This window comes from Eleutherodactylus coqui, chromosome 1 (assembly GCF_035609145.1).
Source record: "Eleutherodactylus coqui strain aEleCoq1 chromosome 1, aEleCoq1.hap1, whole genome shotgun sequence".
Classification (NCBI taxonomy): domain Eukaryota; kingdom Metazoa; phylum Chordata; class Amphibia; order Anura; family Eleutherodactylidae; genus Eleutherodactylus; species Eleutherodactylus coqui.
This window is the reverse complement of record NC_089837.1, coordinates 352,848,366-354,001,798: the sequence shown is the minus strand read 5'-3', so window position 1 is coordinate 354,001,798 and position 1,153,433 is coordinate 352,848,366. Positions and strand designations below refer to the sequence as shown.

General features: G+C 43.1%; 8 protein-coding genes across 17 annotated transcripts; 5 read left to right on the top strand and 3 right to left on the bottom strand.

Annotated features, from left to right (window-relative positions):
- Window positions 1-199,526: 199,526 nt before the first annotated feature.
- Window positions 199,527-534,667, top strand: AFF3 (ALF transcription elongation factor 3). Its single transcript, XM_066577159.1, has 20 exons — window positions 199,527-199,608; window positions 235,938-236,058; window positions 249,953-250,765; window positions 368,720-368,756; window positions 390,380-390,431; window positions 425,659-425,710; window positions 450,604-450,644; window positions 475,898-476,069; window positions 478,803-479,819; window positions 482,256-482,371; window positions 484,307-484,493; window positions 492,622-492,749; window positions 494,752-494,815; window positions 497,430-497,566; window positions 500,752-500,823; window positions 509,683-509,776; window positions 518,151-518,200; window positions 530,521-530,738; window positions 532,638-532,810; window positions 534,179-534,667. Exons 3-19 carry the CDS (start codon window positions 250,013-250,015, stop codon window positions 532,760-532,762), a joined length of 3,315 nt encoding a protein of 1,104 aa, XP_066433256.1. The 5' UTR covers window positions 199,527-199,608; window positions 235,938-236,058; window positions 249,953-250,012; the 3' UTR covers window positions 532,763-532,810; window positions 534,179-534,667.
- A 22,474-nt stretch (window positions 534,668-557,141) lies between these two features.
- Window positions 557,142-602,578, top strand: REV1 (REV1 DNA directed polymerase). The gene is made up of 23 exons (XM_066577146.1): window positions 557,142-557,303; window positions 566,819-566,885; window positions 566,991-567,120; window positions 570,048-570,216; window positions 571,595-571,729; window positions 572,562-573,211; window positions 578,517-578,624; window positions 583,127-583,243; window positions 584,088-584,256; window positions 584,386-584,514; window positions 587,828-587,982; window positions 591,078-591,197; window positions 591,548-591,768; window positions 593,616-593,788; window positions 595,222-595,324; window positions 596,526-596,685; window positions 597,628-597,830; window positions 598,080-598,310; window positions 598,623-598,737; window positions 598,976-599,193; window positions 599,729-599,873; window positions 601,510-601,612; window positions 602,188-602,578. Exons 2-23 carry the CDS (start codon window positions 566,829-566,831, stop codon window positions 602,297-602,299), a joined length of 3,723 nt encoding a protein of 1,240 aa, XP_066433243.1. The 5' UTR covers window positions 557,142-557,303; window positions 566,819-566,828; the 3' UTR covers window positions 602,300-602,578.
- Window positions 602,579-617,406: 14,828 nt separating this feature from the next.
- Window positions 617,407-677,313, bottom strand: EIF5B (eukaryotic translation initiation factor 5B). 2 transcript variants are annotated; one of them, XM_066577107.1, is made up of 25 exons: window positions 677,161-677,313; window positions 663,582-663,698; window positions 660,609-660,690; window positions 659,236-659,869; window positions 655,740-655,951; window positions 652,938-653,088; window positions 651,655-651,753; window positions 650,800-650,889; window positions 649,439-649,489; window positions 643,987-644,046; window positions 635,826-636,124; window positions 635,525-635,632; window positions 634,463-634,573; window positions 633,502-633,569; window positions 633,047-633,188; window positions 632,794-632,925; window positions 630,351-630,533; window positions 628,585-628,746; window positions 628,285-628,416; window positions 628,065-628,196; window positions 627,071-627,147; window positions 624,902-625,066; window positions 624,230-624,368; window positions 622,343-622,504; window positions 617,407-618,124 (listed from the first exon to the last, which is right to left on the bottom strand). In XM_066577107.1, exons 1-25 carry the CDS (start codon window positions 677,190-677,192, stop codon window positions 618,017-618,019), a joined length of 3,648 nt encoding a protein of 1,215 aa, XP_066433204.1. In that variant the 5' UTR covers window positions 677,193-677,313; the 3' UTR covers window positions 617,407-618,016. The 2 variants fall into 2 exon arrangements, with proteins under 2 accessions (XP_066433204.1, XP_066433212.1); XM_066577115.1 differs by lacking the exon at window positions 649,439-649,489.
- A 48-nt stretch (window positions 677,314-677,361) lies between these two features.
- Window positions 677,362-685,961, top strand: TXNDC9 (thioredoxin domain containing 9). Of its 2 annotated transcripts, none has more exons than XM_066577135.1 (5): window positions 677,362-677,483; window positions 679,767-679,965; window positions 680,339-680,457; window positions 681,816-682,070; window positions 684,661-685,961. In XM_066577135.1, exons 2-5 carry the CDS (start codon window positions 679,789-679,791, stop codon window positions 684,776-684,778), a joined length of 669 nt encoding a protein of 222 aa, XP_066433232.1. In that variant the 5' UTR covers window positions 677,362-677,483; window positions 679,767-679,788; the 3' UTR covers window positions 684,779-685,961. The 2 variants fall into 2 exon arrangements, with proteins under 2 accessions (XP_066433232.1, XP_066433225.1); XM_066577128.1 differs by lacking the exon at window positions 677,362-677,483 and adding an exon at window positions 677,555-677,707.
- A 28,404-nt stretch (window positions 685,962-714,365) lies between these two features.
- On the top strand, window positions 714,366-804,533 carry GTF2I (general transcription factor IIi). 5 transcript variants are annotated; one of them, XM_066577086.1, is made up of 33 exons: window positions 714,366-714,559; window positions 718,274-718,373; window positions 722,883-723,021; window positions 724,466-724,585; window positions 728,490-728,673; window positions 729,339-729,367; window positions 729,527-729,569; window positions 733,256-733,299; window positions 735,158-735,238; window positions 737,007-737,060; window positions 740,579-740,683; window positions 744,848-744,913; window positions 756,991-757,174; window positions 758,881-758,939; window positions 759,020-759,091; window positions 759,485-759,668; window positions 760,592-760,650; window positions 760,814-760,885; window positions 762,188-762,371; window positions 763,404-763,462; window positions 770,438-770,491; window positions 772,227-772,313; window positions 773,029-773,094; window positions 774,844-775,027; window positions 775,112-775,164; window positions 776,476-776,553; window positions 780,799-780,882; window positions 782,311-782,494; window positions 783,873-783,901; window positions 786,634-786,675; window positions 788,001-788,042; window positions 802,710-802,773; window positions 803,476-804,533. In XM_066577086.1, the coding sequence occupies exons 2-32, from the start codon at window positions 718,278-718,280 to the stop codon at window positions 802,757-802,759; spliced, it is 2,787 nt and encodes a 928-aa protein (XP_066433183.1). In that variant the 5' UTR covers window positions 714,366-714,559; window positions 718,274-718,277; the 3' UTR covers window positions 802,760-802,773; window positions 803,476-804,533. The 5 variants fall into 5 exon arrangements, with proteins under 5 accessions (XP_066433183.1, XP_066433174.1, XP_066433166.1 ...); XM_066577077.1 differs by having other exon boundaries at window positions 714,366-714,563; XM_066577069.1 differs by having other exon boundaries at window positions 714,406-714,431; window positions 770,441-770,491.
- Window positions 804,534-865,576: 61,043 nt separating this feature from the next.
- EIF4H (eukaryotic translation initiation factor 4H) lies at window positions 865,577-902,805 on the bottom strand. Its single transcript, XM_066577051.1, has 7 exons — window positions 902,659-902,805; window positions 881,141-881,328; window positions 879,893-879,957; window positions 879,710-879,809; window positions 878,634-878,684; window positions 872,375-872,539; window positions 865,577-867,367 (listed from the first exon to the last, which is right to left on the bottom strand). Exons 1-7 carry the CDS (start codon window positions 902,715-902,717, stop codon window positions 867,225-867,227), a joined length of 771 nt encoding a protein of 256 aa, XP_066433148.1. The 5' UTR covers window positions 902,718-902,805; the 3' UTR covers window positions 865,577-867,224.
- Window positions 902,806-910,349: 7,544 nt separating this feature from the next.
- MYBBP1A (MYB binding protein 1a) lies at window positions 910,350-975,806 on the top strand. Its single transcript, XM_066577039.1, has 27 exons — window positions 910,350-910,582; window positions 913,882-913,977; window positions 918,861-918,944; window positions 923,531-923,605; window positions 923,858-923,965; window positions 926,921-927,111; window positions 927,460-927,627; window positions 929,289-929,406; window positions 931,166-931,455; window positions 932,645-932,755; window positions 933,392-933,517; window positions 939,082-939,288; window positions 940,773-940,881; window positions 945,350-945,434; window positions 946,780-946,931; window positions 947,829-947,912; window positions 952,875-953,024; window positions 953,134-953,298; window positions 955,433-955,590; window positions 959,392-959,526; window positions 959,699-959,795; window positions 961,881-962,012; window positions 963,965-964,033; window positions 966,791-966,904; window positions 967,254-967,355; window positions 973,757-973,881; window positions 975,110-975,806. The coding sequence occupies exons 1-27, from the start codon at window positions 910,382-910,384 to the stop codon at window positions 975,486-975,488; spliced, it is 3,831 nt and encodes a 1,276-aa protein (XP_066433136.1). The 5' UTR covers window positions 910,350-910,381; the 3' UTR covers window positions 975,489-975,806.
- Window positions 975,807-1,010,570: 34,764 nt separating this feature from the next.
- On the bottom strand, window positions 1,010,571-1,151,874 carry SPNS2 (SPNS lysolipid transporter 2, sphingosine-1-phosphate). Of its 4 annotated transcripts, XR_010786454.1 has the most exons (14): window positions 1,151,404-1,151,873; window positions 1,096,962-1,097,027; window positions 1,070,660-1,070,796; window positions 1,060,749-1,060,900; window positions 1,057,439-1,057,505; window positions 1,053,688-1,053,818; window positions 1,052,761-1,052,913; window positions 1,052,088-1,052,277; window positions 1,047,578-1,047,643; window positions 1,044,077-1,044,175; window positions 1,037,304-1,037,467; window positions 1,032,673-1,032,746; window positions 1,023,480-1,023,526; window positions 1,010,571-1,018,999 (listed from the first exon to the last, which is right to left on the bottom strand). XR_010786454.1 is itself a non-coding variant. In XM_066577012.1 (13 exons), exons 1-12 carry the CDS (start codon window positions 1,151,660-1,151,662, stop codon window positions 1,032,680-1,032,682), a joined length of 1,551 nt encoding a protein of 516 aa, XP_066433109.1. In that variant the 5' UTR covers window positions 1,151,663-1,151,874; the 3' UTR covers window positions 1,010,571-1,018,999; window positions 1,032,673-1,032,679. The 4 variants fall into 4 exon arrangements, 3 of the variants coding, with proteins under 3 accessions (XP_066433109.1, XP_066433117.1, XP_066433124.1); XM_066577012.1 differs by lacking the exon at window positions 1,023,480-1,023,526 and having other exon boundaries at window positions 1,151,404-1,151,874; XM_066577020.1 differs by lacking the exon at window positions 1,032,673-1,032,746 and having other exon boundaries at window positions 1,151,404-1,151,874.
- Window positions 1,151,875-1,153,433: the final 1,559 nt, after the last annotated feature.

Here is a 1,153,433-nt window from a genome sequence, read left to right as displayed (position 1 = left end):
CTATGTTTCAAGCATTTGAAATGTGACAGAATGTGGGACGTTGAAACATACTCACCATCCAAAGGTTTTTGGTCTTCTTCCAAGCGTATCGTCCATCAGTTCCAAGAGTTAGAAAAGAGCGTGAAAATGCCAAATTTTTGGGCCTACAAGACAAAAACATAAAATCATGTCATTGAATACATTGGAAGTTAAGGGCATTATAGAAATGTATTAAAAGCAAAGCATTAAAGAAGGATACATTGTGTACTTACTTTGACTTGGTGTTCACAAATGATGAATGTAGGCCTCAAATGTTCTTCACATCGCTTGCTTTTTAATTCTAGCTTGATAGAAGGTCCAAAATGTCTTCTAGTATCCAAAAGTTGAAAACGTTCCTTCGAAAGATACTGCAGAGCCATTCCATGGTTCCACAAAAGTGCATCAACCGTGTCATGGCTCATGCAATATGCAATAACAAAGGCCCATAGCTTTGTGCATGGACAACATTTCACAACATTGCAGTAAGAGCACTTCTTTGGCAAGTGCTTTTTACTGCATATAACATTGCAAAATGTGTGAACATTGCACAAGAAAACCCAGAAGTTACAAAAGTCCTTCTTACCTTAGTCTCAATGCAGACGTACAGGCCTGGAATGGACAATAGTTTCAGGCTGAAGGTAAAGAGATGCCCGGGTCATGCAAGTTTCAAGCAGAGAGTTCGACTTTATCCGCTGACCTTTTCTTTACACTAGCTAGAAAGCAACTTTGTATAAGTTAGTAGTATTAAATGCAATCTCAGTATCAAGCCTTTTAAGCATTCTGACACATGATGATTGCATATAGTCTATGTTTCAAGCATTTGAAATGTGACAGAATGTGGGACGTTGAAACATACTCACCATCCAAAGGTTTTTGGTCTTCTTCCAAGCGTATCGTCCATCAGTTCCAAGAGTTAGAAAAGAGCGTGAAAATGCCAAATTTTTGGGCCTACAAGACAAAAACATAAAATCATGTCATTGAATACATTGGAAGATAAGGGCATTATAGAAATGTATTAAAAGCAAAGCATTAAAGAAGGATACATTGTGTACTTACTTTGACTTGGTGTTCACAAATGATGAATGTAGGCCTCAAATGTTCTTCACATCGCTTGCTTTTTAATTCTAGCTTGATAGAAGGTCCAAAATGTCTTCTAGTATCCAAAAGTTGAAAACGTTCCTTCGAAAGATACTGCAGAGCCATTCCATGGTTCCACAAAAGTGCATCAACCGTGTCATGGCTCATGCAATATGCAATAACAAAGGCCCATAGCTTTCTGCATGGACAACATTTCACAACATTGCAGTAAGAGCACTTCTTTGGCAAGTGCTTTTTACTGCATATAACATTGCAAAATGTGTGAACATTGCACAAGAAAACCCAGAAGTTACAAAAGTCCTTTTTACCTTAGTCTCAATGCAGACGTACAGGCCTGGAATGGACAATAGTTTCAGGCTGCAGGTAAAGAGATGCCCAGGTCATGCAAGTTTCAAGCAGAGAGTTCGACTTTATCCGCTGACCTTTTCCTTACACTAGCTAGAAAGCAACTTTGTATAAGTTAGTAGTATTAAATGCAATCTCTGTATCAAGCCTTTTAAGCATTCTGACACATGATGATTGCATATAGTCTATGTTTCAAGCATTTGAAATGTGACAGAATGTGGTACGTTGAAACATACTCACCATCCAAAGGCATTTTGGTCTTCTTCCAAGCGTATCGTCCATCAGTTCCAAGAGTCAGAAAAGAGCGTGAAAATGCCGACTTTTCGGGTCTACAAGACAAAAACATAAAATCATGTCATTGAATACATTGGGAGATAAGGGCATTATAGAAATGTATTAAAAGCAAAGCATTAAAGAATGATACATTGTGTACTTACTTTGACTTGGTGTTCACAAATGATGAATGTAGGCCTCAAATGTTCTTCACATCGCTTGCTTTTGAATTCTAGCTTGATAGAAGGTCCAAAATGTCTTCTAGTATCCAAAAGTTGAAAACGTTCCTTCGAAAGATACTGCAGAGCCATTCCATGGTTCCACAAAAGTGCATCAACCGTGTCATGGCTCATGCAATATGCAATAACGAAGGCCCATAGCTTTGTGCATGCACAACATTTCACAACATTTCACAACATTGCAGTAAGAGCACTTCTTTGGCAAGTGCTTTTTACTGCATATAACATTGCAAAATGTGTGAACATTGCACAAGAAAACCCAGAAGTTAAAAATGTCCTTCTTACCTTAGTCTCATTGCAGACATACAGGCCTGGAATGGACAATATTTTTAGGCTGCAGGTGAAGACATGCCCGGGTCATGCAAGTTTCAAGCAGGGAGTTCGACTTTATCCGCTGACCTTTTCTTTACACTAGCTAGAAAGCAACTTTGTATAAGTTAGTAGTATTAAATGCAATCTCAGTATCAAGCCTTTTAAGCATTCTGACACATGATGATTGCATATAATCTATGTTTCAAGCATTTGAAATGTGACAAAATGTGGGACGTTGAAACATACTCACCATCCAAAGGTATTTTGGTCTTCTTCCAAGCGTTTCGTCCATGAATTCCAAGAGTCAGAAAAGAGCGTGAAAATGCCGACTTTTCGGGCCTACAAGACAAAAACATAAAATCATGTCATTGAATACATTGGGAGGTAAGGGCATCATAGAAATGTATTAAAAGCAAAGCATTAAAGAAGGATACATTGTGTACTTACTTTGACTTGGTGTTCACAAATGATGAATGTAGGCCTCAAATGTTCTTCACATAGCTTGCTTTTGAATTCTAGCTTGATAGAAGGTCCAAAATGTCTTCTAGTATCCAAAAGTTGAAAACGTTCCTTCGAAAGATACTGCAGAGCCATTCCATGGTTCCACAAAAGTGCATCAACCGTGTCATGGCTCATGCAATATGCAATAACAAAGGCCCATAGCTTTGTGCATGGACAACATTTCACAACATTGCAGTAAGAGCACTTCTTTGGCAAGTGCTTTTTACTGCATATAACATTGCAAAATGTGTGAACATTGCACAAGAAAACCCAGAAGTTACAAAAGTCCTTCTTACCTTAGTCTCAATGCAGACGTACAGGCCTGGAATGGACAATAGTTTCAGGCTGCAGGTAAAGAAATGCACGGGTTATGCAAGTTTCAAGCAGAGAGTTCGACTTTATCCGCTGACCTTTTCCTTACACTAGCTAGAAAGCAACTTTGTATAAGATAGTAGTATTAAATGCAATCTCAGTATCAAGCCTTTTAAGCATTCTGACACATGATGATTGCATATAGTCTATGTTTCAAGCATTTGAAATGTGACAGAATGTGGGACGTTGAAACATACTCACCATCCAAAGGCATTTTGGTCTTCTTCCAAGCGTATCGTCCATCAGTTCCAAGAGTCAGAAAAGAGCGTGAAAATGCCGACTTTTCGGGTCTACAAGACAAAAACATAAAATCATGTCATTGAATACATTGGGAGATAAGGGCATTATAGAAATGTATTAAAAGCAAAGCATTAAAGAAGGATACATTGTGTACTTACTTTGACTTGGTGTTCACAAATGATGAATGTAGGCCTGAAATGTTCTTCACATCGCTTGCTTTTGAATTCTAGCTTGATAGAAGGTCCAAAATGTCTTCTAGTATCCAAAAGTTGAAAACGTTCCTTCGAAAGATACTGCAGAGCCATTCCATGGTTCCACAAAAGTGCATCAACCGTGTCATGGCTCATGCAATATGCAATAACAAAGGCGCATAGCTTTGTGCATGCACAACATTTCACAACATTGCAGTAAGAGCACTTCTTTGGCAAGTGCTTTTTACTGCATATAACATTGCAAAATGTGTGAACATTGCACAAGAAAACCCAGAAGTTAAAAATGTCCTTCTTACCTTAGTCTCATTGCAGACATACAGGCCTGGAATGGACAATATTTTTAGGCTGCAGGTGAAGACATGCCCGGGTCATGCAAGTTTCAAGCAGGGAGTTCGACTTTATCCGCTGACCTTTTCTTTACACTAGCTAGAAAGCAACTTTGTATAAGTTAGTAGTATTAAATGCAATCTCAGTATCAAGCCTTTTAAGCATTCTGACACATGATGATTGCATATAATCTATGTTTCAAGCATTTGAAATGTGACAAAATGTGGGACGTTGAAACATACTCACCATCCAAAGGTATTTTGGTCTTCTTCCAAGCGTTTCGTCCATCAATTCCAAGAGTCAGAAAAGAGCGTGAAAATGCCGACTTTTCGGGCCTACAAGACAAAAACATAAAATCATGTCATTGAATACATTGGGAGGTAAGGGCATCATAGAAATGTATTAAAAGCAAAGCATTAAAGAAGGATACATTGTGTACTTACTTTGACTTGGTGTTCACAAATGATGAATGTAGGCCTCAAATGTTCTTCACATAGCTTGCTTTTGAATTCTAGCTTGATAGAAGGTCCAAAATGTCTTCTAGTATCCAAAAGTTGAAAACGTTCCTTCGAAAGATACTGCAGAGCCATTCCATGGTTCCACAAAAGTGCATCAACCGTGTCATGGCTCATGCAATATGCAATAACAAAGGCCCATAGCTTTGTGCATGGACAACATTTCACAACATTGCAGTAAGAGCACTTCTTTGGCAAGTGCTTTTTACTGCATATAACATTGCAAAATGTGTGAACATTGCACAAGAAAACCCAGAAGTTACAAAAGTCCTTTTTACCTAAGTCTCAATGCAGACGTACAGGCCTGGAATGGACAATAGTTTCAGGCTGCAGGTAAAGAGATGCCCGGGTCATGCAAGTTTCAAGCAGAGAGTTCGACTTTATCCGCTGACCTTTTCCTTACACTAGCTAGAAAGCAACTTTGTATAAGTTAGTAGTATTAAATGCAATCTCTGTATCAAGCCTTTTAAGCATTCTGACACATGATGATTGCATATAGTCTATGTTTCAAGCATTTGAAATGTGACAGAATGTGGGACGTTGAAACATACTCACCATCCAAAGGCATTTTGGTCTTCTTCCAAGCGTATCGTCCATCAGTTCCAAGAGTCAGAAAAGAGCGTGAAAATGCCGACTTTTCGGGTCTACAAGACAAAAACATAAAATCATGTCATTGAATACATTGGGAGATAAGGGCATTATAGAAATGTATTAAAAGCAAAGCATTAAAGAAGGATACATTGTGTACTTACTTTGACTTGGTGTTCACAAATGATGAATGTAGGCCTCAAATGTTCTTCACATCGCTTGCTTTTGAATTCTAGCTTGATAGAAGGTCCAAAATGTCTTCTAGTATCCAAAAGTTGAAAACGTTCCTTCGAAAGATACTGCAGAGCCATTCCATGGTTCCACAAAAGTGCATCAACCGTGTCATGGCTCATGCAATATGCAATAACAAAGGCGCATAGCTTTGTGCATGCACAACATTTCACAACATTGCAGTAAGAGCACTTCTTTGGCAAGTGCTTTTTACTGCATATAACATTGCAAAATGTGTGAACATTGCACAAGAAAACCCAGAAGTTAAAAATGTCCTTCTTACCTTAGTCTCATTGCAGACATACAGGCCTGGAATGGACAATATTTTTAGGCTGCAGGTGAAGACATGCCCGGGTCATGCAAGTTTCAAGCAGGGAGTTCGACTTTATCCGCTGACCTTTTCTTTACACTAGCTAGAAAGCAACTTTGTATAAGTTAGTAGTATTAAATGCAATCTCAGTATCAAGCCTTTTAAGCATTCTGACACATGATGATTGCATATAATCTATGTTTCAAGCATTTGAAATGTGACAAAATGTGGGACGTTGAAACATACTCACCATCCAAAGGTATTTTGGTCTTCTTCCAAGCGTTTCGTCCATCAATTCCAAGAGTCAGAAAAGAGCGTGAAAATGCCGACTTTTCGGGCCTACAAGACAAAAACATAAAATCATGTCATTGAATACATTGGGAGGTAAGGGCATTATAGAAATGTATTAAAAGCAAAGCATTAAAGAAGAAGACATTGTGTACTTACTTTGACTTGGTGTTCACAAATGATGAATGTAGGCCTCAAATGTTCTTCACATAGCTTGCTTTTGAATTCTAGCTTGATAGAAGGTCCAAAATGTCTTCTAGTATCCAAAAGTTGAAAACGTTCCTTCGAAAGATACTGCAGAGCCATTCCATGGTTCCACAAAAGTGCATCAACCGTGTCATGGCTCATGCAATATGCAATAACAAAGGCCCATAGCTTTGTGCATGGACAACATTTCACAACATTGCAGTAAGAGCACTTCTTTGGCAAGTGCTTTTTACTGCATATAACATTGCAAAATGTGTGAACATTGCACAAGAAAACCCAGAAGTTACAAATGTCCTTCTTACCTTAGTCTCATTGCAGAAATACAGGCCTGGAATGGACAATAGTTTCAGGCTGCAGGTCAAGAGATGCCCGGGTCATGCAAGTTTCAAGCAGAGAGTTCGACTTTATCCGCTGACCTTTTCCTTACACTAGCTGGAAAGCAACTTTGTATAAGTTAGTAGTATTAAATGCAATCTCAGTATCAAGCCTTTTAAGCATTCTGACACATGATGATTGCATATAGTCTATGTTTCAAGCATTTGAAATGTGACAGAATGTGGGACGTTGAAACATACTCACCATCCAAAGGTATTTTGGTCTTCTTCCAAGCGTATCGTCCATCAGTTCCAAGAGTTAGAAAAGAGCGTGAAAATGCCGAATTTTTGGGCCTACAAGACAAAAACATAAAATCATGTCATTGAATACATTGGGAGATAAGGGCATTATAGAAATGTATTAAAAGCAAAGCATTAAAGAAGGATACATTGTGTACTTACTTTGACTTGGTGTTCACAAATGATGAATGTAGGCCTCAAATGTTCTTCACATCGCTTGCTTTTGAATTCTAGCTTGATAGAAGGTCCAAAATGTCTTCTAGTATCCAAAAGTTGAAAACGTTCCTTCGAAAGATACTGCAGAGCCATTCCATGGTTCCACAAAAGTGCATCAACTGTGTCATGGCTCATGCAATATGCAATAACAAAGGCGCATAGCTTTGTGCATGGACAACATTTCACAACATTGCAGTAAGAGCAGTTCTTTGGCAAGTGCTTTTTACTGCATATAACATTGCAAAATGTGTGAACATTGCACAAGAAAACCCAGAAGTTACAAAAGTCCTTCTTACCTTAGTCTCATTGCAGACATACAGGCCTGGAATGGACAATAGTTTCAGGCTGCAGGTAAATAGATGCCCGGGTCATGCAAGTTTCAAGCAGAGAGTTCGACTTTATCCGCTGACCTTTTCCTTACACTAGCTGGAAAGCAACTTTGTATAAGTTAGTAGTATTAAATGCAATCTCAGTATCAAGCCTTTTAAGCATTCTGACACATGATGATTGCATATAGTCTATGTTTCAAGCATTTGAAATGTGACAGAATGTGGGACGTTGAAACATACTCACCATCCAAAGGTTTTTGGTCTTCTTCCAAGCGTATCGTCCATCAGTTCCAAGAGTTAGAAAAGAGCGTGAAAATGCCAAATTTTTGGGCCTACAAGACAAAAACATAAAATCATGTCATTGAATACATTGGAAGATAAGGGCATTATAGAAATGTATTAAAAGCAAAGCATTAAAGAAGGATACATTGTGTACTTACTTTGACTTGGTGTTCACAAATGATGAATGTAGGCCTCAAATGTTCTTCACATCGCTAGCTTTTTAATTCTAGCTTGATAGAAGGTCCAAAATGTCTTCTAGTATCCAAAAGTTGAAAACGTTCCTTCGAAAGATACTGCAGAGCCATTCCATGGTTCCACAAAAGTGCATCAACCATGTCATGGCTCATGCAATATGCAATAACAAAGGCCCATAGCTTTGTGCATGGACAACATTTCACAACATTGCAGTAAGAACCCTTCTTTGGCAAGTGCTTTTTACTGCATATAACATTGCAAAATGTGTGAACATTGCACAAGAAAACCCAGAAGTTACAAAAGTCCTTCTTACCTTAGTCTCAATGCAGACGTACAGGCCTGGAATGGACAATAGTTTCAGGCTGAAGGTAAAGAGATGCCCGGGTCATGCAAGTTTCAAGCAGAGAGTTCGACTTTATCCGCTAACCTTTTCCTTACACTAGCTAGAAAGCAACTTTGTATAAGTTAGTAGTATTAAATGCAATCTCTGTATCAAGCCTTTTAAGCATTCTGACACATGATGATTGCATATAGTCTATGTTTCAAGCATTTGAAATGTGACAGAATGTGGGACGTTGAAACATACTCACCATCCAAAGGCATTTTGGCCTTCTTCCAAGCGTATCGTCCATCAGTTCCAAGAGTCAGAAAAGAGCGTGAAAATGCCGACTTTTCGGGTCTACAAGACAAAAACATAAAATCATGTCATTGAATACATTGGGAGATAAGGGCATTATAGAAATGTATTAAAAGCAAAGCATTAAAGAAGGATACATTGTGTACTTACTTTGACTTGGTGTTCACAAATGATGAATGTAGGCCTCAAATGTTCTTCACATCGCTTGCTTTTTAATTCTAGCTTGATAGAAGGTCCAAAATGTCTTCTAGTATCCAAAAGTTGAAAACGTTCCTTCGAAAGATACTGCAGAGCCATTCCATGGTTCCACAAAAGTGCATCAACCGTGTCATGGCTCATGCAATATGCAATAACAAAGGCGCATAGCTTTGTGCATGCACAACATTTCACAACATTGCAGTAAGAGCACTTCTTTGGCAAGTGCTTTTTACTGCATATAACATTGCAAAATGTGTGAACATTGCACAAGAAAACCCAGAAGTTAAAAATGTCCTTCTTACCTTAGTCTCATTGCAGACATACAGGCCTGGAATGGACAATATTTTTAGGCTGCAGGTGAAGACATGCCCGGGTCATGCAAGTTTCAAGCAGGGAGTTCGACTTTATCCGCTGACCTTTTCTTTACACTAGCTAGAAAGCAACTTTGTATAAGTTAGTAGTATTAAATGCAATCTCAGTATCAAGCCTTTTAAGCATTCTGACACATGATGATTGCATATAATCTATGTTTCAAGCATTTGAAATGTGACAAAATGTGGGACGTTGAAACATACTCACCATCCAAAGGTATTTTGGTCTTCTTCCAAGCGTTTCGTCCATCAATTCCAAGAGTCAGAAAAGAGCGTGAAAATGCCGACTTTTCGGGCCTACAAGACAAAAACATAAAATCATGTCATTGAATACATTGGGAGGTAAGGGCATTATAGAAATGTATTAAAAGCAAAGCATTAAAGAAGGAGACATTGTGTACTTACTTTGACTTGGTGTTCACAAATGATGAATGTAGGCCTCAAATGTTCTTCACATAGCTTGCTTTTGAATTCTAGCTTGATAGAAGGTCCAAAATGTCTTCTAGTATCCAAAAGTTGAAAACGTTCCTTCGAAAGATACTGCAGAGCCATTCCATGGTTCCACAAAAGTGCATCAACCGTGTCATGGCTCATGCAATATGCAATAACAAAGGCGCATAGCTTTGTGCATGGACAACATTTCACAACATTGCAGTAAGAGCACTTCTTTGGCAAGTGCTTTTTACTGCATATAACATTGCAAAATGTGTGAACATTGCACAAGAAAACCAAGAAGTTACAAAAGTCCTTCTTACCTTAGTCTCAATGCAGACGTACAGGCCTGGAATGGACAATAGTTTCAGGCTGAAGGTAAAGATATGCCCGGGTCATGCAAGTTTCAAGCAGAGAGTTCGACTTTATCCGCTGACCTTTTCCTTACACTAGCTAGAAAGCAACTTTGTATAAGTTAGTAGTATTAAATGCAATCTCTGTATCAAGCCTTTTAAGCATTCTGACACATGATGATTGCATATAGTCTATGTTTCAAGCATTTGAAATGTGACAGAATGTGGGACGTTGAAACATACTCACCATCCAAAGGCATTTTGGCCTTCTTCCAAGCGTATCGTCCATCAGTTCCAAGAGTCAGAAAAGAGCGTGAAAATGCCGACTTTTCGGGTCTACAAGACAAAAACATAAAATCATGTCATTGAATACATTGGGAGGTAAGGGCATTATAGAAATGTATTAAAAGCAAAGCATTAAAGAAGGAGACATTGTGTACTTACTTTGACTTGGTGTTCACAAATGATGAATGTAGGCCTCAAATGTTCTTCACATAGCTTGCTTTTGAATTCTAGCTTGATAGAAGGTCCAAAATGTCTTCTAGTATCCAAAAGTTGAAAACGTTCCTTCGAAAGATACTGCAGAGCCATTCCATGGTTCCACAAAAGTGCATCAACCGTGTCATGGCTCATGCAATATGCAATAACAAAGGCCCATAGCTTTGTGCATGGACAACATTTCACAACATTGCAGTAAGAGCACTTCTTTGGCAAGTGCTTTTTACTGCATATAACATTGCAAAATGTGTGAACATTGCACAAGAAAACCCAGAAGTTACAAAAGTCCTTCTTACCTTAGTCTCAATGCAGACGTACAGGCCTGGAATGGACAATAGTTTCAGGCTGAAGGTAAAGAGATGCCCGGGTCATGCAAGTTTCAAGCAGAGAGTTCGACTTTATCCGCTGACCTTTTCCTTACACTAGCTAGAAAGCAACTTTGTATAAGTTAGTAGTATTAAATGCAATCTCAGTATCAAGCCTTTTAAGCATTCTGACACATGATGATTGCATATAGTCTATGTTTCAAGCATTTGAAATGTGACAGAATGTGGGACGTTGAAACATACTCACCATCCAAAGGCATTTTGGCCTTCTTCCAAGCGTATCGTCCATCAGTTCCAAGAGTCAGAAAAGAGCGTGAAAATGCCGACTTTTCGGGTCTACAAGACAAAAACATAAAATCATGTCATTGAATACATTGGGAGATAAGGGCATTATAGAAATGTATTAAAAGCAAAGCATTAAAGAAGGATACATTGTGTACTTACTTTGACTTGGTGTTCACAAATGATGAATGTAGGCCTCAAATGTTCTTCACATCGCTTGCTTTTTAATTCTAGCTTGATAGAAGGTCCAAAATGTCTTCTAGTATCCAAAAGTTGAAAACGTTCCTTCGAAAGATACTGCAGAGCCATTCCATGGTTCTACAAAAGTGCATCAACCGTGTCATAGCTCATGCAATATGCAATAACAAAGGTGCATAGCTTTGTGCATGCACAACATTTCACAACATTGCAGTAAGAGCACTTCTTTGGCAAGTGCTTTTTACTGCATATAACATTGCAAAATGTGTGAACATTGCACAAGAAAACCCAGAAGTTAAAAATGTCCTTCTTACCTTGGTCTCATTGCAGACATACAGGCCTGGAATGGACAATATTTTTAGGCTGCAGGTGAAGACATGCCCGGGTCATGCAAGTTTCAAGCAGGGAGTTCGACTTTATCCGCTGACCTTTTCCTTACACTAGCTAGAAAGCAACTTTGTATAAGTTAGTAGTATTAAATGCAATCTCTGTATCAAGCCTTTTAAGCATTCTGACACATGATGATTGTATATAGTCTATGTTTCTAGCATTTGAAATGTGACAGAATGTGGGACGTTGAAACATACTCACCATCCAAAGGTATTTTGGTGTTCTTCCAAGCGTATCGTCCATCAGTTCCAAGAGTTAGAAAAGAGCGTGAAAATGCCGAATTTTTGGGCCTACAAGACAAAAACATAAAATCATGTCATTAAATACATTGGAAGATAAGAGCATTATAGAAATGTATTAAAAGCAAAGCATTAAAGAAGGATACATTGTGTACTTACTTTGACTTGGTGTTCACAAATGATGAATGTAGGAATCAAATGTTCTTCACATCGCTTGCTTTTTAATTCTAGCTTGATAGAAGGTCCAAAATGTCTTCTAGTATCCAAAAGTTGAAAACGTTCCTTCGAAAGATACTACAGAGCCATTCCATGGTTCCACAAAAGTGCATCAACCGTGTCATGGCTCATGCAATATGCAATAACAAAGGCCCATAGCTTTGTGCATGGACAACATTTCACAACATTGCAGTAAGAGCACTTCTTTGGCAAGTGCTTTTTACTGCATATAACATTGCAAAATGTGTGAACATTGCACAAGAAAAGCCAGAAGTTACAAAAGTCCTTCTTACCTTAGTCTCAATGCAGACGTACAGGCCTGGAATGGACAATAGTTTCAGGCTGCAGGTAAAGAGATGCCCGAGTCATGCAAGTTTCAAGCAGAGAGTTCGACTTTATCCGCTGACCTTTTCCTTACACTAGCTAGAAAGCAACTTTGTATAAGATAGTAGTATTAAATGCAATCTCAGTATCAAGCCTTTTATGCATTCTGACACATGATGATTGCATATAGTCTATGTTTCAAGCATTTGAAATGTGACAGAATGTGGTACGTTGAAACATACTCACCATCCAAAGGTATTTTGGTCTTCTTCCAAGCGTATCGTCCATCAGTTCCAAGAGTTAGAAAAGAGCGTGAAAATGCCAAATTTTTGGGCCTACAAGACAAAAACATAAAATCATGTCATTGAATACATTGGAAGATAAGGGCATTATAGAAATGTATTAAAAGCAAAGCATTAAAGAAGGATACATTGTGTACTTACTTTGACTTGGTGTTCACAAATGATGAATGTAGGCCTCAAATGTTCTTCACATCGCTTGCTTTTTAATTCTAGCTTGATAGAAGGTCCAAAATGTCTTCTAGTATCCAAATGTTGAAAACGTTCCTTCGAAAGATATTGCAGAGCCATTCCATGGTTCCACAAAAGTGCATCAACCGTGTCATGGCTCATGCAATATGCAATAACAAAGGCCCATAGCTTTGTGCATGCACAACATTTCACAACAGTGCAGTAAGAGCACTTCTTTGGCAAGTGCTTTTTACTGCATATAACATTGCAAAATGTGTGAACATTGCACAAGAAAACCCAGAAGTTAAAAATGTCCTTCTTACCTTAGTCTCATTGCAGACATACAGGCCTGGATTGGACAATAGTTTCAGGCTGCAGGTAAAGAGATGCCCAGGTCATGCAAGTTTCAAGCAGAGAGTTCGACTTTATCCGCTGACCTTTTCCTTACACTAGCTGGAAAGCAACTTTGTATAAGTTAGTAGTATTAAATGCAATCTCAGTATCAAGCCTTTTAAGCATTCTGACACATGATGATTGCATATAGTCTATGTTTCAAGCATTTGAAATGTGACAGAATGTGGGACGTTGAAACATACTCACCATCCAAAGGTATTTTGGTCTTCTTCCAAGCGTATCGTCCATCAGTTCCAAGAGTTAGAAAAGAGCGTGAAAATGCCAAATTTTTGGGCCTACGAGACAAAAACATAAAATCATGTCATTGAATACATTGGAAGATAAGGGCATTATATAAATGTATTAAAAGCAAAGCATTAAAGAAGGATACATTGTGTACTTACTTTGACTTGGTGTTCACAAATGATGAATGTAGGCCTCAAATGTTCTTCACATAGCTTGCTTTTGAATTCTAGCTTGATAGAAGGTCCAAAATGTCTTCTAGTATCCAAAAGTTGAAAACGTTCCTTCGAAAGATATTGCAGAGTCATTCCATGGTTCCACAAAAGTGCATCAACCGTGTCATGGCTCATGCAATATGCAATAACAAAGGCGCATAGCTTTGTGCATGCACAACATTTCACAACATTGCAGTAAGAGCACTTCTTTGGCAAGTGCTTTTTACTGCATATAACATTGCAAAATGTGTGAACATTGCACAGGAAAACCCAGAAGTTAAAAAAGTCCTTCTTACCTTAGTCTCATTGCAGACATACAGGCCTGGAATGGACAATATTTTTAGGCTGCAGGTGAAGACATGCCCGGGTCATGCAAGTTTCAAGCAGGGAGTTCGACTTTATCCGCTGACCTTTTCCTTACACTAGCTAGAAAGCAACTTTGTATAAGTTAGTAGTATTAAATGCAATCTCTGTATCAAGCCTTTTAAGCATTCTGACACATGATGATTGCATATAGTCTATGTTTCTAGCATTTGAAATGTGACAGAATGTGGGACGTTGAAACATACTCACCATCCAAAGGTATTTTGGTGTTCTTCCAAGCGTATCGTCCATCAGTTCCAAGAGTTAGAAAAGAGCGTGAAAATGCCGAATTTTTGGGCCTACAAGACAAAAACATAAAATCATGTCATTAAATACATTGGAAGATAAGAGCATTATAGAAATGTATTAAAAGCAAAGCATTAAAGAAGGATACATTGTGTACTTACTTTGACTTGGTGTTCACAAATGATGAATGTAGGAATCAAATGTTCTTCACATCGCTTGCTTTTTAATTCTAGCTTGATAGAAGGTCCAAAATGTCTTCTAGTATCCAAAAGTTGAAAACGTTCCTTCGAAAGATACTACAGAGCCATTCCATGGTTCCACAAAAGTGCATCAACCGTGTCATGGCTCATGCAATATGCAATAACAAAGGCCCATAGCTTTGTGCATGGACAACATTTCACAACATTGCAGTAAGAGCACTTCTTTGGCAAGTGCTTTTTACTGAATATAACATTGCAAAATGTGTGAACATTGCACAAGAAAACCCAGAAGTTACAAAAGTCCTTCTTACCTTAGTCTCAATGCAGACGTACAGGCCTGGAATGGACAATAGTTTCAGGCTGCAGGTAAAGAGATGCCCGAGTCATGCAAGTTTCAAGCAGAGAGTTCGACTTTATCCGCTGACCTTTTCCTTACACTAGCTAGAAAGCAACTTTGTATAAGATAGTAGTATTAAATGCAATCTCAGTATCAAGCCTTTTATGCATTCTGACACATGATGATTGCATATAGTCTATGTTTCAAGCATTTGAAATGTGACAGAATGTGGTACGTTGAAACATACTCACCATCCAAAGGTATTTTGGTCTTCTTCCAAGCGTATCGTCCATCAGTTCCAAGAGTTAGAAAAGAGCGTGAAAATGCCAAATTTTTGGGCCTACGAGACAAAAACATAAAATCATGTCATTGAATACATTGGAAGATAAGGGCATTATATAAATGTATTAAAAGCAAAGCATTAAAGAAGGATACATTGTGTACTTACTTTGACTTGGTGTTCACAAATGATGAATGTAGGCCTCAAATGTTCTTCACATAGCTTGCTTTTGAATTCTAGCTTGATAGAAGGTCCAAAATGTCTTCTAGTATCCAAAAGTTGAAAACGTTCCTTCGAAAGATATTGCAGAGCCATTCCATGGTTCCACAAAAGTGCATCAACCGTGTCATGGCTCATGCAATATGCAATAACAAAGGCGCATAGCTTTGTGCATGCACAACATTTCACAACATTGCAGTAAGAGCACTTCTTTGGCAAGTGCTTTTTACTGCATATAACATTGCAAAATGTGTGAACATTGCACAGGAAAACCCAGAAGTTAAAAAAGTCCTTCTTACCTTAGTCTCAATGCAGACATACAGGCCTGGAATGGACAATATTTTTAGGCTGCAGGTGAAGACATGCCCAGGTCATGCAAGTTTCAAGCAGGGAGTTCGACTTTACCCGCTGACCTTTTCCTTACACTAGCTAGAAAGCAACTTTGTATAAGTTAGTAGTATTAAAAGCAATCTCAGTATCAAGCCTTTTAAGCATTCTGACACATGATGATTGCATATAGTCTATGTTTAAAGCATTTGAAATGTGACAGAATGTGGGACGTTGAAACATACTCACCATCCAAAGGTATTTGGTCTTCTTCCATTCGTATCGTCCATCAGTTCCAAGAGTCAGAAAAGAGCGTGAAAATGCCGACTTTTCGGGTCTACAAGACAAAAACATAAAATCATGTCATTGAATACATTGGGAGGTAAGGGCATTATAGAAATGTATTAAAAGCAAAGCATTAAAGAAGGAGACATTGTGTACTTACTTTGACTTGGTGTTCACAAATGATGAATGTAGGCCTCAAATGTTCTTCACATCGCTTGCTTTTTAATTCTAGCTTGATAGAAGGTCCAAAATGTCTTCTAGTATCCAAAAGTTGAAAACGTTCCTTCGAAAGATACTGCAGAGCCATTCCATGGTTCCACAAAAGTGCATCAACCGTGTCATGGCTCATGCAATATGCAATAACAAAGGCCCATAGCTTTGTGCATGGACAACATTTCACAACATTGCAGTAAGAGCACTTCTTTGGCAAGTGCTTTTTACTGCATATAACATTGCAAAATGTGTGAACATTGCACAAGAAAACCCAGAAGTTACAAAAGTCCTTCTTACCTTAGTCTCAATGCAGACGTACAGGCCTGGAATGGACAATAGTTTCAGGCTGAAGGTAAAGAGATGCCCGGGTCATGCAAGTTTCAAGCAGAGAGTTCGACTTTATCCGCTGACCTTTTCCTTACACTAGCTAGAAAGCAACTTTGTATAAGTTAGTAGTATTAAATGCAATCTCTGTATCAAGCCTTTTAAGCATTCTGACACATGATGATTGCATATAGTCTATGTTTCAAGCATTTGAAATGTGACAGAATGTGGGACGTTGAAACATACTCACCATCCAAAGGCATTTTGGCCTTCTTCCAAGCGTATCGTCCATCAGTTCCAAGAGTCAGAAAAGAGCGTGAAAATGCCGACTTTTCGGGTCTACAAGACAAAAACATAAAATCATGTCATTGAATACATTGGGAGGTAAGGGCATTATAGAAATGTATTAAAAGCAAAGCATTAAAGAAGGAGACATTGTGTACTTACTTTGACTTGGTGTTCACAAATGATGAATGTAGGCCTCAAATGTTCTTCACATAGCTTGCTTTTGAATTCTAGCTTGATAGAAGGTCCAAAATGTCTTCTAGTATCCAAAAGTTGAAAACGTTCCTTCGAAAGATACTGCAGAGCCATTCCATGGTTCCACAAAAGTGCATCAACCGTGTCATGGCTCATGCAATAACAAAGGCCCATAGCTTTGTGCATGGACAACATTTCACAACATTGCAGTAAGAGCACTTCTTTGGCAAGTGCTTTTTACTGCATATAACATTGCAAAATGTGTGAACATTGCACAAGAAAACCCAGAAGTTACAAAAGTCCTTCTTACCTTAGTCTCAATGCAGACGTACAGGCCTGGAATGGACAATAGTTTCAGGCTGAAGGTAAAGAGATGCGCGGGTCATGCAAGTTTCAAGCAGAGAGTTCGACTTTATCCGCTGACCTTTTCCTTACACTAGCTAGAAAGCAACTTTGTATAAGTTAGTAGTATTAAATGCAATCTCAGTATCAAGCCTTTTAAGCATTCTGACACATGATGATTGCATATAGTCTATGTTTCAAGCATTTGAAATGTGACAGAATGTGGGACGTTGAAACATACTCACCATCCAAAGGTATTTGGTCTTCTTCCAAGCGTATCGTCCATCAGTTCCAAGAGTTAGAAAAGAGCGTGAAAATGCCAAATTTTTGGGCCTACAAGACAAAAACATAAAATCATGTCATTAAATACATTGGAAGATAAGGGCATTATAGAAATGTATTAAAAGCAAAGCATTAAAGAAGGATACATTGTGTACTTACTTTGACTTGGTGTTCACAAATGATGAATGTAGGAATCAAATGTTCTTCACATCGCTTGCTTTTTAATTCTAGCTTAATAGAAGGTCCAAAATGTCTTCTAGTATCCAAAAGTTGAAAACGTTCCTTCGAAAGATACTACAGAGCCATTCCATGGTTCCACAAAAGTGCATCAACCGTGTCATGGCTCATGCAATATGCAATAACAAAGGCCCATAGCTTTGTGCATGGACAACATTTCACAACATTGCAGTAAGAGCACTTCTTTGGCAAGTGCTTTTTACTGCATATAACATTGCAAAATGTGTGAACATTGCACAAGAAAACCCAGAAGTTACAAAAGTCCTTCTTACCTTAGTCTCAATGCAGACGTACAGGCCTGGAATGGACAATAGTTTCAGGCTGCAGGTGAAGACATGCCCGGGTCATGCAAGTTTCAAGCAGAGAGTTCGACTTTATCCGCTGACCTTTTCCTTACACTAGCTAGAAAGCAACTTTGTATAAGATAGTAGTATTAAATGCAATCTCAGTATCAAGCCTTTTAAGCATTCTGACACATGATGATTGCATATAGTCTATGTTTCAAGCATTTGAAATGTGACAGAATGTGGGACGTTGAAACATACTCACCATCCAAAGGTATTTTGGTGTTCTTCCAAGCGTATCGTCCATCAGTTCCAAGAGTTAGAAAAGAGCGTGAAAATGCCGAATTTTTGGGCCTACAAGACAAAAACATAAAATCATGTCATTAAATACATTGGGAGATAAGGGTATTATAGAAATGTATTAAAAGCAAAGCATTAAAGAAGGATACATTGTGTACTTACTTTGACTTGGTGTTTACAAATAATGAATGTAGACCTCAAATGTTCTTCACATAGCTTGCTTTTGAATTCTAGCTTGATAGAAGGTCCAAAATGTCTTCTAGTATCCAAAAGTTGAAAACGTTCCTTCGAAAGATACTGCAGAGCCATTCCATGGTTCCACAAAAGTGCATCAACCGTGTCATGGCTCATGCAATATGCAATAACAAAGGCGCATAGCTTTGTGCATGGACAACATTTCACAACATTGCAGTAAGAGCACTTCTTTGGCAAGTGCTTTTTACTGCATATAACATTGCAAAATGTGTGAACATTGCACAAGAAAACCCAGAAGTTACAAAAGTCCTTCTTACCTTAGTCTCAATGCAGACGTACAGGCCTGGAATGGACAATAGTTTCAGGCTGAAGGTAAAGAGATGCCCGGGTCATGCAAGTTTCAAGCAGAGAGTTCGACTTTATCCGCTGACCTTTTCTTTACACTAGCTAGAAAGCAACTTTGTATAAGTTAGTAGTATTAAATGCAATCTCAGTATCAAGCCTTTTAAGCATTCTGACACATGATGATTGCATATAGTCTATGTTTCAAGCATTTGAAATGTGACAGAATGTGGGACGTTGAAACATACTCACCATCCAAAGGTATTTGGTCTTCTTCCAAGCGTATCGTCCATCAGTTCCAAGAGTTAGAAAAGAGCGTGAAAATGCCAAATTTCTGGGCCTACAAGACAAAAATATAAAATCATGTCATTGAATACATTGGAAGATAAGGGCATTATAGAAATGTATTAAAAGCAAAGCATTAAAGAAGGATACATTGTGTACTTACTTTGACTTGGTGTTCACAAATGATGAATGTAGGCCTCAAATGTTCTTCACATCGCTTGCTTTTTAATTCTAGCTTGATAGAAGGTCCAAAATGTCTTCTAGTATCCAAAAGTTGAAAACGTTCCTTCGAAAGATACTACAGAGCCATTCCATGGTTCCACAAAAGTGCATCAACCGTGTCATGGCTCATGCAATATGCAATAACAAAGGCGCATAGCTTTGTGCATGGACAACATTTCACAACATTGCAGTAAGAGCACTTCTTTGGCAAATGCTTTTTACTGCATATAACATTGCAAAATGTGTGAACATTGCACAAGAAAACCCAGAAGTTACAAAAGTCCTTCTTACCTTAGTTTCAATGCAGACGTACAGGCCTGGAATGGACAATAGTTTCAGGCTGAAGGTAAAGAGATGCCCGGGTCATGCAAGTTTCAAGCAGAGAGTTCGACTTTATCCGCTGACCTTTTCTTTACACTAGCTAGAAAGCAACTTTGTATAAGTTAGTAGTATTAAATGCAATCTCAGTATCAAGCCTTTTAAGCATTCTGACACATGATGATTGCATATAGTCTATGTTTCAAGCATTTGAAATGTGACAGAATGTGGGACGTTGAAACATACTCACCATCCAAAGGTATTTGGTCTTCTTCCAAGCGTATCGTCCATCAGTTCCAAGAGTTAGAAAAGAGCGTGAAAATGCCAAATTTTTGGACCTACAAGACAAAAACATAAAATCATGTCATTGAATACATTGGAAGATAAGGGCATTATAGAAATGTATTAAAAGCAAAGCATTAAAGAAGGATACATTGTGTACTTACTTTGACTTGGTGTTCTCAAATGATGAATGTAGGCCTCAAATGTTCTTCACATCGCTTGCTTTTTAATTCTAGCTTGATAGAAGGTCCAAAATGTCTTCTAGTATCCAAAAGTTGAAAACGTTCCTTCGAAAGATACTGCAGAGCCATTCCATGGTTCCACAAAAGTGCATCAACCGTGTCATGGCTCATGCAATATGCAATAACAAAGGCCCATAGCTTTGTGCATGGACAACATTTCACAACATTGCAGTAAGAGCACTTCTTTGGCAAGTGCTTTTTACTGCATATAACATTGCAAAATGTGTGAACATTGCACAAGAAAACCCAGAAGTTACAAAAGTCCTTCTTACCTTAGTTTCAATGCAGACGTACAGGCCTGGAATGGACAATAGTTTCAGGCTGAAGGTAAAGAGATGCCCGGGTCATGCAAGTTTCAAGCAGAGAGTTCGACTTTATCCGCTGACCTTTTCTTTACACTAGCTAGAAAGCAACTTTGTATAAGTTAGTAGTATTAAATGCAATCTCAGTATCAAGCCTTTTAAGCATTCTGACACATGATGATTGCATATAGTCTATGTTTCAAGCATTTGAAATGTGACAGAATGTGGGACGTTGAAACATACTCACCATCCAAAGGTATTTGGTCTTCTTCCAAGCGTATCGTCCATCAGTTCCAAGAGTTAGAAAAGAGCGTGAAAATGCCGTATTTCGGGCCTACAAGACAAAAACATAAAATCATGTCATTGAATACATTGGGAGATACGGGCATTATGGAAATGTATTAAAAGCAAAGCATTAAAGAAGGATACATTGTGTACTTACTTTGACTTGGTGTTCACAAATGATGAATGTAGGCCTCAAATGTTCTTCACATAGCTTGCTTTTGAATTCTAGCTTGATAGAAGGTCCAAAATGTCTTTTAGTATCCAAAAGTTGAAAAAGTTCCTTCAAAAGATACTGCAGAGCCATTCCATGGTTCCACAAAAGTGCATCAACCATGTCATGGCTCATGCTATAAGCAATAACAAAGGCCCACAGCTTTGTGCATGCACAACATTTCACAACATTGCAGTAAGAGCCCTTCTCTGGCAAGTGCTTTTTACTGCATATAACATTGCAAAATGTGTGAACATTGCACAAGAAAACAGAAGTTAAAAATGTCCTTCTTATCTTTGTCTCAATGCAGAAGTACAGGCCTGGAATGGGAATAGTTTCAGGCTGCAGGTGAAAAGATGCCCGGGTCATGCAAGTTTCAAGCAGAGATTTCGACTTTATCCGCTGTCCTTTTCTTTACAATAGCTAGAAAGCAACTTTGTATAAGTTAGTAGTATTAAATGCAATCTCAGTATCAAGCCTTTTAAGCATTCTGACACATGATGATTGCATATAGTCTATGTTTCAAGCATTTGAAATGTGACAGAATGTGGGACGTTGAAACATACTCACCATCCAAAGGTATTTTGGTGTTCTTCCAAGCGTATCGTCCATCAGTTCCAAGAGTTAGAAAAGAGCGTGAAAATGCCGAATTTTTGGGCCTACAAGACAAAAACATAAAATCATGTCATTAAATACATTGGGAGATAAGGGTATTATAGAAATGTATTAACAGCAAAGCATTAAAGAAGGATACATTGTGTACTTACTTTGACTTGGTGTTTACAAATGATGAATGTAGGCCTCAAATGTTCTTCACATAGCTTGCTTTTGAATTCTAGCTTGATAGAAGGTCCAAAATGTCTTCTAGTATCCAAAAGTTGAAAACGTTCCTTCGAAAGATACTGCAGAGCCATTCCATGGTTCCACAAAAGTGCATCAACCGTGTCATGGCTCATGCAATATGCAATAACAAAGGCGCATAGCTTTGTGCATGGACAACATTTCACAACATTGCAGTAAGAGCACTTCTTTGGCAAGTGCTTTTTACTGCATATAACATTGCAAAATGTGTGAACATTGCACAAGAAAACCCAGAAGTTACAAAAGTCCTTCTTACCTTAGTTTCAATGCAGACGTACAGGCCTGGAATGGACAATAGTTTCAGGCTGAAGGTAAAGAGATGCCCGGGTCATGCAAGTTTCAAGCAGAGAGTTCGACTTTATCCGCTGACCTTTTCTTTACACTAGCTAGAAAGCAACTTTGTATAAGTTAGTAGTATTAAATGCAATCTCAGTATCAAGCCTTTTAAGCATTCTGACACATGATGATTGCATATAGTCTATGTTTCAAGCATTTGAAATGTGACAGAATGTGGGACGTTGAAACATACTCACCATCCAAAGGTATTTTGGTCTTCTTCCAAGCGTATCGTCCATCAGTTCCAAGAGTCAGAAAAGAGCGTGAAAATGCTGACTTTTCGGGTCTACAAGACAAAAACATAAGATCATGTCATTGAATACATTGGGAGATAAGGGCATTATTGAAATGTATTAAAAGCAAAGCATTAAAGAAGGATACATTGTGTACTTACTTTGACTTGGTGTTCACAAATGATGAATGTAGGCCTCAAATGTTCTTCACATAGCTTGCTTTTGAATTCTAGCTTGATAGAAGGTCCAAAATGTCTTCTAGTATCCAAAAGTTGAAAACGTTCCTTCGAAAGATACTGCAGAGCCATTCCATGGTTCCACAAAAATGCATCAACCGTGTCATGGCTCATGCAATACGCAATAACAAAGGCGCATAGCTTTGTGCATGGACAACATTTCACAACATTGCAGTAAGAGCACTTCTTTGGCAAGTGCTTTTTACTGCATAAAACATTGCAAAATGTGTGAACATTGCACAAGAAAACAGAAGTTAAAAATGTCCTTCTTATCTTTGTCTCAATGCAGACGTACAGGCCTGGAATGGACAATAGTTTCAGGCTGCAGGTGAAGAGATGCCCGGGTCATGGAAGTTTCAAGCAGAGAGTTCGACTTTATCCGCTGACCTTTTCTTTACACTAGCTAGAAAGCAACTTTGTATAAGTTAGTAGTATTAAATGCAATCTCAGTATCAAGCCTTTTAAGCATTCTGACACATGATGATTGCATATAGTCTATGTTTCAAGCATTTGAAATGTGACAGAATGAGGGACGTTGAAACATACTTACCATCCAAAGGTATTTTGGTCTTCTTCCAAGCGTATCGTCCATCAATTCCAAGAGACAGAAAAGAGCGTGAAAATGCTGACTTTTCGGGCCTACAAGACAAAAACATAAAATCATATCATTAAATACATTGAGAGATAAGGGTATTATAGAAATTTATTAAAAGCAAAGCATTAAAGAAGGATACATTGTGTACTTACTTTGACTTGGTGTTCACAAATGATGAATGTAGGCCTCAAATGTTCTTCACATAGCTTGCTTTTGAATTCTAGCTTGATAGAAGGTCCAAAATGTCTTCTAGTATCCAAAAGTTGAAAACGTTCCTTCGAAAGATACTGCAGAGCCATTCCATGGTTCCACAAAAGTGCATCAACCGTGTCATGGCTCATGCAATACGCAATAACAAAGGCGCATAGCTTTGTGCATGGACAACATTTCACAACATTGCAGTAAGAGCACTTCTTTGGCAAGTGCTTTTTACTGCATATAACATTGCAAAATGTGTGAACATTGCACAAGAAAACCCAGGAGTTACAAAAGTCTTTCTTACCTTAGTCTCAATGCAGACGTACAGGCCTGGAATGGACAATAGTTTCAGGCTGCAGGTAAACAGATGCCCGGGTCATGCAAGTTTCAAGCAGAGAGTTCGACTTTATCCGCTGACCTTTTCTTTACACTAGCTAGAAAGCAACTTTGTATAAGTTAGTAGTATTAAATGCAATCTCAGTATCAAGCCTTTTAAGCATTCTGACACATGATGATTGCATATAGTCTATGTTTCAAGCATTTGAAATGTGACAGAATGTGGGATGTCTAAACATACTCACCATCCAAAGGTATTTTGGTCTTCTTCCAAGCGTATCGTCCATCAGTTCCAAGAGTCAGAAAAGAGCGTGAAAATGCTGACTTTTCGGGTCTACAAGACAAAAACATAAGATCATATCATTGAATACATTGGGAGATAAGGGCATTATTGAAATGTATTAAAAGCAAAGCATTAAAGAAGGATACATTGTGTACTTACTTTGACTTGGTGTTCACAAATGATGAATGTAGGCCTCAAATGTTCTTCACATAGCTTGCTTTTGAATTCTAGCTTGATAGAAGGTCCAAAATGTCTTCTAGTATCCAAAAGTTGAAAACGTTCCTTCGAAAGCTACTGCAGAGCCATTCCATAGTTCCACAAAAGTGCATCAACCGTGTCATGGCTCATGCAATATGCAATAACAAAGGCCCATAGCTTTGTGCATGGACAACATTTCACAACATTGCAGTAAGAGCACTTCTTTGGCAAGTGCTTTTTACTGCATATAACATTGCAAAATGTGTGAACATTGCACAAGAAAACCCAGAAGTTACAAAAGTCATTCTTACCTTAGTCTCAATGCAGACGTACGGGCCTGGAATCGACAATAGTTTCAGACTGCAGGTGAAAAGATGCCCGGGTCATGCAAGTTTCAAGCAGAGAGTTCGACTTTATCCGCTGACCTTTTCCTTACACTAGCTAGAAAGCAACTTTGTATAAGTTAGTAGTATTAAATGCAATCTCAGTATCAAGCCTTTTGAAACATTCTGACACATGATGATTGCATATAGTCTATGTTTCAAGCATTTGAAATGTGACAGAATGTGGGACGTTGAAACATACTCACCATCCAAAGGTATTTGGTCTTCTTCCAAGCGTATCGTCCATCAGTTCCAAGAGTTAGAAAAGAGCGTGAAAATGCCAAATTTCTGGGCCTACAAGACAAAAACATAAAATCATGTCATTGAATACATTGGAAGATAAGGGCATTATAGAAATGTATTAAAAGCAAAGCATTAAAGAAGGATACATTGTGTACTTACTTTGACTTGGTGTTCACAAATGATGAATGTAGGCCTCAAATGTTCTTCACATCGCTTGCTTTTTAATTCTAGCTTGATAGAAGGTCCAAAATGTCTTCTAGTATCCAAAAGTTGAAAACGTTCCTTCGAAAGATACTACAGAGCCATTCCATGGTTCCACAAAAGTGCATCAACCGTGTCATGGCTCATGCAATATGCAATAACAAAGGCGCATAGCTTTGTGCATGGACAACATTTCACAACATTGCAGTAAGAGCACTTCTTTGGCAAGTGCTTTTTACTGCATATAACATTGCAAAATGTGTGAACATTGCACAAGAAAACCCAGAAGTTACAAAAGTCCTTCTTACCTTAGTTTCAATGCAGACGTACAGGCCTGGAATGGACAATAGTTTCAGGCTGAAGGTAAAGAGATGCCCGGGTCATGCAAGTTTCAAGCAGAGAGTTCGACTTTATCCGCTGACCTTTTCTTTACACTAGCTAGAAAGCAACTTTGTATAAGTTAGTAGTATTAAATGCAATCTCAGTATCAAGCCTTTTAAGCATTCTGACACATGATGATTGCATATAGTCTATGTTTCAAGCATTTGAAATGTGACAGAATGTGGGACGTTGAAACATACTCACCATCCAAAGGTATTTGGTCTTCTTCCAAGCGTATCGTCCATCAGTTCCAAGAGTTAGAAAAGAGCGTGAAAATGCCAAATTTTTGGACCTACAAGACAAAAACATAAAATCATGTCATTGAATACATTGGAAGATAAGGGCATTATAGAAATGTATTAAAAGCAAAGCATTAAAGAAGGATACATTGTGTACTTACTTTGACTTGGTGTTCTCAAATGATGAATGTAGGCCTCAAATGTTCTTCACATCGCTTGCTTTTTAATTCTAGCTTGATAGAAGGTCCAAAATGTCTTCTAGTATCCAAAAGTTGAAAACGTTCCTTCGAAAGATACTGCAGAGCCATTCCATGGTTCCACAAAAGTGCATCAACCGTGTCATGGCTCATGCAATATGCAATAACAAAGGCCCATAGCTTTGTGCATGGACAACATTTCACAACATTGCAGTAAGAGCACTTCTTTGGCAAGTGGTTTTTACTGCATATAACATTGCAAAATGTGTGAACATTGCACAAGAAAACCCAGAAGTTACAAAAGTCCTTTTTACCTTAGTCTCAATGCAGACGTATAGGCCTGGAATGGACAATAGTTTCAGGCTGCAGGTGAAAAGATGCCCGGGTCATGCAAGTTTCAAGCAGAGAGTTCGACTTTATCCGCTGACCTTTTCTTTACACTACCTAGAAAGCAACTTTGTATAAGTTAGTAGTATTAAAAGCAATCTCAGTATCAAGCCTTTTAAGCATTCTGACACATGATGATTGCATATAGTCTATGTTTCAAGCATTTGAAATGTGACAGAATGTGGGACGTTGAAACATACTCACCATCCAAAGGTATTTGGTCTTCTTCCAAGCGTATCGTCCATCAATTCCAAGAGTCAGAAAACAGTGCGAAAATGCCGTATTTCGGGCCTACAAGACAAAAACATAAAATCATGTCATTGAATACATTGGGAGATACGGGCATTATGGAAATGTATTAAAAGCAAAGCATTAAAGAAGGATACATTGTGTACTTACTTTGACTTGGTGTTCACAAATGATGAATGTAGGCCTCAAATGTTCTTCACATAGCTTGCTTTTGAATTCTAGCTTGATAGAAGGTCCAAAATGTCTTTTAGTATCCAAAAGTTGAAAAAGTTCCTTCAAAAGATACTGCAGAGCCATTCCATGGTTCCACAAAAGTGCATCAACCATGTCATGGCTCATGCTATAAGCAATAACAAAGGCCCATAGCTTTGTGCATGGACAACATGTCACAACATTGCAGTAAGAGCACTTCTTTGGCAAGTGCTTTTTACTGCATATAACATTGCAAAATGTGTGAACATTGCACAAGAAAACCCAGAAGTTACAAAAGTCCTTCTTACCTTAGTCTCAATGCAGACATACAGGCCTGGAATGGACAATAGTTTCAGGCTGCAGGTAAAGAGATGCCCGGGTCATGCACGTTTCAAGCAGAGAGTTCGACTTTATCTGCTGACCTTTTCCTTACACTAGCTAGAAAGCAACTTTGTATAAGTTAGTAGTATTAAATGCAATTTCAGTATCAAGCCTTTTAAGCATTCTGACACATGATGATTGCATATAGTCTATGTTTCAAGCATTTGAAATGTGACAGAATGTGGGACGTTGAAACATACTCACCATCCAAAGGTATTTGGTCTTCTTCCAAGCGTATCGTCCATCAGTTCCAAGAGTCAGAAAAGAGCGTGAAAATGCCGACTTTTCGGCCCTACAAGACAAAAACATAAAATCATGTCATTGAATACATTGGGAGGTAAGGGCATTATAGAAATGTATTAAAAGCAAAGCATTAAAGAAGGATACATTGTGTACTTACTTTGACTTGGTGTTCACAAATGATGAATGTAGGCCTCAAATGTTCTTCACATAGCTTGCTTTTGAATTCTAGCTTGATAGAAGGTCCAAAATGTCTTCTAGTATCCAAAAGTTGAAAACGTTCCTTCGAAAGCTACTGCAGAGCCATTCCGTAGTTCCACAAAAGTGCATCAACCGTGTCATGGCTCATGCAATATGCAATAACAAAGGCCCATAGCTTTGTGCATGGACAACATTTCACAACATTGCAGTAAGAGCACTTCTTTGGCAAGTGCTTTTTACTGCATACAACATTGCAAAATGTGTGAACATTGCACAAGAAAACCCAGAAGTTAAAAATGTCCTTCTTACCTTAGTCTCAATGCAGACGTACAGGCCTGGAATGGACAATAGTTTCAGGCTGCAGGTAAAGAGATGCCCGGGTCATGCAAGTTTCAAGCAGAGAGTTCGACTTTATCCGCTGACCTTTTCCTTACACTAGCTAGAAAGCAACTTTGTATAAGATAGTAGTATTAAATGCAATCTCAGTATCAAGCCTTTTAAGCATTCTGACACATGATGATTGCATATAGTCTATGTTTCAAGCATTTGAAATGTGACAGAATGTGGTACGTTGAAACATACTCACCATCCAAAGGTATTTTGGTCTTCTTCCAAGCGTATCGTCCATCAGTTCCAAGAGTTAGAAAAGAGCGTGAAAATGCCAAATTTTTGGGCCTACAAGACAAAAACATAAAATCATGTCATTGAATACATTGGAAGATAAGGGCATTATAGAAATGTATTAAAAGCAAAGCATTAAAGAAGGATACATTGTGTACTTACTTTGACTTGGTGTTCACAAATGATGAATGTAGGCCTCAAATGTTCTTCACATAGCTTGCTTTTGAATTCTAGCTTGATAGAAGGTCCAAAATGTCTTCTAGTATCCAAAAGTTGAAAACGTTCCTTCGAAAGCTACTGCAGAGCCATTCCATAGTTCCACAAAAGTGCATCAACTGTGTCATGGCTCATGCAATATGCAATAACAAAGGCCCATAGCTTTGTGCATGGACAACATTTCACAACATTGCAGTAAGAGCACTTCTTTGGCAAGTGCTTTTTACTGCATATAACATTGCAAAATGTGTGAACATTGCACAAGAAAACCCAGAAGTTACAAAAGTCATTCTTACCTTAGTCTCAATGCAGACGTACGGGCCTGGAATCGACAATAGTTTCAGACTGCAGGTGAAAAGATGCCCGGGTCATGCAAGTTTCAAGCAGAGAGTTCGACTTTATCCGCTGACCTTTTCCTTACACTAGCTAGAAAGCAACTTTGTATAAGTTAGTAGTATTAAATGCAATCTCAGTATCAAGCCTTTTGAAACATTCTGACACATGATGATTGCATATAGTCTATGTTTCAAGCATTTGAAATGTGACAGAATGTGGGACGTTGAAACATACTCACCATCCAAAGGTATTTCGTCTTCTTCCAAGCGTATCGTCCATCAGTTCCAAGAGTTAGAAAAGAGCGTGAAAATGCCAAATTTCTGGGCCTACAAGACAAAAACATAAAATCATGTCATTGAATACATTGGAAGATAAGGGCATTATAGAAATGTATTAAAAGCAAAGCATTAAAGAAGGATACATTGTGTACTTACTTTGACTTGGTGTTCACAAATGATGAATGTAGGCCTCAAATGTTCTTCACATCGCTTGCTTTTTAATTCTAGCTTGATAGAAGGTCCAAAATGTCTTCTAGTATCCAAAAGTTGAAAACGTTCCTTCGAAAGATACTACAGAGCCATTCCATGGTTCCACAAAAGTGCATCAACCGTGTCATGGCTCATGCAATATGCAATAACAAAGGCGCATAGCTTTGTGCATGGACAACATTTCACAACATTGCAGTAAGAGCACTTCTTTGGCAAGTGCTTTTTACTGCATATAACATTGCAAAATGTGTGAACATTGCACAAGAAAACCCAGAAGTTACAAAAGTCCTTCTTACCTTAGTTTCAATGCAGACGTACAGGCCTGGAATGGACAATAGTTTCAGGCTGAAGGTAAAGAGATGCCCGGGTCATGCAAGTTTCAAGCAGAGAGTTCGACTTTATCCGCTGACCTTTTCTTTACACTAGCTAGAAAGCAACTTTGTATAAGTTAGTAGTATTAAATGCAATCTCAGTATCAAGCCTTTTAAGCATTCTGACACATGATGATTGCATATAGTCTATGTTTCAAGCATTTGAAATGTGACAGAATGTGGGACGTTGAAACATACTCACCATCCAAAGGTATTTGGTCTTCTTCCAAGCGTATCGTCCATCAGTTCCAAGAGTTAGAAAAGAGCGTGAAAATGCCAAATTTTTGGACCTACAAGACAAAAACATAAAATCATGTCATTGAATACATTGGAAGATAAGGGCATTATAGAAATGTATTAAAAGCAAAGCATTAAAGAAGGATACATTGTGTACTTACTTTGACTTGGTGTTCACAAATGATGAATGTAGGCCTCAAATGTTCTTCACATCGCTTGCTTTTTAATTCTAGCTTGATAGAAGGTCCAAAATGTCTTCTAGTATCCAAAAGTTGAAAACGTTCCTTCGAAAGATACTGCAGAGCCATTCCATGGTTCCACAAAAGTGCATCAACCGTGTCATGGCTCATGCAATATGCAATAACAAAGGCCCATAGCTTTGTGCATGGACAACATTTCACAACATTGCAGTAAGAGCACTTCTTTGGCAAGTGCTTTTTACTGCATATAACATTGCAAAATGTGTGAACATTGCACAAGAAAACCCAGAAGTTACAAAAGTCCTTTTTACCTTAGTCTCAATGCAGACGTATAGGCCTGGAATGGACAATAGTTTCAGGCTGCAGGTGAAAAGATGCCCGGGTCATGCAAGTTTCAAGCAGAGAGTTCGACTTTATCCGCTGACCTTTTCTTTACACTTCCTAGAAAGCAACTTTGTATAAGTTAGTAGTATTAAAAGCAATCTCAGTATCAAGCCTTTTAAGCATTCTGACACATGATGATTGCATATAGTCTATGTTTCAAGCATTTGAAATGTGACAGAATGTGGGACGTTGAAACATACTCACCATCCAAAGGTATTTGGTCTTCTTCCAAGCGTATCGTCCATCAATTCCAAGAGTCAGAAAACAGTGCGAAAATGCCGTATTTCGGGCCTACAAGACAAAAACATAAAATCATGTCATTGAATACATTGGGAGATACGGGCATTATGGAAATGTATTAAAAGCAAAGCATTAAAGAAGGATACATTGTGTACTTACTTTGACTTGGTGTTCACAAATGATGAATGTAGGCCTCAAATGTTCTTCACATAGCTTGCTTTTGAATTCTAGCTTGATAGAAGGTCCAAAATGTCTTTTAGTATCCAAAAGTTGAAAAAGTTCCTTCAAAAGATACTGCAGAGCCATTCCATGGTTCCACAAAAGTGCATCAACCGTGTCATGGCTCATGCAATATGCAATAACAAAGGCCCACAGCTTTGTGCATGCACAACATTTCACAACATTGCAGTAAGAGCCCTTCTCTGGCAAGTGCTTTTTACTGCATATAACATTCCAAAATGTGTGAACATTGCACAAGAAAACAGAAGTTAAAAATGTCCTTCTTATCTTTGTCTCAATGCAGAAGTACAGGCCTGGAATGGGAATAGTTTCAGGCTGCAGGTGAAAAGATGCCCGGGTCATGCAAGTTTCAAGCAGAGATTTCGACTTTATCCGCTGACCTTTTCTTTACAATAGCTAGTAAGCAACTTTGTATAAGTTAGTAGTATTAAATGCAATCTCAGTATCAAGCCTTTTAAGCATTCTGACACATGATGATTGCATATAGTCTATGTTTCAAGCATTTGAAATGTGACAGAATGTGGGACGTTGAAACATACTCACCATCCAAAGGTATTTTGGTCTTCTTCCAAGCGTATCGTCCATCAGTTCCAAGAGTCAGAAAAGAGCGTGAAAATGCTGACTTTTCGGGTCTACAAGACAAAAACATAAGATCATGTCATTGAATACATTGGGAGATAAGGGCATTATTGAAATGTATTAAAAGCAAAGCATTAAAGAAGGATACATTGTGTACTTACTTTGACTTGGTGTTCACAAATGATGAATGTAGGCCTCAAATGTTCTTCACATAGCTTGCTTTTGAATTCTAGCTTGATAGAAGGTCCAAAATGTCTTCTAGTATCCAAAAGTTGAAAACGTTCCTTCGAAAGATACTGCAGAGCCATTCCATGGTTCCACAAAAATGCATCAACCGTGTCATGGCTCATGCAATACGCAATAACAAAGGCGCATAGCTTTGTGCATGGACAACATTTCACAACATTGCAGTAAGAGCACTTCTTTGGCAAGTGCTTTTTACTGCATAAAACCTTGCAAAATGTGTGAACATTGCACAAGAAAACAGAAGTTAAAAATGTCCTTCTTATCTTTGTCTCAATGCAGACGTACAGGCCTGGAATGGACAATAGTTTCAGGCTGCAGGTGAAGAGATGCCCGGGTCATGCAAGTTTCAAGCAGGGAGTTCGACTTTATCCGCTGACCTTTTCTTTACACTAGCTAGAAAGCAACTTTGTATAAGTTAGTAGTATTAAATGCAATCTCAGTATCAAGCCTTTTAAGCATTCTGACACATGATGATTGCATATAGTCTATGTTTCAAGCATTTGAAATGTGACAGAATGTGGGACGTTGAAACATACTCACCATCCAAAGGTATTTTGGTCTTCTTCCAAGCGTATCGTCCATCAGTTCCAAGAGTCAGAAAAGAGCGTGAAAATGCTGACTTTTCGGGTCTACAAGACAAAAACATAAGATCATATCATTGAATACATTGGGAGATAAGGGCATTATTGAAATGTATTAAAAGCAAAGCATTAAAGAAGGATACATTGTGTACTTACTTTGACTTGGTGTTCACAAATGATGAATGTAGGCCTCAAATGTTCTTCACATAGCTTGCTTTTGAATTCTAGCTTGATAGAAGGTCCAAAATGTCTTCTAGTATCCAAAAGTTGAAAACGTTCCTTCGAAAGATACTACAGAGCCATTCCATGGTTCCACAAAAGTGCATCAACCGTGTCATGGCTCATGCAATATGCAATAACAAAGGCCCATAGCTTTGTGCATGGACAACATTTCACAACATTGCAGTAAGAGCACTTCTTTGGCAAGTGCTTTTTACTGCATACAACATTGCAAAATGTGTGAACATTGCACAAGAAAACCCAGAAGTTAAAAATGTCCTTCTTACCTTAGTCTCAATGCAGACGTACAGGCCTGGAATGGACAATAGTTTCAGGCTGCAGGTAAAGAGATGCCCGGGTCATGCAAGTTTCAAGCAGAGAGTTCGACTTTATCCGCTGACCTTTTCCTTACACTAGCTAGAAAGCAACTTTGTATAAGATAGTAGTATTAAATGCAATCTCAGTATCAAGCCTTTTAAGCATTCTGACACATGATGATTGCATATAGTCTATGTTTCAAGCATTTGAAATGTGACAGAATGTGGTACGTTGAAACATACTCACCATCCAAAGGTATTTTGGTCTTCTTCCAAGCGTATCGTCCATCAGTTCCAAGAGTTAGAAAAGAGCGTGAAAATGCCAAATTTTTGGGCCTACAAGACAAAAACATAAAATCATGTCATTGAATACATTGGAAGATAAGGGCATTATAGAAATGTATTAAAAGCAAAGCATTAAAGAAGGATACATTGTGTACTTACTTTGACTTGGTGTTCACAAATGATGAATGTAGGCCTCAAATGTTCTTCACATAGCTTGCTTTTGAATTCTAGCTTGATAGAAGGTCCAAAATGTCTTCTAGTATCCAAAAGTTTAAAACGTTCCTTCGAAAGATACTGCAGAGCCATTCCATGGTTCCACAAAAGTGCATCAACCGTGTCATGGCTCATGCAATATGCAATAACAAAGGCCCATAGCTTTGTGCATGGACAACATTTCACAACATTGCAGTAAGAGCACTTCTTTGGCAAGTGCTTTTTACTGCATATAACATTGCAAAATGTGTGAACATTGCACAAGAAAACCCAGAAGTTACAAAAGTCATTCTTACCTTACTCTCAATGCAGACGTACAGGCCTGGAATCGACAATAGTTTCAGGCTGCAGGTGAAAAAATGCCTGGGTCATGCAAGTTTCAAGCAGGGAGTTCGACTTTATCCGCTGACCTTTTCCTTACACTAGCTAGAAAGCAACTTTGTATAAGTTAGTAGTATTAAATGCAATCTCAGTATCAAGCCTTTTAAGCATTCTGACACATGATGATTGCATATAGTCTATGTTTCAAGCATTTGAAATGTGACAAAATGTGGGACGTTGAAACATACTCACCATCCAAAGATATTTGGTCTTCTTCGAAACGTATCGTCCATCAATTCCAAGAGTCAGAAAAGAGCGTGACAATGCCGACTTTTCGGGCCTACAAGACAAAAACATAAAATCATGTCGTTGAATACATTGGGAGATAAGGGCATTATAGAAATGTATTAAAAGCAAAGCATTAAAGAAGGATACATTGTGTACTTACTTTGACTTGGTGTTCACAAATGATGAATGTAGGCCTCAAATGTTCTTCACATAGCTTGCTTTTGAATTCTAGCTTGATAGAAGGTCCAAAATGTCTTCTAGTATCCAAAAGTTTAAAACGTTCCTTCGAAAGATACTGCAGAGCCATTCCATGGTTCCACAAAAGTGCATCAACCGTGTCATGGCTCATGCAATATGCAATAACAAAGGCGCATAGCTTTGTGCATGCACAACATTTCACAACATTGCAGTAAGAGCACTTCTTTGGCAAGTGCTTTTTACTGCATATAACATTGCAAAATGTGTGAACATTGCACAAGAAAGCCCAGAAGTTAAAAAAGTCCTTCTTACCTTAGTCTCATTGCAGACATACAGGCCTGGAATGGACAATATTTTTAGGCTGCAGGTGAAGAGATGCCCGGGTCATGCAAGTTTCAAGCAGGGAGTTCGACTTTATCCGCTGACCTTTTCTTTACACTAGCTAGAAAGCAACTTTGTATAAGTTAGTAGTATTAAATGCAATCTCAGTATCAAGCCTTTAAAGCATTCTGACACATGATGATTGCATATAGTCTATGTTTCAAGCATTTGAAATGTGACAGAATGTGGGACGTTAAAACATACTCACCATCCAAAGGTATTTTGGTCCTCTTCCAAGCGTATCGTCCATCAGTTCCAAGAGTTAGAAAAGAGCGTGAAAATGCCAAATCTTTGGGCCTACAAGACAAAAACATAAAATCATGTCATTGAATACATTGGGAGATAAGGGTATTATAGAAATGTATTAAAAGCAAAGCATTAAAGAAGGATACATTGTGTACTTACTTTGACTTGGTGTTCACAAATGATGAATGTAGGCCTCAAATGTTCTTCACATCGCTTGCTTTTGAATTCTAGCTTGATAGAAGGTCCAAAATGTCTTCTAGTATCCAAAAGTTGAAAACGTTCCTTCGAAAGATACTGCAGAGCCATTCCATGGTTCCACAAAAGTGCATCAACCGTGTCATGGCTCATGCAATATGCAATAACAAAGGCCCATAGCTTTGTGCATGGACAACATTTCACAACATTGCAGTAAGAGCACTTCTTTGGCAAGTGCCTTTTACTGCATATAACATTGCAAAATGTGTGAACATTGCACAAGAAAACCCAGAAGTTAAAAATGTCCTTCTTACCTTACTCTCAATGCAGACGTACAGGCCTGGAATCGACAATAGTTTCAGGCTGCAGGTGAAAAAATGCCTGGGTCATGCAAGTTTCAAGCAGGGAGTTCGACTTTATCCGCTGACCTTCTCCTTACACTAGCTAGAAAGCAACTTTGTATAAGTTAGTAGTATTAAATGCAATCTCAGTATCAAGCCTTTTAAGCATTCTGACACATGATGATTGCATATAGTCTATGTTTCAAGCATTTGAAATGTGACAAAATGTGGGACGTTGAAACATACTCACCATCCAAAGATATTTGGTCTTCTTCGAAACGTATCGTCCATCAATTCCAAGAGTCAGAAAAGAGCGTGACAATGCCGACTTTTCGGGCCTACAAGACAAAAACATAAAATCATGTCGTTGAATACATTGGGAGATAAGGGCATTATAGAAATGTATTAAAAGCAAAGCATTAAAGAAGGATACATTGTGTACTTACTTTGACTTGGTGTTCACAAATGATGAATGTAGGCCTCAAATGTTCTTCACATAGCTTGCTTTTGAATTCTAGCTTGATAGAAGGTCCAAAATGTCTTCTAGTATCCAAAAGTTGAAAACGTTCCTTCGAAAGATACTACAGAGCCATTCCATGGTTCCACAAAAGTGCATCAACCGTGTCATGGCTCATGCAATATGCAATAACAAAGGCCCATAGCTTTGTGCATGGATAACATTTCACAACATTGCAGTAAGAGCACTTCTTTGGCAAGTGCTTTTTACTGCATATAACATTGCAAAATGTGTGAACATTGGACAAGAAAACCCAGAAGTTACAAAAGTCCTTCTTACCTTAGTCTCAATGCAGACATACAGGCCTGGAATGGACAATAGTTTCAGGCTGCAGGTAAAGAGATGCCCGGGTCATGCAAGTTTCAAGCAGAGAGTTCGACTTTATCTGCTGACCTTTTCCTTACACTAGCTAGAAAGCAACTTTGTATAAGTTAGTAGTATTAAATGCAATTTCAGTATCAAGCCTTTTAAGCATTCTGACACATGATGATTGCATATAGTCTATGTTTCAAGCATTTGAAATGTGACAGAATGTGGGACGTTGAAACATACTCACCATCCAAAGGTATTTTGGTCCTCTTCAAAGCGTATCGTCCATCAATTCCAAGAGTCAGAAAAGAGCCTGAAAATGCAGAATTTTCGGGCCTACAATACAAAAACATAAAATCATGTCATTAAATACATTGGGAGGTAAGGGCATTATAGAAATGTATTAAAAGCAAAGCATTAAAGAAGGATACATTGTGTACTTACTTTGACTTGGTGTTCACAAATGATGAATGTAGGCCTCAAATGTTCTTCACATAGCTTGCTTTTGAATTCTAGCTTGATAGAAGGTCCAAAATGTCTTCTAGTATCCAAAAGTTGAAAACGTTCCTTCGAAAGATACTGCAGAGCCATTCCATGGTTCCACAAAAGTGCATCAACCGTGTCATGGCTCATGCAATATGCAATAACAAAGGCCCATAGCTTTGTGCATGGACAACATTTCACAACATTGCAGTAAGAGCACTTCTTTGGCAAGTGCTTTTTACTGCATACAACATTGCAAAATGTGTGAACATTGCACAAGAAAACCCAGAAGTTAAAAATGTCCTTCTTACCTTAGTCTCAATGCAGACGTACAGGCCTGGAATGGACAATAGTTTCAGGCTGCAGGTAAAGAGATGCCCGGGTCATGCAAGTTTCAAGCAGAGAGTTCGACTTTATCCGCTGACCTTTTCCTTACACTAGCTAGAAAGCAACTTTGTATAAGATAGTAGTATTAAATGCAATCTCAGTATCAAGCCTTTTAAGCATTCTGACACATGATGATTGCATATAGTCTATGTTTCAAGCATTTGAAATGTGACAGAATGTGGTACGTTGAAACATACTCACCATCCAAAGGTATTTTGGTCTTCTTCCAAGCGTATCGTCCATCAGTTCCAAGAGTTAGAAAAGAGCGTGAAAATGCCAAATTTTTGGGCCTACAAGACAAAAACATAAAATCATGTCATTGAATACATTGGAAGATAAGGGCATTATAGAAATGTATTAAAAGCAAAGCATTAAAGAAGGATACATTGTGTACTTACTTTGACTTGGTGTTCACAAATGATGAATGTAGGCCTCAAATGTTCTTCACATAGCTTGCTTTTGAATTCTAGCTTGATAGAAGGTCCAAAATGTCTTCTAGTATCCAAAAGTTTAAAACGTTCCTTCGAAAGATACTGCAGAGCCATTCCATGGTTCCACAAAAGTGCATCAACCGTGTCATGGCTCATGCAATATGCAATAACAAAGGCCCATAGCTTTGTGCATGGACAACATTTCACAACATTGCAGTAAGAGCACTTCTTTGGCAAGTGCTTTTTACTGCATATAACATTGCAAAATGTGTGAACATTGCACAAGAAAACCCAGAAGTTACAAAAGTCATTCTTACCTTAGTCTCAATGCAGACGTACGGGCCTGGAATCGACAATAGTTTCAGACTGCAGGTGAAAAGATGCCCGGGTCATGCAAGTTTCAAGCAGAGAGTTCGACTTTATCCGCTGACCTTTTCCTTACACTAGCTAGAAAGCAACTTTGTATAAGTTAGTAGTATTAAATGCAATCTCAGTATCAAGCCTTTTGAAACATTCTGACACATGATGATTGCATATAGTCTATGTTTCAAGCATTTGAAATGTGACAAAATGTGGGACGTTGAAACATACTCACCATCCAAAGATATTTGGTCTTCTTCGAAACGTATCGTCCATCAATTCCAAGAGTCAGAAAAGAGCGTGAAAATGCCGACTTTTCGGGCCTGCAAGACAAAAACATAAAATCATGTCGTTGAATACATTGGGAGATAAGGGCATTATAGAAATGTATTAAAAGCAAAGCATTAAAGAAGGATACATTGTGTACTTACTTTGACTTGGTGTTCACAAATGATGAATGTAGGCCTCAAATGTTCTTCACATAGCTTGCTTTTGAATTCTAGCTTGATAGAAGGTCCAAAATGTCTTCTAGTATCCAAAAGTTGAAAACGTTCCTTCGAAAGATACTGCAGAGCCATTCCATGGTTCCACAAAAGTGCATCAACCGTGTCATGGCTCATGCAATATGCAATAACAAAGGCGCATAGCTTTGTGCATGCACAACATTTCACAACATTGCAGTAAGAGCACTTCTTTGGCAAGTGCTTTTTACTGCATATAACATTGCAAAATGTGTGAACATTGCACAAGAAAGCCCAGAAGTTAAAAAAGTCCTTCTTACCTTAGTCTCATTGCAGACATACAGGCCTGGAATGGACAATATTTTTAGGCTGCAGGTGAAGACATGCCCGGGTCATGCAAGTTTCAAGCAGGGAGTTCGACTTTATCCGCTGACCTTTTCTTTACACTAGCTAGAAAGCAACTTTGTATAAGTTAGTAGTATTAAATGCAATCTCAGTATCAAGCCTTTAAAGCATTCTGACACATGATGATTGCATATAGTCTATGTTTCAAGCATTTGAAATGTGACAGAATGTGGGACGTTGAAACATACTCACCATCCAAAGGTATTTTGGTCCTCTTCCAAGCGTATCGTCCATCAGTTCCAAGAGTTAGAAAAGAGCGTGAAAATGCCAAATCTTTGGGCCTACAAGACAAAAACATAAAATCATGTCATTGAATACATTGGGAGATAAGGGTATTATAGAAATGTATTAAAAGCAAAGCATTAAAGAAGGATACATTGTGTACTTACTTTGACTTGGTGTTCACAAATGATGAATGTAGGCCTCAAATGTTCTTCACATCGCTTGCTTTTGAATTCTAGCTTGATAGAAGGTCCAAAATGTCTTCTAGTATCCAAAAGTTGAAAACGTTCCTTCGAAAGATACTACAGAGCCATTCCATGGTTCCACAAAAGTGCATCAACCGTGTCATGGCTCATGCAATATGCAATAACAAAGGCCCATAGCTTTGTGCATGGATAACATTTCACAACATTGCAGTAAGAGCACTTCTTTGGCAAGTGCTTTTTACTGCATATAACATTGCAAAATGTGTGAACATTGGACAAGAAAACCCAGAAGTTACAAAAGTCCTTCTTACCTTAGTCTCAATGCAGACATACAGGCCTGGAATGGACAATAGTTTCAGGCTGCAGGTAAAGAGATGCCCGGGTCATGCAAGTTTCAAGCAGAGAGTTCGACTTTATCTGCTGACCTTTTCCTTACACTAGCTAGAAAGCAACTTTGTATAAGTTAGTAGTATTAAATGCAATTTCAGTATCAAGCCTTTTAAGCATTCTGACACATGATGATTGCATATAGTCTATGTTTCAAGCATTTGAAATGTGACAGAATGTGGGACGTTGAAACATACTCACCATCCAAAGGTATTTTGGTCCTCTTCAAAGCGTATCGTCCATCAATTCCAAGAGTCAGAAAAGAGCCTGAAAATGCAGAATTTTCGGGCCTACAATACAAAAACATAAAATCATGTCATTAAATACATTGGGAGGTAAGGGCATTATAGAAATGTATTAAAAGCAAAGCATTAAAGAAGGATACATTGTGTACTTACTTTGACTTGGTGTTCACAAATGATGAATGTAGGCCTCAAATGTTCTTCACATAGCTTGCTTTTGAATTCTAGCTTGATAGAAGGTCCAAAATGTCTTCTAGTATCCAAAAGTTGAAAACGTTCCTTCGAAAGATACTGCAGAGCCATTCCATGGTTCCACAAAAGTGCATCAACCGTGTCATGGCTCATGCAATATGCAATAACAAAGGCCCATAGCTTTGTGCATGGACAACATTTCACAACATTGCAGTAAGAGCACTTCTTTGGCAAGTGCTTTTTACTGCATATAACATTGCAAAATGTGTGAACATTGCACAAGAAAACCCAGAAGTTACAAAAGTCATTCTTACCTTAGTCTCAATGCAGACGTACGGGCCTGGAATCGACAATAGTTTCAGACTGCAGGTGAAAAGATGCCCGGGTCATGCAAGTTTCAAGCAGAGAGTTCGACTTTATCCGCTGACCTTTTCCTTACACTAGCTAGAAAGCAACTTTGTATAAGTTAGTAGTATTAAATGCAATCTCAGTATCAAGCCTTTTGAAACATTCTGACACATGATGATTGCATATAGTCTATGTTTCAAGCATTTGAAATGTGACAAAATGTGGGACGTTGAAACATACTCACCATCCAAAGATATTTGGTCTTCTTCGAAACGTATCGTCCATCAATTCCAAGAGTCAGAAAAGAGCGTGACAATGCCGACTTTTCGGGCCTACAAGACAAAAACATAAAATCATGTCATTAAATACATTGGGAGATAAGGGTATTATAGAAATGTATTAAAAGCAAAGCATTAAAGAAGGATACATTGTGTACTTACTTTGACTTGGTGTTCACAAATGATGAATGTAGGCCTCAAATGTTCTTCACATCGCTTGCTTTTTAATTCTAGCTTGATAGAAGGTCCAAAATGTCTTCTAGTATCCAAAAGTTGAAAACGTTCCTTCGAAAGATACTGCAGAGCCATTCCATGGTTCCACAAAAGTGCATCAACCGTGTCATGGCTCATGCAATATGCAATAACAAAGGCGCATAGCTTTGTGCATGCACAACATTTCACAACATTGCAGTAAGAGCACTTCTTTGGCAAGTGCTTTTTACTGCATATAACATTGCAAAATGTGTGAACATTGCACAAGAAAGCCCAGAAGTTAAAAAAGTCCTTCTTACCTTAGTCTCATTGCAGACATACAGGCCTGGAATGGACAATATTTTTAGGCTGCAGGTGAAGACATGCCCGGGTCATGCAAGTTTCAAGCAGGGAGTTCGACTTTATCCGCTGACCTTTTCTTTACACTAGCTAGAAAGCAACTTTGTATAAGTTAGTAGTATTAAATGCAATCTCAGTATCAAGCCTTTAAAGCATTCTGACACATGATGATTGCATATAGTCTATGTTTCAAGCATTTGAAATGTGACAGAATGTGGGACGTTGAAACATACTCACCATCCAAAGGTATTTTGGTCCTCTTCCAAGCGTATCGTCCATCAGTTCCAAGAGTTAGAAAAGAGCGTGAAAATGCCAAATCTTTGGGCCTACAAGACAAAAACATAAAATCATGTCATTGAATACATTGGGAGATAAGGGTATTATAGAAATGTATTAAAAGCAAAGCATTAAAGAAGGATACATTGTGTACTTACTTTGACTTGGTGTTCACAAATGATGAATGTAGGCCTCAAATGTTCTTCACATCGCTTGCTTTTGAATTCTAGCTTGATAGAAGGTCCAAAATGTCTTCTAGTATCCAAAAGTTGAAAACGTTCCTTCGAAAGATACTACAGAGCCATTCCATGGTTCCACAAAAGTGCATCAACCGTGTCATGGCTCATGCAATATGCAATAACAAAGGCCCATAGCTTTGTGCATGGATAACATTTCACAACATTGCAGTAAGAGCACTTCTTTGGCAAGTGCTTTTTACTGCATATAACATTGCAAAATGTGTGAACATTGGACAAGAAAACCCAGAAGTTACAAAAGTCCTTCTTACCTTAGTCTCAATGCAGACATACAGGCCTGGAATGGACAATAGTTTCAGGCTGCAGGTAAAGAGATGCCCGGGTCATGCAAGTTTCAAGCAGAGAGTTCGACTTTATCTGCTGACCTTTTCCTTACACTAGCTAGAAAGCAACTTTGTATAAGTTAGTAGTATTAAATGCAATTTCAGTATCAAGCCTTTTAAGCATTCTGACACATGATGATTGCATATAGTCTATGTTTCAAGCATTTGAAATGTGACAGAATGTGGGACGTTGAAACATACTCACCATCCAAAGGTATTTTGGTCCTCTTCAAAGCGTATCGTCCATCAATTCCAAGAGTCAGAAAAGAGCCTGAAAATGCAGAATTTTCGGGCCTACAATACAAAAACATAAAATCATGTCATTAAATACATTGGGAGGTAAGGGCATTATAGAAATGTATTAAAAGCAAAGCATTAAAGAAGGATACATTGTGTACTTACTTTGACTTGGTGTTCACAAATGATGAATGTAGGCCTCAAATGTTCTTCACATAGCTTGCTTTTGAATTCTAGCTTGATAGAAGGTCCAAAATGTCTTCTAGTATCCAAAAGTTGAAAACGTTCCTTCGAAAGATACTGCAGAGCCATTCCATGGTTCCACAAAAGTGCATCAACCGTGTCATGGCTCATGCAATATGCAATAACAAAGGCCCATAGCTTTGTGCATGGACAACATTTCACAACATTGCAGTAAGAGCACTTCTTTGGCAAGTGCTTTTTACTGCATATAACATTGCAAAATGTGTGAACATTGCACAAGAAAACCCAGAAGTTACAAAAGTCCTTCTTACCTTAGTCTCAATGCAGACGTACAGGCCTGGAATGGACAATAGTTTCAGGCTGCAGGTAAAGAGATGCTCGGGTCATGCAAGTTTCAAGCAGAGAGTTCCACTTTATCCGCTGACCTTTTCTTTACACTAGCTAGAAAGCAACTTTGTATAAGTTAGTAGTATTAAATGCAATCTCAGTATCAAGCCTTTTAAGCATTCTGACACATGATGATTGCATATAGTCTATGTTTCAAGCATTTGAAATGTGACAGAATGTGGAACGTTGAAACATACTCACCATCCAAAGGTATTTGGTCTTCTTCCAAGCGTATCGTCCATCAATTCCAAGAGTCAGAAAAGAGCGTGAAAATGCTGAATTTTCGGGCTTACAAGACAGAAACATAAAATCATGTCATTGAATACATTGGGAGATAAGGGTATTATAGAAATGTATTAAAAGCAAAGCATTAAAGAAGGATACATTGTGTACTTACTTTGACTTGGTGTTCACAAATGATGAATGTAGGCCTCAAATGTTCTTCACATAGCTTGCTTTTGAATTCTAGCTTGATAGAAGGTCCAAAATGTCTTCTAGTATCCAAAAGTTGAAAACGTTCCTTCGAAAGATACTGCAGAGCCATTCCATGGTACCACAAAAGTGCATCAACCGTGTCATGGCTCATGCAATATGCAATAACAAAGGCCCATAGCTTTGTGCATGCACAACATTTCACAACATTGCAGTAAGAGCACTTCTTTGGCAAGTGCTTTTTACTGCATATAACATTGCAAAATGTGTGAACATTGCACAAGAAAACCCAGAAGTTACAAAAGTCATTCTTACCTTAGTCTCAATGCAGACGTACGGGCCTGGAATCGACAATAGTTTCAGACTGCAGGTGAAAAGATGCCCGGGTCATGCAAGTTTCAAGCAGAGAGTTCGACTTTATCCGCTGACCTTTTCCTTACACTAGCTAGAAAGCAACTTTGTATAAGTTAGTAGTATTAAATGCAATCTCAGTATCAAGCCTTTTGAAACATTCTGACACATGATGATTGCATATAGTCTATGTTTCAAGCATTTGAAATGTGACAAAATGTGGGACGTTGAAACATACTCACCATCCAAAGATATTTGGTCTTCTTCGAAACGTATCGTCCATCAATTCCAAGAGTCAGAAAAGAGCGTGACAATGCCGACTTTTCGGGCCTACAAGACAAAAACATAAAATCATGTCATTGAATACATTGGGAGATACGGGCATTATGGAAATGTATTAAAAGCAAAGCATTAAAGAAGGATACATTGTGTACTTACTTTGACTTGGTGTTCACAAATGATGAATGTAGGCCTCAAATGTTCTTCACATAGCTTGCTTTTGAATTCTAGCTTGATAGAAGGTCCAAAATGTCTTTTAGTATCCAAAAGTTGAAAACGTTCCTTCAAAAGATACTGCAGAGCCATTCCATGGTTCCACAAAAGTGCATCAACCATCTCATGGCTCATGCTATAAGCAATAACAAAGGCCCATAGCTTTGTGCATGCACAACATTTCACAACATTGCAGTAAGAGCCCTTCTTTGGCAAGTGCTTTTTACTGCATATAACATTGCAAAATGTGTGAACATTGCACAAGAAAACCCAGAAGTTAAAAATGATCTTCTTACCTTAGTCTCAATGCAGACGTACGGGACTGGAATGGGAATAGTTTCAGGCTGCAGGTGAAAAGATGCCCGGGTCATGCAAGTTTCAAGCAGAGATTTCGACTTTATCCGCTGACCTTTTCTTTACAATAGCTAGAAAGCAACTTTGTATAAGTTAGTAGTATTAAATGCAATCTCAGTATCAAGCCTTTTAAGCATTCTGACACATGATGATTGCATATAGTCTATGTTTCAAGCATTTGAAATGTGACAGAATGTGGGACGTTGAAACATACTCACCATCCAAAGGTATTTTGGTCTTCTTCCAAGCGTATCGTCCATCAGTTCCAAGAGTCAGAAAAGAGCGTGAAAATGCTGACTTTTCGGGTCTACAAGACAAAAACATAAGATCATGTCATTGAATACATTGGGAGATAAGGGCATTATTGAAATGTATTAAAAGCAAAGCATTAAAGAAGGATACATTGTGTACTTACTTTGACTTGGTGTTCACAAATGATGAATGTAGGCCTCAAATGTTCTTCACATAGCTTGCTTTTGAATTCTAGCTTGGTAGAAGGTCCAAAATGTCTTCTAGTATCCAAAAGTTGAACACGTTCCTTCGAAAGATACTGCAGAGCCATTCCATGGTTCCACAAAAGTGCATCAACCGTGTCATGGCTCATGCAATATGCAATAACAAAGGCCCATAGCTTTGTGCATGCACAACATTTCACAACATTGCAGTAAGAGCCCTTCTTTGGCAAGTGCTTTTTACTGCATATAACATTGCAAAATGTGTGAACATTGCACAAGAAAACCCAGAAGTTAAAAATGTCCTTCTTACCTTAGTCTCAATGCAGACGTACGGGCCTTGAATCGACAATAGTTTCAGGCTGCAGGTGAAAAGATGCCTGGGTCATGCAAGTTTCAAGCAGAGAGTTCGACTTTATCCGCTGACCTTTTCTTTACACTACCTAGAAAGCAACTTTGTATAAGTTAGTAGTATTAAAAGCAATCTCAGTATCAAGCCTTTTAAGCATTCTGACACATGATGATTGCATATAGTCTATGTTTCAAGCATTTGAAATGTGACAGAATGTGGGACGTTGAAACATACTCACCATCCAAAGGTATTTGGTCTTCTTCCAAGCGTATCGTCCATCAATTCCAAGAGTCAGAAAAGAGTGCGAAAATGCCGTATTTCGGGCCTACAAGACAAAAACATAAAATCATGTCATTGAATACATTGGGAGATACGGGCATTATAGAAATGTATTAAAAGCAAAGCATTAAAGAAGGATACATTGTGTACTTACTTTGACTTGGTGTTCACAAATGATGAATGTAGGCCTCAAATGTTCTTCACATAGCTTGCTTTTGAATTCTAGCTTGATAGAAGGTCCAAAATGTCTTTTAGTATCCAAAAGTTGAAAAAGTTCCTTCAAAAGATACTGCAGAGCCATTCCATGGTTCCACAAAAGTGCATCAACCATGTCATGGCTCATGCTATAAGCAATAACAAAGGCCCATAGCTTTGTGCATGCACAACATTTCACAACATTGCAGTAAGAGCCCTTCTTTGGCAAGTGCTTTTTACTGCATATAACATTGCAAAATGTGTGAACATTGCACAAGAAAACCCAGAAGTTAAAAATGATCTTCTTACCTTAGTCTCAATGCAGACGTACGGGACTGGAATGGGAATAGTTTCAGGCTGCAGGTGAAAAGATGCCCGGGTCATGCAAGTTTCAAGCAGAGATTTCGACTTTATCCGCTGACCTTTTCTTTACAATAGCTAGAAAGCAACTTTGTATAAGTTAGTAGTATTAAATGCAATCTCAGTATCAAGCCTTTTAAGCATTCTGACACATGATGATTGCATATAGTCTATGTTTCAAGCATTTGAAATGTGACAGAATGTGGGACGTTGAAACATACTCACCATCCAAAGGTATTTTGGTCTTCTTCCAAGCGTATCGTCCATCAGTTCCAAGAGTCAGAAAAGAGCGTGAAAATGCTGACTTTTCGGGTCTACAAGACAAAAACATAAGATCATGTCATTGAATACATTGGGAGATAAGGGCATTATTGAAATGTATTAAAAGCAAAGCATTAAAGAAGGATACATTGTGTACTTACTTTGACTTGGTGTTCACAAATGATGAATGTAGGCCTCAAATGTTCTTCACATCGCTTGCTTTTGAATTCTAGCTTGATAGAAGGTCCAAAATGTCTTCTAGTATCCAAAAGTTGAACACGTTCCTTCGAAAGATACTGCAGAGCCATTCCATGGTTCCACAAAAGTGCATCAACCGTGTCATGGCTCATGCAATATGCAATAACAAAGGCCCATAGCTTTGTGCATGCACAACATTTCACAACATTGCAGTAAGAGCCCTTCTTTGGCAAGTGCTTTTTACTGCATATAACATTGCAAAATGTGTGAACATTGCACAAGAAAACCCAGAAGTTAAAAATGTCCTTCTTACCTTAGTCTCAATGCAGACGTACGGGCCTTGAATCGACAATAGTTTCAGGCTGCAGGTGAAAAGATGCCTGGGTCATGCAAGTTTCAAGCAGAGAGTTCGACTTTATCCGCTGACCTTTTCTTTACACTACCTAGAAAGCAACTTTGTATAAGTTAGTAGTATTAAAAGCAATCTCAGTATCAAGCCTTTTAAGCATTCTGACACATGATGATTGCATATAGTCTATGTTTCAAGCATTTGAAATGTGACAGAATGTGGGACGTTGAAACATACTCACCATCCAAAGGTATTTGGTCTTCTTCCAAGCGTATCGTCCATCAATTCCAAGAGTCAGAAAAGAGTGCGAAAATGCCGTATTTCGGGCCTACAAGACAAAAACATAAAATCATGTCATTGAATACATTGGGAGATACGGGCATTATAGAAATGTATTAAAAGCAAAGCATTAAAGAAGGATACATTGTGTACTTACTTTGACTTGGTGTTCACAAATGATGAATGTAGGCCTCAAATGTTCTTCACATAGCTTGCTTTTGAATTCTAGCTTGATAGAAGGTCCAAAATGTCTTTTAGTATCCAAAAGTTGAAAAAGTTCCTTCAAAAGATACTGCAGAGCCATTCCATGGTTCCACAAAAATGCATCAACCATGTCATGGCTCATGCTCTAAGCAATAACAAAGGCCCACAGCTTTGTGCATGCACAACATTTCACAACATTGCAGTAAGAGCCCTTCTTTGGCAAGTGCTTTTTACTGCATATAACATTGCAAAATGTGTGAACATTGCACAAGAAAACCCAGAAGTTAAAAATGACCTACTTACCTTAGTCTCAATGCAGACGTACGGGCCTGGAATGGGAATAGTTTCAGGCTGCAGGTGAAAAGATGCCTGGGTCATGCAAGTTTCAAGCAGAGAGTTCGACTTTATCCGCTGACCTTTTCTTTACAATAGCTAGAAAGCAACTTTGTATAAGTTAGTAGTATTAAATGCAATCTCAGTATCAAGCCTTTTAAGCATTCTGACACATGATGATTGCATATAGTCTATGTTTCAAGCATTTGAAATGTGACAGAATGTGGGACGTTGAAACATACTCACCATCCAAAGGTATTTTGGTCTTCTTCCAAGCGTATCGTCCATCAGTTCCAAGAGTCAGAAAAGAGCGTGAAAATGCTGACTTTTCGGGTCTACAAGACAAAAACATAAAATCATGTCATTGAATACATTGGGAGATAAGGGCATTATTGAAATGTATTAAAAGCAAAGCATTAAAGAAGGATACATTGTGTACTTACTTTGACTTGGTGTTCACAAATGATGAATGTAGGCCTCAAATGTTCTTCACATAGCTTGCTTTTGAATTCTAGCTTGATAGAAGGTCCAAAATGTCTTCTAGTATCCAAAAGTTGAACACGTTCCTTCGAAAGATACTGCAGAGCCATTCCATGGTTCCACAAAAGTGCATCAACCGTGTCATGGCTCATGCAATATGCAATAACAAAGGCCCACAGCTTTGTGCATGCACAACATTTCACAACATTGCAGTAAGAGCACTTCTTTGGCAAGTGCTTTTTACTGCATATAACATTGCAAAATGTGTGAACATTGCACAAGAAAACCCAGAAGTTAAAAATGTCCTTCTTACCTTAGTCTCAATGCAGACGTATAGGCCTGGAATGGACAATAGTTTCAGGCTGCAGGTGAAAAGATGCCCGGGTCATGCAAGTTTCAAGCAGAGAGTTCGACTTTATCCGCTGACCTTTTCTTTACACTAGCTAGAAAGCAACTTTGTATAAGTTAGTAGTATTAAAAGCAATCTCAGTATCAAGCCTTTTAAGCATTCTGACACATGATGATTGCATATAGTCTATGTTTCAAGCATTTGAAATGTGACAGAATGTGGGACGTTGAAACATACTCACCATCCAAAGGTATTTGGTCTTCTTCCAAGCGTATCGTCCATCAATTCCAAGAGTCAGAAAAGAGTGCGAAAATGCCGTATTTCGGGCCTACAAGACAAAAACATAAAATCATGTCATTGAATACATTGGGAGATACGGGCATTATAGAAATGTATTAAAAGCAAAGCATTAAAGAAGGATACATTGTGTACTTACTTTGACTTGGTGTTCACAAATGATGAATGTAGGCCTCAAATGTTCTTCACATAGCTTGCTTTTGAATTCTAGCTTGATAGAAGGTCCAAAATGTCTTTTAGTATCCAAAAGTTGAAAAAGTTCCTTCAAAAGATACTGCAGAGCCATTCCATGGTTCCACAAAAATGCATCAACCATGTCATGGCTCATGCTCTAAGCAATAACAAAGGCCCACAGCTTTGTGCATGCACAACATTTCACAACATTGCAGTAAGAGCCCTTCTTTGGCAAGTGCTTTTTACTGCATATAACATTGCAAAATGTGTGAACATTGCACAAGAAAACCCAGAAGTTAAAAATGACCTACTTACCTTAGTCTCAATGCAGACGTACGGGCCTGGAATGGGAATAGTTTCAGGCTGCAGGTGAAAAGATGCCTGGGTCATGCAAGTTTCAAGCAGAGAGTTCGACTTTATCCGCTGACCTTTTCTTTACAATAGCTAGAAAGCAACTTTGTATAAGTTAGTAGTATTAAATGCAATCTCAGTATCAAGCCTTTTAAGCATTCTGACACATGATGATTGCATATAGTCTATGTTTCAAGCATTTGAAATGTGACAGAATGTGGGACGTTGAAACATACTCACCATCCAAAGGTATTTTGGTCTTCTTCCAAGCGTATCGTCCATCAGTTCCAAGAGTCAGAAAAGAGCGTGAAAATGCTGACTTTTCGGGTCTACAAGACAAAAACATAAAATCATGTCATTGAATACATTGGGAGATAAGGGCATTATTGAAATGTATTAAAAGCAAAGCATTAAAGAAGGATACATTGTGTACTTACTTTGACTTGGTGTTCACAAATGATGAATGTAGGCCTCAAATGTTCTTCACATAGCTTGCTTTTGAATTCTAGCTTGATAGAAGGTCCAAAATGTCTTCTAGTATCCAAAAGTTGAACACGTTCCTTCGAAAGATACTGCAGAGCCATTCCATGGTTCCACAAAAGTGCATCAACCGTGTCATGGCTCATGCAATATGCAATAACAAAGGCCCACAGCTTTGTGCATGCACAACATTTCACAACATTGCAGTAAGAGCACTTCTTTGGCAAGTGCTTTTTACTGCATATAACATTGCAAAATGTGTGAACATTGCACAAGAAAACCCAGAAGTTAAAAATGTCCTTCTTACCTTAGTCTCAATGCAGACGTATAGGCCTGGAATGGACAATAGTTTCAGGCTGCAGGTGAAAAGATGCCCGGGTCATGCAAGTTTCAAGCAGAGAGTTCGACTTTATCCGCTGACCTTTTCCTTACACTAGCTAGAAAGCAACTTTGTATAAGTTAGTAGTATTAAAAGCAATCTCAGTATCAAGCCTTTTAAGCATTCTGACACATGATGATTGCATATAGTCTATGTTTCAAGCATTTGAAATGTGACAGAATGTGGGACGTTGAAACATACTCACCATCCAAAGGTATTTTGGTCTTCTTCCAAGCGTATCGTCCATCAGTTCCAAGAGTCAGAAAAGAGTGCGAAAATGCCGAATTTCGGGCCTGCAAGACAAAAACATAAAATCATGTCATTGAATACATTGGGAGATGAGGGCATTATAGAAATGTATTAAAAGCAAAGCATTAAAGAAGGATACATTGTGTACTTACTTTGACTTGGTGTTCACAAATGATGAATGTAGGCCTCAAATGTTCTTCACATCGCTTGCTTTTTAATTCTAGCTTGATAGAAGGTCCAAAATGTCTTCTAGTATCCAAAAGTTGAAAACGTTCCTTCGAAAGATACTGCAGAGCCATTCCATGGTTCCACAAAAGTGCATCAACCGTGTCATGGCTCATGCAATATGCAATAACAAAGGCCCATAGCTTTGTGCATGCACAACATTTCACAACATTGCAGTAAGAGCACTTCTTTGGCAAGTGCTTTTTACTGCATATAACATTGCAAAATGTGTGAACATTGCTCAAGAAACCCCAGAAGTTACAAAATGTCCTTCTTACCTTAGTCTCAATGCAGACGTACAGGCCTGGAATGGACAATAGTTTCAGTCTGCAGGTGAAAAGATGCCCGGGTCATGCAAGTTTCAAGCAGAGTTTGACTTTTTTCGCTGACCTTTTTCTTACACTAGCTAGAAAGCAACTTTGTATAAGTTAGTAGTATTAAATGCAATCTCAGTATCAAGCCTTTTAAGCATTCTGACACATGATGATTGCATATAGTCTATGTTTCAAGCATTTGAAATGTGACAGAATGTGGGACATTGAAACATACTCACCATCCAAAGGTATTTTGGTCTTCTTTCAAGCGTATCGTCCATCAATTTAACAGATTAGGTAATTATCACTATATATATAAACTACCAATATAGTTTTATCTAAATAGTGTGTTTTCTTAAAAATAAGACCTTGTTTTATATTAATTTTTACCACAAAGGGTCACCAGGTCTCTTTTGGAGGGGATGTATTATTATAGCAGGCTTGGTCCAGATCCCTTCCACTGCTTTTTGATGCTCCAGCGCACTCTATCTGCAGTCATAGACCGCTCACCGAAGATCACTTCCTGGTTACGGCATTCATAAATTTTGCTTTCAGTAAGTGATGGCTCTGATTGGTTGCTGAGCGCTGCTCCACCAATCAATGCAGTGCTCGATGAAATAATGTGACTGCTGTGATTCATTTGTCTGCGCTGCTTTGATTGGTGGAGAAGCGTTCAAGAAACAATCACAGCCATTGTGTTGTGGAGGCGGGATTTATGAATTGGCTAACTAATGTAGAAACTTAGCCAATTCATAAATCCCTCCACAGCATGATGGCTGTTATTGATTATTTGATCGCTGCTTAGCCAATCAATGCAGCACTTAATGAGCCAATGCAAGGCCTGTGATTGGCTGAGCAACACTTGAGAACCAATCAGAGCCATGGCTTACTGGAGGCGGTATTTATGAATCCCATAACCAGGAAGTGATCTTCTGCGGGCAGCCAAGTTCTGCAGAAGCGTGCTGGAGCTCCGGAGAGCAGTGGGAAGGACCTGGAACAAGCTTGCTAGGTAATGTATTCTTTGTTTTTTTGTGAAATGCTGCTAGGGCTTATTTTCAGGGTAGGTCTTAGTTTTGGGGAAACGCGGTAGCATATTATCTATCTTTCAGTATATATATAGACCACCACTACAGAGCCAGAGCATTAATTTTATATTATTATTTTTCGGAGTGAGCTGCAATACTGAAAAGTATCCACAAGGTGGCACATTAGAGCATCTTCTTGGATCCTTTCTAAGGTTGCTTACAGGATTGTTTCTGATACATTAATACAACCTACAAATGTTCCTTCGTCACCTGCTGCACCTGCAATAAGCATCCAAAATCCAAAAGAAAGAGGAGGCAGCAAATATCTGTAACAATATCGTATGTCAATATTTATTAAACAAATAATGCAGAACAGTTTAATAAAGGACGGATTAATGATGGAGGAAGGGAATATTGGTCGGCCGTGAAAACGACGGCCAATATATGCTCGTGTAAATAAGCCCTAAAAAACATTAGAATTTTGTTCTTTCGGTCAATACGATTACAATAATAGCAAAATTCCAATTATTTTTTTTAGGTTTTTCCACTTTTGCACAATAAAAACCCTTTTTTGGAAATTAATCTTTTCTATCTACATTATTGCATTCAATGTCCAATAACGTTTTTATTTTTCCATTGATGAAGCTCTGTGAGGGTTTGTATTTCTGTGACAAGCAGTTTTTTTGTTTTTTATTGGTATCATTTTGAGGACCATACAGCTTTTTTTTCACTATTATTGCATTTTTCAGGCAGCAAAATGAACAAAATAAGCGTGTTCAATGAATTGCACAGGTCGTAACGGATACAATGATACCAAATATGTGGAATTTTTAAAATTTTTATATTTTTTATATTAACAAGGGAAAGCACCCAAAAAAAGTTTTTAGTTTTTTTTACATTTTTTAAAAACATTTTTCTAATGTCCATATAGGGGACTTGAAGCATAAGAGCTATGATCAATATGATAATGCATTGCTCACAATAGTGATCGCAGGCAATGGCAAGCAGGGACACCAGTATCAGGCATCCTGTTGCCATGGCAACCCATTGACCCTTCGCGAATACATCCAATGATGCTCACTCTGTGAGCCCTTTACATGCCGCGATCTACATAACTTATAGAATGTAGGGGGTTAAAAACAGAGAGCAATGTTCTGGGGGCCTCCATTTCTCTTGATCATCTTTCAGATGTTTCTACATCTTGATTGGAGTTAAATTCAGTTAATTTAACATAATTTATAAGACTCTTCCCTGTTTGTATAAGGTCTCACAGCTCATAATGCATATCAGAGCCAGAACCAAGCCATGAGCAGGAAAGAACTACCTAAAGAGCTCAGAGACAGGATTGTGTGGAGGCACAGATCTGGAGAAGGCTACAAATTGTTTCTGCTGCGCTGAAAGTTCCCAAAAGCACAACAGACTCCATAATTCTTAAATGGAAGAAGGTTGGAACAACCAGGACTCTTTCTAGAGTTGTCCAACACACCTAACTAGGTAATTGAAGGATAAGAGGCTTGGTAATAGAGGTGACCAAGAACCCAATGGCAACTCCGGCTGAGCTCCAAAGTTCCTCTGTGCAGATGGCAAAAACTTCTAAAAGGTTAACCATCACTGCAACATGTTGCCAATCTGGGCATTATGGTAGAGCAGCCAGAAAGAAGCCTCTCCTCAGTACAAGACACATGAAATTCCTCCTGGAATTTGCCAAAAATCACCTAAAGATCTCAGATTGTGAGAAACAAGATTCTCTGGTCTGATCAAACCGAGACTGAACTTTTTGGTCTCAGTTCTAAGACTTATGTCTGGAGTAAACCAAGCGCAGCTCGTCACTTCCCAATACCATCCCTACAGTAAAGCTTGGTGGTGGCAGCATCATGCTGGGGTTTTTTAGTGGCTGGGACAGGGAGGCCGGTCAGGGTTTATGGAAAGCTGAATGGAGCAAAGAACAAAGATATTCTTAATGAAAACCTGAACCAGAGCACAAGGGACCTCACACTGGGCAGAAGGTTCACCTTCCAACAAGACAATGACCCTAAGAACACAATGAAGATAACACAGGAGGGGCTTAGGGACAGCGCTGTGAATGTCCTCAAGTGGCCCAGCCAGAGCCCTGACTTGAAGACAATTGAACATCCCTGGAGAGACCTGAAAATAGCTGTCCGCAGACGGCCCCCGTCGAACCTGATTGAGCACTAGAGGATCTGCAGAGAAGAATGGCAGAAAATCCAAGTGCAAACTTGTGGCTTCATACCCAAGAAGGCTGGAGGCAGTAGTCACTGCCAAAGATACTTCAACTAATTACTGAGTACAGGGTATAAAAACTTATGTCAATGCAAATTATTAGTTTTTTATTTTTAAAAATGTACAAATATTTCTAGCATTCTGTTATCATGTCGTCATTATGGGGTACTGAGTGCAAAATGATGGGGGGAAACTTGATTTTTTTCTTTAATTCGCACAATGTGAAAGGGTCTAAAGACTTTCCAAGTGCAGTGTATTACAGATTATTTTCCCCTATTATTTGCAGATTGAACTTCTTTTCTAAAGTTCTGAAAAATCTTTAAATTAAATCTGATTATGGATCAGATTATTGGCAAACAGACCTGTATCCTGGATGATGAGGTACTGAAGACCAATATTACCCAGGAACTGAACAGATTTCTAGTCTCTCCATAGTATATAGAAGTAAAATAAACTTGGAACACCATAAGCTTTGTTGGCCCCCAAAAGGGTGGTTTCAGAATGCACCCCACCACGCTCGGTCCACGACATTCTGCAGAATATTTGTCACACGGTCCATCATTCATTTACTTGTCCCTTGTTGCATCCCTCCCAACCAATCCCTAATGCTCTAGGTTATAAAGGAAAACGCTAATTGGTAAGAAAAGCCAGAACATTGCTGTTTTTGTGTGGCATTATTTTAAACCTCAGACCCAAAGACCCCTCTGTCACATAATAAGACACTGTTAGTAAAAATGGCACATGATAAGTAGGGGTCCCTGCTAGATTTTGCACAAGGGCTCAGGAGCTGTAGGCTACACCTTGGACTCAGCTACATAAAAGACACTACAATTAGTGCTGCCCATTTAACCCCTATTAGTCAAATAGTACTTTATCTCTAGTAATTGTTTTTTGTTCCTAAAAGGGGTATTCCACTTAGTTGAGGAAATTAGAAGCTATCGCTTATCCAATAGATGGATGAAAACCAATGGATTGACCCCTGGGACCACCAACAATCCTAAAAATGGGGGACCTGAGTTCCCCACATTTCTCAAATCAGGGTCCCTTTTACACATTTCCATATGTAGCTCCATGCATCCCAATGAGGCAGACAGACAGCAGAGCACTTTGTTCGGTACGGGTGTCTAAAGTAAAAATCCACAAAGCTTCTGGATTAAGAATCTTATGCCTATAGCTTCCTCCTCTAGGAGGTCTTGTAACTGTCTCAATACAACGCAATGAATACGCACTAAAAACATCAGCATGGCACTGGAAAATATGGTGTGAGGCCATAAAGACATTAAGCGCATGTTGAATACCCGCATCCGAAAGATGTCGTCTGATTCTAGCTTTGAGAGATCATAGTACAGCCCACACATTGTTCGTTAAACAGCATGCATGTAATTAAGTATATTACATATGTACTATTGCAATTAATAAAATAATTCATATTATATGCTTAATAACACCGGAAGTAAACGTTGTGGAATTGTCAGCATATCTACAGGCTGTACATATATTATGTCCTCATTTACAGAAACCCATAGTAGTAACCAGGTTCTGCTGTCCCTTCGAGTACAGAGGCTAGTTTCACACAGACGAGGGCGATATCGGGCGGTGAATCACAGCCAATATCAGCTCGTTATACATGTGACAGCCCCGTGATGATATGCAGGAGAAAGATCGTTCAGGATCAACAAGAGGGGGAGAGGGGGTGGAAACAGGCTGAACTAGATGGACATTGTCTTCCTTCAGCCTAACATACTATATATATTATTATGTTATGTGTATGAACCCATTGCAAAGAATGGGCTCCATATTTATGCCAAAGAAACATACTGAGTGAAAGAGGATTTACTAAAGTCGGAGGACATTTAGAAACGTAATTAATGTCATTTTTTAAAATTGTATGTCACCAACCGATGCAGTAAGAGAAAGACAGTGCATTGAGTCTGTCGGGGAGCCGGCGCTGTGTATGAAGAAGCCATCTGCTGCATAGAACGGCTTCTCCATACACAGCGCTCGCTCAGCGCCAGGCTCAATGCATTTTCTAGGTCTCAGTGCACCAGGTGGTGACATACAGTACTGTACACCTGATGCACTGAGAGCCCCCACTGCGTAATGAGTCCGAGAGGAAGTGAGCGCTGTGAATAGGAGACAATAGAGGCTTTTACAATCACTTTTATTTCATTTTTTGGAAGGCAAAATAAGCATTTTGTCTCTGTTTTCAAAGGTTTTTTTTTTTACAGTTTTTGCCGTGCATGATAAATAGCGTGTTCAATTTATTGTATAGTTCATTGTTATTTTACACAATTTTTATATACATTTTTTATGTCGCTGTAGGTGACTTGAACCATAACAGCTGTGATCGCTATGAGTATGCCAGTACTACAATGCCTTATCGCTTACAAAAGCGATTAAACGCCATAGCAGACCAGGACACCAGTGTCTGGCATCCAGTTGCCATGGCAACCTATTGGCCCTCCATGATTACATCATGGAGTACCAATGATGTTACACAGGGATTGCGGCATTTAGGGGGCTAACAGCGGAGATCGCTGTTCTTATTAATCCCCGCAATCACTGCTGGGTCCCGCTGTAGGATGGCGCGGGCTCACCTTCTGAGCCTGCACATTCCACAGGATGTAAGTTTACATCATGTTCCATTAAGCACCCTGTAGCCAGGATGTAAACTTATGTCCTGTGGCGTTAAGGAGTTAAATGTATTGTATGAATGTTTCCTGGTAGTTGAGGGGGATTTTTTAATCCATTTTTTAATTCTTGACACAATATCTTTTCTTCTATTCAATGTCTAATTATGATAATGTCGCCTAATAAGATTATGACATATTACCGTACATACTCGAGTATAAGCCGAGACAATAAATTGCACCACAAAAAAATGGGAAAACTTATTGACTCGAGTATATACTAGGTAAAAAAACCTCCATACTCACCTCCTAGCTGGCGTCTGTGTCTGTGCGACAAGCTGCTTGAATTCTCTCTGCTGTCATCCCCCGCTGTCCTCTCTGCTTGGCTCTGTCAGTGCTGTGTAAGTATGCACTGTGATTGGATTTAGCGCCAGCCAATCACAGCTGGCGCTCAATCCAATCACAGCGCTTACTTACACAGCACTGACAGCAGAGGATTTGAAAGCCGAGCAGGAAGAATTCTGAAGCAGCTTGATTGGCTGTGAATGATCGAGCATCGGCTGTGAATAGCTGACACTCGATTTAATCACAGCTCTAACTTACACAGCGCTGATGGCTGGGGATGACAGAGCCGAGCAAAAAGGACGGCGGGGGATGACAGCGGAGAGAATTCAAGCAGCCTGCCGCACCACTGCCGGAGACACAGATGCCGGCTGGGAGGTGAGCATGGAGGTTTTTTTTTAAGCCTTTCCTGACTCGAGTATAAGCCGAGGGGGGCTTTTTCAGCACAAACAAAATGTGCTGAAAAACTAGGCTTATACTCGAGTATATACAGTACCTTATATTCTCAGGCATAAGTCTCCTCTTATGTACTATTTTTTTTGTATGAATAACCTCCCCTATAGGAATATTTATTATTACATGCATAAGGTGACAAGAAGTGGCTGACAAGGTTTAATATACGGGGACACCAGAATTCTGCGCTCTTCAGCCCTCAATGCCGCATCCAAAAGATTAATTTCAGAAACTCATAACTTACTTAAAATGTTACATTGGTGTAAATGATAAACAATTGTATGGTCTCTACAGAACCTCCTAGACCAGGAGGAGGGATGACCATGTCCGTCCTCAGTTGTCTGCCTGTTGTTCTGCCCTGACATGACTCATCTACATACGCCTCTCCTTGGCCTTGATAGTTAACCCAGGACACCCCCCATCCTGGGCTAATTGCTTATATAAACCTTGTTTTGTCAAAATGATTCCTGCTCTTTTATTACTGTGGAGATCATCCAGTTGAGCTGCTGCTAAACCCAACCTATTCTGTACAATAATGGCGATCTACAATTTCAGGGTCCATATTATTAGATCCAGTTATTGTATAGATAACACAAGGCTATATTTATTACTTTAAGGCCTCATGCCCACGGCCGTAGCGGACTCAGCCAGCGGAATATCGCAGCGGAGTTTGACACGGCACCCCCCAAAGACCCCATACTCACCTCTCCGGATCCGACGCTCGAGTCCCATCTTGGAATCCAGTGCACATGCACAGTACAGTGCATGGCGTGCCAGCAGTGGGGGATGATGCGGCCACTGGTGGGCGGTAACGTGTAATCATGCGCTACTTTCGCTGTGCACACAGCTGAAGTATTGCGTGATGGACGGCTTCCATTGACTACAATGGAAGCCAGCCGCGCATTTTTCCGCGGCAATTAGAGCATGCCGAGATTTCTTTCACGCTGTGGAATTCTGCAGTGAAATTCAATAGAACCTAATAGCTGTGGGATAACGCTGCGGACTTCTACTGCGTGAAACGTGGCATAAATCCGACCGTGGGGATTAGCCCTAACTTTCTTTAATTCTGTGTTCACATATGCACCCAGCTCCATTTTGGGCCCTCCTGCGCAGATCTTTCACAAATTTCTTGATAAAATACCGCAGCATGCAGCAGTATTTTCTGCATGAAAGTTTTGAACTTTGCTGCAGGAATTCTTCTGTTAAACCACCAGCAATGTGTCAACCAACAGGGGGCAGCACGTACCAGTAGCCCTGAGATACACAACTAATGACACCGCCACCCTATACTGTACACAGAAATAGCAGCGCAATAAGCGCATATACAGATAATGCCACCAGATACTGTCTGAGCAGAAAGTGCTAAATGCTTACCACAGTATACTATATGTATAACACCGCCATATACTGTATATATTACCGTACACTGTAAATATAAAGATCACTATATATTGTATAAAGAGATTACATACATAATACCACTAGGTACTACATACAGATAATGCTGCCATTTATTGTATGCATTAATAATATCACCATATAGAATTATACCACCACATAATATATACCACCGTGTTATGTAGATAAATACATAATGTAGCTGTATACTGTATATAAAGTTCCATTATATATATATATATATATATATATTTTCTAGGAAGAAAAACAAGAAAACCATGCTGTTCATATTAAACATTAAATAAAGGCTAAAAGGACAATTCCCTAAAATGTAACCCCACTCTAATAGCAGTATCACGGCACTGAACATACTGATATTGACACCAGTGGTAATAAATATGTATTGATATACTGATGTAATCAGGGAAAACAGGAGAGCAGATATCATTATACTGCAGTGTACAACATAAAGCAAACGCTAATGAAGCAATGCCCAAAATTGGACTATTAGGGCTTGTTGATAAGAACAGATTTGGGTAGTGTATTACATGTGCAAGTCTTCCACTTATAACACGCAGCGAATTGCTCCCGTTGACTTCAATCACATGAGCCTGTTTTTACACACAATGTTGAATCGCGTGAAAAAATACAGTTCACAAATTTCTGGAACCCCTGGTTTATCTACCTACCCGGAGCGCCTGGCCCACCACCATAAACCATTGATACCCCTTAACCAGTGGATTGTTTCTGTATAATATTATGCATCGTATCTTTTTTCTTTTCTAATATTCACAGTATATTTTCAACAGAGCTGTCACTGCTCTTTGTTTCCTACAAGACCGATTGATTTGTAATGCGGTTTATCACTGATTTACCTCCACCTTTGTTGTAACCCCTTCCTCCACCCTATTAAAATTGAAAAAATAAAGAATATATATAATGGGAATATATATAATCTGGACCCAACGCAATGACCACAGCCCAACAATTATATCACTCATCACCTTATATAACACACCAGGTTACATTGTATCTTACTGACGGTTATACCGCACTCGTCTCATACTGTCCATACTGGTGCCTATTACTACATAATGATCTCCAGTTACTATACAACACATCATGGCTCCTCCTACCTGAGAGGTGGCAGTACTGGACGTCACCTGGAGGGGGCGCTGAGTCTGCAGGCTGAGACCGCTGCTGGACGCCATCTCCTTAGACTTAATGCAAACTGTCACCATAAAGAGAAAAGACAAGATGTGACTTCCATCCCAGAAGAGAAGCCCCGGTGATGTCTCCTATCTGCCTTGTACTGCTGTAGGGGCCTTTACATCCCCCAGGATTCTGGCCTGCACTTACATCACATTCCAACTGTCGTCACTAGGCAACAAGCTAAGAGCAAGCGTCTGATTGGTTGCTTCCCACTGCCAAGTAAGCAAGCACCTGATTGGTTCATTCTGCCACTATGTAATAACCAGAGACAAGGAATGTGCGTCTGATCGCTGAGGGGTTCAGATGAGAAGCCGCAGGCGGAAAATGGGACGATACGTCACATGATATGATGTTAGCCAAACTTTGTATTTATGAGCCCTTTTCTACAAAACACAGAGAGTTTTCATAGCTTACTGTTATGTTTAGGGCAAAACAGGAGCGTCAGTTGTATCAGCTCATTATTACTCAGCTTATCTCCCCAAACATGGCTCTAAGGCCTCTTTCACACGGAGAGCTAGGCGCACAAACATCGCACGGGTAAAAAACTTGTGGCTATTATAGCCAATGGTTTCCTATTGGAACATTTAGATGCTTTTTGCGTGTCTGAAATTCCTTCATCTGAACGTTCCCATAGGAAACCATTGGCTCTAATAGCCGCACGATTTATTGCACGTGGGATTTTTGCGTGCGCAGGTCCCCATGTGAATGAGCCCCAATACAGATCGCACCTTCAGAAATATGTTCAATAAAGTGCAGCGTTTTATACATTTCCCAAAAGAAACGGCTTCCATGAGCGGACGGCTGCAGAGTTTTGCCTTAGTCTTCTCATTCCCTCTTTTCAATAGTCAGATCTGTTATTTTATTAGTTGACTTGACTCGTTGCGAGACACGAATATGAGCCCCATTAATATGGGAATATACACATGTGCGATTGTTTCCTGCATCGCATCACACCATACCACAATGCGTGAATAAACACTGTATGACCTATTTTTGGGTGTGCCCTCGCATCACGTATTGTTTTTAATGGGTCTGGTGAGAGCTGGGTGCACGCGAATGCGATGTGAGATTTCCCACTGAAAACAATGGGAAACACTCCGCGATCGTCCGCCGCAGCTCTCAGGATCGTTACTTTCCTGAAGTCATGCGAGGCAGTTTTGAAACAAAAACACCTCGCATCGGCAGCGAAATCACATTGCGGGCGAACACGATATCGGGCTGAGTTTCACGGCCTGATATCATACTGACCCATGTGAAATTAGCTTTAGGGCTTCTTCCCACTAGCGTTCTTTTTACGCTGCGATATCGCCGCATTTTTTTCAATGGGACTTTCTAATGTTAAAATCGTATCGCACAAAATCGCAAGTTTGTGCTTTTGGGATTTTAACATTAGAAAGTCCCATCGAAAAAAATGCGGCGATATCGCAGCATTAAAAAAAATGCTAGGGGGTAGAAGTCCTTAGGCCTGTTTTAGCAAGACGATTCATATTGTTTAATGTTACCATATAATACATCATATAATATTGAAAACTTCGGAAATGTTTAAGTGGGTGAAATGTAGAAAAAGCAAATGCTCCGTTGTTTGTGTTTTGTTGCACAGTGATTATGGTGCAGTGGAAATGACATAATATTAGGTTGGAGGGTTCTGGCTGCGGAAGAAGGGAGGTAATGTTTTTGGTTCACATTCATTCTAGGGTGTTTTTTAATAGTTTTGAACAATTTAAGGAGCTTTATGATGTTCCCCATAGTTACTTCTTCCAGCCCCCTCAGTTACGACATGCTGCTCAGACCTATCAGTATCTGTGCTTACAGTTTAACACCCGTTGGTGAGTTTTCTAAGGTGTTTTGGAGCTACGAAGGGTGTAATATCTTATTTAGGGTGCCTACTCACTAGCGATATTTTTTCCTGCGATGCGAGAGCGATGCTTATGAAACCAATGATTTTCAATGGTTTCATTTGCAACTTTTCACTCCAGCCTCAGAGCGCAGAGAAAAAACTCTGCAATATCGCTCAGTGTATCTCAATGGGGCAAGCGGTAGCAGCATCGGCCCCAATGAAAACATAGGGAGTGCATCACGGACTTCTGCCACAGCTGTGACAGCTATGGCAGAGGATTCCTTTATCTCCAGCTAGGGAGGATTTTCCGGGAAAGGCTTCTTTTTCAAGCTTTTCACCGAAAATTATTGCTGCGAGAGTTGCATGCAACCCCTGCTTTCAATAGGGCCACTGCAGTGCCGACCCAATTGAAAGCAATGGGATAGCATCCTGGACTTCTGCTACAGCTTTTACAGCTATGGCAAGGGTTTCCTTCATCACCGCACTCCCCGCGGTAATGAAGGAAACCCCTGCCACAGCTGTCACAGCTGTGACAGAAGTCCGCGATGTACTCTTTTCAATGGGGATGGCCCTTATTGAAAGCAATTACCGATATCCCAGAGTTTTCTTAGCGCTGCGAGGCATGTGTTTTTTTTTTAGTCACTCTGGCAGCGCAAGAAAAAATATCGCTAGTGGATAGGCACTCTTATATAGACAGATGCTTTCTTACTATATACAGCAATTCCCAAGAAAGGGAAAAGATAAATGGGAGAAAGATTTATGTCAAATCACTGAAGATAAATAGGCCGAAGGTCAAGGGTGTCGCAATTATATCTACCCTGTTTCCACGAAAATAAAACAGGGTCTTACATTAATTTAGGTAGTATATAGAGTTTGCGCACACTATTAAAGTTGTTTAGGTTAAATTCAAGCTGTCCAGAATGTAATACAGAAGGTGCAGATTTAATACATGTGGTCTGGAATTGTGTAACATTGTGTGAATTTTAGAATTGAATACTAGAGATAATTAAAAAAATATATGTTGTTGACATTGGTTTTGGTCCCAGAATTTGTGTATTGAGTGTTGCTGACGGGCTTGATTGGTATTCTTTTTTGGGAATTCAGAGAACTCAATTTCCAGACACAGAAATTAATTACTGCCCATTGGATGCAGCCTGCCCCGCCAGCACTGGGAGATTCCAGGATAAGGATATAGGAAGTTATTTCTTTCTAGAAGGTTATATATCAAAAAAAGGAATTATTTGACTAAGGGCTTATTCAGATGGGCATATATCGGTCGGGTTTTCATGCCTCTCTCTGCAAGAAGAGGAGGCGGGACAGGACAGGAGCTGGTGCGCTGAGCTCCCGCCCCCTCTCTGCCCTCTCTCCACCCCTCACCACTGTTTGCAATGGGACAGGGGCGGAACTTAGCTCCGCCCCATGCAGCTACTTCCATTGCAAAGAGTGGTCAGGGGCGGAGAGGGGGCAGGAGCTCAGTGCACTAGCTCCCGCGCCATCCCGCCTTCTCCCCTTGCAGAGAGGGACAGCGTATATCATCCGGGTGTGAATTCCGGCCAATATACGCCCATCTGAATAAGTCCTCAGTTGGAGAAAATTTGGGGGTGATGATCTGGTATATGTAATGAATAGCCAATATTGTTAGTAGCATTGAGTTAGTGAAGAAATGTTGGTAAGATGAAGAAAAGGTGAGGGGAGAGGTGAGAAGGTGAGGAAGAGTTAGGCGAATGTACACGGCCGGGCCAGATTCCGCATGCAGGATCCTGCAGTGGAATCCGACCGGGTGCCCGACTAGTGACCCCTGCGTCCCTGGCTGGATTTCTTCTCCTCTGTTCTGCAGATGTGCTGGCCCTCATGCCGGCGCACATGCGCAGTACAGATGATGCTGCGCCATCGCTAGGTGATGACGCGGATCCCGAGACCTTTCTACACTGATGATTGCGGAAGGGGTATGGGTCAGACGGTTTCTATTGACTTCAATGTAATCTATCCGCAGGTTCAAGGTGTTGAGTTCACCTCCAAATTCACCATTTCTCAATCTGATCAAGCATCTGTGAGATGGACTGGAACAGCTGCTAACGTCTTGATACCAGATACCAGCTGCAGATGCTGTGTGAAGACCATGCCTCGATGCATCAGAGTTGTGGTGTCATGAGAGAGACCTACACAATGTTAGGCAGGTGCGTGCGGTTTTGTTTGAGTAGATGTATATACATACACAGATTAGCCATAGGATTATAATCAACCATGGCACCTGTAAGACTATGGTACTTTGATTTGGGACCTATATGTGGCCAAAACCCTATCCCCCCATGGCAGTCAATGCTTGCACAATCTTTTCAATAGTGCTGGCATCTTGCAACCAAAACAGCGTCTCCACAATATACTAAGTCTAAAGGTAGACTAATTTTTCTTGCTAAGCTGCGCATTTTTCTAAAACAGATTTCCCATGGTAATCTGACCAGAGCAAAGTGTCTTAAATTAGTCAATCAATCTTTTGAGCTTGAGTCCAAGATTATTCCCTAAGGCCTCCCTCACACAGGGCGTTTGCAGAAACGCAGCGTTTTTCAGATTTTACAAATTTAACATTACTTTTCAGCATTTTGAACACTTTGTTTTCCTACACCAGATACCCCCACAATTTTAAAAACTACACCCCTTAGCGTATTCAATGAGGGGTGTCATGAGTGTTTTAACCCCACAGTTTTTTTTAGGAGTCAATGCAATTTAGAAGAGAAAAACTAAAATTTCATATTTTTGCAAATATGTCATTTTAAAGACAGAAATTTTTTCTATAGTACGCATGAAAATTAGGATTTGCACCCCAGAATGGATAAGCCTGTTTGTCCCGTGCTCAGAAACATACCCATTGTGGCCCTAGTATTACGTCTGTATGCACAATGGGGCCCAAAATGAAAGGAGCAACCGGTGGCTTTTGGAACAGAAATTTTGCTTGAAGGAGATTTAGGCCCTATTGCACACTTGTAGAGCTATTGAGTGACCAAAATGATGGAGAACGCCCACAAGTGACTGCATTTTGAAAAGTAGACCCCTTAACGAATTTATCTAGGGGTACGATGACTTTTTTGACTTTACAGTTTTTAAATGAATCTAAGCCAAGCCGAAGGAAAAAAATTACGATTTTCATTTTTTTGGTAATTCTGTCATTTTAAAAGCAGTTTTTTTTGTACAGCACATATATGAATGAAGACTTGCACCCCAAAATGGATACCCCTGTTTGTCCTGTACTCAGAAACATACCCATTGTGGCCCTAATCGTATGTCTGGATGCACAATGGGGCCCAAAATGAAAGGAGCAACCGGTGGCTTTGGGAACAGAAATTTTGCTAGAAGGAGATTTAGGCCCTATTGCACACTTGTAGAGCCATTGAGTGACCAAAACGAAGGAGAACCCCAACAAGTGACCCCATTATGAAAAGTAGACCCCTTAACGAATTTTGGCAATTCTGCCTTTTTAAAAGCAGTTTTTTGTAAAAGCCCATATATGAATGAAGACTTGCACCCCAAAATGGGTACCCCTGTTTTTCCTGTGCTCAGAAACATACCCATTGTGGCCCTAATCTTATGTCTGGATGCACAATGGGGCCCAAAATGAAAGGAGCAACCGGTGGCTTTCGGAACAGACATTTTGCTTGAAGGAGATTTAGGCCCTATTGCACACTTGCAGAGCCATTGAGTGACCAAAACGATGGAGAACCCCCACAAGTGACCCCATTTTAAAACGTAGACCCCTTAACGAATTTATCTAGGGGTACGATGACTTTTTTGACTTCACAGTTTTTGAATGAATCTAAGCCAAGCCGAAGGAAAAAAATAACAGTTTTCATTTTTTTGGTAATTCTGTCATTTCAAAAGCAGTTTTTTTTGTACAACACATATAAATGAAGACTTGCACCCCAAAATGGGTACCCCTGCTTGTCCTGTGCTCAGAAACATACCCATTGTGGTCCTAGTATTATGTCTGTATGCACAATGTGGCCCAAAATGAAAGGAGCAACCGGTGGCTTTCGGAACAGAAATTTTGCTTGAAGGAGATTTAGTCCCCATTGCCCACTTGTAGAGCCATTGAGTGACCAAAACGATAGAGAACCCCCACAAGTGACCCCATTTTGAAAAGTAGACCCCTTAACGAATTTATCGAGGGGTACGATGACGTTTTTGACTTCACAGTTTTTGAATGAATCTAAGCCAAGCAGAAGGAACAAATTATGATTTTCATTTTTTTGGCAATGGTGTCAATTTTAAAACAGTTTTTTTTGTCCAGTGTACATAGGAATGAAGACGTTCACCCTAAAATGGATACCCCCGTTTGTCCTGTGTTCAGAAACATACCCACTGTGGCCCTAATCTACTTAACGAAAACATGGCTAGGCCTATAATGGAAGGAGCACCCGTTGGATTTCAGGGTACAACGGAATAAATTCCAGGCCCCATTGCCCACTTGTAGAGCCATTGAGCGGCCAAAACGATAGAGAACCCCCCACAAATGACCCCATTTTGAGAACTAGACCCCTTAACAAATTCATCTAGGGGTGTACTGCGTATTTTGACCCCACAGTATTTGAATGAATCTAAGCAAAGCAGAAGAAAAAAATTAAGATTTTCATTTTTTTGGCAATTTTGTCAATTTAAAAACTTTTTTTTTGTACAGTGTACATAGGAATGAAGACTTTCACCCCAAAATGGATACCCCCGTTTGTCCCGTGTTCAGAAACATACCCATTGTGGCCCTAATCTACTTAAAGGAAACATGGCTAGGCCTATAATGGAAGGAGCACCTGTTGGATTTCAGGGTACAACGGAATAAATTCCAGGCCCCATTGCCCACTTGTAGAGCCATTGAGCAGCCAAAACGATAGAGAACCCCCACAAATGACCCTATTTTGAAAACTAGACCCCTTATCTAATTCATCTAGGGGTGTACTGCGTATTTTGACCCCACAGTATTTGAATGAATCTAAGCAAGGCAGAAGGAAAAAATAACGATTTTCATTTTTTGGCAATTTTGTCAATTTAAAAACAGTTTTTTTTGTACAGTGTACATAGGAATGAAGACTTTCACCCCAAAATGGATACCCCCGTTTGTCCCGTGTTCAGAAACATATCCATTGTGGCCCTAATCTACTTACAGGACACATGGCTAGGCCCATAATGGAGGGAATGCCCGCTGGATTTCAGGGCAGAACTGAATAAATTCCAGGCCCCATTGCCCACTTATACGGAAAAAAAATTGACTTCCTAAAAATAATCCCCCCCCCCCCCCCCGCCATCCCCATTTTTTGGCATTCCCTAAATATTAGATAAAGGTAATAATATAAACTGCGTTTTATGTCCGAAGACAGGGGTAATAACGCAGGCTGGTTGGGTTGGGCACATGGGGCAAGAAAACCATGTATCCCCCCCCCTCTCATGCTTTTTGGGGGGTATTTCGTAACCTCAGCGGCAGGTATGGGGTGTAAAAAGTGGTGCTTTGTGAGGCTTTGTAATCTTGCTGCGGTGCAGCGGTCTCACACAGAAGGCGCTCAACAAGGTGCTCCTGGAACTGCATGAAGGCAAGCGTTCCAGGGGCTTCTTGTAAATTACGGATTACAGGTAGCGGTCTGAATAACGCCGGGCTCACACGGCCGTAGGTGGAATACGCTTGTGGAGGTCCACAGCGGATTCCAGCTGTGAGCCCGGCTGTGACCCTGCGTACGGCCGTGTAATGTACTGCGCATAACTATCTACTCACACAGGCGGTCATGCGCAGTACACCGTTGTTTGTTTTTATTTCCCGCGCCGTCGCTTAGAGATGACCCGGGTACCCGCAGCCCGTACACAATGTGTTTGCATATGGGCTGCGAGTATACCCGCGGTCATAGAGCACAATGGGCTCTAGGTCGCGGATATCCGCGGTAAAATATAGCATGCCGTGTTCTGTTTCTGCGAGTGGATTACGTAATTCCGACCCACTAATTGGGGGGAATTCTGTAATCCAATGCATGCGATTGATCCGTGGATTACCGCTGATCAAGCACATGCAGAACCCGTAATTCCTCTCCGGTCATGTGTGACCGACCTAATGTTAGATCGCTACTTTATCACGTGACCGGGGACCGCTCAACGAGGCCGCCAGTCACTGCTCCAAGCACTCCGCGACTGTTGGTCGCTGGGAGCAAGGAGATTTAAAATTTCCTGGGCTCCCCGGCTCCTGCGAATGTCTCTGGCATTTTGCCGGCGGGCGCAGGCGCAGCAGCCGGAGGGGTCCATGCAGGATAATCGCATCTGGATTCAAATGCGGAAGCCTCCGAGAAGATGTTTCATCTCCCCCCCCACCGATCGCATCGGTGAGGGGAGATGAAACTTCCACTTTTTTAAGAACTTTTATGTGATCGCCATTATGCATTGTATAACGGCGCTCACGTGACCAGTAACCGCATACCGCGGCTCCCCGTGACATCTCCAGGCTCTTGGCTAGCCAGCAGCAGGGAGATTTTAAATTTCTTGGGCAATATTTCACTTTTGCGCATGCGTCCGCCATCATGCTGACGGGCGCATGCGCAGAAGCTGGGGTAAGGTCCGCGGATGAACATACCATCAGGGAACAAATCCGGGACCTTGGGTACGTAATTTCATCCCCCCTTACGGATATCATCCGTAAGGGGAGATGAAACTTTAACTTTATAAACTTTTAACTTTTTTTTTTTTTTTACTTTTTAACTTTATATGATCACCGTTATCCGATGGATAACGGTGATCATATGACTGGAAACTGCATACAGCGGTCCCCAGTCATATCTCCCTGCACTCGGCTATCTGTGACAGCCGGGTGCAGGGAGATTTTGAATTTGCCAGGCTCGCCGGCCTTCTGCGCATGCACGCCACATCAGCACATCGCAGAAGCCAGCGGGGGGTCCAGAGACCGGCCGGAGGACATGGAGGAAGCGGGGTGAGTATTTTCATCTCCCCTCATGGATCGGATCCATGAGGGGAGGTGAAACTTTTCTTTTTTTAACATCTTTGTTTACTTTTCCGCGATCGCCGTTATCCATTGTATAACGTCGATTGCGGTACCGGGGACCGCTCACCGCGGTCCCCGCTGACATCTCCTGCCTCCCAGCTACCTACAGGAGCCGGGAGCTAGGAGATTTTAAATTTCCTGCGCCGCCGGGCCTTCTGCGCATGCGGCTGACGTAATGCCGCCTGGCGCGCATGCGCAGAAGGACGGCTATGGGGCACGGAGCATCAGGAGAGCGGGAAGCAGTGCGGCGGACCTCGGTGAGTAATTTCAGCTGCCCTGATGGATCCGATCCATCAGGGCAGCTGAATATGTAACTTTTTTTCATCTTTTATTTACTTTTTTGCGATCGGCGCTATCCATTGGATAGCGCCAATCGCAATGCCGGGAGGGAGGATCCGTACAGCGCGGGATGACAGCTCCATGCTGTTGGCTAACTGCGGACACCGACAGCATGGAGCTGTCACGTCCAGAGCCCGAGGGGCTTTATTCTCTGCAGGACACATGTTTTTACGTCCTCAGAGAATAAAGCCCACTTCAGGAGGACGTAAAAACACTTTGGGCTGGTCGTTAAGGGGTTAAGGTTTGGTTTGGCCATGGGTCGTTTTTAGAGATGAGCGAGCGTACTCGGATAAGCACTACTCGCTCGAGTAATTGGCTTTATCCGAGTATCGCTGTGCTCGGGGCTAAAGATTCGGGTGCCGGCACGGAGCGGGGAGCTGCAGGGGAGAGCGGGGAGGAACGGAGGTAAGATCTTTCTCTCCTTCTCTCCCGCCCGCTCTCCCCTGCTCCCCACTGCGACTCACCTGTCAGCCGCAGCGGCACCCGAATCTTTAGACCCGAGCACAGCGATACTCGGATAAAGCCAATTACTCGAGCGAGTAGTGCTTATCCGAGTACGCTCGCTCATCTCTAGTCGTTTTCCTTTTTTACATATATTTTTACTTTATCCTGTAATTTCGCTTGTACTTATTTTTGTACCAGTTTTTTAAACATATATATCCCCCATGACATCATCTAACACCTCTGGGGGCCATTCACATTGTCTTTTTTTCTTTTTTTTTGTAATTCACACTTCTCGGGCTTATTCAGACGTCTGTAAATTGGCCAGGTTTTCAAGCCCGGCCGATATACGCTGTCCCTATCTGCAGGGGAAGGAGCCGGGCCGGAAGCAGTACAATGAGCAACCACCCCCTCTTCGCCTCCTCTCCGGGCCTTCTCCACTGTTTGCTATGGGAGGGGTGGGATTGGGGTGGGAGCTCAGTGCACTGCTTCTGTCCCCTCCCGCCTCCTCCCCCTGCAGAGAGGGACATCGTATATCAGACGGGTGTGAAAATCTGGCCGGTATACGGACGTCTAAATAAGCACTTCCACTGTAACTAGGGCATCAATAGGAATGGTTAAAATCTGCTTCTGCATTCTCCTCCGAGTCCTGGGCTGTGACTAACAGCAGAAGACTCAACCTTGTCCAGCTACATTGCAGAAGCTTTCATTTTGTGCAATATTTTTACTATCAGTTGGGGTTAAAGCCCAGGATTAAGCACCATAAGGGTGACTACCCACTAGCGCTTGCGAGTTTGTTGCGTTTTTTTTCCCCAGGTGTCTATGTGGCTTTTTAATGTTAAAAACGCATTGCGGCACAATCACAATTTACCATGAAATAGCGATTTTGCGCGATGCGATTTTAACATTACCAAGTCCCATAGACCCCAAGAGAAAAAAAAACGCTGCGAATTTCACAGTGAAAAAGAACTGTAGTGGGTAATAACCCTAAGTTTACAGCACTTGGTCCTTATCGGGTCAATGGCTATTCTCATTTTACAGCTGATCAGTTGTGAATAAGACCGGGTCATTTTGATGCGTAAGCCAAGTGGTAGTAGTGACACTTCTCTCCTCTATATTGTAGCAGTAGCACTCAGATACACAACTAATGATACCGCCACCCTATACTGTACACATAAATAGCACCGCAATACACCGCATATACAGATAATGCCACAAGATACTGTCTAAGCACAAAGTGCAAAATGCATACCACAGTATACTGTATGTATAGCACCGCCATATACTGTATGTACTACCATGCACTGTAAATATAAATATCACTATATACTGTATAAACGGATTATACTCCATTTACAGTATTAGGGCTTATTTACACGAGCGTATTTCAGCTGGCGTTTTTACGCCTGGCCGACTAACGCTTCCATCTAAGCAGTTCCCCCCTTCCCTCCCCCTCACCGGCTCTCTGTCTCTCTTCTCCCCTCTGAGCAGTTTGCAATGAGAGTGGACGGGACAGGGACGGAGCTAAGCTTTTGCTCCCACGCACCACCCTCATTGAAAAATGCCGGACTGGAGGAGAGAGGCAGAGAGGCAGTGAAAGGGAGGGACGGGGGGAACTGCTTGGATGGAAGCGTATATCGGTCGACCGTGAAAACCCGACCCATATACGCTCGTGTAAATAAGCCCTTACATACATAATACCACTAGGTACTACATACAGATAATGCTGCCATTTATTGAATAATATCACCATATACAATTATACCACCACATAATATATACCGCCGTGTTATGTAGATAAATACACCATGTAGCGATATATTGTATATATAGTTCCATTATATATATAGAACTCTGAGATATTTTGTACAAAAGCACTTCAAGGAATATAAAACCATGAAAATAGATCGAAAAACAATGCTGTTAATATTAATTAAATATTAAATAAAGGCTAAAAAGACAATTCCCTAAAATGTAACCCCACTCTAATAGCAGCATCACGGCACTGAACATACTGATATTGACACTGGTGGTAATAAACATGTATTGATATACTGATATAATCAGGGAAAATAGGGGAGCAGATATCATTATACTGCAGTGTACAACATAAAGCAAACGCTAATGAAGCAATGCCCCAAAATTGCAGTATAAGGCCGTTCTCTTACATGGCATTGGCAAAATGCAGCGGATTTAATTTTGCCACGATTTTTATCAGCGTTTGCGAACGCATTCGACAGTGTTTTATAACGCACCCCATCATTGTGATGGGTGATGAGGTCCGTTAAAAAGCGAAAAAAGGAACCGCAACCATTAATACTCATAGGTTTCAATCAGTTTAATCACAGTGGTAGATTTTCAGCACATGTTTTTGCCGCCATAAAATAAACACGACATACTCTATTTATGTGTGAATTTGCACCCCCGAGGCTAAATAGGAGACAATAGGGGTGTGCAAATATGTGCCCTTGTGCACGAAATCGGTCAAACATGGAGCGAATGTGTCCCACGCCAATCTGAACAGCCGGGCTGAACTCTGTAGCCCGGCTATCACTCATCTGAATCAACCGCCACACTACATCCCTGGAATCTGCTCACAGCTCCCCCTACCTGAGAGGTGGTAGTACTGGACGTCACCTGGAGGGGGCGCTGAGCCTGCGGGCTGAGACAGTTGCTGGCCGCTGTCTCCTTAGACTTTCATGCATCAGCTTCTTCAGGAAACTGTCACCATAAAGAGAGAAGACAAGATGTCCTTCCATCCCAGAAGAGAAGCCCCGGTGACGCCTCCTATCTGCCTTGTACCGCTGCTGGAGCCTTTACATCCCCCAGGATTCTAGCCTGCACTTACATCACATTCCAACTGTCATCGCCAGGCAACAAGCTAAGAGCAAGCGTCTGATTGGTTGCTTCCAACTGCCAAGTAAGCAAGCACCTGATTGGTTCATTCTGCCACTATGTAATAACCAGATACAAGGAACGTGCATCGGATCGCTGAGGGGTTCAGATGAGAAGCCGCAGGCGGAAAATGGGAAGATCCGTCACATGATATGATGTTACCAAACTTTGTATTTATGAGCCCTTTTCTACAAAACACAGAGAGTTCTCATAGTTTACTGTTATGTTTAGGGCAAAACAGGAGCGTCAGTTGTATCAGCTCATTATTACTCAGCTTATCTCCCCAAACATGGCTCTACTACAGATCGCACCCTCAGAAATGTGTTCAATAAAGTGCAGCGTTTTATACATTTCCCCAAAGAAACGGCCCAATGGCTTCCATGACCGGATGGCTGCAGAGTTTTGCTTTAGTCTTTTCATTCCCTCTTTTCAGGAGCCGCATTTCTTATTCTATTTGTTGGCATAGGCCGGTTCCACGCGGCCGAGATTTATGCGTTGTGAGATGTACAAATTTTGCACAAATATGAAACCCATTCTTTTGAACAGGCTTAGACACATGAGCGATGGTTTTTACAGCATCGCTACATTTCAGGAGCGGGAGCTTTAATCCCACGCTATAATTTTACTATCATCTGCTTTTTTTTAAATTATGGAGCCTGGTGCTTATTGGGTTAATAGCAATTCTCATTTTAAGGTCTTTTTTACACAGGTGTAGGTGTTTTTACGTTTGCCTGCCGGCGACGTAAACACGCGTAAACAGACGCACAAATCTTACATTTGTGCGCCCGCTCAGATGGCCCTACCCCGGAATATATACGCCAAGCCTGCAATGCTGTTAGATGGGGGGAGACAGTATAGCTCTGCTAAACTGTCTTCCCCTTCCCTCCCCGACTCTGGGCAAAGAAAGGAGGCAAGACGGGGCGGGAGCTAGTGTGCTAAGCTTAGCAACCAGCTCCACCCTCCATACCACTCCTATCAATGCAAACAGCCAACAAGGGGCGGAGAGAAGGAGGAGGAAGTTTAGCAGTTACGCTCCTTAACTCCCTCCCACCTCCCTTCACGGGCTGCTGTCATTGGCTCCCATAGAAGTCTATGCAGCGGCCGACGTATTCCAGACAGAAAGATAGTTCCAGGACTATCTTTCCTGCCCAGCGTAAAAGTGCCTGGCGCTATATTGGCCAGCCGGGCGCTTTTACGCAGCTGGAATATGCCTCTCTCATCTGATGAATTGGAATCCAATGCATCAGATGGTAGTGTATATCGTCCGGCCGTGAAAACGTCCGCCGATATACGCTCATGTGAATAAAGCCTAAAGCTGATCAGCTGTGAACAAGGCTGTTTGTATAAATGGCACATTTTGTACAGCCGTGGAAATAATAATACTAACATAAAACAAATAGAAAAAAAAAGTACATATTTTGGGGCTTTCTCAGTTTGTCATATAATAAAAGTGGTCCAAGGAGGGACAACCAGCAGTGGGCCCATTAATGCATGTGGGGATGGAAGGCTAGCCCATCTGGTCTGACCCCACTTCCATACTCTCATACTGTATCATCAGTAATTTCCATCACAGGTTCTTCTACCGGAAAGGTACTTGGAGTTATTGGACAGTAACCTGGGAGAAAGGTGCGCAGTCTTTAGGTGGAGAATCTGAGAGTCTTGACATGATTCAAATACAATAGGTTAAGGCAGTGTTTACCAACATTTTTAGCCTTTGGGCACCCTTGGGAAAACATTTTTACGACGCCTACAAAAAGGGGATGTGGTTTGGAGCGTGGTTAGGGACGTGGCTTATTACAACATATGATTTTTACCTCCATCGGTATAAAAGGCCAGGGCTGTTTAAAAAAAAAAACACAGAAAAGGAAGAGCTCTGGCTGGGCTATTCATATACATTATATTTAAAATTACCATGCTGCGGAATTAAATCCCGCACCTCATGTCAGCGTCCACGCAGGTTTTGTGAAGATTGTTTCCACACTATGTGGATGATTTTCACAATCTGATCCACTTTGCTGCTACAGCTACTATTGATTCCATAACTAATCCGCCCCGTGTAGTAATAGTGTTTCCACTCCCCCCCATGTTGGTGGCCCCGGTAGTAATAGCAACCCCCTATATTGGAGGCCCCGATAGTAATAGCGACCCCCTATATTGGTAGGCCCCGGAGTAATAGCGACTCCCTATATTGGTGGCCCCAGGAGTAATAGCGAGCCACACAGTGGCCTCGGTAGTAATTATTGCGGCCCCGGCAGTAATAGGTGACCCCTATTGCGGCCCCGGCAGTAATAGATGACCCCAATTGCGGCCCCAGCAGTAATAGGTGACCCCAGTAGTAATAGCGACCCCCTATTGCGGCTCCGGTAGCAATAAGTGACCCCAGTAGTGACAGCGGTCCCCTGTTGCAGCCCAAATAGTTACAGCGGCCCCCTGCTTTGGGCCCCAAAAGTGACAGTGGCAGCCTGCTGGGGCCCCAATAGTGACAGCGGCCCCCTGCTGGGGCCCCAATAGTGACAGCGGCCGCTTGCTGAGGCCCCAATAGTGACAGAGGCCCCCTACTGAGGCCCAATAGTGACAGCGGCCCCCTATTGTGGCCCCAATAGTAACAGCGGCCCCAATAGTTATAGCGGCCCTACAGTAGCCCCGGCAAAAATATTACCCACCCACCCCCCCCCTCTCCCCAGTAATAACAGGTACTGGTGTATCTTGACGCTTTTTGCCTGGGCTGTAGGTTTACCTCCAGGGCAGGCAAAAAGCCGTACAGTGTGAATCCCTTGGCTAGCTGAGACACCGAGGTCTGCAGTGAGCTACGCGTGGTAAGTGTAGCTGCCACTCACCCCCGGGGCTCTGCGTGCTGCTGTTGCTGCTCTATCGCTGACCCCGGCCCTCTGCCTGCTCCCCTTATTCTGACTCACCCCCAGAGCTCAGCCTGCTGCCCTCGGTGCTCCACCGCTGCTAGTGTTGCCGACGCCGTGCACTTGATCCTCCTGCTGCCCACCCGGTATCGACCGCTCCCACTGTCGATGCCTCTCTTGTGCTCCGGCTGTGTCAGGCGCCCCAGAAATAGTAATGACTATCACAGTATTCCCAGCAATAATATTAACCCCCACAGAAGCCCCAGCAATAATAGTGATCCCCACAGTATCCCAGCAATAGTAGAGACCCCTGCAGTAGTCCCAGCAATAGAAGTGACCCTCACGGAAGCCCCAGCACTAATAGTAACCCCTCACAGAAGCCCCAGCAATAATAGTGATCCCCACAGTATCCCAAAGAATAATAGTAACCCTTACAGACATCCCAGCAATAATATTAGCCCCCGCAGTATCCCCAGCAATAGTAGAGACCCCCATAGAAGCCCCAGCAACAGTACAGACCCTCACAGAAGGCCCAGCAAATAATAGTGACACCCTCAAAAGCCCTATCAGTAAAAGTGGCCCCACAGAATCCTCAGCAATAGTACTGACCCCCACAGAAGCCCAATAATATTAGTGCTCCCCTATACTCGCCCTAACAATAATAGTGACCCCCACAGTGACCCATAGTATTAGTGCTCCCCTGTACCAGCTCAGTGCCCCCACAGTGATCCAAATACTTACCCTCCTCATAGCCTTCACAGCGCCGACGATCATCTCAGCGCTGCTGCTGGTGGGTGGAAGTGTGTGTGCACCGGCAGCAGCGCCTCCTCCTCTTTGCTCTCGGGACCAAAGAAGAGAGCTGAGGGGATGAGGTAAGGAGGATCCCGGATGCACACACTGCCATCAGTGTATGCATCCGGTCTGCGGCGCTGCACAGTGATTACTGGGCAGCGAGCTGCGGACCCTCGCCTAGTAATCACTTTATTGGTGACCAGACGTCAGCCAAAAGCAGGACAAAAGCGGGAGAAATGCCTGTCCCACTGGGATTCAAGCAGAAGGCAGATAAAAGGGTCCCAAAGCAGGACTGTCCCACCTAAATCGGGATGTCTGGTCACCTTACATAGGTGCAAGGTGCACCATCTATATGAACAAGTACACACCTCTTCATACATTACCCATTAAGGACCAAGCGCAGTAAATATACGGCGCTTAGTCCTAAGATTTAATCCCGCCTGATAGCAGAAATACGACACGGGATTAAAGCCTCTGCTCCTGCAATCAAGCAGGAGCAGGTCGGGTTGTCAGCTGAGGATCCAGAGGAGAAAGGAGAAGCATTTTTTAATTGCTTATGCCTTCTCCTTTCCCGGGTACATAGTGCTCAATCACGAAGGCACATTATGCAGGGGTGCCAATATTTTTGCACTTAGCATTGAACAATTGACTTGTGACCTCTGTACATTTTCTATTTAGGACCTAAAGAGTGGTCATGCCAAATTTCATGTTTGTATGACACAGGGAAGTTAGAGAATTAGAGTTGGTACATTACACAAGGGTGCCAATACTTTTGCACCTAGCAATGAATAATCAAGGTGTGACACTTTTACTTTTCCTATTTAGGACCTAAAGAATGCTTCTGCCAAATTTCATGTTTGTGTGACACTGAGAAGTTAGAGAATTAGTAGTGGCGAATCAGTCAGTCAGTCAGTGAGGGCTTTCACCTTTATATATATAGAGAGACACAGATTAGGTGTCATGAGAGAGACCTACACAGTGTTAGGCAGGTGCGTGCAGTTTTGTTTGTGTATGTATATGTATATATATACATACACAGATTAGCCATAGGATTATAATCAACGATGGCACCTGTTAGACTATTGTACCTTGATTTGGGACCTATATGTGGCCAAAACCCTATCCCCCCATGGCAGCCACTGCTTGCACAATCTTTTCAATAGTGCTGGCATCTTGCAACCAAAACAGCGTCTCCCCAATATACTTAATCTAAAGGTAGACTAATTTTTCTTGCTAAACTGCGTATTTTTCAAAAACAGATTTCCCACGGTAATCTGACCAGAGCAGAATGTCTTAAATTAGTCAAACAATCTTTTGAGTTTGAGACCAAAATGAACCCCTAAAGGACCGGACACTTTTAAGTAATTTTACCCATGTAGTGGTTCTACATTTTTGTGACGTATAGGGGTATTTTTAGTATCTTTTTTTCCACTGAATTTTTCCCCTATGTATTTTTTTCATCTGTAGTTTTTTATATATATTTCTGCTAAAATAAAGTACAGGAATAGGTTCCTTATTTTGTTTTGGAAGTTTTGATATATAATTTGTGTAGTTTCTGATTACAGGGCACACATGGAGATGGTTAAGGTATTTTTATTTTATTCTGTGATTTTGTTTTTACTTATTTTTGTAACAATTTTTTTAAACATCTATATCCCCCATGACATCATATAACACATTGTCTTTTTTTTTGTAATTTCACACTTTTCCACTGTAACTGGGGCATCAATATGAATGGTTAAAATCTTCTTCTGCATTCTCCTCCGCGTCCTCGGCTGTGACTAACAGCAGAGGTCTCAACCTTCTCCTGCTACATTGCAGAAGCTTTAATTTTGTGCAATATTTTTACTATCAGTCGGGGTTAAAGCCCAGGACTACGCTCCGTAAGTTTACGGTCAATGGATATTCTCATTTTACAGCTGATCAGTTGTGAATAAGACTGTTTGTAGGATTAGTTTAATTAATACCCCCCTCCCCTTTGGGGTGTGTGGATTGGGCTTTTGTTTTTGTTTACTGCATATACTGGGCACATTTTGTATAACCGTGGAAATAATAATATATAAGATAAAACAAAAAGAAGTCCGTCCTGTGGGGTGTTCTCAGTTTGTGGTATAGCAAGAGTGGTCTAAAGAGGGACAACCAGGACAACCAGCTCTGGGCTCATTGATGCAGGTGGGGATGGAAGGCTAGCCCATCTGGTCTGACCCCACTTCCATTCTCTCATACTGTATCATCAGTAATTTCTATCACAGGTTCTACTACCGGAAAGGTACTTGCAGTTATTGGACAGTAACCTGGGAGAAAGGTGCTGAGGTACTTCAGGTGGGAAATCTGAGAGTCTTGACATGATTCAAGCAGGTGTGAGGTGCACCAACTATATTAGGAGGCACACGCCTCTTTATACATTAATCATATCTATGTGACTAAAAAAAAGAAACTAACAATGAACCAATTAAAAATCTTGGAAAAAGGCTTAAGCTTTGCTCCGGCTGACGATTTTGATTGGTTTAGCACATTGATGGATTTAAATAAGTTTATCAGGACATTGAATGTTGAATGGCTGTGATTGGCTGACGCCGCGTGAGTTAGCCAATCACAGCATTAGCTTTCTGGAGGCGGGGATTTCAAGCCCCGCATCCAGAAAATAATGCTCTGTCGGGAACGAGGAGGGAGCGACAGCCTGCAGCAACGCCGCAGAACGCTGGGCGAGGTGAGTACTGCTTTTTTTTTTGACACTTTTTTTTTGTATACCCAGCGTATAAGACGACTCCCGACTGCAGAGCAGATTTTTCAGGGTTAAAAGGTCGTCCTATATGACGGAATATACGGTATATATAAAGATTAAAAAATCAGATAAGGGGGGGAATATTGTAGTGATGGGCTCAAACAATATGTCGTTATTCAGACGCCTCTGCATTATGCCAGTCGCTGCATTGGCTGCCCATCCACTGCAGAACTAAATTTAAACTCCTCTACCTCACTCACAAAGCTCTGCATGGCGCTGCGCCACCATACATCGCCTCCCTACTGTCAGTACACCACCCAGCCCGCTCACTCCGATCGGCTAACACACTCAGACTAAACACCACTGTAATACGAACCTCACATGCTCGCCTACAGGACTTCACCAGAGCAGCACCCATCCACTGGAATGCTCTACCCCAAGGCATCCGGACAATTCCCAATGCACGAAATTTCAGACGTGCCTTAAAAACGCACCTCTTCAGGGAAGCATACCAAATCTCCTGACCTAGTCCCTCGCCCCTCCCTATGGTGCCCCACCCTGTTTGCCTTCTGATAAATGATTTGTACATAAAACTTCCTATTGCCTGTGTACCCCAACCCCTGCACCTCCTGTTTGCACCTCACATTGTGTTTGTTGCAATTGTTGTATTGTTTTGCATTTATCCATGCCTGAAAGCGCTGCGGAATAAGTTGGCGCTATACAAATAAAGATTATTATTATATTATTATTAATATGCCATACAGGTGGAGAAGATGTTGTCAAATGAAAAAGTTTATAGAAGAATTGATTCTAATCCAACTAATAATTGTCTAGAGAATTGAAGAAAACTACTAGCTATCGGTGTGAAAATAAATGTATTAAATGAAAAAGAAGCTCAGTTTCTGTGTCCGACGAATCCGGCATTGCCAGTATTCTATGGGATACCCAAACTCCATAAGGAGGAATTTCCACCACCACTATGCCCTATAGTTGCAGGGATCGATTCACCCCGTTAACTACTTAGTTTATGGTTGGATTGATCCCTGCAACCATTAGTTAAAAGGGTACCAGGTTTTCTTTTGGATAGCCAGTCTGTTATAGAGCAATATTAAATGGCCTGAGGGTTGCTTTGGATAACTTGTGACGTCAAGGATCTCTGTTCTAGTATACCACACTGTGTGGCCATACAAGCAGTGGGATTTCATTTGAACCAGCACAGTAATTATTCTAGGGAATTAAAAGAATTCATTATTCTATCGGGAGAGTTTTTGTTAGGTCAAAAAATGTTTTCATTTGACAATAGGCATTTTTACAGGTATCGGGAGCCCCGAAGGGCTCCTGATTTTCACCCACGATAGGAAACCTGACCATGAGCTGGTGGGAATCTAAATACATGTTTAATGACAATAATCCCATGTATGGCCACATGGTGTGGTACGGACGTTTCATAGCCAATATGATCATCATATGTGAAAATAGTGAGATGGTAGATGCAATAACAATGTGAGAATGATTCTTGGAATATATCAATAAGAATATACTGTGCACATAAATAGCACCGCAAAACACTGCATATACAGATAATGTCACCAGATACTGTCTGAGTAGAAAATGCTTAATGCTTACCACAGTATACTGTATGAATAACACCTCCATATACTGTACATATTACCGTACACTGTAAATATAAATATCACTATATAATGTATAAACGGCTTATGCTCCATCTACAGTATTACATACATAATACCACTAGGTACTACATACAGATAACGCTGCTACTTATTATATGCACGACTAATACCACCATATATAATTATACCACCACATAGTATATACCGCCATGTTTATGTAGATAAATACATGATGTAGCTATATATTGTATATATAGTTCAGTTGTGGCGAACCTGTGGCATGTGTGCCAAAGGCCGCACGCACAGCCCTCCCTACTGGCACGCGCCACCATCAGCCGCTCACCACTTCTGAATACCAGAAGGGGCTGTGACTCCCTGCCGGCATTCACACAGCTGGGTACTGGTGTATTATGTCGCCACCGGAAGTTAGGGGTGGCGACATAATGTACCAGCATTGCCACTTGTTAATGCCCCCAGCTTCTGATTAGCTGGGGGCGTGTATGTTCCCAAGGCATCCCCCTTCCATGTGGGGTGTCACTGTTACACTAGGGAGCCGCAGTGTGTGTGTGTGTGTGGGGGGGGGGTCGCTGTTACACTGGTGGGCCGCTGTGAGGGGTCGCTGTTACACTGGTGGGCCGCTGTGTAGGGGTTGCTGTTACACCAGGGGGTCACTGTGAGGGAGGTCACTGTTACACAGGGGGCCGCTGTGGGGTAGGTCGCTGTTACACTGGGGGGCCACTGTGGGGAGGTCGCTGTTACACTGGGGGACGACCGCTGTGAGGGGTCGCTCTTATACTGGGTGTCACTGTGGAGGGGAGGGGTCACTATTACCGCTGGGGTATGTTTACATGTGGCGGAAATGGACAGGGCTGTTTCAAAATAGGCAGCGTGCAAATTTTGACTGTTGGATGCAGAAATGCTGCAGAATTTTCCACAGAAACTTCCGCTGAGAACATTCTGCAGTATTTCCACATCCAAAAAGCAGCAAAGTTTGCACCCTGTCTATTTTGAAGCGGCCCTGTTCTTTTTAGAATGACGGGGGTAAAAATCATACGTCGTGATAAGCCCCGCCCCCTGATATGTTGGCACTTTGCGGTAAATAAGTGGGTTTTGGGTTGCAGTTTGGGCACTCGGTCTCTAAAAGGTTCGCCATCACTGGTATAGTTCCATCATATATATATATAATTCTGAGATATTTTGTACAAAAGCACTTCTAGGAATATAAAACCATGAAAATAGAAAAACAATGCTGTTAATATTAATTAAATATTAAATAAAGGCTAAAAAGACAATTCCCTAAAATGTAACCCCACTCTAATAGCAGCATCACGGCACTGAACATACTGATATTGACACCGGTGGTAATAAACATGTATTGATATACTGATATAATCAGGGAAAACAGGAGAGCAGATATCATTATACTGCAGTGTACAACATAAAGGCAAACGCTAATAAAGCAATGCCCCAAAATTGCACTATTAGGGTTTGTTGATAAGAACAGATTTGCACAGCATATTACATATGCAAGTCTTCCACTTAAAATACACAGCGAATTGCGCCCGTTGACTTCAATCACATGAGCCTGTTTTTACACACAATGTTGAATCGCGTGAAAAAATGCACAGCGTGCCCCAGAATTGCAGTATAAGGCCGTTCTCGCACACGGCATCGGCAAAATGCAGCAAATTTAATTGCAGGGTTTTGCCACGATTTTTATCAGCGTTTTTGAACTCATTTGACAGCGCTTTATAATGCACCCCATCATTGTGATGGGTGATGAGGTGCGTTAAAAAGCGCAAAAATGGAGCAGGTGGCACTCGAAAATTGTGGCATTAGAAAATGCCACGCTCAAGCACATGTCTGTGAAGGCCCATTGGAATCTATGAAAACGTTGTACCGCGATTAGCATGGTGACCAAAACGCCGTGGTAATCGCGGTACAAAGCACACGAGTGAGAGTGGCCGAGGGGCTCGTTCACATGAATGGATTTGCACTGCGTTTTAGGCGCGCAACTTTTCAACTTCTAATACATAATGAATTGAACCCTCCCATTAAATGTGTTCGTTCACGTGAGCGTGCTAAGTTCGCCATTGAAGAGAAGGGGCCTGCGCAAATATGCAGTGATGGCTCCTTCACACCAGCGATTTAATGCACAGAAATTCGACCACAGGAAATGCGGCCATTAATCCCCGTAGGTCTCAATGGGTTCAATCACATTGGTAAATTTTCAGCTCATATTTTGCTGCCAGAGTAAATACGCGACATGCTCCATTTATGTGTGCATTTGCACCCCCGAGGCTAAAAAGGAGACAAAAGGGGTGCGCAAATATGTGCCTTCTGCATGAAATCCGTCTAACATGGAGCGGACTGTCCCGCGCCAATATGAACAGGAGCGGCAGTGAGGTGAAGTTCAGTAAGGAGCGTGGATCCGCTCGCCAGAGGACATCCTCCTCTTGTGAGCATGAATACACTTACGCCCGAGTGAAGGCGCCCTGCATATACAGGAAACCTGCGCATTCACTACGTATTCGCACACCCAGTACACTGGCCTTCTGCATAGGTTGTTGGATGCACAAATATGCGGTATATTTGCGCACACAAAACCCCACAGGAACGGGTATAATAAGCGAATGTCAGGTGGCTGAGATGGGCTTCTGCCGTGTGAATGAGCCCCTAGTGTAATGTCAGTGCTGATGCGTATACAGTCGCCATCACTCCGCAGCCCGACTATCACTCATCTGCACCAGCCACCACACTACATCCCTGGAATCTGCTCCTAGCTTCTACCTGAGAGGTGGTAGACAACAGACGTCACCTGGAGGGGGCGCTGAGCCTGCGGGCTGAAACCGTTGCTGGACGCCATCTCCTTACACTTAATGCATCAGCTTCTTCAGGAAACTGTCACCATAAAGAGAGAAGACAAGATGTGACTTCCATCCCAGAAGAGAAGCCCCGGTGACGTCTCCTATCTGCCTTGTACCGCTGCTGGAGCCTTTACATCCCCCAGGATTCTGGCCTGCACTTACATCACATTCCAACTGTTGTCGCCAGGCAACAAGCTAAGAGCAAGCGTCTGATTGGTTGCTTCCAACTGCCAAGTAAGCAAGCACCTGATTGGTTCATTCTGCCACTATGTAATAACCAGAGACAAGGAACGTGCGTCTGATCGCTGAGGGGTTCAGATGAGAAGCCACAGGCGGAAAATGGGACGATACGTCACATGATATGATGTTACCAAACTTTGTATTTATGAGCCCTTTTCTACAAAACACAGAGAGTTCTCATAGTTTACTGTTATGTTTAGGGCAAAACAGGAGCGTCAGTTGTATCAGCTCATTATTACTCAGCTTATCTCCCCAAACATGGCTCTAAGGCCTCTTTCACACGTAGAGCTAGGCGCACAAACATCGCACGGGTAAAAAACTTGCGGCTTTTATAGCCAATGGTTTCCTTACGGAACATTTAGATGCTTTTTGCACGTCTAAATTTCCTTCATCTGAACGCTCCCATAGGAAACCATTGGCTCTAATAGCCGCAAGTTTTTTTACGCACATGATTTTTGCGTGCGCAGGTCCTCGTGTGAATGAGCCCCAATACAGATCGCATCTCAGAAATGTGTTCAATAAAGTGCAGCGTTTCATACATTTCCCAAAGGAAATGCCCCAATGGCTTCCATGACCGGACGGCTGCAGAGTTTTGCTTTAGTCTTCTCATTCCCTCTTTTCAGGAGCCGCATCCACACGGCCAAAATTTATGCGTTGCGACATGTACAAATTTCACACAAATATGAAACCCATTCTTTTGAACAGACTTACACACATGAGCGATGGTTTTTACAGCATCGCTACATTTCAGGAGCGGGAGCTTTAGGGCTCATGTCCACGGGCAAAAGAAGAATTAAAATCCGCAGCAGATTTTAACTCTTCTCCTGCCCGCGGATCCGCATCCCATAGGGATGCATTGACCACCTGCGGGGTAGATAAATACCCGCGGATGGTCAATAAAAGGGATTTTTTTTAAAATGGAGCATGAAAAAATCTGGACCATGCTCCATTTTCATGCGGGTCTCCCGCGGGGACGGCTCCCGCGGGCTTCTATTGAAGCCTATGGAAGCCGTCCGGATCCGCGGGAGACAAAAATCAGATTTTACTCACCCGCTCCGTTTCTTCTCTTCGCCGCCGCGTCATCTTCTCTCAGTCGCGGCCGGATCATTTTGCTTCGGGACGGCACATGCGCGGGACACGTCACGGACATCATCCTGCGCATCCACCGGGCCGAAGAAAGAAGATCCGGCCGCGACGCTGAGAAGATGACGCGGCAGCGAAGGAAGTATCCGGAGCGTGTGAGAGGTAAGTTTATTCTGATTTATTCTTATTTTCAGCGCTCATGTCCGCGGGGCAGGAGGGACCCGCTGCAGATTCTCCATGGAGAATCCGTAGCGGGCCTGATTTTCCCCGTGGACATGAGGCCTTAATCCCATGCTATAATTTTACTATCATCTGCTTTTTTTTAATTATGCAGCCTGGGGCTTATTGGGTTAATAGCAATTCTCATTTTAAGGTCTTTTCTACACAGGTGTAGGTGTTTTTACGTTCGCCTGTCGGAGACGTAAAAATGCGTGAACAGACGCGCAAATCTAACGCTCATGTGAATAAAGCCTAAAGCTGATCAGCTGTGAACAAGGCTGTTTGTATAAATGGCACATTTTGTACAGCCGTGGAAATAATAATACTAACATAAAACAAAAAGAAGTACATCTTTTGGGGTGTTCTCAGTTTGCAGTAGAATAAAAGTGGTCCAAGGAAGGACAACCAGCCCCGGGCTCATTGATGCATGTGGGAATGAAAGCCTATCTAGTCTGACCCCACCTCCATACTCTCATTCTGTAATTTTCATCACTGGTTCTTCTACCGGAAAGGAACTTGCAGTTATTGGACAGTAACTGGGGAGAAAGGTGCTGAGTCTTCAGGTGGAGAATCTGAGTCTTGACATGATTCAAATTCGTCAGGTTAAGCTGACAACATTTTCTCAGGGTCAAAGCTGGAAAGAGGGGTGGGTTCAGGGGCGGGGCTTATCATGACGTATGATTTTACCTTTGTCGTTATAAAAAATACAGGGCCAGTTCAAAAAAAAAGGTAGAGAGCAAATTCTGCAATCAAAAAACAGTCAAAATCTGTTCCATTTGTATGCACTTTAACTAGAAGGTATATACAGGGTGCCCGGGCACATAGTACTTGTAGTTTATTATACAGGTTTTAAACCTATTAATAACACTATATTTTAATCCAGCAGGCTGCCCTGCAGTCCCAAAGATGAACCACACTCTCACTGGGACCCTGGGCTTCCCCAGCATTCAAAGCCTTCTTGTTACGTGTGCTGCTGAGACATGTTGTACTATTGTGTTTCCAGCAGCACAGCACTCTCAGGGTTAATGATTGAGCTGGCTGGATGTGGTACTTTCTGCTAGCCAATCCCCTGGATCTGTGCTCACATATAAACCCAGCTCCTGGTCAGTCTGTATGGCCCCTCAGGTGAGTAGTCATGAATGCTTGTCTGGTGAGGTTTGCAGTGTGACTTGGTTCATGTCCGTTTGTACGTTTAAATTCTGTCAGTTTTGTGTTAGTTCGCTGTGTGTCCTGCAATCTGTGTCCTGTCCTGTTGCAGCGTGTGGTGAACTGTGTCTGGTTCTGCTGGACTCCTGGTTAGTGTAGGGACTAGCAGTATAACCAGGAGCCGTGACGTGGCCTGCTAGCTTACAACATCTTGTACAACATGTCAACTAATACCTGGTATTTATATTCAGCTTCCAATCTGTTACTAGTGGTTGCATGTTGTATGCAGTGTATTCTGGGTCTGTCATGTAGCATGTGAATGCATCCTGTTCTGGTGCGTGGCTCCTAGGAACAGCTAGGGCCCAGATCCGAAGACCGCTGGGCTGCCCTTATTGGGGCAATGTCCCCGCTTAGGTAGGGCCATTTCTACCTCCCGTTAGCACAGGGCCAGTTGCTTGAATCCCGTGTGTGTCCCCTTTGGTCACGATCGTCTGGGCCTCCGTGCTTTGCCTGCCCACACGATTGTAACACTTCTAAAGTATATCAGTAAGTATATGGCCGCTTTCAGTGATTTTCCGTGTCTCTTTATATTTCCCATTTCTGTGATTTTGATTGATGTTCGTGTAAGGACTAACAAGAAAACGAGGACCCTTGACGTTGGTTGTGAGCTTGTATATTTTGGACTAAATATGAATTTATTGGTATTTATCAGTAGCATGCAGTGCGGTTTTGAACGCCGGGGAGCCCAGTGTGTCAGTGTTATTCACTTATCATGTGCAGAGTGGCCCGCTAGATTCAAATATAGCATCATTAATAAGCTGTAAGCCTGCAAGATGCACTACAAGTACTAAGTGGCCAGACACCCTGTATATACTGTCACATTGTGCTTCTGGAACCTGTAGTTCTGTGGGTTTCCAAGAGTACACTACTGCAGGTGTTGTTGATTTGACTGGATGAGGATGTGGAGTTCTCCAGCCAGCCAATCACTACCTGTGTGTGCCTCTTCCTAAAGGATGCTTATACCTTTACATCTCCTAATGTACCTGTGTGTTAGGATGCATGCTGTGCAGATCTTTGTTCTGTGTGTCTTGCTCTGTCAGTCTCCTTTGTGATCTGCATGCATGCATTTCAGTTTGTTTTTTGTCCTGTCCTCTTCATGCGTTGGCAGGGCCTTGTATTGTCTGTCTGTCTGACCATTCATAGGTGTGCAGATGCCTTGTGTGAACTAGGTCCTGCTTGTTAGTTTGCTGTTTTGCTTGTATTTGCTCTGTTCCTGCCAGTTACCATCTATGGTGAGCCAGGGCCCTGGATTCCAGTGTGGGACCGTCCTTATTGGGATGATTGCCCTGCTTGTATACAGGATGTCCTGTGGTTAGGTTGTGCAATGAGCCGGACCAGATCTAGTATGAGGAGCAGTGGAAAAGCAGTTGATTGTCACAGCGGCTCCGCTGCTTACCCCTCAAGAAAATATGCAATTCTGGTGCAGTTCTTAACAGGGAAAAAAGGCAGTTGTCAAGTTCATGACGCCAGTCTGTATACAGGTCAAGGCCTGTGTGGGACAAAATGATAATATAAAAATGAAAAAGTAAAATAAAACATTTCATGAAGTGCAGTACCACAGTGCAGATGGTAAATGGTGGGAAGCGACTCCAGGAGGCAGAATTAACGGTCAAAACATTGAACAGTTTATTACTTTAGAATAACAAGATCTTCGGTTTTCTTTAGTGAATCTCTTGGAAAAATGATCGGGTGCTCGCAGGGTAAAGTGCAGACAGGTGTTGAATAAGAATCACTTACTCACGTGAGAAGTCTCACTCCTGGAGACCTCCCAAAGAAACAATTTTCAAGGAGAGTACTTGTCTTGGAGTTTCAACCTATAAAGATTTTTAGTATTCCAAAAAAACATGGTACAAGAGAGGATTGGATCCTGAAGGATAATGTTTGCGACGCGTTTCAGAGCTCCTACAGCTCCTTTATCAAGCAAATCTATTAACATTCAAACAGAGATAGACAGTGACAGATGTCAAATACGGAGGAGAGGGGGAAAAGACATACAAATAAGATATCAGTGCTTTGATAATATAAAATTACTTTTGTGATAAGAATTAATACAGGCATATATATTGATTAGTCCGCAAAAAATAACGATAACATTAACATGATGTACTTATAGTATAGATAATAGATAGATAATATAGGTACAATGAGGTATTAAAAGTGTATCATGGATAGATCAAAAATATTAGTATAGTATTAAAATATGATGTTGTTAGCGCAATTTTTGCTATTATAGATATACCGTGTGTTCCAAATTATATAATATGTACAGGCCTGGAGAGCCTTTCAAAGACCACACGTATGACCATCATGTGTCCCCAAAAGAATCTGACTCTTTATTCGCGCGCATAAAGTTTAAATAAAATCTCAACACAGGAAGTGAAGTAATTTAGGATACAGTTACATTATTTTGTGAGCTGATAGGTCATTCTCAGAGGAAGGTATTTGTGAGGTAGCGTGTGATGTCATCCATCTGGCAGGAACTTCAGTGAGCACGCTCAGTTCATTCTTGAATTTGGTCTCATGAGTTGAACATCCTGTTTCTCCTCTCTGCTTGTCCAAGAGATATTCCTAGATAGGTTTTTGCCAGTTAGAACCGGTTTTACCAGTTTATGGACACAAAGCACTGCTCCTTAAATTCTTGTGGAGGTGGGGGGGGGGGGGCGATGTTCCCTTCCCCCAGAGGATTAGACCATAGACAAAATACAGTATATTCACAGCTGACAACAGAAAATACATACAAAATGGTGAACCTATTGGAAATCTCCCACAATTCCCTCCTTTGTTGTGCGTATTTTCATTCTCCTGGATAGTTTTTCCTTCCTATTTGTGTTCTCGGGCCTTTCCCTACCGCCTACAGGGGACCCTAGCTGTCACCTCCGCCATGGGAAATGCCTCCCGCAAGGGTGACAACCCCCCTTTCCCTGTCTCCTACCTTATCCCTTCCTACTGCTGGGTGATATCCAGGATAAGGAAAATACCCCACAATACATTACAGTTTCCCAACGGTATTCTAGGTAGATGGCTCCTAAAAGATTGATTTTTTTCACGTTTTCTGCATAAGCCACCTTATTCATAGTTTAGATGCCATAACATGTCTATTGTGATCGGATTACCAAGGTGTGATTTTCAGGTTATATTGTTTGTTACAGGTTAACATTTGTCTGATTACACAATATGGCTGAATCCTTGGTAGTCTTACTGCTACCTTATTGTATCTGTTAACATTTTCTCCGATCTCTGACACATTACCAGGGGCGTAACTATAGAGGATACAGGGGATGCGGTTGCACCCGAGCCCAGGAGCCTTTAGGGGGCCCATAAGGCCTCTCTTCTCCATATAGGGAACCCAGTACTATAAGTAAAGCATTATAGTTCAGGGCCCTGTTCCAAGTTTTGCATTGGGGCCCGGGAGCTTCAAGTTACGCCTCTGCACCTTACATATGAAACAGTATAACCCTCTTCACAGGATGTATGTCTCCTATTACCTTTATGAGGAAGAAGAGGAATGACAGCCCAATGACCGCAAGGGTCCTACATATAACAAAGGATTATGGGCCACATTTGTCTCCTCCCTTGGTTGTCTTTATTAAATATCTGACATGAACCCAAATTAGCTTTCTTCAAGTTTCACTGAGGTTGTATTGTGGTTAACAGCACTTGAAAGGGTTCTTTGTATCTCGATTCCAAGCTCTTCCTTGCGTCTTTTTAGGACAACCCAACCACCTAAAGCAAACTATGCGACTCTTGATCTGGAAACAAGGAGAATACACATTTATGGGTGACAGATGATATAACTCCTGATATAAGGCACTCACATGGGAGGTGAGGCCCTCCTTTTTGGCCTAGAATAAGCATAGTTCTATTATGGCCGTCCTCTGAAACAAAACCTTCATAAGGACTTAACTTAGTCTTACAATTAGGCGTGGTTCTAATCGAGTAGATGACTAATAAAATGTTTACTTCTATTATTTACTATGACTTCTGGTGTATCAAAATATTCAAAATTACTTTCATAAAACATTTTTTTTCATATTCTTGGCATTTTTTATTTTATTTAACTTCTCAAGCCACACCAAAAAATCTAACTCTTTATTTGTGTACCTCAAAAAAGTAATGATATTTAAAAGGTATTATGTTTAAACAGGCAAACAATAATAAGATGCAGGAGGAATATATCACTAGATCTTTGAGTCTGTCAGTAGTGCAATTTTCAGTATCACTTTAGATTTCGCAGTTCATTTAAAATTACCTTTCTTTTAAGATGCCGTTCATATTTTACTTTGCTTGTAGATTATTACTTGAACCTTTAGTTGCAGCATTAGAACATTGGCAGGAATGAAGCACAGACTTACTATTTGGACAGTAAATGGGCTCTCTGACAGTAACTAAGCATCGTTTTTCTTTTTATCCTCTATGCTTTGCCGCTACTGTTCTACCTTGTCACCACTGGAAGCTAGGGATTTGACAAGGCTTGCATGGAGCAATGCCCCTGTCATCCCCCTAGCTCCCAATTGGCTGTCAAGGTCCTAGCAGCGTGTCTATGGATTTTTGCCTGGGCTGGAGGGTTAGTTTTCCTGTTGCTTCCTGTTAGTTTTCTAGTTTGGCGTACATTATTAGCTGTTAGAAGTTATAATGTAAGCCAAACTAGAAAACTCACCCTAGCCCTCCAGGCCAACCACAATTCACCCCCAGAGCAGGCATCCCCTACTATCTTCCCTGGCGAACTGCTCCCTCCCAGCTCCACTGAAACTGTGCTACTGGCGCGGCACCACCAATCCCCTGCTAGGTCCCATGTCAAAGACGACCTGCTGCTGTCACTTACAAAGCCCACGAGCATCTCTGCTGGCCATCTGCTCCTTTACAGCTCATGACACTGTGCTACTGCCGCCTCACAGCTCTGTCTCCTGCCTCACCACCTGCAGTGGAGATTGCAGGGCTCCTGGGGCACTGTGGCCGCTGACAGCTATGTCTCCCACCGTGTCTCTGCCGGTGTGCCGTGCATGCTCAGTGCTCTGTGCAGCTCCGTTCCCTACTGTGCCACTGCTCACTGCTGTGTCCCGGCTGCCGCCTTTCAGGTCTCCTGGTTGAGTGACAGCTGGACCATGATCCAGGAAGCCGTTGCACTGTGGCCGCTGACAGCTCCATCCCCCACCGTGTCTCTGCCGCGGTGCCGGCTCACTTCTGTGTCCTGGGCTCTGGCTATCAGGGCTCCTGCTTGAGTGACAGCCGGCCCATCATGCAGGCGGGGACACTGAGGAAATACATCACCCAATCAGCTTCTGTCAAGCTGCCTGTATCTTATCTCTACCCATACTTCCGGTGGTGACAAGATACAATAGTACCTGCTTTGCCCTCCTGTTTCTTTCTTTCTCTTGTTTCTTCTGTTTTCCTGAGCATTTAGCTTTTTTTCCTTGGAAAACATTACAGTTACTTTAGTCTTTGGCTGATTCCTTTCTATTCCCTCCATGATCAATGTTTCCTTAGTGCTTTAGGGTTTAGTTAGATTCTAGCGGAAGTTTATCTATTGCTTTTCTTTTCCTCTTCTCAGTATGACTATAGAACTTTTGGGTACTCACAGTTTCTGTCCTTCCCGCCACACTGGTTAGTAGCTTTACTTCTTTACTGGAGCTCTGTCTAGCAACTTCCTTCTTCCTTGCTCCCCAGTATTATTTTCTGCACTCTCTCTCCTACGCAGACTCCTCCTATTCTCTTACTCTAACCCCTACCTACCAACCTGCGTGAAGAACCCTTCTACCTATCCTAGGTTGTCTGACTAAAGTCTTCTAGACTATGCTGCATCAGTCTAGGCATAGTGTGGCTGACCAACAGTAAATTAACATATTAAAGTGACATATGCATATATTGCATCACCTTAGAGTCCACAGCCTTTTTATGAAGTGTACAACTTCTGTACACCACAGTTGTCTTGTTAGAGTAGAGACGCATGAGACAATGAGAGCCCTTGATGCGGACTTATGAGATTTTGGCCAAACACTACCTAATGCCTCATATCTATTACCTGTGCCATCTGCTTATACATGCAGGAATTAGGGATAAGTATTTTGGCCTTTGCCGGTCGTTGTTGGATGTCTGCTTGTAAATTCTATTTACTGTTTAGTTTGTCATGGTGTTCAGAATATATGCCCATTTTGCTTGTATGTTTTGGTGTCTGTTCGCATGTATACCCCTTGCAGTATCCGTTTCCTTTCCAACCCATATTTGGGTTGCGTCCATGTAGGTTTTTTCCCCATGGCCTGCATGGACGTGCCATATGTCCTCCTTTTGTACAACAATAAGTACTAAGCAGCCGCCCCCTTACTAAAGTGTCAAACAATCTCCTGACAGCTAAATGAAGTGGCAACCACTTCCTACTGACCCATGATCTCTCTGTGGCATTTGACGCTGTAGATCACCAATTCCATTTTAATATGTTCCAGATACTGCACCCTCCTGGTTTTCCTCCTACCTCTCTGACCACTCGCTACTTCTTCTCCTCTACCTCTTGCTGTTGCGTTTCCTCAAGGTTCAATCCCTTGCCCTCTCCTCTTTTCCATCTACATGGCCCCCAGTAAAGAAACTGTTCCTAACACGGTCACCTCTCTATCTAAAATTTTACCTCTCAGAAACGGAACTTCTTGTATTTCCACAATTAACTGACTGACCTAAACCTGTTATCTCAGTCTGTGGAACCGCTATAACTCTTTAGCAGCATGCACGCTGTCTTGGGGTCAATTTTGATTCTGACGTTTCCTTCACTCCCCATATTCAGTTGCTTGTGTCACCTGCACCTCAAAAACATCTCCCTAATCCGTTCTTTCCTGACTATGAAGATATCAAAAACTCTTAGTATTGCCCTTATCCACTCCACTTCACCACGCTACTGATCGTTCTTTCTCTCACTAAACTCTCATCTTTCTAATCCATCCTGAATGCAGCAGCCAGGTTTATTTTCCTGTCAAGCTTCTACACTGACACCTTCACGCTGTGCCAGTCACTGCATTAGTAGTCTAATATAGAATACAATTTAAACTGATCACTCTCATCCATAAGGCTCTCCACAGTGCTGCACCACCCTATATCTCCTCCTCAACTCTGTCTACCACCCTACCCATGCTCTTCATTGTGCTAATCACCTCAAACTAAATTCCTCTCTAATCTGGAGCTCCCACTCTTGCCTCCAAGATTTTTCCATAGCCGCACCAGTTCTCTGGAATGCGCTACTATGGACAATAAGGTTAATTCTGAACACCCATGGCTTTAAGTGAGCCCTAAAAAACACATCTTTTTAGGGAAGCCTACCATATTCTGTAAACTAAACCCTTCTTCATCCTGCCTGCTTCTACACTCTCCCTTGGAAACCTGAGCCGTTTCTTCCCACTGCATCACCCACATAGCCCACTGCACCTCTTATCTTCTTTCTCACAAACACGGCTGGTGATCCACTCACATAGCTTTATGTATGTACGTATATATGTATGTCACCTTATGTGTATACATAGTCCGTGAACTGTGGCGAGCAGTTGATCGCCTTGATCATTCCCTTGCCTACCATCAAGGCGATGGGACCTCTGTTTGTTATTTTGACATACTAAAGCCTGCTATTATGCTTAGGGAAATGATCTATGCTGTATACCTCGCTATTCTAGACCTTTTGACTGGGGTGATTGGGCCTTTAAAGAGACCAGCTTTTACCTACAGATTCTAACTGGGCAGTTTGGCACTTTAGGAGGATTGACTCTAGGCGTATATCGCCTTCGGTGCTAGCCAACGAGTGTTAGGATTGACTCCCAGACTTCCAAGCTATTTTTTGACAATTGCATAAATGGAATGCTTAAGTCTGTGAGAGTGAGATAATCAGATTGGTCTCAGCTTATATACTGGATCGGTTTCCCCCAAAAGGAGACTTTGGCTTGTTGCATCTTTTTCTAGAGGTCGTCTTACCTTTTGTTCATAGGCACTAGCATGAGCATATCTTGCATCTAGGACTCACAACTTTGATATACATCACTTGGCTCTTCACCTTGAGCACAGTGATTTATCTTTGCAACTTTTGTTCATAGGCATTAGCATGAGCATATATTGCATCTAGGACTCACAACTTTGATATACATCACTTGGCTCTTCACCTTGAGCACAGTGATTCACCTTTGCAAATTATACGACTTATTTAGTACTATCACTCCTGATGATCCACATTTACTAAGTGGTGAAACGCGTCGAGATTATAGTACGATGCAATAACCCGAGACCAAAAGTGTGATGCAATAAACCTAAGAATAGTGTACCTAGTGAGAAAATTCTGTAGTTCTTGCACTAAGACACGCAAGTCCTTACTAAGTATTTGTTGCGTTAGCTACATATGGAGACGTGACCGTGACACTATCATCAGTTTCGGTCTGACTGAAATATCTGAACAAAGTGTATGATCATCTTATCCTCTGGTTGAGGATTTATCATTCGCATACAGTGACACGATCCATAGTTCTAGTTCCAATAAGTATATCTCTCTAACAAGAGTATTTTTGTAGCTAACGACGTCTTGTCCTAGGTTGGTCGGAGGCGCTGCCACCTGGTGGCTTGACCACCCTTGAGTGGCTGCAACATCCTTTCCAACTCTTTGTTTTGTGTTGTGCCCTGAGTCTACTGTCTCTTTTTTATTCTAATAAAGATTATTATTTTAGCATAAGTCTTTCCTGTGAATAGGGCTGAATTTTCTAGTTAGACTTTTACTGCCCCCCCCTGTGAAAAATTGGTTTGTAGACACAATCTTTAACCGTCTCAGACACAATATTCACAGCATACAGAATACCCCTAGATAGGTTATACGGTGATAATCGGGTAGACAGAACTATATTACCTGCCTTTCAGTGATTTATTACTCTGGCTGTAGAGGCAGACAGATAAACCGACAGAAGTCATCACACAGGTAGATTAACATAAATCAATCTTACCGTGTTCTGTAGATTTTCGGGCCCATGAGTTCTGCGTGTTATCTGCCAGTCTCTCTATCTTTCCAGAATAAAAAAATCACACATCTACCCACCCACCCAGGGACGCCAATTAATCTGGATAATATTTTCCTCCAGCAGGTTTCAGGGTATTCTGTAGCTTCCTAATTGTATAGTGTGCACACATAATGAAAGAAAGCAATCGGACACAAGTCATCAGCCTTGAATCTCAACCAGCTGTCTCTGAGTTATGATCCCCAGAGCCCTGATTTATTGAAACACATGATACCTGCCCTTTATGGGCGTGCAACAGATTACATCAGTAACATATACATTTTCTTATTCGCTAGGTCATATAGAATCCCAAGGCTCCTTCTCCTGCTCTCAAGTCCTGTGTAGTGTGGACTTTGTCCTCTTAGCATGCAGTCAAGCTTAAGGAATTTCTGTGTACGTGACAAGTCGTTGTTTAAGTCGTTTCTGTGTTATTTAAGAAGTTTCTGTGTGGGGGCAGGGTTGGGGAAACATCCAAGATGTACACAAGCAATACATATAGCACTGTGATTTAACTCTTTCCTTATGCAGTAGAGCTTTATATTAGGCTGAAGTTATAAAACACACATCTTTCACCATGCCATTGTCCAGCAACTACCATAATGAAATGATGCAGTCATTAGCCTCTATAGAGTCAAATCACTACAGCTGCGTAATACTTCCAGTTCATTACAAATCAATCGACATTTTACGCTGACTAATCATCATGTCTACAACACTTTCAGCTTCAACAGCGTCTGATGTCTAAAAAATTACATAATGTCACCTGTTGATTCTGCTTTACTTATAATGACCATGTACGATTCTGCATAAAGATTAAGCTCCAGGATAAACAACTTAATCCTAATAGTGCTGTACCAGTTCTGTTGGCTAGTAGGGTGGTAAGGTTATATGAGATTAATGCCCAGCAATCACAGTTCTACAGATTTGGTAACCGGATATGTCTTTAAGGCTTCTTTCACATGGGCATTTTCACTGCTGGCCAATATATACTTCCATCTGGGGCATAGAAGCTGGTGAACAGGCGCACAAATCTAATGTTTGTGCACCCTTTCACCCGGCATGGGGTCCGGTGCATATCCACTGAGCTCACCATGCTGTCGCCCATTTCCCCTCCATCCCCATCGCAGGCTCATTTCTCGTCTCCTCCCCACTCGTTCTTTGAAATGGGAGAGGGTGGGGGCTGAGCTAAGCGGCAGCTTGCCCCGCCTCCTCCCATTGATGGCTATGGACAAGGGGCGGGGAGAGGGCTGGAGTTTAGCTCCACCCACATCCCACCCCTTGTCCATAGCCATCAATGGAGGGAGGCGGGATGGCCAGCACTTAGGTCTGCCCCCGTCTCGCACCCTTCCATTGTACAGAATGAGCGGGGAGGAGACGAGAGGTTAGCCTGCACGGAGGGTGCGAGGAGAACAGAGGGAGGAAGTTTAGCAGCCATGCTGCTATACTCCCTTCCACCTACGGCCGCTGCTATGGGCTCCCATAGGAGCCCATGCAGTGGCAGATGTATTCCTGCCCAAAAGATAGTTCCAGGACTATCTTTTGGGCCTGACGTAAAAACACCCAGTTCTATATCGGCATTGCCGGGCACTTTTACATCTCAGGAATATGCTCATGTGATCTGATGCATTGGAATCCAGTGCATCAGATCACAGCGCATATTGGCCGGCCGTGAAAAAGGACGGCCGATATGCGCTCATGTGAAAGAAGTCTAAGTCACAGTAATAGACAAATACAATTAGACCATTTTTAAATATGTAAAGAATGCGAAAATCTAGGTAATTCCAAAGGCTTCACTTTTATTGCAGTTTTAGAATGCTTCATAGGGGGCACAGTTCATTTTACTTAGAGGTGTACTTTATAGTCGCATAATACATTTACTACATATCTTGAAATTCAATTATAGAAATTGGAGTTTAACCACCATCTAACAAATATGGTGCTTTCAACAACAGATATAATAAAACAAAAGACATTGCTGAGACTAAGCCCCATTTACACACACAGATGATCACTCAAAATTCATCAGAAACTGACACTTTGATCTTTTTGCATTAGCTACTAATGGGCTAATCAGCCCATTAGTAGCTAACTAGCTTCATTTGCATGTATTTAGAGAACAGTGGGTGGTGTGTTCTCTAAATACATAGCTGTTGTTCTGCAGAATGACAGCAGCTCAAAGAATGTTATCAGCGCTGCCCATGGAGAACTCAGCATTTGGTCTCTCTTTATCAGGGACAACAGATTTTAAACTGAGCTGAACTCAGCAATGGACGAAAAGTGCATGGTAAGTGCGTGATGGGCACACATTAACAAGCAATAATTATCGCTCAAAAGATAACTTTTGAGCAAATTTTGAGCGATAATCGTTGTGTGTAAAAGGCCCTTTATTAGAGAAGAATCTAAATAAGCTAATAACACACAAACATTTGTTCGTTCATATATTTTATTGAGCACAATGAGTAAATATCCACAGCGTAGGAAGAAAAGTAAGTGATCATAATTTGTAGATCCCTATTTATAATCAATCGTTTCCAAATAATGCAAATAATATTTATACAATCTCAAGATATTTGGGACTATTCCTCCTGTAAATAAATGTGTTTCAGCTCATCAATATTTCTGGGATGCTTTACATGCACAGCCCTCTTCATGGCGCAACATCTAAGTAGTGTTAAGGTGAGGACTCTGATATCCTACGCAACCCTGTTTATTTTTCTATCCACTTTTCAAAAGTGGCCAGAGAAGTAAAAACTTACAAATTTCTGTGAAAAAACGGTGTCGGCTGAGATTTGTGACTTTATACTATTATACTGGCACAAAACTCTTGAGAAATTCCACATTATGTACTCTTAGCAACTGGTGGCCTGATAACAGTATACAAGACATCATGAAGCTGTATGATATAAAACAGCTAAATATACAGACAATTATGTTTGGTCAACAGTTACCTGATATGTATGGACAGTCAGGATTACTTAGAATGAAAGGGGTTGAACCCCAATTGGTCATTGCTCAGATCCACACTGATCCTGAGAATGGGAGTCCCATGTCCTCCACTTATCATTACTGTGGATTCACTGCTCCCACCCACAGTAATGTGGATAGTGGATGGAGTGATGGTTGTGCACAGGCAGCACCGCTCCATTCATTTAAATGGGACTAATGGAAATAGTTAAGTAAAAGCACTCTGCTTTCTCAACTGTCTCATTGCATAGAATGTCACCGCTTATGCACGACTGACATTTCAATCAAACTCCTCACTATGGGGGTATAGTGAGCCTGCAATAGGAAGGAGATGCGGATGTGGGATTGAGAAAAAATGAAGTTGTAGGGACATAGACTCAATAGACACAAATGTTTGTCTAATATGAAGTCTGAGGCTTTTATTAGACTGTTTCTTTGTCTTCATTCACTAAGTAGCTATCCCCCTATTATATAAGTCAGCTAACGATACTTTGGTTACATCTGTAAACATCTGTAAACCAAATACTTTGGTGATCCCCACATAGTGCCAGCATTAGTAATAATGACACCACATGATGCCTTCAGTAGTAAAAGTAATCCCACATGGTGCCTTCAGTAGTAAAAGTGATTCTACATGGTGACTCAGTAGTAAAAGTGACCCCGCCATGGTGCCTTCAGTAGTAACAGTAATCCCACATGGTTCCTTCGGATCGGAGCGGCACGGCAACAGGCCAGACAGTGCAGCCGCCAAGAGAGAGGTCCTGCAGGTGACGTCATCGGAGCTGCAAAGGAGCTGCTGACAGGAGCTGCTAAGAATATTCTGTGTGTGTGTGTCTAAGTGTGTGTCTATGTCAAAGTGTGTGTCTGTGTCAAAGTGTGTGTGTCTGTGGGTCTAAGTGTGGGTCTTAGTGTGTGTGTCTGTGGGTCTAAGTGTGTGATTGTGACTAAGTGAAGGGGTGTAAGAGTGTAAGAGTATGAGTGTGTAAGTGTAGAAAAACGGTGTAAGTGAAGCATAATTGGGTGATTGAGTGAGAGCCAGTAGTAAGTGTGTGAGAGTATAAAAAAAAAGTAAGTATGAGAGGTCGCGCACAAGCGTAGGTGTGTAAGTGGTTGCGCACGAGCGTAGGTATGTAAGCGGTGGCACACGAGCGTAGGTGTGTGAGCGGCTGCGCACGGGCAGAGGAGTGTGAGCGGCTGCGCATGGAGGGAAGTGTGTGAGCGGTTGCACACGACCGTAGGTGTGTGAGCGGTTGCGCACGAGTGGAAGTGTGTGAGCAGTGCGTACCATCCCCACATGGTGTCTTCAGCAATAAAAGTCATCCCCACATGGTGCCAGCATTAGTAAAAGTCATCCCCACATGGTGCTTTTAATAGTAAAAGTGACTCCACATGGTGCCAGCATTAGTAATAATGACCCCACACAGTGCTTTCAGTAGTAAAAGTGACAACACATGGTGTCAGCATTAGTAAAAGTGACCACATAAGGTGCCTTCAGTAGTAATAATGACTCCACATGGTGTCAGCATTACTGATAATGACCCCAATGGTTCCATCAGTAGAAAAGTGATACCCCCATGGTGCCAGCATAAGTAATAATGACCCCACATGGTGCTTTCAGTAGTAAAAGTGTTCCCACATGGTGCCTTCAGCTGTAAAAGTGACCCCACATGGTGGCTTCAATAAAAAAAAGTGATCCCCACATGGTGTCAGCATTAGTAAAAATGATCCCCACATGGTGCATTCAGTAGTAAAAGTGACCCCACATGGTGACAGTATTAGTAATAATGACCCCACAAGGTGCCTTTAGTAGTAAAAGTGACCCCGCATGTTGCCTTCATTAGTAAAAGTGACCCCACATGGTGCCTTCGGTAGTAAATGTGACCCCAAATTGTGCCTTCAGTAGGAAAGGTCATCCCCACAGGGTGCCTTCAGTAGTAAAAGTGACCCCGCATGGTGCCTTCAGTAGTAAAAGTGATCCCCACATGGTGCCAGCAATAGTAAAAGTAATCCCACAAGCTGCCTCCAGTAATTAAAGTGACCCCCCATAGTGCCTACAGTTGTGAAAGTGACCCCACATGGTGATTCAGTAGTAAAAGTGATCCCCACATGGTGCCTTCAGTAGTAAAAGTGATCCCACATGGTGTCTTCAGTAGCAGAAGTGATCCCAAAATGGTACCTTCAGTAGTAACAGTAATATCACATGGTGTCTTCAGTTGTAAAAGTTATCCCTACATGGTGCCAGCATTATTAATGGTGACCCCCCCCTCCATGTTGCCTTCAGTAGTAAAAGTAAACCCCCCATGGTGCCTTCAGTAGTGAAAGTGACCCCACATGGTGCCAGCATTAGCAAAAGTGACCCCACAAGGTGCCTTCAGTAGTTAAAGTGATCCTACATTGTGCCTTCAGCAATAAAAGTGATCCCCACATGGTGCCAGCATTAGTAAAAGTGATCCCCACATGGTGACTTTAGTAGTAAAAGTGACCCCACATGGTGCCATCATTAGTAATAATGACCCCACACGAGGCCTTCAGTAGCAAAATTGACTACACATGGTGCCAGCATTAGTAAAAGTGACCCCACATGGTGCCTTCAGTAGTAATACTGACCCTACATGATGTCAGCATTAGTAATAATGACCCAAATGGTGCCTTCAGTAGTGAAAGTGTTCTCCACATTGTGCAAGCATTAGTAATAATGACCCCATATGGTGCCTTCAGTAGTAAAAGTGACCCCGCATGTTGCCTTCAGTAGTAAAAGAGACCCCCCCATGGTGTCTTCAGTGGTAAAAGTGATCCCCACATGGTGCCAGCATTAGTAAAAATTACTCCACAAGTTGCCTCCAGTAATTAAAGTGACCCCCCATGGTGCCTTCAGTTGTAAAAGTGACCCCACACGGTGCCTTCAGTAGTAAAAGTGACCCCACATGGTGCCTTCAGTAATAACAGTAATTCAACATGGTGCCTTCAGTAGTAAATCAAAAAGAATGTGGAAAAATACTAGTGTGAAGGCACAACACTATAAGCTACTAGAAGACTAAGGTCCAGTATGTGATAGTGAAAGCACTTCTTTTTTATTAATTCACAAAATAAAAACCAGCAATTGAAAATGCATTTCGGGGATGAGCCCCTTGGTCAGTTCGGCTGGATTGAACACTGAGTGATATGTACCAATAAATAGTGGACTGGAGGATTGATTAACAAAGAAAAGAAAGGGGGGGGGAAGGAACGAAGAGGGGAGGGGAAAAATAAACTTTGTATAAATTTTACGTCATTTTACATGTACCGGATGTATACATTCTCTTTTAGATTTACATTTTTTGTCATATATTTTATCACTATTCATACCTATATTCTTATTATATATTTATTGTATTCATTAGTACATTTGTAAGATTTCATTATGCATATGAATTTTGTTTATTTTTCCCCTCCCCTCTTCGTTCCTTTTTTTCCCCCTTTCCTTTCTTTGTTAATCACTTCTCCACTATTTATTTGTACATATCACTCAGTGTTCAATCCAGCCGAACTGACAAAGGGGCTCGTCCCCAAAATGCGTTTTCAATTGCTGGTTTGTATTATGTGAAATAATAAGAAAAGAGGTGCTTTCAATATCACATACTGGACCTTAATCTTCTAGAAGCTTAGAGTGTTGCGCCTTCACACCAGTATTTTTCCACATTCTTTTGCTATACTCACGCCCACCTTGGTGGAGCGTCAACTGGTTGGCAGCACGCACCTTCATCATTTGAAACACTTTGTACTCCAGAACTATTTCCCCACTTTCACTGGGTCTTGCTCCACCCTCCTTTTTCATCTCTTTTACTCACTTCAGTAGTAAATGTTATCCCACAAGCTGCCTTCAGTAGTAAAAGTGATCCTCACATGGTGCCTTCAGTGATAACAGTAATCCCACATGGTGCCAGCATTAGTAAAAGTGACCCAACATGGTGCCTTCAATAGTAAAAGTGACCCCGCATGTGGCCAGCATTAGTAAAAGTGATCCCACAAGGTGCCTTCAGTAGTAAACGTGACCCAACATGGTGCCAGCATTAGTTAAAGTCACTCCACATGGTGCCAGCATTAGCAATAACCCCACATGGTGCCTTCAGTAGTAAAAGTGATCCCCACATGGTGCCAGCATTAGTAAAAGTGACGCCCCCCCCATGTTGCCTTCAGTAGTAAAAGTGATCCCCCATGATGCCTTCAGTAGTAAAAGTGACCCCACATGGTGCCAGCATTAGCAAAGGTGATCCCACAAGGTGCCTTCAGTAGTAAAATGCCTTCAGCAGTAAAAGTGATCCCCACATGGTGCCATCATTAGTAAAAGTGATCCCCACATGGTAACCTTAGTAGTAAAAGTGATCCTCACATGGTGTCAGCATTAGTAAAAGTGATCCCCACATGGTAACCTTAGTAGTAAAAGGGATCCCACATGGTGCCAGCATTCGTAATAATGACCCCACATGGTGCCTTCAGTAGCAAAAGCGACCACACATGGTGCCAGCATTAGTAAAAGTGACGCCACATGGTGTCTTCAGTAGTAATAATGACCCCACATGGTGTCAGCATTAGTAATAATGACCACAATGGTGCCTTCAGCAGTAAAAGTGACCACACATGTTGCCTTCAGTAGTAAAAGTGACCCAATATGTTGCCTTCAGTAGTAAAAGTGAACCCACAAGGTGCGTCCAGTAATTAAAGTGACCCCCATGGAGCCTTCAGTAGTAAAAGTGACACCACACAGTGCCTTCAGTAGTAAAAGTGACCCCACATGGTGCCTTCAGTAGTAACAGTGATCCCACAAGGTGCCTTCAGTAGTAAAAGTGACCCCTTCCCCCGGCGCGTTGAGTACTAAAAGTGATCTCCACATGGTGCCTTCAGTAATAACAGTAATCCCACATGTTGCATTCAGTAGTATGAGTGATCCCTACATAGTGCGAGCATTAGTAAACGTGACCCCACATGGTGCCTTCAGTAGCAAAAGTGACCCCTCATGTTGCCAGCATTAGTAAAAGTGATCCCAAAAGGTGCCTTAAGTAGTAAAAGTGATCCCACATGGTGCCTTCAGTAGTAAAGTGATCCCCATGGTGCCTTCAATAGTAAAAGTGACCACACATGGTGCCTTCAGCAGTAAAGGTGATCCCTACATGGTGTCAGCATTAGTAAATGTGATCCCCACATGGTGCCTTCAGTAGTAAAAGTGGCCATACATGGTGCCAGCATTAGTAAAAGTGACCCCACACGAGACCTTCAGTAGTAATAATGATCCCACATGGTGTCAGCATTAGTAATAATGACCACAATGGTGCCTTCAGTAGTAAAAGTGACCCCACATGTTGCCTTCAGTAGTAAAAGTGATCCAATATGGTGCCTTCAGTAGTAAAAGTGAATCCACAAGGTGCGTCCAGTAATTAAAGTGATCCCCCCCATGGTGCCTTCAGTAGTAAAAGTGACCCCACACAGTGCCTTCAGTAGTAAAAGTGACCCCACATGGTGCCTTCAGTAGTAACAGTGATCCCACATGGTGCCTTCAGTAGTTAATGTGATCCCACATGGTGCCTTCAGTAGTAAAAGTGACCCCTTCCCCCGGCGCGGTGAGTACTAAAAGTGATCTCCACATGGTACCTTCAGTAATAACAGTTATCCTACATAGTGCATTCAGTAGTATGAGTGATCCCTACATAGTGCGAGCATTAGTAAAAGTGACCCCACATGGTGCCTTCAGTAGCAAAAGTGACCCCTCATGTTGCCAGCATTAGTAAAAGTGATCCCACAAGGTGCCTTAAGTAGTAAAAGTGATCCCACATGGTGCCTTCAGTAGTAAAGTGATCCCCATGGTGCCTTCAATAGTAAAAGTGACCACACATGGTGCCTTCAGCAGTAAAGGTGATCCCTACATGGTGTCAGCATTAGTAAATGTGATCCCCACATGGTGCCTTCAGTAGTAAAAGTGGCCATACATGGTGCCAGCATTAGTAAAAGTGACCCCACACGAGGCCTTCAGTAGTAATAATGACCCCACATGGTGTCAGCATTAGTAATAATGACCACAATGGTGCCTTCAGTAGTAAAAGTGACCCCACATGTTGCCTTCAGTAGTAAAAGTGACCCAATATGGTGCCTTCAGTAGTAAAAGTGAATCCACAAGGTGCATCCAGTAATTAAAGTGACCCCCCATGGTGCCTTCAGTAGTAAAAGTGACCCCACACAGTGCCTTCAGTAGTAAAAGTGACCCACATGGTGCCTTCAGTAGTAACAGTGATCCCACATGGTGCCTTCAGTAGTAAAAGTGACCCCTTCCCCCGGCGCGGTGAGTACTAAAAGTGATCTTCACATGGTGCCTTCAGTAATAACAGTAATCCCACATAGTGCATTCAGTAGTATGAGTGATCCCTACATGGTGCGAGCATTAGTAAAAGTGACCCCACATGGTGCCTTCAGTAGCAAAAGTGACCCCTCATGTTGCCAGCATTAGTAAAAGTGATCCCACAAGGTGCCTTAAGTAGTAAAAGTGATCCCGCATGGTGCCTTCAGTAGTAAAGTGATCCCCATGGTGCCTTCAATAGTAAAAGTGACCACACATGGTACCTTCAGCAGTAAAGGTGATCCCCACATGGTGCCAGCATTAGTTATATGACCCCACATGGTGCCTTCAGTAGTATAAGAGACCCCCTATGGTGCCTTCAGTAACAAAAGTGATCCCTACATGGTGCCAGCATTAGTAAAAGTGACCCCCCATGTTGCCTTCAGTAGTAAAAGTGACCCCACAAAAAGAGCCCTTACTTTTGCGCCCTTCTGTTTCAGTCACCATGTAGTTTCAACATACAATGCTTATATAATATATACTGTGACAACTTGGGGTTACTAAGCTTCAGGAACGCCATCCGTCCTCCACCTAGATGGGTGGTCACACCTTAATAACCTACGTCCAGGCTTGAATTTGTGGGTGTTAGTGCAATGCCTATGCTCAAGGTATATATTTTCAAGTGGTGAAATTCAAAGAGTTAATGTTCGAGGTTGAGGAAGCTTACAAATCACACACCGCATTGAATGTGATTAGAAGTTGTCTCCCTTTATTAGTGCTTTGTCTCAATTTATAGTGTTAACTAAAACCACATTTTCTTGGGTTACCTGTGCTGATAACGTCAAGGTCACCAGTCTGGATTTCTTGTCTCTAGTTGCTTAATAATCAAGGTTGTTTAGCACGTCTGCAAAGTTCTAGTTATGGAAAATTACAAAAATATGATATAACAGACTGAAGCATAGAAGATGGATACAAGATACAAAATGGATACATATTTACTGCACTCACATGGCAAAACTCAGGAAACCCATTTATTTCGGTAACATCACAGACAGAATAACAGAAACTTTGTATTGTAAATAATCACAGTACACACATTTATGCCATTCCCTGGCCATCTGGCTGCTAAATAACACTGATGCACTAGCTAACCTTGGCCGCGGCCCCGGTGCTGTGGAGACTTCTGCTCTCTCCCCTTGGCTCCTGCTGTCTCTCCTTACGGCCGCGGCTCCGGCACTGTGGAATTGGCTCCTGTTCTCTCACCCCTGGGCTCCTGACGTCTCCCCTTACGGCCGTGGCTGTTTGCATCAGCAGCGGGGGGGCTTAGAGTGCTGGGGACATTCGGCAAGCCGTCAGGCAAGGTCCTGGCGGCATCGGCAGGGTACTGGAGTTATGACAGCAGAGGACACAGCCAGCAAGGTCCTGACGGGGGCAGGGGACGGGGGGCTGGGTTTTTTACTGCAGGGGACACAGGCGCCAAGGTCCTAGCAGCATCCAATGACTTTTGGCTGGGATGGAGGGTTAGTTTAACTGTTAGGCTTAAATTATTAGGTGTAAACGTTCCATGTTAATGCCGGCAGGCTCTCACATGGAAGAATTTACAGCTACTAATGTAAACCTAACTGTTAAACTACCCCTACCCCTAACCCTCCATCCCAGCAGAAACTCCTTGCACGCTACTCTCGGCCTCTAAGCTGTACTGGGTCGCCAGCCAATCGGGAGCTAGGGGCCGGACAGGACCGTTCCTCCATCTAAGCCCTGTCAAACCCCTAGCTTACAGTGGCGCCAAGGTACAACAGTACCCCCACACTCTCCTGAACATGCTGAAAGTTGTACTTCTTTTCACCTATACAGGGCATAATAGATATGTGCCCCTTTAACCCTGACTGTTCTAAATCATATCATGGGTGTGTCTCCATTAAAAAAAATTTGAAAATATCCTAAAATAAAAAAAGGAAATAAAACAGCACTCACCTCCTCAGTCTTCCTCCATACCAGCGCAAACGCTCTGGTGGCTGCCTGAATACTCTTGCAATACGCTGTATTTATGTAGTTCCTAATAACTATGTAGATGCTATATTTATTTCTTATTGGCAAGAAACAACTGTGCAATATGCTGAATCAGGAGAAAAATGTTAAAAGTTTCATCAAATGTAATAAACACAGACACATCAATTTAACACGGCACTTATGTAGTGATTTCTGCTCTAATTTGTTCCCTAGCTATCCAAAATCATTGATTTCCTAATCAAGTATATCCAAATCTTACTTTTTCGAACAATGTTCTGAATTACCAGGAACAAAGAGCTCAAAACAATAAATACTGGCTACATCCCAAATGTAGCTTTTGCTAAGACCTTAAGAATTAAATGGAAGACAGAGTGTTTGGAAAATGTCCAAGATGCTTGAAAATATATTGTTTACTCAGCATGCCCAAGTGTTATAATATGGTGAAAATTGTAATTCATTTTGATTTGTTCAATATTGAGAAAAAGTGAATAAGCAGACCGTGGAGACTGCAAATATGAACAACTTTTCAAAATATTTCCAATCTGTAGGAAAATAATGACAGCACTTTATGTAAAACTAAACCAATCTGGTTATTCACTTTTGCAACATTTCGGCCCCTAGAGTGGAGCCTTTCTCAAAAGCTGCATAGGTGAATAAAGTCACAATTTAATCTCACACTGAGTATTTTTATACTATTCTCCACATATTAGAAGAACAATAATCAGGCTTCTATAAGCAGGGTTGCCCTGTCTTTTTTTTTTTTTAGTTCAAATAAATTTTTATTCAATATAAATCTGACATGTACCGTATATACCGGCGTATAAGACGACTTTTGAACCCCGAAAAATCGGGTCTGAAGTTGGGGGTCGTCTTATGCGCCGGTAATACAAAAAAAAAAAAGTGTAAAAAAAAAAAATTCATTACTCACCTCCCCCGGCGTTCTGTCGCGCTCCGGCAGGATGTCGCTCGCTCCTCGTCCCCGGCGCAGCATTGCTTTCTGAATGCGGGGCTTGAAATCCCCGCTTCCAGAAAGCTAGTACACACGCCGGCAGCCATGACAGCATTGAATGGCTGTGATTGGCTGAAGGCGCACGTGTTAGCAATCACACCCATTCAATGATGTCATTGAATAGTGTGATTGGCTGAAGCCACGTGTGTTTTAGCCAATCACAGCCATTCAATGATGTCATTGAATAGTGTGATTGGCTGAAGCCACGTGTGTTTTAGCCAATCACAGCCATTCAATGATGTCATGGCTGCCGGCTTGTGTATTAGCTTTCTGGAAGCGGGGATTTCAAGCCCCGCATTCAGAAAGCAATGCTGCGCCGGGGACAAGGAGCGAGCGACATCCTGCCGGAGCGCGACAGGACGCCGGGGGAGGTGAGTAATGATTTTTTTTTTTTTCTCCACTGTATACCGGCGTATAAGGTGAAAGTTGGGGGGTCGTCTTATACGCCCCGTCGCCTTATACGCCGGTATATACGGTAGTTGTATTACTTCAATCATTGCACAAAATGAAAATAAACTTAAGGGGAATCTGTGAGAACGAGAGGAGGGAAAGAGGGGGGGGGGGGAGTGGAGGGTTCTGGGAGTCGAACAAGTCTACCCTGAGAAGTTCAGTCAACTGACGGGTGTAAAACGGTAATTACTTCAACAAACGTCATCCTCTCCTCTCCTCTAACTTTATGTTGAGTTCAGGTCTGGGTATTGGTCTCGAACTCATTTAGGATTGTAGAGGAGGGTCCTCCTTTACAATCAGATATACTTAACTCAACTAATCAAAGACACTCACGTAGACATTCTGTGAAGAGGAAAGACACTATACATTGGGGGAAAGAAGATGAGGGTGTAGGGGGAGGATGGAGGGGGTGGGACCAGGGTCAGGAGACATTCCCGGGCGGAGTTACCTCTAGTCGCTAGCCCGAATGGAGGTTTGATCGACTGATCTGTGGTCTATCCAGCGTTTGAGGTCGTCTGAGTCTCTAAACGCGACCCATGGTTGCCACGTCCTGTAGTATGCTTCCCAAGATTTCGGGTCGTCAGCACCCAGCTCGTCAAATCTCATGAGGGTATGGAGTTCCTCGACCCACATGCCCCTGGTTGGGGTGGTTGAGGATCGCCAGAACCTTGGAATAAGTCTTCTCACTGCTAATATGAAGTGTTTTAAGATGCTTGACTTAGCAGCTCTTATGTTGCCTGGGAACAGTGAGAGCAGGGCCATTTTTGGTGACATGATTACCTCTGAAGGGTTGCCCTGTCTTTGAGATGAGTTGAGTATTTCCCAAATGCAGGGAACAGCAATTCGGCCACTTGCATTCAAGCCCCGTGGGTCGTGCTGCTGCCTTGGATCAGTGGGCTGGGATTTACTGCACAATCCTTCTACAAGGGCATTAATAATGATATTAAATAGAATAGGGCCCAAAATCAACCCCTATGGCACCTCACTTGTAACGGTGACACAATCAGAGTATGTACCATTTATAACCACCCTCTGCTTTCTTTCACAGAGCCAGTTACTTACCCACTTACACACATTCTCCTCCAGACCAAGCGTTCTCATTGTATATACCAACCTTTTATGTGGCACAGAATCAAACACTTTGATATTTCAAAATATGATCTTGAGTATATCATGGCCTCCAGGGCCTTTTGTTTAGCCATGCCCATGTAACAAAGTAAATTCAGTGTAATCTTTACTAGGTATTAGAGATGAGCGAGCACACTCGGATAAGTCAGTTACTCGAGCGAGCCTCGCTCTTCTTGAGTAACTGCATTCTTGTCCGAGCGTGCTCGGGGGGTCGGCGGGGGATAGCGGGGAGAGAGAGTGAGAGTTGGTTTGAGTTGGTGAGAAATGCCGTGGATTATCCGCATGGGAGATGATCGCGGATTCCCCAATTCAAATTTATGCAATTTTCCGGGAATGCTATGGCACTACAAAGTGCATGTTTGTGAGGCCATGCTTTTCAATGGGTTCCTTCACACTAGTGATGTTTTCACTGATGCTATGTTGTGAGAGAAAAAATCGCGGCATGTTCTATATTTCTGCAATGTGCTATTTTTTGATCTCCCATGTTTTCCTATGGAGCCTCTGTGTTTATCGCATCGCACGAACTTGCGATTTTCGTGTGATGTGATCTTAACATTAGAAACTCCCATTGACTTTCTCCATAAAAAAAACGCACGATTTTACCTTGGGCGGCAGTGATGCGATGTGAGATTATTGTCAACAAAAAGCATCACTGACAATACAAAATCGCGGGAACAAAGCTGTGATATCGCCGCGATTTAGTAGCAGCGGTGTCACTGTCACCGCTGTGAGAAAGGCTTAAAGGGGTTGTCTCGCGAAAGCAAGTGGGGTTAAGTACTTCTGTATGGCCATATTAATGCACTTTGTAATATACATCGTGCATTAAATATGAGCCATACAGAAGTTATTCACTTACCTGCTCCGTTGCTGGCGTCCCCGTCGCCATGGTGCCGTCTAATTTCGGTGTCTTCTTGCTTTTTTAGACGCGCTTGCGCAGATGGTTCTTCTCCCTTCGGCTCAGCTCGGCAGTAGCTGCGTTTTGGCTCCGCCCCTTGTACGCGTCATCGCGTAGCTCCGCCCCCGTCACATGTGCCGATTCCAGCCTCCTGATTGGCTGGAATCGGCACATGTGACAGGGGCGGAGCTCCGCGATGACGCGTACAAGGGTCGGAGCCAAAACGCCGATGCTACCGAGCTGAGCCGAGGGGAGAAGAACCATCTGCGCAAGCGCGTCTAAAAAAGCAAGAAGACACCGAAATTAGACGGAGCCATGGAGACGGGGACGCCAGCAACGGAGCAGGTAAGTGAATAACTTCTGTATGGCTCATATTTAATGCACAATGTATATTACAAAGTGCATTAATATGGCCATACAGAAGTACTTAACCCCACTTGCTTTCGCGAGACAACCCATTTAAGGCCAAAGGGTTCCTTCACACTAGCATTATTTTCTAGGCTGCTACATTGTGAAAGAAAAAAATCATGGGTTGCTGAACATTTCTGCGATTTGCTATATTTTGTAGCCTGCTTCCCTATGGAGCCTTCCTTTCTGTTGCATCGCATCGCACAAAAACATTGTTTTCGTGCGGTGTGATGCAACTTTTTCAGTAGAAAATTTTACAGTAAAAGCCCAAGAATAATCCCTAGCTGCATAAAAAAACAAAATACATCATCTAAGAGCAGCATGTCTTCTCTGCAGGTCTCCAATACATACTTACTTCCCTCAGAGCTTCCTGGTCAGGGGTTCAAAATCCCCGTCTCCCGGAAGTAATGGCTTTGATTTCAGTGGGATACCAGCTGAACAAAGCAGCTGTTTGCATATACAAAGTAGCTGCTGTTCTCTGAGCTATCAGCAGTGTCCCACTCCGCCTTCATTTAACTCTTGAGTAGCTAATTAGCTACTTAAGAGTTTATGCAAAGATGATCGCTCAAAACTGTCACTCAAACTGTCGTTTTAGCGATCATATTTCAGTGTAAATGGGGTTATACTCACCTGCAGTCAGATTACATACTTCTCTACCATTACTCACTATATTAAACTCATCTATATAGACTTGTAAGTGCATGTTTTTCATTATAGACAGTATAGTTCATTGGAATGTGCACTGAGTTTATGCTGAGGGTATGCTACATCATTAAAAATCAGTTCATCCAGCATGCTGAAAATAATACCAATAATCCAGATGAATAACCATGTGCTCCCCAAGGACGATGATACAGAGAAACAGTATCAGCAGATAGCCATTTAATTGATACTACTTTTATCGGAAAAGTCCAAAGCACACATTTCTGGGAATAATCCCCTGTCTCAATCCACAGACATTACAAGTGTATACACAATAATGACTTATTTATAGAAATCCAAATGCATCTTTACCTGTACAATGCAACATGTCCTTCATGTTCTGTGAATCAACACCATCTTGCAGGCATCAGTGCCTGTACAAAGATTCATGCATGTCAGAACACTGGCACCATTTTGGTAGAGGCGATGCATGTGCACAGAGACATAGTATCATAGTAATATAGTATTGTGATAGAAACCATAGTGTCTTGTGAACACCATCATGCACCCCACTTCATTTTCTAACTTACTTGACACATATTCATATGAACAGGACAATCAGAAGATTACAAAGCCTAAAGAAGAAAGATGTATTTGACCTTCACCCACACAAATGTGTGGCCAGACAGCTGACTAAATATGCACTTTGTTTTGAAACGTGTATTCTGCTTAGCAAATAGAACTTTTTATCATCTGTTTTATTTTAGTTTCTATTCGTATAATTAACTATGAAAATCTTAACTAAGCTCAAGAATGCTTATAGATTACACTGGGGAACACAATTTTCATTGACTTATATCTTACACTTGCTTTTTACTAACTTTTGCCTTCTGAATCCAAAAATTACCCCAGTTTTCTCTATCACACTGCTATAGTAATAATATATATCTTTCTTACATAAGCCTAGGCAAACATGTCAAACAGATATGTTTCTCATGAGAAGGACCTGGGATGCTCACTTTCATGGGGGGAGCTGCTTCTTTTCTCCTCTCTTGCATTCCTTGGTACAGGCAGGGGTATTGATAAAGTCTATGCTAGTTGAGTTTTAGGAATGTTTCGTAGTGGCATATAACTTGGGATGTTAAGATATGTTAATCATTAGAGTCATTAAATACTAAGCCAATCATGAGTTATTATGATGTTGGGGGCGTACATGTGTATTGATGCGTCATATTTAACTATATTTGTACCGCTATGATGTGAATAAAGCAGAAGTGCACTAGAGAATGACCAACATGGAGTCAGACTCCAATACATTGCATGCATGCAACTTCTCATTATATATTAAAAAAAAAAAACAATCATAGGTGGAATCACAATAATCATATAGAATGTAAAGAACAAACTAGAAAATGTACAGTAGATCATTCCTGTAGTTCAGACATTGTGGGTATCGTAAACCAAGACGAAGAGTCCAAGCAGCTTCTTTATTTAGAAGTAGTTACTTCCAATTGTCACTCCTTGTTGGTTTGTTAATCCTGTAAATACAAAAATATACCACATTAGACACATTTCTGCTATGGATTTCCATAAAGTGCAGAGTGTTTGTGCACAGCTGGTATCTAGACACTGTATGGGTATAGTGGTATTATTGTTATAAAGATTTTTTTTGCTATTATTTTCCTTTGCACAATGGTGCTCCAGGTCAGCTGGCTGTACAGGGAACTGCAGAAAGCCTTCAATCCTCTACTGTTTAAAGACAACTTTCACACTTACCTTTTTCATCCATTCTTGCAGCCTGACAAAATGTTACACACTTAGTTTAAATCATGGAATAAAAATTACTTCAAAAATTTTAAGTGCTTTTCTGTGCTTCTTATTCAATTAGTACTATTATATAGGCGTTTTTGTACGTGCGCATGTTACTTGCATTTGCAATCCACATCTATTAAGAACCAATGCTTTTAAATGGCAGCGGTCACATGCCCGAAATTTACCTGCGGACAAAAATGCGCAGCGGTAAATATAGGGAAGCGGATCTTAAACCGCAGGTAACTGCGGCATTCATCTTTTTTGGATGTGAAACCCCTGGATGCTGTGGCATCCAGGGGTTTCACCTTGTGCTTAATGGGGCCGGCGGCAGCAGCGCCGACCCTATTGAGAACATATAATGAAGATCGCGATCCGCTGGCATAGCTGTGGTACAGGAGCGCGATATTCTCCCATTGAATTTAATGGAGCTGGCGCTACAGCCAGTTCCATTGAAAGCAATGGGCTGCCAGCAAGTCCTGCAGTGATTTTCAGGGAAGGGCTTTAAATATAAGCTCTTCCTTGAAAATCATCCCTAAAATGTGTAAAAAATAAATAAAAAGATGTACTCACCTCTTCACAGCTGCCGGGGCTCAGTTGCATCCAGCCAGGACTTCTCCCTGCACTGCTCTGAAGTGCTTTCAGCAGGATTTCAAATCCCCGCCTGCTGAAAGGGCTGGCTTTGATTGGCTGAGCACTGTGACTAATCAGAGGTAGCACTCAGCTATTGAATGACAGCTGAGAGCTGCCTCTGATTGGTCACGGTGCTCAGAAACAGCAGAATTCAGTGACTCAAGTTATATTCTAAGCAATAAAGCAATGATCTTCAAATCTCCACAGATATTCCAGTCATATTTTTCATACTGAATTTCTTGTAACAGTTTCATATTCCCGTATGTCTTTCATATCACCGTTACAGGTTTTGATCACATATTGAATAGGACACTAAGTATAAAGGTAGTTCATTCAATGGCAAACCATAAATAACACCTAAATTAAAAAGAAAAAAAAACTGTCACACGAAAAAATTCCTACCTAATAGAGAAATTCTAACATATTTGAATTTAGGTGAAATACTACTAAAATCACCCTGAAATATTGTTGTGATAAAAAAATCATGTTGACCAGTGAATTTATGTAACCATGGATTGATTTACACCCAGGTCCTTTATAATACTTTTGCAGACTTTGCAGCTTCAAGCATCCCTAACACGTATAAGGTCTTCTGAGATTTGTTTGTATTGAGGCATGAATCACTCTATCCAATCCTTCTTAAGAAGAAAGATTAGTCAGTAACCAGTCTTTGTGTGGCTTTATTTAATATTAAAACATGTGTGAATCACACAATTCCAGTCTCTTCTCCTTAAGGGCTCCTTCACACCAGTGATCGCAATATCCCCGCGAGAAGATCAGGACAAAATCACACCTTTTTCCCGCGATTTTTGAGCATCAGCACTGCTTTTTCTCGCAAAAACTTCACTGCCACTTGTGATTTTCTCACGCGATTTTTTATGTGAAAGTCAATAGAACTTTCTAATATTAAAAATGCATCACATCGCACAAAAAACGTAAGTTTGTACTTTGCAATGCAATAAAAAGGAGACTCCATAGGGAAACATGGGAGATACAAAAAAAAGGCAAAATGCAGAAAGATAGGACACGCTGCGATTTTTTTACTTGCAACATCACATGTGAAAACATCACAAATGTGAAGGAAACCATTGAAAATCATTGGCTTAATAATTCTGTGTTTTTACTCACTCTTGTATTGCATGAAAATTGCTCAATTTTATCGCCAGTGTGAAGGCAGCCTAAGGATAGTAGACATATACTGAATTACCATGTAAGATGTGTTACCGTGTTTTGTAACTTCTTCTTTTCTTAGTTTCCTTAGAGAGCCTTCCCACTGGCGAGAAAATCGGTGGATTTTTTGGCACTGCGAGAGTGAGTGAAAATGCAGTATGCTCTATCTTTCTGCCTTTTGCATTTTTTTATCTCCCATGTTTCGCTATGGAGCCTCCTTTTTATTGCATCACAAAGCACGAACTTGCGATTTTTCGTGCAATGCATTTTTAACATTAGAAAGTCGTATTGACTTTCGGGCTAAAAATCATGGCAAAATTGTGCAAAAACAGTGCCAGCTATCTTTATGCGAGGAAAAGTATCGCTGATACTCAAAAATCGTGGGATAAAAATTTCTTGCAGGGGTATCGCAATCACGAGTGTGAAAGCACCCTTAAAAGAAACATACACACAGATACATGAGTAATATAAAGTGGTAGAAAATGTTCAAATTACTTAAAAAATGTAGGCTATTTTCCTTTTCTTTTGTTCATATCATCTCCTTTACATTGAATTTTGCAGAATGATACACTGAATTTGCACAGGCAGCAAGGGAATTAAAGGGTTACCAGTTTATTTTAACATTAGGAAGAGGTTATACTCATTCTAGCTGTAAAGGTCTTACAGCCTTACAAAGCAATATAAAAACTGACTTACAGTTTGCAAAAATTTACAGCACATCACTGCCTTTGATAAATTGTTCTTACTGTGCTAGCTGGCAGCTTGTGTCAAGGAAAAAAATAAAACCAGTCATGAGAAACAAAAAGAAAGTCTTAGCACCATTTTAGGGTCTAGCCTCTAATAGCTATATTTGCCCTTTAGAAAGTGCCTTAGCAGATTACTGCTTTGGTACACGATGTGTTAGTTCTATTTTCAGTCGTCGGTGTACAAAAAAAAGTGATTCAAAAGGCTGAGAAATAACACAGAGCGAATTGAGATGGAAAAGGCCCAAGATGTTCCCTGAGTACAAATGAGCATCTGTGCACAAAAAGAAAATAACTGCAAAGATTTTTTTTTTCTTTTATTTTCTGGAAAGTGTCACGATGAGAAAAATGATACAGATAAAGCTTGAGCAGAGATGTTGGTAAAGAATGTCCTGTCTGCACCGTTGTTGTGTTAGCCTGGGGACATTTTTAATTAGGATGAGATTGCGGTTCTTTTTCAGGGAACTCCAGACGACATGCTGACTTTGAAATCACAGGCTGTGCCGCTGCAGGTCTCTACAAAGGTTGGGGAGAGGGGGGATAGTTTATGTGAAAAACTGTAAGAGTATTCAAAAGTAGAATTAAAGTACAGCTAGGCAATTACAAGCTATAATCATGAGTCCATAGTCCATTTACACATAACAAGAAGAAATCAAGTACGTACAGGAGAGTTTGTAGTGTAGTGTAATTAAAACATAAATAACTTTAAGTAGAAAAAAAATCCAGCGAAAAGTACAAATTAAATCAACTACAAACAGTTACAAGTAAGAGTTTGTTTAGATATCAACAGAAGTCATAGCAGTATGCCAGATACGCTTTCAGCTTCCAACATACCCTATTAACGGTAATGAGGTTTATTGGGGTTCTCTCAAGATTTTCATAATTTTGACACCAATAATAGACAGTTGGGGAAAGTATTTATCTAAATATAGTCACATGGTTCAAACAAACAGGAGGCACATGACAAATCAGACCATGCTGTTTTCAAACAAAAGATGTTACATATTCTTTACACGCATATGTTGATAGGTATAAAGTAGTAGATGACAAATTGATGCAATATATAACTAGTGTAAAAGCAGTTATCAAATACTAAATACTTATAGGGGTTTTGTCATTAGAAAAAAAAATCAATACTCACCTATTCCTCCCCAGGCAGTCTTCTTACCAGATCTTCCCCTCTCCAATCTTCTCCAGTCCCCAAGTCACCTCACCGTAAGCCAGATGGATCTTCTTCTTCTTGGAGCGTCAATTCTCGGCATTCTTCTTCCAGCAGGTCAGTGTAGATTACGTCACTAGTGACATAATGTTCACTGACTAAGAAGGAATGCCAATCTTTTGTCGAGACTGCGCATATATGCTGTCTTGCGAGTGTCCATATACTATTGCAGAGAGACAGCGGGCATGCGCATTCTCGGTAATAGCTCGACGTTCCCTGCTAGGCTGTGAACGCTACATCACTAGTGACGTAGCGTACATAGCCCTGCAGGAAGGAGAATGCTGGCAATGTACGCTTCATCACGAGAAGAAGAAGTATCAGGCGGCTGGAGGTGACATGGCCCAGGGGGACTACAGGAGACAGGAGAAGATCAGTGAGGAGAAGTTGCGGTAAGAAGACTGGCTGGGGAGGAATAGGTAAGTATGGAATTTTTTTCTAATGACAGAACCTCTTTAAGCACACAATATATACACAATTTTTTTTAAAGGAGTTTTATGCAGTACCATGAAAAGATCCTGCAGATACCTACGGTAATTTGTTGCTAAACTAATAGAGCAAGAATATATATATATTATTGTTTAATTTTAAAGCAGTAAACATTTATATATGTAATTTAGTACATTGCTCATGACATGAGGTAGAAACTATTTATACCAAGTATTTAATTTGAAGATATGTTTGGGTGGCTTCCCACCTGTGTTTGCAGATGTTCTGCTCCACAAACCAAGCCTTAACACTGTGTGCTGTATGACATAGTACTCAGTCATATTGGTAGAGACAAGGAGCTGTACTAAAGTATTCCAGTATGTCCAGAATGTCTCTGTATAGATTGGCATTGAGGATGGACTTCCCTATAACCGATGGCTCTAGTCCCTCCCAGCAGAAACCTCTCCACAGCAGAACAGAACCATCCCCAAATCTCACTGTGGGGAGGTTTCAGTCACATAGAAACCGCTCTCCATGCAAACATCCCACCTAGTTTGTCCATCTAATCGGACTCCTCACATGTAGTTCTCTACAATGGTTTTGGTGCTAATGGATGTTCCAATGGCCGGTGAGATCTCTTGAGTGAGTGTTATGGCAGACGATGTATGTAATGTCTTCATGGCTCATACAAGGCTTTCTTGACCACGTTCTGTCGGTTTACGAGGTCCCCCAGACTGTGGCCACACCGCACACACCAGAAGGTTTCCATTTCCAAATAATATTGCCAATAGTGGACTCTGGGAGGTCCAAAATTGCTGTGATGTCCCGTACTGATTGGTTGCTCAGATGACATGCCACCACCAGACCCCATCGGAAGTCTGTCAGCTCTACACCTCGTGTACTAGGATATGTCTGTGTGATACTCTCCTTTATATCTAATGCTCACACATCCAATTGGCACATCCCCTTCACATGCCAGCACAGGATTGGGTGGGTGTATATTACCTACACATATGAAGAAGGTGAATCTGCCTTAAAATGAGAATATATGTAAGAAAATCCTGTGTTCCAAAGGCTAGATAACTGAAAACTAAAGATTGTACACACAAGATTTCACAGCACAAAGCAGGTCTATATGTATGATTAAATTGACATTTGGATGTTATCGCTTTTTCAATAGGATTTGCAACGTCCTGTGAGAGACGCCAAAAGTTGTAATGCACTAAAACATACACTTACTGTGCATAAGGCCGGGGAAATAGTCCTTGTCACGGTGTAACCGAGTGGTAACACGTAGGGGGAATGCTTATGAAAGTGTATATATATCACGTCGTGGCGCCACCGTTCCCACACCGTTATTCTATACAGCGGAGTAATAAACACTGGACAGGTGTGTCATACCTCGGGTCCTCAGGAACGGTTGAGGCCCGGTAAAACTTTACTTGAATAAACTTTGCATACAGGTAATTACAGGTACGTTCGTGGCAGCAGCTACAGGCAGAAGCTCAGAAGTTGGGAGGCAAAAATACACAGGAGCAATACGGTCCTATAGTCCATGTTCTCTATATGTTACAGGTCCTGGAAATCAAGTATACTCCGGAGGAGGTAAAAAGACAAGAATCTTTCCACATTCTCTCTGGCAAGAAATCACTTAGGAGAAGGCTTAGCCTAGAAGCACTCTGAACATTCTCCGCGTGGGTGTCACAATTACATACCTCTGTGTGGTGATCCTGTTGGTGGATGGCCACACAGGAAAAATAAATGCATTTAGTGTGAACGGATACCTTGAACAGCGGGTCACTTCATACAGAATTACTTGGGAAGGATTGCTCTCACTCTGGGGGATTTTTAGTGACTCTCATGCGTTTCACATGCAGTAAGGCTGTCTCTCCATCTCCTCCATATTAGACGCAAGGAAACCAGAGATGTTTCCCTGCACCCCTGCAGTTTCTCCAAACGGATCGGGGAAGAGGGAATATCCTCAGCTCCTTATAGGGAGCCTCTCCTTCTTCTCCATTTTCAATGCAGGGAAGCTGAAGGTGCTTCCCTGCATCACTGTGGGTCCTCCAACAGTATGGGTAGATGGAAGATCATCAGCGATCACTCCCGCTCTTAGGAACTCACTTTTATCACCTCCCTAGTACCACATGACACAGTAAGATAGATACATTTAGCAGCAGAGCTGACAGGCAATGATTTTAATGGAGTTAATCCTTCAGATGCTGAAGCTGTGCAACACACATACAGAAAATAGACATGACAGCTTTGTACAGTGCATCCACATAAGACAATACATGTATGACAATTATGAAGGGGACCAGAATGTTGTTCTGGGATACTACAGGTGCATCCTAACACAGTCTGATACTAAAATAAGCTCTAACAGACACACTGACTGACAAGTCATTACGTTCATTCTAAGGACCCTGGCTACCTGTTTGTAAATGCCAACCCTTGGACCACTCCCTATCTTCATAATAGAATTAAATATCAAAAACAGCTTCAATTGGGGCGTGGCTTGGAGAGGCACCGGAACGGCAGCAAATCTTTAGGCTCCGTTTGGAAACAGGCACTTCTAGCCATAAAAAGCACTGTTGGAGGTGGAAAACCGCAAAAGCAGATAAACGAACCTACCAGGACAGCATGTCAGCAAGAAGGAGAGGCTCAAAACCAGTGCCGACAAAGCTGGAGTCCTTCTTTGTGGCACGTGGGTCCCCCTCTGCAATGGCCGCACAGGAGATCCTGCCAGCAGCCGGCAGGGACCGGGAGCAAGTGACTGACAGCCGCTCTGCACTAGAAACCACAGCGGAGGAGACTGCATCTGACAGCTCTGCCGGAGCGACCGGAGGCTCTCAGCACACATCAGCTATACCGAAAGGCACAAGAGAAAGGTCAGTGAATGGGGGGAAAAACATTGCCAAGGGACCCCCTGCACCCAAAATGGCGCTGACCACGTTGCCACACATAATGAGAACCCCCACAAGCAGCCCAGAAAAGCAGAAGCTGAGAATATCTCAGACTGCTGAGAGTGATCCGGAGGCTGAACACTTATATGTGATAGCGGAGGAGAGAGAAACAGATAACCCTGCGGGAGGCTCACAGTATAACACAGCCACAATGGGAGGCTCAAAAGACAGAGCAGTGAATGGGGGGAAAAACAATGCCAAGGGGGCTCTTACACACACACTAAGAACCCCCACAAGCAGCCCAGAAAAACAGAGGCAGAAGATGTCTCAAAATGCTGAAAGTGTTTCAGGAGCTGATTATCTCCATGAAAAAGGAGCCGACAAAGAATTAGATAACCTCACTGCATCAAACAAACCAGTGACTGAGCTGTATATAAAGGAAATAGTGTTGGCGCTGAGAAACACCATACAAGCAGACATTTCAATGTTAACCTCGACAGTAAACTCCTCCATTCGGGACATTAACAACAAAATAGAAAAACATGATAAAAAACTGGAGGAAGTGGTGGGCTCGCATAACTCATTAATCGACTCCCACTACGATCTAGAAGAAAAAGTTAACAAACTGCAACTCAAACTATCCGATTTAGAGGATAGAAATCGACGCAACAACGTCAAAATAAGAGGGATACCCGAAAATGTCTCCAATGCGGAAATCGTAAACTACATTACACGATTTATGCAGACCATGCTTCCCAACACGCCAATGCAAGAATTCAAGATAGATAGGGCCCACAGATTACCGCGCCCAAAATTCCTTAAAGAGGAATACCCCAGAGACGTTATAGCTCGAATTCATTATTTTGGCGCAAAAGAAGCCCTAATGAACGCAACAAGAAAGCTCCAACCCCTGCCAAACCCATACTCTGAATTGCGAATATTCGCTGACCTATCGCAATCCACCTTGGAAGCGAGGAGAAGCTGCGCAGCGATCACTGCCTCCTTAAGAAAAGCCAATATCCAGTACAAATGGGGATTTCCCACAAAAATTATAGTTACAAAAGAAGGAAGGACCCATATCCTCCAAGACCCTAAATCTGCGACAGACACCCTAAACTCTTGGGGAATTACACTGCAAAATTTATCCTATACAAACGCCAACACAGAAAAAAACAGACGCCAGCATCACACCAGCCGGAGCTCCTCACCCCCGCAATGATTCAGAAGACCTCACCTCCAATAGATACTAAACAACGTCTCATGAAGTGCCTGCTCAAGATAGCTGAACTTTTTCTCCCCCCACCGAAAAATGCAAGTTCTAACTTGCCCTGTATTTGTCAGTTTAATCCTCAACATTCTGACTTTCACGCCAAACGCATCCGTGTGTTCTGGCCCTATACAAAATGAGGATATTGTTTGGTTCTCTTTTTTTTGTTATTTTGTTTCCTCAGGCATTCGCGCATCACAGGAATTCCCAAGTCTCCAACTTTGCCGCCACCCACCATCCACATGGCGGTGAAAGTCCTATCGCTTAACGCCAACGGCTTGAACTCGCCATTCAAGAGAAGATCTGCGTGGAAAGAGGCAATTATGCAAAATGTTGACATTATGTGTATCCAGGAGACCCACTTGTTAGAAGTAGATAAAAGCAGAATGTCCCATAGAATGTTTCCGCAGGTCTTATTTGCTTGTGCCCCAAAAAAACAGGCGGGTGTGATGGTGGCATTCCGAGACAGAGCTACGTTCACCATCGATAAACAGATTGGTGACCCGAAGGGTCGCTATTTAATCTTAGTAGGTTCCCTTAGGAATACAAAAATAACCTTAGTAAACACATATGTAACAAATTCAAAGCAAATTAATTTTCTTAACAAACTCAAAAAAAAAATTAACCAAGTAGCGGAAGGTCCAATAATGATAAATGGTGACTTCAACCTAGTACCTGATAGAGAACTCGATAGTACAAACCCAAAACTTAAAAGAAATGCCACCCTGGGAGAATGGCTACACAAAAATGCGCTTTATGATACGTTCCGGTGCTCCAACGCCTCTGCAAAAGAATACTCACACTATTCAAATAGACACAGATCCTTCTCGCGCATAGACTTATGTCTAGTTGAGAGGAAACTCTTAGCATCAATACAAAAAGCGGAGGTTGGGACGGCTACTTGGTCTGACCACGCACCAATCATAACAACACTGAATGTAAGGGGCCTTGGAGCACCGACTAAATCATGGAGGAATAACACTTATTTAATGAGCATTCCCAAATACAGGGAAAAAATACAAGAAGCATTAACTGAATACTTTAAATTCAATGCCATCCCACAAACAGACCCAGCAATGGTGTGGACCGCCCATAAGGCATACATAAGAGGAATTTTAATAAAACTAGGCTCCAAATACAAAAGAGATAAAACAAAAAAAACAGATGAAATTCTAACCCAAATACAACTGAAGGAATCCCCTTTAAAAGTTTTCCCAGACCAAAACACACATACCGAATTACATAAATTGAGACTGGCCCTACGGAAAACATTACTAGGGGATTTTGACAGAGAAATTACTGCTCAGCGAGCGGACAGCTATTCAGCAATTAATAGGCCATCCAAATGGATGGCAAATCTGATTAAAAGAAAAACAATAAAAGCAAATATCCCCTACATTTGGAATTTCCAGGACAAAAAACAAAAACTATCGAACCCCAAACATATTGCAGACAATTTTTGCTCTTTCTACAGCAAACTTTATAACTTAAAAAATGATCCCCAAACAAAACAACCAGACAAGGAATCAATCAATGCTTTCTTGCAAAAGGTTAACCTACCGAAGCTATCATCCTTACAAACGGACCTCTTGGACGCCCCGTTCTCCGTCTCGGAAATAATAGACACCATAGCATCCCTAAAGAACCAGAAAGCCCCTGGGCCGGACGGGTATTCAGCAGAGTACTATAAAAACTTCTTACCCCAACTTTCAACCCATATCACTAACACATTTAACAAGATCAAGGAAAGAGGCTTCTTCCCACAAGAGATGCTGCAGGCCACAATTGTAGTCCTACCAAAACCTGGAAAGGAACCAAATACACCAACTAACTTCCGTCCTATATCATTACTTAATACCGATACTAAGATCTACGCTAAAACGTTGGCCCGTAGAATGGTGGACATACTCCCAGACATAATACACTCTGACCAAATGGGGTTTGTAAAGGGGAGACAGGCCTCGGACGGCACACGGAAAATTCTAAATCTAATACATTCAATAGAAACATCTAAGGTGCCGTCAATAATGCTGGCCCTGGACGCCGAAAAGGCATTTGACCGAGTCCATTGGGAGTACATCTTTGAGACAATGAAAAAATTTGGTTTTGGAGAAAACACGATAAGTGCCGTCCGGGCCCTGTATTCAGCTCCCACAGCCACTGTTTTGGTGGATGGTACCCTGTCGGTCCCCCTATCAATCTCGAATGGCACAAGGCAGGGTTGCCCATTGTCTCCTATTTTGTACGTGCTGGCTATAGAGCCACTAGCAGAACTAATTCGCACCTCCTCTGAAATAAAGGGAATCCCAATAAATCACAGACAATACAAAATAGGATTATTCGCTGACGATGTCATTTTGACACTGACCCGCCCCCTAGAATCTTTAAGAATGGCATGTAAAATAATCAACCAATTTAGTAATGTATCTCTATACAAGTTGAATATAGACAAGTCTCTTATTCTAGGTCTGGGGGTATCTACAAACCTAGAAAATGCAATACGGGCGGAATTTCCCTTTGAGTGGAAAAAAAAAGGCATACCCTACTTGGGAATAACGTTGACACCATCCACCAGAGACATAGAACTAGAAAATTACCCCAAACTGCTTAACTCCACCCAGAAAGTAATTGACCATTTATCAGGTTTAAAACTGTCGTGGATGGGCAAGATCACATCCTACAAAATGAAAGTCCTCCCACTAGTCCTGTACCATTTTAGAACCTTACCACTTATTATCTCCAAGCTTACAATTTCTAAACTCCAAAAACAACTAAATAACTTTTTATGGAGTGGAAAGAAACCACGTTTAGCCCTGTCAATATTAGCACTCCACCGGAAAAAGGGAGGAGCGGGAGTACCAAATCTAATGGCATACTACGAAGCTAATATACTAAACCAAACTAGACAATTAATCAGGACCAACAACACAGTAGGCTGGCCCAATGTAGAAAAAAGCTATATAAATGATCTACCTGGACAGGCACTAATGCTTGCTACTTCAATAGACGGTTTAATATTCCCAAAAAGCATAGACACCCAACTTAAAAACATTCCCCCTACATTACAAGCCGCGATCCAAACATGGAAAGAACTCACTAAAAAAATAAGCATATCCGATGAAACGGAATTTCCCCGCATACCTATCGAGACACTCAATCTATTTTTACCTAACTGTGATATGAAACCGTGGAGCGTTAGAGGAGTCAGATACGTAGAGGACTTAACATCCAAGAGAGAAATTAAAAGCTTTACAGAAATAAGTACTGTCTATGGCCTCCCGCAGAGCGAAAAATTTACATACTTTAGAATCTGCTCTCTCTTAAGAGAGAAACCCTTACACAAAGTAAAACTCCCGACCACAATCATTAAGAAAATTCTCACAAACCCTCTCGAAGGTAAATCGGAGACAAGAGACTATTATGACATACTAACCAACAACAAAGCAATAGCAAAAAAAACATACATGTCGAACTGGGAACTAGAACTCAAAGAAAAGATACCTCTGGATCAATGGTCCAGCTCGAATACGTTAATGACAAAATCCACTATGGGACTTAACATACTAGAAGTACAAACCAAAATTAACCTAAGATGGTACTACAACCCATCACTTTTATACAATAGATCGAACCTGGGAGATGGTTTGTGCTGGAGAGGCTGCGGCCAAAAAGGCACATTATCACATATTTTTTGGTCCTGCCCAACACTAAAAGTATATTGGGAAAACATAACCATGTTCTTACAAAGCACATTGAAGTGCTACATACCTAAAGACGCCAAAATGTATATATTGCTGATGGGCTTGGAAACGTTTCCTAAACAGATAAGATATGTACTTGCTCACTCCCTAATGACCGCCAAATCCATAATAGCAAGACACTGGAAAAATCCATTACCCCCAGACATAGAAGAATTTAAAAGACGTATGGACGAACAATATATTTTTGAAAAATGGTTGGCGTTCCGGAATAAGAACACCAAAAAATTTAATGACACCTGGGAGACTTGGAGAATATCCTTAAAAAAGTAACAGTTGAATCATACAGATGCGTGAAGCCTTGTTACTGAGTTTGTTCATATGTTATATGTTCGTTGCAAAATATGTGTGGAATACAGGTTGTTAGAGGAACACAACGATTACGCTAAGTGTAAGTTATAGAAAATAGTACATGACTATACCATAACCACAATATAAGAATGTGCAATAAAATCTCAATAGAGTACTATCCTATATAGCACAGAGTGGTTACCATACCAGTTACATATTTTGATTGTAAAGTTGTGGAATGTTACCAATTGTTGTAGTAAAGTAACTTAATCAAAATACTAACACAAATAGCACAGTCTGAATGTGATACTAAATATTCGTTGATTATGTGCAAATCTCTTATGCTACTATGTACCAATGACTTGTATGTTTGTTAAAATTAATAAAAAAATCTAATGTTTAAAAAAAAAAAAACAGCTTCAATTGACTTCAATGGAAGACGTGCATGCTGGGACCAATTACTGTTAGCTGGACCCGTCTGCAGTGTTAGCTGCTGACGGGCAGCGGATCAGACAGCTTCCATTGACTTCAATGGAAGACGTGTGTGCGGGAACAACACTGAAATGGAGCATGCCGCTGTGGGTTATAGTTCTGTGCCCTGTACGATCACTGGGATGAAAAAAATATCTCACATTTTGCAAGTTTATTTACTTAGCGACAAATTTACCAGTCACTTACTGCGTAAATCCAAGGGCCACAATACAATAACTTGGGACGCCCCTAAAATATAACTATTAATAAATAATAAAAAGAGCAAAAGGGCCAATAAAACATACAAGACAAACAAATGTGCTGCGGAATAAGTTGGCGCTATACAAATAAAGATTATTATTATAAACAAATACTAAGATTCACAAAAAACAAAATAGTCCAGGCTACTAATTAAAGCAATCCCAGGTTAATGACTTGTAATCACGTCCAATGTCCCCGGGTCGTCAGAAGAAAAATTACTGTTAGCAAAAAAAAACACTTGGAGATAACAAGAAAACACAAAGGGAGATACTATTGTCCCTAAACCCCATTAGTAATTATGGTCACTACAGATAATGAGTGACCATCCATATAATATTAACCCATTAAGGACCAAGCGCGGTAAATATACGGCGCTTCGTCGTGGGCTTTAAGCCCCGCCGATAGTAAAATTACAGCGGGGATTTAAGCCTCCTGCTCTGCAATCAATCAGAGGCAGGACAGGCTGTTAGTAACAGCTGATAACCCAGAGGAGAAGGCAGGAGGTGTTTTTACCCATTTCTGCCTTCTCCTTCCCCGTGTACACAGCGCTCAATGAGTGCTACGTACTAAAAGGTGAAAGTGGAAATGTAACTTCCACTACGGGAGCCGGGGGGGGGGGGGGTTTCCCTGTGATTCCCTGCTTTGACAGAGTTACAGGGCCGTACTAGACCCTGACCAGCTCTGCCAGTGACTAATGTTGTTTTTCCCTGTAACTGGGGCTCCTATGGATGCCACCGCTACAGTGGGAAAGTGTGAAATAAAACAAAAAACATGTGACTGCCCCCAAGAGGTCTTACATGATATCATAGGGGGATATAGATAGTAAAAAAACATAATCACATACATAAGTAAAACAAAATTCCAGAATAAAACAACAATATATACATAAGAAAGAAAATAACCCAAAACTGGCGCCAACCAAAACCGTTGCTATAAACGCCCTGTAATCCAAAACCATACATATTATATATCAAAATGTCCGAAACAATCAGGGGAACCAATCCCCATACTTTCTTTTAGCATAAATATACAAATTAAAAAAAATAACTATAAATGTAAAAAATTTTTTTTTTTAGCTTTTTACCCCCAATAAAACTAAAACACAGAAAAAAAAGTCAGTGAAAAATATATCTAAAAAATCGCCCTATATGTCAAGGAAAAAAAATGCAGCAAAAACAATTTTGGTAGCTAAAGGAAAAAAAAATAGGGCAGTAAAACCGCCACATGGGTAAAATCCCTAAAAAGTGTCTGGTCCTTAAAGGGTTAAGGCCTCATGTCCACGGACGAGGACCCTGCAAACCTGTGTGGACAGGCAGCGGCATCCACGCGGACCTCTGTACTTCTGGGTTTTCTGTACTGCGGATGGTCCGTATGGCTTGCCATATGCGCAGTACAGATTTGTTTTTTTAAGTCTCCTGCGGGCAGCGGATTCGACAGGTTCCATTGACTTCAATAGAAGACGTCCGTGCTGAAACCACACTAAAATGAAGCACGCGCGATTTGTTTTCCAGACCAAAAGGTCCGCAAAACCAATCTGCATGTTTTGATTCATTTGCGGACGCCCATGCTTCCCTATGGGCGGCTTGATTTGCGAATCTCGCATGTGGGTGTCCCGCAAATCAAATCCGCCCATGGACATTGGGCTACTCTTATACTCTCACCAGAGAATATAGTTGTAAATGCTATCACAGAAGCAGACAAAATCTTCTCTCTTCTGCTAACAAGGATAGCCTCTGAACAAGGGGGTGAGAATCTACATAAACCTACTGCTGTCACTAGGAGGTTAGGCTACTGCAGATAAATGTCTCAATGAATCAAAGCTGTTATACTGTAACTAGGATGATAAACTACCACCAAGGATGATAGGAACTAATGTTTAGGGGCTATTTACATAAAATTTGTTAAAACAAACTAAATTGAGCGTCCCATGTAAACGCCAAAAAATCGTTTACTATTCGTTAACTTCTTGTTATCACTAACTTTAATCCAGCATAAAAAACAACGCTGATCGCTGACTTTTTGTTGCATGTAAATGCTACCCGTTCAGCACTTCACATAGAAGGTGAAGCGCTGAGCGAGAAGCCCGCGATCCAGCGGCGAACTCTGCCTGTCTAAACGCTCTGCACGGGGGCCAACTACTTCAGCGTTGATGTCAGCGCTCGTACTGTCATGCCATCTGAATGGGACATTCATAATGCGCAACGAGTTTCACCAGAAAACCAATACTGGGTCATCAGGAGCTCGATAAATATAAGGCCTCTCTCACACGGGCGACAGCGATATGGCCGCTACAAAATCGCTGCGATATCGCCGCTATGTACACGCGATTTTGTAGCGTCAGTCATGCTTTTTCTTGGGAAAAATGTAGCATCACGTCGCACAATTTTATAGCGAGAAGGTTAATAGGGCTGTATAATGTTAAAATCGCATCGTACGAAAATCGTAAGTACATGTGATGTGATGCGATAAACTAGAAGCTCCATAGGGAAACATGGGCTACAAAACATTGCAAATCGCGGTAATATTTAGCACCCCGCGATTTTTTTCTCTCGCAATGTTGCAGGCTATAAAATATCGCTAATGTGAAGGAACCCATAGGAGAGCGTGGGCTTCACGTACATGCGATTTGTAGCACTCATGCATCACGAGAAAATCGCGCAATTTTGTTGCCTGTGTGAAACCGGCCGAATACAGCCAATCTCTCCCTATATTCAGACAGTAATGCACTTGTCTAAAAAATGGAGCACCACCTTGTTAATAAAACTAACTCCAGAGGAGAAGATATAGCACATAGGTATCAAAATCTGCAAACCGCCAGCCCTGATGGTGGAATGGCGGTGTGGATAGGAACAGCCGTATAGTATGGACAATAGTATCTCCATTTGTAAGGTTTTTCGATAACAGCAATTATCCTTCTGACGACCCCGGGACATGGCACTTGATTACACTTTATTGACCTAATCTAACTGTAGGTCCACCCCTGTCGTGTTTGGTGTTGTCTAGCAAGCAATGCGCTTGAGTGCAGGTCTGCGAACCCCCATTGAAATCAATGGGAACATTGTACCACAGTTAATGCGGCGTTCGCAACAACGCAGCAATCGTGGTAGAAAGTGTCCAGTGTGAGCACAGCCTTAGGGCTCGTTCAGACAAGCGCTGTTTTCATGCTATTAGCAGCGCACAGAATGCGCTTCTTATAGGAACCAACAGGTGCCTATAGAAGCGTTCACATCAGAGAATGTTAGGCGCGCTGAATCAGCGCACCTTACAAAAGATAGGACATGGGAGTGCAAACTCGCATGTTGGCTCCGAGGCGCGCGCAAAGATAGGACATGTGGCTATTGAGAAAATTTGAGCATATTTGGTATTGCCACATTCATAAAAGTCTGATCTATTAAAGTCACACAGCATTTATTGTACACGGTGAATGTCATCAGAAAAAGAATACACAATGCCAGAATTGTGCTTTTTTGGTCACCCCGTCTCCATGAAAAAATTAATAAAAAGCAATCAAAAATTCAAATGAACTCCTAAATGGTAGCAATAGAAAATACAGTCTGTTTTGCAAAAAATGGCCCTCACACAGCTATCTCGATGGAAATATAAATCTAAGATATAGCTATTCATGAATGAATAGCTAAGGGCTATGTGTGATTGGCTGAGCGCTCAGCCAATAGCTAAGCAGTAGCTGCTATTGGCTGAGCCCTCAGCCAATCTGCATAGCCCTTTCAGGAGGCGGGGATTTTTAAATCCCCCACTGTTGAAAGAGCTTAATAGCAGTGCCAGGGAGCAAGCAGGAGGACGCGTCTGAGCGCAGTAATAATTGAGGTGAGTAATAATTTTTTTACATTTTTTTACACACTTTTGGCAGATTATCAGGGAAGGGCTTATATTTTAAGCCTTTCCTTGATAATCATTCCACTGGGCTTGGCAGAAAGCAGTGCTTTCAATGGGATCGGCAGCCGATCCCATTGAAAGCAATGGGCTAGATGGGCTAGCAATGGGCTAGAATGCCGGGGACTTCTGCCACAGCTGTGACAGCTGTGGCAGAGGATTCCTTCATCCCCGTGGTCCCCGCGGGGATGAAGGAAACTCCTGCCACAGCTGTCACAGCTGTGACAGCTGTGGCAGAAGTCCCCGGCATTCTCCATCTCTTTTCAATGGGGCTAGCGCTGCTGCTGCTGGCCCCATTGAAAAGACTGGCGATATGTCGGCGTGATGCCGATATCCCGGTGTCATGCCGATTTATTTCTCGCACTGCGATGCGAGACTTTAACTTTAGTCTCGCATCGCAGTGGAGAAAATAACGCCAGTGAGTGGGAGCCCTAATACAGCTATGTCAATAGAAAAATAAAAGGAGTTATACAGAGATTTTTTAAAAGTGGGATGGAAATAACTAAAATGAAAAAAAAAAAGTAGCAGCAGTCTTAGGGCTCATGTCCACGGGCAAAATATGATTTAAGATCCGCAGCGGATCTCCCGCATACGGATCCGCATCCCATAGGGATGCATTGACCACCCGCGGGTAGATAAATACCTGCGGATGGTCAATAAAAGGGATTTTAAAAAAAATGGAGCATGAAAAAATCTGGACCATGCTCCATTTTCGTGCGGGTCTCCCGCGGGCTTCTATTGAAGCCTATGGAAGCCGTCCGGATCCGCGGGAGACCTAAAATAGGAATTTAAAAGTATTTACCCATCCGGAGCGGAACGGGAAGGTCTTCTATTCCTCACGGCCGGATCTTTCTTGCTTCGGCTCGGCGGATGTGCCCGGCGCATGCGCGCGGCACGTCGACGCCGTGCCGCCGGCGTGACGAATTCATCCGCTGGCCGAAAAAGAAGATCCGGCCGTGAGGAACAGCAGACCTTCCCCGCCCGCTACGGATAGGTAAATTCTTTTAAATTCTTCTTTTCAGCGCTCATGTCCGCGGGGCAGGAGGGACCCGCTGCAGATTCTACATGTAGAATCCGTAGCGGGCCTGATTTTCCCCGTGGACATGAGGCCTTAGGGTTCCTTCACACTGGAGATCGTGATATCGCGGCAAAATTGCACTGTGGAAGTACTTGCAACTTTCTGCAGCAAATCCACCCTGAGTGAGCATAACTTAATGGTGTTTTCCCATCTTATAGAGTATTGGTGTATTGTTAGAATATACCATCCCTTTATGGCCAGATTTGCCCTCTCACCAGAGAACGAAGAGGCCACACTGTAATATTACATCCACCACTGTTTTTTTCTGCACAATAGTGCTCTAGTCACCTACTATGCAGGGAAGTGCAGCGTAGCCCCATCTCAGGCCGGCTGCAGTCTACTAGGGGTCAGGTGTGCCACTGTGCAGAAGAAAGGAGGGAACGCAGGTATAAACACTGCCCCCTCTTCGTTCTCAGAAGTTCAATGTCTAACTGATAATACAGAGATAGCCTATCCTAAAGATATGTCTTCACTTATAAGATAGAAAAGCCCTTCACCCCATTAATGACCAACTGATTTTTCCCAGCCAGAGGCTGAGCCTCATAAGCCGCCATAGCTGGCAGAATAAAGCCACTTAACGGCCGCTGTCAAAAGATGGATGGGCAGTTGTTAAGGGGTTGACTTAATCCCTTGCCGATGTTTGAATTGTACATCATGATGTTGGAAGAGGTGAATATAGTAGGCTCAGGGGCTAAGCCTGCTCCATACACAGCCAACACATCCACCTGCAATAGCGACTGCAACATCTGAGTGGTTAGACAGAGGGAGGAGGCTTCTTCTATCACCTTATTGACCCACTTGCACTGCAATCACGCAGTGGTGAGAGGTACCTACTAGAGATGAGCGAACGTACTCGTCCGAGCTTGATACTCGTTCGAGTATTAGCGTGTTCGAGATGCTCGTTACTCGTAACGAGTACCACGCGATGTTCGAGTTACTTTCACTTTCATCTCTGAGACGTTAGCGCGCTTTTCTGGCCAATAGAAAGACAGGGAAGGCATTACAACTTCCCCCTGCGACGTTCAAGCCCTATACCACCCCCCTGCAGTGAGTGGCTGGCGAGATCAGGTGTCACCCGAGTATAAAAATCGGCCCCTCCCGCGGCTCGCCACAGATGCATTCTGACATAGTTCAGGGAAAGTGCTGTCTTGCTGGAGTTGCTATAGGGAGAGTGCTAGCAGTTATTTTAGGCTTCAAGAACCCCAACGGTCCTTCTTAGGGCCACATCTAACCGTGTGCAGTAGTGTAGAGGCTGCTTTTTGCAGTGTTGCACTTTTTTTTTTTTTTTGTATATCGGCCGTGCAGAGCATTGCGTCCTGCAGTAATTTTACATTGTCCAGGGCCAGTAGTGGTGAGGCAGGGACAGAAGACATATTTAGTGTATATAGGCAGTGTGCCTTTCCAAAAACATTTGGGGAAAAAAATCTATTTGGGCTGCCTGTGACCATCCTCAGTGTACTGGGTCTCTGCTGGGGGTAGTTATCCTAATTCATACGCAGCCAGCTAAGTGTTACAGCAGGCTTGCGCAAAATTCTTTCCTGGCTCTGCTGTGCGTTCCGTAAGCGAAGTCAGCCTCCAACCACAGGCCAATAAGCGGCACATTTAATTACAGCGTTCTGTTTCTGCACTACTGGTAATACACCCAACCTTTGGAAAGTTCCCGGAGTCCGGGGGATGAGGCTGGGGACTTCCGGCAACTGTCTCAAGAGCTTTCAGTGGGTGAGGAGGACGATGACGATGAGACACAGTTGTCTATCAGTGAGGTAGTAGTAAGGGCAGTAAGTCCGAGGGAGGAGCGCACAGAGGATTCGGAGGAAGAGCAGCAGGACGATGAGGTGACTGACCCCACCTGGTTTGCTACGCCTACTGAGGACAGGTCTTCACAGGGGGAGGCAAGCGCAGCAGCAGGGCAGGTTGGAAGAGGCAGTGCGGTGGCCAGGGGTAGAGGCAGGGCCAGACCGAATAATCCACCAACTGTTTCCCAAAGCGCCCCCTCGCGCCATGCCACCCTGCAGAGGCCAAGGTGCTCAAAGGTCTGGCAGTTTTTCACTGAGAGTGCAGACGACCGACGAACAGTGGTGTGCAACCTGTGTCGCGCCAAGATCAGCCGGGGAGCCACCACCACCAGCCTCACCACCAGCATGCGCAGATATATGATGGCCAAGCACCCCACAAGGTGGGACGAAGGCCGTTCACCGCCTCCGGTTTGCACCGCTGCCTCTCCCCCTGTGCCCCAACCTGCCACTGAGATCCAACCCCCCTCTCAGGACACAGGCACTACCGTCTCCTGGCCTGCACCCACACCCTCACCTCCGCTGTCCTCGGCCCCATCCACCAATGTCTCTCAGCGCACTGTCCAGCCGTCGCTAGCGCAAGTGTTGGAGCGCAAGCACAAGTACGCCGCCACGCACCCGCACGCTCAAGCGTTAAACGTGCACATAGCCAAATTTATCAGCCTGGAGATGCTGCCGTATAGGGTTGTGGAAACGGAGGCTTTCAAAGGTATGATGGCGGCGGCGGCCCCGCGCTACTCAGTTCCCAGTCGCCACTACTTTTCCCGATGTGCCGTCCCAGCCCTGCAAGACCACGTCTCCCGCAACATTGTACGCGCCCTCACCAACGCGGTTACTGGTAAGGTCCACTTAACAACGGACACGTGGACAAGCATAGGCGGGCAGGGCCACTATATCTCCCTGACGGCACATTGGGTGAATTTGGTGGAGGCTGGGACAGAGTCAGAGCCTGGGACCGCTCACGTCCTACCCACCCCCAGAATTGTGGGCCCCAGCTCGGTGGTGGTATCTGCGGCGGTGTATGCTTCCTCCACTAAACCACCCTCCTCCTCCGCAACCTGTCTCGCAATCAAGATGTGTCAGCAGCAGCACGTTGGCAGCAGTCGGTGTCACGCGGCGTGGCAGCACAGCGGTGGGCAAGCGTCAGCAGGCCGTGCTGAAACTACTCAGCTTAGGAGATAAGAGGCACACGGCCCACGAACTGCTGCAGGGTCTGATAGAGCAGACCGACCGCTGGCTTGCGCCGCTGAGCCTCCAACCGGGCATAGTCGTGTGTGACAACGGCCGTAACCTGGTGGCGGCTCTGCAGCTCGGCAGCCTCACGCACGTGCCATGCCTGGCCCACGTCTTTAATTTGGTGGTTCAGCGCTTTCTGAAAAGCTACCCACGCTTGTCAGACCTGCTCGGAAAGGTGCGCCAGCTCTGCGCACATTTCCGCAAGTCCCACACGGACGCTGCCACCCTGCGCACCCTGCAACATCGGTTTAATCTGCCAGTGCACCGACTGCTGTGCGACGTGCCCACACGGTGGAACTCTACGCTCCACATGTTGGCCAGGCTCTATGAGCAGCGTAGAGCTATAGTGGAATACCAACTCCAACATGGGCGGCGCAGTGGGAGTCAGCCTCCTCAATTCTTTACAGAAGAGTGGGCCTGGTTGGCAGACATCTGCCAGGTCCTTGGAAACTTTGAGGAGTCTACCCAGATGGTGAGCGGGGATGCTGCAATCATTATGCCTCTTGAGAAGTTCCCTGCAAAGCATAAAGGCAGACGCTTTGCGCTCAAAAACAGAGCCGGGGGAAGACAGTATGTCGCTGGATAGTCAGAGCACCCTCCTGTCTATATCTCAGCGCGTTGAGGAGGAGGAGGAGGAGCATGAGGAGGATGAGGAGGAGGGGGAAGAGACAGCTTGGCCCACTGCTGAGGGTACCCATGCTGCTTGCCTGTCATCCTTTCAGCGTGTATGGCCTGAGGAGGAGGAGGATCCTGAAAGTGATCTTCCTAGTGAGGACAGCCATGTGTTGCGTACAGGTACCCTGGCACACATGGCGGACTTCATGTTAGGATGCCTTTCTCGTGACCCTCGCGTTACACGCATTCTGGCCACTACGAATTACTGGGTGTACACACTGCTCGACCCACGGTATAAGGAGAACCTTTCCACTCTGATACCCGAAGAGGAAAGGGGTTCGAGAGTGATGCTATACCACAGGACCCTGGCAGACAAGCTGATGGTAAAATTCCCATCCGACAGCGCTAGTGGCCGAAGGCGCAGTTCCGAGGGCCAGGTAGCAGGGGAGGCGCGGAGATCAGGCAGCATGTACAGCACAGGCAGGGGAACACTCTCTAAGGCCTTTGACAGCTTTCTGGCTCCCCAGCAGGACTGTGTCACCGCTCCCCAGTCAAGGCTGAGTCGGCGGGAGCACTGTAAAAGGATGGTGAGGGAGTACGTAGCCGATCGCACGACCGTCCTCGGTGACGCCTCTGCCCCCTACAACTACTGGGTGTCGAAGCTGGACACATGGCCTGAAATCGCGCTGTATGCCCTGGAGGTGCTTGCTTGTCCTGCGGCTAGCGTCTTGTCAGAGAGGGTGTTTAGTGCGGCTGGGGGAATCATCACAGATAAGCGTACCCGCCTGTCAACCGACAGTGCCGACAGGCTTACACTCATCAAGATGAACAAAGCCTGGATTTCCCCAGACTTCTCTTCTCCACCAGCGGACAGCAGCGATACCTAAGCAATACGTAGACTGCACCCGCGGATGGAAGCATCATTCTCTATCACCATCAAAAACGGGGACATTTTTGCTTCATCAATCTGTGTATTATAATATTCATCCTCCTCCTCCTGCTCCTCCTCCTGAAACCTCACGTAATCACGCCGAATGGGCAATTTTTCTTAGGCCCACAAGGCTCAGTCATATAATTTTTGTAAACAATTTTTATACGTTTCAATGCTCATTAAAGCGTTGAAACTTGCACCTGAACCAATTTTTATTTTAACTGGGCTGCCTCCAGGCCTAGTTACAAATTAAGCCACATTAACCAAAGCGATTAATGGGTTTCACCTGCCCTCTTGGTTGGGCATGGGCAATTTTTCTGCGGTACATTAGTACTGTTGGTACACCAATTTTTTGGGGCCCTCGTCTACAGTGTAATCCAATTAATTTTTTGCCCACCTGCATTAAAGCTGACGTTACATCAGCTGTGATGGGCAATGCAATGGGATATACTTATGTACCGCCGGTGGCTTCCTGGCACCCACCCATGCTGTCGGTCCACACGGAGTTGTAACTGCATCTGTCCACTTCTAAAGAACCCCAGTCTGACTGGGGCATGCAGTGTGGGCCGAAGCCCACCTGCATTAAACATGACATTACCTCAGCTGTGATGGGCAATGCAATGGGATATATTTATGTGCCGCCGGTGGCTTCCTGGCACCCACCCATGCTGTCGGTCCACAGGGACTTCACAATAGGGAGTTGTACTTGCCTGTGTCTAAGAATTAAAAACCCCGGTCAGGTTGGGGCATGCAGTGTGGGCCAAAGCCCACCTGCATTTAATCTGACGTTAGCTCTGCTGTCCAGGGCAAAGCAAGTTATTCCCTATCCTTAGGATCAGATCTAACTTACTGATCAATGGGGATCTAACCACTGAGACCTGCACCGATTCTGGGAACAGTGTTTAGTGCATCCTTAAATGAATGAAGGAATGGTCGTTATGCACAATGATGCTCCATTCATGTCAGAGACTTCTGGAGATGGCTGTTTGTTTAAACCTGGTTATCTCTGATGGCCCCATTGAAATGCATAGAGCTGCAATGTACATATGTGACCATTGCTGCATTTATGTGGAGATACTCCAGAGCCCTATATTTTGGATCAGTGAGGGTCCCAGCAATCAAACCTCCACCAATCAGAAAGTTATCCCCTCTCCTGTGGATAGGGTGTAACTTGTTTTCATGGTAAAACCCCTTTATACCGTGTTTCCCCAAAAATAAGACAGTGTCTTATATTAATTTTTGTTCAAAAAGGTTTAACTTCTTTACATGTATAGCTGCCTGGACACTATTTAAATTGACTTTTTTAATTAACTGTTAGCAGGGCCTAATTTTGGAGTAGGGCTTATATTTCAAGCATCCTCAAAAAGCCTGAAAAATCATTTTGCATCCTCAAAAATTCTGGAAAATCATGCTATGTCTTATTTTCAGGGTATGCCTTATTTTCAGGGAAACGGGGTAGTATGATATCACAAACACAATACACTGCAATACAGAAGAATTGCAGTGTATTGTTCAAGTGATCAAGTGATGAAATGTTTAAGACCCCTAGTAGGAATAAAAAAAAGATAGAAAACTGTTTATATCTATCAAAAGGACCCAGATATTAAAATATCAACCCCTCCCGTCGTGTGCTATATATCAAGTAAAAAAATATAAGCAATCAAAAATAAACATAATTGGTATTGCTGTGTCCATAAAGGTCCTAACTATTAAAATATGTTTTTGTCCCAAACAGTGAACACTGCAAATAAAAAAATATAAAATGCCAAAATAGCTGTTTATCAGTTGCCTCGCCTCCGCAAAGAAAATGAATAAAAAATTCTTAAAAAGTGCACGAAAATGGTAGCAAAGTGATGGGCCATAGAATACAGCAACACAAACTAACTTTTTTGTTTTTTTATTATTTTAACCCCTGAAGGACGAGTCTGTTTTGTACCTTAAGGACCAGACACGTTTTAGGGATTCTACCCATTTGGGGGTTTAACTGCCCTGGTTTTTTACCAAAATTATTTTTACTGCATTTCTTTTTTATGACATATAGGGCTATTATTTTAATATCTTTTTCACTGACTTTTTTTCTCTGTTTTTTAGTTTTATTGGGGGTAAAAAGCTAAAAAAAAAAAAGTTTTTTTTTAAACAGTTGTAGTTTTCTTTTTTAATTAGTATATTTACGCTAAAATAAAGTATGGGAACGGGTTCCTCATTTTGTTTCGGACGTTTTGATATATAACATACGGCGACGGTTTTGGTTGGCATCGGCTTTGGGTTATTTTTAGAGATGAGCGAACGTACTCGGATAAGCACTACTCGTCCGAGTAATGTGCTTTATCCGAGTATCGCTGTGCTCGGGGCTAAAGATTCGGGGAGCGCCGCTGCTGACAGGTGAGTTGCGGCGGGGAGCAGGGGAGAGCGGGCGGGAGAGAAGGAGAGAAAGATCTCCCCTCCGTTCCTCCCCGCTCTCCCCTGCAGCTCCCCGCTCCGCGGCGCTCCCCGAATCTTTCAAGACGAGTACAGCGGTACTCGGATAAGGCACATTACTCGGACGAGTAGTGCTTATCCGAGTACGTTCGCTCATCTCTAGTTATTTTCTTTTTTATGCATATATTTTTATTTTATTCTATCATTTTGTTTTACTTATTTATGTAATTTTTTTTACTATATATGTTTCCCATGATATCATATAAGACCTCTGGGGGACATTCACATGTTTTTTTATTTTTTTCTATTTACTTTTCCACTGTATCTGGGGCATCAATAGGAGCCTCAGTTACAGGGGAAAACATTCTCTTTTAGTGACAATAGTCAGTGGCAGAGCTGATCACGGTCTTCTAGAACCCTACAGCTCTGCTGTGCCAGAGGATCCTAGTGGTCACGTGACGCCAACTCGCGAAGTGGAAGTTATACTTCCACTTTCACTTCTTAGTACATAGCGCTCATTGAGCGCTGTGTACTTGGGAAAGGAGAAGGCGAAAGGGGTTAAAAACTACTTCTTCCTTCTCCTTCAGCCTCTCAGCTGTGTCTAACAGCTGACAACCTGAACTGCTTCTGCTTAATTGCAGAAGAAAGAACTTAAATCCCATGCCATATTTTTACTGTCAGCGTGGATTAAAGTCCAGGACCAAGCACCATAAATTTACTGTGCTTCGTCCTTAAAGTTTTAAAACATATCAAATGTAGTATAAATTTGGTTTTGCTGTAGTTGTACTGAATCACAGTAAAAGGGCTTATATACAAGAGTGTATATCGGTCGGCCGATATACGCTCCCACTCACTGGCTCTCTGCCTCTCTCCTCCCCTCCGAGCGGTATGCAGTGGAAGTGGGTGGGGCAGAGGCGGGGCTAAGCTCCCGCCTCCTCCCCACCCGTTGTCCATGGAGAGCAATGGGAGTGGGCGGGACAGAGCGGAGCTTACCTCCGCCACACACCCTCCCATTGCAAACGCCGGACTGGAGGAGAGAGGCAGAGAGCCGGTGAGGGGGAAGGAAGGAAGAAACTGCTTAGATGGGAGCGTATATTGGCCGGCCGTGAAAACCCGACCTATATACGCTGGTGTAAATAAGCCCTAAAGTCAACATGTCATTTTTACTGGACATTTAACAGCGTAAAAACAAAACCCAAAATACAATTGCGGAATTGCAATTTTTTTCCCTCAAGTTCCTCAATATATTAATGCTATTAGGCTAAATTCACACAGGGGAGCGCGATATTGAGTCATGAATAACAGTTCAATATTGTGCTTGCCAACATGTGATTTTTCCGTGGATCTCAGGCGATTTTATAACAAAACCGCCTCGCATTACTTTGGTGAAGTAGCTATCCTCTGGCACGGCTGACAGCCGCAGCGAAGGATCACGGACTACCACCTGTTTTCAATGTGGGAAACCTCGCATTGCACCGCGCCGACCTAGCATTTGGTGCAATGCTGCGGCCAGCCCCACTGAAAACACTGGGAGATGAAATGCGAGAACACGCACAAAGATAGGACATACCGCTATTTGTTTCCAGGGTTGCACCGTGATGAAGTGCAGGAAAACAGCATTCATGTGTATGACAACATGCAATTGCGCACATTTAATTTGCGTGCAAAAAAATAGGACCTGCTCTATTTTCCTGCGTTTTGCACAGCAAAGGTCCCATAGAAGTGAACTGGCTCTGCGCACGCAAAAATTACCATAATATGCATAGACATAAGCGCAACATACTGATTATGTTCCTCTTCAAGCCTTGTTCCTGTGCAGGTACGCTGCAGCGAGTGTATTTTCGCATACACCCATGTGAAGCCGCCCAAAATCCTTGCTCACAATACATAAAATTAGTGACAAAATCTGCCGTTGATCAGATAACAAATCTCTAACAAATGTGATGTGTTCGAACTTAAACTATCAAAGATTATTACTGAGCTTTCCCAGAGTCCTGAACGGCACAGCTGCCTAGTTACACAACTTTCCCGGATTTGCAATTCAGAAGTACAGAAAAGCTGGGTGACGGATTCCTAGTGGAATCTGTTGGCTCGTGTTCACATGGGGCGGATTTACTGAGGATTTTCCATCCGGACTCTCCATTCGGAATTTCAAAATGTCGCCCACACATTGGGGAAAACATCTGCACTAAATTATTACCGAAATTGACATGAGGTGCGGAATTTAAATCTGCGGCAGGTCAATTGTAGCAGCAGATTTGTGGTGCGGATTCCACATTCTCAAATGAGTAAATTCCTCACCAAATTTTGTGTCAAAATCCACACCAAATGGTGCAAATTTTGTCGCGGATGTTCCACTATGGATTTACTGTGGAATGTCCGCTATAGGCACTCTGCACCAAATTCTGCCCTGTGTGAACATAGCCTGAAGGTGGCCATACTGGTTCGCACTCAGACTTGCAGGTCTATAGAAGTAGAATAGAATTTTGCACAACCTGGTCTGGAGGTAAGTCTGGTGATAAGTCTGGTGGTAAGTCTAGAGATAAGTCTGGTGGCAAGTCTGGAGATAAGTCTGGAGATAAGTCTGGGGGTAAGTCTAGAGGTAAGTCTGGTGATAAGTCTGGGGGTAAGTCTGGAGGTTAGTCTGGTGGTAAGTCTGGAGGTACGTCGGGTGGTAAGTCTGGAGGTAAGTCTAGAGATAAGTCTAGTGGTAAGTCTGGAGGTAAGTCTGGGGTTAAGTCTAGTGGTAAGTCTGGTGATAAGTCTGGTGGTAAGTCTAGAGATAAGTCTGGTGGTAAGTCTGGAGGTATGTCTGCTGGTAAATCTGGTGGTAAGTCTGGGGGTATGTCTAGAGGTAAGTCTGGTGATAAGTCTGGAGGTAAGTTTGGTGATAAGTCTGGTGGTAAGTCTAGAGATAAGTCTGGGGATAAGTCTGGAGGTATGTCTGCTGGTAAATCTGGTGGTAAGTCTGGGGGTAAATCTAGTGGTAAGTCTAGAGGTAAGTCTGGTGATAAGTCTGGAGGTAAGTTTGGTGATAAGTCTGGTGGTAAGTCTAGAGATAAGTCTGGGGATAAGTCTGGAGGTATGTCTGCTGGTAAATCTGGTGGTAAGTCTGGGGGTAAATCTAGTGGTAAGTCTAGAGGTAAGTCTGGTGATAAGTCTGGAGGTAAGTTTGGTGATAAGTCTGGTGGTAAGTCTAGAGATAAGTCTGGTGGTAAGTCTAGAGATAAGTCTGGTGGTAAGTCTGGCGGTATGTTTGCTGGTAAATCTGGTGGTAAGTCTGGTGATAAGTCAGGAGGTAAGTCTGGCCGGTTATTATGGCTGTAATGATCATCTTGTAGCTCCCAGTAAATGCTGCTAATGAGTTCACAGGCAGGATACAGATGTTATAAGATATCCTGGGTGATGTGGTTCTCCAATGTGTCTGTAAAACGTGTCTGTCCATCCTTTTTGGATAGGTTGTCCAGAAAAAAAGCAACTTTGAGGTTGGCATCCATGAGAGGCAGGGGCTTCAGTCCGCAGACCCCCAGGTAGGTGCTCCTACTGGGGCATGTGTAAGGGCTGACATTCCCCGCCTCTGGCGGGCTGGAGGGTGAGATGCTGTAGGTTGTACCTGGCAGCCGCTGCTCCTCCAGCACAGGGCAGGCGGGAGGAGGGACTGGAGCCTCTGTGCGAGGAGACGGAGCTGCAGGCTGACAGGAGAGCCTCCTCCGGAGCGCACTGTCCGCCACCCAGGGACCTACTACCCCACACCGCGGTACACGGGCTGCAGCGATGTGAGGCGGGAGCGCACAGCACTGCTACACTTCAGCCGGACTATGGACACCTTGGACTGGGCGCTGCTGCAGGAGTGGGAGCTGGATGACTTGTGGTAGGTGCACGTCTTATGGCTACTCTCTGTCACCTGTTATACGGTCACCTGCACAGCTTTCTCTGCACTCTGTCGCCGGCGGCTCACTCCTGGCATTACAGAAGCGAGAAGCCCCGGAGGCAGCGGTGGCATTTACTGGTACCTCAGGTAAACGCGGCATCCTAGCATGGGAGCAGTGCGCGGTGTTGGCAGCAGGGGGCGCTGTGCTACTGGGATAAACCCTGTTATCTTCCCTCAGTGCTGAGTTGACTTTTCGGCGGGCTTTGGTGCTCCTGGGTTGTAAATTGGGAGTGATATAATATTGTGACACAATATGGCAGGTGCATGCTAGAGGGGGCTCTTCTTGGTGAGGGCTACATGCTTCTGATAGAGGGCAGCAGTCTCCTCATTTGTGTTTATCAACCATAGGCTTTCATACTAATTCATCCTTTAGTCCTGACTAAAATGGCCGAGTTGCGCCCATCCAAATGTGTTGCAATTCATGAATAAAAATGGAGCCGGTTTCTAATCCTGAAGTCTTTGTGGCGTGCTGACACGTCTGCCTGGGAGGTCGAGAAAATCACACGCCAATATGAACCCCGTTCTGTTGAATAGGGTCATACACATGAGCGATTGTTTATTTGTTTTTTAACGCATCGCGGTGCGGGGAAAAATCATGGCACGTCCCAACTTTGGGTGTGCCCTCGCATCGCCCATTGTTCTTAGTGGGGCTGGCGCAGCATCACATGGCATGCGAGGTGCACATGATGCAAGGTTTACCCATTGAAAACAATGGGAAACACTCCGCCATCCTCCGCTAACAGCCACGCCGGAAGTGATGCAAATCGCTTTTAATACAAAAACACCTTGCATCCGCGGAGACATTACGTATTAGCAAGCGCGATAACAACCTGATATCGCACTTGCCTGTGTGACATTAGCCTGAGGAACGTGTAACCGCCCCAGCGATTGCAGGTTGTATGGCGGTGGTAAGGGTCGTCCATGTGGTATATCACCGCAGATTCAGGGTATAAACAGACAAACGTGATATCGTCATGTTTTGCGGGCGTGAACATCAGGGCTGTAAAACGTGACAAATCAAAACTATTGGTTCTAATGGTTTCTATTTGACTAGCGGGATTCTTGCGTGATACTACGACGCGTGAGGAAAGATGAGTCCTGTCTGTAAGGCTGGGTTCACACGGGACGAATTTGCCGCGGAAATTCTGTGCAGAATTTCTGTGTGGCAAATCCGCCTGCGGCTCCGAATCCCTGGATTAGTCAGCCATGTGGACAAGATTTTGCAAAAATCTCGCCCACACGGGGCGGCCAATCCGTTGTGGCAAAGCCGGGCAGAACTGGCGATGTGGCGCGGAATTGACAGCCGCAGCATGTCAATGCTTTTGTTTTTCCATTGTGGCTCTACTCCTCTGTATGGGGAGAGAAAGTCGCAATGGAATGCCGGCGGCCGAACCGCTCCAAAACCCGCGGCAAAATGCAGTGAGTTTTGAAGCGGCGGCTCTCCTGCAGAAATCTTGCAGCTTTTCAGTGCGGCCAAGCTGCAAGATTTCCGCTGGATTTCCGTCCCATCGGAACCCAGCCTAAGACGTCTTTATGGCATTCTTGGCCCAGATAAATGCAAAAACGGACATCACTAATCAGAGCTGACGTCACCTGTGATCACTGGAGGTAACTGTACTGTAATCACTATCACTGCTATCTGATTATTATGTGGTGACTGCATTACTTAGAGGTATCCCAGAACTGAGCTGCTGTATCTAAGCCTACCATGTTATAGATATGCTGTCTCTATTGTAATTTCTTTTGGGAGGGTGGATTCTAAATTTTGCTATGAGGCCTCATGACGTCTTTTTGCGTCCCTGTTTGACACGTAATACCTACCTAAAAACTGCTGCAGACCAAGTACACCCCTTCATGGCAACGTTACTCCCTAGTAGCAGTGGCCTACTTCAGCAGGACAATACCCCCGGCAGCACTGCACAGATTGTTCAGGAGTGTTCTCAGGAAAATGCCAAGAGCTGACGTGGCCCCCAAGAGCTGACGTGGCCCCCAAGAGCTGACGTGGCTCCCAAGAGCTGACGTGGCCCACTCGTCTTCTCTAACGCCTCAGGCCCCAACCACACCTTCACAACATAGCCGAAAGGTGGAGTCACAGCATACTGCTGTCATCAATGCACCATTATCTTTTCATCCCTGGTTGCTGGAGGAGCAGCTAGTAACCTGGGAGCCGGTGACCACGTCGGGGAATAGTCAGTAACTCCATAATTTGGTGATTTAGCATACACACTGGGTGCAGCAGGCTCTCTGGGGACGCTTACTTATAAAGCAGCACAGAGATTTTCTGTCTGATTATTACCCCTCTGCTACTTACCTACCCCCATCCAATCCATCTACCCCTCCCCCCCAGTCAACTCTTACTATGCAGGGCTCAAGGGAGTCATTATTTGGCTTAGGAATAGTTAATTTTATACAGTCTGAAAACTACAGTCGGTTCTTTGAAGGCAACCATAAGGCTGATATGGCTTCTGGTGAAAATAAATTTGACACCCCTGACTTCGAGGATCTTATCGGACACCTTCGCAGGTCTTGTGGGACACCTTCGCAGGTCTTGTGGGACACCTTCGCAGGTCTTGTCAGACACCTTCACCGGTCTTGTCGGACACCTTCGCAGGTCTTGTTGGACACCTTTGCAGGTCTTGTCGGACACCTTCGCAGGTCTTGTTGGACACCTTTGCAGGTCTTGTCGGACACCTTCGCAGGTCTTGTAGAGTCCTTGCCTTGAGTTAGAGCTGTTTTTGACAGCATGAGGGGGAGTTATACAATAATAGTCAGGTGATTTGGGGAGAGTTTTGCCTAGCACACAATAACTTGTTAAACGCATTGATGACATCGCACCTTTCTTCATACCATGTTTCATTTTTCACCATAAGATTCCCATTATATAATGGCTTCAACTTTGACTCAGCAATTCCACAACTTGAAATTTTGACCTTCTTTGCTGGCTTAATCCATAATGGGGTGCAAATGCTGAAATGCAATATCACCAAACATATATCATTTAACCCCTTAGTGACAAAGCCTGTTTGCGCCTTACTGACGGAGCCAAATTTTGGAAATCTGACATGTGTCGTTCAACGTAGCATAACTCCGTAAAGGCTTTACATATCCAAGTGATTCTGACATTGTTTTTTCGCCACATGTTGTATTTCATTTTGGTTGTAAAAAGAGACCGATATAATTTGTGTATATTTATTAAAAGTACCAATATTGGAAACATTTTGAAAAAATTGTCATTTTTTTACATTTTCAACTGTAATAGCTCAAATATGTCCAAACATACTGTACATGGACATATATTTCCATCTGTTTACTTTATTCTGAATGCACACTTGAAAAACTTTTGTGTGTTTTTTAACCATTTATAGGACGTACAAATTTAACATTACTTTTCAGCATTTTGAGGAACACTTTGTTTTCCTGCACCAAGCCAAGTTTGCAATGGCTCATGAGTGTCAGAATAATAGATACCCCCCCAAATGACCACATTTTAAAAACTACACCCCTTAATCTATTCACTGAGGGGTGTCATGAGTATTTTGACCCCACCAGTTTTTTTCAGGAATTAATTCAATTTAGAGGAGAAAAAATAAAATTTCATATTTTTGCAAATATGTTGTTTTAAAGACATATTTTTTCCTATAGTGCCCATGAAAATGAGGATTTACACACCAAAATGGATACCTCCTGTTTCTCCCGTGTTCAGAAACATACCCATTGTGGCCCCAATCTTATGTCTGGATGCACAACGGGACCCAAAATGAAAGGAGTAGTCTGTGTCTTTCAGAACATAAATTTTCCTTAAAGGCGCTTTAGGCCGCATAGCACTTTTGTAGAGCTCTTGAGCGGCCAAAACCAAAGAGAACCCCCACAAGTGACCCCATTTTGAAAACTAGACCCCTTAACGAATTTATCTAGGGGTGTACTGTGTATTTTTACCCTACAATTTTTGAATAAATCTAAGCAAAGCAGTAGGAAAAAAATTACAATTTTCATTTTTTTGGCAGTTGTATCAATTTAAAAACAGTTTTTTTTGTACAGCACACATAGGAATGAAGACTTTCACCCCAAAATGGATACCCCTGTTTGTCCCGTGTTCAGAAACATACTCCTTGTGGCCCTAATCTACTTAAAGGACACATGGCTAGGCCTATAATGGAAGGAGCACCCGTTGGATTTCAGGGTACAACGGAATAAATTCCAGGCCCCATTGCCCACTTGTAGAGCCATTGAGCGTCCAAAGTGATAAAGAACCCCCATAAATGACCCCATTTTAAAAACTAGACCCCTTAATGAATTCATCTAGGGGTGTACTGCGTATTTTGACCGCATAGTATTTGAATAAATCTAAGCAAAGCAGAAGGAAAAAATAACGATTTTCATTTTTTTGGCAATTTTGTCAATTTAAAAACTTTTTTTTTGTACAGTGTACATAGGAATGAAGACCTTCACCCCAAAATGGATACCCCCATTTGTCCGTGTTCAAAAACATACCCCTTGTGGCCCTAATCTACTTAAAGGACACATGGCAAGGCCTGTAATGCAGTGAACACCCGTTGGATTGCAGGGCACAACTGAATAAATTCAAGGCCCCATTGTTCATTTGTACGGAATAAAAATTGACTCCCTAAAAATACCCCCCCCCCCCCCCCCCGCCCCCACACACACTCCGCGCCCTTTTCGGGGTTCCCCAAATCTTAGATAAAAGTAATAATGTGAACTGTGTGGTATTTCCGAAGACAGGGGTAATTACGGAGGCTGGTTGGGATGGGTACATGGGACAATAATACCGTGTATCCCCCCTCCTCTCATGCTTTTTGGGGGTCATTTTGTGACCTCAGTAGCGGGTATGGGGTGTAAAAAGTGGCACTCTGTGAGTCTCCGTAAGCTTGATGAGGTGCCGTGGTCTCGCACAGAAGACACTCAACAAGGTGCTCCTGGAACTGCAGGAAGGCGAACGTTCCCGGGGCTTCTTGTAAATTGCGTATTACAGATAGCGGTCTGAATAACGCCGGGCTCACGCAGCCGTAGGTGGAATCCGCTTGCGGAGGCCCGCAGCAGATCCCAGCTGTGAGCCGGCCGTGACCCTGCGTACGGTTGCGTAATGTACTGCGCATAACTGCCTATTTACACAGGCGGTCATGCGCAGTACTTTTTTTTTGTTTGTATTTCCCGCACCGTCGCTTAGCGATGACACGGGTACCCGCAGCCCGTATGCAAGGTAGTTGCGTATGGGCTGCGGGTATATCCACGACCATGGAGCACAATGGGCTCTATGTTGCGGATATCCGCAGTAAAATAGAACCTGCTGCGTTCTCTTTTCTGCGAGTGGATTACGTAATTCCGACCCACTAATGTGAGCGGAATTGTGTAATCCAATGCGATTGATCTGCGTATTAGCGCGGATCAGACGCATGCGCAATCCGTAATTCCTATCTGGTCATGTGAGACCGGCCAAAGGTAGATCGCTACCTTTTTTTCACGTGACCGGGGACTGCTCAACGAGGCCACCCGTCACTGATCAAGGCTCTCGGCGACAGTTGGTCGCCGGGAGCAAGGAGATTTTAAATTTCCTGGGCTCCCCGCCTCCTGCGCATGTGTCCGGTGTTTTGCCGGCGGTCGCATGTGCAGAATCCGGGAAAGTTCACGGAGGAAGATCGCGTCGGGGTGCAAATACGGAGGCCTCCAGTAAAAAGTTTCATCTCCTCTCACCGATCGCATCGGTGAGGGGAGATGAACCTTCACCTTTTTTTTACTTTTACGTGATCGCCATTATCCATTGGATAACGGCGAACACGTGACCAGGAACAGCTCACCGCGGCCCCCGGAAATCTCCAGGCTCTCGGCTAAGTTTTGTAGCCAGGAGCAGGGAGATTTTAAATTATCCTGGCAATCCACGGCTTTTGTGCATGCATCCGCCATTGTGGCGACAGGCGCGTGCGCAGAAGCTGGGGTAAGGTCCGCGGATAAATCCGTGGGCCTTAGGTACGTCATTTCATCCTCCCTCACGGATATGATTTGTGGGAGGAGATGAAACGCAAGCTTTTTTAACTTTTTAAAAACTTTTTTAAACTTTTTTTTAACTTTTACCCCTTTTTTTTTTTTTTACTTTTTACAATTTTTTTTCACTTTTCACACTTTTTTTTACTTTACATGATCACTGCTATCCATTGGATAACAGTGATCATGTCCCCGATATAATCTCTTTGCTCCTGGCTACATATGGCAGCCAGGAGCAGAGGGATTTTAAATTTCCCTGGGTTTGAGCCCCTCTGTGCACGCGCCCGATGATTGACATCGGGCGCGCATGCACAGACGGGGACTTCGGGTCCCGGAACATCGGGGAGGACTTAGGTGAGTATTTTCACCTCCCCTCATGGATCCGGTCCCTGAGGGGGGGTGAAACTGACACTTTAAAAAAAACTTTTTTAACCTTTTCGCAGACCGCGGTACCCGGTTACACCTCCTGGTTCCCGGCTACCTTCAGGAGCCGGGAGCCAGGAGATTTCAAATTTGCCGGGGGCTCCCGGGCTTCTGCACATGCGCCTGACGTCATCGTCTGGCTCGCATGCGCAGAAGGCCGGCGGCGGGTGCAGGAGGACCCGATCTTCGGGAGACACCGCGGACAAGACGGGTATGTATTTTCAGCTGCCCTGATGGATCTGATCCATCAGGGCAGCTGAATATCTGACTTTTTTTTACACTTTTATTGCGATCGGTGCTATCCATTGGATAGCTCCGATCGCAATGCCGGGGGTGACTGCCCGCATCCTGGAATAACAGCTCCATGCTGTCGGCTACCTGCGGGCACCGACAGCATGGAGCTTTCACGTCCTCAGGCAAGTGGGCATTAATCCTAAGAGGACGCATAAGACTACATCCTCTAGGATTAAAGCCCACTTTCTGAGGACGTAGAACCCCGATGGGGCCGTCGTTAAGGGGTTAAAGAGGTATTCTTGTAGGATGATTTATTCCCTATCTCCTGGATAAGGGATAACTAGCCATTTCCAAGAATGGGGGTCCAGTCGGTTCCTAAATGAATGGAATGGAGGTCTGCATGTGCACCATGGCTCCGTTCATTTCATTGAGGGCATCAGATTGCCAAGCTCTTGAACTCTGCGATTTCCAGTGTTGTCATTGAAATGAATGGAGCAGTAGCGCCCCTGTGTAACCCGTGCTCCATTCTTTTGGGAGCTGACCGGATTTCAGTTTTTAGGATTGGTGGGGTCCCAGTGATTGGACACCCACCGATCAGCTAGTTATCCCCTATGCCATAGATATCGGATAAATGTATCCTCCCAGAATACCCTTTTATGTTCAATCATTTTATTAAACATTTTCAAATAATAAAAACAGTATTACAATGAAGTAAACCAGTGTGGGGAAAATTTACATTCAAGACTTGAGTAGTGCTGATAGCATTGTTTCCCCCAGTCGAGAACAAAGCATCTGAGCTCAGCTAATAGCCTCGGGCTATTAGCATGCAGTCAGGGAAGGCTCCATTAACATACATAATTGGCATTTAAGTAGCTGAGTAGCTACTTAAATACTAATTATTTTTTAAGCAAAGTAATCGCTTAAAGCTGTTTCTCAAACTGTCGTTTGACCGATCTTTGAGCGATTATCTGCTTGTGTAAATGGGCCTTATGTTGTGTGAGCCTGGCCTGAGGGCTTCAGAAATCTCCCATTGAGGAAAGTTATGTTTCCATGCACCTGCATGGTGGAAGCCAAACTTTGGAACTTTTGAAATAGCCTGGACTCCTGGCCATGATCTCAGCTTGCCAAATGATACAGATATTTTTTAGGCCACATGTATATGGGCGGGTCAGATTCTGCATGTGGAATTCTGCAGCAGAATTCGGCCCTGGCAGCAGCTGCGTCCGTGCGTATCTTTCTGCACTGTGGATGGTCCGTTAGGCTCGGCGTCGGATATGCGCAGTAAAGGTTTTTTTAAAACTCTTGCTTTTCCTATGGAATCCGCGCCCCTTCCGCAATGTTAATTGGGTGGGATAGCTTATGTTGACTTCAATGGAAGCTGTCTGTGCGGAATCTGCAGGAAAATGGAGCATGCTGCGATTTTTCATCCGAAGCGGAAACTGGAATTGGTTTCCGCTCGTGTGCTTGAAGAATCCCTTTTGCACTGCATGCTATGGGTGGTATTTTCTGCGGAGTCCAGAGGTAGTTGCCTGCTCCAGATTCCACAATTCAAATCCGCCCGTGTGCAGACGGCCTTATTTAGTATTGCAGATTTCTTGTTTCAAGCTCCCAGCATATTTATGTAAGGGTTCATTCACATTCGTGCTTTTTCATCCTGTAATTTCCAACAAAATGTTGCATTGCTGGTCAGAAATCAAATCGACCCATTATAGTCTATGGGGGCCTGCTCCCTGAATGGAGCAGAAAAACGAAGCTCCGGAACGCCAATGTGAACGAGCCCTTAATTACATTTTTCCTTTCATCTTGGCTGATATTACTCACTGTCTAGGTTTACATTATTCCCCTATAATGTTTGTACCTGTTTGGCTTATTTTGCACTGATCTTTGAATATTTCAATGTTTTGGAGCATGCTGGGAAATAGTTCTGTATGTTGGCCCTGCTGTGATCAAAGCATTCATTAGCAGATCAGGTTTAAATATGGTGCATCACACATAAGACTTATTAACAGAAAGTGCTGTACATTACCTTAATTTGTATCAATCTATGTTGTCAAAAATCTGCTGATTAATGGAATTCAGATAAGAAGATCTGTATTGTCAAATGTTCATTTTCAAGGTCTTGCTAGTAAGATTTTCATACATTATAGATACCATATAAATTCTTGCATCTTAATGTTTAGTCACTTTCTGGATTTCTGGTAAGAATCTGATCATATCAGGCTAACTAGTGAGCTACATGTCCTCACTGATGGAGCGGTCATCCAGGATGGTTTTATGTTATGCCACTGATATCTGACAAATGACCTTCATTTCTCATGTAATCAGTAGAACAACTTGCATATTGTCTCTTCGTTCATGCAGATTCCAGCCGGACGGCCCCTCCACCTTTCCCTCGGCTCAGGCCGGCCTACCTGATTCGCTATTTTGGCAGCATTTAAATTCATCAAAAACGTTGCCTCATTGATTTTGGCAGAAGCTTTACTTCATTAGCAAGGTTTCCACACTCTCACCGACTTATCCTTTGTACCAAAATTAACCAGGTCCTAACTGGCTACGCTTCCTTATCTCTGCTATAGTCTTGGTTTGGCCATAGTGAAAGCACAGTCTTATACTTCTCCATAGTACCTAAACATCCCGTAACCCAACGGACCATGCATGATTCTCTGCTCAATTACACAGGGGTCCAAGCCCATAAACTGAAGGAATACATTACTATTAACGAACACTCTACTCTCTATTTTGGAATCCCAATTTCATACCTATCTGGCTTCATGACTTGAGAGTTGTGCTTTTCTTCCAATGTCCCTTACACGGGACTTAATATTGGGTCCTTTCATCCAATTCTACTAGCATAGCAGTAGAATTCTGTCACCATCACTGCATACTGTTCTCTGAGGGTTCACCCCCGATTTCATAACTATTCTGGCTTTTCTGCAAACTATCCTTTTACCTCTTATCCTATCCAAACTCATAGAAACATTAGGGCTTAATATATACTTGGTGAAAGATTTCCATGATTAAGACTTATAATAAGCAAACAACCTTGTCCAGATGGCCCACTACAGAATATTAAAGTTATGCTGACCACAAAACCTGGTTAACCTTTCAACAATTTTATGGTAGATGTTCTCAACCCATCAGCGATCTCTATAACCCTCAAACCAAGTAAAGGCTTTAGGCCAATGGGCCCGATTATGGCTATTTTTGGAGGTTCAGAAATTTAGCCCTACTTTAAGGAGTTCACTACTTAAAACCTCCCACACTTACTTAACTAAAGGCTGATTTAGACACAACGATTTTCGCTCAAAAATCACTCAAGGCCGTCTTTTGAGCAATAATCGTTGTGTCTAACTGCACTGACATCGTACAGTTTTCGTTACGCCATCGCTGATCACTGATCTTTCAGCATGCTGAAAGATCAGCAATCAGTTATCAGGAATTCACAGCGGGATACAGCTGATACTATTGTTTCAGCTGTATCCTGCTCCCTGAAGAGGCTGGGTATAAAGAACAGAGCAGTCCAGCTGTATTCTTCATCCCCTGTTTGGAGCACTTGGCTGTATACAGCCGGGCCTTTCGAGCAGAGAACAGCTGGATGCAGAAGACAAGTGGAGCCACCGCGCTTGTGTTCTGCATCCTCCGCTCGGAGTGCCCGGTGGTCAAAACAGCTGGGCGCTCCGAGCAGAGCACAGCTGGATGCAGAAGATAAGCGGGGCCACCCGGCTTGTCTTCTGCATCCTGCGCTCAGCTGTATAACATATCTGGATGCAGAAGACAAGCGTAGCCACCCCGCTTGTCTTCTGCATCCTCTGTTCGGAACGCTCAGCTGTATAACAGCCAGGTGCTCTGAGCAGAGAACAGCTGGCTGCAGAGGACAAGCGGCCCCGCTTGTCTTCTGCATCCCGCACTCGGAGCACTCAGCTGTACAACAGCTGGGCGCTCCGAGCAGAGAACAGCTAGATGCAGAAGACAAGCGGCCCGCTTCTCTTCTGCATCCTCCGCTTGGAGCGCAAGGTGATCGCTCAACGTTTGAGCGATCACCTTGCGCTGTAAAAAACACACCACGATTTTATTGCGAAAGTCAATAGGACTTTCTAAAGTCTAAAATGCATCTCATCGCTTGAAAATCGCAAGTTCATGCTTAAACAAGGAGCCTCCATAGGTAAACATGGGTGATAAAAAAAACGTACATTGTAGAAAGATAGAGCATGCTGTAATTTTTTTCTCTCGCATCATAGTGTCAGTAAAAAAACATTGCTAATGTCAAGGAAAACATTGAAAAGCATGGGTTTCAAAAAAAATGCGTTTTCTCGTGCTATCGCATTGCCAGAAAATTGTGCGATTTTTGTCGTCCCTGTGAATCCGGCCTTACTGATCACCAGTGGACTGAAATTTGTGGTTCAACCCCCTAGATCTTTATCCTTGGATTGTTTGCCATGAGCAAACAAACCTGTAATGCATAACACAGCATCACTATAGCTCTGTAGTACTCCTGGCCTCTTCATATAATGCTGTGTGGTGCTTCTGTACTGAATTGTATTATTGAGATATTTCACCTAGAATCAATGCTTCGTAGCACAACATCCAATGAAGGATGATAAAATGTTTTTTTTTGTTGAGTTCATATGGAATTGACAGAAAGCATCCATATACCCTGATAGAACGTGAGAGATATACACACCTGTGCTCAGCTCATACTGGGACATTGAAAACTTAGGTTCATTCAGCATCATCCAAGAAGACTTGGCAAGACTTAAAAAAAACAAACTTGTATTTGGATGTAAAACCTTTTCATACACCATCCGTCAATATTCATTGATGTTAGTGTCAGAAGTGCTTCTGCCAACCTCTCTTAACAATATGTATGGTAGATTGATAGGATAAACTAATGATTAACGTAATCAAATTCTACATTTTGGTCAGAGTTTGTTTTTAAAGGGGGTGACCTAGTTATGAAAGGCCATCCTAAAGAGTCCCCAATGGTGTAAAATAACAAAAGAGCTGATACTCACCTCTCTCTGCTAATCCTCCACTGGCTGTTCTGCATCACCACTGTATTGTTGTTTACAGAATGCGGTCAGCCTGTGACGTCCTGTAAACCTGCTGCTGTAGCCAATGACAGCTTAGCGATAGCCTCTGAGTTCTGTCATTGGCTGTAGCAGCTAGTTTGGAGAAACTCAGGCTGACTGCAACCTCTAAACATGCCATCAGCAGAGAGACAGGAGCCCCTGGTGGGAGATGAGTAGGGAGAAATTAGTATCAGCTCCTTTGTTGTTTTACATCATGGGAGACTTTTTAAGATGGCCTTTGATAACTCAATCAACCCCTTTAAGAACTTTAGGCTACGGCTCCATAATGTAATTTGATCACCTACTGCTTGCAATAAAATTGAAGTATTACATAGTGCACATCACTTCTGCTTCCTTTCCTCAAAGGTCAACAGAAACCAGGCAATAAGACTGTAATCATACATGCAGTTTTCATGGAGGTTTTTAGGCCTTCTTTGTACAAAAGTTAGAAGTGGATACAAAAAGTATAAATCCTACCTTTATATTCACAAAATACTGCCGCAACAACTGCAAGTGGGAACCCATCCTTATCTTTTGTTTCTGTTGCTCTTTGACTGCATGTTTGGTGCTCATGCTGTAGAATACTATTCACTAAGAAAAGCAGAGACCTCAAATCACTTTAAGGGTATGTTCACCCCTCGCAGATTTTGAAATTGAAATTGACACGGATTTTGGTGGGAATTTTCCGTGGCAGATCCCTACGAAGTCCGCTACGTGTGAATGCAGAGTGTTAAGGCAGCAGTATGCAGTCCTAAGCTCTTGCTCACGACCTGCGAGTTCAATCCTCACGTGGTTAAGGTAGCCGGCTCAAAGTTGACTCAGCCTCCCATCCTTCTGAGGTCGGTAAAATGAGTATCTAGCTTGCTGGGGGGGGGGGGGGGGGAAATAAATAAATTACCTGAAAGCGCTGCGGAATAAGTTGGCGCTATACAAATAACAAGTCATTGGAAACTTTTAGGATCTCTTAAATTTGTCATGGTTCATCTAAAAACGTCCGCCAAGAGTCCAGTGTGAACAGAGCCGCAATCTCTCCAAGTATTCCAATTTGTTACAGTAAGAACAAAAATAAAGCAGGTAGTTCAATGAGACGTAATACGGTAACTCAATACAATCTGAAGCAGATGGCTGCACATATTTTCAAGTCAACAGACTCCATCTTCACCCTATTAATTGCAGTGCAATTATATGCTTGAGAGCAGTACGATTCTCCTCAGCAGACTATGGATTTGGGGAATAGTTTCTTTCTTCTGCGGTTCATTCGGATGACTATAGTAAACCATTCCTCAAGAATTTAATTCACTTGATTGTTTCAATTGAAAAATGAATGAACTGTTTAGCTAATACTATTTCAGCAAAAGTTTAGCAATTTGAGTTAATATTCACATTTCATCTACAAAATGACGGATGCTTAAAGAGTACTCATATTTTTATTACAGTATTTCCCACAAGACCACTTACGGGAAACCAATTTTCAAACTCATTATAACTGGCACAGTTTTGTCAGGCCAAAAATAATTTACTGCAGACTTGAGTTTAGCATATCTCACTTACGTTATTCTCCCTGCCTCAGAGTGTCTGGATAATTACACTTCAATCACATTTTCACTATACCTTTGTGTACGATTTCTTACATTAGCATCTAAAAAAACTTATTGGTTTGCCCAAAAGCTATTATAATAGCTTGGAAGACTGTAATGTTATCCTGTCCCTGACAATGGTATCAGATAATTGTAGGTTCCAGTTTCTGTGAAGGTTATTGCAATCTGTTGCTTCCAATATACACAGCTGTGGGTTTTATCTGTTCACTTGCCTACCTGGCATTAATGTATTCCTCTCACGTATGTCAAGGAGATTTGTACACAATATTAAAAGATTAAAGACAACAGAACTCAAAAAAGGGGTCCCCCCTATAATAACTTAGAAAACAGGAAATGTTGATCATTTTCTTCAGGTGGTTCTCATAGCATTTTTTACAGCTTCCACATATTTTGTAATTTTATGGAGGATTGTAAATGCCATGATGAAGGCATTTTTAACCCCTTAAGGACGGGGCCTAGTTTGGAACTTGAAATGGTTTTTCCACTTAATAGCTATCTACAAATATCTGAAGGACTGTCACAGTGCGGAGGAATCAGCCCTATTCTCATTTGCACAAGGAAAGACTAGAAGCAATGGGATGAAACTGAAAGGGAGGAGACACAGATTAGATATTAGGAAAAACTTTCAGACAGTGAGGGTGATTAATGAGTGGAACAGGTTACCACAGGAGGTGGTGAGTTCTCCTTCAATGGAAGTGTTCAAACAAAGGCTGGACAACTATCTGTCTGGGATGATTTAGTGAATCTTGCATTGAGCAGCGATTTGGACCCTGTGACCCTGGAGGTCTCTTTCAACTCTTCGATTCTATGATTTCCACAACTTAAAATTGCTTCACAACCACTTTATACTTCCTGGTTGTCACAGGCTATAGAAGGTCACTGCTGTGATCAGTGATTGGCTGCAGTAGTAACATCTTGGTCAGCCGCAACCAGAAAGCATAAAGTGGTTGTGGAGCAATTTTAAGTTGTGGGGAAAACCCCTTTTAGGACTTATTTTCATCTCGACTTTTCAAAAGCCAAAGCTCTTTTATTTTTCCGTCAACATAGTCACATGAGGGCTTGTTCATTGCATAGTGGGCTGTAGTTATTATGGTACTGTTTTAAGGTACATGATAATGTATTGTATAACTCTCATTAATTTGGATGGGGGGGGGGGGTAGAGTGAAAAAAACACATTATACCTGTCAGTTTGACATAACTTTTTTGATCACTTTTATTGCATTTTTTGGGAGGAGTACCAAAGAAAGCTTTTTGACTTTTTGCTTTTCTTTTATAGTACATGCCATGCGGGATAAAAAATGTTTTTGAGTTTATTGTATGGGTCAGTGCAGATCTGGTGATGACAAGCATATGGTTTTTTAATAATTTTTTTTTACCAAAAAATGGGAAAAGTGCACAAAAAGTTATTTTAAATTTTTTACATGGATTTTTTAAATTTTTTTTTCTACTTTTTTTATGTCTCTGTAGAGGACTTGAACCTAAAATCTAATGATCACTCAGAAAATTCACTGCCGTACTTCTGCACAGCTGTGTGTTATCGCTATTCCTTTGCATTGTCAGCCATGGCAGATCTGGAGGACACTTTTAGGTTTCCGCTTGCCATGGCAATCCATCGGCCCTCTGCGATTTCATGGCGAATGACCGATGACATCACAGAGAGAGTTCCCTCCCTCTGTTAGCTCCTTACATGCCACAAGCAATATTGGTTGTTGTATGTAACGGGTTAACAGCAAGGACCAGTGTTCTTGCCGATCCCCACCGTTGCTGCGGGACACTGCTGGATGTTAGCTGGCTATTGTAACTAAAAGTACTGTAAAGCTGCAGCCGACTAATGTGACACATTTACCATTTTGTATGGAATGTGTAAAACATGGGAATGTGCACATGGTTAACTTTGGAGTTTACAACTTCACTGTTCTCTCTTATTTTGCACATTAATACTTTTAGTAAATAGAATCCCACCAAACACCAATAAGATAGGCTGTTCATGTTAATAGAGATGGGTTATCTTCATACACAGTTACATCAGGGGTCACCAGGGTGAATGGAGCCTAACAAAATCTGAGTAAAAATGAATAATAGAAGGAATAGTTCGGTCTGATCAGATCATTGTCTCCTACTAGTATGCACCAATGTATGTACCACAAAGCTTATTAATTGTGATGTTACATAGTCCTCCAGTAATTTGCATTATCTGAAGATAAGGGATGGTTTCAGATTACCACTACCTCTATATACAACAGGGAAGAATACCTTTAGTTACGTTTTTATTTCAGCAAAGCAGCGGTGGTTAAAGGAAATTTCCTGCGAAAAATCTGAAAATTCATGTTGAGTTGAGTTTTTCAGGAATCCCGTGCAATATCCTTCTTTTCTGGAGCTCTCTTGAAATGTACACTAAGCCTAGAATTTCAGTCTGTGCATAAGGCGGGTCACTTATGACCAGATTTAAATTGCGACTTCTGCGATCGTATAAGCCACGGTAATACACTGTTCAATCAAATGCATTCGATTACACAATTCTTCTCACGGGTCAGAATTGCGTAGTTTGCTCATGGAATTTAGAGAGCAGCATGTTTTATTTTACGGTGGAATCCACGACTATAGAGCCCATTGTGCCCTATGGTTGTGTATATGGGTTGCGGGTACCCACATCATCACTAAGCGATAGCGCGGGAAAAATAAACAAAAAAAGGGTACTGTGCATGACCGTCTGCATGAGTACGCAATACAATTACGTGGCCGTGCACAGGGTCACGGACGAGCTCACAGCTGGAATTCTGCATACGGCCATGTGAGTCCGGCCTCATATAAGAGTCGGGCATTAAAATATTTTCACATTGTTTAAACAATGTTGGGAGCCCTTTACACAAAACTTACCTCCCACAGTTGTTTTTTCTAGTCCAAATGTATTTAAACGAGGCAACAGCCTGCCTGGCAATTGATTGCGGGTGCATCTGGAGGCAGAATTAACCATGAATAATATGGTGATTCATAATTCAGCCACAGAAATATAGTGAAAAAGAAGTTACCATGTCCTGAAGACCACATGTACATTTTGCAAGGCTAAATAAAAAAATAGTAAAAAAAAAATTAAATGATTATGGGCCCTAGAGTGTCCCACAACAAAAAAACTAATTTATTCGGGGGCGTGGCCTAGGCAGCGGCGGGACCAGGCGCCATTTCAGGAGCTCCCTGAGGCAAAACGCTACCGGAGGCAACCCAGCCCACCTGAGACCCCGGAGCGCGCCGAAAACCACACCGCTAGATCCGCGAAGCCGAGACCTACAAAACGAGCCCGGGTAGAGGTCCCTAGTAGCAACCGGAAAATTGCGGCCTACCTCGCTGGAAGAATCCCCAGGCTGGAGTTTGGAGGCCCGGCCGACCGGAAGTGAGGGGGGCGGCCTTCCCGCGGCCGATTCCAGCGGAGGGAACTAGCGACGACTGGCAGCAAGATCCAGCAGAGAAGCAGCAGAGGCCGGAGCACAGCTGAAAGCACCTGAGGGGTGAAGGGAGAGGGGGCAACACCGGAGAGAAGGTGAGAGACGCAGTGAGGGGGCTGAGAGAGGCTAAGAAAACAAAAAACGGCCTTACAGAGGGAAGAAGGGCAGAAAAGAGGGAGCAGGAACAGGCTCAAGGGCCCTAAGGGGGAAAAAGCCACTGAAGGAGCCCCTGGAGAGGGAGAAGAGGGAGTGTGGGGACAGGAGTGGCACTGCAACAGTTAAATACTGAGCACAACAGCTCTAACAGAGCAACCCACTTCCCAATGCAGCAGAAGCCATATATTAAAGGCACAGCAGCAGAAACAATTTAACCTACACAGCCACAAAACCTCACCACCATAGAGACCCCCGCCCACCCTCCCCCCCATCACATTCTCCACAAGACGTAACCACATAAAGGGAGAACAGACCCCGACTGGCCCCTGACACAGGCCACGATAAAGTAAAGGAGAACCCTGAAATAAAAGCAAGCATACAGAGCCTGATCAAACAGCAGTATACAATCCTGCGACGCACTGCAGCAATTATAGCTACGAAATACTGCGAACCCCGTCTTCTCGCCTAGAGAGCAACCCCCACTCAGCGCTTGAGCAGAGCTAGCCGCTTCGGGTAATGAAACCCTAGTCTCTGCTCCATCGGGACAGTCGCATTATGCTTTAAGAAAAATAGATCAAGACCTATAAGCACCCTTTGTTGACTTGAAGCAGCCATTAAAGAGCATGACTAAACCCAAAGGTAAAACTACGAAGACCCCTTCCAAAGGCACGATACTAAACATGTTCGCATCCCAATCCCAAGCAGAAACCCTCTCCCCTACAACGTCCAGAAGCCCCTCAGAAATTGACGCAGAAGAAAATGCAGAAACAAGACATGATAACACAGACCACTCCAGTCTACTAGCAAAAATGGAAAAAATTTTCACAACGGCGCTCTCGGCCGCAGTAAAGGACTTTACTGAGCAGATACGAGACCTGCGGCAGAGAACGGAAGATTTAGAGAAAAAAACAGAGGACATAATTGAAGTTATAGAAACAGATCGAGGGTATGTGGCAGACCTAGAATCTAAAGTGGACCAAATGGAGGCCAAACTTGAGGACCTGGAAAACAGGTCCAGGCGATCCAACATCAGAATAAGAGGCCTCCCGGAAACGATCACAGCCCTGAAAGAGACGGCAACCAACCTCTTCTCCGCACTCCTGCCCCAGCTCGATCAAGCTTCATTTAAAATAGATCGAATCCACAGGGCTCTGGCAAAACCCCCAAATCCAGAACTGCCTCGAGATGTGGTGCTTAAGCTACACTACAGTGAAGTGAGAGACCAACTCCTGGCGGCAGCCAGGAACCTCACCCCACTACCAGGGATGTCCTCCACCGTACAACTGTACGCAGATATTGCCCCATCTACACTGGCGAAAAGGAGAATGCTCAGGCCAATCACGCAAGCTTTAATAACGGCCAACATCAGATACAAATGGGCATTCCCGTTCGCGCTTCTCTTTCAGTTCCAAGGCAGAACATACACAGTGAAGTCCTTGGAGGAGGCCTATGAAGCCCTGGAGAGAGCACAGATACAAATAGAAAGACCACCAGAAACAAGAAGAATGCGCCCACGCCCTAGGCGATCGTGGGTTACCCCGCACCCGACACAAAGCAGACCCAGACCACGAGAACAGAATGCATTAAACAACGGGCCCAACAGGACTTAAAGAAGGCCCGAAAGAATTGAGATGGACGATGTAACCCTGTTTACCACTTTTACAGGTTCTTAAAGGAGATCGAGGGGGGAGGGGGGAGGAGGAAGGAAGAGACGACAGTTGGATAGACGGAAAGAAAAGATTCCATTTTCCCTTTTTTTTTTTTTTTTTTTGATGTTGTATCACATATTGAATATATGAGAGGAAGGGTCGGGAGGCGCCCACGGGGGGAGGCCCCGCGGGGGCGTTTCCCCATGGAAAGACCGCAAATTGATCATATAATTCATTTTCTGGAACAGGATGCTTAGTCCCAGAATGGTGAGAAAGTTGCTGAGTACTTCAGAGATGGATGGGTCATCAAAAGATGACACCAATCCAATCTCTGGCCTTAAGGGCCCGAGGGCCCTAGTTAATCTGAAGTTGTTAAGTGTTACACCGACCCCACATACACAGAGGGGAAAGGTGGATATGTTTGAATTTCTATCTGTAATTGTTTTTGAATTAAGATCACAGGTCGTCTCTCAGAAATGGGGTCAGACTGGAGGACAACAGGCAAATGAACACAAGTTCCCCGGTAAGGACATCACAGCAAGCCCAGACCACACCACCAAATGGTATGTCTAATTTCCCACAATGTGAGAGGATTTAATTCACCGAACAAACGGAGAAAAGCTTTCATGACATATACCAAACATAAACCAGACATAATCTGCATCCAGGAGACACATTTCTCCCACAGCTCAGCCCCCAGACACATTAATCACAACTACACTAGAAGCTTCTCATCCACAGCAAGCAAAAAACACAGGGGGGTTATGACACTACTACATAATTCATTCCCTCTCCAGGAGATCCACTCAGAGAGTGACCAAGAAGGGAGATACTGCCTTATATGGGGCACATTCCAAGACCAGCCACTGCTAATAGTTAACATGTACGCCCCATCGGAGAACCCCTGGCCTACCATGCAAAAAGTAGCAAACCAACTAGCCAGATTCCCACAACATAAGGTCCTGTGGGCTGGGGACTTTAACTTCCCCTTCCACAAATCGCTAGATAGATCAAGTAGTACCCCAGACAGATTCTCAACAAAGCAGAGAAGGGACTGGGAAACTAAATTAGAACATCACAGACTAGCTGATTGCTGGAGAGAGATACACGGAAAAGAGAGAGGATATACCTTTTTCTCAGCGCCAAATCAGACCTATTCTAGACTCGACTACGTGCTAATCACAACACAGCTCGTCCCTCAGCTCGTGACCGCCAGGCACTACCCAAATGCTTGGTCGGATCACGATCTGGTACTCTGCGAGATACAACTAGAAAACACCACGAGTAATGTGTTCAGATGGAGACTAAATGAGGGGATCCTGAAGGACCCAATCAGTTCAAACAAAATTGCGATCCAAATAGCAGAATTCTTTGAATGTAATAAGGGGCCAGAAAACAAACCGCAATGGGTCTGGCTTGCCCACAAGGCATATATTCGGGGTAGATTGATCCAACTATCATCTCAGAAAAAAAAGGAAAGATCTAAAGCTTTCCAAGCACTAGAAAGGAGATTATTTCTCCTGGAAAACCTAAACCAGCGAAACCCGACGCGAGCGACCGCGAAAGAAATCAAGGACATTAAACTCCAACTAAACATCATACTATCGGAAAAAGTAGAACGGGCGCTACAGTGGACCAAATATAAATATTATAAATTCGCAAACAAACCAGATAAAATGCTAGCCACGAAACTGCGAGAAACACAGAGACTAAATTCGGTATTCAAACTACAAACTCCGCATAATACCACAACCACTAATCCAACAAAAATCTACGACACATTCGCCGAGTTCTATACGGCCCTATATCGAGAACATAAAGGGGGAGGGGAAACCCTGAGAAAAGAATTCCTAGAACCAATGCAACTACCCATCATAAGTCAGGAACAGAGAGACTTATTAAATGCCGACATCACGGAGGAGGAGATAGTAGAGGTAATAGACAACCTAAAACCGGGTAAGGCCCCAGGCCCTGATGGCCTTACAGCTATATATTATAAAAAATACAAGGACCATCTAGCTGGACCCCTTGGGGAGATGTTCCGAACCTTGATGGACGGACAAACCCCTCCAGCGGAATTCCTTAATTCAAACCTAACGGTGATACCGAAACCGAACAAAGACCCACTCTCCCCGAAAAATTACAGGCCAATATCGCTTCTAAATATAGACTATAAAATCTTTACAGGTGTCCTAGCGAGGCGACTGAATCTCTTTCTTGCAAAACTAATACATAAAGACCAAGTAGGCTTTATTCCGCAAAGGCAGGCGCCTGACAATATTAGGAAAGTATTAAACGTTATCGACCAGGCCCAGAGAAACAACAACCCTCTGACCCTGCTCGCTTTAGACATTGAGAAAGCGTTTGATTCTATATCTTGGGACTACCTGTTCGCCTTACTGGGACACATGGGTTTTAATGGGGAATTCTTGCGGGCAATAAAATCTTTGTACTCCCAACCCTCAACCCTATTGAAATTACCAACAACCAAAGAAAAACCAATCCCAATTAGGCGAGGCACCCGGCAGGGATGTCCCCTCTCCCCAGCGCTCTTCGCCTTAGCTATGGAACCGTTAGCGATAGCCATACGAGAAAACCCAAATATAAAAGGAGTCACCGTGGGGGATAGGGAATATAAAATAAACTTATTCGCGGATGATATGCTATTGACTATCACCCAACCCCTAACAACCTTGCCAAATCTGATGAATCTCCTAGAAAAATGGGCAACCTTAACGGGATTGAGAGTAAATACGGACAAAAGCGATATAATACATATAAACACCCCACCCTCCCTAATAAAACTAATAGATATAAACTTCGGCTTTAATCAACAGGCACAATATATACCATACCTGGGAATCAATCTAACCCCCTCTTTGGCCTCCCTATATAAATGGAATTACCCACCGTTAATCAAGAAACTGACTTCTGAGCTAGCAAAGTGGGATGACCCCATGCTCTCGTGGATGGGAAGGATAAACGCGGTAAAAATGAATACTTTGCCCCGGATACTATACTTGTTTCGGTCATTGCCCATCCCTATCCCGAACGAAGTCCTGGATGAATTCCAAAAAGCCATCTTCAAGTTTATTTGGGCTGGAAAAAGGGCAAGGATTAAAAATAGGACTATGTACTACCATAAGAAATTAGGAGGCCTTTCAGTCCCTAACCTGAAAAAATACTATCTAGCAGCGAGACTTGCGCAATGGATCGAAACCATGGGAGGCTCAAAGGCCCCACTCTGGGTCACCATGGAGACACATAAGCTAGCCCCACACACTCTCGCAGAATTGACTTGGTCGGCAGGTCCACTAAAGTCAAATCTTATAGACAAGAGCCCACTATCACACCACTCAATACGCATCTGGAGGGAATCGAGGTACAAACATAAACTAACAAACAATCCATCCAGACTACTGCCATTGATACCAAACAAAATGTTCCCCCCAAGCAAGAACCTGCTGCATTTCCAGTGGTGGAAAATCAATGAGCTCACTAGTTTACACAACATGATAGAAAACTCCAAAATACTCACCATAAACCAATTTAAAACCAAATTTAATCCTCCCACATCCGAAAGCTTTAGAATCAACCAGATATACCATTTCCTAGGCTCACTCAGGCTCCCATCTACCATACCAGAGCTAACTGCATTCGAGAGACTGTGCCTGAGAGACCCTATGAAAAAGGGGTCCCTATCTCTGATTTACAACATGTTGAATAGACCAGGGGGAGAGGGAAAGCTCCCCTATATGGAAAAATGGGAAGAGGACTTAAAAATAAGTCTGTCACTAGAGAAATGGAGACAATGCTGTGAAACGGTGGCAAAGGGGAGCCACCAGGTGACCTTGACGGAAACATCTATAAAGATTCTCCACAGAACCCACCTGGTACCATATAGACTGCATCAAATATATCAGTCCACGTCGCCTCTCTGTTTCCGAGGCTGTGCGGAAATGGGCACACAAGCTCACATCTGGTGGACGTGCCCGGTGGTGGCAAGATTCTGGACACAAATCCAGAGGCTTCTGCAGAGGCTGTTCATAGGTAACCTACAGAGATCTCCAGCTACGCTCCTACTGGGCGACCGTCAACCAGGGGTCAGATACCGAGCCCATAAGTTGATCCAGGTGATCTGTATGGCCGCCAGAATACACATAGCCTCCAGATGGAAGCAGAGAGGCCTCTCATTCCGGGACGTGCTAGATAGAGTCTCACGTATTGCACTATACGAGAGATTACACGCAATAGGAACGGATGCTCCAGAAAAGTTCGGTGAAATATGGGACCCCTGGGTAAACATGGTAGAGATACCGGGAATGAGACACATCCTCCAGTCGACATAAAAATGAGACCCTTAAAACAAATAGCTGAAAGAAATAAGAAAGCACCCAGTCCGGGAAAGAGAGACGACCACAGTTGATCTTTGTTAAAAGTTTAATGTTTGAACCACTATACTTAGGAGTTACAAATATCTTTTGAAACAGTATTTCAAGTGAAAACCGGAGAGAGAAAGTTTAAGGAGTAATGTTGTTGGAACTAAATCGGATAAAAGAATAGTACACTCAATTTAAGACCAAGATTAATGATGTTTGATATGCTATACCCCCTGCGAGGGGAAATTCACTCCTGATTACTCAAAAAAAAAAAAAAAAAAAAAGTTGTACTTATTGTAAATGACTCTTGAATAAAGTATTTTGAAACTAAAAACTAATTTATTCATGTCATTCACAACTTCATTTCTATAACAACATGTGAAACAAGTCCACAATCTAAAAAAAACCTCCAGTTTTGGGCACAATGGAATATAAAATTCAATATATGCACATGATATCCAGTACAGAATACAGTTAGATTGGGTTATGGAAGCCTTAACCATAGCCTCTTGTTGGACCCATGTTTCAGGATCTTATGTGCATCAGCAGTAGTAAGGGGTGATGAACGGTGAGCTGACCATAGTGACTGCAACAAGTCATTTGTGCATGGAACCTACCAATGTGTCTGAACTGCAGCAATTATTTTCTGGGCCGCTGTAATATAAGCAGCTCGATGTGCCTCCTGCACTGTCCGTATTGACAGTGCTACTGGGGATCAGCAAATAGGGGCCATCTGGAAGGGGCACATTTCACAGTAAATCATCATAGTGATTTACCAGGTTTGCAGACTGAATAGGCTTCTAAGGGTAGTTAGATAGATAAATATCCTCTTAAACTGATGGAATGTGCTTGTAGCTTAAGGCTGGGGTCACAGGGGACGGATTCCCGCCGGAAATCTCGCAGTTTGGCCGCAGCAAAAACCGCGAGATTTCCGCCGGGAGAAGCGCCGCGGAAAAACCCGCGGCGGCTTTGAAGCGGCTTGGCTGCTCGCTCTTCCGCTGCGGCCAGCGCTCCCATAGAGGAGAGCGCGGCCGCAGCGGAAAGATAAAAGAATGGACATGCTGCGGTCGGCAAAACCGTACCGCAGCCGTGGTTTCGGCCAGATTAACCGCAGTGGATTGGCCGTCCGTGTTGACGAGATTTCTGAGAAATCTCGTCCACATGGCCGGCTAATCCCAAGATTAGTGGCCGCAGGCGGATTTGCCGCGCGGAAATGAGTTACAAACTGATACTAAGGTTGAGAGGACCCTGACAACAAGAGCTTACAATTTATAAAAGAATGGGAATGAAGACAGTAGGTGAGAATAGAAACTGCTGATGTGGTGGCACCATGGCTACTGTAGGTTGTAAGGTTTACCAAAGAGGTAGGTATTCAAGTGGCTTTTGAAGCTTTCCTGGGTGGTGGAGAGTCTGATGTCTAGTGGTTGCGAGTTCTAGAGTATAGGTGACCCGCAAGAGAAGTCTGAGATGCGGTAAGGGTCCGTTTACACCAAACAATTTATCGTGTGAACAAGGCAATGATGTCAGAGTCAGGCAGATACATCTTTGGCTCGTTCAAACAAGGAAATCGTTCATTGGTTCCCATTCACTGCATAAGTGAATGAGAAGGACAGAACAATCGTTGTCTAAAATGTACCATAAGTGAATGTGCCAACTATGATTTTCATGCCTGCATAAAATGAAGGACAAGCAAAAAGTGACCGATTTATCATTGGCTGCGTTTAGGCTGAACGAGTCATTCCCTTTTGCTCGTTTGAACGATAATCATTCCGTGTAAAAGGGCCTTAAGGAGCAGACAAGAGGTTCTGTGAGGACCAAAGATTACATGTGGGGGGTAAGGAGATGCCCCTAATATAACCACTAACAATCCTTTTATTCTGAATATATGGTCATATAGCATCCCTACTTGGACCAAGATACTAAATACTTGGTATCTGCATTCCATATTGTAATCTTCTACTATAAAACTGTCTCAAAATGTGACAACAGCTCCAAACTGAACCAGAGGGATTACCACTTTTTCTCAATCCTAAACAAAGGAGACGGAACCAGCTTGGGCATGTTTGAACTTTCTTAGAATATTCTTATATGGCTATGTTCACATTAGTGTCGCCAATTCCATTGGATTTAATGGCAAGAGTACCTATTCTCTGCATGTGGAACATTTCTTACTGTCAAAATGACAAAAACTGTGATGGAATCCAAGCAGTGGGGTCCGTGGGGCACTCTTGAAATCCATTGTATAATGAATCTTTTGAACAGAAGTCAGGAGTCATATGTACAGAGTGACAACCCATTACACCCACATTTCTCCTTTACTGTATAACTGCAGATAAGTGCTATTTATGTAGCCTGCCGAGCAGTTATACAGAATAACTGTAATAACGTGTGCCAAGTTTAAACAATGGAGCACATGCCACTAACACTTTATTGTAGCTGAGTTAAGGAACTGCTGAGTATATATAATTACTAATTACTGTTCAGTGACTGTTAAAAACCTCTCAATACAGTAACTTGTTGTCATTGTAACAGTTTGAAATGTTTCTCATGGGAGATGCACACAATGTAAGGATTGCCGAGAGGTAATAAACGTTGGTATAAATGTAGCTAAGTAAAATTAATTGTTCCTTACACTCATAATTAAGACCAGTGCTGAACATCTCATGCTTGTCAAAGTAATTAGAATGTGATAATCAATATTTATTATCATTGTACTTATCATTTAGTGTTTAAAGCTGCGTGTCAAAAGGATCTGTACAATTACAGTCAGAAGAGCACTGGTAAATGGTACTTTCATAGTGCTAGCTATGAATTATACTGTCTAACCCTATACCCCAAGCCCTACTAAGGAACATCATCATGAGGGTGCGGGCAGACGAGCGTAGGCGTATTTACGTTCGCACGAGCGCAACGTATAATCGCCCGAGCGATCGTTTTTCACCGATCATGACCAGAGCTAGAAAGCGTATTTTCGTTTGTTCCTACTTTGCAAACGGTCTTTTCGGCGATCGAATATGCGTTGGCGCGTATTTCGGTCGCATATGTTCCGTTTTTTTTCGAATTGCCGTTTTTACGCGCCGTAAAATCGCCCATGTGAACGAATACATTTGAAACCATTGCCTCAGATGGTCACGTATATACGTTTGGTCGCAAAAACGCGCCGTTTATGCGCTCGTCTGCCCTCACCCTGAAGGTAATAAAGAAGGAGGAAAAAATATATAGGACGTACCAAACAAGTTGTGCCAACTTCAGTGATTGATGAGCGAGCACGCTCGGATACAGCAGTTACTCGAGCGAGCATCGCTCTTCTCGAGTAATTGCTTACTGGTCTGAGCGGGCAGCGGGGGGGGGGGGACTGAGAGAGATCTCTCCCCCCCCCTGCTACCACCCGCTGCTCACCCCTGCCGCCCCCCATGGCCATATTCTCGTGACTTAAAGGTGCCCGGATGGCCAATATAGCATCAGTTTTTTTTTCGTCCTGGAACTATCTTTTGGGCTGGAATACTTTGGCCGCTGCATGGGCACCTATGGGAGCCAATGACACCAGCCGGAGGTGGGAGGGAGTTTAGCAGTGTAGCTGCTAAACTCCCTCCCTCTGCTCTCCTCCCCGCTCGCTCTTTGCAATGGAAGGGGGCGGGATGTGGGTGGAGCTAAGCAACACCTGTCCCATCTCCCATTGTTGGCTGTGGACAAGGGGCGTTACAGGGGCAGAGCTAGGATCCGCCTCCTCCCCGCCCCTTGTCTGCAGCCAGCAATGGGGGGAGAGTAGAGGTGAGCGAGCCTGCGAGGGTGAGGAAGGGGAAAGGGGAAAACGGCATGGTAGCCTCAGCGTATATGCGCCGGGGCCCATGCCGTGTTAACAGGTGCACAAATGCTAGATTTGTGTGCTCGTTCAGGGGTTTTAGCGCCACAGATGGTAGCGTACATCGGCCGACTGTGAAAACAGCGGCCGATATATATGCTCATGGGAAAAAAGCCTAAAGAAAACAAGCCCTCATAGAGCTCCGTCGATGGAAAAATAAAAATGATATGGTGTCTTGGAATGCGGCAACACAAATCTCTAGAAAACAGTTTTCTGTGTACAAAAATAGCCATCATATGGCTATATAGACTGAAAAATTAAAAGGTTACGGAGCTAAGAATGCGTAGATGGAAAAAAACTGCTAAATTAGTTAATTGGGTCACTAAGGTGCAAATAGGCTTTGCCACTAAGGGGTTAATAATTCTTTCAAAAAACTTGCTATGTTATGAAACTGAATGCTATAGACTTGTGACATCCAGTGCAATACTCAGTCACTGTATAGATCTCTGCTGGCACAGAAATCCCGTTGGCTGCAAGGGATGATGCAAGTGGCAGCTAACAGGATGGCTCAGTTGTCAGGCCATTGAACTAATAAACAGCCTGTGATCTTGATACAACCTGCTACATTGCTTGCATTTGATCTTCTTCTCAATGAATTACTGAAACATCAAGTAGGTGGCAGGCATATTATATATTTATTTTCAGATTTATTTGATGATTTCTAATAGATAACCCAACTATTTTAATTTCTGTTTGTGATCTGACATTGTGTTCCTCAATGCCATGTGTCAGACCATTCATTATATGTAATATCTGTGGCAAAGTACTAATGCTTCATTGTTTTTAAATCTGAGCCATAATGCTTTTGTGTTTCATTTACAGTATTGTGTAATATAGCTAAGTAATAGGAATTATTCTTAAAAAGAATCAACCACATAACTGTTATGGTCTTACCATAATAGCCCTTGTATCCAGCAAAAGGGGGTTACTATACTTCACTCCAAAATTAAGGCGCTTTCATGCGACAGCTTTTATGTTCATTTTTTTGGGAGCCAAAACCAGGAGTCCAACATACGGGAGACGTACAAATCACTCCATTATACTTTCTCTCCACTCCTGGTTTTGGCTCACAAAAAACTGAACATAAAAACTGTTGTGTGAAAGCGCCCTTAGTGTACATTATAGCGCTCCAGCTGTACCAGCTCTTTGCTGTCTTAGATTTGATTTTCTGGCACACCAGAGTTGTGCTAAATTTAATAAGAGGTGTATGTCTCTTTTGAAATGTTGAGATTCACATGTCACTCCAACACATTTTAGATTAATTCCCACCACTATATTTATTAAATTACTCACGATTTTATATAGATTAGAATCATATAGATTATATACCTATATAGGTTGATTCTCTATTTAAATTGTCTTTAAAAGTAGAAATATGTGTGCATGTGTTTATATTTGATTGTTCCCAGCAAGAGAAACCACGTAATCTTGTAGATATGATGCCTTTTAATGGCTAACAAAAATACATGATGTAATAATAGTGAGCTTCCGAACCAATGAAGGGTTCTTCTTCAGGCTTATGTGTTTATATTTGATTGTTATCACTTGCTAACATTGCTACAATCTACGGTAGTAATTGTGCTTTGTCTTTTTGCTTTCATATAGCTTTAAGATGTAGGGGGTGGTCTCACATCTGTGCCCGGGGTTCTGCTTTTCTGCTCCGTTTGGAGAGCAGGAAAGGGAAATCCTCGTGACCAAACTGCTCCGTCCCAGGACGGAACCAAATAGCGCCGAACTGACCCCATTGGCTATAATGGGGCGATTCGGTTTCCACTCAGCTGCCTGGCTGTTAGACAGAAGAAAAAGCACTGCATGCAGTGCTTTTTCTATAATTTTTTTTGAGCCGGATCTCCACCAAAACCATCGAAGGGAGGTTCCAACACAAATGTGAAACCAGCCTTAGATTAATTTTCAGTGGTAATTAGTTAATTACATTTGGAAATATGCAATAAAAAGGCTCGGAGAATATGTTTGCTATCCAAAACAGAAACCATTAAGGTATTCACGGCAAATATACTGAGGGATAGTTACTAAACACAATTCCCCAGAATTCTGGCACTAATTGCGTCACAAAAAGTGTTGTTCATGGCATGCACCAGACCTACTATATGTGTTACACACTTTATGTATCTCCCCTGACAGTTTAGGATAGCAGGCCTAGAAGAAATGGCCAGGAGATATAAAATGTGCCAGATTTATTAAATAATAAGAATATAATAATAATATTTATTTATATAAAGCCAACTTATTCCGCAGCGCTTAAAAGCATACAATATGAAAAACAGACAGAACAGATAGGAACTGAAACCAGCTGATGGTGTTTACCATTAGAAAAGTCCCATGGGGATTCAACAAGGCTGTTAACAAGAACATTCATGTTCATTTTATAGCACTGGCCACTCTCAGAATAAATCAACCCAGGGACAGTTTGTGACATAGTGTGGACCAGGGCGAAACTAAAAGTGGGTCTTCAAATGCAGCAGTATTTTAGCAAAAAACTCACATTTAGCCATTTTAGGCTGCATTCCCATGAACGTATATCGGCTCGGTTTTCACGCCGAGACGATATACGTCGTCCTCATGTGCAGGGGGGGGGGGAGGATGGAAGAGCCAGGAGCAGGAACTGAGCTCCCGCCCCTCTCTGCCTCCTCTCCGCCCCTCTGCACTATTTGCAATGGGGAGAGGCGGAACAGGGGCGGGGCTAATTCTCGGAACTTAGCCCCGCCCCATCTCGCCTCCTTTCATTGCAAATAGTGCAAAGGGGTGGAGAGGAGGCAGAGAGGGGGCAGGAGTTCAGCTCCTGCTCCTGGCTCTTACATCCTCCCCCCTGCACATGAGGACCACGTATATCGGCTCGGCGTGAAAACCGAGCCGATATACGTTCGTGGGAATGCAGCCTTAGAGGATGGTGTTCTGTGATCTTCAGTGCTAGGATCTTGAAAGATCAGAGGCACAAGTACCCCCCCCCCCCAAAAAAAAAATGTTTTATATACACTACATATATAGTTATCATATGATGCCAGTGTGTATCATTGTATGGCCTATGAGCCTCTCCGTTAAAGATTTGTTGACTGTGGCTAATCCTGTGATAACATCACATTGTCTAAAGTAAAGTCTTGCTTGACCAGACTTTATTACATTCTAAAGGCCCTTTTACCCAGGACGATTATCATTCTGGCTTTTCAGGCTCCTGCGCACCCGTGGGGTTTTGAACAATTGCATCATGTGTAAAAGCATGCAGAAACTAAATGACTGGACAGGAGTCATCCAGTTGTTCAATTTTAAGCATGCTTAAAATCCGAACGACAATCGTTCAGTGTAAACAGCAGCCGTTCAGTACTGAATGGCTGGTACTTACAGAGAATGGAGAGGGGCGGGGGGAAAGCGGGGAGAGCACTCTCCTCCAGCCGCCCCGCCTGCCTGCTCGCCGCGCTGGGAGCGATCCAGCAATACTCGCTCTTGTGTAACAGCATGGGAGCAAGTATACACAAGGACGAGTCTCTGGCATCGTTTGCCTGACACTTGTTACGTGTAAAAGGACCATAAGTCATCAACTGGGTTGATCAGGGAAATGCGGTGGATATAGTATATCTTGATCTTAGTAAAGCATTTGACAAAGTATCTCATACTATACTTATTGAAAAAATGACCAAATATGGGATTGACAAGGCAACTGTTAGGTGGATTCACAATTAGCTGAGTGATCATACTCAAAGAGTGGCCATAAATGGCTGCACATCCATTTGGATGAATGCATCAAATGGGGTACCACAAGGCTCTGTCCTAGACCCAGTGTTGTTCAACATTTTTATAAATGATCTGGAGGAGGAAATTGAGGGGAAACTGATCAAGCTTGCCAACGACACAAAGCTGGGAGGGATAGCTAACACTAGGGAAGAGAGAGAGAGAGTATTCAAAAAGATCTAGAAAAGCTTGAACAGTGGGTGGCGACTAACAGAATGGTATTTAACAAGGAGAAATGCAAAGTCCTACATCTGGGCAGGAAAAATGAAGAAAGCACATACAGAATGAGAGGAATTGTGCTAAGCTATAGCACATGTGGAAAAGACTTGGGTATACTAACAGATGATAGACTGAACATGAGTCAACAATGTGATGCAGCAGCCAAAAAGGCAAACGCAATTCTGGGATGTTGAAAGAGAAGCATAGAGTCTAGATCACGCGAGGTAATTATCCACCTCTACTCTTCCTTAGTCAGACCTAATCTGGAATACTGTGTCCAGTTCTGGGCACCCCGCTTTTAAAAAGACGTAGACAAACTGGAGCAAATTCAGAGAAGAGTTACCAAGATTGTGAGCGGTCTGCAAATCATGTCCTATGAAGAATGGCTAAAGGATCTGGGAATGTTTAGCTTCGACAAATATCTGAAGGGCTGTCACAGTGCAGAGGGATCAGCCCTATTTTCATTTGCACAAAGAAAGATGAGAAGCAATGGGATGAAACTGAAATGGAGGAGACACAGATAAGATATTAAAAAAAAAAACGTCTTGCAGTGAGGGTGATCAATGAGTGGAACAGGTTACCACGGGAGGTGGTGAGTTCTCCTTCAATGTAAGTGTTCAAACAAAGGCTTGACAAATATATGTCTGGAATGATTTAGTGATCCTGTAATGAGCAGGGAGTTTTACCGGATGTCCCTGGAGGACCCTTCCAACTCTACAATTCTTTGATTCTATGTAATGTGGGCAATTTGGATGTGTGATAACTTTGGCGAAACAAGCCTTTCTTCTTTACAATGTAAAGATGCAAGTCATAGTAGATGATAGAGCTATTTTATAGTGTATAAAAGATTGGAGGTGACAATGGACAATTAAATCCAGTGACTCACATGTGATGATTAATATGATTGGAATTATTCTGATTATTTCTAGTCTTTTCCATCCAGGAAAGACCACCATGAAGACTTCTTCCAGCCTCAACCATCATCTGTATAGTTTGCCACACACCCAGTCTCTTTTCCAGCACCCTCCCTGTCAGGTTCGGCGGCTCTTGGGGTCTCCGTGCCCACACTACCTGTCTTATTACCCAGGCTGCGGGGGTGCGGCGCAGAGGAGCCCCGGTATTGGAGACTCTCCCTGGCCGTCGTGATCTGGTACACCGGCTCCGGGCGTGCGCTCCCATGCGCATGGGAGCGCGCGCCTCGTAAGCCGGTTTGCTGGGGATGTGATGGTTTACGCCGCTTCCCCGTTGCTATGACAACCCAGTGCGTTCCTTCTGTCGCTGCCTGTCTTTAGCAGGCGCTGGGGGCTGTTCACTCCCGGCGTTCTTGATTGGGTCCTGCTGCTGTCAGGCTCCCCGCCCCAATCAGCTGCTGGGGCGGCAGTTCTGACAGCATTTAAACTGCTCAGTTTTCTCCAGACCTTGCCAGTGTATGTTTGGTCTCCAGCTACACCCACGTTTCCTGTATTTGATTCCCTGTTTTTTGACTCGCTTGCTTCGGACCTGACTTTGCCTTTGCCTATCCTCTTGTACCTCGTTCTCTCCTGTTGCCGACCCGGATTGCCTGACCTGCCTTTTTGTTTGTGTGTTTTCCTGTATTTGTCTGTGTGTCTGACTCTTGCCCCGCATCCCTAGCGAGCCTAGGGACTGTCGCCCAGTTGTCGCCCTAGGGCCTAGCCTAGGGGGGCAAGTAGGTAGGGACAGGGGTTGTGGTTAGTTTCAGGGACTCCCAGTTGCTACCCGGACCCCAGCACCCTGACACTCCCTACCAGCTCCCAACCTATACAAATTTCCCATCCTGCTGCTACTGCTTTTGTGTCTGTTGCTGCCGCATTTGCCCCCTATTACTGTAACTGCTGTGTTACGCAGGGCTCCAAATACTGTACTTCAGAAATAGTAGTATTATAACACTAATAACCCTTCACTCAAAAAAGTGCTACACAGACAGCACCCCTGAAAAACAATAGTGCCAGTTTGTTCCCCAAAAATAATAGTGCCAACCAATGCTCCAAATTGTGCCCCAGACGTTCATAAAAGACCATGCAGTAAAAGTGCTCCTTTATGTGCCCCGCAAAGTAATAGTGCCTTTTGTACCTCACAGAGCAATAGTGCTTACATACTATTCTACGCAATAAGCCTAAATTGTTTAATTTGAAGAGTGATGTATTAATTCCACCTTTAATAATAATAGTGTTACTTTTACTGCTTCCCATTCTTGTATACCTACATACGGTAGTACAAATCTCCACCGTTGTACACCCTACAAAGTAAAAATACCTCCTGTGTGCTTTCTGGAAAATAGTAAAGGTGCACATTCCCTGAGGTACCCCTTTGCAGATGGTGGCCCAGTCTCTGCTTCATCCATGCAGTGTTTTTAATACTTTATAGAACTTAATCAACACAAAATTATAGACTTAAATGGAGCCTGTAACATGGAACTTGGTGTCAGATGTGCAGGCAGCATGCTGTAGAGCAGCAGCAGCTGAGCAGATTGATATATAGTTATTTAGTTTCTTCCATTGTGAAGAAACCAACGCAGTGTCCCTTTCAAATAAATGTATTTTGCAAAGCATTCTGTGCCAAAATCCACACCTAAATGGTATTTAGACCATGCCCCGTTTTGTGAAAACCTGCTCCTTTGTTAGAGAAGGTGTAAAAATGGCCCAAAAGTGACAGATTATAAATGTATTGAAACTGGGACAGAGGAATGTCCAGAGTGGCATGATCAGCGATGGCTAGCTCACGGTCCTGTTCAGAGGCTTTAGGACCTGAAACTAGATACTCTTCCTGTTCCGTCTTCTCTGCCCAATACCATTGCTGGACCATTGGATGAAGACTTGCTGTTCGTTCTGTAGTCCAAGTTACATTCCACTTATCATCAGAGTTTGTAGGGGATACACCCCAGGAAAAAGACTCAGACTCCAACCTTGCTGCAGAACTTCCAGGAAGGATACTTGTCTCTTTTTTCCCTGTACACTAGGTAAGATGGCCTGTGCTGCCTTGACACATACAGCCAATCCAACTCCCCTTTACAGTACAAACCATGTAAGACAGTTTTGTGGCGTGATTTTCGCCAGGAAATTGATGACTTTTCAGTAGTAAATCTTCCCCAGAGGGTATGCTGGAGTAGCTTCATACACGGGCACAGTCACACAGCGCTCATCCTGCATGGCTCTTATCTGCATACTGCAGCTGAGTAAGCATCAACCAGCAGAGAAGCAGAAAGTGCCGTAGCAGCACTTTCTCCCTTGTCCGCTAATGACAGTATCTAGCCCTCTGCACTGGACAGTGGGCCAGACGATCCGCTGATCAACAGGGGGTCCCAACCATTGATGACCTATCCTGAAAAAAGCTTGGGTTCAGAAGTAGAGCCCACGCCATCCCACAACAGGAGATGACTGTTACTGATGTACTGCAACAGCGGGGGTACATGCGACCCCCGCTCTTAACCCCCTACATGCAGCTATCTATGTAGATTGCAGCATGCAAAGGGTTCACAGAGGGAGGGCCGCCGTTTGGCAGGGAAAAAAGACACCAGATACTGGCATCCCGGCTTGCCATTGCCTATGATCGCTGTTACAAGTGATAAGGCATTGCAGGACAAAAGTAGCAGCTATGGTTCAGGTCCCCTTCAGGAACATAAAGAGTGTAAGTAAACAAAAAAAAATATTGAAAAAAAAAATGTGTTAAAAAAAACAAAACCTTTTTTTCTTCATTTTCCCCTATTTGTATAAAAAAATTAATTTAAGAAAAAACCCCACATATTTGGTGTCACTGTGTCCGTAATGACCTGTACTATAATTTAAGCACACTATTTATTCTGCCCAGCAAAAAACGTAAACAAATACTTATTTTGTTCGTTTTACCTCCCAAAAAGCGTAATAAAAGTTATCAAAAAAAGCCATATTTACCTCCAAAATGGTACAAATAAAAACTACAGCTCGTGACACAAAAAACAAGCCCTCACAGAGCTCCGTCTATGGAAAAATAAAAAAATTATGGAACTTTGAATACAGTGATGTAAAAATAATTATAATTTTCAAAAAACGAGTTTTTATTATGCAAAAGTGGAAATTTTAAAAAGTTATAATATTTTTGGTATCAGTATAATCATACTGCCCCGCAGAAAAAATGTATTGTGTCATTTATGCGGCATGATTGATGCTGGAAAAATAATTTAAAAACAATGGCAGAATTGATGTGTTTTCTCTCCCTGCTCTCAAAAAAAAATTATAAGGCTCCGGTCACATGGGGCGGATTCCCGTGAGATTTCCGCCGGGAGAACCGCCACGGAAAAACCCACGGCGGCTTTGAAGTGGCCCGGCCGCTCGCTCTTCCACTGCGGTCGGCGCTCCCATAGAGGAGAGCACGGCTGCAGAGGAAAGAAAAAATAAATAGACATGCTGCATTTGGCAAAGTTTTGGCCGGATTAACCACAGCGGATTGGCCGCCCCCGTGTGAACGAGATTTCTGAGAAATCTCGTCCACATGGCTGGATAATCCCGAGATTAGCGGCTACAGGCGCATTTGCCGCGCGGAAATTCCGCACGGAATTTCCACGGCAAATCCGCCCAGTGTGAACCCAGCCTAAAAGTTTTACAATACATTATATGCACATGCAAAAATGGTACCAATGAGAAATATAGTTCGCCATGCAAAAAAGAAGCCCTATGGCCGTATCAACTGAAAAATAAACGTTATGGCTTTTGAAAAGTGGAGATGAAAATCCCCCAAAAAGCATTGCGTCTTCGTGGCCAAAATAGGGTTAATGTAATTTAAAAGATGATGTTAAAAAATTGTAGCACAAACAATGAGTACACATGAAATATGTTTCTGTGTTAACATATACTAGATTGACCCAATGTATGCAACGCAAACATAAAATGTTATATCACCCAAAATAAACCTTCGTCCACTCTTTTCAGCCCATCAGAAGGTGAACCTCCATATTTGCACTTCCCTATCCGTTCCCCTACCCTTTAGTACATGTAACACTATTTCCCCGTCTAATTCCCATATTTTTCATAGTCCAGATGCCCTACTTATTGGTAAACCAGCCCAGCTATTTCATTATCCGCTCCCACGTTTTTTTTAAAATTGTTGGTGCTCCGCCCCTACAGTCCCTCCCAACCTATTAGCAAATATGTTCAGGGCTTAAATTTTTCCCCGCCACCAGGTTCCCTTCAACCCAGTTTTCATCTTCTGTCCTCAGTCAAAATAAACCCAGCTCCTTCACCTTGCCCCTCTACCCTCTCCAGCATATCAGAAGGCAACATCCCTCATTTGAATTCCCCGCCCATACCCACTCTATCCTTTTTTGGTAAACCTGCCTGGCTATTTATTGTTCCGCTCCCACTATTTTTTTTACAAATTTCTGGTGCCCTGCCCCTACAGTCCCTCCCAGCCTGTCAGGGAATATGTTCAGGATTTACATTTTTCTAGATTGACGCAATGTTTGCTACGCAAACATAAAATGGGTTCATTAACAGGGGAAAAAATCGCCCATTACTTGCAATAGGGCTGACGGCAGCAGCGCCAGCCTTATTAAGAGCAATAGGGGGACATCATGTTTCCCTGCCGCGGCTGTGACAACCACGCCGAAGGATTCCTTCAGCCCGCAGGAATAGGAGGCTGTTTCCATGTAAAAACGCCTCGCATTCAGGGGTTTCCACAAGGATTGCAAGGGCGATATCGGGCTGTGATTCACTGGACCGATATCGCCCTCCCCAGTGTGAAGGAGCCCTGACTCTCCCTAGCAGCTCTGTTGGCTGAAGCAAAACAGTGCCGCTAGACTTAAAGGGGTTGTCTCGCGAAATCAAGTGGGGTTACGCACTTCGGTATGGCCATATTAATGCACTTTGTAATATACATCTTGCATTAAATATGAGCCATACAGAAGTTATTCACTTACCCACTCCGTTGCTGGCGTCCCCGTCTCCGCCCCTTCTACGCATCATCGCGTAGAATCAGGAGGCTGGAATCGGCACACGTGATGGGGCGGAGCTACGCGATGATGCGTAGAAGGGGGCGGAGCCAGAACGCCGCTCGTGCCAGGACCGACCAGAAGGGAGAAAACCCTTCTGTGCAAGCACGTCTAATCGGGCGATTAGACGCTGAAATTAAACGGAGCCATGGAGACGGGGACGCCAGCAACGGAGTGGGTAAGTGAATAACTTCTGTATGGCTCATATTTAATGCACGATGTATATTACAAAGTGCATTAATATGGCCATACAGAAGTGCTTAACCCCACTTGATTTCGCGAGACAACCCCTTTAACATGGGAACTTTGACCTGGCCTGTCGGATCACTCAATGTATCAAACTCAAATTCTATGATTTTACGGCGGTAGTGAGGATGTCACAAATCTACTGACACCAAAATCATCCACCAAACGTCAGGCAAAGGGGTCAAAGTGTGGTGCAAGAAAAAGCCGGTAGGCTTTTTTATATTAGATTTATTTAAAGCACCAGTAAAGAAGTAAATGAATTTGCCAACAAACAGCAGTTTCTGTATGCAAGGCTATGTAAATAAATTAATGACTATATGGCCTCCTGCACACGGGCGGAAATTCTGCAGCGGGATTTCCCGCAGAATTTCCGCCCGTGCCCACTGCCAAAGGATTGCAATCCTATGCAGACAGCCACGTTTTGACCGTGTGAAAACTCTCACGGTAAACAAATCGCGGCATGTTCTATTTCTGTGCGAGTCTCTCTGTGCAGAGAGAGAAGACGCCGGACGGGTGAGTATAAGCTCAATACCGGGGCACGGGTCGCATCCCGCTGCGAGAATTCTAACTAAGGTATGATAAAGATGTTTGCGTAGCCTACATTTAAGGTGGAAGCAAGCCCTCACTCACTCACTCATTGACTCGCCGCTAATTCTCCAACTTCCCAGTGTCGTATAAACATGAAATTTGACAGGAGTATTCTTTAGGTCCTAAAAAGGAAAAGTAAAGGGGTCACAACTCGGTTATTCAATGCTAAGTGCAAAAGTATTGGCACCCCTGTGTAATGTACTTAATCTAATTCTCTAACTTCCCGATGTCGTACAAACATGAAATTTGGCACAAGCGTTCTGTAGGTCTTAAATAGGAAAAGCAAAGGGGTTACAACTCGATTATTCAATCAAAAGTGCAAAAGTATTGGCATGCCTGTGTAATGTACCGAATCTAATTCTCTAACTTCCCGGTGTCGTACAAACATGAAATTTGGCACAACCATTCATTAGTTTTTAAATAGCAAACGTAAAGGGGTCACAACTCGATTATTCAATGCTAATTGCAAAAGTAAGTGCACCCCTTTGTAATGTAACTTCCTCGTGTCGTAGAAGCATGAAATTTGGCACAAGCATTCTTTAGGCCCTAAATACGAAAAGTAAGGGGGTCCCAACTTGATTATTCAATGCTAATAGCAAAAGTAAGTGCACCCCTTTGTAATGTAACTTCCTGTTGTTGCAGAAGTGTGAAATTTAGCACGAGCATTCTTTAGGTCCTTACTAGGAAAAGTAAAGGGGTCACAACTCGATTATTCAATGCTAATTGTAAAAGTAAGTGCATGCCTATGTAATGTAACTTCCCGCTGTTGTACAAGCGTGAAATTTGGCACTAGCATTCTTTAGGTCCTTAATGAGGAGAATTGGAAGGGTGGCACATTCTACAGAGGGATATCCAGTACTTGCAGCCTGAGAAGAATCTAACGCTTCTCTATATGTATACAAGTAACCTTGACTTCATAAAATTTTCCGTCCGAACAACACGTAAACACTAGAGATGAGCGAGCGTACTCGGAAAAGCACTACTCACTCGAGTAATTTGCTTTATCCGAGTATCGCTGTGCTCGTCCCTGAAGATTCGGGTGCCGCTGCGGCTGACAGGTGAGTCGCAGCGGGGAGCAGGGGAGTGCGGGCGGGAGAGAGGGAGAGAAAGATCTCCCCTCCGTTCCTCCCCGCTCTCCCCTGCAGCTCCCCGCTCCGTGCCGGCACCCGAATCTTCAGGGACGAGCACAGCGATACTCGGATAAAGCAAATTACTCGAGCGAGTAGTGCTTATCCGAGTACGCTCGCTCATCTCTAGTAAACACCTGTATCAAATTAACTTGGGCGAAGCCGGGTATTTCAGCTAGTTCAAAATATAGCTATAACTGGTAAGTTGTTCTTGGAATTAAAAGGATAGTTAATAATACAAATATCTTGAACAAGGAAATAAAAACAATTTCCATTACAATAATTAACTACACATTACCTACCAATTATGTGTGCATGTTGATTTATTGGGTGTATATCCCATTCTTATTAGTCTTTCAAATAGATTTATGTTAGGAAACAAATAGCTGAATAATGAGGAGAAACAGTAATGCAAAAAAATTGTAAAAATTCAAATACACATCAATAAGGTCTGTGTCTATGTTGCAAGGAATGAAGATGTATGAAATGACAGTTAGCCGGTCTCACACGAATGGATTTAAATTGCGTATTCCGTGATCGCCGTCTGTGTGTGTGATATGCGGTAATACATGCGCATTGAAATGCATTGACTTTCATCGGTTCACTCACACTTGTGGGCAGGAATTACTGATTCCTGAGCGGGAGAAAAATCACAGCATGCCCTATTTTATTGCAGATTCCACGTGTATGAGCTCCATTAATCTCTATGGCTGTGATCGACCCGCATTGCATACGCAATTACATTGTGTATGGACTCCGAATGGAATGCAAGTTACTTGGAGGCCAAATAACAAATGGTATAAAGAAAACAGAAATTTGTGGGCAGACAATGCAGGACAGTCTGGGGAGCAACACATCCATCCAGACTGCTGTCTGCAACCTCTACTTCCTCCACAGGAAGAAGTGGTTGTGGTTTTTTTTAATGGTTTATAGTACTTTTTAAAAATAAGTAGTATAAATCAGCCTGGAGAGCAGTATCCTGTCCTGAAGGCTCTCAAAACATCTCACCATGACGGCACAGGAGAATGTCGCCCAGGCGGTCACCTGAAGGGTGTTTCCAGGTGGTTAGGCAACTTTCTGATGTAATTCCATGCTTTCGTGAAGGCTTTCCGTGCGGACATTACATATGCGACCATACACAATTCGCTACTGCGATTATTCGCAGGTCTTCCACTGCGGATACCCGTGAGGCATTACATTTGTCCAAACATTTTTTCTACTGCTCAAAGCATTTTTTTAAATCGTCGTTATTGATGTCTTCCGGTACTTGTGTTGTTTTTTGTTTCACAGCATCAGGAAAATATTTTCCTTTGAGGTTTTTTTTAACCCGAGGAAATAAAACGAAGTTGTACAGAGCGAGATCGGGGAAATACATGGGGGTCAGACAAGGGTTTCATGCCGTTCTTCATCAACAGTTACTCAACTCTCAGCCCTGTGTTGACAGATGCGTTGTCATGATGGAAGAACCAGTCACCTGTTTGCCACAATTCGTGACGTTTTCTCCGAAAAATGTGACACAACCTTTTCAAAACTTTGAGATAAAACTTGGTTGAATGTTTGACCCCGTGTTACAAATTTTTGAGTGCAGTGTCCCTCTCAAGAAACAAATGAGCATTGTTTTCACCTTTGACTTCACTGGTTATTTGAATCAGCTATCACAAAATAGGCAAAAAACTGAACAATTTGTTGAAAACAAAAATCACTGGAGCCGAATGCAACCTTCCCCAACTATGTGGGCTGGTATACCGCCTTAGGAGGCTTCCGTAGACATTTACATAGCAACAGAGGACTGTACTAGTAATGCCTCGCGCATCAGAAGAAGATTCCTGTTTCTTTTGGGTTCCCCTTTCATACACAGACAGGACTCCAATGGAAAAATTGGCACTCTAAATTGGCCCTAATGAAGTTAGGTTATCTACTATGAGACTAGGGACAGTTATGCGTTCATCAAGGAGGATGCTGCTGCAAATATTTTGCATGTCTCTTAACCCCTTGAGTGGCGGGTTTCTTACCACCCTGTCAGACGTACCAGGGCAGGTTTTTTAAATGGGCCAATCAGTTAATTTCAACTAATTTTCCAGTCGCGTTCCAAGAACCATGACTATTTCATTTTTCCATTGACACGGCCATATGAGGGCTTGTTTTTTGCGGGACAAGTTGTACTTTTTGATGGCATTATTTTTGGGTATATATAATGTATTGCATAACTTTTGTAAAAAAAAATTGTTGGGACATCGGAGAAAAAAAAGAAATTCTGCCATATGTTTTTTGGATTTCATTTTTACGGTGTTCAGAGTGCAGAAAAATAATGTGATAACTTTCTCTGAGTCGGCACGATCCTGGTGATACCAAGTTTATACAGTTTTTTTATGTTTTGCTGTTTTTGTACGTTTAAAACATTTTTTTTTTTTTGAAAGGCTTGCTTTTGTGTCGCCACATTCCAAGAGCCGTATTAATTTTATTTCTCCATTGCCAGAGCTCTAGAAGGCTTTGTTTTTTGCGGGATGAACTCTAGTCTTCATTTATCTAATTGTTAGGAACATGTAAAATTTTGATCGCTTTTTATTCCATTTTTTCTAAGGGCAAGCTTAAGAAAATCTGTAATTCTGGGTCATTACGAACGCAGGAATACCACATGTGTAATTTTGTTTTTCATTTTTTATTTTTTACAAAGTAAAGGGAGAAAGGTGGGGTTTTGGCGTTTAAATTTTTTTTTTTTTTTTACATTTTTGTCCCTTTAGGTGACTTGCATAACAATTTTTTTATTCTTCTAATACTGTGCTATGCTGAGGCATAGCAAGGTATTAGACAGGCTATGACACTCAGTCAGAGTCTGAGTGTCATAGTCTAATTTAGCTGGCAGAATCTGAGGCTATATTCAAGCCTCCGGGTGCCTCAGAGACCCATCAGGACCCCCTGATCAAATTGAGGGGGGTCTGATGGTGACAGAGGGAGCCCCCTCCCTCTGTCAGCCCTTTACATGCTGTGATCACTCAGACCGTGGCATGTAAAGGGTTAAACAGCTGAGATTTCTGGCAGACCCGGAGGCTATATTCAAGCCTCCGGGTGCCACAGAGACCCTTTAGGACCCCCTGATCACATTGCCCCTGATCACTGTCAGTCGTTTACATGCTGCAGTCACACAGACCGTGGCATTTAAAGGGTTAAACAGCGGAGATCGGAGGTTTTCTCCGTTCTCCGGTGTAAGAGCTGGTGCCTGGCTATCATCTGACAGCTGATCACCAGCTCTCCCTGCCACGGGGACTATCGGCCAGCTTCTGACAAGCCGATGGTCTCTGTGGCAATGTGTAAACAGTGCAGGAGTTCAAAAAAAGAAGTGGGAAGTTGCCGGCAGATCGGTTCTATCTTTTGTTAAAGTCCTGCACTGGTTCTAGGTGTTTGTGCAGAACACAATGCCACAGCTTATGGCATTGTGTTCTGCACGGTCCCATAGTGAAACATAGCCCGGAAATCAGTGGAGCTAGTCCCGGAAAATTTCCCGGCGTGCCACTGAAGGGGGTTAATAGTCACTTGTTTCACTTGCTCTATAGCAATGTCTTGTTTGTACATGATTGTGCTGCTCCACTCCTTTGCCCTGCTTTGTGCTTAGAGTGTATATTACCTATCAGGGAATGTGTGAGACTCATCCCAGCTAAAAGCACTGGTAACTCTAATGAGTCCTTATATGATTGACAAATGGGTAGAGAAACTTGGTAAAATGCCCACAGAAACACAAAACCTAGGAGGATGCCATTCTCTCATTTTGTATTGAAGCCAGCAACAGAACATTGAATTGGCCTTATAATAAGATCTATTTCCTGAGTCTATGAATATGACAATCTAATATTTTGCCACCGCTAACTTAACCCCTTTAACCCCTTGAGTGGCACGCCCGGAAATTTTCCGGGACGAGCTCCACTGCCGATAGTGATATAGCCCGGAAGATTTCCGGGCTATGTATCACTATGGGAGCTGCAGAGCACAATGCCATAAGCTGTGGCAGTGTGCTCTGCCTGCACAGTCCCAAAGAGAACAAAGCAAGACATTGAGAAGCAGAAAGATATTGCCGATCTGCCGGAAATCTCCTGCTTCTAATGTCCTGCTTTGTTTACAAGTTGCTATAGAGACCATCGGCTTGTCAGAATCAAGCCGATGGTCTCTGTGGCAGGGAGAACTGATGCTTGGCTGTCAGAGGACAAGCAGGCACCAGCTCTTACAGCAGAGATCAGAGAAAACCTGTGTTAACCCTTTACATGTTGCAGTCTATGTGACTGCAGCATGTAAAGGGCTGTCACTGCAGCATGTAAAGGGCTGTCACCATGGGACCTCCAGAAAGTGATCAGGGGGTCTTGATGGGTCCCTGTGAAAGTCCCCTAAAGGGACAAAAATAAAAAAAAAGTTTTAAAAAAACAAAAGTAAAAAAACTATAAAAAAAATAAAAATAAAAACAATTGTCTCCCTTTACTTTGTAAAAAATGTAAAATAAAATCACACATGTGGTATCCCTGCATTGTAATGACCCAGAGAAGGAAGTTGGTACATTATTTAACCCCTTAATGACATGGCCCCTTTTTTTCTTCTTTCCCCATTTCTTTTTTTCCTCCCCGAAACATAAAAACTGTATAAACTTGGCATCGCCTGAATCGTGTGACTCAGAGAATAATGTTATCACATTATTTATTCTGCATGTTGAATGCCGTAAAAAGGAAATCCAAAAAACAAATGGCAGAATTTATTTTTTTCCCCCCAATCTCCCTATAAATGTTTTTACAAAAGTTATGCAATACATTATATATGCCCAAAAATGATGCCATCAAAAAGTACAACTTGTCCCGCAAAAAACAAGCCCTCATATGGCTGTGTCAATGGAAAAATGAAAAAGTTATGGCTCTTGGAATGCAACTGCAAAATTAGTTGAAATTCAATGATTAGACCATTTAAAAACCTGCCCTGGTGGGCACGACTGGGTCGTAGGAAACCCGCCACTCAAGGGGTTAAAGGAATCCTGTCATTTGCTTTTTGCACTATACACTCATTGTCAAAAAAATCTCTCTCCTAGAAAAAGAGTTGTCTAAACCTATGTTCTATGTGTGATTGTAATGTTGATATGAGTAAGCGATTACAATATCAGAGCAAAAGGATCATTTATTCCAGAAAACTGAAAATTTGAGGGGAGGCTCTAGTACCCTGTTGTACCACCTCTAGCTTGGATGTAAGATGTGATACAGGCAGGCATAGAGGCTCTAGTATACTGTTGGGCCGCTTCTAGCTTGGATGTAAGATGTGATAGGGGCCGGCATAAAGGCTCTAGTGCCCTGTTGTACCGCCTCTAGCTTGGATGTAAGATGTGATATGGGCGGGCATGGAGACTCTAGTGCCCTGTTGTACCACCTCTAGCTTGGATACAAGATGTGATAGGGGCAAGCATGGAGGCTCTAGTACCCGGTTGTACCACCTCTAGCTTGGATGTAAGATGTAATATAGGTGGACATGGAGGCTCTAGTACCCTGTTGTACCACCTCTAGCTTGGATGAAAGATGTGATATGGTCAGGCTTGGAGGCTCTAGTTCCCTGTTGTACCACCCCTAGCTTGGATACAAGATGTGATAGGGGCAGGCATGGAGCCTCTAGTACCCTGTTTTACCACCTCTAGCTTGGATGTAAGATGTGATACAGGTGGGCATGGAGGCTTAAGTGCCCTGTTGGACCACCTCTAGCTTGGATGTAAGATGTGATACAGGTGGTCATGGAGGTATACAGATTCTGTATGGTATCCTGCTGTATATCGGTCCACATTTGCTGTAACTGAGCCTCTAGATTGTGTAAACTCGTAGGTTGTCAAAGTTGGCATCCCAGATTTTCCCAGTCATGTTCTTTTAGCAATAAATCTGGTGTGACAATGTTGTCGAGACATTCCTGTGACATCCTTGCTGTGTGCAGCCAAGCTTTATCCTGTTTGAATAAGGCTCTAATGGCCGCTGTAAAAGATTTGTTAAAGCAAACATCTGATTCATAGTAAAACATTTACTATGCATAATATAGACTTATGCAAATAAGTACCTCTACATGTATTTTTTCATCTTTCTTAATAAAGACTTGGCATACCTGGTACCCTCCTTTTCAATATTGCTGCCACGGCTCATCACATTCTCAGTCTACTCTTCACATATGTGAAATGGTGTGAGATTCTCAGACCACCCTATATTGTGCTTCTGTGGTCTGAGACAGTTCTTAAAGGGGTTGTCTCGCGACAGCAAGTGGGGTTATACACTTCTGTATGGCCATATTAATGCACTTTGTAATATACATCGTGCATTAAATATGAGCCATACAGAAGTTATTCACTTACCTGCTCCGTTGCTGGCGTCCCCGTCGCCATGGTGCCGTCTAACTTTGGTGTCTTCTTGCTTTTTTAGACGCGCTTGCGCAGATGGATCTTCTCCCTTCGGCTGGTCTCGGAAGCATCGGCGCTTTGGCTCCGCCCCTTGTACGCGTAATCGCGTAGCTCCGCCCCGTCACGTGCCGATTCCAGCCAATCAGGAGGCTGGAAGCGGCACACGTCATGGGGCGGAGCTACGCGATGACCCGTACAAGGGGGCGGAGCCAAAACGCCGATGCTTCCGAGACCAGCCGAAGGGAGAAGATCCATCTGCGCAAGCGCGTCTAAAAAAGCAAGAAGACACCGAAGTTAGACGGCACCATGGCGACGGGGACGCCAGCAATGGAGCAGGTAAGTGAATAACTTCTGTATGGCTCATATTTAATGCACGATGTATATTACAAAGTGCATTAATATGGCCATACAGAAGTGTATAACCCCACTTGATTTCGCGAGACAACCCCTTTAAGGAGGTTTTACCAGAATAACAAGTTATCCCCTATTCACAGGATAGGGAATAACTTGCTGATCACGGGGGATCTTGGAAGTCCTGCCATTAGAGGAACACATGTGGTTGCAGGCTGTCCAGAGCATATCACTGAGCTGTCATTATCCCTCACACCACATACAACAGTTGGTCACCCCAACAGAGACCGATCACCTATTGTGCGTGCCCTCACACATGCACTGGTCCCAACACCTCCTAACAGTCTGGTCAGAGTGACCTAGGTGGCAGGAAATTCATCTATATGACCAACTACCATATTACTCTGAAAATAAAACACTGTCTCATATTAATGTTTGCCCCAAAAGAGGCACTAAGTTTTATTTTCGGAGAATACCTTATACTTACCAAGCAGGCGTGGTCCAGGTTCCTCACGCTGCTGTGCACAGCTCCTGAGTCCCGCAGTCCTCAGCTGCTCATACAACATCACTTCCTGGTTACGGGATTCATAAATCTCGCCTCCAGGAACCGATGGCTGTGATTGGTTCTTCGACCGCTGCTCAGCCAATCAATGCAGCACTCCATGAACCAATCAAAGCCATCTCATTGATGCATTCACTACTGCATTGATTGGCTGGGCAGCGGTTGAAGAATCAATCAAGAGCCATCGCGTTGTAGAGGTGGGATTCATGAATTGGCTGGCCGCGGCCGGCAAATTCATAAATCCCACCTCCACAACGTAACGTGAAGCATCAAAAGATTCTTCATACATACTGCTTTTGTGGAGCTGACACTGTCGGACAACGTTCCTTGGTTTAAGTGTGCTTTACATACAGACATAGCGGGATTGTCTTCAGCCTTAGGCTGGTCTCACACGGGCAATCCGGATTCCGCATGCTGGAGCCCAGATTCCCAGGGTCTCTGACCCTGGCTGGCGACCCTGCGTACCTTCGCTTTTCTGTATTAAAGATGACTGCGGACGGCTCACAGTCATTCATGTGCAGTACAGATTTTTTTTTATATTTCTTTTTCCTGTGACGTCGCTAGGTGATGACATGGATACCCACGGCCTATCCGCGATGTAAATTTTGGATGGGCTGTCCGTGCAGATTACGCCAAAAAATAGAAGATGCTACGATTTTAAATCTGCTTGCAGAAATCGCAAACACTATCCGCTTATCTGAGCAGATATGTGAATGTTCTATGGATCGTCAGTGCAGGTGATAATCGCGGATTCCGAATTGAAATCCGGTCGTGGGAGACCAACCTTACGCTTGTAGCCTACTCATTGAGTCACAACAGTGAAAATATGGTGAAGATCTGTTAGTTAGAGCTATAAAGCCAGTTCACAACCTCAGAGATAGATTTACAGAAAATAGCAAGTTTGTTTGCCTGTCTGAAGAAATCATGTGTGTGTATCAACAGCTACAGATCAGGCTGCCCAAGCATAGATTCTCCTAGCATGCTAGCTGTCCAGTTCAGTATCAGTCCCATCCATCCTGTTTGTGCGGTATCAAGTCCCAAGAGAACACAGCAAGTCTTTTCAAGGTGAAGACATGGATCTCAATCCACAGTCTTGGGAGAAGAGTAAGCGCTTGGCTAAGCCTACTCAGAAGTTTAGAGAGAATCTAGAAAGTTTAAAACTTGAACTGTCTTCTTATGTCTCAGACTTATGCCAAATATTACTCCACCATGTCCCAGACTGCTTCTGATGTGCCACCACTAGAGGGAGCCTTAGGAAAGCTTTATGTAGTATATGAACATTATGCTAAAGCCTTGAATACGTTGACATTTTGAAGAAATAATACACAAGATTCTGTAGAAGAACTGCAAAACTTCCAACATCTTCAGAATGTGACCGCTTACTATGCAGACCTACTTGGAGGAGGATATAAACAGGAGCAAGAATCTCACAATTACTTTGAATGTTTTCTCACATTTCTAGGTCCACCAAACATTCCAAATGTTTGTCTAAGTCACATTCTTCAAAATATTCTATACGTAGTGAACAGCTTATAAAGAATGCAGAAATGGAGGATATAGGCCTCTGCACAAAAAAAGGCAGAGATTGAAGTGGAAACAGCATGCAAAGCCGCAGAAATAGCATGCCAAAAGGCTGGGATGAAAGCGAGTGCAGCAGCCAAAAAAGTGAAAACAGCATGCAGAAAAGCGGAAACAGAATCCTTAGACAAACAGTGTAAGCAAGCTACTGTCATAGCAAGGTTAAAGGCTAGGAACAAGCTGGCAGTCAGAGTGAAAGTGACAGCATCAGTTTAAGTGAAGTGGATACAGGAGATCCTCTTAGATGCACAATAGACTATGTACTAAGGCAAAATAGTGAACCCTTGGTTGCCTTGAATGTTCCCGACAGTGCAGAAATTTCTCTAGTGCAACAGGGGCACAGATTCCTATGCAGCACCCTTCATTCACGGTCAGTACAAAGAACTACCCATGATCCTGCTTCTCACCGCACACTAAAGCATGCACCTCAGCAAGTTCAGTTCATGGACAGCTGGATTCAAACCAATATGTCAGCAAGTTTCAAAAGCATGGCTACCCTTCAGTTGAGGATCCATTGGTGGTTAGGCCTGAACTTTAAATATGAATGCCTATGTAGCCCCATATTTCCCTACAGCTCTCAACCAGAACATACATGTCAGAGTTTGTGAGGTACATGGTTTGCAGGGAACTTACCACTACTGGCCTCACAAGATAACAAGCCTGAGAGCTCCAGAGGTTGGAAATGTGCATTCAGAACTGCAATTAGTGACCTTAGCATCACTACTGTTGAGGAGCTAGATTTGCTAAACAGGTGGCTTAGCCCACAGTGTACAGAACATTTCAAGAGATTCAGATCTGTTCACATTAGTAATCAAGCAGCATGTCTCATTGCTGCTTGGGAAAGACTAGAGCAAAGCTTTTAGCCATGTTCAAACACCTGCAAAGTTTCCTGAAAATGTCAGGTAAGGGCAATCTGAAATTTTATGTGCTCGGCCATCTACTTCTAGAACTTTAACTAACTTAGGGCTTATTCAGATGGGCGTATATCGGTAGAGTTTTCATGCACGGCCGATATACGCGGCCCCTTTCTGCAAGGGGAGGAGGCAGGATGGGCCGGGAACTAGTACACTGAGCTCTCCGCCCCTCGCCACTGTTTGAAATGGGAGAAGTGGACCTTATCTCCACCCCGTCACGCCCCTCCCATTGCAAACAGTGGCGAGGGGGCGGGAGCTCAGTGCACTAGCTCCTGGCCTGTCCTGCCTCCTCCCCTTGCAGAGAGGGGCAGCGTATATTGGCCTGGTGTGCAAACCTGACTGATATACGCCCATCTGAATAAGCCCTTAGGGTAATTTACATCGGACAACTGTCATCCCAACAATTATTGGTCCTGTGCTTTCATAATAATTGTTCACTGAATGGAGGTGAAGCGCGCAGCTCCTCTCCGCCATCCAGAGAAAACAGCTAGTCATTTAAAAATGGACGACTGCCTGTTTACATGGGCCACTCGTCGTTTGATGTTTATGCCTAACCATATTGTTCATCTTTCAGCTGCGGCAGTGTTTATATGGAACGATAACACTGCAACAAATAAAAAAAAAAATTCATAACCGAATATAATTGATATGTTTCTGTAAAATTAAAACCTGCTGATTACACTGGTAAAACTTGATAATAGCATCAGGTCTCATTTTCAAGTTATTTAACTGCTTAGTGACCAAGCTTTTTTTTTTTCGTTTTAAAAAATCACAACTCCTTTATTTATCCATCGCTGTATGAGGGCTTGTTTTTTGCGGGATGAGTTATATTTTTCAATGGTACTTTTTAATGTACCATATAATGTACTGAAAAACTTTTTAAAAGTTCTAAGTGGAGTCAAATTGAAAAAAAAGGAAATTCCGCCATCTTTCGGTGCATCTTGTTTCTGCGGCCCACAAACTGCAACAAAAATCACATGATAACCTTATTCTATGGGTCAGTAAGATTACTACGATAACCAACCTAATGTATTTTTTTTTTGCTGTACTATTATTTTTTTTCAGACATTGATTTTTTTAAATTATTTTCTGCCACCATCGTCTGCGCGCAATAACTTTTCTATTTTTCTGTCCACATAGTTTTGGGAGGGCTCATTTCTTGCGGGATGTCCTGTAGTTTGCGATTGTACCATTTTGGAATACATACGACTTTTTGATCACTTTTTATTGCACCTTTTCTTGGAGACAGAATGACCAAAAAAGAGCATTTCTGGCGTTCTTAATTTTTTTTTTCAGACAACGTTCACAGTGCAGGGTAAATAATGCGTTACTTTGATAGATCGAACTTTTACGGATGCAGCGATACCAAACATGTATTTTTGTTTTATGATTTTGATTCTTTTATTTAGTCTAATCAATGATCTGTAAAAACACTGTTCATTAATTGCAACTTACTGGTGGATGATCAGCAGTGTTTATGCACTTGGAAACATGCCCTATATGTTACATAAACCTACCCTTATAGTGTTCAGTCAGCACGCGATGTGCAACAGTGATTGTGAAATAGTTACGCAATCACTTGTGTTCTTTTTATTAAGCAAGGTTAATGGCGAGCCGACTGGATTAATTGTATAGGCAGATTTCCAGAAAATACAATACAAAGGTAATTGGACTACATTATTCCCCATAATTAGAAAACCTTACATGGCAGAAAGAAATGGATATCATATTTGAATTCAGTGCACTAAAGTTACTATAAGCCACCTATCTGCTTATCGGTTACAAACATTGTGTTGCACAATGTAATCATTCAGTTTTGCACAATCCAATGATAAACTGAACAATATTGTTAGAATAGAATAGAAGATAGACACTCACCTACCCAGCCTAAATTACCTGGACACTGCTCATGGAGTAAGCCCAATTGTTTCCAAGATGCCATACAGTATCCAAGAAAAGTGAACTACACTTGAGTCAAGATACAAAGGAGAATCCACATTCTAATTACAGAAACCACAATGGTTCAGTGTCAGTGAAAAAGACAGATATTCCGCCAACAGCAGCATCACCTTCAGTGAGGAGTAACCAACGTCAATATATTGAAAACCCTGATCGCCTAAGTCCAGTTCATAAAAAGCCACATCCCCTCAAAAAGTGCATCAGCTTCAGAAACCACTCCAGGTAAGCAAAGAACTTCTAAAGACATTCAGTGTGTTTCAGATGTTGTACTTCCACTATACATTTTCTAAGGACTGTAAAACTGCTATTAACTGCATAGAGTGCAGTTGCAGGAACCATATGCAGGCGCTCCATTTATCTCAACTCAGTGTTGCACTGCCACCATATTCCTTTCCGTTGACAAATCACAGCAGGGAGAATGCAGATCAAGCAGCAAATGCTACCACAGTATCTTCCTCATGAACATCTATGGAGAAGACCTTTGAAACAAGCCCTGCACAAAGATATGCCTAGTCTATTTGTACCCTAAGGGTCAACCAGAAAAGACTCCTAAATTTCTATACATTTCTGGTGGATCAGAGCAACTGATTACTTACAAGATCAGAACTTTTTAATCTGTTGGACTTAAAGGAGATGCTTACCCTTATACTTCATTAGTAGTGGCATTACAGAGGTCTTTGGAAAAAGAGACAATGGTCTCATAGTAGCTTCTCTAGAGGGTAATCTGGAGATACGCTTACCAACACTTGTTGAGTGCAACTAGATACCATCCAACAGACAAGAGATCCTTATGCCAGAGGTCATCACCGTCACCTAATGGCCATAGCCAATGAAATACCAGCTCTTGACAAGAATGCAGAGATTTTACTTCTGCTCTGTAGAGATATTATCAGGGTACACAAGAAGAGTGGGGAGAGGTGAGTATGAGCTCTTTATTATGTTTACACACTTGGGGGACCCCTTTAGAAAAACCTTTTTGTCTTGGACAACGCCTTTAAATCTTAACCTACAAGTGAAGACGCAACCAATCTCCTCACTAGAACACGAGAAATGCTATCTGTAGAGCATTTTAGAATCATGACTGACTCCTAGGGTGACGTCATATCGTGACAGTTTCTTGGCAGACTGTTTTTGCCCATTCTTTCTTGCAAAAGCACTCCAAATCTGTTAGATTGCAAAGGTAACTGGTGTATACCGCCCTCGTCAGGTCAAACCACAGATTTTTGTCAGGACTGGGGTCTGGCAGGGACATTCCAAAACTTTGATCTTCTTCTGGCATAGCCATTCTTGTCTCATTATGTAGCATATTGTCCCACATATATTTGGCAGACTTGATGTGGGTTTTGGCAAAACATAACCAGACTTGGGTGGTTTCCTTTGTTAGAAAAGGCTTTCGTCTTGCCACCCTACTCCATAACCCAGACATCTAATGTAAAAAAGCCTACAGGATTTTCTTGCACCACACTTTGACCCCGTTGGTGGATGATTTTGGTGTCAGTAGATTTGTGACATCCTCACCACCGCCGTAAAATCATAGAATTCGAGTTTGATACATTGAGTGATCTGTCAGGCCAGGTCAACATTCCTGTGTTAAGTCTAGCGGCCAGCAGCGCCACCTGGGAGAGTCAGGGCTCCTTTACACTGAGGAGGGCGATATTGGGCCGTGAATCACATCCCGATGTCACCCTCGCAATCCATGTGGAAACCCCTGCAGGGCTGAAGGAATGCCGCGGCATGGGATCTCTTTCTTCTCCCATTGATTTCATTGGGGCAGGCACTGCCGCCGCTGGCCCCATTAAGAACAATGGGCGATATCGGAAAGAGAAAGGCAATGCTGCCATTTTTTCTCTGCATAGCATCACAATGAGGTGCCATGCAGGGAAACATTACAAATGTGAACAAACTCATTTTATGTTCGCGTAGCAAACTAGTACTGTGTTAGCCAGTAGAGCAAAATGTGATTGTTCTCAGTAAGAGAAACCAAGTAATCCTGTAGATATGATACTTTTAAAGACTAACAAAAATACATGATGATGTTGCAAACTTTCGGATCTCTCAGGATCCTTCCTCAGACATAATAAAACAGATCTGGATAAGGGATATATACAAGTATATACAAATGTACACACATGAAAAGGCACCGACATAGCATGGAAATTAGTCTTGCTATGTTGGTGCTTTTTCATATGTGTACGTTTGTATATACTCCTATATATGCCCCATCCAGATCTGTTTCATTATGCCTGAGGAAAGATCCTGAAAGGCCCGAAAGCTTGCAACAACATCATGTATTTTTGTTAGCCATTAAAAGGTATCTTATCTAGTATGAAGAATATGGGAGGCTGTTGTCACATGCACTACACAACCAGTACTTGCTAGAAATTCCTGCAGCTCCTTTAATGTTGCTGTAGGACTCTTGGTAACCTCCTGGACCAATTTTCTTCTGGTCTTTTCAGCAATTTTTGAGGAACGTCCAGTTCCTGGGAATATCACTGTTGTGCCACATTTAAACCACTATTTATCATGAAATTGTCATATTGAAGATGGAAATGAATCTGAAATTATTTATCTTTGTGGGATAAAGGTCCTTTACTCACACATCACCTCTTCTTCACACCCTCTTTCTGTTGGTGTCCCTGAAGCCTCTATCCTGCGACCCCTGCTTTTCTCCTTCCATATTTTTGGCCTAAGAAAGCTCATAAAAATAAAATTGGCTTTTAGTATAATTTTTATGCTGATGACACTAAAAATTACCACTTTGGCCTAGATGATACTGTTATGTGTATCAGATATCCTTTTTATCATACTTCCTGAATCTCAACATGGAAAAACTGAATTTATTGCCTTTTACCCATCTCACTTAGTCCCCTTAATAGAACTCTCAATTACAGTAAATGGCTCCACACTTTCTCCAGTCTCACAAGTCCTGTGTCTTGGGATCATCTTTGATTCTGCCCTATCCTTTAGACCACACATCCAAGCTTTTAATACCTCCTGCCACCTCTACCTCTAAAACATTTAGTGAAAACTTTCTTTCTTCAACCCCAAGTCAAGAAGAATGTTTGCACATGCCCTTATCATCTTCTGCTTAGATTACTGTAATATCCTTCTTTGCTTTCTAGCATCTAACACTTTTGCAATCCTCCAATCCATGTTTAACTATACTTTATCCATTTTACGACATTCGCTGTACATGTACAATGAATATACTCAGAGTCTGTATTGTACAGGGCAGAGGCGTAACTTGAAGGTTCTGGGCCTCAATGCAAAATCTATAACAGGGCCCCAACTGTAATTGGATACTTTAGTCATACTACTAGGCTTACTATATGGACAAGCTAGGCCTCTTGGGCACCCTTAGGCCTCATGTCCACGGGCAAAAGAAGAATTAAAGTCCGCAGCGGATTTTAACTCTTCTCCCGCACGCGGATCCGCACCCCATAGGGATGCATTGACCACCAGCGGGGTAGATAAATACCCGCGGATGGTCAATAAAAGTGATTTTAAAAAAAATGGAGCATGAAAAAATCTGGACCATGCTCCATTTTCATGCGGGTCTCCCGCGGGGACGGCTCCCGCGGGCTTCTATTGAAGCCTATGGAAGCCGTCCGGATCCGCGGGAGACAAAAATCAGATTGTACTCACCCGCTCTGTTTCTTCTCTTCGCCGCGGCGCCATCTTCTCTCAGTCGCGGCCGGATCATTTTGCTTCGGGACGGCGCATGCGCGGGGCACGTCACCGATGTCATCCTGCGCATCCACCGGGCCGAAGAAAGAAGATCCGGCCGCGACGCAGAGAAGATGACGCGGCAGCAAAGGAAGTATCTGGAGCGTGCGAGAGGTGAGTTAATTCTGATTTATTCTGATTTTCAGCGCTCATGTCCGCGGGGCAGGAGGGACCCGCTGCAGATTCTCCATGGAGAATCCGTAGCGGGCCTGATTTTCCCCGTGGACATGAGGCCTTAGGGTCCTGGGCCTGGGAGCAACCGCATCCCCTGCATCCTCTATAGTTACGCCCCTGGCAGGGTTAAAGGGCTGAGCCTGCTCATATGCTGTGGGTGTTGGCTGTGTTATACAGCCAACACCTTCTTAAAGTAGCGATTATTGGAGGTAACACAGTTCATGGCTGCTGAACCCCTCAAATGCTACGGTCAATAGCAAACATGTCATCTGTGCATCTAGACAGATTGATGGGGTTCCCTCTGTCTGCTTTTTTTTCTCCAACCACCATAATCCGTGATACAATTGTGGGGTCCTCAGCAGCATTAAAACCTGCCATTTTGTCTTGTGACTTGCCAGGATAATAGGATAATGATAAAAGTACAGTACACTGCATTACTGAAGTATTGCAATTTATTGTACAAATGATCAAACAACTGCATGGTAAAGTCCCCTAGTGGGACAAAAAAAAGGGAAAAAATGTTTATAATGTTTTTAAAAATATAATTAAAGGCAACCTGTCATGTCCCCACAGCACCAGAAACTAAGTTATGGCTCTGTTAGGAGATGTGACAGGGAGCTGGGTGATGTATTTTTTAAATACACACTCGCTCCTGCGATCCAGCGCTGTCACCCTCAGATCATGCAGCGCTGGAAAATCTGGCTCTTTTCCAAATCCCGTTTGTGTTTTCCTATTGAAGTCTGTGTGAGAAGCACACACAGTACTCTGAAAATAGTCAGATTTTGCGCTGTGTGATTGGAGGGCAACAGCACTGGAGCGTGGCAGTATAAAAAATACATCACCCAGCTCCCTGTCACATCCCCTAACAGTACCATAACTTAATTTATGATGTTGTGGATAAAGGGTGACAGGTTCTCTTTAAAACAATTGCAAATATTAAAAATATAAAGCAGTCCTCTAGTTCCCACTTATCATGTAAAAAATAGACTATATAAATTTGGTATCATTGTAATCATACTGACCCAGAGAATGAGCTCAAAGAGATTAGAAGGGGAAGTTTTATAACCTGGTGCCCATCTTTTTTCCATTCAACCACCAATCTTTGGGCCCCTCTTCATATTTCCAAGATAGCTGCAGCAATTCATTGACTACCAGATGCACACTGGGCATGTAGAGTGACATGGATGATGTCTGCTATGTCATCCACGGGATGGTGTAATTCACCCATATGCACTACCTGACAAAGGATCAGCGCATGTGCAAACCATTCAGCCCTATTGGGGGTAGATTCACCTGGCTTGTCTGTACACGCATGAATGCTTGCTTGAGCTGCACATCTGCAACAATTCCACCATCCTGTGGGTTACATAGGGCACGTCATCCACATCACTTAGCGATACATGGGCAAGGTTGTGGAGTAAACTGCTGGCATAAGAGATGGTCCAGGACTGCCTACTGGACTGCTTGGTGGTTCTGATCATACAGCGCAGGAAACTTTTAAAATCTATTTAACAAGGAATGTTATCTTTAGCCACCATCTTTAGCCAACAAGACAACCTTTAGAATTAGCTCAGCTCTTTGGTTCTGTAGCTGCCAATGGTTTAACGTCCTCAGAACAGATGATAGGTTCCCTTTAGCCCTTATTTACATGGGCCCAGGGGCCTAACTATAAGGGTTGCAGAGGATGCGGTTGCACAATCTTCTCCATATAGGGAGCCCAGTACTATGAAAAAGCATTATAGTTAGGGGCCCATTACAAATTTTGCATTGAGGCCCAGGGGCTTCAAGTTATGCCTGAGCATGGGGTGTCTTAGTCCTGTTATGCGGCCGTGATGAAATTAATCTTTGATTTCAATTGTTTCATTTTTGCTGGTGGTATTCTTGCCTGTTAACCCTTTCCAATCCACTGTCTGACCTCTGAAGACATTATGATTTAAGGCTGTACAGCTCTGATGTTGGAAGACGTCCGTCAGGGTTCTCTTGCTGTATATTGCCAGCCTCTCTGCTGTTGGAGCCTATCCAACGTGTCACCTCATGCAGTACTGGCTTTAGCCAGCAGATAGCGCCGTTGTATAACAGCAGAAAAAGAGTAAGCCCCCTAAGAAAACCAGGATACAAATTGGATTGGAAAGGGTTAATATTACGTGTGAGAAAAGATAGGACTTGCCCTATCTGGCATGTAGGAAATACTACGTGCGGGAAAGATAGTGCAGGACCTATCTCCGCACAGTTTTTTTTTTCAAGCTCCTGCGCTACGGAACGGAGTTTGAAAAGTCAGTGAAGAAAAAAAAAACCCTCCTGTTTATGCGTAATTATGCTCCATAGCGGTGAGTGTACAGTCGGTGTTTTTGCCTGTATGTGCAACTACACTACACTCGTTGCACATGAATAGGTTTTTTTTTTCTTCTCGGACTCTTTAAACTGCACTAGTGCGCATGAGTTTGTAAAAAGCAGCGGGAAGATAGGTGCTACCCTATCTTTCCCACATATAGCGAATACTAAGTGCCGGAAAGGCAGGGCAAGTCATATCTTTTCTAACTCGTACTATTAACGGGTGGGAATACCGCTAATAAAAACAAAACCATTGAAATCAATGGTTTTGTCTCATTTTATATATATATATATATATATATACACACACATATATACATTTATTTATATATCTATCTATCTATATATATATAATGGGTACAGACACACACTCATGTGTTTGAGCTCTCAATGTGCTTTTTGTGTTTTATTGTGTACTTAAAGCCTTGAGTATGTAAAGCCCCCTGATAATAATGGCATTTAAATACAGAATGAATAATATCCCATCAGTTTGCTATGATTACCCTGTTATACATTGTTATTTCATCAGTATGGCTATACATTTACATATATGCTTTTTACATTCCTTTCTTCAAAATCTAGTTCTTAGTAATGACATCAGTAGGTCCATACGTTGCATTTTAACCCCTGCAGTATTTCCAGCATGTTTCAAAACGTGAGCGCTTTGTATATGTTTTGCTGGAGAGATCTGTGCAGCCTTCCCCATTGAGAAGTAGAGTAGTGCTGTAAGCGCATGTCACAGAACTGAGTGCAGCCAAGCAATATGCAGGCTCTGTCAGTACTGGCTGTCCTATTTATATAAGTCCTCTCTGTTGTGTTATGCATGTGTGCTCACACAGCAAGACACTCAAAGGGAGGATTGTTTACATCTTAAAGGCTTTCAGATGCTGGATACAACATATCACCGGCTCTAAAGATCCCTTCATGTTTGGTAAGTGCTCATTTTTCTTCGCTTGTTTTAGAGAACTGGAGGGATTTATCATTAGGGAAGAAATAAAAGGCAGTGGGCTAGCACATAGTCATCTGTCACTTGAAAGGGAACGCACATTGCCGCTGCACACAAGCTCGCTTTCTGGATTTCTAGGGAGCAAACTTTTTCTTGCCATTGAAAATTGTGCTGGAATTAAACACGGAGGTAACTATAAAACCAGCGCGATTTATTAACCATGTATTCATGCACCTACAAGCACCATAGCCCTGTAAATCTGCCGCTGCAGTTTTTATTACATTTAGGTATTACAGGCATATTTTGGGAACACAGCACCTCATTGATATGCATTACGAGATGGCAAAAGTTCATGAGGCTTGTGGCTTATTTTGCTTTCTGCCAAAAACAAGTAAATTAGAGAATAGATTATTGCAGGTTGACACTGCCTGCGTCTCTTTAAGATGTGTGTCTTTTGAAGAAATTGCTGTAGATGAAAGGCTATGGCAAATTTAATTAGGCAGTTTGATGGCATGTCACATATAAAACTGGAGCAGGATGTAAAGTAAACATTCCCTTCTAATTAGCAATTGCTTGAGCAGTTTGAGACAATCTGCAGGCAGCTGATTGCCGCTTTAACAGCTCCTTAACAATAAAGGAAGCTGACATAGCAGGTGTAAACAGAGACAGATTCTTGAAATGGCAAGCTTCAGAGGTTGCTTTCAAGGTGAAAGTCGATTATCATAACCATATCCATAAATACAAGATCATTATACCCTCAGCCACTGCATCCAATGACACACATCTGCATCCTATATCTAATATATGCACATTTCTAGGTTTTAGAGAGATACGTTTATATATGTGCACGTAAGAGATATTTGCAATGCACTTTTAAAGGAGGACTAAAAGCATTTCTTTAATATCTAGAAATCCATTACCATTGTGTCATTTACATGCTGCATAAAATGCAAGATTACAATTCTGTACCATGGTTAAATGAGAGGGAGAGCCGGTACATTCTGTTCAGTACAATATCATATTCCCATGAGAGTGTCTTCACTGTGCTCTGCTAAGTGCTTGCCATTGATGTTTGTCTTCTCAAATATATATTACTTAAGTGTTTCCTGAGCTGCTCGACAAATGCAGTGTACCCAAGAAAAGGATAAAGCTGATGGATTTATTGGTAAAGATTACAGTCAGCATAAAGAGCATCAGATACACACTCTTGCTGTTAAACATACTATACATCTGCTCATCAAACTGTACTCTATGTGTACAAATGGCCGTGGTGACCTGGAGAACCCTGACTATCCATTTTGTATAGTGTAGCATCACCAAAGGCATCCTGTTGCACCATCTGGTTTGACTTCCATTTTTGTCCTTTTCTAGGATAAAAAGTGGTGTGAGCGTAGGCTAACATGCAGGGAGTAAGGCTCTGTTCACATTTTCATTTAAAATTTTAGTTTGTCTGTTCCTTTATGGAATGGAAATAATGGTGTCCCATATCTGTCGAAACACAGACACCAGCAATGCTCTAGAAAGCCCATTGACTATAATGGGTTCCGTTGGGTTTCCGTCATGGTGTCGGTCATCTTATCGACAAAAACAGTGCAGAATGCTGCACTTTTTTTCCCAGCATTTATGATGGAAACCCTGAATGGAGGCTTCTAACGAAAATGTGAATGAAGTCTTGGGCAAACTTCACACTGGTGAGCACAATATAGGGGCAGCAAATCCCGCCCGCATATCATGCTCCCTACCATGTTAATTCCCAGGGGTGGATTTTTCATGTCAAAACAGCCTCAAATCACTTAGGGAAAGTCACGATTCTCCGCCATGGCTTGCAGCTGCAGAAGAGGATCACGGAGTTTCTGCCATTGTTTTCAATGGGAGTCCTTGCATCGCGTGCACCTAGCACATGGCCCATTGAGAACAGTGGGAGATGCAATGCGAGAGCACGCACAGAGATAGAACATTGCGGTGCAATGCGGGAAAACATTGCTCAGGTATATGACCCTATTCAAAAGATTGGGGTTCATATTCGTGCATCTCACAACACCCCAATCTCGTGCGATTTTTCTCTCCTGTGGCAAGGTGGCCTAAGGGGATTTAGGATTTACTATTTGAAGGTTTGAGTGGTAGGGACTTTTAAAATGTATGTTCATCTGGTATCATTAAGGTTTGCTTCTCCCCCCCCCCCTTTTTTCATCCTATTAAAACGTTCTTTTTTATCATGTAAAAGGCTAGTTTCACATGAGTTTATTACAGACGCATTCCTGCGTCCATAATACGGATGTGTGTCCTGGCCTGACTACTGGGTTTTTTAACGCAAGTTGTCACCATAATAGCTTCCTATGATCAAAACGTTTAAGGCTAGTACATCCTGCGGTCAATCTGGGACACATATCCATAGTACAGGTGCAGAAATGCGGCCGTAATACGATTGTGTAAAACTGGACAAAAGAAAGTGGAAGTGCAACATAATGCCTATCCTGTGGCATTCTTTTGCCGTAGATTTGCATTCTACAAAAGATTGATTCGTTGAGACCCAGTTTTTCAACGGGGCAAAAAATGAGACAGCCTATGTTTGTCTGTCCTGTTCGAAAAATGGGCCCTGATGGAAGCTTGCCTGATGAAGACAGACAAATGTTTTTAATAATCGCGGAAGCCTCACAGAAAATGTACAAATCTGTTAATGGGTCTTTGAAAAGAAATCTAAGGGACATTTGAAAAGGATGGCCCAGCGTGATGGGAACGAGCCCTAACCCATTTGAATTTCTTTTTCTTTCCAAAAACATTGCTCATGTACATAGAAATCAAAACATTTTCTGGAGAGATGACTGCCCAGATGGCCTGTGTAAGGCTCTTTTCTCCTTAGTGCTATAATACATTATTTTATACTAATTACATCTAGACAGGAATGAAGAATGGGCTGAGACACTAAGTACATTTTGTATGAAAGTGAGCTTGGCTAGACTGTAGCATGAGGGAGTAGAGGTCAGGTATATCAATGTGCCAAAAAGACCCTGTAAGTAACATGCAATGTATCAGTATTATATAAGTCTTGGCTTTGAGAATAGGATTTGGACACGGATGGGAACGACAGCTGCGTGAACATAAGGCTAGAGATAGATGCATTGAAGACCTGCAGTGTTGGCATTTGTTTCTTTGACATATATGCTTATTTATGAGATAACCTGCTTGATGCATGTTTTTTTCTAACTTTGAGATTTCATTAAATGAGAATGGGGAAATATTAATATATCTCATACCAGATAAAAGTTAGAACAACGTTCCGTTCCATAAGTTTCTACTTGTTTCAAAATGACAAAAGTTTAACCACGTCTATTAAACTCAGTTTATTTAAAGGTAAACACAAAAGTAATAAGAACTCAATGATATTTATGACAAAATAAAAATAAGCACAGTGAGGACATAAACCCCATATATGATGTCACAGTCAAAATAACAGAAAACCAAATCTAGAGGAAGTGCCAGGATGAGAGGATTGTTCTTGCTTGGCATTCTTTTTTAAAGAGACAAGCCTGGAAGGCAAGGCAGAAGAATCGCTGTAAATGAGAAGTCTTGGCCAGGATAAGAAAGGCTTCATCAGTCCATTTTAGTGTACAGTGGAGTGCTTTAAAAAATCAAGGCAGCTTAGATGTATCTGAGAGTGGGAACCCCATCTACAGGGACTGTTCTCTCAGGTGAGAATAGTGTAAATGATTTTAGACACATGTGGAAGGAACATACAAAAAATAAAACAAAACTTTTCACCACATGGCGGGTGAAAAGTAAAAATAAGATAATTTAAAAGATCTCACCACTCCACGTGGGACCCCTGAAGAGGAAACAAATCCAAAGATGTTCCCTTCCAGTTGCAAAAAACACCTCTGGACAACCTCCAGATGTAGCCAGTGGATTGCTGGAAGTCTGTTGGTGAAACCCTGGGTCAGGTACTGCAAAGGAATTTAATGTCTTTTGCTGTACCTCTAACTTTTGATATATTGCAGCACTAAAACACAATCCGCAGCACATGCGCAAACAAAATTAGACATTACAGAGTAATAAACAATTCAGACAAGAAGTTGGGTATTCACTCACAAGAGCTAACAATCTATGACAGGTCATTAGTCAAACAAATAAAGTCCATGGAGTTTTGATATTTTTTTAGAGCACTGTCAGATGCATATTTGGTCATTAGATACAGAGTTTGGGTCTTTTGGTTACTGATTGAGCTTAAAGGGGTTGTACCAGAATAGCAAGTTATCTCTGATCCCCCTAATAAGGGATAATTTGCTGATTGTGGGGGTCTCACCGCTGAGACCCATGTCAAACTCAAGAATGGGAGTCCCATGTCCTCTTTACTGCGGTGTTACTGCTCCCCCCTGCAATGAGAAGGAGACTGAAAGGAGCGCTGGTCCATTCACTTCCAATGGGACTGACGAGTAACCTGAACGGCACCCAATCAAGTATTTCATTTCAGCCCAATTGAAATGAATGAAGTTGCATTAATAACAGTTTGAAGTAAAATTTACTGTGAAAAATTGTGTAGTACCTTGCTAGTGATGTTAAATACTTTTGTAGCAACAAAGGCAAAATTATTATAGTAGTCATACTTTTATTGGCGGACCAGAAAAAGTGTATTAGCAGAAGGGATTGTTTTACATTTGCATAGTACTCTGTTGGTGACCTGACTTGCGTAGTAGTGACCTTTCTGTCTGCCAATTTGGAACTTAAGATGTATCATTCTTGCTGCTGGTGAAACTTTTATAGGTTGTATCTCACATACCTACTGTGATATTCTGAAAGATTCTAGTTCATAACATATCTTGCTGTGACTAGTGGGTCTACAAACCCCAACGCAACCTGGTAGCAGCCAAGTAACTGTGAACATAAGTAGCTCCATAGGAAAGGGGAGATGCTGCAGGTGTATATAGATCAATGGGAAACTATTCCAGGCAACTATTCCTTATCATCTAATTTACTGCTACTCACCAGATTCCAGTGATTTCTGTGGAATAAATCACTTCAAGCATAATTAGTGTGTTGTTCCAACACTCCATTTTTCTGTGCTCCCATCTCATCCTCTTGCCTGTGTCACATTATGATTGTTTTTCTAGTGACAACCCTTGGCTATGTGCTTGACCATATTTGAGCTGCATTAGCACTACCGCCGCCAGTTCATGACTATTATGTGGACTGTGAGAATAATCCTGTGGCAAAGTCCATACCTCTTTGCAAGGGTTAGGTCTCCTGTCCACGGGCAATAGTTCATTGCATTATCTGCGGCAATAATCCGGCCGCGGGTAACGCAGTGAACGTTTTCCATAGTGTTGCTATGGAAAGCACAGCCCCAGCGTCCACGATCGGAGAATCATAGTGATTTTCCGCTCGCAGGATTCAAATCGCGGCATGTCGCGATTTGCCGCGATTCTCTGCAGTAAGCCTATCTGTCACATAGGCTCAGCGTGGAGACCTGACAGCTCTCACCCCTAATCCCCTGTGGCGGAATATCGCTAATGATATTCCGTCACGGCCCGTGGACAGGGGGCCTTATGGACCCTATGGCCTTATAGACCAGGGGATTCCTTAGACTCCGCAGCCCCACTCTAGCAAGTGTCTATGTATTGCGGTATAGAGAAATCTATATAAGGCTGGGTTTATACGGTGCGGATTTGCTGTGGTTTGCCGTTGCATATCTGCACTGCGGCAAAACCGCTGCGTTTGCAGTGCAATGCAGTGCAAATGTGTTTGGCCAAAAAGCTGTTCTCACAGGGCAGAATTTTTGTGCACTGCTGCAGTGTGGAAATACAACTGCGGCGCGGTTTTAGAATATGCAGCATGTCAATTCTTTAGAATTTTCCGCAGCGCTTTTTTGCCCATAGCCTCTATGGATGCAGCAAAATCTGCACTTAAAGGGGTTGTCCCGCGAAAGCAAGTGGGGGTATACACTTCTGTATGGCCATATTAATGCACTTTGTAATGTACATTGTGCATTAAATATGAGCCATACAGAAGTTATTCACTTACCTGTTCCGTTGCTAGCGTCCTCGTCTCCATGGTGCCGTCTAATTTCAGCGTCTAATCACCCGATTAGACGCGCTTGCGCAGTCCGGTCTTCTCCCTGGTGAATGGGGCCGCTCGTGCCGGAGAGCTGGTCCTCCTAGCTCCGCCCCGTCACGTGTGCCGATTCCAGCCAATCAGGAGGCTGGAATCGGCAATGGACCACACAGAGCCCACGGTGCACCATGGGAGAAGACCCGCGGTGCATCGTGGGTGAAGATCCCGGCGGCCATCTTAGTAAGGTAAGGAAGAAGTCGCCGCAGCGCGGGGATTCGGGTAAGTACTAAACGTTTTTTTTTTTTAACACATGCATTGACTTTGTCTCGCGCCGAACGGGGGGCCTATTGAATAAAAACAAAAACCCGTTTTGGCGCGGGACAACCCCTTTAATTACGCTGCCAAAGTAAAAAAGCGCTGCGGAAAAAAACACTTGCGGATTTTCCGAGCTGAAAAAGCGGTCAAAATACACAAGAAAATCTGCAATCCAAAAGAACCTTTGAAGCGGTTTTACTGCAGATCCGATTCTTCTGCGGAAAAACCACAATGGAAAAACTGTGGCAAATCCGCCCCGTGTGAACCTAGCCTAATAGTACATGACCATAACAATTGCGCAGTTACAGACAATATTCACATCTAGCCAATATCTTGTAAATGTATTGTGTTTTAGAAGAAGCCCACGGAGAGTAGTGACAGTTTTTGGTGTGGCTGTCCTACTTATTGGGGCTCATGAGATGTTTGGTGCTACTCTGCTTTCATCCAATGAGTTCAGGAGATTCAGGTAAAGTGGTGTAGCATCGGGTTCATGTTATAAACGTTAGCTTGTGATACGGAGCTTCAGATTTATCAAAAATAGTTTGGGATTGACCTGTGTGTTACCGATTGTAATTAGGAGGTCTTTCCACTAATATCTGAGGTACAGTGTGATGTGGAGTGTTATATTAAATCATTACTATTTAGTGTTCTGTACCAGCTGTTGTCATTAACAGAGGATACAGGAACTGGTTTGCTGAAGTTAGTGGTCAAAAGGTCACTTGCAGCTGAATCTCTGGCTTGCCTATCTGGCAGCTGTCAGGAAAGCAAGCTGCCAACAGGTGGCAGACCTTTCCTAGCTGTGGGTAGTCGCAGATGACGATGGAAGGACATTGATCACTGTTCTGAACGATTGGTTCAGCTACATGTGTTCTGAAGGGTGTGCAGTTAAATGACTTCACTTCGGTTTGAGAGAAGCTTGGATAGTAGTTTCTAAAGTCAAATTCTTACCTAGCTGAATAGATTTTGCAATAAAGTTGACAGTTTTGACACGAGTAAATTGCCTGTCGCCTTGTAGGTCGGAATTCTGTATGACATGTTCAATAGTTACAGATGTAATGCTTATTGATTATAGATTTGCTTTTATTGCCGGTTCTATTTTGCGTTGTCTTTGTTCTACTGTCCGTTCACTACAGTCCATGACTTTCACTACAGGTTTATAGTCATGACAAATTAATTAAAATGATTTTAAATAAGATGGCAATCAGCTAAACCTCGGAAAGGAGATCATACTCTGCTGTGTTCTTGTGCTCCTTATGGGAACTAGCAGAAATGGCCATTTGTCTAGTTTGTGTGGCATCTGTTCTGCTATTCCAATTGCAGAATAAGTCCTGTTTGTCTTTAATTTGATTTATTATGCACTTTAAATTTAATCTGAATAATGGATTTATTGACCAATACATTCTGACCTTAAGTCTTGTATAACAATATGCAAAATATTTCATTTATTTTGTTTAATCACTGAAAGAAAATACAATTATGCTAGTTGGTTTGAAAGAAGGTAGTATATTTGGATGGGTTATGTCTAGAGATGAGCGAATGTATTCGGTAAGGCCGATTTCGCAATCGAGCACCGCGATTTTCGAGTACTTCACTACTTGGGTGAAAAGATTCGGGGGTCGCCGGGGGGGGAGGGGCGTGGCATGGTGGAGCGGGGGGAAGCAGCGCGGAACAGGGGGGAGCTCTCTCTCTCTCCCTCTCCCCCCCATTCCCCTCTGCAACCCCCCGCTCACCCACGGCGACCCCAGAATCTTTTTACCCGAGTAGTGAAGTACTCGAAAATCGCGGTGCTCGATTGCGAAATCGGCCTTACCGAGTATGTTCGCTCATCTCTAGTTATGTCCTGTTGAAATACATTGCACGTATAGATGGTCATCAAAGGATTACACAAAATAAGGGCTCATGTCCACGGGCAAAAGAAGAATTAAAATCCGCAGCAGATTTTAACTCTTCTCCTGCCCGCGGATCCGCACCCCATAGGGATGCATTGACCACCCGCGGGTAGATAAATACCCGCGGATGGTCAATAAAAGTGATTTTAAAAAAAATGGAGCATGAAAAAATCTGGACCATGCTCCATTTTCGTGCGGGTCTCCCGCGGGGACGGCTCCCGTGGGCTTCTATTGAAGCCTATGGAAGCCCTCCGGATCCGCGGGAGACCTAAAATAGGAATTTAAAAGAATTTACTCATCCGGAGCGGGCGGGGAAGGTCTTCTCTTCCTCACGGCCGGATCTTTCTTGCTTCGGCTCGGCGGATGTGCCCGGCGCATGCGCGCGGCACGTCGACGACGTACCGGCGACGTGCCGCCGGCGTGACGAGTTCATCCGCCGGCTGAAAAAGAAGATCCGGCCGTGAGGAAGAGAAGACTTTCCCCGCCCGCTCCGAATGGGTAAATTCTTTTAAATTCCTATTTTCAGCGCTCATGTCCGCGGGGCAGGAGGGACCCGCTGCAGATTCTCCATGGAGAATCCGTAGCAGGCCTGATTTTCCCCGTGGACATGAGGCCTAAAGCAATCAAAGATGTTCTCCAACAGTAGACTCTATGACATGTTCATGGGATATACCATAAATGTTTGATAGGTGGCTTTCCCACTTCTAGGGCCCGACTTGTTGGGGAATTGGAAAGCTTGAGAAACAATTGAAGGGTTGAGTGGTTTTGGCTCCTGGTATGTACGTCCATCGGAAGTCAGGTTACCGAATTCAATTGAAAGGGTGAAATCTTCTGCAAATCGGCACCAAAATCTGCGACAAAATCCACAGCAAATCAAAAATGTCTAAACGGACCCCAAAAGTGCGAAAGCCCTTTATTGTAGAATGTTTTTACAAAGACTCCAAAAAATCATTCCAGCCTTCTCCACTATTGTGATTCTGATTGAAGAACAAATTTTAAGTGCTCCGTTTCAGTTTTGCTAATATATTGGCTTTGAGATCTTATGTGATCACTGTCAAAGCCCTGAACTAAGCCCTAGCTGCAGAAAAAAAACACAAAAACACATACATGACCTAGGAAGCGCGATCCCACTTCGGCCCATCTTCTCCCCGGTCCTTGACAGTTGTCTTCATCATCTCTTAGATTAGAAAATCCCTGCCTCCAGGAAGCGCTGCCTCTGCCAATAAATGGCTGTGATTGGATCATCTAGCGCTGGCCCTGATTGGCTAATCATCACAGCACTCAGCCAATCAGAGGCAGCGCTTCCTGAAGGTGGGGATTTTCCATTTCCCAGCCAGAAGAGATGCTGAAGACTAGGACCGCGAAGAAGAAGATGCAGCTGAGCTGACAGCGCTTCTTAGTAGATGTATTCTATTTTTTTTTTTTTGCAGCCAAGGTTTATTTTGGGGGTAGGGCTTATATTTCAAGCGATATCGCTGCAATTTTCTCGCATTGAAATCGTGTCGTCCGTGTGAAGGAGGCCTTAGGGATTTGGAAAGCTTGTGTTTGGGGAACAAGAAATCAGCACCCCGTTGTTGAACAGTTCCAGCTTGGCTTGCAGAGCTTTTTTAATCCTGTTTTCCAATGAAAATCAGCAACTGAGGTTCCGAACAGAACCTCTGATGCTGATGTGAACGAACACAACTTGGCATTTGCAGTGTGTTTTTGTCCGACAAGTGATCTGAATGAACTGATTGAAAATCTGGTAACAAATTGTATCAGTTTGCATCAGTTTTTTCAATTCCTCACTTATTGACCTCAGTGATATAATAAATAACTGAGGCATCCCGCAAGCATGATCATGGCTGAACCAACAAAGATTGATGGAGTCCCATAAAACTTGAATTAGAAACTGTCTACTTATCCATCACAAAAAATATATCTCCAGGGCTCTAAGGCTGTGCTCATATCTTCACTGTGGTTTCAGTTAATAATGGAAGCCACAATGCAGTACCAAATGCCAAGTGCAAATACCTATGGACCCCATTGATTACCAGTAAATATTTAATTCAACCATCTAGACATTTTGAAGACTCCATTGTAATGCTGTTGATCTAAGCTAATTTTTGTAGTCTATTAATATGTTAATCGGTTTTTAAATTAGAAGTATTTAACCATGATCCAACAAGTTTTCTCATGCATTTCAATGATGTGTAGTTCATTGTTGGCTGGGCTGTATAACGCAGCATTTTAGCGCTGTGTGAGCCGGCGTAAGGTAGCGATTTTTGACTGCCAATGACAGCATATCTCACACACACTATCATGGTCAGTTTCCCTGTTTCATATTTTTTTATTTCCCGCAAATGTACAGCATTTATTACACACCCATAGAGAACAATTGGGCTCTATCGCACGTAATAAGCCGTAAAATAGAACATGCTGCATTCTTTTTTATGTGCTCATTCTACGCAGTGTAAAAACGCAAGTGTCAATGGATCAATGAAATTCAATGTACTTTCATTGACTCCATTCATTGCTTATTATGCATCGTATATTGCTCACATAATAAGCAATGAAATTGCGCTCGTGTGAGCTTGGCCTTAAAGGAGTATAGTGTACAGTATATTTAAAGTTGTATGTAACAAAGGGATTGAGTATTCTATGTGGAAAATTGGTTCTGCTATTATTTTAGCTGCTGTTTATATATGTATTGCTGGACATGTGGCATTGGGAAAGTTTTAAACAGGTCAGTGGTTAACAGCGGTACCTTATAGTTCTGAGTTTCTGGCTTTAATTCCGACTAATGATCTTTTGTATGATTGTTCTCCTTGTGTTTGCATGGAGTTCCTCTCGGTGCTCTAATATTCTTTTACACTCAAAAATTATACTGATTCGTTAAGTAACTTTCTATGAAATTGCCTCTAGTAATGCATATGTGTGCTTGTGTGACATAGAATTTACAATATGATCACCATTGAAGACAGGGATTGCAGCGAGTGATAACACTATAAAGTATGTACAATTCTGTAGAATATGTCGGTTCTATATAAGCAAGAAATAAAATAAGTTTATTTACCTATTGGAATTTTTTGCAGTTGACAGCACCGGTATTAGTGTATCTTGTTGCCACCAGGAATTCCTGGTAGAGTCAAGATTGACAGGGGGGGACGCCCCCTGTAGCTGATTGGCTGGACAGCTTCCTCTGCTGCAGGTCCTGGAACACCAGTAAAGAATGTGCAGAAAAGGCATAAAGCGGGGGCCGCTGCTGCAGCCGCGCACCTCCAGCAGCGAGTGGGTCCCGCGGCAGGGCGCAGCGCGCCTTAGGCAGCAGGGAATCGCAAGGCAAGTTACTTTGGCGGGAGGGGCTGTGAGCGAGCACTGATGCGGCCACGGGAAGGGAGCGGAGAGCCGGCGGCCAGCCCTACTCACTGTGCTTTGCTGGGCGCAGGCGTGAGGGAGCAGTGATGAGGCTGGCAAAACGGAAAGCCGGTGGCCGAGCACGGAACAGGTGAGCCGGCTGCCGCCTATGACCCCATGGCTAAAATGGCGGCTAGGACCGAACACATACGCTGCAGCGTGTGGATTTATTAGTGGCAGCGCTGCAGTCTTACGCTGAGGGTTACTATTCTGCTTAGTCTCACATGATTACAAGTAAATGCTGGAATGTTACTGCTGTAACATGGCAGCATTTACATGTCATCATGTAAGGCTAAGCAAAATAGTAGCCCTCAGTGTAAGCCTGCAACGCTGCCACTAATAAAGCCACACTGTGCGACTAGGACCTTTGTGCCTTCACCCTATTAGAAGCTAGGGGTGTGACAGGGGTGTTCCTCCTGTCAAACCCCTAGCTTCCGGTGGCGTCAAGGTTCACTAATACCGACAGCACCTGCAGGAAATGCGTGAGCAGAGTTCTTCAAAGCCATACAGGCTAATGATCTGAATAATCTATCCTATTGCCTACAATTGTGTACTGGGTTAGGTTGATTGTATAAGAAACAGCATCTGTCTCAATATTTAAAGTGTACCTGAGTTTTCAACAAGTTTTCTAAAAATGTAGCAGGTTCTCTTTATTCACTCAATTGCTGCTGTTTGCACCCTGTTTCATGTCACTACGTTCTGAATGTAAAGGGATCTTCCCCATTTTAATTTTGCCCTGCTGTTTGCAATCCACTTTCATACAGGGGTAATGTAGCAAGGCTAGCATGCTGCCAGTAGTTCACTGTCCTGCACTTTCTTGCCCTGATTTCCCATGCTGTATTGCACAGCCTGTGGTCCAATCAGTAGAGGTTCAGTATTTAAATGCTCTCCCCTGTGCTCTCCCAAGACGATTCAGGCATTCTAGCTAAATGGTTACCCAATATAAGGCATGTACACACACACACACAGACCACCCTCAGGAGAGGCAGAGATTGGGGACCATTAACACAGTGTCTGCAGATCTGTCAGCCTGTAGCCTCTTAAGTGCAGGGGAGTGCCCCTCTGAAGATAGCTCCTCCCTCATTGCTAAGGAAACAACCCTGTGCCCTTGTTACTACAGAAGCTCTGTACCTAAGGACAAGCAGTGGATTGCACAGAATCTGGAAGACAGACCCCTAGTGGCAGCCACTTCAAACATAATTTATAGTGGTAAAGCAAGTAAATTACGGAAATGATGGGACCAACATAAACTAGTAGATAAGCATAAGTTGCCTCTTTAAAGAAAAATCTATCTACAACATTGTAAGAAAATGTATGTATTTACTTAGGGAACCAGGATGTGACATAAACATGAAAATACTATGCATGTGGTGGTATTTTAGTGGTACATTAAAAATGACTGATTTGTACTTAGTACCCTTCCAAATTTTATCTCGTTCCCTGAAACACTTATGAAATAAGGTGCAGTATATAAATTGTTCGGCGCTTTTTTTTTTTTGTAAACCGCTCTGAAATTAAACATTTTAACGTCCCATTTCTTACATCTAAAATCTCATAGGACAAGTAAAAAGCATCTCAAATGCTACTGGGGTTTCTGCGAGCAGCTACAGTATGTGAGCCAGGATGCAGTTTCAGACTGAGATAAGGAAGCATTAAATAAAAAGGCTGACATGCCACAGTCAAATTTAATCTCTTCAGTATTTATTTTCTGCTACACTGTGGTAATCACCACTTTGCTCAAGGGATCTTGAGCTGCGATGCTATGTGAGTGACGTGCTCCAAGCAAATTAAACTGTAGCAAGTTACACAACTTCATATTAATGCTTTCAGCTTTATCTTTTGCTGTTGCTTGTTTTTTGGTTAAGAAGATTTGAAGCTCCTTCGAAATTTATATTAGGGAAATTACAATATGAATATTTTCCTAATGTATATTTTGTACTAAATGACTCCATTTATGAACAGTAATTTCTCTAATTACTCTTTGGAGAGAGCAAAGGGGCTGCTGAAATGCCTGTCAGCTCTTTGCAAATGCCCTTCTGCTATTTCCATCCATGATATCTAAGGATACAGTGGTTATGTGGGATTAGAATTCCCATATTCTCAAAATGTCTGCCTCATACAATTTTGTTGATTCGGAGATTACATTGTAATCCTGATCACTAATATCAAGCCTTTTAACCAGCTTGAAGCAAGAGAAAAAGGAGAGCGCTACGCAGAGCATCCTTTACGGGGAATCTATGGCAGAGAAAATGCATTACTGTGCTTTGCTGTTGGAGGTGTAGTAGAACTGGTGTAGAGTAGGTGCTGCCAGTCTAGTATGCTGGTCAACTGGCATTATCTGGAAAGAAGTCAGCATGTTTAAAATTTTCTTTTGATAGTCGGATGAAAGATTTTTCATCCAAGAATGATTTTTTTTCTTGAAACAGGATTCCCAGAAAGATTTTTCGCCCATTTAGCAGTGTCATTGAAGATGTATGAATGACTGTGAAGGCCAGTATGGACTAAAATGTGTATGCTTGTGTCTGAAAAACTATGGTTCATCAGATGATTGCTCGTTTAACAATTGTTCAATCATCTGTCACGGTGCCAATAGTGCCATGACTTCCTGGTTACTGGTGCTGGTCCAGGATAACATTACTACGTCAGCCCCAGACCATGGGATGTGTCAGGCACCGCTTGCGCGGTAACAGCGCTGGATACTGAGGGATTAACATCTTTCTTTAGTTCCAGCACTGATAGGCTGGCTAGGTTGTTTTTTAGTCCAGTCAACATATCAGTTTCCCTGTGAGGGTATTTAAACTGGGCTCCTTTGTGCAAAGGATGCCGTTATACTTCTTGGGTGCTGGCCAACATACTGGGGACCTGTGCTTAGTGGTTCCTGGTGGGGGCATAACTAAAGGCTCATTGGCTGGGTGCAAAAGTTTATCTTAACCCCTTAACACAGAGGCGTAACTTTTTTTTTAAACGTTAGATTTTTTTATTAATTTTAACAAACATACAAGTCATTGGTACATAGTAGCATAAGAGATTTGCACATAATCAACGAATATTTAGTATCAGATTCAGACTGTGCTATTTGTGTTAGTATTTTGATTAAGTTACTTTACTACAACAATTGGTAACATTCCACAACTTTACAATCAAAATATGTAACTGGTATGGTAACCACTCTGTGCTATATAGGGTAGTACTCTATTGAGATTTTATTGCACATTCTTATATTGTGGTTATGGTATAGTCATGTACTATTTTCTATAACTTACACTTAGCGTAATCGTTGTGTTCCTCTAGCAACCTGTATTCCACACATATTTTGCAACGAACATATAACATATGAACAAACTCAGTAACAAGGCTTCACGCATCTGTGTGATTCAACTGTTACTTTTTTAAGGATATTCTCCAAGTCTCCCAGGTCTCATTAAATTTTTTGGTGTTCTTATTCCGGAACGCCAACCATTTTTCAAAAATATATTGTTCGTCCATACGTCTTTTAAATTCTTCTATGTCTGGGGGTAATGGATTTTTCCAGTGTCTTGCTATTATGGATTTGGCGGTCATTAGGGAGTGAGCAAGTACATATCTTATCTGTTTAGGAAACGTTTCCAAGCCCATCAGCAATATATACATTTTGGCGTCTTTAGGTATGTAGCACTTCAATGTGCTTTGTAAGAACATGGTTATGTTTTCCCAATATACTTTTAGTGTTGGGCAGGACCAAAAAATATGTGATAATGTGCCTTTTTGGCCGCAGCCTCTCCAGCACAAACCATCTCCCAGGTTCGATCTATTGTATAAAAGTGATGGGTTGTAGTACCATCTTAGGTTAATTTTGGTTTGTACTTCTAGTATGTTAAGTCCCATAGTGGATTTTGTCATTAACGTATTCGAGCTGGACCATTGATCCAGAGGTATCTTTTCTTTGAGTTCTAGTTCCCAGTTCGACATGTATGTTTTTTTTGTCATTGCTTTGTTGTTGGTTAGTATGTCATAATAGTCTCTTGTCTCCGATTTACCTTCGAGAGGGTTTGTGAGAATTTTCTTAATGATTGTGGTCGGGAGTTTTACTTTGTGTAAGGGTTTCTCTCTTAAGAGAGAGCAGATTCTAAAGTATGTAAATTTTTCGCTCTGCGGGAGGCCATGGATAGTACTTATTTCTGTAAAGCTTTTAATTTCTCTCTTGGATGTTAAGTCCTCTACGTATCTGACTCCTCTAACGCTCCACGGTTTCATATCACAGTTAGGTAAAAATAGATTGAGTGTCTCGATAGGTATGCGAGGAAATTCCGTTTCATCGGATATGCTTATTTTTTTAGTGAGTTCTTTCCATGTTTGGATCGCGGCTTGACAGAGGCGTAACTTGAAGCTCCTGGGCCCCAATGCAAAACCTGTACCAGGGCCCCCAACGATAATTATTTTATTCATAGTACTGGGCTCCCTGTATGGAGAAGAGAGGCCTTATGGTCCCCCTATGGCTCCTGGGCCTGGGTGTAACCACATCCCCTATAGTTGCGTCAGTTGTTCCTGCGCTCTGTGGTTTTGTGCTCAGCAGACCGGTGCTTTCTGGTTCTGTAAACAGAAGTTTAGTACTCAGTTTCCTGTATTCTGTTCCTAGTACTCAAGCACCCTGTAGATTGGTGTTTCATGGTTGGTGTCACTTATTTGCCTTGAACTTGGACTAGGCTTCTCTCCTGCAATGGGGTCACCCTTTTCCAGGCAGAGTGCCATGATTTAATGGCTAGTATGTTTTCGGTGGCTCAGGTGATGCTTTGTTGCTATTATCACAGTTTCTTGTTGTAGACCTACATTCGACCATAACTATCCCTTTATTTTGTTCCCTGGTCTGACCCCATGCTTAGCTCCAGAATTAATCATCTCTAGTTGTACTGACAAGTCTAATCATACATGACAGCAATAACTTACTTCTGTCTAATGTATATGGCCACCTTAATTCTTTGATGTCTTCCTCCCATGTGCATTAGACACCCTGCTTGTAACCAAGTGTCACGTCTGTGCGGCACAAAAGCCCCACATTCTGCACGGGTGCAGGGGGACGTTCACACTGAACGCAAGTATAATACACCATGCAATGCAGGACAGTGAGCACCACTCCAGGTAGATAGAAAAAAAACTGTCCCTACCAAATAGGTAAGTGAGGAGCCCCTGCCTGCAAGCAGAGTTACTGTCCTGATAAGGACAGCCCCACTATCTTCTTCTGGGCTGACTATCCCTATAGGAACCCCTGGAGAGATGGCCTGACACCGCAATGCGAAACAATAAAGGTAACGAAAAAACAACAGAAAGGATACAGCAGCACTTATCTGAACTTGGAAGCTTTTCATTCAGGCTAGAGGATCTCATAAACTCCAACCTCTCCCCTAGAGAGCTGAATAACCAGCAAGGAGGAAAGGGAGGTGTATGAATATAAAGCTCTCCACACCTGCTGATAGGAAGAGCAACTAGAGAACCACACCCCAAACCCTCTCCCAGGTATGACTAACAGTCAGCATGCAAATATGCAGATAGCAACAAGCAATCTCTGCACAATGTGCATTAACCCTTGTCCTGCATAGTAACAGGGCGATGGGTCTGACCCTGCGTCGCGCCGACCATGCCACGATGCTGTTGCAGCCGGCAAGCCGAGACACCAAGGCTTTAATTTTGGATGTTTTTTTATATTTTTTCACATTTTTGACGAGTTATTTGCTTAAAGGGAACCTGTTGTTAACTATAGTAACCATAAACTAAGTAATAGCGCTTATAGTTTACATGACTGGGTGTCTGGGCAGCTGTGTTTCATACTCCTCTGTTCCCCTGTTCCTACTTGTGCACAGCAGCTTGACTCTTCAGAGGCTGTGCTTATGCATTCCCATCCATCTGTATGGTGACAACAAAGAGAATTGAGGTAATTGGTTGAACTGTATGACAGTATTATACAGCCTCTTTAATATAGTATTATTGAGATACTGTATATTATTTGATCACTATATATTGGTATTATGGATAGAAAATACTTAGATATGAAGCTTTTGAAATAATAATAAAAATGATCTAGAATGCCAAGTGGGAAGACTCTACTATGTTGTTGCCCATTTTTATAAACCAGCCCTAGGTCTGAGGCAGTCAGTTGCTACCTCCCTATTCCCCTCTCATATATAAGTCTCTCACACACCCTAAGACCAGCTTCACATGGGTGTAAGTGCATTTGCGTTGCGTATTGGTGCAATGAGCGTTGCTTTTTTTGTACGCGCCTGTACGTGTTTTAATGCATTTTAATTTAACGCGGGCAAAAAATGCTGTGAAAAATGCACAGACCACGCAAAAATGCAATGCTCATTGCACAAATAGTTAAATTAGTTTAATATGTGCTATGTTCATGCACAAAAATAGAACATGCTACATATTTTTTGCGTTAACAAAATGCACACGCAAAATATGCTCATGTGCACGAACCCATTGAAATCACTGGGTTCTATCCACTGCGTAGTGTGTGGGCAAATTTTGTATGTGCAATATGCTGTGCGAATGCATTCAGGTGAATAAGCTCTGAGGCCAATTTCACACAGCTGAGAAAATCATATGAGATTTGTGTGTTGCGAGACGCATGATTATGAACCCCATTATTTTAAATACAGTCATATGCATGAGCGATTTATGGTTCACACATTTTTTATTTGCATTTTCTACGTATTACAAACATTTTGAGATAATGATAGTGATGCCTTTAACTTTACTGCAAATCAAATAAATCTCTCATTTTCCAAACATTTCGTAGGCATGTCTCCTTTTTTGTTTACGTTTCCATATAGGGCTTTAACAAAAATGCATTAACCAATAGAGAAAACAGACAACTAGACATATACACATTGGGGGAAGAGAGGGGAGGCGAGGGGGGCCCAAATATGGGCAGTGCTGGGGTGCCGGCGAGGGCAGAGCTCTTGGTTCTAATCTCATCTGGGCAGCATTTTTAACTCTGGGATTCAGATCCGGCCCGTATCTATCCAGTCTGCAAATCTTTTGGATGCTCTGAAGGAGATCCACTCCTGCCAAACTCCATAGAATTTTTCTAGTGCTCCGCTCTCGTCTGCCCCCATTTCGTTAAATCGCATCAGCTCGTTGAGCTCCTCTGCCCACATAACTTTTGACGGAGGACAGGTGGATCGACATAATCTTGGAATTATCCTTCTGACTGCCAATATGAAAAACCGTAGTATTCCTCTTTTGATCTCTTTAATTGAGCCTGGGAGGATTGAGAGAAGGTCCATTTCTATGGTTAATGTTATCTGTGCGGAGCATATTGTGTTGTGGATCTCCATCACTTCCCTCCATAGTGTGGCTACCATCGGGCAGCTCCACCAGATGTTTGACATATCACCTCTACCTGTATTGCATCTCCAGCATGTAGATAGAGTGAGAGGGAAGATTCTATGTAAAGTCTCCGGGGTCCTATACCACTGGGATATTATTTTGAAATTAAGATCTTGTAATTTGCATGCGGATGATAGCTTGTGACACAAGGTCCATGCCCTCTCCCAGTCCTCTTGAGGAATGCTCCGTCCCAGGTCCTTTTCCTAGGTGGTCACGTACGTCGATGTTTGGGACTCCGACCCCAAGTTAGCAGCATTTCATAAATTGTGGATATCATATGTCTCTGGGAGCCTGTACTCACGCATCTCTGTTCAAAGGCCGTGAGTGGCTCAGTTAGGTTTACCTGGGGGACCAGGGACCCCACAAACCTCCTAATTTGGAAGTATTGCAACCATGAGCTCGGTTGCGCCCTTCTCTCTCCCAGGATCTCCTGTAACGGTCTCATTCCCGTAGGGTCTACCACGTCTCTAAGGCGAGGGACTGACGAGATCGGCAGTCCCAGGACGGGGGTCCCTGCAGGGATGCCTCAAACTGCGGATTGTGCATTAGTGGGGTGAGCGGCCCCGGTACCGTTATTAGGCCTGCATTCGGCGCGAACTTGGCCCATGTTAGGAGAAGCTGTTTCATATAAGGGGATATTTTGGGGATATTACTGATATGTTTAGGTGGAATCCATATTGCTCCCTGTAGGGAACCTGGAACTACTTCATTCTCCATTTCCACCCATAGTTTCGGGTTTTCGTTTTTGAGAATGTCGAGCATGCAATTAGCTATACTCGCTTTGTGGTATAGGGCTAAGTCAGGCAGGCCTAGTCCTCCTCTTCCCCTTGGTCTCGTGAGTAGGGAGTAGCGCATCCTGGGCTTCCTTCCCCTCCAGACTAATGTTGTTAGTATCGATCTTAGTTTTTTGAGATAGGTACTCGGGAGCCTTACTGGTACCGCCTGACTAATATATAGAAATTTGGGCAGGGAATCCATTTTTAGAGCGTTTATTCTCCCTCCCCAGGAGAGGAGTAGGGTTCTCCATTTATTTAATTCCCTTTCTAGGTTAGCGACGAACGGTGTGTAGTTTAATTTGAACGCTCTTGTGGCGTCTGCGGGTAGCTGGATCCCTAGGTATTTTATTGCCGTTTGTTTCCAGTGATAAGGGAACTGGTTTTCTAATTGTGACGCCTCGGTCTGCGGCAACGATACATTGGGTACCTCTGACTTTTGTGAGTTGACCTTGTAGTTACTCAGTCTACCGAACTGCTTGAATTCGTGATGTAGTGCTGAAAATCCAATACATGGATTTGATAGATAAAGTAGAAGGTCATCCGCAAATAGCGCCATCTTGTGCTCCGTGTCTCCTATGCAGAACCCACGCATGAGCGATTTGTAATCTTTTTTTTCCGCATCGCGGTGCAGTAAAAAAATTGCAGCATGTTCTTTCTTTGGGCTTTCCCAAAAACATTGCTTTGCTATGCGATGTTTGTCATTGAAGACAATGGTAAACATTTGCCGATCCCCCTCATGGAGGATTGCTTCTTACCTGAAGTGATGCGAGGCGTTTTTGACACGTTTCTGACCGCGATATTGGGACGAGTTTCTGATATTGTGCTCGCCAGTGTTATATTAAAAAAAACGTGACATGATCTCCCCCTCTTTCTCCTTTGTGTCTTATTCACTACCAGGTTTTGACTAAGGTTGCATTCATACTGCGCTTGCAGTGTACATTGCACCAGGAAAGTATATGTCAGTAGTATCCATAGGCTCACATTCAATCCACAGATGCCTCTATCAGGCTGGTGTACTTTTTTTTCTTCTGGAACAACATAGTTGAATACGCTATTTTACACAGAGACATCTAACAAAGAAATGTATACAACGCTGTATACTTTTTTGTTTCAACATGGGAGCCTATAGATGATGCCCTGTATACTAGTGTATGTCTGTACAGCAACATACATCAGAGGCATCCGCCAGTTGTATACAATTCCACCAACGCAAGTGCAATGTGAATGCAGCCTGAGGAGATGTCAGAACATTTACAGGGAGTCAGTAGGCAGAGAAAGGGGAACTATGTACTATATATGCTGCTGGGAGGTGAAGAAAATGCCACTTCACCGAAGGGTGGCTTCACACTGGCGAGAGAAAAGCACGATTTCCCAGCGCTGCGAGGCTGCGAGAAATGGCTCCATGCACATTTGCTGCAGCGTTAAAACAAAATCGCAGCATGTCGATTCTTTTTGGGATCTCGCCCATTGTTTTTATTTTTACTATGACATATAGGGCAATTTTTTAAATATCTTTTTCATTGACTTTTTTCCCCATTTTTTTTTGTTTTATTGGGGGTAAAATGCTAAAAAATGATTTATTTAACATTTATAGTTATTGTTTTTTATTTAGTATATTTATGCCAAAATAAAGTATGGAAACGAGTTCCTCTATTTGTTTCGGACGTTTTCATATATAATGGTTTTGGATTACAGGGCACATACGGCGATGGGTTTTTTTTGGCGTCGGCTTTGTGTTATTTTCTTTCTTATGTATATATTGTTGTTTTATTCTGTAATTTTTATTTACTGATGTATGTAATTATGTTTTTTTTACTATCTTTGTCCCCCATGACGTCATATAAGATCTCTGGGGGACATTCACTTTTCTTTTTTTTATTATTTGACACTTTTCCCCTTTAGCTGGGGCATCCATAGGAGCCCCAGTTACAGGGGAAAACAGCCCCAGCAGTGACTAGCAAAGTCACTGGCAAAGCTGGCCAGGGTCTAGTATGACCCTCCAGCTCTGCTGTAGCAGGAAACCCTGGCGGTCACATGACCCCCCCAGGCTCCCGTAGTGAAAGTTACACTGTACTTTCACTTTCTAGTACACAATGCTCATTGAGCACTGTGTACTCGGGGAAGGAAAAGGCAGAAAGGGTTAAAACGCCTCCTGCCTTCTCCTCAGGGTTATCAGCTGTTACTAACAGCTGACAACCGGTCCTGCTTCTAATTGATTGCAGAGCAGGAGGTTTAAAGCCCCGCCGTAATTTTACTATCGGCGGTGCTTTAAGCCCAGGACCAGGCGCCGTATATTTACCTGCCAGGTCCTTAATGGGTTAAAACACTATACTGACAAAACACAAGTCATATCTGAACTTTACACTGGGAAATGCAGACGAATGTCATTTTCAGCTGAATGGATCAAATAAATAGAACTAAATGAAATGAAAGCTGCTTGCTAAGAGAAAAACATTTTGCATCTCTACTATGCAAACTCTCTATTAAAGAATTTGAATTAAGCCATGCCACTAGGAATGTACTGGCGGTGTTAGCAATTCATTCCACTCTCTGGGCTGTGTATTTCTTTTATGACTGCACATTTCACTATGAACTCGGATTAAACCAGACTAATAACCTTCTACTCATTTCATTTTCTGTAGGTGTTGCTATTATGTCATTGATTATATATGTCAGATATGTAGACCCTGCAATAATCTGCACAATAATCTCCCAGGTAATATTTTTGAGATGGATGTATAATGACTATGATTGCAAGCCAAACACTGATGCACTACTATGATTGCTTCAGATTAATAACCTAGGCTCTTAAGCACATCCACTCAATCAGAGAAGCATGTCCAATAAACAGGATTTTTGAGTTAATTTACCATGTATTCTTCTTAGGCCTCTTTCACTCCGGTGATGCATTTTTTGCCAAAAAACACATGAACGAGAGAAAGCCGCGACCAAGTCGCGGCTAAATCTCACGTTTTCTTACCCATTCACATGGTCGGGTGGGGCGTATATATGCCACAGCCCTGAATTCCGTTGGCTGGGAAGAAATCCTTCAACTGGCTCAATAGAGCCAGCTGACATTTTTAAGCAGGGCTAGCTGCTGCTAAACTCCCTCCCCCTCCCTTTGCCAGCATCTGCCGGCAATAGAAGCTCCCATAGAAGCCTATGGGAGCTGCTGGCAAAGGGAGGGGCAAAGGAGTTTAGCAGTCCTGCTGCTAACCTCCCTCCTCCTCCCTTTGCCACCAGTTTTGTTAGATTTCAATGAGAGCTGCCGGCTAGAAGAATTTGGGAGTACAAATTTATAACAACTTTTGACACTTTCAGCAGAGGACAAAATTCTTCAAGAGGATTCATGTGTCACTGGGAAGTATGAGAAATCTATATAACAGATAACACTGCTGGCCTGGTGACCCCCTAACACTAATTCAGAGACCATAAAACCCTCACATCTTTATCAGTGGACTATTTAAACATTTATTTATTTCTCTGCTCATCCTGTCCTGGTATTTTTTCTGCAAATTAATCACATCATGTCTGTGCCTTGTCATATGTATGTATGTGTGTGTATGTATATATATATATATATATATGCATGCATGCCTCTTCGGATCTGTTTCATTATGCCTGAGGAAGAACCCTGAGAGGTTCGAAAGCTCGCTATCACATCATGTATTGTTGTTAGCCATTAAAAGGTATCATATCTACAAGATTACTTGGTTTCTCTTACTGAGAACAATTACATTTCACTGATCAAAGTTCATGCATTAATAAACTGGAGGGAGCCTTACTGGTTCGATCTATATTGCAATTTCTAGAAGCACTGTTTTAAACAGAACCTGTCATAAATTCCTTACCGGGTCCAATAATTGCGCATATCAATTACACAAACGAAAATACGTCGGATGCAAATTGCGACCATGCGAAGCATTGGATTCTAATGTATTCATTCACATGAGTGATTTTCAGGTGTGTGAAAAAAATGGCGCCGTGAAAAAGAGAACATCAACGACTGTTTTCAGTCACGATTTTTCTCACTGCGTGAAAAGATAGGTCTCGACCTATCTTTTACCGAAAACGCTCTATGATCCCATAGACTCCTATGGGACCTGAAAAAAAAGGAAGGGGAAAGGAGTTTTCCTGCGTCCAACACTGGGAAAAGAAGACAGCTGGTTCTATTTAAGCTGTTAGAAGTATTTCTGAGGATTTCTGCCGAATAAAGAATCTCCACGCTCCTGTATATTTTTCCCGCGGTACACCTATGTGAATGGATGAAAAAACGTTAATTAACTTTGGGACGCGTTCACGGCTATTTTTCATTAATGTGACTTTACAGCGCGTGTGGGCAGCTGTAAAAAACGCACACGCTAGTGTGAATAAGGCCTGACTCTGAAATGTTACAGGCTTTCAGAAAAAAGATTTTATGGTTCAAAGGTATTTATTGAAAGTAGTTTTTAAACTTTGGCAACATTCCTACTGCATAGATCCCATACAGGGGGATAAAGGTTTGGTATAAGACAAGACTTCTTATCATCGATAACATCGATTATCTCTAATGAACATTTAAGAACATATATCAATACAAACCAACATACTACAGGGGAAGGGGGGAAGGGAGGGAACAGTACAATACTATATAATCACTTTGTTGGCAAATTAGAAGATGCCACAGTATTGGAAACATGTGTGTATACATTATATAATTTTTTTTCCCTTTTTTTGAATTAATTTATTTTTTAGCTTATTTTTCCTTTTTGATGTCGAGTTTTGAGATCAATTGACCTGTGGATTTTTTTGTGGAAGGGAGTGCTCTCTAGTATCTTTTGATTCTACCCCACATATTGTATTTTAGAGGGGTTAGGGATGGAGGTAATATTGACGATTAGGTATATTGACATGGGTGATCCATGATTCCCAAACAGATTCATATTGGATTATTGTATCCTGACGCATAGCTATCAGTTTTTCATTTAGAAGTATCCTGTTAATTCGGTTGAAAAAAGATTTTAGAAAGCAGCCAGCAATGGTTAGAAAAGTCATCAGGGTGTCTCAATGCTAATTTCTTCCTGCTCAGTCTTGACAAGTCTTTCCTGGTGCTTTTTAAACCATGTTTTTTTTTACTAAAAAAATGCCACAACATTTCAAAGTAAAACATATTTGGATACAATGTGGGTGCCAGTTAGGATTTCATGCATTCTGGAAGAGTGAACCAAAATCCACATGTCTAAGTGTGGATTTTGAGGTGCAATTGCCGACAGAATTAAAGGGGTTGTCCCGCGAAAGCAAGTGGGGGTATACACTTCTGTATGGCCATATTAATGCACTTTGTAATATACATCATGCATTAATTATGAGCTAAACAGAAGTTATTCACTTACCTGTTCCGTTGCTAGCGTCCTCGTCTCCATGGTGCCGTCTAATTTCAGCGTCTAATCGCCCGATTAGACGCGCTTGCGCAGTCCGGTCTTCTCCCTTCTGAATGGGGCCGCTCGTGCCGGAGAGCTGCTCCTCGTAGCTCCGCCCCGTCACGTGTGCCGATTCCAGCCAATCAGGAGGCTGGAAGCGGCAATGGAAGGCACAGAGCCCACGGTGCACCATGGGAGAAGACCTGCGGTCCACTGTGGGTGAAGATCCCGGCGGCCATCTTCGCAAGGTAAGTAAGAAGTCACCGGAGCGCGGGGATTCGGGTAAGTACTATCCGTTTTTTTTTTTTTTAAACCCCTGCATCGTGTTTGTCTCGCGCCAAACGGGGGGGCTTTTGAAAAAGAAAAAAAAACGTTTCGGCGCGGGGCAACCCCTTTAAGCCACTTTCTGTTGCACATCAAAATCTGCACGTTAGCAAATTCCACTGCAGATTTCAGTAAAAGAAAGAGCCCTAATAGATAAAAAGTTTTATTGAGCTGTATTAGGCCGCCTGCACATGGCTGGGTCGTATTCCGCATGCAGGATCCCGCTGCGGAATCCGACCCTGTGCCCGACTGGTGACCCCACGTACCTGTCTTCATAATCTGTGCTGCGGATGTGCTGGCCGGCGCACATGCATAGCACTGATTATAGCAATGACGTGGATCCTGCAACCTTTCCACAATGATGATTGTGGAAGGGTCGCGGGACAGATGACTTCCATTGACTTCAATTGGAGCTGTCCGCACGGAAGCTGCACGCAATCGCAGCATGCTATGATTTCTCCTCCGTGAGCAGAAAATCGCAATCGATTTCTGCTCGTGTAGAGGAAATCGCGTTTTGCCACAGTCTACTATGAGCAGTATTTGCTGTGATTTCCCGAGGCGGCACCTGCTCCGGATTCCTCAATGCAAATCTGCCCGTGTGCAGGCAGCCTTACTCTTGCAAAGGTTTTTTAAGAAGGAAGACATGAGAACTGCTTGTCACAAGTCAGCTGGGATGTCCTGCTAAAAAACTACAACCCAAATAACAAGAGACTAGAGCAAAATAACCAATTTGTACTGAGAACTGGCTTTTTAACCTGTGCAAATGCTAAGTATAATAACCAGGTCATTTGGGGACTAATTTATGGCGCGGGTGCATTTACATGGGTGAGTGCAGCATCACTATGAGGAACTCTAAACAATATTTAGCCCATGAACCTGCAATTACCCTGTGAATGCGATGCGTTTTGCAAGAAAATCGCATTACACTGCTGCAAAAAATAGTAATTGGTAAAAAAAATTTAAAAAGTGCATCGCACTTGCATGTACATTACATGGCATGTAAGTGCTATGTGAGTGCAAAACATTTTTTTTTTTTGCAGGTCCATTGAAATTAATGGGCGATATTGCCCAAAAATAGGACATGTTGCCATTTTTTCTGTCAAAGCATTGCTTTAAATCTCTCATGATAATAGCCCCATTGAAAATAATGGCTTCTATTACCGTGCGAGTTGGTGTCTCACAATGCATAAAACTCGCACGGTAAAATCGTCTACTTAAACGCACCTTGAGTGGGATAGGTTCTTCACATGCAAAGCTGGCTGTTGTTTTTGCTTGAATACACTAAATGTTTGCGCACATTTGCGTACGGTATATTGTACATGGAGCAAACAAACTACAGTATATGTGCGTGTTTAAGATAGAAGTTTTGATACACCATGGACATAGTAAATATATACATATAATACTCCTCTCTCTAGAATATATACATCTGTTTTGGCAACCTTTCCAACTAGAATATTATATGGCTCTGCATTCATATGGTTGCCTTTCCTTGAACTCTCTCCAGCTCCCTGATCCTCTTCATAAACTGCTGGCTAATAATATACTGCATAATCACTGATGTAGTAAAGTAATACCTTCTTCGTGGTTCTTATATTGTAATGCAATATCTTATTACACTTAGATGCAACAGCTTGGCATTGCACGCTATAAGTCAGGTTATTCTTAATCATTGTACTTAAAGAACTACGGGAATAGAGTTAGGGATAATAATGTACCATTATTTCCTGATCGGCGGTGGTCCAACTGATGCGGAGATTGAAGGGGCTGCAGTGCCGCTATAGTTCTGCTTTTATGCAGTGTCTACTTGAATTTTTCCCTGTACTACAGGAAAATTGGGCCTAATGTTGTGTGCAAACACATAGAATGCCAATAGGGCTGGTTTTATACATCTTTTACTAGGTAAAGAAATTTGGTAGTGTAATCCGCATTGAAATTCCACAACTAACTACAGGGCGATGTTAGTGAATGGGGTTTTAAAAAAAAACAACATTTACTTCTTCAGATTCAAGTCATGTCACACATTTTCAAATCCACAGCATGCTCTATTTGTTGCAGATTTTTAACCATGGATTTAATTAATTTCAATGTAATCATTGAAATTCCTGGTTAAATCAGCAACAAAATTGTACGCGGATTTCATTGCAGATTTTGGTGCAGAGTTTTTGTGTGGAATGACAGCATTCCAAAATTTTTCTGCTGTGTATTAAACTAGCCTCCAGCTTACGAGGGTGTAATTATTGCAAATAACAGAAAATATAGTTCTTTCTATATGTTTTATCTGGTTTAATAACTTTCCAATTTGACCTCTTTAGCAAGTAATTGAATAAGCATTCCGGCCTTGAGTGCATGGTATACTACAGAGGTCAAGAGTTCCGGTCTTTTAGATTGTTTATCTGATAGCTATTGCTTTTTTCTGTTCCTAAAATAATTAAACAGTGTTTATGGTAACCATAAGCATGATTCTAATTGGTAACCATAAGGGTATGCTCACACCTACCAGTAATGACGTGGCAGGAACCCACAGTGCAAAAACTAATGCGAAAACAAAAAAATACCATTTGAAACATCCAGGGAGGATGAGCGGCCTCACTCAGCCTAGCTCCTGTCATCTTTTAACACTTGATGGATGACCTCAAGACCGGAGCCCTGAGCACATTTTTCTCCTTTTATTTTAATGTTTGATTGTTTCTCCGCGGCCATTGTTGGTTCTGGCAGTTTGGATGATACGGCTGACCAGTACGACAACGGTTACTAACTGAGGGATGATTGATTTTAGTTTATTGGCAATATTGAACTATTGTGTGACATCAGTCAATACTACATACTTGTTGGGTCATTTATATTTCCCCTCACTTTTTAATGTAGACAACTATAGGTCTCTTAAGTTTGGTACTGTAGCCTTTTCTTCTGTAACTGTAAAAACTGAATGTGAATGCCTGCCATATTCAGAAATGATGTTTCTAGGATTTTTACAGTTTTTCAAATTGAAGTTAAGGGGAGGAAACAAGCAGTACATGACAAATGTAAGACTGTAATCAACAGACTTAAAAATTGCGTCACTTTTTACCATTATGCGTGAATACGAGCTTTGTAGATCCTAAGGAGCCTACAGCTGTTCACTACAATGTAGCCTATCACCATTTACATAAACAACATAAAGAGAAAAACATGAGTCCCTTTAGGTAAAGTTTATATGGTATGTCTACTATGTAAGCAAATATTGGAAACATTGATTTTCTAGGGTCCCACAGCTCTCTAACAGATTGTCCAATCCAGAAAATGGAAAGACATACTGTGGCAAGTTAATGGTACCATCATGATAGGAGAAAGCTGAGGTGTTCTCTTTGATCGATCACCGTGTGGGAACCTGATTACATCTGGGTTTCATAATTTGTAATAATAGGATATATGGGCTTGGTATATTCATATACAAGATCAATGATGACCTTTTGACTTTTATCCAATCCCTACCCTAAAATCTAAAAGGAGTTTTAAACTCTAGATGAAGATTGCTGTAGTTCATAGAAACACTAATTTGGTATTAGATGCCACAATCCATACTTGCTTGTGGGTTTTATGTTCCTTATGGAATACTGTGAATAGTTGGACAAAACTGCATGTTGCACATACTCTGCGTGTCTAGTATAATCCTCTGAGGGATGTTTATCTGCGAACATCACTCTACAGTGAAGCACAGAGCAGATGTTTTTCAAACGATACAGGGAAAATAGAAGTGAAGTATAACAGGGCATCTCTTCTGTTGGAAAATAATTTATTGGTTGCAGGATAAAAAGCAGAAAGTAAACATCCATCTCATCCCAGGCCCCTGTCATGGATTGATGTCTGCTTCAAGCAGCTGCCTGGAGGTAAACTCTGAAAAAAAATTCAGTGTACTTTATCTGTCCGAGAGTTTGTCAAGCTCTCATGTTTTGTTTCGACTCAGTTGCATCTTCATTTTCAATTGCAGTGGCAGTTGTGAATCTGAGTAATAGCTTCACCCTGAGGTGTCTCCATACACATAATAACACATATGCGCAGTCACAGCGCTCTTTTAAATCGTTTACCATCATTCAAAACAAAAATGAAACTTTTTGATGTCTTTATGCTCTTGTTATTGTTTTATGTCTTCGTGTGCCGCTGGACTTCCACCACAGAAAAGTCATTGATCAAGTTACAAACTTATCAGCTTGTAACACCAAGTTCTAAGTGCATGTAGGTTTTCAATTTCATTAGGAAAAGCATTTTGCCACGTGAAACCTAAGACTGTTGTGCTTCAAGCCATTAGTACTGTGAGTCTCAATTCATCATCGTTTTTTACAGCATTTGAAAGTGAAACTGGCACCTATAAAATGCTCAATAAAGATGATGGAAATGACAAGGAAAGTTACAAAAATACAGTGCTGACACATAGTCAAACAGGGATGATTTACTAGGTATCAGTTAGTTTGGCTTTAGAAATAAAGGACTAATTTGCCTTTGGAAAAAAAAAATCTGTCACGAGTGTTTTAGGGTATAGTCCCATATTGCAGTGGATACCAGATGCAGCCATTGCTACATGGAAACATACACTGATAGTATAATTGATAATAATGATATTTACAACATGTGATTGCTGTTACTATCACTCTGTTTACACTAAGGGCTTATTCAGACGGACGTATATCAGTCAGGTTTTCACGCCCGGCCGATATACGCTACCCTTCTCTGCAAGGGGAGGAATGAAAAAAAGACTTTGGCAGCATCCAGGGTGCAAATTGATATCCAAAATTTTATTCCACCATCACAGAAAAACAGGCAACGTTTCGGCCATGTTGGCCTTTGTCAAGCTTGACAAAGGCCAACATGGCCGAAACGTTGCCTGTTTTTCTGTGATGGGGGAATAAAATTTTGGATATCAATTTGCACCCTGGATGCTGCCAAAGTCTTTTTTTCATTGCTGCATGTGATTTGGTGAAAAGGATCCATTCACCTGTTTCTTTGGCTACTGCATTATCTATGCCCAGCCCTTGGAGGGATATACAATTTGTGCTGCTGGCGACCTGCTTTCTCTGGACTCTGCAAGGGGAGGAGGTGGGACAGGGCGGGAGCTAATGCACTGAGCTCCTGCTCCCTCTCCGCCCCTCGCCACTGTTTGCAATGGGAGGGGGCGGGATGGGGCAGAACTTAGCTCCACCTCATCCCGCCCCTCCCATTTCAAACAGTGCCGAGGGGCAGAGAGGGGGTGGGACTTCAGTGCACTAGATCCCGGCCTGTCCCACCTCCTCCCCTTGCAGAGAGGGGCGGCGTATATTGGCTGGGTGTGAAAACCCGACCGATATACGCCTGTCCGAATAAGCCCTTAAAGAGACCTTCGGCTTGCCTTTATTACAAGTATCACGAATTCAACAGCATTAAAAAGTTTAGGTAAAAGGGCGGATAATGTACTGGTAAATACGTGACTGGTCACTTGACCGAAGTGGGAATTTAAGAAGTTACATGACCCCAAAGGTACATATTTACATTAAAATCATGAGGATAGGTCATCAATAGTATTCTCCCTGGAAAACCCGTTTAACTGTAATAAGCCTGATTCGGGAGATAAGACCTTTTTTTAACACTCAGATTGACATTACTAATAAAGGCCAGACAAAAGCTGAAACGCGTAGCCCCAGTATCTACATGTGTCTGTATCCTCTGTCCAGCGCGCCACCAGTCCCTTTTTCTTCTTTGTTTCTGCTACAGAAAAGCTAAGGGAACGGTGCTGGGTTTTCATCTCCTCAAAAGCAGAGAGAGGGGAACCCTGCAATAAATGGTAAAAGCAAGGTTTGGTAACTGATAACCATTTTAACAACTACTCTCTGGAGGAAAAGGGCTCTACCTCTATCCATTATTCAGATGCCTTGTGGTAATGCCATTCTAGTCGATCTATTTAAAGTGAGGTGGTATGGTAAAGCCTGGAGTCTGGGAAGCCTGCCACTTATTGCCTTCGATATTGCGGAGGCCAACTTGCGGTCTTTTCCTACCCCACACAAATGTAATGTAATGTTGATGTCAATCTTTGAAAGATTTGGGAGGTTGGGTTTTGGATTGCTTGAAATATGTGGAGGAAACTTTGTAGAGCATCCTTCTTTAGGGTACTTATCTTCCTGAACCCGGAGAGCCTCTTTCATCGTACATACCCTGTTTTCCCGAAAATAAAACCCTTCATTCTTGCCCCAAAAGAGGCACAGGGTCTTATTTTCGGGGAGGAGGGGGGGTGGGCTGCTTATACTCACCTAGCAGGCAGCCTTCCGGCAGGCTTCCACGTAGTCCTCAACGCCGACAGAGCATCATTTGTTAGTGAAAGGGCTTGAATACCCTGCCTCCAGAAGGCGATTCCTCTGATTGGTTCAGGAGCACCGCCTCAGCCAGCGCTCGATGATTCAATAATGTAATTCAATGAATGGCTGTGATTGGTTCATTGAGCGCTGGCTCTGATTGGCACAGGCGGCACTCCTGAACCACTCAGAGCAATCGCTTGCTGAAGGCGGGGTATTCAACCCCCGTCACCAACAAGAGATGCTCCGTCGGCATTGTGGACTACACAGAAGCCTGCCAAAGCACCGCAGCCCCGTGGGAGGGACACAAACGGAGCTTGCTAGGTGAGCATTGCTTTTTTTTTTTCATGTAGTGTAGCTATGGTTTATTTTAGGGGTAAGGCTTATATTTCAAGCTTCCCCTGAAAATCATGGTAGGGTTTATTATCGCGGTAGGTCTTATTTTCGGGAAACACAGTCTTTAGGTCTATTAAGGTTCGATAAAGAAGAGTTCAATAGCTCATTTTGTATAGCTCTGACTATTGGGGGGGGGGTGGAGACACATAAGTATGGAGATACATAGCTTGCCATTTGAGATGGAAGTGTTGTTTATGTAGGGTTTTAGGTAAATGTATCTGTAGAAGGAGAGAAGAAACCTTTTGGGCTTTCTTTTTTTAATCCAGTGTCATGTTTAATCAGGATGTCCCATAACACACATTTATAATATCAAAAATTACACACTAGTCCTACAAATAGGAGAGCAGGTAGGAGTGCATGAAGATCACAGCGTCACATTGTGACATTAGATCTAATGATTGAGGTTGCAATGAGGGCGTATTGTGACCTAACTGAACAGTCTAAAAAAATCCAAAAATGTTGAATCTTCAGTTGCAAGTCAGATGTGACTTTGCCATCATAGACTGCATTGCAAACCGTATATAACTGCAACTTCTCTGCAACATGTCTATGATTTGGCTATACAACCAAATCACAGATGTAAAATAGTTGCGCATCTCACTTGATGTTACACGACCAAAGTCTTTGTTTCCTGAGACAAAGCTAAGTGTCTGTCTTCATATATTAGAATCTAAGCAACCTAAGATCAAGTTATGCAAGTAATGTATTTGTTTCCATAGTTCATAACCATATGCAAGCTGTGCCTTATAGATCCTGTACCCTCCATTCAGTAAATCCCTAATGAGGAGTTACATTTCAATCTCCTAGCTCATGCGATAAAAGATTAAAGTACAGCACTCTGAAGGTATAGAAAAAATATACATGTATTTTGTATCTATTTATGTCGAATGAGTAATGGGACTCACCTGGCGCTTGCGGTCTCACCCAAAAAACTTTGGTCCGACCACAAAACTTGATGGCGTCCCAATGAGTAAGAGATTTACTCCTTAAGCCTTATGTACATTGTACATCCACACCAGATGGAGAGCAACCAGACCGGCACCAGACAGCACAAATGGCGATCCAGGATAAAATACAAAGTAAAAGATAAGCAAACAGGTTCTGTGCTCATAAGGATTAGTGCAGTAAAGGAATAAGAGAAAGTTACTAAAGTAGGAGGTCTCTGTCCTCGGGACCTCCCAAACCGATTTCAAACAAGAAGTTGACCTTGTCCAGGTGCTTCGATTTAAGAATTTATTATTCCAGACTCATAGGTACATACAAAGAGCTTAGGTCGATATATATTGGAATTGCAACACGTTTCGGAGCTGTGAATCACTCCCTTCTCAAGCATACCTGTCGATGGGAGAAGACTTTCTTTTATAGTGACTAACATACTAATCATTGTATAGGGCGTATCCAGATGACGTTACACGGGTAAACATTAATAGTTTGTGTCAATTTAAACTTTTCTTTATAATGTGTCGCTATGCCGCTCCCTGAGGCAGGGCATTCGGGCGGCAAATATGCATTATTTATAGCCAGTCAAGAAGTAATTTACTACAAGAATGAGATCTGTCATCACGGAGCGACTCCATATGCGTAATGTCGTCACTCAGCGTGACGTTGCGTATCAGTGTGTTCTACGAGGCTGGAGTAAGGCCATCTCCTCTTTCATCGTACATATTAAGGTTCAGTAAAGAAGAGTTCAATTACTCATTTTGTATACCTCTGGGTATTTGGGTTTATTGTGAATATAATAATAATAATCTTTATTTGTATAGCGCCAACATATTCCGCAGCGCTTTGTATATGGTAGTAGTGTCTTTCTCTTGTTTCAAATCGGCACTGAAGGTACAGTTTGATAACAGCTGCAACATACACAAAATTCACAGACATTGAGAAAGGAGATGAGATGGAGGGGTTTACAGAATTGGGCAGCTCAGAAGTAAAGTGGGCAACTACTTTTAAGAACAAGGCTTGGACCCTGTTTATAGGTGTGTCTGCAGCTTAAAGGGGTTTTCCAAGATCAAAATATTGATTACCTGTCTTCAGGATAGGTCATTAATAGTTGATTGGAAGGGTTCTGCTGCCAGAAGAGGCTATTGCGTGAGCTCCACAGTCTATTTTCAGGTATGTGATGTCAGGTTCATTGGTCACATGGCCTAAGAGCAGCTCAGTCCCATTTAAGTTAATGGGACGAACTACTATACAATAGATGACACTGTGCTTACTTTGGACTGAAGTGGTTGCGGTACACACCCAAGCGCTGCACCCACTTCAAACAGCTGATCGCTGGGGTTCATAAGTGGCAGACACCAATCAACTATAACTATGATAGATCGTCAATGGTTAAGTTCTAGAAACCTCCTTTAAGGTTGCGAAATAATGAGAAAACAGACTACAAAAGAAGTAGATGGGCGTGATAGGCATCATGCTTGTGTGAGAGAAGTACTGTCACACTGGGGAAACAAGCAACTTAAGATAACTGCTACAGTGTATTTGCATCTTCAGGTGACATTCGCAAGAACCATATTATTTATCAGTGTGTCAAATATAAATCCCTTCTTCTGTACAGATAAATGACATGGTCTCTTCTTTTTTGCCGGTGCCTTTAGTTAAATATCCTCCACATTCCCATCTCTTCAGATCACAATCACTCAGATGTGCAGCGACACAATTCAGTCTCCATGCATTTTTCATGTTCAGAACTTGCGCTCATGTCACATCAGTCAGAGAAAAGGGGATTGATTAAGGAGTAGTTTGACGACTTGGCTGATTACCAGAGATCAGAATACAGAAGCGCGGCTGTAAAGAAATCTACTGCTACACGTTATTTTAACAACTCTTCAGAGAACAAGCTAATAAGAGATTCACCATGAAAACAGGCATTACGTTGATCATGTATAAGACATTTCACCAAGAAGAAATCTGTTAATAATTAGCATTCTGTAATACGTACTTTGAGAGACATTTATGTAAAAGTGTCATTTCTCTGGCAGGGTTCAGCCGTGGAAATGGCACCATTTGTTTATAATGTGCAATAAATTCCTAACCATGGCACTCAGACATACAGGGGGTGGACAAAAATATGGACACATCATACTAAATACATGCCTTAAGTTGCATGGGATTATTAATCATATTTTAATAAGACCTGTAGAGACAGATTTTTAAGTCTAGGTAATATGACACAGATGCTACCGGGCAGAAGTGAACATCTGCTCGAGTAACAAGGTTCCATTGGTCAGGGATTTGAACCACTCAGCTTCTATTACCAGATAGATTCTTTCTATTACCAGCTGGCTCCCAAAACCACCCAGAGCAGGGCAAGAGGTGAAGTAAACACAAATTCGGTGGGAAGTCTCTCAGCCAAGCATAGTCAAAAGGGCAGCTCAGTTCTAATTATTAAAATCCCATGCATTTCTATGGTGTCCCCATATTTTTGTCCACGCCCTGTATGTGAGTTTAGCACAAACCTCCTACAGCATAAAACTAGTTTTACCTGGCATAGTCTACCCGACAGTTTTATAATTAGACCACAACCCCAATTTAAAAGTAATTGAACTTGAGGTAAATGGAATAACAATACTCCCCAGGTGCCTTTATAAATATGGATTGTGCTATTCTCTACACTAAACTAAATGGGCTCTTTTTTTTTTCTAATACATGTGACCTGTAGTGCTGGTTGACACATAATATTGTTTTAACTAATGAAGTCTTATCGACCTATGATTACATTTTTCTTTATAAATTACAGAATTTGAACTTGATTTTTTGAGATCTCTACAAGTTTTTTTTCTATCATTTTGGCTCAGCCACAATGTTTCTTGGATTCTTCAGTCATATCACAAGTCTACAAAGCTCAGAACACGCTGATCTACTCTAATGACTGTTTCTTTTTTTTTCTCCTGAAGATTTTCAATTATCTGTTCAGTGTGCAAGGAAAACACAGGCTTATCCAGAGACCAGAGCTCATTCGGTCTGCTAGTACTGGCATTAATCAGATTCATGTTTCTGTTCTCTTTGCCATCTGTTTCATGACTCCTTTTCAGGTTTGTGCACAGCATTATTACTAATTTTAACAAGTAAATCTCTGAATTATTACTTGTCATTTCCTTTTGCCAGCGGGTATGAACAGGACAAAAGTGTGTTACGTAGAAAAGAATGGGAAAGGAGAAGTCAAGATCTACAGCCAAGTGAGGATATCTTTCTTGCCAATTATCCCCTTTTCAGCGAACCATACAAGGTAAAATGTACATACATCACTTGTCATAATATTAAAAAAAAAATACTTTATTTACCCATAGACTTATGTTAAAACTAGTAAATTATTTTTGACACCTACGTATTTGTATTCAGTTGTATGCTGCCATCTCTACTGCTGCATCGGCAGGTTAGGTTTGTAACCGTGCAGTAATAGTACCCATGGAAGTTGTAGGTCAACACTAGCAGGATGAAACTCTTTTATTCACAAAAATGAGGGGAGCTTAACAAGCCACTTGCACCAGTTTTCTGGTACTATATATCTTAAAGTTTATGACTTAAATCTCCTGCTTCTTTCTCCACTTTTAAAATTAGGTGGTTGGGGTTTAGCAGGAGCAGCATGGCCCAACCAACAGATTTTCTATCATTTATACCAAAGGGGCAACCATGCATCAAATTTATTAAGTATGTCCCTGATAATAAACCTAGGTTTCTGGAGTAAGATGCACCAAAGTGAAGGCTGGTGTATATAAACTCCAGTCTTAGTAAATTGTTTGTTGATTTTCTGAAAACCTTGGTCTCTAAACAATGAAAAAATGATATTTGGAGGTCAAAGAACAAGGACAAGTGAAACTTTAGGCCACAGATCATTGCTTTAGGCCGGCTTCACACGAGCGTGACGGGCTCCGCTGCGGAATATTCCGCAGTGAAGCCCGTCACGGTGCCCCCCAGAGACCCCATACTTACCAGCGGAAGATAGCGTGAAGACGCTTCCCCGCCCACCGCCGTCGCGTCATGTGACACGCCCACCGCAAACAATGCCCAACAGCTCGTCCTTGTGATGCTTACTCCTGTGCTGTTACACAAGAGTGAGTATCGCTGACAGCGCTGCTGGAATGGAGGCAGACCGGTCCGGTGAGCGTTCTCCTCCCGCCTGCATTGACAGTAAGCAGACAACTGTTCAAATGTGAATGATTGCTGTTTACACTGAATGGCTCGTTGTTCAGTTTTCTACATGCAGAAACTGAATGACTGACCAACTCTCGCCCAGTCGCTGCATGCGTTTACACGGGACGACTGTCGATCAAACTCCTGCGGGAGATTTGAACGATTCTGAACGATAGCTGTCCCATGTAAATGGGCCATTAGACAACAGTCCTCCATATCAGGTGCAAACGCCTGGTTTTTAAAGGGGCATTTCCAAGTGTGTTGGTGTCCACAAAGAACAGGGCAAAATTCCCCTGATTATGCAGACTTTCCCAACTTTCTATGTAAATTACATCACACAGGGGTTGGAGCTCTGGTTTCTGGTTTACTTTCCTACACACAGTCATAGAGAAGTGTCAACTGCTTATCCTCAGAGTGCCTTTACATATGAAGTCAGCTGAGCAATTCTTTCCACCTGAAATCTGCAATGTATGCCATTGTCCTGGCATACAATAGCCTATATCGCCCATAGGACTCCATTGTAAAAGAACATATATCACATGGAAAACATTTTCTTTCACTTTATGCCTCTGTATAAGAAAGCACAATAGATAAAAATTCTAGTACAGTGAAAAAAAGCAATGCTGATGCATACCAGCCCACCATATGTCAAAAAGACACTCCTCTGGCATATGCTGGTTGCTCTCCTGATGCATACACCAGATATAATTGAAAAACTATGTGTTAACAGAGAATTGCATTTTTTCCTAGTGTGCAGAAAATGCATAAATTAAACACTAAAACAAGATAAAAATACAAGTAACTATAGTAGGGGCAGAAGATGTGGATACAATTGGCTCCTGAAGCCTTAGGGGCCTCGAATGGTCTCTCTTCTCCATATGAGTACTGTAAATGAAGCATTGTAGTTAGAGTTCCTGGTCCAGATTTTGCATTGGGGTCCAGCAGCCTCTGATATTTAGATTTTTCCCAAAAGTTTAGAATATAAATAGGGAAATATTTATTTTGCAGACATAAAAACATTTAAAGTAAATAAGTTTATATAAGATAAAGTGTTGTTTCTGCATGTCGCTGATAGTTACAAAAAGTTAACTGTGCTGAGATCAGTTCTAGATCTAGCAGTGGGTAATACGATTTTCTTCCTAGATGAAGCAGTAATACTGCTAACTTTTTCTTCCTTGGGTTTTTAAGAAATAGCTATTAGTGTATAGCAGTAGCCATCTTTAGGAACTAGGGTACCAAAGTCCTCTCATAGTATGTTCTATCTTCCGGTGGATTTGCGAAGGAAAGGGCACATATTGAACTAATTAACTTGATTGCCCATTTCAATGAAAGAGTGTTTTTTGCGCACGCAGATACGCAACGCCCAATACGCAAATATGACATCGATATGCACTGTTTTTCGTGGATTGTTCCTAAACAGCACTAGAAAAAAAATAATTGGGTCTCCTTCCATTCTTTTTTTTCACCCAGGAAAAACAGATGACACACAATAATGAAGAGCCAGACAGACGCAGTGCGTACGGATAACACACAAACATGTATAAGAAATCAGTCCATTTTTTGTAGACGAAATCGGATACGTTTGTCTGAGTGAGGCCTAAGAGTGAATAACTAGAAAATCAGGCAAAATATTAGTTTTGTCTTTTTGCAAAACAACCATAATACTGTGGTATTTTGAGGTTCAAATCCAAATTAAGTTTTATAGTAATAGTTGTAGTTCTGTTCTGTCTTTTTTGTAATTTTTTTAATTTGATTTTTAAATCACAGACCTAGAAATAATGTTTAGCCAGTCAGCTTACTGGAATGCTGACACAATCACTAACATTCACCTCTTCTAAAAATAAATACTTTATAGATACCCTTTAAAATCTCTGACTCAAAACCAATTAACATAATTATAACCCCAAGATAGATAATTCGGGGGGAGGAGATAGGAAGTTTACACTGTTAAACACTTCCTGGAAGAAAACTATGAAACTGTCTCACAAAACCATATATATGTATTGGACATCAAAGTGTATCAGCAACCTGCATACAAATGAAGGATCTCAAAAATTAATAACAGTAAATTAGCATATCCAAGGCACTGAACATTAGCAGGAATACTTACAATTATCCTGTAGCTCTTCATGTGAAAATAAGATCCTCACATACATGAAGCACATTCTGCGATGTTATAAAAATATTCTTCCCAAATGCTGATATGGAAAATGCTAAAGTGTTGGAGTACTGTATAACCGCATGCATACACTGCACAATCCCTACCTAACAATAGGGTGGTTGCCTCGATAATGGTGTCCCCATCAACTGGTGGCTTTCAACTATAAAGCCCTAGTGCAACCCTAACTTCAACATGAATCTGCTCCAATAGGAAGAAAAACAAAATCCACTAATCCCAACACGTTTCCCCCGTAGGATAGCCAAGGATTCATCAGGAGGTTATGAAGAAAAAAAAACCCACAGGACTGCTCGACTATCACATAGTGCAACCTCCACCGATCGAGACATACAGGATAGTAACGACATGCGCAGTGTTAGTGCAGTGTCCAATGCATCTGTGCCAGTGCACCGTAGTCCAGATATGACATACATACTCGTCATCCCAATCCCTAAATGGCTTGTGCACCTGCGTGAATCTTCTAATGCGGCGCATGCGTAGTGAGTTATTCAGACTGGCGCATGTACAGTAAGTAGATGTCGCACTCCCTTATATTGATATGGTTTCCAACGTAACGACTACTCTCCAAAACATGCATGGATACTGCACAAATAAGTCTTCCATGCGCAATAAAAATGCAAATCCGAAACCAGCTCCTCTGCAGTCGCTCCCATGCAAGGACTGGCTGGAAACTACAACTGATGCACAGGAAAACTGAGTAAGTCCAACGTTGGGTTAAAAGTTTTCAGTCTTTATTAAATAATTCAGACAGACAAGAAGGAATAGAGAGCATGTGCTGTCTTATATGTTTCAGGCAAGCATGTTGCCCTTAATCATAGTTTCATAGGCAACATGCTTGCCTGAAAAATGTGGGATGGCACATGCTCTCTGTTCCTTCATGTCTTTCTGGATTGTTTAATAAAGACTGAAAGCTTATTACCCTATGCTGGACTTTCTCCGTGTTCCCTTCCATGAGCAATGAGTACATATCATGCTCTGTTACTAAAGTATCCAATGTAAATATTCTATTACAGATAATGCACTAAAGATCATTTTCCTTAAGATAATTATTAGATTTCACGGAGGTTCACATATATAGAAAATACTTTTTTTGTAATATAGTATCTAAGTAGATGTAAATTAGCTAAATAAGTGTGTACAGCTAATCTGCTAATCAGCAGAACCTAGATGCAATGCCTGCCTAATACAATACATGACAGAAAAATAGATAAATTAAATTGAGTTCACCAAATGTCCTGATGTCTCAATCAAATATATATATATATATATATATATATATATATATATATATATATATATATATATATACACACATATATACCGTATGTTTGAATTAAACAACGCATGTAAAGTCGTTCTTATTCATTTACACAGCAAATGTGAAAGATTGAACGATTTCTCATTTGAACGAGCCAAAGATGTATCTGCCTGTACAAACAGACTGCATGAGCGAACAAGTAAACTCTGACATTGTTCGCTCATTCAAACAATAAATCAGCTGGTCTAAAATAGTCCTAACACAGTAAGTTCTTTATTGTATTTGATTGATTTTGTTGCATCCAACCAGGATCCGCTGGATCCGCAAACTGAAATACTCACGCAAATGCACACCAAACAGTGGAAAACAGTACAGACAACTGCAACAAGGAAAACATTGTCCCTAAATAACCTAAACCAGGGAAGGGGGACCTGCCTGAACACAGGTAACTCGCCCTGAGAAGGGCGAATCTGGCCATGTACCTGGCCCACTAGCTGACCCTACATGGGACAGGAGAAAACCACAGCAAACTAGATGAAAAGATAATAACTGCTGTTTTTAGCTTTGAGAAGACTCAGGCAAACAGGACATCCAAAGGGAAAGACTGAGATTAAACAGCTCTGAGCTGAGCACTAGGCCAGTCTAAATAGACCACAGATGAGGCCAAACATGTCTCACCTAATACTACTCCCACCAGAGCCAGAAGATGGAGAAACACATACAAGACCTATACCAGATTATTTAGAAAGGAAGCGATCCCAGAACTGTTGCAACAGATTCATTATTTACTAGCTGATATACCTGGCTTCACACAAGTTGAATTGGTACAGGTGTCTACCTATTGTTCACCCGGAAAATTTTCGTAGTTACTTCAGAGGAACCAAGGAATAAAATATGTGTATACATATAGGAGCGTTAGATTCTACTCAGACTTCGTGTACCGAAGTCCTTCTGCAGAATGTGCCACCCCTCCCACTCTCCTCACTTTTTACCCTTAAAGGTAACACCCCTTTTTATTCACATTAACCCCCAGACTGGAGGTTGTAGCCCTTTCTTAGCCTTAAAGGCATTCTCCATCCCTGCAGTCCATGGCTGCTTCCTTGTGTACTTTACAGCCTTTCAGTATATGCACATAGAGGTCAGTTAGATTCTCCTCAGTATATACACACAGAAGTCAGTTAGAGTCTTCTCAGTACATGCACATAGAGGAGTGTTAGAGTCTCATCAGTATATATACATACAGGAGAGGTAGATTCTCCTCAGTATATATACATAGAGGTGAGGTAGATTCGCCTCAGTATATATACATAGAAGTGAGGTAGATTTGCCTCAATAAATATACATAGATTCTCTTCTGCTTATGCACAGAGAGGAGTGTTAGTCTCCTCAGTATATACACATAGAGGTTAGGTAGATCCTTCTCAGTATATACAAATAGAGGTAAGGTAGATTCTCCTCAATATATATACATAGAGTTGAGGTAGATTCACTTCAGTATATACATATAGAAGTGAGGTCGATTCTCAGTATGCAAATCATTTTCCTAAGCTTTATGGTTTCTGAGAAAAAAATAATCCCATGTATCGTAGATTTTTGCACAATTTTTTAACACTTAAAATTGAAGTTGCTAACCCTTTAATTTTTCTATTTAGAATGCTCGTGCCAATTTCATGTTTGTGTGGTACAGATGTATGATATTAATTACATTACATGGGGGGTCACTTACTTTTGCATTTAGAATTGAATAATCAAGTTGTGACCCCTTTACATTTTCTAATTACGACCTAAAGAATGTGTTATGCAACTGTATCCCCAGAGGCCCCTCTTTAAGGGAGAGGTACTGAAAGGGTTGTGCAGGCTGGAATCTGTTGTACTACATAGGTTTCTAGCAGCACAGCCCCACAGGTGTGGAATGATTAAGCTGGCTGGGTGTGGATTTCCCTAGTCAACCAATCCCCGAGGTCTGTGCTCATATATATACCAACTCCTTTGCTAGATGCTGCTGGTCTTTCTCCTGACAGTTGTGGTGTGAACAGGTTTTATGTGTGGTGGCTGCAAGAGGGGTCTGTGTCTTGGATTTTGCTTGGTTGTGTCACTGGACTCCTGGTTAGTGTAGGGACTAGTGGTATAGCCAGGAGCCGTGAAGTGGCCCACTAGCTTCATGTTTTGATCAAAATGTCAACCAATACCTGGCATTTATAGCATTTACATCTGCTGCTAGCATTTGTGTACTGGCTGCTGCATGGTGTGATTCTGGCTCTGTGTGTCATCATATCTTGTTCAGTTTTCCCTGTCGGTGGTGGCATGTGTATGCGTCCAAGCCTGGGTGCGTGAGTTCTTAGGGGCAGCAAGGTTCCTGATCCGAAGACTCCTGAGCCACCTTTTATTGGGGCAATGTTCTCACTCAGATAGGTCAGTGTCACCCTAGTAAAAGTTAGGGACAGGTGTTTGCCTGTGGTAGGTCATCTGGTTTTAGGTCACGTTTGTGTGGGCCCAGTTCTCTTTTGCCCACACAAACATAATAGTGTATGGTAGTGTTAAATTTCAAGTTCCTACAACATCGGGAAGTTAGGGAATTAGATTAGGTACATTACATAGGGAGTCACTTAGTTTTGCACTTAGAATTGAATCATCAAGTTGTGACCCCTTTATGTTTTCTATTTAGGACCTAAACAATGGTTGTGCCAAATTTCTTGTTTATACGACATTGGGAAGTTAGAGAATTAGATTAGGTACATAGCATAAGGGGTAACTTACTTTTGCACATAGCATTTTAATAATCAAGTTGCAACCCCTTTAGTTTTCCTATTTACGACCAAAACAATGGTCTTGCCAAATTTCAAGTTTGTACGACACCAGCAAATTAGAGAATTAGATTTGGTACATTACATAGGGGTCACTTACTTTTGCACTTAGCATTGAATAGTCAAGTTGTGACCCCCCTATACTTTTCTTATTTAGCACCTAAAGAATATACACATAGATTCTCCTCAGTATTTATAAATAGAGGTGAGGTAGATTCTCTTCAGTATATACACATAGAAGTTAGGTAGGTTCTCCTCAGTCTAAACACATAGAGGTGAGCAATTCAATAAAATGACAGGACATCATAATAAACCATATTATCTATTACCTATAACCTACATCCAAAATCACAAACAGTCCCTTTGACTACGCCAAATTTTAACAAGTGCAGAATATGACGTCAGATATGGAGAGGCTGTACACAGTTTCAGTAGGACAAACAATACCTCACTGAATGTTTAGCAAAGACGGTAATAAGAACAACTTACAGTTAAAACAGTTGTAACAAGTGTACGGCCGCCTGCACACGGGCGGAAATCCCGCGGCGGTATTTCCCGCGGGATTTCCGCCACTGAAAGTTTGCATAGGAGTGCATTACAATACGCACTCCTATGCAGACGGCCGCGGCATGTCCTATTTTTGTGCGGGGCACGCACTCACCCGGCCGCCGGCTCCGGTCTGCGCATGCGCCGGCTGCGCCGCAGCCGGCACATGAAAGAGCCGGGGCCGCCAGGCGTGGGTGAGTACGCGCTCGTCTCTGCAGGCGCTGGGGTCGGGTCCCGCGGCGAGAATTCTCGCTGCCGGATCCGACCCGCTCGTCTGCAGGCGGCCTACAGCACATTTTTAACAGTTGCGTTATGACACTCGATTTTCAGAATAAAGTGTACTTTTATAATGTGTGTGTGCACTAGGGTAATCACAGTGAGTCTATAGTCTACCCTCGGCAGAGATCAATAGCTCCAAAAATATTGTTGCACAATAAGGAGCTTCTCTGCTGTCAGTTTAGCCTAATATAAACTGCAGTTCTGAATAATTAGGCAACTAAGTATTTTCTGACAAGAATAGATACTTCCTATTCACAAAATCAGTTGTTACCACAGTACCTTTGGGAAGTTTCTTGCTTACTGGATCAAACACTATCCAATCTACTGGGGGTGGTGCTGGTAGGGGGTACTCACAATTACACACCACTGAAGCTTAGCTGACTGGAAGCTTTTCTGCAAGCCTCTTTCTTGCTGATGACATCCTTTTTTTCCCATTAAGTCTCAGAGACTGCTTTTGGCAACTGCTACCTGGCAACTGAAGTCTCCTCAGGCAACAACTGAATCTCCTTCTGGGCACCAGATTGTGACTCCCAAGGAGCGCTGAGTCAATTATTTAAGGCTCTCTTTCTCGGGTGCACAATGTCCAGCTCTAGGTCAGCACTGCTGTTGCTTACACTACACAGGACTTTCCTTTCAGTAGAACCTAGGAATTTGCTGATCTGTGAGTTCAACTGCCCAAGAACATCTTTCGAAGCAGTAGATCATCCTGGTTCAGTGCCCATAGTATCACTGTTGGTGAACACAACCTCACTCACCCAAGTTTCTTTTTCTCTCTATCTGCACTCTCACAAAAGTGCTGCATGACACCAACAGGAACAGGACCTGTCTTTTATATGCACAGTCTCTAGCCAATCAGCCAGCAAGGTGGTTAAGGGCCTGACAGCCAGCTGTATCAGAGCTAGATTAGTTTCATCATGTAGCCTCCTTCAAGGTCCTTTAGCTACATATACATAGTAAAACCTCAACAACATATGTGTGTATGTATATATACACTACCGTTCAAAAGTTTGGGGTCACATTGAAATGTCCTTATTTTTGAAGGAAAAGCACTGTACTTTTCAATGAAGATAACTTTAAACTAGTCCTAACTTTAAACAAATGCACTCTATACATTGCTAATGTGGTAAATGACTATTCTAGCTGCAAATGCCTGTTTTTTTGTGCAAAATCTACAAAGGTGAATAGAGGCCCATTTCCAGCAACTATCACTCCAGTGTTCTAATGGTACAATGTGTTTGCTCATTGGCTCAGAAGGCTAATTGATGATTAGAAAACCCTTGTGCAATCATGTTCACACATCTGAAAACAGTCTAGCTCGTTACAGAAGCTACAAAACTGACCTTCCTGTGAGCAGATTGAGTTTCTGGAGCATCACATTTGTGGGGTCAATTAAACGCTCAAAATGGCCAGAAAAAGAGAACTTTCATCTGAAACTCGACAGTCTATTCTTGTTCTTAGAAATGAAGGCTATTCCATGCGAGAAATTGCTAAGAAATTGAAGATTTCCTACAACGGTGTGTACTACTCCCTTCAGAGGACAGCACAAACAGGCCCCAAATAGAGTAGAAAAAGAAGTGGGAGGCCGCGTTGCACAACTAAGCAAGAAGATAAGCACATTAGAGTCTCTAGTTTGAGAAACAGACGCCTCACAGGTACCCAACTGGCATCTTCATTAAATAGTACCAGCAAAACACCAGTGTCAACATCTACAGTGAAGAGGCGGCTGCGGGATTTTGGGCTTCAGGGCAGAGTGGCAAAGAAAAAGCCATATCTGAGACTGGCCAATAAAAGAAAAAGATTAAGATGGGCAAAAGAACACAGACATTGGACAGAGGAAGACTGGAAAAAAGTGTTGTGGACGGTTGAATCCAAGTTTGAGGTGTTTGGATCACAAAGAAGAACGTTTGTGAGACGCAGAACAACTGAAAAGATGCTGGAAGAATGCCTGACGCCATCTGTTAAGCATGGTGGAGGTAATGTGATGGTCTGGGGTTGCTTTGGTGCTGGTAAGGTGGGAGATTTGTACAGGGTAAAAGGGATTCTGAATAAGGAAGGCTATCACTCCATTTTGCAACGCCATGCCATACCCAGTGGACAGCGCTTGATTGGAACCAATTTCATCCTACAACAGGACAATGACCCTAAACACACCTCCAAATTGTGCAAGAACTATTTACAGCAGAAGCAAGCAGCTGGTATTCTATCGGTAATGGAGTGGCCAGCGCAGTCACCAGATCTGAACCCCATTGAGCTGTTGTGGGAGCAGCTTGACCGTATGGTACGCCAGAAGTGCCCATCCAACCAATCCAACTTGTGGGAGATGCTTCTAGAAGCGTGGGGTGCAATTTCACAAGCTTACCTCAACAAATTAACAGCTAGAATGTCAAAGGTGTGCAATGCTGTAATTGCTGCAAAAGGAGGATTCTTTGACGAAAGCAAAGTTTGATGTAAAAACAATGTTATTTCAAATACAAATCATTATTTCTAACCTTGTCAGTGTCTTGACTCTATTTTCTATTCATTTCACAACGCATGGTGGTGAATAAGTGTGACTTTTCATGGAAAACACAAAATTGTTTGGGTGACCCCAAACTTTTGAACGGTAGTGTATATATATATGTATATATATATATATATATATATATATATATATTACATACTGTGGTGTTTAACCCCTTCCATATTAATAGCTTATGTATTTAAATCCCTCGGTATTTCTGTGTACAGTGCCCTAGAAGTTATTTGTGCTGTAAAATAAATAATAACGTTGCATATCCTTCTAACGGCAGTGTTTTATACCATGATGACCGTAAGTCCACTTTTGAGTATACTGCCATTGCATACAACAGATATAGCTATATCCAAGCAGTTTTATTTCTACTTTAACCCTTTCCAATCCGATTTTGGATTCAGGGTTTCCTAAAAGGCTTTCTCTTTTTGCTGTTACACAACGGTGCCATCTGATGGCTAAAGCCAGTGTGTGTACGCCAGAGAGGCTCCGACAGTGGAGTGGCTGGCAATAGATGGTAAGAATACCCTGTCGGGCCTCTTCTGACATTGGAGCTGTACAGGCTTCAGTCATAATGTAGGAGGACATCAGACAGTGGATTGGAAAGGGTTAGCATGTCTGATTCTTCTGTTCTTAATACATGGCTGAGGCATAAAATCAGATTCAAACTGTCATTTTTTAATGATAGTTTAGAAAATGAAAATCTAAGTGAGCAACGTATCCTGCTTTACATTTGTTTTCCTAATAATGGAAGATCATTAACATCAACACTCTTTTTATCTCTATTTATTGTAACACATGAATGCATTTAGTTCCACAGTAAAAATATATGAAATAACATCTGTAGTAATGCTGTTGAATAATCTCAGCTTACTCCTTTCTACGACATGATTACTTTAAATTGCAATTTGCATAATTAAAACCCACACAGAACAGAAATGTGCTGCACAGTCAAGGTCGTGCTGACCTAATTTAAAGTATTTTCAATCTGTTAGAAGTACAGTAGCTCAGATTACGCTATAAGCATTTGAGAATTGAGGTGCCTGTTGCAAGGTCTGATAAGAAATGACTAAAGCTACATTTTCTTATCCCGTGAGCAGAAGGTGCCAAATGCAAAGTATTGTAGGTTGCCTTATTTATGTCCTTTTAAAATCTTATAAATGTTTAAGATTATCTCCACCTAAAGGTATTTTTACATGAATGTGATTAATACCACAGCCAAGAATGGGAAATGTCATGGCGTGTCTGCAGCCGACACATCTCTGTAGCAATCAGTCTGTTTTGATTACCCCAGGTTTGCATTCGATTGAATCAAGAACCGCGGAAGCAGCACTTAAAATAAACTTTTACCCTTAAGTAGCATATTGTTCCTTTTTAATCACTATAAGTTTAAAATGCTGTGCTTATTAATATATTATGTGGTTTGATGTTTGGTTTTCTGACACAGAGCTCCAAATTCACTGCATAGACATGATTCAAATAGTCAAGTTCTGGCATCCTGCATTTACCACTAGAGAGCGCATCGAAGTTAACTACAAACTGTTATTCACTGAACTTAGTAATAAACCAATATGCAGAATATGCTCACTAGTTGGAGCTGCAAGCAGAAAGTGTTATAGTTGAAATCTATGTCCTTGCAGGGAATTTGAAGCTCTGTATCAGGAAAGCAAAGCTCAGACCACAATGACGATATATAAAAAAATTAATCAGCAAATAAATAATTTTTTGAAGTAAAAAAGCTGCATGATAATAAAACATGGAGATTTCCTTCAAGGTTATGTTCACAGCACGTATAGGCTCTTCTAATGGGGGTTCAGTGAATGTTTCCATCACTTTGACTTTTGCTGTGCACATAAGAGAAACCTTGAGAGAACCAGCACACTGACTGAAGCCTTAGGCCTCCCTCACACAGGGCGTTTTATACAGCGTTTAGCGCTGCCTTTTCAGCCCAGCGCTAAACGCTGTACAACACTCCCATTCATTTCAATGGAGCTGTTCACAAAGGGCTGAAAACGCAGCGCCTTGCAACGCTGCGCTTTGACAGCGAAGCAAGTTCTATTTTGGGGCGTTTTCAGCCCTGCGTCGCCCACTGAAATGAATGGGCAGCGGTTTTAGCACTGCTGAAAATGCGGCAACACTTGGTGCCGCGTTTTTGGCAGCATTAATCGCTCGCCGATTTTCGGGGTGAGGGCTTGTAATAGAAGCCCTGCCCCGAAAATCAGTCCCAGCTAGGCTAGGTAGAGAAAAAAAAGAAAGTTCATACTCACCTAGCCGCTGCAGTCCGGGTCGCGGCCGCTGGTCTCTGCCGCTGATTCGGGCTTCCCCTGCATTCACAAGTCTATTGCCCTAGGCCAGGTTTGAGAACCCCGCCTCCGGCAATAGAGTGCTGTGATTGGTTATCGGCACGGTCGATGCCCAATCACAGCCCTTCATTGACTGTCTCAGCCAATCAGCGCCGGCAAGCTCTGATTGGCTGAGACAGTCAATGAAGGGCTGTGATTGGGCATCGAGCAAGCACCGACAACCAATCACAGCACTCTATTGCCGGAGGCGGGGATCTCAAACCTGGGCTCCGGCAATAGACTTGGGAGTGCCGAGGAAGCCCGGATCAGCGGCAGAGACCAGCGGCCGCGACCCGGACCACAGCGGCTAGGTGAGTATTACCTTTTTTTCTTCTTTTCAGCATTCTTGGCTGCGTTTTCAGCCGAGCTGAAAACGCAGCCAAAACGCTGGCATAAAGTTTCTGCAAACGCCCTGTGTGAGGGAGGCCTTAACAGACGTCATGACATTGCTAGTCTGAACAGAGTCTAACTACGCCTTTCTCTATGACTTACTGCCATAGTAATAAATAAATAGGGACATGTCATCTAGGCTGTTGTATTCTATATAGTGCCCTGTGTTGAAAAGGTACATGCTCTCTCTTCATGTCTATTTCTGCGGGACTTATAAAGTGCTGTAACGTACAGGAAAATGTAATTTCAAGATGTTCAAGAACAATTATAGTTATGGCATAATGAATAGAGATGAGCGAGTATACTCGCTAAGGCACATTACTCGAGCGAGTAGTGCCTTAGCCAATTATCTCCCCGCTCGTCTTTAAAGATTCGGGGGGCAGGGAGCGGCGGGGGAGAGCGGGGAGGAACGGAGCTCCCCCCTGCAACTCACCTGTCACCGGCGCCGGCCCCCGAATCTTTAGAGACGAGCGGGAAGATACTCGGCTAAGGCACTACTCGCTCGAGTAATGTGCCTTAGCGAGTATATTCGCTCATCTCTAATAATGAGCAAAAACTGGCTAAAACACTGACTTCTGATTTACTAATTTATAGCTATTTGTACATTTTATGGTGCAACATGTTTTGAAAATGTTTGTACAGAAAAATGTCTGTTAACCTCATGTTTTTTTCCCTTTCTTAGACCAGCAAGGGAGATGAGCTTTCAACCCGTATACAAACTACACTTGGAAACTATGATGAAATGAAAGACCTATTGACTGAAAGATCCAGCCAAAGTCATCTAGTTGGCATTCCAAAAATCGAAGCAGTTGGTATACTTGACGGGGTCAAAGAGGAGCATTACCAACAGAGCACGGCAGAAAACCATTATTCAATTTGTCGTACCGTGCAGATTGATATCTCACCTGGAACTTTACCCATAAAGTTAAATAACAGAGTCACCATGGACTGGCAAAAAGCTGAGAATTCGTCTGAGGGACAGAAAGCATTAGGCAAAGCTAACCAAAGAACAAGTGGTTCTCCTAATGCTAATTTTAACTATGGACAGCAAAAACACAAAGCAGAGAAAAATAAAAACTGCTTATTAAGTGCAGCACCATCTGGAAATTCTAATGACCATCATGTGAACGTTTTAACGTATAAATTTGACAAGACTCTCAATAGACAGATACCAAACTCACAAGTAAATTGCGGTTTAGAAGTGGACCTCTCCAATAAAGAAAAGACTTGCAACAAAAATAGCAATAGCTCACATTGCTTGCAGAACTTTCCTGCTTCCATTGTCTCTAAACTAAATCAAATCCAGCAAAAGCCAACAGCATATGTTCGACCAATGGATGGTCAAGATCAAACACCCAATGAATCACCAAAGCTCAAAATATCAAGCGACTTTAATATGCCCTGCCCGTTTTTTAGGGGACTTTCTAACAAAGCTGACCCCGACAAAGTACCAAATGACAAAACGGAAACATTTACAGAGCTTGAAGAAGGAGAGGTAGGTGTAATCACATTATACTTGTATGTGTTTTTTATTCTCTGAAGTTATGGATGGATGATGCAGTTGTTGAAGGATAGAGGACACCGACATGGAAAACTAAGCAAATGAAATGTGCTATAGAGAAGTGGCATGATGTGTGTTAGAAAAATGGTGTACAATATATCTATAAAGTCTGTCAAGAGTGTTGGTGATTTTATACACTATGAAACTACACGTGTTTCACCAAGTGTAAAGCACCTCCATTGTCCTGGCCATCAGGAGGGCATTGGCATCAGTTGAGGTGTAGAAGGGCAGCCAAGTGAAAACATTCATTCCTACCTTGTGTTATTATCCCGACGTGACCCTAAAACATGATTAGAAATTAACTAAACGTGATAAATCATATATGGAGCCATGACATTTGTGACGGTTTCTTTTTTCAAAAGATTACTGATGAATACCGATGGATTCCATTGTCTTTAATAAAGTCTTCCAGGGTTCTGGTATTTTGATAGCGAGGATGGTACTGTAGACTGCACGATTTCTGTCTTGAAAAAGACTACAAAGGGTGATGTAAATCCAGACATTTTTTAATTGCTCTTAAAAGATTTGTTTTCAGCTGTGTAGAACTTTTTGCCTTTAAATAAACATTCTCAGTATGTATTACGTTACACCAGTTTGTAAAAATCAATGCTCTCTCAGTAAGAGAAACAAAATAATCTTTTAGATGCTTTTAAAATCATTAATGACCAGACATTTTTTTATTTTTTTTTTTTTTATCCCCACAGTTTAAGAGCTATTACTTTTCATTTTTCTATTGACAGAGTCATATGAGGCCTTGTTTTTTGCGTGACAAGTTGTATTTTTTTTAATGGTTTAATTTAATGTATCATAAAAGGTTTTGAAAGACTGTTAACATTTTTGAGTGGGTTGAAGTGGAAAAAAAATGCAATTATGCCACAATGCCTTTGCTTTGTTTTTACGCATTCATGGTGTGTAAAAAAAAAAAAGAATGAAGTGTTAACTTTACACCCATTTATACCTTTTTTTAGCCCCCATCATCTGATCACCTTTACAATGTAGTATTTAGTAACATATTGAACTTTATTAGACAGACTATTAGGCGCTTTTTGCAGATAAATTAGGGAAAAAGTTAACATTACTGGTAATTTCCTTTGGCTGTTTTGATTCCCAACAAATATTTAGTGACCACTGTATTAGTTATATTTTTTACTAAGGGGTATGACTACTTTTCCCTCTGTACAGTCTTAATAGTATAGATTTAAGATGGCGAAGGGAACATTCCTTAGAGATATTGGTTCATGTTGATCTGTGTATTTGCTGCAGTTGTGTAATTATGTTGCAAGCATTCCACACAGCCACATCCCAAAGGTAGTCTATTAGATGTATAGACAGGTGGAGTACACTGGCCCCATTGTCATGATGTGTGTAACATAGCACTTCATTACTTTGGCACATTATTCTAATGGAAGTAGCTTTAATAGGTAGGATGGATATAGGTTGTATACATGAAATTCTGCCCCTGCTATCAGCATGGTGCAGCAGAAATCTAGATTCATCAGACCAAGCAACAAATTGTCAATCTTTGTTAGTTCAGTTTCGTCTTCTGGGTTGACAGGAATGGTACTCCCGTCCAACTTACTGTGAGTTCAGAAATTCGCTCATGATTTTAGGCTCATACACACAACTGAGTAGTATGTACAGAGCCTATATGGATGTAGGTACAGTAGAGGAACCATAGTGTAGCATTACAAGCACTAGGTTGGAGTCGGGGGCGTAGCCAATGAGGGGGGAAACGAGGTCAGACAAGCCGGGGTTGGTACACGGAAATTTCTATACAGCACAGAGGGTTAAGTAGAGATATGGTCAGGAGACAAGCCAGGGGTCAATATACGGAGGTCAATCTTGTTATTGCAAGCAACAAAGAAGAGCTTGGTTAAAGGCTGGTAGGCACAATAAACACGCAAACAATACGTGGGCCAGGTTTATATAGGACCTAGACAGGTAAACACAGAGCCAGGAAGATTGAACAGGGAACGAGGGATGAGGTACTAGGAATTGAATAGCATAGCCTGGTTGCAGAAGGACACAAGGTCTCAGGTTCGAGTCCTGACACGTAATATGGCCATATGTATGTGTCATATGTGTGTGTAGTTGTGTACAAAAAAATTTACATTACCATATTACCAATGTTAAAGGCTGGTCCTTAGGATAAGTCAGCAATAGTAAATCATTGGGTACCCACCACTAAGGCAGCATAAGTGGTCGAGTTGACTTCAACCTTCTTAAAATCAATTAGAACTGAAGCAGCTATTACACTTCTGCCAGATGTCAGAGGCGGGACTGCCAGAAGTTCAGCAGGCTGAATGATTAGGTGACCATGATTAGTCCCCGACGTGTAACTGTTGATGAGAAAAAAGTAACATCCACGTTCTTGAACTTGACCAACAATTATTTTCTTTTGTATATATTAATTTCAGGCTAGAATATTTGACCTAAAATTAAGGTGGTCCTCAGAATAAGCTTTTGTGTGTGCATAAGGACTACTATTCTTTCTGGCCATTATATGACTTGAATATGGATTTTTTTCACCAATTTTCTGCTCTGCAGGTTCCATCTGTAATTTTTAGTTTCCCCTGAGCTGGTGGATAAAGTGTAGCTGCTATTATGCCTCCTATACACTGCACACAGAGGACATCCTTCTCCCCTACCACAATTTCTCATAAACTGAGAAGTAGCAGCATGGAAGATATTCTACAGCAGTACCGACCAGTGTAGATGTGATTCCAGTAGCTTGTGATCAGTAAAACACTTAGTGCTAGTTATATTAGCATATCTGTGTTACTCTGTTTCACTCTCACTCAGATCCTCCTCCTTCATCTTCTCTTCATTGACGTCTATAGGCAGCAAATAATTTGATCTGTCAGGGAGCTATTAGTCTGTCTCATCTACAAATTTGGTTTTTCAGAGTGAGTGAAGAACTTAGTAAGGAGAGGCAACGAGGAAAGAAGCCTGATAAGTAGAGAAAGAAGCATTTATCTTTGATAAGATAAACTTCAAAGTTTCTTACATTAGCCTGGACTATTGATTTTTGCAAAGATCGATGAAATGAAGTGACCATTTAAAATGCTGCAGCCATTCATTATTACAGTATAATTCATTAAATGGGTTATCCCACAATCAATAATACTTTTTCCAAAAAGCACAATACCCTCATAACTAGTTTAAATAGAAAGCCTTATGACAAAATATATGTATTTTTTTTGTCCGTTTTGTGTATTTTGCTCCACTTTCCCCCATGTGTGCATACTTCTTCATAGAGCTAAATGGGCTGAACTGCTTCTGATACAATGTGACTACTGAAAAACTACATTTCCCAGCAGCACACTATGGCCTCATGTTCACAGGCACGACGGATTCTGAGTTTGGAATCTCGCAGCGGATTCCACCCATGCCCGCAGAAATTAGGCAAAAAAGACCTTTAGGCCCAATTTCCATGGGTGGATTTGATTTACGGAACCCGCTCAAGAGATCTACAAATAAAGCCGCCCACAGGGAGACATAGGCACCCACAGAGCAGCTAATAGCATGCTGATGTGAATTTTTTTTCCCGGCGTGCAAACTGCATGCACGGGAAGAAATTATGGCATGCTCCATTTTCCTGCGGATCCCACAGGGACGGCTCCCATTGAAGTCAATGGAAGCTGTCCAATCTGCGGCACAGCCACAGCTGTCACTGTGCACGTACTGCGGATCCGCAGAAAAGCAGGAGATTCAAAACAGAAAAAAGCCACACTCGCCATTCTGAAGAAAGAAGATCAGGCCGTGATGAAGAAGTGTCAGCTGTGGGCGGGCTGTGAATCGGAAAGCTTCCATTGACTTCGATGGAAGCCGTCCCTGCGTCATCTGCAAAAAAAATGGAGAATGCTGCGTTTTTTTCTTCACTCATGAAATCCGCACACCGGGAAAAAAATGACATCCGCAGGTATTTAAATATCTGCAGATGCCCAATGATAGTCTATAAGCATATTGAACTGCGGATCACCCGCGCTGAGGATTCCACAATTCAATTATGCCCATGGACATGAGGCCTATCTCTTCTGGGCTGCAAGCACCTTCCTGTCTTTTGTGCGCTGCCAACGTTGCCATTCTGCTATAATGTGACAAGGAAGGCAGCGCAGGAGACAAACTATGGTAGCAGCATACCATATGGTCACATACATTTCAATGCTAGCAGTTTGCATCCCTCTATATAAATTGAGACAGATATATATATATATATATATATATATATATATATATATATATATATATATATATACAGTGCAGACAGTTTTCCAGTGGTAAATATAGCCTAGCTCTCTATAAATGTAGCATTGTACTGAGGGCATCCTCTCTCCACATCAAATACACTTGTATCCACCTGATCTTGGCATGCTTTCTGCTCTGCATACTTGTATTAGGCTATTGTACTTTTCACAGCAGGAGCTGTCAGCTGTTCGTACTGACAGCAGTCCCAGCTCCTCTGCTGTGTAACCATACAGAAGACATGAGTTCACAGCACAGGAGCTGGGACTGCCGTCAGTAGGAGCAGCTGACAGATCCTTCTGTGATTAGTACAGTACTGTATGACATGTATCAACGGGGCTGAGATCAGGTTGACATATTTGTCTTCATTGTGGAGAGATGACAGTGGGTGAGGAAATACTACTGGTGGGATTTCTGCAGTAGTGCAGAAAGACTGGTATTTTTTTCATTGGCTGGTTGTGTGGCTCTCCTCCTAGCTAGCTCTGCTGTTACCTTGTACATGAGTGCCAACATAGCGACAATGAACTGAATCTACTACTGGAGGACAGTTAGGATGACATTTTGGGGGGGGGGGGGGGTGAGAACTCTGACATGGTAGAGTTATGATATATGAATGATTTGTAAAAACTAATGTTTATACGTATAGAACACACTGGGCCAGCAATGTGATCTTGGGAGTACCTCTTTACCATAGCCACTTATAAATTACATGTGTAATTAACACAGATTAATCAAAATCATGCAGCTATCTCGTCATAAATAGCACTTGCTTACTTGCTTTATTTGACACACTCATAACTTACTGAAGATCTTGGAATCTTGTCTCTGTAGTACCACAGAGAACTAATTTATCTGCAAAGAGAAAAACATCTGAGATTTGATTCTCTGTCACTCTTGGTTACTTAAGTATGAAAATGGATAACTCTCAAAATAAAGCTGGCACCGGCCAGTCTGGAGGAAATATATCCATCTTGTGTTTTGTACAGTGCATTACATTTTCATGTGACCCAATGCTTTAAATTAAATTAGAGATGGTCTATTCTTTCATTTAGTCCTCAATGGCAAGTACTTTAATTACTTCATCAATTAGTATTAGTTAAATTCTGAGCTAAGGTTAAAGGGCCACTCCAGTAAAATTATGTTCATTCATTTTGTAACCGGTCCCCCAGTATATGTAAGCTAGTTTTACCAAGTTTAGTTATTTCTTTCTGTCTGAAAATCCCTAGAGTCCTTTTCTTCAGGTGGGTCATGTCATCTCATTGTGATCGTCTGGGATTTACTTGGCTTTGTGCGCTCTCACGAAGTTACTGTTTCAGACAATAGAACCTCTTGCGAGGACTGTACCATACAGACTCTTCATAGGGGGGCACAGAAACTTCAATCACAGTTACTGATGATAATTGGAGTCTCCTCTCACACAGCTATAAGGAAGGAGATGACAGTTAATCTTTATTTATGTATTGCCAACATATTCTGCAGCACTTTACTATTCAGAGGGAACATAGACAAAATAAGACGTAACATACAGTATTAAAGCAATAGACAGTTTGAATAGGAGTGAGGGCACTGTTCGAAGGAGCTTACAGTCTGAAGAAATAGGGGTAACACAAAAGGTAAAAGTGTTTGTTCTTTACAATAGTCCAGCTATTTTTAAAATGAATAGAGTATATATATAAAGCTGTATGAACTAGTCAGTATCTGTGTATATAAACATATCAAGGGCATAGGGTATATAGATTGTGTTCTACATGTAGTAGAATGAAGGTGGTCAGGTTTCAAAGGGGGAATATAGAAGCAGGGTGGCACGCCTGCCTAAAAAGAAGTGTTTTTAGCACACGCTTAATACTGTGGGTGTGAGGTAGGACATTAGTCTCATGTGGTTTGGCAAACTGCTGTGTAAGGGTTAAATTTGTTTATAATATGTGGAAATCAAGATGGATGTAGTAGAGCTGTGTGTGTAATGTGTGGGGATCATAATGAATGTACTATGTAACAGAGCTGTATGTGTGAATCAGGATGTAGCGGAGCTGTATGTATGATGTGTGGGGTCAGTATGGATGTAGTAGAGCTGTGTGTGTAATGTGCTATGTGTGTGAATCAGGATATAGCAGAGCTGTGTGTGTAATGTGCTGTGTGTGTAATATGTGGGAATCAAGACGAATGTAGTAGATCTGTGTGTGTGTCGGGGGATCATAATGGATGTACCATGTAGCAGAGCTGTGTGTGCGTGAATCAGGATGTAGCAGAGCTGTGTGTCATGTGCTATATGTGTGATGCGTGGGGTCAGGATGTATGTAGCAGAGCTATGTGTGTAATATGTGGGGTCAAAATGGATGTAGTAGAGCTATGTGTGATGTGCTGTGTGTGTAATGTGTGGGAATCAAGATGGATGTAGTAGAGCTGTGTGTGTGTAATGTGTGTGGGCAGGATGGATGTAGCAGAGCTGTGTGTGGGATGTGTTGGGTGTGTAATATGTGGGGTCAGGATTGATGTAGTAGAGCTGTGTGTGGGATGTGTTGAGTGTGTTATGTGTGGGAATTAGTATGGATGTAGACGAGTTGTGTGTGTAATGTGATGTGTGGGGTCAGCATGCATGTAGTAGAGCTGTGTGTGTAATGTGTGGGAATCAAGATGGATGTACTAGAGCAGTGTGTGTGATGTGTGGGAATCATAATGTATGTACAATATAGCAGAGCTGTGTGTGTGATGCGCTGTGTGTGTAATGTGTAGGAATCAAGATGGATGTAGTAAAGCTGCATGTGTGGGGATCATAATAGATGTACCATGTAGCACAGCTGAGTGGCAGATTGCGCCACCAGAAACACTGAGCACTGAGCAGGGGGTTGGACCCGATGACCCTGGAGGTCCCTTCCAACTCTACCATTCTATGATTCTATAATTTCCTAATAATTACTAGTAAAAGTATCAGGTTTAGTTAGGTTAGTAGATGCTGGAAACACCAGAAGTTCAGTTTTTGAAAGATTCAGTTTTAGATAGAGAGAGGACATGGTTCTAGAGGCAGTAGACAAACAGTCACTGTTGTCTTGTAGTAGTGAGAGTGTAATGTTACAGGTTGACGTGTATAATTGGGTATCATCAGCATAGCAATGGTAATGAAAGCCAAATCTGCTGGTAGGTTGTCCAGTAGGGATTGCATAGACGGAAAAGAGGAGAGGACCTAGTGTTGAACCCTAAGGAAACCCAACGGGAAGAGGAGAAGTGGAACCAGCAAACGATATAATGAAAGAGCGGTCAGAGAGGTAGGAGGAAAACCAGGAGAGCACAGTATGCTTCAGACCAATAGAGAAGAGTATACTGAAGAGGAACACTGATGGAAGAGATCAAGGATAACAATGACTGTAAAGAGTCTATAAATTGCTGAGTGTTAATGACCTGTAGAATTCTGTGTGTGCAATAGGTAGGAGAGTCTTGAGAGAAACAATAATATTTGATAGTAAAGGAAGTTGATTAGAGAGTGAAAGGCAGGAGTTTGAAAAAGTCAGAGATGGAAGAAGACCATGTCAACTGTATTGCCATCTTTATGCATGGGAGAAGACCTAGGAAGAAAGTTAGTGATAGAAGCTGAGAGGCAGATGGCAGGCACTTCATCTGCCATGACTGTATACTTGTGACCTTTAGCTTATTTAGGACAATGTAAAGGTTAAAGTGGTTTTCCAGCAACATACTACTGATGACTTATCCTCAGGGCAGGTCATCAGTAGTTGATCAGTGGAGGTCCCCCTTGCCTATCAAGCTGATTAAAATGACAGCAGCGCTCCAGTGGGCACCACTGTCATTTCAGTTCGTACCAAGCACAGCGCTGTAAATTACATTGTATATCCACTATACCTGCTGTTGCAGTTTGGTCCCATTCGCTTTAATTTACCTGAGTGCCATGGCGTCTTCAATCAGCTGTGAGGATTTCAAAAGAGCAGACCCCATTGATCAATTATTGATGACCTATCCTGAGGATAGGTCAGCAATAATGTAGTCCCAGAAACTTTTAATGGAAATCACATTGTCCTCCCAGCAGGCAGAGACGGTACTGGATCTAGTTGGTCATGTGATGTGCTAATGATTCATGGAATTTGTTAGCACAGAATAGAGGAAGAGAAAGCAGGGAGAAATCTAAAAATCAAGATGGTACCTGATAAATAACAGACAGAAGTGCACTGCATGAGAATGAGAGCAATATACATAGGAGACATCCAGAGTGTGACAGGCAATCAGGCGAGGGATGCAATCATGAAAAAAAATGTATTTTCACTAGAGTGGCCTTTTAGGCAACTGATCCATCTCTTGCTACATGCATCAGTGCTACTAGTATAAGGCCCCCTGTCCATGGCCGTTGTGGAATATTGCCAGCAGTATTCCGCCGTGTGGGAGGAGGGGGGGCCGCTGTCAGTCCTCTGCGGCTCACCACAGAGAATCACGGCATGCCGCGATATAGATCCCACGAGGGAGAATCGCTATGATTCTCCGCTTATAGATGCTGTGACTACGCTTTTCATAGCAACCTTATGGAAAGTGTTCACTGCGTTACCTGCGGCCGGATTATCGCCGCGAGTAACGCAATGAACAATCGCCCGTGGACAGGCAGCCTAATAGAGTGCTGTTTAATGTAACAGATTTAACCCCTTAACGTTCCATGACGCACAGTTACGTCATAGAAGTTCAGAGTTTGTATGGAGCGGGAAACGGGTGTTGGCTGCAACAGTTACTCTTTTAAATGTCACCATCAATTCTGACAGCGGCATTCAAATGCCCTGATCCGAGTTCAAGGGTCCTGAACGCCCCGTTCCCCCTTGCAATGAGATCCTGGGGCGCTATTTCATTGACATGACAGCTGGGTGCTGACTGACTGCCTGTCAGATCATGGTATAATGTAATACTATGGTATTACAATATATCGCAAGTTTAAGTCCCCTATGAGGACTAAACAAAAAAAAGGAAAAACTGCTAAAAAATATTTTTATTAATTATTTTTTTAAAAAAGGGAGTAAAAGTAAAAAAAAAAAAAACTTTCCCCATATTTATAATAATACAAATAAAAAAACATTTAGTATTCAGTTTTCATGAAAAAAATGAATAAAAAGCTATCCAAATATTATATGTAGTTATACCCAAATAGATTTTTTTAAAGTTTTTCAGTAAATTATATGGAACATTAACCTTCCGTCAGGCGCAATGCAAAAGCCCGCCAATTTGGGTGCAATGTGCCTGAGGGACTTATTCACACAAGCGTATATTGGCCACCGTTTTCACAGCCGACCGACATATGCTATCAGTGCATCAGATCAGACTGGCGTATTCCCACGGCACAAAGGCGCCCGGTCGGCCAATATAGTGCCGGGCGCTTTTATGCCGGGCAGGAAAGATAGTCCTAGAACTATCTTTCTGCCTGGCATACGTCGGCCGCTGCATAGACTCCCATGGGAGCCAATAACAGCGGCTGGAGAAGGGAGGTCAGAGGGAGTTTAGCAGCATGACTTCTGAACTCCCTCTCCCTTCTCTCCTCCCCTGCGGCTGTTTGCAATGGGAGGGGACGGGACAGAGGCGGAGCATAGCCCCCCCCTAATCTCTTCTCATTGCAAACAGCCGGAGCGGAGGAGAGAGGAAGTGAGCCGGCGAGGGGGAGCAAAGCTGTCTTTCCCCACCCAGCATTGTCGCCTCGGCGTATATTCGCCGGGCCTGGGCCGTCTGAACAATTTGTGCTCCCATTCATGCGTTTTTATGACGCACGTAGGCGCACGTAAAAACACCTACGGTCATGTGATAGAGGCCTAACAGGCACATGTTTTAATAATGTAAAAAAAGGAATTAGAGTTTAAGGAAATGGTCAGATCAAAACTCGAATAACATCTCCTGGGAAAGATCGAGAGCAAACTGGTGAACACCATTATAAACAGCAAGTAAAAAGGGACAGAGTGGGAAGAGGAAACTAAAATACGCGCGCTGTGCCTGACAGATTGGTTGCATCTGACGGAAGGTTAAATAGTACCATTGACAAATACAACTTGTCCCACAAAAACTAAGCCCTAAGATAGCTACGTTAATGGATAAATAAAAGAGTTAGGATTTTTTAAAAGTGGGGACTAAAGCTGAAAAAACGGATGCGTCCTTAAGGGGTTAAAGGGTTAAGCTTCCTTCAATGAGAAATTAGAGATTGATGCATGAAACAGTCCCGCAGACATTACTCTCAAATAGATGATATGTTAAGGATATGAACACCATCTCTTACAAAAGGCATGCAAAGATTAAATTAGCAGCCACCCAATACTTTAATACACGAAAGGGACATTTATGGAAAGTGTTCTTGATATTATGGCACATATAATATAATTTATTTTATATTGTAGTGAAATGATACTTAAGCAGCTATTATAGTGACACTTTAGACTCTCCGCTTGGTCTAAAGCAGCATAATGTGCTCTTAAAAAGAATTTGATGCATGAATGTATTACTTCAAAGTACTACAAAGCATGTTTAGCCTCTGTTCACACTTTCCATTTTCAAGAATTTTTCAGTCATGTAACAAGCTGGATGTTTTTTCTCCCTTTTTTTTCTATTACGCTTCATATAAAAAAAATGCAATAAAGCATGGTAGTATGCCATCACAGCAGTGGATGGGTTCTGTCCTGAATACTTCATACTGCACAATTTTTTTTTGTGGTACAATAATGGAATCCATGACCTAAAATAGCCATGAATGCGCATTGGTGGGTACACGTTAGAAATACACACACTTTGGCCCTTTAACCCTTTAATGACCATAAATGATTCAATCGAATTTGTGGGCAGTTTAAAACTATAGGAAAATATGACCCTTCTGTCAGGTTTGTGCTGCCAGGATCTGTTGTTCTATCGGTTTCCAGGAGGACACTTTCACAGATAATTGAGCTGGCTGGGTGTGGAGTTCCTCCCACCAGCCAATCGCCACTGGTCTGCTGAATATACCAGTCCCTCTGAAAGAGGTGACTAGAATCCCTTCACTCTAGGGTTTAGTTGTCCTGCATGCCTGTGTGTGAACAGTGTTTTGTCTAGTCTTTGTGCAGGTGGCCACACATTAGGTGTGGATAGTCCTGTTCTGTGTGTGTTTTGTCTTGCATGTTAGCCCTAACTGTGTCCTGTCCTGCTGGATCATTTAACATCTCTGGGCTAGTGGGCGCCTTAGGTTCCAGTGTGAGGTCGTGCTTATCAGGGCGATCGCCCTGCTTGCAGGCAGCATTCTGGTGGATGTTTTCTCGTTAGAGTAGGGACCCACGAGACAACGAGGACCTTTGAAGTTCGGGCTCGCAGGCTTAAGTGACTTGGCCAATTCATGAACTAATACCTCATACATTCTATAGCAATTCCATCTGTTATATGTGCAGGTATGCAAGGTGAGTATTTTGGTCATTTTTCAGTCCTTATGTTATGTCTGTCCGTGAGTCCTGTATGCAGTTCACTGTCCCTCAGGTGTTCCAGCTAACGTGTCTTGTTTAAACGCAATACGGAAAGCGTTAACGGAAGGAATTGGACAGACACCAGTGACCTAGCGGTGGAATTGGAAGGCATGCAGTCTACTTAGGATGACGGTGCCCAACTATGGCACCAGTGACAGATGAAGCGGGGAAGCAGTGTCAGTGTGGCACTGTATGACATGGATATATTAGGTAATTTCAGAGAGGCCTTTCACACGGGACCAAATTGTTCGCAGAACGCAGTGAAGATGTAGATGTTGCCAGTTAATGCACATTTTGTTGCATTTTTAACTGCAGAATCCGTTTGGTGGAACGTCTTGCAGAAATTTCAGCATTATTTTCCACAGACTTTAATTGTTGAATTACATCCCCTGTATGTTAGAAATCCGTTGCAACAATTTTGCAAGACGTTCTTAATTCTGCAGCAGAAAGCGTTTCCATTTCAAAAATGAATCTTGCGGTTTTGAAGTAAAGATGCGCAGAGTTTAACAGGTGCAGAAATCAAGCCCCATAGGGATAGTATTGTGGTGCAGAAATATCCATGTGGACTAATTCCGTCCTGTATAAAAGGTCCCTTATACAATTCCTAACCCCCCAATAAAATTGACGTAACATCATAATAAACATCTTGCCCACACAATCAGTAAATGGGCAACAGAACTCTTAACATTATCATTTAGCTGCACTGTGAATTTGCTACTTAAGGATACTTCTTGTTAATTCATAATCAATAATTGGAAGTATCAATTTACTTCTCATACACAGAGAACCATTCTAGCATGGTAATGATGCACATCTGTGTATTTGTTTTACTTTAAACAAATCCAGAAGATGTCAATGAATAAAATCTGTTCCTAATTATGATAGCAGCTGTCGGCATAGCTGCCATTAGTCTTCCGCTCGGAATTGTACCCTAATATTGCCGGCACGTAGAGTCATTTTTTCCATGCTGCAGCATACTGCAAGCTATTATTTGTTCAATTTCTACAGTGCAATGTTGCATTGCAGACAGATTTTATAGACAAGGTTATCTATATTAAGAGACTTACTGCTATGCATTTTATACTTAAGGGGAATCTGTCAGCTGGAACTCACTGTCCATTCTGCAGGCATCACATTATAGAGCAGGAGGAGCTGAGCAGATTGTTATATAGCTTTATGGGGAAAGACTTAGTATAACTTATACCTAATTAATTTATATCTCTGTTCATTCGGAGCTTAGAGGTCCAGTGGGTGGTCCTATTAGTGATTGATAGCTATTTTTATATGCATAGTCATGCACAGATATCTGTCAATCACTGATGGCTCCGCCCATTGGACTGTTCAGCTCAGAATGTACAGAGGTATAAATGAATAAATATAAGTTAAACATAATTTTTCCCCATAAAACTATATATCAGTCTGCTCGGCCTCTCCTGCTCTATGATCTGATGCCTGCAGAACTGACGGCATTTTTTAATTTTTCCTATTGCATTTCTCTTATTATATACTGTGTATGAAAAAGGCAGTGGGAGAACATCTTGATGGGCACCACTAACAGTAACTTATATAGGGGTGCAGCATAATTTGTCAGAACCAGTAGTTTGAGCCCAAAAAAACTACAGTAAAGAATCGCGTGCACAAAAATAGAAAAAAAATACTTCATTGAACAAAAAAAGAAAACTGAACTAGAAAGTTCTAAAAGTATTAAAAAGAAAATAAATTCTGACCGATAGCTCGTATATAACCGTTGGTCACTACAGGACAATCCAAAAATGTGGGTTAGCCAATCGCAATGAAAAGCAAGATGTACAAAAACAATAAAATGGCATAGATAGTATAAAGTTTAAAATGCAAGGGCATAAATAAAGACACCAAGTTAATACATATAATAACATCTAAGACATTAAAACAGTATAATAACTGGTCATTGATGCGCCTGTGTCCCGGTCTTCAGTTTCAGTAATCTCATTTTCAGCGCCTTTTTTTGTGACTTATCTACATGAGGGCTTGTTTTTTGCAGGACGAGTTCTATTTTTCATTGGTACCATTTAACATAACATATAATGTATTGGAAGACTTTTACAAGTTTCTAACGGGGTGAAGTGGGAAAAACACACCTAATGCCATTTTGGAAGGGGTTTATTTTTGCACGGTTCATGGTGAAGTAAAAATGACACATCTTTATCCTGAGAAGTGATTTTGATTAGGGTGATACCAAATTTATATGTTCCTTCAAGGCTGGAGACCATGCTAGGACTCTTGTTTATTATTTTGGTTCTTTGACCATAAAAACTCTGTTAATGCAGCAAGTAACTGGCTGGGATTATTATATCCAGCCTAAGGGTGGCTTCACACGAGCGTGTGCGTACATAAGTGTGTGTACATAAGTGTGAATAAAGAATTCCCTACCACAGCTGTCACAAATGACAGCTGCAGTAGGGGATACAGCTGCCGGCATGCTGTAATTGTTTTTGAGGGAAGGGCTTTAAATTTAAGCCCTTCCCTGAAAAACATGGAAAAGTGGTGTTTAAAAAAAAAAAAAATCATACTCGCCTTCCTTCAGCTGCCGGGGCTAAGCCGCGTCCTCTCTGCGCTGTTTCCGGGTCTTCAAAGCAGTTCTTTCAGCAAGCGAGGATTTAAAATCCCCACCTGCTGAAAGAGCTGCTTCTGGTTGGCTGAGGCTGTCAGTCATTCAGCGAGAGCTGCCTGTGATTGGCTGAGGTGCTCATTATAGAAGCAAAAATCTTAAGTCAGTGGTTATTGCTACTCCTTAAGTTCTAACCTGACAATTGAAAAAGCTCCCAATGGAGTGTCTGAACTTGGACTGGCAATAAAAACCTGACCCTAGCAGAGGGGGATTGTCCTCTATCTTTATGGACATTTATTAAGAACTTTTAAATTTCATTTGGGCTCTTGTTTGAAAATCGCCATAGGGAAGTTGAACTTATTATTGTTTGGTCCTTTACAGTTTATACAGTACAATGCAATACTATTGTATTATACTGCATTTTAAGAGGCTGCCTATTAAAGACCTGTCACAGGCATATCTTTAATAGGCAAATGATCATTGCAGAGCCGGGGCCCTTCAGAAGTCCCTGGGTTGACATGATACCGAAATGGCACCCCTGCGATCTTATCATGGGGGTATCATTTGGAATATTTAAGTCCTGATTGGGCTATTTAAATGCCGCTGTCAGAACTGTTTTGCGGTATTGTCACAAAAGAGGTGGAAGCAGGTGGTGTTGTGGTTATCGCCTATCTGGATTTCAGTAAAACCTTTGATACAGTCCACATACAGAGCTTATAGATACGTTATTAGAAATTGAACCTAATCATTTGATAGTCTGGTGGATTCTCGTTTGATTAAAAGATCAGAGTGTTGTCGTTAATGGGGTGTATTCTGAACTGAGGCAAGTTACAAGTGGTGAGTACAAGGGTCTCTCTTGGGTCCTATTATATTTAATATGTTGATAAGTGACATAGGAAAAAGTTTAATAGGAAAGGTTTGTCTATTTGCTGATGACACTAAAGGATGCATTAGAGCTGATACTCTTAGTTGTGTCTTGAACATTTAGCCTTATTGGATAAATGCTCTAAACTGCAGTTCAATGTTTCAAAATGTAAAATAAAGTACTTGGGGAGATGAAATCCTCAGACTGAATATACTGGTAGTATCAGCTGTTTTATGTTATCTAGGACTTCAGAAGAAAATGATTTAGGGGTCCTGATTTCTGACAATTTTCAAAATATGTCAGTAATACTATGTGGCAGTAGGGAAAGCAATTAGAATGCTTGGCTGCATAGTTGGCGATATAATCAGGGTCGGACTGAAATTAAAAGGCAGCATTGGCACATGAGCATCATCAGCCCATGTAAAATACCCCCCCCCCCCTATACAGTGAGAAAAAGAGTGGCACTCAATGCATGACCTGAAAGTATCATAGGCAGTTATTTTTTAGGTAAATGCAATGCATGAGAACTTTTCAAACTTTTTCTAATCAGGCATCACCAGTCTGCAAGAACGTCCTGATGCTGGGCAGTAGCCAGTGTTAGGGCTATCAGGAGGTACCTTCAGCGGTGGTACTCAAATTTTTTAACAACAGGTTCTCTACCTGGGTGAATAAAATATCCATGGGAAGTAGCATAGTACACTGCAGAAATTTGTTCCTAAACTGATAGTCCAATAAAACAATGACAGTACTGCAAATATATAATATTGTAACCATTGACACTAGAACATAGATCACTGAAAAAAATCCTGCACATCATAACATAGATACAGCACCATAACATAAGTACAGTGTATGGATACAGCACCAGAATCAAGGACGACTAATAAATAGAGATGAGCGAACGTACTCGTCCGAGCTTGATACTCGTTCGAGTATTAGCGTGTTCGAGATGCTCGTTACTCGTGACGAGTACCACGCGATATTCGAGTTACTTTCACTTTCATCTCTGAGACGTTAGCGCGCTTTTCTGGCCAATAGAAAGACAGGGAAGGCATTACAACTTCCCCCTGCGACGTTCAAGCCCTATACCACCCCCTGCAGTGAGTGGCTGGCGAGATCAGGTGTCACCCGAGTATAAAAATCGGCCCCTCCCGCGGCTCGCGACAGATTTGTTCTGACATAGAGGAGGGAAAGTGCTGTTGGTGCCGGAGCTGCTATAGGGAGAGTGTTAGGAGTATTTTTGGCTTCAAGAACCCCAACGGTCCTTCTTAGGGCCACATCTAACCGTGTGCAGTACTGTGGAGGCTGCTTTTTGCAGTGTTGCACCTTTTTTTTTTTTTGTATATCGGCCGTGCAGAGCATTGCGCCCTGCAGTAATTATACATAGTGCAGGGCCAGTAGTGGTGAGGCAGGGACAGAAGACATATATTGTGAGGCAGGGACAGAAGACATATATTGTGAGGCAGGGACAGAAGACATATACAGTGTATATAGGCAGTGGGCCTTTCCAAAAACATTTGGGGAAAAAAATCTATTTGGGCTGCCTGTGACTGTCCTCAGTGTTCTGGGTCTGTGCTGGGTGTAGTTGTCCTCCTAATTCATACGCAGCCAGCTAAGTGTTACAGCAGGCTTGCGCAAAATTATTTCCTGGCTCTGTGTTGGCTGTTAAATCACCGCTGTATTCCAGTCCACAGTGCAACAGTCTGCAGTTATTTGACATACTCCAGGGCCAGTAGTGGTGACGCAGAGAGAGAAGACATATACAGTGTATATAGGCAGTGAGCCTTTCCAAAAACATTTTGGGAAAAAAATCTATTTGGGCTGCCTGTGACTGTCCTCAGTGTTCTGGGTCTGTGCTGGGTGTAGTTGTCCTCCTAATTCATACGCAGCCAGCTAAGTGTTACAACAGGCTTGCGCAAAATTATTTCCTGGCATTCCGTAAGCGAAGTCAGCCTCCAACCACAGCCAATAAGCGGCACATTTAATTACAGCGTTCTGTTTCTGCACTACTGGTAATACACCATGCTGAGGGGTAGGGGTAGGCCTATAGGACGTGGACGCGGGCGAGGACGCGGAGGCCCAAGTCAGGGTGTGGGCACAGGCCGAGCCAGTGCGGTGGCCAGGGGTAGAGGCAGGGCCAGACCGAATAATCCACGAACTGTTTCCCAAAGCGCCCCCTCGCACCATGCCACCCTGCAGAAGTCAAGGTGCTCTACGGTGGGGCAGTTTTTCACAGAGACGCCTGACGACCGACGAACAGTGGTGTGCAACCTTTGTCGCGCCAAGATCAGCTGGGGAGCCACCACCACCAGCATGCGCAGGCATATGATGGCCAAGCACCCCACAAGGTGGGACGAAGGCCGTTCACCGCCTCCGGTTTGCACCACTGCCTCTCCCCCTGTGCCCCAACCTGCCACTGAGATGCAACCCCCCTCTGAGGACACAGGCACTACCGTCTCCTGGCCTGCACCCACACCCTCACCTCCGCTGTCCTCAGCCCCATCCAGGAATGTCTCTCAGCGCAGCGTCCAGACGTCGCTAGTGCCACTGTTTGAGCGCAAGCGCAAGTACGCCGCCACGCACCCGCACGCTCAAGCGTTAAACGTGCACATTGCCAAATTGATCAGCCTGGAGATGCTGCCGTATAGGCTTGTGGAAACGGAGGCTTTCAAAAGCATGATGGCGGCGGCGGCCCCGCGCTACTCGCTTCCCACTTGCCACTACTTTTCCCGATGTGCCGTCCCAGCCCTGCACGACCACGTCTCCCGCAACATTGTACGCGCCCTCACCAACGCGGTTACTGCCAAGGTCCACTTAACAACAGACACGTGGACAAGCACAGGCGGGCAGGGCCACTATATCTCCCTGACGGCACATTGGGTGAATTTAGTGGAGGCTGGGACAGAGTCAGAGCCTGGGACCGCTCACGTCCTACCCACCCCCCGAATTGCGGGCCCCAGCTCGGTGCTGGTATCTGCGGCGGTGTATGCTTCCTCCACTAAACCACCCTCCTCCTCCTCCTACGCAACCTCTGTCTCGCAATCAAGATGTGTCAGCAGCAGCACGTCGCCAGCAGTCTGTGTCGCGCGGCACGGCAGCACAGCGGTGGGCAAGCGTCAGCAGGCCGTGCTGAAACTACTCAGCTTAGGAGAGAAGAGGCACACGGCCCACGAACTGCTGCAGGGTCTGACAGAGCAGACCGACTGCTGGCTTGCGCCGCTGAGCCTCCAACCGGGCATGGTCGTGTGTGACAACGGCCGTAATCTGGTCGAGGCTCTGCAGCTCGGCAGCCTCACACACGTGCCATGCCTGGCCCATGTCTTTAATTTGGTGGTTCAGCGCTTTCTGAAAAGCTACCCACACTTGTCATACCTGCTCGGAAAGGTGCGCCGGGTCAGCGCACATTTCCGCAACTCCAAGACGGACGCTGCCACCCTGCGGACCCTGCAACACCGGTTTAATCCGCCAGTGCACCGATTGCTGTGCGACGTGCCCACACAGTGGAACTCTACGCTCCACATGTTGGCCAGGCTCTATGAGCAGCGTAGAGCTATTGTCGAATACCAACTCTAACATGGGCGGCGTAGTGGGAGTCAGCCTCCTCAATTCTTTACAGAAGAGTGGGCCTGGTTGGCAGCCATCTGCCAGGTCCTTGGAAACTTTGAGGAGTCTACCCAGATGCTGAGCGGGGATGCTACAATCATTAGCGTCACCATTCCTCTGCTATGCCTCTTGAGAAGTTCCCTGCAAAGCATAAAGGCAGACGCTTTGCACTCGGAAACAGAGGCGGGGGAAGACAGTATGTCGCTGGATAGTCAGAGCACCCTCATGTCTATATCTCAGCGCGTTGAGGAGGAGGAGGAGGAGGGGGAGGAGCATGAGGAGGAGGGGGAAGAGACAGCTTGGCCCACTGCTGAGGGTACACATGCTGCTTGCCTGTCATCCTTTCAGCGTGTATGGCCAGAGGAGGAGGAGGAGAATCCTGAAAGTGATCTTCCTAGTGAGGACAGCCATGTGTTGCATACAGGTACCCTGGCACACATGGCTGACTTCATGTTAGGATGCCTTTCTCGTGACCCTCGCGTTACACGCATTCTGGCCACTACGGATTACTGGGTGTACACACTGCTCGACCCACGGTATAAGGAGTACCTTTCCACTCTCATTCCCAAAGAGGAAAGGGGTTCCAGAATGATGCTATACCACAGGGCGCTGGTGGACAAACTGATGGTAAACTTCCCATCCGACAGCGCTAGTGGCCGAAGGCGCAGTTCCGAGGGCCAGGTAGCAGGGGAGGCGCAGAGATCAGGCAGCATGTACAGCGCAGGCAGGGGACCATTATCCAAGGCCTTTGCCAGCTTTCTGGCTCCCCAGCAAGACTGTGTCACCGCTCCCCAGTCAAGGCTGAGTTGGCGGGAGCACTGTAAAAGGATGGTGAGGGAGTACGTAGCCGATCGCACGGCCGTCCTCGGTGATGCCTCTGCCCCCTACAACTACTGGGTGTCGAAGCTGGAAACGTGGCCTGAACTCGCGCTGTATGCCCTGGAGGTGCTTGCTTGTCCTGCGGCTAGCGTCTTGTCAGAGAGGGTGTTTAGTGCGGCTGGGGGAATCATCACGGATAAGCGTACCCGCCTGTCAACCGACAGTGCCGACAGGCTTACACTCATCAAGATGAACAAAGCCTGGATTTCCCCAGACTTCTCTTCTTCACCAGCGGACAGCAGCGATACCTAAGCAATACGTAGGCTGCATCCGCGGATGGAAGCATCGTTCTCTATCACCATCAAAAACGGGGACCTTTTTGCTTCATCAATCTGTGTATAATATTCCTCCTCCTCCTCCTGCTCCTCCTCCTGAAACCTCACATAATCACGCCGAACGGGCAATTTTTCTTAGGCCCACAAGGCTCAGTCATATAATTTTTGTAAACAATTTTTATATGTTTCAATGCTCATTAAAGCGTTGAAACTTTCACCTCAACCAATTTTTATTTTAACTGGGCTGCCTCCAGGCCTAGTTACCAATTAAGCCACATAAACCAAAGCGATTAATGGGTTTCACCTGCCCTCTTGGTTGGGCATGGGCAATTTTTCTGAGGTACATTAGTACTGTTGGTACACCAATTTTTGGGGGCCCTTGCCTACAGTGTAATCCAATTAATTTTTAGCCCACCTGCATTACAGCTGACGTTACATCAGCTGTGTTGGGCACTGCAATGGGATATATTTATGTACCGCCGGTGGGTTCAAGGGAGCCACCCATGCCGTGGGTCCACACGGAGTTGTAACTGCATGTGTCCACTTCTAAAGAACCCCAGTCTGACTGGGGCATGCAGTGTGGGCCGAAGCCCACCTGCATTAAGCACGACATTACCTCAGCTGTGATGGGCAATGCAATGGGATATATTTATGTACCGCCGGTGGCTTCCTGGCACCCACCCATGCTGTCGGTCCACACGGAGTTGTAACTGCATGTGTCCACTTCTAAAGAACCCCAGTCTGACTGGGGCATGCAGTGTGGGCCGAAGCCCACCTGCATTAAGCACGATATTACCTCAGCTGTGATGGGCAATGCAATGGGATATATTTATGTACCGCCGGTGGGTTCCAGGGAGCCACCCATGCTGTAGGTGCACTCGGAATTCCCATTGCGGAGTTGTACCTGGCTGTGACTATTTATAAAAAAAACGCGGTCTGACTGGGGCATGCAAACACCTTGACAGAGTGAATAGTGTGTGGCACATAGGTTCCCCATTGCTATGCCCACGTGTGCAGCTCCAGATGGAGGTGGCACAGGATTGGATTTCTCATTGCTTCTGTACAGCATTGTGGGCTATCGCCCCGCCCCTTTTAAAGAGGGTTGCTGCCTAGCCGTGCCAACCCTCTGTAGTGTGTGCCTGCGGTTCCTCCTCATGGCAGACGCACTTATAAATAGACATGAGTGTGGCGTGGCATGAGGGCAGCTAAAGGCTGCGCAGGGACAGTTTGGTGTGCGCTGTGGACACTGGGTCGTGCGGGGGGGGGGGGGTTGGGCAGCATGTAACCCAGGAGAAGTGGCAGCGGAGTGTCATGCAGGCAGTGATTGTGCTTTGTTGGAGGTAGTGTGGTGCTTAGTTAAGGTATGCATTGCTAATGAGGGCTTTTCAGAAGTAAAAGTTGTTGGGAGGGGGGGGGCCCACTCTTGCCGGTATTGTGGCTTAATAGTGGGACCTGGGAACTTGAGATGCAGCCCAACATGTAGCCCCTCGCCTGCCCTATCCGTTGCTGTGTCGTTCCAATCACTTTCTTGAATTGCCCAGATTTTCACAAATGGAAACCTTAGCGAGCATCGGCGATATACAAAAATGCTCGGGTCGCCCATTGACTTCAATGGGGTTCTTTACTCGAAACGAACCCTCGAGCATCGCGATAATTTCGTCCCGAGTAACGAGCACCCGAGCATTTTGGTGCTCGCTCATCTCTACTAATAAAACTTTAACCTCTATTCTATAGAGATTAGCAGTGCTTAAATAAAAATATACAAAAAGGAGTAATTTACAAAGTGTAAGAAAACATAAAAAATACACACAATGCATTTATTAAAATAAAAGGGAATAAAATAATAGAAAATACCAGTCTATGAGGTGGATTCAAACAGTCAAAAACAAAAAGATGGTCTGTCTTGCATAAGATGGAACTCCTTGAGTCTGACAATGGGGAGCGGACTCCCGTTTATTTTTAAAGTCGCTTTGGGCCACACCTCTGCTGTTCTTGTGACATCACTGAGAGGTTGGCTAAGTAGATGCGCAAATCTTTTGGATGGAAACCCAATTTAATATTTTAGCTGTGCTTTTCCCGGAGACACTCTGAGAGGGAGACTATTGCTGCCGTATTTAATATCATGAATTTACCAATGATTAGACATGAAAACCATATGTACAGGATTAGTAGTTCAGGGTGTGTGATTCCAGTGTTCTAGGGTTTTTACAGCAACAGGAGTGTCTGCGTTGTATTCTCTGTATGTTTCCGGTTCCGAAAATATGCCTAGTGTCTGGCTAACTTCTTAGATAATTTACAATCCCAGTTGTTAATTTTTTCTTTGCCTCTTCTCAGCAGCTTGTTGTTCCAGGCAGTAAGTCTGTGAGAATGTGTATTAGCCAGAGCAAAAGAACAATGATTTGCCTTGTAATTTGCTAATTTCATTAGCATGGAACAAGGGCTTTCTGGAGTGTCACAAAAGGAGCAAAAGGGATCAAAGGTCCCTCTGTATAGGTGTGAAAGGCATGTTGATGAATATTGATGAATACTGATGACAGAGTATACACTTGACAGCACTTGTGCTTAATTTTCAGTTTTTTTCAGACACAGGATGACAGATACCAGAGACAATACCCTACATGCAACAGATGGGTTAATCTAGGAGTATCACTGCATCACACTTACCTTTCTTTATACGTTCATTTTACAGTTGTCTAATAACACTGAGAGAATATATTAATGCTCAAAGTGTGTCATATGTACTGTATAAAAAGCTATCAAATCACACAGCAATAATTCAATATTCCAAATAGTGAATAAAGAAAACTATTCAGTAATCTTGTTAACTTTAAAATCTTATGACACAGAATTTAGAAAGATAAACTATTAACGCATTAAAACAAATTGTAAAGTACATTTTTCAGTTCGTGTACACTTTTTTTTGTAAGCATTATACTTCTTCCCCTAATCAGTTCTAGGACTAGGCTCCCATGGGAATTGCTTGGATGAAGATTAGAGATGGCAGTTCATGAAATTAATGAATGTATCTGTCTCTTTGTATGTCTCAGTTCTCTGATTATAAGCCTGATGTGCTCTCATATTAGCAAAGTGCCTCATTAATGCAGTGCTTCAAGGCCCTGGCAGAATCCACAGCAGGCGTTTTTTTCCCTCCCTGCAGCACATCAGAACACAGGCCTAAATCACATCCATTGAAATAGGAAATTAAGGTAAACTACCTCATTAAAATAATACCATCAGAAGATAAATTATATATTCACAAAGCAGAAAATAAAAGACGAGTATAAATTACGTTAAAAAAATAATAATGTTCAATTTAAAATCATTACCCAGTGTTAATATGCCATTAGCAAAGCTGTACTCCATTGTTCCTTGTTGATACGGTATGTCTTCATTGATGTCAGATACTGGCTTTACTTTTCCAGTCTTCTAATTAAGATCAATTTATATCTAACAAAATAAAAAGTAAAATATTGATTACTCAATCAGTCATTTCTCCTTTTCTCCACCAGTTTTTAGTTGTTCTATATGAAAATTCTATTTTGTCTGTTTAGGCTGTACTGCAGAAGTATTGTGATGGTCATAAGCTATATTGTAGTTCATTAAAAGGGTTGTCTGGTTACTGTATGATAAAGATAGGTGCACAGCTCGTAAAATACCAAAACCAGCGGTATTCATCAATCAGAGACCGTAGCAGTCAGGTGCCATTCTTCTGATATAACTGCTGGAAATGGATATGGCAGGAGAACGGCTCCTGACCACTGCAGCCTCTGACCAATTGGTCAGGTACACTTTAACCCTTTGCAATCCAATTTTAGATTCAGGGTTTCCTAGGGGCTTTCTCTTTCTGCCATTATACAATGGCGCCACCTGCTGGCTAGAGCCAGTACTGTGGTATTGGACATGCTGGAGAGGCCCCCGACAACAGAGCAGCCAGTAATATACAGTAAGAATACCCTGCCGGACATCTTCCGACATCAGAAGCTGCACAGCCTTCAATCAGAATGTCTTTAGACGTCAGACAGTGGATTGGAAAGGGTTAAAGGAAAGGGCTTAAGAAATATACTGTGCTCAGCTCATTACTTTCAGGCCTTAGTCAGACGTGCGTTTTTTTTGCGCGATTTGCGCATGTGCATGCGTCCAGCGATTTTTTAAAACCATTGCTTTACAATGGTATCGGACACATGAGCGTTTTTTATGCGCTTGTCCAATAAATTATAGAACAGAAATCGCAGATTGCACCTATCTGCGATCTACGATTCCTGTTCTCTTCTCTATATGCGCTCAATGGGGCCGGCGGCAGCAGCGCCGACCCCATTGAGAACATATAGAAGACAAATCATTCTTCTCTGCCACAGCTGTAACAGCTGTGGCAGAGAAGAACGATGTTTGCCCATTGAATTCAATGGAGCCGGCAATACAGCCGGCTCCATTAAAAGCAATGGGCTGCCGGCGAGCGCAGGGTGAATTGTCGGGAAGGGCTTAAATATATAAGCCCTTCCCTGCAATTCATCCAGAAATGTGTTAAAATAAAAAATATATACATACTCACCTGCTCCCGGCAGCCGGAGTTCCGCGCGGCCGGCCTGCAGTGGGTGTGAAGGGGGTGTGAGTCAGACCTGCCCCCTGATTGGCTCAGCGCTGAACCAATCAGGGGGCAGGTCTGACTCACACCCCCTTCACACCCACTGCAGGCCGGCCGCGGGCAACTCCGACTGCCGGGAGCAGGTGAGTATGTATATTTTTTTTATTTTAACACTTTTCTGGATGAATTGCAGGGAAGGGCTTATATATTTAAGGCCTTTCCCGACAATTTATCCCACACTCGCCCGCAGCGCATTGCTTTCAATGGAGCCGCTGTATTGCCGGCTCCATTGATTGCAATGCGCTGGACAGCTCCAGCCCGTTTCTAATGAAACGCGGCTAGGAGCAGATTTTCGGGCACCGGTCACGCAATTTGCGGATGCACATCCGTCATGCGATCCGCAAATCGCGCGAAAAAACGCCCGTCTGACTAAGGCCTCCCTCACACAGGGCGTTTGCAGAACGCTGCGTTTACTGCAGATTCCGCCCCGTTTCAGCAGCGCTGGCATACTTTATGCCAGCGTTTTGGCTGCCTTTTCAGCTCGGCTGAAAACGCAGCCAAGAATGCTGAAAAGAAAAAAAAAACTAAATACTCACTAGCCGCTGCAGTCCGGCTCGCGGCCGCTGCTCTCTGCCGCTGATCTGGGCTCCCTCTGCACTCAGAAGTCTATTGCCGGCAATAGAGTGCTGTGATTGGTTGTCGGCGCTTGCTCGATGCCCAATCACAGCCCTTCATTGACTGTCTCAGCCAATCAGAGCTTGCCGGCGCTGATTGGCTGAGACAGTCAATGAAGGGCTGTGATTGGGCGCCGACAACCAATCACAGCACTCTATTGCCGGAGCCGGGGTTCTCAAACCTGGCCTCCGTCAATAGACTTCTGAGTGCAGAGGAAGCCCGGATCAGCGGCAGAGACCAGCGGCCGCGACCCGGACTGCAGCGGCTAGGTGAGTATTACTTTCTTTTCTTTCTCTACCTAGCTGGGACTGATGTTCGGGGTAGGGCTTCTATTGCAAGCCCTCACCCCGAAAATCGGCGAGCGGTTAACGCTGCCAAAAACGCGGCACCTAGTGTTGCCGCGTTTTCAGCAGTGCTAAAACCGCTGCCCATTCATTTCAATGGGCGACGCAGGGCTGAAAACGGCCCAAAATAGAACTTGCATCGCTGTCAAAGCGCAGCGTTGGAAGGCGCTGCGTTTTCAGCCCTGTGTGAGCAGCCCCATTGAAATGAATGGGAGTGTTGTACAGCGTTTAACGCTGGGCTGAAAAGGCAGCGCTAAACGCTGTATAAAACGCCGTGTGTGAGGGAGGCCTAAGGCCTCACAGTGCACTGTGAATTTTGAAGCTGATGACAGATAATGCAATATGGATCACCTGTAGTCTGGCATGCAAGTTGTCTCAAAAACAGATGTAGCCAAGTCTAATTTGGATGTGATAAGTTTCTGCGACAAGTAATGTATCACTAGCCATTACAAACCTATTGTTATCCTAACACAACAAAGCCATTGAAAGTCTGTTGAAATTGCAAATAGACATTGGCACATAACTTTTTCTTAACATATTAATTGTCAAGTTACACTTTGCCACATCTCTATATAGAAAATCGCACAGAGTTTGTTCTCGTTCCCCTAGGCTCCCATGTTCAATGCGAGAAGCTTTATATACAGTTCCTATTACAATGAATAAAGAATTTATTCTGCCATACAGAATACAGGAACCTAGGGACCACAGTGCTTCCTTACTACTAATACTCTCACTTAGTTGTATTGTATTACACTTAATTTATTGTACTTTATTTATTAAAACAGGGGTACATGTACACAGGCTTTTTTTTTCATCCAATTTTCAGCACATAGAATTGATTGAAAATCGAATGGAAATGGTGTACGCAGCACGTCCTTTTCTCGTTTTATTTTTGGACATGAATAGCACATGGTCATGTGCTATTTGTGTTCAGCATATTGAACAGCACACAGACTTTTAAAACGCGTTTTTATGTGCAAATTTATGTGTGCAAAAAACGCATGTGTAAAAAAATTTGTGCGACCGAAGCAGGCATCACGGTGAAAAAGATGCACCTGGCAGCATTTATGTGCACATGAAGTGCACTCCCTGCTATCCCCTGCTGCGGCTGTGACAGCTACAGCAGGGGATTCCTTGGATGTGAAACCCCTGTATGCTGTCACATCCAGGGGTTTCACCTACGGTCAATGGGCTTGCCGGCGTCAGCATACTGAGAAGATCACGATCCTATGCCACAGCTGTGGCAGAGGATTTCTTCATCTCCGCTGGGAGTCCCCTTGTCCCTGCTGAAAGGGCTACCTCTGGTTGGCTGAGCACTGTGACCAATCAGAGGCAGCTCTCAGCTATCATTCAATAGCTGAGTGCTGCCTTTGATTGGTCACAGTGGTCAGCCAATCAGAGGCAGCCCTTTCAGCAGGCGGGGATTTAAAATCCCCACCTGCTGAAAGCACTTCAGAGCAGTGCAGGGAGAAGACCCGGCTAGATAAGCCTCAACCCCAGCAGCTGCAGAGATGTGAGTATATATATTTTTCTATTTTTTACACATTTTAGGGATGATTTTCAGGGAAGGGCTTATATTAAAAGCCCTTCCCCGAAAATCACTGCAGGGCTTGCCGGCAGCCCATTGCTTTCAATGGAGCCAGCTGTTGCGCCGGCTCCATTGAATTCAATGGGAGTACATCGTGTTTCTCTGGCACAGCTGTCACAGCTGTGCCAGAGGATCGCGATCTTCTTTGTATATTCTCAATGGGGCTGCCGCCCGCCCCATTGAGCGCAAGGTGAAACCCATGGATGTGACAGCATCCAGGGGTTTCGCATCCAAAAAAGACGGATGCCACAGTTACGTTTTGTTGAGTTGAGTTTTAAAATCCGCTGCCCTATATTTACCGCTGCGCATATAACCATTTGATCATTCCACCTATAAAAAAATAAATAAAAGATCAAAAAGTTATATGTAGCACAATTTGTTGTTAATGAAAACAATAACTCATTTTGCAAAAGAAAAGCTGGTATACAGCTCCATTGACCGAAAAATAAAACCTTTATGAATATCTAAATATGGCGATGTAAAAAATTAAAAGTGCGAATATTGTCCAAAATTAGTAGGATTTTAAAAGTAACTATATACATTTTGATATTGTAATCATACTGGCTGGCAGAATAAGGTCAACTTATCATTAATGTCACATAATAAGCATTTAAACTACATGAAGTACAACGATTGAAAATAATTCAGAGTTGCAGTTTTTTTGTACATCTTAGCTCAAAAAAATGCAATAAAAAGCAATCTAAAGTTATCTAAACCCCAAAATATTACCAATGAAAAAGTCAGCTCATCCTACAAAACATAAGGCCTGAAAAAGATACATAGATGGAAAAAAAGAATTATAGCTGATTGAATATGGTGATGTGGCCAAACAGCAGTTTACATGCATTTCTGTACTCAGGACAAACTGGGTTGTAAATTATGTGGTGCTTTTCCTCCTACTGCCCCTCCTGAAAATGAAAAATAAGAGGCTCAATCTATGTATTATTGGAAAAATTGTAATTTTTCATGGGCCATTGTTAATAAAATTCACCAAACACCTCTGGGGTCAAAATGCTTTCTGCCTGCTTTAATTAGTTTATTAAGAGATGTAGTTTCCAAAATGGAGTCACATTTGGAGGGTTCCCACTGTATTAGTACCTCAAGGAGCTTTGCAAATGCGACATAACACCCAAAAATTATTTCAGCAAAATCTGCAGTCCTTCCATTTTCAGTTCTGCCATGTGAACAAACATTTACACATGTGGGGCATTTCAGTACTCAGGAGAAATTAAGTGGCACATGGTGGAGTTCTTTTTCTCCTGTTTCCATTGTGAAAATAAAATATTTGTGGCTAAACCCATGTATTTTTTAATGGAAAGTGAAGTTTTCATTTCATAGCCCAATGTTAACAAATTCCATGAAAACCAGCTGGTTAAAATGGGCATGGCACCCTAGGTGAATTCCTTGAGGAGTGTAGTTTTCAAAATGGTGTCTTTTGGAGGGGATTACTTATGTCCTACATGGCCTCTATAACCCTTAATGGTTTCTGTGGAAAGTCCGACTAAAAATTAAGAAGCACCTTTTCAATTTTGGGGCCTCCCTTTGAGGCTTGTGTTTGGATCATAGTGCACACTAAGGCCACAGGTAAAAGCTGCAGGACCAGGGTAATAAATATTGAATTCTCTTTCTCTGATAACTTCTGCTGCGTAGCAGTTAAAAAAATTAACATTTTAAATCTACAAGAAAAATAAAAATGATTAAATTTCACCTCCACTTTTCTTTAGCTCCTCTATAAGGCCTCAGTCACACGGGCGTTTTTTCCCGTGATTTGCGGATCGCATGACGGATGCGCATCTGCAAATCGCGTGACCGGGGCCGAAAAATCGGCCGAAAAATCTGCTCCTAGCCGCGTTTCATTATGCGCTGTCCAGCACATTGAATTCAATGGAGCCGGCAATACAGCCGACTCCATTGAAAGCAATGGGCTGCGGGCAATCTCACGATTAATTTTCGGGAAGGGCTTAAAAATATAAGCCCTTCCCTGAAATTTATCCAGAAATGTGTAAAAAGTAAAAAAAAAAATATACTCACCTTGTCCCGGCAGACGGAGTTTAGCCGCGGCCGGACGGCTGTTCTCCTGAACTGCTGTGAGTAGTATTCAGCAGCCGGGGATTTAAAATCCCCGCCTGCTGAATGAGCTGCCTCTGATTGGTCACAGCCCTCACCAATCAGAGGCAGCTCTCACTCACTCATTCATGAATTCATGAATGGGTGAGTGAGTGCTGCCTCTGATTGGCTCAGCGCAGGGACCAATCAGGGGCAGCTCTCAGCTGTCATTCAGCTGTATTGCCGGCTCCATTGAATTCAATGGGCAAACATCATTCTTCTCTGCCACAGCTGTTACAACTGTGGCAGAGGAGAATGATTTGTCTTCTATATGTTCTCAATGGGGTCGGCGCTGCTGCCGCCGGCCCCATTGAGCGCATATAGAGAAGAGAACAGGAATCGCAGATCGTAGATAGGTGCGATCTGCGATTTCTGTTCTATAATTTATCGGACGAGCGCATAAAAAGCGCTCATGTGTCCGATACCATTGCAAAGCAATGGTTTTATAAAATCGCACATCGCATGCGCATGCGCAGATCGCACGGAAAATCGCCCGTGTGACCGAGGCCTAACATGTATAAAGTTTACAAACTTCCTAAATATAGTTTTGAATGGTTTGATGGGTTTAGTTTTTTTTAAATTGGGTAATTTATTGGGGGTCTTTAATGTATAGAATTGATATGGTACCTAAAAATAGATTTTGGAAATGTTCTTGAAAATTTTCTTGAAAATTTGAAAATGGCCTAAAAACTTTTAGGTAACATCCTAAAAATCTAAAAAAAAAGCTTACAAAATGGTGCCAATGTAAAATAAAAGTATGGTAAATGTTGTTTGGGATTTGTTATAAAAAATAAAGTAGTTTTTCCAAAATTCACCGCTAACATAAAGTACAATGTGCCACAAAAATCACTTGGATAAGTAATAGCATTCCAAAATTATTACCACATAAAGTGACACATCAGATATGAAAAATGGGGCTATGTACCAAGGTCAAAACTTGCTGAGGTGTTAAGGGGTTAATTCCAGGGCACTGTACAAATGGAAACAATGGATTAAACACAGTAATGTGAAGAGGAGAGGAAACCACTTCTAGAGGCCAAGGAAATACCAAGCGAATCAGGCATGCACAGATCCCACTCCAGCCACGGCACAACTCCTGGACTTGGGAATAATGGTAGGTGAAAAAATTCAACCTTTATTTCATTCAGTTACAAAGCCACCAACATATATTGCTTACTGTTTACACATTTTGGATGGAAACTCATCCTAAATTGCAGCTACAAGTAAGGATGATTTTTTTTTCTGAAATCTATAAGCAGTCTGCAATACATGTTGGTGGCCAAATTATCTCTTGAAATAAAGTCTGCAATTTTTAACTACCATCTGCATACTGTATCATTCTCAAGTACATGAGATTAAATATATTAAATATGAAGAATAGGAACAATAAACTAAATGAGCTACAAACTGGTACAAAGCAAAAGAGGATCCTGCCTTCTAAGGCTTACAATATCCTACATAAAACTGACAGACATCTGGAGAGAGCTCTGCAGACAACAACTCCGAAGCCCAAGAAGCTGCTGTAGCCAGTGAAGTACTGGTCAAAAGGGAAGATGAACATTTATGAGCCCACTTTATTATTTTGGGTGCAAAAGCATGTTAACTGTAAGATAGAAATGAAGTAGGAATTAAAGTGTTGGAGTTTTAAATTTAATGTATTTATTGTATTCATTTGTATAACACTGTATAGAACATACATCAGTACGATTCACAAATTAAATTTACCTATTAGTATGTTTTTGTGAAGTGTGGAAGGAAACCAGAGTACTTGGAGTAACCCCATGCAAACACGGGGAGAACATACAAACTCAATGAAGATGTTACCCTTGCGTGGATTTGTGTTCAGGACACCAGTGCTGCAAGGCCCCAGGGCTAACCAATAATTCATTATCTGTATGTCTGGATTACTTTTAGTATATAATAATCAAAAAGCATGGTAAAAGGGAATATATTTCAAACTAATAACCATCATCATCACTGATATAAGGGGTTCATATCATTTACTATACAGCTAGTTATCTCTCCTCATTTTACCCTCTACTGTGCCTTTCCATCTCATGGTTCTGCCTAAATTAATAGAATTCTATTCAAATGGAACACAAAAGAGAACCATTGACTTTCTGTTTTCCTAAGATGTCAGAAATGAACGGAAACCATGTCAAATGGAGACCAAAGTTCAAAATTTGGGCTTTATTTGACATTGGCAAGTCAACGGTTCTTTTCGGAGTTCTGTCTGAATACCAGTTTTACCAATTCAGACTGAACCCTTAGATGGAAAGGGTAATAGGATGTATGAAAGAAGCCTTAGAGATTAGATTTATGCTACTCATTAAATACGTTCTTGATATAAAAAAGTAGATTTTTGGAGCATTGCCTCCAAAATTTAATTATACATTCTTTCCACAGGTATAAAAAGTGAAAAATGCATCACTTTAAAAAGCAATTGGAAAGAATTGTGTGTGTATATGTTTTCCACTGTTTAGATTTATGTTATCTTTTCTCCCCACTGATGATACATCATTTTCATTAAATTACTGCATGTTAAATGCGTATGACTCGCAGCAGGTAAGAAATCCCTCGTGGTCTTCTGGCAGCAAAATGCAGGGGAGAGATAAAGAAAAAAACAATGTGATTGATTAAACTTGAAACTGTTTGTTTGCTAGCATTATATCAGAGCTTGGTTTTAGCAAAGAATAATACATTCAAAACCATAATACTTAATTTATAATTTGAAAAACAGGATTTCTGTTAAATAAAGTATAGAATATTTCCTTGTTTTACATTAGATTTCAGATTATTTGTTTAATGGAAAACAAAGTAACGTGTACAAAAAGGGGAACAAATACCTTAAATGGGAAAATGGGAATACAAATTAGAATCTGCCACCAGCACTTTTGTAGAAGTGCATGTCTATACTAGTTTTCATTGCAGCACGTAGTAGTTGGAGCATGGAGTAGTCAGTGACTGGCTGGGGCACTTGTTACTGTGCATTGTCTAAGCTTATTTGGTCATAGTGTATTAAACGATGCTTGAAACAAATTATTCATTAATGGGGAAATTAGGTTGACATGATCAACTTGGAGTTTGGCAGGAATTTTCAAGTGTTGATCCAGGGATTACTCTGACTGCCATTGTGGAGTCGGGAAGAACTGTTTCCCCCAAAATTAGGTAAATTGGCTTCTGCCTCCTTGTTTTTTTTTGCCTTCTTCTGGATCAACAGGGGGCAGTGGAAACAGGCTGAACTGGAAAGACATTTGTCTTTTTTCAGCCTTGTATGCGATGTTACTATGTATGTATAGTTGCATATGAGAAGATCCACATTGGTGAATTCTGTACACTCCGACCACCAGTGGTTTCCAGAATGCTAAGAGGACGTTTATATTTTTAACACTGCTTACAAATTTTGTACTACTTAAAATCATTCTTAACATTCTAACACTCCTCATAATTTGAAGGCAGTTTGCTTAAAATATTGTGTCAGCAGGATGACCAGTGCTAAAGAGGTTAAAGCCCTTTTATACTGAAAATAAGTGGAGGTTGAAGATTGCAGGCCACACTATATTAAATCTATCTTTGACATATGAAAATATCTTATTGACTGAATTTCACCTATAAGGAGATTTACAATCCCCTCAAAATAGTGGCTGACAATAAACCTTGTGCATTGGGGCTAACAATTGAGAAATTGCCAGCAACTAGGCGGGTAATGAAAATACTACAGTCATCGAGGTTGACAACAGATAAACCAAACTAATGGCATCCAGACTATAAGTGAGGACTGGCCAAACGTTTGAAAAGAGGAACAGAAAACAAAATCTTTGAGTGGGCACAAGATGCCAAAGCCTTAAGAAACGCAGAAGCCACTCAGAAGTCTGGAGAACCGTGCCACAATCAAAAGTCGTAGACGCAAAGAGAACTGAAGTCTCATGAGCTACGAATGGGGGAGAAACCTTGTGAGGCACAAAGGGAACAGAAGCCTTTTGAACCATGAGTAAGAAACATTGAAATTCACAAGATATTCAGACACTGCCCATGACTTATCATGAACTGGTAAATCATGCAGGATTCTAGACAAAAATAATTTATGTTCCGAAAACTCTTTTCTTGCCTTCATGGATAGTGTGTGACTCTTAAAATTTGCCAGCATGAACAGAACAGATTCAGTGCTACCTGTCTGCTGACAGGACTCAAGGCACTCTTATGGCTAAAAAGATGAGGCATGACTGATTGCCAACAAACAATAATGGAGAATTCAGTAGGCTGTGACACTGACACATTGGCAGATAATGGCACAGAAGATTTGAAAAGATGATCACCCAACACCATGGGTAAGGAGAAAAAAATCCCAAAAGCTCACTGTGTATCTTGAAAGCCCTGATTGAATGAGCAGAAGCCAGATATCAAGTCTTGGGAATTTATTGAGAGCTCGCTGCCACAGAGTTTTCAGTGTCTCCAGAGATTAAATTCAGTTTTTTAAAAAGCATTGATCCAGAGTAGAGTACCGAGGCACAAGTTAAAGCTGCATAATATGCAATGACAATAAATTGCCCACAAGAGGCAAAAGAAAGCCCAATTATTGCATCCCAATAAAATAAAGCATAACATTTATTTGTGTCTAATAAAAAAATATATACCCATAAAATTACTGGCTAATATACAGCTATTCTTTCCCTGTGAGACTCAGCTGCTTGATCTTTAATATGAGCACTCTTAAGGACTCAGTCACACGGGCGGTTTTTTGACCGATTTGCAGATGCGCTTGCGATCTGCGTCTATATATACCCAAGGCTTTGCAATGGGATCTGTCACATGTCCGTTTTTATGCGGATGTGCCGACAATTATATGACACAACAATTCGCAGAACGCATGTAACTGCGTTCTGCGCAAATCGTTGTTCTTGTACACTACCGTTCAAAAGTTTGGGGTCACCCAAACAATTTTGTGTTTTCCATGAAAAGGCACACTTATTCACCACCATGCGTTGTGAAATGAATAGAAAATAGAGTCAAGACATTGACAAGGTTAGAAATAATGATTTGTATTTGAAATAACATTGTTTTTACATCAAACTTTGCTTTCGTCAAAGAATCCTCCTTTTGCAGCAATTACAGCATTGCACACCTTTGACATTCTAGCTGTTAATTTGTTGAGGTAAGCTTGTGAAATTGCACCCCACGCTTCTAGAAGCATCTCCCACAAGTTGGATTGGTTGGATGGGCACTTCTGGCGTACCATACGGTCAAGCTGCTACCACAACAGCTCAATGGGGTTCAGATCTGGTGACTGCGCTGGCCACTCCATTACCGATAGAATACCAGCTGCCTGCTTCTGCTGTAAATAGTTCTTGCACAATTTGGAGGTGTGTTTAGGGTCATTGTCCTGTTGTAGGATGAAATTGGTTCTAATCAAGCGCTGTCCACTGGGTATGGCATGGCGTTGAAAAATGGAGTGATAGCCTTCCTTATTCAGAATCCCTTTTACCCTGTACAAATCTCCCACCTTACCAGCACCAAAGCCACCCCAGACCATCACATTACCTCCACCATGCTTAACAGATGGCGTCAGGCATTCTTCCAGCATCTTTTCATTTGTTCTGCGTCTCACAAACGTTCTTCTTTGTGATCCAAACACCTCAAACTTGGATTCATCCGTCCGCAACACTTTTTTCCAGTCTTCCTCTGTCCAATGTCTGTGTTCTTTTGCCCATCTTAATCTTTTTCTTTTATTGGCCAGTCTCAGATATGGCTTTTTCTTTGCCACTCTGCCCTGAAGCCCAAAATCCCACAGCCGCCTCTTCACTGTAGATGTTGACACTGGTGTTTTGCGGGTACTATTTAATGAAGATGCCAGTTGGGTACCTGTGAGGCGTCTGTTTCTCAAACTAGAGACTCTAATGTGCTTATCTTCTTGCTTAGTTGTGCAACGCGGCCTCCCACTCCTTTTTCTACTCTGGTTAGAGCCTGTTTGTGCTGTCCTCTGAAGGGAGTAGTACACACCGTTGTAGGAAATCTTCAATTTCTTAGCAATTTCTCACATGGAATAGCCTTCATTTCTAAGAACAAGAATAGACTGTCGAGTTTCAGATGAAAGTTCTCTTTTTCTGGCCATTTTGAGCGTTTAATTGACCCCACAAATGTGATGCTCCAGAAACTCAATCTGCTCACAGGAAGGTCAGTTTTGTAGCTTCTGTAACGAGCTAGACTGTTTTCAGATGTGTGAACATGATTGCACAAGGGTTTTCTAATCATCAATTAGCCTTCTGAGCCAATGAGCAAACACATTGTACCATTAGAACACTGGAGTGATAGTTGCTGGAAATGGGCCTCTATTCACCTTTGTAGATATTGCACAAAAAACCAGGCATTTGCAGCTAGAATAGTCATTTACCACATTAGCAATGTATAGAGTGCATTTGTTTAAAGTTAGGACTAGTTTAAAGTTATCTTCATTGAAAAGTACAGTGCTTTTCCTTCAAAAATAAGGACATTTCAATGTGACCCCAAACTTTTGAACGGTAGTGTATATGCGCTCAATGAGGCCGGCGGCAGCAGCGCTGACCCCATTGAGAACATATTCTAAAGATCGTTCTCCCATTTAATTCAATGGAGCCGGCAATACAGCCAGCTCCATTGAATTCATGAATGGGTGAGTGAGTGCTGCCTCTGATTGGCTAAGCACTGTGACCAATCAGAGGCAGCTCTCAGCTGTCATTCAATAGCTGAGAGCTGCCTCTGATTGGTCACAGTGCTCAGCCAATCAGAGGCAGCAGGCACTCACCATTCATGAATTCATGATTGGATAAGTGAGTGCTGCCTCTGATTGGCTGAGGGCTGTGACCAATCAGAGGCAGCCAATTCAGCAGGAAGGGATTTTAAATCCCCGCCTGCTAAATACTACAGAAAGCAGTTCAGGAGAAGAACCGTCTGAACACGGCTGATCTCCGGCAGCTGCAAAAAGGTGAGTATATATATATTTTTATTTTTTACACTTTTTTTGGATGCTTTTCAGGGAAAGGCTTATATATGAAGCCCTTCCCCGAAAATTAATGCAGTGCTTGCCGGCAGCCGATTGCTTTCAATGGAGCTGGCTGTATTGCCGGCTTTATTGAATTCAATGGGCGAGCATCGTTCTCCTCTGCCACAACTGTGGGACAGCTGTGGCAGAGGATAGCAGGCAGCACCCGTGGGACCGAGCCCTTTGAGCTGATAAACGCTGCTAGCAGCGTTTTTTTCAGCCATGATGCTGGCTCCAGTCACGTGATTTTTTTTGTTGCTCATCAGTTTTGCGCACAAAAAATCGGGGGGAAAAATGCCGTGTGACTAAGCCCTCACGGAGATTAGATCAATGCATGGATCTTTGCTGCAGACAATAGAGCCTATTAATGTGAAGGGCTCTACAAAGCTGTCCTGCACTAAAATTATTTATAACCACTCAACATTTTTGCCTAGAAAATGGTGAAATAAGAGGTCTAGGGCTATAGTGCCAGACTATTCACTGATCTGTAGTATATATTTAAATGTTAATTTGTGCAAATAAGTATGTATAACGCCAAAAGTATATGTCAAGTAGCTGCAACCAGCCAATACCATTTGCATACACAGATACTATGGGCTGGGGGTGACGTCACCTAGCCTCACTAAGGAAGCTAAAAAAGCCCTGAAAAAGTCCAACGCGTATTAAGACTTAAACACTGGTCTCTTCCTCAGTGAGAAGTGCAGTGTCCTGTGTTGAAACTCACTTATATCGCTATATAATAGTCTCTAGAGGTGGGAACATTCTCTGTGTCACCATTAGACTAGGGTAGTGCAGTCTTATTTTGGTTACTGTGAAATGTCCACAGAAAAACACTGAAGCCAAAGTATTGAAACAAATTTGGGTTAAACAATGGAACTATTGTTATTCTTTAACTCAAGAGAAAATGTAGTAGTCAAGCTCAACACAATTCAGGACAGTACAAAGGATCAGTAAATTGGACTATGGAGTACACAGTCAGGAGTGACTTGTGACCAGGGATCAGGTGGGTTGTGGAAAGGCTCCAGCAATATCGAACCAAAAATCTCAGGGTCCAAAAGCATACAAACAGGAATTCAGTCTATGAATCAGGAACTTAAAGGTGTTGCCCCACAAAAAATATTGTCTATAGTTAAATCCAGGCTATAATCTTGAATTATTTGTATTTACACTTATTAAAAAATTGTTTCTATTCCTGGAAATTTCAGGACTAATGTTTGAATAGGCCATATGTTGTTTATGTTGAAGAGCCTTTCTGTGTTCAGTCCAGTTTAGTAAATGTTCCAGGGTGGTTACACCTACTCAGTATTGCTTCTCGGCAGTAATCCTGTTCTCCCTGTAATCACTTGCTCAACATCTATTCCTATACCAGAGAAGACACAGCAACGTCAGAAGCAGCCGCTAACCATACTAGCAATCCCTCCACATACCTAGTGCAGCAGAGAGAAACAAGACTGAGCATGTATAACTAACTAACTTGGAACATTTACTGAGATGGATACTGCAGATGGTGATCTTACATTATTCCTAGAATATCTAAGGATATAAATATTTTATATCAGTATAAATACAAATAATGTTCATCATTTTGGGGGTAAATTTAATTATAAGTAGTATTTTTGGTGTGACAACCCCATTAAATGCAGGAGCAGAAACTTGCGCAACCGGAACTTAGTATAAGGAATCGGATCAGAGACAACCAGTTTTCCAACTGTACAAAGCAAATTTAAATGTTAGAAATGATGTACAAGTGAAGTTTGTGGGATAAAAAAACTTGACCTTTGAATCAGCACTGTTATCCCTGTGCTCCCAGGAAAGACTGCAAGCCGTCAACATATTCTTCTAAAAGGGAGATTCTTGGAATACTTTTTCAGAATAATCTCCAGTGAGAAATGTTCTTCTCTGGAGTGTTCAGTTTGCCTATCTTCATAAAGAAAAAAACAATGGAAAACCATAATGACATATCAAAGGGAAATCAAAAAGAAGCAAGGAATGGGAAAAGTAGGGTATGGAAAAGCACGGAAAAACGGGGAAGCAAGTGCGGAAATAGACCATATTGATTGAAATACTTTGATTTTATAGCAGTTTAGTAGAGATGATCGAGCACGCTCGGATAAGTCAGTTACTCGAGCGAGCCTTGCTCTTCTCGAGTAACTGCATTCTTGTCCGAGCGAGCTTGGGGGGGGGGCGGCGGGGGAGAGAGATCTCTCTCCCCCACCGCAGACCCACCCTCCCCGAGCACGCTCGGACAAGAATGCAGTTACTCAAGAAGAGCGAGGCTCGCTCGAGTAACTGATTTATCTGAGAGTGTTGCTCATCCCCGTGGATAGTTACTATAAAAGCTTTGTTTTGGGCCAAATGTGAATTGTTCCATGTTATTTGTTCTAGTTGCAGTTAGAATTTAACCTTGACATAATGTAAATTGCTCAGTAAACAGAACTTTTCTTCATCGGTTGTATCTTCTTCTATTAATAATATAACTTTTATAATACTGTTATTTTACCTGTCAGTAAAAAGATAAAGAAATCACAAAGCTCTTTTGTGCTTGCATTTCACCATCTGGGAAACTGCACACAGTTCTGGATGTTGGTTAGACGTGCTGGGTCTCTGAGGAATATTTAGCTTTATAATGGTGAGAGATCTAGAAAAATGCAGTTGACTATGCCTCAAGCTATACACTTGCATTTTACAATTTCTAAAATAAATGTGTAAGTACTTATCAAAGAATTAAAAGCCAGGGGATATGTAGATTGTTAGATCTAACTTCAAACAAATATTAGGGTTTCAGCTACATTTTCAGCAAACGAACCATGTTTTTATATGTTACTGCATACTTTTAAGAAGATATATAATGCTGTATTTAAATATGTATAATTTACTAGCCAACATCTGTTTATAAAACATTTTGAGAATGCCGTTTAGGTCAGAAATATTGGACCCCAAAAGGTTTGGGTCTTTTAAGCACTATGTGGTAAATTTAGTAAACCCAGCATTTCCTGCGCCGGGCTTAGTGAGATTTTCCCACATGCACGGTGCACTGAATAGTTGAAGAGGCACTTCGAAATGTTTATAGAAATGTACACCTTGTCCCGACCAGTTTGTGGGGTAAATTATACATAAATCTGATGGTCTGTGTGGCCATGCCCCCTTCCGACAAGCCCCGCCCATTTTCCCAGAAACATGGCAGGACTGGCACAGGATAAAAGGGTGCAAAATTGATTGCTGAGCTCTATTATTGGCTACAGCCACTGTGATGTTTCATAAATCGAGCAGAACTGCAACTGTAAATACAGACTGGAGTAGGGAACAGAGCATCGGTGCAGAATACAGAGGGATCTGGGAGAGGTTAATATATTACTACTTCTTATATTACTGTATGGTGAAGGGGTTGTACAGTAATTTTGCAACTCAGAAACCTCTTTAACGAAATTCTCTAAGTCTTTTTCCATAGCAGTTTTGCCAATGTGCCATGTATTTTCCTTGCCTACTTACATAACTTTACATTTATCAGTCTCCTGTTTATCAGCTTTAATTCCCACCCGTATACTTTCTTCTGTTAATTACTTTATTTAGTTTTCTATCAATATTTTACTATGCAATGCCTCTGTGAGGTTGTTAATAAATATAATCGAAATAATAGCCCCCACCCCCCACTAATAAATGGCGACCCTATCAGGGCATGTACCATTTATAACCACCCTCTGCTTTCTACCACTGAGCCAGTTGCTTACCCACCTACACACATGCTTGTCCAAACCAAACATTTTCACTTAGAGCCTCATAAAAGCTGATCATATTGGTTTAACTGGATCAATCCATCATAAACGCATGCTGATATGACCTTATATGGTTGTTTTCGTTAAAATACTCCAGAATAGCATCTCTTAGAATCTCTTCAAACATTTTACCCACAACAGAAATTAGATTTACTGGTTTATAGTTTCCGGGATTAATTTGACCCCTTTTTGAATACTGGCGCCATATTTACTATACACCATTCCTGTGGAACAGACCCTGTCACTATAGAGTTCTTTATTATAAGAAACAACTGTCTATCTATCATATTACTTAATTCCCTTCAAATCTGGGGATGTATGCTATGAGGATCTAGCAATTTGTCTCTTTTAATCTTTTTCAGGCGGCTCTGCATTTCTTCCTGGGTTAGACTGGTGACATTTAAAGTTTATGTTGTCACTCTGCATTTCATCTGACCTTTCATTTTCCTTTGTGAGTACAGTGGAAAAAAAACTGTTTAGTAGATTTGCTTTTTCCTCATCACCCTGTACAATTTTTCCCTCATTACTTTTTAAAGGGACAACACTTTCAATTTTAATCTTTTTACTGTTACTATCTATGTAATTAAACAACAGTTTAGGGTTAGTTTTACTCTTTTTAGCAATGAGTCTGTTTCTACCTATGCTGCATTTGGTTTCTTTTTACATAGTTTACTTTTTTCCCCTCTAGATTTTCTAATGCTTCTTCACTGCCTTTCTGGTTTTCATAACTTAAATGCTTTCTTTTCATTGTTTATTGCCCCCTTTTTCATCTTTATTTAGACACATTGATTTACTCTTGTACCCTAATCCCTTATTCCTGTAAGGCATGAACCACGCACAGTGAATATTTAGGATGCTTTAAAAAATTTCCCAGTTATTGTCTGAACTCTTATTTTTGAGGACATTGTCCCAGGCAATAAGATCAAGAGCATCTCTAAGCTGACCAAACTTTGCCTTCTGAAGTTCAGTGTTTGTTGCTCTCTGACAAAACACCACATTGAAAGACAAGTGAAAATGTATTATATTATGGTTATTATTTTTTAGGTGCTCCCCGACCTGCACATCTGCTTTTCTATAAGTTGAATTGGCAGAAACTTTATCCACAGGTTTCCTTTTTTGATATTGTTAAAGTCCCCTATAGGGATGAGCGAGTATACTCGCTAAGGCACTACTCGCTCGAGTAATGTGCCTTAGCCGAGTATCTCCCCGCTCGTCCCGAAAGATTCGGGTGCCGCCGCGGGGCGGGAAGCTGCGGGGGAGAGCGGGGAGGAACAGGGGGGAGATCTCTCTCTCCCTCTCTCCCGCCCGCTCTGCCCCGCTCCCCGCCGCAACTCACCTGTCAGCTGCGGCGGCCCCCGAATCTTTCGTGACGAGCAGGGAGATACTCGGCTAAGGCACATTACTCGAGCGAGTAGTGCCATAGCGAGTATACTCGCTCATCTCTAGTCCCCTATAAAAATTACCTCATTGTGATTTGCAGCTTCATCCATGAGCTTCATCAAATCGTATTTGCCTTGGTAATAGATTGTCAGTGGATTCTATTATATTTGGTAGCTTATAACAACCTCCTCTGAGGATTTTATTATTGCTTTTCCATGTATTTTTGCCCATAGAGACTTCACTTATTCATCTCCCTCACATATATCTTCCCATAGTGTGGGCTTTAAACAGGACTTTACATAAAGACAAACCCCTCCTTCTTTCCGGTCATTATGATACTGTCTCAGCAAACTGTAAGATAACCATCCACTCATAGCTTTCATCCAGGAACAAAAGGTAACTTCCTCTAGCACTATAAAATCTGAAGAACTTTATTGAAGACTGTAAAATACAGATATGCAAATGATTGAGAGTTGGTTACAAGTTTCATCTCAAATGGGCCTTATGTAGAACATACAAAGTTACAAATTCAATGGTAGATATATAGAATGACATATCGAAAGACTCAAACTCTTCTCATTAGGCGTGGAAACCAAAAGACCACGATAAATGGGCTAACAAAAAGCATATAAAATTAATACTAAACAAACATAAATATACATAAATGTATATATAATACATATGAGAAAAAAAGATATGGTTAACAAGAGCAGCAACTTGAGAATATAGGCTAGAAGATACCATATTACCAACGATATGGGCTCTGTAAGCTACAAATCTGAGTAAATGTTCTATGTCCCACCATTTTCTGGAAGTGCATCACGAGAACATATCTTGTTATAGGCAATGAGAAAGTTCCTCATCCTGTTGATAATTGATTACAGAAATTGCTATCCATAGAAGCTTTTTGTATTCTAAAATTAAATACCAGATATCCAATGGGCTTAAAATATTGTTCAGATCTCATGTATATTCATATTGATTTTATGGTCCTTCCACCTACCTCTAACTTTATCATTGGTGCCAGTATGCGTCATAACCACTGAATCCACCCCAGCCCCTTCCATAAATCTGTCAACGCAATCCACATTGTTCAATAATCCTGGTCACTGTGACAGATTGCCCTGTCTGTTCCCTTAACAATTGAGTACTCCACTACCAGGACCGATCTAGCCTGTTCTGTACGCCTATTCTCCGTCATACTTGAGTAGCTATTCACCTTGCTTTCAGAGGACATGTCGTTCTGCAGCAGTGCAAACCTTGAATTGACATTCCCCTCATTTGCCAATTTGCAAACTTGTTGGAATGTGCCAGAATAGGAGTAGCCTATCTGACACTCTTATTTCTACCCCTGCTTCTGTTACCCAGCTAGCACCTTCATCATTCTGCTCTCCCATTCTACTGTCCAACGCCATATCTGCCACAGCAAGTGTCTGCTTCATGAGCAGCAAACTTCTTTCCATGTTGTCAATGGATGTCAGTCTTGCAAGCTGCTCATTTAGGGCTCAGTCACACAGGCCAGTCATGTGCTCTTTCTTCCGGCGGTGCGGAGAGTCATCCGCACCTGCAGTGTGGCTGTCTTATCCTGCAGTAACACGGGCGCTTCGGATGCACCCGTGTGACTGAGCCCTTAGAACCAGGATCTGGGCTTCCAAATGTGCAACATGCCCACATATCGTACAGCAGTATGCACCCTTGAACGGCTGTTCAAGGACTACGTACATGTCACAGGGTTTATACTGGATAGCACTGTCAATTATGGAGCTCATTAAATAAGGATAGTGCAGATAAAAATCAAAGTGAAAAATAATAGAGATAAACCGTAAATAAAAATAAATGACTTCCTGCTGAAGTCCCTAAATCTAAAGTCACTTAATCTCAAAGCCACACACTTAACATACAACACAAATTTGCGATCTCCCACACTCAGTTTTTCTGTTCGCTTATAAGGCCTCCTTTCCATGAACGGATTTCCACCGCGTAATTCGCGGCGAAAATCCGCTGCGTTTCCCGCAGCTATTCGGTTCTATTGAACCTAATAGCTCAGGGCACACTGTGCGGAATTCCACCGCGGAACTACGCACCGTGAAATCTCCCGTCCTCACCCGTGGCATGCTCTATTTGCCGCGGGTGTACGCGCTGACGGCTTCCATTGCAGTCAATGGAAGCCGTCCGTTCACGCTATCTCCCGCTGTAACACAGCGGAAGATAGCGTGAAAACGCTTTCCTGCCTACCGCCACCGCGTCATATGACGCGGCCGGCGCATCACGTGACACGGCCGGCCGCGTCATGTGACGCGGTGGGCGTGTCATGTGACGCGTGGGCGGGGAAGCGTCATGCGGGCGCGGAGAAGCCGGATCCGCTGGTAAGTATAGGGGCTCTGCGGGGCACCGTGACGGGCTTCGCCGCGGAATATTCCGCGGCGGAGCCCGTCACGCTCGTGGGAAGCCGGCCTAAAGCTTTTAGCTTCAGTAACTCTTGCAAATGAATCCTTTGTTTAGATATAAAAATCGGTCTATTTAAATAGTTGTAAGAATGAAAAATACCTTTTGTTCTTCAAGAAATGGCATAGTTTAATTTTAAAAATTGTATTTTAAAATAACATTTTCTAGAATCTTGATTTTTAAAATAAGGAAATACATTTTTTTAAATACAATAATGACTGATTGATTAAAAAGCACTCTTTTAGAACATTGACAAACTAACAATTATGGTTACAAGTAAAAACTGAAAGGCTTAAATAGTATTATAGAGGGATTTTTGTTGTTGTTAATAATTTATCCTAGATCCGTGATGGCGAACCTATGACACGCGTGTCAGCACTGACACGCGTAGCCATAGTCGCTGACACTCGGCCGCTCCCCCGTTAATGAATACCAGTAGGGGCCGCAGCTCCCCTGCTGGTATTCATTAACCAGCACTACTAACAGCGCTGATCCCGGCGCACACTGTAATGTCAGTGTGCACCAGGATTCTCCTCCCCCCGTTCCCCGACGTCTCTTACCTGTTGGTTCCGCGGGAGCGTCCCGGGGCGAAGGCGTCCTGCAACACACTGACGTCACAGTGTGCGCCGGAGATCATCGCTGCTGGAGGGCGCCGGGCACAGGAGGAGCGGAGCATCCACGAGGTAAGTACATGGGTCGGGGGGGAATCCGCTGTGAAGGGGCAGTCACCGCTGGGGGGGGGCATCTGTGTGGGGGGCAGGTAATGCCGGGGGCCGCTGTGTGTGGGGCAGGTAATGCCTGGGGGCCGCTGTGTGGGGGGCAGGCAATGTCTGGGGGCTGCTGTGTGTGGGGCAGGTAATGCCTGGGGGCCGCTGTGTGGGGGGCACGCAATGCCTGGGGGCTGCTGTGTGGGGGGCAGGTAATGCTGGCGGCCGCTGTGTGTGGGGCAGGTAATGCTGGGGGCCGCTGTGTGTGGGGGCAGGTAATGATGGGGGCCGCTGTGTGGGGGCAGGTAATGCTTGAGGGCCGCTGTGTGTGGGGGCAGGTAATGCCTGGGGGCCGCTGTGTGTGGGGGCAGGTAATGCTGGGGGCCGCTGTGTGTGGGGGCAGGTAATGCTGGGGGCCGCTGTGTGTGGGGGCAGGTAATGCTGGGGGCCGCTGTGTGGGGGGCCGCTGTGGGGGGCGCTGTCGCTGCTGGGGGCCGCTGTGGGGGGCACTGTCGCTGCTGGGGGCCGCTGTGGGGTGCGCTGTCGCTGCTGGGGGCCGCTGTGAGGGGAGCTGTCGCTGCTGGGGGCCGCTGTGGGGTGCGCTGACGCTGCTGGGGGCCGCTGAGGGGGAGCGCTGTGGGGTGCGCTGACGCTGCTGAGGGCTGCTGTGGGGTGCGCTGACGCTGCTGGGGGCCGCTGTGGGGTGCGCTGTCGCTGCTGGGCGCCGCTGTGGAGGGCGCTGTCACTGCTGGAGGCTCATCATTACTGAGATAAGTGAGGGGGAGGCTGGGAGAGGCGAGGGCCTATGCTATGGGTGTTTTGGGTTTATTAAATACAGTTATACATTACAATTATACATATTTGTTATTTAAACTATAAATATCGCGAATTTATGGATTTTTTCCCGAAGTGAGCTTTGCTCGTTTTTTTGGCGAATTTTGACACACTGAGCTCAAAAGGTTGCCCATCACTGTCCTAGATGGAACAATGTTACTGTACCTGACTAACAAAGTTACTGAGTCTTTTTAGGCCCCCTGTCCATGGCCGTGACAGAATATTGCCAGCGATATTTCGTCGCGGGGGACGAGGGGGGGCTGACAGGTCTCAGTGGTGAGCCTATCTAACAGATAGGCTCACCGTGGAGAATCACGGCAAGTTGCGTCATGCAGCGATTTTAATCCCACGAGCGGAGAATCGCTATGATTCTCCGCTCGTGGATGCTGACATTGCCCTTTCCATAGCTATGGAAAGCTTCACACAGTGTAATCATCGCTCGTGGACATGCAGCCTTAATGTTTAACCCCTTAGTGACAGCCCTATCGTAAAACTACGTCGTGCTGTTGCAGGACGTGTATGGAGGGAGGTAGCGGCGCTATCTCCCTCCATACAGTGCGGACATCAGCTGTTTATTACAGCTGACACCCGCGGGCAATAGCTGCGCTCGGCCGTTCAGCCGATCGCGGCTATTAACCCTTTAAATGCCGCTGTCAATTCTGACAGCGGCATTTAAATCCCCCGAACGCTGTTCGGGGGTCCCGCACGCCCCCCCCCCCCCCGCGGTGAGATCGGGGGAGCCGTGCAGGTGTCATGGCAGCCGGGGGCCTAATAAATGGCCCCAGGGCTGCCTTAGCAGACTGCCTATCAAGCCATCCACACAGGGTGGCTTGAAAGACTGCCTGTAAAAAAGCAGTATGACGTAATGCTATAGCATTACGTCATACTGCAGGAGCGATCAAAGCATCGCATGTTAAAGTCCCCCAGGGGGACTTCAAAGTAATGTAAAAAAAATAATCAATAAAGTTTTTTTAATTGTTAAAAAAAAAGTTTAAATCACCCCCCTTTTGCCATATCCATTGTTAAAAAATCAAAATCATAAAATAAAAATATGTATTTGATATCGCCGCGTCCGTAAAAGTCCGATCTATCAAAGCAGTGCATTATTTTTCCCGCACGGTGAACGTCGTCTGAAAAAAAAAATAAAGAACGCCAGAAATACACTTTTTTAGTTACCCTGTCTCCCAGAAAAAACGCAATAAAAAGCGATCAAAAAGTCGTATGTATTCCAAATTGATACTATCGGAAACTTCAGGACATCCCGCAAAAAATGAGCCTTTGCTCAACTACGTCGACGGAAAAATAAAAAAGATATTGCGCGCACAAAATGACCGCAGAAAATAATTGAAAAAAATTAAATATCTTAAAAAAAAAAATAAAAGTACTACAGCAAAAAAAATACTATACAAATTTGGTATCGTAGCAATCGTACTGACCCATAGAATAAAAATATCAGGTCGTTTTTGTTGCAGTTTGTGTGCTGTAAAAACAGGACGCACCGAAAGATGGTGGAATGTCGTTTTTTTTCCATTTCTATCCACTAAGAATTTTTAAAAAGTTTTTCAGTAAATTATATGGTACAATAAATAGTGCCATTGAAAAATACAACTCATCCCGCAAAAAACAAGCCCACATACAGCGACGTCAATGGATAAATTAAGGAGCTACGATTTTTTTAAAAGGAGTAGGAAAAAACAAAAATGGAAAAAAGCAAAAAAGCTCCGTCACTAAGGGGTTAATTGTTCAGTCAGTTTGGATTGTGGACCAATTTAATAACATTAAGATATGCTGTTTTTGGTACATACAATCAATTAAGTTGCATCCAGAATACCTCTTTAAAATGGAGATTAACTTTTCTCAAAGTATGATTTAAGCAATGAGTAAGTACGCATTAAGGAATACTTAGCGTGATTTTCACAAGCGTGATTTTCGTTTAGTATAGGCGTGCGAAAAAATTGCGCCTATACTGCGCTAAAAATCATGTGAACTGGCATTTTTTCACACGCACAAGACTTGAGCTTCATACGTGTGAAAATCGCCCATTCACTGGAGCAGTACGTTGCTTTAAAAAAGCACAGCTGCTCCAGGAGAAGATTGCGAGCTCCTGCCACAGTTGTGACAGCTGCTGCAGGGGATTTCTTGAGCCCCACAGGGATGTGAAGCTGCCACATCCAGGGGTTTCTACATGTCATCAATGGAGCCGGCGGCAGCAGCTGTGACAGTCGTGGCAAGGTGAAGGGAAACCCTGCAGGGATGTGAGGCTGTTTTCATGTGAAACCTCCTTGCATCCAGTGGTTTTTAGAAGGATGGTGAGGGCAATATCAGGTCGTGAATCATGGCCCCATATTGCTTTCGCCAGTGTGAAGGAGCCCAGAGAGATTTCCCCATAGCAGGGAGAGAGAGAGCGGAGCTATGTGTGATTAACCCATAGACCCACTCTCTCTCCCTGCTATGGGTTAATCCCCCATAGCCCTGCTCTCACTCTCCCTACTATGGGGATCCCCGAAGGTTATCCCCATAGCGCAGAGAGAGGGCGGGGCTATAGGGCTTCTCACAGGGATTCCCAATAGCAATTAAGATATCATCCAGGTAAGCTATTGAAAATTGATCCAATAAATCCCTGGAAACTTCATTGATAAAATGTTAAAGTGTCTGAAAGTCCAAAATAAGTAGCTTACAAAATCAAAAATAGTGTTCCTTATCTTGATCAGCCGGGCAATAAAATCATCCCAATTTTTGCAACATCGAATCAGGTAAATCCAAACCAATTGTTGGCAAGAATTGTGGGAAAATCGAATTTCTCATAATGCCTGCTGCAAAGGTCATTGTGCAACCAATCAGCAGCCAGTGTGTCTTGGTGTCACCAAATGTGTTTCATTGGATGTCTGCATCACATGACCTAACCATATATAACATAGATGCAGTGCAACCAGTTGCTGCATCATGTTTCTATATCTATATGTAATGTGGTCTGTTGTTAGTGCCAGATATTCTACAGAGGATATATTGCTGCTGATGTGAAAGCTTGTATACTGGGGTTATAATCTAGGGAAAAGAAAATGCATTCCATTTATATGCCTATATAACACATGGACTGTTGTAATTAGGGACAAAAATTCTACAGAGGCTATATTGCTGCTGGTATCAGAGGGACCAAGACATTGTTGGGACCATTGTTGTGATGCTCAACAATTTTTTTCCTTCAAAGAGGAAAATGAGGGTGGGTCAGTGTGTGCAGCTAGCCCTCCACAGGCACTTAGAGGGATGTGGAAATGGAGGTGCCAACTCCCATTGCTCATTGTGACATAGAGTTGACTCGGGAGGAAAAAAAAGAGGAGGTGGAAGAGGATGAAGTACTTAATCTAACATGGAGATGCAGAGAGAGTCATGATAGCAGCTTGCAGGAGGAGGGGAGAAAGAAGCAGATGTTGCAGGGCAGCACCATGCTAAGACAGGGAGTAGGTTTGTACATAAGGTCTGCACTGTCACCATCCTCTACTACTAGTCACAGCAGTATCAACATCAGGCCCACAGCTAGGTCTGCTCACAGTCATTCTTTGAAACCGCCTGTGATGAGAGAAGAGTGGTTATATGTAAGATCTGAGGTAAGCGTTTAAAATGCGGAAAGAATGTAAACAGCCTCAACACAACATGTATGAACAGTCACATAAACTTCTACCACCCGCTGCCTTGGAGTGCCCAGCTGGGCCAAAGGGCAAAGAAACAGCCTCATCGTGCTCCCTCTTCTGCTGTTGTAGCTGTCTCTTTTTACATCTCTCTCCCTGTTTTGTGTAGGAATAGTAGCACTCCGATTTCAAGTCTCTCCTCCACAATTGACGAGCAGACTGCAGGCTTCAGAGCCCAAGTGGGAAATGGAGAGCAGAAGTTGAGACACCACTATCAACACCACCTTCACCGACGTTGACATTTACGAAAATGTAAACAAAAATACCACCCCAACCATCCACAAGCACAGATCCTTACTTGATGGCCCCCCTCCTTGATCCCCACTACAAGGCCAAAATGACAAATATCATTACAGCAGTGGAGAGGGACCTTAAAATGCAACAGTAACAAGACAGACTGTTAAGCAGCTTGAGCAGAACATTTCTCCACTGCCATGAGGACTCATCCGCAATGTATCACAGATTATTGGCTAAAGGTGGACAAGCAGGAAGCCGCCACAGCAGCATCTCAACCAATGGCAGTGGAAGTCTAACAGCTGTGTGGCATCATGTTTTCAGCCTGTTGCAGTCTGCAGCAAAAGCACAGGGTGCAATTCACAGGCAGCACTTATCCATGGTGGTCCAAGAGTATGTTAGATTCCGTGCAGACGTACTGAGACATGGTGTTGGCCCATTTGACTTCTGGGTGTGTAAGCTGGATGACTAGCTAGAGCTTGCACAACGTGCTTTAGAGGTGCTTGCCTGCCCCGCTGCCAGTGTGCTATCAGAAAGGATGTTCAGTATAGCTGGTGGGATTAATTGACAGACATATTCACCTGTCCACAGACAATGTGGATCACCTGACATTTATAAAGATGAACCAGACATGGATTTCACCAGACTTCTGCACCCCCATGGCAGATTCCACTGATTAGTTAGCACGCTGGCAATTTTTACTGACATATGACTGAGCATAAATTTATATCAAAGACCGCACTGTGCCCTCAAGGTGCTGTTGGTAGTACTGTTTTCCTTCTCCTGCTTCTGCCATTTTTCCTACTTCCATCCCTAAATGAAACATATGTCAATATGGAAATATAAAGCTACAGCTCTCATGTTTCCATAAGGAGTACACTCTGCCCTCAATGTGCTGTTGGTGGCGGTTTACTGCTGCTTTACTCCTCCTACTCCCCCCCCCCCCCCCCAGATAAAAAAGATATCAATATGGAACTACAGCTTTTATGTTTCTATGAGGAGCACCCTTTGCCTCCAAGGCGTTGGTGGTGGTGGAACTGCTACTGCTCTCCTTCCTCCTCCTCCCCTTCCTTCCCCCCAAAACAAAAAATTTCTAAAGCACAAGAAACAGCTGTAGCTCTCCGGCATTTCCTTGGAGAAGGCCCGTCCTCGGCTGTTCTGTTCAGCTGGCTGAATTTGCCCTTTGTAAACTTTACACCATTGATTGTAAAACAAGCAGTGCACCTGATGTCTTGTGTAGTGAAATTTTTAGTAGCTCTTAGAGTAGGCCTGTGCTTGTGTGTTGTGTTTTGTCTTTTACAATTCTCCTTGTAAAATGTATGTCATTGTTCTTAAAACAAGCAGCACGCTTAATGTCTTGCTTAGCAAAATTTTTGGTAATTCTACGGCTGTTCCTTATATTTTAGTGTTTTTTTCACCTGGTAGAATTTGCCCTTGTAAAACTTTTGACATTGCTTTCTTCCGTGGTGCAGTTTTTGATTTAGGGGACCCTATGTGGGCCCTTCTTTTGTTTTCAGTAACACGCCTGCGCTATAATTGACCCCTTCACCACTGTATGCCATTTTGACCAATTTCTGGGAGGAGTGCAGTGTTCCTCTGATGCGTGGCTGTATTTCCATGCAAATTTGGGGGCTTTGGCTGCACTGCAGGCCTTCTGGAGGGCAAATTAGTTAACCGATTTTTACTTCCATTGACGTTAATGGGAGTCGAAATCAACCACGCTTGACGATAGTGGTGATCCATCAACCATTTTCACATCTACTGTTGCTGACTTTGTTAACAATTAATTATTATTATCATGAGCAAATGTTTTGTGCATTACATTTCTACCAGTCCCAGAGTTAGAACAAAACAGAACAGGAAAGCTTATGCGTTTTCCTGTGGATGTGTATAGTCACTACAACATCTTGTCTTCACCCAGTGTAAGAAGAGAAAAATAATGCATTTTTGAGTTCAACGCATCAGATATTTCAAGTTAAATCTGTTCTTTTACATCAGTGACAGCAATAGTCCTACAGATCTTGTGTGGGCAATTAATAGCACAGTGCCCTAAAATGATCAAGGAAAAGGAAAAGATTCTCTGTAAGTTAAGTCTTCTTTTTCTGCTGTAGTAAGGGGTTTACGGGTTACATCAATCTATATAAGTTCGGGTACTGAGTCAGTATTTTATTGGTTTTCAATGTTGATTGACTGAAAGAGAAGGCAGGATTCTTTTCAACTGCCACTGTTTGTTCATTCTTTCAGTGAATCTCTGATCAGTTTAGATGCTAAATCCCCCAAATCATCTAGGGTTTGCATTTTGTCAAATTCATACTTCACTTGTTCTGAAAGTCATCACCGTAACTGACTTTTCTGGACTTCTAGATTCCACATAGTACAACCTACCCAGTGGTGAAATTCTGCTGTTTATTCAGCAACCAATGTCTCCTATATACTATGCAATTTACCTTCAGTTGTAGCACAGCAATTTGGAGTTGATTGAGAGAAGCGATCATGCCATTGAAAGCATTAAAGAAATCTATAGTCTTTTCAATAAATGAAGAGGTCTGTTAGAAGATTGGTGATAAATAGAGATGAGCAAGCATACTCGCTAAGGGCAATTACTCGATTGAGCATTGCCCTTAGCGAGTACCTGCCCACTTGGAAGAAAAGATTTGGCTGTGGGCGGGGAGCGGCGGGGGAGAGCGGGGAGGAACGGAGGGGAGATCTCTCTCCCCCCTGCTCTCCCCTGCTCACTGCCGCAACTCACCTCTCACCCGCCGCCGGCAGCCGAACCTTTTCTTCCGAGCGGGGAGATACTCGCTAAGGACAATGCTCGATCGAGTAATTGTCCTTAGCGAGTATGCTCGCTCATCTCTAGTGATAAACAATGTTTCCTTTTTTTCAATGGTGAATGGAGCAGGTTGCACTTGAAAATATATGCACACTGGTTGAGGAAACCTTGGTAATTCCAACTACCACCACTGATGGATGCATGAATCTGCAGCTGAGCAATGCATATCTGGAAGCTGCCTTTGTAATTCAATAGTCTCTCTGTTGATTTTGCCCAAAATTTTATACCTGAGAAAATTTATGGGCAGAGATTTGTTTCCAAATAGTGGCTACAACAAACACCATATTGTAGACAGATTATTATTTTAAAGCCCTAGTGTGGGGTTAATCAGGCAAATGTGGCAAGGAATCTCACAGGGGAAGGAACTAGACAATGGGTTCAACAGAGGAGCTGTCAGAATCACCAGTGATTCAGTGGCTACTGTGAGCAGGAGTTTCTGGGTTTGAATCCAAACATTTACACTGTCTAACCATTAGACAGTATGTGTAATTGTCCCTTTTAAACCAGTGTATCCAAAAATTACTTTTCTGTTGGTGCAATAACCAAATACAAAGGTGCTGTTTGCTTTTGCTTTGTAGTTATTACAAATACTTTTGTGCACACTAAGGAAAACAAACAGGAAAACAGAAGTCTGAGAACTATCCTGTTATTGAGGTTTGTGCCACAACAAATGCAGGAATATATAGCTTGTGCTACTGCAAGCATTGTTTATTCCCTCTAGATGTAAGTATTCTACTTAATTAGAAAATTCCTTTATAAGAATTGATTGTGCGCTGGCACTAGATGATAGCAGACTTACAACTTCTGTTTTGTTTATAAGCATTTTTTTTCTTTTAGACAGTTAGGAAAAGAAACACGCTGTTACCATTATAACCCACACATCCAGGAAAAATAATCATTATTTTTAAGATGAAACACTACTGTCAATTTTTGAATATTATTAAATTCGATTAACACCATTCAAGTTTAATAGCTAAAAGTAAAATGGTAATAATCACCATAGATGTCAGAGACTTACAATGAAGCTGTACTTAACACTAGCAGGCACATTTTAGTAATTCTAAAAATGTGCATGGAGTTCTTTCTAATCTCCTGTTTTATAGAAGACAACTTTCAGTCCTCGGTAGGGATGAGCGAGTATACTCGCTAAGGCACTACTCGCTCGAGTAATGTGCCTTAGCCGAGTATCTCCCGGCTCGTCCCTAAAGATTCGGGGGCTGGCGCGGGGCGGGGAGCTGCGGGGGAGAGCGGGCGGGAACGGAGGGGAGATCTATCTCTCCCTCTCTCCCGCCCGCTCTCCCCTGCTCCCCGCTGCGGCGGCCCCCGAATCTTTAGAGACGAGCGGGGAGATACTCGGCTAAGGCACATTACTCGAGCGAGTAGTGCCTTAGCGAGTATACTTGCTCATCCCTAGTCCTCGGTGCTGGTTCATTTGTCTCTATGCCCAGCTCACCTGAGTTGCCTGAGCTCTCTGAATATCCTGGGTGCCTGAATTTGAGTTACCTGCATCATGAAGGTCCCTCAATATTCTAAGTTACCCTTGTTAGAGTAATCACTTAATTTAGTTGATACTCAAAGGGTATCATAGCTTTATCAATCAGGTTTGCCTAATTATATATACGATGCATTGGAGAAGAATACATAGAGAATAGATAAGCTCTTTTCAAGCATTTAATCGTTGCATAGTTTATATAGCAAAATTGTCAACACTGCCAGGAGCTGATCACAAGTTTGCCTTACTCTGTCAGAACCCAATCATAATACAATAAGCATTTCTTAGCGAATCATAGTAAGGTTATGGCTTCGTGCACATGCATATATCCATAATTGCATATTCATATATCTAATAGCTGAGAGTTCTTACATGATCTATTTCCAAGGTCACAAAGCCTTGGGAATTGCACTGGTACATAAGCTAGGAATAATGCCAAAATATCTGGCAGCATGATGCAAGGACATTTGTTAATAAGAACAATTCATTATTTGTTGCTTTGTGAACTCGATGATGTGCTTTAAACCATTATTCTTAGGTTACCTTCACAGGTTTGATTCTAGTACTTGGTCCTCTGATGCTGCTCACTGGTGCATTAGTACTGCTACATTAATACTATCATATAGTGCATAAACTGGGAGATTTATTAAGACCGACATTTCACACGTCAATCTTATTATCCTCATTGGCACATGATGTGCCTAATATAGGAATAGGCCCGTGCCTCTTTATATATTAGGCACATCTCTGCTCCTCCATGTGCCCACACAGAGGTCTATGCCAGCTAGAAGCTGGCATGGATTTCTGACATAATTTCTGCAAGTTTTCTGGTGTTAATTATACATAAATGTGTCAGTCCTGAGTAGCCGTGGCCCCTCCCAACAAGCCAAGTGCCTTTTTCGAGAAAGTGCCTTATAGTGTTGTACTCATCAAAAAGTCAAAGTTTAGTGGAGGCTGGACTTGTGCCAAATTGTGTGTGTTTTTTACACCAATTCAAATGATAAACAAAGTGTTTAAGTAATCAATACATACATACTTGTAGATCATACATGCACATTCAGTTGAATAAAATGTAATCAGCGCGCAGAACACAGTGTGCGGTCTGCACTATCTCTTCTCCAGCTCAATAATGGATTTGAAGCTCACCTTATTATCATTGTTCAGCCAAAGAGTGAACAATGGTAGCTTTTACACACAGCAATTATCACTCAAAAGTAGAGATGAGCGAGCGTACTCGGAAAAGCACTACTCGCTCGAGTAATTTGCTTTATCCGAGTATCGCTGTGCTCGGGTCTGAAGATTCGGGTGCCGGCACGGAGCGGGGAGCTGCAGGGGAGAGCGGGGAGGAACGGAGGGGAGATCTTTCTCTCCCTCTCTCCCGCCCGCTCTCCCCTGCTCCCCGCTGCGACTCACCTGTCAGCCGCAGCGGCACCCGAATCTTCAGACCCGAGCACAGCGATACTTGGATAAAGCACATTACTCGAGCGAGTAGTGCTTTTCCGAGTACGCTCGCTCATCTCTACTCAAAAGCCATCGTTTGAACGAATTTTGAGCGTGTAAATGGGGCTTTACTGAGGCTGACAGTTTTATACATATTCACAGAACTGTCCAGTATTAAGCCCATGTTCTGCCCCTTAACAACATGCATTGGTTGTAATTTAATGTCATATAGACACATGACATTACATCACAGACAATAAAAGAATTTGAGTAAAAATGCTGCAGTGGGACTACAAAAAATGTTAAGAACTAAATAAGGTTTATAATTAAAGGTAATAGCAAGGCAAAAGAATTATACAATAAACAATTGCTTCATTTCAAACTCTGAAATCCTCCCTTGATATTCCCAATGCAGAGATTTTTTCGCTTTCTTCAAGTCAAGCATTCGGTGTCCTATGTGTGGGGTTTGGAAGACTTCTATAACTTTACTCGCTTTGTGTGCATTTGTGTCTAGTCCCCCTTCTTCATGTTTTAGAGATTGTCTCAACCTGGGCGCCATGTCCCATATATAGGGGATTTGTTTTTGGCCCAGAATTTATGGTTTAGCCTATAGCCTGATAATTTATGTGCATCTCCCTTTGCAATTTTTGGGTGACCCTACTATATCATGACTAACCTGCCTTATTCTGCACTCAGTTTCTCCCATTCACTTCCCTTCTGCTGGTGGCTAAGCAAGTTTTTACACACTCATGGAAGAAAATTAATATTCCCATACAGGAGGTAAAATCTGGGATTGATGGGTTCTTTATAAACGATAAATTATCTAGTATTCTTCTAGATAAACCTGAACAGTTTTTGAAGACATGTCAACCCTGGATTGAATATGCTCATCCTCCTCTCTCCACCTCTTCTCCTGCCCTTACTTGATGCTCCCCTAATATACCTCATTTGATACACAGAGTAGGCTCGCCCAGGTCCTCTTACCCTCTCCTCCATTTCTGTTTCTCTCTTACTCCCTCTCTACTCTTTCCTTCTCTTAATCTACTTCCCATTTTTTTGTCTTTCCTTTGTTCTTCTCCACTTTACTCTTCCTTCTCCTCATCTTCACTCTGTTACCTAAAGTTTACTAGCTCTATTATTGTCCTTATAGCGGTTCCTTGAGGCTTCGGTTAATATTGTCATATAGGTCAAGATTTAATTCCTGCAAGATGCCTTCTAATTTCAGGGACCTCTACACATGGACTCTTTATTGAAAACTAATAAAACTTCTGAAATAGAATTACACAGTATTAGCAATTTTTGTTGATTTATTTTTATTGATAAAAATGATTTAATAGTAAAATCATATAGTAGTAACTTATTAGGTCTCCACAAACATGTAGTAATGCATACAATAAAGTCATTTTGTCAATCATGGTAAAAATGTAGCAGAATTGCATTTTTCATTCATTCTGCTATTCTAAAAATTTCTATAGAAATTAAACATGAACTATGTAACTCAAAATAATTTCTAAAAGATCTACAGCTTGGCCTAAAAAATATGAAACTCTAAATGACCATTAGAAGCCAAATATGAGAAAAATTGTGTAGTCCTTAAGACCAAAATTGCCTCAGTCCTTCAAAGGTAAATAGCTATTTTTTTTTTCACTTTAATTGGACAATGATGATGTACTAAAAAATGCTGCTGGAAAAAGTACAGCATTGTAAATATGAACTGCTTCCCAGTCCAATGTAAACATTGAAGAGACCACAGACCCAAACACACGCACTGGCCCTTTCAAAGCTGATCGGTGGGAGTACTGAGAGTCAGACCCCAACAGATCAGATATTAATGGCCTGTCCTTCAGTTTTCAAAACCCAAATAACCCCTTTTAATGTTCTTGTATAATAGTTGGTTCTATTCCCTGTGTTATGTGAAAACTATTTCGGAATTGAAATATAATGTTTACTAGTTTATGTGATCATAACATTTTTTTGTTTACATCCACATAAAATATCATTTTTCTAATGGTAGGCTGCACAGTAATGCAGACTTTTGGGAGGGTATATATACACACTATATTATAATTATTTTTATATAATAATTGTATTTTGCTGTTCCCCATCTATAGCAATCCAAGCGGATCAGAAAAGCTTTTACAGAATAGAGCATAAATCCGGTTTACTAATTGTGTCCATTTTCTTCCAATTTAAAATGTCCTTTCATACAGTGTAATGTGTATGAAAACATGAGGATTAGTCTTTTTGTTCAATAGTGCTTTTGTACAGGTCTCTCATTACTTTTCTAGAATTATCAGCATATAACACATTGGCGGTTGCAGCCTACAGCCAAGCTCAGACGTTTCATTTTCATGTTATGAATGTCTGGCCTCTGATTTATTTAAATTCAAATTTCCTTTATTAAACTTTGAAGGTTTCCTCTAAGATGTGAGAATATAAAGTTTTTGAGCCAGCATAACAGACTCTTACACTAATATATAATATTTACCCAAATAGTTAAGACTTTCTGTATATATTTTTGACCCCCAGTAAAACAGACATTTTAATATACAAGAAAATCTTTCATATTTGTAATTCTTAGTTTAAAAGTTTCCTACCTTGCTTTCAAATCCTACAATTTATTTTTGCTCTAAACCATTTAACAGAAAGTCTTTTAAATAACAAGTATTAATGGGCAATCTCTGTGGCTTTCAAAAGTATTCAGCATTCCCAATTGGCAGTTTTCCAGTTTTGTTGCATTACCCACCTAGAATTAAAATGAATTTTAAAGTAGTTGTCCAGTTGTAAACTATTGCCTATAAATAGTAAATCAGCATTTGATAGCCTCCTGGGATACCTGCCAATGTGCTCAGGACTGAGCTGATTTCTACAGGAAGCAGGCAGCTCTGTTCTCTGTGCAGTGGCAAAGCTTGATATTACAGGCCAAGTTCCCATTCATTGTAATAGGAACTTTGCCTGTGATACTAAGTCTGGCCACTACACAGAGAACAGAGCTGTCTGCTTCTTGCCGAAATCAACTATGTGCACAAGCACAATCGCAGGGATCCCAAGTGGCAGACCCCGCTGAAGCTACTATTGATAGCCTATCATAAGGATAGTTCATCAACATTTTACTGACCAACCCCTTTAATTTAGATTTTACATCATGGACCTGACAAAATTGTCCAAATTTTTACAGTGGAATGAAAAAAAATACATTGCTGGCATAAGTAAATAACTGTAAAATTGTAAATGTATATGTATTCACCCCCTTGAGTGCATATGAATTCACCTCCTTTGCGATGGTACACCTAAAGAAGGTCTGGTCCATTCAATGAACTTCAGAAGTCACATATTTAGTTGTTTAAGGTCCCCTGTAATTAAAGTATCACATGAAGTCAGTATAAATACACCTGTTAAGACACCTGAATCTGCAACACCGCTAATCTTACTATATGAAGCAGCATGGAATAATCCATTATAAAAAAACTGTAAAACTGCAGCTACTTGTAGTATTGTCAGTAGCTGCTTTACACAAACAGTCACACATGACCTGATGTCTGATGCTGTGCACTATTTCGGCGCAGCATAATCTCACTCCTCCAGGCTTCATCACTTGATATACAGTGAATGCGGGTGCCACAGAAAAACAGAGTAATATATTGCTTGTAACCCAAAATGGCACGACTAAAGGCCACAGCTTGCCCTGCAACAAACAAGACCTCATACAGCTATGTCAGCAGAAAAATTTAAAAAAATTATGGCTTTTGAAAAGTGTAGGTGAAAAACTCCTTAAAAATTGCGTTGTTAAGCAACAAACTAGTCTGTGTCCTTAAAGGAGATGTCTCGAGGCATTTTTTTTTATTGCCCAGTCCCCCTAATTAAGCAAACATTACTAAGCCCCCCTGTAAATGACTTTTCTAGCCGGTTTGTACTTACCGTTCCAGCGTTTCAGCAACTTATAAAAATTTTCCCAAGATGGCCGCCGGCTCTTTTCCCATCGCTTGCTGTAGCCCGACGTGCGCGCTCCCGAGACGCTACCAGCTGTGTCTCCCTGACAACCAGACGCCCCGCAGCCGCCGACCGGACCCCTGGAGTGAACACGGCCGACCAGTCACCCACCGCCAGGCAGCAGGTAACCGGCGCAGCCCCCCCCCCCCCCGGCACAGCGGCAGCCCCCCCATCACAGCGGCAGCCCCCCCCCATCGCAGCGACAGCCCCCCCCATCGCAGCGACAGCCCCCCCCCCCCCGGCACAGCGACAGCCCCCCCCCGGCACAGCGACAGCCCCCCCATCGCAGCGACAGCCCCCCCCATCGCAGCGACAGCCCCCCCATCGCAGCGACAGCCCCCCCATCACAGCGGCAGCCCGCCCCCGGCGCAGCGGCAGCCCCCCCGGCCCATCACTTACCAGGACAGCTGGACGGCGGGACAGCTGGGCGGCTTCTCGGGACTTCTCGGCTCTGCACCTTCCTCTAACAGAGGATGGTACAGAATGGCCGCTCCAGCGCGCTCCCGAGCAGTGACAGCTCGTCTGCGCATGCGCAGAAGAGCTGTAGCGGGGAGCACACTGAAGCGGCTCGTGCTGAAAGGAGAAGAACGGACTGCGCAAGCGCGTCTAAAAAAGCAAGCTGCCAGCGAATTTAGACGGAACCATGGAGACGAGGACGCTAGCAACGGAGCAGGTAAGTGAATAACTTCTGTATGGCTCATAATTAATGCACAATGTACATTACAAAGTGCATTAATATGGCCATACAGAAGTGTATAACCCCACTTGATTTCGCGAGACAACCCCTTTAAGGAGTTAACCACTTGATGCAAAATCACATGCAGTTATGTTTTCTGTAGGGTATATTCGCTGCAGAACTCTGTACATGTACATCATTATGTACATGTACTGCACTTTGCAGAAAATTTGCCCTGCAGATAATGTACATATACGCCATTTTGAGATAATTGATTCATTACCCCATGAAATCTCTGCCATTAGAGATAACCCTAATATTGTCCAGTTAAAGGGGTTGTCTCGCGAAAGCAAGTGGGGTTCAGCACTTCTGTATGGCCATATTAATGCACTTTGTAATATACATCGTGCATTAAATATGAGCCATACAGAAGTTATTCACTTACCTTCCCTGCGCTGGGGTCCCTGTCTCCATGGCTCCGTCTAACTTCAGCGTCTAATCGCCCGATTAGACGCGCTTGCACAGAAGGGTCTTCTGCCTTCAGGTCTGTCCGGCAGCAGCGGCGTTCTGGTTCCGCCCCCTTGTACGCGTCATCGCGTAGCTCCGCCCCGTCACGTGTGCCGATTCCAGCCTTCTGATTGGCTGGAATCGGCACATGTGATGGGGCGGAGCTACGCAATGATGCGTACAAGGGGGCGGAGCCAGAACGCCGCTGCTGCCGGACAGACCCGAAGGCAGAAGACCCTTCTGCGCAAACGCGTCTAATCGGGCGATTAGACGCTGAAGTTAGACGGAGCCATGGAGACGGGAACGCCATGCTGCGGAGGAGGAGGAGGGGTGCCAGCTTGTGGCGTTGCGGGTGGTCCTTGCGGTATGTTGAGAAATTTGCACATGCACATTGATAGTTTACAATGTGCTGTTCCTATCTCATATTGATTCCGGAAGACACACCACATAGGAGACATCCAGGCACTGATTACTTCTGGGTGCATCATGTACGTAATAGCACTGTACGGTGGAGCGTTCTGCCATGGCAATGAACATTGCAGGTGGATACAATATAGCAGGCATGTACAACCTGATTTCAGAGCACACTGTGATTTGTTTGTAAGTGTTGGTCTTATTGTATATAAATGCATGTTTGTACTGTCTTTTATACTTGATAAAGACTCTATTGAGTCGAAACGTCGTGTTTTTTTTGTCAAGAAGAATAAAGAAACCTATTTAAAATTGCACGGCTTATGCTGCCACATTGCCTTTTTCTGGTACAGTATTGTTTAGGGTCTTAAGGATCAGACCCATACAGTGACTTTGCATGTAATCATCCAGCCAAATGTTGGTGTGAGGACTGTGCTATCTTCAGTGGGTACTAGAGCCTCTACACTTTTGTTTATATTTCCCACGCCGTTGCTTAGCAATGACGCAAGTACCTGCAGCCCATATGCAATGTAATTGCGTATGGGTTGTGGGTATATCCGTGACCATAGAGAACAATGGGCTCTATGTCATGGATATCCACGGTAAAATAGAACATGTGTTCTATTTTCTGCGAGCGGATTATGCAACTGACATTCTAAGCTGAGCAGAACTATGTAATTTAATGCATTTGATTGATCCGTGTACTACCGCTCGTCATATGCTTGCGGAATCTGCAATTAGAGTCCGGTCGTGTGAGAGCTTACTTAAATCAACATTGCATTCACAAGTTTAATTTAAAGGGGTTGTCCCGCGAAAGCAAGTGGGGTTATACACTTCTGTATGGCCATATTAATGCACTTTGTAATGTACATTGTGCATTAATTATGAGCCATACAGAAGTTATTCACTTACCTGCTCCGTTGCTAGCGTCCTCGTCTCCACGGTGCCGTCTAATTTTCAGCGTCTAATCGCCGGATTAGACGCGCTTGCGCAGTCCCGTCTTCTTCTTTTCTGAATGCTGCCGCTCGTGCCGGAGAGCGGCTCCTCGTAGCTCCGCCCCGTCACGTGCCGATTCCAGCCAATCAGGAGGCTGGAATTGGCAATGGACCGCACAGAAGCCCTGCGGTCCACCGAGGCTGAAGATCCCGGCGGCCATCTTCACCAGGTAAGTAAGAAGTCACCGGAGCGCGGGGATTCAGGTAAGCACTGTCCGGTTTTCTTTTTTAACCCCTGCATCGGGTTTGTCCCGTGCCGAACGGGGGGGCTATTGAAAAAAAACAAAACCCGTTTCGGCGCGGGACAACCCCTTTAATTCCACCAAGTCCTAGGTGTTTTTTTTTTTTTTTATGAGTGTATATGTAGTATGTATGTATTTTTTGGGGGTGACCACAGCCTTTAGCCATGCAGAGTAGCTGGGGGTCCCAAGCTGAACTTTTGCATGAGACATTAGCTACGCCCCTGTAAATATATAATTAAAGGGGTGGTCTCGCGAAACCAAGTGGGGTTATACACTTCCGTATGGCCATATTAATGCACTTTGTAATGTACATTGTGCATTAAATATGAGCCATACAGAAGTTATTCCACTTACCTGCTCCGTTGCTAGCGTCCTCGTCTCCATGGTTCCGTCTAAATTCGCTGGCAGCTTGCTTTTTTAGACGCGCTTGCGCAGTCCGGTCTTCTCTATTCAGCACGAGCCGCTTCAGTGTGCTCCCCGCTACAGCTCTTCTGCGCATGCGCAGACGAGCTGTCACTGCTCGGGAGCGCGCTGCAGCGGCCATTCTGCACCTTTCTCTGTTAGAGGAAGGTGCAGAAACTGGAGCTGCCCAGCGGAGAAGCCCAGCCCAGCCCATCAGCCCCGAGAAGCGTCCCAGGTAAGTGATGGGTCGGGGGGGAACTAGCGCTGCGCCGGGGGAACTAGCGCTGCGCCGGGGGGGGCTGCCGCTGTGATGGGGGAACTAGCGCTAGGCCGGGGGGGCTGCCGCTGCGCCGGGCTGCGCCGGGGGGGGCTGTCGCTGCGCCGGGGGGGGGGGCTGCCGCTGTGATGGGGGAACTAGCGCTAGGCCGGGGGGGGGGCTGTCGCTAGGCCGGGGGGGGCTGTCGCTAGGCCGGGGGGGGCTGTCGCTAGGCCGGGGGGGGCTGCCGCTAGGCCGGGGAAACTAGCGCTGGGCTCCGGGGCCTTCACCTGGGCTGAGGGTCTAGCGCTGGGGAGCCGGGGGCTAGCGCCGGTTACCTGCTGCCTGGCGGTGGGCGTCTGGTCGGCGGCTGCGGGGCGTCTGGTCGGCGGCTGCGATGCGTCCGGTTGCCATGGAGACACAGCTGGCGGCGTCTCGGGAGCGCGCACGTCGGGCTGCAGCGAGCGACGGGGAAAGAGCCGGCGGCCATCTTGAGAAAACTTTTATAAGTTGCTGAAACGCTGGAACGGTAAGTACAAACCAGCTAGAAATGTCATTTACAGGGGGGCTTAGTAATGTGTACTTAATGGGGGGGACTGGGCAAAAAAAAAATTTAACTGCTTCCTCGAGACATCTCCTTTAATGTTTGTGTGGTGGTGTGGGATGTAAGGTTACGTTGTATTCCTCATTATACATTTGACACTGGTCTTATATTTTATATTTCTGTGGCATGTGATCTTATCATAAGTATGCAGCATATATATTAGTCCCTCTAGTCACAGTAGATTGGCAATATTTTTGTTGTTCCATTTTGTTTCAAATTTGTGTCTTTATATGTTCCTGAGGATTGACATTTCTTTGCTTTGTTTATTTTGACCACTTCACCTTTCAAAGACACAGAATTGGACAGGCGTGTATTTGTTGACATGTCACATGATTCAATTAGACATGGTATTCCCTTTTAAATATGGTGTGATGCTTTTAGCTCTCTTTTACAGCTAAGGATGCAGTACAGTGCCAGAACCGTTTCAACAGAGCTTTTCGTGCTGTGGTTGAAATTCAAATACTTTTTTTTATACTAAGAAGTATAAAGTTTTGGCTTTTAATTTTCCAAGCCTGGGTTGAGCTGGCTTTTCCTACAACTGAGGCCGCATGCACATGGTCGATTTTTTTTTTTGTATAGTACCAAGATAGCGATTTTTGATAACCCATCACACTGCAGCAGGCAAATGAGTTAACAAAAGGGCCCCCTAAATGCTTGGATAATGGGATCACTATTGACTGCAGAATCTAAGGGGCTTAATGGCTGGGATCAGAGTTTTTTCAATCCTGGCCATTGCAATGGGAGCATGGCTCCCACTGTGGATGGTGAAAGTTCAGTTCCTGAGCCCGCTACTTCCAAGTGGCACACATGTACAGTGGTTTGTGCGTTTCCTTCCTAACACTGCAGCATGTACACTGTAGATGTTGGGAAGTGTTTAAAGGGGTTTTCCCATCACAGACAATGATGATAGTGAAAGTGACGCTAGTATATCCGATCTTTTTCATACATTCGAATGCAACTGTGTAGCATTTCCTTGCACATGGGGTGGCCTTAAGCACTGCTGCGCAGGAAAAAAACACTGTAAAGGGACCACAGCGCTAAATCTTCATTATTATTCCCTCATTTACCGGGACCACTGTAACTGATAAGAGAGCGATGGCAAATCCTACTTTCTGTGATTGGGAAACCAATTTGAAAGGCCAGAGTGTGCTGAATTAAACCCTGTCAGAGCGCCGCCTATTAGAATGAAAAGTAAGATATTAATATTTCCTTTATATTACAATGTATTTATTTTTAATGATTTTATTAAACATCAGCATGTAACAGTAATCTGTCAGGATGAATATTTGACTTTTTGATTTAACTATAGCCATATGTCACAACTGTGTCTGCCTGTAAACATAAAGCTCCATCCTAATCCTGTCCAATGAAAATCAATCCTTAAGCACATCTACCAGTATAAAGGTTTGATTTAGAGGCTCCATGAAGAATGGCACTACACAAAGATCTGACACGTTATTCAAAAATAATATGTTGGTATGACTTATTACATTTGTGATGTGTATATACTTTAAGTAGTTTTCTAAACCAAAGGTCATTGGGTTTACCACAGATAAATAGAAATCCACAGACAAACTTGCAGCAATCGATAGAGGTAGTAAAAATCTAAGCAGATAACGAATTCTTGTTCAGTTTGCACAAAGCTTAGAGTTGTTAGTATTTACTAGAAGCCACAGGAGAATCAGATATTTCAGGAGGATATTGATTTTGCCACTGAAGTGTGACTAAAGGGATAAATAAACTGCTCCTGGGGTCAATTGATCCATTCATCTTTTCTGACATTTTTTAAGACAAAATAGAATAAACTTTGCTCGGTTAAAGTTACCAGTTGAAATGTATAATCACTGTGTACAAAGTAAAGGAAATGTTTTAAGCTTTATTTAATTACATCAGTCTTGAAGATATGGTAAGGATTTATATTTCTAGACTGGTATTAATGGGTTTGCTGAGTGTGCATTACTGCAATTTTACGGTTTTAACAACTACACTCATTGTAAAAACAATCACGCACGTAGGAGTTCTCGGAATGTAATGAAACTTTCTATGTGCGATTGTAATGTTGTTTTTAGTAAGAGATTGCAATATCAGAGAAAAAGGATAATTTACTGTGTAAAACTGACCCCTTGGAGAAAGGCTCTAGTACCCTGTTGGGCTGCCTCTAGCTTGGTGCAAGATGTAATACAGGTGGGCATGTAGGCATACAGGCTCTGTATGGTAACCTGTGGCGTATCTGTCAAGTCTGAAAAGGGCGTGCTGGATACGTAACCTGAAGCACTATGCTACTGCACACCAAACTGTACAAATAATAAAGACAACCGCAATAAGGAAACAAACTTTCCCTAATGAACTTTACCCAGGAATGGGACCTGCCTATACACAGGTAACCTGTCCTGACAAGGGGCAGACCTGATGATGTAGCTTGGCCACTAGCTGACCCTATGTGGGATAGGGGAATAACTCAGTAAACAAGATGAAACAAATATAAACTGCTGTATTTAGCTGTGCGTAGTCACAGCTAAACAGGGTAACCATCTCCAAGCTATGGCTTTCTCCACAGCCAGCAGATGACTTAAAATAAAGTGCACCCAAGCCAAGCACCAGGCCAGGCTAAATAGCCCTGCCAAATTACCCATGGGTGCGGCCAAGCATGTCTCACCTAATACCATTCCCACCAGAGCCAGAAGACCTGCACCAGACTATCTAGAATGGAAGCAATCCCAGAACCGCCACAACAATATCAGTCCACATTTGCTTTAACTGAGCCTCTAGATCGTGCAAACTCATAGGCTGTCGAAGTTGGCATCCTAAACAGTTTTTTCGGCCTTAGGTGGCATGACCGTTCATCAGTGTATAAGAGAATGCCTGATATGCTAGATCACACAATCATGGGCGTAACTATAGAGACTGCAGGGGATGCGGTTGCACCTGGCCTAGGAGCCTTAGGGGGCCCATAAGGCCCCACTTCTCCATATAGGGAGCCCAGTACTATGAATAAAGCATTATAGTTGGGGGCCCTGTTACAGGTTTTGCATTGGGGCCCAGAAGATTCAAGTTACGCCTCTGAACACAATATAGGCATATCAGTGCACACATAACAAAATGCAGTTAAATGTGTAAGATGTTAGTGATATACCAGCAATGTATACACATCTAGTTAAAATAGTCACATAATGCTATAGGCATATTAGTGCACACATAACAAAATAAATATAATCAAAATGGTGTATAGGATATCCTGCACTCAGGCATGTGTCATCCTCCCCAGGAGGTTTGTGACTGGGGGTTCCTTATACCTACTTTTTAGAAGTAAGGCGACATTGCATTCATATCCAGTATACACATCGCATACCTCACAAATATGTATATATTACATGTATATATAATGTATTATTGTGAAGTAATTCATAATTATACATTTGACATGTCTTATATTTTATATTTCTGCGGCATGTGATCTCATCATCAGGTTGTAGCGTATACATTAGTATCTCTAGTCACAGCAGAGATTGTCGATTGTTTTGTTGTTACATTTGGTTTCAAATTTGTCTTTATGTGTATATATGTTTTTGAGGATTAACAGTTCTTTGCTTTATTTTGACCACTCCACCTTTCAATCACATATAATTGGATGGACGGGTATTTGTTGGTGTTCCCTTTTAAACATGGTGTGGTATTTTTAGCTCTCTTTTACAACTAAGGGCGTAATGCAGCACCAATAAATGCAATAAGCACTGTGTACTTGGGGAAGCAGAAGGCAGGAAGAGTTAAAAACCCCTCCTGTCTTCTTTGGGTTATCAGCTGTTACTAACAGCTGATAACCGTTCCTGTCTCTGACTGATTGCAGAGCCAGGAGACTTAAAGCGCCGCCGTAATATTACTATCGACGGTGCTTTAAGCCCAGGACCAGGCGCTGTAAATTTACAGTGCCTGGTCCTTAATGGGTTAAGGATATGAATTGGCTGACTACAGTCAGGCTCCTGCTTTAACAGACAGTAGTGGATAAACCTCAGATCCTGGCAGTATGTAAGCAGACAGGGGGTGGGGGCTTTTTATGTCACCCATCGGCATCCTGCAATGTGATCGTAAAGTATCAGTGGGTTTCCATGGTAGCTGAAACCTTGACAAAGGCCTCCATTAGGCCTACTTCCTGCAAAGTGTATTAGGCTGCTGTCATAGGCTTAGTTGAATGCAGTGCACTATTCTAGTGATTGAACAATAACATCTTTAAGTCCCCTACAGGGAAAAAATAGTGTCAAAAAAAGTTAATATACGGTAGTTTATTTGAAAGGAAAAAAATCCAGTGATACACATGCCTATATGTGCATTTTTTTCCCACAAAAATACCCCAGAATTGTTTTAAAAAGCAACACATAATGGGTAACGTCCCAGACGATGAAAATATTTTATTGCTTATCTAGCATGGTGAACGGAATAAATGTAGGAGGACCCTAGCGAGAACTTTAAGAGAACAGAGGTCTCGTAATTTAATGCCACTGATCTCACCTCACAATGGCACCCCCACTAGTGACCCTGCAAAAATCACAGCCAAATTCTCTAATTTCTACAGAGAATTGTACAATTTGGCTCCTTGCTTGGGGACACTGTCCAGTACTACCGTGGGTTCCCAAATTCAGCAGTACCTGGAGGAATCTGGCTTGCTAACACTGTCACTGGAGTTAGCAAATGCTCTGAAGCGACCCATTTTGGGAGAAATTTCCCATGCTTTCAAATTAATGTCCTCTAGTTAGGCACCTGGCCCAAATGGTCTACCATCTTCTTATTATAAGAAGTATTCAGACACACCTATCAGTCCACTGACTTTGGCATTGAATTCAATTACAGACGGGAACACCCTTTTCCCTGAGATGATTAGCGCCCAGATTATGGTAATGCATAAAGAAGATAGAGACTCCACTCTCTGTTTAAATTATTACCCTACCTCTCTGATAACATTGATCTCAAATTGTTCAAGAGAGTACTAGCAATGCGTCTTTCGACACTGTTATCAGGCTTAGTACAGTCTGATTAGGTCGGTTTTTTTCCCTCAAGAGAAGCTTGGAATAACACTACCAAAGTCCCTAATGCAATACATTATTCCAAAATGAAACGTATACCCCTTTGCTTATTATCTACTGATGCTGAGAAGGTGCTTGATCAAGTAGAATGGCCTTTTCTTTTTGCAGTCCTAAGACGTATTGACTTGTATTGGTCTCCTACTGCTTCCACCAAAGGCAATGGCATCTTTTCTTACCTGTTCTCCACAAGCAATGTTACACATCAGGGCTGCCCTCTTTTACCCCTAGTTTTTGCTTTATCCCTGAAGACTTTACTAAGGACCATTAAAGCTAACTCGAATATCACAGGACTGCATATTGACAAACAAGAAGTCAAAATAGCAGCATATGCAGATGACCTTCCATTTTTATAACTAACCCCATTATAACTCTCCCTAGCTTAATGGAAGAATTTCAGAAATTACAACAGATTTCCAATTTTTAAATAAATCTTCAGAAATCAAAGGCCCTAAACATTTGAATACCTAAAGCACTACAAGGCTCCCTCTCCTCCTCTTTTCCATTTAAGTGGTCCCCTAATGCCATTAAATACATAAGGGTATGGAACCCAAGGGATTTATATGAACTTTACACATGTAGCCTTGTCACAATCCCCTAAAGCATCTGAGAGGACCTGACTCGCTGGTCTAAGGGCTTATATACATGGTTCGGTCACTGTGTGATCTATAAAATCAATGTCTTACCCTACATTTTATACCTTTTTTCAAACTCCCAATTAAAATCCCAGGCCACTTCTTTAAATCACTCTCTTTGGATTTAATCAAATTCATCTAAGCTAAGAAAAGTGGCGTGGTTAACTCGCTCAATTTTTTACCTACCCAAGTCTCAGGGGAAAGTGAGCTTACCTGACATACTGCAATACTGTCAGGCAGCAGTATTACAATGAGCTATGAACTGGTGCAGACATGACCCCGTGAGACAGTGGATCTCCGTCGAACATACATTTGCTTCAACTCCCTTACACTTACTCCCCCGATATTCCATCCTATTCCACTAATTTTAAGAACACACCCCACAATTGGCCTTACACTTTCCCTTTGCAGGGGACTGTTCCTGGGAAGTCTTTATCAACCTCTCCTACTTTACCTACTTTAGAAAATACTCAATTTCCCACTGGTCTCTCCCCTGGTTCATTCCAAACCTGACACTCTGTTGATACAAACTCTCTATAAGTTTTTCACTCTCTCCTGATCTTGCAACTGCAAAGGTACAAACCCCATTTCATGATCAGATTGTGTAAGGTCTGCTGCTAATGTCTGCCACCCTCTTGTAGTTCCAGGCAACTGCAAATATCGTTCTGCTATTTCTATGCATATGGATACTATCTGTCGGTTTTCATCCAGCACTGAGAGGGTTAACCAGTCTTCTGGCTCTCAGCTCATCTGTGGGATTAATAGGCATTCATTTCCCTATTTAAGCTGAGCTGATGCACTTCCTGGTTGCCTGAATATTGGTGTTTCCTCTGGGCACGCCACTGCTAGGTCTTCTGTCTCTGGACTGTTTAAGTCTATTTTGACTTTTGTCTGTTTGTCCCATTTGTACGTTTGCCTTGTGTCCTATATCTGTATGTGTGTCCACTTCCTTTCTGTCTGTGCTTCATTCTCATCTCTGTAGTTAGTTCTGTGCAGCGTATTTCTTAGTTTCAGTACTATATTCCTGTTGTCTATCAGGCCTAGTCAGGCCCTTGGTTTCTGCACGGGGCCGCCCTTATCAGGGCAATTACCATGCTTGTAGGCAGGGCCCCTTCCATCTCCCTGCTTACCTTAGAGCCAGTTACCCTCCTGTAGGTACTCATATCTGCTAGGGTCAGCTGTCAGTATAAAAACCAGGCTGGTTGGTTAGTGCAGTGAGTCCACATTCCAAAATCCATAACAGATTGGAGCAGGAGCTTAACTCTTACACGTTTTCTGGAATTGCCTCCTAATACGTGATTTCTAAAAAGTTGTTCGCCTCATTACCTGTAATTTTACACCTGCAAGTCCCAGAGTATTCAACCCTGTTCTTACTACATCTCTGTGATCTCCCTTTATGCACATACTGCAAATCTATACTCCAACACTTTGTTAATGTGGTTTGCTCATGTATCCCGGCTCATTGGAAATCCTCTTCACCACTCTCCCTGGTCATTGGGTCTGTAAAGGTAGAGGAGATTCAGTGGATGGAGGAACTCGCAGCCTCTTTATATGATAAATATGACTCCTGGTATACACACAAGAATACCAAGTAATCATAGACTCCAGAGATTAAGGGGGTATCTTTACTATGAGAAGTGGGTGCCTGTCGAGGCCTTAGTACTTTCACGTTCCCTTCCAACCCCCCCTCCCGTTTTTTTTTCCTTCTCTCCCCTTGCTTCTTTTTTCTTTCCTATCTTACTTCATTGCGCTCTATAAATACTGATTTTCTTCTGACAGTTTCTTTCCTCTCTCTTCTTTATCTTCAGTTCACATTAATTGCTTAGTAGTGTGCTCTACAACTTGAACTTTTACATAACTGTTTTACTTCTACACATATTTGGAGTTATACTTTAAACTTGAAACCTGTCTCATTGAATGCAGACTTTATACCTGGAAGATTATATCCCCCCACTTCTTCTTTAGTGTACCACAACCTGCACTTGTTTTGGTCTCATGATTGGTTGTGGTTCCAACAGTCAGAACCTCCAGTGATCATACATCAGCATTGGTAACTAACATTGATATTGGTTACATGTTTTTATTGTTATGCAGCATAAAAATACTGCCACTAGCATTTGCAGCAAGGTTAGAGAGGTATCACTAGAGGTGACCTCAAGGGTCACCAAAATATAATTAGCATCAAATACTTAAAAATCTATCTGCAATGGAGTAGATATTACATCAGCACAGTATTTAACAGAAACCTAAATGGACTGTTTCGTCCATATTTTTTTACTAATTAAAGCCAATCTGTTTTTATTTTCTGATCGTATATTTTTTTATTTTATAGTCTGTACATGCTTATGGGGGCTGCCATCATGCTTAAGCAGCAGTTAGCAGCATTTAGAGATATGCTTTGCAGCAGAATTCATGTATCATGCACACAATGGACAGGCGCTGACCTACTGACTTCTATAAAATAATTTTCTGTTCATGCTATGTGACCTGTGCAGAGGTCTTTGTGCATGGAGAAAGAGGATATGATCTGGGACATCTCCTATTTGAGCCTATTTTATTTAGGTATAGGTTTTACCTTTCATTGTAGTCCTTGATGAGTCATTGATGAGATGACTGCTGAAAAGTTTTCTCTACAGAACAGGAAGTGTCAACCTATTATTAGCCTTATTAATCCTTGTGAAAAACTGCCGGATTTTAGGATCTTATTTAAATACATAGTGACATGGAAGATTAAAAATGAAATCACAAAAAAAAATGAAAACTTGATTTATACAGTAGGCCATTTTCTGAATACAGCCTTCCAGAGATACTGCATTCAGAATGCAACACTTTCTACAGTGTGCAGCACAGACCACTGTCAGATCCCAACACTGGACTTAGAACTATGTACTTGCTCCAAGAACAGCTGAACTAGCATTAATCATTAAGATGGAAATACTGCTTTTTATATATTTCCCTTTAGTATTACCTGCCATTCTTGAATATATCTTCGGTGTGGCCATAAATGGTTGTTGACCTTTCTGTAGGGTCTTTTACAGTGTCCTTGGTGAACAAACCTAAATTTCACTGCAGGCTGGTCGCTTTTTAAGCTTTATTCTTTATTCATAAATATATACAATCTGCATGGTGTAAATCCGTGGCTGTGAGCTACATTAAAAGAAGCTGCCTTCCAGGTTAATCAGCATTTCCAGTCTCATTTACATTTTGAGAGCTTATTATAATAAAGAGTGTTAATTCAGTAAACAAACAGCTTAAAAGAACAAGTACTGTAATATAATAACCTGCTTTATTAACAGCTCACACATCTATCAAAATGAATGAAATTTATCCCTGTGGTTTTGTTAAAGTCATTTTTATTGTGCTTTGTTCTGAGTACTCTACAGGGAACAGTAATTCAGACTATGACACGCACTTATTAACTTCAGTGAAGTATGCAGCGCAGGGGCCTCCGGTATTTACATTATTCTCAGCAGTAGGGATTTTATTACTGGAAGCCACAAGCATAATCACTATTTATATACAGGCATGTTGTAAAGGGTACGATATAATAACCTTCATGTGTCTCTAATTTATCAAAGCCGTAATATCATGGCTAGGCTTTAATTTTAGGAGCCCATCCAAACTGGAAATGTCATGCTTGGCGCAGAATTGCTGACCAATACAACTGCAATTGTGAAACTTCATATTAAGTCCATTTAACAGCATTTTGCATAAATGCCTAAAATGGTAAATAGTTATTAGACCCCTGGTAGATTCAAATGTAATATCTCATAATTTCACCTTGGAGAATCCAAATGTGCAGTATATTTATGAAGGATGTTTAGTTTATAGATCTTTTACTTAGAGGTATTCCCATTTCAATAATTACTTTTCATAGATCTTGAAGCCAAGATATTGCATTCTATAATTACCTTTTTTTCTATATTCTACCATTCTCCAGATATTCCAGATTTTTTGTTGTTTATTACTAGAGATGAGCGAGCATACTCGCTAAGGACAATTGCTTGATCGAGCATTGTCCTTAGCGAGTATCTCCCCGCTCGGGAGAAAAGGTTCGGCTGCCGGTGCGGGTGACAGGTGAGTTGCAGCAGTCAGCAGTGGGGAGCGGGGGGGAGAGAGGGAGAGAGAGATCTCCCCTCCATTCCTCCCCGCTCTCCTCCGCAGCTCCCTGCCCGCCGCCGGCAGCCGAATCTTTGCTCCCGAGCGGGCAGGTACTCGCTAAGGGCAATGCTCGATCGAGCAATTCCCCTTAGCGAGTATGTTCGCTCATCTCTATTTATTACGGGTTTCCAATAGTAATGGCCACCCTTCTCCTGCAGACTTGGGGTATGTTTACATGTATGTTTACATGGGGCAGATTTTCTGCAGCATAAAATCCACAGCATAAACTGCATCAAAATCTGCACTATTGGTGTGAATTTTGCCATGGTTTTTGATGCGGACCACTTGGTGCTGTCACCGGGGTCGAGGTGTGAGGTTCCTGGTCAAGTGATTGCTGTTATTTAACAGACAACGGTGATCACGTGAAAGTAAAAAAAAATCTAAAGTTAAAGTTTCATTTTTCCTCCCGATCCGTGACGGTAGATGAAACTGCTTACCTAAGGCCTCTGGTGATGTCCCCCAATGAAATTTTCCTGCACAGACCTTTTCCAGGTACTCCACATGCTCACCGCTAGCAAGGTGAAAGCACGCATGTGCAGAAGCCACGGAGGGATGCATAATTTTAAATCTCTGAAAGCCTGGAGCTGTCACTGGGGCCTAATGGATAATGGTGATCACATGAAAATTTTTAAAAAGTTTGAAAAAAATTTAAGTTTCATATCATCTCACGGGTTCGATCCAACTCTTACCCAGCTTCTGCGCATGAACCCACCGTCAAAATGGTAGACGCAAATGCAAAAGCGGGGAAAGGCGGGGAAATATTTAGAATCTTCGTTCTCCCGGCTAACAAAGACAGATGAAAGCTGCCGTTATCCAATGGATAACGGCAATCATGTAAAAGTTTGAAAGTTAAAGTTTCATCTCCCCTCACCGATTTGAACCGTGAGGGAAAATGAAACTACTTACTAGCGATGTCCCCTGATGCAATCTTCCTGCATGAATCTTCACTGGTTTCTGCGCATGCGCCTATCGGAAAAATGGCAGACGCTTGCGCAGAAATTGGGGAGAGGCCAGGAAATTTAAAAGCACAGAAGTCAAATCTAAGTCAGACTATATTGGGCAGGGCAACTAGAATCAGGTGAGTGATGTCAGTTCATGACCCCCAGCCCCAGTAAAGGCAGAGACACAGCCAAAACCCGGTCTGGCGTGATAGCAAGGTGAAGATGTCCGAACAGCTGCAACAGTACCTTCCCTTCTAGAAGGGGCCAGAGGACCCTTAGGACCAGGACGACTCGGATTCAATCTTTTTACCAGGCGATTCGTGTGAACATCGACATCCGGAACACATATTCTTTCTTTTGGACCATAACCGCATCAGTGCACAAGGTACTGCAATGAATTACTGACTCGACGAGAGTCTATTATGTGACTTATCACAAACTGCACCTACCCATCCACTAAAACAGAACCGGGGGTAGTAAACCATTCCCAGAATTGATGGACTTTTTAAGCAGAGATTTTAGGAAAACATTGGTAATTTATATCGCATCTAACTGAGAAGCGACCAGATTAATCTTCTGAATTAAACGTATCGGTAAATTATGGGTCTAGTTTAACGGACTGTTGCCTGAGTTTTATATTTCTGCTAGACAACCAAACCAAGTCTCCAACACAGAATACTGCCCCCTCAGAATGATGACTATCTGCTACCCGCTTGCCGCACCAAATTTATCTCTGTAGGTTTCTCTGAACCTCTGCCCACCCTACTTTGATATCGGAAGAGAACTCATTAGCTCCTGGTATGTCCGAAACCCGCTTGGAAAAGGGTTCAAAACATGGGTGAAATCCGTAATTACAAAAAAATGGCGATGTCCCATAGCTTCCATCTATAATAAAATCAATGGACAAATGAGTCCAAGGTTTCATAGGGATTGGCAAAGGTAATAATTTACCAGCCAGCGGATTACGAGGAGACTTAGTTCTGGCACACACCTCACAAGAAGAAACAAAACTGAATGCATCCAGTCATAATAACGGCCAACAGAACGTTCTTCAGAGTTGCTTACGGGTATTATTAGTTCCCGGATGACCGGCCAATACAGAACTATGAGCCTTAGACAGCACCTGTAACCTTAGATAAACTGGAACGAAAAGCTTTCCAGCAGGAAGCTTTGACGGGGATAAATCCTGTGCTCTATGGACGTGCCCCTCTAACTCCAATGACACTGCCGACACTACCACCCCTTCAGACAGTATGGGAATAGAAGGCTCATCAGAGACTACTAGAAGAAAATTTCTTGAAAACATCGGCCTTCACGTTCTTCCAACCTGGATGATAGGTAATTAAAAAACTGAAACGGAGGAAAAAAAGCGACCATGCCTGTCTAGGATTAAGTCTCTTAGCTGATTCCAGATATATAAGGTTTTTGTGATCCGTGAAAACCGTTACCTTGTGTCGCGCCCCTTCTAGAAGATGACGACAATCCTCAAATGCCTATTCAATCGGCAATAGTTCTATGTCCCCGATATCAACATTTTGTTCCAGATAAGAAAATTTATGAGAAAACAATGCACACAGTTGAAGGTCTTTCAATGTTACCCTTCCCTGAGACAGAACCGCTCCAGCCCCAACCTCTGAAGCATCGACCTCAACAACAACTGGAGCTGTAGCAAAACACTTCAATTTCTGAAACGACTGCAGTGCTCCTGCTGACCATTCAGTAGGGAAGCATCCCTTCTTTGTCATATCCATAAAAGGTTTAACTATCACTGAAAAATCCTTCATTATTTTTACGATAACAGTTGTTGAACCCTAAGAACCTTTTGTAGGGCTTTCATATTCTCCTGTAGGACCCAGTCTTGAACCGCTCTAACCATCTCATGGTCCATCTTGAAACCCTTTTGGGTAATAATGTGCCCCAGAAACGTGACCTCTTGCACAGCAAACACAGATTATTATTTTTGGCGAACAAACAATTCTCGTGCAAAACTTGGAGGGCCTGGCGAACATCGGAAAAGTAAGAATCAAAATCAGGGTAAAAAATCAAAATATCATAAACCAACACAAATGCCCACAAATTCATAGGGAACCTCATTGATGAAGGACTGAAATACAGCAGGAGCATTAGTTAGACCAAAAGGATGGAGCAGAGATGAAGCATGCATTTAAGGCTAAAAAGGGTCTGCAACCTCTAGTCTAGGGGTAAATTTGAATAAAAGGGGTTGTTAGCTTTAAGAGTAAAAAGCCAGGAGAATGGGAGGGGTGGCACATTCTGCAGAGGGACATCAGTACATGCAGTCTGAGGAGAATATAACGCTCCTCTATGTGTATACATATTTTATTCCTTGGTTCCTCTGAAGTAACCATGACTTCATGAAAATGTTCCGTGCAAACAACAGGTAAACACCTCAACCAAATTAACTAGGGTGACGCTGGGTATATTAGCTGGTAACATATAATATTATGTCGCTTAAGAAAGACGTGCAGGCCCCTCTTGAACTCTCGTATTGAATTCGCTGTCACTACATCCTCAGGCAAAGAGTTCCATAGTCTCACTGATCTTTCAGTAAAGAACCTCCTTCTATGTCAGTGTACAAACTTTCTTTCCTCTAAACATAGAGGATGCCCCATTGACACTAATTGTAGCAAGGCCCTTTTAGACGGAACGAATATTGGGCTAACATAGTAACATAGTATGTGAGGCCGAATGAAGACATTGTCCATCTAGTCCAGCCTGTCTATCCTACTGTGTTGATCCAGAGGAAGGCAAAAAACCCCAGGGCCAGAAGTCAATTAGCCCTTTTGGGGAAAAAATTCCTTCCCGACTCCCTAATGGCAATCAGACTGTTCCCTGGATCAACTCCTAATAGTTCCTACCTGCCTATATACCAGGATTGACACTTAACCTAATATTTATATCCTGTAATATCCTTCTTCTCCAGAAAGACATCAAGTCCCCTTTTAAACTCCTCTATGGATTTTGCCATCACCACTTCCTCCGGCAGAGAGTTCCACAGTCTAACTGCTCTTACAGTAAAGAACCCCTTTCTGTGTTGGTGATGAAACCTACTTTCCTCTAATCGTAGCGGATGTCCTCTTGTTACCGTCGTGGTCCTGGGTGTAAACAGATCGCGGGAGAGATCCATGTGTTGTCCCCTCATGTACTTATACATGGTTATTTGGTCGCCTCTTAACCTTCTTTTTTCTAGAGTAAATAGTCCCAATTTTGATAGCCTCTCTGCCCCACACTCATCGTAGCACATACTAGCTCCCGTGCACCTGCACGGGAGCTATTATCATTAGCTCTTAGCGGGAAGGCTGCAGGAGATTTCTCTCCTCTCGAGCCCCCGCCCCTTTCCATTGAGTTAGCAGCGGCCATTCAATACTGAACGGACGATATTTACGCTGAACGATGAGCGATCAGCTCATCATCCATCGTTTATGCTGCATTGTTTAGTCCCATCAATAGTGGGACTATGGTAAGTGAAAGTGAGAATTCCTACATGTTAAAATCAGATAGCATACAGTAAGTACAAGGGACAAAATTCCAAAGCGATTTCAAGCACTATTCAAATGTTGCATAGTGCATTCTACCTATCATACAGAGTGATTTGTTTGGCACAGGTGAAATTTTCACATCAGATAAATAGATTAAAGGGCAGACATGATGGGCATAGTTACACACATGCATAATAATTAACCCTTTAGTGACCTGTCATATGTATTTTTACAACAGTCACAAAGCAGCCTGAGGCTAGGCTGCCATAAAAACACAGCTGCCTAGTCTAAGTCAAACATAGGAGTTTCATACTGGGAATAGTCACTCGGAGCTTGGCTGTCTACTAACATCTGGGCTTCTGCTCTAATGGCCGAGAGTAGAGAGTCCTCTGATCCTGGTAGTTTATCCCCTTACGTGCCATTGTCGATAGTGACCACAACATTTAAACAGTTGACAGGGGAAGGGGTCTTCTTCTGTCACCCATAAGCACTCCATGATGCAATCGCAGGCTGCTCATAAGTTAGCATGACAACCAGGGACCTCACCAAAACTTCTGGGTCTGCCATGTTAGCCAACGTATTAGACTTTGTCTCTGGTAGGGTCTAATAGAAGAGCTGTCACAGGCATACTACACTGCATAAGTAATGCAGTTTTGTATAACAGCGATCAAATGATCGCATCTTCATTAAGGTTCAAAATAGGCCTGTCACTAAGGGTTTAGATGGAACATAATCTACATATTTACAATTCACGGATACAGCATATACAGATATAGTTTTCTGTACACACATAGAAATGTGTGTATTGCATAATTGACAACTCTGACCCTTTACTGCTATCCGCTCTAAGCTGACATACAAATTAGTACTGAGGTCTACATCGAGTAGATGACATTTACAGGCCATCACATTTATAGTACTATTAGAGTTCTTCAACAATTTTCTTCCTGCTACATTATATTGTCTTGCAAGTGAAACAAAACTTTCACAGTCTGCTTGTATTTATGTCTGAGCAAAAGGTTAAATTAGGTTCACAGGAAAAGAATGATTACTTATTTATATGTTTCATTTACTTATTTATCTGGGTAAGGAAGAAAATACAATTACTGTGTTTACTTTCCATTTCACTGTTGCATTACCATATTTCAAGTCATTGTTTTAGACATGTAATCACATCTGAAACTATTTCTGAGATCTTGAAATGATCATTAACTTGGCACTAATGTAATCTGCAATAAGTAATTGCCCAAAACAAAAAGAACTTCATAATAAACACTGGAGTGCTATTAAAGTCTATTCACCTGAAGGTTCTTTGCGGCTTACATTGACTCTGATATACTGTGGTTATTACTGTCTTACATTGTTTGCAGAGCACAATGGCCTAAATTTATCAAAGGTCTGTACATTTTAGTACTGTTTTCTTTTCATTTATTTTACTGCAAGTCTAAGGAAAGACTAAATATATTGACTTTTTTAAAAATTAATAATTGCAATTATATTCTTAAAATATATAAATAAATATAACTTTTAATAAATAAATTGTACTTTTTATTGAAGTCCATAGTATCCAAATGAAATATATTTCTGCTCATTCAACAAAGTAAATTATTTTTCATGGCACATTCTACAGAATCTATTATGCTGTAGCAGGGCTTCCCAATCTAGACCCACTATCCAGAGCATGGTGGTACTAAATCTTTCAGTCACCAGAAAAATAGGTGTCAACCTCACAGTGGGAGAATACCTAGACCATCTGGCCAGTTTCCAAGTAATGAGTGAAAGTTTATAAGACTAGGATATAGTGTTCTTTGGCAGCAATGGGTAACACTGTCATACCACCAATATAAGCATCACCTGTGCAGTGGTACTTGTCACCCAATTATGACATAATTAAGAGGATTTAGGCTGTCTATATACATTGGATATCAGCTATCTTGCCTGACACACCCTCACTGAATGTAGAGAGAGAAAGCTACTGCCAGATGCTTCTGCCAGTGGCTTATCACCCCAAGAACAAAAAGATCAGACATTTGAAATCTAACTGCCCAATCATTATCTGTCTTGTCATATATTCGATGATCAGCCAAATATAGCCAAATATAATTAGACTTACTACTTTTTATCTTAGCATATGGATTTCACTTGTTACTACTTTCTTGCCTTCTTTATTCATTCAGCAGGGACAAATGATGTAGTCTTTTAGCATAGGCATCGTGCATGCAGGAGTGCAGATCTTGGTTTCTTGAATCCCTGTCAATATGGTATGGGGTAAGGAATGATTTTGGAGCTTTTGTAATTGACTGGAAGTTTGCTTAAGATTTTATAGAAAGAGCCCAGAAATCTTGTATTTCCCCCCATAATAATCTGTATCTTCATACCCACAAATGAAGTACTAACTTCACATTAATAAGAACAGATATGACACATTTTTGAATGTAAGCAGCTTTTTCTACATTGAATAGGTTAAATTATGCATTTTCCTCAAAGAAATTGGACAATTTGGAATAGTAGACTCATAATGACAGACCAGCATGAAGGTAAAAATTATAAATCAAAAGGCTCTCTGTAGGAAAGAAGGGAAAGAAAATATAAATCTGTGAACATTGTCACATTGACTTACTTTCCAATGCAACTCAACCAACAGAACAGAATCACAATACACCAAGTACTATTTGGCCTTTGTCATGTTCTCTGCTACAGAACACCCACTGTGAGGTAAATAAAAGCCCTGCATATGAACTTTTCTGTGATGTGAGCAAGACAAGAGGCATTCAATTGCTTTAGCAACTGGGATAGTTGATCGAACAAAAGTAAAATATGTAATGAAAGTGAAAAGTAATTATATAAACAGCAGGAATATCATAAATAGAATATCATAAATTACTGCATTCTATCATCAAAATGTGTGTCCTATCTAGGGTGATATTAAAAGACATATGTAAATAGCAACAGATTAGATATCAAAAGAAGTACTTGTTCAATCAACAGTCATTAGATGTGTATATAGGGAAAACATAATGATTGTAGGATTGTTCCCAAAGGGCCCTTTCATGTTCGTAGATTTTCTGCCAGGAATAAGCCCTGATTGACGTCTTTGCAAGTCCATTGGAGCTCGTTCAGCTCCTTTTACATGGAGCAATCAGTATGACAATATGTACCTGATGAATTGTTAGTACAATTGTTCAGACTCATGCAGTTCCATTGTTGTTAACATATCTCTGTTTACACAGGAGGAATGTGCTGCCGACAACAGATGATTTTGGGTGCCATATGGAAGATGTGTTTACCTGGCAAATGAATGTTTGTTCATTTGTCGGCTGTGCACAGGCACTTAAGCCCTATTTAGACACAACGATTATCGCTCAAAAGATGTATTTTAAGTGATAATCATTGTGTCATTTACAGCGCAAGATGATTGCTCAAACGTTGAGCGATCATCAAACGTTGAGCGATCACCTTGCACTCCGAGTGGAGGATGCAGAAGAGCTCTGAGCGGGGCCGCTTGTCTTCTGCATTCAGCTATTCCCAGCTCAGTGTCTGGCTGTTACACAGCTGAGCACTCCGAGGATGCAGAAGACAAGTGGGGTGGCCCCGCTTGTCTTCTGCATCCAGCTGTTCTCTGCTCAGAGCGCCCAGCTGTTATACAGCCAAACGCTCCGAGCAGGGTATGGAGGACAGAGCTGGACCACTCTGTTCTTCATACCCAGCCTGTCATCAGGAAGCGGGATACAGCTGAAACAATAGTATCAGCTGTATCCTGCTGTGAATCCCTAATAAGGCTCATCGGTGTCTTTCAGTACGCTGAAAGACAATGATGAGCAATGGCTTAACGAAAACTGCACGATGTCAGTGCCGTTACACACAACAATTATCGCTCAAAAGACAGCTTTTGAGTGAATTTTGAGCAATGATCGTTGTGTCTAAATGGGCCTTTACACACAGGGGAAGGATTGGGTGAACGAATGGAACAATAGACACACTATTGCTCCCAATCATCGGTCTGTGTAAAAGGTCCTTAAGAGTCATTTTACCAAATCGATGCTCTTTGACTAAACCTATACTATGGTAAGAGGGCTAAAGTCACTTTGAGCCATATTCCTCTGATTCTATTGAAATGCAGATCTTGCTGCATTAACTTGTGTACAACTAACAGCTAAAATATTCTCAAATAATAGCATAAGCAACTCCCGAAATGCCCAACTTTTTATGTATTGATGAAAGGATACATTATTAAAATAAGCAAACTTTCAGAGACATCAGTTTTGCTGACTGCTATATTTTACTCAATAGATAGAGAGTATATTGCTGTGTAAATCTGAATCTGGTCTATTTAGGTGAATATTTATCACCTGTCATGTGGATAAAAGTTAAATTGCTACGTTGAGACAGCTTCTTTAAGAACCAAGCTTTTTTGCTTTCCATTGTCACATCCCAAAAAGTGCGGCTTCGACTTCTGGTATTGAGACCTTTCTCCACAAAAAAAGTCCCCCAACCAGGGATTGGCTACCAAATTCTAGCCTAGGGGGCAAGCACACAACACTGGTCCATAAGAAGCGTTCCATCCTTAATCTGCTTACCTCCAGCTCTGCATAAAGGCAGCAGAGATAAGTGGGCTACAAACTATTAAAAGACAGCAGTGGTGGTGTTTTGTATATGTTGGAATATGGTGGTCTTATTGAGATCACACATACATGTGCAATCCTGGATAGTTTAACCCCTTAAGGACCAGGTTGTTTTGTACCTTAAGGACCAGACACTTTTTAGGGATTTTACCCATGTGGCGGTTTTACTGCTCCATTTTTTTTCCTTTAGCTACCAAAATTATTTTTGCTGCGTTTTTTTTCCCGTGACATATTGGACTATTTTTTTAATATCTTTTTCACTGACTTTTTTTCCCGTTTTTTAGTTTTATTGGGGGTAAAATGCTAAAAAAAATGATTTTTTTAACATTTATAGTTTTTTTTTAAATTATTTTTATATTTACACTAAAATAAAGTATGGAAATGGGTTCCTCTATTTATTTCGGACGTTTTGATATATAGTATGTATGGTTTTGGTTTACAGGGCGCATACGGCGACGGTTTTTGTTGGCGTCTGCTTTGTGTTATTCTCTTTTTTTTGTATGTATTGTTGTTTTATTCTTTTATTTTGTCTTACTTATTTATGTAATTGTGTTTTTTACTATCTGTGGCCCCCATGACGTCATATAAGACCTCTGGGGGACACTCACTTTTTTTTTTTTTTTAACTTTATTAGACATTTTCCCACTGTAGCTGGGCAGTCCATAGGACCCTCAGTTACAGGGAAAAGCAACCCCTGTGGTGACATTAGTCACCTGCAGAGCTGCCAGGGTCTAAGTCTGACCCTCCAGCTCTGCAGTAGCAGGGAATCCCGGGAGGTCACATGACCCCCCGAGGCTCCCGTAGTGAAAGAACTTCTTACTTTCACTTTGCCCCGACAGTGCTCATTGAGCACTGTATATCGGGGAAGCAGGAGGCAGGAAGGGTTAAAAACCCCTCCTGCCTTCTGCTCCAGGTTATCAGCTGTCACAAACAGCTGATAACCCGTACCTGCTCTGACTGATTGCAGAGGCAGGAGGCTTAGAGCACCGCCGTATTTTTACGATCGGTGGTCCTCAAAGCCCAGCACCAGCCGCCGTATATATACAGTGGCTGGTCCTTAATGGGTTAATCATTTAGAGGGACCAAGAATTAAAAACTATTGTTTCCTTAATTTGATGCCAAAGATAGCCAAGTGCTGTACTCAGCTATCTTCAACAGTCCCATACAGTTTGAATGGAGCGGTAACGCACATTCATGGCCATCTTACCTTCAAACGGGGGACACAGGACTCTTCTCGTGGCCAATCAGACATTTATCTTATGGATAGATAATAAATTGCTATGGTGGGACAACCACTTTAAAGGTCAAACTTTTTCATTGTTTTTTCACTGTTAAATTCCAAGAGCCATACTCCTTTCTTTTTCCATTAAGGCTCAATGTCCACTTGCACGCACGGATTCCACTTCTGAATCCCACAGCGGAATCCAGCCATGCCCGCAGACATGGACAGGAAAAGACATTTTCTTACCTGTCCAGATCCAGGGCAAGTCTCCTCGGATCTTCTTTCTTCAGGACGGAGGATGTGTCTGGACGTGCTGGACGCATGCGCAGTGCAATTCATTTATTTATTTTTAAATCTCCTGCTTTCCTGCGGATCCGCAGTATGTCCACAATGAAAGCTGTGGCTGTGCCGCAGATCGGACAGCGTCCATTGACTTCAATGGAAGCCGCCCCGCATGATCCGCAGAAAAATGGAGCTTGCCGCACGCTGGGAAAAAATTCACAACCACGTATTCTAAATTGTTTTGTGAATACTAATGCATCCCTACGGGCACCTAGAGCTGCGGATCTCCGCCTGTGGATGTTGGGCCTAACATAGCTATATAAGAGGTTGTTTTTTTTTGTAGGACAAGTTGTAATTTTAATTGGCAGCATATTGGGGTTTATAAGACTTTTTGATTGCTTTTATTTTTTGGATGTGGTACAAGCAAAAACAGCAATTTTGGTATTGTTTGTTTATTTATATTGGGCTTTCACTGTGTGGGTTGAATACTGTGATGATTTAACCCTTTGCGATCCAATTTTGGATCCAGGGTTTCCTAGGGGACTTTCTCTTTCTGGAATTATACAATGGCGCCATCTGCTGGGTAAAGCCAGTACTGCAGTATGTGAGATGCCGGAGAGGCCCCCAACAACAGAGCGGCCGGCAATATACAGTAAGAATACCCTGCCGGACGTCTTTCGACATCAGAGCTGCACACAGTTCAATCAGAATGTAGGAAGACGTCAGACAGTGGATTGGAAAAGTTTAATAGTTCAGAACGTTAGACACCGAGGTACAAAGTAATGTATGTGTATTCTTCTGTTTAATTTTATTAATTTTTTCTATGCCTGTATGATCAGAAAGATGTAGCTGTGCTCCACTCACATGGGCATTTGGAGTGGGCTGTGAAAGGAGCAGTTGTTTGCAGGATCAACTACAGCTCCATTCACTTTTATGGGATCGAGGGAGATTGATGCACTCAGCTATCTTTCTACATATGATAGGAGTGAATGGAGCAGTGTATGAGCATGCACTCCACCACTTCATTCACATGGGGCATTCAGGGTGCAATAGGGATCCCAGCAGTCAGACCTGCAGTAATCATTATCCTTTATCCTGTGGATAGGGAATGACTATCTTTAGTGGTAAAACATGTTTAAAGATGTCAGATTGCATATGCTTATGAGGACACATGTGGAGAGGTGCTGGAATCACAGCAGAAGCAGGTTCAGTGAGGGGATTTAGAACTTCTTAGATCTTATTTAATAATTAATTGCCTGAAACCACATTGACCCTAGTATGTTTATCTTTTCAGAGAAATTCCAGACTAATGGTCTATTTACACACACAGATGATCACTCAAAATTCATCAGAAACTGACAGTTTTGCGCAGTCATCTTGCCTTAGCTACTAATGGGCTAATCAGCCCATTAGTAGCTATCTAGCTTCATTTGCATGTATTTAGAGAACAGCAGGTGGTCTGTTCTCTAAATACATCATTATTGTTCTCCAGTGTGACAGCTGTTGAAAGAATGTTATCAGCGCTGCCCATGGAGAACTTAGCATGCGGTCCCTCTTATCAATCCTGATGGATTTTAAGCTGAGCTGAAGTTAACAGTGGACAAAAAATGCATGGTAAGTGCACGATGAGCACACATTTACACACAACGATTATCGCTTGAAAGCCATCTTTTGAGCGAATTTTGAGCGATAATAGTTGTCTGTAAAAGGGCCTTTAACGTGGGAAGACATTTTTGGGGAAGACAAGGTTTTACTAGCGATACAATAGAGGCAAGTACCTTTATAGGTAGTAGTGAACCTTCCAATTCATGGTTCCATGCATACATTTCTGTAGAGAGCCATTATGTATTGTAATACATAATTTGTTTTCAGCTTTGTCAATCAGAATGATTCATTAAACGCCCAATCAGTGGTTCCTGTTCAGAATGTGAGGTTGATATCATACAATTAGGAAGAACCCTGTGTCTATATTTGAAGCATCAAGTAAACTTCATATTGTCCTCAACTGCTCCGAGCAGCAAACAGTTGTTTCTAAGTAAGTGAACCCCAGCATATAGCCTGAAACTAATCCCATTTGACAGCTCATCTGTGATCCTAGTGGGTAATCTATATCTACATGTAAAGGCACTAATTTCCTATCCATTGTTGCTCAGCAACACATCAGTGCTAACTTATCATAAATGTATCTGCTGTGTCGTTAGGAAGTAGGTTTTACTTTTGAATTATGTTAAAGTAGTTCTACCATTGATTTTCTGGTTCTTTCTCATATATTTATTGATTGAGGTTTTTGCCATTACCTTACCAGGAAATAAACAGTTACAATATTTATAACACAAAGTAGACTCTTCGACTGAGAACATTAGGAGCAATCATAAGTTCTTTCATGGATCATCATGATTTAGTTGCTGTATACAGGGGCATAGAGATTATTAGGAAGTATAGCAATCAAGAGCTTCATAGAGATATTGACCGTGTTTCCTGAATTTACTAGTAACTTTTAATTCCTTGCTTTTCTATATTCCTGAAAATATGTGTTCCTTTGAATAGCATTGCTGGTTTTTACATATTGTAATTTGTCTTAGCAAATACTACAGGGTAAAATGGTAAATCGTAACCAGATCACCTCTTCAAGTATTACACAATAGATATACTGCAGTGCATAGAACTAGTAAAGTCTCCATGAAAGCATAAACTAAAACTGTTACGGTATACTACCCTTGATACGCCAGCCCGGGTGCCCTAAATCTCACCCACAACTCCTTGTCCCTGCCTACTTGCCTCCACTCCTGGCTAACCCCAGGCGGGCAACTGGGCGGCCGTACCTACTCTTACTAAGGACCGAAAAGGGACGCTGGCGTACCTGGATGTAGTGGGTAGAATACTGACAGAAAAGGCAGATGTAAATAACCAACACGAACAATACTAAGCAGTAACTAAACTTAGGCAGATGGAAAAACCTGGTGGATAATAGCAAAGAATAGCAGACAAGATGACAGAGGCAGGAGACCAATCGAGGCAGACTAGCTAGCACACTGAGGGAAACCAATAACTGGCAGTGATTGCAAGTCTCTACCTGACCTTTAAACAAAAGCCTCCGCCCAGGGGCGGAGAGAGGGAAGCAGCCAACTCCCAACAGAACATAATAAAAAGGGAGCTCGTGCACGGCAGCTGCACTCACAGGTGCGCACGGCGCCGCGCCACAAGCACCACACCGGCCATGTACATGCGCCCCCAGCAGCTGGACAACAAGTCGGGAGGACCAGCAACCGCCGCATGGTAACAAAAATGACATCACATCTGTCATTTTAATCTCTTCCAAGTAGCGCTGTAGTAGTACGTCACCAGAGCAAGAGTGCATTCCTGCATCACAAAGTAATATTACAGCCCTGATATCAGTTGTGTCCAAACATATAGGAGCAGGAGTGGGAATGCAGCTGCTATAGATGGAACAAATGTTAACTTGATTGTGATAGCACTGCCCTGAAAGTTATCATGGCTTAGCCCATTAAAATACTATTGTTCTCTTATCATAACACAACAAAACCCATTGTAAAGTAATTCAAAGTATAAATAAACCTCCCTGATAGTACTTCACAGAGTAATATCACATTAAGTTAAGATTGAAGCTAAAGAGTAAAGGTGCATTTAGGCCCATTTAGACACAACGATTATCGCTCACAATTCGCTCAAAAGCCGTCTTTTGAGCGATAATCGTTGTGTCTAACTGCACTGACTGTGCAGTTTTCGTTAAGCAGTCGCTTATCTTTGTCTTGCAGCATGCTGAAAGACAACTATGAGCCTTATCAGGAATTCACAGCAGGATACAGCTGATACTATTGTTTCAGCTGTCTCTCGCTCCGTGAACAAAGGCAGGATATGAAGAAAACAGCGGTCCAGCTGTGTTCTTCATACTCCGCACGGAGCGCACTGCTGTATAGCAGCTGAGCGCTCCGTGAACAGCCAGGATATGAAGAACACAGTGTTCTAGCTGTGTTCTGCATCCCCCGCTTGGAGCTCAGAGCAGAGAACAGCTTGATGCAGAAGACAAGCGGCCCCGCTTGTTTTCTGCATTCCCCGCTCAGAATGTAAAGTGAGCGCTCAATGTTTGAGCGATCACCTTGCGCTTAAAGGCTCACAACGATATCGCTCAAAAGTAGCTCAAAAGACATCTTTTAAGCGATAATGATTGTGTCTAAATGGGCCTTAAGACAAAAAGATGATCACTCAAAAGATGGCTTTTGAGCGATCATTTTTGCATAAACTGCAACTTGATACTAATGCCTATTAGTACCAATGAGTAGCCTGTGAGCCACTGGGAGCTTTATTCAGGGAACACACCACCCACTGTTCTCTGAATAAATTCCCTTTGTTCTGCCATGGGGCTGACAACTGAGATAATGTAATCAGCTGTTATCAGCATGCAGTCCGTCTTATCAGCTGTTCTGCTGAAGGATGGATTTCATGCCAAACTAAAATCCATTGTTCAGCAGAAAAGTGAAAGATGGGCATATTTATGTGCAGCGATTATCGCTCAAAAGATGGCTTTTGAGCGAATTTTGAGCGATAATTGTTGTGTCTAAATGGGCCTTTAAGGCCCATTTACATGAGGCGAATGTCGGGCAAACGATGCCCAACACTCGTCCCTGTGTATACTCGCTCTCATTCTGCTGCACAGGAGCGAGTATCGCTGGCTCGCTCACAGAGCAGCCAGTAGGGGGCCGGGACGGCTAGGGGAGATTTCTCTCCTTGCTCTCCCCCACTCTCCATTCACTTTAGCAGCGACCCTTTAGTACTGAACGGCTGATGTTTACACTGAACAATCATCGTTCAGAATTTTATGCAGTTTAAAATCAAACAGGCTGCACAAGCAAACTCTATCATTGTTCGCCTGTCCGCTTGTGTGAGTGATGAATTGCTCCATGTCAAAGGAGCCGTGCCAATCTATAGTTTTTGAAATTTTTGATCTTCCCCTTTTAACTTATGATCAATGCTGATTTGATACATGCATAAGGTAAAACAAAGGAAGATGTAAGTGACACAGATGTAATCGGATCAGTTTTTCCACCATTGATTTCAATGGGTTTTAAATTAATGCTTTCTATTTGCTTCAGTTTTTTCCATGTCTGCACTTTCATATATCCTTTTAGAATAAGCTGGCGTGCATATACATGAGGGATAACACTATTTTTTGCTATTGCATGACTTGCATGCTGCATTTTCATTAGTTTTCTACTTTGGTGTATCTGTTACTAGAGACGGAAATCACTAGACAATAGCAATGTACAGCAAATTAGAAAGAAGGGAGACCCCTAGTGGCCTGCATTTCAGAGGGATTTTTCAGTACAAAAATGTCATTTTAGGTAAATAAAGTAATATGCACATTTTTCACATTGGCTATTATATGAACACAAGTTGTGTCAAAGTGCAGTGACCTTTTACATATATTATATGTTTAAATGATTAATTATTTACCTTTTTTGTGTCCCTATAACTGAAAAAAGCAAAAGCTATGTCGGAATCTTTTTTTCTGCATGTCCCAGATAATAGGAATTCATACAAATTAAATGCTAATGTAATCTAATTTATGAAAAACTACACTTAAAAAGCGGGCATATTGTTCTGAAAAAATACGAAAATTAAAAAATTATGACGAAGAATGTTAAGGCCAAAACAAAAAAAATGCATGTGTATAAGTGAATGGTAATTAGATGTAGGAAAGGCATTTACTTGATTCAGGAGTTTGCAAGCACGGGAAAGCACCCTCAGATGTCCATATTCTCTTCAAAAGTATCAGACAGTACTCCAGGTAGTTTTGCAGGATAGGAACAACTCCAGTTTATTTCAAAAAGCAGAGTGTAAACAGTACAGGAAAGTGCAATGTGTTTCGGAGGACATGCAAGTGGACTGGCCTACTTTTTCAAGCACAATACATGATGGACATGATGAAAAATGTAAGAACACCAAAATGAAAAATAATACTGTGTGGTGTTTTGCCAAGGTTTTCTTAATTAATTACTTTTCATTTTCAAATGTTTCGGTGCATGCAAAACTATGGCCAAATTTAAGCAAGTTTTAAAAACCAGAAAAGTTTGCTAAAGTTTTGCATGACTTTAGTGGGTTTTCCTGTGCATTTTACACAACGTGGGGCAAAATGGCACTAAATACAAATAAATTGTAAGCTTTAATTTACTGTTCAACCATCATCACTAAGAGATAAACATAATTCATACATATAACAAAGCTTTACATAGGTTTATATTATTATTATAGCTCAGCAGTGTATGATAAGGTTCTATTCACATTTCAAACCTTTGGTGCTAATTCTGTCAGATTTCATGACAGATAAACCCCATTGTAGGTCAATAGTATACATTGAAAACCAGTGCTAACCATCATATCACAGGTCCGGCAGAGTATCCTAGCTTCCTTTATGAATGGAAGCCACATCGGAAATGTGAACAAAGCCTAATATTAATCATTGTTGAAGCATAATTCAACTGCTACAGTGCTTAAAGGATTATTTCTGTGTGGTCTTGGAGCCTCCACTTGTCTACTCTACATGAGTTAAGATTTGATCTTTGAGTAAAACACGCTGATGGAATTATTGCCACTTCTATGTAGTTTAAACGGGACTGTAAATGCCAAAGGCTTTTTTCTCATTTAACACCATTTAATCCATCATTAATTCTATCAAAGAACAGCGGTTGAATTTAATGACACCCTCTAGCATTGAGAGGTACTTGACTGTGTTAATATTGCTATATAGGTAGTTGCTGTAAATTGTGATTAGGTATGCTAGTATTATATGAATTGATTACTATGTCAATATAAATAGCATCTCTAATTAAAGCAACAATCCGCAACTTTTGTTTTAAATGCAGGATTTGTTTGAGTCTAAAACAAAAAATACAGAGTCTAACCTGCATGTAGTAAATTAATGATTTTCATTGCTTAAGTTATCATTTGATTACACTGGCCAACGAAAAAAATATTTTGGAATGTTTCCTTAACTTCATGAATCAAATCTTACTAATTTTGGGGTGAAAAAAATGAATATGATGAAGAAAAAATTTTATTAGCTCTAGTTTCTGTGATATAGAATAGATGGAAGTATGTTATTTTAATGGATTAAGAGATAATGATACATTTTAATTACATATGCTAACGACATTGAAAGTGTATTTGAAATTTTTTTTAATGACAGTTACATTTAAGGCCGCCTGCACCTGAGCGTTCCGGAATCCGCTAGCGGATTTTCACGCGCGTATGGTACCTAAATGTGCTTGCGGATAGGTGCGGATTCGTGAAAAATCACGCGCGGATATACGCGGATGTGTTGCGGAAAAAAACGCGCAGAAAAACCAGCAGACACCCCTTATTGTAAACCCAACCCCTGGAGAACTGCCCATTCCTTGGAAAACAGCTTAAAAACCAACACCCAGACTCCGCTTTGTCCCTCTTGCTTGTGCGAGCACCGTTAAATTATTCTGGCAACATGCTTTCACCCGGTGAGCAGATGTCTTTGTGGGCATGGTTGATCCATGTAACTTTTTTCAGGCGCTTCTCCAGCGTGACTTTATTTCAGTCACTGCAAAAAAATTCACAAGAGGAATTCATTACTACAGATTTTGCATTCTTACATCCTGCATTGGCAAGAAATACTACCTATCTCCCTCTACACATTGCGGGTGTCTGCTGAACAAGGCTATTAACCCAATAAATGCCGTTTCAGTGGCACCAGTGGAAAATACAACTGTTCCCACAAAAAACAAACAGGGAGGGCTTAGTAACTTGGGTGCATCCTGGCGGCTGATGCACCCGTCTTCCTGCACAAGACTGCCGCAATGCAGGATGGACGTCTTTCCACAGAGCTGGAGGAAAGAACACAAGTCCGGCAATGGAGCCGGTCATGTGCTCTTTTCTGCCAGTGTTGCGGAGAGTCGCCCGTCCTGCAGTGTGACCGTTTTGGTATCGCTGCATCCGTAAAAGTCTGATCTATCAAAGTAATGTATGATTTACCCTGCACGGTGAATGTGGTCAAATAAAATAAAGAAACTACGCCCGAAATGCACTTTTTCGGTCACCCTATTTCCGAGAAAAAATGTAATAAAAGGCGATCAAAAAGTCAACTGTATGCGAAAATGGTACGAACAGAAACGTCAGGACATACCGCACAAAATGAGCCCTCACACAACTATGTCGCCAAAGAAATAAAAAAGTTATTGCACGCAGAAAATGGACACAGAAAATAATTTTAAAAAATTAAATATCTTAAAAAAAAAAATACAAGTACTACAGCAAAAAAAATACTATATAAGTGTGGTATCGTAGTAATCGTACTGACCCATAGAATAAAAATATCAGGTCGTTTTTGTTGCACTTTGCGCACTGCAGAAACAGGACTCACCGAAAGATGGTGGAATGTCTTTTTTTTTAATCTCCGATTACAATTTTTTAAAGGCTTTTCAGTAAATTATATGGTACAATAAATAGTGCCATTGCAAAATACAACTCGTCCCGCAAAAAAACAAACCCTTATACAGCAACGTCGATGGATAAATAAAGGAACTACGATTTTTTTAGGGAGTAGGGGGAAAAAAAGCAAAAAAGCTCCGTCACTAAGGGGTTAAAAGTGGGGATGGAAAAAAGCACAATAAAAACAAAAGTAAAACTGCTTGGCCACTAAGGGGTTAAAATGAAAAAAAAGGACATTTGACGCAATAGCGAATAATACTCACGCAAGTTCTTCTTTTCCACTTCTATTGCGTTCGTCCAGGCATCCCCATAAACCTGAGCGGAGAGTTGAAGCCAGGATTGTTCCTTTCGATTCTTGTTTAAGTACTCTGGGCAGTTACTGTCCCATATGCTAGGGAAGTCCTGCATCATTGCGACAAGTTTGCCCATGTCGATCATTATTCGTTACACCTGGTGGCTGCAGGCTGGTGGCTGGTGGCTGCAGGCTGGTGGCTGATGGCTGCAGGCTGGTGGCTTGTGGCAGGCTGGTGGCTTGTGGCTGCTGTCTGGTGGATGAGGTGACTGGAAGGACAGTGCTGCTGCTGAAATTTTTCCCTTTGAAGCTCTGTGCTGTGTGTTGGGACGCCTCCTACCATGCCTACTTCCTGTAGTCATAGCAACCAGTGACTCCATCCGCAGCTGCACTGTGGATGTACTGCGTGAAAAAACGCACGCATTCACTTATATTGGAGGCTTCACGCGCAGAATCCGACCCAAATTTGAACAGGTCGCAGATTTTTTCAAGCGCGTGAAAAAACGCGATACAAATCCGTCCGTCTGGGGACAACTGCGGATCCTCATAGGAGTATATTGGCTGCAGTCTGGGGCAGATAGGCCGCCTGCACACGGGCGGAAATCCCGCCGCGGGATTTCCTGCGGGATTTCCGCCACTGAAAGTTTGCATAGGAGTGCATTACAATACGCACTCCTATGCAGACGGCCGTGGTTTGGCCGCGCGAAATCTCGCGCGGCAAACAAACCGTGGCATGTGCTATTTTTGTGCGGGTCACGCACTCACCCGGACGCCGGCTCCAGCCTGCGCATGCGCCGGCTGCGCGGCAGCCGGCATATGAAAGAGCCGGGGCCGCCAGGCGCGGGTGAGTACGCGCTCGTCCCTGCAGGCTCTCGGGTCGGGTCCCACGGCGAGAATTCTCGCTGCCGGATCCGACCCGCTCGTCTGCAGGCGGCCATAATGTGCCTAAAATAACGCGCTAGAAATTCCGTTCGTGTGCAGGCACCCTTAGAGTTCTAAATTGATGGAAGAATTTCTGGCAGGTGATTTGGTGTGAAAAAAATCATGTGGTGACTTCATGAGATTGTCTTCTTTTGGCTTGCTTCTTGTAAGTGAGTTCCGGAGCATCCCTACACACAGACCAATAGTAATCCGCAAGCATTGCTTCATTCCAACGGCCCTGATATCTTTGTTCCATTACAGAAATATCCTGGTGGAATCCTTCTCCGTGTTCATCACTGACAGCTCCACAACTAGGAGAAAAAAAGTCTAGGTGGGAGTGGAGAAAATGGATTTTAAGGGACATGTTGCATCCAAGTTGATGTACTGTCACCGACTGAGTGTAGTTATCTCTTTTGTTTCCCAAGAATCCATAAATAACTCTCTTTAAGGCTTGCCAAGCTTCCTTTTCTTTTCCTCAAAAATCTGGTCAAACGCAGGATCCTTTACAAGTTGTCGAATTTGTGGCCCAACAAAAATACCTTCCTTAACCTTTGCATCACTCAATCTAGGAAATTTGTGGCTTAAATGCTTGTTCTTCCTTGCTCATACCTTTGAAAAAAATTTAACTAAACCCAGCTTTATATGAAGGGGTGGAAGAAGAACATCTTTTGGGTCCATGAGAGGCCCGGCAACAACATTTGTCTCGGTAGAGTCAAGATTTCTTGCAGGCCAGTCCGCTTGAATGTAATGTGATTTCCTATCCCTACGGTCCCACATACATAAAAAGCAATAGTATTTAGTGTACCCCAGTTGCATTCCTAAGAGTACAGCGATGACTTTAAGATCTCCGAAGATTTTCCACTTGTGTTCAGCTTATTTGATTGAGTCGAGTAGGGCTGTCATGTTTGCATAAGTCTCCTTCATGTGAACTGCATGACCAATAGGAATAGAAGGAAGACGATTGCCGTTCTGAAGTAATACAGCTTTCAAACTAAGCTTGGAGGAGTCTATGAATAGCCTCCATTCAATTCGATCATGGTTCAGATTCAAAGATTTCATCAAGCCATTAACGTTGCAGCAAACAACCAGATTGTTTTTCCTTTAAAAAAAAAAAAGAAAGCAGATCCCTCTGACGTTCTCTGTACTGTGAGTCCCTGACATCATGTTGGAGAAGATTCCATGGCTGTAGTTTTGACCCTAGAAGTTCCACCTTCTCCTTTGACAAGTCAAGGTCTCGAATGAGATCACTCAATTCCGCTTGACTCAGTCTGTGCGAGGTATCATCTTTTACCTCAAAGTCAGGGTCATGAGATGTGGAAGGCTTGTTGGGTTCTTCTTTTTCCACATTTTCTACTTAAAGCTCATAATGTTGGGGTGGAGTAGGAACTGGTAAACTATCTGAATGTGAAATAGGTCGAATAGCAGATGGTCCTTTTTAAAGTGGGTTTCCTGGAACATTGCAATGAGAATGCGCTTTTTATGCATATGTGCCAGAATCTGGCCTCGTTTGGACGGACAATTTAAACCTCTTGCATTATAGGTGCTGAAGGATATATTTGTCATGTTGGTAGCTTATTAACCCGGGCTGTCGCTGCCGAGCAGACCAGATGGGTTGGAGGGAGGGATAGAGGGATAAGGAAGAAGAAAGAGAAGGTAGTTGGGTGACAGAAGTCCAGTAATCTGTCAGTTGGGGGAAAGAACCCCAAACTTAGAGGAGTAGGTATCCGTCTGGCCAGAGCCAGGGATTAGACGGCACTTAGTGGCGTCTAGCCTATTGAGGGAAGTGAGAGGGGACACCGTCGCGAGCCCTCCCGCCTCACCCACCAGCTGGTAAAATCTGTGAGTGATGCCCTAATCGAGCAAAGATATATAACCCGCAACATTTTTGTAAATGCGTATCCACAGCAGCCTCTGTGGTTGTGACTTGTTCAGCCTGTAAACATATGCAAACGTTTAAATAAAGGGGAGGGGGGAGATGAGGGGAGGTGAGGGGGGGGAGATGAGGGGAGGGGGGGAGGGGGGATTTTAAGGTAAAGGGGGAAATTTTACACTTTAAAAGCACTTCAAAACCAGAAATTCTGAAAAAAAAGAAAAACCGAAACAATATGAAACTCAGTCATAACAACATTTACTATGTTTATAACCTACAAACATATGGAGAACGTTGTGTTATGTCAGTTGAGAGCTGTGACAACTCCCCACAAAAAACAAATTCCCACAAAATAAAAATGTAAACTCTGAAAAAAATGACATGTCACTGTATCTCCAAAGCAAGAGCTAATCAGTCATTTTTATGGTGCTTTTTGAATTCAGAAGATGGAAATACCTAAGACTACACTAATTTTGAGCCTGAAACAAAATCATCGATGGGCAGTGTTATTTAGGCCTCTTTCACATGGGGACCTACGCATTCAAAAATCATGTGCGTAAAAACCTCACGGCTATTAGAACCAATGGTTTTCTATGGGAATGTTCAGATAAAGATATTTTAGATGCACAAAAAAACATCTGAACATTCTCATCAGAAACCATTAGGTTAGCACTGTTGCAGCACGACATGCCCTCTGAATGCCAGGGTGATTACTGCTCCAGTAAGAAAGGGAGTGGGAGCACAGGGCAGGCTAGACAGGTCCTAGTGGTGCGAGACTCAATTATAAGGGAGGCAGACAGGGCAATCTACCACAAAGACCGGGATCATTAAACGATGTGTTGTCTTCGTGGCACTCGAGTTTGTCACATCGCAGATTGGGCTCACAGATTACTGGGAGGGGCTGGTGATTATCCAGGCTTATGGTGCACATTGGCACCAATGACAAAGTTAGAAGTCAATGGAGGACCCTCAAAAACGATTTCAGGGACCTAGGGTCAGGGCGAGGACCTCTAAGATAGTTTTCTCAGAAATACTACCTGTACCACAAGCCACACCAGAAGGGCAGTGAGAGTTGGGCAGCGGGTAGGAAGGAGGGGTTTAGGTTCCTAGAAAACTGGGCTGACTTGGCTGTCAGCTACAATCTCTACCATAGAGATCGGCTGCATCTCATTGCGGAGGGTCCAGCTGTGCTGAGAGAGAAGATGGCTAGAAGGTTGGAAAAGTGGTTAACTAAGGACCAGGGGGAAGGATTACCAAAGCATTAGGGGGAAGACAGTGTAGACAGTGACCTGGGACCAAGTAATGGGAATGGGGGTCGAGCAGGGGGAGGGGTTAGTACAGTTTGAACTGTCAGAACAGCTAATAGGACCATAAGTAGCATAATGAATATAAGAAATAACAAGAACCGTATAAATTGTATGGCAACAAATTCAAGAAGACTGATCAGTAAAGTGGATGAGCTTGAAGCAAGAAAGAAATTTACAATATACTAGGAATAACGGAAACATGGTTTGATAATAAGTGTGATTGGACGGTGAATTTACAGGATTTACAATCTCTTCAGAAGAGACCGTGGGAACCAGAAATGGGGAGGGGTATGTCTATATGTTAAATCCTACTTAATACCGAGGCTATGAGAAGATATAGGTGTATGAGATGAACATGTGTAATCTCTGCGGGTAGAAATTCCAGAAGGGAAAAATAACAAATAACAAAATCCTGATAGTTTTCTATAGGCCACCAAAAATAACAGAAGAAACTGAAAACTTATTACTAATACAAACAGAAAAGCTGTCATACCGCAATGAAGTAATTATTATGGGATACTTTAATTATCTGGATATAATATGCAAAGCGAATCTCAGAAGGGTGATAAGTTCTTGATAACAATTCAAGATAACTACCTTACCCAACTTGTGTGGGAGCCAACTACAGGTAGGCCTACTCTGCACTTATTATTAACTAACAGACCGGACAAAATCACGGGGGTGCAGGTTGGGGGACACTTGGGAAATAGTGTCCATAATATAATTAATTTCCAGCTCTCATTCAATAGAAAGCTTTATGAGGGAGGGAAAAAAGCTAAACTTTAGTAAAGCAAAATGTGATTAGCTCAGAATTACTCTTGGCAATATTAAATGGGACAATGTTTTCAAAAATATGAGTACAGGCGACAAATGGGAGAAGTTTAAAAACCTCCTAATTACCTCATGTGAGCAGTTCATACCCTTCAAAAATAAAAGAACTACAAGTAGAAGGAAACCAATGTGGCTCGACAGGACTGTAAGGGGGCAATAAGCAAAAAAAAAGAAAGTGTTTAAATTATTTAAACAAGAAGTCAGTGAAGAAGCGCTAAAAACATACAGGGGATAAAAATATACAAGGAAAAGATCAAAACTGCCAGGCAGGAGGCAGAGAGACTGATTGCTGAATAGAGCAAAAATAACTTTAAACTATTTTTCAATTGTATAAACGGTAAAAGGATTTGCACTGAAAGTACTGGCCCTTTAACAAATAATGCAGGAGAAATCATAGAAGATGATGGGGGGAAGGTGAATCTATTAAATAGTTTTTTCTTAAGTGTATTCACAAAGGAAAAAGAAATGTCACAAGAGATACAGGGCGATCAAACAAACCCCCCACTAAACATCACCTGCGTAATGCTGGAGAAACACTAAAGAGTTGGTTAAAAAAAGACTAAAATCGACAAATCACTATGCCCAGATGGAATACACCCAAGGGTTCTAAGGAAACTAAGTTAAGTGATAGATAGACCGCTATTTCTTATATTTAGGGAATTTTTGAGAGCAGGGTTGTACCACTAGATTGGCATATTGCAAATGTGGTTCCAATATACAAAAAAGGTTCTAAAAAAGAGCCTGGTAACTACAGGCCGTTAAGTCTCACTTCAATAATTGGTTTCTGAGAGATGCCATCCTCGAAAACCTCAAAGAAAACAATGGTATAACTTCTCATCAGCATGGATTCATGAAGGGTTGATCATGTCATACCAATTTCATCAGCTTCTACAATGGAGTAAGTTCTAGGCTGGACCTGGGAGAGTCTATTGATTTTGTATATCTGGATTTTTCTAAAGCATTTGACACCGTGACGCATAACAGGTTGATATATAAAATAAGACAACTCGGTATGGGCGAAAACGTGTGTAGCTGGGTGAACAACTGGCTTGGAGATGGAATGTATGTAATAAATGTTTCATACTCTGATTGGCCCAGCATTGCTAGTGGGGTGCCACAAGGTTCAGTATTAGGCCCCACTCTGTTCAATGTGTTTATCAATGACCTGATAGAAAGACTGCACAGTAAAATATTGATATTTGCAGACAATATGAAATTATACAAGATAATGAATACAGCGGAGGACAATACGGCTGCAAGTGCACCTAATTAAGCTGGGGTTTGGGTAGAAAAATGGCAAATGAAGTTCAATATTAATAAATGTAAGGTTATACACATGGGCAGGAGAAACGGATGTCACCAATATACACTAAATGGGGTACTGCTAGGAAAAAGTGAGATGGAAAAAGACCTGGGGCACTAGTTGACTGTAGACAACTGGAGCAATCCATGACTGCAGAACTCTCTGCCTGAGGACGTGGAGATGGCAAAAATCGATAGAGTTTAGGAGGGGACTAGATATCTTTTTAGAGTGCTATGATGTTACAGGATATAGACATTAAATAACCAGCGGGGTTGTTGATCCGGGTCTTGGAGTCAGGTAGGAACTTTCAAACGTTAATTCAGGGATTATTCTGATCAACTGATGACAGACCATTATCATCTAATAAGAAGTTACTCGTGTTTAAAATTTTTGTCTTGTAGTTGCTAGTACTTCAATCTCTATAGTGCAGTTGGCCATTAAGATGGTCCTGTATATTAGATGGAAGTAGCATGGTGATTGAACAACGACTTAATAAGCGATTGTCTGGTGAACAATCTTTCCCAAATGCAGCCATACGTCATTTCATATTGACTATTACAGTCATAAAATTGGTCATGCATGTTCAATGACAGTGGCCGAAGGATCTTTTTAGGAGTATTCTTTTAAGGCAATATTGCAGACAGGCAACTATCAAACAACAATTTTAAACAAGGTCGACTTGTTTCCAAACAATAACAATCAATAATCATTTTGGCTAAAGTAACCACTTCTGCGCAATTTACGCTATATGATTGGCTGTGTTATAGATTATGGCCGCCAGATTATCTCCTCTGGTGGTCACAGCATGCGCCCCACTTCTGTTCCCAGCAGATGCCCTACTCTAGCATCTGCCTGTTTTGTCTCTGTGTGCACATGGACACTCTGTTAAAGGAACAGTGTACACACTGCAAAATCTTCACCTGCCAGTCATCTGCTACTCCTGGCTATATATCAGACACCCTCCACCTATATAAGGTGCCTGAATTTATGGTCTTTTGTTCCTGGTTAATGTTCTGTTCAAATGTTTTGTGATTGTCATCTGTCCCTGACTGCGCTTCTGACTCTGCTCCTGACCCTAGATTGTTTTACTGACCACATGTCTGTCTGCTGCCTGCCCTTGGTTCTGGTCTGGGCTGAATTCATTCTGTGTGTTCCGATCTACAGCTTGTTACTCATTCTGAAGTTATGCTACTTGGCCTGACCTGGATTTTCTGACTATGTTCCTATTGTTACGGATTACGGAATGTGGATCCAATTGGCCAACCAACCAAGCTCAGACAGGTCCTGGTGTGGTTGGCAGCTGACTCCTTAGGTAGGGATTGTTGCCAGGAAAAGGGAGACTGACCCTTTGCTGTAGAGAGAGAATAGCAGGCCTCTACCTACAAGCAAGGCGATCGCCCCGATAAGGGCGGCCCTGAGCTGGAACCTCAGGTCTAACTATCTTTGATGAGATAACAAACATAGGAACTGGCAACAGACAGAGGAGCACACAGATGCAGGACACAGCAAGGGCAAACCATAAAAAGGAATGGGAACTGATATAAAACTGACAGAAAATAAACATACAGACAGATCAGATATGCAAAAAGCCTCAGACAAAACAGAAGGCCTGAAACAGACCCAACACAGGGAGGCTGTCAAGACACAGATCATTAAGAGTAAAGTGACCAAGGAAAGCTCAGTGTCAGTAACTACCAACACCATTTCAGAGGCCCAGGAAGTGGATCAGCTCAGTTTAAATGGGAAAGAGATTGCCCATTAATCCCATAGCTGAGTTGAGAGACAAAGTACTGGTTAACCATCTCGGTGCTGGATGAAAACAGACAAAGGATCCATATGCACTAGAATAGCAGAATGATGCTTTCGGCAGCCCGGAACTGCATGAGAGTGCCAGACACGAGTAGCGACCTTACACCTATTCACACTTTCAGGTACTATGTCTTGTTCTGTAGTAGCTGCCTATTTACTGGGACTACTTCCAGAGTAATGGCCTGGAGATTACATGGTTAGAAGCCCACACACTGATTGGGGGGTTAAATGGTGAAGACTGGGACACCTCGGGTGTTTTGCCTCTAGATTTAGCCCTAAGTTAAACCATTGTGTCGCACAGTGAATCTATTAACACTGATCCTGATAGGCCATATTCTCATGAATGATCGTTCCTACCATGAAAGATCATTTGTTGTTTGCACATTTGTTCAACATATGCTCAACCATGAACATTTAATTTCTATGGTCACCTTTAAGGGGTTTTCCAGGGAAATACTATTGATGACCAAGCTGTTCTTTTAATGTGGATATGTAATGGCTCTAGTTTATTAAAGAAAAGCATGTCCTTTTTAAGTCAAATGTCGGCTTCATAATCTTTCTTCTGAAGATAAATGCACGCTGCTGCTATCATCGGGATAGGTCATCAATAGTTGATTGGCAGACGCATGCTGTCAGCCCAGCAAATACACAGAGGTCAGAGCGGAAGCCTCCGCGCCGACCTCTGTGTAGTGGCTGGTGCTTGTAACTGCAGGCAGAGCGCTCATTAAAATTAATGAGAGCTGTGGCTGCAATTACAAGCACTGTCCACTATACTGAGGTCGGCACGGTGGCTTCTGTTCCAACCTCTGTGTATTTGAAGTGGAAATCTCCGTGCCAACCTTCCATGTAGTAGTAGACGCTTGTAACTGCAAGCACAGCTCTCATTGAAGTCAATAGGAGCCGTGCCTGCAGTTACAAGCACAGGCCACTACACGGAGGTCGAAGCGGAGACTTCCGCTTTAACCTCTGTATATTTACGGTACTGACAGGATACACCTGCTCAGCTGATTGGTCGGGGTCCTGAGCGATGGCCCTCAGCTGATCAACTATTGATGACCTAGCCTGATGATAGGTCGTCAATAGTATTTCCCAGGAAACCCCCTTTAAGGCCAGTGTAGAGTACTTAAATCATACTATCCATATTTTGACCACAATACTTGGACTTTCAGTCAGGGCCGGCCTTTGGGGTGTGCGACGTGTGCCACTACAAAAGTCTTACGGTCATCCGATTCCAGCGACAATCCTCAAAACAGAACACATGCTTGATTTTCACATGCATGCTCCTTTTCAACATTCTCTTTCTGCTACTATCTGTGTAGCTGTTTTCTTCTGAGAATTCCTCGGGTAGGTCTGGGACTCTTGCCACTTGACCCCACACCCTTATCCAATCTAATCTCTCACTCCCCAGTGAGTTCTCCATAACTCACTACCAGTCTTGTACTCTTTTGCTATGTATTTCACAGGTCTGGCTCAGTGGCTCTAACACCCTATGAATATCACACAATCAACAAGACTCTCAAACAGTGGCCACACACTTTTCTCTACTACCCACTTATGTCTCTCGAGTAGGTCTGGGTCAAGCCTCTTGAGCACCCTACCCTTCACTGGTAACTTCTTTTACAGGAAGTGAATAGTCATATATCCCTTTCTTTCAACTATAATAACTTTCCTCAACAGCCACAAGAAGAGAAGACAAAACAATAGATCCAGAATTACCAACAGTGTGGTTTATTCTTCCATCCAGAGAAAACCACACATTATTTCTTTAACAAGTTTTTTGACTCAGGCTTAAAAAATTATATAAGTCACCTGGACATGGGGATTAACCCTTTGCAATCCAATTTTGGATTTAGGGTTTCCTAGGGGGCTCTCTCTTTTTGCCATTATACAATGGCGCCATCTGCTGGCTAGAGCCAGTACTGCGGTATGTGACATGCCAGAAACGCCCCCTACAACAGAGCAGACAGTAATCTACAGTAAGAATACCCTGCTGGATGTCTTCTGAAATCGGAGCTGTACAGCCTTCAATCAGAATGTCTTTAGACGTCAGACAGTGGATTGGAAAGGGTTAAGAATAAGTTTCTTGCATTTCATGCAGCTGTGTATGGTCTATTCTTTCCAGAGTAGAGATTCCTGTTGGTTCAGAAGATATACAAATGATGCTGAATCCCTGTTCAGGTGCCAAATTTCGGTTAGTGCAAACTGAGTTGTTGAATATAATGTGGGTGTCTGATTGCGTGTGGCAGGTACGAGCTCAGAAAAAGAAGACACAACAAACTGATAATGGTGTTAATGGAAATGATTCCACTTTATTAAACAAAAGCATCGGCTTAAATAGCATTAAAAAAAGAGGGAATAGCTTTATGCTTCATATCTCCAGGCAGTATATACTGTTATCACGATTTTTATGTTTAAACCGTTTTATTAGTATTTAACAGCATATATATATACACAACATACTGTGCTCAAACTTATAGCACTAGTTCAACATTTACATGGCAAACAGGAATGCTCTCAGCAACTAGGATGTGCCGGAGTGATTAAATAAAAGTCCATTGACTGTGGACTTCTTTGAGCTGAAACCGTAGAAAGAAACCTCTCAGGATCCCTCAGCCGCTTTTAAAACAATCGTCAATGCAAACTCAGTGTCCATTATCTTGTGTTGTGACAGTATGACATTGACTGGTATTTAACACTTAAATATATTCAGCAGTGACCTGTCTGTATATAAAAGAAAGAAGTAGAGAAAAAAAGGAAGGTAATAGAAGAGAGAGGTGAAATGGAGGTGAAAGGGGTAGTGGGATAGAGAATGAAGGAAATATCCTGTAAGGGGGAGCGCCCATTCGCCCCCCAGGTTCGTAGCCATGTTGGTTCGCCTACTCCAAAAATTCCTGGAACTTTGTTGTCTCCAGGAAAAGTAACCATGCCGCCCATCAGTTCTTCCATATGTCTCAAGTGGCCTAGTTCCTGGACAAATTCTACTATCGTGGTCCGAGATTGAAAGGTATATACGGTGGATTAGAATTGGACACCTATACCACCTGGAGAGAGTTTTATAGTTTTTTTTCCTGGGCAACGCAAGATTATCCCAAGTTTTAGTCACAAGAGACAATAGCTTTATGTCTCATAGTCCGACAGAGACTACTGTTGAAATAAGGAAATTGTCTGTACATCGTAGGAGAAAATCTCTCTATCAGCTGTTTGTCCTTTTTTTAAGTAATATCTTTACAAAAGCTCACTATAAAGGAGAGCGCGGCTGCAACTAAAAAAAGAAAAAATGACGTGCTGCGGCCGGGAAGTCCGCGCCGGCTTTGCCGCAACAGATTGGCCCTTCCATGTGGACAAGATTTTTGTAAAATCTTGTCCACATGGCCGGCGAATGCCGGGATTAGCGGCCGCAGGCGGATTTCTGCCCTGTGTGAACCCAGTCTTGGACTTTTCCAGTTCCAGAATTTTCTTTTCAGCATCCTTCTTGGCGCAAATAAATCTTGCCTTTTTGTGCACAAGTGACAACAACTCTCTCTAGTTTGCCTTCATCCTCGGAACTACATGAAATCCTCTCATTATTTTTATGCCCTACCACTAGGGGCATACTTGAGCTAATTGCCCCATGGGCTGTGGTTGACCTTTCTGTACCAGCCTGTTCACACTCTGCATTCACCTTATGCAGACTGTGGAATACTTTCACAGGCATTCTGTACACTGAACAGGACATTGCATTAACCTTATCATATAACAATTCTGTGTCAGACAATATTTCATGTACCATATTTTTATCAGTACACTCATTATCTACATTTTTCTTAAATGCTAATGCATATTGTGCAGATTCCACTGCATCGTCCTGCATATTAAGCACGTCACATGACTTTGCAAGCACATCAGATTTTACAAGTCCGTGCTGCACCCTGTTTTCAGTTTATGGGATGGTTTGACCACAGTTCAGACTTGTCTTGCAGTTTCTCAGGACATTCATATGTAGGACCTTGGGCACAGTTCACATTATTAGATAGTGAAACTCCAGCCACCATCTTCTCAGAGACTTCTTTCTGATTCGGCTGATTCACTGGCCTACAAAACAATACGTTTTTTCCTTTCACAAGAATATTTAATAGTGATTCTAGTAATATTTCACCTCCTGAATTCGAATCTGTTGTTAGCATTTTTCAATCCAGCAGGTTTTTTTTGTGATTCATTTCAAGTTCCATCGTCGACATCTGCTAATGGAAACACTCGCCCTGCTGGTCACTAACAGCCTCAAGAGTTTCTGGGAAGACGTCCAGGTGGGAGTCCAAGAAGTGACGTTTTAAGGACATATTGCATCCCATAGCTTGGTATGATTTCACAAGATCACTCACTAGATCACAATAGTTTTATGATTTATGATTTCCAAGAAAAGAAGAGGAAACCTTTTTGAATGACAAGCAGGCGGCTTTTTGCAATGGATTTAACAATTCCTGAAATGTTTCATCATCCATCACTGATCTTATTTGTGCCCCTATAAAAATTCCTTTTTTCAGTTTCACTTCAATAACTTTGGGAAATTTACATTTCAAATGCATAAATGCTGCAGAATTTCTATTAATTGCTTTTACAAATTGTTTCATGAGTCCCAGTGTTATATGCAGTGGAGGCAAATACACTTTTTCAGGATTCACTAAAGGTACATTTGACACATTTGGCCCTGTGGTCAGCTTCTAGCAGCGCCTGGATTTTTTTATCGTCCTTGCTGTGTTCGCGTGGGTAAATAAGCACCAGGCGCACACGAACGTACCCAAAACAGGCTGTATATAACACAACGAAGGGAACCTAAAACGTAATTCAGGCTGGACGTGCTGACGGAAACACAAACTGGACAGAGAACTGCATACTGCGGACTGGACTAACGGACAGACATAACATAGGGACTGACAAATGACACTTGCCATACTGTACAAATAAGCAGATGTAATAGCTATAAAAGTACAAGGTATTGGTTCGTACATTGGCCAATGAACTTAAGCCACAAGGCCACAAAAGGGCTCCTTGTGGCTTGCGGTCCCTACACTAGCAAGACACATCTTTTGGCAAGTAATATCACTAGCTCTGTCTGTCCTCTTCAGTCATTTACACTGTGCTGATGTCTAATTGCAAGCATTGGTGCAGTTTAGGGATAGTCTCAGACTACTTTTCCCCTATATTGCCGCAGTATTGGAAGCAGTAGTCTAAAACTATATTGACATTGGTTGCCAAGACTATGCCTGAGGTCATGATATTGAGGAAAGAAGTCATACTATTCAGGAAGGGACATTATGTTAGTCGCTAAGGTCAGTTTCACATTTTATGTTCAATATGTTTTTATTTCAAAGTACTATTATTATTACATAAACAGTACAAATGTACAGTTGGATTATATCACACCTAATGATAATTCTAAGGTAATATTGAAACAAGCAAATGAAGAAGGTAAAAGCATACAAAGTCTAAACTTTTATTCCTGCAAATATCAATATGTTGTATCAGCGAACAGTTGTAGGGAAATAAACAGCAAAACTGGCACGTTTGCACTTGAAACATGGAAAAGAGGAAGGAAGAGAGAAACCGAAAGAAAGAAAAAGAGAGGGAGAAAAGAGAGAAAGAAAGAAAATTAGAATGGAAGAGAGAGAGAAAGAGAAGGAAAAGAGCATAAAAAAGGAAGAGAGAGAACGGAAAAAAGGAGGGATAAATATATATGCACCTACATATCTGAACATGAAAAAAGACACATGATAAGTAAATGACTGAATGAATTAATTAATGAATAGATAAATATAAAATACAAAGAAAGTGGAGAGAAAAGCCCAATAGAACATTTTCACAAAAACATAGTGGAAAATCCAAGTGCCCTCAGGCAAACTTGAGATGGCCACAATGTTATTTTTTTGGATACTAGATACTTCCCTTATTGTGTTCTTCCATGAATACCATTCTTGTTTAGTGTTTTAGCAGCCTTCCAATAGGTGGCACTGTGGAGGTATTATTTCATCTGCCTTATTTGTATATTACCCGTGGGGCATGAATGGCCTTTTGAGTCTCCTCACTTACCGTCTAGGTGCTCTCCCTAAGGAGAAAAGATAGTGTTTCTAAAAGTGCACACACGGACAGAGCTTTTTGCAGCTTGTATAGACTTTGGTGGATGTTTTGCTGTTATCCTTAAGTTTTCAGGATTGGATGTTGTGATCTTAAACCCCTTAGTGACCACAGTTTTTTGTGCCTTAATGACCAGGCCAAATTTTGGAAATCTGACATGTGTAAAGGTTTTGCATATCCAAGTGATTCTGACATTGTTTTTTCAACACATATTGTATTTCATTTAGGTGGTGAAAATAGACTGATAGACTGTGTGTATATTTATTAAAAGCGCCAAAATTGGGACAATTTTTTAAAAAATTGTCATTTTTTCACATTTTCAACTGCAATATCTCAAATATGTGCTAATATACTATACAAATTTTTGATGAGATATATGTTTACATCTGTTTACTCAATTCTCAATTGGAAATACTTCAGTTTTTTTAACCATTTAGGAGACGTACAAATTTAACATTGATTAGCAACATTTTGAGGAACATTTTGTTTTCCTACACCAAGCCAAGATTGCAAAGGCTCATAGGTGTCAGAATGATACATACCCCCACAAATAACCCCATTTTAAAAAAATACACATTTGAATATATTCACTGAGGGGTGTCATGAGTATTTTGACCCCATGGTTTCTTTTCAGGAATTAATGCAATTTAGAGGAATAAAATAACATTTCATATTTTTGCAAATATGTCGTTTAAAAGACAGTATTTTTTTCTGTAGTTCACATGACAATGAGAATTTGCACCAAAAATGGATACCCCTGTTTGTCCCATGTTCAGAAACATACCCATTGTGGCCCTAATATTATGTCCGTATGCGCAATGGGACTCAAACTGAAAGGAGTATTAAACTTCAACTGTGTTTTAACTTTTATGTAATCATCATTATCCATTGGATAACGGAGATCACGTGACTGGGGACAGCTCACCGTGTTCCTCAGTCACTGCTCCAGGCTCTCGGCTACCATTAGTAGCCAGGAGCAAGGGGACTTTAAATTTCCCAGGCCCTCCCTAGCTTCTGCGCTTGCGCCTGCCACTTTGCCGATAGGGGCATGTGCCGAAGTTGGGGACAGGTCGGCGGATAAAGATCCTATCGGGGGACATCACTGCAGGCCTGAGGTAAGTAATTTAACCTCCCCTCGCGGATCGGATCCATGATGGGAAGTGAAACTTTTACTTTTTTTTACTTCTACGTACCGCAGCCTCCCGTGAAATCTTCAGGCTCTTGGCTATGTTTGGTAGCCAGGAGCAGGGAGATTTTAAATTACCCTGGCAATCCACGGCTTTTGCACATGCCTCCACAATTTTGGTGGCAGGTGCATGCGCAGAAGCCGGGGTAAGGTCCGCAGATAAATCCAGGGGCCTTAGATATGTAATCTCATCTCCCCTCACGGAAATGATCCGTGAGGGGGGATGAAACCTAAACTTTTTCCTTTTATTAACTTTTTTTTAAATTTTTTAAAATTTACATAATTGCTGTTATTCATTTTATAGCAGCGATCATGTGACCGGGAAACGCATACAGAGGCTCTCGGTGACATTTCTTTGCTCTTGGTTACACATGGGAGTCGGGAGCCAGAGAGATTTTTGAATTTCCCGGGCATGACGTCTGGTGTGCATGCACAGAAGGTGCCGTCGTGGACGGGAAGGCAGAACGCCGTGCAACATCGCAGAGGACGGGAGTGAGTACTTTCAGCTGCCCTGATGGATCCGATACATCAGGGCAGCTGAATCTTTAACATTTTTTTACCTTTAATTGACTTTCATATGTTCGCCAGCATTTGGTAAATGCCGGCGATCATGTAATCGGTGGGGGCTGGTAATCGGTAGCCTGGAGCTGTCACATCCAGAGCTTGCAGTGTTTTAATCCCCACAGGGAGCATGTTTTCACATCCCTGGGGAATAAAGCCCAGCGAGCTAGGACGTAAAAAGGCAATGGGTTGGTCACTAAGGGGTTAACAGGACACCCACTCATAGGGAGAGTAGCAACAGTCCTGACTTTTTTCCATTTGTAGATAATTTGTCTAAGGCCTTAGTCACACGGGCGTTTTTTGCCGCGATTTGCGGATCGCATGACGGATGCGCATCCGCAAATCGCGTGACCGGGGCCGAAAAATCGCCCAAAAAAATTGCTCCTAGCCGCGTTTCAATAGAAACGGACCGGAGCTGTCCATCGCATTGAATTCAATGGAGCCGGCAATACAGCCGGCTCCATTGAAAGCAATGCGCTGCGGGCGATCTCACGATGAATTGTCGGGAAGGGCTTAAATATATAAGCCATTCATAAATTCATGAATGGGTGTGAGTAAGAGCTGCCTCTGATTGGCTCAGCGCTGAGCCAATCAGGGGCAGCTCTCACTCACACCCACTGCAGGCCGGCCGCGCTGAACTCCGTCTGCCGGGACAAGGTGAGTATATATATTTTTTTTATTTTTACACATTTCTGGATGAATTGCAGGGAAGGGCTTATATATTTATTTATTGAATTCATTCAAGCTGTATTGCCGGCTCCATTGAATTTAATGGGCAAACATCGTTCTTCTCTGCCACAGCTGTTACAGCTGTGGCAGAGAAGAATGATTTGTCTAGTATATGCTCTCAATGGGGTCGGCGCTGCTGCCGCCGGCCCCATTGAGCGCATATAGAGAAGCGAACAGGAATCGCAGATCGCAGATAGGTGCGATCTGCGATTTCTGTTCTATAATTTATCGGACGAGTGCATAAAAAGGGCTCATGTGTCCGATACCATTGCAAAGCAATGGTTTTATAAAATCGCTGGACGCATGCGCATGCGCAAATCGCACGAAAAAACGCCCGTCTGACTAAGGCCTAAAGGTGACTACCCACTAGCGTTTTTTTTACTGCGAAATTCGCAGCGTTTTTTTTTTCTGCAGGGGTCTATGGGCTATGGGACTTGTAAAGCTAAAATCGCTATCGCGCAAAATCGGGATTTTGCGTGATCGCGATTTTAACATTAAAAGTCCCATAGACCCCTGCAGGAAAAAAAAACGCTGCGAATTTCGCAGTAAAAAAAAACGCTAGTGGGTAGTCACCCTAACTGTGGATTGATTTACATCCAGGTACTTAGCAAAGCTTGTAGGCTTTTCCAGTTGCATGTGTCTCTATAGCACATGTTCTGAGGTCTTTTGAAAGATGTTTGCATCAAGGAATGGTTCACACTTAACAATCTTTCTTGAGAAGAACATGCTGTGTGTGACTTTATTTAATGGGTCCCTTTAGTTCATGTGCAAGTCACCTGTGAAGCCCTCTCTTTCACTCTCTTCTTCTTAATCAAAGCAACTTTTGCCATTTAGGCAGTTAATAACACAGAGGTTCACTTACTTTTTTTCCCTCAATTGTGAATGCTTGCTTAATATGCTCAATAAAAGACATAAACTGCACAAGGTTTTGTGTATTATTAGTTTAGTTAGATTGTGTTTGTCTATAATTGTAACTCCGACAACATTCAAAGCACATTTATTAGTAGTCAATGCAGGGATCCAGAGAATTCCAAAAGGTTCACTTACTTTTCTTGCAATGGTAGATCAATAAGTCATACATATATAGCAAAGTTTTGTGCTGTCGTGAACAGGCACAACAATTGTGAACAGCAATCGCCAGATGCTCCATAACAAAGACATGTCACTGCGTGCAGCTGCCATGTTTGTTCGCCAACTCCTTCTGGGGTGGTTAGCCACCATTGACACTCCTCTCTCCAATTCCGCAGAGGCTACTTTCTTCCCAGCTCTCAGTCCTTTGCAACTGCCTATAGGGCACACATGCACTCTCACCTCCATATTTAAAAAGCTAGTGTGCACTCTGGTAATGCTTCCCCAACATACTCCCTGACAGTCCTGGCTATATTAACTATGCTCCCTAGGAGGATGCCTAAGCAATTTCATTCCTCCTGTTAAAGCTTGATCTGTTATTTGTGTGCTCTCCACATTTTCTGACTCCTGCTTGCTCCTGACTGTTCCGATTTCTCCATTGCTGACCTTGGACTACCAATGTTTATTGGACTACTCTTTCTGCCAGCTGCCTGCCCTGACTTGGACTTATTATCATATAGCACCTGTTCTGCCAGTAACTCAGACTACTTCTGCATGTAATGACCGATGGACCCTGCAGTGAGGTCCAGATCTCAACCTGTTAGGTGAAAGGATAAAAACTGGGGTATCCCAGGTGCTGCCCCCAGATTTTGCCCAATGTCATATCAGTGTGTGCAAAAGCGGATCCACATCTGCTCATTAACACATGTAGTAATGGAGACAAAGGACATATTTGCCTAGTCCCATTTCGGATAGGAAATGCCCTAAATATTATTCAGTTTGTTCTGGCCTGAGCTGTAGCATTGCTATACAGGAGCTGCATTTTCCCAATGAAACCACACCCCAAGCCAATTTATTCTAGGGATGCCTGAGGAAAATCCCAGTGCATACAGTTAAATGTATTCTCTGCATCATGAGGGGACATAAGGTGACCTTTTTGGTCCTCGCCCTGAAAGTCAGAAGCAAGGTTTTGTTGGTATTGTCCGTTATTACCCATAAAAACTACAGTTCATCTCCGTCCATGGAAAAATAAAAAAATTATAGGACTCTGAATGCAGCGATTTAGGAAAAAATAATAATAAAAGAAAATGGGTTTTTATTGCGGAAAAGTGGAAAAACCTAAAAACAATATAAGAATTTTGGTATCGTTGTAATCGTACTGACCCGCAGAAAAAATGTATTGTATCATTTATGCTGCATGATTAACGCTGTAAAAAGAAAAAAAAATCTATGACAGAATTGAGGTTTTTTCTCTGCCTGCTATCATAAAAAAATTAATAAAAGTTTTACAATATGGTCTATGTACCCAAAAACAGCACTAATACAAACAAACCCTTATACGTCCACGTCGACGGAACAATAAAAAAGTTATAGGTTTTGAAAAATGGAGATGAAAATCTGCCAAAAATCGTTGCGTCCTTATGCCCAAAATAGGCCATGTCCTTAAGGGGTTACAGAAGTCTCTAATAGTGGAACTAATATCTTCATCATGTACTCACTGTATGTTTGCTGTGCAGGTGGAAAGTAGACATATTTTTTATCTTGGGGGTGGAGTGTTCTTCGGCTGTCAATCAGTTGTAGATTGTGGAGGGAATCATGTACTGAAGCTTTTAATAGGTTGTCATTGAGGACAATGTACAGTGGTTGATTTACAACATCTGGCACTTCCAAAAAGAGAGGCTTCAAGGCATGATCAGACCATAATGTAGCAAAGATATCATATGACTCATATTTGTTGTGTAGGAGAAAAGTAGGTATAATCTTTATCCTGGAGGTGGAGTATCTCGGATGCCAATCAATTGCAGATTGTGGAGGAAATGTTTACGAAAATGAAGATGAGTTGTGGGAATATGATCTCTGCTGCATGAAGAATCTATACTGGGATTTAACCCCTTAACGACTGCCCCATCGGGAAACTACGTCCTCAGAAAGTGGGCCTTAATCCTAGAGGACGTAGTTTTATGCATCCTCTTTGGATTGATGCCCACTTGCCTGAGGACGTGACAGCTCCATGCTGTCGGTGCCCGCAGGTAGCCAACAGCATGGAGCTGTCATCCCAGGATGCGGGCAGTCCCCCCCGGCATTGCGATCGGCGCTAGCCATTGGCTAGCGCCGATCGCAAAAAAGTAAAGAAAACTGTCAAAAAAGTTAGTTCTTCAGCTGCCCTGCTGGATCGGCTCCACCAGGGCAGCTGAAATTACTTACCCGGCTTGTCGGCGGTGTCCCACGGAGATCTCGTCCTCCCGGACCCGCCGGCGGCCTTCTGCGCATGCGCGCCAGGCGATGACGTCACGCGCATGCGCAGAAGCCCGGGAGCCCCCGGCAAATTTAAAATCTCCTGGCTCCCGGCTCCTGAAGGTAGCCGGGAGCCAGGAGGTGTTACCGGGGACCGCTGTGAGCGGTCCCCGGGCCCGCAATCGCCGCTATCGATTAGATAGCGGCGATCGCGAAAAAGTTGAAAAAGTAAAAAAAACGTAAGGTTTCACCTCCCCTCATGGATCGGATCCATGAGGGGAGGTGAAAATACTCACCCCCGGTCCTCTGCGATGTCCCGATGTCCCCGGACCCGAAATCCCGGTCTGCGCATGCGCGCCCGATGATTGACATCGGGCGCGTGCACAGAGGGGCTCGAGCCCCGGGAAATTCAAAATCCCTCTGCTCTTGGCTGCCATGTGTAGCCAAGAGCAGAGGGATGTCACTGGGGACATGATCACTGTCATCCAATGGATGACAGTGATCATGTAAAGTAAAAAAAAAAGTGCAAAAAGTTAAAAAATAAAAATAAAAAAAGGGGTAAAAAGTAAAAAAAAAAAGTGCAAAAAGTTAAATAAAAAAAGTTTTAAAAAGTTGAAAAAACTTGCGTTTCATCTCCCCCCACGGATCATATCCGTGAGGGAGGATGAAATGACGTACCTAAGGCCCGCGGATTTATCCGCGGACCTTACCCCAGCTTCTGCGCACGCGCCCGTCGCCAATATGGCAGGTGCATGCGCAAAAGCCGTGGTAATTTAAAATCTCCCTGCTCCTGGCTACAAAACTTAGCCGAGAGCCTGGAGATTTCACGGGGACCCGCGGTGAGTGGTTCCTGATCACGTGTTCGCCGTTATCCAATGGATAATGGCGATCACGTAAAAGTAAAAAAAAGGTGAAGGTTCATCTCCCCTCACTGATGCGATCGGTGAGAGGAGATGAAACTTTTTGCCGGAGGCCTCCGTATTTGCGCCCCGACACAATCTTCTTCCGTGAACTTTCCCGGATTCTGCGCATGCGACCGCCGGCAAAACATCGGACACATGCGCAGGAGTCGGGGAGCCCAGGAAATTTAAAATCTCCTTGCTCCCGGCGACCAACGGTCACCGAGAGCCTGGAGCAGTGACGGGAGGCCTCGTTGGGCGGTCCCCGGTCACGTGAAAAAAAGGTATCGATCTACCTTAGGTCGGTCTCACATGACCGGATAGGAATTACGGATTCCGCATGCTTCTGATCCGCGGTAATACGCAGATCAATCGTATTGGATTACACAATTCCGCTCACAGTGGGTCGGAATTGTGTAATCCACTCGCAGAAAAGAGAACGCAGCAGGTTCTATTTTACCGCGGATATCCGCAACATAGAGGCCATTGTGCTCCATGGTCATGGATATACCCACAGCCCATACGCAACTACCTTGTATACGGGCTGCGGGTACCCGCGTCATCGCTAAGCGACGGTGCGGGAAATACAAACAAAAAAATATATATATACTGCGTATGACTGCCTGTGTGAGTAGGCAGTTATGCGCAGTACATTACGCGGCCGTATGCAGGGTCACAGCTGGGCTCACAGCTGGGATCCTCTGCGGGCCTCCGCAAGCAGATTCCACCTACAGCCATGTGAGCCCGGCGTTATTCAGACCGCTACCTGTGATACGTATTTTACAAGAAGCCCCAGGAACGTTCGCCTTCATGCAGTTCCAGGAGCAGCTTGTTGAGCGCCTTCTGTGTGAGACCGCCGCACCTCATTAAGCTTACGGAGACTCACAGAGCACCACTTTTTACACCCCATACCCGCTACTGAGGTCAAAAAATACCCCCAAAAAGCATGAGAGGAGGGGGATACCCGGTTTTATAGCCCCATGTACCCATCCCAACCAGCCTCCGTAATCACCCCTGTCTTTGGAAATATTACACAGTTCACATTATTACTTTTATCTAAGATTTGGGTAACGCCGAAAAGGGCGGAGCGGTAGGGGTGGGTGTGTGTGTGTGTGTGTGGGGGGGGATATTTTTTTAAGGTGTTAATTTTTATTCCATACAAGTGGGCAATGGGGCCTGGAATGTATTCAGTTGTGCCCTGCAATCCAACGGGTGTTCCCTCCATTATAGGCCTTGCCATGTTTCCTGTAAGTAGATTAGGGCCACAATTGGTATGTTTCTGAACACGGGACAAACGGGGGGATCCATTTTGGGGTGAAGGTCTTCATTCCTATGTACACTGTACAAAAAAACCTGTTTTTAAATTGACAAAATTGCCAAAAAAATGAAAATCGTAATTTTTTCCTTCCGCTTTGCTTAGATTTATTCAAATACTGTGGGGTCAAAATACGCAATACAGCCCTAGATGAATTCATTAAGGGGTCTAGTTTTTAAAATGGGGTCATTTGTGGGGAGGTTTTATCGTTTTGGACGCTCAATGGCTCTATAAGTGGGCAATGGGGCCTGAAATTTATACCGTTGTACCCTGAAATCCAACGGGTGCTCCTTCCATTATAGGCCTAGCCATGTGTCCTTTAAGTAGATTAGGGTTACAAGGGTTATGGTTCTGAACACGGGACAAACGGGGGTATCCATTTTGGGGTGAAAGTCTTCATTCCTATGTGTGCTGTACAAAAAAAACTGTTTTTAAATTGATACAACTGCCGAAATAATGAAAATTGTAATTTTTCTCCTACTGCTTTGCTTAGATTTATTCAAAAATTGTAGTGTAAAAATACACAGTACACCCCTAGATAAATTCGTTAGGGGGTCTAGTTTTCAAAATGGGGTCATTTGTGGGGGCTCTCTGTCGTTTTGGCCGCTCAAGGGCTCTGCAAGTAGGCAATGGGGCCTAAATCACCTTCATGCTAAATTTCTGTTCTGAAAGCCACCGATTACTCCTTTCATTTTGGGCCCCGTTGTGCATCCAGACAAAAGATTAGGGCCACAATAGGTATGTTTCTGAACACGGGACAAACTGGGGTATCTATTTTGGGGTGCAAGTCTTCATTCATGTGTGTGCTGTACAAAAAAAGCTGTTTTTAAAATGACAGAATTGACAAAAAAACGAAAATCACAATTTTTTCCTTTTGCTTTTGCTTGAATTCATTCAAAAACTGTGGGGTCAAAATGGGCAGTACACCCCTAGATAAATTCGTTAAGGGGTCTAGTTTTCAAAATGGGGTTACTTGTGGGGGTTCTCTTTGATTTGGGCCGCTCAAGAGCTCTACAAATGTGCTATGGGGCCTAAAACGCCTTCAAGGAAAATTTATGTTCTGAAAACCACCAACTACTCCTTTGGTTTTGGTCCCCGTTGTGCATCCAGACATAAGATTAGGGCCACAATGGGTATGTCTCTGAACACGGGAGAAACAGGGGTATCCATTTTGGGGTGCAAGGATCCATTCATGTGTGTGCTGTACAAAAAAAGCTGTTTTTAAAATGACAGAATTGACAAAAAACGAAAATCACAATTTTTTCCTTTTGCTTTTGCTTGAATTCATTCAAAAACTGTGGGGTCAAAAAGGGCAGTACACCCCTAGATAAATTCGTTAAGGGGTCTAGTTTTCAAAATGGGGTCACTGGTGGGGGCTCTCTTTGGTTTTGGCCGCTCAAGAGCTCTACAAAAGTGCTATGGGGCCTAAAATGCCTTCAAGCAAAATTTATGTTCTGAAAGACACCGACTACTCCTTTCATTTTGGGTCCCGTTGTGCATCCAGACATAAGATTAGGGCCACAATGGGTATGTTTCTGAACACGGGAGAAACGGGGGTATCCATTTTGGTGTGTAAATCCTCATTTTCATGGGCTCTATAGGAAAAAAATATGTCTTTAAAATGACATATTTGCAAAAATATGAAATTTTATTTTTTCTCCTCTAAATTGAATTAATTCCTGAAAAAAACTGGTGGGGTCAAAATACTCATGACACCCCTCAGTGAATACATTAAGGGGTGTAGTTTTTAAAATGGGGTCATTTGAGGGGGTATCTATTATTCTGACACTTATGAGCCTTTGCAAACTTGGTTTGGTGCAGGAAAGCAAAGTGTTCCTCAAAATGCTGAAAAGTAATGTTAAATTTGTATGTCCTCTAAATGGTTAAAAAAAACACAAAAGTTTTTCAAGTGTGCATTCAGAATAAAGTAAACAGATGGAAATATATATCTTATCAAAAATTTGTACAGTATGTTTGGACATATTTGAGCTATTACGGTTGAAAATGTGAAAAAATGACAATTTTTTCAAAATTTTTCCAATATTGGTACTTTTAATAAATATACACAAATTATATCGGTCTCTTTTTACAACCTAAATGAAGTACAACATGTGGCGAAAAAACAATGTCAGAATCACTTGGATATGTAAAGCCTTTATGGAGTTATGCTACGTTGAACGACGCATGTCAGATTTCCAAAATTTGGCTCCGTCACTAAGGCGCAAACAGGCTTCGTCACTAAGGGGTTAAAGGAAGGTTAAAATCTCAACAGACCAGCACAATTCCCTCAGCAAAGTCTGCTAATCTTCATAAAAAGTCCTTACATGTGCGGATCTGAGCCTGATCATGATGAAGTGATTTGTAGATAACAGTCGAAGAACCTTTAGTTGTAGAGGCTAGATGTGGAACCAAGTGGTGAAATATGTTATGCATGGCAGAAACATGCCCACTTTGGAAATGAGGTTCCTGGAAGAGAACGCTGTGAACTTTAAGAGAACATTCATTTTAATTTTATGAGCAAGTGAATGGGAACAACAGCCATTAAATCACTAGAAAAATGTAACCTAGAGGAGGGCTGAAATGTACAAATGTATCATATGACTAGACCAAATGAATATAAAACATAAATCACTACAGTAGCTTATGGTGCTATGATGTTACTCTTAGACAGTAGTGTGGATTAGTAACCCATGTTTTCGTAATAGGGGTCTTTACCGACAAAGTCCTGAATGTAGATGAATTGTAAGTTAACTGTACAACCCACAAAAACACAAGATCTCTCACAATATGCCGGATGTGTTTGTAGCCAATAGTAAAGCAGAAGAGCAAGTTAAAACAGAACACAGTAAGCAGGTCACAAAGAGGGGCAGGTACAACGATTGCTAAACCTAAACAAAGAAAAAGAAAACCCTATTGCCGAGAAGGGTGAAGCATTTGGGCCAAACCTGGAGGAAGGCGTAACTACACAAAGGAGTCATAACTTCTGTAGACAGGAGGGTCGTATTGTATGTCACAGGTAGTGGGAATGGTGTCAGTTGCACATTTTCGCTTTTCCTGCAACATCCGAACACCCGGCAGTTCTACCAAACAGAACTTAGGTCACCAGAGAACTGTGAGACCAATCTTACCCATAGTATTACATTACTGGTATAAATAGAGGCTAATGACCACATTTTATTGGTAAGAACAAAACCTTTCACCGTTCTTCGGTTTTCTCTCAATTAGGAGCAACTTTGGTTATGTAGAGGAGAAAAAATGGTTTTGTTGGGGTCCACAGTGAAGAAAGGCTTTTGATTTCCCTATTGCTACTCTTCCCTGTTGGCCTAACAACTCCCACATATTAAATAATTGTTATATGTACAGTTTTGTGATAGATAGTAACTTCAGCAATATATATTCATATAAGCAATGTGTTGTTTTTGTTTTTGCAGGCTTATCTACATAGCTGCGTGGGATTTTGCAGTCAAAGTAAGAAACTTTTATCCTTGCTTATATTTCATTAGCAATAAAGCCTATTGTGCAAAAGAATGCAAGGGGCTGTAGAAAAATGTTGGCCATTTCTTTCAATTTTCATCCTCAAAATCAGTTTTAAAATTTGGTGAGGATTCGTATCAAAATCTGCACCAAGATTCGCATCAAAATTTGCATGTACCGGTAACGCACGGTTTTGATGCAGATTTTATGAAGTGAGCCATTGCAAATACTTGTATATAATAGGATCGCATTGTGAACATACAATATGTTGCGATTAGATAAAAGGCAGATGTCCAAAATGTGATATGACTTTATTTGTTGTATTTATAATGCATTTTACTACAGAAAAGCGGTGAATGTAAATACAGGGTCAATTGTAATACCCTAATATATCTGAGAAAGAAATGATATACAACCTGGTCTTTAAATGTTTAGTGAGCCATGTCCGGTGGTTTTACATACAGATCTATATCTGATATAGATGTGCCATAAGTACAAGAGAGGTAGAAACAAATAATGCTCTTTTTAATTGATTATATAATGTAACTAGCTAATATACCTGACTAATTTAGTACAGGTGTTTATGTGTTGTTCGTACGGAAAATTTTATGAAGTGGTGGTTACTTCAGAGGAACCGTGGAATTCAATAAACATACGCATAGAGGAGCATTAAATTATTCTGCATGTATTGATATCCCTGTGCAGAATGTGCCACCCCTTCCACTTTCCTCACGTTTTACCCTTAAAAGTACTGCCCCTTTTCATTCAAATTTAACCCCAGACTGGAGGTTGCAGTCCCTTTTTCGCCTTAAAGGCATGCTCCATCCCTGCTCCAAATGCCGCTTCCTTATGTACTTCACAGCCTTTCAGAATATGTGCACACAGAGGTCAGTTAGATTCTCCTCAGCATATACACATACAGGTCAGTTATAGTCTCCTCAGTATATACAAAGAGAGGTCAGTTATAGTCTCCTTAGTATATACACATAGAGGTCAGTTAAAATCTCCACAGTATATACACATAGAGGTGAGGTAGATTCTCCTCAGTAAATGCACACAGAGGTCAGTTAGATTCTCCTTAGTATATACACATAGAGGAGCGTTAGATTCTTTTCAGCATATACACACAGAGGTCAGTTATATTCTCCTCAGTATATACACATAGAGGTCCGTTATATTCTCCACAGTATATACACATAGGGGTGAGGTAGATTCTCCTCAGTATATACACACAGAGGTCAGTTAGATTCTTCTTAGTATATGCACATAGTGGAGTGTTAGATTCTTTTCAGTATATACACATAGAGGTGACGTAGATTCTCCTCAGTATATGCACACAGAGGTGAGGTAGATTCCCCTCAATATACAAATCATTTTCCTAGGCTTCATGGTTTCTGAGAAAAAAACTATGTCATGTTTTGCGGTTTTTTTCACGTTTAGAATTGAATAATCAAGTTGTGACCCTTTTATTTTTCCTATGTAGGACCAAAATAATGCTTGCACTAAATTTTATGCTTGTACGACACTGGGAAGTTACATAACATAACGAGTCACTTACTTTTGCACTTAGAATTCAATAATTAAATTGTGACACCTTTATTTTTTATGTACGATCTAAAGAATGATTGTGCCAAGTTTTAAGTTTGTATGACACCGGGAAGTTAGAGAATTAAATTAGGTACATAACATAGGGGGTCACTTATTTCCTACTTAGGACCTAAACAAATGTCATGCCAAATTTCAAGTTTGTATGACACCGGGAAATTAGAGAATTACATTAGGTACATAATATAGGGGGTCACTTACTTTTGCACTTAGAATTGAATAATCGAGTCGCGACCTCTTTCCTTTTTCTATTTAGGGCATGCAGAATAGTCATGCCAAATTTCACATTTGTACGACATCGGGAAGTTAGAAAATTAGTGGTGAGTCAGTCAGTGACGGCTTTCACCTTTTAATAGTTAGACCAAACTGTCCATTAAAACCACCCTACCCGTGTAAAAAAAAAAATTGTAAAAACACAGGTGGTTACACAAAGATATTCACCTTTTTAAACATGTAACAAGCATGTATAAGCTTATGAAAAAAGGTATGATACACAGAAAGGTGGGCAGCATGATGAGCCTTCAGGTGAAATGATTACGAGTCAGCAGCTTTATCCTTCAGTGTTAGGGTAGTTTCACACGGGCGAGGGCGATATTGGGCCATGAATCACGGCCCGCTATCACACTCGCAATCCATGTGGATGCACGGCAAAGGATTGCAGAGTTTTCCCATTGCTTTCAATGGGGGCTGTTGCCAGCCCCATTGAAAACAATAAACGATATTGCAAAAAAATAAAACATCGCATCGCGGTGCCATGCAGAAAAAAAATCTCCTTATGTGTATGAACCTATTCAAAAAAATGGAGTTCATATCTGTGCAAGATTTGTGCGTCTTGGAATGCACAAATCTCACACTATTTTCTCGGTCATGTGAAACCAGCCTTAGGGACTGTGAGCTCAGGGCAAGGTTCTACCTAGTAGTCGCCACTATCAGGACCAGTTGTCTAGAACCAGGCATTCAAGGCAAGAAAATGAGAGGGAACAATAGAAAGGCAATAACCCATATTAACCCATTGGATGTTATAATTCATAGCTAACATGTCCTAAAGTAAACCTGTCACCAGGTTAATGCTGCCTGAACCATAGGCACCATGAACCCAGGAGAGGTATGTACTGTGCACCTTATTCTAAAAAAAGCTGCAGTGCTTCACAATAAACATTCTTCTAAAATTCATACCAAATGGTCATGAGGACGGCGCCACGTCATCATCACCTAGAGCAGTGATGGGCAACCTTTTGAGCTCGGTGTGCCAAAAATTCGCCAAAAAAACGAGCATAACTCGGGTGGTGTGTCACTTCGAGAAAAAAACCATAAATTTGCGATATTTATAGTTTAAATAACAAAAAAGGATAATTGTAATATATAACTGTATTTAGTAAACCTAAAACACCCATAGCAGAGGCCCGCGCCTCTCCCAGCCTCCCCCTCACTCATCTTAGTAATGATGACCATCAGCAGTGACAGTGCCCCCCCACAGCAGCCCCCAGCGGTGACAGCGCCCCCCAGCAGCGACAGTGGCCCCCCACAGTGGTCCCCCCAGCAGCGACAGCAGACCCCCCAGCAGCGACAGTGGTCCCCACAGCGGAGCCCCCAGCAGCGACAGTGGCCCCCACAGTGGACCCTGACAGCGCCCCCCCCCCCCCCCCCCCAGCAGCGACAGTGGACCCCCCAGCAGCGGCCCCCCCCCAGCAGCGACAGTGGACCCCCCCCAGCAGCAACAGTGGACCCCCCAGCAGCGACAGTGGACCCCCCAGCAGCGACAGTGGACCCCCCAGCAGCGACAGTGGCCCTCCCCCCAGCAGCGACAGCAGACCTCCCAGCAGCGACAGTGGACCCCCACAGTGGTCCCCCCCAGCAGCGACAGCAGACCCCCCAGCAGTGACAGCGGACCCCCCAGCAGCGACAGTGGTCCCCACAGCGGAGCCCCCAGCAGTGACAGTGGCCCCCACAGTGGACCCTGACAGCGCCCCCCCAGCAGCGACAGTGGACCCCCCAGCAGCGGCCCCCCCAGCAGCGACAGTGGACCCCCCCAGCAGCAACAGTGGACCCCCCCAGCAGCGACAGTGGACCCCCCCAGCAGCGACAGTGGACCCCCCCAGCAGCGACAGTGGACCCCCCAGCAGCGACAGTGGCCCCCCCCCCAGCAGCAACAGTGGACCCCCCAGCAGCGACAGCAGACCTCCCAGCAGCGACAGTGGCCCCCCACAGCGGACCCCCCCCAGCAGCGACAGCGGACCCCGAGACCCGCGTACTCACCCCATCCACGTCCTGAAAGCTCCGCTGGCCTACACGCCCTCCAGCCGCGATGATCTCCGGCGCACACTATGACATCAGTGTGTTGCAGGACGCCTTCTCCCCCGGACGCTCCCGCGGAACCAACAGGTAGGAGACGTCGGGGGACGGGGGGAGGAGGATCCTTGCTGCACACTGACATCACATTGTGCGCCGGGATCAGTGCTGTTAGTGAATACCAGCAGGGGAGCCGCGGCGGCCCCTGCTGGTATTCACCAACGGCGTGAACGGCCGTCAGTGGCCGCGTGTCAGCGACTATGGCCACGCGTGTTAGTGCTGACACGCGTGTCATAGGTTCGCCATCACGGACCTAGAGTGCCAGCTCTGTCCCTGTTGTATATTTATGACATATATAGGCACACTATATACATCTGTCCCAAGTTCATGCTGCAATTTCTTTGGAAATGATGAACTTGATGACAGGTTCCCTTTAAAGGAAATGTCTGGTTAGAAATTTACTTTTTAAATTGTAGTTAAATGTAAAATTAAAGGAAAGTATTAGGATGCTTTTACACGGAACGATCTCCTGGGCACAGATGCCCGACAGGCCGGCCTAGCAATAATCGTTCCTGTGCTTTGACACAGGAGTGATTATTGCTAATGACTGCGGAGGCGGAGTGGGACGGAATCGTTCTGGCCCTTCCGCTTCCATTCACAGTAACCAGGAAGTAATTCATAGATGAACAACTGCCTGTTTACAATGGCTGGACATCGTTCAGTTTTTATATATGCAGAATGAATTTATCGTTTGGTGTTCAGTCATACATGCATTTAGACTGAATGATAAGATTCTTGCTGATCGCGGAAATCTGACTGATTTCTTGGCCCGTGTATAAAGGCCCCTAAAAACTGCAATTCATTATAGCAGTGAGTGAATTCTAATTCAAGGCTGGCTGCAGAGTCTCAACCCTCACAGTGTAATGATAATGGTACACCCAACCACTTCAGAGTTCAACACATTTGAAGGCAGAAATAATTCAAAAATTCCTTCCTACAAGACTGTGTTTGTTTATAATTGTGACTTACATTAACAATCCGACCAGTTCTTTTATTTGGATAAATCAAATTTTTTTTAACCCCTTAGTGACTTTTGTTAAGCCCTGTTTGCGCCTTAATTTCCAATAAATTTTTCAGTTTTTTTCATCGTAGCATTCCAGAAGCCACGACTTTTTCATTTTTCCATCGACATAGCCATATGAAGGCTTGTTTTTTTGTGGGACAAGTTGTATTTTCTAATGACATCATTTTTGGGTAATGTCAAACTTTTATTAATTTATTTTAGCAGGATTGGGCAAAAAAAAAGACATTCTGTCATTTTGTTTTTTGGATTTCATTTTTATAAAATTCAATGCGCAAAATAAATAATGCGATAACCTTATTGTCTGGGTCAGCTCTATTCCGGCGACACCAAGTTTATAATGTTTTTTCATGTTTTGCTATTTTTGTACGCAAAAAACCTTTGTATTTTTAAAAGATTTGCTTTTGTGTCACGGCATTCCAAAAACCATAGCATTTTTATCTTTCCATTGATGGAGCTCTGTGAGGTCTTGTTTTTTGCGGGATGAATTCTAGTCTTCAGTTATCCAATTTTTGGGGGAATATATAACATTATGATTATTTTTGTTCCATTTTTTCTAGGGGTAAGATTAACAAAATCTGCAATTCTGACATGCTTTTTATATTTATTTTGTAATGGTGTTCAATGTGCAGTTTAAATAATTAAATTCATTATACAGGTCAGAATGATAACCCAATATCAAATATATATAGGTTTGGCTTTTGTTTTTTTTGCAATTTTTTAAAGAAAATATGTATTTCTTGTTTATCGCTGCATTCAGGCCCCGAACATTTTTCTTTTGTTCAATGTTTTGTTTTTTTTTTGCAGGATGAGCTGTACTTTGTAATAGTAACATTTGTTGATCCATGTGACGTTGTGATCACTTTCTATTCTGTTTTTTTGTAAGGCAAGATAGGCAAAATTAGCTATTTTTGCCATGTTTTTTTAAATTTTTTATGGCATGCAGTCTGCAGGTTAAATAATATACTAAGTTTTTTCTCTGGTTCATTACGAAGCTAGCGATACAACATATGTGTTTTTTATTATTTTGATTTCTTATTTTTTTTTACTTTTTATTTTAATACTTTTTTAAAAACTTTTTATTTTTGTCCAACTAAGGGGCTTGATTTCATCAAAAGACGCGTGGGCGGTCATTAAGGGGTTTAGGCACAATTATTTACAGAAAATACATAATTACATATAAAGATACATATAAAGTGGATATCTCAAAATATCTCCCTAAACTAGTTATTACACAAGCCTCTATGTCAAGTATTATCTATAAATCAATAAAGATGTGCCAGTGCAGTTTTCATATAAAACAAATATATCAACAAAATGATCAAAATGGATTAAATAATATGAACTTGGCAAACAAAGACAAGACACACAAAGGTAAGGAATGACCACAAAATAAAATATTCTGTTACTAGCATATACCCTGTTTCCCTAAAAATAAGACATACCCTGAAAATAAGACATAGCATGATTTTCCAGAATTTTTGAGGATGCAAAATGATTTTTCGGCTTTTTGAGGATGCTTGAAATATAAGCCCTACTCCAAAATTAAGCCCTGCTAACAGTTGATTAAAAAAGTCAATTTAAATAGTGTCCAGGCAGCTATACATGTAAAAAAGTTAAACCTTTTTGCTCCAAAATTAATATAAGACACTGTATTATTTTCGGGGAAACACGGTAGTAACATAGAATGTAAGGCCAAAAAAAGACACATGTCCATCCAGTTCAGCCTATTACCCGCCAATGTTGATTCAGGGAAAGGTAGAAGCAAATTTTTCCCATTTAAGGGAAAAATGTATTTTTCCTGACTTCAATCTGGCAATCGCAATAATACCTGGATCAACAACTCGTTTGAAGTTCTAACATATAGTATTGTATTGCTCAAGAAAGGCATCCAGGCACCTCTTGTACCCTTTTTTTAAAATTTGTCATCACCGCGTCCTCAGGCCGAGAGTTCCATAGTCTTACTGTGTTACCGTGCGGCGGCTGCGAGTCCTCCCAGGGGCGCATCCCCCCGGCTTGTTGTTCAGCTGCCGGGGGTGCGGGTGGCTGGTCGGCGTGGTGCTGTTGGTGCGTGGTGCGCGTGCTCGCGGGTCCAGGCAACGCTGTGCGCGCGCGCACCTGTAATCTGCCCCGTGCATGAGCACCTTTTAAATTGGTGCTGTGGGAGTGTGTGTCTCCCTCTCTCCGCCTCGGGGCAGAGGCTTGTGTTTTTAGGGCTGGCAGTTACCTGCATTCACTACCAGTTATTTGGTTTCCTTCAGCGTGCTAGCATCCTGCCTCTGTTGGTCTCCAGCGTTGTCAGCTTGTTTGTCATATCTGCCAGGTTCTCCCATCTGCCTTGGTCTGCTTGTATTTTTCTCTTGGTTATATCATCTGCCCATCCTGTCAGTATTCTACCTTGTTACATCTTGGTATGCCAGTGTCCTCTCTTAGTCCCTAGTGAGAGTAGGGACCGCCGCCCAGTTGTCCGCCTGGGGTTAGCCAGGAGTGGAGGCAAGTAGGCAGGGAGAAGGGGGTTGCGGGTAAGTTCTAGGGCAACCCGGGCTGGCACACCAGTGGGTAGGATACCGTAACATAACTGGCCCTTAAATTACCCTGTGGGTTTTGGTTGGCTCTCCAGTAGAAACTATGAGTGTCCTTGCTAGTCAGTTGCAGGAGCTAGTGGGCGTGATCCAAGACCTGTCCCGTCGTATGGTGGCCCAGGAACAGCGAGCGTTGTCGCAGGTTTCTGCCGCCCCGTCTATCCCTGAGCCCAAGTGTCCTCTCCCCGAGGTATTTTCAGGGGAGAGAAGCAAGTTTTTTGCTTTTCAGCAGGCATGTAGACTGTATTTTTGGATGCGGCCCTGTTCCTCCGGCTCAGAGTCCCAGAAAGTGAGATTAATTATGTCCCTACTGCGGGGTCCCCCTCAGACATGGGCCTAGCCCTTACCAAAGAGTTCGGCTTGCCTGCAGTCAGTGGATTCGTTTTTTCGGAACTAGGAGGTATTTCTGATGAGCCGGATCAGGCGGGGTTGGCGGTGTCACAGCTCATGTCTCTACATCAGTGGCAGCAATGGGTAGAGGACTATTGCTTTAAGTTTAGACAGTATGCTGGTGAAACCTCCTGGAACGATAGTGCCCTCAAAGCTGTGTTTTTGTTGGGTCTTTCTGATGATGTCATGGATCTACTTATTTCTCATCCGGCTGCCGTAACTCTCAATGAGGCGATGGAATTGGCAGTAAAAGCTGACAGGAGGCTGAGATCTAGAACAGAGGAATGTCAGGCCTGTAAAACTAGGGAATCTTCCAGACCCGCTTCCAATTCTTCCAAGCCAACTCCTTGTAGTCGATCCGGGCAAGCCTTCATTGATTTGGGTGCTGCCGCCCATTTGATTAATTTAAATGTTGTCAGACCTCTGGTGAATGAATTCTCAGCGCTAAAGTCCTCCATACACTTTACTAGCATTGACTCAACCCCTCTGTCGGCAGGAGTTGTCCAATGGAGGACTCCCATTCTGCAGTTCACTGTGGGTGTTCTCCACTCTGAGAATCTGTCCTTCCTAGTGATGAAAAGGATATCTGTAGATGTGGTGCTTGGTATGCCCTGGTTGGCATTGCGCAACCCCCAAATTGATTGGTCCACCCGGGAATTGACACGGTGGGGGTTGTCCTGTCGTAATCACGTAACTACTGTCTCCATGTGCTCAGCAGATACTGTACTTATCTCAAAATATTTGTCTGATTTTCAGGACGTATTCTCCAAGAAACTGTCTGAGACTTTGTTTCCTCATAGGGAGTGGGACTGTGGTATTGATTTGATTTCCGACAGTCCCATCCCTAAGGGAGCCATTTTCAATTTGTCTGGGCGTGAGCATGAAGCCCTTAAGTCCTATATCTCAGAGTCTCTGGCCAAACGACGTGTCAGGCTGTCCAGGTTCCCTGCCAGGGCAGGTCTCTTCTTTGTGGAGAAGAAGGATGGGACATTGAGGCCTTGTGTGGATTACTGAGCTTTGAATAAAATTACAGTGAAGAACCAATACTCTTTGCCCCTGATTCCTGACTTATTGAATCAGGTAGTAGGGGCGAACTGGTTTCCCAAATTGGACTTAAGGGGCGCTTACAATCTAAATCGCATTCGAGAGGGAGATGAGTGGAAGACCGCGTTCAACATTCCGTTAGGACATTTTGAATGTCTGGTCATGCCCTTTGGACTTTGTAACTTCCCCGCTGTGTTCCAGGGATTTATGAACGCGGTCTTCCACGACTTCCGGGGGTATTTATGGTAATATATCTGGATGATATTCTAGTGTACTCCCAGGACTGGGATTCCCATGTGCAGCACCTGAAGTTGGTTCTGACCCGTTTGCGTGAATAACAACTTTTTGTCAAGTTGGAAAAATGCATATTTGATACTAAACAAGTGTCGTTCCTGGGTTATATGATTTCACCGACAGAGATTCCAGTGGAATCTGATAAAGTGGCTGCAATCTCCCAATGGGTCACACCAGACAACCTTAAAGCTCTCCAGCGATTTTTGGGTTTCACAAATTTTTACTGCAAATTCATTAAAAATTACTCAGTCATTGCCCAACCCCTGACCGATCTTACCAAGAAGGGGACTAACTTGGTAAGATGGTCACCAGAGGCCCTAGAGGCTCTTAGTCATCTAAAAAGGGCATTTTCCACTGCCCGGGTGTTAGTACAGCCGGAAGCACGACAACCGTTTTTTACTGAAGTCGATGCGTCTGAGGTGGGGACAGGGGCGGTTTTGTCTCAGGAGGTCAGCGGGAGATCCGGGTATAGTCCATGTGCGTTCTTCTCACAGAAGTTTAATTCGCCGGAACGTAATTACGACGTGGGGAACCATGAGTTATTGGCAATCAGGTGGGCTCTAGAAGAGTGGCTAGACACCCCATTACTGTGTAAACTGATCACAGAAAATTGGTATATCTCACCAATATTAAAAGACTCACAGCTCGGCAGGCCAGGTAGGGTTTTTTTTTGCCAGGTTTAATTTCGTCGTGACATATATTCTGGAAGAGAAGAACGTGAAGGCGGACACCCTGTGACAGAGTTTTGGGGCACCAGAAAGTGAGACTATGACTCCCGAGAATATCTTGGCACCTGGGGTGGTGGTAGCAGCTGTAGAATCCGACCTCGTCCCTCAACTACAGAACGGTCAGCAGGACGCTCCCTCGGGGGCTCCGGAGGGCAGATGGTTTGTGCCAGAGACCTTGCTTCTCAGAGTCATTGAAGAATCTCACTCATCGGTTTTCGCAGGCCATCCGGGGGTTCAGGGTATTCTGGATCTTTGTTCTAGACACTTCTTGTGGCGAGGCATGTCTCAGGAGATCCGCGACTTTATTAAGGGATGCTCTGTCTGTACATGCAGTAAAAGTCGGTGGCGTCATCTGGAGGGGCCTCTGAGACCTTTACCGGTACCTTCTCGTTCGTGGTCGCAGTTATTAATAGATTTTATCACCGATCTACCGGAATCTCAGAGGTACACCACTATTTTAGTGGTTGTAGACCGTTTCTCCAAAATGGCACATTTTGTGGCGTTAAAAAAGCTACCTTCGGCAATAGAATTTTCCGAGATTTTTGTGAAAGAAATCATTTGTCTACATGGGGTTCCTGATAACATTGTATCGGATCACGGGGTTCAGTTTGTTGCGCAGTTTTGGTGAGCCTTCTGCAAAAACCTGGGAACGTCGCTGTCCTTCTCGTCAGCCTTCCACCCGCAAACTAATGGTCAGATGGAGCGGAAGAACCAGGATTTAGTGCAATATTAAGGTTGTTTGCCAGTGAAAAAGCTCATCAGTGGGCCGAATTTTTGCCGTTGGCAGAGTTTGCGCTAGACAATCGCACTTGTTCTTCTACTGGGGTGTCTCCATTCTTTTGTGTATACGGGGAGCATCCTCGCTTCCTTACTGCTATTCCTACTCCATCTGCCTGTCCTTCAGCTGATGTTGCCACAGATGTGCTGCGGGGAGTATGGAAGGAAATACAGGAAAACCTGGAAGCGACGGGGGCTCGTATGCAGTTGCGTAGTAGGAAGAGTCTGTCAGTGTCTGAACCTTACAGGGTGGGACAGAAGGTATACCTGTCTTCCAAAAATCTCAAAATGAAGCTTCCATCTTTAAAACTGGCGCTGTGTTATGTGGGGCCCTTTGTCATCACGCGTGTAGGGAATCCTCTGGCTTATGAACTTGATTTGCCAGCTACATGGAGGGTTCACAGGGTGTTTCATAAGTCTTTATTGAAGTCTTTTGTCCCTTCGGTGATGGAGGCAAGTAAGCAGGGACAGGGGGTTGCGGGTAAGTTCTAGGGCAATCCGGGCTGGCGCACCAGTGGGTAGGATACCGTAACACACTGCTCTTACAGTAAAGAACCTCTTCTATGTCAAGAAACTTTCTTTCCTCTAGATGTAGTGAATGCCCCCTTGTTATAGTCACAGCCCTGGGTATAAATTGATGATGGGAGAGATATCTGTATTGTCCCCTGATATATTTATACATAGTTATTAGGTCGCCCCTCAGCCATCTTTTTTCTAAACTAAATAATCCCAATTTTGATAACCTCTCTGGGTATTGTAATCCATTACATTTATTACTTTAGTTTCCCGCCTTTGTACCCGCTCAAGCTTTGATATGTCCTTCTTGAGTACTGGTGCCCAAACTATATACAATATTCCATGTGTGGTCTGAACAGTGACTTGTAAAGAGGAAGAACAATGTTCTCATCATGTGCCCCTAGACCTCATTTGATGCACCCCATGATCCTATTTGCTTTGGCAGCAGCTGCCTTACACTGGTTGCTCCAGTTAAGCTTACAGTTAACTAAAATCCCCAAGTCCTTTTCCATGTCAGTGTTTCCCAGTGGCTTCCCATTTAGTGTGTAATAAGGACATGTATTTCCTCTGCCCAAGTGCATAATTTTACATTTATCATTGTTAAACTTCATTTGAAACTTTTCTGCCCAAGACCCTTTCAGCAACCTTTTCCAGATCCTCTTACAATCGCCTTGCGTCCTCTCATGTTCATTTCTTTACATAGTTTTTTGTCATCTGCAAATATTTACATTTAACTGTGCAATCCTTCTACCAGATCATATGATTACATAATACCTGGCAGGCTGGTTGTCTATGGTAATAAAAGAGGAAATAAACCATAAAACCATAAGAAAGTGCCAAATGTTCTAAGAACCCCTTAAGGTGGGCGACCAGACAACCCGGACTGATATTGGAGAGAGGAGTGAAATTGAGTCCAAGGGAACCATAGGGCACTGCACCTGGAATATGAGGTAGAGTTTGATGCTGTCATGTCCTCCATGCTTATAACATTATGTAGCTCTTCTGCCCAATGAGCTTGTGTTGGAGATCCGTCAGAATTTGGATATCACCATTTACATGGTAGAGATGAAGTGTCTTAGTGCTCCCTTCTTTGTAAGAATAAAATCAGGATAGCACTCCACTGAATACAAATAGGATAACAATGGAAATTTGAGTTGAAAGTGGGACTTACCCGGTGCCCAGTGAGGCTCCCTTATGAGAAACCCACTAGTACCTCCACATCCTGGCAAGCATGTAGAACGTAATGGATGAGGCTTCCTAGTCCTTTCCTCCTATCCTGGGATCACGAGAGCTGCTGGAGGGTTGTGTCTTCAAATGGAGGACCCAATATCCAAACAGCCAAACAAGAACAATAAAAATCTCCAAGCGCTCCCGAGGATAGACCGTCAGGAATCTTCCATAATATATGTCTTTCTTTATTGAAAAGGCAACGCGTTTCACCTCGTCAAAATGGAGGCTTTATCAAGCATAAACATACTGAATAGGAAATACCATATATCTAAAAAATAAATTGTAAATGTCATTTACATCTGAGATCGACCTACTCGGGGTGGGTGCTGCCATTACTGGGCGTGACGAATGATGCGGTAAGCGTCCAAATGTCATGTGTGTGCGTGCTGACGTGTAAAGGTGCGTCTGGACCTAAGAGCAGCTTCTGACAGTAGTGTTCGCAATGGAAGCTGCCATTATTGGGCGTGACCATCGACTCAATCAGCGCCACACATTATGTGACTTCATGCTGATGTATGGATGTGCGTCAGGACGTATCCACCGGCCCAAAGATCTAAATCTACGGATACTCTCCTAGGGAAAAAAGGAGGAAGAATATAGGAATACCCTATATAAGGAAACCACTCTGTCACAAATTATATATACACTTGCTTAGTATGCGATCTACAATAGGTCCGCAATGATATCACTCACAGAGGTGGCACTCAAAATAAATGGATATGTTAAAATGCATGAGAATAATTTAAAAAAAAAAAAAAAAAATATATATATATATATATATACACCAATAAAATCTGTGGTATAGTAAAAGTGTTTTGAATAGAAGTAACAATGTACATAAACCCCTAAAATATCAATAAAGGAACCAAATCTGCTATACAATAATAATTTATCTATCTAGAAACAAACATGTGCCCCTAAAAGTCCTAAAGAAGATAAAAAACATCTTAAATTACATTATAATACAATTGGGATGATATTGCTGTATGTATAATTATATTTTCTCCAACACCTCATTTAGACCATTCGGAGCCGAGGTGTTAGTTTTAAAAAATCCAATACATTTCTTTTTTTCGCAACTCGGAAGTAGATCTGGTAAGGATGTATTTTATAGGGGTTACTCTCAACTCGGAAAAGTTACAGTTGTGTTGAAGGAAAAAATGTCGGGAAACACTATGTTGAGAGAAACTTCTCTTGATGTTACTCCTATGCTGGGATACTCGTGTCCTTAGTGCATTACTAGTTCTTCCTATATATCGGCATTCCAGCAGGTAAATTACAAATGTGGTTTGGCTTGAACGCATAGAGAGCAGGACGATCTCTATGGACATTCTAATATTGTTCCTATGTAGAGGATTCTAGAGACTTTTAATATCATCCCAGTGAGTCCTGTTGGGAAAGAGGGCAACTCCTCCAAATATGTTTCATAGTGCATATATATATGTATTTTACATTGCCAACATAGGTCAGAATGATTGGGGAACATAAGTTTAAGTTTTGGTGGGGTTCTGTACCATCTTGCTAATATTTTAAAACTATTTTCCTGAATTTTGTTTGATGTGGATATTGTGGTTGTAATTTGAAGTGCCTTATTCCAGTTTGCTTCTGTAATAGAATCATCTAGCTCTCTTTCCCAGGCTGCAATGAAAGGGGGTGCCGTAATTGTCACATTTTCTAACAGCAATCCATAAATCACATAGATCAGGGGAGGAGGGACTGTAGTCCTAATGCTAAGTTTTTCAAATGGGGTTAATTACCTGATAAGACAATTCTTCTCCAAGATGGATTGAACAGAATTCTGGAGCTGACCGTATCAATGCCAAGCACACCAATGAGGAGATCCATCTTCATTGAAATCTGTTTAGAGTTTAAGAAAGGCCATCGAGAGATAACAATAGAGGAGTGTACCTTTCCTCCATTTAAGACTTAAGAATTCTTGGGATGTTAAACCAAGAGAGAAAAGTGGGTTTCCAAATATTGGAGTAATTAGTACTAGAGATCCTAATAGGCAATAGGTGTTATATTGCTCTCCGATTCTACGCCTAGTTTAGAATTTTTGTGAAATTGTCAGATGGGTAGCTTTGTGGTAAAGTTCAAAGTTACACCCCCCCCCCCCTTTTGCTTTTCTTCCTTACGTTTAAATGGCCATGTTTTGGCCCTGCCCCACCCCAGATAAATTACCCTGTCAATCTTTTTAGCTTAAGGAAAACTGATCTAGGTGGTATAGAGGGAATTTCTTGAATTAAATATAAAAGCTTGGGAAGGATATGCATTTTTCCCACATTCATTTTGCCAAATCAAGACAGTGAGAAAGAGGACCAATTATATCAGCTTTGAATGACCCAAAATAGGAGGAAAATTAAGGTAGAATGAGTCATTAGGCTTGGCTAGTAACTTCTTCCCTAGATGATTAAAGGGGTTTTCCCATTTAAAAAAAATCAATACTTACCAATCCCTCCCCAGGTAGTCTGCTTACTGCATTTTCTTCTCGCTAATCTTCTCCAGTCCCCCCAGGTCACCTCACCTCCAGCCGACCGGATCCTCTTCTTCTTGTTATGATGCGTGCATTCTCTGCATTCTTCTTTCGTCAGGTCAGTGTAGGTTACGTCACCAGTGACGTAACGTTCACTGCCTAGGAGGGAATGCGGATCTATTGCCGAGACTGCGCATGCGTGCTGTCTCACCACGAGTGTTCATATACTATTGCAGAGAGACAGCATGCATGCACAGTTTCTGCAATAGCTTGGCACTCCCTACATTGCTCTGCAGGAAGGAGACTGTTTCTAGCCTTTCCACCAGGAACAAATCCCACCTGTTTCTGATGTATATTTGGGGATATGTTCTTTTAGGCCAATAGCTAGTATCTTTGAATATAGTTTGAGGTCCACATTAATTAGTGAGTTTGGGCAGTAGTTAGCACACTGTGTGTTATCTTTCCCTGGTTTGGGTAAAACAGAGATATGAGCAAGAAAAGATTGGACTGGAAAAGGGGAAACAGGAAGGAATTTTAGGGTGAAGGGATTAAAGCCTGGCCAATTTTATAATAGAACTAGCTGACCCGTTGCGCGTTGCTGCGAAGACAGACAGACATACATGCATTCGTTTTTATATATCTAGATAACAACCAATCACAGCGCAGCTTTCATGTTACCTCAGTGGTATAATATATAACAACCAATCACAGCGCAGCTTTCATGTTACCTTAGCAGTATAAAATATAACAACCAATCACAGCGCAGCTTTCATGTTACCTCAGCAGTAAGAGAAATAACAACCAATCACAGCGCAACATTTATTCTGCCTCAGCAATATAAAAAATAGCAACCAATCACAGCGCAGCTTTCAAGTTACCTCTGCGGTATTATATATAGCAACCAATCACAGCGCAGTTTTCATGTTACCTCAGTGGTATAATATATAACAACGAATCGCAGCACAGCTTTCATGCAACCTCAGTAGTATAAGAAGTAGTCACCAATCACAGCGCAGCTTTCATGTTACCTCAGCAGTATAAGAAATAGCAACCAATCACAGCACAGCTTTCATTTTACCTCAGCATTCTCAATATCCAGCAATTGTCTTGCGAAACGTTCGGCGGATGCATCATTTTGTAGTTGAACACTCATCCCGTTGCTCGTAATGCCTTTTGCTTTCGTGCTTGAGATGGAAATCAAACGATCTTTGTCTGGGGGGCATAACTGTAGACGATGCTCGTACGCGCGGCACCTATCGTAGGATAGTTGTACTATGCCTATAATCTTCCCAGGAGTGTACTCAGCAACTTCCCAAAGTCTCATGGCAATTGGATGAATGGTGTAGTAATGCATAAAGGACAGACAGACAGACATACATTCATTTATATATATCAGGAAGTGAGAGAATTAGATTCCGTACGTAAAATTTGGACGCTAATTGTTTTGCGCTTAGAATTGAATAATCGACTTAGGACCCATTAACTTTTCCTATTTATGACATAATCAATGCCCGTGCAAAATTTCAAGTTTCTATGTGAGAAAATGACATTCCGTACGTAAAATTTGGACACTAATTCTTTTGTGCATAGAATTGAATAATTGAGTTGGGACCCATTAGCTTTTCCTATTTATGACATATTCAATGCCCGTGCCAAATTTCAAGTTTCTATGTGAGAAAATTACATTCCGTACGTAAAATTTGGACGCTAATTCTTTTGCGCATAGAATTGAATAATCGAGTTGGGACCCATTAGCTTTTCCTATTTATGACATATTCAATGCCCGTGCCAAATTTCATGTTTCTATGTGAGAAAATTACATTCCGTACGTAAAATTTGGACGCTAATTGTTTGGCGCATAGAATTGAATAATCGAGTTGGGACCCATTAGCTTTTCCTATTTATGACATAATCAATGCTCATGCCAAATTTCAAGTTTCTATGACATTGGGAAGCGAGAAAATTAGATTCCGTACGTAAAATTTGGACGCTAATTCTTTGGTGCTTACAATTGAATAATCGAGTTGGGACCCATTAACTTTTCCTATTTATGACATAATCAATGCTTGTGCCAAATTTCAAGTTTCCATGACATTGGGAAGCGAGAAAATTAGATTCCGTATGTAAAATTTGGACGCTAATTCTTTGGCGCTTAGAATTGAATAATTGAGTTGGGACCTATTACCTTTTCCTATTTATGACATAATCAATGCTCGTGCCAAATTTCAAGTTTCTATGACATTGCGAAGTGAGAGAATTAGTGGCAGTGATGGAAATCGAACGATCTACGTGGGGGGTGCGTAACTGTCGACGATGCTCACACGCGCGCCATTTATCGTAGGATAGTTTTACTATGCCTATAATCTTCCCAGGAGTGTACTCAACAACTTCCCAAAGTTTCATGGCGATCAGATGAATGGTGTAGTAGCGCATAAAGGACAAACACACACAGACAGACAGACAGACACACAGACACGCATACATTCAATTTTATATATATAGATTTAGGTGTAAAGCCATTGTGTCCTGGGCTTTTCCCTACTTTAAACTCCCTAATTACCTCTTCAATTTCAGGGCCTGAGAAATCTATATTAAGCTTGGAGAAATCTGTTTCAGATATTTGAGACACAGGAATTGAAGACAGGTATTCTTGCTTTTTTTTTTTTCGTTTTTGCACTCGGTCTAGAGAAGAGTGACGGTTTTGAATATTATAAAGGGATTCATGGAATGAGCAAAACTCTTCCACAATGTCTATGGTTGTGTGTTTTAATCCCCTGTTTGAGGAGTTCTGGGATGGAGTGCCTTTGCCAACCATTTTCCACATTTATTCCTGTATTCAAAAAACAAACCTGCTGTAAGCAAGTGGGGGTACACTTGCTACTGGATCGCTAACCTTTTAGACTAGAATGGCCACCAACCATGTAGAAACGCTCAGGAGACATAGATTCTCTTTTATAATCTTGCGCCCGTCAGCTTCCGTATCACACAGGTATCTCATACATTCATATATAGCATACAAAGTCCATAAACACCCCACCTGGGTGTGAGGTTAGTGTTGTCATCCCTGTCAACCTCAGGCCTTTTCTGGTCTGCACTGGACCTTGGACTAGCAGTCCTTCTAGCTCCACTGAGCTGTCTCTCTGGCTCTCTCAGCCACCCCTGTCGGAATCGGGCCTTTGCTTGATCACCAGCCTGCAACACAGCTCAGCCCTGCTGCACTGTGTCTCTCCCCTTTGCTTCTGGCAGGAACTGGCTTATATGCAACCAATTCCTGCTACACCCATCAGGTGTTAACCCTTTTTTTCCCTTTCCAGGTATCAGACTGCCTATTTAGAACCCTCTATAGGCCATTCTGATACTGCCCTGCTACACTGCATAATCTATCTTTAATACCCAGTGATCTTTGATCTGTTGAGTAGATTCTAAATCACCAGAAATCCAGATTATGTCAAAGGGTTTACTGACTCAACTGTATTTGTAAATTCAATTTATATATATTATTCAAAATTATCAATTGACAAAAAATATTCAGAATTACCTTGTAGTACAATATAATTGAATTGTAAACTTAGTGGGCAGTTTATTTTTAGCAGTTTTCATTTTCACTTAAGTGATAATTAATTACGCAGATATTACTGCTAAAAACTGCATGTGTTTTTATCACGAAACCCCCCGATTTTGTGGGGCGGTTTTCTAATGGTAAAATACATGAATTCAATGTGTTTCACCAATAGAATCCAGTCGACTAAAAACTACATCACACAGCTGCAGCGCTTTGCTGTAAAAACACATGCAAATTTTCAACACCATTTTTGATGTGCAGTTGAAATGATCATCAAAAAAGCCACAGAAATGCCAAAGGAACACAACATGGGATTACAACCTTACAAGATGCATGTGGTTCTCTGTGCACATTTCTATGCGTATGGGCACCCTCAGATATATCTTTTATACATGTGGTTTGAGTAAAAAAAAAAGGTTTCCAAAGTAACTTTAATAAGAAACTTCTTTTGGTAAACAGCAATAAAGAATGGGTAGAATGAGCTATAATTCCCCGAGTTCAAGTCACAGTTTACTTTCTGTGGGTATTAAAAAGTGAAGCGAGATATAAGAGCTTCATCCATGAGACATTCACATTTTAAGGCCAATTTAAAGTTTGTTTATGTGTAACGTAAAAACGGGAATTTAGCTGTAAATATAAAGGCCTTTTATGTTGTGTTGATATAATGACTAATTTAGATTTCAGCTTGTTGTAAAACTGGATTTATAACTGGGGCAGTAATTTCCTGTACTTGATCATTAAAATGCAATGTGGACTATGTGTTGATTCATTTTATTTCATAAAAAACATAGATTTTCAATTTTGATTGAAAACAAAATAAAATAACCAAATAAAGTTTATCAAGTTGCATCAAATAACAGTAAAATTATCCTGGCTCTTTACCTCTTTGAAAAAAGAAAAAGAAACGTGTGTTAAGCAAAAGCTATTATGTATTAAATATTACAGAATCAATGTTAGATTTTTTTCTTGATAAAGGAGTGAAAAACATCCATAATCTATATGTTGTGTTAACAACAACCACACATAAAATCCACACAAATACACACTCAACGCAAAACAGCAGCTCATCTGGGCTTTTTTTAGACTTTTTTATGTTCAGTGCTAGTGAGTATGAAAAGATCAAGTCCTTAATATACTATGGGGAAATGTATTAAAACTGGTGCAACAGAAAAATCGGGTAGATGCCCATAGCAACCAATCCCAAGAATTACATTATATGAAGGCCATAGCTTGCATTTAATATACTCTTTAAATTAATTAAAGGGGTTTTGTCATTAGAAAAAAAAACAATACTTACCTATTCCTCCCCAGGCAGTCTTCTTACCGCATCTTTTCCTCGCTCCTACAGTCCCCCGGGTCACCTCGCCTCCAGCCAGCCGGATCCTTTTCTTCCTGTTTTGGAGCATTCATTAGCTGCAGTTCACTTCCTGCAGGGCAGTGAACGCTATGAATTACGTAGTGTTCACTTCCTGGCAGGGAATACCGAATCCTCGGCAGCCTGCTTTAGCGCGCATGCACAGTATCTCGCTGCTAGTGTTTTATAGAGTATATGAAACACTAGTGGTGAGACATCTCGCATGTGCAGTCATGCTAAAGTAGGCTAAAGAGCATTCGGCATTCCCTGCTAGGCAGTGAACGTTACATCTCTAGTGACGTAGCGTTCATTACCCTGCGGGAAGCAGAATGCCGGCAATGCACACTTCATCGCAGGAAGAAGAGGATCCAGATGGCTGGGTGTGATGTGACCAGGGGACTGGAGGAGCAAGGAGAAGATCGGTGAGGTGAAGATCTGGTAACCCTTTCACTAAATGCAAACCTGTCAGTAATGTAATATACCATTGGATAATGCAAACCTGTCAGTAATGTAATATACCATTGGATATGCTACTTTAAAGGGGTTTTCTGAGTTGTTGTTTTATTTATTTTATTTTAGACTGCAGGCAATCATGAAAAATAATTAAAAAAACAAAGCTCTGCAGCACAGCATTGCCTGTTCTTCTCAACGGGCTCTATTTATAAGTTGCAGCCAGTCGCACTCCATATACTTATTAACCAAATTGCAGCAAATCACAGGCCTCAGCGGTGTACAGTAGTTGCATGTATTGGTCAGTTTTTACACAGAATATAGGTTCTTTTATTATTTTTCATGATTGCCTGCAGTTTAAAAAAAAATTGGAAAACCTCTTTAAACTGCCCCTCCTGGCCTGGAGAAATAAAGATGGCAGCACTACTTCTTTGACTGTTGTATGCACACTGTGCAATAGCATGCATTGGTAGTCTAAGGCCTCATGTCCATGGGGAAAATCAGGCCTGCTACGGATTCTACATATAGAATCCGTAGCGGGTCCCTCCTGCCCCGCGGACATGAGCGCTTAAAATAAGAATTTAAAAGTATTAACTCACCCGCAGCGGGCCGGGCACCTCTTCTCTTCCTCATGGCCGGATCTTCTTTCTTCGGCCGGCGGATGAACTCGGCACGTCGGCGGCGTGCCGCGCGCATGCGCCGGGCACGTCCGCCGAGCCAAAGCAAGAAAGATCCGGCCGTGAGGAAGAGAAGACATGCCCGGCCCGCTGCGGGTAAGTTATTCTTATTTTAGGTCTCCCGCGGATCCGGACGGCTTCCATAGGCTTCAATAGAAGCCTGCGGGAGCCGTCCCCGCGGGAGACCCACACGAAAATGGAGCATGGTCTGGATTTTTTCATGCTCCATTTTTTTTAAATTCACTTTTATTGACCATCCGCGGGTATTTATCTACCCGCGGGTGGTCAATGCATCCCTATGGGATGCAGATCAGCGGGCGGGAGGAGAGTTAAAATCCGCTGCGGATTTTAATTCTTCTTTTGCCCGTGGACATGAGGCCTTAGACACTACATGCTGATCTAACTGGCTAGTGCTACTCATGTGGACAACACTGATCAATCAAAGCAGGTGTAATCTTTTAGATAGAGTAGCAGTGAAGCCATCTGTGTTTCTGCAGGCTTGGAGGGTCTTCTTAATCTCTTTTTTGCTTTTATTAACTATTTTTTCCTCATATATTTTTCAAAGAGCATGGTGATTTGAAGATCAGAAGTCCAAAGCACTGCACTGCACAAATATCGTAAGTGCTATTTCTATATTTTATCTTATTTGCATTTATTGCTTTAAAGTATGTAATCTTATATTATGGAAAGTATATGGCTACAGAGCTGATCTATAGCTCTATCTCGCTGACTATTGAGCAGACACATGTATATAAACTTGCTTTAAATTATTGTAATCGTTATATCACAATGTTTGTAGAATGAATTACATTTCTCTCATCACAGTTCCTAGAAGATGAGGGAAGTAATAGTTGGATAATATTATGGTGATTTCACAAATATTGAGCTCAGCGATCATTCGAGAGGAAGATGAAGTGGAGCATAATCAACCCAGATAGGGGTGCTGTGCAGAAGCCTTGAGATTTCACTTGGCGGAATATATATGTCTGCTGCAAGCAGATGGAACCAACCAGGAGATGATGCTGGGCAGCAAGTAGGCCAGAAAGCAGCAAATCAGGGAACAGTCCGCTAACAGGTTCCACTGCCAGGGAGTCTATCATTTGATATTTTTGGGGGGTCACACTTTGCATATAAAACTTAGAACACATATGCCTTGAGGCAACACACACTTGTGGGACAAAAAAAATCATGAAAAGTTTTTTTTTAATATACAATCTTTCTTTACTGATTTGTCAGGATATAAAACGGAGTACCATATAGTATTACAAAAGACACGTAATACAGGTCATAATTACATCAAGTAACGTATTTTTCGCATAGTAAGGATTGGATCACATCTCTTGATTCTTACATTACATCAATTAAACAAACCTCATCCACTATAAATATGAAGTCCAAAAACCTATTTACTGGGATAATATTATAAACTTAAATATCTTCATATGTTGCAGATGAAGGTTAAGTTACTAATCTGAACAAAATTTATCATGAATTTGGACAAAGCATTCCCCTGCCTCAATACGCCCAACATATAACTCCTGGCACATTCTGACCTAATTATAATATAAAAATGAAAACAATACTCCTATGAGGGGGAAGGAGAGGGAATGTTTCTCAGGATACCCTTTTTCATTTTTGCCACCAAGCTGGGCAACATAGAAAGAAAGGTGAGTTAAGGACTGTTAGAGATTTGTGACCCTGCATATGCATTATAAAGACCCAGTACCTGATCCCAAAATAGCTTTATTGATGGACAACTCCACCATATGCGGATCATAGTGCTCCTTTTCTATGCCATATCTCCAACAGGTCTCTGTAATGTTCGGGTGTATGCGATGCACATCTACTGGACAATACTACCATCTGACCAGGAATTTATAATTTATCTCCATGACCTGGGAAGATGAGGAGATAGTATGCGAGGAAACACATTTTCAGGATGTCATCTTGGTCAAAAGTAATCCCCAGCTCACCTTTCCATTTACAGAAAAAGGAAGCCCTATCGAAATTAGTCAATTGGAGCAGCAAGCTGTACATATACAATAGTCTCCACATTCTACCAGTTTGAAGGTGTATCACTCATCGAACGGGAGAATATGTTCAATACAAAAGGGTATCATTGTTGGTATTCAAGCCATGAAAGGTCAAGATGGTCTCCCTGAGTCTTTAGGGTGTCAAAGGAAAATGTCTCCCCATCTGACATGCCTGAGCTTTCGATAGGAGGACTTATGCCATAGTAAGAAACATCTAGTTCCAACTCGTCCCTTGTCGCTGTTGAAATCATAGGGAGAGCCTTGTCCTGAATATAATCATTTATCTTCAAATCTAGGTTGGAGTCTGAAAGGTCGGCATATTGGCCCTTTAAGTTCTACAAAGAATTCTAATAATCCTTAAAGAGATCAGCTATTTGAAAGGGTTATGTACTTCTATTACTTGCGAATCCGAAGAAATGGGATATATGTATTTGTGTTCTGTGGATGGAGCAAGCATGCCAAGACGCGATCACATTTATTAGCATTTTCATATAGTAAGCACTGAAAGCAGTCTTGCTGTCTGGTGAATCACTCCCTGACCATGATGAGAGTAACTAACACCCCTTAGACAAGAGAATGGTTATAAGCCCCCTCCAGTTTCTCCAACTCTGCAGAAAGGTTCTAAATTTTAAAAGGCCTTCCCTTTTTTCCAGTTGGGCCTTGTGCCTAATTAATGTACCCTGGATTACACATTTCAGCTCTTCACACTGTAGAAGAAGAGGAGTCCTATCTATCGTATGATCCACAATAACATTAGAGATATCCTTAATAATGTCTCCCTTATAAAGGGAGACTCGTTAAGCCACCAAGACCATTCCCTAGCTTCCATTCCCAGCAGATCCAAATGAAGAAAAAGCGGGAAATGATCCGACCACAGGGCTACACCTATTGTGAATAAAACTTTAGGGCATATTGTGAAATAAAAAACATGTCTATTCTGCTATACGTGTCATGCACTGGTGAAAAATACATGTAATCTTTCATGCATGGGTGCAGAATTTTCCAGACATCCACCAGGTGATGATTTAGTAAGGTATCTAGAATCATGTTAAATTCCCACCCCTTCCCTACCCCCAATTAGTAGGACCTGTTTCACAAAACCTTCAAAAAAATATCTTTTAGCTTCCTACCTTGATCAGTATTTGGTTGAAAAATGTTGCCCACAGTGTAAGTTTTCACATGATGCTTCAGCTTAACAAATATAAATTTACACTCCGGACAGAATAATGTATCAATCAGATTTTAAGATAAGGACCCGTGAAATGCCATAGATGTGCCTTTGGATTTAGAATCTGGATTCAGACTATGCACCCAGGTATTATAGCATCTAGAGCTCAATCTATGGTTATGCACGGTTCGAAAATGGGTCTCCTGAAGCAATGGAATTTGGGCCTTCACTCTGTGCAACCCTTAAAAAATTTGCAATAGTTTTTGTGGTATGTTGAAACCCCAAACATAAAGCAAGACTAATGCCTAATGCCCACGGCCGTGACGGGCTTCGCAAGCAGAATACCGCAAGCGAAAATGACACAATCACAAACAGCAAGAAAGAAAACCAAAAAAAGGGAGGGAAAGGAGGAAGAAAAGAAGGGAGAAAATGAAGAAAAGAAGGAAACTAAGAAAGAAAAGAAAGAGATGGACCCTCTGTAGCTGTACAAGAACTAATCGATACAGTTATAAATACCCAAGAAAGAAAAAGTGCACCACTCCGCTCAATCCTAAATGGAAACAGTCTTTCAACGTCAGTAAAGGCCTATTTACACTAGCCGATGATCGCTAAAAAAAATCGCTAATCGGCGATCGTTTTAGCGATAATCGGTGCATGTAAATGTGCGCCCATCATCTGCTTTTCCGACACTGCTGGCTGATCCTTAAATTCAATCCAACATAAAAATTGTTGCTCACTTTTATCAGTAGTTCTCCACGGGGAGTGCTGATACCATTGTTTCCCCATGAAGAACAAAGGATCTGAGCACAGATAATAGCCTTGGGCTGTTAGCTGAGTTCAGTGAAGGCTTTATTTGCATACCTAATTGGTATTTAAGTAGTTGAGTAGCTACTTAAATGCCAATAAATTTTTATGCAAAATGATCGCTCAAAGCTGTCACTCAAACTGTCGTTTGAGCAATCTTTGAGTGATTCTCGGCCCGTGGAAACCAGCCTTCACACATAGACTACCATAAAAGCAGCAGAGGGAAGCTTCTATGCACCTTTGATGGGCTCTGAAGGACACTTCAGGATCCCAAGGATTTGCAAGGTGTTGTGGTGGGATCTATTCTCAAGATCATTCACCTTGTCCCAAAGATGCTTGTTTTTCTCCAAGAAATCTTGCAATTGTGCCTGCAGGTGATCTCAGTTATCCTCCAAACTCTGGAGTTGCTGCTCCAGCTCGTCGAGGTGGGAATCATGGACTTTCAGGTCCACTTCAAGTTGCTTTGTTCCAGTCTTCTGCTTACTAGCGCTGCAGCAGTCATGTGGGTTGTTGACTGCTGCAGCCAATAGAAGGTCTGAAAGGGTCTTCAATGATGATGTCTCATACACCTGCCGGGAGCTTCTACATTGGAAGCCCACAACAGGTTTAAGGGATGTCACTGGGTTTTCTCGCCCAGCAATGTCCCATAAAAACCTTTAATATATTCTACCTATAGCAACATGGTTAGAAAACATTTATCCACACTATAAAGCAGTGTTGACTTTAGGAGGCTAAATGTTGCTGTTTCCTTAACTAGGTTTCCTTAAAGGCGCACACTCCTTTGTATATTAGGCGTATCACAGGGCCATCCATGCACGTAAAAAGAAATCTGTTCTATCTGTAAGCTGGAGTTGATTTTTTGTATTATTTACACTGGTTTCTTTCATAAATCACGCACAAATTTTGTGGGCTTGGGTGGCAATGCCCACACCTTTTTCTGTAAAGCGATGTCAGCAAATTTCCCCCAATGACTTTACGCTGATTTATTTGAAATGTACATGTGTTTAATTTATATATTGTATACGGGAGATATGCCGTAATTCTCCGCAGTGAGCCTATCTATCAGAACTATCACTTCTCTCCCCTGTTCCCCGGTGGCAGAATAGCGCTAGCAATATTCTGCCTCGCCCGTGGACAGGGGGCCTTAGGCTTCTTTCACGCGTGTTTCTTTTATGGCATTTTTTAGGAGTCTGTAAAAAAAATGCAATGAATTGTATGCATTTCTTGCTAGCTTTTTTGTGGTATTTTTTATAGACATTACTTTTATAGCTTTTTTCTTTAAATGGACTCAAAAAATGTATCAAAAGTGAAGAAAAATGCCACAAAAAAGCAATGCTCCTTATTTGCCAATTGCATTTTTGCTCATATCTGGCTGTAGTGTTTTGAGAGACAAAAAGATAAAAATTCTATAAGTAAGGCAGTCTTCAATTGAGCAAGATTTGTGCGTTGCAAAACATTCAAATCTGAGCAGCTTTCTTTTGAGTGCTAGAAAGATCGATGAGAAGTCATTTTCTGGGCGGCATCGTACGGTATATCAGCGTTATGTAAAGAATAACAGTGTAAGTACCTTATGTGAGGGTTGTATCAGATATAGAAGGGGGTAATTAGACATGTTTGATTAACAATATCTTGGATATTTGTTTTTTCGACAGTGACTGTTTTTCTCTTTCGTCACTATCAGGTATATCTTTTCACCTTCTTTATAGTTCAAGAAGCGTTAATTCGGAATGTCATATCACAAAATTTCAAAAGCAATATGCAATATAAGAATTGAAGAGGAGTAATCCTTTGTACAACCAAAAAGAGAATATGCAGCATATAAGATTAAGGAAATGATAGAGAGATAATGGTATAATTAACCAACATAAAACGAGTAAACAAAAATAGATAAGTAAAGTTGCGAGGAAAAGAGAAAGTTAGAAAGAGATAAATTTTCATGGTGTATCCAATGGTATAATTCAGGATGGAAAGGTACTGTTAGATAGCCAGGTTGAAAAAGCAGGTGAATCCCTAAAGTCTAGTCATGAAGCTGAAGTGGAGTAAAAGTTAGAAGTGGCATTGTCATTTGAAGATCTTAGCTCTTCCATATATTTTAACGAGTCCAAGACCTCAACCCATAACACCTTAGATGGATGAGTAACTGATCTCCAAAGCCTAGAGATTATCTGTTTTGCAGCCATAAAAGAATGTCTCAGGAGACCCTTCTTGATTTGAGAAATAGAGCCCGGGAGCATGGAGAGAAGGGCAATCTCTGGTGTAACATCCGTTGTCGTCTTACACGGTGTTTTGTATAAGGCAGGATGTCCATCTTCAGGGCATTAACCCAGCCAAACTAAGACAATAGCAATCTATTGAATTCCTGAAAAATGACTGGGAGACTAACTCAGGCAGAGGGGACATAGATCAACAAGTCAACCACGAATAGTGACAACTTGTGCTCTATGTCCCTTATTTTTATACTCATGATAGAATTACTTTTCCTAATGGTGTTGGCTAATGATTCAATGACCAATGTTTACAATTATGAGAAAAGGAAACATCCCTGTTTCGTTTGATTCATGACCAAAACGGAGATTGATAAGGAGCCATTCACCCTTACTTTTGCTGAGGGCTAACAATAAAGGACTTTGATCCAGGCCAACATTCGTGGCTTCAGGTCTATTTTTCTAAGTTTCCTCCAGGAACCCCCAGTACACTCTTTCAAATGCTTTTTCAGTGTCAACAGCTGAGAGGCAAAGAGGGTCACCGATCCTTAGAGTCTGGGTGTTTAAAGATAGGGTTTTTATGGTATTGTCCTGGGTCTCATGTCCTACATGTCAAATCCTACTTTTTCTTTGTGTGTGAGTCAATCTACAAGGTATCATTTTTGAAAATAACTTGACATCCATATCAATTAATGAAATGGGATGAAAACTGCTGCAGGTTGAAAGATCTTTTCCTGGCTTAGGGATAACAGTGATATGAACCTGTAAGGACTGAGGGGAAAAAAGGGCAGCCAGGAAAATTTGCATAAAAAGCCCGAAGTAAAGGGCTGGATATTAGTTCACTACGCAGCTTATAGAAACTGAGTGTAAACATCAGGTCCTGGATTCTTCCCCACCTTCAGCTCCTGTGCAACCAGACCAAATTCATTAGGAGAAAGATCCTGATTCTGAGCATGTACAGTGCTAGTAGGAATAACTAGTAGCAGTGACCTCTAAATAATTCCTAATATCACTTTACAATGGAGTCTCATGATGTTTATGAATATTATATAGTAGGAACAAAATTCCTCCAACATCTCCCGAGGAGAATGAACCATTCCCTTAGGCCTTAGTCAGACGGGCGTTTTTTCACGCGATTTGCACATGCGCATGCGTCCGGCGATTTTTTAAAACCATTGCTTTGCAATGGTATCGGACACATGAGCGCTTTTTATGCGCTCGTCCGATAAATTATAGAACAGAAATCGCAGATCGCACCTATCTGCGATTCCTGTTCTCTTCTCTATATGCGCTCAATGGGGCCGGCGGCAGCAGCGCCGACCCCATTGAGAACATATAGAAGACAAATCATTCTTCTCTGCCACAGCTGTAACAGCTGTGGCAGAGAAGAGCGATGTTTGCCCATTGAATTCAATGGAGCCGGCAATACAGCCGGCTTCATTGAAAGCAATGGGCTGCCGGCGATCGCGGGATGAATTGTCGGGAAGGGCTAAAATATATAAGCCCTTCCCTGCAATTCATCCAGAAATGTGTAAAAAAAAAAATATATATATACTCACCTTGTCCCGGCAGACGGAGTTCAGCGCGGCCGGCCTGCAGTGGGTCTGAGTCAGACCTGCCTCTGATTGGCTCAGCGCTGAGCCAATCAGGGGCAGGTCTGACTCACACCCCCTTCACACCCACCCAATGGATGAATTGCAGGGAAGGGCTTATATATTTAAGCCCTTCCCGACAATTCATCCCGCGTTCGCCCGCAGCGCATTGCTTTCAATGGAGCCGCATTGCTTTCAATGCGCTGGACAGCTCCGGCCCGTTTCTAATGAAACGCGGCTAGGAGCAGATTTTTCGGGCGATTTTTGGGCCCCGGTCACGCGATTTGCGGATGCGCATCCGTCATGCGATCCGCAAATCGCGCGAAAAAATGCCCGTGTGACTAAGGCCTTAGTGAGAAAATTAATAGAGAGAATATGGGATTCAGGTATACAAGGGTGTAGTGCTATGGCCAGCTACCTCCCACATCTTTTCCTATATTCATAATATCTGGCCTGTTACCACTTAACACTACAGGACGTAGGTTTAGGTCCTGGCTGTGAGGTACTTAACACAACCAGAGCCCACATCATCCCACAGTGGGAATCGACTGTGACTGATAGCCTGCCTTTAAGCCCCCCGAGGACTGATGGGTTGCCATGGCAACAGAATGCCAGATCCTGGTATCCAGGCTTGCTATTGCCTATGATTTTCATAGTGATCGTAGCTGTTATGGTTCAAGTTCCCTACAGTGATATACAAAATGTAAAAAAAAAAATACTTTTTTGCGCACTTTCCCTATTTTTTTTTACTAAAAAAGAAGACATTTTTAAAATCCTTCATATTTAGTATCATTGTATCTGTAACAACCTGTACAATAGATTGAACACACTATTTATCCTGCATGAAAAAGTTGTAAAAAAAAAACAAAAAAAACTTATTTTGTAGATTTTACCTTCCCAAAAAACGCGATAAAAGTGAGCAAAAAAGCCGTATGTACCCAAAAAAATGTACCAATAAAAACTACAGCTCGTCACACAAAAAATAATCCCACACAGAGCTCCATCTATGGAAAAATAAATGAAAAGTTATGGGACTTTTAATGCAACGATATAGAAAAAATAATAATTACCAAAAAAGGGTTTTATTGTGCAAAATAAAAAAACCTAAAAAAAAATTATAATAACTTTGGTACTGTCATAATCCTACTAGTCCACAGAAAAAATGTATCATGTAATTTATAGTGCATGATTAACGAGCGAGTGTACTCGGTAAGGACAGATACTCGAGCGAGTATCATCCTTACCAAGTACCTTCCTGCTCACCCGCAAAGATTCGGGTGCCAGCGGGGGTGAGCGCTGTGTTGCGGGAGTGAGCAAGAGGGAGCGGGGGTGGGGGGTGGGTGGGAGAGAGAGATCTCCCTCCTGTTCTCCCCCATCCCCGCCAGCACCCGAATCTTTGCGGGCGAGCAGGCAGGTACTCAGTAAGGATGATACTCGCTCGAATATCTGTCCTTACCGAGTACGCTCGCTCATCTCTATTAAATCTGTAAAAAACACTTATGGCAGAATTGATATGTTCTCTCTCTCTACTCTAAAAGAAAAAATATATAGTGAAAGTTTTACAATACATTATATGCACTCAAAAATCATAACTATAGAAACAGTTCTCCATGCAAAAAAACAAGCCCTCACACGGCCATGTCAATGGAAAAAATAAAAAAGTTATGGCTTTCGAAAAGTGGAGATGAAAATCCTCCAAAAATTGTAGCATCCTTTGGGCTGAAATAAGCCATGTCCTTAAGGGGTTAACTTATCTCTGAGACAAAGCGATTTTTGGTTGAGGAGCGTTAAAATTTGGTGTTGGAGTGAGGATATTGCAGCCCTTAGCAAGTCTAAAACTTGTACATTGTCAAAGGCTTGTCTTAGCCCTAATGTATGAAGCTCAGACGTCATCTCAGTGGTGCTTTGTTTTTTCTGTCTTGTGCCCTGAGATATAAACATGCCTTGAACTATACATTTTAAAGTTTTCCACTGTAAGGGAAAAGTCAGGCAAGCGTTTTTTTGCGCGCGCCTATATGCAAAAAAGGCGCGTTTGATAGAACCATTGGTTTCCTATGGTGTGTTCACATGTCCGTTTTTTACAGGCGCAAAATACACCTGCAAAAGATAGGATATCCATGCGATGGGAAGGTCCGTGCTGCGTGTAAAGATTCCCCGTAAAGAACCCTCATTAGCCATCGAATTGCGGAATAGGAGACTAAAAAACCTGCCCCTAGGCGTATTCCTGTAAGGATTAAACAAAATGTTGAAATCTCCACCCAAAATGATCCTGTAACCATCTGTGAAACAAGCTAGTTCCTGAAGAGTATGAACCCCAAAGGGGAACTGATCCTGACTGGGAAAATAAAGGTTAGCAATCGTGTATACACAACCTGAAAAAAGCATAATTAGGAAAATATATATCCCGGTAGTGTCAGCATCAGACGTTATCAAAGTAAGTTATAAAGATTTATGGAACACTATTGAAATCCCAGAAGCTTTACGGTTTGGATGAGAACTATGAAACCACGTTGTGTGGTATTTATTAGTATATTTGGTTTTTTTTGAGGCTACAGGATGAGTTTCCTGGAACAATGCTATCATTATTCTTTTTCTATGAAGCCTCTATTGAATCTGACTGCATTTTTCAGGTTTATGAAGGCCTGTAACGTTATAGCTACACAGAGTTAATGGAGCCATCACTCTTTAGGTAAGCATGTATATGTGAGAATAGTCAGGACTCCACCAGGGGAGCACCAAAGACAAGAAAGTAAAGAAATAGTAAAGAGAAAAGTAATAGAAGAGCAAATAGAGAAAAACAAATACAGATGTTGGAAGTAGAGCAACCAGTACCAACTACTAACATACGACTCATGTCTACAACAGCACTATAGCTCCTAAGGGGGAGAGAGGAAACCTTCACCCTCCTACTAGCACCAGCTTCAAAAATACACCTCTAAAATGAGTGGGAAAAATGATAAAGCTAAAGCAGTAAAGCTTAATTAACCAGACAACATGACTATCGTTCTAGAATATCATATCATCGCCCCTTATGACAGAAAGCAGGTCAGAAATGTAGATAATGCAATGTGGTGTGACAAAGTTACCTGCAGGCAGAAAGGGTATAGCTAGAACCTTTGTCTTACAAAATAGTATTGTTAATGTTATATTATGTTAGGCAGGGCAGGCATAATATAGTATTCACCAGGCCTGCTGCAACAGGATGCATATAAAAGTTAATCATGGCCGAATGAGAAACTGATCGGTATTCATTAATAGAAGCAAAATTAAATTCCACTTCTAAGGCCACTCTCACACATGCACTTTTTACCACAGTTATCAGTAATTGCGGTAGAATGCTCCCATTGATTCCAATGGGGCCTGCAGTTTTCTAATGCCGTGATTTTTGAGTGCTGTCTAAATGGTTAAATAGGCTGTCCCTTTCTAGCTTGGGAGAGCTTTTAGGTGGGTCCTCCAATCCCAGTCAACATCATCATCAACTGTGGCAGGAGGAGCAGTAGATATCCTGTCTGGATGAACATGGCAGTGTGCTACTAGTAGTGGAAGAGGACCACTGTTTGGTACGTGTTTGTGTCATGGATGGTGAGGGTATGGAAGCTTTTACTTACCACATCAGCAGGAGGAGAGGAAGCAGTGCCCCAAACAGCTTCTGTCCTGCCATCTGAATTGCTTGGTGAGGAGGAAGGAGAGGCTGGACCCACAGGGAAGCTCTTATTTGTGTCAGCAGGAGAGCATGGAGTAGGCTGTGGCGCCATCTTGGAAGGCAGCGCTGGATATAGCTGCGGCGTGTGAGCAACACAGAAGTGTGTGATGGAGCCCATATCTCCCTCTGTCATGACTTACTTTCTGTGTCCCACTGTTAGGTAGGAAATTCAGATGTGCTGCTGGGGTGTTCGTGAGCTCAGCGGGTTCGCCTTCTATCCTGCCATGGGCAAGCCACACCCCCTTTTCACCTTCCTAAAGTTTACTGTGTACAAAACAAAAAAATGCAAATCCTCTTTTTGACTGTAGATGTGTATTGCAAATTTGTTGTGCAGCCAGAACTGTCATAATGAGAACCTGTCACCACCACCTCCCTAAAACCAACTTCTCTTTCTGACAAGGAATGAGAAAACAATAACTTCTAATGCAATAACTTCTAACCCTCTGCAATTAGGGTTTCCACGCTATCTGTAAACAACTGGGCCAGCTAGTAAACACATCTGAAGGTCAATGCCAGTAACAATTTTACCAGTAATATTAATTGCTTGTTAAAAGTATTGAGTTTTTATGGCCGGGTATCTCCTAATCCCTTACCTGCATTAAATTCACTTTTACTACTCACTGCCAGGACCTTTTTCTCACTGCCAGGACCTTGCTCTCTGCAAAGCATAAGCTGTGAAGTTGACTCCTCCCCAGCTCTTGCTTTCATAGTTGCCAGGATCGGGGGAAATAGTCAACTTTACAGTGTGCAAGGTCCAGGCAGTGAGAGAGAGGTCCTGGAAGTAAGAGAGAGGTCCTGGCAGTAAGTAGTAAATAAATTATTTACAAGGGGAAATCTATTACTATGTGGAAGCTACAAGGCAGAGCACTACTACTTAGTGGGGGCCACACAGGAAAGCACTGTTGCTAAGTGGGGGCTACAGGGCAGAGCACTATCGTTAAGTGGGAGCCACAGGAGAGAGCACTATTACTAAGTGGGGGACCACAGAAGAAAGCCCTATTACTGTGCAGAGAGCCACAGAGGGAAGCAGTGTTACAAAGTGGAGGCAATAGAGGAGAGCATCAGTATAATGGAGGGTGAAGATAGGTTCATTGAGGGTAGAGGCAGGATGGGGTGCAGTGCAAAATGAGTCATAACTGAAGAAGGGAAGGAGCCTTCATCTTGGTGTTGGCCCAGAAAGAGAAGGAAAGGAAAAAGGGACATCACCTCTCAGAGAAGACTTCACCTGTAATTACTGGAGGTAACTGCACTGTAATCACTGCGCAGTGCAGTGTATAGAGCTGGAATCTATTATATGGCGACTGCATTATTTAGAATCTACTGTATCTAAGCCCTCTGTGTCATAAAAGTTGTCTTACAGAATATATATAAATACATTATTTTATATATGTATATACAGTGTGTGTATATATATATATATATATATATATATATAATTATTTTTTTTTGGGTGGAGACGATGCATTCTGTGCATGTCTTTTGACTACTGTAGGTCATTAATTTTTTCGTGAAGGCATCAGTGGCTAATGCTCCAGTCAGTGCTTGCTGCCTCATTGCAGGCGACCCCCAGTTGGCAGCACACTACAGGAGGCATTGGTGGCTGGCACTTCATTACAGGTTTTAGAGCATAATTCCATAATATAAGAATGGTAACAGCCAGTTGTCAATTTATTCAGACATTTTCAGGTGAAGTAGTGGAGATAAAATCACATATTATTTTAAGCTACGACCCCAGACTATGCCCCTTTTTACTTTGGGCATTATTTCTTTGGTGAAAAAGGTGGCAACACTATCTGCAATTACATTTCAAAGTTATCCTGCTCCATATGCAAATCAGCAGAGAAAAGTCAGTTAGGCGAGCTAGCCATGCCTTTTTTCTCTGTATACACAGCTCTCTGCATCCCCTGTTGCATAGGAAAAAATGTTTATCTAGAGTGGTTGTAGTGGCCCAAAACACCTATTCCTGACCTCTCTATAAATGTCATACGTCAGGTCTTTTGTGTAGATACACTGTGCAAAATGTCTTGCTCCTGTTATGTGTATTGCACAGCTGCAGCAAGTGAAGGGTTAATGCCAGCATGTGGCTATGATATGACTGCAAAAGTATCAATTTATGTCCTGTCACGTGGTATGCTAGAGACTATAAGTATGAGTGATTTGGGTGTGGTAAGAGGAATCCATCACACAGTTCATCATCTTCAACGTAGAGAGGAGTGGCGTGCCGGCCACATGGGGGTACCTTCAACGCTCATGTGGTGAAGATTGATGGAAGAGGAAGAGCAGTTTCCTGAGGACCCCAGTTCCAGGAAGCATTAGGGACAGTGAGAGAGAGGAGTGAATAAGGCCTCATGTCCACAGGAAAAATCAGGCCCGCGGCGGATTCTCCATGCAGAATCCCGCAGCGGGTCCCTCCTTTCCCAGGGACATGAGGCTGAAAATAAAATTAAACTCACCTGTCTGGACACTGCGGATCTTCCCTCCATCGCAGCCGGATCTTTTTTCTTCGGCCTGGCGGATGTGCTCGACACACCGGCAGCGTGCCGCGCGCATGCGCCGGGCACATCTGCTGGGCCAAAGAAAGAAAATCTGGCCGCGACGGAGGGAAGATCCGCAGCGTCCGGACAGGTAAGTTTTAATTGATGTACGGGTGTTCCGCGGATCCAGACGGCTTCCATAGGCTTCAATAGAAGCCTGCGGGAGACCCACACGAAAATGGAGCATATCGCCTTTTTTTTCCCGCACGCGGATCCGCGCCTGAAGGGAATGATGACATCCGCAGGTATTTAACTACCTGCGGGTGTCCAATGCATCTCTATGGGGCGCGGATCCGCGTGCGAGAAAAACGCTGCAGAGTTTTATCCTGTGGACATGAGGCCTAAAGTGGAGACCACCGTACATAGGTACTTCAAAAAGTGAGTGTCAGCGGAGAGGTTGCCCTTTCCCCTTCCAGGAGCGGTATCATACAGATAACGAGGACTGTAGGGCTGATATCATCCTGAGTTTCCTCTTTGAGAAAGTGTCCCCTTCCCAGGAGCGGTACCATACAGATAACCAGGACTGTAGGACCAGCATTATCCCTGGCCTCCCTTCTTCTGTCTTGCCTGCACTAGTGTGTTTTATCTGTCCAGTGTTAAAGTTTCAAGTAAAGTTTTGCCAGGCCCTGACCAGTTCCCAGGGACTGAGGTACTTAAATACTACATCGTGTGTCGACTCTCTTTATTTTTCGCCAAGGTTCATTCCGGTGAGTGAGGAACGGTGGCGTCACGTGACAACCTGAAATTCCACCACATGTATATAGACCATCCCTATCCTAGGGGTGTCCGGAAGAGGCCCAGTGATACTCGGGCCAAGGTCACGTGTGTCCCTCTGGGGAGGAGCCTGGTAAGCTCCACCATGACCAGTTACAACGTTATCCTCCCAGCTCCTCAGCGTGGGCCTTGCGTCCTGAGTGTCCGTCTCGGTCGCTGCATAGTGTTACCTAAATCCCATCCTTCATGTTTTCAGAATATCCTATAGTAAGAAAACCTGTGGCAATGTCCGAGACACTGGCAATAATTATATCACCATAATTACATATCACAAAGATTCATCTATTCATGCAAAAAAAGTCTAATAATACGTACATTTTAATATTTATTTTTGAAAAAAAAAAGTTTAGTTATGAATAAAGTTAGCAGAGGAGAAGTGACGTGAGCTGACACTTTCATGCTTCACTACCTGGCTGACAGTAGACAAATGATGTCTTGTATATGGATCAGTTTACTTTAACACTGTCTTGGATAAACCACTCTATGAATCAGGCAAGAATTTACTCAAAGGGCTGATTCAGTCTTTCTGAGCCAAAAAGATTTCTAAAATATCCTAAATAGACACAGTGTTCTCAAAGATTTTTTTGCCTTCCTTCTGATCAATTTTTTCCTGACTTGAGGGTTATTTACATTGCAAAAAAACGTACACGAAGGATTTTATTTAGCATGACCGATCTTATTTCTTCAAATCACATATGAATACATTTACGCCTCAAAGCTTATTTTCTTTCTCCATCTGCTCAGTTACTTAATGTGATCATTCCATATTCCATATGTTTTGCTGGGAATCATACCAAGTCTTATTATTATTTGGACCTCCTCCCAACCAATTGAAATCTCTATTTTTATATTATAGAGTCTTCTTTTTTAGTTCGCTTTTAGCAATTTCAGAACTTAAGAATAAACTAGGGCTGCATGTTTCTATGCTTGCAGGAATGCATAAATGCTATATTTTCACACAAAGCGTAAATGCTGAAGATTTTCTAGAAAATTTGTAGCATTTACAGGAACAGCATAGTGGATGGGTTTTAACTGCTTGCTGACACATGCTGTACATGTATGGCGTAGTGGGGCAGTAGTTCCTGCATCCTGCTGAACATGGATGGCACTGGTTTGAGGGGGCACAAAACATGAGCACCCAGTAATTGGAGTGGGATTGTGGCTTAACTGATAACTGCAGTCCTGCAGAAGCTTCTGGTTATTGGTTTTTAAAAGAGAGAGGGCTTCATCCTTCAACCCAGTTTGCACCCCTACAAGTGGATCACAGGGTGCCAATAGTTGCCACAGCAGCCAGAAGCCAAACAATGGTCTCCTAGGGCAGCCAGTTTCCCCACTAACAGTAACAGGCCTTACTGTCAGCCAAGAAAGTGATAATTTGAGGTCATAAGTAGTGCAGTATATAATTAGAAGCAATTAAACGATTGTATCTTCAAGCCCCCTTGTGGGATGAATAAATATATCAGGTGTCAATACAGAGATCTCTGCCATGATCTATTTATAACCAGGACTGTGACTCTTATGAAAGAAGGTTTCTACACCGACATAGAGGGGGTTCTTTACTGTAAAAGCAGTTAGACCATAGAACTCTCTGCCTGAGGACTTGGTGATGATGAACTCACTAAAAGAGTACAAGAGGGGTCTTTTAGGGGCCACTTTCTTGATTGTTACAATAATATATGTTGTAATCATTAATAACTTTAGAATTGTTGTTGATCCAGGGATTATTCTGATTGCCAGATTGGAGTCAGAAAGGAATTCTTTCCACTCAAATGGGAAAAATTGACTTCTAACGCTTTGGTTTTTTTAGCCTTCATCTAGATCAACATTGGAAGGTGATAGGCTGAACTGGGGGACATATATCTTTTTTCAGCCTCACATACTATGTTACTATGCTAATGTGGTAAAAAAAAATTTCATGATTTTATGCAAAAATAAATATCACATAAAAAATAGGCTGAGCGCTGCCTTTGATTGGCTGAGCGCAGGGACCAATCACAGGCAGTGCTAGACTGTCATTCAATGGCTGAGTGCTGCCTCTGATTGGTCACAGCGCTCAGCCAATCAGAGTCAGATTAGAAAAATGGAGCTTATGTCTCATCAACATATTGAAGAGAAAACATGAGCAGAATATGTAGTGGAATTGACCTGTGGTGCGGATTTTAATTTGGCAGCATGTCAGTTGTTTGTTGTATATTATCATCGCAGATATCCTTTGCTGTGCTATGCAAAGGATGAAATTTGCAGCAAATCCACATAAAAATTTACAACAAATAGCCCTCCACTTGATGTGGTTTTTTTTCCTTTTCAATAATTTTTATTGGGTTTTATAATAAACAGAGAATAACAGAAAGTTGACATATTTGTTTCATTAGAATACAATTTCTGTACCGTAACATAAATATTTTAAACATGCAATGCGTTGTTGAATAGTAAAGAGACTTATGTTCCTTCCCACAAAAGAAAATAGTTGCCAGGTTAATGCAGTGTGCCACTTGAGTGCTAGATATCAACTATGAACCAGAATCTAGAAACTTATTTGTACCACTTGAAGGCTTTTATATTATGGTAAAAGGATCTGTAAGGGAAAAGAGGTGGCGGGTGGAGGGGGGTAAGACATGGAGATATAGGAAAGGTGGTATGTGAAGGAATTCGTATGCTAATTAATTGCATGTGGTTTTTTTTCAACTGCAGATTTGCTGCAGTTTTTCTTCAGCTCTGCCTCATAGGAACAAATAAGGTATGAATGCACTAAGGCATATACATATTATATACATTTATAACTATCAAACTACCTTACCACCTTATCAATGTCATAAAAGGAATGTGTCATCAGTAAATGATCTATTTTAAAAATAACATTTTTGTTACATTTTTTCTAAGACGTTTTTTGATGATTTTTTTAAATTTTCAGTTGCTGGCTATATTTAAGAAAAAATCCCGATCACAGAGTCTAATAATAGTCTGTCACTTCTTGATCTGTATAGAACTTTGGGACCCCACTGACTGATGGACTATAAGTATGGTGATGCTCTGTAGAGCACAGTGGGTTTTTCTTGATTTTTTCCCCTACACAGGACCACTTTCATCCATGTCCTGCACTGGTACTGCAACACAGTCCGATTTACTTAAATGGGGCCCAGATGCAGTTCTCTGCACAGCAGCACCGAGACGGAAGCATTGTTGCACAGAGAACTTGCCAAAGACAGGCTACAAAAATGGTGGATGGTCTCAAGGACAAAACCTTTTAGGCACGAAGGAAGAAGGGAAGAGGGAACATGATTGAAATCTTTCAATGTGTTAAAGGTATGAATAAGGTTCAGGAGGGAAGTGTTTTTATAAGGAAGCTAAACATATATACTGAAAGAGTTGTAAATGCTTGTGTAGGGTAACCACTATTATTCAGGTTTAGAAATGCGCTATAATAGACATGTCCAACAGCCCCTGGTGCAGATGAGATGGTTCAACCCTGAAACCCTAGACCTTGGTAAGAAAACCACTGAGATTGAGATGAGAGATTGATATAAAAAGGAGGATGGGGGGAAGGGTTGGTCTACAGCACAGGGAGCCTGCAGCTCATGGAGATGTAAGGGGAAGCTGCCCTTTCAAGTGAATAAGCCAAAAAAGAAATATGGGCGCACCTCACCAGCAGTATCTTTCAGTGTTGCAGGGGGATCTGAAATTCAACAGGAGCTCCGTCCTCAAGCAGCCGACGGCAAACGGCTAAATTCCATATAAACAAAAATAGGAGTGGAGAGGAGCTGCTACCATTAAAAAAATTTCATTCTTTATTGAATAAAAAAAGCATACAGCTCACAGGTTCGCGCTGAACGCGTTTCGGCTATAGTAGCCTTTGTCAACAGGCTGCTGACATTCTCCATGGAGAATCCGTAGCGGGCCTGATTTTCCCCGTGGACATGAAGCCTTAGGGCTCATGTCCACGGGCAAAATGTGATTTAAAATCCGCAGCGGATCTCCCGCGCGCGGATCCGCACCCCATAGGGATGCATTGACCACCCGCGGGTAGATAAATACCCGCGGATCGTCAATAAAAGTGATTTTAAAAAAAATGGAGCATGAAAAAATCTGGACCATGCTCCATTTTCATGCGGGTCTCCCGCGGGGACGGCTCCCGCGGGCTTCTATTGAAGCCTATGGAAGCCGTCCGGATCCGCGGGAGACCTAAAATAGGAATTAAAAGCATTTACTCACCCGCAGCGGACCGCGAAGCTCTGCTCTTCCTCACGGCCGCATCTCCCTTGCTTCGGCTCGGCGGATGTGCCCGGCGCATGCGCGCGGCACGTCGACGACGTGCCGGCGACGTGCCGCCGGCGTCAGGAATTCATCCGCCGGCCGAAAATGAAGATCCGGCCGTGAGGAACAGCTGACCTTCTCCGCCCGCTACGGATAGGTAAATGCTTTTAAATTTCTATTTTCGGTGCTCATGTCCGCGGGGCAGGAGGGACCCGCTGCAGATTCTACATGTAGAATCTGCAGCGGATCTGATTTTCCCCGTGGACATGAGGCCTCAATCATCCAAGCTCCTGCCATTCATTTTTGTGTATATGGATACATTGGACTGTCATGGCAATGAACAAGGTAGTGTTAGATTGCGTCAAACTGAAAATATCACTAGGCAGCAAAATCATCAAACAGCGACTCTCTTTTTTAGGACACGTGATGCACGCTAACTCACTGGAAACAGTATTGATGTTTAGCAAAGTCAGTGGAAAGAGAAGATCAGGACAACAAACAACAAGATGGCTAGATACAATGAAGGCCACCACGAACATGTTAATCGCCAAACTGAAAGAAGCAGTGAAGGACGATAATGCGTGGAGAGTAGAGTTGAGCGAACGTACTCTGCCAAGCTTGATGCTCGTTCGAGTATTAGCATACTCGATGGTGCTCATTACGCAAACGAGCATAACGCTGTGTTCGACCCCGCCCCAGTTTTTGGCTCTTCCCCGCTGTGACGTGCCTGTTTTGGCCCCTCCCCGCAGCGACGCAGTGCACGTGTCAATGGCAATTTTTTGGGCTGGCAGGGAGAGAGAGAGAACACACAAACCAAAAAAAAAAGATCGGGACCCGGCGGCCCGCATACAAAAATGTTTGAGTCTCCCATTGTAGTCAATGGGGTTCGTTACTCGAGTAGAGCTCTCAAATTTTATGAAAAGCTCGACTCGAATAACGAGGACCCGAGCGTTTGGGTGCTCGCTCATCTCTAGTGGAGAGTATTGATCCATAGAGCGTCCGATGGTCGGATGCGACTGAACAGATAATAATCATATATATATTTGGTGCTGCATGTAAACTATAGTAGAGCAATAGACACATTACTTTCTATTCACTCTGCTACATCTACTGATGCTGATTACTTATTTAATGTTTAGCATGTTGGTCACTAATATGATTCATAGGTAACTACTAAGTCTTAAGCAGTTTTGGTCGATCATTTATGGTTATATATACCCACAGTGTGATCAGAGTATTAGCTAGTATTTTAGACAGGGACTGGTATCCAGTATTAGGATTAGGTGATCCATAAGCAGTGTTATGGTTGGGTCACATTGGTAGACCTAGATAGAGTTAAAGATCTAGTGTAGTGTAGTGTAGTTAGGCTTGTCATCATCATCTGCCTTCCTGATTGATATATGTCGGCTGAAGAAGCTCCTAGTCACCATCATCTTCACTCATCTCCTGACCAGCAGTGGATCATCTTTTTATTTCTGAGGAATCCTGCATTTTCCACCAGCTACAAGGGCCCCTGCATCAAGACCCATTTTACTTCTGACTCCTGAGGTATTGTGCATGGAAATCCCTGCACACACACACCCACACACACACCATACATATATATATATATACACATACATATATGTATATATACACACACACAGAGGTCAGTTAGATTCTCCTCAGTATATACACATAGAGGTGAGGTAGATTCTCCTCAGTATATACACATAGAGGTCAGTTGGATTCTCCACAATATATACAGATAGAGGTCAGGTAGATTCTCCACAGTATATACACCAAGAGGTAACGTGGATTCTCCTCGGTATATACACACAGAGGTGAGGTAGATTCTCTTTAGTATATACAAATAGAGGTGAGGTAGATTCTCTTCAGTATACAAATCATTTCCCTAGGTTTTATGGTCTCTGAGAAAACAACTCATGTATCACAGATTTTAGCACAGTTTTTCACGCTGAGGGCTCAGTCAGACAGGCGTTTTTTCGCGCGATTTGCGCATGCGCATGCGTCCGGCGATTTTATAAAACCATTGCTTTGCAAAATGGTATCGGACACATGAGCGCTTTTTATGCGCTGAGCCAATCAGAGGCAGCACTCACTCACCCATTCATGAATTCATGAATGGGTGTAAGTGAGAGCTGCCTCTGATTGGTCAGGCTGTGACCAATCAGAGACAGCTCATTCAGCAGGCGGGGATTTTAAATCCCCGGCTGCTGAATACTACAGAGAGCAGTTCAGGAGAACTGCCGCCGGCCGCGGCTGGACTCCGTCTGCCGGGACCAGGTGAGTATATATATTTTTTTTGTTTTTACACATTTCTGGATGAATTGCAGGGAAGGGCTTATATATTTAAGCCCTTCCCGAAAATTCATCCCGCGCTCGCCCGCAGCGCATTGCTTTCAATGGAGCCGGCTGTATTGCCGGCTCCATTGAATTCAATGCGCTGGACAGCTCCGGCCCGTTTCTATTGAAACGCGGCTAGGAGCAGTATTTTCGGGCGATTTTTCGGCCCCGGTCACGCGATTTGCGGATGCGCATCCGTCATGCGATCCGCAAATCGCGGGAAAAACCACCCGTGTGACTAAGGCCTTATAATTGAATACTGAAGTTGTGACCCCTTTACTTTACCTATTTAGGACATAAATAATGTTTGTGGCAAATTTCACTTTTGTGCAGTACAGATGTGTGATATTAGTTACATTACATAGGGGGTCACTTACTTTGGCACTTAAAATTGAATAATCAAGTTGTGACCTATTTACTTTTCCTCTTTAGGACCTAAATAATGGTCGTACCAAATTTCAAATCTCTACGACATTGACAAGTTGGAGAATTAGTGGCGAGTCAGTGAGTGAGTGAGTGAGGGCTTTTTTTATAGATACCCGGTATATGTACAGTTAATTGGGACTTCCGGCCTAAATATAGTCTACTGTGTCTACTCATATTCAATGTAATGTATATCTGTGCCATCCCCAATTATGACTTTATAAAGTTGCTTTGATGATCTTTATTGTTATCTCATTAAAATTATTGATGTTGTATAATTTGAATATAGAATTGGTATGCCTGTTCATGGTAATGCATAGGTAATTCTCAGGAAGAGATCCTTGTTATTTCATAGGCACTGTCCTAAGTGGAGGGACTGACAAAAAACTCACTTATACGCCCATTCTTCCACCCAGCGAAGGTGCCAGGTCTCCGTGTCTCATATGGATTAGTGCTAGGGCCTGTTGGGGAGGATTATTATTTATACCCCATCCCCAACTAGGGATACACTTGGATCAAATTCCTGCTGATGTAAATGAAAAATCACGGGTAAATAAATTCAAGTATTCCTAGGATAAGCATAGGTTTATCCTAAGAGAGAAATAAGGGTAGACTAGATGGACCAAGTGGTCTCTTCTGACATGGATTTTCTATGTTTTATGAGTTGTGGCCTCTATGTTATTGTGATCACTGGGAGTTGCAGCATTCAGGATGGGAAAAATAATTTGACAACTGCATGTATTCTATTTTTATTTTACTCTGTATATTAGCTTTTGTATTGCTTAAAATAATTACATGAACAGTTGACTACAGTCAAAATGTGTAAGTTCTTCATAGAGACATTCCAGGGTTTAGGGTTAGAAGATGAAAAATTGTGCTTCATAGGTGCTTCTAACCTACAGAAACTGAGCAAGAGCTGTCAACTGAACTGTAGCATTAGTGAATTGTATACAGTTCGGTTTACTAAAGAATGCTATATTGTATGTACAGTCTTAATCCGTAGATTAGGCTGTTGTTTTGTGACATGCTTTACATCTCTAGAATATCAATATAAAAAATACATCTCTGGTCAACATGATCACACAGCCTGAAAATTTCATGAAATTGCAGGCTAGGAAAACCCACATGCTATTTATATTGCTGTCACATAAAGTAAATTTAGGGATGTAGTATACTCTAAATCTAAGGGCAGATGAAATGGACCATGTGGCTTTTTTTTCTGCCACCAGTCTTCTGCCTCTGTTTTTCTATGCAGCCTTATGGTTCACCAAAGCATTTATCACTCTAGGGCAGCCAAAAAGAGCAAAAATAACCCTAAACTATTTTTCAGTTACATAAACAGTAAAAGGATTTGCACTGAAAGCACTGGCCCTTTAACCCCTTCCCGCTTTAGGACGTAAGGGTACGTCATGGAGCGTCAGGGTATGTATGAAGAGAGGTCGCAGGGCGATCTCTCTTCATTCAGCATGGGCGTCAGCTGTCTATTACAGCTGACACCCGCGGGCAATAGCCGCTATTGGCTGATCGCAGCTATTAACCCTTTAAATGCTGCTGTCAATTCTGACAGCGTCATTTAAATCCCCCACGGTGAGATCGGGGGAGCTGTGCTGGTGTCATGGCAGCCGGGGGCTTTCTGAAAGGCCTCAGGGCTGCCTTAGCAGACTGCCTCTGAAGCCACCCCCGTTGGGTGGCTTGATAGACTGTCTGTTAAATGGCAGGAGTGATCAAAGCATTGCATATTGTAGTCCCCGAGGGGGACTTTAAAGTAAAGTTTAAAAAAAATCTATAAAGTTTTATTAATTGTAAAAAAAATTTAAAAAGTTATAAAAGTTTAAATCACCCCCCTTTTGCCATATCTATTATTAAAAAATCTAAATCATAAAATAAAAATATGTATTTGGTATCGCCGCGTCCGTATCAAAGTAGCACATTATTTTTCTCGCACTGTGAACGTCATCCAAAAAAAAAAAAAAGAACACCAGAAATGCACTTTTTTAGTTACCCTGTCTCCCAGAAAAAAGGCAATAAAAAGTGATCAAAAAGTCGTATGTAATCCAAATGGGTACTATCGGAAACTTCAGGACATCCCGCAAAAAATGAGCCCTCCCTCAATTACGTCGACGGAAAACTAAAAAAGTTATAGCACGCACAAAATGACCACAGAAAATAATTTAAAAAAATTAAATGTCTTTGAAATAAACATAGTAGTATAGTAAAAAAACCTTTACAAGTTTGGTATCCTAGTAATTGTACCGGCCCATAGAATAAAGTTATCATGTCACTTTTGTTGCAGTTTGTGCGCCGTAGAAACAAGACGCACTGAAAGATGATGGAATGTTGTTGTTTTTTTCATTTTACTCCACTTAGAATTTTTTTAAGGTTTTTCAGTACATTATATGGTACAGTAAATGGCATCATTTAAAAATACAAGTCGTCATGCAAAAAACAAGCCCTCATACAGCGACGTCGATAGATAAATAAAGGAGTTATAATTTTTTTGAGGGGGGGAGAAAAAAGCCAAAATGGAAAAAGAAAAAAGGAGCCGCGTCATTAAGGGGTTAACAAATAATGCAGGAGAAATGATAGCAAATGATGGAGAAGGTGAATCTATTAAATAGTTTTTTCTCAAGTATATTTACAAGAGAAAAAGAAATGTCACATGAGATGCAGGTGGATGAAATGAACCCCCCAATTAATATCACCTGCCTAATGCAAGACGAAGTGCAGAGCTGGATAAAAAAGATTAAAATCGACAAAACGACGAGCCCAGATGGAATACACCCGAGGGGTCTGGTGGAACTAAGTGACATTATGGACAGGCCACTACTTCTTATATTTAAGGACTCTATTGAAGCCAGAATTGCACCACTGGATTGGCGCATTGCCAATGTGGTTCCTTTATACAAAAAGGTGTCAAAAAGAGAGCCTGGTAACTACAGGCAGTTAAGTCTTGCTTCAATAATTGGAAAAATATTTAAGGGGTTTCTAAGAGATACCATCCTGGAATACCTCAAGGAAAACAACGGTCTAACTCATCATCAGCATGGGTTCAGGAGGGGTCAATCATGTCAAAGCAACTTGATCAGCTTCTACAACGAAGTAAGTTCTAGGCTGGACCTGGGAGAGTCTATTAATCTCGTATATCTAGATTTTTCTAAAGTTCTGACACCGTGCCGCATAATAGGTTAATATATAAAATGAGCAACCTCAGTCTGAGCATAAACGCGTGTAGGGGGGTAAAGAACTGGCTTGGAGATAGAAAGCATAGGGTAGCAATAAATGGTTTGCACTCTGATTGGGCCACCGTTGCTAGTGGGGTGCCACAGGGATCACTATTGTGCCCCATTCTGTTCAATATATTCATCAATGACCTGACAGAAGGACTGCACAGTAAAAAAATCAATATTTGCGGACAATACGAAATTATACAAGATAATTAATACAACAGAGGACAATGTACGGCTGCAAATGGATCAAGATAATCTGGGGGATTGGGAAAAAAATGGCAAAGAAAGTTCAACATTGATAAAATGTACGTTTATGCACATGGGCAGGAGAAATGGATGTCACCAATATACACTAAATGGGGTACTGCTAGGGCGAAGTGAGATGGAAAAAGACCTGGGGGTACTAGTTGACTGTAGACTTAACTGGAGCAGTCAATGACAGTTAGCTGCTGCAAAGGCAAATAAAGTCTTGGGTGCATTAAAAGAGGTATAGGGCCGAGAACATTATTCTTCCACTATATAAGGCACTTGTCAGGCCTCACATGGAATACTGTGTACAGTTCTGGATACTGATGCTCAGGAAAGCGCTTGAGGGGATACAAAGACGGGCAACTAAATTAAAGGAGATGTCCCGCGCCGAAACGGGTTTTTTTTTTTTTAAACCCCCCCCCCGTTCGGCGCGAGACAACCCCGATGCAGGGGTTAAAAAAACCACCCGCACAGCGCTTACCTGAATCCCGGCGGTCCGGCGTCTTCATACTCACCTGCTGAAGATGGCCGCCGGGATCCTCTGTCTTCATGGACCGCAGGGCTGCTGTGCGGTCCATTGCCGATTCCAGCCTCCTGATTGGCTGGAATCGGCACGTGACGGGGCGGAGCTACACGGAGCTACACGGAGCCCCATAGAGAAGAGGAGAAGACCCGGACTGCGCAAGCGCGGCTAATTTGGCCATCGGAGGGCGAAAATTAGTCGGCACCATGGAGACGAGGACGCCAGCAACGGAGCAGGTAAGTATAAAACTTTTTATAACTTCTGTATGGCTCATAATTAATGCACAATGTACATTACAAAGTGCATTATTATGGCCATACAGAAGTGTATAGACCCACTTGCTGCCTCGGGACATCTCCTTTAATAAACGGAATGGGAGGACTAGAATACCCAGAGAGGCTATCAAAATTAGGATTATTTACCCTGAAAAAAGCCAGTTAAGGGGTGATCAAATAACTATGTATAAATACATTAGGGGACAATACAAGGTTCTCTCCCATGATCTGTTTATATACAGGACGGCGACGGTAACAAGAGGGCATCCTCTACATCTAGAAGAAAGCAGGTTTCATCACCAACACAGAAGGGGGTTCTTTACTGTAAGAGCAGTGAGACAATGGAACTCTTTGCCTGAGGACATGGTGATAGCAAAATCAATGGAGGAGTTTAGGAGGGGACTAGACGTCTTTTTGGAGCGCTACAACATTGCAGAATATAGACATTAAATAACCAGAGGGATTGTTGATTCAGATCTTGGAGTCAGGTAGGAACTTTCAAATGTTGATCCAGGGATTATTCTGACTGCCATTATGGAGCCGGGAATTAATTTTTACCCCCAAAGTAGGATAATTAGGCTTCTGCCTCATTGGTTTTTTTGCCTTTCTCTGGATCAACAAGAGGCTGTGGAAACAGGCTGAACTAGATGGACATTTGTTATCACTCCTGTAGTCTTTGCACGCTCATTTTTAGGTGCCTAGGACAACTACAAGATGAATGTATTTAATCTTTCAGTTGACAAAAAGAAGTCATAATGCTGATTTGTAGATATATTCTAAAAGGTACCCTTAATACATATAAAGATTGAACAGTAATAAATAAACAGTGTAAAACACTAGTGGGATTTTTAAAACCTCAGCAATACCCCAGAAATGTGGCATAATCTAGTGATGAATTAGATTTAAAAAATAACTTTTTTGATTAATTATCTAGATGTAATGGAAAGAATATAAATACATTAAATTAATGTGGTGTAATAGCATACTGTATATGCATTTAGAAAATCAAGTCTCCTGCATTCATACATTTTTACGCCAACAAAAAAATGCCTGATGACCAAAGTCCTATTAGATTAATAGAATGGTAGAGTTGGAAGGGACCTCCAGGATCATTTGGTCCAACCCCCTGCTCAGTGCAGGATTTACTAAATCATCCCAGACAGATGTCTGTCCAGCCTCTATTTGAAGACTTCCATTGAAGGAGAACTCACCACCTCCCGTGGTAACCTGTTCCACTCATTGATCACCCTCACTGTCAGAAAGTTTTTTCTAATATCTAATCTGTGTCTCCTCCCTTTCAGTTTCATTCCGTTGTTTCTAGTCTTTCCTTGTGCAAATGAGAATAGGGCTGATTCCTCTGCACTGTGACAGCCCTTCAGATATTTGTAGACAACTATTAAATCTCCTCTCAGCCTTCTTTTTTTCAAGATAAGCATTCCCAGATCCTTCAACCGTTCCTCATAGGACATAATTTGCAGACTGCTCACCATCTTGGTAACTCTTCTCTGAACTTGCTCCAGTTTGTCGATGTATTTTTTTAAGTCGGGTGCCCAGAACTGGACACAATATTCCAGATGAGGTCTGACTAAGGAAAAGTAGAAGGGGATAATTGCCTCACGTGATCTAGACTCTATACTTTTTTTTACTAAATCCCAGAATTGTGTTTGCCTTTTTGACTGCTGCATCACATTGTTCACTCATGTTCAAGTCTATGATCTATTAGTATACCCAAGTCTTTTTCATATGTGCTGCTGCTTAGCCCAATTCGTCCCATTCTGTTTGTGCTTTTTTCATTTTTCTTGCCCAGATGAAGAACTTTGCATTTCTCCTTGGCAAATACCATTCTGTAAGGCACCGCCAACTGTTGAAGCTTTGCTAGATCTTCATGAATACTCTCTCTTTCTTCCCTAGTGTTAGCTATCCCTCCTAGCTTTGTGTTGTTGGCAAATTTGATCAGTTTCCCCTTCAATTCCCTCCTCCAGATCATTTATAAAAATGTTGAACAACACAGGGCCTAGGACAGAGCCTCGTAGTACCCCACTTTATACATTCTTCCACTTGGATGTGCAGCCATTTATGACCACTCTTTGAGTACGATCACACAGCCAGTTGTGAATCCACCTAACAGTTGCTTTGTCAATCCCAAATCATATTTGATCCTTCTTTCAATAAGTATAGTATGAGGTACTTTGTCAAATACTTTACTTAGGTCAAGATATACTATATCCACTGCATTTCCCTGATCCACCCAGTCAGTGATTCTGTCATAGAAAGAAATTAGATTAGTCTGGCATGACTTGTTTGTTACAAACCCATGCTGGCTCTATTACTAATATCATGCTCAGATTTGCGAATATCTTTAAATGTGAATGATATTATCTTAGGTGTGCGTACCTGCAGAGCTTATTGCAAGTGTATATCAGTGTTTACCAAACAGCAGTCCTTGCAGCTCCCCAACAGCTCATGATTTGATGATATTCTGTGAAGAGAACAGTTGTGACAATGTCTGAAGCACTGAAAATAATTACATCACTGATGCAATATTATGGAAATCCTGAAAACCTGATCTGTTGGGGGATCGTGAGGACTGGCATTTGGGGAACACTGGTGTATATAATTGATTACTATGAAAGATGACAACTTTTCCTATAAAATTAGCAGAGAAAATTATGCAGATCCTCAATGTCTTTTGCATGCATTTTATTACAAGTTGTAATGGGACTGCCATTGAGGTGCATGAAACCCATAGTGAAGCTATATACAGTATGACTCCGATTACATATGAAGGAATACAAAGATGTTTCCTTTCAGAATCTGTAAAAGTTATGGCTTACTGCATCAGACTCCGGTGTACAGAAGTACTCTCCGCTAGAGCAGTGTTTCGCAGCTCCAGTCCTCATGGAGCCCCAACAGGCCATGTTTTCAATATTTCCTATAGTAAGAACACCTGTGGTGAAGTCTGAGGTACTGACAATAATTACATCACCTGTGAAACACTGAGGAAATCCTGAAAACATGACCTGTGGGGCTCCATGAGGACTGGAGTTGGGAAATACTGCATTTACTGCATAGATTATTGCTTCTATTGAAGAGCATTTCCTCTTGCTGTATAAGAACTACTAGTACCACTGTTTGTGGTGCGCTACTTACTAATATAGTAAAAGGGATTGGAGTTGGTCACAGGTCCTAAACCAACAGAGCTGGACAGCAGCTGTGTGCTTATAGGACCTGTGATGATGTCATCATGTGATCGGTCACCAGGGCTCTGAACTCCGTACCTGATCACAGGACAATGGCATCATCACAGGTCTTGTAAGCACACTGCTGCTGTCAGGCTCTGCATGTTTTAGGACCTGTGATGACGTCACCGTTATGTGATCAGGAGCGGAGCTCAAAACCCCGTAGACTGATCACATGATTGTGATCACATGAAACTCACAAGTCACTCTGTCTTTCACAGACAGGTGGTCGTTAGTATTTTGAGGGCTGGAATCACACATGTAGTTTTTTTTGAAAGTTTTTGATGCAATTCTGTGAGCCAAAGCCTGGAGTGCATCCAGAAAGAAGTAAAAGTATAAAGTAAGGACTAAGACATCTACTCTCTTGTGTATTCACTTTTGTATTAGGCTTAAAAAAAGATGCAAAACCAATACAAGGCTTAGACCAGTTTCATACAAGCATATACAAGGCGCATTTATGCATCTGTAATACAGACGAATGTCCCAGCCCAATCACGGGTCTACTGATCTGAACTCAGAACATCATAGAGATCTATGATATCCTGAGTGCAAGTAAATAGTTTAAATGAAAAAAATGTTTGGTATGGTGTTAACCCTTTCCAATCCACTGTCTGATTTTAAATCCACGCCTGCTGAAAGAGCTGAATGTGATTGGCTGAGGTGCTCAGCCAATCAAAGGCAGCTCTCACACATCATTCATTCATTCAAAAAGTCATATCTACCCCAAAGTGGTGTAAATACAGACTGCAGGTTGTCCTGCAAAAACCAAACCTTCAGGTATGTGGTTAGAAAATGGCACCAGAAAGCAATTAAAAAAGTAGTAGGATTTTTTAAAAGTGTACAACAAAAAAAACTGTTTTCAAAAGAAATTTGATATTGTCATAATCATATTGACTAACAAATAAATGCTAAATGGGTTGTCCGGGTTGCTCCTTCTTGTGTACTAACATAACAAAATGTCTTATACTCCCCTCTCCCAGCTTCCGCTGTGTTTCGTAACACTGTTCAGTCCCCTGCTGCGGTCTCTGTTGACAGCTGCAATCCCACCTTGTTTATGGGGTGTCACAGTGGCTGCAGCTAATAGCAGAGCTTAACAATCGATTAATGAAATACAGTGGGAGCAGGGAGAAGTGAGTATAAGGCCTTAGTCAGACGGGCGTTTTTTCGCGCGATTTGCGCACGCGCATGCGATTTGCGCATATATAGAACCAATGGTTCGCTATGGTATCGGTCACATGTCTGCTTTTTATGCGGATATGCGAAAAATTATAGGACACGACGATTCGCAGATCGCGCCTATCTGCGTTCTGCGTTTTATGTGCGCACCAAAATCATTTTTTTCGCCGGTCATGCGCGATGCGCAAATCGCGTGAAAAAACGCCCGTCTGACTAAGGCCTAAGACAGTTTGATATGTTGCTGCATGGGGGAGGGGTTGCCCAGAGATTGTACAATCCCTTCAACATGGCATTTTTGCCGCACGCTGTATGTCACAAAAACAAGACCCTACCCCCAAAAATGGTGAAATTAAAGGGGTTGTCCCGCGGCAGCAAGTGGGTCTATACACTTCTGTATGGCCATATTAATGCACTTTGTAATGTACATTGTGCATTAATTATGAGCCATACAGAAGTTATCAAAAGTTATTCACTTACCTGTTCCGTTGCTGGCGTCCTCGTCTCCATGGTTGCCGTCTAATTTTCGCCGTCTAATGGCCAAATTAGACGCGCTTGCGCAGTCCGGGCCTTCTTATCTTCTCAATGGGGCTCCGTGTAGCTCCGCCCCGTCACGTGCCGATTCCAGCCAATCAGGAGGCTGGAATCGGCAATGGACCGCACAGAAGCCCTGCGGTCCACGGAGGGAGAAGATGCCGGCGGCCATCTTCACCGGGTAAGTAAGAAGTCACCGGAGCGCGGGGATTCAGGTAAGCGTTGTCCGGTGTTCTTTTTTAACCCCTGCATCGGGGTTGTCTCGCGCCGAACGGGGGGGGGGGGGTTGAAAAAAAAAAAAACTGTTTTGGCGCGGGACAACCCCTTTAAGTGTTTTCTATCCATTTCATCCCATTGAAAAACATAACTTGGCCTGCAAAAAAAACAAGCCCTCAAATGGCTCTGTTGATAGCAAAATAAAGAAGTTTTTTGACAGAGGTAAAAAAATAAACAAAAATAGTAATGTTGTCTGTGTTTCAGAGATACAGTAGCATGGTCTGCCTAATATCATTGAGCCCGACAGTGTTTTCTAATATCCCATATCTAGTACAGGTCTTCTGCTGCCAAAGAACTATTTATAAGGCTGGGTTCACACAGGGCGGATTTGCCGCAGTTTTGCCGCAGCAGGTCCGCCTGTGGCCGCTAATCTCGGGATTAGCCAGTCATGTGGACGAGATTTCTCAGAAATCTCGTCCACACGGGACGGCTAATCCGCTGCAGTAAATCCGGTTGAAACCGCGGCCACTGCAGCCGCGGTTTCCAAAGAAGCAGCATGTCTATTTACCTTTTCTTTTTTGTTTATTTTCGTCGCGGCCCGCTCTCCTCTATGGGAGCGCCGGCCGCAACGGAAAAGCAAGCGGCTGGGCCGCTTCAAAGCCGCGGCGGCTGCAGCCGCGGCGGTTCTCCCGGCGGAAATCTCACGGTTTTCGCTGCGGCCAAACCGCAAGATTTCTGACGGGAATTCGCCCTGTGTGAACCCAGCCTTTGGGCGCCTTCACACTGGTGAGAAAATCGGGCATTTTTCTTGCGCTGCAAGAGTGAGTGAAAACGCATGATTATGAAACCAATGAATTTCAATAGTTTCTCATTTCCAAGTTTTCACTCCAGCAATGCTGTGTGAAAAAAAAATCGCAGTATGCCCAATTTTTTTGTGACATCGTCCATTGTCTCCAATAGGGCCAGCGGCAGCAGCGCCAGCCCCATTGAAAGCAATGAGAGAAGATTGTGATCCCCTGCCACGGCTGTAGCAGCTGCAGTAGGGGATTTCTTCAACCCTGCAGGGATGTGAGGCTGTCACGGTGCCGGCCCCATTGAAGACATAGGGAGATCTTCGCAATCCCCTGCAGGGAGTCCCTTCATCACTGATTACTGTGACAGCAGCAGTAGGGTGTTCTGTGATGAGGGGACTTCCCACGGGGATGAAGGAATCCCCTGGCGCTGCTGTCACAGCAGGGGCAGGAGATTGCAATGTTCTCCCATTGCTTCCAATGGGGCCGGTGCTGCTGCTGCCCCATTGGAAGCAATGGGATAAATGGATTCCCCACAGTGATGTAAGGCTGTTTTCACATGAAAATGCCTCAGATCCAGGGGTTTTTAGAAGGTTTGCGAGAGCGATATCAGGCCGTGAATCTCAGCCCAATATTGCTCTCGCTAGTGTGCAGGAGCCTTAATAGGTGCTTCCCAACCCCAATTTGTAGTCCTTATCTGACTAATGTGTTGTCATGCTGATTGTAAAGAAAGGAGTAATTAACAAAATTTGAATTTCATAGTGCCTCTTTGTTATTTAAGGCTGTGCAAATAAGGAATGCAAAGAGCCATAAACATACATTTATTTCTTCTGTGGAATGCGTGTACTGTAAGAACTGCTTTATTTTGCCTTTGGGATATAGTCACATAAAGCAAAAACTGTTCCCACTTGTTTTATATCATACACTAGTTAGGCTGCTTTCACACCGGCCTTAGGCCTCCTTCCCACGAACGGATTTCCGCCGCGTAATTCGCGGCGAAAATCCGCTGCGTTGCACGCAGCTATTAGGTTCTATTGAACCTAATAGCTCCATGCTCACGATGCGTAATTCCACCGCGGAATTACGCACCGCGATTTCTCCCGTCCTCACCCGCAGCATGCTCTATTTTCTGCGGGTGAGGACGGGCTGTACGCACTGACGGCTTCCATTGCAGTCAATGGAAGCCGTCCGTTCACGCTATCTCCCGCTGTAACCAGCGGGAGATAGCGTGAAAAAACGCTTTCCCGCCCACCGCCGAGCGTCATATGACGCCAAATGACGCGGTCCGGCCGCGTCACGTGACACGGCTGGTGACGCGGAGCGGTGGGCGGTGACGAGCGGTGACGAGCGGTGACGCGGCGGTGGTGGGCGGGGAAGCGATTTCACGCTATCTCCCGCAGGTAAGTATAGGGGCTCTGGGGGGCGCCGTGACGGGCTTCACAGCGGAATATTACGCTGCGGAGCCCGTCACGCTCGTGGGAAGGAGGCCTTAGGGTTCAGTTCAAGGTTTCTGTTTCTCTGCTCTGATTTTAGAGGAGAGAAACTGTAATTAAACAGAAAAAATTGATTCACTTTAATTTTGGCAGGTTTCAGTTTTTTTAGATGGAAAAAAAGCAGTCTGAAGCATTATTTTCCGTACAAAAACACAAACCTGATGGAATGGAAGACTTTCCTTTTTCTTTTAAACCCCATTGAAATTAAAGCACAAAAAACTGAAATTTTTGTTTTCTGTTTTATATCAACTTCTCTACTCGAAAAGTAGAGACAGAAACCCTAAATTGTCGATGACCGTGTTTTCACAATGCATTCCGCACGCGTTGAAGAACTCCTTGCACTGTCACTCACATGCATAGACCCTTGCAAGCACATATATAAGACATAGTCACATGACACACAAAGTGATACATTTTCCAGACATAACTCAGACATTAAAGGAGATGTCCCGAGGCAGCAAGTGGGGTTATACACTTCTGTATGGCCATAATAATGCACTTTGTAATGTACATTGTGCATTAATTATGAGCCATACAGAAGTTATAAAAAGTTTTTTACTTACCTGCTCCGTTGCTAGCGTCCTGGTCTCCATGGTGCCGACTAATTTTTGGCCTCCGATGGCCAAATTAGCCGCGCTTGCGCAGTCCGGGTCTTCTGCTGTTCTCTATGGGGCTCCGTGTAGCTCCGTGTAGCTCCGCCCCGTCACGTGCCGATTCCAGCCAATCAGGAGGCTGGAATCGGCAGTGGACCGCACAGAAGAGCTGCGGTCCACGAAGATAGAGGATCCCGGCGGCCATCTTCAGCGGTAAGTATTGAAGTCACCGGACCGCCGGGATTCAGGTAAGCGCTGTGCGGGTGGTTTTTTTAACCCCTGCATCGGGGTTGTCTCGCGCCGAACGGGGGGGGGGTTTAAAAAAAAAAAAACCCGTTTCGGCGCGGGACATCTCCTTTAATCAATTCAATCCTGCAGAGGTGCAATACACATAATCGAAATGCGTACCACACATAAGACGCTTTCAAGACAATGGCACAAGACAGACATATAACATTATGGAGGGGCCCCACTAACTCTGTGCTACTACAGTACTAAAAACATCTAACATACAATGTATAATCCTGTAGGGATAAACACCGCTTCAGTTGAATGGCTGATCTTGTCAACTACTATAGGACACAAGGACAAAATAAAGGAAGAATGCCCTACCACTCAGCAGTATAAAAGGCACAGGAAGGATTCCAAACTGTCTTTACGTAGGATATGATGCACTTTGTATGTACTGGCTAGAACAGTGAGAGTAGGGAAATGCCCAGTGGTAGGATAACCAAAGTGAATACTGTGTGAAATGTTAAGGTAGTATGCTAGGGAGAATCCATATTAAGTATTCACCTAATGAGAGTAGTATATATTTGGAATCAACTTCAACCATACATAGTTGTTGGGCAAATTTGGAAAATCACTAGTAATCTAATTATTATGGGGGCCATTTGATTGTATGCTGGCAGCAAACATTGGGGATTACAAGAATTGAGTATATTAGCTTTCAATATGTGCAACAAGTGTTGTGAAAGATGTGTGGCAGTGGCTTATCTCTGTTTCTTTTTTTAAATTATAAATAAACCTGCCTGATAAGCATGACTTAAATACATATGAGTAGCTAAATTGTGATGAATGGCATAGTTATTGGATGACATTTCTGTAGAGATCGAGTAGCATTATTCTTACTAGAGACGAGGTGGTGGCATCCAGCCACCCTATGCGAAAGGCAAAACGTGGCTGGACCATATATTTTTGTTAATGCTTAAACTTTTGATTGGAGAAGTGGGAGGGAGGTTTTTTCTTGATAAATACCAGCTCACATTTCACTTGTTTAATATTATGTATATTCTTTAATCATTGAGTTCAACTTAATTATTGGATGACAAGTGTTTCTATTTACTTATAAAGATAATAGAAACTACAAAGCTGTTTGTAAAATTAATTAAGCCTTTCTCGTTCTACAGTACTTAAATGCTGTTTGATCTGTAATATCCTGCTCAGAAGCCACTTTAGGTCTTGGATTTATTTCCTCAGGTAATTATAATTTGTCAAACACCAACAAGGATTGTGCCGCGACTCTGTAATAATATACTAATTGGTCTAACTCTGATGTACTATATTATTTGTATAATGAAGCTAACAGTTTGACACTGTTACTAACATAATTACTGGTTACTTGTTATGATTCTGTTCACAATCTAAATTAAGCCTTTATTTAACAGTGTGATTTTTTTTTTTATTTTGTCATTTATAGAACGTTAGAAGATGACCTGAAGCTAAGCAGTGACGAGGAAGACTGTATTCAGGTAACATCATTTAACTATGTGTAAGAATGTATAAATGTTTACATAAAAGTAAACCGCACATGTCACGATAATACTGACAGGAATAAATATTTACGTGAAGGCTATAAAGGAGAATTGCATTGAGATGCTAGACTTCATCTTTACGCTATTATCGTGCCTGGAATTATGGAATTGCATCACAAAAATTACAGTACTCTTAGTGCCACAGATACAAATTAGAATTTGTATTAGACATCGCCAGATCAGGAATTGGAGCTCCCGGAAGATAGTTTGCATATTACCACTGCATTCTGTGAAGAGGGATGAGCTATTGTGAGTGTGCTTAGCCAGGTATAGCTGCTTGGAGGACATCTCGAGATTGTGAGCCATCATGTTTACACTTAGTAACGCCGTATAGGCCAAATATCATTAATTCTTAACTATTAGAAGTTTGGAAGGTGACATCAACTGTCTATGTGAAACATTGAAGAGGAGAGCTGCAATGTATGCTATGTGTTTACAGACCTACCAGAGGAATAGTCAAACTTACCTTCCAGAAATGCAAGCTTATGTCTCTATTGGAGGAAAAGGTGAAAAGTCTTCAGGAGAGAATAGCTATAATGAAACTCATTAAGGAAGATGAGGATTTCCTTGACAGAGCAGAAGTAACTCTTCAGAAAGTTGAAAGAAAATAATTTTTTAGTGTACCTGCAGAAGCAGAGGAATGAAGTATGTGACCCAAAGATGCAGGAGGATCAGCCATACTGCTCAGGAACCGGTACCAGGCTCTTACACAGGAAAATAACAAAGAGGTATATCAAGATATGACTTTGCCCACAAAGAACAGTCTAGTAAGCACTCAGAATCCACTTGAAAGGAGAAAAAGAAGTATTGTGGAAAAGAAAAGGAGAGTGGTTGTGGGGGATTCCCTATTGAAAGGAACAGAGGCTGCTGTCTGCAGACCTGACATAACTAGAGATGAGCGAACGTACTCGTCCGAGCTTGATACTCGTTCGAGTATTAGCGTGTTCGAGATGCTCGTTACTCGTGACGAGTACCACGCGATGTTCGAGTTACTTTCACTTTCATCTCTGAGACGTTAGCGCACTTTTCTGGCCAATAGAAAGACAGGGAAGGCATTACAACTTCCCCCTGCGACGTTCAAGCCCTATACCACCCCCCTGCAGTGAGTGGCTGGCGAGATCAGGTGTCACCTGAGTATAAAAATCGGCCACTCCCGCGGCTCGCCACAGATTTATTCTGACATAGAGGAGGGAAAATGCTGTTGGTTCCGGAGCTGCTATAGGGAGAGTGTTAGGAGTATTTTAGGCTTCAAGAACCCCAACGGTCCTTCTTAGGGCCACATCTAACCGTGTGCAGTAGTGTGGAGGCTGCTTTTTGCAGTGTTGCACTTTTTTTTTTTTTTTTGTATATCGGCTGTGCAGAGCATTGCGCCCTGCAGTAATTATACATACTCCAGGGCCAGTAGTGGTGGTGAGGCAGGGACAGAAGACATATATTTATTGAATATAGGCAGTGGGCCTTTCCAAAAACATTTGGGGAAAAAAATCTATTTGGGCTGCCTGTGACTGTCCTCAGTGTACTGGGTCTGTGCTGGGTGTAGTTGTCCTCCTAATTCATACGCAGCCAGCTAAGTGTTACAGCAGGCTTGTGCAAAATTATTTCCTGGCTCTGTGTTGCCTCTTACATCACCGCTGTATTCCTGTCCACAGTGCAACAGTCTGCAGTTATTTTACATACTCCAGGGCCAGTAGTGGTGACGCAGGGACAGAAGACATATTTATTGAATATAGGCAGTGGGCCTTTCCAAAAACATTTGGGGAAAAAAATCTATTTGGGCTGCCTGTGACTGTCCTCAGTGTACTGGGTCTGTGCTGGGTGTAGTTGTCCTCCTAATTCATACGCAGCCAGCTTAGTGTTACAGCAGGCTTGCGCAAAATTATTTCCTGGCTCTGTGTTGCCTCTTACATCACCGCTGTATTCCTGTCCACAGTGCAACAGTCTGCAGTTATTTTACATACTCCAGGGCCAGTAGTGGTGACGCAGGGACAGAAGACATATTTATTGAATATAGGCAGTGGGCCTTTCCAAAAACATTTGGGGAAAAAAATCTATTTGGGCTGCCTGTGACTGTCCTCAGTGTACTGGGTCTGTGCTGGGTGTAGTTGTCCTCCTAATTCATACGCAGCCAGCTAAGTGTTACAGCAGGCTTGCGCAAAATTATTTCCTGGCTCTGCTGTGCGTTCCGTAAGCGAAGTCAGCCTCCAACCACAGGCCAATAAGTGGCACATTTAATTACAGCGTTCTGTTTCTGCACTACTGGTAATACAGCATGCTGAGGGGTAGATGTAGGCCTAGAGGACGTGGACGCGGGCGAGGACGCGGAGGCCCAAGTCAGGGTGTGGGCACAGGCCGAGCCAGTGCGGTGGCCAGGGGTAGAGGCAGGGCCAGACCGAATAATCCACCAACTGTTTCCCAAAGCGCCCCCTCGCGCCATGCCACCCTGCAGAGGTCAAGGTGCTCTACGGTGTGGCAGTTTTTCACAGAGACACCTGACGACCGACGAACAGTGGTGTGCAACCTTTGTCGCGCCAAGATCAGCTGGGGAGCCACCACCACCAGCATGCGCAGGCATATGATGGCCAAGCACCCCACAAGGTGGGACGAAGGCCGTTCACCGCCTCCGGTTTGCACCACTGCCTCTCCCCCTGTGCCCCAACCTGCCACTGAGATCCAACCCCCCTCTGAGGACACAGGCACTACCGTCTCCTGGCCTGCACCCACACCCTCACCTCCGCTGTCTTCGGCCCCATCCAGCAATGTCTCTCAGCGCAGCGTCCAGACGTCGCTAGCGCCACTGTTTGAGCGCAAGCGCAAGTACGCCGCCACGCACCCGCACGCTCAAGCGTTAAACGTGCACATTGCCAAATTGATCAGCCTGGAGATGCTGCCGTATAGGCTTGTGGAAATGGAGGCTTTCAAAAGCATAATGGCGGCGGCGGCCCCGCGCTACTCGGTTCCCAGTTGCCACTACTTTTCCCGATGTGCCGTCCCAGCCCTGCACGACCACGTCTCCCGCAACATTGTACGCGCCCTCACCAACGCGGTTACTGCCAAGGTCCACTTAACAACGGACACGTGGACAAGCACAGGCGGGCAGGGCCACTATATCTCCCTGACGGCACATTGGGTGAATTTAGTGGAGGCTGGGACAGAGTCAGAGCCTGGGACCGCTCACGTCCTACCCACCCCCAGAATTGCGGGCCCCAGCTCGGTGCTGGTATCTGCGGCGGTGTATGCTTCCTCCACTAAACCACCCTCCTCCTCCTCCTCCTCCAACGCAACCTCTGTCTCGCAATCAAGATGTGTCAGCAGCAGCAGCACGTCGCCAGCAGTCGGTGTCGCGCGGCGTGGCAGCACAGCGGTGGGCAAGCGTCAGCAGGCCGTGCTGAAACTACTCAGCTTAGGAGAGAAGAGGCACACGGCCCACGAACTGCTGCAGGGTCTGACAGAGCAGACCGACCGCTGGCTTCCGCCGCTGAGCCTCCAACCGGGCATGGTCGTGTGTGACAACGGCCGTAGCCTGGTGGAGGCTCTGCAGCTCGGCAGCCTCATGCACGTGCCATGCCTGGCCCATGTCTTTAATTTGGTGGTTCAGCGCTTTCTGAAAAGCTACCCACACTTGTCATACCTGCTCGGAAAGGTGCGCCGGGTCAGCGCACATTTCCGCAACTCCAAGACGGACGCTGCCACCCTGCGGACCCTGCAACATCGGTTTAATCTGCCAGTGCACCGACTTCTGTGCGACGTGCCCACACGGTGGAACTCTACGCTCCACATGTTGGCCAGGCTCTATGAGCAGCGTAGAGCTATAGTGGAATACCAATTCCAACATGGGCGACGTAGTGGGAGTCAGCCTCCTCAATTCTTTACAGAAGAGTGGGCCTGGTTGGCAGACATCTGCCAGGTCCTTGGAAACTTTGAGGAGTCTACCCAGATGGTGAGCGGGGATGCTGCAATCATTAGCGTCACCATTCCTCTGCTATGCCTCTTGAGAAGTTCCCTGCAAAGCATAAAGGCAGACGCTTTGCACTCGGAAACGGAGGCGTGGGAAGACAGTATGTCGCTGGATAGTCAGAGCACCCTCATGTCTATATCTCAGCGCGTTGAGGAGGAGGAGGAGGTGGAGGAGCATGAGGAGGAGGGGGAAGAGACAGCTTGGCCCACTGCTGAGGGTACACATGCTGCTTGCCTGTCATCCTTTCAGCGTGTATGGCCGGAGGAGGAGGAGGAGGAGGATCCTGAAAGTGATCTTCCTAGTGAGGACAGCCATGTGTTGCGTACAGGTACCCTGGCACACATGGCTGACTTCATGTTAGGATGCCTTTCTCGTGACCCTCGCGTTACACGCATTCTGGCCACTACGGATTACTGGGTGTACACACTGCTCGACCCACGGTATAAGGAGAACCTTTCCACTCTCATTCCCGAAGAGGAAAGGGGTTCCAGAATGATGCTATACCCCAGGGCGCTGGTGGACAAACTGATGGTAAACTTCCCATCCGACAGCGCTAGTGGCAGAAGGCGCAGTTCCGAGAGCCAGGTAGCAGGGGAGGCGCAGAGATCAGGCAGCATGTACAGCGCAGACAGGGGAACATTCTCCAAGGCCTTTGCCAGCTTTATGGCTCCCCAGCAAGACTGTGTCACCGCTCCCCAGTCAAGGCTGAGTTGGCGGGAGCACTGTAAAAGGATGGTGAGGGAGTACGTAGCCGATCGCACGACCGTCCTCGGTGACGCCTCTGCCCCCTACAACTACTGGGTGTCGAAGCTGGACACGTGGCCTGAACTCGCGCTGTATGCCCTGGAGGTGCTTGCTTGTCCTGCGGCTAGCGTCTTGTCAGAGAGGGTGTTTAGTGCGGCTGGGGGAATCATCACGGATAAGCGTACCCGCCTGTCAACCGACAGTGCCGACAGGCTTACACTCATCAAGATGAATAAAGCCTGGATTTCCCCAGACTTCTCTTCTTCACCAGCGGACAGCAGCAATACCTAAGCAATACGTAGGCTGCACCCGCGGATGGAAGCATCGTTCTCTATTACCATCAAAAACGGGGACATTTTTGCTTCATCAATCTGTGTATAATATTCCTCCTCCTCCTGCTCCTCCTCCTGAAACCTCACATAATCATGCCGAACGGGCAATTTTTCTTAGGCCCACAAGGCTCAGTCATATCATTTTTGTAAATAATTTTTATACGTTTCAATGCTCATTAAAGCGTTGAAACTTGCACCTGAACCAATTTTTATTTTAACTGGGCTGCCTCCAGGCCTAGTTACCAATTAAGCCACATTAACCAAAGCGATTAATGGGTTTCACCTGCCCTCTTGGTTGGGCATGGGCAATTTTTCTGAGGTACATTAGTACTGTTGGTACACCAATTTTTGGGGGCCCTCGCCTACAGTGTAATCCAATTAATTTTTTGCCCACCTGCATTACAGCTGACGTTACATCAGCTGTGTTGGGCACTGCAATGGGATATATTTATGTACCGCCGGTGGGTTCCAGGGAGCCACCCATGCCGTGGGTCCACACGGAGTTGTAACTGCATGTGTCCACTTCTAAAGAACCCCAGTCTGACTGGGGCATGCAGTGTGGGCCCAAGCCCACTTGCATTAAACATGACATTACCTCAGCTGTGATGGGCAATGCAATGGGATATATTTATGTACCGCCGGTGGCTTCCTGGCACCCACCCATGCTGTGGGTCCACACGGAGTTGTAACTGCATGTGTCCACTTCTAAAGAACCCCAGTCTGACTGGGGCATGCAGTGTGGGCCCAAGCCCACTTGCATTAAACATGACATTACCTCAGCTGTGATGGGCAATGCAATGGGATATATTTATGTACCGCCGGTGGCTTCCTGGCACCCACCCATGCTGTGGGTCCACACGGAGTTGTAACTGCATGTGTCCACTTCTAAAGAACCCCAGTCTGACTGGGGCATGCAGTGTGGGCCCAAGCCTACCTGCATTAAACATGACATTACCTCAGCTGTGATGGGCAATGCAATGGGATATATTTATGTACCGCCGGTGGCTTCCTGGCACCCACCCATGCTGTGGGTCCACACGGAGTTGTAACTGCATGTGTCCACTTCTAAAGAACCCCAGTCTGACTGGGGCATGCAGTGTGGGCCCAAGCCCACTTGCATTAAACATGACATTACCTCAGCTGTGATGGGCAATGCAATGGGATATATTTATGTACCGCCGGTGGCTTCCTGGCACCCACCCATGCTGTGGGTCCACATGGAGTAGTAACTGCATGTGTCCACTTCTAAAGATCCCCAGTTTGACTGGGGCATGCAGTGTGGGCCGAAGCCCACCTGCATTTAATCGGACGTTACCTCAGCTGTGATGGGCACTGCAATGGGATACATTAATGTACAGCCGGTGGGTTCCAGGGAGCCACCCATGCTGTGGGTGCACACGGAATTCCCATTGCGGAGTTGTACCTGCCTGTGACTATTTATAAAAAACCGCGGTCTGACTGGGGCATGCAGACACCTTGACAGAATGAATAGTGTGTGGCACATAGGTTCCCCATTGCTATGCCCACGTGTGCAGCTCCTGATGGCGGTGGCACAGGATTATATTTCTCATTGCTTCTGTACAGCATTGTGGGCTATCGCCCCGCCCCTTTTAAAGAGGGTCACTGCCAGCCCTCTGCAGTGTGTGCCTGCGGTTCCTCTGGCAGACGCACTTATAAATAGACATGAGGGTGGTGTGGCATGAGTGCAGCTGAAGGCTGCGCAGGGACACTTTGGTGTGCGCTGTGGACACTGCGTCGTGCGGGGGGGTGGGGGGGTTGGGCAGCATGTAACCCAGGAGAAGTGGCAGCGGAGTGTCATGCAGGCAGTGATTGTGCTTTGTTGGAGGTAGTGTGGTGCTTAGCTAAGGTATGCATTGCTAATGAGGGCTTTTCAGAAGTAAAAATTGTTGGGAGGGGGGGGCCACTCTTGCCGCTATTGTGGCTTAATAGTGGGACCTGTGAACTTGAGATGCAGCCCAACATGTAGCCCCTCGCCTGCCCTATCCGTTGCTGTGTCGTTCCCATCACTTTCTTGAATTGCCCCGATTTTCACAAATGGAAACCTTAGTGAGCATCGGCGATATACAAAAATGCTCGAGTCGCCCATTGGCTTCAATGGGGTTCGTTACTCGAAACGAACCCTCGAGCGTCGCGATAATTTCGTCCCGAGTAACGAGCACCCGAGCATTTTGGTGCTCGCTCATCTCTAGACATAACCTCACGAGAGTTGTGCTGCCTTCCAGGTGCACAAATCAAAGATGTGTCTGATAGGCTATCAAGATTCTTCAGTTCTACAGACTACTACCCATTCCTACTAATAAATATAAGGACAAGTAACAACTCTAAAAGGACCTTACAACTATCTACAGAGACTTTGAAGACCTAGGTAGGAAAATGAAAGAGCTGGGAGTCCAGGTAGTTTTTTTTAATCTTTCCACCAGTGAATGGTCAAGGAATAAGGAGACATAACAGGACTCTACAGATGAACAACTGGCTATTTCAATGGTGCCGTCAGCAAGGATTTGGATTTCTAGACCATGGAGTGAATTACCTATATGATGCACTCCATGCTAGAGACGTATTGCACCTTGCAAAGATAGGAAAGCATATATTTGTCAGGCGTCTTGCTACACTTATAAGGAGGGCTTTACACTAGAATAATATGGGAAAGGAGATGAAAGGCCAGGCAAAAATATACAGCTAATAAATACAATTGAGAACGAGAACTTTGCTATTAGAAGTGGAAAGAAAGAAAAAAGACAAAAAACTTCAGAAGGAAAGTAGAAGAGCAAAGACACCGATCACAAACTGAAATGTTTCTACACAAATGCACAGACCATGGGAAACAAACAAGGAGAATTGTAGCTCCAAACACAGAAAGTGAAATATGATGTCATAGACATTATGCAAAATTGTTGGGATGATACACAAGATTGAAATATAATGCTTGAAGGAAACAACCTTTTTATAAGAAACAGACTTAATAAAAGGATAGAAATAATTAAAAATGAATAAAAGCATACATCTCCACAGAAATTCAAGCTTCAGGCCTTAGTCAGACGGGCGTTTTTTCGCGCGATTTGCAGATCGCATGACCGGGGCCCGAAAATCTGCTCCTAGCCGCGTTTCATTAGAAACGGGCCAGAGCTGTCCAGCGCACTGCATTCAATGGAGCCGGCAATACAGCCAGCTCCATTGAAAGCAATGCGCTGCGGGCGAGTGTGGGATGAATTGTCGGGAAGGGCTTAAATATATAAGCCAATCCCTGCAATTCATCCAGAAAAGTGTAAAAAAAAAAAATATATATATATATATACTCACCTTGTCCCAGCAGCCGGAGTTCAGCGCGGCCAGCCTGCAGTGGGTGTGAAGGGGGTGTGAGTCAGACTTGCCTCTGATTGGCTGAGCCAATCAGAGGCAAGTCTGACTCACACCCCCTTCACACCCACTGCAGGCCGGCCGCGCTGAGCTCCGGCTGCCGGGACAAGGTGAGTATTTTTTTTTTTTTTATTTTAACACATTTCTGGATGAATTGCAGGGAAGGGCTTATATATTTAAGCCCTTCCCGACAATTCATCAAGCGCACGCCGGCAGCCCATTGCTTTCAATGGAGCCGGCTGTATTGCCGGCTCCATTGAATTCAATGGGCAAACATCGTTCTTCTCTGCCACCGCTGTTACAGCTGTGGCAGAGAAGAATGATTTGTCTTCTATATGTTCTTAATTGGGTCGGCGCTGCTGCCGCCGGCCCCATTGAGCGCATATAGAGAAGAGAACAGGAATCGCAGATCGCAGATAGGTGCGATCTGCGATTTCTGTTCTATAATTTATCGGATGAGCGCATAAAAAGCGCTCATGTGTTCGATACCATTGCAAAGCAATGGTTTTAAAAAATCGCCGGACACATGCGCATGCGCAAATCGGGCGAAAAAATGCCCGTCTGACTAAGGCCTCAGAGAATCGTAGTTCTGTAAAAACTGTTTGGGTAAGAATACAAAGAGAGCAACATAAAGGACACCATTTTAGGCATTTACTATAGGCCATCTGGACACACAGAAGATATGGATGAACTCTTTCTACATTATATGGCCAAGATCTCAAAAAAGCATAACATAGTGATTATGGGAGATTTTGACTATGCAGTTGGGAATCTCTCTCAGGTAAAAGAATGGATCCAACAAATTTTTATCCTCTTCTGCTGACAACTTTATCTTCCAACAGGTGGAAGAGAAAACAAGGTGATCTGCTATCTTGGACATAATTTTTACCAACAGAGAAGAATTGGTTGAGGAAGTAAGGGTGGCTGGGACCTTATGAGGGAATGATCATGTTATCATTGAATTTTGGATAACAAATGTAGAAATATCTGAGAGGATTCAGACTTCAAGGTTGGATTTGAGAAAGACAGATTTTAATAGACTCAGAAAGAGAGTAGGAAAGATCCTATAACTGGATGTTCCTATAAACAAAAATGTCTAAGAAAGATGTGAACTATTGTGAAATGAGATTCTCGAAGCACAATTGTTAACAATCCCTAAAAGAAGGAAAATGGGAAGCATTTAAAGAGACCAGGATGGATGGATTGGATACAGAACTTACACACATGCTAAAAAGGAAGAAAAATATGCTTATCAAATGGAAACAGGGGAGCATATGTAAAGAAGAATATCATGCAGTCTGCGGAAACTGTATGTCAAGTGTCAGAAAAACTAAAGCTAATAATTAATTGAGGATTGCAAGAGAGGCCAAAAACAGTAAAAAATGATTTTAGGGGTGTGTTAAAAGCAAAAGAAAAGATGTTGTAGGATTTTTACAGGATGACAATGGTGAATTGGTCAAAAATTATGTTAAGAAGGCCAAACTTTTAAGTTTCTGTTTTGTATCTGTTTTTCTCAGAAAGTAACATCAAGTACTATTGAAGGAGTAAAATAATGCAGGCTATCTATAAACAGAGAGATGGTGAGGGAACACTTAGCTAACTTAAATGCATTCAGGTCTAGATGAATTACATCCCAGGGTTCTGAAGGAAACAGCAGTCAATTGCTGAACCACTCGCTGTAATCTTTGAAAATTACTGGATAACAGGAGAAGTCCCAGAAGATTGGAGAAGGACAAAAGTTGTCCTATCGTCAAAAGAGGGAAGAAGGTGGACCCAGGAAACTGCAAACGTGTAAGCCTAACTTTTATACTGGGAAAGATATTTGAACAAATTGTTGAACAGCACATACGCAAGTACTTGGATGAGAGTGGCGATAATTACCCAGAAGTAGCAGGGGATTGTAACAAATAAGTCATGCCAAGCAAATCTAATTTCTTTTTATGACAGAATTACCGACTGGGTTGATCAGGAAAATGCGGTAGTTAAACTATATATTGACTTCAGCAAAGCTTTTAGCAAAATATATCATCCTTATTGAAAAAAATTACAAAAAATGGGATCAACAAGGTAACTGTTAGGTGGATTCACAACTGGCTTAGTGATCGTACTCAAAGAATGGTCATAAATGACTGCACATCCAATTGGAAGAATGTCTCAAGTGGGGTACCACAGGGCTCTGTCCTAGGCCCAATGTTGTTCAACATTTTTTATAAATGATCTAGATGGAGGAATTGAGGGGAAACTGATCAAATTTGCCGACGACATAAAGCTAGAAGGGATAACTAATACTAAAGAAGAGATACTTTAAAAAGAACTAGACAAGCCTGAACAGCAGGCCAACAGGATTGAATTTAATAGGGAGAAATGCAAAGTTCTGCATCTGAACAAAAATTTTTTTAAAAAGCACACATAAAATGGGACAAATTGGGCTAAGCAGCAGCAGCACATGTGAAAAGACTTGGGTGTACTAATAAATCATTAGACTGAACATGAATCCATAGTGTGATGCAGCAGCAAAAGAGAAAATACAATTCTGGGATGTATTCAAAGAAGCATAGAGTCTAGATCACATGAGGTAATTATCCCCTTCTACTCTCCCTTGGTTAGAACTTATCTGGAATACTGACCGAAGAAGAATCTATTAAAACTTGCTAGCTTTATTAAAGAAATTTAAAATCTTAAAGGGACAGAACAAAACATATATAACGAAAATAAGAGCCTTGGGGATATGATTAATGATGAAAAGTATCCCTTAGCTCCACAGTAGAGAAGGTCAGGAAGGCAAAGCCCTTTTTATACTTTCCAAGGAGTCCCCCTTGTTTTAAGGACTCCAGGATAAATACAGTTTTTCAGAGAGTCAGAAGATAGTGTACTGAATGTGCTTCAATTGCACAAAATTGCACCCCCTTATGTTGATTATTGTCCCTCATTTGTGATCTTTATGACCTAATTACCGTGCCTGATCAAGGGTTGGAAGTCACGTACTGTATAAACACCCACTGAGTGGTTTAATGCTTAGTATCCGTTGGATAGCTTGGCCATTGATGAATGGGTTTCTCTACTGTGGAGCTAAGGGATACTTTTCATCATTAATCTTATCCCCAAGGCTCTTATTTTCGTTATATATGTTTTGTTCTGTCCATTTAAGATTTTAAATTTCTTTAATAAAGTTAGTAACTTTTAATAGATTCTTCTTCGGTGATTATTCTCCGATTTATTTGAAGGATTACTGCCTCGGTGATCATCTGGAATACTATGTCCAGTTCTGGGCACCCCAATTTAAAAAAGACATAGACAAACTGGAGCAAGTTCAGAGAAGAGTTACCAAAATGGTGAGCGGTCTACAAATCATGTCCCATGCGGAACGGTTAAAGGATCTGGAAATGTTTAGCTTACAAAAAAGAAGTTTGGGAGGAGACTTAACAGCTGTCTACAAATATCTGAAGAGTTGTCACAGTGCAGAGGGATCAGCCCTATTCTCATTAGCACAAGGAAAGACTAGAAGCAATGGGATGAAACTGAAAGGTAGATGACACAGATTAGATATTAGAAAAAACTTTCTGACAGTAAGGGTGATCAATGAGTGGAACCCGTTACCACTGGAGGTGGTGAGTTCTCCTACAATGGAAGTGTTCAAACAGAGGTTGAACAAATATCTGTCTGGGATGATTTAGTGAATCCTGCATTGAGCAGGGAGATGGAGCAGATGAACCTGGCGGTCCCTTCCAACTTTATGATTTAATGATTCTACTAGAAACTAACTCAGGCAGACCATACAAAGTAGAATCACAGACTAGGCTAGACAAAAAGAGCAAGAGGTATATTACACTGACAAGATAGTCAGAATATGAGAACTAGATGCTTGGTACTATTAGGCCAAATAAACACTATAGTTTGCTATCAGTGACTACAACCACACTATATTTAAAGGAAGGTTAGAAAATAGCAACTCTTTCCTAATGAAGTAGGTTGAACAAAATGATCAGGTGATCTAGTCCAATGGTTGAGCTGTGGGGAATAGTTGCCTGATAACTATCCCAACTGCAGTCTAGAAGTGAGAGGAACAAGAGTTTTCTTGTTGATTGTAACAATGGGGGAGTGTACTGTCTGTAAATAGACTGCAAATGGCCTGAATATGTGGCTGTGTAAATGAGTCCTTAGAAAAACAAATATGTATGGTACCTCATGGTATAGAAATTCCATCACAAAAGTAAAGCTGGAAGGCAGCGGATAATGCACTCACCTTTATGACTTTTGCAACACCAGGCAAATCTCTAATAATAGGATATATAGGTCGGTAGTCAGTTGCAACACTTTTTCTCCTAGGCAGATGATGAAACTCGCATGTCTACTGAATATACAATTGCAGAACACAAAATTCAGAATACAGATGCTGCTGCCAAAAAATGTCCAAACTCCTTTTCCCCACTGTGAGACCTTCTGCCTTGAACTGTCTTCTGTTATTTTCATGACACTTCAGACTCCTCATATTTGTTTAAATATATCTGTCATTACTGCTGCTCACTTTCTGCAAGTTATTGTGAGATGTGTTTGATAGCGGCATGTTTGATTTGAAGTCCCACCCATGTCATACATCCTTTGACTGCAATATATCAGTGGCAGATTTAGCAATCCTTAACATGACTGGTGCATTGTGATAACTTGATTTACAGCATTGCAGTACACTGGTCTACCAAAAGTAATTGGACACGTGAGCAAGAATCAAAAGTAGTATTAATTTACAAATGTTATTACTTAGTGGGCCTCCTTTGGACCTAATAATATCGGATACTCTCCATGGTATACTTTCTGCTCTAACATCTGATAAACTTCATCCGGCATTTCCCTCCATTCATTGTGCAAACGTCTGGTGAGTTCTGTCAAGGACGATGCATCAGCCAGTCTACAATGGTGCTGATGAAGTAGGTGGTTGTGGTGTTATGGCATGGTGCTGACAAAAATACCAACTTTACTGAACAAAAGTGAAGGTTGACTTTTCAGGAGGGTATTTCGTACTTGAACGTTACATAATGTTAACAATAATTCACATCTCTAACATATTTATCCATGTTTTCCATATCAGGGGAACCCTTCTAAACAATAGTATGCTGCTGACAATACTCTGGAAATGGTCAGCAATACTTCGAACAAGACAATGCACCTTGTCACAAATCCAGTGCTCTTTCATGTTGGTTTCAGGCTATGGAGGTTCCATGATTGGACTGACCTGAACAGAGTCCCAACGTGAACCCTATTGAATATCTTTGGGATGAACTGGAACATTGGTTCAGGAAATATGAATAGTGTCAATCTTTTTTTAGATAAGTCGCCAGACATTTGTAGGATGAATGGAGGTAAATACCAGTTGAATTGTATCAGATGTTAAAGTATGCCACAGAGAGTATCCAATGTCATTAGGGCCAAATGAGGCCTCATTAAGTATTAACATGTGTAAATTAATACTACTTTTGATACTTGCTCAGGTGTCCAATTACTTTTGGTAGGATAGTGTACATTGTAGTTAAGTTATCATAAGGTTTTGAATATCCAGTTAAGGTTCGCTATATCTATGTTTTTTGTTTATTAAAGAGCATCTGTTTAGATATAGCCAGCCAGAAGACAGGAGAATATTCTTGGCTGGTGTGCCATCTCAGTACCATTAGCTCTGTGTGCACAAGATAGTACAGGACTCTTCCAAAATTTAAAAAAAATTATTTTTGGCCCTGTTATGCTATTTTCCCTGTCCAAGCAATGGATATGTCAGCAGAACCAGATAGATCCTATTTTAAGTCAATGGGGTCTGTCAGGCAATACTGGTGTCTATTGTATAACCGACCCAGCAAAGCATTTTGGCTTCTGTTATAAACAAATGCCACAGCAGAGATGTTTACCCCTTTCCACCCTATGATGTAAATGTACGGTGATGGTAGGTTAACCTCGATGCAAGGGAGGGGCACGGGCTCACGAGCTGAGTCTGCGCCATCAGCAGTGGCTGTTGGTTGCAACATATAGTTAATATCCTGTTGCAGTAGCTGGAGTCGGGACTAGATCCAAATCTGGCCATTTAACACTGAGATGCTATAATCAATATCAAATCTGATATCTAAGCGAGTAGATGAAAGAAGGCGACACACACTATTACGAATCCAATCAGCACCCCCAGTATGCAATCCCAAGATGACAGTTGGTTTCAGTGACAGCCAAGGCCTCTTAGGCAAGGCTTAATAGAAAGCATGTCAGTTTTCACTATCGACCATAAGACATTGCAATACAGAAGTATAGTGTGACTAAGAAATTTTTTTTTTTTTAAACCAATAACGTTTTTGAAAAAAATAGTAAAACTTTTTATCACAAAAAAATCCTATTTATGGCTAAAGATTTAAAAAAATACATTTGATATTGCAATGTCCATAAAGATCCAAACTCTAATATATATATATATATATATATATATATATATATATATATAATATATATCATTTAACCTGCATGGTGAACACTCTAAAAAAAAACTAAAAAAGGGAAGTTTTTTTTAATCCTGTCTCTAAAAAAAAAGAATGAAAAATTATCAAAAAGTTGCATATGCCTCAAAAAACCCTCACACAACTCCTTCAATTAAAAAATAAAATTCTTATGACTCTTGGAATATGACAATAAAAATGTCAAAAAAATATTGCTGTGTACTTAAAAGGAACCTGTCATCACCTTTAAACTATATAATGTCGCGGGCACCGGAGGGGTAGGCTAGAGATACCTCGGGCCCTGTCCTCCAGCGATCACACCGGGGACTACAGGCTGCCTAATTTCACACTAACCGTTTCCCATGTTTCTTATTGGAACAGAATTGACATTTTTGTTGCTGATGTTAACTGCTTAATATAAAACGAATAAATACATTTTGAACCATAAACTATATAATGAGGCTCAAAGGTGAGGAAATGGGGAGTCCAAAAAGCTATGTTTCATACTCACCAGGTGCCCTGTTCCTGTCTTGTGTCCCCATGAAGTTGGCATGTACAAACAGTGCAAAAGTCATGACTAGTTCCCATTAACACCAAAACTGGTTGCACCCTTAAGGAGCATACTGCATTAAAAGGAGTTGACTGGGTCATAGACTTTCTGTACAAGCAGTTCTCCGTGCTCTAACATAACAATTGAGCATATATAGGCCTCTCCACACTCCTGCTGTTTCCTATGATGGTGCCCAGTTCTCTTTGCCAGTGTTTGCTTACAGACTGCAGTCCGGCCCTGTTTACAGGATGCACAGGCACTGCAGCCAATAACAGAGCTCATAGATTGGTCGCTGAGCTCTATTATTGGCTGCAGCACCTGTAAAGTAAAGGTAAAGCCGCCTGGTGCAAGCACCAAGTCACGACTGACTCCTAGGGTTATGTTAGACGTTTCTTGTCAGACAATTTTTGCGGGGTGGTTTGCATTGCCTTCCCCAGCCATCTTTACCCCCAGCAAGCTGGGTTCTCATTTTACCGACCTCATAGGGATGGAAGGCTGAGTCAACCTTGAGCTGGCTACCTGTATCATCCTATAAACAAGCTCGGGCAACCTGCAAACGTGACGTCAAAGGGGAGACACGGAGTGGCAGGGCACAGTGGGGGCTGGGAGTGGTGAGTATATGTTTGGGTCAGATTCTACATGCGATAGCCCGCAGCGGCATCTGACTGCCCGCTTCCGAGGACCGTGCGTACTGTCCGGGTCTTCTTTTTTCTTTACTGTGAATGTGTGCGGAAGCGCTGGCGCACATGCGCAATAGTCTTTTTTTTCAAACTACTGCTTTCCCGCAGAACCCATGGCCCGTCCTGACGCTGGTCTTCTGCGCATGCGCGCCAGACGTCATTACGTCAGCCGCATGCGCAGAAGGCTGGGAAACCTGGGAAATTTGAAATCTCCTGGCTCAGTAGCCGGGAGGCAGGAGGTGTCACCGGGGACTGTGGTGACTAGTCCCCGGGCCCTTGATCGCCGTTAACCAATGGTAACGCCGATCACGGAAAAGTTTAAAAAAAAGTTGAAGTTTCAGCTGCCTTCATGGATCAGATCCATGAGGGCAGCTGAAAATACTCACCCCTGTCCTCCGTGATGTCCCGCGGTGATCTGCACCTGCTGCGGGCATCTGCGCATGCGCCGATGTGGCATACATGCGCAGAAGGCCGGAGAGCCCGGCAAATGGAAAATCTCCCTGCACCCGGCTGTCAAAGATAGCCGAGTGCAGGAAGATGTCACCGGGGACTGCTGTATGCGGTTCCCCGGGTCACATGATCATCGTTATCGTTGGATAACGCTGATCATGTAAAGTTAAAAAGTGTAAAAAAAAAATTTTAAAAAGTTAAAATTTCATCTCCCCTTACAGATCGTACCCGTGAAGGGAGATGAAATTACATACCCAAGATCCTCAGAGTTGTCCCCCTGATGGGATCCCTATCCACGGAGTTTTCCCAGCTTCTGCACATGCGCCCCCCAGCATAATGGTGGACGCATGCGCAAAAGTCAAGAATTGCCCGGGAAATTTAAAATCTCCCTGCTCCTAGCTACCAAAGGTAGCCGAGAGCCTGGAAATGTCACGGGGGGCTGCGTATACGGTTTCTGGTCACATGATTAACGTTATCCAATGGATAATGGTGATCACGTAAAAAAGTTTAAAAAAATAATTGAAGTTTCATCTCCCCTCACCGATGTGATTGGTGAGAGGAGATGAAACTTATTACTGGAGGCCTCCGCATTTAACCCCGAAGCAATACTCCTCCCCGTCTTACCCCAGCTTCTGCACATGCACCCACCAGCAATATGCTGGACACATGCGCAGGAGTTGGGGAGCCCAGGAAATTTAAAATCTCCTTGCTCCCGGCTACCAACGGTAGGTGAGAGCCTGGAGCAGTGACCAGTGGCCTCGTTGAGCGGTCCCTGGTTACGTAATAAAAAGGTAGCAATCTACCTTAGGCCAGCCTCACACGACCTGATAGAAATTGCGGATTCCGCATGTGTTTGATCTGCAGTAATACACAGAACAATTAAATGCATTGGATTACACAATTCCGCTCACATTAGCAGGTCGGAATTACGTAATCCACTTGCAGAAAACAGAATGCAGCAGGTTCTATTTTACCATGGATATCAGTGACAGAGCCCATTGTGCTCCATGGTCGCGGATATACCTGCAGGCCATACGCAACTACATTGTGTACAGACTGTGGGTACCCACGTCATCGCTAAGTGACGGCGCGGGAAATATAAACCAAAAAAGGTGTACTGCTCATGACCGTCTGTGTGAGTATGCAGATATGCACAGTACATTACGCAGCTATCCGCAGGGCCTCGGCCGTACTCACGGCTGAGATCCACTGTGGGCCGCCGCAAGCGGATTCCACATATGTCCGTGTGAGTCTGGCGTTATTCAGATCGCTACCTGCAATGCTCAACATAATTTACAAAAATCCCCGGGAACGCTCACCTTTCTCCAATTCTAGGAGCAGCTTGTTAAGCGCCTTCTGTGTGAGACAACTGCACGTCAGCAAGCTTATGAAGCCTCGCACAGCGCCACTTTTTTATCCCCATACCCGCCACTGAGGTCAAGAAATAACCCCCAAAAAACCATGGGAGTAGGGGGGATAACCAGTTTTATTGCCCCATGTGCCCATCCCAACAGGGCCTCCCTAATTACCCCTGTCTTCGGACATACCACACAGTTTACATTATTATTTTTATCTAGGATTTAGGGAACGCCAATAAGGGAACGGAGGGGGGGGGGGATTATTTTTAGATAGTCAATCCTTTTTTGCACAAGTGAGCAATGGGGCCTGGATTTTATGCAGTTGTGTCCTGAAATCCAATGGGTGTTCCCTCCATTATAGGCCTAGCCATGTGTAAGTAGATAATGGGTACGTTTCTGAACACAGGACAAACAGGGGTGTCCATTTTGGGGTGCAAGCCTTCATTCACATGTGTGCTGTAGAAAAAAAAAACTCTTTAAATTAATACAATTGCCAAAAAAAATGCTTAGATTCATTCAAAAACTGTGTGATCAAAATAAGTAGTACACCACTAGATGAATTTGTTAAGGGGTCTAGTTTTCAAAATGGGGTCATTTGTGGGGGTTCTCCATCAGTTTGGCCACTCAAAAGCTCTACAAGTGTTCTATGGGGCCTAAATGACCTTCAAGCAAAATGTCTGATCTGAAAGTCACCGTCTGCTCCTTTCGGTTTGGGCCCCCTTGTGTATACAGGCATAAAAATAGGGCCTCAATGGGTATCTTTCTGAACACAGGAAAACAGAGGTATCCATTTTGGGGTGCAAGTCTTCATTCCTATGTGTGCTGTACAAAAAAACCTGATTTTAAAATGACATAATTGCCAAAAAAGGTAAATCGTAATTTTTTTCCTTCTGCTTTGCTTAGATTCATTCAAAACCTGTGGGGCCAAAATATGCAGTACACCCCTAGATGAATTTGTTAAGCGGTCTAGTTTTCAAAATGGTGTCATTTGTGGGGGTACTATATCGTTTTGGCTGCTCAACGGTTCTACAAGTGGGCAATGGGGCCTAAAACACCTTCAAGCAAAATTTCTGTTCTGAAAGCCACCGGCTGCCCCTTTCATTTTGGGCCCCATTGTGCATACAGACATAATATTAGGGTCACCATGGGTGTGTTTCTGAACACAGAACAAACAGGGGTATCTATTTTGGGGTGTAAATCCTCATTTTCATGTGCACTATGGGAAAAAAAACCTGCCTGTAAAATTACATATTTGCAAGAATATGAAATTTTTTTTTTTCTCCTCTAAATTGCATTAACTTCTGAAAAAAAAAACGTGGGGTCAAAATGCTCATTACACCTCAGTGAATGTATTAAGGGGTGAAGTTTATAAAAAGGGGTCATTTGCGAGGGTATGTATAATTCTGATACCTATGAACCTTTGCAATCTTGGCTTGGTGTAGGAAAGCAAACTGTTCCTCAAACTGATATAATCAATGTTAAATTTTTACGTCTCCTAGATGGTTAAAAAAGAACAAAAGCTTTTCAAATGTGCGTCCAGAATAAAGCAAACAGATGGAAATATATATCTTATCAAAAATCTGTACAGAATGTTTGCACATATTTCAGCTACTGCAATTGAAAATGTGAAAAAATGATAATTTTTTCAAAATTTTCCCAATTTTGTCGCTTTTAATAAATATACACAAATTCTATCGGACTATTTTTACCACCTAAATGAAGTACAATATGCGGTGAAAAAACAATGTCAGAATCACTTGGATATGCAAAAGGTTTACGGAGGTATTCTATGTTAAAGTGACACATATCAGATTTCCAAAATTTGGCCTGGCCAATAGGCGCAAACAGGATTGGTCACTAAGGGGTTAAGCAGTTTTCAAACCTCACTAGTGCTGTGTGGGAAGACTTGACACACAAATGTTTCAGCATATTTGATTTAGTACATATTCTTTAAAGACTTTTAGCAACTACACCTTGTATCTAGAAGTCTAGCCGTTAATTGAATTGCTTCTTCTTATGAAACCTCTTTGTATTGTGATATAATTGAATACTGTAACTGACTGCAGTAAGAGAAACACAGTTGAAGCCCTGTACAAATAAATGAAAGCATAATCTAATATGCTGCTTTTAATACGCTATGACATGAGATTTTTTTTTTCTCCTGGCTTTGGTTACCTTGTTTGGAATGATGTGAAAATTTATAGTCGGGGCAGTCAATCTGTATTCGGGTTGCCAAGGACTGAATAAATAGTCCTTTGTGCTGTTATGTGTAGAGCATGTTCATCTGTATGGCCTGAACACAAGATCCACAGGGATTCATAAAAGTCAAAGCACTGGCATGTGCTGCTGAGAACTGCTGGATAAATGTATAAATTAAAGCTGGAAAGGAAATTGCGCAGCAGTGTCAAGTAGCGAGCACCAACATGAGACATCACCTTTGCAAATAAGCAGTCATCTGTAATGAAATATCCTTCCCCCTTGTAATCTTTCAAAATAAAGTGGAAAAAATTCCTGTTTGACTTAAAATTATTTATCATCAAGTCTCTGTGTAATTGCAATAACGCCAGATCAGGGTAACCCTAACAGAAGGCAACGACATAGATAATTGTACACTCCTCTGTGGATCTGTGTTTACCTTGTATATGGTTTTCATTCTACTCGGACATGGCGTCGGCTATGATGGGCTGCAGCACTTATTACTTAGGACTTTTGCATAACAGCAGTTACATTACATCATACATACATCAGTGATCACTGTTCACACATTCAGTTTGTTTGCTGTTTCTTATCTGTGTATCACATTTACATTGCAGCTCATTAATGTTCCTTGCAAACATACAGGCTGCCTACATGGAAAGCCCACTCTGGATAATTTGCAGAGGTTTGTAAAAAAAAAAGATCCCATTGACTTAAAGGGGTTGTCCCGCGAAACAAAGTTGGGGCATACACTTCTGTATGGCCATATTAATGCACTTTGTAATGTACATTGTGCATTAATTATGAGCCATACAGAAGTTATTCACTTACCTGTTCCGTTGCTAGCGTCCCCGTCTCCATGGTGCTGTCTAATTTTCAGCGTCTAATCGCCCGATTAGACGCGTTTGCGCAGTCCGGTCTTCTCCGTGTTGAATGGGGCTGCTCGTGCTGGAGAGCTGCTCCTCGTAGCTCCGCCCCGTCACGTGTGCCGATTCCAGCCAATCAGGAGGCTGGAATCGGCAATGGACCGCACAGAAGACCTGCGGTCCACCGAGGGTGAAGATCCCGGCGGCCATCTTCGCAAGGTAAGTAAGAAGTCACCGGAGCGCGGGGATTCGGGTAAGTACTATCCGTTTTTTTTTTTCAACACATGCATCGGGTTTGTCTCGCGCCGAACGGGGGGGCTATTGAAAAAAAAAAAACCCGTTTCGGCGCGGGACAACCCCTTTAAGTTACTTAGCTATATATAGCACCCAGCTGAGATATTTCTTCATGGTACGTTAGATAGAAATCTGATTTTTACGACGGCCACCCATTTGGGCATTATGACTTGCAGAGTGACATCCAAAATGTCAGACCATTGCTGCAAATAATCAGAACACTCTGTTCTGATTAACTCTGCAGCTTTTATTGGGTACCCAAAATAGATGTAGTAATTGTTGGCACGGTATGTGTGTTTAAAAGCGGCCACATACTATACAACTCACAGCTCTCATGTTCTACTATAAATGCAACACACTTTTTGTTCGCCAGGTGTAACCCTTAGGGTAGATCACACGAGTGTAACTGTATATGAGCACGTTTTTGTGGAATGCGCGTTGTGTATTTGTACGTGCATCGGCGTATTTTATTGTACTTTTTGCACACACAAAAAAATCATTCAACAATGCTCTCAGCTATTAAAATGGCAGATTTTCATTTGTTTAAAATCTTCTCTTTCCCTGCGCAAATGTGCAGGAAAATACAGCATGCTGTGCCATTTTTTTTGCACAACCAAATTGCACAAGCCAAATATGCACACGTGTGTGAACTCATTGAAATCAATGGGTGCTGTTTTCTGCATATTACGCATGAAAATTTTTTGTTTTAAATACACTTGCATGAATCCGACTTTAGTTCCAGATGTCCTATGTCACAAACATTTAGAAAATAGCTATCATTTGTGTTAAACTTTGGGTTTATGGCCAGAAAAGGATTTATTTAAAAAAAATTCCTGTATGCAATAAGGCCTGTTTCACACGGGCGACAAAGTCGCACAATTTTCAATGTTACAAATGTATGTGAAGCCTGAAAATCCTCGCACGTGGTGCTACAAAGTCGAGCAACTTTGTAGCACGATGTGCGACTTTGTAGCGACTCAAAATCGCATTATCGCCGTGAGAAAACATCAGTGGTCCCTGCGATATCCATATCGTGTCGCCCGCGTGGAAGTGGCATAAAGAAAATAAAGGCCCTTTTACATGAGAAGATTATTGTTCTGGTCGTTCAAAACCCGCACTTCTGCTGCGTTTTGAATGATAATCGTCCCGTGCAAAAAAACCCTGAATGAGTGGACGAGAATCATCCAGTCATTCCTGAACGACGATCGTTCAGTGTAAGCAGCTGTTCAGTACTGAGCGGCGGCTGATTACAGTGACTGGAGAGGGGCGGGGAGAGAGTGGGGAGAGAAATCTCCTCCAGCTGCCCCTCCTCCCTGCCGGCCGCACTGTGAGCGAGACAGCAATACTCGCTCCTGTGTAACAGCACGAGAGCACGAATACACGGCGGTGAGTGTTGGGCATCGTTTACCCGACACTCGTCCTGTGTAAAAGGAAGGTTTAGCGATGATTAGTTTATTCAAATTAAGTGATAATCGAGCACAGTGATTAATAATTGTCCTTCTTTTGTAAAGTACACTGTGCAACGCAATTTTTGTAACAGATATGCAGATAGGCGGCTTGTAGTAACTTTTGTGCACTGAATTCAAATATGATATCCGTTTTTTTCTGCGATGTAAGGTTTTTTATTATGTACCCAGTTGTGTCTATTATGTACCCAGTTGTGTCTATTATGTACCCAGTTGGGATGAGACATGAAAGATGCTTAGCTAAGGTTCTCCTGTGTACTCAGATCTCTTATATATGTATAACCAATTGTAGGGAAGTTATAATGGTTAGGTCATTTACATTGTGGGCATGAAATTAATGAAAAATCATGATGCATCAGTATCAAAGAAAATAGGATAATAAATAATAAGAAGAAATATTTTAAAAGTAAGAATTGTCTGTCTGGTTAAGCGCCACTGAAACATTCTGGCCATACTGTTGAGCATAAACTGATTATATAAGACACATACCAACACTGCAAAGCATTGCCACCCTTCCCCTTTCCTATAGAAAATGATCAAAGTGCAGAGGAAGAGATTTAGCATGAGTAGCCTGAGAATTTAAACCACTTCGCCCAATTATTTTTGAACTTTTCCAACTGGTCCTGTCTGGTGGCAATTAGATGTTCCATTACACAGTTGTGTTGGACCATTAGGAAAATCTCAGATAAGGACGCGATATCTGAGCACATCTTCTAGCAATAGCTGATCTTTTCACTGTCAGTACATGGTATAAAATCAAGAGATGAGGGGGGGTCTGGATTGCTCTACGTCTAGGGATAGGAGAGCTTTACTTGCACTCCAGTTAAGGTTAAGCTGTAGGATGGAGCAGAGTGATAGATATATTTTCTCCAATAATGGCTTGAACGAATCACAAAACCACCAAATATGAATCAACGTGCCTATTTGTTTGTTGCATCTTTAACATATCTTAGAATGTTGTGGTGAAATCTAAATGATAAGGAGTCAGGTACCATCAATACAAAAGCTTCCTATTGGATTCAAAGTGTTTTGCACAATGAGATGTCTTTAAACTGAGTCAGAATGCTAATGACCACTGATCCAGGTGTAAGGATTTCTGGAAATCTCTTTTCCAGTTAGTTTGAAAGAGAGGAGTTTTTAAAGGTAACCTAGACAATATTGCCACATAGGCCTTCTTGATGGAGCAACAATCAGCCAATGAACTAGAAAAAGCTGAAATATCAGGTACAGCTATAATGCATGTTCAGGCATTTTGCCTGCACATGGCCCCAGAAGGAGAAGGAAGTCTTGGGTCTTAAAGGCCCCAACCCCTATCCTGCTGCTGACACACTGGGCCCCTGCACTTAAATTTCCGGCAGCAGCATCAGAAGAACTATCTTAGAATCATAGATTCGTAGAGTTGAAAGGGACCTCCATGGTCATCAGGTCCAACCCCCAGCTCAATGCAGAATTCACTAAATCATCCCAGACAGATGTCTGTCCGGTCTCTGTTTGAGGACTTCTATTGAAGGAGAACTGACCACCTGCTGTGGCAACCTGTTCCACTCATTGATCACCCTCACATCTTCTTTCTTCATACAGTCCAGACTGAAGCTGTACTCTCTGTGCATAGAATAATTTCTCCTCTGTCTCCAACTCCCAGTGCAATATGTGCAGGATACTGGGAAGGGATTATGTTGGGCATGTAGTGGGTGCCACACAGGGGTGCGCTATCTCTAAGCAGGGACCACAGAGAGGGAAACTATTTTTTTGGAGAGAGTCCAGGCACATTCCTATCACAGTAGCCCTTTGCAAACTGGAGGGATGGATTGAGTCTATTTCACAACATATCGATGTAGATAACATATATCCACTGGTTTGGGAGTAAATACTCGTACAGTGTCGTTCAAACTAGACTTTTGGATCATCAGATTGGTCAGTCATTATAATTGCTGCATAGATCTGTACTTGCAGTAAATAGATCCTTTTTTCCTGTGCTTGTTAATTGTGTAAATTAAAAGGTACAAACTGTTCAAGTGTTTAATTAGGAACTCAAATGATTAACTTGCTGCTTTGTTTTAGAACATGAAGTTAATTTTTCTGTTGTGTTTTTTTTCTCAGCCAGCAACCCAGGGACAAGCCATCGGGCTCCAAAATGACAGGTATCTTTTATCATTTTTATAAACCATAAATTGCTTCATGAAGCATAGAAACTGTTTTATAGTAGCAAATAAGTCACAGTCAAATTGTGTGTATAGAGGGCCTTACTTACTAAAATGTTATTGGGAATGCTGAAAAAGGAGTTTCAGACGATTCATGGAAGTGTACTAGTTTATGCCTTCTTCGCCCAGGATTTATTGAACTGAATGTTAATAGTGGCAGCCTATTACTGTTATTTGGAATGCCCATGTGTTTAGTGTATCAAACTTAGTGATTTAACACTTAATAAGGTACCAAATGTACCAAATTAGAAGTCGCAATTTTAAGCAGCTCTTTGTTTTGGCTCCTAGCGGTGGTCAACTCCTCTTTGATTTTCATACATTCTAATAGATCATGTGAACAGTTTCAGCCTCTGTATATAAACTGTGTATGTTTCCATTAAGGAGCTATTCACAATGATCTGGATGCCGCAATTACTGTACCTACTCCATAATTCACCCCATTGGATTGCGCGAGGCTCCTTTAACAGGATTAATCAACTGTTTAGAAACTTGATATGGAGAGATAAAGGACCTAGAATTAGGTTGGAGACGCTGTGCAACTCTAAGGGGGATGGAGGACTTGCGTTGCCTAATCTCATGTCATTTTTTCTAGCATCACAAATACAACATTTTAGAGGATGGAAATCGGAAAACACGCGAGATGGGAGTTTTCGTCTTCTAAAAATTATTTTCACTGTGCGCACCTGTTTGAGGCCCTGGAGAGCTTTAGGTTCCGCTGCAGTCCCCACAGTCTCCCAACTTTGGCCCTCATGCATAGGGTTTGGTGGAAGGTCAAAGAAATAATAGGGATTAAGAGCTTTACACACTATACTCCTATCTGGGATAACCCAAGGCTGCGAGAGCTAGAGAAGTTGGAGGGCTTTCAAGGATGGAAGGATAGGGGGATCAGGCGTCTGGGTCAGATAGTGTCAGGAACCCATATTAAATCCTTTGAGCAATTGAGAAATGAATGCGGCCTGCCACATTCTCAATTCTTCAAATATTTGCAGCTCCGGCATGCCTTTCAAGCAGAGAGAGGCCTAGAAAATATAGAGATTGAGAGACTTCTGCCAGCAGAGATCGTAGGAGGTACAACTAATACTAAGGAGAAAATATTCTGTGTATATTCCAGTATACAGATCCAGATAAATCTGTGCAATCCTCTAGCAACGAGGAGCAAGTGGGAGGAAGATATTGGCCTTATTGAAGAATCCTTGTGGGCAGAAGTATTACAGATGTCCCCCAAACTGTCCTTGAGTGAGTCTCATAGACTATCACAAATATATTTAATGCACAGGGTGTACCGCACTCCATTGTTTCTATACAATATAGGTGCGAGGGATACCCCCTTGTGTAACAGATGCAAGATCCACACAGCAGACCTTATACACATGATGTGGCGTTGTCCTAAGCTGCAGAGACATTGGACTGAGGTGTGCAGTCTGATCCATGCTGTGTATGAAATTCAACTGGAATTTACACCACTGATATGTGTTTTAGGATATGTGAATGATGTGCCCCTGGAAGAAAATGAAAAGCTAGCAGTAGCTAGGATACTATATCTAGCCAGGAAACTGATAGCACAACATTGGCTAGACGAAGCTCCCCCTGATCTGGCTGAGTTAAGAAAAAAAATCACTGAAATCCTAATGTGGGAAAAAAGCATTTATTATAAAAGAAAAACACCACAAAAATACTACAGTGTTTGGTTCAAATGGCTGCATGCCTTCCGTCTTTTTGAAAATGACCTGACTAGAGGATAAGGTCCAATGAGATAACTATGTCATGGAAATGCTAACCCTTACATTCTAGGTGACGTTGAGCTGTGTGGTCTGTGAAGTGCCCCTCAGTGATTGCGAAAAATCCAAGGAACTTTATACAATGAGCTGAGACACTGCAGGAGAGACTATTGGGTCTTGTTTACTGGGGAGATTTGTTATGGTCTGTGTGTTTGTACTGTTTGTGTACCAAAAGTGTCTTGAGACACAAGAAAAATGTATTCAATAAAAAAGATTTGAATCAAGGAGCTATTCACATTAGGATTTTCATGCGTGTTTAACGTATATGTTAAATGTGCATGAAAAACCGTATACAAACATATACCATTTTAGGTATGCCTGTATATTTTTAAACTTTGTTCTTAGTTAATGGGTACTTCAAGCGAAACATTTTTATATCTTTTTTTTTTATTAAAATGTATTCACTTGACCGATGCTAACATCCTAATGTGAACAACCCCTTACCGACAGCAAGCAGATAGCTTTAAAATGGTGAGGAATTTAATGTTAAAAAGTTGCAAACTTTTCATTATAGAATGCTTAAAATATACCTTCAGTCATAAACCGCTTTCCATAAATCAATGATACAAGTGAAGATAAGAAGCTTTGTAATACATGCTTCTATAACCCCACTTACCTGTCCACGCTACCAAGAATGTCCGTAGAGTCAGGCACCACCAACTTGGTGAAAACGAGAGCAGCAGGGAACGAGTTGGGCAGCATGTGGGCAGAGCACACAGCTATCAAGACAGTTTGATATAATGTACTCTGGTGTGTGTGTAATGTCAATTTACTTTAGATGTTTCCTGGGTCTGCTGACTGACCTGTCAGCAGAATAATCTATGTTACTCTCCAGCAGCCTATAAGAGTGCTTAGTACTCTATTTAAAAAGAACTTGTCACCTCCCTAGAGCACCATAAACTAAGTGCTGTTAGGAGAGGTGACAGGGAGCCAGGTGATGTACAGGGTTGTCCAAATGTATGGAGACACCTTAATAAATAGAAAATGGTGTTTGGTAATGCCTTCCTATGTGTGGTATACTGTTAAGAGAAACTATGGGGCTAATCTGAGAGGGTCAGTGTCCAACAATGTGGCCATTTTGAAAACTACCATGTTGGAACCAAGTCGATATTTTCAAATGGGAAGGGGTGCGTGTGACATATGCATCTGATTGAGATTTAGAACTTGATGAGTATCCAAATCAGTAATGTAACTTTATTTCTGCGAAAGTTGTTAACAATTTTTCTGTGACATGAAAAACAATGACAATCCACTATAGGATATGCTCCCTGTTATTTTGAATTGCCGATGCTATCCTCTTCTTCCATTCATGATGTTTCTTGTGCGCCACACTCTGGATTTTCACTGTGTAAACCCTGGACTTGACATTACACCACAGGTAGAAGTCTAAGAGGGTGAGATCCAGTGAACCACTCCACTAGGCCACGACATTCAATCCACTTCCCCAGAAATTGCTGATCCAAAAACTAAAAACATCACAGCCATAATGTGGGGGGTACCATCCTGCTGGAAAAACACTGGGAATGTGCCATCTTCGTTGCACAGTGATGGGAGCACCTTGTCATGTAGCAGTTGCAGATACTTGGCAGCAATAAGGTTACCATTGATAAAAAATGGACCCACTATCTTCATACCACACACTGAATCACACCATGACTTTCTGAGTGCCAACCATCTTGGAGGTATCTTTCTATTGTGGATTTGTGTCAGACCAGTAGTTAAGGTCTTGCTTGTTAACCTCCTCGTTTACATAGATGTTTGCCTCATCACTGAACAGTACTGTCTTTGTGAAACATGGGTCCCATTGCAATTGCTGTGACACCCATTCCGCAAATTTAACATGGTTAATAGGATCATTGAGATGATGCAGCTACTTGATCTTGTAAGGGTGCCATCTGCCCAATGGTGGTTCAACTCACCCTGCTCTCCTGTGACAAACAACGTATGCTATGATATGGGACCTTACAGAAGGACACAGGATGGATAATGCTGTTGCTTCATTTGTGGCAGTTTTGTTACATCCACTTTTTGACAGGTCACAAAACACACAACCTTGGCAAGCAATTTGCTAGTTGTGCCATGACAGATGGGTGGTCTGTTAGGGTGCTAACCGTTGAAATTCGCTGCATTGATTCGGATACTGCATTTACCGAAAAACAGCCATATCTTTGTCTGTAACAAAGACAAAATTGATAATAACTTTGGCAGGAATGAAGGAATTTCGCAGATTTGAATTTCCCATCAAATTCTTTAGCAGATGCATATGTCGCATTCACCCTTTCCCAAATTAAAAAAAATATCTACTTGGTTCCAAGATGGCTGTTTTCAATATGGCGGCTGTGTTGGACCCTCACAGATTTGCTCCTTCATCTTAGCAACTGTTTTTCATTTATTCAGATGTTTCCATACCCTTCGACCACCCTACATTTTTTATACTTACCCACTCACTGGAGTCCACGATCCCCTCTGAAACCACGCATTGGAACTCCAGGAAGATAATTTGCATTCTGGGAACAGTGGAGAGTCGCTGTGAGGGGAATAATCTCTGAGTTTAGCCGGGTCTAGCTGCTGGAGGACATCGCTAGATCAGGGATTGGAGCTCCAGAAAGATAATTTGCATACTCCCGATGTATTCTAGGAAGAGCAAAGAGTCACTGTGAGTAGGACAATCACGGGATTTAGCCAGGTTTAGTTGCTTGGAGGACATCACCAAAAGTTTTACACTTCGTAACATCCTATATGATAAATATTCCAAAATCCTTGACTAGTAGAAGTTTGGAAGTGGACATCAACTCACTATGTGCAACATGGAAGAGGAAAGTAATCATATGGTGAGCTGCAACGTATGCAACATGTTTACAGACCTACCAGAGGAAAAGCCAAACTTCACTTGCCAGAAATGTAAGCTTGTGTCTCTATTGGTGGAAAAGGTGGAAAGTCCGCAATAGAGAATAGCTACAATGAAACTCATTAAGGAAGCTGAAGATTTCCTTGACAGAGCAGATTAACTCTTAAGCTTGTTGAAAGAAAATACGTTTTCATTGTACCTGCGGAAGCATAGAATAGAAGCATGTGACCAAAGACGCAAGAGGATTAGGAGGCAGTCAGCCCATACTGCTCAGTAATTGGTACCAGGCTCTCACGCAGGAGAACAATGAAGAGGTACTTCAAAATATGACTTTGCCCACAAAGAACAGTCTAGTGAACACTCAGAATCCTCTTGGATGGAGAAAAAGGAGGGTTGTTGTGAAGAAAAAAAAAGAGAGTAGTGGTTGTGGGGGATTCCCTATTAAAAGGAACAGAGGCAGCTGTCTGCAGACTTGACATAGCCTCATGAGAAGTGTCCTGCCTTTCAGGTGCACAAACCAAAGGTGTGTCTGATAGGCTATCAAGACTGTTCAGTTCTACAGAACACCACCCATTCCTACTAATACATATAGGGACAAATGACACCACAAAAAAGACCCTGCAGAGACTTTGAAGACTTTGTCAGGAAAGTGAAGGAACTAGGGGCACAGGTGGTCTTCTCATCCACCCCCCCCCCCCCAGTGGATGGCCATGGAATAAAGAGATGGAACAGGATTCTAGAGGTGAACAACTGGCTACGTTGATGGTGCTATCAGTAAGGATTTGGATTTCTAGACCATGGAGTGAATTACTTATATGATGGACTGCATGCTATAGACGAGTTGCACCTTACAAAAATAGGAAAGCATATAATTGTCAGGCGTCTTGCTACACTCATCAGGAAAGCTTTACACTAGAACAATATGGGAAGGGAAATGAAAAGCCAGGTAAAAATATACAGCTAATGAATACAGTTGAGAACCTCGCTATTAGAAGTGGAAAGAAAGAACAAAGACAAAAATTCAGAAGGAAAGTAGAGGAGCAAGAGACACCGATCACAAACTAAAATGTTTTTACTTAAATTCACAGAGCATGGAAAACAAACAAGGGGAATTGTAACTCCTATCACAAGAAGAGAAATATGATGTCATCGGCATCACGGAAATTTAGTAGGATGATAGACCTAATTCAAAATACAAGGGTTGAAGAATACAACTCTGGATTTCACACTGAAACTAGATACAGGTCGCACTGCCCTGGGCCCGAAACCAGCGGACTTAAGCCACCCCGGAGATGTGATTTGCAGGGTGCTTCCTTACCTACATATGGATGCTATTTTACAGAAGCTCGGAGATGGAGTTACAACCTTGTTTCATAGTAATCCCATACAGATTCTGCTGAATCTCTTGCACCTTACACTGTAGAAATGACAAGGTCTGCAACCTCTCTTGCAGGCTCTAAAAAAATCGTAATCTAAGTTACATGTGGTCCTTCCCTTTCCGCCAACAAATGCCTCATACTAGTGTTATGCATAGTCTCTATTCTCCGGATGATCTTCCAGGTTTGCTTTTTACCTTGTATCTCCCCAGTCTCATGATACCAGACTCATCCTCCCAATGTCATGAACCCTCACTTTGCCTGATGGGACACAATGTATTATCTTATTTTCATGAGAGAGTCAGGACCCTGTACGGCTGCGGGTGGTAGCCTTTTGTTTGTACATTTCGCCTTAACTTCTCGCCATGTTCCAAGTATTCCTTGAGTTACTTTCTAGAAGCTATACCCTCCCTAGAGATTGGCTTGCCCATTCTTCTTTGTGGGGGACCTGGTGAGGAACTTCAGAGGGGTGTATGCGTTTTGAACGATTAGAGCGATAATCGTCCCGTGTACAAGGGCCTTAAACAAGCAGTCATTGTGTTTCAGCACAGCAAACAAACACCCCTCCCCTCAAGTAATTCAGACGCTCAAATACTAAACAGTTTCAATTTAAATGTAACGAATAGTGAACTACCTAACAAACTTTCTTAATCAGGCTGAAACTCAGCGATAAGCCACAAGGGAAGTAATAGTGCACGATGGCCACGCGTGTACACGTAACACTTATCGCTCACTGTTGTGCGTTTGAATGAATTTTGAGTGATTGTTTCATGTAAATGGGCCTTTACTCATATGTATTAATGCACATGCTTGCATTACATGTAAAGTTCATTGATTTCAGTGGGAACTTTGTAATTCCTAATTTTCTTTTATGGTGGCGTTACATGGAAATTGAGCTATTTGGCATGTTCCCCCATAGTATGGAGGACAAGAGGAGAACATATTCTATTCAGCTAGTTGTCTGGAAAAGCTTCCAAAATAGGAATTGTCCAAAGTGGGTACGCCTTTAAATACCTGCATTGAAAATTTAAAAACTGTCAAATGTGTTTAATCAGGTTTATTTTTGTCTAATATTACATTTTGTTTCATAATCAGAAACCAGAAGATACCTTTTGAAGGGGGTCAAATAATTAAAACCACTCAGAGCATTCATTTTACCCATTCGCCTATTATTTGGTCTTTGTATAGCAATCTTTTTACTAACTATTTAAATTTAGGTGAATATTGTATTCATGCCAGAAACATTTTTTCTTAGTAGAAGAAGACATAAATCTTGATAGAGGCAGAAAGGTTATATATTTCCAACCCTACTAATTTCAATAAGACTTGTTGGCTAGGTCTATCCCGTCTGTATAAACATCAGCTTGCTATTAAAACCAAACGGAAGCTTTTTTTTAACCAAACAATACTATCTAGTCTAGTCATCTCTCAGCAAACTTAATTAAGCAAAATATCAGTCTAATTCTGTTCTTAAAATAAAAGACCCTAGTGGGGTGGAGCTTACAAAATCGCAGTCTATCACAACTCGATTTAAAGACTATTACGCTACTCTATATAGCTCCTCGAGTGATAAATCCTTATCAGATGCCCTAGCTTATCTGGAAAATCTCACGTTCCCAACCCTCTTCTAAGAACAAGTTGCTCTACTGGATACTTCCATTACACTGGAGGAGACTCGACAAGCTGTCGCAGACCAGGCACTGAATAATCCTCCTGGGCCTGGCGGTCTTCTTATTGAGGTATATCAGAGATATTTAAAGCAACTTTCTCTGGCCCTACAGGAGATGCTGCGACAGGCCCATCGGGTGGCTGACTCCCACCCTATTTTTACAACACGACCATTATCGGTCTACTAAAATCTGAAAAGGAACCTATGGAGTACGACTCCTATCACCCAGTATCACTACTTTACGCTGATTATAAAATTCTGTCTATCATTATTGATGAGCAGACGGGCTTTATGCCTGGGAAATCTACCAATATAAATATTCATAGAGTCCAGACAACCATCCAACTTGGTAGATTTTAAATATGCCCTGGGTGCTAGTGTCATTGGACACCATAAAGACCTTTGACTCCTTGAAGTGGAGCTTCTTAGATTTTTTGGATTTGGCCTGCAATTCTTGAAATGGATCCAAATTATTTATAAATCTCCAATAGCCAATGTAATAGTAAATGGTATACCGTCATCTAAATTCCCCTTATCCCATGGCACTAGACAGGGTTCCCCTCTATCTCTGGCTCTATTTGCCATAGCAATAGAAGCACTGGCTATAAGACTGCGCTGCACCCCGGAAGTTATGAGTGTTTGGTGGGAGGGTCGAGGAAGTGTAGTGGGTTTATACTTTGCAGAGACCAAAAGACCAAGTTGGGATGGCTTTATCAGACTTCTATCTAGTGGGCCAATTGCGAAACCCAAAAACCCTGTTTTTTGGAGGAAGAACTACCCCTTGCTGACCACTACCTTGCTGGGTTGGTGTCAGAAAAGGATTTGCTTAATTTCCTGGAACACCTAGAATATACCAAATCATCTGCCCTGATACCATTACATAAATTGTCCCTGTCTGTATGGCGTATTACTAAGAACATTAAACATTTCATAGATGTGGTGTGAGACCTTTAACTATGGCATAATACTGCACTACTCTCCTTGCAATCCATACCAGACTATAGGTACTGGGCCAGGCTGGGAATAAACACATTGAGAGATGTATATAAGGATAATGTGTTGATATTATTTACCTAACTACGTGAAAACCTACAAACACCTCAACTGCAGCTGTTCATTTATTTTCAATAGTACCATGCTCTAAATTCCTTATTGTCCCCTGGCCTAACTAAAATTTCTAACTATATTATAACAGGCGTATTAAAATCTCAGGGACCTAAGGGATTAATCTCCATGCTATACACACATCTACTGTGAGCCCAAATCAGTCATAAGCCATTGACTGTATATCTACGTTATCATCAGAAGACTGGCTAGACATGATGGATTCACATCTAACTGTATCCTCAGCTATAAACAATAAATTGATACAACTATATATTGTTCATCAGTCCTATTTAACCCCAAGTAGACTACATAAAATGTATTTTCATAGATGTCATCAGCTAAATGCAAGTTTTTGGCACTTAATATAGGAATGTTCCCACATCATTGATTTCTGGGTGTATGTTTTTACCTTTCTGTCCTCATTTCTGCCCACCCCCCTTAACTTGGATCCCAACATATCGTTGTTTGGTCTGTTGGATGTGGAAGTATGGCCGTATTATACCTGAATCTTCCTCAGGGAAGTTTTGTTCCTGGCCAAGAAAACAATTGCTATGAGGTGAATGGCTGTAGAGTTGCCCTCAATGTCAGGTTTGGCAGGGTTGGTTCATGCAACACCGCCGTAAAAATAAATCAACACAAGGGATGTCCCAAAAAATTTCAAAAGTTATGGGGATCATAGCCCAACTTGAATTAAACGCTATAAACTGTTCTACCAAAGTAGAGGCATAAGTTACTACACGTTAAATAAGATATATATGACTTCCGCCCAAGACACAGAGGGAGCAGGACGTGTCCTACAGAGCTCCTGCAGACACAGCATCCCAGAGCCACCGGGACCCTCTGGTGTCCCACAAAAGCAGCTGCCGGGGACGAACACCTCCCCTGCTTGCGAGGCAGAAGCCCCCCACATCTAAAAGACACCCGGGAAGTCCCCGGGAGACCCCGCAACGCGACCCAAGCAACCGCCAAACGGGACACGGGCGGGAGGAGAAAGAAAACGCGGGGCACGCGGCGCACCGAGATCCTACCTGCGGAGGGACCAGCCGGACCACCGACCGCCGCCTGGGACGCGCCGAGGATTCCCCGGGGTGCCGCGGCCTGGGAGGCACCCGAGACCGCGGCCTGAACTTCCGGTCGCGAGGGCCGAGAAATCCCCCGGTCGGAGAGGAGCGAGAGGGACCCCAGGGGGAGCCCGGAAGACCCGCTGGGAACCACAAGCCTACGGGGTGAGGGCGGAGAAGCGGAGGCCAGGCGGAGGCGGGAGCCGCGATCCGGCCCCCCGGCCGCGACAACCGGCAAGCAGAGCGGCGTGAGGGGAGGAACCCCCTAAGGTATCCGGGCGACCCGGGGGGTCTCTCCAGAGCGCTGCGGCCGCCCGCGGAGCGACCGGAGCGCCGCGGCCTAGCAGCGGCAGAAGCCGCGGCCTGGATTCCTGGCGGCGACACTCGCGATAAGCCCCGCCCACTACGGAGGCCGCAGGAGCGGCGCTTGGGAGACCGGCCTCTCTGGGTGAAGCGCGCCGCGGCCCGGCGGCACCCGAATCATCGGCCCCGACGGGGAGGGGGCTATCGGTGGGCCGCGGCCCGACGAGACCCAGGGGCTACGACACGGGGCCCTGAAGGTGGCATCAGCGAACCGCAAGTAAAGGGAATGATATAGAACCCCCCCACAGAAGACTGAGTAGCCCCCACCCACACATCTCCCTAGAAACAGGCCACAGGAAAAGCAGTAAGGGGAAAACAGAAGTCATATAAAAGCCCCCGCACGAACAGTGAACAAACCCCACCCGGCCGTGGCCCGGGGCGGTGCCCCAAGAAAACAACAAAGGCATAAACAAGGCCTGAGGGGAGGGGGAGAAGAAGTAAGGAGGAACACAGAAGGGTAACACACCTAAAGAAAAGGAGAGCGCCCCAAGAGGGGGGGGGGGGAGGTAGAAAAGGGGAAGAAAACGATCTGGAAAAGAAAAACACCCGCAAAACAGAGACCCCCCAACCCTGCAGAATAGAGTGGAGGCGAGAGGGGAGACAAAAGTAAACATAACAAGAACAAAATCCACCAGAAAAACCCAATAGAACCACTCAAACAAAAATGGAAGAATAATAACTAAACGAGAAGCCGCATCCGCACCGAAAAAACCAGCAACAAAACAAAAGCGAACTTGGATACAGGGAAATAGCAGCTCCTTGTACACAAAGTCTGCATACTCACCAGAACCGAAAACCGAAATATGGACAAATACCTAAACGAACGCAATTCAAACACTACAACACGAGCAACACGCCAGATAGATACAGACAAATCAAACTCAGGGGGAAAGCAGAAAAACAGACCGACCAAAAGTACAAAAGAAAAAGAGAGCAAGAATACTCAACAGCCCATACCCTCCTCAAGAAACGCCTCACCCCGAGCTACAACAACATCCGACCAAAACCCTGAAACTCCGCCTCCACAAACCGCCACGTCACCGATGGATAACAGCGCAGAAATGACACAGGCCACAATGGTGGCGCAAGAGGTCTCAAAAATCTTACTACCATTATTTGACAACAGACTAGAGACATTGCACAAATCTATAAATTCAGCTCTATCGCAAATTACGGACAACACCCAAAGACTGACAGAGTTGGAAGCAAAGTCCCAAAACACAGACCAATCCATAGCCACCTTAGAAGCCTCATTACAAAGAAGCCGATTAGAAACCGAAGCACTCCGGGAAAAAATAGATGACCTAGAGAACAGACATCGACGCAATAATCTGCGTTTTGTGGGAATCCCGGAATCGGTAACTAACGCCCAACTCTTAACATATCTAACCACAGACCTACCACAAGCCCTCCAACTCAACATGCCAAATGACCCCTTAATAATTGAAAGGGCCCATAGAGTTGGCCCACCAGGAGACGGACGCAACAACAGAACCCGACCACGACCAGTGATAGCCAAATACATGCATTGGGCAACGAAAGAGGAGGTTATACAGGCCTACAGACGACGAAAGGAACTGATAATTCAAGGAATGAAAATCCTCATATTTCAGGACTTCTCAGCTGCAGTTTCTCAAAAACGCAAATTATTCACCCCAATTTGTCAAGCCCTACATGAACAAAACACACGTTTCCAACTGCTGTATCCCGCAAAACTTCGGGTTCAAGAAGGCAATAGAACTCTGATATTTAATAATCCCGAAGACGCAAGGAGACACCTACAACTGGAAGAAGAAGACGGACGAGGATGAGACAGAAAGAATAAGAGAACTGGGTCCCTGATCCCCCAACACGACCCTGATCCAAATAATGCGGATGTGGCAGCACTAATGCAAAAGAAAAGACTGCATACATGTTTTATGTTTATATAAGTTTTTCTATGTTTTTCACTATGACCCATTTGAATTCTAGGAGGGAACCCAACAGGGAGATCGAAGGACCCCGCCGACACGGCACGACCACTAATCAGTTGCACCCACGGCTCGCTGGGACCGGGGGGCGCGACGACAGAAAGGCACTCACAACGGTAAATATGACCAAAACACAAACATTAACATGCCTATAGACACAGAGACTACAGAATACCACACACCCAAAACACTACAAATTCTATCCTGGAATGTAGATGGTCTTAACACACCTATTAAGCGAAAAAAAGTACTAACACACTTGAAGAGACACAAACCAGACATTGTATTCCTGCAGGAAACACATTGGAAAAAGGAGGGAAAAGGCGAGCTGAGAGCACCGTGGATAGAAACATGTTACACAGCCTCACATACATCAGCATCACGAGGAGTAGCCATCCTGATAAGGAAAAACATACCACACACGATGATACAAACCATAGCAGACCCACAAGGGAGATTCCTGGTGCTGAGGGTCAGCATAGACTCACAAACATATTGCCTGGTGAACATATACGCCCCCAACACAGACCAACCAAAATTCTATGCAATACTAACTGAACAGCTACAACCTTACCTAAACGACCACATAATCCTGGGGGGAGACTTTAATGGCATACAAGACGACTCACTTGACAGAACAGGACCTTCCACCCAACCAACCCCAACCACACAAGCGCTAATCACACTAATAGACCAACTTCACGTGTGCGACCCGTGGCGACTTTCAAACCCAACCAGCAGAGAATATACATGCTGCTCCAACGCCCATCACTCGTTTTCCCGGATAGACTTTTTCCTAATATCAAACAAAATATTTGATTGCCACCGGCAATCTATAATCCATCCGATATCATTAAGCGATCACGCACCGATCGCAATAACGTTACAAATGGTCCCCTCTCGGAGGCTGTCACGGCTGTGGCGCTTCCCCTCCTACCTACGGGAATCGGAAGACTTTAGAGAATACATAAAACTACACTGGAATAACTACGCAGACGACAACAGCGAACACATAGACAACATAGCACTTTTCTGGCAGGCCTCGAAGGCAGTGATGAGAGGTCACATCATAAGCTACGTGTCCCATAAAAGGAAAAAATTCCAAACAGAATTTGAGGCCTTACACAGCTCTCTCTTGGCAACACAAAAAGAACACATAGACGCTCAAGATGATAACTCATATCAAATATTCCTCACAGCAAAACACCTGCTAAATGAATTCGTACACACACATGCACATTGGCAAACACAACTAACAAAAAATAAATTTTATAGGTGGGGCAACAAGACGGGACGACTGTTGGCAAACCTAACCAAACAAAGACAGCCACATAAACCAATATTAACCCTAAGGGACACCAACGATAATACCCTGATGACAAAACAGGAAGAGATAACCCAAACACTATACGAATATTTTGAAAATCTATACCGGGCAGAACCAGCAAACATACAGGACATCCACAATTTCTTAGAAACTATGAGCTTGCCGAGACTCACAGAGGAACAAAAAACAGTACTGAATGCAGACATACGAGAGGAGGAGGTTCGGGACGTAATCGCAGCGGCAGCAGGGGGAAAGACGCCGGGACCGGATGGTCTCACAACAGAATACTATAAAATACTAACAACAGACATAGTACCAGTGCTGACCCAACTATACAATGCAATATACATGGAAGATACCCAAATAGAGGATTTTGGCACTTCTAGAACAATTCTACTCCCCAAACAAAATAAAGACCCGACTGACCCGCGATCTTACAGACCGATCGCACTACTAAACTGCGACTATAAATTCTTATCCAAAATACTAGCAGACAGACTCCAAACCATCCTACCGTCCATACTAGACACATCGCAAAAAGGCTTCACGCAAGGACGTAGTGCCCTAAAAAACATCAGGGCCGCCATAGCGGCAACTGTGGCAGCACAAAACCCTGAAAACCCCATAACAATGCTTCTCAGCCTAGACGCTGAGAAAGCTTTTGACAAAATGGCCTGGCCATTCCTAAACGTACTGCTGAAAAAAAGAGGGTTTGGACAGACCTTTGCAAACTATATATACACAACACAAACAAACGCCACCACAATCCTCACAGTCAATGGCCACAATACCCCCCACATTGACCTTTTTAGAGGAGCTCGACAGGGCTGCCCCCTTTCACCATTACTGTTTAACATATCAATTGACCCGCTACTCAGATTCCTAACACACACCACGCTTTACACAGGGGCGTGCTACGGAGAAACGAGGATAAAGGTAGAAGCATTTGCCGACGACCTCTTACTCATAGTCAACAACCCTAGGGAAACACTATCACCCCTATTACGGGAAATAGAAAGAATAGGCAAACTCTCAGGTTACACCCTGAACCTGGACAAAACGGAAGCACTGCTACTTAGAGGACCAGCGAAACCCACATGGGCAAACCAACACCCATTTAAATGGGAAAAACAGTCCATACAATATCTGGGGATTCAACTCACAAAAAACCCTTCTGCACTCTATAACACAAATATCGAACCATATGTCAAAAAACTAGAAACGACCCTAAATGTATGGAAGAACTTCACGGTCTCCTTTCTGGGGAGAATCAACCTCTTAAAAATGGTAGAATTTCCACGACTGCTATATATCCTGCATTCACTCCCCATTTTTCTAAAATTGAAAGACATAAAGAAGATCAACTACCTATATAGAAAATTTATCTGGGGAGGGGGAAGACCACGCATTGCCCTTAAAACCCTACACAAACACAAGGACAATGGCGGCACCAACCTACCAAATATAAGGGACTATAACCTAGCAGCACAAGCGAGATTTATCCATGACTGGATTTATTCCAAGTCACACTTTACAAACACGACACTCGAACAAACAATGGCTAAGCCAACACAATTACAAAATATACTCCACCAACCATACTCAGAACTGCCAAAGCAAATCAAACATAACCCTCTGATATTAGCAGCGTGGAAAGCATGGAACAAACTACGTAGAGACAGCCAAACGTCACCACACATATCCCCACACTTGACATTCATAAACAACCCCAATTTTCAGGATGGAAAACCCCACAACATCTTTTTTGAATGGAAGGCGCACGGGTTGGACTCAATAGATAAATTACTGCACAAAAAGGAAAGAAGAATCCTAACGCATGCAGAAGCAAAACAAAAATACCCCGAAATTCCTATTCCACTGTTCTCATACCTACAGGTTAGACACTATATCGCAGGCCTTACACCGCAGTTCCAGGAACATGACTGGACACAGGCAGGAAACACTTGGATCTCTAAGATAACGGGAGCACGGGGAATGATATCAAAAATATACAGAGCAATAAGGAACATGAGGGAAGAAGAGGACACTGATCCAGGGGTTGGGAAATGGTCCCGGGACAACCCAGACCTCACACCTACATTAATTAAGGAATCCTTAGTATCAGCCCACAAATGCCTGCCATCAGCCAGGTTTTTGGAGATGAGACTACAGATAGTCCATAGATCATACCTCACCCCAATTAAGGGATTTTACATGGGAATTTACGACACCCCAAACTGTTTCAAATGCCAGGAACCAAACACTAATCTATACCACAGCCTGTGGACATGCCCACTGATAAAAAACTTCTGGTCCCGAATAAGCGAATACACCACAACACACCTGACAAACTTCTGCCCACAAGAACCAGCGTGGGCAATATTTGGATATCTAGACCCCAAGACATATCATTGTGCAAGGGGAGTAAGAAAGTTACTACATTTTATAGCAGCAGCAGGCCTAAAAGCCATCCTGCAGACCTGGGTGCAACCAACAGGCCCCCCATTCAGACTGTTCCTGGAAAAACTCGCATTCCTATTTCAAATGGACTGGGCGGAAACTTCATTATTTAAGGAGAAAATGGTACAAACTTTCTTCGAAACATGGGGAAGTTTCATCCAATTAATGCCACAGAGAGTAAAAGAAAAACTAAAAAATTGCTTTCACCACACCTATTGGTTCCAGGAGCAGGCGGCAATGGGGGATACACCAATATAGGGTGAATCACTGGTCGTGCCGTGGTCGCGCGGGGTCTCCATACCTTTCGAAGATCTCCAGCACGAAGTTCAAAAGACTAAGTGCATAAATACCAAGTGGGTCAAAAGTTTGGTTTAATGCAAATGTTCTCTCCCCTCCCCCCCCCCCCCCCCCCCCCGTCCCTTCTTGACGGACCGACCCCCCCCCCTCCTCCCCCACCCACCCCCCCCCCCGTTTTTCTTTTGTTTTGTTTTGTTTATTATTGTGAGTGCCTTTTCCTCCCTTCCTTTCGTTTCGACTCCCTGACCCCTCATACCCCTCCCCAACTTTCCCAGTTATACAAAAATGTTATATAAAAGTGAATGAGGACGACAACTTTATCTATGAAGTCAGAACGGCAAATGCATCTGTAATGTCAAAGTTTGTCCTGATTCAATAAAAACAAGTTTAAAAAAAAAAAAAATAAGATATATATACACAGAAGCCAATATGTTTGTTGAATTGTTTATTAGAATTTATGATGACAGTTTCTATTCCCTTCATGTTATCAAGAAAGGGAGAAGATATCCCTTTTCCTTTTCTTTTGTCTTTGCGAACAAGAAAGAAACAGACTCTGTATAATTATGTTCCTTGTACTAATTTCATAATATTTTGAATAAAACGAAGTAAAAAAAAAAGAAGACCTAAATCTAGGATATGTAGATTAATTAGACAAAGTGATCCTAATGAATATAAAGCACAGTTTTAACATTAAAAGTAGTTGTTTCTTATCGCAGTTTGGTTCTGCTGGTGTAAAATATATGTAGTAATATCACAAAAAGTTGTGATTCTAAGATTTTTATATATCCAATTACTCTGAGTAAACCATGCATAGCAAAACTATTGACATACTGAGCCATTATGCTGATGGTAAACTGCTCAAGCCTATGTCAGCAGAACCCTGGTGTAATACAGTTCCTACAATTCATCATGCATTATAATGATCCAAATTGTACAGAAAATGCACACAGGCAATTTTTTTGTGTGTATGTCCGATGAATGCTACATCATTTATAAAAATAAAATTCAGCATTGGGGGAATTTGAAAAAAATACATTTCTAGCATTTTTATCTCAATGACTTTAAAGGTTAGAGGTAAAACTGGCTGAGCAATTACATGAGTATTAATGCATAGTATTGAAAGTCTTTTACCTTAAGGGTTAATGGGAAATAAGCAGATGTGTGTTTATGTCAGGAGTAAAAATATCCATCTGAGATATTTGTTTCGGTGTTAGGGCATTCTCAAGATACCATTCTAAAAATCCCCATCTGTTGTAGATTTCCATGTGTATTGATGAACTGCATACAGACATAATGGGGTACGGCAAAATGTTCTAGCACAAAGTAAATATTGTAATGCATTTAATGTTAATACCACTTTAGGATGCAACCATATATGCGGTGCGGAATATGTTGGCACTATACAAAAAAAGATTATCATTATAATTATATTTGACCTTAGGAAGATCTTTTCTTTTTCAGAAGAGCTTTTTCACCCTTGCCTTCCTGCTTCTCAATAGACACTTGCAGAGTAGCAGTATTAGTTTTTCTGTGCGGTCAGGATTTTTTTGCCATGATTTTTGTAATCATATACTTTGGCATTCATTTTAAATTAATTTATAAAAAGCAATTTCACCATTTTTATTTATATAGTAATATGGTGAAGTAAAAAAAAAATATATTTTTGGTTCATCTAGCTCAGCTTATTGCTCTACAGTGCTGATCCAAAGCAGGAACCAATTTTCCACAAAATTCTTCCTAACCCCAAATATATAAGTTGAGGAGTAGTATGGGAGAAGCAGAAATACGCTTTCCACGTCCCTCTAAGTCCCATGGAACCACTGCTATGACTGAAGTAGGGAAAGTATACTCAAAGTAGACTCGTTCTGCTTGTATAAGTACTGTTGCACCTACGGTGTCATACCACGGAGCTCCAAAAGTATGGTAAGATGAGTGATGCAGATGATAAATATAAGGAAGTTCAAAGGTAGATATGCCTTCAGCATGTATCTGCATTTTTAGTATTGAGTGATGTTTAATGCAATGTTCTAGTACCAGAACCCTCCTATGGGGCAATAAAATGTTTATAATGTTGTTGTTCAGTCAAGTCTATTTTTGATTTTAAAAAATGGTCTGCCTTCGCCTCCATCTGTCATTGTCACGCCATAACATAGCACCCACCTGCTTCACGTTTATCTCATGGATAGCCATCCGCTCATAATTAGAGGACTAGTGGCCGTATCTTCTGTGAGCTGATTACTTTAGTTTATGGGGCTCAAAGGAGATGACAAAGTCTCTTTAAGACCTAAAGTCAAAGACTAATATTATTCATTAAATCCTTCATGTGGTGTTCTGTTGTTATTTTGGGACATTTTAGTCATGTCTTGGCACAGAAATATACCACATATTATGAGGACAGACGAGACAGAGGCACCAAAAATAGCTCTGCAGATGAAAATAATCTGCTACAGCCATGTAGAGTTTGTTACCCAACTGCCGAACTGCTGAGGGAATCTTTTAAAATATCATGTCGGAATTCTGACTTTTATGGGGGGTCCTGACACCTGTCGTACTGTTTCTGTGCTCTTTATTTAACTTCAAATGAGCATATTTTAACTGTAGGCGATACAGGAAGATACTGTCTATGGGCTTACACTGCCAGAAGAGTAGTATTATATCAATCAGCTGTCATCTGCTGTCAGACTGATATGTTTTTTCTTCCTTTCAGTCCTGCATTCTAACATTCTAATCATGAATGTTTTATGTTCATGAACCTTGCAGAGAGCTCAAAGGAAAGTTCTCAGGAATCTTTCCATTGTTCTCTTCCACTAAGGAGCTTGCAAGGAATTACAATGAGAATATATTCTAGGCCAGTAAAGGCAAAATGAAATGTGAACATTTCATGTTGTGCTCCTAACAGTCTGGTCTGCGTCTTTACTGTTTTATCCTAATGTTCTTCAAAAGAGCTGTCAGGCTAGTGATTATTCCCATTTTTTAATGTAAAGTTTGGAGCTTTATTTTTTTTCTATTGCCATTAAGTCATTATAGATAAACTACAACTACGTGTTTTATTCTAGATGGACTGATCAGCATGCAATAAAACACAATTTAAATCTATCACAGGAACCACTGGGGCATCTGTGATAGCATTTAGTGTTAAATTACTTTCTTATTGACCCTGCTATTTGATGTTTCATCTGAAAACATGCTAGTATTTTGTAATTTCTAAGTAAGCTTCTTAAATGATTAGTATACACACTATTAAGTTGGGACTACAGAACAACGTATCACGTGACATAACGTCTCAGAAAATGTGTTGCATAACTGTTTCAGGGCTGCAATTTGGCTAACAACCAAATCACAGATAATTCACTGGCAAGGCGCAGTTGCACGCAACTCACATTGATATCTATGGTGCAAAAGTCGCATACAATTTCCTACATGTGACCAAAATCCAGCTACGTTGGTTTTTCTGTGACTGTCGTATCGCAGTTCAATTAGGTTGGCAATCATTGGATCACAGTTCGCCACTGCGATCTTCATATTGCACAACACATGTCACCCTTTAATGCTAGCTTGTTTGCTGTTTTTGAAATGGAAAGTCAACACTAAAATTACTAAACACACAGCATAAAAGTGCTAAGCTAAATTTCATCTTTACCAAATAGATAGAACAAAACCAATTAAAAGTGGAACAGTATACATGACAGATAAGTTATAAAAATCTGTGGTATATATTATGACAGTATCGCAGTGCATACAATCCCAAATATGAATCAAATGAACATGATAGTAAAGCACATAATGAGAAAGAGTTATACAAACCACCTTATAACCAGCACCCCAATGTTCGTTTTACTTGCATACTCAGTGCAGGGGTAATTGGCCATTTTTAGACTTAGAGATATATTGTAACAATATCATAGATATCTCAGTTTGTGCTAACTTAAAGGGGTTGTCCTGCGGCCAAAACGAAAAAATTTTCACACCCCAGTCCCCCATGTTAAGCAAACATCACAAACTACCCATGTAAATCGGTTTTTTAGAGCGTTTCTACTCACCATGAAGCTGTTTCATGAAATTATAAAAATCTTCTTCCAAAATGGCCGCCGTCATTTCCCAAGGTGCACCGCTGGTCTTCTCCCATGGTGCACTGCGGGTCTTCTCCCATGGTGCAACGTGGATGTTCTTCTCCAGTCTGAGCTCCACTGACGATTACAGCCACCTCATTGGCTAATCGGCACCACGTGACGGGGGCGGAGCTACGCGATGATGCTGAGAAGGGGGAGGGGCCAGAACACAGCTCGTGAGCCCAGACCATCCAGAAGAGGATTCCTCTCTGCGCAAGCGCGACTTTTGCGGCGACCAGAGGAGAAGTTTGGTAGTTGCCATGGAGACGGGGACGCCAGCACCGGAGGGGGTAAGTGTATAACTTCTGTATGGCCAATATTTAATGCACGATGTATATTACAAAGTGCATTAATATAGCCATACAGCAGTGCATAACTGCACTTGCTTCTGCGGGACAACCCCTTTAATGTGTAGACATCTAATATTCTACCAACATTTTAAGCAGTGGAAAAATGCTGCAAAGTAAGAATGCTTTCAAAAAAAGAAGTGTTATTAGTGTCAATTAACAAAATGCAAACTGCTAAACTCCCTCACCCTTCTCTCCCCCTCTCCGCCCCTTGCCGGCTGTCTGAAAGGGTAGGGGCAGGAGCTAGTGTGTTAAAGTCCCGCCCCCTCACCTTGCCAGCAGCTCCCATAGCCTGAAGCGGAGAGGGGGAGGGACTAGCTGCAGCCTCGGTCGAATGAACAGGCGTTAAAACAGGAGTTGCAGCCATGACTTTGTCATGGCCACCTCTCGTTCATGCGATTTTCGGCCGTGGTGTGGCCGTGACACGGCCGAACAAAAATCGACGTGCCCATGTGAATGAAACCTCAGCGTCAAAATCTGTGAAAATCTGCAAAACAGGAACTAGTTCTTTTCTCAGAAACCATAAATCCTAGGAAAATTATTTGTATACTGAGGAGAATCTACCTCACCTCTATGTGTATATACTGAGGGGAATCTACCTCACCTCTATATGTATATACTGAGGTGAATATAACTGACCTCTAGGTATATGAAAGGCTGTAAAGTACATAAGGAAGCGGCCATGGACTGCAGAGATAAAGCATGCCTTTAAGGCTAAGAAGGGGCTGCAACCTCCAGTCTGGGGTTTAATTTGAATAAAAAGGAGTGTTACCTTTAAAGGTAAAAAGTGAGGAGAGTGGGAGGGGTGGCACATTTTGCAGAGGGACATCAGTACATGCAGCCTGAGGAGAATCTAATGCTCCTCTATGTGTATACATATTTTATTCCTCAGTTCCTCTGAAGTAACCATGACTCCATAAAATTTTCAGTGCCAACAACAGGTAAACACCTTTACCAAATTAACTCGGGTAAAGCTGGGTATATCAACTAGTTTTTATATATAGGTTGAAATGCAACCTATTTGTATTGTCATTAACTGAACAGAAACAGCTGTGTATGAGGCTTAAAACTGGGTGAGGAACAGCCAAACTCTGCTACAAAGGTGAGGTTGTGGAACACAGTGTCATGCAACACATCATACACCATGGCAAGACTGAGTACAGCAACAAGACACAAGGCAGTTATTCTGCATCAGCAAGGTCTCTCCCAGGCAAAGATTTCAAAGCAGACTGGTTTTTCAAGATATCTTTTTCAAGCTCTTTTGTGGAAATTAAAAGAAACGGGCAACATTGAGGACTGCAATGGTCATCCAAGGAAACTTAGTGCAGCATATGAAAAACACATCATGCTTACTTCCCTTCGAAATTGGAAGATGTCCAGCAGTTCCACCAGCTCAGAACTGGCAGAAACCAGTAGGACTCAGGTGCACCAATCTGCTGTTTACAGAAGTCTGGCCAGAAGTGGTCATCATGGAGGAATTGCGGTCTAAAAGCGCCACCTTCAACATAGAAACAAGGCCAAGTGACTCAATTATGTATGAAAACATAGGAAATGAAGTGCAGAAAAAATGGCAGCAGGTGCTCTGGCAATGAAGAGCTGGAATGGAGGTCTGTCCTCTTCAGTGATGAGTGCCAATTTTGTTTCGGACAAAATGACACCCAGAGATTGTTTTGGAGACCATGTGGGCAACACCATGGAGAGGCCTTCACAAGAGAATGTCACACTTGTCCTACTTATGGTGTAGTGTAATACAATGTACAGTAGTCTTCATTTCAGGTATACTAACAGCTCAGCGTTATATTGATTTGGTCGTGGAACCAGTGGCACGGGCATTTCTCTGAAGTGTACCAGGAGTTGTTTTTCAACATGACAATGCCAATCCGCATATTGCTTGTGCAACTGTGAGTAGCCGGCATGGCCTAAACGTGCTACAATGGCCGTCAGCGTCTCCAAACTTGTCTCCCAGCTGGCACATCTGAGACGTCATTGGTCGGCAATTATGGAGGGAACTGACATCAGCGCATTTTGATAATTTGCGTAGCCAAGTGCAGTCAGTCTGGCAGAGCATTCCTCAGCCAACCATTAATAACCTCATTCATAGCATGCTAAATAGTCTAAGTACGTGTAATTCTGTGCGTGGTGTTCATATTTGATACTGAATAAATTGAGATGTTTTGAATATATTGTTTTTGGCTTTTTACCATTTGCATTTAATTAACATAATTATTAATCTTGTGTTTTCCATAATTCCACAACTTTTCCTTCTTGGTGGAGTGTAGAAACATTCATTCAGCAGTCAAAGATTCATTCTTTAACTTCAATTCAATCAAGGACATTAAATAACTGTTTGCAGACTATGGGAATATATAGAAGCAACTTTGAACACCATAAAACTGATTAAGGAATTCCTAACAATTGTTTACATTCTGCACATTTCTGCATGTTTCAGACATACATTATGTATGCAGACAATGGACTTAGTTTTTCCTCGGAGAAGTATAACTTGATGTAACATTTCAACCGTGTCAAAATAATTTTTAGTTTAACACCGAGCTTTCTTCAAAGAACAACTGTATTACTAGTCTTTTTTATGTAACATTACAATACAGAATGCTTGTGATTACCTTAATTTATATTATCTACAGTTATCAGTTACTATTACTATTTTTTAGATATCAGTCAAAACAATTATAAAATCTTTCCATCTCTTTTAAGAACAGAGTTTTGTCTATTAAAATTATTTGAAATGACATTTGAACAAGCAGTACAAACCCTGCCAGCTTTTGGCGCCATGTAGACCTCTTTGAAAGCTTGGCAGATAGTCACAAAGTCATAAAGTTTTATAGTTTAATAGATGGAATCATAAAGTATCGAAATTAAAAGACTTTGGGGAAGCTGGTTATATGTCTTCCAATAGCACATGAGCGACTTCCTTTTAGATATTTACTACATCAGTTTTACACATTGTATACAATTCTCCGTGATACATCCTCATTAAGGCCTTAGTCAGACGGGCATTTTTTCGCGCGATTTGCGCATGCGTCTGGCGATTTTTTAAAACCATTGCTTTGCAATGGTATCGGACACATGAGCTCTTTTTATGCGCTCGTCCGATAAATTATAGAACAGAAATCGCAGATCGCACCTATCTGCGATCTGCGATTCCTGTTCTCTTCTCTATATGCGCCCAATGGGGCCGGCGGCAGCAGCGCCGACCCCATTGAGAACATATAGAAGACAAATCATTCTTCTCTGCCACAGCTGTAACAGCTGTGGCAGAGAAGAACGATGTTTGCCCATTGTAATATCCTGTGTAGACCCAGACCAGGTGCCAAAATACATTTACACCCCCTTAATTAATTTTAACCCCTGACCAGACCCCAAAATTTAATTCAATGTAGAAGAAAAATATGAAGTGGAGCAATCTCGGAGTGAAGAAATATATAAAAAATAAAGAACCTGAAGTCCCAGAGATAGGATGGAAGAGCCTTTTTCTTGGAAAGGTGCAGCCCACCCTACAAAAAGTTATACCCACATGATAAACATATAGAAACATAGGCATCTGAACAAAATAAATTTTGTAGGCAAAGAAGCAAAAAAGCTTTCTTTTGGAGGGATGAATATGGCGCAACCTATAGACAATGATGACTGTCATATATTTTTGTCAAAAGAGATCTAAACTTATTTAGGAGAACCAACTTGTAAACGTTTCGAGGTATGTGAACCTCTTCCTCAGTACTTGCTGAGGATATACGTCCCTGACGGTGTATCACAGAAAAGTTCAGCACTAAACGTTTCTGAGATATACCATCAGCGACTTATGTCTCCAGCGAGTACTGAGGAAGAGGTTCACATACCTCGAAACGTACTTACAAGCTGGTTCTCCTAAATAAGTTTAGATCTCTTTTGACAAAAATATATGAGTCATCATTGTCTGAACATTGCGCCATATTCATCCCTCCAAAAGAAAGTTTTTTGCTTCTTTGCCTACAAAATGTATTTTGATCAGATCCCTAAATTAATTCAGATCTCCAACCAAACTCCTGAATTAATTCAGACCCCAAAGCAGAACACTATCTATTTCTGGCTCCTAGGTCCTGCCTCAAGCACCTGTAACTGGGGCTTTACTCAGAAGATCCTGACATGACCCTGGCCTCAGTTGTAGCCTCCTTGGAGCAAGGCAGGTGACATTATATTGAACGGACCATCCTTTTCTCTAAAGTGACTGTTGCTGGGGTCCCACTCACAGGTCCCTAATGCACAACTGGCGGTGGGCAGGGCCCTATTTTATGCTTGTCACTGGTCCTGTGACGGCATTACCAGTTGTACTATCCTGATGGTGGCCCTGCATGTAACTGTAGCATAAAACAATTTGTCTAGTTTGCCTTTGGAAGACATGTGGTTCTTAACTTTGTAACTTCCTTTTCTTTTCTCTGAACCACAAAGTATAGCTTAGCAGCTTTTTCCTCTCTCCTCTTTAGCACTATTAGTGGTGACATTCAGAAATGCAGTAACAGTGCCTCAAGAGTCTCCATCAAAGGGTCAAGCAGCAGCTCGAGTGAAACTGACACCAGCTCGGAATCAGACTCGGAGAGTGAAAGTAGCTCCAGCGAGAGTGAGAGCAGCAAGCAATCTGCATGCACCAGCCCTGAGGTAAGCAGTTCTTCAGAGTTTTATCCGAAAGACGTGGGAAGTCTTTGTACACCCTTTTACACTGTGAATCTTTGAACCTCTAAGTGCAATATGTAAGGTGTTAGTTTACATACAGATAGCCTGTAGCCTGCATGTTTGATCGTCCTATTCCTAACATTTGGTGGAAATGACTTTTATGGCTGCATTCTCACAATGTAGCAGGAGATGAAAAGAGATAAGCGATACGTTAAGGCAATAAACATACACTACACTTGATATTCACAGTATTACGGAAACCTGTAAGGTGATATATGATTAGAGCTCAGTGTAATAATGCACAAAATTTGAATTGGGGACTGAATATATATATTAAAATATGTTTTGAGGATTTATTATACCTACAGAAATGTCTGCTGGAAGGCTAGACTGTGACGTTTTGTTCATAACGTTTGTGAATAACTTTGTTAAATAGTAACTGGTAAATAGAAAATATGTAATGGGCTGAGATGCTTATGTATATTGAAAAACGACCTTCAGAGTGTTTAAAGAAACCTTAAAGTGCAGCCTTAGCCATGTGTACTTGCAGTGTAGAGGTTTGTAACAGAAACACAATGTGACTACTTGTTAACCACCCATTTTACTGTCCCAGGGACCCTCATAGCTCACTAACTGGTCACATGTGACTTTTTACTACTAACTTAAAAGGACTGCAGATTTTTCAATAAATAAACTAAATGAGAGAAAACATTTTATGATCTACAGTAACTTTTTAAAAGTCATCCCATAAATGCTGATCTTGGAGATTGCTGCTGCTGCAGAGTGGGGGCTGAGGACTGGATGTTTATGCATGCTTGTTCATATACGGTAGGTAGGACTATGGGCAAGATACAAACAAAATATGGATGTATTACATGTTTAGAATATCCAATATGGCAAATTTCTATAAACAATCAGCAACCGCTGAGTTGAGACAGGAACATTACCTTATTATTCTGCATATACTGTACTTGTATGAGATGACAATTGGACATGAATGGGTTTTCCAGAACTTAAAGCAGAGTACATATCAGTGTGTTACAAGATGTTCTATGTTCTGATTCAGACCCTGAATCGAACCACTGTGATGTGTACAAGTCTGAGTGAACCTTAACTTGGTATCCTACTATAAAATATTAAGGAGGATCCTACCACAAATTATTGTTTTTCTTCCTTTTTTACCCTCTACTTTCCTCTTTCTTTCACACTCCCCTTTTTCATATTATTAGCACAATTGGTGCTCTGATTTGGTCTGTGGTCGGGGTGGTCAGGGAGATCGGTCTACAAGGGCTAAATTACTGCAGACAGTACACTGCAAGCCATCCAATATTTGCCCATTTTATATCATCCCTATGTCTCCTATATTTTTATTCCATTTGCATTAGTTTTAACAACAAAGTGAAATGTGTCATGTAAAAAGGTGGCAGCTTTGGCCTTGGTGGATATATTTTAAGATGTTCTACATATAACTGTATATTTACAGAGAAAATTCCTTCACTACCAAAATCATTGTGGTATACTAAGGCCAGGCTCACACGAATGGGTCGGATTCCACATGCGGAAGGCTCACAGTCGATTCCTGCTGTTAGCCGACTGCTGACCCTTCGCCGGCGGTCATGGGCAGTACAATTTGTTTTTTTCATTGTTTGCATTTCCTGCGCTATTGCTAAGTGATGATGCGGGTCCCCGCAGCCCATACGCAATATTAATTGCATATGGGCTGTGGGTCAGATTGAAGTCAATGGAGGCCGCCCGCACAAAGCCCGCAGCAAAGTAGAGCATACTGCGATTTTTCTTCCGCTCACAGAATACACAATCCACATCCGCAAGTGTGAAGGAAAAATCAAAAGTTCATGCCTTTCAACGCCTGCATTTTTCAGTGAATCATCCGCGCAGACAGCGATTGCGGGTCCTGCAATTAGAATCCGTTCGTGTGAGAACCCTTTACGGCCTGTTTTAGACAAGCGTAATTGTAAATTTGTAATATGGACGTATTACAGATAAAATTACCATCAATATTGTCATCAGCATTGCATCTATATTTTCATCCGTATTTGATTTCATTCATTTTATTTTCTACTGGTCAAAAACAGATCTGTTTTATGTCCATTAGAAAATAATACCCATGAATGCAAATGCGAATGCAAATACAGATGCAATGCTTCCACATGTTACTCACTCTCCATAGACTTCAGTGGACATATTACATCCATAAAACGGGTGAAAGTATTGCATGCTGCGTTTTTCAAACCCATGCATATTTTTTACGCCTCTGTAAATAGCTTCATAGATTTTCATTAGCTCCGTATGACAGTCCACAAAACACAGATTAAATACGGATTTAAAAGACACTTGTCTGAAAGAGGCTTAAAAGAAATAGGATTTTGTTATAATTAGAATTTGCATCATTTTCCCCCATTGATTTACTGTTTTATATGTATATTTGACACACAAAGGGAAATATCATTTCAGTATATAGTTACCATTTGCATGCTACAATACATATAATCATAGAAACATTACCTTTAAAAAAGTATAACAACTTTTTTGACCACAGCAGTGAGTTTTGGTAGCTTACAATTGATGTCTGTTATGATGTTAATACTATTGCAAAGGAAAGGTTGAAATGTTAGTATTATCTATGTGGATAAGACTAGTTATGGGCAGTTGTTACGTTTTTGGCTAACATATGACTTACTGTAAAACATTTGCCTTCAGCCTCAGCATTCAACAGCTCACAAATGGCAGCTGGATAAGTGGTTGAATAAAGTCAATCCAAACAAGACCTCTATTCTCAGCCAACCATTAAGCCTTAACCATGGAGGAGTAAATGAAGGGGAACAGGGCTGCGAGAAAGCATCTCAGGTTGATCAGGAAAGTCCAAGTCACAAAGATGACAGGAGTCCCACCAGAGAAGAGCGGAGTATTGGAGCAACGTGCACTGTAATAGGAAACAGAGGTGTGAAGCTTAGGTCACCTCCACCTGGTGCACGTGCTGCTACAGTTGTGGTTGCAGTTCCTTCTGAAAATACATCTCGAAGGACACCAGCCTGCAGAAAGCTTACAAGGAGGACAGAGAGGACATCTAGTGGCGATGATCTGAATTGCCACAAACTAGATCATGCTCTGACCCAAGGGATTCTTGGAAGTGAAATATCTGAACAAACTAAAAACAAGTTGACTTGCTATAGCAGAGGATTGCATAGAAAAGAATCCAGAGCAACTCTGTTTGATTACAAAAAAAGACGAACTCAAATTACTAGATCTGTCCCAAAATGCAAGGAGAATATTGAGCTCTCACTACAATCATCTGACCACAGCACAGAAACAGAATCAAACATACTTCCTTTTTGCAAAAATAACCCTGCCTTTTCATCAGAAAGTAGTCAACGGTATAAAGAGTCTGGGAATAATAACATAAAACAGGCTAGTACTTATAATACACAAGATTGTATTAGTAGGAGGACTACAAGTGAGGTCGCCCCTGAGCTGGAAGAGCAGTTTTATACTCTAGTTCCTTTTGGGAGGAATGATTGTTCTGTAAAGGGAAACAATGACATCAAGGCACTTTGGGTACAGATTGATTTAATGCTTTTGTCAAGAATTCCGCACAGTGTACCCCAGGAGAACCTCAATATGAATAATAGCAAAGACAAGATACTGACTCCATCGCCAAGTAAATGTTTACTCCAAACAACGGATAACCCTTCAATGAAAATGCGACGTAAACGTAAGGTAGGTTCAGTTCTGCGTCACTTGTGTGTGTTGCATTTTTACTTTACAACACTGTATATTTATTGCATAGTATTTAGATGTAACTTTGTCTCTGTTCAACTGAACAGAGTTACACATTCAAAATGTGATACTACAAAACATATTAGCCCATGATTTCATTCTTGATGCTATATAAATGATCAATACACTAGTTCTGATTAGAAATAGTTACTTTTCAAATTGGGCCTGCATTCTGTAGTCCCCTAAACTCTGTGATTGTCCAGGGCAAGTGTTTCACACTGTAAGGGCTTCTGCTTCTATATTACAGCCCTATTTTGTACATTGCATGAGTCCTCTATTGTAAACCTCTGACTTAATATGGGAACATAGAGAGTTTTGTCTGTCAGATGCTGAATAAATGCATTGCTTCTGGGGAAGATTATCTCGTACATATAAAGTCAAATGGAGCCTGTACTGCAGTGCATGAAGGCTGTAGGGCTCCATACTAAAGAAGCTGTACGGACGTCCTACACTGCCATACCAGCTCCATGGACAGGGCTCTGCTGTGTGCCGAAGCCTTGAATGTACTTTCTCATAGGGCATAAAGGCCCCCTGTCCACGGCAGTGATTACGCTGGCAGTAAACCGCCGGCGAATCATGCCGCCTGAATCTTTCTATAGCATTGCTATGGAAAGCGCCGGCCCCCTGTCCATGAGCAGATAATCATTGCAATTCTCCGCTCGCGGCCCGCAATTCGCAGCATGCTGCGAATTGCCCCGATTCTCCGCAGTCAGCCTATCTATCAGACTAGGCTGACCGGCAGAGATTCGTCTGCGGCTCCAACTCCAAGGCGGTGGAGCTCCGCTGCGGGATACCGCAACGCCCATGAACAGGGGGCCAAATGCTGCGAGTCGAAAATCTAAATTGTTTCAGGTAGTAGCAAAGTGGATGAGACTTTAATAAATCTTATGTACATGCTGTGAAAAAACATCTGCATAAAACTGCAAGGTTTAAATCCGCAGTGTATCAATTGTTTGCTGTGGATTTTTACAGCAGAACTTACCAATTTCGATGAGCAGTGAAATGTGCAGCAAAATCTGCATGTCAGGCTACATTCACACAGGTGAGCATGATGTCGGGCTGAGAAACCTGATATTGCGCTTGCAAACATCCGATTTTCACGTGCATGGAAGGATTGCAAGTGTCTCCTGTTGACTTCAATGGGAAACATTGCACTCGCATACACATTTCAAGGTCCCATTAAAAACAATCAGCAATGCATTCCAGGGGAACGCCCAAAACTAGAACATGCTGCAATTTCTTTTTGTTGCAACGATGCTGCAAGGAAAAGATCGCTTGTGTGAATAAAACCGTTCAAAAGAATGAATTTCATATCTGTGAGAGTTTTGTGCGCATCGCATCGTACAAAACTCGTGCGATAATCTCAGTCGGGTGAATCAGCCCTCACACATACATGCTGTAAAATCTGGATAGGATTATACTTCAGGCAATAAGTCCCATGTGAATATCCTCTTAGGCCTTCAGGCGTTACATTGTGGAACTGCACTAAGTTGCTGCTTAAAGAGAACCAGTTGTGTGCAGTACTCATAGAGCACTGGAGTGCTACTTGATGGCATTCATAAAAAGTTCCACATTATTGTTTGTGAACCCTATAAAATTCCCTTTTTAACATCTAATCACTGGGGTCTCCTTCACATACCCCAAATGTACAACAAGCATGACCTACATATATATATCCACTTCAAATGACCACTTGGCCTAGCCTACTCTTCATACTATAGCATGTCTTGGCACGAGATGAACAACCTCCGATGTACTAGCTGAATGAAATTTCCTTCCATGTTATTTTTAGTGGTTGTGAGTGTTGCCACACAGTTTAGCGAAAAACTTTCATTTAGGGCTCATGTCCAAAAACGTGTTTTCACCGGGTATTACGTGTGTGTTGCAAGGCCGCATGATACGCAGTGAATGGGGTCTATGAAAGTCAATGGACTTTCATTGATCCATACACATGTGTGTACAGACACTGTCGATAAACAAAAGAAATAAAACACAGCATGCTCTATTTCTCTGTGTACCACGCAGTGTGAGCCCTATACATTGGTATAGGTAGCGTATGAAATGCTGTCTGTACGCAATACACTGTGGATGGGCAACGTTTTCATATGCAACCCCGCTCTGAAACAGAGTGGGGAATTCACACGGTGCATGTCTATGTGATACGCCATGTACAGCGCACTCGCTGCCATAGGCAGTATCTGCCGGCAGACTCAGTGTTTACAAACATCGGTAAAATGCTGTTTAGAGACCCGCAGCATTTTACCGATATATTCGTGGGCATGAGCCCTTACTCTATTTCTCTAGTTGGGTTGTTTAGTATATCATATGTAACATGAGAACACATTAGCCCATTGAAGAAATGTTTATGTTATGTAGTATGAAAGTGAAGGATCTCAGGAGATGAAGAAGAACCCTTTGGAAAAGAAAGATAGTCTGCAATTTCCAGTTGAGAGTCTTCATGCCGCAAACATTGAGAGCTTAGAACTCAAAAGGTATGTAATTCCCTTCACTGGCATATGATGTTGACTTACTAGCACGCGAGTACTTAGTTTTAGGGTCTGTTTACACTAAACGATATTATAACAAATTGAAAATTGTGTAGTATCGGATTTAGGTAACCATTTTTGTTTGTCCAACAATAGAAACTGTCTGAAAACAAACAGTCCTAACAATTCCCAACTAAATGAGTCTTATTACATAAGCAGTGGGGGCTTTATAGATTCTGCAGAAGTAGAAAATGTTTTCAGATTGCTACAGAATATTATCAAAATGGGAGTGTGGCGCCAAGTAATAAATAAAGTTACAGTATTTGTCGTGTAGGTCGATTTCTTTTTAGGTTTCAAATTAACTTTTTGGGGAATAATACAAACATAGGGCAACAGTTTGCCAAGCAACCCCTCACAGAGGGTAATATCTCACAACAAGGAAAAGAGCATAATATGTTTTCAAGAGTATTGCGAGAATTAGGTAAAATAGAAGATAACATACTAGCAATAAAATAAAAACTAGAGTTTATGCTAGAAGGGACAGGAGTTCTGTCTAAGTATTTATGTAGGTAGATGGATATATAGGATCCATACTTGGGGGTTCATATCTTGGTGATTAAAAGTCCAAAGGTTGGACTAATAAGTGATTGACGGTTATATCTGTATACTGATACAGGGAAGGCTGTCACTCACTGATAGGTCCACCCACTGGACTCCTAAATCCAAAAGAGCAGGGATTAAATTAATTAATAAAATACAAATTAAACTGAATCTTTTGCCATGAAACTATGTGTCAATTTGCTCAGCTCCTCCTATAATATGCTGCCTGCAGATCAGACACCATATTCAACATGACAAGTTCCCTTTACGTCTATTCAGGAAGGCCTAGAAGATCAGATTAGGTTGTCTGCACTAGTTTACTTTTTTTCTTTCAATGGATGTATCTAGTATTGCAGCTCAGCCTCATTGACTTGAATAGAGCGGAACTGCAATGCTAAACACGGTCCAAGGACAAGAGTGGTGCTATCTCTGGAGTAAAAGTACGCCAGTGTTGGCAATCCAATTTGATCTTCCAGGCCTTCCAGAGAGTTGTACCATTTAGTGCCCAACATAGGCAGAAAACATTACCTGGAAAAGTTTACTGGAACTGAAATACTGGCTTCATAATGATGAAACATCATAGTGGATGAGGAACGATACATAGTGAAGCATACATAATGAACTTGTATTGACAGTTAAAGGGGTTGTACAACAGAATTTAAAAAAGCCTCACCATGTGCAAACATAATAAATAATACTTACCTCGACTGGGTCTCCACAGGTCTTCCCCATAACATTGTGTTGCAGGCTACAGTCAGCCCATGTACGGGATATCACAGGCTCCTGCAGCCAATCATTAACCTAAGTGTTCGAGTGCTACGGTCTGCGACTGGCTGCAGAAGCCTGTGACTCCCTTGAACAGGCTGCTGCAGCCTGTAAACACATCATCATAAGGCAGCACAGGAGCTGTGAGTACTCAGGTGAGGTAAGTATATGCCTGTTTATCATTTTTTTGCTCGGGGAACTAGTTTTAAAAGAAAAAAATTAAGTTGAATAACCGCTTTAAGGCAGCATGAAAGTATTACAGAACCATGTAATAGCACTGGAAGCCATAGCATTCAAATAGCTATGTATATGTATTGAATAGATATTTTTTAAATAGAAAAGAAAAAATATATATGTCAATTTGTATTGAAAATTATGGTGCCCACTAAATATTTGCACCTAAGATAGTGCTGAGGAAGATATTGTGATATTTAAAAGGCACAAATGAACATCAAGCTTCTTTAACTGATCTAGATAAAACTTGGGAAGTGCCAGGTCATTTCAGAGTAGATTAAGGTGATGCTGTGTTCACTATTGTCATGTTAAACATCGTGTCCAAATTATATTTTTAAACAGCTTTGAAATGTCTCTATCAAAACCAGAGAAATGTCTATCTCCATTACCTTTCTTTCCTGATGAGCCTAATCCAAATTGCACAAGTGAGGACGTCTCTTCTGCACAGAAATGTGATAAGGGCATTATGTCCACCTATGCTTCTTGCAATCTACATTATCAGCAAGAGAAGCACTCACATGCTCCCCAGGTAGGTTTTTATTTTGTGTTACGCAACTAAACCTCAGATCAGTAAAATGATTGGTCCAACACCACATAATACAACATATACTGTAAAGAGGTACACAGGATTAGAACACTGCTAATGCTAACATAGGGACAAAGTAAAGGGTGGACTAGCTTTGCCCAACCCGTTTTCGTACTTCATGGCCTCCCAGCTGCAACACCTCAGGGGATGGGAGACAGAGGAGACACAAGACGCCAGTTTCAGAATCCTCAAAAACCTTTTTGCCGGGTCACACTTGTTTGAAACACTGGAACGCGGAGCATTTAAAACCAACGGTCAGAATGCTCCCATGTTACTACTGATGCATAAAGTATGGTGGAAAACCAGAAACATGCTCGGTATAACAAGCTGTACACAGTATACCCCCATATGGAATAACCCATATCTACCAGAAATTAGCAAATTGCAAGGTTTCCAAGGGTGGAAAGACAGGGGTGTCAGGAGAGTGGTCCAGATACTGGAGGGGGGAGAGCTGAAAACCCTTGAACAGCTAAGACAGAACTATGGCATCCTCAATAGTGACTTCTACAAATATCTACAGCTTAGACACGCTATACAAGCGGAAAAGAATTAGGCGGAAATAACAGTGACAACGAATATAGTGGCGGACATAATAGGTAACGCCACCACCACAGCGGGGAAAATATCTGTATTATACTCCCACATACAGGACACGATCAATGCACGCAACCCGATACCAACAAAAGCAAAATAGGAAGCAGACATAAGGCCCATTGAGGAGTCACACTGGGAGGAAATCCTACAAATGACGCCCAAACTATCTCTGAGCGAGTCGCACAGAGTATCGCAAATTTTCCTAATACACAGAGTGTATCGTACTCCGGCCTTCTTGTACAACATAGAACCTCTCCGGTGTGTGCAAAATGTAAAACCCACACGACGGACCTAATCCACATGCTATGGAGATGTCCGAAATTGCATAGATATTGGGTGGAAATACGAGGTGCAATAAATACGGCATTCGGCATACGTATGGACTTTACACCATATGTGTGCATTCTGGGATATATACACGACCTAGCGCTAGATGATCATGAAAAACTGGCGGTATCCAGATTATTGTACGTAGCTAAAAAGACAATAGCCCAGCGCTGGTTAGATGAAGAACCACCCACGCTGGAATTTTAAAAAAAAGGTCAACCAAATTTTACCGTGGGAAAAGAGTATATATACTAAGCGCAAGACCAGCCAAAAATACCAGGATATATGGCTGAGATGGATACATGCCCAGAGCCAAACAAGAAATGATGGACCAAACATATAGGGGGTGGAGTGGTGAGCCGTGTGGGTTGGCACCTGTAAACTGGGGACTTAATGTGGGAGAGGAGTAGAAATAAAAAAGACATAACGAAGCACGTACTCGGTATATATAAAGTTTATTAACCCCTTAACGACTGCCCCATCGGGAAACTACATCCTCAGAAAGTGGGCTTTAATCCTAGAGGACGTAGTTTTATGCATCCTCTTTGGATTAATGCCCACTGGCCTGAGGGTGTGACAGCTCCATGCTGTCGGTGCCCGCAGGTAGCCGACAGCATGGAGCTGTCATCCCAGGATGCGGGCAGTCCCCCCCGGCATTGCGATCGGCGCTATCCAATCGATAGCGCCGATCGCAAAAAAGTAAACAAAACTGTGTAAAAAAGTAGTAATTCAGCTGCTCTGATGGATCGGATCCATCAGGGCAGCTGAAAATACTCACACAGCTTGTCAGCGGTGTCCCCCGGAGATCTGGTCCTCCCGGACCCGCCGGCGGCCTTCTGCGTATGCGCGCCAGGCGATGATGTCACGCGCAGAAGCCCGGGTGTCCCCGGCAAATTTAAAATCTCCTGGCTCCCAGCTCCTGAAGGTAGCCGGGAACCAGGAGGTGTTACCGGGGACCGCTGTGAGCGGTCTCCGGGCCCGCGATCGCCGCTATCCATTGGATAGCGGCGATGTTGAAAAAGTAAAAGAAAAGTGAAGTTTCACCTCCCCTCATAGATCGGATCCATGAGGGGAGGTGAAAATACTCACCCCTGGTCCTCTGCGATGTCCCGGGACCCGAAATCCCTGTCTGCGCATGCGCGCCCGATGATTGACATTGGGCGCGTGCACAAAGGGGCTCAAGCCCCGGGAAATTCAAAATTCCTCTGCTCCTGGCTGTCATGTGTAGCCAAGAGCAGAGGGATGTCACTGGGGACATGATCACTGTCATCTAATGGATGACAGTGATCATTTAAAGTAAAAATAAAGTGTGAAAAGTAAAAATAAAAAATAAAAAAAGGGGTAAAAAGTTTTTAAAAAAAGTGCAAAAAGTAAAAAAAAAAGTTTTAAAAAGTAAAAAAAAAGCTTGCGTTTCATCTCCCCCCACGGATCATATCCGTGAGGGAGGATGAAATGACGTACCTAAGGCCCGCGGATTTATCCGCGGACCTTACCCCAGCTTCTGCGCACGTGCCCGTCGCCAATATGGCAGGAGCATGCGCAAAAGCCGTGGTAATTTAAAATCTCCCTGCTCCTGGCTACAAAACTTAGCCGAGAGCCTGGAGATTTCACGGGGGGCCGCGGTGAGCGGTTCCTGATCACGTGTTCGCCGTTATCCAATGGATAATGGTGATCACGTAAAAGTAAAAAAAGGTGAAGGTTCATCTCCCCTCACCGATGTGATCGGTGAGAGGAGATGAAACTTTTTACCGGAGGCCTCCGTATTTGCACCCCGACGCAATCTTCTTCCGTGAACTTTCCCGTATTCTGCGCATGCAACCGCCAGCAAAACACCGGACACATGCGCAGGAGTCGGGGAGCCCAGGAAACTTAAAATCTCCTTGCTCTCAGCGACCATCGGTCGCCGAGAGCCTGGAGCAGTGACGGGTGGCCTCGTTGAGCGGTCCCCGGTCACGTGAAAAAAAGGTAGCGATCTACCTTTGGCCGGTCTCACATGACCGGATAGGAATTATGGATTACGCATGCGTCTGATCCGCGGTATTACGCAGATCAATAGCATTGGATTACACATTTCCGCTCACATTAGTGGGTTGGAATTGTGTAATCCATTCGCAGAAAAGAGGACGCAGCAGGTTCTATTTTACCGCAAATATCGGCAACATAGAGGCCATTGTGCTCCATGGTCGTGGATATACCTGCTGCCCATACGCAACTACGTTGTATACGGGCTGCGGGTACCCGTGTCATCGCTAAGCGAGGGTGCGGGAAATAAAAACAACAAAAAACAAGTGTACTGCGAATGACCGCCTGTGTGAATAGGCAGTTATGCGCAGTACATTACATGGCCGTACGCAGGGTCACAGCCGGGCTCACAGCTGGGATCCGCTGCGGGCCTCCGCAAGCAGATTCCGCCTACGGCTACGTGAGCCCGGCGTTATTCAGATCGCTACCTGTAATACGCAATTTACAAGAAGCCCCGGGAACGCTTGCCTTCCTGCAGTTCCAGGAGCAGCTTGTTGAGCGCCTTCTATGTGAGACCGCCGCACCTCATCAAGCTTACGGAGACTCACGGAACGCCACTTTTTACACCCCATACCTGCTGCTGAGGTCATGAAATACCCCCAAAAAGCATGAGAGGAGGGGGGATACCGGTTTTATTGCCCCATGTACCCATCCCAACCAGCCTCCGTAATTACCCCTGTCTTCAGAAATACCACACAGTTCACATTATTACTTTTATCTAAGATTTGGGGAACGCCGAAAAGGGCGGGGAGGGGGGGGGGATATTTTTAGGGAGTCAATTTTTATTCCGTACAAATGAGCAATGGGGCCTTGAATTTATTCAGTTGAGCCCTGCAATCCAACGGGTGTTCCCTCCATAACAGGCCTTGCCATGTTTCCTGTAAGTAGATTAGGGGCACAATGGGTATGTTTCTGAACACGGGACAAACGGGGGTATGCATTTTGGGGTGAATGTCTTCATTCATATGTACACTGTACAAAAAAAACAGTTTTTAAATTGACAAAATTGCCAAAAAATTGAAAATCGTAATTTTTTCCTTCTGCTTTGCTTAAATTTATTCAAATACTGTGGGGTCAAAATACGCAATACACCCCTAGATGAATTCGTTAAGGGGTCTAGTTTTTAAAATGGGGTCATTTGTGGGGGTTCTTTATAGTTTTGGACGCTCAATGGCTCTATAAGTGGGCAATGGGGCCTGGAATTTATTCCGTTGTACCCTAAAATCCAACGGGTGCTCCTTCCATTATAGGCCTAGTCATGTGTCCTTTAAGTAGATTAGGGCCACGAGGGGTATGGTTCTGAGCACGGGACAAACAGGGGTATCAATTTTGGGGTGAAAGTCTTCATTCCTATGTGTGCTGTACAAAAAAAACAGTTTTTAAATTGATACAACTGCCCAAAAAATGAAAATTGTAATTTTTTTCCTACTGCTTTGCTTAGATTTATTCAAAAATTGTAGTGTAAAAATACACAGTACACCCCTAGATAAATTCGTTAGGGGGTCTACTTTTCAAAATGGGATCATTTGTGGGGGTTCTCTGTCATTTTGGCCGCTCAAGAGCTCTACAAGTGGGCAATGGGGCCTAAATCACCTTCATGCTAAATTTCTGTTCTGAAAGCCACCGACTACTCCTTTCATTTTGGGCCCCGTTGTGCATCCAGACAAAATATTTGGGCCACAATGGGTATGTCTCTGAACACGGGAGAAACAGAGGTATCCATTTTGGGGTGCAAGTCTTCATTCATGTGTGTGCTGTACCAAAAAAACTTTTTAAAATGACAGAATTGCCAAAAAAACAAAAATCACAATTTTTTCCTTTTGCTTTGCTTCAATTCATTCAAAAACTGTGGGGTCAAAATGGGCAGTACACCCCTAGATAAATTCGTTAAGGGGTCTAGTTTTCAAATTGGGGTCAATTGTGGGGGTTCTCTTTGATTTTGGCCGCTCAAGAGCTCTACAATGTGCTATGGGGCCTAAAACGCCTTCAAGGAAAATCTATGTTCTGAAAGCCACCGACTACTCCTTTCTTTTTGGGCCCCGTTGTGCATCCAGACATACGATTAGGGCCACAATGGGTATGTCTCTGAACACGGGAGAAACAGGGGTATCCATTTTGGGGTGAAAGGCTTCATTCATGTGTGTGCTGTACAAAAAAAGCTGTTTTTAAAATGACAGAATTGACAAAAAATGCAAAATATACAAAAATGCTATAAAGATATGTAAAAGGTGCAAAAGCTCAATAAAAAATTCATTTAATTAAAAAAAACATAGGGACAAAGTTCATACATCCATGAAATTTGCTAAAAGCAATTGTTATGTCCAAGTGGCGCACTAAATCACCACGCCTAAGCACGGACACAAGATGGTGTCCTAATAAAACCGCAACAACTCTCATCCTGTTGCATAGATCAATTACACCACTCCAGGTAAAGATTGAAGGACCCCTATCCATTACTAATCAGGGAAAGTGGGGAACCCCTGCCTAAAAGCGGAGTGATTGTCCCGATAAGGTCGACCCCACTGTCTTCATCTGAGACCTGGCTATCCTTCATTAGGAACCTGGAGAGATGCACAAAACACATGTAGGACACGACACTGTTCACACACAGAATACGACAGTTCACACCTCATGTCTGGCCACCTGCACAGACATACAGAACAAGTCACTGTTCACACCAACAAACAGGGTTATACATACCACATACAACAGAAACACCACCTAGAACTCACATGCATAAATGTAGGAAACTATAGCTAGTCCAAATGTCCTCACACCAAGGGAATAGAGAGTCAGCCACCATGCTGACGTAACAGGTAACAGTGTCAGGCATCACCCACCTGACACACACATAAGACATCAGATGGTTGGATGCTGCACCTGTAAAGGGATAGGGAGAAACCTGTGGGTATATGCACCTGTGCAGTCACCAAACCACGCAATACTCAATGCACGCACCCCAGAACGCAAGGAGGGGAGGGACAGCAGGTGTCCAGACCATCCCAAGGGAAGGAGAGAGACACGACAGACAAGCATGCATAACACCAGCTCTGAGTAAAAAAAAGATGTAACAGCATGCGGGGTGCAGATAAAAGGAAATTCTTTATTCCTCCCAAGAAAAAAACAGATGACGTTTCGACTTAATCAAAGTCTTTATCAAATCTGTGCATGCTGTCACATCTACTTTTTTACTTGGACTGTTGGTGAATGCAAGGATCAGGATTCTGAATGGTGACTTGCATATATCCATCCGACCGATTGGTATGAGGTAGTGCTGTTGAAATCTCTCCTTTCTCCATAACATTTTAGTAAAGCACTAAAATGACCAGCATCTACTACCAAGAGATGCTGGTATTTGGCTGGTGGAGTATTTCACGCTCAGCCAGCGCAATTATCCTTCACCTGTGAAGCCGTGCTCATAGAAACCTGCAGAACCACAGGTCCCAGACACACAACTTAACAGCAATTCACACTTCCCTTTCAAGCAGTTACAGTATATTGGTGCCAAAATTCTAGACATCATAAAATGTCCTTAGGAGCAATTTGATTTTAACTTTTTCATGACCAAGGGTCCTTGATGCTCCTACTTCTTGGTTACATCTGGTATACACTTCTATAAATGATGATAGCTTTGCATACCATGACTATTTTAACTTTTATTTCCTCAAGCCGTATGAAACTTTCATTTCCTTGATTAGTTTAATAAATTTTTTAACCCCTCTCATGGCCGCCCTTTTTGTTTTCATACTTTCATTGCCACTTTCAAAAGATCATATTTTTTTTTTATCTTTCCTCTGACATAGCTACATGAGGGCTTGTTTTAGCATAGCATTCAACTTGCCATATACTTTATTAGAATACTTTTTAAAATTTCTAAGTGGGGCGAAATAGAAAAGAGACGCAATTGTGACATTTTTGGGGGTTTGCTTTTATGGCATTCACAGTGCAGTATACTTTTTTATGCTGTACTATTTAAAACAAACACCTTTTAAAATATTACTTTCTGTCGCCATCTATTGACCCCTACTCCCATAACTTTTTGATTTTTCCATTGATGCAGCTGTGTGAGAGCTTGATTTTTGTGAGCTGGCCAGTAGTTTTTTATTGATACCATTTTGGGGTACATATAACTTTTTCATTGCCTTTTTAAAATTTTTTTTTTCTTGGAGATGGGAGACCAAAAAGCACAATTCTGGCTTTGTGTATTATTTTTCTGACGGCATTCACCGTGCTGGATTAATGATCTGAAATTTTAATAAACTGGACCTGTACACACAGCGATGCCAGTTTTTACTATTTTAAAAAACTTTTTATTTGACAGGGACCTTGAACTTATGAACATTTGCTAGGTGATGTTGCATTATACTGTATTTTAACAGGCACCCTTATTAAGAAGTGTCACAAGCACATCTTAATTGGCAAACAATCATGGGATCCCTTGGGCCCAGTCTGCCATGACACCTGGATGACACCCACATAAATGTCTGGCACCGCATTCTCCCTTGGAAACAATGCTTATAAGGGAGAATTCCTTCATAATATAGCATACAACAGAACATTATATAAAACCTCTCTGTGCCTCAGTGTAAAAGAATAGGCACCTGGAGATAAAGTCTGGATGAAGAGCAGTTCGTGGACACCATATAATGGATCCGTACCACACAGATAGGGCTGCATGCATAAGGCCTTTCATTATTTTACTTTCTTGTATTTGCTTTCTACTGAAGGTGATATGGTTTTTATTGAATTCTTTAGTACTCACATTGATACAATTGTGAGTTATGTCTCGTTCACATCTATCGGAGATTCACTCCATTAAAATCTAGGCAGCGCTATTTTGTCCCGTAAAATGCTGGAGGGCATTACTGAAGCCAGATAGACCACCTTAAGTCAATGAGGTCTCTTTGGCGCTGTTCAGGTCTGTCATAGGATGGATCCGTTCCAGCCAGGAATTCCATTTTCCTTCCCCCATGATGGAAACTATGATGTTAACATATCCTTACCCATCAAGGAATAGCTCAGTATTTTTATTAATAGTGAAGAGAAATGGCTGCTATCTTTTTCGCATGACTGTATTGTATTGTACTGTATTATAATAACTTACTGTATAATTATTATCTTTTGTTAGAGATCACAACCATCAAACAATACAAGATCTGTATATAATAAAGATGACTTAGATTTAAACCATTGGTCACCAGCACTGAACGGGCATACAGATACAAGGATAACTAAGCAGTTGCTTGAAAGCACAAGGTACAGCAATACAAAATAAAGTTGTATGTGTAATTTATAGAGTATATGATATTATGTGGCAATGTGAACTTACAGGTTTTATAGTGGTGATGTTACATAAATTACATTGGTGCCCATGCTAGTTAGAAACTACATATCAGGGCAGGCCAACACAAGCGTAGTTTAATAGCATATTACGCTCACGTACATCGGTGAATGGAGTCAATGAAAGTACATTCATTGCATATGATACGCATGTAAAAAAGAACGCAGCATGTTCTATTTTACCACTTATTATGCACGATAGAGCCTTATTGTTCTCTAGGGGTGAATAATAAATGCTTTACATACGCATTTAGATTGAGTATGTGTGGTGAATATCTGCAATGTCTCACTATTGACCCAGCTACTATATTTATTATAGGACCATCCACATTACATTCTGTCACAAAGCTGCTATATGACTTCTAAGGGTGCAGTGAGACAAGAGTTGTTTACACATCGCTGAGCAACGTGTAAACCACGCTCCTGACATGCAGGAAAAGATCGTGTGGCCGGGCTGTCTCTAGCACTGTGGAGCTGCCTGGTCACACATCCATGGTACGGGCAGCGTGCTTCCTCAGCTCCCATAGGAGCCTATGGAAAGCACGCTGCTCTGCGGCGCACCACAGAGCTGACAAGTGAGTTTGCACTTACTGTCCTTTCTTTTTTAGAAGCGCAGATTCTAAAAAGGGTCCGTGTGTGTGCTTGCATAGAAACCTATAGGTTCCTATAGCAGCGTGGTTTTCACGCTGCTGTAGCAGCGTGTAAACCACACTCATCTGACTGCACCCTAGTAGTGGAATAGTGATTCATTCTAGTCTTCTATTTGCCAAGAACATGTAAAAATGACATTATAATAATTGTGTTTGCACAATGTTTAGTGATTGTAATTATAAAAAGAACAGGATGTAGTCATGTAACAATTGGTTCGAGTTTCAGGCTCTGTGCGGTTCATGTCCACAGTAACAGTGAACAAGAAAAATATTTCCTCTTATTGTTCCCCTCCATTGGGATGGGGCAGTGATCCACAACTATGAACTCTACTAAAATTTGGGGTCTCAGCTTTTGGCTTGAATTCTCTTATAAAACAGATCTAGATATAGTCCAAGAACGAACTAATAAAGCAACCAGCAAATCATTTATTTCATGAAATATATCATTCCTAATATCAGATGCCTCTTACTCCTAGTGGGGTGTCACACATGATTGGGAATTCCTCAAGGGAAAACTCTGCACCAAAATTTTAATGCCTTCGATGCAGATTTTGCCACGGATTTGCAACAGAATTGCTGCAGATTTTGCTTTTAGCAAATCAGCAATTTCACAGCGAATCCACTGAGAATCCACAGCATTTACAATAGCAACAATGTGGATGAGATTTAAACAACTCCTCATCCATAGGGCTTAAAAACACTGTTGTAGGTGCAACTTCGCTCACCAAAATTTCTTCCCCTATGCCAGCTTTTCAAACTCCGCGCAAGAGTTTAAAAAGACCGCGGGAAGATAGGAGCGGAATGAATACAGCATGTGGGGAAGATAGGGCATAGTATTCACGGCCGAGAAATCCCTATAATAAAAATGAAACCACTGAACTCCATTGAAATCTGTGGTTTGGTTTTGTCCCGTTATACGGCCATGATAAGGGGAGAAAAACACGCCTATCTGTTCTGGCCCATAAATTGTGCAGAAAATCAACATGGAAATAGAAAAGTTCCAGATTTTAAATCCACAGTAAATCCATTTATGCTGCGGATGGAATGCATGAAATCTGTGACAAAAGTGCATCATTTGGGATTTCAATAGATCTGCTTTGTTTGGGCAATGTCTAAATGATTCGGCTATGATAATACTATAAGTAATTAGGAATGCTGATAATTATATAGATTACATTTTACAAAAGGTTATAAGCAGGTAAAAATACACCTGCAAATAACCGCTTGATATAAGAATACTTCTAAACATTGTCGTTTTGGTTCTGTAGACCTCACAACGCAGATTACTTTATGCAGGAAGCTAAACGAATGAAGCATAAAGCAGATGCCATGGTAAGTACACTTTCCTCCCAGATACACTATGCTAAATTAATTTTGTCCTGGTATTTATGGGCATGAAGTTATCATCAGCACAAACCACCAAACATAATTATAAAACCTATTACAAGCATGACTGGCTTTGTTAAATTATAGATGCTTGTATCATTGAGTGTTTTTTGTCAAACAATTACTCTGAAATAAGTAATTATACAGTCTCAGTTTAAGGATGTTTTAAAACTATCGTTATATTATTTTACAAACACAAATAACCTTGTATGATGTAGCTATAGAGGGATCTGGGGACATTCAACAGACGTCATGTCTTTGACTCTCAATGTCACTTTCATGGCCTCATGTGACCTTATTATTATTCATTATCTGAACTGAAAGAAAGTCTGTCCCTAAACAGACCCTATAAATTAGGTAATGCAGGATGCCCTGATAGCAAAATCCACATTGAATCTCTGTGATAAAATGTCAGCCGAAAATTGCAGCCATCTAAAGCATTGGATTCCAATGCATTCGCTCAGATGGGCCATTTTCCGGCGTGTAAAATCGTCTGTCCGGAAAATATAGCATATACACTGCCAATTCTGGCAGTCACTTTTATGCGTAGCTGAAAAAGATAGGTCTTGCCCTATCTTTTGGCCGCAATCAGCCTGCAGCTCCAATAGAAACTTATGATAGCTGCCGGTAAGGGGAGGGACTTTAGCAGCAGCTTGCGCTGCCAAACCACCTTCCTCTTCCTTTGCCGGCAGCTCCCATATTCCTGGGAGGAGAAAGTTTAGCGACGCTGACAGAATTCCAGGCTGTGGCATATATACACTGCACTCGGCCATGTGAAAGGGCATGGAAACACTAGAGTTAGCTGCGACTTGGTCACGGCTTTCTCTCGCTCATGCAATTTTTGGCCACAAAGCGGGCGGCCGAAAATCGCAATGCCCGCGTGAAAGAGGTCCTAGTGAATAGGGTTTAAGAATCCCCATTCACTCCAGTGACAAAAAGATCTGCAACGGATTCTTGGCATGATGCAGTTTTTCAAATCCGCAACATGCTCTACCTGTTCGTTGCACTATATAAAAATCAAAGGATGTTTGCATCTTACAAGTGTGGTATTTTCTTTGAGAACTGTGAACAAGAGTAGTTTTCTGTGTGCTCCCAGGCTTCCAGTGTCTCTGCTCTTGATATTCTATAGCCTTGATACCGTTACTATTTGGCACTACGGACCAGCGGCACTAAACTAAGTTATGGTGCTGTGCGATGGTCGCAGTGTCCATTAAAGTCAATGACTAATAGTAAAGAAAAAGTTACATTGACTATGTTAAATAGTGCAAGTCTGTCTAACTTGAGGATAAAGTCCAAACTATCGACTATTAAAAATGCTGCGGGGGCAAATGGAGCTGACGGTAAATTACTGCCATTTGTTATCCTACACAATGTTGCTTCTAAAATTTACACTTTGATAAACAAAATATTAAAAACCAGTTTTTGTGCATACTAATAAGATTTGCCTGCTTAACGAAAGGGCCAGGGCGTGACAGACTGCTCTAAGATTACATTGCTCCTGCCAGTTTATCGCCACCATATGCTCTTCCCTAGAATAACTAATCAAACATGTTTTTATTGTTTAATTTGCCCCAGACAAATAAAACCTAATTGACGTTTTATCTAGATGCATTTAAGGCATCTAGATGCTATGTTAGCAAATTAGACTCACTTATCCATTCTATGGGGATCTTGCATTATGTGACATCTGACTTTTATAAAACAACAGCATCCAATTTGTTTTCAGTCATCAGTGTCATAAAACTGATTCCCTGCTCCTTTTCATTATGTATCCATCTGGATGAGAAGAAGAAACACATTTTATTACTATTATTGTCGTTGAAAACCAATTACATCAAAAGATGGAAAACAATTTCAAAAAATTCAGCCGGCATTAGACATTCCTATTATATCATATATGGAAATCAGCATTGATATTACAGCATGTCATATCGTTTACTGCACCTGAAGTTCTTTAGTGGTCACTATAGGATTGACAAGTACTGCTTAGCCTTCTGTTTGTATTAATAGAGTTATGTCGCCATCTAGTGACTGAACTTATTTACAACACAGCAAGGTGCATGCTTATACTTTTTACTAGTAGAGTGAGGCCTCATGTCCACGTAGAAAATAAAATTTAAAATCCGCAGCGGATCACCCGCGTGGTGGTGTTTTAAAGTAATTTAAAAATTTCATGCGCGTGAAAAAAAAACCAACACGCTCCATTTAAGTGCGGATTACACGTGCGGGAGCACATAGAGCTCATAGCTCATTTGATCTCCCGCATGAAAAAAGAAAGGAATTTAAGTTCATCCGCACTGCATCCACAGCAGAAATCCGCATTACATAACCGCAGCGGACCTGATTTTCCCCGTGGACATGAGGCTTGAAAATTTGGTGGGGAAAGAAGGGGGGGGGGGGGTGTATCTAACTAGTTAGCTTAAAGATTCCCTCGCATTTTTTTTTCTAAAAAAATATGCACAATAAAATATATGCCAAATCTGAGTTTTCTAGTCATTTGTGCACATTTCTCCTTCTAGTATGTATAATATTGCTGTATTTTGTATTTATTTTTCACAAGGTGGACAAATTTGACAAAGTACTGAACTATATAGAAGCAGCCCTGGCTTTTATTGAGTGTGGAAATGCCCTGGAACATGGGCCAGTGGAATCAAAGTCCCCCTATACAATGTACTCGGAGACAGTGGAACTGATAAGGTAATTTCTACTGACTTGGGGAAGTATCTCAGGTTGCAATCATCATAAACATGGAGTGCTAATATTGTGCACTGCTAGCAAACTGTGCAAACTGCAACATTTCTGGAAGACAAAAGAGTTTGAAAGAATTTTCCAAATGTAAAAGACCTATCTTTGCAATAGGCAATAAATATCAAATCAGTGGTAGTCGGACTTGTGAAAGACACCATGTTCTATACTGATTTTCATGGTATTTTTGTTGGCATTTGTTCTTGGACAAGAACACTGTAGCCATACGTGACATTTATGTCTGTAGTCAAATCTAAAATGCAATACATACAAAGAATTTTGTAGCATTTTAGTGCTTTTTTGATTCAGTGGTGGTGTTTTCAAAATGCAGCATCAAACTACTAACGACGACTTGTCTGTCTGTGCGTGTGAGTGGGTTTGTGAGTGACTTGCACGGCCCCTGATCACATGATGGTGATATCATCAAAGGTCCTTCATCCCTAGTGAGGCAGTTACACGCTCCGCCCCTGATCACATGACACTGACATCATCAAAGGGAAGCACACGGCTGCTGTCCAGGTAGGTGTTCGTTAGTATTCCATAGCAACTGAGGCCGCAGGGGGTTTGTAGTCTGCACAAGGATGCAGGACCTTTGGTGACGTCACCGTCATGTGATCAGGGGCAGAGCATGTAAGTCATTCACTCGGGATGAGCATCACCGTCATGTGATCAGGGGCGGAGCATGATGGTGACATCATCACAGGTCCTTCTCCAGTGCTGTGCTGTTTCTGATCTCTGTTGTATGGGATAAACAATGTAAGTAGCAGTGTTGTGTGTGTGACGTGCATGTAGCACAGCTGTGCACCACCAGAAACACTGGTACTATAATTTCCCTCATAATTACTTGTATGCTAAAGGTATGGCATTCTTCCCATAGGCTTCGCTATAAGAAAACGTGTGTATAAAATGATTCTCAATAAAAAGCAACCGAGAAACAGCAATAAAAGCTCCATGAAAACATGTTACATTTAAAAACACAAGTACTTTAAAATGTAAAGGTGTTCATATTACATTTGGTGAACAACACCAGGTCCTACTTTAGGGCTTATTCACACCAGCATATATTGGTGCCCATTTTCACAACTGGCTGATAATCTCTACCATCTGATGCATTGGATTCCAATGCATCAGATAACACGGGGATATTCCCGTGGCGTAAAAGGACCTGGCCGGCCAATATAGCGCCGGGCGCTTTTACGCCAGGCGGGAAAGATAGTCCAGCAACTATCTTTCCCGGCCGGAATATCGCCGCTGCCATAGACTTCCTATGGGCCAATATAACGCCGAGCGCTTTTACGCCGGGCCGGAAACATAGTCCTGGAACTATCTTTCCCGGGCGAAATATGTCTGCTGCCATATACTCCTATGGAAACCAATGACAGCGGCTGGAGAAGGGAGGTGGGAGGGAATTTAGTGACTGCTAAACTCCCTCCCTCTTCTCTCCTCCCCTCTGCCACTTGCTGGCTGTTTGCAATGGGAGGGGGCGGGGAGAAGTTAGTTGCTAAGCTCTGCCCCCTCCCCTCCCATTGCTGGCTGCCAACAAGGGGCGGAGAGGTGGCGGGAGCTTAGCAAACAAGCTCCCACCCTGTCCCGCCTCCTCCCCTTGCTGAGAGCTAGCGAGGAGGGTTAAAGGGGGGAGGCAGCTTAGCAGAGCTAAACTGTCTCCCCCCGCCCAATGGCACTGTGGGCTTGGTGTATATGCGTCGGGCCAGGGCCGTCTGAATGGCTGTACAAACATTAGATTTGTGCGCCCATTCACACGTTTTTATGTCGCCGGTGGTAAACTTAACAATGCATACGCCTGTGTGAAAGAGCCCTTACTATCATTTCTGCCAGAAAGTGATGTAATTGTAGTGGAAATGTATGCCAGTTTTATAGCTGATACCTAATCTCTTCATTTGTAGATGATGAATCGCATCATTTTTTCCAAACTAATATATTACAACAATTTCTTTTCCTCGCCTCTTCTGAGGTTTGTAGGAACTTTGAGACAACTACTCTCATGATATATAGTTTAAATTCAGTAGGAAAGGTTAAGATAAAGCTTTGCTGTAGTCATTCACATGTAACCACCTTTCAGTACTCCGTTTCTTTATTCATTTTTTTCAATTTTTTCAAATTTCAGTAATAATTCAAAACCAATGAGTTGTGTTTGCTCCGATTCCCGTTGCCTAACATTATACTTTGCTTTAAAGTCAAAACTCATTCAATGTGAGAAATGTACAATTCAGTCAAACATCTAGAAGAGAGCAAAAAAGTTTTTTCTCAGGGTGACTACCAACTACAGTTTTTTTTTCACTGCGAAATTCGCAGCATTTTTTTTCTGCAGGGGTCTATGGGACTTGTAATGTTAAAATAGCGATCGCAGTAAATTGCGATTTTGCTGATCGCAATTTTAACATTACAAGTCCCATAGACCCCTGCAGAAAAAAAACGCTGCGAATTTCGCTGTGAAAAAAAACTGTAGTGGGTAGTCACCCTCAAATGGATATTGTATTCGCCAACCATATGGGATCGGTTGAAGAACAAAGACTGCAGCCCTGAACACTCTCACCTGTGTCTGTGTCTTTTTGTGCCCCTTTATAACATGAGTACTAGCATTGTGAAGGCCCATTTACACGAGCCAATGATCGCTAAAAAAAAATTGCTAAAAGGTGATCGTTTTAGCGATAATCGTTGCGTCTAAATGTGCGCCCATCGTGCACTGCTAGCTGATCGTTAAATTTAGTCCAATCTAAAAATCGTCTTCAGCCTTATCAGTAGTTCCCTTCGGGGAGTGCTGATAGCATTGTTTCCCGCTGGAGAACAAAGGATCTGAGTGCAGATAAGAGCCCTCGGGCTATTAACTGCATTCAGGAAGACTTCATTTGCACACTTAATTGCTCTTAAGTAGCTGAGTAGCTACTTAATGGTTTACGCAAAATAATCGCTCAAAGCTGTCACTCAAACTGTCCTTTGAGCGATCTTTAAGCAATCATTGGACCCTGTAAACCAGACTTAAGTGTTAATACAATATGTGTAAAAATTGTCAGTAAACAATGCTACTTGTGTGACTGCAATCTATGAAATCCATGGGATTTATTTTTGGTCCACTGTGTTGTATCTGGATACTTTATATTTTTATTGTTTTTTTAAAGGTACGCCTTGAGGCTGAATTCACATTTGAGTCACAGTGCGTCTACTCAGGACAAGAAAATTACTGCTTTATGGTTTGTATTCTAACAATGATTTCGTTTTTTCGCCATTAGTTCTGTTTTACTCATGAATTACAATACATTATAATGCACTGTAGTACTTTACTTATATAGCTTTATTCTAAATGTAAAGAAAAATCTGCATGAGAGATTCTCAGCCTATTGTACCTTGTGAGCCATCTTCAACCTTGACTGATTGTTAGAAGTCGCATTCACCTTAAAATGAAGGAGAGATAAATTAAATGTAGAGAAACAAAAATTACAAGTTTTCTTATACATATGCCGGTATGAGTTTAGCTATAGTATTATACTACCTACATTGGCACTGTTTGATGGGTAGAATAGTTCTCTGCAATAATGAAGCATAGAAACCTAGACAATTGACTGCAGGCAAAGCCCACATGGTCCATCTAATCTAATTTCTTATGACAGATCTGTGCTCATTCCAGGCAAACTTGAATTCATTCATTGTTGATTCTCCATCGATATCTGCTGGATGTTTGTTCCAACCATCTACTACTCTAAAACACATATTTCCTGATGTTCTTTCTGATTTTCCCCCATCTAATCTCAGATTGTCCCCCCTTGTTCTAGTGTTTAGTTTTCTAATAAAAACACTTCTACTATGAACCTTATTTATACCTTTAACACATTTTTTTTTTTAACTCGTTTTATTGAAAGCTCTGTATTTTGTACAGTAACTGAATAAAGAACTTTGGTTACATCATAGGCTCATTACACTCATGTCAACAATGCTTTAGTACATTCCATTAACACATACAGTTGTTACATTCTTTATGACAATGTAGTTTCTTTGTAGTGTCAGTGGAGGGTATGATTCTTTGTTGGTTTTATTAGGTGTTTCTAGGCGTCACTGTCCTCAGCAGGTTTTGGAACTGATCCTGCGTGAACACCGTACTCGTTGACCCACACCATCTTTCCCACACTTTATTACATTTTTCAGGGCATTTTCTGTTTTTGTATACAATTTTTTCATATGGCAGAACGGCATTAATGATGCTCTGCCATTTTGAAAGTGTCGGGGGGCGTCTGTCCATCCAGCGCAGGGCTATTGCTTTCCGGGCATAAAATAATACTTTAGTAAGAAATATCTTGTCATGGTACTGCCATTGTTCTTCGTCCAGGACACCTAACAGGCACACTGCGGGGTCATGTGGTACTGGTATTCCCAGTATTTGTGTTAGGAACTCTATGATCTCTCTCCAGTATGCTTGAATGTCTGCACAGTTCCATATTAGGTGGTTAAAGTTTGCATTAGGTTATCCGATTCATTTTATGGAGTCTGATCGGTGTTAGGTAGCACTGGTGTAAAATATATAGTTGTGTTAGTTTGTTGTTTGCCGCCGGTGATACTGTGGTGTATATGGACATTGCTGTTTCCCAATCCTCATTAGTGAGGGTGGGAATAAGTTCTCTCAATCTCTGCATTACTGTCATTGGTGTGTCTGGAATTTTAGCTTGCAGTAGATGGGTGTACAGTACCGATATCAGGCCTTTAGGTCCTTGAGTTCGCAATATGCCTATTAATGGATATTGGGAGAATGTTTGTCTAGGTCCTGGGAACTGTGCGGTCAGTGCGTGTCGGAGCTGCAGATATCTAAAGAATCCCGCTCTTGGAATCTGGTACAGTTGTTGCAATTGTTCAAAGGAGGCCAGCGTTTGGTCTACGTATACATGCTCTAGTGTGGTAACTCCTGAATTTATGCAGAATTGTTTGCCCAGCAGATTCATCAAGTGTGGTAATGCTCTGCTGTCCCATAGGGGAGTCTCCAGAGGGGTGTTCTTCTGTCCAGTTAGTGATTTGCATGTCTGCCACACGTTCACTGCTAGTCTGTGGATGGGTAGCATTTGTTTAGTCATTAATCCTGGTTTTTCCAGGAGGATCCAAAGCGATGTTTCCATGAGGAAACACATCCGATGGTGCTCGGAGTTAGGGAGAGGCGCGCTCGATAACCAATAGCGGAGATACCTAACCTGTCCCGCCAAGTAATATAGTTTAAAATCTGGTAACACCATTCCCGCCATCTCTTTAGGGCGCTGTAGGGTATCTAAGCGTAGCTTGGCTCTAGAATTTCCCCATATGAATGATGTTATTAAGGAGTTAGTTTTTTAAAGAATTTCTGTGGTATAGTTGTTTCTGTGTGCTCTAGGCAATATAGATATTTGGGGAGTATTATCATTTTTATGAGGTTTATCCTGCGGATAGTGGTAGAGAGCTCCAGCCTTTCAATTTTTGCTGCAGAGTTGTCAGTAGCGGAGTGATGTTTAACTCGAGGCTCTGGTTATGGTCTCTGGTGATGTGTATTCCAAGATATTTAAATCTGGGGGTGATTTGTAGTTTACAGAATACGTCTCCCATCCGCCATCCCTCTGGTGGTAGGGGCATAAAGGCGGACTTTTGCCAGTTGATGCATAGGCCTGAGAAATTTCCAAATTTATCTATCAGAGATATGGCAAGCGGCAGGGTGTTTCTAGGGTCCGACATATATAATATTATGTTGTCTGCATACAGGCCTGTTCTGCCCTCTCTGGGCCCTATCTGGACGCCTTTGTATGAGGTGTGCTGTCGGATTCTCAGGGCTAGGGGTTGGATTGCAATTGCAAATAGAAGGGGGGAAACTGGGCGCCCCTGTCGGGTCCCCCTGTGTAGTGGAAAGGAGGCGGAGGCCAGGCCGTTTACCGTTACCCTAGCAGTCGGGGCTTTGTATAGAATAGAGATCCATTTTATGAATGTGTCTCCGAACCCGAATTTCCATAGAACTTCAATCAGATATAGCCACTCGATGGAGTCAAATGCCTTAGCTGCGTCTAGTGAGGCCAGGGCCCAGTCTGATCTCCATCTCCACCCCACCTGTGTGATCACCTGTGTTCTTCTGATGTTGTCCGATGTTGATTTACCCGGAATGAAACCGGATTGGTCGGAGTGTATAATTTTCCCTATGATTTGGTTTAGTCGGGTGGCTAGTATTTTAGTAAGGATTTTATAGTCCGTGTTTAATAGAGAAATAGGCCTATACGAGCCGCATTCCTCTGGGTTTTTGTCCGGTTTAAGAATGAGAACTATGTTGGCCTCCAGCATCGACTCTGGGAGGTGGCTCTTATCAAATGTGTATTCATATAGGGAGAACAGGTGTGGAACTATTTCTTTTTTGTAGTGTTGGTAGATTTCCACTGGTAGTCCGTCCACGCCCGGAGTTTTGTTCTTTGCCATTTCATTTATTGCTTCTTCAATCTCTTCCATTGTAATGGGAGAGTCTAATAAGGACTTGTAGTCATCTTGCATTTCTGGGAATATTATGTCAGTTAAATAGGTCTCTAGCTCTGCAGGTGTGTAATTGACTCGCGATTGATATAAGTCGTCGTAGAATTGTTGAAATCTATCTAGGATTTCTTTCGGGTCTGTGAGCATTATTTCCTCAGCTGATTTAAAGGGGTTGTCCCGCGCCGAAACGGGTTTTTTTTTTTTTTTTAACACCCCCCCCCCCCCGTTCGGCGCGAGACAACCCCGATGCAGGGGTTAAAAAAACAAACCGGAGAGTGCTTACCTGAATCCCGGCGGTCCGGCGTCTTCATACTCACCTGCTGAAGATGGCCGCCGGGGTCTGCTCCCTCCGTGGACCGCAGCTCTTCTGTGTGATCCATTGCCGATTCCAGCCTCCTGATTAGCTGGAATCGGCACGTGACGGGGCGGAGCTACACGGAGCCGGCATCCTGCACGAGCGATCCCATTCATAAAAGAAGAAGACCCGGACTGCGCAAGCGCGGCTAATTTGGCCATCGGAGGCCGAAAATTAGTCGGCACCATGGAGACGAGGACGCCAGCAACGTAGCAGGTAAGTATAAAACTTTTGATAACTTCTGTATGGCTCATAATTAATGCACAATGTACATTACAAAGTGCATTAATATGGCCATACAGAAGTGTATACCCCCACTTGCTGCCGCGGGACAACCCCTTTAACTCTCAGTATGGATGGGGGGCAGTCTCCTGTCGCGCCATATAGGCAAGTAATTTGCTGGATTGGTTTCCCTGTTCAAAGAAGGATTGTCGGGTAAAGAAAAGGTTCCTCTGGGCTTTCTCTTTCAGATATAGTAAGTAGTCTCTGCCTATCTGGAGCCATTTGTCTCTTTTAGTATCTGTAGGGTCCGCTACAAATTCTCTTTCTAATTGTTGGCATTGTTCTGCTAAAAGTTCGCCCTCCCTTGCTGTGGCTCTTTTAACAAATGAAATTGAGGATCTTAAGCAGCCTCTGAGGTAGGGTTTAAATGCCTCCCACATAGTATATTTGGATCTGATCCGGTATGCGGTCATTAGGTCCAAATAGCGAAAGCGAGAATGGGTGTACCCTTGGTCTCTTGATTGTAATTGGGCCTGGGTTTTTAAGGATCATACGTATTGGCGAGTGATCTGAGACCCCTCAAGGTAGGAACTCTATTGAGTCGATTTTAGGGAATAGTGAAGGGGACCCAAATATATAGTCTATTCGGCTGAGTGCGTGATTGTGGGCTGCATGGCAGGTGTATTCCTTTTGTTGCGGGTGAAATATTCGCCATAGATCTAGCCATCCCGTCACCGAGATAATAGAGGCCAGGTGGGTCTTATTCGTGTCTCCCTCCCTCTGAGCACCACCCCCAAATCTATCCATGGCGGGATCCATCACCATGTTCATGTCTCCCTCTCTGTTGGCATCATAGAAGAAGAGAGTTTGTCGCCTTCTCCCGAGAGAAGTAGACCACGTATCTGCCACAGTTAAAGAAAGTCTCAGTTCTGTGCCTTTGGCTAAGGTATACTTGTGGCGTATTGGGAGGATAGTCTCTAATGTGCAGTTGGGACCTGTAAACCTTTATGCAGGGGTCTCGACACCTAGAGGGAGGAAGAGAAGTGGTTATGTATATATTACAGCCCTTCTGGTCGTCGTCTGGTGTTCAGCCAATTTCCTGCTTCAGTTGGTGAGGAGAAGAAGCGGGTGCGAGCTCCGTCTATCACTTGCAGACGTGCCGGATACACCATAGAGTACGGGAGCTGCAGGTCTCTTAGTTGCTTCTTGACCCCGAAGAATGTTGCTCGCTGTTTTTGAAGGTCTGCCGAGAAATCCGGAAAAATGGACACATTAGTGTTGTCATATCGCAGGGGTCCTCCCTTTCTGGCAGCTTGTAGGATTATGTCCCTATCGCGGGAGTTGAGCAACTTTGCTAGTAGGGGTCTGGGTGGGGCTCCTGGTATTGGTGGCTTCATGGGCACTCGGTGGGCTCGTTCAATTACAAAAACTTGTGATAGTCCAGCATTAGGAAAGAGTTTACGGAGCCAACGTTCTATAAATTCTTCAGGCCTTTGCCCTTCAGCCCGTTCTGGTAGTCCTACTATGCGCAAATTATTTCTTCGTGAACGGTTTTCAAGATCATCCGCTTTTTGTCTCCAATACTCGGCTTTCTGCGTGAGATCTCATATTGCATCTGACATTGGAGTGACGGTATCATCTAGGGTGGAGATTCTGTTTTCTGTGTTTGCAACCCGTTCTATTAGGTTTTGAAGGTCTTGTCTTAGTAGGCTTACATCCATTTTTACTTCGTCAATTTTGCTGGTGAGCGTGGCCGTGGATGTTTGTATTGCGGATAGAAGCTGTTCAGACAGTTGTTGCAGCGTTTGTACAGTACCCTCAGTTGGATCTGGGTTGTTGTTCTTTGTCGCTGTAGCTCCCGCCGCGGTGGGCGCAGTGCGTTCAGGGCTGGGCTCTTTCTGGGTTTCTCCTCTTGCGAAGGCTTTAAGTTTGTCTACGGATGAGCTTTGTCTAGTGGGGCCCATGTTGCAGTTGTTTGGTCTTTCACTATAAGAGTTGAGTTCCCTGCGGGGAGTCTACAGTTACCGCAGTTCTGTTATGCCCTTTCCACGTGTCTTGTAGTACTTTTCTCTATGGCTCTGTGCCTCAGGCGCCTCGCTATTTTAGCTTCTGTGTGTGGTCTTCGCGCCGACCAGCATTCAGCTCTGGGGTTTCCCCTTCTCCTTTCCCCCTAGTTCTCTGGGTTGTATGGTGTTTAATCCTCTTGTGGGTGGGTGGGGGTCTTTCTCTATGTCCCCTCTGATTACCTTCTCTCCACATTGTTGGCTGGCGACGTCTATAAAATGGCGGTCACGGCGCCTGTCTAGCGGTGTCGTTCTCCCAGCTATCTGTGCCTCCGGTGTTCCGTTGGTGACTCTGCCCTCTCCCTCTTCACTTCAGCGGCTCTATGCTGGGCCTGGGAGCAGCGTTATGTTGTGCTTTGGGACCTGTATGCTTGCTGATGCCAATCGCAAGATGGCCGCCGCGGCCGCGATTTCGCGGGCTTTTTTCGCCGGCGGCGCCTTCGATTTCAGCGCCACGGGAGCTCCACCGGGGATTTAGTCTCCTTTCCTCTCACTCTGTGTGGCGCTGTGCCGGGCCTGAGAGCAGCGTTATGTTGTGCTTTGGGGCCTGTATGCTTATTGGTGCCACCCGCAAGATGGCCGCCACGGCCGCGATCTTGCGGGCTTTTTTCTGCCGGCGGCGCCTTCTATTTCAGCGCTGCGGGAGCTCCACCGGGGGTTTAGTCTCCTCTTCTCTCACTCTATGTGGCGCTGTGTCGGGCTCGGCGTCCTCGCCGGCAGCCAGCGCCTCTCACAGTGTGGCGGCGGTCGCGGGTCTCCGCTCGAACCGCTGATGGTACCTCTGCTGTAGCCGTCCGGGAGCGTCGTCGGGGGTTCGGTCCACTCCTCTCTCCCTCCGGTGGTGTTGATCTGGGTCGGGGGACCCTCAGGATGTCCGCAGGATAACGGGATTGCCGGTAAGCGGAGGAGCTCTCCTCACATGCGGCCGGTCAGCTCGGCTGCTTGGCCACCTCCTTTAACACATTTAAAGATTTCAATCATGACCCTCCTTTCCTTTTTACCTCCAGGCCAAAGAGATTTAGGGTCCTTTCACACGGGATGACTGTCGGAACTTGAGCACTCAACAGTTGTCCCAGCGATAATTGCTCCTGTACTTTCACACAGGAGTGGGGTTCGCTCAGTAAATGGAGGTTGAGTGGACTGGAGATCGGTGCGGCCCCCCACCTCCAATAACAGTAAATAGGCAGTTGTTCATAGATTAACAACTGTCTGCTTACACCGGCCAATCGTCTGATTTTTATGTCCGCAGAAACTCAACATCAAACGAATTATCGTTCGTCTTTCAGTCGCTGCAGCATTTACACTGAAGGATTATTGTTCAGGTTGCTGTGATCCAGCAAGAATCTGAACGATTATCGTTTAAGTCTTTCGTGACAAGTTTTATTCTTGAGATCTTCCAACATTTTTGTAGTCCATCTTTGGACTCATTCTATTTTATGAATGTCTTTCTGTAGATGAGTTCTCCAGAACTGAACACAGTATTACAGATGTGGTCTCATCAGAGCTCTATACAGCAGGATCACAATCTCCCTCTTTCTACTGGTTATACCCTTAGCTATGCAGCTGAGCATCCCCCTTGCTTTCCCTGCTGCCTTACTGCACTGTGGACTCATTTTGCAGCTGCCAGAAATCAGAACTCCTAAATCATTCTCTTCTTAAATCCTTTTTTGCTTCTCCCTAAGTGAATAATTTTACAATTGGGAACATTGAACTGCAGTTTCCATTGCTTTGATCATTTATCCACCAGGGCTAAATTATGTTCCATGATTAAGACACCAGCAGGAGTATCAACAGTATTGCAAACTTTTGTGTCATCCTCAGAAACAATATAATAGGACCCATTACAGACCCTTGTAGTCACCACTTGTAACATTATCCTGTTCAGCCTACACTTCACTAACAATAACATTGATATCTGTCTTTTAACCAACTGTGAAAGCATTGGGCTGTCAAAGAATTAAGTCCAATTTTCAATAACTCATCTATGAGCTCCTTTTGTGGAACTGTATTCTTAAATTCAGATAGCTGATTTCCATGGCACTACCTTCATCCACCATTTTTGTGACCTGGAGAAATCAGCAAGATTAGTTTAATATGATCCCTTTTTTTCAGGAGAGTTTCCATTAGTTTACTACAGATGTCAACTAACTGGCCTGTAGTTCCTAGCCCTATTTCCATCCAAGTGTATGGGCCTGTCCCAGGTTCGTGCTGCCTCTTGGTCGGACAGCCTGAACCTGGTGACATGATCTCTTTAAAAGTGTTGCACTAAAATAGACTTTTATCACCTATCCATAGCATAGATTCTAGAAATCTGATCAGTGGGTATTTCACTGTTGAAACCCCCACTGATGCTGAGAATTGGGGTTCCTTCTCTCTCTTCTCATCACTGCGGACTTATTCCACCAATGCACAGTGATGTGGAGATTGAATGAAGTGGTGGTTGCCCATGTGCGCTTCCATTCATTTCAACTGAGCTTATGGAAATACTGAATAAAAGTGCTCCGCTATCTCCAGCAGTCCGATTGAAGATGAATGGAGCAGCACTGCGCATGTGCAACCACTATTCCACTGCAAGCTCACTGCAGAGGGTTAGGGTAGACATTGAACCCCTGTTCTTGGGATTGGTGGGGTTATCGAGGGTGATCTAGATAGGTGATAAAAGTCTGTTTTGGTACAACCACTTTAAGTGCTTCCAATATAAACAATTCTGCTTGTTTTTTCAGAACATCTGCCCTTCATGTGAAAGGGAGAGGAGGGTGAAACTCCATTATATTTTACTATCTATCTTTATAGTCTATAACTATTCTACTGACATAGATGTTATAAATTATGTTGCTGCTGGTGCAACCTCATCCATCACATTTTTCAAAACAAAATACAGTATTTGCATGTTGGGTGCGATATGCTATATGGATTGTACTGGCATATTTATATATTTTGTTTGTTCATAGTTACCGCTGTCTGGCTCTTCTCTACTGGAGAATGTTTCGCCTCAAAAGGGATCATGCAGTGAAATATTCTAAAGCTCTCATCGATTATTTTAAGGTAGGAGTTGAATAATATTCAAATTTTTATGGCAATGTCTATGGAAAAGTAGAGATGTTTAAAACAGATGATAATCCACTTATCAGGCAAAATTAGGTGACAAGCAAACTACTGTATCACAATGGTGGGGGAATGACATTCAGCACAAGCAGAAAGTAATGTTACGTTCATGTTCAGTGCAAGTACAGAGATCCTCACAGATGTCACCAATACGTCAAACCTTGATGTGATTAATGTCTGCAGTGGACCAACTATACATGAATTAAGACACCAACACATAGGAAACACCAATATAGGAGTGGGAACACTCTTCCTAACCAAATTCGGCTTGGTGAGCCCAACCTAAAAGTAGAGTGATCGTCCCAATAGGAACGGCCCCTTGTCTCAAACCTAGTGGACCTAGCCTGTCCCTAGTTGGAGGATAGGAAAAAATATATAGTAGATGGAAATTATATATATATATATATAGCAGCAGGGGGCTTCACTCGCATCTGGATCGCCTACCTTTCGAACCGGAAAATGGCCACCACACGTGTAGAAATGTCTCAGGAGACTTCATTTTATTATAAATCTGGCGCCTGCCAGCATTTATTTCAACATCACAACACACGTACAGCAAGCAGCAGTAAGACAAAGTCCATAATCTAGAGTTCACAAACACACTGGGTCACCATCACTAACCCTGCCCGGGGTATCTACAGGACGCCTTCCTCTGTCAGATGTGTGACAGTCCGGACTGGTCCACACTGGACCTCAGGCTCACAGTCCTGATGCGGAGTCTCTCACCGTCTCTCTGACTGGCAGTCAGCATTCCCCTTGAATGTGACAGGACTGACACTTTTAACTTTTGTTTCTGCCACACCCACAGATGTTAACCCTATCTTGGGTTCTAGGATTCCTGTCTGTAGCCCTCTGCAGGCCATCCTGCCCTTGTACTATATATATATATATATATATATATATATATATATATATATATAACAAGACAAGGCAAAGGTGAATAAACCCCACAGTAAAAATATCACCACTGGTATGTAGCTGCAGGTGACCGCTGCCACACAGGACCCTCCATGCAGGAAAATAACCAGCACCCATGTAAAGGTGGAACTAGAATAGATACATTTCCACTATGGCCGATTGGTCAACATGGAGGTGGTTTACCTAGCCAGCCAATCAGTCCATACATCACAGGAGATATTGTAGCATAGAAGAGAAGAAAAGAACCTTAAACACTGAGGGATTGCTGGCAGACAACACCTAAGATAACTTCTGCAGTGACATAAAACACTGAGGGATTCCCGATAGACGAATGCTAAGGAAACTTCAACAGTGACTGGAAAAAGGCACTCATTGGCACCAAGCACCAAATGACAGAGAGCATCCTCTAAAAAGTGTGATCACGTGGGCCGGGGCTGACGTTGCGATACCACCTCAGCTCCACTTCCTGAATGCAGCCGGCACACAACACCAAGTAGGTTGCCTAACAAAACTGTTTTTCATGACATAATATTGCAATTTTTACCATAGTTTGACACATTTAACCCCTTTCTTTCCCATGAAGCCATGCTCCTTTGTCAGATATGTTGAAAAGAAGTGTCCGAAAGCATTATAAGCGTGGTGCAAAGTATATTACAGTTTTTTAATGTAATTTGTTCCAGAAAACTGTCAAATTATTAATAGTAAATCTGCCACAATGTGAGCTTTAACAAAAAAAATTGTAACCATTTTTTTTATTTTTAAAAACTTTACAGGGGAGAGCCATATTGGAGATGCACACCTCTTTCCTGTACCGTCTCTTTATGGCAGTGGATATAAGCAAAAATGTCAGATTATATTACAGTGACCAGGGACTGAGAACAGTCCCCATTCCCCGAGACCAAGGAGTGACTGGGGAGATGCACGCAGAGCCTTATCTGTGTGCATAATGTTACCAACCTGCCTTATATAAGTCCCCAGCAGTTCATTTCAGCAGTTATTAAATCCCCAACCTTCTAATGATAATGAGAGGACTTTCCTATTCTATATAGCAAAGTTGACAAATGAGCTGCTGAAAAGAGGAAGAACCTGTTGTATCTGGTTGTGACGTACCTAGGAGCCCTCTGTCGGGCACCCTCACTTTCATTATAACGCTAGCACTAGAGACTTCAGCATTCCGTGTATTGTTCCTGTGTGTATTACTTTAATATGGAGCTGTTTTAATGGTTTTTCTCACTTGTCAATCAGGCTCTGCCAGCACACCAGCGTGTCTCTCTAGTAGCTAATGAGTGTGCAAACACTCTGTACCTGCTCAGCTCTTCATACCCTGTCCGTAATTATGAAGTTCTCCTATTGTGTTTTCTACACTAATCTATTTAGCTGAACTTGTTCTGATTCTGAATTCTTGTATACCTGTTCTGATCTGTATATTTATTTGACCTGACTATCTATCCTGATTCTCTTTATTCCCCTCTGATCTGATTACCTGCATTGCTGTGAACCTGCATTCTGACCTCGGGGCTGTCTGACTACCTGTTGCCTGCTGTCTTGATTCTTATAGATTTCCTAGTATTTGACCCTGCTGTGTCCCTGACTTCCCGATTCTGATCTCAGGCTTAAGGCCCATTTACATGCAACAATTATTGCTCCAAAGTCGTTCAATCTTCCAAATTTGCACAATAATCGTTACGTGTAAATGCAAAGCCATCGTGCACTATTTGTTGATTAGTTGTTTATCGCTGAGTTTCAGCGTGCATAAAAACGGTCGTTAATTTGTTTGCTTTTCGCCTCAGTTAAATAGAATTCCTTCAGTCTTTGAAAGACTGAACAACTTAAGGGGAAGGGGTGATTGTTTGCCTTCAAAACACAATGACTGCTTGTTTACTCACGTAGCAGAAAACAATGGCTTATCTTCACACTAAGGCCTCCTTCCCACGAACGGATTTCCGCCGCGTAATTCGCGGCGAAAATCCGCTGCGTTGCACGCAGCTATTAGGTTCTATTGAACCTAATAGCACAATGCTCACGATGCGTAATTCCACCGCGGAATTACGCACCGCGATTTCTCCCGTCCTCACCCGCAGCATGCTCTATTTTCTGCGGGTGAGGACGGGCTGTACGCACTGACGGCTTCCATTGCAGTCAATGGAAGCCGTCCATTCACGCTATCTCCCGCTGTAACCAGCGGGAGATAGCGTGAAAAAACGCTTTCCCGCCCACCGCCGAGCGTCATATGACGCCAAATGACGCGGTCCGGCCGCGTCACGTGACACGGCTGGTGACGCGAGAGCGGTGGGCGGTGACGAGCGGTGACGAGCGGTGACGCGGCGGTGGTGGGCGGGGAAGCGATTTCACGCTATCTCCCGCAGGTAAGTATAGGGGCTCTGGGGGGCGCCGTGACGGGCTTCACAGCGGAATATTACGCTGCGGAGCCCGTCACGCTCGTGGGAAGGAGGCCTAATTAAAACCCTGCCAGCCAGAGATTCCTCATCCTACACGCCCAACTGAGCATATAGCATATACAGTGTTTAGTTTAGCTAATGAGGGAAATGGAGATAATTTGAAACGATTATCTATACATTTAAATGCTGAACATTTCTATGCAAAAAAGTGGTTAATTCGTTTATTCGTTCGTTCATTCGAACGATAATCAGTGTGTGTAAATTGGGCTATACTTGACTCCATTAATGTTGCCTGTTTGCTTAATCAGCAGCTACTCTAGGCATGCAACATTGGGATCATAGCAGCAAAGGGCACATCCTAAGGGTTTTTTCACATGGGCGCTGCGATGAACGAGAGGCAGTCGTGACCAAGTCAGAGCTGCATCTCCCGATTTCTCGCCCATTCAGACGGCTGGGTGTGGCGTGCATACGCCGCAGCCCAGAATATTGTCAGCCCGGGGTAGGGAGATCAGCTCTGCTAAATTTCCTCCCACTTCCCTCCCCTCTCCGCTCCTTGTCGGCTGCCAGCAAGGGGAGGGGCGGGAGCTTAGCAGAGTTTGTCGTGCTAAACTCCCTCTCATCCATCCCCAGCCTATGGGAGCTACCGGCAAGGGAAGTGGAGGGACTTTACCAATGCGAGACGCTGCTAAACTCCCTTCCCTTTTCTAATAGTTCTCATAGGCTCCCATAGGAGTCTATGGGAACTGCCATAATATTCCAGCAAAAGATAGGACAAGACCTATCTTTTCCGGCCAGCTTAAAAGCGACCGTCCGGAATGCGCTCTGTATGTGCTATTTTTTCTGGCCGGCCAATTTTACACACTGGAAAATTGCCCAACTGAAAAAATGCTTTGAAATCCAATGCTTCAGATGGCCGCGATTTTCAGCCAGCGTTTTATCGCGACAAAATCGCAGCGATTAAACGCTCGTGTGAAACTAGCCTTAAAAAAAGGGGTTAAAGGATGAACATCTGCAGTCCCTAGGACTGACCAAATTAGCCAGCACATAGTCTGGTTGTGGGCGAACATTTGCTGGACAGGCTATTCCCCAAATGACAGAAACATCACACTGTTTTATCGAGCAATGGGAAAATGCAATGTTTATTGTTTATTGTATTTAGAGCTACCTTTACGAAAACACTTAAACAAAAAATGTTTACAATAGAAAAACTATTTGAATAATATATCATTGTTATGTCTGTGCGAACAACGACCTACAAGAACGCAATGTGAATAAAGGGGTGGAAAGAAAAAAACAGGGAGTTCAGAATTGCATACACACAACCCAAATTAGGGTTGGAGGGAAGAATATGCACTTGAACACCAAAACAAACTGAACGTGCATACAAACAGCCACAAAGACAACAGATGCCAAAATACTTACCAAAAGTACTACAACTCAAACAGATGGAAATATGAATTCCATCTGTTGAGGTATTGATTTGTATTTTTGCCAGAATACATAAGCTCGCAAGCCCACGTCAAGGGTCCTCCTTGTCTTGTGAGTCCCTACTCTAACAAGACAACTAAAACAACAAAAAAGGAACCCTGCATACAAGGGTTCCTACAATAGGAACAACCCCAGGCTGGTACCTAGGAGCCACTGTCTTTCCCTAGATGGTAACAGGCAGGAACACCAAACAAGGGAAATACATCACACACTAAAAAGGGACAGTTCACACCTAGTGTAGCCAACACCTAGAGACATACACAGACCACACCCCTGTTCACACCAAATGACTGCAACATAAAGGGAACACTACACAGAACAAGTCATAGTGCACACCATGTGTAGCCACACCTTCATACATACACAGAACAAGTCATTGTTCACACATAAAGTCCACTCATCTCACAGACTGAAGGAAACCCCACTCAGAATCCCATGCTTGCATAGATAAAACAGGAGCTAGCTCAAGTGTCCACACACCAAGAAAGGGAAAGAGACTCAGACACCAATCTGACATGAAGGGAACATTGTCAGATGTCACCCACCTGACAACATACAGTACATCAAATGTCTATCAGCTGCACCTGATAAAGGGAAGGAAGACCATCTTCATGGAAGGTGGAGAAAGCATCTCAAACTAGCAGCATGCACGGCACATGGAAAAGGGACAATGGATAAATGACAAACACCCTCTAGCAAGAGGAGCTGGTATTTTTGTGTACAAGACTGATGGTGATTAGCTGGCTGGAGAACTTCACACCCAGTCAGATCAATCATCCCATACCTGTGGAAGCATGCTCCTGGAAACCCATATTACTACAGGTAATGGGAGCACGGTCCTTTAACCCCTTACTGACTGGCCTATTTTGCACCTTACTGATCAGGCAGTTTTTTTCCATCATTACGTACCAAGAGCCATAACATTTTCATATGAGGCCCTATTTTTTGTGGGACGAGTTGTCACTTTGGGGTACATTTAATGTATTGCTTAACTTTTATAAAAAAAAATTTGGAGAGGTTGGAAAAAAACCGAATTGCCGCCATTTTTTAAAATTAGGTTTTTTCGAACAGGGTTCACCATATGGTATAAATAAAATGTTACCTTTATCCTGCAATACCAAATTTATATACTTTTTCATGTATTACTATTTTTCTACAATAAAAACACTTTAAAAATAAATTGTATTTGTATTGCCACATTCCAAGATCCATAGCATTTTACAACATTTTTCACTAATGGAGTTATGTGAAGTATTGATTTTTGCGGGATGAATTATAGTTTTCATTAGTACCATTTTGGGGTAGTTGTGACTTTTTGATCAGTTTTTTTTGCATATTTTTGTGAGACAGACAAAAAACAGCAATTTCGTCATTTTTTTTAAATTGTGCTTACCATGTGATATAAATAATAGAAATACCAAATTTTTCTAATTTCTTTTTTATTACTTTGGCACAATAGAAGACTTTTTATACAAAAAAATAATTGTATTTACATTGCCAACTTCAACAACATTTTATTTTTTTCACCAAATGAGCTGTGGGTGGCTTTGTTTTTGTGAGATGAGCTGTAGTTTCCTTTTTTACCATTTTGGAGTACATGAGACTTTTTGATCACTTTTAGTTTGGTGTTTTTGGAGGCAGATGAATGCAAAATATGAATTTTTTGCATTTATAAAAAAAGTTTACACAGTTTACTGTGTGGGATAACGAATATAATGTATTTATAGTATGAGTCATTAAAAACGTATTGATATGTAATACATATTTTTTCTATTATTTTACACACTCTTTTTTTGCCCCATTAAGGGACTTGAAGATGTGATCATTCGATCGCTGCTAAACTACACTGCACTACTTATGTACTTATGCACTATAATGTACCTTTGACTGATCAGCAATAAGTCCTTCTGGAGGCTGGCATGCTCAGCACCCTATGATCGCATTGTGGGGTGCCGTTGAATGACAGAAGGAGCCCACTCCACCAGTCACCTGCTTAGAAGTGGGGTACCATAAGGTTCTGCCCGGGGGCCCAGTGTTGTTCAACATTTTTATAAATGATCTAGAGAGGGGAATTGAGGTGAAACTGATCAGGTTTGCCGACAATTCAAAGCTAAGAGGGATAGCTAACACTGCAGAAGAGAGAGAGAGAGGATTCAAAAACATCTGGACTAGCTTGAACAGCGGGCGGTGATTAACAATGGTATTTAACAAGGAGAAGTCCTACATCTGGGCAAGAAAAATAAAAAACGCACATACAGAATGGGAAAAATTGAGCTAAGCATGTGTACATGTGTAAAAGACTTTGGTATACTAATAGACCATAGACTGAACATGAATCAACAATATGATGCAGTAACAAAAAGGTAAACACAATTCTGGGATGTATTAAGAGAAGCATAGAGTCTAGATCACGTGAGGTAATTATCCCCCTCTACTCTTCCTTAGTCAGACCTCATCTGGAACACTATGTCCAGTTCTGGGCACCCCACTTCAAAAAAGACATTGACAAACTGGAGCAAGTTCAGAGAGGAACGCTTAAAAGATCTGGGAATGTTTAGTTTGCAAAAAAGGAGGATGAGATGAAACTTAATAGCTGTCTACAAATATCTGAAGGGCTGTCACAGTGCAGAGGAATCCGCCCTATTCTCATTTGCACAATGAAAGACTAGAATCAATTAGATGAAACTAAAAGGGAGGAGACACAGATTATATATTAGAAAAACATTCTGACGGTGAGGGTGATCAATGAGTGGAACAGGTTGCCACGAGAGGTAGTGAGTTCTCCTTCAATGGAAGTCTTCAAACAGAGGCTGGACAAATATCAGTCTGGGATCATTTAGTGAATCCTGCATTGAGCAGGAGAATGGACTGATGACTTCGATGCACACATGCATGATACGCGGTGAATGGAGGCAATGAAAGTCAATCGATACGCAAGAGAAATAAATTGCAGCATGCTCTTTTTCTCTGCATGTGATACTCAGCCCTTCTATGGGCTGCGTATGATATGCTGTCCATATGCAATACATTGTACAGAGCAGGAAGTTTAAAAATTGTGCAGTGCCATACTCAGCCCATACATGGTCTCTGCCAGCAGAGCATGTGGGCTATAAAGTGTAAAATGCCATGGGAGACCCGCGGAATTTTACGCATAAGGCTGTGGACATAAGCCCTTAGGAGGTAGCTAAGTGCCAAACTTAGCTTCTTTTCAGCAGTCCGATAGAGATGAATGGTGCAGTAGCGTGCCTCCATGCTGCTCAATTCATGTGGAGGTCTGACTGCTGGGATAGGGAATAAATTTGTATCTTTCAACAACCTATCTAAGAGTTCATGTAATGTAGACTTTTATTTACTCACTTTTTACATTTTTGCATATCTAGGTGTGTCATTGTATTGTTTCATTTCACCAGGTAAAGGAAAAGCTTACCAATTTTACTCTACACGTCGTTTGAAATATATAGCATAGCGAAGTATGCAATAAACTAACAATGTAACTGTTTGCTTTTCAGAATTCATCTAAAGGGCCACGAGTACCATCGCCATGGAATGCCAATGGAAAGTAAGGGATGATTGCATTCTCAAACTTGATGAAGTCTTTCTGCCGTACTTACTACATTTCAAGCTTTGTTTCCAAGGAATTACGAGCAAGAGCAGCTAGGAAGCATTTCTTGTAGTCGTAAATATTAAATATATGATAAAAGTAGTACTAACATGTATTATAACAGGTTACCTCAACTACTTATGATAATTCTACATTACTTAACACCATTCACACCAAACATGAACCAAAAGGGAAAGCAACAAAGGGAGAAAAGAGGCATTAGACTCTACACCACACCAGACGGCCAAATACTTACTGATGTTCTAACACCACTAGGCAGATGGGAATATCAATAAGTATGAGGTATTAGTTAATATTTTGGCCAAAATACCTAAGCACACAAACCCCGTCAAGGGTCCTTATTATCTTGTGAGTATCTTCACTAACAAGATAACTAAACAACAGGAAAGGGAGCCCTTCCCATAAGCGGGGCGATCATCCCAATAAGGACTGTCCCACACTGGAACTTTGGGATCACCTACTTTGCCCTAGATAGAAATAGGCAGGAACACGAGACAAAGGCGGTTTTAAAAAAATGTTCCTCCATTGTTTTTTGGATTTCATTTTACAGCATTTGACATGCAAAATAAATAATGTGATAACATTTTTTGGGTCAGCACAATTCTGGTGATTTTTCATGTTTTTCTATTTTTGTATACTAAAACACTTTTTTTTATGTTGCCACATTCCAAGAGCCATGTGAGTTTTATTTCTCCATTGACATTGCTCTATGACGGCTTGTTTTTTGCAGGATCAGCTCTAGTTTTCATTTATCCCATTTTTGGGCATATATATAACATTTTGGTTATTTTTTTATTCCATTTTTTTTAGTGGAAAGATAAACAAAATCCACAATTCTAACACAAGTTCTTTGTTTGTTTATGGCGTGCACTGTGCTGTAGAAATAATATGTTCAATTCATTCTGTAAGTCGGTAAAAAAAAACATGTTCATCATAGACCCCTAACATTTTGATTATTTTGTCAATGGTGCTGCGTGAGGTTTTTTTTTGTGCGACGAATTGTGCTTTTTAATGGTACCATTTTTTGATCCATACAACTTTTTGATCACTTTTAGAGATGAGCGAACCTACTCGGCCACGCCCCTTTTTGGCCTGAGCGCCGCGATTTTCGAGTACTTCCGTACTCGGGTGAAAAGATTCGGGGGGCGCCGTGGGTGAGTGGGGGGTTGCAGCGGGGAGTGGGGGGGAGAGGGAGAGAGAGAGGGCTCCCCCCTGTTCCCTGCTGATATCCCCAGCTCCGCCACGCCGCCCCCCGAAAATCGCGGTGCTCGATCGAGTAATTACTCGAAACGAGTATATTCGCTCATCTCTAATCACTTTTAATTCAGTTTTTTGCAAGGCAAATAGGCAAAATTAGCGATCTTCTCCTCTTTTTTTATATTTATTTTTTCACGGCTTGCACAGTGCAGGTTAAATAATGTTCTAACTTTTTTACTTGACTCAAGACGACTGGATTGGTACAAAATTTGTGGTATTTCTTTTTTGTGTTTGTGGGTTTTTTTACATGCTAAGGGCTCAGTCAGGCAAGTGTGGTTTACACGCTGCTAAGCAACGTGTAAACCACGCTGCTGACATGCAGTGATTATGCGCATGAATGGGGCTGCCCCTAGCTGTGCGGAGCAGCCCAGTCACACATCTGTGGTGGGGGCAGCCTTCTTGCATGACTCCCATGGGAGTCTATAGAAAGCAGGCTGCACAGCACACACCACGGAGCTGACATGCGAGTTGGCACTCGCATGTCCTAGCTTTGTTAGAAGCTCAGATCCCGCGCTTCAACAAAGTGTCCATTTAGCGCTTCCATAGCAACCTATCGGTTCCTATAGAAGTGCTGCTCTCGCTCTTGCTGTAGCAGCGCTAGAACCACGCTCGTTTGACTTCGGCCTTAGGGGGCAAAGGTTGGGTTTTGACTTTATTTTTTTTACCATGTTTTTCACTTTTTTTATTTTTACTTTTGTCCTACTAGGAGACTTGAATTTCACCTCTTTTCGTTGTTCTTATAATACACTACTGTACTTCAGTATAGCAATCTATTATAAAGCCTAAGAAGCTTAGCCAGAGACTGAGCCTTATAAGGCACCCAGAGACATGAAGATGGCCTAGCAGCCTATCAGGACCCCAGGATCATATTGTGGGGGTCCGATGGGTGACAGAGGGAGCAGTCGCATTGACTGTGGCATGTATAGGGTTAAACAGCTTCCCTGGCAAGGGAGACTCTGGCAGGCTTCTGATGTAGCACTGTGAAAAGGCATATGCATCAGAATGAAGCCCATTAATGGCCACCGTCAAAAGGTGTATGGGCAGTCGTTAAAATAAGCATGTTGTTTAACCCCTTATTTCTTTAAACTTTATTTAGAATTTTCACAGAAGAACAATGAACAGTTAAACACGTTGCAATTATACACATCACATTTAAGTGATTATACAGTAATAGATAGAATAATAAGGTTTACACAATGAAGAATGGTAGTGAATAGTTCTATGTTAATGCTAGCCTAGATGGTAAAAGGAGACAGGAAATACTTGAAAACTCAATATGTAGTTAGAACTGTAGCCACAAAGAAGGTAAGCCCCACTGTATTAGTGTATCTTGACGCCACCAGAAGTTGTGGTGGAGTCAAGAAACTAAGTGTTTGACAGGGGGTTGCCGCCCCCTGTTCCTGATTGGCTGTCCAGCTGTCTCCCAATCCTACCCTTCACAGGTCCTGTAGGCAGCGGCGTCCGGCGTGCAGGAGCGGCAGTCTCCCTGACCTGGCCCTGACAGATTGTGTGGGCAGCGGCGTCCGCGGCAGTGTGGACTTTTCAATACTATAGATGCTGCCCGTGCAGGAGGGATGAGCGCAGCACAATGGCAGGTGGGGCCAAAGTGTTATTAGCCGAGCACTTTCTGATCGTTAAGGAGCGGTGAGCGATGCAGGGCAGTGGGAGGGCCCACTGAAATCACCGGACCTGTTTGACATATGTCAGCGCTGCCCGTGAGGCCGTCAGGGGGGGGGGACGCAGAATGAGCACAGAATACGGGGGAAGGGGGGAAGCTGCTATAAACCGAGCAGTTTTGTGATGCAGCAGGAGCGGTAAGCGGTGCAGAGCAGTGGGGGGCCGCAGTGGTAGCACCGGAGCAGTTTGCCAAATTCAAGCAGTGGGTGGACAGGAGCGGTGAGTGGTGCAGAGCGGCGGGGACCCCGTACTTTAATGACCGGAGCAGTTGGGCAGCACAGCATGTTCCCCAGCAATCGGAATCCGTACGCCTAACCCTCCAGCTCAGCCACAATTTTAGCCTCACCCTCCAGCCCAGGCAACATGAAATGCACACGCTCCTAGGACCTACATTAAGGTAGACAATCGGGAAGTAGGGGTGTGACAGGGGCGTTCCTGCATCCAATCCCTGTCACACCCCTATCTTCAGGTGGTGTCAAGATACACTAATACCAAACCCGACAATAGGTTATACAGTTGCAGTCAAAATTATTCAACCCCCATTGCAAATTAGATTTACCAGATTTTCAGACTTTCAGCTGTCTGCAAAAAAAGCAAATAAACTAGCAATTTAAATAGCTCAACACAACTAATATAACATGTGGTTTCTCCAAATTCAACAAAAAATACCACTTTTAATGACTACTGCAGCTTCAAAAATTTTCAACCCCTTGATGATAAGTGTCTTTAGTACTTAGTAGAGCACCTTTTTTTATGACCTGCTGCAAACATGATGCATAGTCAGACACCAGCTTCTGACAGCTTTCCTGAGGAATCTTAGCTAATTTCTCATGGGCAACGGCCTCCAGTTCACTAATATTCTTGGGTTTGTATGCTGCAACCACCTTCTTCAAATCCCACCAAAGATTTTTCATAAAGTTCAAGTCAGGCAACTGTTACAACTCCAGAAACTTCCAGGACTTCTTCTGAAACCACACCTTGGAGGGCTTTGAGGTATGCTTGGGATTATTGTCGTGTTGGAAGGTCCAATGAAATCTAAGCTTTAGCTTCCTCCCAGAAGGCATGGTGTTTTCTCCTAGGATTCCCTTATACTCTCAGACAGGCAGATGTGGATTCACCCTTGGAGAACCCTATTTTTCACACTTAACCCCCTGCAAGTCGGATGCCGCATTTGCTGTGAGGTCTCCAAGCCAATTTATGCACAGACATTCCCAGTTGTGTGGCAGATGAATCTGCTGTGAGCCAAGGCATGGTACCTGTACGTCTGAACAGGTGTGTAATTTGTTGACTGGCTGGAATCAGAACTGGTAGCGGAGATACAGAAACTGTTGCGTCCTACGGACGTGCAACCACAAAAACAAAAGGCACAACTGTGCAAAGAAAAACATAAAACTATGGGGAATTCTCTCCCTATAGTCCCCTAACCCGGGAGGGGGCCCTGCCTACTCGGTGGACCGATCGCTCTGACAAGTGTGAGCCCGCACGCGTGCCTGGGCCACTGACAGGTCCCTATTAGGGAGCCCTAGTACAAAAGAAAGGGGCCCCAGGACCCTTAGGACCAGGACGACCAGGGTTTGATCTGTGAAAATTTTTTACCAGCCGATCTGCATAAACATCCGCTGCAGGAACCCATGACCTCTCTTCTGGGCCATACCCGCGCCAGTGCACCAAGTACTGCAGGGAATTCCTGACTCGACAGGAGTCCAGAATGCGACTTATTACAAACTGCTCCTCCCCATCCACTAGCGCAGGAGCCGGGGGTGGTGAGTCATTCCCAGAATCGATTAATCTTTTGAGCAGAGATTTATGGAACACATTGTTAATCTTCATCGTGCTGGAAATTTCTAACCGGAAGGCCACCGCGTTAATCTTCTCAATTATTTTAAACGGACCAATAAATCGCGGGCCCAGTTTAGCGGATGGTTGTTTGAGTTTTATATTTCTGGTAGACAACCACACCAAGTCTCCAACACAGAATCCTGCCCCCTCAGAGCAGTGACTGTCTGCAACTCGCTTGCTGCGCTGAACGGATCGCTGTAAATTTTTCTGGATCTCCGCCCACCCGGCCTCCATATCGGAACAAAACTCATTTGCTCCTGGTACCTCCGAAACCCTCTTGGAAAGGGGGCCAAAACATGGGTGAAATATCTGTAGTTACAGAAGAACGGGGAAGTCCCCGTAGCCTCCAGTGGTCTATTGTTTAGAGCAAACTCGGCTAGTGGCAAGAACTTTGACCAGTCCTCCTGATTTTCCGAGGCATAACAACATACTGCTCCAGGTTCTGATTACACCTCTCAGTCTGCCCATTGGTCTCAGGATGGTATGCCGAGGAAAACGAAAGCTGCACACCCAAACGAGAGCAGACTATTCGCCAAAAGCTAGAAACAAATTGTACGCCGTGATCAGAGACTATATTCTCTGGCAAACCATGTAGTCTAACGATATGGCAAATGAACAAACTCGCCAACGTCTTGGCATTAGGTAAACTGGGGAGTGCCACAAAATGGCACATTTTACTAAACCGGTCCACTACCACCCACACAACAGTGTTGCCATCGGAAGGTGAATCTCGGCCAGCACCTGTAACCTTAGATGAACAGGAACAAAAAGCTTCCCAGCCGGAAGCTTTGACGGGGCCAAATTTTGTGCTTTACGGACTTGCTCCTCTAACTCTAATGACACTGCCGACACCACCACCAAAACTTCTGGAAAGAGCATCGGCCTTCACATTCTTCCAGCCTGGACGATATGTAACTAAAAAATTGAAACGGGAAAAGAAAAGCGACCAGCGTGCCTGTCTGGAATTAAGTCTCTTGGCAGATTCCAGATATATGAGGTTTTTGTGATCCGTGAAAACCGTTACTTTGTGTCGCGCCCCCTCTAGAAAATGACGCCACTCCTCGAATGCCCATTTAATCGCCAGCAATTCCCTGTCCCCAATGTCATAATTTCGCTCTGAAGACGAAAATTTTCGGGAGAAGAATGCACACGGGTGGAGATCTTGCAGTGTCTCCGTTCCCTGAGATAGAACTGCTCCAACCCCCACCTCTGAGGCATCAACCTCAACAATAAAGGGCCTGGAAGAATCTGGCTGCACCAGAATCGGAGAAGTAGCAAAACACCTCTTCAATCTCTGAAATGACTGCATAGCTTCCGTCAACCATTTAGTAGGAAAGCACCCCTTCTTAGTCATATCAGTAAGAGGTTTAACTTTCCCCGAAAAATTCCTAATGAATCTACGGTAATATTTGGCAAACCCCAAGAACCTTTGTAAGGCTTTCACATTTTCTGGTAGGACCCAATCCTGCACCAGACCTTCTCAGGATCGATCTTGAACCCTTCGTTTGTAATTATATGCCCCAAAAATGTGATCTCTTGTACAGCAAACTTTTCTCTTTTGGTGAACAAACAATTCTCACGCAAAGCTTGGAGGACCTGGCGAACATGAGAAACATGGAACTCAAAATCCAGAGAGCAGATCAAAATATCATCCAAGTACACTAGTACAAATCTGCCCACAAACTGAGAGAGAACCTCATTGATCAAGGACTGGAATACCGCAGGGGCATTAGTGAGACCAAAAGGCATCACCAGACTCTCAAAATTTCCCTCTGGGGTATTAAACGCAGTCTTCCACTCGTCCCCCTCCTTAATCCAGATTAAATTATATGCCCCGTGCAAGTCTAGTTTGGAAAAACAGTTGGAGCCATTCAACTGCGAAAACAGATCCGGAATAAGGGGGAGGGGGTATGGATTGCGTTTTGTGATTTTGTTCAATTCCCTAAAGTCAACACAGGGACGTAATCCGCCATCTTTTTTCTTTACAAAAAGGAAACCAGCTGCTAGTGGGGAATTAGATGGCCGTATATGATTCCTTCTCAAGCTGTCCTGGATATAATCTTTGAGCGCCAGTCTCTCAGGGGCCGATGTTGAACATGCGACTCTTGGTGAACATACGACTCTTGGGGAACTTGCAGTCAGGGAGAAGTTCAATGGCACAATCCCCCTTTCTGTGTGGTGGTAATTTGTCTGCCCCCTCTTGAGAAAACACATCAGAGAAGTCAGCTATAAATTCAGGCAACACCTCTGCCTGAATGGAGGCTATATCAGCAGAAATGCAACCGGACAGACAACCCGGGCTCCATTTAACAATGTCCCCCTTTTCCCAGTCCACTACTGGGTTGTGTAAGCGCAGCCAGGGCAACCCCAAGACTACTTGCGTAGCGAGGGATTCCATGAGATATAGTGTTATGCATTCCATGGGGAACAGCCCAATCCTTAACCCCTTCCCGCTGCAGGGCGTAAGTTTACGTCCTGGCAGCCTGGTACTTCCCGCAACAGGACGTAAACTTACGTCCTGGAGATAGCGCGGGATCACATAAGATCCCGCGCTCTCTCGCAGCAGGAGCCGGCTGTCAGTCACAGCCGGCATCCCGCTGCAACAGCGGGGGGGCATCGGAGATGCGCCCCCCGCTGTTAACCCCTCCCCTGCCGCGATCTAAGTAGATCGCGGCAGGGAAAGAGTTCACAGAGGGATCGCGCTGCCTCTGTGTCTCCGGCCGGAACTCGCGATGTCATCGCGAGAGCCCGGCCTGTCACCATGGCAACAGGACGCCAGACACCGGCGTCCTGTATTGCCTATGCCTATAATCGCTGTACAAGCGATAAGGCCATGCCTTATACCAGCGATCATCAGGGCAGTGGTTAAAGTCCCTCAGAGGGACTCAAATAGTGTAAAAAAAACAAAGATTAAAAAAAGAATTTAAAAAAATGTAAAAAAAGAGTTAAAAAAACAATTTTTTAATGCTTTTTCTCAGATTAGCATAAAAACAGGTAAAAAAAAATAAAACCCTACATATTTGGTATTGTCGCGTCCGTAACGACGCATACAATAAGTTACACATGCTTTTGACTGTGCACGGAAAAAAATGCAAAAAAAACGCTAAAAAACTGAGGCAAGATGCTAATTTTTAGCATTTTGCCTCACTAAAAACGCAATAAAAGTGATCAAAAAAGCCGTATGTACCCCAAAATGGTACCAATAAAATCTACAGCTCGTCTCGCAAAAAATAAGCCCTCATAAAGTGCCGTACATCAAAAAATAAAAAAGTTACAGGACTTTGAATGCAGCAATTTAGAAAAAAAAAAAAAGATTACCCAGAAAAAGGGTTTTTATTGCAGAAAAGTGGGAAAACCTAAAAAAAATGTAAGAATTTTGGTATCAATGTAACCGTACCGGTCCGCAGAAAAAATGGAATGTCTCATTTATGCTGCATGAGTACCGCTGTAAAAAAAAATAAAAAATCTATGGCAGAATTGAAGCCCTCATACGGCCACGTCAACGGAAAAATAAAAAAGTTATGACTTTTGATAAACGGAGAAGAAAATCCGCCAAAAATTGTTGCGTCCTTAAGCCCAAAATAGGCCATGTCATGAAGGGGTTAAATGGACATTAGGTACACAAAAACTCAGACTTCTCTGAGATAGTGGAGCAGCATCAATGGCGGACACAGGGATGGGAAAATCCAAAGCACTCATCTCTAAGCCTGAACATTTGACAGTCTCCTGATGTATTAAATTAATACTAGCTCCACAATCCAGAAAGACTCGTATGGGACTGTCAACACTGCCACAACGAATTTCAGCGGGAAGTACCAGCCTGGAAGAGGATACCCAAGCAATCTGATGGCCTAGAGGGGCCCTCTCACTAATCTCCAGGCCATCAAGTTCTGGCTGGCCATTCTGACGGAGACAACACTGAGCCATGCGACCAATGCGGTTACAGGAATCGACCTTTGCACTGTACTTTGTTCCCATTCCTAACCCTGGCAGTCAGTGACCCCAACTGCATGGGGTCCTCCACATCCGCAGATAAGAAGCCCGAATCTATGGAGAGTTCCTGATGCCTCTCCCTAATCCGTCTCCCAGCTTTGATAGCCAGAGACATGGCCTCATCTAGACTGCGGGGTACTGGATGTCCTACCAGTACGTCCTTGATCTCATTGGACAGACCGCAATGGAACTGGCTCTTTAAAGCGGAGTCATTCCACTGAGTTTCTGCTGCCCAACGTCGAAACTTAGCACAATAATCTTCAACAGTGGAATCTTTCTGTCGCAAACGTCTGATATTTCCCTCAGCCACCGCTATCTTATCGGGGTCGTCATAAATAAGACCCAAAGCAGCAAAAAAATTATACACTGAGGTCAGAGCCTCAGACGTCGGGGGTAATGAAAGCGCCCATGCCTGTGGCGCCCCCTGCAGTCTGGACATTACAATGCCCACCCTCTGGGCGTCGTCCCCTGAAGAGCTAGGACACAGTCTGAAATAGAGCTTACAGGCCTCTCGAAAGGGTCCGAATTTCTGCCTATCACCAGAAAAACGGTCAGGTAGCTCAATTTTTGGTTCCTTGCTGGGAACCTGTAGCGCAAGTTGTCGCTGTTTAATCTCAGTGACCTCAGCAGCCAGCGTGCCGAGCTGCTGCGACAAAACCTCAAGGGGATTCATATTAACCGCACAGAATCTCCCTGAGTAGGTAAGGCCTGATCAATCTGTTGCGTCCTCCGGACGTGCAACCACAAAAACACAAACAAAAGGCACAACTGTGCAAAGAAAAACATAAAACTATGGGGAATTCTCTCCCTATAGTCCCCTAACCCGGGAGGGGGCCCTGCCTACTCTGCGGACCGATCGCTCTGATAAGTGCGAGCCCGCACGCGTTCCTGGGCCACTGACAGGTCCCTATCAGGGAGCCCTAGCACAAAAGAAAGGCAAAACAGCAAACCAAACAAAACAGAAAAGAACTTAGCTATCATGGAGAGCTTCAGCCAAGGTGTGTTCCTCCGTCGCTGTCCAACGGCAACTGAAGTATTGACCAGCACAGAAGATAGTGCTGGCACTGTTTAAGTAGGAGCCAGGCTACTCAGCACCAGGTGCTGACTGACATTACTCCTGCAGCTACCACACCCCTCAGCTCCAGGAGAAGCAAGGGCACACCCAAAACCTGGTCTGGCCTGCAAGCAAGGTGCAGGCCTCAGCACGGCTGCAACAGAAGCAAAGGACAGGCTGAAAGTCAGGTCAGGTGGCAGACTAGCAAAATCCAAGATACAGAACCAAAGTCAAGGAGTACAGAGGTCAGGATAGTCACATACAGGTAGAATATCAGGGCTTTTCCACAACTAGTAGGAATGTGGGCAAACTGCCTATTATAACAAGTGCAGGAACCAGGTTGGAGGGGAATGAGTAATGGGAGCGCACACTGGCTCTTTAAGAAACTGGGCGGAAGCATGCATGAGCCGTATGGGCAGAATGCAGGGGGAGTCAGAGGAAGAAGCAGCACAGCGGTGACCCCTCACGGCTGCAGGTGAGCCGCAATGGAAGCACGCCGTGGCAGATACTTGATTGAATCTTTCTTGTCCTCCACATGTTGCAGGTTTTCAGTGCCAGATAAACAGAACAGCCCAGAGCATCACTGAGCCACCGCATGCTGAAGTGTTTGCAGGTTTTAGTGTATACTTCAATCTTCCTCAAAAAAGCCCCAAAAGTTTCAGTTTTGTCTCATCACTTCACAAAACAGAACTTTTGTCCCACATTTATATGGTGTTTACCATAATGGAGCTGACTTTTCTTGTGCTTTTGCGTGCCTTATCGTGCAAACGGAAACCTCAATGCCTGCTGCCGCCAAATTTTGCTGAAAAGTCTTTTGCAGTCTCTCAAGGGTGTTTGCCCACCTGACTCCTCAGGGACCTGGTGGTAGCCGGTGATAGGTATTTCTTTCCGTCACCTTCAGCTGTTATTTATTTATTATACTCCATTAACTTTAAATTTGTGAACTAAGCTTTCAATTGTATCTCCAGGAACATTCAGTGCCTTGGCTATCTTTTTGTATCCTTTTCCTTGTTTTTACAAGGCAATGATCTCTTCTCTTAACTATTTGGATCATTTTCTTGACCTGTGTTCTTTTTACACTAAACGACAGTCAGGTAAACGACTGCACGAGTGCTGATGTCACCGCTAAGGTTGTTAGTGTTCATGCAGAGCGTTTAGACAGTTCACTGCTGGATCGCGGGCTTCTCACTCAGCGCTTCACCTTCCAAGTGAAGCGCTGAGTGGGAGCGTTTACATGCAGTGAGAAGTCACCGATCCAGCAATGGTTTTTATGCTGACTGAAAGTCTGCAATAACGAGAAGTGAACGAATAGTAAACATTTTTTTTGTATTTTGAACTAATTTTGTGTAAATGGCCGTGTAAATGGCCCTTTAGCCATATTTCTAACATGCAGTCAAACAGCACAGTCTACAAAGCCTTATCCAGTCCAGATATTTGATGTGTTTTATCTCAAGCACACCTAATGAAGCCCTTGATTAGATACAACAAATGTGCTTGAGACAACACCTAATTTGGAAATTTGTGCTTTTATGGGGGATTCTAATTATGGAATCGAGTAAGGCCTCCTTCCCACGAACGGATTTCCGCCGCGTAATTCGCAGCGGAAATCCGCTGCGTTTCCCGCAGCTATTAGGTTCTATTGAACCTAATAGCTCAGTGCTCACGGTGCGGAATTCCGCACCATGAATTCACCCGTCCTCACCCGTGGCATGCTCTATTTGGCGCGGGTGTACGCGCAGACGGCTTCCATTGCAGTCAATGGAAGCCGTCCGTTCACGCTATCTTCCGCTGTAGCACAGCGGAAGATAGCGTGAAAACGCTTCCCCGCCCACCGCCGATGCGTCATATGACACGGCCGGCGTGCGTGTCACATAACGCGGCGGAGGTGGGCGGGGAAGCGTCGTGCGGGAGCGAGGATGCCGGATCCGCAGGTAAGTATGGGGTCTCCTGGGGGGCGCCGTGATGGGCTCCGCCGCGGAATTTCGCGCCGGAGCCTGTCACGGCCGCGTGCAGCCGCCCTAATTCTGTGACTGCAGTAGTCATTAAAAGTGGCATTTTGTGTTGAATTTGGAGAAACTGCTTGTTATATTATTCTGTGCTATTTAAATTGTCTTTGATTGATTAATTTTTGCGAACAACTAAAAATTTGTAAACTTGGCAAAATAAACTTTTTTGGAAAGAAGGTTGAATATTTTTGATCGCAACTATACATATCAAACAAATATGCTCATACAGATATCTGTGTGCACACACAAATGCACATACACTTATCGACATAAGCCCCTCAACCACCACATCTACTACTACCACAAAAGTGGTCAAGCCATTTAATGTTAGCAGAAAAGCGAGAAATTACCTAGACTGTCCCTGCCTACAGTTTTCTGCAATAGTCTTCACTAAGTGTAGCCATCTGATGCTTATTTCATTTATTATATAGGACCACAGGAACTGCCTCCCCAATGTCCTCCACACTATCTCCAGTGAGCTCCCAAGGAAGCATCTCCAGTTCTGGTGCCGCCAGCTCTAGTTCTTCTATTATGAGCATTCCCCAGCGCATTCACCAGATGGCAGCCAACCATGTCAGTATTACCAACAGTATCCTGCACAGCTATGACTACTGGGAAATCGCTGATAATCTAGCCAAAGAAAATACAGGTACATTGTCAGAACTCAAAAGTCTTATATATGTGCTCTAATAAAACAAATACAGTCTGCTAGTTGAATATGTGTAACCTCTGCCATTAAACTCATTGTACTACTTATGATCTGTTTGACAGAAATAACAGAAAGAGCTCTGTTTTGTGACAATGAGCTTTTTCATCATGTTTCTTAATTGCGGAGGAAAATAGATGTTAAAGGGGGTTTCTGATGTAATACAAGGAATGCTTAATTAACTTAAAGGTGTTGTGCTATCAGGCAATACCCCTCTCAGAATGTGGTGCCCGGGTAAACAGCTGGAGAACCCTGGTTCTGCACCTGCAAATAGCTAATTTTGCTGCAAGAAGCCACAGCCAACCAGGCATTCTCCCTGCAGCAACTGTTGCAGGAGAAAAGTAGTAATACAGGATGGCCATTAATATGAATAGTTGTCTGTCAATACAAGGACGACTGAAGGTTTGCCTGAATGTGGGCCACTCCTATGAAGCACCTCTCTATTTCGGCTCATAGAGGAGGGTCCTAATTGGCACCATTTTCAAAATCTCTGCTTCCTGTCAGTGAATGATAAGTGTATTTAGTCTAGGCAGCACAAATCTCTCTCCTGATAAATTTTCACAAAGACATACCATATCTCTTAAACCATACCACTCTTTACCTGATAACATGATCCCTGTCCTGTTGACTGCAATCCCTGCTAGCCGCAATCAACCGCCCCCTGCAGTCATTATGATTCAGCCACTATATGGCTCAATTGTGTCCATTGTATGTGCATAGCATCCCACACTCTCCACCTCACCATACCGTGCACATCTCCAGCCCCTTTACCTTCTGTATCACCCCATTATTTGTAGTATGTAAGCTTGTTGGAGCAGGAGCCGTACTGTTTAATAGATGTAACTGTGTCTTGTAAGCGATATGGCATATATTAGTGCTATATAAATAAAGATTATTATTATTATAAAGCATCAATTTAAGAAAAATATATCATTCTGCAGTCAAAGCTGTTTATGCTGCTATTACATTAGTGCCATTAAGACTTGTGTAATCACACTAGGCTGCTCCTGTGCTAGCAGCTTCGACACAGCAATTGTCGGGAAAACGCGAGTGCTATCAGCAGCCTTAGGGGGGCTTCATATCTGCTTTGGAGATTCCGCCTTTCTTCTTCTTTCAGGGAGCAGGAAAGGAGAATCCCAGTGGCAGAACAGCTCTATCTCTGGATGGAACCAAACAGCGCTATACGAACCCCATTGGCAATAAATGGGGTCATGACTTTTTCCGCCCAGTTTTTCAACAGAGGAAAAAGCGCTTTTTATTCTGGCATTTTGAGCCAGATCTGTGATTGGACCTCCGACGCAGATTTGAAACCGGCCTTAACCAGACTGGATAAAAGTGTAGGAACCCCTTGGCTGTTAGTATTACTGTATGTCTGTACTAAGAGTTTTCAGCACTTTGTATGAACACAAATGTTTACATTCACCATCAAGAAGAGATCTTGAGGAATTGAAAGACAATTTTTGTATCTTTTCATTATACGAAGCATAGATAAAACCGAATCACTTTAACTTCAAACCTCTAAAGTAATGGACATATAAAATGTACTCACAAGCCACGGACGTGGTGGACTATGTTGTTCTTTCCAGCACAAATCCTGGAAACAAACGTGACCTTGCTCAGAGAGTTTGGCGATCTCTGTTTGAGCAGGTTTCAGCAATGGAAGCATGCGGTTTCACCCAGGTTTTCATCTAGAAGCCGTTTCTGGCAGAAGAAAAAGTAGAGATAGAATAAGATGTGAACAGGTTCTAATTAGGCTAAATAAATATTCCTGAAAAACCTTCATGCTCCTAAAAGTGGAATGTAATACAAACAGCTAAAACAATTTTGTCTTTTTTTCTACAGAGTTCTTCACTGAGCTTGATTCATCAATGGGACCGATAACACTGCATAGTTCAATGGAACACTTGGTCCAATACACCCGACAAGGACTGACCTGGATACGACATAGTTCACATCAAGTTATATAGTGGATTTTTACTGCTGCTTCTTTTTCCACTGAACTGCTACTTTTCCAGGTATTAAGCTTATGAACAGCTCCATCACTTCCAGCACTACTTTACAATACTGAAAATCGCTCATCAGCATTGGACGCGTATATACTTTGTAACCTGTTGCAACTCTTCAACATTAAGTGTGCATTCTAAATGAACCCACATCGGGCTAAGTAGTCTATGCTCTGCAATTGCCATTACTTGTACTGTTTAAAGTTAAGATATATCCACTTTCAGGAGCAATTCAGGTAATCTGTCAGCAAGAAACCAAAATTCCCCATGGCTGTTGTCTCTGACACAATCCGTAGAATACACATACCATTTACGGTGTCTGCATTCTATCAGTGGAGATACGATGGTACCAATGGTAAGTTATTGAACACATCAAAGTTAAAACAAATCTTTGCAAAGTTGTGAGAAACCATGGAGTGGACCCACTAGGTTACTATTGGAATTGGTTTGGGTCTAGACAAGGGGCAAAGTCTAAGTAATTAAGGCCGGCTTCACACAGGCGTAATCGCAATTGCACACGCCGTAGTGCACGTATCAGCATATTTTACTGTACTTTTTCTGCCCGCAAAGCATGTTCATTTGCACGCGGCAAACAAGTGCACTAATTGAAATGGTTAAGATGTGTTCTTTTTCCAATGGAATTATGCAATGTTTCAGACATCTCCTTGCATATTGAGCACGCATTAACTTCTATGGGGACCTTTGGTGCACAAATGTGCAGAAAGATAAAGCATGTTCTAACTTTTTTTCTGTGCAGCTGAAAATGTGCACACAAAATATGTGAAATCTATGGGTTCTATTCACTGCATATTGCGTACGCAAATACATCCGTGTGAAGCCGGCCTAACTGTTATTCCCCCTATAGATCTGCTAGGCAGCATTGACTCTGCCAGAAGGAGTCCCCCAGGTTCCCTGCATAGACTACAACAGTTGACAGAAGACTGGCTGGGAAGCCAATAATGCCGCACAATTCTGAAAGTATAATCATGGGCAAAAAGTTAAGAGAGGCAGAGTTTGCAACAAGCACAGGAATGCATTTTCATCCATCTATTTATAATTTATCTATAGTTTATATTTTTGTACAGGTCATTGGGTAAAGGATAGTACAATATCGCTGCCTCCTCAACTAGGCTCTTTGATCATGCTTATCCTGTCTGCACAGAATGGCGGTGCATGCACGGCTCCAGGGCTACTGTCACAGATATCTGGGTTCCCTACAACAGAATCGTCAAGGCCCCCACCCACATCTACCAGATTCTTAGGAAAACAATCCTGCAATAACTTAAAACCTGATCTCATGCTGTAGAAGATATTTATTTTCACTGACAGTAAGCACGATCATGTACTTCACATTGCAAATACATTTTATTTATATTTCAGATGGATCAAAACCTGACCATTGCCGATGAAATATCCATTTAAACATACTAAAATCAGTTAGCATATGAAATCAGGTGGAGCATGTATGTGCCAGAGATAGGGCAGATTGTGAACCCTAAAGGGGCAGGGACCGATCTAAAAGAAAATATTATGTGTATATAAATAATGGAAAATATATGAATATTCACCATTTCACCGTTATGTTGACAGCAGACAAAGTGCATTCATATTCCTTGTACACAGTGATCACTACTGGCTATACACTATGTATAGTATTAAACATGATACTCTACAATGCTGATGAAAGGATTAACAGTGGATTCTTAATGCTTTGATCTCTGTATATTGTCATAGTAAACCTATGTAGCACACTTTCTAGAATTGTAACATAACAGAATGGGCCTTAATTATCATATGAAAAAGCACTTTTATATTTCAAAATAAATTTATGTTCATCTGTGACAACTTTTTTAAATGTGATATTAAAATAAAAACAAGTCTATTATCACATCTGTCTTTCCTGTGTATTATATGTATTGTTATCTTATTAGGGCTCGTTTACATTGGTGCTTTTTGTTTCAGTTTTCCAGCTCCAGTCATCTAAAGCAGGGGTCCCAAACTCCAGTTCTCAGGGTCCCCAGCAGGTCATGTTTTCAGCATATCCTATAGTAAGAACACCTGCGGGAATGTCTGAGGCACAGACAATAATTACATCACCTGTGCAACACTGAGGAAATCCTGAAAACATGACCTGTTGGTGGTCCCTGAGGACTGGAGTTGGGGAACACTGATCTAAAGGAACCGACTGGACCCCATTGACTATAATGGGATCTGCTCTGTTTCCGTCTGGGCTTTCATTATTTTACCGGACAAAATAGCCTAGCATGCTGTTCTATTTTATCCTGTTTAATGGAATTCAGTGATGGAAGTTCTGAATAGAGCCTCCAATACTGAAATGAGCAAACCCTTACTAAGTTTCAGTTTTGTTTAGCCATTGCAATCTAAGGCCTCAGTCACATGGACGAATTGGCGCCCGTGTTACTGCAGGAAGAAGACGGACGTACCTGAAGACGGCCGTCTCTCTGCAGCGCCGGAGGAAAGAACATGTGACCGGCTTCATTGCCGGTCATGTGTTCTTTCAGCAGCGCTGGAGAGAGACAGCCGTCTTCAGGTACGGCCGTCTTCTAACTGTCAATCACACAGGCGCATCGGCGCCGGTGTACGGATGCCGATGCGCCCGTGTGACTGAGGCCTAAAGCACATGTCTACTGATTCATAAGGTTAGTACCTACAAGTACTGTATATACTCGAGTATAAGCCTAGTTTTTTAGCACATTTTTTTGTGCTGAAAAAGCCCCCCTCGGCTTATATTCGAGTCAGGGAAAGGTTAAAAAAAACCCTCCATGCTTACCTCCCAGCCGGCATCTGTGTCTCCGGCGGTGGTGCGGAAGGCTGCTTGAATTCTCTCGCTGTCATCCCCCGCCATCCTCTCTGCTCGGCTCTGTCATCCCCTGCAATCAGCGCTGTGTAAGTTAGAGCTGTGATTGGATTGAGCGCCAACCAATCACAGCCGGCACTCAATCATTCACAGCCAATCAAGCTGCTTTAGAATTCTCCCTGCTGTCATCTCCCTGCTCAACTTTCAAATCCCCTGCTGTCAGCGTTGTAAGTAAGCTCTGTGATTGGATCGAGTGCCGGCTGTGATTGGCTGGCGCTCAATCCAATCACAGCACTTAATTACACAGCCCTGACAGAGCCAAGCAGAGAGGACAGCGGGGAATGACAGTGGGGAGAATTCAAGCAGCTTGTTGCACAGACACAGACGCCGCCTGGGAGGTGAGTATGGAGGGTTTTTTTTACCCAGTATATACTCAAGTATAGCTTGGCTTATACTCGAGTCAATAAGTTTTCCCAGTTTTTTTGTGGTGAAACTTGTTGTCTCGGTTTATTTTTGGGTCGGCTAATATTCGAGTATATACAGTAATACTTGCCAGATACTTATTACCTCGCTGCTCGCTGTTTGGCTGCTTTTTAACTCGGCTTCATTAGGGCAGAGCTCTATCTATGACATCAGTTTGACCACAGCACCTATAATCTAAGTAACTGCTAACAGCAGAGCAATTCAACTATGTTAAACACATTGCCATAGTCCAAATATGTATAATATAACATGCATTAGCTTTTTGGTACATGCAGGTGGTCCTGAGACTGTATTTACATGGACGGCATTTTCACGCACATTTTGTGCATTTGCAGGCACACAAAACTCGCACGAAAATAGACATCATTGTTTGCAATGGATGTATTTACATGGCTGATTTTTCTCTCGCAGTGCTGCTGCAAGACTGAGAAATCGCAGCAGGTCTTATTTTTTATGCAAGGCTCGCACAAGAATAATACTTGTAAATGTGTGGTCCCTTGGATAGCGTACAGAACTTGGCCGCAGTGTCCATGCTCTGAGCAATGCGAGTAGCGCCCTAGAATGTTGGGCATGACTCACTATCAGCCATGTAAAGGGAATGTGTCATCAAGAAGTGATAAAGGAGGGTTAAAAAGCATGTAATAATACACACTTATTAAACGAGTTGTTTTGAGAGTGGTCATACCAAATAAATCTATAACATCATTTAATGGGGTTTTTCAAGACTTTTATATTAATAGCCTATTTATCAGATCAGTAGGAGCCAACTTCCAGCACCCTTGCTGACTGTTTACCAGGCACAGCTCTGTGCAGTTAGCAGTGGCTGTGTCTGGTACTGTAGCTCATTGCTATTCACTTGAATGGGACTGAGTTGAAGTACAAGGCACGGCCATTGCAAAGTGTACAGAGTTGTGCCGGGTAAAAAATAAAGATCCGGCAATGCTTGCTCAACTGATCGGTGGGAGTGCTGGGAGTAGGGAGCCACCAATCTGATATTGGTGAAAAATCCAGGTGATTTGGTAATAGTGTAAAAATACAATAAAAAGAAATCATATTTTTGTTTTTCAAAATATAAACTAATTAATCATTAACATATGTAGAACAAAAATATTAGCACAAGAAAGTACAACTAGTCCCACAAAACCAAGGCCTCATACAACTATGATCACCTAAGTTATGGGCCTTTGAATATTATAAATGAAAAACAAATTTGGGGGGGTTCTTAAGCAAACATCTCAGGTGTTTAATGCTGTTTTATCAGACAGTAGGATATGATAAAGGGAGAGAAGCTGAACACTGTGAGGAGCTGAGTTCATTCCCATATATGTCACATCAGGCTAGCACTGTACTGTCATGCAATTAAAAATTGGAAAATAAGCAATATGTTGCTCTAGCAAAGGACAGTCAGAGCACTGATCGAGCCCCTGCCTAAGGTATTCTTGGACTCTGGTGTGCTAGGAGAGATAACTGGTGACCAATCCTATGCTTTGTAGTGGTATCTTATGTTGGGACATATTGTTGTATGTATTAACATGCACCTAATTGTAGGCACTGTGCCCTTGAGCTACATTTCACTGTTAGTAGTGGGCATGTACATTAGCGCTGTCTGAGGTAACGTGCAGACACTGTTTTGCTTTAGGAGTAAGACTTAGGTTGGCATACAGCTTTAAAGAGAGTAAGACAATATGGAATGTTTAACAATAATAGTTTATTCAAATTAAGTGATCGAGCATAGTGGTGAATAATTGTCTTTCTTTTGTAAATTATTATATCTATATATAAAGGATAATATCTATAAACATAGGATAAAGATTGCACAATTCATCACACATTATCTTTATATAAAGGTTACAAATAACATTGCATCACTGGAAAACATCTGACTTACAAGAGAAACTTCAAGGAATTTACCTTGCATCATTTGGAGGTAGCATCAACTGACTTGTATATCAGCAGCCGGAAAAGCCCACTTTCAATTGGCGCCAAGACAGAGAAATTCTCAAGGAACTGGAAAAGTAGAGTGTATCCTTGCTTCTCTGAATAGTTTCTGTTTTGGTCCCAGGAGTAAATCTTTAATACTATCTTGGCAAAAATGTCTTAGGTGAGATTTCTTAGTCTACATGAGAGAATGATGTGAGTTTCTGCCATGAGACAGAAATACAAACCTATTGTGTGTAGTCTTTATTAGAGATAAGCGAGCACGCTCGGATAACCAAGTTAATCGAGCGAGCCTCGCTCTTCCCGAGTAACTGCATTCTTCTTCGAGCGTGCTCGGGGAGGCGGTGGGGGTGAGCGGGGGCGGTGGGGGGAGATCTTTCTCTCTCTGCCGCTACCTCCCGCCGCCCCCCCCGAGCATGCTCGGACAAGAATGCAGTTAGAAGTTAGTTAGAAGAGCGAGGCTCGCTGGAGTAACTGGCTTATCCGAGCATGCTCGCTCATCTCTAGTCTTGTCTATCTAAAATACACACAGCTGCTCCCCCTCCAGGATGCACAATAACATAACTCTTTAGTGTGTGCTTTAATTACTCTTAAGACATAGACACCGTAAATAACTTCTTAATCATGGACTTTAGCTCTCTGTCTAGGACAGAAAAATAACTCTTTAGTTCATGTATGAGTGAGAAAAACAAAAATGTAGTCAAAATCGGTGTTTCTCAACTCCAGTCCTCAGAGACCCCCAGCAAGTCATGTTTTCAGGATTTCCTCAGTATTGCACACTGATGGAATTATTGTCGGTGCCTCAGACATTGCCACAGTTGTTCTTACTATAGGATCCTGAAAACATAGCCTGTTGTGGGTCCCTTAGGACTGGATCCCCACTGATCATATCCTAGAGACAAGACAATACTTTATAGGATGGGAAAACTGGTTTAGCTTTACATAACATTGGACAACCTATAATGTAAAGTATGTATTCGGTTAAAACAAATTAATAGTTTCAGGATAAATAACAAAATATAGCAGTTTGTTCACCACATTTATCAATATACATTCCAGTTTTAGCCTAAAATTCCGGTAACCACTGCAATTTTTAACTCATAGTGGCCAAGCCTGTTTGCACCTAAATAACCAGGCCAAATTTTGGAAATCTGACATTTGTCACTTAAATAATAAAATTAAAAATATATATTTTTTAAAATTAAAATAATAAAATAATTTTGTAAAGGTTTTGCATATCCAAGTGATTCTGACATTGTTTTTTCACCACATATTGTACTTCATTTAGGTGGTAAAAATAGACCGATAGAATTTGTGTATATTTAAAAACGCCAAGATTGGGAAAAAATTGAAAAAAGTTTAATTTTTTTCACATTTTCAATTGAACATGTGCAAACATACTGTACAAATTTTAATAAGATGTATATTTCCATCTGTTTACTTTATTCTGGAAGCACTTTTAAAAAAACTTTTGTTTTTTTTAAACATTTAGGAGACGTACAAATTTAACATTGATTATTAACATTTTGAGGAATATTTTGTTTTCCTACACCAAGCCAAGATTGCTTATCTTTTCAGGAGTTAAAGGGGCTCTGACATGAATAATGTTTTTATGCTTTACCAGCCATTGTTCCCTGGTCTGCCTAGTGGACACAGGGAACCCACGATTTAATGGCTGTTAAAGCATAAAAACATGATACTTACCTTGTCTCCTGTTGTTGTTGACATCGGAGGGGTCACCTCCCGGCAGGCACTGTTCTTCTGCTTCTTCCTCCACGAGCCGCGCCGCTCCGGGATCGCAGTGGAGAGGTGCCCTCTGACAGGAGTCAGGACGGGCCGCGTCTCCACTGCACATGCGCAGAATCTCGGAGTTCAGCCAGGACGGACGGGCCGCCAACAGCAAGCACTGCTTGTGACGTGCTTGCTGTGGGCGGCCCGTCCTTTCACCTCGGAAGTGGCTGACGGACGGAGCAGAGCAGGAAGCAGTCATTTTGACCGCTCCTGCTCTGCTTCTACAAGCCACAGAAGAAGATGCCGGCTGGAAGGGACATGCCTGGCGATCGGTCCTGGCCAGGCAAGGTGAGTACAATTTTTTTTTTTAGTGTTAGAACCCCTTTAATGCAATTTAGAGAAGAAAAAATACAATTTCATATTTTTGCAAATATGTCCTTTTAAAGGCAGTTTTTTTTCTATAGTGCACATGAAAATGAGGATTTGTACCCCAAATTGGATACCCCTGTTTGTCCTGTCTTCAGTAAATACCCACTGTGGCCCTAACCTTCTATTTGTATGCACAATGGGGTATGAAACGAAAGGAGCAGCCGTTAGCCTTAAGAACATACATTTTGCTTGAAGGCCTTTTAGACCCCATAGCACACTTGTAGAGCTCTTGAGTGGTCAAAACGATGGAGAACCCCCCACAAATGACCCCATTTTGAAAACTAGACCCCTTAATAAATTCATCTAGGTGTGTACTGTATATTTTGACCCCATAGTTTTTGAATGAATGTAAGAAAGCAGAAGAAAAAAATTACGATTTTCATTTTTTGGCAATTGTGTCATTTTAAAAACAGGGTTTTTTTTGTACAGCACACATATGAATGAAGACTTTCACCCCAAAATGGATACCCCTGTTTGTCCTTTGTTTAGAAACATACCCATTGTGGCCATAATCTTATGTCCGTATGCACATCGGGGCCCAAACTGAAAGGAGCATAAAACTTCAACTTTTTTTAAACTTTTACGTGATCGCCATTATCCATTGGATAATGGCAATCATGTGACCACGGCCCTCTGTCACTGCTATAGGCTGTCGGCTACTTTTAGTAGCCAGAAGCAAGGAGATTTTAAATTTCCCGGTCCCTCCCCAGCTTTTGCGCTTACGCGCCATTTTGCCAACAGGCGCATTCGCCAAAGTTGGGAAAAGGCCCACAGATAAAGATCCCTTTGCAGGACATCGCCAGAGGCCCTAGGTAATTAATTTCACCTCCCCTCACAGATCGGATCCGTGACAGGAGGTGAAATTTAAACTTTTTAAAACTTTTTTACTACATACAACGTTATGCATTGTATAACGGCGATCATGTGACCAGGGACCGCGTACCGCAGCCCCTTGTGAATCTCCAGGCTCTCAGCTACACTTAGTAGCCAGGAGTGGGGAGAATTTAAATTACCCCGGCAATCTGTGGCTTTTGCACATGCATCCGCCATTTCGCCGACGGGCATGTGTGCAGAAGCCAGGGTAAGGTCTGCAGATAAATCTGGGGGCCTTAGCTACATAATTTCATCTCCCTTCACAAATATGATCCATGGGGGGAGATGAAACTTGAACTTTTTAAACTTTTTAATTTTTTCACACTTTTTCTTTTTTACTTTACATAATCACGTGACTGGGTACTGCATGCAGTGGTTCCCGGTGACATCTTGCTGCTCTCGGCTACTCATGCTAGTCTGGAGCAAGGAGATTTGATATCTCTTAGGCCTTCTGCGCATGCGCCCAACGTTTACATCTGGCGCCCATGCACAGAAGACGGCGTCAGGACCTGGAAGGACTAGAATGCCGTGGGACATTGCAGAGGACGGAGGTGAGTCGTTTCAGCTCCCCTCATGGATACGATGTGTAAGGGGAGCTGAAAATATAACTTTATTTCACTTTGTTTACTTGCATGTAATCGCTGTTATCCATTCGATAACGGCAATCGCTCACTGCGGCCCATTCTGACAGCTCCATGCTCTCAGCTACCTCCGGCAGCCAATAGCAGAGAGCTGTCACGTCCACAGCCACCATGGCTTTAATCCTCAGGGCAAGCATGTTTTTACGGTCCTTGGGTTTAAAGCACACAAAGCCAGGACATAAGAAAACTATGGGGCGGTCACTAAGGGGTTAAACAAGGGACTGTGGATAAGAGGTACATACATACTTCATACGTGTTATATCCTGATCGTATTGACTTTCTTTTAGTTGAAGCATCAGATAGACATTTACTAAATATGCTGAAAATTATAAGAAGTGTGCCAGACAAGTGATACTGTTGAAAAATGACCCCTGTGTACTAATATTCCGTGTCAGGGAATGACATACATACATACATAGTAACATAATATGTTAGGCTGAGGAAAGACATGTGTCCAGCGAATATATTATGACTAATATTATATGAACAAAATGAGAAATGTCTGCATAGCTATGGTAAACAATCACCGCAGCCCTCAGGATTGCTGCCTTGTCATATTGCATCTACAGCGGAGACCTCATAGCACTAATATTAATATTTCCATGGCAACCAGAATTCTAACACTCATTATTAGATGTTGGCTAAACAGCTCTAATTTTTTAGCCACTTTCCCCTGCTCTGTGAATAAAAGAAAAGCAAGTTTCAAGCGGCTAGCCCAGCCTTGTAGAATAATTGCCATTTTAAATGTCATAATGACAAGCCAGCAGCACGTGAAAATACACATTGGACATTGTAAAAGGGACAAACGTCCTGCAGATGGTTGGAAAACCAACCAAAGATAAATTTAAGCTGCCTGGGATAAGTATAGATTTATCCTAAGTGAAAAATAAGGGCAGATCGGATGTACCAAGTGGTCTTAATCTGCCATTTTTTCTGTTTCTAAAGTCTGTGGCAATAATACTGAACTTTTTATGTATGAAAAACACCTTAGAATACTGACAAACTGAGGAGCATTTTAGAAACCAGATATCAGTAAGGCCTGTCTGGAAGTCTTGCATAGATACATTTTATGGCGCAGATAGCCTGCTGTAGATACACACTGCCCTAAATGTGATTTTACGCAGAGATTTGGTAAACTCATTTGTATGTCGTATTATGGAGGTATTCTCTATCAGCGCAATTGTGCTAGTAGATATACTGTGGGTGCCAAATTAGGTGTGGTTGGTACGAGCTCAGAGATTCAACACACAAACACATCATGAAAGGTGTTCCATAAGCTATTTTATTATAGTTAGGCCCCCTGCACACGGGTGGAAATTCCCACAGAATTTCCACCCCTGACCGCCTGCATAGGATTGCATTACAATACGCAATCCTATGCAGATGGCCGCAATTTGTCCGCGTGAAAATGCATGCGGAAAACAAATCGCGGCATGCTCTATTTCTGTGCGGGTCTCGCAGAGAATTCTTGCAGCGGGATCCGACCCGGCCATCTGCAGACGGCCTTAGGTGTAGATTTGTATAGAGCAAAAAGGTGCGTTTAGGGACAAAAGGGGTGTGACATACATATGCATTTACAGAAGGACACATCATTACTATACAGCTGGTTTGCACTGGTTCTTCTTCCACAGAATAAAAAGATCACATGACTCATTTATCACTAGGCAGACAATATCTATCCAAGATAAGGTATTTCTTGTTTATGTTTAAACTTCTTTCTGCTCTCATTAGATAAGGAACAAGAGAAAACTGCATTCTTGGTATGTGTGTGGGGCAATGTTGATGTTCTCTGCAGAGCATTCCAACTGATTCTCATAAACAAGTTTCTATGTATCTGAACTAAATTTCTTTAAGGCATAAATAATAAGAAGGTAGTTTGAGATAAAAGTGATAATACTTTATTTCCATTTCCCTAACATTTTCATGAAAAACATTGTTCTTACAGGAGAAGATGCTGATACATTCTTAAAGTAATAGTATTAAACAGCAAGCTTTCAGGATTACTTAGACTAGGTTTCCACGGGGCAGAAATCTTGCAGAATGTCCACAACAGGACCGCACAGAAATTTTGTGAGTTTTCGGGAGCGGAAAGGTTGCTTCAAAACCCGCACCATTAGGTGTGGGTTTTGAAGCGGCTTTTCAGCCTGTGTTCCACTCCGGAAATTTCTCAATAGAGAAGTGAGTCCACAGCAGAAAGGGTGCCAAAATTGACATGTCGTGGATTTTAATTCCACGCCACATACCAGTTTCTGCACGGCTTGTCCACCAGCGGACTGTCGGAATTGTGTGTACGAGATTTTTGCACTTTGCTGATTAGTCTCAGGTTTAAAAATGCATGCGGCAATTCCGCCCCATCTGAACCCAGGCCTTAGATTTCTTCATCAGGCATAATATAACAAAGCCTTTGAAGAAACATATATTATATGTTTCTTCAGAGGCTTTGTTATACTGTTTATTTATATTATAAATGACTGGAGTCCACCTGTAGTAAATTCAGTTGATTAGACATAATATTAAAATATACACCCCTGTCTATATAACGTCTCACAGCTCACAATGCATATCAGAGCCAAAACCAGACAATGAGGGGGAAAACTGCATGTAGAGCTCAAACACAGGATTTTGTGGAGCACAGATCTGGAGAAGGCTACCGAAAAAAGTTCTGCACTGAAAGTTTCTAAGAATGCAGCAGCTTCCATAATTCTTAAATAGAAGTTTGTGTAAGGTGTGTTTGGGGAAAATACACAATTATCCAGTCTTAGAGGACACTATGAGAAACTAGTTCCTTAGGGGTAGAGTTTTGTGATGCACAGGAAGTGGGCAGAGGCTGATGTAAGAGACAGGTCTGCTGCACCTTGTAGAGAAAAAAAAAGAATGCAAGTTTCAGACCTGGAGCGAATAAGTGCCATCTGAGCTGGCCTCTGAGAGTGAGCCCTGAAATATAACAGTAAGGTCGCATGCGGGATCTCACAGCGGAATCCAACCCTGTGCCTGACCAGTGACCCCTGTGTGCCTGTCCAGATTCCTCTTATTCTGTTCTGTGGATGGGCCGCCTGGCGCACATGCTCAGTACGGCTTATGCTGCACCATCGCTGGGCAATGACGCAGATTCTGTGACTTTTCGGCAAAGATGATTGTTGAAGGGCTGCGGTTTAGACGACTTCCATTGACTTTAATGGAAGCCGTCCACATGGAATCCGACTAAGGCTGCCTGCACACGGGCAAATTAGCATTGCGGAATCCTAAGTGGATGTCCACCTCTGGATTCTGCAGCAAATACTGCCCATAAACATGCTATTGAAAATCACCTTTTCCTCTACAAGAGCGGAAATCAATTGTAATTTTCCAGTCGCAGAGGAAAAATGGCAGCATGTTCTATTTTTGCGCGAATTCTGTTATCAATGGAAGTCAATAGAAGCTGTCCAATCTGAGACCTTTCCGTAAAAATAGAGCATGCTGCGATTTTACCCCACAAGTGGAAAATCGCAATTGATTTCTGCTCATGGGCAGGAAAAAAACGCTTTTCTATAGCATGCTATGGAAGGTATTTGGTGCAAAATCTGGAGACGAATGCCCACTCCGAATTCCGCAATGCAAATCCATCCGTTTGCAGGCAGCCCAACAGAGACTGTGATTTTGCCGCTGTTAATCACTTAATTTAGGGGATACTTAAAGGGTTTTGTAGCTTTATCAATCAAGTATGCCTAATTATTTTTTGATGTATCAGAGAAGAAAATGAGAAACACTCAAGTGATGTCTCCAGGCTCTTCTGTTTTATTGTTACAATGTAAGAGGTTATATACTGTTGCATCTCCCACAAAAATAGCAAGTCAACAATTCAAAGTCTACAGCATGCGTGATAATTCTCTCTTAGTAAAACATTACAAAGGTTAATTATGACAAAGCTGCATGCTCAGCGTCTGAGACCATTAGTTAAACTACAATATATGTCTTTTGTACACTTACTTCTTGCTATGCATATGACACTACTACATAAAATCTAATTCAATACTTCCACACTGCAATTGGAAAACGTGCTACAAGGTGTATGATTGACAGGCGAGTGGAGAATACAGAGCCTCATAGAGACTGAGACATACCTGTTGTTAATGTTAGTCACTAAAAAGAGCTGCCATCACCACCACCAAAGTTTTATTGAATTACAATTGTTCAGGTTTTGCACCTCAATAAAAACCCATTGCGCTTATGTGCCTCAACTGTGACTAAAGTTTTCTTTACATTGAGATACTCTGTCTGCAATATCCTTTCAATCAGTGATTTGAAGTGTGACACATCTGTATTTCCACCTTACCTTCGATCTAACATTTGGAACAACCAGGACTCTTCCTACAGCTTGCCAACCCACCTAAGTAATCAAGGGAGAAGGGACTTGGTAAGAGAGGTAACCAAGAGCCCAATGGCTGAGCTCTAAAGATCCTGTGTGCAGTATTATTTGGTAACACTAGTTTCAATATCTTGTGTAAGAAAATAGATCAATAAAGAGTTTTAAGGATAACTTTTAGCCTGGGTTCACACAGGGCGGATTAGCAGCGGTTTTGCCGCGGTTTGCCATTGCATATCCGCATTGCGGCCATTCCGTCGCGGTTGCAGTGCAATGCAGTGCCAATGTGTTTGGCAAAAATCTCGTTCTCACAGGGCGTAAAATTTACCGCAGAGCCACAGTGCGGATAAGCAACTGCGCTGCGGTTTTGAAAGATGCAACATGTCCATTCTTTCGACTTTTGCGCAGCGTTTTTTTTTTCCATAGGGCCCCATGGATGCAGCAAAAACCGCAATGAAAACTGGCTCACCACAGCAGCACTACTACCCCCAACGGGACGAGCAGCCTGTCCACCACAGCAGCACTACTACCCCCAGTGCGACCACGCCCAGTGACGGGAAAAGCACCGCCAGCAGCGGCGGCACCACTAGCCCCAGCGGAGGCACCACTACAACCCCCAACGGGGCAAGCAGCTGGCCCACCACAGCTACCACCACCGGCAGCAGCACTTTCAGCACCGCCATCGCAATCACCTTTAGCAGCATCGGCAAAATCGGCAACCTCTGCTAAAAAAGGTAAGTAACTACTTCACCACATTATGCATTGAAGGCAACACGCGTCCAGCTCCACCCACTCCACCTTCTTGTGCTCTCTCTTCGCAGCTTTACGCCCTTTTACGTGCCTTTTTTGGCCATTGCCACCCACGGTATTCGCTGTTTAGCTCCCTTGCTTTACTCAACTGTTGCATGGTGTACCTTTCCAAGGGTCACGCTCGGTGTAACATCGGTCATTTCCACCATTGTATGGCCCCCACACCCGGTTGCATGGCATTTTTTTCGGACGGCCGAGGACACGCGTTTAGTCCAATTTTTGCATAGCCGACCCACAGTTTTTCTTACCACTTTTCCTTTTACATTGTTGTTCTCACTTTGGCCTGTCACTTGTGTAGATGTGATCGTAAGCGATATTTTGGGCGACTTGCAATTGTGCGCTAGTGGGCCAAGATGTGTATATGATGAATGTTAACTTTTTCTTATTGCTCACAGGACTACCTACATTTTCTGCTGTCGCCCTGTGCATTCCATTTGCAACGTCAACCCACTTTCCTGAAAATGTCCTGGTATCAACGAATGGGGATCAACGTCGTCAGGATGATAACTTTGGTGAGTGTAGTCTCCACTGACACAACCATATCCACCCCCCTTGGAATGCAATTCAACAGTTTTTTTGCTTCCCCCCCCCCCCCCCCTCGCAGGTTGAAAGTAGGCCGGAGATTTGGGACCCAGCCGAGCCGGGCTACAGTGACCGCGACATAAAGGCGGACGCCTGGAATGCGGTCTGCACTGGGATGTATCCCGATTGGGACTCCGCTACAACTGCCACCCAAAGTGAAATCCGTAAGTTTACAGTATTGGTTGTAACGCTTTGGTGTTTCTTTCTTCGATGTATTTTGAACTGTACTGCATCTAACCACACTGTTTATTGCAGCATGCGGTGGATTCCATACTTTTACATTCTGCTTTTAACCATGTTTCATTATATTGCAGTTAAAGACATCAAGAATCGCTGGAGGTCAGTTCAGGACCGCTACAAGAAACACGAGAAAGAGTGTGAAAAAAGCGGCATGTCCCCATCTAAGAAAAAGTGTCCAAACCAGGAAATACTGCATTTCCTCAGAACAAGTCGAGCATTGCGTCCGTAAGTGCTGTATTTTAGGCGAGCTTTTATAGCTCAGCTTCACTGTTGTTGCATTTTGATGTTCTATGTCTCTAATGGTACTCTGGTTTCGTCCACAGATCCAGCGGGAACGTCACGGCCGCCCCTCCCACGGTCGAAACCGCTACAGCCGACACAGAAGGGCAGGAACAGGAGTCACGGGATGATGATATCAGAGAAGGTACCCCAACCTTGGAAGACAGCCAGCGGAGCACGCCCGATTTGTCCCGCACTTCAGTAACACCGGAAGTGGTGGAACAAAACGTGTCGCGTAGCAGTAGTGCTGGCCCTAGCAGCAGAGCATGCAGTAGCCGGGAGGTGAGTTCCGAGCGAACGAGCCGCAGCGTTGCTGCTCGTCCGCGTCGGAAGAGCAAGCCAGATGCCGCAAATGAGGTGCTGACGTTATTGCGGCGGGTTGACACGGAGGATCAGTGGGATACAATGGGTGCCACCATTGCGTCACGCATTCGTGAACTGAGCTCGGAGCGTCAGTGGGCTATTGCGCCCGTTCTTTACTATGCTTTAGAGCTTTTTGCTTCTCAAAGGCCCATTGCTGATAGCTGTACCATTACTTCGGCAATGAGAAATGGCAGCCTTTGCAGTACCACAAGCGAACCGCATGTTGCCTCCACCCCAATCTTTCCCTGACCAACCAGGCAGGGTTCCTAGGACAACGGGATACCCCATGCACCATGTTTCTCAAGACACTGGCTACGGCGACACGGTCTCTGGCGGGTCCCCTTCCCCTTCCCAGCCATCGTTTCTCTCAATGATGAGCAGCCCTGTGCATCAGACCTCGCAACACACAACCACGGTACTGTACACGCCGCCAACCGGATCGCAATCCAGTACAGGAGACGGCTCTTTTATCAATTATACGACACTGCAGTGATAACAGCTGTTGCATGGTGATAACTGCAATGTCTTATACACAAGCATTGTAAAGTGCTGGATCCGTTGTGATGCTGCCTTTTGTAGCGGTGCCTGCAGTTGCCTGCTGTCCCAGAAATGCTAACGGATGCTCATGTGAAAGATTGGGGTGCAATTTCTTCCATCGCTCACTGCCGGCTACTATCTGCTCTGCTGCTAAATAGGCAAGGCACACACATTCCTTCCCGTCAGTGGCATGACCGTGAAATTATTCGCAGGTTGTGCGACTGTACGTGAAGGATTGTGTATGTGCGTCTAGAGTGATTTTGTCCGCTGCCTCGCTGTCCTCCAAGGTTGGGGTATTTCACTTCTCGGGGTCATTGCCTTTGTTTGTTGTTTTCCTTTTTTTTATTTTTATGTGTATTTTCATGTTTGCTCCAGTGTAATGCATGTTACCGGAGTTCGAACATGAAATAAACTCCAAGAAATGCTGATGAGAACAGGGGCAGTCTGTCTGTCGGCCTGTTCCCATCCGCATTTCCCCTTGCGGTATATCCGTCAAGTGTTGCAAAAGCCAAATTGGTATTGGATCGTCCGGCCACAGAGAAAAACGTTACACTATTTACCAAAAAAAAAGTCCCCAAGTGCAAAATGACTCCAACTCTGTGGCGAGAAATTAAACACCAAACCCTGAATTCCGCTATCCAACATTGATGTAAAATAATGTCAGGATTTTAGTGGATAAAAAACGGTCACATACGTCGCTTCCATGTGCTCCTGGGGCGTGGCTAATGTAACGCTCGCTAGTGCTGTGGCGTGAAGCTTGTGAATGTGGTTCCATTGCTTGGGTGAAATGTATTGTGCTACTCATGTTGTTGTAATCGTTAACTGCTGAAATGCTTCAAAAAGGTTACGTTTAAAAACCAATACACCTGCCATGTTCATTAGGCTACTTATTAAAAACCAACATAGCCTAACAATTGTCTCCACTTAACATAAAGTTCAGGTATTTTGTTCGACGACAAAAAAAGAAGAGTAATGTTTTTCGTTAAATATAGTAAAATTTATTTGTGCAACCTTTTTTCTAACAATTTTGTAAACTTTAATGACCGATCAGAAACTTCATGGACCGCCTTTGGTGTGTCTTGAATAAATGCACTTTATGCCAATAATGTCTTCTGCGTCCTTCTGGGGCTGGGCGCCGGGGGAGGGTCACACTGCAGTTTTAGGGCTGCACACCACCGACACAGGAGAACTGCCATGGCACGGTGCCTTCGTGACTAAGGAAATAGTCAGTGAAGAGTTCTCGAACCTGCACTGCGGTAGCAGGCGTGCAACCTGCCCCCCAGTTGATGACCGTGTCAAAGGCAGGATCGAGTTCTTCAACATCTACCTCGGGGCGATAGTCCCGGAGGTAGTTGTGAAGAACACAACATGCCTTGACAAGGTCATCAACTGTGGTAGGGTCTACCATAAGGGTAGTCCCTAGAACTCTCCACTGACTAACCATGATCCCGAAGGCACACTCAACCACGCGACGTGCCTGGCTCAGCCGATAATTAAAAATCCTTTTCCGGGCATTCAGTCCTCTTCGTGGGTATGGGCGCAACAGGTTTGGCAACAACGGGAAAGCCTCATCCGATACCATCACAAAGGGGACTGGATGTGTGGTTCCCGGGAAAGGTTGTGGGGCTGGGAGCGTAACGCCATCTCGAAGAATTTGCATCCCAATCTGTGAAGTTCGCAGCACCCGAGAATCTCCAGTGCTGCCATAGGCGCCAACGTCGATGCAAACAAATTTGCTATGTGCATCAGCCACGGCCATCAGGACAATAGAAAACATTTTTTTGTAATTATAAAATTTGGAGCCTGAGTGGGCTGGCTGAAGCACACGCACATGTTTGCCGTCGACGGCGCCTATGCAGTTAGGAAATTTGGCAACATCTGGAAAGCCTGCTGCAACATGTTGCCAAGTATCCTCGGTAGGTGAAGGCATCACGATGGGCTGCAACTTCTGCCAGATAGCGCTGCATGTGCACCTCACAATTTCGGTGATGGTAGACTTACCAACACGAAATTGGAGATGCAGGGATGCATAGCTCTCTCCTGTGGCCAAGAAGCTGAAAAGAAGCAGAGAAGAGAAACAAAAGTTAGTACACAATGAAGACTTGCATTATGTCAACACTTCAAACAATTAAGTATTCAGATATTGATCTCAACACAAAATTTATAAGAGAACACAGTATAATTCATGTGAAGGAAATAACATGAGCATTGCAGAGGTAGCCATGGGGGAGGTTACATTGTCACTTTACACGCCACACATGGTTCACAATTCCATTCTCCCCATCTACAACATAGGAGAGAGAGAAAGTTAAAGTGCAAAGATGTTCCTGCCACACTCAGGTACATAACTAGGGTACGTTGACTGCCGGTGCGCAACAATGGTTGGCCAACTTTGCTGCTATGGAAAGTTCAACAATCTCACTTCTGCCAATTTGTTTCGGAAGTCAACCACCCACAAGATGATGATGGCTGTGTTATGTGCCAGAAGAGAGAATACCAAAGACAACGAACTGTTCCACCGGCCTCTCCCAAAACTACTAGAGGAGAACCCGAAAACGTACAGCTGTACATTTTCAGCAACGTCGCCTGCAAATTAAAAAATGGAGTTTGTCTTCCGCTGGATGAAGCCCTTTGTGACGTCACAAAAATTAACCTATTTCCAGCTGTTGCAGAACGTGTGTCTTGGCAGCTAGCAGCGCTGTCTCACTCGACGCAGCAAGGGCGTAAGGTGGTTTGAACTAAGACACACGGCCGCTGGGCCAATGGCGGCTATTAACCCTTTCCAATCCATTATCAGCCCTGCCCCGACATCATAATTTGCCTTCACAGCTGCGATGTGGTGGCAGGCACGACAGTGCAGTGCAGCAGTGCATCTGCACCCGATCATCAGACACATCGGGTGCAGATGCATTCCTGCACTGATCCTCATCGAGGACCCCCGTAGAGAATGCAGAAAGGGTTTTCAACCATTTCTGCCTTCTCCTTTACACATTACATACCGCTCAATTAGCGCTATGTAATGCATAGAGATTCCGGCAGCCCGGCGATCATGTGTCCGCCGCGATTACCCTACCCACGGCGGTCACATCAAAGCCAAGCCGGGAGCCAGCACTGTGGGAGGACATGCTTACCTGACTTGCTTCTTGCACATTCTCCTTCTGTCTCCTGGCCATTATGTGACGGCCAGGTGCCACCTGACCACTGCGATCACATCATCGCCGAGCCAGGAGGCAGAAGGAGAATGCGGAAGACGCCGGACAGGTAAGCAGTTCCCTCCCTGCACCGTCCTGAACTCTGTCAGTTCAGGAGGGTGCAGGGACAAAGGAATTCTTTTCACCCATTCTCCCCAGCACCAATTAATTTGGAGCTGGGGAGAATGGGTGAGAAAAAAAAAAAAATATTGCAAAAGGGTTAACCATTGAAATGCCACTAGCAGCGGCATTTACATAGCACAAATGGTGTTGAGGGGTCACGCACGGGCAACCAAACACCCATCCGACCGGTGAGTTCGGGGATGCCGTGCACGTGTCATTATGGCGGTGTTGCTAATGAAAGGGGTGCTCGATAGCCAAGCTGTCCAAAAGCAGTGTGACGTTATGCGATTGCATTACGTCCTACTGCCGGAGCAATCACAGCATCGCATGAAAAAATAAAATGTATTGCACAAAACTTGTAAGAAAAAAAAAAATAATACAGTTGCAAATTACATTACGGATAAAACAATATGGGACAGGATAAGAAAGGTTACTTACCGAAGGGTGATGAGCAGCCTTTCTTCTGCAGTGATCGCCTTCCTCATCTGCGTATCCTGGTACGTAAGATCCCGGCGCACCAGCTCCAGAAGGCGGTCAAAGGCCTCCATAGGCAGCCTGCAGAAGGCAACGAACTTCTCCGGATGGCTGCAGAGAGAGAGAGAAAGGGAGAGCGGGCTAAACTAAATACAAATTCTTTGCACAATCTCAAACCTATTCACATCACATGATACACTTCACTTACTTTTTTAAATCTTGGTACAGGCTTGCGAAATTCTTAGCCTCTTCCTACCCTGTGCAGAAATGGGCGTGGACGATGACCTCACAGGAAAGGGTTTTTTTTAGAATCTGCACCTACTAAAATACGCAGTCAAATCTGCAACTAAAACCACGCCTCTCAAAAAAAAACGCTGCGGTTTTTTCCGCAGCAAAGGACCTGCGGATTTAACTGCAGTTGAACCGCAGAATAATACGCGATGAAAACCGCGACTACATTTGGAGATTGCATGCGGATTTGCCGCAGATGCGGCAAGGTTGCGGCAAAACCGCGACGGTAAAACCGCGACGTTTACGCGGCAAATCCGCCCTGTGTGACCCTAGCCTTAATATGTGTTAGGCTGGGGTCACACGATAACGCAATTCACATACCCTCGGGTGAGCCTAGTCTTAGTGATATTCTAATGGTGAAATAACAGATAGTGACAAATTAAGAAAGGGTCCCTTGAAACCACATTTGCTGCAAAATGTGTGGTACAGTGCTCAGAATTTATAGGAGGAGGGCCTCGCCCCTCACAACAGAGCGTTGGACAGCTCCACTTAGCCCTGTCCCCTCCAATCTGCTAATCGGCTGGAAGGGGGTAAGGGGAGAAGCAGGAGGGTGTCACTGTATCGGAAGCACTAAGATGCACTATTTGTTCCCCTCCACTGGACAGGCACACTTGGGCACCATAATGAAGCATCCTAGATGGCGCTACATTTAGTGAACCTCATAGAGCAGTGTTCCCCAACTCCAGTCCTGAGGGACCCCCAACAGGTCATGTTTTCAGGATTTCCTCAGTATTGCACAGGTGACATAATTATTGTCGGTGCCTCAGACATTGCCACAAGGGTTCTTACCATAGGATATCCTGAAAACATGACCTGTTGGTGGCCCCTGAGGACTGGAGTTGGGGACCCCTGTCATAGAGGGTTTAAATGGAGGGTCCGCCCCCATTTGTGATGCATTACTGCACCAAAGACATGGCCCCATGCTAGGAAACAGTGAGGGCTAGGCCCCTCTCAGAACATGGGAGCTTGTTACACCACATGTGATAAGGAATAGGAGCCGCGTCACAGTTGAGACACAGCTCCGGTAGCATGTGGTGTATGGGGAGCAGATACCCAGAGAGACAAATGAGCGCAGCAGATACCCACAAGTAAAATGGGGGCAGTTCTATCAAGCTGCATCCCCATGCTGGTGAGAAGCAAAAACCACTAAGGGCCACTGACGAGCTAGGGGGTGAAGAAGATGTGCAAATGGAGAGCCAGCCGTATCCTTGGGGTGCAGCGCTCCACAGTGCGTGGGAGGATAGGGAGATATTGCCAGAGACTATGGCAGCAGTGCAGAATATTCGCCATGGACGATGCAGCAGGAGAAAGAAGCAGTATTGAGCACAAGTGGACCCCAATACCATATGAGAGTAAATCCCAGGTCAGGGTGCAGGTAAAATGGACTCACAGGACTGTGATACTGTTAGCATAATGGCATCATACTTTAGGGAAATGCAAGGCCTTCGTAATGGGTTAATGTGTTATATAGGTTATGATGTTATGTAAAGTATTGTGTATAAAGTGCAATATTCTGATGTGATATCATGGACTTTAATGGATATGAGTAAAGGGAGGGGGGTTAGTGTATGAATTCCAGTGCTAGGTTCCTGGTATCTGATTAGACAGTGTATCTTAGCTACAGCTAGTATCACGTAGATGAGGATTAGATAAATAGCAAAGCAGACTGTATCTACTTTTGTTAGAGAGAAAAACATGTTTTAGTCGACTACGTTTATACCAAGAGAAGTTAATAAAAGGTAAAGTTAGTGTACAGTAGCTACATTACATTTGGGAGATACATATGTAGTAACAGTATAATATGCTTTAGCCTTCGGGCTGATATCTGAGAAACAATAGCTTATAAATCCTCGTAAAACATTAGTATATCTACCTTCTTAGTAAAAAGCTAGCAGCTAAATGGTTAACTTGTTCAATATTATATGCTGGTATGTGCAAACAAGATCCTCTTTCCCAAGAGAAAAGCTGTCTGAGAGCCCTGGTCCAGGTAGGGATACTAATGTCTAGTAGTAACATACATCTAAGGGTGCATTCCCACGAATGTATATCGGCTGGGTTTTCACGCCGAGCCGATATACGTCGGCTCTCTCTGCAGGGGGGGGGGGGGGAGCCCGGAAGAGCCAGGAGCAGGAACTGAGCTCCCGCCCCCTCTCTGCCTCCTCTCCACCCCTCTGCACTATTTGCAATAAGGAGAGGCGGGACGGGGCTAATTTGCGCCACTTGGCCCCGTCCCCCTTTCAGTGCAAATAGTGCAGAAGGGGTGGAGAGGAGGCAGAGAGGGGGCCCGTAGCTCAGTTCCTGCTCCTGGCTCTTCCGTCCTCCCCCCCTGCAGATGAGGACGACGTATATCGGCTCGGCGTGAAAACCCAGCCGATATACATTCGTAAATCCAGCCTAAAGGTGTTAACATATGTTAATCATTAGCCAATCATGAGTTGTTATGATTCTAGGGGCGTGTATTTCTATTGCTGAGTCATTTGGGGTATATCTGTACCATGATGATGTTAATAAACCAGAAGCGTACTAATGATTGACCAGCATTGTGTCACTGTCAGTTACTTTGCATGCATGCATGCATGCACTTCTCATTGTAACCAATTTGGAGCAGTACAGTGAAGTCAGAGGGATATGATTTATTCCCATAATAATAGCCTCTCGCTAGCCAAGCCAGAAACTTACTGCACATTGATGAGGGACAATCACCCCGATACAGCTGTCTGTGTATAGATTCTGATTTAGCTTTCAATTCCCAGTCATTGTTACAAGGCTTGTACGAGTATAAAGGGTGGGACATTGACTTCCAAGAATGCTGCCTTCCAATAGGTGGCACTGTGGAGGTATTGTTCAATCTCCCTTATTTGCATATTACCCAGAGGAGCATGAATGATCTTATAAGTCTCCTCCCTCGCTCACCTTCTAGGTGCTCTCCCTAAGGAGAAAAGATAGCGTTCATGACACATATCTAGGCGAGGCAGGCTTCTCCTGTATTATCACTGCACTGGCTTTATCTCCTCCTGTGAGAAGCTAGACATGAGGAGCCGCTGACAACTTCCCGGAAATTTTAGTTTTTCATTCTCATCACGTTTTTAAATGCTGAAAAGCCTTAAATTAGAGACGCAGCGCTCGAAAAATGCAGTGCTTTAACGTGTCTGAGAAGCCCCATTAAAATCGATTTGTGTTTGACAGCGTTTAAACCGCAGCGTTAAACGCTGAAAAAACCGCATGTGTGAGAGTGGCCTTTAGAGTAATGGCGCAGTTAGGGCCAGGCCAGAGCAGCGGTACGGATTACCGTGAAGCAATGTGATGTAAGAAATGTGTAATGCGGTGGAGAAACCGCTAGGTGATGAGGCGACTTCTTTAGGACTTTCGTCTAGTCTACTACGTGCTTCACGTTTTCCGTAAGTGGGGATGCTACAGCTATCGGGTTGAAACCTACGGCCACCATGATGATGTATGGAGCGGTTATGTCACAAGTAATGTACACTGATAAAATAAGAGGAACACTATGTACCATGCAGCTGCCAGGAGGAACTATAGAGGAACAGAACTTATATGTCGATGAAAGATGCCAAGCGATGAGAAGTACCGTCACTTTAAGAGCATTATCACTTTAGCGGCCTGATTGCAATGGTTTTATTCTCATTACATTTTTTGTGTGCATGACAAAACCCCCTAAATCGCAGCACGTTCTAAGGCCTCTTCCACACTTCCGTTTTTCTTGCGCATATTTTTTACGCAATATCACTGTGGGTTTTTTTTTTACACAAATGTCAATTGGACTTTCTACTGTTAAAAACGCATCGCACTAAAATCGCAAATTTGCGTTTTTTGTGCAATGCGTTTTTAACATTAGAAAGTCCAATTGACATTCGCGTTAGAAAAACGTGCAAGAAAAACGCAAGCCCTGATTTTGTGCACCTTTGCTTATCATCACCGCGCCATCCTGAACCTGTGTGGTACCAACAACCGCGACGGACACTTATACAGCGGTGTCTGGGGGCCCCGGCACGTCCTCTGGCCGCCCGGTGGGCACACTGCCTGTTCTGGCAGCGCACACTGCATACTAGCAGCGCCGCAGCCTCTCTGCTGGGAACCCGTGACTGCAGCGCGCGCTGGAGCTGCCAGCCTTCCCGCGCCAAGTCTCTGTTCGTTTTGTCCCTTTTGAATAAAGCTTGGTGATAGAGCAGCAGGGGAGAGAAGCGGGAGGAGCGCAGACAGAAGGCGGGAGAGACAGGAAGCGGGGCAGGGGACGCGGAGCTCTCGGTGACAGTGCGGCTCTAGCGACTGAGGCGCCGCTCGCTGACCCGGCCGAGGAGACGTGCTGCCATCCCGGGAATGCTGGGCTTAGCCTGGGAGACAGGTGAGCGCCGCGTCCTACACAGCAGTGCGGGCGGCCGGGGAGAGGCAGCAGTGACAGCCCGGGACCCCCCGGCGGGCGGACACTTGTAGCTCCTCCCCCGGCCGCTGCACCATAACAATGCCCAGTGCAGAGCTGTCACAGGCCGGGCGCGGGGGGACATGCTGGTACTTGTGGTTCCGGCCCTTGGTAGGACAGCCAGTTTTGCTCCACACTGGCAGCAGCCACCTTGTGGGTAGTTTCCTGCCAGTGTGGCGTCTGCTGAGTGCCCACAGCTGGTCCTGGTGGAGGGATATGCCAGGCAATTACTAAAGCTGACCTCTCCTTGGAGTAGTGCTAATGACCGGTGGGATCCCTGGTGGTCCGGCTGTCAGTGCTGCGGGGCTGGTGGTCAGCGCCATCAGTGTAATACAATGGCGTCACTCCCATCAGCAGGAGTATTACCCTCCGTTACACTGCTGGCGTCGCTGAGAGCTGGCAGTGTGATGGGCGGCATCACCTCAGTCATCTCTGTGGGGGTACAGCCTGCCTAATACACCTCTGGGCCACCAATGACCACGTCTGGCCCCTCCGCACTGACAGCAGGGGACCCCGAGAGGTGGACCCCAACCAATCAGTTGTTTGATAACCCCTTTAAGTGGGCTGGTGGGGGTAACCTGCACCCATTCACAGCCAGCGGCCTCTTAGCGGGAACCTGTCGCCCTCCCACATAGACTGTTGGGGGACAGGGAGCCGCTGATGTCTCTCTTTATACCCGCGATCCAGCGCTGTCACTCCGAAGATCACGCAGAGCTGGGACAACTGACTCTTCGGAGTCCTGTGCGCCTCTCCCATAGACTTGTATAGGAGTGTGCCTACTGGATTCTGAAAGTCAGATTTTCCAGCACTGATTTTTTTCGGAGAGGGGTGGAGTATAAAGAATATATCCCGGCTCCCTGTCTCCTAATGCCGCCTGCAGATGGCCAGGTCGAATCACACTGCGAGAATTCTCGCAGCAGAATGCGGACCTGTGCCTCTGCACACCCCTGCGGCTCACCTCCTTCCAGCGTCTCCTCTCTGCGCTGTGTGCCGGCCCGTCACCACTGGCATTTCTGTGCAAGACTCGCACACAAATAGTACATGCTGCGATTTGTTTCTCGCACGAGTTTTCACGTAGACAGATCACGTCTGTCTGCATAGGATTGCTTTATCTAATGCAATTCTATGGCAGCGGGCACGGGTGGAAATTCTGCGGGAAATCCCCCGTGGAATTTCCGCCTGTGTGCAGGGGGCCTAACAGCACATAACGTAGGTTACGGTGCTGCAGGGACGGGACCGGTGCCCTTTGATTCATTAGTAAGCTCCATGGACCTGCGGCCGAGACCCTCTCCATAATGCATTGCTGCAACAACCTAGAGGTGACCGGCAAGCGCTGCGTGGGACTGTGCCCCAAAGGTTCGAGGTATTCCCATGGGAGACGTATACTGTTGACACACCGTATGTGTGTCTGATTGGTGCGGGTGATGCTTATCAGACCCAGGACTGTTGACATATGGGGTCCTCTGCTGTCAGAGATGGGTTTTCTATAGAAGCAGCTGAGGGTTTCACAGCCCCCATAATCACATCAGCTGCAGGGAATTATATGTAGGCCATTCAGATCAGTGTCCATCCTCGTGGCTCAGTCTGCCAGACCAGGTTTAAAGTCTGCTGGACTTAAGGACGTCGCAGAGGGCAGCCCCTACAGGAACCCCCTTTTATGATGTCCATATGCACAAATAGGACATATGAGCAGGAGATGTAGTCTTGGAACTCCTCTGTAATTCTCTTCGAGTTCAGAGGGGGTTCTTATCTGTCTTCAGAAAACTGCACTAATATCCATGATCGGTGAATGGGAGAGTCAGCTGATCTAACAATGTCACTTCAGCCTTTGTTTCACCAGGATGGTGCTGCAGACATAGACAAATCCCTTACAACAGCCACTGGGGCTAATCAACTTTCCCCCCATCTGTAATTATTAGGAAATTATAGTACCAGTGTTTCTGGTGGCGCAATGCACCACACAGGTATGCTACATCCATTATGATCCCCACACAGAGCTCTACTACATGCTACATCCATGCTGATTTCCAGACATCACCAGCCCAGCAGACTCCTGGATAGTCATGTGATCCCTGACCCCACCCACACAGGTGAACACACGACGGTGATGTCATGACTGGTCCTGTTGGCTGCTGCCGGTTTATCCAGTATTTTCTACCAAACCGCACAATCCCACAGCTGTGATGTCACCACAGGTCCTTTAGCCCACTGGATCTCTGTGGTGTGTTCTGTCAGGACCGCTGAGTTGTGTCTGAGATAATAACAGCTTAGTTGTATTCTCATCTTGTTATTTTTGTACTCCCCTTCCAAGAGCCCTAACTGCGTTTTTTCTTCTGTCAGTCAGGCTCTGTGTTTTTATATATATTGTAGGACCTTTGATGTCACCAGGGGGCGGAGCATAAGAAGCACCTACATACAAACATCCATACTCACGGTCAAGTGGGCATTAGCAGTTTGGTTGGTGTAGACAATGGCCATCAGCTGCTGGGTCCTGTAACCTGCACCCCACTGTGAAGGGTTGCAGGTGACAGGACCCAGCCGCCGATGGAGTTCAGTTCCTTGGCTGGAACTTATTTATGTCCCATTTAGACGGGACGACAGTCATCTAAACAGCTGCAGGAGCTGACGTCACTGCTAAGGTCGTTGATGCTCATGCGGAGTGTTTAGACTGGCAGACTATCGCTGCGGTCTCTCAGCGCTTCACCTACTATGTGCAGTGCTGAGCGGGGAGCGTTTACACGGAACAATTTGCCTGCGATCCAGCGCTGGCTTTTATGCTGACTGAAAGCGATAACAAATTGTGAGCTTTTTGTTTTTCTTTGTGTTTACACTTCCAGATTATCATTCAAATGTGTTCATGAGTTTTGAGCGCTATACATCCTGTGTAAATGGGCCATTATCTGAGGAGGAGGACATTTGGCTGAGCAATGGAGGTCACTGTAGATAATCTCCAGCTGTGACATGAGGCATTCATAATCAGCAGCTGCAACAGCTTCATCTACAATCTGTCTAATCTCTTTATGATGTGTTTGTCCTGCTCTCCTGCCACAGACATACACTCGGTGTTAGGCCGGCTCACACCAGCGCGCGGTGAAACACCAGCATGTTACTGCGCTTGACCCGGCATACGGCAGTGATTTTGCACTGTGCATGACGGTGTATCTCTGCAACTTAGCAGTGCTGCGTATAAACGTTTAGCACGCACCTGTAGAGAACAATAGGGCTCTATCGCAAGTCATACACGCTAACATGAAACATGCTGCATTCTCCCCCTTTTTTTTTTTTTTTCTTTTTTTTTTCTTTTTTTTTAAAGTAATTTGTTGGCTAGATGGTGAATTAAAGTCCACGTAGACTTCACTATAGGCCTTAAAAATGGCGGAAAAAAAGCATATGCAAAATAAAGTGCTACCAAAAACTCTTGAAGTTAACTAACCTTTTTATACACTTCTGAGGTGTCATGGTGGAACGTCAGAAGTCTTGATCAGTGGGGTTCTGGGTGCTGAGACCCCCACAGATCGCTAAAACAAATGGGCAGAAGCGCTCATCTGAGTCCCTTTACAGCTTGCAATAATAGCTGAATGTACACAGTACTCAGCTGGCCACTTCTGCCTCTTCATTTAAGCAGTTAGTGAGGTATCAGTGCTCGGACCAACACCAATGAAAACGTCTGGCATGTCACTATGTCAAAAGTTTTTTTAAAAGTTTAGTTCTACTTTAATGCATCTTACAGATGTTGATTGTTGATGCTGTTTGCGACATGGCAGATGTCCTGTGGTGCCCAGACCCATCTCGGCATATCTGTTATTGATCCCACTACAGCAGAGATGTGAAGTTTTAGGTCGTGTCGCTAGCAGCACCCATATCAATCATCTATAAGGTGAATTAAAATGTTTTCTTTTTCCCATTCTTCGTCTGGCTGTTGTATGTCTATTCATGTATGAAGAAATCAGCTTTAGGCCGGCCTCACATGACCAGACTTGAATAGCTGATTCTGCGATCGTATGGTACGCGGTAATACACTGTTTCATCAAATGCATTATATTACGCAGTTCTGCTCACAGCGGTCCGCAATTCTGTAATCTGCGCACAGAAAACGGAACACAAAGTTCTATTTTACAGCGGAATCCATGACCTAAAGCCCACCGTACTCTATGATCGCAGATATACCCACAGACCATTTGCAGTTACTTTGCATATGGGCTGCAGGTACCTGTCTCCTCGCTAAGCGACGGCATGGGCAATCAAAAAAAATAAAATGGGGGGTGTATGGCACATGAACGCCTGCGTGAGTACATGTAGGCGGTATATTACGCTGCTGCATGCAGGGTCATGGCCGGGCTCACAGATGGAATGCGCTGCGAGCCTCTGAAGTGGGTCCCACCTACAACCATGTAAGCCCGGCCTTACTTCTGCACTGTTTACTTTGAATCCTCCTGGATTGATTTCTAGATCACAGCTCCTCTCCCTTCATGGCCACTCTCACTGTGAATAGTGGACCATGAATGCATTTTATGGCCCTCAGGTGCAGTCAAGGGCCAAATCTGATTAAAGCAACTCTATCAGGTCTGTTATGCTACATTATAGAAGGATAGGATAGGGGGGAGACGCTGAGCTCGGCATAGTAGTTTTCTATGATATGACTCAGTATTTTAAAGTAAAGAAATGTTTAATTGCAACCAGGACTTGTAGGGATCACGTGAATCCTGCTACCCCGCTCACCCTGTATCAAAACTCAGACTGGCAAAGCTGGCAGTGATCCTGTATGGACAGGGAAGCTGGACCTCTCTACGTCTACAATGCACGCATCGGTGGTATTGTATCTTGACGCCATCGGAACTAGGGGGTGGAGACAAGATGCACACCCATAACCAATGCCCCCAGCTGGATTGTCTGGCCAGGACAATGGGTGGGCATCATCTCCCCAGCCTGCTCCTGTGAATGTGCCCTCCAGCGCTCGGGCTTAATGAACTCCTGTCCATGTCCCCTCCGCTGCTCGGCGTTGTTCTCTTGAACCGGCTAAGGACACTGACAGCTGCTGAGCGACTGTGCCGGAGCTGGGAAGGGTGAAGGCAGAACTGCGACGCTGGCCCCACTGACAGCTGAGGGCATGGAACTGAGAGCGGTGGACCTCGACACCGCCGCTGTTGGAAGCGGCGCACCAAGCGGAGGAGTCAGTGACACGAGCTATCGTGGCCAGTGTTAGAGTGGAGGAGGGAGCGGACAACATAGAGCGACTGCGAGATGGAGGATCGTGGTGCACACTTCCGGTGGGGTTATGTGTGAGCAGCAGACCACTTGGCAGCCGCATCACTGAACACATCATCCACGGGGCGACAGCGCGGTGTACGTAGCCAGATGTCATCGCTGGGGAGTGGGGACAATCACACGCTGTAGCACTTAGGGAAGCACTGTAAGGAGCGAGGGTGGGGACACTTACAAACGCCAGCTCCAGCGGTGTCTCCACAGATACATACATAGCAGGGCATCGGGGACAGCCAATCAAAAGCTGGAGGTGTCACGTACATCTCACCCCTGCTGAATTATGTCACCACCCATCACTTCCAGTGGTGACATAATACAATAGTACCGCACGCATCTACTGCCTCCTTGGGGCACTGTATTTTCTGCTAAAATATATTAAACCTATTAAAGGAAAACAACCCTAATCACAAATGAAGTCTTAGTATAAGGTACACCAAATCACTATCTCCAACATGCAGGACATGGGAGCATAAAAAATAGAATTTTATTGCAACTCACGATTGCTAAAAGAAAATGTTAAAAAGCATAGTATCGAGTGTCTGTATAAGCAGGTTCAGACAACCTGGTAATATTTTAGACAAGCCAATACATTGGCATAAAAAATATAGAGGTAGTCAGTCCTTATATATGTAATCATTCAATCCCACTATGCATAAAGAAAATGAGGACTAGAAGTGCGTTCCTGCACCCCAACGTACGTTTCACCACCTGCTTAAAGGGGTTGTCTCGCGAAAGCAAGTGGGGCACTTTGTAATATACATCGTGCATTAAATATGAGCCATACAGAAGTTATTCACTTACCTTTCCTGCGCTGGCGTCCGTCTCCATGGTGTCGTCTAACTTCAGCGTCTAATCGCCCGATTAGACGCGCTTGCGCAGAAGGGTCTTCTGCCTTCGGGTCTGTCCGGCAGCATCGGCGTTCTGTCTCCGCCCCCTTCTACGTGTCATCGCGTAGCTCCGCCCGTCACGTGTGCCAATTCCAGCCTCCTGATTGGCTGGAATCGGCACACGTGACGGGGCGGAGCTACGCGATGATGCGCAGAAGGGGGTGGAGACAGAACGCCGATGCTGCCGGACAGACCCGAAGGCAGAAGACCCTTCTGCACAAGCGCGTCTAATCGGGCGATTAGACGCTGAAGTTAGACGGAGCCATGGAGACAGGGACGCCAGCGCAGGGAAGGTAAGTGAATAACTTCTGTATGGCTCATATTTAATGCACGATGTATATTACAAAGTGCATTAATATGGCCATACAGAAGTGCTGAGCCCCACTTGCTTTCGCGAGACAACCCCTTTAATTTTCTGCTAAAAGCAAAGCTACAATGTGCAGTGGAGAATGGCACTATTTTCCCCCTGACAGATCCTAAGGGTAGTAGCGGTGTGGGATCAGTGCTGTAATAAAGGAACAGGATTTGGAATCTGCAGTGGACAAATACTAGACTTGTGTAAATGAGCTTTAAATTGGAGCTGTCATGTCCTCTGATCAGCCGGGTTGGCTGTGTAGTTTTACAGATGCTGCCCACCCCCATCCCAGTTCTTATCCTACCCCTTGCCTATGATAATTTAATCTCACTTTTTGTAATTCTACGCATTGAAGTTGCAATGTAATTTTACAATTATGATTGTGAGAATTTTGGTGTGCTGTTACACTTGTACCATCGTTTCCCTCTTTTCCTTCTGTACCTACCCCCTCCCCCCAACTGGCCCCATCTACGTAGATGGATATATAAAAGGGGGGAAGCTGTCAAGTGTCAACCACAGTTGCTCCCGCTGCTTGTAGTTTAGTTGTAATTGCAGTGATCTATGACATGTTTGTAGCGCTCATCCAAAAACTTCTAAATTCTTCTCAAACACAGGGGAACGTTACATTTGTCCTTACAGGATAATTTGGAGGGGCCCCCAACACTGAACCATTTCACATACAAAAGGGACATGTTCTAGCACTATGTAAAAACTCAGTTTGAGGCCGGTATCGCATCTGTGTTGGAGCTTTGGACGGATGCAAAAATACGCGTGCGGTGTATTTTCTTCCATTCTAAGGCCTCCTTCCCACGAACGGATTTCCGCCGCGTAATTCGCGGCGAAAATCCGCTGCGTTGCCCGCAGCTATTAGGTTCTATTGAACCTAATAGCTCAGGGCTCAGGGTGCGGAATTCCACTGCAGAATTCCGCACCGTGAAATCTCCCGACCTCACCCGCGGCATGCTCTATTTGCTGCGGGTGTACACGCTGACGGCTTCCATTGCAGTCAATGGAAGCCATCCGTTCACGCTATCTCCCGCTGTAACACAGCGGAAGATAGCGTGAAAACGCTTTCCCGCCTACTGCCGCCGCGTCATATGACGCGGTGGGCCGCGTCATGTGACGCGGCAGGGGTGGGCGGGGAAGCGTCATGCGGGAGCGAAGGCGCCGGATCCGCTGGTAAGTATGGGGGCGCCGTGACGGACTTCGCCGCGAAATATTCCGCGGCGGAGCCCGTCACGCTCATGTGCAGCTGGCCTAAGGCCTCGTGTCCATGGGCCCGCACAGTTTCCCCGTGCAGAATCCTACAGCAGATTCCACATGGCCCGCAGACCCGAGGCCAGAAAATACATTTTACTCACCTGTCCGGTGTGTAAGCCGGATCTTTTTTCTTCTTCACGGCGGATGCGCTGCCTTTTTTTAATCCTGCGGTCCATGGCACGTGACAGCTGCGTCTGTGCCGCGGATCTGGACAGCTTCCATTGGCTTCAATGCGAGCTGTCCGTGTGGGAAAACCGCATAAAAATGGAGCATGCTGCGGTTGTTTTCCTGCGCATGCGATCCGCATGCCTGGGGAAAATAACATCCACAGGTATTTAATTACCTGCGAATGCCCAATGATTCCCTATGGGCGTAGATCGTACGCGCTTGAGAGACTTGCGCGGATTTTGTAAATCAATTTAGGCCGTGGACGTGAGGCCTAAAGCTGTGTAGCTGAGTGGACAGACCCCATTATAGTCAATGGGTTCTGTCCCCTGCTGTTCGGTTGCGTCCAGAGACAAAACTGTCCGCAAGGTTTCCCCTTTCCTGCTGCCCGAACGGAGCAGGAAAACGGAATTCCAAACACAGGTGTGCAACCACCCGACTGATGTCTGCAAGTTATTCTTTCAAATCTACCCTAAGGAACGATCTAAAACCGGTGCAGATTCTGTATCGATTCTCGCCTGTCAAACGTTTTCTAAAACAACATTGACTTAAGTGTTCTGTTGCTGACTAAACAATTTTTGCTGTTTTGAAGAATGAGCTTCTCTTTTAGTCAACTGCAAAAACAGAATGGATCAGAAACAGAATTCCCAAGTAACTGAGACAAGATTAATATTGGACTGGAATAGCTTTGTGGTCTAGAAAAAGCAATGTTCAATATCCTATTAGGGCACACTGTTTTAATAGACAGGAGACCCGTGTTTGAGACCTACATCAGTTAGCCAGAATGAAGAACTGCTATGAAGATCCAATACGTCTGTGGATAACATGACACCCATTGAAATCAGTAGGCTATCATACTAGTTTCTCCTGTGGTGGTGCTGCAGGAGAAATGAACACATGCTACTGAGTTCCTGTCAAGATGAAAGGGGTATTCCTTATAAAGTGATAGCACGTTTCTAGGATATACCATCCCCTAAAAGTACATACAGGGAATACCCGGTTTAAAACTGACGGACAGTTATCCCAGTAACAGGACACTCTGTGATCAGTCATTATTATAAGAATGCCTTTACAGGCATTGGAAGGCATCATTCCTGCAAGTCAGTGTCAGACCTTTTTAACATGTCCTGTAACAATAACTGGGAATATAAGCCAAAGCTGCAGTCTTCTCCAGAAGGAAAAGATAACCATGTACAGACAGCTGTTTTAGGGGGGGGGGGGTGTTGCCCCTCATTATTCCCTTAAATGACTCTTCTAACAAAGAAGGGCTTGTCTAAAGCTGGAACACAGTAGTTCAATTCTGTAATCATGTTTGCTGAATCCTAACTTACAGAAAAATGCAGCAGGTTTTCTTTTGTAATGATCACGCTGCAATCCCTTTTGCGCTTGCTATTGTAATTGCATATTCTTATCAAGTTTGTGTTCAATTTGTATTTCTGCTAGGTTATTGTGACTTTTATTTGTCAGGATTGTAATTTCAGCACTGTTGTTTTTTCCCATTTGTTTGACAGGACCTGCACAATGCGTAGAGGAGGGTGGAGGAATCGTGCTAGCGACCGTGATGGCTGGGGTGCCGGAGTATGTCATATTTTCTTATATACTGCAAGCTTGCCTCCCGTTATGGCGTGGGTTGTGACTCCGTAAGATAAGTCCAATTTATCTGTATACTCTTTTGTATTCTAGGGTTATATAGCTGCTAAGGCACAGAAATTAGATCAGCAATTTCAATTAGAAGCCCCACTGCTGCAACAGAAAGAGGGAACAGCCACTAACATCTTTAATGGGGTTTCAATTTATGTGAATGGTTATACAGGTATGTTGATTCGACTCTCTTGTGTTTGTTTGTTTGTTTTCTTTACCAGGAATGCCTAATATTTGATTGTGACACTTGACGTTATTTATTTGTTAAAAAGACCTGTTTTCAACAAAGACTCAAAGGACTTTTTGATGCATGATCCGGAGTCTCTAGCAATGTCACGGGTTCCCAGTGGCAGGTTCCTGGGGACATCCTGGGAAGATACAGTCCAGGGCTTCTCGGCCTATTGCTGTATACAGCTGACTGATAGCAGTGCATTAATGGCCTGTTACTATTACGTCATTATCGTTGGTCTCTACAGTATAAAATAAATCAGTGTAGTATAATAAAAACCCACACATACTAGTATTAGACAACCTGAGAGACCAGAACACTTAGTGCATAGGCGTCACACGCTCAGACATTATACTCACAATGTCTCGCTACTTCCCAAGTCATATCTGCTTCTTAAAGTAGATACATCTGCTTAGTGTGTTGCTTTTTTATAAGGGAAGCATATTACCTTTACAGCTCTGTATTACTAGTAGCCAAAATGGAACAAAATAATGCAGCACTGAAAAAAATAAATGATGCTTCTGGTGTATACCTCAGTGCTCCTAGTAGTTACATGGCACATGTTCGTGTACCCACCCCAATATTCTGCCCTTACATTGTGCAGCATGTTAAGCTAAGAGTTTTGCGGGGTATCACTAACTATCAATGGAAGGGATATACATGTAAAACAGTTTTTGTTCTGTGTTGTCCATAAGGTCGAATGCACATGGCTGGGTCGGATTCTACATGCAGAATCAGATCCTGTGACCCTCCGTGTACCTCTCTGGATTTTTTCCTTCTCTGTGGATGTGCCGGCCAGTGCACATGGGCAGAGAATGGCGCGATGACGCGGGTCGGACAGCTTCCATTTACCGCAATGGAAGCCATTCGTGCTGTTCCCGAACGAAAATAGAGCATGCTGTGATTCTTCCTCCGCTAGCCGAAATCACAAGAGATTTCCGCTCGTGTGTATGGAAGAATCATTTTACATTGCATGGTGTGGACGGACATTGCTGCGAAATCCGCGGCCAGACACCCGGTTCAGATTCCACAGCAAAAATCCGCCTGTGAGCATTAGAGTGCCTTGTTCTGTCCTGTCCACTACAGTAGAGGCGTCTGCCAGTAAAGAGTGGCCTAAAGATATTTGAACTCATGTTTAGTAAACGGCTCTGATGGAAAACCAATTAGTAACTTATTTACAAATTGTTTTCTTTTGGTCCATGTTTCCTCCAAATATGTTTGTCTTAAAATATGCATAGGGAAATTGGAATGTATCCCCCCCAACCCCCTCACCACCACCACCCATCTCCGGTCAAGGTTTGCTATCTGTATGCTGAATAGTGGTAAAGCCTGGGCTTTGCCCAGTTATCCTGTAATGGTAGTTTTTTCTTTTTCCTGATGTAAGCCATCCATAGTTGCAGCTAGGCTGTGTGGGAACTGCTGCTGTGTTTCATTCACAATCTTGAGGTCAGCAGATTCGGCGTCTCTCCGTACTACACATTCTGCATGCATCAAACACTTGGCTGCCTAGCAACACTCACTAAAGCACATCCTGTGTGTGATTGCTCAGATAACCTCTGTATTCTGCGTGCTGCTTCTGTACCGTGCCTGCAAATAATACAGAACAAAGAAAAGAAATAACATGAGCAAAAAATAATAATTGCCAGGCTTATGGCTGGATGACATGGTCTCAAATTTAAAATAAAATCCCAATTTATTTTTATTCACGCTCGAGGAGAATTCTGTTCTTCCTTTTCTTTTTTTTTTCACTGAACAAGCTGAAGGCATACAGAGACATTTCTTGAGTCAATAGAAGGCCTACTTTTGTGACTGGCTTCATAGTTAAAATTGATTGTACTACAAAAAATGTCTGTGTAGCTCTAAAATTCTGATAACCAGTATATATTAACCCCTTACCATCCAAGGAACTTGTACACGTATGTTCTTGGTCACCAGAATACTGCTGTGTAGAACTGGCCTTATTGTAATTTACTGCTTGACACCAGTGAGAGAATGGGAGGACCTACCTCTTTATGACAGCAGAGCAGCCCGTGAAAGGTAATAGTTGACATTGGTAGCTGTCTGATAATTACTTTCTTCTCAAGAAACTAAGGCAAAGTCCAGAGAACAAACTACTGGACGCACTTTCTACACCTAAGGATTCAGGAACCCAGTCAAGTTGTGTCTAGAGATGCGCTTGGTTTTTTTTTTTTTTTTTCTTCTTCCAAAGACATGGAACAATACCTCTGCAGTGCTACCTATTGGATGGCAGCATTCCTACAAATCAATGTCAGACCCTTTAACAACTCTTTAAATCAATGATTGTGAAAACCAAGCCAGAAATCCATACACAGACAGCTATTGCGGGGTGTTTGCCCCTCATCAGTGTTCCGTAGGTTTACAGCTTGGCTAGTGAAAGGCCTAGGACGTGGGTCGGACAGGGTATCCTCTCTTTCTAAGGAGAGCACCTAGGAGATATGATTTCCCTCCCCCTTCCAAAGACGACAATGCTACATACCCAAACCTGCAGATATTGGTAAGACCAGCTGGCTGTCTCGTGTACGAAGTGGGGCGGGGGTTGGCTCCCAGTTTGGGTCTTGACAAATGAAGTCAGGAATAAGAGACATCGGGCATTTTGAATCTTGCAAGCCTCGCCCTTTTTTCTTTTTTTTTTCTCAAGCGATAAGCCGCAGCTAGGGGTGTCTGCCAGCGGCTTCTTCTCTTCCTATTAAAACCCATGTATGCTCGGCAGAGCGACGCATGCTTGTGTATGGGGGAGTCAAGAGGAATACATGTCTTCTGACTATTGAAGGTGTATTGGAACCTTTAAAGAAAACACAGTAATTTGTGTACTACATTTAAGGATGGCATTTATGTTTTCTATGTTACAGATCCCACTGCAGATCAGCTGAGACATCTAATGATGCTACATGGAGGCCAATATCATGTCTACTATTCACGTTCTAAAACCACGCACATTATTGCAGCTAATCTCCCAAATTTCAAAATCAAAGAGCTAAAAGATGAGAAAGTGGTCTGTCCTGAATGGATTACTGATAGGTAATATTATTTCATTCCCCTTTATGTGTTGCAGTAGTATGAGAGAACCTAGTTCAACATAACAAAATATTTAGTGTTTAGCATTCGGGAGGCAACCTCTTGTTTTGGAAGTTAATTCTGAAAAAAAAATCTTTATACAAAAAGATAACAGGGCTATGGTTTTTACTTAAACCAGCAATGTAGCAAAACCATTCACCTAAGGCCTCCCTCACATAGGTGTTTGTAGAAACGCTGCATTTACTGCGATTTCAGCAGCGCTGGCTTGCGTATGCCAGTGTTTTGGCTGCGTTTTCAGCTGTAAGAAGGAAGCTGGGGGGAAAAAACAAACAAAAGAACAATACTCACCTAGCAGGTGCCATCGCGGTCCCTGCTGCTGATCTCCAACACTGCTCCAGGCTTCTGCTGCACTGACAGATCATCTATTGCTGATAGTGAGGTTTGAGAACCCCACCTCCAGCAAGAGATTGCTGTGATTGGTTCTTGGCGCTGGCTCGATGCACCTAGCAGGGACCCTGATGGCACCTGCTAGGTGAGCATTGCTTTTTTTATTTCCATCTGGTGCAGCTGGGGCAGTTTTTTTTTGTTTGTTTGTTTGTTTTTTTTTTTTTTTTTTTGGGGGGGGGGGGGGGGTAGGGCTTATATTTCAAGCATTTTATTATTGCACCCAATGACGCTCATACACATCTTTGCGTGGACGTTGAAATAAAATGCTGAATATTTACAGCATATGGCTAGCAAAGGCTCAGTAGCTCAGCCTGCACCATTCACAGCAAGAGCTGACTGACTGACAGCTGGCCTGGCTGCAACAGTGGGTATCTGTAAGAACACAGATCTCCACTGTTAACCCCTTATATGCTGCAATCAGTGTTAGTCACGGCATATATGAGATCCACAGAGGGAAGGGCATTTCTTCTTTTTCAATGTCATCGGCCTTCTGCCATGACCTATGATAAGCAATAATGCACTGCAGTACAGAAGTACTGCATTGTATTATCTGAGTGATCATAGCATCTCCGATTCCTGTCTCTTACATGGACATAAATAAAAGAAAAGGGAAAAAATAAAAGCTTTTACCTGTGTTTTACCCCATAATGCTGCAGGACGTACAGTTGCGTCCTGCACATTCGGGGTATGTATGGAGGGAGATCGTGGGGCTCCGATAACCTTCGCGGTTACCTTTTTTAAATACCGCTGTTCAAAATTTTCTATAGCATGTCTATGGGCAGTATTTGCTGCGGAATTCGGAGGCAGACGCCCGCTCCAGATTTCGCAATGCAAATACGCCCATATGCATTGGTCCTAAAGCCGTTTGTTATTGAGGTTATATTCTCAAATAGAGTACAAGTATTTTAACATAATTTATTACTTATTTTAATAGCATCAGAGCTGGACGCCTTCTTTCTTATGTTCCCTACCAGCTTTATACAAAGCAGTCCAGCATCCAGAAATGTTTGAATTTCACCTCCAAATTGAAACCAGAGGATCCATTCATAAGAGACTTCAACCATAAAGTGTAAGTATTGTTAACAATTATAATTTTATAAGAATATAACGATTATCCATTGTGCTAGAATAAAGCACATTTTAACATAACAGTGGTGAAGCTTAATTAAGTGAACCTATCACCATCCTTATACTATCTTCTCTGAATAAAGTAGTGAAAAGCAGGCTGAATACTATGATGTGTAGGTTTTATAGTTTCTTTGAAACATGCATTTTATCAGCAGCACACCGGGCATACTGGGAGGAAGTTGTTCCTGACATTTCAAAAATGTGGTACTACCCTCACCCACTCCACCACTGATTGCACAGCAATAGGAAGGAAGCTGTCCATATAGAGACAGCTGCTAATCATTGGACAGCCTCCAGCTCATGAATATCATGGACTACCCTGTGTGATCTGTGTGCTGCTACTAATAAAGTGCACGTTTCAAAACAGCTTTTAGCAGCTGCTTCACTCAACCCTAGTAGTCTTAACTTCTCACCCTTCATGTCACAGGCTAATTAACCGTACTCGGCCTCTGTGTTATTTCTATATGAAAAGCGGTGGTGGCAAAATCATGAAAAAATATGCAGACATAGCTTCATACTACTTTAGCCTTGAATGGGACACTGGAAGACTGTTTTTAAACCCGCCTAATATTCAACATCAGCACAGACTCTGATGACCATTCACTGTCATCTGCCTGCCCAATACAATTATGCAGTGCCAGGTAGTTCTTCTAGTTGGCAAGTTGTGCCTCTCACAGTTGTTGTTTTTGTGACGTTTTAACAAAAAATGTGTCTAAATGACAGACTTGTTACATGAAGTATTTCCTAACTTTCTTTTTGTAATTCCTCTCCAGAAGCCATTCCTCGACCACCACCATTCAGACAAATGGAAAAAATGGTTGGGAAGATGACTTTGAAAAAAATGAGGAGAAAGATTTGGAAACAGATGGTTTAGAAGACCTTTCTGACCATAATGGAGAACAGAACTGCAAAGACAGCACTGTTGTCATCAATGGACACAACTGTAGCACTATTGGTGCCTTAAAGCCGCTGGATAACTCCTTGCATTCAAGTAACTGTTGTGCAAGTAGACTTCATTCGTTGAATCAGCAGGAAAAGCCTAATGTAGGTTCTACAGCCTGCACTTTAGAGCAAATACAACAAACCAATGGACTCCTAGATATTTCACTGGATCCTCACAGGACTGAATCAAGCTCAGCCTCATCGTCATGTTTGCACAATAAAACTAGACTCAATGGTGCTCACCACTCGCTCCAGGGGCCTTCAAGCACAAATAGCACTACCATACATTTGCCTACCAAGGCAGCCTCTCCACAACTGCCTAAAACAGCAGACTCCAATTTTATTTCCAATTTTTATTCTCACTCTAGACTGCATCACATAGCAACGTGGAAGTCTGAGTTCACAGATTTTGTATGTGAACTACAGAGTCAGTACAATGGCAGCTTTCCGGGTCGGGAGAGATTAAAAAAAATGAAGTCAGGTAATTTGCTTTATAAGAAACCTGAAGAGTTATTGTGAGCATGTTGTATGTATGTTCCCTTAGCACTAGAGTGCCTGCTGTAGTATTTAATATCGAAAAGGGCTTAAAGGGGTTGTCTCGCGAAAGCAAGTGGGGTTAAGTACTTCTGTATGGCCATATTAATGCACTTTGTAATATACATCGTGCATTAAATATGAGCCATACAGAAGTTATTCACTTACCTTCCCTGCGCTGGCGTCCCCGTCTCCATGGCTCCGTCTAATTTCAGCGTCTAATCTCCCGATTAGACGCGCTTGCGCAGAAGGGTCTTCTCCCATCTGTTCGGTCCGGCACGAGCGGCATTCTGGCTCCGCCCCCTTCTACGCGTCATCGCGTAGCTCTGCCCCGTCACGTGTGCCGATTCCAGCCAATCAACGCAGGGAAGGTAAGTGAATAATTTCTGTATGGCTCATATTTAATGCACGATGTATATTACAAAGTGCATTAATATGGCCATACAGAAGTACTTAACCCCACTTGCTTTCGCAAGACAACCCATTTTAAATGGGGTTAGCAGGATTGGAAAAGCATGCTGCTTCCTTCTGCAAACAGTGCCAGGGCTGCCCACATTGGGTGAATGGTGCTGAGCTACAATAACAGGCACAACCAATCGACAGGTGTGGCACTGTTTCTGAAAGAAAGTAGCCATGGTTCTAATCCTGTACAGCACCGTTTTAAAGTGATGCTGTCACCAGGTTCATGTCGCCAGAACCACTCGCAGCATGAACCCAGGGACAAGTATGACTTATTCTGGAACCCTGCAGTGTTTCGCAATAAACACACTTTGAAGTTTGACTCACAGCTCAGCTATGTGGGTCTCTAGCCGCCTGCATCATGCAGAGTCACAGCTCTCCTCTTTTACATATAGGAGGACAGTTGTCGCTCTACATGATGCGGGCAAGAACAGGCTGGCATGGCCTGTCTCTATGACTTGCAGCAGAGCTAGGTGCATTTATTCTGAAACCCTGCAGCACTTCAGAATAAAACATACAGTGGTAATAAGCATACCTGCCTCTGGTTTGGGCAGCATGAACCTGGTGATAGAATCCCTTTAACCCTTTTAGCATCAGGGGTTTTTAGACATTTTGCACCTCTGCTGACCAGGACAGGCTTCATTCGCCCTTTTGACATGTACAAATTTAAACATGAATTAAAAAAAAAAAAAAAAAAGCATACTAAACGCCCGCATATATTTTTTTGAAAGTAGACACCTGGCCCACTGTCAAAATGCCACTTGGCACTAAATGCACATAGACCTCTTCATGCAGGGATAGGGTACACTTATAAAGCTTGGTGATGTTTTTTGTTTGTGCGTGCTGCATTAGTTTGTGCAACCTTTCTGATTCTGTGCCTTGGTGCTGCTCCCGTTTTCACACTGAAGTGAAAGCCAGCTCAAGGGGGTACACCACCTCTTCAACTTTATCTCAGGCTCAATCACACCTAGATTATGTCTTGTTTGGACTTCTTTTAAAGCTAAAATATATGGTTCTAGAGAAAGTTTGTCACTTGAGTTTACCATGTTAAGCCTATTGTATAAGATAATATGCCATAGGTGGATGCTAATAATGGTAGGATATTTATCCTGAACACTCCCCTCCAAGTCTTTATTGATGTCTCTTGCAACTTACTAATGGACCTAACACTTGTGCCTGACATCATTTTTGACATGGACGGCTCCCAGTGAGTCACTGCATGCATTTGATTTTCTGGTTTGGAAAGTGGGTATAGAAGGACTGAAATGCATGGCATCTCAAGAGGGGTAGGTTTAGACTGAATGGAGGAGAGCTTGGCCTGGCGGAGGGGATAATCTGCCCATTGCTCAGGTTAGCAGTCATTTACAGGCCGTGCAAGAAGCAGGATATTTTGGCACTGGACCGTCAGATGAAAGATGCTGCAGGTGGATGATAACAGTGTATTCAATTAGCTTAATCTGGTAAAATCAGAGTTGCAGGCTTTCTTTAAAAGAAGACAAAGACCTCTGTTATAAGTGGAATCTAGCCTAGATACAATTCGTAACTGTACAGTGGAAGTGAGATCGGCAAGTTCGTGCAGCTTCCACTTCAACCTCTTATTTCCGAGGCTATACTGCAGCAAGATTCTTGGCTTTATAAGCAGCCCAAGATCGATGCTTAAGCCTAATGCCCCCCTACCGGCTCTCTGCCTCTCTCCTCCCTTCCGAGCGGTTTGCAGTGGAAGTGTGCGGGGTAGGGGTTGAGCTAAGCCCCCACCCCCTCCCCGCCCCTTGTCTGCAGCCAGCAATGGGAGTGGGTGGGACAGAATGCAGCTTAGCTCCACCCCCTCCCATTGCAAATGCCGGCATGGAGGAGAGGGAAGGGGAAAACTGCTCAGATCGACGCGTATATCGGCTGGCTGTAAAGACGCTCGTGTAAGTAAGCCCTTAGGCTGTACAGTGGCTAGAGCATTAATCTTGGGCTGCTTATAAAGCCAAGAATCTTGCTGCAGTATAGCCTTGGAAATAAGAAGGTTGAAGTGGGAGCTGCATAAACTTTGTATTAATAGCACAGAAATGTGGATGTAGGATATATGTTCTTTGAAAAGAAGGGGTTAGCAGGATAAAAATGTTATCTCAGAAATACCATTTTATGTTGTCACTTTCTATTTAAGTGGGTGGTAGCTAAGTAAGGCTGCCTGGCCACCGGCGTTTTTGCATTGCGTTCCCCGTGGCGATAATCCGGCCGCGGGGAACACGATACACGCTTTTCAGAGCATTGAGTCAGATGGGCTCACTGCGGAGATCTGTCTGCTGGCTCCTGGGCGGCAGAGATCCGCCACGGGACTTTGCAACACCCGCGGTCAGGCAGCCCAAGTACTTTGCTCTTACTTTAACCCCCATTTATTGCAACAGAAAACAAGCCTGCAAGTGTAGCCATTTTTCAATTAGTGGTCAGCAACAAAATTAGCTTTACTCTAGAGTAAGGTTTCCCACTTAATAAACAAATTTTCATTCTGTCCCCCCCCTAAATTCATGCTCAAATTTGGGGGTGCTAGAGTCTGTGAGCAGTTTTGACCATGCTGGATAGTAGCCATGGATTGAGGTTTAAACATACCTGTATACATGCTTTTATCAGCTGCAGTCAGAAAGTGAACTTCTAGTGCAGCGTGTGATGCTTCACAATGGACCTGAATGTGATCCTTCTCCCTGAAGTGCCCTCTACATTGAGCTGCTCCACAGCCAGTGCCCTCCTCTCTGATTCCTAGCTGTAACTGTCTGGGTAAAGGCCCATTTACACAGAACGATGATCGCTCAAACAACAGTTTGAGTGATATTTTTTGTATAATTCTAAGTAGCTAATTAGCTACTAAAGAGTTAATGCAGGTGGAGCTGGATACCCCCCCACGATGGCTCTGAGAAAAATGCAGCTGTTTTGTTTATGCAAACAGCTGCTTTGTTCTCTTCGATTTTCAGCTGGTGTCCCGCTGAGAACTGCCAGCAGGATACCAGCTGAAAGAATGCCATCAGCACTGCCCGCTGAGATATCATAAGTGGGCCTCGCTGATGAGGCTCATCGCTAATTTCCAGCTGGCTAGAAAGGAGCGTGAAAGAAAAGTGCACGATGGCCACTCGTTTAGACGCAACAGTTATCGCTCAAAAGATAGCTTTTGAGCGATAATTGTTGTCTAAATGGGCCTTTAGATATTACAGTTCTCAGAGCAATGGAGTATCTCATTTCAGAGAAACTAGTTCACATCACAAGATCACTAGACCGAACACAGGAGGAAGGAAGGAGAGACTCCCATACGTGCTGCTGGAACTAAATGAAAATTAGAGATGCAGCCTGAAAAGTGGAAAACTGGTGATGGATACAGGATACAAGTTGTATAATAGCTGTGAATAATATTTTTCCTGATATACACACATGTGGCTTTAAAGTCATCTGAAGGTGCAGATATACTTTAAAGTAGTTGACAGTTATATCCTTTTGTTACATTCCTGCTGTCTTCTGGGCAGGACTGTAGTTTCAGAGCCACAGCATTTCCACACTCTTCCCCTCATTTTGCATGCAATCCACCCCTTTGCTCTGATTTGCTCTCCCTGAATGCAATCTGTGCTTTTTGCATGTCCCTGATTTACCATAATGACAATACGCAGTGGTACTGCGTGTCACATACAATTCCATGCTGAAAGATGAAAGCACAAGACCAGCCCACCAGGTGGGCATGTTAGTGCTGATCTTCTGTGCAGAGTGTCCGCCTCACTCATGTCACATGATCAGTATACAAAACATTACCAATTCCCATCAAAAACATGGCTGTTCTGATCAGATCGCCTCCTCTCCACCCCCCTGCACTATTTTCAATGAGGAGAGGCAGGGTGGGGGTGGAGCTAATTCCCAGAAATTAGCCCCCACCCCCATTCCACCTCCTCTCATTGCAAATAGTGCAGAGGGGCGGAGAGGAGGCAGAGAGGAGGTGGGAGCTCAGAGCACTGCTCCCGGCTTTTCCAGCCTCCTCCCCCTGCAGAGAGAGACACCGTATATCGGCTGGGCGTGAAAACCCAGCCGATATTCGGTCCTGTGAATGCACCCTGTCTGTCACTTTTCTATGACCTGGTGGGTGGAGACTACAGATGAGAAAATCTTCCAGGCGATTCTATGAATTTTCTGCAATAGGTTTTATTAGCCTATTCTATATATTTTTCGTACATAACAGCTCTTCAGCTATGCAGCTAGATGAACACTGGCCTGAGAAATCTATCCTCAGCTGGCTACTTTAGCTGCAGAGGGCGCTCTAGCTGTGCCTGCACTGTTCGCTATAGTGCAGGCACATCTGTTTCTATGTAACAGTTATTTAATGTTTGTGTTATATTTTATTCATTTTTAACCCTCCTGTGCCGCTGCTGTTCACCCGTGCTGGTGTTATTCCTCTCCGCTAATCTCAGCAGCTCTGTTCCTGGCCCTGTGAAATAGAAGCCCTTCTGTGTTGCAGACCGCTTCTCCCTTTCACAGCGCTCGTTCCCTAATGAGCCTTCAGTACATTGAGTGTACAGTACAGCATGTAGTACCCAGAGTACAGCTCTGTGCAGAGTCATGGTGGCTTAGATTGATCCCTTGTCAAATGGCTAATAAAATAATCCTGATGGATCCCATAGAATAATCACAGGTATATCAAGGTTCCTTTTTTTTTTAAATCCTTTTTGGCAGTGCTGTTACTAACAGAAGGGCTGACAGGACAGAGAGTAGAGTATGTGTGACAGAGCCCGTCCCTGGTCCATTTATGTAAAAATGATGTCTCTTGATATTTCTAGGAGCCGTGCCTGCTTCGACCCATTCCAAGTGCCAGAATTGTATAATACATGTGGATATGGACTGCTTCTTTGTGTCTGTTGGTATACGTAACCGACCAGATCTGAAAGGTAACTGGTCACAACTTTGCTGGTTGCTGTTTGCAAGATAAAGTGATGCCATCTATATGCTTCTATATCACTTTGCTCATTAATAGAGATGAGTGAGCGTACTCACTAAGGCAGATCACTCGAGTACATACCCGCTCGTGCCAAAAGATTTAGGGGCCGGCGGGGAAGAGTGGGGCGGAACGAGGGGGGAGATCCCTCTCCCGCTACTCGCCTCCCACCGGCCCCTGAATCTTTTAGCACGAGCAGGCATGTGCTCGAGTAATCTGCCTTAGTGAGTACGCTCGCTCATCTCTACTCATTAACTTCCTGTTCTTTGAAATATCCATCAGGTAAAATGCTTTTTCTTTGTAAATTCATTTGGAGGTTGTTGTTTGTTTTTCTTTGTTTGTTTGTTTTTATTTTTTATTTATTTATAAATAAAATATGCCATCTTGTGTTGTGTGCTGGTTGTTCGTATCCCATGTCTGTGCTACTAAGATGATTAAGGGTGAATGCTAGAGATGAGCGAACGTACTCGGTAAGGGCGATTTCGCAATCGAGCACCGCGATTTTCGAGTACTTCACTACTCGGGTGAAAAGTACTCGGGTGTGCTGTGGGGCGGGGGGTTGCAGAAGGGAGTGGGGGGTAGCAGCGGGGAACAGGGGGGAGCCCTCTCCCTCTCCCCCCCCCCCCAACTCCCCGCTGCAACCCCCCGCTCACCCACAGCGCACCCGAGTACTTTTCACCCGAGTAGTGAAGTACTCGAAAATCGCGGTGCTCGATTGCGAAATCACCCTTACCGAGTACGTTCGCTCATCTCTAGTGAATGCACAAGGGCGGATGTCAATTGAGGTTTCCAATTGTGGTTTCCGTTAACGGATGGAAAATCGCAGCGTGCTCCATTTTCCTGCAGATTCTGCACTAACTGCTTCAATTGTAATTAGTGGAAGCCATGCGGCCCATCCGCAATTGGTATTGTGGACGGGCCGCAAATTCTGTGGGAAAAGTGGGAGTTAAAAAAAAAAGGGAAAACAATCTGGACGGCGCATGTCTGACTGCAATCCACAGTACAGACAGAAGAAAATAAAAGCAGATACACGCGGACACCGCTGAAGCCACAGCCGAAACTGACACGTACGTGTGCATGTCGCCTAAGGGTGCTTTCACACGTTGTGGATTTTCTACAGCCGATCCGCAGTAAAATTGCAGATTAGAATAACCATACAGTTACAGCAGAAAATCTGCAGCATTTCATTTTTTTTTTGCTCGTTTCTAGAGATGAACGAACGTACTCGGTAAGGCCGATTTCGCAATCGAGCACCGCGATTTTCGAGTACTTCACTACTTGGGTGAAAAGATTCGGGGTCGCCAGGGGGCGGGCGTGGCGTGGTGGAGCGGGGGGTAGCAGCGCGGAACAGGTGGGAGCTCTCTCCCTCTCCCCCCCCCCCCACTCCCCTCTGCAACCCCCCCCCCCCCCCCACTCACCCACGGCGCCCCCTGAATCTTTTCACCCGAGTAGTGAAGTACTCGAAAATCGCGGTGCTCGATTGCGAAATCGGCCTTACCGAGTACGTTCACTCATCTCTATTCGTTTCCTCTATTTGCTTTAATCCTATTCACTTTACTAGTAAACCTTTCCAACCTGCAACATGTGAACGCACCCTTTTCTCTATTCAAATCTACTTAACTTTAGACCCATAAAAGATTTGTGCTTGAAAGTAAACTTGGAAAAATGAGTTTATAACTATATGTATTGTATATTGTATAGAGTGCAGTTGTAGACTGCCTCACTGCTGTCTACATGGACTACAACACACATACCTGCTCTATAGAGGGTGATGAATATAGTCCATTCAGGTGGCAGTGTGGCCATATAGTCCATGTAACAAGGCAAAATTTCCAATATGTTAGGCTGCCTGTCCACGGGCGTTATTGCATTATGAATTGCCATGATTCTCCGTGGTGAGCCTGTCTGCTGGCTCCTGCTCCCGGGTGGCGCCGCGGGATACCGCAACGCCCGCGAACAGGCAGCCTAACTCATTTACATAGGTACATCGTTCTCAAGTCCAATGAGTTAGGGCATGAATAGGTGCACTTAAAAAGCTGCTCTATTAGAATTAATGCTTTCCAATGAAATGGGTTACATGTCTGATTTTTAGAGGCACTAAATAATCGCACCTGCCTATTCATGTGCTAAAAAAATCGCTCATCTGACCGAGCCCTTAATAAGCGAGATCTAAAAGAGTCCTCTCTCTGATTTATTTGTAATTAGTGCTTCATGTTCACAATTTTGATTTTTCTGCTGTTATTGGTCATATATTTGTTATAAGGTGGAATACTTGCAGCTGGATAAATTGCTGCAGATCTAGCAAATGACGCTGCAGATGGACGACCGAGATCATGTGCGAGAGCAGAATACTAGTGTTCAAAGCGATAGTTCCTAATGATGAAGTCATTCTGCGTGCTGACCAGTACTAACGCAGTGTTTTCCAACTCCAATCCTCAGGGACCCCAACAGGTCATGTTTTCAGGATTTCCTCAGTGTTACACAGGTGATGTAATTATTGTCGGTGCCTCAGACATTGCCACAGGTGTTCTTGCTATAGGATATCCTGAAAACATGACCTGTTGGCGGTCCCTGAGGACTGGAGTTGGGGACCCCTGTACTAACGTGTATGCGGATTATATACAAAGCTGGAGAGTGCACAGCATGTTCACATAGGGTGGATTTGCCTCAGATTTTCTGTGCGGACCCTCCACACTTAAAATCCGCAGCAATTACAGTAGCTGCAAAGTGGATGAGACTTTCAAAATTTGGTCCTCACGCTGCGGAAAAAAATCTGCACAGAAATTGACATGCAATGCAGAATTTAAATCCTCAACATGTAAATTTTGGCACCAGATACGCTGCTGTGGAAGCCATCCCTTTTAAATAAGGGGATAAATTCCCACCCATGCCCGTACGATCTTGCTGCTATCGGCAAGGTCCTGTAGCTATTGCTGCCGCAGGTGGGCAGGGTTGTGGCCACATTGCGGTTACCTCAACATCAGCCTGTACCCTTAAGGAATTCTGTGCTAAGTTTTCAGAAGTGGGAAGTCATTGCTTAGAGGATTTATCTACTTGAAGGGGTTGTCATCCATGGGATAAGAGTTAGCAGATCTGTGATATTCTGACTGCTGAGACCTCCTCTGATCCTGAATAGTGTCTAGTTCATCCAGGAATGAATGGAGTATCAGCCACACATGTGTACTGCCACTTCATTCATTTCAATGGGTATGCCAGGCAGCTGAGTTCAAGTGCTCGGCTATCTTCAGAGGTCCCGTTGTTCATTCCATTCAATACCGTAGTATCCCAGCGGTCAGCCCCCACTGATGTGTAAATTATTCCCTATCCACAGGATAGGGGATAATTTGCTTTGATTAGGTGACCCCTATTAAGGCCGCCATACACGTCGGAAATGTCGTCCAGATCCGTCAGTTTTGGCAGGACCGGACAACTGCAGCCCAAACACATTGAATCTCAACACCTGATTCTTTTGTTTCCTCTGGTGATAAGCTGCCATCAGAATTGTCTGACGGCACTTGCTTCTCTCTGGCCATTGAAAACGTATCAATGCCAAACGTGAACTTTCAAACTGAACGTTCATGTATATAGAGAGCCAGAAGAAATGCTGTAGCTGTCAGGTAATACTGTGTTCCCCAACTCCAATCCTCAGGGACCCTCAACAGGTCATGTTTTCAGGATTTCCTCAGAATTGCACAAGTGATGTAATTGTCGGTGCCTCAGACATTGCCACAGGTGTTCTTACCATAGGTTATCCTGAAAACATGAGCTGTTGGTGGCCCCCCGAGAACTGGAGTTGGGGACCCCTGAGCTAACAGCTATAGAAGGTGTATCGGCACCTGTAGACCATGTAATAGAGGGAAGTCCTCTGCTCGTCCCCTTGTACTACAAATCTGGAGGACCGATGTTGTCCACTTGATTTTGATGGATGTAATGCTTCATTTCACGAACAGTCACTACAGTGGAAGTGAAAACTAACTGGATAATTCCTACGTGATAGCAGCTGATTACTGGGGTCTGTTGTGGAAACTCCAGTGATCAGCTTATAATTGGGTGACTCTATCAAAGAGTAGCTGCTGTTCAAATTGGGGAAAAATAATAAAAATAGCATAGCAGCTAGGAAAAGCTGTCGAATTTAATGTAGTGTAGTAGGCTACCCACACACGTACTTTTTTTTCCCTTGCTGCTATAAATGCCATGAGATTCAATTGTTTTTCATTGCATTTGTTTTTCAATTTATTTTGCAACTTGCTTTTTTTTCTGGCATTTTTCAAGTTCTATACAGAAGCCTATTGGGAAAACGCCAGAAAAATGTCCTTATATTTTCACACATTTGATGGCTGTAACTTTCTTTTACTTCTGCCTTTTTTTTTCAAGATAACTTGAATGTTCTTACTTTTTATTCTGTGTAACTAGTTTATTTCAGGCTCTTTTTTTATTTTTTGCTGCTCTCTATAGGTAAACCTGTGGCCGTCACAAGCAATAGAGGTAGTGGGAAATCCTCTTCCCGCGAAGGAGCCAACCCTCAACTAGAGTTACAGTACTATCAGAATAAGTTGATGAGAGATAAAACTGGTAAGGTAGCAGTGAAGCATTATAAAAATTGATTATCGTCTTGATGTTTAAGAAATGTTGCAGTTTTATTTTATTTACAAAGCAATTACTCTTTTATTTATTTTATTTTTTTTTACCTAATTTTTCTTGTTCTTCTAACTGCAAGTCAATGCAATTGGTGTATAACTTACATCTTTTTTTGTGTATACATATTTGTATGGACTGTCAGAAATGAATTAGGACCCATTCGGGTAGCCGTATATTTGGGTCTTGTGCTGTCTGTGTATTTCACAGACAACATACTGTCTCAGAGTAGCCTATGAGGCTATTCATTGACAGGCTTTATGAAAGAAATCTCTGCATGTCCTCTTCTTGTGCTTTCACGGACTAGAATAGCACACGTAATGCACAGGTTCCATGAATATCAGACGGCACTCAGACTGGTGTCCATGCTGTTTGATGCAGGCTGCACCCCGAGTTGCAACTTGCATTCGACTGTCTGAATATGGCCTCATGTGTTTGGTCATAGAGACAAATAAAATACTTCTACATCTTGAAAGAATAAAATGATAATACAGCATCTCCCTTTATAAAATCAGAGTAATTAAAGGGATATTCCGGTCTTTTTTAACTGATGACCTACCCTGCTTCCCTTGACCATTGTTGCCGACTACACCGTGCAGCAGGCCGGACGATTCCCGAGCGATGGACCCCCGTTCATCAACTACTAATGACCTATCCAGGCGATAGGTCAGCAGCTAAAGACCAGAATATCATTTGTCCAGTCTTCTATTTCTGATCTTGATAAGTTCTGCATTGTGTTAACTTTCTTAGGATAAATTATTTTTCTGCTTTCCTATTTCAGACAAACTAGACAACTCTGCATTAGACAGTATGAATTCTGCACAAAGTAATGGACACAACTTGGATTTCCCTGTAAGGGACCATCCAGAGCTTGCACAGAAGAATAGAATAGACGCAGATATCTCTCAGCAGTCATTTGCAGAAATTGCATCTTGTAGTTATGAGGCAAGGTAAAAAACCACAATATTTCTTACATAGACTACAAAAATATATATCTATGCATCCATATAACGATTTATCTAATTAAACTCATTAGTTGACTGCTAAACGTATATGTATTTCTTCTCATTTCCTTCTAGGCAGGCAGGCGTGAAGAATGGAATGATGTTTGGTAAAGCGAAGCAACTGTGTCCTGATCTTCAAGTTGTCTCCTATGATTTTGAGGCCTATAAGGAAGTCGCCATAACTTTGTATAAAACGTTGGCAAGGTAAGCTTTCTTACTCTTTTACAAAGTTTGAATGCATTTGACTTTACTTTTATGTAATTTTAGTGCTTTTTTTCCTTAAAGTGAGTAAATAAGAAATGGAAACTATTACTTTGTCATGCAAGGTGCAAAAGTAAATAACATTAAATAAATATGAATGCATGAACAGTAGAGATGTACTGCTTATATATACTGGTAGTGCTTAAGGTGCATTTAGACACAAAGATGATTGCTCAGAAGATGGCTTTTGAGCGATCATTTTTGCATAAACTACTACTTGGTACTAATGCCTATTAATAAACTCCCTTTATTCTGCCAGGGAACAGACAGCTGAGACAATGTAATCAGCGCTCCCAGGGCAGAGCACAGCGTGCGGTCCTTCTTATCATCTGTTCTGCTGAATGATGGATTTCATGCCGAACTGACATCCATCGTTCGGCAGAAAAGTGAAGTATGGGCACATTTACATGCAACAATTATCGCTCATGGCTTTTGAGTGATAATCGTTGTGTCTAAAGGGGCCTTCAAAACTGGCTAATTAATCAAATTATTTTGATTAATCACTATTTTTCTGAGGCACTTTAGTTAGAATCATCAAATTGACATTAGCCCCAGCCACTGTGGATATGGCTAATATGGGGCAGAGAGGTAGCGTGGTTTGCAGAAATCTGGACAATTTACCAGTGCACTGGATGCTGATGTGCCGGGAGAAAGTGCAGGAATTCAGCATAGACAATTAACATTAGAGCTCGTTCACACAGGAAGCTAAGCACGCAAAAGTCACACGCTTAAAAAAAAAACACGCAGCTATTAAAACTAATGGTTTCCTATGGGAGCGTTCAGATGCCTTCATCTGAATGTTCCCATAGGAAATCATTGGTTTTAATAGCTGCGTGTTTTTTACGCACATGTTTTTTTGCGCGCCTAGCTCCCCGTGTGGAAGAGCCCTTACGCTTGATTCCTGCACTGTTTGCCAGCTCATCAACGTCCTCTACAGAATAGCACCGCAGAGGAGAAGGCTGTGTGGCTAATCAGCACAGAAAAAGCTACGTGGGGACTGTGATAGCTGAGGGGTAGAGGGCAGTATGTGGGGGCTGTGACAAGAGATCCTTCATGTGTATGCAACTACAGTTCTTACTCCATTCTTTTACATAAAGCAGTTGCATGCACAGCATTTCCTTGGTAAGTACTGATTATTAGGATTGCCCTATTCAATTCTGATAATCAGCATATATTAATCTCCTAAAGACCAGGGTGCTTTGGTCCAAAAGGACCAGACACTTTTAAGGGATTTTACCTATGTGGTGGTTTTATGGTCTTACTATTATTTTATTTTTTGTAGAGCTACCAAAATTATTTTTGCAGAGCTATTTGGTTATATCTTTTTTTCACAAAATTTTCTCGAAAATCGCGGTGCTCGATCGAGTAATTACTCGAAACGAGTACGTTCGCTCATCTCTATTTGTTTTCTTTTCTATAGTTTATTTTTAAAATTAGTATATTTATACCAAAATAAAAGGACTGGGTTCCTCATTTTGTTTTCAACGTTTTGATGTATAATTTGTATAGTCTCGGATTATAGGGCGCGTATGACGATGGTTATAGTTGGCATAGGCAGTGGGTTGTTTTCTTTCTATCTATCATATATTTTATATTATATTTTTTTTATTTTATATTATATTTTTTTTATTTTAGTCTATAATTTTTTTAAACTTTTTTGTAACTATTTTGTAAGCATCCATATTCTCCATGTTGTCATACAAGACCTTTGGGGTCATTCACGTTATTTTATTTATTTATTTTTAATTTCACACTCTTCACTGTAATTGGGGCATCCATAGAAGCCCCAATTACACAGTTTCAGGGAAAAAAGTCCCCCTGTATTAACATTAGTCACTGTGAGAGCTGGTCAAGGTCTGCTAAGACCCTACAGCTCTACCACTATAAGGGGCACCTGGCGATCACGTGATCCCTGGGTCAAATAGTGGAGCGGCACTTTCGCTTTCTCTATTCACTACATAGTGCTCATTGAGGAGTTAAAAACTGCTTCTGCCTTCTTTTCTGGGTCCTTGACAGTGACTGACAGGCTGCTACATTGCAGGAGCTTTAATCCCGCACCGTATTTTTACTAATGCCCAGGATTAAAGCCTAGGAGAAAGTGCCATAAACTTACGAATCTTGGTCCTTATCAGATAAAGAAATTGCTATCCACATGCTTCTCTTATATAAAAGTCTTGTATTTTTAACTTGTTTACAAAAAATGGCTAAAAGAAAATTGAAATCGAAAATTGTGAAGAGATTGAAGAAAATCAGGATTTTAATTTTATACCAAATCAACCCACCCAGGTAGTAGTAAAAAAAAAACAAAAAAAAATAAAGAAGCTTAAAGGGGTTGTCCCGCGATAGCAAGTGGGGTTAAGCACTGTATGCCGATATTAATGCACTTTGTAATATACATTGTGCATTAAATAGTGGCCATACAGAAGTTATACACTTACCCCCTCCGGTGCTGGCGTCCCCATCTCCATGGCGCCGACCAAAGCCGCCTTCTCCCTGGATTAGATGCGCTTGCGCTGAAGGGGCCGCACCGGCGTGCTCGCGCCGCACAGGTCTTCTGCGCATGCGCAGAAGACCCTTGCGGCGCGAGCACGCCGGAGCCGGACAGAAGAGGGCAGACAGCGCAAGCGCGTCTAATCCAGGGAGAAGGCGGCTTTGGTCGGCGCCATGGAGACGGGGACGCCAGCACCGGAGGGGGTAAGTGTATAACTTCTGTATGGCCAATATTTAATTCACGATGTATATTACAAAGTGCATTAATATGGCCATACAGCAGTGCTTAACCCCACTTGCTATCGCGGGACAACCCCTTTAAATAAGACTCTGTTCGCTTCTATGTTTGGGTTCCCATTCTCATGTTCTGTCATGGGAGCAGGAAAATGTCATCCTTGCAGAAAACAATTCCATCCAGGGATTATTCTGACTGCCATTATGGAGTCGGGAGGACTTTTTTCCCCCCAAAATGAGGTAAATTGGCTTCTGCCTCATGTTGATCCAGAGGAAGACAAAAAAAAAAACAAGGGGGTGGGGGTGGAAACAGACCGAACTGGATGGACATTTGTCTTTTTTCAGCCTAGCATACTATGTTATCCTGTGACGGAACCAAAGTGCATCGGATAGCCCCAATTGACTCTAATAGCTTGCGTCCAGCTTCCATTCTGCCTTATGACATAATTACAGAAGAAATAGTGCAGCATGCACATTTTTCAGTTATTACATTATTAACTATATTTTCTACCATTCTCTGTTTTTACACCAGTTATACTCACGACATTGAAGCTGTAAGTTGCGATGAAGCCCTGGTGGATATTACAGAAATCCTTGCCGAGACCAAGCTCACTCCAGATGAAATTGCTAGTGGTATTCGAGCCGTAATTAAGGAGAAAACCCTGTGTAGTGCATCTATTGGAATGGGTTTGTATTCATTCAGAAATTCATTAAAATATTGACCAACCTATGAGAAACCCAACCTAGGATGAGTGAATGCATCTTTAGATTGAAGGGGCCAGAACCCAATGCCACACTGTTCATTCCTGTCAGGTTCACCATTTAGCCTAAAAGGAACAAACAGTATGGTGGTAGGTTCTGTCCCCTCCGGTCTAGAGATATGTTCACCGGTCCCATAACAATGCTGCAGTGCATGTTTCTGTTACTGGATTTATTGTAGCAATGGCTTATGTTAGGAATGCTGACTTTGTTTTTGTTGCATTTGTGGAGGAGTCGCTTCCTCCGCTTTTTCTTGTGTACTCCATCCACCAACTGTCCCAGGCCTTTTACTTAGACTCTATAGTCTGGTATCCTATTATCCATATAGTCATTGGGAGGCTAAAGGCGCTTTTACATGGGACGACTGTCGGGCAAACAATGCCTGTTTCACAGGAGCGAGTATCGCTGGATTGCTGCCATTGCAGCCAGCAGAGAGGCTGGGCGGCTGGAGTAGAGTTCGCTCCTCGCTCTCCCCTCTTCATTCACTTAACACAGTGGCTGTTCAGTACTGAATGGTTGCTGTTTATACTGAACGAACTTCATTCAGGAATTTAAGCATGCTTAAAACTGAACGTCTGGACGACTCTTGTCTACTCATTCAGTTTCTGCATGCTTTTACATGGGACGATTAAAACCCCCTCAGGAACCAGAATGATGACATTGCAACAAATTTTTTTTAAAACTTCCATAACAGATAGTAATTGATGTTTCTGTAAAATTAAATCATGCCGATTCTACTCGTAAAATTGAGTACTAGCAGCACATCTCACTTTCAAGTTACAAACTATTTCCTTTGTTTAAGATAACAGTTTGGACGTGCCGTAATATTACTATTCTACTGTTTTTGGCGGAAATGATATCCGGATCTTGACTTCCTCCTGTAAGAAACATTACTTTCTCTCTGTAAGAACCTGCAAAAGTCGCCCATCATATTCGGATTGTACTTCCCTTTGTAATGGTCTTCAATGACTGAGATGTCTTGTGTGTGTAATACAAAGTGAACGTATTTTTTCGCACGATGTCCAATCACGTGAAAAAATACGTAGCATGACCTTGTTAGGGCATATTACACACTGCAATAAGCCATTGAACTGAATGGGTGGGCACAAATACGCAGTGAGAACCCAGGAAACCTACTTAATTGCACAACATTTCAATAAGTCTGTCTGTAGTAATAGTGACCTTCCATACTGGCCCCAGTAGTAAGTGACCCCCATAGTGTCCCCTATATTGGCCCAAGTGGTGATAGTGACCACCATAGTAGTCTTGGGGATGCTAATAGCTGTGTAAAAACACAACTGGCTGCATTATGTGAAGAAACAGGAAGTCAGAGGATTGTGTACAATAGGTTGGCAGATCTCCAATTTTTTTAAGCTTTTCTGGGGTGAGCTTCACTGTGGGGGGTCAGGAAAAAAGATAATAATTCTAGGAAGAACCCCAAAAGATGTAGGTGAAGATGTCAACTGAAAGGTGTTTTTTTGATGAATGTAAAGATTAATGAACAATCGGCGCCCCCCGAATCTTTTCGCCCGATTAGGCAGTTACTCGAAAAAAGCGATACTCGATCGAGTAATTGCTCTAAACGAGCACGTTCGCTCTAGTTCTCAGTCATTGGTATTTAAATATTCTTCTTAACCCTTTCAAGGCATTGATGCTCCTGTGTCCAGGTCACATTATGCAATTCTGGTGTTCTCATAATTGTTTTTTTTTTCTGGCGACTTGAAGGCTTGTTTTTTGCAGGACAAGTTATATTTTTTAGTGGTACCATTTAACGCTACCGTATGATGTATTAGAATTTCTAAAAATCTTCCAAGTGTGTGGGGGGGGGGGGAACACAATTGCGCCATTTTTTAAAAACTTTTTTATTATTTACGGTGCAGTGAAAATCATTTCCTTATTCTGTGTGTTAATACAATTACAGCAATACCAAATTTATATATTTTTATGTAGTACCATTAGAAAAAAGTACCCATCTCCTTTTGACCACTTTTATGTTTTTATTTTCTGTTGATGGGGCTATGTAAGGGCTCGATTTTTGCAGGACACCCGGTAGTTTTTATTTGTATTATTTTCTGCTACATATGACTTTTTCTGATCACTTTTTATTACATTTTTTCTGGGTGACCAAAAAAGTGCAATTTTGGCATTTTTCTTTTCAGGCAATGTTCATTATGCGAGTTTAATAATGTAATATTTCAATAATTTGGACCTTTACAGATGCAGCAATACCATTTTTTCCCTTTTTTTTCAATATTTTTTTACAATACTTATAAAATCTTTGTTTTACTTATTTCTACTTTTTTTTTCTTTTTTTTAGTTCCCATAGTGGACTTGCACTTGTGATACTTTAATTGCTTATGCAGTAGAATACAATGTTATTGCATTATACTGTATTTTTACAGACTTCCTATTATAGAACGTGCCACAGGTGCATCTTAATATGCAAGCATTCATGGTAACCTGCCATGACACCTAAACGGCACCACGCAATTTCATAGTAGGGGGACCTCAGGTTGGGATTTAAACATTGTCACTTGGAAAATTTAAATACCATTGTTAGAATTGATAGGGATATTTAAAGGCTTAGCAGCGATCGGTGTTCTCTCCAATTATGGCTATTACAGGGAGTGTCAGACATCTGATACCTGCCATGTATGCAGTGGGCTTGGCTCCAGAACCTGCACCATACACCGCATATATCAGGGATGTTTATATATGTCCTAACTGCACTGGGCACATGTAATTATGACTACATCTGTATATTGCAGTGAATTGTGACTCGGGCACTGGCATAATATCTAGATCGCAGTATTTTTTTTTATCTTACTGCTCTACTTAAGGTACAAATGAGGCTATTGCATCTTCTGGTGTCCCTGTGTTATACGGAGGTATAAAATCAGACCCTTCACAATTCTGGGTTGCATATTTTCTTCATCTATGGTATGTTTCTTCTGCACTGGATTTGTACTATGTGACATAGCAATAATAATATTGTTGTTGTTTTTTCTTCGCTCTTTTATTAGGCTCCAATATTCTTTTAGCTAGAATGGCAACAAGAAGAGCAAAACCAGATGGACAATATCATTTAAAGCCTGAGGATGTTGATGATTTTATTAGAGGTCAACTAGTTAGTACATTACCAGGTAATTTTATTACTACATTTGGGGGTTCTACGATAGTCTCTGAAAGCAGCGCTTGGACGGAATCCCCAAACTTGAACACAAGGAACTATTCGTAGTTGACTACGCTATTCTGTACTCCAAATAGAGTGGAAACAAACAGAAACCTTGTAAAGTAAAGAGGGGTCTGTTTTACAATAGAAGTGAATGGTTCCTTTTGTTTCAGTTTGAGGATTCCGTCACCAGGCTGTTTTCAGCAGTTGTCACGGAGCCCCCGGGTGTAGTCACACCATGTGTGAACGCACCTTTGAATTTTAAACACTGGTGTCACAGCATCTGAATAAAGCCATTTTTTCTTGGTTTAATATTTCTAGGAGTTGGCAGATCTATGGAATATAAATTAGCATCACTAAATGTGAAAACATGCGGAGATCTCCAAAATCTTTCAATGTCAAAACTCCAGAAGGAATTTGGGCCAAAAACAGGCCAGATGTTATACAGATTCTGCCGAGGATTAGATGATCGACCTATTAGAAAAGAGAAGGAGAGAAAATCTGTATCTGCAGAAATCAACTATGGTATCCGGTTTACAAAGGTAGCATCTTTTATATTATTTTACAATCCTTGGGTACTAAAAAAAAGGTATTTTTGATGCTGCTACAGCTATTGGGATTGAACAGATGGGACACTGTTTATGGCATTCGTTGTATAAATCTACATAAACGCTAGGATCATAGCAATTACTTCTAACTACCGAGAGCAATTCTAAAGCATGAATCTTAAAGGAAAAAGTGTCATAGGTGGACACAGCAAGACCATGGGTATAGCTGCTACCACTAGGAGGCAGACACTAAGCAGAAAGAGTGTTGGTTACACACACCAGCTATACCCTCCTGCAGGCATTGAGCTAAATCAATTTTAGCTTAGTGACCATAGGAGGCAGACTTCCTGCTCTGCTCTTTTCTTTTTTTTTTGCTTTTTCCTATCTATGTGGGAATCGAGAATAAGTTAACTTCCCTGATTATCCCCAAGTGGGGAGGTCACAGTGCTGCAACAGACACACTGTTACTCCCTGTGATAAATTATAGTTTTTGTTATTTTCTGACAGTACATGACTATGGAGGAGGCTGCTATCTTGCCTGAACGGCTATTAACAGCGTGTCGATAGATGCTTTACAGTAGCCTCGTGAACCATAGACACAATAGACTTATAAGGGAGGCTGTCCTAGGCATGATCAGAGGTCATTATACTGGGAGGTGGTGAGCCGTGACCATTGCCTATTGTGAATGGTGGATCTTGTTTTATCTATATAGGTGTCAATCCCGTGATGATAATGAGATGATTGTTGAAAAGTTTTCTGTACAAAACAGGAATGTCACACTATTATTAGGCTTCGGGGTCAGTGTGAAAACTGCAGGATATTAGGATTTTCTTTATATTGATCATGACCTATATTTTTAATATGTTCAACATAAAAACTTGAGATGAACAATAGACCTTTTCTGATGATGCGTTCCCTTTAAAGATTCTATGTAGTGAAGCAAATTTATACAAGCCAGAATCGATCATATTACTAGCCACAAACAAGACAGTAATGATTAGCAATCCTAAAATTATTCAGATCAGTAACTTTTAAATCTGTGGCAAACTTTAGACTGCGTTTCTTTCCATAGGAGATGTCTACATATGTATTCAGCTGTGCACTGTATCAAGAATATTGTATACTACATGTCATCAGCCAGAGACAACTTGAATCTTCTGGGCCCCAATGCAAAATCAAGTAACAGGGCCCCCAACTATAATGCTTTATTCATAGTACTGGGCTCCCTATATGGAGAAGAGAGGCCTAAGCCCCCTAAGGCTCCTGGGCCCGGATGAAACCTCATCCCCTGTAGGTACACCCATTTGACATCAGCTATAAATGATAGTTGAAGGCTACACATTTTAACAGTTTTAGTCTGTTTGTGTCTTCACTTCTGTGCTGCTTTAGGCTAGGGTTTCACTTCATAGCATCATTTCAAGTTCTATACAAGTCACAACACCAGAAAAGTTTGTGATTTGTCTGCATGATTATTTTAGGGTTTAGTTTGACAGAGTTGTGTGCAATTAGGATTTGCAGTACTCATTAGACACAAAAAAAAATCAGTGACGTGTCGTGAGCCACAAGCATCTTACATTGATGTGCTGGAAAGCTCATTTGCAACCAAAAATCCATCAGGTCTTGATTTCTCACGATTTGTCGCAACAAGTTTTGTTTGCATATCACATGTAGTAACACAATCACAATCATTACTTGCAATGCCACAGTGTGACCTTGTGATGTTTGTGGTGTCCTAACAAAGCCTAATGTGTTTATTCAAGTGCTAAATGGCATTTCAGGCTGGGATTTTATGGATGTGTTTGATCGCTATACATTTCCAACTAATAGAATGTGTTTTCAGACCAGTGAAGCTGAAGCCTTTTTGGAGAACCTCGCAGAAGAAATCCAGCGAAGGCTACAATCAGCTAAAATGAAAGGCAGGAAACTTATACTCAAGATTATGGTGCGAAAAGCCGGGGCACCCATAGAACCTGCAAAGTTTGGTGGTCATGGAATATGTGACAATATTGCAAGGTAAATGTCTAATTGTAGTAAACATGTGTCTCTATTGTAATAGTCTAAATCAGAGGTCACTGTCTATAACTGCCATTCAGGCACCACAGTGAGGGTTTTTAAGTTTTCTCAGTCATGAAGTCCAAGACTTGCAGTAATGCTAATAATGTTCCTGAATTGTTGCAGTTAGGTCATGAAAGACCTCTGGGGGTCATTCACATGGATTTTTTTTTTCTTATCTGACATTTTCCACTGTAGCTGGGGCATCCATAGGAGCCCCAGATATAGGGGAAAACCTCCCGCTGCAGTGACATCAGTAACTGGCAGAGCTGATCAGGGTCTACTAGGACCCTGTAGGTATGCTATGCCACAGGATCTCGGCGGTCACATGATCACCGGCTCGCGTAATGGAAGAAACACTTCGACTTTCACTCTTTAGTACAAAGCACTCATTGAGTGCTGTGTACTAGAGAAAGGAGAAGGCAGAAGGTGGTTAAAAAAAACACTTCTCCCTCCTTTTCCGGGTTGTGTGTTGTGATTGATTGCAGAAGCAGGGGCTTTAATCCCCTGCCGTATTTTTTATTATCAGCTGGGATTAAAGCCCAGGACCAAGCGCCGTAAATTGCTTCTACAAATATGCCAGGTTCTTATAATGCAATATATTTGTTTTTTTCTGTTAATTTTGCACTGCTTTCTAATGATAGGAACTCGCACTTGAGCAACAAATGAACAACCATTACTTTCCTGTGCCAAAAAGTGTAAAGGATAAGCACTGGCGAGATCGATTCAGTAGATTCAAACTATATTTGATGCCCTCAGTCAGGGCATTTGTGTGATATTCTTGGAAAGTGGAAAGAATCCAGTTCCACTATTATCTCAAGGAATCCCAGAATTTTATTAGCGTAAGGAGTAGCATGAAAAAGGCTGCAAGGCTTATGGGACTTCTGACACACATTTGTGGCCACTCTGGTTCTTCATCTTAACTCCACTGTACTAATTCTATGTAAAATAGTGATTCCTACTATTCATTTATTCATTATTTTGTAGTATCTTTACTTGTGATTTTGTCAGAATATTTAAAAGGGTTGCAGCCAATGGCAGAGCTAAGCAATCAATTGTTGAGCCCTCTTATTGGCTGCAGCAGCCCTTTTAACAATATCTCAGAGAGGAGACCCAGATATGCCGACAGAGGACTTGCGGGGTGCTGAAAGAGGTGAGTATTAGTTTGGTTACTATTTTATCTGTTTACCTGCAAATTAAATAACACGGACAACCCCTCTAACAAAGATCAGGGCGGCTGCCCCATTACCTGATAGTTACACATTGTCCCTGTGACTACCTGTAAAGAGCTTCCATTAACTGTTGAATAAAAACGTTATCTGGTAACTAATTCCTTTTGTGATCCAAGTTCATTATATTTGCCTCTACTAACACTTTGTTTTCTGGTTCCTTAGGTCAGTAGCTTTGGACCAGGCCACAGATAGTGCCAAAGTGATTAGCAAAGAAACCTTGAAAATGTTTCAGTCAATGAAATTGAATGTTGCAGATATGAGAGGGGTAGGTCAATTACACAATAACATTTTTTCCCTTCATATCAAATGTTCTGTATATGTGTCTGTATATATGACCTTTATTAAAGGGTTGTCCCAGAAACCAAAAGAGCCATTAAATTATCCCTTGTTGAAAACTAAGCCTTTGCCCCATTAGAAATGTTTAAAAAACTTACAGCCCAAGGCATTCCCTGTTTTCACTTAGCTTGGTGCTACTGTTTACTGTCTGAAAGTCCATCCATCATTACGTTATCTGTAAGCTGTAAGTGTGGCTCTATTATAGAGTACCTGGCGGCATATTCATTCACTACATGACCTCTATCAGTGAGTTTTGCCCTGATTTCTCACTGCTTTTCAGCAGGAAAGGCGAGCATGTGCAGTAGCGCTACATTTGTTAGTGCAGCATAGACTCACATTGGCAGGTGTTGATCGTCTCTGGAGGTCAATTTCAGTACTTATGAGCGATTTGGCATTCTGCATTCCGCACAGCAGGAAGGAAGAATGCTGATGAGGCAATGATGCAGAAGCTAGGGGAAGGTCATTGAAGTACAGACATATGCAAGGACCTATAGTAAACAATCTGTAGTTCCATCATGTGTGCCGTCTCTGAATCCCTCCCAGTGTCGGTCCTGTTGGGCACATCCCACTGGGTAAAAAAAGGAGGTCAACCAGTTACACGTGCTTTTAGACTGAACGATTATCATTCAAAAAATCGTTCAAACCAGCGAAAGTGAACGATAATTGTTTGGTCTAAAGGCAGCCAACAACTGAACGAACGATAATCATTCACAAAAATTATTGTTGGCTCGTTCATTAATAGTTTGGTTTAAACAGCGCGTGATTAGTCCTTTTTCATTCCCTTATGCAGCGGAGGTAAAAGACTGAATGATTCTTGTTTGAATACGCCAAAGATGTATCTGCCTGTCTAAGCAGGCTGCACGAGAGCGAACAAGCTAATTTGAACGGCATTCGCTCGTTCAAGTGCTAATTGGCTAGTCTACAAGAACCCTAAAATGATATATATTCAACTAGTACAATACTTAGAACACTTCATAAGCGTTTTTGTAGATATTTGGGAGCTTTTAAAGAAAAAAAAAACCATCTAGGGACGACCCTCTTAACACTACTTCTCTGATTACGTGTTGTCTTACATGTAGCCTATACAGTATCCTCAAGATTTATGAATTACAACTTCTTGCCTTCACAAGGTTGGACTTCAGATGCAGCAATTGGTTCACACACATCTATCTAACCGTGGTTCCTTGTCGTCAAGATCCGGTCTGTTACCAGGAGGATCCCGTTCACTAATTGATATGTTTCAAGAAAAAAGGAAAAATAAACCAGTCATGGAAGAAGATGGCAAAAGAGGTAATCTCTTATTGACAGTCCTCAGGTTGGATTGAGTTAGTATTTGGGAGTAGCACCAAAAGCAGAAGGTATTTCCATCCTAAAGGCAGTTACAGGGGTTTTGCAGGACTGCACTATACATGACCTATCTTCAGAAAAACGATAGTTGCTCATCGGGGGTCTGCCGCCCAGGACCCCATCAGTCAGTTGATCATCAGGCTGTTCAAAGGCAATTTGTTGCTGGAAACTTGCTGCTCTGAATACACTGCAGTGGTCCTGGATGGCAATCAGCAGGGGCCCTTTACTTGCAATATCATCCTGCGATATTGTAGTATGGACAGAGCTGTGTCTTTCCGGCAGTACATCGGCTCTGTAGAGTTCAGCAATCAGCTGTTGGGTAGGTATCTCACGTGGCAGACCACCGCCAATTAACTATTGATGATTAATCCTGAAGATGGGTCATGAGTTGTTCAGTCCTGCAAAACTGCTTTAATCCATATTTAAAGACATCGGTCGGAGACATGCAAAGTGTTCTATGATGGATTTCAAAGCCATTCTCCAGGTATACTCTCCCGCCACATCTAACCTTAGGTTTGGAGAGACGTAACTTCATACTGAGCAGGGCACTTGCCGAGACAGCCATCTGATACTGGGACCCATGCATTAAACTTGCTGGTTGTTGGATGGTTGCCTCAGCAGCTGTCCCACCCAGCATGCAGTTGTCTCTCTCTATGCCCGATGTCAAATCAGGCGGATTATGCCCTAATAACTCCTTTTAATTTCCATCATATTCTTTGCATATTGTCCATTTTTTTAAGAGGACCTTCCTTCTCCATAATTTTTGTCACAGTTTTTGACATCCCAAAAAAGTTTCGCTGTATTGAAAACACTCTATAGTCCCCTTACATATTTTCTCTCATATTTTCACTTAAAAATGTAATTTACACATGTTTGCCTCCACAGTCATTGTTGCTGCTTTCGACGTTGAAATTTCATCAGCCTCAGACTCACATTCTTCAGTCTCATCGGGCCTAAAGAATCTCAGTTCTAGTCAGGACCCAAGCACTAGCAAAGCAGAACCTCCTGGAAGGAAGAACGGTTTTCATTCCCCAGTCAGCATGAGATCAAGAGTTAATTTTACAATTGAAGTTCCATCCCCTTCACAAGTAAGCCATTGTCCGTGGTTATAATTGTAGAACAAGACCGTTATATTTACATGCATTTTGGATGCCCTGATGTACAGTAGGACTTGTAAAGTCATAGCTTAATATTTAACGTTGCTACTTTGTAACATTTGTGTTTTTGTTTTTTTGTTTTTATATGACCACATTGGAAAACCTTTTCAAGATGTACTGTATATGGTGCTGATATGCACTGAACACTTGTCTAATGGTAATGCAAATTTTGCATTGCAGGTCGACCCATCTGTTTTAGAAGCACTACCCCCTGATATCCGGGAACAGGTGGAACAGACGTTTGCCCTACACCACAAATTGCCCGTGCTCCAAGGAAAAAAAGAAAATAGTTGCAGTACTATTGGACTGCAAGAACAGCCAGTGGCAACTGTCCTTCTACAGATCCCACCACTTTCAGAACAAGCTGAAGAGTCTGGCATTAATGTCATTGCTCTTCCAGCTTTTTCACAGGTAAGACCCTGGTTTCAGAACTGGTGCGCTGTGGCATTATTTTTGGCCACAACTCCTATTTGGAACATTCATGGCTGTGGATTACAATGAATAATTGAGGCATATTATAGAAGGTAAAGTTCTTGCAGTCAGATACTTATTGGGGGGGAAAATGAACAGTTGTTTCTCACAGTGTTATAAACAGGATGGTGTTCCCCATAAATAACAGAATTCATTTTTAAAATAAAAGCTGTAGCAGTTCAGAAAAATGTGGCATAAAACAGATGTAGATGTAAACTGTCTGTTTACACATTGGATCACTTTGTTTATCAGGTGGATCCGGAAGTATTTGCAGCCCTGCCTGTCGATCTCCAGGAGGAATTAAGAGCTGCCTATGGTCAAAGAAATAAACATTCTGAAAACTGCATTAATCTGAACCCAACTGTAGGTAAGACAACATGAATATTAGTAATTCTACAAATTTCCAAAAGTGCCCTGAACAAAGTCAGGAAGTCTTCCACAGCAGTCTGAGAAGTGTCCACCATTGATGTTTCCACTATTATCATCATTATCTGTTATCATGGCTTTATATGACTTATTTTCCCTGCACTGATAAGAGTAGCTAATTATAAGCCATTGTCCAGAATGCTTCAGTTTTTTTCTTGTTTTTTTCTCATCTCTTTCAGTTTCCAAAAATCCTTTGCTGCAACTCAAAAAACCTGCGATGAAGTCAAAAAAAAGGAGTCGAAAGAAACATGAAGTCAGTCCTGCAAAAAAGTTGCATAGTCCTTTGAAAAACAAACTTTTTAGTAGCCCTGCTAAAAACTTTGCAGCAAGCGAGAGTCCTCAAAAGTTTAAAGATGCCCCACTCAAACTAGAAGCCATACTTCCCGGGCAGTCTCAGGTAAAATGATTATTGTATACATTTTAAAAGGGAACCTGACATGTTCAGAATGCCAGAGGGCCCTAACAAATTGATATATTGTTTTGTTAGAAATGATTCAGTATAACTGGTATTTTGTTCCTTAACATCTCTGCTCATTCTGAGCTTTGAGGTCCAGTGGGCGGAGCTATCAGTGATTGACAGCTGTTTCTGTTTGCACAATTATAGTCACACCGCCCGCTGGACTCTTAAGCCCAGAATGAGCAGAGGTTTAGATCAACAAATGACCAAGTGTACTGAGTTTTTACTAACCAAATTATATAGCAGTCTGCTCATCCTCCTCTACATGCTGCATGTAGATTGGACTGGATTTTCAATGTGACGGATTTGCTTTCATAAGGAATATTTCTCTGTGCTTTGTATTAGGAAAGGCTTGTTTCAATGATCCAAACTAACCAATATTTCAGAATCTATTCATATAGAAATAACATATAACTGTTGTAGTGTTTCTTGTATGAGAAGTGCATCATTTCATCACGTTTACTTATGCTTTAAGGTTGCAGTAGATCCCTCAACATCAAGTGTCCAAGGATCCGTGACTGAAGGGTGCAATTACAGATTAAAAGCTCCTAATCTGGCAGGTGCCATTGAATTTAATGATGTGAAAACATTGCTGAGGGAGTGGATAACTACAATTTCTGGTATGTACTTCAGGACACAAGAAAATGGTATTTACAGTATTTTCATGCAATACATACTGGGTAGTATAAGTATTCTCTGTTTGGCAGAAACACTGTTTTTAACTTCATAGTACAAAACTTTAGTTTTTTTTTGTTTTTTTTAAAGCTAATGTAATGAACTGCAATTGTAGCTCCTAAATATTACGAGCCTCATATATAAAACCCGCTTCACAGAATCCTCCACCTTACGGTTTTCTAAATTGTTTTGGAAAAATGACACACTGGCACAATTTTTCTCTATCTGCCTCACGGAAGTGTCATTGCAGCCATAGCAGACAGAGCGCTCTATATCTTAGGGCCCAAAGCGCATTTTTGGTATTAGTCCTAATATATAACACACAGACTGAAGAACACAGTCCACCTTAACCCTGTCGTGACCAAGTCCTTTAATGCCTAAATGTCATATCAAAATTTCATATTTTCAAAACATTGCATTCTAACAGTAAAATTTGATGCCTATTTTACGTGGCATAGATTGTGCTTTCTTATGGTACTAGAATTTTTTTCTAGATTTACGGAGAATGTGCAGAAATAGTATAAAATTCTAATTTTCTTCATTTTTTTTCTGTCTAATGTAATAAATTTAATCAAATTTATTTAAAAAATATATATGTTCTTACGCTTCTGAACATACCAAATATGTGTTCACTGAACATCAATCATCAATGGGAGACCTGGAAACAAAGGTTTCAATTTTTTTTTGTTTTGCCTGTCATTGGCTGATAATTTGGCTCATGTAACCACTATGTTCATCACTTTTCATTGGTAAGAGCTGATCATTACAGCTTAGGGTTGAACTGACAAATTGCTATACAATGAGATATGCCACTGAAATGGAGGATATGATAATAAACATATATATATATAATTACGTCCTAGCTGCACAGTGCATCAACAATTAAGCCCCCCTCATACTGGCGTTGCTGAAAGCACCACATTTTACTTTCGTTTTGAGCTGCGGCCAACGCCGGCTTTTAGCGCTCCTCATCATTGAGGACCGCGATCGAGTGTCTGTCTGAAGGTGTGTGATAGGCTTCATTGAAAATAATGGGAGCCTCTGAAAGTGCAGCGCTAAATGCTGAAAAAAGGTCTGTCTGAAGGAGGCCTTAGGATGTACATATACAGATTGTGGATGCAAAGGGGTAATAGATAAAACAAGGTCCCAGTGCTTTGTGAGCCTCACCACTTATTAGGGATTTCTTTTGTACAGTTTCTAAAATGAAAGTGCTGATTGAGAGCCGCTAAAGTCTTTCTTCCCAGATTATGGTATTTCCCCATATTTTACAGTAGTTGGGAAGTCATTAGCAGGCTGTATAGCAGAATGATAGATGGATGGCACATGTAGTTTACAATTTTGCAGCACTGAGGTCAGAAATGTGTCATAGCTCGCAGTGTAAAATAGAGCACTTATTTGCAACGTCTGTGAATTGCAGATGGCTGGAGAGTCTCATAATGTGTCAAGCATAAACCAGAAATGCGCTGTGAACAGAACCTAAGCTGTGTGCGCCTTTTTAATGCCATTTTTAGACTTGTAATTGTACGTCAAGTTACATAATCGATGGGACAATTTGTAGTAATATCTTTTATTTCTCACCAGATCCTATGGAAGAAGACATATTGCAAGTAGTGAAGTACTGCACTGATTTAATTGAAGAGAAAGATTTGGAGAAACTAGATCTGGTTATAAAGTACATGAAAAGGTGACTTGTTTTCTTTCATTCGTAACAAGGCCAATCAGCATGAGTTATATTACAGTGACGGACAATATAAGCCGGTGTTTTCTCACCTTTTCTGTCTCATTCACTGAAGAAAGGCAGAAAAGTTAAGAGTAATATCTTTATCTACCGCTCATCCTTTCTTTTTCAATAAACCATGAGATTGATAATAAAAAGTAGTTTTCTCCAATTGGCCACAAAATTGAGGTAAAAAAATCTGTACTTTTTTTTTTGCTTCCATTCCCTTTAATTATATAGATTAAAGAGCGGCCGCACTTCGGAGGCTCGTGCTTTGTTGGCTGTTTTCTGCTCCTACCAGCAGCTGAATGTGGCCCCATATAACGCTTATATAGTGCTATATGGGGCCAACTTCAACTGCCAGTAGGAGCTAAGAACAGCCGACAGAGCACGAGACTCCGAAGTACAAGCGCGGATGCTCTTTAAATACTGCCTTTTCGTGGTTTTATTTTTAATAAGTCTAGTATATGACAATGGAAGGATGGCCAGAGCACAATAATTGTGAATCATTTGTAATGCTTAATGCTTTTCTACTGTTCCAGGTTAATGCAGCAGTCTGTGGAATCTGTGTGGAACATGGCATTCGACTTCATACTAGACAATGTTCAGGTTGTTTTACAACAGACTTATGGAAGCACGCTGAAAGTAGTGTAAACGGCAATGAGAACGCCACATCTTCATCAAGCTGAGCCATAAGTGCTTGTGGAGCATTTGCATGGTTTTAAAAGCTTAAAAAAATCATTTTAAATTCTTTTAATACATAATTTTGTACGTTTTCTTCATAAAGTGCCAAATTTGTCAGTATTGCATGTAAATATGTGTTTCAGATTCTTTTATTGTAGTATAGGCTATTTACAAATTGTTTGTTTATAAGAGTTTTATGGATTTTTACAGTGAAGTGTTCACAAGTGTTTAATAAAGAAAAGTGCAATACACTGTTTCCTTGTTAATTACTAATGTATAAATTTAAAGGACTTTTTAAATCAACGGCCGGGCGAGGATGGGGGAGCACTGACAGGTCTCCGGGATGAGCCTATCTAATAGATAGGCTCACAGCGAAGAATCGCGGCATGCCGCAATTTAAATCCCACGAGCAGCGAATCGCTATGATTCTCCGCTCGTGGACGCCGGTGCTGCGCTTTCCATAGTAATTCTATGGAAAGCTTTACAGAGCATGATCCGTGACGGTGATTTATCGCAAGCAGATCATCGCCCGTGGACAGGCAGCCTAAGCCTGCCATATTGCAGTTTTTGCATTTTTACAGCAGAATAGACACCGTGGTTTTGCAAAACTTCAGCATTTTGACTCCTTCCCACATTGCAGATTTAGACCTCGGTCACACGGGCATTTTTTCGCGCGATTTGTGGACTGCATGACGGATGCGCATACGCAAATCGCGTGACTGGGGCCAACGATTTGCCGAAAAATCTGCAGCTAGCAGCGTTTTCGGCGAAACAGCCCCGATCAAAGGAGCGCTGCCCGCTACGATGTTCGCCCATTGAATTCAATGGAGCCGGCAATACAGCCAGCTCCATTGAAAGTAATGGGCTGCCGGCAAGCGCTGGATGAATTTTCGGGGAAGGGCATAAAATATAAGCCCTTCCGTGAAAAACATCCTGAAAATGTGTAAAAATAAAAAAAAAAAATGGTATAGTCCCCTTTTTCCTGCAGCCGGAGTTCAGCCGCGTCCGGCCGGCAGTTCTCCTGAACTGCTCTGTGTAGTATTCAGCTGTCATTCAATAGCTGAGAGCTGACTCTAATTGGTCCCTGCACTCACCCATTCATGAATTCATGAATGGGTGAGTGAGTGCTGCCTCTGATTGGCTGAGTGGGAGCTGCCTCTGATTGGTGAGGGCTGTGACCAATCAGAGGCAGCCCATACTACACAGAGCAGTTCAGGAGAACTGCCGGCCAGACGCGGCTGAACTCCAGCTGCAGGAAAAAGGTGAGTGTACATTTTTTTTTTTTTTTACACATTTTCAGGATGTTTTTCAGGGAAGGGCTTATATTTTAAGCCCTTCCCCGAAAATTCATCCAGTGCTTGCCGGCTCCATTGAATTCAATGGGCGAACATCGTTCTTCTCTGCCACAGCTGTTACAGAGGAGAACGATCTTTAAGTATATGTTCTCAATGGAGTCGGCGCTGCCGCCGCTGGACCCATTGAGCGCATATATAGAACACAGCGATGCGCAGAACGCGTTCTGCGAATCGTTGTGTCCTATAATTGATCGCACATCCGCATAAAAAGCGGACATGTGACCGATCCCATTGGGATGCATTGGGTCTATAGATCTGCAGATCGGACCAAAAAAAGGTCGTGTGACCGAGCCCTTAGGCAGTATTTTGCATCAACATTTGAAAGCCGAAAACAGAAGTGAATCTATAACAAAAGAAAGGAATAACCAATCTATATGTCATTCCTTTTGCATGCATTCCTGATTTTGGCTTTACAAATACTGCCCAAATCTGCAATGAACAAGTGAGGGAACACAGGCTTACAGCCCTTGTACACAGGCAAATGATCAGCCGAACAGATGTTTGTACCCAGTCGCCGCCCTGTAAAAACAAATCAGTGATAAGCTGAGAAATGAGCGAATTTCTAGTTTGTTGGCTGCTTGCATCTTCTATCTGAGCATAAAAATTGTTTATCTGCCTGTGTAAATAATAATGGAAACCATTATAGGCCGCCTGCACACGGCATAGTTCCCGCAGCGGATTCCGTCTATGACCGTGGCCCGCGACCCTGCTTAGATCTTTTTCTGTACTGCGGATGTTCGCAGCGCGCTACCATCGAACATGCGCAGTACCGATTTCTTTTTTTCAAATGTTTATTTTTCCCGCACCATCGCTAGGTGATGACGTGGAACCTGCGACCTTTCTGCAATGTCATTGCGGAAGGACTGCGGGTCAAACGGCTTTCATTGACTTCAATGGAAGCCGTTCGCGCTGAATCGGCACAAAAATGGAGCATGTGGTGGTTTTTCCTCCGCGAGCAGAAATCGCAATTTATTTCCACTCCTGTGCGGGGAAAAGTGATTTCGATAGCATGCTATGAGCGTTTTTTGCTGCGGATCTGCGGTGCGGATGCCTGCCACGCATTCTGCAGCAAAAATCTGTTCGTGTGCAGGCGGCTTTAATTTATGCAAACTGTTTATCCTTGGCAATTGCCCCTAAACAAACAAACAATATACATACTGTATTGTCAATCGGCACTAGAGATCAGCAAGCATAGTCATTAAGGGCAGATACTCGAGCGAGTATCGTCCTTTTTGAGTACCTACCTGATCGTCAGAAAAGATTTGGGTGCCGGCGGGGTGGAACGGGGGGAGATCTCTCTCCCCCTCCCCCCTGCTCACTCCCGCAACCTACCACTCACCCCCGCTGGCACCCGAATCTTTTCTGACAAGCGCGCAGGTACTCGAAAAGGACGATAGCCGCTGGAGTATTGTTCCTTAACGAGTATGCTCGCTCATCTCTAATCGGCACTCATTACGGGCAATTTGTCTGCCTGTGTCAAGCCAAAACCAGGAATAGAACCTGAACATGGAAAACATTGAAAAAATATAAAGGAAAGATCTGCACCACTTTTATGTGTTTGGACCCATTTCTTTTTTGGTTTGCAAACATTTATGAAGAATATGCATGTGTGAGCGAAGCGTCTAAGTCTATATTCCCTCATTCATGCATTAACCCCTTAAGGACACGGCCTATTTTGGCTTAGGGAACGCATCGATTTTTGCCAGATTTTTATCTCCATTTTTCAAAAGCCATAACTTTTTTATTTTTCCATCGACTTGGCTGTATGAGGGCTTGTTTTTTTGCGTGGCGAACTGTACTTTTTATTGGTGCCATTTTTGGGTACATAAACTATATTGGAAAACTTTTATAAAATAGTTTTATGATAGCAGGGAGAAAAAAAACGCATCAATTCTGCCATAGATTTTTTTTTTACAGCATTAATCATGCAGGATAAATAACAATAAATTTTTTTCTGCTGGTCAGTACAATTACAACAATATCAAAACTCTTATATTTTTTTTTAGGATTTTCCACTTTTCTGCAATAAGACCCCTTTTTTGGAATTCTTTTTTTTTTTTAATCGCTGCATTCAAAGTCCATTCAAAACATTTTTATCTTTCCATGGATGGTGCTCAGTGAGGGCTTGTTTTTTTTGCGAGACGAGCTGTAGTTTTTAGTGGTACTATTTTGCCTCATTTTTTTATGGGGGTGGCCCTATTAGTAATAGTAGCCCCCATTGCGGCCCCAGTAGTAATAATTTCCCAAAAAGTGGCCTCAGTATTAATGGTGACCCCAACAGTAGCTCCAGTAGTAAGAGTATCCTCCTTATTGGCCCCAGTAGAAATAGCAACCCCCAAAATGGCCCCAGTAGTAATAGCGACCCCCACAATGGCCCCAGTAGTAATAGCGACCCCCACAATGGCCCCAGTAGTAAACCCCCCCACACACAGTGGCTCCAGTAATAATAACCTCACAGTAGTAATACCCCCCCAATAATAACCCAACAGTAGGCCCAGTAGTTATGTTAACCCCACAGTAGCCCCAGTAATAAAAGGCCCTGAAACCCATATACTTACCTCCTCCTTGTAGTCTGCGCTGATGCCGGGTGCACACTGATGACAGTGTGTGAGCCCAAATGTTTCCTCCCTTCTCCTCTCCTGCGGATCTAAGGGGGAGAGTTCAAGGAAGGTGGATCCCGGGTGCGTACACTGGCCTCAGAGTGTGCACTAGGATCAGCGCCACTGCGTGTTTACCGGCCAATAATCACTATAGTGGTGAGCAGCAGTGTGGGCTCTGCGTGCCCCCTTCGGCATGCATGCCATAGGTTCAGAGCCCCTGACTATTGCTCACGGAGCCCCAAGGTCTCCATGGAACACAGTTTTTGGGAAATGCTGTTCTAGTGATATGTGTAATTACTGTTGTAGTAATAATAATATAAATGTGTTTCTTAAAGCAGCCTATGCAAATATATGTATGTATATATCCACCTTCATAGAAAATAGCTAGCAGTCAAATGGTTAACTGGTTCATTCTTATGCTGGTATCCTGAATTTACTCCTACACAAGTTCTACAAGGTCCTGAGATGTGTTTCTCATGAGCAACACCTGCGATGACCAGCGCTCATAAGGAGGGGGACTACTTCTGTTCTACTCCCTTGGATTCCTAAGTCCAGGCAGAGATATTGATAGTCTATTTTAGTTGCGTTTCCTAGAAATTACGTGTTCACATAGCAACATACACCTGGGGAGTAAACATATGTTAATCAGCAGCGTCCTTACATACTAGGCCAATCATGAGTTGTTGTGATGTTGGGAGGAGTTTGCATGTAATTGGTGTGTCATATTTAGTATAACTGTATTGTACTTCCTTACAATAAACCAGAAGGGTATGGGGGCTCAAGGGGAATTCCCCTAAGTTCAAATACATATATTCATGCATGAAGCTTCTCATTATAACCAATCTGGAGCAAACCAGTGAAATCTTCTGGAATATGATTAATTCCTATAACATTATAAAGAGGTAAACCAAAAAAAAGTGGGGGAAGCTTGTACTGCTGTTAGGACTAAGGGAAACAAGATTATTAAAAACAATCAGCAATTCCCACAGGAACTCAAATGATGGGTTCTAGCAAGTAGTAACCCCCAATGGCAGGGTCCCAAAGAAAACGTCGTTTAGAACTTGTGTCTAAAAGCTGCTCCATTTGAAAAACATTCACTTACTCTATAGTGATTGATAAAGGTGTTATGTGAACTCCAAATTGGTATTATTGTATCTTGTCACCACTGGAATTGTGGGTGGTGACAAGATACAGGCTGGGCACGCCCCCAGTTTTTAATTGGCTGCAGGGCTATCTCCCCTTGCTCAGGTGCTGTCCCCCACCGCTGTCCGCTAATCCTCCAGCCTCCCTCTGCAGCCTCCCTAGCGCTGTCCTGTGCAGTCTTACTGCAGTGTCCCCGATCACCTCCAGCCTCCCCGTCCCCATTCCTTACTCTCACCCAGCAATGTGCTCTCGAGTCCCTGATGCTGCGCCACCGCTCTCTGGTCCCACATGCTGCCAGTGCAGGAAGGCCCCCAGGGAAGCCACTCTTAGTGAGTGGTAGGACCTGAGAGCCTGAGCTGGGGGAACCAGCCCTGCGGCCAATTAAAAACTGGGGGCGTGCCCAGGCTGTCAAGCAGCCTGTATCTTGTCACCACCCACACTTTTGGTGGCGACAAGATACAATAATACCCTCCAAATTACTGCCAAATTAGATCTAAGGGAATTAGAGATCTTTGTGCCCACAAGGTAGCTACTGCACGAGTGAAATACACCTTAACAAAGGCTGGTGGCTCCAGACCTTGTGATGGATACGTTACTTGTATTATGTTGTTGATCCATTTACTCAATGTAGGCTTTGAGGCTTTATGGCCTCTACTTTTTGTGGAGAAAAGGATCAACAGGTTTTCATCCAGCCTGAACTCAAAGTAGATCCTGAAAATTCTGCTAATACCCAGCAAATGCAGGCAGTGTAATTATCTGGTTCCTGTTGGCAAAAGACGGAACCTTGGGCGTAAATGAAGGCAACAGCCTGAGCAATGCTTTATCTGGGAAAAAAGCTTGCATAGGACCTAGATGAAGCTAAGAATGCTTGCAGATCTCCAATCCTCTTGCCTGATGTTATTGCCATAGGAAATTATACTTTCATGGAAAGAAACATGTACTCTACTTTTTGGAATTGTTTGAAAAGGCAGGAGAGACAACCCACTGATAGTTCTCATTGTGGGATAGGCTTGAACACTAATGGTCTTTTTCTTGCTGCACCTCACAGCAATCTTGTCACCAGTGGCTCCTGGGAGATCCTTTTTTTTTTCTAAAACGGCAGACATTGAACCTTCAGGGTGGCCACACTTATGTCTTTATCCAGGCCATGCTGCAAGAAGTCCAGGATATTACTGACAGAGATGTTGGTATAATTAAGCCCATTCTTCTCACACTAGGTTATGAATACCTTTCTCATTCTAGAGTATGTTCTCTGGTGTATACTGTTGCAGTGTATTTAGCACTGCCTGAGAAAGTTCTCTAGATCGTAATAAGGACTGGTCAACCCCAAAGATGTAAGACTGAATCTCCTTAAGTGCTGACAAAGAGGAGTGCCCTGAGACTTCAGGTTCTGTATGGAGGAAAGCCTCCAATAGCATCATTGATTCACAGTCACGAGGTGGTAGAACTAAGACCACCTGGGCCAAAACAGAATGATGGCAATCACCCTGCTTATATAATCACAAAGAGAAAAAGTCCTCAGCGCTCCATTAATTTAAGTGTAAAAAAAAATATTGAGGATCTTACTTGTTTGGGGGTGCCGATTCCGTGGCACCCCTCTTATCCAGGAGAACTTCTATGGTGCAAGGAGATGCTTCTTTAATAAACTTCTTATTTTTATTGCGACGCGTTTCGGCTTATTCTTAAGCCTTTTTCAAGCATGCTTAAGAATAAGCCGAAACACGTCTCAAGCTACAGCTGCAGTCCAGAAAAGGCAGCCTACAGATGGCGGGTCGGATTCTCTCAGCGGGACCCGCCCCGCTCCCTGCAGGGACCAGCGCGGCACCCACCTCTCCCGCGGCTCCGGCTGTTTGATGTGCGAGCCCCGCACAGAAATGGAGCATGCTGCAATTTGTTTTCCGCGCAAGATTCGCGGCCGTCTGCCTAGGATTGCGTTTTCTATGGCAGCTTCCACGGGCGGAAATTCTGCGGAATTTCCGCCCGTGTGCAGGGGGCTAAATACTATGAATTGCATAGAACTGAGTGCACTTCTGTGAACTGCAATAGTAAAAATTGAAGTTATGCTACAAATTGTTTCTATGTAGCCCTGCCTGGTATTCATAAGCAAAACATTATTTCAAAGAAGCTAAATAGAAGTCTTTTCATTATCTTTTCTTTGTGTTTAGGATCCCCATGTGTTGAGATCACGGGTTGCCATGCGGGTGTCATGACAGCCGAGGGCCTTCTGAAAGCTCCCAGGGCTGGCATAGCAGAATGCCAGTCAGATTGCTGTATAATTCCTGTCAGATCGTAATATAATGTAATGCTATGGCATTATATCATACTGCAGGAGCAATCAAAGCATCACATGTTCTTGTTCCCTCTGGGGTCTAAAGTAAAAATAAGTTTTAAAAAGTTTTGATAATAATTAAAAAAAAAAAAAGAAGGTAAAAAAAAGTAAAAAAAAAAAACCTTTTGCCATATTTATAATAATACCTAAACAATAAAACAAAAATACATATTTGGTATCGTGCGGCCGTAAAAGTCCGATCTATAAAAGCAACGGATTATTTACCCCGCACGGTGAACATCGTCAGAGAAAAAAAAGAATGCCAGAATTGTGCTTTTTTGGTCACCCCGTCTCCAAGAACAAATGGAAAAAAAAAAGCAATCAAAAATTATGTATTTAAAAAATCGTATCAATGGAAACTACAGAATGTCCCTCACAAAAGCCCTTGCACAACTACGTTGATGGAAAAATAGAAAAGTTATTGCAGTCAGAAGAAAAATAATTTAAAAAAATTAAATATCTTTGAAAAAAATGAAAGTAGTACAGCAAAAAAACAAACAAACAAAACTATATATGCTTGGTATTGTAGTAATCTTACTGGCCCATAGAATAAAGTTATCAGGTCACTTGTCTAGCAGTTTGTGCGCCGTAGAAACAAGATGTACTCAAAGTATGTTGGAATTTAGTTTTTCCCATTTCCCTCCAGTTAGAATTTTTTATGTTTTGCAGTACATTAAATAGTATAATTAAAAAATACAACTCGCCCCGCAAAAAACAAGCCCTCAGACAGCTATGTCGATGGATAAATAAGAGTTACGATTTTTTAAGAGGGAGGAAAAAACAAATGTCCGCAAGGGGTTAATATGGTATGCAGCCTAATTAGTGCCAGGTATTTTCAATTCCCTGCAAAATTGCATAGTGTATTGCGCAATTACACAGGTATTGGGTGCTCACCAAAATGGAGCTGCTGCGTTTTTCAGGTTTTTTTTCACTTTTCATCTAAATGATAATTTTATAGGTGAGTTTATAAAACATCGTTCAGACCACACGCTGTGTTCTCCATGGGAGCAGGACTAGAGATGAGCGAGCACCCAAATGCGAGTCGAGCTTTTCGTAAAATTTAAGAGCTCTACTCGAGTACCGAACCCCATTGATTACAATGGGAGACTCGAGCATTTTTGTATGTGGGACTCCGGGTCCTGAGCTTTTTTTTCTTTTTCTAGGTTCGTTTCTCTCTCTTTCTCTCTCTCCAAAAAATTTGCGCTGCGTCGCGGTGGGGAGGGGCCAAAACAGGCACATCACATCGGGGAGGAGCCAAAAACTGGAGCGGGGTCGAACATGGGTTGATGCTCGTTCGAGTAACGAGCACCATCGAGTACGCTAATACTCGAACGAGCATCAAGCTCGGCAGAGTATGTTCGCTCAACTCTAAGCAGGACATAACATTGTATTTTTTTTGCAGCCCGTGCAAGAAAAAAAGACCGCACACTGTGTTCTGCACAGGGGCTGCTGATTACATTGTAGTTAGCCCACGTGGGAACAAAGGAGCTGATTGCAGAGCCCAGACTACCTTCAAAGTTCTGCAAGCAGCTCCTGGAGACTCATTTGCACGCAAATGAAGCTGATAAAGTACTAATGGACATTATTTCCCATTAGTACTTTATACAAAATGATCGCTAAAGCTCCATTTAGACGGGACGAATGTTGAGCAAACGATGCCCGACACTTGTCCTTGTGTGTCCTCGCTCCCTTGCTGTTGCATGGGAGCTAGTATCTCTGGTTCGATCACAGAGCGGCCAGCAGGGGGGCGGGCGGCTGCAGGAGATTTCTCTCCGCTCTCCCCCGCTCTTTTCCATTGACTTAACATAGTGGCCATTCAATACTAAACAGCTACTGTTTACACTGAACGGTCAGCTCATCGTCCATGCAGCATAAACTACGGACGATGAGCTGATCGCTGATCGTTCAGTGTGAATAGCAGCCATTCAGTATTGAACGGCCGCTATGTTAAGTCAATAGAGAGGGTCGGGGGGGGGGGGAGCGAGGAGAAATCTCCTCCAGCAGAACGGGAGCTAGTATGTGCGGGGACGAGTGTCGTCCCGTCTAAATGGAGCTCTAAACTTTTAGGCTGGGGTCACACGGGTTGTGTTCTCGGCGGAAATCTCGCGGTTTTGCAGCAGCGAAAAACCACGAGAATTCCGCTGGGAAAGCACAGCTTCAAAACTCACAACACTTAGCTGTGGGTTTTGGAGCGGCTTTGATGCATGCTTTTCCGTTACGGCCAGCTGTCCCATAGAGAGCAGCACATCCGCAATAGAAAAAAGAATGGACATGCTGCGTCCCGGGAATTCGCGCTGTAGCACCAGCTTCTGCCAACTTTGCCGCGACGGATTCGCCGCCCCGTGTGGACGAGATTTTTGACAAATCTCATCCACATGGCTGGCTAATCCTGAGGTTAGCGGCCACAGGCGGATTCGCCGCAGCAAAATTCCGTGGCAAATCTGCCCCATGTGACTACAGGCTCAGTCTTTTGAAAAATTGTCTTTGCTTGTAAATGAGCCTTTACTCTGTGCACTCTATTATTTTTTTGTTTGCACTTTATCTTTAAATATACATACTTTTGTGTTATTTATGGTATATATGCTGATATATGATATTTGTTTTATATATTGTATGGCATATGGTATTCAATATACTATCCTTGGTTGCACAGACTCTTCTGCCCCATGTTGTGGGGGCAGTATTGTTTGTTTTTAAATGTTTTTCTGTGCGCTTCTTAATGAAGTTCACATTCATTTTTTGAGTGTGCGTTTTTTTACATCTTGTTTCTTTTTTCTCTTTTTGTTATATACTTGTTAATGTGGATCCACAGAGAATTGCATTGCAAATTCTGCATGTGGATTTTGTTCATTCACAGGGCCAAAATCTGTGTGCAAATCCACAGCAGAAACTTGCAGCTAAGCTGAAATCACATACCTTTGCAGTGTTTGTTTTGTCTTATTGGTTTTGCTTTGTCCAAAGAGGGCTGTGAGCTGCCAGGAGGAAAAATGCATCTTTCTTTTTTTTTTGTTGGATTACAACAGACGTGTTTTTGGAAAGATGGTAGCTCTTGCCACCCAAAGCCTCATAGATACTCAGTTCAGGTGAATTGAACACACAAAGGAGAGACAGCATCAGCTAAACAGCATTTAAGCTATAGCATCCTGAGAATGGCTATTGAGAGTCGAGGACCGTATCAGCAATCTGACCACATCCAAGGAAGCCTCACAGATGGACTTTCCTGCTAGGGAGATCTGCTGCACAAGGTTAGCGAGTTTTTTCTGAGCAGCAACAAAATATACCTTGATGGAGTTGTTTAGCTCATTCACTAGTTACTCTGCTGACGCAAAAATACATTTTTTTTTGGTCATGGTGATTCTGGAATGATGAAGCCCCCATCATAGGCAGAGTGGTATGTTTGACAGATAAAGGGTGTGCAACAGGAAAGGTGGTGGTGGGTGTCTACTGTGGAGCAGAATAAAAAGGAAAAAAAAAGTCAATCAATCAGTCATCTTGTAAGGGATACATCACATCCAAGTGTCTGGAAGGTTCCACTTATGAGAAGTAACTTCTTTCCTTCTCATTCTGACTTTGAATATTGTTGACTATATAGAATGCCTGAAGGAGAAACTCTCTGAAGTGGAGGACTCTGCATCTTTAACATGTAACATTTTTCACAGCTGTGGTTAATTTGTGACCTCACCTATAAACCTTTGTTCTTGGAGAGGTCAATGTATCCCTGGAGGAGATATGAATGAGGCTAGTGCGACCAAAGATTAGTTGAAGATTATAGAGGTTGTCCCACCTATGGGTTCTACAGCACTTCAAGACATTACGCATATAGATGGAGCAGATCGATATGCTCTTGTCAACCTTAGGTGTCACTCCTTGTAGTCGGAAAAAGACTGGTCGTCTTGTCTGGTTCTGCCTACCATGTCCACAATGGATTTATACAATTAGGTGAGGTCTGACTTAACCGTTAACAGAGAGTACAGCTTGTGGGGGCTGAGCTGTGGACATTGTAAGGGATGGTTCACTGACGTGCTCTCTTGATTGCAAACTGTTGCAGAGGGGTTCTGGCTGGCCGCACAAATTTAGAATTCGAGTGGGAGCATGCAAAATGGGTGGCTATGACCAATCCCTGTCTGAAGGCTTCACCTCTGGGTTCCAACAGGATTGTCAGACGCACACCTCTGGATGCAGAAGGTCATGGGGTCTGTAAAGCTACCACTTATTGGTGAAACAAGTGGCTGCTAAGGGAAGGTAGAGGGGCGTATCTCGAAGGGCACAGCTTACCCAAGCAGATGTAGGTCAGAGGAATCTTAGGAGTAGGAGTTCTTGCTGATTAGTAAAAGGAGGTAATTCTGAGTAATGCTAGAAACAGCTTGCTAGCTTTCCATTAGTTATTCATTGAAAATGCCCTCCCTGTGTGAGACCCGCCCCAGAGGAAGTAGCCTAGCTAGGCCTAAAGCCAGACACTGAGTTTATGATGTGGCCCTGGCGACCGAACACCACGGGGGAAAAAAAAAAAAGTGGGGGTCATGAAGCATGAGCAGCTTAAGAGAATAACGGGGGAATGGACAATCCCTCCTGCCACCACAAAAAGGCAAATATGTGCTAAGAGAAGTATGACTGCTAGGAGAAAGCTGCTGCACCATGGCACTTGGAGAGCAAAGAAGTCAGAGAAAAGGAAAAAAGTTTTGGGCAGCACAATGGCTATTTTCACTAGCATAGTAAAATACTGACAGATACTGCAGTTCACCTCACTTCATTGGAAACGTTGCCTTTAATACTAAGCCAGGCCAAGGGCACTGCAGTGGGAATGGAGTTGGGCGATTCCTGCAAACATCAGCTCTTCATCAGCGGAATAATACTGCCTGAGGTAATGCGGTTCACCATACTTCTGGGAAGAGTGAAGAGTCGCTGTCTCTGGGATGATTGCTGGGTCTAGCCATGCATAGCTGCTAAATGACCAAACATGAATCGACAAGGCAACTGTTAGGCAGATTCATAACTGGCTTAAAGTTCATACTCAAAAAATGGTCATAAAAGGACTTCACATCCAATTGGAAAAAGTGGGGTACCACAAGACTCTGTCCAGGGCCCAGTAGGGTTTAACATTTTTATACATAATCTAGATGAGGAAATTGTGTGGGCAAATTTGATCAGTTTTTCCTGAAAGCTAAGAGGGAGAGAGGAAGGGAGAAAGCTAGGATTTCAAAAAGATCTATATAAGCCTAAACAGTGGGCCACGACTAGCAGAATGATATTTAACAAGGAGAAATGCAAGGTCCTACATCTGGACAAGAAAAAAAACAAAAAAAAACAAAAGCCATACAGAATGGGAGGAATTGGGCTAACCAGCAGCACATGTGAAAAAGACTTGAGTATACTAATAAGTCAGACTGAACATGAGTCAACAATGTGATGCAGCATAATTCTGGGATGTATTAAGAGAAGCATAGAGTCTAGATCACATGAGGTAATTATCCCCCTCTACTCTTCCTTAGTCAGACCTCATCTGGAATACTGTGTGCAGTTCTGGGCACCCCACTTTAAACTAGAGCAAGTTTAGAGAAGAGTTACCAAGATGGTGAGCGGTCTTCAAACAGAGGCTGGACAGACATCTGTCTGGGATTATTCAGTGATCCTGCATTGAGCAGGGGGTTGGACCACATGACCCTGGAGGTCCCTTCCAAGTTTACTATTCTATGATTCGAATACCAAGCCAGGTCATTGTAGTAAGAATGGAGTTGGGTGCTTCCTGCAAACACCAGCACTGTGCACAAGCGAAGCAGCCCAGCAAGCAGATTTGCGGAAGGCCCAAACGGTAAATCCCAAGCAGATCTATTACAGACCAGCAATCATTTAAAGCTGGACAACCCCTTGTAAAAAAGGTATATATTTTTTTCATGTGATCCACTGAAAATCAAGAGTGCACTACTTTACACTAAATGTAAAAAGTCCACACAAACAAATAGAGAATTAAGAAACACCAGTCAACCATATCATTACATTCAAAATTAGGCAGCAAGAACACAGTCAGTTTTTGAAGTTGATGTGCTGAAAGCTGGAAAAATGGGCAAGTGAGTTTGGCAAGGGTCAAATTGTGATGGCAAATCAACTGGCTTACGGTATCTCCAAACAGCAGGTTTCGTGAGGAATTTCCAATATGCAATGGTTAGTACTAGAGATGAGCGAGCGTACTCTGTAAGGACAGATACGCGAGCGAGTATCGTTCTTTACCAAGTACCTGCCTGCTCGCCCGCAAAGATTTGGGTGCCGGCAGAGGAGAGCGGGGAACGGGAGGGAGACCCCCCCCCCCCCCCCCCGCAACACACCGCTCGCCCCCGCCAGCACCCAAATCTTTGCGGGCGAGCTGCAGATACTCAATTAGGACGATACTCGCTCGAGTATCTGTCCTTACCGAGTACGCTCGCTCATCTCTAGTTAGTATCTACCATAACTGCTCCAATGAAGGACAAGGACAACTGGGAAACCCACAACAGGGTCATGGGTGCCCACAGCTTAGTGATGCATGCAGGGGAGCAAAGGCTACTTCTATCCAATTCAAAGCCACAGAAAAGCTACTGTAGCACAAATAGCCAGCAATGACTTTTTTTTTTTATTTTTTAGCAATGATAGAAATGTATCAGAATGCAGCACTTTGCAGCAGCTGGCTGTGCACGAGGCTGCGTAGCACACAATAATAGGGCCCATGCATACGTGTGTGCACTTAATCTATGTGCTGTGTTTCGCAGATGGCTTATGGACCCATTAGAGCGAATTCAGCTATATACATGGGTGTTTTTCACACAAGATTGCAGCATGTTCTATTGCAATGTCCACTGCCTGCGAGTCTCGCCCAACACACAAATGTGTATCCATGTGCTACGCAATGCGAGTTGTGTCCAAAAATGTAGAGTGCGACTTGCATATGCCAGGGTGCAGCAGTCTTTACGCATTAATATTATGGCTGATCGGTGTAGATCAATGTATTTAGCTGTAGGACAACTGGTTGCAGGAGTTCTCCTCCACTACTCTGCATGTGCGCAATAGGAGACTAGGAAAAGCAAGACATACCCCCCTCATCTAAGACATGCATCAGTAGTTGATTGATCGGGGTCTGACGCTCGGAATCACTGTTCATGAGCCGATTGTCTGTCTGCACTGCTTTCATTTCCTCCCATGACCGCTGAGGATGATGTCCAATCCTGCTACACAGCAGTATCCCATTAAACACTATATTCTACCTGAGAAAATGAACAGTTAACAGAATCCTCTGGTGGAAATGTGGAAAAATAGAATTCCAAATCACAACTACTGGGCAAAGCAAACTATTTAGGACCTCTACACACAACCATTTTAACCCTTTCCAATCCAGTTTGTATCCTGGTTTTCCTAGGGGGGGGGGGCTTACTCTTTTTCTGCTGTTATACAATGTGGCTATCTGCTGGCTAAAGCCAGTACTGCATGAGGTGACATGTTGGATAGTCTCTGACAGCAGAGAGGCTGGCAATATACAGTAAGAGAACCCTGACGGATGTCTTCCAACATCGGAGCTGTACAGCCTTAAATCATAATGTCTTCAGAGGTCAGACAGTGGATTGGAAAAAGTTAACTGTAAAGATGTAAAAAAGGCAGGATAATACATGAAATGACAGAGACTACTAATATTGCCCTTGTACTTTATTTCTGGCTCTGTGTGCAATGAATACAGTGAGATGTTTTGGCAGGAACTGTACAAGCACTGAAATGCTGCTCACAGTACATTTTACATCACCAATTAACATGAAGCTGATACAGAGTAAGCTTTCCTGCTAACCTTTAAAAAAATTAGGCACAAATCAAAAACAATGGAAAAGCACAGTGCTGGGGCAGAGAATATGCATAAATAATGACTTAATTCGTTGTTTTTCCACCAATAGATCCAGGTTTTGAGGCTGCAGAACAATGCTGCAGTGCCAATTTTACAAGTAAAAAACAGTAAACCTGTAATAAAATATTGGGACCATTGATTCTTTTTAAAACAGAAGCCAGTTTGAGTGGTATAGACGGAGTGGGCAGGCACGCTGGAACTGTGGGGGATGTGTAAAATTGAGCACTGTCAAACCAGTGTAAAATTTCTTGGTTTCTCATGGAAAACAAATTTAAACTACTTTTATTTTCTTCTTCCAAACCACAGGTTCAGCATCCTCGGTTTCTTCCATTGCAATGATTCGTCTCTTTACAAGCTACAAACTCCTCCGGTCTGGTGAATTCCGACAGTTGAAAGAACACTTTAAATGATTTCAAAGACCTTTTTCAATTCAACTATGAGTTGCCAGTCTGTTTTCTGCATCTCATCTCTAAACCAATTTTTTAAAGCATCAATCGACTGCCGGGTGATCTGAAACAGGAAGAGAGCAGGAGGTTAACAGAATGCAACGAAGACCAACTGTACAGAATTCAATAAACTCCAAGTAAGAGAGTCTATAAAAACATTGTAGTCAAAGATATTCAACAACCTACAAAGCAGAACTTATGAAATAGCCTGTGGTCAAATAAAAAATGTATCTCAACTGTGGTCATCCCCCTCATGATTACCACCACTTAACCAGATACACTCATTTTTTCAAAAACATTCCACATAAATTATGCAACCTTTGTCTTCTCTGAAGGACCTTACTTTTCTATCAGCCCTTAAAAAATGCCAGCTAATCGATATTGAAGAATTGGCTCCCATTAGCCTGTTAAACGACCGTAAATTTCTACATAAACTTCTACAGCAATGTAGAAATTTCATCATAAAACACTAATTGAGGGACATTAAATATCTGGAAGACTTCCTTCTCCTCTCCAAATCCTCACCTAAGCTACTTTACAAAAGTTGCTACTTGACTCAACATCACCCAATACAATGATTTACATTAGGGCCTAAGAGACTCGATTAAATAAGAAATTGGCAAAGGACAAATGAAATGAATCCTTAAGCACTTTCACGACTTCTCCAGCTGCATGAGAACACAGGAGGGGTCGTTGTTAAAATATTAGCAAGGTAGTACAAGACCTCTGTGTTACTTAAAGGGGTTGTCCCGCGCCGAAACGGGGTTTTTTTTTTTCAAACCCCCCCCCCCCCCCCGTTCGGCGCGAGACAACCCCGATGCAGGGACTGAAAAAAAGAACAGCACAGCGCTTACCTGAATCCCGGCGCTCCGGTGACTTCTATACTTACCGGTGAAGATGGCCGCCGGGATCCTCTACCTCCGTGGACCGCAGCTCTTCTGTGCGGTCCATTGCCGATTCCAGCCTCCTGATTGGCTGGAATCGGCACGTGACGGGGCGGAGCTACACGGAGCCCCATAGAGAACAGCAGAAGACCCTGACTGCGCAAGCGCGGCTAATTTGGCCATCGGAGGGCGAAAATTAGTCGGCTCCATGGGAACGAGGACGCCAGCAACGGAGCAGGTAAGTATAAAACTTTTGATAACTTCTGTATGGCTCATAATTAATGCACAATGTACATTACAAAGTGCATTAATATGGCCATACAGAAGTGTATAGACCCACTTGCTGCCGCGGGACAACCCCTTTAAGAAAGCTCATATCTTCTCTTCAGATGCTTCGCTTGAGCTGCCAATCAGTTTCAGGTACCTTGTCTCACATTTGGCTCTCGTGCCCAAAGCTTACGGATTTCAAGTGAATGATCATTCGTAAAGCATATTTAACTGATATTGATATATTAGTTAATCTGATTTTACTTTGAACCCCTACTTCTAAATTTACGCCTTCGAAACATGACCTTATAACTTGGATGCTCATGGTTGCCAAACATTTAATCCCCAAATACTGGCATTTCCAAACACTTCTACTATTCAACAAAGGTTTGAAACAATTGATTAGCTATACAGGTCTAAAGAACTTAATGCTTGGAAAACCACCACTTAGGGCAAGTTCATACGTTGCCGATTTGCTGCAGATTTCATCCTCTCAACTGAATTAAAGTTGAAGGGGGTAAAACATTTGCTGTGATCTGCGTTGTGTAAACGCACACTAGGGGTCAATTCCTATCTACTGAGTCAATGGACCACATTTAGCCAAACTTTGTAACAAAAACTACTATCTTCTTTTTTTCCCCCTCAAACATCTTTATTTTAAACTTTTACAAATATTCTTCATTATAATAACAAAAATAATAATAATAATAATACAATAATACAGAGATAAAATCCATTTTGTAAAAATACAATGATATTCTACAAAAAAAATTTCATTTCCTGACATAATATTTTATTTCCCAAAGGTACAATGTAAATTATATTAAACATAATGATCACTTGTGCCATTTCCTTATTATAGTTTACTCGGCACTTTCAATCCTCCCATTATCTTTGTCTGAATCTGAAGGGGGTACTTTCAATATATCTGCCTTCCTCTCCTCCTATTGTCCCCGTCCAGACCCTATCCCATGTCTCATGTTCTGTTCCAGTCCGGTCCGTCCCGTTATCCTGCCTTCTGCTGATTTTCAGTCATCCCAGAGAGTCTCTAGCCTCCTCTATTAGGTACCAGGTTGTATACTGAAAGGGCGTCACTATCTTCCTAATTTCTTGGTCGGTGTAGTGGAGGAAGATCTGCCATTTTTTGAAAAATGTTTTTGCTGCCTTCTCTTTGTGTCTCTCTGTCTCCGCTCGCTCCATGCTTAATAGGTGTTTAAGTTGGGCTACCAGCTCTGTTATTCCTGGGATTGTTTGCAGAAGCCAATGTTTGAGAAGAAGTCTTTTCGCTACTAGAAGAACTATGTGGATGAATCTAGGGAATTTTAGAGGAGTAGATCCGTCTGGCCCTGTCCTCTCGTCATTGTGGAAAATTACAGTTTGTATCTCCCTGGGTATTACTATTCTCCATTGATCCTGTATATACTTGATGAGTTTCTTCCAGAAATCCTGCACCTGAGCACAACTCTATATGCCATGACGTAGATCTGTGGCTGGTGTTCCCCGATTTTGGGCACTGTGTGATGCGCTCTAGGAATGAAGCAGATGCTGGAATATCAAAGCCATATATAGCATGATGCTTGATATTGAAGAAGGTTTCCCTCCAGGTCTCACTGATCAGGCAGGCTCTGATCTCTAAATTCTTTTTAATGTATTTCAGGCATTCCTCTACTCCAAAGTCCAAGTCATTTTACGTTCAGAGGTACTGGTATATTACTGTAACCATCTGATTCTTTTTCTTGTGAAGATCTCTGATCAGATAATAGTTCTATCATGTTGATCTACATCTACTTTCCTTTTATATTACATTTTATAAATAACATTTATAAGAGACTTGATGGAAAAAGCAGCATTAAAAAATAAAACCTGTTCTTTTACATAGAAACTAGTGCAGGCAGCGAGAGGTCTGTGAAGCCTACAACTTCTGTCAGGACGGCCTCCCATACTGCAGATCACAGACAACTAGGGGCCAGATCACAGTTAGTAATGTTTCCAATCTTTATCAACTCTGAACTCCAAAGTAGCTACAGAACTCAGACAATCCCCAATTCTGCAGTGCAGTAACTGATAATACATGGTCTACTGTGTTAGAAAACCATACAGAAAGCACAGTGCTGCTATTGGATTGAGTTTCTAAACTCTCAGGAATACAAAAATCTACATGATCAGTGACCTTTCTGATCCATTACTGGGGACCCATGTACGGGCTGAATGGAAACCCCCCCCCCCCCAGGCAAAAGGGGTTGGGGATGTGGGGTTGTCTTGGTCAATCGTCCCCCCCACCCTTTTTTTCCTGCTTTCTTTGCTTCCATTTTGCCTTTTTCTCATCTTTCCCCCTATACCACTGTCTCCTGCACCTCCCCCTTTATCCACACCCATCCTGGTCACCCTCCCCCTGTACACCAACCAATATTCTGTTCCTACCAGTTGTTGTTGATAGGGACAAGTTTTTGAACATTTAAGACCCTGTACCTCACTGCTGTATTTAGCAATGTTAAATTTTAATTGTAAGGAATTCAGGGGAAAAAAAAAAGAAAACCGTGCCCAATGTGTAGTAGTGCCTGCCGTACAGCCTCAAGAGGATTGTCTGACATTGGGGGTATCCAACACGTTATTTTAAATCATAATTGATGCTTAAAAGGGGTTGTGCCAAGTTATCTCCTACACACAGGATAGGTGATAAGTTTTCTGACTGGTGGAGGTCCAAACGTTGGGACCCCTACCAAACCCAAAAATGGGAGTCCGGTGACTGGAGTGGAGGTTGTGCAGGTGCTTCAATATTCTATTAACATCAATGACAGCAATGGAGATTGACGAAGCTCTCGAACTCCGTAATCTCTGACACTGTCACTGAAGTAAATGGAGCGGCAGCATACCAGCATGACCTCTGCTCCATTCACTCGGGGAGCCAGACTCCTGTTCTCAGGATCTATGGGGGGGGTCACAGCATTCAGACTTCCACTGATCATAAAGTTACACCCTGTCCTGTGGATAGATGAATAATTTGGCAAAACCCCTTTCAATGACATGTGGAGGTTTGACACTGGAGGACTGGAGGACAACTCCCTATCCTGCAGCATTGCCTTTACCAACCACTGAACACCATGAGAATCACTGCAATAGACTTAACTTACCTTGCTAACAAGGTGATCAGTAGCCTCAAAATGTCTTCCATACATCTTTGGAGACTCCCCAGGAATAGGTTCTATCTTCACACAGACTTCTTGGCCCTTTCTTGCTACATCTACAGTCTTGTGGTTGATCTCAATGCTGGTAACTATTCCAATATCTACGAACTAAAGACAAAAATTTACTTTTCACAAAGCAGGCTACCTAAATACATCACGTTTGCTAAAATAAGTCCTTGCCTACTAAGTACTTTGCTACAGCTCAAAGTATACACTATGATAACAGAGTCTGGTTCGGGCATATATCCAATGTATAGGCTGTAGTAGCGCATTTTACAGAAATTCTGTATGCCCACGCTGTAAAACTGACTTATTGTGAAGGTATACACTGAGTTAGGGTTAAGATAGAAGAGTAGCCTGTCTAATATTTACATAGTAAGGAGATTACGCACTTGTTATATAATGAATAGTAATGGAGCATTAGAAATGAAGTATCAGATGACTTCTTAGAACTTCATTTATGGTAACATAATAACCAATGGTATAATATACAAACCATGACTGTGTAAAGCATACGTCAAACACAAGGCCCGCAGGCCAAAAACAGTTTTCTCATTTTATGTGGTCCACCGGCCGTGCATTAAATCTTAAAGGGTTACTTAGGCAGCACTGGCCGGGCTACACTGGGGTTAGGGCGAAAGCCGCTGCTCCGATCCCTGTGTACAGGCCTACACTCATAACTGCAGGTGCAGCTCACACAGAAACCAATTACAAGAGCAGATTCCACTGATTTCAATAAGATCTGCAATTACAAGTGCAGATTCCACTGATTTCAATAAGATCTGCGATTGCAATTGTGAGCGCTGGCCTCTACACAGAGATACACCAGAGTCGGAGTGGAAGCCACTTCTCCAAGTCTGGTGTATCCTGGCTGCGACAGCGAGTGCTGCCTGGAAAACCCCCTTTATAGGAATTATACTCACCTTGCCTGCAGCTCCGGTCTGGTGGTGGCAGCCCCTGCCGAGTCTGTGACCGCTGACGCCTGTGCTGAGGTGAGAGGTTAACGATGGCAGACTCAACAGGGGCTGCCACTGCCAGACCAAAGTTGCAGACAGGGTGAGTGTAAAGCCAATAGGAGTGCTGCCCAGCCAGAGGCCTATAGGGGGTTGCTATTGGCCTTTGGCTGGACAGCATCCCTGGAACTATTATGGAGGGTGTGTGTATGTGGGAAGGGGGGGGGGGGGGGTTCACTATTACTGCAGCCATTGTGGGTTCACAATTAGGGCTTCTTCACACAGGTGTAAGAGTTTTTGGTCGTGTAAATACACTGCATATTTGTACATGCAAAAAAGCAGACAGGCTCATTGAAATAGTGCGCAAATACACTGTGTATATGCAGTTTCCCTGTGTATTCCCTGCATATTTGTGTCCACCCATCCAGGAGGGTGACCAAGGTCTGGCTTAGACCGAAACGCATCCCTCCTGTAACCACGTCGTGACACTTTTCAATAAAGGCTTAGCTAATTCACACCACCGATGGCTTAAACTTTTTTGGATTTATTCTGTGTGAATATCGTGAAGGACTACAGGAGTTTGCATCAGAGGCTGGATATCGAGCCCATTGAAGCGGGGTGGAAAAGAAGGAGGTGATGAGCTTATAAACTTTTGTTTTGTGCTACCATCCACTTTAATAGCCTACTGTGGTGCGCAAGATGCACCAAAATAGGTCTGCTGGGTATTTTTTCACGCGATTGTACATAATGTGCAAATATGTTCATGTGAACAAGCCCTTACTATACAATTACAATCGGCAACCATAAGGCTGATGTGGCCCTTGGTGAAAATGAGTTTGACATCCCTGGCCTCAAGTGAATGACCAAAACCTTGACTTACACTCTTACTTGGTACACATATGGGTGTTCCCTGTTTGAGTTGACCAGCTTCCACAATCACTCCCATGACAATGGGATCCCGAGAATTAAAGATAAACTGAGGAAGAATTTTCATTTTACATGGGAATACAGCAATATGCCTGTAAAAAGGTAAAAAAAACAAACAAACACAGAACTGGGTTTAGAAAGATGTAGAGAGGACAGAAAATCTAAAGTTTGTTAATTTAAAAAAAAAAAAAAAGCTATAATTCTTAGTATTAGCAGTTTAAAGGGATTTTCTGGGAGTCAAACAAAAAAAATCTATTGAACATAGAATGCTGTAAAACAAAGAAATAGGGCATACTTTGCTTCACTCGAGCATAGAGGCCCCAGTCTCAGCTGCTCCGATCTTGGAAGAAGCTGGTAGTGTTCATATATCATTCACTGTACATGTAAGTCTTCAATTACAGGCTTCAGCATTCAGGTGCTATTCACAGTATTATCATGGCAGAAACCTGACGTCACTGATAGCTTCTTGCTAATTTAGCATGACGGGCACCAAGACTCCTGCACAAGACCAGGAACCAAGTGGAGTATACATTTCTTTGGCTTACAACATTCCATGGCCAACAGATTTTTTGCTTTTCTAGATACACTGCTAAATAAATTATATCAAGCTATGGTAGTTACTTACTTGAATTCTTCTTGCTTCTGTTTTTTGTAATCTTGTCTATATTTAGTGAAGGCATCAAACAAGTGATAGATAATTTCAGCACTAAAAATACGTACACCTAAACTATCAGCCATTTCTTGAGCTTCTCTTTCAATTCTTACATCAAAGGCTAAAATCACAGCATACCTGTGGAGGGAGACAGAAAGATGAAGCCGATTTCAGACTATATAAACAATAATAAATTTAAAGGCTACACAACTTCAGATAACTTTTCAAAATAAGGTACCATGTGTGCATATGAAGAACACCACCATTTCTGGTCACAGTATGACTGGTATTTGTGGTTCATCTGTGATTTTCAGTTCTCTCTGAACTGATGAACAGAGGCAACTGTTATGCTGTGATCTATACATTGTGCTCAGAAAAGACTGTAGATTATGCTTCCTAAATTTTTGTAACCCACCAACAGCCTCCTCATAGAGGACACTAGAAAAGTACTGAGCAGTGGAGATGCGATTTTAGTAGCTGCAACACACTACACAATGACTATCAGCTGCAGACAGCATTTGGGTGAGTCTTTGCTTCTCTCCCTCCTCCTTCCCCTTCCCTTTGTTCTCTCTAGACTTCAATGAGCAGATGTCTTCGCTTTCTGGTCTCCGTCTTATCTCTGCTACTAGAAAACAGGCAGTGGACAGCAGATTAGAAGAATGGGAGACCCCCTTAGTGGTCAACCTTTAGAGGGATTTTTCATGCACAAAATATTTTATGTTAAAGTTATTTGCACTTTTGCTGGTTATGACATTTAACATTTTTTGTAAAACTACAAATATCATTCTCCATTAAGACTCCAAATTACACTGAAACAGTCTCAGAACCGGCATCTAAAGCCATTAACCCCTTTAAGATATGGCCTAGTTTGGCCATAAGGACGCAACAATTTCTTGGGGATTTTTATCGCCACTTTTCAAAAAATATAATTGTTTTATTTTATTTTTCTGTCGACATGGCCGTATGACTGCTTGTTTTTTGCGTGGCAAAGTAGTTCTTATTGGTACCATTTTTGATTACATATAATTGTAAAACTTTTATAAATTTTTCTTTGAAGGGCAGGGAGAAAAAAAGGGTTTTTTATTGTACAAAAGTGGAAAAACCTAATTAGTAAAAAATGTAATTCTGATATCGTCGTAATCATACCGCAGGAAGAAATTATCATGTTTATGCTGCATGATTAAACGCTGCAAAAAAAAAAAAAAAGAAGTCGGCAAATGTGTTTTTTTGTTTTATTTTTTTCACATCGTTGCAATTAAAGTCTCATGAACGGTTAAATTTTTTAATGAACAGAGCTTTGGGAGGGCTTTTTAATGTGATAAGCTGTAGTTTTTAAATGGTACCATTTCGAGGTACATGCCGCCTTTTTAATCACTTTTATTGCGTTTTCTTGGGAGGCAAAACAAAATAGTTTATTTAATCCTACAGGATGTACGTATATGTCCTGGGCGCATGGTACTTTACACATGACGCAAGCTTTACATCCTGTAGCGTTAAGTGTGGGCTCAAAAGTGAGTGTGACCAACAACCGGCCTCCTAATAACAGTAAGGGATCGGTGAGAATAGCGATCCCCGCTGTTAACACTGTACATGCCACGATCAATGTACATCACGACTTTCCCTTTTAGTATTAAAAAGATTATAAAATTTAAAAAAAATCCTGCATTTGTTATCGTATCCATAACGACTGGTTCAATAAATTGAACACACTATTTATCCGGCACAGCAAAAAACATGAAAAAAACCCCCACCAAAGACTGAGGCAAAATGCTTATATTTCTTTAATATGAACAACAATACTATTGAGTGGCAGCAGCTTTCTTCGAAAGGCACTTATTCGAATGAATGGGCCATCACAGAAATGCACAAAGGGAGAGATGTTGTTTTGAGTCTTTCCTCTTTGGGCACTAGATCCTCAAGCTCGGGATCACCCTCTGCTGTCTCTATATGCTTAAAGAGGTTATTCTTCCTTCTATGAGACATCATACCCTCACAACCCACTGATTATTTATGCATAACTGCGTTACAATTTATCATTTACAGTGTCTGATTTTACATTACATAATCAAAAGGCAGATGAACACCTCAATAATGTCCCAATCTATAAACTGTATACAGCAAAGAGTTTACTACATCACTTACTGAGGATCATGCTCCAACATCACAGACGCCTTCATGACATCTTTTTTATGTACAGGTCCTATGTTAATTCCAGCATACTGTGAGAGTGAAAGAAAAAAATGTTTATGTATATATTCTATCTTTATCTCAAGTCATCACAGCCGGCAATGTGTAGTCAATAGCTCAGAGCTGGAAGGAGAAATTGTGGCTTCAAAAGACAAGTGAGTGACACTTCCAAGTCTGCATAGGAACCACACTTATTATTCAGTGTAAGTGCATGCCAAAAGAACGGTATGCGATTGATACTTCACCGCAGGTCACATGTTCGCTCCAATTTATCTTACGGTGTAAAAGAGTCCTAAGCCATCCGTCCAGCTTCACTGACGGATCCCCTACTGAGGTTTAGGCTGAACTCCTGTGTACACACAAGAGCGAGCTCTGGACTGGTGGTCAGACTGGGACCGTATGGCACAGCAGCCCATAGTGAAAGGGTTCATGGGATGTAACAAATTACACAGTTGGAATGTTACTAGTAAATTGGCATTTTAAATGGTTCTTTAAGGTCTAGAAATGATGTACAGGACATTTGTTAAAGGTTGGACTTTTACCAAGTTGTACTTTAACCTATTTAAAACATTTGAAAATAAATCTGAACAGTCGAATCAACGCCAAGTCATAATTTCAAAAGAACCCACCAAGGTATTTTGCTGCATTTTCAGTGTTACTGCATGGAATTGCGGGGAAAACCAAATGACCATTCATGTTCAAAGCGGTCGTCTGTAGGGACCCCCCACAGATCTGTGAAGCCACACTACGGACTCAGGAATCTAGCTACTAAATCAGATAAAAATGCATGCCTGACTATTGGCTTTAGAATCACCATATACATTTATCTATGTAAAGTGAAATACTGTTCAGTAAAAGGTTCCATCAGCAGAGAATTTCTTCCATTACAAGCAGAAAGGGTTAGCACGGGATTTAATTGCAGACAAGGGATAACATCCAGAAAACCTACCGGCACTTCTGATGTTTTTAGGAATTCAAGCAGTGCCTCCAAGGAGCCCAAAGTGGATGCTTGCACATAAACTCCCTTTTCTTCCAACTTGATAGCATTCAGCGTCTGCTTCAGTTCATGGATTAGCTCATCCTTACAAAAGACACAAGGTCAGAATTCATAACATTTACAGAACAATCAGAAAGTTGTACACTGTTTAAGTGAATATTTACAAACTTACTTTCAGCACTGCGATTTCATCATCTTTATGAGCAACCAAAAGTGGCAAACCTGCCAATGTTTTCTCCAAGTCCTTGCCCAAGATCTTTACTCCCTGAGCAGCAAGCACCTCTTTGTGCTTCTCATACGGATTCTGCAATATGGAAGGAGACATCAACCCTACTAATCCTTTTTACAGTTTTCTTCAACACAAATGGCACATGAATGTGTTTCTTACATTACTCTAGTGCTATATACATGTAATTTTACTGTTGGCTTGACAGTCCAATGAAGGTGGAAACACAATTACACCAACAATTACCTTTACTCTTAATTCTTTCATTGGAGGAGGAAGCAAAAGTCCTCTGATTTGTGTGACAATTGGACCTTCTACACCAGGAACAATAACTGTATCCCCTTCTCTCAGGCGACCGTTGATCAAGATCACATCAATGGTAGTACCCATGCCCGGAAGAGCTTTTACCTGAAGCAAAAAGAATTAAAGATTGTATGAATACTGTACTTTCTGCTTTATGTAAGACACACCTAGGTTTTAGAGGAGGAAAATAGGAAAAAATATTTTGAACTCCCCGAGACCAGACAGGGAGTGAGGTATTAGAGAAGGAATAAAGAGCAGTAGAACCGCCTCAAAATGAAGTATATACCACTAGGTCAACCTGCCATTCAGGATCCAGGGACACTTGAGTGTAAATGTACTGGTGATTACTTAAAGGGGTTGTCCCGCGCCGAAATGCTAATTTTTTTTTAAAACATACCCCCACCTTGTGCAGCGTTGAAAACAATCCCTTTGTTATTTAAAAATAAATAAATAAATAAATAAATTAAAAAAAAAATAAAAAATCGCTTACCTGCATTACCGTTCTGCAGCTTCTTCTTTTAAAGATGGCCGCCGGTACTTTCCCAAGGATGCACCGCGATTTTCTCCCATGGTGCACCGCGGGTCTTCTCCCATGGTGCACCATGGATTTTCTTCTCCTGTCTTGCGTTCCACTGCCGATACAGCCACCTCACTGGCTGATCGGCAACACGTTACAGAGGTGGAGCTACGATGACGTGGAGAAGAGGGAGGAGCCAGCACGCAGCTCGTGAGCCCGGAGGGAGACAGAAGAATCCTGCGGTGCGCAAGCGCGACTGTTCGTGCGACTAAGAAGCAGCTTTAGTCAGCGCCATGGAGACGGGGACGCCAGCAACGGAGTGGGTAAGTGTATAACTTCTGTATGGCTCATATTTAATGCACGATGTATATTACAAAGTGCATTAATATGGCCATACAGAAGTGCTTAACCCCACTTGCTGCAGCGGGACAACACCTTTAACACTTAGCTTTCCAGAAGCCCTGAATGCCCTACTTGAATAGTTATAGCGAAGTATGTGGAATAAAATGCTTGCATAACTCTGCAGTTGGCATTCAGGATCCTGGAAGAGTTGAGTGACAATGTAATGATGATTCCATTAGTTGTCACCCAACTTTTCAGGAACCTTGCATAGCACGTCTCATTATGGTGAGGTATGGTGTATACATTTTAGCACAACTAGGCACCAATCAGCTGTACCCTACGGACAGCTTTCCCCCTCTCCCCCTGCTATGTAGCTGGGAGCTGTGTGATTAAGAGTGGAGGAGAGCCGTCTGTACCTACAGCGAATTGGTGGGAATGGGGGAGCAGCAGCAGAGTCCTCCAACTCAATAATCAGCAATTCGTACAGGCTATTGCTATGGAGCTGACCTGCGATCCTTATCACACAGCAGGAACAAGAGCTGCCAGTACGAACTGCTGATTACTGAGCGCCGGAGAGAGCTGCTGCTGCTCCCCGGCCCCAACAATCAACTGTTAGTACAGGTTCCCCTGCTATGTATGTGGTCCTGACCGGCAGTTGTGCAAGAAGGGGGTGCAATCCTTCTCATAAAGCTGCCGGCCAGTCTTAATTTCTGCATGTTTGCTTTATAGGATGCACTGACTTCCCTCTTCATTTTTGGGTGGGGGAAAGTGCGTCTTAAAAAGCGAAAAATACGGTATTTAATTAGATCTTATACAAGAAACAATTCCAAATAGGTAGACTTTAACCTACCTCCATTACTTGAGCTCTCAGTTCTTCTGAATGGGCCAGCCTTTTATTAAGCATAGTCTGAGTTAGGTCAACTAGGAGGGAGATTAGGTTGCCCATGCCATCTCCAGTATGTGCAGAAGTTGGGACCAAAGACACAAAAGTGCGTGGATCTTTATTTTCATAAAACAAGGCTGCATTCAGACCCTTAAGTAAAAGAAGAATTGCAAATTAATCCAGAGTTGAAGTTCATTACTCAAAGTATATATAATCTTCACAAATTTTTATTTACAATCAAGTCATAGAGACCAACTTACAGTGCTCTCAAGAGAAAACGCTATACTGAACCAGTATGTTCTCCCATCTGATGCCAAAGACCTGATGTTTACATTGACTACAATCTACAGCTAAATCCCAGTAAGGCTCCAGTTACATGAAAGAGTTACAAAAGGAACGGCCATGTAATAGTACATTTCTCTTGCAGTGTTAGTAGATGCTCATTTTCACTGCAATAGTATGTGCTACATAGCCAAAGCAAATCGAAAAAAATAATCTTTATAATGTAAAGTACAATATATGGAATCCCACAGCTTAAAAAAAAATAATCCCATGCTTATGCAAGGTAATAATAATCCCATGCTTATACAGGTAAATTGATACGCAGTCCTCCAACACATTCACTAGATCACATTTAGTAGGGTAGGATGCAAAGTGCTAATAAAAGTGTATTATATGAAACAGTTGATTTAATAACCAACCCTTGTGTGAGATTGCCCTTAATGTAGTCTGCCAGACATGTTTCTGTTGGGAGTCGTTGCTAAAGAGTCACAAGCCACTATTTTAATACCTTGTTGGCCAATGAAAATAGTCAGCCTGTATATGTGAAAAATTACAGCGCAAGCAATACCTGTGTGGAGATCCCTATGGTGCGCATGTGTCCCGTGTACATGTCATCCACCGCAATCTGACAGATGGGTTTAGCTATTTATTACATAACGCACTTTTTTTTTTTTTGGACACTTTACCACTTATGTTGCACTTACTGTGATAAATGACTGTGTTGGGGGGACTGTACTCAGCTGATTAGCACATTATTATTATTATTTTAAAGCACCATTACTGCCACACGCTGTACTAATGCAAACAAGAGTTTTAAATACATTACATATATACAAAGACAAGAACGATCAACTAAATGACTAACAAGTTGATACATAGGTAGAAGGGAAGCTTACAAGGGAAGAGGACCACTGTTGTAGTCCAAGACACCACATACTGCTATGACTGCCCAGCACTGGCCAATTAAAGCAGGTGTAGTGTCTTTGACTAACCATGCATATTAATGCACCATGTGCAGCAGGTAGTCAAAGAAGCGGTGCAGCCAGAAGACCGCTGTAACTGTGTTGTCTTTTTTTGCTGAGGGATTACATTTCTTTCTAGCCTTGTATTTTATGTTATTATAAAGGAGGGATGGAGGGTGTCAATATAATTGATCAATTATAATAAAACAATGTTCATGTGTCTAGACATCCACATCACATTACCAGTGATTGTGAGAAGCTGCCGCTAGTGCACTGATGCTTATTCTCTAGACGGCACGATACCACCCGTGTACAAGAGGATCCAGGTAGTCTGATTTATGGTGCCTTTACACCTAACGATTTATCATTGGCACAAGCAAACAATGTCAGAGTTCGCTCATCCACTTGTGCAGCCCGTTTATACAGGCAGATCAATTGTTCAGTCATTCACCTTAACTGTATAAGTGAATGACTGAACGATCAGTACTTAAACCGAACGAGCCAATGATGATTTTCATGCCTGCATGAAATGAACGATGAGCAAATGTATTATCATTCATTGTTGGCCGTTTTACACTGAACGATTATCGTTCAAATCCAAAAGATCCAGCGATTTTTTTTGTACGCTAATCTTTCCAAGTGAAAGCACCTTTACTTAGGAGCTGTTCACATTACAGTAACCATCCGACAAGAGTATACATTATATTACAATACAAGCTTATTAAGACCTACTACTTGATGCACACTTGATGCGACAATTGGTGTAAACTAGTTCAAGCGTGCATACGTTTGACCTCACATTTGTACACGTTTTATGGGATAGAAAAGCGTAGAATGCTTAATAAGAAAATAATTACAGTGAAAAAGGTTTGTTTTTTTAAAGGAAAGAGGATACAAATGTATGGAGACAAGTTTCTAACATATATGTTTTAGGTAAAGGAATGCTAAAAACTACCTACGTTTGTATACATTTTTTAAGTACGTTAAACATACATGAAAATCCTAGTGTGACCAGCCCCTTTACTGGGCATGTGTGACCACTAAAACTGAGCACATTAGGGGGAAGTACTTGTGTGCTTATTGAGTCGTTAATAAGCTTACTGTGGTAAAGATGAATAAGTGACATTCCATAAAAGGGTTTTTTTCTGGTAATTTTTTCTGCTTACCTGTTGTGCGAATTCCACAATAATGGCCTTGGTGCGCTCTTCAAACTCATCTTTCGTATTTTTCTTTTGCTTCTTTAATGTAGCAGCAACATCTGTCTCTGGACTTTTCTTCCAGTCATACAACCTATCAACCTGAAAAGAGCATCTTTATTAACAAGATGTGAGATATTTCAAAATTCTGACCATTAATTTACGGCATACATTTATTGTATAGAACAGAAAAAAACATGGATGAAAAGCAAACCACTCTTACCTTGTTTAGTGCTACAATAAAAGGACACTTCTTATTCTTCAATAAATTTAATGATTCAATGGTCTGTGGCTCCAGCCCATGCATGATATCTACCACCAGGATGGCAATGTCACATAAAGAGCTTCCACGATTCCTCAGATTACTTGTAATTTTAGGAAAACATATGTTAAAAATCAATACTGTAACTGTTATAAATAGAGCCTAAAGGCATGCATCTAAGATGGAAATCACATAAAAGGCATATATCCATAGTGCATATTTTTAACTAGCTGACAACAACCAGCATTATACAGGATAACCATAAAATGGGGATTAAACAGGTTTTATGAGATTAGATACAAGTCTGGTGTCTTCCAGAAACAGCATTCTGATATTGCAGTAATATAATTTTCTAAGAAACACTCTGAGGGAAGGACACTTGAGTAGAATGTGGAAAGTGGTTTGCAAAACAATACCTGAAAGACTCGTGGCCAGGAGTATCAATAATAAGCATTCCTGGAATCTTGACGCTCTCCCTATCAAACTGAATTAAAAATGCCAACATTTAGAAAACTATTACAGAATGGGCATTATTCATTAACCAATATGACCATATGTTGCTCAATGTCAATACTATTAAAGGGGTTGCCTCGCGAAATCAAGTGGGGTTATACACTTCTGTATGGCCATATTAATGCACTATGTAATATACATCGTGCATTAAATATGAGCCATACAGAAGTTATTCACTTACCTGCTCCGTTGCTGGCGTCCTCGTCTCCATGGTTCCGTCTAAATTCGCTGGCAGCTTGCTTTTTTAGATGCGCTTGCGCAGTCCGGTCTTCTGCTCTCAGCACGAGCCGCTTCAGCCTGCTAGCCACTACAGCTCTTCTGCGCATGCGCAGACGAGCTGTCACTTCTCGGGAGCGCGCTGGAGCGGCCATTCTGTACCATCCTCTCTTAGAGGAAGGTGCAGAAACTTGAGCCGCCCAGCCGCCCCGAGAAGCCGCCCAGCCGCCCCGAGAAGCCGCCCAGCCGTCCTGCCGCCCAGGTGAGTGATGGGCCGGGGGGGGGGGGGGGGGGTCTAGCGCCGGTTACCTGCTGCCTGGCGGTGGGTGACTGTGTGCCGTGGTCGGCCGCGTTCAATCCAGGGGTCCGGTCGGCGGCTGCGGGGCGTCTGGTTGTCAGGGAGACACAGCTGGTAGCGTCTCGGGAGCGCGCACGTCGGGCTACAGCAAGCGACGGGAAAAAAGCCGGCGGCCATCTTGGGAAAATTTTTATAAGTTGCTGAAACGCTGGAACTGTAAGTACAAACCAGCTAGAAAAGTCATTTACAGGGGGGCTTAGTAATGTATGCTTAATAAGGGGGACTGGGCAAAAAAAAAAATTCACTGCTTCCTCGAGACAACCCCTTTAACTACCTTATGTAGTACTTACATTTTTGACCATTTTTGCCTGTTCTTTAATAGCATCCAGGGGGACATTGGTTGCACCTATCTGCTGAGTGATACCTCCAGCTTCACTGTCTTGTACATGAGTATGACGCAACTAGAACATTTAAAGAAACAATACATAAAACATATCAATGAGCAAATCTGAACATACTAAGATAAATTAATAAGAAATACCACCTCAGGAAAATAATGATAAGCTGCATTTAGACAGGCCGAATGTCAGGCAAATGATGCTCGACCCTCGTCTCCGCACATGCTAGCTCCTTTGCTGCTGCTCACAGTGGGGCAGCTGGAGGAGATTTCTCTCCTCACTTTCTCTTGCCGCTCTCCATTGATTTAACACAGTGGCCGTTCAATACTGAATGGCTGCTATTTACACTGAACGGTCATCGTTCAGCTCATCGACCATCGTTTATGCAGCATGGACGATGAGCTGATCGCTCAGTGTAAATAGCAGCCGATCAGTACTGAACAGCCACTATGTTGAGTCAATGGAGAAGGGGGGGTGGGGAGATTGCGGGGAGAAATCTCCTGCAGCACCCCCGCCACTCTGTGAGCGAGCCAGCACTACTAACTCCCGTTTAACAGCAGGGAAGTGAGGTCACACACGGAAGAGTGTCGGGCATAGTTTGCCCAACATTCGGCCCGTCTAAATGGAGCTTTACTAGCCCATAGTCAGAAAATCCTTTTATCAGCTATGCATAGGATAGGAGATAAATGTCTGACCACTGCTAGCCGAACTGCTGAAGCTTCACTAATCACTAGAAAGGATTTCTACATTTTGAAACCTAGTTATTCAATAACTTTGGTTCCCTGTCTTTTCAATAAAATCTTGGTGCTCTGCAGTGGTCTTGCAGGATGCATAATTCATAGCTGCATTACTGTATACACCCACAGGGTTCCCAAGAGTCACACGGTTACCTTGATGACAGGTCTAGCAAATCTCCCAGCTGCATTTTCCACAATCACGCAAATTTCTGGTACTGGATATAAACGATGATATCTATCATAAACTTTGCGGTAAGAATGAAGAGAAAGAACTCACCTTGTCGAGAATTTTTGTCTTTCCAGTGTCTACATGCCCAAGAACACAAATAACTGGTGCTCGGAGAACTTGTATGTTTATGGATTTCTGGTTTTCCAAACGTCGTTTCTAAAATAAGACCCAGGGTTACATGAGCTTTCAATAAGTGTAGCAAAAAAAAAAAAAATAGGGTAGAGCTACAGCTGTATTTTTGCAATGGGTTTAAACCAGTGTGCAAACTGAACTGTTAACTAGTACTGCCTTCCTTGTGAATTTGTTTAACGTGAACATAAGCAAAAAGAAGGGCAACAATCATGAATACCTCTATTCGTCTCTTTGCTTTATCATATATCCGTTCTTCTTTGGTGCGATCATCATCTGAGTCAGACTCCGATTCGGAGCTCTGCTCTACAATAGGTTTCTTCTCGTGTGGTTTGGATCCAGCAGAATGAGACTCTGGTGGCTTTTGTGGTTTTTCTTCTGCAGATTTTTCATCCTCACTACTATCTCCATCATCATCATCATCCTCACTTTCTGCATCATCTTCATCGTCCTCATCGTCTTCATCCTCGTCCTCCTCTTCATTTTTCTCCTGAACCTCTATATGAACAGTTTTTGCATCTGTTGAGGGAAGAGAAAACAAACAGTCTCTTGTGAGATGGAGAAGATATTAAAAATTATCTGCCATGTTATTTGCAATTCTAAGAGTACATTTAAAATTTGTTGCAGATTTTCAGTGCAATTGCTTCACAGAAAATCTGCAGCAGGTTTACAGTACAATGCAAACGAGTGGAATTTTACAAAGCCACATTCACATGTAGATTTTTCTACCGCAGATTTAAGTCCTGCAGAAGGTCTATTACATTGCACAATTGCTTACATATTTTCAACCCTTTCAATTCATACATCAATGGTATATTAAAATACCGTTACAGTCAGCCAATATCTAAATGGCTGTGACAAGGGCATACCCCCATAAATGCAAGGTGAGGGGCTCAAGTGTATACCCTGTTTTTCTGCCAGGAAGCTGGTAGGAATCATCATCTGATTGGGCTGTTTATGCACCCATGCAGGATGCTTATATACACTGATGTAATGGGCACAAGTAGTAAAAGTTACCGTAAATTTCCCTTCCTGGACATCTGTAGTAAGTGAGGCATATTACAAGACAGGAAACAACCTGAGATACCGAGCAAGTAAACTGTCTAAATCTGACAGAAGACAAGACACAGAAGTGCCCAGTAAGGGTAGAAAGCTGGTGCTCGATGCACACATTACCTCCTTCTATATAATTGTTTAATAAATTGAAGTACAACCCAGCAGTTCTCTCTTATATTTATGAGAAAACCCAATAGTGTGCCTATTCTAAGAAATAAATGCTGACTGGCTGGAACCAACTCCTCAAAAACCTGCATGCTTTCTGAGAATCTCTCAGTGATACTCTTAGCGTGTATTCACTTGGGGGATGCTCCCATGCGAGTCGAGTCCGAGATAGCCAGAACTTGTACGAAGAAAAAAAAAAGCCATTTATTCGGGTTCATTCACAGAAACAATTTTTCATTTGTACAGATTGAGTGCGATCTGTTTTTAAAGCATTTAACTATTGAACCCACATACAATATTTTTGACATGTGAGAAACACATATGTAAATCTGATGCATATTGCATATTAAACACAAAAATATATGCATGAAAACTGCAGTGAAAGCAAAGGCAAATCGGTGTTTCGTTACCCTACATGGCACTCGCCTGGGTGAATACGGGATTAAAGAAGGGTTATTCTGGTTGCGAAGTAAATTTTTAAAAATTTCAGATATGAAAGTTTTTTGTGTCATGCTCCTGTACAGCTCATTATTGGAATAAATTGTGCAGCCAATAGTTTCTTCCTCCACTTCTGAGGTTTCCTCACATTGCCATTTTCCAAGATGGCCACAGCATCCCTGCTGACATGTAGCTTTGAAGCTACATTTATCACAATTCCCAGCTCTATACTTCCTTCCTATGCGTGATTACACTAAGCGCTGCCTTGTTATTGGTCAACAATCTAGTCCCAAAAGCTGAATAGAGAAAAATATAAATACCAGGTCGTTATAATGGTCAGTTTAGATGTAACGATTATCGTTAAAAAAAAAATGATAAAAACGAACAAAAGTGAAAAATCTCAGTTTAAATGTGAACCAATGATGGAACAACCAACAAGAATTGTTCACTTTTCGTTCGTCATTCAGTTTTAGCAAGCATAAAAAAAAATAGATTATACCTACCCGATAATCGGGTTTCCAGTAGTCTCCACGACAGCACCAATTGAGATTGCCTCCTCCTGATAGGACAGGAACATACTGAGAGGTTAAAAGCTCCCCCCCTTCCCCAGTGGTTTCTAACGAATTGCCTGGGTAGGAGCTCAAATTAAATTCTTTCCCTAACTGATTTTTTTTTTTTTTTGAGGGGGAATTATATTCTTTAATTTCTTTTCTATCCATTTAGGGGGGGGAGGTACAGGTGCTGTCGTGGAGACTCCTGGAAACCCGATTATCGGGTAGGTATAATCTATTTTTTCCCCAGTCGTCTCCACGACAGCACCAATTGAGACGTACCAACTAAAGTTTATTAGGGTGGGATTGCTGCCAAGAGGACTTTGCGGCCGAAGGCCATGTCCTCGTCCTGCTGCACTTTTACCCTATAATGTTTAATGAACATGTGGGGCTTCTTCCAGACTGCGGCTTTGCATATCTGCTCGACCGAAGCTGAGCTATGTTCGGCCCATGAGGATGCTACTGCCCTTGTAGAATGGGCTTTAGGAGCTAAGGGGATTTCCTTCCCGAGGGCCTTATAGGACTCTATGATGGCTAGGCGGATCCAACTGGCTATGGAGCTTTTTGCTGCTTTGTTCCCTTTATTTGGGCCACTGAACTGGATGAACAGGTTGTCGTCCCGTCTCCAGTGGCTTGTCGCCTCTATGTAGCCTAGGACTGCTCTCCTAACGTCCAGGCAGCTTAGGATTTTTTCTTCCTTGTTTTTAGGTTTGCTAAAAAATGAGGGAATTATTACTTCCTGGGACCTATGAAAATGTGATACCACCTTTGGCATGAAGGCAGGGTCCGTTTTAAATACTAATTTGGAGTCCGAGATTTTTAGAAATGGGTGGCGAATGGACAAAGCTTGAAGCTCGCTAACCCTCCTCGCGGACGTGATGGCTACTAGAAAAACTGTCTTGATCGTAAGCATTTTTATCGGTAGTCCTTCGATCGGCTCGAATGGTTCCGCTGACATGGCCCTTAGAACCCAATTAAGGTTCCAGTCTGGAACAAGTTTTATGGGTCTAGGTCGTAATCTAGCTGCTGCTGTCAGAAACCTGTTGACCCATCTATTGTCCGCGAACTTTGTGTCGCATATGGCGCTAAGGGCTGCGACCTGGACCTTCAAGGTACTTGGAGAGAGGCCCATCTGTAGGCCCTCCTGCAAGAATTCTAAGATCAAAGATAGAATCCCCGGAATCCCTTTCCTGTCTCCATGAGGAGAACCTTCTCCAAACCTTCTGGTAGATAAGGTGGGTCGTTTTTTTTCTGCTGGACATTAACGTTTCTACCACTCTTTGTGAGAATCCCTTCTCCCTTAGTGAGGATTCCTCAAGAGCCATGCTGTTAAGTGGAGTCTGTCTAAGCCCGGGTGGTTCAGTCGCCCCTGTGATAGCAGATCTGTCCAGGTCGGAAAGGTGACTGGGTCCTGGACACTCAATGTTGTCAGAAGACCGAACCAACTTCTCTGGGGCCAGAAGGGGGTCACCAGGATTAGTGTGCATACCTGGGTTCTGAAATGTTGTAAGACCCTGGGGATCAGCGGTATCGGAGGAAACGCGTACGCTAGCCCCTTTCCCCAGTCCTGGCCTAGGGCGTCTATTGCTATAGGACGATCTCCTGGGCAAAGAGAGAAGAAATTGCCTACTTTGGCGTTCTCCCTGGTTGCAAATAGGTCCAAATTGTGGGGTCCCCCACCGGTTGGTCAGGATTCTGAATGCCTCCAGGGAGAGAGACCATTCTCCTGGGTCTATCTGCCTCCTGCTGAGGAAGTCCGCTTTTTGGTTTAGCGTCCCTTTTAAGTGTGTTGCCGTGATCGAAAGGATCCGGCCCTCTGCCCAGTGGAAGATTTTCTGCGAAATGTTTTGCAGGGCAGGAGACCTTGTGCCCCCCCCCCCCCGGTGCCGAATATGGGCGACCGTGGTGGTATTGTCCGACAGTATCTTTATATGCTGGTTCCGTAGCGAGTTTCCTAACTGCTGTAGGACCCGCCATACGACCTGTAGCTCTCTGTAATTGGAGGATTGTTCTTTTATCCTTTGGGACCACGGGCCCTGAAAGAACTGGTTCCCCACATGCGCTCCCCATCCCCAGGCGCTTGCGTCCGTTGTGATGTGCGTGGCTGGGTTTTGTAGCCAATGAACCCCTTCCTGCAGGTTCGCTGGGGATGTCCACCAACGCAGGGATGTTTTTACTGTGTTTGGGATATACATTTTTGTCCCTAGCGAGGACTGCTTTTTGTCCAATGTGGATAGGACGGAGGCCTGTAGAGCTCTGGTGTGAGCCTGGGCCCATGCTACTCCGGGAATGCATGACGTTAGGCTTCCCAGGAGAGACATGGCTTCCCGAATTGTGCATGATCGTTTCTGTAGGAAGGATCTGACCAGCCTTTGGATTTTTTGTATTTTTTCCTCGGGCAGGCAGGAGCATTGCGATTCTGAATTGAGCGTTATGCCCAAAAACGTCTTCTTCCTGTCGGGGTCTAAGCTGGATTTTTCCCAGTTTATGATCCATCCTAGAGACTGGAGGAGTTCGAGCACTATCTCTAGGTGCTTCGTTAGTAGTTTCCTGGACTCTGCTATTATTAAAATATCGTCCAGGTAGGGTATTATTAGGATCGACTTTTTCCTCAGGTAGGCAGCTACCTCTGCCATAATTTTGGTAAAAATTCTGGGTGCTGAGGAGATCCCGAAAGGCAGGCATCTGAATTGGTGGTGCTCTATTCCTTTGCCCATATCCACTGCGAACCTTAGGTATCTTTGGGACCCCTCGTGGATCGGTATGTGGAAATAAGCGTCCTTCAGATCGATGGATGCCATGTAGGCCCCTTTGGGAATCAACTTTATCGTTGAAGAGATGGACTCCATTCTGAATTTTCTGTACTTGATGCAGGTGTTCAAAGGCTTCAGATTCACTATCATCCGCTGTTTCCCGCAGGGTTTTCTTACTAGGAAGAGCCTGGAATAATGGCCCTGAGTTTTCTTGTTTTGCGGTACGGGGGATATTGCGTTTAGATGTTGCAGGTCCCGAACGCTCTGCCTTAGTAAGTGTAACTGTTGCCCTGAGCCTCCTGTGATAATGAATTTCCTTCTGGGGAGGGACACCAGTTCTATCCGGTATCCCTGCTGTAGGATCTTTGGGATCCATGGGCCTTCGCAAATTGCGGCCCATTGGTCCACAAAGTTCCCCAGCCTTGCCCCTACGGAGCTGGCGTCAGGGTCTCTGCTTGGGCTCCCCCTGGTGGGGATTAAAGAGGATATTTCTCCCTCTGCCCCCCTTGGGGTAACTCCAGCGGCCTGTCTTGCCCTTGCCTCGGTAGGCCTCGGGCTGTTGCCCTGGGGTTCGGAAGACGGTCTTCCCTCTCTGCGGCTTTTCTTCCGGGAATCCCTTCCTTTTGTCGGCCGCCTTCTCCAGGATTTTGTCTAGGTCTGGTCCGAACAAAAACTGACCGTAGAACGGGAGGGCGCATAGTTTATTTTTTGAGGCTAGGTCGCCTGACCATGATTTCAGCCATAGTACTCTTCTGGCTGAGTTAGATCGGGCTGTAGCTTTTGCCGAGAGTTTAACCGTTTCGGCCGCGGCATCCGCTAGGAAATTTGTAGCCATACGCAGGATAGGTAGGGAATTTAGGATCTGTTCCCTTGGCGTTTTATTGGTTAAGTGTAGCTCCAGCTGTTCTAGCCATACCCCCAGAGTGCGCGCCACGCAAGTGGCTGCGATCCCTGGCCTAAGTATGTTTGCCGCTGCCTCCCATGATTTTTTTAGGCCTTCAGCTTTGCGATCCATAGGATCTTTTAATTGTGCGGCGTCCTCAAAGGGCAGGCTCGTCCTCCTAGCTACTTTGGCCACCGGGACGTCTACCTTGGGTATCTCTTCCCAGCTTGCGCAAACTTCCTCCTCGAATGGGTACCTTCTTTTTACCCCTCTAGCGGAGAAGGAAACTGCGTCTGGTTTCTTCCACTCCTTTTGGATAATTTTAATGATATTTTTGTGTACAGGGAAGGTATGCTTACGCCTCTCCCCTAATCCCCCGAATATCTCATCTTGCAGGGTGCGTGGTTCTCTGGGCTCTTCCATTTTTAATGTAGCCCTGACTGACTTAATCAATTCTGTTAAGTCGTCCTGGTGGAAAAGGTATCTTTTGTAGTCCTCATCGTCTGAGGACTCCTCGGCCGCCTGTTCCTCTTGCTCCGATCCGATAGAACTCTCGGAGTCGGAAGGCTCGTCCGGAACATACGCCTTTTTCTGGCGTTTCGCTGGCGGCGCCAGCTGTGACGTTAGGGCTGATCGAACCTCCTCTTTCACCAGCTTCCTAACGTCATCCATGAATCCCCCCCGATTCCTCTTTGACTAGCCTAGCTACGCATGCCTTGCATAGAGGCCTCTGGTACGTAGCTGGCAGTCTCGTCCCGCACTCCACGCATTTTTTGGGTTTCGTTCTGGGGGGGGGGGGGGGGGGGGGAATGTCTTTTTTATCCCCCTGACAAAAAAAAGGGAAAGTATTTTTTGCGTGTAAATATGCAATTTTTCCATATACAATACATTGGATTTTGCATTTTGTATTTTTTTGCCGCACTGGCTACTTACGGCCGCTGAGGCTGAGGTTTCAGCTATCTCTGGGGCTGGAGCACTCATTACTATACCGATGCTGCAGACACCCTGCGACCTGCAGTGCTGGTCCACCTTCTGGCTTCTCTCAGGTTCCTTATTTTGAATTTTCGCGCTCCTGCACTAAGCCCCGCCCCCTCCATGCGGCTCCTGATGCGAGTGTGATGACGTCACCACGCTGGACACGTGACGCGACACCCCGCCGTCAAAGGGCTTCCTGGAGCGCCGCGACTATACGAGGAGGAGAAGGGGGACTGAGGCTCCCGCTTTGTACCCCCCATGGGCCGCTGCGGGAGGAACCTGGCCCGGGGGTTACCACCCCATGTGGCGTCCCGGGAGTCGTCTGGCTGGGAAGGGAGGACAGGCTGACCCACTGCCCTTTGATCCGCCCGTGAGTATGCGCTTTGGCTGGCTTCTCCACCAGCCCCTCTCAGAGATCCTGCCTCCTGGCAGGACAGGAAGACACTGAGGAAAGTGGGGAAGGGGGGGGTAGGGGGGAGCTTTTAACCTCTCAGTATGTTCCTGTCCTATCAGGAGGAGGCAATCTCAATTGGTGCTGTCGTTGAGACGACTGGGGAAATCATCATTGGCTTGTTCACTTATCGTTGTGTTTAAACAATCCCTGTTAGTGTATCACATAGGAACGTGAAACACTCAATGAGAAATGAACGATTTTCAACGATGATCCGTCTATATAAACAGGCTGTACAGATGCATCACTCGGGCAAACGAGAATTGTGCATTTCTCAATGGGTGTAAATGGGCCACTACTGAGCAAGCCAGACCAGTAGCACTGGAATGCCTACAGGTAATATCTAGGGCGGCCTGTGAATAAACACTTCTGAAATGCCGGGAGAAGTTGATTGTTTTTAGAACTACACATAAAAAATCCAAAGCAGAACCACATTGCAAAATGTAATAATATTTGATTAGCATTCATTTGACAGCAACTTTGCGTAACCGGAATACAACTTTAATCTCAAGGCTGCTTAAAAAAAATAAGCCACAAAATGGTTTGAGCACATGGTAGATGGAAGGTTGGTCATTAAAGTAATATGTTAAAGGATACACTATGTTGACAAAAGTATTGGGACACCCACCAATCCTGTGCTGTCAGGCAAAGGGAATGTGCCAGTTGGTATAAAGCAAAGTATCACACAGGTATATCCCAGTACAGAATGCCAAGAGGTGTAGAGCTGACAGACTTCCAACGGCGACTGGTGGTGGGATGTTCCCTGAGTAACTAATCAGTAGGGGACACTGCAACACTTCTGGACCTTCCAGAGTCCACGGTTGGTCATGTTATTGGGAGAACATGTGGTGCGTGCGGAGACGGTCGGGGAGACCTCATAAACTGGCAGAACGTGGACAAGGAAGCCTTGTATGAGCCATAACACTCTCTCAGGAGATCTCACTGGCCATTGGAACATCCATTCACACTACAACCAGAACCATTCTCAGTCAATGAGGTCCAAACCATCCCAATACCATATTGAAAACCTCTTTTACGTGTCCCAATACTTTTGTCAATGTAACACCAGTGAAATTAATAAAAAAGTAAACTGAATAAAAATTGCAGACCTTTCTCTTCATCACTGATTCTAGCCTCCCAGTCGTCCACTCCAATGTCATCTTCAATTTCTGTAAGAGTTTAGAAAGCATACAATTAAGTGAAGTAGGATGCATCATGACTATCATTAGCCCACCTCTTTTACCATGAACCCCCTATTCTGGCATCCAGCACTCCATTTCAATGAGTTAATAGAAAAAAAACAAAAAAAAAAAACTTGACAGCATTCATGAAATTTCTGTTTAGAAAGATAGTATGTATTAGAGGCAATGCACAATTATATCCCATCTTCCTGAGCAGAGAATTCCTGGCACCCGGGCACCAGCTTCTACAGTGCCATGCTTCCCATACACATTCTAATAGGTTAAACTGAAGTGAAGAAGCTTTTCCAGAGGCCATAAAAGGATTGCGTTGTAAAATGCTTCTAGTCCTGACTAAACTGGCTATATAATCATACTAGACAAATTGCTCCAATTTAACTGCTGGGCGATCTAATAATTTGCAATACTTTTATTAAATACTTTAGTTTGTCATGGTGTCATTGGTTAATACCTGTATTGATCCAAAAAAGGGAGAAATATTGCAATAAAACTATCATTTTAAAAATTCAATTTTTTTTGCGCTATTTGATAAAGCTTGTTAAGTTTCTATAGATACCAAGATATTTACATCTCCATGCTTGCCATTTTTACCATTTCCATGACTAAATTTTTATGTGTTCCCCATAACAGCCTTATTTCTAAAGCCATATGATTACACATGTGAGTCAGATATGATCAGCAGTAGTAGTGGTATGATCCAGTACAGGAATGTGAAATTATCAGTTATTATGCAATCAGGTAAGAGCAAAGGTGGGCAACCTAGAAACTACTGAAGCCATCAATAAAAGCAAAGATGCACATACACCAGTATTTAATCATTGTGAGCGCACAAGTAAACTACAAAACCCTTAGCCATGATTTTTTTTTTTAACTCTCTCCAAATGCTTACCGTTAGGGAGGAATGGGGGGTATACAATATATAGAGCAAGTGACCTAAATCCTGTCATCGCCGGTAGGTGGAACAGGGCATCTACCCTGAAAATGGGGCGACTCTGTGAGAAGACTACCCTAGTTTCACAGCACGTATCCCAGGCAGTTAATTTTTTTACTCTACGCCCATAGTCAGACTTTTGCATTTTTTTCCTGCAACACCAGCATTTAATTAATTTCTGATGTGGTCAATTAGACCAGTTTTGTATCTTTATCTTAACTGATTTTCAATAAATAAGTTATGTTGCTGGTACAGTTCAGTGTAAAGGTCCCTTTATACAGGATGACTGTCGGGCAAACGATGCCTGACACTCGTCCCTGTGTCTCTGCACTCCAGCAAGGGGGCGGGGCAGTGCAGGAGATTTCTCTCTTCTCCCTCCCCTCCATTCACATAACACAGCGGCTGCTCAGTACTGAACGGCGGCTGTTTAAACTGAGCGATGAGCTCATCGCTGATCTTTTATGCTACATAAACGATGGACGATGAGCTAATTGTTCAGTTTAAACAGCCGCCGATCAGTAGCGAACAGCCGCCGATCAGTAGCGAACAGCCGCCGATCAGTAGCGAATAGCCGCTGTGTTATGTGAATGGAGGGGAGGGAGAAAAGAGAAATCTCCTGCACTGCCTCGCCCCCCTCCGTGAACCAGCCTGGTATGCTAGCTCCTGTGCAGGAGCACGGAAACACAGGGACGAGTGTCGGGCATAGTCTGCCCGACAGTCGTCCCGTGTGAAGAGACCTTTAACTACAGATACTTCCCCCTCAAATAAACTGTTTTACGTCAGAAGAGGCTAGAGAAGAGAGTTAAAGTATAGATAGAAAAATCCATTCATGCTGACTGTATTAAGAGGTGAGAAAAAAACAAAAGCAACCAGTCAAAAATTTTTTTTACATTTTTTTAAAACTACAAGCATGCAGTGATTAAATTCTTAGAATCTGTAAATCCATTGTGCATGCCTTTAGTAAAGCTTCAGGCCACATAGCATCTGAAATCATAGTCGACCAATAGTCTAGACAGACATGAAGTCCGGCAACCAGTGTAGCCTTCACTACATAGAATATGGACTTGAGGGCTTATTCACATGTCCGTATATCAGCCGGGTTTTCACTCCCAGACGATATACGGTGTCCCTTCCTGCAGGGGGAGGAGGCACAGAGCTCCTGCCCCCTCTCCGCCCCTCGCCAAATAGTGGTGAAGGGCAGAGAAATGGCGGAGAGAGGCAGGAGCTCAGTGCAGTGCTCCCGGCCCGCCTCCTTCCCCTGCAGAAAGGGACACCGTATATCGGCTGGGTGTGAAACCCAGCCAAGATATGGACGTGTGAATAAGCCCTCAGGGTGACCTAGTATGCAAATAATGTGCTGGAGAGATTTCTGTGACAGTCCAAAGAAAACATTCGGATGACAAAAAAAAAAAAGATACATTTTTTGGGGGGATCTTTTCTAAAACAGGTGATAGAAGTGATTTCAGGCTAGGTACCACCCCTGGTTTTGAATTACAAGAACTGAACCAAAATGCTGATCAAAATACTGCCCTTTTAATTAGCCCAAGGTCATGCTCACACTGGGTGCAAATGCTGCAGATTTTCAGCATGGAAAATTCATAGCATTTACAGTACAAGCCATGGTGATCAAATTTAACAGATCTGATCCGCATGGAATGCACAGTGGAGCTGACATATGTGAAATTTTAAACCCACAGTATGTCAAATTTATGTTGACGATATTTGTGTGGATGTGAAATTCACATCAAAATATTCATGTAATATGCAAATTTTGACACAAATTATGGAGCAGATTCGCATCAAAACCTGCAGGATATTTTCTGTTGTGGAAAATACGCTACATGTGTACATAGCTATAGGGCTTAAACAAAACAGAGCAAAAGTAGAGTCTAAACTTAATGGTTACATTTAAACACTGTGGCTGCTCTGTCAAAGAAAATGAAAAAGCTGAATTGGTTTTCCTATTTCAGCATTTAATGGCTTAGAAGGGAAACCCGCGGTTGTACCCCGACCACCTCACTGGTTGCTACAGAAATAGGGCAAAGAATAATGCGGTTTACGTAACTCCCACTGAAGTGAATGAGAGTTCTGAAAACAGCATAGTGCGCTGGGCTACATTGTTTCCAGAACACCCATTCACTGCAGTGGATGTTACGTAAACAGAGTAAGGCTATAGCGTCGTTAGTTTCCGTAACACCCCGCGAGGTGGTATAGAAACAGGTTTCCTTTCTCAACCATGAAATTCTGACATTGGAACACCCCTTTAAGGCCTCATGTCCACGGGGAAAATAAGAATTAAAATCCGCAGCGGATTTTAACTCTTCTCCTGCCCGCGGATCCGCACCCCATAGGGATGCATTGACCACCCGCGGGTAGATAAATACCCGCGGATCGTCAATAAAAGTGATTTTTTAAAAATGGAGCATGAAAAAATCTGGACCATGCTCCATTTTCACTTATTTTACTTACACGCTCCGGTTCTTCTCTTCGGCGCGGCGCCATCTTCTCTCAGTCGCGGCCGGATCATTTTGCTTCGGCCCGGCGCATGCGCGGGGCACGTCACCGACGTCGTCATGCACATCCGCCGAGCCGAAGAAAGAAGATCCGGCCGCGACGAGAGAAGATGACGCCGCAGCGAAGAGAAGAAACGGAGCGGATGGGAGGTGAGTTTATTCTCATTTATTCCTATTTTCAGCGCTCATGTCCACGGGGCAGGAGGGACCCGCTACGGATTCTACATGGAGAATCCGTAGCGGGCCTGATTTTCCCCGTGGACATGAGGCCTAAATGCCCATTGTGAAGCAATGTAATACCAATGCTCATCAAAACTTACTTTGGAAGATTTATTGCACTCTGGTGGGTTTTTATGCAATAGAAACAATCATCAAAGAGAATGTGTAAAAGGGTATATTCGGAAATAGTGGTCATGCTGATATTTACCACAACTATAGCAAAACTGTGGCACAATTGCTAAGTCTGAAATGCAAACCATGAAGCTTTAAGTCTGGGCTACACAGATTAATGTCATTAATTGATTTTAACCATTAGAGTACTATTACAGCATGTTCAGCCCAGCAATTGCTAGTGCTCATGTAATTACACCCTTAGGACTCAGTCAGACGAACTTTTTTTTGCGCACCTATGTCTACAAAAAAAAAGCATTCCACGCATTAGCAAATTGCGTGTGACCATGGCTCCATGCCCATCACTTTCAATGGGGCTGACACTACAGCCACTGACCCCATTGAAAGCAATGATATGCAGGCAACCCCCGCAGTGATTTTCAGGGAAGAGCTTGAAATATAAGCCCTTCCTAGAAAATCATCCCTACCTAGTGTAAAAAAAAAAAAAAAAAAATTATATATATATACATACATACATACATACATACACACACACACACCTCTCCACCGCTGTCGGGGCTCCAGCGCGTCTTGTCTCTTGGTCCTCGGCAATGTTCTTAAGTTCTTTCAGCAGGCGGGGATTTAAAAACCCCCGCCGCCTAAAAGGGCTGTGTCTGATTGAATGAGCGCTTAGGCAATCACAGGCAGCACTCAGCCATTCATTGAATGACAGTAGAAGCGCTGCCTGTGATTGGCTGAGCACTGTGACCAGTCATTGAATTCAATGAATCCTGGGGACCAAGCAACAAGACGCACTGGAGCCCCAACAGTGGCGGAGAGGTGAGTATATATTTTTTACACCAGCTAGTGATAATTTTCAGGGAAGGGCTTATTTCAAGCCCTTCCCTGAAAATCACTGCGGGGGTTGCCTGCATCCCCAATTGCTTTCAAAGGGGGCGGCTACAGCGCTGGCCTCATTGAAAGCAATGGAAGAAGATCGCGATCCTCTGCCACAGTGCTGGCAAGGGATTCCTTCATCCCCACGGCATGTCCCCTTGTCACTGAACACTGACAGTGCTGTCACAGTGTTCAGTGATGAGGGGACTCCCTGCGGGGATATTTTACGCGCAGCACGGAGCTTGCCGCTGCACGGATGTCCTATCTTTTGCAGGTGCAAGTATTTTGCGCCTGTAAAAGACGAACATGTGAACACTACATAGGGAACCAATAGTTCTATCAGGAGCGCTTTTTTTGCGCTCATAAGCACGCAAAAAAACAAACAAAAAAAAAACATCTTCACCCTTAGGCTACAGCTGTAGTCAATACATCAAGTCGTATGCAATCTTGTGGACTGCAGCTATCGCTCAATAGTTCAAATCAGTCACTAAAAGTTAAAAAAAAATCAGTGCAGTCCTAGCCTAAATATGGATGAGGTAAGGATAGGGGGTGTCTTCAGAATGCTAAACAATAAGGGACTGCTTACACATTACTATAGGAAAGCTAATAGCTAAAAAGACTACAGGACTATTAAAAGCAAAGCTCACAACAAACAAAAATATAGCCATGCATCAAAATGGTAATGTAATACCTTCTTTATCTGTTCCACTATCCTGATTAGAGTCAAACTGGAAAAACATGTCTGGAAAGTTTGTAAGAAACACTTCAGTTTTGCGAATAAAAAAATAATCAGTTTAACACCCACAGCTATCAGGCTAACATTATGTACGGGAGACAATATCAACCACAGCACAATTTACCTCTTGCTGGAATTTCCCAAATTAATAACTCCAGATCTTCACATTCTTGTTCTTAAACTGCATTCACACTTAGGCTGAGGTCACACAGGACCGAAATCCTGTGGAATGACCGCACGGAAATGCCACGAGATTTCCGCGGGAGAAATGCAGCTTCAAAACCCGCGGCCTTTCGCCACGGATTTTGGAGCGGCTTTGCCTGTATTCTGCTGCGGCCACCTCTCACCATAGAGGAGAGTGTCAGCCACGGAAGCTGGGAAAGAATTGGCATGCTGCGTCTTTGACTTCTGCATCGCATATCAATTTCAGCGTGCCTTGGCCGTAGCGTGTGGACGAGATTTTTGCAAATCTCGTCCACTTTGCTGGCTAATCCCAGGATAAAAAGTCGCAGGTGGAATTTCCATGCAGAAAGCCTGCAAGGAAATTCTGCAGCAATTACGCCCCATGTGAACGCAGCCACACTGTTTTTGGTGTGGTTTTAGTGCTTTTCTGAACCACAATACAATGCATGCAGTTTTAAGAACCACATGCTGTTTCTGTAAAAAATGTTATTAAAAAAAGATGCGGTTTTTGAAAACCGAATGTATTTTTTAGCTGTGGTTCATAAGCGCACCAAAAATGTCAAGTGTGAACACAGCCTTACAGAAGTGACAAGGCTGATGCCTCCAACACCATTTTGGAGCCTAGCAATTAAGAGGCATAATGAATAGCAGTGCCGTTAACCATAAAGGAAGATATGAAGATTAGAGATTACAAACTCAATTTTCAACAGAAATAAAGGTAAGGGAATAAAAGAAAAAATTTATTTGGTGCTGCCTATGCGCTAACTGCACTACCTAGCTCAAAAACAAAAAAGTACATTTTGATGATATAGACACTTCCAGATAATTTTAGCTTTTGTTAGGCCACTCTCACGGGCTGTTTTTACAATGTTTTAGAGGGCGTTTGCGAAACCCTCTAAAAACGCTGTACTGGCCCTCTATTGATTTTAATGGGGCTTCTCTGATGAGCATTTTAGTGCTGTGTTTCTAACACTGCGCTCAACAAACCCTGTTTGTTCTGTTTTAGTGCATGTCTGGAGTATCTATATACATATAGTGACTTACCTTAACAGAAAGGTAAGATTATGTGCTACAAAAATTTTAGGTGAAAAACTAGGAACATATGGTAAATTAATTTGAGGTCTCTCACTCACCGGTAGGCTCTGCACACAACGGGGGCTCTTCTTTTTCTAGCACTGGAGATTCAGCAACATCATCAACTGGAGAACTCGCCTCCATTGGTTCTGCAAAACATTCCTTGTATTAATTTTTCTGTTCCAAAAGAAAGATCTTATAATACAACAAAATATGCAATATTCAGTAAACAGTTTTTAAGCATTATTGGCTCTTTAAAGGAGATGTCCCGAGGCAGCAAGTGGGGTTATACACTTCTGTATGGCCATAATAATGCACTTTGTAATATACATTGTGCATTAATTATGAGCCATACAGAAGTTATAAAAAGTTTTTTACTTACCTGCTCCGTTGCTAGCGTCCTCGTCTCCATGGTGCCGACTAATTTTCGGCCTCCGATGGCCAAATTAGCCGCGCTTGCGCAGTCCGGGTCTTCTGTAGTCTTCTATGGAGCCGCTCGTGCCAGAGAGCGGCTCCGTGTAGCTCCGCCCCGTCACGTGCCGATTCCAGCCAATCAGGAGGCTGGAATCGGCAGTGGACCGCACAGAAGAGCTGCGGTCCACGAAGGCAGAGGATCCCGGCGGCCATCTTCAGCAGGTGAGTATGAAGACGCCGGACTGCCGGGATTCAGGTAAGTGCTGTGCGGGTGGGTTTTTTAACCCCTGCATCGGGGTTGTCTCGCGCCGAACGGGGGGGGGGGTTTAAAAAAAAAAAAAAACCGTTTCGGCGCGGGACATCTCCTTTAAGGCTTTCTAACACAAGGACTATGTTATGAAGGTCAGTACTTCTGCTGTACTCAATGTAAAATAGAAGATTTACAAATAACAAACATGAAATAATCAGTAGAAAAAAACTAAAGATCAGTTGAAATTTACCATCCTTATTTTGAGCCTGTGGTTGGGGCTTCTTTTTCTTTTTGTCATCATAGATCGGCTTTTTCTTTGGCATAGACTCTTTAGATGGCACTTCAACCCCTGTCACAGCAAACAGAGATTTTAGGAAAGAACCAAAGAAAATACTGCATGTGCTCATTAAGAAATGTTTCACGATAATCAATGTTACTACGGTATCCTCACCTAGATAGGCAATACATACTGCATGATGTGTGATCTACACTTAGAAGACTGAACTATCCTCAAAACTTTGGAGTCGGACTAGGGTAATTAGGGCTCTCTATTAATTTGATTCTTGAGGTTTATCCTACTGCTACATGGAAAAGTTTGATACTTAGTTTCAGGTTTCAATCATAAAACTTGATATTATAATTCCGCTTCTAAACTGTACCTGAAGACCTCACGTGCAAGTGCATTACAACCTCAGTCATAGAGCTGTCCGATAGCACGCATTACATTTTATGTTTCACATGTAGTCATCTAGGATGTTTTTCTGTCTTATTTTTGTATTAGGGACCTTTCACGCAGATGGGATTTTTCAGCAGAATGCAGCAGAATTTGCCATCCTGCGAAAAATTCAGCTCCAAAATAGCAATGTCTAAACGTGCAGATTTTGGTATAGAATAAAAAATGGAATTATTTTGCTGGCAACTCCTAATCAAAATCCTCAGACATGTAGATTTTGGTGGAGATTTCTGCTGCAGCAAATTCTGCTGCACCCTGTGAAAAAAAATTTGCATTAGTGTGAAAGCTCCCTAAATCTGACAAAAAATAAAAAATAAAAAGATGACACGCTATATCTAAAGGAATAATGACAGAATTGATTCCAGAATTTAATTTTCCTTCCCTCCAACAAAAAGCCAATAAGTTATATGGACCACAAAGTAGTGGAATTAAAAATTACAAATCTCCCCACAAAAAACAATAAGTCCTCATATGGCTGTCTATGGAAAAACTAATAAAAAAAAATAAGGCATGTGAATTACAGAGATGAAATGAATAAATAAAATCACAGCATCCTTAAGACACAAAAGAACCGTGTCCTTTAGGAGTTAACCATCAATTGACTGCTGACAGGTAGCATTCTGATATGTAACATCAGCGAATAATTCCTCTTCATCATAATATTAAGAAACATGAAAGATACAACCTCATTTTTGTATATTAGTAAGAGGTTATTAAATTATTTTGCCGATTTACATAATCTAATAAAGTAGACTGCAAATGACAAAGTGATTAACCTCTGCAGCAGTGTAAATACCCACCTTGTGCTTGAAGGACTTTCAGTGTAGCCACAGCCCGAGCGCGGGCCTCCTTCTGAGCTTTTGTCAACAGCTTCCCTTCTTTTTTTAAGCGTTCTTTCCTTTCCTTCTCTTTCTGCTTCTTTTTTTCTTTTCGTTCTTGCTCTAGTCGCTCCTAAGAAAAATATCACACAACAAAATCAGTGTTTTCTAAGCCGGTCTGTTACCTTTATCCATGAAACTTTAGTATGAAAAACTTCAGATTTGCAAAAGTCATAATGTTGCGCCAGATTAATTTTACAAGTGCATATAAACAGCAAATCTACAAGGCAGAGATTTTTTATTATAAGACGGAGCTGGAAGAGTGAGGAGACTTAGTCCGCTTCTGGGATCTACCACGGGAAGGGTCATGCATGGCAAGGGAAAAGCAGAAAGAACTAAGTGAATACCTAACCCACCAGAGAGAAATATCTTTCTGCCTATAAAACAGCTCCAGGTCTCCAGCAGTGTGCGCCCCAGTGCTCCCCTATCTTTGAGAATTAAGGGAGTGCTACAATGTGAGGGCCCCTACAGCTGGCGGGTAAACATTGACAGTGCTTTTTTGTCTTCTCAGGGTCGGGCTGCTCCTCAGTGTGGTTAGCCCCAGTCTGATTGCTCTACTCGGTGGGATAACAAGGAGTCTAATGTCAGTCTTGTATTCCCAAGAGATATGAAGGTGAAAACTGAAGTCCAATGAAGGGAGGAGGTCTGTCTCCTACAGATACCAAGCTAAAATTAGTTAGCTTGGTACCTGCAGGAGAGGTAAAGTTGGTAGGAGGAGCTAACACTTTTTGCTTAGTGTCTGCCTCCTATGGCAGTAGCTATACCACTCTTGGTCTTCAGCTTTGTCTTCCAATGCAATGGATAAGAAATATTGTTTATAGTTAAATCCAACCTATAAACATTTTTCTATTTACACTTTAAAAAAAAATGCTTATATCCCCAGATTACAGAATACTCTAACAACATTTAGTCTGCACTTGACCTACTGAGATCATTGCATAATTACTGTACGTAATTTGTGAAATCATAACTTGACCAATTTGTTTATTATTTCATTTTACTTTAAAACTGTTCTGATCTGTTTCAATTTAAATAATGTAACTTGATTTTATTAATCCATATGCATATATTGAAATAATCCGTTGTTTCCTGTAATGAAAATATTGTCAAAAATTCAATAAACTATTGTTTCAAAAAAAAACAAAAAAACAAGGTGAGAATTGCATCAATCATTGATTCATCTTCATATTACTGTTCTTTGGAAGACCGCTATAAATTGCCTGGAGTGGGCATGATTAGCCCTATGGGTAAGCAGGGATAGCCACAGCTAATGAATACTGAAGACCTTTATGGGTGGCTGATGCTACTAAAAATGTATGTTTCAGACAAACTACTAAACAAGTAGGTACACCAGACATACCACTGTAATTAGTGTGCCTGTCACTACCATAAGCAGCATAAAAGATGGTGACAGATTCCATTTCAAGTGATGGACACTAAATAAAGTGTGGTGTGGAATACTGTATGACCGCGTAGCAGCATTGCTTTAAAAAACAAAAAAAATATGTAAGGCTGGCTGCACACGGCCGTGACGGGCTCCGCCGCGAAATTCCGTGGCGGAGCCCGTCACGGCGCCCCCCAGGAGACCCCATACTTAACCTGCGGATCCGGCATCCTCACTCCCGCATGACGCTTCCCCACCCACCTCCGCCGCGTCACGTGACACGCCCGGCCGCGTCACATGACGCGCCGGTGGTGGGCGGGGAAGCGTTTTCACGCTATCTTCCGCTGTGCTACAGCGGAAGATAGCGTGAACGGACGGCTTCCATTGACTGCAATGGAAGCCGGCCGCACGTACACCCGCGGCAAATAGAGCATGCCGCGGGTGAGGATGGGTGAATTCACGGTGCGGAATTCCGCACCGTGAGCACTGAGCTATTAGGTTCAATAGAACATAATAGCTGCGGACAACACAGCGGATTTCCGCTGCGAATTACGCGGCGGAAATCCGTTCGTGGGAAGGCAGCCTTAGGTTGGTAGAAGATAAAAGGACAAAACGCTCTAGCAATTATGAAGGGTCTCTACAAGCTGAAACACTCATTAACATCTTCTAAGAGAGTATTTATGAAGGAGTTTTTTTAAATACAACATGGAGCTCAATTGGGTGAGCAGTGAAAGAACGATTAAAATGTTGCCACTTGACAGAGGTAACACGATAGGAAAGAAAATAAGCGCAGCCACATCCTTGATTCCAGCTCAACCTTCAATGTAAGGTAGCTCCCTCTTGGAGCTCATAGTAGAAACTTGACTGGTACACTGCATCCTTCCTTACCTTCCATTATCATAGTGAGTAATAATACCATCTAGCTCAACATAAAGTCCCCGTCCGCTTGATAACTATCTGTCAACAAAAATGATGTAATAGGATTGAAGGGGTATTTCCACCCCGGTCCCTCTGCTCTCCTCTTGCTGGCCACCTCATTTAGGCTTGAAGAGGTGGTTGGGTTTTAGAGAAAGAATATTACCACCTTAACTTCCAAAGAAGTAAATTGGAATTAAGTAAACAGAGTTGCACAGCAAGCTATGCTATTTGTGCAACTTCTGATATGCAGAAAGAGTGTACCTGGCTGTGCTACTCCTCTACCCAACTCCGATTCACTTCCATCAGAGTTAAGGACACGGCTTAGCACAGGGTAGTCAGGTATTCCCAGCTTCCTCTTGCAGCACAGAAGCAGTGCCAGTGGGGAAATAGAAAGGATTAATGTAGAAAACAATTAAAAGTACCTCTTCCAGACGCTTGGCTTCCAGCTCTTCTAGCCGTTTCAGTCGCTCTTCCTCTTCTCTTTTAAGTCGTTCTTCCTCCTCCTTCATCCTAGCAAGAGCTTCCTGCATGGCTTTCACTGTGGCTGAACTAGGACCTTTCTTTTTTTTCTCCTTCTCTTCTTTCTCCCCTTTCTTTTTCTTTTTGTCTTTTTTCTTTTTGTCAAAATCATCATCTGTACAAGATACAATTACTAAAAATATGTTTTCAAGCATCAAGGCATACGGCTAGGAGCACACATGCCATCACACGGCATGAAACGTGTTCATAATGCATTGTAGAGCTAGCAGGAGACCTGCAGTACATACTGTAAATCTAATAATTCATCAGATTGAACGTGGCCACACACATTAGATACAAGTAGGTTGATTTCCCAACAACTGGCTGCTGAATGATCGTTTCACAGACACAGCCATACACATTTTAGTCAGTATGGGCATACAACCTGGCCAAGTGCGATTCAAGATACTGCGCGAAGGATAAACTATTTTTCATTAGACAAATAATTTTACACAGTCGGAACTTTCTTTCACAGAACAATCATTCGTGTACAGCCAACTGAACGATATACATTGAGGTACTAGAGACTACTGGCCAAAAACCTATAGGGAAGGTCTGAGATTTCTTAAACGCTTCCAGAGTAAATTACGCCATACAAGAAAATAAAACATTATTCATCTTCTAAATATCCCACCCTCCAGTCGGCTGCCGTGGTCCCAGACGCTCAAGCAGCGATGACACACGTTCATCACTCAGATAACCGCTACAGCTTATCATTGGCTTCAATGGTCAAGTGTTGTTTAACCCCTTAAGGACATGGCCTATTTTGGGCTTAAAGGGGTTGTCCCGCGCCGAAACGGGTTTTTTTTTTTTCAACCCCCCCCCCCCCCCCCCCCCCCCGTTCGGCGCGAGACAACCCCGATGCAGGGAAGTAAAGAAAGTTTACCGGAGCGCTTACCTTAATCCCCGCGCTCCGGTGACTTCAATACTTACCGCTGAAGATGGCCGCCGGGATCCTCTGTCTTCGTGGACCGCAGCTCTTCTGTGCGGTCCACTGCCGATTCCAGCCTCCTGATTGGCTGGAATCGGCACGTGACGGGGCGGAGCTACACGGAGCCGCTCTCTGGCACGAGCGGCTCCATAGAAGACTGCTGAAGACCCGGACTGCGCAAGCGCGGCTAATTTGGCCATCGGAGGCCAAAAATTAGTCGGCACCATGGAGACGAGGACGCTAGCAACGGAGCAGGTAAGTAAAAAACTTTTTATAACTTCTGTATGGCTCATAATTAATGCACAATGTATATTACAAAGTGCATTATTATGGCCATACAGAAGTGTATAGACCCACTTGCTGCCTCGGGACAACCCCTTTAAGGACGCAACGATTTTTGGCAGATTTTCATCTCCATTTTTCGAAAGCCATAACTTTTTTATTTTTCCGACGATGCGGCTGTATAAGGGCTTGTTTTTTGCGTGGCGAGCTGTAGTTTTTAATCGGTGCCCCTTTTGGGTACATAGACTATATCGTAAAACTGTAATTTTTTTTTTTATGATAGCAGGGAGAGAAAACACATCAATTCTGCCATACATTTTTTTTTTTTTTTACAGCGTTAATCATGCAGCATAAATGACACACAAAATTTTTTCAGCGAGCTGGTACGATTACAACAATACCAAAATTCATATTTTTTTTGTTTTTCCATTTTTTGCAATGAAAACCCCTTTTTGTAGAAATTTTTTTTCTCTATCGCTGCATTCAAAGTCCTGTAACATTTTTATTTTTCTATGTACGGAGCTCTGTGAGGGCTTATTTTTTGCGAGACGAGCTGTATTTTTTATTGGCACCATTTTGGGGAATATACGACTTTGATTACTTTTATTGCATTTTTTGGGAGGCAAAATGCTAAAAATTAGCATTTTGCCTCTGTTTTTTAGCGATTTGTTAAACTTTTTTTGCCGTACAAAATAAAGAGTGTTCAACTTTTTGTACACGTCGTTACGGACGCGTCAATACCAAATATGTCCCATTTTAATTTTTTTTAAACCTTTTTTATGCTATTAGAAAAAGCACAAAAAAGGGGTTTTTTTTACATTTTTCTTTTTTTTTTTACACCATTTGAGGCCCTCTGACGGACTTGCAGCACAGCACTTATGATCGCTACTGCCCTGCCTTATCGCTTATACAGGGATCATAAGCGTCTGGCGTCCTGTTGCCATGGCGACAGGCCAGGCTTTCGCGATAACATTGCGAGAGCGAGCTGGAGACACAGAGGGAGCGCGCTCCCTCTGTGAACTCTTTCCCTGCCGCGATCTACTTAGATCGCGGCAGGGAAGGGGTTAACAGCGGGAGGCCGGCTATCACTGATAGCCGGCTCCCGCTGCGGGATAGCGCGAGATCATGACTGACCCGCGCTATCCCGATGATGTAAGGGTACGTCATTTTGCGGGAAGTACCAGGCTGCCATGACGCACCCTTACGTCATGGGGCGGGATGGGGTTAAGTACATGTAACTGCTGGAGCCAGTAGTAATTGGCTGATCACATGAGTGCTCAATCACTGCTGAAGCTTCTGGAACCAGAGGGAAATTTAAGAATAGGGTTTTTATCCATTTTTATTTTATTTTATGCAGTTTGTCTTTTGGAAAAAGTTTAAAAATCTTGGATCACCACTTTAAAAATAACTAACTCCTTTCCAGACAATGATTGTTAAGGTCCATTTAGACACAACGATTATCGCTCAAAAGTTGTCTTTTGAGCGATTATCGTTGTGTCTAAACATGCTGCCATTGTGCACTATTCGTTCATCAGTGATTTCTAGCAAGCTAGAAATCCCCTAGGACTCTTCAGCGCTGCGTGCTGATTTTCTCAGCTGGCAGCGCTGATAGCACTCTTTCCGCTGGTAATCCCGCTGGCAGTTCTCAACGGGACACCAGCTGAAAGCGCCCGAGAACAATGCAGCTGTTGGCAGATACAGAACAGCTGCTTTGTTCTCAGAGCCATGTGGGTGGTATCCCGCTCCGCCTGCATTAACTCTTAAGTAGCTAATTAGCTACTTATAGTTATGTAAAGATGATCTCTTGGAACGGTCACTCAAACTGTCATTTAGGCGATTTTGGACTGATAACCTTTCACTGTAAATGGGGCTTTACTGGTTGGCCAAAACGATTGCATGTGTTAAATTTCCCCTATACAATTGTTTTGGCTGAAAATCACTTATTTTGATCATCTTTAGATTATTGTCTATGACACCTTTGGGCTGTCCCACCCACAGACAAAGCAGGTTAGAACACAGTCACCAATGCAGCTCATGACTAACAATTAGTAAGATATCCATAGATCAGGATCAGATTATGGTGTCTGTGAATCAATATGGAGCGATTTGAAAACGAACATGTAACTTAGTAAGGTCCGCTACTGTCGCCTAGTATTGTAGTATTTTTAGTAAAAATATACACATACCATCATCTACTTCTGCAGCCTCTGCTTCTACTATAGGCTTTTTGTCCGTTGTGGGCGCAGCATCTTCTGCAACATTTTCAGGGACAATTGTGTGGGCAGAGTCTTTTTTAGGACCATCAGGCTCTTTTTCCTTCTGCTTTCTGAGTTTGGCCTTTTCCTCCTCTTTCTTCTTCCGGTCTCGTTCCTTTTTTTCTGCCTTCTTCTGAGCAGCAGTCTTTATTTTAAAGTCCCCTTCCTCATCGCCACTATCGAGTTTAGCAATAGGCTTGGCTTTTTGCTCTTTCTTCTTCCCTTTCTTACCTCGGCTGAAGTCATCAGAGTCCTCATCACTATCTCCAGGAATATCTACCTTTTCCTTACCGTGATCTTTATCTTCCTCGAAGAGCTGTGCCTTTTTACTGGTTGTCTCACTTTTGCCTTTACCTTTTTTAGAAGTTTTATTAAAATGACTATCATCGTCATCATCACTCTCGGACATAATTTTGGCCTTTTCTTTTCCAGGTTTTGTACTCTTGCTTTCCATTTCATCACTATAGTCTTCATCTTCGTCAAAGCTGGCTTTCTTGCCTTTCTGTCCTTTCTTTTTCTTCTCTTGCTTTGTAGGAATAGCTTCTGTTTCCTCAAATTCTGGTTTCTATAATCCAAATAAACTTTGTTAAATATTTCACATATTTACTAGTAATAAATATTGCAGCTATGCATAAAGTCCAACCATCACTGCACTTGTGTAGTTGAAGTACTCAAACAGCTGGCAACATCATGTAATCCGAAATCCAGACAGGAGAGACAATGTTTCATTATTCACAATCATGCCCACGGCACAATAAGGCTGCCTGTCCACGTTGCGTTGCGAAATCCCGCGGCGTATCTTCGCCGCCCGGGAGCAGATCTGACAGATAGGCTGAACGCAAAGAATAGCGGCAATTCGCAGCATGCTGTGAATTGTCGGACACGAGCGGAGAATCGCAATGACTCTCCGCTCGTGGACAGGGGGGCTGTGTTTTCCATAGCAATGCGATGGAAACCGTGCATTGCTTTCCTCGCGGCTGGATTATCGTCGCGGGGAACGCAATCCAAAAACGCCCGTTAACAGGCACCCTTCGGCCTCATGTCAACGGGGAAAATATGGCCCGCGCAGATTTCCGCAGCAGATGCACTTTAATTGACTTTATTTAATTAACTGCGAATGGTCAATGCTTTCCTATGGGATGCGGATATGTGGATTTCACGTGCGGGTGAACCGAGCGGATTTGATGAATATAATTTCCCAGTGGACATGAGGCCTAAGTGTACACACTCTTCCACATGGCAACATTTCACCCCACTAAGTTTTAAGCCTTAGTAGTATCCCCCCAAAAGTATTAGAAACAAACCTTTTGTGCAGAATCTTTATTGGATTTTCCTCCTTGATTTTCCAACGACAGTTCCTCAAGCTCTCTCAGAATATCATCTGGACTACAAAAGAATGAGAGAATCTTGTTAATTCCATGGTGACCCCTGGGACCCCAACAGATGCTGAAAAAGAAGGGAGCACAGTCCTTTGCTTAATGCTGCATCTGCTTCACTGTTTTACCCTGCACAGCAGCACCCGTGCCATCTGCTATACAGAGAACTCAAGCATGGCTCCATTGAACTGTACATTCAGTGGCTGGCAGCACTGCTGTGCATCATGGTTGGGGTCTCAGAGGTTGAACCTTCTATCCTAAAGTGATAGCATATCCTAGAAATATGCCATGACTTTATAAGATGGGAAAATCCCTTTAGTTCTCTATTAAAATCTCTGCATATTCATAGGACACTATTTCCATAGACATTAAACTGAAGATAAAGTTAAGTTCCTGGTAATGCCATGATGGAAACAAATGGATTGAAAAACAGCTTGCACCAATTAAAAAATATTATTAGTAGACCAGCTTAAAGAGAATCTGTCACCTACCTTTAGCCCTATAAGCTACGTTTATAGGCTGAAAGTAGGTGACCTGCTGAGTCCGGGGATGTAAGTTTTATACTTACCTTCTCAGTCGTTCCCCTGATGTTAGCGCTGGAATCTGCCGTTCAATGCATTGAGCCCTACTGTTAAGTAGTCCGCCCATTCTAATTTTATAATGGACGGACTACTTAACAATGCTGCTCAATGCAGTGAGTGAGTGGTGGCTTCCAGCACTGACTCCGGGGGAAAGTATGTATAAAGGCCCTTTTACATGCAACAATTATCGGTCAAAATTCGTCCAAATGGCCGAAAATGACTGATCGTTACATGTAAATGCGGGCATTGTGCAGTTTTTGTTTGAAGGATGGATTTAAGTTCACATAAAATCCATCGTTCAGCTGCTGAAAGACTGAGAAAATACATTCCATTTGAATGTATTTCGTTCATCTTTTAATAGACTGCAGGATGTTCTCCCCGCGGCACGTTTACACGAGCCGCCAGGAGAACAATGGAATGTGGCGGCAGCAGTTTACACAGCTAGGCGTGTTTAGACACATGCTGGGCTCTGGGTGAAAACCTGACAAAATGCCCGCTCTCCGGAATACCTTTCCAAGTTTCAGTCTAGAAACTTCACTACTTAAACTATTTTCAGATCCACCGATATGAATATTGCAACCTGCACTTAATTTCATACTTTTCTTGTAAGGCCTTGTCCATCCAAGTAATACATGCAGCATGCGAATTCTGGATATTGCTGTCTTCATTATCTCCCATATCAGAATTATTTTATTCCTGTACATCATCCTTCTGTTACCGCCCATGAGGGACATCTTCATGTATACATGAGGCTAAAAAGAGCGTGTAAGATCTCTCCTCTCAGAAGGTGCCTGTGTGATCTCGCCCCACAGATTCTGCTGTAGGTTCTCCCCTCTCTCTCACTACATAGCTTGTGTAATCTCTCCCCCTGCGGACTCTGGGTCCTCTTTCTTCTCTAATAGTTTTCTCTGCCAGTACAACTTCCTCCCCTCCCTGCTGTTCTATCTATCAGGAGGGAGGGGTAGAGTCACACAACCAGGAGGAGTGTGCTGCCAGATGTATGCCAGTTTCAGCAGTAAAGTCAGCCTTGTGAAGGACTTGCACAAATCCTACCGCAGCAAAATGAAAGTGTGATGAAATATAGTTTGAAGGGGTATTCTTACCTTGGTCCCACCACTCTTACTGCTGGCTGCCACACCTAGTCTCCAAGAGGTGGTCCGGTGTTACAGAGAAAGCCAAGCTCCCTGTGCTACACAATTTTCATAAACTCATAGAAGTGAATGGGAGTTACGTAAGTAGCACAGCATTCCCTTCTGTGGGAGTTATGCAAACTACATAGCAAAAGGAGCCCAGCTGTTTCCGTAAAACTCAGTCAGCTCTTACAACCTAGATGCAGAAAGCCAGTGGGAGGAAAATGGCATGACTGAGGTGGGAACACCCCATTAATTTTGTATTTAGATGGCAAATGAACAGTAAAAAAAAATAAAACAAAATAAAACAAAATAAAAAAAATATCAGTGCAAAAGTGTTGACACTTTAAAGCGGTTGCACCAGGATTAGCACAAGCTATTCCTTATCCACAGGATAGGGGGATAAACTTGCTGATCATTGGAGGGCTTAAAGGGGTTGTCCCGCGAAACAAAGTGGGGTTATACACTTCTGTATGGCCATATTAATGCACTTTGTAATGTACATCGTGCATTAATTATGAGCCAAACAGAAGTTATTCACTTACCTGTTCCGTTGCTAGTGTCCCCGTCTCCATGGTGCCGTCTAATCGCCCGATTAGACGCGCTTGCGCAGTCCGGTCTTCTCCTTTGCTGAATGGGGCCGCTCGTGCCGGAGAGCAGCTCCTCGTAGCTCCGCCCCGTCACGTGTGCCGATTCCAGCCAATCAGGAGGCTGGAATCGGCAATGGACCGCACAGAAGCTCTGCGGTCCACCGAGGGTGAAGATCCCGGCGGCCATCTTCACAAGGTAAGTATGAAGACGCCGGACCGCGGGGATTCGGGTAAGTACTATCTGGTTTGTTTTTTTTATCCCTGCATCGGGTTTGTCTCGCGCCGAACGGAGGGGCTATTGAAAAAAAACAAAAAACGTTTCAGCGCGGGACAACCCCTTTAAGATCAGGGGGTCCATTGTTTCCCTCTTCCCCCTTTTTAAGCTTACTGTCAGCGTAACCACAGAAAAACAACATGTAGCCATCAAGGAATCAATGAATAGGAGCAATTAATAACATTCTTTAATTGCTTTCACTGACTAGTTATATCAATACACTCTTCAGAATTCAACACCTTACTGGTGAGAACACCCTAACAGAAGACACTAGTCTGACACGGTTACAGCATAACACAAAAAGCATATAATATAATGAAACTCACTCAAAATCTTGTCTTTTCTTGGCAGTCTTCTTTTTCGCTTTACCCTTTGGCTCTTTGGAAGCTCCAGCTCCCTCTATCTCTGCAGCGAGGGCGTCGAGGTCAACATCGTCCTTACCACTGAAGAAAACAAAAAAACATTTTTTTAGTATGAGATTCGTATTCAACTTCCTTTGGTTTTTGGGGGTCACGAAATAAAAATGGATTACTGTGATTTATATAGAAATTAGCATACACAACATATTATGAAACATGGAAAACTAGGAAACAGTATCACACAAATGTACTATTACTTGAATAAGAAGGATAATTACGGTGTTCTACCAATAGAAGAAAGTCAAGAACACAAGGCAAGAACGGAAATGGATAGGAAGTTAAGAGAAGACTCATGAACCAAGGGGAAAACGGAAGAGAAATAAGAAAAATGTGTCACCTAAGCTAAAACCACTCAAAAAAGCAGGGAGCACAACGATCGCCGTCCCAGCAAATGCACTGCATAAGCAAGCAAATGCAAAATGTAAATGAATCAAATCTGCTCCCTGGAAGAGGACAAGTAGCATCACGGTACATACAAGGGGGAAGAAGCATTTCTGGCCACAGGTAACATAGGCAAGTTCAGATGCAGCCCACTGATTCGCGCCACCGGCAGACAAAAACGACGTGCCTTTTATCAATTTACTACCAAAACTAATCACACAAGGGGAGCAGCTGCCTGATAACTTCTAGTTGACTTTCACAGTATTTTGTATCTACATTTTTAAGCCTAAACTAGAAAGAGAACCTAAACACACTAGATATATATATACACACACATATACACACACTTTTCCTGGTTTTGAGAATCAAACAATCTTTGTAACAGAACAGCCACTAACAAGACAACATCAGTATAAAATAGTACAGAAAAAGAGATAATATGAAGCAATAGCTAACAAAACATGCAACAAAGTGTGTGGAATTAAATAAATTCAAGTAATGTACAGACAAAAACAGACAACTCCTCCATTCGATCCACGAGCAAAACTTTGTGCAAGGACGGCATTTCTTCCACTGCTAGTCAGGAGCTGACGATGAAGCCCTGCCTCTCTTTATATAGCAATTCCAGAAGGTTGCAAGTGATTGAATCAGAAAGGGAACTTCCCAAACTCAGCAAAAATTGCTTTTCCATGCTGTCACTAAAAAATACACACAGATTTAAAAGGGTTTTCTGAGACCCCCACAAATTTAAACGGAACCTGTCACGTGTCCAAAGCACCATAAACTAAGACGGGGAGGAGGTGGGGTGTTGTTCTCACATGAATGGATTGTAATTGCGGAATCTGTGACTGCCGTCCATGTGGAGGATCTGTGGCAACACGCAGACATTGAAAGGCATGAAATTTCGATTTTTCCTTCAAACTCACGGGTACAAATTACGATCTATTTTGTAGGACAATTTGTATTTTTCAATGGTACTGTTTAAATGTACCATATAAAGTATTGACAAACTTTTAAAAGTGGAATGAAATGAAAAAAAAATTCAGACAACTTCCAATAACTTTATTCTATCGGTCAGGGCTTAGCTGGAGGTAACGCCCCTGCCACGGCCCTAGCTGCTGATTGGCAGAATTGGAGTCCGGTAGAGAAAACAGTGACAGCGGAGCAGGGAGCACAGTGCATCGGGAGAGGACACGGGAGGCTACCGGGGACTGTCAAGCCGCCGCGCGGATCAAGCCATGCATCCATCGATAGAAGCACACCGGTGAGCACAGTGACAGCAGAGACATAGCAGGACATGGGGAGAGCGGAGATGGGAGGGTGCCGGGGACTGTGACAGCGGGGTGGGTAGTGGGTCGGGAGCACAGATAGCACACTCACACCAGCAGGGTCGGCAAGGGAGATGAGTAGCAAAGGGGAGATGCCAGTTGAGATAGGATACTGTCAGGAGCGGGAATAGGAGACCAGCGGGTAAAGTGACAGCCTGCATCAGCCAATAACCTCCTGTAGGCGTCAACTGGCCGTACCCTCTATCTCAACCCGGCTAAGCCGTCTCCATCCATACTTCCGGTGGAGACATAATGCACCAGTACAATTACTACAATACTTTTTTATTTATCCGTCAACATAGTTGTGTGAGGGCTCATTTTTTGTGGGTCGTCCTGTAGCTTCTATTGGTACCATTTTGGAGTAAATACGATTTTCTCATTGCTTTTTATTACATTTTTTCTTGGAAAGGGGGTGACCAAAAAAAAATGCAGTTCTTTATTTTTCTGCTGACGAGGTTCACCGTGCAGGGTAAAAAATATGTTGCTTTGATAGATCAGACTTTTCATGTATGCAGCGATAGCAAATATGGGTTTTTGTTATAAATATGGAAAAGTGTTTTTTTTAAACTTGTTTTATTAAAAAAAAAAGTTTTTTCAACTCATTTTTAAGTTTTTGGGGTTTTTTAAAGTTCCCATGAGCAGACAATAACTAGCGATACTTTGATCGCTCCTGCAGTATGATATAATAGCATTACAATATACCGCAATCTGACAGGCAATCTATCAAGCCATGCTATGGGCATGGCTTGATAATCAATCTGCGATGGCAGCCATTGGGCAATTTAGGTTCCCAGGTACCATGGTAACCCGCAATCTTATCGCGGGCATTTAAATTTTGCAATCAGAATTGATTGTGGCATTGAAAGAGCAAACAGCTCTGATGAGCGGTGTGGCTTATCGGAGCTATTGAAGGCAGGTGTTGGTTGTAAGAAACAGCCAGAATCCGCATTGTATGGAGCGGAATAAACCCGCAATCCCTCCCCTCCCCATACAAACCCCAAACCCACAGGACATAACTGTATATCCTGTACCATTAAGACCGCTTTCTCACGAGCAACGAAAATCAGACAGCGCTTGAAAAACACTGCGTTTTAGTGCATGTCTGAGAAGCCACATTGAAATCAATGGTAGCATTTGGCAGTGTTTAGCGCTTAAATCTATTCCTTCCTTTATCTCATCCACACTGTGGTTCCCTAGGATTTTACCACTTCTTACATAACCCTGTTGCCACTGCTACTCTCAATAAGGCCAACTGCCCTTCCACCAGGTAGCTCCTGTGATATTCTGGCCCGCTTCCGCTCTTCTCCCTTGGTCTATTTTCTCTTGCCACTAGTTTTCCTTATGGCCCATTTCCACGTAACGATTATCACTCAACAATTATTTAAACGAACAAATCTGAGCGACAATTGTTCAGTGTAAACATGAAAAAAAAACTTTAAAAAATGCGCTCACTATTCATTCGCAGCTGTTTATCTGGATAGGGAATAACTTGATATCCTGGTACAATTGCTTTAAACGCTTATGTCTGTATGCAATAATTTTATAGAAACAAGTATTACCGTAAAGTCTAACTATATGTACAACTAATTAATAAAGGAAAAAGTAAAAAACATTTCTTCCAACTGAGTTTTAGGCCTCATGTCCACGGGGAAAATCAGATCCGCTGCAGATTCTCCATGGAGAATCTGCAGCGGGTCCCTCCTGCCCCGCGGACATGAGCGCTGAAAATAACAATAAATAAGAATAAACTCACCTCCCATCCGCTCCGTTTCTTCTCTTCGCTGCGGCGTCATCTTCTGTGCGTCGCGGCCGGATCTTCTTTCTTCGGCTCGGCGGATGCGCATGATGACGTCGGTGACGTGCCCCGCGCATGCGCCGTCCCGAAGAAAAAAAGATCCGGCCGCGACGGAGAGAAGATGGCGCCGCCCGAAGAGAAGAAACGGAGCGTGTGAGTAAATCCCGATTTTTGTCTCCCGCGGATCCGGACGGCTTCCATAGGCTTCAATAGAAGCCCGCGGGAGCCGTCCCCGCGGGAGACCCGCATGAAAATGGAGCATGGTCCAGATTTTTTCATGCTCCATTTTTTTTAAAATCCTTTTTATTGACCATCCGCGGGTATTTATCTACCCCGCGGGTGGTCAATGCATCCCTATGGGGTGCGGATCCGCGGGCAGGAGAAGAGTTAAAATCCGCTGCGGATTTTAATTCTTATTTTGCCCGTGGACATGAGCCCTAAGAGGTGTATTCCCATCTGGTAAAGTAGTGGCTTATTGCTAGGATAAGCCACAGTTTTGTGATCTGACCTCTGGGACAGCCATTAAGGCTGATATTGAAGGGACGGTGCTGCCCTGCTTCCCCTTCACTATTTTCCCCTGCAGAACATCACTCCCAGTTGCTCAAATTGAGACACAATATAGTTCGCCCCCTAATGGTGGTAAGGGCACCTTGTTCAGAGAAGGACATTTAAAAGCAGCATTTCATTTGTTTTCCATAACAAACATAATTCTACAAAAATAGCTGTCTACATTGGAGAGCAATAAAGTTCTGTAACTGGCTTGTTGCTATACTATGGCTCACATAAAATAGCCTATTGATATACGATACAGGTACAGACTTGTCCACAACACAAGGGCAGACTTGTTTATACAGATTTTCTCTTTTTTTCTCCCAATATGTCACCCTGCATGCAGCTAGTAGGAAACATTACAAGCGCAGCGTCAGCAGAACCCCAACAGCCCGGATAGGAATGATGAGGTCATGACTATTCCAACAAAGATTACAAAGGAACACTTAGCTGCACTAACAATCCAGCAACTTGTCAGCGTCACACAGCGTCTGCCAATTGGTGACAACTCCCTAATCTAGCAACATATTACCGAGTAACACTCTGGCACCCCTACTGTAATGTGCCGTTAGGGATTAGCTATAACACAGCCCACATTATAGAAATAAAAGGCATATATGAGAAGGTAGATGTAGTACGCCCCGGGCGCAACATACTAGATTGTGGTGCAAAAGCAGCATGTACCCTACTGATGCCATCCATTACAATAATCTATGTTAAGGAAATACATGTTCACACTGTCGTATGCCCCACGTAACCATATCGGTTTCTCTATTCCATTTGTGAAGCAGAGAAACGGAAATAAAAACGGAATTAAATGTTCGGTGGGTTTTCATTAAAGGGGTTCTGACATCAAAAAAAAAAAATTGTACTCGCCTTGCCTGGCCCGATCGCCAGGCATGTCCCCTCCAGCCGGCATCTTCTTCTGTGCCTTTAAAGCAGAGCAGGAGCGGTCAAAAAGAGCGCTTCCTGGCTCTGCTCCGTCCGTCAGGCACTTCTGAGGTGAACGGACGGACCGCCCACAGCAAGCACGTCACAAGCAGTGCTTGCCGTGGGCGGTCCGTCCGTCCGGCTGAACTCCGGAGTGCTGCGCATGCGCAGTGGAGACGCAGCCCGTCCTGACTCCTGTCAGAGGGCACCTCTCCACTGCGCATGCGAGCGATCCCGGAGCGGCGCGACTCGTGCAGACAGAAGAGGAGGAACAGCGCCTGCCGTGAGATGACCCCCCCGATGTCAACAACAACAGAAGAACAGGTAAGTATTATGTTTTTATGCTTTAGCAGCCATTAAACCATGGGTTCCCTGGGTCCATTAGGCAGACCAGGGAACAATGGCTGCTAAAGCATAAAAACATTATTTGTGTCAGAACCCCTTTAATAACAAAAATATTTCAGTTTATTCCAGTTTGGTTCCGTTTTTGCACTATTAGTTCCATCTGGAAAAAAAACTGAACCAAATCCGGAATATTTAATGTTTTTAACGGAAACCCAATGGGGGGGGGGGGGGATATTTAATTTCATTTTTATTTGTCTCTCTGCTTCACAAATGAAACAGCAAAATGACTAACTGGGGCTAAGGGCAGTGTGAACAAGCCCTAAGCGTGGATACTGGATGGCAAGAAAATGTATCACTTTTGTATTCTAAGAAATTGGAATCCTTGGTAACATTCAGTGTACACAGCTGGACACCTCTGTAAAGGTAATCTCTATGTAACACATGATGGGTATTAAAAGGCAAAGGTCACCAGAACAGATCCACACAAGTACATGTCTAAGACCTCCGTAACACTGTGCATGGACAATGACATAGTATTCTTCTAGGGCAATTAGAAGAGAGGGTTAAGCTGCAGGTGCCCAACTCACCAATCATGGGGGTCCTCTCAATATGACTGGCAAAGCAACACCAACCAGTTCACTTTTGGCCATAGAGATCTGTAACAGGCTTGTTTAGTTGGTAGTTACCAAAGACATGACCAACATTTATTAAAGGGGTTGTCCCGCGAAAGCAAGTGGGGGTATACACTTCTGTATGGCCATATTAATGCACTTTGTAATGTACATCGTGCATTAATTATGAGCCATACAGAAGTTATTCACTTACCTGTTCCGTTGCTAGCGTCCTCGTCTCCATGGTGCCATCTAATTTCAGCGTCTAATCGCCCGATTAGACGCGCTTGCGCAGTCCGGTCTTCTCCCTGGTGAATGGGGCCGCTCGTGCCGGAGAGCTGGTCCTCGTAGCTCCGTCCCCGTCACGTGTGCCGATTCCAGCCAATCAGGAGGCTGGAATCGGCAATGGACCGCACAGAGCCCACGGTGCACCATGGGAGAAGACCCGCGGTGCATCGTGAGTGAAGATCCCGGCGGCCATCTTGGTAAGGTAAGTAAGAAGTCGCCGCAGCGCGGGGATTCGGGCAAGTACTAAACGTTTTTTTTTTAACCCATGCATTGGGTTTGTCTCGTGCCGAACGGGGGGCCTATTGAATTTTAAAAAAACCCGTTTCGGCGCGGGACAACCCCTTTAAGACCAGTGTTTGATACTAAAGGGAGGGGGGCAGGGTGGTTGGAGTAAACTGCTCCAAACCTATTAAGAAGTGAATGGCTCAATAAATGTGATGTAGTTTGGAGTGCCCTAAGGTCAGAAACAGCTTCTGTGAGACGGGGCTCACACGAACGGGTCCGATTTTGGATACGGAAGGCCTGCAGTGGATTCCAGCTGTGAGCCCGGCCGGCGACCATAAGGACCCGAATTGTACCGTATTGCGGATGACCGAGGCAGCTCGCCGGCAATCATGTGCAGTACACTTTCTTTATAGTGTTTGTATTTCCTGCGCCGTCACTAAGCAATGATGTGGGTATCTGCAACCTATACAACAATTTGTATCCGCAAGTGTAAGTGAAAAATGGATTTTACATGCCTTTCAATGAGTGTGTTTTGCTGTGAATCCGGATGTCAATCGTAGATTTCGCTATAGGAATCCGCCCGTGTGAGACTGGCCTGACGAAAAGATTGGTTCCAAAATCTGTACAGCTTTCTGATATCAGTAGTAATATTTGGAAAAGCTGGAGATCATATCCAGTCCAGAAACAAAAATATTGATAAATTCCCCCCTTAGGGCTCCTGTCCATGGGCGATTATGTATTGCGTTACCCATGGCCAACGCAGTGCACGTTACCTATAGCGTTGCTATGGAAAGCGCAGCCCTCTGTCCACGAGCGGAGAGTCAAAGCGATTCTCCGCTTGCGGGACTTAAGTCGCATGTCGCGATTCTCCGCGGTGAGCCCATCTGTCAGATAGGCTCACTGCAGAGAACGGAGAGGCCTCTCCCCTGCTCCCAGGCAGCAGAATATTGCTAGCGACATCCCATCTCACCCGTGGACAGGGGGCCCTAGGCATACGGCAGGGCTCAATGCACAGCACCTATATGGCAGGATGTGTAGACTGCACTCTAGCACACAGCAGTACAGCCCCGCAGGGTGCCACGTGTGCGGAGAGATTATATATGGCATCCGAAAGAACACTGCTTATAAAATTAAGGGATCACTCCCAGTGATTGGTGAGGCGGCGCTGGGCAGGAAGATCTGGCAAGTTATTATATGCTGCAAAAGTCTTTCTAGAGTTGTGCAAATTTTTTAAAAACAGCATTTTGCGAGAAAAACACATGGCATCCCTGCCCATGCGTGAAAAATCATGTTTCAATAAGAGAGAAAAAAAGTGCTTGCATGAAAATCACATCTGCATGCGAGTCTAATGTGAATTCTTTTTTTTACTCCCATAGTAAATAATGGTTTAAATTGCCCCCCCCCCCCCCCCCAAAAAAAGACATACTGTGATTTTTCTAATCGCCCATGTAAATACAACCATTACAAATAATGGGTTATTACAAGAAACGAGTTCTGCGGGTCTTGCAATCGTGTTTTTCTCGTCAGTGTAAATATGGCCTAATATGCATAGAAAAAGACGCAAGGGGAGTATTGAATGAAGATCTTATTAATCACACCCCTTTCGGATGTGGCTGCAGCTAACAGTACGTTATTTAGTATGTTACAGCTACTGGAATCCCATCTACACTGCTCGGCACTGCCGTACACTGTCTTCCATGAAGCTGTTTTAGCTGTGTGCTACAGAGAGTTAGGAAGCAGAAGCTAGTATCTTGTCGATGTACAGCCTACAGAAGACATCAGAGCAGCAGGCTCCTCTCACCAGCTCAGAGTACACACGCAGTAACTTATTCTGAAGTCACCTGGGAATGCAGGTACCGTATATACTGGCGTATAAGACGACTTTTGAACCCCGAAAAATCTGCTCTGAAGTCGGGGGTCGTCTTATACGCCGGTAATACAAAAAAAAGAAAGTGTCAAAAAAAAAAAAAAATCATTACTCACCTCCCCCGGCGTTCTGTGGCGCTGCTGCAGGCTGTCGCTCCCTCCTGGTCCCTGGCAGAGCATTGCTTTCTGGACCCAGGGCTTGAAATCCCCGCCTCCAGAAAGCTAATACTGTGATTAGCTAACACACGTGCCTTCAGCCAATCACAGCCATTCAATGACATCATTGAATGGCTGTGATTGGCTGAAGGCACGTGTGTTTTCTGGAGGCGGGGGATTTCAAGCCCTGCGTCCAGAAAGCAATGCTCTGCCAGGGACCAGGAGGGAGCGACAGCCTGCAGCAGTGCCGCAGAACGCCGGGGGAGGTGAGTAATGCTTTTTTTTTTTTTTGCTCCGCTGTATTCCCGGCGTATAAGGTGAAAGTTGGGGGGGTCGTCTTATACGCCCCGTCGCCTTATACGCCGGTATATACGGTAAGTAATACACTAAAAAGGATATTGTATTGGCTGCAGTGTGAGCCATTAATAGGAGCCAGGTAAAATCCAGGTCATAAATCGCACGCAGTCTTGTCTGGCCTGTTTTCCCAGTTATTAAATAACTACTTATATCTAAGACATATTACTACCTGGTGACAGAAATAACCATGACAGGATGGTTACAAACGTTCTGTCGTCTTGAATGCAGGCGCTAGTCCCTGCTGACAAATTACCATAAACAATTACTACAATAGACGGAGTAGTATGTCACTACCTCCACAAAAGAAATAGTAAATTAGTTTGTGAATTTATTCTAGGATAGCAACTTATGATCACTCAGAAACCTGAGAATGGTCACATGACCGGGAGCCTACGGATCAGCGCAGCCAAAGCCTGCATGTGAAACCACAGCTGAATCATTATTTATAACTGCGGATGCCAAATCCTGAGAAGCAATGCCCAGCGGTAAAGGGAAGAGACTGATGAATGTAAGGACTACTACTAATATAGTATAATGCACACCAAATGCAAGAATTCATGCTCCTTTTTAGTCATGTGACAAAGCTGGCTGTTCCCACCCAAAAAATCTAAACTGATGTTCCCAGGCCTGGCTTCCCTATAGATGGCCATTCACCTTCCATCACCTGGCATTCAATCGGCCAACAGCTGTTCCTCCGAACTGACCCATATACATGCATGTTCTAAAGGTGGGCATGGAAACAAGTCACTACCAGGCACCTCCGGCAGCTGCTTATCTCCCTTGAGAACAAGGTTTAGAGCATGTAAAAATCCAACACACCAGACTATTTTTTTTTTCCAACAGACCTCTACCGTTGGGTGCAATTTGAGACCCCCCAGATGCATTAAATGGGTTGTCCAAGATTTTTTTAATTTGCAGGCCAAGTAAAGCTGGGTTTACACGGGACAGAATTGCTGCAGAATTTCCGTGTGGTAAATCCGCCCGCGGCTTATAATCCAGAGATTACCCAGCCACGTAGACAAGATTTAGCAAAAATCTCGTTCACACAGGGCGGCCAATCCGTTGCAGCAAAGCCAGGCAGAAACGGACATGGGGCGCAGAATTTAATTCTGCGGCATTTTTTATTTTTTTTTGTCGGCTGCAGCCTCACCCCTCTCTATAGGGAGAGAAAACCTCAGCGGAATGCCGGCGGCCGAACTGCTCCAAAACCTGCGGCTTTTCGGTGCGGCCAAGCCGCGATATTTCCGTCCTCTGAGAACCCAACCTTAGAGAACAAAAGATGCTCTAGTCAGCCGTCCCAGGCTCCTCCTGCCAGTGCTGTGTATACAGGCGGCAGCCTGCTGATGGGATATGACAGGCTGCTGCAGGCAATCATGAGGCTCAGCACATGACCACAGGTCTGGGATGGGCTGCTGCAACATGTAAACGGCAGGGAAGAAGAGGGTGCAGCACTGGAGATGTAGAGACCTAGGACAGGCGAGTGTAGGATCTGTCCTTATTAGGGTAAACCTGTGAACTGGTCAGCCAGTAATGCTAGAATTGTCAGGTTTGGGGGTTCTCCAAGGTGTATGGCCACCTTAAGTATGCGCCCCGCATATTACACGTGTATTTTTTAGGCACGTAATATGAAGTGCTAGAAGCCCACAGAAGGAATTTTTCCTGCATCCATGAAAAAAAGACAAAACGTGGCATGTTCTATTTTGGTGGGTAATATACACCAATAAAGGCTATGGGGATTTCACATACACTGCAAATACACCTTTACATGCATATTTGTCGTGTACTGCGGATATTATGTGCGTGTGATACATGGGGCAACCCAGCCATGTAGGAGTCATCCCTATACGGTCCCAAGCCCAGATAAATGGGAGGATAGGGAAAGACCTGGTGACCTACCCTGTAAAAATTTTGTCTTGGAAACCCTATGAAAGAGCTCTCAATTGATTCAGATATGATATCCAATGGCAGACCCCCAGGCCAAAGGATTCTCTAAGTGCCACTGGGGATGAGCAAGGTCCGAGTACAAGTTTCCTCATCATGCAACTGGGGGAAAGCCCTGGGGAAGCTCTCATGGGACCCGGGACAGGTGCATACAGCGCGCCCGTGTATGTTCTACTGTCAGATGCTCCAGCGGTTTAGCACAAGCTTGCCTTGCAGATGCAGTTGGAACGGAGCTTGGAGTGATGGGGGCGACACTGCGCCAGCCTTCTGCCGCCCGCCGAGTGACAGCGCTGTACTACACAATAGAGGAGCGATCTGTCCCTCCGTGTGACGCAGGTGGGGTCATGCTCCGTGGTTTGGGCGGCATGAACTTGGTAACAAGTTCCCTTCAAGACCCTTAGAAGCTGCATGCAGCTGCTCATTTCACTAGGGCCGCCCTCACACAGACGTTTTTGTACGGTGTTGCGCTAAACGCTGTACGAGGCTCCCATTCATTTCAATGGGGCTGCTCACACAGGGCTGAAAACGCAGTGTTGAAAAACGCAGTGTTTTTGGAAACGCCATGTGTGAGAGGCCTTAGGCCGCCTGCACACGGGCGGAAATCCCGCGGCGGGATTTCCCGCGGGATTTCCGCCACTGAAAGTCTGCATAGGAGTGCATTACAATACGCACTCCTATGCAGACAGCCGCGGTTTGGCCGCGCGAAATCTCGCGCGGCAAACAAACCGCGACGTGTCCTATTTTTGTGCGGGGCTCACACTCACCCGGCCGCTGGCTCCGGACTGCGCATGCGCCGGCTGCGCCGCAGCCGGCACATGAAAGAGCTGGGGCCGCCAGGCGCGGGAGAGTACGCGCTCGTCACTGCAGGCTCTCGGGTCGGGTCCCGCGGCGAGAATTCTCGCTGCCGGATCCGACCCGCTCGTCTGCAGGCAGCCTTAGGCTAGTTTGACACAGGCGATGGGGGGGGGGGGCTGCAAAAATAAATAAATCATTGGAAAATCATGTCTTTGTTTCAGCGATTTTTTTGAGCAGCAGCGATGATTTTCCTTGAGAACACTCTCACATTGATGCCATCCGGGATAAAATTGCGCATCTTTTTTGTCACAAAACTCATTATGACTTTCTAACGTTAAAAACACTTGAATATTAATCTGTACTGCGGACGGTCCGCACGGCTCGCCATCAGACCTGTGCAGTATGGATTTTTTTTTAAAACTGCTTTTCCTGCAAAACCCACAGGCCGCCCACAACATCAACTGTGGCTGTGCCGCAAATCGGATGACTTCCATTGACATCAATGGAAACCGTCCGTGTGGGAACCACAGGAAAATGGAGCATTTTGCGATTTTTCATCCGCTCGTGCAGGGAGAATCATTTTTCCATAGCGTGCTATGGGGGGGTTATTGCTGTGTAATCCGGAGGCAGACGCCTGCTCTGAATTCAAGTGAATGGACAATGTGCTTGTAATACCAGGCTAGGCCAGTGCACAATGTATGGCACCACTGTGGCCAACTGAACAACTGATCCACAGGGGGCTCAGCTATTGATCACCTATCCTGAGGAAAGCTCATCAATAATTTAAGGGATGGAAACCTTTTTAAGTAAACTGGAAACCATCACATTATAGGAGAAGCGCCTCATAACCTGAGGAACCGTTTATACAAATGTCAGGTAGGTGCTCCTGGGGGGGGGGGGGGAGGGGGGCCGTGTCACAGGTAGGTGCTCCTGGGGGGAAGGGGGGCCGTGTCACAGGTAGGTGCTCCTGGGGGGATGGGGGCCGTGTCACAGGTAGGTGCTCCTGGGGGGATGGGGGCCGTGTCACAGGTAGGTGCTCCTGGGGGGATGGGGGCGTGTCACAGGTAGGTGCTCCTGGGGGGATGGGGGCGTGTCACAGGTAGGTGCTCCTGGGGGGATGGGGGCGTGTCACAGGTAGGTGCTCCTGGGGGGATGGGGGCCGTGTCACAGGTAGGTGCTCCTGGGGGGATGGGGGCCGTGTCACAGGTAGGTGCTCCTGGGGGGATGGGGGCCGTGTCACAGGTAGGTGCTCCTGGGGGGATGGGGGCCGTGTCACAGGTAGGTGCTCCTGGGGGGATGGGGGCGTGTCACAGGTAGGTGCTCCTGGGGGGATGGGGGCGTGTCACAGGTAGGTGCTCCTGGGGGGATGGGGGCCGTGTCACAGGTAGGTGCTCCTGTAGGGCGGTGTCACAAAGCCATTTGTGAGAATGCTTGCTGTCAGGTAGTATGGAACTACTAGCTGGGTTTCTGTCACACTTTTTTCTCAGTTTTGGTGCATTTTGGGGGATCCATGACATTTTTTCATAGACTTTTCTATAAACCCTTCTTTAGGAAAACACATCAAAACGTGAGAAGGGAAGAAAAACTGACGCCTGGAGCAGCACCGTTGGAAAACAAAACAAAAAACATGAAATGTGACTTATTAAAAAATGTTATAAGGCAAGAAACCCCAGTTTCTGCGGACCTCACACAGCCCCGGACTGGCTGCTAGCAGAGAACAACAGCCTGCAGTCACGTGCTCAGCACTCCGAGACGTCTGCGGGAAATTTCAACTAAAATTGAGGTTCTGAACCCGCCGTGTGCGCGGCCTCCGCCAGGGGTAATGCCGGCCTCACGTCCTCCATGCACCTCCCCTCTAGCAGCCGTCACCTCTAGGCCTCTGTCCCACCACGGGGCACCAGGCCTCGCCCGCTAGTTACCTCTCCTCTGCCTTGCCCTTCTTCTTGCCCATGGTGCCCGTGTCAGTGGAGCTCTATCACCTCGTTGCATATGGTGCCCACAAGCTGCTGGCTGGTACCTTCTTCCGCGCGTGCGCAAGCCCTTACTCCCCGGCGCACTGTCCAGAGTAACTGCTTGCGTACAGCCAATAGCGAGAGACGTCGGAACGCTGATGACGTCAGCTCGAACGGAAAGAGAATCTCCTACGCTACCAGCGTAGTGTCGGTGATGTCGTGAGAATTACTGGCTTGTCATACATTGTTATTGGTGTATGCAATGTTCTTTGAACTGGTCGCCGCTGTAGGCACGTTATGGTTTTTCATGTTTTCCGTATATTCTGACACTTGTACGCACTATGCCAGAACTCAAAATGGTGGCCAATAGACGTCGTGACGTTTTACGCAAGAAGCACGTAACTGACGTTAGCAGGGCGCCTGTGTAACAATTCCGGTACGGACACTGGTTGTCCTGACAGTGGTCGCTGTTAGTGGGCGTGGCCTTGTCAAAGCGAGAGAGGAGAAGCGGCAGGTAGGTAATGTGCGGGGTGTACAGACCCCTTCTCTATAAGCTCACGGCTACCGAGGCCTGTACGTCAGGGAGCCACTGCCTGCGGGGGCCGCAGCGGCCATCATTGTGCCTCCTCCCTGCAGTGATGCGGCTGTGGCTGCCCGTCTCCGTGCAGTGTAGCCTCCTCTACTGGGCGGTTATACCGTGCAGCCGGCTCCTGCAGGGGGCTCCGTGCGCCCCCTCCATACAGAGTGCCTATGGGCAGCAGGAGGCCGCGGTTATGTGTGGCAGCCTGCATTGTGTGACTGTAGTGCTCAGCAGTAGCTGCCATTAAAGGCCTTGTCTGGCTATTTTTTCAACTAATGGGTGCATGTATGCTAAAATAACCAAACCAGCAGGACTTACTCGTCCTCCGCCCCCCCGCGGCCCGCTGATCTTTGTTGTGGCAGCCACTCAGATACCATGGTGGTCAGCTGCCGTTCTGCTGGGAGCCATCATGCCAGGAGAATGGCACCTGGCCTCTGATTAGTCAGGCAGTAGCCATTCCACAGCAAAGACTAGGAGGGCCATGTGCCTGCAGTGCTGGATTGTTGGGCAGAGGATGGGTGAAGGCCCATTTACACGCAAAGATAATCTTTCAAACAACTGAAAGATTTAGTGATCTATTTGCAGAAAGTGTTAATGGCCATTAACACTTTATCATCTTTATTTGTATGTAAAAGGGCCCCCATGAGCTTTTAGCAGAGCCCAGCATGTGATTAATCACACGCCCAGCTGTGGGCACATCTGTATTGTTCTTATCCTGGCTCCCAACAGGTTACAATGTTATCTGCCGACACCCGCGGAGATAACAGCCTGTGGTCTACTGATAGATAACGCAAACTACTTTACCTCTCCGTAGTAGAAGGATAGATTTTAAGTTCACTTTAAATTCATCGTTCAAACAAAAAGTGCCGATGCGTTTACATGTAACGATTATGGCTCATTATCGGTCGTTTAAAGGAATTTTGAACGACAATCATTACGTGTAAAAGGGCCTTAAGTGCTGCTGGTTTTGTTTAACATGCGTGCACCTATAACTAAAAAGTGGTCAGAAGGGCCATTATCTCTGCCCTTCACAGGTCTCTGCTGAGCGCAGGGGCACTGTATGTCAGTGAATGTTTTTCTCAGCCTGATGGCTGGTGAGGAGCCACATGGTGACGCCTCCCGAGGGGCCACAACTACAGTACCTGATTAATTCTTATATAACGGCTGCCGCCTAAAAACCGGAAAGGAAAAGTCAGAGAAGAAAAGATATAAAAAAAAGTAACCCAGTATGTCACGGGGGGGAAAAAAACGCCCTTAAAAACAATTTTGGTAGCTGTAGAAAACAAAATAGAGCAGTATGAGTAAAATCCCTAAAAAGTGTCTGGCCTTTAGGACCGAAGCACCCTGGTCCTTAAGGGGTTTAAATGTGCATCAGATTTTTACAAGGTGTATTTCATATCATGTGAACAAAGCCTTTGAGTTGAAGCTGCTTTGTTTTCCAGTTCAGCGCATTGTGAGCACTGTGGGCTAATGCACACGGGCGGATTCTTGCTGCAGAACCCAGAGCGGGCATCCACGTCCAGATTCCATAGCAATAACCCTCCATAGCATGCAATGCAAAAAAGATTCTTCCAGCACACGAGCGGAATCCAAATGCGGTTTCAAATAATGGATGAAAAATCACAGCATGCTCCATTTTCCTGTTGTTCCTGAATGGACCGCTTCCATTGAAGTCAATGGAAACCGTCAAACGCGCGGGATGTCCACAATTGGCATTGCGGATGACCCACGGTAAAAACAGGAGATTTAAAAAAAATTAAAAATCTGTACTGCACATGTCCGATGGTAAGCCATGCGGACCAACCATAGTACAGAAAAACTGGAAGATGAGAGGTCCATGCAGACGACGATGCCTGCACACACAGGCACGCAGTCACGGCCGGATTCCATGTGGGATTCCCCACGTGGAATCTGTGCGTACCGTGTGCATTAGGCCTTTCTTTAGTTGTGTGTTTTTGTTTTTGTGCTTTCTAAATAAGATATTCTTTTGCAGACTTTAGCAACTTACAGTAAAAATGGCAGCCGACATGTTTACCAAAGTTATGGAGAATCAGTTACTGCAGACCGCCAAGCTGATGGAGGAACAGTTAGATGCCGAACTAGAAAAGCTAGATAAGATTGATGAAGATGAAATGGAGCTTCTCAAAGAAAAGCGACTGGAGGCGTTAAAGAAATCACAGCAGCAAAAACAGGTAATGTGAACTTACTGCACTGTACAATATGTAAAGGGGTTGTCTAGTTGCAAACTATTGATTGCCTATGTGCAGGATGGGCCATCAGTAGTAGATCAGGAGCGGAGCATGTAACTCCCTTACTGGGGATGAAGATTCTTTAATGACGTCACCGTCATGTGATCAGGGGTGGAGCATGTAAGTCGTTTACAAACTCACTCACTCATGCACGGACAGACAGGTGGTCGTGAGTATTTTGATTGAAGCCATGCCAAAGGCTGTAGGGCAGAAAATGTATGCCCCTTGCTTCTTGTATAGTGAAAAAACTGTATCCTTATAAGTGGTGCCAAATCTAATGCTTATGGTCTTTTTTGACTGTTCCTTATTTGTTCAGGAATGGCTATCTAAAGGCCACGGAGAATACAGAGAAATACCCAGTGAAAGAGAATTCTTCCAGGAAGTGAAGGAAAGTAAAAATGTGGTCTGCCATTTTTACAAAGATTCCACTTTCAGGTATTGAAAATGACTTCTGCCTTTCCTGATGTTATAGTAGTGTTTTCTATAATTTCACTCAAAAACCAGAGAAATTGAAGGGATTGTAACACTTGTGTTTTTTGTTTTTTTTAACTGATGAAAACCTGATGGTGAAACCGTTTCAATTTTCTAATTCTATTGTTTGTAAATGACTAAGGGCTCATTTCCACGGCCAAATGCGTACAACGCTGTGTGAGTCGGCTGTAGATGTGTATGGCAGTGTATCTCACGCAGGCTGTCGTGTGCAGCGTGACTACCTGTGTTCTCTATATATAGGTGTTAACTTTCAGTATAATCCTGCCTGTGATGATAATGGTATGACTGCTGAAAAACTCTCTCTACAGAGCAGGATATGTCAGGCTGTTATTAGGCTTAGTGGTCAATGTGAAAACTGCGAGATTTTAGTTGGTTTTTTTTTGTGTTTAAATATGAATCGTAATATTGAAAATAAGCAAAATCACTGAAAAATTCTTAAACTATGTTTAACATAAAAATTTGATTCATGTAATATAATTTTTGCATTCTGGTATACGGTTTCATTTTCTACTCCTTTTTTAAAATATCTATTAAAGGGAATCTGTTAGCATTTTTATGCTGCCCTCTTTTAATAGTTGAGCCATATTTACATGCAGTATTTTGGGAGAAGCTTGCATTTTATTAGTAGCAGCCAGACATAGAGGACTAGTCTTTGATATGCATGAGCTGTGGCTAGCCCCGCCGACCCTGTTTCAGCCACTGATTGATGGCTGTCTTCCTATTACTGTGCATGGAAAGACCACTGTCAATCACTAGGCTGCAGTGGATGTGGTTAGCCCTGCTCATGGGGGCCTCCTGCTAGATGCGGACTCTGTAACATGCAGTGCAAACTGCAGGCATGATGTTATAGAGCAGGAGGAGCTGAGCAGATTGTTATATAGTTTCATGGGGACTTAGTATAACTTGTGGTTTATTCACTTATATCTCTGCTCATTTTGAACTTAGAGGTCCAGTGGGCGGTCCTGGCAGTGATTAACAACTATTTTTATATACAGAGTCATACATAGGACCGCCCATTGGACTGTTCAGCTCAGAATGTACAGAGATATAAATGAATAAAGCACAAGTTCTACTAAATCTTCCCCATCTTCCTCGCTCCTCCGGCTCTATAATGTTACGCCTGCAGTTTGCACAATAAGTTCTTTTTTTAATCTTTCTTTCTATTCATTCCATGTTTCTTATTTGGTAATTCCCACCTGTATGTCACCTAATATCTTTGTCACTTTAGACCCACAAGATTCTTGTGAGGATGCCAAACGATGATTACCAGGTTATTGCTCAATGTTCCTTCTCTCGTTTAGGTGTAAGATCCTGGACAAACATCTGGCATTACTGGCCAAGAAGCATATCGAAACAAAATTCCTGAAACTGAATGTCGAGAAAGCGCCCTTCTTATGTGAACGACTGCGCATTAAAGTCATCCCAACCCTTGCACTGGTGAAGGATGGAAAAACAAGAGATTATGTTGTTGGTTTTACTGATTTGGGCAATACAGATGAGTTCACTACAGAGACCTTGGAATGGAGACTTGGCTGTGCCGACATAATTAACTACAGGTTGGAAATTTTTCAAAGTTACTGAGATGCTTCTTGTACGTGCAGACTTCATTTCTACATTCATTTAGTTTTTAATTGATTGTCACAGTGTACAATAAGCTGTATATATACTCTTACTATTAAGTTAGTGCAGAGTTGAGTTGGACTTAAAAGCACAGTATAAGGCCTCATGTCCATGGGCGAGTTGGATTTCGCCCGCGGAGCCTACCCTGCCCGCAGCCACTTTGTTTTGAACTCCTGCTTTCCCACGGATCCGTGGCACGTCTGCAGTGTCAGCTGCGGGTGTGCCGTGGATTGGACGGCTTCCATTGACTTCAGTGGAAGCCGTCAGTTCGGGGTCCGCACAAAAATGGAGCATGCTGCAATTTGTTTTCCAGACCAGAAAGTCCGCAAAACAAATCCACATGCTTTAATTAATTTGCGTTACGCCCATGCATCCCTATTGACAGCTTGATTTGTGGATCTCCTGTGCGGATTTCGCAAAGCAAATCCACCCGTGGACCCAAGGCCTAAAAGCTGCACGTTAATAGCATAATAGAAACAAGGTGGGCATTCTTTAAAGGAAATCTGTCAGCAGCTCTATGCAGAATAAACCCACATACAGCTGCAGAACAATAAAGTGCAGCTCGTTTTAGATCATATCTTGTATTATTGTCTGAAGCCAGCATAATTAGAAAAATATACTTTCCCTGTTGCAGGTAAATGATGTCTGAGCTGCCCACACTTAACTCAATAACTAGAGATGAGCGAACGTACTCGGTAAGGCCGATTTCGCAATCGAGCACCACGATTTTCGAGTACTTCACTACTCGGGTGAAAAGTACTCGGGGGCGCTGTGGGTGAGCAGAGGGGAGTGGGGGGGGGAGAGAGAGAGAGCTCCAACCTGTTCCGCGCTGCTACCCCCCGCTCCACCACGCCATGCCCCGCCCCACAGCGCACCCGAGTAGTGAAGTACTCGAAAATCGCGGTGCTCGATTGCAAAATCGGCCTTACCCAGTACGTTCGCTCATCTCTATCAATAACCCAACCATTCTCTGGCTAAGTGACGTGGCTGACATTTCCTATATCATCCACGGGACGATCTCTCGCACACCGCAGCTGGTGCATGTGCAGAAGTGTGAGTTGAATCTGCCTACAATAAGGCCATACAATCTATGTATGTGTTGATCTTCAGTAACGCAGCTCATGTGTGTGATTTGGATTGCTCTATGAATGTCGTAGGAGATGACCTCCACATAACTCAGCCAGAGAAGAGCCAGGATATTGAGCGAAGTGCGGGCAGCAGAGACAGCCTGGGTCCATCCACCAGACCACTCGGATGCCATTTACATGCAGCTTTGGAAAGTGTAAAAGTCTGTTTTTGATGGTATGCTGGCTTCAGGCAACATTACAAGATATGATTTGGAAATAGATGTACTTTATTGTTTTGCAGCTGTATGTGGGTTAGCCTGCTCAGAACTGCTGACAGGTTCCCTTTAATAGGAGTGAGTGTTTGAGCATTTAAAGGGTTGTTTGGGTTTGAATTATTACTGACCTATATGATTGATTGTAGTCTGCCATTCTATACCTCTGGCGATTTAGCAATTATCTGGCCCACAATCTGTGTGTGTGGACCTAGAAGCTAACAGTTCTGTACATGTTTAAGCAGCTCGGATTGGTAATATGGGCATGGCTGCCATTGAATTGAATGGGAGCTGTGCTTGCAATACCAACCCATGCTGCTGCACTACAGATAGCTGTCTGTTTTCTGCTCTATCCGCAATGACGGTGGACCCAGTGGACAGCTGATTGGCGGGGAACTTGAGCAGCATACCCTGACAATAAGCTATGGATGACCTATCCTGAGGATAGGTCATCAATAGAAATATCCTGGACAACCCCTTTTAATGGGTTTCCTGAGATTGGAAAAGAGGATCTGTTTTTGTTGGTTGAAACAGCATTAGATGTTGTGTCTGCTATTGTAGCTCAACTTTCTTCAAGATTTGCGCTGTTTCTGGGGAGAAAGTTAACCCTGTATGCAAATAAAAAGGAATGAAAAGTAGGATTTTCTTAAAGTTTTTTTCTTTATCTATTTTGGGTTTAAGTTTGCATGGAGCAGGATTAGGAGCCGATTCCACTCTAAGAACAGTGGATACTGGCTATCTTTGTCAGCTAATACCCGCTCACGTTAAACGCTGATCGCAGTAGTAAACCCTTTAACTGCCTCGATTTGTGTACAAGGGTCCAAAATGGTCCCCTGCAATGAAATGGCAAGGGCTGTTTTATTGCCATCGCAACTTGGGCCTTTCTTAGGTCCCAAAGCTGCCATGACTGATTGCCTAGCAAGATATGCCTGTGGCATGTCTTGATAGACTGCCTGTTAAAACACAGCATAATGCAGTACTATGATTGCATTATACTGTATGAGCGATCAAATGGTCGCAAGTTCAAGTTCCCTATAGGAACTAAAACAAAAAGGGAAAAATAAGTAAAAAGGAGATTACAGACTGAATCGTAAGATGGATTTAAGCATTTAGCCTAGGTCATTAAAGAATAACTACAGAGACCTCAACTTTGTTTTATCTGTTTTATTTATTTTTTATTATTCTAGTGGAAATCTTATGGAACCTCCTTTTCAGAGTCAGAAGAAATATGGCTCTCAGTTCACAAAGCTGGAAAAGAAAACTATACGAGGAAAGAAATATGATTCGGACTCTGATGACGACTAGACGTACAGCTTTATGTTCCTCTTGGTGACTGAGCCTTCTTTCTATGCCACATTATTTTTCATCCCTTCAGGCTACATTCACACGGGCCAGAATCTCAGGCGTTGCAAGATGCACTGAATATGATCCCCATTCTTTTGAAAGAATTTATTAACATAAGCAATTTATTGATTGTTTTCTTATTTCTCCTCGCAGCAATGCTACGAGGATAAAAATTGCAGCATGTTCTATCTTTTGGCATGCTGTGAGATGTGCATGCGAGTGCAATGTTCCCCATTGAAATCAATGGGAAACACTTGTGATCCTTTGTGTGTTTCACACGCGCTTGAGGACCGCAATTGCACAGTAGTGAAGTGAGGTTTTTGAATGAAAAACGCCTTGCATATGTGTAAAAAACGCATGTTGGCAAGCGCAATATTGCGCCGGGTTTCTTGGCCCGATATTGCGCTCGCCCATGTGAATGTAGTCTCGGAGGAATATAATATAATCATCCTTACAGCAGAAATGATCACACAAGCTAGGTTTGTTAGTTGAAAATGGCACTTGACAATTTTGCTCTGAATGCAGGACTTTTTTAACAAAGTTTTATAAACTCCGCTATTTATATATGGCAAACCTACAAGTCAGAGGAAGGGTCCCGTCATAGGTTACAGAATCTGTATTTCAGTACACGTGCTGTAAAACTTGTTTCCTGATTTACAATTAAGAGATTTAGAGGGTCTAAGTTATTACATTCATTAGTTCAGCACCTAAGTCAAGTAAATCGTTTAAAGATGTTGTGCAGGATTAGAAAAACTTGGCTACCTTTATCCAGAAACAGCACCATGCCTGTCCATGGTCAATGGTTGGTATTGCACCTTTGCTTTATTTGTGCATATGAGGCTTATTTGCATTACCAGCCACATTTCTGGAAGACGGCAGTCATGTTTTTGCGGTCCGGAAAAACCCTTTCAATAAAAGTTCTCCTAGTTGTTTGCGTCACTCTGCAATGTGTTTGCATATAGAATTAGGACTGGAGGGGGAGCTTTTTGTAGGCTTCAGCGTAAATACTTTTCTGTTACAGCTTACTTTCTGTACAAACCTTGGGGCCTTAATATAATGATTGATAATGCAATGCAAACCATTTTCATATCAGAATATTGGAACTTCTTTTTTAAGCTGACTAATAAAGATGAAATTGAAGAAACAGACGTTTCCTTGTGTGTGTTTATTCTTCTAACCATTACCAGGTCTGATAATAACTTTTTATCTGCATGGCACATTAGAGTTTAGTCATCCGAACCTGTCAGGCCACGTTTATGTATATTGGAGGGCAGCTCTATTTTCCCCCTAACGATGATGTTGGGGAAACGAAGGATTGGGGATTTTGAATTTCAGTGCCCGATTCTCAGTTTTTTGTTTTTTTTTAACCAAGAGAATAAGCCAGAGGCGTCTAGCTGTGGCTTAAAGAGAATATGTCATAAGTTCTAAGAGAATGTGAAGTCTGAGAATGTGCTTTTTATATTCACTCATCTTGCTGTCTCCTGTGGAAGTCAACTCTCGGTCAAACTACACAAACACAGAAATGATCGACTAAGCTGAACATCCATGCGTATGGTGGAGCCGGTGAAAACTGATGTTGGACAAACAATCGTTCATATGACAGTTGTTGAAGGTATATGAGTGCCTTTAAAGAAACTGGACCCACAGTAATCAAATGATAACACAATTATTTTAAGAAGGGGTAGTCTTTGTCTTTTAATGAAAACTTCCCATCATAGCGTACTGCAGAGTCGGAAGGGGTATAATCACTCCTTAAGGAGAGCACCTAGAAAGTGAGTGAGGAAACTTAAAGGGGTTGCCCCGCGAAAGCCTTCTTCGCCGACCAAAGCCGCCTTCTGCCTGGATTAGACGCACTTGCGCAGTCTGCCCTCTTCTGTCCCGCTCCGGCGTGCTCGCACCGCAGAGGTCTTCTTCGGAGCGGCCCCTTCAGCGGGACAGAAGAAGCAGACAGCGCAAGCACGTCTAATCCAGGCAGAAGAAGGCTTTGGTCGGCGCCATGGAAACGGGGACGCCAACACCGGAGGTGGTAAGTGTATAACTTCTGTATGGCCAATATTTAATGCACGATGTATATTACAAAGTGCATTTATGTGGCCATACAGAAGTGTATAACCCCACTTGCTTTCGCGGGACAACCCCTTTAAGGCTGTGCATGCTCCTTTGGGAAATATATGCAAATAAGGAAGATGGAACAACGCCTCTACAGCGCCACCTATTGGATGGCAGAATTCCTACAAATCAATGTGCGATCATCTATACTCTGCCGTCTAAATGGGTGAGAAAACTCGAGACTGTGACTGGGTCACAGTTTTCTCTCGTCCATGCAATTCTTGGCTGGGATGCAGGCAGCCGAAAATCGCAATGCCCGTGTGAATAAAGCCTTACAAAGGTCCTACATTTTAGATGGCGACAAAGTAACGTTTATTTTGCAGATTTATAATCCTCTAACAGCACTATCTAAACTTATCAGTAAATGAGCACCGCAAAAAATACTGATTCAGGATCTATTATGCATCTCATCTTTACTAATAAAGAAACATGTACCAATTGGCAAGTGTACACGTTAAGCCAGATTCATTTAAATAAAATAAATCTTATTTGTATAGCACCAACTTATTCCGCAGCGCTTTCAGGGAATTTTTATTTTTGTAACCTGCATTGCCAATTTGAGATGTACTCAATAAAATAAGATTGATAACAAACATGACCAAAATCCTGTTTCAGTTTGTCCACGCTGGATACAAGCCATGAGCGAAGAGGACTATATTTGCAAAAGACTAATGGTCAGGAGATCTAGGCCTCCAAGACATTCAAGACTATTCTATAGCTACACTAGTCTCCAAATTGGCTCCTTGGTGGAGATCTGAGAACCGGAATCACTGGATCCATATTGAATGTGACTTAGCCGCTCTTGTCCCCATCTTTACTCATAATTGCTTTATAGCATTTACCTTCGCCTGCCAACCTGCAAGCAAGCACTCTTAAAAATATGGAAAAAATTCCATGACCTGACAAAACCATAAAGCTCCCTCCCTAAAAAAATATTACTTTAGACATGTTTCAATATGCCATTCCATATCTAAATATTTCAAAGTGGAGATCATCAGGTATTCTCGCACTCGCAAACGCCTTGCCAGAGGAATATCTTGTCTCATTCAGGAAAATAAAATCTCAGTATCATTTGACTCCATGGGACCAATAGAAATACTTCGCCAATACAGCACTTCCTACAAGAACATAAACTGCTATTATTTTGAGGCAATTTAAATATATTTTAAATTTTCTCTGAATTAAACTATTAAAGGCTAATATACACAATGCTACATGGTCGTTAACTTTACAGGGTTAACAGCCATGATCATTATTGCTGACAGTGGCATTCCAATGCCCAGCTCAATTTGCATGGTCCCAGACGCCCCGCCCCCGTGATGAGATCATGAGATGCCGTTTGGGAGCTATGGCAGCCTGACGCCTTCTAAAGCCAATGGTGTGGCTTGATAGACTGACTGTCAGATTGTGATTATAATGTAATACTATGGTATTACATTATAATTAGAGTTGAGCGAACATACTCTGCCGAGCTTGATGCTCGTTCGAGTATTAGGGTACTCGATGGTACTTGTTACTCAAACGAGCATCAAGCCGAGTTCAACCCCGCCCCAGTTTTTGGCTCCTCCCTGCTGTGACGTGCCTGTTGTGGCCCCTCCCTGCCGCAACGCAGCGCGCGTCAATGGCAAATAACTTGCTATGTAGAAATATTACTTTTGCCAAAAACAGTGATTTATCAGGTTAATGATGTAGGACTGCTATTTTTTTTTACAATACTGTATAACACCTATATTTAATATGAATCCTATTCAACAAAAGTGCTTTCACTCACATAAAAAGTTGGAAGTGTGCTCCTGGATTTATTTTTCTATATAGTCTCTGCTACTGTACACAGAAGTAATAACAGCATGCACCAGTCCTAGAGATACTACAATACCACAAGGGCAATAACTTAAAAAGGTTTTAACCCATTAGGGACCAAGTGCGCTAAATATACGGCGCTTGGTCCTAGGCGTAAACCCCAGCCTATAGTAAAATTACGGCAGGTGAGAAGGATACATATATATCCTTGTAGGTAGAAAAGAAAACACTGGAATATATACATTTATATAGATATAGTTATGTGCCTTTCTTTTTATATGCATACTAACTTTATTCTCATATGTACTAACTCTATGAAAAACTTAATACTTCGCCTTACATCAGATATTCCAAAAGTTTGCAAGGCTGAGAGAGATGTTTCCAGAAATTCAGAGATGATACAGAACGGAACACGAAGGCCACGTACTTGGCTGTTTTCCCAGAAGCGCCATATCAAGATAACGACTGTTCAACTACGTATATGACTTTCACTGTCTCAGGCCGGAAATCCGGACTTTCCATATAAGGTTATGCGGTGAATTTGAGCCAATGAGCCCATCACCCATTCCTAGTGATGAGACCAAAGGGTATAAGATCCCATGTAATCTGTAATAAAGCGCGCAGTCATGTCCCCGTGTGAGGAACTATACCAGACCTCCGTGTGGTGTCTCTTCTTTACCGCCGGCAGCGGGGCATTGGGGTGGGCCTGATTGGTGCTGTACACAGAAATTACCCTGAAAATTGGCGCAACCAACTGGGGCGACAAAACCGGAGCCTACAGCGCAGTCCACCCGGATCCACGCCACGGGGAAGCCGTCCTGCTGCAAACCGAGCCTGATCAACTCACAGAACTCCAGGTAAGACCAGCATATATTTATGTTGTGTTTTACACTGCGAGTCTTGCAGCGGGAGGGACTATCTGTGGTTTGTGACCGGACGGGTTGGGTTAAGAGTTCTACACGGTAACTCGTGTGGGCTTCGGGTTTGCCGTCACGGACCACTGACCGTGATATGCGCACCAATCGCTCACCCAGGAACTAGTCTGTAGTCTATTTGTACTTTGAAGTCCGTAGCGTTTTAACGATAGTGGAGATTGTTTGTTGTATCTGCAGAATTTTTTTCTCTTTTTCTTTTCATTTGGTCTCACAGACGAAGGAACCCTCGGTTGTTTTAGTTGTTGATGGTTTAGCTGAGAGGAATGCACTCTGTGAGATAGGTCCCATAGACGAAGGAACCCTCCGTTTTAGTTTAGTTTAGTTGTTGATGGTTTAGCTGAGAGGGATGCACTCTATGGGACTGGTTCCATAGAAGAAGATGCCTTCGGTTGTTTTGCCATATATAAGGGGCTGACAATTCGGGTCAGAAGGATGCACTGTATGGAGCGTGTTATTATTATTATTATTGTTGTTGTTCTAATATGCGTAAGACCTTATTAAAGAAGACAGAGCCCCTCAAGGGCTGCCGCCGTGTGGATCAATTGGTGGAGGAGAGACGAGTTCCAATCTGTAAAATGTAAGAAAACTTATGAAAATGTGTAACAAGGACCCGCACGGTAGATTACAAAAATGGTGACTGGGAGGAAGTCTTTAGGACCAACAAGGGCGCCTTGAAAGACCAAGGTTTGCTAGAAAGTGCTGGAGTGAGGAGGAGAGAGAGACAGTCAGAGAAAGTTAAGTATGTACACATTATTTGTTTAAGAAAGTATCCGTAAGTGAAATGTTGGAAAGTACAGTAAGTGATCAAGAGGGTGTCGGGAGAGTGTCTACTGAAGGTTACATTGGCAGTTAGGTAGGGAGAGAAATATGGGGAACAAGCAAAGTCGAGAAGAAGGTTACAATGCATGTGATTTGTTGGCAAAGAGAGAGGAAAAGGTGTATAATACTAGATAGATATAGATGTGTATGTGTATATATGTATATATGTGTGCAAATGGTTAACTGAGCTTGCTTTTAGAGGAGAAGGCTTGTTTACTTAAAGCTGCAGTGTCTTTGTCTAGCTTTCAAGGTCAAGAGATAACAAAGCGAGAGAAAATGAAATACTGACCCTGAAAAATATCTGCTTGCTTAAATGGAATGGAGGCTTGAAATGAATTTAAAGGGGTTGTCCCGCGAAACAAAGTTGGGGTATACACTTCTGTATGGCCATATTAATGCACTTTGTAATGTACATTGTGCATTAATTATGAGCCATACAGAAGTTATTCACTTACCTGTTCCGTTGCTAGCGTCCTCGTCTCCATGGTGCCGTCTAATTTTCAGCGTCTAATCGCCTGATTAGACGCGCTTGCGCAGTCCGGTCTTCTCCCTTCTGAATGGGGCCGCTCGTGCCAGAGAGCTGCTCCTCGTAGCTCCGCCCCGTCACGTGTGCCGATTCCAGCCAATCAGGAGGCTGGAATCGGCAATGGACCGCACAGAAGACCTGCGGTCCACCGAGGGTGAAGATCCCGGCGGCCATCTTCGCAAGGTAAGTAAGAAGTCACCGGAGCGCGGGGATTCGGGTAAGTACTATCCGGTTTGTTTTTTTTACCCCTGCATCGGGTTTGTCTCGCGCCGAACGGGGGGGCTATTGAAAAAAAAAAAAACCCGTTTCGGCGCGGGACAACCCCTTTAATTAATTATACTGTCTTACAAGGCAGGAAATATAGCAATTTCTAAGGTATATTCTTACTGGGTTCTGAGGTCACAAATGGAGACGTCTTGGTCTTTTTCATACAGGTGTAAGCTGTCAGAAGGTCCCAGCATATGTGTTAATTATGAGTTCAAATGCAGGGAATAGTTAAACTAAAACAACTCTATTCAGTCTGTGTTTCATATTCGTAGAGAGATAACAGATATTTTGCAAAGGTGGGGGCTTTCAGACTTGACTCTCAGCTCAGGGTCAAATACAGAGAAAGAAAGACAAGGGGGGCTGAAAGATACCCACGCATTCTAAAATACTTCAGCATTTAATATAGCATATAATAGCTTCAGTACATAAGAAAGATAGAATGTCTCAGTCACTCAGCAAACTTTTTCACATAATTTGTCAAAAATAGCGCTCATTCACAATCTCATCTCAATAGAATCATGTACTTTATAACATTATAGCACTCACCTCAATGTTTTTCAACTGATGTATGTATGTTTGTCAAACTTTTTTTGTCTGTGTATCTGTATGTACTGGTACACCTTCAATGGGGGGTGACGGGGCAGACTTGAGCGCATGGATAGATGAGAGTTAGTGACCCGTGCTCAGGCTGCGGTGAATGTAACATGTGTGATGCAGATATTGACTGGGAATAAAAGTCCCCCCCCCCATGCATAAGACTTTACTTGTTTGAGATGTGGATGCTTAGACTGTTAAGCGTAAATGAAGCTGTGAAAAAAGACGCAAGCGACCAGTATCGAGGGGGTGGAGCTAGATGATGTAAAAGTACGTAATGTGGGTCATCCCTCTTGTCCACAAGGGAGGGGGTGAGGATCTTGAGCAGCTAGTAAAAGTTTTTTTTATCTCTCAAATTTGATAAGACATTGCAGGCAGGAACAGATTAATAATGAATTTGCTTAAAGGATCTCACATTTCAAATATTAATAGGTGTTTGTAGATTATTCTGCCCCAATGTAACTCATGTGTCTGCTATTGGTGCTAACATCTTACAGGCCTTATCTGCATCCATCAAATCTTTTTACAATGTTGTACTACCTTGAACTCGGCTACTCTTGTTCCAATTGTGTACCCTGGTTCAAAGGGGGGGGGGGGGAGAAGGCATAGGTGATCTAGGTATTGCAAATCAGCCATTTTTAAAAAATTTTTGCAACAAGGTTCTGATCTTTTTGAAATAGAATATCAGCCTGATTGTCTAGCATTGATGCAACAAGAAAATTTAAGTTTAAAAAAATAAAATTAAAAAAAATTAAGTTTTAAAAAGTTACTGAAGCCCTTGTTAACAATGCATATTTTGAGTTGTTTTTTATAGATGGTACCAGGGGTGATTGACGACTCCACACTGGATATGCAGTGGTCACACAACAAGATGTCCTAAAAGCAGAATGCCTCCGCATGTCGCAGTACAAGAAGCGGAACTGAAAGCACTCACGGAGGCGTGTAGAGTGGCCACAGGTAAGACGGCAAACATTTACACTGACTCCCGGTATGCATTTGGCATAGCTCATGATTACGGCCCAACATGGAAGGCCAGACAGTTTTTTACCTCAGCAAGGACAGCCAATTAAGAATGGTGCAGCGTTGCAGTCTCATGGAGACCCTACTTCTACCTGACAAAGTGGAAAGCTCACACCAATTCCTACACCGGAGAAGCAAGAGGCAACGCCATCACAGACCACACAGCAAAGGCAGCGGCCCTCAAGCCGTAGAAGAACAGAAGAAAAGAAGAATTTGACAATAACTTTGGACTTTGACTACATTTTGGACTTTGACTAACAACTTGGACTTTGACTAACAACTTGGACTTTGATAAAAACTTTGATATGTTAAAGACTTTACAGTTACAAGCCAGCAAGGAAGAAAAGGAAAAATGGACTAAAAAGGGACAGCGTATGGCGAACAGTCAACAGCACTTGCCTACCACAGTCCCTGTGCCCCATGATGGCCCAGCTGACGCACGAAAAGACGCACCTCTCAAAGCAGCAATGATGACGACGCTTGAAAAAGGACGGGTGGCTCCTTGGTTTTCTGTAGCTGCTGCATCATTTGTCCAATTTTGCATGATCTTTGCCGAACGAAACAGGGCAGAAGTAAAATTTGCCACATCACACTTGCCTAGACCACTCTACCCATTTCAGGGATTGCAAATTGGCTACACTCAGCTCCCACTTGTTGGGAAGTATGAATATGTGCTTGTTTTTGTTGATGTTTTTCAGGTTGGAGACCTACTCTGTTACCAAAGTAAATAAGCAGGTAACCGCACAGAAGCTCATGAATGAGGTAATCCGCAGATACGGGGTACCGAAAGTGATTGAGTCAAACAAAGGTACACACTTCACAGGTGAAATAATGCAACACATCATGTCTGTTTTGGGTATATTCCAGGCTTTTCACACACCCTACCATCCACGGAGTAGTGGGAAAGTAGATCCATGGGCGATGAAGGAAACGGGCAAATCTTGAATTGAGTGTCTCCCATTAGTTTTTCTTTTTCTCCGGAGGATGCATGCCACAGTATCAGAGTTTGGGGAATGATTTTCTTGTTAATTTTGTCATAGGTCCCTCCAAGGAATTGTCAATAATGCATTCTGCAGTCTCTGCTTTTCTCCCAGGTCCTACAGATGAGTGTCACAATCTGAAACCAGGTGACAGGGTCTAAAAGTTTGAGAGAGAAACCCTGTTTGAATGTCCCTACCAGATGTTGCTCACCACCCCAACTGCAGTCAAGCTCGAAGGAAAGCCCACTTGGATCCACACCTCGCACTGCAAAACGGCCTCGTATATCCTTTATATGCCATGTTGTGGTACAATTCCTCTAACACACACCTTTGACTACTGTACACTAGCCCCGTGTTTCAGGGATCAGAACAAATTAATACAATCAAATGTGCAATATGAGGCCTACACTGAGGGTGAGAATCCAACACCGCATCGTGCTAAGAGAGAAGTTGACGCTCCAGGTGGTAACTTTGATCCATATATATACATAGATGCAATCGGAGTGCCAAGGGGGGTGCAAGATGAATTTAATTCTAGAGATCAGGTTAAAGCGGGTTTTGAGTCCTTATTTGCTATTGTCACTGTTAATAATAATGTAGATTGGATGAATTATATCTATTACAATCAGCAAAGGTTTGTAATCTATACCAGGCATGCTTTACAAGGGTTAGCTGACCAGTTAGGGCCCACTGCATCCATGGCGTTCCAAAATAGAGTGGCCCTGGATATGATTTTAGCAGAAAAAGGTGGGGTATGTAATTTCCTGTATGTGTATTATCCCTTTGATAAAAGAGTATGAGTAAGGGACTGGACAATATGACACCAACATTTCCCTTGTTTGAAAAAGATGAAGAGCCAGTTCCGATAGTGCCAACCACGTACGTTACCAGAGAATGGAGAAATGTACTAGTACTGCGCCGCCCCGATCTCCTAAGATGAACTGTCAGTGGAATTCCCATTTGCCTAGGGATAGTGCAGAAGACCTTAGGTTCGAGCGAGGGCACACCCTGCGGGGTGTTAACTTGTACAGATAGAGGGTATGGATGCCCGGAAATAAGCCCAGGGAATCCATGGCCTCCTTCTGAGGTGAGGTAGGGATCCCCCCTCCTAGGAGTAGGGACTTACGGGCAGTGGAGAAACCCTGACGCAAGGGAGAGGCGACCGAGGAAGAGTGCAAGGTCTGGTGCTTGATCTCTGTATTAAGTTTTTAGGGGGGTTTGAGAAGGATACATATATATCCTTGTAGGTAGAAAAGAAAACACTGGAATATATACATTTATATAGATATAGTTATGTGCCTTTCTTTTTATATGCATACTAACTTTATTCTCATATGTACTAACTCTATGAAAAACTTAATACTTCGCCTTACATCAGATATTCCAAAAGTTTGCAAGGCTGAGAGAGATGTTTCCAGAAACTCAGAGATGATACAGAACGGAACACGAAGGCCACGTACTTGGCTGTTTTCCCAGAAGCGCCATATCAAGATAACGACTGTTCAACTACGTATATGACTTTCACTGTCTCAGGCCGGAAATCCGGACTTTCCATATATGGTTATGCGGTGAATTTGAGCCAATGAGCCCATCACCCATTCCTAGTGATGAGACCAAAGGGTATAAGATCCCATGTAATCTGTAATAAAGCGCACAGTCATGTCCCCGTGTGAGGAGCTATACCAGACCTCCGTGTGTGGTGTTTTCTTCTTTACCGCCGGCAGCGGGGCATTGGGGTGGGCCTGATTGGTGCTGTACGCAAGAAATTTCCCTGACACAGGGATTTAAGCCTTCTGCCCTCTGCAATCAATCAGAGGCAGGACGGGTTATCAGCTGTTAGTTACAGCTGATAACCCAGAGGAGAAGGCAGGAGAGGTTTTTAACTCTTTCTGCCTTTTCCTTCCCCAAGTACACAGTGTAACTTTCACTACGGGAGCCGCTGGGATTCCCTGCTATAGCAAAGCTGCAAGGTTGTACTAGACCAGTGTTTCTCAACTCCAGTCCTCAGGACCCCCCAACAGGTCATGTTTTCAGGATCTCCTATAGTAAGACCACCTGTGGCAATGTCTGAGGCACTGACAATAATTACATCACCTGTGCAATACTGAGGAAATCCTGAAAACCTGACCTGTTGGGGGGTCCTGAGGACTGGAGTTGAGAAACACTGTACTAGACCCTGACCAGCTCTGCAAGTGACTAATGTCACTACAGGGGTTGTTTTCCCCTGTAACTGGGGCTCCTATGGATGCCCCAGCTACAGCGGGAAAGTGTCAAATAAAAAAAAAACAAATGTGAATGCCCCTCAGAGGTCTTACATGATAGAGGAACCCGTTCCCATACTTTATTTTAGCATAAATATACGAATTTTAAAAAAAAATAATTAGAAATGTTAAAAAATCATTTTTTTAAAGCTTTTTACCCCCTATAAAACTAAAAAAAACTGAAAAAAAAGTCAGTGAAAAAGATATTTTTTAAAATCGCCCTATATGCTAAAGAAAAAAATAGGGCAGTTAAACCACCACATGGGTAAAATCCCTAAAAAGTGTCTGGTCCTTAAGGAACAAAACAGCCTGGTCCTTAAAGGGTTAATATATAATTTTATACAAAAAATGGGGATTCTGCTTTCCTGTTTCTTTTTGGGAGTAGGAAAGGGGAATCCCTACGACCGAATGGGTCTATCTCTGGACAGAACAGAACAGCGCTGGGCGGACTCCATTGATTACAACGGGGTCCGTCCGCTTTTCGCCTAGCTGCTGGGTTTTGTACGGAAGAAAAAGCACTGCATATGCTATTGTGACGTAATCTCTGACCAGAGGTTTCGACGCAAATGTGAAACAGATCTTACACCAGCATGGTCAATATCACTGTATATAGAAGATGTATATACTCCTCCCTGTATATAGTGATATGGACCTGGCTGGTATAACCTGAGTATCTCCTGTATATAATTATATATGTACAGCTAGTATAAGTTATACATCTCCTGTATATAGTGATGCTAGTATCAGTGTTTCTGGTGGCACAATGCGCCACTTATATAATATAGTGAAAGGGATTGGAGTTGGTCTCTGGTCCTAAACCAGCTGCGTGCTTACAAGACCTGTGATAATGTCACCACCATGTGATCAGTCATAGGGGCTTTGATAGTGAGATCATCACATGTGACTCACACAGTCACTCACAGACAGGCGGTTGTTAGTATTTTGATGGACCATGATGGTATAACCTGGGTATATACTGTATATGATTGCACAATATAAGGTTCATTCATACAGGCGTATTTCCCGTGCGTAACACACAGTGAATGTAGGAAGTGAAAGTCTATGGACTGTCATTCTTCCATTTACACCTGTGTTGGAACCGCGAGGGGATACTGCATATAAAACGAAGGAGAAATAAATCACAGCATTCACTATATCTCCCTGTTTTATATGGAGCCAGTGAACGGCTGCGTATTGAAACGCTGCCCGCTCGCAATGCCTGTTAATATGGAACCCCGCTCTGCACAAAGCTGAGAATTTGAAGAAAAAAAAAGTCACACTGTGCATGTCCGTGACGTCATAATCCCGGGCATGCGCAGTGCTTATCGCAGCCCGCACGCGATCTCTGCTGGCTCTTCCAAAACTCGCAGCATTGTACTCTTATGCCCTTACACACAATTAAAAAACTCATCAAAAACCTGCATGCGGTCTTTAAAAAAAACAAACGCATGTATTGTTTAAATCCACATGCGTTTTTTAATAGTGTAGGCAGTTTCTTAAAAATACATGCAGTTGTTTGGTGTGATGGGAATTGTGGTTCAAAAATGCTACAAAAAACATAAACACAGTCTAAGGGTGCATTCAGACGACCGTATATCAGCTGGGTTTTCACGCCCAGCCGATATACGGCGTCTCTCTCTGCAGGGGGAGAAGGCTGGAAGAGTCGGGAGTAGTGCTCTGAGCTCCCGCCCCCTCTGCACTATTTGCAATGAGAGGAGGTGGAACTGGGCGGGGCTAAATTCTGGGAATTAGCTCCGCCCTATCCCGCCTTTCATTGAAAATAGTGCAGGGGGGTGGAGAGGAGGCAGAGCCGATATACGGTCGTCTGAATGCTCCCTAAGGCTTTATTCACAACCAAGCCGCAGCTGCATCCCCCATTTTCTCGCCCATTAAGACGGCCAGGCTGTGGCGTTTATACGCCGCAGCCTGGAATACTGTCGGCCAGTGGGAGAGAGCTCAGCTCTGCTACACTCCCTTCCCTCCCCCTCTTTGCCCCTTGCTGGCAAGGAGAGAGGGCAGGAGCTTACCAGAGCTAGTCGTGCTAAACTCCCTCCCTCCCCCTTTGCCTGCCAGCAAAATTTTACACCAGGGCCCTTGATCTTTTAGCTACGCCCCTGGTTCTAATGGTAAGTCTCTGATCATATAACAGGAATGGGTGATGTCACTAATTACTGTAGCATGCCTAAGGCTGCATGAAAGGAGGCAGGGGCAGGGCTAAGTTCAGAAATTAGCCCTGCCCCCATCCCGCCTCTCCCCATTGCAAATAGTGCAGAGGGGCGGAGAGGAGGCAGAGAGGCGGCGGGAGCTCAGTTCCTGCTCCTGGCTCTTCCATCCTCCCCCCCCCCCCCTGCAGATTAGGACGACGTATATCGGCTCGGCGTGAAAACCGAGCCGATATACGTTCGTGTGAATGCAGCCTAAGTCCTACACAGTGTTAGGCACTCCAGCTGTAACCATCCCTGTCTAAGTAGTGGACCTATATATTTTGTAATTGTAGTCTCCTGATGAGGACCTTCACAACAGGGATAGTGTGGAGCCTTCCTTTTCAGCGTGATCACCCCATTTTGTGTGTACTAAACAGGGCACAATAGCCATTATGGAATAATAGGGAAAGATCTGATGGAGCCGATTCCCTCATTACACAGTTCCACAATTACCCTGGAACCTTTCTGGAGTCTTGGAAGTCATGGGTAAGCTGCTTTTTTGTCTACACTACATCAGTGGTAAGAAATGTATTTTCCTTTTCCATGGTTGTGCAGCTATTGTTGTTTATTTGTTTGTGCAACATGATACTGATTGAACAGTCTATGGTGTTGGTTGCATTTGTTGCTTATTTGTTCAGTTGCTTCCGACTCTTCGTGACCTCGTGGACCAGCCCACGCCAGAGCTTCCTGTCGGCTGTCGCCACCCCCAACCCCACCGAGGTCCAGTCCGTCACCTGAAGATGGATATCATCCATCCATCTTGCCCTTAGTTGGCTCCTCTTCTTTTTTGCCTTCCACTTTCCCCAACATCAGCATCTTCTCCAAGGTATCCTGTCTTCTCATTATGTTGCCAAAGTACTTCAGTTTTGCCTTTAATATCATTCCCTCCAGTGAGCAGTCTGGCTTTATTTCCTGAAGTATGGACTGGTTTGATCTTCTTGTGGTCCAAGGCACTCTCAGAATTTTCCTCCAACACCACAGTTCAAAGACGTCTATTTTCCTTCACTCGGCCTTCCTTATAGTCCAGCTCTCACATCCATAGGTTACTATGGGGAATACCATTGCTTTAACTATGCAGACCTTTGTTGTCAGTGTGATGTCTCTGCTCTTAACTATTTTATTGAGATTGGTCATTGCTCTCTTCCCAAGAAGTAAACGTCTTCTGATTTCCTGGCTGCAGTCTGCGTTGATTGCATACATTGGTGATAAACGCCATTATAGCATGTACAATTGACATTGGTAAATAAGGTAAATTTACAGTGTACGATCAGCCAATATTTTAAATTGATATAATGTCAGTTATGTTTTAATTCCTGACATTCCCCATAGTAGAGCTCAGATTGGTCTCCGACGAACATGGAGAGAGGTTCCATCAAGATATCACCCGTGGGAAAACGTTACAGTGGTATATGGAATGAGAACATGCTCCTGGGCTATTGTTGGACCCTTAAAGGGGTTGTCCCGCGCCGAAACGGGTTTTTTTTTTTTTCAACCCCCCCCCCGTTCGGCGCGAGACAACCCCGATGCAGGGACCTAAAGAAAGCTTACCGGAGCGCTTACCTGAATCCCCGCGCTCCGGTGACTTCTATACTTACCGGTGAAGATGGCCGCCGGAATCCTCTTCCTCCGTGGACCGCAGCTCTTCTGTGCGGTCCATTGCCGATTCCAGCCTCCTGATTGGCTGGAATCGGCACGTGACGGGGCGGAGCTACAGGGAGCCGGCATCCTGCACGAGAGGCTCCATTGAAGAAAGCAGAAGACCCAGACTGCGCAAGCGCGGCTAATTTGGCCATCAGAGGCCGAAAATTAGTCCGAAACCATGGAGACGAGGACGCCAGCAACGGAGCAGGTAAGTATAAAACTTTTTATAACTTCTGTATGGCTCATAATTAATGCACAATGTATATTACAAAGTGCATTAATATGGCCATACAGAAGTGTATAGACCCACTTGCTGCCGCGGGACAACCCCTTTAAGCAAGAGGCTATTGATAAAGGATATAAGAGAAATACAATGACTCAACAAATTTTTCATGTCCTTCATTGACCCCAAACTAGGGTAAGTCAGGGTCGCCCAAGGTTCCTGACGTGGGGTCATCCGCATCAGGGCAAGTGTTCCGCTTCTATGTAGAGTCTCCTTGCATGTTAGGGTCAGATTTCCCATTTACCCACTTTTGTGTTTCCCTATATACTATTTTGTGTTCATATTTGCACTCTGTGTGTATATTCGTCCTTTAAGGACATAATATTTAAGTCTGGCTTGCATGTAACAATAACCAACCTAAAAAAAACTACAAAGATTTCTCGAAAATTCTCAGCTACTATGGATCCTGTGGAAGTGCTTGTAAAACAACTTTTTTGTTCTTTCTTAAGGTCGTAGAGATCAAACAATCCCCACCATAATGCTATTGAAAGAAACAAGCAAATGGGTAGATTAAACAATGCCTTTATAGCACCATCTATTAGAAGGTAGTATTCCTGCAAGTCAATGTCTGGCCTTTTAACAGGCCTTGTAACAATACCTGGGAGTATAAGCCAGAGTCTTCTTCAGAAGGAAGAGATCGCCATGTACAGATAGTGACTATACAAAGACCAATATTACTATCCATACAGTGATAATTTTGTGGTAATTGACAGCTCCACATAGGAACCCTGCAGACTGTATCAGTGATTACACTACAGTTACCTCCACTGATCACTGGTGATATCCTCTCTGTCTGGAGTCATTAACTTTCCCTCTACATATAAGAATCTTAGTATCGGTATTAATAGGTAACAAGGGGCCGGTTTATTTAGGCCTGCCCGTTAGGTAAAAGCATAGTTTATTATAGTAGCGCCCTATGGGGAGTACAGCGCTGTACAGCACAAGGGCCTCAGCCATCTGGCTGAGTGTATGTGAGTTTTGTCGGGTTACCTATTGTTTGTGGTCACATGGGCCACAGTGCTTTAGTAAAATTCGGTATGCACCTGAACTGGTGTCAGACGTTTTCCTTGTCTGTGACTTCGCTGTATCCTGGGGAGCCCACCCCGGTACACGGCTTACAACTGTAATCATAAGGACTCATGATTGGCTCTAGGTTTAACATATGTTAACACCTTGAAGTGTGTTACTACTAAATACGCAATTTCTGTCGTGACAGGTCTAAGTTTGTTTTTGTGTGTTATTTTTGTGTACTAGTTTTAGGGGGGGGAAAAGTATATCGAGATTATATCTATACACATATCTGCCAATAGGCCAGTCATAATGTGTTCCAGAATTATAACTTGATCCAGACCTTGGACTCCAGAAATGTCAAGAATGACGAATTAACTGATGTAATGTGGAATGTATATCTCGATTGTTTAATAAAAACATTTTGCATTAATGCCCTGTAAAGTAAAAGCATTATACAATAAAGTATTACACATAAAAAACGATATTCTGCTCACCTTTTCAATCATTATCTTTTCCTTGTAAAGCTGACCTATACAAACTTTCATAGGAGTAGTTCCCATGATGCACTGCTCTCTTTCCTTCACAGCGTGTGCGCTCCTGCCGCCGCCGGTGACATGACTGGAAGACCGACGTCATTATGAGAGGCGCACGCTGTTATGGCGAGAGCGATATCTGGCTGTGAGTGACGGCCTAATATCACTCCCTCCATCCATGCGAGTCCCCTGGATGCGAGGCGTTTCATATGAGAATTGCCTCGCATCCCTGCGGGGAATCCCTCCATCTCACTGCTTTCTATCGGGCCAGCGACAGCAGCAGCGCGGCCCCATTAAAAGCAGTGGGAGAGCATCGCAATCTCCTGCTACACATGTGACAGCTGTAGCAGGAGATTCCTTCATCTCCCAGATATTTCCCCATATCACTGGACCCTGTGACATCATTGTCACAGTGTTCAGTGATGAGGGGACATGCTGTGGAGATGAAGTAATCTTCTGCTACAGCTGTCACAGCAAAAGCAAGAGATCGCGTTGCTCTCCAATTGAAAGTGATGATGAAAGATCGCAATCTCCTGCCACTGCTCTGACAGCTGTAGCAGGAGATTCTTTCATCTCCACAGCATGTTCCCTCATCACTGAACACTGGGACATCATTGTCACAGTGTTCAGTGATGAGGGTACATTTCGTGGAGATAAAGGAATCTCCTGTCAGAGCTGTCAAAGCAGTAGCAGGAGATTGAGATCTTTTATCATTACTTTCAATGGGAGAGCATCGCGATCTCCTGCTACTGCTGTGCTCTTCCATTGAAAGTAGTTAAAAGTAACCCCACATGCCCCCACATGGTGCTCCCACAGTGCCCCCACATGGTGCTCCCACAGTGCCCCCACACGATGCACCCACAGTGCCCCCACATGGTGCTCCCACAGTGCTTCTACAGTGCTCTCACATGGTGCTCCCACAGTGCCCCCACAGGGTGCTCCCGCAGTGCCCCCACATAGTGCTCACATGGTGCTCCCCCATAGTGCCCCCACATAACATATTGCCCCCCCCCCACATAATGCTACTCCATGGTGCTCCCACAATAGCTCCCATAGTGACCCCACATAGTGCTCCCACAAGGTGCTTCCACATGATGCCCCCACATAGTGCTCACATGGTGCCCCCACATAACATTGAGCCGCCACATGGTGCTTCCCCATAGTGAAACCACACAGTGCCCTCACATGGTGCCCACATACAGTGCCCCCACATAACATAGTGCCCACACATAGTGCCCACAGACAGTGCCCCCACATAACATAGTGCACATAACATAGTGCCCCCACATAACATAGTGCCCCCCATATGATGCCACCACAATAGTGACAGCAACAGCATCAGTGCCCCCATAATAGTAGCAAGAGCAATAGTCCCCCCATCAGTAGCAATAAGAGCAATAGTGACCCAACACGAGTAGCCCCAGCAGCATCAGCCCCCCACAAAAGCAGCCCCAGCAGCATCAGTGCCCCCACAATAGTATCTCCAGCAGCATCAGTGCCCCCACAATAGTATCAGCAACAACATCAGCGCCCCCACAATAGTAGCCACAGCATCATCAGTCCCCTCACAACAGTAGCAGCAAGAGCAATAATCCACCCCCAACAGTAGCAGTGAGAGCAATAGAGACCCCACAATAGCAGCCCCAGCAGCATTAGTGCCCCCACAATAGTAGCCCCAGCAGCATCAGTGCCCCCACAATAGTAGCCCCAGCAGCATCAGTGCCCCCACAATAGTATCAGCAACAACATCAGTGCCCTCACAATAGTAGCCCCAGCAGCATCAATGCCCCCACAATAGTAGCCCCAGCTGCATCAGTGCCCCCACAATAGTAGGAGCAAGAGCAATAGTCCCCCCAACAGTAGCAGTAAGAGCAATAGTAGCCCCAGCAGCATCAGTGCTCCCACAATAGCAGCCTCGCAACATAAGTGCCCCCACGATAGTAGCCCAGCAGCATCAGTGCCCCCTCAATAGTAGCCTCAGCAGCATCAGTGCACCTACAATAGTGACCCCTGCAGCATCAGTGCCCCCACAATAGTATCAGCAACAGCATCAGTGCCCCCACAATAGTAGCCCCAGCAGCATCAGTGCCCCCACAATAGTATCTCTAGCAGCATCAGTGCCCCCACAATAGTATCAGCAACAACATCAGCGCCCCCACAATAGTAGCCACGGCAGCATCAGTCCCCCCACAACAGTAGCAGCAAGAGCAATAATCCACCCCCAACAGTAGCAGTGAGAGCAATAGAGACCCCACAATAGTAGCCCCAGCAGCATCAGTGCCCCCACAATAGTAGCCCCAGCAGCATCAGTGCCCCCACAATAGTAGCCCCAGCAGCATCAGTGCCCCCACAATAGTATCAGCAACAACATCAGTGCCCCCACAATAGTAGCCCCAGCAGCATCAGTGCCCACACAAAAGTAGCAGAAACAGCATCAGTGCCCCCGCAATAGTAGCTCCAGCTGCATCAGTGCCCCCACAATAGTAGGAGCAAGAGCAATAGTCCCCCCAACAGTAGCAGTAAGAGCAATAGTAGCCCCAGCAGCATCAGTGCTCACACAATAGCAGCGCCCACAACATCAGTGCCTCCGCAATAGTAGCCCCAGCAGCATCGGTGCCACCACAATAGTATCAGCATCAACATCAGTGCCGCCACAATAGTAGCCCCAGCAGCATCAGTGCCCAGACAATAGTATCAGCAACAGCATCAGTGCCCCCACAATAGTAGCCCCAGCAGCATCAGTGCACCTACAATAGTGACCATAGCAGCATCAGTGCTCCCACAATAGCAGCCCCAGCAGCATTAGCGCCCCCACAATAGTAGCCCCAGCAGCATCAGTGCCCCCACAATAGTAGCCCCAGCAGCATCAGTGCCCCCACAATAGTATCAGCAACAACATCAGTGCCCTCACAATAGTAGCCCCAGCAGCATCAATGCCCCCACAATAGTAGCCCCAGCAGCATCAGTGCCCCCACAATAGTAGCAGAAACAGCATCGGTGCCCCCATAATAGTAGCCCCAGCTGCATCAGTGCCCCCACAATAGTAGGAGCAAGAGCAATAGTCCCCCCAACAGTAGCAGTAAGAGCAATAGTAGCCCCAGCAGCATCAGTGCTCACAAAATAGCAGCGCCCACAACATCAGTGCCCCCGCAATAGTAGCCCCAGCAGCATCGGTGCCACCACAATAGTATCAGCATCAACATCAGTGCCGCCACAATAGTAGCCCCAGCAGCATCAGTGCCCAGACAATAGTATCAGCAACAGCATCAGTGCCCCCACAATAGTAGCCCCAGCAGCATCAGTGCACCTACAATAGTAACCCCAGCAGCATCAGTGCCCCCACAATAGTATCAGCAACAGCATCAGTGCCACCACAATAGCAGCCCCAGCTGCATCAGTGCCCCCACAATATTAGCAGCAAGAGCAATAGTCCCCCCCCCAACTGTAAGAACAATAGTGCTCACACAATTGAAGCCCCAGCAGCATCAGTACACCCACAATAGTAGCCCCAGCAGCATCAGTGCCCCCACAATGGTAGCAGCAACAGCATCAGTGCCCCCATGATAGTAGCCCCAGCTACATCAGTGCCCTCACAATAGTAGCAGCAAGAGCAATAGTACCCCAACAGTAGCAGTAAGAGCAATTGTGCCCCCCACAATAGTAGCACCAGCAGCATCAGTGCCCCCACAATTGTAGCCCCAGCAGTAATAGTGACTCCCAATAGTTGCCCCAGTGGTAATAGTGACCCCCAATAATAGCCCCAGCGGTAATAGTAACCCCCAATAACTGCCCCAGTGTTAATAGTGACCCCAAATAGTTGCTCCAGCTGTAATAGTGACCGCCGATAGTTGCCCCAGCAGTAATAATGACCCCCAATAGTTGCCCCAGTGGTAATAGTGACCCCCAATAATAGCCCTAGCGGTAATAGTAACCCCCAATAATTGCCCCAGTGTTAATAGTGACCCCAAATAGTTGATCCAGCTGTAATAGTGACCCTCAATAGTTGCTCAAGCGGTAATAGTGACCCTTAATAGTTGCGGAGGGGGGCACTCCTGTAGGTAAGTATATATCTTCTGTATGGCTCATTTACAAAGCACAACGTATATTACAAAGTGCTTTGTAATAGCCATACAGTCATGGCGGGACAAACCCTTTTAAGAAGGAGAATAGGCTCATTTTGTATTCGTTCAAACAGCTCCTAAGCGAAGGGAGGGGGTCAGAACCCACTATAGCCCCATTTACTCTGATAGATAATCGCTCAAAAGTCGCTCAAACGATAGTGTAAGTGACAGTTTTGAGCAATCATCTTTGCATACTTTATAGTAGCTAATTAGCTATTGTAGAATATGCAAGTGGAGCGGGACACAGCCGCGGCCACTAATAGAACAATACAGCTGTTTTGCATAAACAGACAGCTGTATTCTTCTCCGCTCTGACTGCCAGTGTCTTCACTGTGAATTCACAGCAGGACACAGGCACAGAGAATCTTATCAGTGTAGCACGCTGATAACAGATGATTGCTCAATTCTAGCAAGCTAAATTCCGTGATCAGCGGCTCATGCACAAAAACTGCACGATGTCCCTGCATTTAGACAGAACGAGAATCGCTCAGAAGACGGCTTTGAGCGATTTTTAAGCGATTCTCGTTGTGTCTAAAAGGGCCTGATCTGAGGACATTCCTAAGCCAGGAAAGGATATGTGGGAGTATGAGCCTGCATCTACATACCAGTGTACAACATGAACAAGTTAACCATTTAGATGCTAGTTATTCACTAAAAAGGTAGATATACGAATATATATATACATACACTCACACGTGTTTGCCTAGGCTGATGTAAGAGACATACATATACTATAGAATACAAAGATTATTACTATAACACTGTCAAGTTGGAAGAGGTTGGTCAACACAATTATCCCTTAGGAGAGAGTCATATACCAACATAGGGGTTGCCCTGGTAAGTTCCAAAAAATATGGTGTTCTTGACTGGATGCACATTCCACACCAATTAACTGTTATGTTCTCTTCTCAGTAGAATTTTTTCTCTTTTTGTATGCTAGTGAATTTGAGTTCAAGTTTGCAAATCTACCAGTTTGCTGTTTTTAATGTTTTGCAACAACAGGAATATCTGATTCTTGATATTGCCAGTTAAAAAATGGTAGGACAAAATGTTTTGTAAGACTCTTTAATGCTACGTCGTTGTATGCTGTTCCTGTTTAACAACTGTGTTAAATAAAACAAATTTTTAAAAATATAGGCGTCACTAAGAAGCTGTAAGCCTGTATGGTGCACTGCACGTATTTGTACAAGCCTTATCTCTGTGCAAGTCAAACCAATTTGACCGTTAGTATGTATGTGAATGAGTGATTCTCATGCCCCCCTCTGTGCCATCCTCATAGCTCCGCCCCTTGGCGACTTCATAACAGGTCCTAACACACTGAGAATACAACTAAGCCGTTATTATGTCAGACACAACTCAGCGAACTACCGCCACCACAGAGATCCGATGGGTTAAAGGAGCTGTGGTGACATCACTGCTGTGGGAGGAGCCATTCTAGAGTTTGGTAGTGCTGTATACTGTATAAGCCAACAGAAATTACCAGAACCTGTAATGACGTCATCGTCATGTGGTCACCTGTGTGGGTAGAGTCAGGAATCCCATGATCGGAGGCTCATCACTGTATCCAGGAGCTGTGTGTGTGTCGTGTGCAGTTAGCATAAATGTAGTAGAGCTGCGAGTGGCTGTTTGTCTAATATGCTGTGCGTGTAATGTGTATAGTCAGCATGCATGTATGTCATGTAGCAGAGCTGTGTTTGTAACCATGCACATGTCATGTAGCACAGCTGTGTTTGTGACGCGCATGTCATGTAGTGGAGCAGTTTGCAACATGCGCTTGTACTGTGCACAGCTGAGTCTGTCATGCGCATGTCATGTAGCAGAGCTGAATTTATAACATTCACATGTCATGTAGCACAGCTGTGTCTGTCACGCGCATATAATGTAGCAGAGCTGTGTTTGTACCATGTGCATGTCATGTCTGTCAGGTGCATGTCATGTAACAAAGCTGTGTCTGTGACGTGCATGTCATGTAGCAGAGCTGTTTCTGTGCCACGCATGTCACGTAGCAGAGCTGTGTCTGTCAGGCGCATAGCATGTAGCAAAGTTGTGTCTGTAATGGGCATGTCATGTAGCAAAGCTGTGTCTGTCAGGCACATGGCATGTAGCACAGCTGTGTGTGTCTGTTACACACCTATTTACCACAGCTATGTGTGTGACGTGCATGCAGCAAAGCTGTGCGGCGCATTGCGCCACCAGAAACACTGGTCCTATAATTTCCTAATAATTACAAGTGTAATACTAAGCAGGAAGCCCACAGTGTGTGAGTGATTCATCAGTATTTTGCATCTGCTTCCAACCCCTATATAACATTTTACTTTTCTGCATGCTGCTGGAAACGGGTGTTTGTGCCTGCTAATGTGTCTTTGTATCCGTAAGTATGACCAGTTTCAGTGATTTTTGCAACTGTAAGGCCGCCTGCACACGAGCGTTCCGGATTCCGCTAGCGGATTTTCACGCGCGTATGGTACCTAAATGTGCTTGCGGATAGGTGCGGATGCGTGAAAAATCACGCGCGGATATACGCGGATGTGTTGCGGAAAAAAACGCGCCGAAAAACCAGCAGACACCCCTTATCGTAAACCCAACCCCTCGATAACTGCCCATTCCTTGGAAAACAGCTTTAAAACCAACACCTAGACTCCGTTTTGTCCCTCTTGCTTGTGCGAGCACCGTTAAATTATTCTGGCAACATGCTTTCACCTGGTGAGCAGATGTCTTTGTGGGCATGGTTGATCCATGTAACTTTTTTCGGGCGCTTCTCCAGCGTGACTTTATTTCAGTCACTGCAAAAAAATTCACAAGAGGAATTCATTACTACAGATTTTGCATTCTTACATCCTGCATTGGCAAGAAATACTACCTATCTCCCTCTACAAATTTGCCTATGAAGCTCTGTGCTGTGTGTTGGGACGCCTCCTACCATGCCTACTTCCTGTAGTCATAGCAACCAGTGACTCCATCTGCAGCTGCACTGCGGATGTACTGCGTGAAAAAACGCACCCATTCACTTGTATTGGAGGCTTCACGCGCAGAATCCGACCCAAATTAGAACAGGTCGCAGATTTTTTTTTCACGCGCGTGAAAAAACGCGATACAAATCCGTCCGTCTGGGGACAACTGCGGATCCTCATAGGAGTATATTGGCTGCGGTCTGGGGCAGATAATGTGCCTAAAATAACGCGCTGGAAATTCCGTTCGTGTGCAGGCACCCTAACTGTACTCGGGGGTTGTAATCATATTGATTTTATTATTCAGCATAGCCTGGAAACTGTTTCAGAGATTTAAAAAAATTATGCAAAAGCAAGATTCAGGCAGAATGACAAATCTATAGTGCATGGACTGTCTTCTCTCTAAAAAAGTAATGCCACCCAAACTACACAGTTCTTCAAATGCATCTCAAGTCTGCCCACTAGGACCAACCTTTCTTGCCTTGAGAGCTGCATTCAACTCTGAGAAATGGTCATGAGTAAAGATGAGCAAGCACGAACAGATCATGAAGAGATCTCTCCCCCCCCCCCCCCCCTGCTCCCCCGAGCCTGCTTGGACGAGAATGCAGTTACTCGAGAAGAGCGATGCTCGCTTGAGTAGCTGCCTTATCCAAGCGTGCTCGCTCATCTCTAGTCATGAGCCATATTCAATGAGAAGAAATCGTAGAAGCCACATAGCCCATAAAAACAAGGAACAATTAAAAAAAGATGCTAAATAATAAGGTAATGAAGTACTTGAAAGCATCAAACTTGACAGTTCAGTGTGGAACTTGAATGTTTTCTAAGTTGTATTTATAGACAGTCATACATGTGCAGTCACCCAAGCATTCATCTGTGAAACTCAAAGTGACCACAAGGAATGGTTCAAAGGGAGAACTAAGGATGGCAAGGCAAAGGATCAGACATCACAGAGGGAAGACGGTTCACAAGTCCCAGAATGGGTATCATTGTTCTACAGTATGCTTAAAGGGGTTTTCCAGGGAGAATACTACTGATGACCTATCCTAGGGATAGGTCATCCATAGTTGATCGGCTGGGGTCCGTCGCTCAGGTCCCCGACCAATCAGCTGAGTGGGCGCATGCTGTCAGTACCGCAAATACAAAGAGGTCGGAGTGGAAGTCTCTACCCCGATTGGCTGCAGTGGTCAGGTGACTTCTGGTGACATCATCTTACAGAAAAAGATGGAAAAGACAGCAGGGTTGCAGAGAAGGCGTAAATACTGTTCTTTTTGTTATTTTGGAGCTATAGCAACAATGTTGCCTGGTAACTAGACAACCCCTTTAAGCATGATAACGGCATCTGCCAGAAATATTGCTAAATTTAAAACTTCATATTGGTGTTATGTCCAACGCAGATAGATTTTGTTGCATATATCACACAGATTTTGTATGGAATTTGTTGCGGATTTCCCCACTTCATTTGAAGAGGTATAATCCAAAATATAAACTGACATGTTGTGGATGTAAAATTCCAACTGCAGGTTAATTTACGCTGCAGATTTTTTACGCGGCATGTGAATAAGATTTCTTGAAATCTCACTCACTTTGTTGCTACTGTAGTAAGCTGCATATCTTCCAAAAACAAGCCCGCGTTGGAAAATATGCACTGTATACATTAAGGCGTTGTTTTAGTGCAGTGCAGGTGCGTAAAAATATTGCGCTTATACTGAGCTAAAAATCGCGTGGACAGGCAATTTTTTATGCGCAAAAGACCCGAGCGTGAAAATCACCCATTCACTGGAGCAGCTGCACTAAAAAAAAGTGCAGATGCACCAGGAGGAGAGAAATCCAGAGGCTGCTGGATTTCCCCATAGCAAGGAGAGAGAGCCGGGGCTATGGGGGATTAACCCATAGCCCCGATTTGTCTCTCCCTGCTATTGATTAATCCCCCACAGCTCCACTCTCTCTCTCTCTCTCTCCTTGCTCTGGAGATATCCCCACAGCACATAAATAGTGGGAGGGGCTATATGGCTTCCCACATGGATTCCCCATAGCAAAGAGAGAGGGGCAGCACTAGAGGGCAGATCCCTCTAGCCCCGCCCTCTCCTCCCACGCTCTCAGGGAAGCCCTGTAACCCTGCCCCCCTCTCTCTACCCGCTATAGGGAAATCTCTTGGAGAGAGAGGCAGACGGTGTCCTCTACTGCTCCCCAGTTTACAGCGGGACATTTAAAACCTGCTGCCCAGAAGCACTTTTGAAATGTCCAGCTGTAAATTCCTGTTAGTCCCCGCGGGGATTAAGGGGAACAGTTGGGGCTTCTCCAAATTCCCCGTGGGGACTAACAGGAGTTTATAGCGGGAGATTTAAAATGTGCTTCTAGACATAAATCCTCCTAATAAGATTTGTAATCTCATTTTCTTGTGCATTATTTTCCATACACTCCAGCTCTCATAAGAGTCTATGGAGACTCCTTCCTGCGCATCACGCATCAAAGATAAGTCAGGTCCTATCTTTTCTCACACCACAGACCTTAGATGCGAGCTTTGTCCAATCTTTGATTAGTGCGAGAATTTAGCGCGTCTAAAATGCCTTCATGTGAACACTTCAGTAGGAAACCATTGGTTCTCATAGAAGCGCTTTTTTCATGAGCCTCTAATGCGCGAAAACTGCACTCGTGTGTATGAGGCCTTAGGCCTCCCTCATGCATGCGTTGCGGCACGTTTTAAATTGTGGCAATTTGCAGTGATTTTACTTTTGCTTTTGGCTGCAGGGAGCTGCGGCCGACAGCAAAGTTTAGCATACCTCATCATTGAAGAGGTGCGCTAAACGGGCAAAATAAAACAGACTCTGCTCGAAAATCGAGCGTCTGTCTGAGAGGCTCCACTGAAAGCAATGGGAGCGTTATACCACGATTAGCGTGGCGCTGAAACGTCTGTGTGAGGGAGGCCTTAGTGTGAACACATCCATAAGGTATGTTCACACATAGTGGATTTGGTGTGAATTGTTTGCAATGGTAAGATTGAACCAAAGTCTGCATTAAACTTGGATTTTGATGCACATCTGCAGCAAACTTCACACGTTCAATTGATAGGATGAAGCCTGCTGTGGATCTACATCAAAATCTGTATCAAATGGAGAGGATTTTGAAGAATAAACAAACCACACATTTCTCTAATAAATGTGCGTGAAAGTGGTCTTGAGGTCGCCTCCAGACGGGCGACTTTATTGCGCGATTTTGTCCCAATACAACAGTGCTACAAGCCGCATGTATGTGAAGCCCATGCTTTCCTATGGGTTCTTCCATATGAGCAATGCTTTGTAGCCTGCGACACTGCAAGACTAAGTGACCAACCATACGTGTTTTCAGGCTTTAATCTACATGGCCGTAAAAACATGCCAGCCCTGTAGATTAAAGCCGCGAGGTCTGTGAACGTGACAGCTCCCTGCTATCGAAGGTAGCCGATATCCTGGAGCTGTCATGAAGGGCGCGGTGTGCGACCCCTGCTAACACATTCGCCATTGTCCAGCGGTTGGATAATGGCAAAAACATAAAAGTTAAATAAAATTCTATCTTCCCTCACGAATCGGATCTGACCTTTCAGCTTACCTAGAAAAGTTATAATCGGGCTGCTGGCGTAGTACCTCTATTAACCCTTTCAGCTTGCCTAGCTAACATACGAGTACACTTAGTTCCTCTATGGACATACTCCAGATCTACTTCAGCCTCCTTCATATTAAAGTGCCTTTGTCTTTTTTTGAGCGCATATATGTTAATAAAGTATACAATTTATTATTTTGTGTTTGGGAGCGTATAACCATTAGGCTATTCTCTTGTCTCTGGCAATTTTCTTAGCAAGACGTAAAATGTCAGGCCCATGTGCAGAAGGCTGGAGAGCCAGGGAAATTTAAAATCTCCCTGCTTGCAAAGGTAGCCGAGTGCAGGGAGATGTCACCCGAGGCCGCGGTATGTGGTCCCCGGTCACGTGATAGCAGTTATCCATTGTGGTAACGGCGATCGTGTGACCAGGGGGAGCGGTGTGCGACCCCTGGTCACATGTTCGCTGCTACCATAATGGATAACGACGATCATGTAAAGTAAAAAAAAAGTTTAAAATCAGTTATAAAAGTTAAAGTTTCACCTCCCCTCACGTATATCCATGAGGGAAGATGAAATTATGTACCTAAGGTCCCCGGATATGTCCTGCAACGGGATGTTTATCCATGGACCTTAGCCAGACTTCTTTGCATGTGTCCGCCACTTTGTGGAAAAGCCGGGGATTCCTGGAAGTGATGATGTGGCCCCACAGAGCCCTGGTCTCAGGATCATTGAGTCTGTCTGGGATCACATGAAGAGATAGAAGGATTTGAGCAGGCCTGAAGATCTGTGGTTATTCTAATAGATGCTTAGCACAACCTCCCCGCCGAGTTCCTTCAAAATCTGTGTGCAAATGTACCTAGAAGAGTTAATGCTGTTTTGAAGGCAAAGGTGCTCACACCAGATATTGATTTGATTCCGGTTTTTCTTTTGCTCATTCACTTAGAAGTTTGTTATTTGGCAGAAATAAACTACGGTATTAACATCTTCTGGTTTTGAAAGAAGTTTTACTGTGCAGCACAGTGTCCACACCTGCCGAAAACTTTTGCAAGTATATGTATACCCATGTGTTTGTATTATTTATTATGATACTGTGTGTTATTCTTCAGTAGGTTTTTAAGACCGTTCACACATAAGGCCGGACGTATTTAAACTGCATATTACATAATATGCGCTACATCGCGGCAATGGAAATACACTGATTTTCACTGTTGCACTCAAACTAGCGTTTTTTCATTGCGTATGATACATGAGTTAAAGAGAACGCAGCATGTTCTATTTTACCAAATATTACGCAGGATAGAGCCTATTGTTCTCTGTGGATGCGTACAAAACGCTGTACACACACAATCACATTGTGTATATGCGGGGCTTATACACATCGCTAGGCAAGAGCGGGAAATTAAAAAACAAAATGAAACCAGGAGGACCGCATGACGGCGTGCGTGAGATATACTGTCATGCGCAGGCAGGAATCGCTGCCCGGCGCGAGTCTACGCTGCGATAGAACTCTGCCTTATATATTCAGCATTTTACCACATGCTCATGTTCGTCTGAGCTAATACTATGCATTCTACTTGTAGCCATAAATATATATATATATATATAGTGTGTGTGACCCTCCCTCCGTTCTGTACATAGCTGCTCCAGCGGCTAGGGATGTAGTTACTACGCCCCCCACCGTACAGGTCAGGGTTATATGACAAGGACAGCAGCCGTGTCCACACTGTAAACTTGCCAGCCATATTCCAGCTGGAGGACGCTACGAGGCCGCGGCACCTCCAATTGCTTTGTTCTTCAGTGCTGCACGTCGCGTCGCTACAAAAGGATGCTGGGATACGTAGTCCCTCAATCATTATCACGCTCATCAGCTACTGTGTTTAGGAACCACAACTCCCAGGGTGCAGCGCGGGGATGCGCATGCGTGCTTCCTTCTAACTGGACAGTAAAGCTAAGGGAAGGAAAAAAAAGAATGTAAGAAATGAGGAGGTCAGTGTGCCGGGGACGGTGCAGACCGTGAGAGGGAGACCCCAGGCTGCCGCATGTACATAGCGGAGGGCTCTGCGGTGGGTACAGTACACGGCCAGCGGCACCGCAGCAGCTTCTCTGTCTCTGCTGTAGGTAAGGCACAGCGGGGGGTGTAGTAGTATAGTAGGGGGTCACACATTACATTTCACCTATTGTTGTACCTTCCTATCGTCAGCCCGCACACTGATGAGGTGTTGAACGTCAAAGCTTCTCATCAGAGTCTGAGGGGCTGGCATAATCCGCGGGGGCGGGGCCTATTCTCAAAGGGGTGGGATTGGGCAGAAGTTTGTGGTTAGGATTTGCAGTTTATCAGTTTAATATATATCAGTCTCTCTTATACAGATGATTAGATATAATATTATAGGTATTTTTTTTAATTGACTTTAGGTTTTTTCTTAAAGTATATGATTTTAACTAGTTTGATATATCTGTATTTTACCTATAGATTATAAGCAATGATAGCTGCTAAATTTTCAGGTATTTTTAAGCTTCAGCTGCTTGACTAGAAACTATTACCCTGCCCATAACGTCTAGGCACCGCAGTGACCATATATAATATGACAGTACTATAATTGTATGACCATTAGGGGCATGCTTGCCACATTGTATCTCTAAGCATTCTGTCCATATAATGCCAGACACACCAGTAATGGAATACGATCAGCCATCATGCTTATAAAATAGTGTATAGCTTTCTAGAAATTGCTGCCATTATTTATGGTAAACTTGTACTTTTATTGTTGCCGTGTACCTAAAATACCAAATAACAACTCCTGAAGACAGAGGGGCAGATTTAATAATACTGTCTAAACGTTAGACAATGCAAAACTCAGACAATGCACACATCCGTTTTTTTTACCATGATTACCATGCTGTTTTCAACGTCGCAGTAATCGCAGTAGAAGAGTCACAATGATTTCAATGGAGCCTCGTGGACCTGTGCGTTTTCTAACGTCGCGGTTTTCGAACGCTGTCTGCTCTATTTGACCGCGGTTAACGCACCTCATCACCCAGCAAAATGATGGGATGCGTTAAAACCCGCTGTCCAAGGCAGTAACCTGTGTACAAAAATGGCAGTAAAATCGCGGCATTTTGCTGACAGCATGTGAGAGTGGCCTTAGACTAGGTGGTCTTAAAATACAACAGCTTATCATAGTGACTCATGCTAGATGATAAATACAGATAGTCCCCGACTTGTGAACGTTCGAGTTACGAACTTCGCAAGTTGCGAACAATCTGTCCTGCACAGTATGATGTAATGCTACGGCATTACATCATACTGTGCAGGCACCGGACAGGCCTGTCCGCTCAGATCGCGGGACGCTGTGTGGTTGCTAGGCAGCCGGGGGCCTTCTGAAAGGCCCTAGGACTGCCTATGCAGAGCGCCTATCAAGCCGTGCGCCTGATAGGCACTCTGCATAGGCAGCCCTGGAGCCTTTCAGAAGGCCGCCGGCTGCCTAGCAACCACACAGCGTCCCGCGGTCTTATCGTGGGACGCTGTACGGGTCCCCTGAATGTCAGGTGCCAGCTGTTCTTACAGCAGACACCCGGCGGTAGCAGTTTCGACGAGCCCCGTGCTGCCCGTCGGAACAGTTAACACTTTAAATACCGCTGTCAGCGGTATTTAAAGTGTTAACAGTTCCGTCGAGCGGAGCGGCTTGTCAGAACTGCAGCCGCCGGGTGTCCGCTATAAGAACAGCCGGCACCCGACGTTGTATGGAGCGGGAACCACCCGCGATCCCCTCCATACAGACATTTGTTCGGACCTATGAACAAATGTACATGCGAACAGGCTACTGGAACAGAACCTGTTTGTAAGTAGGGGACCATCTGTATGTTGAATTTTAAGACTGACTAGTCTTACTTTAGACTACCTTTTAGTTGGCTTAGTTTATGGCAAAAAATTGCACCAGGTTTTGGTGCAATTTTTTTGCATATTTTTTGCAACATTTTTGGCCACACCCCCTTTTCCACAAATGAGCGCTCCTTTTTTTGGAGACAACAAAAAAAAGTGCCTATGTGTATGCTCACACATTACGGAAATGGGGCGGAATTTCTACTGTGGAAAATCCGCATCAGCAGCAAAAGTGACATCCAAATCCCCACCAGACATCACCCCTTCAGATAAGGCCTCCTGCACACGGGCAGATTTGCATTGTAAAATCCGGAGCGGGATTCCGCAGCAAATCCAGCCCATAACATGCTATGGCAAAATACGATTTCCTGCCCACTAGCGGAAATTGATTACGATTTTCCGTTTGCGAGTGAGAAAACGCGGCATGCTATGATTTTGTGTGGGATACACACGGCCAGCTTCCATCAAAGTCAATGGAAGCCGTCTGTCCTGCGGCACTTCCGCAATGAGCACTGCGGAAGTATCGCAGAATATGTGTCATTGCAGAGCGCCGGCGCCTACTGCGCATGCGCATCTTTCAGCAGACGCTGGACAGGTAGGCAGGGGTCACCAGCCGGGTACCAGGTCGAAGGAGGCCTAAAAGGTTGAAATCAGCTGTTCTGCAGTAATAATTGCATCAAAATCCATAGTAAATTCAGCGAATTTTGACAGGGCAATTTGGTCCGTATTCATATCAAAATCCGCAGCTCAAGATGCAAGCCCAATGCCAAAAAAGTTGGGGTGCTGTGTAAAATGAAAAGAAGAATGCAATGATTTGGGAAATCTCATACAACAATATTTTATTCACAGTGGAGGATAGAACATATCAGCAGGTGAAAGTGAGACATTTTTCCATTTAATTTAACCCATTAAGGACCAAGCTCTGTAAATTGATGGCACTTGGTCCTGGGCTTTAGGCTGTATCCGCATGGGCTACAAAACATTGCTACAAAATCATTGCTGCAATGTGAAGCCCATGGTTTCCAATGGGTTCTTTCACATGAGCGATGTTTTGTAGCCCGTGTGGATGCAGCCTTAATACCAGACGATAGTAAAAATACGGCGGGGGATTAAAACCCCTGTCACTGCAATCAATCAGAAGCAGATTAGATTGTCAGTTGTTAGTCACAGCTGAGAACCCGAAGGAGAAGGCAGTCTCCATGTTACCGCAGGTGTGTACAGTAAGCCTGCAGTGAGAACATGGGCCCCCATTTTCCGGATTAGTGGGGGTCTCAGCAATGAGACCTCCACCAGTCAGACTTTTATCATCTATCCTAAGGATAGATGATAAGTCTATTTTGGTACAACTCCAATTAAAAAGACTGTGTCACCATCTTTATGCTGCCTTATCTGAGGACAGCATAGACTAGTGACAGAGTCCCTGAGTGCAGCAGGGGGGGGGTCACTTACTTTGTTAGCTGCAGTGCTTTTCATAAAATCAATGTTCATCTGCTGTAGCATAACACAGCATATAGTTTGCGCTACCTTGTGCTTGTGCTATATAGTCCAGGATATTCATAAGTTGCAGTGCGTACAGATGTAGCAATCGTTAACCTGACTGGTGCATTGTTATGACTCCATTCACAGCGTTGTAGTACATTGTAGATCATAAAGTGTTAAATGTTAAGTTAACATTTCCCACATCTGTAGTATAGAGGAATCCTGCGAATCATCTGCAGGAGGACGTAGGCAATTGGAGATGATGAATGTCCCAGGCTATAAGCTTCAGCACAAAGACTCTGCAGCTACCAAACCAAGTGACACCCACCAAGCCGAAAAATTAAAGTTACATCTGTGCAGCCATTCTCAAGTAGAAAAGAGTTTGTCGATTGGGACCCTTGCTTTAACATGCATGGCCGGCTATAGTATATTGTGTAATCTCAATGTTGCATTTTTTTATTCTTAACAGGGAAATGGCTGACTTTACATCACCCATATTGTCCATGCACAGCGAAACACTGGAAAGCAAGGAGGCAGTTCAACATTTCCTCTCTTCCCTGGAGTCAATGGTAAAATATGTTGCATGTTGTATTTCAGAAAAAATAGATTTCCTGTCCCAGACTGGTAAAGCGTGTAAAAGGAGCTTTTACCTGGAAGCCTTAATAACGCAGAGCTGTTGGGTGCAGAATAGCTTAATATACGTGTCCCTCTCCTCTGATTAATATACGTTTTTCATCAGAAAGTGAAAGTTCATCTATTAGGGTGGTTATTTGCCATCTGGTTAAGCATTGATAGAGTATTGTACAGATGCCCTAACCAAATGGAAACTGCACCCATAATGGTCTTATGACCCTTAGGCCTCCTGCACTCAGGCAACACGGCATTGCCGCGAGAAAATCGCAGCGATATCGCATCGCTGGTCCGTGCAATATAGCTGTGTCTTCTTGCGGCAATACAGCGATTTTTGTAGCGATACAAAGTCGCATGTAACGCTACAAAGTTGCGCTACTTTCAGCACCACATGCGATGATTTTCGGGGGAGGGCTTGAAATATGAGCCCTACCCCGAAAAAATAAGCTGGAGCTGAAGAAAAGAAAAAAAAAGGTATACATAACCTCTCCCGTGCTGTCCTGGCGCCGCCGCAGCTTCTCCCCGGGTCCCGACACTGTTTCTCTTCTTCATCTTCTGGCCGGGGATTGAAAAATCCCCGCCTCCTGGAAGCGCTGGCTGTGAATGGCTGTCGCTTAGCCAATCACAGCCAGTGCTCAATGAATGGCTGTGATTGAACAATTGTATGTGTTTTTTTTTTTTTCTTTTTTCTGCAGCTAGGACTTAGATTTGGCATTGACAATAGGATTTCCTACTGTTAAAGTTGCATTGCACCGCACGAAAATCGTGTTTTTGTGCGATGCAACAGAGAGGAAGGCTCCATAGAGAAACATGGGCTACAAAACCTCACGAGTTGCGGGATATCGCCAGACCTGCGAGGTTTTTGTGTGGGGTTGTCGCATGCTACAAAACATCGCATGTGTGAAGTAACCCATAGGAAAGCATTGGCTTTACATACATGCGATTTGTAGAATTGTAGCAACGCGATAAAATGGCAGGACTTTGTCGCCTGTGTGAAGGAGGCCTTAAAGCCACACCTCGCAGCAGCATGAACGCCGGAGTGGTATTGCGTTCTAACTGGAAGTGCTGGCTGGAACACCAAAGGGACATCGAACTGCATACTGGACTCACATACAGACATAAAATAGAACTGTCAAACGGCCAACACGCTCACCAAACATCCCCTCACACATAAGCAGATGGAATTGCTGTAATAAGTATGAGGTATTTGTTCGTTAATTGGCCAAATCACTTCAAGGGTCCTCGTTGTCTCGCGGTACCTTCTCTAAAGAGACCTCATCCCCCAGAACCTTCAAGCAGGGCGATTGCCCCGACAAGGGTGGCCCCGCACTGGAACCTAAGGGCCTCACTAGCCCAGAGATGACTACACACTAGTCACTAGGGCTACACACTAGGGGTACCATGCAAAACAGAACACACAGAGAACAGGACTATCCACACCTAATTTCTGGCCACCTGTACAGACACTGGACAAAACACTGTTCACACACATAATACATACACAGTCCTGCAGGACAAATAAACGCTAGAGTGAAGGGATACCAGCTTCTTCTTGCAGAGGGACTGGTATATATATGCAGTAGACCCGTGGGGATTGGCTGGCAGGAGGAACTCCACACCCAGCCAGCTCAATTAACCCTCACCTGTGAAGCTGTGCTCATGGAAACCTGTATAACCACAGGTCCCAGAATCACACACCTGTCCTCAGAGCTGTGTGCAGGAGGCTGTAGAGCAATAAAAGAAGACCAGAGTTGCCCAAGAGCAACTAAAGGCCTATTGGTTATGACCCCCACCAAAGTTAAAAATGAAAACACTTAGGAGAATATTTAAAATTGCAGGACTTTTGCAGCTCACATAGACTAAAGCATTCATGGATCATAGATCATGCCAATATAATATGGTATTGGGTAGTTGCCAAACTAACTCTTGTCATGCTATAGCGTGCACGGATTGAATGCCGGACACAATCCCCCATGTATACACATGCTTTGCCTAACTAGGTGCCATCAGGGGAAAGAATGGGCTATAAAAAGAGCATCGCAGCAATGACAGCTCTTAAATGGCATATAGCCGGGACAAGCGATCCGATAGCCAATGGGATCACATACATAGTTTCACGCAATAAGGAGACATTTTCTGTGCTTACCACTATTGGTGGACTGCCCAGTCCACCAATTGAAATTACTCCACTAATTGAGTAGTGCCGGCACATGTCCGATAGACATTGGGTGTATCAGGTAACATTGTTACATTGCACGAGTACCAGTTCAGGCCAGACATTCACAATGAAGAAAAAACTATACTTAGAAATAATCAAGAATACGAAGACTTCTCTGTATATATAGGGATAAGTGAAGTGTCTTCCAGACAGTCAGATACAGTATCAAACACCAGATCAATACTAATAACGGTGCTTATACTGGGGTGTTGGCTCTGGTTCTTTGATATGTGTCGTTGTAATTCTTGTACAGTTTTACCCACGAATACCTTCGGACAGGGGCATTTTACAGTAAAATTGGCGTTGTACTTTCGAATAAAGAATAAAAGATAAAACTTTCCCAGGGACTGGCTGCTGTCTAAACGTTTGCTTTTCATCTTTTTGGAATCCCATTGAAATCAATGAGAAAAAAGACGGATCCATTTTTTTTCGTTATATTTCAGTTTCTCGCGTCAAAAACAGAGCAGAGACGGGAACCCTGAACTGAGACCTAACGCAGGTGTAAAAGCAGCCTAACTGCAGATTTTAATATGGAGTTGTGACCGATTTAACCCCGTAAGGACCAGGCTGTTTCGTACCAATCACTTTTTAGAGATTTCACTCATGTGGTGGTTTTACTGCCCTATTTTTTTTTTTTGTTTTGTTGCGCTTTTTTCCCTGTTACATGTAAGGCTATTTTTTACATCTTTTTGTCACTGAGGTTTTTTGCGTTTTTTTTTTTGTTTTATTAGGAGTAAAATGTTAAAAAAATGTTTTTTTTAACATTTATAGTTGTTTTTTTTAAATTTGAATATTTATGCTAAAATAAAGTATGGCAATGGATTCCTCATTTTGTTTAGGACAATAATTTTAGATATATTATATGTATAGTTTTGGATTACATGGCGCATATGGCAACGGTTTTGGTTGGCGTCATCTATGAGTCATTTTCTTTCTTATGTATATATTTTTATTTTATTCTGTAATTTTTTAAACTTATTTTTGTAACTATTTTTTTAACATCTATGACCCCCATGATGTCATATAAAACCCCTGGGGGTCATTACATGATTTTTTTTTTAATTTTATTTTATTTTACACTTTTTCACTGTAGCTGGGGCATCCATATTAGCCTCAATTAGTATTGTAGTGACAATAGTAACTGGCAGAGCTAATAAGGCTCTGCTGCAACCCTGCAGCTCTGCTGGGACGGGGAACACCCAGCGTTTACGTGATCGCCAGCTCGCGTAGTGAAAGTAATACTTCCACTTTTACATTGTGCTCATTGAGCGCGATGTCCCCGGGAAAGGAAAGAATGTTTCTCTCTTGTCCTCTAGGTTCTCAGCTGTGAACCTGACCTGCTCCTGCTTGATTGCAGAAGCAGAGGGTTTAATCCCGCGCTGTATTTTTGCTATCGGCAGGGATTAAAGCCCAGAATCAAGCACCGTATATTTACTGCGCTTGATTCTTAAGGGGTTAAGGTACTTTCAATTCCGTATCAAAATCCATGGGTAGCCCTGCAGATTTTTGACCAGAATTTACTGTGTGTTGCAGTGTATCTTGTGGGCTAATTCTACTCTTTTGAAAGGCCCCTTGTAGTATTTCATGCAACATTATATTACAGTATTAATGGCTCCATAATACAATAACTAATAGTTGCCTCCATATTAAATTGAAGGCATACAGAGGTTTGTCAGGTATTTTGTACACTATTGACACAAATTAAGATCTGTAAGGCCTCGTTCAGAGAAACGTGGTTTACACGCTGCTACAGCAGCGTGCAAATCACGATTCTATAGCAACCAATAGGTTGCTATGGAAACGCTCACACAGAGCTTTTTTTAGCAGCACAGAATCTGTCGACTCGCCTGTCAGCTCCGTACTGCGGCGTTGTCCATAGTGCTGACCACAGGCTCCTATGGGAGCCGCGGCAGCACTCTGCTCACAGCACAGACATGTGAACGGGCTGCTCTGCGGAGCATGAAGCAGCTCGTTCACCGCAGAATTCCAGCATGTCAGCAGCATGGTTTACATGCTGCTGTAGCAGTGTGTAGATCACGCTCATGTGAACGAGGCTTAAGGAAAGCAAAGTTACATACAGTCAAATACTTGATATACTCTACATTGAAGTATTTTTCCTACTGTGGATATATGTACAACATAAGAAAATTCTATTGTTGATGTTTCTGTGTCGGTAACATTTTCTATACTTTTCCACTTATAATGTGAATCTTGGTATTTTTATCTGTAGTGCAAGCAGTTTGCCAAGGTGAAAGCAGAAGTAGCATGCATTGCTGTATATGATTCAGAAGTTTTGATAGTTGGTAGCAGAAGAGGAAAAGCCTTCTTTGATTCTAGGAAGGATCTCCAGAAAGATTTCATACAGTATTGTGAGTATTTTGGAACTTTAAATGTGGTTGGATGGAGATTTCAATGACATTAGTGCTTAATAATGTAAAGAAATGTATTGAATTTTCAATAGAACAAACAAAGTGAAGTCAAAATATGAGCTTCATCGTATTAAAGAGGACCTGTCATTTCCTCGGGCTAGTGGGGCCAGTTGCAAGGCTTTGCTTTGAGTCTGTCAATTGGGCAGTCTACACTGCTCAATGTCAATTAAATTTAATGTCATCCATTGAGAATGAGTGACAGAGAATGCACACTTGACAGATGCAAAGCGTCAGGAGCCAAATCTAACATAGTTCGATGTGGAAAAACTGCAATACAGTCAGCAGGACCACAGTTGCATAGCTACGCAGCGGTCCTGCTAACCTGAGGACATAGCGGCTCTTCTTTACAAAGCTAGATAACCTGGGTAACCATAGATACTTCAGAAGTACGGTGTTATGATTATGCTGTGCTTCACATTGTAACGAAAAGTCAAACCATGTTACAATAGAAGAGGGAGTATGAAAACAATAAGAAAAAAAAGAGAAAGAAGAAAAAAAGGGAGGGGGAATGTATGAAACAAGTCACGGGACAATCCTATACGGGAGACCATAATCCTGCAAATAAGGGAAAGGGAATAATACCTCCACAGTGTCACCTATTGAAAGGCAGCATTCCTTTAAGCCAAAGTTAGACTCTTTATACAAGCCTTGTAACAATGACTGGGAATTAAAAGCAAAGTCAGATTCCATTTACAAACAGCTGTTTCAGGGTATTTGCCCTTCATCAGTGTATAGTAAGAGTCTGGCTTTGCTAGTGAGAGGCCTAAGAATGGGGTCTTTTTTCTTTAGGGAGAGCACCTATACGGCGCTCTCCCTAAGGAGTGAGGATAGCGTTTCTGACCATAATCATGACACCCATAGGTTGGTTAACTGTAGTTGTAGCAAATTGCACTTGAAGGGACAAACCCTAAAGCAGTTGGCTGGGTACCTGGAAACTATATGTTTTAATCACACAAGGATCCTGTTCCAGCACATAAGGACTTTGTAAGCTGATTCTATAGTGTTGATGTTAATAATGGTAAATATAAGCCGCATTTTTTGCATCATCCTCACGTACAAGTCAAATCTGACTTCAATATATTTGGTTAACTATGAGTAGTATGATGATGATGGGTAACACTGTACAATGAGGAATAGGTAATCGAGGGAACAGTCCAGGGATGCACATACGTTGGAAGGAAAATACATGAGCCAGTACTTGATTTGCATATATCTGTAGAAAGTTGGATTAGACATTTATTTTTCAGTGCCTCAAGTGAAAGGAGGCCTGAAGAGGAGAAGAGCTGATGGAGCTTCATAAGGCTTTTCAAAATTTCTTGTTTGCTGTACTAATCTAATGCATATTGTATAAATTGAGTATTGCTTGTCTTTGGGTTTCTTGCAGGTAATTTGGATGAAAATTGCATTTCAGAACCCGTAATGAAGACACTTAGATTAGCAACAAACTGTGCAGAGACTGAATTACTTCGAAAATGTGTTGAAGATCTGTTCTGTTGTTGCTATGGTACAATGCATTTTATTGTGCTCATTAACATAATCTATCTTATGTATATTTTTAACTGCAACTCCATTTAGCTTAACCCTTGTTCTTAATTTCCTTATAATATCGGAAATTAAAAAATACTGTTATTTTTACAGAGAACAGTCATGTAGTTGTTATTGGCCTATTTGTATTCTTCAATATCCAAGTTGGTGAGAAGTGACTGACAAATTCTGGTCAAGGCACTCTCTTAACCCCTTCGGTGGCAGGTTTATTATTACCATGTCATGCCTCACAGGGCCGATTTTTTTTTTTTTTAAATGAGTCAACAATGCAAGTAAAAACCCCGGAAGATTTCAGATGACAGCTCAGTGCTCTGCACATTTCAGCACTAGCGCTGTCCACGGAAATCTGGGATTTAACTGCATGGTCAGTGCAGCAAGCCCTGGAGATTTTCCGGGCGTGCCACTAAAGGGGTTAAAGGAGTTTTTCCATCTTAGCTTTTCCTGGCTAAGATGAGTAACTTGCAGCTGGTTTTCCTACCAACTCGCCAGGTGTTGCAGAAATAGCCAAGGCAGAAGGCTTAGTTTCCTTAATTCTCATTCAAGTGCAAGGGAGTCACAAAAACAGCGTAGCACAGCATGCTATACTGATTTTGTAACTTGTGGTACACTGAAACAGTGTAGCACGCGATGCTGCGCTGTTTCCATAACACTCTTTCACTTCAATGGTAGTTATTGAAATGGCGTAAGGGCATTGCTTCAGCTGTTTCCCCAACATCAGCCGCAGGTTACTCATCTCAGCCAGGAAACCCTGAAATGTAACAACCGCTTTAAGGCTTTCATACATATCAGTGTTTAGTTGTGGCCAGACAACTTCCATATGCGTATGAGGGCCTCTCTCCATCTTACCTTGACTTATGATGCTGGGGAAAAGAAGGATCCGGTGCACTGAACTTCAGTGTCACTTCCTTTTTCCTTATGCCTGGAGATAAGCCACCACCAAAACTGTCTGGCTGTAGCTTACCACTTTGCCTATGTAAAACACATGAATGCTCAACAGAGCTGAGTGTTCATGTGTATAGTGGAACCAGGGAATATAGCTGTCGGCTGAACAAACCTATATGGACACCTTTGCCCTTCTTTTGATTGTACACTTTAGCAAGCATTCCGTTAAAATAGTTTTTCTTATTATTGACTAAACTATCTTTATCATATAATCTACACTCTTTTTGAAAAAAAAAATCAGGCGCCTAGAAGGAGTTGTTGTTCTGCTGCAAAACCCAGCATGCAGTTACATATCAGGCAGATATACAAATGATTTAGAGTTGTGGTGATTAGATGAACAATCTTGTCACCGCAGGCTCTAAAAGTGTTTCCACCCTTGGCTTTTAAAATTTCTCAGAGGCTACTTGTGTGTAATGGACCTCTTTTTCTGCATGTGTAGAGCTTGTTGACCACTAGACGACTCTACGATGCAATTGAAGAGATTTCACACAGTTACCATAGCTTCAGAGGAGGCACATTATTGGAATCCGCAAAGCTGTCTGGTTGTATAGACGAATTGCCCGCCACCTGGGCCGTTCTAACCAGACTGTCAGGAGATGTTGTGACCAATGGATGCATGAGGAAATGCACATAAGACAACCAGGCTTAGGACGCCCACGACAGACCATCAGTAGAGAAGATCGTCTGACAAGCATGAGCAACTCCAACTGTTTTGTTGTCCGCCATCCAGAGAGAGACGCACCATTGTTACAGGCCCCTGAGTGTGTCAGAACCATTTCCCAGGCGCCTGCCTGAAGCACATTTAGTCTAACAGCGCCCATTACAAGTACTGCCTTTTACACCCCCACACACCCCCACCATCTCTCATACGGGAGTCGGTCACCCCTAGTAGTGGTATAAGGGACAATGACAGCTCAGTGATATGTTCAGGACATCCTGCAGCCACATGTGTTCCTCTCATGGCGGCTTCCACGAGGCATTTCCCAGCAGGATAATGCCCGGCAACATACAGCTAGGGTGTCACAGGAATGCTTCCACAACATTGCCAGACTTCTTTGGCTGCCCGTTCATCAGACGTATCGCCAATAGAACATGTATGGGACCATCTCGGACGCCAACTCGACAGCCTATCAGTGTGCAGGATCTAGAGGCTCAGTTACAGCAAATGTTGGCCTATATGCTGCACATGTATTTTTCCATGTCCTCCTGTATCACATCTTACGTCCAAGCTAGAGGCAGTACAACGGGGTACTAAAGCCTCCATGCCCACCTGTATCACATCTTGCATCCAAGCGAGACGCAGTACAACAGGGTACTAGAGCCTCCATGCCCGCCCGTATCACATCTTACATCCAAGCTAGAGGCGGCCCAACATGGTATTAGAGCCTCCCTTCAAGGGGGCAGTTTTGGACAATAAATTATCCTTTTGCTCTGATACTGTAATCACTTACTTATATCAATGTTACAATCACACAGAAAGTTTCCTCTGATTCCAACAACTCCTTCTAGGTGCTTGATTTTTTTTTTCATTTTTGATAACTAGTGTAATCATATTCATTGCTGTTTTGTTACAAGAAATTGTGTCTTTCATTATAGATTTTCTGGTAAAAGGTTTGACAGGTCAATGGGGAGCAGCACGTAGCATGTGGTGCATATTGGCTCTCCAGTTAACACTTACATGCACTAACTTACCTATTTATTGCATTTGTTCATTTGTTTTAATTTTCCTATGTAATTTATGATCATTTCTGTATTGATTGCAGCCCTGTGCTTACATAGTAACATAGTAACATAGTATGTAAGGCTGAATGAAGACAATGTCCATCTAGTCCAGCCTGTCTATCCTCCTGTGTTGATCCAGTCTCCTGAGGTTCTGGGCTTAGGGAATAAGGAACCAGTGCTTTATAGCGAAGAGCTCCAACCTGTGATTTACTGCTAAAAACTGCATTGGCAAAATGACTGCCTTGTCTGATGCAATAGCTCCTGCTGTTCTATGCAAATGTTGCCTTTTTCTTCTTGAGAGTGTCCCTGTAGGACCGTCTGCTGCTATTAAATGGGTTGTCCAGAATAAGAAAAAAAGGTCTGCTATTTTCCAAATACAGCACCACACTTCGCTTTGTATAGTATTTCTGTTCAACCTTCATAACCTTCATTGGGGATAAACTGCAGAACCGTACACATCTCTTGGACATAGATAACATGTGCATGTTATCACTACCACCAATCAGACACTCATCCCCTTAACCTGTAGACAGAGGATTAAGCCCCATTTACACGCAAAGATAATCACTCAAAATTAATACAAAAGATAGGGAGAATGACAGTTTGAGTGATCATTTTGCATAAGCTGCTAATGGGCACTAATGCCCATTAGTAGCTTATTAGCTTCATTTGCATGTAAATGAGTCTCCCTTCACTGTCTGCAGAGAACAGCAGGTGGTCTGTTATCTGCATACAGCCCCTTTGTTCTACCTTGGGATTGCTGCTGAAAACAATGTTATCAGCGCTCCCATGGAGAATCATAGGTGCGGTCCCTGCTAATCAACATAAAATCATCATTCGGTCGAAAAGCTAATGATGGTAGCATTTACATGCAACAATTATCGCTCAAAGAACATCGTTTGAGCGAATTTTGAGAGGTAATCGTCCCGTGTAAATGGGGCTTAAGGTTTAAAAATTGGGACAACTCTTTTAAATGAAATAAATGTGGAGGCCTACAGTTACCACTAGGAGGATTACACTGCACATACATTTGTATGTCAATAAAAGTTGTATAGATACGTATGTGGTCAGTTTGTGTACTGATTCCCCGCAATAAAGAAAAATGTGGAACATTTGAACAGTCACACATATAGTTGTTTATATATGCATTCTAGTCATATGTTGTTCGTTCTTTTTTTTTTTTTTTTTTTTTAAATCAGGTAAAGCATTAGGAAAACCAACTCCAGTACCTGTTCCCTATGATCAGATGGTTAGAGACCCCACTGCTGTCATGCTTTGTGGCCTCCCTAATGATGTAGCAATTAAAAATCCATCAAAATATGACATTCACACTATGCAGCAGATTTTGGATAACAAGTCCAGCATATCTTTTACTATAAATAGGTAAGCACTTCTTGTCTTACTGCTACTAATGAGCAAAAAAAGGTTGGCAAATTACAATACTCACTATACACTAATAATACACTAAAATATCTGTAAAGGAATCTGGTCAAAATGGCGTGGATATTGCCGTTACTGTATCTTCTGTATAACTCCCCAGTGATTTGGCATTGCAACGATTTTTCTGTAAAATAAATGGTATTTCCCAGGACTTAATTTTGGGTAAAAAACAAGCCCGTATTAAACTTGAAGCACTACAATTAGCAAAGGTGGATGGCACATCTGCTGTCCCAAACCCTAGTTGATATTCTCTGGTATCCCAGATGTTATGTTTTAAGGGATGGGATTCTGAAGAAATGAGTGCTATTGCCTCTAGCTTTTTAACACATTTCTTGGGTATTGATCGCTTATTTGAAGCCTCAAAGGCCAATATATGTAAATGTAATCCAGTCCCGTTCCCTACGGTATTTCCTAGGCAGAAAATGCCAAGTGCTTTTAAGATGCTTTCCTAAAATGCTATGTGAACAGAGCCTAACAAAGGCTAAATGTATTCAACTTTGATCCTGACCATGTCTAATCACTGTGATTATAGGGAACAGCCTAAGCCTGTGCAGTGCTAACAAATATATTTGATATTTATTGAAATTTTTTTATTTTTTTTCCCTCAGGCCCTTTTTTGATATGAAAGACTCAAGAAGTAAGTGCTTGACTGGAAACTGACGGGAACTTCTTTCTTTCTTTAATCCCCATATTCCTTGTGCTGTGATTTCCATGACCGTAATTTTTTGTGACCTCAGTTTATATTAATATCAATAAGCCATCAGAATTTGAGTAATTTGCTTGTAATCTGTTGTAGATGAAGGAGATACTACAGAAACAGAAAGCTTTTCATCCAAGAGGTACTTCTAACTTCATTAAAGATTATTGTGTATCTTGTAATACTGAAACAAAATACTTTTCATTGCTTATTTAGCTTTTTGGTTTTGACCCCTTCTCATAATCAATTCTCTCTACATCACCCCCAATGGACCCCTGCGACCATAGTATACAGAACTGCTTGATCAAGAGATCGCATGGTAAAGCCCCCTAGTGGAGCTAAAAAAATGTTTCATAAAATGTTTATAAGTATTAAACTATAGACAGAAAGGGGCAAATTATTAAAGGGGTTGTCTGCTTTCTACTGCTTTTTAAAGATTTTAATTTATTTAGCTATAGAATAGGAAATCATACAATTTTTTATATATTGGTATATAAAATTCTGCTCATATCCCTTTTCTTGTATCAATACAGTGGTCCCTATCTGCTCATGGACTGGGCTGTCCATAGAAATGGCTGTCAGTCATCTGACCCACTAAACATGTCATGTGACCTCTGGTGTTCAACCCACTGATCAGGTATCTAATAGGTTAAGTGCTCAAAAAAAAAAACTACACAACTGTCTCCAGGTGATGTTGTCATGTTACTGTTAATGAAGTCAGCTGAAATAAACACCACAAAGCGAAAAGAAGGAGAAGAATATAAGAGCTGCCTCTCCAAAGATACTGATAGACATGATATGCTCACATACTACTATTCATCTATCAGATACTTGATCAGTGAGAGTTGAACAGCAGAGGTCACATGATATGTCTGCTGAGTCACATGACTAATGGCCATTATTATGGACAGTCTAGCCCATGGACTATACCATTCTACTGTGCAGATAGGGATTACTGCACTGGTATACGAAAGTGATATGAACAGAATTTTAACTACATATAGATTAGAAAATTGTATGATTTCCTGTTCTATAACTAAATAAATTAAAAATTGTAAATAGCAGTAAAAAGCGGGCAACCCCTATAAAAAGTACACGTTATTTGCAATGCCCATAATGACCCTAACAAAGTTATTATGGTCCTTAGCCTACACAGCGAACGGCAAGAAAAAAAAAACTGTCAGAGTTGTTTTTTAATTATCGTGGCTTAAAAATTGAAACTAAAATGAATGCTTGACAACATGAACTCAACCCACAAAAATAGCCGACACAACTCTGTCGATAGAAAAATAAATAAGTTATGGCTCTCAGAATCTAAAAAAACAAGAAGGAAAAGTAAAGTGTTTTTAATGTACAGAACTAGTAAAGCATTATTCCAAACTATATAGATTTGGAATTGTACACATTTGCAGAATAAAGTTATGTGCTTTATACCTGGCATTGAACACCGTAAAAGTAAAGCGCCAGAAACATAATTGTTGGGGGTTTTTTTGTTTTTTTTTCTTAGTCCACTCTCATAAAAATGTAATAAAACATTTTTCAATGTATGTGCCCCAAAATCGTGCTATAAAGGGAACTCGTCAGGCCCTATGAGCACCATAAACTAAGATTATGGGTTCATGGACAGGGGTCACTGAAGATGAAGGTGTGCTTTTCCTTTTCATTCACTGGCCACCCAGTTCCTTCACTAGCCATCTTGAAAGCTGGGCCTTGGGCCATGCATCAGACTTATATCTGCATCCAGAGCTTGCGCACACACGTTATTGGTGTTTTCACATCACACTTTCTCGTTGAAAAGTCAATTATATTTTGATTTTGGACCTCATTATAGTCAATAGGGGCTGTTCAGTGTCGTCCGGTCCAGCATTTGCCGGACCCAGAACTCCAAGCTTTCTGTTGTTCTGCTCCAAGGATGGAACCAAACAATGGTAACAAATAATGGTAGTATAAACCTAGCCTAAGAAAAGGTATGTGAGCAGAATTTTAAATACATGTATATTAGAAAATTGTATGATTTCCTGTTCTATAACTAAATAAAAATGGTAGAAGGTGGACACCACTTTAAGCTTTTAGAGTGGCTGAGTTGAATCCCATTGAGGTGCTGTGGCAAGACCTAAAACGGGCAGTTTATGCTCAAAACCCCTCTTAATATAGCTAAATAAAACAATTCTGCAAAGGTAGAATGGCCAGATGGATATAGACTTCACATGGATATAGATTTTGACTAAAAAAATTATTTATTTATTATTCTTCAATAAATGAAATCATTAAAAGCTGCATTTTATGTTTATTTCCCTTATCCCTATTTATTTTTAACACTTTTTAATTATGGGACTACACTTAGACTGGGTTCACATGGGGCGGATTTGCTGCGGTTTACCGTTGCATATTCGCATGACGGCAAAACTTTTGCGTTTGCAGTGCAAATGTGGTTGGGCATAAAGCTGTTCTCACAGGACGGAATTTTCTGCACTGACGCAGCTGCGGCACAGTTTTTGAAGACACAGCATGTTAATTCTTTAGACTTTTACGCAGCGCTTTTTTGTCCATAGACCTCCATGGATGCAGCAGAATCCGCACTAAAATACGCTTGAAAAGTAAAAAGTGCTGCGGGAAAAAAAGCAACCAAAATCCGCAAGACAGAAATATCCTTTAAAGTGCTTTTGCTGCAGTAGCAGTTCTGTGGCAAAACCTCAACTGAAAAACCGCTGCAAAATGGCGGCCCCGTGTAAACCCATCCATATAACTGTATAGTAATGGTATATTTCTATATGCCATTATTGCTATGTCTGTATACAGTATAATAATATGCACAGGCAATTTCTAAAGCATACTTAAAGTTAGGCCGCCTGCACATAAGCGGAATTTCCGCTGCTGGAAGCCTGCATAGGATTGCGTTAACTGCGATTTGGCTGCGCGAAATATCGCGCGGCAAACAAATCGCGGCATGCTCTTTTTCTGCGAGCCCCGCACAGAAATGTCACTCACCCGCTGCCGGCTCCGGTCTGCGCATGCGCCGGCTGCCCGGCAGGCCGGCATATCAAACAGCCGGCGGGCGCGGGTGAGTACGCGCTGGTCCCTGCAGGCGTTCGGGTCGGGTCCTGCGGCGAGAATACTCGCCGCCGGATCTGACCCGCCCGTCTGCAGGCCGCCATACTCTCCCATCCAGTCTTCAGATCATGTGAGGAAACCCATCTCTGTGCAGGACGGAAAGGTTGGTGAGGCAACTATATCATGTCCTACAAGTTTTTTGTTTTTTTTTAAAACAAATATTTTATTAATTTTCACAGTGGAAATAAAGTACATTATAAACAAGCATAGAGAATGTGCAACAACTTTTATGCACAGGTCCTAATAAATAGAACAGTACATGTGCACAAATATAAAGGATGCCATATGTTCCCTCGACATCCTGACCGCCAGGATAGAGTTGCCAAGTAAGTTTCATAAACTGGAAACTCGCTAGATATCGTGTGTTTGTTTCTCCATGTCTCATCTGAAGCTCAGACTGGAGAGTGAAATTGGAGTCTGAGTAAAGTCAACATTGGTCAGAACGTTGAAGTTTAATGAACATGGTGGACTATTTTCTTTACTCTCTGCTCATATATTAATGGCTCAAACTGGATTAGATGAATATTCATCACTTTCCTACAGTTATCCATGTTTAAAAGATACCAAAACGAACATTATTTTACGCCTCTGCTAACTTACATGGAATATACTTATTATGTAAAAGTTTCATGATTGCTAATTATCTTTAAAACACATTAAGACATTGATGAAGAATCTTTTCTGAAACTTTTTTTTTTTTGTTTTGTCACATTAAAGCTACTATCCAGTCCAAGTGAAAGCAGAACCAGGTGATGATTCTGGTATGTTACCTTCATATAACCTTTCCTCTTACATCATCAAATGATTAGATGTCATTGATTTGCTTAGATCACATCTTTGTAGAAGGTCTGAACCGTTGCTGACGTATGCAGGTTGTGCAGGAGCTTCCAGTCACAGATGGACATAACTGATCCTCTTTAACATTGGAACAATATTTTAACAGATGAACATTTTATGACTCCTTTCTCCCATCATTTTTTTCTGTACAGTTCTGTATTGATAGCTATAAATACAGTTATGTACAAATGTAGCAATCATGAATATGACTTACAGATTATGATAACTGGATTTACTATATTATAGTACATCGTAGTTAAATGATCATTGACTCTTCAAACAACGTGATATCCAATGTGATAAATAGCAAAAGCGCAATTTACTTTGTTTACCTAAAATTAGTTTTTTTGTGCTGAAAAAACACTATAAAGTGCTAGCCACTTGGGGGCTCCCTTCCTTTAAATTTGCTGTCCACTGCCTGTTATCAGGTGATGCCCATCTCTAGTAACAGACTAGAAATGAAGGAGTGTGATTAGTAATGCTGCCCATAAAAGTTTACTGAGAGGAGGGCAGGGGTGAAGGGGAGCGGGGTGGGGTGGAGAGAGACTCATAGAGACATGCCTGGAACTAATAGTAAGTGATTGTTTACTGTCTTGTAGCTACTGACATCACATCTCTACTTTCCTACATAATTATGTTGTGTCTGCATGTGTGTGTTACAGTATGTTAGGGAGCAGAATCTCCAGTTCCCTGTTCACAGTGTTTTAAAAGCTCTTCCCTCCAGTTTTAGAAAACTGAAAATCAGAGATACACCCTGAAGAAGGAAAAATGGTGATACATGTAAAATACAAGTCCTATAATGGGCAGAAACAGTATTATTCCTCATGTGCAAGCATGACTGTTTGTTTATTCCAAAAAGTCATCTGAAAAGTTAATTAAATTTTAACTTGTCAAAACACATTAAAGTACCAGAATTTAAAGTTATCCTACATCCTCAGGATAGGAGATAAGTTTCAGATCAGTGGGGTCCACCGCTAGGACCTCCACCAGTCCCAAGAACAGGTGTCCATAGTGTCCAATAAATCAATCAAGCAGTGGTTACACATGAGCGCCCCTGGAGATATCCAAGTTTAAGTGATTAGCTAGCTCTGGTAGCCCATTGAAATGAATGGAGCAGCGGTGCCAGGGACCAGGTCCCCACCAATCTGAAAGTTATTCACTATCCAAAGCATGGGGATAACTTTTAATTTTGGTACAGACTCTGTAAATGTTGGAGTTAAGGTTTGCTATATCTGTATTACTTTAAGTGTGCTTTCAAACCTATTACTGTGGTCAGATGTTTGATGTAAGTGCATAGAAAACTATGAAGCACACTATAAAAAGTGAGTTTTTTGGGGGCTTTTTTTGTTGCGTTTTTACACTTTTGTTCTTTTTTTCCAAAATGCAGCCTTCTGTAGGTGTGGCCTTTTTTCAGGCTTTTTTATAGGATAAAAATGGAGTGTGAAAAAATGTCAAAAATATGTTTACAACCAAAATGTCATCTAAATAACATGAAAATTACTGTGTTTTTCCAAGGCCAAACAGCCACAAAAAAGGTATCTGAAGGAAACCTATTTTGAAAAGAACAAACAATTGGGTAGCAGGTTTTTTTTTAGCAAAAACAAGAAAATTGTATTATAAAGCAATGAGAAATATAAAAGAAGGATTCATTTATACTTTTTCATGATGGATCCACGTCTTGCTTGTCTCAGAAAGACTGCATCAAAAACTATAGTGCTGTTCACTAAAACTGCTGTGTGTGTGAAACAACCCTAAGAGAAAAATCATGTATGTTTGTAATAGGAGAAAGTTCATTTGAGTCAACAACGGTGACAATAAAACAAGAGGCTGATGACCAGGATTACTATCAATTCAGATTCCAAGGTAATCATGTTTAAGTTTCTCCATATATTTTTTCATGTACAGAAGTATCAAAGTTTAACTTGACAAATAGCGAGTTAAAGGGCACCTAGCACCAGGTTCATTCTGCCTGAAGCACGGACAGCATGAACCTGGAAAAGGTATGCGCAATGCCCTTGTGTATGTGTCACGGTCCTTTTACATGGAACGATTGTTATCGTTCACTCGCTGGCCATACTTGCGCTGAACAATTATTGTGTGGATTTGCACAATCCAACAACTTTTTGAATATTGAACCATAATTTGCTAACCTATCATTCGTCGTTCATTTCATGCAGACATAAAAATCATTGTTCAGTCGTTCACAAGTTGTTCCGTGTAAATGCAATCGTACAGATGTTCCCATTTACTAGCACAGTTCCCTCAAAGACCAAGCCAATGCCAAAAAAATGTAAACCATTATCTGCGTGTGTAAACTTACTAAATTTTAAAGCAAACATCTGTGTCATGTTTTGTTCGTTTCGATCCATGTTAAAGGACTCTCGGCTGAAACGCAGTAGCGTTTCAGAATAAACAGACTTAGAATGGCCGAATGGCCGCTCCGGTAATTTTTATTTTTTTAATATTCATTCACTATGTAGCTATCCTGGTTATATATAATATATATCTCACTTAGTCTTATCTTGTTAGTTAGTTCTTTCTTTATGAATCTCCTAGCCTTTTTTTCCTCAGATTGTCATGTGATCTCTGTTCTGACCAGATCAGATCTACTTGGGGATGGTATTCATTTTCTAGTCAAATTGCTTATCTAATCACTCCTATATGCTGTTAAACCCCTCAGATGCTGCAGTTTATGCGGATCAAGTCATCAATGTGGTTTTGCAGAATTTTTTTTTAAAAACCTACATATATCTATGCATCATTTGTATAGTAAGATCCGAGGGTAGTCAGGAGATATGGAAACAGCCAAGCAGGCTGTGATGTTTCCATAATCCCAATAGAGGTACAGTCTCCCCTAATCTTCACAATAGAATAGTATAGTGCATTGACCAGTCAGTTCATAGTAATGTTGTACCGTCATTCATGTGACCCACCAAACATGTCAGCTGACCCTGATCAGGTATTTAATAGGTGAATAGTAATTTATTCAGAAGAACGTATACATTATTACTACCTGCTGCATCATAATGCCTGTAGGTGTCTGTGGAGAAGCAGCTTTTATATTCTTCTCCCTGTCTCTTCTGTGTGGTGTATCTTTTGCAGTTAACTTTATTAACAGCATAAGAGTATTCCCTGGAGACACTTATGTGCATTTTTTTTTTAACAGTTAAAGGGTTTTTCTGACTTACTAAAATTTTATATAAAGAGGCTCCTCTTCTGTAAAAATAGCGAACGAATTTATACTCCCCTCTCCATGCTCCCTCCTGTGTCCAGCGCTGCAGTTCCTGTCTCCTCCCTGATATAATCTCTACAGGCTGCAGCAGCCTGTGTACGGGTCGTCACAGGCTGCTGCAACCAATTGGACAACTTGGCAACTAAGTAAGTATTAAGCTCTATCATCGTTATGACATTCAGTACACAGGCTGCTGCAGACTGTAAACAACACAGGAAACACAGAACTGCTGTCAGGGGACACAGCGGGGAGGCGGGAGAGGTGGCTATATATAAGTTACTTTACACTGCTAACAATTCCTGTCGTAACCTAATCCCAGATCAGAGAAGAAAATAAAAATAGCAAATTGTGAACAACCATGCACTCATATAATGTTAAGTATTCTATGTTTTCTTTAAGGACATGCTTATGGGGAAGAGTCTAATGCAGGAGCAGAAGTGGATCACGGTGGAGGTTAGAGAATTGACATAAAAGACATAAAATATCAAACTATAAATTCAGATACATGATACGGTTGGTCACTGGCTGGGTTCACATACTGAGGATTTGATGCAGATTTTCTTTATGTAATTTTCTAACTCCCTTTTGCAGCATTTTATGTGTTGTGGACTTCCTATGGAATGCCACCTGGATATTTCCCTCATTACAATGAAATTGGTAAAACAAACTATCAGGATAATTCCTAACAAATCCAGCATGCATACCCATTTAATAAAACATGCAGATTTTACTGGTTTCTTCTATGGATTTTGCCCCTGTGTGTTCGCTCAGTTCATATTGGTATTATGGCTACTGTTCTTTCACGATGCAGGGCTGATATGACAAATCTGTTATAAGCTGTAAGGGTATTTTATTATAACTCCATTGCCGTATAATATGTCTGTTAGTTATCCATTTTTTTCTTTTGCCCTGATAGAATAGCACAGAATACTACATTATTGCTGTCATTAAAAAGCAGTTTCAACCTGATGGAAAAGAACTAGCACAAGTCTGAACACAGCCTAAGAATTAGCGGTTTACTACATGAAGACATATTTTCCTCTTAACCTTTTCCAACCTAAGTCCCCTGCCACCCGCACACTCCCCAGATCTTATTTATTTTGAATGGGAAAGTACTTTGTGAATTCCTTGGAATTACTCAACAGAAGCACATAAAAATGACCCGTAATGATGATTTTATTGCAATTTTTTGAAAATAAAATGTGAGTTAATATGTATATTATGTATGTACATATATATTTATTATATATGTCTATTACAGTATGCAGGAGAGCGCTCTGACACCATACCTCTCTCCTGCATACTGGAATATACATATGCAGAAGAGAACTGGATTGCAAATTTGTAATCTGTTTAACTGTCAAATCATTACCTTTGTTCCTTCTCTTCTTTAACATCCTGGAGCGTCGGGGTATGGATGAAGAGAGATCACGGTGCGACCTCTCTTCATACAGAGTGGGTGTCAGCTGTTTATCACAGCGCACCCGCGGGCAATAGCGGTAATCGGCTGTGTTGCCAATCGCGGCTATTAACCTTGTAAATGCCCCGAACGATGTTCAAGGGGTCCCGTACGGCCCCTCCCGCATCAGATCTCAGGGAGCCATACAGGTGTCATGGCAGCTATGGTCCTTCTGAAGGGTCCCAGGGCTGCCTTAGCAGGCTGCCTATCAAGCCATTCCAGTGGGGTGGCCTGATAGACTGCCTGTCGAATCGCAGTAGACTATAGCATTATGTCATAGGGAGCGATCAAATCATCGCATGTTGTGGTCCCCCAGGGGTGCTAAAAAAAAAGTCAAAATAAGATCAATAAAGCTTTACTAATTGTAAAAAAAAAAAAAAGTAATAAAACTTTACATCACCCCCTAGAAAAAATGCAATAAAAACCAATCAAAAAGTCGTATGTTTTCCGAATTGGTACTAATGTAAACTACAGGACATCCAGCAGAAAATGAGCCCTCGCACAACTTTGTCGACGGCAAAATACAAAAGCTATTGCGTGCAGAAGATGGCGGCATAAAATAATTTAAAAAAATGAAATGCCTTGAAAAAAAATAAAAGTAATACAGCAAAAAAAAACTATAGAAGTTTGGTGTCGTAGTAATCATACTAACTGATAGAATAAAGTTATTATGTCATTTTTGTGGCAGTTTCTGTGCTGTATAAACAAGACGCACTGAAAGATGGCAGAATGTTGCTTTTTTTTTTTTCATTTTACTCCACTTAGAATTTTTAAAAGTTTTTCAGTACATTATATTGTACATTAAACAGCACCATTAAAAAATACAACTAGTCCCGCAAAAGACAAGCCCTCACATACAGCGACCTCGATGGATAAATAAAGTTACGATTTTTTAAAGGGGCGGGGGACGAAAATGGGGGGAAAAAAGGGACTGCGTCATTAAGGGGTTAAATTATACTAAAGTATTGCAGTTTACAAAGTATATTATAACCTACACTGTAGTTCATTCATTTCAATATACCACGAATAAGCCAAATAAACCTACTTTGTACTTGAGCCTTGATTTCCTTACATTTTTTTAATCACAGTATCCACCCTTAGGGCTCAGTCACACGGGCGTTTATTGCCGCGATTTGCGCATGCGCATGCGTCCGGCGATTTTTTTAAAACCATTGCTTTGCAATGGTATCGGACACATGAGCGCTTTTTATGCGCTCGTCCGATAAATTATAGAACAGAAATCGCAGATCGCACCTATCTGCGATCTGCGATTCCTGTTCTCTTCTGTATATGCGCTCAATGGGGCCGGCGGCAGCAGCGCCGACCCCATTGAGAACATATAGAAGACAAATCATTCTTCTCTGCCACAGCTGTAACAGCTGTGGCAGAGAAGAATGATGTTTGCCCATTGAATTCAATGGAGCCGGCAATACAGCCGACTCCATTGAAAGCAATGGGCTGCCGGCGTGCGCGGGATGAATTGTCGGGAAGGGGTTAAATATATAACCCCTTCCCTGCAATGCATCCAGAAAAGTGAAAAAATAAAAAAAAAGGATGTACTCACCTGCTCCCGACAGCCTGAGATCCCCGCGGCCGTCCTGCAGTGGGTGTGAAGGGGGTGGGACTCAGGCTTGCCCCTGATTGGCTCAGGCTGAGCCAATCAGAGGCTGATCTCAGTCACACCCATTCATGAATTCATGAATTTTTTTTTTATTTTTTTTTTTTTGTTTTTTTTTCGGCCGATTTTTTTTTGTTTTTTTTTCGGCCGATTTTTCGGCGCCGGTCACACGATTTGCGCATGCGCATCCGTCATGCGATGCGCAAATCGCGTGAAAAACGCCCGTGTGACTAAGGCCTTAGCAGTGATCACAGGACTTATTTATTTGCCTACATAGAGCCATATCCATCATAAACTATATTTTGCTGATTTCTGAAAAGTCAGCAATGTAGGTGGTGTATTGAAATTAATGAGCTGTAGTGTATATATGGTTGCCTTGTATTCATCTGCAAATGTTTTTCATTTGGTTTAAGCTCTCTGCACATATGTGCTATGAACCTTAGGTCCTGTTCACACCACATTTAGGCCTCCATCCCCGCGTTCATAACAGGTTTCCATCTGGATTTTCTAAAACAACATCCAGGCGGAATACTACATGGAACTATAGATTCCATTGCTCAAAAAGGGAACAATAAGGTCTCAGTTTGAACAGGTTTCCGTTCATTTGTGCTCGAGAGAATATCATGTTCTTCTATGCAGGTCTCCCTGACACAAATGCCAAACACCAATGTAACCCACATCAAATGGAAACTTTATTGATTTCCGTTTTAGTAAATAAATGGTTCCATGCAGGCTTCTGTCTGGATGATTTTTTTCGGCTATACAGCTGGAAACTTGTGACGGAACCTAGGGACAAGAGTTGAAACGTGGTATGAACTTAAATGGCTGTTTTATTCTGTTGTGTATATGGTTTAGATTTACGGTTCATTTTTATGTTTAATTTATTTTTTTCAGAGAAGGAGTATGAGCCAGCACATAAGAAGCCGAAGTGCACAGAAATTCAGCCAAGAATTGAGCAATCTGTGCAATGCAAAAGGAAAACAAGAGAATTCAATTTTGGTAAGGTGTGTCCATTATATATAAAGTTCTTATTGTGGAAAATCAGTAGGATTAGAAAAAATATATAAAAATTTACTGAACAGCAATAGAACTAATTACAGTCTGATTATAAGTGTGCAACACTGTAGGAAAATTAGGTTCCATCAGCAGCTTATATTACAGTCTGTGTTCTCATAAGCTGTTCTAAATGCTATTCCCATGTCAGTTAACCCCTTCAGTGGCACATCCGGAATTTTTGCAGGACGAGCTCCACTGCCCATAGTGATATAGCCCTGAAAAGTGATCAAAATTTTACATGTTCCTAAAAAACAGATAAATGAAGACTAGAGTTCATCCTTCAAAAAAACAAGGCCTTCTAGAGCTCTGGCAGTGGAAAAATAAAATGAATACGGCTCTTGGAATGTGGCGACACAAAAGCAAACCTTTAAGAAAAAAAATGTTTTAAATGTACAAAAATAGCAAAACCTAAAAACTGTATAAACTTGGTATCGCCGGAATCGTGTGACTCAGAGAATAATGATATCACATTATTTATTCTGCACGCTGAACGCCATAAAAATGAAATCAAAAAAACTAATGGCAGAATTTTTTTCCCCCCAATCTCCCTACAATTTTTTTTACCAAAGTTATGCAATACATTATATATACCCAAAAATGATGCCATTAAAAATTACAACTTGTCCTGCAAAAAACAAGCCCTCATATGGCCGTGTAAATGTAAAAATGAAAAAGTCATGGCTCTTGGAACGAGACTGCAAAATTAGTTGAAATTAAATGATTGGCCCATTTAAAAACCTGCCCTGGTACGTTTGACAGGGTGGTAAGAAACCCGCCGCTGAATGGGTTAAACCATCTGCAATGAGAACTTCATTCATAGAATACAGACAGATTATGTAATCCAACCATCCCCTATGCTTTGAATGAAGCAGTGGGGGGTTCTGATGGCTTTTCATTGAATAGTAATAGCAGCCATTCTGTTAATAGTATTCTATTACCTCCTTTATGCATTTTGGTTTACATGTACGCTGCCAGCAGAAGGTATTTCTTGCATCTTGACATACATTAGGTCCTGGTGACACTGTCATCAGTGGGAGGCCAGCCATGATTGACTGATGCACATTGATTGAGATCAGGGAAATCGCTGTTCCTGACCTTTTAACCCATTAGATAATGTAGCAGCTAAACTGTCTCTAAGGCCTCGTTCACACAAGTGCTGTTTAAGCGCAGTATAGGCGCGTGAAAAGATCCTAGCTATACTGCGCTAAAGATTGTGTGAACGGGTTAATTCCAGCTATTCGAATTAGCCTGTTCACACAATCCGAAGTGCGTGTTATCCAGCTCCCATAGGAGTCTATGGAAAGCATGCACCAAAGATAGATCAGGTCCTATCTTTTCGCGCACCACGGACATAGATTTGGCCTTGCAGTGGAATGTCCTATCATTGTTTGGTGATCTAATTTAATGCGCCTAAAATTCTCTCATGTGAACGCTCCTATAGGAAATCATTGCTTCTTACAGAAGCGCTTTTTTCACGCGCCTCTAATGCGCAAAAACAGCGCTTGTCTGAAAGATGTCTAAACCAGGGCAGTAAGCTCTTTCTGAGTTTTAGGTCACATGCAGATGGGCGGGCCGGATTCCGCATGCGAGAGCCTGCAGCGGAATCCGATCCTGTGCCCAGCCGGCATCCGTGCGTACCAGGATTTTCCTCTTCATTTCTGTACGGCGGATGGTCTGCACATCTTGACGCAGATTTTTATTTTAACTCCTGCTCTTCCTGCGGAATCTGCTGCCCGTCTGCAGTTGAAATTGCGGACGGGCTGCAGGTCAGACGGCTTCCATTGACTTCAGTGGAAGCCATCCGTGAGGAATCTACAGAAAAATGGATCATGCCACGATTTTTTTTTTCTTTTTGAAATCCGTGAGCAGAAACCGCAATTGTTTTTTTCTCGTGTGCACGAAGTGTCACTTTTGCATTGCATACTATGGGCGGTATTCACTGCAGAATCCGTAGGCGGTCACCCGCTCCGGATTCCGCAATTCCAATCCGCCCGTGTGCATGTGGCCCTAAAGAGAACCTATCACCTGTGAATAGCACCATAAACTAAGTTTTATGTTGCTGTCCAGGGAGCTGACTGGGAGCTGCTTCATGTAATTTTATACTCACCCGCTCTCCAGATCCTGGTGAAGTTCGCAGGGTGCACAAAAATTTAAATCTTTTCAGATTTCCATGTGCATGCTCTCCCATAGACTTACATAAGAGTGTGCATGCACCGCAATCTCAAAGGAGTCCGATCTTTTTGTGTGGTGCACAGACTTCACCGGGTGACAGCATCGAATAATGAGAGCAGGTGAGTTTAAGGATACATTTATGGTGCTATTTGCAGGTGACAGGTCCCCTTTAAATAGACATTGTCATTTAAACTTTGCATAAATCAATAATACAAGCTAATCTAGGAAACTATGTCATATATATTGTGCTAGAGAAAAATGCTTTTCTGCACTTGTAAGTCCCTTCTTCTCTGATCATACGGTTTACTTCTAAAGTTTGTATTATTAGAGCTGTTGCCTATAGAGATCTCTAGAGAGGTGAAGGGAGGGGATAAAGTAGCTGTAGTGTGAGAGAGAGCGACACACACACACACACACACACACACACACAAACGCTGCTGCTGCTGCTGGAGGATTTGGTAAGTGTTTTATCTCACCCAAGTGTTGTCATGGAGGATTTATGTCCTCCAGGCTGCTGTTGTTTTGTGTCCTTACAAAGAGATGGGGAACACGATCTCCTCTTCTGTGTGTGTATAAAGACCTCATAGCAGCTAGTCTACACCTACCAGCTCAGAAGAAATTCACAATTACAAATAGAGTCTGCAGAAGGAAAAACTGCCTAAAATGCCTACAGAGCTATATGATTGCTTGTTCATTGCAGAGCGAGCTGTAGTTCTTATTGGTACCATTTTAGGGTATATACAATGTATTATATAACTGTTATTATTTTTGACGAGAAAAAGGGTGAAATAACACATCAATTAATTCTAAAATAAAGTAGCAGGGCAGCATAAGTAGGTGCAAAATGTAAAAAAACTTATCTTCTCCTATAGCAAAAAATGGCAGCTACATTTTGACCTATTGGTCTTTCTCAAGACCAATGGGTCGAAACGTAGCTGCCATTTTTTGCTATGGGAGAATAAAATTTTTAAAACTTTTTGCACCTACTTATGCTGCCGTGCTACTTTATTTTGGTTTGACTTTGTGGACTTTGTTCATGGTCCGCCACGGCTATTGCATTTCTGTGGTCCTGCCCTAATTGGGAACTTATGTGTGCTGCTGGGGACGATTTCTCTTCATTATAACACATCAATTCTGTCGGTCGCCACATGTACACAGGACGACTATGACCCGAATTCGCTGTTTCTAGTAATTATTGTGCTCTTTTGGCTAATAGGAGAGGAAACTTCTCGCCATACTATTCTCCTGTTTATGGGGGAGCATAGCCGAATGACAGATTAGTTTTAAAAAAGTACCTTTGATGCTTTAAATGGATTTTCAAACCATAAACATAAAAAAAGTCTGATTAGTTGTCTGCCTTCTGGGAACTCCACTGGTCATCAGAATTAGGGTGGCTGATCTTCATTACTAGTGCATATATGCCAATTCATATGCAGTCACTCTATTAAAGTGAATGGCAAGTATGGAAACACGTGAACTCGTCTGTTTCTGTTTATCCCATTCAGAATTGACGGACAGTAAAGACCCTTTCACATGGAACGATTATCGTTCAAATTATCGCTGGATTGAGGGATAATGGAAATAATGTAAATGACAACAAACAATAATTCTCTCACTTATCATTTGTCTTTGAGTTCGTGCAGGCATAAAAATCAAGCGAAGATCAGCCTATGTAAACAGGCAGTCTTTCATCTATAAAGGACTGCCTGTTTATTGTGAATGGAGGTGGGTGGAAGCGAACCCTTGCCTGCTCTGCCTCCATTCACAGCGGTTATCACTGGGACTACGGTCAGACACTTAAGCACCCAGCAGCTGTTTTGTGTAAGAGGACCCTAACTATGCATGGCCACTTCTTTCTGTAAAACATTGTCTGCTCTCTGCAAACCGCATTCTATTTACAGCAGTTTAATTACCATTATGTTAATCTGTTTTTAGAGAAGTGGAACGCAAGGATTACTGAACTAAGAAAACAAGTGGAAGAATTATTCGAAAAAAAGTATGGTATGCTAAATATTGTATGTTACTATATTTTGCCCTCTTCTAGACCCATGACCTCACACGTGTGACAATGTTATCTTGGACAGTACCTCCAGAATTCCCACTCTGAGTGGAAGTTAAAAGTAATTGATTCCAAGCGCTTTGATACTTGAGAATTAAAATGTAGCCTGACTTTAAGCGATCCTCTGATGCACAGTTAAGTCTTCACTATACATAAACCCCAAGTCTCCTCTTCCAGTATGCAAAATGGTGGCAGAAAATACTCTAAGCTGAGTGTGTTTTGGTGGTCTCAGACATTGGTACTTCTCTTGGATGCACTAGCACTGATAATATCAGCACTGTGTCCATCCTCTATCTACCCCTGCAGGTCCTTTGGCCTCCCCATTGAAAACGCATGCATACTTGGCCGCACATTCATGTACATGGGGGGAGTTGGGAGAAACAGCTGTTAGCTGAATGAACAAGTATATGGGAACCTTCAGAATGCAGATCTATCAATCACGCTGCCTTAAACCACAATACTATCAGATTATGCAGCTTCATAGATTTGCCGTTTGGATTTTGCACATTTAATCAGTAGCACTTCACAGTACAAGTGGATGGGGTTTTCATGACCCCATCCGCAAGTAACGAAAAAAAAAAACGCATAAAAATTAGAACACTTTTCCACCACTATTGCGCCTCCAATACTGTTGAGTGTCCCGGCGCAATGACCAGTATACTGATGTTAACTCTGAAGATAATAGAGATCTATGATCCTCTGAGTTTGGATCAGTAGCCCAGCGGTCATTCCGAGACACTCATATGTATTATGGGCGCATAAATGCACACCCTTAATACACTCGTATGAAACTTGTCTAACTTGATAAGTAGAGGACACGTCAAAACAAAGCTCTTACATGCTTTGTTGTTATCAATAAATGACAATTCAAAAATGTAAACATTCCAGTCTTTCATTTTACTTGATTGTATCCCTAACAACTCATCTCCCCTCTGTTTACTGGCATTATTGCTTTGTTTTTACATGATTCATAAAGATCCATTATAATCAGTTCTGTAATAAATCTAATTGGCTAATAACTGGTTTGTTAAAGCAACCCTTTGATCCTGGATAAACACACCGCTTATCTGACTTCCTGATTGTGGCTGTTCTCAGTAAGAGAAACCAAGTAATCTTGTAGATATGATACCTTTTAATGGCTAACAAAAATACATGATGTTATAGCGAGCTTTTGAACCTATACAGGGTCCTTACCTAGGTGGAATAGGATAGATCCAAATAAATAATATATATTATATTTCTGCGGATCTATCCTATTTTGCCTGAAGAAGAACCCTAAATAGGTCTGAAAGCTAATTACTACATCATGTATTTTTGTTAACCATTAAAAGGTATCATATCTACAAGAGTACTTGTTACCTCTGGCTGAGAACAATCACATTTTGCTCTACTGGCTAAGATGGCACCAAACTTTTTTCTGACTACTTGATGCATGCTATGATTAGAGTGCACTGGTAGTCGAGGGGCTCTTCCACACTTGCGTTTTTGTTGCGCATTTTTTTTCACGCGTTAAGGCCTCATGTCCACGGGGAAAATAAGAATTAAAATCCGCAGCGGATTTTAACTCTTCTCCCGCGCGCGGATCCGCACCCCATAGGGATGCATTGACCACCCGCGGGTAGATAAATACCCGCGGATCGTCAATAAAAGTGATTTAAAAAAAAATGGAGCATGAAAAAATCTGGACCATGCTCCATTTTCGTGCGGGTCTCCCGCGGGGACGGCTCCCGCGGGCTTCTATTGAAGCCTATGGAAGCCGTCCAGATCCGCGGGAGACCTAAAATAGGAATTTAAAAGAATTTACTCACCCGCAGCGGGCCGGGAAGGTCTTCTCTTCCTCACGGCCGCATCTCCCTTGCTTCGGCTCGGCGGATGTGCCCGGCGCATGCGCGCGGCACGTCGACGACGTGCCGGCGACGTGCCGCCGGCGTGAGGAATTCATCCACCGGCTGAAAAAGAAGATCCGGCCGTGAGGAAGAGCAGAGCTTCCCCGCCCGCTACGGATAGGTAAATTCTTATAAATTCTTATTTTCAGCGCTCATGTCCGCGGGGCAGGAGGGACCCGCTACGGATTCTACATGTAGAATCCGTAGCGGGCCCGATTTTCCCCGTGGACATGAGGCCTAAGGGCTCATGTCCACGGGCAAAAGAAGAATTAAAATCCGCAGCAGATTTTAACTCTTCTCCTGCCCGCGGATCTGCACCCCATAGGGATGCATTGACCACCCGCGGGGTAGATAAATACCCGCGGATGGTCAATAAAAGTGATTTTTTTAAAAATGGAGCATGAAAAAATCTGGACCATGCTCCATTTTCGTGCGGGTCTCCCGCGGGGACGGCTCCCGCGGGCTTCTATTGAAGCCTATGGAAGCCGTCCGGATCCGCGGGAGACTTAAAATAGGAATTTAAAAGAATTTACTCATCCGGAGCGGGCGGGGAAGGTCTTCTCTTCCTCACGGCCGGATCTTTCTTGCTTCGGCTCGGCGGATGTGCCCGGCGCATGCGTGCGGCACGTCGGCGACGTGCCGGCGACGTGACGAGTTCATCCGCCGGCCGAAAAAGAAGATCCGGCCGTGAGGAAGAGAAGACTTTCCCCGCCCGCTCCGGATGAGTAAATTCTTTTAAATTCCTATTTTCAGCGCTCATGTCCGCGGGGCAGGAGGGACCCGCTGCAGATTCTACATGGAGAATCCGTAGCGGGCCTGATTTTCCCCGTGGACATGAGGCCTAAGGCCGCCTGCACACGAGCGTCCCGGATTCCGCTAGCGGATTTTCACGCGCGTATGGTACCTAAATGTGCTTGCGGATAGGTGCGGATGCGTGAAAAATCACGTGCGGATATACGCGGATGTGTTGCGGAAAAAAACGCGCAGAAAAACCAGCAGACACCCCTTATTGTAAACCCAACCCCTAGAGAACTGCCCATTCCTTGGAAAACAGCTTAAAAACCAACACCCAGACTCCGTTTTGTCCCTCTTGCTTGTGCGAGCACCGTTAAATTATTCTGGCAACATGCTTTCACCTGGTGAGCAGATGTCTTTGTGGGCATGGTTGATCCATGTAACTTTTTTCAGGCGCTTCTCCAGCGTGACTTTAATTCAGGCACTGCAAAAAAATTCACAAGAGGAATTCATTACTACAGATTTTGCATTCTTACATCCTGCATTGGCAAGAAATACTACCTATCTCCCTCTACAAATTTGCCTGTGAAGCTCTGCTGTGTGTTGGGACGCCTCCTACCATGCCTACTTCCTGTAGTCATAGCAACCAGTGACTCCATCTGCAGCTGCACTGCGGATGTACTGCGTGAAAAAACGCACCCATTCACTTGTAGGCCGCCTGCACACGGGCAGAAATCCCGCCGCGGGATTTCCCGCGGGATTTCCGCCACTGAAAGTTTGCATAGGAGTGCATTACAATACGCACTCCTATGCAGACGGCCGCGGTTTGGCCGCGCGGGGCACGCACTCACCCAGCCGCCGGCTCCGGTCTGCGCATGCGCCGGCTGCGCGGCAGCCGGCACATGAAATAGCCGGGGCCACCAGGCGCGGGTGAGTACGCGCTCGTCCCTGCAGGCTCTCGGGTCGGGTCCTGCGGCGAGAATTCTCGCTGCCGGATCCGACCCGCTCGTCTGCAGGCGGCCGTATTGGAGGCTTCACGCGCAGAATCCGACCCAAATTAGAACAGGTCGCAGATTTTTTTCATGCGCGTGAAAAAACGCGATACAAATCCGTCCGTCTGGAGACAACTGCGGATCCTCATAGGAGTATATTGGCTGCGGTCTGGGGCAGATAATGTGCCTAAAATAACGCGCTGGAAATTCCGTTCGTGTGCAGGCACCCTATCGCTGCATTTTTTTAATGCGAATGTCAATGGGACTTTCTAATGTTAAAAACAGATCGCACAAAAATCACAAGTTTGTGCTTTGCGTTTTTTGTGTGATGCGTTGTTAACATTAGAAAGTGCCATTGACATTCGCTTTAAAAAAACGCAGCGATATTGCGTGAAAAAAAAGTGCAAGAAAAACCCAAGCGTGGAAGAGCCCCTAGGCCTCATGTCCACAGGCCCGCATGGCTTCCCCGTACAGAATTCTGCAGCGGATTCCACGCGGCTCACAGACATGAGGGCAGAAAATACAGTATACTCACCTGTCTGGACTCTGCGGAACTCTCCTCCGTGCGGGCCGGATCTTCTTTCTTCTGCCCAGCAGATGCGCTCGCGACGACGGCTGCGTGCTGGGCGCATGCGCCGTGCCTTTTTAAAAAAAAACCTCCTGCTTCCCCGCGGTCTTGCAGCACAGACTCAGTGTCGCGGGGCGGATGGCTTCCATTGACTTCAATAGAAGCCATGGAAGCCATCTGTGCCGGAAGACCGCACAAAATGGAACATGCTGCGGGTGTTTTCCTGTGTGTGCGATCTGCACACCAGGGAAAAATTACATCCAGAGGTATTTTATTACCTACGGGTACCCAATGATTCCCTATGAGCGTGGATTGCATGCGCGGGAGACCTGCGTGTTTTTTGTAATTCTATTTATGTCGCGAACATGAGACCTTAGGGTCCATTTAGACAAGCCGATTTGTCATTTGAACAAGTGAACCATATCAGAGTTCGCTTGTTCACTCGGGCAGCCTGTTTATACAGGCAGATACATTGTTGGCTCATTCAAACAAGAAATCGTTCAGTTGTTCATATTCGCTGTATAAGTGAATGGGAACAACTGAATGAGCGCTATATACACTGAACGATAAATGAACGAACCAACGATGACTTTTATGCCTACATGAAATGAACGAAAAAAGGGAAAAGTGAGCAATTGTCCTTCGGTTGTTGGTGTGCGTTTAGACTAAGCGATTATCATTCACTTTGGCTCCTTTGATCTTTTTGAACGATAATCGTTCAGTCTAAGAGGGCCTTAAGACACAAGGTGCTGTTCTGACTGGTCAGTGCTACTCACAAGGACAGCACTGGCCAATCATAGCAGTGTGTAGTGGCTTAGACTAATGATGCATACTAGAGGGGTTGTTAAGTTTCCTTTTTTTTTTTTTTTTACTGGAAACTAGAGATGAGCGAACGTACTCGTCCGAGCTTGATACTCGGGCGAATATTAGCGTGTTCGGGATGCTCGGTACTCGTAACGAGTACCACGCGATGTTCTGGTTACTTTCAGTTTCCTCTCTGAGACGTTAGCGCGCTTTTCTGGCCAATTGAAAGACAGGGAAGGCATTACAACTTCCCCCTGTGACGTTCAAGCCCTATACCACCCCCCTGCTGTGAGTGGCTGGGGAGATCTGATGTCACCCGAGTATAAAAATCGGCCCCTCCCGCGGCTCGGCTCAGATGCCTTGTGAGTTAGCTGAGGGAAAGTGGTATCGTGCTGGAGCTGCTGTAGGGAAAGCGTTAGGAGTTAGTGTAGGCTTCAAGAACCCCAACGGTCCTTCTCAGGGCCACATCTAATAGTGTGCAGTACTGTGTTAGCACTGTATTTTATTTTTTTTTTTCAAAATTGGATCTGCAGAGCATTGCGCCCTGCAATAGGGACAGAAGTGGTGGTTAGGCAGGGAGAGTGTTAGCAGTGAGTGTAGGCTTCAAGAACCCCAACGGTCCTTTCTAGGGCCACATCTATCCGTGTGCAGTACTGTCCAGGCTGCTGTTAGCAGTGTTGCATTTTTTTTTTTTTTTCCTCAAAACCGGCTGTGCAGACCATTGCACCCGGCATTAATACTACAGGGATAGAATTGTGTAGGCAGGGCCAGAAGACATACATTATTCATTGAATAGACGCAGTGTGGCTTTTCCTTTGAAAAACAAGGGAAAAAATTCTATTTCGCCTGCCTCTGACAGTCCTCAGGGCTCTGGGTATGTGTGTGCTGCGTGCAGAACGTTAAAAAAAATCAGACGCAGCCAGCTACGTTTTACTGCAGGCTTGCGCCAATTTTTTTCCTGCATGGGAAATCCCTGATCTGCTGTAGCGAATAACTTTGCATCACTGCAGTTCTCTGACACATTTGCAGGGCCACAACACAGTTATTAAACTTAGTAGTATTCATTGAATACACACAGTGTGGCTTGTCCTTTGAAAAACAAGGGAAAAAATTCTATTTTGGCTGCAGGCTTGCGCCAATTTTTTTCCTGCATGGGAAATCCCTGATCTGCTGTAGCGAATAACTTTGCATCACTGCAGTTCTCTGACACATTTGCAGGGCCACAACACAGTTATTAAACTTAGTAGTATTCATTGAATACACACAGTGTGGCTTGTCCTTTGAAAAACAAGGGAAAAAATTCTATTTTGGCTGCAGGCTTGCGCCAATTTCTTTCCTGGCTTGGAAATCACTGGTAATACAGCATGCTGAGGGGTAGGGGTAGGCCTAGAGGACGCGGATGCGGCCGAGGACGCGTAGGCCCAAGTGAGGGTGTGGGCACAGGCCGAGCTCCTGATCCAGGTGTGTCGCAGCCGACTGCTGCGCGATTAGGAGAGAGGCACGTTTCTGGCGTCCCCACATTCATCGCCCAATTAATGGGTCCACGCGGGAGACCTTTATTAGAAAATGAGCAATGTGAGCAGGTCCTGTCGTGGATGGCAGAAAGTGCTTAGAGCAAGCTATCATCCACCCAGAGTTCTGCGCCGTCCAGTGCTGCAAATCCGAATCCTCTGTCTGCTGCTCCTCCTTCCTCCCAGCCTCCTCACTCCACTACAATGACACATGCTCAGGAGCGTGAAGACTCCCAGGAACTGTTCTCGGGCCCCTGCTCAGATTGGGCAGCAGTGGTTCCTCTCCCACCAGAGGAGTTTATCGTCACTGATGCACAACCATTGGAAAGTTCCCGGGGTCCGGGGGATGAGGCTGGGGACTTCCGGCAACTGTCTCAAGACCTTTCAGTGGGTGAGGAGGACGATGACGATGAGACACAGTTGTCTTGCAGTGAGGTAGTAGTAAGGGCAGTAAGTCCGAGGGAGGAGCGCACAGAGGATTCGGAGGAAGAGCAGCAGGACGATGAGGTGACTGACCCCACCTGGTGTGCAACGCCTACTCAGGACAGGTCTTCAGAGGGGCAGGCAAGGGCAGCAGCAGGGCAGGTTGCAAGAGGCAGTGCGGTGGCCAGGGGTGGAGGCAGGGCCAGACCGAATAATCCACCAACTGTTTCCCAAAGCGCACCCTCGCGCCATGCCACCCTGCAGAGGCCGAGGTGCTCTAAGGTCTGGCAGTTTTTCACAGAGACGCCTGACGACCAACGAACAGTGGTGTGCAACCTTTGTCGCGCCAAGATCAGCTGGGGAGGCACCACCAACAGCATGCGCAGGCATATGATGGCCAAGCACCCCACAAGGTGGGACGATGCCCGTTCACCGCCTCCGGTTTGCACCACTGCCTCTCCCCCTGTGCCCCAACCTGCCACTGAGATCCAACCCCCCTCTGAGGACACAGGCACTACCGTCTCCTGGCCTGCACCCACACCCTCACCTCCGCTGTCCTCGGCCCCATCCAGCAATGTCTCTCAGCGTAGCGTCCAGACGTCGCTAGCGCCACAGTTTGAGCGCAAGCGCAAGTACGACGCCACGCACCCGCACGCTCAAGCGTTAAACGTGCACATTGCAAAATTGATCAGCCTAGAGATGCTGCCGTATAGGCTTGTGGAAACGGAGGCTTTCAAAAGCATGATGGCGGCGGCGGCCCCGCGCTACTCGGTTCCCAGTCGCCACTACTTTTCCCGATGTGCCGTCCCAGGCCTGCACGACCACGTCTCCCGCAACATTGTACGCGCCCTCACCAACGCGGTTACTGCCAAGGTCCACTTAACAACAGACACGTGGACAAGCACAGGCGGGCAGGGCCACTATATCTCCCTGACGGCACATTGGGTGAATTTAGTGGAGGCTGGGACAGAGTCAGAGCCTGGGACCGCTCACGTCCTACCCACCCCCCGAATTGCGTGCCTCAGCTCGGTGGTGGTATCTGCGGGGGTGTATGCTTCCTCCACTAAACCACCCTCCTCCTCCTCCTACGCAACCTCTGTCTCGCAATCAAGATGTGTCAGCAGCAGCACGTCGCCAGCAGTCGGTGTCACGCGGCGTGGCAGCACAGCGGTGGGCAAGCGTCAGCAGGCCGTGCTGAAACTACTCAGCTTAGGAGAGAAGAGGCACACGGCCCACGAACTGCTGCAGGGTCTGACAGAGCAGACGGACCGCTGGCTTGCGCCGCTGAGCCTCCAACCGGGCATGGTCGTGTGTGACAACGGCCGTAAGCTGGTGGCGGCTCTGCAGCTCGGCAGCCTCACGCACGTGCCATGCCTGGCCCATGTGTTTAATTTGGTGGTTCAGCGCTTTCTGAAAAGCTACCCCCACTTGTCATACCTGCTCGGAAAGGTGCGCCGGATCTGCGCACATTTCCGCAAATCACACACGCACGCTGCCACCCTGCGGACCCTGCAACATCGGTTTAATCTGCCAGTGCACCGACTGCTGTGCGACGTGCCCACACAGTGGAACTCTACGCTCCACATGTTGGCCAGACTCTATGAGCAGCGTAGAGCTATAGTGGAATACCAACTCCAACTTGCGCGGCGCAGTGGGAGTCAGCCTCCTCAATTATTTACAGAAGAGTGGGCCTGGTTGGCAGCCATCTGCCAGGTCCTTGGAAAATTTGAGGAGTCTACCCAGGTGGTGAGCGGCGATGCTGCAATCATTAGCGTCACCATTCCTCTGCTATGCATCTTGAGAAGTTCCCTGCAAAGCATAAAGGCAGACGCTTTGCGCTCGGAAACAGAGGCAGGGGAAGACAGTATGTCGCTGGATAGTCAGAGCACCCTCCTGTCTATATCTCAGCGCGTTCAGGAGGAGGAGGAGGAGGAGGATGAGCAGGAGGGGGAAGAGACAGCTTGGCCCACTGCTGATGGTACCCATGCTGCTTGCCTGTCATCCTTTCAGCGTGTATGGCCTGAGGAGGAGGAGGAGGATCCTGAAAGTGATCTTCCTAGTGAAGATAGCCATGTGTTGTGTACAGGTACCCTGGCACACATGGCTGACTTCATGTTAGGATGCCTTTCTCGTGACCCTCGCGTTACACGCATTCTGGCCACTACGGATTACTGGGTGTACACACTGCTCGATCCACGGTATAAGGAGAGCCTTTGCACTCTCATTCCCGAAGAGGAAAGGGGTTCGAGAATGATGCTATACCACAGGGCGCTGGTGGACAAACTGATTGTAAACTTCCCATCCGACAGCGCTAGTGGCAGAAGGCGCAGTTCCGAGGGCCAGGTAGCAGGGGAGGCGCAGAGATCAGGCAGCATGTACAGCGCAGGCAGGGGAACATTCTCCAAGGCCTTTGCCAGCTTTATGGCTCCCCAGCAAGACTGTGTCACCGCTCCCCAGTCAAGGCTGAGTCGGCGGGAGCACTGTAAAAGGATGGTGAGGGAGTACGTAGCCGATCGCACGACCGTCCTCCGTGATGCCTCTGCCACCTACAACTACTGGGTGTCGAAGCTGGACACGTGGCCTGAACTCGCGCTGTATGCCCTGGAGGTGCTTGCTTGTCCTGCGGCTAGCGTCTTGTCAGAGAGTGTGTTTAGTGTGGCTGGGGGAATCATCACGGATAAGCGTACCCACCTGTCAACCGACAGTGCCGACAGGCTTACACTCATCAAGATGAACAAAGCCTGGATTTCCCCAGACTTCTCTTCTCCACCAGCGGACAGCAGCGATACCTAAGCAATACGTAGGCTGCACCCGCGGATGGAAGCATCGTTCTCTCTCACCATCCAAAACGGGGACATTTCTGCTTCATCAATCTGTGTATAATATTCCTCCTCCTCCTCCTCCTCCTGCTCCTCCTCCTGAAACCTCACGTAATCACGCCGAACGGGCAATTTTTCTTAGGGCCACAAGGCTCACTCATATAATTTTTCTAAACAATTTTTATACGTTTCAATGCTCTTAAAAGCGTTGAAACTTTAACTTGAACCAATTTTTCGTTAAACTGGGCTGCCTCCAGGCCTAGTTACCACTTAAGCCACATTAACCAAAGCGATTAATGGGTTTCACCTGCCCTCTTGGTTGGCCATGGCCAATTTTTTGGATGTACATTAGTACTGTTGATACAGCAATTTTTGTGGGCCCTCGCCTACAGTGTAATCAAATGAATTTTTAGCCCACCTGCATTACAGCTGACGTTACATCCGCTGTGTTGGGCAATGCAATGGGATATATTTATGTACCGCCGGTGGCTTCCTGGCACCCACCCATGCTGTGGGTCCACAGGGAATTATAAATGCATCTGTTTCCACTTCTAAAGAACCCCAGTCTGACTGGGGCATGCAGTGTGGGCCGAAGCCCACCTGCATTAAGCACGACATTACTACCTCAGCTGTGTTGGGCAATGCAATGGGATATTTTTATGTACCGCCGGTGGGTTCCAGGGAGCCACCCATGCTGTCGGTCCACAGGGACTTCACAATAGGGAGTTGTACCTGCCTGTGTCTATGAATTAAAAACCGCGGTCTGACTGGGGCATGCAGACACCTTGACAGAATGAATAGTGTGTGGCACATAGGTTCCCCATTGCTATGCCCACGTGTGCAGCTCCTGATGGCGGTGACACAGGATTATATTTCTCATTGCTTCTGTACAGCATTGTGGGCTATCGCCCTGCCCCTTTTAAAGAGGGTCGCTGCCTAGCCGTGCCAACCCTCTGCAGTGTGTGCCTGCGGTTCCTCGTCATGGCAGACGCACTTATAAATAGACATGAGGGTGGCGTGGCATGAGGGCAGCTGAAGGCTGGGCAGGGACAGTTTGGTGTGCGCTGTGGACACTGGGTCGTGGGGGGGGGTTGGGCAGCATGTAACCCAGGAGAAGTGGCAGCGGAGTGTCATGCAGGCAGTGATTGTGCTTTGTTGGAGGTAGTGTGGTGCTTAGCTAAGGTATCCATTGCTAATGAGGGCTTTTCAGAAGTAAAAGTTGTTGGGGAGGGGGGGCCCACTCTTGCCGCTATTGTGGCTTAATAGTGGGACCTGTGAACTTGAGATGCAGCCCAACATGTAGCCCCTCGCCTGCCCTATCCGTTGCTGTGTCGTTCCCATCACTTTCTTGAATTGCCCAGATTTTCACACATGAAAACCTTAGCGAGCATCGGCGAAATACAAAAATGCTCGGGTCGCCCATTGACTTCAATGAGGTTCATTACTCGAAACGAACCCTCGAGCATCGCGATAATTTCGTCCCGAGTAACGAGCACCTGAGCATTTTGGTGCTCGCTCATCTCTACTGAAAACCAATAAGTGCATCTTGCTATGACGTTCTGGTGGTTAAACAGCAACTGAAACTTGTTGGAAAAGAGATGATGAAAATTCCTATTCCATGACAGCTTCTCATTGGTAAAATGTTACATTGAAATCCAATTTCCAAGCTTCTATGGTTTGATGAGACAATTTTTCCTTTTCCAATGCAGTTGTTTAATTTTGAATTGCATCATTATCATTTCCACTTTCCACACCTTATTTTGCATATATTAAACAGGACTTACACTCAGTATACATTTATACATCAATCCAATTAGCATCCATGTATAACATTAGTGATTATTAAAAAGAAATCACCCAGAATTGATTTTATGTTTATCCTGAAAGCCACATAAAGAATTCACTCATTTAAATCCCTCTCATAGATGCCATCTAAAGCTGAGTGCCCACAGGCGGGACGGAATATCACGAGCGACATTCTGCCGTAGGGAAGCACTAATGTCACCGCGATTTTCTGCGATGAACCTATCTTAATGATGGGTTCATCGCGGAGAATCGTGGCATGCGGCGATTTTTAGATGGCGAGTGATTTTCAGCTCGTGTATGTTATCCTATGGAAAGCGTGTGATTTATCGCCGCGGATCACGCTATAACAAATCGCCTGTGTGCTCTCGGCCTAAATATGGTTTTATGCTATAGCTCTAATCATATTGCATGGACACTGCTCAATGTAGTACATTGTTGCGAAGGTGAAACTTCTGTTTATTCATTCTTTTAAAAGCTGAAGCAATAAATATAAGCGGACCGGTATCCATTCCATATCACCTTTTCCAGTCTAATTCAGAAGATCTGTATGTGGAAGGACTGCCTGAAGGAATCCCATTTAGGAGACCTTCAACTTATGGGATTCCACGTCTGGAAAGAATACTACTGGCAAGAGAAAGGATCCGATATGTAATCAAAAAGTATGATCATCACATTGCTCATATCTCATTGCTATGTATGATTTAGTAATGACAGGAAGTAAATGCTTGTTTTTATTATATATGTTTTTTTAATTACATGTTTATTTGCACTATCAGGATATGGAGTATATTCTTGTGATTTCAGGCATTTTGCATATTTTCAAGACAAGAATACCTTTATTTTATTCAGTTTCTGGCTTACTCATACTTTATTTCTTTTCCTAATTTTTTTTATATACAGAGTTTGTGACACCACCATCTCCTCTCTATTTTTACTATTTTCCATAAATCCTTTTAATTCCTTATGTCTTCTATGTTTACACAGGCAGATCATTGTTGAGAATTGTTCACTTCTCATTCACTTCACATTCAGTGTTTCACATGTGCGGGGTGTGTTTAAACGCAACAAGAAATGCAACAGCCAACAATGATTTTTAGTCCTGCTGAAACCAAATGATGCATGAAAAGTACACGATTCTCATTCGTTGTTCGGTCGTTGGCTCGAGTTTAAGACGAACGATTATCATTCACGTTTGCTCATTTAAACCATTTTTGAACAATAATTGTGACATCCGAACGCAGCATAAGGCATACATTAAAGGGAACGTGTTATCAGAAAAGGACCTATTATATAAATCAAATTTTTATGTTAAAGGGGCTGTCACTTCTACACTATTGATGATCTGTCCTCAGGATAGGTCATCAATAGTTGATATGCAGGCATGGTCTGTTGTTCGGAACCCCTGGCAATCAGCTGTTTTCCCAGCGACTGTCTATGTGTCATCGCAGGAAGCAGATAGCTCTGTACACCTTTAACGCAGTGGGAACAGTGCCTGCATTACCAACCTGGACCACTGCAATGTGTATGGAGTTATCTGCTTCCAGCACACTGAAAACCACCGAGACAACAGCTGATCAGCTAGGGTCCCAAACAGTGGACCCCAGCCAATCAACTACTAATGACCTATTCTGAGGAGGGTGCCTGAGCATTAGGTTCTGTGTGGGTGATGATAGTTCTGCTTGATTCCTGTTTTCTTATTCGTGCCTGTTCACCCAGCCTTCCCCGTCTTCTGCCTATCGTGACCATTGCTTGTTGTTTGACTACAATTTACCTGATTGCTACTTGCCCTGACCCTCTACCTATCTCTTCATTTTACATGAACTTCCAGTGTCCTGACCTTGTCCTATTATATCAACTACATCTCTGCCTTTCCCTCCAATACCTTGCTACAGTACTTCTTATTTGTCTATGGCAGCTACCAGTGCACTGAGACTGTACTTGGGGTGACAGCCTGGGGGGGTGCTGCAAGCTAAGAGCAGATCCTTTAAAAAGGGGTTAAAGGGTCAAAACTAGGGATCTCCTAGGTGCAGTTCTCAGGAGTTGCCCAAAGATGTATCGATCCTTGACACAGTGGGTCCACACCTACTGCATAACACAGTTGGTTTAGTAAAATGTTCATGATGTCCAATACAGGTTGATAGGCAACATCTCTAGGCAGAAAACCCTTTTCTGACATCTGCAAGCTGCAGATATGAAGAATTGTCATTCGTCTTGATTTATCTTATTTGACATGGATCCACTAGTCTTATCAGTCACTTCACATCACATTTTGTTCTTATACATTTCCACATTTCATTTAAGATTATTACAATGTTTGTATTATAAAAGCATCTGACAATGTAAGCTTCTTTAAACATCCCCTTAGACCAGAACTTCTGAATACAACAAGAGAAGCCATAAGTATTGAGAGGACATCTACAGGAGGTAATATGATTTCATATTTAATGTCATGTTCTAACAACCTATCTCGTTGTTCAATTAAAGTTCATTTCTTGTTCCTATAGTAAAAGAAGAGTGGTATGCAAGGATAACGAAGCTGAGAAAACTTGTCGATCAGTTGTTCAGTAAAAAGTTTGGTAGGTGTTATACATATATATACTGTATGCACGTATATGTATGTGTGTGTGTGTATATATATATATATATATATATATATATATATATATATATATATATATATATATATATATATATATAATATATACTGACTGTGGTTGGCTGAGGTCTGCTTGTGTCGGCTGGTGCCTGTAGGTATCTGGCTGGACTGTAGAATAAGGGTTACAGAGGTCATGTCAGCTGTGAAACTCAGTTTGAGCTGAGGAATTTATATGCATATATTTTTACACCCTTCTACACATGAGATTTTATTAGGCTTTCAATCACTGCTGTAAATTAAATGTGGTTTAAGCATAATACACCATAAAACTAGAGACAATTTAAATGTTTGCTGTATTTTCTTTCTGCTTTAGCTGAAGCTTTGGGAAAGACAGAGCCGATGCCTGTACCTTACCAAAGATTTGAAGCTAATCCCATTGATATGTATGTGGAGGGGCTGCCAGATAATATTCCCTTTAGAAGCCCATCCTGGTATGGGATTCCTAGGCTGGAAAAGATTATTCAGGTTGGCAACCGGATCAAATTTGTAATCAAGAGGTAAGTGGTTTATTTACTGTATTGATTAAAGGAGAGGTTCACTTTTCACACTTTGGGCCATTACACTGGGGTTCACTACGGTCCCAAAAGCAATTTCTTAAGATCACAGCTCAGCTGAGAATGATCTTAGTGCACTAATATGTATGTGCATAGCTCATCATCAGAACTGCATACAGAGGCACAGTAGTCTAACCAAACACAGCTATGTCCTCAGCTGTGGCCTCTGTCATCTAAATCACTGACTATGTTCAGAAGCCTTCTGGTACAGAGACACATGGTGATGGGTCCGAAAACACTGTCGTCATGTGATTTTTACTGCACATTGGGAAAAGTACTATTTCTTTTTGTGAAGAGTACCAAGTAGGTGTGAGGAGACTTATAAGCCTGCATTGCTTCTGTGTGAAATTTAGTATGCAAATGGGAGATGTTACATGGTTATTCTTTCCTTTTGGAGAATTTTTCATTTTACTGATCTGGTTTATGCCATTCTCTGTCACCTATTCATGTATGTTAAATTGCTGTCAGATTCTCAAACTACCCTATCACACTGTAGTTCGGTAGTCTCAGACACTCCCACCAGCTTTCAGGGCAAGGGACTTTCAGGGAAAGATAGAGGATGGACATAATGCTGATGTCATCAGTGCTGGTGCACCCAAGAGCAGAGGAAGTGTCTCGAGTCATAAGGCAATAGTCTGAGAATCTGGTGGCCAATTTACAAACCTAAAGAGGGGACTGGGAATAGGACAAACCATGACAGCAACATTGAAAAGGGGGTATGTTAACTATATACTCTGCATGTGAACCCCAAGGTCTCTTTAAAGTATTTCTTTTGAAATGGAATTTTGCAGGTGACATATTATTATCATGAAGTATGCATAGTTTAATTAGTGTATTTCTTTTGTTCAACTTGTTCCCCTTAACAGACCAGAGCTTCTCACACAGACAGTCTCAGAATCCGTTCAAAACCGAACAAATGCCGCAGGTACATAAGTAAAGACTTGCACTGTAATAACATTATAATGGTCTGAGTGCTAATATAAGTAGAAACACTTCTTCTCAACGTCCTTGTTACAGTTTGCTTTGTTTAATGTTCATAAACTGCTACATTGGGAATACACTGGGCACTTTGTGTGTCTCTTTTCTAGCAAAGGAAGACTGGAATGTTAGAATTACTAAATTAAGGAAACAAGTTGAAGAAATCTTTAACAGAAAATTTGGTAAGCCATGGGTCATTAATATTTTCTTTTTGTTATTATTGCTATTACTAGTAATCAGTCAGTCACATGGTGGCAGAATATTGGAAGAGGGAACACATTAATGAAAATAAGAATAGTAAGTAACATTAATAAAATTAACCATTCACACTCCATATTTCTGTTGATTAAATGCATCAAATACGTTCTGATGAGAAGTGATAATGCTAAACTGTTTCAAACAAGTCAGATAGTTGAAATTTGGCTTGGATGCAATATTTTTAAATCTATTTACAGCAGAAAACTGCCGTAAGTAGATTAATGAATTTGTTCCAATGTTCTAAACAAAACCCCATTGATTTGAATGGACCTTTGCTTAGAACATTGGACAGATTTTTAGATTGACAGAAATTTGAGTGTTGTCAAAGGGGTTTGATTGCAATATAGAACTGATATAAATACGTCACAGAAGGAGAAATATAAAAACAAACAATCACAGAAAATGGCCATATACTTACTGACTAAGGAGGGAAGATAGCTGCATCCTCTCAGCATGCAGGTAACAAACTGCCATATGAGGGTGCTAATTGCACCTGTGAGGGACACCGATGAGACAGCCATTCACACAACCTCTTCATATAGAGGGGGGTAGCTGCTTGGTGTATAGTCCCACACAGAGTAGATACAAAGTGTAGTTAGCTCCCTCAGATGGCAGTTTGCTACCTGCATGCTGAGGGGATGCAGCTATCTGCCCTCCTTAGTCAGTAAGTATATGGCCATTTTCTGTGATTGGCAATATAGAACTGAGCTCAAATTATCAATGTGATCTTCTCTTATCTATCTGTACCATATGAGAAGATCAGTTTGACTAGATTTCCCTTTAAATTGGGAAGATGTGAACTTAACATATTTGAAGTTCAAGTGAGCAGCCTGTGGGTTCCACCTGAGAAGAGTATGGAGCAGAATGTGTCTATCTAGTTTGAAACATAGCTACCAGAGATGTAGCATTTTGCCCAAACAGCTACAGCCTCAGATGCAGGTCTAAGGGTACCCTGATACTGAACATCCTATGTGGGATGAACTTCACAAACAGATTCTATGGTCAGGGTGTTTATTTAGACAAGTGGAAGTATATCACCGTGTAAAGTCCAATTCTGTGGTATCTTCAAAGCCAAGAAGTTGGATTCCTCCATAGTAACGTATGTGAGGAGTCCATGAGTGGGATTATTATTGATCGCTTAATAAACATAATGAATGCAGTATTATGTGAGTATTTAGCAGGTATATCCGAGATTTGTTTAATTTCCCTTTTCCCTCTCATTTCAGCGCATGCATTGGGACTATCAGAAGAATTAAAAGTTCCTTATCCAGTGTTTGAATCTAATCCAGAGTTCCTCTTTGTGGAGGGATTGCCAGAAGGAATTCCATTTCGAAGCCCCACATGGTTTGGAATCCCTCGGCTAGAGAGGATTGTGAGAGGAAGTGCCAAAATCAAGTTCATCGTTAAGAAGTAAGTAATGCAGTTTCTTCTTTGATAAATTGTATGTAAATGGCTTCTACGCAGTAGCCAGCTGTGCATTTTAGCTGCCAAGTACACCACCAGCATCTGGCAATAGAGCTGACAACTAGGAAACCTTTCCTCCGTAAGCAAAGAAGTGATTGGATCTTCACTTAAATGGGAATTTACGTGACTTTGTTAACTTTTTTTTTATTGATGACTGACGGATCATCAATAGATGATTGGTGGTGACCTGTCGCTCGAATCCGTGGAAGTCAGCTGATTCCAAGTGCCGTTGCTAAGATCAGCGCTTTCTGCTTCCTCTGCTGGCAGTAGTGACAGTGGCATCAGGAATCAGCTGATCGTCAGGGATTTAATCGAGTCTGTAGGTCGTCAATAGAAAAAGTTAACAAGGTTCCAGAATACCCCTTTTGCATGGGGAATAGTCACTTGCTGCACTGACCTCCCAAATAAAATATTGTTAGGATTTTATTTGAAACGATATTGCATTAGCTATATACAGTCTAAGGCTGCATTCCCACGAACGTATATCGGCTCGGTTTTCACGCCGAGCTGGTATACGTTGTCCTCGTGTGCGGGGGGGGGGGGGAGGATGGAAGAGCTAGGAGCAGGAACTGAGCTACCGCCCCCTCTCTGCCTCCTCTCCACCCCTCTGCACTATTTGCAATGAAAGGAGGGGCAGAGAGGGGGCGGGAGCTCAGTTCCTGCTCCTGGCTCTTCCATCCTCCCCCCCTTCCTGCACACGAGGACAACGTATATCGGCTCAGCTTGAAAACCGAGCCGATATACGTTCGTGGGAATGCACCCTCAGTTTAAAATGGTGATACTTTAGATTTAATTACTTGTGGAAATACTGCAAACCTCAAGTCATTTTAAAATCAAATACTATAACTAGTTATGTCATTGACACATATATATTTCAGTAGTTTTGGGTAATGTGAAACATTTAAAAGCTTTGAGAAAAAAATATGTAAATTAATTGCTTGGATTTAATGGTCATGTATTTCTGATTTTCCCTAACAGGCCACATCTTCTAGCACCGCACCTGCCTCCTGAGCTTGTCAGTAAAATAAATTTAGAAGGTAAGGAAATCATGCTTTGAAATAAAAGTGACATGATCAATACATTGAAACATGTAGCTATCTCACAGTGATTGCAAAAATATTTCTTAGAATTTTTTTTAATCTCTTCTCACAAATGGATGGACCAGTATTTCCTAATTGCTATAATCTTACTACAATAAGACCTAGTGGTACATTTAGGGAGTGCCATAGGCACACAAGCTGTACCACTGCCATCAGCAGATGATACTGTGCCCATGCCAACTTTAAAATACAGCCAACATCTCACTGCTGCAGCAGGAACCAGAGTTTATTCTGATCCCAGCCTTTGAGCCCCTTAGATGCCAGGGTCCATAGCAGCCGTGGCATCTAAGCTGTTTAATACAGGCATTTGACTCCACCACACACAAAAAAAACCTAAAAAAGCAAACATTCTTTTTTCTTAAAAAATATTATTGCAGACACATCCTAACCACCAAATAGTGCAAATTCGGATGGCATCATACTAGTATCAAATTTAACAATGAAATACTCCTCAGCAAATCTTTGGAATTTCATAATTTTTTGTTCACTTATAGGCTCGGGCTACTCTGCAATTTTGGGCACGACACACATAACATAGTCAAAGATCGCACAATGGCCCTGCTACATATCATCCTTATGTAAGTGAATAGGGTCACATTGTGATTTGCAAGTTGCTGTAACCCAATAATTTCAAGAAATCCATCAGGTGTGGATTTCTTGTGATCGTTGAGGTGTGGCAACTGTGAGCGGTATTCATTTAGATGATAGTGCAATCTTTGGCTGCATGATGTGTGTCGCGCCCCAAATCGCCATGTAGTCCTAGTCTAAAAATGTTTCTCTAGTTTTGAGTCGAATGTGGCTCACAAGGTAGAAAATGTTGAGACCATATAGTTTAGACTAGAGATGAGCGAGCACCAAAATGCTCGGGTGCTCGTTACTCGGGACGAAATTATCGCGATGCTCGAGGGTTCGTTTCAAGTAACGAACCCCATTGAAGTCAATGGGCGACCGGAGCATTTTTGTATTTCGCCGATGCTCGCTAAGGTTTTCACGTGTGAAAATCTGGGCAATTCAAGAAAGTGATGGGAACGACACAGAAACGGATAGGGCAGGCGAGGGGCTACATGTTGGGCTGCATCTCAAGTTCACAGGTCCCACTATTAAGCCACAATACCGGCAAGAGTGGGCCCCCCCCCTCCCAACAACTTTTACTTCTGAAAAGCCCTCATTAGCAATGCACACCTTAGCTAAGCACCACACTACCTCCAACAAAGCACAATCACTGCCTGCATGACACTCCGCTGCCACTTCTCCTGGGTTACATGCTGCCCAACCCCCCCCCCCCCCCCCCCGCACGACCCAGTGTCCACAGCGCACACCAAACTGTCCCTGCCCAGCCTTCAGCTGCCCTCATGCCACACCACCCTCATGTCTATGTATAAGTGCGTCTGCCACAGGAAAAGCAGGCACACACTGCAGAGGGTTAGCATGGCTAGGCAGCGACCCCCCCATAAAAGGGGCGGGCTGATAGTCCACAATGCTGTACAGAAGCAATGAGAAATCCAATCCTGTGCCACCTCCATCTGGAGCTGCACACGTGGGCATAGCAATGGGGAACCTATGTGCCACACACTATTCATTCTGTCAAGGTGTCTGCACGCCCCAGTCAGACCGCGGTTTTTTATAAATAGTCACAGGCAGGTACAACTCCGCAATAGGAATTCCGTGTGCACCCACAGCATGGGTGGCTCCCTGGAACCCACCGGCGGTACATAGAAATATCCCATTGCATTGCCCAACACAGCTGAGGTAGTAATGTCGTGCTTAATGCAGGTGGGCTTCGGCCCACACTGCATGCCCCAGTCTGACTGGGGTTCTTTACAAGTGGAAACAGATGCATTTATAATTCCCTGTGGACCCACAGCATGGGTGGGTGCCAGGAAGCCACCGGCGGTACATAGAAATATCCCATTGCATTGCCCAACACAGCTGAGGTAGTAATGTCGTGCTTAATGCAGGTGGGCTTCGGCCCACACTGCATGCCCCAGTCAGACTGGGGTTCTTTACAAGTGGACAGATGTAGGTTAAACTCCGTGTGCACCTACAGCATGGGTGGCTCCCTGGAACCCACCGGCGATACACAAAAATATCCCATTGCATTGCCCAACACAGCGGATGTAACGTCAGCTGTAATGCAGGTGGGCTAAAAATTCATTTGATTACACTGTAGGCGAGGGCCCACAAAAATTGCTGTATCAACAGTACTAATGTACATCCAAAAAATTGGCCATGCCCAACCAAGATGGCAGGTGAAACCCATTAATCGCTTTGGTTAATGTGGCTTAAGTGGTAACTAGGCCTGGAGGCAGCCCAGTTTAACGAAAAATTGGTTCAAGTTAAAGTTTCAACGCTTTTAAGAGCATTGAAACATATAAAAATTGTTTAGAAAAATTATGAGTGAGCCTTGTGGCCCTAAGAAAAATTGCCCGTTCAGCGTGATTACGTGAGGTTTCAGGAGGAGGAGCAGGAGGAGGAGGAGGAATATTAGACACAGATTGATGAAGCAGAAATGTCCCCGTTTTGGATGGTGAGAGAGAACGTAGCTTCCATCCGCGGGTGCAGCCTACGTATTGCTTACGTATCGCTGCTGTCCGCTGGTGGAGAAGAGAAGTCTGGGGAAATCCAGGCTTTGTTCATCTTGATGAGTGTAAGCCTGTCGGCACTGTCGTTTGACAGGTGGGTACGCTTATCCGTGATGATTCCCCCAGCCACACTAAACACACTCTCTGACAAGACGCTAGCCGCAGGACAAGCAAGCACCTCCAGGGCATACAGCGCGAGTTCAGGCCACGTGTCCAGCTTCGACACCCAGTAGTTGTAGGGGGCAGAGGCGTCACGGAGGACGGTCGTGCGATCGGCTACGTACTCCCTCACCATCCTTTTACAGTGCTCCCGCCGACTCAGCCTTGACTGGGGAGCGGTGACACAGTCTTGCTGGGGAGCCATAAAGCTGGCAAAGGCCTTGGAGAATGTTCCCCTGCCTGCGCTGTACATGCTGCCTGATCTCTGCGCCTCCCCTGCTACCTGGCCCTCGGAACTGCGCCTTCTGCCACTAGCGCTGTCGGATGGGAAGTTTACCATCAGTTTGTCCACCAGCGCCCTGTGGTATAGCAACACTCTCGAACCCCTTTCCTCTTCGGGAATGAGAGTGGGAAGGTTCTCCTTATAGCGTGGGTCGAGCAGTGTATACACCCAGTAATCCGTAGTGGCCAGAATGCGTGTAACGCGAGGGTCACGAGAAAGGCATCCTAACATGAAGTCAGCCATGTGTACCAGGGTACCTGTACGCAACACATGGCTGTCTTCACTAGGAAGATCACTTTCAGGATCCTCCTCCTCCTCCTCTTCCTCCTCCTCAGGCCATACACGCTGAAAGGATGACAGCCCAGCAGCATGTGTACCCTCACCAGTGGGCCAAGCTGTCTCTTCCCCCTCCTCCTCATCCTCCTCATGCTCCTCCTCCTCCTCCTCAACGCGCTGAGATATAGACAGGCGGGTGCTCTGACTATCCAGCGACATACTGTCTTCCCCCGGCTCTGTTTCCGAGCGCAAAGCGTCTGCCTTTATGCTTTGCAGGGAACGTCTCAAGATGCATAGCAGAGGAATGGTGACGCTAATGATTGCAGCATCGCCGCTCACCACCTGGGTAGACTCCTCAAATTTTCCAAGGACCTGGCAGATGGCTGCCAACCAGGGCCACTCTTCTGTAAATAATTGAGGAGGCTGACTCACACTGCGCTGCGCAAGTTGGAGTTGGTATTCCACTATAGCTCTACGCTGCTCATAGAGTCTGGCCAACATGTGGAGCGTAGAGTTCCACTGTGTGGGCACGTCGCAATGCAGTCGGTGCACTGGCAGATTAAACCTATGTTGCAGTGTCCGCAGGGTGGCAGCGTGCGTGTGGGATTTGCGGAAATGTGCGCAGAGCTGGCGCACCTTTCCGAGCAGGTATGACAAGTGGGGGTAGCTTTTCAGAAAGCGCTGAACCACCAAATTAAACACATGGGCCAGGCATGGCACTTGCGTGAGGCTGCCGAGCTGCAGAGCCGCCACCAGCTTACGGCCGTTGTCACACACGACCATGCCCGGTTGGAGGCTCAGCGGCGCAAGCCAGTGGTCGGTCTGCTCTGTCAGACCCTGCAGCAGTTCGTGGGCCGTGTGCCTCTTCTCTCCTAAGCTGAGTAGTTTCAGCACGGCCTGCTGACGCTTGCCCACCGCTGTGCTGCCACGCCGCGTGACACCGACTGCTGGCGACGTGCTGCTGACACATCTTGATTGCGAGACAGAGGTTGCGTTGGAGGAGGAGGAGGAGGAGGAAGGTGCTTTAGTGGAGGAAGCATACACCGCCGCAGATACCACCACCGAGCTGTGGCCCGCAATTCTGGGGGTGGGTAGGACGTGAGCGGTCCCAGGCTCTGACTCTGTCCCAGCCTCCACTAAATTCACCCAATGTGCCGTCAGGGAGATATAGTGGCCCTGCCCGCCTGTGCTTGTCCACGTGTCCGTTGTTAAGTGGACCTTGGCAGTAACCGCGTTGGTGAGGGCGCGTACAATGTTGCGGGAGACGTGGTCGTGCAGGGCTGGGATGGCACATCGGGAAAAGTAATGGCGACTGGGAACCGAGTAGCGCGGGGCAGCCGCCGCCATCATGCTTTTGAAAGCCTCCGTTTCCACAAGCCTATACGGCAGCATCTCTAGGCTGATCAATTTTGCAATGTGCACGTTTAACGCTTGAGCGTGCGGGTGCGTGGCGTCGTAGTTGCGCTTGCGCTCAAACTGTGGCACTAGCGACGTCTGGACGCTACGCTGAGAGACATTGCTGGATGGGGCCGAGGACAGCGGAGGTGAGGGTGTGGGTGCAGGCCAGGAGACGGTAGTGCCTGTGTCCTCAGAGGGGGGTTGGATCTCAGTGGCAGGTTGGGGCACAGGGGGAGAGGCAGTGGTGCAAACCGGAGGCGGTGAACGGGCATCGTCCCACCTTGTGGGGTGCTTGGCCATCATATGCCTGCGCATGCTGTTGGTGGTGCCTCCCCAGCTGATCTTGGCGCGACAAAGGTTGCACACCACTGTTCGTCGGTCGTCAGGCGTCTCTGTGAAAAACTGCCACACCGTAGAGCACCTTGACCTCTGCAGGGTGGCATGGCGCGAGGGGGCGCTTTTGGGAAACAGTTGGTGGATTATTCGGTCTGGCCCTGCCTCTACCCCTGGCCACCGCACTGGCTCGGCCTGTGCCCACACCCTCACTTGGCCCTCCGCGTCCTCGGCCGCATCCACATCCTCTAGGCCTAACCCTACCCCTCAGCATGCTGTATTACCAGTGATTTGATTTCCCAGGCAGGAAAGAAATTGGCGCAAGGCTGCACTCAACCGTAGCTGGTTGCGTCTGATTTTTGTACGTTGTACACGCAGCACACACGTACACGGAGACCTTAGGACTGACACAGGCAGGCCAAATATAATTTTTTTCCTTTTTAGCTTAGGGAAGACCCCACTGCGTGTATTCAATGAAAAACAAGAAGTTTAATATCTGTGGTGTGGCCCTCAAAAAGTGTCACACAACTATAGTGTAGCAGAGTTATTAACTGTAGCAGAGCAGGTATTTGCCAGTCAGGAAAGACAATGGCGCTAGGCTGCAGTAAAGCGTAGCTGGTTGCGTCTGATTTTTGTACGTTGTCCACGCAGCACACACGTACACGGAGACCTTAGGACTGACACAGGCTGGCCAAATATAATTTTTTTCCTTTTTAGCAAAGGGAAGACCCCACTGCGTGTATTCAATGAATAATAAATGTCTTCTGGCCCTGCCTACACAATTCTATCCCTGTAGTATTAATGCCGGGTGCAATGCTCTGCACAGCCGGTTTTGAGAAAAAAAAAAAAATATGCAACACTGCTAACAGCAGCCTGGACAGTACTGCACACGGATAGAAGTGGCCCTAAAAAGGACTGTTGGGGTTCTTGAAGCCTACACTAACTCCTAACACTCTCCCTGCCTAACCCCCACTTCTGTCCCTATTGCAGGGCGCAATGCTCTGCAGATCCAATATTGGACAAAAAAAAATAAAAAATACTGTGCTAACACAGTACTGCACACTAGTAGATGTGGCCCTGAGAAGGGCCGTTGGGGTTCTTGAAGCCTACACTGACTCCTAACGCTCTCCCTACAGCAGCACCAGCAGCAGCACTTTCCCTCAGCTAAGTCACAAGGCATGTGTGGCGAGCCGCGGGAGGGGCCGATTTTTATACTCGGGTGACATCTGATCGCCCCAGCCACTCACAGCAGGGGGGTGGTATAGGGCTTGAACGTCACAGGGGGAAGTTGTAATGCCTTCCCTGTCTTTCAATTGGCCAGAAAAGCGCGCTAACGTCTCAGAGAGGAAACTGAAAGTAACCAGAACACCGCGTGGTGCTCGTTAAGAGTAACGAGCATCCCGAACACCGTAATATTCGCACGAATATCAAGCTCGGACGAGTACGTTCGCTCATCTCTAGTTTAGACCCTAAAATCAATCTGATAGATTTACGTTAATAAACATGCCCTTAATTCTGTGCACTTTGTTTCTGCAGAAAACACCATTCACATGTATTGTAGTATAATTAGCAAAACAATCCATAATTTCCTGTTAACGAGTGTAAAAAAACATAATTAGCTGAAATTCAGCTTTGTTACACCAAGCATGGAATTGAGTGAACATTTTTATAGGTACACTATGTGGATATTCTGCAGTAACTATTATTATAAACAAGCTCATGCGCACATAAGTAACAAACACATTACCTTCATTTTACAGTGTCTAGGGTTAGATGGTCAATGTGTGATAGCAAGGTGACATATAATTGAATAATTATTTTCATAGCCCTTGGTGGATGTGTAATCTAATAGGCAACATAACTCATTGTTTTTGTTTGAAGCAGTTCAGAACTCAGACAAAGAACAGAGTCAAGGAAGTCAAACTTCAGATAATGGTAAGATATGGTGCTGTCCCTCTGAAAGTGCAACTTATGAACTGCATTGGTATGGAGTAAATAGTTGCAGTGAGTACAATTTATAGTCTACATCACTAAACTAATGATGTCTACAGGATGGCAGTAGTTTGTAGTGACTTGTGTCTGCTTTATGCACGTTCTGTAAGCCATTATACAGTATATATTGAGTTTTACACTGTTTTATTGTTAAAATGAATCTGTCATGACAGGAGACTATTTGATAATTTGGTAACCATTGCTGTAACTTGGGAATCTTCTTCCCACCATAAGCAGAGCTTGTACTTTGGCTATTTGGACCTCTAGAATGTTAACTGCACCAAGGGCCCTCTGTTCAGAGGGCTGACAAATATAATGCAAGGTGTATGCCTGAAGAAGAACCCACTCTGGGGTTGAAACACATTGCCCTTATTGAAAATAAGTTTTTTTGCTTGAAAATAGTCTAGCATTATGTGTCAGCCCTTTGTGAGCAGCACACATTAGCTGGTTGTTCCTGTAATATCCATACCGTTAGCCTGGATTTGAGCCCAGGGAAAGGCTCCTCTGGTAGACCAGAAAAGGCTTGCAGCTCCCAATAGCAAAATTATTTGGGTGGCTGTTTTAAATCCCGAAGTGTTTTTATATAGTTGTGCTCATCTCTGTAGTGTTTCCTGTAATGTTTATCCAGAGGAAGGAAAAAAAAACTGTGAGGTAGAAGCCAATTTTCCTCATTTTAGGGGGAAAAAAATCCTTCTCAACTCCAAATCTAGCAATCAGAATAAATCTCTGTATCAACAACCCGTCTGAAGTAATTAGCGACTATAACATGTAATATTGTTAGATTTAAAAAAGGCGTCCAGGCCCCCCTTGAACTCCTTTAGTGAGTGCCGTCATCCTCAAGCAGAGAGTTCCATAGTCTCACTGCTCTTACATTAGGGAACCCCCCTACTATGTCTGTGTAGAAACCTTCTTTCCTCTAGATGTAAAGTACACCCTCTTGTTACAGTCCTGGGTATAAACAGATGATGGGAGAGATGTCTGTTTTGTCCCCTAATATATCTCTACATAGTTATTAGGTCGCCCCTCAGACATCTTTTTCCTAAACGAAATAACTCCAATTTTGATAACCTCTCTGGGTATTGTAGTCCGCCCATTCCATGTATTACTTTAGTGGCCTGCTCAAGCTCTGATATGTTCTTATTGAGTACCGGTCCCCAAAACTGTACACAATAATCCATGTGTGGTCTGCCCAGTGACTTGTAAAGAGGAAGAACAACATTCTCGTCATTTGCACATATACGTCTTTTAATGCACCCCATAATCTTATTATTCTATGTTAGGGGTTTAGAACTAAGAACAAAATAAATACCACTTCAAAGCAAAATTTAAAATCTCTAGTTTAGAAAATCTATTTCATTTTCAAAGACTCTTCTACTGCCATGTATGACTATGAAGGGTGCACATATACATTACAGTGCATGGCCCTACATGACCATGATGTTCAGAGCACTCAGGGTATGTTGCTTTCCTCTGAGCATTGGACACTGCACTCTTTTCCTCAACTGTCATATTATATTGTAAACAGACTCTACTGGTCTTGTATATTAGTAATGGGTGTCCATCAGGCTCAACCATGGAAGGAGAGATTGATGTACTTATCTTTATCATTCAGAATCGTATGCTTATATGAATATTTATAGTATATTTATGTTCCTTTTTTTCCTGTTTTGAATTCCAGATAAACCCAAAAGTGTAGTGTGCTCTTCTACACAATCCAATGGTTCTACAATGATTTGTAAATCACGGGGAAGAGAGTTCTCCTTTGGTAAAAGAAATGTAGCATTTTCTCATTTCAAGCATTTCCTTGCCTAGATAACATTTTTATGATAAGCTTAAAAAATCTTAAGACAAGGGTTTACATAATATAGCATCGTGTGGCACAGAGTGTTAAGGCAGCAGAAATACAGTCCTAAGCTGTCGCTCACAACCAGAAGGTTGCAGGTGCAATCCCCGGCGAAGGTAGCCAGCTCAAGTTTGACTCAGCCTGTCATCCTTCTGAGGTCGGTAAAATGAGTACCCAGCTCGCTGCGGGGTAAAGATAACTGGGGAAGGCAATGGAAAAAACACCCCACAAAACAGTCTGCCAAGAAAACGTCACAAGTCAGTAATGGGGACTTTACCTTACAGAGTGTAATTTACAAAAACAATTACCTGTTAGCCTAATCACCCTCGTCACAAGTGGAATGATGAGTGATTTGGATGCTGTTTCTGATGCAGTCAAAACATACAATTAAAAGAAGAGAGTAGGCTGTTGTGATGTTACATACTTGTATCACTTGTAACTCATCTAATTTAGAGTTAATGGCTTATTCACAGCTTATGATATACCATCAATTTGTGATCCCAGAGACTGGACCCCCACCAATCATATAAATGAAGAGTCTGCAGTGCTGCTTTAGTTCCAGGTTTTCTGTGCACAGCAGCCACCTTTATTCTATTGTTGTATATTAACCTAATTGTCCCATTTCCTCCCACAACAGAGGCCTGGAATGCTAAGATTACTGATCTAAAACAAAAAGTTGAAGCACTGTTTGATGAGAAATGTGGTAAGTAGTAGCTTTATAGTCTCAACAAAGTGGCATATACCCTTCCAACTTTCAAAAGTCTTTGCTTTTAATGTATTTTTAAAGAGGTTGTCTCGCGAAAGCAAGTGGGGGTAAGCACTTCTGTATGGCCATATTAATGCACTTTGTAATATACATCGTGCATTAAATATGAGCCATACAGAAGTTATTCACTTACCTGTTCCGTTGCTGGCGTCCCCGTCTCCATGGCTCCGTCTAATTTCAGCGTCTAATCGCCCGATTAGACGCGCTTGCGCAGAAGGGTCTTCTGCCTTCGGCTCGGTTCGGCAGCAGCGGCGTTCTGGCTCCGCCCCCTTCTACGCGTCATCGCGTAGCTCCGCCCTGTCACGTGTGCCGATTCCAGCCAATCAGGGCGATTAGACGCTGAAATTAGACGGGGACGCCAGCGCAGGGAAGGTAAGTGAATAACTTCTGTATGGCTCATATTTAATGCACGATGTATATTACAAAGTGCATTAATATGGCCATACAGAAGTGTATAACCCCACTTGCTTTCGCGAGACAACCTCTTTAATGTATTGTCTGAACTTGTTTTATTGAAGACACTATTACAGATATTGACTCTCATATTATTTAAACTTCCGTCCAAATACTATATACATATTATGATTTGGCCAGCTTACTAGTGATCGGTGCTAATGTGTGGCAGATAAGTATATTCCCATTTAAGATGGAATATCAAGGGAGGCTGTCATGTCCTTTATTCTGCTCTCACTGAAGGCAGCATAACGTAATGACAAATATGCTGATTCCAGCGGTCTGTCACCTATAGGGTAATGTGAAGTAGTTTTTAAGAACTTACAGCTTGTTCCTGCTTTTATCAGCAAGAGTAGAGTCCAGTTTATTCACAAGGTGCTGCCAGACCCGCCCACCTGACTTGATTGGCAATCTTTTAGCTAATACACTGCATACTGAGAAAGACAACAGAGAATGGGCGGGAATAACAGCAGCTCATGAATACCTGTAACTCGTCTCTTAGCAGGAATAACCTGTTAGTTCTGGAAAACCACTACACGTTGCTATTTTCCAAGATGGCCGTCGCATCCCTGCTGACTTGCAGCTTGAAACTACATTTACCCCAGTTCTCCGCTCTGTACTTGCACCTTGCACTTTCGTCCCCACTAAGCGCTGCCCTGCCATTGATCAGCAGTCCTGTCCCAAGAGCTGACTAGAACAATAAGCCATCCTGGTCGTTCCTACTGAGTAAGCCCGACATGTAGCGGTGGAGTGTCTGCAGATCATATCTAGGGCACCCTGGGAATAAACACTTCTGAAGTACCAGGAGAAGGTGATGGTTTATAGAGCTGAAGACGCAAAATCCAAAGCAGAACCACATTGCGAACTGTAAAAACATTAGATTATCGTTCATCTGACAGCAACTTTGTGCAACCGGAATACCCCTCTAACTAAACAGTGTGCCCCAAACTTTGCCATTTTTGGCTGTAGTTCAGATTGGTTTTAACTTCTTCATAACTTGACCATTTTAGAATGTCAGAATATGGATTTACTCTGAAGTTTGGTCTTTTGTCTTGTCTTTGTTGCAGGTGCTCAGCTGAGCAATTGTCAGTAAGAAAGTTGATGCATAAGCAGTAATTTTATAGGTCTATGGGAAGACATTGTCAATCTAGTAGGGTTTAATGCATGGGGACTGTTCTCTAAAACAGCTTTTTTACCTGAGATCTACTAAAGTGTTTGTTTTTTTTAATTTAGGGGAGGCTCTAGGTATGAAAGAGCCATTTAAGGTGCCATTTGCGTTGTTTGAAACATACCCAGAAGACTTCTTTGTGGAAGGCCTTCCCGAGGGAGTTCCATTCCGCAGGCCCTCTACTTTTGGAATTCCTAGATTGGAGAAAATTCTCAGAAACCGAGCCAAGATTAAATTTTTTATTAAAAAGTGAGCCAGTTTATACTTTATGCAGCATGCACTAAAAAAATAAATTTTTGAGTTTATACTGTAACTGTAATTATTTTTTACCAGACCTGAATTGTTTGAGGCTGCTGCAAAAGACACATCTCTGCAGTACCCACAAAGTAAGTATTCCATTAGTAAGCTGCATACTTAATACCAGTTGTGGCTCGCAGGACATTCTTCTCGGCATTTTTTAACTTATACTATTAATTCTAAAATTTCACAGTTGACTGTAAATAATGCATAATGAAGAGTTAGACATTTTTATTCCACATCTTTCAAGATCTAAGCTTTCTGTCCATGACTAGGAACATTAAATAACCACTCCAGTGATTTTTTTTTTTCTTTCATTATGTAACTAGTGTCCCAGTATATATGTCAGCTGGTATTACCATAGTTAGTTATTCCTTTCTATCTGAAACTCCTGCAGTCCTTCTTTATAGGTGGGTCATGTGATCTTATTCTAACCTCCATAGTTTTACTTAGTTTAACCCTTTCCAATCCACTCTTTGACTCCTAACGACATTCTGATTGAAGGCTGTACAGCTTTGATCCGGCGGGGTATTCTTACAGTAGATTACTGGTCACTCTGTTGTCGGGGGCCTCCCCAGCATGTCACATACTGCAGTACTGGCTCTGGCCAGCAGATGGCAACATTGTATAACAGCAGAAAGAGAAAGCCCCCTAGGAAACCTTGACTCTAAAATTGGATTGCAAAGGGTTAATGTTCCTCTCAAAAAGTTATTTTTTTTAGTTCGGGTCCATTACATAGGAATTAATGCTATCACACAAGCTCTTTAGAAGGGGACGCAGAAACTCCTATCACAGTTACTGCTGATGAATAGAGGCTCCTGTCACACACTTTTAATGACGATCACAGCTCATCCTCCTGACTCTATACTTATGGTCTGAAGCTATTTAGGTAACTGTAGGAGGTAATGATAATTACACTGTCCTCCCAGCGGGCAGAGATATTACAGTCTATAGCTGCTGATGCATCATGGGATTGATAGCACAGAATAGTGAAAGCGAAATCCGAGAAAAATCTGAACATCAAGGTGATGCCTGATCAGTATCAGACAGGAGGTTGCACTGCATGGAAGTGACTGCAGTATACATAGAAGACCTCCAGAGTGGGACAGGAAATCAGGTGAGGGATGCAGGGATAGAAAAATGTGTTTAGACTGGATTGGCCTTTAGTTGTTAACATGAAAAGGCTGAATGAATATCTGTACTGACTGAGTGTGGTTTACAACTGAGGGTTTGTTATAGTGTATCAGAGAAGGCAATCCTTTGTGAGACAAATATTTCCTGTCCTCCACTGCAATAATCTGCGAAGAGCGATAAAGCTGGTCAAGTTTAAAAAATGTTGTTTTTTTAAAATAAATGTTCTAACTTAAGTTGCCTAACAAACTTCTTGTTGTCAATTCAAGAAAGAATACAGGCACCTAATAAATTGGTTACTGCATCCGGAGTTAAAGATCTGAATATTATCCAAGTAACTGTACCAGGTATGTAGCATGTATCCTGTGTTAGTATTTAGCACACAGAGTGCTTGTAAAAAGTGATGAGGCATGATTCATGGGAGAGCTGGCATACAGGGGCAGAAAGACCGAGCAGTAACTGGTTAAACGTTCACTAGTGCTAACAATTAAAGCTCTGCTCACACTAGCGTCATCGCTTCTGTTTACAACAGAGACATGACAGCTACCCCAAATCCATTTTCAAATGGATAGCGGTGTACTTCAAGTTACGTTATGAACTTTAATGGGGTGTGCTGTGGTCCCATTATTTTGTATGGCAAGAATAGTGCTGCAAACTGCTGTACTCTTCCCATCATCAACATTGTTCCAATGGAACCCCAAATGGTACTTTAAATAAAACCTAAAGGAAGAAAGGTCAGATAATTGGCTAATATGAACTTGTTAGAAAATCAAAACCCGAACTCCTTATAACCCGCATTAATAAAACCCTTCTGAATGAAAAACACATAGCTATGCGTCAAGACAAAATCCTGCAATTTGAAAAGGTTTGGAACCCCTGGATAGTCTACACCAACGTTCCGAACCTACACTATTTTGTGAGATTATAGGCGGAAAACTAATAAGTCATGCATCAAAAAAATAAGAATGACATTGGAGTAGTTCTACACCCATATACTGCAGACAATCTATAACACAATAATGAGATGGAGATACTGAGATCGGTTCCTTCCTTTCTGAGTGATGTATGATGAAATGTTGACCTTTCCATGCATACAATTGAAAATTTTACCCTGTTTCTGTTGTTATTGTTTCTCTCTCCTTTCTTTTCCTTTATTTATTTATTTATTTTTTTGTTTTCTCTTCTTTTTTCTTCTTCGTTCTCTCTTGTTTTATTATTGCTAATGGTTCATGCCCGTTTAAAAACGGAATCTCTGTGCTCCAATGTTAAGATTTGACTATATCCCCCTGCGTGGGGTCTATGCGGCAAAGTGTTGCCAACTTTAAGTTTAAACCAAATAAAACCCTTCGAAACGTAGAAAATCAAAACCAGAGTCTTTACACTTTACAATGGTGCACCCATATGTACAATATTAGTTTGGCAATTGTCATCATAGAATTTTTGTATTTCCCTGTTCTAATATGTGATATTTATGTAGGGGGTTTCACAAAACAAAAAACAGTAGCAGCACCAGCCTCTGTGGTATGAGTCATAGCCACCAGCCTACCACAGAGGCTGGTACTGCTGCTGTTTTTTTGTTTTGTTCCTGCGTTTGCTTGAGGGGAATACTGGGCTAATTGTGCTTACTAAACCTAGTTTTAGGATCGACTATATCCTCACTCAGGCGGTACTCTCTATAATTGGGGGTCCACCAGCTCAGCTTTTTATTCTGAATATTGATACTTGTTTCTTTGGGTTCCTGATGAAGCTACATGATTTGTAGCGGAAATGCGTAGAACCTATGCACCTCTGAACCATAGAACTTCTTAGAGCCTGGTTGAAATTGGTCAGGATTAGAGATGAGCGAACACGTTCGGCCCCGCCCCTTTTTCGCCCGAACACCGAACTTTGCGAACACTTCAGTGTTGGGGCGAAAAAGTTCGGGGGCCGCCGTGGCAGCGCGGGGGGGTGCGGCGGGGAGTGGGGGGGAGAGGGAGAGAGAGAGGGCTCCCCCCTGTTCCCCGCTACTGCCGCCCGCGCCGCCGCGCATCTCCCCGCCCCCCGGCGGCACCCGGACCTTTACGTGCGAACACTGCAGTGTTCGGCAAAGCCGGTGTCCGGGTGCGGATGTGTCCGTAACGGACATGTTCGCTCATCTCTAGTCAGGATCTTTTCCGTTTTTCTTTCTTGCTGATTTTACCACAAGGAACATAGGGACTTGCGTGGCAGTGACCACGGCATCTCCACCATTCCTTTTTTTCTTGGCACATGCATCGATATCTGGGAATTAATGGTCCCTTATGTGGTGATATATGTCCAAGATAAGTGGATAATTAGACAGCGACATATATAAGAAGAAACTGCACTGTTTTTTAACGAACACAAAGATAGTTTTACTAGACTTGGAGTTGTACACATTGTATATGCAACATATCTCATAATCTTACCAAAGCTTAAAGGGGTATTCCCATCTTGGCTTTTTTTTTAAACTCTTTTTTATTGCATTTTCATATTTCAAAGAAAGAATCACAGAACAGTACAGCGGATGTGTGACATAATACCTTTGACATAAATGGCTGCCATGTGTCATACATATGAAAATATCCTCAATATAAACAGCATAACTTATTATATCTGCGTGGTGTCTTATTTACTTACCAAGTACATATTGTTTTCCACAAGTTATACGTCTTCACATATACAACATTCTCTTTCTGTATGTATGTAACAGAGTTGAACACATAACTGAAAGCATCATGACACACATAGTGGCTATTCTTCAAGAACATATATCATCTGTTCTACTTTCCTTTATTATGTCTGTTAACTTATAACCTAACAATATTATCACTAAAACCACTAAATTAGCGAGTATATACATACACAGGTGGAACGCAAGAAAGATGTATCTTCTTAAATTTTTCACTCTTACTTTTCTTTCCCCTCCTTTTTTTCCTTCTTCTTCTCCTCCTCCCCCCAGCTCAGTATTAGTACAGTGTTACCCCCATTTAGAATTTGTATTATGATTAGCTATAGTTCTCGTCTTTGTATAATTTCTCCTATTGTATCCAATAAATGTTGCTTTATATTATCTTTAATTTTAAACCGTGATCTTTAATTTCCCCAAGCGATTTGCATACAATTGGGTATAATACCATGTTGTATTGCTAAATGGACGCATACATTCAGCAATCTCGTTTGGATCTAGAAACTTTTCCATGAAAACCTTCCATTTATTGAAAAATTTCGATGCTTGGGATTCCGCGCATTTTTCTATCTCCAGCCGTTTCATTTTTAGGTTGTATTTTAGCTGTTGCAATATTTTGGATGATGTCGGGGGCTTGGCTTGTAGCCATTTTGATAGCAGACATCTTTTGCTTATTATAAGAATAGTATGTATAATATTAGTGTTTATCGTTTGGCTAGGGATATTGTGAAACACGTAGGTTTGTGGAGTTAAAGGTACGAGCAATTCTCCAATCTCATGTATCAAGGACTGGACCTCTGCCCAGAATGATTTGATTTTGGGGCAATTCCAAATGCCATGTATGAAATCGGATTTTGATTGACAGCATCTAGGGCATGCCAGCAGTCTGTCTGGATTACCAGGGTGTGGGGGAATATCGAAACCGTATATCGCCCCATGTATAATTTTGAAATAGGTTTCTCGCCATCTTTCATTGGTTATGGCTTTTCTTACAGAGGTCCATCCCTCTATGAGTTTTTGGGGTATCTCGGGGTCGTGAAGTTCTCGTGCCCATTTTCTGAACAAGGAAGCATCATCCTGTATTGTCCATCCGTCCCTAAAGCGACTATACAAATCAGATATAGAGAGCCTTTGCGTATGTGCACATATTAATAAATCAGTAGGATTAAGAAACTGCACTGTTTTTTGCAGCACAACCTCTTCCCTTGATTAGCTTGTTAGCTGTCTCTCTATAAATAAGTATATACAAGCTAGGAACTTGACCTTTCTAAAGTGACCCTTGAAGGTTTCCCAGCCAATAAAAGACTGTATGGATACTGGGTTATAGGGCCTACTTACCCGTCAAGGGGGCTTTTTCTCGCAAAACCCTCTTCCCAGATACCGGATTTGATTCACATTTTCCGGGACATTACAGGGGTCACGCTGTATTGAATCTTTTTGTGTATATCTGTGTCTGTTTTAGGATCCAAAAAATCCTTTTTATATATTTTTTAGCAATAAAAGTTATGTTTTAAGAGGGATAGACTAAACCCTTTCTTTGAAAAATATTTATGTATGCAGGTTGTTTTGCCAGCAATGACCCTAGTTTATGTGCTTTGAAAAGAGAGATATTAGAATGCCAGTTCTGTAATCCGGGAACTGATGCAGATATAAATTGAGTACAATGTTGTATTAATATGTCAGAAACCATTTGCCTCTTATATCTCACTATCTGTGGATATGTGTATTTGTATTATGTTTATAACAGCAGGCCCCAGCACCCCAGTTCTTCATAGTCCTTATCTAAACTAACTGTTTATCCACACATATTATGCTAGTACACTTTTACACTTTTTTTTTTACCAAGAAAAGGCATTGATTACTATTTGATGTTTCAAATGATGGTCTTTTTTATGTTATTTTGTAGATATGGACTCTGAAAAAACAATTAAAGTTGACAAAGCTCGTCAGCTGAGGGAGCAGGTTAATGAACTGTTTAGTTGGAAATTTGGTAAGCTGTGGACAACAACTCTGAATTATCTATTGTATTGTAGATAACAATATAAACCTCTTATATACAGTATTAGTGTGCATTCACACGACCGTATATCAGTTGGGTTTTCACATCCAGCCGATATACAGCCTCTCTCTGCAGGGGGTGGAGGCTGGAAGAGCCTGGAGCAGTGCTCTGAGCTCCCGCCCCCTCTCTGCCTCCTCTCTACCCCTCTGCACTATTTTCAATGAGGAGAGGTGGGGCGGAGCTAATTCCTGGAACTTAGCCCCACCCCCGTTACGCCTCCTCTCGTTGCAAATAGTGCAGAGGGGCGGAGAGGGGGTGGAGAGGAGGCAGAGAGGGGGCGGAAGCTCAGAGCACTGCTCCCGGCTCTTCCAGCTTCCTCCCCCTGCAGAGAGAGGCTGTATATCGGCTGGGCGTGAAAACCCAGCCGATATACGGTCGTGTGAATGTACCCTTACATAGAACCCTGTATAAGAGTTTTCTCTGCATACATGTGCCAGACTAATAAAACAGAACTAGAAATAATATGGTTTTGACTTTGATCAATTCTATTCAACTAAAAAAATGTAAAAGAGATTTTCTGATTTCATTCAATCTCTACAAGTTATTTGACAAGGGGTTTATTTTGATGAATTGAAAAATAGTGTAGTACCGTGATAGCCAAAAAAATCAATGTCATGTTAAAAACTCTTGTATAAAAAAGACAAAAGTATTATAGAGGTTATACCTCTATTCGCTAGCCAGAAAAAATTATGTTTACAAGCTGAAAATAGGGGATTAAGAAAGGAAGTGGTGGGATATTACTGAGCATTTACTACTGTATATTTGGTATTTTTTGTTTGAAGTGACACTAAACCTGGAAATGAATGCAAACTTTATTTCAGAAATCTAGAAAATCCTGCAGAATGCAAAGAAAACAGATGGCATTTTTATCCTAATTTCTTCCATTTCATCTGGCAATTAAATAACTGAAGGGCAGAATTAAAGGGGTTATCCAGGAAGCAGCTGTCGCGATACATCAGCGTTGGAGCAGAAGCACCTGTGTAGCGGCCGGTGCTCCTAATTGCAAACACAGCTCTCATTGCAATCAGTGGGAACGGCACTTGTAATTGCAGGTGCAGCTCCCATTGATTTCAATGACCGCTGCTCTTGTAATTAGGAGCATCAGCTGCTACACAGGGGTCGAAGCAGCGCTTCCGCTCCAACCCTGATATATCAGCGGCCGTTTCCTGGATAACCGCTTTTAAGGAAAGAATTTTTTGAATATCTTTTTTGCATATTTTCTATATTTAGTGTTTCTTTGACATGGATTACTGACTAATCAATCAATGAAACCAATATTAACTAATTTAATAGTTGTAATGCTAAAAAAAATAACAATAAAGTCCGTTATTTATGTATTTATGTACTAATGTTTTATAGGAGAAGCAATTGGCATGAACTTCCCAGTGAAAGTTCCCTATAGGAAAATAACCGCGAACCCAGGATGTGTTGTAGTGGATGGGATGCCACCCGGGGTTTTATTCAAAGCCCCCAGTTATCTAGAGATGAGTTCAATGCGCAGAATCCTAGATTCAGGACAGTTTATAAAATTTACAATTATAAGGTGAGTCATAACTTAAGAGCTTGCTAACATCAGGTCATCACAGGCAAAAATCTTTAATGATATTTAGGTTTGATGTTATTTGACAATATTTTTATATTATACTGACGTTTAATACAAAAAAAAGCAAAGTAAGGGCTCATTCACCCTTGCGCTAGGGCTGCGTTAGGGCTTTCTGTCTCTTTGTTCTTGTTTTTTAGCAGAGAGATGGAATTACAAGGGAGTTAAACAATTCCGTTTTTCCCCATTGATTTCAATGTTTTTTTGTTTTTGTTTAAAAAGGAAAGCAAATGCAAAGCTTTCAGTTTGCTTCCCCTCTGTCATTTAACTAAACCAACATCGCTTCAAACTGCACTTTTTATTTTAATTAAAAATCATTTGTACGGGAGCGAACTGAAAGCTTTCCATTGTTAGAAAAATTTATTGAAATCAATGGGGGAAAATGGAATTGTTTAATTCCATTTCGCTGCTCCAAAAGCAGAACAGAGAGATGTTGAATGCAAGCTGAACGCTGGTGTGAATAAGCCCTTAGGCCAGTGTCACACGGGCGTAAGCGTGTTCATGCGTGTATTTCTGCTGCGTATTTGCAAGAAGGAGCAAATCAGAAGAATAGAGAAAACAATAGTGGTGACTGATACATGTATAGAAAGGACTCACCTGGTGTGGACAGCTAGCCCAGGGGAAGGGTAGCTGCTACACCTGTAGTCCTTGTAAGCTTAAGAAAACACTTCTTACGCACCGAGTGCATCCATGGAACAGGAGAGTGTCAGGGAGAACTCCAAAATCCAATGCAAGAATTTCAGAAAAGGAAAACAACGTGTAAATGAAAAGTGCCCATAAGACATTGTAAACAAATAATGACGGTACTCACTGAGAGAGGAGGGTCTGATGTTGAAATTGGAGCCCCCCTTTGGTCATACATCAAGATGCAAAAAACTGGATGGTTATGGTTCTCCAAATTTGGAGTTCTTTGCGCACATTGTGATCAAATTGTGTGAGATCACCTGTCACACAAGGTGACCACATTCTTATGAATCTCTACTTTATAGTTCAGGAATAGAAATGAACCAGCTAGAATGGACGTGGCTCCAGTGGAAGCTGGCAGCAACCCCACTAACCCTCTTAGAATATAGCTTCAATTTTATTTAGAACAAACAAAGAAAACCTATGCGTTTTAACCCCAGAATTGGGTCTTCCTCAAGCATAATCATCTTCGTGGACATTGTGATCAAATTGTATGACTCCACCTGTTATGCAAAGCGACACATTCATATGAATCCCTATCCTAACTTTATACCTGTACAACACAAAACTTATCTCCCTCTTGGCCGTAGACCACCATCTGAATAAGGTTAATTAAAATGAGTATTCTCTTTTGTAGGCCGTTTCCTGGGCTGGTGCTTAACAACCGTAAGTATATTTTTGAGGTGAAAAGCTCTACTGGTCAGAAAACGTTTTTCATCTTTCTGTAGTTTTCTTTTCGGTATATAAACATGTTTTTATTGCATCTAGTATTGACCACTGTATGATTTCTGTGTATTGAGAGCCTGCTGTATAGGAAACCTCACATCACAATTGTGTTAACTCATGATATTAGGACTTGCAGAGTACATGCTGTGATTTTAGATATCCTTGGCTTACTACTACTATTATTGCATTGTTAGTAGTTCTCTGATATGTTTTTACATTTTGGGTGGAAATCCTCTTTAAATATTGACCCAATGTTTCCAACCAATGTACAGCTTTCAGAGAGCCATAACTTTTTGCTTTTATCTTATTGACGTGGCTGCATGAGGATTTATTTTTTGCTGGATTAGCTCTATTTTTCAGTGGATTTATTTTGAGCCATTTATAACTTATTAATTAACTTTTTATTAATCTCTTCCCACTGCAACCCTTTTTGTCTTTTCCTCTACATTTTCAAAAAATCATGGGCTATGGACATTAGGCGATTCATGGCCATCAGAGGCCAGAGGCTGACATGACGCCTTAAAAAAAAAATAAAACTTCAACAAACCCCTCAGCTTTTTTTCTAGTGAAATGATAAAAAAAAAGAAATTCTGCCATTATTTGTAGCATTTTAAATTTACCGCCCTTTACTGTGCTGCATATATTACATGTTACCTTTTAATCTACTGTATGGGTCGGTACGATTACAGTACGTAAATACCACATATGTAGAGTTTATTTTTGTTTTTATTTATGTTTTACTCTATTAGCACATGTCATGGAAATGTCTTTATGTTGCCACATTCCAAGAGGTATAACTTTTTTCATTTTTCCATTTGATGTACCCATATATGAGCTTGTTTTCTATGGGTCTAGTTGTATTTGTAATAGAAACATTTTGGGATACATAAAAAGTATTGATTAACTCATTAGTACCCAATTTATATTTTAACTAATTTTTATTTTGCACTGTGAAATATGTTGCAAATAATTTAATAAACATCAGAAAACAGCTGTTTTATTTTTTAGACTTGTCAAATACGTTTTATAAGGTGGTTCTCATTTGATAACTATGGTAAAATGGGGAACTGAGCTTAAAAGAATTCAAATTAAAAAGCTGTTAAATGACAACCATGGGCACTAATAGATTAACTTTTATTTTAATGTTTTCGGGATGGATGATGAAAAACAATCCCAACGCTTTTTTTGTGTCTTCTATTACACTATTCATGTGCGATTTAAATAACGTGTTGCAGCCATATATATTCTTAGTTACACCTTGTGTAAAGTGAAAATAATGGTTTATAAGTAAAAACATTATTTCTTTAAAGCGACTCTTTTACCAGGTTTATGGAGCTTTGTCTGAGGGCAGCATAAAGTAGTGACACATACCCTAATTGCAGCGAAGGTTTAAGGCCCCTTTAGACACAGATGATCACTCAAAATATGGCTTTTTGAGCGCACATCTTGCATAATCTGTAAGCATGTGAGCTGCTGGGAGCTGAATTTATTGAGAGGACCGCCTGCTGTTCCACTTTGGTTCTGCTGGTGGGTCTGACAGCTGAGAACAGCAATCAGCTGTTATCAGCTCTCCCTGGGCAGAACACAGCATGTGGTCTGTCTCATCAGCTGTTCTGCTGAACGATGGTTTTCAAGCTAAACTGAAAACCATTGTTCAGCAGAAAACTGAAAGATGGGCACATTTACACGGAACAATTATCGCTCAAAAGGTGGCTTTTGAGCGAATTTTGAGCGATAATAGTTGTGTCTAAATGGGCCTTTACTTAATAGTGAAGGTTTTCTTAAAGCAACCCTCTGGGCCTAAATAAACAAAGCTTCCCTCTTTACCTGGTCCACACTATGCATTAGGATGTATAATTAAGGCCTATTTAGACACAACGATTGTCGCTCAAAAGCCATATTTTTAGCTATAACCATTGCGTCTAAACGTGCAGCCATCGTGCACTTTTCATGCACTACTTGTTCATCAGGGATTTCTTGCCAGATAGAAATCAGCAATGAATCTTATCAGCGCCGCACCCTGATTTTTTTTCGCTGATAGTATTCTTTCAGCTGGTGTCCCGCTGAGAACTGAAAGCTCCGAGAACAATGAATCTGTTTGCATATACAAAACAGCTTCTTTGTTCTCTGAGCTATCACAGCTGTATGCCGCTCTGTCTGCATTAACATACATGCAGTGATTTCATACGCAACCCCACTATCAAACACAGTGGGTAATTTTAAAAAAAATGACAGCGTCATAGTGCGTATGACCCCGTGCGTGTGATACACAGGTATGCGCAGTACACTCACTGCCCATAAGTGGTCTCTGCTGGCAGAGCCAGTATTTAGAAACACCAGTAAAATGCTGCGGGCAGACACGCAGTGTTTTACCTGTACGGACATGGACGTGAGGCCTTAATTACCTTATATTCAAAATTTTCTTCTTACTATACTATCAGAAAGTAGTTTTTCAGTCTTTTTAATCTTTAGTAAAGATTACTAGTGTAATAAGTCAATATATTGTTTCTCACTTGTTTTATTTGCTGCTTGTCTATTCTAATATCTATACTTGGTTGTGTTGATAGATGTCTTCAGTAGTCCTCTTCCATTCACCTGTAATTTTTTTTTCCGTATTTCTTTTCATTAGGTTTTATATCTTCTAACTATGTTGCCATTTGTTTACATTTCAGAATTAACAGATGAAAGTGAGTCCAGGCCATCCACAGAATCCGGTAAATGCTCTGCCTTAGTTACTAAAGATCATCTTGGACAGTTATTCTGCCTGGATTGTGCTGATATGCGGGCTCATTAGTTCACTGAATGCAAAGTAACAAAAACATACACCAGAAATGTCATAAAGCCTTAAATCCATATGTATACTTGATATACCAGCATGTGACAAGTCATTTTAGTGCATACTGAATGGTATAAAGACCCCCCCCCCCAAGCAAACAAAACAACAAAAATGAATGTGAAATTGTTATTGTAAAGTGATATTTCACTTTTAATTTTAAGGTAACCTTAGTCAATTAGTTGTTCTTGTAAATGAAGTATGAATATATCGGTCCTCATGTAAAGGCCTATTTCTGTATATAGCAGAAAACTTCCATGTTGAAGATGGAGGGGGTGTAAATTGATGTTCCATAGTAAGAAGATAGAATGCTCTCCATTTAGATACTCTATGAAATAGAGAGATAGAAAACAGCTGCTTTCTTCTAATGGGGTATCTCGGGAACACAATTTGGGATGTGAGGCAATTATAGGATTATGCAGTCACATATACATAACCCAGTGAAGAAGTGGTCCAGCAGTTGTAACAATTCTAAGATTGCATTGTGGTGTCAGTGCAGAGAAATGTGAAGAAGCAGAACCCTTACATCACACACCGAAGCTCCAGGACAAACACCTACAGAGCCCTCAGGCTGCAAGACCCCACACAACTCATAGGGGCATCAGGACACGCATATAGAGATTCACCAGATCACCGCAGATTGTAGAAGCCACATTCTGGAGTCTTGTAGCCAAGGACACCGAGAGCTACATACTGGAACCCCAAAACATAAGACTCCTACAGAGTACTTGCAGAGACCTCTACATGAACAGGTGAACATAACTATCTATGGCTGGGCTCACACAAGTGTATGATTACTGCGTATTACGTGGGCGCTTTACGCCCGTGTGATACGTGGTAACTCGCAGGCAATCAATTACATTGTCTTATGCTGTTCCCGTCACATTAGTATGCCGGAATTGCATAATACACAAGCGCAAAAAACAACACAGAATGTTTTATTTTGCCATGTATATACGTGAGATCTAGCCCAACGTTTTCTATGGGCAGGTATATATGGGCGCCCATACACAATTACATAAAATATATAAAAAAAAGAAAACAGATGTTCTCAGTACAATTTTGCTGCCATACGTGGCAGCATGCTGAGTTACCACCAGCTCCAAAGCTGTAAAACGCTGCCTGACCACCTGCGGTGTTTTACTTCTGAAAGATGAAACAGTAAAGTGAACTAATTATCCAGCCTATTGTTTCCCTTATTTACAGGTGAATCTCACACGATTCATACGACAGAACCAGCATCAGAAGGTATTTTTTTTATCAGATGATTTTTATTACATTAAAAAAAGGTTACTGGAACCAACTTTCCTCTATAAATGCCCCTACACCCACACCCAATACATCTCACAGGGGCAAAAGAGGATCTGGACAATTTCAGCAGCTGATAAAATTCCATTTTAGCCATGTGTACATTTTTTCCAAGAAAGGGTCGAAAAACATATATGTTGGCCTCTAGCTGCTCTTCCACACAGAGTGAACAATGACACATATACATGCATTTTCCAGTGTAGACAAGTTGACCTTTACCTGAGAGCCAACCCATTTACCATAGGCACATATAAAAGAGAGATCTCCTTGGGAAAGGTAGGAGCTGCATTTCTAAAGCTCTTTCACAAACAATTATTTGAAAAACATTCGACAAATAAAATCAAAAAGGTTTCTTCATAAATAGCTTGATGGAAGACAATGGGTATCCAACCATGGACCACCCCAAATATGTTCAAACATCATTTCTAACTTTCTCTTTTGGTATACTCCTCTTTCTAATCTGATGACTTACTTCATTCTATTAACATATTGTGATATACTGTGTGGAATAGACTGAATCCAATACATAGCTATTAATTTTCTAGTCTGCTATAACATAGTACCTAATGATATTCTACTCTACATTTCTTTGTCACCCAAATATCCCAGTATACCGACTGTCTCTACAGAAATCTGAACACCATCTGTTTAAGTCGCAAAACCTCCCTCCAAAAGGGCCTTAACTGAACACTCCCAGACCATGTGCCTCACCCATCCCACACTTGGGGCATCGGGAATCGGTTCTAACACCAATGTTATGTAACAATACCGGACTCTTGTATACCCTATGCAAAAGAAATAGGTGTGATAGTCTACAGGTCTCACTAAAAGATTTGGCAGGAGTACACTCTAAAATGTATTCCATAGTTCATCTAAAATGGGGCCTATAACTGTCTCCCATTTATTTTGAATGTTTAGGTGGAATTGTTAATGATGGAGGGATAACATGTCTATAGAAAAGAGAAAAGCAAGGCAATATTATCAAGAATTATTGCTAATGCCCACGGACGGATTTCTGCCGCGTTTTACGCAGCGGAAATCCGCAGCGTTACCCCGGAGCTTTTAGGTTCTATTGAACCTAATAGCTCAATGTTCATGCTGCGGAATTCCACCTCAAGAATTTATATATTTATTTCAGAGAACACCTACGTTAAGACTCTTGTGAGAAAAAGAAAACTTGTCTGGTCTCTGAAGTAGTCTAGAGAAACTAATTTCCCCGTGCTCTTTTCACTATAGAGCATATGGAGGTAGAAACAAACTATGCATTCATCTGAGGAACACCTGAGAAGGCGGACACAAAATAAATGCCTGTATTGCGATGGTAATTGGCACTACCTAAACTCATGCCCAGTCAAGCCAGGGAAACTCCGCCATCTAGGGCCAGTAAGAGAGGTTGCCTTAGAGGCCTCTCCAAAATTCTTGCTTCCTGCATCTCTGAACTATAGTGCCTTCTCTATGGAGGCATATCTAGACTCCGGCACTGTCAGGAATTTCATCTGCCAGGATCTCGTGGTAAAGCATAGGATATCCAAGCCTTCCCTGAAGAAGCCCATCTCTGTTACTTAATGGGGAGCTCCTGTCTAAAGTCATCAAATGTGTCACTGTCCCTCTGGATCTGCAAATTGGAATTCTGCCCAGAAAGATTTCACTGCTGGTTCTACCCAGGTCTATAAACTAAGTGTTGTCGTGACTTCCTTGGTTTCAGCCACACTCATCAGTCATCAACTGGCTCACCCCAGATCCCTTGTTGGAGCACCTGCTGCTATACCCACTGTCTGCTCTGCTATTCCAGTCCTAAAACCACAAATTCTTCAAGATCTTGCTAGTGCTTCTGGTCACAATGTGATTTGGGTGGTAGTCGATAGACTCTTCATAATTGCTCACTTTGCTTCTCTCCCAGGTCTGCCCTTTGCTTCCCACCTGACACATGCGTTTGAAGCACATACCTTCAAGTTGCTTGGAGTTTCACTTAATATTGTCTCTGATCGTGGAGTTCAATTCACATCGCATTTCTGGAAAGCTTTATGCAGTTTGATGATGTTATACTTTCTAGATTTTTCCTCTGAGTATCATCCCCAGTCTAATGGCTAGGTTGAGCACACTAATTAATCTGTGTAACTGTTCCTCCATCACTCTGTATCCACACAGCAGGAAATATGGTCATCTCTTCTTAGCTTGGCTAAATTTTCTCACAATAATCATATCAATCAATCCAGAACCACAGCATTCTTCATAGTCTATGCTCAGCATCCTCATGTACCATTGCCTGCCTACTCTTCCTTTGATGTGCCAGCAGTGAATCAGTGTCTTCGGGTATTTCAAAAAATTTGGGCCCAGACCAGAGACTCTTTCACTCATGCTGGAACTCAAGCTGATAAAAAGAGAAGACCTTTTAAATACTCCCCCGGGGGGGGGGGGGGGGGGGGCGGAGCCTGACCGGCGATGTGAGCGGCCGCGTCTCAGAGTAGCTCCGCTAAAAGCTAACAAATTCATCCTGCTAACGGGTCCCAGAGCCGGCGAAAAGCCGAAAAACACTGTGGAGGCACAGCGGAGAGCATCGGCGGCCAGACAAACACCCGCGGAGAAAATGGTCCGCGGCAAAGAGAGAGAGAAGGAGAAGAAGCCGGCATCCAGCAAAAGCAAGATGGCGCCGGCGGGAGAGAGCCACGAACGCTGATACCGCGCCCCAGCACAAGCAGTGCAGACACGGCACGCAAGCTGGCGAGGTATGCCAGGGAGGAGGGGGGCAGAAAAGAGACATCCATAAGCCCTAAGCAGCAGAGGGGAGACATAGAGGAGCAGGGGAGCCCAAAAGGAAGCACACAAATGGCGGGAGCAGGAGGGAGGAAGAAGCCACATACACAGGGAATACAGAAAGAATGAAAAGTAAAGAATGGACAGACAAGGCAAACACAGAAGTAACCCCTAATAAGCACAGCCAAAATAAAGATGTGCACAGCAGCTCACACACTGTGCAAAACGCTGACAACTACAGACAAGAAGCCATAAGTAACGCAGACAGCCCCAACCGCAAAAAAGATGGCGCAGTTAACATCAATGCGGCTGACCACCATATGCGAGAAAGCATAAACAATTCAAGTAATCCAGATAATGATGCACACAGCGCAAATTATGCAAGCACACCAGATAGTGGCACATGGGATGCTTCCCACAATACAGATGATTCTGCCATAAAAGACCAAAGACAAGTAGACGCGAGAAATGCCAGAGAACCCACGCTGAAAGAAATCTTCAGCGAAATCACCAAATGCAACGCATCGCTGAGCAACCTTAACATGCAAATGGGTGCGATGCAAAGTAATGTAAACCTGCTACGGCAAGATGTGCGAAAAATATCAGAACGTCTAACAGAAACCGAACAACGAATAAGTGACGTAGAAGACGTAATACAACCAATGCAACGAGACGTGGAAAAAAACCTGCATGACATACAATATCTACAGAACAAAGTAGACGACCTAGAAAATAGGTCAAGAAGGAACAACGTGCGGATTGTGGGCCTCCCAGAAAAAGCGGAAGGAAGAAACCCGGCAGAATTTTTTGAAACATGGCTGCCCGAGCTGTTTGGAAGAAACGCCCTAACGACGATGTTTGCAATTGAAAGAGCCCATCGTGTACATACACGACCCCTCCCCCGGAGGGCTCCCGCCAGGCCGATACTCATCAAAATACTGCACTACAGAGACCGAGACATCATACTCCAAAAGGCCCGCGAAAAGGGTGAAATTCAATTTAATGGCGCGAAAGTCTCCTTTTTCCCAGACTTCTCTACGGAGATACAAAAGAAGCGCGCAACATTTATAGAAATAAAAAGACGGCTGCGAAATCTGCAAGTGCCTTTATGGAATGCTGTACCCAGCCAAGTTGAGAGTGGCGGCCCTGGGTACGACGCACTTCTTTGAAAGCCCAAAAGAAGCCAGCGACTGGATAGATCAAAGTGAAGAACAAATTCGGAGGGGAAGATCGCCGCGTAAGTCACCATGAAGAGGTAACGCCGAAAGAAACGTTTATTCGAAGGGAACTCAAAACTTCTGAAAGGAGCTCCTGGGACGACAGGATGCATCGCGCAGGAGAATGGAGGACTGGTACCCCGATCCGATTGGAAGACAACGGATCAGTGAGTTACATGTTGAGGGTGTTTGTTGTTTGGTCTCTCTCGTATAGCTGGGAAATGTTAAACAATTTACAGATAGAAGGGATAAGGTTATACGATAGAAAAATGGTTCAGGGAGGGATAAGGGGAAGAAATGTTAATGTAAATGTACAAATGAAAAGTGTGTTGCAAATAACGAAAATGTGTACAGTACAGGTGGATAAATGTATGTATTGGTGGATGCGGGGGGCTAGGCCAAAACTTCACTGGAGAGACTCATTGCTGAGAACTGACAGTAGTACATATACACATGCATATACACGGAGAGGCGTGGGAGAGTCACAAATACAGAGATACGGATCCTCCCAGTGCGACTCACTCACAAAAATAAAAAGGGGTGGTGCTGCTCAGAAAATAGTAACCCTGAGGAAGGCAAAAAATAAGGAGAATGAGTAGTAAGGTCAGGATCGTCTCGTGGAATGTGAGAGGTATGAGTGACCAGACAAAAAGGTCAGCAATATTACAAGCCATCAAGGAGCAAGGTCCGGCTATTATTTGCTTGCAGGAGACACATCTATCAAAAGACAACACAGACACACTTAAAGTAGGGGGGGGTGGGACAGAGCTTCCACTCCACACACACGAGGTACTCCAGAGGGGTCAGTATAGTGGTACACAGGAATATACCGTTTAAATGCCTAACACGCAAAATCGATCCAGAAGGCCGCTTTATATGCCTACACTGCAGAATCTACAACTACACATGCATTATAGTTTCAGTATATATCCCGCCACCATATAATAACACGATAATGCGGCAAGTAATAGGATTCCTAACAGATAAACCGGACATCCCAGTCCTTATAATAGGCGACTTTAACTCGGTCATTAACCCTACACGGGACAGACTACGGGCAGGAAACGTAAACGAGGAAAGGGACCTGACATCACTTGGCAAACTAATAAATGAAATATCATTGATAGATATATGGACAACGCGGTACCCCACACATAATCAATACTCCTGCTACTCAACTACACATCAATGTTTATCTAGAATAGACCTAGCAGTGGGGAATATTCAGATATACAGGGATATAATCTCAATAGAATACCTACCAAGAGTTATATCTGACCACTCCATGCTACGCCTGGACCTACAGCACGGTAACACTGATAGCCACTCCCAAAAGAGATGGAACTTGAACCCGCATTGGCTAAACATACTAAGCAAGGAAAATGTGAAAACAACACTAGAGGAATACTTTGTTCTAAACAAAGATACTACAAGTATGACAGTCTGCTGGGAGGCCATGAAGGCATATATGAGGGGGGTATATATACAGCAAATCACCCAGGCAAAGAAGGGACATAGAGAAAGAGGCCAAAAATTACGGGAAAAATTAAAAGAAACGGAAGAAAACTACATAAAAGAGAAAAATATAACAACACTCAATTTATGGAAACAAGCCCAAGAGGCCCTTAACAAACACTCACTAGAGACAGCAGCCACCAAAAATGGGTTCCGGAAACAGGCATACTAAGAAGAGGGAGAAAGAACGGGACATATGCTGGCAGTTATAGCCCGAGCACAAACTAGCCCCACATATATCATAAAACTAAAAAACACACAAGGCGAGATTGTTAGAGATGCAGCATCCATAAGAGAGACCGCACGGGAATTCTACTCCTCCCTGTACTCCTCGAGACTGGGTAAAACAATAGAACAAATTGAGGAATACTTGGCGGACATAACACACAGATTGACGGAGGAACAGAGAGAGTTCCTAGATGCACCAATAGACTTGGAGGAGATGCAAGAGGCGGTAAAAGACATGCAAAATAACAAGGCCCCAGGGGAGGACGGTTTCCCAATAGAATTTTACAAACAGCATGCAGATATTCTATTGCCACAACTTCTAGAGACAATGGCGGAGGCGGAACAGAAAGGGGAACTGCCACGGACAATGCGAAAAGCAAAAATAATAATTCTGTTAAAACCGGAAAAGGACCCCCTGCTGATGGACTCGTATAGGCCAATATCGTTATTAAACGTAGATGTTAAAATTATAGCTAAAATCCTAGCCAATCGGTTATCAAAAGTCGCATCCACCCTGGTGCACCCGGACCGGAGCGGGTTTATACCAGCAAGGTCAACGGCAACAAATATCCGTAGGGTATTCCTAAACCTACAAATACCCGTAGATAACACCGGAGGTAGAATCATATGCTCGTTAGACGCGGCCAAGGCGTTTGATAGCGTCGAGTGGCAATACCTGTGGAAGGTACTAGAAAAAATGGGATGCGGCCCAACATTTGTGAGATGGGTAAAACTTTTCTATGCTACAGTGGAGGCGGACGTGTCCATCAACGGGGGATCCTCAGAGGCATTCCCACTACATAGAGGAACGAGGCAGGGGTGGCCATTATCGCCACTCCTGTTTGCGCTAGCAATAGAGCCCCTAGCGTGTAAAATCCGATCACACCAGGGAATAGTGGGATTCCGTAGAGGAAACATGGAGGAGAAAATCACCTTATATGCGGATGATATGCTACTATTCCTAGGGGATGGGGAAGAATCTCTGAAAACCACGATGCATGTAATAAAAGAATTCGGAGCATTCTCGGGACTCGCCATCAATTGGATTAAATCCGAAATACTACCAATAGACACCCCAGAAATGCAAATCGCTAATAGAGAAATAACCCTGAAATGTACCCCAACAATCAAATATCTGGGAGTTAAAATTACGAAAAAGGTTAGTGAGTACGGGAAAATAAACCTAGAACCGCTTATGGAAAAATGGAAACAAAAACTTCACATATGGCGCAAACTACCCATGACAATCATAGGAAGAGTGAATCTTATAAAAATGATTTGGATGCCACAGCTGCTATATCTAATACACAACTCCCCACACTGGATAACACAAAAATTCTTCCACAAGGCCAAGGGACTGTTTAGAGAACTCATATGGGGAGGGAAGGCACCTAGGATAAAACTGGAATTACTATACAACCCAAAGGAAAAAGGCCTTGCCCAACCCGTTTTCATACTTCATGGCCTCCCAGCTGCAACACCTCAGGGGATGGGAGACAGAGGAGATACAAGATGCCAGTTTCAGAATCCTTAAAAATCTTTTCACCGGGTCACATCTGTTCGAAACTCTGGAACGCGGAGCGTTTAAAAAAAACGGTCAAACCACCCCCACGTTATTATTGATACATAAAGTATGGTGGAAGACCAGAAACATGCTTGATATAAAAAGCTGCACACAGTATACCCCCATATGGAATAACCCATACCTACCAGAAATCAAAAAACTACAAGGTTTCCAAGGGTGGAAAGACAGGGGAGTTAGGAGAATGGTCCAGATACTGGAGGGGGGGGAGAGCTGAAAACTCTCCAGCAGCTAAAACAGAACTATGACATCCCCAATAGTGACTTCTATAAATATCTGCAGCTCAGACACGCCATACAAGCGGAAAAGAACTCGGAGGAAATAACAGTGACAACGAATATAGTAGCGGACATAATAGGGACGGCCACCACCACAGCGGGAAAAATATCTGTAATATACTCCCACATACAGGACACGATTAACGCACGCAACCCGATACTAGCAAAAGCAAAATAGGAAGCAGACATAGGGCCCATTGAGAAGTCGCACTGGGAGGAAATCCTACAAATGACACCTAAACTATCTCTGAACGAGTCACACAGAGTCTCGCAAATATTCCTAATACACAGAGTGTACCGCACCCCGGCCTTCTTGTATAATATAGGAAAAAGAACCTCTCCGATATGTGCAAGGTGCAAAACCCACACGGCGGACCTAATCCACATGCTATGGAGGTGTCCGAAATTGCATAGATATTGGGTGAAAATAAGAAACGCAATAAACGCGGCGTTTGGCATACATATGGACTTTACACCATACGTGTGCATTCTGGGATATACACAGGACCTTCCGTTAGACGACCATGAAAAACTGGCGGTATCCAGATTATTGTACATAGCTAGAAAAACAATAGCACAGCGGTGGTTAGATAAAGAACCGCCCACGCTGGGAGAATTCAAAAACAAGGTCAACCAAATTTTACCGTGGGAGAGGAGTATATACACCAAACGCAAGACCAGCCAAAAATACGAGGATATATGGCTGAGATGGATACATGCCCAGAGCCAAATAAATGATGGCAGACCAGACATATAGGGGGTGGGATGGTGAGCCGTGTGAGGTGACACCTGTAAACCGGGGACTTGATGTGTAGATTTAAAAAATCATAAAGAAACACGTACTTGGTATATATAAAGTTTATTAAACAAAACAGAGCTAATTACAAGTTTGCTATGCTGTAAAATAAAGTGGAGAGGTCTAAAGCGGTAGGATAGGATAGAAGGGATTAGAGAGAGAGAGAGAGACCAGACAATGCATAGAAGGTACATGGCTGCCCCTTGCAAGCAGTAAAAACAACTATCCCTGAACCAAAAAAAGAAGACCGAAAGAAGACAAGCAACATGAAGACTAAAGAATACATATACACCGTAGGAACTGATACTATCGTTTATGATGAAGGACTTTGAACGCACAAAGATAATACATTTAAAGGACTATATGTTGAGAGAGAGATCTCAGGGGGGGGAGGGGGGAGGGGGGAAACCAGTTGTATACTAAAATGTTATAAAGATATGTAAAAAAGTGGAAAAGTTTAATAAAAAATACTTTTATTTAAAAAAAAAATACTCCCCCCAGGGATAGAGCATGGCTGTCTTCCAAGAACATACTGAGGATGCCTTGTTTCAGATTGGTCCTTCACTTGATGGTCCCTTCCAGATTTTGAGTAAAATTAACCCCGTCACGTATAGGATCCATCTGCCGTTTTCCTGGAGAATTCTTAATTCCTTCCATGTCTCTCTTAAAGCCATTGGTCCTCAACTGATATTCTCAGTCTTCTGTAACTCCTTAAACTTCAGCTATTGCTGAAGAAGACTTGGAGGTCCAAGAAATCTTTGATGCTAAGAAGATAAGAGGCAAGATCTTCTTCCTGCTAGATTGGAAATGTTCTGGCCCTGAGGAGAGATCCTGGGAGTCCCAGAAGGATATTAATTCTTCTGATTTAATCAAGAAATTTTATTTTGTTAAAATGAGGGTGCCTGAACATAGTTCTCATCCTTAAACCCGACAAAAACCCAGAGGAATGCGGCTCGTATAGGCCTATTTCCCTATTAAACACGGACTATAAAATCCTTACTAAAATACTAGCCACCCGACTAAACCAAATCATAGGGAAAATTATACACCCTGACCAATCCGGTTTTATCCCGGGTAAATCAACATCGGACAACATCATAAGAACACAGGTGATCACACAGGTGGGGTGGAGATGGAGATCAGACTGGGCCCTGGCCTCACTAGACGCAGCTAAGGCGTTTGACTCCGTCGAGTGGCTATTCCTGATAGAAGTTCTACGGAAATTCGGGTTCGGAGACACATTCATAAAATGGATCTCTATTCTATATTAAGCTAGGGTAACGGTAAACGGCCTGGCCTCCGCCTCCTTTCCACTACACAGGGGGACCCGACAGGGATGCCCACTTTCCCCCCTTCTATTTGCAATTGCAATCGAACCCCTAGCCCTGAGAATCCGACAGCACACCTCATATAAAGGCGTCCAGATAGGGCCCAGAGAGAACAGAATAGGCCTGTATGCAGACGACATAATATTATATATGTCAGACCCTAGAAACACCCTGCCGCTTGCCATATCCCTGATAGATAAATTTGGAAATTTCTCAGGCCTATGCATCAACTGGCAAAAGTCCGCTTTTATGCCCCTAAGACCAGAGGGATGGCGGATGGGAGACGTATTCTGTAAATTACAAATCACCCCCAGATTTAAATATCTTGGTATACACATCACCAGAGAACATACCCAGAGCCTCGAGTTAAATATCACTCCCCTACTGACAACCCTACAGCAAAAATTGAAAAGCTGGAGCTCCCTACCACTATCTGTAGCGGGCAGGATAAACCACATAAAAATGATAATACTACCCAAATACCTATATTGCCTAGAGCACACAGAAACAACTGTACCACAGAAATTCTTTAAAAAAACTAACTCCTTAATAACAACATTCATATGGGGAAACTCTAGAGCCAGGCTACGTCTAGATACTCTACAGCGCCCTAAAGAGATGGCAGGAATGGCGCTACCAGACTTTAAACTATATTACTTGGTGGGACAGGTTAGGTATCTCCGCCATTGGCTATTGAGCGCGCCTCTCCCTAACTCTGAGCACCACCTTATGTACTTCCTTGCAGAAACATTGCTCTGGATCCTCCTGGAAAAACCAGGATTAATGACCAAACAAATGCTACCCATCCAAAGACTAGCAGTGAACGTGTGGCAGACATGCAAATCACTAAATAGACAGGAGAACACCCCTCTGGAGACTCCCCTGTGGGACAACAGGGCATTACCACACTTGATGAATCTGCTGGGCAAACAATTCTGGATAAACTCAGGAGTTACCACACTAGAGCATGTATACGTGGACCAAACGCTGGCCTCCTTTGAACAATTGCAACAACTGTACCAGATTCCAAGGGCGGGATTCTTTAGATACCTGCAACTCCGACACGCACTGACCACACAGTTTCCAGGACCTAGACAAACATTTTCCCAATATCCACTAATAGGCATATTGCGAACACAAGGACCTAAAGGCCTGATTTCGGTACTGTACACCCATCTACTGCAAGCTAAAATTCCCGACCCACCAATGACAGTAATGCAGAGATGGAGAGAACTTATTCTCACCCTCACTAGTGAGGATTGGGAAACAGCAATGTCCATATACACCACAGTATCACCGGCGGCAAACAACAAACTAACACAATTATATATTTTACACCAGTGCTACCTAACGCTGATCAGATTCCAAAAAATGAATCGGATAACCACCAACCGCTGTCACCGGTGCGGAGCACCTAATGCAAATTTTAACCATCTAATATGGAATTGCGCAGACATTCAGGCATACTGGAGAGAGATCATAGAGTTCCTAACACAAATACTGGGAATACCAGTACCACATGACCCCGCAGTTTGCCTGTTAGGTCTCCTAGATGAAGAATAATGGCAGTACCATGACAAGATATTTCTCACTAAGGTATTATTTTATGCCCGGAAAGCAATAGCCCTACGTTGGATGGACAGACGCCCCTCGACACTTTCAAAATGGCAGAGCATCATTAATGCCGTTCTGCCATACGAAAAAATCGTATACAAAAACAGAAAATGCCCTGAAAAATGTAATAAAGTGTGGGAAAGATGGTGTGGGTCAACAAGTATGGTGTTCACACAGGATCAGTTCCATAACTTGCGGAGGACAGTGACGCCTAGAAACACCTAGTAAAACCAACAAAGAATCATACCCTCCACTGACACTACAAAGAAGCTATATTGTCATAAAAAAAATGAAACAAATGTATGAGTTAATGGAATGTACTAAAGCATTGTCGACATGAGTGCAATGAGCTAATGATGTAACCAAAGTTCTTTATTCAGTTATTGTACAAAATACAGAGCTTTCAATAAAACGAGTTAAAAAAAAAAAAATGAGGGTGCCTGGGGGGAGGTGCCATCAGGGCTCATTACTGCTGCTCCTAGGGTGGCAAGTGGAAGCTGCCGACTGTCATTTGCTGAACACCACGCTTCTGCCTCTGCTTGCCCCCAGGCCTCTGCCTGTAAAGCTGGTGCACACTCCCACCTCCTTATTTAAAGCAAAGAAAAGGACCTCCTCTTCCTGCAGGTTAATCAAGCTTTCAACTCTGTTTTTCTGCAAGGAAGTTCTCCCGCCCTCCACCACTCAGTCCTAGTAGTTTTCTTAATGCATAGCCATAGAAAATACGGGAACCTGGGCTTGTGAAAAAATCTTGCCTTATTGTTCTACAAAGTGCTTCATACATCAGGATGGTTGAAACTGGGGAATGCGTTTTGATTATATTGAACCTTTTTCACCAATGTAATTGAAACGCGTTCTCCAGTTTCAACCATCCTGATGTAACAAGCACTTTGTATAACAATAAAGCAAGAAGATTTTTTCACAAGTTCTGGTTCCTGCGTTTTCTATCCCTATTTAAAGGGCTGGCACATGCTACCTAATCCAGTCCCCTTCTAATTACGAGCCATCTCCTGTTATATTAGGCATCCTCCCCAAATGGAGCATGCCTAAGCAATTGGTCTCATTAGCTATTAGGACAAAGCCCAAGTTTGTGTGTTTTCCTGGTTCTGACGTTTGACAATTTATTGACCATTCTGACCTCAACTCTGTATTCTGGTCTCTGCTATTTCTTGCTGCCTGCCCTGACCTTCAGCTTGGACCTCGTTAATGGACTTGCGCTGTAAGCGCTGACATCAGTCTGTTTCTCCACTACACTCCTGTTCAGACCTAGAAGTAACATGCCTTGGCCCAGTGCAGCATCAGCAGCCACATTTCTGGGACTATCTATGTATAATGACTTGTGGACCCCACAGCAAACTTGGTATTGACATTTAGAGGTGTAAAGCATGGAAACTGAGATTCCACATCAGTCTGCCTGACAATCCACGTATTTTTAAAGGATATGATGATTTGAACCTGTGCTTTTGTAACCATTGTCACCTGGGAGACTGGATCCAGCAGCAGAAGGACAGTTTTACCCTAATTTATAGATAGGCCGAAATGCTGCCCAAAGTTTGCAATGAGTGTCATGGCTGGCTGCATAGATAGATCTTTCAACATCTCCCAGTAATAACAACATGTCGCCTGCATATAACACAATTCGCTCTTTCACAGAGGAACTACAGTATAACGAAATCCCATGGAGTGTGTGCAATAGATCGAATAAAAAAGCATGCCCAATCTAGGGTTGGTTTAAGAAGGTATTTACCTTTTAAGCATTATGGGAGGTATATCTATACTGGGGCACCGTACAAGAGGTGTCCCAGTACTTTTCTGCATTCATCAGTTGCCAGATTCATCAGCAGGACACTATAAAACTAAAGTATCTCATTATGGTTTCAGGCAGGTTTCTCGTGACTTGCTTTCCTTTGATTCAATCTAAGACAAATCTAACACACTTAGGCTTTCTTCTCCGATCTGCAGATATACAATTTATTTCCTGCTCTATGAACACCTCTGCCTCACAGTTTCAGCTTCAGCCTCCAAAGGTTCAACTTTCAAAGGGGGTTGACCAAGTTATAATGTGGATAGGGGATAACTTTATAATTGGTGTGGTCAGACAATCTACAGCACCACTATTGAAATGAAGGAAGCAGTGGCACACAAGTGCAACATCAGCTGCTTTCATTGCGGGACCTTCTCGAGCCCCACCAAGTTAATTTTCTTCCTGGTGAATATGGGATAACTCTATTACTTAGCACAACCCCTTTAATATTTCACTTTATTATTCTTACCTTCTTCCAAAAATATAATTAAACATGGTTATATGCTTTGATAGTGGCCAACTCTAATTTAACATACTTTAACCATCTATATGTTTTATCCATTCCTGTACCTTCTAGAGATAATGGTATACATGTCCCCAATGTAAACTCAATCCTTCCTACCCTATCCTACACCCCCATGCTACTATTTTAGTTCCCTTTCTCATTCCTTGGTTATTTAATACCATTAGATCTATAATGCACTTGAATTAATTGGATTTATATTCATTTATTTAAAATGTCCTATTACTTTCATGTATTAATGTGTTAGTTATATTGTATTTTCTTCAATACAATACATCAAGAGAATACATCATAAACTAAGAGTTACACTTTACTGTTCAACAGCAGAATAAAAAAAACAAAAAACTTTTCTATTCCTCTCCATTAAGAACCATAAAAGACGTGCAATGCATTTTGTATTATAGAACACTTAAAGGGGTTGTCCCGCGGCAGCAAGTGGGTCTATACACTTCTGTATGGCCATATTAATGCACTTTGTAATGTACATTGTGCAATAATTATGAGCCATACAGAAGTTATAAAAAGTTTTATACTTACCTGCTCCGTTGCTAGCGTCCTCGTTCCCATGGAGCCGACTAATTTTCGCCCTCCGATGGCCAAATTAGCCGCGCTTGCGCAGTCCGGGTCTTCTGCTCTCTTCAATGGAGCCGCTCGTGCAGAATGCCGGCTCCGTGTAGCTCCGCCCCGTCACGTGCCGATTCCAGCCAATCAGGAGGCTGGAATCGGCAATGGACCGCACAGAAGAGCTGCGGTCCACGGAGGAAGAGGATCCCGGCGGCCATCTTCACCGGTAAGTATAGAAGTCACCGGAGCGCGGGGATTAAGGTAAGCGCTCCGGTAAGCTTTCTTTAGGTCCCTGCATCGGGGTTGTCTCGCGCCGAACGGGGGGGGGGGGGGGGGGGTTGAAAAAAAAAAACCCCGTTTCGGCGCGGGACAACCCCTTTAAGCAGTTTCTGTCTTCTTTTTAACAGACCTAAAGGTTGAATGTAATATAAAGCAGGAGTCAGACCCAACATGGTGAAAGTTTCCAAGGAGGTAAGGGAGCTTTTGTATTATTGCTATGATATGCAGAATGTAGCTGGTTATAAACTACACAGGAAAGGATAGGTCATCAATAGCCTGAAGTAGAAGAGCCCCTTTAGGCTGAACATAATGAAAGTAATAGTGACAGTAATAATATTTGTATTAGAATTAGGCTAGGATTCCACAAATTAAAACTACAAGCCACCCTGCAAAAAACGAGCCCTCATACAGCTCCATTGACAGAAAAATAAAAACGTTATGCTGATACATACAGCCACAGTACCCTTTCACCCCATAAACAGTGACAACCACATACCTCTAGCAGCCAGAATCTGGTTATAAATAATAGAACGACTAGATCCACCTTCATTGGAGTCCTGATGGTGTGAGGAGCAGGACAAGACCTTGATCATATGAGTGTGATGGCACTAAAAATGCTGCACCCTCCTTGTTGAAGTTTAGCTGAAGGAGGTATGGACGGGCTGGACTGTGGCAGAGAAGAGTAGGCTGTGTAATCTAGAGCTCGCCCATCAGTATCCCTCAGAGCCTGCTCCCTGCAGCCAGCTGATCAAGTGGGATAACATGAGTGAGCCATTGGCCCTGTGCAGTCAAGGCTGGCAATGAATACAGTATACATATTTGATTAGATGGTTTGTAGATACATTATTTCCATATATTGATATGATTATCTGATCTTTATGCTTTATTTTCTAGGAGACCTTCAGAGGAAAAAGATATGAGAGAATGTGAATTATTGAAGATGGACAACCAGTTTACTGAAATTTGAAAATGGTCCATTTATAAAATACATTGCATGTCTTCTGCATCTATTACAAATTGACTTCTATTCATTAAAGGGGCATTCCCATCTTACACATATATGATATATCCAGCCTCACCTACTTGGGGAGGTGGTACCCACACCTATCTGGCATTTACGTATCAGATGGGAATAACTCTTTAAGGCTAGTTTTAGGCATTTTCTGAGTGGGAAAAAAACACCAGAAAAATCGCATGTGTTTTTGACTGATGCTTATGTTTTTTTTTTTTAATTGCCATTTTTTATTCATACATGTGTTTTTTTTAATTGGTGTGTTTTTTCCTATAGAGACAACTGTGGGAAAACCTGCCAAAACCAGTGCATGCTGTGATTTGCAAAAACAAAATACCATGGAGCCAAAAAAATGCAGTAAAAGTGAGAAAAACTGGCGGTATAAAAAAACCAAATTTTACCGCTTTGTTTTTTACTATTGACCTTCACCAAACATCTGGTCACAGTTTTTTTTATGACAAAAAATACTATCACTGAGTCAAAACACCAAAAAGAGCGGCATTTTTGGAAAAAAAACTGCGTAAAACTAGCCTAAGGCCTTAGTCACACGGGCGCAATGGTGCCCGTGTTACTGCAGGAAGGGGACGAACGTACCTGAAGGCGGCCGTCCGTCTCTCTGCAGCGCCGGAGGAAAGAACACATGACTGGCTTCATTGCCAGTCATGTGTTCTTTCATCAGCGCTGGAGAGAGACGGCCATCTTCAGGTACGGCCGTCTTCTGTCAGTCACCCGGGCGCATCGGCACCGGTGTACGGATGCTGATGCGCCCGTGTGACTGAGCCCTCAAGCTGTATTAAGTTATATTATGAAAGGAACCGCATTCTGAGTATCTTAGGAAAAAAATAATACATTTTGCCTTTCATGCCTGTATTTATTGTACTTTACTAAGACTAATCCAATGTAATGTATTACCCTGCAACCAATAAATAGTTTTCTAGGAGCTGAGCTTGTTCATTCGTGACTTCGTTCCTTGGAATATTTATACTAAAAACTGTGGCTATTTGGCAGGGACTTAAAAAAAATTGAATGATCTGAATGACTTTGAAAGAGAATGCTCAGAAGTGCTAAACTACCTGGGCCCAATATTACAAAATATGTCAACTTTGTGGAACTGGGACTCAGAATGATGTGATCAAGGAGATCTATCCAATGAAAGGGGATCATGTGGAGGTAAACAACACGTTGACAGAAAGGGTTGCAGGAGGTTGTGAATCACGGACTGATCTTGCACTCACCAACATGCGATTTTCCCCGCGGATGCAAGGAGCTTTTTTTTTCAATCTCAAAATTGCCTTGCATCACTTCAGGGAAGTAGCAAACCTCCACCATGACTGGATCACAGAGTTTCTCCGATTGTCTTCAATGGGGAAACCTTGCATCACACCGCTTGCACCTAGCACGTGGTGCGATGCTGCCCCCAGCCCCATTAAAAACAATGGGAGATGCAATGCGAGAGCACGCCCAAAGATAGGGTGTGCCGCATTTTTTTTCCTGTGATGTGATCATGTGTATGACCCCATTCAAAAGTATAGGGTTGATATCCGTGCGTCTCGCAACGCACAAGTCTTGTGCCATTTTTCTCAGCTGTGTGAAAATGGCCATGCTTTGGAGGATTGTGTTAGATAACTGCTATTAAACTTGAGGCTGTTTACGACTAGTCATTTTTGTCTAGTGGGACAGATCTAGTTTATTGCGGTATCTGATGAGGGGGTTCTCATTGCCCGTCTTTATAGTCATATTTACTGCTCCAATAGTAAATCAATACTGCTGGACTTTACTTGAGATTTGTTCTCTTGAAGTCCAGAATGGCTTGTTTTTGGCCATCTGCTCTGTTTTTAAATTGAATACTAATAAAGATTTTCTTAGGATTTTTAGGTGAGGGTGAGTGGAATTTGTCTCAAGGAGCATGAATCAATGAGCCCATCCTGTCAGCTATTCAGAGCATATAAGTACTTCCCATCTAATGGGTGGCAACTGCAAGACGCTTCCTGTCCACATGAGCCAATATTCCTGCAGAATAATTTCAACACGTAACGGAATCTCTACCATGATGAACTGCTGCAGTTTTGAAGCCTAAAGGAGGTCCAACACTCTACTATATGGGTGACTCTAATAAAGTCGCCAGTCATTGTATCGGAAAGCAACCCTTAGGCATAATTTAGCTTGCCTCTTGACCATCTCCAGCAGTCCCATTGAAAATGAATGGAGCAGCAGCATGATGGCGCAGTTGTCCCTACATTCAATCCCCACAGTTCAGGGGGTGCAGTAAGTTCATTGTGATAGGGACACAGGACTCCCGTTCTCAGGATCAGTGGGGGTCTCAGCAGTAAGGCTCCCACCGATCAGCAGGTTATCCCTTATCTTGTGGATAGGGACTAACTTGTACTTCTGGGAAACCCCTTTAACAACTGCTATATTAATTTTATTCTAGTTATATACCAATAACCGTATTATTTACATTTTCTTAACACTATCACAACTGAACGGACAGAATTAGATATTTCTTTTTAAAGTTTTGTTTTTGTGTTGCCACATTCCAAGAGTCAGAGCAGTTTTTGTTTTTCATCAACTGAGTTCTATGAGGGGGGGCGGAGCCTGACTGGCAATGTAAGTAGCAGCACCTCAGCACAGCTCCTTGCATAATCCTGTCCAAAACCCTGTTATCGGGTCCCAAACTGCTCAAAAATAGATACTCACAGAGCCAGGAGACAGCGGAGACCGGCAGAATCAGCGCTGGCAGCATTGGAGGTGATGGTCCGCGGCAAGGACAAAGGAAAGTGGGAAGAAGCAGGCGGCCGGCAAATCCAAAATGGCAGCGCTGGCATGAAGGAGCAGGGATCACTCATACCGAGGCCATCCAGCAGCAGCAGCATGGACACTGTGAAGAAGCTGGCCCGGTATGCCAGGGGGGAGAGGGGCAGAGAGGAGGAAGCACAAAGCCGTTGGCTTTGGCTTCATTAGACACCAAAAAGGCATTCGACTCTCTGTAGTGGAATTTTTTAGAGGCCTGCCTTCACCGATTTGGATTCAGCCCACAGTTCCATAAATGGATCAAACTCGTCTATAAATTTCCAAATGCCAAAGTCCAAGTAAACAGTATCCCTTCTGAAACTTTCTCTCTCTCAAGGGGGACCAGACAGGGATGCCCATTGCACCCTGCTGTGGCTATCCGATTAAGAGACACTTCTACTGCAGTGGCCTGGAGGGTCCTCCAGAATAGTCTCACTAACCTTTGGTCCTGGCACAGCTGTCTATGCGCTTCCCATAGGCATAGAAGGTGCCATGCATCAGAGAAACCCTGTTTCTCCCCTTCCTAAGCTGAGAGCTTAGTGCTGGAAATAGCTGGTTGCCTATTGGCTATATGTCATGCCTCCACTGATTGGTGGGAGAGTCCAGAGCAGGCAAACACTAACATGAGTCCCTATGCAGAGGGGGGAGTGAGCAGCGAAAGTGCGATAAGGAAGAGGAAGTGAAGGAGGGGTCTGTAGAGAGCTGTCGGAGGAGACGAGAGTCGGCAGCAAGTCGTGGTCAGAGGAGGAGGTGTGTTAGCAGTATAGTCGTGTGTGCAGTGTTTCAGCAAGCCAGCAAGAGTAATGAGGTCCCTTTCCGCTCACTTGTTCTTTCAGCAGGGAGGAGATCTGAGTTGGAGGCCAGCATTCTATAAAACAGTGAGTTAAACTACCCGGTGAATTCAAAGCCAGGACTAGTTCAGCGGCCATTTTCAACCTTCATTTAACACCTGCAGCGTACACTTCCAGTAAGCCCATCAGCTAGCAAACACTGTGGGGAGATCGTTACTGAATAACCTCTAGGGAAGTAGAGAGAGAGTGTTGAAGAAAAGTGTTGTTTAAAGTGCAAATCTACTGTTTTCAATGTGTTAAATTACTGCATAATTACCAGGTCTACCACATTCTTAACACTGCGAAGTTCAAGTATATCTCAATTGTTATCTCAAAGAGTTCAGTAAATCTGCGTGCTCCCAGTTTACTAATACAAGCTACTGGACTCGTCTCAAGTTATTTCGCATCACTACACTTGGAAGCTCAGGTTGGAGTACTGGCCCGTGACAAAACAACTACTGATTCCAAACGTATCCGTTATAGCTATGAAGGAGACTTATGCAAGGAGTTACTTAAAAGGAGTTATTTATGGATTCTTAGGCAACTAAAGAAATGATAACTACACTCAGTTGGGGACAGTACTTCTGGAAAAATACCATCAACTCGGATGCAACATGTCTCTTAAAATCCATTTTCTCCACTCCCTCCTAAACTTTTTCCCTCCTAGTTGTGGAGCTGTCAGTGGTGAACACAGAGATAGATGCCACCAGGATATTTCTGCAATGGAATAAACATATCAGGGCCGTTGGAATGAAGCAATGCTTGCGGATTACTGCTGGTCTATGTGTAGGAGCTCACTTACAAGAGGCAAGCCAAAAGAAAACAATCTCATGAAAGTTAACCCATTAATCCCCTTCACACCGAACCAGCTGCCAAGAATTCTTCCATCAATTTAGAACTCTTAGGGCGCCCACCCACTGGCGTTTTTTTTCACTGCGAAATTCGCAGGTTTTTTTGTTCTGCAGGGGGTCTATGGGACTTGTAATGTAATCGCGATATCGCGATTTTAGCTTTGCATGTCCCATAGCCCAAAGACCCCTGCAGAAAAAAAAAACGCTGCGAATTTCGCAGTAAAAAAACGCTAGTGGGTGGGCACCCTTAGAATGTAACTGTCATTAAAAGAAATTTCAAATACACTTTCAATGTCGTTAGCATATGTAATTAAAATGTGTCATTTTCTCTTAATCCATTAAAATAACATACTTCCACCTATTGTATATCACAGAAACTAGAGCTAATAAAAAATTTTCTTTATATTCTTTATTTTTCTGTCATATTCATTTTTCTCACCCCCAAATTAATAAGATTTGACTCATGAAGTTAAGGAAACATTCCAAAATATAGTGTTATTGATGAGAAGAAGAAATCTTATTTTTTCTCAAATGACATAGTGTCTCTCATTGCTTTGAGGAGTTGCTATGAGAGTGAAAGAGGTCAATAACTTGGCTCCATTTTGGATGAGATGTTCAGCCTGTCGTAGAATGGTTCTTCCTGTAAATAAAACAAAGGGGTTGTCTCGCGGCGAAAGCGGAAAATTTTTTTTTTCACTTACCCCCGCATTCTGCCCTGTTAAAAAGAAAGCATAAGTTAGTTTTTAAAAAGCACATTGCACTTACCTGCATCAGCGTTCTGCAGCTTCTTCTATTCTTCTTTTAAAGATGGCGCCGCTGGTCTTCTCCCACGGTGGACCGCGGGTCTTCTCCCATGGTGCACCGTGGATTTTCTTCTCCTTCCTTGCATTCCATTGCCGATTCCAGCCTCCTGATTGGCTGGAATCGGCACACGTGACGGGGCGGAGCTACGATGACAACGCGGTGAGCAGCTCTCCGGCACGAGCGGCCCCATTCACCAGGCAGAAGACCGCACAGCGCAAGCGCGTCTAAAAAAGCAAGAAGCCAGCGAAATTAGACAGAGCCATGGAGACGGGGACACCAGCAACGGAGCAGGTAAGTGAATAACTTCTGTATGGCTCATATTTAATGCACGATGTATATTACAAAGTGCATTAATATGGCCATACAGAAGTGTATAACCCCACTTGCTTTCGCGAGACAACCCCGTTAAAGTGTATCAATAGGGTAAGGTGGAGAAAAGACTGTCTATCTATCGAGAATTTGAAGATTGATTTTTTTTTTCAATCTGGAGGATGTCAAGATATGAGAGGAGATCCCTTAAATTGATATACAAGTAGCAAGAGTGGTTGTTAAAACCTCCCTGCCATTTGAAGACCCCTCACAACTCAAGAGAGCCCATGGATAGGAAAACCAATGCGTTATTAAAGAAATCCTGGGAAACCAACTCATACACTCTTGCAACAAATGTTGCTGCTACCTCAGTTGCTTGCTCCATGTTCATACTGCTTAATCAGACAGTCAATTATCTCTTCTCTAGGGGGCCTTCAGTTTAAGATGGTTTTTTGTTATTACCCAAGATAGCCACTGGGTTCCTGGCAGTTGCCTCTGCTGAGACTGTACGGTTTGGGGCTACAGTGTGCTAGACAGGCACTGTGGTTAAAATTGGAGTCTGGAGGTACAACCTCAAGGAATAAACTGTTTGATCACCTTTTAGGATCAATATGTGTTCGACCCTGAGTAGGATAAAATTCTGAAGAAAGCTGCAGACAAAGTCTTTCTGGAGGACATAAAATTATAAATATCCCTTCCTTTCATAAACCCAGGTTTCAACCTAAGGAGCAGAATGGAAAAGGTAATTTGGTGGGGATTGTCCTATCTAAAAGGTTGTTAATGGTAGGAACTTCCTCAATCCAAAATCAGAGTCCAAACAATGGCTCAGGACTGGGGGTTAGACAAGGATTGCAGGAGAGGGATAACTAAGAATCCTTGGGTGTTACAAACAATATCTTTGGGATGCAAAATAGAATTAACAACACTTCCTCCCACAAAGTTTCAAACAACCCCTTCACTCCCCACTACTCTAGTACAGATTGGAGAATGGTGTCTGGGACCTGATGTCTATGGATGTGGTTATTCTGGTACCCAGGGAAGAGGCTTTTATTCCCCTAGTGAGGTAGAACTTTTAGCTCCTTCAGAACTATAATTAGTCTAGTCTAAAATCATTTAATTAATTCAGTTTATCACAGATTTAAAATGGGAAATTATTAGATCCATAATTCTGCAAATTGCCAAAAATTATGTTGCGTACAATTGACATAAAAGTTACGTACTTCTACATCACCATCGATGCAATATACCAAAAGTACCTTAGATTTGCAGACAGATTGGGTACAGAAATCTTCTACTTTGTGTGCCAACCTTTTGGCATTTCCACCGCTTTTAGAAAATTTACTAAGGTGGTTGTGGTGGAAATGGTAGCCCATAAGAGAAATGAGAATAAAAATTTCTTATCTTGATGATTTCCTAGTGGTGGCTAATACCCCTGAAGCTATGGACATACACCTAAACCAAATAATTAACCACCTCTGCAAACAAGGCTGGATGGTAAATTTTCAAAAATCTAGTCTCTCAACAAGGTAATAACCACCCTTTTTGAAAGTTGAAAAATGGTTGTCTCATTTATATATACTATGAGGGGGTGCTGATAAGTATTGAGCCTTAGGGTGCCTACCCACTACAGTTTTTTTTCACTGCAAAATTCGCAGCTTTTTTTTTCTGCAGGGGTCTATGGGACTTGTAATGTTAAAATCACGATCGCGCAAAAAACGCTGCGAAAAAAAACCTGTAGTCACCCTTACCCAGAAAAAAATTGAGCTAGGAAGCTGAAGCAGCCACACTATTGTACATACAGTATTCCCCTAAGATGTCAATGTAACATCTCTCCTGCAGCTTTTTAAGTCCCTGCAAATAGAATTCTTCCGATTGCTGGTCAAACCACTCATTTGCAGCATTAGTTGTCTCCAAAACACTCCCAAACCATTGTCCCTTTAGGTGTGTCAATAACGAACAGTAATATGTTCCATTGATGATTGAACCCTTTGGGTAGTAGTACACTAGCAGAACTCCCTTCTTAGCCCCAAAAATGGTTGCCATTTGCTTCTGCGCTGACCTTTACACACAGAACTTCTTTGCCCTGGGAAAAGAGAGATATAGGTGCTTGGTCCTGGGTTTTAATCCTGGCTGATAGTAAATATACACCATAGGAATAAAGCTGCTGCTCCAGCAATCCAGCAGGAGCAGGTTGGGAGCAGTCGGACACAGCCGATAACCCAGAGGAGAAGAGACAGGCATTTTTAATTACTTCTGCATTCTCTTTTACAGGTTACATAGCACTCAGTGAGTGCTATATATAGCAGGGGTCGGCCGCTCACCCCGTTAGGGGTGAATACTGGCAAGGGCCACGGCTCCCCTGCCGGTATTCACTAAGCAGCGCTGCTAGCGGCACTGATCTCAGCCACACCGTGACATCAGTGTGCAGCCGGGATCCTCCTCCCCCTAACTTCTCCTACTACTTGGTTCTGCGAGAACAAGGGAGGAGGCATCCGGCAGCACACTGACGTCACAGTGTTCACCGGGATCATTGCTGCTAGCGGCGTGCTAGGCAGAGGAGCAGCGGCGCCGCCACGAGGTGGGGGGGTATGTATAAGGGTCTCAGGGGGGCACTGCCACTGCTGGGGGCCGCTGTGGATGTCACTATTATACTGGGAGCTGCTGTGGAGTGTCACTATTATACTGGGGCCACTGTGGGGTGTCACTATTAATATTAGGGGCCACTGTGGGGTGTCACTATTACTACTGGGGGCCGCTGTGGGGTGTCACTATTATAATAGGGGCTGCTGTAGGGTATCACTATTACTACTGGGGCCACTGTGGGATGTCACTTTTACTACAGGGGGTTGCTGTGGGATGTCAATATAACACTGGGGGCCGCTGAGGGATATCACTATTACTACTGGGGGCCACTGTGGGATATCAATATTACTACTGGGGGGCTCTGTGGGGTGTCACTATTACTACTGGCCACTGCTGTTGGGTGTCACTATTACTATTGGGGCTGCTGTGGGTGTCACTATTACTGCTGTGGGCCGCTGTGGGATGTCACTATTACTATTGGGGGCTGCTGTGAGATGTCACTATTACTACTGGGGGCCGCTGTGGGGTGTCACTATTACTACTCGGGACTGCTGTGGGGTGTCACTATTACTACTGGGGCTGCTGTGGGGTGTCACTATTACTACTGCGGGCCGCTGTGGGATGTCACTACTACTACTGCGGGCCGCTGTGGGATGTCACTATTACTACTGGGGCCGCTGTGAGGTGTCACTATTATTACTGGGGGCTGCTGTGGGATGTCACTATTACTAATACTGTCCCCTATATCGGCCCCAGTAGTAATAGCATTACTACTAAAGCCATTGAAACCCCACCCCCATATGACCAAAGCCATGCCCCTGCCCTACCCCGCCCTGCGGGGCCATGGAAAAATGGTCGTGCTTGAAGCCCGATGCAAAAAAAAGGGTTTGGGAGCACAGATATAGAGAATGCAGGGTCTAGTTTCCTACACGGGACCCAGCGATCCCCAGCATGTCAGAGCTGCAGGGTCATAGCAGACCCTAGACTACAGTGATTAGTGTAGTGACTGTTTTTTCCTGTAACTGGGACACTTATGAATGCTCTAGTCACTGTGGAAAAATGTGGAAAAAAAATACAATGTGAATATCCCCCAGAGGTCTAATATGATGTCATTGGTGACATGAGTGTTAAAAAAAGTTACAAAAATAAGTAAAATAAAATGACAGCGTAAAACAAGCAAACAAAAAGATTTTATATATGTATATATATATATATATATATATATATATATATATAAAAATCCACCGCTGATGCTAATCGAAACCATTGCCATGCCCGCCCTGAAATGATACAAATTATATATCAAAATGTCCGAAACAAATTGGCAAACCCATTTCAGTACTTTATTTTAAGGTAAATATAATAATTTAGAAAATAAATACCATAGACCTCTGCGGCGCAAGCACGCCAGAGCGGCCCCTTCAGCGGGACAGAAGAAGCAGACTGTGCAAGCGCGTCTAATCCAGGCAGAAGAAGGCTTTAGTCGGCGCCATGGAGACGGGGACGCCAACACCGGAGGGGGTAAGTATATAACGTTTGTATGGCCAATATTTAATGCACGATGTATATTACAAAGTGCATTTATATGGCCATACAGAAGTGCTTAACCCCACTTGCTTTCGCGGGACAACCCCTTTAACATTACTTTTTTAGCATTTTGAGGAACACTTTGTTTTCCTACACCAAGCCAAGATTGGAAAGGCTCATGAGTGTCAGAATAATAGATACCCCCACAAATGACCCCATTTTAAAAACTACACCCCTGAGTGTATTCACTGAGGGGTGTCATGAGTATTTTGACCCCACAGTTTTTTTTCAGGAATTAATTCAATTTAGAGGAGAAAAAGTAAAATTTCATATTTTTGCAAATCTGTCATTTTAAAGACATATTTTTTTCCTATAGTTTACATGAAAATGAGGATTTACACCCCAAAATGGATATCCCTGTTTCTCCCGTGTTCAGAAATATACCCATTGGGCCCTAATGTTATATCTGAGTTCACAATGGGGCCCAAAATGAAAGGAAAAGTCAGTGTCTTTCAAAACAGAAATTTTGCTTTAAGTCCTTTTAGGCCCCATAGCACACATGTAGAGTTCTTGAGCGCCCAAAACCATAGAAAACCCTCACAAATGACCCCATTTTGAGAACTAGACCCCTTAAGGAATTTATCTAGGGGTGTACTACATATTTTGACCCCACAGTTTTTGAATGAATTCAAGCCAAGCAAAAGGAAAAAATTGTGATTTTCGTTTTTTTGGCAATTCTGTCATTTAAAAAAAAGCTTTTTTTGTATAGCACACATATGAATGAAGACTTGCACCAAAAAATGGATACCCCTGTTTGTCCTGTGTTCAGAGACATACCCATTGTGGCCCTTATCTTATGTCTGGATGCACGACAGGGCCCAAAATGAAAGGAGTAGTCAGTGGCTTTCGGAACATAGATTTTGCTTGAAGTCCTTTTAGGCCCCATTGCCCACTTGTAGAGTTCTTGAGCACCCAAAACCATAGAGAACCCCCACAAATGACCCCATTTTGAAAACTAGACTCCTTAATGAATTTATCTAGGGGTGTACTGCGTATTTTGATACCACAGTTTTTGAATAAATTCGAGCAAAGCAAAAGGAAAAAGTTTGGATTTTCGTTTTTTTGGCAATTCTGTCATTTTAAAAACAGCATTTTTTGTACAGCACACATATGAATGAAGACTTGCACTGAAAAATGGATACCCCTGTTTGTCCCGTGTTCAGAGACATACCCATTGTGGCCCTAATCTTATGTCTGGATGCACGACAGGGCCCAAAATGAAAGGAGTAGTCAGAGGCTTTCAGAACATAAATTTTGCTTGAAGTCCTTTTAGGCCCCATTGCCCACTTGTAGCGTTCTTGAGCACCCCAAACCATAGAGATCCCCCACAAATGACCCCATTTTGAAAACTAGACCCCTTAACGAATTTATCTAGGGGTGTACTGTGTATTTTAACACTACAATTTTTGAATAGATCTAAGCAAAGCAGTAAGAAAAAAATTACGATTTTCATTTTTTGGGCTATTGTGTCAATTTAAAAACAGGTTTTTTTGTACAGCACATGTATAAATGAAGACTTACACCCTAAAACGGATCCCCCTGTTTGTCCCGTGTTCAGAAACATACCCATTGTGGCCCTAATAGACTTACAGGACACATGGCTAGGCCTACAATGAAAGGAATACCCGTTGGATTTCAGGGTACAACTGAATAAATTCCAGGCCCTATTGCCCACTTATAGAGCCATTGAGCGGCCAAAACGATAAAGAACCCCCTCAAATGACCCCATTTTGAAAACTAGACCCCTTAATGAATTCATCTAGTGGTGTACTGTGTATTTTGACCCCACAGTATTTGAATGAATCTAAGCAAAGCAGAAGGAAAAAGTAACGATTTTCAATTTTTTTGGCAATTTTTAAAATTTAAAAACAGTTTTTTTGTACAGCGTACATAGGAATGAAGACTTTCACCCCCAAATGGATACGCCCATTTGTCCCGTGTTCAGAAACATACCCATTGTGGCCCCAATTTACTTACAAGACCCATGGCAAGGTCTATAAAGGAGGGAACACCCGTTGGATTTCAGGGCACAACTGAATAAATTCCAGGCCCCATTGCTTATTTGTACAGAATAAAAATTGACTCCCTAAAAATTCCCCCCCCCCCGCCCCACACACACTCTACGCGCCCTTTTCGGAGTTCCCCAAATCTTAGATAAAAGTAATAATGTGAACTGTGTAGTATTTCCGAAGACAGGGGTAATTACGGAGGCTGGTTGGGATGGGTACATGGGGCAATAAAACTGTGTATCCCCCCTCCTCTCATGCTTTTTGGGGGTATTTCGTAACCTCAGAGGCAGGTATGGGGTTTAAAAAGTGGCGTTCCGTGAGTCTCTGTAAGCTTGATGAGGTGCGGCAGTCTCACACAGAAGGCGCTCAACAAGCTGCTCCTGGAACTGCATGAAGGCGAGCGTTCCCAGGGCTTCTTGTAAAATACGTATTACAGGTAGCGATCTGAATAACGCTGAGCTCACGCAGCCGTAGGTGGAATCCGCTTGCGGAGGCCCACAGCGGAGCCCATCTGTGACCCTGCGTACGGCCGCAAAATGTACTGCGCATAACTGCGTACTTACACGGGCGTTCATGCGCAGTACACCTTTTTTTTGTTTGTATTTCTGGCACCTTCGCTTAGCGATGACACGGGTACCCGCAGCTCGTACACAACGGGCAGCGGGTATATCCGCGACTATAGAGCACAATAGGCTCTATGTTGCGGATATCCGCGGTAAAATAGAACCTGCTGCGTTCTCTTTTCTGCGAGTGGATTACACAATTCCAACCCGCTAATGTGAGCGGAATTGTGTAATCCAATGCAATTGATCTGCGTAATGCCGCGGATCAGACGCATGCGGAATTTAATTCCTATCCGGTCATGTGAGACTGACCTATGTTAGAGCGCTACTTTTTTATTACGTGACCGGCGACCGCTCAACGAGGCCACCCGTCACTGCTCCAGGCTCTCGGCGACCGTTGGCCGCTGGGAGCAAGGAGATTTTAAATTTCCTTGGCTCCCCGACTCCTGCGCATGTGTCCGGCTTTTTGCCGGCGGTCGCATGTGCAGAATTCGGGAAAGTTCACGAAGGAGGATCGCGTCGGGGTTCAAATACGGAGGCCTCTGGTAAACAGTTTCATCTCCTCTCACTGATCGCATCGGTGAGGGGAGATGAAACTTCAATTTTTTTTTTTACTTTTACGTGATCACATTATTGGATAACGGCGAACACGTGACCAGGAACCGCTCACCGCGGCCCCCCGTGAAATCTCCAGGCTGTTGGCTACGTTTTGTAGCCAGGAGCAGGGAGAATTTAAATTATCCTGGCAATCCACAGCTTTTGCGCATGCACCCACCATTTTGGCGACGGGCGCGTGCGCAGAAGCTGGGGTAAGATCCGCTGATTAATCCAGGGCCTTATGTACGTACTTTCATCCTCCCTCACGGATATGATCCGTGAGGGGAGATGAAACGTACGCTTTTTAAACTTTTTTTAACTTTTTATTTTTTTACACTTTTGTTAACTTTACATGATCACTGTTATCCATTGGGTAACAGTGATCATGTCCCCGGTATAATCTCTCTGCTCCTGGCTACACGTGGCAGCCAGGAGCAGAGGGATTTTGAATTTCCCGGGGCTCGAGCCCCTCTGTGCACGCGCCCGACGTCAATCATCGGGCGCGCATGTGCAGAAGGGGATTTCGGGACATCGGGACATCGGAGAGGACTTAGGTGAGTATTTTCACCTCCCCTCATGGATCGGATCCATGAGGGGAGGTGAAACTGACACATTTTTTTTTAATTTTTCAACTTTTTCGCGATTGCCATTATCCATTGGATAACGGCGATCGTGGTACTGGGGACCGCTCACTGCGGTCCCCGCTGACATCTCCTGCCTCCCGGCTACCTACAGGAGCCAGGAGCCAGGAGATTTTAAATCTCCCGCGGCTCCGGGCCTTCTGCGCATGCGGCTGACGTAATGCGCAGAAGGATAGCGCCGATCGCATTGCCGGGGGGGGGGGGGGTGTCCCCGCAGCCTGGGATGACAAATCCATGCTGTCTGCTACCTGCGGGCACCGACAGCATGGAGCTGTCACGTCCAGAGCCCGAGGGGCTTTATTCTCTGTAGGACGCATGTTTTTACGTCCTCAGAGAATAAAGCCCACTTCGGGAGGACGTAAAAAGGCTATGGCCCGGGCGTTAAGGGGTTAAATAAGAAATCAGTTTGACCGTATTGCAATTCTTCATACAACTTTGGTCTACAAGTCCCACAAAAAACATGCAAATGATATGTAGTGCAGTTCCATTAATCTGCTATGGCCAGGGTCGGGCAGATGCCAGTTTATCAGATGTTCTGGGTGAGCAGTGTACAAGGCCCCCTTCACACAAGCATATGCATATTTGCACATGTCCGAGTTCTGCATATTTGCGGCATCAGTATATTTTACTGTAATTTTTCCACCTGCCAGGCATGTTCATTTGCATGCAGCAAATGAAATGGCCAAATAGTCTAATGAGTTCCAGATTTGTTCCTTTCCCTGCGTAACTACGCAGTGTTTCACGCATCCCCTAGCTGTTGTTTGCACATTTGTGAATCCCTATTGACTTCTATGGGGACCTTTGGTGAACAAATGCACCAGAAAATAGAGCAAGCTGCATTTTTTGCACGCCACGGAAAAGTAGAGGAAAAATGCGCGCAGGAAAATATGCCATTCTCTATGTACTGCATATGCAAATTTTGTGCGTGCAAATACACCCGTGTGAAAGGGACTAAATATATAATATGAGTCTTTGGCTTTGTGTTCTATTTGTGTTTCTATGGTAACGAATGTTACATCACATGAAAGCCTTATGTGTCTAATATATGTTTTCAAAATTTTGTGTTTGTAGCTTATGGCAACAGTGATCTAGGCACGCAGGAAAACAACATGGCGGAGTCTAAGGCGATATTCACGGCAAATGAGAGCAGAGGAGTGATACAATTCTTGTTTCTGCAAGGAAAGTCCACGCAGGATATTCATGGTGATATGTCGCAGACATTAGGGGATCAATGCCCTTCATATTCTACAGTTAAGAACTGGGTTGTCAAATTTAAAACGGGCGACTTGAGCACCAATGATGAGGAACGTCTTGGACGACCGAGAGAGGTTGTTGTTCCGGAGAGCGTTGATGCTGTGCACAACCACATACTGGAGAAATTCAGCTAAAGGAATAGCAGACATCATGGGGATTTCTCGTGAACGTGTTTGTGTCATTATCCATGAACATTTGAATATTAAGAAGCTATCTGCAAAGCGGGTCCCCAAATGTTTGACAACAGATCAGAAAAGCATGCGAGTGAAAACCTCCCAGTCCATTTGTCAGCGTTTCTGTTTGTCAGCGTTTCCAAACCTGAAGAAACACCTCAAGGGTACCAGATTTTACACCATTTCTGATGCCATGGCTGCTACGGATGACTGGTTTGAGGCACAACTGAAATCCTTCTTTTTGCAAGACTTACAGAACTTGGAATACCGATGTAAGAAGTGTGCTGACAACAGTGGAGAGTATGTGGAATAAATGTAAAGTTTCATCTTCTTATCTCGTTTCTCTCTGGGTAAAGCCAAAGACTTATCAGCAGCCCCTCATATTTAACTAAAAAATGTAGGCAGACAGAAATAAAAAGCTAAGAAACTATGCCACTATCACTTTGCCTTATTACCGGTCATCTCTGCGCAGTCTTGTAACAAACGTGCACCAGAAGTAGGGCCTGAATAGGGGATACCAGAACTCTACTGCGTACCTGAGAAGCAGGGATGTCAGCCACCCACTTTATGCAGAATTTATAATAATGTGCTGAGGACAAATCTGCTAGAAGACCCAATGATCGGTTGGGGAATCAGTGAGCAGATTACAGCGGCATCTCTCAGGGAGCTGCAGCTACATAACGAGATTGGCCCAAATCATCATCACTCATTAGAATTACTGCCCAAGTAACGGCTCTCGCTTCCTTGCGGACATCGGATGGCGTTCTCACTTCTACTGCATCATGTGACGGGTTGTACATCTCAGTGTTACCAGGGTGGACAATTATTAAAGGGCCACTCCGCAGAAACTTTTTATCACTCCTTGGGTCGCTGCAGCTACACGGCGCCTACAGGGTGATATACGTCCGAGTATACTAATCAGTTTCTCTGGGCACTTTTGAGTACATTTACCAGTCGACTGTGATGCTAGATTGATTTTTGGCTGGTCTTGTAGCCAGTAGTGCTTTGTTAGCGCAAGCAATAGGGCTCTCTTTGTTCTTTTTGCACTCGCGTATTACGCAATTCTTATATGATCAAAACAGAGTAAGGAAATGTATTTGATTGCCTGCAAGTTATCACATATCACACGTGTAATACATGGTAATCTTACGCTTGTGTGAGCCCTTAGGCCTCATGTCCAAGGGGAAAATCATGGAGAATCCGCAGCGGGTCCCTCCTGCCCCGCGGACATGAGGCATTAAAATAAGAATAAACTCACCTGCTGCGGACAGTGCAGGTCTTCACTTCTTCGCGGCTGGATCTTCTTTCTTCAGCCCGGCGGATGTGCTCGGCACACCGGCTGCGTGCCGCGCGCATGCGCAGGGCACATCCGCGGGCCGAAGAAAGAAGATCCGGCCACGAAGAAGGAAGATCAGGCCGCGAAGAAGGGAAGACCCGTACCGTGCGGAGCAGGTGAGTTTAATTCAGGTGCGGGTCTCCCGTGGATCCGGACGGCTTCCATAGGCTTCAATAGAAGCCTGCAGGAGCCGTCCTCGCGGGAGACCCGCACTAAAATGGAGCATGTCCGGATTTTTTCCTGCACGCGGGACCTGTGCCTGCAGGAAAAAATGACATCTGCGGGTATTTAAATACCTGCGGGTGTCTAATGCATGCCTATGGGGCGCAGATCCGCGTGCAGGAAAAACGCTCCAGATTTTAATTCTTAATTTCCCCCTGGACATGAGGCCTAAGGCCTCATGTCCACTAGCTAAATGGAATTGCGGATTCCGCAGCGGATTTTGCCCATAGGGAATCATTGGCTATCCGCGGTCCATTAAATTGACTTTTGCACTCGCGGATGGCATTTTAAAAGAATTGCGTTTTTCACGCGCGGGAGACAAAAAAAGCAGCATGCTCCATTCTGCCGCGGATTCCACGCGGATCGGCAACATTGCTATCACATTGATAGCAATGTGTGCAGATATCTGCCTGCAAAAAAAAATACCATTTAAAGCAAATCCGCGCGGAATCCGCGGCAGATTCTGTGCGGATTGTATTTTTCTAGTGGACATGAGGCCTAGGCCTCATGTCCAGGGGGAAAATCAGATCCGCTGCGGATTTGGGCTGCGGATGCACGGTGATTGTCTTTTATTTTTCATGCAGGAGATCAATTCAGCTATGTGCTCTATGAGCTCCCACACGCGTGATCCGCACTAAAATGGAGCATGTCCATTTTTTTTCATGCTCCAGAAATTTTTTAATTACCATCCGCGGGTATTTATCTACCCGCGGGTGGTCAATGCATCCCTATGGGGCGCGGATCCGCGTGCGGGAAAATCGCTGCGGATTTTAATTTAACTTATTTTCCCAGTGGACATGAGGCCTTAGTGTTAGGTTTCTGTTAGGGGGGCTCAACAGAAGAGACAGAGACATTACTACAAACTTCACAAATGAGATCAGCTGATGAACTTATATTCTCATTTTAGGTAACTGTCAAAGAGACTAATTTTGTTTTTTTTTTCTGAAATGTTCAAGAACAGCAGCTAATAGTTGGCTATATAAAGACCATTCCAGGTCCAGACAGCGACAACGGTGAGGACCCGCTGCCCACCGTCACCATGACACGCTGTAGCCACAGATGGGTCAACTACTCCGCACTACTCATTAGGGGGTATCTCACACCAGTGTGTTACAGCAGGCGGAATATGCTCGCAGCTCTACCAATCTCCCATAGGCGGCTATGATGCCACTCACACAAATTGCGTGAAATATGCACGCTAGAAAAATCGCAGCATGTTCTATCTTGGCCCGTATTACACGCATATACTCGGCAAGACAGTAAATGGTGATGGGCGGGACACAGCAAGTACACAATGTCACTGCATACTTGCTACGTGTCGCTTGTCTCTGGCAGGTGGGACGCTGAGAAATACGCTTGTGCGAGCCCGGCCTGATGCTATAGGAAAATGGCCACAAAAAGAGCAATATTTATTAAGGGGAAACTTGGGGGACGTCTGTACAAGAGGAGATGAAACTCACAGTAGCAAAATATCATCCAAAAAATTGGCAACAATGTTCTTCAGGGCTTGTTCACACATAAGCGCACTTCGGCCATACAAGTGACATGTTGGTGCGACCGACATGTACTTACGCCGTGTATTTCGCCTGCTCCAGTGTGTAATTGTGTGCGCAAATGTAACGCATGTTTGTGGACACAAAAAAAAAAACATGATCACGTTGATTTTTTACGTATGTGGCACAGTGAATACGCAGGTTTTCTGCGCATGTCATGTGCGTTTACGCATGCCCATCAACTTCAATAGGCTCTAGCGGTTGTGCACCAACATAAATACCAGCCAGCTGAGCAGAAACTGAACAGACCCCATTATGGTCAACGGGATCCGTTGGGCCAGGGGATTCCCCATTCCTATTACTGTAATGGAGCGGGAGAACGGATCACCCGATGCAGATGTGAAAGGGGCCTTAGATAGATGGACACATGGACCATCCTAATTCCAGAAGTTACTCATCCCTGTATTATGCTACATTGCATCATCACACACAGAGCAGCAGTGACTGAAGGGTTAAAGAGACAACATGCGCTCCTAATGTATACAAGAATTGCTTAATTTGCTATTAAAAGTGAGAAGTAGGCGCCTCTGCTCTCCAGTACTGATAAGCAGTCATACTGCCAGCCGTTTAACTGAAAGAAAGCTGCTCTATGATGGTTGGCTAAACCTGCAGTCGGTCCGCTAAACCAGTGTTCCCCAACCTTTTTGGCACCAGTGACCGACTTAAAGCAAGACAATTTTTACAAGGCCCAGCAGGGTGGGGCGGGACATGGGCAGGGCTTTGGTTATATGGGGCGGGGTTATGAAGGGGGTTGGAGTTTAGTGCATACTAATTTAATTATGACGTTTAGAATGTCCTGGTAGTACACACATAGGGCAGTATAATATACCCCCCCTGCACACACATAGGGCAGTATATAATCTATTCCCCCCGCCCCCTTCCCCAGCACACACATAGGGCAGCATATAATTTATCCCCCCCAGGACACACATAGGGCAGAATATAATTTATCCCCCCCAGCACACACATAGGGCAGCATATAATGTATCTCCCCCCCCCAGCACACACATAGGGCAGCATATAACTTATCTCCCCCCCAGCACACACATAGGGCAGCATATAATTTATCCCCCCCCAGCACACACATAGGGCAGCATATGATTTATCCCCCCCCCAGCACACACCTAGGGCAGCATATAATGTATCTCCCCCCCCAGGACACACATAGGGCAGCATATAATTTATCTCCCCCCCCTCAAGCACACACATAGAGCAGCATATAATTTATCTCCCCCCCCCAAGCACACACATAGGGCAGCATATAATTCCCCCCCCCCCAAGCACGCACATAGGGCAGCATATAATTTATCTCCCCCCAAGCACACACATAGGGCAGCATATAATTTATCTCCCCCCCAGTAATAAGCAGCCTCCCCCTCAGTAATAAGCAGCCTCCCCCCAGTAATAACCCGCCCCCTCCATAATAATTAGCACCCCCCCAGTAATTAGCAGCCACCCCTCCAGTAATAAGCAGCCCCCCCCGGTAATAAGCAGCCCCCCCCAGTAATAAGCAGCACATCCCCCCCGTAATAAGCAGCACCCCCCCCCAGTAATAAGCAGCGCCCCCCCTAGTAATCAGCCCAAACCCCAGTAATAGGCAGCCCACCCACACAGTAATAGGCAGCCCACCCCCCCAGTAATAAGCAGCACCCCCCTAGTAATAAGCAGCCCAAACCCCAGTAATAGGCAGCCCACCCCCCCAGTAATAAGCAGCCCCTCCCCAGAAGTAAGCAGCCCCTCCCCAGTAGTAAGCATCCCCACCAGTAATAAGCAGCACCCCCCCCAGTAATAAGCAGCGCCCCCCTAGTAATAAGCAGCCCAAACCCCAGTAATAGGCAGCCCACCCCCCCAGTAATAGGCAGCGCCCCCCTAGTAATAAGCAGCCCAAACCCCAGTAGTAGGCAGCCCACCCCCGCAGTAATAGGCAGCCCACCCCCCCAGTAATAAGCAGCACCCCCTAGTAATAAGCAGCCCAAACCCCAGTAATAAGCAGCCCACCCCCCCAGTAATAAGCAGCACCCCCCTAGTAATAAGCAGCCCCTCCCCAGTATTAAGCAGCCCCCCCAGTAATAAGCAGCCCACCACCCCACTAATAAGCAGCCCCTCCCCAGTAGTAAGCAGCCCCCCCAGTAATAAGCAGCACCCCCCCAGTAATAAGCAGCGCCCCCCTAGTAATAAGCAGCCCAAACCCCAGTAATAGGCAGCCCACCCCCCCAGTAATAAGCAGCGCCCCCCTAGTAATAAGCAGCCCAAACCCCAGTAATAGGCAGCCCACCCCCCCAGTAATAAGCAGCGCCCCCCTAGTAATAAGCAGCCCAAACCCCAGTAGTAGGCAGCCCACCCCCCCAGTAATAAGCAGCCCCTCCCCAGAAGTAAGCAGCCCCTCCCCAGTAGTAAGCATCCCCCCCAGTAATAAGCAGCACCCCCCCAGTAATAAGCAGCGCCCCCCTAGTAATAAGCAGCCCAAACCCCAGTAATAGGCAGCCCCCCCCCCAGTAATAGGCAGCCCACCCCCCCCAGTAATAAGCAGCGCCCCCCTAGTAATAAGCAGCCCAAACCCCAGTAGTAGGCAGCCCACCCCCGCAGTAATAGGCAGCCCACCCCCCCGTAATAAGCAGCACCCCCCTAGTAATAAGCAGCCCAAACCCCAGTAATAAGCAGCCCACCCCCCCCCAGTAATAAGCAGCACCCCCCTAGTAATAAGCAGCCCAAACCCCAGTAATAAGCAGCCCACCCCCCCAGTAATAAGCTGCCCCTCCCCAGTAGTAAGCAGCCCCCCCAGTAATAAGCAGCCCACCCCCCCAGTAATAAGCAGCGCCCCCCTAGTAATAAGCAGCCCAAACCCCAGTAATAGGCAGCCCACCCCCCCAGTAATAAGCAGTGCCTCCCTAGTAATAAGCAGCCCAAACCCCAGTAATAGGCAGCCCACCCCCCCCAGTAATAAGCAGCGCCCCCCTAGTAATAAGCAGCCCAAACCCCAGTAATAGGCAGCCCACCCCCCCAGTAATAAGCAGCCCCTCCCCAGTAGTAAGCAGCCCCTCCCCAATAGTAAGCAGCCCCCCCAGTAATAAGCAGTACCCCCCCCCCAGTAATAAGCAGCGCCCCCCCAGTAATAAGCAGCCCAAACCCCAGTAATAGGCAGCCCACCCCCCCAGTAATAAGCAGCGCCCCCTAGTAATAAGCAGCCCAAACCCCAGTAATAGGCAGCCCCCCCCCAGTAATAAGCAGCGCCCCCCCAATAATAAGCAGCCCAAACCCCAGTAGTAGGCAGCCCACCCCCCAGTAATAGGCAGCCACCACCCCTCAGAAATAAACAGCCCCCCTGGTAATAAGCACCCCACCAACCCATATACTTACCTCCTCCCTGCTGTCAGTGTCGCTCCCTATCTGCTTGCCCTAAGCCCGGCACACACTGTAGTCAGTGTGTAGCCCGGCACGCTTTCTCCCCGAGTCCTCTCCTGCAGAACTAATGAGCAGGGGACTCAGGGAGGAGGATCCTGGCTGCACACTGACGTCAGTGTGCGCCGGGATCAGTGGCAACAGCGCGATTACCAGCGGGGAGCTGCGGCACCCCAGCTGGTAATCGCTTCAGTGGTGAGCGGCGTTGGCACGCTGTGGGCCACATAACACGAGGCAGCGGGCTTGTGTTTAGAAAAAAAGTTTCCGGCGGTGCCGTGGATCGGCGCTGAGCACCTAACGGCCCGGCCCTGGTCCGCGGACTGGTGGTTGGGGACCCCTGCGCTAAACCGTCTCCTGATCCAGAGGAGGTTCTCACTTGTATTGTAATTAGTGCAGTGTAAGAGCTTGCGGTGAGGCTCGCTCTACTACCCTGTTGCTCTTAAAATAAGACCTACCCCAAATATTAGCCCTGATTTTTAATTAGTGTCCAGGCAGTTATACATGTAAAAGAGAAATATTTTGAAGGAAAAAATATAAGACCAGACCTTATTTTCGTGCAAACATGGTAGTAGTAGTCAGTACTGGTTAGAGTAATATTACTGTTAGCTGTTCTGGTGGTCTGTAGTCATAAATAAGAGCGTTTTTTAACTAGTTTGGGTTTTTTTTTGCTGTCAGCCAGGAAGGAAGAAGCCCCCTGGGCTAATGTACTATTACTGCACACTGCAGCTAACATGGCACGGCTCAGGGTATTAGTACGGACTGTGACTGCCATGCCAGAAGCTCAGGGTATTCCTACATACTGCAACAGACGTCTTATAACTCAGGGGTCTTCCTACAGACTACGACTGTGGTGCCACGGATCGGGGGTCTTCCTACGGACTATGACTGGGGTGCCACGGATCGGGGGTCTTCCTATGGACTACGACTGGGGTGCCACGGATCAGGGGTGTTGCTGCGGACTATGACTGGGGTGCCACGGCTCAGGGGTATTGCTACGGACAATGACTGGAGTGCCACGGATCTGGGTCTTCCAACTGACTATGACTGGTGTGCCATGGATCGGGGGTCTTCCTACGGACTATGACTGGGGTGCCACGGCTTAGCGTCTTCCTACAGACTTTGACTGGAGTGCCACGGCTCGGGGGTCTTCCAACTGACTATAACTGGGGTGCCATGGCTCGGGGGCTTCCTACGGACTATGACTGGGGTGTCACAGCTCCAGGCTATAGTAGAAAAAATAGCTGTAAACAGCAGTAGCTGGAGACCACTAGAGTCCCCTGGTGTTATTCAAGCCTGACTTCTGATGCAAAGCCCAGTTATGAGGTCCGGATCCAGACCACAAATTCCTCCAAAGAATATATTAAATATCCAGGCAGCAGGAGATGCAATTAAACTTTAAATTCTTTATTCCTCTATGTTTAAAAAATATCAGTGACGTTTCGACCCATCAATGGGTCCTAATCTTATGCATGATTAAGACCCATTGACGCTTTTCCCGCGTCATTCCTAGGCCATGACGTGGAATCCACAACCTTTCCATAATGTCAGTTGCAGGAGGGCTGCGGATCGGATGGTCCCATTAACTTCTATGGAAACCATCTGCATGGAATCCGCGTAAAAATGGAGCATGCTTCCCCAGCGGCCCTACCCCACCCCTTATATGATTCAACCCCCATGTGCTTTTGTGTTCCCTGGTCTTGTCTAGTGTCTTTGTATACTGTTTATCTAAGTTTTTTTTTTTTTATTTGCGTACAGTTTGTTTCCGTTTCTAATTAGACTAGGTCTCTTTACAGTAAGCCAGTAGCATAATTCTAGCACAATTTGCTTATTATGATGGCATGTTTATATGGTGCTTGTAAAAGCCTTTGAAATAAGTTTATTGATATAGAACACTGTTCAAAACCAGTTAATGAAAAATAAAAAATAATTTCAAAATACAGAACTAAATATAAACCCAATAAATTGTTGCTGATAAAAGAGACTGGGCACTAAAACAATATGCCAGCTACATGTATGCTATGTATGAAGAACATCTACGCCTGAGCCTTTAGTCCCACGAGCTTATATCACTCGCCGTTTTCATGGCCGGCCCATATACGCTACGTTGAGGGCGGAAAATCGGGTGAACGGGCACACAAATCAAATGTTTGTGCGCCCATTCACATGGTATGGGGCTCGGTGCAAATATGCCGAGCTCACCAGGCCATCGCCCATTTCCCCTTCCTCCCCATCACAGGCTCACCTCTGTTCCCCCACGCTTGTTCTGTGCAATGGGAGGAAGCGTGGGCCAGAGCTAAGCGCCGATCCGCCCCGCCTCCTCCCATTGACGGCTACGAACAAGGGGTGGTGAGAGGGTGGTTGCTTAGCCCCACCCACATCCCATCCCTTGACCATAGCTATCAATGAGAGGAGGTGGTGCGGACCGGCACTTAGCTCCGCCCAACCCCTCCCATTGCACAGAATGAGCAGGGAGGAACGAGAGGTGAGCCTGCATGGGGGGGGGGGAAGAACAGAGGGAGGGAATTTAGCAGCCACGGTGTTAAACTCCCACCCACCTACGGCCGCTGCCATGGGTTCCCATAGGAGCCCATGCAGTGACCGACGTATTCTGGCCCAAAACATAGTTCCAGGACTATGTTTTGAGCCTGACGTAAAAACACCCGCCGCTATATTGGCTTGGCCGGGTGTTTTTACATCTCTCAAATACGCCCATGTAATCTGATGAATTGGAATCCAATGGAGTAGATCACAGCGCATATCGGCCGGCCTCGGGGGAAAGAGCCCTTAGAGGAATAGTTGTTGATCTGGCACTGCAATGCTGAAGACATTGATTGCTCACATCCAGCAGCTGTTTATATTTGTTGCACATCTCTGCTCGTCTGATTTAGAAGAGGTAGGGAAACTAGAGCTGCCAAAAGCAGCTGCTGTAGTTACTCAGGTCTAGAGGATGTTGCGATGAACCTTTACCCACCTAATGATTGGCCTATTTAGGCCTTAAGGACCAAACAGTTTTTATTTTTTTTATTGTTGCATTGCAAAAGCCATACCGTCTTTTTGCAAGGCAAGTTATAACTTTTTAGTGAAATCATTCCATTTTTTTTTAAGGCAAAACTAACTAAAATTTGGATCTTGGCATTCAAAGACCCATAATATTTTTATTTTTCTATTGATGGACCTGTGTGAGGGCTTGTTTTTGCAGAATGAACTGTACTCTAGTAGTTTATACAACTTTTGATAACTATTTAGGCCGGCTTCACACGGCCGTGACGGGCTCTGCAAGCAGAATACCGCAGCAGAGCCCGTCATGGCGCCCCCCCAGAGACCCCATACTTACCTCCGGATCCACCGCCCGATGTCCCGCATGACGCTTCGATGCGCAATAGAGCGCGTGACGCACCGGCAGCATCATATGACACACCCACAGCATCACATGATGCGTCAGCCAAGTTATATGACACAGCTGGCGGTGGGCGGGGAAGCGGTTTTACGCTATCTTCCGCTGTGCTACAGCGGAAGATAGCGTGACGGGGCGGCTTCCATTGACTGCAATGGAAGCTGTCTGTGCGCACACCCGCGGCAAATAGAGCATGCCGCGGGTGAGGTCGGGTGATTTCACAGTGCGGAATTCTGCGTTGGAATTCCGCACTCTGAGCCCTGAGCTATTAGGTTCAATAGAACCTAATAGCTGCGGGCAACGCAGCGGATTTCCACCGCGAATTACGCAGCGGACATCCGTTCGTGGGAAGGAGCCCTTACTCTGATTTTTTGTGAGACAGAATATACAAAACTAGCAATTCTGTCTTTTTACGAAGCTTTCACTGTTTAGTATATAGGTTAAGATAATATACTATGAAATTGCCCTAGGAATACTCCGGGTCATACAAACACAATTCTAATTGCCAAAGGCAAAAAATACTCACAGATAATATGCCCTAAAATATAATCTAAATACTTTATTGTTCAAAAACATAAAGACAACATTGAATAATATTTAAAATAAAGGGGCAAATGGTGGTAGCAAAGGAAATGTGACTAGCAGTTATCAGTTAGTATCATAGCTCTATAGCCCGTGAGGACGCCGCAAGCCGAAACGTGTCGGGTGGCTATAGGTTAGATTTTAATAGGGTTTTGGTGGTGCTGATTTACAAATCTCTACATAGGCTTTTGGAAGTTGGCCATCCAGGCCTATGTCGTAGGGCTTATTCAGTCGACCGTATATCGGTTGGGTTTTTATGCCCGGCCGATATACGGTGTCCCTCTCTGCAGGGAGAGAAACTTAGCTCCGCCCCCATCCCAACCCCTACCATTGCAAATAGTGGCGAGGGACGGAGAAGAGGGGAGGGAGCTCAGTGCACTGCTTCCGTCTTTTCCAGCCTCCTCCTCCTTCAGAGAGGGACACCCTATATCAGCTGGGCATGAAAATCCAGCCGCTATACGGTCGTCTGAAGCCGCCCGTAGTGTGTATATGCACAATAACACACATGATACAGATTGATGACTGCTGGTCACATTTCATTTGCTACCACCATTTGCCCCTTTATTTTAAATATTATTTGATGTTGTCTTTTGTCTTTTTGAATAATAAAGTATTCAGGTTAAAATAATATTATAACTTTCTTATTGGGTCCTTCCAAACATGATATCAATTTTGTAGATTTTTTACATAATAAGGGGGAAAGGTTTTAAACATTTTTATTAGTCCTACTAGAAGGTTTGAACATCATTTACAACGATCGTTTATATTGTAGTGTATTACACCAATCTATTATATCCACAGCCTACTTAGTTTTCATTAGAGCATACCCAGAGCCAATTGTTAGGCCTCTGGCTGCTATAATAATCTATTGGTTGGGAGCTGATGGCCTGCAGAGGCAGTGCCCTCCTTCTGTAAACTCCCTAGGCCTCATGTCCACTTGCACGCACAGATTCATCTGCTGAATCCTGCAGTGGAATCCATGCGTGCTTGTGGCCATGGAGAGGGAAAATACATTTTTCTTACCTCTTCGGATGCTGTGGGGCTCCCCTCTGAGCAGGCCGGATGTTCTTTTTTCTGGCCGTCGAATTTGCACTGTGCACAGCTTTTTTTTCATTTCTTGCTCTTCCACGTATCCGCTGCACAGCATGAAAAAAGCTGCGGCCGTGCCGCGGATACGGACGGCTTCCATAGGCTTCAATGGAAGCCGTTGGAGCAGTCCGTACAGGAGACCTGCAGGGAAATGGATGGAACATGCTGTGATTTCTTCCCATGCGTGCGACCCACAAGCCGGGAAGAAAAGCCATCCGCATGCTTTTAGCTGCCCTACGAATGTTAATGCATTCCTATGAGCAGCAAGACACACATGGACATTGGGCCTTAGATGCCATGGTCTGCATTGACTGCAGCAAATATGGGGTTACACAGTTAGGCCTGATGTTAGCTCTGATCTCAGCCGTAAGAGTGGTGGTCACTAAGGGGTTTAAGAGGAATTCCTCTAAAATATTAGCATTTTTTTTGTTCATTTGTAGCAGCCAAAAGTGGAAAAGGAAATATTAATCAATGAATAGCCAAGCATTGCCTGTAATTGGCTCAGCAAATCCGTACAGTTCTTTCAGGAGGCAGGGATGTTTAAATCCCCGCCTGCTGAAAGAGCTTGAGAGCAGTGCAGGGGAGTCAGCCGGAGGACGTGCCTGAGCGGCGGAGAGGTGAGTATTTAATTGTTTTATTTTTTTCACCACTTGGAAATGATTTTCAGGTAAGGGCTTATATTTCAAGCCCTTCCCTGAAAATCATCCTGCGAGGGTTGCCTACAACCCACTGGTTTCACTGGGGTCGGCAGCAGCAGCGCCGACCCCATTGAAGGCAATGGTATAATATCGCTAACTTCTGCCACAGCTGTAAAGTAAATGTAAAGTAAAGGTTACAATACTGTACAATTGCCATTTAATTCATTTTTCTTTATTTTTAATTTTTTTTTTAACTTCACTTTATTTATCACATAAATTGTACGATACAGGAAAAGAAAATGTAGAATGTTAAAGTTCAGTCTCATGTCATACATATACTTGTTTATGCATTTGTGGGCTTTGCTGAACTAGGAAAAAAAAAAAAACTGAAAACAATGCATTTTAACACTGCCCTTAGTATTTTCGGCTGGAATTTACTTTAGCTGTATCTTCATGTTTTATTCACATATTTATTATTTTTTATTTAACAGTATCGATCTTGATATTGTTCATATCTAGAGTTTGAAATAACTAAATAAACATTAACATATTAACCTTAAGCAATCCGTGCTGGTCGTGTTTTTATTTATTGATATGTTGTTTAGTCTGAGGATAGCGTGGAGTAGGACACCAGCCATGGGCCCCAGATCTTATGGTATTTGTTTTGTTTGGGCACCCTCTCTTTTGATATATAATTTTTTCGTATGGGATTATCGAGTTTACTAGTTGAATCCATTGTGTGGTTGAGGGTGGGTCTGTGGCCATCCAGTGCATGGCTATCTCTTTTCGTGCTAGGAAAAGTACTTCTTTAAGAAATATGGAGGTGTATTTTGGCCAGTGCTCCTCCTCCAGTATTCCAAACAGAATTATCTTAGGGTCTGTGTTTATGGTATGGGGAGGTACTAGTAGTTGGTTTATTCGGACTATTACGTTGGACCAATAAGCCTTAATAGCTGGGCAGTTCCAAATTAGATGCCAAAAGTCCGCGTTCGGTTGGTTACACCTATGGCAGGAGTTTGACTGAGTGTTTCCCATTTTAAATAAACGGCTAGGGGTTATATATGATTGATGGATAATATATAGCTGAATCAATTTGTTGTTTATAGCAGGGGATACTGTTAGGTGGGATTCCTCTATTTCTGTCCATTCTTCTGGTGTTAGGGAAGGAATACAGATTTTCCATTTGTCGAAGGCGGGGGTTGGATTAGAATTTAGCTTTGCTGAGAGTAGGTGTGTGTATAGGGTTGAGATCAGACCCTTGGGGCCCTGTGATTTTAGTATGCCGATCGTGGGGAATTTTGATATTTGGGTAGAGGTCGGAGGGAATTGAGTGTTCAGCGCATGTCTCATCTGAAAAAACCTGAATAATTGCAGTTGCGGGGTCTGGAGCTGCTCGCATAACTGGGTAAATGTAGGGAACACTCCTTCCTTATATATGTCGCCTATCGTGGTGATTCCCAGGTTGGTCCAATAGTGGGTGTCTGGGATGGATAGCAAGGCGGTCAGCCCGGGGTTGTCTCAAAGAGGCAGATCTGACATCATGTCGTGGAACTTTTGTAGTTTTTTAACTTCTCTCCAAACACTGAGTGCCAGCTTGTGTAGAGGTAATACTTCAGCTGAGTTTGAGCATTCTGGGAATTCTAAGTAGTTTAGTAGGTTATTGCCTTTTACTTGTTCCACCAAGTAGCTGTCTGCCGTGGGCATCTTTTTGGAACGGAACCATGGTTGGATGTTCCTCAGCTGTCCTGCTAGATAATATAATTGGAGATCTGGGAGGGCCATCCCCGCTCGGTCTTTTGGCCTTTGTAGTGTCATGAGGCTTAGTTTAGAGCGGGTGGAGTTCCACACAAATGACGTGATGAGGGAGTTAAAGGATTGAAAGAGCCGTTTGGGGACCTGTAGTGGCATATGTTGAAATATATATAAACATTTAGGTTGAATCGCCATTTTGATTAGGTTTATATGGCCTGCTACTGATAATGGTAATTTGGCCCATTTCTTAAATTTGTGTCTTAGAGTTTTTTGTAAGGGAATAATGTTATCGTCTATGGCACTATGGTATTCGCGCGACATGATTATCCCTAGGTATCTAAACTTAGAGACTGTTGCAAGGTTATATTTGATGACATGGGGATCAGTTTTTGGGTTAGGGTCAGTATACAGAATTGTGGACTTGGTCCAGTTCACAAATAGTCCGGAGAATTGGGAGAATTGGTCTATGTAGGTCATGGCTTGGGAGAAGGAGGCTTCCGGGTTTGATAGAAAAAGAATGGTATCGTCCGCGTATAAGCTCACCTTACTCTCCACTCCCCCCCATCTGATACCCGTCACGTTATCGGAAGATCTCAACCGGATTGCCAAGGCTTCTATGGCTATGGCGAACAGAGCTGGGGATAATGGGCATCCCTGACGGGTGCCTTTCGTGAGTGGGAATTCTGCCGAGGGGACCCCATTCACTATTACATAAGCCTTTGGGGATTTGTATATGATATTGATCCATTGTCTGAACTTGGGGCCAAACCCGAAGCGAGTTAGGCAGGCCTCCAGAAAATTCCACTCCAGGGAATCAAATGCTTTTTTCATGTCTAGTGAGACAAGGGCCCAAGGCATGTTGTATTTACTGCCCAGCTGGATCACCGTTTGTACTTTTCGAATATTAATTGTGGTGGATTTACCTGGCATGAATCCCGTTTGATCAGGATGTATAATGGATAATATTACTTGGTTCAGCTTGGTAGCAAGGATTTTGGTGAGGATTTTATAGTCTACATTTACTAATGAGATGGGCCGGTATGAGTTGCAGTCCGTTGGGTCCTTGTCAGGTTTTAAAAGGACTATAATAGATGCTTCATATAGAGATGGGGGAGAGACTTTCCCAGTTGGGCCTGATGAAGGGTTTCGTGTAGAAGTGGGATTATTTGGTCGCTGTATTTCCGATATATCTCTATTGGGAGGCCGTCGGGTCCGGGGGATTTATTGGGTGCCATATCTTTAATTGTTTGTTGAATTTCCTCTATTGTTATTGGGGCTTCCAGCTGTTCTATTTGTTCGGTTGAGAGTGTTGGAAATTTTAGATCTTGTAGATAATTAAGGGTGTCTGGGAGCGATTTGTCTGAGGATGACTTATAGAGGTCTGCGTAGTATTCTTGGAAACGAGCTGTTATGGATTGTGCATCTGTTAGTTCTGTGCCCTGCGTGTTTTGGATTTTTAGGATCGTATTTGCTTGGTTTTCTTGTTTGATGAGATTCGCCAGTAGATGGCTTGATTGGTTACCCAATTCAAAGTAGTGCTGTTTCGTAAAGAATAGTTTACGTTTGGTTTTTTCGTGTATTTGGATTTTGTATAGGCGGGCTAGGCCGAGCCAATTTGTTCTATTAAAATCTGTGGGGTTGGCGACATAGGTTTTTTCAGCTTCTGATGTTTGGGTCTCGAGTTCTTTGTCGGTTTGAGATGTTAGTTTTTTAATATAGGAAATGGCTGATTTGAGGCTTCCCCTAAGGTATGCCTTAAAGGTGTCCCACTTCAGGGCGTAATGGGTGTTACTCTCATGGGCCTCTAGAAACATTGAAATATGTATTGGGGTTTGGTCGTTAGTTTTTAGGAGTTTGAGCCAAAAAGGATGTATTTTCCAGGTGGGGGTGCGTCTGCAGCTGGGGAATTTAAGGGTTAATAGTATTGGGCTGTGGTCCGATGTGCCTCGTGGGCAGTGTGTTACATCTGTTGCATAGAGTGCCAGTGACGGGGAAGATAGTATGTAGTCTATTCTTGACAGTGTGTTTTGGCCTGTGGAATGGCATGTAAATTCAAGGGTGTCTGGGTGTTTTAAGCGCCAGAGGTCTATCCATCCTATACTTTCAACGAGTTGGGGAGTTATTTGGGGTGTGTGGTCTAGGAGACAAGTGGAGTCTGTCTTTATTTGGGTTCATTACCCGGTTGAAATCCCCCATGCAGATAATATACGCCGAGGGGAACTGATGGGTGAACGTTATTGCCACCTGTAAAAGGTGGAGGTTGTCGTGGGGTGGGTTGTAAATGCACATAATGTCGTATGGTTTAGAGTCAATTTCGGCATACACAAACACGAATCTGCCATCAGGGTCTCTTTTTATATTTATGGGGTTCCATCTTAGTGATTTATGCATAAGTATATAGACCCCTCTGGAGAGAGAGGTGTGGAAGGAGTGGCTCGTCCACTGCACCCAGGGTTTTTTAAGGGAGTCTGCTTTATCTGCAGTGAGATGAGTTTCCTGCAGGCCCACGATGTGGGGATTAAATTGTTTGATGTGTGAAAAGACCGCCTTGCGTTTGTTAGCAGCGCCCAGACCTCTCACATTCCAGCTAAGACATATCAGTGACATTAGAAAATATTGTAATATATGGCTTAAGCGGGTGTTTTGGGTAGTGGGGATCTATTTCTTTTTGCATTAAGGAAGGAATATTATACCAGCACAGACTTGCTTGTACCTCAACTAGTACACATTTATAACATTTTAAACAATTAACAATTAACACTCCGCTTGACATGAATATGTCGCGGGTATTTAGATTTAGGAAAAGAAGTAAGCTACAATCTGGTTGAGAGTAGCTGTTGTTGTGAGTGGGGGATATTCTTCTGGCCTATAGGGGATTAATTCCGGACTACAGATCATAGGCTATTACCGCTATGGCGGTAGCTGGGCTGTCGGCCGGTACCTCAGAGCCCAACTGTAATTAAAGGAGGTCTGCAGCTCCTTAACATGTTCTTTTTCTTTATGTTATCACCTGTAAGCCAGTGAATCATAAATCTGGGTATACTTTAAAGAAAAGAAATTTACGTTATCTTTAAATTGCTGCACGGGTTATTCCGTCTCGGATGACACCGGATGCATGTGGAGCCACTCCGTGGCTTCAGCTGGGGATTGCAGAAAGATCACTTTGTCGTTCGCCACAATCCGTAGGCGGGCTGGGTATGCCATGGAGTACTGAATGCCTCTATCTCGGAGTTTCTTTTTAATGTCCATGAAAGAGGCTCTTTGTTTCTGCAAGTCCGCTGAAAAGTCAGGGAAAATAGAGATTGCCACGTTGTTATATTTAAGGGGACCTTTCAGTCTGGCCTGGCGCAGTATTGTGTCCCGGTCTCTACAGTTCAGGATTCTTGCCAAAAATGGCCGCGGTGGGGCGCCCGGTATTGGTGGTTTGGTCGGGACTCGGTGGGCTCTTTCTACCGTAAAGGAGGCTGAAAAGGTGTCCTCGCCCAGCATATTTTTGATCCAGTTTTCAGCAAAGGATTCTGGTTGGGAGCCTTCGGCTCTCTCTGGGAGGCCTATTATACGTACGTTATTACGACGAAGCCGGTTTTCAAGATCGTCCGTTTTGGATTGGCAGAATTGTGCTTGCCTCACGGCTTTTTGGACTGCTTTTGGGAACGGATGTAGGGTATCTTCTACTTTCGAGATTCGGTCTTCCATTTCGTGCATCCTGCCCCGCATGTTTTGTAAATCTTGTCGTAATAAGGTGACGTCTGTTTTAACTTCATCTATTTTCCCAGTAAGGGAGGACTTGCAAGTATTTATGGCTTCTAGTAGTTGACGCAGTGTAGGTTCTGAATTTTGTCCCGAGTCGGCTTCATTATCTCTGGTTTGTACGGTTCGGGACGAGCGTGGTGTCTGTTCAGTTCCCTCAGTGCGGGAGAATTCTTTAAGTCGTTCTGCGGCGGTGCCGCCTTTGGCGCGGGTGCTCATGATGGGTAGTTATGTAATCTATATAATCGGTGAGACACTTGTTAGCACCGTATCGTTGTCTTGTTTAATTTAATGGGGCCGTTCGCGTTTCTCCTTTATGGGTCTTAGGGGTTACTCTCCAGTTCGGAATAAAGTCCCAGGTGGTCGTTTAGTTTTAGTGACGTCGGGCTTGTCTAGCCGTTTAGTATCTGGTAAGTAAGGAGTATAACTATATTGTTTTGCTGGTACAGATTAATTAATTTGGAGATATCGCTGACTGCATTGACTTTTTAATGAAAGGCCTATAATAGTCCTCCGTGTTTTCGGTTATAGTTACCGATTAACTGGCAGTGTCTACTAGGGGGGGTTCACTGTGACACTATGTGGTTGGCAAGATCTTCCAGGTTGTCCCCCCTTCCCCCGTCGTCTGCTTACTTTTTTTTGATGGCTCCTCCCGGAGCTGGGGTCCAGCCTCGGTCCTCCATGTCCCGTGGGTGCGGGGAGATTTCCCAGATGGTGCACCTGGGGGTTTCTGGGCCGTGGGTTTCTGCGCCCGAGAGCTCCACTCGCCCGAATATTCGGTGCGGATGCTGCGGTCCCCCTCCGGTTTCTCTGGTCTGTCAGCTCAGGATTTGGGTGAGGGATAGGACTTTCCCTCCGTGCCGACACGGGCGAGGTGCGACGCGGCGCGTATGATGCGCCCAGGGCCGGTACCAAAGGGGTGGTGGCGCGTGGTGCGATCTTCTTCCGCGATGCGGTTGTTATGGCGGGAAGCGGGAGATCCCCTGGTCGGCGGAAAGTATCGGGGAGGGGGGAGTAGGTGGTAGCCGTCCAGCAGGGTCTGATTAGCGCTGTTTGCACACTAGCTCCTGTAGGGGTTGGAGGCAGCCCGTTGTATCCAACGTGCTCAGAGTTGGCAGTGAAGGGGTGCTGATATGCAGTTCTGCCTCCCCAGCTCCCCTCAAGCGCAGGTCATCCAGCGGGGGCTCGGGCCGTCCTCCGCTCGTCGGCGGAGGTGGAGGGAGGCGAGCTGTGGAGGTCCGGCGGGGCTCTCCGGCGCCGGCCGCGGGACCGGGGGCAGCGGCGGCGTTGCTGTAAGTGTTAGCGCGGGACCGCTCCGGCGCCGCTCTCGTCCGACGCAGGGCGCTCCAGGGGTTGGGTGGTGGATGGTGCACTCACCCGGTGGTGGCAGAGTCCCGCAATGGAGCGCCGCATCGGGTATGTCCGGGTCCGGCGGTGAAGGGGTGTCGGTGCGCGGTCTCCCTCGGTGTCGCTCCGGCGCCCTTCCCCCGGTCGAGGAGCGAGGTTCGTGCCTGTCGTCAGCGGAGGTAGGGGGGGTTGCAGGTACCTGTCGGGTGCCAAGTGTGGGTCTGAGGACAGTGGCGGCGGTAAAGGGTGTTGGCGCGCCGGCCGTTCCCGCCAGCGCCCGCCTCGCACAGGGGAGTTCAGGAGGGAGGTGGGCTCCTCAGCACGAGCCAGCAACCGCAGCTGGGTTAGGGCAGCGTTCGTGCCAGGTCCGGTGGATAAATTAAGGGAGAGCGGCCAGGATATTTGCAGGATTTTGGGATCCCCTGGGGAGCTTCACTCAGATGCGACCGTCCATCTTGGTCGCTGGCCACGCCCCCTCCTTTCTTTTTAATTTTAGAGAATGCGCAGTGAAGCACATACGTGAATGTACCTGAACTCTTTGCTGTTCATCATACAGTTCTACTAATCAGTCTGTAGGAATCCATGAGCAATGGAGAAAACTACACTCATTGTCAAAAAACAAATCCTTCCCCTAGAAGTTGTCGGAGTCAAATGAAACTTTCTATCTGTGATTGTAAAGTTGAAATAAGTGATTACAATATCAGAGGAAAATTATCATTTATTGAGGAAAACTGAACAGTTGAAGGAAGGCTCTAGTACCCTGTTGGTCTGCCTTTAGCTTGTATAGAAGATGTGATATGAGCGTGCATGGAGGCTCTAGTACCCTATTGGGTGGCCTCTAGCTTGGATACAAGATATGATACAGATGGGCATGGAGGCTCTAGTACCTTTTTGGGCCACCTCTAGCTTGGATACATGATGTGATACAGGTGGGCATGGAGGCATACAGGTCTCGTATGGTATCCTGCCGCATATTGGTCCACATTTGCTGTAACTCAGCTTTTAGAACGTGCAAGCTCCTAGGCTGTCGAAGTTGGTGTCCCAGATAGTCCCATACGTGTTCTATTGGTGATAAATCTGGCAACCGCGCAGAAGTGTGACAATGGTGTGGAGGCATTCTTGTGACAACCTTTCTGTGTGTAGCTGAGCATTATCCTACTGGAAAATGCTTCTTGAAACCCCTGCCATGAGAGGAACACATGTGGCTGCAGGACAACAAAACATTTGGAGCTGTTTGTGCTTGTTGGACGATCAGACGATCCAATCTACTAGTGGTCTTTTGAGAGCATCTTTACTCTGATCGTCTTGTGTGTGCCCTCATGCATCCACTAATCCTAAAACCTCCTAACAGCCTGATCAGAATGCCCCAGGTGGTGGGCTTTTAGTTAACATGACCATCCAGCTTCATGCATTCCAATAACGATGCCCCCCCTCAAAGTCTGATAACTGGGCAACGTTTCCTGAATTGCTTCGTAGAGGCATCTAGTGGTCAACAAGCTCTACATAAGCAGATAAAGAGGTCCATTACACACAAGTAGCCTCTGAGAGCTTTTTTATAGGCCGATTGTGAAACCACTTTTAGGGCCTCATGTAGCAAGACCATTCATCTAATCATGCCACAACTTTAATAATCTGCACATGATTATTAGTGTGCTCAAATTATACTACAGCTCATTGCGAACACGATGATACCAAATATGTGGGATTTTTCTTAAACTTTCAATTTTTTTAAACAAATAGGTAAAAATGAGCAAACAAGTTTTTTGATTTTTTTTTTTTTACGCTGTTTTTTTTCTTTGTTTTTTTACACTCTATGTCCCTGAAGGAGACCTAAAGCATAGCAGCTACGATCGCTATGATAAAGCATTGCAGGACTTCTGAACTGCAATTCCTTAAAGCGTGTAATAGCGATCATAGGCAACCGCAAAGCTGGACACCTGTATGGCAACCTGTCGGCCCTCCATGGCTACATTGTGGGGATCTGATGACATCACAGAGGGATGCCATGATCTACATAACAGCTGTTGCAGCAGGATGCCAGTTATCAGAAACAGGTGGCTCCCGCTGCCCAATGGTGCTGGCTCACTTCTGATCCTGCGCCATCCACATGACATAAGGTTACATCCTGTCACGTTAAGTACCACTGCCTTACATCATGTGCATTAAGGGGTTAAAGGGTCTAATCAGTTGGGGTCTCACCATTAAGACCCCAACTAATCCTGAGAATAGGGGTCCTGTGTCTCCATCTTCTTACTGCACAACCCAATCAGGAGGTTCTTGAATAGCGCTGTAGTCGAGAATGTGCGGTGCCGCTCCATTCATTTCAATAGCACTGAATGAAATAGCTGAGTAGAAGAACCCCACTATCTCCAGTAGTCCCACCGAAGATGAAACTCATGAGCCACAATACAAAAGCATTAAGTTCAATGAGCATGCGACATTACAGGACTATACTGCAATCTTTGGCTGCAGGACCTACATCACCCAAGCTGCTATTCCTTCTGTTTGGTTGGTCCTTAACCCCATGGTGCTGCAGCCAGTTTTGACAGCTACTTCTTTGTTTTTTCATGAACACTTTCCAAGACCCATAAGTTTTTAATTTTTTCAACTGCATACCTGTATAAGGACCTTTTGACGGACAAGTAGTATTTTTTAACACACTATGTCATATATAAGCACCAAACATATTTCTCATTCCACACACAGCTAGTGGGTTCATTTGCATTCAAGTGCCAGAGCTGAATTTCAGTCCCAGACTGACCTTGTATTTAAAGGGGTTGTCCCGCGCCGAAATGTTTTTTTTTTTTTCAATAGCCCCCCCGTTCGGCGCGAGACAAACCCGATGCAGGGGTATAAAAAAAAAACGTCCAGTACTTACCCGAATCCCCTCGCTCCCGCGACTTCTTACTTACCTTAGTAAGATGGCCGCCGGGATCTTCACCCACGATGCACCGCGGGTCTTCTCCCATGGTGCACCGTGGGCTCTGCGCGCTCCATTGCCGATTCCAGCCTCCTGATTGGCTGGAATCGGCACACGTGATGGGGCGGAGCTACAAGGAGCAGCTCTCTGGCACGAGCGGCCCCATTCGGAAGGGAGAAGACCGGACTGCGCAAGCGCGTCTAATCGGGTGATTAGATGCTGAAATTAGACGGCACCATGGAGACGGGGACGCTAGCAACGGAACAGGTAAGTGAATAACTTCTGTATGGCTCATAATTAATGCACAATGTACATTACAAAGTGCATTAATATGGCCATACAGAAGTGCTGAACCCCACTTGCTTTCGCGGGACAACCCCTTTAACTTGTCCATTTAAAAACAAGGTGTTGATCCAAAACAAACCATCCCCTCCAAAAAGGACTGGGCAGAGCTTGGGTAATCACATGCCAACATTAAAGAATCCTTCCAAACAGCAACCCAATGTTCTGTTTCCCCCCTGCACTGATCATAGCGATGAGTACAAAGGGGAAATAGAATCGTGCAGCTTTAACTGTAGAGCCACTGTTCCTCTATGGCTGAGCGGAGTAGAAGCTGACTTTACTGAGTGCAGGGAACATCTGAGCAGAGCTGGATGTTCTTCCATCTTATAATACCTCCTGCAGAGGTAATGGGGTGGTTTCATCCGTGTAACCAGCCCCTTGTGTATACTTCTGGTGAAGTTGAAAGAAAACAAACACAAACTAAATTATAAATGTGAACTAATAACAGCCTTGGCTAATGTGCCATACTTAGGGACATCATTGCTCCCATAGAGGCCTTATAAAAGGAGACTTCTGTGCAGAAAGAAATACATAGATACTCCTTTCTAACAAATAAGGTGCGAGTGCTGATACATATCCTTCATTGTTGCTTCAACTTGAATGTCCAAGTGGGTCCATGTTTAATGTGTGGCACCTGACCCACTTGTAATGCTCAATGATGGCGGAATAACTTAGGCGGACAACAGCAGTAACGGAAGAATACTTTATTCCACAGGACAAAGCATAGCGGTCGGTCACAATCATTATATGAAGTATACACAGTGTGATGTCCTTTCGGAAGAAACAAAACGCAGAATTGTCGACCGGTCATATCTTCTTACTCTCATATCCTCTTCTATTTCACACACAGATCTTGTTTGGTGACAATAAAAAGACCGCTGTGACCCACCAAGTACAGCAGCGCCTTCATGCCCATGATCAGTGAGAATCCCAGTGGTCTCACCAGCACCAATCATAGTGACGGCACATCGAGGCTATATGTCAGTATTATTACACAGATTTTACTATCTAAAGGCCTTTTTACTCGCAAAGATAATCTTTCAACCAACTGAAAGATTTAGTGATATGTTTGCATAAGGTGTTAAGGGCCATTAATGGCCAATAACACTTTATCATCTTCATTTGCATGTAAAAGGACCTCGACAAGTTGTTTGCAGAGCCCAGCTTTTGTTTAAGCACACACCCATCTGTGCAAATAGCTGCATTGTTTTCCTCTCCACTGCCAGCAGATTCCATTGTTAATTAGATGTGTTTGTTACATCTCTCAGTAGCTGAACAATGGATTTTACGTTAACCTTAAAATCATTGTTCAAACAAAAAGTGCATGATGCCCGCTTTTACATGTAACAATTATTGCTCATTTTTGTCCATTTGGACAAATTTTGAGCGATAATCATTGCGTGTAAATGGGCCTTTACACAGAAATAGAAAAGAAATTACTCAGACTAATTATAGTAAGTTAAATAATGTAACATTTATTTTTATTATATGTGTTTTGGTTGTTACCTCCCATCACTCACAAGGAGGGTACAGCAACATGCAGGACAGGAAAAAACCCCTGTGGAGGAAACCTGTAGGGAAACCATGGCTGCTGTACTGCCCTTCCTCCGGGCATACTAAGGGAGGGTAACACTATAAAATGTGTGCAAGGTGAGGGTGTGTGACTACCTACAGTAACTGCATGTGACGATCTACAGTGACTGCATGTGCATGTGTGCATGTGCACATGTATGAGTGGGAGCCATCTATGTGTGAGACAGTGTCAGTGTGTATGTGTGGGACTATAAAAAGAATACACCTTCATTGGTCGCTGCTGATGTCGAGATCGTTGTAGATATCTTCCTGTGCCTGGAACACTTTCATCATTGATGGATTCTGGGAAACAAACTTACACAGGGAGCAGGTTGGTCGGTTGAACTGTGGGCCGCTGATGGTGAAGTCTTCAGCGCCTCTCCTGAACATGTGAAGAGCCCAGCTGTGATGGCTCTGCCGCTCTCTTGTCCACGCCCAATGGGAAGGGGCTTCTGCCATGACTTAGAATTAAACAGAGTATGAATATCATCATCACCACAGATTTTTCATCAAAGACGGGAGTATTTTATATTATTTCTATTAACGAGATCACAGGTGGTTCGGTCCACCCAAGTTCTGAATCCCATTCGAATGAGCAGCTGGCTCCATTGCTTGAAGAGCTGTTGTCTCTTTTCCATCCAGGTGGGTCCCAAGGCCCAGGGGAAGATCTCCCATCGAAAACAGAATTCCTCTTCCATCTGGTTGGCTAAAAACCTGGAAGAAAAAATGAAACTGGATGATGAGCAAGTCAGAAGAGGAAAACACTGGAGAAAAGGGGCGAGCGAATAAACACTAGTTAAAGTAATGGGATCCTGGAGCCTTCTCCATATTTTACTTTTATTCTCCCATTACTTATTTTGGTATTTATTTTTATATTTATACATCAGCCTGTAAATACAGATCTGTTATAATAAAGCAACTCACAGAGCTGGGAAGAAGTTGTTTCTATACTCCTCAGTGCGTAGTCCGGCTCTCCTGAAGTAGACGAGGACCATTGCCAGGAGATACTGGAGGGAGAAGAAGGACAGTTAGAGGCTGCGACTACTAACAAGTAAAGAATAAAACCACATTTTCCACATTTTTATATTACCTTGTCGGATATCATCATGCAGCTGTCACAGGCGAGAAACATCCAGTGATTTCCATAGTCTAGAACAAAAAGGAGAAATATCAATTTTTCCTTATTAAATGTATCAATTTTATGAATTTGTTTAGTGGCTGCAGTAACGTTACATAATCTCCTCCTTTTTTGGAATAGAAAAACTGAAGTTAAACTGAGTTTGAACAGATCAGTTTTTTCCCATTGAAAACAATGATAGAAAAAAAAAGGAAATATTTTCAGTTCCGTTTGACTTCTTTTTCTTTACAGGACCAGTAGCGCAGCAGACTATATAAGTGGGTTAGACTGCATGAAAGAAAGATGAGTAAAGTGTTAATAGACAGCAGAGCTAATTGTAGAAGAAGCGAAACCCCAGGTACAACCTTCTTAGAAACATTTGTGTGTGTGTGTGGGAGGGGGGGGGGGGGGCGGGGGGCTTCTAAGATATGATGACCCTGAATGGATTTTGGTAGAGATTTTCATGGCAGGATCTCAGTCATGGCATTGTAGTGAGTGAATTCTGCAGTGAAAATCCGCCGCATGACTGTCTGCCATTGTGGAATATTTCTACTATAAATGAATGGGGTTTATTAAAACTTCATTCACTTACATTGTCTGTACATTGCTATGGAATGATGGCTTGCATTCTGCAGCCCATATTCCGCAGCAATCCCGCTGTGTGTCAACTTACCCTAAAAACACAAATTGCTATGATACATGAAATATCAGTTACATTATAGAGTTGGGCAGATTTATGTAGGATTGTGTTTCAATTCCAGAAGCTTTGAAAGGGACAATGGGGGAATCTAGAAAGAGTAACATTACAAACGCTGGTCTTCATAATATTTCCGCTAGTGTACAATGTGCCTCATGCATGAAGAGGCAGACCCCTCCTCATATATTATGTGCATTTCGGCTCTGCCATGTGTCTAGCAGCAATGCTCACCACATCCAACCTGGCATTAATTTCTGGTATAATTAATGCCAGTTTCCGGCATAACTTATACATAAATGTGTCCATGAGATTACACACCCTCCAACGAGCTATGTGATGGACAGCAGCGTAGACAGTAAATAATTGCAAGTTTTTGCACAAATCCTCACTTGTGTAAAGAATTACAAGTTTTTTATGCCAGGAACTGGCATAAAAGCATTTCTGAACGTCCCCCAATGCGTCTTACCAAGAACACGGAAAAATGCTGCCATTTCCTCCTGCTGTAGGGCTGGGTCATCCCTCCTCCTCTTCTGGGGGTCTTCCTCACACGGGCTGGGATCTCTCTTTCTCTTCTGTCCTCTGTCGTCTCTTCGGAACAGCATACGCAGGAATCTCACTACGCCGTCCATGATCCTTAACAGGGGAAATAAACAGGGGTTATTATTAGGACAAACACTTGATAGTTTCTGTGTCCAGTGTAACTAAGTTATACATATAGACCCCAGTGCAGTCCCTATAGACCTGTCATTACATTATGTGTATATGTCCCATCCCTCCCTGTATGATAACTGACCCCTATAATGAATGTCATAGCTTACTAGGAGCTCACGTCTTCTCTTCTACACAGAAAAGAAGAAATAAAATGTTAATATTGTTCATTTAACAATAAAACAGTTATTAACACAGCGCCATATTTATTCCTCGTCACCCAAATATCTCTGTAGTTATTCCCAGACACAATTCCAAGAGAAGAGCGCAGCGCTGAGTAAAAACGTCCCGGCAGCGAAGGGATGCCAGGGTCACCAGCCCAATCCCGTGTCTACAGTAAAAAAAAGTAATTAAAAATAAAAAAATGTCAAAACCCCACCTTTTCCTTTTATTATGTATAAAAAATAAAGCAAAATCCTACATGTGATATCGCTGTGTTAGTAATGACCCAGAGAAAAAGTTAGTGCTTTAACCCACACAGTGCATGTCATGAGAAAAAAACAAAAAAAAACCTGGTGATAATTCCTTATTTTGCCTATCTCACCTTACAAAAAAGAAATAGAAAGTGATCAAAACATCGCATGGATCAGCAAAAAGTGGCATTAAAAAGTACAACTCATCCCACAAAAATCCCCCATTACCCATTGACAAGAAAAAAGAAAATTGTTAGGAGGCTTCGAATGCAGCAAAAAAAAAAATAATTTTTTTTTAAAAAAAGCATGAAAAAGTTGCAATAAAAATCCACAATATCAGTTTGGTATTGACATAATCATACCGGCCTGCAGAATTAATTTAACATATTATTTATACTGCGCGGTAAACACCATGTAAAATAAAAAACATGCCAGAATTGCAGATTTTGTTAATCTTGCTTCTGGGAGACAAATGGAATAAAAAGCAATCAAATTCTCATATCTTCCAGAAAATTGGATAAATGAAGACTAGAGGTCATCCCGCAAAAACATGCCTGCATAGAGCTCCATGGATGGAAAAATAAAAATGCTATGGCTTTTGGATTGCAGCGACACAAAAGCGAATCCTTAAAAAAAATGTGTTTTTTTTGTGTACATAAATAGCAAAACATAAATAAACTGTATAAACTTGGTATCTCCAGATTCGTGCTGACCCAGAGAATAGGGTTATTACATGATTTTTTTTGCACATTGAACACTGCAAAATTTTAATCCAAAAAAGGCAGAATTAATTTTTCCCCCAATCCCCCCAAAAGCAATTTAATGCATTATATGCACTCAAAAATGACTCCATTATATTCCCATTAATTGGACCCCAATGATTATACATTTATCACCTATCCTGCATATAGATAAAAAATGATTTTCATGGAAAACCTCTTTCAGACAGGCAATGGCCAGTGGCACGTATGTTAAGTGAAATGCACATACATTATATTGTGAATAATGCAAGAAGATTTATCATAGATTCATATACAAAACACAGATAAAGTGCAAATACAATAATACAAACTGTACAATATAAAATACATTGCATGATAAATACATACTCATGTCCATAATTATTCATTATCATCCAAATATCCAAGATAATCAAAACCACCATTATATCTTCACATATATTCACTAACCCAAATATCTTCATATTAATAATCACCAAAACTATCCATATTTATTAATAACCACCCAAGTTATTTCAAATTCTGATTAGGCTGCATTCCCACGAACGTATATCGGCTCGGTTTTCACGCCGAGCCGATATGCGTCATCCTGTTCTGCAGGGGGGGGGGGGGGATGGAAGAGCCAGGAGCAGGAACTGAGCTCCCACCCCCTCTCTGCCCCTCTGCACTATTTGCAATGGGGAGAGGCGGAATGGGGGTGGGGCTAATACTCGGAACGTAGCCCCGCCTGTCCCGCCTCCTTTCATTGCAAATAGTGCAGAGGGGCGGAGAGGAGGCGGGAGCTCAGTTCCTGCTCCTGGCTCTTCCATCCTACCCCCCCTGCACATGAGGACGACGTATATCGGCTTGGCGTGAAAACCGAGCCGATATATGTTTGTGGGAATGCAGCCTTAAACCCACTGCTATAATTTGCTATTAATAAGCATTGATCAATAATCACCAACTCAGATGATATAAACCAGCAATTCCATGTGTGAGATTCGGTTCTTACCCCTCCTCACGGACAACGGGCGGTGCATACTCCATCAAAATGATGTTGATCCGGGTCTCAGTCGAAAAAAATAGTTTTCAAAGTCGCTGAAGTCTCTATAGTGAAAGCAATAGGGAGCCAATCTGAACTCTAAAAGAGCAATCGCTGACTGGCACCAACTGTCGTTTTCTTGCTCGGCTTGAAAGCAAATCCTGCGATCCTATTGGCTGTTGCTGGTGGCACCTGTCACAATGGTTCACACAGCAGTAAATGTAGAGGGAGGCCGCACTCCCATCATCTCACCTTCCAGGTTCATATATTATGGTGTCCAATGGATACTTAAAACCTTCCCTTATAGTTATCATCCTTATCCATCTAGCGCCATTTATAGCTGCTGCCATGTTGTTCTCTGGGGTGAGATACAATTTGTCATACTGTACATTCTTGAACTTGGATATATTACTACTTGGATGAATTACTTTAACCCCTGCATTTTCCATTGGTTCTGTTAATTTGGCATTTTGTCAGTTTTTTTTTTCAGCAAACCCGCAGCAGTCCTTACCAAAGCCATATCAGCAGTAATGGACTATATAAACCAATAGTATGAGAACTCTCTTCCGTCTATCAGGTTGCTATACCCCACTGTTCCTCCTCCTGTATGACCACAGTTGATATTCGTTAGAGCTGACCATTATACTTTTTCATGGCCCACCCAGTCACACATATGTATGAAAATATGATTTGTTTGTTACCCCACTAGTCATCTTCTCCTCATTCTGAAATGGCTGATAACAGGGAGCAATAGATAACATTTAACCAGAGGAGATATTGGAGCATGTGGTGAATTACTGGGATGATTTCACCATTTTATCTCATGATAGTGATGGTATAACATTTCTGCTGACTATTTTGCTGACATGTCACGACCTCACACTTATGGTGGTTTGTGTGAATCAGTAGCAGCCGGGCAAATATTTAGGTCAGTGTTTTCAACAATCCGCAAAATAAGTGCTTAATTATTTGTTCAATAGATAATTTTTGTCAAGTTCCAAGGAGATAGGTACATAAGATATTGTTTTCTCATATAAACTTTGACCCATTTTTTCCCCTTAAAGCTTTAATTTTAGTGGATATCTATGTTATACAAAGAAGCTACTGTCCAAATGTCATGTTTCTAAGGCAGAATGCACACGGGCAGATTTTTGCTGCGGAATGTGTGCCCCAATAAGTAATTGTACTCCTTGTGTGCTCCACTTAGTAATAGGACCACGTCTGTGGCTTCAGTACTCCAGCTGATGGTAGAGGGTATCTTTATAATTCACCGAGTTCTGGCGCTATTGCCTTAAGCAATCTTTTACAGCATATCTTAACTCCTCCTCCCAGCTCCAGCGCTTACTATAACCCGAGTACTGAAGCTAGGGGGAGGAGTGAAGTTATGCTGTGAAACATCACGTGCAATGTCAGACAGTGATGTGTCTGTATTATTAAAGGTAGCCTCTATGGGAGCTTATAAACATTTGCTGGAAGCCCAACCTGGGGTCTCATGCTTCCCTGCTCCCCTAGCCAGCCTGCTCCTGGCCGTAGCCTGCTTCTGGCGGAAGCCCAGTGGGTCCGCAGAGAAAATTTCAGGACCTGGACACCCTCGGCTGCAGGTTTAAGCATGTGGTCACTGGCAGACCACAGTTAGTGAATACTACACATCCTGACCTGTTATTGGTCTGTGAGGTATTATTGTATCTTGACGCCACCGGAAGCTAGGGGTTTAACAGGGCTTGGATGCAGGAATGCCCTTATCACACCCCTAGTTCCCGATTGGCTACCTTTATGTAGGTCCTAGCAGCATTGTGTCGTATTCAATTTTGTCTGAGGTCGGATTCCTGTTGCTGGGGAACATACACTTCCCACCACCGGTGCTGCCAAAGTGCTTGGCTGATGAAAGTGCGTGCCCCCACCGTTCTCCCACCGCAGCCATGTTTGACACCGCTCCGATGCTACCACTGCTCCTGCATGAGCACAAACTGCTGAGCTCATGAGACTTGCCCCCCTCGCCGCTCCTCGTTCCTGCATGGCCAGTGATTCCATGTGGCACTGCAGTGCTCACAACCCCCGACCCCATCTGTCACCTCACCAGCCCCGAATGCACCTGTGAGCCTCAGGATGGGGAAGACAGACGGAGAGCCCTCAGAGTTTTTACCACTGCTGGGAGTCCAGTGCCGCGCCCGAGGAGGGGGGAGGCAGGCGGAGAACCTGACAGCTTCTTCTGCGCTTCTGCCACGCCGACGACGTGGGAGACAGCCTCAGACCCCTCAGCTTCTTCTGCGCTGCTGGGAGGCCGACGCCGCGCCTGAGCATGGGGGAGAGAGACGGAGACCGCTCCATTTCTTTAGCGGTGCTGGGAGGACCTGTGAGGGTGAGGACGGGGAAGACACTCGGAGAGCCAATCACGAACAGGGGGCGTGCACCCCCTGTCAAACAGCTTGTATCTTGACTCCACCACTACCTCCGGTGGCGTCAAGATACAATAATACCGGTCTGTGATAAAATGTGTGCAAATTATCTACAGTCTTTGCTTCGCCCTCATTGGGACTAGAGCAAGGAAAGGGGGAGGGGGGACTTTCAGGCCTGAGCACAATATTTAAAGGGGTTATCCAAGTTATTTTTTTTATTTTAACAGGCAGTGGAATAGTATATAAATCAGCAATAACAATATACAGATGTGACTGCTGCAGCCAATTATTGTATCTACAATTGGCTGCAACAGTCATATATGGGAGCAGTGCTACTAGAGCCACAGGGGTCTGGAATATATAGTACTGTGAAAAGGCAGGCGTAGAAAAAAGCTGCAAAGTAAGAATGCTTTCAAAAACAAAAGTGTTAGTTATATTTCTTACAAAATGCAAAGTGAATGAACAAAAGAGAAATCTCAATCAAATCAGTATGTGGTTTTAACAACCGTTTATCTTCAAAACAGCATCAGTTCTTCTAGGTATATTTGCACACAGTTTTTGAAGGAACTCGGCAGTGGCTATTAAATACACCCTTCTCCACTAGCAGGTGTCTGAGTGATTAGTCATGTCTGGCATATGATGGTGTTCACTTGTTCTGACGGAATCCTGGTTTGACCCATGACTGTTCTACTCAGCTTTCCCATTTTCTTCATTCCTGGCCTTATTTCTAGACCATACTATAAATGTCTGTTGTCTATCCTAATCCCTCGCCTTATTATTGATGAAGCTAGGAATTGGCTGCAACAATTATATGCTTGTCACGGGATTGTGCTGGCCAGAAGTCAGCAGGGGACTGATGTGGCGCACACTGCATATACAGTTTTGTTTTTTTAAACTTACAAGTCTTATTGGGTTTTCAAAAGTTTTGCAAACATAATCTTCTGCAATCAGGGTACATGTATGTGGTATATAAACAACAGATACTTGAAAAAATATTATAATTAGGCCTGTTTCCTGTGGGTGCGCAACTGCACACCTTGTTCTGAAAAATGCCTAACAAAAAATACGCATAAGAACTCATTAATAAAACAGAAAGATTTGCATAGCAAGCTGCCCACATATTTGAGTGCATATAACGCTGCCTGTGCACGGGTGTTTCGGTATCCTGTGGCGGACATCCGCCATGGGATACCGCCGCCCAGGAGCACGAGCCGGCAGAGGGATCTCCGCTGTCAGCCTATCTGACAAATAGGCTGACCGCGGAGAATCGTGGTAAATTCACAGCATGTTGCAAATTGCCGGCCGCGAGCGGAGAATCACAATGATTCTCCACTCGACAGGGAGGAAGCGCTCTCCATAGCAACACTATGGAGAGCTTTCACTGCGTTCCCCGCGGCCGGATTATCGCCGTGGGGAACGCAATTCAAACCCGCCAGTGGACAGGCAGCCTAAGGGTGCATTATGAGTGACTGGGGGTAAAAGGGGTATTATTTCTGAATGGGAGGCAAAAGGGGCAACACTACTGAATGGAGCATAAGGGGAATTATTACCAAAAGGGGGCATAAATGAGCATTAATACTGAGTAAGGGTGTAAAGAAGGTTTTATTACTGAGTGATGGTGCTTTAAGGGTGCCTGTCCACGGGCGTGATTTCTCTGGCGGTAAACCGCCGGCGAATCACGACGGACGATGCTTCCCATTGCATTGGTATTGAAAGCATCGGCACCTGTCCATGAGCGGAGAATCATTGCCATTCTCGCTCGTGGCGGGCAATTCGCAGCACAGTTTTGGCCGGAATATGTCCAGCAGCTGCACGGGCTTCTATGGGAGCCCATGGCAGCGACCGTAGGTGGGAGGGAGTTTAGCAGTGTGGCTGCTAAACTCCCTCCTTCTGTTCTCCCCCCTTACCCGTACAGGCTTACCTCTTCCTCCCCTTTCGTTCTGTGCAATAAGTGGGGCAGGGGCGGAGCTAAGCGCTGGTGCGGCCTGCCTCCTCCCATTGATGCTATGAGCAAGGGGCGGGATGGAGGCAGAGCTAAGCACCCTCTCCTCGACCCTTGTCCATAGCCATCAATGGGAGGAGGCAGGGTGGACCGGCGCTTGGCTCCGCCCTGTCCCGCTCTCTCCCATTGCACAGAACGAAAGGGGAGGAAGACAGGTAAGCCTGCATTGAGGAGGGAGGGGAAATGGGAAATGGTATGGTAAGGTCGGCGCATTTGCGCCTGCCTCATCAGGCCATATAAACGGGCGCACAAACGTTTGAGTTGTGCGCCCGTTCACCCAATCCTTCACTTACAATGTAGTGTATATCGGTAAGCTGTGAAAACGGCCAGCCGATATGCGCTCGTATAAAAGAAGCCTAAGAGAGAGAAATTCTAGGTAGGCTCAGTTTATCCAATAAGGACAAAATGACGACAGGTGTGAGTTGGGTGGTGGAGATATCATCACTCAGCAAAGTTGTAAAGAGATTTATGATAGTCTACTAATACATCAGCTATGCTTTGTGGATCCAACACTTTATTTTTATTCTTTTTTAACTTTGTTTTATTAAACACTTAATGATTTTGGTATACAAGTACATTCCATATATCATCGTTGGTATTCAGACAATAAAGTCAATTACATAGTACTCATTTGTTTCTTGATGTCATTTACAACTTTTTATGTCCCTTGTATATGTTGCCTGGTTTAGACACAACGATAAATATCGCTCAAAAGATGTCTTTTGAGCGATAATCGTGTGCATTTACAGGGCAAGGTGATCACTCAAACGGCAATTCGATTGACAGTTTTGAGGGATCACTTTGCGCTCCGAGCTGGGTATGCAGAAGACAAGTGGGGTCGCTTGTCTTCTGCATCCAGCTGTTCTCTTCTCAGAGTGTTCAGCTGTTATACAGATGAGTGCTCTGAGCGAGGTTTGCAGAAAACAGCTGGACCACTGTGTTCTTCATACCCCGGCTGTTCACAGAGAATGCAGAACACAGCTGGACTGCTGTGTTCTTCATACCCCGACTGTGTTAACTGAGCGCTCAGCTGGTATACAGCTGTGCGCTCCGTGCAGAGTATGAAGAACACAGTTGGAGCGCTGTGTTCTTCATACCCTGGCTGTCTTCATGAAGCAAGATACAGCTGAAACAATAGTATCAGCGGTATCCAGCTGTGAACTCCTGATAATGAACTCTGAAAGAGAACGATCAGCGACTCGTTAATGAAAACTGCACGATGTCAGTGTAGTTAGACTGAACGGTTCTTGCTTTCCATGGCTATTAAGTGGCATTGATGCTAACGTAGAGTAGTACAGGCATCTACCCACAGACCCCATATTTTTTTAAATTTAGTCGAGCAGCCTCTACGTAGATAAACGACCTTTTCATACAGTAGCATGGTATTAACCAGGCTTTTCCATCCCAACATGGATGGATACTCGTTGTCAGCCATCCATTTCAGGGCGATTGCTTTCCAAGCCAAGAATAACGCCTCCCTTAAAAGGATTTGCATGTGATGAGGCCATTGTTCTTCATCTATTAAGCCAAATATTGCCATTTTGGGATCTAGAGTGACTGTCTATGGGAAGGTCAAAAGGGATAAAAATGCTATCACCTTCCACAATTTACAGGTTATTTCCAAATTTAAATACATTGAAATTTATATAACTAGGGATTATGCTCTGAGCTTTAACCTGAATATTGCTCCTCTATTGACATCACTACAGTATAAGCTCAAAACCTGGAGTGCCTTGCAAGCACAACCATTTATCAAGTGCTGGTTGTGATTGACTAAGCTTCAGCCAATCACAGCTAGCGCTTCCAGAAGGCAGGGATTTTTTAATTCCCGGCCAGAACAGAAAAAGATCAGTGCCGGGACCCGGGGAGAATATGTGGCCGGGCTGACAGCACGTCTAAGGTGATGTATGTGTATTTTTTTTCTCTTCTTCAGCTACAGCTTATTTTTGGGGTAGGGCTTATATTTCAAGCTTCCCCTGAAAATCCTCGCATGTGATGCTACAAAATCACGGTATTGCTGCGAGAAGACACGATATCGCATGGACCAAGGATGCAATATCGCTGCGATTTTCTCGCCGTGATGCCGTGTCGCTTGGCCTGAACGAGGCCTTAGCAGCATGTTACAATTGATAGAACCTAAATAGTTGCAGGTGGGGTGCTTGCAATTCATTACGTAGTTGGGTATAGAAAATTAACATATTGGTCCTAGTGTTGTTATCTCCAATCCCACCCAGTACTGAGTCTGGTCTTTAAAATGTTGCATGGATTTAGCCAAACAGATACGGCTAATTTATGAAGTGAAAGTATGCCCTGAGCCTTAGTATGCTCTGGTTCTTCCAAATAGCCTAGCAGGTTTTTCTCATTCACTGTTTCAGCTAGGAAGTGATCTGTAATGGAGAGTTCTTCATTCAGAAACCAAGGTCTTAGATTACTCAGCTGTCCCACCAGGTAATAAAGTTTGAGATCTGGGAGGGCCATACCTGCTGTGTTCTTAGGTCTCTGTAACATTGTTAATTTCACCTTTGTGCAGGATGAACCCCATATGAAGATATTAAGTGTGGAATTCATAGATTGAAAAATTTTCAATGGGATCTTGACTGGTACTTGTTGCGCAATATGTAAGCATTTGGGCTGAATCACCATCTTAATGAGGTTTATTCTCCCCGCCTCAGAGAGAGGACGTTTTGACCGGAGCTTGAGTTTGGTTTTGATTAGATCTTGCAGTGGGTCAATAGTTTTGGTTAGGGCATGTTCGTTGTCACACACCATTGTTATGCCTAAATATTTGAATTTAGATACTATTGGGTACTGTATTGTTTCTGGTTATACATGGATCTATGATTGGACTTTGTGCAGCAAATAATATTACAGATTTATGCCAGTTGATGTATAGGCCAGAGTGTTGAGAAAATATGTTGATAATTCATGGCATGAGAAAGTGAGTTGTCTGGGTCATGGAGAACAATCATATCAATCGCATACAGTCCGACAACACTCTTCCTCCCCCCACTTGACAAAAGTGCAACAGCCAAGCTGAGCGCGCCAAAGTGGGAAGGACCACAGGGATTGCAAGATAGTTGTCACAGGTGGCTCTGTAATCTCTCCCCACAGTGGCAATAATGGAGCTCTGCTCAGTTGTCGCACAGTGGCACAAGTAACGTATACGGATAGATAATTTTAGCTATGAATAGCCTCTAGTCAGTTGGATCATGGTTCAAATGCAAACATTTCATCAAGCCATTAACGTCGCAGCAAGCAATCAGATTGGTTTTCTTCTCAAAAAAAGGAAGTAGATCCCTCTGACGTTCTCTGTACTACAAGATCATGTTGGAGAAGATTCCATTGCTGTAGTCTTGACCCTAGGAGTTCTGCCTCCTCCTTTGACAAGTCAAGGTCTCGAATGAGATCACTCAATTCCCCTTGACTCAGTCTGTGCTGTGTATTATCTTTTACCTCAAAGTCAGTGTCATGGGATGTGGAAGGCTTGTTAGGTTCTTCTTTTTCCAGTTTCTTCATTTTATACTTTAAGCTCATAATGTTGGGGTGGAGTAGGAACTGGTGACTCTGTTGGACCGGCAGACTAATAAGCTTAAAATTAAAATTTAACTTTTATTTATTCACTTAAAAAGTAAGAAATAGACAAACATACACATATATGTAGTGGATACTGTCTCACTTAGAGATCTCAATCCCTCAGTTGAAGATTTCAGACAACTAGTGTGTCCAATTACTAGCAAGCTAATATAGTGAGTATATTTTACGTGTGCCCTCAGGTAGAGTGGCAATTTTGAATAATTCACAGGCTCTCCCGGCCAAAAACACACCAGTGGCGGTCGATTTGTATGATATATTTTGACCGCAACAAGTGTTTAATAAGTGCCCTACGCGTTTCACCCCCAACCACACAGGGGCTCCTCAGGGGCCAATAGTTGTACCAGGAATCAGTTTCTGGCAAGTGGTTATGGAGAACAAGAATGTCGTACGCAGGTCAAATCACCTCCCTCACGTACGTATTCGTTAGTGATCGGCTAGTATGTTTCAAAATTATTTGTTAGTGATTAGCTGGTATAATCTTCCCACAAAAACAATCGTGGACAAAAAAATTATCTTTTTGGGAGTTACCCTCAGGGGTATTGTTATTATAGGCAGGGAAACCCCAATAGATATGAATACGTCCCTCTATGGTTTCCACTGCCTTGTCCTCTAAGGAGCTAATCCCTCACTGGTGACTCACTGCAGGGAAGGTAGTAGCATCCAACGAGCAGTTGTTCTCCTTGGATATCTAATGCATCTACCTAACCTCTCAGGAGTCAATAGTGACAACCCACAATCGGTTATTCACCCTCTGTTTCTAAGATAAGAGACAGCGTTTAAAAGCAGATATCAGAAAATAAATGAACACAGATGCAGCATGTCAGCCCTGATGGTGGGCTAACAGCAATAGTGAGGAAAAATAAATGAACAGAGATGCAGCATGTCAGCCCTGATGGTGGGCTAACAGCAATAGTGAGGAAAAATAAATGAGCAGAGATGCAGCATGTCAGCCCTGATGGTGGGCTAACAGCAATTGCGATTGTGGGTTGTCACTATTGACTCCTGAGAGAAGGTTAGGTATATGCATTAGATATCCAAGGAGAACAACTGCTCGTTGGATGCTACTACCTTCCCTGCAGTGAGTCACCAGTGAGGGATTAGCTCCTTAGAGGACAAGGCAGTGGAAACCATAGAGGGACGTATTCATATCTATTGGGGTTTCCCTGCCTATAATAACAATACCCCTGAGGGTAACTCCCAAAAAGATAATTTTTTTGTCCACGATTGTTTTTGTGGGAAGATTATACCAGCTAATCACTAACAAATAATTTTGAAACATACTAGCCGATCACTAACGAATACGTACGTGAGGGAGGTGATTTGACCTGCGTACGACATTCTTGTTCTCCATAACCACTTGCCAGAAACTGATTCCTGGTACAACTATTGGCCCCTGAGGAGCCCCTGTGTGGTTGGGGGTGAAACTCGTAGGGCACTTATTAAACACTTGTTGCGGTCAAAATATATCATACAAATCGACCGCCACTGGTGTGTTTTTGGCCGGGAGAGTCTGCGAATTATTCAAAATTGCCACTCTACCTGAGGGCACGCGTAAAATATACGCACTATATTAGCTTGCTAGTAATTGGACACACTAGTTGTCCAAAATCTTCAACTGAGGGATTGAGATCTCTAAGTGAGACAGTATCCACTACATATATGTGTATGTTTGTCTATTTCTTACTTTTTAAGTGAATAAATAAAAGTTAAATTTTAATTTTAAGCTTATTAGTCTGCCGGTCCAAAAGAGTCAGTGGTGAATTTAGTAATTGGACCTTGACTGCCTCTATGAAACTCGAGTAGGAACTGGTAAACTATCTGAATGTGGAATAGATGGAAGATTCGGGTATTGAACTGTTACTCTCTTTTTCATTGACAATCTTGCCTTTATGGGCAGAGTCAAGCAGAAATAGCAGTCATCTATATGGTTTGTAGGCTCCCGGCAAACCAAGGGCACAACAAACGCCATAGATCTTTTTTTTTTCAGCCATTCTCGTTGCAATATATATATATGTGGAGCCCATGACTTATTCTGGTCCCCTACCTTCATACCAAAATAATGATGATAGGCAGTCTTCACAAGAGGCATCACATTGAGTTTCTGACTAAAATGTTTTTTCATCACAAATGTAACAAAAATCATTCACTAAATTTACACATTTTGTGGCATTTTGATATAGAAAATTTACACTTCAAAAGCACTCCAAAACCAGAAATTCCAGGGAAAAAAAAGCCAAAGCAATATGAAACTCCCTCATAGCAACATTTATTGTTTATAACCTACAAAACATATGGAGAATGTTGTGTTATGGCAGCTGAGAGGTGTGACAACTCCCCCCATCCCACAAAAAAAAACACAAAAAAACAAAAACCGCTAATTTTGAGCCCAAAACAAAATCATCGTTGGGCAGTGTACTAAGAGGACCCTCTCTGCTAGCTCCCATCTAACAGGTCTCAAAAGGATTTCTTCAAACTAAGAGGTTCTAGCACATGGGGTCTTTGAGTCAGTCCTGAAGGACTAAGTTTGAGTAGAGGAAAGCATCAAGATGGAGGCCTGTACTTCCTCTCTATTTTAGCAGTAAACTAGTTTTATTTTCAAGTTTTTTGGCACATAGAGCATTTTTTTTTTTAATTCGTTTTATTTTGACAAAACAAAGGCATTGTAGAATACAGAATAAAGAGAGTTTTGTTAGGTATGGCATTGTTCATACATACATTTCCATTACATTAGGATCGATATATCTTATTACTGTATTCCTCGGATAACTTAACAATAAACTTTTTAACTTTTCCCAAAACGGTTCTGCTCTGATTTATTTCGGTTTTGATAGAAGAACTGTATTGCAGGTCTGCAGACACTTATCTAGGGGGGGGGGGGGGTATTGGTCGGGGTTCGAGGTTATTCCGTATGTAAGGTAGAATGGGAGTCGATCCATATCCCCCATACTTTCCCAAATTTGGTCGGGCATCCTCTGTTTTGGTAAATAATCTTTTCGTAAGAGATTACGGTGTTTACCATTTGTATCCAGTGTAGGGTAGAGGGAGTCTCCACCGCCATCCACTTCATGGCTACTGTCTTGCGGGCCAGGAACAGGACCTTTTCAAGAAAGATGCGGGTGTGGTGTGGCCCCACCTCCTCCTCCAGTAGGCCAAATAACGCCACCTTGGGGTCTAGATCAATAGTCAGTGGGGGAGGTAGTAGTGCGTTTATAAGGTTGGTAATTTCCGACCAGTACTCATTAACTGGGGGGCATTCCCATATCAGATGCCAAAAGTTCGCGTCTGGTTGACGGCATCTGTGGCAAGCATTTGAGGATGCGGTGCCCATTCTATATAAGCGGCTAGGGGTAAGATAGGCCTGATATGTTATGTATAATTGGATTAATTTGTTGTTTACAGCGGGGGAAACTACCAGGTGGGACTCAGAGATGTCCTGCCATTCCTCAGGTGTGAGAGATGGAATAGTTCGTTTCCATTTGTCGTATGCTGTAGGTGGATTAGGGGCTATTTTGGCCGAAAGGAGATGCGTATATAGGGCCGAAATTAGCCCCCTGGGTCCCTGAGACTTGAGGATGCCGATTGTAGGGAATTTAGATATATGTTTATGTGGGTGGGAATTGGGAGTTCAGAGCGTGTCTTAGCTGGAAGAATCTGAATAGTTGGAGATGTGGGGACTGCAGCTTGTCGCGTAGTTCTGTGAATGTAGGGAATATTCCGTCTGTATATATGTCGTTTAGTGTGTGTACCCCTTGAGCCATCCAATATTGTGGATCTGGGATTGATTGTAGGGCAGTGAGGCCAGGGTTATTCCAGAGACAGAGCTCGGGTAGTGTATCTTGGTATTGTTGCAGCGCCTTCACCTCCCTCCACACCCCAAGGGCAAGTCTATGAAGCGGGACTACGTCGGAGGGGTTAGTGTATTGCGGGAATTCTAGGTAATTTAGAAGATTATTGCCTTTTACTTGCTTTGCCAGTTGTTTGTCTGCTATGGGCAGCTCCCTATGTTTCTCAGTTGTCCTGCCAAATAGTAGAGTCGGAGGTCCGGAAGGGCCATTCCGGCCTGCTCTTTGGGCCTTTGTAATATCGACAGACTTAGCTTGGAGCGAGTGGAGTTCCATACAAAGGAGGTGATTAGGGAGTTTAATGTCTGGAAGAAGCGTTTGGGGACTGCTATTGGCATGTGCTGTAGTATATACAAACATTTAGGCTGTATGGCCATTTTAATAAGATTTATGCGCCCTGCCACAGAGAGCGGTAGTTTGGTCCATCCTTTTAATGTGTGTTTTATGTCGTCCAGCAGCGGGTCCATGTTTTCTGCTATGGCGTTATTGTGATCATACGGCATTAGTATCCCCAGATATTTGAATGTTTGGACTGGTTTTAGCCCATACTTAGTTACACAGGGGTCATTTCCGGGGTTGGAGTTTGTATATAGGATTGTCGATTTAGACCAGTTGACGTACAGACCCGAGAAACTGGAGAACCTATCTATGTGGGTCATGGCTTGGGAAAATGAGTTCATTGGGTCTGATAGAAAAAGAATTATATCATCCGCGTATAGTCCCACCTTACTCTCGAGGTCCGTCCATCTAATACCTTTTACACTGGGGGCGTCTCTCAGACGTATTGCCAACGCCTCAATGGCTATGGCAAATAGGGCCGGGGATAGAGGGCATCCCTGACGGGTACCTCTTGCCAGTTGGAATTCGGGTGATGGAATGCCATTTACCACTACATTCGCGCTCGGGGACTTATATATGATTTTGATCCATTGTTGGAATATGGGTCCAAATCCAAAGCGGGTCAGACAGGCCTCGAGAAAAGCCCACTCCAGTGAGTCAAAGGCCTTTGCCATGTCCAACGAGACCAAGGCCCAGGGCATATTATGTTGTTTTCCCAGTTGCATGGCCGTCTGGACTCTACGGATATTTATTGTCGTAGATTTCCCAGGCATGAAGCCCGTCTGGTCCGGATGGACAATGGACAGAATCACTTGATTTAGTCTAGTTGCTAGGATTTTGGTTAGGATTTTGTAATCGGCATTTACCAGTGAGATTGGGCGATAGGAGCTACAATCTGTCGGATCCTTTCCGGGTTTCTGTATCACCACTATGGAGGCTTTGTAGAATGAGGGTGGGAGGGTCTTATCTATTTGGGCTTGATTTAGTGTCTCAAGTAGTAATGGGGCTAGTTGTTCACTATATTTCCGGTATGTTTCTATCGGGAGACCATCTGGGCCGGGTGATTTATTAGAAGCCATATCTCTGATTACCTGCTGGATCTCCTCTAGCGTGATAGGGGCTTCCAGAAGTTCGACCTGATCTACGGATAAGGTTGGGAAGTTTAGATCCTCCAAGTAGCTTAGGACGTCTGCCACTGTGCTTTGAGAGGAAGAGTTGTACAGATTGCTATAAAAATCTTTAAAACAGTTTGTGATAGATGGGCCGTCAGTCAGCTCCACCCCGCCCTGGTTTTTGATCTTAAGGACCGTATTAGTTTTATTTCCCCGTCTAATGAGGCTGGCCAGTAGGTGACTGGATTGATTTCCCAGTTTAAAATAATGTTGTTTGGTAAAGAATAATTTGCGCTTAGCTTTAGCATATATTTGGTGTTTGTGGAGTCGAAGTAGGCTAAGCCAGGCTATTTTATTGGCATCTGTAGGGTTGGATGTGTATATCTTTTCCGCCTCTATTGTCTGGGTTTCTAATTCTCTGTCGGCCTGGGCTGTCGATTTTTTAATGTATGAGATGGCGGACTTGAGGAATCCCCTTACGTAGGCCTTTAGGGTGTCCCATTTCAGAGCGGGGTGGGTATTCTCACTGTGGGCCTCTAAGAACAGGGATATATGGAAAGGTACTTGATCGTCTGGTCCGATTAGTTTCAACCAAAAGGGATGGAGCCTCCAAGTGGGTACTATATTTTGTTGGGGGAATTTCAACGTTAACAGTATGGGGCTATGATCGGATATGCCGTGTGGGCAGTGCGTGATTTTGGAAAGGAATATTGCCAGTTCCGCTGAGCTAAATATATAGTCAATTCTTGCCAGTGCGCTATGTCCCGGGGAATGGCAGGTGAACTCCTGCACGTCAGGGTGTTTGAATCGCCAGAGATCGATCCAGCCGACACTGTCGATTAATTGTTTAAGGGAAGAGCTTTGGGTGGGGGTCGTATTAGGGGATATGTGGAATCTGTCTACGGCTGAGTCCATTACCATATTAAAATCCCCTAGGCAAATCACCCCCGCCGAGGGGTATTGATGAGCGTATGTTATAGCGGATTGTAAAAGATGGAGGTTATTATGAGGTGGGTGATAGATAGATAGGATAATATAAGGTTTGGAGTCTATTTCTCCGAATATGAATATAAACCTTCCTTCGGGGTCCCTGCGAATGTTGATGGGGTTCCAACGTAATTACCTATGGATGAGCACGGAGACGCCCCTAGAGGAGGAGGTGTGGAAGGAGTGAGCCGCCCATTGCACCCATGGCTTTGCCAGGGTGTCGGCCTTTTCTTTAATAAGATGGGTCTCTTGCAAACTTATAATGTGTGCGTTAGTTTCCCGAATATACGCGAAGACCGCTCTTCGCTTAAGGGCGGTGCCGAGACCTCGGACGTTCCAACTAAGACATTTTAGAGTCATTGCTGACTGTGTGGATATGTGTTTGAAGTGTTGCCTCTGTGCCCCTAGAGTAGGGAGAAAGGGGGAAGATCTGTGGGTGTAGGGAGGGGAGTTGTGTCGATGCAGACCTGCTAAGAATATTATTGAAGCGCAGATTATAACATTTTAAACCCTTAACCTCTGACATTTTGCTTAATTTCGGCATAAATGTCAAAAACATCAAACAAGAATAAAACAATTTAGCTACAAGCTATACAGAAGTAGCAGATGTTCCTCTAATATGGGGGGGGGGGGGGGGGAAATATCCCAGTGGCCTACAGAGGATCATGGGCGTTTGCCAGATCTGTTGGCAATTTAAAGATATTGTCGCCCCATGCTTCAGCGTCTATAGGTCAGGGGGGTATCAGTTGCACAAGATTATGAGTTCAGAGTCCTGCCATAGATGTTGCGGGTTCAATCGTCTTCCAGTATTTGCGGGTGCATATCCAGCCACTCTAAGGCCTCGGTGGGGGATTGAAGAAAAACCACTTTTCCTTGGGCTACGATACGTAAGCGGGCTGGGTACGCCATTGAATAAGGGATGTTTCTTTCTTTGAACTTTCTTTTGGCGTCTATGAAAGTGGCCCTTTGCTTTTGTAGCTCGGCTGAAAAGTCAGGGAATATAGAGATTATTGCGTTATTATACTTTAATGGGCCCTTTAGTCTAGCTTGACGAAGTGCCGCATCACGATCTCTGCAGTTCAGAATCCTCACTAGGAAAGGGCGCGGGGAGGCTCCCGGTTGCGGTGGTTTTGTTGGGACCCGGTGGGCTCTTTCCACTACAAAGTGCGTGGAGAAGGTCTCGTCACTTAGCAAAGACTTCAGCCATGTTTCGGCGAATGTTTCTGGGTGGGAGCCTTCTGACTTCTCGGGCAGGCCAATTATCCGTAGATTGTTACGGCGTGACCTGTTTTCTAGGTCATCCGTCTTGGATTGGCAATATTCTGCTACTCGCGTGGCTTTTTTAACTGCCGCAGAGAGCGGGCGTAAGGAGTCTTCTGCGTTGGAGATGCGATCCTCCATTTCCCGCATTCTACCTCTCATGTTCTGCAAGTCTTGTCTCAGAAGCGAGATGTCAGACTTTATCTCTTCTATTTTATTAGTGAGAGAGGACTTGCAGGCATAGTCGGTTCCAGCGGCTGCCCGCTCTCATCTTCGGGCTCCCTCATCTGGGTGGGTCGTATTGGCCGCAGTGTATGATCTGGGGTCTTAGAATGGGCAAACTCTTTTAGCTTTTCTGCTGACGAGCCACTTTTGGCTCGTGTGCTCATGGTGAAAGACGTGGATTGGTATAGTGGTTTATGGAAGTGAGTGGCCCTTCATCTTCTCCGTCCCGAGATTTTAGGTTTCAGTAGGTTAATGCGTCTCTTACAGAACTTAGATGTTATCAGCAAGAGTCTTTGTAGTTATGCAGTTAGTGGTTGTTAGAGGGTAGGAATCTTTTCCCGCTTAGCGTAGTGTGGTATATAAAGTATCAAGAGATATTGATTATAGTAAAGTCTAGAGGGCAGTTCCGGTGGTTTTGGCGTGGTTTTGCAACACTTAAATGTTAACGGTTACACAGTCCTTGTAATTTGCACTTATATTGGTTGTTAAGGAGCGGAAGTTTCTGCCTTTTCCCGTTCAGTGTAGTATGATATAACGAGTATGAGAGAAGTGACTTATGGCAGGCGTCTTATGGTAAAGCCGACAGTTTTGGTGCGGCTTTGCAGGATTTAGATGTGATTAGCTATCCAGTCCTTACAGTTATGTGGTTGCCGTAGTTGTTAGAGGGTGAAGGTCCCGCGTCCGGGGCCGCAATTATATAGGATTTGGTCGAGTCTATGCCCAGTTGTAAAAGAAAAATTAGAAAGTGGCGCTGACTCCTTGCCACGACACTGTTCGCCACGGGCAGAGAATCGGGCGGGCGGGGGTTTTGAGCGTAAGTAGTCCGTTCCTCGCGCCTTCCCTCAGATGTTATGTAGTAATACCAACAGCTGAGGATGTTTTGTTCCCCCCAGGCGGGGTAGTAGGGGTCTATTGTTGTAGGTTATATGCCTGGTGTATATTCCCGGGGGGATCAATGTCTCTTGATGAGTGCGTTGTCTCTCTGCTGGTCACTTACGGTTTAGTTGCCGGCTCCGCAGGACCGGGTTCGGGAAGGAGAGTATTGCGGTGCGAGGTTTCGGAGGCCACCAGGTGTCGCGAGCTGGGCCGCAGGTAGCTGGTCAGCGGTGTGATGGTCAGGCCGGCCTCGGTTCCGGCTGGGTCCGTGGCCGTCTATCCGGTAGCCGTACCGGCCAAAAGGACTCTCAGCTCGCCGATTTGCAGGTGAGGCGGCCGCTGAGGCTTAGATCAGGGCTCTTGTGTGACGTCCAGCCCCACTGGGGGACCGTGGTGGGATGTTGAGCGGGGCGGCTGAAGCGGCTTGCGAGCTGTGGCTCTCCCCTCCGTCTCAGCGCAGCAGCAGGGGGGGGGGGGGGGGTGAGCCGCTCCGTTCCGGGGTCCGGGATCCAGCCGGCGGTGATCGGGGGGGGGGGGGGGGGGGGGGGGGGGAGGGTCGGTCGACGACCGGGTCCCGGGGAAGGCTCGCCGGGCAGGTCTCAGCCAGCAGAAGCAGGCTCACAGGTCCTTACCCGGCTCTGTAGACAGGAGGCTAGGGAGGTCAGCGTCGGAGCGAGCGCGGGAAAACAGGTAATGGCGCCGCTCCCCTTCTTCCCCGGCCCGCGGCTCCGTTATGGGCACAGGAGACTCCAATCTCCTCCAGACGCGGTCTCAACGTCCCCCCTCAGGATTTAGGAGGTCCTGGATGATGTCTGGGGTCCCAGGATTTGACTCTGGCCAGGATTATGACAGGATTTTAGGCTTTCCCTTAGGGAGCTCTCCTCACGTGCGACTGCTCATGTCGGTCGCTGGCCACGCCCCCACATAGAGCATTTTTAGTCTTCCTCTTAATATTGGGTCTGTACCTCATAGTTTGTCACCCTGGAATGTCAAGATCATCTCATGTAATAGCAATGCATTGGATAAGTTTGCCCAGGAGCACCACTAACAGTTTGCTGGGTTTCTGCATCCCCTTTACACCCATCCATGGAGCTTATGAGGCAAGTCAACCTTTCTGAAATAGCAGTTGTAGGCTAAGAGCAGCTGCAGCAACTTCCCAAGTAGATTTAAATATAGTACCTTGGCAAGCTTGAACGCTGTCCCCCAAATGTGTGATGACAGCAGGACTTCGTCTCACATCAGAGTGTGCGTAGAAGCGAACATCGCAGCGTATAGCTGCTGACGTTTGAGTGCAATGATTTACTTACCACAAGCATTCCGAGTGATCCTACCCTGGCTGGCATTCTAGAGCTGGAGCAGGCTAAGGGACCTGCTGCAGATGTTAGCCTGTGCAGTCCAAGGTGGGCTGCCGGCCCCCAATCATGCCCAGTCTACCTTACCCAAAAAAGGAATTCTCCTGCTTCTGTCTGCTGTAAGGACAGGAAAAAGCACTAGAGGTGGGTGCTTTAAGTCTTACTTCCTGTCCCTACAGAGCTTAGAGGGCAACCTCCATGTGTGCCGTCATGAGTGTATGACGTGGAAAGAGTTTACCACTCCCCCCCCCATGAAAAGCCAAGTATCTAGACTGATACCTACCGAACGGCTATGTGGCACACAGCATGGATACTGTATAGTATACATCTGAATATTCCTGTATATCTGAGGTTACAAAGTGTTGGTGTGAACATAGGCTTAGCAAAAGTGAACAAATTACAAATGACAAACCACTTCATTACATTTTTCTTTTATTTAAAAGATCTTCCACAAAATACCATGTCCACATATTTACTCTGTCGTGAAGCAGAACGTGTTTGGATTCCCCACTGTAGAGTCAAATGTATATAGCAGCTGTAAAGCTGTTTGTTCTGTCTTTAAGCTTCCCCAAACTGCAGATGTAAAGAAATCTAGAAATAAATCTGAGGGTATGGTGTTTCTTCTTGTATATAACCACACAAAGCATGTCTTGTTTTAGATGCTAGTGTTAGACAAATGGTTCTTAACGCAGAGAATGTATGTAGAGAAAGGAGAGTGAAGTAATCGATATGCTGAGACACTGGAGGTAAAAAAATCTCTGCCCTCATTTACTTTTATCATAATACTGGTTTCAGATCCTTCTGCCATAACTGCTTGCAACACTGTTGCAGCCACCAGCGGCAGGAAATCTGGAATTAACACAATGTTTGCCCTATGCCACGTCACAAATATCAATATTCTAACTGTAGGATAAAAGTCCAGTCGTAGACCACTTGCTAACGGATTTGGCAAGAAACGGACCTTATGCAATAAGACTTTTGAATAACCTCTGCCGAGAGCTACACAAGTGGAACTAGTTTCATATATCAACCGGAGATTAAAGAAAGAAAAAAAAAAACCATACAGACACTACGAATGCATATCAGCACTGTCAATGTTCTGTCTGCAGAAATAGTATAATTAAGGCTCAATTTTCCAGTTGAAGAGCTCTAAAACAGGAGGAACAAAAAAATAGATTTTTATTGTATAGAATGTTAAAAATTATCAGGCAACATAAAAACTTTACTAAGAAAGTTATACTTAGCACATCCTTCCATTTGCAGGAGCAGCTACCTTTTCATGAATTGGCGTCTCCATATTGTACAATAATTGCACAGTACAGCAAGAAAGTCTAATCCGTTGTGAAGCACATTATAGAGTAAACTAGACACGTGATAGGATAAGTCATATAGATATATATATACGCCAAGGTAAACAAGAATTGTACAAGTTATTTAGATAGATTTTCTCCATGTGGAGAAGTAGAATTGAGCGCTCTATACAAATACAGGAAGGTGTTTGGGGAACAGGCTTAAAGCCAAAAAACCTAGTCAAGTTTACAGGTTAGCAGTTCCTGTCACTTTAATCCGTGGCACAAAACAGATATGCCAGGTACTACCATCTCAGAGTCTTGGCAATACAGAACAAAACATGCAGGTAAGATGTGAGGCAAAGCACTAAATAACTCAAGGGCAGCCAAGTGTTAACTAAATATTAACAATTGCCCTTTAATAAAAAAGAAAAAAAAAAAAAAAGGAAAAATGCTTGAGAAAAATTGCAATTTGTCTCGCATGTCCAAAATGAACTCCATTTTTGGAAGAGGCTTTCCCTACAGGACACTGTCCTGCAGATAGTAAGAGGGATAGAGGTGGAAACAGCACATTGCAGGTACAAGATACAGAAAAGCAGAGAACGTACTAAAAACCACTTGTTAACAGCTGACATGCATTCACAAGCTCAGTGTTCAATTTCAGACAGGAGGGAGATGAGGAGTGAATTTCAGGAGGAAGGAATGGTAACTGCGGGGGGTTGATGTTCCAGAGTGACCAGTTTACTTTCTCCTCCATCCCTCCCAATGTTCAGCTCATTCCTTTTCTTTTGTTCCGCCGGCTTCCTCTCTGGGTTTGGCTCCTCCAAAGATAGCAGAGTTAGGATTGGCTACCTGATTGAGAGGGGTTCCAACTGTCCTGGGTTTAAGTTGAAGTCGAGGTCTCTGTGCTCTTTCCTCTATAGTAAAAGGAGGGGAAAAAAAAAGAAACTATTCAAAACCATAAAGTTGACTGTGGTGTAAACGCTCATAATTTTAATTCCAAAGTGTGCATGCAGTCCCATCTGGGAGACCAACACCAGCTTTGTCCAGCATATCCACACTTTATAAGCTATGCAGCCACTAGACACTTAGTAACAAGCCTCTGTTATCAGATCTACTCTTAACAGTATTACATTCAATGAGCCCTTAAGGCCCATTTAGATAAAGATTATCACTCAAAATTCACTCAAGGGCAATCTTTTGAGCAATAATCGTTGTTTGCATTTACACGGCAAGATGATCGCTCAAAATTCGCTCGACACAGCAGTTTAAGTGACAGTTTTGAGCGTTCACTTTGCATAGGCTCTTAAGTAGCTAATTAGATACTTGAGAGTTCATTAGTGTGTAAATGAAGACTCCCGCTGTATGTAGAAGACAGCTGGAGTGCTGTCTTCTGCATACTCCTGTGTTTACGGAGCGCTCAGCTGGTATACCACCGAGCGCTCCGAGTAGGGTATACAGAAGACAGCTGGAGTGCTGTCTTCTGCATACTCCTGCTGTGTTCACGGAGTGCTCAGCTGATATACAGAAGACAGCTGGAGTGCTGTCTTCTACATACTGCTGTGTTCTTCGAGCGGGATACTAGCTGAAACAATAGTATCCGCGGTATCCCACTGAGAACTCAGTCCTGATAAGACTCATCGTTGTCCTTAAGCTAGCTGAAAAACAACGATGAGTGAATCGTTAACGAAAACTGCACAATGGCCATGTGTTTAGACAACGATTATTACTCAAGACTGCTTTTGAGCGAATTTTAAACAATCGTGGTGTCTAAGTGGCACTTTATTTTGTTTCTTTTAATGAGAACAATAACCATTGAAGTAAAATAATCTTGCAGATATGATGACTTTTAATGCCTAACAAAAAAGAAATTAACAGGGTCTGTTCATTAGGCTCCGTATAACACAGTATCTGAACACACACTATTAGATACACATATACAAGACCCCACAAAATAGCAGAGACATTCCAAACAGAAAACCAGAAATTAGAGCGACAGCTGAAACTACATCTGTAAATTCAGTATTCCTGGCCCCACTTTAAACGGCTGTAATTAGGGTCCTCTTGGGACTCCAGCAGTGGAGTTCGACCCAGTGCTCGGCTGGTGACCCCTGTGTACTTATCCGGCGAGCAGATGTGCTAGGAGGAAGTGCCGCGGGACAGACGGCTCGTGGAGATTAAATGGCCCGCCACGGACCCCACAATGCAAATAAGCCATGTGCAGGAGGCCTTATTTGTATAGTGCCAACTTGCATCGCAGCGCTTTCAGGTAATTTATTACCCCCCAGGAAGCTACTCCTTTTACCGACCTCGGAAGGATGGAGGGCTGATTCAACAATGAGCCATGTAGGGATTGAACCTGCAACCTTCAGGTCGTGAGAGAGAGTTTAGGACTGCATATTGTCAATTAATCCGGCCATGTCTCTCTTTTGTTTATACTAGGGTAGGCTTTTCCTCAGCTACTTTGGTTATACCATGCCTGCTGAGTCTTAAGTAGTCTAAAAAGCAAAACTGTAACATTTCTTTTTGTTATACCTTTTAATGACTATCTACAAGATTTTGTTTCTCTTACCAAGAGCAATAACATTTTTCCTACTCTAAGGATCTTCTAGGACTTCAGGAATTTATTTTTCTCTCCACGATCTATCCTCAGGATAGGTTATCAATAGATGATCCGCAGGGATTCACTGCTCAGGATACCTGCCACTACCGTCAGTATGGATAGCACAGGAAGCAGATTGTGCTGTCCGTATTGCAGCAGCCCAGATTGGTAGTGCAGACACAGCTCTTACTCAATCCAATGGGACATGCTCCTGCACTACTAATCCTGGCCACTGCAAAATGGTTACCACGATTTGCATCCTGCACACAGTCTCAAATCCATGCTCATTTTTTTTCTATGACATGCTGACATAGCATTAGAGTGTACAAATGCAAAGACTTAGTTTGTTCCTGCAGCCCTCAGCAAGAGAAGAGTCCAGTTTATTCATGAGGTGCTGCCACTAGCTTCACCCACCCTATGTGAATGAACGTTCTCAGTATGTAGTATAATAACCTGGGTGGGGTGGGGGTTAGCATCACCTCATAAATAAGCTGGACTGGAATTAATGAATCTCTCCATGCATATTCTTAAGATCAGGAAAGCAAAACTGGAGGTACAGAAAGAATACTACTATTTGCAAAGTAGTTTTATATTCAATTTTGTGAACGCTGCTCCTATGCTAACCCGTGCGTTTCCAAGGCTACAGACTGCAAAGACATCCCAGGAAGGTTGATTCTGCATCTAGACACACATTCTTGATTACAAACAAGTAGGTGGTTACTAATTAAGGGATAGATGGGATGGTGTATGACTGCCGGATAAGATTCTACAGGGATTATTGTGTGTGTGTGTACATGAGAATTATTATATATGGCCATTAAAGGATCTTGCATTTATCACTAATTTTCCCCCATATGTAATAATCTGCTAGCTGTTGCAGTGTCTATGAGAGTCTTTCCCCATTATATGCACAGTTGTCCATAGACTTCTATGGGCAGAATGAGACATCACCCTCCTCCACTTGCTGTTATCAGTCTTATTACACCTGTTTCTAGAAACGGACTTGACAAGTCAACAGACCACAAATTAGAAGGAAGGGAAATCCCTAGTGATTTAGTACTTTTAGAGCCATTTCTCAACACAAAAACCTTTGCTAGTAATCACATTGGCTATCATATTAACACAAGTTACCTCAAACTACAGTGACCATTTAAATATCAGGTTCATATTAGGGCATTAAAATAGTGAGTGGATCCTAAAGAGATTTTCAAGTCATTCCTCTATAATTTTTCTATTTATTAAACCAGTCCCTGCTTTAACTAAAAAACAAACCAACAAAAAAACAAAAAAAACAACTAAAAAACAAACCAACATCAGAAATTATGCTATATGAATCAAGTCCAAAAAGGTTTCACTGTAGCCAAGAATTATTGTTTCTCATCACAGAATAATAGAGTTGGAAGGGACCTCCAGGGTCATCAGGTCCAACCCCCTGCTCAGTGCAGGATTTACTAAATCATCCCAGACAGATATTTGTCCAGCCTTTGTTTGAAGACTTCCATTAAAGGAGAACTCACCTCCTCCCGTGGTAACCTGTTCCACTCAGTGATCACCCTCACCGTCAGACAGTTTTTCCTAATACCTAATTTGCATCTCCTGCCTTTCAGTTTCATCCCATTGCTTCTAATCTTTCCCTTGTGCAAATGGGAATAGGACTGATCCCTCTGCACTGTGACAGCCATCAGATATTTGTAGACAGCTATTAAGTCTCCTCTCAGCCTTCTTTTTTGCAAGCTAAACATTCCCAGATCCGCAGACCGCTCACCATCTTGGTAACTCTTCTCTGAACTTGCTCCAGTTTGTCTAGGTCTTTTTTAAAATCTGACAGAACTGGACACAGTATTCCAGATGAAGTCTGACCATGGAAGAGTAGAGGAGGATAATTACCTCACATGATCTAGACTGTATGCTTCTCTTACTACATCCTAGAATTGGGTTTGCATTTTTTGCTACTGTATCACACTGTTAATTCATGTTCAGTCAGCAATCTATTAGTATACCCAAGTCTATTTCATGTGTTGGTGTTTAGCTCAATTCCTCCCATTCTTTGTGCTTTAATTTATTTTTTTTAAATTTTTGTTGCCCAGATGTAGAACTTTGCATTTCTCCTTGTTAAATATCATGCTGTTAGTCGCCGCCCAATGTTCAAGCCTTGTTAGATCTTTTTGAATCCTCTCTTTTATCTAGTGTTAGCTAACCCTCCTGTGTGTTGTTGGCAAATTTAATCAGTTTTCCATCAATTCCCTCCTCCAGAGTATTTATAAAAATGAATACTAGGCCCAGGACAGAGCCTTGTGGTACCTCACTTAAGGCATTCTTCCAATTGGATGTGCAGCCCTTTATGACCACTATGAGTACGATCACTCAGCTAGTTGTGAATCCACCTAACAGTTGCCTTGTTAATCCCATATTTGATCATTTTTTCAATAAGGATGGTGGTATGAGATACTTTGTCAAATGCTTTACTAAAAGGCAAGATATACTAAATCCACTGCATTACCCTGATCAACCCAGTTGGCGATTCAAGGAAATTAGATTTGTCTGACATGATGGCTCTGGCTAATTATCCCATTGTTATCCAAGTAATTGCATACATGCTGTTTAATAATTTGTTCAAAGAACTTTCACAGTATAGAAGTCAGGCTCACAGGCCTGTAGTTTCCTGGGTCCACCTTCTTCCTTTTTTGAAGATGGGGACACCATTTGCCCTTTTCCAATCTTCTGGGACTTCCTGTTCTCCATGAACTTTCAAAGATTACAGAGAGGGTTCAGGAATTACCTCTACTGCTTCCTTCAGTATCCTAGGATGTAATTCAGCTGAACCTAGATAGATACTTGAATTCATTTGTTAGCCAAGTGTTCCCTCACCATCTCTCTGCTTATAGATAGCCTGCATTCTTTTATTCCTTCTATAGCATAGAGAAGATCAGTTGACGATACATCTGCTTTCTGAGAGAAAACGAATACAAAATAGGATTTTAAAAGTTCGGCCTTCTCAACATTATTTTACTCTCGCATAAATTCTGTATAATACACCGAGTTGTGTGTAGTTCACCAGTACTAGTTTGTTACTAGGTCAATAGTTGACTGGAAAAAATTAAACCTTAAAAAAAAAAAAAAAAAAAAAAAAAAAAAAAAAAAAAAAAAAAAAAAAAAAAAAAAAAGAAGAAATACAGTTAAAATTGCCACTTCTCCAAAATGGAGCAAGTGATTATTAATTCCTGATGTCTGTTGAAATCTGTACAAAGCAGTGTAAAAGTAAGCAAAATTGCACACACACATTGCAGAATTTATATTAATCCCTATCACATATCTCCCCAACCTTCTGTAGGTTCTCTGAAGTCCATAGATCCTCCACGTGGTGCATCTCGGAAACGTCCAGGACCTGCAGCTGGGGGCCCTCGCCGATCACTAGGACCTCCAGGACCTCCAGGACCTCCGCGACCTCCCCTACCTCTACCTCCAAGAAAGTCATCATCTCTAAAACCTAAGTTTAAGAAAAAAAAAAAAAAGCAAAAACAAATGTATCAATATTCATCAAAATATTTTTAGTCTGCGCACTATACTATGAAGTATATTAATGTAAATTTGAAGGAGAGATCTTCTGTTTTACATAAAGCTCCGTTGCTGTATGAATGAAACTTTATATAAGCAAAAACTATATGTTCATATTTCCATCAGCTCATCCAGTCTAGGGATTCCGTCATAAATGCCACGGGGGAAAAAGAGGAAAAAAAAAAACATTTTTTTCTCTCTCTAGTAAAATTATGGAACCCTTGCTGGATAGGGGTTCAGTCATTTTACAGATCTGGTGGCAGTTTTATTTATGTTCTTCTGCTCCATAATGGAACAGAAATGTGAACAGAGCTCTACTAATGTACTTCTGCTTGAAAGCCTCACCATCTAAGGAAATGTTCTCTTACATCCAGAGACTAAAGATTTGAGAGTGAACCTTCAATAGCTGTCAGATAAACAAATCTTTGTCCTCTGCTCTGATCAACTTTCCCATACACATTTGGGAGTATGCATGTGTTCTCAATATGGAGAGTTGAGTAAACCACTGCCAGACAACTCTGGTGGGCAACACATCTCCAATGAGAACATAGGCACAGGCAAGTTGAAATCTTAAGTGCCCAATCCGCTTGTGAACGCAGATCTGCTTTACACAGTATGTAGCTCATAGAGATTTGCATAAATTGGATACAACTACATCCACTGCTTGGGTTTGCTGACAAAAGAATAAAGTATAGCATATATACTGTAGGTCAAAAACAGACAGACATTACTTCTCACTACATAATGACTAAAGAGGTTGGCGCATGAATATAACTTCTCTACTATCCACAGAAAATAGGATAAGTATTTGATTAGCGAGGGTCTGACTGCGGAGCCCCACACTGATGACAAGAAATAGGGTTTCAACTGTCCTTGAATGGAGTGAGAGTCACTTGTGCACCATCGCTCCATTTATTTCCAGGGGTCTGCCTGAAAATAGCCGAGTAAAAGCGCTCAGCTACCTCCAGCAGTCTCTGATGAATGCAGTGATCCCCGCTCCATTCATTTAGGAGATACTTGGGATTTTCATTCCAGTTGGTTCCCAATAGTCAGACCCCTGCCAGATACTTATCCCCTTATTCTGCATATACAGAAGACAATACCTTTAAAAGGGGTTTTTCAGAACTTAACTGTTGATGACATATCTGTAGGATATCCTGCCAGTCGTTGATGGTCATGGGCCTGCCAGTCAGATGGTAACAGGCCCACTATCCATGCAGACGGAGCCAGAAGCTGACAACTTAGTTCACGTTGCAGTGACCTAGGTCACAGCTCATTGGAGCGGCAGTCTCCTGTCGATTAACTATTGATAACCTATTCTGAGGATAGTTCGTCAATACTTAAAGTTTCTGGAAAACCCAATTAAGTATGTAAGCTTTTCACCATCATAGATCTATTCATACTTGCTTAAATTAGGAGAACGCTTTGCAAACTAAAATTTCAAGCTTTTTCATTTTGCTTCTAGAGATTGCATATTATATGCAAGTTATATACATTTGCTGCACATTTTAACAAGCATCTTGTTTGCACCTTTTTTTGTAAAGAAAACCCCATTTACACTGACAGATGATCGCTCAAGGAAAAAATAAAATTATTTCGCTCAAGTGACAGTTTGGAGTGACAGTTTTGAGCCATCATCTTTGCATAGTCTGTAGTAGCTAAGTAAAAGCTATGCAGGCGGAGCGGGAAACCACCGCTATCGCTCAGCAAACAGCTGTATTGTTCTCTGCGACTACAGCTCGTGTCCCGCTGTGAACTACCAGTGGGACACGAGCTGGAAGAATCTTATCAGCGCTGCAAACTGTGATAACAGCCAGCACCGCTGATAAGAGTCAATCGCTCAATCCAAGAAAACTAGAATTGAGCGAGGAACGACTCCTGCACTACAGCTGCATGATGTCCATGCATTTAGACCCAACGATTCTCACTCAAAAGACTGCTTTTAGCGGGCCTTCAGCTTCCGGACGCAAGTCCACCCATACATTTTAGATAACAGTCAGCCAAATGCTCAGCTGCAGACCAGGTGCTGCAAAGACATTGCAAGCCATGACTGATAGTTATGTCATAAGGGGTTACTGTTGCCATCCACAAGATTTGTCACAAAACAATTTATCATGTCATACCCTAAATAAATGGAATAATCCATTACATGCCAATTAAATTAATCAAAAAAGAGAAGCTTTCCATACTTTTAGGTCAGTGCTTCAAAAAGAGGAATGAAAATCTCATCCATGACCACAAAAAGGTTCACGTAACCACTACACAGCCTTGCAGACAAATGAACAATTCTGAAGAGACTGACGACCAAAAAAAAAAAAAAAAAAAATAGGCTTTATCCTAACCACGCTCTCCCTCTTCAGTTGGCTATACTTTAAGAACCCAAGCAGAGTGTAGATTAGGGAGCATCACTAACCCAGTGTGAGCTACAGATTTTACATATGTAAAACTGTATCCAAGGCTCTGTACACATTGCATCTGAGCCCAAGGTACCCATATGGCTTCCTTCACCAGGCAGGGGGCCCAGGAGTGGCCTAGCCTCCGCAGGGTCGTATGCATCGGCATAAAAAGCATATCATGATGATTATCCGTTCAGTCGAGGCAGAGTTTCGATCACTTTATGGATTAACCCTTTCCAGTCCACTGTCTGACATCCAAAGACATTATGATTTAAGGCTGTACAGCTCCCATGTTGGAAGACGTCCATTGGGGTTCTCTTACTGTATTTTGCCAGCCTCTCTGCTTTCAGAGCCTATCCAACGCGTCACCTCATGCAGTACTGGCTTTAGCCAGCCTATAGCGCCATTGTATAACAGCAGAAAAAAAGTAAACCCCCTAGGAAAACCAGAATACAAAAATTGTATTGGAAAGGGTTAACATTCTCCATGCTTTCCCATCCTTAATCACTTTTCAATTCTTCCATGTAAATCTTTGTATTAGCCTGGATTGTGTCCAGCCAGTGTATCCTTTCACGTCCTTATCTTCGCAACCTACTAACTGTGCCGAGCATCAATATTGTATCCAGAGAACTGGCTCGCATGACATGTCCAAAGTATGAGAACCGCCGTTTGGCGATTTAACCCTCTAGCAACATTTTTGGTTTGATACTCTCTAGGACCATCGTGTTGGTGACCATTGCCATCCATGGTATACACCCTGTTCTTCTCCAGCACCATAGTTCAAAAGCATCAAATTTTCCTTCTATCCGACTTCCCAAGTGTCCAACTTTCGCATACGTATATAGAGTTCGAGAACACAGATGCATTTATCATTCAGATCTTTGTAGCAATGCTAATATCTTTGCTTTACCATATCCTTGCATTGCCAAGTGCAATTCTCTGTTTGCTTTCTGGTTCTGAGTTTCAGTTGCTGTTAATCTTGGATCTGAGGAAGAGGAAATCTTTAACCAATTCTAATTCTTCATGGTCAATTTTTACATGGACTGTACCATTACTTGCTGTCGTCATTACCTTTGTTTTCTTTATGTTGAGGTACAGCCCCATGTGCTCACTTTCTTCTTTAACTCTTCGGATCAGATATTCCAGATCCTTCTCATTTTCCGCGAGCAATGTTGTAACATTGGCATATTGAAACGTTGTTGATGCTTTTCCCACCGATTCTTACTCCAATTGTCGATTCGTCCAGCTTGCATGGTCTCAGGATTGAACAGGACCGGTAATAGAGTGCAGCCTTCCTGGACGCCTTTCTCAATCTCAAACCAGTCAGTATTACTAAATACTTTCTATACTGTTGTCTTGCTACTCCTAAAAGGGACCGTATCATATACCATGTTCATTTATTTATTTTATAGGTGATGTATGCCAGTGTATATATCAGGGGTATACACCGAGAAAGCTTCTGATGCATTTCATCATCCAATGACTATTATATTGTGCATGGAGCCCAGTTTTCCTTCAGAGTGTAGCAGGACGTGTGCACTTTAACTACCATTCATTGCAGCTACCGTTATGGGCATAAAAAGGTTAAATAAGCCAAAAGGTGCTGCTGGCTGAAAGCTTGTTTGGCCAACATCTATTCCTCCTGAAATGCCCATACAATGGGGAGAGGGGAATAAGCCATTGTTGGACACCTCTGATGGGGACTTAACTCCCTTACAAAAGAACTGGCAGGTTGAAACTGAAGCCTCCCCTTTTTTCCCAAATATTTGCAGAATGAACATAGATTGAACTTTTAATACATGTTAAATGGTCAAACCCGAGGGTCATCAGTCTTGTGTAGAGTCACCTTTATAAAGTGTTCAAGAAACGATGAAGAGCCCCTTCCCCTAGACACCAAGAAGTGAATAGAGCCATATCTATGTCTATAGCATTGCAATCCTGCCCAAACCAGTCATCCAGCCGTGCAACAGAAGAGTCATCTGTCAGTGTCTAAGAGTAGGGGGCTAAAGGCCAATGCATCATGTATAATCACTACTTTTCTTTCAACTGTAGATTGTATGTATATTTTCTGTGCACCATTAGGTCAGTGATCATCTGGTCTTAGCTGCAGTTAGCAGCAAACTTTTTCAGTAGCCCCATGGACCATAGAAAGAATAGACTGGAGACTGACTCATGTGAAAAGATGGCGACAAAGATTTTTTTTTTCTTGAAAAATTTTTTTTTTTTTTTTTTAACTAGATAAACTTAAAACCAGGGCTGTGCAGTAGAGTCAGTATCCCATTTTGTTGGGGTCATTAGAAATGTACCGAAACTGGCTTATAAAAAAAAAAAAATATTAATATAATTATATGAATGCAGAATTTAGGAAAGTTTTGAAATGTCATATTACTAAACGCATAGTGTGTTGCAGATTTACAATTAAGTTTTGTGTTCTGATACTGTATTCCAACAAATATATTTTTTAGGATCTAAATAGCATGATTTAATCATAAGGCCTAGTGCCCATGGCCGTGACGGGCTCCGCAACTGGAATTTCGCAGCGGAGTCTGTCACGGCACCCCCCCCATACTCACCTCTGGATCCGCTGCCTGATATCCCGCATCCCATGCTGGCGTGCAAGCGCAGCACGTAACGCGCCCGCAGTGTCACATGATTCAGGCGTCGGTGGGCAGGGGAAGCGTTTTCACGCTACAGCGGAAGATAGCGTGACGGACAGCTTCCAATGACTGCAATGAAAGCCGTCCGCGTGTACGCCCCTGGCAAATAGAACATGCCGTGGGTGATCTCACGGGGCGGAATTCTACACAGTGAGCATTGCGCTATTAGGTTCAATAGAACCTAATAGCTGCGGGGCAACGCCGTGGATTTTCACCGCGTGATACGCGGCGGAAATCCGCCTGTGGGAATTAGGCCAAATGGTGATGCTAAGCCTAAAGTTCTCAATTTAATACAGTAAATGTATCACTTAAAAAACCACGAGTCATATGAAGGAGTTGGAATCTTGGAAAAGTGAAGTGTCGGAGGTTCAGCTTACCAACTCCACAGCCCTGCTTAAAACACTACACAAATTTGGTATTGCCATAATCACAAAGACCCACACAAGAAAAGAAATGTAATTTATTTTTACCACAACATAAAAACACCCCCAGTTAAAAAAAAACCAAAAACTTTTCATCCCACCCCCCACACTTGGCTATATTTAAAATGTTTCCAATACATTATATGGTACATTAAACTATACCATTACCAAGTTACAACTCATCCTGCAAAAAAGAACAAGCCCTCATGTAGCCATGTTAGGAAAATAAATTATTTTTTTGAAAGTGGGAAGGGAAGAAGTGAAGAGAAAAAAAAAAAAAAAGGTAGTAGGTAGGGATTACAGCCTGATTTCAGTGTAGAATTTTCAATCAAGTCAAAGGTTTAATAAAACAGAAAAAGTAATCCTTTAACATAGGAAAGGCCAGCAGAAAACAAAAAAAAAAAAAAGGTATGTAGAGACCAAGACTGAAAGGGAGAAAAGTACAATCTTCAAAGGTAAATTGATAGTGTAAAAGAAATGTTATCAGCTGGAAGACCCCACACTACGATAAGCCAAGGAAAGCCCTCAGTAAGAATAGACGTAACCTTTACCAGAATTGAAGTCATCTCTTGAACCTCCTCTAGAGCCGAAACTATCAGGTCCTGAAAAATAAGGTAACAGCGACATGAAATCGAGACCTGAAAGAACTAAACTTTACAAGATTAAGTGGGAAAACCAAATACCCAACCACTACAGCCACATAACTCAGCAAATACAGTTCTCGGAAAAGATGACAAGTAGAGTCCAAAAATAAAGAAAAAAATATTGATGTAGTCAAAATCTTGGAGACTTTACAAAAACTAGTCACTTGTAAAAAGCAAATACAAACCTAGTTAGAAAATACCTTCAAAACCAATTACACTTTTCTAGCAGTTTCCACTAATTAAAGTTATTTTGTTTTATCAAAGGGAACAGAAAATCAAAAAAGATACTTCTGGCCACCACACCAGGCATGGAAACTCACTGAGCAAACTACTTTAGAAATGCCTCCCAGTACTTTATTATCCTGCCAGCTCCAGTCAGACAGCCTGTAACTAGTGTCCAAAAGTCAGCAACAAAACAAAAAAATGCATAAAGCACTACTATATACAACACATGACAGACTAAACCAAATGTAACTACAAACATACAAATATACACAAATTAAGCCTGGACTACGGTTTCACTAAACAGTATGCTTTAATAGGTAAGCACTGAAACAAGAATAGGTCTTGTTGGATGGAACTGATCCCCCGCCTCATGTATGCAGGTGGAGTAACTAGAACTTGGTCTTATACGGCTGACGTATGGTGCAGTTGGATGGCACTGGATCCTCCCAAGGCCTCTAGTAAACATTAAAAGTCATGAGATGGGTAGTTTTACCCCTCTCATGGACTCTGTATTGAACAGAAAGAAAATCCCTCTATCAGATGGAAGGTCCAGTATGTCCCATAGGATTATATGGGTCCTGCATTACAGATCTGTAAGAACGCTTAGAATTGATGTGGTTCTAAAACGCTATAATAAACGGCATTACTACTACTACAATACAAGAATAAAACTTTTAAAGAAGGTGTTCCTGGGCAACATATACACCATCAATAGAGTAGACATTTGTAGAATTCTACAAGCGAAAGTAAAAAATTACCTCCTCTTTCATCAGATCCTCCTTTCCTGAAACCAAAGCCACCTTTGTCTTGTTTTCTGCCCTCTGCTATATCCACTCGCAAAGAACGGTCATTTAAGAGCTAATGAGGAAAAGCAAGAGAACAAAGTGAGAAAAGTTCCAGATGAGACTTAAATTTAAGAAATAATGGCAATGGGAACTTACGGCACTATCATATGTCAAAGCTTCCTTAAGAGACTCCAGGTCATCAAATTCTACATAGCAGAAACCTGAAAAGGGGGGAGAAAGCTCAATAAATTATCCATATAGTCTTTATGGTATTCCTTCAGCATTGCTGGAAAGGCGCATGTGAATAACAAAGCATAGCAGCTTGCTAGAGAGGAGATCTCAGATTTCGGCCTCTGTCACACGGGTGACAGCGATATCGTCGCGAGGAAAACAAACAAACAAACAAAACAAAAAAAGAGACAGAAACACAGCGATATCGCAATTTAGCTGCGCTACAAAGTCACATGGCTTGAAACATAAGTCCTTGCTGCATTCAAAAAACCAAAACATTACCTAAGAGGGGCTGTCCGCCTCTCGCACTTTTCCTCCCGAAACTCCGGCACACTTGTTAGCAGTCTTCAGTCACTGCTTCCTGGTTAGGGGGTTCATAAATCCCGCCTCCAGGGTACGCTGGCTTTGATTGGTTTTCAAGCACTGCAGCTCAGCCAATCAATGCAGCGCTCCATGAACAAATCACAGCCATTCAATGGATTTTATTCCAGCTAAAAACCAGGGCTGAACGACAACTGAATAAAGTGCACAACTGCCCGCGTTTACATGTAACGATCATCGCTCACTTTCAGCCATTTGAACGAATTTTGAGCGATAAATCATTGCGCAATACGGCCCATTTACATTAGACGAGTGTCGGGCAAACGATGACGGACACTTGTCCTTGTGTCCCTGCGCTCTTGCAGGTAGCTAGCAGAGCTGTCTCGCTCACGGAGCGGCCAGCCGGGGGGCGGGCAGTGCAGGAGATTTCTCTCCTCTTGCTCCCCCACCCCTCTCCATTCACATAACACATATTGAACAGTGGCTGTTTAAACTGTACAATGAGCTTTATCGCTCATATTTTATGCTGCTAAAAGATGAGCAATGAAGCTAATCACTCATAGTGCAGTTTAAAGCGATGTTCAGTAGTGAACGGCGCCTGTGTTACGTGAATGTAGAGGGGCGGGGAAGCGAAAGGAGAGAAATCTGGGCGCTCCCTGTGCGAGCCAGCTGTGCTAGCTCCCGTGCAGAAGCACGGGGACGAGTGTCCGGCATCGTTTGCCCGACACTTGTCCAGTGTAAATGGGCCTTAAAAGGGCCTTTACTCTGAATTAATCAGATAAATATTAACTGCGCAAATTAGGATTTGTCTCGTCATTATAAATGGTAATGAGAAAGCAATGGACTGCTTACCTTTAAATTTGTCCGTCTCCTTGTCTCTGACTAACCGCACACTCCTGACATTCAGTTCTTTAAAGATGGTATCTATGTCTCCTTGTACAGTATTGAATGGAAGATTACCCACGTATGCTGTGAATGGTGGGTCTGTGGGAAGCTCTTTTTGTTTCCGTGGACCCGGACCAGAATCGCCTCGTCGGGACCTGAAAGAAATAGTACAACGCATTAGAGGACTGCCGTGTGGGCAGTTATAAGAAATTTTTTGTATTACTAACTACGTTTTTGTTCCATATGCATATTAATACATGGGGCTCAAGGTACGATAAAATGTAGAAACACATTACACGCAGGGGTGGTAATTAATCAAATTTGCCATGTCAGTGAAACACAATTCTGATCAGATGTGAACCCCACCTCCATGGCAGCGGAGTAGCAGTGGCCTCAATTCCTGCCCATGGTCTAGTACTGCAGTATCCCCTCCATACAGAGAACTGTGCCCAGTCCTGAACCTCACACCTGCAGAATAGGTAACAGTTGCGTTCTTAATGGACCAGTGTATGATATGCAGGTAAGTACGGCAGGACTAGGGACATCATGTGCATGAGTCCATACGTCCTTTCATGCCTTAGCTACGTGGCTGGGGGTAGTCTTGTAGTCTGATAGGTAATAGATCTGCTTCAAAGTCCTACAGCTGTGTAATGAATCAGTTTAAGAGATGCCCTACAACTTGTAGTTGGAGTTCTGTCATAGGATGCTGTAGGCTGAGGTGTATGTGCAGCTTCTGCTTAGACCAGACAGCAGTCCGATTGGTGCTGCCCATGGATTACCTGCTCCTCTACAGATTAATAAAACCGCAAAATGTAGCGCAGAACAGGTGTGATCAACCAACTTTGTGAAGTGTTGTAACAGCATCCGTAAAGTGGACGGGCAGTGGGGATAGAAGAATGGATGCCACATTCTCTATGCTGCTGTGATGACCCCAAGTGCCCATGTCAGGACATAAGATCTACTTTACGGAGGCCAGGGAGAAAATCTAACGGCTCCTAGCACGAAGACAGATGTAATAATACTCTCAGATTATAATAAGGCACTCAAAAAAATGCTTCTTAACCTCAGTATTACGTCATTAGTCATGTATACATATGCCTGACCAAATAGTCTAGCACCGTGCAGCCTGACTGGCATTAACCAAAGAACAAGAGAACTGGCAGATCTGCCAAGGGCGCCGTGTTGACTTCACACACGAGAGCAAATCCACACTGAGCACATGTGACAAAACTGGGAGCCACAGCGGGGTAAGTTATGCAATGTGTGATTTAACCCCTTGAGTGGCACGCCCGGAAATTTTCCGGGACGAGCTCCACTGCTCATAGCAACATAGCCCGGAAGATTTCCGGGCTATGTATCACTATGGGAGCTGCAGAGCACAATGCCACAAGCTGTGGCAGTGTGCTCTGCCTGCACAGACCCACATAGAGCAGTGCAGGACTTTGAAAAACCAGCAGAAAATATTGCCGATGTGCCGGCAATCTACTGCTTTGTTTACAGGTTGCCATAGAGACCATCGGCTTGTCAGAAGCAAGGCGATGGTCTCTGTGGCAGGGAGAGCTTGCTGCTTGGCTGTCAGAGGACAGCTAGGTACTAGCTCTTACAGCAGACAGAGAAAACCTCCGATCTCTGCTGTGTTAACCCTTTACATGCTGCAGTCTATGTGACTGCACCATGTAAAGGGCTGTCACTGCAGCATGTAAAGGGCTGTCACCATCGGACCCCCGGAATGTGATCAGGGGGTCTGATGGGTCCCTGTGGAAGTCCCCTAAAGGGACAAAAAATTAAAAAAAATAAAAAAAAAGTAAAAAAAAAAATAAAAAACACTTGTCTCCCTTTACTTTGTAAAAAATCAAAAATACAATCACACATGTGGTATCCATGCGTCGTAATGACCCAGAGAAGGAAGTTAATACATTATTTAACCCCTTAATGACATGGCCCCTTTTTTTCTTTTTTCCCCCCCATTTCTTTTTTTCCTTCCCCGTTTAAAAAAAAAAAAAAAAAAAAAAAAAAAAAAATTGTCCTGCAAAAAACAAGCCCTTATATGGCCATGTCAATGGAAAAATGAAAAAGTTATGGCTCTTGAGACGCAACTGCAAAATTAGTTGAAATTCAATGATTAGACCATTTTAAAAAACCTGCCCTGGTGGGCACGACAGGGTGGTAGGAAACCCGCCACTCAAGGGGTTAAAGCGACCCTCTGGTTTCAGGACAAAATTATCTCCAGGGAGTGGAGGTGGGTGGAGATAGTTTACCTGTAGTTTTTTTCCTGCTGTCCCTCCTCTTTTGGGGCCTGTTTTCATCCGTTCAAATTGCTGACACTATCTTCAGGCTACCTAATCCCTACAGAGTTGGGAGTACTAGTGCACTATACCTGCCTTCTGATTGGCCAGGGCTGCTCATGTGATTAGTGCTGATCAAATCAGCGAGAAGTGAAAAGTGTGCATTTTAATTAGAAATTTGCTCTAGTCACCACAGACTGCGGAAGAAAGATTAGAGGGGTGGCAGATAAAAAAAATTAAGAGTGCAGGTAATAACTCTCTCCCCCCTGTCAAGGGATGGAATTTTGCCCTGAAATTGGAGGGTCATTTTAAGTCTCATTTATTTTTTTCAGCAGTGTATCAATGGCTAGAGGATAATTACATATCCACATAAATAACATCTACTGTATATTAACCTCTGAAAATATATATTTATATATAAAATATCATACCCCCCCCCCCCCATATTGTCCAGTCCCAATTACACCAAGATAAACCCACTGATATCTCCCGCACTCCAAATAAAGGAGTGTTATTACACACAGGAGTATTGCTTGTTCGCTAATTGAACACTCCCTTTCTCTAAGCACATTATCGCCTCAGTAAGGAACATGTAATAAGAGGTGTGTTTACTTTGCTGCACTTTCTGTAGTCCAGTCAATATGGAAGAACCCTTTATAAGCAGGCGTTGGATGTATTAGGTTATTGACATAATAATACAGCAACCCAACACCGAGTACAGCGAAGTAACTAACTCCTGCTTCTCATTAATAGTCAGACTTTCTCCTCTGCGCATAGTCACCACAGTGACACTAAAGTCAGGCCCCATATCCACGGCACGCACAGCGGTGAGCCTGCATATCTGTGCCTCCAGGCGGCGTCCACACGGACCTTTCTTTTTTCGGGTTCTCTGTAGTGCGGATGGTCCGCATGGCTCGCCGTTGGACATACGTTTTTTTTTTTTTAACTGCCTTTCCCGCGGAATCTGCGGCCCGTCCACAATGTTTTCTTTCAGGACGAACTGCCCCCTCCCTCTTTTTTTTTTTTTTTTTAAATGTATTTTTTATTATTGAATTCAAACGTTTTTCTTTCGGATGTCAACAGTGCTGTGAAATGTTTTTTTGCAGGACGAGTTGTATTTTTTAATGGGTACAATTTGTTGATCTATGCAGCGTTTTGATCACTTTCTATTCCGTTTTTTAATAATGTAACATATGCAGAATTAACTTTGCGCCATGTTTTTGTATTTTTTTCCCCATGTCGTGTGCTGTGCAGGTTAGATAATGCACTAACTTTTTTCTCTGGGTTATTAAGAACGCAGCGATACAAAGTGTGATTTTTTTTAAAAAAACACATAGTAAAAAGGTGGGGTTTTTAAGTTTTTATATATTATTTTTTATACTTAAACTTTTTATTATTGTCCCACTGGGGACTTTATTATCAACATCTTTTATCACTTTTCTATTGCACTACTCTACTGATGTATAGTAGTACTCAGTGAGAGGCTGAGCCTCATAGGTACGGTGGCCTATATTCAAGCCTCGGGGTGCCATAGCAACCCATCATAACCCCGCGATCACCCGGCACCACTCTGTCACCCATCAGCATTTTGCATGCCGCGGTCATACTGAACGCAGTGTGTAAAAAGTTAAACACTTGGGGCCCATGTTTTTTTTTTGGTCATCCAAAAGCAGAGCACCCACTCTCCCTGGCACAGGGGGCCTGAGCATGGCTTCTAACGCAGCGCCATCAAAACACATATGGGCAGTCATTAAGGGGTTAACTTCTCAGCCATCATCACTCTCCTGCCACAGCAATTTTGCTGGAGAGGAGAAGAGACGGATTGTTAGGGCAGCAGCTTACTGTGAAACCGTAATAAACGCCATATATAATACATTATATCGCCTAACGCTTTGATACATTGTATCTCTTCTCTGCCTACATTGAGGCAGGTTGAGCCCTTTGATTTTGGATTTAATATAATCAACTGAATAATTAATGCTTCAGGGTTTGGTTGTTATTAAATATTGAAAACTAGAATACAAAAAACCCATTACAAAAGTGAAGGGGGTGGGGGGGGGGTCACTATTATTGCAAGGAGTGAATGCATTTTTTTCAAGGCATAAAGTTGTAATAAAAAAAAAAAAAAAATTGGTGGGTCCCTTGGAATTACCTTAATTTTTGCACCGATTACTAATAAAAACGTAGTCCGATTGCTATCCAAGTCACAATTACAGAAGAACGCTAAACTAATAGCGGTTGTACCGCTCATGTCATTTATTGAGGGCACAGAACAAATATCTGCAGTGCAGGAAGAGAAAGTAAGTGAACCTCTGTTAATGACTTCGCCAGGAGCCAGTTGACAAAATGTGATAACCTATGAACAAATCCAGGTAATATTCCAAAGGCTTCACTTACTTTTTTTTACTGTGCAAAAGAATAAAAAACAAAACATGGTCATTTTTAGCAGCTTCCAAAGGTAGTGGTAAAAGAATACAAAAAAAAGGGGTTTATCAATGAAAACACAAAGCAGAAAATCTGACATCAGAGATTTACTTTTCAAACAGCCTGTGCTGGCATGACCTGCTTCCACTACCTACTGTTAAGTGATGCCTGTCTCTTGTAACCGATAAGACAGAACAGAAGTAGGGACATGCTACCTATTGAAGTCTATAGAGAGAATCATTCACACATACATGCTACTACAGCGAGTGGCGAATTATTTATTCACATCTCCACTGCTCAGTACTACCGTACTACTCGTGTCTTCTGTGAATGTTGCAGTGTCTCTGTGTTAGGGCTCTTACCCACTGGCGATACATTTTCACGCAATGCGAGTGTGATTAAAAACACATGATTTTTAAACCAATGATTTTCAATGGTTTCATTCTCATTTGCGATGTGTTCACTCAAGCCAAGTTGCGATAAAAAAAAAAAAAAAATCTGTGATCTTACCCATTGTTTTCAATGGGGCCGGCAACAGCAGCGCCGGTCCCAATGTAATCAATAGAAGATCGTGAAACAGCCTCGGAATCCCCTATAGAGAGGAGAGAGGGGGGCGTAGCTACAGAGGATCTCCTAAATATCTCTACAAATTTGGAGATAAAGGGCAGGGCTAGAAGGCTTTCCCATGGCTTCCCTGAGGGGGCAGGGCTAGAGGGGTTCTCATAGAAATTCTTCTCTAGCCACGCCCCCTTTTGCCTAGAGAGGAATCACTATGAGAACCCTTCTAGCGCCGCCCCTCACCCTCGTGGAAGCCCTCCAGCCCCATCTCTCCAAATATGGGGAGATATATAAGAGATCCCCTGTAGCTCCACCCAGTCTCCTCACTATTGGGGGATTCCGAGGCGGTTTTGTCATCTTCCCCCATTGATTTCAATGGGTGATATCACAGATTTTTTTTTTATTGCAACTTGACTTGAGTGAACACATCGCAAATGAGAATGAAACAATTGAAAATCATTGGTTTCAAAATCATGCATTTTCACTCACTCTCGCGTCACACAAAAATCTATCGCCAGTGTGCAAGAGCCCTTACAGGCAGGGGGCAGATTCTGCAGTTTTCCTTCCATCAATAAGAGAACTGAGAATTAGATATAAAGCCTACAGAGGGCAAGGTTGTGAAAAAACAAGATACAAATTATAATGGCCAGACACACAGCAGCTTAAAAGGTCTGAAGACGTACGCACCCATCAAATGGCTATTCCCAAAATCAGTCATTTTATGCAAAGCCTAGCACCCACATGACATGCATAAATAGACAGCCCTATGCAAAAATAAAATTACATGTATACCATTTTATATAAAAGCAGCATTAAATAAAATTATATGTTTTATCAAACTACTTTATGTTGATAACTTTGCTAAAAAGTTTTACTGCAATTCCCAGCAGCAAAACTTTTCTGGGCTGCAGAAACCTCACAGTACTCTTCTGTGTGCTGTCAAGCTGTCATCTTCTAAACGTTCCTATAGTGATAAAGGCAGCAGCTCAAATGAGATCAACTATGGTAAGAATACACTTAAAAGGGGTTGTCTCGCGGCAGCAAGTGGGGTTATACACTTCTGTATGGCCATATTAATGCACTTTGTAATGTACATCGTGCATTAAATATTGGCCATACAGAAGTTATTCGCTTACCTGCTCCGTTGCTGGCGTCCCCGTCTCCATGGATCCGTCTAATTCTGATGTCTTCTGGCGTTTTTAGACGCGCTTGCGCTGTGCGGTCTTCTCCCCTTCTACGCGTCATCGCGTAGCTCCGCCCTGTCATGTGTGCCGATTCCAGCCAATCAGGAGGCTGGAATCGGCAATGGAACGCACAGAGCCCATGGTGCACCATGGGAGAAGACCCGCGGTGCACCATGGGAGAAGACCCGCGGTGCACCATGGGAGAAAACAGCAGTGCATTCCTGGGAAAGGACCGGCGGCCATCTTAGGCAGAAGATTTTTTAAACTTCATATTTCGTCGGATCGGTGAGTAGCAAGCGGCTTAAAAACCGCTTTAAATTGCTATTTTATGCCAGGGGGGTGACAGGGGGAATGGGGTAATGTAAAATTTTGATGTTTGCCGCGATACAACCCCTTTAAGTGAATAATATCCACCCCCTCCAAGTAGCTTTGTCAGTACAAGGGAAGCATCAGTGTGGTATAACGTATGTAATCCATCCAAATGTGTACTGTGGCCACCACTTCAGAAAGCAGTTTGCACCTCCTGTGCCCCGCACACCAGTGCCTCTTCATCACCCATTCATCAGGACCATTCTTCACTGGGTGCAGCAGGACCTCTGCCATGGCTCTCACAGCTCCTGCCAGCTGAGCAGCGCTTAGTGGAGTCAGGGGGGAGAGGAAAAGCAGACACTACACAAGCAGAGGACAGGGAAACTGTACATGCAAAGCTACCCTGCACGGGAGAGAAAACACAATCCCACAGAACCTCCACTCTTCCAGCGAAGAACTACCGGAGAAGGCCTCCAGAAGCACCAATGGGTAAACAAAGGGGTGGTATGGGGTGTATGAGGAGAGACCTTATATAAATAATGTATTGGCTAAATGTCGTGATTTTATGACTACAACACACTGAGCCACAAATGTCATCTTGAGAATCCGACTTCACATGGCTTCAGATGGTTCCTCCATGAAACCAGAAAGTTCTGGGTGCAGAGGCATCTATGGGCACTGTTCAAATAAAACATCTGCTCAATGCCATATTTCACAGAAGACCTATGTAGTGACTGACATCTATCAGACTCGATCTGAAGAAAATGAAAAGTATTCAGTGCTAATAAAATCAGCGTTTGCCATGCCAGCTGTGTGCACATAGCAGAGCCGTATGTGTGTAGCAGAGGTGTGTGTTGTGTGCATGTACAATGTGTGTGCAGCAGTGCTGCGTATGTGGAATGGGAACTTATATGCACCATTGTTTGACGGGACACACAAAGGTTAATAGGAGCTAACTGTTAACTCCCCTTTCTATACTAGAACGCCAACATTAAAGGGGTTGTCCCGCGCCGAAACGGGTTTTTTTTTTTTTCAACCCCCCCCCCCGTTCGGCGCGAGACAACCCCGATGCAGGGAGGTAAAGAAAGCTCACCGGAGCGCTTACCTGAATCCCCGCGCTCCGGTGACTTCTCTACTCACCGCTGAAGATGGCCTCTTCCTCCGTGGACCGCAGCTCTTCTGTGCGGTCCACTGCCGATTCCAGCCTCCTGATTGGCTGGAATCGGCACGTGACGGGGCGGAGCTACACGGAGCTACACGGAGCCCCATAGAAGACTGCAGAAGACCCGGACTGCGCAAGCGCGGCTAATTTGGCCATCGGAGGGCGAAAATTAGTCGGCACCATGGAGACGAGGACGCCAGCAACGGAACAGGTAAGTATAAAACTTTTTATAACTTCTGCATGGCTCATAATTAATGCACAATGTACATTACAAAGTGCATTATTATGGCCATGCAGAAGTGTACAGACCCACTTGCTGCCTCGGGACAACCCCTTTAAATGACTGCAGCCCCTCCACTTTGTTAGACCCCCCACAGACATTTAAAATTAGTATTAAATACTGCCCCCCCCCCTCACCCCCCTCCGTTTTCTAAACCCGGGGTGCGTCTTACAAGTCCGAAATGTACAGTAACTCCCAAGTCTTTTTAATCACTTTTTAATAAAAATGTTTTAAAAACTGCTGCAAATGTGTACCTAGACTCAACTCCCTGCCGCGGACCTGTGAAGCAGCAGAGCACAGCCCATCACTGGATTTCAGATTGACTTTAAGCTACCATTACATGGGACAATTATCAGCCAAGTAATCGCTCAAAAAAACGGATGCAAATACAGAGTAAACATGGCCACCAACGGGAGGAAGCTAGCCACAGCATGGAGCAGACGTACCATCTCACAGCTCCGGGAAGGCCAGAGGAATCGGACCCCATCTGTATCATCCTTCTGCTCCATTGGTGTTGGGACGGTCTCCAGGTTCGTCCCATGGATTTTAGGGCTCCGACACTTCTGACCACCATGAGATCACAGTCCCATCTGCGGCCCACAGCCTGGAGGTTTGCGCACGGCATTACTGGCTATTTGATCCGCGCCATCGACTGGACAATAACGCTGCTGACTTGGCACTGCTGGCTGGAATAAAGACCCTTGTGGCTGCAGAACAGCTGCAATTCGCTTGCCGGACCTATTGGGATGCGGAGAGCTAGCCCTCCATCCTGGGAACCGTTTGCATCGCCCTGCTGCCCTCAGTGATGGTATTTGCCTTTTTGTTGCGATAGTCAGTGACTTGGGGGAAGTCTGGTCTCTCAAAGCAGCCTGCTGCTTTTCTGGTCTGTTTGATGACCCCCCTCCCAGTGGCAGCAAATAGAACAGGACCACGCAGACCCCCCCCCCCCCCCCCCCCGACCAGCAAAGCAGGATGGGATTATAAATAAGTGCAGGAGGAGAGGACAGAAGCAAGACAAGAGTGTATAAAGAAGGATAACACCATTAACAACCATACTCCCACCCTCACCCCCTCCACAGTCCAACTATACACAAGTCAATTTTAATCACTCCCTTTAACTGGAGACTAAAGCCCCATTTACACAGGACAACTGTCGGGCAAACTCAGCCCGACATTCGTCCCCGCACATAATTGCTCCCATGCTGTTGCACAGGAGCGAGTATCGCTGGCTTGCAGCGGAGTGGCTTGAGATTTCACTCCTCGCTCTCCCCCGCCCATCTCGATTCATTAATTGCAGCCATTCAGTACTGAACGGCTGCTGTTTACACTGAACAATCAGCGTTCAGCTTATCTTTCATCGTTTAGGCTGCATAAAGTCTTGAACGCTGATCGTTCAAAGTAAACAGCAGCCGATCAGTACTGAACGGCCACAGTGTTAAGTGAATGGAGAAGGGCTGGGGGAGAGAGAGAAGCGAAATCTCCTCCAGCCGCCCCGGGCCCCCTGCTGGTGACTTTGTCAGAGAGCCAGTGATACTCGCTCCTGTGCAGCAGCACAGGACAGATTATGTGCGGCGACAAGCGACGGGCATATTCTGTCCGCCATTCGTCCCATGTAAAGGGGCCTTAAAAGAACCTTGCCGATTTACCACTTTCAATATAGGTGGCAAGTTTTGAACGTCTTAATGGCCCTCTCGAAACTATGAAGCCTTAATGTAGCCATACCCACACCAAGTGCCTTGTAGAGGACAACATCTCGAAGATGCCCTGTCATTTATCTTGTTTCTTACTACCCTCTTAGCCGATACGTCCTGGGACTCAAGCCTAACGAGCCCCAACCAACTAGAAAATACTACTAATTCCCATACAGAAATGCTTCTCTCTCAAATACAAGCGCTACTACCAAAAGAACTAAAACCTCAGCTGACCTTACCACCAAACTTAAGAAATTTGAGATTTAGGCCAACAAACATCAGCTTTGGAAGAACGCATGGATAGTGCTACTACAGTCTTAGAATCCCATGAGAAAGAGGTGGAACAACTTCATGAACAAATACCATTTCTTCATAATAAATTAGAGGATGCAGAAAACAGGGTTTGCAAGGACAACCTTCATGTATGAGATCTTCCTGAATCAATTAAAGATCTACAATCGACAGTAACTGTTCCAAGAACTTTGCCTCAACATCCCAATCCAAATGCTAAAATTCATAGAGTCCATAAAGCCTTGTACACTCGCAAACCAAACTGTCCACCAAGAAACATTACAATGAAACTCCAATTTCACAGCACCCGAGAGCAATTGTTACATACATCCAGTTCTTCAAAACGAACTTCCCAAGGCCATGATTATCAGCCGTTCCCCATTGTGGCCCCATCTACTTTGGCCAAACGGAAAGCCCTCAAAACCTACCTGGAAATCCTACAAAAGAAACAAGTCCTTTATCACTGAGGCTTCCAATTTAAATTTATTTTCACATACCAAAACAAAGTCTACAGTATCCTCTCTCCAGAAGATGCCTCGTGCTGTTTTGAAGACCTACAGTTTCAACCTACATCTTCACAACAAACCCCGACTTCCGGATCCGATCCTAGATAAACCAAGGATGAAAATCCTTGACCTCTTAAGACGGCCCCATCAACTAACTTACTTTTTCACAGATGCTCTAGCGGACCTTAAGTTATACCTTTGCACTTGGGAGAGGGGGTGTGGGGAGAAAAAAATTTATGAAAGATGGGAAAAAGGTTAATCTGTTAAGATGGAAAACTGTAAAGCCCCATTTACACAGAACAGTTACTGTTCAGCAAAATTGTCACCATTGTCTCTTATTAGACCCTGAACTCTAGACAAATTCAATTTTGAACTAAACCTTTTGAGCTAGTCCATAAAAACAGCACTGCTATCTTATGCAACGACTCCAACTATGTTTTTAGATCCAAGCCTGGACAGAAATGCCATCTCCTCACCAACTCCACTCCCACAACCCCAACACTATGTCCGATATTCACTGCTTGGCAAGAATGAAACCCAACTACAGTTACTCCCCGACTTGCGAACAGGTTCCGTTCCGGGAGCCCGTTCGCAAGTCCGTTTTGTTCGCAAGTCGAACAAGTAGTAGTATGGAGCGGGATCGCGGGTGGATCCCGCTCCATACATCGTCGGGTGCAGGCTGTTCTTACAGCGGGCACCCGGCGGCAGCAGTTCCGACGAGCCGTGCCACTTGTCGGAACTGTTAACACTTTAAATACCGCTCTGACAGCGGTATTTAGAGTGTTAACAGTTCTGACGAGTGGCGCGGCTCGTCGGAACTGCTGCCGCCGGGTGCCCGCTGTAAGAACAGCCTGCACCCGACGTTCAGGGGGCCCGTACAGCGTCCCACGATGAGATCGCGGGACGCTGTGTGGTTGCTAGGCAGCCGGGGACCTCCTGAAAGGCCCCAGGGCTGCCTATGCAGAGTGCCTATCAAGCGCACGGCTTGCTAGGCGCTCTGCATAGACAGCCCTGGGGCCTTTCAGAAGGCCCCCGGCTGCCCAGCAACCGCGATGTGACCGGACAGGCTTCTATCAGGCTTGATAGAAGCCTCTCCGGTCCCTGCACAGCATGATGTAATGCCATAGCATTACATCATACTGTGCAGAACAGATTGTTCGCAACTAGCGAAATTCGCAAGTCGAATGTTCGCAAGTCGGGGACTATCTGTACTAAAGTTTTTTTACATACTTCAGCAACTCACTCTATTCTTCAAAACTGACCATATATTAATAACCATTTCCTTCCTACCACAAATAAGAAACACTCAGTCCCCTGGTCTGATCACAGTCTGGTTTCAGTCATGTGCTGTTCCTTTATGACTAAACCAACAAATTCAGTCTGGTCCTAAGGGCTCATGTCCACGGGCAAAAGAAGAATTAAAATCCGCAGCAGATTTTAACTCTTCTCCTGCCCGCGGATCCGCACCCCATAGGGATGCATTGACCACCCGCGGGGTAGATAAATACCCACGGATGGTCAATAAAAGTTATTTAAAAAAAAAAAATGGAGCATGAAAAAATCTGGACCATGCTCCATTTTCGTGCGGGTCTCCCGCGGGCTTCTATTGAAGCCTATGGAAGCCGTCCGGATCCGCGGGAGACAAAAATCAGAATTTACTCACCCGCTCCATTTCTTCTCTTCGCCGCGGCGCCATCTTCTCTCAGTCGCGGCCGGATCATTTTGCTTCGGGACGGCGCATGCGCGGGGCACGTCACTGACGTCATCCTGCGCATCCGCCGGGCCGAAGAAAGAAGATCCGGCCGCGACGCAGAGAAGATGACGCCGCATCGAAGGAAGTATCTGGAGCGTGCGAGAGGCGAGTTAATTCTGATTTATTCCTATTTTCAGCCCTCATGTCCGCGGGGCAGGAGGGACCCGCTGCGGATTCTCCATGGAGAATCCGTAGCGGGCCTGATTTTCCCCGTGGACATGAGGCCTTAGAGGGGTTTTGTCATAAAAAAACAAAAACAAACAAAAAGCACAATACTTGCCTCTTATAAACTCTGCACTAACAATGGCATAATCACTGTGAAGCTTTCCTAGAACACTTGTCCACAAAAAAAAAAACCAAAAAAAAAAACCACACCACCCCAGAAAAAGTAGCTAGCGCCATAAGGACTCTTAAAACAATAACTGTCCAGATCCTGATGGCTTTACAGAATCATATAAAAAATATATATGTTCCTCAACCCTGAGTGCTCATCATGCTGTTTTAATGCTATGCGGGATAGACACCCAATGGGACAGTGCTCCCTACTGGCAGCCATCAGTATGATCCAACCACACAACTCCTCTCATCAATGTGGACATGAAACTCCTCACTAATATATTAATATCATGTGTAAATTCTACTCTTCCCCTGATGATTACAAGACATCAGGTTGGGTTTGTTCCAGGCCATCAGGCCGCGGACAATATCTGCCGAATCATCCACCTCCCAGTTATGTAGCTCAAGGGGCATCCCTGCCATGTTGCTTCCCCATAATATTTATAAAGCGTTTGACACCTTGGCTGGCCACACCTGTTCTCAGTATTCAAGCCCTTCTGAATTTCGCACATTGTTACAAGTTCGGTATTAGTGTATCTTGACGCCACCAGGGATTCCTGGTGGAATCAAGATCGACAGGGGGGTGATGCTCCCACTCCCTGATTGGCTGCAGCGCTTCTCCAGCACCAGGTCCTGGAAGGGCACTAAAGACAGCTACCAAAGGCTGCCTGCGGCAGCGGCCCACACTGACCAGCAGGGAGGGCAAATGTTAGCATTGGCAAGTGGCAGCAGGGGAGCGCTGGTAACGGAGCACACATGCAGGCGGATGGCGGCACTAAGATGTCTGCCTGCGCTGGGGACGGAGCCCTAAGGCGGCGTTTGCATTGCCAGGTGTCAGCAGGAGAGCGCTGGTACCAGAGCCGACATGCGGGCAGACGGCTGCACACAACGCTATTTGCCTGCGCTCGGGGTGGAGCCCTGAAGCAGCAGCAGCGACGAAGCGGTGAGGCGGCCGCCGGGCAGGTGGTTGGCGAGCAATGGGAGAAATGCCAGCCAATACTTAGGTCTGACGCTGCAGTGAGTGGAGATATTTCTGGCGGCATACGGTGACGCTTGCAGCAGTTGTTAGCCTTACATTATTACCTGTAAATGCTGCCATCTTACAGGTAATAAATAATGTAAGGCTTACAACTGCTGCAAGCGTACGCGGGCAGAAATATCTTCACTGTCTGGTGGGACCTTTGGACCTTCACCCTATCGAAAGCTGGGGGTGTGACATGGGCGTTCCTCCTGTCAAACCCCTAGCTTCCAGTGGCGTCAAGGTACACTAATACCAACAAGTTCTATATCCCTCTCCCAAAACTTTAGGTCGCTATAAAGTGACGGACTCCGCTGCGGGATTTCGTTTGGGAAGCCCTACTGAATAAACATTCCCCAGACTCTGAGCTTGCTCTCCTTTTTCTTCCTAGCTACTAAACAAACCATCGCCCAATCATGGCGAAAAGCTTCATTAGACTTCTTCCAAGTAAAGAGACGAATGCCATCTAGTCAATAGTTCTTGACCGACATGAGGAATTTCTGAGAGCCTGGACCCCAGGGGCAGACTATACCCTCCCTTCTCAAAATAATACCTTTATCTTGCTGTAATTAACCCCTGCCATGGACACTTTTCTGATCGCATGAAGGATAGTTGCTCCGTGTAAAGGTATGCTAACAGAACCGGGCGCAGATGTGATCCACTTAGAGCGATTTTAACTTTTACATGTAATTCTGTAGAAATAACCATAACGAAGACAGGGCTCTCTCACGGATATTTACACGCGTATTACAGGCGCGGGTTTCGCACGCATAATGCGCAGTAACTAACTTCACATTACTTGCAACAGCACCTTTCACGCAGCACGCGAAATAGGAGCTCAAAAAAAAGAACGCCAATAAGGCCGCTTGCATGCAGCCGGGTCAGATGCTGCTGCGAGAATTCTCGCAGCGTGACCCAACCCGCGTCCCTGCAGGGACCAGTACGGCGCTCACCTCTCCAGCCGGCGCATACGCAGAGCGGAGCCAGCGGCCTGGGAGTGACATTTCTGTGCAGGCCAGTGCGAAACCCCCACAGAAATAGAGCATGCTGCGATTTGTTTTCCGCGTGCATTTTTACGCAGGCAAATCGCGGCTGTTTGCCTAGGATTGCGTATTGTAATGCAATCCTATGCAGGCGGGCAGGGGCGGAAATTCTGCAGGAAATCCCACCGCAGAAGTTCCGCCCATGTACAGGGGGCCTAAGGAACATTGAATACCACCTCTGCAGCGCCACCTATTGGATAGCAGCATTCCTGCAAATCAATGTCAGACCCTTTATAACAATGATTGGAAATTGAAAACCAAACCAGAATCCCTACACAGACAGCCATTTTGGGCGCGTTTGCCCTCATCGGTGTGTAGTAGGATTCTGGCTTGGCTAGGGAGGGGCCTGTGACGTTGGTCGGTAAGGGTATCATCACTTCTTAGGGAGAGCACCTAGAAGGTGTAAGGAGACTTATAAGGCCATGCATGCTCCTCTCACTAGCCAAGCCAGAATCCTACTGCACACTGATGAGGGGCAAACACCCCAAGACAGCTGTCTGTGTATGGATTCTAGCTTGGTTTTCAATTTCTAATCATCGTTTCATAAACCTGTATAAAGGGTTGGACATTGATTTGCAACCTCTGTGAAGTCAGCACCCCATCTTTCAAAAAAGTAAAAAAAAATTTTTATAAGTTCTGGCTGCACCCCAAAGAGTTCTAGAGTTCCCAATTGATTTTAAAAATAGTTCTAGCGAATTAGGCAAAAAAAAAAAAATCAACGAATGTATCTCTGCGGTGCTAACTTCCAAAAATGATATTACTAAATCAGCGAGAACTTTGTAAATATTGGTTCTAGAGCCTCGAGCATTAAGAGTTTTCTTCAGAACTCTTGAGGTGCTACCCAGAACTCTTATAAAATCGCAGGGTTTCCCAAATTTTTTTTTTTTACACATAACTGAAATTTTTGGATCCGGCATTTGAAAATCAGCGAGAACTTTGTAAATATTGGTTCTAGAGCTTTGAGCATTAAGAGTTTTTTTCAGAATTTTTTTGGGGAAATCCCGCGATTTTATGAGTTCTAAGTAGCACCTCAAGAGTTCTGAAGCAAACTCTTAATGCTCGAAGCTCTAGAACCAATATTTACAAAGTTCTCGCTGATTTTCAAATGTCGGATCCAAAAATTTCAGTTATGTGTAAATAATTTTTGGGGAAATCCCGCGATTTTATACGAGTTCTAGGTAGCACCTCAAGAGTTCTGAAGAAAACTCTTATTGCTCAAAGCTCTAATACCCGTATTTACAAAGTTCTCGCTGATTTAGTAATATCATTTTTGGAAGTTAGCACCGCAGAGATACATTTGTTGATTTTTTTTGTCTAATTCACTAGAACTATTTTTAAAATTAATTGGGAACTCTAGAACTCTTTGGGGTGCAGCCAGAACCTATAAAAAAATTTACTTTTTTGAAAGATGGGGTGCTGACTTCAGAGGTTGATTTGCAGGAATGCTGCCATCCAGTAGGTGGCGCTGCAGAGGTATTGTTCCATCTTTCTAAGGGTGCCTGCACATGAGCAGAATTTCAAGCGCGTGATTTTAGGCACATAATCCGCCCCAGACCGCAGCCAATATACTCCTATGAGGATCCGCAGTTGTCCCCAGACGGACGGATGTGTATCGCGTTTTTTCACGCGAGTGAAAAAATCTGCGACCTGTTCTAATTTTGGTCGGATCACGCGCGTGAAGCCTCCAATACAAGTGAATGGGTGCGTTTTTTCACGCAGTACATCCGCAGTGCAGCTGCGGATGGAGTCACTGGTTGCTATGACTACAGGAAGTAGGCATGGTAGGAGGCGTCCCAACACACAGCACAGAGCTTCACAGGCACATTTCAACTGCAGATCTGTCCTTTCAGTCCCCTCATCTACCAGAGAGCAGCCAGCAGACACCAGCCAGGGTGCACCCAGTACCTCCTTTTTTTCCTGGGGGGGCTCTTCCTCCTCCGTTACCGCAGTACGTCCGAAAAAAGTTACATGGATCAACCATGCCCACAAAGACATCTGCTCACCGGGTGAAAGCATGTTGCCAGAATAATTTAACAGTGCTCACACAAGCAAGAGGGAAGTCTGGGTGTTGCTTTTTAAGCTGTTTTCCAGGGAATGGGCAGTTCTCTAGGGGTTGGGTTTACAATAAGGGTGTCTTCCGGATTTTTCTGCGCGTTTTTTTCCGCAACACATCCGCGTATGTCCGCGCGTGATTTTTCACGCATCCGCACCTATCCGCAAGCACATTTAGGTACCATACGCGCGTGAAAATCCACGAGTGGAATCCGGAACGCTCGTGTGCAGGCGGCCTTATTTATATATATTCCCCAGAGGAGCATGCATGGCCTTATAAGTCTCCTCACTCACCTTCTAGTTGCTCTCCTCAAGGAAAGATGGTACCCCTCCCGACTCAAAAAAGAACGTGATATGCTCTATTTTGACACATATTACGTGCACATACGCCAAGATAGTGTAGGGGGGGGGGGGTTTGTCGGCATGCAGCAGTAGACAATGTATTGCGTGCTACCTGTGCGGGATATATGCCAGTGGCGTACAGGAGAAAACACCAGTGTGGGAGAGTCCTTACATGTAATTTCCAATGTTGGATACCAAAGGGGGTTGGAGAGGTGGGGCGCCATGAGCTGATGACAAATGATTAGCAGACGAAGTCAATGCTGGTCCATCAGCTCATCAGACGTTATCCGAGTATAACAATGCTCTCTGGCTGAAGGGAGTTGTGCAGCTCTAGAGACGAGCCATCATTCATCTCTAAGGCCATGGCCACATCGCCGAATCTGCCTCAAAAACCACAGTACAAATCTGCGACCTCTGCTACGGCTACACACTTTTATGGCTGCGGAACCAGATTTCTTGACACGGATTCGCCATGGAATCCACTTCAAGAAGTGACAAGAGAAAACCACCAAAAAACACTCCTCCCAGCGCCAACAGCAGCGCCCCGCTTTATGCTACACACTACAGGATGAGAAGATGCTCACCTCTCTCGCCCCCCGCTGCTCCCTCCCAGCTAGTGCAATCATGGCGTGTGACTGCTGCAGTGAAGGGCCATCTAGCACACGGTCACAGAAGCTGGAAGAGCAGAGGTAGGCGGTGGAGGAGCGGCCTGTCATTTTTTATTTTACAGTGGACACGCGCCAAGATCTCTCTCATGCGTAGAACTACACCGTGACGCTCAGTGACATCTGTACAGGTGACACTACAAAATCCAATTAAGGGAAGATCCACACCGTACATACTACAGCACGCACTGTCACTAAGGCCCAATGTCCACGGGCAAAATAGAATTAAGAAATCTGTGCGGGTGTCCCACACGCGTGATCCGCACCCATAGGGAATCATTGGACACCTGAGGATATCATTTTCCCCCTGGCGGGCCGATCGCACGTGCAGGAAAGCACCTGCAGCATGTCCATTTTGTGCGGGTTTCTATTGAAGCCGCCTGGTTCCGCGACACACCCGTAGCTATTATTGTGCTGTGCCACGGGACAGCGGGAGTTAAAAAAAATAATTTTTTTAAATATATAACTACGCATTCCGGCCAAAAGAAAGGAGATCCAGCCGTGACAGAGGGCAGATCCACAGCGTTCGGACAGGCAAGTATATCTGATTTCTTGGCCTTATGTCTGCGGGGCAGGAGGGAGCCGCTGCAGGATTCTGCATGGGGGATCTGTGTGGGCCCGAATTTCCCCGTGGACATGAGGCCTCCGGCCCATTTTACATGGGTGAGAAAATCGTGCAATGTGAGAGCGAGTAAAAAAAGCAGAATTACGAAACCAATGGCTTTCAATGTTTTTTTTACATTAGCGATGTTTTCACTCATGCGATGTTGCGGCATGTCCTATCTTTCTGAGATATGGAATTTTTTCGTCTCCCATGTTTCCCTATGGAGCGTTCTTTTTATCGCATCTCCACACACAAGCTTGCGAATTTTGTGCGATGCATTTTAAACATCAGAAAGTCCTATTGACTTCTACAGTAAGAAAAAATGTCAAAAATGCACAAGAAAATCGCAAGCAGCGAAAAAAAGCAACACTGACACTCAAAAATCGCGGGAATAAGACACGATTTTCTTGCGACAAAATTGTGATCGCCAGTGTGAGGGAGCCCTAAGGCACGGCAGTGGAGTCGGTAAGCAAAACCTCCAACGCCTTCATATATGACTCATGTGATAAATTAAGGCTGGTCTCACCTGCGCCCGGGGCTCCACTTTCCTGCGCCAGTCAGGGAGCAAAAAAATTGGGAATCCCTGCTGCAGAGTGGCTCCATCTCTAGACGGAACCCCACAGCGCCAAACGGACTCCATTGACTATAATGAGGTCCTTCTGGTTTCTGCTCAGCTGCCCGGCCTTCAGATGAAAGAAGAAGTGCTGCATGCAGGGCTTTGTCTTCTGGTATTACAAGCTGGATCTGCAACGGAACCTGTGGGACCTGTAAAGACACGGCACGGCTCTTGCATGCCATGCGATGTGATGCTTCCCATTGAAACGAACGGGAAACACTTGCGATCCTCTGAGGCACGTGAAACACCTGAGGATCATCATTTCACAATTTTTTTTATGAAAAACGCCCACATCAGCATGAAAACCCTACGTTGGCAAGTATATCGGGATGAGTTTCTTAGCCAGAAGTCACGCTCGCCTTAAGAATGTTGCCTTAGGGATCCTGCCCACTGGCAAGACTGATATCAGGATGTGATTGACACTCCGATATCGCTCCTTCTGAGGCCCTGGATGCAAGGCGTTCTCGCAGGAAAACAGCCTCCCATCCCAGCAGGGCTGAAGGAATCTCCCGCCTCCTGAAAGCGCTGCCTCTGATTGGTCACAGCGCTCAGCCAATCAAAGGCAGCACTCAGCCACTCATTGATTTTTCAATCCCCAGACAGAAGAGATGCCAAAGAAGAGTGTCGGCACCTGCTAGAAGACGCACCGAAGAGGACAGCACTTCTAAGGCAATGTATTTTTTCTTCTTCTACAGTTAGGGATTATTTTCAGGGTTGGGGTTATATTTCAAGCCCCCCCGGAAATCCTGGCCACGTGGAGTCCCCTGCCACTGCTCTTACAGCAGCGGCAGAAGATCACAATCATCTGTCATTGATTTAAATGGGGCCAGTGCTGCTGCCGCCAGCCCCATTGGCGACAATGGGTGAGATCGCAAAAAGAATGGACATGCTGCGATTTTGTTTTCATGCTGCATCGCAAGCGTTAAAACATCACAAGTGAATGGAGCCATTGGCTTCATAATTTTGCGATTTCTCGCAGTAGTGAGACATTGTGCGCCAACCTCCCATTGAAATCGATGGGACCCATGCCTGTAGTTACCGGCCCCTATAAGAAGGTTGGCGCGGAGGCTTCCACCGTTTCCGCTCCGACCTCTATTATTGCAGCACTGACAGCATGCACCCGCTCAGCTGATTGGTCGGGAACCAGGGCAGCAGACCCCAGCCGATCAACTATTAATGACCTATCCTAAGGATACATCATCAGTAGTATTGTCCCTGGAAATCCCCTTTAACACCTCGGAGTTGGTACATTCCTACTGCCTCCACAGCCCTGCAGAGCGGCGCTCTCACACATGCCTTTAGAAACTGCAGCATTTTACCAAGATTTTGCGCAGCGTTTTCAAACACATTATAGCGTTTTTTTAGACACCCCATCACTGTGATGAGGTGCGTGAAAAAGCACAAAAATAGAGCAGACAGCACTCCAACATTGCAGCATTAGAAACGCCACATCTGAGCGCCGGTCTGCGAGGCCCCACTGAAATCAATGGCACCGTTTGGGCGCCCCCCCGCCAATCACAGTAAAAAGCGCCCTGTCTGAGAGCGAGTCACGCTGAGATGCTCATATGTTCCATTCTTGTGCGACGCTCACGTGGAAACAGGAGCAGCTTCTCCGGCCGGGGGGGTGGGGGGAGAAAATGAATGAAATGTGTTTATTCTGCGAGCGAGATCTGCCCATCGCGGGCATCACTGGTACAACAATACGGGCCGTGTGAATACAGTCTGTGGATCCCATGCCACGTCTGTGCCATGTTACCACCATGTGAACATACCCTAATAGACTTGTGGGAAGGCCTCGTAGACCAGCGCCAATCTGGTCGGCTGGCACTCATTTAACGGAGCCAAGTGACATCTAAAAGCACCCGACACCATCTACCAGGAAGGGGGCAATATCCTGGTGAACGCTGGGCTGTACTACATGTAATACACTGACCACGAGTACTGCCAGCGCCAACATGGCCTACAGGAATACATTCTTCACACACCAATACAGGGACTGCCCGCATCCTCATCACAACGGTGTAGGAGGGTGCTGCCCTCTGCTGGTGGGGCACATGCCCTCTGAGGGGTGACAGCTCCGGTAGTCAGCAGCCATGTGGGCACTGATGCCCTCACACAGTTCCAGGGTTAGAAGTGTGCCCGCACACCCCAGTACACTGGGCACTGCACCCCTGTACCGGGCCACGTGCACGAGGAGATGCCGGCGCGGCGCCGCGGCCACACGTGTGCGGGACGTGCACCGGAGCCTGCATGGCGGCGCCGTCTCCCGCCTCCCGGGCCTCTTCCCCGCACCGCCCAGCACACATCTCCTCCCGCCCGCCTCTCGTCCCGTGCTCTCTCCCATCCATGGGCAGCCCAGATCTCACCCTCTGCCGCCTCCGAAGCTGCTGTAGGCCCGATCGTCGTAGTTATCGTAATCCGCCATTGCTGCTCTCTCTGCTTCGCAGCCAAAGCGGCCAGGCTGCTAGGACCCCACAATATAGCGCAGGCAGGGCTGTCCGCGCAGATGCCTGCAGCACTCAGTATTGTGTGCTCAGTGGAGCAGGGAGCACGCCGGGAGCCGCACGTCCAGCAGCTGGCGGCATCACAGGCACAGTTTTATGGGGGAAATGGGACTTTCTCTGACACTCATCCAGGGACGAACACTCTGGGGAGACTGGAGGGAGAACGGCAGCCAATCACATCCCAGTTCTCATTGTCAGAGGCCTTTTAAAAAATAAAAGCAGCAGCCCGATTGGTTGTAGCTACTTCTTTTTTCCTTTGCACTAGTTTTGAGAAATCTCCATTGTGCTTTGGTTCACAGTACAAATTGGGTTAACAGTTGGAGGACCATTTTTTTTGGACTTGACAAAAATACATTTTTGCATTTCTTGAAACAGGTATACTAAAAAAATAATTTCCCATCTAAGGGCGCACATCCACTTGCGTTTTTTGTAACGCTATGATATCACAGGTTTTTTTCACGCATTTGTCAGTGGGACTTTCTAATGTTAAAACCGCATCGCAAGTTGGAGCTTTGCAATTTTTGTGCGATGCGTTTTTCACATTAGAAAGTCCCACTGACAATCGTGTGAAAAAAACACGCAAGAAAAACGCAAGTGTGCAGGAGCCCTACCAAGAAGGAGGATCCATCTGATGCTGTTCTTCAGTGGGGCTGATAAAAAAAAAAAGATCCTGCATCGTTATTGGGTACCGTTGCATCCCATCTTAAAAGTAATCTCCGAAAGTCCAGTTGAAAATGAATGGAGTACTGCCACGCATGCACAACTGTCCCGCACGTCATTCACCTCCTCACTGCAAGGGGGTGCAGCGAGCCCATAGTGAGGGGGACACAGACCCCCGCCCTCAGGATCAGGCCGTAGTCACACAGCTGATATTCTCACTTGAATTTCTCTTGTGTCCAAGACAGATAGAACTCACACGGAAAATAAACCCATTCATTTGAATGGGTTCATTCGCATCAGCTACATTCCCTACAAATCAAACTTTTATCACCTATGGCTAGCTGATAAAAGTCTATCGTGGTACCACTTTTTAACCCCTTAATGACCAGGCTGTAATGAGCAACCAATTTTTGTTATTTTTCATAATCACATTTCTAGAGCTATAACTTTGTAAAGTGTTGATGGCCTATCCTCAGGACAGGTCATCAATAGTAGATTGTCAAGGGTACCTCAATCAGGATCAGCTGTTTGCTGGGCTGTATGCACTGAGCTGATTTCTGCAGGAAGCAGACAGCTTCATTCTTATAGTAGTAGCCAGACGTGGTATTACAAGCCAGGTTTCCATTGAAATTAATGGGAACTTAGCCTGCAATACCAAGCCTGGCCTCTGCTATAAGAATGGAGCCACCTGCTTCCTGCAGAAATCAGCTCAGTGCACAAGTGTGCAGGTTTAGTGAACAGCTGATTGACGTGGGGATCCGGGAATGAACCACCACCAATCTAGTATTGATGACTCATCGTAAGGATTGGCCATCAATAGTTTACAACTGGACAACCCATTTAATTTTTCTATCTAACTAGCCATATGAGCGCTTGTTTTTGCAAGAGAAGTTGTATATTTAATGACATCATTTTGGGGTACATATGTATTTTACAGTTTTTGTTAATTTTGGAGGGAATTGGGAAAAAGAGAAATTCCACCATTGTTTTTTGGACTTCATTTTTATGGTGCTCATCCTGCAGAATCAATAAGGTGATAATATAATTCTCCGGTCAGCATGATTATGGAGATACCACGTTTATACAGGGTTTTTATGTTGTGCTATTTTTGTAGATGAAAAACACCTTTAAAAAATGTCCTTTTGTGTCATCACATTCCAAGATCCATAAGATTTTTAGTTTTCCATTGCTGGAGCTCTATAAGGGCTTGTTTTTTGCATGGTGAACTCTAGTCTCCATTGATCCCATTTATAGGCCGCCTGCAGACGAGCGGAAATCCCGCCGCGGGATTTCCGCCGCTGAAAGTCTGCATAGGAGTGCATTACAATACGCACTCCTATGCAGACGGCCGCGGTTTGGCCGCGCGAAAACAAACCGCGGCATGTTCTAATTTTCTGCGGGGCACGCACTCACCTGGCCGCCGGCTCCGGTCTGCGCATGCGCCGGCTGCGCGGCAGCCGGCACATCAAAGAGCCGGGGCCGCCAGGCGCGGGTGAGTACGTGCTCGTCCCTGCAGGCTCTGGGGTCGGATCGCGCGGCGAGATTTCTCGCTGCCGGATCCGACCCGCTCGTCTGCAGGCGGCCTTAGGAACATACAACATTTTTATCACTTTTTGGGTGCCTGCACACAAACGGAATTTCCAGCGCGTTATTTTAGGCACATTATCTGCCCCAGACCGCAGCCAATATACTCCTATGAGGATCCGCAGTTGTCCCCAGACGGACGGATTTGTATCGCGTTTTTTCACGCGTGTGAAAAAATCTGCGACCTGTTCTAATTTGGGTCGGATTCTGCGCGTGAAGCCTCCAATACAAGTGAATGGGTGCGTTTTTTCACGCAGTACATACGCAGTGCAGCTGCGGATAGAGTCACTGGTTGCTATGACTACAGGAAGTAGGCATGGTAGGAGGCGTCCCAACACACAGCAGAGCTTCACAGGCAAATTTGTAGAGGGAGATAGGTAGTATTTCTTGCCAATGCAGGATGTAAGAATGCAAAATCTGTAGTAATGAATTCCTCTTGTGAATTTTTTTGCAGTGACTGAAATAAAGTCACGCTGGAGAAGCGCCTGAAAAAAGTTACATGGATCAACCATGCCCACAAAGGCCGCCTGCAGACGAGCGGGTCGGATCCGGCAGCGAGAATTCTCGCCGCGGGACCCGACCCGAGAGCCTGCAGAGACGAGCGCGTACTCACCTGCGCCTGGCGACCCCGGCTCTTTCATATGCCGGCTGCCGCGCACCCGGCACATGCGCAGACTGGAGCCGGCGGCCGGGTGAGTGCGAGCCCCGCACAAAAATAGGACATGCCGCGGTTTGTTTGCCGCACGAGATTTCGCGCGGCCAAATTGCGGCCGTCTGCATAGGAGTGCGTATTGTAATGCACTCCTATGCAAACTTTCAGCGGCGGAAATCCCGCGGGAAAAAACGCCGCGGGATTTCCGCCCGTGTGCAGGCGGCCAAAGACATCTGCTCACCAGGTGAAAGCATGTTGCCAGAATAATTTAACGGTGCTCGCACAAGCAAGAGGGACAAAGCGGAGTCTGGGTGTTGGTTTTTAAGCTGTTTTCCAAGGAATGGGCAGTTCTCTAGGGGTTGGGTTCACAATAAGGGGTGTCTGCTGGTTTTTCTGCGCGTTTTTTTCCGCAACACATCCGCGTATATCCGCGCGTGATTTTTCACGCATCCGCACCTATCCGCATTTTCACCATACGCGCGTGAAAATCCGCTAGCGGAATCCGGAACGCTCGTGTGCAGGCGGCCTTTATTCAATTTTTTCTGGAGCCAACATTAACAAAATTTGCAATTCTGGAGGTTTGTTTTTACAGCGTTCACCTTGAACTTTTTGTCATGTTCCTCAAACCATTCCTGAACAATTTTTGGAGTGTAGCAGGACTTAGGCAGCATTAAGACGACCGTATATTGGCTGGGTATTCACACCGGCCAATATACGGCGTCTCTCTGCAGGGGGAAGAGGCTGGAAAAGCCGGGATCAGTGCTCTGAGCTTCCGCCTCCTCTCCAACCCCTCTCCGCCCCTCTGCACTATTTGCAATGAGAGGAGGTGGAACAGGGGCGGGGCTATGTTCCGGGAATTACCTCTTCCCCCGTCCCGCCTCTCCTCATTGAAAATAGTGCGGGGGGGGGGGGGGGCGTGGAGAGCACTGCTCCTGGCTCTTCCAGCCTCCTCCCCCTGCAGAGAGATGCCGTATATCGGCTGGGTTTTCACGCCGATCGTCTGAATGCACCCTTAGACTCAAACTTCTGCTTCATGCATGCTGTTAATGCGGTGTGGATTGAATTAAGCTAATCAAAATGGAGATTTTCTGTGTGTAATTTAGGGTGCATTCAAACAACCGTATATCGGCTGGGTATTCACGCCGGCCGATATACGGCGTCTCTCTCTGCAGGGGGAGGAGGCTGGAAGAGCCGGGAGCAGTGCTCTGAGCTCCCGCCCCCTCTCTGCCTCCTCTCCACCCCTCTGCACTAGTTGCAATAAGAGGAGGCGGGACGGGGGCGGGGCTAAGTGGCGGGAATTAGCTCCGCCCCCGTCCTGGCTCTCCTCATTGAAAATAGTGCAGGGGGGTGGAGAGGGGGTGGGAGCTCAGTGCACTGCTCCCGGATCTTCCAGCTTCCTCTCCCTGCAGAGAGAGACGCCGTATATCGGCCCACGTGAATACCCGGACGATATATGGTTGTCTGAATGCACCCTTAGGCTGCATCTTTTCGGTTTAGCAGTTCTAGAAAATGTTCTTAACCCTTTCCAATCCAATTTGTATTCTGGTTTTCCTAGGGGGTTTACTCTTTTTCTGCCGTTATAAAACGGCGCTATCTGCTGGCTTAAGCCAGTACTGCATGAGGTGACACGTTGAATAGCCACCAACAGCAGAGAGCCTGGCAATATACAGTAAGAGAACCCTGACGGATGTTTTCCAACATTGGAGCTGTACAGCCTGAAATCATAATGTCTTCAGATGTCCGACAGTGGATTGGAAAGGGTTAAAATTGCATCTATGAGATTCACAATCTTGGTACCATCTGTAAAAAAAAATCCTACAAAATATCCGTGCATACGCTATTGGCAGGCAGGCATCATACAGCATGTATTCACCCAGTTCTTGTCTTTGTCATGAGAACATGATGTATAGTACTACATTATTTCACAGCTGGGATGATGTACCTGCAGACTGATATAAGAGGTACCACAAGGCTTGTTGAATGGAAATACCACATCCTCCTTCAAGAATAACACCCTTGGTACTGGGAATAAAATCAAACAGCCTTTTTTTGATAAGGCCCAATGTCCACAGGAGGGTTTGATTTGTGGAATCCACGTGGGGGAAACCCTTGCGGGAAATCCGCAGATCAAGCCGCCCATAGGGAAGCATGGGCATCCACAAATTAATTAAAGCATGTAGATTTGTTTTGTGGGTCTTTTGAAAACAAATTGCAGCATGCTCCATTTCTGTGCAGTTTTCGCACGAATGGCTTCCATTGAGTCCGAACTGTAGTCTGTCTGCAGCTGACACTGCCGATGGGCCGCGGGAGAGCGGGAGATTTAAAATAAAAAATCTGTACTGCGCATGTCCGATGGCGAGCTGTGCAGACCATCCTCAGTACAGAAAACCCAGAAGTACAAAGGTCCGCGCCGATGTCGCTGCCTGTCCACACAGGTATGCAAGGTCCTCTGCTGTGGGCAGGGTGGGATTGAAGAGTATTAGAGCTCATTCATATCAGCGATGGAGATTCTATTTGGAACCTCCATCGCTGAATCCCGTTAAAAAACAGGATGACATAATGCAGCATGCTGCGCTACTGTGTTCTATAGAATGCTGGAAGCTTGGCTGAGATCCCTATGGACCCCATTATAGTCAATAGGATCTGTTCTTCACCGCTTGGTTCCTTCATATGAGGGTATCATTCAGCTACTGAAGTGATACCAATAACAAAGCAGGAAAAAGGAACCCAGATGCGCAGATGTGAATGAGCTCTTACTCCGTTTGCTATTTTATAGCACTGTAAGCTTTTGGTTGAAAAAAAAAAATCATGCGGCTGGACAACCCCTTTAAGGTTTACCCAGGGTCACTAATTGTCTGTGTAAGGGTGCCTTCACACTTGCGATCATGATATCGCTGCGTTTGTTTTTTACACAAATGTCAATAGGACTTTCTAATGCTAAATATGCATCGTTCAAAAATCGCTAGTTTGTGCTTTGCGCTTTTTGTGCGATGCGTTTTTAACATTAGAAAGTCCTAATGGCATTTGCGTTAGAAAACCCCCCAAAAACAACGATATCGCGTTTGCAAGTGTGAAGGCACCCTAATGGGGTGGATATTGGGCTGTTTCCAGCCAACATACTGGGAAACCTTCCTGTAAAACTCCTATCAGGCGGACTGTCAATTCTATTTATGGCAGTGCAGACAAAAGTTGCAGTCTGATCAGTTGATATAGACAACATGTTCACTTTACGTCAGGACTAGTTTTTACGAAGGAGGTTGAAGCATGCATCCATAGCTCCCAACCGTCCGGGATCCAGCAGGACAGTCATGGGTTTTGAGGAGCTGTATCACTGTCCTGGGAGGTTTGTGGATGTCCCGCTTGGTGCTGTGGCCGTCCTCACCTTATCACCATTGTTCCCCACCTGGTCTATGGTTACTCCATTTAGCACCCCTCCATGCCCATAGCATTAGTGTCATAGTGCATGGTGCTAACAGGGCACTGCTGCCAAGATAATGCTAACATCGCCCCCTAATGATTCATAGCACCATCCGGAGGTACATGGGGCACATACCTGGGGCACACAGGAGAGATCAGTGAAGATTGGTTCTGTGGCGTGATGTGTACTGCATAGGAGTCCTCATGGCCCCCAATATATTATAACGAGATCAGTGAGACTAAACTGGGATAGGGAGTGGGTGGGATTACAGTCATGGCTAGCGCAAAAAAATCCTGCTGTGCATTTTGAGGCATATTTATAAAACTGTCTGAGGCTGCATTCCCAGAAACATATATCGGCTCGGTTTTCACGCCGAGCCGATATACGTCGTCCACATCTGCGGGGGGGGGGGGGAGGATGGAAGAGCCAGGAGAAGGAACTGAGCTCCCGCCCCCTCTCCGCCCCTCTGCAGTATTTGCAATGAAAGGAGGCGGGGCGAGGGCAGGGCTAAGTTGCGAGAATTAACCCCGCCCCATCCCGCCTCTCCCCATTGCAAATAGTGCAGAGGGGCGGAGAGGAGGCAGAGAGGGGGCGGGAGCTCAGTTCCTGCTCCTGGCTCTTCCATCCTTCCCCCCATGCACATGAGGACGACGTATATCGGCTCGGCGTGAAAACCGAGCCGATATACGTTCGTGGGAATGCAGCCTGAAAAAGAAACGCCGCGGTCAACGCTGTAAAACGCCTCAATTAATTTCAATGGGCCTCCTCAGACGAGCGTTTAAACACTGCGTTTTCAATCGCTGTCTATAGCTCTCTGTGTGAGAGAGCGCCCTTATGTTTGTAACGGGAACCACGATTGCATGTAAACAGTAATGAAAACGGTCCCATTTAACGGGATGAAGTAGCCCTTATTGAACGGATAAAGTAAATGTCCGAGCCTATGCCATAACTTGGAAGGCTACAGAGGTGCATGAAGACAGTATTAACGACAGTAAGCACTGCATTTACTGCACTCGCATCTCTCACTCATAGCTATTACACATCAGCCTGCAGCATGCTGCCGCCGGGTACGCAACAAGCATCCACTGTACCCAGAGCTCTGCCAGTACCCGAAAGCAGCACTGCACGACGACCCCGCATGTGCGGTGACCTCAGACGTCGCTGTGCACAGCTAGAGCTCTGCCAGTGCCCGAAAGCGGCACTGAACGACGTACCGCGCATGTGCAGTGACCCCGGAAGTGGCTGTACAGACACGTGTGGTGCTGAGAAGCATGGCTACGCTGGGTGAAGAGGTTTTGCCTAATAGCAGTAGTAAGAAGAAGAAACAGCAGCACAGTATGAATGATGTGCGGGGCGTCCTGCAGCAAAACAGACAATTCCTCGACTTCTTCTGGGATATCGCAAAGCCCGACCAGGAGGTCAGATTGGCAGCCACTGAGAACCTCATCCAGTACCTGAAGTCCAGCAACAAGGTGGGATCTCCTGCATATTGAAGAGGAATCAGTTAACCCTTACTAAAACTTAGCCTTATTTTCCCGGCATCAAACTTAAAATAGAATTTGTAGCTCTCCTAAGCCCCTCTCTTTTAGGGTACTTTCACATATTGCAGAAATGCAGCAGAACCGCAGGTTAGAGTTAGGTGCGGAATTGCAGCGCGGGCTCTCACCGTGTGGATGAGATTTGCAAAAATCTCATCCACACGCTGCGACCGAGCCGTTGTGAATAGTAAACCTTCCTGCTGAGTTTTTTTCCCCGCAGCGTTTCTGCAATGTGTTAATGCACCCAAAAATGGGTTTTCTGAGAATTTTTTTTTTAAGGAAACAGTCATCAAGTATAAGCAGCATACACTAAGTTATGGTGCTTATAGCCTAGGTGACATGGAGTTTGGGGAGCGTTGTCTCGTACTCACTAGCTCCTCCATTCCTGTAGTGTCCCTGGCGAAGTAAGCGAGCGCACAGTCTTCTGAAAAAGGTCGGGCTAGCTGTGCACCCCGACTTTGCCAGGGACACTACAGTAATGGAGGACCCGGGGAATTCGAGACAACGCTCCCCAAACTCCATGTCACCAAGTCTATAAGCATAACTTAAGTTTTGGGGCTTATAGTCGATGAGAGGTGCCCTCTAATCTCAGAAAGCCTTCTTAAAGGGGTGTCTCACAGAAATTGTTCATAGTTAAAAGGCCTGTGCCAAGATCTAGAGTTATCCTCTAGGCACAAGATAGGGGATAACCTTATGATTCGTAGGGACCTCTATTGGTCACGAGAAAGGAGTTCCCACAGGAATGGAGCTGAGGGCACCCCCTGTTCTATTCATTTCATTGGAAATTGGCAAGTGCTTGTGCTTGGCACTATCCCATTGAGATGAATGGAGTGTCAGTGTGCACACGTGACCTCTGCTCCATATATGCGAGGGTCTTCATTGTCCCTATTTTCAGGATCGGTGGGTGTCCTGTGGATAAGGGATACATTTATATCCTCTTTCAACCACCTTGAAATGTAGCCCATTATGATAAACATTTTTTTTTAATTAAAACAAGTGTTTCTATCCCCAAATATTCCAGGACTAACATTAGAATAGCACCACATACTATTTCTATTGTGTGTCCACCTCAGTAATTATTTCACAGGGGTCATAGATGCTCGGTCTTCCTCCCCTCTCTGCTCCACCGGGATCCCTGGAGAGGTGAGCGTCTGCTTCTGAAGTTGCTGTTTCTTCCCTGATGTCAGAAGAGATAGTGAGTGATAATAGAATGAGACAGTGTTACTACCGGGAAGTAAGACTGAGTAGATGTGACCACTTTATAACATGTCCTGAGATGGACATACTAGGAACAGAATTGGCGCTATTCTAACGATGGAAACCTTTTTTAATAAGTATAAATACAAAAAAATGTTTAATTATGGGCTGGATTTTTTTTTTTGTGGGAAAACCCCTTCACCTTACAACGGGTTTTCTCATAAAAAAAAATAAAAAAAAATGCTCACCTATTCCTCCCCAGGCCGTATGCTTACCGCATCTTCTCCCCACTGAGCTTTTCTAGTGCCCCGGGTCATGTTGCCTTCAGCCATCCAGATCCTCCTCTTCTTGTTGTGATGCGTCCATTCTCTGCATTCGTCTTCCAGCAGGTCAGTGTAGGTTATGTCACTAATGACGTAACGTTCCCTGCCTAGGAAGGAATGCCGATCTATTGCCGAGACTGCTCTTGGGCTCTGTCTCACCGCAGAATTTCATATACTATTGCAGAGAGACATCACACATGCGCAGTCTCTGCAATAGCTTGGCACTTCCTGCTAGGCTGTAACATAGTGCACATTCCCCTGAAGGAAGGAGAATGTAGAGAATGGACACTTCATCACCGGAAGAAGAATCGTCCGGCTTGCGGTTAGGTGACTTGGGTAGACTACAGGAGAAGATTGGTGGGGCGAAGATGCGGTAAGCAGACTGACGGGGGAGGAATAGGTGAGTATAGAATTTTTGTATTCTAATGACAGAACCCCTTTAAGGGTGCCTGCACACGAGCAGAATTTCAAGCGCGTGATTTTAGGCACATAATCCGCCCCAGACCGCAGCCAATATACTCCTATGAGGATCCGCAGTTGTCCCCAGACGGACGGATGTGTATCGCGTTTTTTCACGCTAGTGAAAAAATCTGCGACCTGTTCTAATTTTGGTCGGATCATGCGCGTGAAGCCTCCAATACAAGTGAATGGGTGCGTTTTTTCACGCAGTACATCCGGAGTGCAGCTGCGGATGGAGTCACTGGTTGCTATGACTACAGGAAGTAGGCATGGTAGGAGGCGTCCCAGCACACAGCACAGAGCTTCACAGGCATTTTTCAACTGCAGATCTGTCCTTTCAGTCCCCTCATCTACCAGAGAGCAGCCAGCAGACACCAGCCAGGGTGCACCCAGTACCTCCTTTTTTTCCTGGGGGGCTCTTCCTCCTCCGTTACCGCAGTACCTCCGAAAAAAGTTACATGGATCAACCATGCCCACAAAGACATCTGCTCACCGGGTGAAAGCATGTTGCCAGAATAATTTAACAGTGCTCACACAAGCAAGAGGGACAGAACGGAGTCTGGGTGTTGGTTTTTAAGCTGTTTTCCAGGGAATGGGCAGTTCTCTAGGGGTTGGGTTTACAATAAGGGTGTCTTCTGGATTTTTCTGCGCGTTTTTTTCCGCAACACATCCGCGTATATCCGCGCGTGATTTTTCACGCATCCGCACCTATCCGCAAGCACATTTAGGTACCATACGCGCGTGAAAATCCGCGAGTGGAATCCGGAACGCTCGTGTGCAGGCGGCCTAAAGAGGATGTCATTTTTTTCAATTCATGCACCCCATTGTCAAAAATAAGTTATAACTGTTTCGCCTTTACATATGCTACTTATTATGTTTTTGAGGTCCTGCGGGGCATGATATGTTTGTTTGTCTGTTTCGTGAAAATCCATAATAAAAACGATACACTATATTTGTCTCTCCTGGCTCCATACATGTCCAGCAACGCACCCCTGATCACCGTGCCTCATCTGTGTTGACAGGCTGCAGTACAGGCAGCTGAGTACTGACTACTATTCAACATGAGTTTAAGGACAGGCTCACACGAGCGTAATTTAATAGTGTATTACGCGCACGATGTGCGTGCACGTAATACGCAGTGAATGGCGTCAATGAAAGTACACAGTGCTGAGCGCTTCTGCCCTGCTGTTGGGATTTGTGCTGGTTTCAGGAATTCTCTTCTTCAAATGTTTTCTTTTTCTTAAAATTTTACAGCCAGATGAACTGAAGTACACCTTCAAGAGACTAGTGGATGGATTGGCCGCCACCCGGGAGGCAGCGAGGCCAGGATTTAGTTTGGCTTTAGCTCAGGTTTGTGGTATAATGTTGCATATTTACTATTTTATTTAAAACCTTTATAATTCACATAGCAATCAGACAAATCTGTTACCAAATGTGGAGTTTCTGTGTTTAGTTTGTAATTTGGATGTATAAGGCTATTGGAGAATAAATGAATAGGAAGGTGTATATAATAGAATGAACAGTGGACATGCACAGTACCGAAACTCTGAGCATCTTAGGAGTCTATGATGCTTGAACCAGGAGACCCTTGTCCCTATTACAGATACATAAATGCAGCCAGAAGGTGTGTTCCTAGGGTTCCTTGGGGTACAGTGGTTTTCCTGAAATAAAATATGTTTCTACATTCATCTTTCTTTGTCGGGGTTAACACGAGCACTGCTAGATCTGACAAGCTATCCATAATAAATAATAGAAGGGCTGAGCAAATGCAGGAGGTCAGTGGATTTGCACATAACTTTGTGTTTCCTATTGATAATAATGAAAGCGTGCTACTCATGTCTTCCTCCCTGGTGATCCAGCATAGAAGCTCAGGTGGTCCTCCCGGTCTTTGTTTATAGCAATCACATCGCATCGCCCCTTAGCAATAAGAGCGATGATGCTAGGAGTATGACACATGACTGCTGCTGTGGTCATCGGCTGTACGCAATATCATTGCTGAACAAAGGCTGGTGCAGGACTGCAGGAGAGAAGCGATAGATCACAGGTGCAAAGGACAGGTAAATTATGGTTTCTTTGGGAGTTTTTTTTCCAGATAACTACGGCAAAAGGCCATTCCGGGGTGATTTTTATTACTGGGATATAATGGACCTATAGTGCATATTGGGCAGATAACCTACTTACAGATCGTTTCATTGTTGAGATATCAATGCCGTTCAAGTCCTTCGTGACCTCCACTGGGACCAGCCAACTCCTACCGCGTTTGCTGAGTGGGACTGTAAGTGACTTTCTTTATTTGTTCCTATGGAGCCGCATAATTGGTCTCATAAGGATGAGTAGAGACAGTAGCATCCAGTCTACTGAAGGATTCAGCTTGACACGTGAGTTACAGGAGGATGACTGGGGACTGAATTGGAGCTGCTCTAATCAATGAAGTAATCGGGAAGTATGTTATCTGCCCCAATAGGCACTATGCCACATGCACTCCGGGAAAATGACAAAATGTTTTTCTTGGCTGTGTCATTGGGGGGCAAGGTGAAGACCTATGGTGCAGCTCCTGCCACTAAGAGGCGGATACTAAGGAAAGGAGGAGTTAATTCCTCCTACCAGCCTGCCCATGCTCCTCTGATTGCCGCACCTTATGGCCTATCCTCGTTGCATCACAAGAAAGAAGTGTTCCCTTCACATCTGCATGAGTAATTCGCTCACTGCTGATAGGCGCTTTAAGTTGGCCTGCAGACAATTAGTCAAGACACTTATGAGAGCGGGATTTTCGTTACTAACGAACGATCACGCCTCCAGTTTCCCAAGCTTCTTATCATGGACCCCATTTCTTTACTGCTCCTCAGTTCCACAGGTCAGGGGGGGATCTTCTGGACCTGGGTAAGACCTGCTCTAGGCAGCTCCTTGCTATCCTAGCCCATCTGTAGCTATCGGCCTATCACTTACACATTGCTGTTAATCACTTTTTCATCTGCACCTACAACTATAAGGTTGGAGTCTAAAGGGAAAAGCCTCTATACACAAACTGCCTGCTTCCCAGATCAGCCAGTGATCCTGTCCTAGGAACATCCACTGCCTTGCCCCTACAGGGCCCTAAACCCAAATGGGCGCACTCCCTTGGTGGGAGCAGACCTTACAAAAGCCTCAAAGTCCATTGTGAAGATGCTGGACAGGACATCAAGCCAGAACCTGACTGAAGAGTCCTATGCTGAGGAATCATTCCTACTGCAACACACATGTGGCAGGACCTTGAAACGTTAACGGTCCCCAAGGTCATAAGATGTGCCTCCTTTATCTGTCTCACTATGCAATCCCCTTTGGGGACAGCTGCTGCTCCAAGGGCAAAATATTGGATTCTGACTCTTCCTTAGGGCTCTTTACACGAGCGCTGTTTTCACGCATTAGAGGCACGTGAAAAGAGCGCGTCTATAGGAAACAATAGTTTTCTATAGAAGCGTTCACATGAAGAAATTTTAGAAGCGCAGAATACTTGCGCCTTCAAAAGATAGAACATGCATGGCTACAATGCCCGCATCTAAGGTCCGTGCTAATCGAAAAGATAGGACCTGACCTATTTTTAGTGCGAGCTGCACAGGAGTTTCCATAGACTCCTATGGGAGCAGGAGTTTATGGAAACTCCTGTGCATGAAAGAAAGATTCCCCACTGCTTACAGCAGGACATTTTAAACTTGCTGCCCGGAGGCATATTTTAAATATGCTGCTGTAAACTACTGTCAGTCCCTGTTGGATGAGGGGACTCCCCGAGAGTTCCCTTAATCCCCGCAGGGGCTAACAAGAATTTACAACGGGACATTTAAAATGGACTTCTGGGCAGCTCGTTTTAAATGTACTGCTGTAGGCAGCGGGGTATTCCTCCAGCCCTGCTGCTGGGCAATACCCCAGCGGCGAAGGGGTAGTAGGGGACTCCTTTCACTTCTCTCCCCAAGAGATTTCCCTATAGTGGGGAGAGAGCGGGGGTCGGGGTTACAGGGCTTCCCCGACAGCGTTAGACGGAGTGTGGCTAGAGAGTTCAACCTTCTAGCCACGCCCACTTTTAATTTGCTATGAGGAATCCCCACCCACTCTTTGTGCTATTGGGATATCCCTCAGGGATCCCCAGAGCAGGGAGAGAGAGGGGCTATGGGGGATTAATCAATAGCAGTGACAGAGCAGGGCTCTCTCTCTCCCTGCTATGGGGAAATCCAAAAGCCCTGCTGGGCTTCTTCTCTCTCTCCTCCTGGAGCAGCTGCGTTTTTTTGTTTTTTTTAAATGTGCAGATGCTTCAGTGAGCAGCTGCCCATTCACTCGATTTTTAGCATTGTATAGGTGCGATATTTATATTTTTTTCTTCCCTCGTGCCTATACTGCACTGAAATAGTCTAAACGAAGCTTTACATGAAAAATGGTCTTCCAAAGTCTCCACTATGGTAGACACACTCATAGAGGTGGTTAAAGGGATGTTACATGTACAAGACCAAAATTGCTCTGCTACCGACTCCTCCTCCCAACATCCTAGATGTTCACATAAGGCATTCCCTAGTTATTCGGAATTTGAGGAGGTCGTAGCCACAGAGTGGTCAGCCCCGGATAAGTTTCCTTAAACCTAACTGTTTGGATGCAATGTGTCCATACCCTGAGGAATCCATAAAAAAGTGGTCTTTCTCACCATTGGTGGATTCTCCATTCTCTCTCCTATCCAAATGTACCATCCTGCCTCTTTCCAGAAGCAATAGCTTTTAAGGACCAGCACAATACATGTCTGGAATCCTTCTCCAAGTCACCTTTTAGGTGACCGGTTTGGCCCTCTGCCCTTTCTTGGCTCATCCTGGGTTAATAAGGCCTTGTCTGAATTTCAAAACTATGTTGAGGCATCCTATTCGGTGCCCGCAGGAGAAATTAGCTGAGCTTGCTCTTCAACTCTCCCAGGCTGGCAAGTTCCTCTGTGAGTCCTCCCTGCATGCTGCCAGGCTACAAGTGTTTTCCTCTGTGCTTTCTGTTGCATTTTTCTGCACCATATGGCTGAAGTGTTGGTCCACAGACCTCACCTGCAAGAAGTCTCTAACCTGCCGTCCCTTTACCAGAACTCGCCTCTTCGGCAGCCGCCTAGACTAAATTATGTCTGAGCTGACGTGAAAAAAAGGTCTCATTTTCCACAATAAAAATCGAGTATTCAGTACACTTCCAAGAAGAAGCAGCTTATTTTTCATTGTGGTACATAGCACACAGCCATTGTTTCTGTGCAACCGTTTTTTTCGGTTCTGAGAATCCCCCTTCACTTTTTCATTTAGTTGTATGTTTAGTAAGTTTTTGGGCTTTACCTCTCCTAATGCTTGTGTACAAACTGATTTAGCTGAGTGGATACAGGAGGGGTATAAGGGGATTCTCCCTTTGTTTAGTGTCAGGAATACAGATGAGCGAGCATACTCGATAAGGCAAACTACTCGAGCGAGTAGTGCCTTATTCGAGTACTTGCCCGCTCGTCTCTATAGATTCAGCTGCCGGCAGGGGGTGGGGAGACTGCGGGGGAATGGAGGGGAGATCTACCCCCCCCCCCCTGCTCGCCGTCGCAACTCACCTGTCACCCGCGCCAGCACTTGAATCTTTAGAGACGAGCAGGCAGGTACTAGCAAAAGGCAATACTTGCTCGAGTAGTTTGCCTTATCGAGTATGCTCACTCATCTCTAGTCAGGAGCTGTACCCAAGGTCTTCACTTTGACCCCCTCCACCCCCCCCAATGAACATCCAAGAAAAGGGTTTTATGATGAGGAACAAAACATTCTGTTTTCTGGTTTGGCCCTTTAAGGCTTTTACCCTGTTTGTGCGTTGAAGTCGCACCCTTTTCTTTTTAAACTGCAAGTTTGCATTGACTTTAAATGTGGTTTAAAGACCACAGTTTTTGATGCTCTTTTAACAGCAAACCAGCTGCTGCATATAAATACACCCTCAAGGTGGTTTTTATACACAGGTTTTATTTAGGGGGAAAAAGCAACAGTCTCTGTGGCAGCTTTTTTATTTCTTTAGGCCAAAGCTAGAAATGGATTAAACAAAAAAAAAAAGATATGGAAAATATAAAGGAAAGCCTTCTGCTGGATGTACTTCTGGCTTTGGCTCACACTGCAGTGGAGTTTTTCTTACAAGTCCTATTATTATTATTATATATTTTTTTTATTTATCTTTTTATGAAACCATTTGAATTGCTTACTAATTGCCTTTCAACCCGGTTTCTTTTGAAGGTTCTGCAGTGCTTTGAAGAAGTCCCGCTATCCACAGTGTTGGAACATTTCTATGAGAAGTATAATCTTCAGAAAGTCAAAAAGGTGATTTTATGTTTCGATCTAATCTTTGTTTAAAAACCTCACATGTTTTGTGAAATATAAAACCTATACAAAGAACCATTCCATCTTTGTTTGGAACCTGTCTGGTCTCTGCAGGCACAGTAAAGTGGTAGGTATGCTGATCTCAGCAGTTGGTCACTTACACCGATCCATTCAGCAGGTTTTTTAAACTTACAGGTAGAGATGACTCTGATGGTATTGGTGGGTATGTATTTAATTCTGCTTCTCCTGCCCTTCTGCTGTTTGACCTCTCTGAAAGGCTGTGCATAGGGAGAGAACTGTCAATCAGCTGCTGAAGGCAGAGGGAGGAGCACACAAACGAAGGAGGACTGATGGACTCTGACTGCGTTCCATTACAAATGTTTAAAAAACACAAAACACTGAATGGATTGGTGCAAGTAATGAATAGCTGAAATCTGCATGTCAGTCACTATATTGTGCTGCCAGAGCAGTGTGAATGCCTGATGTATTACCTTTAATACTTAAGTAGTGACCAGCCTATTTTGCACCCTTTGTTTTCACACACACACTAGTGTTCTATTGTCACATTCTAAGGGCTCCTTCCCGCGGACGGATTTCCGCCGCATAATTCGCGGTTGAAATCCGCTGTGTTGCCCGCAGCTATTAGGTTCTATTGAACCTAATAGCTCAGGGCTCACAGTGCGGAATTCCACAGCGGAATTCCGCACCGTGAACTCCCGCACCGTGAACTCCCCTGTCCTCACCCGCGGCATGCTCTATTTGCCGCGGGTGTACGCGCTGACGGCTTCCATTGCAGTCAATGGAAGCCGTCCTTTCACGCTATCTTCCGCTGTAGCACAGCGGAAGATGGCGTGAAATCGCCTACCGCCGTCGCGTCATGTGACGCGGCGGGCGGGAGCAAGGATGCCGGATCCGCAGGTAAGTTTGAGGTCTCTGGGGGGCGCCGTGACGGGATCCGCCACGGAATTCACACGGCGGAGCCCGTCACGGCCGTGTGCAGCCGGCCTTAGAGCCATACTTTTTTTTTTTTTTTTAAATATACTTCAAGTAATGTGCTTTTGTCTTGTTTTCTCCTAGTTGTATTTTTAATGGCATCACCTTAAAGTACATGTTATAAAAGTTAAAACCATATATTATCTTTTTTCATATTTTGACATGCAGTGTGTTCTTCTGCATGCTTACAGGAATTTTTTTTTTTTTACAGAATTCTTATTCTTTTTTTTTTTTTGTTTACTTTTGCACAATGAAAACCAGTTGTTTAAAAAAAACAACTATTCTGTCACCACATTACAGGTTGCATAATTAATAAATATCATTTTTTTAAAAATTCCGTCGCGAGAGCTGTATAAGGGCATAATGTTTTACTCAACAGCTTGTAGTTGACATTGGTACCATTTTGCGGGCAGATTGCATCTTGATATGCTTTTATTTAGTTTTTTTTGGAGGTAGAAGAACAAAAATAGATTTTTAAATTTTTATGGCACTTACTGACTTGCCACTAATTCTCTAACTTCCTGGTGTCGTACAAATGTGAAATTTGGCACAACTATTCTTTAGTTCCTAAATGGGAAAAGTAAAGGGATCGCAACTTGATTATTCAATTCTTAGCATGAAAAACTGTGTGAAAATCTGCGTTACATGAGATTAGTTCTTTTCTCAGAAACCATAAAACCTAGGGAAATTATTTGTATAGGGAAATCTACCTGACCTCTGTGTATATGCTGAGGAGAATCTAACAAGCTCCTCTGTTACAGCACAAAAGAATGGAGTAAAAGCTACATACTGTATATTTATTATACAAAACACAGAATACACTGTAATCACATATTGGGAACAACATCAATCATAGGTGGGATCACAATTATATAAAGTAGAGAAAAGAGAGGCTACATGCAATTATTTTTAAATAAAGTTATGATGTATAAGTGTACAAATGGCAAAAAATGCTATAAAAACGTCAATGAACCTCTCTGTATAGACTCCTGAAAAACTTGTAATAACATTGTTGCATACCAGCAATGGCTATATGAAAAGCATAAAAAAGACCCACCCATGATACGGAAACGCCTGTCATTCATAGGTGGGATCACACTCCTCATATGAGGTACAGGATAATTAAATAGAGGAGGTAAAGGCTGTATACAGTCTGTTAACAAAGAGCGTAGATATATCAATGATGGAAATGTATTGCAAATTTTGACAATAAACCTCTCTTAATCATATTATTATACATTTTAGGCGTTTTTTTTTAAGTGTCAGCCATGAACATGTCAGAAGTAGGGATGAGCGAGCGTACTCGGAAAAGCACTACTCGCGCGAGTAATTTGCTTTATCCGAGTATCGCTGTGCTCGTCCCTGAAGATTCGGGTGCCGGCACGGAGCGGGGAGCTGCAGGGGAGAGCGGGGAGGAACGGAGGGGAGATCTTTCTCTCCCTCTCTCCCGCCCGCTCTGCCCCGCTCCCTGCTGCGACTCACCTGTCAGCCGCAGCGGCACCCGAATCTTCAGGGACGAGCACAGCGATACTCGGATAAAGCAAATTACTCGAGCGAGTAGTGCTTTTCCGAGTACGCTCGCTCATCTCTAGTCAGAAGCATACAGGGAACCTGCCTATGATGCAGAAACACCATGACGTGCGTGCTGCCTTTTTTTTTTTTTTTCTTTTTCCCTCTAGTCAGTTTCTCAGTTTTGTGTGATACTATTATATATAGATCTACCACAGACCCTGCATAGAGGGGGACACAAATGCTTTTGTCACAGTTACTAATGATGATCACACAGTTATAATGGAGGTGATGACAACTAATCCTCCTAACTTTTTACTTATGGTCTGCAGCTTATTCAGAAGACTATAGGAGCTAAAGATAGCTAAACCCCCAACATACACACACTCAGCTGATGCTTTGCTGATGCATTGCGGGATAGATATGAAACTGAAAGTAAAAAAAAAGGTCACCATCCAGATGGTGTCTGAAAAGCATGAGACCGGCGGCTACACTACATGTGAGTGGCTGCGATGCACAGGGGAGACTTCCAGAGTGATAGGCAATCAGCTGAGGGGGGAGCAGACATGGGGAAAAAATGTGTTTTCCGCTGGAGTAGCCCTTTAACCCCTTGAGTGGCACGCCCGGAAAAGTTCCGTGACTAGCTCCACTGCTCATAGCAACATAGCCCGGAAGATTTCCGGGCTATGTATCACTATGGGAGCTGCAGAGCACAATGCCACAAGCTGTGGCAGTGTGCTCTGCCTGCACAGACCCACAGAGAACAAAGCATGGACTTTGAAAAACCAGCAGAAGATATTGCCGACATGTCGGCAATGTCCTGCTTTGTTTACAGGTTGCCATAGAGACCATCGGCTTGTCAGAAGCAAGCCGATGGTCTCTGTGACAGGGAAAGCTGGTTGTTAGCTGTCAGAGGACAGCTAGGTACTAGCTCTTACAGCAGAGATCAGAGAAAACCTCCGATCTCTGCTGTGTTAACCCTTTACATGCTGCAGTCTATGTGACTGCAGCATGTAAAGGGCTGTCACTGCAGCATGTAAAGAGCTGTCACCATCGGACCCCTGGAATGTAATCAGGGGTCCTGATGGGTCCCTGTGGAAGTCCCCTAAAGGGACAAAAAAAAATAAAAAATTTAAAAAAAAGTTAAAAAATTATTAAAAAAATAAAAAAAACACTTGTCTCCCTTTACTTTGTAAAAAATCAAAAATACAATCACACATGTGGTATCCATGTGCGTCGTAATGACCCAGAGAAGGAAGTTAATACATTATTTAACCCCTTAATGACATGGCCCCTTTTTTCTTTTTTCCCCATTTCTTTTTTTCCTCCCCCCTGTTTAAAAAATCACAACTTGTCCCGCAAAAAAACAAGCCCTCATATGGCCATGTCAATGGAAAAATGAAAAAGTTATGGCTCTTGAGACGCAACTGCAAAACTAGTTGAAATTCAATGATTAGACCATTTTAAAAAACCTGCCCTGGTGGGCACGACAGGGTGGTAGGAAACCTGCCACTCAAGGGGTTAAAGCAACAAGCATACTTCTTGGTATCCTTCCTTGGTTATTCCAAAATGAAAACTTAAGACTGAAGTTAAGGATGTGTTCTTCCACTCCATTCATCGCTATGCAAATGCGATAGTCGAGTGCTCTATTTGGTGGTCCCATAGTGATGAACAGAGCAGCTCCCATTCTCAATTGGGAAAAGTTGAGGGTTTGTCCACTCATTTGATCATCCATGAAATGCACATGTCTTTACCCCAAAAACTGATGAAAACGCATCATATAGGTTATAGTGGATTAAGCATAGTCAAACTATGCATATGTTTGACTACGTATAGCAAGGCATACACTTCTGTGCGTTGTGTGTTTTTTTTTTTTTTTTTTTTTTTTTTTTTTTTAATACTGTGTAAACGATCCTAAAAACGTAAACCTCTGCTTACAATCGCTTTACTTTTACCCTTTTTTTTTCTTCAATGTACGTTTCTTGTATACGTGGAAACATACATGAATGTGCTAGTGGGGACAGGCCCTTACTTCTTGGGACAACCTTTTTAATAATGTTAACTACTTTTTGTTTTGTCCACAGAAATTGGTGAGGAATGCCGCCTTTGGTAATTTTTTTGGAGTTCTTGCTCTATTTCAGTCAGGTCGGCTTGCTAAGGTAAAACTTTTAAGTGATATTCCATATGCATAAGTACAAGTGTTCTAGTCATTCATAGTTTTCCTGTATTTATGCACTGAGTTTGGTTTATGTAAAAAATGTACACCTCTTCCACATGACTACTACTCTTAACAAAACCCAAAACATTTCTCGTGTATTGTAGATTTGTGTATATGTAAAATGGAACTAGTTTAAACACAATCTTTGAATAAAATCTAACATAAAAGACCATATAAAATGTTGTTTTGACAGGATCCCAAAGTATTGCTGCCGTGTGTGCAGTTACTGCAGAGCTTGGCTGCGTACAGAGAACACCTGAAGGATTTACCACGGAAGACTTTGGTGGACATACTCTCAGAGGTTGGATTTCTATGTGCTTATCACATTTTTCTCTATGTTCCTTGCTTTATACTTAACAGAGTAGTGATGAAAAATACTAATTGTTACAAACAGGGTTTAAGTTCTTAATTATTTTAATTTTCTCATAAAACATAATCTAAAAATATTGAGATATTAAAAACAATACCCCCACCCTTTCCCATTTCTTGTAAGATAGTAGGCTCACTCAATGAATTCACAACCTTCCCAATGAGCCTGACATATCTGATAATAGATACTATGAGAGATCTAAGTGGAATCATGAAGTCTATAATTTGACTGGATAAAAATTCCTCAGTGAATGTCTTCCATTCACACAAGGTAACATTGATTTCCAGACATTTAAAAATAAGATTGTCCTGGGTCTGGCTCATATACTGTGTCAAATACAGTAGAACCTCAACTAACGTCATTAATTCATCCAAAAGCAATGGACTTGGGTAGAAATCAATGTTAGTTGAGGACCATTTCCATAGGAATTAATGTAAATCCAATTAATTGGTTCTAGACATTCCAAAAAACACACCAAACCCCATTAAATAGAGAATAACTCTGGTTTTTAATAACAAAAACAATAACAATACTGAATGAATATAAAACACAACTGTAAAGAATAAATTAACACTTAACATTTGACATAGGACTGCAGGGACATCATTATAGCAGTACGTATCACTGTGTTATCTGTGCTTTGACATAGGACTGCAGGGACATTATTATAGCAGTATGTATCACTGTGTTATCTGTGCTTTGACATAGGACTTCAGTATTTATTTGCAAACGTTTCTTTACTGTACTCATCTGTACAGTACTTACATTTTGCAGTACAGTGGGGATTCAGGAGGCAGGCAGCGTTCAGCTGGCACTTTGGGGATTCAGCTGCTGTACTGAGTCAGGCAGGCAGGCAGACACAGCAACGTTCAGCCGCCACTGTGGAGAGGAGTAGGCACGCGCAGATGCGGGAGAAGCAGGAAGTGACAGGCATCAGCTGCGCGCCGGCACACTGAACGGCGCCCGGGGTCATGGAGCGGTCGGTGCTCTTATCTGAGGAATGCTACTTTATTTGAGGGACGCCGCTGTCCTGACACATCGACTTTAGTTGAAAACAGTGTTACTTAAGAGCAATGCTACTCAAGGGTTTACTGTATGTCTTTTTAATAGACCAAAATTTAAGGCAAGCAAAGTCTGTCTGGTGTCCTTGGGTGACGGGGAGTATTGAAGCAATAGATTGTGCATTGCATCAGTTGGAAGTGAGACTTTATCCACCTCTCATTGATGAATGCTGTCCCTGCCTGTCTCTAGCAATCTAATATTTTACTGTCCTGTTTGAAAACTCAGCCTCTCCCTTTTTTTTTTTTTTTTTTGAACAATTCTCTTAACCCTGCGAGAAGTCGGGGTGACCTTAAGATTCAAGATGTTTAGAAAATGAAAAGAATAAATCCAAGGAAGTTCTTGCTGCTTTCTATGTTGCCATTCAATCTCTTGTCAGCAAGTGTTTGCTAATGTACTGTATATACTCGAGTATAAGCCTAGTTTTTCAGCACATTTTTTTATGCTGAAAAAGCCCCCCTCAGCTTGTACTCAAGTGAGGTAAAGAAAAACCAACAAAAAACCTGCAATACTCACCTCCCAGCCTACGTCTGTGTCCCTGGCGCGATGGTCTCCTCGGCGGTGCGACAAGGTGCTTGGGACTTCTCCCTGCTCAGCTTTGAATTTCCCTGCCGTCAGCACTGTATAGGTGAGCGCTGTGATTAGATCGAGCGCCAGCCAATCACAGCTGGAGCTCGATCATTCACAGCCATTCAGTGGATGACATCACTGAATGGCTGTGATTGGCTGGCGCTTGATCTAATTACTGCGCTTACTTACACAGCGCTGACGGTGGGGAAATTCAAAGCTGAGCAGGGAGATGACATAGGGGAAAAGTCTCAAGCAGCTTGTCGCACCACCAGGGAGACCATTGCTCTGGAGACACAGACGCCGGCTGGGAGGTGAGTATTGCATTTTTTCTTTACCTAGTATATACTCGAGTATAGCTAGGCTTATACTTGAGTCAATAAGTTTTCCCAGTTTTTTGTGGTGAAACATATTGTCTCGGCTTATACTCGGGTCGGCTAATACTCGAGTATATACGGTAATTAAAATATCATCACTGAAAAATGCTGATTTAACTGTGACATTCCCCATTTTGTTTTCCCCTGTCTCCTCCACTCCCTCTGTTTCTCGACGAAAGTTCTAAAGAAATGTTAACGAACAGAGGAGACAGAGGGCAACCGTGTTCCATTTTGAGGGGAAAACCGGAAGGCAGAAACCTCAGCTTATAAACACTTGTATAGTGCATGTAAATAAGACTGGAAAAGGCCCAGGAATCCTATTTTATCCAATACAGCACCCAGTCACTGCCGCGACACACAATGAATTAAAACTTTTTTGGCGTTTAAACTTTAACTTTTTTTTTCCAGTTCTGTCCCTTCAACTTTTTATATAAGAAGTTAAAAATAATCTAAAAAAAAATCTTGATTCTGAGTCCTAGTTGCACAGATGAGATCAGGAGTTGGCCTAGCTGGAACTATTTCAATTCAGAGGTTCTACTCTTCAATTTAGTTTTTTGTTTCGTTAACTTTTTATTCCCTCTAACTTGTGGGGGATCTAAATTACAGTTTAAAAAAAAAAATGAAGTCCACTCCACTCTGCCCTGCCGGCCGTTCTGCTGATCAAGTGATCCAATGTTTTTCCACTTAAGTACGGAGATCTGGTCGCGTCACTTGTTCACTGTGACGTCTGTTAGGCAGGAGGCCAACATAATGTTTTTGGGTCAGACTTATCAAACAGCCAGCATAAGACAGCAAGTTTAGACAACTCTCTAATTAACAGTGACAATGAGATATTTCATCAAGTCTTTCTCTTAAACCATAAACCTCTATCTAACATCTTCAGGTTCCCGAATCCACATTTGAAGAGGTGCTGTTTGGGGCTCTGCATTCGGATCTGACATCAGCATTCACCACCCCGGAGCAGCTGCACTTGCTGCTTGTTGGACTGCAGAAATTTCCAAAAGTTCTCAAACCCAAAAAGCTAAAGAAGTTGCTTGGAACATCTACAGTTATTACAAAGGAAAACATCCCAAAGTAAGAGAAAAATATTGTGCTTTGTAGACAAACAAACTTTTTCTTAATTGATAGGCCTTGGCTAAACTCTTAACTGAAGTAGTTTGCATTTTGCATGTGTGTGAGTGGATCTGCAGCTGTAGCCCAACAATGGGGCACTAGATGGCAGTACTTGTATGACTGAACGTTGAACATTATACCTGAAATAGGTTCAAATTCTAAAGGATTTGTTTTTTCTATACGTTGACTATTAGTTTACTCACAGGTTCCTTTTGATGAAGCAGCCTTTCCTCTAAGGTTGCCATGAAGCTTTCACACTGACATATTTGAACTGTTCTTTTTTTTTTTTCTTTCTTTCTTCCTCTCCAGGTTGGTGGACGTGTTAAAAATGGCTGCTAAGTCTGTAAAGAAAGAGCAGCACTTACCAGAAGTAGCTCTTGATGTCTTAAAGATTGCTGTGAAAGAAGGGGCTTTTGAATTATTTTGGGAGGAAGTCGTGGAGCATGGGTTAATGGAGGAAGAGTCTGGGCCATGCGTGTATGTGTTTTTTAGTGATCTATCTTGCCTTCTGTTTTATTTAACCACCTTTTGTAATTTTATAAAGTTTTTTCTGTCATCAGACAGATCGTTTTAATAAAGGTAGCTAGAACTGGGGTACATTTACGCAGACAACTATCGTTCCTGTGCTTTCACAGAGCTCAGTCTATGGGAAAATAAAAAAGTTATAGGACTTTGAATGCAGCGATTCAGAAAAAAAAATTTTCCCCCCAAAAAAGGGCTTTTATTGCGGAAGAGTGGAAAAAAAAAGACTTTTAGTATCGTTGTAATCGCACCGACCAGCAGAAAAAAAATGTATTATCATTTATGCTGCATGATTAATGCTGTAAAAAATAAATCTATGGCATAATTGATATATTTTCTCTCCCTGCTCTCATAAAAAAATAATAGAAGTTTTACAATGTAGTCTATGTACCTAAAAATGATACCAATAAAATCTACGATTCGACGCACAAAACACAAGCCCTTATACGGCCACGTCGATGGAAAGTTAAATAAGTTATAGAGATTAAAGACCGCCAAAAATCGTTGCCTCCTTGTGCTCAAAATAGGCCATTTCCTTTAAGGGGTTAAGTTGGCTAAAATAAAGCAGCTAGTGAGCCATTTCTCACTTAGTACCCTGTCGGAAACTGCGTCTGCACTGGACAGCAATTGCATTTCCACCTCCCACCCCTACAGTCTGATAGTTGACCCATATAAAAGTACCCTAAATAAGAGAGCCTAGTGAAGCATCCACTAAGCACCCCTCTCATGTGAGTGAGGTGGGGATGGGGTAATGACTATTTTCTTTGAGTCTTATTAAATCGTCAGATATGCTAAAAAGGTACACTTGTTTCCCTTTATAAAAAATAAAGCTAACCATAAGGCTGGGTTCACACTGCACGGATTTGCCGCGGAAATTCCTTCCGTAATTTCGCCGAGGCAATTCCGCCCTCGGCCGCTAATCCTGGAATTGGCCAGCCATGTGCATGAGATTTCTCAGAAAGCTGGCAGAAGCCGGTGCTGCGGCACGCATTCGCCGGCTGCAGCGGAATAGCGAGCGGCCATACCGCTTAAAAAGCTGCGGCTAAGTGTCGCGGGTTTTGAAGCAGCGCTTCTCCTGGTGGAAATCTTGCGGTTTTTCGCTGCGACCAACTCGCGAGATTTCCGCCAGGATTCTGGTGTGTATGAACCCAGCCTAAGCCTCCACCTGGTAATATGCTACTTACAACTGTTTTGAATACACCCTTTTAGTGCATTTTGACATCAGATGGGTGTCCCCCAGTTGGGACCCCCTCTATAAGCTAGAATGAGCTCTGTCGGACCTGACGTTTCCATGTATTACATGTTGGCCATTATTTTAAATGCTTGGCATCTAATATTTCATCTGCAGCAGCTGCTGTGGGGAAAATGTATGGTTGGTCAAATGCAGGTTCCTTCGAAGAGAATAGCTGAATGTTAGTTTAGGGAAAAATGCTGCACCAGCTTCATTCTTAAAGGAAAGAGAACCCCTTTAACGTTAGCAGTATGCATAAAACTGAGGTTTAGGTTATGCTTTATAAAGTTATTTGCAAACTTTAGAAAATTAACTTTTCTTGATCTTCGAACTTGTTCTGCCAATTCTGCATCTACTACTAAGTAACTAGGTTTGTTTCCTTCAGTTACCTGTGTTATAGACTGCTTGGAGCTGCTTTGCCTCTTCTGGATAATGATCAGTTAGAAGTGCTACTTCGGAGAAATATCATGTTACGTTATGGGGACCATGTTGTTTCAAATCAGGTAAGAGAATTGGATTTCCTGTAAGAAAGCAAACATTATGTAGAAAATGTATGCATGTACAAAGATTCTGAAAATGTACTACAATACCTAATGATTGGAATATAAGGAACAAGGGGATGAAAGCCTGTGATTCCAAGACTTATTTCTGCGGGAGAACCCCTAAAGAACTTTTTCATTTCCAGAGGATCACCTATGTTTAATTCTGCCACAAAGAAGCTTGGTGTGGGGGGAAAAGTGAAAACCACCTGTAATTATTTCCTAGCCCTATATTGTGCCTGAGATGTGTTAGGGTTCTTTTACATGTAAAGATAATCTTTCAAACAGCAGAAAGACTTAGCAGTGTATTTGCATAAAGTGTTAATGGCTATTAACAATTTAAGCAACTTTATTTGCATGTAAAAGGACCTTTTAATCATCTTTTTTTTTTCCTCCAGGAGTTGTTTACTCAGCTGGGCGTGTGTGAAACACACCCAGCTGAGCAGACATCTGCTGGCAGATTCCATTGTTCTCCTTGTAGCAGAGTACACAGTGTACTGATTATGTATGCAAAGCAAACAGTCAGTACACTGTTATCATGTATTCTTTTGGAAACAGAGCGAAATTCATTCAAATAGAACGAATTTGCTGATTCTTTCAGCGGCTTGAGCATTGAATTTAGTGCGGACTGAAATACATCGTACAAACAAAAAGTGCACGATGCCCGCATGTGCATGTAATGATTATTGCTCATTTTCGACTGTTTGAACAAATTGTGAGCGATAATCGTTGTGTATAAAAGGGCCTTTATTCTGGCTTAGATCTTGTTAACATCAGGCCTTTTTTGTTGGGTATTCATCACAGCCTCCATTTAACAAACAGGGGCGTCCTTTACCCATAAACTATAATGTCATGAGCCCTTCAATAGGTTTTCATGACATATCCTTTAAACAGATGCCATTATACCATCTGGATTGCTATTGCCACTGTTAGTATTACGCCACAGGAATCGAAAAAATAACAGCTTTTTTTTTTCCTTGACTCCTACTGGGTAAAATAGCATAACCTACTAGGTCATTTCGTACTTTTTGGTGTACTTGTGCATTTCAGCTAGACAGAGGCCAAGAGGATGCTCTTTTGGCCTCTGACTAAAAGAGATCTGGGGAGACATTTGGCAATAGATATTTAGAGGGGTTATCCGCGGGCATAGTGTTACACAAAAGCTTGCTCAGCTTACAATAGTAAAATCACAGACTACATACTCTTTCTACTACGCTTCCCTGCTGCTGCCGCCGCTGCCTCTCTTGGTCCAACTGAACTTGGTCCACTCTTCCGGGAGGGGAGTGGAGACAACCGACACTGGGTTACATGAGCACTGCTGCTATTCACCAGCTGAAGGAAGACGGTGATTGGCTGTAGCGGTCACCTAGTCCTTTTGTTGGGGTCATCATCGCTGGCTCCCTACAACCAGTAGTAAAGACCAACCGAGTCGGAGAGTCAGCGACACAGCAGCGGCAGGTGAGTATGTAGTCTTTTGAATTTACTGCTGCAAGCTTTTGTGTAACACTCTGTCCCCAAATACTCCCAAAAGGAATAGCTATATGAAGGCAATCCTATTCCAATGCATTTTATTAACAAGAAAACTGATTTAAATTAAAATTGCAGATTAACTGAAACCACAGTAGTACAGGCCAAAAAATTGTACACCCCAGCGTGGTTTAAGGATGCGATATTACTGTTGTCTTTTTATGGACTTGCATTTTTTTTTTTGTTTCCCACAAAGCCTTCAGATCGTTTTAAATTTGCGCCAGAGATGGAAACCTATGTTGATAAATTTCTCGAAAGTTGTGACGATTCTGAGAAGCAACTGACAGTTCTTATTGGCTTCTCCTCGCTAACTAACAAAGGATACCCAGTGGTGCCCAGCACATGGAAAGTAGTAAGACATGTCTCACTCATCGCTCTGCAGAAGTATATCGGCTGGTTGAAGAACATGTTTCTGATGCCAAACATTGATTCCTTGTTGGATTTCTCTACCAAGAGACAGAAGGAAAACCAAGAGCACCCAGACACGTGAGATTTTTATTTGTTTTAATTTTTATTCAGGTACGGCTCTGAAAAAAGGATTTTTGCAGTCAACGTAACATCTTTCTTGTAGTTAATGTTGATGGACGCAGAAACCATGAGGTGTTCTAAAGGTCCCTGGGGTGGGGGAAAAAAAAGAAGAAAGGGAAAGTGTCTAGTATAGATGACTGAGGCACCACTGCCTGAGACATAAAAGTTCACCTTCACTGATGCAGAAGAGTACACCCTGCAAATGTAGAGAGAGTGAGAATGGCCAGAGTCTGATGAGTACATCCTGGCAGTGCGCTACCACCTAGGAGGAGTGCATTATAATCTGGAAAGGGGGATCCCATGAATTCTGGCATTATGCCTTGTATTAGCATAACTTGCATTATGCCTCGCTTAACTGTTTACTTTTTATTAGCTGCTTTACTAGGTCTTGTGTATTTCTATGGTGACAGTGTATATAGAGATCTCTAGAGATCTAGATAGATAGATTATGCTGTGACCATGCAAACACGCAAGATCTAGTAAAGCAGTTAATAAAAGGCTATCTAATAAGTTATGCTGCTCTGTGTACAACATAAAGATAAGTGCACATAGCAAGTTGGGTAAATAAAACATCAGGAGAGGCAGAGATTATGTACACACTGACTGCAGATCTGAGAGCAGTGTGAGTGCAGGGAAGATGAGCCTATGAAGACAGCCCTTCCCCACAGCTAAGAAATATCCTAATGTCCCACTTGCTAGAGAAGCTGCCTAACAGCAGGCATCCATGCTTTCATACTGGTAATTGACATCTGAGTAGAACTGATCTAGGCCCCTCAGTGTAGCTCCACATGCTCTAGTACTTGATCAGGGGAGATTGATATAGATTATGTTCATCTCTATATGCACCTTGAACTGGCCTGTTGACGTCTGACCATTGGTGAGTGAGGGGGAACATGGTGACTTCCTCTTGGCACGTCCTATGAACATCCCACAGTACCATCCTTGGCTCACCATGACACATAATGGAATTCGGCATTAGCGGTGTTTTACTATAATTAGAATTTTTCTGGCCGTTTGATCTGGCAATGCCTTACTAGTAACAATATAAATTGTGGATGACGTAATGTAACTTACCTAGTTCTCTTGTGTGTGTGTGTGTGTGTGTATATATATATAAATATAAATTTTTTTTTTTCTTTATCCTCAGAATAGACCACTTTGTGTTTAGACAAAGAAAATGGATTATTCCCCGCCTTACTAGCATCATTGAGAATCCCCTGGTAAAAAGACAAGAGAGCCAAGTAATGGACATTGCACGGTAAGTGGAAATGGCAGATGATTACCTACTTCCTTTTGTCTTCGTATTACGGCCCTTTTAGAGGGGACGATTGTCGGGCAAACGTTGCCCGACACTCTTCCCTGCACATACTAGCTCCCGTGCACCTGCATGGGAGCAAGTATCGTTATCTCTCAGCCGGGAGGCTGCAGGGGATTTCTCTCCTCGCGCTCCCCCGCCACTCTCCATTGACTTTACATAGCGGCCGATCACTACTGAACAATATTTACACTGAAGATCAGCGATCATCTCATCATCCATAGTTTATGCTGCATAACATCCTGAACAATGAGCTGATCACTCAGTGTAAATAGCGGCCATTCAGTATTGAACGGCTGTGTTATGTCAATTGAGAGGGGCGGGGGAGAGCGAGGAGAGAAATCTCCTGCAGCCGCCTCGTTCCCCTGCTGGCTGCTCCTAGAGTGAGCCAGCGATACTAGCTCCTGTGCAGGAGCACTGGAGCGAGGACACGTAGATGATTGTCGGGCATCGTTTGCCCGACATTCGTCCCGTGTAAACCCAGCTTTATATATTTTCTTTTCACAAGAGTTTTCTTTGTTCTCAAATTGTTGTGCATGAGCGAATGCTGTATGTTGATTTGTATTTTATCTCATGCAGGTTTATATTATTCCATGCTTTCTTTTATGCCAAAAAATCAGTCTCTGATATTCCAGAAGCAGAAGCACGTTTGTCTGTGCCTTTGGATGACCGAACACGGTCACAAATGGCTGATGCCTTTTTTAGGTGAGTGTCTTTGTGATTTTTCTAATATCGGTTGTTATTACTCTGACAATATATGAACAATTATTGTTCATGCAGGATCCAGGTTTTTGTTAGTAGAATAAAGGCCGCAAATATTTCTAAATATTTGTATTCTTTTTGCTCACGTACATCCTTTTTTTTTTTTTTTTTCTTTTAAGTACAAGCGCAAGAGTTATCTTTGTTTTTTTGATTTTTTTAAAACAGGCATGAGAGGAAATAAAAAAAAAAAAAGCATACTTGCTTGTCTTTAGTGCCCACCCGTACCTTTTTCCCTTGTGGAACATGGGGCAGCAGGAGGCACTCGGCTAGGTCCCAGGGGGATGGCTGAAGACAGATGAGCATGCTTTCTTTTTTTTTTTTTTTTTATTTTCACGCATGCCCAGCTTCTAATTTTTTTTCTTTTTTCATGTAAAACTACTCACTTTTTGAAGGCTGTGGACACCTTTATGCATGGAAAATCAGTACACACATTTCCAAGTCCTGCAAAAAAATGATGCACTTATCTGTTTTTTACTTTGAATTTTCATTCTCATGCACTAAAAACACCCTTAGGGCTCATGTCCACGGGCAAAATAATAATTAAAATCCGCAGCAGATTTTAACTCTTCTCCTGTCCGCGGATCCGCACCCCATAGGAATGCATTGACCACCCGCGGGGTAGATAAATACCCGCGGATGGTCAATAAAAGGGATTTAAAAAAAAAATGGAGCATGAAAAAATCTGGACCATGCTCCATTTTCATGCGGCTCTCCCGCTGGGACGGCTCCCGCAGGGCTTCTATTGAAGCCTATGGAAGCTGTCCGGATCCGCGGGAGACCTAAAATAGGAATTTAAAAGAATTTACCCATCCAGAGCGGACCGGGAAGGTCTTCTCTTCCTCACGGCCGCATCTTTCTTGCTTCGGCTCGGCGGATGTGCCCGGCGCATGCGCGCGGCAGGTCGGCGACGTGCCGCAGCCGTGACGAGTTCATCCGCCAGCCGAAAAAGAAGATCCGGCCGTGAGGAAGAGAAGACTTTCCCCGCCCGCTACGGATGGGTAAATTCTTTTAAATTCCTATTTTCAGCGCTCATGTCCGCGGGGCAGGAGGGACCCGCTGCAGATTCTCCATGTAGAATCCGTAGCGGGCCTGATTTTCCCCGTGGACATGAGGCCTTAGGCCTCCTACCTGCTTGCGTTTTTTAAACGCTTCGATATTGCTGTTTTGTTTTTTTTTTAACGAAAAGGTTATTTTGACTTTCTAATGTTAAAAACGCATCTCACAAAAATAGCACAGCACCAACTTGCGATGCGTTTTTAACATTAGAAAGTCCCATTGACAATCGCAGTAAAAAAATGCAAGTGGGTAGGAGCCCTTATACATACTGTGCCTCAAGTCATTCACTTAGATTTGTTCCCGGCGTTGATCAGCACAAACTCAGCTCACCCTCTACTCTCCTCTGTCAGAGGCTGTGTAGCCTCGCCCACTTAGTACTACCCAGCTATCTCTCCTTTTACTATTTACTAATGGGAGATAGGTTGGTGGTGGAACAGGTAAGCAGGTGTAGTTGATTACAGCACAGTGCTATCCCTAGATCAAATTGCAAGGTGCTGGGGTAATAAGCTGGGCTAAAAACACAGCCTTAGGCTGCATTCCCACGAACTTATATCGGCTCGGTTTTCACGCCGAGCCGATATACGTCGTCCTCATGTGCAGGGGGGGGGGGGGGATGGAAGAGCCAGGAGCAGGAACTGAGCTCCTGGCCCCTCTCTGGCCCCTCTCTGGCCTATTTGCAAAGGGGAGAGGCGGAACGGGGGTGGGGCTAAGTGGGTAGAATTAGCCCTGCCCCCGTTCCGCCTCCTTTCATTGCAAATAGTGCAGAGGGGCGGAGAGGAAGCAGAGGGGGCGGGAGCTCAGTTCCTGCTCCTGGCTCTTCCATTCCCCCCCTCTGCACATGAGGACGACGTATATCGGCTCGGCGTGAAAACCGAGCCGATATACGTTCTTGGGAATGCAGCCTTAGGCTAAAGGATCTGGGAATGTTTATCTTACAAAAAGAGGAGACTTAATAACTGTCTACAAATATCTGATTGGCTGTCACATTGTAGTGGGATCTGCTATATTCTCATTTGCACAAGGAAAGGCTAGAAGCAATAGGTTGGAAAGCGAAAGAGAGGAGACAGGGCTCTGTGCTTCTCTTCCTGAATTTTTTGCCTCTTTTGCTGCTGGCTTCCCCCCCCTTCCCCAGCCATCCATATTATTGTCTCCTGTAGTACAAATAACTGTGCATCTGCTAAACGCTAGCTAGTGTCATTGCACAATGCCAGTGAGCATCATTACTTCCTTCCATGGATAAATTATCGTATGCTTCTAAACGCTGGGTCCTAGGCAAGTTGGGATATTTCTTGCACTCAGCCTTCTATTTTCCCCCTTCTGGAAGGGTGACTGCATACGGCCAGCGTACATTTGCACTATTTGCTGTCTACCACACTATTCCCTAACTCGAGGCTCGATTAAACTTTTACCCAGTTTTTGCTTAATAACGGACAGCTCATATTTTCCTCTAGGCAACATGTTGTACTGTCGCTAGATTGACGTAATTAGAGTACCAACCACCAGTTAGACTACGGTTAGTCTCTGTATATCACATAATGTTGCCCGGATGGGCATTTTTTCCATGTTTGTATTTCTAGAGACAGGCTAGCTAGTTGCTGGCTGATCGTTCCCTCGGCGAAGGTTATATGACGGATGTTAATACACACTTGTTGTCAACATTCTTTTGTCACCTTTTCTTTTTTCCATGAACAGATTATTACTGCGCTACAATCTGAGCTCTCCGGGTAGCACAGTGGCCAATGTACCGCAACATAACAGCCAGGTCCTGAACTTTACCTTTAGGCTAACCGTTTCTGACCATCTTGTACCTTTAAGCAGGTGTCCTCCAAATAATGCTTATCCAAGCTTCTCTGGGTAACGAGGATAGAAGATTCTCCATCCTTCTGTAGATTTGTTTGCTTGGTATGGTTTACTCACTCTTCTGGCTGATCCCGCTCAGCAAGCACCACTATTGTTAATCATTCACTATGTCCCTTTCCATAGAGGAGTGATTGCCTTGTCTGGCCACAGTATCGGATAACCTACACATTTAAGGAGCATCAGGCAGTTGCTCTATTTTGTTCTCATTGTCAAGCTTTTTTAACCAGAATATATCGCCCGCTACCTTTTTGGTACAGCTACTGCTGTATTGCCTATTCGTCTTTCCTTGCATCAGCCTCTTCAGATAACGGATGCCCCTGAATGTATGATCAAGGGACCACCTCTGCGGTCTCCTCAGTAACGTGGCTTTTACTCCAGTTTGCCACATTGTTTCCACTGGGTAAGATCATCAATGTTGGCAAATATGCAGCTTCAAGGAGCTGTATGCTTTGTAGCGCCTGCTAATTTTCATTTGTCTACTAGGGAGGGAACTTTTATCTAATACACCAGTACCTACAATTGAGCTATTCAGCACAAGTTCAGTTGCCAGCCCTTGTCTTAGTGCACACGGAGAAAATATTTTTTCCTCTTCAAATTTTCTCAAACTGAGCATGAGCCTTTGTCAGACTGATCTTTACCCATAGGGGTGCAAGTCTTCATTCATATGTGACTTTACAGAAAAAAAAAAGTTTTTAAAATGACACAATTGCCAAAAAAATTAAAATCGTAATTTTTTTCTCTCTGTTTTGCTTAGATTCATTCAAAAACTGTAGAGTCAAAATAAGCAGTACACCCCTAGATTAATTCATTAAGGGGTCTAGTTCTCAATATTGGTTCATTTGTCGGTTTCTCCATCATTTTGGCAGCTCAAGGGCTCTACAAGTGTAAAACAACACTTCACGCAAAATGTTGTTTCTGAAAGCCACCGGCTGCTTCTTTTCTTTTTGGGCCCTGTTGTGCATAGAGACATATTAGGGCCACAACGGGTATGCCTCTGAACAGGACAAACGGGGTTATCCATTTTGGGGTGTATATCCTCATTTTCATGTGCACTATAGAGGAAAAAAATGTATTTTAAAATGACATATTTGCAAAAATATGGAATTTTATTTTTTTCTCCTCTAAATTGTATTAAAGGGGTTGTCCCGCGAAACAAAGTGGGGGTATACACTTCTGTATGGCCATATTAATGCACTTTGTAATGTACATTGTGCATTAATTATGAGCCATACAGAAGTTATTCACTTACCTGTTCCATTGCTAGCGTCCCCGTCTCCATGGTGCCGTCTAATCGCCCGATTAGACGCACTTGCGCAGTCCGGTCTTCTTCCTTCTGAATGGGGCCGCTCGTGCCGGAGAGCGGCTCCTCGTAGCTCCGCCCCGTCACGTGTGCCGATTCCAGCCAATCAGGAGGCTGGAATCGGCAATGGACCGCACAGAAGACCTGCGGTCCACCGAGGGTGAAGATCCCGGCGGCCATCTTCACAAGGTAAGTCAGAAGTCGCCGAAGCGCGGGGTTTCGGGTAAGTACTGGACGGTTTGTTTTTTTTATGCCTGCATCGGGTTTGTCTCGCGCCGAACGGGGGGGGGGCTATTGAAAAAAAAAAAAAAACCCGTTTCGGCGCGGGACAACCCCTTTAACCCTCGAAAAAGAAAAAAAACTGGTTCAAAATACCCTGGACCCCCCTCAGTGAATATCTTAAGGGGTGTAGTTTTTAAAATGGGGTTATTTGTGGGGGTATCTATCATTCTGACACCTATGAGCCTTTGCAATCTTGGCTTGGTGCAGGAAAACAGTGTTGCTCAAAATGTTGACAAGTAATGTTAAATTTGGTTTAAAAAAAAACTAAGCTCTTCGAATGTGCATCCAGAATAAACTAAACAGATGGAAATATGTCTTATCAAAAATTTGTGCAGTATGTTTGCACATATTTGAGATACTACACTTAAATGTGAAAAAACTACATTTTTTTTTCAAAATTTTCCTAATTTTGGCACTTTTAAGAAATGTACACAAATTCTATCGGTCTATTTTTACCACCTAAATGAAGTACAACATGTGGTGAAAAGACAGTGTCAGAATGCCTTGGGTATGAAAAACCTTTACAGAATTATTCTATGTTAAAGTGACATATGTTAGATTTCCAAAATTTGGCTCCATCACTAAGACGCAAACGGGCTGCGTCACTAAGAGGTTAAGAACATCCAGTAATTGGATCCTTCATACCCTCTTTCTGAGTCCAATAACCTATGTCTTTCTAATATCCAACTCTTTTGAATGTTTATGTAATAATCCGCACGCGGGTAATGCAGTAAACACCTTCCATAGGATAACTATGGAAAGAACAGCCCGTTGTACATGAGCGGAAAATCCCTTACGATTTTCCGCTTGCATCTAAAAATCGCGGCATGCAGCAATTCTCCGTGATGAACCTATCATTAGGTATTTGCAAACTCTAAATATTAGGTGTTCATACGAACTAACTAACTTCTCAAAAATTCAGCGGATCTTTGGATTTGTGTGCTAAAATAAGAAAATGTAATATTCCTTGAAAATGGTACGATTAATGTTTTTCAACATTTTATTCCAGCTTGTTGTTTAATCTGAATGTCATGCCTGTATCAAGAGAAGGTCCGGATGCTGATACGATAAAGGAGAGGCATGTGAGCGGTGTTATGGCCGATGGCAGCTTGTGGATTCATTGCATGGTGCGCTATGCAGACGAGTTACTTTCACATAGAAAGTCTATAGTGGCTGTTAAACCATTCAGTGAAGAACAGAAAGACGCTTGGGCTCGGTAAGGCAGCTACAGTCAAATTAAGGGGGTTGCTCAGGAATGGTACAGAATGGCTACTATCAGTGCAGCCTGTAGCGATCCGTCTTAGGATGGGAGAATGTAAGTCCAAAACGGAGGGGGAAGGGGGGGGGCGAGGCAGCTGGCAAGAGTGAGCCTGACTACACTGTTCTGAACAGTGTCGGGCACTGGCCCTACCCTCTTTTCCCTCTGGTCCGCACATGCTTTCTTTATTGTCGCAGATTTGCACAGACAGCAGCTATTTTGGGGCATTGTTGTACAAATTGGTTAATGTTAATTTTCTATACTTCATCCACTGATGTTGAATGAAAATGAAAAATGTTCTATACATAATATTTGTCAAAGTGTTTTTTTCCCCCTGTGTATTACAAGTTTCTGAACTTGTTTCACAAAAAAATAAACCATAGAGATGTAGAACATTCTTCTGTAATTTGTTGCAGAAAAACCTGCAACAAATCTACATCTGGAGAAGGGTGGTTTCACATCTGTGCCCAGGGTTCCGCTTTCCTGCTCTGGACGGAACCACAACATTGCTGAATGGATCCCATTGACTATCCAGACAAATATGAAACTTCATTGTGTTTTTGAAGAACATCTTTCGTGAAAATGTAATTTATTATGTTTTTGACTAATGGTTAGACTGACTCCAAGAGTGACGTCACATTGTGACGTTTTCTTGGCAGACTGTTTTTGTGCGGTGGTTTGCCATTGCCTTCCCCAGTCATCTTTTACCCCCCAGCAAGCTGGGTACTTATTTTACTGGAAGGATGGAAGTCTGAGTCAACCTTGAGCCGGCTACCTGAACCATGCAGGGATTGAACCCGCAACCTTCGTGAGTGAGAGTTTAGGACTGCATTCTGCTGAGCCACACGAGGCTAGTGTTTTTTTTTATTGTAAATAAACTTTAAATTATGAGAGCAGACCACTCTGTCTTATGATGTGCTCAAAGCCCTTGCAGAACATCTACAAGCACCACCACCTACTAGATTTTTTTCATGGAACAGGTGCGAAGACCGTAATCATATGTTGCCTCTTGACCATTCAGTTTAAGAGACACCTTTGATGTACATTGTCTGGGATACCATTTTGTTGGCTATACACTTTTAACTATTGAGTAACCTGATCAGTAAATGCAGCGGAGGGTACTGTTCTTGACTGTTAGTGTGGCTTTATTAATAATGAAAAGTCTCACTGCAAAAAGTCTGTCTAGTACTAGGCTTAGTGTTCTTGCATATTGTGTCGTTCTATGCGTATTTTGCTGTAACTTACCACCTATAACAGTCTTGCCACTCTTTTATAGACCTTCCTTATAACCATATTCAGTGTATGCAGTGATTAATAACAAGCATACTTTCATACCATACCAACGTAGATACAGCAAATGGATAATTTACCTGCATGCGTTATTCAGAATTATCACTTGAGATTGTTTGTGCCTAAAATCTATGGTTTTGGCTGTTTTCTAGAATGCTGCAGCATGTGGAGGATCTCCAGAAGAAATCCAAGAAGTCGAGCAGTATGGAACTGTCCTCCTATCAGCAGTTGCTCCTGCTTGTTGGAATTCATCTTTTTAAAGTAAAATAATAGAACATACATTTACATATCGTACACCAATTTGATGAATGGATCATGTACTTGTCTTTTAGAGTTGGATTGTTAATTCCTTCTTCGTGGTAACTTTCATGTGTCTCCAAAATGATTATGCTATATGCTGCAACTCCTTTTTGTTAACTTTAGTCCAGTCAGCTGTGTTAGTTATTTGCATCTCCTCTAGACTTTAATGGCATATGGGCTGGAATAGATGACAGATCTGGGATTGGCACATTCACCACCTCATGATTGCTAAAACAAAAAGGGCTGTAGTGCTTTGCCGAGCAGTGTGCCTTTCTCGTCTATCCTTGCGGGACACAGCTGAAGATCGTGGGTATAGCTACTGCCACAAGGAGGTGGACACTAAGCCGATAAAGTGTTAGCTCTTCCTACCAGCTATACCCCTCCTGCAGGCACCAAGCTAATCCATTTTAGCTTAGTGTCCTTAGAAGGGTAGTTGCGGCCGTGTTCAGTGCGGTGCGTTTCCGAGCCGTGGAGGTAATTCTGCACTTCTCTCCAGCTGAGGATGCCTTTTTGTCAGTGAAACATTGGTTGGGGCCTAAAATTTAGACCCCAACTTCTGGCGTGCATTGGCCACTTCCCCGCGAGCAGGTCTATCTCGTCATACTCGTCCAATCATGGTGCTCTGTTGGGGAAAGACTTCCTTCCTTACCCCAATCACTGTACAGTGCGCCATTATCCTTGGATGCGATTGGTTTCCGCTTTTGCTATTATGTAAGGCCCTCCCTCATTCTCTTTCCAGTCTCAACACTTTTAAGAATGTTTTTGTTGGGACCTGTGGTGCCTACTGGATTCCAGAGTAGCATTCTGCATAGAAGAATCCAAAACGTCCTACAGGGATCCATTGGTCTATGACCCCCAAGAATAGCTCTGGATCTGGTAAGCTCTGCCTGACGACTAGCTCACCTGCTATTTTACCCATCCTGCAGTACCACTTGCAGTAGTAGGATGCAAGTTTTTATACTGAATAACTGACTGCTGCAAGTTTAGCACCATATCCAATACCATCTAAACCTCATGCATCCTTTTCCAGAAGAGTTAGTAAAGAAATGGTCATCTTCACCTGCAGTTGATCCACTAGCATCTCGTGTGGTGAAACATACCACTCTTTCTATGACTGATTCTTCATATTTTCAAGACCTGCATAACAGGAAGATTAAATCTCTAACCAAAACGTCCTTTGAGACAGTGGGTTCGACTCTTAGGCCAGTTTACACATCTACCTGGGTCAGCAAGACCATGGCTGAATGGGCCAAGCAACTGCACAAAGGTATTTTCTGGGTCTCCTCTGGATGCAGCCAGTCTCTTGGCTTGCGCCTCTGTTGCTTCAGTCGCCACGTGCTGCATCCTGTAGCTAAAATCCTGGCATGCAGATGTCTCATCTCAAAAAAAGATCCTTAACACGCTTTCCTTTTGTTGTTTTGCGACTGTTGGGCGCCAGATTAGATAAAGATATCGCTGATGCCACCGGTGGGAAAGTTCTCATCTGCCACAGAACTGATCCAGACATGTGAGAGCTTCACAGAAGAAAAGAATTCAATTTTGTTCCTTACGCTGCCCCAGTCCTTGGAGTGCTGACAGTAAGAGGGCATCACTAGAACAAAAACAAAAGTCATTTTTTAAACAGAGACCTTCCTGGCGTCCACAACTTCAACCTGCAAAATCCTCTCCCTAAATCTTCTGCATAAAGGGAGGTTCCCATCCAATTTATACAGGGTGAGGGGAGAGACTTGGTTTGCGCACGTCTCGGATGCCTGGGTTTGGGAGGTCGTTTCAGAGGATTGCATCATAGCATTTTTGGTACGACCTCCTGATCGCTTCTTCAGCTCCAGAATTCCTTTAAAGGCCAGCGCTTCTGCTTGTGCACTACACAACTGATTTTCTCAAGTTCTCATTGTTCTGGTTTCTATGCCAACCTATTCGTGGTACCCAAGACGGATGGCCCTGTCAGACTCGTTCTGGACCTGAAGAAGTTGAATTGGTATTTTAAGATCTGTCATTGCATCCATCGACATCAAGGATGCCTATCTTCATGCTCCCATCTGTCGAGCGCATCAGCAATTTTTATCCAATTTGCTAACTGGTCCAATCACTATCAATTCACGGCGCTTCCATTCGGATTGGCCACTGCCCCTCCAAGCCTTTACAAAGGTTCTAGCTTCAAGAGGAAAGTCGCCATACTCTATATAGATAATATCATGATAAAAGCCCCGACCCTGTCGGCCAACCTGGGGAGTCTCTCCACATCGCTCTGGACACCATGTCTAGCTTCAGATGGATCATCAACTACCCCAAGTTCTCCCTCTCACCGTCTCAACGTCTAGAATTCCTGGGCCGCCTCTTCGACACAGTTGAAGCCTGTGTACTACTGCTGACTCCAAAACTGCTTTGCCTCCAGAAGCGGGTACACGCTCTGCAAACTCCGAATACCGCGACAATGAGAGTGCTGGGATAGATGGTCTCCTCCTGCGAGGCTATTCCATTCGGCCAATTTCTGTGTCTTTCTCTCGAAGTGGGCTAAATCTGTAGACTCTTGATCAAAAGAACTGAATACCCTTGCAAATACAGAGCTCCCTTTGTTGGTGGCTGGATTCCCCATGGATCTATCTGGGACGCTTCTTTCTGAGCCTCTACTGCCAGGTACTCACCACGGACCCTAGTCTCTTCGGCTGCGGGGCTACTCTGTGAAGTCCAAATAGGAATCCAGATTGCTGATAAATGTGTTGAAACTTTGGGCCATTTTCCTGTCGCTTCATCACTTCGCACCCCAGTTGACAGTTTGCCCAGTTCTGGTCCAAACAGACAATACAACGGCTGTCGCATACCTAAATCATCAGGGTGGAATCTGCAGCATGAAGGTCATAGCAGAAGCAGCGAAGATGTTGACTTGGACTGAAAATCACCTTCCAGTGCTCTCTGTGGTCAACATACTGGGAGTGGACAACTGGATAGCAGACTTCCTCGGCAGGGAGACAGTTGATCAGGGAGGATGGAAGTTACATCCCAAAGTCTTTTGAGCACTTTGTGAAAAATGGGATCCCGGACGTTGAAGTGATGGTACAAAGAACCAAATTTTAAAAATTACAAAAAATCCTGCGCTCATAGGAAGAATGTATAACAGTCATATATCTAATAAGGTACTTCAAGTCAAAAGAACAGATTTGCTTTGGAGCAGGGGGATATGGTAAACACAGAAGCCCCCTCCTAATGATGGTAATCGGGATCATAAATCAGATGGAGCACACGGGAGACTCCAGCTCCATCTGATTTATGATCCCGATTGCCATCATCAGGGGGCTTCTGTATTTACCATATTCCCCCTGCTGAAGTACCTTATTGGATATACACACTCTTCCTATGAGCGCAGGATTTTTTTTAGTAATTTTTAAAATTTGTTTCTTTGTTCCATGCTCCGGGTAGCTTCCTTTCTAAAAAGTTCACTGTAATCTGTGCAGCTGTCCTCGTCCACAGTGGATGCTATTAGCATAGAAAGAGGCTACCCAGGAATTGTCAATAAGACCAAAGGTGAGGCACCTGATACCAAGTTTGGGTCCAGGTTCCCACACCAGGTGAGTCCTGAACTTTTAAAACGTTTTCCTAGGCACTTTCCTAATTTAAGTTGACCTGATGGTGTCCATAATCAATCGCAAGCTGCCAATTTTTGTGGCCAGGTCTCAGAATCCCCAAGCTCGAAATTACTCACCCTTTGCATGTATGGCTCTGTTGGTCTACCAATGGCTAGTCTGCCCCAGTCAAAGGACAAGGCCATCTCTCGCCCAAATTGTTACCACCCTACGAAATTTGCAAGCACTTCCTTGACAGTCGTCAACTTCTTATGCTGTCCTTGTGATCGGCATGCCTTCTAATTTTTATTATTTCGCATTACTTAGCAGCTGCTGGTGGACCTGTCGCTTAATGATGGCACAGGATACAGCAGGTTGCCCACTGTGCCTATTCTTTTCCCCACCCCTTTGGGTACTGCTCTTGCACATCCCAAGGTCTGCTGTTTCCCCCAAAGATGGAGACGAGAAAACAGAAATTTTGTTACTTACCGTAAAATCCCATTCTCATCATGTGTATTTCAGGGAAGCACCACTTGCCCAGTCGTTTTCTTTTTGCTAGCACTGGTGGTGTTTTTCCCCAATCGTGGATCTTCATTCTAGTCTGGTGTTCATCTAAGATTATTTGTTTCTGGTTATGGTCTGTATTGATTGACTTCATGTGTTAATTTGTTTTCTCCTACTGCTTGCATACAAACTGATTTAGCTCAGTGTCTGCAGGAGGGATATAGCTGGTGAACTAACACTCTTTGCTTAGTGTCTGCCTCCTAATAGCCGCAGCTGTTCCCAAGGTCTGCTGTGTCCCCCGATGAATGTGACTAGAGGGATTGTACAGTAAATTAACAAAAATCCGATTTTCTTTTACTCTTTAGACTCCTTTGGAGAGTATGGAATTGTTAAATGATATCCAGAACTGTTTGGAAAATGCACTGAGCAAAAAAGCCAAAAAGAAAAAAGGTTGGTTTGTTGAAGTATCTACTAAGATGTAAATCCCATACACAATGCAAAAATTGGTGTCAGGAAGTAGAAGTACCATATGCAGAGGTTGTTATGTAGTGGAGAAAAAAATGTTTATGAAGCAGTAAAACAGATCTATATGTAACTATAGAACTGTCAGTCATGAAGTTTATCATTGTCATAATATCCAAGGATATATAACTTTTGCTTTTATTGGTTTCGTAATGCAGCACTTAGCAAACTTTAAGGTTTAATCATAATATATATAATTTTTTTTAACTAAGCATATACCGCAACCGTACAAAAAATATCAAGTCTTTGAGATTGATTAATTATAAAATGACAGAAAAAGGAGGCAGCATTATCAATCAGAAGAAAACTGGCCCATTCATGGAAGGATATAATACAAATATTATGGTACAAGTGAATCCTAATATATGACATCATGATAGCGCCATCTATTAAGTGAGAATGAAAGAAGACTATAGGAATTCCACAACAGATGTTAAAGTTGCATGAGTGCATCAACAAATATGCCACACTCCCAATGTACATTTCATCCTTCCTTTTACTAAAGGATATCCTCTATATATTAGGATTTACTTCTGCCACAGGATCTGTATTATATCCTTCCGAGAATGGGACGCTTTTCTTGTGGGTGAGATATGCTGCCATTGATGAGTCTCAATAATAGTTTTGTAACATGTAGCTAACACATAATACATTAGAAGAAATACTAGAAAAAATTGTTTTAGCTGAGTAGCCTCATGTTAGATATGCCAATTTTCATATATTTTATAATGCCTCCTTAAATGGATTTTACCAGAATCCCAAGTTATCCCCTACTCACAGGAGATAACTTGTTCAGCTCTGAGACCTCAACCCATCCTGAGAACGGGTGTCTGGTGTCCCCTGTTCTCCTCATTGCGGTCTTACTGTACTGTATGCAGTGAGGAGGAGATTGAATGGAGCTCTAGTCCTGCATATGCGCTGATGCTCCATTCACTTTCAATGGGACTGCAAAGGTACACAAGTGCTTAACATTTGAATATCTCTGTCAGCCCCATTAAAATAGAGCACGGACCACGCATGCTCAGCCATACATTCAGTTTGATGTCACTGCTGGGGAGAAGTGACCCCGCAGCGATAGACAGGGGGGTACATTGGAAACCAGTTTTTGATATCCATGAGTATCTTAGGGTTGAGACCACCATGATCAGCAAGTTATTCCCAATCCTGTGGATGGAAGATAACCTGTGATCTTGGTACAACCCCTTTTAATGTAAAAAGCTGTAAACTTTCTTATAGTGTGGTGCTTTCCTAACACTTTATTTTGTTTTGTTAGCATCAACGGAACCAGAATGGGTGGAAGTGATGGTTGAAATTCTTCTGTCACTCTATTCGCAACCAAGCAAGCTTTTCAGAGTGCTATCCAAGAACGTGTTCAAGAATATTTGTCCGCACATGACCAAGAATGCCCTGCAGTTGATCCTGAATGTGTGTATTGTTAATATCTGAGTATTACAGTGCCTTACGGTGTTAGACATTAATACTAGTTAGCGCTTATGGCTGTGTTCTCACAGGACAGTGGATGCCACGTTGTTCCACTCATTGAGTGGAGAGCTGCACTGCAGAACTGGGGCATCTGTGCACTATGTGGATGGCTATTGATCTGCCATGTAGTACTATATGTCTCGCTGACCGTGGCTTTGTTCCGAAAAACGTGCCATTTGTCTGGAACCTTGGAAGCTGTACCTGCAGTTTTGCATGGTCACTTTTATTTTAAAGGCATTGTCTGTGATGAAACAAGGTATTTTAAGTTAATGGTATCAATTTAAATTAAAAAAACACATCCTGATTGCTTTAGGGCCCAATGTCCACGGGCAGAATTGAATTGCGGACGATCCGCAGTGGGTACCCGGAATTTAACCCTTTCCAATCCACTGTCTGCCGTCTTCCTGCATTCTGATTGAAGCTCGTACAGCTCCAATATCCGAAGACGTCCGACAGGGTATTCTTGCCGTCTATTGCCAGCCACTCCGCTGTCTGGTGCACTCACACTGGCTTTAGCCAGCAGGTGGCACTGTTTCATAATAGCAAAAAGAGATAGCCTTTTAGGAAACCCTGAATCCAAAATTGGATTGGAAAGGGTTAAGCATGCAGATTTGATTTGCAGACCTTTTGGTCCGGAAAACAAATTGCAGCATGCTCCATTTTGCTCCAGGTCCTGCACAGACGACTTCCATTGAATCCGACCCACCCGTGGACATGAGGCCTAAAACTGGAAGAAAGATGCTACCAAGTCATGCTCTAACATTTGTGCACGTTAATGTTAGTTGTCCACTCGTGTAATGTCGTCATCTGTTTAGTTCTTTATTGCCTTATGTATTCAAGGTCTTTGACCCCGAAGAAGAACAGAGTGAGGAAAGTGCAATTGTGGTAACAGATGAAAAGGACCAGAATGCTTCTGAAGATCAGGTAGAGTTTTATTTAATGCTAATATACTTTTTTTTTTTTGTCTGTGTTTTTCCTAGATTTCTTTTGTTTTTAACTCTGAAAATAGTTTATTGCAAGCCACTTTTTATCTTCTGTTTGAGTGTAGCATGGATATGCTTTACAATTAAGTACACTCCTTTTTAAAGGTTGTAAGATGTCAGTAAAAAATAGATTTTGTAAGAACTTACCGTAAAATCTCTCTCGTCTTGTTCATTGGGGGACACAGCAAAGACCTTGGGTACAGCTTCTGCCACTAGGAGGCGACACTAAGCATAAAAGTGTTAACTCCTCCCACTAGCTATACCCCCCTGCAAGCAGCATGCTAGCTCAGTTTGTATGCAAGCAGTAGGAGCAGCCAGTAGGATACCACAATAATAGATAATAACCATACTCACGAACTGTAACTCATTCCAGCACCGCGTGCGACCACACCAAGGATCCTCCAAACAAGAGGAGTATACGTTACAGTCCTTATACCAGACTAGGTGGGTGCTGTGTCCCCCAATGAACAAGACGAGAAAGAGATTTTACGGTAAGTTCTTAAAAAATCTAGTTTTCTCGTCTGTTATCATTGGGGGACACAGCTCTGACCTTGGGACGTTCTAGAGCAGTACCCAAGGGGGCGGGAAAATATAAGAAGTCGAATGTGTAAGGAGCAACCTGTCCAACTGCGACCAGCGTTAACGGATTACTAGGCATCCGACATGCTCAGACAGAACTTAAAAGGGACCTAAATAAAAGGCCCAATCCACCCTCTGGGGGACGAAATCCTGACAAGGAGCCTCTGACGATACACTCGCTGTCAGAGTACACAAGCCGTAATACGGCCTGAGAATATAACCTTGCTGTGACTGTGACCCTGTATGTCGCGAGTCGATCCATTGCAAGGCTTCCCCCCGGAGACACCGGAATCCAGTCGGAGTTGCCAGGGTTAGCAGCCGTGCACTAACGTGACTGAAACATGCTACCTACGCGAAGTACTCTTGCGTAGTCAGAGCAAGCCAACTTACCCTGGAGTGTTCCTCAGAACTACTGAGAAAGGTGCCCACCGATACTCCGCTGAAGTAGTCCCGATACCGACGGCAGAACTCACCGCAGCTAGATAACGGTCGTCTCCTGTACTGACGGTACAAGGTAGGCATCCAAGGCAGAGTTATTGGGCCCTAAGCGCCGAGACTTCAGAAAGTTGTCAGCCTTCCGCCAGTCGACGTGGTTGTAAATGAGCTTCCATATACCTCCAGGTAGTCAATCTCACCTTCGCAGCCCCTCAGTAAGGGAGGACGCAGGTCGATTCCAGACGCCACTGAAGACACTACTTGTTGAGATCTGCAACCGTTCCATGCTGGAATTCCGTGTTGACCAGGGCTGGATAATCTGCTGTGTAACCCAGCGACCTCCGTCCATGACGGCGGCTGTCAGATTAGAGCGTTCACTTGCATGGCCCCACGTGCTTCTGAGGACATCTATCCTCTGGAATGGAGATTAATCAACTATCGCTAACCCCGTACTGGGATTTGATGTTACCGCGAAAATCTACTGGGCACCAAACAAGTTGGGCACGCAAGGCAGCAAGGGTACACTAGAAAGGGACTCAGTGCTCCCCTTGAGCAAAAAACCCCAGCAGTAGGGGGAGGGACGAACCCTAAAACTTGCTGACAGTACAAGTATCGACTGTCTTACACTCTGCTACACGCAATAACGCAGGGAAGGCAATGCCTGAGTATCGCAGAGAGCCGCTGGATCTGCCCTACTCAACTCCATTAGGCGTGTTAACCTCCCTATACAGTTTGCTGAGGATCAGCGCCCTAACAGTAGCGACCGCTGCGAATACAGAGTACTCCCATCCACACTATTGGTAAAAAACGTGGTCTGTTCTGTACCCATTAGGGTCATCAGAAGCTCTGTCTCCAGTAGTGAGATATCCATGGCCGTACAGCCACGGCTGTCGGACAAGTAGTCCAGCATACATAGCCAGCACAACATGCCCTGTAGTTCAGTGACCGCCTGAAGGAATGCGGACTCACAGTGGATCGGCACGACAAGACGTCGACTGGAGGGGCGCCCCAAGTTGCTTGTAGGAAGCTGCAGGTGGTCATCCCAGGGGAGGTAGCTGTTAGGTAAAGGTCCAGAGCGCAGGCTTTTCGCAGAACTCCCATGAGTATTCTCCTTCCCTCGGAAAAGTACCACAGGACTCAGCAAGACCGAAGTACAGCCAAAGGCCGTACGACCTGTTGTCCCTGGGATGACTATCTTTTGGCGTGTAATTCTAGTACTATAGCGAGATCACATACCATATATGTTCTAGCTGGGCCCTGTCCGCATGGCAACCTAGCATCAGACATTGCGGTCTGTTTGCCTGCAGGGAATGCGGAGGGGCAGCTAGCCGTTAGGCCAGGCTCAACTCCAGTCAGGCCTGTCACCGACGTCAGCGTACCGCTGACAATCAGTGTGAGCAACATTGTCCATAGGCCGAGATATTGTCTGCTGGCTGTAAGCCAGTTCTGCAGCGGAGAGTGCACTTGATAAATGGCTCTGTCCCGGACTCCGACCAGAATGTAGGGAACTACTGAGGGAAAAAATCTGACTCCGGCTCAGACCAGTGCATGCGCTGCTTCAGGCATGGAAGGTATCACCGGGCGCAGCAGCCTGGAGTGCTGCCGACAAGCGGCCTGAACCCCGTTGTACGTAAAGGCATGGTATTCTCCCGCTAGATGTAGTCTCGTTCCGTACCGAGAGCGCACACAGCATGTAGGCCTTGTCTGCCGCTGTCCGCGTGTCCTCCTGGACACGGAGACTGTGGTACGATCCTGTAGAGAGATTCAACCCGATTTGGGGCAGTCACGGGGAAAAATGAGTCCAGAGACTCCCTGTGAGAGTACTTACGAGGGATTGCATGTTATCTGTAAGATAAGATTCTCTCCACTTAAGCTGGTACTTCAGTGGGAGCACATTCGCTAAGCGGCTGTGGCCGCCCACCTGTATCTCCGGGACGTGGACACTGCGGCACATGAGACTGCGGGGGACAGCAGGGGAGCTGCCGACAGGCAAGGCTCAACCCGATGCGGAGCAGACGCCATGTTGCCGGGGCGCGTCCTCCTGGACACGGCAACGCGTGTAGTAAGAAATGGCCACGCGACCGCGGGCTGTTGAGAAAGGCGCGCGCGCCTAGTAGGTAAGGGCGCGCGGCACGTTGTAGGTAAGGGCGCGCGGCACGTTGTAGGTAAGGGCGCGCGGCGCCTTGCAGGTAAGGGCGCGCGGCGCCTTGCAGGTAAGGGCGCGCGGCGCCTTGCAGGTAAGGGCGCGCGGCGCCAGTGTAGGTAAGGGCGCGCGGCGCCATGGGACCGCTCGGCAGCACGGGACCGCTCAGCAGCACAGCTAAAATGTCTGCGCGCCAACAAATGGAGCACCTGCCGGAGTAGGAGCGCCATGTGGGAGAGGAGGGCGCGCGGCGCCTAGCTGACAGCGGCGCCATGTTGCTAAGGGCGCACGGCACCATGTGGGGGGAGACTCCCGGCGCCGTGGGACCCCTCGGCGATACTTTTAAATGGGTCCGCGCGCCAAAATGTGGAGCCCCTTGCCGGAGTAGAATCGCCATGCGGGGAGAGGCGCGCGACGCCATGGGACTGCTCGGCGGCACTTCTAAAAGAGGTCCGCGCGCCAACACATGGAGCCCCTAGCCAGAGTAGGAGCGCCATGTGGGAGGGGGGGGGGGGGGGGAGCGCGGCGCCGAGCTGACAGCGGCCCCACGATGAGAGGAGGGTGAGAGGGGAGCGCGCCATTGGTGAGAGGGGAGCGCGCCATTGGTGAGAGGGGAGCGCGGAGGCCCCTTTAAACAGTCCACGCGTCAGCGCGATGTAGGGGGAGCTTGCGGGCCAAGTACAGGATCTCCGGCCGCGAACAGGACCCGACAGCGCGCCATATCGCGGGCACAACCCGTCTCAGCCAAAAACTGCGCTTTAAAGTAATAACCCGCCGGCGACACAACAAGCCGCGGACGGCCAGGAGGCCGCCGCCGGCAACAACGCACAAAACCGCACCGACACGGGCCAAGTTCCCGCACGCACCGCAGACAGCCACAGAAAATGCAAACACACATTTGGGGGGGGCTAACGGCGGGCTAACAAAATAAACCCACATACTTACCTCCCTTCCTGAGGTAGGGTGGCTCCCGGGCTCCAGCAGAGCTCCCCATCATCGCCTGCCTTTGATGAGGCAGTGGATGCCGGACCATAAATAAGGGGGGCTCTATGGCTGGCGAGTCACACTCAGTTTGGTGGCCGAGTGTGCATCCTTTTCTTCAGAGGGGGCCCGGCAGACAACAGAGGGCTACATATCACCTGTGTTCGCCGCCCTCGGTGGGTTAACGGGGAGAGTCCTGCCTCCTCGTTATGCCCTGGCCTTCCGGGAAAAAAAAGGAAAAAATCAAAAAATGCAAAAGAAAGAAAAAATAGTCTCAGCAGGAGAGACAGTCCTGCCTCCTAGACACTAAGCAAAAAACTGAGCTAGCATGCTGCTTGCAGGGGGGTATAGCTAGTGGGAGGAGTTAACACTTTTTTATGCTTAGTGTCGCCTCCTAGTGGCAGAAGCTATACCCAAGGTCTTTGCTGTGTCCCCCAATGATAACAGACGAGAAAAGTCTTTTCTCATGCAGTAACTTAAGAAATTGTGATCTACTCTCCTTCCCCCATTCCCACTGTGTCCCACGCTGGTGATCAATCACTAGGTTCCGCTGTTGGTTGCAGCCTCTGTGACATCCTGTAAACCGGGTGACACTGCAGCTGTAAACACACATAGGAGCAGGAGAGCGAGCACCGGTGCAGGACACAGCGTCAGAGGTGAGAATATCACTATTTGTTATGTTACTGCATGGGGAAGGGGTTGTAGCGAGATTTTACAACTCGGAGCACCCCATTAACTATAAATAACGTGTCTGTTCTTTATAAGGAAGAAGACAGCAGCACTGATGAGGACAGTGATCAGGAAGGCGCTGCTGAAGAGGGAGAAACCGACGATGAAGAGGAAATTGTGGATGAAGATGTAAATGAGGTGTTCCGTAAACAGCTGATGGATGTCTTACAAGGTGGCAAAGCCATGGTAAAGGAGCTACTTCTCCAGCTTAGCTAATGTATCATATATACGCAGGTTGTGAATACAGATGATGAAGGCAGCTATGCTATAACTACACTTGTCATTTTCCTGCCAGGGTGGGGAAGACAGTGATGAAGACTTGGATGATGAGACCATGATGGCCTTTGATAAAAATCTATCCTCATTATTTGCGGAACACAAAAAACGTATCCAGGCCAAGAAGGATGAGAAGGGCAAAATCCGTATGGAAAAAATCTTGCGGACGCAATTTAAGACAAAAGTATGTAAGCAATATTCTTTTTCTGTAACTTACCATTGTTATAGTAGTAGTTGCAATATTTTAGACATACTGAAATAGCATAGGGGGATCTTCTGATTAGGCCCCCATACTTTAGCCAAGGCATTGACACTGTAATGCAAGTCTCACATTCTAACCTTAATACTTTCCACGTACAGCATACCAATTAATTTTAAGCTGCTCCCCTGGCTACAGCAACGGATTGTGTGGGATCTCGCCACCAAGACTGACTGTGTTCTAAATGCTTATTTCATAAATCAAATATGACTCCACTTAAAAAAAACAAAAAAAAAAACACAACTTTAAAATATTTTTTAGGTACATTATATGGTACCTTAAATACTACTATTGAAAAATACAATTTGTTCCACAAAAAACAAGCCCTCAGACAGCTATGTCAGTGGAAAAATAAGAGATTAATTTGTTTTAAAAGTGGGGAGATTAAAAACTAAAATTTACAATGCCATTAAGGGGTTAATCAACTTTTTTTTTCACTTTTTGAATAGTTTTATTTTTATCTTATTTAATGACATTGTGGAAATAAACTGAGTCAGCTGCAGTCCCTCTGATGTCCAGTGGATGGCAACAGAACTACAGCTAATGGGGTGTAACAGTGTAGACCAAGTGTGTTGGCTTTTCTTCTGTATATAAGTAACAGTTTTGCTAACCTTTTTCTTCTCAGATGTGATTTGATGTTATTCATCTCTAATGCTAGGATCCATATCGGAGTGTAATAAGGGGTTTCTTAACCCCTTAACGTTACAGGGCGTACATTGAGATTCTGGAGGTTAGGATTTTGTATGGAGGGGGATCTAGGGTCGATCCTGCTCCATACAATGCAGGTGCCGGTTGTTTCTTACAGTTAACACCGACCTGCAACTGCTCCAATAAGCAGCGCCACTGATCGGAGCGGTTAACCCTTTAAATCTCGCCATTAATTCTGACAGAGGCAGTTAAATGACGCAATCAATGTTCGCGGGTACTGCACTGCACCCCCGTGATGAGATTGTGGGGAGCCGTGCGGTTGCCATGGCTGCCGGGGGCCTTGTGAAAGGCCCCCTAATGTTGGCATAGCAGATTGCCTATCAAGCCATGTCTGTGGCGTGGCTTAATAGATTGCTTGTCAGATTGCAGTATAATGTAATGCTATGACATTACATCATACTGCAGGAGCAATCAAACAATCGCAAGTTCATGTTCCCTATCAAGAACAAATAAAAAATGTTAAGACGTTTGAAAAAAACCCTTTTGTCATACTAATAAAAGAATCAAAGTAAAAAAATATATATATAATATATATGAGTGTGTAATAAATATATATTGTATTGTTACATACATAGAATTCCGATCTAGCAAAGTAACACGTCATTTACCCCGCACAGTGAACGTCATCAGAGAACAAAAAAAAAATTGCGCCAGAATTACACTTTTGTAGTCACCCTGTCTGCAAGAAAAAATGTAATAGAAAACAATCAAAAAGTCATATGTTCTCCAAAATGGTATCAATAGAAACTACAGGACGTTCTGCAAAAATATCAGCCCTCGCACAACTAAGTCAACGGAAAGCTAAAAACTTTATGGTTGTCAGAACATGGTGGCAGAAAGTTAAAAAAAAAAATATATATATCTTTGGGAAAAAATAAAAGTAGTATAGCAAAAAAACTGTATAAACTTGGTATAGTAATCTTACTGACCGATAGAATACAGTGTGTCGTTTTTGCTGCAGTGTCTACACCCTAGAAGCAAGACCCCTGGCCCAAGATGGCAGATTTTTCTGTATATTATATGGTACATTAAATAGCACCATTGAAAAATACAACTCAGCCCGCAAAAAAAAAACACCTTCATACAGCGACGTGTATAGATAAATAAAAGTTATGTTTTTTTTAAAAGTGGGGAGGGAAAACCGAAAATGAAAAAGGTGGGCGGTGGGGAGGGACACATCCTTAAAGGGTTAAATGTTTCTGTTCTTCATGATCAGCACTGTGTTTCTCTATCATGGAAGGCTTCTAAGGTGTCCCGGTATTAATTCCTGCTTAGCTATAAAACCCTCTTGATGAGTGGTTACCTGAGGAGCATGGTTATAATGCAAGATGTGTTCCCCACTTCTCTACAGGTCTTGGACTTGATTGAAGTGTTTGTGACAAAGCAGCCGGATAGTCCGCTTGTGTTCAGTGTCATCGAGCCATTGATCTCTGTAATAGAACGGAGCATGAGCTCGGAGTCCAGCCAGCTGGAGCAGGATTTCCTCCGTAAAACAGCTGATATTTTCATGTAAGTACATATTTGTATGAAAGTTGCAGCAACAATTGATAGACGGATGTTCTGTATATATCTTGTTTTGTTGGGCTGCACTCAAAAACAATTAAATTCTGACATGCAATTAACATGTAAATATATATAACAATTAAAGACTTTGCCGTATTTTACCATCTAAGCGGTTTTCCCACTAATGACATTTATTCTCTGATAGGGGATAAATGTCTGATTGCTGGTGGTCTAATCATTGGGACCCGCATCAATCTCAATATCTTTCTGCCCCAAGTTCCCCATGTGAATACAGCGGTGGTGTACATGACCTACTCTAGTCACTTCTATGTGATGGAGGGCGATTGCTGCCCTCATCGATCTGCGTCCATGCCTTTAGAACATTATTATGTAAGACATTGTCTTCATTGACATGACTGCTGTGCCTTAGCGTCAGCGTGCAATTATATACATCACGACTAATCCTCTTTGTGCTTGCCCTAGTGTCTTCACAAATTGTCATTAGCATAAAGTAATTGACATCTATGTGTTGAGGCAGTTTTATTTGCATTGACTTTAAGCAGTTGGCTGTGAAAAAGAACAATCCTTATCCTTTTAATTCTGTTTGTGTGCTGTTGGTTTGGGTAAAAATACTGGGAAACAAACCAATTGCTTTGCAGATGAAGCTATGTAAATTTGACAGACTTCAGGTATGGAAGCTCTGGTTGTAGGTTATATAGTACATGGCTCTGCATAATGTTAGATGAACTCTCAAGCCTAAATTGTATTAAGATTCTTATCAGATCCTTTCTTCCATGTCACTGAACACTACTTGGGTGGTTGGTGCCTCTTGGGCGGGAGAAACGGATGTCACCAGTATTCACTTAATGGGGTACCACTGGGGAAAAGTAATATGGAAAAGGATCTGGGGGTATTAGTGGATAATAGACTAAACTGGAGTAACCAATGCCAGTCAGCCGCTGCAAAGGCAAATAAAGTCTTGGGGTGCATTAAAAGAGGTATAGGGGCGAAGGATGAGAACATTATCCTTCCATTATATAAGGCACTTGTCAGGCCCCACATGGAATACTGTGTACAGTTCTGGTCACCGGTGCTCAGGAAAGATGTCACAGTGCTTGAGGGGATTCAAAGAAGGGCAACTAAACTAATACATGGAATGACGGGACTGGAATACCCAGAGAGGCTATCCAAATTGGGACTATTTACTCTTGAAAAAAGAAGGTTAAGAGGCGACCAAATAACTATGTATAAGTACATGAGGGGACAATACAAGGATCTCTCCCAAGATCTGTTTACACCCAGGACCATGATGGTAACAAGAGGACATCCGCGACGATTAGAGGAAAGTAGGTTTCATCACCAACATAGAAGGGGATTCTTTACTGTAAGAGCAGTTAGACTGTGGAACTCTCTGCCTGAGGAAGTGGTGATGGCAAAATCCATAGAGGAGTTTAAAAGGGGACTTGATGTCTTTCTGGAGAAGAAGGACATTATAGGATATAAATCTTAGGTTAATTGTTAATCCGGGTATACAGGCAGGTAGGAACTATTAGGGGTTGATCCAGGGAACAGTCTGATTGCCAGTAGGGAGTCGGGAAGGATTTTTTTCCCCGAAAGGGCTAATTGGCTTCTGGCCTTGGGGTTTTTTGCCTTCCTCTGGATCAACAAAGGAGGATAGACAGGCTGAACTAGATGGACATTGTCTTCATTCAGCCTTACATACTATGTTACTATGCAACAGCGCCTCTGCTCTTCAGGTGTGTAAAGCCGCTAGTCAGGCTTCTCTGCACACTTGTCTCTATCGGGTACATGCTTTTGGATCCACTGACGCCTATGTCTATTGAAGAGTCTTGCAGTTGGCTTTAATCTGACTGCATGCATTTTAATTTGCTCTTCCCACCCTTGAGGGACTGGTCTGGAACGTCCCGTGGTCCTAGGCTGTGTCCACGAATGCCGCGAGAATATCAGATTTTTGTACTGTAAAATGTTTCTTGTGGTGTTCATTGAGGAACACTGCACTCACCCAAAGCTTGGGCAAATATTGTTCACCATTTTACCCTTCCTTGAGCATTCACATGGTTCTGAGCTTGCTTGCTTGCATTGTTTGCGCTTTACATTTTTCTCTTTCAGTGTTATTCGGCCTGGTTTTATCCTACTTGCTGCTCCTACCGCTTGCATACAAACTGGTTAGCTTGGTGCCTTCAGGAGGGATCTAGCCAGTAGGAGGAGCTAACACTTTCCTTGCTTAGTGTCCGCCTCCTAGTGGCAGTAGCTATACCCACTGGTCCTGGGCTGTGTCCCCCAATGAACCACATGAGAGAGAGTTTTTACAGCAAATGCAAAAATCTGATTTTAGGGAGTAGTAAAGAGAACAGTTTCCATTACATGCCAAGCAGAACTTGCATAGATCTACACACTCACTAAAGGATACATGTATATCAGCCTTCTGTGTATCTGCAGCTTGTTCTTATGTGGACGGTTTAATTTTTTTTCTATATCTTTCTATATCCCAGCAGTGCGGATTCACTTTATATACTGGTGTGTGTTTTTCATTAACTTTTATATGAAATGCCCGTGGCAGTGGAGAGGTAGATAAAATATTGATCACATCAGTCTTTTAGATTTTCAAAGATTAGATTTTTCCTGTTTCTATTTTGAAATCCTCTAAATAACAGGTTCCCCCAAAAATCCTATGCCTGTTATATCAGTAGTGCAGTCCAGAACGGCACCATTAGGCTGGGTTCACACGGGGCATAATTACCGTGGAATTTCTGTGCAGACTTTCTGCACGGAAATTGCGCCTGCAACTTTTTATCCCAGGATTAGCCAGCAAAGTGGACGGGATTTGCAAAAATCACATCCACTTGCTGCGGCCAAGCCACGTCGAAATAGACATGCCACGCGGAATTCAAAGATGCGGCATGTCAGTTCCCCATTTCCGTGGCGGCCTCTCTGGGAAGAGATGCTCGCAGCGGAATGCAGGTCGCAAGGCCACGGGTTTTGGAGCTGCATTTCTCCTCTGGAAATCTTGCGGTATTTCCGTACAGTCATTCCATAAGATTTCTGCGGGATTTCAGTCCTGTGTGAACCCAGCCTTATAGTATCAAATCTCCCTTCAATAACATTTTTACTGTGACTGATAGCTTTTGTATTTTAGGAAACACCCGGAGCATGTCGGGAACTCTGGACAAATATGACTCTCAAAAGCATATAAAGTTTAAGGGGAAGAAAACCCCATGGGGTGTCCTCCCCTTACTCTGCTAAAGGCATGTGAAGTTTCAATTCATTGCCTGTACACTAAAAGGCCCATTTACACGTAATGATTATATAGTTCAAAATGCTTTCAAACCGTAAATGAACGATAATCATTACATGTAAACACTGCCATCATGCACTTTTCGTCTGAACGGTGATTTTAAGGTGAACTTAAAATCCATTGTTCAGCCGCAGAGAGATAAAGTATCTCTCAATAGACCGCATGCTGTTTTCTTCACTAGAGTCAGATCATCACATTGTATTCGTCTGGCAGCCCCAATGAGAACAATGCAGCTGTGTGAAATTGGTCATAAACTGGGCTCTGCAAACAGTTCCTGGTGGCCTGTTTACATGCAAATGAAGATGATAAAGTGTTAATTGACATTAGTGTCCACTAACACTTTATGCAAAAAGATTGCTAAATCTTTCAATCATTTGAAAGATTATCTTTGCATGTAAATGGGCCTCTATTCATTATGGGGATTTAATCTTAAATGTTTTTCCTCACTGCTGTAATAGTGTCATAATTTATCCCCTTTTCTGCTACAACAGGAATAACTTATGCAAGAACAAGAAGTACTGTAAAGATGTATCAGAGCTCAAGGATGACTTGCATGATATGATGGAAAGACTATTAAAAAGAGCCAGCAAACAAAATGATTCTTCCGTGGCCTTATATTGTTTCAGGTGAGATGAGAATGTGAATCACAATTTGCCAGTACACTACTGCTGCCATTGGAGAAGATTGATATTGATGTGACTGAATGTTAAGGTTGATGGAGTGGTGCAGTGCAGCTAGTGATTGTCTCGGTGTAGTGTATTTGAGTCAGTATTAATGGATCATTTGTTTTCTTGACAGTGCAACACTGTACCTATTCAAAGTACTGAGAGGCGGTAATACTGAGCAGCCAGAGGAGGTGAAGAGGAAAGGCAGTGAAACAAAGTCTTCTGCACAGGTGCATGACAAGTGATGCAATAAACGTGGAGCAGGTCATAGACTCATAGAATGGTAGAGTTGGAAGGAACCTCCAGGTTCATCGGGTCCAACCCCCTGCTCAATGCAGGATCACTAAATCATCCCGACAGATATTTGCCCAGCCTTTGTTTGAAGACTTCCATTGAAGGAGAACTCGCCACCTTCCGTTATTAAAGGCCCTGGTATTCCCAGGCGGTCTCCCATCCAAGTACTAACCAGGACCGACCTTGCTTAGCTTCCGAGATGTTACTTTACCAGTTTAATAAAGGACCACTAAACCTAAAATTTTACTAATGTAAGCCAAGAGCAGCGCTGCAATAATGACAGTGCTCTGCTTCCAAAGTCCTTCTGGTTGACCTGATAATAAAAGCATACCTCAGTAATTAGAGTTCAAGGTTCTCCTGCACCATATGTAAATGAGGTAGAGTAGTCTGGTGGGCTTACTGGACATTCTCTTCGTCCTCAAATGTTGCCCCTCGCACCTCCTCAGACATGGATGATGCAGTAGGTGTCCTTCAAGTAGCCCTGCCAAGTCTCGGTCGAGCACCATACAGTCTTCAGCTAGTGCATACACGGTTGAACTGTTGCTTTTGTGGACAGATTCACGTTGCCCATCTGCGCAGGCGTCTGCTGAGGAGGTGGGAGGAGTGGACTGTTAGGACGAACAAGCTGCTAGAAGAGCTGGTTCGATGCAACTACTGGACCGTTCTGTCTCCTTTAGGTACGGCGTGGGAAGACTCTGAACTCCAGTTACTGAGGTATACTTTTATCAGGTTAGCGAAAAGGAAAATTGAGCCCTCCCAGTATGACAGCGCTGCTCTTGGCTTACATTACTAAAATCTGCTGATAGGTTCCCTTTAAGTGTTCGTAGAGAAAGTCAAGGCAAACGGGCAAGCTGTGTTCAGTAACTGTAGAGAAGTCTGCCTTTAAACATAGTTCCACTTTAACCCCTTAAGGTCATGGCCTATTTTGACTCAAGGGATGCAATGATGTTTTATTTTTTTTTTTTGAGCATTTTCATCTCCACTTTTCAAAAGCCATTACTTTTTTATTTTTCCATTGACATTGCCACGCAAAAAGCAAGTCCTCATATGGCTGTCGCTTTTATTGGTACCATTTTTAGATACATATAATGTACTGTAAAAATTATAGTAAGTTTTTTTAAGCGCAGAGAGAGAAAACGCATCAATTCTGCTGTTTTTTATTTATTTTTTTTACAGGGTCAATCATGAAGTATAAGTGAAATTATACATTTTTTTTCTGCGGGTCTGTACGAATACAATAGAAAAATTTTATTGTAGGTTTTTCCATTTCCGCACAATAAAACCCCCTTTTTATTTTTTTTCCTTTTTTAAAATTTTTTTTTTCTACATCGATGCATTTATAGCTTTTTTTTTTATTTGTCCATGGATGGAACTCTGGGAGGGCTTGTTTTTTTTTTTTCCCCTGTGACAAGCTGACAGTTTTTATTGGTACCATTTTGGGTACATTTTGTTTAATTATTATTATTTTTGTGTGTTTTTGTTTTTTTTAATGTTGGGACACTAGCTGGAGGACTGATGATGTGAACCCTTTAAATGCTGCAATCTACATAGATCGTGGCATGGAAGTGCTTATCAGCAGAGATCATCGATCTTTAGTGTGGCAGTGGAAGGCCGGCTATCGATAACAGCCAGCTCCCACTGCTGGATGACGCGCCATCCACATGACGTAAGTTTACATCCTGGTGCTTTGAGTACAACGCAGCCAGGGCGTAAAACTTATATCATATAGCGTTAACGAGTTAAGCTTACATGCACAGTTTCTTAGTGGGCTGTGTTTTTATTTGAGGTGTACTGTCTTTTAGCCGCCTTCCTTTGATAATGCCTTATTAATGAATGTCTGGAATAAGGGAATAATTTTAAAGGCTCATCAATTACATTCCACTATTGTAGTCTGTACTAATGAGCAGGATACTTATTCACCATAAAAGCTCTACCGTATCAGCCTAATGAAATGTGACTAAAGCACTCTCCTAGCATTGCATCACATGCCCTAACATTCTCATCTTCTGTCTCCTCCCCAGGCTGACTGTCTCGGCTTCCTGAATCTTCAGAGAGTCACCCTCCTTTATGGAGAAGCATTGCAGGGATTCATGACCAAGAGAAACAGCCCTCTGACCTCAGCAATGTTTCTAGACCTCTTCTCTCGGTTTTCAGTGAGTTCTTTTAGATTGTGGAAAGAATTGGTTTTTTTTTCTAGATGGGTTTTTCATGTCTTTAGTAATTTTATTAAAACAGTAATTAGTCCCAAGAACTCTAAAGAGTAAAGCACAGCTCTTCATCAAGGGTTTTTTTCATCATGCCAACCATTTCTTGAAATGTTGACCCAGCAGACATCTGAGCTGACATGTTGGCCAGCCACTACAATATTACATAGAAAGTATTTTAAATGAGTGGCCATCCTTGTAATAAATATTTAGGCCAGGTCAAGCCAAGTGGGAGTTGCTGATAATTAGGAACTGTCTGTGCTGGAACGTGAAGGGGATTTGCAATGGTCAACCTTCCTGTATGGTATCCATATGTACGAATAGGGCATAGAGAAAGTTTTAAAAACCCAATGATTAAAGCCCCCGGTCCACGGGCGGGATTTCGCCGAATCACGCTGGCTGAAGCTTTCCATAGCGTTGTTATGGAAAGCGCCGGCCCCCTGTCCACGAGCGGGAAATCATTGCGATTCTCTGCTCGCAGTGGGCAATTCATAGCATGCTGCGAATTGTGCCGAATCTCCGCGGTCAGCCTATTAGATTAGGCTGACCGGCGGAGATTCGTCTGTGGCTCCCGCCGTGGGATACCGCATTGCCCGTAGACAGGGGGCCTAAGGGTGATGTCAGACAATATAATCCGTGTGAGAAAAATATATGATGGGGATTTGAATAGAATAAAAAAAATCTGGACACAAATAAGCCGTAGATTCCGCATCAAGTTGCGTCATGTGTACTTGACCTTAGATGCCAAGATGCACAAACCCTCACTAAATGCGCAATCCGCTGATTTTGCCAGATACAGTGCATTGGAGATGTCCAATCACATGAGTCCTCGTCCTATAATAATAGGATGCCACAGGAGCCGCTCTGATTGAGTGGATCTCATTTCGAGGGGATCCCGCTCTGTGAGGATCATGTGCTCTAATAGGGAATATGAAGAGGGTTTGTGCTCTTGTCACAATCCCTTCTAAGCGCTGTGCATAATTTGATGTGTTCAGTGATCACAAGAATCAGAGAAAAATGAGCGTTGGACAGCGGAGAATAATAGACTTCACTGATTGGGAGGTTTTTTGGAAAAACGTATCCCTCTTAGTCCAAGAGTTTATCCAATTAATAGTAAGATGCGCGGAGATAAATGAACCCACAGTCTATTAAAGCGTTCATGCACAGAGAAATATAAAGGTAAATGGACTGTCGGCTGGCAACGCATTTTGGGAGTATCGACGGGGGTCCCCCGTTCTCAAACCATATGATTAGTTTCCCACACTTGCCTCTAATCATAGGGCTTGAGAATGGGGGTCCCTGTTAATACCTCTGAAACTCATTGCCAGCCAACAGTCTGTTTACCTTTATATTGCCCCTTTATATTTGTCTGTACCTGAATGCTTCAATAAACTATGGAATTTTATCTCCACATTGGATTAATGAACGCATCTGATTTATTGAAGGAACTCCCGGAGCGAGAGAAATCCTTATTTTTTTTTTTTTTTAAGAAAAAAAACCCTCTGTGGAGTAAGTGTTTTTTTTATTTTTATTCCTAACTATATTCATCACTGTACATTCCCCGAGGCACTGTCCAACACATGCTTTTTTTTTTTTATCATTCTTGTGTTCATTTCATACCGGGTCCATTGTGGACTAACTGGTCACTAGGACCAGCGCTCTGCACTTATGGATGTCCGAGACCTATATACTATTTAAAAAGAGCTATCTTTAGACATGTCCTGCAGGGGGCGCTATTTCCCTGATTTTTCCCAACATTGTGTTGATGTGTTCAGTAGTAGATCATAGATGTTTTCATTTACATACAGTATCAAGACAGTTGTTGCTTTCTGCTAGTATTCTAAAGTCTTTTTCCTTTTGGTGGTTTTTGACTCTTCATTTTCTGGTTTGTTCCATCACAGTTTATTTGCAAGCCACTTTTGCCCATTATAATGAAGTCTGTTAAAGATGGTGCTCGGCAGCATCAACAGGTAAGTAAGCATGTTGTGTATTTAGAAGGGAAAATGTAGCTTAATGCTAAATACAGAAATGCATTAATTACAAAATGGTTCCTATAGTCTTCAACACTGGCATTCAAGACCTTTAAAGGGATTCTGTCATCAGATTCATGCTACCCAAACCATGGGCAGCATGAACCAGAGACATAGAAGCCTATAGCCCCTTTGAATGCCTTATTCTGAAATGCTGTAGCGTTTTTAGTATAAATGCACTTTAAAGTTTGACTCTGAGCTGAGCTCTGAGTCACGGGGCAGGCCATCCCAGCCTCTCCCTGCCTGTTGTATGTGGACCTACAGCTTATCTCCCTGTTTGTGTATAAGGAGATAAGCTGTCAGTCCTCAGGCAGTGGGCGGTGATGAGCAGTGCTCAGCTCAGAGTCAAACTTCAAAGTGCATTTATTCTGAAACACTGCAGCACTTTTGGGGGCAATAGGCTTCTCTATCTCAGGTTCACCCTGCCCGTGGCTTGGGCAGCAAAATCTGATGACAGAATCCGGTTGAGTGGTCTGACATAATCTTCAGCACAGGTTTTGAAAATGGGTCTGCAAAGTAAACAATTGGGCTTGTTTCACAGAGGCTTTTTGTGGAGGCGTTTAGCTTGTAATAGCTTTTTACCACACATTTTATACTTGCTTTTTTCCAGTCCTCTAGAGAAGCTTATGGGAATAGATCTGATTAAAAAGTCCTACCTAGATCATGCCACGTTTTTGAATAAGAGAAAGATGCCACGTGTCCAAAAAAAGCAACAAAAGTGAAGTGAAAGTACATGAAAAAACACTGTGTGTAGTATGTTTTCTATTTCCGTATTGCCCTACAGCTAACCACTGTCTGTAGCGATTGATGCGAAAAAAAGCTGGAAGAAAAGTTGCAAAAAAGTGTAATTTTTCTTAAGAATGCTGTGTGTTTAAAACCAACCTTAAATAGGCATAAATCATATTAAAGTGAAATGCCTTTTCTCTACTTATGAGGCACCATTTCTCCTGCCCCTGACTCCTGCACTTCATTATTCACTCCATTTACTGTAAATCAGTATTGAGAGGCAATGACGGATTTTCGGCGTAATGAGTGATCATGTTACATGCTGCACTTAATGTAGATGTCTATAGAGAGTGTAATGGAGTAGAAGGAAGCAACTACAGAGTGAGGGAGAGGCACACGGACGATACTACTCTAAGTTTTCTAACTCGCCACAGTGCTCCAATCACAACTACACTTCTCAGTACTTCTGCGCATTGTCCTCCACAATGCTGGTACTTATGAGGGGGTGCTACAAAGAGAGAAAGAAGATATCCTACTCTCCTATGTGTGCAGTGTAAGGGAAACCTCATAGCAGCTAGTCTCCACCCACCAGGTCAGGGAAGGCCCTCAATTAAAGATGGAGCCTGCAGAGAGGAAAAACTCCAAATACAAGTCATAATAAGCAGAAATGTTCTTCATTTACACATGGCAGCTTATTTCAAAAAGTCACCTGAGACCGGTATGTTGTAAAGGGAACCTGCCAGCATCTTTTGAGCCCCATAAACTTCGATATGGGGCTCAAAGGTAAGGGAACAGGTGTTCCAGGGAGCTGCTACTTTATGCTCCCCAGGTCCCCTGTTCCAGCATTATGCCCGCTAAGAAATCAGCACTAGCAGACAGCGTGACTCTGTCAGAAGGCTCTGTGTTTGCATCTCCCGTAGAGATCAATCAAAGAGCACGTGTACATAGCCATATGTAAAGAGTCACACTGTGTTCGTGTGCTGAGCTCTTGGTGACACAGTGCAGGAACAGAGCCCACGGTGAGTATAAAAGCAGCTACTCAGACTCCCCATACCCTCACCTTTAGTACCCCTGCATGTAGTTTAGGTTTAAACTATTTTATTAATATTTAACCGTATAAATATGCAGCATACTGTGTTAAAACTATAGCAACAGTTCAACATATACATAGCCGGTAGGTATACTCTCGGCGCCTCAGGTGTACCCTTTTTTCGTTTGGAGCCTTAGAGGGAGACCCTTAGGCATCCCGCTGCTGCTTGTAATAACAGCATTAATGCAAACTCTGTCCATTGTCTGGAGAAACCTATAAAAGGTCCTTTCTATTTCTGAAAAATGTCAGTTTTTACATGGGTGACTTGCCAACTGCTTGAAGTTATAAGAACAAAGTCGGCAGCTGCTATTCCATGAGCTTATGACAATTCCTGTTTTTAGTTCTTTCAGTTCAGTGTTGTCATAGGGACACCATTTAAATTGCCATTTACATCAATATCTGCCTTGCAACCTTCTTGTATAGTGGCAGCTGTATCTATATATAGTTTTTAAGCATGTTGATGTGAATGGTAAACTGAATCTGCACAATGTTCCCGTGTCCTAGAGCACACGCAACTGAAAACGCAAGGTATTGTCATAAGACAAGCGTGGACTGTTAACAATGCTATATGGTAGCCATATTTTATTATGTGTATCTAGCTTGTATGGACTTGTATATTTTGCCAGGTAAAACAGACACATTTGGCACTGGTAAGTGGCAATAGTAGGCGACCAACACAGGTTAAAAATGATTTGACGCTTCGACTAACCTGCATCCCCACTACTTCCGTATACTTGCATTTCATTTGTCTTTGCTTACGTAGCTGCCTGTGTTCTCTACAGCTGTGGTCTTGCTAATCGGCCACAAATACAACACTTGAGTGTTTTTATTCATAGCCAGAAATAATGGCGGAGGTTAAAATGATCCTTTTTTAACCATAGGCACAAGCATGTGGTCTTCTTCTGAAATCTCTGCAGAACCCAAGTCTAAGCAAGTCCCTCTCACCACCTGAATGGCAGGATCTCATCAAGGAGGGAGTGACCCAGGTTACAGAGGTAAGTATGGGCTTTCTATAGGGAATGCAAAAGGTGTTAATAGAGATAATTTAATGTATTTGCCAACCTATGAACATCATTTTACCCTTTTACATATAGCTATAACCCACATCAACAGTTGTTACTGTGTAGATACATTACATTAGTTATCCTTCTTTGATCCTGGGTCAACGACACCTTCTGATCATCTTATTGTCAACGGACTCTCTTAACAAGTAGGGGTTGTCCAAACCAGGAAACTCCTTTGTAAGAGAATATAATGTATTAATTTAATGTTCGTGTGTCAATGACATTCATGTACTTGTGGTGTAACTCTTGTTATTACAATGACTTTGTCCTTTGTCTGCAGACGCTAAAAACTATGGATGAGATTAAAATCAAAGTCGACCAGCAGAAACTCAAAAATTGTTTTGATCTGTTGAATCATCTTATTAGAATTATTAAAAAACAGGTATGTAGCGATCGATGAAGTCTAAACAGTCTGTTCTATGACATTTCTGTAGCGATCAGTTTGTCTTCCCATTCATTTCAGATAAGGCTTGTATGTCTCTTTATTAGAACTAAAATCTCCATAGGTGCACGTTCACATACTGCAAGACTGGACGGCGTTACACACCTTTTGGCTTCTAGCTTTGAGATCTCTAAATCTCCATCTGTCTCATTCTTTCCAATATCTGTGCTTTATCAGTTGTTGGAAGAAGGTTCATGTGACAATCCAGCATCTACTGAGCTAAATTATCTAACCTTTCATATTAATGTATAGACAGAAGACTACGGCTCCATGGGTTGGAAGTTGGTGGTTCTTGTGTCTCCCTCTTCCGTTAATCATGTATGTCTTGGAGTTCCCAGTGTGGTTCAGATTTGGGAGGAAGATGTAATGCTTTTCTTCTCCATTGAAATGTGACTAGTGCAGAGAAAAGCAAACCACAGTTTAGAGTGAACTAGCCAGAGTCCCAATTAAATGGTGAACTGTTTAACCCCTTAGCATCCTGCACTGTAAACTTTCAGCACTGTAAATTTGAGGCTGGAAAGCTCTTTATTGAACTATTGATTAACCATCCTTAGGAGAGGCCGTCAGTAGTTTAAGGCTGAACACCATCTTTAACCCCTTAAGGACCAGGCTGTTTTGTACCTTAAGGACCAGACACTTTCTACGGATTTTACTCGTTGGTGATTTAACTGTCTTATTTTTTTTTTCCTTTAGCTACCAAAATTATTTTTGCAGCGTTTTTTTTCATGACATATAGGGCTATTTTTTAAAATATTATTTTCACTGCTTTTTTTTTTTTTTTAGTTGAAAGTAAAAAGCTAAGAAAAAATGACTTTTTTATTCATTATTATTGTATTTTAATTAGTATATTTACGCTAAAATTAAAGTATGGGAATGGGCTCCTCGCTTTGTTTCTGACGATTTAATATATAATATCTATAGTTTTGGATTACGGCGACTGTCTGAGTTGGCGTCAGCTTTGGGTTATTTTCTTTCTTATGTATATATTTTTATTTTATTCTGTTTTGTTTATGTAATTATTTTTTTACTATCTATGTCCCACATGATACCTATAAGACCTCTGGGGGACATTCACATGGTCTTTTTTTTTAATTTGACACTTTCCCTCTGTAGCTGGGGCATCCATAGAAGCCCCAGTTACAGGGAAAAACATTCCCCCTGTAGTGTCATCAGTCATTGGCAGAGCTGATCAGGGTATGCTAGGACCCAGTAGCTCTGCTGTGCCAGGGGATTTGGGCGGTTATGTGACCGCTGGCTCGCGTAGTGGAAGTTATACTTCCGCTTTCACTGTTTAGTAAATAGTGCTCATTGACCGCTGTGTATTCGGGAAAGGAGAAGGCAGAAGCGATTAAAAATACACTTCTCCCTCCACCTCCGGGTTACCAGCTGTGTTTAACAGTTGACAACTTGCCCTGCTTTTGATTGATTGCAGAAGTAGAGGCTTTAATCCCACATTGTTTGTGCTTTCACCTGTGGGATAAATCAAATGTTTAACTCCCTTTGTCCTCCCATTGCTGACCCCTACAGCTCTGTCATGGATGTTAACATTTAAATATAGCAATCAGGAGCCCCCATGACTTCCACAAATCAATTTCCCTTTTTTTTTTTAACTTGGAGGCACTAATATACTGCAATACAGAGATATTCCTATGTACTATTTAAGATACAGTCAGAAGTAAAAATCCTCAGTCTGGACAGAGAAAAAGACAAAATGAAGAATAAACACCTTTTTGTTCCATACATTTAGCATTTATTGATTTAACAGAGATCAAACATGAAAGCTATACATATTTGAGCTGTTTGCATACCCTCCAAAAAGGTATAAAACTTAAATGCTAGGATATGTACCTGGAAATGAGTCAATATGTCCTCAAAATCAAGTCTCCAAATGCATCTAAATGAAAAAATAGGGCTTTTAGAACATCATGAGGTAAAACAGATCTAAAATATTCACTTTGTTCTTAAAGGGAACTTGTCACGTTTTTTATGGTGTTCTCACAGAGTGCGGCTGTGCTGACTTCAGTGGTCTGTGAAGTGATGTAAACTGGCTTTTAAGTACTTTACATGTTGTTCTTGCAGCTCCCAGCAACGAGCGGTCCAGTTTACCCATGATTATCCATTTATCACTAGTCCGCCTAACCTGGAGTGATTTGATTGATTGTTTTCTCAGTATGCAGTGTAATAGCCGGAAAACTGTCAATCGCCGTGGGTGGACAGGCTAGCGACACCTTATGGATAAACTAGACCCCTCTCTTGCCATGAACTATGGAAGCAACGTGTAACGTTGGCTTTACTTGGGACAACTGTCGGGTAAGAAGTTGCTTGAATAAGTGATTTTTCAGCGATGGTTGTCCCATATAAACATGGGACTCAACAAGGTACCGAGCGAGAAATCGCTCATTCATTGCTAGTTGCTTCCTTTCAGCTCACTGAAATAAAGTGACTAATGAGCGACTGCTGCTCAGTGTAAATACGCAGTCGTTCATTCATGAACAACTGCCTGTTCACTGTGAGTGAACGCTGGAAGAGATCCACCTCCATTCATTATACGATTATTGCTGCTGTGTGAAAGCACTGGCGCGATAGTTGTTGGAGCGGCTGTCGGAAACTCTTGCACCCATCAGTCATCCCATGTAAAGTTATCCTAAGTTCTTAAAAACCCCTGCACATTAACCCATAAGTGACAGACTGAAATCGGCATCTCTTTTACTTCTTTATGTTGTTCTCAATAAGCGGAGTGTAAAGTGCATGAGGTTTCATTTAAGGGGTTAAACATGTGCACAAAGTTTGTTTATAACTCTGGATTCCGATGGGAACTCTTAAAGGGGTGGTCTCGCGAAACCAAGTGGGGTTATACACTTCCGTATGGCCATATTAATGCACTTTGTAATATACATTGTGCATTAAATATGAGCCATACAGAAGTTATTCCACTTACATGCTCCGTTGCTAGCGTCCTCGTCTCCATGGTTCCGTCTAAATTCGCTGGCAGCTTGCTTTTTTAGACGCGCTTGCGCAGTCCGGTCTTCTCAATTCAGCACGAGCCGCTTCAGTGTGCTCCCCGCTACAGCTCTTCTGCGCATGCGCAGACGAGCTGTCACTGCTCGGGAGTGCGCTGCAGCGGCCATTCTGTACCTTCCTCTGTTAGAGGAAGGTGCAGAAACTGGAGCTGCCCAGCGGAGAAACCCGGAGAAGCCCAGCCCAGCCGCCCCGAGAAGCCTCCCAGGTAAGTGATTTGTGGGGGGCGGGGGAGGGGGGGGGGGGCCTGCCGCTGCGCCGGGGGGGGGGGGGGGGGGGGCTGCCGCTGTGATGGGGGAACTAGCGCTAGGCCGGGGGGGGGGGGGGGGGGGCTGCCGCTAGGCCGGGGGGGGGGCTGTCGCTGCGATGGGGGGGCTGTCGCTAGGCCGGGGGGGGCTGTCGCTGCGATGGGGGGGGGGCTGTCGCTAGGCCGGGGGGGCCTGTCGCTGCGATGGGGGGGGGCTGTCGCTAGGCCGGGGGGGGCTGTCGCTGCGATGGGGGGGCTGCCGCTAGGCCGGGGGGGGCTGTCGCTAGGCCGGGGGGGGGGGGCTGTCGCTGCGATGGGGGGGCTGTCGCTAGGCCGGGGGGGGGCTGCCGCTGCGATGGGGGGGCTGTCGCTAGGCCGGGGGGGGGGCTGTCGCTAGGCCGGGGGGGGGGGCTGTCGCTAGGCCGGGGGGGGGGGGGCTGCCGCTAGGCCGGGGGAACTAGCGCTGGGCTCCGGGGCCTTCACCTGGGCTGAGGGTCTAGCGCTGGGGAGCCGGGGGCTAGCGCCTTACCTGCTGCCTGGCGGTGGGCGTCTGGTCGGCGGCTGCGGGGCGTCTGGTCGGCGGCTGCGATGCGTCCGGTTGCCATGGTGACACAGCTGGCGGCGTCTCGGGAGCGCGCACGTCGGGCTGCAGCGAGCGACGGGGAAAGAGCCGGCGGCCATCTTGAGGAAACTTTTATAAGTTGCTGAAACGCTGGAACGGTAAGTACGAACCAGCTAGAAATGTCATTTACAGGGGGGCTTAGTAATGTGTACTTAATGGGGGGGACTGGGCCAAAAAAAAATTTAACTGCTTCCTCGAGACATCTCCTTTAAGTTTAAGGACTTTTTTGCGGTTGTAGGGCGAATGACCACATATAACCAGGATGCTAAGACACTTATCAGCATCTTGTGTGGTTTCTCTGTCTTTTCTTGTCCTTGGTGTCAAAAGCTTTTTTCACAGTTTTGAGCAGAAACTGCATTCCCTGGAGAGTGGCTGTCTTGGTTTGATACGCTCTGCCTGCTCTCTGCTTGGGCAGTTCCTACTGCTCATCGGACTTTGATGAGTCTGTGCCTGCTGCTGAATTTTCTAATTCAGTTGTCTAAGATTTTACTCCCAGAATCTCTGGTTCTGTGATATGGGGGGATATTCAACCACTTAAACCAGAGTTTCACATTTGTTGAATCTACAAAAATACATTAGGAAATTGCTTAAAGGGATTCTATCATTTGGTTCATGCTGTCCAAACCATGGGCAACCTGAACTGGGGGAGGGATGCCTGTTGCCCACATGGGTGTGTGTTTCTGAAATGCTGCCATATTGCAGAATAAATGTACTTTGAAGTTTAACTTGGAGCCAAGTTCCAAATCATGCAAGTGGGCCGTGCTGCGCTCTACCCACCCACAACATGCTGAGTGTTAACCCTTTAAATGCTGCTGTCAATTCTGACAGCGGCATTCAAATCCCCCGACCGATGTTCAGGCGTCCCAGGGCTGTCATAGCAGAATGCCTATAAAGCCGTACTTATGGCATTACTTTATACTGCAGGAGCGATGAAAAAATCGCAAGTTCTTGTTCCCTCTGGGGACTAAAATAGAAAAAGTAAAAAGTTTTAAAAATAATAAAAAGTAATAAAAATTAAAGGGAAAAACTTTTGCCATGTTTATAATAAAATCTAAATAAAAAAAGTAAAATATTTGTGATCATTGCGTTCGTAAAAGTCCGATCTATCAAAGTAACACATTATTTACCCCGCTCAGTGAATGTTGTTAGAAAAAAAAAAGACCGCCAGGATTGTGCCTTTTTTTGGTCACCCCGTCTCCAAGTAAAAGATGTAATAAAAAGTGATTAAAAAGTCGTATGTATGCAGAAATTGTACCAACGGAAACAGGACGTACCGCACAAAATGAGCCCACGCAGGACTATGTTGACGAAAAAATTAAGTTATTGCAAAACAATTAAAGGGGTTTTCCAGAGAAATTCTATTGATGACCAATCAGGATAGGTCATCAATAATTGATCGGTCGTGGGGCAACTGACCCCAGTTGCTCAGCTGAGTGTGTGTATGTTGTCAGTGCCACAATAACACAGAGGTCAGAGCGGAAGCTGCCACACCAACCTCTGTGTAGTGGCCGACTCTTGTAACTGCAGGCACGGCTCTCATTGTTTTCAATGAGAGCTGTGCCTGCAGTTACAAGTGGCCGGCAGTTTGGTGCTTGTAACTAGAGGCACGGCTCCCATTGATTTCTTCTCTGACCTCTGTGTTATTTCGGTGCTGACAGCATGTGCCTGCTCAGCTGATCGGTTGGGGTCCCGAGCAATAGACCCCTTCCGATCAACTATTGATGACCTATCATCAGGATGGGTCATCAATAGTATTTCACTGGAAAACCTCTTTAAATATCTTTTGGGGGAAAACAAATTGTACAGCAAAAAAAAAACTGTACAAGTTTGGTATCGTAGTAATTGTACTGACCCATAGAATAAAATTATGTCATTTTTCTTGGAGTGTAAGCACAGTATAAACAAAACACACTCAAAGACGGCAGAATTTTTTAAAAGGGGAGAGGAATAACAGAAAATGGAAAACAAAAGGGCCATGTCCTTAATGGGTTAAAACAGGGAATTTTCTATATCATTTCAGTAAAGCAGTTGTGTCACCAAAATCACCGATGGAATAATGTTATGATATGCCAGCAATGCCCCATATGTGCTGATCTGACTATTGTAGAATGAAGCAGTAGCATTAGGAAAGTGTCCTGTTGCTCTGACTCGATGAATCACCCACTGTAGATGCTGTTCACTGATTCAGAATGACTATTCTTCTGCACTGGCCACATTGAAAGCTGCAATAAATGAATGCCCAATGCACATATATAAAATAATGCGGTGATTCGTAATGTCCATGAGGGTTTGAGCAGCCTTTGTAGGGAAGCTAATAAACTGTAACCAAGAGTAAATTGTACGGTTAATTAAAACACTAGTCAAGTGGCTTTCATATTTATTAGAATGTGTTGCATTTTTTTTCTTGAACTGCCACTAGCTGTAATCTCCTAAATGAATGTAATTACATTGCAGAAACTGGATATTGCCCTGGATGAGCTCTCTACAGTCCTCCAGGCATTAAATCAGAAAGAGGGATTTGGGAAATCTGTGCGACTAGAAGACATATACTGGAATGTCATGATCTTACTGGGATTTGCGTATGTATATTTATTTTTCATCTACTTTAAAAGTATGTATCATAGTAGCTAATGCTATTTTAAAAGCTTTATTAAATAAATATGCACCTCTGCAGCCATTTTTAATTATTTCAGTGCATCTGAGGTTAAAAAAAATAAAAATAAAAAAAGTGAAACCAACCAGTCTTCATTAAAAAAAAAATCTACTGCTTTATGCATAGGATGCCTATATTGACAAATGTGTCTCTATGACTTCAAACAAACCCTGTGTAGTTTGAGCCTGCAGTCATGTATGGCCTTCATATGCCACCATTCTACGTTCTGTAGGTTAGGTAGGAGCTGTCTGACCATTATGGTACAAGTTATTATATTTTCTAAACATGTCGGTTTAAATCAGTGGTTCTCAAACTCCAGTCCCCAGGGACCCCAACAGGTCATGTTTTCTGGATTTCCCCAGTATTACACAGGTGATGTAATTATTGTCGGTGCCTCAGATATTACCACAGGTGTTCTTACCATAGGATATCCTGAAAACATGACCTGTTGGGGGTCCCTGAGGACCGGAGTTTGCGAAACACTGATCTAAATGCTGTAGAATTGCAGTACTAGAAGTACTATAGTATAAGGGGACTTGAGAACAGGTTTTGAAAGGAAATCTCCAGCACAGAAGGTTTTTTTTTCCTAATTAATTGGCCAACACCTGGGGTGGTGTTGCTGCAGGGCAGAAATGCTCATGACTTTCTGAGCTCAGTGTCCATCACAGAGCAAGCCATGGTCCACTGCTGAGCGCTTCGTGCTGGCTGGGAAAGCCAAGAAGCTGACAGGGAAGGACGCCCCCTAGGCTAACATCCTGGATTGGTATTGTATATGGACATTGTGGTGCTATGTGTTAAGCCACAAGGCCTATATGGTAGACAGAGTTAAAAAGCTTACGTTATTTAGCAGCCAGAAGGCCAGATTCGTCTTTGTATCATGTACACTGTGTCAATTAACAACAGTGTGAAGACTGTATGATTACTGCTAATCTGCAATAAAGGGCTCATTTGCCAAATTTTACTAAATTTCTGACATGGACGTAATTTTCTGGTGTGCTGCCACCCATCTAGTGAAGGAAAGATGGCGATCAGATTAACCAACACCCCCCAAGTTGTCACAATGCATAGATGAGTTTTTTGGTGACACATTCTATTCAAATGTGATGTCAGTGTGATTTTTAAAACTAACTTTATTTATAAAAAATTTATTCTAGACGTCCAAAAAAAGAGAAGACAAACTCTGTCCCTGATGTTGCTCCAGAAATGAATAACACTCTAAAGAAAAAGAAAAAAGGCTTCTTGCCAGAGACCAAGAAACGCAAAAACAGGAAGAAGACCAAACCTGCAGAAGAGCAAAAGTCCAATGGCGGAGAGGACAAAGTGGAGGTCTCAGAAAAGCAAGGAGATACCAAATCTAAGAGAAAGAAGAACAAGAAGAAAAGAAAGTTGGAACTACCAGAAGGTGGAGCTCAGGAGAACAAAGCAGGGGCTCCAAGTAAGAAAGCAAAACATAATGCAGAAGACAAGCAAAATTGGAAAGCCACAACACCAGAGAACGGCAAGAAGAAGGGAAAGAAGGCAATAAAAAGTTAGAAGTCCATCAAGTTTCATTGTGTGCGCTTGATGAGCAGACGTTCATGTGGACCTTGTTGGTTTTTAAATACTGGTTTGTAAAATTCTAAGATGGATCAAGGAAAGAAAGTTTATCCATTATTTGGCAGTTGTGCATTCTGAAGCTGCTCATCGTTACCATGAAATCCTGTGAATGTATGATGGGGCGAGGGTGACGGCTGTAAGCTAACGTCCAATATATCAACAGCCTGCGCCTCATAGAAAACATTGTACCATACAATAATGAAAGCTGTATTTTTACTGCCTGACTTTTAGTAAAACCGTCGGTTTTAAACACTGGCTAGTTATGCACGTATTTCTTATTTACTGTGCAGCGTCTTCCTGTCCGTCGTGGCTGCTATGTAGTTAATTGCTTACATTTATCTAATCGCAACGCAGTTGTTGCAAGTCGCTGCATCTTACGGTGCAACGCTGGCATGACCTCAGGAACTGTACCCACATTTTCCTTTGCAAGTGCCAGCTGTATTAGACATACTGTTGCACCTCAAACGAACAGCTGGGATCAGGATTATCTCAAATTCTACCTATTTTAGAGGGATTGTCCAAGTTAAAGAAAAAAAAACTTAACCAGCTGGCCATGTGCCACAATAACAAGATGCTTTACTCTCCTTTGTTTTCCTCCGGAGAAAATGTATATCAGCTTCTGCAACAATCCTGGTCTCTGCCGACAGTAGATGTCAGGTGACTACAGTAGCCAATCGGAGGCCAGAAGTTTACCTACCATTCAACTGGCACAAGTGCACACATCCTGGGTACAGTAATGTTAATGCTGCGCATTCTGATTGGCTGCAGCGATCACCTGACTACCGCTGCTGGCAGAGACTGGGATCTGTAGTGGGAGCTGGTACATGCTTTCCCCAGGCTAGAAGTGAGGTGAGCGTAGCGTCCTTTGTTGTTTTGACAAATGGCCAGCAGCAGGTTTAAAAAAAAAAAATATATAAAAATCTATCTATCTCTCTATCTTCTCTGAATCATGCACACACACACACTTGGACAACTCCTTTCAACCTCTCGGGGTGATTCATCCTGTCCTGTCATAGCTTTTAAATATACAGCAATTGTAATATACATGACAATACAGAAGTATTGCAGTGTATTGTATGAGCAGAACTTAGGGAAAAAACATCTGTAAAGCGGAGTGGGGGGAGTTTTCAAGTAAAAAAAAAAAGAATCTCATTCCTTGCTTACTTAATCTATTTTTATAAAGAAAATTTAATTTAAAAAAATTGGTAGCACTGCATCAGTAATAGCCTGTACAATATACTGAATGCAGTGATTATTCTGCTTGTTGAACTAATATATATTTTCACATGGTTAAGAAAATCTCGGCATCTCCTAACTTTGGGCATTCCCTCAGAACGCCTTACATTGCCCTTGTTTTCAGTGGGCCCGGCAAAGCATTGCACAGCGTATGATGCAATGTTTTTCTATTGAAAACAATGGGAAACAACCTGCGATCCTCTGCTGAGGCTATAAGCTGCGGCAGAGGATTTCTACCTCCCCAAAGTAGTGATAGGCGGTTTCACATCTGTGGGGAAATTGCACGTTGGCAAGTGTGATATTGGGCCAAGTTTCACGTGTGAAATTAGCCTTACTTGTTGTCCACTGCCTGCTGTAATGTGTCACTGCAGAACAGAGAACGCAGAAAAGGAAGTGAAGGAAGGGGACCGCTCATGGTGCTTATTGAAGTGTATAGAAGGGAAGAGGAGGAAGGACTCACAAACCTTTCTGCAGCTAGTAGTAAGTGACAGTTTTACTGTGTCCTAGCCACTTAAATAACGTTTCCACTGCTCGATACTGCTGTAGTGTCCTCTATAATGCTAATATGTCTGTATGCATTAAAAATTTAGCTGAATCTACAGTTCTCTGAATCATGGTCCAAAATTGTACAAGATCTCTTAATGCACGTAGAAAACTCTACAGAGCACAGAAATGTTTTCAGCCTCTGTTTTCCATAGCATGGTAAATAATCCAACCCTCTAATGCTGGATGTCAGCCTGCAGATTAAACTGCACATTCTCACAAACCTTTTGGTACTTGTCTATGGGCAGAGGAATTGGACGGTACTCCTTGATTGTGACCTTAAGATAATGCCCCCTGCCAGATTGTTTAATAATTACATTTAGACACAACGATTATCTCTCAAAATTCTCTAAAAAGCCATCTTTTGAACGATAATCGTTGCGTCTAAACGCACGGCCATCATGCACTGTTCGTGCACTGTACGTTTATCGGTGATTTCTAGCCAGCTAGAAATTAGCCATGAGCCTTATCAGCACTGCATGCTGATATCCCAGTGGGCGGTGCTGATGGCGTTCTTTCAGCTGGTATCCCACTGGCAGTTCTCAGTAGGACACAAGGTTAAAGCCCAAGAACAAAGCAGCTGCATATACAAAACGGCTGCATTGTTCTCGGAGCTATCATAACTGTATCCCACTCCGCCTGCATAACTCTTAAGTAGCTAATTAGCTACTTAAAGTTATGCAAAGATCGCTCAAAACTGTCTTTTGAGCAATCATCGTTCTGTGTAAATGGGCCTTTACTCTTTGTGCATGCACAATGTTGTAGCTGAGGTCCACGAGAAGTTCACAAACATAATATATAATATTGAGCCACCTTGTAGAAGACAGCATAGCAACCAGCCTGAGAGGACTGAGAATCCATTGCACAGCGAGAAATGGGGAAGGATAAAAGGCAAATAGTGTTATTCACATGGCTGCTTATTCTGAAAAGTCATTTGAAAAGTTAGGTGTGCTTTAGGCTTTATTCACACGAACAATTTAAAAGTTGTACCTGAAAATTTCGCGCGGAACTCTAATTAGACAGCACACCGCACATTTACATGTACTATTTTCATCTGAAAATTGGACAAGAATAGAACATGTGTTTTTTGTGTTTTTTTTCATTTCCTCAAGTGTAATATCACCATTTACAATAATATGCTTTATTTCTGTCAGATTTCAGGCCACTTTGTTTGGTCTGTAATTGGATGGAAAAATCGTTTATGTGACTAAAACCATAAAATGTACATATTGTGGTGTCCCGTCCCACCCCCCCTTCCTAGATTTTTTTCATTTTTGTTCCAATACTAGGATTCACTCAAGACTAACTTATTGCATTTAATGACAGCTGGATACATTTTTTTATGCCGTAATATTCCCCCTCATAGCAGCTATAGGGAGCTAGAACACTTTTTACTTTTATCCATATGGCTTTGTGGAGGAGGGCCATAGTCCTTTTAACAGAAAGATTAAGGCCCAATGCCCACGGACGGAAATTCTGTGACGGGATTTCCCTCAGAATTTCCACCGTGGCATACTGTCATAGGATTGCATTAGTTTATGCAATCCTATGCCAACAGCCACAATTTCACCGCGTAAAAAAAACCCGCACGGTATTTAAATCGCGGCATGTCCTATTTCCGTGCGATGCTCGCACAGAAACGTCACCTCTGACGCACCAGCTCCGCTCTGTGCATGCACGGCTGTGCGCCTGCCAGCACATTGCAGAGCAGAGGGTGAAGATGCCGGACAGGTAAGTATGAGGTCAATGCCAAGGGCACGGGTCGCATTCTGACACAGCAATGGGCATGAGGCCTTACTCGTACAGATACAGTGGATATAAAAAGTCTACACACAACTGTTAAAATGCCATGTCAAAAAATCTGACAAAGATGAATCCTTTCAGATTTATTTCCACCTTCAATGTGACCCGTTATCTGTACAATTCCACTGAAAAACAAACTGAAATCATTTAGGGTTGAAAAATTGACAAAAAAAAATGGGGTTGCATAAATACCCCAAAACTAAATGCGTTGTTGATGTACGCTTCGGCTTTATGATAGCATTCAGTCTTTTTGGGTAGGTGTCTATCATCGTGGCACATCTTGACTAGGCAGTCTTTGCCCACTCTTCTTTGCAAAAGATCTCCAAATCTGTCAGGTTGTGATATCGCGAGGGCATCTGATGTGTACTGCCCTCTTAAGGTCAACCCACAGATTGTCAATCGGATTCAGGTTTGGGCTCTCACTGTGCCATTCCACAACTTTGGTCCTCTTCTGGCAAAGCCATTCTTTTGATTGGGATGTATTCCCTGGGTCGTTGTCAGCTTTTTAGCAGAGTACTCAAGGTTTTGTGCCAAAATGGACTGATATTTGCAATTGTTTATAATTACCTTTACTGGAGCCACAGTTCCAGCAGCAGAAAAACAGCCCCAATGCATAATACTGCCTCCGCCATACTTCAGTGTGGGTCTGGTGTTCTTTTGGTGCTGCGCAGTGTTGGCTTTGTGCCAAACATATCTTTTTGAATTCTGGCCAAAAAGTTCAACCTTGGTCTTGTTAGACCATAATACGTTTTCCCACAAACATTTGGCAGAGTTGTAGGTTTTGACAAAACATAGCCGGCTTGTATCTTTTTCTTTGTTAGAAAAGGCCTCCATCTTGCCCCCCCGACCCCACAGCCCAGACATATGAGGAATCCTGGAGATGGTTGTCATATGCACTACACAACCAGCACTTGCCAGATATCCCTGTAGCTCCTTTAATGTTGTTGTAGGCATCTTGGCAGCCTCCCGGACTAATTTTCTTTTGGTCTTTTCATCAGTTTTTGAGGGACGTCTAGATCTTGGTTACATTACTATTGTGCCAAATTTTACCTCCTTAAGAACGCAGCACTTTTTTTAGTTTTTCCTCCCCCTTTTTAAAAACTCTTAGACATCGATGGATAAATAAGGGTTTGTTTTTTGCGGAAAGAGTTGTATTTTTTAATGGTACTATTTAATGTACCATATACTGTACAGAAATTTTTTTTTTAATCTAAGTAGAGGGAAATGGGGAAAAGAAACGAAAATCTACGATCTTTAGGATGTTTCTATGGTGTACACACTGCAACAAAAATGACATGATAACTTTATTCTATAGGTCAGTATGATTACTATGCTATCAAATTTTATAAATTTTTTTTGGCTGTATTTCTTTCCAAAGATTTTACATTTTTAAAAATTTTCCGCCACCAAATTTTTGGTCCCCAATAGGGTACATGAACTCTCGATACTTTGATCGCTACTGCAGTATGATGTAATGCCATAGCCTTACATTATACCGTGATCTAACAGACAATCTATCAAGCCATGCCATAGGCATAGTTTGAACGGCAACCTGCAATGACAGCCCTGGGGCCTTTTAGAGGCCTCCAGCCGCTATGGCAACCGTACGGCAACCTGCAATCTCATTGCAGGGGGCAGTGCGGGACTCCTGAACATTGATTGGGACATTTAAATGCCACTTTCAGAATTGACTGGCATTTTAAAGGGTTTACAGCTCCAATGAGCAGCTTATTGGAGCTGTTGCGGACGGATGTTAGCTGTAAGAAATAACTAGAAATAACATTGTATGGAGTGGGATCGACCTGTGAACCCCCTTCATACACATCACGAACCTCCAGAACATAACTGTACCTCTTGTAGTGTTTGAAAGCTTTCATCAAAAAGTGAATTAACCCCTTAATGTGTTCTGTGGTATATGTAATGATTTGGAAATGTTTTGTTCCCCTTCTCCTGATTGATACCTTTCAGCTATCAGATCCCTTTGATGTGTTGGGAACTCTTTACAGCTTTTACGGAAAAATGCTACTAAGGAAATGTAAGGAAAATCCTACGATAAGAGCTGGGGTAAATCAGAATCCCTGTAAATGATGGCAGCGGAGTACTGACTACTACATGACAGGGAGTTTAATGTGATTGGCCAATTCTGCACACAACCCTATCCTCAAATATAAGAGGGTGTTCACACTAAGGCCTCCTGTCCACGGCCAAGCACAGTGGAATGCCGCAGCTGTTTCCACCTGTGCCCGCAGCCATGGGGCCAAAAATGACAGTATACTTACCTGTCCGGACACACTGGGGCTCTCTACCCTCCGTCATGACCGGATTTTCTTTCTTCAACACGGCACATGGGCTGTGCACAGCCTTTTTTTTTTTTTTTTAATCTCCCACGGACCTGCGGCACAACACAAAAAAACTGCTGCAGGTATGCTGTAGGTCCTGACGGCTTCCATTGACTTCAACACATTCGCATGCATTTATTTGCCCTGCAGATGCTAATGCATCCCTATAGGCTTCTGGAGCTGCGGATCTCCTGCTTGGGAGACGTGCAAATTTTATAATTAAAATCAGCATGTGGACATTGGGCCTAAAGGTCCTTTTACACGCAAAGCTAATTTTTCAAACTGCGGACAGATTGAAAGATTTAGGCCCCAGTGTCCACGGGTGGATCAGATTCCAACCCTGCTTACAGCCAAGGACACTGCTTACTCGTCCGAGTCTTCTACGTGCCTGTCTGGGGCTTCCATTTTCTTCACTGTGGATGTGTCTAGAAACGCCAATGGGCACGCCGCCGCAGATACCCAGTGGAGTTTTTCTTTTCTAAACGCCGGCTTTTCTGCGGTATCCGCGGCCCGTCCGTAATTGAAGCCGTCCATGCGGGAACTGTACTGAAATGGAGCATGCTGCAATTTGTTTTCCAGGCCAAAAAGTCTGCAAAACAAATCTGCATGCTTTAAATCATGTGGGGACACCCATACTTACATATGGGCAGCTTGATTTGCGGATCTTCCACAAATCAGATCCATCCATGGACATTGGGCCTTAGCGATGTATTTGCATAAAATGTTAATGACTATTAACACTTTATCATCATTTGCATGTAAAAGGACCTGCACTAGTTGTTTGCAGAGCCTAGCATGTGTTTAAACACACTTCCAGCTGTGCAAACACCTTCCGAAACATTCCATTGATCTCCTTGTGGCTAGTGTAAACATGCTTATGGGAAAGCATCCTGCAGTCTTTTGAAAGATGAGCGAAATGCATTCAAATGGAATATATTTACTCAGTCTTTCAGAGGTGTGAACCATTGGATTTTATGTGATGTAAAATCCATTGTTCAAACAAAGTGCACGATACATGTAATGTTATCGCTCATTTTTGGCAGGTTGGATGCATTTTGAGCGATAATCGTTGCGCGTAAAAGTGCCTTTATGCCACCACACTACTTTAGTTTTGTTTTTATTTTTCTACCCTAAAAGATTTTGCTTTGGTTTTCAGTGAAATTCTACAGATAACGGCTCAAATTGAAGGTGGATTTTTTTAACATCACGAACGCATGGCATTTTAACAGGGGTGTGTAGACCCTTTTATATGTGCTGTATATTAAATAAGCAATGACAGAGTTTTGGACCGATTTTATTTTATTTTTCGGGGGGGGGGGGGGGGGGGGCGTGAGAGGAAGTACATTTCAAACTACTATTAAAGGGCCTTTTACAAGCAACAATTATCACTCAAAATTCGTCCAAACGGCCGAAGTGAGTGATAACCATCACGTCTGAAAGTGACACTATCGCTCACTTGTCGTTCGCGGTAGTTTAAGCTAACTTTTCTGTCAGCTTAACCCCGTAGTGACAGTCTACAGTGTTTTAATGTCTTGCCATTGCAGGACATGTATGGAGGGAGATAGCGCTGCTATCTCCCTCCATACATCGCAGGGGTCCAGCTGTTTCTTACAGTTGACAGCTGCTGGCAACCACCCTGACTGGCCGCGTGGCCAATCAGGACTGTCAACCCTTTAAATCCCGCTGTCACTTCTGACAGCGGCATTTAAATCCCCCGAATGATGTTCAGGGGTCCTATTCAGCCCCCCAGGGTGAGATCGGGGGAGCCGTGCGGGTGTCATGGCAGCCGGCGGCTAAAGCCAGAGTGGCTCTGACACCAGAGTGGCTGGCAATAGACGGTAAGAATACCCTGTCTGATGTCGGAGCTGTACAAGCTTCAATCAGAATGTAGCAAGATGTCAGACATTGGATTAGAAAGGGTTAAGAGGAATGCTTGACTGAAAGGAAGCAAGAAAATTATTTTTCAAGCAGATGGATACATTAAGCACCTGAGCTACTCTTTCTGAGGTCCATAATGAATGTGAGGAGGTGAGCACAGCAAAATATAGGTCTTGAATATAAAAATAATTAAAAATTGGTCCTATGCCCATAAGAATTTGTATAGTAAACAAAGAGAACGACGAAACATACTCTTGTGGGAGGTCTCTGTCCTTAAGACCTCCCAACTGGATTTCAGGCTGAAGAAAGTTGGTTCTTTCCAGAGACTTCAAGTAAGGGTTTTTATTAGTACATAAATACATGTAAACATGCATGCATTAAAAACATACAGGGGTCACAGCCCTTTTCTCAAGCATACCTGTTCTTAAAGATGTGTTCCCTTTTATAGTAATATCCTTAATGGTTTAGGACGTGTCCAGGACGGCAAGTCCAGATGATGTCATGCATAAATTACCATTAGCGTTACACATAAGGCTAAAAAGGGAGATGGAATAATACCTCTACAGCGCCACCCATTGGAAGGCAGCATTCCTTCAAGCCAAAGTTAGGCTCTTTATATAAGCCTTGTAACCATGGCACTGAGGAGGTATTATTCCATCTACCTTATGTGCATATTACCCAGAGGAGCATGAGTGGTCTTTTGAGTCTCCTCACTCACCGTCTAGGTGCTCTCCCTAAGGAGAAAATATAGCGTTTCTAACGTAATGCTAAAAAAACATACCAAACTATGATTTCATTTGCATTGTTATTAGGTGGCTTCCCGAGTTAGAAGACTCGGGCGATGATGATTAATAGAATTCAGAGGGTTTAGGTTCTCTTGGATTGGATTGGACAAAGTCACAATGAACCGTATAGTCCATAATAAGTCCGTATAGTTGATGACGTGCGCCAAAGGGTCGTATTTTAAGTCACCTCTAATGCCACAGGATGGACGTCCTGTAGGAAATAAATCTGTGTACATGGTGATGCAATCCAAGGGGATGTTGCCTGCCACCATGCTTCCATTGGGCACAGGAGACATGTATTCAGCCTTCTTTTTTGCAAGCTAAACAGTCCCAGATCGTTCAACTGTTCCGCTGCCCACACCCCCACTGTGCCTATTGTCCCATCTGTGGGGGTGGGTGAACTGCATGCCATCATAGTGCAATGCAGCAGGGGAGGTAGAATCGGACTGCTGTATCCACATATCGATGAGGGCAAGCAGGTTGAAGTGTTTGATGGTGAAGAGATCATGGAGAGTTGGGAGTTTGTTGCATGCGGATTGGGCTATTCATAAGACGCATTTGAATAGGGCAGGGGGCACATGGGCTAGTGGGGGGGGGGGGTTGGTATGTTTGGGGGGGTTTGGTAGAGAGCAGTATGGGGTGGGACAGGGTTAGGGGATATGTCCCCCGTGGCTAGGAGTAGTAGGATAGCAAGGATGAGCAGGTGGTTGGGGGATTTGTGAGGGTGGCTAAGGTGTTTCTTAGTCGTGTGGGGGGGTGGAGGCATCTGAGGAAGGTGAAAAGTGTATGGTAGCTGTGCATGGGTGAGAAAAGGAGGGAGGGGCTGATGTAGATAGAGTGAGTTGTAGCCGGGAATATGAAGAAAGTGGGAGGGTTTGAAATGAGAATAGCAGTGGAGGTTAGTTCAAAGAGAAGGGTATTAATGTCCAGAGTGTGAGTGAATGTGAAGTTTACCTGTCTCCTGCGCTATTTGACTGCATAAAACACTTGATCCCAGACACTTAATACTGCACACCCATGTGCGCCAGCCACATGCATGGCAATGAGGCTACCACTAGATTTATAGTTCAAGCTACAAGACTACAGCTGGGAGCGGCTAGTTAGATTACACTAGTCAATCAACTGGCCCCATCCATGCAAGGCTAATGAAAAGGACGGGGGGAAGGCCTATTGCTCCTTTGGATAAACAGTATTGCTGGACATATTTTAAGATGAGACAGAGGTGGGGGGGAAATGCTGTTGGGGAGGTGATAGAGAAAAATGCATGTGGTAACAAATGAAGTCAATTCAATTTGAATGGAGCAATGGAACATACCATTCACACACACAGATTATGACATTAAATGAACATGGCACAGCAGTCCAGCAGAGGGGAGGCAATTGAAGACCCTTCAACAATCCCAGAATCTAACCAGGGGCCAACATTTAAAAATTGTCAGACAATGTCACGGGTGTGGCGTATGTTTATGTATGTGGGAACCAGGTATGCATTACTGCAAAGCATAGCTCAAAAAGTTTCCACTGGGTAGAGCATCATATTCGCTCAATATCAGTGACCCACTTGAGGGTGGCTCAAAACATTACGGCTGATTTCCTTAGTCTCCACCGTCTAGATCCAGAAAAATGCCACCAGGAAAAATCAGAAAGTAAGAACCTTCTTTTCCCTCAGCCCAGGAGACCATCCAGTGGCCATATATGCGCTGGAACAGAATTGGGGGTCAGGTACTGGTTTATGCCTTTCCTCCAATTTCCTTAATCCCCAGGGTATTACAGAAGTTCAGGCACGAAAGTTGCACTCTAATTTTAGTTGTTGTTTTCTGGTCCAAGAGGAGTTGGTTCTCCCTACTAAAAAATCTAAGCATCAGTGATCCTATACTACCATCTTGCAAGGATCTCCTGCCACAGGGTCCCCTGAGGCACCAGAATGTAGCAGGCCTGCATCTTTCAGCTTGGCTGTGTAATAATCTATCTTACTAGGCAAGGGTTTTTTGATCAAGGTGGTGGATACATTATTATCTAGTAGGAAGAATATAACTAATAGGATATATTTGAAGATCCGGAAGAAATTTTCTTCCTTGTGTGAAAAAAGACTTTGGCACTTGTCATCACCAGATACTATAGTGATCTTAGAATTTTTACAGGAGGGGTTGGATCTGGGTTTCTCGTCTAGCACACTAAGGATACAGACGGCAGCCCTTAGTGCTTTCTACGATACTAGGTTATCAGAGGTGAGTTGGGTCTTTAAATTCCTAAAGGAAGCAAATAGACTAACAACCCCCCCCCCCCCCCACCCCCATGGAGAACGACTGATAAAACTGATGGCTAAAATCTCACTTGATTTTAACAATCAGCGAAAAGAGCCCGAAATGCGGGTGCCCCGTGCCCATTTACACGCACCAAATATCGCTTAAACGATCGCCGATGAGCATAGTTTTAGCGATAATCGGCCAGCGTAAATGGGCTCTTGAATGTCAAGTCCTGTCTGCGGTAGTCCCACCCTAGCTTTTGGTTTTGCTGGGACTTCTCAGCTGGTTCTGTCATGGAGACGATAGGGAAAAATAAGATTAGACTTACCGGTAATCCTTTTTAAGGGAAGTCTCCACGACAGCACCCATATATTCCCTCCCATATTTCATTTTTTCACTTTTCATAGCTAATTAAGGATAGTTATTTTTGTCTCAAATTAAGTTCCTACTGACTCGTTACAATTACTAAGGAAGGGGGGGAGCTTTAAACCTCTGTGTGTGTTCCTTGTCACCGAAAGGACCAAAAATAATAAAACTTAGCTTTTATTGATTTTTAAATAATAAAAAGGCGTCCTTATATTTTCTCATATGTGCTAAAAGTCACACAATAATTAAAAACAGTAGGGCTTAGATATATAGATGAATACTGCTCTGTCCCAACAATCTAGGTGCATTGGCCGGGAATCGAACCCGGGCCTCCCGCGTGGCAGGCAAGAATTCTACCACTTCTACCACTTTTACCACTTTTGTATTGCCTGATGTCTTTTTCTATCCAGGGTTACTCAGATTTCTATTTGTCAATGACTTGCGCCACCAGATGTTTATTAAAGTGTGGTGAAGCACTCACTGTCAGTGACCTTGAACACTTTTAGTTCTCTATCACAGGGTAGGCCTGATGTCCTCTGATTAGTCACGGTACAGTGATGTCTGTTAATTTACAGTCAGTAATATTGTACCTGACACACACATTTACTAGTACTGTCGTCCCATTTATAACAGTTGCTCATTAATATTGCTTGGGTCGTATTTGTTCTTATTATTTCTAGAACAATATCGCGGTGATTGATTTATATAGAAATCACCCCGATATGTCACCATTAGGTGTTAAGTCCGGAGTATGTTTTTGTATAACGCAGACCCAAGCTTGTATTGGCTTGATACTCTATGGTATTCCCTTATGCCTATGACTGATCGCATGAGCCATTCATTTCTTATGGCTCATGTGATTATATACCAAGGTTAATTGCAACCAGACGACAGTTTCAGTGATTATCAAGGATAGAGATAAGTTGTTCCAAATAATAATGTGTTTTCAATATGTTCTCTCTCCTACTTATACATAGGCTCTATTCCGGAGAGGTGATGCTCCCACTTGTATAAGTGATTATTACAGGTAGAACGTATATAAGATGAATAAAGACAGTGGCTGCATTAAATGGAACAGCTGCAGTATTCATCTATGAGCTACTCATCCTTCAGGATTTAAATAGCTGCAATAAAATGCTCTGTCCCAACAATCTAGGTGCATTGGCCGGGAATCGAAGCCGGGCCTCCCGCGTGGCAGGTGAGAATTCTACCGCTTCTACCACTTTTGTATTACCTGATGTCTTTTTCTATCCAGGGTTACTCAGATTTCTATTTGTCAATATGTTCTCTCTCCTACTTATACATAGGCTCTATTCCGGAGAGATGATGCTCCCACTTGTATAAGTGATTATTTATTATAAGTTTTATTATTTTTGGTCCTTTCGGTGACAAGTTTCATTAAAGTTAAAAAAGGATTTCATTGCTACGGTGACAATCTGTGTGTGTTCCTGTCCTATCAGGGGAAGATCATCTCAGCTGCTGCTGTTGTGGAGACATCCTGAAAAAAAGGCTACTGGTCTAATCTAACTTTCGTAGGATGAAATCAACCGTTTTTTTAGAAATTCAAGCTGCTGTTCAGGCATAAGGGGATCTTCATTAAAAAAATTTTTTATGGCTTTTAGGCCCTTTTCATGAGGAATATTAGAATTAAGGGCCTTAACAGCTAGAGAGACTAATAGAAATCTATCATTACATGCCATATTTTTAATTAGATCCAAAAGATGTCCGGTGTCTCTTAAATTCGGATGTGTTAGAACATAACGTTGGAGGTGCTTATCTCTAAATTCAGGTAAACGGCTTGTAATCAAGTCAATGCCTGATATTATGGGGTGGACTGTTGGCTAGGTTTGTGCATTTTAGGTATAAAATAAAAGTATGGTGTTTCTGGATTTTTAAACCATATAAACTTTCTCTCTATTTTAGAGATACAGTTCTGAGCCTCAGCCCTGTGTAACATAAGGTGAAGCTTCTTTTGGATGTCGTTAAGGGGGTTGTTATGGAGTTTAATATAATAATTTATTTCTTCTAATATGTGGGCCACTTCTGAGTTGCAGTAGAGTCTATCTAAAATTACTATCCCTTCTCCCTTATCTGCATTTTTTATAACCATTTCTAAATTTTAGGCTAAGTTATTCAATGTGCGTTTGTTTCTTGGTTAAAGGTCTAAGTAATTCTGTTTTAGCTTAGCTTAGTAAAGTTTGCTATCACGTGACTATGGAATGTTTCAATGTACTGCCATTTACTTTCTAACGGTTAAAATTACGAGAGGGTTTAAGGTCCCTTGGAAAACGATCACAAATTGAGGAGCTTGCACTGTATTTATCGGTGTTCTATGAAAATGAGGATAGAGATGGGAACAATTGAAGTGTCTTTGCAGTGTGAGTTTTCTTGTGAATTTGTGTAAATCAATAAATAACTGAAATAAATAAGGTGGACTAAAGGAGGGAGAAAATGAGAGACCTTTAAACAGTACTTCCACTTCTTGTTCATTAAGATTGTGTTTCGATAAATTATGAATTCAAATTTTTTTAATGTATTTCGGGACTAGTTAATTTCAGGGAGGGGGGCCCTATTATCACTTTTTAATGTAGTTTTCCTCCTTGTTTCCCTTGTTTTCTCGCCCTTGTCTTTTGTGGATGACTTTGTTGGTCTGCATGGGTTGGTAGAATTGGGTAATCTTGCTTCTTATGATTGGAAGGGTAGTGACTACTGGATGGAAAATAAATGAACCCTATAAATTGGAACACATCTTTAAGAACAAGTATGCTTGAGAAAGGGGCTGGCTATAGCTCCAAAATGCATTGCATCTATGACCCCTGTATGTTCTTAATGCATGCATGTTTGTATGTATTTATGGACTAATAAAAACCCTTACTTGAAGTCTCTGGAAAGAACCAACTTTCTTCAGCGTAAAATCCAGTTGGAAGGTCTCAAGGACAGAGTCCTCCCACAATACTAAGTTTCGTCTTTCTCTTTACTTACTATGCACTTTTTTGTATATTCATTTTATCCCTGGATCAGCATTTGAGATCTGGTGCTGGTTCCTTGCTCTCCATCTTAGGTCGATGCACACCAGTGCATAAGGTTTAAGGATCAAGTCTGTCTAGCTACTGAGACGCCATGCAGGTTTGCGGTCGGCCTGAACATTTTGGATGAGACTGCAAACTCCAGGTGATACTTAATCTGATCATTTCTAGGGCGCTGTCCTCTGAACCCTTTCCTGCGTACATGCATAACTAGTAGAGATGAGCGAGCACCAAAATGCTCGGGTGCTCGTTATTCGGGACGAACTTTTCGCGATGCTCGAGGGTTCGTTTCGAGTAACGAACCCCATTGAAGTCAATGGGCGACCCGAGCATTTTTGTATTTCGCCGATGCTCGCTAAGGTTTCCTTGTGTGAAAATCTGGGCAATTCAAGAAAGTGATGTGAATGACACAGCAACAGATAGGGCAGGCGAGGGGCTACATGTTGGGCTGCATCTCAAGTTCACAGGTCCCACTATTAAGCCACAATACCGGCAAGAGTGGGCCCCCCCCCCCCTCCCAAAAACTTTTACTTCTGAAAAGCCCTCATTAGCATGGTATACCTTAGCTAAGCACCACACTACCTCCAACAAAGCACAATCACTGCCTGCATGACACTCCACTGCCACTTCTCCTGGGTTACATGCTGCCCAACCGCCCCCCCTCCCCCCCACAGCGCACACCAAAGTGTCCCCGCGCAGCCTTCAGCTGCCCTAATGCCTCACCACCCTCATGTCTATTTAGAAGTGCGTCTGCCATGAGGAGGAACCGCAGGCACACACTGCAGAGGTTGGCACGGCTAGGCAGCGACCCTCTTTAAAAGTGGCGGGGCGATAGCCCACAATGCTGTACAGAAGCAATGAGAAATAGAATCCTGTGCCACCGCCATCAGGAGCTGCACACGTGGGCATAGCAATGGGGAACCTATGTGTCACACACTATTCATTCTGTCAAGGTGTCTCTGCATGCCCCAGTCAGACTGGTAATATGTACCTTTACAGTAACCGCGTTGGTGGTAATGTGGTGGTGACTGCGGACCTAGTAGCGCGGTTTTATTTTGTTGGTTTTCGGAATGTGGCCAGGATTAAGTGGGCCGTGGTGGGGGGATGGTGGGGGGTCTCTCTTGTAGTGTCGGTAAAGGTGAAATTCTTGGACTGCCACCAGACGAACCAATGCAAAGGCATTTGCCAAGAATGTTTGTTTTCCCTGTTGGAGGAGGAGGGGGATGTTTTTGAGGCACTACGTGTCCTCTACACGTGTCCGTGGTTATATGCACCTTTACAGTAACCGCGTTGGTGGTAATGTGGTGGTGACTGCGGACCTAGTAGCGCGGTTTTATTTTGTTGGTTTTCGGAATGTGGCCAGGATTAAGTGGGCCGTGGCGGGGGGATGGTGGGGGGTCTCTCTTGTAGTGTCGGTAAAGGTGAAATTCTTGGACTGCCACCAGACGAACCAATGCAAAGGCATTTGCCAAGAATGTTTGTTTTCCCTGTTGGAGGAGGAGGGGAATGTTTTTGAGGCACTACGTGTCCTCTACACGTGTCCGTGGTTATATGCACCTTTACAGTAACCGCGTTGGTGGTAATGTGGTGGTGACTGCGGACCTAGTAGCGCGGTTTTATTTTGTTGGTTTTCGGAATGTGGCCAGGATTAAGTGGGCCGTGGCGGGGGGATGGTGGGGGGTCTCTCTTGTAGTGTCGGTAAAGGTGAAATTCTTGGACTGCCACCAGACGAACCAATGCAAAGGCATTTGCCAAGAATGTTTGTTTTCCCTGTTGGAGGAGGAGGGGGATGTTTTTGAGGCACTACGTGTCCTCTACACGTGTCCGTGGTTATATGCACCTTTACAGTAACCGCGTTGGTGGTAATGTGGTGGTGACTGCGGACCTAGTAGCGCGGTTTTATTTTGTTGGTTTTCGGAATGTGGCCAGGATTAAGTGGGCCGTGGCGGGGGGATGGTGGGGGGTCTCTCTTGTAGTGTCGGTAAAGGTGAAATTCTTGGACTGCCACCAGATGAACCAATGCAAAGGCATTTGCCAAGAATGTTTGTTTTCCCTGTTGGAGGAGGAGGGGGATGTTTTTGAGGCACTACGTGTCCTCTACACGTGTCCGTGGTTATATGCACCTTTACAGTAACCGTGTTGGTGGGAAATGGCCTCGCCGCCATCATGTCTTTGGGAAGCCTCTGTTTCCACACCCCAGAGACATACCATTAGCAGCGGTATAGGCAGAGCCCAGAATTCGTAACATTTCAGCCGTAGCATTAGGACAGGCCCCACTAACATATCACTAGCAGCATTATAGCGGGAGCGCAGTCTTCGTTCCATGTCAGCAATAGTAGCACTCAAGACAGGCCCCACTAACATATCACTAGCAGCATTATAGCGGGAGCGCAGTCTTCGTTCCATGTCAGCAATAGTAGCACTCAAGACAGGCCCCAGTAACAATTCCGAAGCAGCATTATAGCGGGAGCGCAGTCTTCGTTCCATGTCAGCAATAGTAGCACTCAAGACAGGCCCCAGTAACAATTCCGAAGCAGCATTATAGCGGGAGCACAGTCTTCGTTCCATGTCAGCAATAGTAGCACTCAAGACAGGCCCCAGTAACAATTCCGAAGCAGCAGTATAGTGGGAGCGCAGTCTTCGTTCCATTTCAGTAGCTGCAGTATAGCCAAGGCCCAAGTTACATTTATGTAGCTAAAGTGTAGGCCAACCCCACACACCTTTCTGTACCATGAGTGCAGGCGAAGAACATACAAATTGCTATGATTACACTGTAGGTGATGGCCCCAAAAAATTGGTGTACCAACAGTACTAATGTACCTCAGTAAAAATTGGCCATGCCCAACCAAGATGGCAGGTGAAACCCATTAATCGCTTTGGTTAATGTGGCTTAAGTGGTAACTAGGCCTGGAGGCAGCCCAGTTTAACGAAAAATTGGTTCAAGTTAAAGTTTCAACGCTTTTAAGAGCATTGAAACATATAAAAATTGTTTCGAAAAATTAGATGAGTGAGCCTTGTGGCCCTAAGAAAAATTGCCCGTTCAGTGTGATTACCTGAGGTTTCAGGAGGAGGAGCAGGAGGAGGAGGAGGAATATTAGACACAGATTGATGAAGCAGAAATGTCCCCGTTTTGGATGGTGAGAGAGAACGTAGCTTCCATCCGCGGGTGCATAATACGTATTGCTTACGTATCGCTGCTGTCCGCTGGTGGAGAAGAGAAGTCTGGGGAAATCCAGGCTTTGTTCATCTTGATGAGTGTTAGCCTGTCGGCACTGTCGGTTGACAGGCGGGTACGCTTATCTGTGATGATTCCCCCAGCCGCACTAAACACCCTCTCCGACAAGACGCTAGCCGCAGGACAAGCAAGCACCTCCAGGGCATACAGCGCTAGTTCAGGCCACGTGTCCAGCTTCGACACCCAGTAGTTGTAGGGGGCAGAGGCGTCACCGAGGATGGTCGTGCGATCGGCTACGTACTCCCTCACCATCCTTTTACAGTGCTCCCGCCGACTCAGCCTTGACTGGGGAGCGGTGACACAGTCCTGCTGGGGAGCCATAAAGCTGGCCAGGCCCTTAAAGACTGTTGCACTGTCTGGGCTGTACATGCTGCTCGATCTACGCACCTCCCCTGCTACCTGGCCCTCGGAACTGCGCCTTCTGCCACTAGCGCTGTCGGATGGGAATTTTACCATCAGCTTGTCCGCCAGGGTCCTGTGGTATAGCAACACTCTCGAACCCCTTTCCTCTTCGGGAATGAGACTGGGAAGGTTCTCCTTATAGCGTGGGTCGAGCAGTGTGTACACCCAGTAATCCGTAGTGGCCAGAATGCGTTGAATGCGAGGGTCACGAGAAAGGCATCCTAACATGAAGTCAGCCATGTGTGCCAGGGTACCTGTACGCAACACATGGCTGTCCGCACTAGGAAGATCACTTTCAGGATCCTCCTCCTCCTCCTCCTCCTCCTCCTCAGGCCATACACGCTGAAATGATGACAGGCAAGCAGCATGGGTACCGTCAGCAGTGGGCCAAGCTGTCTCTTCCCCCTCCTCCTCATCCTCCTCCTCCTCCTCCTCCTGAACGCGCTGAGATATAGACAGGAGGGTGCTCTGACTATCCAGCGACATACTGTCTTCCCCCGGCTCTGTTTCCGAGCGCAAAGCGGCTGCCTTTATGGTTTGCAGGGAACTTCTCAAGATGCATAGCAGAGGAATGGTGACGCTAATGATTGCAGCATCGCCGCTCACCACCTGGGTAGACTGATCAAAGTTTCGAAGGACCTGGCAGATGTCTGCCAACCAGGCCCACTCTTCTGAAAAGAATTGAGGAGGCTGACTCCCACTGCGCCGCCCATGTTGGAGTTGGTATTCCACTATAGCTCTACGCTGCTCATAGAGCCTAGCCAACATGTGGAGCGTAGAGTTCCACCGTGTGGGCACGTCGCACAGCAGTCGGTGCACTGGCAGATTAAACCGATGTTGCAGGGTGCGCAGGGTGGCAGCGTCCGTGTGGGACTTGCGGAAATGTGCGCAGAGCCGGCGCACCTTTACGAGCAGGTATGACAAGCGTGGGTAGCTTTTCAGAAAGCGCTGAACCACCAAATTAAAGACGTGGGCCAGGCATGGCACGTGCGTGAGGCTGCCGAGCTGCAGAGCCGCCACCAGCTTACGGCCGTTGTCACACACGACCATGCCCGGTTGGAGGCTCAGCGGCGCAAGCCAACGGTCCGTCTGCTCTGTCAGACCCTGCAGCAATTCGTGGGCCGTGTGCCTCCTATCTCCTAAGCTGAGTAGTTTCAGCACGGCCTGCTGACGCTTGCCCACCGCTGTGCTGCCACGCCGCGCGACACCGACTGCTGGCGACGTCCTGCTGCTGACACATCTAGATTGCGAGACAGAGGTTGAGGAGGAGGAGGGTGCTTTAGTGGAAGAAGCATACACCGCCGCAGATACCACCACCGAGCTGGGGCCCGCAATTCTGGGGGTGGGTAGGACGTGAGCGGTCCCAGGCTCTGACTCTGTCCCAGCCTCCACTAAATTCACCCAATGTGCCGTCAGGGAGATGTAGTGGCCCTGCCCGCCTGTGCTTGTCCACGTGTCCGTTGTTAAGTGGACCTTGCCACTAACCGCATTGGTGAGGGCGCGTACAATGTTGCGGGAGACGTGGTCGTGCAGGGCTGGGACGGCACATCGGGAAAAGTAGTGGCGACTGGGAACTGAGTAGCGCGGGGCCGCTGCCGCCATCATAGCTTTGAAGGACTCCGTTTCCACAACCCTATACGGCAGCATCTCAAGGCTGATAAATTTGGCTATGTGGACGGTTAACGATTGAGTGTGCGGGTGCGTGGTGGCGTACTTGCGCTTGCGCTCCAACACTTGCGCTAGCGACGGCTGGACTGTGCGGTGCGAGACATTGGTGGATGGGGCCGAGGACAGCGGAGGTGAGGCTGTGGGTGCAGGCCATGAGACGGTTGTGCCTGTGTCCTGAGAGGGAGGTTGGATCTCAGTGGCAGGTTGGGGCACAGGGGGAGAGGCAGCGGTGCAAACCGGAGGCGGTGAACGGCCTTCGTCCCACCTTTTGGGGTGCTTGGCCATCATATGTCTGCGCATGCTGGTGGTGGTGAGGCTGTTGGTGGTGGCTCCCCGGCTGATCTTGGCGCGACAAAGGTTGCACACCACTGTTCGTCGGTCGTCAGGCGTCTCTGTGAAAAACTGCCAGACCTTAGAGCACCTCGGCCTCTGCAGGGTGGCATGGCGCGAGGGTGTGCTTTGGGAAACACTTGGTGGATTATTCGGTCTGGCCCTGCCTCTACCCCTGGCCACCGCACTGCCTCTTGCAACCTGCCCTGCTGATGCCCTTGCCTCCCCCTCTGAAGACCTGTCCTGAGTAAGCGTTGCACACCAGGTGGGGTCAGTCACCTCATCGTCCTGCTGCTCTTCCTCCGAATCCTCTGTGCGCTGCTCCCTTGGACTTACTGCCCTTACTACTACCTCACTGCAAGACAACTGTGTCTCATCGTCATCGTCCTCCTCACCCACAGAAAGTTTTTGAGACAGTTGGCGGAAGTCCCCAGCCTCTTCCCCCGGACCCCGGGAACTTTCGAATGGTTGGGCATCAGTGACGATAAACTCCTCTGGTAGGAGAGGAACCACTGCTGCCCAATCTAAGCAGGGGCCCGAGAACAGTTCCTGGGAGTGTTCCCGCTCCTGAGCAGGTGTCATTGTAGTGGAGTGAGGAGGCTGGGAGGAAGGAGGAGCAGCAGACAGAGGATTCGGATTTGCAGCACTGGACGGCGCAGAACTGTGGGTGGATGATAGCTTGCTCGAAGCACTTTCTGCCATCCAGGACAGGACCTGCTCACACTGCTCATTTTCTAATAAAGGTCTCCCGCGTGGACCCATTAATTGGGCGATGAATGTGGGGACGCCAGAAACGTGCCTCTCTCCTAATCGCGCAGCAGTCGGCTGCGACACACCTGGATCAGGAGCTCGGCCTGTGCCCACACCCTCACTTGGGCCTACGCGTCCTCGGCCACGTCCACGTCCACGTCCTCTAGGCTTACCCCTACCCCTCAGCATGCTGTATTACCAGTGATTTGATTTCCCAGGCAGGAAATAAATTGGCGCAAGCCTGCAGGCCAAATATAATTTCTTTTCCTTTTTTGCAAAGGGAAGCACCCACTGCGTATATTCAATGAACAAGAAGTTTAATATCTGTGGTGTGGCCCTCAAAAAGTGTCACACAACTATAGTGTAGCAGAGTTATTAACTCTAGCAGAGCAGGTATTTGCCAGTCAGGAAAGACAATGGCGCAAGCCTGCAGTAAACCGTAGCTGGTTGCGTCTGATTTTTGTACGTTGTCCACGCAGCACACACGTACACGGAGACCTTAGGACTGACACAGGCAGGCCAAATATAATTTCTTTTCCTTTTTTGCAAAGGGAAGGACCCACTGCGTATATTCAATGAACAATAACTGTGTTGTGGCCCTGCCTACACAATTCTGTCCCTGTAGTATCAATGGAGGGTGCAATGCTCTGCACAGACGATTTTTAGAAAAAAAAAAAAATGCAACACTGCTAACAGCAGCCAGCACAGTACTGCACACGCTTCAATTTGGCCCTAGAAAGGACCGTTGAGGTTCTTGAAGGCTACACTCACTCCTAACACTCTCCCTGCCTATACACCACTTCTGTCCCTAATGCCGGGTGCAATGCTCTGCACTGCCGATTTTGAGGAAAAAAAAACAAAAAACACTGCTAGCAGCAGCCTGCACACAGGTAGATGTGGCCCTGAGAAGGACCGTTGGGGTTCTTGAAGCCTACACTGACTCCTAACGCTCTCCCTACAGCAGCACCAGCACGATAGTACTTTCCCTCAGCTAACTCACAAGGCATGTGTGGCGAGCCGCGGGAGGGGCCGACTTTTATACTCGGGTGACATCTGATCGCCCCAGCCACTCACAGCAGGGGGGTGGTATAGGGCTTGAACGTCACAGGGGGAAGTTGTAATGCCTTCCCTGTCTTTCAATTGGCCAGAAAAGCGCGCTAACGTCTCAGAGAGGAAACTGAAAGTAACCAGAACACCGCGTGGTGCTCGTTACGAGTAACGAGCATCCCGAACACCCTAATATTCGCACGAATATCAAGCTCGGACGAGTACGTTCGCTCATCTCTAATAACTAGACCTATATTTTTACAAGGGTTAATCGCTGTAGAGGGATTGGGTTAATTAAATCACCTCTTGAATCTTGGTGGCACATGAGCAAACGCAGATTCCTGTTTATCAGGCAGTTGCATCTTTTATGCAGCACAAAAAAAAAAGAAAGGACTGCAAATCTCCATCTGTAAATTGATGATATTCTGCTGTCAATGATGAAGCTGTGGGAGACAATTCTATGAACCATAGGGTCTGAATCGGCCTGTTTAAACTCCCTGTAGATGATTGCCATACTTGATGATCAGTGTTTGTCACCTCGAGCAGATTGGGCAATGTAAAAGGACCGTTACAGATCCAGAGCAACCGAGGGTTTGTGTATCGCATTGTCCATAGAGTCCAGTTTATAGTAAACCGTAGCGGCAGATCCATAGATTGGGGGGGGGGGGGGGCTATGCATCTGCTGACTATTGTAGGACCATGAAAGATTGGGTTCCAGACGTGTGCAATTTTTTAAAAATGCATGCAATTTCTGATTTCCAGAATATATACAGTACTGTACATAAAGCTGTATAGAAATCCCAAATATACAAAAAGCTTCTCAATAGCAGTGTAGTGAGTGGCTGATGCTTGTTACAACTGAATAAATCACTATTTACTCATCGGACTTGGTGGCGTTTCTTCTATCATAAATTACAGCAGAATATCTACGAGGCATGGTTCATGTCGGGTCTGCACTGCTGCTCATGGTATAAAACAGTGGGCACCATGAAAATGTGAATACCTAGTGGTAATTAAAGGCTTTACCATTTAATGTCTCTAATTATAGCAGTAGAGATGATGTGTAATTATGTTATGATATTTATGGGGAGAATTTAAATAGACTTTTTTTTTAAGTCAAAAATTAGAAATGAAAAATGCTTCACTGCAGGTTACAATAATTAATTTAATGCTTGCAAAGATGTTTTGGCTGATTGTCAATACTCAATTCTAATGTCTAATACAACTGTTTGGAATCTGTGTCACTTGGATCCCAAATACAGTGGAGAGTCAAAGAGGTATAATATAGTTCCACTGCGTTCTATAGCCAATGTTCCCATACTCCCTACCGGTATGTGGCAGTGCACAAGCTTTGCTAGGGGAGGGGGGGGGGGGAGGATGTGGTGCCTCAGAGTCTGTGGATTATTACTGTGGACCATTAGGACATTCCATGCACAGCGGTGTGACTCTTTGCACATGGGATTGCAGTGTATCAGAATCCTGGTGGTACATTCACATATGCAGGCATTGGTTGGTCAGGAAGCTGGTTATCTACCACTAACTAAAAATGAAATGTTATATCTATGGAAAGAAACACAAGTTTTCTTCTGCATTGCAGTGTGTAATAGGGTTTGACTACTTGTTTTGGGGGCAGCACTGCACAAGTGGCCAGCAAATACTGACACCCAGGTGGTCACTGACTTCTATAGAGCTGGCTTTGTTAACTCAAGACCGCACATCCCACCTACAGGATGTGATTTGAGAAAGTGCTATAGTGTCAGTTTGTGGCAAATACCAACGCACTGACAATTATATCACCTGTGCAAAACTGAGGAAATCCTGAAGACATGAACTGTTGGGGGGTACTTGAATTGGAGAAACACTGTTGTACGGAACAGATGCTTAGAACTGAACATCACAGTTCCCTTCTCTCACAGTGGAAGCAGTTTTGTATACTCCTTACCCCTATTGAGAATATGCAAGGTGTTCACTTTGTGCCAGTTGTCTACTGCTCAGACAGTTGTCTAATGAGCTGGGTAATATCACTGAATCAAACATATAGCAATTAGAGATGAGCGAACGTACTCGTCCGAGCTTGATATTCGTGCGAATATTAGGGTGTTCGGGATGCTCGTTACTCGTAACGAGTACCACGCGGTGTTCCGGTTGCTTTCAGTTTCCTCTCTGAGACGTTAGCGCGCTTTTCTGGCCAATTGAAAGACAGGGAAGGCATTACAACTTCCCCCTGTGACGTTCAAGCCCTATACCACCCCCCTGCAGTGAGTGGCTGGGGAGATCTGATGTCACCCGAGTATAAAAATCGGCCCCTCCCGCGGCTCGCCACACATGCCTTGTGACTTAGCTGAGGGAAAGTACTATCGTGCTGGAGCTGCTGTAGGGAGAGCATTAGGAGTTAGTGTAGGCTTCAAGAACCCCAACGGCCCTTCTTAGGGCCACATCTACTAGTGTGCAGTACTGTGTTAGCACAGTATTTTTTTTTATTTTTTTTTCCAAAATTGGATCTGCAGAGCATTGCGACCTGCAATAGGGACAGAAGTGGGGGTTAGGCAGGGAGAGTGTTAGGAGTTAGTGTAGGCTTCAAGAACCCCAACGGTCCTTTCTAGGGCCACATCTATCCGTGTGCAGTACTGTCCAGGCTGCTGTTAGCAGTGTTGCATATTTTTTTTTTTTTCTCAAAACCGGCTGTGCAGAGCATTGCACCCGGCATTAATACTACAGGGATAGAATTGTGTAGGCAGGGCCAGAAGACATACATTATTCATTGAATACACGCAGTGTGGGTGTTCCTTGTAAAAAGCAGGGAAAAAATTCTATTTGGCCTGCCTCTGACAGTACTCAGGGCTCTGTGTACGTGTGTGCTGTGCGCTGAACGTTCAGAAAAAATCAGACGCAGTCAGCTACGTTTTACCGCAGGCGTGCGGCAATTTTTTTCCTGCATGGGAAATCCCTGATCTGCTGTAGGTAGCGAATTACTTTGCATCACTGCAGTTCTGGGACAAATTGGCAGGGCCACAACACAGTTATTAAACTTAGTATTCATTGAATACACGCAGTGTGGGTGTTCCTTGTAAAAAGCAGGGAAAAAATTCTATTTGGCCTGCCTCTGACAGTACTCAGGGCTCTGTGTACGTGTGTGCTGTGCGCTGAACGTTCAGAAAAAATCAGACGCAGTCAGCTACGTTTTACCGCAGGCGTGCGGCAATTTTTTTCCTGCATGGGAAATCCCTGATCTGCTGTAGGTAGCGAATTACTTTGCATCACTGCAGTTCTGGGACAAATTGGCAGGGCCACAACACAGTTATTAAACTTAGTATTCATTGAATACACGCAGTGTGGGTGTTCCTTGTAAAAAGCAGGGAAAAAATTCTATTTGGCCTGCCTCTGACAGTACTCAGGGCTCTGTGTACGTGTGTGCTGTGCGCTGAACGTTCAGAAAAAATCAGACGCAACCAGCTACGGTTGAGTGCAGCCTTGCGCCAATTTCTTTCCTGCCTGGGAAATACCTGCTCTGCCACAGTTAGTAACTCTGCAACAGTAAAGTTCTGTGACAGTTTTGCAGGGCCGCAACACAGTTATTAAAATTATTATTCAGTGAATAGACGCAGTGGGCCTATCCTTTTAAACAAAAGGGGAAAAAGTATATTTGCCCTGCCTCTGACAGCCGTCAGGGCTCTGGGTACGTGTGTGCTGCGTGGAGAACGTAAAAAAATCAGACGCAACCAGCTACGGTTGAGTGCAGCCTTGCGCCACTTTCTTTCCTGCCTGGGAAATCAAATCACTGGTAATACACCATGCTGAGGGATAGGGGTAGGCCTATAGGACGTGGACGCGGGCGAGGACGCGGAGGCCCAAGTCAGGGTGTGGGCACAGGCCAAGCCAGTGTGGTGGCCAGGGGTAGAGGCAGGGCCAGACCGAATAATCCACCAACTGTTTCCCAAAGCGCCCCCTCGCGCCATGCCACCCTGCACAGGTCAAGGTGCTCTACGGTGTGGCAGTTTTTCACAGAGACGCCTGACGACCGACGAACAGTGGTGTGCAACCTTTGTCGCGCCAAGATCAGCTGGGGAGGCACCACCAACAGCATGCGCAGGCATATGATGGCCAAGCACCCCACAAGGTGGGACGATGCCCGTTCACTGCCTCCGGTTTGCACCACTGCCTCTCCCCCTGTGCCCCAACCTGCCACTGAGATCCAACCCCCCTCTGAGGACACAGGCACTACCGTCTCCTGGCCTGCACCCACACCCTCACCTCCGCTGTCCTCGGCCCCATCCAGCAATGTCTCTCAGCGTAGCGTCCAGACGTCGCTAGCGCCACAGTTTGAGCGCAAGCGCAACTACGACGCCACGCACCCGCACGCTCAAGCGTTAAACGTGCACATTGCAAAATTGATCAGCCTAGAGATGCTGCCGTATAGGCTTGTGGAAATGGAGGCTTTCAAAAGCATGATGGCGGCGACGGCCCCGCGCTACTCGGTTCCCAGTCGCCACTACTTTTCCCGATGTGCCGTCCCAGGCCTGCACGACCACGTCTCCCGCAACATTGTACGCGCCCTCACCAACGCGGTTAATGCCAAGGTCCACTTAACAACAGACACGTGGACAAGCACAGGCGGGCAGGGCCACTATATCTCCCTGACGGCACATTGGGTGAATTTAGTGGAGGCTGGGACAGAGTCAGAGCCTGGGACCGCTCACGTCCTACCCACCCCCAGAATTGCGGGCCACAGCTCGATGGTGGTATCTGCGGCGGTGTATGCTTCCTCCACTAAAGCACCTTCCTCCTCCTCCTCCAACGCAACCTCTGTCTCGCAATCAAGATGTGTCAGCAGCACGTCGCCAGCAGTCGGTGTAACGCGGCGTGGCAGCACAGCGGTGGGCAAGCGTCAGCAGGCCGTGCTGAAACTACTCAGCTTAGGAGAGAAGAGGCACACGGCCCACGAACTGCTGCAGGGTCTGACAGAGCAGACCGACCGCTGGCTTGCGCCGCTGAGCCTCCAACCGGGCATGGTCGTGTGTGACAACGGCCGTAAGCTGGTGGCGGCTCTGCAGCTCGGCAGCCTCACGCACGTGCCATGCCTGGCCCATGTGTTTAATTTGGTGGTTCAGCGCTTTCTGAAAAGCTACCCCCACTTGTCATACCTGCTCGGAAAGGTGCGCCAGCTCTGCGCACATTTCCGCAAATCCCACACGCACGCTGCCACCCTGCGGACACTGCAACATCGGTTTAATCTGCCAGTGCACCGACTGCTGTGCGACGTGCCCACACAGTGGAACTCTACGCTCCACATGTTGGCCAGACTCTATGAGCAGCGTAGAGCTATAGTGGAATACCAACTCCAACTTGCGCGGCGCAGTGGGAGTCAGCCTCCTCAATTATTTACAGAAGAGTGGCCCTGGTTGGCAGCCATCTGCCAGGTCCTTGGAAAATTTGAGGAGTCTACCCAGGTGGTGAGCGGCGATGCTGCAATCATTAGCGTCACCATTCCTCTGCTATGCATCTTGAGAAGTTCCCTGCAAAGCATAAAGGCAGACGCTTTGCGCTCGGAAACAGAGCCGGGGGAAGACAGTATGTCGCTGGATAGTCAGAGCACCCTCCTGTCTATATCTCAGCGCGTTCAGGAGGAGGAGGAGGAGCATGAGGAGGATGAGGAGGAGGGGGAAGAGACAGCTTGGCCCACTGCTGACGGTACCCATGCTGCTTGCCTGTCATCATTTCAGCGTGTATGGCCGGAGGAGGAGGAGGAGGAGGAGGAGGATCCTGAAAGTGATCTTCCTAGTGAGGAGAGCCATGTGTTGCGTACAGGTACCCTGGCACACATGGCTGACTTCATGTTAGGATGCCTTTCTCGTGACCCTCGCGTTACACGCATTCTGGCCACTACGGATTACTGGGTGTACACACTGCTCGACCCACGGTATAAGGAGAGCCTTTGCACTCTCATTCCCGAAGAGGAAAGGGGTTCGAGAATGATGCTATACCACAGGGCGCTGGTGGACAAACTGATGGTAAACTTCACATCCGACAGCGCTAGTGGCAGAAGGCGCAGTTCCGAGGGCCAGGTAGCAGGGGAGGCACAGAGATCAGGCAGCATGTACAGCGCAGGCAGGGGAACATTCTCGAAGGCCTTTGCCAGCTTTATGGCTCCCCAGCAAGACTGTGTCACCGCTCCCCAGTCACGGCTGAGTCGGCGGGAGCACTGTAAAAGGATGGTGAGGGAGTATGTAGCCGATCGCACAACCGTCCTCCGTGACACCTCTGCCCCCTACAACTACTGGGTGTCGAAGCTGGACACGTGGCCTGAACTCGCGCTGTATGCCCTGGAGGTGCTTGCTTGTCCTGCGGCTAGCGTCTTGTCGGAGAGGGTGTTTAGTGTTGCTGGGGGAATCATCACGGATAAGCGTACCCACCTGTCAACCGACAGTGCCGACAGGCTTACACTCATCAAGATGAACAAAGCCTGGATTTCCCCAGACTTCTCTTCTGCACCAGCGGACAGCAGCGATACCTAAGCAATACGTATTATGCACCCGCGGATGGAAGCATCGTTCTCTCTCACCATCCAAAACGGGGACATTTCTGCTTCATCAATCTGTGTATAATATTCCTCCTCCTCCTCCTCCTGAAACCTCATGTAATCACGCCGAACGGGCAATTTTTCTTAGGGCCACAAGGCTCACTCATCTAATTTTTCTAAACAATTTTTATACGTTTCAATGCTCTTAAAAGCGTTGAAAGTTTAACTTGAACCAATTTTTCGTTAAACTGGGCTGCCTCCAGGCCAAGTTACCACTTAAGCCACATTAACCAAAGCGATTAATAGGTTTCACCTGCCATCTTGGTTGGGCATGGGCAATTTTTCTGAGGTACATTAGTACTGTTGGTACACCAATTTTTGTGGGCCCTCGCCTACAGTGTAATCCAATTAATTTTTTGCCATCCTGCATTACAGCTGACGTTACATCAGCTGTGTTGGGCACTGCAATGGGATATATTTATGTACCGCCGGTGGGTTCCAGGGAGCCACCCATGCCGTGGGTCCACACGGAGTTGTAGCTACATGTGTCCACTTCTAAAGAGCCCCAGTCTGACTGGAGCATGCAGTGTGGGCCGAAGCCCACTTGCATTAAACATGACATTACCTCAGCTGTGATGGGCAATGCAATCGGATATATTTATGTACCGCCGGTGGCTTCCTGGCACCCACCCATGCTGTGGGTCCACAGGGAATTATAAATGCATCTGTTTCCACTTGTAAAGAACCCCAGTCTGACTGGGGCATGCAGTGTGGGCCGAAGCCCACCTGCATTAAGCACGACATTACTACCTCAGCTGTGTTGGGCACTGCAATGGGATATTTCTATGTACCGCCGGTGGCTTCCTGGCACCCACCCATGCTGTGGGTCCACAGGGAATTATAAATGCATCTGTTTCCACTTGTAAAGAACCCCAGTCTGACTGGAGCATGCAGTGTGGGCCGAAGCCCACTTGCATTAAACATGACATTACCTCAGCTGTGATGGGCAATGCAATCGGATATATTTATGTACCGCCGGTGGCTTCCTGGCACCCACCCATGCTGTGGGTCCACAGGGAATTATAAATGCATCTGTTTCCACTTGTAAAGAACCCCAGTCTGACTGGGGCATGCAGTGTGGGCCGAAGCCCACCTGCATTAAGCACGACATTACTACCTCAGCTGTGTTGGGCACTGCAATGGGATATTTCTATGTACCGCCGGTGGCTTCCTGGCACCCACCCATGCTGTGGGTCCACAGGGAATTATAAATGCATCTGTTTCCACTTGTAAAGAACCCCAGTCTGACTGGGGCATGCAGTGTGGGCCGAAGCCCACCTGCATTAAGCACGACATTACTACCTCAGCTGTGTTGGGCACTGCAATGGGATATTTCTATGTACCGCCGGTGGCTTCCTGGCACCCACCCATGCTGTGGGTCCACAGGGAATTATAAATGCATCTGTTTCCACTTGTAAAGAACCCCAGTCTGACTGGGGCATGCAGTGTGGGCCGAAGCCCACCTGCATTAAGCACGACATTACTACCTCAGCTGTGTTGGGCACTGCAATGGGATATTTCTATGTACCGCCGGTGGCTTCCTGGCACCCACCCATGCTGTGGGTCCACAGGGAATTATAAATGCATCTGTTTCCACTTGTAAAGAACCCCAGTCTGACTGGGGCATGCAGTGTGGGCCGAAGCCCACCTGCATTAAGCACGACATTACTACCTCAGCTGTGTTGGGCAATGCAATGGAATATTTTTGTGTATTGCCGGTGGGTTCCAGGGAGCCACCCATGCTGTCGGTCGACAGGGACTTCACAATAGGGAGTTGTACCTGCCTGTGTCTATGAATTAAAAAGCCCGGTCTGACTGGGGCATGCAGAGACACCTTGACAGAATGAATAGTGTGTGGCACATAGGTTCCCCATTGCTATGCCCACGTGTGCAGCTCCTGATGGCGGTGGCACAGGATTCTATTTCTCATTGCTTCTGTACAGCATTGTGGGCTATCGCCCCGCCCCTTTTAAAGAGGGTCGCTGCCTAGCCGTGCCAACCTCTGCAGTGTGTGCCTGCGGTTCCTCCTCATGGCAGACGCACTTCTAAATAGACATGAGGGTGGTGTGGCATTAGGGCAGCTGAAGGCTGCGCAGGGACAGTTTGGTGTGCGCTGTGGACGCAGGGTCATGCGGGGGGGGGGGGGGGGGGGGTTGGGCAGCATGTAACCCAGGAGAAGTGGCAGTGGAGTGTCATGCAGGCAGTGATTGTGCTTTGTTGGAGGTAGTGTGGTGCTTAGCTAAGGTATGCCATGCTAATGAGGGCTTTTCAGAAGTAAAAGTTTTTGGGAGGGGAGGGGCCCCACTCTTGCCGCTATTGTGGCTTAATAGTGGGACCTGTGAACTTGAGATGCAGCCCAACATGTAGCCCCTCGCCTGCCCTATCCGTTGCTGTGTCGTTCCCATCACTTTCTTGAATTGCCCAGATTTTCACACAAGGAAACCTTAGCGAGCATCGGCGAAATACAAAAATGCTCGGGTCGCCCATTGACTTCAATGGGGTTCGTTACTCGAAACGAATCCTCGAGCATCGCGAAAAGTTCGTCCCGAGTAACGAGCACCCGAGCATTTTGGTGCTCGCTCATCTCTAATAGCAATCCAAAAAACCACAGCTTTCTCAGAATGAGGGACAAAATATTTCTAGACAAAATATATAAAATGTAACCTTTTATTAAATCATTTAAGAGGAAATCACCAACAAAAAAACGCCCATGAGGATAAACAAAAATGTAAACATAGAAACTAACCCTATTAAATTGGCCCAGGCATGCAGAGTAATCGCCCTGAAAACAGCAGCCCCAGTCTCAAACCTCCCGATAGGCCCTAGTATACCCTAGACATCAAACATGACAAAATGTCAGCTCTACGTACAAAATATGCTTGATTTCCTTAATGGACAGGACATCACATAGCACAGAAGATGCGTTTCTACCGATCGGTCGGTAGAAAGTCGTGTTCTGTGCTATGTGATGTCCTGTCTATAAAGGAAATAAAGCATATTTTGTACGTAGAGCTGACACTTTGTCCATGTTTGATGTCTACAATTGCCGTTCAGGACTTACAGCTGTGTCTTATGCTCCATACATATATGCATGCATGACCCTGGAATTTTCCATTATAGAGGGGGTGAGCTGACTATTTCTTTTCTTCCTACTATACCCTAACCTAACAATAGGACCATACAAAAGAGATAATAAACTTGATAATTCTGACCATAAGAAATTGCCAATGTGGAAGATACAGTAATAGCACTCCAAAATCACACGCATGAATCTGCTATAAAAGTGCTGAGTGCATATTACAGTATCACAAACTCAAACGATACACGGGTAAACCTATATTAAATAAATCCCACATAGGTACTATCATAGAAGTAGCCTAGAAGATAATTCAAAGTGCATATAGCAAAAAAAGATGACAAAAAAATGTGTAGAGTGCATGATGGAATTTTATAATACTGTAGTTAAAAAAAAAAAGCTCAATGTGTTTCACTAGGAACACTAGCTCATCAGGCGTCACTAATGATAAATCTCGTAGTACACTTACTAAAAGATATAAAAATCAATTCAATGACGTACAGTGGATATGTAAAGTCTACACACCGCTGTTAAAATGCCATGTTTTTGTCAGGTTAAAAAATCTGACAGATGAATTATTTCACATTTATTTCCACCTTCAATGTGACCCGTTATCTGTAGTATTGCATTGAAAAACAAACAAAAATCAGGGTGGAAAAAATATGTAAAAAGAAACCTAAAATGTGCTTGCATAAATATGCACACCCTAAAACTTAAGGCCCATTTAGACACAACAGTTAGTGCTCAAAAGATGTGGCTCAAACGACTTTTGAACAATAATCGTTGTGTCATTTACAGCGCAAGAAGATCGCTCAAGATGAGCGATCACCTTGCACTGCCAGCGGAGAATGCAGAAGACAAGCAGGGTGTCCCCGCTTGCCTTCTGCATCCAGCTGTTTTCTGCACAAGTGCCTGGCTGTTATACAGCCGAGCGCTCCGAGCGAAGGATGCAGAAGACAAGCTGGGTGTCCCCGCTTGTCTTCTGCATCCAGATGTTTTTTGCATGGAGCGCCCGGCTGTTTATACAGGTATGGAGAACAGAACTGGACCGCTCTGTTCTTCATACCCAGCCTGTCATCAGGGAGCGGGATACAGCTGAAACAATTGTATCATCTGTATCCCGCTGTGAATCCATCATAAGGCTCATCATTGTCTTTCAGCACACTGAAAGACAATGAGCGACAGCATAATGAAAACTGCACAATGTAAGTGCAGTTACATACAACGATTATCGCTCAAAAGACGGCTTTTGAGCGAATTTTGAGTGATAATCGTTGTGCCTAAATGGGCCTTAATGCTTTGCTGATGTACCCTTTGACTTTACAACGGCATTCAGTCTTTTGGGTAGGTGTCTATCAGCATGTCACATCTTGACTTGGCAGTCTTTGACAGATTTGGAAGTGCCATATTCCCGGAGCGCGGACCTATTTTGTTGTGATTTGCATACATTTGACAGATTTGGAGCACTTTGGCAAGAGCGGGCAGATTGCTGGGGAACCTCGTGTGTAATGCCCTCTTCAGGTCAACCCACAGATTTTAAATGGCATTCAAGACTAGGCCATTCCAAAACCTTGATTTTTCTTCTGGTGAAGCCATTCTTTTGATTGTATGTCTCATTGGAGGTATGTTTTAGGTCATCCTCGTGCTAGGTGAAATTCCTCTTCATCTTCAGCTTTTTAGCAGAGGCCTGAAGGTTTTGTGTTAAAATGGGCTGATATTTGGAATTGTTCATAATTCCCTCCACCTTGACTAAAGCCCCAGTTCCAGCAGTAGAAAAACAGCCTCAAAGCATAATGTTGCCTCCTCCATTTTCACTGTGGGTCTGGTGTTCTTTTAGTGATCCACAGTGTTGGCTTTACACCAAACATACCTTTTGAAATTCTGGCCAAAAGGTTCAACCTTGGTCTCATCAGACCATAACACGTTCTCCCACATATATTTGGCAGACTTGACGTAGGTTTGGCAAAACCTAGCCGAGCTTGGATGTTTTCTTTTTTAGAAATGGCTTCTGTCTTGCTCCCTACCCCACAGCCCAGATATATGAAGACTTTGGGAGATGGTTTCACATGCACTACACAACCAGCACTTGCCAAAAATTCTTGCAGCCTTCTGGGCTTTTCATCAAATTTTTGGGGGACGTTCAATTCTTAGTAATGCCTCTGTTGTGCCAAATTTTAATCCATTTTGTGATGACCATCTTCACTGTGTCCCATGATATATGTAATGACTTGGAAATATTTGGTCCATTTCTCCTGACTGATACCTTTCAACAATCAGATCCCTTTGGTGTGTTGTGAGATCTGTACGGACCATGGATTTTGCTGTAAAATGAAACTAAGAAAATGTCAGGAAAATCCTACTAGAAGAGCTGAACTTTACATGGGGTAAATCACAATCTCTGTATATGACGACACCGGAGTACTGACTACTGTATGACAGGGAGTTTAACGTGATTGGCCAATTCTGAACACAATCACACCCCAAATATAAGAGGGTGTTCACACTTACGTAACCACATTATTTAAGTTTTGTTTTTATTTTTCCACACTCAATGATTTTAGTTTGTTATTCAGTGGAATTGTACAGATAACGGGTCGCATGGAAGGTGGAAAAAAACTGAAATGATTCATCTTTGTTGGATTTCTTTACATGACATTTTTGCCAGTGGAGTGTAGACTTGTTATATCCACTGTATGCTGAAGACACCCCGGATATAATTGATGCCACCAATAGGACAATGACTAATAATCAGAGAACAATGAATAATCTAACTTGATGTGTTGATCAAAGCTCTTAAACTCAACAATTAATAAAACTCCCTGATTATACAAGGTAGGATCCAAGATATTTTGGCGAAACACGTTAATGATTTCCTTTCAAACAACTTGGTAAAGGTTACCTTTTTTAATATATATATTTTGTATATAAACGCGTATACTGAAATGACTGATGAGCTGGATGCCGGCGTTTCCTGCAGCTGGTACTCAACATTTAATGGAAGTGTAGTTGTAACAAAGTCGGCATTTTAGTTTAGATAGGGTATGGATGCTTCTGGAGTAAGTGGCATATTTGATTGCCTTTGATTAGCAAGAGAACAGTAACAGGTGTGATTACCATATAGATTTTTAATCCCTAAGCAGCTAAGTGTTTAGGACTAGAGATGAGCAAACGTACTCGTTTAGGGCGATTTCGCAATCGAGCATCGCTTTTTTCGAGTAGCTGACTACTCGGGCGAAAAGATTCGGGGGGCACCGGGGGTGGCGTGCTGGAGCGGGGGGTAGCAGTGGGGAACAGGGGGGAGCTCTCTCTCCCCCCCCCCCTCCCCTCTGCAACCCCCCGCTCACCCCCGGCGCCCCCTGAATCTTTTCGCTCGAGTAGTCAGTTACTCGAAAAAAGTGATTCAAAATCGCCCTAAACGAGTACGTTCGCTCATCTCTATTTAGGACGTTGTTGGCATATTGTAGATGAAAAATAGGCAAATTGCATTGAGAATTTTCTTTGTGAACAGACCTGTGAACAGCTAACATTATTCTTACTCCTTACACAAAGATGATTGCCATCTTTTTATTTTTTTTACCCATGGCCACTTTTGAAAACACAATCTTAGTAGCTAAAACCCACAGGACAAATATAGAAGAGAGAAAGAAAAAGTACTGTCTCATAATATGGTGATTAGAGGATAGATTTACAGTATTTCCAAAGAAACAATGACTCAATGTGCAGCCAAAAGACTTTAATCTTGGTAAAGCAGTAAAAAAGAAACCATACAGAACATTGCCTTAAATAGTTTATTTTGTATATAATTTACATAAATGTATATATTTGGCTTTCTCTTATACTCTGAGGTTTACAATTACTAAAAAATAAAATAGTCCTTTTTTCCTGAAATAAATCAGAAAACTATTTTACTTTGGTTCTTGTATGACAAGAAAGGACCACTTGTACGTGGTTGTATAAGTGCTGGTAGAACTCTTACTACAGAAGGGACCAGCATCACCATACAGTAGCAAAAGGGTTAGTAGCAAAACGGAACAGCATTTCCAGAATATACAAAACCATCATTACTGTGTTGTAAACGAATTGTTAGGAAGCATATTTGGGTGGTCAACAGCTGATATGCAGTCTGCGTGTTGCAAAGTAATACACATTGATATAAATACTGATATGCCATGATTTAACACTACGCAGAATAACAATTAAATACACAATGATTAAAGCATTTGTGGAAATAAAAAATGATTGTGCAAAGTAATGGATGATAATATTCAATGTTACCACTTAGGCTATTTTTTACAATGTGGTTCTGGTCCCAGCCTTCATATAGAATACTGCAAAGGGAAGCAAACCAGGATGGAACCAACATAAAGTGGAGAATATGTGAGATTGAGACCTCTTTGTTCTCCATGTCACAAAGTTCCCGTCCTTGTCAGTTTTTTTTGTAGACTGGATACAAAAGCACTGGTTGTTGTAAGCTCCCTCAACAATGGGGTAGCTGAGGCTGTAGGGGTGCCCCCTTTTGGCACTAAAAGCATGAAGCATGTGTCAATGATTCTAAAGCATTGGAAGATGAGATGATAGAGATGCAGTTCTAGATTGCATGACATCACACTCAGGTTGGAACAATCATGTGACTAATTGCCGTTTTACTTTCTAATGTGCTAGGCCTTGGAATGGTTTGGTAAAATTTCCTTTTGCTGGATACATTTCTGTCCAGCTGAATATGTATGTTGTGAGCTATTTTTACTGACTATACACATTAGATAAGTCGGCCAATGCTTTGGTATGTAGGAAGGCCTGGCAACTGTATCATAGCATGCCAGATGGGGGAAGTGGAGTGGCGGCGAGGTGGTTTTGCTGTGATCAGTACGATTTCACCATGCTTGATCCTGTGAAAAGTAATCTGCTGCCACTGAAGTCTAGTTGCTGCTTATTCCCCTCTCCTCATTGAAACAACCATGCAAGTATGTACATTTAAATACACCGCAGCTGCTACATAGTATTAAAAAAATAAATGTTGGAATGGGTCATGAGTGCAAAAGAAAGATGTGAACAGGCAACGTCATATACCTGATAAAATGTAAAACTAGTAATCCCAATTAAATAATTAATGTCAAAAATCCTAATCTGCTTTATTGGAACTGGGGTTTTCCAGCTTCCGTGGCTTTAAACAACTCATGCCTCTTCACTTATTAATGGGCACTGCATCAGTAAAATGAGCTATTCCTACGTGTCCCCTACGACACTGGGCTAACAATGTGTCCAGTGGCAGCACGTCACTGCAGTGTATGACCAAAATACATTCTACAATTTGCATGTTCTCCTCTTTGCCTTCTCTTTTTGTCCGTGTCAACCACATACACTATGGGGAGGAGAGAGTGTTTTAGGAAGAGGGGGAAAAAAACTCCTAGGAACCCGCCCACCTCATCAACCTGAAACTGCAGAAAAGTTTCCCACAGGAGAGATAGTTGTTCAGTATATCGAGGCGGGACGTACCAGAGATCTCTTCCGGATGCCCGTCTCCATTCACTGTCCATAGGCATCGTTCATGGACTGCCCGTTTACACAGGCAGTCCATGAACTCCCTTTTTACACTGAGCAAAAAGTTGCTCATTCGTTGCTTTGTTTCATTGAACTGGAATGAAGCAAACGGACTGAACAATTTCTCTCTCTCCGTACCTTGTTGGGTTCCACGTCTACATGGGAGAACTATCGCTCATTTGAGTGATTTTTCAGCTGATAGTTGCCCATGTAAAAGTCTTCTTAGATACAAGTTTTTAACCTGTGCGATTTCCACCAATGCCAGGTGTAAACTAACTAATAAATGTGAAACATTGCTTTCTCTATCCTCTTCATCCAAAATCATTTTATGATACACAAGATCTCAGTAGTTTATTACGACTAAACAGCAAAGAGGAATAACACTATAAGTAGTTTAAAAGGAACTTGTCACCTCCTATCAGTGCCATAAACTAAGCAATGTTGCTTATAGTATAGGTCCTGCCGAATGCAGGGGTGAAAATGCTATATTTACTGGGCTTTCTGTTCCTGTGCCATCACCCCAGAAAGTTGGCGCTCAGTCAGTTAAGGCCTATTTAGACACAACGATTATCGCTCATTTACAGCGAAGATGATTTCTCAAACGTTGAGTAATTACCTTGCACTGCAGCTGTTCCCGGCTCCAAGCGCCCAGCTGTAAAACAGCCGGGCGCCCCGAGCAGAGGATGCAGAAGACAAGCGGGGTGCCCCCACTTGTCTTCTGCATCCAGCTGTTCCCCGCTCCGAGCGCCCGGCTGTTATACAGACGAGCGCTCTGAGCGGAGGATGCAGAAGACAAGCAGGATGTCCCCGCTTGTCTTCTGCATCCAGCTCTTCCCCAGCTCCAGCCCCCGGCTGTTATACAGCCGAGCGCTCAGCGGAGGACGCAGAAGACAAGCGGGTGTCCCCGCTTGTCTTCTGCATCCAGCTACTCTCTTCACGACACAGCCGAGCGCTCCGAGGGGGTTTGGAGAACAGAGCTGGACCGCTCTGTTCTTCATACCCAGCCTGTCATCAGGGAGCAGGATACAGCTGAAACAATAGTATCAGCTGTATCATGCTGTGAATCCCTGATAAGGCTCATTGTCGTCTTTCAGCGTGCTGAAAGACCACGATGAGCGACGGCATAACGAAAACTGCACGATGTCAGTGCAGTTACGCACAACGATTATCACTCAAAGACGGCTTTTCAGCGAATTTTGAGCGATAATCGTTGTGTCTAAATGGGCCTTTTCATTCAGGCCATGAGCATGCATTCCACTGTTTGCTATGCGCATGCACACATATGGGCTGAATGAAAAGACTCACACTGATAGATGTGGTCAACTTCCCGAGGTGACAGTGCGGGAACAGGGAGCCTAGTAAGTATAAAAATGACACCCCTGGACTCAGCAGGATCTATCCTATAAAGTACCATAACTAAGTTTATGGAGTAACAGCTCCACTCTTTCAATAAATCTCATGGTGTGCTATTTTGTCCTCAGTCTGTGTCCTGTGCAAATTTATTTATGTTAAAAAGCGTCTTTTTTTAAATTGTGCAAATATAGGGCAGGTCAGAAATTTGTTCATATGCATGCCATTTTTATATATTGCACATGAATGCAGAAATATCAAGCACCTTCCTGCAGATTATGGGAATATATACCATACGTGCTGTACATTGTGGATATGCAGAATGGAGACGAGTTAACAGCACATGATGCTGGGATGGAGTTCATCAACATTCCTATTAGAGACCTTTGATACGGGACAGAATATTCTGCAACAGCATTGCGGAATACGCCATCACGGAATTCAGTGGGGCTAACTGCGGATTTTGATACAGAATTGCTGGATGAATTCTGCCATTTTTCAATTGCGCATCAAAATCTGCATGGAGGTGTGTAGATTCTGCCGCGGAATTTACTGCGACTTGCAGTGTGGAATACGGAAATTTCCACTCGTGTGAAAGTCATTACATTTGATACCTGAGCACAGTGTAGAAGGCTCTGCTTCGACTGCAGTTACCCATACAAATGAAAGAAACTATCCACACACTGTTCTCATCACGTACAATGGGCTAAATGATTTTCCCGGGAAGTCTTTACACAGACACGGGTGTTACAGCACAATGGAAACTGCTTCTGAAAACTCCGCTTCAGATGAAGAACTAATTGATGTTTAACCAGAGTGTGATTTCATGTAGCTCAGCAAGTTACGGTATTCGTATGCCAGGTGCTGACTCTAGACTGCAGCATCAACATTTTATGCAGCTCACACACTGCCAAAGCTTAGAAGGTGAATGTAGCTTCCCATCTAATGTCTGCAGGAATATTGCCTGCACATACACTGCTTTGGCGTTGTGCTTTCAGCATAGATGGAGTCTGAATTACCTATCATCTATCCCAATGCATTGTGAGACAAATGGAATGGAACATCCAGTGCAAGCATCCTGTGTTGTATCACATCCATTATGTTGCTAGAGGCTAGAGGAGATCAAGACTCAGACATACAGTGTCCAACTCCACCTATTCCCACTCTGCTTCCCTTCTTGCAGAAATCTAGGATACTTCATTTACATATTTGTAAAAAAAAAACAAAAAAACCGCTGCTGTTTGCATGATTTAAGACGGGCACAGAAAACCGTGCATACGATAAAAATTGCAGGAGAGTTCTACAAACTAAGAAATTGAATTTGTCTCCATGAGGCTTCCTTTGCACACTGCTTTGTTATGTGTTTTTGCCTTTTTTTGTTTACAAAATATCAAAACATGTAAAAACATCAAATGTTACATGCATTTTTTTCCCAAAAGTTTTTACGCCATTTTTTTTAGATGGTTTTGCAAAATAGTTATAGCACCAGCATTTTGAGATGTGTTTTTACTGTAGTATTCTTCATTTTAAACCTAGCTACATAAAATCATGTGATTTCATATATTCCTCTTTAAATCAGACGATTTTTTAACGTGAAAAACATCACAAAAATAATGCAATGCACATGCGGTTTTTCAGCAGAAACAAAAAGAAACCACTGGCTTTCTCTAAGAGAAAAACGTCCTGAACATTGCCACAGCATGTTGCACTTGAGAAAACTGCCAGAGAGCCAAAAACGCAGGACAAGTGGAAAAAAAACACCCAAACAGTTTCTTCTGTAGTCCATTTAATATTTCTGGCTACAGCATGTTGCCCTAAGAAAATTCAGGTAAAAACATAACAAAAAAAACAAAAAACAACACATGGTGTTTTAATAAAAAGTGCTACATGTGAAACCAGACTTGGGTCATAGTTACACAGTTCTGCGCGCTTGTATGACACACTGAACTCATGCGATGTATTAACCCATTGTTTCCAATGGGTTAATTTACACAGACGTTTCGCCTCTCACACCAAATGTTGGTGTCTTGCATGTCGCACAGCTGTGTAATGTGACTTTAGGCTGATGTCACAATTATGAGGGTGCCTTGAAAGAAGCTAAATATTTCTGTAAGACGCACTGAAAACGCAGCTTAATCTGCAGCTGCGAAATTCCCCTTCAACATCTGCATGTGTTGTAATGTGGACTTTGCTGTTAAATTTTGCTGCTACATTTTTGTTGCATTTTTGGATCCATGGCAAGTTTGCCAAGATTGCAACATGTAAAAATAAACTAGAAAAAAAAGTTCCTTTTTTTTTTTTAAGCCAAAACCTAAAGAAAAGAGGGAAAACTGACTGAAAGAAGCCATAGAAACCAGTCACAAATTTAAAATTAGCCTGTCTTATGCACCCTAAATCCTCACCTTAAGGGCTCAGTCACCCAGGCGCATCGGCGCCCGTGTTACTGCAGGTAGCAGGCGGCCGTACCTGAAGACGGACGTCTCTCTGCAGCTCCGGGAGGAACAACATGTGAAGGGCTTCATTGCCGGTCCTGTGTTCTTTCATCAGCGCTGGAGAGAGACGGCCGTCTTCAGGTATGGCCGTCTTCAGGTATGTTAGTCACACAGGCGCATCAGTGCCGGTGTACGGGTGCCGTTGCACCCGTGTGACTGAGCCCTAATCCCCCATTGTAAATTCCACACCAAAACCTGCAGGTATAAGGGAATGTTCACATGGTGGAAATTTCCATGCGAATTCCACCTCTAAAATTTATGTCAAAATTTGCTTCTTTCTGACGTTTTTAGTGCTTATCCCCACACGGAATCTGCCTTGTCAACTTGCAAAAGCAATATACGAAATTCTAAAAAAAAAAAATCATATTTCTGCATCAAGAATTGACATTTCATTTCTTGACACGGAAATTTGAAGAAACATGATTTTCTGTGTTGGAATTCCACAAGCGGATTTTGCCCATCGGCAGGGAAAAATCCGTGTGCGGATCAGCATCAGAAAGATGTGGATTTTGGAGGTAGAATTCACATGGAATTTTCTGCAGTGAATTCCAGCGTGTAGATATCCCCTTACTGCAGGTATTGAGGCCGAGTTGCAGGCAGATTTAAATAACTTTTAATTCCGCATCAAAATCTGCAGATAGCCCTGCGGATTCTGGTGTATAATTGATTGACTTGTGAACAAATTTACATGGAGCCCCCTCAATGTACAATATCTGGCAAACAACTAACGCAAACAATCATGGCTCTGTGTAACAACAAACAAATGACAGTTGTTCGTATGCTTCAACAACTTTTCTGAGCAAGTATCTGAATAGTAGTCGCTCTGTGTAAAAGGTATCCTAAAGGTCTCATGTTCATGGGCGGGTCGGATTCCGCATGTGGGAGCCTGCAGCGGAATCTGACCCTGCCCGCGGCAGAGGATAGTGCTTACCTATCTGGGTCTTCACTGCGGATGTGAGTGGTAAAGCCGGTCGGCTCGCCGCCACACATGCGCAGTAGAGGTTTTTTTTTCTAAATCTCCTGCTTTCCCGTGGATTGGACAGCTTTTATTGACTGTTGTGGAATTTAACCCTTGAAATACAGGGGTTAAATCTCGCAGCATTTTTACAATTAAAAATGCAGGCAAATACGCACCATCTAGGTGAAGATTTGGTATTTGTTACAGGGTTTTCAGCTGTGGAAATCCCAAAGCAGATATGTCCCTTGGTTAGTTGGCCCTAAAGTTCAGAATTTGTCTGCAGGGGAAAAATTAAGGAAAAACAAAATAATAGAGCTCCATTATCTAAATGCACAGACATTGGTCTACTATTGGTCTACCAGCACTTTGTTCTAAAGGCAAGACCCCCTTCTTCAGATATCAAGAGTAATACATGTCAATTTGGTCCTTGAGCTGCAATCTCAGTGATCACTCTCTATTGACTCTTGGGTTAGTGAAGATTTATAAACGGATCCTATGAGCGACCGGCATAGATTAAAGTAGCGGTCTCCAACTATGGCTCTCCATCTGTCACATAACTTTAAGCATGCCAAGGCAACAAATACCGGCTAGGAGTTACAGTCGAAGAATAGACACGGGGTTGAGACCACTATAATAAAATAATTGCGCACACACAACGTATCCATATAAATACTCAATGGGTGCATAATAGATGTTCATACAGAGTGGTTCCAGGAATATGAGCTTAAGGACCAAACTAGTACAGACTTTATTACAAAGTTGATTCAGTCTTCATGCCGAGGGCAAGTAGCCTTGCTTTTAGTCCCAGACAGGGGCAGAAGGCTGGATAACTCTTTAAGAGCACCAATATGCTGCATGATAATACACAATTTAATATCAATACGCTTAAATAATAAATAAGCAATACTTTGCTTTACTGAGCAGTTTACTTAATAACATGTTGCTAATAGCACCAATATGTTGTATGGTTTCCCCAACTCAACCCTATATAGTCAATTTCTGTCTGGTTGAAGCAGATACGTGCTCTCCGCACACATTATTAAGTAAGCGCTTACAGACATTTCATATAGATTCTAATACTGATCACCTTTTCAGGCAATGTGAAAACCACAAAATTCACTCAATTCCGTCCTTCCTTCTAGACAGAAATTCATCCAATGGATCTGCACTTTTTAGGAGGAGCACAGCTTCCATATTAAAGCTATGGAAAAAGAAACTTCAAAGAATAAATATCCATTATCTGTAGAAACCGGCCTGAACGGTGGCTAAAGTTTAAATAAAGAATATATGTAAAATATATACATTTATATACTTTATATACTTATATACAATTTAGAAAATCTATATACACTAATTTACATATAATTTTCTGTGTGAAAAAAAATCCTTCAATCATTTAATTACACTTCGAACTTTGCTTGTCCCAAACTTTACTTGACAAGGTAAAAGTGATGTGCTCCCCTCATTTGTCTCATTGATGACAGGGGATGTGCTGTAGCATGGTCACCACAGGATGAGGCCACTCAGGCATCTAATTTACCTTTCCGGTCTTACGTTTTCTGCCAGCTGGAGGCGGTCGCTTCACATATTCGGAGTCACTTGCACAATATCCTTCATAGATTAGGAGAATGAGGTCCAATTTCAGTGTACTCTCCTGCCCTTTGGGAAATGTTCGTGTTAATGAGCAGTTTCCAGAATTTCAGGGTAGGGTTGTTGGGTGCGATCCTCTGGCTTCAAAAATTTTTTGTTTTGATGAGGCAAATTTATGCCCAGGAGCTGTTGTTTTCATCTCTCGGTATTGACCTGTAATGAATGAGAATGATTGCATTGAGCATACAAGGTAATTATATTGTACAAGGCTAGCCGTGGCCAGTAGTCACAGTATAGTTCATGAACATCAGTGCATTTCTTTCATAAAGCTAGCCATACACATTACAGGAAGGTCAGCTCAATCTGCTTATGTTCTTCAGATAATGCGTATGGGAACCGACCGATAGCTGATGTCGGAGATAAGAATGCACTGAATTACGACAAGGTCAATCTATTATTGCTACAAGAGGTATCTCCAAATTCAATGTTCCTGCAGGAAGTGTCACCCTCTTCCAAGTAAATAACCATACACACGCAACTTGACAAGTTGATGGCAGAAGAAACTGGTATTGGTAGACGTCCATCTAATAGCGTATGGTGAGCCCAACAATTGGCAAATAAGATGAGTATGGCAGCAATCATTACAACTAGAGATGAGCGAGCACGCTCTGATACAGCAGATACTCGAGCGAGCATCGATCTTCTCAAGTAACTGCTTACTGGTCCGAGCGTGCTCAGGGGGACGGCGGGGGAAAGAGAGAGAGAGATCTCTCTCACTCTCCCCCCCGCCGCCCACCCGAGCACGCTCGGACCAGTAAGCAGTTACTCGAGAAGAGCGATGCTTGCTCATCTGTAATTACAACCCATGTCAAACATTCAGAGGGGCTAAACAAGACCTACACCAACCAAAGGATGTGCAAGGTATAAGGATTCCAATATGATTTAATGGAAATAAATTACATTAGTTATGTAATATATGCTGTACTTCCTAACCTAGCTTGCGACTTGTGTTTTAAACTATCTTAAGCCCTCACGTTCTATTACTTTCTTTACGTTGCATGTTACTACTTCTCCTGTACGAAGTAGAAGTTACTTGGCTGTTCTTCAAGAGAACCAGTAGGTCTCTTTTGCTTGCATGGGTCAGTGTAGCATAATATAGTGACAGATACATAGTGACAGTCAGGTCTCACTTAAGCAGGCCATGCGCATGAGAGAATAGTCATCCAAAATGACCGATTTTGCCCATTTTGGACATCAGCTACAAAAATAACATGAACTACTACTACAAGGTTATTGTCAGACTATAGTCTGCCAAAAATGTGATCTAGCCTATTGGAATATTTGTCACGGACAGATTGTACACGTATGAAAAAATGCGACAAGTTCTATTCTAGTACATTTTTACACACCAGAACCGCCCATTCAAGTCAGTCAATGGGTATGCGAAAAAAATGGAATGCGCTCACATGGCATGCAAGTAAATAGTTTTTTTTTCATGCACCCATTGACTTGCATGAGAGTTTTAAATAACATCAACTGGGCCACCTTCCTTTTTTCTTTAATGTGGATGAAAAACGCAGTAAAAGCAAAATTGCATTTGCTTGTGTGAATATAACCTCAATGTTGTAAACAAAGTGTCTAAATGTGGTAACAAAATTGAATGTATATGGTAAGATTTATATTAATCCGTTCAGCAGTCTGTAAACCTAGGGTGCATTTACACACACAGACGACAGTTTGAGCGATTATTTTGCATAGGTACATATGGGCTAATCAGCCCTTCAGTACCTCATTGCATGTATTTAGAGAACAGCGGGTGGTCTGTTCTCTAAATATATCACTATTGTTCTCCAGCAGGACAGCTGCTGTTAAAGAATGCTATCAGCTGTTATCAATGCGGAGAGCTCATGATGTGCATACAGAGATAATTGTCCATCAGTCACTAGTACAGCCCACTGGACGCCTGAAGGCCCTTTTACACGGGCCAACAGTCTTTTAGACGGCTGCACACCGCTAAGGTCATCAGCAGTTGTGCAGAGCATTTAAACAGAAAGACTTGTCACCGGCTCGCTGGCTTATCATCCACTTCTTGCTCAGCGCTTCACCTCCTAAGTGAAGCGCTGAGCGGGGAGCATTTACACGGACCAACAAGCCAGCGAGCCAATGAGTTTTTTAAAGCTGACTGAAAAGTCAGCTTAAACAACCATGAATGACAAGTGACTGATTTTTTTCACATTCACATGGAACGATCACTCATTTGTTCATTTAAACAACTTTTGAGCGATAATCGTTACGTGTAAATGGGCCTTAAGCATAGAAGGAGCAGGGATTTCCATGAATAGAAAGTACCTATGCAATTAATATGGATATAAGTGGTAGATACAAGTTTTATAATTTTGTAGAAAAAGTTTCAGTATGTCAATCTGTTAGGCCTGTTTCACACGGGCAACGGTGTTGTGTATGGTATCGCTGCATTTTCTTGAGGCAATATTGTGATTTTGTGTCTCTCTAAAGTTGCACATGGTGCTACAAAGTCATGCGACTTTGTAGCACCATGTGAAAGTATTTTTTTGGGGGGTGGCTTGAAATATAAGTCCTGCCCCAAATATAAGCCCTAGCTGCATAAAAAAACACAAATACATCATCTAAGAAGCGCTGTTGGCTCCTCCACGTCTTCTTCATTGAATGGCTGGGACTGCTTCATGGAGCGCTGGCTCTGATTGGCTAAGTGCCGCCACAGCACTTCCTGAAGGCAGGGATTTGAAAATCCCTGACCAGGAAGAGATGCCTGAAGACAAGTCCCGGAGGTGCAGAGAAGATGCGGTGGAGCTGACAGAGCTTCTAAGGCACAGGTGTCAAACACAAGGCCCACGGCCCCAATCCATCCCGCCACCTCATTTTCTGTGGCCCGCCGGCTGTGCAGTAAGTTCCCTCACCTCTGTGCTGCTGTCAATAGGCGATCTTCTATCAGCTTGTTCTGTCTAGTGCAGACATTAATAGAGGAGTGCCGATAGCACACTGACAACAGCCGCAGAGGAGGGAAGAAGACTGCAAAAGACATGATTTCTGGAGCGAGCAGAGCAGCGCTGAGGAGGAACAGCTCGACGATGAGAGCCTGGTCAGCGCTGACCTCCTATCACCGGCCCTCCCTCTGTTCATGGCTGCAGGCCTGGGGAGACATCAGGGGCCCAAGTGTGCAGGAGGGCCCCAAAAAGGACTGAGAGCAGCCGGTATACTTGTCAGAGGGACCACATTGGATGCAGGTAAGTATAAAAAGGTGTATATGCACATAACAGTGTGCGCCTGTGCGTATATGCGCATAACGGTGTGCGCCTGTGCGTACTTACATATATGTATAATAATAGTGCACGCCTGTGTGTATGTAATATATATGTATAATAGTGTGCGCTACTGGCCACTATGCAGGACCTTATAACTAATCGGACAACTATGGGGTTCACTTTTAGTATACTGTCTTACAATTAGAATCGGCCCTTTGAAGGCAGCCATAAGGCTGATGTGGCCCTTGGTGAAAATGAGTTTGACACCCCTGTTCTAAGGTGATGTATTTGTTTTTTTATGCAGCTAGGGCTTATTTTAGGGCTTTGCGAGAAGATCATGCGATTTTGTCGCCCGTGTAAAACAGGGCTTTTGCTGCCCAAGGAGAAGAATGAAAGTACAACTTTACAAGTACCCTTTATGCTGCTATATACACTAGATCGCCAGCTGATTCTGCCAGAACTGGTGGGTTAAAAAAAAAACTTCTCTCATGTCTATGGCTTGCTGAAGACTGATCCTAGTAACTGTAATCAGATCCACACATTATATTGTATTAGTGTCTGCCCCTTTACTAATTTTCTCTATTCACTTTATATTTATTCACTATATTTATTATGTGACTCAGCTTTAGCAAATTCTGTATTTATAGAACGGTATTCTGTATAAATAGGCACACTGAGATAATATATTTGGCTTGTATGTTGAGTGCTTAGATAGTTTAAATAACAGATCACCTTTATACGTAAGCAGGAAAAAGTCCAGTCGATACAGAAACACAATCCTCAACTAGAAGTCTTTGTAAAGTAGAAGTCTTTGTAAACCACAGCATGTGACCTGCTCAATTGGTATGCAATGAGCTGATCAAAGTGAATGCAAGCACATCTTTACAATTATAGACTTTTAGGTTTCTTTTAGAAGTAATGAGGCAGACACAGTAGGGGGCAGTATTGATTGCTTTAGAGCATAGGCTATGAAAAGCACCCAGGTGAGAGAAAATGTGCACCCTAGGGCATTAAATCCAACAACTGAGTGCCCGCAACAGAGTTAAATGGACCATGACAAGCGGGTAGCTGATCATCTCTGTGCACACATCAATTAAATATCCACCTTTACTTTGCTATAGATATATGTTGAAAACGGCGTTAATAAGCAATGTCCTATAATCTGTATCCATGTGTATATATACCATCAGTGGTATAAATCCTAAAAGCCCTCTCTAAAGGTCCCAAAAAACTGCAGCCTCAGGTATTAAAACTCCAATCATAAATACTGTAACGTATGCTCAAAACATCAACCAAAATGTGTTCAGTTTTGTAATCAGATACATATTATATATAATAGGACACCGCCCGGTATATTTTCAGCTAGGTGTATAAATAAGTCATAGTGTCCTGTATGCCAGGGATGACTGTACCTTATCAGACTTTCACAGAGGCTGGTGGCATCATGAGTTGACTCACCCTAAATAAAGGACAAACAGCAAATGTCACTTTTAAGAATAGGAAAAGGACAAGACGTGAAATGTCAGGGATTTCAGTATCTACAAAGCGCTGTGCCACCTTGAGTATGGAAACTGCCAGCTCAGCTTCGCTTACCCAATGTCTTCAAACTAATTACCAGCTATATGCTGTTACATGTATAATCATGGGATAGTAATAATGTTGTCTGTATCACTTCATGAGTTAAAAAAGTAGCTGTCTGTCCAATTATTTCCCAAATATGGATATATTTTAATGGACAAATGTCAGAAATTAAGATTAAAACCTGATGCGTCTCATGTAACATGATCTAAAAAGGTTGACGATGTCAAAAAGGACACACACAACATAATTTTTCAGTTATTGTCATTCAAACGAATGCTCCGGCATTTGGATTTTGCAGCTGCATACAATACGTGTTATGGTGCCCCTTAGTGTGCCCATTCTTACTGGCTGACCAGCACAATAGTGGGAGTCACTGAGCTACCTTGTACAGGCGCTGGGCAGCTGAAGTGAGCTGCTGGCATCCGTTTCCACTCCCACTGGACACATTAGGTGGATGTTTAGAGAGGAGATCAAAGAAGCACCAGGGACTGCCATAAGAAGAATGTTACAGAAATATATAGATGCGGAGCATTTGTTCAGCGATCCCAATGGGAAAATGTTATGTTTGCAAGGAATTTAATATTTGACCTTGAAACATTCCTATAACGGTAGATATAGCAGAAAACACACTGAAGCTATGCAAAAGATCATAAGAAGAGTTAAAATGGCCGCCCAGGACTTTGGTGATATTTCTATAGATGACCTATCCTCAAGATAGATTATTAATAGGTGATTGGTGGGTGTCCAAAACCCCCCGCCGATCCGCTGATTCCCAGTGCTAGTGTCAATGTGGTCAGAGCTGGAAGCAGATGGCGCTGACAACATGGTAGCAGCATGATACCAACCCAAGCAGCTTCCTACGCCGTCTGTGCTGACAGCGGTACCAGGAATCAGCTGATCAGCAGGAATCCTGAGGAGTGGACCCCAATGCTGATCATCTATTGATGACCTATTCTGTGAACCCCCCCCCCCCCCCCAAGTCCCGGACAACCCCTTTAACGTACAATATTGGGTGTATAACATGTACAAGGTTTGGCTATTATAAAATCAGGATCGCTCATCACTGCCTTTCACTAGGCTGGTATTTAGGTGTTACCTCTACTATGTGCACATGGTATAACCTGAAGAGTTTTAATTTTGTGATAAGACTCTGAGTGCGAGGAGTCTAAATTAATAATGCAGTGCTGTCAAATTACATTTTAATCACTGTAGCCAAATGCAACATTAATGTCATGAACCTGAGATGATAGAATTTACGTGAGTCAAATGTGTGTGAATCATGATGCACAATTAGTTGTGTGGGTTACATATTGCACTGATTAAATATAGTCAGAGTCCTGCTCGTATTTTGAAGTCTGCTATTTGGAAATTTCTGCAGATATTCTTCCTAGTAACATCATATGTAAGGCTGAATGAAGACAATGTCCATCTAGTTCAGCCTGTTTATCCTCCTATGTTGTTGATCCAGAGAAAGGCAAAAAAAAAAAAAAAAAACAAGAGGCAGGAGCCAATTAGCCCATTTGGGGGAAAATTCCTTCCCGACTCCCTAATGGCAATCAGACTAATCACTGGATCAACCCCTAATAGTTCCTACCTGCCTGTATACCCGGATTAACAATTGACCTAAGATTTATATCCTGTAATATCCTTCCGCTCTAGAAAGACATCGAGTCCCCTTTTAAACTCCTCTATGGATTTTGCCATCACCACATCCTCAGGCAGAGAGTTTCACAGTCTCACTGCTCTTACAGTAAAGAACCCTTTTCTGTGTTGGCGATGAAAGCTATTTTCTTCTAGACATAGCGGATGCTCTCTTGTTACAGTGTTCATATATAATGTAACATTGCATCTTAAAGCACACCTAACATTTCCGAAAAAGCTGTTGCGTGCGTACATGAGGAACAACACTATTTCTGGCCATTAAATGATTTGTATCCTGCATTTTTCCCTCTTTGGGCTGTGTTTGTAAGTCTCTGAACTGGTGGGAAAAGCCTGCTGCTATGCTGTCTTCTATACTGCAACAGGATTTCTTCTCTCCAACTCTCTGTAGCACACACAGAGACATATCATCATGGAGGGCACTAGAGCAGTACTGAGCAGTGTAGATGTGATTTCAATCGTTATAAATTACTGACTAGTTAGCTACATGGCTATCTCCTTCCTTCGCTGCCGCCCCTCTCAATACACTTCTAAGAGCAGCATGTTTTATCACCCTGCTCCACTTTCTACTATTAGTCTTTTTATCTCTGTTACTTGACAATGGGCAGTGGACAGCAAATAAGAAGGCAGACCCTTAAGCCCAATTAACATGGGACGATTATCGCTCAAAATTCACTCAAACGATGTCTTTTGAGCAATAATCATTGCATGTAAATTCTACCATCCTTAGCTTTTCGGCCAAACAATGATTTTATGTTGCGTTTAAAATCCATTGTTCAGCCGGGCAGCTGATAGCAGGGACCGCACGCTGTGATTTTCCATGGGAGCGCTGATAACATTTTATTCAGCTGCAGTCCCGCGGAAGAACAATGGGGCTGCATGCAGATAACAGACTACCTGCTGTTATCTGCATACAGCGATGGAAGGCTCATTTTACATGCAAATGAAGCTAATAAGCTACTAATTTGCATTAGGGTCCATTAGCAGCTTATGCAAAATGATTGCTCAAACTGTCATTCTCCCTATCTTTTGAACCAATTTTGAGCGATCATCTCTACATGTAAATGGGGCTTTAGTGGCCAGAACTACAGAATGATTTTTTTCAGCACAATACCATCATTTTAGGTAAATAAAATGATTTGCACTTTGGCTAGTTATCACACTAGAATTATATTAACACAAGTTATTTGAGAAGTAAGTAAGTATTAGAGTTGAGCGAACGTACTCTGCCGAGCTTGATGCTCGTTCGAGTATTAGCGTACTCGATGGTGCTCGTTACTCGAAGAAGCATCATGCCGTGTTCGATCCCGCCCCAGTTTTTGGCTCCTCCCCGCTGTGACGTGCCTGTTTTGGAGAGAGAAAGAGAGAGAGAAAAAAGTTTGGGACCCGGCGTCCCGCATACAAAAATGCTTGAGTCTCCCATTGTAGTCAATGGGGTTCGTTACTCGAGTAGAGCTCTCGTATTTTACGAAAAGCTCGACTCGAATAATGAGGACCCGAGCATTTGGGTGCTCGCTCATCTCTAGTAAGAATTCATTTATTCAAACCAAGATCAGTCAGCACTACTGCACTAATATACAGTGAGGATGAACAGAACTGGGCCATGCATTAAACACTGGAGAGGCTCAGCAATAGGTAAAAGCCCAGTAATAATAACCAAATGAAAATAATGAACATACATCACCAATATAATAACCAAAAGTCTAATCAATATAGATGAAAAAGTAACATGGTCAGTAAGAACAGGTTATCAGGTCATTATCTGAATTTGGTTATTATTGCTTTATTTATCCTCACCTTTTCTGATACAGGTGGTGTTTAGAGCCTAGTGATTTTACTGATTTTGTAGACACTGGCTCTGCTGGCTTAGATACCACGTATGGCTGTGGGTGCACAGTGCATGCCCGCGTATCACACACAGGCAAGCGCAGTGTGACTCTTTTTTTTTTGTTTTAATTCCTTGCTCTATTTTAGAGCAGCGATGCGTATGAAAATGCTGCCCATACGCAATGCATTGAGTATGGACAGCGTTTCATACACTGCCAATACCAATGTATAGGGTTCCTGATGCGTGGTATGCAGAGAAATAGAGAATGCTGCGATTTATTTCTCGCATATATCTACAAACAGCGTCCACACACACATGTGCATGGATCAATGAAGTGCCATTGACTTTCATTGACTCCATTCACCGCGTATCACGTGGCCGTGCAACGCATGTGTATTATGAAAACACAGTCATGGATTTGAGCCCTAAGGGTGGTTTCACATACTGCTTTTTTGGATAAAAACACCACTTGCAGTTTTTGATGTCGAGAAGGGAATCCAACAGAAAGAATAAGTCTTTCCTTTATATTTATCATATCTTGTGAATTCATTTCTGACTTTGGATCAGAAAAATCTGTGAAACCATAGGGGCCCATTCTCATGGGTGTATTTTCGAACGCAAAAAATTGCAACGTGTGATGACAACGGATGTAAAATGGACATCAACTTGCATATACACCAAAAACGCACATACACACTATAAAAAGGTGCATTTTTCACAGACCAAAACTGCATATTTGTTTTAAATTTCATATTCTGATCTTCAGCTATCTATCCAATAACCAGAACACGGGTCACATCATATTTCGTATAGGTTCCATGGTTCCCTGCTTATTATATATACAAACCAGTAGTAACCCAGATTACTATAGACTTATTATAACAGCACTACCGGTATACAAGGAAATGTACTTATATCCAGCCATGGAAATGCAATTCTTGTGAGTAGTCCGCACTTCCACATGACTATATGCATATCACCTAATAGTCAATCAATCTATATTTCAACATACAAAATATATTGTCCACAAGAAGCTCAAAATTTGAACTTTGGCTTCTTAGTTGTCCCAAGCTTTCACACAAAGCTAACGAATCTAGGCTTATCCGTCAGAAGAGGAAGCTAGAGGCTCCAGCAAATACATACCACAACTATGTGCTCACGACCACAGAAGACCCAACTAGCACTCATAGGGAAGGGTGTTCACGACAGTACTAATGGCTCAAATTCCTGTGGGAATCACACAAGAAGTGAGAGGAAGGAACCCCTTTCATCCTGACAGAGGAAGATGCTATTTTCATACCCACGCTTGGCAAATAAATTGTAAGGAATAGTTTTATTCTATTTCAGGAATTCCTAATCTTTGCTGAGAAGTTGTGACGGTGAGAGTGGTTTATTGTAACTTCCCATCCGACTATTCAATGCTGCCATTAAAAAGGAAGTGCTTATTTTAATGTGAAGGGTTCCCTTACAATATAGTCATTATGTCTGCCTGCCGGAGTTCTACAAATTATAGGATATTACCTGTGAATCCCTCTACTTAGTTGTTTAATGCTATACCTTTATCATAGGCTTCCTGGCTGTGTCGTGACAGTGTGGGCTAATGAAAGGCCAAAAGGGCCAAATAGGCCAGAAGTGTAGACTGTAAATCTTGCGAGGAAGGGTTATATTAATCTACTGGGTATATTCTATTTCATGTAAAGAGCTGGACTAGATACTGTGTTTTATGTGCCCAAAATATGGAAAAATTCCTTGCAAGAAAGAGTTCAAAAGAGCTTTATGTTAAACTCATGTAATTTTTACTCTTGCTCCATCCTCCGAAATGCTCTACAATGGTGGTGTTGTTGAACAATTCTCCCAACTCCCTGCCCTTGGCATGGGTATTCCAGATCTCTCTTGCCCACCTCACCCCCCCCCCTTGAATTTCTGTCTGCAACCCTATCCCAACTTTCTCATCCCCCTTTCTTTGGTTCTTAGATATGAAACAAATTCAAATCAGCAGTTTTTGTTGCAGATTTTTTTTCATAGCAAAAGCGAAAAGTGGATCCAAAAAGAAATGAAAGCATAGGAGAATCCATTTCCTCTCTTTGCATCCACTCAAAGGTTTTGATGTATTTTTTGGGCACATGTGTAAATCTAGTCTAAAGCTAACATGCACTACGAATTATAGCCATCCATGATACTACTAGTGTTTCAATTAGGACCATTTATGCCTAAAGGTTGCCTTTTAACTTCAGCTTTCAAAAGTCGAATGAATAATCACTCTAAAGGCCCATTTAGACACAACTATTATCGCTCTAAATTCGCTCAAAGCCTTTTGAGCGATAACCGTTGCATCTAAGTGCACTGACATTGTACAGTTTTCGTGCACGATTCATCCCTCGCTTAATTCTAGTTTTCTAGAATTGAGCAATGAACTCTTATCAGCGGTGCAGGCTGTTATCACAGTCGGCAGCGCTGATAAGATTCTTTCAGCTTGTGTCCCGCTGGTAGTTCACAGCGGGACGCGAGCTGTAAGCGCGGAAGACAATGCAGCTGTTTGCTTATGCAAAACAGCTGTATCGCTCACTGAGCAATAGCAACGGTGTCCCACTCCGCCTGCATAGCTCTTTAGTAGCTAATTAGCTACTATAGACTATGCAAAGAAGATCGCTCAAAACTGTCACTCAAACTGTCGTTTGAGTGATCATCTTTCAGTGTAAATGGGGTCTAATGAGCAATGAAGGGCGACTGTTGATCCGTGTACACAGGGCACTCAGTAGTCACCATTTGTTCCATTTCAGATCTCCGGCCCGCTCCACCTCTATTCTCTGGACAACTATTGCTCCTATGTGAAAGCACAGGAGAGATAGTTGCTGGGACAGTTGTTGGGTGCTAATGCGTCCGACAGTCGTACTATTGGATCAGTGGAAATCATTCAGTCGTACTGGTTGATTAGGCCGGTTGCACCAACAACTGTGTTACGACAAAAGCTGCATGTCCTGTGCCTCTTATATCTCCTCACAACCCTCCAAAAGGGCTCTGCCTTCTGTCTTTTCTCTACTGCATTTAAATATGTTTAAATAACTGTTTACCAACCACTTAAGACATACGTCATTGATAATAAGTAAGGAAACTCCTATTAGATAGTAGACACTAATAGTGGAAACAGTAATAAGCATGCTATAACATTGATGGAAATATTCCTGCGACACACACGTACGTCAAGCGGTATACTAACAGCAGTAAACCAGCAGCCGTATACAGTATGTCCAGCTCAACGAGGAAAGATTGTGTTTAACCCCTTGAGTGGCACGCCCGGAAAATTTCCGGGACGAGCTCCACTGCCCATAGTGATATACCCCGGAAGATTTCCGGGCTATGTATCACTATGGGAGCTGCAGAGCACAATGCCACAAGCTGTGACAGTGTGCTCTGCCTGCACAGACCCACAGAGAACAAAGCAAGGGCTTTGAAAAACCAGCAGAAGATATTGTCGATATGTCGGCAATCTCCTGGTTTGTTTACAGGTTGCCATAGAGACCATCGGCTTGTCAGAAGCAAGCCGATGGTCTCTGTGGCAGGGAGAGCTGGTGCTTGGCTGTCAGAGGACAGCTAGGTACCTGCTCTTACAGCAAAGATCAGAGAAAACCTCCGATCTCTGCTGTGTTAACCCTTTACATGCTGCAGTCTATGTGACTGCAGCATGTAAAGGGCTGTCACTGCAGTATGTAAAGGGCTGTCACCATCGGACCCCCGGAATGTGATCAGGGGTCCTGATGGGTCCCTGTGGAAGTCCCCTAAAGGGACAAAAAAAAAAAAGTTAAAAAATTATAAAAAAAATAATACAAACACTTGTCTCCCTTTACTTTGTAAAAAAATCAAAAATACAATCACACATGTGGTATCCATGCGTCGTAATGACCCAGAGAAGGAAGTTAATACATTATTTAACCCCTTAATGACATGGCCCCTTTTTTTCTTTTTTCCCCATTTCTTTTTTTCCTCCCCCCTGTTTAAAAAATCACAACTTGTCCCGCAAAAAACAAGCCCTCATATGGCCATGTCAATGGAAAAATGAAAAAGTTATGGCTCTTGAGACGCAACTGCAAAATGAGTTGAAATTCAATGATTAGACCATTTTAAAAAACCTGCCCTGGTGGGCACGACAGGGTGGTAGGAAACCCGCCACTCAAGGGGTTAAAAGAAGACTGAATCAGACAGTTAGGAAACCTATGGTTACATACAGATGTCATGGACCTGCTAACATTACTGAGTACACAGGACTTAGTTCTTGCGTTTCTCACATATTTACCCACAGTAAACTTGGCTAATTGATGTTGTATTTTTAGTTTTTTTTTAATTCAAAATTGTCTTTTATAACTGAAAAGCATATGGTAAAACACAGGAAATGGTTATGGCGGTTTTGAATGGGTTACAGTAACGGGCTTATGCAGGGGTGTAGCTAAAAGGCTCATGGGCCCGGGTGCAAAAGTTTATCTTGGGGCCCCCCAACTTCTCTTAACTTCTTAACACAAAGGCGTAACTAGAAGCTCCTGGGCCCCAATGCAAAACCTGTAACAGGGCCCCCAACTATAATGCTTTATTCATAGCACTGGGCTCCCTATATGGAAAAGAGAGGCCTTATGGGCCCCCTAAGGGTCCCGGACCCGGGTGCAACCGCATCCCCTATAGTTATGCCAGTGGGCTGATGTTCTAAACAATACAGACTATACAATACTTAGAGGGAATCAAGGGTCATACATTGAAACTGCTAATAGCATTGGCGTATATATATAAAACAATATTCACATTCAATTAGGATTATATTACTAGTTGTATCACTATCAATTCACGCTACATTAGTTTGCAATATGAGCCAAATATACACACACACATATATATATATATATATATACACACACACATCTATCTGTCTATTAAGATGTATGCATACACATTATAATTTACCACTGTGCATTGTGCCATTCTTCTGTAATTTTTCCTGGAAATATATGAATTTATTGCAAACTGGGCACTACTATTTGCTAATTGGGCATTTCCCTATACACTGTCAATTTATAGATACATTTCCAGGAGGAAAAACAGAGGAATGGCAGAACACAGTTCTAAGAAAAGATCCTGCGGCACTGTTAAGTCATGAGCTAACAGGTCCTCTAACAACCGAATCATAAAGATGTACAACTGCTTAAGTATTATAGAATTATTTTCAATGTTAGAAATTATATGTTAAAAAACCTACATTTTTTATGGTTTGGGTCTCATTAAGTAGCTATTCAGACCCCATCTTCTATATGTAACTTACATGTATGACTACTGTCCTGTATAAAAGGTTGAATGATAGTAAAATAAATTCTGCACAGGTGTGTATAATCACGGTAAATGCCCTGGCTGGGATCAGGACATTTACTGGAAAAATACTGTAAAAATGGCAAAAGAAAGTTAATAAGAAATTAAAAGAATTATTTGAACAAAGAATCAAATAAGATCAAACAAAACCAAAAATGGAAAAGTAAAAACAAAGTAGAAAAAAGACCAACCTAAAAGCTACAAGATGGAAGCTTCTTCTGAATCACTACAGCTGCCAACAGTGAAAGGTTCTGAACACGGCTCTCTAGTGGGAAGAAAACGCACCCTTTTTAATGGAGCAAACAAACTGTTTTCAGCAGAGTCACCAGACAAACGATCACCATACAAAGAGACACGGAATTCTTTGTCATTGCTTTTGTTTGGTTGCAGTAACGTCATCTGGGAGAAGCTGGGTTGTGTAGTGAAGCTGCTGGATCCAGCTGCCCATGCACAAAGCATAGCGCACCTGGCCCTGCACAATGCGGCACTACCTGGCCCAGTAACCAGTCCCTTCAGAAGCTTCACAGGCGGAGAACAAGAGGTCAGCAGACAAAGCCATTATACTTGTTATATGGAGACAGACATGTGCGTTTGTTATTGGGTACATGAGATTAAATGAAATACAATGAAAAAATGACCTCAAGTGCATTCAAGTTAGGCCGTATTTTATCATGCAAGAGTTGGGCATTGAGGGACGCGAAAAAAATGGAACCCATTCTTTGAATGGGTCTATTCAAATGAGCTATTTTTCTCTTGCAGTCATAGTGCAAAATAGAAAAATAGCAGCATGTTCATTTTTTTGGGCAATATCGCCTATAATTTCCTATGGGAGTTAAAAGAAAAAAATTGCATTGCACTCACATGTGCCTGTGAGTTTCATGCGAGTGTGATGCAATTTTTAAATTTTTCCTATTAAAATATCATGCCATTTTCACACAGGTGATAAACACATGGATCAACGCATGTACTGCTATATGATTTTCTTGTAAAATGCATCACACTCGTAGTGAAAATTGTGGGTTGAAGAGTAAGATTGTGGTCTGAGTTATTCTGGACCAATATCACACTTGACCCAAGTAAATAGAGCTTTTTCAAACGTGCGTATATCGGCTGGGTTTTCATGCCCGGCCGATATACGCTGTTCCTCCCACTCACCGGCTCTCTGCTTCTCTCCTCCCCTCGAGTGATTTACAATGGGAGTGGGCAGGACAGAGTGGAGCTTAGCTCTGCCCCACCCAGCCCCCTCCCGCTGCAAACGCAGGAGTGGAGGAGAGAGACAGAGATCCGGTGAGGGGGAGGGGGGCGGCTTAGAGGGAAGCGTATATCGTCCGGCCGTGAAAACGCCGGCCCATATACGCTCGTGGGAATAAGCCCTTAATGCTAGAAGCTTCAAGGAGTGATGCTATAAGCTCTGTAGCTGATCCTTGGTACCTGGATTAACACCTCCCATCCATTGTAGTTCCATTGCTACAATTATTGCAATCTATTGTCGAGGTTCATGTATAAAAGTAGGAAATGTCACCAATGATGTTGATTATTGCAACAAACTATTATTTGTCAAGTGACATAGCACAGTGTATTTTATCTTAATTATAATAATTAGCATCTTAATATATATAGTGCCAATATATTCCACAACACGTTACTTTATGTTCACTGCTGCGGCCGCTGGTGGTAGCTTCCTTTAGCAAAATCAGCTGCTTACTAGGGATCCTAAGAGCAGGAGCCCTGCTTTCTCATAGTGGTTAGGCATTTTGGCACAACCTCTTCAAATTCCTAGCTCCCATAGCATAAGTCCCCCAACTACTATGTATCAATTAGAATAATGGAGTCTTCTTATGTGAATTAGAGGCCGTTGCATCCTCACAGGCACCAGGACCTTGGTGTAACGGCTACTTGCAAGTTGTGTTCATATTTATCAACATCTGTTACTAAATTAAAGGGATATTCTAGTAAAGTGAAATTATCCCCCATTCACAGGATCGATAGAAGCCCCACCGATCACTAAAATGGTGGTTGCGTACCCCAAATTATTGGAGCAGTGGTTGCACATGTGCCGCTGCAACATTCATTTCAATGAGACTGCCAGAGACAGCTGAGTTCAAGCGTTCGGTTATCACCAGCAGTCCCAATGAAATGAATGGCATGCACAGCTACCAATCTATTCATTAGGTGATACATGGGGACCCCATTCTGGTGATGAGTGAGGGTCCCAGTTGTCAGACCCCCACCAATCAAATGGTTATCCATAAATTTTACTATGTTAAAGAACAAAGTTAAGCCATGAAATGGATCTATGATGTGCTACTATTCCCAAAGAACACCAGCTGAATCAGACGGATCATTCTGAATCTACAGTCTCTGTAACTGCTGTATTTTATAGATTGTGTATTTTCCTGTACCCAAAGCAGCATATAATATTGATTATAAGGTTAGCCATTTCTACTATATGTACTAATGAAAGTGGGTTACTATGCAAAGAGACTTGCTACAGTCACACATCCATGCAGGCAATGGTTAATGATGCTAGATCACAAACTTGAGATGACTTCTAGAATTTCTAAAACAAGTCAGCTGAAAGCATTGTTACCATAATGGGGTGCAAGTACTAAAATAAAGAGCCAAGGCACTGTGAAGATGTTGCTGAGAGTCTCTTACAAGAGATGCCTATCAAGATTTCCAATGTCCATAAGTGCTTTATATTGTGTACAGTGAAATGCTTCCACTTTCTATGGAAAATGGAGGTACTGATTCAAGGCAGTTCTACCTAGTTTCTAAAAGTGGCCATACACAAAAGATTATGTAGCCGATCACTTGTATGCCAGATAGTTTGTATGAACAATCCCAAAAGCAACATGTCAGACTAAACTGGCAAAACTCAAACATAACAGATCACTTTTTTGGCAAATATGCCCAACTGTCCACTTCTATGAAACGGATGGATATTGATGCACTGGACTATCTCCCTTTGTCCCATAGAAGTGAATGGAGCAGCGGTTGAACATGCGCACTGCCACTCCATTCACATAAAGCATTAGGGGTACATAGTTATTGGGATTGCTGGAGGTCTTTATCATCTATCCTATGGATAAGGGATAAATGTCTAATGGTAAAACCCCTTTAAAGCTGTGACCTTGGCACTTTTTGAGTAAATGCATTCCCATATATATTGTACATCTGTGACATTAGTATGTGTTCTGTGATGTGAAGATTAATTCTAAGCAAAACTGCTAATGAGGTCACCAAAGAAAACAAGTTTGGCTTTCAAAGTTTTTTTTATAGAAATGTTCTTTCTCTATAGTAACCACTGAGTATGATGCAAGAGCGAGAGCATACAATGCCGGACACTCATCCCCGTGTATACTCGCACCCGTGCTGTTACACAGGAGCGAGTATCGCTGGATCGCTCATAGCGTGGCCAGGAGGGAGGAAGGGCGGCTGAATGAGAGTTCTCTCCCCACTCTCCCCCCGCCCCTCTCCATTCACTGTAAGTACTGAATGGCTTGTCGTTCGGATTTCAAGCACGCTTAAAACTGAATGACTGGACAACTCTCATTCAGTCATTCAGTCTTAGCATGCTTTTACACGGGACGATTATTGTACAAAACCCTGTGGGAGCACTGGGTTTTGAACAACTACAACGTTAATCGTCCCTTATAAACGGGCCTTTAGGCTCTGTTTGCACTGTGTTTAAGGCATTCATGTGGCATATAGACAAAATTCCCTTAAAGAGTGTCCTTTTAGCATTCCTTGGGCTGGTATAGGTCAGTATACCTCTTTTTTTAACTCTGCAAAAAAGTCCGGTCAACTGCACATTTCAATGTAGAGGATTTGGGGGAAAAAATGAATACCATGCAGTACACTTAAAAAAAAATAAAAAAAATAAAAAATATGGTAGACGATGCGCAATGTAAAGTTCTATTCACATGACATTTTTGAAAACATGTCCATGCGAATTCTTTAGTCAGATTTTGACCCAAAGAGTCTTCGATTGACCTCTGTTTGGCTGGTATGTGTCAGTAAACCACAGGAGAAAGAATAAAAGAAAGAGCATGGACCAGCTATTCTATCCACTGGAATCCAGGACGAAAAACGTATACTGAGAGATATGTTTTTTTAACATGAAAGCCTATGGGTGACAGATCCCACCCATCCAGTACGAAAAACGTATACTGCGCATTATACTTTTTTTAAAATAAGAAAGCTAATGGATGACAGATTCCACTACATTTTCTTTGCGACAGGCATCCATTATAATTATACGTCATGAGCTTTTCATGTTGTATAGAATTAAGAGATGTCACAATAGTCTATAGGTGACCACCTGTGATGGATGCCTACAGTAGCATCCATCACCCATAGGCTATTATGGCATCTATGTATCACAGAACTCATGAAAAGCTCATAACGTATGTATGTTAAATGGATGCCATAATAGCCTATGGGTGATGGATGCCCCCGTTAAGCATCTGTCACAGACTTCTTTTTACGTAAGCATTGGGAGATTTTCCAAGCATACACGTCACACACAAAAAAAGGAATGTGCATGAGGCCTTAGCATCTCATAGTATGACTAATGCTCTTGCTTGCCTATAAATTAGTTGTTAAGAATGTTGATGGTTTATGAGCTATATAGTTTAGTATTTGTGATATGTTCCATCAGCTTTTTATAATCATTATGTCCTATAGCGTTGTGATCTATCAGCATGATAGGAATCAGCTGTAATATTATGATTTAGGTCTTAATTAAGCCAACTTATTTTCTTTGGTGCCTATAAAACAACCAACAGACCATTCTGATTCCAAGGAAACTTCTACTTACTGTTGCTCAGCTTTAGCGCGATCTTCCAAAAAGTAAAGTGCTGTAGCCAGAAAAAACATTCCACCCAAAACAACCACGAAGGGGCAGAGCATTAGTGCATAACCCAGACTTAGGAATTCCCACAGCGGAGACTTATTGGTGTTCTCCTGGATGAGGTCCGAGATCTAGGAAGAAAAAACAAAAGACATGTAAACAGCCCTCTTCAACCTGATGGAAAAGAACAATTTGCCTCTACAAGAGCGGAAATCCACTTTAACCCAGCAGCCTAATTACCTTGGCACTAGGGATTGCAGAGGAAAACCAGGTCTAGCTTAATCAACACTTGTGCACTAATTACTGTAAACACAAGAGTGCCCGTTTTGATCACATCAGGGTCATTTATAAGGTGTGGACATTTCCAGTCAGGGAAGTAATGCTAAGCTACAGTTCAACATAATCATAAAAGATAACATGACCTTTCAACACTTACATTGTGCATGTGATATCGTAACAGGGAGCAGAAAACAATTGTAGAATTTCAGAATGCAGACAGAGTTATTCTAGGGCTTGAATAAAACGTCACTGGCACCAAGGTTATCCTTTGTTCTGGTATTATTTTTCAGGGTGTTCCAAATATTAACTATTGTATTTATTACCGTACTACTTACCCTTAAAATATCTGATATTGCTATTTTATCTATTTCATAATGGAGGTGAGAGAATCATCCAAATTTAATAGTACATGAACATTACAAGCATAAAACTTTACACTGACTGAGGGCACCCATTGAAGGGTTGAGGTTGCTATGGAGAGGGACTGGGAAATGCACCAAAAATTGCATCCTCACCGGACTAGTGACCATTGCTGAATGCCCCAGTGTAAAAAGGGCAATTTCTTGAGGCGTAGTGGACTGAGCAGGTGCTGAATATACGAAGGAGAGGCTGCTGGCTGTGCAGGGAATCTAAGGCCGGCTGCACATGACCAATTCAAATTATGCATGCGGGAGCCCGTAGTGGAATCCAACCCTGTGCCTAGCCGACATCCGTGCGTACTTGCCTTTTCTGTATCTTCTTTGTACTGCGGATGGTCCGCACGGCGAGCCATCGGACATTGACTTCAATGGAAGCCGCCCGCACAGAATCCGCACAAAAATAGAACATGCTGTGATTTTTCCTCTGCGAGCGAAAAATCAATGTTGATTTCTGCTCATGTGTAGGATAAAGCCTTTTTGCATAGCATGTTATGGGCGGTATTAGCTGTGGAATCTGGAGGCAGACACACTCTCCAGATTCAGCAATGCAAATATGCCTGTGTGCAGCCAGCGTAAGGAAGAACAAGACAATTGAGCTGCTGCAGGACTGAGAACGATGAAGCTAATGACAGTCCCAGGCAGCTAGGGACAGTGCAGAGTAGTCAATCTAAGGGCCAGGACTGAGTGAAGAGCCGTGAATACCACCTGAGAGAAAGGAGTGGAGCGGAGTGCTCCTGACCTCTCAGACAACTCTATGGGATCACAGGGGTCGGTGGTAGCTGTGACCCCGAACATCAACTTTTAAGTGAGGCCGGTCTTATAAGTGATACTGCTGCAAGGAATAAAGACTGACCTAAGGAAACTGAACTATTGCCAATGGACTATTGCTTGAACCTCTTCTGTTTGTGGATTGAGATATTTTGCAAAGGAAATAGAAGGACAACAGTTGGGGTGGAGGAGTATTAACCCTGAAGTACCTTGAGTACTATTGAAATTGTACACAAGGTATTACTGTTATTGCAGATTGCTCACACGGTATCAATACACCTATATTTTAGTTAGCAGTTAATAGTGCCTAGATATTTAATGGTAAAAGTTTAATTGCTTAATTATTATTATTATACTATTAGTGTTCATTTCAATTTCTGTTTCTTTAAATAAATGCTATACCCTTTGGTTACTCCATCTGCTGCATCCTATGCCGAATCTTGCATGGCTACACCTCCACCCGCGACAGACACACAGGATGTTTGTGTAGGTGCAGAACTTTACCTTGAGAGCAGAGAGGAGGTGATCTGCATACTTTTTTGAAACAATGCAAAATAACAGGATATCACTTTGCAGGATGGCAACTACTTATCATATGGTCCTTTTACCATTCAGGATGCCCTAGGGGCAGGAGAGATCATATGCTGTGAAGGTCAGTTCTAAAAATACTATACATTTTTATGGTTGGGTGCTCTCCTTGGGAAGTTTTATGATCTTGCTTTACAAAGTCTACATTGCATATAGTTATACATCAGTAATTATCTTATTCCACAATAAAGTTCTTATAGGCTTGCTCGAAGTCTATGTTACATTACATAAACAGAACATTATGGAAAGAGTTGTAGCAATGAAATTTAGTTTCAATTCAGTGTACAAATTGCTGCTTTTTAAAAAGCCTTGTAATACCATAAAACCTCTACGTGGAGTGTCAGAAGTAGAGCAATGAGAATAATGTATGAAACTGCAACTGTGAAATGGCCTTGTAGTCCTGAAACGTGTTGTGCAAAGCTGAGCCAGACTGGCTTTTTGGGAATAGCTCAGCCTCAGCATTGCAGACTTTTCTCAGTTAAGGCTCATCTGCTATGTACATTTTATGAAGTATGTGCACAGCATTTGGAGTATTTAAAAACAAACATTTCGAGCTGTGTAACCATTCCCACAGTTGTTACCACACTTGCCATATCATTATACTCTGCTGTGGTTTGCCTGATGACTGAAGCAAGCTTACAGCTCCCTCACCTGTGAAAAGCAGTAAATCAAGCCTACAGTTGCAATCAAAATTATTCCCAAATTAAGTTTATCTGCCAAACATACAAACTTGAAGCGGTTTGCAAAAAAACAAATCAAACACAAAATTTTTAAATAGCTGAACACAACTAATATAACAAGTGCTTTGTCTAAATTTAACACAAATGCCACTTTTAATGACTACTGCAGTCTCAGAATTATTCAATCCCTTCATGAAGACCCTTTTGCTGTTATCACCTGCTCCAAACATGCTACATAGTCAGACACCAGCTTCTAACAGTGTTCCTCAGGGATCTTAGCTCATTACTCTTCTGCAACGGCCCCCAGTTCACTAATATTCTTAAGTTTGCAGATTCTTCAAATCCTACTAAAGATTTTCTATGGGGTTCAAGTCAGGTGACTGTGACAGCCACTCCAGAATCTGCCAGGACTTCTTCTAAAACCAAGCCTTGGTGGAGGAATGCTTGGGATCATTGTCCTGTTTGAAGGTCCATAGCTTCAGTTTTTTTCACGGAAGGTATGACATTTTCTCCTAGGATTTTCCAATACTTGATTGAAACCATCTTGCCCCCCACAAGCTGCAGGTTTGCAGTGCTAGAGGAAACAAAGCAGTCCCACAACATCACCGAGCACCGCCATGCTTCACCGTAGGCAGGGTGTTTTTTCATCATATGCTTTAGTCATTCTTCTCCATCCAGACATACCATTGTTCCATAGACCCGAATAGTTCCAGTTTTGTTTCATTGCTCCACAGAACAGAAGCCCCAAACTTCCATGGCTTATTTATATGGGTTTAAGCATACTGGAACTTGTGTTTTTGGATCAACAGGAGGTATACATCATGGAGTTTTGGGCATCCCAGTGATAATCACTCCCATGCTTTCAAACAGTAGAAAGGATCACTCACTGAATGGAGGCATGGAGCGTGCCAGAGATTGTTCCATAAGCCTGTCTCCAGTCATTGCAAACAAGCAGTCGTTCATAGATGAATGACCGCCTGCTTACAAGGGTTGATCGTCGTTTAATTTTTTTATACCTGTAAAAACTGAACAAATTATTGTTTGTCGTTCAGTCGCTGGCAGCATTTACACTCAACAAATATCGTTAAGATTCCCATGATACGGCAAGAATATGGCCCAATGCCCACGGATGGAAATTCCACAGCGAGATTCTGTGCGGAATTTCCGTCATTGCACGCTGTCATAGCATTGCATGCGTGCACGCAATCATATGCAGACAGCAACGATTTTGATCGCGGAAAACCTGTGCAGTAACAAAATTGCGGCATATCCTATTTCTCGCACAGAAACGTCACCGCTGACGAGCCAACTCTGCTCTGCACATGTGCGGCTGTGTACCAGCCCGCACATCGCAGAGCAGAGAGCAAAGACGCTGGACAGCTAAGCAGCGAGTCACTGCAGGGGCACTAGTTGCACACCCATGCTAGAATCTCGCAGTCGTAATCCGACCCGGTTGTGTGCATAAGGCCTGTGAACGATTATCATTCTATATCAAAGGGCCCTTATTTGCATCAGGTGTGCTTGGGACAACATCTGATTTGTAAATGTGTGCTCTTAGGAGGGATTCATTAATTCTGATATTGCAGTAGTCATTAAAAGTGCTGTTTTGTGCTGAATTTAGAGAAACCACTTGTTATGTTAGTTGTGTTGAACTGTTTAAAATTGGTTCTTTTTTGATTGTTTTATTGCAAGTAGCTACAAGTTTGTAAATTTGACAAATAAAATGAATTTGCAATGGGGGCTGAATAATGTTGATTGCAGCTTTAGGGCTCATGTCCACGGGGAAAATAGGATTTAGGATCCGCAGCGGATCTCCCGCGCGCGGATCCGCACCCCATAGGGATGCATTGACCACCCGCGGGTACATAAATACCCGCGGATCGTCAATAAAAGTGATTTAAAAAAAAATGGAGCATGAAAAAATCTGGACCATGCTCCATTTTCATGCGGGTCTCCCGCGGGGACGGCTCCCGCGGGCTTCTATTGAAGCCTATGGAAGCCGTCCGGATCCGCGGGAGACCTAAAATAGGAATTTAAAGCATTTACTCACCCGCAGCGGACCGCGAAGCTCTTCTCTTCCTCACCGCCGCATCTCCCTTGCTTCGGCTCGGCGGATGTGCCCGGCGCATGCGCGCGGCACGTCGACGACGTGCCGGCGACGTGCCGCCGGCGTCAGGAATTCATCCGCCGGCCGAAAATGAAGATCCGGCCGTGAGGAACAGCTGACCTTCGTCGCCCGCGCCGGAAAGGTAAATGCTTTAAATTGCTATTTTCGGCGCTCATGTCCGCGGGGCAGGAGGGACCCGCTGCAGATTCTCCATGGAGAATCTGCAGCGGATCTGATTTTCCCCGTGGACATGAGGCCTTATATTGTTAGTCACCGTGACAGAAAAGGAAACCCTTTAAGGAGCCAAAACGAACTATCACCGAGGGAATCGCTAAAATATAACTTTTATTAAATAAAATTTAAAAAATGTATCTAAGGCGTGATCCTTTATTTCTGTTAAACTCCCAGTGGAGAAATTGGCATTATATAAGTAGGTCAGTCCATACATCTACTATGCGTCAATGCCCAAGTTGTGATGCACTGAAATATGATACCACAACTACCATGACCTGGCGTATATAGTTTGTATGTAGCCAGAAATCAACACTGTAGTTGTATACAGCTCCACATATATCGGTCACTGCTTGGGCTATCTATGCCCGATTAGAGGTAGCAGTGATTTTACATTTATGTTGGAGCTGACAAGAAAGTATAGCACTACTAACTACAGGGCAGTAATAGAGCACACTTGAAACGTGATCCCTGTCTGGTATGGTGCTTTAGAACATATAGAACATATATTATATATACATCTGTGACAGATGTGGCAAAGGAATTCTTCATCCCTGCGGGGAATGAAAACTTCCCTACCACAGCGGTCACAGATGACCGCTGCGGTAGGGGATCAAGCTGCCGGCATCCTGTAATTCTTTTTCAGGGAAGGGCTTTAAATATAAGCCCTTCCCTGAAAAACAAGGAAAGGTGGTGTTGAAAATAAAACATTCTTTATTCTCCGCGGGGATTTAGAATTGCTTTGCTGCATTTGTCACAGATGTGGCAGGTGCAGCAGGGAATTCTTTTTCTCTGCGGGGATGAAGAAAACATCTGAGGCATGTGGCAGATGTGTTATTCATTGCCGCGGGAGATACGGCAGCGGCGGCCAGGTGAGTATTTATATATATATATATATATTTTTTACACTAAAATGTTTGTTTTTCAGGCAAGAGCTTATATTTAAAACAATTCAGGGGTGCCGGCAGACCATTGTCTTCAATGGAGCCGTCAGCAGCAGCTGCGGCTCCATTACAGACAATGCATGCATTCCCTATTGTGCACGCATGTCCTATCTTTGCAGGCACGCACCTGTAAAACACAGACATGTGAACACACTATGTGTTGTAATAGACGCGTGTTTTTGTGCCAGTGCATGCACGCACAAAAACACTCTCGTATGAAGCCACCCTAAAAGTTTAATTTTGCAGTTGGATTCTAAAACTGCTTACATGAAGTAATTTGTGCAAGAAAATAAGACTAAGGCCACTCTCACACTGGTCGCTTTTCACAGCGATTGGCGTGGCATTCCGAGCGCCACGCAAATCGTGGAACAATGTTCCTATTGATTTCAACAGAGCCTCGCAGACCTGCGCTCGAATGGGGCGGGGGAGCGAGAGGAGAGAAATCTCCTGCACTGCCCCGCCCCCCTGCTGGCCCCTCCGTGAGCGAGACAACTCTGCTAGCTCCTATGCAGGAGCACGGGAGCGCAGAGACACAGGGACGAGTGTCGGGCATCGTTTGCCCGACATTCATCCCATGTAAAAGGACCTTTACTCATGCATTTCAAGCCATAACAGCTAGACCAACTTCACTGTAGCTAAATAGAAATGTACCGTTATAAATATGAGAGCGGTTTAAAATACAAGAGTACTTCTATATTCACATTAATCACCGTTATGTACTTACAAATCCAATAAGGTATGGGCTCCCTGCATCTCCAAGTAGATGTGATGTGAAACTCTGCAAAGCCACGGCTGTTGCACGGCGGGTTGGAATAACCACATACTACACAAAATAAGAGAAACAAGATTAAAAACCTATATGAGCAATATAAAAAGAATGGATATGGTAGGAAAAAGTTTTAAATAGTTCCCAACTTAATTTGGGTAATAGGAAGGAATAGACAAGTAAGAATGTAACATCACCAAGAATCCCAATATGGATACAAGTGTATCCAGCGTTTGCATTCCAAGATGTCCATATTATGTAATGAAGTAGTATATTGTTTATACGGAACATTGTAGGTTTCAAATAGTCATTTATATTTGGTTCAGACAATAAAACAAGCACTGTGTAATTAACTACAAAAAGCCGACAATGTGCATAAAAGGAGAGAATTACAATCTAGTTGGCACCTTTTATTAATAATGATGGACATTTTTTGGATCCTGTAAGAATGACTGAGTTAGGGCTGCTGAATGTAAACATTTTATTTATGGACCGATGTATTATGTTCTTTACTTCATGTTGTTGAAGGAAATAATAGTGTGCTGCTGGATGATTGGAGGTATCTTGACATATCAAACAAGAACACACTATTCAAGAAGCTTCCTGTTTAAAATAAACCATCCACGGCCATAGCTTTGTGTTTACTTTAATAAGTCCAATAGGAAATTCCTACAGTAGACGATGGTCAAGATTATTTCATTCCTTTGTCAGGATGTAAACATGGAGTACAACATTCCTGGCAGAAAGCTGGGTCAGTGAAACAATAGCCCCGGAGTCATCTAGGCCATGATAGATGGGACTCAACAACTTAAAAGCATGGAAAATATACAACTAATTCTGCAAATGAGAGCTTTAACAAAAGTTGGTTTAATGAGTGTGGAATTCATCTGCATGACAACACATAGGAGATTATGTGCTCACCTGCCAGGAAATTATGAGTATGGCTATCACCATATGAATTACAAGGAGCTGGATATATAAAGCTTCATTCAATGAGTCAAGCTATAAAGCACCCACACAGTATGATTGCAGTTCTGTGGGAGTGCATGGCTTGTGTAGCATGTTAATGGCAGTTCCCTAATAACACCATTACTCATCCTATTAAGATGATGTTGATGTCAGTGCTTTATTAAGATGATGTCACCATAATTTGCAAAACAAAAAAAAGAGATTGTCACTGTACTTGCATTGTATTTCTCTGACTATCATCACTTTCCTTCTTCCTAGAGACCACTATCAAACAACTTTCCTAGGCTGCACCAAAACCAACACTTCATTTTGATCAGGTCCACATCCTGCTCTCTCCAGTTTTTCAACCTTTAATGCATGACAACATGCTTATAAGGGCTTAATCAGGAGTTAACTAGTGGCAGGTTACCCACTATTGGCAGCTCAAACTCGCAGAACATTTCCGTATTTTGCTTCTGAATAAAATGTACAGTAAAATAAACAAAAATAGTCAGTTCATGCATTATTAATGCAACAGCATTTGACAATTTATAGATATTTTGAAGCACAATCGCACTGAAAGCTTTTGAGGTCAAAGAGCTGCTCACTATAGCTATTTATCTCCTACTATTAATTAAATTATATTTGGAACTTTTTATATTTGTTGCATAGCTAATGGGTCCATTAAACAGAACATTAGAAAAAAGCCTAAACAACACACACACACATAAAAAGCATGATACATGAAACAAGTTAGAGCTGAAGGTAAAATAATATATCCAGCATATGCTAATTTGCCATATATGAAATTCATATGATATAGATAGAGGCGTAACTTGAAGCTCCCGGGTCCCAGTGCAAAACTCGTAACAGGGCCCCCAACTATAATGCTTTACTTATAGTACTGGGTTCCCTATATGGAGAAGAGAGACCTTATGGGCCCCCTGAGGCTCCTGGGCCCGGGTGCAACCGCATCCCCTGCATCCCCTATAGTTATGCCTCTGGATATAGATAAAGACTATCCCAAAAATCATGCTGAGGTTTCAAAAGATTATGTTGTTGGAATGAAACATGTGTCAAGTGAAAGACAATGGGGCTGACAGTCTATTAATGCCCCAGTTTATCACTCATGGCTCTGCTGAATGATAGATCTTGCATATCTTTAGACTGTGTAGTTTAATGTTATATCTCCTAATAGTGGGCATGGTTTATACCAAAAGTTTGGGTGCAGTTTCATGCAATGTGGTGCATTTAAACCATGTCCCCGTTTCCACAAGCCTTTGTTGGAAGTGCTACAAAAAGTATCTGTAAGTGTCTGAAAAGCATCACAAAGTTATTTATAATTTATAAGTTTATTAGACTGGTTTTGGCGCAATGTGTAGCAGAAAATGGTTGAATTCTCCATGGTAAATCTATTTCAAAGTCTCCATGTTTTCCATCTTGAGGTTAGTGGTAGTGTAAATTCATGGCAACAAGGATACTGAAGGTGGTGATAGTTCCAAGGAAAGTCCAGTGTGTTTTGTGGCTATCAAAATGTTAATCTCTAACTCATGTGTACCATTGCGTATTTAATGAAGAACCACTACACAATATAATATTTGTTGTTGGGGTTAGACAGTTGAAATATATGGTAGACCGACTGGGTAAACTGTGTTCACGAAGCCCATCCATTAGTGACAAGTCTGTTGAAGACATTCAAAGAACTTACATCTATAGTCTAAAGAAATCACTGCACAAATGTGTGCAACAATTAGGCTTTCCAAAGGCAACTGTTCACAGAGTTCAGAAAAAACATTTAAGTATTACTGATTAGAAACTTCAGTTGTTGCAATTCACACAGATAATTGCCGAAAATACGATTTGGATGTAGAGATTCTTAATAAAATTGACAGTGATGAACAGTTTTTACATCATGTATTCAGTGATGAGGCTACTTTTCATGTTCCTGGACAAGTCTATCGCAGAACCTAAATATATGTGCTAACAAATGCCCCCATGATCTTGTTAAATATAAATGTAATAGTCCTAGAACTAGTCCCCTCCCCACGCTCTCTGGACCTGATATCTCTGGATTATATTTCTAAGGGTATGTGAAGGAAACTGTCTACAATGTTCATTTTTAAAGCAAATTGGGTAAGTTGTTGAATCTTTCACTCCTGATGTTCTTGGTTGAGTCTGGCAGGAAGTGGAATACCTCCTAGATGTCTGTAGAGCCACCAGTTGAGCCCACGCAGAACTTCGATAAACACATGGAAAAATCAGTTTGATTTTTTTTCCATTTAATTCCTTTTTAATAATAAGTATCATATTCTGTGTAATAATAATTAAGCTTTGAACCCCACCCTGACTTTTGGGACACTAACTTTGAGGCTTTACTTTCATTTGACACCTGTTTCACGTGTCTGTTGTATTTCATTTTAGTAACATAATCATTTGAAATCCCACTGTGATCTTTATTAACATTAGTCAGGTGACTCAACTGATCAGATAAAAAATAAGAGATATTCTTACCATTAACATATCTGCGGTGATGGCCCAGTTAGAGAACAGGAGAGTCTCCCCAGCAAATATACAAATCTGTCAAAATTGAATTTCACCATTAATTTAAGGAAATGACATGCAATTGTGCCAAATCTAACAATACATTTCTTTTATTAAAATGAAAAGAACTTTCTGTGCTCTGAAAGTCCGAGAGCCTAAAAATCCCCCAAAACAGGATTACTGCATGTGTCATTTACATCTACTAATGAATGCTTTCCAACATGTCTGATAGCTTTTAGAGAGATAAAGCACATGAGGATTGTTTAGAATCTTAGCTCTTGACCTGTGTAGATGTGCCCAAGAGGGTAAACACTACGTTTTTATGGGTACTGACAGTCTTTATGCTGTACATTTAATAGGTGAAGAACAGTTTATAGTCAGAGCCTTAGGGGTATTTCAAGTAGTTGGTATCTGGCTTACAAACACCGAGAAACCCTGGTTTAGAACATGATTTCTTCTTACTCTATACTCCCAATGATCACAATTGGTTGACCTAGATTAGTCAACTTTTGTTTGGTAGTTCCGTCTCCTTCCATAGAATGAACATGCCTTAATAGTTTAACCACACATTCTTGAAGGTTCATCAAAGGAGTTGTCCAGCTTTCAATTATTGATGGCCTATCCTCACTGTTATGGTTAAGAAATGAACATACCATACATACTTCCTTACAGTATCTGTATTAGTATACTACATATATATTGTGGTAGTAATGTGACAAGTCAGAAGACAGTTTTAAACTAGGCTCATCAGCTATTGGTGTACCCTTAAATGATGAACTATCTTCTGTATATTATCTAAATATGAAGAAAGGGACTTTTTGATGTATGATGATCTAATCCCCATGGTTTATGCTTGTAATACAAAGCCATCCATCCCGCCACCTGTGTATATAGTAAGACTCTCTTTCCAGTTATTGTTTTGCTTTCTTTAATATTTGTATTCTTGCTGTGTTTCTATTGTGCATCTAGTCTTTGAAGAACGGTATCATTGTATGCTGAATGTCAGCGCTCCATTCTGCCTTTTGTGTGCAGTCTGTGTCATATACAATATCCAGCACTAACATATGTTTATATATTCGTATTATATTCATTTATTCCTATTTATATCTCTCTCAAAATGCAACTACACATAGTCTACAAATACACTCTAAAGAGAGTCTGTCACTATGACCGACATATTATAAGGACGTTATTAGCAGAGAACTAAGAACCCTCTTGCCAAAAGAGACTATTTTGGAGCTGAAATTAAGCCTGCCATATTTGCTACTTACTTGTTATATGTAAAGGCCCATTTAGACACAATGATTATAGCTCAGAATTCGCTCAAAAGCCATCTATTGAGCAATAATCATTGTGTCTAAAAGCGCGGCCATTGTGCACTATTCATTCAGCGGTGATTTCTAGCAAGGATTGGGCCAAGGAAGTAGCAAGCTAGAAATCACCGATGATTTATCAGCGCTGCACACTGATTTTCTCAGTGGGTGGTGTTGATAGTACTCTTTCAGCTGGTATTCCCCTGGCAGTTCTCAGCAGGATACCTGCTGAAAGCTCTGAAAGCAATGCAGCTGCTTTGTTCTCATAGCAATTGCGGCAGTATCCTACTTTGCCTGCATTAACTCTTAAGTAGCTAATTAGCTACTTAGAGTTATGCAAAGATAATCGCTCAAAACAGTCACTCCAACTGTCGTTTGAGCGAATTTTGAGTGATTATCTTTCAGTGTAAATGGGCCTTTAGAGAATCCCACTATATAATAAGCTCTTAGGGCAAATCTAGTAGCCTGAGCAGTCCTACTAGCACTGCGAACAGTTGTGGGACATAATTTACATGTGAAGAAAAAGCAGTCTAAGAAATAGGAAATAATTCTCTACAGGCCACTCTCACACATGCACTTTTTACCACGATTACTGTGACGCTTTGAACGCCGTGGTAATCGCAGTACAGCACTCCCATTAATTTCAATGTGGCCTTGCAGACCTGCACTCAACTACAGAGTTTTCTAACACCCCAATTTTCGAGCGCCATTTGTTTTATTTTGGCGTGTTTTCGGGCTTTTTAATGCACCCTTCACAATGATAGGGTGCGTTAAAAAGAGCTGTTGAACCAATAACCTGCGTTAAAAAATGATGCTAAAAATCAAAATTGCAGCGTTTTGCTAATGCTGTGTGTGAGAGTGGCCTTAGATTAGTCAAATTCTAGAATTCATTACCACTAGACGTTGATGAAAGAATTAAAAAAAGGTGTATACCTTTAGGTTCTAACTAATGATTTTGAGAGATACAATTAATAAGGGCATGACTGATGCAAAATTGGTCCAAGGAAATTTTGGAATGCCAACTAGGATCAGGAAGAAATACCCCATTGAGTCAACATTTTGCTTTGTTTTCCTGTGCAGCAAACTACTAAGCCCAAGATGGGTTGAATTTGATGACTTTGTATCTCTTTTCAACCTATATAACGGTTGAATAGAAAATTATTTTTGGTACAATGTGTATGAGTGAATAACCAAGAATCTTCCGACACAGCTGCCAGTTGTAGGAAGGGTGACAGAATAATAAGCAGAATTATTTTTTTGACTGGCTGGATGCCTACATTTCCGTCTCAATCATTAATTCATTTCTCTGTGTAATTCCACTGTTATTTTTTTTTTGTGCTAAACCGACCAGCCGTGTTATCACAAATCAAAGTTAATACTTTTTAAGTGTCCCCTTACAAACATTTTGCTTCTTCCCTCCAAAATGGAATGCCAACATAAAATCATTGTTGTTCTAACATCTTCTTGTTTTCCTAGAATAACAGCTACAGCAACGCCTGGGCACATGTAGAATCATTTACTGTTCCAATTTTACAGTATTACGTTTTCTGATGAAAATAAACTTGCATTGGCAAGTATGTGGTGGTGTTAAAATCCCTGTGAACTCAAGCTATATTTGTAGAATACACTAGACTTTCACCGGTGTCTGAAATCATTGAGGCAGGTAGGTTTTTTTATTCAGTCAAAGTTGGGACCCTGTTACATGGCATGTTGATCGTTCAGTCAATCGCTGGATCGTGTAAAACTGAATGATAATTGTTTAGTGTAAACTCGGTCAAAAACTTAGCGACAAATGATAATATGTTCACTTATTGGTTGTCATTCCGTTTGTTTTCTTCGCAGCATAAAAACCAGTGGATAAATGGCCCATGTAAACAGGCAGTCACTTATCTACAAACATCTGCCTGTTTACTGTGAATGGAGGCAGGTGGCTGGACAAGATCTGCGTTGCCCTCCTGTATAAAAGTACAGAAGTGATGATCATTGAGGCGACTGTTAATTGCTTAAGTGCAGTCATTTCATGTAAAACGGTCCTTAGACATTGTATTATAATAAAACAATACATACATAGATTTCTGTACTGCCTACATTTAAAGGGCCACTCCAGCCCAAACACATTTTTCCATACCGCTCCCCCACTCGCGGAGGAAATATCGCAGCATGCTCCATTTTTGCGTGGCCCTTTCACAATTGACATTACGTAAAGGACGCGGATGTCACGTCTTTGCTAGGTGATGACACAGGAAAAGCAGGAGTTTAAAAAAAAATCTGTAGTGCGCATGTCCAACGGTGAGCCGTGCGGACTATCTGTAGTACAAATGAAGAAAAAGAAAACCAGGTACGCGCAGACGCCACTGCTGCCATGGTCCGGATTCCACTGCAGGATTCCGCACGCAGAATCTGACCAGCCCGTGTGCGTGAGGCCAGAATCTGGTGCAAAATAGTTGCAATTTTTGTCAAACGAAATGCTTGCACAAAAAATAGTGACTTTTTAATTTATGCCAGGTCACACCACATTTTTGCAAAACAGATGTGACTTTCAGGAAGGGTTGTAGCCTCCAAGATGGATGCATTTACGTATAATTTACACCAGAAACTGGTATAAATCATACTAGAAATCTACTCCAGCTCATATCTGGTGGTGACCTCTGTTCAATCAGATGGGCCACTTGAGATGTGCGTAATGTATGACGTGTGCTCCATAGGTTTACTCCTTTTTATCTCAACCAGGCCAGTTTACCAAATTTAGACCTTAAATGACATCAATATATAACATTTCTAGTTCAGACCAAATTTGCAGACAATACCATTATAGCACACAAATGCAGCATTTATAATGGCGTCCGATTATGACCAGAACCTGTAAATCAACTTGCATACTTGCTAATTAATAAACAGTATTTTCTCATACAATACTCCGTAAGCTGGAATATGAAGACAGCAAGTATCAATACACTATTTCCATCGGGAAGGAGGGCTAAGCCGGAAGCAAGAGTGACTGAGTGGGTGGCACTAGTTTCTTAACAGGAGTAGAACAATTGCAGATCATGTGCAATCTGGATACCAGCTGAGCTGCACAGAAGGTTTGTTTCAGCCTCACTGGGCAGGAATTATTTAGAGCAATCGAAAGGCACAAGAGAAAAGATTTCTCTAATAAAGTGACTTACATATGCAGCTTCGATGCTGCTCTTGGCAGCAACGAAGACCAAGCAAATGAAGATTGCAGATCCCAGCATGCCCACTGCACAGACAAGTGGGTCAGCACGTTGCGTTTTCAAGCGACACCATTTAGTAGCTCCCGCCCCAGTTATCACTCCGAGAAATCCAGTGATGCAGGTGATTGCTCCAAAAATCAAACTGTTGAAAGAAATAGAAAAGTTTGTTAGAGACATACATGGTGAACCACTCAAACCCTGGTTCACAAGTGTCAAGATTCTAATAACAGAACATTTTTTTCCATTGCTACCAATACCAAAGTGGAATGTTTGAATGCAATACATAGGAAATCATAGAGTACATTAAATTTATAGTACTATTCCTGATCTTGTGTCCTTCCCTCCTAACTGCTGTGAGCCCCACTGAGATCAACTACCATCTCAGGGAAATGATAATGTGATATGAATCAATATCCATCCATGGTGTCCAATGAATTCAACAAGCACCCTGCAGTTCTCCACTGTTGAGATCCACACACCAATGTGGCTCTATGCTTTCATAAGGGAGGTACTATAGAATAATTATCATAGAAATACAAAACTTGCTGTAGTATTAGATCAGTATTATAAAGAAATGCACAACTTTAATACCTTTGAGAGTTTTCCTACAAATCCATTGACCTACCTGTCTTTAGTGCTGCAGGGTCCAGAGTTACATGGCTCTACTACTTTCTGTACAACCTGTGCTCTATACAGGTATAGAGGAATCCACATACCGAGAGCCCCAGTTGCAAATGACACTGTCGATGTTGCCAGTGAAGAGAAGACATAACTGCGACTAGTAAAATAAATAGGAAATGTACAAATTAAGTGCTTGAAATATTGGCTACCCAGCTGGCCAGATGTGACCTAATCATTGATTTAGCTTTTTTCTATGGAGATTTCTTTCTGGGGATTCAGCCAGCTTTGTTAAATTCTCCATTATTATGCCCCGACTATTTAGCCAAGCTGTGTGGCTGTTGACACATGACATCATCACCAAATAAAATATGTAATTATGGAGTATGACCACCATTTTAATAACTTGTAAACAAGAGAACCAGGAGTCTCAGTGTTGGGTCTATGCCAATGTTATAGGTCTCCTGGTTGAAAACGTTATAGCTACAGTATCTAGACACTTTTATAAGAAATAAGTATGCTGACATCCACTATTCAAGGTTTTTCAAAGGGAAATATATACTGCAGTTGATAACCATGTCCTAACTAGAGAATTAATGATGGGACCATGTAAAAGAGCCCTTAAAAAGTCTATAAGGAGACTTTGCATTTGTATTTGCACTGCGGATTGTCCGCACCCATTGACTTCAATTGAGCCCATCCGCACGGAATCTGCACTGAAATGAAGCATGCTGCGATTTGTTTTCCGCACCAATTGGTCCGCAAATCAAATTTGCATGCTTAAATTCAGTTGTGGATGCCAATGCTTCCCTATAGGCACATTGAATTGCGGATCTTCCACGAGGGTGACCCATGTGGATTCCGCAAATCAAATCCACCTGTGGACATTGGGCCTCAGTTCCCTGCTTGATAGTTTGTAGCTCAATTGACCTACTTCTTAATCAGTGCTTTCATGTCTCGGAACCAAGAACTTTGAGCCTTCCGCTGTTCTGTGTGTCCTCTTTTTGCCACCGGTACGAATATCAGTATTAGAGTTCCTGTTATCATACCAAGTACTGGGGAGACCTGAAAGATATTACATTTGTAGAACATGGTATTTTCAACATTGTGGGAACCATAACAGATAAATGATACATTAAACTAATAATGCATTAAATAGAAGATACAATCATTTATAATTGAGATCACATTGAAAAAGTGTTTTTTATAAAACGACGAGATGTTATATTAAATAAGAGAAATAAGGAACGCTGGAAGGTTGTCTTCAGAGTGTAAAGTATGGGTTCATCAAGCCTAGAGTACTCAGCATCTGTTTAATACTAATGAGCCTCAGTGATGATGCCGCAAGACACGTTCCTACAAGCACCCAGGCTTTAAAAATTAGTAGCCTCAAGGAAGCATAAATTCAGTCATGAGATTCTAGTAAATAGGCAATGGGAAGGATTACAAAATCACACATTCTGACCTCAGAAATGGTGTTATCGAGATATGATGGTTATAATCTGCTGGTCTACAATTCTTAACATTTTAAGGCTATCCACCTTGAAGGAGTTTGAGTTCATTGGGCCACACTTACTATTCTAAAAACTTAAACATTCAATGTATAACCATTGTTTTTGCTTCTTTTTGCACTTCATACCTATATTGTTTAATTAACGTTTGTGTGGATATAACATTGCAATGTAAACAGCCAATATCTTTAGACCAGTACATCTAAGCTAGCTGAATGATACATAAAATCAGGAAAAACCCAGTAGACAACCTGGGACATAAAACAATAAGGATTTCAAAATAAACTTTCCCTATTTTTGGCCATTCAGTAAGTAATTTTTCTATAACTAGAACTCCCTAATCCCTCTCTGGACCTCTGGATCTGCCAACAAAGTTTTAGAGAGCGTCAAAGGTGAAAAGGCAATGCTTCCTGGTTTAAGCCTTAAAAACAGATTTATGATCAAACAAGCAATGCTTGCACTTAGATGAACGAAAAGGAAATGTCAAATATATGGGGTATATGGAAACCAGCTTTGTTGTTTTACTTCCCTTCGCAAAACAGGAAAGAGTCTTTGTTATCCTAGACAGCAAAAATTTGGAAGTTGGGAATGAGAATCACTGAGTGGCTGCTGCCGATTAGCATCAGATAATGAATCTAATGCAATAGCTTGGAATAGCATTCTTGTTAGGGCTTAAACAGACCAGCGTGTTTTTGCACACGTGAAAATACCGCATACATAATGTGGAAAATTAAACCCATGTGTTTATTATTAGAGATGAGCGAACGTACTCGGATAAGCACTACCTGTCCGAGTAATGTGCTTTATCCGAGCATCTCGCCGCTCGTCCTGAAAGATTCGGGGCGCTCCGCTGCTGACAGGTGAGTCGCAGCGGGGAGCAGGGGAGAGCGGGCGGGAGAGAAGGAGAGAAAGATCTCCCCTCCGTTCCTCCCCGCTCTCCCCTGCAGCTCCCCGCTCCGCAGCGCGTCCCGAATCTTTCAGGACGAGCGGGGAAGTACTTGGATAAAGCACAGTACTCGGACGAGTAGTGCTTATCCGAGTACGTTCGCTCATCTCTATTTATTATCACTTCTTTTTTTTTGCTATATCTTGTGCGTGTTTGTGCACCAAAGAGCCCCATAGAGGTCTGTGCAAACATGCACATCTGCCAGCGTGGGGAAGGCACTATACGCTGTGCATACCTGCAACCACCAGAACTGCATCAGGCTAATTAGCCATCAGGGTGGGGTGATTCCTCCGCACACTCAGTATTTGTGCAGGGAGGAGTGCAAAATACGCTCGTTCACTGTGCAAAAAATTACGCAGGAGCGAGCGTATTGCCCAATATGCTTGTCTGTTTAAGCCCTTAACCATAGTCTGTCCGTATTTCACAGTTGACGCGCAGACTGAAGGACCTGGTCTAACATTAAGTGCGAACAACTCTCACTTCTCATTATAAGTATTTTAGGCAATTCATTTTAAATATTCAACTGAACCAACACAGTAAGGCCTTATTCACACGACCGTATATACGCAAAAATCGTAACCATCTGAAGCATGAATTGAATTCCAATGTATTTATTTAAATAAGCGATTTTTAGCAGCGAAAAAAAAAATTGTGCTGGGAAGAATAGCACGTTGGGGACCAAAAACAGCAACCGATTGTATACGCTCTATCAAAAGATAGGTCTTGCCCTATCTTTTGCCGAGATACGCTAGAAGCTCCCCTAGACTCCTATGATAAAAAAAGGGAGGGAGAGGAAGTTTAGCCATGTCCAACGCTGGGAAAAGAAGACAGCTGGCTCTATCTAAGCATCAGCAGTCATTTTGAGGATTTCTGCCGACCGAGGGATTTCCATGCAGCAGCGTATTTTTTTACCATCACGCTGCAGCCGCCCATGTGAATGGATGAGAAGACACTAATTAAGATCGTAACTTGATTGCGGCTATTCTGCATTCATGCGATTTTTAGCCGCGATCATCAGAGTGTAAAAACGCATACGGACGTGTGAAAGAGGCCTAAGAAGAACATATCTGTTTGGTCCATTCACACTAGCATAAAATTTTTCGCTCACATGGGAGCCAATGCAGATTCATTTTTAAGTGGATCTCAACAAATACTGATGGTTTATAATATTTTCCATCAAAGTTCCTGTATTTTTGAGAACAAGAATACCATGGCACTCTATGCTATTCATGATGTCAGAGATACTAGAACCCCTGACAGTGTGAACAGAGCCTTAGAGAAAGAAAGCCATGTCTAAAAATTTTCTTGAGTCTTCAAAACCTGATAATACAAGCCAAGCCTCTAAAAGAGAGAAGCAGGCAAGTGTGGATGAGCGCGGTGTAGTTATGCTGTCAGTCAGACTAGGCAGTAACTCACATAGATTCTTTTGTATTGTCATTTACAATCTTCCCATCTGAATTTGATGTTCAGAACTTAAAAGGCAATGATTTCCCTATTGTATGATATGTCATCAATCATCCAGCACAGCCCTTTCAAACACAGAAACATATGTTGTTTGGTCTTAACCCACAAAGGCTAAATGCATTTTTTTTCCTAAAAAATTGCTTACAAATATATAGTACATTATTTCTGTCTAGGGAATGTCTCTGCCCCTACTAGGTTATATGTACATCTGTTCTACTACTTCGGAGAAGCCTCCATGGCATACTACACAGTGTATATAGTATTTGATTCCAAGGATGTGAAAACCTTGGAAACCATTAAAATATGGAAAACAAAATGTTTTGCTCAGGTTATTCTGTATTTGCAACAGGGGATGCACGTAGTACAGGACTCTCATAACAATGAAACAGTCTGGTTACAAGATTTACCCCCTCCTTCATTTGTCATACTGCTATTTGCAGGGCAGTTCCAATGATTTCTATGGGCTTCTTAGGATATGAAGTTCTATGCAACCCTGGCAGTTTTATAGGACTGACAAACAACCAAAAGGTACATTTGAAGATATCTTGTCAGTACTGGTGCAATATGTCTCCACCAGCAGAAAGGGTGCAGACATGGGTTGAGTTATCTGTCACTCTGTAGGTCTCCACCCATACTTCCGGTGTCAACATATTGCATTAGTACCTGTCTTGTCCATCATTGTTTTAGATGGTAAATGGATACTGACTTTTTCTTTTATCACAAATGCAATATGTCATAAGCACAAAATAATGTTAATACTTTACCCGCAATGCCCAGCGCCAATCCCCTGCTACCTGCTTCACACTTGAACCGGTGATATATCCTAAGCCACTGTTGGTAAAGTTACAAAATTTGTATACACAGTTAATGTTGATGCAAGTATAACCATACAGTACAAGCCTGTCATATCAAAGAAATCTGGCCTTTAAACACTGACTCTATAGCAGGGATACAGAATGATTTGCTTGGTTGCAGATTCTCAGTTATGTAGAGTGATCGGTGGTAGATTACTAATGTACTGCTTTATTTGTGAGGAAATTATCTCAGAGTGCCACTTGCTATAGGAAATGGCCAACAGGAACCTAGCTGCCACCAAGTCTGGGGCCTTCCAGTGCAAAACTCAGCTATTGTAGGGGTACTTCATGCCGGTTTAGGCAAACTATGTTCCAATGATTATAGTAAACTGTAGTACTGTATATATAAATATACAGGTTTTATACTTGTGTTTGTCACTGAAAGATTGCAGGTATAAGAATGATGAGGATAATAAAAACAATAATTCTCAACATGAATATATCAAGTGCCTCACATTAGGAGTTTAGGAGAAAACTCCAGTTAAATTAAAGGCTTTCAAGCCAAGTCCACAAAACACCAGCATGTCAATGATATATAATACGATCCAATGTGAAGCAATGAGATTATAATGGCATAAAGTGCCGTATAGAATGTGCAGATTAATGGTATGCTCATATGGTGATTAATGAGGCAGATCAACATCAGATTTTTCTGTTATGGATCTGCCACATAATCCTTGGCAAAAATCTGATGCTAAACCTTAGAATTCTGCCACCAATTTGCATCTGGATCTGCATACAGATTTAGCCATGTGTGCAGCTTGCGGTGCCTCACTGCTTCACAGTTTCCGTAACTCCCACTTGCTTCTATGGAAGTTATGGAAACAGTGAAGCGCAGTGTGACTTACGTAAAAATTTGTCACTTTTTAATAGCAGATAATTGGTCTAAACTGTTAATTAAATTTTCACAAAGCCTTTAAGGCATATCTGTTGTTTCAGGTGACTTATCAGAATAAGCTGGAATGTATGTGTACTTGAAGAATCACACTACTTCTGACCATTATGTGACTTGTATCCTGTATTTATCACCAGTTGCCCGCTCTACAGTTTGCATCTGTAATTGTCAGCTTTCCTTGAGCTAGGGGGTGAAGATTAGCTGCCATGATGTCTCCCATAAAAAGGACACAGAGAAAAGGAGATCCTGTTCTCCAGTGGTGTGCTGCCAATAGAGGGACAACTATTATGGGATCCGTAGGGCAGGTGGACCCAGGGTCAAACGGCCCTTTATCTCTGTTCCATCAGCTCAACTTCCAGTCCCCACTTCCCAAGTGGCTGTAAGAATCTTGGTAGTCACACAGTCACACTGCTGAGCCTGACCCCGGTCACAGTGCTCTGTGCATCCTCCTCTTGCTGCTGTCAGAGTACTATTTGCAGGATACTGGGGAGAGGTTTATGATGCTCGGAGCATTCCAGTCGGGGTCAGGCTCAGAAGTGTGACTGTACGAGTATGAATATTTTCACTAGTGGCTCAGTTGGTAAGACGGTGTCAACACTACTAAGTAGGACCACAAAGAGAGACATTATTACTAAGTGGAGGCCACAGAGGGGCACAATTACTAAAAGGGGCACAGAGTGGCACCATTAAGAGGGGGCAATGTCATTTTGTGGGACCCGAAAGGAAGCACCAGTACTATTGGGGGCATTGAGAAGGGCAGAAGGGGTAGTGGCAGGGTGGGATGAGTGTGCAGAGACCAGTCATGGCTGGAAAAAGTCTTCTTGATGGCCTGAACCCAGATAGACAAGGAATGGGAATGTGGATGTCAGGACATCACCTACGATCACTGGAGGCAAATGCACTGTAATCGTCATCACTGTGTAGAGCAGATATCTGACTATTATATGGTGACTGCAATATTTATAAGTATACTAGAGCTGAGCTGATGTATCTAAGCCAGTTGAGTATGGGTAATGTCCATAAACTGAAACCCTACAGATCACATCTGAAGTAGAGTTGCATTTAATTCAATGTACTTTCTTACAACAGAGCTCCGGAAATACAGGAGGTACTAAATAAGGCTGGAGGAGTGCTTCCCTCAGTAGACCTCCACAGACCCTAATATCAGGAGGTGAGGTGGGTATGTCTTAGTTCACAGAATTTTATGGATACTGAATGACCTATCAAACAATAACTGAAACTGGTGATTCACTGTAATGCCTGCATGCTTGTATTACTGTAGGCATGCTCAATCAGTCAAATGTTAACAGACTTTGAACTATTATTTTGGTCATTTACATGGGGCAATTTTATATTATGAATGACTGCTAATTTAAGAATACCGTATATACTCGAGTATTAGCCGACCCGAGTATAAGCCGAGACAATAAGTTTCACCACAAAAAACTGAGAAAACTTATTGATGCGAGTATAAGCCGAGCTAGACTCAAGTATATACTAGGTAAAAAAAAAAAGAAACATACTCACCTCCCAGCCGGCGTCTGTCTGTGCGACGAGCTGGTTGAATTCTCCCCGCTGTCATCCCTCGCTGTCCTCTCTGCTTAGCTCTGTCAGTGCTGTGTAAGTAAGCACTGTGATTGGATTGAACATCAGCCAATCTCAGCTGGCCCTCGACCCAATCACAGTGCTAACTTACACAGCACTGACGGCTGGGGATTTGAAAGCCGAGCAGGGAGATGACAGCGGGGAGAATTCTAAAGCAGCTTGATTGGCTGTGAATGATCAAGCGCCGGCTGTGATTGGCTGACCCTCGATCCAATCACAGCTCTTACTTACACAGCGATGACGGCGGGAAATGACAGAGCCGAGCAAAGAGGATGGTGGGGGATGACAGCGGAGAGAATTCAAGCAGCCTGCCGCACTACCGCCGGAGACACAGACGCCGGCTAGGAAATGAGTATGGAGGTTTTTTTTTAAAGCCGAGGGAGGCTTTTTCAGCACAAAAAAAGGGGCTGAACAACTAGACTTATACTCGAGTATTTACAGTAATTGCCTCTTTCACATTAGCCCTGAACATTTCATGTTAGTTCTTTATGATCTCATACTTATTTCACATACTTGTTGAAAAAAATTGGAAAAACTGGTTATTGTGTAGAGACACAACCGCAAGGCACTGATACTTGTACATTTTATTCTCCATATGGAAAGTGATTGCACCCCAAGTGTAATGACTATTAAAAGCCCCACTGGTTGTATTGGCTACAGGTAGTCCCTTGTGAATATTCTTCATATGCAGTACTGTATACGTCATGTAACACCAATTACCTTCCAAGAGGGATAGCAAAGTAGAAGACTGACAGCATAAGTGTGCGGGTGTTCTTGGTAAACAGATCTCCAATAATTGTGGGAGCGATGGTTGAATAACTAGCCTCCCCAATGCCCACAAGCCCCCTGGAGAGTACAAGTAGCCAGAAATACTGAAAAGAAGACATAGAAACATACATTATTATTATAAAAGTATACATCAGACTAAAAACAAGTAGTACACATATTCAGAATTAATTCCTTTTACCCATGAAAGAGTTACTACATAAGCAATTTTCTGCGGTTACCACAGTAACTGATAAAGGGGGCATGTAATGGGAATACATATGAAAAAAGAAGAAGCAGGCTGTATCTCTCCTGGCAGGGGTCCTATAATCAGCCAGTCAATCCCAATAAACAAGGCATTATTATACGGCTTTGTTCTGTCTCTGCTTTCAGTATCTCACAATAAATGTACCTTCTGCAAACAGGTATCATTATTACTGGCTAATAAAGCTCTAACGTATCATGTATCAGGTCTACGCTAAGTATTACACATGAAAGGAGGACAAATTAGTTACACACTAACATGATACAATGTAGCTACATTTTAGGGAACAGTTTTAAACATTCAACATCAATAAAAAGTGGACTTCCATCTATACAAACCAGTACCTACAGAGGTTAGTGACACATGAATATATAATTATACGTGATATTTGCAGTGTGGGGTTTATAATATACAAGGGAAATGGAAATAAAGTGATTACACACAGGTCTTCAGTTGGTATAATTTCAGTAATCCAGATTGCTTGTGGTTGGTCATAGAAAAAACAATAGTTGATAAAGAGGCTAATTTACACGGTTCTATTATGGCTTCATTTTGTATGGAGCTGTTTCAACTCTTCCATAGAGGTACATGAGCCCTGTACTGTAATTACATGTGCCTCTGATTTCATATGGAAGTATACAGAGGTTGGTAGTATGGGATTCCATATTAATCTGGCAGACATAAAATTGTGGCATGCCCCACTGGACTCTGTGTGTACGGAGGTATTCTCCCCGATTATATAAGGGTGGTTTCCCACTTGCTCTGGGGATTTCACTTTCCTGCTCCAATCTCTGGACAGAACCAAATTGAGCCGGACGGCCCCTAATGATTATAATGGGGTCCGTCCACTTTCTGCCCAGCTACCCAGTTTTGGGACAGGAGAATTTCTCTTCCAGTATTCGCAGCCGGATCTGCTATGGAACTTCCTGCAGGAGGTTCCACCACAGATGTGAACCCACCCTAAGAGCCGCTAACACCTAAAGGGCTGACCCAGCTGAAAATACATAAATTATATAATAAAAATAAATAGTAAAGTAGTTCATGGTATTCTAAAAATGTATACAATTTTCCAATATACTTTCTATATAGACACCTTATGGTTTTTAAATATCTTTATACACTGTTACTCAATAAGAACCTTCATTGCCTCCTTCCAGTGGATAAAATTCTATCCTGTGATGATCATACGGCCGATTCTGAAAATGTGAGGAATAGATACAAAAACTATATTGGAAAATTGTACAACGTTTCGCTATACAAAAAAAAAGGCCATTATTTGCTGAAACTATAAAACTGCAGTCATGTGACTGTCAAGCCAGGGCTTTTAAATGACTGGTAAATTAGACACATGCTGGTCTAGAAAGCTTGTCAGCCTTTGTAGTGACGACCGAGGTCATTACACATTGAGAAAGTAGTTCAGTATTTCTTTGTTGTAGGTCTGTGTCCTTCAGGCGATGCACTTTGTGCATATTATTTACGCAGTCTGCATGAGAATAGGTAACTCCTCTGTGGGATTGCATGCCAATATTTGTCTTCATGCCTAGAGTAATCTTGAGGTGTCTGTGAATACAAGATGAAGATGTTTCATCCATCAGGGAAAAGTGAAAAAGAATGCATGCTTAAGACCCTTTACATGAGGATTAAAGAGGTTGTCCAATTGTACAGTACTGATGACCTATCCTTAGGATATATCACCAATATCAGATCAGTGGAGCTCCACCGCCCAGGACCCTTGCTGGGCCAGCACACTCATGCACTGAGCTGATGTTCCCACTGGAGCGGCCTGACGTGGAGGGGGGAGAGAGAGAGAGCTTTCTTCTGCGCGGACAATACGCTGTGCATGGTATATATTTCCACACAGAAAACCGCTCGCAACTGAGATCTTCGCGATCATTCGCAATTACTTCCCGTGAATGATCGTAGGTCTTCCAGTGCAGACATCCACATGTGGAATCCGTCCCATTCATGTGAGACCAACCTTATTGTGGTTTGTAATTTGTGTACAACGGTAGCTCTTTCAGGTTGATGGTGGCCACTTTCAACATCTTCTGTGACGACTCTGAGCTCACCAAGAACCAGGGTAGGAGTCAGCATTCACTCTTGTGAGATATGATTTTCCAGAATACAAATTTTGCTAAATGATTGGGTTGTGCTTGGAGAGAAACACCCTGCACAATCTTCTTCAAGTCAATGGGGGTTGTAGCACCATTAAAGCAGAGACTATCATACAAGGTGTCTTTGGAGGCTCCATGTCTAAAAGCAATGACATTAGATACTGGAAGTGGAAGTAGATATTAGAGAGCTAAATCTGTAAAGGGCCTTATTTTTATGGGATATCTACAACCTGTTTTTACAGTTACGTCTCTGCATTGATATAGACAATTACAGGAGCATCTTCATATGTAGAAACATTAAGAATATAAAATGTTTTATGAAATAACTCAGAGAAAAAATAACCAGTGTTCCAGCCTGGAAGAGTACAGTAAGAGGATGCTATGAAGCACTGAAGGGAAACAGGTTGTAAAAACTTGAGGTCACGTCCACAAGTAGCGGGTGCGGCTCAGCTGAAAAGTACTTTGGCCTGCGGTTTTACAGAGAGATTTAGTGCCTGGAGGTAAGCGAGCATTCCCAACCTGTGGTTTTGTGGGAGAAAAAACAATAGATGGTGCAAGGTTTTTTTTTGGTACTATATAAAGCCTGAGGGCCCATGTACATGGCAATATTACAGCTCCTTCCTAGGGAGCATTAATGGATCACTCATAGAAGGGCATGTGCCTCTGCACATCTTCATTTTATTTGGAGATATCTTAAAGTTTTTTCTGTCAGATTCTATATGAATTCAATAGGAAAAAAAACGGATTCCTGCTCCATCGGGAGACTGTATATACACAAGTCGAAGAAGCCCGCATGGCGAAACAGTTCCGTACTGAAGGAGATCCTCAGGCTTAGAGACATGTCACACGTGCATAATATTTCAACAAGACGCACTTAGACCCAATGTCCAAGAACGGATTTTTGCTGTGGAATCCGGAGGGGGCGTTCTTCTCTGGATTCTGAAGCAATAAGCCTCCATAGCATGCTTCTTGAAGTCAATGGAAGCTGTCCGATCTGCGGCCAATCCGCACTTGACAATGCGAGCGGGCCGCGGATTCCACGGGAAAGCAGGAGTTTGAAAAAAATAAAACGTACTTCCGTACATACCTGCAGTACAGAAGAAAGAAGACCCGGACAGATAAGCAGGGTCCTCAGCCACAGGCAGAGTCGGATTCCGTTGTGGGCTCTCGCGTGCAGAATCTGACCCGCCTGTGGACATGAGGCCTAAAAGATGCCGTTTAATCTGCTGCTCCATACATCGCATGTATACATGCAGTTTTTGATGCAGAATTTTCTGCATCTTTAGGGCTCCCACCCACTTGCCTTTTTTTCACGCGTTATAGCTTGCCTTTTTTTCATGCTATATTGCTGCTTTTTTTAATGCGATTGTCAATGGGACTTTCTAATGTTAAAAACGCACCAACTTACAAAGTGTTTTTAACATTAGAAAGTCCCATTGACAATCGCTTGAAAAAAGGCAAGCTATAACGCGTGAAAAAAAAGCAAGCTATAACGCGTGAAAAAAAAGCAAGCTATAACGCGTGAAAAAAAGGCAAGTGGGTGGGAGCCCTAAGGGTTAAATGCACACGGGCGGGAATTTCGCAATGGGATTTCCCGCAGAGTTTCCGCCCGTGCACGCTGCCATAGGATTGCATTAGATAATGCAATCCTATGCAGATGGCCGCGATTTGACTGCGTGAAAACTCACGCGGGAAACAAATCACGGCATGTCCTATTTCTGTGCGAGCCTCGCAGAGGTCCGCACAGAAACGTCACCTCTGACGCTCCAGCTCCGCTCTGCAAATGTGCTGGCTGGGCATCAGCAGGCACATAGCAGAGCGGAGGAGACGCCGGAGGAGGTGACTGCAGGGGCACGGCTTGCATCCCGCTGCGAGAATTCTCGCAGCGGGATCTGACCTGGCCATCTGCAGGAGGCCTTAGGTATGTCTCGCAGAAATATCCCCCAAGTGTGAAAGGTCCCTTAATGCACTTCCGGGCAGGCTCTGTGCTGGTATGCATAAGCCCTTACCTACAGTATATACAGGCTGTGGTAGCAGCAGTGGAGCAGCTTATTGATAATGCACATTGTTCTTCCCGGCAAATTCAAAAAAGCACATATGGATGAAATATTTGGATAGCGTATCATTTTGGCTATGTAGTATGTTTTAACGGGTCACTCTGTAAAGGAGGGAGACATATCTACCTAATGACAAGATGCTCCTGGGAAGGTTATTGAAATGACTACATAGGTTGATAAAATCGCTAAATACATAGGCTCGGTCAGGAATACTTTGTCGTCTTATTATATCCACTATGATGATAATGTTTTGAGCAAAACAATAATATAAAGTACAAATGGGAATTGGACTAATGAAATGGCAGCGCTCTTTAATCAAAGGCAATAAGCTACTTTGTTTTCATTTTGGTGGTAGAGTTACTGTATTTCTGTGATCCTCACACAGTATATTCTGTAAATTAAAGCAGTGAGAAAATGTGCTTATTTCAGGTAATGAATATCGCAAAAACCCCTCCGTTCATTGAGGATATTAAATTGGGACATTTCGATAAATAAAAGCTGAGAACATTCACAATGAATGAAAAATGAGATGATGAAATGCCATCCAAGCATTGAGAACCACTTCCAGCTGTGATGCGCTTACTGTAGGAGTGTGAAAAGATTTACATCCAAAATAAAAACAGTCCCGTATACACCGCCGACTAAAATTAGATTGTGGAGAAAGAGTTCTTCATGTAGTCTTACCAAATAGCAGTGAGTGGGGGTGTCCTCCGCCCCAAGAACCGACGGCGTTGAAATTGAAATGAAGGGATAAAGGAGTACGTCTCCTGGTTGTAACATCTCAGGCAACATTTTTGTGCGTTGTGAGACCCAAAAACTTGCAAAAATACTCCATTCTTTAGAAAGAAAGCAAGGATAAAAGTTGCAGCATGTTCTATCTTTGGACAGACCCTTGGAACGCCTCACTCATTGTTTTTAATGGGACCTTAAAAGACATGCATGCAAGTGCGATGCGATGTTTGTAATATAGTCACAACATTCTTGTCTTGAAGTTAGGACCATGTTATCATGCTAGACTGAGCTATCTCACTATACAAAAGATTACCCCCCTGTAGCAAATATATATTTAGGCCTGTATAAATCCTGAAGTTTTTGCAACTAGGCCCATGAGCATTAACCTACACCGCTACTGAAGAAAAGGTTTATTTTAGTCATTCTATATTCTAATGTCTGGGACAATGCCATTTAGTTTTGGTTTGCACTCATTTTTGATGGATTGCAATGGGGGATTTTTATTACTCAAGTGGGCACCTATTGTAATAACCAATAAAATATTGGAACTGGTTGTTTTCTACCTCATAGCAGATTAGCAGTCAAAGTGTATGGGACACCCATTCATAAAGGCATGAACTGACATGTTTTCATGGTTCTTTTCCTTTTGTCAGAGACAGGTTAGCTTTTACTTCTTTTTGGAAGTAGCTTAATTCCACTTGAAGCAGGAAGGGTACACGTTGTTCAGTACTGCAGTGCCGACCAGGTAAATTCTGTAGAGGATTAACAGGGTACTTTGGAGCACGTAATTGTATGCTTCTACAATCCAGGAAATAGAACAGGTATTTGTCTACTTAGAAATCTATGTAGTTATAATTACACACAGGCCATATCATTAGTAAGGACTAATAGTTTTCTCTTGAAAGAATCTGAAAAAAGGGATCAATTCCAACAGCAAGGGCCCTTTTAGCCTTTTAGGTCGGCTGCACATGGGCATATTTGCATTGTGGAATCTGGGGTGGGGGAGGGGGGATCTATACTGCACATGTCCGACGGCGAGCTGTCTGAGCCATACCCAGTACAGCTAAAGAAGAAGACTGGTACGCGGGGTTACCAGCCGGGTACAGGGTTGGACTGCGGTGCAGGCTCCCGCATCCAGAATCCGACCCTTTAATGTGCAGGCTTAAATACAGATCGTCCAGTCATTCTCAGTCACTTATACAGCGAATGCGAACTACTGAACGATTTCTCATTTGAACGAGCCAACAACATATCTGCCTGTTCAAACAGGCTGCGCCTAAGTGAACTTGGAGATAGTTCGAGAAATCAGTTCGTGTAAATGGACCCCAAATGATCCTTAAATGGGTTGATCATCTCTTGGGCTTAAATTCTGTATGAGAACTTGTGCCCTCTAGGGATGAGTTTAACACTAACTAAACTGCATAAATGACTGCGCCCCAGACATAATATTTAAAGGGGTTCTGTCAGGAAAATAAAAAAATTTATATTCACCTGTGCCTTGCTGGGCCGTTCACCAGAAAACTGCCTGTCCCTCCTATAGCCTTTCTATTGCAGGGCAGAAACTAGCAAAGTGCAAGCTTTCACCACTCCTCCGACCACTGCTGGACGGCAAGTACTGCCGCCCGAGTCAGTGGTCGACGCGTCACAAATGATGCGTCATGCACTGATTGGCCTGGCCGCGTCTAACCTCTGAAGTCCTTGGAGAGTCGACGGCGAGTGCGCGTGCAGCCCCCTTCCCGTTGCGCTTGAGCACTCGCTGTGAACTCTCCTAGGATGTCAGAGGTTAGACACGGCCAGGAGAGGCCACTGGCAGATGACCCCTCACGTGACAGCTAAACCATGGAGGGAGGAAATACAACAGGATTAGGTGAGTTTACCTTTTTTTTTTAACTCTTTTCTTTCCACAGGTTAGACTCTAGAGGGATGCAGGGCAGGATGCAGGTGAGTATAAATTTCTTTATGTGCATTATGCTCAGCTGAGAGGAAGACTACCGGCAGCAGTGCTTTATAACCTTGGCACTGTAACCAGTATGATCACATATACTGCCTTAGCGTTTGGAAGCTGAAACAAAGGACTGTAGACTTATTCATCAGCAAACATGAGAGGAGGGTGTGACCGAACATGTGCGGCTGGAATGCAAATATTAAAATGAAAGAAAGTTTCAGAATAGTGGGGACTCTCCGAGTTCTAGTAACGTGACACCTCTCACACCTCAGCCTCACATAGTCTTGTACTCTCTGGGGCGGTTATGTCAGAATGACTACAAAAGAGAAACTGACAGTCTAAAACAAAGTCTGAGCTGCTCCATATAGAGAGGATTTAGGAATAACAAAGAAGGGCAATTACCAGGAATGTATGCTGCCCCAGTATGTTGTGTTCACCTGATCTGGGTCCTGTAGGGTCAACGCCTCTCAGCTCAGCAAGTAGATTTTTATTAGTGTCTAAGGGACCTTTCACACATGTGGAATATTTCTGCAAAATGCACCTAAGGGCCTCTTTCACACGACCGTATGTGGTTTTACGGTCGCCCGTACGCGCTGTAAAATCACATGAATATAGAATAGCCGCAATCAAGTCCTGATCTTTAGATGCAGATTTTCTGCCGCTCACACGGGCGGCTGCTGCCTATTGTCAAAAAAATACACTGCAGCGCGGAAATCCCTCGATCATCCTTGGAATGACTACTAATGCATAAATAGATCCAGCTGTTTTCTTTTCCCAGCGTTGGACGCAGCTAAACTCCCTTACCCCACTTTTTTTTTTCAGCTCCGACAGGTGTCTATGGGAGCTTCCAGTATATCTCGGCCAAAGACTTGGCAATACCTATGTTTTGATGCAGCGTATAAAATCAGCGACCGAAAACAGTCGCCGATGTGCAATTTTTGCTGGCGCGATTTTTTATTTTTACGCTTCCAAAAATCACTTATCTTATTGAATACATTGAAATCAATGCTTCAGATGGTAGTGATTTTAGCGCAATTTTTAGACGTAGCTAAATAGCTGCGTCTATATGGTCGTGTGAATAAGGCCAAAGACGTAGAAAATCCACCACCAAAATCTGCATGAACACATGCAGTTTATGGAGTGGAAATCCGAAGCAGCAGATTAAGAAGTATTGTGGAAATATTCCGCACGTGGGAAAGATCCCTAGGAATGTGACTTAGGCCTCCTTCATACGCAAAATATGCAGAGAATAGAACCCATTCATTTAGAAGAGTTTGCTCATATGCACATATTTTTTCTGTGCATTTCACCCATAGTCAATGGGGGTGCGCAAATGTGTGCACAATACACTGGGAGATGCATGAAACACTGCATAATTGCGCAGGAAAAAAAGAACAAATCTGGAACTCTTTAGACTAATTAGCCATTTCAATCGCTGTCTCTTTTCAGCGCACAAACAAGTAAAATACACTGATGCACATGCAAAAAAAACATTGTTCAGTCCACAATTATGCTGTGCTTAGGCACGTGCAGATACGCATACACTCATGTGAATGGGGCCAAAGGGCCCATTGATACAGGTGTATTTCCTGTCCACGTGCTATCTGTGTGCTGACCATGAAATACTCAGACTCATTATAGCCAATTAGGCTGTTCACAGTGGCATTTTTTCACACAGACCAACTGGAAAAAAATCATAGGTTGTCCTATTCTGGTCTGTATCACGGACCACAATCGGACATCCAATGTCCACTGCCTGTCGGTATTGAACAGAACACGGACAGGGCATCTGAGGCTGTCCAATGCGAGTTGCGCCTGAGAATCTTGGGCAGAACTCACATTCACCCATGTGAAAGGACCCTTAACTAGATGCCCAGTATGAAACTTTACATGGGTGTGTTCAGAGCAGATTTTACAAGTAGACTCCAATAGGAGTGATACTTCACAATCTCTGTCTTCACTTTTCACACAGGGGGAACCATTCAGAGTTGCAACTTGCACCCCCAATGCAAAATCTGTAAAAGGGCCCCGACTAATCTTGTGCCATTTATAATACTAGTGTCTTCTTATGGGTTAGAAGGTCCTTGGGCTTCTTCGGGCACCAGGGCTCAGATGCAACTGCTACCTCTGCACCACCTGCGAATAGCTACGGCCCGGGACCCATCACATTGGCTGAGCTCGTTGAGATGCCACAATTCCAACGCTAGCTTCCTGTATACATGTGATACTACACTTATGACATACTCAGTGCTTGAACGACTGTATTTCTAGAAAGACACACAAGTCAAAAGAAAAAAAAAAGTTTATGACAAATAAAACATACCAATGGCACATGTATACAACATTACGCCATACAGGAAAAAAATAATCCTAGTGCGGTATCCTATTTATTCCGTCACTTCAGACATTTTCAAGAGAAAAGCTTCAGCAAATGACAGTAACGCAATGGGGGTAACTGAAACTTCTACAATATTAAAAAATTAATTGATAACATCTTATTTTTTTACTATTAAAGACCAAAGCCCCCACTCTGTAATTGGAGCACATGACCTTCCAGTGCAGCTAGGACCCAAAGACAAAATCTGTAAATTCCTGGATGACAATATTTGGGTAATGCAAACCACATGTTAGAAGAATAGATGGAGCTGTCTGACCAGTGAGTTGTTAGAAAGAAGACTATACTACATTAACCATTTGATTCCTGGAGCATTCCTACCATCATATAGTTCAATCCATTCATATTCATATGCTACCTGTTTGGAGATGAAGGAACTTGATAAGGTGATTGCCGACCAGAAGAATATCCCACAGCTCAGGATCACTTTTCTGTTGAAGCGGTCTCCTAAGTAACCAAATATGGGAGCTGCCACCATGAAGCTACAGATGAAAACTGCCAAAAGAGAGATTAGAGTTAATGATTGAGGAGTACTTACTCTTACTGAATATATAACCATAGTTACTGAATGAGTCAACAGAAAACAGTGAAAATACCAACGCATTTCAATCTTCAGGTGCATTACTGTGACACATGATCGTTTCTTTCCAGGTAAGTTAGAAACATCATTACATCTAATAAAAGCATAAAAATGCCCAATATTGATTTACAAAGATAAAAAAGGAGGGTGGAGCAAGAACCAGTGAAAGTGGTAAAATGATTCTGGAGCAAAATTGCTAATTGTTCATGCACCGTGCAGCTAGGATATATATATCTATACCCATCCTTCACTTTATTGGCACATCTCATTGTATAGTCCTCTCTTAGTAAAGATATTGGATCAATACTTTGCCACTTTGATCCCGATGAAGTGACAGGGAGACGAAATGACCAGTTCTTGCCCATGAAAAGTGATAAACATAGCTGTCGAAGTGAGACAAAGTACTAGCTAATGACAAGAGATTAGATGAGCAAGTGTACTCGCTAAGGCTAACTACTCGAGCGAGTAGTGCCTTATGCGAGTACCTGCCCGCTCGTCTCTAAAGATTCGGGTGCCGGCGGGGGGGGGGGGGGGGGGGGGGGGGGCTGGGAGCGGAACGGGAAATCTCTCTCTCACGCTCTCCCCCCCGCTCCTTCCTGCTTACTCCCGCAACTCACCGCTCTCCCCCGCCGGCACCCGAATCTTTAGAGACGAGCGGGCAGGTACTCGAATAAGGCACTACTCGCTCGAGTAGTTTGCCTTAGTGAGGACGCTAAGGCAAAAATAAAAATGGGGATATTTGTTCCTAGGTATTATAGTGATGATATAGATTAACTAAAGTTTACATATTTGGTATCCTTTTACACAAGAGTCCAAGAAGTTTAGTTTCTTTTGTTTAAATTTAGTTTTTCAATTCTATCACATCAAGTTAAAAATAGAACAAATGAAGAAAATTTGAATGTTTTGGGTTTTGTACCAATTTTTCTATTTAAAAAAATGTAAAATGAAGAGATTATACCATTATCCTGGTACCATATAAAAGCACAATCTATGCCAAAAAAAAAAATTTGATATGGCTGAAAAAATATTAATCCTTAAAATTTATTGTTATGTAGATATGAAATTTTGATGTGGGCATTAGGGCATCACAGTCCTCAGTTATGAAAGGGGTTCAAGAACATTCTAGTGTAAATGGGTATAGGTGAATGGACTTGTGTAAGGGCCCTTTTAGACTGAATGATTATTGTTCAGATTCTCGCTGGACCATGGGAATCTGAAAGATAATTGTACAGTGTAAATGCATGCAGAATCTGAATTACAAACGATGTCAAATAATGCACATACCCAGCAGCACTACCATAGATCCACATCCAGTGGGGGAGCACAAGGAATGCATGCCAGTTGTCCAGATCCCAACTTCAAGGGGCCCAACAATGATCCCAAACGTAGAAATAGTACAAGCAGTCCTCAAGAATCTTCAGCATACAGAATCACATCATCCGATGTGCCTTTATTGGGTCCACATAAACGCAACATTTCGATCTATATGAGGTCTTTGTCAAGCTAGACAAAAACCTCATATTGGTCGAAATGTTGCGTTCATATGGACCCAATAAAGGCACATCGGATGATGTGATTCTGTATGCTGAAGATTCCCGAGTGCTGCTTGTACTACTGTGCTTCCCTGAAAATAAGACAGTGTCTTATATTAATTTTTGCTCAAAAAGATTTAACTTTTTTACATATATAGCTGCCTGGACACTATTTAAATTGACTTTTTTAAATTAACTGTAAGCAGCACTTAATTTTGGAATAGGGCTTATATTTCAAGCATCCTCAAAAATCCCGGAAAATTATGCTATGTCTTATTTTCAGGGTATGTCTTATTTTCAGGGAAACAGGGTAATTCTATGTTTTAAATGACAAATGATAATTTGTTCATCTTTTGGAATGTGCAGGCATAAAAATCAAATGACAATCAGCCTGTATACACAGGCAGTGGTTCATCTATGAACGACTGCTTGTTTACCGTGAATGGAGGCATGCGGGCTGGAAAGATCCCCGGCCCACCTCGCCTCCATTCACTGAACGATGATCGCTGCTGTATAAAAGCACCGCTGAACGGCTGTCAGACACTCTTAAGCCCGACAGTCATGCTATATAAATGGGCCCTAAGTTACCTCTCTAAAACCTTCATGAAACCTGCATATTAATAGATGTCTTTTTAATAAGCATTATACAGTATCTTTAATAGTGAGCGATTTCACACTTAAAGATTGAAACTTGGATATATATCAGATAATGGCACTGATATCAAGCCAGCATGTCAAACATCTAATTCAACAGACTGCTATTTATATTGTACAAGATCTGATTAGTGAAAAGACACACGTGGAAGGACTGACTTCCTGTTAGCTGCCATGTGTAAGATATCAATCAGTGAGGCAGACATAAGGGAATGTATTAATTTTTTGACTTATGTATCTATTTATATGTGGCCCATGAGCCTTACTTTGGTACCCCACTCAAAGATGGCGCAAAAATGGAGATGGTCATGCAACAATAAACTTGAAGCTTTATTCCTCAGGAGGCACAGGGGTTATTGGTTACAGTCACAATGGCTACAGGCTTCATAATTGCAATGTCTTTTCTAAGTACAGAGCTTGGGGTTATAATATGGCACTCGGCTTGGCGATTACAGCCTATGTTAGTTCCACAGTGCAACTTAATGAAAAAACAGGTCAACTGGTTTAGGCCAAAACAGTCTCTAGTTGGACAACAGTTTCTGGTTTAGTCCTTAGTACAGTATTTCCAGGTAGCAACTTCTGCAGTGCTCCAAGAATGCTTCAGATAAATGATTCTTCATAGGCTCAGCTGTCCCAAAGCAAGGTCAGCTTTAACCCTTTCCAATCCACTGTCTGCCGTCTTCCTACATTCTGATTGAAGCTTGCACAGCTCCAATGTCAGAAGACGTCCGACAGGATATTCTTACCGTCTATTGCCAGCCACTCCACTGTCGGAGCCTCTCTGGCGCACACACACTGGCTTTAGCCAGCAGATGACACCAGTGTATAACAGCAAAAAGAGAAAGCCTTTTAGGAAACCCAGAATCCAAAATTGGATTGGAAAGGGTTAAGTCTAGAAGACAAGCTGTCAGGTTACCAACCAGTGGTCCCCAGTGTTTCTAGTGGAGAACTAACTCCAATTATTACAGACGAGGTCAGATGACATTTGCAGTTTTCAGTTAATGTCATGTGCAGATATTATAGCCACAACACTTACCATTCATATTTTTTCAGTTTCATCACAACTCATCATGAGGAGTGAAAAGCGACCTGAACGGAACGGTGCAACGCTTCAGCATCTACACCCGTGACCAGGAATAACCGGTTAAAATAACATATATACCGTGTTTCCCCAAAAATAAGACAGGGTCTTATATTAATTTTTGCTTCAAAATATTTCTTTACATGTATATCTGCCTGGATACCATTTAAAAATCATGTTAGGTCTTATTTTCAGGGTATGTTTTTTATTTTCGGGGAAACAGGGTATCAGCACCGCTATGGCATTATAGCACAGGTAGACAAACTGGAACCACAGAAAACTAAACTGTGTAGCATATAACATGACGCTCTCTGTACAGACAGTTCCAGTCACGGCACTCAAACAATTACAGTTCATAGGTAATAATAGTGGTCAGTTCAGACATATTTCTTGAAGGCGATGGCTGTGATGGCATTTTCACACATGTGGAATATTTCTGCAAGACACACCTAAAGATGCAGCTTAATCTGCTGCTGCAGATTTCTGCTTCATAACCTGCATGTATATATGCGGATTTTGGTACAGAATTTTCTGCGTCTTTAGATAGGTCTTGCAGAATTATTCTGCACATGTGAAAGGTCCCTTACTGACTTCTCAGCCACCCCCTTACATGTATTAGTAATGTAACTGATTGACAGACTGTTATAGACTGCCTTACAGATATGTTCACAATGGCCATATTCACTCTGGATTTTCCGCTGCTGAAAATCCACATCAAATCCACAGCTAACCTGTAGTGCCCAAATCCAATTTTGCTTTGGATTTTGGTGCGCATTGCCACCGATTTCATCCTTTGCATTGTAAAGGGTGGAATATGTGCTTTAAACTGCAGCTAACAACTGACATGCTATGGATTTAAAATCTGTAGAGTAAAAGGTCCTATTACACACACAGATGATCGCTCAAAATTAGAGATGAGCGAGCATACTCGTTAAGGCGATTTACTCGAGAGAGCATTGCCTTTTTCGAGTACCTGCTGGCTCGTCCCTGAAGATTCGGGGGGCCACAGGGGTGAGCAGGGGGTTGCAGAAGGGTTCGGGAGGGGAGAGAGAGAGAGAGAGAGAGAGAGGAATCTCTCTCAACTCTTCTCCCGCTCCCCCCTCTTTTTTTTTTTACACAAATTCAGCCAACATTTTGACACATTTAGCTTAGTAAATTTCCCCTATATGTATGGAAACAATTGTGCGGGCAAAAAGCTGACAAGTTAAGCCTCCTGAATACTGGCACATTAGTTATAAGGTATAAAATCTGTACAGCTTTAAAATGCGAGTCAAATGACCTCCAAAAATATGTTGACATACATTTTTGTAATTGTGTGGTGTTATTGAGTTTGAAGCAGGTAACTCATGAAAAGCATTAATCATCTACCCATTTGGAAGATGATAAATGTATGATCATCGGGCCCCCATGGGAACACAGGTCCTGTTCCAGAGGAATTTGAATGAAGAAGTGCTCACACATGCAACCCTGCCTCTCCATTGAAATTCTATGGCCCTAATGGAGATATTTGAGTACATCACTCATCTATCTCCACCAGTTCCATGAGTAGTGATGCCCACCACTCCACTCAAACTTGTCGGGAACAGGGTTTCAGAACTGCTGTTCTAGAGATCATACGGCCTCATATGTTTATCCCCTATCCTATGAATAGGTGGCCTAGACCTTTGAAACAATCATGCAAAAACAATAAGGGATATACCGGTAAGTGGAATTGTGCATGCACAGCAAAAGAAGAGGCCCTGTAGAACATAATTTTAGACTGTGTTGCTGTCTAGACGAAATGTTGCTTTTCTGATATGTACATATTATTACACAATAGGAAAAGCACGTGGTTAAACATAAAATTATATATGAGGTGTTGGGACATAGAAGATAAGTAAATGCTGGGCTACTCTTTCTTGGTAAATACATGGTGTTAAACAGGGATGTATTTAGTATTCCATAGTAAAGCAACAGATGGGCCTAACTTGCTAACTGTAAAATAAAGTGTAATAAAGGAAAAAAATTCTGCATGAGTCTATGGGCTCTGTAGAAGCTGCTATGGCTGTAGTTATGATCACAGTTTAGGGTTCACACTGCTTTAGATCTATTTGGGAATACAACTGACTGTGGAGTGTCTTCCCCATCGTTGGATCAGGAAGGGTATCATTTTCTCTCAAGGGAGAGCACTCCTAGAAGGTGTGAGGAGACTTAAAAGACCATCCCTGCTACTTTGCAAAATATGCAAATGACCTATAGGCATCTCACTAGCCATGCCAGACACTTGCTGCACACGTTTGGCGGGCAATCACCCCAAAACAGCTGTCTATATATGGTTATTCTGGCTTTGGCTCACAATTTGCAGTCATTATCACAAGGTTTGTTTAAAAAGTCTAAATAAGAGATGAAACAACTCTTTATACAAGCCTTGTAACACAGTGCCACCTATTGGAAGGCAGCAATATCTAAAGTCAATGTTAGACACTTTATACAAGCCTTGTAACAATGACCAGTCATTGTTCCTGGTCATTGTTACAAGGCTTGTATAAAGAGTATAACATTGACGTTAGGTATTGCTGCCTTGCAATAGGTGGCACTGTGGAGGTATTGTTTGATCTCCCTTATTTGCATATTACCCAGAGGAGCGTAAATGCCCTATTATGGTCTCCTCACTCACCGTTTAGCTGCTCTCCCTAAGGAGAAAGGATAGCGTTTTAAAAAGTCTGACACTGACTTGCAGAAATGCTGCCTTCCAATAGGTGACGCTGCAGAAGCATTGTTCCATCTTCCCATTAGCCCCATTATTGTTAATTTACTGACATTATCTCTGTTCTCTATTTTCTTTAGGTCCCATACCCCTTGATGACTATCTCACTTTTCCTCTAGTGATATTTGCTGCATAAATGATGCAACAGTCAACTAAAAATTCAAAAACCCAGTAAAACTGGTTGTAATGAATACGTTTTAGGTGTTAACAATTTGTCTGGAGCCAGTAAAGGTCCCATGCTGTTCTATAAACAATACATTTCTGATTTTTGTGCACAAAGCCGAAACAAAATGTAAAGAGACACATTTGCTTTATGTAACAGCCTTTGTGACTAAGTAGTTCAAGGCTAGTGAGAAAGAAATTCTCTCCAGAAGAGTGAAGAGTACAATTTCCTTTGTTTTGACAGCCCACACTCTGAAACTATGGTAACATTTTCTACTGTCTATACAGATTACTTTCACCAGCACGAAGTGTTTACATAGCATAAGAGCCTGTATAAGTATGTACCTGAGGAGGAAATGCAAGTAAAAAATGGTAAGGGTTAAAAAAAATCATGATAATCTGCATCTAAACCTGCAGTATATTTTGTGCTGTGGACTTTGGTGCGGATCCACACCAAAAACTGTCAAAATCTGCATCACTTGGTGCAGATTCTGATGCAGATTCGCAGATTTCTTCATTTCAATTGAAGGGGTGCATTTTGCGATGGAACCACACCAATGGTGCAGATTTTGATGCGGTTTTTGGAGTGGAATTTGATACAAATTTAGCAGATTTTACACACCAATTCCACTACCTGTGAAATGTACCCTAAAGCTTCATTCAGACGAGCCTTTTTATGCGGCTATGTAGCTGCATTTTCACGCCCAGGCGAAAAACGCAACCATCTGAGGCATTGGATTCCAATACATCCAGTTTATTTGGGCTATTTTGCGGTGCTTAAAAACGTTGCACCAGAAAAAATAGAACATACACAACCGAAATCGACGACTGCTATTTTACGCTATGTGAAAAGATAGGTCTGAATCTATCTTTCAACATATATACGCTGGCGGCTCCCATAGCCTCCTATGGGGACTGGAAAAGAAGGGAGGGGGAGGGAGTTTAGCAGCGTCCAATGCAGGGAAAAGCTTACAGGTGCCTCTATTTAGGCTTTTGAAGTCATTCCGAGAATTTATGCCAAGCAAGGGATTTCCGTGCTGAGGTGTATTTTTGTCGGTAATATATGTCGCGCCCGGCCGTGTGAATGGATGAGAAAACACTAGTTAAGCTCGGGACTTGATCACGGAAAATCATCCATTCATGCGAATTAACGGCACATACAAGCGAACGTAAAAACGCATACGCTTGTGTGAAAGAGCCCTAAGGCTGGGTTCCCATACACTTGGCCATCTGGCTTTTTTTTGCCCCTCCAGCATTGTAAGTACACACTAGAGATAAACTGGTGGCAGTACTGAACCTATAGTTTTCTATAGGAATGTTTAAGGCATCTAGCACATCAGTTTTGATGCTGGATGCCTCCCTGTGCTGGACAGAATAACATTGCATGCAGTGTTATTCTATTAGGCTTTGGAATCCCAACCGATGCAAAAAGTGCGCTAAAAAGGCATCAGCTGTGTCTGGCTTCAGCGTGAAAACACTGGCCAAACATTTCAATGAGCATGATCAACACAGAGATCTTGCACCAAATTCTCATACTTTCACATACCTATCTTACCCATCTTGTGCGTTTGGTTCTTGCCTTTTTTTTTTAACAAAAATCATCCGGTTTATAAATGTGCTGCAATGAGCCAGAAGGAATCCATGAACACTGGGAAGGCTAAGTCTGAACTTGTGGAAAGGCAAAGAAAAAGTCTAGGTTTAAAGATGGTGTATTTGTCAGGGCTCAGTCACACGGGTGCATCGGCACCTGTACACCGGCACCGATGCGCCCGTGTGACTGACCGTTAGAAGACGGCCGTACCTGAAGACAGCCGTCTCTCTCCAGTGCTGATGAAAGAACACATGACCGGCAATGAAGCTGGTCACATGTTCTTCCTCCCGAGGCGCAAGAAGGACGTCTGTCTTCAGGTACGTCCGTCTGCTCGCTGCAGTAACACGGGCGCCGATGAGCCCGTGTGACTGAGCCCTCACATTGATGTCAGTTTTTCATTCAGGTTATTACATAACTCTATAATCAATTAAAAGGGGTTTCCAAGTACATTATAACCATTGGTGGTAGTGGGGGGATGTTGTAATATATATAAAAAAGATAAAAGTACTCCTCTCATAATGCCACTGCTTCCCTGCTGCCTTTTTGTCCTCCCTCTGCTTTTTCGTCCTTCCTCCTGGTCTTGGTTTACATTGGCTGTAATGGTGATGAGACCGCTACAGCCAATGTCCTCTCAGCAACCTACCCCAACCATAACATCGTCAGTAACATCCCATAAATAGGACTAGGAGTCATTTCTCCTAGCCCATGTGACCTGTAAATGGTACGTCACTAGACCAGGCGGTTTTGGTCTAATGACCACCAGAGCGAAGAAGAGGAGTATCAGCAGATACATTGAGTATTTTAAAAATTGATGTGGGAAGCTGAGTGGAGCCTATTAAAATAATAAGCATCAGAAAAACACCTTTAACCCTTTCCAATCCAATTTGTATCCTGGTTTTCCTAGGGGTTTACTTTTTTTCTGATGTTATACAATGCCGCTATATGCTGGCCAGTACTGCATGAGGGGACACGTTGGATAGGCTCAGACAGCTGGCAATATACAGTAAGAGAACTCCAATGGATGTCTTCCAACATCGGAGCTGTACAGCCTTAAATCATAATGTCTTCAGACGTCAGACAGTGGATTGGAAAGGGTTAAGTTCCTGTATGTAGCTACTTACAGAGGACCTGCAAGTATTATGCATATACAATGTACATTAGGTTGTATGGCCATGTAAGGCCATGAGCGAAGGCAGTCAACACTTTTATGCCTTCTGCACATGGCCGTACCAGGGATTCACATTACAAGAATCCTGAATCTGGATCCATAGCCTGCTATGTGCCATTACTGCATGTTTCTGAAGCAAGCAGGCATTGCAGCATCAAGTGTTGCATTACAGACATATTCGCCCCCAGAAGAATTCATTCTAGTTGAGAATAAGGTGCATAATAAGGCTTCCCCGAAATGCCTACAGGTGGGTAATATGTCCCGGTAGATACATTATGTCCTGCCATACAGGGTCTGTGCACAAGTCTCTTAAGTGAAAGCATATTGCCAGGCTATATGCAACCCTGAAGATGGTGAATCCATAGAAAAACATTGAGTTGATTCTCTATTGTATCCATGTGGACAAGCTTGATCACTAATAAAAGTCTACTTTTAACTTTAAATGAAGCCTTGTCTAAACATTCAGCCAGGATGACATGATTTCAGGCTTTACAACTTCTCATGTTCTCTCTCTAAATAAATTGGGATTTGGCCAGCTTGTTTCTATCTCTGCTTCAGGGTATCAAGTCTATCTCTATCAAAGTCTGACGGGATCTTCTTAAAAGAAGTTCAATTACTGCACCTCTCCAAGGTAATCAGGAGACAGCTATCTAATCTTGTAACCAAAGTGTGGAACACTTTACACAAAGCTTAACACCTGCTGGGAAGGATTTTCATGAAGCCTCAGAGGTCAAAAGGCAAATTGAGACTTCTTCCAAGGCAAACAGCCTGATAGATTAATGTATATTTCAACAACTTGCACGCTACAAATGCGTTCGGCACTCATGGGCAAGTGATAGATGTGTTAGCTATTCTCTTTCATTCTCAACGAAATGTAGCAAAGATTAACAGCACTTCTATCTAGAATAGAAAAAGCTACAAACTCAATTTTGCGGCTACTATATGATGACCATGTCTAAGCAAGCAAAGATCCTAATAGATTAGGAATTTTGATTATCAGAAAGGATTTTTCCATAGGCTGTTAATGATTCCTCTGTGTGATTGTTCTCAGTAAGAGAAGCCAAGTAATCTTGTAGATATGATACCTTTTAATGGCTAACAAAAATACATGATGTTATAGCGAGCTTTCGGATCTTCTATGGACCCTTCATCAGGCCCATTTAGACACAATGTGTGTGCACTATTCATTCATCAGTGATTTCTAGCAAGCTACAAATCAACAATAACTGTTATCAGCGTCTCGCGCTAATTTTCTCAGTGGGTGGCGCTGATAGTATTCCGGACACCAGCTGAAAGCTCCGAGAACAATGCAGCTGTTTGCATATGCAAAACAGCTTCTTTGTTCTCAGAGCTATTGCAGCAGTGTCCCGCTCCTCCTGCAATAACTCTTAAGTTGCTAATTAGCTACTTGGAGTTATGCAAAGAGGATTGCTCAAAACAGTCACTCAAAGTGTTGCTTGAGCAATTATCTTTCAGTGTAGATGAGCTTTTTGGCTTTCGTGATTTCTTTATAACATTGCTAACAGGAGGACAATTATTCAGATGCAGCTAATTGAAAATGGCAATGCAATCACCACAATGAACCGCATGTAAAATTGGCAATAACAGGGATTATTATACAATGAATGTGATCGCTTTTGAGCATTTGTTGCTACATTAGGTCAGGATGAACTCAATTTCAAGCAATACTCAGCAAGGAAATCCACCTATCCATCTATCATTGTTTTGGTCTCTCTAAAAATCATATCAGCCCTGCTTTAACAGCAGAGAATTGTTCTCAGCCTGATGAAAATGTGTTGTGAATGGATGTACTTTCTGTGCAGTACACAGTGACAATAAGCTATTTTTAAGGCACAGCACAAGAATAGGTGGCCAGTTGGAGTAAGGATAACAATATAAAAATAGAATTTTAAGGCAAACTTCTCCGTTTTCCTAAATGCTATACACTATAGAGATAAGATTTGTCCAATTTTAACTCGAAAATATTGCACAATAGTTTTGTTTGAGAACACTGAAAATCCACAGAATAGGAACAAACAGCTTTTATAATAAAAAACGTGCTGAGCAAGTTATTGATATGGAACAGATAATAGTTCTAGGACCATTTGTTACAACTAAGAGAACCATTACCAATCTCTCCACATAAGAATATACTAGATCTATCTCATTAATTAGAAAATATGAGCTTATGTTGTGAAAAATACCATTTATATTGTGTCTGCATTTGTTGTGTTGCCGTATGAATTATATACACAACACTAGTAAGATTGGATTCACATGAATGTTCTTTTATTTGGTATTAACAAATCCACTTTTCTTTATTTACTAAATTTAAAAAAATGGATGTCTAACTGATGCAAACTAACGCAAATGGATCTGGAAAAAAGTATAGTTTCTGCTTCAATCAGTTGGACATTCTGTTAAAAACAATCTTTTAATGGGTGTCCATTTTTCTATGTTTGAAATGTAGCTCTGTTTTACAATTTACACATGTGCAGTTATAATAAACTGAACCATTAAACGGAATAGAAAAGGAATAGTTCTGTTTGTGTCCGTCCCATAGCGTACAAGGTAAAAAAAAACCCCACTCAATTCCATTCAGTTTCCCATTCTTTCCCGGCAAAAAGATAAAACTAGATGGAACAGGAGCAAGCTGGAACATAATAAGTTCCAGTGAAATCAAAGTGGATTTTACTGGATCCATTTTTTTCTGGTTTTTTTTGCTCTTAGGGTAGAACAGAAAATTGGAAAACAAAAATGCTGATGTGAACCCAACTTTAATGTTTGACAGTGTACAATGCTACAGCCAGTGGACATAGGAAAGTGACATTTCTATGGCTAGAACATCACTGCAGCCGCAGTCTTTGCACCGGCCATTGTTTTGTCACATCGAGGCCCTGGGCTAATTGTGTAATAGCAACCTTCTAGTAAGAGCTTTATTTGTGATTGGTATTTACTACATGGTTTCTGGAATTATGTCCACTCCAGAAAACCCCAATAAATAACCCAAAGGAGGACCAATAAAAACAGAATGAAGTACTTAGAAGCACACAGATTCTGGGGCTTATTTACTAATACTGTCCAAAAGGTAAAGAAACTTAGGCCAGCCTCATGCAGCGTTTTACTGCTGTGTGAGCCACCTATCACCTTTTTCACAGCACATGCCAACGTATCTTGCGCACGCTGTCATGTGCAGTCTGACCGGTTTCATTTTTTTTTTTAAATTTCCCACTCTGTCACTTAGTGACGTTATGTATAAATGCTGCACATACGCAATGTAATTGCGTATCTTTAACATTTATTACGCACCCATAGAGAACAATAGGGCTTTATCGCGCATAATACGTGGTAAAATAGAACATACTGCATTTTCTTACGCCGTATTATGCGCAATCAATATCTGCAAGCGTGAATGGATCAATGAAAATCAATGTATCTTCATTGATTCCATTTACAGCATATTATGCATGCGTAATAAGCAATGAAATTACGCTCGTGTGAGCCTGTCTTTAAAATGTGTCAAATTTATCACAGTGGCTCTGCTGAATGACACATTTGTCGAACTTTAAGATTATCTAGTCTATGTTTAGACCATCTATTAGTTGGTTTAGATTACAGCAAAAATTGCAGCAAAATTTTGGCGCAGTTCATGGCTATTTGCAGCAATTTTTGGCGCAGCATAGGCCAAGCCCTTTTTCTGACAAGTCGGGAAAACTGTCCAAAAGTGTCTAAAAACACATAGTAAATGCAAAGCATAGAAGACAGTTTTCTAGGGGAATTCGCACCTCTAAACTGTTGTATTTTGAACAGCAGACAAGCCCTACTCTGTGCAGAATCAAGCTGAAAGAATATCCACATCAGGTTTTCCGCATGGATTCTATCTAGAAAACCATGGCAAAAATATAAGCTGAACCATGAATTTCTGCCATGGATATGCACTTGCATGCCCGTGGATCCACATGTGGATTTAGCCCTTTTCTATGGGCAAATCCACATGTAGATTTCCGGAAGTGAATACCATACTGATTTGGCATGGAATTCACATCAGGAAGTGGTATGTGACTGTTCTTTTCTGTACGTTTGATTTCACATCTGTGGGTAATAAAAATGCATGCCATACAAACTACATGGAAACTAATGGAGCATTTAGGAGATGCGGATTTGCTGCGAATGTGATGCAGGTCGGTCTCAACTCCACCATGTGAACATACGCTTATAACCCAAGTGAGTGACATGACGTTCTTGCTTAGTTGGCAGCTATCATGTAACACCTATTACAGTTTCACAAGACCCCAGTCGTGCCACAATGTTAATCCTTATAAACTGATATTCTCAATTTCATGCAGATTGGAAGCATTTTGCATTGTATAATGTCACACATTATATTATTGATAACAAGAACGCTTCTTCTGCAGCTAAAATCCAGGTAAAGCTACTGAACCAGAGCTTGGGTGTGTTTGAGCATACATGTCGGACTGAAAAATATTGCCTGTGAACTTTGTGCTCTTATCCCTCCCTGAAGCTCAGTTCTTTCTACATATTCCCCAGACACACTGAGGATATCCTGAAAGGATGCACTGACCAGCTGAGTCAGCAGCATATAATGGCTGCAATGGGGATAGCTGGTAGCACACACTAAACAATTCCCTGCACAAGAGAATGGAGGACGCATTTAATCCTGACATTCCTTACAAGGAAGGAAACATCCACTGGAATAATCACTTCTCAGAAAAAAAAAACATAAAAAAATAAATGCTGGGAAAATAGGGGGACAAAAATAAAACTGTGAAATAAGACAATTCCACAATTATTTCTGGTTACTTGTTATTCCATTTTCAAAGCTTACAGTACAAAGGCCTATAGGTGAATGAGAACTATGACCAAGCTGATCAGATAGCATAATGTCATGATAAGCAGGAAACTACTTGCCGTCACACCCTCATGTTCAGCCCATGGTCACTAATCTACTAGTTGCAATGCTGCAGATAATGCAGCTGGGATGTCACACCCAGGGTGAGATGAACTCTGGCAATTGTATGTATGGAGAGTAGGTCCCTCAGTATTGCATAATGCAAGACATAGAAGGGGTTAAGTATAAAGAGCAATGCCGATAAGGTGGTGTTACTCATTGAAACCCATTGGAAATGGGATATTAACAATTAAATTAGGGATATTTAAATACCAAACAGCATTGGGGCTCATTAATCAGGTATTTGAGCAATCTATTCTATTTTGTTATGATTTCAGCAAATAGGCATTATTAGCACAACCTGAACCATCACTGGATGAGGCCGCTCTGTGGAGATTATATATATATATATATATATATATATATATATATACACATACACACACATATATATATCATAGGTGAGCACAATTTCTATCCAAAATAGATACATATCTGATCAACAGAGTTCTTAAAAGAATAAGAAACAAACTGTCATAACCTGATAGAATGGCAAAGACATGACCGCTCTACATCGAAAAGGCTTTTAAACTGTCATATGTTAAAACCACACATTTAAGGTTAGAATGACCTAAAATAAAAAAGGAAGTTATTGTCCCTCTGATAGTATTTGCGCTAAGTAAACCAGTTCCTTTCAGAGCCGATGGGCCTTTTCCATTATACAAGTAAATGACAGGTTGTACTAATCCAGCTCAGTGAGTGCTTGCAGCAGTGCAGAAGTCAGACACATTTCTGCTGTCCCAGGTGCTGATTTTCCCTAAGCCTCTGAGACATGGAAACGATTCTAAATGATATTTCCTCACTTATGCCAATTTACGACTTGCTTGGCTTTAAGAAAGTCATTTTGCTCCAGAAAGTACACCAAGATCCAGACTGTTCTCTGTGTCACTACAGGAAACATCCATCACAATATTGTGCAGAATTAGTGGGTTATAAATTCACCCATCAACCTATACAGGAACTTACCCATTGTATATTAGTATCTTCCTATAATACTAGTCTGTCCAGTAACAAGCTCATGCATGCAGTAAATCATAGCTAATAGTGGACAATTGTTTTGACAACACATCCCATACAGACATATAATGGGGGCTTCTCTAATATTAGCCTTAGAACCAAAAGAAGTCATTAGTAGGTGGATGGGAAGAAGAATGACAGCTAAAATCTCCTTTCCATGTAATCATATTCCAACCATAGAGATGGTCTTACTCCTCTTTGTCCATATATATATATGTTTACCCTGGAGCTTGTCTGCTAGAGATTTCCATCTTTAGTTTACAGTACATCAAAAGGCAAAAACACAGAAACAACATAAAGTATATGACAATATAAAGAAGAAAATATCCCTGTATCTAATACAATGACACATTTCAATCTTGTTTTTGCATGTACAACTTCCACAGGACTACCCTCAACATCACCTACCACAGTGGCATGGTTGACTTTCCTAGAACATATTGGTCGTTGTGAACATCTTATCAACTTGCAAATGCCAAAGCAGCTATAAGGTTGCAAAGCAATATCAGGATCCAGCCAACATTACCTACATTCCCAATATATATATTTAATGTAGTATTACTATTGGGAATGTAGGATCTATCTATCTATCTATATCTATAGATCTATCTATCTATCTATCTATCTATCTATCTATCTATCTATCTATCTATATCACTAATATGTTCCTGTAGGCTGCTTCTTTGAAGCCGTAGACCTGTGCAGGCACCATGCTTTGATATTTACTGTGGGGAAGTGCTCATAAGTACAGTTGTAAGGTATATTAAACGTGAAAAGGTTGACATGTTGTATGCAAGCAAATGCTTTTAATACTGAATCATTTAGACAGCTTTTATTTAAAGCTGTAACCTTTCACATTTCCTTTTCCATTGCAAGTGATCATCTTGCCAGGAACTTCACAATTACTTTAAAGTGGAAGGCTTTCTGCAGAGAGCTTAATTGAGGTGTCAAAAAAAGAAACAAAACATCTCAATGCAATGATCCAGCCAAAGATTAGCTAAGAATAATTTACCAGTTTCATCATATAAACCCGTTCTTGCTGCTGCAAATACATATCAAGCTGAGCAGCCATAGTGGATGTACGGCAGAACACGGAGGCTGATTAACGCTGCACGTGAATGAGTGGATGAGTGGCAGGAGACACACGAAAGGCTTTAATAATCTATACCATATCTTGTCATCTTCCATCATACGTGATATCCTATGGGCATTCTATAGGTCTGTAAGATCACAACCCGAATCTAGCAACAAATGATGTGAAGAGCGCGTAATGAGAAGCGAGAAATGCATAGAATCTAGTGAAAAGCAGCATAACATGGGGAGACGGCTAATTGTTTCTGACTTACTACAACGTCATAGCGACCTACTGTGACCCCAGCTCCTACAATACGGGCGTTTACATCCTGTGATGGGTTAGAGGCGAACAATGAATGGGAAAAGCACTGATAAGCTGCAGTGCGCTGTCACAAAGCATGCTCTATGATATGTGATATGTATTTGTATAGAAGATCATTTGGTTGGGACTAATTATGCGATTAGTACTAATAGACACATGATTTTTTAAAGTATTCTATAAGTTTACAGTGAGTAAGACGTATGCCATGGCTGTTTTGCACATTTACCCGTTTACAGTAATTGCATGTTGACCAAGAGGAGGTTACATGTCAGAATATGTTATTTCTTGGCAGGACCTACTGATGAATGGATAAAGACAATCAAACCAGGGCTTTCCCAAGATCCTGGCATATAATTAAGATATGAGAGCTGCAAGTGATTTGGGTATGTTCGCCACATTTCAGATGTGACATGCTTGCACTTCTCATACATGGTAAAACTCGTGGCCACAGCTGCCAATGAGATCACATCCTCTGGATATGTTCAGGCTGATAGCATGCCCTATACTTAATATGTATATTTCATGCATGTAATACATAGTTTAATACACAGGGAATATGTGTATTTACTGCACATTTTAAACTCACATTGCCTATAATGGGCATATTACACACCGGAATAGGACACGCTGCATTTTTCTTTCCACACATGCAATACATGATTAAAAAGTAACAAGTCTGAACAGCCGAATTTAAAGCAATGGACTTTCAGGACTGCGTATTACATGCGTGTAGTACACAGCCCCCATACACCTGTGTGAGTGAGTCCTAAACCACACAAATGAAGGACTATATTACAGGATATAGACATTAAATAACCAGAAGGGTTGTTGATCTCAAATGTTGATCCAGGGATTATGTGAGGCACCAATCAATATAAGGCCTAATGTCCACGGGCGGGTTTGATTTGCATAATCTGCAGGAGGCACCCACGTGGAAGATCCGCAAATCAAGCCACCCATAGGGAAACATGGGCATTTGCGGACCTTTTGGTCTGAAAAACAAATCACAGCATGGTTCATTTCTGAGTAGATCCCACACGGACGGCTTCCATTGTCAATGGAAGCCATCTGATCAGCGGCCCATCCGCAATTGACGTTGCGGACAGGCCACGGCTATCGTGGGAGAGCAGGAGTTTAACAACAAAACTCCACTGCGCATGTATGGCAGCACGTTGGACGGCGCTTCCGCACACAAGCGCTGTAAAGAAAAGAAAAAAGCCAAACAGGTAAAGTAGTGCTCTCGGCCACGGGCAGGGTCGGATTCTGCTGTGGGCTCCCAAATGCAAAATCCAATTCGCCCGTGGACATGAGGCCTTAGTAAAACACTGATCAGTAGCAACTTCATGGCTCTTCTAGAGATATACATATGAATTTATATGTTACAGTTTTCATAACAGTCTGGCTATTTGTTTTGAATACATGCATATTTGTAAAATCATCATAAATTATTTGTCGTCAGTCAGTTATCCAAACATTATATTCTCTTAAAAACTATAATTTATCTCTGTGTAGAATGTAAGTTTTGGAATTCAAACAATGTGATTTAACTAACTTTCTATCAACTCTTAGTAAATGACATGTGACTTTTAGTAACAGACAGGACACGCAAATGATTAGCAATTGCAGAATGCTTGTTTTTTCCAAAATTTCTGTTCTCCTAGTTAATATATAATCAAGACTCTTTCGCATTATTTTCAGTATATTCTTAAAAGATTGTCTGTTTTGTACTTGTTCTGATCTGTTAGTTGTAAACACCCCTAAATTATTTTTTCAGATCGTAACAGACAGGATAACAGACAGGACGTGTTTGAATGTAAACTTACTAAAAATAAGAATAATTATTTTTTTTTTAATGTTTTATTCAGTAACAGGTAACTGCAATATATATGAACCTTATAAGACTTAAATAAATAATTTTTGTTGTAAATTATAATGACCATTAACTAACAGAACGATTAATTACACTTTCTTGGTAACAGACCGTACATCTAGCTGGTGGGCTATTGATTCTACTATAAATTACATAATATAACAAATATAATAAGTTACATTACCTCACTGGCTTATTTTTGGTCACATGTGTTAGTTAAAAACAGCCATTCACTTCTATACTGAAATGCAGACTGAATAAATCTCTCTCTTCAATCTGTCAAAACTTGTGGAAACGTGGAAACTTGCATGGTCAAGTTTGAGTGCATTATTAGATATGATTTTGTTAGAAGAAATGTTTGAGAATAGTAAAATATACTCTCTAAGAGTCATAAAAACATAAATCATCAAAAAATATTAACAAATATTTTTAAATGAAATGAGCCAAAAGGCAAAATTACAAAAACTTTGGATATACCTTGCTCAACAATTCAAGGTATTGTTTCAAAATATAGAAAAAGAAGCTCAACTACTATTGGGAAGAAACAGGTCACCCGTCAATTTCTGCCCAAGACAACAGAGCATTGCGCTGGATTGTCAAAAAGGATAAGCAATTGTCAGTTGCTGCAATAGAGCCATATGCAGACTATTTGTTGGTTTATGAGGCAAAAGAAAAAAACACTTTTTACGAGCCTTCAAAAAAAGAAACATCTGTTGCACCAATCATATATTAAAGGTGACAATTCAGCAAATGTAGGATTCACTCCTGAGTGCTAAGCACTAAAACCTGATGGCTTCTCGACTAGATGTCACTCCATATTAAGGGGATGCAACAAAGTATTAAATAAACTGGTTTTTGCTACATTAGCTGGACTAATTTGATATATATGCTGAAAGTCGAACTATTATGAAGGTAAAAGCTGTGCTTTAAATTAGGAACTCTCTTTCTACTATATATATATATATATATATATATATATATATATATATATATATATATATAGTCTTTAACAACTTTTTTCATACATAAAAGTATGTTTCTTTAATTGATAAGCTTCATTCGATTTTACAATGTATCATTTTTTAAATAAGTCAACTGAATAAGCTGATCTAACTGAAATTTAGAGGGGAGCTGGACTATTATGAAAAGGTGTAGTATATACAAAGAGAAATCACCAATATACAATATTAGAATTCTGTATAAAGTAGCCTGTAATCCTAGAAAGGCATTACATAGTCCTTTCTCTCACTGCACAATTACATTTCTCACAATCTGTAGTTGCGGTCAATGTTAGTAATATAGTCTTCCAATTTTGGTGCAAATTTTGTAAGGTCAAAATGACCATTGAAAGCAATTCGAAAGACACATGCTGACTTGGCTTCCATGTAATCATCTAGAGCCTGAAATACTGAAAAGACATATCTAGATATGTTATAAAAAGAGAAGCTTAAATGGAATATGAATGCAAGATCTGTGATTAAGTTTGGACATAACAAATAGGTAATGTGATAAATGTCTTACTCAATAAATTACCAAATTGTAGGCAATTTTCAGATGGAAGCCAAAAGGAAAAAAAATGGTGGCATGTTGCCTCAGACGTCATATTATGAATGTATGTTTCTACATACTACATACTAGAAGCAAATATTTCTGTAATATATTGAAATACACAGACAAGAACATTATAGTGACATTTCCTAGAGATATGCGATCATGTTCCACAATGGGATGACTTCATTAATAGTCAATCTACAAGAACAGTTGGGATCCTGGGTTTCAGTCAACAATCATCTCATGCCAAAGGCCAACTTCAGTCCGATGGTTGTAATACCAAAACCAAACATTTTCTTTAAGCATCTCTTCTCACATACTCTCTCTCTTATGGGACAATAGCTATGATTTACTATATGCTTCTCTACTATTGAGTCATTCAATTATTAAGAATTATAAACATCAATGTTAATTATTAGAATGATCATAATATTGCTTTAAGGTTGTTGAATAGTCAGGGGTTTGGCAATAGAAAGCAAGTAGTTTGCAAATGCTGATCATTTAGCTCCTGCCAAGTCTCCAAGGACCTGAGTGTGCATCTTAAGCCTCAGTTCAATATTTTGTAAATCACGGATTCTCTGATCATCTTCTCTCTACATAATTACACTAAGAAGCACTGTGTGACTGATTCAACGAAAAAATAATTAAACAACTTATTTAAATGTCAGTATAGGCTATATTCCATAGACTCGCTGTACTGAAAGCCTACTTATGTCTTTATTAACAGACATGATCTAGTATTAATAAAGCAAACACACAGTCTACAGTTGGCCACGATTGGCCTTCAAGGGTAACTATATGAATTTCAAGTCACTTATCAATGGGTGTCTTTTAAGTTGGGTGGAACTACTCATATGCATTGATTTCATTAAGGGCTCTGTTTTCAGTACAGTTAAGGAAGATATTGATTGGAGGAAGAATTAGAATACATATGAGGCATGGCCTGTTTTGTATAGAAAAGCCCAGCTCACCAATCAAGTCCAAATATTAGGGACAGAGCACATGGCCACTTGACCAAACATGAAACTTGACAAACTGTAGAAAGACCAGCTCATCTAAAGCTTTGAGAAGAGCGCAGGATACAGCCAGAAACGTGTCAACAAAATTTTCCTGTTGTGGTTGCTTTTAATATTGTTTTCATTTTGAAAATACTATAACTAGGGATTGACCAATTATTATCAACCAAAACCAAGAAGTCCTTCTTGTGGAAGTCAAAAGACTTACTATTATGCTCATTTCTCGGCAAAAATTTCAGGCATGTTTCTACAATAGATGTGGCTGCCGCCTAAGAGACAGTAATCTGTCAAAAATATGGTGCAAAAGAACGGAGTCACATAAGACTTTCAGTATAATACTCTGTAAAGTAGAGCAATGGTATATAGTTACACTCTGGGCATATAAAAAAGCTCTCTGAAGCCACTTGTGTAGTGGATCTCTGTTTCCGCTTATGTAGAGCTTGTTGACCACTAACATGCCTCTACGATGTGATCAAAGAGATTTCGCCTAGTTGTGTATGAGGGGGGAGCATTATTGGAATGAGAGAAGCTGGTTAGTAATATTGATGAATTACCTGCTATCTGGGCTGTAGGTACTAGACTGTTAGGAGGTTTAGGGGCCAGTGGATGTGTGAGGGCATTCGCACAAGTCGACCGAGGTAAGAACGCCCTCAACAACCCACCAGTAGAGAGGATTGTCTGATCGTCCGACAAGCACAAGCAGCTCCAACTGTTTTGATGCCTGCCATCCAGAGACAGGTGGCACCATCATCTGTCAAAACTATTTCCAGGCGCTTAGCTGAAGGACATTTGGTTTCCCAGCACCCATTACATGTACTGTCTTCAACACCCACTGTCAGCTCCGTTTGCAGTGGTGTCATGAACAACAAAACTCGACTGCTATGGAGTGGAAGCAGGTTGTCTTCAACGACAAATCCAGGTTTAGTTTGGGCACTGACAACAACCATGGCTGTGTCTGAAGACCTAGGGATGAGCGCCTCAATTCCGATTTTGCAGTGGAGCAGCACACTGTCTCCACTGCTGGTGTGATGGTCTGGGGGGCCATTGCACACAACAGTTGGTTACCCTAGTAATGGTACGAGGGACAATGACAGCTCAGCGATATGTTCAGGACATCCTGCAGTCACATGAGCTACCTCTCATGGCAGGGCTTCCAGGAGGCACACAGCAAACATGTCAATGCCTCCACAACATTGCCATATTTCCTTGGCCTGCCCTATTGCCAAACTTATCACCAATACAACATGTATGGGACCATCTGGGATGCCAACTTGGAGAGCCTAAGAGTTTGTATGATCAAGAGGCTCAGTTACAGCAGATATGAACCGATATGCCACAGGACACCATAGGGCAGTGTTCCCAACTCCAGTCCTCAGGGACCTCCAACATTTTCAGGATTTCCTCAGTGTTGCACAGGTGATATAATTATTTTCGGTGCCTGAGACATTACCACAGGTGTTCTTACTATAGGAGATCCTGAAAACATGACCTGTTGGTGGTCCCTGAGGACTGAAGTTGGGGACCCCTGCCATACGGAACCTGTATGTTTCCATATCCACGCATATCACATCTTGCATCCAGGCTAGAGGCGGTACAACAGGGTACTAGAGCCTCCATGCCCACCCGTATCACATCCTACACCCAAGCTAGAGGAGGTACAACAGGGTACTAAAGCCTCTCCAAGTGTTCAGTTTTCCGTAATAAATTATCATTTGGCTCAGATATTGTAATCACTTATATATATCAATGTTACAATCGCACATAGAAAGTTTCAATTGATTCTAACAACTCCTTCTAGGTGCTTGATTTTTTTTTACAAGGAGTGTATCACAAAAGAACAGGAACCCGTTAATTGGCTCCTTTTATCCCAAAAAGCATTCTCTAATTAACCTTGAACCCAAGTAAGCCACATATTACCAAAACAAGATGGCCCGCCAACCAAATGGTGTGTAGCAATCCCACTACCCTAAATACTCTACAGAGTCAAAAATTAAATAAACTTCTTTCATCTTTTGTATTCAGTTTGTAATGATTGCTTTCTATTGGTTGATCCTTGTTGAACAATACCTTGTAGCGCCTACCTACATTTCTATCTATTATCCACAAGCGAACAAAGTAAAACTTCCTATAGTTTGACTGTAAGATATATATTACAGTCCAAATAAATTAACTATGACAATTTTATTACCACATTTGATCTGGTGAATGGAGGAGGTGACACATTATCACAATGTTTTGTCTTCAGTAACCTGCTTTTTAGACAGACTCTCCCAGGAGAGCCAATAAGGGGCAGCAAAGTCACGTATTTCAACACTGTTTAAATTGAACTTCCCTGGTCTGCTATGTTACAAACCAATCAGGCAGAGAAGCAATTGAAAATGTGAATGAAGTGAATTATTATTTTTAGTCTGTAGAGTATAATGCATTTCTCTAGCAGTCAGAGACCAACAGATGTGTTATTTCTGCAATATGCAACTATAGCAGCTACGGCTCATTCACATCCCTTGTGTCTATCGACGGTGCAGCCTTAATCTTTTCATTCTGTTAGGGCTAAAGTATCTCAAGCTGAAGGGGGAAAAAAATTATTAACCCTACAGCTGCCCCTGTTGAGGCAATCATCACTTCCTTGTATAGCATGATCCCAACTATTCTTGGGTGCGGAGCGTTATGACATTGTGAGTTTTTCAACTTCAATGTTTTAACTCTTTGCTTGCCACTGTAAAAATGGCACCCGCTTCTACCACCTGATTTTAATCATCAGTGAATTAGCATTTAAATGGCCTTGTTCTTTCTTAATAGATATTACAGCTCCTTCATTTTTAGAATAAACAATGTGATTTTGATTAAATGAGACATTGGCACCTGTTGAATGAGCATGGAAGAGATTTATAATGCCACACAATAAAAATAAAAAGAACAGTGTAATCGAAACTTTATAGTAAAAACCTGAACGCCGATGGACCCATCATTAATCAGCGGCAGTTACTTGCAGTACCAACTGCAAACAAACATTTGTGATAACTTGTGATGAGTCTTTTACATCACTGATGAGGAATTGTGGCTGATTCTTTGCAGAATTGTTTTAATTCAGCTACTTTGGAGGGTTTCTGAACATAAACTGCCCATTTAAGGTCTTCTCACAATAAGATTTAAGTCAGGACTTAATTTTGTTTCTTTTGAACTATTCAGAGGTGAACTTGCTCATGTGTTTCTGGTCAATGTCCTGCTACATAACCCAACTGTACTTGAGCTGTAGGTTACCAACTGAGAGATGGCCATTGTTTTCAGGATGTTCTGATAGCAGAATTCATACATTAGCTCGGTATTACACTCCATCTAATATGGACAAAGGCTAAAAATACGCATGTCTGAAAACGACCTTAAAGTAAGTCTGTCGTGCAGAATTAACACAGTAAACCGACCCTAACCAAAGCTGGGGAATATACAGACAAGGGTAACTATATAGCCACTACATAGCCCAAAAATTGCTGTTCTTGTACTACGCATGCATTAGGCGAGTGACTTGCAACTGATCCGATGGACGTTTCCGTCACAGGACTGATCTGGGTTCTCTTCTCACTTCTTCCGAACAAACCGCACCCCTTGGCTCCTGATTGACATCTGTAGCTCCTTTGAGCTGGAGATACTATGCGTTCCACACCCTATGCTTGTGCCACACTTTCATTCACTATGAACATGTGCACACGATATCAGTGAGCCTAATGGATACAGCAGGGCACATCACTGGACATATGGCACAAGTAGTTAGTGGAAAGCGCAGCAATGAACCCAGAGCAATCCTGCAACTAGTTAGACAAGTTACAACTAATCTCTTATTGCATACACAGCAGGAAAATGTCAATTCAGCGGCCATAAAGTGGTTGGAAAGTAAAAAATGGCATGGTTACCATTGTTTGTATATCCGCCAGCTTTGGTTAGGTTCGGTTTATGGTGATAAAAACTGTCTTTCACCAAAAGGTAACACACTACGCAAACATCTAGGACATTCTGCAAGAAATTTCTCTGCCAAAGTTCCATTAAAAGGATTTTCCAAGGTAAAACTTTTATATGAAAATAGCTTCCCCATATCAAAACATAATAAAGGGCTTATACTCTACTCTCCCTGCAAGTCCCCGTCGGCAGCTTGGGATCCTCTTGCTGACATAATGTTTACAGGCTGCAGCAGCCTGTGTATGGGATGTCATAGGCTGCTACAGCCAATGACAGAGCTCAGTGATCAATCGCTTTCTTTGGTGCAGCAGCCTGTGAAATCCCATGCAAGAGCTGCCGCAGCCTGTAATGAGCATGTCACTGTGTAGACTTGGAGCTGCCGGTGGAAGACTTGTGGGGAGAGGCGAGTATAAGCTCTTCATTATGTTTTTCCCATGGGGGAGCAGTTTTCACATAACTCAAACAATTCTTTTAAAATACGAATGTAAAATGTCAGACATTTGAAATGTCACAGTCTGTAAATAAGAGCTTTGAAATTCATTGGATGACAAAGATTTCCTGAGTCAATTTGCTGTAGGTGAACACAAATCTGTAACGTAGGTGTTGAATAATGCTTTCAGCACTGGACCTCCAGAGGAAAATATATAGTACAGTATAAGACGACATAAACATGACCTTACTACCAGATTTGTGAGGCATAGATCTCCAATATGACTTCCATAGACCTGTTTGGGCCCAATACTGTACCTCCACTTTCCTCTGATTTTATATAGAAGCACAGAATTTGTGGAAAAAAACCATGTGGCCTGCTCCATACACACCTCATACATCCAAATGTTTAATAAATTAGGGAACTGTGTATATTGTTCTTGTTTGTTTTAATGTTTTCCCTTGCTTTTATCTTCATTGTATGACATAATAATGTAGCCCCAGTGTATGACAATGTTCCGATTTGCAACCTGCATTGCACAGTGCGCTGATTGAGCAACCTACCCGAATATGCCCCCTGTTGGGTTGTACAATGTAACTGTTACATTAGTTTATTAATAGAAGGAGATTTGCAAAGAAAAAATAATTTGCAGAGTCACTAAAATAGCAGCACCTGGTCTGTAATATGGAGGCTGTGTCTCACTGTACAGAGTCTTTCCACATATAGGGAGTGAAAAGCTATCAGGCCTCCCTGCCACATCAATATTATATATGGTATATGGGGAGGAGGGAGAACAGGTACACATTTTGCATTGGGGCCCTGAAGCTTCAAGTTACATCTCTGCATGGACACAGCATTTTTCCGAGCATAGGCCCCAAAGCTGTAGAGTGTAGAGCCTAGATGTCATTCATGAACCTATATGCGAGTACTTAAAATGTCCACTTACCAGTTTGTAATAAACCGGCACCACTGTCCTTCACTCCAAAATGTTGCTGAATGTCCAGTAGAACCCCTGTTAAAAGACAAAAGAGAATATAGGTGATTTATGCCATTTTTAAAGAAACACCTTTTTTACTTAAAAATTTATTTAACATTAAGGACCACATACAAGCATTTATCATGATGGCACCACAACATAAGTGTTTCTATCTAATCTGAATAAGGCCGCCTGCAGACCTGCAGGGACCAGTGCGGTGCTCACCTCTCCCACGGCTCCGACTCTTTGATGTGCCGGCTGCCGGCCAGCCGGCGCATGCACAGGGCGGAGCAGACTGCCCAGTAGTGACATTTCTGTGCGGGCCTCTGCGAGACCCGCACAGAAATAGAGCATGCCGCGATTTGTTTTCTGCGCATGATTTCACATGGACAAATCACGTCCGTCTGCCTAGGATTGCGTTTTCTAACGCAATCCTATGGCAGCTTCCACGGGTGGAAATTCTGCGGGAAATCCCGCCGTGGAATTTTCGCCCGTGTGCAGGGGGCCTAAGGCAGATGGAATAATACCTCTGCAGCGCCACCTATTGGAAGGCAGCATTCCTGCAAATCCGACCCTTTATATAGATCTTAACAAAGATTGGGAATTGGATGGGACATTGATTTTCAGGAATGCTGCCATCCAATAGGTGGTGCTGCAGAGCTATTGTTTTATCTTCTTTATTTGCATATATCTCCCAGAGGAGCATGCATGGCCTTATAAGTCTCCTCACTCACCTTCCAGGTGTTCTCCTTAAGGAGTGACAATACCCCTCCCGACTCATTTCTTATCTGAAGCATGCTCTTTAAAAGTCTCTTCACATGGGTAGACTGTCGGACACATAAGCACCCAACAGCCTTCTCACGGACTGACACCGACTATCGCTCCTGTGCTTAAACAGAAGCGATAGTCGTTCAGGTGAATGGAGGTGAAACTGAAGGGGATCATTCTGGCCCACCCCCCCCCCCCCCTCCCCTCCATTCACAGAAAACAGGAGTCACTCAAACATTGAGCAATTCGTGCTTACATGGGTCTATAGTTGCTTGGTTTTTAATTTAGTTAAAAAACAAGAGACTCTGTCCGATGAGCAATTTCTTGCTCAGGACCCTGTTGGTGGCCATGTGTTCAGCGAGAATTCGGGTGATAATGGCCCCATGTAAAGTACCCTTCAAACATGTAGCTGCTAAAAAGAAAGTAAAAACAATTAAAGAACTCTTTAAAATAAATTCTTCTGGTGAAATAGGGAAGACCATGTAAAAGTTATTTAAGAATTGAGGAAGAGCCAGCTTGTGATTCGAGCGTGTTCATTTCTGGCATCATCCAGTGTCCCATTTCCCCAGGACAAGTGAACACTTGCTTTATATATTGCTCAATATTTGGGTCATCCAAGCGCAACAAAAAGTGGAAATAAGATTTTGCTATTCTCCTTAAGTGCATTTGTATCTTGAGCTTATTTTGCTGCTTTCTAGAAGAGCATTACCATTGCCTTTGTACTGCAGTCAGTGCATTAAGCAAACCCTATGTTGTATGACTACGTGACTAATGGCAGCAAGAACTGCAAGACTTAAATAGATTTTAGAAAAGCCATGCTTCGCTGTTTCTATACAAAAGTCGATTGTTAAAATTTATTTTCCTGGGAGTAACATTTGATTTCTGATTCTCATTACAAAATGATATATACTGATAACTTGAGATTTGTAAACACAAAGGAAAATGAGCTAGAAACCTTACTACTTACAGGATAAAGAGGTTCTTGTAGAAAGACATTCATTTTCTCATGAAACAGATATTTTGTTGGAAATTGTGTACCTTCTGCCTATCTAAGATAGTGTTCTGCGTCCTATCACTGTGAAACTTTTTGGATTGAGCCCTTCCTGTGAAGTTTTTATCACTTGTGGCAGCTGTCTAGTTTGCTCATCATTAGGCAAACACAAAGGAAAACACGATAAGGAAATATTGGTGCAGCACACTGTGCACCCTTGATTTGCTCTACAGATAGAAAACCCTTTACAGTTAACTTTGGCAAGAAACTATCTCCTGACTCGGCTGACAGGAGATCAGACTGCCTATCTTGTATCCCTATAGTTGTTTATCTTGAGTATATTTGTAGTAGATCTGTTGGCTACATGTTCTTTCAATTGTCGACATTGTAACTTGGTAACTATAGACGATATAAAAGTAATATAGAAAGCACCATACTGCTAAGAATATCCATTTAGAAACACATATTTATATACAATTGCAAAGGCAGATCAAATAAAAAGGAGTACAAATAGAAAACTCAGCAGAGGTCTAGTTGTATAGACAGGAGTGTAACAATTAGGGCTCATGTCTATGGCCAAAACACTGCAGGTCTTCTCACAGCACTATACACATGTTGCAGCCATTAAGGGAAAGTGAATGAGAATCACTCATTGTCGCAGTCGCTTGGTTTTCAGCTCACCTAAAAATTAGGTGGTGTCGGCGCAGGTACATAGGCAGTTGCTCATCTTTGAATGATTGCTGTTTACTCTGAATTGGAAAAGATCTTTAACTTAACTATTAAACTTTTCTAGAGCCTTGAGTGTCAGATCTTGATAACTATGCATCAATATATAAGTTGCAGTTTGGTGTATCAATGCAATGGTAAGCAGGTTTGAATTTTGGTGTGCTAGTAAAGCTTGGTCATTATATCTGTGGGAACTATAGTATTGACCCTATTAGTTTCCACCCAGTTTTCTCAGAAGTAGATGTGACAAGTTGTATTCCTGAATACAAATCTAAACAGAAGATGACTATGGAGGTAATTATATAAGTACATAGATGGGTAACAGGCCAATAACAAGGGGTTAATATGCAAAACGCAGTAACATCAGATCATAGATTCACATATTACTGCCTCTGCTTTTTATTTCCTCCTTACAAGAAAAAAAAAAGTGTATTCGTCTCCACTCCCCACACTGTGCTGCACCTTGACGGCACTAAACAAAATGCATCTTTCATATCAATTTCCACTGAGCCATCCAGGTATTCATGCATTTACATTAAAGATGAAAGCATGATGAGAGCGCTACCACATATACACTGCTCCTCCTTTTCTTGTATGCAGTCCTTGCACTAGTCGTCCTGCTGTCATTGTTCTTCCATCCCTTGATATTGTCTTCAGTGTCTGAATGCTAATGTATCTACCATTCGAGGCCTGTTTTATTCTAAGGATCTCTTTTTCAGCTTGTGACTCCTATTAAACCTGTTTCGCCCCTAGAGAGTTTAGCTTTTTGTGATGGCCCCTCTCAATCGCTCCATCCCAAGCAGTAAAATGATATTTCATTTCGGCAAATTCAATGATCGTGACTAAGGAATGCTATTTTTGTCTCACAACAGGCAAGAAGTTATGAACACACAAAGACTTCGCTTTATGTTCCTCGCTTATTATTGTGTCAACATGCCATAAATAATGGCAATATTTCAACACCATTACAGCCCGAGGATGACAGGCGATGGCATCACTTAGTGATCTGAGGTCAGCGCTAATGATTTACATCATCCTGAACACAAGTGCTTCTGGGGAGGGCACAGACTACGGCTGCCCTCCAATTTGGGTCTCCAAGGACCCTACTGTTACCAGTTAGCTGATGAGGTTTATCTGTTCAGAAGATTGTATGACAAAGTGTCATGACAGATTCATCACTGTAAAATGTAGTGTATACTGAAAACCTCAAGTAATGTATTATTTATAGGGTACATTCATTTATTACTTGTAATTAGCCCTCCCTGCTTACATTAGTCGATGCTAGCAATTATTAGAATGGATAAAAGTAACAGAAAGGCGTCTTAAAAAGGGTTCTGCAGCAAGAGCCTACTGTAAACTAGCACATGCCATCCCTGCAATTAAAAATGCCTCTAACCTGCCAACTGGCAGTGATCCATACGGTATATCACGTCACACATCTTGGCACTGCTGTAGAGAGGGGAATAGTGAATCCTAAATGTGCTTATTACCTTATACTATATGCTATATATGGGCTTGCTAACTGGCAATTTTCAGGGCAAGGCTGGATGATGCCTTACCCTACAATACTTCCACCCATCACTTGGAAAGACATATATTAACCCTTTGCAATCCAATTTTAGATTCAGGGTTTCCTAGGGGGCTTTCTCTTTCTGCCATTATACAATGGCACCATCTGCTGGCTAGAGCCAGTATTGTGGTATGGGACATGCTGGAGAGGCCGCCGACAACAGAGCGGCCAGTAATTTACAGTAAAAATACCCTGCCGGACGTCTTCTGACATCAAATTTGTACAGCCTTCAATCAGAATGTCTTTAGATGTCAGACAGTGGATTGGAAAGGGTTCATACTCCTCTAGCTTTTCTGCCACCTCAGCCTACACTCAATCTTGCTATATATTTTCCTTTTTTTTCTAGTAATCTTCCTTTAAACTGTAAGTTTGGATCATGTATTACTTACTCCCATGAAAGTTGAGGGAAGAAGTGATGATTTGCTTTAGAGATCACTTATCTAACCACATTCCTACACATAAAGCAACCTCCATTAGTAACATTTATTTCCTCCTGTCATTGTAAAACCAGAAAAACTGATTTGCAGCAGCATCTCAGCCCAGTAAGAAGTGATGCTTATGGTGATTAACATAAAACTTGGGTGGAAAGCAAGTTGCAACATTTTATAACACGCCCTTGTAGGAAGATGCTTTTCTAAGCCACATTCAATGCTATTATACATATATAATACATTTCAAGCCACACCTCAACACATTATGATGCTAGTTAGACAGTTAGGCCTTAGTCACACGGGCGTTTTTTCGCGCGATTTGCGCATCGCATGTCGGATGCGCATGCGCAAATCGCGTGACCGGAGGCGAAAAATCGCGGGAAAAATCTGCACCTACCCGCGTTTATCGTCACTGCAAAACGCCCGTCTGACCGGAGAAAAATCGCCGTGCGCATCAAAATGCGCATGAAACTTCGTCTGACCGGCGAAAAAAATGATTTTGGTGCGCACAATAATCGCAAAACGCCGATAGCCGCGATTTGCGAATCGCCTTGTCCTATAATTTTTCGCAAAAGCGGACATGTGACCGATGCCATAGCGAACCATTGGTTCCATATATGCGCAAAACGCATGCGCATGCGCAAAACGCGCGAAAAAACGCTCGTGTGACTAAGGCCTTAGTCATATGGTATACTCCAGATACTTTTATAGGGTATTACATAAGCGTTCACAAATAGTTTATGTGACACTCATAAATATAGACCTTGCTCTGAAAAGCATGCCTCATCCTTCTGAGCTAATGAGAAAAGGTTTCATTCACTCAAAAACATCATTTGCATTTTAGTGCTCATGGCCTGCCATCACCTCAATGTGCTGCATTTTATTGTAGTTATGGTATTTAAACGTGGCAAGCTCCAAGTTTAATGAGTATGCTTTCTTCAGTCTACTGTAGGCATTTCTGGGGTCATGTGCCAAGCTGTATTATGTGACCACTATGATAAACATTATTATAGGCACAGCACAAATGGGCATAGCTGCTAGTATTAGAAGGACATTGTGACCGATATTCTCTAGACATTGTGGCAAGCACTATTATAGAGACAGTGTGGCAGAACCAGTTAAACTACTATCAACACTGGCATTATTTATGTAATTAGTCGATATAGTAATAATAATTGTATGATATGACTATATAATTAAACTGTACTATAGTTATGTTGTAATATCAAGTGGAAAACAGTTTACTAACCTGCTAAAGGTACATAATCAGGTCTATACAGTTTTCTAAAACTGCCGGCCTGATAACTGTTACTAATGATCTCATGTGATTGTTCCCAGTAAGGGGTCTTTCACACGGCTGTAGGCGTTTTTATGTGCGCCCACCGACACCATAAAAACGGGTGAATGGGCGCACAAATGTAATGTTTGTGCGCCTGTTCGGATGGCATGGCTTGGCACATATACGCCGAGGCTGCCATGCCGTTGCCCTTCCCTCTCCCTCGCCGGTTCACCTCCTCTCTCCTCCCCTCCAGCTGCTTGCAAGAGGAGAAGGGAGGACGGAGCTAAACTCCCGCCCCCTCCCCGCAGCCAGCAATGGGAGGAAGAGGGACAGGGCGACGCTTAGCTCCGCCCCCATCCCGCTCCTCCCATTGTTAAAATGCTGCTAAACTCCCTCCCACCTCCCTTCTCTGGACATTGTCATTGGCTCCCATAGGAGCCCATGCAGCGGCTGACGTATTCCAGCCGGAAAGATAGTTCCAGGACTATCTTTTCGGCCTGGCGCTATATTGGCCAGGGCCAGGCGCTTGTATGCAAATACAGTCATGTGATCTGATGTATTGGAATCCGATGCATCAGATCATGGCATATATTGGCCGGCTGTGAAAACGGCGGCCAATATATGCTCGTGTGAAAGAGCCTTAAGAGAAACCAGGTAATCTTGTAGATATGATACCATGTAATGGCTAATGATAAAATACATGATGTTATTGCAAGCTTTCAGACCTTTCAGGATCCTTCCTCAGGGCATAATGAAACAGATCTGGATGGTATATATATATACATATATATATATATGTCCCAACCAGATCTGTTTCATTACGCCTGAGGAAGGATCCTGAAAGATCTGAAAGCTTGCAATAACATCATGTATTTTATCATTAGCCATTAAAAGATATCATATCTACAAGATTACTTGGTTTCTCTTACTGAGAACAATCACATTTTGTTCTACTGGCTAACACCGTACCAAACCTTTTTTTTCATTTTACTTATTGATCCCATCTAACTCTAAAACAGAGGCTTATAATATAAAGGCTATGTAAAGGTTGAATTCTGATATTGCTGGGCATTGTTTTCTTTACTTCAGGACCCAAATAGTATTTTATTAACCCTTTCCAATCCGCTGTCTGACGTCTGAAGATATTCTGATTGAAGGCTGTACAGCTGTGATGTCGGAAGACGTCTGGCAGGGTATTCTTACTGTAGATTACTGGCCGCTCTGCTATCGGGGACCTCTCCAGCATGTACTACATATATCAGAATGGTCTGGCACCCTGTATCCACTATGCGTGGGAGTGTACGCCAAGCATCCACTCCCCTCATTATCAAGAGGCAGTGTGAGTGGGTGTTTTATCGATGTCCTGCACAGGTGTTATTGGCTCCTCCATTTGGTAGCCAGCTACCTGCATGGTGAGAGGAGGATGCATCTATATGCACTCCTCAGTCAGTAAGTAACGGCCATTTTTCTGAGATTGTTTTTAATTCTGGATTTCCCCTTCTGTGATGCATTTATATTAGTGTAGGGACCCACTACAACGCAAGGAACCATGAAGTGGTTAGTGGGCTCATGTATCTTGGCCAACATCCAACCAATGCCTTGCATTTATTATCTATCATTCACATGCAGTGTGGCATTAAGACTCCAGGGGGAGCCCAGGGTGGCAGTACCAATGTGGTTCACTGTTGGAAATGCAGGGCAACCCGCCGAATAATCATGGCGTCATTAATAGGTTGCTGGTCTGCATGGTGAGCTACATATATCAGAATGGTCTGTCACCCTGTATCCACTATGTGTGGTAGTGTACACCAAGCACCTCATTATCAGGAGGCAGTGTGAGTGGGTGTTTTATCGGTGTCCTGCACAGGTGTTATTTGCTCCTCCATTTGGTAGTCAGCTACCTGCATGGTGAGAGGAGGATGCATCTATATGCACTCCTCAGTCAGTAAATAACGGCCATTTTCTGTGATTGCTTTTAATTTTTTATTTCCTCTTCTGTGATGCATGTACTCCCAGTACTGGCTCTAGCCAGCAGTTGGCGCCATTGTATAATGTCAGAAAGCGAAAGCCCCCTAGGAAATCCTGAATCCAAATTGGATTGCAAAGGGTTAAATAGCAGATTCATTCTACCATCAGTAAATTAAGAGTATTAAATGTCACCTCCAATAAACAACCTCTGTACACTAGGTGCTGTCTAGTCTTCTACTAGACAAATCCTGGGTGATATACCAGCCCCATACAATTTAGAGCAGGATGGTTCACGATACACCTAGTTTCAAAGCAATTAAACCTTGAATGGAGTCTTGAAATAACTACATTTCATAAACTAAATCTAGATAAATAGTAGTTCTACATAAATGGCGAATGTGTTGCTATCTTCATGTAGCCTTCCTAACTAATAGTCACCAGAATAACCCAGCCAATAGATTTTTCACTTGGCAGTTCTGTAAATACCTCTCTGTGGAATAAAATATTAATTGCATCTGGGAGTGGTTATAATTATACATAATGTTAACTATTAACATTTCAGAAGATGTATTCATTACATACTAGAATATCTACTTTGCTGTGTGTAAACACATTTAGTTTTTGGGATAAAAATACTTTAACTGAATTACGTCAATGAAGCACACTTTGCCACCAGAAGCCCTCACTCCTGTGCCTCATCTGCTATCATTACATAATACCCATGTTCCATTTACTGCTGACTGCCCACTGTGCCTGTAAACTGATTGACTTGAGTCTAGATCTGAGGGCAGCACTTAAGAATCCCTGGTTTTCACTCTTTTACCCCACACATCATGATATGGTCTTTGCATCGGGACCACCACCACCCCAGAATTTATCACAACATGGTCAGGAATACCGTTATGCGGTATAGGAAGGTGTAGACATAGTTGTGGTCAAAGAAAAAAACTGAGGTCAGGAATGACAGAGATTCTTGAGTAACGTAGTTCTGCAGGGTATAGAGAGTGTAATTGAGGAACATAGCCAAGGTCAACACTGGCAGATTTTTTGCATATTTGAGAAGCAGGCAGTGGGTCTAAGCAGGCAGAAAACCTTGGTCAACAAATTAGTTAAAGACAGGAGAGGAAATACCAAGAGAGCGGTGGTGGAGGAAGTGGTGGGGGTTCTTCAATGAAAGTGGCTCAGTAGTCAGCACTGTTGCCTTGCAGTGCTGGGGTTCTAGGTTCAAAAACCAATATAGATGTTACCCTTGGTCAGAGTTGAACCTAGGACTCCAGCACTGCAAGGCAACAGTACTATCAACTTCGTCACCATGCTTTTTCTTCCTTCTTTCCTTTCTGGAGGAGAACAATGAGAAACACAAAGGGAACATACGAAGTTTATGCAAATGTAGTGCTTGGTCAGATCTGAACTTAGGACCCAAGTGCCTCAAGGCAAAAGTGCTAATGACCAAGCCACTGTGCTTTTTCTTCCTTCTTCCTCTTTCTCCTTCCTCCTCCTCCGGAAGAGAAAGAGAATAAGAAAAAAGTGGAGAAGGAAGAGAATAAGATATTCTTCCACTTCTTCTTCTCCTCCGAAGAAAGCAGCAGGAGGAAGAAGAAAGAAGCTTGATAGTTCAGCAGCTAGCATTGTTGCCTTGCAGCACTGGGGTTCTAGGTCCATGTCTGATTATGGACAACATCTGCAAGTTATATTTCCTCATTGTGTTTATTCTTTTTCTTATTTTCTCCTAAAACAAGTATGGTGGTTCAGACGTTACCACTGCTGCCTTGCAGTGCTGGAGTCCAAGGTTCAAATTTGACCAAGGGTGATGGTTGTATTAGGTTTTTCAATGTCTTTGATGAGATTTGAACCTAGGACTAGAGATGAGCGAGCACGATCGGATACAGCAGTTACTCCAGCTAGCATCGCTCCTCTCGAGTAACTGCTTACTGGTCCGAGCATGCACGGGGGGGGGGGGGGGGGGGCGAGGGTGAGCGGCGGGAGGGGGGGGAGAGAGATCTCTCTCACTTTACCTCCCACGGCTCACCCCTGCCCCCCGCCGCGCCCCCCTTCCCGAGCACACTCGGATCAGTAAGCAGTTACTCGAGAAGAGCGATGCTCGCTTGAGTAACTGCTGTATCCGAGCATGCTCACTCATCTCTACCTAGGACCCCAGAACCAGAAGGCAACAATGCTAACAACGGAGCACTAAAGAGGCACCCCACCACATACTCAAGAAACCAAACTGGAAATGAAAAACTGATTATTTTCTAGTTCGATCCGTCTCTTTTTTCACATGCGTAATACACACGTCAAAAAAATGCATGTCTGAATGGCCCATTGTAAATCAGTTGTTTTCTAGGACTGTGTATTACATGCATAAAATGCAGCCCACATATGCCTGTGTGACCGAGCTCTAAAAGACAAAAAAACAGAAACTTAATGAAACTGAAGACATTCCGGTTTAATACATTTCTATGGGCTGGAAAACGGAAAGGTTATCTTTCCGTTTTTCTGTTTCCATAGCGGAACAGCAATAACGAAATGAAAACGCTAATGTGAACTTGCCTTATAGAAACTGCAGCCCAGATGTGAACAGTCTTACAGTAATAATTACTGTAAGGCTCTGTAATAATTAGTATTACCAATAATTCTGTATTTATCAGCATATAATCTGCAAAGCAACCCTCGTACATTTTTGCTATTTCTATATGTCTATTGCCAACTGCAGTCACAATAATCAAAGTAAATAAGAAAAGTCCCCTACTAGCAGCTTGTATCTATACGGCAGTATAGTCACTGATGCTTATAGAGATAATGAGACTGTATGAAGGAAAATGTTAGAATAACCATAAATGACAGACGACAACTCTTTTAGCACTGTGGCTGTAAATACTGCAGGTGCCGGCCGCTGCCTTTCAAATGTAATTTTAGCAACCGCAGTGGCGACTCCATCCTACCAACTTCCTAGTAGTGTGACCACACAATACCACAAACTTTCCTTTACTTGAGCCCAAGGCTTATTCAATGCAGATGGAAACTGATAAACAGAGTTTAGTAAAGACTGCTCCCAAATGAACCCAGTGAACGCAAAAACTGCAGACAAAACACATTAAAATTAAGATTAAATAGAATTGTGGAACACAGTCATTATCCATTGAAACTGTAAACTATTTATACACATAATGAATGGAGAATATAAAAATGCTTGATTTATACTACTATGTTATTACAATGTCCTCAATGCAAAGTAGTTTTGTAGGAATTTTCCAGAACTCGAGTAAAAAGGGAAGAGTAGATATAAGCCATTTCCTATATATATATATATATATATATATATATATATATATATATATATATATATATATATATATATGTATACATATACACATACACATACACACACGAGGGGCTGCTGATAAGTCTTTGGCTTTGTGTTCTTTTTTTATTTCTATGGTAATGAATGTTACATCACATGAAAGCCTTATGTGTCTTATATATATATTTCAAAATTTTGTGTTTGTAGTTTATGGCAATAGTGATCTAGGCACGTGGGAAAACAACATGGCGGAGTCTAAGGCGATAGTCACGGCAAATGAGAGCAGAGGAGTGATACAATTCTTGTTTCTGCAAGGAAAGTCCACGCAGGATATTCATGGTGATATGTCGCAGGCATTGGGGGATCAATGCCCTTCATATTCTACAGTTAAGAACTGGGTTGCCAAATTTAAAACGGGCCACTTGAGCACCAATGATGAGGAACGTCCTGGACGACCGAGAGAGGTTGTTGTTCCAGAGAGCGTTGATGCTGTGCACAACCTCATACTGGAGAATCGGCCAATTTCAGCTAAAGGAATAGCAGACATCATGGGGATTTCTCGTGAACGTGTTCGTGTCATCATCCATGAACATTTGAACATGAAGAAGCTATCTGCAAAGTGGGTCCCCAAATGTTTGACAACAGATCAGAAAAGCATGCGAGTGAAAACTTCCCGGTCCATTTGTCAGCGTTTCCGGATGGATAAGAACTTCCTGGATGGACTGGTCACCATGGATGAGATCTGGATTTATTTGTATGATCCTGAAAGCAAGGAGCAGTCAAAAGAGTGGCGGCACAGTGGTTCTCCTCGCCCAAAGAAGATCAGAGTACAAAAATCAGACACTAAGGTGATGGCGTCTGTGTTCTGGGATAAGGAGGGCGTGCTGTTAGTGGACTACCTTCAAAATGGTTCCACCATCAATGCAAGGTATTACATTGAACTTTTGGACCAATTGAAGGCAGCTCCAAAGGCCAAAAGGCGCGGCAAGCTGTCCAAAGGAATCTTGTTCCTGCAAGACAACACCTCCGCTCACACTACACCAGCGACCATGGCAAAACTGGTGGAGCTAGGCTTCCAGCTGGTGGACCACTGACCTTATTCACCAGATCTAGCTCCCTCCAACTATCATCTGTTTCCAAACCTGAAGAAGCAACTCAAGGGTACCAAATTTCACACCATTTCTGATGCCATGGCTGCTATGGATGACTGGTTTGAGGCACAACCGAAATCCTTCTTTGTGCAAGGCTTACAGAACTTGGAATACCGATGCAAGAAGTGTGCTGACAACAGTGGAGAGTATGTGGAATAAATGTAAAGTTTCATCTTCCTATCTCGTTTCTTTCTGGGTAAAGCCAAAGACTTAGCAGTTTTAAAAACTTTTGCCCCAGATAAAAAAAGCCTATACTTTACTATATAGCAAGAAAGTGAAGCTTATTATCAATATCTGATTTGTTGGTATGAGTTACACTTCATTTTTGCAAATACCGTGTTTCCCCGAAAGTAAGACAGTGTCTTACTTTCTTTTTATCCCCAAAAGCCCCACTATGTCTTACTTTCGGGGTATGTCTTATAATAAAAAAAATCATTACTCACCTCCCCCGGCGTTCTGTCGCGCTCCGGCAGGATGTCGCTCGCTCCTCGTCCCCGGCGCAGCATTGCTTTCTGAATGCGGGGCTTGAAATCCCCGCCTCCAGAAAGCTAATACACACACCGTCAGCCAGTTACAGCCACTCAATGACAGCATTGAATGGCTGTGATTGGCTGAAGGCGCACGTGGCTTCAGCCAATCACACTATTCAATTACATCATTGAATGGCTGTGATTGGCTGAAGGCGCACGTGGCTTCAGCCAATCACACCCATTAATGCTGTCATTGAATGGCTGTAACTGGCTGACGGCGTGTGTATTAGCTTTCTGGAGGCGGGGATTTCAAGCCCCGCATTCAGAAAGCAATGCTGCGCCGGGGACGAGGAGCGAGCGACATCCTGCCGGAGCGCGACAGAACGCCGGGGGAGGTGAGTAATGATTTTTTTTTTCTCCACTACGGTATGTCTTACTTTCGGGGTACGGCTTACATTGGCCGACCCCCCTGACACCCCCGGTACGTCTTACAATCGGGGGTGTCTTACTATCGGGGAAACACGGTAGCACTGATAAATGTATATCTACAGTATCACTGAGGTTTAACAACAAGAGGTGCAGGGTATCATTTGCCTTTGGGTCCGCCTACCAAAGCCTAATGGTGCCTCTGCTCCATAAGAGGTCATTAGTAGTATAAATGGCACATGATAGTTGAGGGGTCGTGCTACAGATATGCCCAAGATACCCATCTTCAAATTGGAATGATCTGATAATAACCAGCATGGATGTTCAAATTCCTTGCAGACACACAAGCTTTCTTCTACAATGGCTTTTCTGATAGGCAAATAGGAAGATGGGACGATGCCTCTACAGCGCCACCTACTGAAAGGCAGCATTCCTGCAAGTCCGTATCAGACTTTTTAACAAGCCTTGTAACAATGACTGGGAATTCTAAGCCAAAGCCACAGTCTTTTCCAGAAGGGAGAGATAAGCACGCACATACACCTGGTTTGGGGTGATTGCCCCTAATCAGTGTGCAGCAGGTTTCTGGCTTGGCTAGTAAGAGGCATATAGATGTGGCTCAGGAAAAGTATCATTTTTCTTTAGGGAGAGCACCTAGAAGGTGTGAGGAAACTTATAAAGCTCCCCTGGGAAATATGCAAATGGAAAGATGGAGCAATGCCTCTACAGGACCCCTTGTTGGAAGGTAGCATTCCTGCAAGTCAATGTCAGACCTTTTAAGAAACCTTGTAACAATGACTGGAAGTATAAGCCATAGCCAGAAACTTTTCCAGAAGGAAATAATAGAAGAACACTGTATTGGGGAATACCATTACTTCTTAGTAGACCATCACTTTGAGGTTCTCCAAAAACTACTATTAAATGCTAGATGGTTGGATCATTAGTTCCTAACAATGAAAACCTGGTCCATTAGTCTGAATATTTTTAGGACATGTTGGGAAAATTGTTTTCCACAGATGGCCATTATAGTTTCTACATTCGATATGCATTAAAGAGAATGGTCCAATGCAAACTGACATTAAAGGTGTACAGTATACACAGCAGTGAACCACTGTTTCAATAATGAAGAATGGATGACTATTACCAAACCATGAATGTACATTTAATAGGGAAAGCTGCGGCTGTCACATAATTACACCCTTCACAAACGTTCTGGATATTTACAGCGCTAACTGCTGGTATGGTGGTAGTATAGCATCAATACTCATGGCATTCATTCCCATCGTTATACTTCTATCAAGATTCCATTACATGTCTTTATTGTGTTGTCATTAGATAAATATATTTGGCAGAGAAGAGGTCTATACAGGCATGGTGTCCATGACCGGTCCGTTATGTTATATTGGCTGCAATCCTTCTGCAGCTCTTCTAAGCCTGATCTTGTGCCGTTGCTGCACATTCCCTACCATAAAGCACGCATGCTTCCTTTCTCCAGGTCTATTGATCGGAAATGAAAACTCGTGGCACACTGCCTTAATGAATTATTCATGGTGTGAATAAATCAGGGGATGCCACTTAAGGAGAGCTCCGTTTAGTTCTTTGCAGGATCCCCGGAGAGCGCAGCACTGCAGCTGAGCCTGGAGAATCTCCTTCTGCATTCTGCGCACACACAATATTCCTGGGCACAAACACAGTCTACATTGTATGTCTGTAGGTACTCAAGCTGCCTCCTGGTACAAAAATGTGCTAAGTATGTGTTTGAAGGATGCTAAAGCAACATAATAGTGCAACCTGGCAGCAAGATGCAGTGCTGGATGTGTGCCTGCAGTGTGCACTGATCCAAGAATGCTGGGGGTATATGCTGACTGTACAATTACTGAATCCCTTCACCACGATGTACAGCAAAGTAGTGCAGAATCTTGATAAAAGCCAGAATGAGATAACATCTCATCTTACATACAGTGTTGTTACTTGGAAGCCCAAAGTATTATATATGCATTTTCTTGCACTGTCTATATAGGTAACATTAATCACGCTTGACTCTAAACACGACCACTGTGTGACATGCTGTAAGGATGGTTTATTTACACTCTGAGTAGCTTTATAATGGGTTTTGTTGTGTTAAGATAAGAGAACAATAGCTTTTTAGTGGGTAAGTGCTCATTCACACAGGACAACTATTGGCTAAACGATCTGTGCGAGCAGTTGACCTCACCGTTAGATGATCGCGCTCATGCAGAACAATTAGACAGGCAGATCATTATTGAGTGTCGCTGACTTCTTGCTAACTTCTCGCTTACTGCTTAACATTCTATGTGAAAAACTGAGCGAGGAGCGTTTAGCAGCGAGAACTAAGCGAACCAGCGCTGATTTTTATGCTGGTTGAAACTGAGTTTAGAGCTCTTTCCCACAAGCGTAGGCATTTTTGCGTGTGCCCGCCGGTGCTGTAAAAACGCGTGAATGGGCGAAAAAATTTAACGCTTGTGCACCCGTTCAGACGGCACGGGCCCAGTGCATTTACGCTGGGGCCACAATGCCATTGCCTCCCCTTCCCTCGCCGGCTCACCTCATCTCTCCTTCCCTCCGGCTGTTTGCAATGGAAGTGGGTGGGATAGGGGCGGAGCTAAGCACTGCCCCTCCCCGTCCCTTGTCTGCAGCCAGCAATGGGAGGTGAAAACGGCGACTGATATACGCTCATGTGTATAAGCCCTTAGAAGTAGTAATCTAACTGATTTTATGGTTGTTTACCATGCTAATACCGATTGGACCCAACAGATGGAAATCATCAGTCATGTATCTGCATGACGATTTATTCACACGAGCGTATATTGGCCGCCGTTTTCATGGTCGGCTGATATACGCTACCATCTGATGCATTGGATTCCAATGCATTAGATCACACGGGCGTATTTCCACATCGTAAAAGCGCTTGGCCGGAAAATATAGTGACGGGCAGAAAAGATAGTCCTGGAACTATCTTTGTGCCCAGAATATGTCGGCCGGTGCACAGGCTCCTATGGGAGCCAATGACAGCAGCCAGAGAGGGGAGGTGGGAGGGAGTTTAGCAGCGTGACTGCTAAACTCCCTCCCCCTTCTCTCCTCCTCTCCGGCTGTTTGCAATGGGAGGGGGCGGGACGGGGGCAGGCGCACATAAAAACGCCTACGCTTGTGGGAAAGAGTCCTCAAGGCCAGCTTTACTTTCTGAGATCAAATATGCTAACACTTTAGCTAATTTGCAAGTTTGGTTCATATCCTGTAGGTGATATCTTCTATTATTCTGTGGCAGAAGAACCTGTGATGTGTATAAGGACTCCTTCACATGAGTGTGTGCATTTTGACGGTCACCTGCATTTGGCGTTAAACCGCGTGAATGAAGAAAAGATGTAATCATGTCACGAGCTTAATTAGCGTTTTCTTGTCCATTAACACGACTGGGTGGGACATATTAGTGAAAAAATATGCCGCAGCCCAGAAATCCCTTGGTCGGCATAAATCCTTGGAATGACTTCAAATGCCTAGAAGCACCTGTAAGCTTTTCTCTGCGTTGAACACTGCTAAACTGCCTCCCCTCCCTAGTTTTCCAGCTCCATTAGAAGTCTATGGTAGACGGCAGCGTATATCGGTCGAAACATAGTGCATCTTTTCCGCCAGCGTATAATTTCGCTCGCTTATTTCGGTGTGTGCCATTTTTTCCGGCGCAACGTTTTTACGTGCCGCAAAATCACCCATGTGAACGATTGCATTGAAATCCAATGCCTGAGATGGTCACGATTATCGGCCGGCGTGAAAACGTGGCTAAATGGCTGCGTAAAAAAGCTCATGTGAATAAGGCCATAGAAACATACTCAGGGAAGAAAATCCCAATAGCTCATATAATACTTCTGACAAGCAGCATGGCTTCTTCAACGCAAAGCTGACCAAGTATTTATTGATCATCAACTATCGCTGTCACTTCTTGAATCCTAAGGAGGGACACAGCTGCCGCACCCTCTCCTTGGGGTGCAGGGCAGAAGAAGATCGATTGGATCAGCTGAGGACATAGCTGATCAAACTACTGCCAAGGAGAAACACTCAGCGGTGTCTGACAGCTAATTCATAGCCGTAATATATAATGAGCATGGGTGGTTTAATAGCAGGTCAATAACATTATCTCAGCTGTTACACTGGACTCTGGGAAGAGTGAAAACTGATATTTCTTCATGTGTTTAAGTTGGAAGAGTTTTTTTCCCCTCTTGAGCCACTTAATAGCACATAATGGCCTAATTACTAAATAAAATTAGTAACTAGAATGAGATCTTCCGTTCCTTGACCTAAAGTGTGAAATGAGGAGACAGCTTAATATAGAATACACATCACGACATACAGAAGAGAACTTGCATAAAGTCTTAGAACTTAGCTTCTCTATTGATGCCTCCTCACCTAACATGAGCTTACCAAACCACTTTGTGAGAAACTGTAGCTGCATCCCCCTCTTCCCCCTCCTTTCTGTCTAGTATCTAGTGTTTTTTTGTGATTGAAGAAGTTTCTGATCATTTATAGGAATTCTGCATGCAGGGAAAAGTTGAAGTACAATCTGCTAGCAGGATAACACTTTATTCTGCAATGATAAATTCGGTTTCAGATAGATATTCACATCTTTATGATTGAGTTATACCGATGGATACTCCTTTAAATGCCCAAAAATATAACAGCTGCTTCAATAATGGTGAACATACGGTAATTATAAAAATCCCCAGTGTTGTCCCGCTGAGTCTGTATACGATGACTATAACACATTGAGGATTTGTTGTAGAATCTCCACTGCAGAATGTGCACCGAAATTCTGCCACAGAGTATCATGACAATATAAGGGACTGGAGTTTTAACAAATCCCGTTCACTCACAGCAAAACTACTCCACAAGTGATTCTAGTCATGCTGCAGATGCTCTCTTAAGAAAAAGTGGCAAATTTACATTGCATATTTAATTCACTGCATACAAAGTTTAGGCTGCAGTCTTAGATCTGCTTTGGAGAGGACGAACTGTAATACAGCGCTGGTTCTACTAGACAGGACTAGCTGATACAAAAGCATGCTACCCACAGCATATGTCTCACAGCTTGACAGAGTGATACAAAAACACAGATAATTATTTTATTCTTCTCTGGGGCACGAGCTGTAAAATATGTGACCAGTTATATATGTGCTCCGCTGACATATCGGACTAATCTTCACAGCTGCATGCCATACATCAAGTGAGATTATGCAAGTATCAGCGCTCAATTACAGCAGGTCAGGCTCTGATGTGCAGAAGAGGATACGATGATGCTGTCTCGGTGTCAGACTACCTATATTTTACAACATGTTAAAATGACTATTTCATGCTCTGGATAGCTTTTGTTTTTCATTGCATGCATATTTCCACCAGCAGGTATTCAAGCAGGTACTAACTTCTAAATGAAGACGTCAGATGATCTTTTTCAGGGTGTGTAGTAATCTTTATGAAAGCCATATTTTTTAGACTAAGCCCATTACAGTATAATGCATTTGCTCTGATGTCATAGGTGAAACACAATGGACAAATACATCTGGGCAGCATTACTCCAGCAATCCTAGTAATTCCCATTTTTACTACGGACCATATGCTTCAATCCTATATCTTATAAAGTGGTCTGAAATGTTTTAATTTTGATGCCCTCCTGTTCCAGAAGGTGATGAGCTGAGATCATGTCAAACACAGTGACCCCCACTATTAGCAATTCATATGAATTATGTAAAAAAGTTTCCATGAATGGATATGTGGTCTATAAACAAGAGATATGTTAAAAAAACAACAACAAGCAAACACTGTTTCTCTATGTAGTCCCTGCGATCAGCATTTGGGACTGAACTTATAGGGTTTTTCTGGGGCTTAAATATTGAGGACATGGCAAATTCAATAAAGAGTTCAAGAGGGGCCTGAAGCCTTTCTTGAGCAATACAATATTGTGTTATAATCATTAATAATTTCAAAAGGGTTGATGATCCAGGGATTATTCAGATTGCCAGATTGGAGTCAGGAAGGAATGTTTTTCCTTAAAGGGGTTGTCTCGCGGCAGCAAGTGGGGTTATACACTTCTGTATGGCCATATTAATGCACTTTGTAATGTACATCGTGCATTAAATATGAGCCATACAGAAGTTATTCACTTACCTGCTCCGTTGCTAGCGTCCCCGTCGCCATGGATCCGTCTAATTCTGATGTCTTCTTGCTTTTTTTAGACGCGCTTGCGCTGTGCGGTCTTCTCCCCTTCTGCTCGGTCCGGCACGAGCGGCATTCTGGCCCCCCCCCTTCTATGCGTCATCGCGTAGCTCCGCCCCGTCACGTGTGCCGATTCCAGCCGATCAGGAGGCTGGAATCGGCAATGGTACGCACAGAGCCCATGGTGCACCATGGGAGAAGACCCGCGGTGCACCATGGGAGAAAACCGCAGTGCATCCCTGGGAAAGGACCGGCGGCCATCTTGGGAGAAGATTTTTTAAAGTCCTTATTTCGTCGGATCGGTAAGTAGCAAGCGGCTTAAAAACCGCTTTACTTTGCTATTTTATGCCAGGGGGTGACAGGGGGAATGGGGTAAGGTAAAATTTTGAGGTTTGCCGCGAGACAACCCCTTTAAATTGGGAAAATTGGCTTCTACCTCATTGTTTCTTTTTCCTTCCTCTTGATCAACATCACAGGTGTAATAGGCTGAACTGGATCGACATATGTATTTTTTTGGCCTCACATACTATGTTACTATGATGGCTTATCTTTATGATGTGGGTTCTGACTCCAAGTGCATCTGCCAAATCAGCTATTTGAAGTGGCGTTGGTGCTCAGGCAAGCACTGCAGCCTTCTTTTTGCCGAGTGATGTCACATTCAACAGTCACATGACCTGTCTGCAACTCAATCCCAGTACAGTAAACAGAATTAGGCTGCAATACCAGGCATGCCCACTATGAAAGAACAGTGCTGTGCCTGGTATACAAAGAAGAGGGTGCAGGGTTGGCCGAGTATTGTGGCCTCTTTAAACACTGAGAGTCAGACCCCTACTAATCTGATATTGATGTCCTATGAAAATGATAAGTCATCAATATTTAAGTCTGGCAAAACCCCACAGAGCATTAGAGCAATTGATTACTACATGTCCTCGCACTACTTAAAATAGCTTATGTCTTTTGCCCCACCACCATAACACATTCTATGCTAATACATAAGATGTATACAGTTGACACACTTGCAGAGTAATAACTGGGAATGGGACTTCCCTCTGCCACCCTCCTATATTGGTAAACCACTCCTACTGGTAAAAACAGGCAGAGCACACAACTTTCTATGTACTCCACTGACTATATACTAGGGAATATTGCATATGAAAATCTCCAATAAACAAGTTGAGGTGCAATAAGGTGGACTTTTAAAATAAATTTCACTTTTTAAATTCTTGTGATCATGCACATGACATACTTGACTGTCTACATGGGGCACACATTTCATTTAAAGGGGCTGCACTAAATGGATAACATCTGGTTGACGTAGAGATCTATGAATATATACAACCTTTTAAATGGAAAAAGCTTTTGTCCATTGCCATAGAAGGTATATCACAAATGTGGTTGAAGTGTCTCACCGGGTAACATAGTTGTCATGGAGATCTACTATTCCCAGTTGTGTAGCCATCTCTATATCAACATTTCCATCTATGAGCCTGAAGAACTAAAATCAAGGAAGGATTTTGTTTTTTTTTAATGCTATGACGAGTATATCCTTATGAAAAGCAGTTTACAGGAATACCATCACCCTAATTACAGCATTAGGGGGTAATTAAAACAAGTCACTAATTGCCAATTTAATGCATGAATCTGTCGCACAGACTGTGCCACATTCCAGGTGGATTTACTTAATGGAAAAATGTGTAGTTTATTACATTCATTAAATGATATGCGTATATGAAGGGAATCGCTCAGATATACGCGCTCTATTACACTGCACATGTGCAAGTTACAGATCCACTCAAAAGGACGGCGTTCTAGTAGTATGGCGTACATGTAGCAGAACAGCTCACCGGATCAATGGCAGTATACGCTGCACACTCTCATGGTGCTCATAGAACAGACATGGAATTACATTTCTACCATGAGGTAAGAATGTAAAGGGTCTTTGGAACATGAGCCAGGAAGTGATTTACAGTGCTTCACCGGACCCTGGGGCTTGGGAGGGAAATAAGACAAAAAAGGAAAACATATATTCAGTTTCTCAAAGAGCATAGATTCATGTATGTAATCCCTTCTATTTGCCTTTATCCATGAGAGTAAGCTTCCATTACAAGCTGTACCAAAGAGCAGAAAACTTAAAAGCTGTGGAGACTTATAACCACGTGCCACTGTTATGTATTTGATTAGAGATAGATAGATATGAGATAGATAGATAGATATGAGATAGATAGATATGAGATAGATAGATAGGAGATAGATATTAGATAGATAGATAGATACATAGATAGATAGGAGATAGATAGTGAGATAGATAGATAGGAGATAGATAGATAGATAGATAGATAGATAGATAGATAGATAGATAGATAGATAGATAGATAGATAGATAGATAGATAGATAGATAGATAGTGAGATAGATAGATAGTGAGATAGATAGATAGATAGATAGATAGTGAGATAGATAGATAGATAGGAGATAGATAGATAGATAGATAGATAGATAGATAGATAGATAGATAGATAGGAGATAGATAGATATGAGATAGATATAGATGTGCCTGTAAGTATAAAAGTTGTATTTCTAGTTTTATTTTTGACTTCTTATTCATTTGCAGCCACTTTTGTGACTCAGCTTTGCCATTTACATGCAATTTAGTCATCATAGGCAATAAGTTTTCATATTTTGGTTACATTTACCATTGCAATCAGCATAAATAGGAGACTGTGCTAGTACACACAAACATGTGTTTGTATAAAAGTAGTAAGTATGTTTATATCCGTGTATCTATATGTACTACACACTGTATATTTATATACATATTTGGATGCATTTGAAAAAATTAACCTGAGAAAAGCTGCAACTTTTTGCATTTACGTAAGCCACATCTTACAACAGCCAATACAATGAGGCTATTCTATATGTGATAGCATATTTGGGGCCACTGACCATTCTTACCAATGCACACAACCATCCAAACTCACATTTTTGTAAAAAACTACCATTGTGATTATGAACATACTTGTCATATGGCGCTTCCTTAAAACAACTGGGTTTGAAATTTATTTCAAAAGGTGTCTGTTCCCAATAGAGTACCTAACATGGAGTAATAAGTGCCGAAAGACAGAAATGATGGAATTTAAGGAGAAGCATTTGTGAGCTTTAATCATCTAGAATAACCTTTCTTCAGCTCATATCAATAACAGCAAAACATAATTTTCACATTGCAGAGTCATATAGTTAATAAGAACACAACATATGTACTGTATACAGGGCCGTATTTACAGCTTACACTGCACTAGGCCAAAGCATGAATACACCCCCATTCAAGTGGGCATTCCTTTTTTGACTTTCATGGCATTGCTCACCCAACTGTAGCAATTTTGACATTACAGTGTAAAAAAAAAAAAAATCCTTTTTGACCTCACCCACAGGGCTAATCAGACCAATTGCTTGTGTTAGCCTTTATCACATAAGTATCTAGATCTTGGGGTACCCCGGACACTATTTAAATTGACTTTTTTAAATTAGCTTTAAGCAGCACTTAATTTTGGAGTAGGGCTTATATTTCAAGCATCCTCAAAAATCCTTAAAAATCATTTTGCATCCGCAAAAATCCTGGAAAATCATGCTATGTCTTATTTTCAGGGTATGTCTTATTTTCAGGGAAACAGGGTATTAATTCTGCATATAAAGCGATAAAGAGCACATATTGCATCCAGGAGATGCATTGAGACATGATTCTAGCCATACACCCAGAACCATGTGAGCCCCTTGACTGTTTATTCACAAATCTATCCGCTATAGATGTTTAGAATCCTAAATTCTGAATCTGAGATGTTGTAACACATGGGTGGTATGCAGTGTGGTGGGAGATATATATAGAGAGAGCTTTGTAGACTCTGCTCCTCAGACTACACAGAAAGCTACCATCCGTAACCACATGTGAGGCCGTCAAAAAAAAATCGTATTTGTAATTACTACTCCCTAGTGTGCCATATATAATATATACTGTGCACTCGCCAGAGCAGGAGAAACGATACAATGACACATCAGCAGTTGACTACTATTGTGTTTCTACCCTGATGTATGGCAAATATAACATGGCAGAAAAATCTATGTGATGCTAAATACTCAAGTATAAAAAAGACATAAGCATTATAGCTGGGGAAATCTTGCGGAATTTCCGTGCGGTCCTGCCGCGGACATTCTGTAAGATTTCTGTGGGATTTCAGCCCTGTGTGATCGCAGCCTTAGGGCTTATTCAGACGACCGTATATCGGCCGGGTATTCACACCGGCCGATATACGGCGTCTCTCTCTGCAGGGGAAGGAGGCTGGAAGAGCCAGGAGCAGTGCACTAAGCTCCCGCTCCCTCTCCGCCCCTCTACACTATTTGCAATGGTACTTAGCTCTGCCCTCGCCCCGCCCTCTCTCATTGCAAATAGTGTAGAGAGGGGGCAGGCGCTCAGTGCACTGCTCCTGGCTCTTCCAGTCTCCTTCCCCTGCAGAGAGGGACGCCGTATATGGGCCGGCGTGAATACCCGGCCGATATACGGTCGTCTGAATAAGCCCTTAAAATGCACATTTTTTAAAGAGAGGAATCATTTTTTCACAGGCACAAAACTTTAGTGCTTGAAGCTTTTTCTCAAAGTTAGACCTTATTCACACGAGCATAGGTTTCCAATGTATCCATTTAGCTGGCCGATTTTTAGCAGCGTTAAATTGTCACGCCAGGAAAGATAGGACATTGGCAACCGAATACAAGGCCAGATTTTATATGTGGCCGGAAATGATACATCTTGCCCTATCATTAGGCCGATATACACTGGCGGCTCCCATAGACTCCTATGGGAGCTGTAAAAAAAGGAATGGGGAGCGAGTTTAGCAGCGTCCAATGCAGCAAAACCTTACAGGTGCCTATATTTAAACATTAGAAGTAATTCCAAGGATTTATGCCGACCAAGGGAATTCCAGGCTGTGGCGTACTATTTCTCTAATACGCTGCACCTAGCCGTAGGAATGGAAGAGAAAACTCTAATTTTACCCATGACTTGATCGCAGCTTTTTCCCGTTCATGCGATTTTTGCCCGCGATGCCAGCGTAAGAACACATCGCCAGTGTGAAAGACGCCTTGGTTGATTAACTGAAGCTATAACTGCCCATATGCTGATATCAGTTGTTGAAATCACTATAAACTACACCGCTTATGGCTACTCATTGCATGCTCACTTCTACTACGTAATACATCAGACACGTCTGATAGAGAGGTCACTAGAGTCTGTTACTAGGAAAACCCTCTCTAAAGTCAGTCTCCCCCTCCACTAACTGAAACCTCCTTTTTGGCTGGAGACTGGACTTTGCTTCATAAAGCCTCCCTCCCTGCGGCCCCTTACCTAAGTGCTTGCATACAGTATATTAAACTGTAGGAATGTCTCATTAATCAATGTGTAATCCATCATCAATTATTCATTCCATATTTCTGCAATGATGTATACAAACCTCGCTCACTGTGGTTTGCACTTCTGAAGTTATTTGTCATAATTATATATCTTTAGAAGTTAAAAAAGTTTTTTGTAGTTTATGGGTAAAAGTATTCTTCCACTCCAACGAATGTGTTCAATCACATTTTGTGAGTTGCCTAGTATTCTATATCTCTATTAGTCATTCTAATGAACTCTAATGTGAAGACCTTTGGGTGGGAAGTCACAGGGAAAGGTTTTAGAACAGTAATGACACTTGTTTGACCCCCATTAAAAGACAACGTTCTCAGCAGCATATACAGCTGGATCATATGTGCAGAAAAGATGTGGATATTCACAGCTGCAGACATCTCCACGTATATCAATAATGCCTCTTTGTCCAGATCCCAGTGTCATGCCGTCTTTCATCTTTATGGCATGGAAACCTCTACTGTATGCAGAAACATGACACAAATTATGACACAGCTTTATGGAGATACTGCAACCTCGGATCCCAAGATGAAGTATCTCTCCCAAGCAAAAATATTATGTCTAGCTAAATCCATTACATAAATAGTTATAAGAGTGCAGGTGTGTTAACACTACGGGAAGGAATGTACAACCAGGAATTTCTTTCCATGTGTCCTGCAAGCTTTGAAACTTAAGTCATATGAAGGAGAAGAACATTCCTTCCACCAGCTTCAGAAGGCTTTAAACATACAGGACAGACATCTAGCCATTAGCTTGGCTAAGTAAGAGAGGTTCCGAAATTCTGCAGGGGCCTTACATGACAGCACTGTCAGCTAGGGCAGGGGTCCCCAACTCCAGTCCTCAGGGACCGCCAACAGGTCAAGTTTTCAGGATATCCTATGGTAAGAACACCTGTGGCAATGTCTTAGGCACCGACAATAATTAAATCACCTGTGCAATACTGGGAAAATCCTGAAAACATGACCTGTTGGGGGTCCCTGAGGACTGGAGTTGGGGAACACTGAGCTAGTGAACCAATGTGCCACCAGGAAGAAAAACCATTTCTTCTTACTGAACTCTGAAATGAATTTTCTGATCTTTCTAATCATCAGAATATGTTGAACATGAAATCGTTCTTGCACTTCTACGTCTCTCCTTATACATCATACTCAGACATTTCCATGGCAGCAGATTCTGTCATTAAAATTTTAAGAAGAAAATGCTTTATGTGATAGCTACTTGCTAGTATGTCTTTTCACGCTTTACCTGAGAAATGTTAACGTGGTAGTTGTATGTTCCTGTCAGATGTAATAAGAACACTGTAATGAATGTAGATTTTGATATCCCTCTTAAGGATTCTGGTTCATAGCCATATGGCATCAGGCTTAACACCTGACAGAGCTCTTAAAGGGCATCCAATTATATTTTTTTTCTTTATTCATTCATTATGTAGCTAACCCCCATTATACACACATATATATATATATATATATATATATATATATATATATATATATATATATATGAAACTCCCAAACTCTTTTTCCTTAGATGGTCATGTGATCGCAATTCTGACCAACTCAGGGGTTATCGATTTTCTAGTTAGATTCTTAGTCTGTGTGATGTTTTTATATGGATCTACGGGCACTCCTGTTACAGTTACTGATGATCACACAAATCCTGTCACACAGTTATAATAGAGGAGATCACAGCTCAGCCTCCTGCTTTTTGGCTGTAGCTTATTTAGGTGAATATATAAAGCTAATGATAATTGACCTCCCGCTGCAGGCAAACATGGTAAAGCCTTAACTAATGCTGGGTTGATGTATCACGGGATTGATTGAAAGTAAACAATCTCACCATTAATATTTTGTCTGATAAGGGTGCTGCATGGCTGGGAAGTGGCTGCAATACACAAAGGAGAACTCCAGTGTGTCACAGGCAATCAGGCGAGGAGGGTAGACATGGAAAAATGTGTTTTCACGAGAGTTTCCGACTTGATAAAGAGCTGCTCACTATGTATCTATAGTTTCATGACTTTTTGGAATAGGCTATTGTGTGAATACATGAGGAATAAGGCCCCCTGTCCATGGGCGCAGCGGAATATCGCTAGCGATATTCAGCCGCTGGGGAGCAGGGGAGAGAACTGACAGTTCTCTGTGGTGAGCCTATCTGACAGCTAGCCTCACTGTGGAGAATAGCGGCAAATCGCGGGATGCCGCGATTTGAGCCCCGCGAGTGGAGAATCACTATGGTTCTCTGCTCGTGGACAGGGGGCTGCACTTTCCATAGCTACGCCATGGAAAACATGCACTGCGTTACTCGCGGCCAGATTATCGCCGCGAGTAACACAATGCAAGATCGTCCGTGGACAGGAGCCCTAACACAATTTTTGACCATTATATGACTTGTATTCTGCATTTATCATGACATTTCCTGCTGCATTCTCTCTCACTAATTCTCAGCTTTCACTGAGCAAGTAGGTGGGGACAAGCTGCTATGAGTTCTGTCATACAATGCACACACAGAGAAAACGACATCCTACTCCCCTATTTCTCTATAGCACACCCTCAGAAGTAGCAGCAAGGATAACATTATACAGCAGCAGTACAGATATAAATCTAGCATTGGGATAAGATAAAACACTTACTAGAGTCCTCAGAAGCACCATATTTGTCTCTCTCAGCTTCTCTCTCAATATGCTTTCACTTTGGGGAAGAATGTTCACATCAAATGGGAAATCCATGAAGAATGCACAGCATATCCTCAATGTTGAAAAAGGAAATCCACATAAAAAATCTAAACCTGTAGAATTTTGATGTGGATTCTTCTTGAAATTATCTTCAGATTTTTTCCACACGGATTTCTGCATGGTAAATGTTCTCTTAACCGCTTCCCAACATCTGCCATACATCCACAATGGATTCTATCGCCTGAACGGCCCTACCTGTGATGACTATTAATGGCGGCTCGTTCATCACAAAAGCAGTCCAACAAACACATATAAAAAGGCAGTATCCATCCATGCAAGATTTAAAAAGTTTTTAAAAAACCTTTATTCCCCATTGTACAGATGACAACAGCAACGTTTCAAACCACAATGGGTCTTTATCAAGCTGGTATAACAAATAACAGACACGACATATATATACAACACAAAGACCTCCCACCACCAATTAAGGTAATATCATACACATGTGGGAACATAGAACCCCTACATACGTTGTAAGAGGTGATGCACTAACACAGAATCTCTCACGAGACCTGTTAGTCTCGTGCATGCACAGTACATCCGTGGGACGCGATGGGGCCATGTTAGAAGCTGAGCTGCGGCTACTCCATACTCCACCATCACCTCTTGTAACGTATGCATGATAGCTTAATTGGTGGTGGGAGGTCTTTGTTTTACATATATATATGTTGTGTCTGTTACCTCTTATACCAGCTCGATAAAGACCCATTGTGGGTTAAAACATTGCTGTTGTCATCTGTACCTTGGGGAATAAAGGTTTTTTAAAAAAAAAAACTTTCTAAATCTTGCACAGATGGATGCTGCCCTTTATATGTATTTGTGACAGATCTTTAATGTCAGAGCTTATCAGATTGCCTGCAGAAATACAATATACTGTGTAAGCGATCAAATGATTACATGGGCAAGTACCCTTATGGGGATTGAAAAATAAAGTAAAAATTGAATACATTTTTTTGTAATCACTGCAAAACTATTAAAAGTTTTATAAACTTTTTTCCGATTTTTAACAAAAAAAAAAATCTGGGTCAAACATATACATATATATTGCCAGAATTGGTTACACCAATCTCCAAGAAAAATATTTACAAAAAGTGATTAAAAAGTCGCATGTGCACCACGATGGTACTAATTGAAACTATAGGTCACCCTGTAATCATACTATTCCATTATCAAGCCCTCATGTAGATGTGTCACTGAAATTTTTTTTTAAAAAGTTACAAGAATGGAAAAATGAAAACAGAAAAAAAGGCCTACCGCAGGCAGAGGCAGAAGCAGCTGATAAGCAGAGAAAGAGCCATTTTTGTCTAATAAGATATATTACATGCATTCCTATATTCGCTTGTACTATTGATTTATGCAAAGTCTGTTGAAAGTACAGTGACCACTTATATTAGTTTCACATAGTCTTTTTTGTTCTAGAATATAATAAACAGTTTTTTCGTATGGTTTTCATTGTTTTTCTGCATTTGACCTTAGCAGAAATTTAGCACAAAAAATGCTCTGCTTTACCATTCAAAGAAGAAGGTTAAATATCTTAGTCACGTTTTTGAGAGAGTTAAGGAAAGACGAGCACAGAGAGACCGTCCCACAGCTAACATTTCCACGGGCAAATTACTATGTGTTACAGATCTACAAACAAACCAGCAATCAGAGAGGAATCTAAATTACCAGGAGAGAGAAAGGAAAACCGCAAAGTTATTCTGAAAACAAGAAAAAAATGTTCTTCAATTATGCCATCTTTTTGAAAGTTGTCATTGTATTTGTTTTGGTGGATTTTTCTCAAGAGGAATTTTGGATTTGCATTTCTGTCCAATTGTTGCTCTGTTACTGCAGATGATAAATATTCCTAATAAATAGTTCCAGTTCTATCCTAAAGCTTTGCCCAGTAATTATCCTAGAAATAGTGAGTGAGTTCTGATATATAACAGCCATTCCATCGGTATATTACAAATTTAAGTTATTCCCATGTGGACTTCACTAGGAATGGTTGAAGGTACATTAATTCTGAATTTACTCTGTTTCACTGATCCACTGTTTGACGTCTTCCTACATTCTGATTGAAGCTTGTACAGCTCCAATGTCAGAAGACATCCGACAGGGTATTCTTAACGTCTATTGCCAGCCACTCCGCTGTCAGAGCCTCTCTGGCGCACACACACTGATTTTAGCCAGCAGATGGTACTGGTGTATAACAGCAAAAAGAGAAAGTCTTTTAGGAAACCCTGATTTCGAATTGGATTGGAAAGGGTTAGAAAAGTTGCAGAGATTGATTTATAAATGTGGCCATATATATTAGATACAGGTAGGCTTCTAAATGAACACCCATTGATCAAATGATTGTTTGGTGAACATTCAGACACAGCCAAACATATTTTAGTCCAGATTACTATGATACCAGGAAATGGATAAAAGATCTTTCTGAGGACATTTTTTGAATGAAAGATCTTTCATCCAGCTGTTGGGAGAAAATTTAAAACGTGGCCAACTTCTTTCCAGAAAAGGGCAGTCGGTCATCTGTCAGATAAGATGATCATTCATTGGAAAATTTCACCTACCAAACAATCATTTTGGTTTGAATTGTCCATTTTCATCAACTTTAGTTTAATGTGTATGGGCACCTTTTGAGATATAAAGGACTATAGAACAATTTATTGGTTCCTTTAAGACTAGGTTCACATTACGTTTTGCCTCTATGTCAGGAAACGCATTATACAGACATCTACATTGACATGCCCATAGAGAATGTTTAGCTATACAGGTGTTTCCCAAACTCCAGTCCTCACAACCCTCCAACAGGTCATGTTTTTAGGATTTGCTCAGTATTGCAAAAGTGATGTGATTATTTTAAATGCTTCAGACATTGTCACAGGTGTTCTCTCTGTAGTCTGTACTCACTGTCATTTGTACCTACTTTGGTAGAAATGAAAGTGACAAGAGGTGCACGGGAGAGACAATGAGACAAACTCCAAAAAGGGAATGGTTTTGCAAGTGGTGGCCACAGAAAATTACTCTCTCCTTATCCCTCCTGACTGATTCTTCTCTCATTTTGCTAGTGTCTTTGTCACTACTGGTAGCATTAGGTGGTACCTGCGGTCCAATGAGGTTGCACAGGTAGTCCTGCTGAATGGCATATCTGTATGTGTCACCGCAAAAAGGTCTGCTGTGTCTCTTAGCACAGTCTCAAGATAGTAGAGCAGATACCAGGACGTGGGTCATTACACAAGGAGAGCTGGACAGGTCCATAGAAGGGAATCAAACCAGCATCAGGACCAGTATCAGCTCCTTTCCGAGGAGGAACAGGAGGAGCACTGCCAGAGAACTATAAAATTATCTCTAGCGGGCTACTAATCTGCACATTTCTGATCAGAATTGGCAGCTCCATCAATGGCACCCCGTTCTCTTCACAGATGAGAATAGGTTCACAATGACCACATGTGAGTCAACCTGAATTTTTTGGGTAATTCATCGCTTGGATGAATTTTGAGCGATAATCGTTGTGTCCAAATGGGCCTTAAGCAAGCCAGGCGGCCTTCTATGACTCCAAGCCCCGTTCTTGGCAGAATTAAAAAAGCTAGTTTTTTCCCCTACAATACGGTAAGGTATCAGAATAAAACATACACAGCTGTAACTTTACTGCCTACAGGAAACTTCGGACGACAACATCAATCTGTTGACAAGTTCGCTATAGTGTGAAAAAAACAAAAATGAAGGATGGAATGACAAGTTTTAGAGCAAGACAGGTAACTATTGCATGCGACCAATTATTCTCCATTACAACATCCTTCATCATCACTAAGGATGCACCTTGAGATGTTATAATGTCTGTTTTTGAGTATAATTAGGATCATTTAGATTTTAAGCAGTTTTGGACCCTTCTCCTTTATCTCATCGTTCATTTGCTTTGATTACTTTTCAGTTTATTTAGATCCCCAACTTTAAAGCGCTGTGGAAAATGAAGGTATTGTATAGAGATGGTTATTAAGAGGATAGGCGTAAACGTATACTTTCCTGACCTGTCCCGCGCTATGATGCGCTATGATGACTGCCAAACACTGCTATCAGGGGCATAACTATAGGGGATGCAGAGGATGCGTTTGCACCCGGGCCCAGGAGCCTTAGGGGACCCATAAGGCCTCTCTTCTCCATATAGGGAGCCCAGTACTATGAATAAAGCATTATAGTTGGAGGCCCTGTTACAGGTTTTGCATTGGGGCTCAGAAGCTTCAAGTTACGCCCCTGACCGCTATGGTCCCTCTACAGCCCTGCATGCTTACAATGGCAGGAATGTAAATAGTGCTGTATGAAAATGATGGATCCTACAGGAGCTATGAGAGTGCATTGATATTTACTAGACTCTCATGACTCACAAAGATCTTGTTATGTTCAAACAAGGTATAGACAAAACTAAAGGTCTGCAAACAGAAGCAAGGGCCATGCAGTAGGGCCACACTAAGAAGCCCTTATAGACATTAAGTATGGGTGAACCCAAATGAATACCGATCAGGATAAGAGTTTACATTACAGACTTTGCGAGATCCAGCGGATATCTCACTGCCAAAGATTTATTTTTCTTTCTTTTAATTTTTTTTCCTCGAAGCCTAGTAGTTTAAATATCCAGAGAGGAAATTATTCTTTTTCTTTTACACACACACAGTAATCGGACGCTCCAAGTAAACCAGACTACAATATTGTGATTGTACAGTATTTCCACTGATTGGTGCTCCAGGGATCTGCACACTCCTTCACGTGCTTGGAAGTAGTATTCATCTATATAACGACATCATTTCCTAAGACCTCAAGGCACATATACTGTTATGTTAAACATGGGAAGATAAACAAAGGGACTTGCTTAAGGTCAAGGGAAGAATTTCAGTCTCTAGAATTTGATGAAAACACCAAGTCTGACACCTTCTTAGATAAGTGATCTTGTCTATTTCTTGCAGAGAAAAATCAAGAGATGTGTGAACATCAGGATGTTTTAATGTTGTGAATTAGTAGAAATATTGCTCAAGAAATGACTAGCCGATGTTTGTAATGAAGGAATTGACTGAGTAACAGGGAACAAATGAATGCGATCGTTCATAAATTTCCATTTAGTTAAATGAAATGTTATTTTTAATGTAAAATACCGATCATAGACATATCTAATACATGCGGTCTGTGCTTTAGAGATGTGGCCTTACAGGGTAGCCGTTTAAGGGGACTTGGCTTCTGCTGGGGAGTTGGGGCAACTAAGATGCAGAGAGACACTGGCATCATACATGTTTGCACTCACTTTGAATTGTACCATCTCATAGTGCAATTTAGCTCTGCTTCATGGTGCTATATAGCAACCACACTACTGGTGGGCATCTCTTAGCCACGTTGGAAGGCTCTCCCCTTCTCGATAGGTTAGACAGTCCTTTGCCCTACAACAGATATGTAGTTTCTGCCTCCAGACTAAAAACCAAACACGGACTCCTATGTGATACGGATCTGCTGCCCGGGAACATGGTTCCAATACTTCCAAATAAAATTACGTTAATTTTTTGGTGCCTGTCTAGAAGGTTTGAATAGCAATTATGTGTTTCATCAATAGCCTGAGCACATGTGATCTTTTTGGACTACAGGATATTGCTTGCTCAGGTCATGAGAGATGATATCCCGGGTTTCATAGGCGGATGAGACAGGGTATTGGAGTGTACTTTTCCAGCAGAGATGTTGAAACAAGTCATTCATATTGATGGTGGGCTCTAAGTTTCATGAAGGTTACAGGAACTCAACTATGAACTCCTGTCTCAGTGGTACAGGACCTTCATGAAGCTAGCCAAAATGTATCCCCACGTCTCATGTCTCAACTTGAGTTGTTCTTTTGCTCCAGATACATTGCTCCATATTTGGTGGACATGACCTCTCATCACTCCCTTCTGAAAGGTAATATTTTTGCTATACAATACATTGTGCAGCACCACTATCCCCATCTGGCCTGGGATGGTTTTATTATCCAAGTTTCCTGGCCCTATCTTCAAGTTTTAGAAAGGATTACTATAGCATTTCATCTTGGTTGTGTGCCAGATCATCCCCAGGCTGTGAAGATCAACAACTCCTCCCTCGAGGCTTATTTGGGCAGGGGCACTGAACATTTGAATGCATATGAGCATTAAATTAGAGCAGAAGATAACAAATATCCTAGTTTCTATGCTCTTTGGTCCCCATGGTCTTTGCTCTGCTCCTCCCCATAGCTACGTTCTTGACTACTCAATGGCACCATGCCCTTAAAGACATATAACTATATTCATGACAGTCATGGATATATCTGTTTCGCAACCAGTCATGTGCCCCTCATCCTTCCCACCCCAACCCCTCCCTCTCTTTGGTACTCTGTTTTGTACTTTTTGTCCTTGTTTTTGCTAGTTTTATCAAATATATTTTGGAAGCTACCAGTGTATGCAATCAGAGATAAAGCAATGTAGTTGTAATAATGATCAGTTTTTTGGTTATATTGTATGTTTTATTATCAAGCCATTGTACAAGCTTTCAATAAAACCATTTTGAACCCTAGTATGCATGCCAAACCAAAATTACAAAAAAAAATTAAAACGTATTTTACAGTGAACTGCAGGGAATTGTCATAGTAGAAGATACAGAACCCAGTTGTCCTGATAGTATTTTACTGTAATATGTCACACAAAGATTACTTATTTGTAAAACTCTCTTTAGAAATAAAGAATGAAAACTGGATACGACTACTCTTGCCTGGCCTTTGGGTTATATTCATTTCATATGCTGCATGTGGGTTGTAATCCAATTTATAATGTGAGGGCGGTAAGTTGAAACATTCACACTTGTAAAAGCCTGGAAAGAGGGAAAGGACTCGGTTTATACTATTTCCAGTGTATACTGAAGTTCAGAGGAAAATAAAGTGTAAAAAAAGGTTCCCTTTCTATTTGTCATATGTATGTAATTATCCATACTGCCCTAGAAAAGCAAAGAAGATGGCCAAGTCAGGCTGCATAGCAATTTTAAAACACACCACATATCCCAACGCCTTTTAGAATCAACTAAAAATACTTTTCCTACTCCTCCCTCCAATTAAAGAGGTGAATTAAGATGTCTACTTGTATATTTTCTAGTTTGTCATGAATTTTGGGTGTAGTACAAATTTAAATATAGCTGAATCAAGTTGATTCAACTCACTTCCGCAACCTAATGTCTTTCTTCTGCTGTTTTTGATCTGGTGGTTTTACACCCTATGGCTTTTGAAGCATAACTATCAAGTGGTGTTTTTTTACATGCTCCCTCTTCCAGATACGGTGCTACCCAGTGAAGGGCACATTTTTTTAAACTTTATGAATGTCCCCCATTGTGCTTTATCCTTTAAAGGCGCATACACCATTTTCTGGTGTCAAGAAAAGTTGATAAATTTTGCACAAGGCTTGCCTGCACTACAATTTTGCAATTTTTTGTCCTCCAAGCTGCTTTGCCAAAAAGGGGCAGAAGGGGACATGGCAGCCCCAGACTGACACATTTCTGTATAATGTATGCCAGAAACTGTCTTAACTTATACAAGAAATGTACGTCAGATCAGATTTGGCGTACAATTCTGTGTAAGCACCAGAAGAGCTGAGATGTGCCTAATATATGAAGAGGCCTGCAGCTTTGCATATATTAGGGGCATAGTGCGCCAGCAGAGATAATATTACCACCGGTGTTACTAAAGTGAACCTGTGATCACTTTTTAGCACATTAAGGGTGGCTTCACAGGACTGCATGCACAAAACCGCTTGTCGCAGTGCCGCGTATTTGTTAATGAACGTGATTTGAAGACGTACATAATCAATTCTCCAGAGTATTGTACTTTTTGCGCACATAAGGCCAGTTCACATGCATGCGTGACACACACTTTCCGTGGATTTCATGGTTATTAACAGCTTAATGAGCTCCAGATGTATTATATTCCCTGCGTTTTGCGTAGTGTCACACCCTTTTCCTTGCGTAGTTTTGCATCTCCTATAGAGTTTTATGGGACTTGTGCTTACATAAAACACAGGAAAATACAGCAGTAGATTTTTTGTATCTCAATTTCCCCCCCCCCCCCCCCATGCTGTCACTAAGCGATGACACGGAATCCGCGACCTGTCCGCAATGTTCATTGTGGGTGGGCTGTGGGTCAGACGGCTTCCACTGACTTCAATGGAAGCTATCTGTGCAGAGCCTGCATGAAAATGGAGCATGCTGCAATTTTTTTTTCTGCGAGCGGATCTTCATAGGAAGAAATGGGTGGTATTTGCTGTGGATTTGTGGTGTGGACGCCGACCGCGGATTACTCAGCAAATATCCGCCTGTGTGCAGGAGGCCTTAACATGCTACTGAAAATCACTTTTTCCTCTAAACGAAGAAAAATTGCAGCATGTTCTATTTTTGCGTGATGGCTCCCATTGAAGTTAATGGAAGCCGTCCGATCCACGGCCCTCACACAATGACATTGCAGAAAGGTCGCGGATCCTGCGTCATGGATGATGTGGTAAAAGCAGAGGTTTAAAAAATAAATAAATAAAACTCTGTACCGTGTATGTCCGATGGCTCGCTGTGCGGATCATCCGCAGTACAGGAGAGAAGAAGAAGCAGAAAAGCAGGTACGCGTGGATGTCAGCTGGGCACAGGGCGGATTCCACATGCAGCCGGCCTAAGCTTGCCCCTCTCTGCTCTTATGACGTCTAAAAATGCTGTAATTCTTGTACATGAGAGATGAACATGGGGCATATGCCTACGAAAGAGACAGATCTGTGCATGCGCCAGTCACAGAACTCCCGGATTTGCAGCGCTAAGTGAATGATGCCTAGTAAGTCATCACATCGTAGAAGAAGAGAAGGGTGGGCTTATGAGGAAAACCTCCAGCCAGCAGTCATGGTCCGCCCTCCACCAGATCGGTCTACATCATGTACATGCATCGCGGGAAAGTTATAAATCCTGATTCTTCAGAAACACTTTTATAAAGAGCCATAGCAAACTAAATGTTGGAAACACATGGAAGTCATAATTCTATCACTGTACTTTGCTTAAAATGCTAAAGAGGGATGCTAAGTTCTCTTCAATATACCTGTATGTCCCACTAAGACCTCATATATATGGACACTGTATAATCCCTCCTGTTCCAGGCTGAGATCGATACCTAGAAGATGCTGATAACATTGTCATATACTGTATCTGAATGTTTCCAGGAAAGTTTTCCTGGCTCTCTCTGCCGGGATTTGTTCTTGCTTATGGTTATAAAATAATGGAGGACGGAGGCCTCCGACACTAATGAGCTTAACTGATATAACAGTTTTTTTTCTATGCCTCTTTTCCATAGCCCTAGTACAATGCTACTTTTCTCTGCTTACCAGATGTATGAAATCCTATTACAGTAATCCCCAACGAATGGCTGTGTTTTAATGGGATAGATGGCTAAACTATGAAACCGTTCTGGCCATGCAGCTATAAAGTGGAGATAAGGACATTATTGCACTTACACTGCCTGGAATATAGGAAATGTTCATAAATATGATAATAGCTTCTTATAGCAAAGAGATATATTCCGCACATACTGCTTCTACAGACAGCATTAAAGAGGTTGTACCAGGATACATTTGTATCAGCTTTCCATAGAATAGGTGATACACTGTAAGCCTGATTAGTGGGGGTCTCACCGCTGAGGCCCCAAATGATCCCAAAGACGTCAGTCCCATTTCCGCCTGTTCTGTCACTACAGAGGTGCCTTTTCCATCCACAGTGATGTCAGAATGAATGGAGCTGTAGTCGCTTCATTCATTTCATTGGGGCTGCCATAAATAGTTGAGCTCTTGTACTCTGCCATTTCTGGACGTCCCATTGAGAATGGATGGAGCGGCACCACGACTGCACAGTCATAGTTCCATACAATCTCCTCCTCTCTGCAGGACATGTAGCAGCCTGCAGTCAAGAGGAAAGTGAAAACGGGATCCCCGTTATCAGGCTCAGTGGGGTTTCAGCGATGAGTTCCCCGCCAATTATACGCTTTTATCACTTATCCATAGGATGGGTGATAAAAGCGTATCTTGGTACGATCCTTTTAAACAGGCCATACACGTAAGATAATGATCATCCATAATGTCTCCAATGCATTGTCTGTGGAACTTGCGAAAACTGGCAGATTATCTGAATTGGGCCAATAATGCCATACACTTGTACAGTGAATTTAGCCAACCACGGCTGACATTTTCTGCATGGATGGATTACATATTTTGGAGACAGAAATCCATCGCCTACACCTTTCAGCGCCTCAGGCGGCAAAAGCATGCCATCATTAACGGTCAAAGGCAGCAGTTTCAGCGTCATCCCATGAAAGGTTGGCAGTGGAAGTCCGCGTTAACGTACTCGATTCAATGTCGATCTTAGTCTACTCATATGATAAGTAACTGACCGTCTTCCTTAACTGGTACTCTTTATCCAGTGATGGTGCCCATGAGGTCGCGGACTATCCTGTATGGCGTGGGTGTATCATTCCGATTATCAGCTTCTTTTGCTTGACCCAGTCATGTATTTATAATACATTGCAATGACTATAAGAAATTGTGCCCAAATATACGGTAAACATTACTTAGCTGTATTTTGGAAGCTATCATATGGATGAAAGATGTGTAATGTTAGACGTGTGCGGTAGGAACTTACCTACAGCAGATTTATTTAGTTTTTATCCAAAATGGAACATGTGGTTACCACATTCTGAGATATTTCACACACCACAAGGGCTCCGTTGTACATGAATGAAGTACGACTATGAAGAATATTTCACAGCAGTCCATGCAATCCTGTCAGTAAATATTAACCGGTAATGCAAGCAATCCTAGTCATACCTGACTAGTTTATACGTAGTGGAAGATTGGCATTACCAATCATTTTAAATGCCGCTTGGATCAACATTTATCTAACAGTATCCTGACTTTTTCAGGTCATCCCCACCTCTCTATATTGATTAACAGTTTTTTTCATAAGCTAGCACATAAACTACTGTTAGTCCTCCAGACTTTCTACCTCCGCAACTTGTTGCACTGGAGTCATGTTATGGATAAAGCATGGTCATAACATGTGTCAAGCATTTTTTTGGCTTCAAACAACAACACGCAGTTGAAGGATAACGAGAGCACAAAATGATTACCTTGGACATCTACTTAGTGTATCAGAAAAGATACTGTAAATTCTTGTATATTATTTCCCATCAGGGAGCAATAAATACCAGGAACCTAGAAAAGCACAAAGAAGTTTGTTACTAACTTTTTGGATTCTTTTCAATTGATGTTGATGGGCACACTAAGTTGGCAGTCTATTAAACCTTGTGTGGTACTAGTCAGAAACTGCAAGACTGCAAAAAATAAGACTAGGGTACCCCATGTGGGTTAAAGAAAAAAAATCAATCTGGCACCTGATGACTAACTGGCTCCTAATGTCAAGTAATTTGTTCACCCCTGTTCCCGGTCAAGAGTCAATAACTCGTAGAGTTATACATCTCCTATTCACAGTAGCTCAAGTGTTAAAGACAAATGAGAGATATTTTTGGAGCTGGGACATATACACCATCGTTGCTAAAAGGGGACAGAAATACCCCATTCATTCTTGCCATAAATGTTGCCATTTGTGTTCCCATGTACTACTTGTTGATGTGAAATGAAGAGCCATAATGAATGAACACAGAGCTCTCACTATACGATGGCCTGATAGATTAGTACTGTGTTCCTGTGATTACATTATCACGACAATCCTGGGATTTTGTTTAATCTTTTCCTCTAACAATAGTCATCTTATTAGCAGACTGGGCAGGCTTTATGAAGTAAACGAACACTAGCAAAGTATATTACAGCTGCAATTATGAGAGCAAGTCTTTTGATCACAGAGAATGTCACCATTAGAGACTAGAGCAGTTCATTCATTAGCCATGAACGGCGTATCTTCAACTGCGTGGATGTTGATGATTACATGGCCAAATCGGAAAAGCATGGAGTAATTGCAGCCCGGTATAAGCAGAACACACTCGGATTTATTCTCATTCGGTATTATGAAGGTTAAGATGAAAAAAAGGCTCAAAAACACAAAGACAAAAATGTTAACCATGGTTCTAAACTTAATTTTTCTAACCCACCAGCACATCATTGAGAGCAGGTGGGATATTCACCAATATTCCCCTATGTATGTAACCAGCATTCCTTTATTTTAATGGTGCGGTTAGTGCTGAAAATGTTTGTTTCATTATACTCTGAGCCACTATGAGCCATACCGCTAGGTCCACGTAGTATCTGAGGACCAACCAATATAGGGAGTAGAATATTGCTATTTATTTACTAGGAATGATCCGTGCAGCTTTTGCTAAAAAAAACAGCACATCTGTCTATGGACTGCATCCATTGCCATAAAGTGAAGAGAACTTAAAGGGGTTGTCCCGCGAAACAAAGTGGGGGTATACACTTCTGTATGGCCATATTAACGCACTTTGTAATGTACATTGTGCATTAATTATGAGCCATACAGAAGTTATTCACTTACCTGCTCCGTTGCTAGCGTCCCCGTCTCCATGGTGCCGTCTAATTTTCAGCGTCTAATCGCCCGATTTGACGCGCTTGCGCAGTCCGGTCTTCTCTGTGTTGAATGGGGCGCTCGTGCTGGAGAGCTGCTCCTCGTAGCTCCGCCCCGTGTGCCGATTCCAGCCAATCAGGAGGCTGGAATCGGCAATGGACCGCACAGAAGACCTGCGGTCCACCGAGGGTGAAGATCCCGGCGGCCATCTTCGCAAGGTAAGTAAGAAGTCACCGGAGCGCGGGGATTCGGTAAGTACTACCCGTTTTTTTTTTTTATCCCTGCATCGGGTTTGTCTCGCGCCGAACGGGGGGGCTATTGAAAAAAAAAAAAAACCCGTTTCGGCGCGGGACAACCCCTTTAATTGCAATACCAGCCCATGGACAGAAGTGGCGCTGAAAGAAAGCAGACTATTTTTTCTAGTCCTGGACACTCCTTTAATTATATTTTGAGTTTTAGAGCAATAGGGGGAACTTAAGTTTGAACATTTACCTCCACTTTTGTTCACCTACATTTCTCCCTTCCCTTGGTGGAACTGGATGGACATAGGTCTTTTTATTTATTTTAGTTAATGCCAATTACTTAAGAGTGTTACAACTAGAGATGAGCGAACATACTCGATAAGGCAAACTACTCGATTGAGTAGTGCCTTCGTCGAGTACCTGTCCGCTCGTCTCTAAAGATTCAAGTGCCGGCAGGGGGCGGGGAGCTCTCTCTCCCTCTCTCCAACCCCCCCCCCCCCAGCTCCTCCCTGCTCACCGCCGCAACTCACCTGTCACCCGCGCCGGTAGCCGAATCTTTAGAGTCGAGCGGGCAGGTACTCGAATAAGGCACTACTCGCTCGAGTAGTTTGCCTTATCGAGTATGCTCGCTCATCTCTAGTTACAACATATTCCATAGCGCTGTACAGAGATTGTCAGTTTTTTTTCAACCATTTTGACAATATAACTATGAACTACTTATATCTTAAAAGAAATCCTGTTGTGGTCAGTATTAACTGACACCATGATTATAGCAATGTGTCACTTCCTTGTGAATGTGCAGTAGTTTTTCTAGGTCGGGAGGGGTGTCATCACTCCTTAAGGAGAGCACCTAGGAGGTGAGTGAGGAAACTTATAAGGTCATGCCTGGTCCTCTGGGAAATATATGCAAATAAGGAAGATGGAACAATACTTCTGCAGCGCCACCTATTGGATGGCAGGATTCCTGCAAATCAATATCTGACCCTTTATACAGGACTGTAGAACAATGGTTAGGAATTTAAAACCAAGCCAGAATCCATACACAGACAGCTGTTTCAGGGTTTTTGCTCCTCATCAGTGTGCAGTAGGATCCGGGCTTGGCTAGTGAGAGGCCTCTGACGCAATAATTGTTCTAAATTATTGCAAGAACCTAGTGACAGGTTCCCTATAAGAAGTAGAAACGGAAATTGTAATAATTCAAGTACCCCAGTAGTTAGTTCTTTTAAATGACCCTACTTGATGTAACACCTTAATATCCATGTACAAATTAATGTACCATCTACATCTTTGGATAATGTTTCCACCGATCCCCACCTGCCACTAAGTGTTCATACTAGTAAAATAATACACATCTACGCACAAGGAGTACTTGTCATCATTTCATGTATTTATCATCTTACAGCGTATAAAACCAGTGCTAAGAAAACAGTATTACACACCACTTTTCCCACGTAGCTATAACCATTCTATTCATTTACTGCATATTGATTTCAAACTGAACCCAAAATACATCTTGAAATGAGCTAATCTGATCAAAGACACATTTTTTTTGCTTCGGCTTTCCTATACTAAATCATATGTAAGCAGTATGGGAAATCTCTGAGAAACATGTTGTGTGTTACTTGGCTCAGCAGCCAATACATACGACATATCAATGGCATTGATCACTATAAACACTGGCTGAAAAGAATAGCTGCTTTCCTACATCAAGTATTCAGTTTTACTAGCCTTTAGCTCAACCCAATTTATATGAATGACTTGCTCATACGATCCGTGGAATGAGCCAGAAATCCATATTGAAATAGATTTCTGCTTTTGAAACAAGCCCCAGATGTGTACAAACTTGGCTTGTTGTACAGTAACGAGAAGGAGCCTAATACAGATGAAAGGCCGTATGCTGCAATATTTAGTGTCTTACAAAGTTCAGGATTTCGAATGGTTAACAAAGCACGTTATCCGATTTTCTTGAAGAGCCATCATTTCTGACTGCAAATTGGCAACAAACAAACCAGACATAGAAGAGAGATAGTGTGAGAACCGTAAGCGGATTCACATGTTCTATACAACAGCCCAAGAGAAACTATACTCCAACCGAGCGCCTGCGCCAAATCCAAGTGTTAATGTAGGTATTAAGATATTTGTCTGCATTCACTGGCTGCAATTCTTTAACTAAAGTTGGCCAAACTTTCTAGTCGACTCTGACTTGATGTGCCGATGATCTAATGTCCATAAAACCATTAGAAGTTTAGCAAATCCTAGTCAGTGTTCCACCAGCAAATAAAAAAGGAAAAACTCAATTGTAGGGAGGAAAACGATTTATTACACCCCACCAATCAAGGGACCAAAAAAAAAAAGGGCATAAAGCAGAACATTGGGGTCTAATAAATATTCATGACAACATACAAGTAATCGATCAGGATCGTAGGGTCTTTTTTACACGTGGCAATTAATTGTTGGAACGGGCAATTCAATTCAATGTCCATTTACACGCACAGATAATTGTTTAAATATTTACATTATAGCTTGTTCAGCTATTTATTGGTCCGTCAGGGGAGCCTGGAAATACCTGGGAATAGTTTGCGAATGACTGAACAATCGCCTTTTACACGAAACGATCAATCTTATGTCTGCATAGGAAGAACAACAACTAATAAGAGAAAAAATTATTGTTCATCGTTCAATTGTTGGCCATATTTACAGGCAACGCTTATGGTTCATTTTCGCATAATTCAATATTAATTGAGCGATAATTGTTCCGTGTAAAAGGGCCCTCAGTCAACTTTTGCAAGAAAATGGTGAGTTTTATATTATGTTTGAGTTAAAGAAAAGGTTTCAGGGTTTATATCTCATGAAAGACGATTAAATCAATCTCAGGTGAACTAATAAGGGCCTCATCGATATCCAAAATTATAGTCTTAAGCCAGTTTCACATCTGCGTCAGAACCTCCAGCCGAAGGTTCCATCACAGATGTGGCTGGAAATACTGGAAGAAAAAGTGCTGCATGCAGTGCTTTATCTTTCCTCCAAAAGCCGGGAAGACCCCATTATAGTCAATAGGTCCGTCCGGCATTGTTCTCTTCCGTCCAAAGATGGAACAACTCAGCCATGGGGATTCCCCTTCCCCGCTTCCCGAACGTTGCAGGAAAGCAGAATCCCCAGTGCAGGTGTGAAAGCACCCTTACTTACGTAATCTAAAAACTGGTGATTATGATAACATAGGGGAAATCACCTAAGAATAGCTGTCAGACCTGACATGAAATCTCCCTATTACCATATAGCACATACAAGTCTATATAAAATGCCTCCCATACCCTTGAGCTAATCGTATCTAAATACCAATAGATAGACTAAAAGAAGACATTTTAGGTATGTGCTATAGTCACATTTTTCTTTGCATTCTTTTTGCCATTTGCACACTTTGTAAGCAGAGAAGTACATGGCCCAGCAACTTGCAGGTCCAGTCCAGACACATTGGCTTATAAGGGATGTGCAATAGCAAACAATTCTATCATAAATTACTGATATTATTAAAAAAATGGCAAAGAGGTAACTAGGTACATATAAAAAGATTCAAATAAAATAAAATCACATCATGGTCATGGTCACTATCGGACTATTTCAGACCAAAATCGATATTTCCCAATTGGTAATGGGGCTAGTGAACAGATTGTCTCAATTTATCAGTTCCCCTACGCTGCCAAATCACAAGAGGTTCACCAAAAAGTTGCATTAATTTACTGACACCGTATCACAAACACAACAGATCAATTTGCCCACTATATCCTAGTGACAAGCAAATCCTTACTATTTGAACATTCGTATAGAGAAGTTATCAAAGATTTTCCATAGGGCTGCAGCTAATTATCCTAATTCATGCACCAAAGAAATTAGCTGAATAACAACCTCAGCTCTGCTACTTCTGCATAGAACTTTACACACATGGACCTTATGAATGAATTCATTGAGCAGCAAGTCTTGTTTCCACTGTAATCAGATTACTTGGTGTTAATGAGATTTACACTGTACACCTCCCTGGCTAGCTGACCAACTGTCACATGCTAGTATACTGGGTGGACATGCCACCACCTTGTCCTGATCACAGACTCATGCGGAATGCTGTCCTGCCTTCCTGAACTAGCCTCCGCTAGTCCCTTCTGATGTGAGACAAGAACCTTGTATAAAGATCCCACAACACTTAAGCATATCATTGCAATATAACCTGACTCCTGTAATTCTTACAAATTATTATAATTACTTCTTCACCCATTCGGGCCTTACCATATGTTCACAAAGAGACTATAGACAGGAGTGTCACCGGTGATTAAAACGTTCCAAAGACACTGACATTCCTTTCCTATGATGTACAACCCTTCCTACCAGCTTATGTTCTAATGTATAGAGCCGCGGCTTCCAGTTTTCTAGTGACATGCAAGCAGTGCCTATGTATATCATTCATCTTCAATATAAGCTTCATTAATACACTTTAGTATGTGACAGTAAGCTGCTGTCGCGGCAGCAATTTTATCAGGTGGTTGGCAAATCAGCCAATTTGCTGGCATGAGATTCAAAACTGCTCTGATCTATTAGGGGTGACAGGGAGGAAAGGAGGTATTTTGTACCTTGATGACTTGTTGTCAAACACAAAACTATCGTAGCAATTTTGCTTGAGTTATGATATAAAGAAATCATATCAATAGTTAGAGCTATGGGTAGGTCATCATTCTTTCTTCAAGTTCACATACATAATATGACACAAGAGGCTTGAACTTAACTGTTATTTAATTATTTTTTATTGTAATGTACAGAATAGGCAATTCTAAGCATTTTTGCGGAATGCTTTATTAGACTATTCTGTACATTTTTCCTTCAAAACTAGGAAGTTGCTAAGGAAATCCGTATTCACCCAACAGCATAGCAGAAAAGGGAGCTCCAGCTGTGCCTGTGCAGTTGCAGACGTAGCTATTCCCATTAAGCATTTAGTTTATAAAGGCTGCTTTACACATTTTATTGAATCTTACACACAATTCCTTCTGTGCCCCACATCAGTGCCCAGCGCAGTTATTTCTCTTCTGCCAGCTGTTCTTCTCTAGGCATTGCACTGTGAAGGAGAAGCTGTTCTGTGCTGCAGACAGCTTCTCCCCTTCATAGCGTTCACCCAGACCTGATGCACTGTCAGGGCTTTCAGCACATTGGGTGAACAGTACGTATGTCACCAAACTATGCACTAATACTCCGACAGTGCATCAGGTTTGGCAGGCAGTTGAAACTGTGAAGGAGAAGTCATTCTATGGTGTAGATAGCTTCACCTTTTCACAGCCTCCATTCCCTGTTGGACTCGGAGGACTGTCTGTGTCTCAGTGCATCAGGTGGTGACATATAGTACTGTACACGCGATGTACTGAGAGCCCTGACAGTGCATTGGGTACAACAGAGAGTGTGGGTGCTGTGAAGGGGAGAAGCCATCTGCAGCACAGAACAGCTTCTCCTTCACAACATGCTGCATTGGGAAGAACAGCAGGCAAAAGAGAAATAGCAGGGCTCAAGAAAGATGTAAGGCACAGGAAGAATTACTTGTGTAAGACTCAATAAAGTGAATAAAACAGCCTTTAGGAATAAAGTGTTCAATGGGAACAGCTATATCTGCACCTGCACTGTTGAACAGTGCAGGCACAGCTGGAGCGTTCTCTTCTGCTATGCTGTTAGGTCAATACAGATTTTCTGTAGCAACTTCCTAGCAACATTTTCACCTAGCTGCATGGCAAAAGAAAAGTTTTAAAGGAAAAATGTACAGAATGGGCTAATAAAACATACTGCAAAAATGCTTATGTCATTATTCAAATGACAGTTCCATTTTAAGAATAACAGAATTTGCTACAGAAAAATGGTGACATTTGAATGACTTTACACTAGTAGGTGGCTTCCTCTTTTGGACACATCCACTTAAATAGTAAAAAAATAATAATAATTAGTGTTGCTTTTACACTGATGGTAACCGTATGGTTTTATTGTAACAACGTATTCATCATGCTATTTAAATATAGGTTGGTCGAATATATTTCTCCTTTCATATAAAAATACAATGTGTCAAAGAAAGTCACATGAACATAATAATAAAAATATAATACACTAAGTCCACTCTCACACAAGTGTTTTACTGCTTGCAGAGCTGCATTTTACCGTGCGTTTGCCAGGCGAGCAAGCTGATTACATAACAACTTTTTTTTTTCCACTCCCGGTGGCATAGTAACCTACGTAAAAAACAGAGTTTTACGCATATGGCTGCATATTTACTGCGTTTTTTTAACGCAACCCATTCATTTCAATAGGCGATGGGCAAAATAGAATTAAGAAATCCGCGCGGATGTCCCGTAGCAGGCTTCATTTTGTGTGGTTTTCCAACACGGACGGCTTCCATGGCTTCCATTGAAGCCTATGGAAGCTGTCCGGTCCCGCGGCACACCCGCAGCTGTATTTGTGCTGTGCCGCAGGACGGCAGGAGTTCAAACTGAACAAATATGTGCACTGCGCATGCGCGTGGCACGCTGCTGATGTGCCAAGCACATCCGCTGGGCCAAAGAAAGAAGATTCGGCCGCGACGGTGGGGAGACCCGCAGCGTCTGGAGAGGTAAGTATAATTAATTTTCTGGCCTCATGTCTGCAGGAAAGGAGGGACCGGCTGCGGGATTCTGCATGGAGAATCTGTGCGGGCCCAAATTTCCCCATGGACATGAGGCCTTAGTGCTGCAAAAAACGCACATAATATGTGTTAAAAATGCTTGAGTAAGAGTGGCCTAAGAGCTTGTATACAACCACAAACTATCAGACACTCATATTCCGTATTACAAATGCACTCTACAGAGAGTCCTAGAAAACAACACACACAAATTGTACTACGACAGCCAAAATCACACACAAAACAATCCACCACAACACACCAGACATCGCACTCATTAACCAACAAAACACAACCACATACATCATGACAGACATATCCACCCCAAACACTCACAACATTCGCAATACATACACTGAGACAATCATTAAATACACCGAACCCGCCCAGGAGAACGGATGGGGTACTTATTATGCCTGTCATGCTTTCTACCACCAGGGTTGGACCACAAATACTACACAAGTCTACAAACTTTACATCTAAACAAATATAAATACGTGTCATTGCAGAAAGCAGCCATACTGAACACATATCACATTGTCAGGACGTTCCTAGACCTGGACACACACAACACACAGGTGTAATGTTTGCATTGCTTTGACCATTGTCCGGCTTAGCCCTTGGTGCTGGTATTAACCGAGTTAAACATTTAACACATCAGAATAATATCAGGACTAATATGATAAACGCCAGGTTGGCAAAATCTATAATAGATGCAAAATGCAGACTGTGAAAAAATTGCATAGATTGGGTACAAAGACACCATTTGGTGAAAACGTTGATTCATTGGGAGCTCTGCGAAAACTACCATGTGCCCACAATGAAGAACTGGTGCGGACATAAGCATGAAAAAAGTAGTTCAAAATGAAGCAGTAATAGGACTGTTGAAGTTCCGTGTAGACAAAGCAGACAAAGTCTGGACACAGAAAATGTTCGATTTGACCATCCTTGAAAAGTAAAGGGTGAGGCTCGTTGACATTGCTATACCGAGTGAACCTGGGTGCTTCCCGATGGGTTATGAAGACTGACTACCATACTGTGACCTTGTGCTTGTGTTGTACTGCTTTTGTGGGTATTATAATATTATTATTAATACATCTAGAAGCCTGCATCTTCCAACAACCTAAATTTGAAATCATAAAAAGTTTCCGCAATTACATTATACCCCATATTCTACATAAAGCCTTACTAATTGATATAGCTAGAACTATTGGCATTGTTTAGCAGACAATTCATATTACCCTTGTGTGTTTTTTATAGCAATCTCACAATTTCCATGTGGTTCACCACACAACCAAAAAATTATGTTCAAAGAAATGACATACAATCATTGTTTTGCTTTGTTTTTCTCTTTTTCAAGGCCTTTCTTATGGTTATCGTCTATGCTTCTATTTATATGTGTTGGTGTAAGTGTACCAAGTGTACATGTGCTATTTCATACTTTCACGTACTTTGAATGTGATATTGTCATGAGCTCAACTGAACTACATTAAGACCGATGGGTAAGCAGATTGTTAAACTTTGTGCTCACTGGATTGGATATTTCAGAATTTATAACATGGTGGGTAACCTCACACTTACTATGATTAAGGATGCATATTGCATCAAACATGCAAACATAGTTGTTTCTTGCAAACCTGCAATTTATGGTCATTTTTAAACATTTTCAATACAGAATTAACCCTTTCCAATCCACTCTCTGACGTCTTAAGACACTATCGTTTAAGACTGTATAGCTCCGATGTTGGAAGATGTCCGTTGAGGTTCTCTTACTGTATATTGCCAGCCTGTCGGAGCCTATCCAATGTGTCACCTCATGCAGTACTGGCTTTAGCCAGCATATAGTGCCATTGTATAACGGCAGAAAAGAGTAAGCCCCCCAGGAAAACCAGAATACAATTGGATTGGAAAGGGTTAATATTTCTCTGTTTGGTGCTAGACAACACATTTTTTGGGGGACTGAGACTAGAGATGAGCGAGTATACTCGCTAAGGCACATTACTCGAGCGAGTAGTGCCTTAGCCGAGTATCTCCCCTCTCGTCTCTAAAGATTCGGGGGGCGGGGAGCAGCGGGGGAGAGCGGGGAGGAACGGAGGGGAGATCTCCTTCTCTCCCGCCCGCTCTCCGACGCAACTCACCTGTCACCGGCGCCGCCCCCGAATCTTTAGAGACGAGCGGGGAGATACTCGGCTAAGGCACTACTCGCTCGAGTAATGTGCCTTAGCGAGTATACTCGCTCATCTCTAACTGAGACAGATGACAAATATGAGGAGCAAAACATAGGTGTAGCTTGTTGGCAGCCTATGGTAAATACCAGACAGCATGGATTAGAGAGCCCTGCCCTGGCTAATACACATTGCTGCTTATTGCATTAAAATATAAAGTATTTACATATCCATATGCAATAGTAAATAAAGGACATGACCCTATAGATAATAGAATAGGGTGTTGTCTATTGAACATCCAACACATAATTGAATTTACATTACATGTGTTGGAAGATCCCCTATGTGTACAATTATGGTGCCCTAAGGAAAGGGGGCTAATTTAATGTTTTAGAACTACAATCCATTTGTTTCTATGGAAACCAATAAAAACCATATTTAATGAACCACTGAGGCAGTTTTGGGAGTGCCACTTGACACAACACCTACTATTTTCTCACTACAGACATTCCCATACAACATATTTACTCTAGATGCATTCTACTATTGGCTAGGTCATACTCTGTTATTACATGTCCTGTACATTCAGTGTTTAGGCAAATTACCTGGCAACTGGTGAATTGGGTCAGGATGCAGAACTAGAGATGTGGATAGTGAAGGTCACATACTATATTTCATACAATCATATTCTAGAGTTAAATAACAAAATATATACAGTATCTAAATTCTCTGAACTGCTGTAGTTCGTGTCGACACACTTACAAGTCTGTCCGTTAATATTGGCAATTCTTTACTAAGATCCATTACAAGTCCAAAATCTTTTACTTGAATACAAGTCTAAGTTTCCTATTATCAGCACAAGCTAAGTATTCATATATCATATTCTTTTAAGAATGATAGAATATGAGGCAATGGTAATGGAATTTGTAAAGCGCTAAACACATGCAGAACACAACCCAATATAAGAGGAGACTGGGGAATCTGGCGAAATCTGCAACACTACAGCGGAATCTCAAGAAATGGACAAGAAGTGCTATCAATTCATTGCAGGTACTAGAAAAGATTTGGCATGGATACTGTGCCCAAATCCGTGTCATTTCAGCATTCTATTGAATTCTATGGATTCCGATCTGTAGTTCATACAACAAGGAATTTTCCCATAGCTTGGATTTTGAATTCCATGCTGTGGGAAAAAAAAGAATGGAGATGTCAATTCTTGGTGCAGATTCCATGCAGAAACCACGCCTGTTGGCTTGGACTCAGTTCTGCTGCGGGTTGCAGTGTCAGATCCACATTGGAAAAATCTGACATGGATCTGACACATTTGTAGCTATGTGAATATACCCTTAAGGATACGTTCGCTCAGTCATTTTCCCCACAGATCTGATGGGGAAATCCCAAAGTGCCCCACTAATTTTAATGGGAATCCACTAGATAGTGTATATGGAGCTGATTTTTTCCAAAAGTAGTGACACGTAACTTCTTGAGGCTGAATTCACACGAGTGTACAAGTGTTTGCATGCGCATTTGCACCCCATATTGATGTGAAATGGGCGTTGCGGATCTGCATGCGCAACTGCAAATCATGTGCATTCGCATGCGCAGAAAATGAGTAACGATGCTCTCAGCCATTAAAGTGGCCAATTAGTTTTAGGATTTCAAAACGTTCTTTTCCTTGTGCAAATAGACAGAAAAATTTGAACATGTAGCATCCTTTTTTGCGCGATCGAAATGCACACGCAAAATAAATGCATGTGAACGAACCTGATGAAATCGATGGGCTCTATTTTCTGCATATTGGGCACGCAAATTTCCTTATGCAAATACGCTTGTGTGAATCCAGCGTGATTCTGCGTGGAGCCCACACCGGAAAATCCCCATGCTTCTTTTTTCCTTTGCGTACCCTAAATCCTCGTGCGGATCTGTGGCTCAAACAAATGAAAATCCAACATGGACTTATGCTACATGCACATAGCCTTATATTCCAAGAAGACATTTTCCACAGCTGATGACCATATAATGTGTTTCTCAGAATCTTTCTCATGTATATGTAGGCTGTAGTCCTAAACTGGACTAATCCTGGAGAAGGTTTTATGGCGATCCACCAGTTATGGTCTTATAGGCATCAAAAGTAAACCATCCAGAAAGTTAGGTGCCACTAGCCAATTTGTGAGCGCATTGGCTACCTCCCTCCTAAGCTTTATCCAGCTCGTTCTTAAAGGAGTCATCTGAGATTTAAAGAGAACACAGTGGAGCAGAAAAGTTACAAAATAACTATACAACAATGACTCCCCTGTTAAATCCCACACCGCTCCAGCGCTGATGCTCCAGTGGTCCTTTTTGTTTAGGTTTCCCGTAGAGATGACATGCCACGCATCCACATGACCATGGATTGCAGCCAATCACTAGCCACAGTGGTGATGCTAGAAAGTACGGCACATGACTGCCGAGACCAGTGATCAGAGCGGAAAGCGATCCATTATGGGTTTTAAAGGGATTTTGTGAGATGTTAATATAGACGACCTTTCCTTAGGTAAGGCCATCAGTTGGGGCTGACTCTTGGCACTTCTTCTAATCAGTTGCTCTGTTTGTTTCATGACGGTGACGTCACATTTATCAGTCACAGAGCCTTCCTGGAACTCAGTCCCATTCAAGTGACTTGTACTGAGCTGCAGTACCAGCCTTAGCCACGTTACAATATAGGAGCGCTCTTCAGTTAGAACTCCACCGATCTGAAATTGATTACCCAGCTAAAGGCTAGCACGTCAGTATCATAGTTCCAGAAACCCCATTAGCCCTCCAAATGCATCATTTGTAATGCTTGTTACAAATTACACCTATGCAAGGGACCTCACACATGCAGAATAAAAAGATGCAACTAAATTGTGCAAAACCTGTATACAGGTTATGGAGTAGAAATTAGCAACATTTTAGAGCTCATACTGCAGAAATATTCCGCCCATGTGACAGGTCCCTAAGGAAGGTAATGCACATACGACTGACACATTGGCCCAGAAAAATTGATGTCATGGAAAGAATAGCCATCTGAATTAAATACAGTGTAGCTGAATTAGAATGCAGAGTGTTTACAATGTAAGGCCTCATTCACACGAGAGCTGTCCACCCACATTAGAGGCGTGCAAAGGAGGTGCTTCAATAGGAACCAATGGGTTCCTATAGAAGAGTCCACATGAACGATTGTTAGGCGCGCTAAATTTGCGCACCTAACAAAGATAGAACATGCGACTGCAGGTCGCATCGAAGCTCCGTGGTGCATGCAAAGATAGAACCTGACCTATCTCTGGTGCGTGCTTTCCATAGACTCCTATGGGAGCTGGAAAGCACACAGCTCGCACCTCGGATCGTGTGAACGGGCTACTTCAAGTAGCTGGAATTAACCTGTTCCCGCGATCTTTACAGCTGTATAGCCGCGATCTTTTCTTGCGGCTATACCGCGTGCCAGCAGCGCTCGAGTGAATGAGGCCTAAAGGTAAGAAACATCTACACCGCTAACTAGGAGGAAGCTGGGAAATGAATGCAATCTCTTCTAATCCTTTTTCTAACATTACACTAGTCAAACCAATCACAGTGGAAGCTTCAGTGATTGTGATAGAACGAGCCATCAATAGAAACCATAAGGCATGCCGCCAGTGTTTTATTATGCTTGTATTTTTCGTGGGCGACATATGCCCGTGTGAATGAACCCTAAGGGAAGATATACAAGCCATTACTACTGCAACTGCAAAAATAGCTCTAGGAGCTGCATTACCATACGCTGCACAGTAGGGTGTTCAGGTTATAAGTATGAAGATACACAGCAATATCAAGATCAGTGCATTTAGAAATGCTGCCCACACACATTATATAAGACCATAGGAAAAAGGAACAAATGCCTAGCATCAATGTGCAATTAGTAAAAATAGGCATTTATGCCTACTGATTGATTCTGAACCCAATAATGACTTGGTAATGTGTACATGTACTCACTGAGATACTAGAAAAGGAAAAAATTAAGGATCACCCTTGTAAGGAGCATCGCTTAGAGAATACAGTGCACATGGCTCATCTCCGGAGCAGTAGGGACTGTAGCCTAGAAGACACAACCTTGTGGGCTCTTCTCTCACTCACACCATATCCTCCTGGGGTTCATATGGCTTTACATAAGATTGGAATTTTAGAAGCACTTCAAGTTCTGCATAGAGTTACTATCTCACCAAGTAGATTACTGATGTTCTTCAAGTTCTTCACCTGCATAGTCCACCATTTAACCCTAAAGGGAACTTATGCCCAAAGTCTCTAACTTGCAGTTGTTCTTGATAGATATCTAGACTTGTCCAATATATATGTATGGCACACAGATAACATCACCACCCTGTATCCTGTTCTTCCTGGGAAAGACCACAGAGTAGTAGCCAAGTAGCACATTTCGTGGATTAAAGTCTAAAAACACCCTTTAATGTCCAACACTAGGACTGCAATGCTGCAATCCCCGATCTTCTTTTGTTAGATGACACTAATGATGTGCTGACTCAAAACGATCTGCATACAACACAATGTTAATAAGCTTTCTAAGACGAGGGAGACCAAGCTCATTAAATGTCCTCTATGTTGTACTATCATCTTCTAAGGGAAAATGATCCAAAATGATGAATCCACCACTGTTATGGGAAGTGTGTGGGGACTGGGAAAAGCGATATGACCTTGAAGCATCCCAATTGTTGAATGCCTTACGGCCGCACATATACAGTGCAAGTGACCTTAGATGACAGCAATACTACTACATTGTACATTCTATAGGAGATGGTAGGCATCACACTGCAGGGACCTCTACTGTATGCTCATCCAGGTCTAATATGCAGAAACTGTACTTTATAATGGTACTCACTATTCCATACCCTCAACAGAAGGTAGCAGAATCTAGTCTGGGTCACACTAATTTTATATATAGGATGTAGGAGATATATATTGGATGCATGAGATGTGAATATATATATATATGTGACCCGGACTAGATTCTGCTACATTCTGTTGAGGGTATGGAATAGTGAGTACCATTATAAAGTACAGTTTCTGCATATTAGACCTGGATGAGCATACAGTAGAGGACCCTGCAGTGTGATGTCTACCATCTCCTATATAATGTACAATGTATGATTATATATATATATATATATATACACACTGTCAGGATAAATGAAAGGCTGAACATAAAGTCCAGGTTGAACAATAGAGGGTAAGTTGGTAGGTGACATCGGGCAGTGCCCTGCTCTGTGACAGCTCCATCGCGTCTCTTACCTGCTACAGTGTACCTGTCCAGGTAGTTGAGCACATTGCCCACGCTCAGGATGCCCGCTGCTGCCACCCTGGCACGCCTCATGTTGAGGGGCTTCTCGGGGAGGCTGGTGCTCTCCATCTCTGGGGATTTAATATCCAGGACGCTGGTGACCGGGTTCATCCTCCCCGAGAGGGTCTCCACACCCCCGTCCTCTGCTCCCGGGATGCAGTCCTGGCTGCTGCCCCCCGTGCCCGCTCCATCACTCTCCAGGCACATCATGAGCTGCTGCCCGGAGCTCCGCCAGTGATTCCGGGCAGCTGAATGGAGGAGAGTCACGGTGCTGTCCTCGGCTCCTCAGCAGCGGGGAAGACAAAGCGCCTGGCAGCGTGAGTATCCTAGGGCTCCAGTAGCGCCGGTGGTACCGCCGTGTGACACTTGACAGCTCCGGCTGGGCGTCCCCTCCTCACTACCCGCGGTGCTGCAGAGAGGTGTGGGGGGGCGGGCACTGGGCAGCCGGGTACACTAGCCCCGCCCCTACCACCACCGTCCAGGAGAGAGAGAGGAATGAGCCCACACCTGATTCTCACGGAGCCGCTCGCTTTATGGACTGCGCTCCTTGTGTCATCCACAGCGCCACCTGCTGGCTCCTTATTCATCCCAAGGAGCGCTCTAATATACTCCTCTTATCGGCAGCTGGGGCGGCCCAAGTCAATTGACCTCTATTCTACGTGCTGTATGTATATTATATACATCCACCCTCATCTATGGAAGTGATAGACGACTCAGACCGGGAGATCTCATTATCTCTCCAAGAACAAACCTGACTGTAACTGTAGAAGCACAGGCGAATATAAAATCATCTATCTATCTGTCTGTCTGTCATATCTATTTATCCATACATCATCTACAATACCTAGCTAGATATCTTATATCTATCCATCCAATATTTATTTCCCTATTTCATATCTATTTATCAATACATTGATCTATTCATCCAATATCTCTCTATCTCATATCTCTCTATGTATCTATCCATTGATCTATCCATCCAATATCAGCCTGTCAGTCTATCTATCTCATATCTATTCATCCATCATTTACAATATCTAGCTAGCTCATATCTATCCATCCAATATCTACCTCCCTATTTCATATCTATTTATTAATCCGCTGATCTATCCATCCAATATCTCTTTATCTATCTCGTATCTCTCTATGTAGCTATCTCATATCTATTTATTGATCCATTGATCTATCCATCTAATATCTGCCTGTCAGTATATCTATTTCATATGTATTCTTCCGTCATCTACAATATTTAGCTAGCTCATATCTATCCATCCAATGTCTGCCTGTCTGTCTATCTATCTCATATCTATTCATCCATTATCTACAATATCTAGCTAGCTCATATCTATCCATCCAATATCTATCTCCCTATTTCATATCTATTTATTAATCCGCTGATCTATCCATCCAATATCTCTTTATCTATCTCATATCTCTCTATGTAGCTATCTCATATCTATTTATTGATCCATTGATCTATCCATCTAATATCTGTCTGTCAGTATATCTGTTTCATATCTATTCATCCATCATCTACAATATCTAGCTAGCTCATATCTATCCATCCAATATCTATCTCCCTATTTCATATCTATTTATTAATCCGCTGATCTATCCATCCAATATCTCTTTATCTATCTCATATCTCTCTATGTAGCTATCTCATATCTATCTATTTATTGATCCATTGATCTATCCATCTAATATCTGTCTGTCAGTATGTCTATTTCATATCTCTTCATCCATCATCTACAATATCTAGCTAGTTATTTTATATCTATCCATCAAATATCTATTTCCCTATTTCATATCTATTAATCAATCCATTGATTTAGCCATCCAATATCTCTCTATCTCATATCTCTCTATGTAGCTATTTCATATCTATCTATCTATCTATCCATTGATCTATCCATATAATATTTGTCTGTCAGTATATCTATCTCATATCTATTCATTCATCATCTACAATACCTAGCTA

Coding starts and splice junctions, on each gene's coding strand:
- AFF3 (XM_066577159.1), top strand. CDS start 250,013: ATGAAAGACCTATTGACTGAAAGATCCAGCCAAAGTCATCTAGTTGGC. Junction 425,711..450,603: donor ACGAGGAAGACTGTATTCAG/GTAACATCATTT, acceptor TTTTTTTCTCAG/CCAGCAACCCAGGGACAAGC. Junction 500,824..509,682: donor AAGAAAATTACTGCTTTATG/GTTTGTATTCTA, acceptor GTTTGTTCATAG/TTACCGCTGTCTGGCTCTTC.
- REV1 (XM_066577146.1), top strand. CDS start 566,829: ATGCGTAGAGGAGGGTGGAGGAATCGTGCTAGCGACCGTGATGGCTGG. Junction 566,886..566,990: donor GTGATGGCTGGGGTGCCGGA/GTATGTCATATT, acceptor TTTGTATTCTAG/GGTTATATAGCTGCTAAGGC. Junction 593,789..595,221: donor ATATGTGACAATATTGCAAG/GTAAATGTCTAA, acceptor CTGGTTCCTTAG/GTCAGTAGCTTTGGACCAGG.
- EIF5B (XM_066577107.1), bottom strand. CDS start 677,192: ATGGGCAAGAAGAAGGGCAAGGCAGAGGAGAG. Junction 653,089..655,739: donor AAGCCAAGCGTCTGGAAGAG/GTACTTTTAATT, acceptor TATTTTTCTTAG/GAGCGACTAGAGCAAGAACG. Junction 633,570..634,462: donor AGGCAAAAATGGTCAAAAAT/GTAAGTACTACA, acceptor TTTTTAATTCAG/TTTGATAGGGAGAGCGTCAA.
- TXNDC9 (XM_066577135.1), top strand. CDS start 679,789: ATGGCAGCCGACATGTTTACCAAAGTTATGGAGAATCAGTTACTGCAG. Junction 679,966..680,338: donor AATCACAGCAGCAAAAACAG/GTAATGTGAACT, acceptor TTATTTGTTCAG/GAATGGCTATCTAAAGGCCA. Junction 680,458..681,815: donor TACAAAGATTCCACTTTCAG/GTATTGAAAATG, acceptor TCTCTCGTTTAG/GTGTAAGATCCTGGACAAAC.
- GTF2I (XM_066577060.1), top strand. Junction 760,651..760,813: donor AAACCGAACAAATGCCGCAG/GTACATAAGTAA, acceptor TCTCTTTTCTAG/CAAAGGAAGACTGGAATGTT. Junction 772,314..773,028: donor GGGAAGAGAGTTCTCCTTTG/GTAAAAGAAATG, acceptor CTCCCACAACAG/AGGCCTGGAATGCTAAGATT.
- EIF4H (XM_066577051.1), bottom strand. CDS start 902,717: ATGGCGGATTACGATAACTACGACGATCGGGCCTACAGCAGCTTCGGA. Junction 878,685..879,709: donor AGGATCTGATGAAAGAGGAG/GTAATTTTTTAC, acceptor CTTATTTTTCAG/GACCTGATAGTTTCGGCTCT. Junction 867,368..872,374: donor CTTCAGAGAACCTACAGAAG/GTTGGGGAGATA, acceptor CTTTTACTATAG/AGGAAAGAGCACAGAGACCT.
- MYBBP1A (XM_066577039.1), top strand. CDS start 910,382: ATGGCTACGCTGGGTGAAGAGGTTTTGCCTAATAGCAGTAGTAAGAAG. Junction 918,945..923,530: donor ATCTTCAGAAAGTCAAAAAG/GTGATTTTATGT, acceptor TTTTGTCCACAG/AAATTGGTGAGGAATGCCGC. Junction 927,628..929,288: donor GAAGAGTCTGGGCCATGCGT/GTATGTGTTTTT, acceptor TGTTTCCTTCAG/TTACCTGTGTTATAGACTGC.
- SPNS2 (XM_066577012.1), bottom strand. CDS start 1,151,662: ATGATGTGCCTGGAGAGTGATGGAGCGGGCACGGGGGGCAGCAGCCAG. Junction 1,053,819..1,057,438: donor ATTGGCGCTGGGCATTGCGG/GTAAAGTATTAA, acceptor AATATCTTTCAG/GTCTCCCCAGTACTTGGTAT. Junction 1,037,468..1,044,076: donor GCCCATACCTTATTGGATTT/GTAAGTACATAA, acceptor TTTTCTTCCTAG/ATCTCGGACCTCATCCAGGA.